General features: G+C 42.1%; 10 protein-coding genes, 1 long non-coding RNA gene and 1 pseudogene across 21 annotated transcripts; 5 read left to right on the top strand and 7 right to left on the bottom strand.

Annotated features, from left to right (window-relative positions):
- Window positions 1–11739: 11739 nt before the first annotated feature.
- Window positions 11740–62934, bottom strand: SUSD3 (sushi domain containing 3). Its single transcript, XM_045024625.1, has 5 exons — window positions 62496–62934; window positions 35336–35524; window positions 33666–33813; window positions 30008–30172; window positions 11740–12316 (listed from the first exon to the last, which is right to left on the bottom strand). The coding sequence occupies exons 1-5, from the start codon at window positions 62581–62583 to the stop codon at window positions 12109–12111; spliced, it is 798 nt and encodes a 265-aa protein (XP_044880560.1). The 5' UTR covers window positions 62584–62934; the 3' UTR covers window positions 11740–12108.
- Window positions 62935–140327: 77393 nt separating this feature from the next.
- FGD3 (FYVE, RhoGEF and PH domain containing 3) lies at window positions 140328–325251 on the bottom strand. 4 transcript variants are annotated; one of them, XM_045024951.1, is made up of 19 exons: window positions 266413–266511; window positions 218908–219078; window positions 214340–214473; window positions 212775–213372; window positions 196870–196959; window positions 192718–192854; window positions 189406–189562; window positions 184276–184414; window positions 183439–183497; window positions 179284–179430; window positions 178438–178530; window positions 177201–177280; window positions 176763–176793; window positions 176138–176239; window positions 168656–168718; window positions 158176–158301; window positions 155039–155191; window positions 146162–146302; window positions 140328–141795 (listed from the first exon to the last, which is right to left on the bottom strand). In XM_045024951.1, the coding sequence occupies exons 1-19, from the start codon at window positions 266470–266472 to the stop codon at window positions 141571–141573; spliced, it is 2706 nt and encodes a 901-aa protein (XP_044880886.1). In that variant the 5' UTR covers window positions 266473–266511; the 3' UTR covers window positions 140328–141570. The 4 variants fall into 4 exon arrangements, with proteins under 4 accessions (XP_044880886.1, XP_044880887.1, XP_044880888.1 ...); XM_045024952.1 differs by lacking the exon at window positions 266413–266511 and adding an exon at window positions 325113–325251 and having other exon boundaries at window positions 140334–141795; window positions 214340–214508; XM_045024953.1 differs by having other exon boundaries at window positions 140335–141795; window positions 214340–214508; window positions 266413–266496.
- LOC123374728 (40S ribosomal protein S27-like) lies at window positions 246877–247361 on the bottom strand. Its single transcript, XM_045024955.1, has one exon. The coding sequence runs from the start codon at window positions 247357–247359 to the stop codon at window positions 247132–247134; it is 228 nt and encodes a 75-aa protein (XP_044880890.1). The 5' UTR covers window positions 247360–247361; the 3' UTR covers window positions 246877–247131.
- On the top strand, window positions 266665–273907 carry LOC123374729. The gene is made up of 3 exons (XR_006581180.1): window positions 266665–266714; window positions 270780–270847; window positions 273698–273907. It is a non-coding gene; the product is annotated as an uncharacterized LOC123374729 (long non-coding RNA).
- A 25730-nt stretch (window positions 325252–350981) lies between the features above and the next one.
- Window positions 350982–507244, bottom strand: BICD2 (BICD cargo adaptor 2). 3 transcript variants are annotated; one of them, XM_045024756.1, is made up of 8 exons: window positions 506718–507244; window positions 416094–416306; window positions 380576–380728; window positions 377258–377710; window positions 374910–375929; window positions 373349–373500; window positions 356032–356242; window positions 350982–352808 (listed from the first exon to the last, which is right to left on the bottom strand). In XM_045024756.1, exons 1-8 carry the CDS (start codon window positions 506955–506957, stop codon window positions 352803–352805), a joined length of 2448 nt encoding a protein of 815 aa, XP_044880691.1. In that variant the 5' UTR covers window positions 506958–507244; the 3' UTR covers window positions 350982–352802. The 3 variants fall into 3 exon arrangements, with proteins under 3 accessions (XP_044880691.1, XP_044880692.1, XP_044880690.1); XM_045024757.1 differs by having other exon boundaries at window positions 356077–356242; XM_045024755.1 differs by having other exon boundaries at window positions 350982–356242.
- A 29606-nt stretch (window positions 507245–536850) lies between these two features.
- LOC123374023 (60S ribosomal protein L14-like) lies at window positions 536851–539394 on the top strand. The gene is made up of 2 exons (XM_045023415.1): window positions 536851–536906; window positions 538854–539394. The coding sequence occupies exons 1-2, from the start codon at window positions 536851–536853 to the stop codon at window positions 539329–539331; spliced, it is 534 nt and encodes a 177-aa protein (XP_044879350.1). The 3' UTR covers window positions 539332–539394.
- A 22268-nt stretch (window positions 539395–561662) lies between these two features.
- Window positions 561663–563356, top strand: LOC123374018 (annotated as a pseudogene).
- Window positions 563357–577341: 13985 nt separating this feature from the next.
- TMEM40 (transmembrane protein 40) lies at window positions 577342–598542 on the top strand. Its single transcript, XM_045024842.1, has 13 exons — window positions 577342–577783; window positions 583359–583415; window positions 585181–585320; window positions 585958–586111; window positions 588772–588879; window positions 590608–590709; window positions 592464–592499; window positions 594305–594337; window positions 596333–596395; window positions 596704–596775; window positions 596865–596939; window positions 597880–597942; window positions 598367–598542. Exons 2-13 carry the CDS (start codon window positions 583367–583369, stop codon window positions 598384–598386), a joined length of 915 nt encoding a protein of 304 aa, XP_044880777.1. The 5' UTR covers window positions 577342–577783; window positions 583359–583366; the 3' UTR covers window positions 598387–598542.
- A 3473-nt stretch (window positions 598543–602015) lies between these two features.
- Window positions 602016–636532, bottom strand: TKT (transketolase). 2 transcript variants are annotated; one of them, XM_045024547.1, is made up of 14 exons: window positions 636306–636532; window positions 628689–628806; window positions 626465–626578; window positions 625487–625584; window positions 621378–621569; window positions 620289–620407; window positions 617180–617373; window positions 615873–616037; window positions 614416–614572; window positions 609799–609929; window positions 607411–607494; window positions 607113–607206; window positions 604769–604891; window positions 602016–602320 (listed from the first exon to the last, which is right to left on the bottom strand). In XM_045024547.1, exons 1-14 carry the CDS (start codon window positions 636410–636412, stop codon window positions 602133–602135), a joined length of 1884 nt encoding a protein of 627 aa, XP_044880482.1. In that variant the 5' UTR covers window positions 636413–636532; the 3' UTR covers window positions 602016–602132. The 2 variants fall into 2 exon arrangements, with proteins under 2 accessions (XP_044880482.1, XP_044880483.1); XM_045024548.1 differs by lacking the exon at window positions 636306–636532 and adding an exon at window positions 628945–628963.
- A 19733-nt stretch (window positions 636533–656265) lies between these two features.
- DCP1A (decapping mRNA 1A) lies at window positions 656266–708720 on the bottom strand. Of its 2 annotated transcripts, XM_045024194.1 has the most exons (11): window positions 708564–708699; window positions 708042–708151; window positions 706942–706982; window positions 703862–703989; window positions 694208–694274; window positions 685778–685916; window positions 680995–681117; window positions 666616–667374; window positions 665842–665907; window positions 662972–663190; window positions 656266–660405 (listed from the first exon to the last, which is right to left on the bottom strand). In XM_045024194.1, exons 4-11 carry the CDS (start codon window positions 703941–703943, stop codon window positions 660328–660330), a joined length of 1533 nt encoding a protein of 510 aa, XP_044880129.1. In that variant the 5' UTR covers window positions 703944–703989; window positions 706942–706982; window positions 708042–708151; window positions 708564–708699; the 3' UTR covers window positions 656266–660327. The 2 variants fall into 2 exon arrangements, with proteins under 2 accessions (XP_044880129.1, XP_044880130.1); XM_045024195.1 differs by lacking the exon at window positions 708042–708151 and having other exon boundaries at window positions 708564–708720.
- Window positions 699110–1118623, top strand: CACNA1D (calcium voltage-gated channel subunit alpha1 D). Of its 2 annotated transcripts, none has more exons than XM_045024186.1 (47): window positions 699110–699275; window positions 792925–793243; window positions 796395–796500; window positions 908179–908318; window positions 914844–914986; window positions 916555–916707; window positions 917923–918119; window positions 942586–942689; window positions 960548–960717; window positions 976389–976476; window positions 977310–977336; window positions 984607–984767; window positions 985361–985586; window positions 985730–985937; window positions 987983–988103; window positions 989339–989453; window positions 990168–990237; window positions 991027–991096; window positions 992833–992977; window positions 995056–995185; window positions 1000265–1000324; window positions 1006314–1006420; window positions 1007962–1008049; window positions 1008649–1008756; window positions 1008944–1008996; window positions 1009385–1009531; window positions 1012381–1012582; window positions 1014829–1014987; window positions 1023768–1023878; window positions 1031823–1031906; window positions 1042727–1042855; window positions 1044201–1044266; window positions 1045292–1045383; window positions 1049274–1049433; window positions 1050709–1050836; window positions 1050952–1051048; window positions 1053182–1053284; window positions 1054190–1054291; window positions 1059803–1059933; window positions 1097502–1097618; window positions 1098577–1098944; window positions 1099368–1099394; window positions 1100567–1100716; window positions 1103038–1103201; window positions 1111910–1112031; window positions 1114824–1115144; window positions 1116416–1118623. In XM_045024186.1, the coding sequence occupies exons 1-47, from the start codon at window positions 699110–699112 to the stop codon at window positions 1116707–1116709; spliced, it is 6549 nt and encodes a 2182-aa protein (XP_044880121.1). In that variant the 3' UTR covers window positions 1116710–1118623. The 2 variants fall into 2 exon arrangements, with proteins under 2 accessions (XP_044880121.1, XP_044880122.1); XM_045024187.1 differs by lacking the exons at window positions 699110–699275; window positions 942586–942689 and adding exons at window positions 790889–790967; window positions 943384–943487.
- CHDH (choline dehydrogenase) lies at window positions 1110385–1146939 on the bottom strand. Of its 3 annotated transcripts, XM_045024191.1 has the most exons (10): window positions 1146829–1146936; window positions 1145975–1146063; window positions 1142424–1143251; window positions 1141935–1142086; window positions 1134516–1134645; window positions 1128781–1128915; window positions 1127616–1127758; window positions 1126802–1126904; window positions 1125639–1126083; window positions 1110385–1110664 (listed from the first exon to the last, which is right to left on the bottom strand). In XM_045024191.1, the coding sequence occupies exons 3-9, from the start codon at window positions 1143181–1143183 to the stop codon at window positions 1125665–1125667; spliced, it is 1842 nt and encodes a 613-aa protein (XP_044880126.1). In that variant the 5' UTR covers window positions 1143184–1143251; window positions 1145975–1146063; window positions 1146829–1146936; the 3' UTR covers window positions 1110385–1110664; window positions 1125639–1125664. The 3 variants fall into 3 exon arrangements, with proteins under 3 accessions (XP_044880126.1, XP_044880125.1, XP_044880127.1); XM_045024190.1 differs by lacking the exon at window positions 1145975–1146063 and having other exon boundaries at window positions 1146829–1146939; XM_045024192.1 differs by lacking the exons at window positions 1145975–1146063; window positions 1146829–1146936 and adding an exon at window positions 1146365–1146538.
- Window positions 1146940–1153433: the final 6494 nt, after the last annotated feature.

The raw sequence follows: 1153433 nt of genomic DNA, 5'->3' as shown, positions 1-1153433 counted from the left end.
GCACGATCACGCAAAATGAACTAATTGACGGTGCTGATTCAAAGAAATCCCCACACCAAAAAACAAACAACCCTCCTCTCACCTCACAAGCCTCAAATCTCCACCCCTAACATGTGTAAATAAATTAGACTTGCTGAAAGCCCCCAAAAGGTCACAAACTCAGACTCCACCAGAGTGGAGGGGGAAAAATCCACATTTGAAGGCTTTTCTTTCCCAGACTCCTTGTATGGAAATATTTGGACTGTTAGCTTAAGTGCCTCAGCTGATCTCCACTGTCAGGGAAGGATGAAGGGGAGATGCAGCCAGAATGCCAACCACAAAAGACTTTTAAATTAAACCCAGGACGTGGAAATGGATTGGAAGCCACTGCAGATTCTGGAGCACTGAGGCAAAGTGCTTTCTGTGGGAAACACTAAGCAAGGTCCCAATCCTGCAAACACTTCCATACATCCTCAACCTTAATGAGCAGTCCCCTATTACGCATGTGCTTAAGTCTTTGCAGGATCAAGACTTCAGTGGACAGCTGAATTCTGTAGTAGATGTCCTTTCAGAGCCTGATTGTGCACTCTTTCAGAGATTTTATGCTGGTGCAATTCCATAATTACATTAGCATAAACTGGTGTAAGGCAGTGGAGAATCAGGTTTCTGGAATGGTTTCCAAGCAGGCAGCAGTGTGGGAATTGCATGGATAGGTTCCCACCAGTTCAGATACACACCTACCACTTAGCAAATGACCTTAGAAATGACCAAAGGCAGTGAAATAATGACACAAGGAGTTTCCAACAACAGCTTCTGTAAATCATCTCTCTCCATAACAAGGCTCTATTACAGAATACAAAGCCAACCTCTTCATGTGAGTACAATGAGAAGCAAATGAAGCTATTTGCATAACAAAGGGAACTAGGACTTGGCCAAAATAGTTTGCATAAAACCATTGACGTTGCATAGGGTATAATCCAGGCAGAATCTGACCCTAAAGATAGAAGATGCAATTCTGCCGCATAGTAAAAAAAAACTATATTGCACCTAGAGCTTTTAGTACCCCCCACCCCCGCCAACACCTGAACCCCAACCCACCAGCCCTTGGTTTTTTGCTTCCCTCTCCTTCCTGGAATCTTTGAACCTACTCCCCTTTCTGGAGCTTGCTGCTTCCCTCTGGGGCCAACAACTTTCCTCCCGCCACAAAACCATCCCCCCGTCTCCACAGCCTGGGACCTGGCTGCTTCCTCTCTCTGCCATTCTGGAGCCTTCTGCTTTCACTCCCACTCCTAGGCCTGGTCCACACTAGGACTTTAATTCGAATTTAGCAGCGTTAATTCGAATTAACCGTGCACCCGTCCACACCACGAAGCTATTTAATTCGACATAGAGGGCTCTTTAGTTTGACTTCTGTACTCCTCCCCGACAAGGGGAGTAGCGCTAAATTCGACATGGCCATGTCAAATTAGGCTAGGTGTGGACGGAAATCGACCTTAGTAGCTCCGGGAGCTATCCCACAGTGCACCACTCTGTTGACGCTCTGGACAGCAGTCCGAGCTTGGATGCTCTGACCAGCCACACAGGAAATGCCCCAGGAGGGAGAACCTCTCTCAGCAGCAGCGCTCACACAGCGAACGGGAGGACAGGTGACGTCAAGAGGACCAGCAGGCGACTCAAACGCTGCTTGGACTAATGAGGGAGCAAACGGACACGCTCCGGCGCCTTGTGGCTGTTCTGCAGGCAGGCAGGAGGACAGAGCCCCCCTGCAGTGTATCTGCAACCGCCCTCCCCCGCCACAAAGTCCCATACCCCCCTCACCCAAAATAACCAGAAGGAGGGGTTCCAGGGGCCGTGAAAACTGTCACTGCACCCCAGCAGAGTGCTCAAGTACCCAAAAGCTCTCATACCCTAAATTTTGAGAAGTCCTTCCCTTCCTGACTCTCCCAAGCCCAAATCCCAGTTTCATCCCCTAACAGTCTAGTTAATTATTAAAAATACTTCGCTGTTAATTACTGTTTCCGTCATGTTTTTTTACAGAAGACTGTGTTTGAAGGGGGGTGGGGGTGGGGAAGGGGGTTGGTAATTGCATAGGACGGTCACCTTTACCAGGGTACAGACACGGGGGCAGGATCAGCAGCAGGTCACACACACAGTGCAGTCAGTAGGCACCCTGGTCAGTATGGGAGGTGGTTTCCAGGTTCTGTGTGGGTGGGGGGGACGTGACTTTGTAGCAGGGGAGGGCGGTTACAGATCTTATGCAGCGGTCCTTGTCCTGGACCGCAGAGTCACGCAGCAGAGGAATCTGTATCTGTCCTCCTCCGCCACAAGGTCACATAGCCCCCGCACACAGAATCCCAAAAAGGAGGGATGGCAGGCTCCATTGAAACAACCAGTCTGGTACTGCGGTCCGCTCTAGGAGCAGGAGCCTGTCATTCCTCGAGTTTAGAGGCGGTCTTTACATCACTGCACACCCTACGCAGCACAGTCTGCGTCCCAGTTTCAATCCTTTAACGCAAAGTCATTAATAAAGAAACGTTTGTTAAGTAACAATGGAACATGTATTTTATTTTTACACGTGTGTTGGAAGTGGGGGAAACGGGGTGAATGGGGTATGTAACTGCAGAGGATAGTCAACAGTAACTGGGTAAAGAAACAGGGGCAGGTTCAGCTTCTCTGTAAAGAAACTGAACAGTCACAGGTCACGCTGCTCACTGGTACTTGAAGAGTTCCTTGTCGCTGTCCAAGGCGCCTGTATAGGGCTTCATGAGCCAGGGCATTAGCGGGTAGGCTGGGTCCCCGAGGATCACTATAGGCATCTGCACATCCCCAACAGTTATTTTGTGGTCCGGGAAGAAACTACCTTCCTGCAGGTGTCTAAACAGACCACAGTTCCTGAAAACACGCGCGTCATGAATCTTGCCTGGCCACCCGACGTTGATATTGGTAAAACGTCCCCTATGGTCCACCAGTGCTTGCAGCACCATTGAAAAGTAGCCCGATTTCTCAGCAGCTGACTGTGGAAGAGGTGGACGATAAGGTGCGAGGAGGTGAAACGGCCATAACTGCAGCGGGCTCCATGCTCGCAGTGCTGTGGCGTCCGCGCTGTCACTGACCAGAAAAGTGCACGAACAGATTGCCCGCAGGCGCTTTCGGGGAGGGAGGGCGTGATTGACGGTTCAATGATGACAGTTACCCAAAACCACCCTCGACACATTTTTTCCCCCAGCAGGCATTGGGGGCTCTAACCAGCATTCCAATGGGCAGCGGGGAGTGCGGGAACTGTGGGATAGCTTCCCACAGTGCACCGCTTCCAAAGTTGACGCTGGCCCCGTTAGTGTGGACTCACAAAGTCGAATTAGTGTCCTTAGTGTGGATATACAAATTCGACTTTGTAAGGTCGATTCCACAAATTCGAATTAAGTTGAATCAAACTACTCTTGTAGTGTAGACATACCCCTAGTGTCTCTTCCCTCCAACCTTCTCTTATCACCTCTAGATCCTTTCCCTGGTCCTGCTTCTTGCCTTCCTGAGTTTCTCTTTCCTGGTCACTGCATTGGGGCAGAAGGGTAGCCCGGTGGCAGATCCGAATAAAAATACATTAATTTATCTCCAAAAGATTTCTAAATGTGTTTTTTAAAAGGAGGAAAGAAGATAATACATTAAAAAAGACTTTGAAAAGTTAAATTTAAAAAAAGAAACTTTTCAGAGACCTGACTTTTTCCCTTGTCAATCACTGTCTTTTGGGTCTCATCTGTGGAGTAACTTGCTTGCAGTCCTCTGGTCCATCTGTTCTCTTTTGGGTATTTTTGTGCCTTGCAATACACAGTCAGATGGGTAGCTGAGACCAAGCTGAGATGAAACAGTCTATGGCAGAGACACTGTAGTAGATTTTCTGGGTCTCTGCTTATCTGGGATTTCCTGTTCTCATCTCCCCAGGATATGAAGAGGCTCAGAATTCCTCCAACACCTCATGCCTGTAAAATAAACTGTGAACAATGGTGAGATTTGCATTGTCCTCTAAACACAGTTTTCAGTGAGCACCCCATTAGGATAAATGAGGGGAGTTCAGATCTCTCTTACAACTATTACCACAGACCCCCTGTCTCCTGCAGATTCTCACCACGACATTGGATTGTGCTCTGTTCACATTCAGAAGAGTTTCTTTGTAATCATTAGGGCTAGAAACTATATATATATATTGGGGAGAAAAACCCTCTTGTTAATATTAGTTAAGGTGGCTCTCATCAATAAACGAAACCATAAAAAATTTGGAAATACAAAATGAAGGATTAAAATGCTGCAAAATCAAACACACACAAGTTAGGAAACTCCAGAATTAATATTGCCCATGCAATGCAACCTTAAATTGGCCTTCTTGCATATTAATTATGATACAGTCTTTAATTACACGTAGAAGTGACTACCCATGAAAAGTCTGGTGCAAGTGACTTGCTGAGCAACACATAGGAACTTGGAGGCAGAGGCAGTCTCCAGGGCGGTGGTAGTTAAAAGCTGTATCGTAGTGCATATGAACAGGATGGCTGAATTAAGGTTTCATGGGCAATGTTCATTCTTGCATATCCTAATTTGGGAGTGTTTGACGGCAGCTTTTTAACCCTTAAATACACAATGTGTATTGTGGTATTAATTTTTTATGGTTTAGTTTATTACGGAGGGAAACCTTAACTAATATTAAATACAAATTTTTGTTTGAGAATTTCCTTTTCTTAATAGAAAGAAAAAATGTGTGTGTGTGTCATAAAACTATGTATACAGTAATAGCGCTGTTTTCTATAACACAGTTATTTAAATTGCAGCAGTATTGTTAATAGAATGTCAACATATGTAAACAAGTCAGCATGAATTGAATATCTCCCTGGATTTTAAGGGAAAGTTTTAATGTCATGAAAAGTTTAAAAAAATGTATTTGAAATATACAGATTTCACAGTGTTGGGAAACAATAGATAATTTAGAAGTTGCAGTAAAACTCATGTTTTTTTAAATTGTGTAACAGAAAACTGAGTAAGGGGTTATCTATAATTTCCCACTTTTGCAAAAAAGGTACATATCCAGAAAGCCATAGCCCCAGTTTGTTAAGAAGCAACAATCTACTTGTAATGGAGCTGGGATTTTCATGTAGCCCTTTGAGAAGAACATAACAAACAATGACCTTTGGAAACAAAGAGTGTAACTTACCCCAGTACAAATCCAAAGGATCACTTTGGAGTTTATACAACGGCCATGTGCTTTCATTACAGCTCCTCCTGGACCTAGGACTTCTCTTTGTAATGTTACGGTAATCTGAGGCAAACTAGTCATCCAGGCAGTGACATTGGAACAATTTATATTGTGGGGGTGCTGAGAGCCATTGAACCAAACTGTAAATCCTGTATATGATGGAAACCGCTTCAAGCCAGGGGGTGCTGCTGCACCCCCAGCAGTTCCAACACCCCTGCATCCCAGGCAGTCATTGCTGTGACATTCTGGGCAATTGTGATGCTCTCCAGGTATGCAAATGAATTGGAGACAGTCAATGATGAGTGGCTGATTATCTCTGATGTCTGCTCAGGCAGCGGCAAGGGGCAGCAAATGGGTTCAGTGTGGGAATCAGGCTTTTCCAGTGTTCTGGTTTTCATAACTTTAAAAAAAACAAAACAAAAAAAACCCCAACCCAAAAACAAACAAAAAAACCACACCAACAATATAGAAATCCAAAATACACACGGGAAATCATTCCACTCACATGTTAATTAGTGATTGAAATTTGGTTCAAATTCTCCATGGTGTGTTTACAAACATGGTTCAGAACAAGGATGAGACACTGAGGTACTGACCCTGTAAAACAGAACATTCTGATACAGCCATGGTCTCCCTGCTGCAAGATCACATTCTCTCTCTTTCTCTCAAATTAAAGCTTGGGCCCTGCAGGTATTGCTGAACCTCATAGGGCATGGAGGTGAATTCCTAGATCTGCTATTGAACAGGTAAGAAGTCTCTCAATAAAACACAGCTAAATCAACCACTTCTCGGTCGCTTATCAACCTTATGCAATGTGACTGGTAAGCCCACCTTGGAGCTACCAGGTGGCATGATGCCAGAACGACTTCACTTTCTTCAGGTAGAGAGTCAATTAAGTCTATCTCTCAATTAAAGTTATTACAAACGTGTGCTGCACGTCAATGTAAAAAGAAAAGTTGTGCAAGCTGTTTACATCTGATTGTAACAGAAGCAGCTCATTCCGCTTCCTGCAAGTCATTGATGCCTGAGACATTCCAGAAGCAAAATCACTCGAGTCATGCAAAAATGAAAAGTCTCGTGCACAGAAGCAGATATTCAGTATTTTCCGTAAATGCATGGGTGCTCTGATCTCTCCCTGCCTTCCCAGGCCTGTCTTCTCTTACTTAAAGTTCAGCCATGCATTGTATGTTTCCTCTTTCTTGGTTTTGCAGCCCTTTCTCTTTTCTGTGTCCTGCAAAGGCCTCTCTCTCTCTCTCAGATACATCATGTCCCAAATAAATTTTTAATTATTGTACTGCATAACAGGGAGCATTTTTCATTGTTTCAGAGCGACAAAGCACACAGTATCATTTAATTCCTCCGAAAGAGAGCACAAGAACAAGTCATTCAGCAGGCCTTCCAAATATTCATTTACAAAGCTCTATGGAGGAAATGCCTGCACGATAGTCAATATTCTAATGACAGGTGGGGGCAGCCCTGTTACTCTGTATCAGCAAAAAGAATGAGGAGTCCTTGTGGTACCTTAGAGACTAACACATTTATTTGAGCATAAGCTTTCGTGGGCTAAAGCCCACTTCATCACATTCAAGCAGTGGAAAATACAGTAAGAAGATATATATATATATATACACACACACAGAGAACATGAAAAATGGGTGTTGCCATACCCACTATAACGAGACTAATTGATTAAGATGGGCTATTATCAGCAGGAAAAAAAAACCTTTGGCAGTGATAATCACGATGTTGGTCTCTACGGTGCCACAAGTACTCCTCCTCCTTTTTGCTAATACTCTGTTTATTTAAACACTTCACTTCTTCAATTGGGTGTAGGCTACCTTGAGAAAAATCCCCCCCCAAGTATATTCTTCAAACACACACATAGGATTGGCAACCCCAAGTGTTCAAAAATGTCAGTCAGCCCCCCCGCCCCTGCCAAATCATGAGATTGAAAACGAATACATTTGGGGTTCTTTCTATTTGCCTTCTAGCAGTAGACTCCTTAGGACTCCTGTTTTCAGGTTTTTTTCTCTGCAATTATGAGGGCTCAAAACCCATTTCATTTGTAAATGAAAGGCAAGATTCCCTTGGATTCACCTGGCTCCACCAAAAAAAAACCCACAACCACCCACCAAGTATTGTGAGATTCACAATCAGATCACAAGAGTTGGCAACACCGCTGTCTTTGCCTCCCCAAATGAATCTGGACAGTCCCTTTGGCAACAGGCAAGTACTTGCTAGGAGCATGATCCTGCGGGTGGTTGTGTGCTCTTGACTGGCTCTCAGCACTTCACAGGTTCAGGTTCTTCATGTTTCTAGCATGGCAAATGAATCCTCTTCCATTTATCTCAGAGCTTTCTTGATTCCCATGGCAAGAGTTATACCAGCTGGCTTAGACAACACCACCTCTTGCTATTTACTGGAAGATCTTAAAACCATCCTTTTGGCTTTCTGTAGGCAGCCTAAGCTCAGCAATCGAACAGTGTGACTTGGGCTGTCTCAGTACATTGGCTTGCATTAGGAAAGCAGTTTTAAACCATTCTCAGTGAAGGAATACAACAAGTAAGAAAGTTCACTGGTATTCATGTGCCATTTAGAATTATCCTACCTTATCGTCACGGATAGCAATTAAACAATTCATAAGTATACGTCCATGGAGGTTCTTTTATATGTTGGAGGCATTTAGCTTTTTTAAGCATAAGCTGCCAGTTCATTAAAAATATACAAGTCAATGTGAAAGACCCCTTGGGAGTTGTTCTATAGCACAGAGATGAGAGTATGAATCTATTTAAACTCATTAGCTTGTAAAAATTCTAAGGAGTTAATTTAATAAACATGATTTTTTAAATGTCTGCTTAATATTCTCAACTGCTTTCATCTTCTTCCTGCAGAGCACTCCTTTTCCTTCTGATGATAAATAATTTTTACACGAGCAATAAAGCCAACTCCAGGGGGCATCATTATCATAAACTAAACACATTCCCAGGGGTAACAGAACCACAATTCTCATAAAACGCTATGGGTGTTGTTCCTTTGTCTTGTTATAACTTTGCTGCCTATTGCACTAGATTGCTTAAACAAATGATAGTAATCAAATGCTCCAGCACTGAGATAGTAAATCTGCCTGGCTGCTCTGTTGTCTCTCATGGCTATCAATGGCTTTCACCTCCAGGATTTTTACTTTCTGTAGCAAACATTACTCAGACTGGCCTGGTTTGACAAACCTAGTGATTGAGCTCCCTTCTTGTGCTGTGCATTGGTGTCACAAACAAGTGAATGTGGTTTTCCCCTGGTTGGCTCTAAATCATATTAAAGCATCTAAAAGTCACGTGGGTAAAGTTAAAACTACAGTGAGCTAAATCCTGAAATCCCTACACAGTGCATGAACAGGAAATTGGATTTAATGAGGATGGCAGGAGTCTGCCCATAAACATTACAGCCCAGTGAAACAACCACTCATGGCTGAGCCCATTCATAGAAGTGTAGGACTGGAAGGGACCTCGAGAGGACATCTAGTCCATTCCCCTATGCTCATGGCAGAACTAAGTATTATCTAGAGCATCCCTGACAGGTGTATATCTAACCTACTGTCATAAACAGATAGTTAAGGGTTAATGTCTCTTTTACCTGTAAAGAGTTAAGAAGCTCAGTAAACCTGGCTGACACCTGACCAGAGGACCAATAAGGGGACAAGATACTTTCAAATCTTGGTGGAGGGAAGTCTTTTGTTTGTGCTCTTTGTTTGGGGGCTGTTCGCTCTTGGGACTAAGAGGGACCAGACATCAATCCAGGCTCTCCAAATCTTTCTGCATCAGTGTCTCATGTTTCAAACTTGTAAGTGATAGCCAGGCAAGGCGTGTTGGTCTTATTTTTGTTTTCTCAACTTGTAAATGTTCCTTTTTGCTGAGAGGATTTTTACCTCTGTTTGCTGTAACTTTGAACCTAAGGCTAGAGGGGGGTTCCTCTGGGTTATATGAATCTGATTACCCTGTAAAGTATTTTCCATCCTGATTTTACAGAGATAATTTTTACCTTTCTTTCTTTAATTAATTAAAAGCTTTCTTTTTAAGAACCTGATTGATTTTGTCCTTGTGTTAAGATCCAAGGGGATTGGATCTGGACTCACCAGGAATTGGTGGGGGATGGGAGGGGGGATGGTTAAATTCTCCTTGTGTTAAGATCCAAGGGGTTGGATCGGTGTTCACCAGGAACTTGGTGAAAAAGCCTCTCAAGGCTGCCCAGGGAGGGGAAGGTTTTGGGGGGACAGAAAGTGATCCAGACACTGAAATTTCTGGATGGTGGCAGTGTTACCAGATCTAAGCTAGTAATTAAGCTTAGAAGTGTCCATGCAGGTCCCCACATCTGTACCCTAAAGTTCAGAGTGGGGGAGGAACCTTGACACCTACTCGTAAAAATCTCCAATGATGGAGATTCCACAGCCTCCCTAGGCAATTTATTCCAGTGCTTAACCACTCTGACAATTAGGAAGTTTTTCCTAATGTCCAACTAAACCTCCCTTGCTTCAATTTAAGCCCATTGCTTCTTGTCCTATCCTCTGAGGTTTAGGAGAACATTACAGCTTACAGCCCGTGACTCTAGCAGGAAGGGCTGAAGGGGGGAAAACCTTGCACTATTCTAACTTGGAAGGCCAACAAAAGGAAGCTGTGTACATTCATAAAAAACTTAAAACTCATCAATAAATCTTTTGTTGTATTCCTAGAAATTACACACTCGTCTATTAGTCTATAAGGTGCCACAGGATTCTTTGCTGCTCTTACACTCAGTAACATTTTCTAAAATACTTAAGTGACTTAAGAACCTAAGGCGCAGATCCCAAAGGTATTTACGTGAGAATTTCAGTGGGAGTTAGGCACCTACATACCTTTAAAAATCTGGCCCTAAGAGGTTCAGTCACTTTTGAAAATGGTACTGGCATGGATCTACAGGTTCAGTGCTCCCACACACTGGCTGAGGTAAGCCCCTTGGCTTCACCACCTCCTGGGTCTGAACCTTGGAGCCTTCAGCACCTCTGCTGACTCCATGAGCTCCCCTCAGTGAGTCCACTCGACTTGGACTCCTGGGGAAGACTCGCACGTGCAAAGGGAGCAATGCACCCCCGACCTCTTCAGACTGGAGTGACTCTCAGACAGAAGGGTTTATTAGATGTCTGGAACACAGCGTAGAAAGTTCTTAGTTAGCATTGAGAATAGAAAGTTACTGCAAAGTCCATTGGGGTCAGCCCTGAGCTCTCTGTCTCACCCTCCCTTGAGACCCAGTGCAGAAGCATGTGTCCTGCTTCCAGCAGCCCACACTAACCACGCCCAAGGGCCCCTCCTCCATCCTGGGTTCTGATTCCCAGGCAGAACAGGTCACCTGGCCATCCATCTCAGTTCTTTGTTCTCCCACTGGCCAAAACTAGCTAGCTTCCTGGAGAGGGCACCGGCAGTCCTGGGTCGTTAGTTGCTAAGCACCAAATGTCCAAGCCATTGTCCTCTGGGTTTGTCATGGGATCCCAGATAGCCAGTCGTCAGTCACACCTGGATCACTACAAAGAATAAACCACCTTTTCCCACCACCCAGTTAACTGTGCATTGGGGAAACTGAGGCACACACCGTATTCATACAAAACATTATGAAAATTCCCACTTTGTCACAGGGACTTTGGCGCTTTTGGGCCTCTTACCCACTAACAATATGATGAAACAGCTGAGAGCTGGAGGAGCATTATGGGTGAAATGACAAGGGCTGTATCCAACAAGGCACTGAGAACTTCCCGCAGGAGACTGAGTGTTTGTCTCTCCCAATAAAGTCAATGGGAATGGAGTGAGCTGTGCAATACTCAGAGAGCACTGATCAGACCACAAACGGGCATGCCCCAGGCCCACTCAGCTGCAGAATTCCTAGAGTCATCACGGCCACCAAAAGGCGCGATGTAACAAAGCACATAAGCATGTGCTTAACATCGTTCAGTGGGACTTAAGCGTGTGTTTAAAGTTAAGCACATGCTTAAGTGCTTTTCTGAATTGGGGCCAAAATGAAGTAGGGTTTTTCTTGATTCTTCAGCAAACTGCAACAATCTGAGCTGATGAAAATAACTAAAAAGTCTTTCAAAATTTGGTGGGGAGAAAAAAAGGATGTAGTGAAACATCTGAATTCTTCATAATGAGGTCACACAATTAAGTCTATTGTCACGGCTCGCCTTACAATCCTATTTTATAAGGGCTGGAAAGTGGCACCAATTCCTCTTATTTTTCTGATGAGAGAACAAATAAGAACTCTATTTGAACATGGAGAACAATTATATTGTTACTACGGAATAAGAGCCAGAGCAGTTCCTTAATGATCCAACCTGGAAAAACAAGAACACATATATTCTAATATGAACAAGGAGGTCCTGTATATACCTAGAATGGATGAGTTAACTAGTAATGCCATTCTCAAATAAAATGACAGTGCTTTTTCATTAAAAAGAAATTTTATTGTAATTTTCAGATGTGTGTGCAAAAATACGTTTTTTTTCCTGGCATGGTTACAAAAAGAACGCAGGTTAAAAGAAGTTTGCAGTCATATGAATGTGTCGTTGTTGTCAGAGACTTTACATGAAGCAAATATACAAATGGTTACCATTTCTCTCTATAGTATGTACAGGAGAATATTATATTCTTGCCATGATATTTAGCACTTTGTAGAGAATGGCTACTTATTGTAAGCATCAACATTCATTATTTTATTTAAGTTAAATCTGGAAGCATTTTAAAATAATCTTGATGTATAAAATTTTCAGATTCATAAGAATAATTAAGTAGTTTTCTACGCAGTCTTTAAGGCACATATTTCTAACCAGATTTCATTTTGGTCCAACACAGCAAATTATTTGTTTCTGACATTGACTATCCAGGGATACGAGAGATGGGTTTCTTATAAATATCCTTGTCGTGTCTATAGACCTCAACATGTATCGTACTCACTGTATTTATTGGAACGTTATGTTCTGGCAGTTCAATAGGTGCACTATCGCTTGTGTTGAACTTGGGCTGACAGTCATTTTCTCTGCCACAGGCAGAAGCTGCAATGTCCCTAGTCTGTTCTTGGTGGAATCTGCAAATAAGAAGACGAAAGTTAGTTGGGTTTCACTTGCTTTAGCAGAGTCAGATCTTTCAATTCCATTTTATTTGCACATCAAGCATTTACCAAATAATTTGTGCTGTGCTCCATGGACTGCTTGCTCTAGCATTAAAACAGTGGGCCGTGATGGGGCAAATAATTGTCTCTCAGCTGACGCTGGGAGAGTTGCATAATTGTGAAGGCGACACAGCTTGAAGACAAGTGGTACCTGCCGGTGCAATGGGGCGGGGGAATCTCTTTTTGAATTTTGTTGCAGTTTTGTTAACTGCCCTACTGACAAATCACGGCAGCTGTTTACACTGTGGGATTGATTCTCAGGTACCCTCAAGTCCCTTTACACTGTTCTGGGAACATGAAGTAGCCTTAAAATGGGCATAAATTACAGTTACACTCACTCATTGGCCCTTTCCACTCAAACAGCAGCGCAAAGGGACCTCAGGGTAAATGAGCACAAGGGCTGGCTTGCACGAGGAAGTTGTACCAGTCTCCCTATTTCAGTTGGGGCGAGGGGGCATTTTTTACTGATCTAGTTAGACTGGTACCAGCCCCAGCATGGGTGCAGTTATACTGGTGCAAAGGTGCCGTACACTGGTATAGTTTAGTCTCCTTCCCATATGGGAATAAGGTATTCTGGTATCAGGACTGTTCTACTAGTATAACTGTATCTACACGGAGGGGGCCGGGTTGTACAAGTTTCACATGCAGACGAACTGTAAGGCCCTCTCTCTGCTTGCACACTGATACATGCCCCGGAGTCCCCCGGTGGTTGTTCAGTAGCAGCCACAAAAGGGAAACTGCACGGGTTAATGCTGCCCATAGCAGCTCCGGCTAGGACACCTGCTTGGATACCCGCTCACGGGCTCAGGGGGAGACTGCCCTGGAGCACAACAGCTTTGCTTGCTCCACTAACCTCTAGCTCGCACCCTGTCTCTAATACATCATCAACCCCCTTCCAGATGCAGATCATGCAGAAGGGCTTTTCTGAAGCCTGTGGCTAGGAATGGTGCCAAGGAGATAGCATTCCCCCCTCTCTATGCAGGCAGTGGGAGTTGAACCGCCATAGGTAGGGCCCTACCAAATTCACAGCTGTGAAAAATGCATTGCGGACCCTGAAATCTGATCTCCCCCATGAAATCTGTCTATTGTAGGGGAGACCAGATTTCACAGAGTTGGGCAGCTGGAGAGAGTCGACTGCAGTCCGAGAACCCAGCTCTGAAGGCAGCGCTGCCGCCAGCAGCAGCGCAGAAGTGAGGGCAGCATGGTATGGCATTGCCACCCTTACTTCTGTGCGGCTGCTGGCAGTGGCACTGCCTTCAGAGCAGGGCGTGCCTGACAAGCAGCTGCCCTCCGGCCACCCAGCTCTGAAGGCAGCAGCAGAGAAATAAGGGTGGTAATACTATGATCCCCCCACACAATAGCCTTGTGACACGCCCCACCCCCAAGACACTGTTTTGGGTTAAGATCCCCCACGATTACAACACTGTGAAATTTCAGATTTAAATATCTGAAACCATGAAATTTATGATTTTTAAAATCCTATGACTGTGAAATTGACCAAAATGGACCGTGAATTTGGTAGGATCCTAGCGATAGTGTTCCCTCAGCACATGAGCAGACCAAACCCTCTTGCCCCACCTCTGCATGGACTCCCTTGTCCCAGAGGACTAACTACCCCTTGTAAATTCCATCTCCCCCACACATTTGAAAGGCAGGAGTTATTTTTCACCCTATTTATTTTTCAGAACCATGCACAGAGAAATGACAAAAAGGTTCTGCTTATTGACGTGAAAGATCCCATCCTGATTTTCAAGCATCAGTGCCTTTCCTTTACCTCATGTAAACCAGGGCAAGCACTTCAGAAAATCTTTCTGAAGCACATCACAGTTGGAGCCGTTGCTCTGAAAGCACCGCCACCCTTCCGCTGAGTTAAGTGTGTGTATCAAGAGAGGAAATAAGCGTTTCACTGGCAGGAAGTTTGGCTGGGGTGTGGAGATTACTTACCCGTGCAAGAACGAAGTGCTACAAAAATACAAGATTCAAATGCTGATACTGCATGCTGATGCAGAGCATAAAATTGTGAAGATTTTCTAATCAAGTGCTAGAAATGCCCATGAAAAAAAGCAGTTACTGGCAGCATCACAATTCGGCACCTTATGTTGCCAAGGACAAATGCTTTTTTTAGTGCCAGCAACTCCACTCAATGCTCTTGAGGTGATAGGAAGTAGTTATAAGGGAAAACAATCTCATCAAAACAGCAAGTACAGAGGAGGAGAAGGAGAAAGGCCAGAGGGAGAAGGAAGAAACTAACAGAGTTTGGGATGGGAGAAGAGGAGAGGAACTCCTGTACCTTTGTCTGCAAGTTGTTGCATGGAGTACAGAATGCTTGCATTTGCAAGACCTGTCAAGGGACCATGTTAACACTGCAGCAAAGAGCTTTCAAAACAAGCTATTTTTGGCCTTTGTGCATTTAATGTAGAGCTTACTTTTGCAGCTGATCCTATTGTGAAGCCATTCTATAAAGCTTTTTGTGGGGATTTAGCAGCTGCAGCCTGCCTCCCATGGAGGTCGTTGGGAGCTGCACCACTAAAGCCCTGCGATTTAAAAAAATTTCCCCGAAGACTGTAGTTGGATCATCACTGTGCACCACCTGGTTATTCTATAGGGACAACACCTGGGCCCATTTCACTCAGTAGCAAACTCCCATTGACTTCAGCCAGACTAGGAATTGGCCTTCGATGGTTATGTAGTCATTCTCCACTAGGAGATGCTTTGGGTGGAAAAGTGGAGTGCAACCACATACCGGAGCATTAGCCCCTGCCTCTCTAGGGGTGTCCTACTAATGTTAAAAATGTACAAATGCACATGTCCTGAAGGAAAACACTCGTAGTGCGTTGGACTAAATCCTGCAGTCCTTGCAAAAGTCAGTGGGATCAGTGAAGTCAGTGGGCATTTTGCCTGCATAAGTACTGAGCAGAAGCGGCAGGACTGGGCCCAGCGTTAACAAGAGTTACAGGCATGCGCATCGGGTGGATCCTGTGAATTTATACTGATCTATGAAACACGAGTGTCACTTTGTACTGTTGTTCACTGGTGCTCCCTCCATTGTGTAAAAGCAGCATAACATGGGTGACCCCCTTTTGTACTTGAACAGTCCTTCATTCCAGTCTCCAGCTGGAATATTCCAAAGCCTTTTAGGGTGTGTCTACACTGCAATTAGACACCAGGGCGGCCTGTGCCCGCTGACTCGGGCTTGTGGGGCTCACGCTAAGGGGCTGTTCAATTGCCGTGTAGATGTTCTGGCTCGGCCCGAGCTCTGGGACCCTCCCACCTCGCAGGGTCCTAGAGCTCACGCACGAATGTCTACACCACAATTAAACAGCCCCTCAGCATGAACCCCACAAGCGCACGTCAGCTGGCCTGGTCCAGCCACAGGTTTTTAATTGGAACATAGATATACTCTTCGCGAGTGACTTGGGCTCATAACACCTGCTCATCTTAGCGCTTACTTGAAAATAACACCAAACACCGTAACACGGGATACTGATGTGCTCACATGGCCATGTTTGACTTTAAATTTGGAAAGGACAGATGCAGAGGGTTCATTGGGCTGGGGTTTTTGTTGTTGTTGCTGTTGTTTGCATTCTCTTTTCAAATCTATTTCTAGTAGCATATAAAATAAACAGGCAGCACATGCTACAGCTCCTGCACAATATTAGAAAAAACAAGATTATACAGTCCACGGGGCTGGTGTAATGGGCGGAGGGGAGGAGGGGTATGGAGATATAGACACAGCCTATACCAGTAGAACAGAGTAATATACAGAACCGTGCCTCAATGGCTATTAGATTAATTGAATGAATTCTCCTTTGTGAGAGTTGAGAATTGTTCCTAGCTGCAGGGGATGAGAAAGCTAATAGGACCTCCTTGCAATGAGAGAACTCCAGCACACAGGGACATCATAAGTACATTTTGTATTTCCTGTCTGTTGTTGGCAACGGAGTGATTTCTAATGGGGGTGGGTGGAACTTTTCTCTTGTTCTATGTCAGGTGACTTTGCACTGATAATAATGGAGCCATTATGAAAGCAATAATGGAACCTTTTCTGAAATACAAATACACACATACGCAGCATTAGTTGCAACAGTATATTAAGGCAAGGAAGAAAATTAATATAATTTAGCAAATATATATCTAGCACTTTTCACAAGGCAAGTGCTTTACCATTGTTACAAGGTAGGGAATGTTATCTTCTCCCTTTTACAGCTGGAAAACTGAGGCAGGAAGGGTGAGTAAGTTGCCCACGATCAGACAGGGCGTCATTGTCAAAGCCATAACTAGAACTCTGAAGACCCTGATTCCTAGGTCCATGTTCAAACCCTGACTAGCCCATGCCTGAAGGCATAGCCATAGTGGGGGACAGAAAGGGAGAGGGGACAAGAATAGTATATATTTTGGGGCATTCCCAGATTTGAGCTAAAAATCACACATCCCTTTGCCCAGTCCTCCCAAGACCGTGATTGGATTGGATATGATTGATTTGAAGTGCCCCATTTGGGGCCATACTGTGGGATTTAGCCACTGACCCACACTGGGTGTGGAGTGGTGCAGAACTATATCACCCCAAGGTGGGAACACTGTCTGGGATGCTGCAGCCTACTCCCCCCAATGTTCCTGGCCAAGTCTATAGGATGGTAATGGAGAAAAGAGGGGACATAGGTCTGCCTCCTCCTTTTTGTGATCATTTGGGGGCAAGAAAGCCATCCCCGCACTCCCCAGACTGCTATTGTCTGTAGATCTTGCATCCACTTTGCTTCCTCGCCCTACTCACCTGTGCAAGGGCAAGAGACAATCTATTCTTTGCCTCAATACTAAAGCTCTCATGGTTAAATCCTGCTTTGGCTGGTTCAGTGTGGGAGGTGCAGGGGGTGGGGGTGGTATTCATCCAGCTCTAGACTTCAGGATGTCCCGATTCATAGTAATATGCATAATATTAACATGCATACCATTAAGAGAGCATCACTACCCTGCCTCTCTACTGGAGCTTAAATTCTCAGCTGCCAATTTCCTCTTTCTCTTACTATCAGTGGATCTGAATCAACATCTGCTGCAGGGAAGCAGCTTTCACTGGCTTCAAGGGGTGTATTGATCACGCGCACCAGTTGCAAAAGGAGGGCCATAGATTTCTAAAGTGAAGGCCAGTTAAGTTACACTCCAAGCTCTAAGAGGTCATTTTAGTTGTGCAAGTATCCTTGACTTTTTAAAAGAAATGTTCAGCCCAGTATCATGTGTCACAGTTTCAGAGTAACTGCACAGTGTTCCCCCTCCATGGTCACCCACTTAAAGGTTTCCAACTCTCAGACGTCACCTCTCCTGAGAGAAGACCTGCATCTCACTCCTTTCCAACCAGGGTTTTTAAGGCTGCACAGCTCCCTGATCTGCATTGCAATACCTCCAGCAAGCGAGCACCTGTGCTTTACTTTCTTGCCAGCAGTACAAGTTACCACACAGCTTCTCCTAAGGTAAAAGCATTACAGAGAAAGTATATAAAGACAATAAAAGAACCTACACTCATATTAGAAAGCTTACCAGAGGTCACCCCCAACTCCAACATGGGGTTCTGGTAGGGGGTCAGTCCTTCAAACCCCACAAGTGGTTTTTCCCTGTTCTTACACGTTCTTATCAGTCTTTAAAATCAGGAATCAGATTGAAGACTCTGAGTCAGTTTTAAAGACCTTTCTTTGTCTGTTGGTCTCTGAAGAGTCCAGTTTGAACCAGAATATGTGAGCCTTCCCAGGAGGCGGTGTGATGGGTTGTCACCCCTGGGGTGCAGTCTGGGACTGGGGTACCACTGAGCTCCCTGACCCACCAGTCTGGGCTCCCTCTCACACTGTGCTGCTGTGACAAGCTGCGGAGCCCTCCAGCCTGCACTTTCACCAGCACACATACAGGTAGGGACACACCCAACTGCAGTCACATGCAGGCTCTCTGACCAGCCGCTGCATAGGAAGGCTACAGCTAAGGCAACTCCCAGCTCCTCAGGCACACACCCCCTCTGGAGTATAAACCCAAAATTATACCGTCTTGCGCTGCCCAGGGAACTATACAGTGTAAGCTCATAAAATTCGCTCCCACCCTCAATGTGGAGAGGAATATGCAACAGCCTTTGCCCCTGAGTAATGATTTCCACACACTTCACTCCAACTCACTGGTTTAGATAAAGCAAAAACAAGTTTAACTACAAAAGATAGACTGTGAGTGACTATAGGTGATAGCAAACAGGTCAAAGCAGATTACCTAGCAAACAAACAAAAAACACAAACTAAGCTAAATAGATTGGATATGAATAGCAGACCCATCCTAAGAGCTGATACAAGCAGGCTGCAGATTCTTAAGGGGCAAACTGCACTTGCTTTACAGCTTGGACTCCCCAGGTGTTTCATTCACAGGCTAGGAATCCCTTTAGCCTGGGTCCAGCACTTCCCCCAGTTCAGTCTTTGCTCCTCAGGTGTTTCCAGGAACCTTCTTGTGAGGGGAGTGAAGGACCCCAGGTGATGTCATTCCCTCCCTTATATTGCCTTTGCATATGGAGGGAACCCTTTGTTCCCAAAGCTTGGCTCCCAGACCAGTCTGTGGAAAAATACTGACATTCCAAGATGGAGTCTAGAGACATGTGGTCTCATCAAATGTCCTTGTAGAGTCATAGCAGCCATTACTTGGAGGCTGTCTGGAGCATTCGTAGGAAGGCTCTCTAGGTGGGAGATAAGCTTCTCCTAAGGCCTATTGTTTTTCCTAATGGCCCGTTACCCTGACTAGGCCCTTCCCCACCCACTATCTAGACTGAAAGCATCTTGTCTAGTGCGTGCTACCCAGGTGTAACTATATTTGAAATACAGATACATAGTCAATATGCATAACTTCAGATACAAAAATGATACATGCATACAAATAGGATAATCATATTCAGCAAATCCTAACTTTTCCAATGACAATCTCACGTGACTTATCTTGCATAAAATACATCATAATTGTCATAATCATATCATAATACCACTGTGAAGAATATGTGGTGCAGTATCACAGGCAGTACCTCACTCAAGAAGTTACAACCCGAGTGATTTGCCTTAACCATCTCCTACTGTTTTTACTTCCTGGAGGAGCTGTGGTAGCTCTCTCCCTGGGAAGTGCATACAATCCCTGGCCTACAATGATACATAAACTATTCTTATACTTAATACAATACGGTCTCCCATAGATATCGCAGGAAGTTCCCCTGTCACTTCACATATTTACGTAACTCTCCTAGGCCAGGCCTACACTATAAACTTACATCGATATAACTGTGTAGCTCAGGGGTATGAAAAATCCATCCAGTGCAGACACCACTATGTCGACAGGAGGGCTTCTCCTGTTGACGTAGCTTCTGCCTCTCGCAGAGGTGGATTAACTACGCCGATGGGAGAAGCTCTTCCATTGGCATATTTATATCTTCACTAAAGCACCACAACAGCGCAGCTGCACCTCTGCAGCGTGTTAAATGTAGACGTGCCCTGAGTTACAGGCAGTGGTATCAAACTAGTCATGTGCTACTTGTAGCCATTTCACTGTAATACAATATTAAGCACATAAGGTGACACCATCACTTGTTTTGTTTTATTAGCATTGCATCCAATTGTGCATCTCTTCACACAGCCATGTGTGATGGCCTCCCTGTCACTTAAGTACTGCCTTGCAACTAGGCAAGAGAAGATAGCTGTGGGCGGACATGTAATTTGCATTTACATGATCAAGTGGTCCCAGCATTGTGCAAATGGCATCTAGTGGCTGCATCACCCTCTCAAAGTGACTACAGATCTGCAGGACCAAACCCTTTGAATTGACATTTATGCCTTAATAGAAGTGAAATTTGGCCAAGTTCTGAGTGCTGTGGGAAGCATAACTTGGAACGTCCTGACTTTCATAGATTCCAAGGCCAGGAGGGACCATTGTGATAATCTAGTCTGACCTCTTGTAGAACACAGGCCATAGGGCTTCCTCAAAATAATTCCCAGAGATCTTTTAGAAAGACATCCAATCTTGATTTTAAAATTGTCCGTAATGGAGAATCCACCATGACACTTGGTAAAGTGTTCCAATGGTTAATTACTCTCACTGTTAAAAATTTACACCTTATTTCCAATCTGAATTTGTCTAGCTCCAACTTCCAGCCATTAGATCATGTTGTACTTTTCTCCATGTAGCTACTTACAGACTGTAATCAAGTCACCCCTTTCTTTGTTAAGCTAAATAGATTGAGCTCCTTCAGTTTATCCTTACAAGGCGTGTTCTCTAGTCCTTTATTCAGTCTCATGATTCTTCTATGAACCCTCTCCACCAATTTATCAACATCCTTCTTCTATTGTGGGGACCAGAACTGGACACAGGATTCCAGCAGCGGCCACATTAGTGCCAAATAAAGATGTAAAATAACCTCCTACTCAAAATTCCCCTGTTTATATATCCCAGGATCGCATCAGCTCTTTTGGTCACAGCGTCACACTAGGAACTCATGTTCAGCTGATTATCCACCATGACCCCAAAATCTTTTTCAGACTCACTGCTTCCCAGGATACAGTCCCCCATCCTGTAGGTATGGCCTAGATTCTTTGTTCCCAGAGGTATATATTTACATTTAGCCATATATTACACCCACTTTGCTTGTAGCCAATTTACCATGCAATCCACACCTCTCTGACTCAGTGACCCGTCCTGTTCTTTATTTACCACTCCTCCAATTTTTGTGTCATTTGCACACTTTATCCGTGATGATTTTATCTTTTCTTCCAGGCCATTGATAAAATTGTTAAATAGCAAAGGCCCAAGAACTGATCCCTGCGGGACTCCACTGGAAATACACTGTTTGATAGTGATGCCCTGTTTACAGTTACATTATGAGACAGTTTGTAATCCATTTAATATGTGCCATGTTAACTTTATATGGTTCTAGTTTTTTTTTTAAATCAAAATGCTGTGCAGTACCAAGTCAAACGCCTTAGAGAAGTCTAAGTATATTACACCAACACGATTATCTTTTCCAAGCAAACTTGCAATCTCAGAAAAATAATCAAGTTAGATATATGGAAAACAGATCCAGCCAAACTAACTTGATTTGCATTAATTACATTATCCTTCTTTAAGCCTTTACTGAGTCCCATATCAGCTGCTTCATTATCTTGCCCAGAATCAATGTCAGCCTGATGGATCTATAATTACCCAGGTCATCCCATTTATTCTTTTTAAAAATTGGCCCATTAGCTTTCTTTCAGAACTTCCCCAGTGTTCCAAGACTTATGGAAAATCAGCATTAACGGTCTAGCAAGCTCAGCAGCCAGTTCTTTTAAGACTCTTGGATGCAGGTTATCTGAACCTGCTGATTTAAAAAAAATTCTTACTTTAGTAGCTTCTGTTTAATGTCCTCCAAAGATACTAATGGAATAGAAAAAGAATGTTATCACAATATGATGACATATCATCTGCTTTTTCCCCAAATACAGAACAGAAATATTTATTGAACACTTCTGTCTTTTCAGCATTATTATTGATAATTCTGCCCTTTCCACCTAATAATGGATCAATATAATTGTCAGCATTCTTTTTATTCCTAATATATATATTTTAAAACCCCTCCTTATTGTCCTTAACTCTGTTGGCCATAGATTTCTCCTGGTGTCCCTTGGCTTCCCTTATCACATTTCTACAGTTCCTTTCTACTGATTTATATTCATCAGTACCAAATTACCCTTTCTTCTATTTGTTATATTTTTATGTTTTAATTTTTTTTATAGTTGCCTTTACTTCCCCTACAAACCAGTTCTTTTTTTAACAAGTATAGCCTTCTTCCTCAATTGTGGGATTGTGGCTTTCTGGACATCTAGTAAGATATTCTTAAATGATTCCCAATTATCATTCACATTTTTCTGATTAAATTCTTCCCTCCAGCTGATTTGGCTCATAATTACTTTCAGCTTTTGTGGGTGTAAAATCGCCAGTGTATTATCTGAATGCAAAACAGCATCCGGACAAGCCTGTTCATGTGGAAAAACACTGTATTTTCAGATAATGGGGGGAAAGGGCTGGACTCCTTCAGGCTCCCCCAAATAAGCCACCCTTGAACTCAGCATGGAGAGACATTTCAGACCAAATGATATAAAAGCAGAGCCTGAGAAGAGGGGCCCGATTCTGCCCCCACACAAAGGGCTGCATTCTCAGGTGAGCTGAGGTAGGGAGGGCAGAGGTGGCAGTAGGACCCCTTTCTGCTCACCCAATCTTGGGGGCAACTGGAGGCCGGTCCAGCCCCTGGCAGAACTTAGAGTAGCAGCGTTCAGGCCACACCCCAATACCCAATATACCACCTATGTGGAGGGGGCAGGACAGGGGGGTGACACTAAGCCAGGTAGGGTAAGCAAGGGCATGTAGTAATGAAAAGACAGACACAGTGTTAACTCCAGCAGCGCTTCCTGCCATTGCTGGAATCTCCTCAGGGCAGATTGGCCTTCAGGGATCTCTTGCAGTCTGGTGGTAAATTGCTACTAACTGTACAGCATTTTGCCCCATTTGATTTTTCCATCAATAGACCTTCCATCTTGATAGCTTTCTGCTGTTGAGTTTTTAGCCTTGTTTTGTGTCTTTTGTTATGCTCTGCTTATTTTTTCCCCTACTATCAAAACTTTATATGAGCTTAGCTCCTCGCACAGGAAGAAACACCTTCTCTTCTCTCGCTGGGGTAAATCTGCAGCACCATGCTTCCTGCTTCTGTAAAGATCTCTCAGCCATGCTGCCCTTTACCTTAGCATTCTGTCCTCTCGCTTTCTAATTTCCTCCAACCCTTTACACAAGACACAGGGCAGTAGAGAACCTGGCCCTTTACAGACTCCAGATTTAAGTGGAAGAGAGAGCACAGCTGGGATTTCTGTGTGGACAAATGTTGGGTGCTCATTTAACTGATTTTGCTTCATCGCTTATACACATTTGCTTCAAATTCCCAAGCACATCTTGTTTTTCTGCAGTCATTTCTCTTGAACATCTTTTTATTGGATATTCCTTATCTGCTTTTTGCTTACTACACTGATAATGTGTATTGACTGACACCCTGTCGTTGGAAAGGACCCATGACCAAATTTCATGATCTTTCAGAGACATGCACTAAAAATAACTTCTGTGGGTGTACATCAATCTGTGGCCCAGCTGCAGAGATGTTGGCTTGGTAATATGTAACAGCTGCAGTGGGTGTCTAATAGGAGGACTTTCAAGTGTAGTCACAGACATGGGCTTTTCCATTTCACTTGACACACTCCTGCGGTCAGTTCAGCTAACTGGTGACAACAATACATCTGAAAACAAGCAAAAGAGCTGTAAAAAAGAATCCACCTCAAACTCCAAACCCTCCAAATTTCATGGTTTGAGTTTTTGGGTTGTTGTCAATGTTTCTACACAAATGCAGCATTTCCTCCAAAAATGTTCATGTTAGGAAAAAAAAATCATCATATTTATTTGCAGTTCCTTGGGATGCATTGCTGAACTGGGTGGACTGGATTTTGTCACATGACACTCCTTCAGGTGGGCTGATTAGCTGAGCCTAATCCCAAAGGGTGAGCAGAAGCTATCTGGGCTTCTCTGCTCAAGCCTGAAGGAGAGAGACAGCAGATATGTTTCTTAAAGGTGATAGAAGGCAGCTGGTCTGCTGTGATCTTCAAAAAATCCCTAAAGAGGGAGAAAGCAGGCTACCAGCCAAAGCCACAGCTCTTTCCTTGTCAAGAAAGGGGCTATCCCAGGGGATAAAATGAGAGGACATGTGCTGAGACTGAGGGAAATGGAGGCTTCCTGTAGTTTGGTTATTTCATACCATAATCTGGATGTTAATACAAACTGAATTCCCACCTAGTGCAGACTCTCCTACTGCTAACTGTATCTGTTTTTCCAGTGGTGGGGCTAGTGGATGGCACACTCCTGGTTTGGTGGTGGCAGGACTCTGAGTTTACTGGATATTTTCATATGCACAGGGAGGATGGTTTACTGTGTACCCTAGCTACTGTAGCGAGTTTCCTATCGTAGTGCCAGGTTATGCATGTTTATTAGTTGATTCTTCTTGAAATCCCTAGAAGAATGGCTGGAATCATTGAAAAGGGGTGAAGGAGAGTGTTGTTTCCATTTAGCAATCACAAATGAGCCAAGAAACTTCTCCCTGTTCCTACAAGCTGTGAATCCAAGGCCAAAATAATTTGCCTTGTCCCATGTCTAGTTTGTATTCAGCTGCACAACATCTGTAATTGACTGCTCCTTTATAGGTGGCCATACAGCTATGCTTGGGCGGAGGGAAGTGGTTTCATTTTTCCTTTTGGTTCCCATTACTTTAATATGATCTCTCACTGACACTCACTTTAATCTCTCAGATATCTTTGGCACCCTGCAGTGGAGACTGCCAGCTTTTATTAAACTTCCCTTTGCTAATATTCAGGCTCGTGCCTGTCCACGTGTGGTGTGTAGCTTGCTTGGCTCACCTGCAGAGTCATACTTTTCTAGCATCTGTTAAACAGCCAGCAGGGATCCTGGCTGTGGATGAAGGGGGAATGTTGGTGTAAGGGTGTTATCTCCCCGGGGCTGTTATTCTGGAGTAAGGTAGAGTGTGAATTTAAAGTGGAATATCTATTCCAGAATAACACCACAAGTGGAGACTAACTCTGGAACAGCTATTTTGGTCAATTTCCCTGTGCAGACAACCCCTAACTACCTCTGCTACTGCCCTTGCATCACAGGTGCACACACCTTTTCCTGTTTGTATGGGCATCTCTCCTCTCCTTGGACTGGGCTCCTCCTGGATTGATGACCTTGTACGCCTCTCTGTAGGTGCAGCTGAGGTTCACTCACATTGCTTTGGGCTGTGTGCATGGCCCAGGGCCACACTCCGGCCCTTCATCCAAGGTAAAGTATCCCAACTCCCTTTTCACTGTGCCCCCTGCTATACACCATTAACACACACTCTCTCCTTCCTCCATCCCCTACCATCAAATCCTGAGAAAACAAACTTTTCAGTCCCTTCTTATGTGGCACATCCTCCCTGTAAGTGGCTGTAAATTATTCAGGTACTAGTCAGCCATCGGAATATTACAAGAGACTGGTCATGTTGCCAACATATGGAGCTTAGAGGCACGTGGCTTTATTAAAATAAGTATTAGTAACCACCATACTGTTGCTTTCTTCCAAACAGCAGCTGGATGGCACAGATGGCAATTGCTAACATGCACCTCACATTGACTCACATGCTGATCTCACGTACGTATGTGCATCTCTCCCATCACTTCCGTGTGACTTGTTCACGTGTATCCAAGGTCAAAATGTGGCTCCTTCCATTAAAGGCAACAGCTGCCAACCCACACTACATAGTTGTCACACTGATTTCCTATTCTAAGCATAGGTGAAAATTGCAGGATCACTCTGAGAAAAAGCTTGATGCTGCCTTGCTCAAAGTTATTTCATGAACCATCAAAAAGGTCTGTTCTGTCAAATAGCAATGTGGGGGTTTCTTCTTTTTTTTCTGAAACTATTTTTGTTCCCAGATCTAAATATAGAACAAACAATCTTTCAAAGAAATTTCAACAAAGACAGAAAAACCTGTGTACTGCACCATTGTTCAGTAAGAATGCTTTTACTAGCCAGAAATAGGCTAAAGATATACTCAAAAGGTGGGGGAGGTGTCTTAAAGAAGGTGCTTTCTATCTCCCAGATACTTTAGTTGTTTGCAGTGGTCTTGGAGCCATGTTGGTCCCACTGTTTAGAGAGAGGAGGCTGAGGTAACATGTTTTATTAGGCCAACGTGAGAGAGACACCAACGTCTGTTGGTCCAATAGAACATGTTACCTCAGCCTTGTCTCTCAAAGGCTGTATCTACACTGGAATAAAAGACCCATGGGACAGCTATGGCTGGCCCACCTCAGCTGACTCAGGCTGCAGGGCTAAAACTAGCTGTGTAGATGTTTGGGCTCAGTCTGAAGCCCAGGCTCTGGGACACTTGCCTGAGTCCAAACATTTACACAGCAATTTTGCAGCCTGGGCCCCGAGTCAGCTGACCTGGGCCAGCCGGTGGTGTTTAACCGCTATGTAGATATACCCTATGATACTTTAAGTATCATGCAAAGGAGCGACTGCTGTGATAGAATTGACTTTCTTTGGGGAAAAGAATTCCTATAATAAAACTTGTATAAATCTCCAAGGCTCCAATACTCTTCCCTCAGATAAACACATGCCTCATCTCTCAGCTTCTCTGGTTAAGTTACAAGAGGGAACCACTTCCCTTTGTTATCTCACATAAAAAACCACACACAAACATTCTGCAGAAGGGGGAAAATTCATGCAACTTGTGATCCATTGAGGGTCTATGTGTTGTGTGTCTTGGGCATTAAGAAGAGCAGGGAAAACCCAAACAATGAGCCCTGTTTTTAAAGCATAATTCCTCACTAGAAACAATGGGAAATTCTGATTTACAATCAAAGGTCAGATCTTGCAAAGAAGAGGATGTTTTCTCAAGGAATAAAGTCAATTACTCCAATGATCCCAAAAAGGTAATAGTGACTTTGGTTGGATTTGCTTTCACTTTGTCCCTGAGCTTAGCAATTTCCTGCACTTAGGGTTGAATGCCCACGGTGACTGATGCACTGGCAGGAAATACCCCAAAATGAAAGTTGCCCATGTGTGTATTTGCATTATATACAGAAAGGAAACAATGGAGAAAGCTAGTACCTCATTTGGGGTCTTTAATGTTCACCCATCCTATAATACATCAGCCAGCTTCTGTTTGCACTTACCTAGCCATCCTTTGATACTGCCTGGCTGTTAACAGTAAGCTGTGGTTAGGATGATAAATAAGATGTGACTCTGTCTAATCCATTATACAACAAATAAACCTTCAAAGTGACACATAAAGCTGGCATATCATTTGTCATATTCAAGGTTCATTTGCTACATAATGCATTAGACAATTCCCACATCTCATCCAATGCACACAGATCCATTTACTAGCATTAAACTGTAAAAATCTATAGCTTTAATAACATTTTATGGAACGGAGAATATAAATGTACCACTGTAAGTACTTATGGAAAAGTTTGTTTGGTTTGCATTGTTAAAAGGTCATGCTCATCCCTGCAGTAACTCCAGGATAGAGTCTTAGGCAATGTTCACAACTGCCCAAACTCAGTCAAATGCTTTCCAGTTCCATTTAGAAGAAACAGCCTTTCTGAACATGAGTGGTCATTTGCAACAACCAGGCTTTTAGTTCAAACCTGGAGATCTGGAAACAATTGAAATCTAGTTGATTTTTTGTTATATCTGAATAACTAGTCCTCACATGCTGGATGCACGTTGTCTCTGCATCAGTGAAATACAGTGGAAATTTGATTATCTGAATCCTGATTAACCAGCACTCTGTCATCCAAAGGTAGGATACATCTGCCAGTATTTGCTTTCAGCACATTAAGTTTACTATGTGGAAAGGTTGCAGAGTTCATAAGCCCTCCCAGCCCTTTGTTTTCTTCTGCAAAGTTTATAAACTCTCCACTTTCTTAATGAACTAACAAACTCATTTTCAGACCTTATGAATGCTGTTTATTTGAACCTTTGCATGTCCAGTTGACTTGTATATTCCCTGTTACATTCAGTTAAGGAAGGAGGTGCAGTATTTTGTAAACAGAATGAAAGATTTTTCTCCATAGAGTGGCTTAGATAAGAATTTCTAAGGTGCTGGTAGCTCTAATGGAGCAATAACCTTTATATTTAGAAACTGCAGGATTATACATTTTATTTTAAAACATTCTAAAAGCAGATTGTGTTTTTACCCTGCGTTTACACTCCATCACATGTAGCTGTTCAAAATTACAAATTAGTTCTTAATCCTTTTGAAGAGCTGGTTTAAGAGTACAGTCACCATTATAATTAGCTTTAGGAGTCTTTCTAAAACCCACCAAATCTAAAAATTGATTAAACAGCCATCAGACTTCTGTTTACATGCACCACTTTAAAATAATGTCTAGCTGTGGAATGGAAGGTGTTTTATAAGCTGTATAAAATTGCTTTCTACAGGTAACCATTACAAATCATAGATCCTGCTATAAGGAAAGTCTGTAAAGTGAGCAGCGAATTAACAGTAAACAGGAACTGTAATATACGGTATATTGCATATTAGTGCTAAGCGATAGCAAAAGGATAGTTCAGTGAAATGAGACAGAGAATGATGTGGGTGGCACTGGTGAAACTGAGATTAGAATCTGACATATGGTATTATCATTTTCCTTCACGTGGCTCTGCTCTTTAGTTTATACCAGTAAAATCGGTGTAACACATCTGGACAAATTCAGAGGTGAGTTGAAGGTGGTGTAATTTTCACCACCTCTCAGCCCCCTCAGCCTGTGTGGTCCACCTTGAGACAGTCTGTATAGTCCCTTAGATACACTGGATGAAATCCTTGCCTCACTGAAGTTAATGGCAAAACTTCCTCTGACTTCAATGTGGCCAGGATTTCACTCACAATTATTGATGGTGTTTGTACTGCAGTAGCACCCAGAGGATCAGGGCCCCACTGTGCTAAGCACCTGTACAATAAAAAGATATGCCCTGCCCCAAAGAGCTTGCATCATTATTGAGGGATAGGTTGTGACGTTGCTGATGCACACTGAGTGGTATTCTATTGGATCTATTGACTTGTGGTACTAATGCAGTCTGGCCCTCAGATTGACACCCATTAAACAACAAGTAGCTTTGACTCCTCCGCTGCCCTGCCAGAAACCACTGAATGCTGCCCAGAGACACACTATCTTCCACACACATCGGCCGGGAATACTGACAGTCTGGGAGGGGAGCATGCCACGTACAGTGGTTGACTGAGTCTCCTCTGGCCCGAAGCCCAGGAAGCCATAAGGTACACATTTTGCCCTGGTTTAACTAAAGGTATGTTTTTAAACCAATGTCGTTGAACTAGTGCCAAGCCCTGTATAGACAGGCTTATACCAGATTCCAACTGGTTATATCGACTGAGCTCGTGCCTGGAAAGGTACTGACGCAGGCTCAAGCCAGGTTTAAACCCGTAAGTGCATCCACACAGGCCTCAGCACCAGTTTCACTAAAACTTTTAATTAACCTGGTGCAACGTTGTGTGTAGACCAGGCCTAACCCAAAGGCATTGAGGACGGGACAGAGAACGGCTATAAGGGCTCAAGGTCATGCTGGTTTTCATACTGTCTCAAAATCTTGTCTTTGTGACATTATTAATTGCCACAGAAAACAACCAATAACATGAAACCTTTAGGTCTTGATGCTGCAAGGTGTCAAGCACCCTCAGCTCCCACTGATTATAATGCAAGCGGAGGGCGTGCAGCACCCTCCCAGCATGCACAGCACCTCCGAGGTGTGCCAAGCATCTTGCAGGATGGAGCACACACAGCTTGGAACACAAACTGCAAACACCATGAACTCAGACCAGCTTGTCGTGTTTGGCTGGAGATCGGTGTTACCTGTAACCAGACAATACACTTACAACTTTTTTTTTCTTCTGAGACAACTTTTCACTAATTCTCTTTCTTCTCAGATCTACTCAGGCAAACACATTCAGAAACACAGCGTATTGCATTTTAATCATCTCACCTGCAGAAGCCTTCATTGTCATATGCCAGGTTAGTCCCATCGTCAAATACTGGTTTATTCCTGAAGTGTTTATTATTGTTGTTATTTCTGCCTTTAAAACCAAAATAAGCAGCTTGCATGTTTTCCAGTTCTTCACTTCTGAGCTGGTACCACAGTTGCATATCCCTGTAAACACAGCTCAGTTAAAATCTACAGTCAGGGCAGACATTTGTACAGTAGTTTAGTGCCTATGATTTAGGAACACATGAGCTTAAAATCATCCCACCTCAGGAAAGCGCTAAAGCACATGCTTAACTTTAAGTATGCACCTATAACCAGACACAAGTATATGCCTTCCTGAAGAGGGATGCTTTCTTCAACTGCGGCTCAAGATAGGATAAATCTTATGCTTGAAAATTTAACCCAAAGTTTTGTACTTACTGTAAAAAAACATACAATTCTGGGCAATCCCTTATGAAGCACTTAGAATGGTTCAAAGAAACCTGTAGAAGGGTTATTTTTATTCAAATCTATAGATTTTTAGAATAATTTTCAGAGTCCTATTGATTTAATCCCTATTAAATTCCAGAGGACGTTCCCATGAGGAATGAAGTGCTTCCTAGGCCTGTTCAGTTTGGGTATGTCAGCAACCCATGCTTTCCCTCCTGGGTCCATTAGATATTTCCCTAAAGTTTAACTTCTAGTAAAAGCCACATAGGGTAGGATCCTGTGTCCCTTCACAGAGAAACGCTCATTGACATCAAAGAGAATTCATCCTGTCTGTGAACAGTAGGATCTGGCCTTTTAAAAGTGTCACTGTTAAAAAATTGCTGGCACCTTATGGAAAAATGAAAACTGTTTTACTCTGGAAAAAAATCTGCAGTACTGTCAATTTCATGCATTCAAACAATAAATTAAACCTCAAAAATCATTATTTTAAAACTGATTTCATGAGATTAAAACAAACATTTGGGGCTTGTTTTATTTACCCTCTGTTGTCTGACCCCTTAGAATACCACTCACGTCACATTTTCAAGTTTTTCTCCACAACCACGAGGGTTAGAAATGGACTTATCTTGGTTTTAAAGGAAACATAAGATTCTTACAACATCACATGACTCCAGATGCTGAGGCTTTAAGGAAAACACCACATATCACAAGACTTGTGATAGAATTTTGAGAGTTGGCAATTCTGATTTTGTTTTGCTTGGCCCTTGTTTTTTTCAGGATGTAATCCTGCTGGAACCGACTGAAGAAAATGGGAGTGCTGCCCATTAACTTCTGTGGGAATAGGAGTGTAAGGGAGCTAAATTATCATAAGGATGCTAGGATTTTCTGGGATCTTTGGCCTTTATTTCCTCTCCCCCAACAACCCCCAACCTCACTGTGCTAACTTGTATTCCCTCTGAGCATCCTAGCGGTCACTATCTCCAGGACGTGTCATTGCCACTCCAAGATCAGAGAGAGGGAGGTTTCTATCATGTGCCACCAGCTGCTCTCCCCACTATGGGGCTAAGCCACACAATTTTCCCAGCTCCCTCCAGCCACTGGAGCAGAGGATGAGCTCAGGACCTGAACCAAGAGCCCCCTTGTGGCAGAACAACAGAAAGTCATTGGACCAGCCTGAATCCAGTTTACACACATTTTTGGTTATATGGGTTAAAAACAGTCAAATGCAGGAGAGCAGCTAGACGTATGGCTAGGAGAAAGGGGTGGCTACAAGGGGAGTAGGTAGGCAATGGATGGAGAGATGGTGGCAACAAACAGAGGATCCAAGAAAAGGGAATCATCTTATATTGTGATGATGTAGCTAGAGTTGGTTGAAAATTTTCCAGTGAAACGTTTTTCCATCAGAAAATGCCTATTTGTTGAAAATGAAACATTCCATGGGAACACATCGATTATGAAAATGTGTTTGGAAAAAAATTGAAAACAAACATTTTGATAACATCAAACTTCTCACAACAAAAAGTTTTGATGTTTCATTTAAAGGACTTTTGGCTTAGAACTTTATTTCAACATTATATTATAAAATGATGATATAATAAAAAAGGTAAAAAAAAATCAAAATCAAAACAAAATAACTTGACTGACCCCAATTATTTTCCCCCCAAATTTTGTTTAGTGGAAAATTTCAAAAAATTATTTGCTTTTGTTCTGATTTCAAACAAAACCAAATTGCAACACTGTCTAACTTCCCGCGGAATGGAAATTCCAGTTCCAACACAGCTCTAGATGCAACTGTACAAGGAGGAGGCTGGAGCCAGAGCTGGCCCCATCACCTTACCCTTCGCTGGCCTCATCTGCCCCATATTGCTCCTTCTGGGTTTGAATCCAGCAACGTGAGCAGCAGGAACAGCGGCAGAGACAGTGCAGAGCAGGTACCACAATGGGACTTGGTGGATAGGAAGCTGGGCTCTGGGCAGGTGTGAAGGAGTCGAGAGGCATCAGGCCTGAGTACCACTGAAGATGAATGCAGGTGTGGGAGTGGAATGTATGAGAGACAGAAAAAGGGGACACCATCATGATGTCAGCAGTGGCACAGATGCCAACATGCTCACTATCCTGGGGAGCGTTAGTGCATGTAAATCTTTGCTTTTGGCAGAAGGTGAGATATGTAATGAGCTAGAGCTGTATCCTCCCAAGAACAACAGGAAATCAGATAGCTCATAAGGCTCTACTTGATCATTCAAGCGCTTTTCACACCCTGGGAGGTAGGAGAAGTGGATTCAAATCTCTGCCTGATTCAGAGGAGGGATTTGAGTGGTGAGTTCCTTAAGCCCAGGTGAGTGCTTTAATCACCAGCCTATAGAGTCACTCTCTCTGTCTGTGTAAATACTTAAATATTTTTCAGACCAAAGTGCAACAGCTTTAGTAGGGAAGACTGAGACTAGAATAGCCTATAGCCTAGGGGTTAAGATGTTCAGCTAGGGAAATAGGAGTTCAAATCCTTGCTCCAGAGTGAGGATCCAAAACTGGGTCTCCCCTCCCAGGCGCAACCCCCAACCACTTGGCTGAAGGCTATAAAGACACCGATACAGACACAGTTTGCCAGCCTGAAACAGACTTTTCTGATTTGTGCACAAATTCCAAAGAGTTGCAGAACCAAGCCAAGTATTTTTTCGGTTTGCTGGCCAAGCTGGAAAAGTCAATTATTTGCCCAGCTTGAGTCAGGAAGCAGAGTCCTCTCTCTCACCAGCACTCCTGTGCATCACACCTGGGTCCTCATTTTAGGTCAACTTTACAGACGGCGGGCATTTTGGTGGCTGACCCACTGTGAGGTTAATTCTCCCAGCAGACTGTACTAAGAAGTAAAGTTAGAGCAAAGGGACACTGATAGATAGAGAAAAGGAGAGGGAATAATACAGTCCATCCCATCAGAATCCAAGGAGAGGGAGTATGGCCCAGTGGCTAGGACTTGGGTTCCACTCATTCCTCCATCACAACCTCCTGCGTGACCCTGGGCAAGTCTCTGTGGCTCAGATCCTCAGTCTATAAAATAAGGATACTACTACTACTACTTTCCAGGGGTGGTGTTAGGATGAATATGTTTAAAAAGAGGAAGTGGTTCTCAAATATTATGACTATGGGGGCCGTGAGAGGAAGATACGTGGCTCTTCCTTCTCTGATGGGTATCTTTGTCAGTTTCACAAGGCTTTCATTGTGGAATGAGACGTACCTTTCAGTTCTCCTCCTTTCGTTTTTCTTAACGCACTTGATGAGACAACAGGTCAAAAAAGCCATAGACATCAGCAGGATGATGGCACAGCTCACAATGGAGGCAATCACTGCTACTTTAAATCCAAAAGCCTCATATTTCGATATGGCTGCAGCAAAGCAAATACAGAAACAGGTTTCCAAAATGAACACCTTATTAAATTTAGCTCTCTCATTTCCATTACACTGTGCTGAAGTCTACCTGCTTCACACTCTTGCTAATAATAATGCAATGAAAATTTTCACGTTAGTATGCCCTAAGACACTCAAAGACATTTGGCTTCATTTCAAAGCTAAGAATGTCTCAAAGGTGGACTATTAAAAAGTCTCTTATTTATAAGTTACTAATTAATTGTTCACAAGTAACTTTGCCAGTGCAATTAATCAAACACGATGCTGCCAGCATTGCAATAACAAAAAAAGCACAACTTTGTCAGTATCTCAAATGCAAATGATGTACCAGAGGTTTTCTGAAATCAAATTTTAACAAGGACTAGACCTGCAAAAACAAACACTGGAAAGGAAAGGAACGATTTAAATTAGCCCTGCTTAGGGGAACAATAGCTCTGTACAATGATATCTTAGGACTGAGAATGGGACAGATCATGGAAGCGGCAGTAAACGTGTAGGGTTGGACGTTGGGGATGTTGTAGGGGTGAGAAAGAAATTATCCAAAGTAATGAAGAAGCAGGGGTAGGGTATAACAACCTATGCCAGTCGAGTCTGAGCACTGATATTGTCTTGTTAAAGCTACTCCTACTTCTTACACTACCCTGACTGCAAGGTTTAGAATTGTTTCTGTTGAATTCCATAGATAGTGTTATGCTTTTACAATCTTTAAAACTGAATGTTCTAATGTACGTACTATAATGGAAGCCTCCTAAATCAGATGTAAGTATGGCTCAACTGAAGCAGGAATTCCAGGTGCATGGCAAAGTTATTCGTCTACCTATAATGTTAATGTGAGACAAGGTCCCAAGCTTCAAACTTGAGGTCTATTCTGAATTTCAAACACACGGAAGTTCACAGGCATTGCGATCCAGAGTTTTGCTTTGGGCCCATTTCTAGTTAAATTATTGTTGTGCGTGTAATAAATAAGGAACAGCGCAGAGTGAAAGGCAGCTAATATTGTTGCCATTCAAGCCCTATTTTTCAATATGATAGCTGCTCCATTCTACTACCCACAGGCAACAGGGTAATTGTACTTTACAAATATCTCCATGTTCTTTGCCGCATGATTCCTCCTGAAAACAATGGAATTAAATAATGCAATATACAGGTACAGTCTCATTGATCATATCTATACATTTTCCTGACAAACAGCAGCACATTTTGCAGCTATAGAGACAAATTTATCCCTGGTCTAACTCTACTGAGGTCACTGATATTAGACCAGGCACAAATCTGGCTAAAAGTCTTTCCAGTGTAGTAATTCATGATGTCTGAATGTGCCCGGAGTGCCATTATAGCCAGTGGCAACAGCGATGAATGAAATTCAACATGCCCTCTTCTTTCCACAGAACTCTGGAATTAATCCTCATGTCATGCCAAAGCTTCATAGGTTACCCAGGGCAAACGACGAGAGGGTAACGCAGAAGAGGTGTTGAGTAATTCTGGAAGAAGAATCCTTACGTTTGCATGAGGGAACTCCGGCAGTCCACTGTGTACTGTCTCCCTTCCATATGCAGGTTACGAGTCCCTGTCCCACAAGCAGGTGCTGAGCGGAGCACTGGAATGTTATCACCGTTCCGACAGCGGTGCCATCGCCATGAATTATCTGTAGCGTGCCAAGTTGAGGGGGAAAGATTTGGCTACACTGCCCTGCAGATTTAAAAGAACAGAACAAAACAATGACATGTTAGGGCCAAATCCCAGGTCCACTGAAGTTAAGGGGAGTTTTAATTTTTACTTTAAGAGGATCATGTTTTCACCCAGTATGAGGAAATGGTCAATAAGCAAACAAACGCAGAGACTTCTTTAAAAGTGAAATTCACTCTCAGCCGAGCACCAACCAATGGGCTGAGTCTCACTTAAACCCTACAATGCACTGATAGCTGAAGTGGGATGGAGGTAGGTGGTGCATAGACTGTGTTGGCTCCTCAAACAAGGGTGAATTTCATTCTACATCTTTCGTGAGGTTCTCTATTAAGGATGCTACATTCAAAAATCTATTTTGTACTATATTATGCCGTGCTATCAAATTGCTTGCATTCAAATTTTCTTTTGAGGCCTTACTAGTGTCAATTTTGTTTTATTTGCGTGTCAAGAAAGATCTTAGTACCTCAGAGTTTAATGCTAGAGTTGATTATCTCTGCTTTTTAAAAACATTTCTCTTTAACTCTGTTCTCTGTAGTAACCTCTCCCTTCCCCCTCACTTTTCTCCTTGTACTAAAATCTTTAGTTCATATTGTTCTCTCTGGAATAGCTGAGTGGTAGGTGTTTTGTGACCTGTTTTGGCAGTTCTCTCTATATACTGATTGTTACTGCCATGAAATGCTTCATTTAGCATTTACTGTCCTACTCGTTTTTTAATACAATTTAATTGCTCAGTCATTAAGAAAATATACAGCATTCTGATACAGCTAAAAGACAACAAAATGGAGTGATTTTTCTAGTCTCATATGTTTGGACTAACATAACCCTGATATCATTGTATGCATCCTTTCATTCATGTTTAATAAACACCAGTGTTTCTCTTTTTCAGCATTTTAACATCTGAGACTCTGATCCTTCCATTGATTCTCCCAGAGACTTCAGTGGGCATCCATACACACTCAGCGGCAGCTGCACCACCGGTTGCAACACAGGGGTTTTAACTATTATAATAAAAATAATAAAGGAGGTGGGGAGTTGCTCTTGAACTGTTTATAAGAGAGCAGAGGTTTACAATTACCAAGAACTTTCTTCTTTTTATAACTGTTTAGGAACTTTTAGCAGGTTTACATGTTCATAGCACATCTGTTTTATTTTTATTTTTTAAACACACACACACACACACACACACAGTTAGAGCAAAATCCTGGTCTTATTAAACTCAATAAGAGTTTTGTCATTGATTTCAAGGGGACCAGGACAGGGCCCTTCTTGGGACCTGATTCTTTTTGGCTTACTTTGAAGCTTTTTCTTAAGGTCCAGCATTCAGCAACAGACTACGATGTAATTAAATAGCAGGTGCCAAAGCTTGAATTCTACAGGAATGGCATATACATGCATCCTATGAAGAACTTGGCCCTGTGTTTAATTAATGTTGAGCTTCTGATATAAAAACAAAAGGTTGTTCAAAGTTAGATATAACTACCTGCCCTCAATGTAGGCCCTTAAAAAACAAAACTAACAAAAGCCACAGTGACAATTACTGTTCCAATCTATTATGCAAATATGTATTAAGGACTTGATTTTAAAAACACGACACTTGAAACTTGTGCATGGTTCTTTCTGTTTGCTGTGTTAGCTCTTTCAAACTTGTACCTTGTTGCAATAATTAGTATCAATAAGAGCAAATATTTCCTAGTGAGATTTCCCCTTGATCCTACCCTTCCCTGCCCCAAATACCTGATCATTAGTGCCTGCCTGATGTGTGAATTGTGCACCCTCTCTTTTTATTTAAAGGGACTACTGTGATTTTTTGAAAATGGGTTGAGAGTCTTCTCCTGAAAAGCAGTTGTCACACCTGCAAAAATATAAATATCTGCTTCAGATAGTTTCGAGTTTCATGCTTTCATTTTTTAAAATGCCAGAACATAGAGTATGTACTAGCCAATAAAGTGATCGGAGTTGACACTGATAACAGTGGAAAGTGCACAGTGTAACTTCGAGCAAAATTTGGTCCATAGTACACCGCTACCTCGATACAACGCCACCCGATATAACACGAATTTGGATATAACACGGTAAAGCAGAGCTCCGGGGGGGGGGGGGGGGGGAGCCTGCTCACTCCGGTGGATCAAAGCAAGTTCAATATAACACGGTTTCACCTATAACACGGTAAGATTTTTTGGCTCCCAAGAACAGCGTTATATCGAGGTAGAGGTGTATCTCTCTCAAGCACAGGGCCGGCTCTAGACCCCAGCGCGGCAAGCACGCGCGTGGGGCAGCATTTGCCGGCAGGGGCGGCAGGCTGGGTCGGTGGACCTGCCGCAGTCATGCCTGCGGGAGGTCCACCGGAGCCCCGGGACGACCGGACCTGCCGCAGGCATGACTGTGGAGGGGGCGCTCCTCCCGCGGCTCCAGTGGACCTCCCGCAGGCATGACTGCAGATGGTTCGCTGGTCCCGTGGCTCGGCTGGATCTCCCGCAGGCATGACTGCGGCAGCTCAAGCGGAGCCGCCGGACCAGCCAACCGTCCGCAGCTGCGGGAGGTCCAGCCCAGCCGCGTGACCAGCGGACCCTCCGCAGTCATGCCCGCGGGAGGTCCGCTGCTCCCGGGGCTCCGGGGCGTCTCCCGCGCCTGACTGCTTGGGGCGGCCGAATATGTAGAGCCGCCCCTGCTCAAGCAGCATAAACTAGCCTTCATTAGAATCCCTTAGTACACTTGTCTATTGGCCTGAAAGCTCTAGCATCTTCATCCAATAACCACTCTCCAAAGAACAGATAACTTGCCATTTGATTCTTTCCTTCAAGATACATTTAAAATAATCTGTTGACCTTCTCTGAAACATTAATACTCCAGTTAAATTACTAGTTAAATTACTCCTTGCTCTTTCTGTCCAATGCTTAATTTGTAATGAAAGAGGTGCCGGGAATCAAGCAATTTTTTTACATTCATACCAGATGCAGCAAGCCCAGAGGTGCCATGGCTAGGCACTGCCAAGTGTAGAGGCACCAGGGCCCAGCCCTGGCACAAATTAAGCACCGATTCCTGTCTCATAATGATATACATAGACCAGGCTTGTTCAGGGAAAGCCCCTGGCGGGTCGGGCCGGTTTGTTTACCTGCCATATCCGCAGGTTCGGCTGATCATGGCTCCCAGTGGCCGCGGTTCGCTGCTCCAGGCCAATGGGAGCTGCTGGAAGCAGCACGGGCCAAGGGACATACTGGCCGCCACTTCCAGCAGCTCCCATTGGCCTGGAGCAGTGAACCTGGGCCACTCGGAGCCGCGATTGGCAAAACCTGTGGACGTGGCAGGTACACAAACCGGCCCGGCCCGCCAGGGGCTTTCCCTGCACAAGCGGTGGAACAAGTTTGGGAACCACTGATGTAGAGTAATGAAAATGTCTGAGCTCCAATTACCTTGCTAGCATTCCTTCTTGAGCTGTGTATTTTCAAACATTCCCTTCACTTGAGCCTTTAAGAGTGTCTAAGTCTTTCTCATCATCTGATGTGCCACTAAGCCGTGTGTATTTCCCTGGTGTGCCCCTGGGTCGTAGTAGCATTATGCCATCTCCTTAGGGAGTATTCCTGGACAGAGTGTACTTGTGAAAATGGCTTCTCTGGACAGTGGCTAGTAAAGGGCAAAGCTTAAAAGGTTCAGTGGTTGAGTTTAAACAATCATCCTAAAGTTCAGAGCTAATCTGAAATTTAAATTATTCAAATCTCTGTGGTCTGAAAACTGGGCTAGAAATCTTGTCAGATCAGCTCTTGGCAAAAACACATCTTTATTTTGCCCAGGCACCCTCTCTCATGGGATTTCAGAATGCTGAATTCAGGAAAAGCAGAGCAGGGCTAGGTTTTTGTTTTGTTGTTTCTTTCGGGGGGGTTTTCCAGAGCATTATCCAAATGCACAGATGGGTCTGGATTTGTTCCAATTTGAATTTGGAGATAACATCAGGTCAGTTCTTCTTTTATCGAGAGATGGACCAAAAGCAAAACCCTGGATCAGAACATCCTTGAACAGTGAGGGAAGTCCAGGTTCAAAGCAGAGCTTTGTGACTCGGACTCATCTCCAATTCTATCTGAACTATTCCACTCATCCTTATTTTCTCCTCCTCTCCAATATGTTTTTTTCTCTCTTATGTGGATCTAATACCTGCTGATATTAACAACATGTAATCTTTTTACAGCCATTTCTTGCAGTGACTTTCCTGCCATTTTAACCTTACTCTTCTGTTTCTAGAAAGATGATCATTGCTGTAAGTTTCCTGCCCTTCTATTTAGATAAGCAGATGTTCTATGGCTTTATCCTTTGTATACTCCTCAGGCATGTTCATCTGACTAGATCCATTATAATTAGGAAGTTAGTTTTACGTGTAGAATATTTGCTAAAAGAAGTGCCTCCTGAAGTAAAACATAATTGCTGGATAAACATTTGTGATAGCAAAGTTGCATCTGGACCTAAAATTTCTGGATATGTGAGTGTCTAGATCTAGGCTTTTGGCATGTGTTTATATCTAGAAAATATGAGCTAAAACAAAAGAAACGTTGTTCATGCTCCTTTCATGTCTTTGCATCTTCCAGACATGCAGCTCCTTGTCAACTAGGGCTCAGTCCTGTGAGGAATTTGAGATTAATTTGTGGTCTGTATCATTTGTAAGCAGGTCATCGTGAGTACTCAAAATTCATGATGTCTTGGTTAGCTTTGACTTGTCACAAGGTATTATTGCTACTCCCTTAGCTGGTGAGTGCAACTTTTAGAATCTGGTTACCATTACAAATATGAGTTCAAAATTCACTATTTACATATTCAAATATTAGTTTACTACAAATATTTGTGGTGAAGCAAGCAGAGTGGACACAAGTTCTTTTTAAAAATTCAAATGCAATTTTGTTTGTTTGATTTAGTAAGGGGGATTAACCAAACTGCTTGACTAATCTTGCATAACACCTGCCTACACTGTGTATGGTTCTAGCATATGGTATCAGCTCTCATCTTTCAAAAATAGTAGCAATAATCACTCAATTTTAGAAGCAGCCTCAAGGCACAAAATTTAGATCCAGGTTTGAATTTTGAATGCCCTAACGTTCACAACATTTGGAATTTTGTTGTCAGCTCTTTGCAGAGTGAGAGGTCACTTACAAACATTAATTTCTCAGTTTGAAATCACATTTAGAGCAATCTCAGGGTGTTCAGATCTTGCATTTTGGTTTAGGTATGGGGCCATTAAACTTGTTCAATAGTACAAAAGAATGGCATTATCCACAATAAACAAACAGATCACTTCACATGATCAACAGATCAACATCCCAGAATGAAAGCTATTTAAATGTGGCGTAATCTGTAAACTTTAATTTACTCAAACCAGGGGGTTTTCAGAAGTAGACAAGCATATAATTTCCAGACACTGAAAAAATAAATAATATGTAATGGTTAAAAGGAAAAAATCTAAGATAAAATCATACAAACATTTCCTCCCATGGCCAGGTAAGATTATCTGCATAGCAGTATCAATTTGTCAGAAACAGTTACCAAGCACACTTTGGATTTATATTTTGCTGATAAGAGAACAAACATGAAATGGCACTCTGAGAACATTTGCCTAGAAAACATTTCTTGGGCACCTTCTTCTTGTATTACACAGAAAAACAGAAGAAACACCAGACAAAAAGCTGTTGGAAAGGCACAAGTTGATCACTGCTCGCCAGTGATTCAGAAGTAGGAAGATCCTTGGCGTTCTCTCATTATCCCCATTACTCACGTAAACCTAGCTGTGCCATTTCTTATTGCTTGGCTTTTCATGAAACTAAAACACAGCGCAATAGCCAGATGCCAGTAAGAACTAGAACTCCTGGCTTGCTAAACCATTACGCCAGTAAATAGGCTGATCCTATTCCTGCAGGCAAACGTTTCACCAAAATGCGTTCTGAAAATGTATGTCCCTAAGTCACAAACACCTGCTGACCTTCCATGAAGACCTCACATAAGAAGAGAGCTGTGATATCCCACATGTAGGCAGCACTCATGACAATATTTTCACTTTACATCATGATAGCAACCAAAGACCCTCCCCCCATGAGGGTTGGGATACAAACTGCATTGGGCACTGATCCATACATGGGAACTCAGTCCCTGCTCTCAAGAGCTTACGTTCTAATTCAGGCATTTATACAGCTTTTCGGGAAATCAGTGTTAAACGTGACACCTACAAAGCTATCAAATTAACAGGCAAGTTCGGCCATTCAGGACTTATACCAGTGGAGAGCATTTTAAGAGCTTCTGAGCTGTGCTATAGCCATCTAGAAGCGTGTTGCCTGTCAAGTCTTGTTATTGCTTAATTATATAATAATGACTTGCTCCAGCCGTTTCTAATAAAAGCACGTCAGCAATCTCGACAGCTGAATGGCCTGGCATTTCTTGTCTATTATATGGTTTTGTACATGTCATGTTTAAAACTATGTACCTGAAAAGCAATAAAAAAAAAGTTGTGGCGCATTCAATGGAGTGGGCAAGGGTTGGTAATGGCTCAGAGCCAACAATACTACACAAGTATTTGTGAAATCGTTTCCTTAGCTTATAAGTCAGCTTGAGCTCTACATTCAATGGCACTAACACGTTCTGATTTTAAGAAAATGCTGTAATATGCACAGGTTTACATGACAGAGAAGCAGAGCAGTCCAGGGAATGGGGCACTGAAAGGATAGTCAGGACACCTGGGTTCCATGCCTGGCCTTGACACTGACCAGCTGTGTGACCTTAGGCAAGTCACTTCATCTCTCAGTGACTCCATTTCTACCACCCTTTGTCTTGTCTATATTAGCCCTGATCCTGCAACATGTAAGCTACAGATTCTATAGGCCAGGCTCCCCAGTCAGACTACATCTCCCATGCTGCACCATGGCCAGGCTTCTCCTCATTAGGAGGGGAGACTGTGGTGCATTATGAGAGATGTCAAACCAGGGAGCCCAGCCTATAGAGGAGAATAGGAGCATGACGCACCTGAACTACAACTCCCATTAGACACCATGGCAACATTTCCAAACCAAAATATTTCAGTTTCTGGACTAAATATTTTAGTTTTCAAAAGCTGCAATTGTTTGCCGGAAAAAAAGTCCATTTTCCAACCAGCTCTAATTGTTAGGCCAACTTTGAGCACTCTTGAAAATCCCACCTTTAAAATGTGTCCTATCATTGAAAACAGTTTTTAAATGTAAAAAGAAAAGGCATTTGAGGAAAGTGCCATTAAAAATAAAATTTTTAAAAAAAATTACTCGCTTCATTGGTATATGAATCCTCTGAATGTTCTTCCAGCTTCAATCTATAGCGTAGCAGGACTGGGCTTTGAGCTTTGGGACCACACAGGAAAGTTTAAACTTAGGCTGTCTTGAGGGTCTTCAGCGCTTTTCTACAGTCTGCTTTGTAGGTAAAAATGCATTAATTTTGTATCAATAAATTGCTTGCCAAATAATTAGCAATAACACAGTGCTTCTGCAACACTCCTCTGTGACGGACACCCAAGTGTCCATGGAGGTGCTTTCATCACAACCGGGAAGCATCTGCCAGTCTTCAAGAAATGATGCTTCCTGTTATCTGTAGACATGTACAATAGTTCTGGGGTTTCCAGAGGTTGTTTTAAACTAGCTACACCCAATAAAACAGACACATCTCTACACTGCTCAGCTGCTTCATGCCCTTTTGTGTCAGGTGTTTCTCTGGCTTGAATTCAGCCAGGATCGAGCGTGTGCAGAAGTCACAATCAGACAAAAGCAAGTGCAAAGCAACCTTGAGAGAAAAGAGCAGTGAAGGCTGCACGTTAACAGGAGAGAAATTCTGCTTATAAATGCACCCCGGGAAAGCAAATAAAGCACACGGTCGAAATGGGAGGTTGTGTACAAACAACTGCATCCATTGTCTGCATTAAAAACAAGGCTTTTTTTAATCTTGACAAATCACCTTATCCTTAGGAAAGATATTTAAGTCACTCCACATCTACGTTTGGATACAATCTGAGCAATTAACATAACATGAATATTTGGTTTTAGAATGCTGCATTTATGATGAAATACAAACTTTCATACTTTGCTTCAGCTGGCAACACTCCCCATTTAGAATAAGTTTTACAGCTATATAAAAGGTTACCTTTGCTTTAGCAAACTGAGAGCTCCACCAAATTTAAGTGGAGGCTAAAGTGCTTGCAAGTAGAGATAGGCTTCAACCAAAGCCCCACACCCAAGCACCACCCAATCATAAGAAAGACTGGATCTGGATCCAGATATTACCTTGTTCAGCTGGCCCTTAGCTCAGTGGGCCAAACCAAAACCACAGACTCAAAGACGTCTGAGCCAGGGAAAGTTAGGAGCTGAACTTCATGTGTCTAATCCTTGTGTTTGACTGAGCTCCACTTGATGCAAGACCCACATAGGGTGGGGTGGCAAAGGTGCTGTTACACCATCTTTGCAGTAACCTGATCCTAGGCCTGACCAGGAACTGGTTCTGTCCCCTGTGCAACTTACAGCAGCCTTGGAGGTGCCTTCACTGCACTCGGCTGCCTAGGACCCATTTTATATAGCCACACTCCATACACCAATAGCTGCAAGGGTGTAGTAGTGGAGACAGCTAAACTGATTCCGATACCTGGGGACTCCCCCATGCTAGGAAGGAGTCTTTGGCTAGTGAGATAAGCTGACTTCAAAGGCCTTTTTGTGCTGCTAGAGCAGCATAAAGGGCCATAGCAAAGCCAAGGATCTTCTGTTACATCTGAACCATCTCTCTATAATAGGCCAGACGAGAACCCTAGATTCCAATAACCCTCATCCAGTTAGTTTTTGAATTGTCCAGCCTAGTGATGCCTAGTAAAAATTAGGACTAAACACTAAGGACACTTTTCAGAGACAACGCTAAAGGTGCAACAGCAAACCATCTGAATGAGAAGGAAAGATAGGAAGAATAGTAACTGGCTAGAATGGCTCCATCAGTAGCTCTTTAATGACCTGAAAATCTAAAAAGGAATCCTACAAAAAGTGGACAATTCACTAGAGAGGAGTACAAAAGAATATCACAAGCATACAGGGACAAAATCAGAAAGGCTGAGGCACAAAATGAGTTACGCCTTGCAAGGAACACAAAGGCAATAAGAAGGGGTTCTTTAAATACATTAGGAGCAGGAGAAAGATGAAGGAAAGTGTAAGTCCTCTACTTAGTGGGGAAGGAGAGCTAATAACAGATGACGTCAAGAAGGTTGAGGTGTTTAAGGGCTGTTTTTGCTTCAGTCTTCATTAAAAGGTAAACTTTGACCAGAATCTTAACACAATATTAACAACAACGGGGGGGGGGGAGGGAGTAGGGAGGAACACAAGCCAAAATAGGGAAAGGACAGGTTAAAGAATATTTAGATGAGTAAGTTGGTAAGACTTGATTAAATTTACCCTAGGGTACTTAAGGAATTAGATGAAGCAATCTTGGAACCATTACTGATGATCTTTGAGAACTTATGGAGGATGGGTGAGATCCCAGAGGACTGGAGAAATGCAAACACAGTACCTATCTTTAAAAGGGGGAACAAAGAGGCCCTGGGGAACTATAGACCAGTCAGCCTAATTTTCATTCCTGGAAAGATACTGGAACAAATTATCTAACAATCAATTTGTAAACACCTAGAGGATAAGAAGATTATAAGGAATAACCAGCACAGATTTGTCAAAAACAAGTCATGCCAAACAAATCTCAGTTCATTCTTAGACTCATAGACTTTAAGGTCAGAAGGGACCATTATGATCATCTAGTCTGACCTCCTGCACAATGCAGGCCACAGAATCTCACCCATCCACTTCTATAACAAACCCCTAACCTATGTCTGAGTTACTGAAGTCCTCAAATTGTGGTTTGAAGACCTCAAGCTGCAGAGAATCCTCCAACAAATGACCCGTGCCCAATGCTGCAGAGGAAGGCGAAAAACCTCCAGGGCCTCTGCCAATCTGCCCTGGAGGAAAATTCCTTCCCGACCTCAAATATGGCGATCAGTTAAACCCCGAGCATGTGGGCAGGACTCACCAGCCAGCACCCAGGAAAGAATTATCTGTAGTAACTCAGATCCCAACCCATCTAACATCCCATCACAGACCACTGGGCATACTTACCTGCTGATAATCAAAAATCAATTGCCAAATTAATTGCCAAAATTAGGCAATCCCATCATATCATCCCCTCCAAAAACTTATCAAGCTTAGTCTTGAAGCCAGATATGTCTTTTGCTCCCACTACTCCCCTTGGAAGGCTGTTCCAGAACTTCACTCCTCTAATGGTTAGAAACCTTCGTCTAATTTCAAGTCTAAACTTCCTAGTGTCCAGTTTATATCCATTTGTTCTTGTGTCCACATTGGTACTAAGCTTAAATAATTCCTCTCCCTCCCTAAAATTAATCCCTCTGATATATTTATAAAGAGCAATCATATCTCCCCTCAACCTTCTTTTGGTTAGGCTAAACAAGCCAAGCTCTTTGAGTCTCCTTTCATAAGACAGGTTTTCCATTCCTCGGATCATCCTAGTAGCCCTTCTCTATACCTGTTCCAGTTTGAATTCATCCTTCTTAAACATGGGAGACCAGAACTGCACACAGTATTCCAGATGAGGTCTCACCAGTGCCTTGTATAACGGTACTAACACCTCCTTATCTTTGCTGGAAATACCTCGCCTGATGCATCCTAAAACCGCATTAGCTTTTTTAACGGCCATATCACATTGGCGGCTCATAGTCATCCTGTGATCAACCAGTACTCCGAGGTCCTTCTCCTCCTCTGTTACTTCCAACTGATGTGTCCCCAATTTATAACTAAAGTTCTTGTTATTAATCCCTAAATGCATGACCTTGCACTTTTCACTATTAAATTTCATCCTATTACTATTACTCCAGTTTACAAGGTCATACAGATCTTCCTGTATGATATTCCGGTCCTTCTCTGTGTTAGCAATACCTCCCAGCTTTGTGTCATCTGCAAACTTTATTAGCACATTCCCGCTTTTTGTGCCAAAGTCAGTAATAAAAAGGTTAAATAAGATTGGTCCCAAAACTGATCCCTGAGGAACTCCACTAGTAACCTCCTTCCAGCCTGACAGTTCACCTCTCAGTACGACCCGTTGTAGTCTCCCCTTTAACCAGTTCCTTATCCACCTTTCAATTTTCATATTGATCCCCATCTTTTCCAATTTAACTAATAATTCCCCATGTGGAACCATGTCAAATACCTTACTGACAAGGTTAACTGGCACAGTGAATAGGTGGGAAGCTGTAGTCCTGATATAGCTTGATTTTAGTAAGGCTTTTGATACCGTCTCACATGACATTCTCAGAAACAAATCAGGAAACATAGGTCTAGAGGAAATTACTATAAGGTGGGTGGCAAAACTGGCTGAGAAACCATATTCAAAGAGTAGTTATCAATGGTTTGCTGTCAAACTGGGGTATGTATCTAATGGGATCTGTCCTTTGTCCAGTTCTATTGAATATTTTAAATAATGACTTGGATAACTGAACGTGCTTATAACATTTATGGATGACACCAAGTGGGGAGGGGTTGCAAGCACTCTGGAGGACAGGATTAGAATTCAAAATAACCTTGACAAATTAGAGAATTGGTCTGAAATCAACAAAATGAAATTCAAGAAAAGTACAAAATACTGCACTCCGGAAAAAAAATCAAATGCACAGCTACAAAATGGGGAATAACTGGCTACGTGGTAGTACTGCTGAAAAAGATCTGGGGTTATAGTGAATCACAAATTGAATATGAGTTAATAATGTGATGCAGTTGTGAAAAAGCTAATATTCTAAGGTGTATTAACAGGAGTGTCATATGTAAGACCCAAGAGGTAAGTGTCCCTTTTTACTTGGCATTGATGATGCCTCAGTTGGAGGTATGTGTCCGATTCTGGGTGCCACACTTTAGAAAAGATGTGGATAACTTGGAGAGAGACCAGTGGAGAGCAACAAATTGATAAAAAGGTTAGAAAATCAGACCTGTGAGGAAAGGTTAAAAAAACTGGGCATGTTTAGTCTTGAGAAAAGAAGACTGAGGGGGACCAGATAAGCGTTTTCAAATATGTTAATGGCTGTTACAAAGAGGACTGTGATCAATTGTTCTCTGCATCCACTGAAGGTAGTACAAAAACTGTAAGGAGCTTAATTTGCAGCAAGGGAGATTTAGGTTAGATATTAAGAAAAACTTTTAACGAGAGGGATAATTAAGCTCTGGAATAGGCTTCCAAGGGAGGTTTTAGAATCCTCATCATCGCTGTTTTTAAGAACAGGCTAGACAAACACCTGTCATGAATGGTCTAGGTATACTTGGTCCTGTCTCAACACAGGAAGCTGGACTAGATGACCTCTCAATGTCCCTTCCCATTCTACATTTATATGATTCTATGATTCTGTGATGGGTTCGGTCACAGAGATCCCCTTGGGACTATCACCTGATGTGCTGAAATTACCTCTGAGCCCTTTTTCCCTGCCAGCTTGGGACATCCAGAACCCTGCCTTGTTGAGCCAGACTCCAGCATCCAGACAGCCAGCTCCCAATGGGACCCAAACCCCAAATAAATCCATTTTACTCTGTATAAAGCTTATACAGGGTAAACTCATAAATTGTCCACTCTCTATAACACTGATAGAGAGATATGCAAAGCTGTTTGCTCCACCAGGTACTAATCACTTATTCTGGGTTCAGTAATAAACAAAAGTGATTTTATTAAGTATAAAAAGTAGGATCAAGTGGTTCCAAGTAATAAGAGACAGAACTAAATAAGCTACCAAGCAAAATAAAGCAAAAACACGCAAGCCTAAGCCTAATGCATTAAGAAACTGATTACAGGTAAATCTCACCCTCAGAGATGTTCCAATAAGCTTATTTCACAGACTAGACTCCTTCCTAGTTTGGGCCCAATCCTTTGCCCTGGTACAGACCTTGTTAGTTCCAGCAGACATCTTAGGTGGTGACTAGGAGTTTTCTCATGACTGCTAGCCCCCTTTGTCCTGTTCCACCCCTTTCTATAGCTTTGGCACAAGGTGGGAATCTTTTGGCTCTCTGGGTCCCCACCCCTTCTTCTAAATGGAAAAGTACCAAATTTAAGATGGATTCCAATATGGATTCCTGTGAGACCCCAGCCTCCACTCTTCCTGGGCTGGTCCACACATGCACAGGAAGGTTTGTAAGTAAGCAGAGCCATTTACAGTTCATTGATTCTGAAGCACCCTTAACGGCTTCCACTTAATATGTTTACATCAGTAATATAAGTTTATATCTTACTCTTCTAACTCCAGACATAGAAATAACACATGCAAACAAATAGGATGAACACACTCAGTAGATTATAAGCTTTGTAATGATACCTCACAAGAAACCTTTTTCATAAAGCATATTCCAGTTACATCATATTCACATTCATAAGCATATTTTCATAAAGCATATGGAGTGCAATGTCACAGATTCTATATGCTGCAGTTCTCCCTTTTTGCACAGCCTGAAGGGTATATTAATCCACAAGAAGTCCAAACTATACATCACGAAAAATGCCGCATGAGTTTGACCAGCAATACTGTATATGTGATTCCCCGCCACTTCGAATATGAGGAATATGTAAAATCTGTGTAAGCTGATTCTTCCTCATGTCTTTTATATTACTTTTTTAAAAGTGGATTTGTTCTGGTCACTGTGCAGCACTCCACGATTGATTTTTCCCCCAGATTACATCAAAGCCAAGTTATTCTAGTCCATAGATCTCACTTTCAGATCTAATGAAGAGAGCTATACTGAGTGTTTTTTTCTAATAAAGAACTAATTGATAAAAAAAATCAAATGAAAAACAAAATATTTAAAGAGGTCTCTGGTAAAGTAAATACAAGGTTTTTTTCTGCATTTTATTAGTACATTTACCAACATATTAAAATAATAAGGTACAATACCTCCGAGAAGTAAATGCATGACTTAATTAGCCAGCACAGAAATGCTTCATCAACCTAGAAGCATTCATTTACTTACCCCTTCACTGCTATTTCTCTGTTAAAAAAAATAATCAGCTATGGAATTCACCAGAATTATGCCTGTAAGCAAACCATTCACAAATAAAAATTACTTATGGAAGTGATGTCAACTGTTGTTTTTGCGATTAAATTATTTAGTAAATGGATCAATTATTTCTGTAGTGACTCTGTCTTCCCCTTTTGCCTCTGGGTATCATTTAATCCTGTTACTGATTTCTGATCACTCCATTCCATTATAAAGGAGATAAGGTAAGAAATAACGTACATGCTCTACTAAATATACAATCTGGGTCTTAGTCTCCAAAATGGAGATCCTAAACAGGATAAAATTAAGAGTTTTAAAACAGGAGTATTACTGGCTCTATCATCAGAATTTTAACAAACTCAGTCTATCAAATACTGTAAAGCACATTCAATGACCAGGCACGCAGGCATGCCACCTAACAGAACAAAACCAGCACACAATAAATAAACCATTCTGGACAGGTAAAGCCAGTCCTGCAGTCCTTTCTAGGTAATGCAGGATCAAGTGTTAGATGTTACTGTCAGGATTGATTTTTGTATCACTGACAAGAGCATTATCAATGTTTACAAAAAGGAAAAACACATATAACTGTTTCTAAAATACCACATGCTGCCAAAGAGAGGCCCGAATCACCTCCCTGGTTCTGAACACCTGTGAACTTTGGAGAGGTTCTGGATCTGGCTCCACAAGCTGGCATCTATCTTTATAAAAGGCTGAAACAAAACCACTCACGCAAACAACGAAACTATGGGTCTATATCTGGGCACCACCAAATCTAGTTTGCATCTGAAATTTGCAGCTCAGGTACATCACTCAATGCAACTTCCTTTCTCACCAAGGAATAATGAAAACGGAGAAGAGAAAAAAAAGGGTAATTCCTTCTGCTGGGCCAACTTCCCTTTGTTCCTTTTTCTATGGCCCCCTAGTTCATCATTTCATCTTTTCCATTGAATAAAGGCACAGAGATCTTAGCAAACAGGCCATAAAAAGGTAACCAAATGTAATCAAATTACTCACTGCTCTCTTGATATTCTACATAGCATCCTGTCATCTGCAGCTGATCTTGACACTCGCATCACCCACTCTGACACTAAAGGCATTGTGTCACTTTAACATTGCTTCAGGATCACCCTGTCTCTTCTTAACCAGATTTTGTGAGCTGGGAAATAGCCTCTCTGGCAGCAATTTCATTTACTAGGCAGAAAGCTGGTGAAGTCTCTAGTTTTATACCTAAAATATTTTCAGCTTCCATCATTATTTTTTCCCAGTGCTCATGAATAACATTTAATTCATTAAACACGTGCAGGCAACCATAGGATTTTTGCAGATAGTCCAAAATGATATGTTAACCAGAAGCCATATTTTCTAATTGAAACAATGACGACCTGAAATGTTAAAATTTTCCCTTATCCATAAGAAAGTTCATGTATTATCTTGGGAATAATGTTCAAAATACTTTGGGTCATCACACAAGAGCTGAATGAAAATTGCCACCAGAAGCAGTACATTTGTGATTGTATTGGAGCATGAGCTTTCGTGGGTGAATACTCACTTCGTCGGATGCATGTATTCACCCACGAAAGCTCATGCTCCAAAACGTCTGTTAGTCTATAAAGTGCCACAGGCCTCTTTGCTGCTTTTAAAGGTCCAGACTAACACGGCGACCCCTCTGATACTTGACATTTGTGATTGTTTCAGGACAATTCAGATTTTAGTCTCGTTTAACATCTTGCGGATGTACAGATCAAATCTCCATAGAGGGGAAAAAAAAACCCTCTTTATAGTGATTCTGTCTTTGCTGACTTTCTCATAAGAGCATCGGGTATAATAGAACTAAGAGTCTTTTATGAGGTCAAAACCTTTAAATCACATTGCTCGATCTATAAAGGGAGAAGGCCCTGAACAGCATGGGCCTGAATATTCCTTTTATTATTTGTTAAGTATCAACTCTTGTCTTGGTGCTTTACCAGCCACAAAAATTAAGGCAGTCCCTGACCCCAAAATGATGACCAAATGAAACAAAAAGGCAAGAGCTCAAAATGGAGATGGGCGCTGTTGTTGGAAGACATCAAACAGAAAACTGCATATGCACCACTGACTGGCAAAAAGCTTTCGGGAGCCAGTCCACATGGCAGAACACAATTGTTAGCGCTAGTCAAAACATTTTTGCAAAACGTTTTTTTCATTAAAAAATGCTGCTTTGCTGAAGCCAAAACATTTTGTGGCGGTATATCAATTTTGATGACTTTGTAACAGGAAGGTTTCTGCGGTCCCAGGGTGGACTCTGGTTCCTAAGAGAGGAGAGACCCCTGCAGACTGAAATTCTGACTGTTCAAATCTGAAAACAGGATGTTTCAAGACAATTCTTTTTTATGGAAATGTTTGAAAGGCTTTGGTTTTGTTCCAGTGCGGAATGAACTCAAATTCCAAAACCTCGAAAACTGTTGTGAAGTGGAATTGTTCTCCAGCCAGCTCTAATAACAATACAGTATCAGCAATGGGCCAAGACCAGTTTGCTGTGAAAGTTATCAGGCGTTGCTCTTCACTACAAAGCTACTTAAACCCTCAAAGGGGCACCACAAAATGTTTGTGGTCAGGGGTGGGGGATGTGTTGGAAAAGGCGAGGAGGTTTGGGCTTTTTTGCAAAACAGGTAAAAATGAGATCTCCTTCCCTGTTCCCCATCCTTAGACCCAGTGGTAAGATTTATTAACACTTACTTGATCACCGGGGCAATTTACAGAGCAGGCTGGCAATGGAGATGGTAGCAGGAATGTGCTGCAGATAGTTGATGTATTAATATATATTAGAACCTATAACATAGAGGCAGATTTTTATTTTGTTTTACTTAGGTGAATTGTCACCCACATTACAGCAGCTTTATAAATTCTATGAAATTCTGTAAAATTGGCAAACCTTTCTAGTATCATTATGAACATTTTGCAAAGACAAAAGTATAATTTTTACCCATATTTAGCTATCCCTCTAAATGCCTCAGTAAATTAATCTTTGACCAGTTTTACTGTCTCTGAAAACAAATCTGGAAGTCGTCCCCCACCTTTTCTTTTAATAGTTAAAAACTGTGAACAATGTACTAATACAAATCATTTGTTTCTATCAGTGGTTAAACATTACAGTAAGTCCAAAGAAGATCAGAAAAGATGTAGTTTTCTATTTTTGCTTCAGGTAGAGATTGCCTTCATAAATTGCCCAGGGTTGCAAACCCAGCATGGCTTACTGAGATAAACTGCTAAATATGCACAGGTGGGTTGGTCCAGCAGATATCTGATCAGAAAATACTTTTTCAAAAAAGCTGTTATATTCATCAGTCTTCTTTATAGTGCACTACATCATGCTGTGCTAGCCCAAAACACAATAACGCAGCCCCATAAACTAGACCTTGCCTGTAGAAAGTGTCTGGTTGAAAGAAGAAAAGGGTTTAATTATAAACCAAGCACAATATTATCCATAATACTCTTGCGTATATTACACAGACACAGACACATTATATATAAATATATATATATATATATATATATATATATATATAAAATAAAATTGATGTGCCCTGCCAAGCCTTTAGGGATAAAGCGGTGGGAGCGATGAGCTGATCAGGTATGAGGGACTGAGGATTTAAGGTATGCAGTAGCCCTGGGGGAGAAGAACAGAAAACAGTTATCTGAGCACACGTGGTGGAGAAATTAATAAAAAATATATTACTATAACAATATCAGGATGTTTGCCATTTTTCCTTGGTTTCAATGGTTCATTTAATTTGCAATATAAGTGGTAGGATTCAAATGCTGCCTGCAAAAGCTCTCTCATGAGGAAGAAAAGAGGGCCTGATCCTAAACCCAGAACAGACTATTAACCACTGGGATTCTTTGTAGTAAATATAGATCAGGGGAAAAATTCACTTGCCTGCTCTGTTACCTTTATAAAGGGAATGGAGTTCCCAGTTAGCACAGAGCCAGCGTAGCTGCCTTCGAGACCTCACTCCCAACAGGCTCAATTGCAGGATCCTGTTGGGGGCAGGGAAAGGGAGTCCCCAGTTGATGACCCCCTTCCTTACAACTGAACTGAGCACAGTAGAGAACCTGGCTTCAGAGCTTTAATCTGCACTTGACGTATTATGACTCAGACCCTCAGCTGGTATAAACCAGTGTAGCTGGACTGGATTTCAATGAAGAGACACCAGTATACATCAGCTGGGGATTTGGCCCTATAGAGGGGGCAGGTCTGAGCTATCTGGTGTGGTACGTTAAATAGAGCGTAGGTGTGTAAAATACATATATACAGGAATTAACACACCACATCAAACCAGATGTCTAGTCTGCCTCTGACAGTGGCCTTTCCCTTTTACCTCAGGATTGCCGGTCTTTTGCTCACAAAGCAGAAAGTTCCCTGCCCAGTGGCCCCTATAAGGAAAATTCTGCAGCCCACATTCTCTCCTGGGTCAAAAACTGCCTAGTGGAGTGGAGTGGGAAGAGACCTCAGGGAACTGGCTACAGCTCCCTAATTCTCCAACTGCCCCGGCCCCAGCATAAGTTAAAACGGCCTGGGGGCTGTGCCAACACACACTAACAGGCCTCAGCTGAGAATTAACAGAGTCAGGCTATACCCTACCCCCAACATGCTCCCTCCCATCCACTATACTGGAAGGAGGGGCAGCTGATGCATGAGCTGGTTAGACCACTTCATATTGGGTGACCAGATGTCCCGATTTTATAGTGACAGTCCCGATATTTGGGGCTTTTTTTTATATGGGCTCCTATTACCACCCACCGTGTCCCGATTTTTCACACTTGCTGTCTGGTCACTCTAACTTCATACCATCTGATAGCTCCCCTAAACTGGGGTAATTCTCAGATGTCCAGTTAGAGTCAGGCGAGTCCACTTTAAGCCACCTGAGTACAGGGGCGGCTCTAGCAATTTCGCCGCCCCAAGTAGGGCGGCACGCCTCGGGGGGCGCTCTGGCGGTCGCCGGTCCCGCGGCTCCAGTGGACCTCCTGCAGACGTGCCTGCGGAGGGTCCGCTGGTCCCGCGGCTCCAGTGGAGCATCCGCAGGCGTGCCTGCGGGAGGTCCACCAGAGCCGCCTGCCGCCCGCCCGGCGACAGGCAGAGCGGCCCCCGTGGCATGCTGTCCCAAGCGTGCGCTTGGCGTGCTGGGGTCTGGAGCCGGCCCTGCCTGAGTAGTGCAAAGAGGCAGGCTCAAGGGGTGAGAATTTTGCCTGTATCTTCTCTCCCATACTGGATACTGGCCTGTGCATGGTTCCTTTTGCTTTTGAACAATGAAGGCTGATCTTTAACTGGTTTTCTGTTTTAGACTGCTAGGTGTGTACTAAAGAACTGTGACCTAGCATTCGCACTTGTCAGCAAAAATGGCAGTGAATAATTGATTTTCTGTAGAAACCAGTGTTAGTTAGCAATAACATGTAATTTATTATGGTGATAGAAATCACTCATGTATTGAGAACCTAACAAAATAGCCCAATTTAACAATCTTCTCTGCAGTCTTATGACTATGTAAATTTTTTCACTGCTGAGGTCAGACTTCAGGATTCCAGATCCTTTTCATGGTGTGCGTGTGGATGTAGGTGTATAGATAAATAGATAGATACAGATATGGGGTGAGAGAGAAGAGTGTGTGTGTGTGTGTTGTGTTTTAGTAGGAAAATAATACTGTTAACTGGCACAGAATCAACCATGTGCAAGGGTTTAAAAGCGAACAGCAACTTGAGCTAAAAGCCATACAGGATGAATGTTTTATCTTTACAAGATCTGCTTATAGACTTGATTCTGTAAGGTGCTGAGTAGCTTTGATTTTAGCAGGAGTTGTAAGTGCTAAACATCTTGCAGGACTGGATACTGTAATAGAAATTAATGGATCCCAAGAGATCTCTCTCCAAATCTGAGAAGAAAAGCCACAAATGCTGCACAGTACAATCCAATAAATGCACGTTTTGGCTTCCCTGATCACGAGGATTAGTGAAAGATGACAGGAATTGAAAGCGGCTTACTGCTGTTTACTACTGTAATGAAAAGGAAAAGCAAAGTGAACCATTATAGATTAGCTGTAACAAAGCTGCTAGTGTCCTGAGCTACTGTACCAAAGCAGAGCTGTCCCTTGCCCTTTCTTGCAGAACATGTATTTGAGAAACTGAAGACCTGCACCCCTCCCAGCTGCTCTTCCCCTTATGATTTAATTAATTTATTGTTGACTTTAAGAGTGGCATACAAGGGCCTGCTAGTCTGTGCGTTTAAACAGAAGAATATAATAGGATAGTCTACCATTTGTTTTTAAAATGGCAGTCAAGTATTAATCCATATCCAGGAAATGACCATAACAAGCCAAACACTGCAGTCATTACTCACTTAGGCCCAAATTTGTAAAGATATTCAGGCACTGCTGCACTCAGCATTGCAACACTGATGTAGGAGCCTAAATCCCATCAATAGCCAATGGGATTTGGGATAAGTGCCTAAATCCCTTTTAGTAATGACATTTAAGCTCCTAAATCAGTTAGGCATTACAATGCTGAACTCAGCAACACCAAAATACCTTTAAAAATCTGGGCCTTTGGCAAAACTACCACTGACTTGTATCGGAGATTTGTTTGCACAATGGGAGTTTTGCTTATTTGCCCCAATGGTGAATGCGCCTTGCTTTCTTTTTGTGAATGGTTCAGCATTTTGTAGCTTATGCATTTAAAAATATCTATGTCATCTAACAAAAACAAGCAAACAAAAGAAGGGAAGCATGGAAGGTATGACAGTATTCTAGCAAGGCTGTAAATCGTTTCAGCATTATTCTTATCTGTTGATAAGTCAATACTGAGCTGTAAAATAACTGTTGCTTATCAGCTACTGCAATTGAGAAAAAACACGTTAGAGTCTCCATGCTGAAATTAGCATGGGAGTGAATGGGTTCTACTGAAATAATGTATCCTTAATATTAAGAGGTGAATCCTGTACTCCTTAGTCTATATGGAAAATAATGGGAGTCTTGCCTGAGGAAGGAGAGCAGAAATTAACACTAGATACTTGACCAAAAGCATCCAGTTCTCTTTGATTTAGCTCTTAGGCTAGAAATCTTGTGATGTCAGGCTCTCTCTTGGGATTTCAGGGCTTTCCCAGTTCTGACATGATGGGAACAAAACCAATAGTTCTTTTGTATTTTATCTTCCTGGTGACACCAAAACCAGGAAGTGTAGAGCTATGTGACTTCAGATTTTTAAAACCTCAAAGTTTCATTCCAAACCAATTGGCTCCATCCTTATCTGAAACTCAGAAGTTGAGATGTAGTTCATCTGTATAATCTGAGTAATTAATTTAAAACTAAATCAGACTAAAGCACTGGCTAATATACTGCAGGGAACAATCTTGCATTGGCGGGGATGGGACTGGACGACCTAATAAATCTTGTCCACCTCTGTTTTATGCTGTTCTAGGATTTTATGACATATACAAAAATTGTAATAATTTTACCTTTCTGTCACATAGGAGATAAACCCACATACCTATCAGCTGAAATACTGTTATCTTTACTTCTTTATCTTATATAATCAAAGATTTTACTTTGATCTCAATGGGAAAAAATGGAAGACACTACCAGCCATATATTCCAAGTTGTCTCATATTTTGCCCAGTGGAAATAGACGTTAAGAAGAAACCTCGAGTCTTTTTCTCCCAAAGTCTACAAAATCAAATGCATCATGGGATCACAGGAAAATAGTGAAGAGCCTCTTGTCAGTCTTTGTACAGAGCAGAGTTGTTCATGGCTTTGAAGAAGAACAAGCTTACCTTTGGTCTTCCTGGACAAAGGAAGAGTAACCATAAAACCTCTGTGCACATGTTCTCTTGGCTTCTTCACTGATAAGGGTACCAACATACTTCAACACCTGCCTGCAATTCTAGCAAAAAGCTCTGAAGTCTCTTCCTTGGGGTGCTGCTACACTAACCTCCAACATGAAATGGTTCCATGCAGAAGATCCACAAAAGAGCTACAAACTCCAAATCTGGGAATGATCTGGTGAAACCCACAAGGAGTCAGGGCAAAGCCAAAGTACAGCTGTGCATACCCCACACTGGAAAAACAAAGGGCCAGATCCTCAGCTGCATCAGTGCTGTGCATGGCACAGCAGAGGTGGTAAGAAACCACCATGACATCTCCCTCCTCCCTGTTACCTATGCAATCAGCCCAAGGTGTAACTTACAGCAGCCTCTGAGCTGTGTTTGGCTCCAAAAGACCTTAACGGGATATTCAAGCAGCTGAGGGAGCAACAGAACAGAGGAGCATTCTGACCATGCTCCCTTTCCCAACCCTTACATGCCACCCACATTAGGGACCACAAACTGGGGGCAGGTCAGTTACATTGACTCCTTCCACTAGGAGGCTCCCCAGGTAGCTAATTACATCAGCATTCCAGATGCTTTTTCAGAGCAGTACAAAGGAACTGGGGAGGCATTGGAGGGGTGGGCAGTGAATATCTGCCCACCAGTATAAATGCTAAAAATAAATTTATGCTGCTCTGACTAGATTAACTTGCTCCTGTCAAAAGTCCACAGTGATATGGAAGAGGTAAACTTGTTTGTGGATGTTTAATCACACAAGTGCTGGGGTCAGGGAAAGACGTCATCTCAGCTTTGGCAAAGGTACCTGGAACAGTCTGCCTCATCTTTCCACGCACTGTGCCCTTTACTGCCAACTCTTCCATCCCAATAGGTCTAGTAGTGCAGTACTCTGCACCTTCCCCAGCACAGTTTCTGCAATACTTTGATCTCTTTGGTGTGTGGCTATAGCCATGCCCGCTGCTAGTAATACATATTTTTTCTTGTGACTGAATAGTATAATACAGACTAACGTACATAAATCAGGTTTAAAGCACCCTTTTGAGGATCTTAGCCCACTGCCCAACATTTTATCACAAAGGAGAACATAGCACCCTCTGTTGGAGTCTATTTTAGGTCAAGGTGAGATAATGTGCCAGAAAAACCTACACTCAGAAATCTGGGGAGGTAGCATCATAGAAAGTGGAGCATGTTTGAACTTCACAATTGGGAATTTTGAGGAGCTGTAACTCCCTTTGAGTTAAAAATCTTTTTAAAGAAGTTAGACTGTGCAGATGAACATCTTTTTAACTTTTCTTTAGTCTTTTCTCATTAACATATTAATGCAAACAGACATGTCGCATCACTTTTCTCATGGACTGCAAAAGGGATGCCTGAGGGAGTTTGTCTGCATAGATCATTATCATCAGCTTCTCATTTGTGGTCTGGAAGTTTACAGTGAAGACACTCCACTTGCTCATTATGAAAAATGATCACCAGTAGTATGAAAGAGGAAAAAAGATCTTGCACAGTACTATAGTTGGCCTGGGGGAACTCAGTTTGTCACCAGCACTCTGTATATATCATTTCTCCTACAAATATCCCTGCATAATTTAAAATGAGACCCCATTATTTAAGTGTTTCAAATAAAGATATAATTCTAAATTATATGACAACTAGTCCATGATAATTAACTTTTGGTTCACTATCCAAACCACTAGTGCAGATTTAAAGACTGTGTCAGAGTCAGCTAATTCAATGAACATTTTTACGACAATGAATTGGTATTTAACTAAGATGACATTCACGCGGAGAAGGGAACGGAACTGTTCAGTAGCCCCAGACCCTGGCCCAGGGATAGATTTCACCTTACCAACTTTTACACACATTCGAGTGCATGTTCACACACACACACACACAGAGTTTGCCAGCCTGAAACAGATATTAATTACAGCAACAAAATGCATTACTGTCAACACAGTTATTCTACATTAATAACTATGAATTGTTGTTTAAAACATTTACTGAGGCCTGCCATAAGTGCAATAAGATGGGCCAGTTTGATAACCTACAGGTAAATGTTATACGCTACCAAGCAATTAATTAATTCAAGGCCAGATTCACCCTGGTGGAACCAGACTTCTGGGGTGAAATCCTGGCTCAGTGAAGTCAATGGGAGTTTTACCATTGATTTCAAAGGGTTCAGGATTTCATCCATGGGCCGTACTGGCAGAAGGTCTGAGCGGGATCATGATGGGACAAGCCACCTACAAGCCCTGTTTCACTTGTGGGCCCAAAGCAAAACCCCAAAACTGACCTGACACTCCTGGGGAAGGGAGCCGAACCACATACTTTTACAAAAGTCAATGATTAATACTATTGGCATAAAAGCAGAGCAATATAATCTATGTTTACACATAGCTCTTAATTCTTAATACATGTTTCCTAGAACTTGGTTATTTTTAAAATGAATGGTTCTAATAAATCAAATGGATGGTTAAACATATGTAGTGGACACAATGTAAAGCATTACCAAAATATGCTGGACTGAACGTGTCTGATCATTTCTACCGGTATGCTAAAATCAGATCACCAATATAGCCTGTTAGAACCACCCAAGCAAATTAAATCAGTGCAGCATGGCATTCTTGAGGACAAATCTGAATTCTGAACAGAAAGGACGGGATTTTCAAGAGCACTCAGCACTTGACTAACTCTGCTCCCATTAAAAGTAAAATGCCCTAAATATTTTAGGGCCAGATCCTGCATCAGGATCCACTAGCATCAAGCCTCACTGAAGCGAAAGGGACTCTGCACAGGTGCTGGGGTCCATGCTGCCAGATTACATTGCAGAATTGGAGCTTTAATTTGTGCCTTAAATCTTTTTTCAACATGTAGGTATTCTATTCCACTAAATCATTGTGCAAGGAAAAATGAGATGTTTTCATTTTCTGCCAGGTCAATCTGTAGTTGTCAGGAGATTATTTCATTTTAATAACAGAGCTTTTACTCTGACAGTACAATGAAGATGTATTCCTTTTCCCCTTTAAAGTGATGCTCTCATTTCATATGTCTATTAATCTAAGCATTTCTTAGACACCCTCCACCAACTTGTCTAATATTTATTTACACACACACAAATAAGTTGACTTTAAACTTTTTACCATAATTTAATTCCATTCCATTATATTTAAAGTTCAGTAACATTCTTTCCAGAGCAGCCTACTTAATAAGGTTAGTCATTGCAGCCAGCTTGTCCTGCATGCGTTGGCTTAAAAATATGGTGCATTCCTGTTATGTTTGTTTCTTTGAAATACTTGCACAGATCAAACATACCAGTATTGAATAACCAAAAGTGTATCACAAAGCGAGTAAAGTGAACTCACTGAGCCTTTTGCCTGAGTAAGGACTGCAAGATCAGGTCCTTAATTAGTACTTCAGCATTTTGTTAAACACATTCAGATATGCTTTGGGTCCCAATAACAGAAAATAGGATCTAGTGTATGCAAGCTGTTAAATTTAATGCAAACCAAGGCAATGGTTGTTGATACCAAATATTTAATGCAAACTATCATAGCAGGCAGAGAGATTTAGGAATAGAATTTGTCCTCTAAAGGCAACATTGTTTATTACTAGGATTATTGTCAATGGAATCTCAGCTCTGTGAAACATCTTGCTAGTGAACATGCTTTACAAGTCCCAAGCAAGCAGCTCACATTTTTCTTTCTAACTATATTATGTCGATATTCCACCTTCTCTTTTTCAAAGCTTTTAATCTGAATAGAGTCTTGACAGCTTTTCAATACAATTACACTAACGTACATGAACCTTTCCAGCCATCACTACCACTAAAAGGCTATTATGAAATGATTACCATGGAATTGCAGCTGCATTAGGGCCAAGGCATTTGCAGAGACTCTCTTTAATTTAAGTATCAGAGAGGTCGCTGTGTTAGTCTGGATCTGTAAAAAGCGACAAAGAGTCCTAAGGCACCTTATAGACTAACAGATGTATTGGAGCATGAGCTTTCATGGGTGAATACCCACTTTGTCAGACGCATGCGCATTCTGTTAGTCTATAAGGTGCCACAGGACTCTTTGTCTTTAATTTAAAACTCTTTCACTTATCTGAAAAACTTCGAGATGGCGGTGGCTGGTTACAAGGGACGGGTCAATTCTTACAGGAATGAATCCTTCGCCCATTGAAGTCAGTGGCAAAATGCCCACTGAGTACAATGGTGCAAGCTCAGCATAATTACCTGCATAGAAAGAAGGAATTCTGTGTAGGAGGTGATGCCAACAGAAACAGAGATGCACCCTCAAATTGAGTACTCAGGCCTCTCCTCTCAGATTGGCCCAAACAGTAACTCATCTTTCACTTTGACTGAAAAAGTACAGGAAGCAAAGCTGATTACTGCAAACCCCCTTCTTAAAAGAACAAGGAGCCTGCATCATGGTGTGGTCCTCGCCTGAGAATAAAGGAATTCGTTATTCCCAGGATACCCAGTGCCTTACGACTTGGTCCATTATTGTCCTGTGCTTATAACACTGTGTTATGCGGGTGCATCCTTGGAGCTAAGAGTCCCAAATCCAGCAAACTGAGCCATGGCTACAGCAGAGAGTCAGGAAGTCAGTGCCAGTTAAGACCATTTCAAGGCATCCGGACGCATCCACAATGTTTGACATTCAGAGAGCTGCTCTCCTCCTCTGGCTTAGAGCCACCACGCAGCTTCGAGTGCAAGTTTGAGATGTCTCTCAAAACCGCACTGGAGCTGAAGTCTGACCCGGCTGGGGAAAAAGGTGACCCCCAAAAAGCTGAACTCGGAGGCTGCTCCCTGTTTCCTGCAAGTGGGGTGAATCCCCAGCAACGTGAATACCCCCGTGCACCGCTCCGACCCTCCCCGCTTCCCCGGGAGCGCAACAACCAGCGGGAAAGCAGCCTCCTCGCTCCAGCAGCAGCAGCATCCCCCCACACCCGGCCCCGGGCCGCCGGGGTCCCTGCACGGGGCACAACCACTCAGCCCCCCCGGGGGGGGGCTCTTCATTGCTGGAGTCACCCGCTCGGCTCGGCGGGGCGGCTGCAGCTCCGGCTCCCTTACCTGTGTCGTTCTTCGGGGCATTGCGCCCGCCCTCGCGGGGCCCGCCCGCCCTCGAGACGTCCAGCCCGGAGGCGGTGGCCGCTGGCATGGCTGGGGCTGGCGCCCGGGCTGAGCGCGTCCCGCAGGTGCAGGGCTCGGCGCCTCGAGCTCCCGGAGCGATTCGCCGCCCAGCAGGACACGCGGCGGCTGCGGGCTCCGTCCCGACTGCCCCGGGCGCGCAGCCGGGCCGGGTTCGGCCCCTCCCGCCCCCGGCAGACGCGCTCACTTCTCCTTCCCCAGATTCGCTGCTCTCACTTCCCCTCGCCGCCTGCGAACGGCAGCAGCGGGGGGGGGGGCTGGCACCTGGGGGAGACCCCCCCGCCCCCGAGCTGCAGAGCTACCCGCTTGCTCAGCCTGCAGGAGAATCGGCTCCTTCCAGCGCCTTTGCGCTCCGGGACCCCTGACCGCTTGGCAGGCAGAGATTTGCAGCCAGCCAGCTCCCCTGCTGCTCATCGAGCCGGGCCAGGCGCGACAGCGGCTCCTCCGCAGCGGGCACTACAGAGGCTGCGAGCCCCGGCCTGACACTGAAGAGGGGAGGGAGGGTAGAGGCAGGGGAGAGCCTGGGGACGCAGCTCCCCAGCGCAGCCCGACCTGCTAGGGAGCCGTGGGCACCCACCTCTGCAGGGGCTTGGACGCCAGCTTGCGCCACGACTTGGCTTTTTGCCCATTGACAGGGCTGCCCAGAGGATTCAGGGAGCCTGGGGCAAGGCAATTTCAGGGGCCCCTTCCATAAAAAAAAAGTTGCAATACTATAGATTATATTCTCGTAGGGGCCTCTGCAGGGCCTGGGGCAAATTGCCCCACTTGCCTCCCCCCCATACCCCCCCCCCCAAGCGGCCCTGCCCATTGATGGCTGGCGGAACTTCCAGCCGGTGCTGGGATGGCAGGAGGGGGCTCCAGACATCCGCAGGCAAGGGTGGAGCCCCCTCCCCCTTCCTGGATGTCACTCTTAATCCCTGGCCTTGGCGCTGATAACATAATCCCCTCCGCAGCTGCCAGGGCCTGGCCTGGCTGGAGGAAGCTAAACTGAGCTGAGGCTGTAGGCAAGTGCCACCTGCTTCCCCAGGATACCTTAGTGATGAGGAGAGGGACGTCCCAGAGAGCGAGGGCAGATGGTGGCTATATGGCGACTGGCATTTCTTGACTCAGGAGTGTGCTCTCACATCCTCAAAAACAAATGGGAGGCAAAGGGAAGGTGCAGAAAAAGGAGAATGCAGGATCAAGGAACAGCAGCAACACAAAGGTTGTAGGTTCATCTATGCAGGGGGCTTTACTTTGCAGGCAATATTACCAGGTGCAGCTGCCTTTCACTTCAGCAAGTGTTCCCTTGAGTGGCACCATCCAGGCACCCAATACTGCACTACTTGACAGCACTGGTCATTACTGAGAGCAGCTGAGTTTCGAGAGGCCCCCTATACCACTGAGCTGGAGAACTTCAATCTAAGCAGATAAGGCGGACAAAGGGTGTGAAGAAGGAAGCACTGTTAACATTTTACACATGGGGAACTGAGTTGCAAAGATTAAGTAACTTGTCCCACATTTCTCAAGGAGCCTGTGCAGACCCTAGTCTCCTGAGTTCCAGTCCAGTGTCTTAACCACAAGATCATCTTTCCTAACTTAATGGGACATCAGCCATCTCTATACTACTTACAAGTGTTACCACAGGGTTTGGGGCCATTGCCAGAGAATATTGGAGGATTTTTAAGGATGCAGCTTGACTCATTATTTCAAAGACCTCTTCAGAAGGAACCAAGATTTCCCATTTGTTCCATATCACGATAGCCATAACCCCTTATTGTGCTGCTGCTACAGACTGTGTCATTGTTTCCACTAGCTCTGTTTTCCTAGTGATTGTAGATCAGACCCTTCATTCCCTAAAGATACTCTCAAATAGAAGCTGAAATCAAAAGTTTTGGCCCAAGAACAATGATTTTGTTTGCTACATTTTATATATTTAATGTAAGGTTTAAAGCTAGCACCCTACAGAAGCTTCCAGTGAAGGAAGGGTAAGAAGCTTGAAGTTATTCTTAGTATAAAGTACCACCCATTTAGGGTATGTCTACACTACAAGACTATTTCGAATCAACTTAATTCGAATTTGTGGAATCAACCTTATGAAGTCGAAGTTGTGTATCCACACTAAATACACTAGTTCGACTGTGTGAGTCCACAGTAACGGGGCCAGTGTCGACTTTGGAAGCAGTGCACTGTGGGAAGCTATCCAACAGTTCCCGCACTCCCCGCTGCCCATTGGAATTCTGGGATTTCCCCCCAATGCATGCTGGGGGGAAAAATGTGTCGAGGGTGGTTTTGGGTAACTGTCATCATTGAACCGTCAATCATGCCCTCCCTCCCTCCCTCCCTGAAAGCGCCTGCGGGCAATCTGTTCGTGCACTTTTCTGCTCAGTGACAGCGCGGGCGCCACAGCACTTTGAGCACGGATCCCGCTGCAGTTATGGCCATTGTCAACTCCTCGCACCTTATCTTCCACCTCTTCCACAGTCAGCTGCTGAGAAATAGGGCTACATTTCAATGGTGCTGCGAGCACTGGTGGACCATGGGGGACGTTTTACCAACATCAACGTCGGGTGGCCAGGCAAAGTTCATGACATGCGTGTTTTCAGGAACTGTGGTCTGTTTAGACGCCTGCAGGAAGGTAGTTTCTTCCCGGACCACAAAATAAGTCTTGGGGATGTGCAGATGCCTATAGTGATCGTCGGGGACCCAGCCTACCCGCTAATGCCCTGGCTCGTGAACAGGGGCGGCTCTAGAAATCAGGCTGCCCCAAGCAGCGCGGTGCGCTGCGCCGCCCTTCCCCGGTCCTGCGGCGGGTCCCCTCTTCCCGCGGCTCCGGTTAAGCTCCCGCAGGCATGACTGCGGCAGGTCAACCGGAGCCCGGGACGAGCGGACCTGCCGCAGGCATGACTGCGGCGGGTGCCGTGGTCCCGCGGCTCCGGTTGACCTGCCGCAGGCATGCCTGCGGGAGCTCAACCGGAGCCGCGGGAAGAGGGGACCCACCGCAGTCATGCCTGCGGGAGGTCCAGCCGAGCCGCGGGACGAGCGCCCCCTCCGCAGTCATGCCTGCGGCAGGTCCACTCGTCCCGGGGCTCCGGTGGACCTCCCGCAGGCATGACTGCGGCAGGTCCGCCGGCCCAGCCTCCCGCCCTCCCCGGCGGCAGGGGACGCCCCCTACATTTTGCCGCCCTAGGCACCAGCTTGTTTTGCTGGTGCCTAGAGCCGCCCCTGCTCATGAAGCTCTGTGCAGGCGCCTTGCACAGCGACAAGGAACTCTTCAAGTACCAGCGAGCAGTGAGCAGCGTGACCTGTGACTGTTCAGTTTCTTTACAGAGAAGCTGAACCTGCCCCTGTTTCTTTACCAAGTGACTGTTGACTAGCATCTGCAGTTACATACCCCGCCCACCCCGCTTCCCCAACTTCCAACACACGTTTAAAAATAAAATACATGTTCCACTGTAACTTTACAAAGGTTTCTTTATTGATGACTTTGCGTTACAGGGTTGAAACCGGGACACGGACTGTGCTGGGTAGGGTGTGCAGTGATGTAAAGACCTCCTGTAAACTCGAGGAATGACAGGCTCCTGCTCCCAGAGCGGTCTGCAGTGCCGGACTGGATGTTTCAACGGAGCCTGCCATCCCTCCTTTTTGAGACTCTGTGTGCGGGGGCTATGTGGCCTTTTGGCGGGGGAGGACGGATACAGATTCCTCTGCTGCGTGGCTCTGTGGTCCAGGACAGGGACCGTTGCATGAGATCTGTAACCCCCCTCCCCCGCTACAAAGTCACGTACCCCCCCACCCACACAGAACCTGCAAACCACCTCCCATACCGACCAGGGTACGTACTGACAGCAGTGTGTGTGTGACCTGCTGCTGATCCTGCTCCCATGTCTGTACCCTGGTAAAGGTGATTGTCCTGTCAAATTACCAACCCCCTTCCCCCCCTTCAAACACAGTCTCCTCTAAAAGAACATGACGGAAACAGTAAATAAAAAATACTTTTCTGTTAATATCAACTAGACAGTTAGGGGATGAAACTGGGATGGGGGCTTGGGTGAGGCGGGAAGGAAAGGACTTCTCAAAATTTAGGGTATATGAGCTTTTGGGTACTTGAGCACTCTGCTGGGGTGCAGTGACAGTTTACACGGCCTCTGGCGCCCCTCCTTCTGGTTATTTTGGGTGAGGGGGGTATGGGACTTTGTGGCGGGGGAGGGCGGTTGCAGATACACTGCAGGGGGGCTCTGTCCTCCTGCCTGAGGTCCTGCAGAACATGCACAAGGCGCAGGAGCATGTCCGTTTGCTCCCTCATTAGTCCAAGCAGCGTTTGAGTCGCCTGCTTGTCTTCCTCACGCCACCTCTCCTCCCGTTCGCTGTGTGAGCGCTGGTACAGAGAGAGGGTCTCCCTCCACTGGCTCTGCTGGTCTGCCTCATCTCGGGAGCACCCCATAAGTTCAGCGAACATCTCGTCCCCTGTCTTTTTCTTTCGCCGCCTAATCTTTGCCAGCCTCTGTGAGGGGGATGCTGTGGCAGGTCTGGAGACAGTCGAAGCTGTGTGATGGGAAAAAGGGAGTGAATTCCTTGTAAAGATATATTTTTGCGAACAATGAACACAGTCTAGTCTGTCTCTGTGAATTCTGGGTTGAGATCCCAGTGCCTGATGGGGCAAAAACCATTTTCGCGGGTGGTTCTGGGTAAATGTCGTCAGTCATCCCTTCCTCCGGGAAACCTACAGCAGACAATCATTTCAAGCCCGTTTTCCCTGGATTGCCCTGGCAGACGCCACAGCGTGGAAACCATGGAGCCTGTTTTGCCTTTTGTGCCTGTCACCGTATGTGTACTAGATGCCGCTGACAGAGGCGGTCCAGCAGCGCTACACAGCAGCATGCTTTTGTTTTTGCATGACAGCAGAGATGGTTACCAGCCATACTGTACCATCTACCATACCATAAATTGGTAATAAGATGGGCATGGTTACCAGTCCTTTTGCACTGCACCATTTGCTGCTGTCATAAGTGCCCCTGGCTGCTCTTAGCCAGGGGCGCAAAAGCCAAAATTGGGAATGACTCCCTGAGTCAATCCCTCCTTTTTGGTATCTAAAAATAGAATCAGTCCTGCTTAGAATATGGGCAAGTGTACTAGAGAACCACTGTATCAGAGAACCAGAGAGCACAGCTGCTCTGTGTCAGATCCTGCATAGATTATGAGCTGTATGCTATTCACAGGGGGTGCTCCTGCAACAACCCCACCTGTTCATTCCATTCTTCCCCAGCCTTCCTGGGCTACCATAGCATTGTCCCCCCACTTGTGTGATGAAGTAATAAAGAATGCAGGAATAAGACACAGTGACTTGTTAGTGAGAAATGAGTGGAAGGCAGCCTCCAGTTGCTATGATAGTCCAGATAGGACATTAAGGAGTGTGGAGGAGAGGAGCCCAGCATCCTGCTGCTAGTCCAGGGGCAACTGAATCTTTTCTTTACACATGAAGGGTGGGGGCTGATGAAGCTCAGCCCCCTGTTGCTATGATGAAGACGGTTACCAGCCATACTGCACCATCTACCATGAAAAATTAGGTTCACCTGACACTGGGGGACCTGACAGATGGTAGTCTGCATGGTTACCAGTCCTTTTGCACTGCCCCATGTGCCAATAGGCTGATGATGACGATGGATATCAGTCTTATTGTACCATCAGCCATCCATAGCGTGGGGGGAGCAAGGATGTTGGTGTTGAGTGCTGCACCATCGCGTCTATCTGCAGCATTCATTAAAGATAGGGTGACATGTAAAAGAGTCAAGAGAGGATTGTTTTCCCTTTCACTTCTGGGGGTGGGTGGGGGGCTGCGTAAATTGCCGAGCTATGCCCTGACCCACCGCGGACACTGTTTTTGACCCTAGAAGCATTTGGAGCTCAGCCAAGAATGCAAATCCTTTTCGGAGACAGCTGGAACTGTGTGATACCTTGCGTCCTCAGTCCCCCCTCCCTCCATGAGCGTCCACTTGAGTCTTTGGGTTTCCGTTACGCTCGTCACGCAGCAGCGTGCTGAGTCTCTGCTATGCCGTCTGTCCGGAGATTTTTTAAAAATACTTTGGACCAGGCGTAACATTACAGTAATTCCCCTAATTAGATGCAGGAGTCTCCGAGCGAGATCACCCTGAGGACGGTCACTGAAGGAGATAGAGAGCACATGCTGTGTGAAAGCCAGCACAAACCAGGGCCCTATGCAGCCATGCTCGGGGAGGCAATGCTCCCTGAGTACCTCATGAAAGCCTCGCGCGGAAAAGTGTGCTACCACGGAGCACCCAATAAGGCAGCTCTCCCCAGGAACCTCCTGCGGAGGCTTTTTGTTTACCTCCAGGAGAGCTTCGTGGAGATCTCCCAGGAGGATTTCTGTTCTATCCCATATATAGAGAGACCTCCTTTTCACATACTTCAGCTTCCTGTTATATTAAGAATAAAAGTTTACATGGTTAAAGCACTTACCGACTGCTCCTTCCCCTGATTCAGGATCCGGGTTAATGGCCGGGGACGGTTCGTAGGGGATCTCCGTGAGGGTGATGAAGAGATCCTGGCTGTCGGGGAAAGCTGCGTTGTAAGCGCTGTCGCCTGCCTCGTCCTCCACAAACCCTTCCTCATCTTCCCCGTCCGCGAACATCGCCGAGGAACTGGCCGTCGACACTGTCCCATCGTCAGAGTCCATGGTCACTGGTGGGGCAGTGGTGGCAGGCTCCGTAGCGTCCGTTTGCCGCTTTGATTTTTTGGTAGCCTTGTCTGGGGTCCTTGATTTTCACGCGGCGCTGCATTGCATTCCGGCTGTATCCTCTGTCTCTCATGGCTTTGGAGACCTTCTCGTAGGTCTTTGCATTCCGTTTTTTGGAGCACAGCTCCGAAAGCACAGACTCCTCGCCACACACACCGATCAGATCCAAGAGTTCCCGGTCAGTCTATGCTGGGTCCCTCTTTCTATTCAGAGATTACATGAACTCCTCTGCTGGAGAGCTCTGCATCGCTGCCAGTGCTGCTGAGCTCGCCCCGATGTCCAACCACGAAATGAGATTCTAACTGTCCAGACAGGAAAAGGAATTCAAATTTTCCCGGGACTTTTCCTATATGGCTGCTCAGAGCATCCAAGCTCGGACTGCTGTCCAGAGCGTCAACAGAGTGGTGCACTGTGGGATAGCTCCCGGAGCTACTAAGTTCGATTTGCATCCACACCTAGCCTAATTCGAGCTAGCCATGTCGAATTTAGCGCTACTCCCCTCGTCGGGGTGGAGTACCGAATTCGAACTAAAGAGCCCTCTAGGTCGAATTAAATGGCTTCCTGGTGTGGTCGGGTGCACGGTTAATTCGAATTAACGCTGCTAAATTCGAATTAAAGTCCTAGTGTGGACCAGGCCTAAGACATATTGGCCTAGATTCTCAGCCATGCTGAGACTACTTTGTATCAATCTGCAAGCACAACATGGTTATAAATTCAACGAGTCCAACAACTGGACAATTTCCCCATTGCAAGGGGATCCTCATGTGGTGCAGAGCCATCTAATTTGTCTGGCATGGTTTGTTCATTGTAAACAATTCTGCTTCTTGCTCACCATGCCATTATATTCTAGGATCCAGATCTGACACCGTATGTGTCACCATATGGTCACAGAAGTTTGTTCCATTATTTTACTAGGCTACGAAGTTAAACTTATTGGACAGACAGTGCCACGATCACTTTACTTTACAGCTGGATGGGACTTGCCACTGTGCACACCACATTTAAATAGGGCACCAACTCATAACATTCACAGCTTTCACATAACACCTACAACTTTCTCTCGCTCGCTCTTTTTTTTTAAATAAAAGATCACAGATGGTTCTTTACTTACTCACATTACTGTCAGTGGACGAGCATGGGAATTGGTGATCTCTCTGATTTGCTGACGTTGGCACCAGCAGCTGATCTGAAAACGATGTACTTCAGCAGGTTGTGTTGTTTGGAGAAGCAGACATAATAGCAGGAACAGCAGAAATAGAAGGGAGCATCAGTCGATATCGCTAAGCATATGGAGCTGGGCCCAGACTAATTGCTGTGGCCATTAACTCTCACTCTGGTGATTTACCGTCTCGTTATTTTTGAGCCAGAGCTTTGTTCCAGAACTACAGTCATAGCAATGGACTGGAGAGATGAGATTCTACAAAACACCAAACACACAAACAGTGTAACAAATTCCACCGCCAAGATTGTTTTGGCAGCATATAATGGAGTGAAATGAAATGGCTACTCAGCTACAGGTATGATATACTACTGGATATGGACATTCTTCACTGTGAGTCCACAAAGAATACTGCCTGGTATTTCTATAACTAAAATATGTCTAAAACAAAAGATTCATGTGGGTTAGAATGACAGATCAGACCTTGGGGAAATACTACAGCTTGTGATGCACTGCACTGAAATTCCTTTCCACTCCCTGCTACACAACAGAAGCAGAGTACAAACATGCTACGAAGGGCTGGAACTTTCAAGATTCTACACTACATAAAAACATTTGTAATCATCATAATTAGCACTTATGTTACATAGCGACTTCCATCCAGGATCTCAAAGTGCTTCACAAATATTATTTGATTAAACCTCACACTCCTTCTAAGAGGTAGGCGTAGTCAGTATTAACCAAATTTACAGATGGGAAAACTGGGCACAGAGGTGTTAAATTATTTACTCAACTTTAAAGAGGTCACTGGGTAAGCCAGGATTCGGAGACAGATTTTTTTTTTTTAATTGGGCAAACCATTGACTTTTCTGGAAGCTGCAGATGCCCAGAAATTCTTGGAATCAGGCCTATAGAGAAGCCCACTGTACCTGGAATAGACTACTCTCCGGACACCAAAACTAAAGGGATAGTTATTGCCTTTGGGTTCAGTTGTCTGAGTGATTTAATGAGGTACCGAGTTGTTTGCTAAGATTATACAAAATTAAGACTGTTGCAGCTACCAGGGGAAATGTATTTCAAATCCACAAGCAGGTACCTGTAAGAGGAGGCAATGTGCATATATTGTGTAAGTGGGTTCTTGTGAGTGACATGTTCCGAAAGTGTCTAATAGTATTGAATGCAGTATTGTTGAAGCTGTGTTGAGTCCAGCATATTAGAGAGACGAGGTGGGTGAGGTAATATCTTTTATCGGACCAACTTCTGAAGAAGAGCTTTCTGGAGCTTGAGAGATAGTCCCTTTCATCAGCAGAAGTTGGTCCGATAAAAGATATTACCTCATCCTTGTCTCTCTAATAATACTGTACACATTTGAGTCAAGCTTCGGGGCTGTGATTGCTTCTTAATATGTATTTGTAAAACCTGTAGCACAGAGTCCCAGTCTTGATGGAGTCCTCTTGGTGCTACCAATAAATAACGTTAGGAGCTGGGTGAAACCTTGTGATGGATTGAGTTAAAACCTTATTGAGATTGATGGGTGTGAACACACACTCCAATTAACATAAATGTGTGGGCAAATTAATCACAATCCCCTACCTAAAACAAAAAGGATTATGTGAGACACTCAAGAGTTTTGGACTATGTGGGCAGAGGGGATTTATGCTGATTATTGTTTTGAGAGAGAGAGAGAGAGAGAGAGAGAGACGTGTGTGTGTGTGTGTGTGTGTGTGTGTGTGTGTGTGTGTGTGTGTGTGTGTGTGTGTGTGTGTGTGTGTGTGTGTGTGTGTGTGTAAACACAAAACCAGAGACAGACAGGCAGACTGAAGAAATCCAAGCAAATGCTTGCAAGCACCGTTTGACCCTGAAAGAAACCTAGAGAGAAAAGTTCTGGATGCTGGCTGAAAAGAAGCTTGGTCTTGTAAGCTGAGGGCTGCTCTATGCTTAAATTTTAGATCAATATAGCTAGGGTGCACAAGCATGAAAAATCTACACCCCGACCAATGTAATTATGCCAACCTAACCCCTAGTGCAGATGCAGCTCTATTGACAGAAGAATGCTTCTGTCGACCCAATTACCATCGCTTGGGGAGGTGGTATTCCTACAGGAATGGAAAAACGCCTTCCGTCATTGTAGGCTGTGTCCATGCTACAGGGTTATGTCAGGACAGCTAGGGTACCATAGTCCTTGTAGCATAGACATGACCTACTCCTTTTGCCTTGGGTTCCTCCTGCATTCAGAGAAGCAGGACTTTGTATATTCCTTGTAAAGAAAGAAGATTGCATCAAAGAGATCACCAGTTTTTTCATCTATTTTTACTCCCATATAGAGCATCCCCAGGGCTCCAAACTTTGATTAGCCACTCAGGTCAAAGAGGATTAACAACAGGCAAGTGGATTAGACCTGGGTGAAATTTTTCAGCCAAAACTATTTTTGGTGGGAAAAAATGACATTGAGTTGTTTTGCAAAATTTGTGTTGGTTTCACTGATTGTTTCAGATGAAAGGGGAAAAAACTGGAAAAAAATAGAAATATTTCCTTTTGACATTTTCAAAACAAACATTTTGATTTTTCAGCTCGTCACTTTTCATTTTGAAATTCCCTTCAGTTTTATTAAAAACATTTTTAAAAAGGCTCAAAATCAAAATGAAACATTTCATTTCAAACAAAACATTTAGTTCAAACTGAAATTATTTCCCCCACTTTTTGTTTTGCTGAACGTTCTGAAAAAAATTCATTTTTGGTTGGACTTAAAACAATTTTTTTTTTCAGAATAGCCAGTGAACTGAAAATTCTGTTGTTTGCACAGCTGGTTAGCCACCTTCCTGGCTATTGCACAATTTTACATCAGAGTGAAAGAGAAAATACATGACAAATGGAAGCCGAAATTAGATGAATCACTGATAGAACAGAAAAACAAAAGCTTTACCACAATCAGGAACCTAAACACCACATGCCTCATAAGTCCCACCACAGTCCGGTGCCAAAATGCAATAATATGAACAAGTCAGAAGTTACTCAGTCAATTTTATTACTTCCACTAAAGCCTTCGGTTCATCTTATGCTTCACCAAACTATACTGTGAAAATAAATAAATTACTCTTTAATATTCTTTGAATATATTTTTAAATGATAGTTTCTTTCAAACCACAGGCCTCTGTTAATAAAAGAGAATATATTGCATGTACATCTTTACTGAAAGTCTTCATCAGTAAGAGTTGACACATTTTGCTGCTAAAATAGGAATATATATATTTAGCGAAATGACGACACTGTACTGCAGTCCTTACCTTAGGCCTGATCCTACCCAGTGCTTGTGGGCAGTGCTGCATGTAAAAACACATGGGGAAAAGGAATGAACAGGCTGCTCTGAGGATTGCGATCCTGCATTCTTGAGAGCTCCGATCACGGCCACCCACCTACTTCTGTCAATTGTGGGAATAAGAGCAAAGATCACAATCATGCTTACCTCCCATCTCCTCAGGCACGGTCATTTTTATACTCACATCCCACTCTGCTTTCAAGGGTATGTAGGTGCTGGAACTAGGGGTACTGCCATACACCCAGACTTGAAGTGGTTTCCATTATATACAAGGTTTACTGTTGGGTTCAATGGATCTCAGCACCCCCACTATAGAAATTGTTCCAGCGCCCCTGCAAGGGTAAGGTTGTGGGTACACAAGGGGCTTGAGATTTACTTCTGTCTGTGGGGAAGTGTATGCGGTGGGCTTAATCTGATTTACTACCCACTCATTACCCCTCTCCTACCCACACACAATAGGTAACTCTGTGCTGTGCCCAGGCAATAACGAGGGAACACCCCTAAACTGTATAGCAAAAATGAGATTTTCCTATAATCTAAAAACCCCACACTTTCTTTACAGGGCAAAATCCAATATTATTAAGGGCTTGGGTAGAGTGTGTGTGCATAGATCAATGAATTTCTTGTAAATGCAGCTATAAAAAGCACTTGTGGTGACTTATTGTACTAGAGATACAGCAATATGTGCCCAAGGATCTCTGATCAGAACAGAATCTGAAAACGGTACGTTCATTTAAGGAGGGATCAAATTCATCCCCATGGAATAGCGATGAACACCACAGTGTAAGAGGACAATTGCTCTTAATATACATGCATTTTTGCTTGAGAAAACAAACATTCTGGAAATAATCATTTCTGTCTCCAGTACAATACAGCTTTATTTTGTAAGGTGTCTTTCCTGCAAGAACCTTGTAGAGAGATAGCACCGTTACCGTTCAGCAGAGAGAGCCTTACCAAGTCATGTTTGGTTTTGGATTCAGTGCCCATGATAATCTGGACTATGTCACTTGCTAAATTTTCACAGTTCACTTGTGAAAATTTTAATAGCAAACAAATAATTCTCTTCCCCTTTTGTTTGCTCCATTTCTAGGAATAGGAGGGAGAGAAAACTTTTAAAAACATGCAAATCCCAGTGTTACAAACATGCATACTGCAAAGCATCATGAAGTTGGACAGCCCTCACCATTACTGATAAACACATGGGAACCTATTGCGAACCCGCCTCAGGTTGCCTATATTAACTATAGAAGCACACAGCAAAAACAGTCCAGAGCAGCAGACTCCTTCCTCACTGTCACCCAAACCAGTGTTTCCCTCTTTCCTGCTTTGCTGCATAGACCTAGCACCAAAGATGGTGCTCTCTCATTCTCACCTAGTCCCTGAACCCCCACGATCCCCAGCCATCCAGCCTGCACTCTCATCACCCTCTTTTACACCCAGGACCCTGAACACTTACTGATATCTTTGGGGTGGAGGGCCTGGAGACTGCTCCATCAGGCTTGGGAGGATACTAAATAGCTATCCTCCCCCCCCCCCCGCAGTGAATTTTGGTGAGGGCTTGTCAGACAAGGGCCACCCCCTTTCATCTATGGGCCCTTCGTGCGGGAGATAGGCACTCACTAGTCACCTGGAAGTACTGCACAACTACATGACCCAGAAGCCCACAGACTGAGTTGTTACATTTGTACCACCCCATGTCTAGGGAGGGGAGAGAGCCTTCTGAGGATACGCCTGGGGGAATTCTGTGCCACTGCACAATGCAGAATTTTGCAGAAACTAATGTTGGGCACACAGAATTTCCATTTTCCCCCATAGAAATAGGCTGCAGAGATGTTGGCTGCCACTATGGGCCGCTGGACCCAGCAGAGCCTAGCATAGGCGCTGACTTACATGGGGCTCTGGGGCTTTAGCCCCATGAATAAATCCCAAGCAGGGGCTCTGCCCCACCAATCTCCCCTGCTTGGAGCGCGCCGCCGCCAGGGCTGGAGAGCTTCCCCCCTCCCCTCCCGGCCCCAGAGAGCTTAACTGCTTGAACGCAGGCAGCTGCGTCTGTGTGTCTCGACTGTACCATCTCCGGGGGAGAGGGAGGGGGGCCCGCCGTGCTGGTGGCAGCCCTCTCCTCTGCCCCACCCCGGAGGCTGGAGGCTTAAACGCAGGCATGTCTCTCTCCCTTGCCTTGCCTGTTGCCTCTGCTGCTGCCGGCTGCTGTTGCTTGCTGGAGCACCGGCCGGGGGAGGGGAGGGGAGGGGAGGGGGCTGTGCCATGCTTGGCAGCCCTCCCCTCCCCCTACCTGCAGGAGATGCAAAGGGCACTTCCGGCCAGGACTCGGAGACTGACCTCACCCACCTGAGCAGGTCCTGGGCTTCCGTGAGTGTTTGACCCTATGATTCCCCCCCAGCCCCCACTCCTGCCCAACGCTGGGGAAGGGGCAGCCCCATGCCATCCCCTCCCACCGTCCCCCCCCCCCACTGAAGCTACGGTGAGGGGCTGCAGGCTGCAGCAGGGGTCAGGGAGGCAGGAAGCCATATGTGAAGGCAGTGCCCCTCCCCTCCAGCATCCACCCCCACAGGGCAGATGGGGGAGGGGGATTCATAGACCTACCTGAGCAGCTGGGGCTTGGGTGAATTTTATGACACCCTGCTCCCCTGCCCCATAGCCATCACCATGCAGACCCCACTTCTGCCCCATGCTGGGCAAGGGGCAGCCCCATCCACAGTGAAGTTATGGTGAGGGGCAGCATGGAAGGCCACCTGTGATGGCAACCCCCCCCCCAGTACCCATCATAGGGGAGGGGAGTGAGCTTTCTGGACCTGAGGGGCCCTAGGAGCATGTGCAGTGACTGGTGCAGAGTGAGTGTGCTGTGGGGGCAGGGGGACAGAGGAGGGATCCCTCCCCTGGAGCTTGCTGCTGCCAGTGGTGGTGATGGGGAGTCCTCTCTGGCCCTAGCCCTGGGGCAGCCTGTCTGCACCCCAAGTTCCTCATCCTCAGCCCTGCCTCATCCCAAAGCCTGCACCCCCAGCACCAAGCACGCTCCTGCACTGTGAACCCCTCATCCCCAGCCCCACCCCAGAACCCTCACCTGAGGGGAAAAACGTGCAACTTAAATTTGGTGGTCAGTTTGGAGTATCATTGTATTTAGCACAATATTTGATTATTTTACACCCTTCAAAGTATGTAACTGGTCATATACAGGTGTTTTCTCTGAATACTGTCTGTGTGCCTCAGTTTCCCCAATGCATTTCTTAAGGCTCTAGATGGTGGGATAAGGGGGTGTGATTGTTGTAAAGCCCTAGAGGGCCAGTGTGATGCCGTCTGCACAGATAGTTGCCTGGTTGCAGGGTTGCAGCCATTGATGGCCTGGGCCACCCCCCTGCAAGGTGCCAACTGAAGGTGTTGGAGAACAAAGAGATCAGGTGGCCTCCTAATGCCTGGAAAAGAGACAAAGGCCAGAGGAGGGAGTGTCAGTGCCTGTGCAGACTTCCGGGAAGCGCATGGTATGGAAGGGGATGCTGGGATGCTTTGGAACAACTCCATACAAAGCCAGTCAGGACTCTGGGGGAGCCTCCTGTCTGAGCATACTGTCTCCAGGGCAAGAAGCTTACACCTTCCTGGGTCTGACCTCGGAGCATTCAGCATGCCCTTCCACACCATGCACTTTCCGCAGCGAGTGTGCCCAGGCAGGTCCTGGGGCAACCAGAGGTCCCTGCACCCCAACTCCGCAGTCAGATGTGACTCTCAGCCAGACAGTAAAACAGAAGGTTTATTAGATGACAGGGATACAGTCTAAAACAGAGCATGTAGGTACAGAAAACAGGACCCCTCAGTCAGGTCCATCTTGGGGGGTGGGGAGCCCAGACCCAAGTTCTGGGCCTCTCCCGATTTCCCCAGCCAGCTCCAAACTAACACTCCCTCATCTGGCCTTTGTGTCTCTTCCGGACAAGGAGGCCACCTGATCTCTTTGTCCCCAACACCGTCAGTTGGCACTTTGCAGGGGAAACTGAGGCACCCACAGAGTATTCAGAGAAAACATTAAGAACATTCCCACTTTGTCACAACAGGTGCAACAACATTTAATACTGTATATTGAAGCAGGCAAGTGCTGCTTCTGACTTTCCACTTTTAATTGACCCTTGTAATCTTGTGGTGCTGACGCATTGTAGCTTCATTTTATATCAGCTTACAGGGTGAGAAGGGGGGGGGGGACACCACCATTTTGGGCCCCACCAAAAATTATACGAACCTGCCGCCTATGGAGCCTAGCTCATAAACAGAAGACAAGGCTGGGGGGGATGGGGGAAGGAAGAGGAACTGGAGGGTTTCCAGCAGCTGCAGTTCCCCGCATGCCCTGAAGTAAGGAGGCAGCGGCAGCACACAAGAAACTCCTTCCAAGCCCTGGACCCAGCATCAGGCTATTTCTCCTTGGGCTCTAGAAGGGTAGGGTCTGTGAGAGTCTGGGCTGGGGGTGGGAGGTTCCCACAGCTGGGCTCTGGGAGGGGACAGAGAAGCAGGAACTGGGTTGTCGTGGGCGCTTCTTTAACTCTCTACGCCTGGGGGAAGTTTTTGTGTGTCTGTATTGTTACAGACATACTTGCTGACAGGTACTGTGAAATAAATTACCAAAATAATTGAAACTGGTGTGATTATATTAGTGTTATTTTGACACATAAAATGTGCAGAGATTTAAAACATTGTGTGCATCATTTTTTATTTTTTTGGTGCAGAATTGCCCCAGGAGCATGAAGAGGCAGTAAGAAGCAGCAGCACGTGGTGGTTTTAAGAGGCCTAGGTTGGAAGTGAGTGTGGGGTGCTTGTGCCGGAAAAGAGTTAACAAGAGGAATAGGAAGGACCTAGGAGAAAGAAGTGGAGGGAGAAAAGATACTTTACAGCTGAGAACTGAAATGAAATGTGGCCACAAAAACACCTGAAGCCAGTTCTAGAGAGCAAGTCCAGCAGAGGAGAAGACTCCAACACTGGGTAGAATGATTGTGTAGACGAACAAACAGGAGAATGGTGCTAGAAATAGGAGGGAGGGAGAGAGAGATTCCTCTCAGCTAAGAATAGTGCTGTGCTGAGCAATATCACTGAAGACCCAAAAGCTCCTAGAAACAAGATCTTTTGTAAAGATTTAAGAATTGTTGCCTTTAAACATGAATGGAATTTCTCATAGGATTCTCAGAATCGGAGCGTTATCAACAAGTTAGCAGATTTCACCATGAAAGAAGGCAAGAGGATTTGCTTCTCATAGAGGATGACCCCCCCACCCCAACCCCAGGGAGTGGGCACAAATAGAGAAGAGGAAATCAGAATGACTTTGAGCAAGGGCACACCTCTTAATCAGTAGCCAGTGCGAGCTGAGGTTCTCTGTTTTAAATCTTGCCGCATTAGAGAACTTGTAATGGAGGGCTTAGACTGTGCACCCACCAATTAAAAAAAGTGAGAGCATATGTGGAGAGATTAGGATGGAAGAATTTCAAAGAAACATGGTCTGTCTGAATGGGTTTCCCAGTCCTATACCATATACAAGGCACAAAACCCCGTATTTGTCTGCATAACAACCTATACCTGTTCCTTTTAAAAACCCACTATTTTTAAAACAAAACAAAGGCCACAGAAAAAGAGGCTTCGGAGATGCATATTAATAAATTACTCACTTTTAAAAAATATTCTAAAGGATGAACCAAATTTGGCCCTCATGTATGTTGGTGAAACTTCCATTGTCAGTGGGAGTTGTTGCTTCAGATGGCAGGGTTCATTTGGCCCTCTATATCTTAATCCTTCAGAATATTTTTCATTGAGATGGATTCTAACCAAAGGACAACAAAATATATACCTGAATTTACCAACTTTGCTTTTTATTAAATGACTCTGATGTTCTTCTGGATTTTCCTCACTATATAATAAATAACTGAAAAGGATGCACCATGCCCTTGAAAGTTCAAATTCATAACAGCAAGAACAAACACAATGATGATCACTTTCCCAAAGTCTCTTTAAGTGAGTTATTTTCCCCTATGGGACATGTCAATGTGATCTAATACACAAGAAAAGTAATTATTAGGATATTTATGCTAATTTCCCCACTGCGAGCTAAACACCGGAGTTGAAGACATTCAAAACACATTGTGTGATTTGGCAGCACTCCAAAACCCGCCAAGATACCAATTATGGCATGTATCTTTTGATTTCTTTGTATCCATGCAGTTTATGCACCTTGATACTTTGAAGACTCAGGAGCTTATTCTTAATGAGTGCAGGCAAAGAAAGAAATATATTCCTGACCCAAGCTGTGAGGAGGTACATCAGCAACTTCTGAAAGTGCAAACTATACGTTTGCTAGTGGCTGAAATAACTCAGTTGAAGCTAGTTGCTCTCTGTTTATTACTCTGTATAAAATAAAGTTGCACTTCATTCAAGCGGCTTTCTGCAATAGCCATTTGTCAGGCTTTCAACATGTTAATGTGAACAGAAAAACTATAAAACTTAAATATTTGGCCTGAAGTGAAAACCTGCTCTATTACCAGTGTGCAATGTTGTTAGAATTATTTGGTGTTTTAAATCCTATTAACAAGGGCTGTTAAGAAAGATTGTCTCATGTCCATTTGATTTAATTGTGAAATGTTGTACCTCCTTAAATAAAAATCAAGAGGAAGAGCAATCTTCCTGGTGCAAATCTGCCAGCTGTATATTGTATAAACCACATTTAATTCTACAAGCTGAATCATCTTAATAGCTTACTTTGGGCTTATTCAAAGGAATTGCAGTACTCTGACTACAGCTCACCAAGGGCTCTAGTCTCAAATAAATAGCTTCTGAGGCAGGCACAGATGTCAGACATTATGTGCAATTTCAAGGCCAAAAATAAAACAAGTTCCCCTCTGCAGCAGGCACAGAATCCACATTAAGCATTCTGCAGCCCCAACCCTCAGCTTGAAACATGGATCTTTTTCTGGATTATTAGGGCCCTCTGGTGAGTATGCTCAGCGGGTCTCTGCAAATCCTAACATGGGACTAACTTCTTCTTTGACTAACAGTTGTTTTCCTTCAATGAGTTGAGGAGAACTTCGTGTCCTAGTGCCAGACTAGAAAATTCAGCAGAGGCACTTCTCTATGAGATATGAGCTGTCTATTAGAAGAAACCTCAATCCTATGTTAGCAGTTCAGAGACTCCTTGAGTTAATCAACGAAGTCCATTTCCTCTTGGTCTTACAGTTGACCAAACTGCACTCTAGTATCCAAGAAATGAAGCTGGTAAATGATACTGCCAGAGCAATATAAGGAATGGGTCTGTGTGTCATAGGTGCGACTTTTCAAAAAGCTTTCAGGGCATGAATGAAAGATAAAAGGCTATGTATGGCAGGAAGCTTTATGAAAGACAGATGTTTTCCCAGGCAGGATTTTCTAATTTTAGATTTTTGAAGGGATGCAACATTTTGAAGATTTGACTCTCTGAGCTTGGTCTTCCCATCTTCAGTCACACAAGAAACCTGTTCCAGCCTTCAGCTTAAAATACTTCCCAAACTGAAAAATTCAGTGGATGCCTGTGAGTGAGGGATAAAATATTTCATAAAATCAGGTGCAACTTAAGAGGAGGTTAGTCAAAACAAAGGGTTTTGGCAGACCTGCTGGGTTGGGTTTTTTTTTTTTTTTTTTTGCAGTAGACAGGAAATATTTATATTTTAACTGAAGTGATCACTAACTGAGCCTGGGCATCTGTCAAGACTCATCATGGTCAGGAAAATAATGAGGTTTCACACAACCACTGGGATTCATGATGGTTGTTTGTGAATCCCAAAAATTCACACATTGTAGTACAAAGATTTATTCATTCAAAACCATGTCCTAGAATTTGTAGTATTCACGGCTTGTTATTCTCATGATTGAAGTGCCTCAGTCATCCAGCCATGGAACAGAATCTACACCATGTGGCTAGACTGACCAACCACACAACACAAATAGCTGAAGGTTGAAACAAAAAGCCAAAAAAGGTAGGTTGAAAATTATTTTTCCAACCAGTTCAGATAATATCACAAACAAATACAATGTCAGACAATCCAGATCAGGTCATGAATATTTCATTGACTGAAAGAGAGCCTATATTTGTAACAGACATTATTAACTAAGAGTTTGACCACCGGTAGTGCTTACTATTGAATGTGGGAGACAAGGATGAGGGAGGGATGGCTCCATATACTACCTTTGGTCTGTGGGGCAAATGATGGGCATACATGTAAAATGGATTGCGAAATGGTCTCACTAAGTATGAAACACAAAAGTTTCCAAAGTAGTGTTTCTAAATGTGGCCACACTTCCAGGTCCCTACTAGGCTGCGCAGGCACATAGAAGATGGCTATTTATTTTGTTGACTGTTCTGTTTTAATATTTATCCAGTACTAAGTGAAAAACCAATAGAACCACTGTGTCTCTGGTCATATCTTTTTGGATATTGTATGTTCACAGTTGAGTAAGCAGTGAAAACATCCTGAAAAATACTATGCATTGGACACTTTACAGGACATCCAGTCAAAATAATATACTTTCCACTTGAACACATGTACAGTTGAAGCAGCACATTCATCATGTTTCCTCTGTGGATGGGTGAATGACAACGCTGAAAAAGAAGCTCACAAGTCTCAGTGACGCCAGTGGCAAAACTCCCATTGAATTCAATGTGGCCAGGGTTTTTTTAATCCTACATCTCCATGTGCATGTCTATTTACAGCCTGAGCCATTATGTCCAAAGAGTACAAGGGCGCACCTTAGCTGGCCAGGCATGCCTGCAAACAGACCAGTTGTATGCACACATGGATTCACACGCATAAATCAGGTGCATGCATAACTACGATAATCTAGCTCCTAGAGTAGCAAATTAGAAAGCAATAATAAATCTTGCCAAGACAAACTTGATTGATTTCAAATTAGCAGGCAATGGGAACTCAAACCAGCACATGCAGCTGTATAGGACCAATGGTATCATGGTCACAAAACCTTAGAAGCCCAAAGCATTTTTAGCATTTCTTCTTTTTTACCTTCTTCCTAAGACTATTTGGTCCATTTATGATTTTACTATCTATGTAGGGTCAAATTCTGCTTTCGGTTATACCCTACACTTTTCAGTACTAATGCTGTGTGCTAAACAGCCCTCCTTGTCAAAATGGTTGCATGCATGAAGAGGTCTGGGTCCAGCACCCATTACACAATCAAGACCCCGTAGTACTGTCTAGCAACATGGTCTGTGCCAGGGGTAGGCAACCTATGGCACGGGTGCCGAAGGTGGCACACGAGCTGATTTTCAGTGGCACTCACACTGCTTGGGTTCAGGGTGGCTCTGCATTTTAATTTAATTTTAAATGAAGCTTCTTAAACATTTTAAAAATCTTATTTACTTTACAAACAACAGTAGTTTAATTATATATTATAGACTTATAGAAAGAGACCGTCTAAAAATGTTAAAATGTATTACTGGCACGCGAAACCTTAAATTAGAGTGAATAAATGAAGACTTGGCACAGCACTTCTGAAAGGTTGCCGACCCCTGGTCTGTGCTATTTAATGCTAGCACATAGTTCCTCCTTAGGTCCTGAGTTACCCAGATGTAACAGTCATGAAAGGGATTGCTGACTGCACTACTAGTGCAATGCTCTCAGCCGGAGATGAATTAAGATCAGAGTTCCCTAAATTAACATAAATCTAAAATAAATAATAAGCCAAGTCTGAAAAGGAAGTAGCCAGAAATACATAGTACTGGCTGCTGCCATTCAAGTTAAAGAAAACAAAGAGCCCAATACAATAATTTCCTCCCTATCCGACAGCACCGTACTAGAATTCTAATGGTATTTAATGGTGCTTCATTCTCTTAAATTAGATTTCAGATTTAGCAAAAGAAAAGCCAGGAATCTGCAGAAACTAAAACAATCTAGAAAACCGAGGGTACATTGGACTAGATAGAAAATTCAGGGAAAGCAGCATTGCACCAAATGGGAAAGTCCAGAGATAAATTCAAATGCATCTCTCCCTCCAGTGTTGTAAATGTGATCAAAGAAACTTTTGTGTGTTTATCCCCCTGGGGGAATATTTCCTTTCCTGTTGCTTTCCCATAAAATGAGACATCTGAAAGAGATCTTTCCGTTCCTGCCCAGGTAAGATTCAGCCATCTCAGTTTACCCAACTCACAGTTGTGTTGTTGCCTGAATCAGTATTGAAGTTCTTAATTCCTGTGGAATTGAAGTGTCAGAGTGTGCAGTGTAATACAAGCAGTATGTCTATGCCCAATAAAAGATCCACAGCAACGAGTCCCAGAACCTGGGTCAATTGATTTGGGCTGGTGGGGCTAGAACTAGTGCAGACATTCTGGCTCAAGCTGGAGCATGGGCCCTGAAACACTACAAAGAAGTCAAAGAAGTCTTCCCCCCATGCGCCTTATTTATCATCAGCTGTAATTAGCTATAAAGGGACCAGCAATATTCCCAAGAAAACACATACACACATCAATTTACATATACTTGCGCACATGCATTTATCACGCATTGCCACCCCAGGGATCTGATCAGACCGGATTATAAAGACAAATCAGTGGGTGTAAATGTATTCTGGTAATGAGTGTGTTTTATTGGCTGTCCAGGTGTTTAACCTTCAAGATAACACAGCCTCCCACTATTATGTAAACATTTGAGTGCCGAGTGCAAGTGGGAAATTGACTTGAAACATTTTCAGGCTGCCTAAAGGCAGAAAAGAAGATGTTTGAAATGTACCCAGCCAGCAGCTTATCTATCTGTTGGCCTCTGACTGTAACATTGTGGAGGTAATCAAAGGGGGAAAACAGTGAAATTTCGGCTGCATCTAGCCTGCAATTTAAATGCAGCAAAAGGTATTCCAAAGGCAAACCTTATGGCTCTCCCTGTAAAGAGCATAGAAGCATAGAATACGATTCCTCCTTGTTCACTAAACTACCCTGTCACCCAGGCCTGGTCTACAATACGTGTTTATACCGAATTTAGCAGAGTTAAACCGATTTAACCCTGCACCCGTCCACACAACAAAGCTTTTTATATCGATATAAAGGGCTCTTAAAACCGATTTCTGTACTCCTCCCCGACGAGGGGAGTAGCACTGAAATCGGTGTTGCCATGTCGGATTAGGGTTAGTGTGGCCACAATTCGACGGTATTGGCCTCCGGGCGGTATCCCACAGTGCACCATTGTGACCGCTCTGGAAAGCCATCTGAACTCGGATGCACTGGCCAGGTAGACAGGAAAAGCCCCGCGAACTTTTGAATTTCATTTCCTGTTTGGCCAGCGTGGAGAGCTCACCAGCACAGGTGACCACGCAGAGCTCATCAGCGCAGGTAACAATGCAGTCTCCTGAGAATCGAAAAAGAGCTCCAGCATGGACCGCACGGGAGGTACTGGATCTGATCGCTGTATGGGGAGAGGATTCTGCTAACAGAACTCCGTTCCAAAAGACAAAATGAAAAAACATTTGAAAAAATTTCCAAGGCCGTGATGCAGAGAGGCCACACCAGGGACTCAGTACAGTGCCGTGTGAAAGTTAAGGAGCTCAGACAAGCCTACCAGAAAACCAAAGAAGCAAACGGAAGGTCCGGGGCAGGGCCGAAAACATGCCGCTTCTACGCTGAGCTGCATGTAATTCTAGGGGGGTCCGCCACCACTACCCCACCCCTGTCCGTGGATTCCGAGGTGGGGGTGGTAATCGCAGCCATGGCTGAGGATTCTGAGGACGGGGAAGATGAGGAGGAGGAAGAGGAGGACGAGCTTGCAGAGAGCACACAGCACTCTGTTCTCCCCAACAGCCAGGAGCTTTTTCTCACCCTGATGGAATTATCCTCCAAGCCCTCCCAAGCCACTATCCCAGACAGTGAAGCCATGGAAGGGACCTCTGGTGAGTGTACTTTTGTAAATATAAAACATGGTTTAAAAGCAAGCGTTTTTTAATGATTAATTTGCCCTGAGGACTTGGGATGCATTCGCGGCCAGTACAGTTACTGGAAAAGTCTGTTAACATGTCTGGGGATGGAGCGGAAATCTTCCAGGGACATCTCCATGAAGCTCTCCTGGAGGTACTCCAAAAGTCTTTGCAGAAGGTTTCTGGGCAGGGCAGCCTTATTCCGTCCTCCATGGTAGGACACTTGACCACGCCATGCATGTAGCAAGTAATCTGGTATCATTGCATGACAAAGCCTAGCTGCATATGGTCCCGGTGTTTGCTGGCATTCAAGCAACATCCATTCTTTATCTCGCTGTATTATCCTCAGGAGAGTGATATCGTTCATGGTAACCTGGTTGAAATTCAGGAATTTTATTAAGGGGACAGAGATTACCATTCCTACTGGGCTGTTTGCCTGTTGCTTAAAAGAAATCCTTCCTTGCAGGTAGCCAAGCGGGGGGGAAGGAGGGGGCAGTGATTGGTGCTGAGCTTTTTCGCGTTTGGCTAGCAGGGATCTTCCCTGCTACCAGCCACATGGTGGGGGAGGGGGGGAGGGGGGTGTTTAGCAGTGATCTTCCATGATACCAGCCACGTGGTGGGGGGAGGGGTAAAGCGATCATCCCAGAGAATTGGATGGGGGGGTGGTTTCTGCTGCTGCACATTAACAGGAAAGAAGCAGCACTGAACGGGCTTTGCTTGCTATTTGGTAAAGGAGGGCGCTGGATATATGAAGGCTGCAGAAGCCGAAAGACAGTGGCTTACCATGGCCTCATGCAAGCCGAATTCTGCTGCCCGGACCTGTGTCTGTGAGATCTCTAACACCAGAGCCGCAGGCACTCAATATTAAGATAGAAAATGTGACCTTGTAGTGAAATCACATGTGCTATGTAAGGTGAATAGTGTTGTTCACCGTGAAAGAGTATAAGCATTGTTCTGTAAAATGTATCTTTTTAATACTTCTCTCTCTTTTTTCCCTCCCTCATGCAGCTGCAAATTTTTCAAGCCTCCCTACTCCATCCCAAAGGCTATCTCAGATAAGGCGGCGGAAAAAAAAGACGCAAGACGAAATGTTCTCGGAAATCATGGAAGTGACCTGCAATAAAAGAGCTCATCTGAATGAGTGGAAGGACATGGTATCAAATTACAGGAAAGATGCCAGTGAACTTGAGGACAGGAGGGACACTCGAGATGAGAGGTGGCGGCAGGAAGATCAGCGGTGGCAGGATGCAACTCTGGGGCTGCTGCGTGATCAAACTGACATGCTCCGGTGTCTGGTGGAGCTTCAGGAACAGCAGCAGGATCACAGAGTGCCACTGCAGCCCCTGTATAACCACCCTCACCCCTCACCATGTTCCACATCCTCCTCACCCAGACGTGTAAGAACGCGTGGGGGGAGGCTCCGTGCACCCGCCCACTCCACCCCCGTGGACAGCCCAACCAAAAGGCTGTCATTATTTTGAAATTTTTTTAGTGGCCTTTTCCTTCCCTCCTATCTACCTCCCAAACCACACCTGGGCTACCTTGTCAGTTCTCTCCCTCTTTTTATAATGAATTAATAAAGAATACATGATTTTTAAATGATAGTGACTTTATTTCCTTAAGCAAGCTGTAATCGAAGAGGGAGGGTGGGTTGCTTACAGGGAATGAGTCAATCAAGGGGCGGGGGGGGGTTCATCAAGGGGAAACAAACACAGCAGTCACACCGTACCCTGGCCTGTGATGAAACTCATTTTCAAAGCTTCTCTGATGCACACCGCTTCCTGGTGTGCTCTTCTAATCGCCCTGGTGTCTGGCTGCGCGTAATCAGCGGCCAGGTGATTTGCCTCAGCCTCCCACCCCGCCATAAAGGTCTCCCCCTTACTCTCACAGAGATTGTGGAGCACACAGCAAGCAGCAATAACAAAGGGGACATTGGTTTGGCCGAGGTCTGAGCGAGTCAGTAATGTGCGCCAGCACGCCTTTAAATGGCCAAATGCACATTCTACCACCATTCTGCACTTGCTCAGCCTGTAGTTGAACAACTCCTGACTACTGTCCAGGCTGCCTGTGTATGGCTTCATGAGCCATGGCATCAAGGGGTAGGCTGGGTCCCCCAGGATAATGACAGGCATTTCAACATCCCCAACTGTTATTTTCTGGTCTGGGAAGTAATTCCCTTGCTGCAGCCGTTTAAACAGAGTAGTGTTCCTGAAGACGCGAGCGTCATGAACCCTTCCTGGCCATCCCACGCGAATGTTGGTGAAACGTCCCTTGTGATCCACCAGTGCTTGTAGCACCATTGAAAAGTACCCCTTGCGGTTTATGTACTGGGTGCCCCGGTGCTCTGGTGCCAAGATAGGGATATGGGTTCCATCTATCTCCCCACCACAGTTAGGAAATCCCATTGCAGCAAAGCCATCCACTATGACCTGCACATTTCCCAGAGTCACAACCTTTCGTAGCAGCAGCTTAATGATTGCTTTGGCTACTTGCATCACAGCAGCCCCCACAGTAGATTTTCCCACTCCAAATTGATTCCCTACTGACCATTAATTGTCTGGCGTTGCAAGCTTCCAGAGGGTTATCGCCACTCGCTTCTCAACTGTGAGGGCTGCTCTCATCTTGGTATTCTGGCGTTTCAGGGCAGCAGGGGAAAGCAAGTCACAAAGTTCCGTGAAAGTGCCCTTACGCATGCGAAAGTTTTGCAGCCACTGGGAACCGTCCCAAACCTGCAAAACTATGCGGTCCCACCAGTCTGTGCTTGTTTCCTGGGCCCAAAATCGGCGTTCAATGGCTAGAACCTGCCCCATTACCAGCAGAATCTCCAAAGCGCAGGGGGCCGCGGTTTGAGAGAATTCTGTGTCCATGTCCTCATCACTCTCGTTGCCGTGCTGCCGTAGCTGCCTCCTCCTCGCCTGGTTTTGCAGGTCCTAGTTCAGCATAGACTGTACGATAATGCGCGAGGTGTTTACAATGTCCATGATTGCTATCTTGAGCTGAGCAGGGTCCGTGCTTGCTGTGCTATGGTGTTTGCACAGTTCACCCAGGAAAAAAGGCGCGAAACGGTTGTCTGCTGCGTTCACGGAGGGAGGGGTGAGGCTGTACCCAGAACCACCCGCGACAATGTTTTTTGCCCCATCAGGCACTGGGATCTCAACCCAGAATTCCAAGGGGCGGGGGAGACTGCGAGAACTATGGGATAGCTACCCACAGTGCATCGCTCCGGAAATCGACACCAGCCTCAGTACATGGAGGCACACCGCTGAATTAATGTGCTTAGTGTGGCCGCGTGCACTCGACTTTACACAATCTGTTTTAAAAAACCAGTTTCTGTAAAATCGGTATAATCCCATAGTGTAGACATACCCCCCAGTGCCAGGAATCAAACTTCTCACTTGCCAAGGCTGACCCTGGATGCCCTGCAAGTGATCTCACTAGGACTGGAGGATGAATTTAGATCCTAAACCCAAGCAGATACAGTTTCTTTTTTGTAATTTATTACTTATAGCAATAGCCTCAACTCTCCCCACTAAAATATGGGATATGGGAACTGAGAAAATGGAATCATATTTTGTCTAGATTATTAAATGTCAAATGTGGATATTACAGCAGTTTGTGCTCAATGGGTTTTTAAAACATATGGCAAATGTGCCCGTTCTGTAAAATGCTGTGCTACATCTATAATAAACAATAAGCTGCAGAGAAAAAAAAAGATGGAATTAATTTTTCATTTTAAAACCAGATACAATAGAAAGTGAATGTTCACCCCAGAAGAGCACGCTTGCTTTTGGCTAATATGATACAATAAAACAGGCAAAAGAGAAAAGCACTAAAATAAGTTCTGCAGGAGTCTTTCATATTCACCACAGTTTCATTCTGGTTCCAGGTGTCAAAGTTCAGAGCGAATGCACTTGCATTCCCCCGTCCAAGGTCCACCAAGGGCATCCACTTTAGGCTCCCAGGGGAAATATATTAAAACAATAAAAGAATCTACACATATGCCAATAAGCTTACTAGAGGTCACCCATCAATCTTACAGGCCCTCAGTAGGCCAAAATCCTTCCAGCCCTTCCCAGGAAGGATCGGGTTCCCCTTGGACAGAAGGTCCTGTCCACTTGTTGGATCAGAAAGCAGGCCTTGAGTCAGTTTACACTCAGGATATTTATCCAGAAGTCCTTTCTTTGTCTGTTGGTCTCGGGAGAATCCAGTCTGCACCAGTATATATGAGCATCTCCAAGGGGTAGTACTTCTCTGGAGGTGTTACAATCTGGAGTACCCCCCTCCGTTCATAGTTCCTGGAGGCTGTGGTCACTCTCCCTCAGGTAATTACATACAATCCCTAGCCTAAAATGATACTGAAGCTTAATAGAGTAAGATCTCCCAGAGATATTGCAGGACATAGCCACATCTGTCACATCTCCCACATCTCCGCACTAAAGAAGTGGATGCAATAGGGTGCTTGACAAGCATCCTAGGGGAACCCACAGGTTTATTTCCTGGATGGCATTTCTGCAATTACCTTTCATAATTTCACGTCAACTATTCAGATAATAAACATTCTGCTAGCAAGCTATCATACATCCTTCAAAAGTCTGCACAGAGTCATCGGACAACCAGATTTCTCTCTTTAGAATCTCTGGGGCGAGGCTCTCACGTGCCCAGTATCTGTCACACTGGGCATTCCACTATGGCACATCTGGAGCATGCAAGGAGAAAGAGATTCAGCAGAGAAGCAAACAAAGCAATGAGTCTTGCTCAACAGATTGTAGTTTATCTTTTCAGAGGCAACAAAACTGAAGAGATCACTGTGGTGCACCAAAGCAGGTTCCACAGAATGTTTGTATTTCCACCATTTAGGTAAAAAACACAGAATTTACTCAATATGATTTTGCTTCAGTAAGCGTTTTCCAGGAAAGAATTTCTTGGGGTCATTCCCATAGAACACTGTATGCCAGAGGTTCTCAAACTTCAATGCACCATGACCCCCTTCTGACAAAGTTACTACATGACCCCAGGGGGAGGGCCAGAGCCTGAGCACTGCCCCCCGGGTGGGGGGAGAGAGGGCCTGAACCTGAGTCCTGCTGCCAGGGTGGAGCTTGAGTCCCAGCAAGTCTAATGCTTGCCCCGGAGACCCCATTAAAATGGTGTCATGACCCCACCGTTTGAGAACCACTGCTGTATGCTAAAAGGATGGGTGAAGCCTGCACAAAATATTTTCTGCAAAATCCTGTATTTTTCAGATGGTGCTGGAGTAATCCCATGTACTCACTGTTAGAATCTCCATGCAACAATTTCTCTGCAGGCAACGGTCTGTTTTTCAGAATCGTGATATCCGGTCTGATTTCTCCTCTGGATCCAACAGCAAATCTTGCATTTAGCCTTGACCATAATTAAGCTTGCATGCATGAGAGAACTGTTTAATGATTAAAGTAGCTCAACGGACATCAGAAGAGAAGTGGGTTCTAGTCCCATAGATACTTCAGTGCTTGGCCTCTGCATATTATTATTCCATCTGTTTCACTCCATCAGCTTCAGACTTCTTGCCCTCACCTTCAAAAGGCCATCACAACCCTTCCTCTCTCTACAATCTGGTCCATGTCACTTCCTCCATTTCCTCTGCTCCACCGGTGGTGCCAGCCTCATCCATTTGTTTGCCAGACTCTCATACAAACCTCTGCATGCATTCAGCCACATGGCCCCCTTATGCATGGCTCCCCCTTTCTGAACGGACCCCTCTCCTCCAAATCTTTCTTTAAAACCCACCTTTACCGTGACATTTATAAGGCCAGAATGATGAGCAAAAGGGGAAGGCTGGCCCTTGCTTAGTAATAAAAGGCGGTGCAAATGTTTATTTACATAGAAATATTGCCTATGACGCTGAACCATCTCTTGGCACTATGGAAGTATAAATAGTAAATAGAGTACAAAATACCTGGTTTATACTTTGTTTCCCCACTTACCTTAGAGACTGTGACTCAGAAATGTTGCGAGAAATGGGACCCAATATTAAAATCTGTTAAGTCCTACTCAGCAATGGTCCCCAAAAGTAAAAAGGCCATGGCACCTCCATTGGCCTAAATTAACCTAACCACAGACCTGCCAAGTGTCATGTGTCTCGTGTGACACTCACACCTCCAGGCCTCCCTCATCCATTCCCATAGCACAGCCTGGATGTCACAGTCAGCAGGACTCCAGGAAACAGGAGGGAGTTAGCCTGGTGGACATTTGGTGTGCAGCGCCTGCTGAGCAGGTGGCCTTCCCTCTTCTGCACTCCACTCCCACTGCTGGTCCCCAGCTCAAATGGCACAGATGAGAAGGAAGGAAGGAGTGGCAAGGCACAGGGGAGAAAGGGCTAATGAAAGGAAGGGAGGAGCTGGAGCTAGCAAGAGGACAGAACAGGAAGGGCTAGTGAGGGGACAGGATAAGATGGATTGAATCAGGGGACAGGGACAGTGAGGGGGAAGCAGCATTGGGCCAGGCACTCAACCGAAGTGGGGATAGGGGCTGAATATGGCTGGCTGATTGAGGAGGAGCAGGGGAATCTCCTCAACTGTCCCATAACTGCCCCAACAACATCCACCTCCAAGATATTCCCTACTGCTGAACAGCCTCTACTCCCCAGCTACTCCAGGTACCCTCTTCCAACTGGGTAGCAATCCCCGAGAGTCCCTCCCACTCCATAGCAAACTTCCTCCCAGGTTCACTTCACAAACTCCCAGGCTGTCTCCCACACAGTAATTGATACACCTACAAGTTCCCTCTAGTTCCCCACAAGTCCTTGTTCCCTTTTCTGAGGGGTGCAAAGAATAAGGTCCTTCCTCCCCACAACCACTCTCACTGTTAAGGGGAACTGGGCGAGGGAAATCCATGATTTGTCATGGCTGGTCATGTGACATGTCACAAACTGAGCTGTATAAAATTGGCAGCAATGTCTCTCATTCCAAGAGAGACAACATGTGACACAAACAACTGGATTCTCATTCCAGTCCGTCAAATCAGTGCATCCCATCCCTCAAAGAATATTGCACCGGAAGGAGTTAGACAGAGGAGATTCCAATGCCAGGCATCCTTGTTTTTATTTTAGCTAGTGAATCTGAAAACACAGACAATCGAGAGGTGCTTGCATGCCAGAGTACATTCATGAGGAAGAATAAATAGAAAGAAATCTGAAGGTGAAGGCATACATCTTATAACTAACCAAGGAGAACAATCCCCCCAAAGAGCATCAATATGTGCTTAGCTAATTCCAGCTGCTTGGGACGAAGACGCTAATGACAAGGTTTCTTTCTCAGAATTTTATCACCTGTTAACAGTTCCTTAAAATTCATCTCTATTCCCCTACTATCATTTAGATAGTTAGCTGGAAACTTTCCTATAGTTCCGAGACTGGAATTTCAATTTGCAGCAGATTAAGTTAAAGTGGGAGCAGGGGCGGCTCCAGGTCCCAGCACGCCAAGCGCGTGCTTGGGCCGGCATGCCGCAGGGGGCACTCTGCCGGTCGCCGGGAGGGCGGCAGGCGGCTCCGGTGGACCTCCCACAGGCGTCCCTGCGGAGGGTCCTCTGGTCCCACGGCTCCGGTGGAGCATCTGCAGGCACGCCTGCGGGAGGTCCACCAGAGCCGCGGGACCAGCGGACCCTCCACAGGCACGTCTGTGGGAGGTCCACTGGAGCCGCGGGACCAGCGACCGTCAGAGCGCCCCCCACGGCATGCCACCGTGCTTGAGGCGGCGAAATGGTAGAGCCACCCCTGAGTGGGAGGAATGAATAAATGAGGACATTTTCTCCTATTGGACAAAAGCAATACCTTTTCTTACTACTGTATATCAGGCTTCATCCTGGTAATAGATATCTGCATGTTAACATTTATCCATTTATTTAAACTCAGGAAATCTTCTCCAGGAGCTCAGTGTGATCTATCAACCATTGAGATAGCTGGTTTTCCTATGTGTGTGGTCAGCATTAGATCCGTTCCATTTTTCATCAATATTCATAGATCATAGGATGGAAGGGACTTCCTCAGGTCTTCTACACTCAAGGCAGGACTAAGTTTTATCTAGACCATCTCTGACAGGTATTTGTCTCATCTGTTCTTAAAAACCTCCAATGATGGAGATTCACAACCTCCCTACACAATTTATTCCAGTGCTTAAGTTTTTCCTAATGTCCAACCTAAACCTGCCTTGCTGCAGTTTAAGCCCATTGCTTCTTGTCCTATCCTCACAGGTTAACGAGAACAATTTATTACAGTGCAGCAATCATTTGTCTTGTCTTTGCTGTAAAAGGTGGAATCAGGTTACCATCACACAGTTAAGAGTATGTAGTATTAAAGGACTCATTTCCAAATCACTGCAATAAAACATAATTGGCAGACAAGGCTGGTATGAGAATAAAAATGTGTGTGAGGGTTAGACTGAAATACACAGCACAGGGCTTTGGCCACATGCATCCCACTTTAGAGTGCTGGAGGAGAGTATGCAGTGAGCGGTCAGTGTTCTGCATGGAGGGACTGAAAAGGAGGAGTATGCTTTCACCCTCTTTCACAACTCAATTCCTCCCAGTTTCTGCTCTTTTCCCTTTCTTCCCCCAACAAGTCTTCTCTTACTCCTCTAACCTCCCCATGTAACAATAAAAAATGTACCCCCATCTACCTTCTCCTTACCCCACCCTCCTCTCAGAGTCACTGACCCCACCTATCTGCTCTCCCTCTGGCTAGCTCCACGTTTCAACCTGCATCATCCCTATTGGTTCCTGGCCTCTTGGGGCGGGATGGGGGAGGGGTCAGGAAAAAGAAACAAGGGGAAGTGGGCCATGTCAGGAGGGAGGCTTAGGGTGAACAGGAAGTTCTCAAACAAGTGGAGCGTGGACAGGTTGAACTCACCGCAAGAGTCCTGAGCTGCACCATCTTCTGTGCCAGAAACTGTCCTTTCCCCTCTGGCACAGCAACCAGCAAAATATGATGGAAATTGGATGCCACCCAAGAGACATACACCAAGAAATTAGTTTAAGGTATAAAATTAAATGTCAAGTCTCGTAATTATTGTCTTTCAAATTTATAGTATTCAGTACCAGGTTGCAGGCAGTATCCAGTCTTCTCTCCTAAAAGGGTACTTATTAGGTGAGGGAGAATGTGGTGATCATTATGTATTATTTGTATAGTACCTAGACGTGCAAAGGGCTTTTCAGACCCATGAAAGGATATGGACCCTGCCTCAAGGCATTTACAGCCTCAGTACACCACATACAAATGCATGGAAGCAGTTAGGAGGCAACACACATAAGAACTAGGGCTATCGATTAATACATCTGTAAGTTGCATTTACACGATAAAGAGATTGCACTACAGTACTTGTATGAGGTGAACTGAAAAATATTTCTTTTGTTTGCCATTTTTACAGTGCAAATATTTGTAATAAAAATAATATAAAGTGAGCACTGTCAACTTTGTATGCTGTCAACTTTGTATGCACTGTCAACTTTGTATCACACGATTAATTCAAAAAAAGTAATAGCAATTAATCAGTTTTAATCGCACTGTTAAACAGTAGAATACCAATTGAAATGTATTACATATTTTTGATGTTTTTCTACATTTTTAAATATATTTCAATTACAACACAGCATACAAAGTTGACAGTGCTCACTTTATATTATTTTTATTACAAATATTTGCACTGTAAAAATGGCAAACAAAAGAAATATTTTTCAGTTCACCTCATACAAGTACTGTAGTGCAATCTCTTTATCGTGTAAATGCAACTTACAGATGTAGATTTTTTTGTTACATAACTGCACTCAAAAACAAAACAATGTAAAACTTTAGAGCCTACAAGTCCACTCAGTCCTACTTCTTGTTCAGCCAATCGCTAAGACAAACAAATTTGTTTACACTTATGGGAGATAAGGCTTCTAGCTTCTTATTTATGTCACCTGACAGTGAGAACAGGTGTTTTCATGGCACTTTTGTAGCTGGCATTGCAAGGTATTTACATGCCAGATATGCTAAATGCTCGTATGCCCCTTCATGCTTCAACCACCAGTCCAGGGGACATGCTTTCATGCGGATGATGCTTGTTAAAAAAAAGTGTTAATTAAATTTGTGACTGAACGCCTTGGGGGAGAATTGTATGTCTCCTGCTCTGTGTTCTACCCGCATTCTGCCATATATTTCACGTTATAGCAGTCTCGAATAATGACCCAGCACGCGTTGTTCGTTTTAAGAACACTTTCACTGCAGATTTGACAAAACACAAAGAAGATACCAATGTGAGATTTCTAAAGATAGCTACAGCACTTGATCCAAGGTTTTAGAATCTGAGGTGCCTTCCAAAATCTGAGAGAGATGAGGTGTACAGCATATTTGCAGAAGTCTTAAAAGAGCAACACTCTGATGCAGAAACTACAGAACCTGAACCACCAAAAAAGAAAATCAACCTTCTGCTGGTGGCATCTGAGTCAGATGATGAAAATAAACATGCGTCGGTCTGCACTGCTTTGGATAGTTATCGAGCAGAGCCAATTATCAGCATGGATGCAGGACCTCTGAAACACTGGTTGAAGCAGGAAGAGATATATGAATCTTTAGTGCATCTGGCACATAAATATCTTGCAACACCGGCTACAACAGTGCCATGTGAATGCCTGTTCTCACTTTCAGGTGACACTGTAAAAAAGAAGCGGGCAGCATGATTGCCTGCAAATATAAACAAACTTGTTTGTCTGAGCGATTAGCTGAATAAGAAGTAGGACTGAGTGAACTTGTAGGCTCTAAAGTTTTACATTGTTTTATTTTTGAATGCAGTTATTTTTTTGTACTTAATTCTACACTTGTAAGTTCTATTTTCATGATAAAGGGATTGCACTACAGTACTTGTATTAGGTGAATTGAAAAATACTATTTCTTCTGTTTTTTACAGTGCAAATATTTATAAAAAATATAAAGTGAGCACTGTACACTTTGTATTGTGTTGTAATTGAAATCAACATATTTGAAAATGTAGAAAATATCCAAAACTATTTAAATAAATGGTATTCTATTATTGTTTAACGGTGTGATTAATCGAGATTTTTTAAATCGCGCAATTAATAGAGATTAATTTTTTTAATTGCTTGACAGCCCTAAGAACACATTCAGATAAGGACCAACCTGAAAGGAATCTCAAGTGAAACTTGCTAGCGATCCAAAGGAAAAAAAGGTAGTTTCTGTTGTTTGCGTGCTTCAGGGTGATTTGATTTTCACATGCCTCTGAAACAAAGTTTGTCTGGGACTGAACAAAAATACCAACATACTGCAAGGAAAGCCAGAATAAGGAAGTAGCAAAAGTCACACTAGATTTACTTCCCAATTCCTAGGGCCAAAAAGTGTCATGACTAAAGCTGCAAAAGCAGAAACATTTCAGTACAAGACCTAGTGGCTATACAGTTATTTCACATGCCTCCACCGCTTCAAAAACCACAGCAATCGTAGGCAACCAGGCAGAAGGCAAGAGACCAGGGCCAGCTCCAGGTACTAGCGCAGCAAGCAGGTGCTTGGGGCGGCCAACGGAAAGGGGAAGCACGTCCGGCTCTTTGGTGGCAATTCGGATGTGGGTCCCTGCCGCTGAATTGCTGCTGAAGGATGAAGCAGTGGCGGTAGAGCTCCCACCAAAGTGCCACCGATCTCAGCTTTTTTTTTTGTTTCCGACGCTTGGGGTGACAAAAACGCTGGAGCCGGCCCTGCAAGGGGCAAAGACAGATGTGCAGCCTTTTGCCTATTTGCCCACCCACTCCTGTGGCTCGCTTGTCCATTTAAGACCGTAAACTTTTCTGGGACGGTCTCTTACTATATGTTTGCATGGTGTGCAGCACAATGGGACCCCAATGTCAGTCCCTAATTTCACTATTGCAGTACAAATAATGAAATAGAATAATAACGAAACTTCTAGGCTTCTTTTGTAAATGTGGATTTCAGGCCTAAAAAAAAAAGCAGCCAAGGTAAGGCAAGGGACTGTCACAAGATCATGAGCGGGATCTGTAAAATGTTGTAAACACATTTTCTAATTCAAGGAAGCTCAAGTTCACCAGGGTACCAAGGTGCAGCGGGAAGGGCTAGAAGGAATTAGTTCAATTAAGAATCAAAATCTTTTCAGGGTCCCTTCACTCCCAGCAGAAGCCAAACAGTTTCACTCTCTTCCCTTGAGAGACGGCCGAGCATGCTCAGCATGGTGTTGATTTATAGTGGACATTAGAATACCATGCTCAGGAGCTTGCTAATCTTTCAAAAGCTCTTTAGTGCATCAGCTTTGCCCAGGATTTTTTTTTCTCCTTGTGAGAAGGAAATATTTTTGGCACAGGCTGAAAGGCTGTGCAATTATTAAAATTAATGTGGGCAAATGAGTGTCATGGACCACATCAATAACTCTCCAACATTTCTCTACAGTGGGGTCCTTTCGGAGCTAGATTCTGAGACCCTATGCAGGGATCCCTGGGGAGAACTCCGACAGTAGATATGGAGTCTAAATATAAAGATTTGATCTGCAGCCAACCGAAGGAGAAGAAAACTTAGAACTCAAGGAAGCAGCTCACGCTAAATGTAGTATTCAAGGACAGAGAATGGAGCAGCTCCTACGTTCTGGTGAAGTCAGCATGCTTACACATAATGCGTCTTGTGTCTTGACAAAATATAAGGTGCCAAAAAAAAAAAAAGAAAAAGAAAGAGAGGGAGAGAGCGAACCTCAAACAATTATCCTTCACTCTTTTTAATTTGGTACTGAATATAATTAAAGGAGTTTTTTCCAACAGGTATTCCTTCATATAGAAAGACTTAGTGAGAAAGTTTTTTCATATTAAAAAAATTAATCTCCTGGGCTCTTATTGTCAGCCATTGTGATGGTGTCTTGTACCCTTAAGTTCCCTGGCTCTTAGATGCCCCCAGTGCAGGCTTAATGGTTTATAGATTCATAATTCCAAGGCCAGAAGGAACCACTGGGATTATCTAGTCAGACCTCCTGTATAACACAGGCCAGAGAACTTCCCCAAAAGAAAAGCAATCTTGATTTTAAAATAGTCAGTGATGGAGAATTTACGACATCCCTTGGTAAATTGTTCTAATGGTTAATTCCCCTCCTGTCAAAAATGTACACCTTAATTTGAATCTGAATTTGTTTAGCTTCAGTTTCAAACCATTAGACCATGTTTATCTTTCTCTGCTAGACTGAAGAGCCCATTATTAAATATTTGTTCCCCATGTAGATACTTATAGACCAATCAAGTCACCCCGTTACCTTTTCTTTAAGCTAAAGAGAGAGAGAGAGACTCAAAGAGCTCAAACACAACAAGGCATGTTTGCTAATCCTTGAATCATTCTTGTGGCTCTTCTCTGGTAAGGATGCTAGCTTGGGATTTAGGAAGACCCACTTTCAGTTCCTTGCTCCTGTATAGGCTGTTTGGCCTTGGGCAAGTCACTAGTTCTCTCTGTGCTGCAGTTCTTTATTGGTATAAAAGGGATAATAGCACTGCCCTACCTCCCAGGGGTGTTGTGAGGACAGATGCAGTGAATATTATGAGCTACTCAGATACTACAGTAAAGGATAATGGGTACCTAGATAGTTGGGACCTGCTGTGGCACTGTTTTGGATAAAGATCACAGTCTTCCCTGTGACCTTGATCACTACACAGACTCCCTCAAGATGATTTTATTGATATATATTAGGGGAGAGTGATTAAAGCCTCAGGATAAAACTGTGAGAACTCAATTCAACCCAGGCTTAAATAGAAAAACTATTATTTACATTTTACAGCTTAAAGCAACACCTTTCATTAGCATGTGTGTAGGTTCTTTTATTGTTTTCTCTGTGATGCTTTCACCTTAAGAATAAGTGTGCTTGCTCAGAAAGAACTATGTGGTAACTTAACTGCGGGCAATGATGTTATTTACTATAGCCTCTGAGCAGAAAGCAAAGCAGGCCCGCTGAGGCCGTTTGACTTGCTGGGAACTCACTGTGTAGGCAAGGAACTACACAGACTGGAAAACCCTTGGTCAGGAGGGTGTGAGACATGGGTCTGTACTCAAGACAGGTGATGGCTGAGGAGCTGGGAGCCTTGACCATGCGCTCTTGCTGGACCACGGAGGAGAAATACCACTCACCTAGCCTAGACTGGAAACTGTTTCCTGATGTGGTTTGTTTAACACTTCCCCACTGATAGCACAGATAACGGTGTTTACTTGTTCTGATTAGATGAAAATAGACTCAAAGGAAAAGAGAAAGTTACAGTACAGATTTTTAGAAACACTAAAGAAAGGGGATTTGGTATTATTACAGCTGGGGGAATTTTTTGGCTGAAACATTTTATGGGGGGGAGTGTTGGGGCTGACTGCAAGTTACCTTAGCCTGTTGTTACAGAATAGTTGGGGGGGGGGCGCTAGGAGTGAACTGGCTTTGACGGGGGGGGTGGGCTGGCTTGCAGCCACTCGACTGGATAAACAAGTAAAGAGATAAGGAAGGCCGGAGATTGTTGAGTGTGGGAATAGAGAGCAGTAGTGTTTCCTGCCAGAGCCTGCTTGTGGGTGAATATGTTCTCCCTTAGAAAGAGATGATGATAAAAGCAGCTTTGAGAATTGCTTTAGACAAACAGTCTCACCTGCAGACCTAGGCCTTGTGGGTGCCCAGGAATTCCCCACGCTGGAGCAGCGCCTGCTATGAGCCCTCAAGGACATGGCTGGGGGGTCCAGGACTCCGCAGCAGAAGGGGTGTATGCATCGATTCTTGCTTGCTTGGTTGCTAAAAAGCATGTATTTAGTAACGCATTATACTTTGGCAATAAAACCAGTTATACTTATGCACCTGGTGTGGCTTCATTGAGTGTATCCAAGCCCCCAGCCTGCCTTTGGCTCAACGGGGGGGCATTCAACCACACTAAAGAATTTTGCAAATTCATATCGGCTGCAAAAATAAAATAAAAAATATTTATACAAAGAATAAAAATCTATATATTTAATTTTGATATAAAGTAAGAGAATTTAAGGCCAGAAGTGACCACTAGAAAAATCATTAGGTCTGACCTCCGGTATAACACAGACACTGTTTTGATTTTTCAGTTCAAAATGATCTTGCATTTAAAAATATCCTTTAAATTTTGTTTTTAAAAAAATCAAAAAGGTTTTAAAATGGTCAAACCTAGAAAATTTTTGTTTTGAAAATGCTGAATTGAAACATTTCATTTAAGCCACAAAGAATTTACTTTTAGTTTTTGGGATTGCCCACAAACTGAAAAAAATCGATTGTTCTGACAGCTCTAGTTCTTACATACCTGGGTAAGTGTGTCTATGGTATCATAAAGGGATCTGTTAATCACGTGTGATTAAATGCCAAAGAGTTTTAAAATGTTGTGGAAGCAGGGAAAGAATTAATAAGGATTTGAAGGGGATTTTAATGCATGTCAGTCAGTTAGCAAGAGTTAGCCTAGCTGTAACCCTAATGACGTGAGACTTCTAGAAGCAAGAAAGAACTGTGTAAAAAGTTATTACGACCTTGCAAATATGCAGGCTGGCGTCTTTTAGGAGTGAGACAAATAAGATAGCAGAAAGGCTTATGTATAAACAAAATGTATTTGTTGCTTTTTACTGTCTGTATTATTGCTAGAAATTGTCTGTAACAAAGGTATAAAGGCTTGCTGTAATTGTTTACCAGTTGAGAGACCTGTCCAGGACTGGGGTGACCCTGTGTCCTATGGCACTCTCTCCCTCCATTGTAATTACTGGAGAAATAATAAAGTATTTGATTTTGCTGCACCCAAACAAAAAGCGAGAACTGAGTTTTTCTCCGACAATGTCTTCATGCTTTTATGAATTTGCATTTCACTGTTTAGGGCTGATCATGCTGCTATTGAGGTCAATGGCAAAATTCACAGCAATTTTAGTGGATTCGGGATTCAACCCATAATCACATGCATCTGACGAAGTGGGTATTCACCCATGAAAGCTCATGCTCCAATATGTCTATTAGTCTATAAGGTGCCACAGGACTCTTTGCTGCTTTTACAGATCCAAACTAACACGGCGACCCCTCTGATACTTAACCCATAATTAGTATCATGGTGTTGGACGCCATCAGGTGGTCGAGAGACATCTACATAGAACACATCACCGGACATTGGCAATACCAGGGGGGGATGAGCTAGAGTGCCAATGAGAAGCACAGTGGGGAAACTAACTCAAATACTTCCCTGATGGATTGTATTTTCTAATGGACAACCTACCCTCAATTCTCAATTACTGAGGGACAATCTTCATTCATTGCTATATTTGCTTTCCACAACCAACTCTCTGTATAACTTTTCATAAGTGATGTACCCAAATACTTGGATGCTAGTATCTAAACTATATTCTTAAATTTATTCACCTCAATTTGGGTTAGTGCTGATTATGCGCTATATGTATCTTATGGCTTTATAAAAACAAATTTCGTATTTGTGAATAATCTAAGCACTATACCCAGATGTACAGACACTCTTTTCTTAACCTGTGTACTATATAATTTTTTAACATTAGCTTTAATAAAAAATTTAAATCTGTTAAAGGAGCTATTTGTGGATTTGTATGAGAAAATGTGCGTTTTATTTTGAGCAGTCAAGGATTAACACCTCTTCACAAATTCCTTGTCTTTTGACAAACTTTGGAGGTTCCCTTCTCCTCTGTATCAGGATTATAGTATACTCCCTATACCCAGCTTCCTGTGACATTGTCAGAACTCCTTCAAGGCATTGCCCAGATACCAGGTCCTGAGTTCCAATAATGCTTGTGTTGCAGGCTCTTCCTCCTCTGTCAAGAGGGTTGATTTGTTATCCTCTAATGTACTGCTTCTGTGTTTGCAAACAGTTTGGCCCACCATCCTCATCTGCTGTTAACCAGCTCTGTTGACTTCAGCTGAGCTATGCCAATATACATACTCCAGCTTAGTATGTTTACTGATTAGAAGTTGTTTGCAGTGTTGTTATAGCCATGTGGTCCCAGGATAGCAGAGAACCGATGGGTGAGGTAATCTCTTTTATTGGATCAACTTCTGTTGGTGAAAGAGACAAGCTTTACAGTTACACAGCACTCTTCTTCTCACCCCCACCACAACGCCAGAAGCTGGTTATATGGAGTATATTATAACCCTGATATAGATGTGGGGGAGGAAAGTTCATACCAAGAGACAAGGAATATGTTGCTCAGAAGAAGAGCTCTATGTAGCTTGAAAGCTTTTCTCTTTCACCAAAACAAATTGGTCCAATAAAAGATATTGCCTTACCCACCTTGTCTCTCCAATATCTTGTATAAGCACAAGCTGGGAAAATCCCTGCTTAAATAGTCACACCAATGTTATGGTTTTACCAGTGCATTGGTTCCCTAAAAATCCGTCTCGCTCAACTTTGGTTGGCAGTAGTGATTTGTCCCACTCCTAGCTAGCCTGCGGTATCTCTATGGGGATATTTAGGAGGAGTCTCGTAACAATACCCAAACAGAACCATGGTTGCCTGAAATGGCTCTGTTGACATAGATGATAATATTGCCAACATTGTTGCCACTGTTGTCAAATCCTATTAACAACAATTTATTTTCATAGATACCAATTACTATGTGTTTATTTAAATACCAGTTTAAAACAATTCATACCAGTTTTCATATGTTTGCTATTCAAATTGAAAATACCCTTTCTAATTGCCTGATGTATTAATTGAAGACACCATGAACACTTAGCAATGAGGAGCCAATATTCTCCATTACTGCAGTTCTTCATATTAATGCAGGAACCATTTAAAAATGCTGGTATATTTCTAAAGCACATGCAGATAACCTCCAGTAATCTGACAGACTCTTCTACTCAAATTCAGCTGTAGAGCATTTTTATGGTAGTGAAATATGGGAGAGCTGTCACCATGTCATACTAGGAGCTGGGCTGTGTCCTAGAATGGTGCATCACATTATAAACCACTCTGACATTATATGACAAGTAATGTCGGGCTTTTTTAAAGAATAGATTGGATAGCCACTCTCAATTCAATATGCTTAACTTTGTATCTGATCTGAATTTCTGGGGTTATAATTTGATTGATCTTGCATGAGAAAAAGCAAAAAAAAAAAGAAAAAGATACCATTCATACTTCCATGTTCAGTTAAAATGGCTTGTTTTTAGATTTAGTACACGAGTCAATGGAGTACTGCAAAGGTCAGCACTGACTGTACTTACCTGTGGAAAAGACTTCAGGGCATCACAGGTTTGTCAGTAGGTGTCGGAGTGTACACTGGAGCCACACTATTTACAAGATAGGCGGAATGGTTGTGAGATTATTATAGGCAAGGGCTGATACCTTCAGTTAAGCTTGCCCAACACTTCCCATTACAAGACCCTGTTTTCAATTGCTCAGAGCTTTGCCAAACTTTAATTGTTTGGGCTAAAATTTTCTATGCTGCGCACAGCTGACTTTTCTTGGAAAGTTTTAGCGAAAACATTTTGGCTGTTTCCCAGAACACGACTAGTGAAAAAACACATTTTTTTCCACAGAACTCCTGCCACATAAACAGAACTCCTGCCATATAAACTCCTCAAGTTCTGTTCCTCATTACAAATACAAGAGAGTCATTAAGAAGATGCCTAGACTCTACTGTAACACATTCTCGGTAGAGCAAATTCTATTTTCTTTCTTGGGCTTGCCATAAAAAGACAGTGGGCCAGATTGTGATCTTAGAGTAACCTGCTGAAGTCTCTCTGGATTTAGACCTGTGTAACTGAGAGCAGAATCTGGCTCAATTAGTAGAGATGCCTGCTCCAAAAAACTCAAATGAGAGGAGCAGTGCATTTTTCTTATCCAGTGAAAGCAGCAGCCAGGGAAAAACTGGTCTGATTAACACTACAGTGCTGCTTTGCTACAAGTCTAAACTGATCTTGGCGATCAGGAAGGAAATACTAACTTTGGGATAAATGTGATTTTAAAGAGGCACTATAGCTATAAAAGCACAATCGTTGAACTAGATACTCTGCTGATGTAAACTTGACCAAAGTATCATTAAACAATCACATACAGTGGAAAGATTACAGATGGCTAGTACAGTCAAAAAAAGCAGAATAAGTGTCAATGTAACACAGTAGTTTAACAATCAAAGTAGCAGTAGTTAGGGAGCGAACTGCAGACGAACATGACATCATGTTGTAGATACAACTATGGACATTCTTGGATTCTTATTACTTGGCCATGGCAGCAAGGGCATATATCCATTGGCTCTAGCTGATCCGTTTTTGTACTTTTCCTTTCACCCCAACATTAACCCACTCTTTGGCGTGATCCCCAGAGAGAGAAAAAGAAAGAAAAAAAATCACTGAAATAAAATGAAGGTTGTAAAGACACAGCAAACATGTTAGCTAAAGCCACATAAGGATAATTTCTTATTAGAAATAAACACAGAATTTGCACAAAGGAGGTTATCCAAGCAAGCTCATCCCCCTTTCCTGAGGTTTGGCTTTATTCTTAGAATAAGAAACCCCCAAGGCAGGACTGTACTTGCAATCATAGGGCTAGATTGTTATTAGCCTTAATGCAGCCCCCTGCCTTTGCTTGGCTTTGTCAGAGCTTCTTGGATCACAGCTCTGATTCCCAGGCCCTGCACCTGTGAGTCTCCCTCCTGGGATGAAGTGAGCAGGGCAGGCAACGGGGAGTGGACAGCGCTAGCTCTGCCCATCCAGCATTCCCTCCCACTGTGTTGCTTGGGCACAGGATGGAAGTAAACGTCTCCTTCTCAAGGCTGCAATAAGTTAGCTCCCTATGGAGCAAGAGGGCGGGAGGACATATGGTTCTTCCACAGCTGAGCATCTATATGCTACCCCATACTCAGAACTGAGCCTATAGGCTCAATCTAGACTTCATCTTCAAGGGCTCACCAAAGGGGACTGATTAGGATTTCTCCTTGTGTAGCCTTCTGAATGTTTGCTTGTAACAAGCACGTACCCAAACTGGGCCTCAGACCTTGCGGCTGCCTCAGTTCCCCTCTTCTTCAGACTCTGAAACCACCCCCAGCCTCTTGTGCACATCAGATGACATCCTTTCTTGGGGTCTGGGTGATTAATAATATAGCGCAAGTGTCAGCATAAACCAAAGCAAGTCTTTGCTCTGACTCCATGGTTTATTTTCAACTTTGCTGGGCTCAACAGTTCTTTCCCAAACAACCCAGGTCTTGCTGCCTGTCATTTCTACAGGTTTCTGTTCCTGCCCCTCCTCACTGCAGGGAGTTCTACACAGCCTTTTGCGCTTGGCTGGTATAAAAAGCCCCTTCGCCTCTTCCTCTCTAACTCTGGAATCCCTGCAGGAGCCTTCCTAGGCTTCTTATAGCAAATTCCACCTCCAGGCTACTGTTAGGTGAGCTGGGTCACCTGACCCAACCACTGTCCCAAACCCATCACCTAGGACCAGATAACTAGACACAGGAATGGCTGAGCCCAATTCCCTTAATGGGCCAGCCCAACCTGTAACAATGTCCCTCTAGCTCTCTTTTGCCCTCAGAGGGATCCTCAGCCTTTTATGCCCCTGAAAAGGGCTGATCAGACCCACCTGGCCTGGCTCTCAGGGTGAGTCAACAAGACAGTGCTTGAGCACAATATAGAGTCCTAGGGCCCAAAACTTGATTACATACAGATTCTGTCTAGACACACATGCCACGCACACTGTTCATTCTCCAGCACCAGCTGTCTAACAGAATGGCCAACTTTCACTGGTGGAAAGCTGACAAAGGCTGGAGCAGCTGCAGTCCAGGCCTAGGGACTGTGGAGCACAGTGAAGATTGAACCAACCAGCTTTATGTAAACGGAGCAGCATCCTCTAAAATTAAAGGTGCCAACCCTGCAGACTTTGAAATCCCAGCTCTGCGGTTGGAGTCCAGGTTCCACCGGCTCATTTCCACTGACTGTGTTGGTCTTTCAGTAATGTTGAGAAGGCTGGTTGTACAGTAATTCGCACCATTGACCATTAAGTTATCCTTTTTTACACTGGATACCTGGAGCCAAAATTGACCTGAGTTGTAAACGGATGCAGCTACGCTGGTTTGGAATATATTGTTTTGAGCATATACATGTGCAATATACCATGTACAGTATATAGGGTGACCAGATGTCTCGATTTTATAGGGACAGTCCCGATATTCAAGGCTTTGTCTTATATAGGCTCCTATTACCCACCACCCCTGTCCCGATTTTTTACACTGGCTATCTGGTCACCCTAACAGTATAACAAAGTTACATTCTTGTCAAGGTACAGAATAGCTAGTGTGATCTAGCCCTTATAGCTAGAGGTTGCAATCTCTCTTCTACTTCCCAGGTAATGTGCTTTAATCTCTTTCAATTATATCCTCCTCTGATGGGTATAAATATACCTGATCACCCATATTTACTTCTAAAACCATTTTGTTTAATGAACTAGTCATTATTTTTGTAAACATTTTATCAGCCATATCCAGATGCTGAGTAGAGGTATCATTTCAACATCCAGCAGTCCTTGATTACCTTGGTGCAGTTTGGCAGGAGAGCGAGATCTTTACACTAAACATTGTAAGCAAAAGGCGACCTGTGGACATGATTTCAATATACAGATTTTGTAACACCATTTTTACTTGTCTTATAATAATATTTTGGCAGACTGACAGTGGTTTGATGAGGACGATATAAAAACCCAGACAGATTAAATTATGCAAATGTATCTATCCCATCACTTACCTCTTTGTGGTTAAAAAAAAATAAAAGTAAAGACTCCATTGTCTGATTGGTGTCAGTCGGGGAGTCTCTGTTTTAAAGAAACTCTCCCATTTGTTTTTAATTCCCTTTGATTAGATTTGTGGGAGTAGCACTTTACGGAAATTAACGGGACTCCACAAACCAAGTAATCTGAACATGGTCGTATATGACAGTACAATCAGTGCAGGTAAGAGCAGAGACTATTTGTATCTGTCACTTCACGGGCGCATCTGTGACTAGAGCTGTGCAAAAAAGTCTGTCAAATCTTGAAAGTCAGGTCGTCAGTGTTCACAAACTTCTTTGTCCAGAGACTCACGCATTTTCTCAGAAAACAAAACCCAATTTTAACACAAATATTTTTAATTCGGGGATTTTCCTTTTGTTTTTTAAACAAAAAACTGAAATAATTTGGTTTAGTTAAAACATTTTGTAGGGAGAAAAAAAAAAGTGTCCCCACCAGCTCTATCGATAGGGTGCATGGCAATGGAGAATCAAGCTCTAGGTGTTGTATTCAATTCTTTTGGTTACTACTATGCCCTTGCTACAGTGTTCACTGAAATCCATGATATATAGCATTGCCACGGACTTACTGACAGAATGAAATGTTATTACATAGGAACGGCCATACTGGGTCAGACCAATGGTCCTTCTAGCCCAGTATCCTGTCTTCCAACGGGGGCCAATACCAGTTCTTTAGAGGGAATGAACAGAACAGGCAATCAAGTGATCCATCCCCTTCACCACTCTCAGCTTCTGGCAAACAGAGGCTAGGATCATCAGAGCGTAGCATTGCATCCCTGACCATCTTGGTCAATAACCTGTGATGGACCTATCCTTCACGTGCAACTGAATAAGCCTACAGACACTACTGTACATCTAGGGACAACGACACACCTGATGTAACTTCCCAAACTTCAGTGGTCTTACACGAGTCACAAATATAGCCCCATTAACTGTTTCAAAGTCAACATAAAGAATGGATCCTGAGATGGTGGAAATGGGCATAGCCCCAGTTACTTCAATGTAGGATCTTGGCCCAGTGTTCATTTTTACAAATGAATGCTTTGCTGAGCAAATTCACAGTGAGTGTATTTAATAATGCTATTTCTCCTTTGCACAGTTGTAGTGACTGTCACGTTAAGTCATTTTTATTTAACCTTTTGTCCCTTTTGTAGATTTATCACACTCGCTATTGGTCTAGTCAATAAGTGGTTGCTGCACGCTCTACAGCAACATCAATTTTCCTTACAAATGGAAACTCTTGAAGAATCTAAGTAACAATGCAAGCACAAGATTAGCTTCATGAGCACTCAGTGCCTATTGGGGAGTATGTTTTTCTTCAACTTGTTAAAATAACTGAACAAAAGAAAATAAGGGCGACCAGCAAAACACTGTGCTGCATTACAACTGCTCAGTGTCAAATTACACAACATGAAAAGCAAGGCAAAAAGAAAACACTTGGCCCCAGAGCGGAGCCGGAGCTTGGTAGAAATGTAACAATAGACTATAATAAAGGCTGCATTAGCACTCAACTAGCCTGGAAATGTTACAGGCCCCCTAAGTAAATTCTAGACCTGAAACGAGGCGAACTAAGGAAAGGTGCTATTTTTAACTCCTTGTTTAGGCTTTACTCTTTCATGATGCTTATCATTATTCCCCTTGGATCCTTTTCCACAGCAGGATAATATGCACAGACTGCACGTGTTATTTTTCCCCAAATAACATCCCAACTGTGCATCTGTGCCCTCTTCCAATGGAGGAATTGAGAGCAGGTTTAAAACGTGGACACAATCATTTTCTTGTGTCCTCCTATAATAGATCAGGGCACCTTTGAATGCACACTAGGTGCTGGATGTGTCCTCTAGGCGCTGTCTGATGGTGGGGAGAGTGCAGTGCTGCACTGCCCCAGGAAGGAGCTGCAGGAAGCGTGTGTGTGTCAGGTAGGCCCAGTACCTCTCAGCGCTCCCTGGCATACAGAAGAAACAGTCACTAGGTCACTCTTTACGATGGTATAGCATGCCCCTCGCCCCACACTCACACCCTTGCAGCTGGCCAGCTCTTCGAGTAGGTAGGGGATGGCGGAACGAGGAAAAGACACGGCCCTGATTCTTCCCTGCCCAGTTTGGGGTAACCAGCCCCAGTCCTTGCACCTGGCTGAGCCCAAAAGGTGGGTACTGTGCGGAGGCATGACAAATGCTGCGGGCCGCATTGCTGTACCCTGCACACTCATGCAGAGTTACAGCCTCCTTTGTATAACCCTCCTCTGCAAAGCAGCAACGTTCAGCAGGAAAGTAGCGCACCCGGAAATGAGTGGCACTCCAGTACCCGCTTCAGTGCAGACTAAAACTGCTTCTCTTGATACCACCTTTTCTCAAGCTTTCAAAGCTCCTGTCTCTATAGGTGCTGAAACTAGAGGTGCTGCCCCACCCCCTGGCTTGAAATGGTTTCCATTTTATACAGAGTTTATAGTTTGGTTCAGTGGCTTTCAGCGTCCACACTATAAAATTGCCTCCACAAACTCTGCTATTGCTTCCGATTCCACTTCACACCCTTGGGTAGATTCAACAAAGTCCACACTCTGGCTCTTTCCTTGCCAAGGGAGCTATTATTGGTCTCAGTCACCCCAAAGCAGATCTATTGCCGAAGAAGGAGAGTGAACATGCCCAATTGCTTGGTTGCACTGTTGCTTTGAATGAGAATCTCCTAAACAGTGGTGTTTGCCCAGAACAAGATTCTTTACTCTATCGTACCCCAATGTTCTGCCCTACGCACAGAGAGGAACATGGCCACTAATGGAGGAAAGAAACATTCAAGGCAACGACCACAATCAGTCAGATGGTTGAGGAAAGAAAATAGCTTGGTGGGGGGAGGGAGAGAGAGAGAGAGAGACTATGTAGGTTTGAATTTAGTACAGTTGTGAAACAAGTTAAGAGGCGGCCATTTCTTAGCCCTTAGCTATCCTTTTAGGGAAATCCCCCACCAGTGCTAGCAATGGCAGGGACGTTAGTCCACCCCGGCTGCCAGCGTATCATACCAGAGCACTGGCTCTACTTACTGAGGTAAAAAACAGGATTCATAAGGATTGGACATTTATATGAATAACAAGAACATCTACAGCTGCATTAGCTAGGGTTACAAGGGCTAGTCTATGCTAGAAGTGCTGCATCGGCGTAGCTGTAGTGCATCTGCTGAAGATACTCTATGCCGACAGGAGAGAGGTCTCCTGTTGGCATAATAAATCCACCTCCACAAGAAGCAGTAGCTATGTCAGTGGGAGACACTTTCCTACTGACATAGCGCTGTCCACAGAGGTGCTTTGGTTGGTGTAACTTACGTTGCTCAGGGGGCTGGTTTATTCACACTCCTATGCGATATAAATTATAGCAAAATAAGCGGTAGCGTAGACCTGGCCCAACTTTTTAAAGAAGTTTGGATGGGATGCAAACTCTCATGCTTCAGGGCATGAGCCCACCTCTAACAAAGTTTCTTTTATGGGCAGATTATTCCTGAATTCATTGTCCACTTTGGGATACTTGTGCCTTCCTCTGAAGCATTTGGTACTGACCACTGTCAGAGAAAGGAAACCAGATTGGACAGATCACTGGTCTGATCTGGCAATTACTGTTATCTGGAAAGCTGTCTATAATGTACATGAGTATATATCCCTCAATTCCACTAGACTTCAGTATTTTCTATCTCAATTGCTCTAGCATAAAACACAAAATCCACAATTTTGTCTCCATCCTTGAAATAGCTATAAGCACCAGTCAGTAACAAGTCATTCAATGAGCACAAAAAAAGCTTTGAGACTCACTTTTTTCCCCCCTTGCTGTTAGAAACTGAATTACCCTGCACAGGTTACAATTCTCTGACCCTGCTAAACTCATGGGTGTCTCATGTTGCTCTGATTTGGCAGAAGGCCCCACTCTTCACAGCAGGATTCTGCAATGATGCAACTAGAGAACGAATTTGGTTAAACCCTCCCCTTTCCCCACCCTTTTGGAGCGCAGAGGTGGGAACAGCTTTCCAATTATTGCAGATTATGGGGCTTCCTAGCAAGCAAAATGGAGAAGGTAAAGTTAATGAGCAAAACAAAAAAAGTGGAACCTAGAAAACACAGAAAAAATTAGCCAGATCCAAGACAGACAAGTGCATTGAAGAGGAACTGTATTTCCATTAAACTCTATCAAAGACAATCTGAGCCAGAGTATCTCCTCGAATCCTATTTTCATTGGGCACAGCAGAGAGGACCAATTCATCAAGGAGGTGACTGCAGCTCCCTCTTTCTTAGGATAGATTTGAGGCAGCCTGATCCCTAGTAGAGTTTAGTGCAGTATTTTACAATCACAATATCCCAAATTGGTTGGACATTTTTTACATAGTTCAGGGCCACTGAGCAGTTTGTGCCACACCCCCCCCAAACAAAAACAAACAAAAAACCCCTTAAACCCTATGTCTGCATGTTTCATGTTTCTCATGCACATCTTTAGGCTGCATTGATTTAGGAGAAATCCCTTTCTTCCATAGACAGGCCTGATTTTCCACTGCCTTGCACCTTGTGTAGTCATTTAGATTGGTGCAAAGTGAATGTGAAGTGAGTGTAAAAAGCTATCATTCTAACTGAGTCATGTTTCACATCCACTTTAACTGAAGTTAATGATGACACAAGGTGCAAGGCAGTGGGGGAGAAAAATCACACTCATGAGATTCAGACTAGAGGATAATAGTTCCTGGAGTTCCCCTACTTTTTAAACCATTAATGCATGCTATTCCCCTCCCCCTCCCCTCATCATTATACTTCTTATGATCTGGTGAATTGGCACCTGTCAAATTCCATCACCTTCCTATGAAAGGGAATAAATAATTGAATACTATCCATGTGTCTGTATTGTCACATTCTTTTTTCTTCCTCTTGGCAGCAGCTCACTTATTCTTGCTTCTGCCAACCTCCTGGTACTGCCAGCACAATGCTACATTTTAGTTAGATTGAAAAATTAATAGAAAACCACTCACACTGAAAATTGCATTGTAATGATATTAAGGACATCTAATTGATTTGTTAATTAATGCCTCCAGAAACTAAAATGTTTTTTGTTCCAGGCTCTTAATTTGCAACTCCAGATAAATAAACTTCTAAAAGTGTCATTTTTTTAAAGTACAGTGTGCAAGTGATAGCTGCTTAATTTTGTATTGCCTATTTTAATAAAAGTTGTGTCAAACCAGTGTCACCAAGTACTGTATGAGTACTTCTAAAGCCAGGGGATTTAGCTCTCCAGAGGTATATGGTACTCTGGAACCCTCTGCTGCCTCAGTTCTCCACAGACACCAGAGGCTTTTATTTCGTTCTAGGAAGTACTGCTCTCAGAAAGCGTACTCCTAGAAAGGACTTTGAAGCAGCTGAAGAAGTGGATAGGTCTGATGTTCCCCCATCTGTCAGTTTGTTGTCTTGTCTTATACTTAGATCATAAGCTCTTTGAGGCAGGGACTGTCCTTTTGTTCTGTGCTAGTGCAGCACCAGGCACAATGCTGCTCATCTTCTGAGGAGATCATACAAGTGTCCAGCTCATGCCTAGGGCTCCTGGACGCTACCCCAATACACATAAATAATAAAATTAGTTAATGACTCCGTCTGTGGCATTAACTATCTTGATGAATTATGTACCAGATGCACCCTACAAGGAACTATTTCAGACCCCACCTACCTCGAATGTGAATCAGCAGTAGATGAATATTTTGAAGACACACGATATTGGCTATTTTCATCAGATCTCATGAATGACAACTCAAGTACATTTCACTCCAAGATCTCCACAAATGCAACACATGCAAGAAATGGATCACTGCAGCCATGTAACACCGCACAGCCACACTGCACACACCACTTCATGGCAACATGTAACGAAACCATCTTCAGCTAAACCTGCAGAGGAGCACGGAGGTAGGTAATTGAATTGCCAGAAAGGAACTGTGCAAGGATATCTGAATTTGGATTTTTAATGCCCAATGTTTTCTGCACCATAGGTGACCCTTCCAGAAGCAGAGTGTCCCCTAATGCTATGATGGACCAACATTTCAGAACTGATTCAGAAAGAAGAGAATTGCTTATTGAAGACCATGCACTGCTTCCTGCAGCACTCTAGTTTTCCATGGAGATGCTACAGGCCAGTCCTGACCTGGCTGAATGCTGCTCATCTTCTGAGGAGATCAGAAGAGTATACAGCCCAAGATAGTATAACTGCTGGCACCAATAGTTTAAATTCATACCTCATTATTTCTTGATCAATGAAGGCTACAGCTAAAATCAAAACCCTTATAACCAGATAAGTCACCTTCTAAGTCTTTGGGATTTTGTAATAGGAAGATCCCAACCAGCTGTGGGTGAATGTTATACCCCATCTCCACTAGGTGCCACCACATTTTTAAACACCACTTCATTAAAATGCATCAGCTAATCCATTGTTTTAAAAAAAATCTCCCCCGCCCCCAATATAAACATGCCCTGTGGGTGAAATTCAGTTCTGTGCGGAGCCAGAAAAGGACTTTCCACAATTTAAGCCCTAATTTGAGGGTTCAAGTAGGAGTTATGGGATGCACAGGCCTCATGCTGCCCTCTGCACGGGGGTGAATTTCACTCAAAGAACAGCTTCCTGGACTGCAGAAAGCCCTTCTTTAAACAAAGCTTTTTAAGACCAGCAGGTGACCTGTGTTGTATGGCCTTGGAGGCTCCCGCTTCCCACTAACTGAGGGAGGGGTGACAAGACAGAGAATATCATTAAGGTCCTGATTCGGCATGTCTTACCAGGCAGGATGAGGCCCATACGATCAGTGCTTCCAGGTTTTCAGAGGGGATGATACTCTCAGGGGAAATCAGTACCCACGTTCTGGGCCCCTTGGGCGGGGGCTTTCCAGCAAAGGAACTGGACGTGATAGAGCAGCCTACTGCAAAAGCCTTTTGATATGGACCTTTCTGCCCACACTGCTTTGTTCATATATTCTTTTTGATTAAGTAGATTTTCCAGTATTTGTTTAGCATGCACATCACTGAGAGATTTTATTAATAAAGTCACGGTAAATGAGATTCAGGCCCCCTGCTGCATTTCCTGGCATATTCAACACATCTCTACTGACATGGTTCCAAGAATACAAAGTGTGAGGATGAGAACATTGCAAGGAGCCAGTAGCAAGTGCTTGCAGCAGTTAACAATCAAGGCGGCAAGGGGAGGAAATCAAAGGTATTTTTTAAAACAATGTCCAAAGGGGGTATTATTCCGAGACTGAAAATGTGGCATGCACAGTTCTGCTCCCCTTATTGCCTTTGTTGTCCCCCGAACATGGTTGGGTTCTGGGTCCAGTAGCTCCTCCCTAGGCTGGGGGAGGGGCTTTTAGCTAGTGCCCGCCCACTTCCTGGTGCTCAAAAGGACAAGCCCTCAGGGTACATTTACACAGCCTACAGCAGCCAGCCTGGGTCTGTAGACTGGGGCTTGTGGGGCTCTTGCTAGTACTCTAAAATAGCTGTGTAGACAGCGCTTTGAAGTTGCAACTCAGGCTGGAGCTCAGGCTCTGAAACCTAGGGAGAGGGATGGGCTTTAGAGCCCAAGCCAACGGCAAAGCGCTTTCTGCACAGCTATTTTAGAGCACCGGTGCAAGCCCAAGTCTGTTGACCCAGACTGGGAGGCTCACTGCCATGTGCTGTGTAGACATACCCCTAGAGTCCCTAACTGAGATCAGAGCCACGTTGTGCTAGGTGCTGTACAAATGCCTCGTAAGAGACAGTCCTTTCTCCTGTCTCAAAGAGCTTCCAAACTAAACACGACAGAGAAAGGGAAGGAGAGGAAGCAGATGAAGGGACTTGCCCAAGGTCATGCATCAAGTTAGAGGCAGATCTAGGAATTGAATCACTAAGTCCCAGTCCAGGACCCTAATCACTAGACCATGCTGCTTTTCATCTTGTCGAGGATCATTTAAAACATGAATGATGAAGAAACTAGTGAAGTCCTCTGAGCTGTTTGGAGCTATTCATTGATTTTCAGAAAAACAGCAAAGTAGTGCAGCCAAGCTGGGAACACCAACAAACAAAACACCTCCCTAAAAGCCTCAGGATAACTCATAAGCAATCGTTTCCTCTTCAGATGAATGTGCTTTTGAAATGCTGAGCTAGATGAAGAACCACTTAGCATAAAACCTCTTCCTCTAGCTTCCAGTTATTCAGTAAATGGGTTTTCTAACTCAGTGAAAGAATCAGAATCACTCGTTTGGTTTTCCTTAAAAACTCCTGACACCACATTGTCTTGCTCAGCAGACACCACATTGTCTTGCACATTGTCTTGTGCAGCAGTCTGGCAATTTGCCATTTATTCTTATGATAATACCTGACAAAGTGGTAGCCTGTTAAGAAACTTAAAAAATAAAAATCCCACCACCTGTGCTGCTTGGCTTGGCTCATGTTGATCTAAGATGCATGCAGTTAACTTTCAACAGGAGTATTTCTTCTGAGGACAGCTAAGAAGAGTCACTATAAATGGCAATGATCATAACTAACGGAAGAGAAAACAAACCATTTGCCTAATAGAGTTTCCAATCAGTTCTGAATATTCAGCACTTATTTTAAATCTGAAAGTGTTGGTTCAAAGTTTATCCCGAAGAGAAAAAAAAATACTTGAATCCTGTGATTTTAAATGCAAATGTCTCCATGGGGCCATCTTAAAAAAAATAAGTTTGTTGCTAGGATTACAGATCCCATTTGAAAAGATGACCAAGTCTAGGATGTTCATCTATGTGCAGAACGCTTTCTATTTGTAAGACTTTTTATCAGTCTTCCTTCCCAGCATCACCAGTTGTGAGTAACGTAAGCAATGTCTAAATCCTTGGGTGTTCTCTCCGTGCACATAGACAAAACAGATGCTGTTAGGAGGAAACCGCCTCTGTTTGATCAAAAAGAACAGGAGTACTTGTGGCACCTTACAGACTAAGGTGCCACAAGTACTCCTGTTCTTTTTGCTGATACAGACTAACACGGCTGTTACTCTGAAACCTGTTTGATCAGTGACTTGAAAGAACAATAATAGGCCACCTTTCCTTTACAAATGGTGATGAAATAAAATGAGGGTGACTTAAGGGAATCAAAAAATTTTACATTTCTCTCCTATTGATCAATCGAGAAAGATACCTGGAAGTGTGGGTCTGCTCTGACAAGTGACTGTAATAATGGCATTGGGGTTCCGTAGCTGATAATTCTCACTGATTTCTATAACAAATGCACTCAGTTTACAGCTAAAGATGTTTTTCTAACTGCTAACCTCACTAACTTCAAGTGGAAGTTTAACTTTTCATATGTTCTATCCAGAAATAAAGATTCCATAGGCTAAATTAGACCCCAGATTGAGCCCATCGTCTACAAAAATACCTGCCTAAATCCTGCTGCCCTCGAAGCGTTTGCACAGATTGGGAGCTAGTAAACAGTTCCGCTGCTGAGTTAGAAGGAGTAGAATCCAATTTGCTCTCCCCCCAGCAATGATGGCTCTGTAATGCTAAGCGGAAACAGGAGCAAAAGCAGTAAAATCTTATTTTAGTAACTAAAGCTGCGAGATATGGCTCTGAGCACACACCGAAAGCAGATTTGTCAAGAAAGATGGTGCCGTTTTTACACAGTCTTTCTTCAGAGAAGAGTTCCACTCTAAGGAAAGGGGGGGGGAAATGAGAAAGAATCAGTTCTAGTGTTTCCTCTCAGATCTGTGTCCTTGACTATATCAGCTCAGTCACTGAAAGGCATTAAATGGGAAATGGGTTAATTCAATGGTTCATCGAGTTCAGTTTGTCTCATATTCTGGATGTGAAGGTATCATTTCCACTCCAGTTCAGCCCTGAAATAGGAATGGTGGTTCATTCAGGGGAAAGAGACTGGTCCAGTGTTTTCTCAGAAATGTAATTTGGGATATTGGATGTGAATGGACGTGAAGGATCACATAGCATCTCTAAGTCACTACAAGTGCTCAAAGTCACTGGCAGACATGGACTCATTGCTAGCCTCTGCTTTCTCTGGATTTGCAAATGACACCTGCCCCAGACGTTGGTTTAGAAGCTGCAAGCTTCTCTGGCATCTAATTACACTACTTCCCACTGCAGATTGTGTGGGCAAAGCCTTGGCTACTCAGGGCTCAATCCTGCAAACCTTTACTCACATAAGTAGTGCCGTACTTGCCCAAGTAGTAGCAGGGACGCCAGTGGAAATACTTACACGAGTAAGTTTTTACAAGACTGGGACCCGTTACAAATGAAGGTCCGCTTCTACCTGACAATACTCAGTATGCAAATACATTACAGGAGATAGAAATGAGTGCTTAGGGGAGTGATAGCTACGGATGTGCGCTCTAGACTCTTCTAATAACTGGACAGAGTCTACCTTGCTTGGTCCTAGTATGCAGTGGCTAACCCTTATTATAAAGATATGGAGCAAGCAAACTGCTTTCCCCAGAAGGAGATGTTTACTCACATGCCTGGGTGAAAATATTCATCCCATTTCTCTTTATGGAAGCCTATAATACCTGTGGAGTGAGGACCATTTCTATGAGCAGGCAGTTCTGCCTTCATTTTCCACTGCACTGAGTTACAGGGGGGAAAAGCTTGCAGGGTGGGATGTGAAGATTTGACAAGGTATTTTATGCCACAGTTGTTCAGTACAGAAAAGTCTTTTTTCTTCTAGTAAAGCAGGTTCTGTGACAAGCAGAGCAAAGCTTAGTGAATGCTGGGTAAGTCACTACTTGGGCAGACACACTGTGCTGCAGTGGGCATAGGAAACAATGGTAGCAGATGCAGACTATCCCTTGTTGCCACAGAGTAGAGACGTAGCAGCATGCATCTAACTGGAGTAAGGCCCAGGTGTCACGTACCAACAGCTTTTGCAAGAAGAAAATAAAGGCAATTTGGAGCATCGAGGGGTAGAGAGGATTTTCTGTTTTGTTCTCACCTACCCCAGCCCTCCAATACTGAGTCCTCCATTCCCCTCTCTTAGCATGCTAACAGGTGGCAAAAATCCAGAATCAAACATCTAAAAGATAGATACAAGGACTCAAAAAATGCAGCCCTCCCATTTTTGCAGATACAATTGAAAAAACTCAGAACCCTAACCCCACCAGGGCCGGTGCTACCATTAAGGCGAACTAGGTGGTTGCCTAGGGCGCCAAGATTTGGGGAGCCAAAAAGCGATGCCCCCAATTTTTTTTACAGCGGTTCCTCCCTGAGCGTGCGCTGCTCCACTTCTCCTGCCTCCCAGGCTTGCAGTGCCAATCAGCTGTTTGGCACCACAAGCCTGGGAGGAGAATTAGAGCGGGAGCGGCGGGCTCGGGAAGGACATGGAGCAGAGGTGAGCTGGGGTGGGGAGGTGCTCCCCGGGGGGGGGGTAGCTGCCATGGGGGTAGCGCCTCAGGGTGGGGGGGAGCTGCTGCGGGGGGGGGGGGCGCCTCAGGGCGGGGGGGGGCACAAGGTGGAAGTTTTGCCTAGGGCACGAAACTTCCTTGCACCGGCCCTGAACCTCACAGCATCGCAGCCCTCAGTTAAGGGCCCCTACCGCCTCCCTTCACAGAGGCCCTTCGGAGTGGGAATGGCTGGGAAGGAGAGATGAGGAGGGGAGGAAGCCTGGGGATGAGTAATCTTCACTCTTTCTTCTGCTGGGTAGCCAGCAGGGACAGGACTTTCCCTCTCTCGTCAAGGGTCAGGAGAAGGAGCATAACCTGAGGGGGAACCTTGCCTCGCCTCGCCTGCCGGCCTGGAAGGAAGAGGTGTAGCCAAAGGAAGCTTCACTCACCTCTTTCTCCGCACCAGCCCCACCACAGAGGGCCAGAGAAGAGGAGACAGCAGACAGGGAGGGGTAAAATGTCTTTCTCCTCTTTCCTGGGGCCTCAGGGAGGAGAGATTCTGCTCTGCACTACGCTTGTGAGAGAAGTTGACTGGTGCTGTCCTAGGGACTTCTTTAGCCAGGCGTGATCTCCCACAGCATCAGAGCAGCAGGCACAGCTCTGCAGGGTCTGGCCTTCCACATGGAAGGTCCAGGAGCAGAAACCAACCAAGTGAACAGGAGTGGAGGAGGGGGGGATATACACAGCCTATGTGTCTGAGTGAGCTGATATGCCTGCGCATTTCCTTTTCAGGCAACCAGTCATGAGTAATGGCAAAGGAGATTCTCCTCGCACATCTCAAAAGAAGGGCTCTGTTCCAGACAAGCTGAATGCCACCCCTCACACTATTGTGGGCAGGGAGGTCACAGGAGAGAAATGCCTTGCAATTCTCTAAAGGCCTCCTCTTGGCCCCTAGAAGAGAGGTTGGCCTCAAGCCTGGCACACTTGTGAAGCTGGAAGCATGAGCATGAAACCGTCAGTGTTCTGGAGTGTTTCCTTTGAATGAACCATTGCCTGGAGACATAATATTCAGTTATAATGGGGGTGACTCCAATTCCACACCGGGAACAACGCTGCACAACAGGATACCTTAAGTAGCGCTTTCAAGTACAACAAAGAGGTAGAGATTTGACAAGAATCATTTCCCTGGGTGTTTCTAGGCCTGGCTGACCCACTTTTATTTAGGAAAGAACTGGCTTATCATTCAAACAGACCGTGGAAAACAAGCAGCTACTCTTAGAGCTGACAATGAGGTGCTGAAATATTTATTTCAGCGCTGCAGAGAATTAAAATTAGATATCAACAAAATCAATAAAAATAGGTTGAAGAACTATATGGAAAGGCAAGAGATTTATTGGGCAAATCACAGGTTTTTTGGACATTTTAGTCTCAGACTAGAGACAGTAAAGCTACATTATTTATGTATTTTGTAAAGGTAATATTAATTCATATGCTAGTACAATTTTCCCCTTCTAATCTCTTACTGTACCTGTGTTTATTCATTGCAAGATCTGGTCCTTCAAAGACATGCTATAAAATAAGATAGCATTCTCTAAAGGATGCAAGCCCCTCACTTGAGTCCTCTTGATGCCAGGGCCTTGAACCTTGCACACAGCTGCAGGGTAGTTATTATTGTTTCATAGTAGCAAGTGTATCTTTTCAACTCTAACCAAGATGAGAGTAGGTTGACATGTCATTCAAAGAAGCAGGAGTGACTAGGGGCTGAGCCAAAAACAGCCAAGTGTTTTGTTATTTTGTTTGAATTACCAGTAAATCCAAACCCCAGAAGCAGGGCAGGTTTGTACGTTTTACAGTGTTCAAAGCAGTGTGTAAACTCCAGCTGCTTACACAGAAGAGAAACTTTAATAGTGGGAATGATATGTGGCGCTTAGGTGCAGCCTAAAACTGAGTTCATTTCAGTACAGCGCACAGGAGTCACTACAGGAACACGCAGAATTCATCAGGAACATTTACAACATTCGTATTCCATACACAGATCTTCCAGGCATTCAGCTGTGCTCACCTGCTCTGGTTGGCTAGAGGCGCCAAATGGCTGGAAAAATGGGGCACAGTTAGAGAAACTGGGAAAAAACCTCATTCTTCCTTCTTAAAACTTTTCTTCCAATAAAACTTTTTTTTCCCCCAGTTGGGGATTTTTTTAAAAAGTGGAATTTTCCCCAACAGAACAAAGGGAATGAAAAAAATGGTTTCAAAATTTTTCATTACAAATACTCCTATGTTAAATAAAACAAGTTTTAGAGGTTTTACATTTTCCATATAACATGGTTCCCTTTTATTCAACTCTTACTAATTGTAAATCAGCAATCTCCTACTGACCTGCCCTTCTCGAACACAGGAGGTTCATACGAAGTCCATGATGAACCCCCTGATAAATGCAGAGCACAGATATTCGAAAGCCCGTTTGTTGGTGGCACATGGATGTAAGCAAATACACTGGAAAACTTGAATGGAGTTTTTAACTTTGGGTTGTTTTAGGGTTCGGTGCTACAAACTACTGAGCGCTCTGATCCAGCAAAGCTCTAAAGCAGGGATCGGCAACTTTTGGCATGTGGCCTGCCAAGGTAAGCCCCCGGCGGGCCAGGCCGGTTTGTGCCGCGTCCACAGGTTTGGCCGATCACAGCTCCCACTGGCCGCTTTTGCCATTCCAGGCCAATGGGGGCTGCGGGAAGCAGCACGGGCTGAGGGAGCTGCAATCAGCAGAATCTGCGGACACGGCAGGTAAACAAACTGGCCCAGCCCATCAGGGGGCTTACCCTGGTGGGCCGTGTGCTAAAGGTTGCCGATCCCTGCTCTGAAGCATGTGCTTTATTTTAAGCATGTGAATAGTACCATTGACTTTAGGAGGGACTACTCATACTTAAAGCTAAGCATGTGCTTAAATGCTTTACTGGACTTGGATATTCAAGTGTTAGAAGCTACAATGAACAACTTACAAAGAGTTATCTTATAAGTTTTGGGGTAAAATATTCCACAACACCTATATTTAACAGAGGACAAATGAAGTCAATGGGAGCTTTAACACTGGACTTTGATGTGGTCAGGGCTTGGCACCAAATCATGAAATCAAAACTAAGAGAAACGTGTCTTCATTGGCTTGCAGTCCAGAAAAGTAAAACATTATTTTAACCCAAATCACAAGCTTCATCATGACTACAGTATAACCCAGGGGTGGGCAAAGTTTTTGGCGTGAGGGTGGCATCTGGTTTTGGAAATTGTGTGGAGGGCTGGTTAGGGAAGGCTGTGTCTCCCCAAACAGCCAGGCGTGGCCCGGCTCCCACCCCTTATCCCCGCCCCCTATCCTCCCCCCTGGGACCCCTGCTCCATCTATCCCCCCCCTTCTCCCCTGACTACCCCCTGCCGCTCCATCCAACCCCTCCTCTCATTCCTGACTGCCTGCTCTCCAGGATCCCTGCCCCATCCAACCACCCCTTCTCCCTGACTGCCTCCGGAACCCCTGCCTGCCCCCCACTGCCCCATCCAACCCCCCTTCTCCTTCCTGACTGCCCCCTGGGATCCCTGCACCTATTCAATCCCCCTGTTCCCCACCCTCTGACCACCCCGACCCCTATCCATACCCCTGCTCCCTGACCACCATCCCGAACTCCCCTGCCCTCTATCCAACCCCACCTGCCCCCTATCCCCTTACCGCGCTGCCTGGAGCACCGGTGGCTGGCAGCGCTACATCCACACCACCCGACTGGAGCCAGCCATGCCACCGCGCAGCACAGAGCACCGGGTCAGGCCTGGCTCTGCAGCTGCGCTGCCCCAGGAGCTCGTAGCCCCGCTGCCCAGAGCACTGCGCTCGTGGCGGGGTGAGCTGTGGCTGCGAGGGAGGAGGCTAGCCTCCCAGGGCAGGAGCTCAGGGACTGGATAGGAGGATCCTGTCATAGTTTGCTCACCTCTGGCATAACCTCAGAGTTACGAACACCAGAGTTACAAACTGACCAGTTAATCGCACACCCCCTTTGGAACTGGAAGTACAGAGTCAGGCAGCAATAGAGAGACACACACACACACCCTCCCAAGCAAACACAGCACAGTACTGTGTTAAACATAGAACTACTAACAAAATTAAGGGAAACAGGCATTTTTCTTCTTTGTAGTAAAGTTTCAAAGCTGTATTAAGTCAGTGTTCAGTTGTAAACTTTTGAAAGAACAACCATAACTTTTTGTTCAGTTATGAACATTTCAGAGTTACGAACAACCTCCATTCCCGAGGTTTGTACCTCTGATGTTCTACTGTGTTTCTCCATGTAGTTTGGTCTGCTCGCAATGAGTGCAGACTATACAATTCATTGCATTCCATATTAATCAAATGCAGTACTATACTGATGTATTCCTTGGGAACAAATAACTGGGTCTATTAAAAATACTGTAATATTAAACAGATTGCCTGCAGCATTCTCAGGAGAGATACATATGCTAGCATATTGTTTGTGATTGCAACAGGGTTTTATAGATCTTATTCTAATTTTACTGGAGCCGTGTAACATTTTGCCTAAACTGAAAAACTCACTGCAACAACCTTGAAGCACAAAGAGACATTTGAACACAGATCTTTGACTATAGAGTTCAAGGACTCAGTATCTGTAGAATTAGCATGTTTCTTGCATGAATTCAGAAGCTTCATAAAACGGGTGAGACCAAACTACAGCTGTATCTTAGCTCAGTTTATAAGATGTGTTTCGTGTATTCATTTATTCTAGCCCACTGAAATATACTCAAAGTAAATGGCATTTGAAATTAGCATTTGATTACAGTGTATACAGAAAACTCCCTTAGAAAGATAATGTAAAACAAAGCTTAACACTTTTTAATTCTAGCCATTTTCTTTCCCAGTGCCACCTCCTCTTCTTCTTGGTCATTTATGTTTTATCACGTGCTGCTCTCTGGTGCTTATGAAGAGCTCTTTATTAAATCTGCCATTAGGGAAAGTGTTAATGGAAATAATTAAACCTAAAGATTGTTGGCAGTTACTAGAAATTGCCATTTGGATTATTTGGTAGTTCTAGTTCCCTGATGTAGTTTTTACAATGTATTTTGTTGCCTTATGAACACAAGAGCACACTCATTCATTAGATGAGAAACGTACCAGTACCCGAAGCAACCTTATGACTAATTTATTAGTAATGAGGCAGAAATCTTACACTCGTCATTTGCTATAGTATCTCCTTTTGTGAAGGGTCCCCCCCACCCAACAAAAAACAGGATTTGGAGGGTGAAGATCCCAAGTGAAATGGTGAAGTTGCTCCATGAGCCACACCAACCTACAGAAGACAACACTGTGGAACGAAGAGACAACAGCAGTGTCTATTTGCAGCTCGCTCATTCTAGGCCTTCCTACAATGCTTTCACCTCCCAGCTCTCAAATGATTTGCTGGGCCCAAGGCTACCTAGTATCAGAGGGGTAGCCGTGTTAGTCTGGTTCTGTAGAAGCAGCAAAGAATCCTGTGGCATCTTATACACTAACAGACGTTTTGTAGCATGAGCTTTCGTGGGTGAATACCCACTTCTTCGGATGCAAGTCAGAAAATTAGAAAGGCTACCTAGGCTCTCGTGGAAGTCAGTGGACCCAGTTCAGTGGAGATGTAAATGGTGACATCAATGGCACATTGGGGGTCAGCTAGGATTGGTGGGTGTAAACCCCAAGCAGTGTAAATGTCACTGATTCGGCATTCAGTATGGATGTGCAAAGTTAGGGTGTTTGCTCACCCAGGGATGGGAGGGAGGTTGTAGTAGGAAAAGCAGCTAACATGAGGGTGTGAGGTAAAGATGATACGCACCACACCCACCCGCCCAACCACAATTTACTGTATGTTGTACCATCCCCAACCATCCCCAGGGTCAAATTCTGCCTCTGGTATTAAAGGGACCAACTCTCTTTGATCTCACTGGGAGTTATGCAAATTGAATCCAGCTCCGAATTTCGTCCTCACAGAATACCACAGCACCTTCAATTAAACCACACTGGTGTTCACCTGGGTGTGCAAACCACATGTCAGTTAAAGTACTTTGCTGCTTACACCCAGCATATCACTAAAGTGGTAACCCCTGGCAAAACCCCCTTCAGTGCGCATAACAGCTTGAGCTCAAAGAGCAGCTTCTGCACTCAGAAACTGTAGCAAGCTCACATCTTGTCTGGATTGGGCACAGAGCAGGGGTGGGGGACACACACGATCAGCGGGTTACACTAACACCACCATATTTTCCACTGCTGGATTTGTCCCATGATTTTAGTCACATTAGCCTTAAACTCATGCAATAACCAAAGTTCCAGGAAGGCATTTATGAGTCCTATAGACATGCAGTTACTTTCAATTTTACTATTCAAACGGACACTGCTACAACCTATTTTTATAGACACTGGTGACTGAAACATCAAAATAAAAGAGACAGCGCTTAAACCGTCTGTCCTAATTTATACAATGTGACAGGTGTGATTAATACACAAGCATAGTGTTGTTACCTTTGTCTGACCTAGGAAAAGCTAAGTCCATGCATTTGAACAAGTAAATTTACTAGCATGATAACCCCATTCCCCTGCACTCCAAATTCAACAATTGTTCACTTCTCAGGAAAGAAACTGCTGAGTATCAGATTAATTATCGGCAACTGATGGAAGATCTCCGGGCAGGGGGGCGAACAGGACCGGATGGTAATTGTATGTGTAACTTCTATGACACTGGGATGGTGAGTGCTAGTTAGAAACTGCCAACTTTGCAAATACATTTGACTCTTGACCAGAGACACCCTGTTATTCCATTATGAGGCCTTTCATATCAACTGACACTGTAGAACAGAGCCAGATTCTAGAGTGGGCAAGTTTCAACTGGGTGAAGACACAGGAGATGTTTGAACTAAACAAGCATTGAATTCAAGTCTCTGGAGGCTTATACATGAAAACAGTACACAGGTCTATCAAGCACTCTTCGTTCCCTCCCTCATGGCACTTGTTTTTTTAAAAGCATAAATATTCTTGGTGGCAGCACTGAATCTAGGACAGGGGTAGGCAACCTATGTCACGCGGTCTGCCTTCGGCACGCGAGCTGATTTTCAGTGGCACTCACACTGCCCAGGTCCTGGCCACTGGTCTGGGGGGCTCTGCATTTTCATTTAATTTTAAATGAAGCTTCTTAAACATTTAAAACCTTATTTACTTTACATGCAACAATAGTTTAGTTATATATTATAGACTTATAGAAAGAGACCTTCTAAAAACGTTAAAATGTATTACTGGCACGCAAAACCTTAAACTAGAATAAATAAATGAAGACTTGGCACACCACTTCTGAAAGGTTGCCGACACCTGATCTAGGAGTTTGTCTACCTGGGAAATTGACCAGCATGGCTATAATGGAATAACCACAGTGTTATAGCTATTCAGGATAATTGCCCCAGGTGGACAACACTCTACTCTGGAATAAAAATGACTTTACTTCAGAACAATTACTCTGTTCTGCAGTATCTCTTTATACCTGTGTAGACAAGTCCTAAACAATGGATTTTGTCAGATATGAAGGATCAGTGCTTGATTTGAAATGAAAAAGATGCTGGGGCTCAAGCAATTAGGTGCTGGGACTCAAACAAGTTTTTTACATTCATAACTGATGCAGCAAGCCCAGAGATGGTGGGGCTATAATCTGCCAAGGCTAGAGGTGCCGGGGCTCAGTCCTGGCAAACCCTGGCACAAAGTAAGCACCGTAAGGGTTAGGATGTTGCATGCTTAACCCACAAGGCTTTATTTATTATCAAAGAATCTAAAAAGAGTAGCATGTGGTCTATCATCATTTAAACCAGTCACCACATAAGAGTGGATCACATTACCACATAAGGGACCTTTTGAGGACATATGTGAAGCCACTAATGTGACAGCAAGATCAGAAGCGAGCAATCACTTACATTGTAAGAAAGGTTGGAAGACACAGAGGAGATATAAATTGTAGGTATCTAAGTTACTCTCTTCTCTGGACTTTTAGGAAGCACTTTATACCCCTTCCTCCCCGCAGAAATTGAACTGGACAAACTAAAACAGGATTCTCATCCCTTTCTCATATCAACAGCAGCTGAAAGGCAAACACTGTCTACTACATTAAGCATGGACTTGGGAGTCAGAAAAATGGGGATCAGGTCCTGAGTCTGCCAGTAGGAGACTAGGCATGGGGATGTCTTTGGGAGCAGATGGTTGGCTGTGGGTGATGGGCAACAAATGGTGATGATTGAGCAGATGGGTAGAAAAGACAAGAAGGGGATACACTTAAAACACTACAGTGGCATAGCTGCTGCACTGCTGTACTGCTTCAGCGTAGACCCTCACTACAGCAACAGAGGAGTTCTCCCATCGCGGTAATTAATCCACCTCCCCAAGAGGTGGTAGCTAAATTAAATGGAAGAATTTCTCCATCGACCTAGCACTGTCTACATATGGGATTGGGTCGGCTTAGCTATATTGCTCAAGCGTGTGGATTTTTCACGTCACTGAACAACATAGGTGGATCGGGGGGCAGCAGTGGGAGAAGGAAGGAGTGATAGAGATTGAAAGCACAAGGGAGGAGGTAGAGAACACAATAGAAATGAAGACGGCAACATGGAAGGCATGGAATGTGTGGAAGTAGAGAAAGAACTGACAGGGATTTGTGGGGGATCTTAATGCATGACAGTCTCTGTTAGCAAGAGTTAGGCTAACTGTAACCCTAATAACGTGAGATTTGTAGAAGCGAGGATTGTGTGAGACGAGTGGAAAAGAACTTTGTGAGAAGTTGTTTCGACCTTGTGTAAATAATGTGTAGATAATATGAAATGTAGACTGGAGTCTCTTAAGTGAGAAAAACAAGATATCAGGATGACCTATGCATAAACAAAATGCAGCTGTTGCTTATTATTGTCTGTAACAAAAGTATAAATGCTTGCTGTAATTGTTTACCTGTTGAGAGACCTGTCTAGGAAGGGGAGACCCTATGTCCTAGAGCACTCTCTCTGTTGTAGCTGCTAAACAGAATAAAGTATCTGACTTTGCTGCAGCCAAACAAATAAGTGAGAACTCTGTTATTCTCCGACAAATGTTTTTCCTATTTCTGTGCATTCATGTTCATTCTGATATTTCTTTATTCCAGCTCTGCTATGGCTTTTTCACTAGCATGACGTTTTCTTTCCTGCGTGGCAGCCCAGCAAGGGTGTGCAGCAATTTCAGAGACCGTTGCGGCATCTTGTTCTTCAGCAGATTTGCCTCATCAGCAATTTCTCCTCGTTTACATTTGCTCCAATTACTGTGAGCGGCTGCTCTTACATATTTCTAAAGGAAGCGTGAGAATTTCCGTGGGGAGGATCCCTTTTGTCAATCTATTCCTTCCATTTCCGAGCACAGGACCCCTGCACTCAGCACAGCAAGGCTTCTGCTGAGCTCACCCCTTTGTTACATTGAAAACATTAACACACAGAGCCAACCTTCCTTTTGATGCCACCGCTCCCAACCCCAGGGCTTTGCCCACTGACCAGGGGCATAGAGCAATGCAAAACAAGGGCAGGTGAAAATGAGGAGAATTCAGGCTGCAATTTGGGAGCCGGCATTGAAGACTGATATAACTGCACTGAATGGTCCCTACGGGCTATCAGAGCAGTGTCAATCACACCTGCACACCCGCTGAACGCCGAACTGGTGCAAGTTAAATTATTTTGCTGCTTGATAGATACAGGTAGCGTAGTGTTTTAATGCACTTTGCCCCTGGAGGCTTGAATTCAACTCCAGTTTATTTCCAACAGCTACTTTCGTATAAACAGCGGTTTCAATAAGCCACCCACTTGGTGTTTGCCCATGACTCAGTGGGGCTGTGAAAGATTGAGCTTTTTGAAACTGGAATTGCAGAGAGGGGGGGGGGATTGCCCGATGGGGGGCAGGGCAAGGGAATGTGGAGAAGAGAATGAGAGGAAGGGGGTGGAGTAGATGGACTGAAATGGAAAGGAATGGGGAGTCAGACAGAGAAAGGTCAGAGGAACAATGGAGGAGATATGAAAGTAAGTAAAGGCAGGATGGCCTCTGGGCAGAACTCTGGTGTCTGAGGATACATCTCTGCCTAGCCACCCATTTCTAAGATGGGTGGCTAGGCAGAGATGTATCCTCAGACACCAGAGTGCCCATCACCACGACATCCCTGCTCAGAGGGCAGTGAAACGCCAGATAAAATATTCTTGAAAACAGACACTCTTCAGGATTTGCTGCTCGTGTGGGGCCTGATCAGGCAGGGCACAATGCCTTGGCCACCCCACCCAGAGCATGTCTGCTGGAGCTGCCCCATCAGCTCTTACCTTTGCAGCATTTGGAGTTTTTATTGAACCATGGAGAGGGGAACAATTTTCTTGGTTAAACACACATACTTTAAAAAAACAACAACATATGGTCTTGTCCTCAGGTTTTCTGTTTCCATTAAACTTGGCTCGGTTCTCTGCTAACCATTTATATCCATGTGCATCACTTATTTACATTCCTCTTACATCCCTTTGGACTTGCCTGTTTAAAAGTCATGCATGCTCCTGGTAATTGTGGCTCATTTCCAGACTGCAGGAAACAACATATTCCTGTTGTGGTTTCTTAACCTGTAATTCATTACCTCCTGTAGTTCTAATATGTCTGTGGATCTGAAGTCATTTGTTATGATCAGCTTTGAAATTCTCCCTCATAGGGCTCCCTCACATCCTGGCCCAGGAAGCAGCAGATCCATCAGGACTCTCTGTATCAGGCATCTGAGATTCCCAGATCCGTGCAACAGCTATTGGCACAGCATGACATGAGTGAAATGAAGCAACGAGATACGATGGGGTGGGATGCTATTGAGCAATTAACACAGTAATCCTGCTTTCTGCTTCTTGTCCCCACGTGCTCTGGCTGTGGCCCTGTACCAGAGTCAGGTTGATATTAACGTATAACAAAAGCTCCGTTTTCACCAGACTACGTTGGCGTTCACACTACCAATCCAGGCATCTAGGATGCTCTATCCGTAGGGACATACTCCTAAGGGGTCACACCAGGAGAGTGGCACCAGTTCTCACCCGGGTTTAGTTCAAGCCTTTGAAGTACTAGTGTAGACAGGAAGCACAGACAGTGAAACTTTTACTTTTTCAGTTGGTGCTCCCAGCACATTCCTGCCCTGCTCCTGGCAGCTCTGAGAGCACAGAGCTCCCTGCCCCCACAAACACAGAATAATTATTAGGAAGCATGCACACCACATGCCCTGGGGATAGAGGTGGCTGTGGCAATGATGCAGCTGCCTCAGCCTCCATCCCCAAGTTCCTGAGACCTGAAATATAGAATACAGCTAAAGGGACATGAGGAAAAGAAGATCCACAACAGGGCCACTTTCCATGCCTCAGGTAAGAATTAGCTCTTTACTTACCACTCCCTGGAGCTCCAGCATCCACTCATTGCTTGCTCTTTCCCCGTGGTCTCATATGTACAAGGGTACAGGACACAGAAAAGGGATGGGAAAACTGGCTGGCCCTCAGGGAGACTCCAATAGAGATAAGGACATAAGAATAGCCACACTGGGTCAGACCAAGGGTCCAGCTAGCCCAGTACCCTGTCTTCTGACAGTGGCTGGTGCCAGATACTTTAGAGGGAACGAACAGAACAGGGCAATTATCAAGTGATCCGTCTAGTCCCAGCTTCTGAGACTCTTCTTCAGAGCGACCTCATGCCCATCTCTGGGTCCTAGCGGGAAACACGAGACAAGGAGACTGTTAGTTCAGCAACAGAACAAAGCACAAAACCAACATCACAAGCAACATCTGCCACTGAGTGAGGACCTTTTCTCCATCATTCTTTATTCTTCATCAGGGCTTCTGAACACTCAAAGAATCCATCCCAATTTTTACAACGAGCCCAATCCATGCTGGGACAGGACTTTGACAAGTGCCACCTAAATACTGAGACCGTGTAGATTGGAAGCATAGTAATAATAAGGTTTATAGATATCTATCTCACTATAGACCTTCAATGTCTTAAATGTAAGGCACTCCCAGAAACCGGGACCACAGCCTGGAGGATACAGAGGAAAGCCTATGTCCAGAATAGCCACAAAGAGTCCTGTGGCACCTTACAGACTAACAGAAGTTTTGGAGCATAAGCTTTCGTGGGTGAATACCCACTTCGCCGGCTGCATTCACCCATGAAGCTTATGCTCCAACACGTCTATTAGTCTATAAGGTGCCACAGGACTCTCTGTTGCTTTTTACAGATCCAGACTAACACGGCTACCCCTCTGATACTATGTCCAGAATAGTCTCAGATCGGTCACTTCCATCCAAACTTGTATGTCTATCCTGCAATCAGAAGTGTAATGCGAGGACACACCCAGGGTTCCTGCCTGGGTTTGTAGAACCTGTGCTGAAGCCCGGGCTGTTGTGTCATTACTATTTTTTGCCATGCTAACTGGTGTGCAGCTAGGGGAGGTTATGCCCATGTTAGCTTTAATCTCACTTCTGAGTACACTTAGCTGCTCCCCAAGTCCTACACTCCTCCTCCATAAATGACACATACTAACTTGCCATCACGCATATTTGCTATAAAACAAGTAAGGCCATTACAGAACAATACATTTAGCAAAAGACTGAGGTGGACCATCAAAGCTAAAGAATTGAAAGCCAAAGCTGAAACCTCACACCAGATCCCCAGCTCGTGTAAATAATCACCACTCCGTTGAGGTCAGCAGAGTTATGCCAGCTACCCCCATCAGAGGATCTGGCCTTTCACCATTTACTTACAAGATTATCAGACTATCACCCACAGCACTAGCTCACCTTGCACACCTTGCACACCAGAGCCGTTACAAAGCCCAGGAACAATGGGTTGATTTAAGGACGGAATGTCAGTCTTTCTAGTTATTTAGCTTTTTTTCTTTTGTGCCTTTTATTGTCACACCCTTGTTATTTCATTAAATGTAATGTACCATTTGTAGGTAAGGATCGTCTCCTTTTCAGCAGCAGCTTGGTTTTTGGTTTCAGTTCTTTTCTTTTTTTTAAATCCACCAAGACAATCCAGACTGATTTACTGCTCTTCCCTGAAGCAGTTATTTGCAATTCCACAGCCTCTAAACTTTTGCTGAAAAAAGGCAGCTACTGTTCTCCCTACTTTGAATTTTGTCTTTATAGAACATCCCACTAGTTTATAGTCTTTATAGAACATCCCACTGAAGATTTCAGCTCAGCCTCCCCCCCAGATCAACATAATGCAGTGTACTGTTATGAGCTGGGCTAAACCTTCTTACAAGCTGAGTTAAAACCGGACTGAAAAAAATATGCATCACCGTGCCCTTATTTTAAGATAGCTGAAAGAGACAGTTAAGGGGACACATCTCAAATGGGGCCCGGGAACTAACACCATGTAGGCAAAGGGCTCCACTGGGGATTGTTCTTACTTTGTGTGTGTGGGGGTGTGTGTGTGTGTGATAAGGTAAAGCACACTGAAACTGAGAACAGACAGAACAGAGAGAGGCAGAGGCGAAAAGCGAGAAAGCCAAAAGCAGCACCTGTAGGCACCTTGTGACCCTGGAAAAAGTCAGAGCGTGCATTTTTGGGTCTGGTGTTAGCTTATAGCCTCATGCCTCATTAGCCAAGAAACTGTTCTTTTGTTTTTGGTTCCTCCTGTGTTCAGAGAAGCAAGACTTTGTACGTTTTTTGTGAACAAACACAGCTGCATCAAAGAAAATACCAGACTACTTCATCAATTGCTACCGCAAATGGAACAACCCCAGCATAGTTAACTTTGACTAGCTGCTCAGGTCAAAAAGAGGCAACAGTATTATGGGTATGGTGTTTTTACAAACCCTCAACAAACTCAGTTTCAATTCCCCCAATCTAAATCTCTTAGTAGATTTAAACATGATTTCTGCTCATATCCAGCACTATATCACTCAATACAGCTCAAAAGAAGCCACTTCCCCCATTCAACTCCAAGACTTCTACAGTTTCATGCCACTCTGATTAGCAGTAGAGATGTGGCATGTTCCTCTCTCTTATCTCCAGTGAGTCAGACCCACTGAATGAACCTGTCACAACCTGGCCCAGCGCCCCTCTCTGGATGGGTACCAGTCTCAGGAGTGGGCCCAATCGCTGTACCTCCTAAGGCAAGCAGGTCTGGGCAGAGTCAGGTCATGGTTCTTAGCTGAGTCTCTAAGGCACATTTCCAGGTGCAGACCTCATGTCTGCACCCCCTCCATGAGATGTGGGGATCCACAGCGCAGCCGCCTTAAGCAATGGTACTAGTGCATCCGCTCTCTTGAGCCCTCAGTTGCTTATACATGTTCCCTCAGAGCCCTACCTTGTGGGCACGCTGAGTTTCTCGATTAACCCTTTCAGGACAAAGTAACAGGCAAGCATGAACACAGAGTTAGCAAAGGATTTTCTGAACCATAGGAACTTTACTCTTAAGGAAGCACTAGAGAGTTACAGATCTTTGCAAAATAACCAACAGCCCCGACATGTTCCTCCTTTTAGTTTGATTTTGTGCCTTCAGCAAATTTGAGTTCTGGCCTAGATTTCAGGCTAGACAGAGTCCCACCTACCTTCTCTCTATTTCCAGCCCAGACTTCTGGCATGTGGACAGGCCTCCTGGTCAGAGAAACCCCTCCTCCAGAGATATAGTCTCTTTCCCTTTTTGCCCATGTGCTCTAACTGGAAAATTCCAGATCCTTCCCCCATGAGGCATCTTTATAGACTATCCACTGCCCCAAGGTGCTGGGTCAGTAGTTGAGAGACGGTCAGAATTGGTGACCCTATATTGTCTGAGAAGCCATCAAAGAGCAATAATTCAACCAGGCACCAAACCTCTAATCCAAATTGGACATTCTAATCCAATATGAATGTTACGTTATGAAATGAAAGTCAGAATGAAGGTTAATAGCTAAGGTGGAAGTTGCAATACAAAACAGAGCTCACAATTAGGTCCTGTCACAGAAGCATCCTGGCAGAACACACATGGAAGCTGCAGGTGATGACAGGCACCATTAACTTGTTCCAAATATAAATTGAAACAAAGATCAGTTTTGTTTTTCCCACTCTGAAAGTCAGGGCCTGATTCTTCTCTCAATACTCCAGTGTTGTTCCATTGGTCTCAGTGGGGTTACTCAGGACTGACTTCTGCCAGCCCCAAACATTTTTAATTTGACTTTTCCCCATAAAAGAACAGATGTTTTTGCATTATTTTCACTTTTCCCAACAAAAAATACTCCCCACAACCATAAAGCTCTTCTGTCAAAAACCTAGGGGAATGGAAAATATCCTTGGGAAACTCAGAGTTGATACTTGTGGAGTTTCCAAGGAACCACCAATCAGAGCATGGGTTGGGTTTTGCCCTACTATGCAACCAGGGGACATGGTCCTCCAAAGTGCAGATTTTCTGTCTCCCTCTTCTAGTGTATCTTGTGGGTCTGACATATTTGTGCACAGAGCTGGCTTGTGCTATTCCTTGGGCTTCCATGTATTCCTTGGCACTATTTGCCTACAACCTGCAGCATGTCTGGTGACTACACCCACGAGGATAGGTTGCCAATACAGAATAGGAACTGGTGGGAATGAACGTTGACCAGGCCAGCATTCTTTGCTGTGCGTAATTCCCTGCTGGTTTGCTGAGGTATGATGCTGTGCAGAATCGCTCTTGGAGACATGCTGCTGCAGGGTGGTTAAACACTGGAATAAATTGCCTAGGGAGGTTGTGGAATCTCCATCTCTGGAGATATTTAAGAGTAGGTTAGATAAATGTCTATCAGGGATGGTCTAGACAGTATTTGGTCCTGCCATGAGGGCAGGGGACTGGACTCGATGACCTCTCGAGGTCCCTTCCAGTCCTAGAATCTATTAATCTATTCAGCCACATAATACGGGGCATGCAGATTAACAACACAAACAGAACTAACCTGGAGGGGCTGAAAGTGATGAGGCTGATGCCACTTTTCTCTAATTAGAGAGGGTAATCTGCAGAGTCCACACATAAGGACACTATTCTTCTACTACACATTTTTAGTACCGAGCTCCAAGTTGTTTCTTCTGCTGCTTTTAATTAAATCCCTGATTTATCCCTTTTGTAGACACAAAGAATTCACCTGGCTTTTACTTTAATTAGAAAAAGAATGTCACAAATCCAACATACTTTTTTCCCTAGTGGACAAATTAAATCCACTGTTAAATTTTGCTAAAGTGAATGAGGTGTGAGCTGGGATGCTCCTGGAATTAGTGCAAAAAGATGCCCATGGACTTATGTCTGTAGGAATGTGCCTGTACTTCAGAACAGACTTGCTGAAAACACAGAATATTACGTCCATACAAATGGCAACTAAGAGTTGCAAATCAGTGTTTAATTAGATGAACTCTTAGCCCCTGTGTTGTGTGAGTCAATAGTAGGCTTTTTACCAAAGGGAAAAGTAGGTTAAAGTGACGCGAGCATGAGATTAATAATGAGTGACTAAAGCCAGCAGAGAGATTCCGTTGGTGAAAGAGAGACGCTTTTGGGCTCCAGAGAGCTCTTCTTCCAGTCTCTGTAGCTCAAAAGCTTGCCTCTCTCCCTCCACAGAAGATGGTGCAACAAAAGATATTACCTCACCCATCTTGTCTCTCTAATATCCTGGGATGTTACAACAAGATGGCTACAACACTGAAAACAAAACTATCATGCAATGTTGCATTACCCTTATCCAAGCGAGGTCTGACAGTCAGTTGGTACTTACCATCACTTGTCTTGCACCCAGCTGTACCACCTCAGACTGAGATTTTCCATTCGTCTCTTCCAGTAACAGAAATGAACTCACCACAGCATGCGTTCTAGTTTGAAGTCACTACGGCCCTCGTTTTAGGCCCTGGCAGCACAAGATATCACAGAGCAACTATTTCAGGAATGGGTGGGGTGACATCGTGTAAAAGCATTACCAGTTTTTTGCCTTCCACCAGGCTGATCTGGGTGGGATTATAGAAAAGGGGAAACTGGTGCAAATGAGGGTGTCATGGGGGAAGTTATGTTCTCTTCTCCTCCACATGGGTAGGCCTCAAGTGGTTATTACCCAGAAGTTTGAGTTGGTTGTGCTGGCTGCAAGCTGTGTTTTTGGAAATAAGGGGCAAGCCCTGAGGAAAAGGATTTAAGGACTCCCCTGCTTCCTTCCCTGGCTTGTGAGTCTGCACACTAGTTTTTAAGCAGTTACTTTGGACTGCAGTGAAATCCTCTCCAACTGGATAGTGAACTAAGGAGAAATATAGAGAAATTATTGGACTTCCACCAGGAACCCATCCCCTTTCTGCACAGAGATGTTATCCTAAGCCTGGGTTAGAACTCAGAACTTCCTGATCCAGTTCATCACTTTCCGCCATGCTGCCTCTTACTAGAATGTTAGAATAGGCATGTGCTTCCTGTTCAGACGTGGTTTTGAATTACTGTTGGACATTATCTATCACATTCCTATCTCTCCCCTGTTTTTAACTAAGTCACTTTGATATGATGATGTATTAAAGGTTGGTGGAATGGGCGCACTTTCTGGCATTTTACTCTCAATCAAAATAAAACAAACTAAATAATATTCCTACAATTTATTTTAGCACTCACAACACACAACAGGGAAAAACTTATTTAGCTGCATTCTCTTTTGACAGAGATTGGAGCAAGTCCTCTATGTAAGTCTGTGTGACACCAAAGAAGAACTTAAAATTCCTCCTATTCTGATCTGTGATCATTGATCACACAGCATCTGTGAATAGCCAGTGACTGCTTTCTGAAGAGTTTATTTTATGATCCTTACATTTTACAGCAAAATGTAATCACTCAACTCAGTCAAGCTTCCTCAGGCCTGCAGACTGTCCAGCTAAGTGAAACAGACAAGAGAACAAGGCAAACAAAAAGCCACATATGGGTTGAAGAACAGAAAAAGAGAAACCTTAGATAAGTTTTTCTTTAAAAAAAGCAACATACTAGCGTAAAGTAGGTTTAAAAGATACACAGCCATTTATATTTAGCAGTTAACACTCAGTATTACAAGTGAAAGACAGCACAGGAAGTGAAATATGCATCACATAGGTTAACCACAAACTTTAATTTACATTTTCAGTACCTGCTGTGCACCTATTTCTCGGAAACTGTGGTAGGATTCAAATATGGGAGAGACTACAAGAAACAGACCCAGGAAACAAATGTTTTGGTATCACTGTCTCAGATTTTAATAAAGGCAAAATGATATCTTTGCACTTTGGTGCTGATGTGGAGGGCTGATAATTGCCTGCTCATTTAATTGTTATTCTCATTTATCTTTCTTTGAACCAGTATGTAAATAAAGGAAAGATTTGAATTACTATTACTATGTAATGCAGACAGTTTCTTATTGGTATCATAGCCATACCACGCAATGTAAAAAAAAAGTCGTTTTCCTAGTTTATCACTGAGCCAGCCTCATTACCATTATACCTAGCAAGTCTTAGCACACCGTTGACATATATCATACAACGAAATGGAGGAAGCTGATTCTGAGAATTGGTGAACTCTGCTTGACTTAGCTGATTGCAATCTTGGTATATCTATCATCATGCAAAACTAGATACTGTAGTGATTTGTTTTTAATAAAGTCCTCATTTGCACAAGTGTATAAGATAGAAGAGCATGGTTTCCTGACACAGCAGGGTATGTGGACTAACCAGGCTGAAGGAAATATGGACTAATGTGCATCTACAAATCTTAATGAAGTACACATTATTAGAGTCAAATCTTTCCCAGTCTCAAGCTTTTTAATCACTGGACACTTCCCATATCATCCAGCTTGCAACTCAGTCATGACCCAAGAAGAGGAAAGAAGGACCGAAGGCCTGCATAACACTGGATTTAGGATGAAGATAACTCACCAAATGTGTGTCTACACTTCAATGTAAGCTCAGGCTTAGCGAGACTCGAGTCAGCTGACTCACGTTAGGGAACCCTGGGCTTGAGAATCTATATTGTATTTTAACCCTAAATTAGGAATTTTCTGACCTGTGCTCAAACCTAGGGCTCAGTGCGCAGACCTGAGTCAAAGTAACCATGCCACAAAGTCCCTAGCCCCCACCCCAAATGTGGCCACTCTAGCTCTAGGACCACAGTAACTGTGTGAAAACTTTTACTGCCTCTCCTGCACATCTTGCAAAAGGCTTGATCAGTTTGCTCTCTATTTCAAACCCAGGAGGCTCTCTGACAGCGTGCTTGCAGATCGGTGATCAGAACAGAATGGGTTAATGCTGACCTGAGCTGCTGCTGTTTGCCAAGAGGGCAGGGGGCTTCCGTTTTCAATAGAGTGCATGGCAGATTGTTGGGATAGAGAGGAATAAGGAAGTTGTTCCATGGAATGGTGGGATACTTCCGAATGATTCCCGGGACCTGAGTCAAGTGGGGTTGCAGCTAGACTGAAAAACAGTTCGGCTTGGACCCTGGGTCCCAGCTTGACTCGAGGTCGGACCTCCAGCCCTGCATGTCCTGGGATCTGGGTCCGAGCCTTGGGTTAGCACAATTGCAGTGTAGACGCAAGGGGTTTAACATTAAGCACAGGCTTACACTGTAGTGTAGACATACCTTAAGGGTCTTGTGCAACCCTCCCTGTGGTCAGTGGAGACAGTCCCATTGAGTCCAGTGGGAGCGGGATCAGGCTCTAACATTCAGTCCAGACAAGATCAGGAATCCTGTGAGGAAAGGAACTGCGGGAACATCTACACTGGGGTGGGGAATAAACCCGTGGCAATGAGTGTCAGTTTGGCTCAGTTGACTTGGGCATGTGCTACAGGGCTACTAGAGCAGTTTAAACATTACCGCTTGGGCTGCAGCCCAGGCTCTGCGACTCTTCCCGCTCACCGGGTTCAGAGCCCAGACTCCAACCTGAGCAGGAACACCTACACGGCTATTTTTAGCCTCCTAGCATGAGCCACTTGATCTAGGCTCTGAGACTTGCTGTTGCAGTGGCTCGGTTGTTGTTGCTATTCTTGCATTGTAGACGTACCCCGGCAGACCTAGGACAGGTTATCCTGGCAGCCCTGACTGATGGAATGAGGCCCCAGTGTAACACAAGTCTGTGATTTCAGGGTCTTGTTAGATTCTAGGCTATTTCTGGAGGGAAAGGATTTTTATGCGGCGGTCAAATAATACCAGAGCTCTGGAATCTGCACTGGTCTCCTGTTGATTTTCAGGTGGAATTTACCGGTAAGTTTTTGGCTTCAATCTATAAAGCCCTACATTGTTTGGGGCCTGGTTACATGAAACACCACCTCTCTCGGCAGTGAGTCATGATCAGCAGAGATGCTCCAGGCAAAAACCTGCCCAATCCCATTTTAAATGGGAATAGTTGCTGGTAGGGCATTCTCTGCGAAGGATCCTTGACTCTGGCCACGTTTCCCCTTTGGGCCTGCCAGGACCTTCCTATGCTGACCTCCCAGGCATGCTAGAAAATGCTTTCAAAGCATCTGAGGAGGTGCTGAGTTGAGGAATGTAGGATCATTAGATGTGGATTTTGTCATACTTGTACCAGCTCTAAAAAAAAAAAAAAAAATTCTATGAGGGGGTTGGGTTTTTTCTTTTTTTTTTTTTTTTTAGATTGGAAAAATTTCACCTTTTCTCTCTCTTGGTTTGTCACCAATCTTTTTCTTCTCCCTCCCTTTTTCGGTGGCAAAAAGGAGGGCGAGCAACGACATATTGCAAAACAAAAATATTTTCATTAAAAAGATTAAATAAATAAAAAATAATTTCTTTTCAAAACCTGCACAACAAAATAACTTTGAGAACATTTGCAAAAAAAGAATTTCCATTTTCTGACCAGCTCTAATCACAGTAACGCTGTGGTGGGCACAACTACATGAAGTTGTATGGGCAGCTCATTACATGTATGGAGTTTATTTTTTACTACTGTAGATCTTGATTACCATTAGAGCTATGGATAGGGATTCATTAATTCAAAGTAAAAAAAACAACTGAATCCTTTGTCAGCAGAGTGGCTTCTTTTATAAGGGAAATACTCACTGGTGCAGAACCTTAATTTTTGACATTGCTAATAAACTCTGACTACCGGATTTATTTGAGCATAAGCTTTCATGGGCTAAAACCCACTTCATCGGATGCATGCAGTGGAAAATACAGTAGGAATATATATATATACACACACACACACACAGAGAACTTTCTGTGTGTGTGTGTGTGTGTGTGTGTGTGTGTGTCTATATAGATACACACACAGAGAACATTCTCTGTGTGTGTGTGTGTGTGTGTATCTATCTATCTATCTTCCTACAGAGAACATTGTGTGTGTGTGTGTGTGTGTGTGTATATATATGTGTGTGTGTATCTTCCTACTGTATTTTCCACTGCATGCATCCGATGAAGTGGGTTTTAGCCCATGAAAGCTTATACTCAAATACATTTGTTAGTCTCTAAAGTGCCACAAGGACTCCTGTTCTTTTTGCGGATACAGACTAACACGGCTGCTACTCTGAAACTCCGGCTATGTGGACCAGCCTTCTCCTTTTACAAACGTCAGTTAGAAAATGTAGAAGTCTGAAGAGGAAACAAAAGTTAAATGAAACCATTTAAAATTACAGTAATGTAACACTTTATTTCATTTTTCTCCTTGCATATCAGCACTACACGATTGCTATCACTAGAAATAGACATTACTCTCATACTGTACCTATGTTAAATGTTGATCTAAAGCTTGCAGTATCTTGGAGATCTGGCTCAGGCGTTAACTGCATGGATTTTATTTAAATAGATAAGCACTTAAGTGTGAAAATAAGACAAATACAGGTAAACAGGAAAATTAAATTACAAATTGAATTCATACAAATCTCTTATTCTATGAACTAAATCCGGTTATTAGCGCAAAACCTTTAAAATGTTTTAAAATACTTATGTAACATTATTTACAAATTATATAAATAAATCCCAGATTACTTTAAAGGTAACCAATACAACAACAAAAAAGTCACCTTTTTGTATGGCGTGTACTAAAAATGTTCTTGTTTATTGGTCATGTCCCAGTTTGCAGTATAAAATGTTTGTTCACTTACATTAAAATGGGTTCATAAAATGAAATAAGAAAGGTGTTTTCAAAAGAGAAAAAAATTATACATAAGTGATTAAGATTAATCCGGCTTCTCAATGTTCTTTTCTGCATGGTTTGCAGTAGTTATTAGAAGTCTCTTCTACAGTATTTGTCTTGTGAACATGTCATCTCAAAATAGCAGAGACAAACACATTTAGCAAAAGAAAAAAATCAGTAAATTGCTTGCATTTCACAAAGACCATTTTATCAGAAGGAAAAGGACAGAGAACGGAATGTCAGTGGCCAGCCACAAGCCTTTACAACATTTACCTTAAAGGCAGCATTTATATAACTAATCACAGACTATACACATCCTGCACTGAACAGCAATCGAAAGGACTGAAAAAATATACATTTAGGAAAACAAGAGACTGATGGTTTTCTGATACCTTTGATCAAATTAATGCTTTTCTCCTTGTCTTTTTACGTAAAACCAGCATAAACACTTTCAACAACTACAGCTACTTTTTCCTTTAACATAATATATGACAGACAGCTAGCACTGTACGTGATAAATGTACAATGAAAGCAGAGAAAACACTGAACTTCCTATGCAGACTCATGAAAATATAAAGCCATACAGATTCCAAAGTGCCATGAATACTGAATTCAAGTGATGGTTTATAGCATGTACTAAAGAAACTAAATGGAGCTTGCTCTACAGGTGACCGATTTCTTCAGCTAGATCTTCAGTCTCCCCTTTAGCTGCTTTGGTGAGAATTTCCATCCATTTTGTTTGCTGTTCTTCATCCTCTGCACTGAAATATATAGTTTGCTGGGACTGGCAAAGCTTAAAAACGTGTTTCACTTCAAACTTCTCACCAGAACTTGGTAAACTGACTGCGTATCCAGGCAGAGGGATAGCACGTGGCGCCTGCCCATCCTAAGACATGGGGGGAAAGGCAAAAGTGAAACCCCACCAGAACACAACATTTGAAATAGAGGGGAAAAAAAGACAATGTACAGAATAGAAAGGCTTCTTCCTCTCACCAACATTTAAGAATGATCTGAGGGAACTCATTTTCCAATGGTTTTCCAATTAAGATCTACCTGGAGCAACAGGTAGGGGGACACTTCAGCTCAAAACAGCAAGGGAATACCATCAGTCACAACCTACGGCTAGAGTGCCATACGGCAATTCAATACACAGTTGTATAAGTGTGTTAAGAGTACATCTGCACATCAAAGGGAGCGGTGGGGGGGGGTTGATTCTCAGCTCGAGGAGACATGCTTGCACCAGCTCTCATTGAGATCTCACCATGATCTCATTGAGCTGGCATACTAAAAACAGAATGCAGCTATGGAGGTGGAAGGGCCAGCCACCCCAAGTACACAGCTAGGGTCTTGGATGGATAAGTAGCCTCTCCTAGTGCTGCGGCTGCATTCTATTTGTAGCGTGCTTGCTTCCTGAGAGCTAGCATGCGCATATCTCCTCCAGTGGGCATGACATCTTCACTCGAAGTGCAGGCATACCCTTATTGTATCTAATTAGGTGACAAACCTTTTTTAGATTTTTTAGATTATTTATAACAAATAATTATATGTATTATACACACACACGCACGCGCGCACACCGTATGTCACCTCAGGCCACGTTCGACGCTGACTTGCACTGAGCTCAGTGCAATAGCTCAGGGTACAAGCTGACACAGAATTTGACCTGTATAGCAAAAATGGTTTTAAATCTAGATTTCTATTTTTTAAATGATTCCATCTTTTTTATTTTCATTTAACAGACTCTCCCTGTTCAGGCAGGAACGCTGCCCCAGCAGTGGCATGGCTAGGGATTCCTGTAGCATTTCAACTATGACTACACCGCTTTGGAAACTTGGTATTTTCTGCCTTTAGTCCCTCTTCAAACATCATATTAGCACAATCCATGCTTCCAACCAAGGATGACCAAATGCGATTCTCCTAGATCCCAACAAGCTATCCCTATGGTTAGCTGGTGGTCATGTAAGCACAGCAGGCTTTTGCAAGCAACAAAGACTAAATGTAGCTCTCCTCTAGCTTGTGGGGGGGATCCTAGAAGTATGCAGAAAAATCCCAGCTTTCATTCACCAGCCACTAGGGTTGAAAGCTTTATTCACACTCCCCTCACAGCCATCCACAGCTGGGCTTTGGAGTCCAGAAAAATCAGACCCAGAGATCTTTGGATTTCTGAGAAGGCCCTCGAGATGAGTTCAGAGATTTAAGGAATAGCACTGATGTTACTGGGGCTGCCATAAGCTCACTAGCAGCCGTGTGCTTGAGGATGAACCAACTTCTCTGCTGAGCCACAAGGGGAGGCACCTCAGTAGCATGAGAGGCACCATGATCTAGTGGATTTAGCTAGAGACAGTGCAAGAGTCTAGGCTCAACTGACCCTGACCTCATTTGTGGCCTTTGTCCAGTGACATAGGCCAGCAGTTTCAAAAGTGGGATCCTAAAGTCAGATGACTAAATCCACAGATGCTTAGCAGCCCCAGGAGCTCAATCTCCAGGAGTTCAGCAGGAGCTGCAGATATTCAGCACCTCTGAAAATCAGGACATTTTACTTAGCAGCCTAAATGTTACACACCAAAATTGGGGCGTGAGCTCTCTCTGTGCCATAGCTTCCACATTTGTGAAATGGGGAGAATGCTAGAGCTCATTATCCTGCAATAAACATGCTTATAAGGGAACCCCAGCGCTGGAACCAAGGGATGATCATATGATTTGGGGTGATCTTAAAAGTTTAACACCTGAATTCAAATTCCTGTAGCATCTCATGCAGTCAATGTATGTGAGCACACATAGTTATGGAGACAAACACAGAGTACAACTAATTTTATTAAATTAGCATGTGAAGCCTGATTTGCATACCAACAGTATTATACTAGCAAGGGCTCATTTTCATTGTTATGGTTCCAGCCAGCAATTTGATTTCTGATAGTAAATCTATAGTTCTTGTTACTGAATGTGAGCTGGATTACCCTTGCCCTGTATGGGATTTGTTGGAGGGTAATTTATCCTATATTTGGAATAGTCAGAAGTACTAGCCTTTGGATTTAATGAATGTTCTATAAAGTCATCCAACTAATGCTTAGTGTCAAAGGTACCCTCTTCCCCAGAATAGGCTCAAGATCAAGTGTGGCAGGGCAAGGAGGAAAGAATATGGTGCCTTTGATTGTGTAGAAATTCCCCCAGTCTCCAGGCATTGGTTTCATTTCCCCAACCCACGTATGTTGAAAAGTTGTGCATGTTACAGCTGTTTTTCTTCTGCTGTGTATCCAATGGAAATGGTTTGTCTTATGTGAGTTATTAGTGCTGTGCTGAGACACTGGATTGTGTGATCAGAGTTAGAGAGAGAAATCCTCTTCCCAAGTCACATTGTGGGAGTGGAGCTGCTCTGCAGCAAATATTGCAGCCTCCGGTTTGCAGTATACTCTGGAAATGATGTACCCTGCCTCTGAGCAGAAAAGGTCAATAGATCTGCAGTTCTTGCCCCAAGCCCCTCTGGACACTGGGGTACATGCAGATACTGAAGACAACAGAGTTATGCAGCACACAGGGACTTCTTGTGGGAGGTCCCTGCATTCCACTCAATCTTGCAGAGGGGAAAAACGTCCATTCTGCTGTGGTCAGGGCACCCTACGCCTGCAACGGGAAGGGGGCAACATGTATCCCAAATAGGGGATTTAGTATAACATATCATGTCCCCTGAGAGTGAAATTCACTCTGTGCAGAGAAATTCATCACATAAGGCCTATGTTCCATTTAATTTGAGTTTAAATGGGACTCAAGTGATGCATAGGAATCGTGCTGGTCCTCTGCACTGGATGAATTCACCTCAACTGTCTAATTTTTATGGAAAACAATATTTTCTGTGCTGTTTTAAAAACTTCTTCTACCCAAAACAGACTCCAGGTGAGATCTGAAGATTAGGTTTTGCTGTATTCATTTAAGTCTCATGTCCAAGGTGATTTCTTTTTTCAAACTGATAATTTCAGCCATGCAGGCTCTGGTGCTAAAATGGAAATATGGCAGCTGAGCACCTGTAAAATGGTTTGGAAGGCTACCCTGTACCATAGTTTGAGTTCCAGCTGAAGCAAAGCCAATATCATATACACATATCCTTCAATTCAAGCTTCCAGCTTCCTAAATATTACACATAAAAACACCACAATAAGTGAGCTTAAAAGATCTATTCTAATAGGACATGAATAGAATGCATGTCTTTGAGGGTGAAGGGTACATATTTACACTTGTAATATGGAAGCTTTTTTTCGCCTATAGTTCTACAACACATAGATGACACACAGTCACAATTAAGGAAAATAAAGCACTCATAGTACATCATCCATAAAAGATACGTTCTCATTTACTGTCAGATAAATTGGTGCCAATCAAAAGTAAATCCACTGACATCTCTGGAGTTGCACTATGGCAACAAAGAGCTGAATTTGGCCCAAATTCTCCCCCCAAACACAGATTAAAACAAGACCACTGGCACATAACAATAAATGAGCTGCGGTACTATAGCTAAATCTGAAGGATCTCTACTTTCAGCATGGTCATTCTTTTTCAACAATAATGGAGGGTTTGATTTCCATCGTCTTACATTTAGTCTGAGTACCTTTGCAAACAAATTTTAACATTTGTTTTAAAAAATGTATGTTGTATAAGCAAGCACCTAACTTACCACAGTGTATTTCCCCAATCATTTTCAAAGAAACAATTAAAAAAAATAACATCAGCACTAGAGCACATGCTGTTAAGACATATAGCTTTCATTTCACAGAGTTCACTTCACCCATCCTTCAGAACATCTGAATTTGTGTAAATCCATCTAACTTCAACCCAGAATTGGAATAGCATTAATCAAAAAAGGATTAAAGCAACACCATCCTATCAGAACCACTTTGCTGTCCTATGTATTTTCCAGATAACAGGTCATTAACCCTTTGAGTATTTATTTTGAAAATATGCCTCTCTGAAACCTTAGGAAAATAAATATTAACTGAAATAATTATCATTGATTTATTCTTCTTTTGTGCTACATTTTTTAGAAAGAGATGTGAGCCTAGACATTTTGCTTAAAACCTCGTAAGCTCCATCTCCAGATAAGAAGGAAATTTGAAATCTCTGAGGCTTTGTGCTAAATTCTGACTGCCAAGTTAATTTCTGTTGTTGAAAGTAAGCCAAATCCTTTGTCCTATTTCTCAGACTGACATACTTAAACTTATGCTTCTAGCTGCAGATATCACTAGCAATAATGTCACTTTTACCTGACTTCCTCCATGAAGATACAAGACAAGAGGTTCAGTCTTGGGGATGGTGACACACATTTTGCACCAAGTCTTCCCTTTGTCTAGGAACAGGAGGCGGCTGCTGAAAAGGCTGTTTTCAGCTGCCAAAAAGTTTGGTTTCTGTAAAAAGAAAGTAGGAGCTGCTTAGATGGATGCTTATGTGGTCAGGATACTTACAATTATACATTAAGTACAATATTTCATCATACACAGCCAAGTGATTCAGAAGGGCAAATGCTGAATAGTTCATACCTGTACAAGAGTTTAATTATCATAATGTATCATCAAGATATAGTGTGCTCCTAGGTACTCAGAGGTAGGTGCTGAACTATTGTTCTCAATGACTGGGGAGTTAAAAATCCACCTCCACAGTGTAATTTGAGAAAGGCAATTAAGATGACACAGCTTGTTTCTTTCTTAGCACAAGCAGGATGGGAGGAGATTTAAAATTAATGAAAAAGGTTTCTCAGCACAAGTGGACTCCATCAGAAAGGCACAGAGCAGCTGCAAGGATGTGTAAGAGCTCTGGGTTCACCATCAAGTAGTTCCTTTTACACCAATGTTAAGACAGTATGAGAGTATGACTGAGACATATATGGCCCAGGGACCCCTTACTGCCAGCTAGCAGAGGGCATAAGGGATACACACTATGGTTTACAGCAATCACCTGGGTCAGGTAGCTACATACGAGTTTGCCAAAGGGTGGCACACAAGGTCTCTTCCAAGAGCCAGAAGTTTACTGGTCATCATAATCACAGTGAAATGGATGGATGGATGGATATTTAAGGAGTTAAGTACCTGCACTGAAAACTATGTTCTTAAGGTACAAGAGTTAAGACAGGTCACCAAAAGGTGGTAACTGATTCTGTTCAGGCAGGGGGTAGTAGACACTTCTCTCTCTGGCTGGTCATTGTGTGAGCAATGAAGAGAATTGAATTCACATGAGAGAAGAACTGCAGAAAAAAAACTAGCAGGGGATGACATCCTGTTTATGAGTGAAGAGAATGGATTTGGGGGGTATAACTGGGGGTCCTGAGGTACACCCAGGATCCTTCATGAAGGAGATGAACTGTCAGCATGCTCTGTCTTATGAAAGGAGGGTCACAGCCAGGGCCGGCTCCAGCTTTTTTGCCACCCCTACCGGCGAAGCCAAAAAAAAAAAAAAAAGATAAAGCTGTGATTGGCAGCACTTCGGCGGCAGCTCTACCGCACCGCTTCATTTTTCTGTGGCAATTCGGTGGAGGGTCCTTCCCTCCGAGAGGGACTGAGGGACCTGCCGCTGAAGAACCGGACATGCCACCCCTTTCCATTGGTCGCCCAAGCACCTGCTTCCTTTGCTGGTGCCTGGAGCCAGCCCTGGTCACAGCCAACCTGCCTGGAAAATGCTGCGGAGACTTTGAGTGAGCTACATTTCATTCAGCAGGACAGTATCTTGTTAATTAAGATTAGGTTATAAAGGGTATGTTACAATTTTATTTTACATGTAACCATTTGTTTCAAATACTTTTACTTGCTATCACCTGAATCTCTATTCTCTTGTACTTGTTTTCACTATAAACATATCTAAGTGCTGTGTGTTAAGTGGGCCAGTGATCCTGAGGTGAAATTGGTAAGCTGGTGTGTACTGTTCCTTTGGGAGCAGCAAGTCTGAATTCTGCGAGTGTTTAGAGGACCAGGGACTGGACATTCCAGCAGGGCGCTAGGAAGGCTTGAGGGTTCTGGTGACACCTATATCACCAACCTGTAGAGAGACTGAGGCCTGCACAGGCCTGGAGGGGTGTGCTTGTGTTGCCTGTGGAGTTGACCACTGGTAGGAACAGACAGAACTTCCCTCATCTGAAGGGTAAGTGGTAGCAAGGTGCCTCACAGCCCTGGGTACCGCCCCCTAAAGGAGTGTCACAGCATACTGATCATTAATAAACAGACATTCTGTCCCTCCCCCAACCCAGGCATAATGGCTTTCCAGTACCTGTAGCCAAGGATACCATCCTTCCATACCCTCAAACTCAGAAATCCATCAGCCTTCCTTTCTGCAGCAGCCTTGTTCACCACACTATTAGTTGTGGTTCTTTTACAAGTGATGGTCCCTTCTTAGCAGTGTCTGTTGACCCGCACTTTTGTAGTGCATCCCTTCATGCTCCTGGCTGAGGTAGGTAGTGGGGATCGATGCCTCCCCAGTTGCCTCTTACCGCTGCATGGCCTGAGTCAAAACTCCTATTCCTTCGCACTCTTAGTTTTCTAAGAGAGTGATCTACCTTTCATTCGGTGTAGATAGTTTTAGATAGTCTTTCTACTGTAGGCAGATAATTTCATTTAGTTAAATTGAATTATTATTTAGTTAAATTTAATTAAAGAGTAGTTTCTTTCCCTGTTTGGAGACTGTCCAACCTCCCCCGGGAGACTATGCCTGAGATTCTGGGATTTAAAAACTGCGTTTCCTGCCCATGCTCATTCTTGGTGAGTGACGAGCACCAGTGGAGCCTCTACTGCCTGGACCAGGCACACATCACAGTGCGCTGCTCCATTTGCATGTCCTTCCTGTCCTGAACCCAGGAAGCTCAAGAGCTCTGCTTCCTTAAGAACTTGATGGAGGAAGCTCTGAGACTAAGGGTGCACTCAGATCTGGGATTGGCGGACCCCCCTGTCACCGATGCTGACTGCCCCTCACAGCACCTTGCACGCCCCAGAACCATCAGTATCGAAAGCCAAGGACAGGTCCCGGCATGAGAGTAAAAAACATCTCCCGGGCACAAAGCGCATCCCTGCTGTGGACTGCTCCCAAGAGCAGCATTTCCTCCCCAAGCCGGGCCGGGTCAGGTGAGATGTCATGTGCGGATCTGGCTGGACCAGCACCCAAGCTTCCCTGTGAGGAGGGTAAGGCCAGGTGCAAACATGATCCAATGGTCCCAACGACAACCCCAGTACCCATGCATCCAGAACACTCACTGGCACGTGCTCTGCCCACTCGGCTGGGTACCTCTGCGCCTCCAAGACAGGCCGGTCCCGCAGATGCTGCCAGGACCCTCTGGCATCTTCATGGGCACACTGCATACTCCTGGATGCTCAGAGAGTGTTTCTTGTCAGCAGAAGAACTGATCGGACCCTATCTGCAGTCTCCAGTCCTCTCCACCACTCGCAACAGCCCTACTCCAGAGGGCAAACCTCTTCTGCTGCCGCCACAGAAACCCACTCTGTTGTCATACCGCAGCCCTCCGGAACCAATGGTTCCAACTTTGCCAGAACCAACTTCAAAGTCCGAATTTTTGGAGCCGGACTCTTGTTCTCCATGATGTCATACCAAAGCCTGGACTCACCGCACAGACTGCCTTACTCCCTGGCATATAATCCGGCAACAGAAGATTGTTACGCATGGGGCCCACCACATCTGAGGGACCCTTCTTTCTGGCTCCGCTGGGGACACTGGGATCCTTACTGCAAACATCAGCCACCATCTTAGGTATCCTATCGACTGTCCCCTATTCTCCCCCCAGCACCATCGGTTTATGAGGAAGAGGCAGACATCAAACCAGTACAGCTAGCTCTGCCAGGCCCCACTGCTGCATCCTCACTGCCTGACGAGGCTCTCTCTGCCAGACGACCATCACCAGTACCAGGACTTGCTCCAGGGGATAGAGGCAGACCTGGATATCCCATTGGAGGAGGTTCAGGACGCCCAACACCAGCTCCTGGACATCCTCCAGGGGCCCTCTTGGGGTAGCTCTACCCATGAACAATGCCATCCTCCAACCAGCGTGAGCAGGATGGCACAGCCCTGCTTCCTGTACCCCCACACCTAAGAGGGCGGAGAAGAGGCATTTCGTACCTGCTAAAGAGCGGATTTTCTTTTTATACAGCCAACCCCCAGCTCCCTGGTTGTCCACGCGGCAGCATAGCAGGCACACCAGCACTTGCAGAAGTCTATTCCTCTGGACAGGGTGGCAACGAGGATGAACCTTCTAGGCAGGAAGGCATATTCTTCGGCGGGAGTACGGTTCCAGATCGCAAACTACCAAGCTCTGCTAGCCAACTACACCAGGCTAGCAGAGTTCAGAGACAAGCTGCTGCCAGAGCAACAGCAACAATTCCAGGCACCGGTAGATGAAGGACAACTGGTTGCCAAGGTGGGCCTCCAGGCCGCTGTGGATGTGGCCAACACGTCCCCTCACTCTCTATCGATCGGGGTTATGCGCTGGGACTTGTGGCTACACAATCATCCAGCTTCCCCAGGAAGGTCCAAATCAAGGACAAGAACAAATTGTTCCAGAAGAAGACGGACGAATCCCTCCACTGACGGTCTCCAGAGCCACGCTATGGTCCCTCGGTATATATACCCCATCCCCAAGACGCAGGCATCAGAGGAACCATTCTGCCTGCGCGCCTACATTCCTTATCCAGCTACCTACAAACATCAGCAGGAACCCCCATGTCAGCAACCCGGATCTCAATGGCCACGCTTCCCTGCCTCCACCACAACCATCTCCTCAACCCTCTCCCAGCAACAGGCAAAACCTCAGTTTTGACATGCAGGTTGAGACCCACAAACCTCCCCCGATGCCACCTGTGGTGCCCCATATCATTTTGGGGGGCCATCCTTCCCTGTTTGTCCACAATTGAGGCAAGACCACCACAGATACCCCTATGTGATCTTAATCTTGTTCTCTCTGCCCTCACGAAGCCACCCTTTGAATTGCTGGCAACACACTCCCTCTCCCACCTCTCAATGAAAGTGGCATCCTTGGTAGCCATTACCTCATCCAGACTGGGCAGCGAATAGCAGCCACAATGGCGGACGACCCCCTCCCCAGATATCCCACACGCACAAAGTATCCTTGTGGCTCCACCCCAAATTCATCCCAAAAGTGGTGTCGGAATTCCACCTAAATCAGGAGCATCGACCTGCTGGTTTTCCACCCCAAACCACATGCTTCCCCCACTAACAGAGCCTTGCATGCCCCTCGACATCTGCCGTGCACTGGTATTCTGCCTACATAGGACTCCATCCTTTTGCACATCGCCTTAATTATTTGCGACCGTCGCCGAACAGTCCTTTTGTCTGAAAGCATCTCCAAACGGGGTGCAGCTACGAATGCTACACCAATCCAACGCACCACAACCTGATAAAGTCACGGCACACTCTACATGAGCACTGGCCTAATGGATGTTGTGACGTTGTGCAGTCTATATGGTTTTATAAAAATTTAATAAGTGAATATAATGTAACTGAGATATGCTTCACGCAAAAGGTCTTTTGTAAGGTATCATTACAAAAAGCTTATAATCTACTGAGTGTAATCATCCTATTTGTATAAATGTACCACTCTTGTATCTGAAACTAGAAAAATGAAATATAAATCTGAGGGCCTATTGTAATCATGTAAAGTGTGGGCCATTAATGGTGGTTTGGAATCTTGATGACTCCCATTAACTAGGACCATTGTCTGCAAGTGGCTCTGTTTTACCTGTAAGTCTTCCTGTATACGTGTGTGCTGGCAAGTGGGTAATGAAGTCTTGCAGTGACAAGTGATCATGTGAACTGGAATCCATCTTTAACCTGGTGTCTTTCCATTGAGAAGGAGGGGGTGGGAATTCAGAGAGGGACAAAAGGATTCCCGCCTTATGCAAAAGATATATAAAGGGGTGGAAGAGAACAAAGGGAGAGAAGAGCCATCATGAAGAATCCCCCAGCTACCACCTGAGCTGGAACAAGAGCTGTACCAGGGGAAAGAATTGTGCCCAGGTCTGGAAGATGTCCAGTCTGAGGAAAAAACTTACTGAAGCATCTCTGAGGGTAAGATTATCTGTATTCAGTTTGATTAGACATAGATTTGCACGTTTTATTTTATTTTGCTTGGTGACTTACTTTGTTCTGTCTGTTACTACTTGGGACCACTTAAATCCTACTTTCTGTATTTAATAAAATCACTTTTTACTTATTAATTAACTCAGAGTATGTATTAATACTTGGGGGAGCAAACAACTGCGCATATCTCTCTATCAGTGTTATAGAGGGTGAACAGTTTAGGAGTTTACCCTGCATAAGCTTTATACAGGGTAAAATGGATTTATTTGGGTTTAGACCCCCCCATTGGGAGTTGGGCATCTGAGTGCTAAAGACAAGCACACTTCTGTGAGCTGTTTTCAGGTACACCTGCAGCTTTGGGGGAGGTAATTCAGACCCTGGGTCTGTGCTGGAGCAGATGGGATGTCTGGCTCAGCAAGAGAGGGAGCTGGAGTCCTGAGCTGGCAGGGAAAACAGGAGCAGAGGTAGTCTTGGCACATCAGCTGGCAGCTCCCAAGGGGGTTTCTGTGATCCAACCTGTCACAGATGTGTCCTGGCAAGAGGTCTGCTGCGCGGCCACACAGGATTCCGTCCGCACGTTCACGATGCACTATGCCGTTGCGCAAGTGGCTGCTATGGTAGTCACTATAGGCCAAGCTGTACTGCAGATTGCAGTTCCATTGGCATTCTTGCACCCACCTCCACACTGACCACTGCTTGCGAGTCAGCCACCCACGTGTGGAATACAGAGGCCATCACTCAAAGAAGAAGAGGTTACTTACCTGTAACTGGAGATTCTTCGAGATGTATTCAACTACCCGCCCTCCATCCCCTTTGCTTCAGACTGGATTCCATGATGGTAAGAGGGAGACTGGAGAGATATCGACCTACACTACTTACTATACCCTTAGCTGGGATTATGAGGGGATGCACTACGCATGTGTGGGTCAACGGACACTGCTAAGAAACACTTCTGGACTCAGAGGCATGGCGCGCATGTGCACCCATATGTGGAATACAGATAGGAATCACACATCTCAAAGAACCCCCAGTTACAGGTAAGTAACCTCTTCCTATTTGGTTTGTTTGTAGGAGGTCATTTGGTAAAGGTGGGCCTGGAAAGCTGGCACCATTCCATGGTTCACCACTTAGCCTGCTTCACCATAGGTTGGCACCAAGATGCGCAATCTTCCCTCTTGTAGGAAGTGCACAAGACATTCTATCCACCGCATACATCCTTTAGGAGGATAATTACTCTAGTGTTGACTAGGCAAATGTCTTGATTTGAGTGGGGAAAAAAAATCAACCAACAAGAACATCCAGAAGGATAGAGTTAAGAAAATGCAGTACTTTTACTGCTGCTCTTTGGACTGCATTATAGCCTGTGTTTAGAAACCCAGTTTTTTCCAACATTATAATTAGCAGTATATGAATGGGAGGAAATATGAACCATACCCCAAGGCTGTGTGACAAAAGGAAGAAAAAAGCTTTTTGTGACTGAAAAAATGTCTATACTATATTGGCCTTTCCAGTGGAAAAAACTCTAGAGGATTTTTGGCATCTGTCATAGCACTTGTGAAGTGGCAAGCTCTCAAGTCGTTATTAAGCTCATTAACAAAGTTTTATGTAAAAAAGGAAGGGAAGAAACAGACTTGCTCAAATATTTCTCTTTTGTGCACTTACCACCTTTCTTGCATTTTACCTGAGCCTTTGAAGACTTAGCATGGAGCTAAAAGTCTGAGCATGTGAATGAAAACTACTCCATTTCTTGGATTTTTATAGTAAGTAATCTGCTCTCTGAAGTAAAGCCTTGGGTCACATTTCACTGGCTTTTAAATAGCTTCTTGACTTTTAGGATTAGCAGAGTTCTCTGCTGGTTAGGTGCAGGCTTTAACTTTCTTGGCAGATAGTTCTGCTGAAATGGCATTGATAGGTTATTGTGACATACTGCATGCAATACTGGGGCATACTCAGTTTTATTCTTGGGCTGTAATCACAGGTGCGTGGTATAAGAGAGACTGCAGCTTGAAGATATCAAGCCACAGGGCCAGATACTTCACTGTGCCTTGCAGAAGACGCAGTTCAGGAAGGGAGCGTGCGCCTATGGCTTTACCCCACTTTGCACCTCTAGGATCTGGGACCAAGATGGGGGTACAAAGTTGAGGTTGAGCACCTAGGCACCAGAGAATTCCACTAATCAGAAAAGTCAAGAAACTGCTCACAGCAGCCAGAACAGCCAAAGCTCAAAGCACTGTGATCATGTCTCCTCCCACCCCCACCACACACCAAAGCACACCTCTGTGCCAGGGCATATGGTCATTTGCACCAGCCCCAGGTCATCCAATGCAGGCAGTATTCCTTGAGGGACAGTTAAACACAAATGACACCTCCACTCCCAGCACCATGCCTTAAGCACAAGATCATCCTTATGTCTTGGTGGAGCATGAAGCAGAGCACAGCTCTGGGTAAGTGCTGTGTGCGGGATCTTCTCACTCAGTCTGCCCCAAACAGAAGAGTTGCAAAGACAGTGGCATCCCACTCTACTACTGCTTGATGTTTCTCACACAGGATTATTAATTCAAAAATGGCTTGGCATGCCCTTGCATGAATCACTGTGAAAAATGGTCAACTGCACTGGCATTTTGTAGGAAAGCGAAATTTCAAGAGCACAAAGCTTTCCAGAATGGGAACAAGAGAACAAGAGAAGTTACATGGAAACAGATCTGATGTTTGTACAGGTACACCTAAAGCAAGCTGGGTAAGGTGCCACACGTTTGAACGGAATGGAATGTCCCAGCAGGCCAATTATTTAAAACCTGGGGGCTGAAATTTCCCTGCAAAACCAGTGTTTCCCTGCATGAAAAGTACAAAATTCATGTTTGAAAATAGGATTCACATTGTATGTCCATACAGCTCTACAAGTGCCAGTTTGTCAGGTGTATGTTGTGAGTGATGGCCTACTAAAAGGGTGTAAGATCACAGAGAAAAGCACGCCCCAAGGGATTTAATAACAAATAAAATAACCAGCCTCTTCAGGCATCTAGCATGTTAAAAGCTTATCAGCAAGATAACTGTACCTCGACTGCAGTTTTTTTCTTTTGTTCTCCCATAGATTCAGCTCCTGCATTGCACGGGACTGCTGATGGTAGCAGAAAACAGTCTTTACACACTCGATTGTGACGGCTGTTATCTGCAAGTGGCTTAAATTCAGAGCATTTTGCACAAATAACCTGTATCAGAAAGATAATACTTCATTCTTCAGCCACTATTAAAAACAAAATCCTTGTTATTACAACCACTTTGCTGCAGGTAAATTGCTGAAATAAAATCCTGCAAACTAATGCAAAGATGAGACAGATTGACAGACCTCCTGTAACTTACATAGGTCAAGGTCTGAGATGGGACACTTCCCTTCCCTCAATCAGAAAAAAAAAAGATTTTTTTTGTCCTGTATTGTGTTTCCAACCATTCAGAAAGTGACTGATAGGTATCTGCTTTTCTGTTCCCATATAAAAGGCCTGAATTATAATAGTCTTTAGTTTTCAGTGCCTAATGATCATGAGTGCCCAGCATGAGATACCTTAAAGAGGCCTGATTTTCACAGTGGGTGGGAGGTGGTGTTTGGTACTTAGCACTGTCTGAAAAATCAGGCCCCTTTGAGTTGTTTGGAGCTCAGCGTCCAAAAATTGAGTCACTTTTGAGAATTTAGGCCAATATACTGTCCACTACATATAATGATCTGCCTGATGCCACGTTGGGTTGGGAGACAACGATTTTACGGCTTTCAATTCTTTTTTCTGGTTTGGGCCAAACAAGCAATTAAACTTGACATGAAATCAGCGCTTGTGAAAAGTGCTGGATTTACAAAGCTGGAGACTCAACTCATCTGTCTATCTGCACTGGTCCCCTGTACGACCCCAAGCAATGAACCTAACCGCTCAACTCAAGGTACCGTCCTCCTCAAGAGGAAGAGGGTAGTTCAGTCTACTGGAACTGTGCACGGGAATGCGGTGAGCACGGTTGTGTTTACGTGCCCATCCCTCCAGCAGGAGCAAAAAGCACCAACTTATTTCACGTAGCCCACTGAACAGCCGCCAAAATGGCAGCAACTGTCATTCACTACTAATCTTGGCTGGGTTTGAATTCATGAGCTGGGACCGCCACTGTCTCAAGCTCCCAGGGAGGCCAGTTAGCTGCTGGCATAAGGTCTCGTAGAGACCGAACACCAGTGGTGAATGGAGCATAATGGAGCCTTGCTCCATCAAACTGCCTTTCCTTCTCTTTCCGCCTAACATAACTTCTTCCCTCCCCACTCCTAATATGCCCCCTGCCTCCCCTCACCCCGGGCAGTGGAATTTCCAGCACAGGCAGTGGGTGGAGTTGGGCAACAGGGCTGGTAAAGGAGATGGCACAGCCAGCTTTGTGTCAGCAGAGATTCCCCCTGCAGAGTGAGGATACTTGTGCAAACCTCTAGCTGCTTTAAGTTTTGGTGCAAGGTGAACCTGGCAAAGTGGAGGATATGGCCCCTTGTCTCCATATCCCACTACAGAGCAGTGAAGTCGGTTTTCAAATTTGCAGTCTCATGGTACTAACTGCAGTAGCAGAGCCACTATGGGGAAGGAGATCCACCCCTTATGTGCATTACAAGAGCAGTCAGCAGGATTTAACTTCAAATCCCATTTTATTACACAACAACAGAGTCTGAATGCTCTTCAGTCGCAATAGTACGCTCTCATATGTATGCCCACAAGATATGAATTACTACACAAAGCATTGCATTGCTACAGTTCAGTGCACCTCATGCAAGTATTGAATGCAGCATCATTCTGCTGAAATGCACAAACAAAAGAAAACTAACATTTTTTAAAATAGTCTTTGCTAGAGGCAAAATTAACTCCTTTCATTTGCATTCTACTACCCACACCAGAAAACACTGCACAACCAACAATTGTTTATTTAACATTAAATTATTAATAACTTAATTCTCTTTTTTTTGTCCATAGGGAGTTTTTTGTTTGATTTATTTTAAAACTGAGCTTTGATGCAATAGATTAAATACCAAAGAAAGTGTATTTATTTTAATAATTATTTTTAAAAACTCCAAAGATTCAAGATAGCTGACTCCAGAATAATAGTGTCTCTTCCACTGTAATAGTATTTGGATTCCTGAGATGAATGTTTAAGAAAGGATGGCTTTTAATATTCTTAGCTACACATTTTACCTGACTGTTCAGACCCAAATTTATCTCCATTCTACAAAAACTTGATATTATTTCACTAACTATTCTAAACTAGTTACACCAGGAACATGGAACCCTGAAACTGATGTCACAGAAGGAAAGTTTCAAGCCACAAGAAGGCAGTCAACCTCATGTAATTTTGGGCTGGGATTTTCAGAAAAGCCTCAGAGAATCAGGTATCCAAAACCCACTGAGATTCAATAGGAGATGGGCACCTAACTTTGGCTCCTTTAAAATCCAGGCCTTAGGCTTCTAGCACCTGGATTTTTCATGTGCTGGATTCTCCGGGCCATTCAAGCACAGAAGGACACCCTCTTTGGCCAAAAGCACCCTGATTTAGTTTTGCCACTGGGGGAAATGCAACCCAATCACTTTAGCACTGAATATTGAGGGCCCCTGTAGCCTTCTGGTTGATCAAATCAATCAGGACAGCTGGAACTCATTACCCTAGCCACAAAATGGATGGTTTCCTCTCAGAAAAGGAGGAGGAAGAAGGCACTTGGAAGCCTGCAGCAAGAGGCTGCTGACAAAGATCTAGAAGAGCTGTGTTCCAGACTATTTATTCTACTGTTGGTTAGTGGCTAAGGGGTGCTAGTCATGCGAAGGAAACCCTGGTCAATGAGGTGTTTTTTTGGGACACTAGATACGAAACAAACCCAGGTACGGAGGCAGCTTTCCTTTCAGTCACAGAAGTGTGACATTTGTCTCCTCAACCATTTGTCTCCTCAACCACTCACTCATGGCCTTTTACACCACCATAACTTTGCTTTGTTTTGCCTGATCCCCAATGGACAAGGCAAGTTGAAAGGTCTGTTCTATCACAGTCCTGCTGCGAACTCCAGTGCCCATCCTACTGGAAACTGAAAAGCTCCCTCAGAATGAAACAAACTCAGAATTTGATTAAAAAAGTCATGTTACAGATAGACTAATTAAATGGACAGAAAACACTGCTACAATTTCATTCTGATACTCACTGCCCCACATTGTTTGCAATGGTGCCGCCTTTTAGTGATGGAGTTAAAGCTTTCGTTGCAGCTTTTGCAAGCTTGCTTTTCCTTGTCTCGCTTGGTTTTAGAAGACGATTTTCTGCAGGAATCAGGCTGAAATGAAACATACAGTTAGGTGACATTATACAACATAATTATTACAAAACAATTTTCTGCCACTCAATTTCTACCATGCTTACAAAGCTCTTTCCCAGATTTATTCCCCGCATAGACAATTTTAGGGAAAATTTCCTCTTACCAAACGTGTTGGGGTTGAGGCTGCAGGGGGGATGTGCTGATTTTTAATTGGGCCCTACTCCTCAGAGTCCACCTCTTCCATTGTGCATCACCGGAGCCAGGGAGTCACTCCATCTGACAGCCTATTGGTTTAAAGGGGATGGGTCTGGAGGAAGGGCATTTTCAGTGAAGGGTCTTCACTCTGGAACTCACTCTTTCTCTGGTTATCCAACAGAGCCTGAATTTGATTATCCTCCGGGGCATGGGTTCAAACTATAGCATAGTGGCTGGACAGCCAAATGTATTGGATGGTTTAGACACAACATACCCTTCATCTTGGCAGGTGGTTGGACTAGATGACCTTTGTGGTCCTTTCTAACTCTATGGTTCTATGATTCTATGTTGCAAAACTTATCTATTCTCTGTGGGGTGAGGGAGATTTCTGCAAGGGTGGCTTGGATGGGAAGAGCGGTCTTGTGCTCTGATGCACTGATTAGTTTTGAGGTGGGCATTGTTTGGAACTGCCTTCTAAAGGGAGTAGTGGGAGCTAACTTGCTTTGAGACTGCGCTTGATAAGTTTATGGAGGGGTGACATGATAAGATTCCGTACTATGACACATAGCCCATCTGCAACTGCTGTTAGCAAACATCTCCAATGGCCAGAGATGGGACACTAGATGGAGAGGGCTCTGAGTTACTACAGAGAATTCTTTCCTGGATGTCTGGATGGTGGGTCTCACCCACATGCTTAGGGTGTTATTGATCACCATATTTTGGGTTGGCAAGGAATTTTCTCCCAGATCAGACTGGCAGAGACCCTAGGTTTTTTCCCCCTTCCTTTGCAGCATGGGTTGTTTGTGGGTTTGAACTAGAGTAAATGATGGATTCGCTGTAACTTGAAGTCTTTAAATCAAGATTCGAGGACTTCAGTAACTCAGGCAGAGGTTATGGGCCTATTACAGGAGTGGATGGGTGAGGTTCTGTGGCTTGTGATATGCAGGAGGTCCAACTAGATAATCATGATTGGTCCCTTCTGGCCTTAAAGTCTATGAGCTTGTAAAACTATGGTCCTAAGCTCAGAGCTCTGGTTGGACACATGCATCTCCTTATAAGTTTGAATTAATAAATTCCTGTGCCTTCTCCCTGGTTAGCACTGCTCCCTTTGGGGACTCTCCTGGCTGCCTCTGGAACCTATAGCAGGAGCGAAGATTGTAGGCACCCTGTACTACTCTCACCACGGCAGACTTTCCACACACTTTCTGTGCAAAAAATTATAACCAAATTACTCTGGCACAGTCCCTGGTGTGAATTTCACTTATGTCTATGCAGAGGAAATACATCACACTACAGTAACGTAAGATAGCTTCACTAGCGAAATAATGTCAAACTGAAACTTGCAAGACAAAAGCCTTAATAATTCACTCCCTATTTCTGTGCTTCAGATAATCCACTCACAATCTATTGAGAGAAAAACCTTTCCCTAGTAAATTTTTACTGATGTGCCCATAACTAAAGTAGGAACAGAGATATTTTACTTTTGTTATGGAGTTTATATTGGCACTCCAGCAATCAATTTAAGGGGAAGGTGTAAGCAGTAATTTCACAATAATGCAGCTATGTTTTCAGCTTTTGTTATGCCCGGCGCAGTCTGAAGGAACCTGTAGTACCAGATAAAGGATGAACACCCTACAGATTACATTTAGAAAGGGATGCGATTGTACAAGGAGAAAAACACACATACCCTTCTTCCTCAAAGAGCTGTGCACCATCAGAAGAGGTAAGTCACAAGGCCTATGTGAGAGAGCCATCTACCCAAATAATTCCATCTGCAGAAAGCTGAAGTCTTTCATAAGAGGAGAGGGATTCCAGAGGCTTGGGAATTCAGAGATGGGAGCCAGTATATAAAATCAGAGGTGGCGGCCCACTCATTGCCATGCTGGAGATACTAGCCCCGAGGGAAGCCTGTAGCCTTCTAAAAGACCCTCTCTCCTCAGCACAGTGAAAGCCAACCCAGTGAGTGATGCCTCTCTAGTAAGTCAACATGTTGTAGCTGCCCCTGTGGAAGCCACTTGAGCACTGTTTCTAAGACTTGATTCCGAGATGCGCTGAATGTTTGTAACTCTCACTGATTTCAATGCAGCCCATGAAAAGACCATGAGCAGCCAGCACTTTGAACCCTGAGCACTCACTCTCAGCAAAATGAAAGGGGTGAGGGAGGGAGCTATGTTACACTGCTCAGTAGCAATTTCTGGAGAGAGCAAATAGACCATGATTCTGCTTCTGCTACCAACAAAGTCACTTTAGGAAGATGATTTGCTACATTTAATATTTTTATCTCACGGGAAAATCTGCATGTCAGAAAGCAACATCATCACATGATATACTTCGTGGCTATACCAACTAACCTCTGCATCCTCCTCCTCGTGACCTTGTTTACTATCTATACCATCTACTACCACCTTCTTCCATGCTCCAGGCCACAGCCTCCCCTCCCCAACCAGCCAGTGTCCCTCTTCCTCTTTCCCTTTGCTCTGGGCTCTCTTGCTTCCTCCTGCTCTTCTGAGCCTTTACCTATCTCTCGTCTCCAGCACACAAACTTGGTTCCCCTCACTTGCCCTAACTGCACCCTTCAACCTGCTCCTCACAGGCCCTACTCCTTTTCCTGGAGCAGGACAGGGGGTGATGCAAAGGGGCCAAACTGCTACATTGCTGACTCTACCCCTAAGTTTTCTAACGCCTCTAACTGACCCTCTGTTCCGATATTCTCTGGGGACAGTGGAAAGCAGAATGCCAGTCAACAGTGCTACAGGAACTACCCTGACTGCAAGCTCAGTTTTAAATGAATTTGTTCTTTTCAATTTTGTTTGCTTCCTTCCTGCTTCAAGGGCAAAACTGCAAACCTTTACATAGGTACTGATGATGTTTTGCGTTAAACTTTATGGAGCGCAATGATACAGATTTGCTCATTTAAGGAAAATGACTAGAGCTCTCTTTACATGCACATTTACAGCTGCCCAAAACAAAGCGAGTTCCTATGGATCCATGTCCTCTCACACACACAGCTCAAATGTGGTGCTGCACTTCACTTGTAAAGAGTTCGCTGCAGCTACCTGACATTATCACAACTACATCATTTACAGATGTCTTAGATGATGCACTACCACTGAGTTTCATTTCAGACTATATCAGACCTTCTCAAAGTAAGGCATACAATTAAGGACACTTGGAATACTTTCCCTAATCAGCATGAGTCTAAAGAGCATCCATTTTTTCCAGCATTTCTACTGGCTAAAGTCATTCATTTCTGATGGATGTCTTTTACAGCTTTAATTCTGGTGTTAATACTAATTAAATGTTTAGGAGACTGCATTTCCTTTCAGCTGTAGAGGAATTAACCCTTCTTAAATGGTTACAGCAAAGCACTTTATCCCTGGCTAATTAAACTTTGAAAAGTTTTATATTGTTACAATTTGCACTAAAAGATTTTGGCGCTCATATATACCCATGCGGCTTCATTGCTGTTAATGGGGTTGCATGGGTGTAACTGAGGGGAAAATTTGGCCTTGTGAGTTAAGTTACTGGAAGGTAATCTTAAAGAATAGTGTAAGACCAATGCCATGTCTACCTGATGCACAATATCCATTACTGTTGATACATACTAATGACTGCTGTGAGGAGAAACAACTGTTTAAAATTCCCCACTATACACTGGCTTACTTTAGCGGGAAATCAGCCGACTGATTTGGAATGCACTGGGTAGCTCCCTTATAAATGAGATAATAATAATATGCATTTCCATAGCATAAAAAGAGGAAGCTGCCAGTAAGGTATTTTCCATGAGAGACCTCAGCTTTGAAACCTACTTCCCTCTTCATCTAAAATAGCCAGAATCAGTTGATCTTCATGACTGCAAGGCCCATGTATTTACCAAGGCTTTAGGGGAGGGCGATAGTGAGGGACTGAAGAGTAAGACAAAGGCTGGGATTGTGAGTGAGGGAGATACTGACTGGGTTTTGGTGAGCTGATTATGATTGCATTTTAATGTATGGCAAAGGGACCTAGAGCCCATGATAAGAACTTTACTTTGTATTATTTTTAATAAACCTAAAAAAAAAATTTTTGAAGTTTTTTTATTCAAAGATCTAAACACTTGACAAACCTTAATTAAGCTTCATAATGCCCCTCTGAGGTCCATACTTAAAATGAGCTAACTGAGGTACAGAAATGTCAAGAGATTTTGCTTTCAGATCTCTATTTTAAGCACTGAATTACATTAAACAAGACAGTATATCCATTCCACGGAGCACAGGTCACACAGTAAGCAGTGCCATCTACTGCTGATTATGCATCATCTGAAGAGAGTTCCTTGCAAGTCAAGAGAGTGCTTTCAATAACGCATGTGTTCTGGAGGCCAGATCAGATCCTAACTGTCATAGCTCCATTTACCAGCTGAGCATCTCTCTCTCGTTTGGCCAACTGAATTAATTATATATGTTCAAAAAGGACCTACCAAAAAAAGGGCTGACCTCACCTGAGGCCTTTTGATCTTACTGTGAGTAAATAATAAATAATAATAATGCTCAATTTTCCTTATACAACTAATCCTATTGAGGTTAGTGAGACTACTTACAAAGTTAACCGCACGTGGAACTCTTTGCAGGAACGAGGCCTAAGAGTTGCTTTCACAAAAAGGGAAGTTTTGACCACTAATCTGCTTTTATTCTACAGTTATCTTGCATTTTCAAAATTTTGATTTCCAGTTAAACTATTCATTGAAGTTTTCAATTTTGATCAAAAATTGGAAGACCATTTCAATGACTATACTTTGGAACTACTCATGCCTTAAATATAACCATATGCACAAGTATTTGATAGATCAGCGCTTCGGCCAGGGAAAAATGAGAAAAGCAGGCATCATTAACGAACTGTTATAGCCTCCTTCACTTCAGAGGGAGGAAGGAAAGCCAGGAGAGTTCACCATAACATTAAGGAATGAAAATTCGGGAGTCGCGGTGCCGGGATCCGGACCTCCCTCAGTACCGACGGTCGGGCGACCGGGACCGGGAGTGTCTCCGGGAGTGCGACCGGTACCGCGACGTTGAGCGGTACCGGGACTGCGACCGGTGCCGAGACGGGAAGCGGTACCGCGATGGTGAACGGTGCCGAGATCTGGAACGGCGTGGTGGTGACCGTCTGCAGGACCGGGAGCGGGACCGGGACCGACGTCTATCTCGTCCGTCAGGGGGAGGCGGCCGCATCATAGCCGGCTTGCCCGCTGACTGAACGGCCCGCACCGGCGGTGCTGGGGGCCGGAGGCTCGGTGCCTCTGTGAGCTCGATGAGCTCTCTCGCCGTCGAGAATGTCTCGGGCGTGGACGGGAGCTGCAGCTCAACCGCGGTTGGCACCGGGGAGCAGGGTGGTACCGGACTCAACGGCTCTTGCGGCGCCGGAGTCGACGGTACCGCGCACGGTTTGTGCACCGCCGCAGCCGGTACCGGAGGCGCCGGTGGTGGCTGGGCAAGCGGTCCCGTAGCATGCGGCTTAGAGGCCGTCTGCGCCGTCTTCCGTTTCCTCGCTGGAGAGAGGGAACGGTGCCGGGACGCCAGTGCCGGCTGCGGAGCTCGAGCAGTCTCGGTACCGGAGCGGCTCGGGGCCGCCGGTGCGCTGCGCGCCGATGACGATTTCGGTGCCGCTGGGGTCGGCGCGGGAGGTTGAAGTGTCGCCTCCATAAGGAGCTGCTTTAGGCGAGTGTCCCGCTCCTTTCTAGTTCTCGGCTTAAACGCCGTGCAGATGGGACACTTATCTGGACGATGGGTCTCCCCGAGGCAGCGCAGACAGGAGTCGTGCGGGTCCCCGACAGGCATGTGCCGCTGGCAAGCCGCACAGGGCTTAAACCCCGGTGCCTTGGGCATGAGCCCGCACCGGTTGTGGAAGAAGAGGGGCTAAACCCCCCTAATTCCCTTATTATACTATATCTAACTAAACTTATTCAACTAATCTAACAACTAAACTAACTTAACCAACTATGTACACGTAGGAAATGGAGAAACGCTAGGGCTGTGGAGGTAAAGGAGCACTCCACTGTTCCAACTGGCCGTCACGGGCGGTAAGAAGGAACTGAGGAGCGGACGGGCCGGCTGGGGTATATATTCAGCGCCATGGCGGCACCACTCCAGGGGGCGCCCAGCCGGCCCGCCGGAGTTGCTAGGGTAAAAATGTTCCGAAGAGCCGTGCACACGCAGTGCGCACACCTACATGGAATGCATAGGAGCAATCACTCGAAGAAGAAATAGTATTTTTAAATTCAGGTGAATTGAACCATAATGCACTCTTTATCATGAAAGTTGAACTTACAAATATAGAATTATGTACAAAAAAACTGCATTCAAAAATAAAACTATGTACCATTTTAGAGCTTGCAAGTCCACTCAGTCTTACTTCTATTTCTGCCCATCACTCAAACAAACAAGTTTGTTTACATTTGCAGGCGATAACGCTGCCCGCTTCTTGTTTACTATGTCACCTGAAAGCAAGAACAGGCATTCGCATGGCCCTGTTGTAACCAGCGTCGCAAGATATTTATGTGCCAGATGCGCTAAAGATTCATATGTCCCTTCATGCTTCAACAACCATTCCAGGGGACATGTGTCCATGCTGACGGTGGGTTCTGCTCAATAACAATCCAAAGCAGTGCAGACCAACGCATATTCATTTTTATTATCTGAGTCAGATGCCACCAGCAGAAGGTTGATTTTCTTTTTTCATGGTTCAGGTTCTGTAGTTCTGCATCGGAGTGTTGCTCTTTTAAGACTTCTAAAAGCATGCGCCCTACCTCGTCCCTCTCAGATTTTGGAAGGCACCTCAGATGCTTAAACCTTGGGTCCGGTGCTGTAACTATCTTTAGAAATCTCACATTGGTACCTTCTTTGCATTTTGTTATATCTTCAGTGAAAATGTTCTTAAAACGAAGAACAACATGTGCTAGGTCATCATCTGAGACTGCCGTAACATGAAATATATGGCAGAATGCAGGTAAAACAGAACAGGGGACATACAATTCTCCCCCAAGGCATTCAGTCACAAATTTAATTAATCCATTATTTTTTTAACAAGCATCATCAGCGTGGAAGCATGTCCTCTGGAATGGTGGCTGAAGCATGAAGGGGCATACGAATGTTTAGCATATCTGGCACATAAATACCTTGCAATGCTGGCTACAAAAGTGCCTTGCAAATGTCTGTTCTCACTGTCTGGTGACATTATAAATAAGAAGAGGACAGCATTATCTCCCATAAATGTAAACAAACTTGTTTGTCTTGACGATTGGCTGAACAAGAAGTAGGACTGAGTGGACTTGTAGGCTCTGAAGTTTTACATTGTTTTGTGTTTGAGTGCAGTTATATAACAACAACAAAATCTACATTTGTAAGTTGCACTTTCAGGACAAGGAGATTGTACTACAGTACTTGTATGAGGTGAACTGAAAAATACTATTTCTTCTGTTTATCATTTTTACAGTGCAAATATTTGTAATCAAAATATATACTTTGATTTCAATTACAACACAGTATACAAGATATATAGATTATATATATAAAATTTAATAAATTTCAATTTGTATTCTCTTAACAGTGAGATTAATACTGCGATTAATCGCAATTAATTTTTTTGAGTTAATTGCATGAGTTAACTATGATTAATCGACAGCCCTGTTTAAAATATAAGCCCCTAAATTGCACATGCATGTTATATGCAGGAGTTCAAACTGATAATCAGGTGCTCATATAGGCAGGTGAATGAACAACAGAGGTATTTCCAAGCTCACTTCCCATTTTATGGGGTTACATATTTTCCATGTGAAAACTACCTGTTCATCAACACACACACACACACACACACTTTCAGCATGAGTCTTTGAAAATGTGTTGAATTACGTGAAATGGAGTTAACGCATATTAAAAATAGTATGTTTTACACTTTGTACTGCAGGGTTTTTTGTTTTAAGTTATGTAATTCTTGACCATATACCAATTTCTGTATGTGTAAGACATTTATACTGAATATTAGGAACTGCAGGTTGGGTTTGAATTTAAGTATACAAAAGTATAATGAGCACTGTATGTTGGCTGTAAGCAGTTACCATCATGCAGTGTTCGTATGCTTGTTGCATTTCTTCCATTATTTCTTTATTATCTGGCTATGCTAATATGTAATAAACTTCAAATAAGTCTTATTCTTCTTTGTATTTCTTCATTAAACTGAGCAAAACATAGAAGGGAACTACTAGTTTGCTGACCACCACTACCACGAAGTGGTTTACATGGATAAGATTAAAGTAGAATCCGTGCACTTCCACATACACGAATACTGAGATGGTTCTTAACAGGTGTGACAATTAAAATCAAATATGACTTAAGACTGTGACATGCAACACAGTTCAGGCTGATGTTACTCTCCCGTCACGCAACTGTGTTAAAATATAGCACAATGAGAAACAATCATTGTTAGGTAGACAGGGGAACATAAGCCTTATTAGCTTGAGGAACAATGAATTATTTTTTAATCAGCTAAAATATGTTATTTAAAAAAAAAATTCCTTTAAAATATAATTTTATGGAAGATTATTAAATAAACCAAGACATACCATTCAAATCCATTGTTACACAAATATGTATTAAAAGTAATTGGACTCAAATATGTATTGGGACTTTGAACAAAAGTTAGATCTAGTTAAAACATTTTGTTATGAAACACGAGACCAAGAGAAATGTTTCCATTTTTTTAAAATTACAATTGAAACAATTATTTTAAAACAAATATTTTTCTGTAATATTTGCAACCCAAACATTGCAGCACTGAATGTATGACTAACTATAAAGAAAAACAGAAGTGACATGTGATTTTCATTGTTTATAAGGGAAGTGCAAAACATTAACAAACATAAATAATGAGAACTATGCTAGTTTTCAAAAAGTCTTTCATTTTTAATAGATAACATGCTGTTAGTGATACAGCTAAGGAATTGTACACTTCAATTAAAAGTAATTAATTTAATCATAACTGTCTATATCAACTCCCCTTATCTGGTGTTATACATCAACACACTGACTTATACAAAACTGTTAACCCTTTGCTTACTGATTTTTGAAATAGGATGTGTCTCCTGGGCAGAGCTCTAACAATGTGCCAATCCCAACAAAGATACTTGGAGAATCATCCTATTAAATGCATTCCTGGGCTGATTCTGTACGTATGTGGTAGCTGGACCACAGAAGGCCACCTACTAGTGAGAGGGAGTAAATGGGGGGAAGGAGGAGGAGAGCTGCAATGCAGCATCTCTCATTTGCTTCCAGAAAGGGACAACACGGACACTTAAGGTTCTACTACCAAAACCTATCTACTATTACACAAGTGGATGGGAGGAGACAGGGACAGAATGTGAGGCTGCCTGGAGACTGCAGTCCATGCACTGGGCAAATAATGCTATTAAAGACCACTTCTGACTGTTCCACAATAAACCGGGATAAGTTTTGGCAAGGGCCCTTGCTGTTGAAGGTGGTCATGCAGTATCTAAGACCCTTCCTGAAGATCTGGGATTCTGGTAGACGGTCTTAGATGGGAGGGAAGAGTGTACTAAAGATAGAAGATAATGAGTGCACAAACCCTATTAGAGTAGAAGTGGTGAAATGACTCAGCAGCTGACATCAAAGGGCTATGAGGACTGTGTTGAAATTGTCATGAAAAATATTTGGCTTGCACAGTAGCCAATCTTCCAGGGTGTTAAAGAACTGACCTTTTCACCACCCGACGCCCTCAGCAGAAATAAATGAGAAACATACTATGGATTAATTATTTCTCAAATTCTACTTCTAAGCTGACGTTCAATTATACAGTTGCAAACACATTTACCTGAAACCAGTCAATGACTGGATAACAACACTGAATGGGGAAAATAACCCAGAGTTCTAAAAAAACTGAGAAAAATAATGACCTTCAGTTTAGGTTCACACGGCATATGGTGAGTTTAGCCAGAACTAGAGAGTCAAATTCAGAGATGATATAAATTCTACATCAGCAAATGAGCGCTTGTGGGTATAATTTACACACAAGTGGTGGAGGAGGGGCAGGGTTGGAGGAGGAAAAGCAACGAGCAGTAGCGCTTGAGAGGGTGCAGAACTCTGTTTGTTTTAAAGTCTGCCTAAACAAAAATGTTAATCTCAAGATTACTTACCCCTCCAGATGCACTGATGCCATCTGCTCCTGGCATAGATTCTACAGAGCTGGTGCTTACTATCTGAAGGAAAAGAAAATCACAAAGAACATTTCAGTATCGAGATTGCTCTTAAATTATGTTAATCATTAAAATCAAAACATGGAATAATGCACTTCTAACCCCTCATTTGTTCTGATTATGAATATATGTTAATTGCACGTGTATTCAACTACTCTGGAATATTCAGCTGGCAATAAAGTGGGTGACTTTGCAGATGGCATTGAATTACAAAGGTCTGTTTATACATTCAGAAATGTGCATGCACACAATAAATACCTATGACAGACACCTTCAACAGAAGAGAAGTTTTGGGTTACACATATAAAACAAAAAGGGGCAGATTTTCAATTCCACAGCTACATTGATTCTTATAATACAAACCAAAAAAGCAAAGTAGTTTGTGTAGTCATCAGTGTGATGTTGCACCCCATAAGGCTTTATGGAAATATGCTTATGAATGTATATATGACATAACTGGAATAACTGTGCATATTGCTCTATCCGTGTTATAGAGGAAGAACAATTTATGAGTTTATCCTGTATACGCTTTATACAGGGTAAAACGGATTTATTTGGGGTTTGGACCCCATTGGGAGCTGGGCATCTGAGTGCTGGAGACAAGAACACTTCTTAAGCTGTTTGCAGTTAAGCCTGCAGCTTTTAGGGGACATGGTTCAGACCTGGGTCTATGTCTGCAGTAGACAAGAGTGTCTGGCTCAAACAAGGCAAGGTTCTGGAATCCCAAGCTGGCTGTGAAAATAGGCACAGAGGTAGTCTTGGCACACCAGTTGGCAGCCCCAAGCAGTTTTCTGTGATCCAACCCGTCACAATCAGAACCCTAAGATGGAAGTGTAGCTCCTTGGTACAGATTTCACCCATTTAAGTGTTTTTATAGCTGATTCATGTTAAGACATTCCAAGAATGTAAACATATGTACACAGTTTATTTAATTAAGCTAAAAATATCAAATCAAAACCACCAAGGACATAACTTGTAGGGACACTACATAATACTCCAGTTTGTAGCGAAGGAGATTTAGGTTAGATATTAGATGGAAAAACAAAAAAACAAAAAAAACTAACTAGAGTTAGTTAAACTCTGGAATAGGCTTCCAGGAGAGGCTCTGGAATCTCTATCATGGGAGGCTTAAGAACAGGTTAGACACATACCTGCCAAGGACTGTTTAGGTATACCTATTCCTACTTCAGGGTGGGTGAATGGACCAGAGATAACCTATTGAGGTCCCTTTCCAGCCCCACATTTCTATAAACACAGGCCTGATGCTGAGAGATGAAGAGTACCTGTATCCGTTGTTACCTTAAACTGCAGTAGAAGATGCTCTGCATCTCGAAGGATTAGGCCCTATTTATCGTTAAGTCCCCTACCTATCACACCCATATGCCATCCGCATTACCCACTTTAACACATGTAATATAATGCATAGATCTGGGACCAAATCTATAGGCTCAGAGAAATCCATTAGTTACACTACATCTTCCAACTTTAATTAGAAGCAGTAAGTTTTTATTTTTGTTGTAAAAACAATTTGTGCTGTAGAATTGTTGACTCGGCTACTGGACTAAAATACTAGCACTGAAAGAGCTGCTAAATTTGAAGTCTAGTTGTAACCCTTTATATGCTAACATAATCGAACAACTGCTCAGAACAAACACTGTAAGGCAAACAGGAGCCAAAATTTGTACAAATGTGGTTTAGATCAATGCAAACCCAGAATGATAGATTGGCACTACCCCAGAAAGAGCTGAGAGAGGGATTACACCTATTTAGGACAATGCAATGTATGCTGACCTCTCTGTACCCAACCAGCTGTGCTGTCTTCTGCGGGGAGGGGCAACAGTACTGTCTTTGGAGACAACATACTTATTAGAATCATAGAATGTCAGGGTTGGAAGGGACCTCAGGAGGTCATCTAGTCCAACCCCCTGCTCAAAGCAGGACCAATCCCAAGACAGATTTTTGCCCCAGATCCCTAAATGGCCCCCTCAAGGATTGACCTCACCACCCTGGGTTTAGCAGGCCAATGCTCAAACCACTGAGCTATCCCTCCTCTGCAAGAAGGGAAAGCAGCAAAACTGGGTCTTACAAGAACTCTATCAAATCAGTTAAGGAGCAGCACTGATGAGTCTTAATTAATCCTTGATGGCAAGGAGGATGAAGCCTGTGAACACAAGGGCTCGAGAGAGTATATATATCATGGGGTGGGAGGGATGTGAGCTTTGATGGAGATGTGGAGAATGCCTTCCAGGTGGGGGGAAATCATCTTAGTTGTCCTAAAGCACTTCAACAGCCTCAAGCAAAAATTTGTATATGTAAAACATACACCAGGAAACTGATCACCTCCCATAGGTGCACTCTAGCCTTAAGCTACAGAAGATCTCAAAAGAGCTTTACCAACATTAATACACTAAGGCCTGGTCTACACTAAGGGGGGGGGGGTCGAACTAGGGTACGCAAGTTCAGCTACGCCAATAGCGTAGCTGAACTCGAAGTACCCTAGTTCGACTGACTTACCCGTCCAGACGCGGCGGGGTCGAACTCCGCGGCTCCAAGGTCGACTCCGCCACCGCCGTTCGCGGTGGAGGAGTTCCGGAGTCGACCGGAGCGCGCGGGGAGTTCGAACTATCGCGTCTTGATTAGACGCGATAGTTCGAACTCCGAGAAGTCGAACTCACCGCGTCGACCCAGACGGTGAGTATAGACCTACCCTAAGTCCTAAATCCCCAGGGAGGTAGGTACAGTATCCATGCAGTTTCCAGTACAATGTCATTTGGCAACTGATATTTGCTGGTGACATAGGTTCCCCATCAGTACTTTAACTGCAACTTCTAAGATTCTGTTAAGATGTCTCCATCCCAGCATGCAGTCACATTTTCTCTGGAGAGAAAGCCGCTGTGGAAAAAATGTTCTCTCTCCAGAGAAAAATATTTTTTATCTCCCTTCCTACTGGAAAATGTACATGTACTCCTGCCAATTTGGAATCCCCAGTTATGGCCCTGAAGTTGCTTTTAAAATGTTACTTTCAACATTTGTAAAATGTGTCCTATGAGGATGATCATTTTTCATTCATTTGTCTAAACGACTCCACCAGAGAATCATTATTATAACAGGATCCAGAAGGCACTAAGTAATTGCAGTACGCAGCCAGTGCTGGAATTCAGCTTCTAGACCTCGGGAGGCCCACGTGTACAGAGTTTAGCCTCTCAGCATAAGAGGAACTAAGGCTCTTCCTTAGCTTACTTCCACCATTGTGTTCTGTCCACACATTGTGGGTCAGTAGCCTTTTGTGACTTAATTAGAAAAAGTCATTTTGCTTGGGAACACTTATATTATTTAATAAGGGGACATTTACGTAGCCTTAACTCTGGCAAATGGGGACTGAAAAAACCCCCCATGTATGTCCTCTATCTAAAGGAGTGGTGCTGCAATGGAATCTCAAATGACTCAGAGACTCCTTCAAAACTGATGCTGCTCTGATCCTGGGGTTGATGGGGAGGAGGAAAAACAACTGGCCAATAACCAGGCTCAATCTTCACCCACTCAACAAATCTTTCCTAAGGTGTGAATTAATGACTGTGCCAGCAATGCCCCTCTGCCATGTACATTGGCCAAACCGGACAGTCTCTACACAAAAGAATAAATGGACACAAATCTGACATCAGGAATCATAACATTCAAAAACCAGTGGGAGAACACTTCAACCTCTCTAACCACTCAGTGACAGACTTGAAGGTGGCAATTTTGCAACAAAAAAACTTCAAAAACAGACTCCAAAGAGAGACTGCTGAACTCGAATTAATATGCAAATTAGATACAATTAACGAAGGTTTAAACAGAGACTGGGAATGGTTGGGTCATTACACTACTTGATTCTATTTCCCTATGTTAAGTTCTCCTCACACCTTCTATGGGTCATCTCAATTCTCACTTCAAAGGCTTTTTTCTCCTGCTGACAATAGCTCATCTCAATTGATTGGACTCTTCCAGTTGGTATGCATACTTCCACCATTTCATGTTCTCTGTATGTATAAATATCTCCTGTCTGCGTGTTCCATTCTATGCATCTGAAGAAGTGAGCTGTAGCCCACGAAAGCTCATGCTGAAATAAATTTGTTAGTCTCTAAGGTGCCACAAGTACTCCTGTCCTTTTTGCGGATACAGACTAACACGGCTGCTACTCTGAAACCAATGATTACTCTGTTATTTATACTGTCATGGCCCCACTGTGCTAGGTGCTATGCAAACATACTAAGAGACACAACAAGTGGGTGTTAAAAACAATGACAATACCCAGTTAAGAGAGAGGCTCAGGAACTGTTTTTCAGGGTTGGAGCCCGTTTTTCAGATTATATCAGAAATTGCTGAGTAAGCAATACCTATAAGCCTGGCGGCAGAACTAGGCCAAGGTTACAATAGCACCCTTCCCCAAGCCCATTTACTTACCCCACCATCCTCCCAGAACCACCCAGACCCCTGCCTTTCTGATACAGTGGTCAGGATTTGATAATGGGAAGAGAGAGGAAGTTGGAACAGGCATGCACATTTTCAGAACTGTTTTGAAACAGTGACACCTACAGCTACACTTCCTTACATGCAACATTCTCTCCGGCCTGGTAAGGGCTAGATCCTGCAAAGGTATGCCAACAACCCATAAACTGAGTTTTGCTACGTCCTACTCAGACTTTCTAATTCTTGGTCATAAAAATGTACATTCATCTATTTCGTGGCAGAAAAGAGGCACTTGGAGCTCCTGGAGGTTGATGCCCACACTGTCTTATTTGAATGTGTAAATGCCTTTTTGCATCTGCAGAACACTAGCATACAGATTCTTGTCAGTGAACAATCACAGACTCGGGGTGACCTATTGACCTGATTTTTAAAATTAGTAAAAAGAATATATATATTTTACAATCAAGTCTTTAAACCTCAGTTTAAAATACTAGTACAGTCAGTGGGGAACTCAATGCACTGCCATGCTGGGATCCAACTTCAGCATTGAACTTGGTCTCTCTCTCCTAAAAGTAGAAGGGGCTAGACACTTCACTAGATATACAGGTTGGGAGCACTTGAATCACTCCTCAGAAGCCCTCCAAGCTGGCAACGGAAGAGCACTGACAAGCTCTGGTGGAAGCTGCACTCAGTCCTAGTTCAGTTATTCCTCAGCATCCCTATTGCATAACTGAAATGTTCAGCCTAATGTACATTATAGTAAGTAAAAACCTACACTTTAGTCGTGTCATTGACCGTTGATTATGGGAATTCAGTTAACAAAAGTGTTAGGAGTCATCTATGAATTTACACCAAAGACTGACTCTTGTGCATTGCAGCAGCCACTAATGACTGCCAATTCAGCACAAATACTGGATGCCAAGCTCATAGTGTGGGGAGTCTCAACATATTTCAGATCTTCCCTTGAGCTTGCAAGATCCAGGGCTCATTCTGCCCTGACAGATGAGCAAACAACTTGCTCCAATGTACTGCACTGAACATGGATCACAACAGAAGTCACATCATTTGTAGGAACCGATATAAACGTAAATTATAGCCAGTCAGAATGCAGTCATTCTTGTCATACAAGAGAAAGTGAGGATAAGTAGTCATCTATTTCTCACTCTAATGTGTCCTGATCTGTCTAATATCTCATGATGATGGCAAACTTACATGAGATACCTATGATGTGATAAAATTGCTGCTCTTGGTATTTGTCCAGTTTTCCATATTTACAGTATCAATTTCAGCTCTTTTTAACTGATAGCAATTGATTGCACGTTCGGCTTGACATCAAATCTCAAAGTGGATCATACAGATAATTTGCTCCTCTGAAAATATAGATGAGCAATCTGGTACAGAGGAAATTAACGTGTATATTGCATTCGCATCACAGCGGAGAAATGAATCATTTATTCCCTGTTTGTCTTTTTACGAACTACTAGTGTGTGAACACTTGGCTACCTGGTGTTTACAATCTCAAAGTAAACTGGAGGTTAAGAAGCAAGATATAATTATGAAGAAATCAGTCAGTCCTATTTGGATAGGGAAAGTCTGCTAGTTAATTTGGCCATTAATAAGAGGATGCTCTATCTGAACACTTCTGCGTTGAAAGCAGCCCATGGAACTTAAATATAAGCTTATGGGGTTCAGGTTTTTCCCCTAGTTAATTCTGATTTTAAACAGAGTATTACTAAGTGATGAATAGTTTGGGGCTACTTTGTGTCCCTTGTCTGGCACGTGAAAGAAACTCTGCAAAAAGATCCTATCTGTTCATCAAGGAAGGGAGGGCTCACCCACTCCCACTGCATCATCCACCCACCTCTGGACCTTGTGTAGACCTCTCCCTGCAGTCCAGGGGCCATGCTGGGATGAGATGTATACATAACATCCCTCACTCAGGCTCTGGGGAAGTTACCCCCAGAAGTAATGCTGCATGGAGCTGCATTGCCTCTTCTGCAGAGCGCCCCTCATGGGCATCAGAGCAGCCTAGGAAAGGTGAGTCCCTGAAAAAGGAGGTTCCAACAGATCTGCACTTCAAGGAAATTGGGAGGGATAGACCTAGACTCTCTGCTCTGAGATCTGCCAGTCCTAAGGGCAAGTCACATGACTCCAAGGGTCAGTTCTACTTGGAATACACATGGACATTTCCCTCCCTCAGAGGCCCCTTCTATTGTGTGTGGGTTTTTTGTTGTTTTTTTTAAAGTGACCCTGGCCTTGGTCTTTATTATTATCAATTTCGAGTGACTGCCTGAAACCAAGTACCAGAGGGGCCACTTCCCTTATGGAAAAGTCCTACAGAATTTAAACATGATGAACCCTTATAAAAATTAATATAGACACTGCTCTTAAAATGTGCAGAATTTAATAAAGGTGGCTCTCTACAGGTGTTTTTGAACAATCACATAAAACTCTATTGCTAGGATCTACATATCATTCTCTATTAAATTTTTTAGGATGTTACCATTACAAAACTCTGCAAAAGTTACCTTTTTCTATTCAATTCTATAGGACTATTCTGTAAGAGTTATGCAGCTGGGAAGAAACTCCCAACAAAATGCATCTCTCAAAAAAGATAGTGTGCAAAACCACTCAGTTGCACAAACTTCATTCCAGACAGCCAACCACTCAGAACACTGAAGAATTATACCTCTTATGCCAAATAAGCTACTAGTCTGGAAAACATGACTGACACATCACTGCACTGAATTACCCTGGGTAATTTGATTCCATACCTGCATGGCTGGATAACCATGACTGACATAAATTTGAGACTCAGAAAAATGGGTCTGCACTGCATAACAATGTAATATAAAAATCAAGAATAGGACTATAGTGTTAAAAAAAAAATTAGTTGTATATGAGTCCAGGAAAAAGGTCAGTGGAAAATACTTATGAAAAATAAGGACAGGCAGAATTATCATTCATGCTTACCGAAGAGTCTGGAAGATGCTCATCTTCTTGAGAAAAGGAGCTATTAAAAGCCTTAAATGTTTCACTGTTCTGTTTATGTTTTTCAATTGTTGCTTGAATGACCTGAAAAAAAAAGCCAGGGGAAGACAGAAGTATGGGTCACAAAGTGTGTCCTGGAAAAATTCTGGTTCAGGAAAACTGGCAGAATCTTTGCTCTAGTGGAAAACTGAGAGGCGGATAAACTAACTGTCACAATTCTTTGTTCTTACAAGATTTTTAGTCTTCTATCAGTCTTCCACTTGCAAGGTACGTACTAACTAATCTCAGAAACCAGGGTCTTCTCTTGCGGCTGGTGGAGCTGACCTCTCCTCCTAACTGCACTTAGGGATTGCTGTCCTCATTTTAGAGATGGGGTGACTGTGGCAGAGAGACAAAGTGGATTACACAAAGATAGACAGCAAAGTCAGTGGCAGAGCCACGATTAGAATGCAGGACTTCCTACTCCATACTAAGCCCTCCAGGTCACCCTGCCTTATTTCTTACATACAACTTCCATTTGTTCATAATCCAAATCTGAGAATGTTATCAATGAAATGAGCTGGATACATGGGGATTTCCGTCAGTATAACAATGTTTTTTTATTAACCTGAATCCATTCTCTCTTCTCCTCTTCTGTCCTGTAAAAAGAAAAGACAAGATACATTTGCTCTAAATTTAGTATTTCAGTAAGTCAAAATATTGATATTCTCAGTTTTATTTCCAGAAACAATTTTAACTTTTACACCAGCTTCCTTATAAACATTCATAATGTTGACCTTAAATAATAATTACCAAAATTCATGACATGGTGCTGGAATTCAATCTACCAGCCCATTATAAACTGTTTGTTTAATAATGAATGCAAATCAATGTTGCACTTTAATATGCTTTGATTTAACAGCAGAAAATTACCTGCAGTGTAATTTATCATGTTTGTTATTGATCTCATGGTCTGAAACGAGGTCATTCTAGCATAGTCATGTCCCTATCTCAGAAATAAAGTGTGCCTATTCACAGACTTTGGAAGTCAGAAGAAACATTGTACCTAGCTTGGAGTTCCAAGGATCTCTTTTTTCCTGTTATCGAAAATGTATGAGTCACATTTTGCTTGACAATTTCCTGGACCTGGAAAAAGCAAGTTGATAGTTTATATTTTTCATTATAACTATTCCCAAACACTACATTCAACCATCTAAACATCCAAGCTGGGGTGACTATCAAAAATAATAGAGCAGAAAGCTTAAAATGATGGAGGGATTCTTTTCATTATTATTATTATGTATTATTAGTATTGTGGTAGTGCCTAGAGGAGATGCAGTCATGGAACCAGATCCCACTGTGTGAGGCATTGTACAAACACAGGACAGGATCAGGTCCCATACCACAAAAAGTTTACATTGTAAGTTGGGTGCAGTCAAAATTTCGCCTTTTCCCTGCCCCTTCCCATTCATCTCACAGCAATCTGTGCAGGAGGGGAAGCAGCAGTCAGGGACCTTACTTGCCTACCTATGCTCAAAGTCACACACACTCAGTAAGAGCTTCCAATTTAGGTATGTGTAATGAGCTGCTATATCCTCTCCCAGGTTTGAACGACAGTGTGGTAAACCTGGGTCTGAAGGAGTCGTATCGCGTATTTTACAATGATGTATAATTGAGAGAGATGCCCCTGTTCCCACTTTATACTAGCCACAGTTATTGGCAATTCTGTTGTATGCAATTCTCACACTCAGAACATTTGATCACTTGATGAAGTATGTCAAGAGGTCAGCATAGAAAACATGCAGCACAATATTTCTATTGATGAGGTAACAGAGGAAATATACCTGACTGTTAAATTCCACAGTACATCTGACAGGAGTGTAGGAAACTAGTGCATTAGCTCACAGATGAACCAGTCCATGGACACCAGCATTTATTGGTACATCTCTTGAGGATATTGAACTAATTTTGGTTTCCTGACAACATTTTACCAGCCCTTCGGCCTCGAAGTTTGAGCTCATTTCCAAACCAAACCCCAAGCTGAAGAGTGAAAAAGCTGATTGCTGTGACACCATCAACTTAATCGGAATTGCACTGTTACTGACAGCCTAGCTCCCCAGGGTGACAGAATTAGCTAATGGACTAGCACAGGCAGATAATTCTGTGATGAAGTCTAGCTGCCTTATAGTCAGGAGTATTATCAACTTCCAGCCATGGACTGGCATCAGCCCCAAAGCCAATGCGTCACTGCCCTTTTGGCTATAGAGAAGAACTGCGATTAAGCACAAAAAGTAGATACCAACCTGCAAGCCCGCAATGTCCATCTTTTCTCGAACACTGAACTTCTGGCCTATCAGCCTCAGTTTTGGCACACAGTATAACACCATGCTGTTAAACTGTAGTGGAGAAAAGATATGTACAAGATCAGGGGTGGGCAGCCTGAGCAGGAGCCAGAATTTATCAATGTACATTGCCAAAGAGCCATAGTAAGTCAGCAGCCCCCCCATCAGCTCCCCCCCCCCCTCCCAGTGCATCACACCCACTGGCAGCCCCAGTGATCAGCACCTCCCAATCAGCTGTTTCGTGGTGAGCAGGAGGCTCTGAGGGGGATGGGGGAGGAGTGAGGGCACGGCAGCCTGAGGGGAGGGGGTAGGAAGGAGTGGAGTGGAGGAAGGGCCTGTAGCAGAGCCAGGGGTTGAGCAGTGAGCACACACTCCCCGCCCGGCACACTGGAAAGTTGGCACCTGTAGCTCCAGCCCCGGAGTCGGTGCCTATACAAGGAGCTGCATATTAACTTCTGAAGAGCCTCTGGAGCCACAGGTTGGCCACCCCTGGGCTAGATGATACAGATAGGAAGGGATCCACATTTTGATTGCAAAGCATCATGACTCAGGGTCAGGGCTCTGGTGTCTCATAACAAAATGCCACTATTATAAATAATCTAATGCAGTTCATTTTTACACAACGTGTTTCAGAGAGTTAAACAAATCAAACAGGAAAGAAAAATCTAAGGAGAAGAGAGGGTGGAGGGGCATCTGGGCAGAGCTGGCCACTGCATTTTGGACTGTGATCAGAGAGAGGAAAGGAGAAAATGTTTCATAGCAGTAACATTGAATACATGAGTGTGAATAAATTGCAAAGAAACTCACCAGATACAAGTACCTATCCTGAGCTGTGCCATTCTTAGCTGAGAGTTTCTGGATATGGCCTTCTTTAATGAGTTCATTGGCTGGGTTAACGATATCCTCTTCACCCCCAAGTCGCTCATATACTTCTAACAGCTTGTGCATCTTTTCCTGTAAGTGCAGAACGTAATGTCTACCCAATCAGCAATTTTTGTTAAAGTTACTTCACTTCTGTTACCCAAAATATCATTTTTTGTGAGTACTATCCAAATAAGCCTGGAAACGAATACATTATGTAGGAGGATGAAAGATCTACCTTCAAAAATATATTGCTGTTCCATACCCTTCAACAGTCTCACTTCTTTACTGTGCTCACTTTTGTCTCACTCTTTGCTTGAAATATAACAACTGCATGTTTTGGTCAGTCTATTTGAAATTATCTGGATGGTTTTGACTCTTTCCTATCCAATATTAAACACGTATCAATGAAAGCAAGGATGTTACGTCCAGTATAGTCAGTGAATGAACCAGCATCACACTGTGAGCAGCTGGAGTTCCTACCTTGCTCCAAACAGAGCTCACACACACAGAGTGTAGTTTACACTTAACTCTTTCTTGGAGTTTGGCTTTAATGGTAACCCAACAATAACACAATATAAATCTCAGCCTACGCTTTCTCCCAAAGTCTGGCGATTCCTGTGTTTCCATGTGTCATCCCTTCTATTCCAACTCTCAGTCTCAGTTCAATACTCCACCCTCTCTTGTATTGTCATCCGTGCTAACGAGATCCACCTGCCAGCACCATGCACATAATTACTCTGCATTGGTTGCAAGATTCTAGCACCTGAGCTTATGGTGGCTCGATAGAGGAACTCTGTATTCCTATGCCGAGTGAGAAGAACTGCCCCCCCCCCCCCGTAGGGTAAAATTTACCCTATGAGTGCCAGCACAAAGCCTATGCAGCACTTAAGTCCTACATAAATTCTCAAAATATGGTTTTAGGGTAACTTAACTGTTGCATAAACAGTGGTGAGGATCTTTCCACAGGAGTGAATTTCAACTCTACAGCACAACCACCACCACCACATGCCTGCTTTATATTCAACCCTGTAAACATTCTTAACTTCCTTGCTCATTGATCAGTCTTGTAAAGTTGTCTAGTTCATCCACCGGCATTTACTACTACAGTTTTTCAATAGCTTTAACAAATTGAAACAGGAAAGATTCTTAAATCTCCAAGCAGTTGCAAAATTAGCCAAACAATCGTGTTTGGGGAGTTTCAGTTCATTTAAACTGCAAGCTGGTAGATATGCTCCATCAAAGTCTTTTACGGATACGTTTAAAAAAAAAAAAAAGTCACATACAAGCCCCTGTGCACTGAATATCTGCATTTGCTCATGCATATGAAACTGGGGTTTTGGAAGTGCTTAATAAAGTTTGGTACAGTGTTCTCTCATTCAATTAAGGCACTCTGTCATAGATAACAGACATCCCCCTCCCCACTCCAAAAATAAATCACATTTATAAACAGCAAAGCAAAAACAAAAACAATAAGACCCCAAACAAACAAGTCAACCAACCAAACAAAAGGCCATAGTCCAAGCAGAGTTTTTATGTTCCAAAAAGAGAGACAAGCCCAAGGCCCCTTGAAATCCACTATTACCAATCCATTTTGTGTAGGAGGAGCTCAGACAATCTTGTGGTAGTGGGCAGTACAAAATACTAAGAGTTATCTGTATGCTAGGCAAGATACATTATTGTAATCAAATTTTGAAGCAACTGTTATAATTTCTTCCATTGCTACAAAAGTTGTGAACCTATGAAAGGGAAATCGACGAGATTTTTTTAATCCAGGTCTAGGAATTAGAGCATTTTGCTAGAGTTCTTGCCCTCCTTTTGGTTGTATTATGTTTAAGGCCTGATCTTGTCTGCTGATCCATACATTAGCAGCAGGCTTGCATGCTACTTCCCGTGCACCATATCGGATTCAGCCTTTAGCAGTGGGTATTCCACCATATGCTACACTGCCCTGTATGACCCCTATCTTCCCCCTCTACATTCCAAAAGCACTTCTTGTGCCTCAACCCCTGCACAGCAGTAAAAGAGGGCATCCTGGGGATAACAAGTTTCCGTGTTAGGGGACAAAACAAATTCATGAGCCACTGGGCCAAACCCTGAGCTCGTCATTTAGTTTTTCCTAAGTGTTAGCTCAGGCAAATCCCGTTAACTGTAGAGGAACTCACTGCCTACAGTGGGAATTTCCTGGTTTAAAACTGAGTAAGGACCTCAGGGTCTGGCCAGCTATAGTTAGGTGGAATAAAGTAAATGACCTTCACCCCAGATCTCTTTGCAGACCACTCAGAGTTGAGAAGAATATCTTGGAAAGTTCTATTTCCATACATCCCCTGATAGTTGCATTATCCCTTTATATTTCTATATGGTACCCACCAGTGTGGTAATGGGGTGGTTGCGTCACATATGAGATGTAATGAAGGTCTATAAAATATGTTCCTCCACTATAAGCACAAATATCTGGTGTTTGTGGCCCTAGAGCCTAGTGAAATAATTGCTACCAGCAGCGGAGAAGGTAGACACAAAGTTGATAACATTTATACCAAAAGCTATAGGAGAGAAAAGCTAGGAAAAAACAGAAATCAAACAGAAATAGATGGTTCCTGAACCCTTTTACATGTGAAAGGATTCAGACATTAGCTGGTTACCAGCAAGAGGAAAAGTAGTCTGATGATGTCTCGGGGATGGAGGAAGTGGGGATTTGATAATGTGTCATCCAGCCATGCTGACAAGAGGAAGCTACAACTAATTCCTCTAGTTTGGACAGACTGAGGTGCAAGTGTGTTATTCAACACATTGTCTAGAATTATTTTACTCAAAGTAACAAGAGCATGAGAAAAAGGTAGAGAATGCCAGATATATAGATGGGGGAAAATAGAAATCATATTATAAGACAATCTGAAATGAAAAATATAATACAAATTACGTAGGGTGAAAATGTATGGTGGTAATTTTGAGTGTTTTTTCCAAACATTTTTATGCAAAAACAACCTTTAAAAGAGAGGATAGTATGCCCTTTATAGAATAAAGGGTGTTTTCTTGAGATCATTTTACTGTTACGTAGAATACTACAGGCCTGATTTTGAAAACAACAATGATGCTGCATCCACAAATAGTCCATGGGCATGAACAGTAGCGTTTAGTGTTTTAGACCTCTGACACATCCATGTGCGTACACACAAGTGATACGATCTGCAGGTACAAACCGCCCCCCTCCCTTATTTTAACTGTGCAGAATTATTAGTGTACAAACAGGTCTGTGGAGGCCAGCTTGAAGTCTCACTGAAAATGTGACCCTATGTTTTAGGAGGGTAGTGTAAAGTCATCTCTAATTCTGGTGGCCCAACTTTAGATACATAGGACTACATTTTCAAAAGTGATGTCTGCAACTTTGAATACGCACACTAGACGTTGTTACGCCAGGGGTCCCCAACGCGGTGCCCGCATCCTGGCCGGCGGTGGAGCATCCGCAGAAATGCCGCCAAATTTCTGCGGCGTTTCGGTGGCGACGCCTCTTGATGATGCTGCTTGCCACCGACAAGCGACGTCATCGAGAGGCGTTGCAGCCGAAATGCCGCAGAAATTTGGCGGCATTTCGGTGGATGATCCACCGCCGCTATGGTCCTTCGTCTGGCTCCCGCTAGACGAAAAGGTTGGGGACCACTGTGTTACGCATATAAAGACTAGGCACAAATAAAGAGATTTTGTATGCCCAGAAAATTACATGTGAAAAATTGCAGGCACACTTTGAGTTGAACTGGTCAAAAAAAATGTCTAGTTTCAAAATTTTTCAGTGCAAAACAAAGACCTTTTTTTGCAAATATTTCTTCCTCATCTCTCCCACATTCCTTAACTGCCTCTGTTTTGAGACTGATGTGAGGTATATCAAATCTTGGCACACAAAAACTTCAGTGTGTGGTAACAATGGCAGGAGCATTTATGGAACACAGGTATAAGGCTCCTCAATTTCTATTTAAGTCTGATATAATTTCCCCAGAACTAAAGCCTTTCTTTAATGGAAGATGTGGCAATAAGAGAATAATTGACTGAACCAAGGATCTCAGTTAATGGGTCACATCATGATTCCATTACACAATTTCTACTCACCATCTTTCGGATGGCTGCATTTGAATGGTTTGCTGCCGTAGAAATGAGCTCCAGCGATTCTGCAATAAAGGTAGCAGCAGTTATACATTCTTAAATCTATCAGTTAATAGCACAATTTTTATTTTCCTGATATATAAGTTTCCGCTGCGAAAGACCTGCTGAATTCTGTGCTCCCCTAAATTAAATGGAACATTTGTAAGCCTTGATACATAGAATCACATTTGCATGCTTAGCAGGCATGTAAATGATATTTCATTTTATCCTGTTCTATTTACAAGTCCAGACAAGAAGCAAAACAGCACACAAAGGGGAAAACTGACAATGTAGGAACCATTTCCCTTTCATAAAACTGTAATTTAAGTCCCAGTTAAGACCTTTTACACATGTGCTGAAGTGCTTTGCTGAATCAGGGCCTACATGCGTTGCATTTCTTGAGATGATTCCAACCTGTTGTAAATCAATAAAGGAATATTCTTTTTCCCTCCCAGCTTAATGTCATGTGGTCCTGAATCCCTAGAAAATACTCACATTTCAGACAATTTCTGTTTTCCTCCACCAAACCACCAGAAAGGTAATTTAATGTCTTGTGTCTCTGGTATAGACTATAGTATGCTGTCATTGTTTATTTGGTAAAGTTGTCCTGATTTTTAGAACTGTGATTTCCATCTAGCATAGCTTCTCTGCCATGTTCAAACAGTTAATTCAGTCTATGCATCTACAATTGTCTCATTTACTGTTAATAACATTTGAACTTTGAAGTCAAGACTACACAAGAACATGATTCCTCCCAACAACATGGTTCACATTCATGATGCAGATCATAGAAGCTACACTTACTTTCAGCATCCTTCCTGTCTGGAGACTCTTCTGGAAGTTTCTTTAGATAATCCTTTAGAAGAAGCTCATAGCGAGGAATTCTCTGCACAGGCTCAAGCATGTGATGCTGCAATGTCAGGTTCCCACACACATCCTGTTTCTGTAACTCACAGAAAACAATTATGTAAGGATTATGTTGTTTCTTTGTATGTTTTTTTCCCCAACTCAAACTGCAATAAAAAAAAAATCACATTTGCACCCACACAAATAAAGGGACACTGTCAATCTAAAATCTAGTCAGTTTTTAAGAAGTGTTTAATGTAGACAGTTGGCCCTTACTTCTCTACCAATTGTTATAAATTTACAGTCATTCTCCTGTTTTTAAATTTCTCCTGCGTTGGTGTGTACAAGACTTTTTGTGGGTCCCTTGTTAGAACTTGGCCCTAGGAGACCAAGTGGAATCAGAAATCATATGACTAATGCAATAAACACAGGGGCACAAAAATACTTCTTCTCCCTTATTAACATTTATTGTACAAACAGCACAAAGACTGAAAATAAAAGTCATTTGTATAAACTTCTAAAGCATGATACTGCATCCCTGTTTCACTTGACCAATCTGGGATTGGTTTAAAGACTGAGCATGCATATTACTTTATTAAATGGTTACTTATCAAGGCACTCATCAGGCCCCAATCATCATGGTACTTATACTATGCCAAGTATTTATATTCACAATATTCATGGTAAGGAAGTAATATACCTGTTTTACAGGTGGGCAAAGTGAGGCAGTGAAAGATTAAGTAATTGGTTCCATGGCACATGGGAAGTCTCTGGAAGAGCCATGAACTGAACCCACAACTCCTCAGTCCACAACTCCTCAATTGTAGTCTCTTAACTACAAACACATCTTTCCTCTATGGAATTACTACTTCAGCCTATCTAGTAAAATAAATCCTTTGGACCAAGTTTTGGTCAAGTCACATATTTCTGTTTGAATACTAGCATCCCCTCAACCCACCACATTAATTTCTGTATTCTATTCCTCAGCCAAAAGATGCTTGTGTCAAGTATTTCCAATATTTCTCATAAATATTACAGCTGAAGACATAATGCTGACTTGCCTGATTCTGGGAGATAATGAGACAAATGCCTGACAGAAAAATATTAGCCATCTTTCCAGTAATTCAAAGATGTAAATTTACTTTAAAAATAATCTGTCACCATGTACTGAACACAATTGCTGTTTATAGTGGCTGAGCTGAATTTATTATCCTTCAAAGTTCTACAGCATAACATTTCTCAGATGCCATGATTGGGAGGGAAAGAATTAAAGATTCCAGGAGGAGAAAAGTAAAATGGAGAATTATACTACTCCCTTATTCGCTTTTGTATCTTACTGCATCATGCATCCCCCCACAAGGATGACATGCTCTGTTGCCCTTTTGCCCAATTCCCCAACAAGCATCTTCACACCTTCTTCTATCATGCCTCCAACAGCATCTTTAAACTAGCCCTCAAAGCCAATACCCGGTCATCCTTCTAATCCTTCATTAAAATTCACTTCTACTAGGACGCCCACAGAAAACTGCCAACTGATCATGGCTAAACAAGGGGGTATTTTATATAACTCTTTTATTTATGCAAGTGTATGTGTGATAGTACATGTACACACATGATTTGCTAACTCCTGTAAGCTCAAGCACAGCTGATAGAATCTGCAATCACAAAAACCCAATTGCTTCCATTTCATGTAGACTCATTAGTGCACCAAAGTGAGCATAGACAGGTCTCAGTATATAAGAGGAAGTCAAACTTAGACTCCAGTGAAAATCAGGTGCTTTGTTTTCTCTTAATGCATATACAATTAATTAATCCATACAACCACTTCTTATGTAGTCACTTTTCCTTCTCAGTGATAGCCACCCACACACCATTTCTTCTATGTGTTCATTGCAACAAGAGGGTGAGTTGTATCTTGTTTTAGTTAGATTGTAAACTCTTAAGGGCAGGGATCATTTCTTACAATCTATTTGTATGACCCCTATTCGGAGTCAGTGGATGTTACTTTTGGACAAATCAATAATTAATGTTGAAGTGAAAATTTGAAAAATTCAACATTTGGACAAAGAATGGGGTGGGGAAGAAACTGGTGAGATTTTACATGCAAGTGTTTTGCCCAGCTCTACTGCTACAACTAAGAATAAAGCACCATGTCTCTCATCTTCAGAATCCATTTCATCTAAAAGGAAGCAGCGGGTATTTCAAAGTTCGGCGTTAAACAAATTCAAGTGAGAGCCGGGCTGCAGAATGGTGTGAAACCTGTGAATACTAAAAAAAACCTCGGCAACGGTACCAGATGTGCATGAAAAGTGAGTTCTCACAAAGCAAACAGTCTCTCTGTTAAGACAGGAGATTGTACAAATCTCCTATGACTTCAGAAAAATCAGTGTGTCATTTTGGTCAGCAATGTAAGGTTTGAGCCTGTAATAGGCATTGGGGGCACTCCACAGCTAGCAGGATTGAGCCCCAGAAATTGGATATAATGGTAACATCAGGATGTATTTATCTTTAAGGTTGCCTAAAGTAAACAATCAATAGCTTATGATCAGTTATGGCTTTTTGCAGTAAAAAAGGTCAGGTGTTTATGAGCTCAATTTAATTATTGCTAATTCCTCAACCTGAAAAACAATGCCATTCAACAATCCCTAGAGTGCTATTAACAACCTGCATGGAATTTCATAATTAAGCAATAAAACATGAGTGACAGTGCATTTCTGAAGAATTACAACACATTTCAAGTGGTGTTTTGCAAAGCAAGGCCAAAGGTCAAAGGACTAACTAACAGAAATCACATTAAACCACTGGACATTTTCTATCTGTAATTGAAGTCCCCGCCACTCTATCCCCATGGCCTCCATGGAAAGGTGGAACTAATTCTCTGTAGCAAGGTTCCTGGGTTCTTTGATGTGCTGGCATCAGAGACAGGAAATCCTATGGCAGCTTCATTTAAAATGAAAATGTCAGGTTTGAAATTAATTAAATATGAAAATAAACACAATCAGTTCAGTAGCTCATATGCTGACATTAAATCCTATTTGTTTTACGCTGTGCTGCATTTTCCATTTGTGAGAGGCTACAGGCTTTTGTACTGACCATGACAATGCGTGTCACAACAGCTATGGGGGCAAAGATAAAGGAAAAGCTGGTAAGAGGGCACCAAAGAGGCAGCTGAGATTTGCGGAACAAACATGCTGGGTAAATCCTCAGGCAATAGACCAGGGCCTATTGACATACCAGCTGGAGATCTAGCCAACAAGCTGCACATCTCTGCTAAAATAATCAGCAGTGAAATAGTTAACAGTGTTGCCATTAGATTACCACCACTGGGCTTCAGAACTGAAGCTCCAGATATAACCTCTGTGTTAAACTTACTTGTCAAGAACTCTTTTCATGGGGCAGCAGAGGATACTCATGATCGCAGATAGCTGCAGGCATGTTTTGTGGGCTCTGACAGCTAATGTGAACCATTTGTGTGGTTAGCCTGTTTGGTGATGTGACAGAGGAGACATAGCAGAATTTTAGGGAAATATACATCTCCTTGCTGCAGGAAGTAAGACAAATAATGAGTTACAGTGGGGCTTCCATATGCTTGAGAAAGGAACCTTCACTAAGGGGCCAGATGCAAACTGAAGTCAGTGGGACTGTGCCTTGGGCAACACTGCTCTGTTTTAAAGGGACAACAGATTTTTAGATCAAAATGTAAAGATCAGTTGTGCGTTGTTCTGGAGAACTGGGCTGGGAAGGTTTGGAGCATTAGGGGCAAAGTGGAAGTGAGCCGAGACAGTCTGCTAGCACAAGCAGAAAGAATCAAGGAGCCCTGCAGGGAGTACACTCCAGACCTCTCAGACAAATTACACAAGCAATGCGCCGTTTGGGGCCCATGTGCCAGAGTCTCAAATTTCAACCAAAAGGAGCACTTAGCTTTTCAGACCCTGCTCAGAATAATCAAAACCTCGCTTAGTCCAAGATTAGACAGATGACTGAGGTAAAAAAGGGCATTTGTAGTACAAGTCTGGTAGAAGGACAACTTTCCCAATTCATATTCTCCTCTCTTTCCTTCCTCTCCACCGGCTCCAGGAAGGAGCTTCTGATTCACATTGGTAGCCAGCCCTGGCCCACTTCTCCTCTTGCAGGTGGGGGGAGGGGAGGAAGAATCATGACAGCTGGGCCAGCCCTATCACCAGGACCATCCCTGCATTTCAGGCATGCAGCTGTGGTCTTTCCTCTGTGCACAGAGAGAAAGCATTAACCCTCTCCCTGCTAATCGCTGTTCTTTGCAAAGAACAGTGGATGCTCTCCCTGCACCTGCATATATGCTGGGCCTCAACTACATTCCTAACTTGGCTGACTCCAGACTCATGCAAAGAAAGCAACGGGGAAAAAAAATGTACAAAGCATATTGATGTGAGCAGAAAGGATTTCATTGTTTATTTTTCATTACAATTGACAGTTTTAGGTAAAGTCATTCTTCTGAAAAATCGTTAGCCCAAACAAGAGCTCTGTGCTACAGCATAAGCACCAGAAAATTAAATTGACTAGAAATAAAAATGAAACTGAATGCTCTACTTTCATCATCCAAGGAGAATGAGGTGCCCACTGCAAACAAGCAAAGAAAAGCAAGATACGTATTAGGCTTTACATTTTTCACTTTAAAATTAGTGTTTTATTAATAAGAAGGGAAAGGAATTTTAAAAAGATTAATTTACATGTATATTGACAGTATCCCTCTCCTATTCCTTTTTTGCCTTAGGGACAAACTCACTATTAAGTTTTTACAATAATAAAGGAGATACGTTCAGTGTTTTTAAAATCTCTGTAAACAAAGGGAATAAAACTAACGAAAATTAGAGTAACTTGGCATTATTGTTATGGCTTACAGGGAGTCCCCAAATCCTGTTGGAGAAATACTCCACCTGTGTAGTGATGTATGTCACGTGCAGAAGGAGAAGAAAGGATTTTTACTATATTTATATTTCAGATTGATAGGAACATTACCCAGCAACCCACTGTGAAGTGCCAGAACTGGAAAGGCAAAAAGAATTAAAATCCCATCAAGCTGGAGATGTAGTAAAAGGAATGGCTTTATACCTGTACATTTTGAACAACATCTTTAAATGGAGATGATCGCTGCATCCATGTGTTCACCATGTCCATTGCTCTGTCAAAGTTCTTTACATATTCTCCATACATCTTCAGAAAGGGAGCCAGTTTTTGAAGGATGTCTCCCAGCCGTGGGGTTGCATTCCTATTGCAAAGAAGGCAGATAAATGTGTCTTGAAACCCACACTATTGCAGGAGCTCACACACACACACACACACTCTCTCTCTCTCTCTCACACACACACACACACACACTCTCTCTCTCTCTCTCTCCCAATTTTAGCCTTGGTGTAGAAAGGGGCGATTCCTTTTTGACATCACTAGGGGCGCACCCAGATTTACACTAAGGCTGAATTCAGCTCTGTGAAATTTTGTTAAGAGAATAATCTATATCTTTGTCCAATAAGAAAAGTAATTTACTGAAAAGAGCCTGTGATTTTTCACAGTGATTTTTTTCCATATAGCCAAAGAACTGAAGATGCAAAGAGGCCATGTAGTTACCTTTAGGCACTCCACCTGGGGGTTACATGTTAGCACATAGGGAGGACACAGAAGCTCAGTAATACATGAAAAACTTCCCCACAAATTCACTTTCCTCACAAGTGCAAACAACAATATAGGAAACAGAATATCCTGAATAAATGCTCCCTCCATATTTTGGGCCTCTCAGGAGGCAGAGCCCAGGAAGTGGGGGCTGGAAGCAAAGTTGGATCTAGACTTTCATATCTCCTAAGTTTAAGGCTTGACAGGGGCCTGCCCAGCGCACAGAAAGAGTCAGAGCAGCCATATGGTTACTTTAACTTACAGAAACTTTCCATGCTCATTTATGGGCTGCTCTGCAGCCCAGATAGCTTGAGCACCGAGAGCTGCCAGCCTGGTCACCCTCCCTTCATCCTACCACATGCCCTTTAAACTGGGGTCACAAAGGAGCAGAGCATGTCGCAGTATCCCTCCTGGGCTGGGGAAGTTTTCAGCTAAGTTTTCATCCCCCTTATGCCACTGGAGCAGCATGAGAGGAGCCAGAATTCAGGCAAGAATGGAGGCCTAGGAGAGACGAGACCTCAGGATGTACATAGGGCTTGTTAGAAAAGATTTTATTCAGAGTCCAGGAGATGGTGTTATCCCTTATCTGTGTATTTGCATTCCTTTTGCTGGCTGCGCACACAAGGGAAGGGACAATTACAATAATGGTTAACTGGCCCAACCATCACAACGTTGGAATAAGGCTGGATTGGAAACCAGCAGATTTGGGTTCTATTTCAGTCCTATGTGACCAGTCACACTTCCTGAGCTTTAGTTTTCCCGTCTGTGACAACCCTCACCAACCTCATACAGGTATTGTAAGGCTTAAGCACAGTGACATCTTTAGATAGCTATGTGTTAATATTAGCAATCCTAGGTGGCAATCCTAGAACTGATAGATGTAGGCTGGGATTTTCCAAGGAGCCCAAAGGAAGTTCAGTGCATAAGTTTCTATGGAGATGGGTGTCTAACTCTCTTAGCCCTGGTCTACACTGAGTGGGGGAATCGACCTAAGTTACACAACTTTAGCTATATGAATAACGTAGCTGAGGTTGATGTACTTAGATCGACTTACCGTGGTGTCTTCACCGCAGTGAGTTGATTGCTGCCACTCCCCCATCGACTCTGCCTGCGCCTCTCGCGGCGCTGGAGTACAGGAGTCGACGGGAGAAGGTTCGGGGGTCGATTTATCACATCTAGACTAGATGTGATAAATTGATCCCTGCTGGATCGATCACTGCCCGCCGATCCGGCGGGTAGTGTAGACATACCCTAAGACTTTTTTGCAAATGCCAGCTCTAAGTTTCTATTCACTCTCAAAGTAGGACCTTTCTCCCAGTGGCTGTCTTGCAGGTCATGGCCATTAGGAGACAATGCCTTTTTGTCATTTCACCCCAACACTAAGCTCATAACTTTAATTTTAATCTACATTAAACTGTACTAGTCATTTAATAGCCCATGCATGCGTTTGACTTCCCAGCATCTTCTGGTGTCTAGTCTTCCTCATAGTTAGTAATGGCTATCCCCATAGTTTCTAGTCATGTTCAAATGTGGCAATCTTTTTGCTTATTCCCTCTGGTCACTGATGTACAGTATGAAAAAGAGTAGACTCAGCGGAGTAAGATGTGAACTCTGATCTTGTCTCCATCATTTCAGAGTAGATAAGCAGGTTAACTTTCGGATGACTTTATAGTTTAATATAACAACAGTGTCAGAACACACTACGCTTTCTACAGGAAGAAAAGTCTTTACAGCTAACTTGTCATCTCAAATTTAATTTTCTAGGTCTATCTTACAAATAGCCTGTCTTTCTTGCATTCCATATCTTCCGTATTTACAACTTGGTGCAATTTTCAGGGTCTAACTGGAGCATAAACACTATTAAATATTCAACAAAAACAACTGCTTATGCTTAAAGAAATACTTATGTGTGTACAATGTGGATGTTAAAATAATTATGATTATAGCAGTTTATCTTGCAGGAGACAATGCATTTGAATTTCAGAGTCAAACAAAATTTGATGTAAGGTATAAAACACTAATGGAACAGATTTGACAATAGACTAACATATTTACAGATCTACGTAACTTGTCTAGATGGCTTCATACATTGTGTGAAACTATTTCTAGCAAAAATTATATTTACAGTTAATCTTAATATAGTCACAATTTAGTTCTTAAAGAAATGGACTGATCAAATCAAGCCTTAGATATAGCATATAAAACTCTATTCCATTATAGGAGCATGCTAGCATCCTTGTATAAGTATATATGTTGATGTTTGCCACTGCCTTTCTGATTGCCTCGCAGAACCACTTGTGGGGCCAAAGTAATAAAAAAATAGTAAGTGATCTGGCTGTCTTATGGTATTGTAATACTGAAATGGTGGAAATACTGTCAAGGAGGACAGCTCTTAAGAACATAAGAACGGCCATACTGGGTCAGACCAAAGGTCCATCAAGCCCAGTGTCCTGTCCTCTGATAGTGGCCAATGGCCGGTGCTGCAAAGGGAATGAACAGACAAGGGTTGATTGGATGCCTCGTCAAGAAGCTCCTTGCAATGTTTTGGACCCATAACGCACTGTGAGACAATATTTTTTTTATTTAGGTTTGTCTTTGTATCTTGGCATGCATTAAAAAAAGGTATGATGGCCTACTGTATTATATGAGAAATAGTATATTCTTGTGTAATTAAAACCTATGTTGTAAGATTAGGCTTTCTGATCGCTAGAATGCCTGCAAACTGAATGTTTATTTGTAATACATTGGTTTACCCACCACTCTTGTGTAATTCTTTTTTGGAGCTCAGGCAGGAGAAACTGTCCATGGAAGCAATAGATGGAGGAAATATTTGAAAAGATGCCAGTTATCACTTCAGCTGGAACACCTGCTTCTGACAATTTAGTGCAAAATACCTGAATGGGGAAAAAAAAAGATATTACCAGTTACTTAACATAAATTTAAAACCTGGCATTATGTTATGAACCATATTATTTAAATGATGACTAATGTGCTTTAATATAGGATCACATGTTCTGTATTTTGGAGTGTCATTTTTGTTTTTTTCTTTGAAGCTACTTTGTTTGTCACACAGAATAATCTCATTCTCATTCAGATGAGAACATTAAACCCATTTAGGTTTAAAACTAGTTTAGTTATTTTTTGATGTGAAAGCAAGTTGAAGAAAAGCAGATTTTTTTCCTACCTGTCTTTATTAGGTCCAGGACAAAAGTACTCTGTACATGAATGAAAGTGAAAAGCACTCCCTAGATTTTCCTAAAGTCCCTGGAAATAGACCTCTGCTCATCCAAACACAACCTACCCCAAATTTCCATAGAAATCTTTAGTCCAGGGGGCAGAGTGGAAAGGGCTCTATACAAATAATGGCTTCCCTAACTGCATTCATAGCAAGAAGACAGATTTCATTAAGAAATCCAGCACACCTGACTTACCAAAGTGATTCACCATTTTTATTCCTTCTTTCTCCCACATTCATAAATTGCACAATTGCCTGGGTGACAATCATGGTCCAGACCCCTCAGTGGGAGAAGAGAAGGTTTAAACCCAAAAAATGAGCAGTCGAACCAGCTGACTGCATACTGTATTACTGTGGTATTAAATAAAAAAAAAGAATCGAGTCTGGTCTTTTATGAAAGTTTGTAGTGTTCAGAAATTGCTGCTCATTACAAGACATGTATACAGATTGTGGTTATTGAATTTACGTATTTGTGTATATAGGAAACTGTGCTCATAATCTGTGGTGCAGTTTCACCTCCACCTCACCGTAGGGTGGTGGGCAGCCAGGCAGGGAGGGGCTGCTTCCCCAATCAGATGGGACTCGCTCCATGCACCTTGCAATTATTCAGCCCAGGAAAAAAACGTTGAGGAAAAATCAAAGTAAATGGGAACAACTTGAAACTGAAAAGAAAACCCCAGGCTTTGAAAACTAAGAGAGGAGGGAATTTTCCGCACTTTGAATATCTATAGTGACTGACAGAGAGGGGCTGACGGGGGGAGATCCAGCAAACCAAACCTTCAAGCCCTTTTAAAATAGAAGGGGGCTAAAGTGAAATCTATTCAGAAACAGAGCTAAGTAGGAAGCTGTCTGTGAAATGCTGGATTCCCTCCAGAGTTAGGGGATAGCTTGGGAAACTGTTCAAAAGCAATAGGTAATCTGTACTCAAAAAGGCACTTTATCTAATATAGAAGTTGCACATCTGAGTTGGTGCCTTTATGTTTATTTTCTGTGTAACTTGTGTATGTTGGCTTCCCTTACATTTCATCTTTGAGTCTGCGTTTTTTCTACTAAACAACCCTTTTGTTTATTTTTACCCCAAGCAGGTCTCTGTTGTGCAAACTGTGTGTAGTGTGTGGGGTGGGGGTGGGGTGGGACGACTGGTTTCATGCCTTTGGGGGTGACGAACAGGAAGAGAAAAGTCAGTGTGTCTGGGAATTAAGAACTCGTGAAGGATGGGGAGCCTCAGAACTGGAAGGACTCCTGAAATCAACCGAAAAGGCGTAACTAGGCTGGCGGAAGCCAGGATGAGACCTTGGGCAGGATACTGGTATCAGGGATCTGAGCTATAACAGCACAGCATTAAAGCACACTAAGGGTATGGCTACACTTGCAAGTTGCAGCTCTGGTGGAGGCTTTCCAGCGCTGCAATTAGTAAGTGTCCACACCTGCAGGGCACATCCAGTGCTGCAACTCCCTAGCTGCAGCGCTGGCCGTACACCTGGCTCAGCATGGGGAATAAGGATTGCAGCGCTGGTCATCAAGTGTGGCCACACACCAGCGCTGTTATTGGCCTCCAGGATATAAGGATGTATCCCAGAATGCTTTTAACTAAATTACCCCCTTTGTCTTGTTATGCAGCCTCTCTTTGTTTTGTTGTGAACTCCCATTGCTACCGGAGCTGCTCTACCGGAGCTGCTTATGCTGTGATCAATCTGTATCCTCCTCCCTGCGTGATTCACAGGAGTTGAGTGTTTACTTTTTGCTTGACCAGCAGCGAGAAAGCGAGTCGGCAGCTGCTTATCTGGTCTGCAGGCTTTTGCAGTTAAAGAATAAGGGGTTGGGTTTTGTTGTCAACTCCGTGCACCGGGCTCGTGCACCCGGAGCTGCTTCAAACACAGCTCCTGTTTGCTGTCATCAATCTGTACCTACTGTCAACAATGAAATGAGATAACCCCCTGCCTGTCTCATTCACAGGGGTTGAGTGTTTGCTTTGCTTGAGAGAAACGGGGGGAGGGGGCAGAGGGGGGAAAGGGAGTATGTTGGATGCAGGCTGTTTGCAGTTAACAGTAAGGGGGTGGGAAAATTTTCTGATTTTGCACAGTGTCGGTTCCAAAAATCCACTCTCTCTCTCCCCCCCGGTCCCTGTCACACTGCCCCACACCCCCCTCTTTTGAAAAGCACGTTGCTGCCACTTGAATGCTGGGATAGCTGCCCATAATTCATCACTCCCAACAGCGCTGCAAATGCTGCAAATGTGGCCACACTGCAGCGCTGGTAGCTGTGAGTGTGGCCACACACCAGCGCTGGCCCTGCACAGCTGGACGACCAGCGCTGCAACTACCAGCGCTGCAGATTTGTAAGTGTAGTCATACCCTAAGGTTATAGGGCTGGAGGTGACAGAACATCTTACTGATATTAGGAAAAACTTTTTCACTAGGAGGGTGGTGAAGCACTGGAATGGGTTACCTAGGGAGGTGGTGGAATCTCCTTCCTTAGAGGTTTTTAAGATCAGGCTTGACAAAGCCCTGGCTTGGGTGATTTAGTTGGGAACTGGTCCTGCTTTGAGCAGGGGGTTGGACTAGATGACCTCCTGAGGTCCCTTCCAACCCTGATAGTCTATGATCTGGATGATCCCCAAAACATCACAGTACTACAGACACTAGAGTCAACTTTTCTAAACAATTCTAACCTCTGACCATTTAAACACACAAATGAAGTTAAAAACTGCAGTATCGTTGCACCAGTTTTACTTTTACCCCCAACATGAAGGAGGTAAATTAAAGAGTGTGGCTAGGTGAAGAATCCAGAGACATAAAGGGCCTGATTCTGCTGAGCTGATGCAGGCCCAACTCCTACTGACAAAAGCCTGTCAGGGGTCACAAAGCTGTCACAGATTCCATCATATCTCAAAGCATTTTACTGTCCCCATGATTTCCTTTCAGGATCTGTTCAGGAGAGTAACTGCTTCCTCTTTGTGGTCCCTAGAGTGCTGGTAGCTAAGTTGATTCTTTCCTACTCCTTATGGCCTGTTTTAATGGTACTCAGCAGAGATCACAGGATTTTTATTTTTTTTAAATAGGTGATTGCTGTTTAGAGCCCTTCACCATCATCACTTTCTTCAACCAACATCTACTGTCTTGTCTCTAGTAAGCTGAACTCATCCTTCCATCAGCAAAAACAGTTTTGGCTTTTGGCAGCCAGCTTCTCTACCGTGTACACTTAACATACTTTGTGCACAGTGCACACTCTAATGGGGACCAAAGCATGTGCAATACCTGTAGGCTGAGTTGTAAATGGTACAAGAGCTGTCGATCTGGAGCCCGAGCTGGAAATGCCAGCCAGTTTAAGAATACTGGAAGCCAGAGAAAAAGGAAGTAGAAATGAGACTGTGGGCTGGAGGATGGACAGGAAGAAATGTTTTGCAGTGAGTAACCTATTAAGAAATGGCAAGATCATGACTGTATTTTAGTAACACTTTCTATGACTCGTCCATGATTTTAAGAGGAAATTACCAAGCCAACTCTCAACCCTACCTATAATGTCTACCTAAATTTTACTTTTTCTTACTAATAATCTGATGTCACAGAAAAAGTCTTAAAGTATGTACAAAGTAATCACAACATCCACATTTATCTGAAGAAATCTGTTTTGTGGATTGAAAATGAAGCACAAGTTGATCAAAGCAGAATTACCTGGTCCAGCAGATGCAATCTTTTAACATAAGCCTCTTCTGTATGAAGCAGTTCATTGGCAATGTTGAACAGCTTTTGTGGCTCCGTACACTGAAAAAAATATTACAAATGAAGTTATCCAAGAATTAATATAAACCCTATTTTCATCAAACATTCTATTCCCCAAGACTCACTAATATTAATTCATCCCTGGTATAACTATTGAAATGAATTAAGCCATCTCATGGGAGAAACTGCCCCAGCATTTCTAATCAAAGGATCTGTTTCCTGCTAGTGCATTTTCAAAGTTATTGTCTAAAACCTAATTAACATGTGATGGCTGGCTGTGATAGCACTTCAGTTCTCTGTATTTTGCTACAAATGATAGAATACTCCAAAACAGAAAATCTTTGAATTCTGTTTTCAGGCCTTTACAAATATTAGCACACTAATCTGGTGACTAACATGCAGACACCACTTTACCTGATGTCTATTTTTAAATTCACGACTAGAACTACAAACCAGAGTACACTACAGTATATTTCTAATGCCTGGTGTAGTTTTGAATGCATAAGGATGCAGCTTCCAGTACCTCCCTTGAGAGGTTCTTCCACTTGCTATTAGGAAGTTCTCTCTGCTATCCAGGCTAAATTCACCTTGTCTTATTTTCATCCCATTGTTCCTAGTGCTAGTCCTTCTACCAAACTATTTTTCCCCAGTCCTGGTTTTTACATAATTCAGTCACTTGCGATTGATTATAACATCCCCACTTCAGTCTTAGTTTCGCCTTAGATGTATATAAATTCAGCCCTTTCAGTACTTAAAGTTCACTGAGTCAGCATGTTGCAGACTGAAATACATTTATCCTCTTGACAAATTCTTTAATATCCATCAACAATTTGTAGCATCCAAGATTTTAAATGCAAACTGTATACTTATGATCAAACAAATATCTCCTCTCTCTCTCTCGTGGTCCCATTAGAAAATATACAGGTTTTTAAATTAGCAGATAAAGACAGGGAAACTTGCGAAGTTTCTGTATTAGCATTAGTATTTAGTAATAAAATGATTAAACTTTTAATAATTTGGAAAAATGGATGAGCAGAAAGAGGGTAAAATATGCACATATAAATTATTTAGGTTAGTCAAAGCTAGAAGACTGAGAAACTCCAGAGACCTCAATGATTGGGCAATGGCACAGAGATGAGAAATTCAAAGGAATCTAATATATTTTGAAGGAAAATTCTGAACTGCTTATACTTATTCTAAATTAATTGCACCCACTGAAGGGAAAAACATGGATTTCATTGTGGGCAGCTCAATGAAAACATCTGCTCAGTGTGCAGTGGTGATCAAAAAAGCAAACTAATGGGGTGATTACAAATGAGACAGAAAATAATACTGAAAATATTAGAATGTCATTAATATAAATGGATGGTCTAGCCTTACAGGAAATACTTCATCCACTTCTGATCATCCCATCCCCAAAGCACATAAAAAAACAGAAGAGACCAGAGAGAAGTGACAAAAATAATTAAAAGCATGAAAAGATTTCCGTTAGAGGAAATATTGAAAAGACTGGACTGTTCCGAGAGGAGATAAATAACAGGAGACATGATAGGGGTACTTTTTGCATAGAGAAGGTAAATCAAGTGTTCCTATTAATTCCTGCTTTTAATCAAAACCAGGGAACATTCAGTGAAACTTAAAGCCAACAAATTTAAATTAATAAAAGGAAAACACTTAAATTTATCCTGTGGAACTCACTGTCACAAAATAGAATCGAGATCATGAACTTAGCAGAATTCAGAAATTCGATATTTATATGGATAAATGAGAACTCCACAGTTACATTAGCTAGGATAAAACATGCATGATTCAGAACTCAAGTCAACCACTAACTGATAGAGGATAGGAATCCATTTCCATGACTGTTCTATAAAGATGTTTCTTTCATCTTACTCTGATGCAATTCCTCAGTTCCTATGTACTGTGCATTGCAGCTTGCTGTGTGCAATGGGATAATTTATGATATAACTGTCCTGTGAAATAAGCTCTTATTCCAACCCTCCCAATATTAAAATCATAGCCTGCAAAGGAAACTGAAATAATGTATCATTTTAAACATATTGCATTGTGTCCTACCTGGCTCTACACAGAATAAGTACTGATCGTTGTGCCTACTATTTATAGTAAATGATGGGACACCACTGCTTTCATAACCTTTGAACTTGCAAAGGGGAAATAAAAAAACATATTACTTTATACCAAGGTATCTCTTTGGTCATTCAAATTGTTAGGAATGGATGGATCTCTTCATGGGGAGAAAGTTAGTTACTTGCCAATTTTGCTGAAAATGGAGGAGTTTCTAGGTGAAAGGCAAGAAGTTTAACCTGCTTTAACTTGACCACCATGCCAGCCTCTAAAGCTATCTTTTCAGTTGTTTGAATTCAGAACCTGAAAATAATTTGTTGCAACCAAATACATTACTTCTCAAAAGTAAAGCTTTATATAGCACACAGTTACTTTTAATGTCCTGGGCCTCACGGTCTGTAACTCAGGTTACATTTCCAAAAAACATGTTGACATCTGTTTAAATACCAAACAATGGATAAAGCTAATTTTAGCTCAAACTGGACCTAATGCTTTAAAGTGATATTACACTACAGCAGCAACTCCTGGTGGTGGCAGAGATATGGGCATTTAAGTGGCTGTATTTTTCAATCATTTCCCTTTATAGTCACCTTGCACATTTTAAATTAATGCTTGGTTGGTAATTTTCTCACTGGCATAACCTTTAACAAAGTAAATTAATTGTTATAGCCAGTCCTACTCTTGCAGCCTTCTGTAGTTTGAATACCAAGATTGAGCCATACTTAACTCTGTGATTAGTATTCTTGGAGTAAAGTACTGATCAACGTGAGTAAGGTTACAGAAGCTGGCCCTAAAGATACTAGGACAAAAAAAGCATGAAACTTCCAGGCTTTACATTTTATAAAGGTAAAATTAACACAAAGCAAATTGCCATATGGATGAAGACATTATAGGCTACCTCTTGCTCGGTTTACTCATGTATGCAAATAATCCAACTGAAGTCAGTAAGCCTTTTTACTTGAGTAAAGCAAGCAGGTTTTAACCCAATATGAGTTAGACAACAAATGCTGGTGAAAAAGAGTGAGCCAGAAAACACATGCTTGGGAGGCAGCATGTGTAATGGTTAGAACACAGGTCTGTGGATCAGGAAACCCAGGTTCTCTTCCAAACCATACCACAGATTTGCTATACACTGGGAATTTCACCACACTCCTGGGTTTACTGCCCCCACATTGTCTGGGCAGGGGTTCCTCCTGGGCTCCTTGACAGGGGAGGGGAGCCTCTTAGTCTCTGGTAACTCCTCCAAATGTAGTGGCAGCAGGCCAGGTGCCCAGTTCAGTCTCTTCCCTCTGGCGGAGTGTCTTCTCCCCAAACCTCTGGGGCCTGGAAGGGCTGTACGCCCTCTTGGGCAGGGTTTCCCCTGCTCTTCACCTATGTACCCGTGAGGTCTGTCTCTGGCATTTGTCAGTGTCTGCACTGTCTGGCTCTCCAGTAGCATGCCTGCTCCCCACAGCTCCTATTATGCGCACCGAACTGACTGGAGGGGAGGCTTTTAACAGGTTCTGACAGGCCCTTGATTGGCCCCAGGTGTCCTAATTAACCTGGAGTAACTCCTGTTCAATTACCAGGGGAAAAGGAACCTGCTTATCCTGGGGCTAATATACCTGCCTTCTATTGGCTAGATTGGCACATGGGGCTCTCCACACCTTTGGCCCTCCTGGCGCGTACTTCAGGAGGTTGAGGCCGCCTTACTACCCACTTCTTGGGTAGACCTCGAGCGGGTCCTGCAAGAGGGTGCTCCCCGCCCACCCCTCACCCCTGGACCTTTCCATTGGGCCCCTGCCCTGTGAGCTCACCCAGCCCCCTCCACCTCTTACCACGAGCCAGCTGTGTGCTCTGCAGCCAGTTTGTTTCCCAACCGCGCCAAGAGAACAACTGTACATGCTCATGCTCCACACACTTCATTTCCCCACCCTCGCGTCCCACCAAGTGGCAGGACCAATTACCAGCTGTGGAGGGTGGGGAACCCTGGTGGGCCAGCTTGTATTCTACCCTAGTTTCGCGGCCAGCCGGGGATATCAGCTGGCAGCTCTGCCATGGAGTCGTGAGCACGGGTGTGTACCTGGCGTGGTTCACTCCCAACCCTGAATCCTTTCTGTGATGTGAGGGAGACCCTGGCGCACGTGTATCTTCATGGGAAAGTCACTTAATCTCTCATTGCTATATATAAAATGGAGAAGGTGATGTTTGCCCATTTCTGGAAAGTGCTTTGAGATCTTCTGGATGGAAAGAGCTGTATAAGTGCCACTATTGATATGTGGAACGAAATCACTAGCTGATTATAATGTTGTCATCCAGTCATATCTTTGAGTTCAGCATTATGTCAAAAAGATTAAGGCTCCAAGGCTTAACCAAGCATAAACTCAGCATTGAAACATAAACTTTTACTCTTGGGAGTAATGGCCAGACAGATTATTTTATTTATTTAGCATAAATGACTAAAGATACCTGTAAACTTAAACTCCAGACTATGTATAAATACATTCTTGATAATGTACAATGGGCACCAGTGAAGTTAGCTTTACTAATAAGCACATATTGTACAGATAACACGAGTGTAATTTTCAGGAAGTTGTAAAATATGTTCCCCTACTGGGTATACACATGCGTTATAAATATGCTCAACTTCTGTTCTTCCTTATATTCTTGCTGGATGATTAGTCAGTATAACCACGTTGTATATTACAGTTGTTAAAAATATTCTGAAGTAGTTTAAGTATTATGCTGGCTGAATGAGCAAAAGGACAAGAAAAGGGGAAGCAGTAAGCGTTTATTTTGCAGACATGGGAAGCTTATTACAGTGTTGCATCCGACAAAGTGGGTATTCACCCACGAAAGCTCATGCTGCAAAACATCTGTTAGTCTATAAGGTGCCACAGGATTCTTTGCTGCTTTTACAGATACAGACTAAAACGGCTACCCCTCTGATACTTATTACAGTGTGTTGAAAGTAATGATTGCACTATGGTCATTCGTTCCTTTTCAAGCAGTCCAATTACTTCTTCCCAACCACAACACATACGTGGCCATAGTTATTCTCCAACACTAAAAGTGGGGCAAATTCTACTTTTGCAAAAACACTGGACCAAAAGTTCCTAAAGTAGAGGCCCAGGTTCACGCATATGCAGAAGGATCTCTGAAACTGTGTGAACAGTTATCACAGTCACAGAGGCAAATGGGTAATTACACACACAAAGTCTAGTTGGACAGCTTGCCTGCCGTGAGTGTGCACTGCACTTACTCAGAGCTCAATCAAGTGCCCTGCTATGCACCTACTCAGGAGAGTGAAAAGCACACACATTAGGAAGAGCAGCCACTGCTACGCTGCTACTCCTCCTGCAGAAGTGGGTGGAGTGGGGGAAACAGGAGAGGGTTAGTGGGCATAGCCAAGGCTCTGCAAAACCCCGCCTTCCCTCCAATGCAAGAGACAGTGCAGCTGAGCCAGAGCCAAAAGGGAAGTAAACTGTACCAACATATGGGAGGGTGCAGATTGCTTCTGCCCTAGACCAAGAGGGAAGCAGGGGAGTGGTGAGTAATTCTTTGCTGCTGGAATGGAGCCGAGAGAGGCTAGACATGGCCCCCACTCCAGGTTAAATCCTGGAAGCTGTGGAATGCTGGCCAATCAGCACCTCTCCCTCCCAGCTGGCCAGTGGGTCCCAGAGACTCGTAGGGGTGGGGTGAGGGGGAGCTACTTGGTGTCCTTCATCGAATGTCCCCTTCCTCACTGCTGGGACTGTCCCCCTTCATAGACAGCCCCATCAAGCTTCCCCACCCATAGAGGCAAATGGGCATTCTGCCTCATATACATATTGTATAGAAGTGGGAGGGAACACAAGAAGAGTTGGGTCAGATGAACAATCACCCATAATTCCACATGGGTTCTCTCCCCCAGAAAGCACATACACTTGCGGAGGTGCTCATCAGAGCAGTGATTATGTTAAGAACATACATCACAGCGAAATAACAGGTCAAATCCAAGCCATGACTTTAAATCTGGGGAAAATTACTGTTCAAGTGACACATGGCACTAACTCCTCATAGACTATGTAGAGCTGCAGGTTAAGTCAACAGGTATATGCAGCTAGTATCTCCAATTTATTATAAGATAGGTGTGTCCTGAATCTTGACAGACAGACAGACTAGCAAGGTATATCTTATGTGAAAAGTAATCCAAAGTCAAATATGATCATGCTCTTTTTAAAATCAGAAACGTTTCTGGCAAATGATAGTTATGGAAAAACTTCCCATTCAAAAAAAAAATTTGAAAACAGTAGTGAAAGGTTATCTATTTCCTAGGCTATTAAATCCACTTCCTTGTAGCCTGGATGCCTCGCTATCCCAGGGGTTGCCAATAAGTTGATTGTGATCAGATAGCAAATCCATTGTTTCTTAACCACCATTAAGACAAAAAGACTGACAAAGCAGCTGCACACTTTAGGGAAAATTAAGTGGATATATCTGTGGCCTTTAAATGTCACTGACTTAGGAAACAAAGAGGCAACACTCCATTGCACATAAACCACTAAAGAAATAAATTAAGAAACCTGTTTCACCCTTTAGAAGGGTGCGACTTTAAAGGTTGAATCAGGAAGCAAACATGATTTCACATCCTCTTTAAAGCAAAAAAAGTTATTTGGAACACACAGAGATAATTTGACCAATAGTCTGACCCAGAAATCCAGGTCAAGTTTCCCAACAGATAAATTGTGCCACAAAATTGGAACTGAAACTCCATTTATATGTAGGCGGCCTAGTTCTTCAGCCTTGAGACAGACTGAACTTTCAATAAACTACATAGATAACAAATATGTAGAGTTCTATTCAGATACTTGTCATAGCCAGCAGCAGAATACTGGACTTGATGGAGCAATGAGATTCAATATGGCCAATTCCCTTGAATAAAACCATTTTGTTGCACCCATAATCCAGGATGAAATAGGAGCCAACCCCCACACACAGTTACAGCCTATACTTCTGCATCTCTCCTCCCCAAGAGGTATTATTGGCTCTAGGTGGTGTTGGGAATAGAAAATAGCAAGAGAACAGGAAGATCTTTCTTTGAGATTGAGGCATGAGTTTTTTGGCCTCTTTGTAAGAAATAATCTATTGTATAGATACATAGCCACAGCAGGATCTATATCTAAGGTAATACAGTACAGGGTGGGGGGCATATAAGAATCTGAGTGCCTCATATCTTTAATGTATTTATCCTCATAATGCCCTTGTGAGGAAGGGAGATATTATCTCCATTTTACAGATGCAGAACTGTGGCAGAGAGATGCAAAGTGATGACAAAGGTCACACAGGACATCAGTCACAGAGCAGGGAACTGAACATGGGTTTCCCAAGTTCCAGGTTTGCACCCTAACCACTGGATCACCCTTCCTCTCTAAGCTTACAATATATTCCTTGTGATGTCCTCCACAGTTTAAGCCATTGTGAGCACATCATATCCATGGTCAAGCCCAAACAGAGGCACCTTGTCAAGTTCTGATGGCTGTTTATGGTCTTGATTCTAATTTTCAATGGAATAAATAGATCAATCCCCAACTACATTATAGCCCTAATTACGATCTATGAACTACACTTCTACCTCGACATAATGCTGTCCGTGGGAGCCAAAAAATCTTACTGCGTTATAAGTGAAACCGTGTTATATTGAACTTGCTTTGATCCACTGGAGTGCGCAGCCCCGCCCCCCAGAGCACTGCTTTACCGTGTTGTATCCAAATTCGTGTTATATTGGGTGGCGTTATATCGAGGTAGCAGTGTACCAAGACAGAGGTGCTGCCCTGAGACAGTGCAGATCACACAGCCCAGGATGAAGTACATGAGAGCTAGGGACAATGAGGGGATCCAGCTATGGAATGAACTTCCAGAGGAATTTAGATGACTCTAGAGCAGGGGTCGGCAACCTTTCAGAAGTGCTGTGCCGAGTCTTCATTTATTCACTCTAATTTAAGGTTTCGCGTGCCGGTAATATATGTTAACGTTTTTAGAAGGTCTCTCTCTCTAAGTCTATAAACTATTGTTGTATGTAAAGTAAACACGTTTTTTTAAATGTTTAAGAAGCTTCATTTAAAATTTAATTAAAAAGCAGATCTTATCAGTTTAGTGCAGTGGTTCTTAACCTGGGGCACACGCACCCCCTGGGGCAGGGCTGGTGCAAGGATATTTTGCGCCCTAGGCGAAACTTCCACCTGCCGCCCCACCCCCACCCCCACCCCCCGGCACATCGGTTCATTGAGGGGGCAAATCCAAACGAGCCTTTATAGACCCCAGGGGCCAGCCATGCCCAGGGGCCAGCCATGCCCAGGGGCTGCTCTCCAGACCAGGTTCCCCCCTCCCCGCCCCCTGAACTCCCCTGGAGGGTGCACAGTGCCCCCCTGCAAGCTCTCCCCACCCAGGTGGCCCCCGACCCAAGTCCACTCATTGGCTTTGCCGGGCTTGGGCCACTGCAGCAGCTCGGCAGGAAGGAGCCGCCTTCCGGAGGCACCGGAGAGCCAGAGCGTCCCACTTTTGGCAGCAGCGAGCCCCAGCCATGGAGGAGCCGGTGCGGTGCAGGGAGGCAGCAGCCCTGCAAAGGCGGCGGCGCCGCTAGCAGGGAGCAGCTGCGCCCCCTCACCCCTCCTGCCCAGACTGCGGCCCGGTGCCCCCCCGAGGACTCCTGCCGGCTGCAGTGGATGTATGTGGGCGCCAGCCCCCATGCGCCCCCCAGATCCCCCCTCGCCTAGGGTTACCATATTTCAACAATCAAAAAAGAGGGGAGAGCCCTGCCCTAGCCCTGCCCTCATCCACTCCCTCCCACTTCCGACCCCAATTGCCTTAGTCAGAATCCCCAACCCCCTGCTCCCACTCCTTGTCCCCTGACTGCCCCCTCCTGGAACTGCTGCCCCTAACTGCCCCCCAGGACTCCACCCCCACCTAAGCCTCCCTGCTCCCTGTCCCCTGACTGCCCCCTCCTGAGACCCCTCCACCCTAACTGCCCCCCTAGGACCCTACCCCCCATCTGTCCCCTGACTGCCCCAACCCTTATCCACACCTCCGCCCCAAGACAGACCGCCGGCACTCCCATGCCCCATCCAACCGCTCCCCGCCCACTGACAGAACCCCCAGAACTCCCAACCCAACCAACCCTCCCGCTGCTCCCTGACTGCGCCCCGGGACTCCCCTTACCAGGCCTATGCCAGTCAGATGCTGGCTCCACGTGGAGGCAAAACTCCACGGGGAGTGCTGAGGCAGCGGGAGGGGAGGAGCTGCGGGAGGGGCAGCAGCAGCGGCGGCTCACACTTCCGGGAGCCGCAGAACCCGAGCACGGTGAGGGAGGAGCCGGGGGGCACGCACCTGCCCAGGCTGCTGCCCGGTGCTCCCCCAGGGGCTCCTGCAGCAGATGCATGCGGGCGGCGGTCCCCGTGTGCCCCCCCGGCTTCCTCCCTCGCCGCGCTCGGGCTCCGCGGCTCCCGGAAATGTGAGCCGCCAACCCCTCCCACAGCAGTCAGGGCCCTGCCCCCTGGCGGCTCACACTCCCGGGAGCTGCAGAACCCGAGCGTGGTGAGGGGGGAGCCGGAGGGCATGCCTGCCGCTGGTCTGGGGTCCCAACCATAGGCCCCGCTCAGCCTCCTGCCAGCCTGGGGTTCCATTCACTCAGCCGGCAGCAGGCTGAGCGAGGCCAGTGTCCAGGACCCCGGCTGGCAGCTGCGTGCCGGGCAAAATTGCCTCGCATGCCAAAGGTGGCACGTGTGCAGTAGGTTGCCAACCCCTGCTCTAGAGCCTGAGCATCTTTAGGAAACATTGCAAAACCTTCCTAGTTGATGACATCTTTCCACAACTGTAATGACAAAGTGGGTGAGGTAATATCTTTTATTAGACCAACTTCAGCTGGTGAAGGAGATGAGCTTGTGTCTCATATTCTGGGAACAACACAGCAACAACAACATTGCAAATACCATAGTAATAACAACATTGAAAACCCTTTCTATCCAAAGACACCCTTCAGCAAAAACTGAAAAACAAATCAATGAAAAAAAAAACAAAAAACCTCAAATCACTACATCAAACAAAGTTTTCACCCACAAGAGGTGATAAGCTAGAGACTCCATGAAGTCCCCTATAGGCTTTGATATTGCTATCGTTTTTATGTGAAAGGCATTCAGACAGTACAGTGACAGACGGGGGGGGGGGGGGGGTTTCTCTACTTATTTTTCCTTTTACTGCAAACATTTAAATAAAAAGACATGAAAAAATGTTCTCACTTTCAAAATATTACTCAGTCCATGCCAAGCAGTAGTTCCACCAAAAATCCTGACATTAACAGTCTACAGAACATGATAGTGGCTCCAATCCCACTTTCATTTCATTCCCTCTCTTGGAAGTATATCAAGGCTAACATGTCTCAGTTTCTGCGCTGCTGACATTTTCTGAGACATTATCAAAACTGATAAGCTCCCCTTGTCCATTTTCATTTTGACAAAAGACAGATAAAAATCCTAATTACTTAAGAAATATATTCCAATAATTATGTGCTGATAGTGAGATGTGTTAGACTCCAAAGGGAAGCTACATGACATAGGAATTTTAAAACTAGTCTAAAGAGAACAATACAAGCCTCACAGTAGGGAATAGTAAGTACTTCACCAGCAAAGGCTTATTGATTCAAAAGGGGTTGGGGTTTTTTTTTGGGTGCGGGGGGGTGAAGGAGTGAGGAGAAAGTACAGTGCGAGGGAGGAGATCAGCGATTATTAATAAGCTCCACTTAACTTGGTGGACTGGGAATCATCAAGTCATTATTAAACCAACCCGCAGTGTAATTACTATGCACCCTGTTCTGACTACAAGATACAAAGCTTTCCAGAGACATGGATGTTACTACAGTTACTAGTTACCCCTGCTGAGTGGCTGCAAAGACTGGGGCGCTTGTACAGGTGTGGGTAGAGAAAAAGCAGGAAGAAACAGATCCAACCCCTGGCATGATTTTTTTTCTTAAAAAGTCCTTTTCAGACAGAGAGGATGCACTCTCTCTGCCCCCAATCTCAAAGTCTGGTGGTGATTGATGTTTCCTTGTTCCCTTATAACTGTGCAGGAGCTTTTTAATTTCAAGGGAAACCTCCCTTCCACACAAGAACTGGTTTTGGGGAGAGTGAAATAAACTTTCAGCCTGGTTGGGCCCTACCTTTCTCCAGCTGACAGCTCCAGAATGAGCAGTAATGGAACAGTCAATTGAGACAGGGCAGCCTAAGAAACCTTCCCGGCTCTCCTCCCCACAAGGGTTTTCAGGTAAGGCAATGAGCATGCTCTGGGCTTTCCCCAGCTCATTCCATAGCGCCCAATAACCGTAACAGTCAAAGTGAGCAGAATCAAGGAGGCGGAAGGGAGGACAATGTGGAAATGTAATATGGAAATCCCGGCGATAGGGATAATTACTTCCCCTCAAGAGTTTCTCATTTAAATTGAAAAGAGAAGCCTCTATTTACAGATTCCCTAACCTACTCAAAGCACCAAGCAAAGTAACAATTAGCTTTACTTCAAATACATGGTTTATGTTATTTAAAACTCACAATGAAAACTTTACATATATATTTAATTACATAAATGATCTAAGAGGAACAAGGTGTATTATTATAAAGCTGCACCCTGGAACTCAAATATCTTATAAAATGTTGGTGTGCCAGTAAAGCACATCTTTAAAGTGAACCAAATCCATCCCATTGCAATTACACAAGGGATAAATCTGGTTTGGGCTTGCATTCCTTACAAATTAAAATTTTCCTGGGAGTCCAGTTTGACTTGAATACATACAGTAGGACTGAGACTGGGTCCATTATTAGCTTTGTAACATTTTACATCTGGTGAGCCTTCAGTCCACAATAGAAACAGTAAATGCATAGATCTCCCTTTTCTGTTTGGCATCCTGAGGTTCAACTAGCTGAATTTAGTCTTCAAAGAAACTTTAAATTGGAAAAAAAAATGTGTTGGTGACTGCAGGGCTAGTGAGAAACGTGCCTGACTCACATCTCCTGGTGTTGTGGGGATTTTGCAAAAGTGGCACACATCCACTGGGAGATGGACTGAACAACCATGTCAGTTCACAAAGACCGCTGACTGAACAGCACTCAGATTGTAACAACTTTCTGTTACTAGCAATTCTATTTGAACCAGTGGACTGCAGGGGAAGGCTTCAATCCCCGAGACAGCCAAGCCCTTCTACAATATGACACTGTAGAATTTTTAGTTCTGGTGTTGGAATTAAGTGACAGAGCTATGAAGGTTTATCACAGGAGACCAAAGAAATACAATATTTCCAAAATTGAGTCTTAGTAAAGGATCACCTACATGAAAACCAAAAATTATTGGAGCACAGTCATATGGTTAGTATAAAGGTATCTTGTCTAGCTTCTTATACTACACACATCATCATCGTATCGACCAGCCTGCTGCTGCTATCACCAATAGATTAGACTGTAAGCTCTTTGGGACAAGGACCCTTTTTTTGTTCTTTATTTGTACAGCACCTAGCAAAAGGGGTCCTGTCTGTGGCTGGGGCTCTTAAGCACTACACCTCAGTACAAATAAACAACAAGCAGTAGCACATGTTTGACTCAGAAAGCCCTGCTAGTAGGATTAGAGTCCAGAGTGCTCTACGTGAGCAAGGACATTTGCAGCACTACGGAGATGTTTGTGTGCTCAAGAACTCTTTCACTTTTCTTGTTGATGCTGTCCAATTTCCAGGCCCTTCTCATACCCAGATAATTGTTCTTATTTGATCTTGCACGGTCTTTTGGCCTAGTGTATAGCAATTCAGGCCAGCCATTTTTGAGATTGAGACTTAGAAGAAAAATAATCTGTGTAATTTAGAAAACACGAATAAGTCCTTTTTAGTCATGATTTATCTCAGAAAAAGTTTGATCTAGAAACTCCACAGAAGATTTAGTGCACAGGACCAATTATGAGGCAGATAAAGGCATACTTTTGAAGTAAGTCAACAGCAAATGGCCAGCCAGGATTCTGCAGACTTTGTGGTGTGCAAAGGGAGTCAGATAGGTTCCCTGGAAGTATGACAAACTCCCCCAGCCCAAGTGACCCATTCGTAGCTCAAATTCCCCATAGAATTTCACCTGTGGTTCCTGAAGCTCTCATTAGCTCCCCAGCTTCTCAGCTGACTTTTGCACAGTATCTCCCCTCCACTCCCAGCCTTCCCATGCTTCCTCGGACTCTATACCAGGGTTTCTCAATCTTTTTCTGAGACCCCCCCCCCCCCCCCCCAACATGCTATAACAACTCCATGGCCCACCTGTACCACAACTGTTTTTCTCCATATAAAAGCCAGAGCCGGCATTAAGGGGTAGGAAGCAGGGCAATTGCCTAGGGCCCCATGCCACAAGGGGCACCACAGGGGCTGCAGTCCGGAGCGACAGAGCTTCAGCTTTCTGCCCTGAGCCCTAGCGAGTCTAATGCTGGCCGTGCTTGGCTGACCCCCCTGAAACCTGCTCGTGGCCCCCCAGAGAGCCTCAGACACCGGGTTGAAAACCACTGATCCCTGTTCCTTTTCCCTGCTTTGCCGCAGCGCAGCTCTTCTGAAGTCCCCAAGACTTGCTCTAAATCCTGATCAGAACTTGGGCCTAATGAAGATTTTATAAAGTCTGCATGGACTAGTGTGAACTTTTTATAAATCTTACAGAAGCCCACAGTACTGGCAGACTTGAATGCAGACTTTATAAATGAATGGTTCCTGAAGACCTACTAAAAACTGCAACCAGTTTTATGAAGTTTAGAAGGCCTGCTTGGAAGCAAGCTAGGAAAATGAGTAGAAATCACACCCTGGGGGAGCCAGAGAGGAAAGGGGAGCTCACTTCTATAGGTCAGGGGACCCACACACCTGAAGAGCTTCACCATGTCCCTTTCTCTGAATCCTCCCCCAGCAGTTTCTGATGAATCCTGCACCATTCCGTTCCCTCTAGCCCTCTGCAGATTTCCTTTGGCCTTAAGCAGCTCCTGCAGCCCTCCTGGGTGCCCAGATAGCCCCCTGATTCAGCTTCTCAAGCCTCCATACCCTGATTCCTGCACGACTCCTTATATTCTTACTTCATTGTCCAGTGCAGTTGGTATAAAAATCTGCGTCTGGTTCATGGTTCTCATGGTCTCTGCAGTTTTTGTGAACTACAGAAAATGCACATGGAGACAAATCCAAATATATTTCCTCTGCTGCTTTACCCTCATTCCTCTTTTGACCATTGGTCAATCAGGTTGTTCCAAGTAGCTGTAGTTTATCAAACCGACATTAGTTATTGCTCAGGGTTCCACTATCTGTCAGACAGTGATTCTTTTCTCTCAGTATTTGTTCTGAAGTTGGAGCATTGCTGAATGTTTGCTGCTCTCCAGCTCAGGGCTGGTGGACTTATACAGTTGGTGAAGCCATCTTTTAGACAGTTACATTTTAGCGTCAGTTGGTTAAGCCTATAATGCGCTTTGGGATTCCCCAGATCAAAAATTCTAGCTGCATAAATATAAACTATTACAATTACGCAGGAAAGTTTTGTTTGACAGTAGAATGGACTGTGTATTCATTCATCATGCTGCTTGGAAAATGTAAACAACCTTCACTTTGAGAAGCAGCATTTGCCAGAATAAACTTTCAAGTTTTGCCTTCATGTCAGCTATTTCTCTGAAGTTAATGTTCTCAGTGACACCAAAATCAATGTTTTTGTCCTTCCTTCTGACATGACTCATACTAGTAACACTGAACTAGTAACTAGAACACTGTGTTTGATGCATGTGGATTTACAAATATTATTAACAAGTTCTGAGCCCATCACCACAAGATTCGCTTGGGTTGCTATATTTTCCTTTGGAAGTGGAGGCCTGTAAATGTTTCTGGATCCAGGGATCTGATTCTCCTCTCACTCACACTAATTCTATTATTGTTTAACAGCGCAATTAATCGCTGTTAATTTTTTTAATTGCGCAATTAATCACAATTACATTTTTTAATCGCATGACAGCCCTAGTAAATAGTTAATTACATATTCCTTTAATATAAAATTACTGACTGCTATGTATATTGCTGCAGCTGGGAGCTACAGTATTCTGTATTCCAGGATGTTGTCTTCTACGTGCAAAGAACTGCTTGAACAGTGAACCAGTATTGCTCTTTGCTTGTCATAAGTTACGTAATACTGCTCCAGGACTGGACCCTTTGCACACTGTATTCAAATATATTACTGACTTGAAACACTGTAATTTACAGAGACCCCAGCCTTAATAAGAAACTTTTCCACCCACAGTATATAAAAGAGAAAAAGGCATAAACGCCTTTATAAAAAATACAACAAAGGCTTCAAATGACATGCAAGTACTTCCATAAGGCTATGATTTCAAATATGAATATGTGAGGCCCCAATCCTGCCAAGAGCTTCACACAGGTAGACTCCTGCACCCTGGGATCCAACAGCTGAAGCTAGACAAATTCAAACCAGAACTAAGGTGCACGTTTTTAGCTCTGAGTGCAATTTGAGCACAATTGGAACAACTTACCAACAGATGTGGTGGATTCTCTACCACTTGAAGCCAAGTGATAATCAAGACTGGAGGTCTTTCTAAAAGAGATACTCTAACTATGTGTATAACCTGTGGTATACACAGCAACAGATTACATGATCATAATGGTCCTTCTGGATTTAAAATCCGTGAATATGGATGCAACGGTGTCTCCCCAGCACAAGGCCAGTTGCAGAATCAGGGCTTAAGGTTTGAAAGTGATGAACAAATAAGTATCTTACCTTGTTTCCATCTAAATCTTCTAACTTTGGCACTTCTGCTGTCTCTTGTTCCTCGCTACTTCCCTCATCTAGATCACTGTCTTCATCCTGGGTTGAGTCTCTCTTCTGCTCTACAGGTGAAGACTTGCTACCCTTGCTGTCAGTTTCCATCTCTGTTGGATTCCCAGAGGCAGTGGACTTCTTCTGGTCTGTGCCTTCTTCGTTTGGGAAAGTCTCTCCCGCCACGCTACAAGAAGGGCTGTCAATTCCACTGTCTCTGTTGGGAATTTTACCATTACCATTCAGCTCTGAGGTTGAGTCCTTACTCTCCAGCTCTCCGGAGGGCTCTTTGCTCACATTCACAGCAGTACAGTCCTCGTAGCTTTTGTTTTCCCTGATGCTTAGCTCTTTAATTTTCATTATGTCTGCATTAGACAGTTCTGCACTGCACAGGACGTCAGGCTCATTTTCATCTGGCTCACTTTTTTCGTTTGTAGAACTGGCACAGGAAGCTACCACTTCACAGTCACTTGAGCTTGGCTGTTTGGAAGAGTCCAATCCAGGTTCCATCTTAAAAGTTAAATTTAACTGGTTTCTTTGAAGAACGTGGGTAGGCTGCCTACAAATGAAGAGGAAGCACCTTGGTCATTTGAATTGGAGGCTGGGATTTTCCAAGGTGTTTAAGGGAGTTAGGAGCCCAGTTTCCATTCAGTTGCAATGGCAGCGGGACCCTAACTCCCTTAAGAACCTTTGAAAATTCCAGTCAGAATGACTGAAACAAATACTCATTCAAAAGTTGCACACAACGCCATGTCACTTGCTATCCCTTTAAAATCCTCCTGTCCTGCAGGGAGGAAGTGTCTTTTTCCCTTCCTCAAAGACAGGAACTCATTGTTCTTCAATGGAATTATCCCTTCGGGGCTGGGGATCTCCTTACAAGAGAGATGAAATTTTAAAGGGACAGCAATGTAGTATTTTCCTATATCAAAGCATAACTTTCAAAATTCATGTGACCAGTTTAAATATCACAATTATTGGAAATAACTTTTTTTTTTTTTAAACTCCACACCCTGTCCTGCAGGCCTGGCCTTCAATGGGAATTTCCTCTGAATAGGGTTTGCAAGATCAGCAAATTTTACAGTAAAACTGACCAACCAAATTCAACAAATGCAATTTCTGTAGAAACTAGCTTGTACATTAGCCTGATCTATAATATACTGTGATCTGTAACTACAATAATCAAGATCTTGTAATAGCAAAACAATTCCGACCCAGACTTTGCCTACTAAAAGCAGACATTGGGTTATTTTTAGGCACAACTCTTCACTGATTTCAGTGGAGACTCCTACCTGGTGACTGATGGCATGATATAGACCAATAAGTTTTTTGGCAACATTGCTTTTTGTATAAAGTCCCCATATGCACTCAGTTAAGTTTAGGGTTTATGATTAGACAAATTGCTCTATATGAATTTGTCACAATAGTTATAATAAATATTTCTTGATTTTTTTCTTCCCACTGAGACGAAGTTTCAACCCAAATGCAAAAAATGACACTAGTAGAAATAGACAAATATAAGTATTTACCTAATACTTTCAAATTTTTCAATGAGGATGTTGACTCCTGATGATGTCTGTGTTTCTTCCTCTTCGGGCACTAAGCTTCTTGATGTCTTGGGATCAGCTGGCAAAGGCCGAGAAGGTGCTGGAGGAATTCTTTCCTGCCCAGGTTTGAGATGGACAGGTTTAGGAGGTACTAATAAAATTAAGGGGGAAAAGAGAGGATAAAGTTCTCGCTTCTTTATAACAACAAAGACAACAGATCCTCATTCTGAAGAAAGAGCAAGAAGCACCCATTGTTTTACTGCAGTTTATTAATTACATCGGAACCACTGCAGTCACAATATATTTTTCACACAAAAACACTTTGATACGTTCTAAAGAAATAGACTAGCTTCTCTTTTGCATTTCTATAGTTTTGTCAGATCTGTCAATGCACTGAGTAGCTGACAGAACATCACCGCTTCCTTGTTGCCAAACAGGATGCACAGCGCACACACCAAGACTTAGTTGTGCAAGCACTCTCTTCATCTCCACTATAATGTTCAATTTCCCGAACGGTGACTTTTCAAAACTTAGAATTCTTATTGCTCTAATACACTTAACTAGATACCGTAAGAAAAATATGGATTTGGACAGGTCATTCATTCTACTGGAAGCACTGCAAGAAAATGTAAAAAACTTTATTTCCTTCTCCCTCCCCCAGCTTCTCTGTGGTATATTCTTCACAAATTTCCTTCCTCTTTTGGTACCGCACTGAACAAGATACTGTATAAATAAGTGCTTACTTTAAACATGTCTCCAATCTGTTGAAAAAGGAAGTCAACGTTGTACCTTAGCCTCTTAATTAGTCCTTTGCAGTCCTTTCTAATTAATGTAATTTGGCAAAACATATGCAGTCAGTTCTTCATTTTTTGCAGAGTAAATGGTTTTATAAATACGTAAGCAGTAACCCATGGCAACAGTTTCACATGCTTTTAATATTTTATGCAGTGAAAGCAACTTCACATAAATGGACCTTAAACTAGAAGCTAAGAAAAACTGACAGTGAAATTAATCCAGAAGTGTGCATTTCTTTGAGCAGTGCTGCCAAATATTCACTCAGCCCTAAATTGTCTAATAGGAAATATACTAAAAGTTTGATACACAAGTTATAAAGTGTTTTCCTAAATAACTTTTCAAGAACAGCAGCTGAATTCAAGTTGTCCATGTTAGCCAGAGCAGTTATGTTAAAATGGTCCATATGGAACATGTTTGCATAATGCGCTTAATGTTGTAAAATCTCTTTAATTATCAACAGTTCTGAATGAGTAATTTTAGGGCTTTGTTTTCTTTTTTAAATTTTATGGTAACAAATGTAGAGTGCCAATTCCTGAGATCCTTACTCAGGCAAAGCTCTGGATGAGAGTTTTAGACTCTAGAGCTGAATGAGCCTAAATGTCCTTTCTTCTTGGAGCAGATCTTTAGCTGCTGTCAGTTGTCACAGCTCCACTGAAGTTGATGACTAAGGATGATTTAATGTGTTTGAGCACAACATGCAGGAGTCCTTTGCATGAAACTGCACAGCTTGTTTGAGCAATACTAGTTAAAGGCAAAGTACATCTTGTGAAGGATTTGGTCTTTACTGTACATTTAGAGCAGTAGGATTAAACTCCTGGATTGGCCTAGTGTCCAAGGCCACCTTGAATTCCCTATCAAAAATAAGAGGGTTGCTATTGTTTTTTTCCCCTAGAAAACCGTAAGTGCACAGGAGGTGTGGGGTGATGTAATGTAATGGAAATGTCCTTGCATGTGAAAGGGTGGCTGTGACGCTGGCAGACCAGGTGCCAGCTCTGGCCAAGGCTGTTGGCATTAGCTCACCACTGACAAATTCATAGCTGGAAGCCAGACCAGCTCACCTATACATTAATATTGTTCAAGACAAGTGTTAGCCTTGCAAGAATGTGTTTGTATTCTATAAAATGTTTGTAAATTGCTGCATGCATTAATCCAGGGGTTCTCAAACTGGGGGTCAAAAGGTTATTTTCTGGGGGGTCACAAGCCCTCCTCTTACTTTGTGGGAGAGAGAACAGAGAAGTGTGAAACTACATCTTCAGTTCAGCCAATTCTGAACAAACTTGGATTGATTTAGCAATCCAATTTCCACTAATGATATTGGTGGTTGCACATTTAAATCTCCTCAGACTTAGCTGAAGATTTATCACTGTAGGCCTTGATGAGTAACCTTCAAACAGAACATTTTCTACAGTGAGGAAGTGTGGGGACACACGTGTGCAAAAGAACATGCAGACCTTTTCCCAGGGAAACCAAACCAGCAACGGAAATTTGGAATGATCTAGAGGCTTCATTTGATTCTTACAGAAGAAGAGTAGATCTGAGTCCAGGAGGGGAAGCAGCTGCCAGTCACAGATCATTACTCCAAAGTGTAATGACTCCATGGCTGCATGCACACAGACATATTTGTCAGCTAATGCACACAGGTAGCAATAGGGCTAGAAAACCAGACCTCTACAACTTACGCTAAAGGATAACCAGAATTAGGTGTAGTAATATTTGTAAAGTATTGCAGGAATTATGAAGTTAACAACTGAACCTCTGCTGAGATCCCCACTGAGTGACTATCAGGAATGGTGGGGCTGTCAGGAAATGGAGATTGATTTGCAGAAGGTGGCTACTTGGCAACAGCTACTTTTGAATATCTTGGCTTACATTTATTTTTTTCCTATTTGAATGTATTTCATCTACTTTTGGGACTAGTGTCAAATTGGTTTGCAACAGGAGTGTAGGGAGAACTAGCAACAGAAACTATTCAAACTTATGTCTTCCTTTATGTGTGTTTGTCCATTTTATCTCAATAACTTTTTATTACTCAGGGTGTTAAACTGAATCTCAGCAAGACAGAAAGAGAGTTACTCCTTTTAGTCTAAATTCCTTGCTCTATATGGGGGAGAGAGGGAAGGCTTGGATATATCATTTCAGGAATGTTGATATTTGAGTAATGGAGATGAGGCTGACCAATGTTAAAGCAATTTGGGGCACTTTTAAACATGATCTGAATCAAACAGAGCAAGCTGATGAAGATACAGATAATGGGCCAGATCAGCTATTATAAATAGGTACAGTTCCACTAATTCCAAAGCAGTTTCACTGATATACACCAGCTGATGATCTAGTTTTAGCTATTCCTATTTATCAGAATACCTTATAGCATTATTCATAATGTTAATGGACTGTTCAATAATGGAATCTGAAACAGAAAGAACTCTACATGAAAACTAAGTGTGTATATACAGTACACACACACACACACACACCATCACCTACTGGGAGGGAAGTATTGCCTAGTATACCAATATTACACTTTAAGACTGTCCTTTCAGTTTCAGATGTGTCAACAGTTTTTCTTTATGGATACCAATTGTTAAAGGCAAGGCAGAAAGTTGCTTTTTCTACAGGCATTCAGGATGATTACATAGGAGTCTCATTTTGCACAGTATATTTAAATATTTTTGATAGTGACCAAAATGGTTGTTTCCTGTTGTCACATAATGATGATACCTACCTACTTATGCGACTGTTTTTTATGAACTTTGTTTAAATCAAGACTTTTGGGATATTCTCACCTGCACTTGTCAAAAAAAAAGGCTTTCAAATTACTTTCAGATAAATGAAGCATGTATCTTAGCTGAGAAGACAAACCTCTAGTACGCACAGTATTCTAAGCAATTTCTAAAGAGCTACTAAGAAAAACAATAATTGATACTACAAAGAGACTAACACTTCACTGTACAGACTGCAACATGTGGAAATAATTTCTCCCCATACAAGGGACTGGGCCTTAGTCTCCTCAAGCAGTTAGCACTTCGATGCATATAGGAAAAAAAAGCAGCCTGGGGATTTTAAATGCTCAAACTCTGCACTTGTGGGGCCCACTCCTCAGCTGGTGTCAATCAGCATAGCTACACTGGCTTCGACAGAATTACATACATTTACACCAGCTGAGGAGCTGGCTCATTGTGTCTTGTATCATCCTGTGTCTGGAAGTAAGGTGGAGGCGCTTGTTTCACTGTGATTATTCTTGAATTGATGGGGTTGCACAGTTATTACATCTAATAACGGTATGCTTGGCTGTACACACTGGTTTGGTTAATGTTTCCTTTTTTAAAAATATATTTGTAATTTTTCAGGCATTTCTTTCTGCTAGGTGTAGTGCAGCTGTTTTCAATACAGCACAAAGGAGTTCTAGATTTGAGTGCTAAGCTGTTCAATAAAAATGAATAAAGAATTTAAACAATATTTTTAAGTAAATCCTAATCTTTACTATTACATGTGATATACACACTGAAAATGTATAAGGTCACATTTTTGAAAAGTTAATTAAGCTATGTCATTTGTGAGTCCATTTTTTTCCCCAAAGCTTTTTCAATTGAATTTTTAACACTGGAAAAATGAAAACAAAGTCATACTAATTGTACTTTCTCTGTATCCAATGAGACAACGGCTCTAATTTTCAAATTAAAACAATCTTTTTAAAAACATTATACCTGCAGCACAATAGAAAATTGCATGAATACTGGAAGAACAAAACCACTTGCCTTGGGGTTTCTGCAGAAGATGTGTTTTGGCCAATGGAGATTTGGTTTTGGGCTTCCTTCCAGTTTGATGGATACATTGTACAGGGCCGATGTGCTGCAACTCGCCACATGCTTCCAATGTCGGATTTGAGTCAATATGACATTTGATTTGAAAAGGAGCACAAGGGCAACCTGGAAAAAAAAATGGGTCAATGTTTATTTCCTCCTTTTTTCCCTTGAAAAGCAGCTTGTCCTGGCTCTGGTAGCTTAGCTTGTATCAGTTATTTGAAGGAAAGAAAAGTCATTAACTTAGAAGTTATCATTTCAGAAACATCCATCTTGACAATCACTTTAAATTGGATGGTTGAAAGAGGTCATGAACCTCGGTATTCATTTCTCCAAGCAACTAGTAATTTCTTCACTAAAAAGCTAAATAGATCTAACAGTGAATGATTATGGGAGTATGTATATATAAAATCCTTTTTGATAGGCTTCCTCTAAGTAGAGATACAGGTGCACAGGCACTGCATTCTACTTGGTAAATCAGCACCTAGATTCAAGAATGGATGAATCACAAATGCCTGTGATAGACCAGACAGATGATAAACATGCCTCAATCCTTTGCAAGAATTCGATTAACAATTTAAATGACATAATATTGCTGTTTATTGTGTTAAATGCCTATAAATTCAAGACAACGTACAAACACGGTCTTCCCCGGAGGGCTGACAGTCTGAAAGACAGATGAGACATGATGTATTGAGAAGTCCAGAGAAGGGAATGACTAAGATGTTTTGTTTCTTTTTAAAAATTTATTATTGACTCATTTCCTAAGGGGTCTAGAGAAATAAAACAACCCATCCAATTTAATATATTGGGGGGTAGGTTTGTTTGCTTTTTGTTTTGGCTTTCACTGATACAGTCTCAACAGGTACCAAAGAAAGTTGATACTGTATGTGGTTGTGATGTCATCAAAAATGGCCCAACCAGCCAATCAGAATGTGCTTGTGGACAATCAGTGTACAATGTTCTAGTCTAATACTGATTCTGATTAAAACTGCTGCAGATAAACACATTGGGCCAAGTTCAGACCTGATGCATATGCACTGAAGTTAATCGAGTTGTACCTATTCACAACAGGTCTTAATTTGGTCTTTAGTATTACATGGTCATTGTCAACTTAAGTAATACTTTCTGAAATTTTTCAGCCTACTATTGACCCTGATTCAGGAAAGCATCGCTGTTCAGGAAAGGCAATTAAGCATTAAGTTCCACTGGGTGAAATCCTGGCCCCACTGAAGTCAATAGGAGTTTTGCCATTGACTTCAAAGAGATCAGAATTTAAACCATGAAATGTGTTTAAGTGTCCTTCCTGAACAAGGGATGCTTTCCTGAATCAAGCCCATTGTTACAAGTAACATCTCTAACTAGTATAAATGACAGATTAGAGAGAAAGAGAGTCTCTTTTTTCAGTTTGGTTTGGGAATTTAACAGTATTTGTGGGTATTTCTTCTCTATTGTCAGTCTGTGTGGGTGTTAACATGGTAATGGGAGAGGTTTTTCTTTGAAAGAAATACTGTAATGTGAATGTAAATGCACAAAAATTGGCAGGGGACTCTGGAGCAGAGGTAGCCCCTGAAACTATCTTTAATTTTGTTTTAAAATGGACTAGTTTAAATTGTCTCTTCCCCTTTAAAATGATAAGATGATCTCAAACACTTGAGAAGGAGGATCTGTCTAAACATTAAAGTAATCTTCAGCCTTTTTTGTGAATTATTCAGGAACATGAGCTGAGCTTCACAAATGCAACCTACTCAGGGCTAGCTTTACACTGAGATCAGACTCTGAAGTCAGTGCAGTTACACTGGATTTACGTGTGTTACCGACCTCAGAACACTAACCTTTGGATCTAGATTGAGTGGGTTAAAGGTATACAGTATTGCAAATGTTTCACAGGACTATTCTCAAAAGGTAGACGGTTACACAGGAGCATTAAGGATTTTTTCAAATTGATGTGGAATATTCCAAAGTTATAACTGTTTGTTGACAAAAATCAATTCAAAGCCATCAAATAAATACAAATTAGCACAAGTCTATCCACTTCTGTCACCCTAATGCATAATCTCTGAATTCTTCAACACTACTTCCTGTTACTGCTGTTTAAAAGTTCATTAGTGCATCTGCTATCAAATCTACTTTTCAGGGGATTTATTTGACCTCAGCTACTCAAAATTGCTTCAGGCTTAAACTCAGGATTTTTTAAGCACTGAATTTTAATCATTTGAAGATAAAAAGGATCTCTCATAACTGAGTGACTGGGGAACAAAATGGCAATGAAATTCAGTGTTAATAAATGCAAAGTAATACACATTGGAAAACATAATCCCAACTATACATATAAAATGATAGGGTCTAAATTAGCTCTTTCAACTCAAGAAAGAGATCTTGGCGTCATTGTGGATAGTTCTCTGAAAACATCCACTCAATGTGCAGCGGTAGCCAAGAATGTTGGGAATCAGTAGGAAGGGGACAGAAAATAAGATAGAAAATATTGTATTGCCCACATCTTGAATGCTGCATGCGCATGTGGTCGCCCCATCTCAAAAAAAGATATATTGGAATTGGAAAAGGTTCAGAAAAGGGCAACAAAAATGATTAGTGGTATGGAATGACTTCCATATGAGGAGAGATTAATAAGACTGGGACTTTTCATCTTGGAAAAGAGACGACTAAGAAGGGATATGATAGAGGTCTATAAAATTATGACTGGTGTAGAGAAAGCAAATTAAGTAAGTAAAGTAAATAAGGTAAATAAGTTATTTACTCCTCATAACACAAGAACTGGGGGGGGTCACACAATTAAATTAATAGGCAGCAGATTTAAAACAAGCAAAAGGAAGTATTTCTTCACATAACACACCGTCAACCAATGGAACTCTTTGCCAGATGTTGTTGTGAAGGCAAAGACTATAATGGGGTTCAAAAAAGGGTTCATGAAGGATGTTAGCCAGGATGGACAGGGATGCAAAACCATGCTCTGAAACGTCCCTAGCCTCTGTTTGCCAGAAGCTGGGAATGGGTGACAATGGATGGATCACTTGATGATTACCAGTTTTGTTCATTCCCTCTGAATTTGGCCAAAAGCGTCTAATGATTTGTTTTCTGCTATGTCTGCGCACCAAACACTTAGGTAAGTTTTAAACCACTTCCTTTTAAAAGCCACTGCCTATCTCAAAGGAACAAACAAAAAAAGTCACAGCCTTAGAACAAAACTTGACATCTTGTGCCTCGCACACTATATACGTGTTATTGTTGACAATATTACTCACCAACTCCCTGCATTTAACATATAAACACTTATTAACATGTATCAAAAGAGCAAGCAGGCACAGAAAAGAATTGATAAGCAATTACAACAATGTTCATCCCTGAAATCCACAAGAGCTTTAAACAGCAAATGCAGACTCTTGGCCATGTAACAAGAAAAATATGCTTATGTGAAACCACACAAGTGATGAGGTTCTTTTTTTTATTTTTAATTCAAGCCATTCCCTATGCATTTGTGAATGTGACCCTAAAAGTTACTTCTCACATGTAGTATAATACAACTTTTTAAAATTATTTTACTTTCTTACTTATTTTTCCAACACTATAAAATGCCTTGATAAAAGAGTTATTAATTTATAGATTATTATCTGCTGAATTCTTCTCAAAGTAAGATACTTATGGGCTGCTCTGAGTGCTACACTGTGCTTCTAGGGACAGAACTGAGAAAGAGGTGGTGTAAACTGCACCACCTGGGAAGTTGTCCCAATAAAGAATAGCCCCTTTGAGACACATCCATGAAGTACAATTCCCTGGCCAAAGCTCCTCCTACTCCAAGCCTTGCCTTACCCCACTGCTCCAGAAGAGGAGCAGACGTCTCCTTACTCCTCTGTGCAGGAGCATCACCCTAATCACAAGCAAGCCCAGAATGGATTGGCCATAACTATCCCTAGTATTTGGAAGTCAGTAAAATGTAGAAAGCGAAGTTATTTTGTAGTAACAGCATACAAACTTTTCTAACAACACATTGCCATTTCCAAGGTCTGGTTGTATCTTGTTATGTGCTTTACACCTAGTCACAGAGTAGCTAGAAGAATATTATGGTGTGAATAAGCTGCGAAATACGCAGGCAATGCCAAAAGGAAATCTGAGACGAACAATTCTCTTTCAGACTTTGAAGTTAATTTGCGTGAGCACCGGTTCTATTTGCAAAGACCAATTCAATTCAAATTTTAAAAAATAATGTGCAAAAAAGAGTCAGTGAATTCTACTGTCCAAGCCTGATTACCACATACATGGTTAGTAACACGAGTCAACGACAAACACCACATAACTGAAGCTCAACTTCATTACGTCCAACTTTGCAGTCACTGATTCACTCCTATAGGCCAATGCACATGAGTAAAATTACTTACAAGAGTAGTGTCAATGACTTCCCTGGAACTATCATATTCACATGAGTAAAGTTACTCATAAGCACAAAAGTTTGCATGACCAGCCCACAGCGAGCACAGGACACTGCTGTCCATAACTTTTCACATATGAGTCACATAGTACAATTGGTATTTAAGGTTTCCTGTAATATTTATTTAACTTCAGTTGAATACAGGATAAACTAGACTCCTAAAGAAGCCTAAAACCTGCAACAACTTTTGCAAAAATACTCACTTTAATCTTTGCTGAAGATTTCAGAACTTTATCAGGAAGACTATTTTTCACAGAACAGAGCAATTTCTCACGAACGTTGTTCATCCTCAGAATCATACCCATGTCAGACAGTTTCCTCACTGAGCTGGCTACGCTTAAGATAAAACCAACATTTTTGTAGAAGCTGTTTCAGGTTTGAGATTCTTGAAGCCCATAATGTATTTCTATTAAATTAAGATAAACAGAATATAAAGGGCCAAAAATTACAGGTATTGTAAATCATAGTAGCACCAGCTGAGGATCTAGACCAGTAACCCAGTGGCAGTTCTGTCACTGATCCATATTAAATTCCCAAGCCCAGTCTCTCATTCACCTGGCAACCGGGGTCTGGGAACACTGTTGGGCTGACATGCTGAGCACCAAGGAGGAATCTCTCGCCCCATAGCACACTACCAGGAATATTAGCTTCTGATTTTGTATGCCCATATTTGCAGATCCCGTTGTTTGTGCCACCACAAAACTGGGGTTTTGCACCTGTTTTGCATGCATAAGCCACCACCTATGCACACAGATTGGTCAGTTGGGCTCCTAAACCTGCACGTTAAAATGTGGATGTGTAACTTTTTTTTTATGAGAACCATCAGTTATGTTTGCAAAAGTGGGTGTACAAAAAAAACACCAGTCAGAAGATGGCTGAAAACGTACTCCTAATAGGCACTGACTGCTCTGAAGGATTTTCATCCAATCCTTTTGACTAGAAGGATGGTGTTTGCAAAGTGTGTCCTGAAAGCTGGGGTGGGGTAAAGTGAATGAAAAGGAAGCTAGCCTCTGGATTGGCAGCAGAGATACGGGTTTCAAAGGGGTGGCAAACACCGAACTGGTTGGAAGGAGACATACAGAAAAAGCATTCCCATCCAATGAGGGATGCTGATAAGTAGTATACCGGTTTAAAAGTTTGCTTTAGCAGATTTAATACCACTGGGAGATTTTTACAAACTAAAATACACTAAACAGTGTAACAAATACCTGTTAGATATAGCATCCCCTAATGGCAACTATTGGTCCCTATTCAAAGCCAAAGTACAGAAGCTTGGTGAAGGAGGTCCTATGGGTGCTAGCAGGAAAGGAATCCTACCCCAAATGCTACAGGGCTGGCAAGTGGAACCATTCTAGAGCTGCTATTGATTAACCAATAACCACCCCCTGCTGTTCCATCAGGGATTGGGCTGGTGGATCTGTACACAAAATCTTCCTGTTTGTGAGCGTGCTGGGCACCTCTGTAGAGTTGGGTTCCCTGGCATGAAGGTGTGGTCCCCCTTCACAATTCCCCATTGTATCGCTTCGAGGGCTCCCCAAGCAGTGTGATCTTAGCAGTAAAGCTGGATTCAGAACCTTCTAAGCACATGACTGGAGAAAAGATGGGAGAGGACATGTCCGCCATGAGTAAAGAAAAACAAGGATGCCAAGTGGAGAAAATGGTTCTTAACAAGCTTTTAAGGAATATTCTCTCCTCTGTTCTCAGTTAGCAGCATCATATGCCTAGCCAGAAGAGATCACTTGCAAGATTGGTGTTTTGAGCTTAAAATGCCAGTGGCCAAATTCTGTGCTGATTTACACCCTGTGCAACCTCAGTGTAATCAGTGGGACTGAACAGCATGTCCATTCGCAGGGAATAGGTCACTGTGAATGTCTGCCAAGACAGAGAGAGATCATGATTCTCACTCCTTATATTGATCTTCTAAAAAATAAAATAACCTAACACACAGCCGGCTTTTAACATCAAGAAATGGACCTTATTGTGGCTTCTCTATTCCTGGCCTCATTTTAGTACAACATACAGCATGTGCCCTGTTCCCTAAATACAGGCAATACATCAAAGCATAAGCAGAGGAAAACACTCCCTGTTTCTGATCAGCAGACCAAGATATCAACACAGCAAGGTACTTTTATTGTGGTTGCTTGACTCTGCCTTTTGATTTCTATTGTGCACTGAAAGTGGATACACAGTGACGGATACATGTTTTGTACACTTATCTAGGGGTGGGCACTAAACACTGAAAACATAAGACAAGATGTTTGGTTGAAACCTATAAACATATTTGTGGTGCTGACAGATATTAAGACTCTTCATGTGTGGGTTTTTAAAAGTTGTGTGTGAGCAGACAACACTTGCAGCTGCTGAATTGGACATTTTGTAGCAAGCTTGGAGCTAGAGAAGTACGATATAGGGCAGCTCTCTGTATGCACACGATTAGGCACCTTTTCTAGAGCGTTCCGCCTCTAACATGTCGAGCTATTTTGAAAAGTGGGTCCCTATTTAGATGCCTGAATGGAAGCTGAGGTCTTGAAAATCTGCCTCCAAATCTTTTGCTGATACACCTCCAGTAGGTTGTAAGAAGTGATTGACTGCACATTCTCAGCTAAAACATCCATTTGATGCATTGTGTAACGGTACTGTCCAACAAGTATCGTATATCCAAGAGCTAGGGATTAATCCTTCATTGAGATATACACAACTTTACTCAGCCCTTGGCTACAACTTCCATGTCACTCAGGCCTGCAGGTCCCCATAGACAGGAAATCATCCAGGAAGAGCCAGTTGTGCTAGTGTTACCCTCAAGCACCAGTCCATGCATGGGGTGCTCACAGCTGAACAGTACAGCACCAAGAAGGGCAGAGCTGGGTCAGGGGAAGGACATAGCCAGGACATTGGAAGATCTGCCGATTCAGTATGTCCACAGGCAAAAAACTCTTGCGAGAGACCCAGTCACAAAGTAAAGGTGCTGCCCCTTAGTAGAACCCCCTCTCCTGAAACTGACTCCTCTTTGGGAGAGCAATTCACACCCCCTGTGCCAGCAGGGGTGAAACAAGTGCATAATTAGCAAAGTATCATGAGAAATGCCTGTGCTCTATACAATTGCACAAAAACCTCCATGCGTAGCTAAAGGCACTCAGTAGGCAGAAAATCCTAGTGTCACAAGGGTTAAGGACCAAGTACAATGCACTCTGATTAAATTAATTCTGATGCCTTTCATTTACTTGCAGATTTTATAACTGCAAATTATCATCCTGCCCGTTACCGAACCTGCTACAATATAACCCTATACTAGCTTCACATGTTTCATGGACTTGTGATTCCCTGAATCTCACATCTTTTCTGTTCTCTCCTATTCCATGTGCTCCTCACTCACCAGAATTTTTTTGTCCCTCCCCTTTCTTGTCCAGCCAGAGTGAGCACTAGATCTCCAGTGCCATCTGGATCCTCCTTCTCACTCTACTTCTGGTGCCTAATTGACCCCAGGAGTGTTTTAAAACTCCATTTAAAAAACACCTCTTCTTTCTGACCCATGACCCCTAAACATCTCTAATAAAACAATCAAGTCCTACTTTCTGTGTTTCCCTGTGCTCAAATCATTCCCCCCAAAACGTGACCACAGCACTCCTCTTACCTTGTTTTAGCGTAGCTGCAGATGGTGCTGGTATGCAACAGACTTTGAATCTACCTCCATGTCAAGCAGCGTGAGTGCCTTTTTACTAAGCTGAATTATATTAGTAACAGATATTTAAAACTGCATCCTCTCTTTTGGCATTGCAGCAATTACAGAAGACAACTGCAGTAACAATAGCATTCTCTTTAGAAAGTAAGCTAGAATCCAGCATTGATTGCATTTGTAGTTTTATATCAAAGTATTACTTACTTGTGCTTTGGCTGACAGACCCACATTTTTCTTATTTGTTCTAACAATAAGATATCCAAAAATAAAAAGCACAAGTTCCGGCTTCAGACTCTCAGAGCATTGGTCCTAAAATGACACTGCATTTACATTTCTGGCTTATTACGTGTAAAGCCTCACATTCACAGGAACTGAATTTTTTTTAAAAACAATGTGGTTGTTTGAGCAGCAGATGATAAAACCTACCAAACTTGATCTCCGAAGAATGTTGAGAGATAGCCATTAGTGGATGTTGCTTCAAGTTAGCAAAAAAGGTTGTTTGGTTTTACAAAGATCAAGTTTGATGTCCTTTGAGATGTGCTAAATAGGAAGGAGAAGTTTCTATAAGGCAATTATTGCAAGTTTCAAAAGTAGCAAGCGGGTGATAAAAACAGATCTCTATATAGGAGGGATAGCTCAGTGGTTTGAGCATTGGCCTACTAAACCCAGTGTTGAGAGTTCAATCCTTGAGGGGGGGCCATTTAGGGATCTGGGGCAAAAATCAGTCTGGGGATTGGCTCTGCTTTGAGCAGGGGGTTGGACTAGATGACCTCCTGAGGTCCCTTCCAACCCTGATATTCTATGAGTGTGGTACTGCAGAAGCTCTTTTCTTTCTATTCTAAAAATCAAAAAAGCAGATTTCTCTTTAGATACAATTCCATACCGCAGAACAAACGCTTTCCCATAATGATAGTGCATGGCTGAAAAATGACCACCAGCAGTAGAGGCACAAAACTGACAATCTCAATTTTGGTCACCTTGAAACTTCATGGGGATACCACTTCACAACAGGAGTGGCACCGGGTCATGGTCCATGTGCTAATGCGCCTATCACGAGTCCCAGCTGTGTGTGGAGATCCCTTTTGATCTCAGTAGAAGGAAAAGGAGTGAGGGGACTGTACAGGGAGCTCCCGAAAGCCAGAACAAGGGCACACATCAATGCCGGTGTGATACTGTCCCTCACAAGGGGCTGTTTGGTAAATTAAGTCATCGTGTAGTACAGCTTGTCAGAAAAATTTCCAGCAAGACAAAATTTCTACAAAAAAACAGGAAGTGATTTTTCACAGAGAGTTTTTCTCATTTAAGGGGCAGGTCTAGTCAATCATGAATTAGGAACTGGTAAAAGCATAAAACTTAGGAACTGGTAAAAGCGTAAAACTAAATGGACAATTTTCAGCACAAGATCTGAATAGTGGGGGTCGGCAACATCTCATAAGAGAACCATTATTTTCAATAGTGTGGGGGTTCCACAGAGCTCTGTCCCTCTTCTCCCTCTATACTTTATCCTTACTAACCCTCATCAGCAACTATACATTCAACTACCCTCTCTATGCTGCTGACTCTCAGATCTCTCTCTCTGCTCCAGACCAGCCTCCTCCTGTCCAAACTAAAATCTCGTCCTGTCTCTTTGAGATCTCCTTGTGGATGTCTAGCCATCAGCTCAACTATGCATGGTCAAAATAAAGCTCCTTCTCTTCCACCCCCACCCCGCCACATCCTTCTGCTATCTCCTTTCTCAATCACCATGGTCAGGACCACCATCCATCCTGTCACTCAGGCATCATCTTCAACTTGGAACATCCTAAAGCCTCACATCCAGGCTACATCTAAATCCCATATATTCCTTCTGCATAACGTCTCTAACATGCAGCCTTTCATACCCAGCCACATAGCTAAAATTCTCATCCAGGCCTCATCATCTCATGTCTGGATTACTACAACAACCTTTTCTCTGACTTTGTGTGACCCTCAAAACCCCTCAATGCCAGCTGGCGAAGGGTTCACTGTTCTGGAACAGCAACTCCTATCAGGCCTGACAAACTCACTGCACCTAACAAACCACTTTCATGGTATTTATCCACAAACTTTGCCATGTAAAGTATCAAATGAAAGCCAGTAACAAACTGGTCATAGGCATTGCGAAATGTTTGTACGAATGGTATGAAAGGAGTTATGTGCACCTACTAAAAATATATTTGAAACTATGTAACCAGGCAGAGTTGACAAACAGGCTTTCTGCCAGACAAAGCATGTCTAATCGGAAAGCATCCCCTGCAGTGTTGAGCCCTTGTCACTGGACACGCACAGAAATAACTAGGCTTGCTGTCCCCAAGGGCACAATGTATACATTCGCTTGTTTGATTCAACTGGGGAAAACAACACAGCACTGAGATGTATTTATAACATAAATGAGAATAAGTTTATTAACAAACAACAGAGATTCAAAGATTCAAATGAGTAGCAAGTAAGACTATTGGAAACAGAATGTTTACTTACGAAACAAAAGTATAACACTTCTTAGACTCTAAAAACTTAACTTTTAACAGGCTAACATCGTTGTCTAAAATTTACAATGGCTCTGTTCTGTGCTCTCCATGTTCTTGGATCCACAGTTCTAAAACACCATGACCACTACCTAGATTCAGAAAATTAGTGCAATCAAATATTGATTGCTCAATGTTTCAGGCATGGACTCAGCCACATGCCCCTTTTGCGGTGGTGGTGGCTGGCTGCAGCAGCATGGTTGAGAGGAAGATAAATGAGTTAACAGCAGCAACGAACTTATCGTTAGCAGTGCACATGATATAAAGCTCCTTTGGGACATTTGGTAGACTTGTATATCTTAACACAGAGTGGAGGTAATCAATTACTTTTTGTCAAGGTCCAAATTTCTTGGTCAAGGTATAGTCAAGGTCCAGACCCCAGAGAAGATAATAAAAAATAATAATGATGATGATAATGAATAAATGAAAAAGATTTCGGGATCTGTTCAAAAGCATCTGGTGGTCTGAATTTGGTCCGCGGTCCCCCTATTGACTATGCCTGCCCGAGATCTTGAGGAACACACAGAGCCTTGAGCTGCACAGATGGGGCAATGTGATCTTCAAAATTTCTCGTCTGCCAACAGAGTCCCTACTGCAGCTCAGGAAGGACCTGTGGCCTGTGCTATCATAAGTAACGGTACCCTATGTAAGCGGCTCTCCTTCCAGTGTTTATACTGAGTGAGTGTTTAGTACAGCAGGCACACTTGTCTCTGATGTGTAAACTCACCTTCTGACAGGGACTAGAGAAGTAACTCAGCTATATAAAATGAAAAAGTACCTGCTGCCACAAGGTGATTGTGTGGGATAGTGTGGCCTGTAGCAAGGACAGGGAGGATGAGGCATCTTCACTCAAGTCACTGTCCACGGTGCACCCCAAGGCCCTTACTGTATACTGCTACGCCTGTTATGGTGTACGCTGCCCTTTTGTGTTCTTTGCTCATTATTGCAGCTGTTAGTTATCAAGTCAGAGGCTAGAGAGAGGAAGAGTAACTTCGGTCTTCAGCTGACAGCACATTTACTAGTTAGTTACAGTGCAAATTACTACACCAGGTTTGTCTGGCTGCTGAACATCTGTTTTATTACCCTCTGGCACTTGCAACACGGACGTGGGCAGCTGGGCACAGGGCACTCCTGTGAAGACTTTTGGGACTCCAACCACAAAATCCAGAGCTCCTCAGGCCTTGTTTACATGGAAATTATACTCAGCTGACTTAACCAGTCCCCCCCCACCACTCCTCAACAACAGCCAGTGCATCCACAGCTGCTGCTTCCCCATCACCTCTTTCTCTTTCATGCTTCTTCACCATGATAAAGAAAGCACCTGTGTAGAGACTTAAATTCTCTCTCTTCCCCTTGCCTATCAATCCTAAAAAAAAAAAAATCCCCTCTATCCTCCTGTTCTATTTTTTTTTAAGTCGTGATCTCATAGCCACTAAAACACAAATAGCACATCTCCCAAGTTGACATGAAAACCAAGGGACCCCACAACACACACTCGATGTTTCTAGTGATAAATTTTGTGGAAGTCTCACAGCAAGAAGTTCGAAGTTTTCATGCAGCCCCTGTTCTTTGTTTCCTTTTTTCCCCCTTGAAGTGTCATCATGTACTACTATTGTGCTGTATAAATAGCAAATAATGTTAATGGTACACCTCTCAGGACTGGTATTTCAGCCATGTCTATCAGAGGAGGGGAAAAGACTTACTTTATTGGACTCTGGAGCCTTAGGTTTACATCTATATTAAACAGAAACAAGTCATGCTATATATCATCTTCTGTAAGGGGTTATAAATTATTAATAAAAAACCCACAGTGCAGTTGTAACTCATGAAAAATATATAGCATTCTTACTGCTTTAATCATTTTTGTGAAACAGCTGAGATACATATTAGTGGAGCAGTGCTACCTTTTCTTTGTATGCAACTTTATCATCAGAATAGCTTTCCCCTTTTAAAAATACATTATGATAAAGTGATAACGTTTAAAATGATAAAGTTGTGTTTGCTACCTTCCTTGGTGTGGAGTAGTGGCATGTGTTCTTAAAACAGAAACGCTGGATCTCCACTGAAGATGTAGCTGCACCTGGAGAGCCAGATTCTCCAGTCCATTTTATGTCACCTAGGCAGCACAAAGTGGATGGATACTAGCTGGAGCTGGCTAGTGGAAAGTGCCTCTTGTGTAAGGAAAATGACCATTGGTGTAAGGCTAGCAGAGGTGGCTCTTATCCCAGTCTCCCTACTCCCCTTTTCCTCCCACCTCTAGTATGGCCATTCTGTTGGGGGAGGGGGTTTGGGGGGGGGAATGTCAGAGCAGAATTGTACTTTGCCTGCCCTCCATTGGCAAGGGTCCCTTAGGGCACAGGCTCCAGCTGCTCTAATATCTTCTGGGTCACAGGGTTAGGTAGCTGCAAACTCACACCTCCACTGCAACCCTGGAGAGCCTGGTTGCAGAGAAGAAGTGAACTCGGAGCCTGTATTTTATGTAGTACTTAAAGATGTTATTTAACGGGCAGTGGCTAATATATTGGCGTAATAAAACTAAATTAACATTTTGGGCTTTTAAAACATCCTGCTAATTGGGCAAGCCTCATAAGATACAACACTGCATTTTCATCAAATCTTAAGCAATGGATATTTTATACTATGTACATTTGCTAAATGAGAGTTTACTAATGCTAATACACGTAATTAAAAGCTTCGGATGTAGATCACCTATACAATGTGAAGGATGAATTGAGGGCTGCATGTTGTTTCAAACTCACTTATTTCATTAGCAATAACTGATAAAGCAACAGTAAAATGGCAAATTATGAAGTTACCAAAGTATCTGAAATATTTTTGGTGTCAGTTTGTGGTGTTTCTAGTCATATTCATTAGTAGCTGGTCACTTTCTAACCTTCACATTAATCTTGTAAATAACTAGAGGGTGGTCAACATGATACTCACATTAACAAAGAAAGAAGGGTAATCCTGGGGATTACAGATCTGTGAGTCTCATCTCAGTTCCAGGAACAGCATCCCAGCGTGCAATAAATCATCCAGATGGATATAATCTGATGGGGCAATTCAGAATAGCTTTGATAAACTTTGTGTGTTTCTAACCTGTATATAATTTTGTGACTTGAAGCTAATGGACTGGTCTGGTATTGCAATTCTTATGTTGTTAAAACAGTACAGACACATAGTCTCAAGGGAATTGTTAACTTGAAATATGTTCTTTGGTTAGCATAATCAGTGTAATATAAATCAGGACTCATTCATCATAATAAAAGCCTGCTATCTGTCAAGAAAATATATTCTGTGTTCATCTGTGAAAGGACTTACAAAAGAGTGTTCTGTGGCTATTTTGCCCATTCTCCTAGAGTTTTGTCAATTATCTTCCTGGGAAAGGAAGGGCTCATGTTTTGGATATTGAGGTGCAGAGACAGAAGGCTCAAATGGTCAGACAGACTAAATTATAGCTTAAATTAAACACAAAACCCAGCAATTCTCCCACTGAAAGGAGTTTACAGTTATAAATCCACACACTGCCATGCCTCCTTGGTGGAGTTTCAGCTGACAGAGGAAGTTGTGGTCATGAATCCAGGGCACCTGATGAGGTATATTACCTGGGGCTTCCAGAAAGAGATCTTAGGTTTCCCCAACGGTTCCATGTTAGGTTAATTTCATGTAGGTGAATTAGTGTTGATGGGAGGGGATCAAAAGAAATGGAATCCATTAGCTTCTGAGTAAACCAATGTGGAACTTAGAAGAGGAGGAAGAAAGGGAAGCCAAAGATCCTGACAGGAGATGACAAAGCAGCTACTTTGGGGAAAGATAACCCTAGGAAAAACCTGCCACTGCTGTGACTTGTAATAAGGTTAATGACTGGAAAAAGGTTACATCCTAATATTGCTACAGGAAACCCTGGTAATGGGACAGTTAACATACAGAATTCTAGACTACAGAAACTAGAGAAATATGGCTCCTATTTATCATAATTTAAAAAAAAAAAAATCTCAGATGGTAAAACTGCAAACCAGAAACTCCTGTCTATAGGCAGTGAAACATCCACCTCAAGAATTACGGCTGTTCAATATCATGTACCTAAGGTATATGAAAGGAAGGGAATGATGAGTCCAAAGAGCCACAAACAGGATAAACCTTTTATTTTTCATTCATAAGAGACCAAAAATAAATGTAAAATGTAAACAAAATGCCAACAACTCCTACCCCCAAACACACTGGGAATGCTGCATTTTATTTTATTCATTTGAACATCATAAAATAGTATTGCCATAAAGTCAATTACTTTCTCTCAAGTTAAGCACTATTTATAATATTTGAGTATCAGAGGGGTAGCCGTGTTAGTCTGGATCTGTTTGATTTGTTTCCTTACTACGATACCTGCACAAGGAAATAAGGAAACAAATCAACAGAGCCAGACGTGTACCCAGAGGCCTCCTGCTACAAGACAAGCCCAAGAAAGAAACCAACAGAACTCCACTGGCCATCACCTACAGTCCTCAGCTAAAACCTCTCCAACGCATCATCAGTGATCTACAACCCATAATGATTCCTCGCTTTCACAGACCTTGGGAGGCAGGCCAGTCCTCGCCCACAGACAACCCGCCAAACTTAAGCATATTCTCACCCGCAACCACACACCGCACCATAGTAACTCTAACTCAGGAACCAACAACAAACCTCGATGCCAACTCTGCCCACATATTTACACCAGCGACACCATCACAGGACCTAACCAGATCAGCCACAACATCACCGGTTCATTCGCCTGCACGTCCACCAATGTAATATACGCCATCATGTGCCAGCAATGCCCCTCTGCTATGTACATTGGCCAGACTGGACAGTCCCTACATAAAAGGATGAATGGACACAGGTCAGATGTTAGGAATGACAATATACAAAAACCTGTAGGAGAACACTTCAACCTCCCGGGCCACACAATAGCAGATGTAAAGGTAGCCATCTTACAGCAAAAAAAACTTCAGGACCAGACTTCAAAGAGAAACTGCTGAGCTTCAGTTCATTTGCAAATCTGACACCATCAGCTCAGAATTAAACAAAGACTGTGAATGGCTAGCCAACTACAAAAGCAGTTTCTCCTCCCTTGGCGTTCACACCTCAACTGCTAGAAGAGAGCCTCACTCTCCCTGATTGAATTAACCTTGTTATCTCCAGACTGATTCTTGCCTGCATATTGATACCTGCCTCTGGAAATTTTCATTACATGCGTCTGAAGAAGTGGGTATTCACCCACGAAAGTTTATGCTCCAATACATCTGTTAGTCTTTAAGGTGCCACAGGACACTCTGTTGCTTTTTATAATATTTGAGTTAGTTTGTTTACTATCTGGAGATGGGCCCTTTTGACTGGTATCTGGAATTGAAGTAGAACTTATTGCTTTGCAACTTCAGTAGATAATAAATAAATAAACTTTGTAGACTGCAGAGAGGATACTGGCTGATCTTATATTACAGTCTACCTTTCTTTTGTAGAAGAATGTTATTCTAGTTCCCTGTTCGGTTGCTTTTTATGATGCCCGTTGTGAGCAGCATTGCTAATTCTGCTACTCCTGTCACATATGATGTCAATCTAGCTCAGGGGTTCTCGCAACAGATTTTTGGTGGCCTCAGAGTGCGGCCACCAACGCTTGCTGGTGACCGCACTGACACTTTTTCCTAAAATTATTTATTTTTTCCTAAAGTTAATGAAGTAATATGCACAGATATACATCCAAATCATTGTAATTTATTTATGTCAGGTTTTGGGGTGTTTTTGCAGACTCAATAAAAAAAAAATCATGCACAGTTATCTCTATTCTTTACTGGACCTAACAGAATAGAAACACAAGTAAGTTGCTATGCACATTCTTGTCCTTTTTTATTATTGTTTCTTTTGCTTTTTTGGTAAAAGTGGTTATCTGTATAACAATTCTGAAGTAAATTTAAAAATGCTTTGACATAATAGAAGTCCAAATAATAATGAAAAACATATCTGGTTGGCTTGGGTCTGGGGAGGGAAGGGGAAGGGAGGCATAGCTGCAGCTGGCCCGGGGCCCACCATCTGCCTGCCCGCTGCTCGCCTTCTCGCCCCCCTGCTCGCCTCCTCTCCCCACCATCTGCCCGCCCACCGTTCGCCTCCTCACTCCCCTGCTCACTCCACCGTCTGCCCGCCCGCTGCTCGCCTCCTCGCCGCTCGCCTCCTCGCCCCCCATCCGCCTGCCACTCGCATCCTCACCCCCTCCTTGCCCGCCGCTCATCTCACCACTCACCTTCTCACCCCCTCCTTGCCGCCTCACCTTGCTCCTTAAGCGTTGGAGGAGCAACAGGAAGGAAGGGGAGGGGCTGATGCTCCCCCCACCACCACTGCCCAGGCAACTGCTGTGGCCACAGGGAAACCCCGTGATGGGCACATGCGGCCATGGTGGCCGCATTTGAGAAACAGTGATCTAGCGGACATGCATACCAGCCCCTTCCTCTCTCCCCCGGCCCTCCCTTTTCTCACTGTCTTTTTATTGTTTATCATACTTCACTCGGTACATGGAGAAATGTGTTTTCTTCTCTATCTCTTGTCTTGAAGTCATGAAGATTATGATGCATGGTTTTTTATCCAGAGAAACATAATTACTCTTCCCATGGAAAAAGTCAACTAAACGTTTTGAACAGAAGCATGAATTTGTCTTGCTCTATCTGCCTCTCTCTCTCTTTCCTTTGGTAAATCTAAAATTACTGTTGATTTCCAGTTATGGGAAATGAATATGCAATACCCAACAGTGTTTACTTCAGATACGGTTGGATTTCTCTCTCTACAAACTGAGTGTACATTTTGAAAAACTTGAGAACTACCCTTGTTAAGAAAAATATCTCATAGTTGGCTAATTATATTCCATGATAGGTTTCCAGCATCATGTTGCAGGAATTTTAAATCATCTTACTGTAAACCTATTTTCCGTGTCCATATGTATATTTCATTTCAGCCTTGAAAAGTGCTTAATATTATTGTGTAAGTTTTATTTCTAGTCAAAATAGTAGGTATGTTAAGGTATTACACAAATTCTGGGGGTTCACAGAAGAACTATTAAACTAATGAAAGTGACAATGTTTTAGCTAGGAGGATAAGAACAACTATTTAAGCCTATGCAATCTGAAGCAGATGCAGCTATCTGCATGCAGGTACGAATATTTAAAGAGAGATCACTAACTTGGGTACAGTTTGGTCATATGATAACAGTTTCAGATTGGCATATGGGAAATACAGAAACATCAGTTACACATAAAACTTTAATTCTGGCATCAATCTACAGTCACTGACTATGTAGATCTAGTAGTTCCAGATTGCTATTAGAGATATAGAAACATAATTTAAAGGCAAAAATTCTAACATTTGAACTAAGTAACAACAGGACAAATATATGAACATTCTTGGAAATTAAAAATAAAAAAGAAGCTAAGTTTAGTTTTAAAAACACTTAAGAGCTTATTACCCAAGAGATAATGTTTGTAACATAAATGTTGGTAGCAGAATCTACCTTTTAAGAATATGGGCAATTATTTGGATATCAATGATGTCTCGGGGTAAAGGAGTGGTTAGTAGCTGTTTTAACCCTTGTGATTCTTGCTCACTTAGAGAAATGACTGCCAGCTTGAGATCCAGGTAGGAATGTCTCCCTGTGGAACGTGGACAAAGGGGCCTTAGGAAAGATAGGTTGCCTTCCTTTGGAGAATGGAGCCTTCTCAAGGAATAAGCATATGAGCCTCACATTTGAGACAGCAGGGATGTTGGCATTAGTGGAACATGGCCACCTTTGTCTTGACTTCCCAATCCTGTGCTTCCGTAAACACACAGTTTGCTCAAGCATTGCAATGGCTTTGTGTGTTCTTGTCTCTCATCTCCTCAACTGAACTGTATGTGGCCTCCTCTTGATCAAGGAAAAGGTAACTAGTGACTACCTATGATACCACATCCTGATTTATAAATGAAGTGAAAGCATTTCTGCTCTCTGGCCTTGTATAAGTCTGTCGCTAGTTTGACCTGAGAACACACTAATTTTTTTTCCATTTTAGCTCTCTGTTTCCTTCTAATTTCCCTTCTAAGTGAGGCTTCTTTTTTCTATGTAGGCCTAATCCTGGTTGCATGTGGCACTGTACACAGTTTAACATGCCTATAGCGTCTTTCTTATCTTCTCTTGTATCATGAATGTAGTCTTGGCTCTCTTCTACTCCAGTAGCTTCCTGCCTTACCGTTCAGCTTCAGTTAGAGTGTGCTTACCAGCATAATTTCCTTTTTGTAGAGCAAAGCTTTTATTTCTGTTTGTCAGGGAAAAATGACCTTCTACAAAACCAACAGTAAATTATGCTTTTTGTTGTGAAGTGTGGTTTAAAGATTCTCTGTAGATAATGAGTTGGTTTGATCCTGTATTTCACCTAGAAAGATACTGATACGTTTCTCTTTTGGTGTGTAGGTGGAGTGCAGTGCCAGGGACCTATAACCTTTATTAATTTGTATGTGTGTCATGACTGCTTATGGTAACTAGCTGGAGCAATATAGATAGCTATCCATGCCTTTCTGGTTTTTACAATGACCTTCTTCTGTTCCTATGTTCTCTAGCAGCTGGACATCTCTCAAGATGTAAATATTTTTCTGTCTCGTTTTTCCCCTGTAACTTAATGTATACATCAGTAGAGAATGAAAGTTGGTATTGCAAAATTGTTTAGAGTAGTGCTGTCATAAAGAGTTATATGTATAGCTCAAGATTTTCCATCAATTATACAATTGTTTCTTCAGTTATCTAAATATAGTATATAGCAAATATCTCTGAAGGAAACCCTCATAATAAATGTTTAAATAGTAGTTTGTTCAGCTAACCATAGTTATTTGAGAAAACTCTTTTTTTATTTTTAAACCACTTTGTTTCCTTAGACCATGGTTGCTGTTTGTCAACAGGAGCAAATCAGCCTATGCAAGATAGTTCTTAATTGTTTCTCTGTTTAGTCTCTGCATCTATACAGAGCAATAAATAGCATGTATTTATAAAGACTGTATCTTGCTAGACAAGTGTAATTTGTTGTGTTTGTTAGTGATAGAATTTTAAAAATGGGGTAACAGTATAGTTCTGTAAAAGAACAACACAGGGAACGTAGTACACATGTTGTTGTGAAGCATTTGATAGAAGATGTCATGAAATGTTTGCTGAAAAGTTAATTCTGGTTGATTTGCATTAGGAAAATTTGCTACGTGGATAGAAAACTGGTTGAATGACCATAAAGTAAAGGTAACAATAAACCATCTGTCAAACGAAGGGGGCAAGTAGGGGAGTTCTAGTGGTGGTCTACAGTTGTTTGTTAGGTCTGGTCCTGTTTAATATTTTAGTTAATAATCGGGAAGTAGACGTGAACAGCACTTCAGTGGAATTTCAGATATGATACTGAAATGAGAGAAGCTGTAAATAATTGTCAAGAGAAACAAAACAAAAGGATCTAAAGAGTTTAGAGGTAAAATCTTGGCCCCATTAAGTCAGTGGCAAAACTCCTGTTGGCATCAGTAAGGCAGTATTTCACCTTAGAAATATAAGCAGAGAAAAGGAGATTACTCACTTTGTGCAGTAACTGACGTTCTTCGAGATGAGCATCCCTGTATGTGCTCCACTCCAAGTTAAGGTGCGTCCCTGTGCCTTTGCTCGGAGAGTTTTACAGCAGTGCCTGTATGGGCCTCATGCGCCGCTGGTGTCTCAATAGCACGTGTGTGACTCGCACTCAGTTCCTTCACTACAAGAGAGCCTGCTCCAAACTCCAAAGTAGAGGGGAGGAGGGTGGATAGTGGAGCACCCACAGGGACACTCATCTTGAAGAACGTCGATTACTGCACCTGGTGAATAACCTCCGCTTCTTGTTCGAGAGATGTCCCTGTGGGTGTTCCATTCCAGGTGACTTAAAAGCAGTATCTCTTAGGATGGTAGGGATTTCAGATCTGTTAAGAAAGCCATTGACAGCACAGCTCAGCCCACTCAAGTATCTTTTAATGGTCCTTGTACGAGAGCAGAACGTTTGGCAACATGTGCTCCGGAGCCCAGGTGGCAGCCTTGCAGATGTCTGTGAATGAAATGTTAGGTAGAAATGCAACAGATGTTGACACGAATCTAGTAGAGTGTGTTTTGATTGAAGTTGGAGGTTGTATTTGCTTTAATTGGTAGCATAAGCGGATGCAGTGTGATACCATTTAGATAGTCTTTGGGTGGATATCGATTTGCCCCCAGATCATTCAGCTATTGAAATAAAAAGTTTAGGGGAAGCCCTAAATTAGCGGTTCTCAGGAGAACTGTGGAGCCCTGTGCTGAAAGCCGATGCCCTGAGCCCCAGCGCTGAAGCTGGGAGCAGCACAGGGCTGAAGCTGGCACCCCTCTCCCCACACTGAAGCTGGGAGCTGCACTGGGAGCCCCCCACCCGCCTGTACACAGCCACTAGTTACCCTCTGCCTGCACCCTGAGCTACTCCCCTCACTTTACACAGCCCCTAGCTACTCCCTCCCTGCACTCTGAGCAGTTTTCAAACTGTTTTAACTGAGTCCCCCATCTGAGTTAGATTTTTTGGTTGTGTGCCCCACACAGCCCGGGTGGCCTCCTGAGGGAGTCAGAGGGTTGAGTTGGCGCTCCCTCCCTGGACCCTGCTGTGCCCTTGCCCCCTCAAAATAGAAGTAAAACTATGCCTATGCCCAAGGGTCGTCCCCCACCCCCGGCCCAGAGCCTCGTGCTCCCCCCTCCCAGCCCCCAACCAGGCCCTGGCATTTTTGTAGCATGTTGGGCCGGGGGGGGGGGGGGGGGGGGCTCAGAAATAAAAAAGTTGAGAATCCCTTCCCTAAACGACTTAATCCTATGCAAATAAAAAGATAATGCCCTGTGAACTTCAAGGCTGTGCACTGACATTTCAAATGTATTCACATGTAGTTTAGGAAAGAATGTTGGTAGACGAACAGGTTCGTTGAGGTGGAAGGACGAAGGCACCTTAGGGAGAAATTTAGGATGCGTTCGAAGTGTGAGTTTATTTTTTTAAAAGGCAGTTACGGAGGTTCAGCCATGAGCGATTCAAGCTCTCCGCGTCTGGCAGATGTAATTGCCACTAAAAATGCAGTTTTCATGGATAGGTGCAGGAGGGTGCAGGTCGCTAACAGTTCATAAGGTTTGTGCATCAAGACTATGAAGACCAAGTACAGGTCCTATGGTTGGGTGAGTGGTCAGATGTCTGGGTACAGCGTTTGGATGCCCTTGAGGAATCGCTTTGTGACAGGGTGGGCAAAGATAGTAGGGTTATCGATCTATTGGTGAAATGCTGTGATTGCCATTAGATGTACTTTTATTGAGCTAAAAGAAAGCCCAGATAATTTAAGTTCTAGAAGATAGTCTAGTATAAGTGGAAGAGGGGTGGAAGCAGGAGTGGTCTGTCTGGTGGAACACCACGTGGTGAAGCTAATCCATTTACGAAGATATTATAGAATGTGCCCTGCTGTGTAATAGTGCTGTTCGGACCTGTTCGGAACGGCCTAGTTCTTCATTAGAGAACCACTGAGGAGACATGTTTTGAGGTGGAGCATCGCTATATTGGGGTGGTGTAACTGGCCCCTGCTTTTGGATAATAGGTCTGGAACAGGGGGCTGGGGGGGAGCGCGAGATCGGGGCACAAGTAGACATTCATGTTACAAATGGATACCACGCCTGTCTGGGCTATGTAGGAGCTATTAGGATGATCTTGGCCCTGTCTGTCCATATCTTCTGTACCACCCTGTGTAGAAATGGTATCAGTGGGAATACATATAACATATTGTCAGTCCACGTGATCATGAATGCGTCTCCCATGGAGTGCTTTCCCAGACCCATTCTGGAGCAGAATCTGGGGCATTTCGTGTTAGTCACAGTTGCAAAAAGATTTAGTTGTGGACAACCCCAACTGTGGAAGATGCCGTGCAAGATGGTATTGTTTAGCTCCCACTCGTGATCAAGGGGGAAAGATCGACTGAGCTCGTCTGCCGGGGTATTCTGTGACCCGAGTAGGCATGAGGCTGAGATGTGGATATTGTGTTGGAGGCACCAATTCCAAAGTTTCATAGCCTCGGTGCATAGTGAATGGGATCGAGCTCTTCCTTGTCTGTTTATGTAAAACATACATGTGATGTTGTCTGTCATGACCCTGATCTTGTGGTTCTTGATGAGTGGGAGAAAGTGGAGTTCTAGAAGATTTATATGAAGCGTGGTTTCTGTAGGAGACCATAGGCCCTGAGTCATATGATGTCCCTTTTTTTCCCCCCAGCCAATGTGGGATGCCTCTGTCGTGATTATAAGCGAGGGAGGATCCTGCAAGAATGGAACTCTGGAGCACAGGTTGTGGGGTAGAGTCCACCATATTAGCGAGTCTTTGACCTTGGGAGGCACAGTTAGTAGTCTGTTTAGTCTGTGCACATTTGGTTTGTAAGCAGTGGCCAACCAGCTTTGTAGGCATTGCATGTACAGGCATGCATTGCTGACTATGAATGTGCATGCGGCCATGTGGCCTAGAAGTTGCAGGCATTCGTGTGCAGTGACCTGTGGATTGTTCTGCACCCTGGCAACAAGAGTCTTTATGGTGTGGAATCTGTCCTTTGGGAGTGATGCAAGCCCCATTGTCGAATCGAGGTGGGCGCCTAGGTACTCTAGTTGCTGGGTAGGATGTAGTGTAGATTTGTTTATGTTTATTTGTAGGCCAAGACCTGAAAGCAATCTGTGGTCATCTGAGCAGCTCGAATGGCTTCTGAATGGGTAGGAGACTTCAGGAGACAATTGTCCAGGTAAGGAAAAATGATTATTCCCTTTTATCTGAAGTGTGCAATTACTACCGCGAGAATTTTTGAGAAAACGCTGGGTGCTGTTGAAAGGCCAAAGGGTAAAACCTTGTACTGGTAATGATCTGTGCTCAAAACAAATCTGAGAAAACGTTTGTGGGAAGTATGTACAGTGACGTGAAAACAAGCACCCTGGGGGTTGAAGGCTGAAAACAAATCTCCCTGCTCCAGCGCCAGAATTACTGTTGTTAGGATGACCATCCTGAATGTCTGTTTCTTGACTAACTTGTTTAGTCATCGGAGATCGAGAATGGGTCGTCACCCCCCACTTTTCTTTTGTGTTATAAAATAGTGGGAGTAAAACCCCTTCCCTCTGTGTTGAGTGGGTACCATCTCCACTGCTCCCAGTTGTAGATGATGATGTACCTCTTGATGGAGCAAGTGGTCGTGAGAGGGCTCCGTGAAGAGGGACCGGGGGAGGGGGAGGGGATATGGACAGGAACAGGATGGTATAGCCCAATCAGATGACTTCTAGGGCCCATCTGTCCATAGTGATAGCTACCCAGTTGGTAAGGAATGGGAGCAGACACTGTCCAAAAGGGTGGATGGTTGAAGTGAGCTCTGGAGTAGGTGGGAGATTTTCTATACACTTGACCAAGGCTTCAAAATCTGCTTGTTAGATGGAGGAGGTTGAGACGCTGCTGGTGGTGGGTGAATCATAGAAAATCAGGGTTGGAAGAGACCTCAGGAGGTCATCTAGTCCAACCCCCTGCTCAAAGCAGGACCAATTCCCAACTAAATCATCCCAGCCAGGGCTTTGTCAAGCCTGACCTTAAAAACCTCTAAGGAAGGAGATTCCACCACCTCCCTAGGTAACCCATTCCAGTACTTCACCACTCTCTGAGTGAAAAAGTTTTTCCTAAATCCAACCTAAACCTCCCCCACTGCAACTTGAGACCATTACTCCTTGTTCTGTCATCGGGTACCACTGAGAACAGTTTAGATCCATCCTCTTTGGAACCCCCTTTCAGGTAGTTGAAAGCAGCTATCAAATCCCCCCTCATCCTTCTCTTCTGCAGACTAAACAATCCCAGTTCCCTCAGCCTCTCCTCATAAGTCATGTGCTCCAGCCCCCTAATCATTTTTGTTGCCCTCTGCTGGACTCTTTCCAATTTTTCCACACCCTTCTTGTAGTGTGGGGCCCAAAACTGGACACAGTACTCCAGATGAGGCCTCACCAGTGTTGAATAGAGGGGAATGATCACATCCCTCGATCTGCTGGCAATGCCCCTATTTATACAGCCAACAATGCCATTAGCCTTCTTGCCAACAAGGGCACACTGTTGACTCATATCCAACTTCTCGTCCACTGTAACCCCTAGGTCCTTTTCTGCAGAACTTCTTCCTAGCCATTCGGTCCCTAGTCTGTAGCAGTACATGGGATTCTTCCTTCCTAAGTGCAGGACTCTGCACTTGTCCTTGTTGAACCTCATCAGGTTTCTTTTGGCCCAGTCCTCTAATTTGTCTAATTTGTCTTTCTGTATCCTATCCCTACCCTCCAGCGTATCTACTACTCCTCCAAGTTTAGTGTCATCTGCAAACCTGTTGAGAGTGCAGTCCACGCCATCTTCCAGATCATTAATGAAGATATTGAACAAAATCGGCCCCAGGACCGACCCTTGGGACACTCCACTTGAAACCGGCTGCCAACTAGACATGGAGCCGTTGATTACTACCCGTTGAGCCCGACGATCTACCCAGCTTTCCATCCACCTTAGAGTCTAATCATCCAGCCCATACTTCTTTAACTTGCTGGCAAGAATACTGTGAGAACCCGTGTCAAAAGCTTTGCTAAAGTCAAGAAATAACACATCCACTGCTTTCCCCTCATCCACAGAGCCAGTTATCTCCTCATAGAAGGCAATTAGGTTAGTCAGGCATGACTTGCCCTTGGTGAACCCATGCTGACTGTTCCTGATCACTTTCCTCTCCTCTAAATGCTTCAGAATTGATTCCTTGAGGACCTGCTCCATGATTTTTCCAGAGACTGAGGTGAGGCTGACTGGAACCAATGTCCCCGGATCCTCCTCCTTCCCTTTTTTAAAGATGGGCACTACATTAGCCTTTTTCCAATCATCTGGGACCTCTCCCGTTCGCCATGAGTTTTCAAAGATAATGGCCAATGGCTCTGCAATCACATCCACCAACTCCTTTAGCACCCTCGGATGCAGCGCATCCGGCCCCATGGACTTGTGCTCTTCCAGTTTTTCTAAATAGTCCCGAACCACTTCTTTCTCCACAGAGGGCTGGTCACCGTCTCCCAATACTGTGCTGCCCAGTGCAGCAGTCTGGGAGCTGACCTTGTTTGTGAAGACAGAGGCAAAAAAAGCATTGAGTACATTAGCTTTTTCCATATCCTCTATCACTAGGTTGCCTCCCTCATTCAGTAAGGGGCCCACACTTTCCTTGACTTTCTTCTTGTTGCTAACATACCTGAAGAAACCCTTCCTGTTACTCTTAACATCTCTTGCAAGCTGCAACTCCAAGTGTGATTTGGCCTTCCCGATTTCAGTCCTGCATGCCTGAGCAATATTTTTATACTCCTCCCTGGTCATTTGTCCAAGCTTCCACTTCTTGTAAGCTTCTTTTTTGTGTTTAAGATCAGCAAGGATTACACTGCTAAGCCAAGCTGGTCGCCTGCCATATTTACTATTCTTCCTACACATCGGGATGGTTTTTTCCTGCAACCTCAATAAGGATTCTTTAAAATACAGCCAGCTCTCCTGGACTCCTTTCCCCCTCATGTTATTTTCCCAGGGGATCCTGCCCATCAGCTCCCTGAGGGAGTCAAAGTCTGCTTTTCTGAAGTCCAGGGTCTGTATTCTACTGCTCTCCTTTCTTCCTTGTGTCAGGATCCTGAACTCGACCATCTCATGGTCACTACCTCCCAGGTTCCCATCTACTTTTGCTTCCCCTACTAACGCTTCTCTGTTTGTGAGCAGCAGGTCAAGAAGAGCTCTGCCCCTAGTTGGTTCCTTCAGCACTTGGACCAGGGAATTGTCCCCTACATTTTCCAAAAACTTCCTGGATTGTCTGTGCACCACTGTATTGCTCTCCCTGCAGATATCAGGGTGATTAAAGTCTCCCATGAGAACCAGAGCCTGCGATCTAGTAACTTCTGCTAGTTGCCAGAAGAAAGCCTCGTCCACCTCATCCCCCTGGTTTGGTGGTCTATAGCAGACTCCCACCATGACATCACCCTTGTTGCTCACACTTCTAAACTTAATCCAGAAACTCTCAGGTTTTTCTGCAGTTTCATACTGGAGCTCTGAGCAGTCATACTGCTCTCTTACATACAATGCAACTCCCCGACCTTTTCTGTCCTGCCTGTCCTTCCTGAACAGTTTATATCCATCCATGACAGTACTCCAGTCATGTGAGTTATCCCACCAAATCTCTGTTATTCCAAATCACATCATAGTTCCTTGACTGTGCCAGGACTTCCAGTTCTCCCTGCTTGTTTCCCATGCTTCTTGCATTTGTGTATAGGCACTTAAGATAACTCGCTGATCGTCCCGTTTTCTCGGTCTGAGACAGGAGTCCTCCCCTCTTGCACTCTCCTGCTTGTGCTTCCTCCTGGTATCCCATTTCCCCACTTACCTCAGGGCTTTGGTCTCCTTCCCCCGGTGAACCTAGTTTAAAGCCCTCCTCACTAGGTTAGCCACTAGGTGGTGGTGCTGTTGAGGTCTATTTCTCTGGCGTTGGTGCTGCTGCTGGTCTTTGATGTTGTTGTGTGTACACCGGATACCTAGGGCGTTTGTTAAGGCTGATATCTGTATTGTCTTCTTCTTGCGGCAGGTATGTGGATGCCGAGGGAGTAGCCCGTGAGTCTTTCATGGTGTGCCACACCTCATTAGTTTTTGCTGCAAACAGCTTCTCCCTTTTGATGGCGAGATCGCCGATGGTGTTCTGTATCCCCCGTGGGAATGAGGAGATGAACCATTTGGCTCGGCACATGACCACAGCCGACGTGGTGGCAGTGTCAGAAGCAGCAAGGGCGCCTGAAGAGCTGTGTGAGATATGATCTGCCCATCAGAGACGACAGCTTTGAATTGTTGTCATTTATGTTCAGAAACGTCATTAATAAATTCCATGAATTTACCATAGTTCCTGTGATCGTACTTCACTAATAGGACCGCATAGTTTGCCACTCTAAATTGTAAAGTAGAAGACGAGTAAACTTTGTGGCCAAATAAGTCCATCCTCTTACTCTCCCTATCGGATAGAGTGGACCGAAAGTGTGGCTCTTTGTTTCTTTGATTGGCTGCTTCAACTACCAGCAAGTTGGGTGCTGGGTGAGTAAAGAGGAATTCGGAACCCTTGGAAGGGACATAATATTTGCAGTCCACTCTCTTGTGGGTTGGGGTATCATGGCTGGGGTCTGCCATATGGTCTTTTTTTTTTTAAATCCAAAATTTATTGACAGTCAGATGGGTGAGGCTACAGGGACAGTATGAAAGTCATGTTCTCCCCTCACATTCTAGAGACATCTTTAAAGCCTTCTGTTCACATCTTGACACTTAATGTTGCTCTGTGGCTGAATCCCATGCTCTTGAACCATCTGTATTTGTCTGTGCAGCCAACTGTGCAGGTAGTCTCACCTGTCTCAGACACACTTTCATTTAGTGCTGCTTTCGTCTGAAGGAGCATTATTCTGTAAGCCTTGCCTTTCCTCCAGTGGGCTGGCACAGCACAGTTGAGCAGCCAGCACACAGAACTACAGACTGAGCATGGCTGAATACAGTGGTGATTTTATAGCAACCTGGACACTTCACATCCATGAAGTAGGAGTTGGGACTCTGGACCAGACGCTTCTTCTTGTGTTTCCACTTCTCCTCCTCGGGGGTGGGATGCAGCAGGTCTTTCCCCAGAGGCATGTTCGTATGGAGTCTTGGCAGGTTCCAGGATAGCGCCATTGATAGGCAGTGCAATCTTGGAAGAAGCAGAGGTTTGTAAAATGTCGGTTAGCTCATGCTGATTCTCTGACACCTCCTTGAGAGGAATCTTTAGATCATCAGCAACTCTTTGAAAGAAAGCAACAAAGAATCCTGTGGCACCTTATAGACTAACAGATATGTGGAACATGAGCTTTCGTGGGTGAATACCCACTTCGTCAGACACATGTGGTGGAAATTTCCAGAGGCAGGTATAAATATGCAGGCAAGAATCAGTCTGAATGAGGTTAGTTCAATCGGGGAGGATGAGACCCTCTTCTAGCAGTTGAGGTGATAACACCAAGGGAGGAGAAACTGCTTTTGTAGCTGGCTAGCCATTCACAGTTTTTGTTTATTCCTGAGCTGATGGTGTCAAATTTGCAAATGAACTTAAATTCAGCAGTTTCTCTTTGGAGTCTGATCCTGAAGTTTCTTTGCTGCAGGATGGCTACCTTTACATCTGTTATTGTGTGTTCAGGGAGGCTGAAGTGTTCTCCTACAGGTTTTTGTATATTGCCATTCCTAAAATCCTTTTATATAAGGATTGTCCAGTTTGGCCGATGTACATAGCAGAGAGGCATTGTTTGCACATGATGGTGTATATTACATTGGTGGACATGCAGGTGAATGAACCGGTGATTTTGTGGCTGATCTGGTTAGGTCCTGTGATGGTGTCGCTGGTGTAAATATGTGGGCAGAGTTGGCATCGAAGTTTGTTGCATGGATTGGTTCCTGAGTTAGAGTTACTATGATGCGGTGTGTGGTTGCGGGTGAGAATATGCTTAAGGTTGGCGGGTTGTCTGTGGGTGAGGACTGGCCTGCCTCCCAACGTCTGTGAAAGCGAGGGATAATTGTCCAGGATGGGTTGTAGATCACTGATGATGCGTTGGAGAGGTTTTAGCTGAGGACTGTAGGTGATGGCCAGTGGAGTTCTGTTGGTTTCTTTCTTGGGCTTGTCTTGCAGCAGGAGGCTTCTGGGTACATGTCCGGCTCTATTGATTTGTTTCCTTATTTCCTCGTGCACTGGGATTCCCTAACTGTGGGGGGGCGATAGATGGAACCCATATCCCTATCTTGGCACCGGAGCGCCAGGGCACCCAGTACGTAAACCGGAAGGGGTACTTTTCAATGGTGCTGCAAGCACTGGTGGATCACAAGGGACGTTTCACAAACATCCACGTGGGATGGCCAGGGAGGGTTCATGACGCTCGCGTATTCAGAAGCACTACTCTGTTTAAACGGCTGCAGCAAGGGAATTACTTCCCAGACCAGAAAATAACAGTTGGGGATGTTGAAATGCCTGTCGTTATCCTGGGGGACCCAGCCTACCCCTTGATGCCATGGCTCATGAAGCCATACAAAGGCAGCCTGGACAGTGGTCAGGATCTGTTCAATTACAGGCTGAGCAAGTGCAGAATGGTGGTGGAATGTGCATTTGGCCGTTTAAAGGCGCGCTGGCGCACATTACTGACTCGCTCAGACCTCAGCCAAACCAATGTCCCCTATGTTATTGCTGCTTGCTGTATTCTCCACAATCTCTGTGAGAGTAAGGGGGAGACCTTTATGGCGGGGTGGGAGGCTGAGGCAAATCACCTGGCCGCTGATTATGCGCAGCCAGACACCAGGGAGATTAGAAGAGCACACCAGGAAGCGGTGCGCATCAGAGAAGCTTTGAAAACGAGCTTCATCAATGGCCAAGGTACAGTGTGACTGCTGTGTTGTTGATGAACACCCACCCCCCCTTGATTGACTCATTCCCTGTTAGCAACTCACCCTCCCCCTTCGAGTACAGCTTACTTATGCAAATAAAGTCACTCGTTTAAAAATCATGAATTCTTTATTAATTCATTATAAAAAGAGGGAGAGAAGTAAGGGTGTGGTTTGGGAGGAGGATAGGAGGGATGCAGAAGGCCATTAAAAAAATTTCACAGTAATGATAGCCTTCTGGTTGGGCTGTCCACGGGGGTGGAGTGGGCAGGTGCACGGAGCCTCCCCCCACGCGTTCTTACACGTCTGGGTGAGGAGGATGTGGAACATGGTGAGGGTTGAGGGTGGTTATACAGGGGCTGCAGCGGCACTCTGTGATCTTGCTGCCGTTCCTGAAGCTCCACCAGACGCCGGAGCATGTCAGTTTGATCACGCAGCAGCCCCAGAGTTGCATCCCGCCACCGCTGATCTTCCTGCCGCCACCGCTGATTTTCCTGCCGGTCTTCCTGCCGCCACCTCTCATCTCGGGTGTCCCTCCTGTCCTCACGTTCACTGGCATCTTTCCTGTAATTTGATACCACGTCCTTCCACTCATTCAGATGAGCTCTTTCATTGCGTGTAACTTCCATAATATCCGAGAACATTTCATCTCGCGTCTTCTTTTTCCTCCGCCTTATCTGTGCTAGCCTTTGGGATGGAGGAGGGACGCTTGAAAAATTTGCAGCTGCATGAGGGAGAGAAATATTTTAAAAGATACATTTTACAGAACAATGGTTATACTCTTTCACAGTGAACAGTACTATTCACCTTACATAGCACATGTGATTTCCCTACAAGGTCGCATTTTTCATCTTAATACTGAGTGCCTGCAGCTCTGGAGTTACAGATCTCACAGACACAGGTCCGGGCATCAGAATTCAGCTTGCATGCGGCCATGGTAAGCCACTGTCTTTCGGCTTCTGTAGTGATTTACCCCTCCCCCCAACGCATGGCTAATACCACGCTAGCTCCCTGCTAATCAACACCCTTCCCACCCCCACCCCCCACCCACTGCATGGCTGGTAGCTTGGGGAAGAGCCCCGGTGACCAAACACAAAAAAGATCATTGGCATTTCACTCCTCCCCTCCCCCCACTTGGCTACGTGCAGGAAAGGATTTTTTTTTAAGCTGCTGCAGTCCACGAACCCAGTAGGAAAATGGCCATCCCCCTTACTTAAATTCCTGATTTTTAAACCAGGTTATCCTGAACGATATCACTTTGCTGAGGATAACACAGCGAGATAAAGAACGGATGCTTCTTGAATGCCAGCAATCACCGGGACCATACGCTGCTATGCTTTGCCATGCAATGATACCTGATTACTTGCTACATGCATGGCGTGGTAAAGTGTCCTACCATGGTGGGCGGAACAAGGCTGCCTTGCCCAGAAACCTTCTGCAAAGGCTTCTGGAGTACCTACAGGAGCGCTTCATCGAGATGTCCCTGGAGGATTTCCTCTCAATCCCTGGACATGTTAACAAACTTTTCTAAGTAACTATACTGTCTGCGAATGCACCCCAAGTCCTCAGGGCAAATCAATCATTAAAAAACGCTTGCTTAAAAAACAATGTTTGCTATTTGCAAAGGTACACTCACCAGAGGTCCCTTCCATGGCGTCATTGTCTGGGATAGTTGCTTGGGAGGGCTGGGAGGAGGGTAATTCCGTCAGGGTAAGAAAAAGCTCCTGGCTGCCGGGGCTCACGGAGTGCTGTGTGCTCTCTGCTAGGTCATCCTCCTCTTCTTCATCTTCATCTTCCCCGTCCGCATAATCCTCAGACATGGCAGAGATTACAACCCCCACCTCGGAATCCACGGTCAGGGGTGGGGTACTTGTGGCGCAGCCCCCTAAAATTGCATGCAGCTCAGCATAGAAGCGGCATGTTTTTCGACCTGCCCCGGACCTTCCGTTTGCTTCTTTGGTTTTCTGGTAGGCTTGTCTGAGCTCCTTAACTTTCACTCTGCACTGCACTGAGTCCCTGCTGTGGCCTTTATCCGTCATAGCCTTAGAAATTCTTTCAAATACTTTTTCATTTCGTCTTTTGGAACGCAGTTCTGTTAGCACTGAATTCTCTCCCCATGTAGCGATCAGATCCAGTACCTCCCGTGCAGTCCATGCTGGGGCTCTTTTTCGATTCTCAGGAGACTGCATTGTTACCTGTGCAGATGAGCTGTGCGTGGTCACCTGTGCTGATGAGCTCTCCACGCTGGGGAAGCAGGAAATGAATTTCAAAAGTTCGCGGGGCTTTTCCTGTCTACCTGGCCAGTGCATCAGAGTTCAGAATGCTGTCCAGAGCGGTCACAGTGGTGCACTGTGGGATACCACCCAGAGGCCAATACCGTCGATTTGCGGCCACACTAACCCTATTCCGATATGTTAATCCCGATATTAGCGCTACTCCTCTCGTCGGGGAGGAGTACAGAAACCGATTTAAAGAGCCATTAAAATCGATATAAGGTGCTTCCTAGTGTGGACGGGTGTGGCGTTAAGTCGGTTTTACGCTCCTAAAACCGGTTTAAACGCCTAGTGTAGACCAGGCCTGGGCCATACAAACGCTATTGAGACACCAGTGGCATGTGCGGCCCATACAGGCACTGCTGTAAAACTCTCCGAGCAAAGGCACAGGGACCCACCTTAACCTGGAGTGGAGCACATACAGGGACCTCTCTCGAAGAACAACAACAAAATGAGGTTCATCTAGGAAAAATGCAAGTGAATATGTCTGGGGGAAAGAATAATCCAAAACACAAGTTAACCTGGGGGAGGGAGGGTGAAGGGAGAATCCTTGGAAAGCGGAGATACCAAAGGAGACCAAGATGTGATGGTAAAATATGCGTGGCACCTGGCAGTTCCAAAAATATATGTAGAGCCCTGCATGGATACAAATTTTGTATCCACATCCGATCTGCAAACATGGTCTATGGATATAAAGCATATCTGCAGATTTGCAGGCCTATAAATATATGTACAGATAATATTTCTTAGACAGAACACATCTGAATACTTGCATTTAAAATTGTATTGAATAAATCATATTTGCTGTACAGCCCTCACAGCTCTACCAATAACTAATTTTCATAAAGTTTTCACCTCATTATTCCATATTGTTCTTTTATTGATGGAAAATACTTAATATGTAAGATGTGCATATTGGGAAAGCTGTATTATCAAGGAGAAAGGACAACTGGAAATAATGGAGACAGATAAGAATAAAAGTGATTATAACAAATTTAGAGGCTATTAAGAAAAATACAAAACACATTCACTGCAAAAGAAAAAGAGAGGGGGAAAAGGTTATTTCTGATTCTGAATGCTTCTTGTAATTAATTCAGATTTTTGGATCTTTTAAATTCATCGACAATAAAAGTTAAAACATTATTTCTACTAACACAATTGTAGATATGATAAAAGAAAATGGTAAAAATCAAATGAATTAAATTTGAATTATAAAATAATTTAATGATGAAGTTTAATTTTTATGAAGGCCAGTCCCTCAAAATGTTTAAAGAGTAAGTGTTAGATTAAATTTACCATACAATGAAGTCAATTAGCTCTAACGGATATCTTCCCACTGATTTAAAAAAAATTCAAGAACAAAAATGAAAGTGGATCTTTAAAACTGAAAGCGTACAAATGAGAGTAATAATCAAGAAATGTTACAAAAATAACTAGTAAGTCTGTCAGTCTCTTAGTAGAATAATGTTAAATCTTAGAGTCTTCATATGTCTACTGCAACCCAGCCGAAGCCTTTCAAGAAAAACAAGGATTGCACTGAATTTTGATTATGTTGTCTGTAAGCCATATCCAGTTTTCAGGGTGAAACAATGTAATAAAAATGGCTTAACCTGCAGCCATTCTATAACGTCCATTCATGAGCAGCTGCCTGCATACATTATACTTTACAAAAGCCACTATAACACAGGAACAGCAACAGTACTTCACATTAGGCAAGCCAGTCCCTTACTTTTCCTCCTCACTTCTCTAAAAAATAGAGCGAATGGAAGGTACATTGCATGAGTCTGTGTTGCTCACCAAACACTTTTCAGATGATTGACATGCATAAAAATTGTAGCACAGTTGCAGCTCCCCAGGACTACACTGGAATACTGGGGTGGAGGGGTGTTCTGATCTCCAAACAAGCTGGGACTCAGAACAGCCTTAGTCTAAATTATCCTGCTCATAAATGAACTGGAGCAAATTAGCAAAAATCCACAGCTCAGCCCTGAGTCCAGACCTGACATCCATAAATAAATTCAAAGTCTATTGAGCCTCCCACTTTAGGCAAAGCTGACAAAGCAGCAAACTCAGAAAAGGCAGACCTGCAGCCCTTGGCAACTTTTACTGACGAAGCTAAGGCTCTGATGTTCTGTGTGGTCAATCTACTTTCTTTCTCCAGCTATACACCTACAGAGACATCAGAACAATAGTACCCACTGTAGGAATATTAAAGAAGGTTTGTATTAGACATGGTTTATATGAAAAATGACTTGTTGTTAATTGATGCCTTATAACTAAAGGTTTATGTTAGAAGTAAATTTGTGACTCTAACCTGCAAGCCACCAGCTGTGTCTGTGTGAAGCCTGCTCAAAGAAATACTTTGTATAAAACTTGTTAAACATTAATTAACTCTAAGTAAGCCAAAACAGTAGCTGTTATATTGTATAAATAGAGACCCCTCCCCCACCCTCTGTAAGTTTTCATCTCACTTTATCTTTGATTGTTAAAAGACAGGGAGTCTCACATAAATTGGTAACACCCCAAAAGGTAAAGAGACAGTGAAATAGATGTGATTAAGATAGAGAATGTATGTAAATGAGTGCCTAGTTTAAATAATGAATGAATGGTTAGGGAGTTACCAGCCTGAAGAATTCAATGTTGGCCGAAGAAGGTGTCAAGTGGATCAACCAGATGACCCCCCCCCCCCCCCCGGAGGGCAAACTGGAATCCACCCCACCACACCTCAAAGGCATTAAAAACAAACATCTGATAACATGGAGCCAGCCACCTGCTGATTGATTTAGCAACAGCAGAATGAAGCAACTCTCATGGACTGACATAGGAATAAATTCCTATAAAACTGGACTCTAAAGACTGAGGACTTGGAGTCTATGGTTCTGCTGCCAGCCTCCAGGAGCATCAGATGCATCTGACACAGACTCAGCTCCATCCTCATGACCAAGATACCTGGCCAGTAACTTGGCATGAGCAACGTCTAGGCTGGTAACTATAACACCTATACAGAACCTGAATGAATGATTGTGTAAATGAGTGTGTGTGTGTGTGTGTGTGTGTGTGTGTGTAAGGAATAAGTAGTGATAGAAATAAGTAGTAAAACAACGTTGTTTACTGTTATCTTTTGTTTTATTATGGTATTTACAATAAATGTGGCATCTTTGCCTTATCCCTCTTAATAAGATCCCGCTGGTTTTTATTATATTGGTATAACACCATCTACTAGCATATCTTCTGCAGTTATGCCCAAGCCCAACGACAGCCCGTCAGTCAGAGTAAATAATAGTGACTAACAGTGATCTCTGGGTTCATTGAACTGAAACTGAAGTCTCAAAAAGGGACAACTTTCCTACTGTTGCTCTTCAGCTATTGTGGTGGCCAGCTACAGAGGAGAAACTAACAGCATAAAAAGAAAATGTTTTGGTATAGTTTTAATTTTTTAAAAAATATCATTTGCCCAACACTTATGCTGTACTCATTAAATATCTTAATTGTCCACCTTCTGATATCTGGTTCAGTAGGAGAGCTGAAGCCAGTGCCAAAGCAACTAAAGTGACACTAGAAATTACAAAAGACACTCTCATTGCCTATCTTGCTGTGCACATACTTGCCTACTACACCTTCATTTTTGGCTTTGCTGACGCTGTTACAGAGACCGGGAGGTGTGGTGGAGGCATGATCACCAAAGGAGTACAACTGACTAGACACAAGCTACTGTTGAATGCAGAAAGAAAAACTGAAAATACAGGGAATTAATTATTTTTCTCTGGTATTTCTCAGTTACAGTAATCTTAAGGGTTGCTTATAACAATAAGTACAGAATTCTCATATGGAAATCTGGTTTATTATTCATGATTATTACGGTAGTGCCTACAGACTGACCATGAGCAGGGTTCCATTGTCCTGGGCACTGTGCACAGAAGTAGATGGTCCCTGCCCCAGAGAGCCTACAAGCTAAATAGACATGTGGGAGAGGGGTATAATACACAGACAAAGTGAACCATGTAGTAGAAGCAAATGTCACAATAAGTGCCATGATTTTAGAGGTGTGGCTAGTGAGGAAGGGTATCAACTAAAAGGAAAGAAAAGTGAAGGGAGAGGGGACTCTGAAGGGAAGGGGTGTCCCTTTAAATATCCCTCCTGATGGAGGGGTTAATGCATCTATCTCCTCTCCTTTCTCTTCCCAGCAATGGCAGAGTGCTGAGGAGGAAAAAAGTTCAAGTGGGACTCTGACAGCTTTACTGCAGGGATTAAGCCCCTTCTCAGAAGTTGGAAGACCAACAGAAGCGCGTTGTTACTGGTACTTTGACACTTCACCTCTTGGTCCTTGTCAAAACCAATGGGCAAAAATCCAATTAATTAAAAATAAAATATCTTCCAGTTCTGTAGCCAAAATGTTTTCAAATTGTCACTAAAAAGTTCATCTGAAAGATGATGAAGGTATAAGTTGGTTCTTATTTATCACAGCCACCACTACTTAACACGCTGCTATAAAGTATATACTGGTATCGTCTAGCATAATGGCACTTGGACATTTTCAGACAGCACCATTTTGTTTCAAACTAAATTCAGCATCTGGAAGATTCAGTAGAAGCATGACTCCAAAACGGTGTGAAATTCTGAATCTACCGACATTAAAGTGAGTTTTGCAATTTATTTCAATGGGGCCAGGATTTAACCCTACACTTGCCAAACAGCTTGGTCATATAAGCTTCTTCTGCATCCAACAACAGAACTTCCTTCCTTCTCATGGTCAAGCCAAAGCCTTTGGATATCTCTCATAGTCCCACAGTCCCATATTTTGGGAAGTGGAATGGAACCCAAACGTCTAGAAACATCTACTATAGGTGAATCTGGTAGTGCCACCAATACCTGAGGTTCCATAAAACTTTCCACCATAAGACCTCAGTTGTATGTAACCTTAAGTTTATCATGCCACGCTAAAGGATTTTCTGGGTTTTTTTGATTTTTTTTTTTAATTAAATCTAAAATGGTGACAACTTTGGCTTTAATCTCCCTGCCTCTCAGTTCCTAATCTATAGGATGGGGATATTACCACTTAAATTCATTAATGTTAGTGAAGCACTCAAATATTATGGTAATAGCATCACAGAAGTACCACTAAGGAAATTAGTAATTTGGTATTCAGTGATGTGTTTAGATGGCATGCATTAAATAAGACCTGGGATCACACACTGAATGTAGAGGATAAAGAGAAATATTCAGCAACTGCTCATTCATTGAACAAGACAGGAGTCCCGGGAAAAAATATTATTACGTGATCATGTATTTAAACATTATCTTAATGCATAGGAAACCTCAATTCTGAAATTTTTAACTTTTGAGTGTTTAATTGTGCAACCTTAGCATTCTTTTAATATAGTTTTTGGAACACAACTGTACATACTTAAGTCCAGAATACAAAATATGAGCACTGCTCATGCAATTTGCAAAGAATGATTCAACCAGAAATATTCCAAAACTGTATATGTACAGTTATATGAAATGTTAATGGAATCATATGTAGATTCAATTAAGTTTAAATGATACAATTCATTCCAGCTATGAAAACTATATGAAATAATATCAGCATTAACTTCTCAAGCAACAATTATAATTCAGGGCATCAAATAATGTCTTAAATTACCCTATAATAAGTGCTTCTGACTCTTATGGAGCAGTGGAAGTAAAGGATGTTTTATGTCAGAGCATTTTCAGAGTTACAACTATAAAAAGACAATTGGCTGTAACAATGCCTTGATCTCTATGAACACATTTTAAACAAACATAACTACACTTATGTTTAATATAAAAGCATAAACTTCTGGGCACAACAGTAAAGCTTGTCAGAAATGTAAAGACTAATATTTACCTGTTGTATAGTTTCCACACAACTCTCACTAAAAAGGTATTAGTTTTCAGTATTAGACAGACTCACTGCCCAAAGAAAAGAAAAAGCTTTTTTTTATTCATAGTATTGCTTAGGACCAGAACCTGATGTTCTCATTTACATTGAGTAGCATCTTATTCCTCCAAGAGTCCCAGTGACATCTTATGGAGTATAGTTTTACTCAATGTAATTAAGAGTATCAGAATCCAGCTCTTTATATTCTTTGGTATGGACATTCATCAGTTGTGCTGTTGAAGCCATCGCAGGATAGAGACCTAGCACACACAGCCTTTCTAATGCCAAGATATGACTTATCACCAATTTCAGGGAGCGCTCCTTGCTCTGCACTGACTGTACAGATAATTTTTACTTGCTCTGTCCCTCTGCTCTCTATGGAAAAAGGAAATGGTGGACCATGAAGATGGACAATAAAGATAAAGGAAAGGTGATTCTTCTGCTCAGCCATATAAAGTAATGACAGCAAATTTAGCTTTATTACTAGTAAAACATTAAAAGACCTGAGTGGTATAAATGAGAATCAGATCCTAATTTTTGAAGAACAAGGTTATTTGTAGATTTGCTAAGCTATTACCTTGTTGGTTAGTAATGAACCAACCTTTTTCTTTCCTCTATAAAATCTGATACTGACATCATTTGCTTGGGCAGCAGGAGAAAGATGTACAGGAGGCCTTGGTTCCAGGGATTCATAAGTGTGTCCACATGAACTGCCTACAGCTGCAAAAGCAAGTGACTATGATGTTCAAAGAGGATGAAAACAAGTCTATTAAGAGTCACCATCATCTGGGTATCAGGAAGCAGAATAGCGAAGGAAGGAATCTCTGCTCTCTCAGGAAAACTAATGCATCATGAGATTATCACTGTTATTAATACAGCATCATAAATGTTTATAGTATTTTATGGATAGCTACAAGACAGCATTATTACCCTGGGGAGTTTACAATCTATTAGGTCAGGCAAGGAATACTGAATATCCAGAACCAGCATAAATATTTTGGATAGGCCTACAACACAAAATGTAACTTACTCCTGTAAAGTATGATCTTAACAGGAGGCGTGTAGCCAACAGAAGGATATGAGAACAGTCTCTCCAAACGTAACTGACTCATTTTGCAGTACATTAGAAATGTGTGCTGTGGGGGAGAGGGAGAACTTCTGATCCACACTCAGCCTGCTGCTGCAGAAGTGGAGCCCAGCCACATGCTCCCTTCAACCCTAACCACCAGTGTACCGGAGGAAGGTTTTTTTTCCACAAGGAAGAGAGTCATGGAAAACAAAAGGTAGGTTTCTAGCAAAGCCAGAGGTTTCCTTTACATTTGTAGCTATCCCAGATCTGGTTGGGGAAGGAAGGAGTCTGCAGCAGGGAGTTTTTTGGGACAAAATAGGCAACAATCTTGTTGTACTGACTTATTAGCAGTACAAGTTCATGTCTTCCTCCCATCCCCCCATGTTCATCAGATATCAAGTAATGGCAATCAGTAGCCATCCAACACTGCATCATGACTCACATACTGATAATATTCAGGAAGGCAACAGACAGTGGGAGAGCAGGTACAGGGAGCTATGGCGATCGGTTATAGATAAATATATTGCTTTGTCTTGAGGAGAAAGAGCCACCTTTATAAACTGATTTAAAGAGGTACAAACCCTCATTTCAGTTGGTTTATTTTGACTTAGTTTAAACCTGTTCCCAGTAAACTTAAGCTAAATTGAAAATGAAATTGAGTGTGTCCACACAAGAGTTTGCACTGGTTTAACTGAGGGCATGTCTATAGTGCAGTCATGGGATGTGACTGCAGCTCGAGTAGACAAACCCGAGCTGCCTTTAAATTTAGCTAGCTTAGGTACCAGAGCAACAAAACTGTGGCAGTGCATGAGCTTCAGCATGGACTGTACAAGCTCACCCAGAGCCCTGGGTAATTACTCAGTACACAGTGCCATGACTTCACTGCTCCAGTACTCAAGTTAGCTAGATTTAAACTAGCTCAAATATGTTCACTCAAGCTGCAAATCACATCCCAGGATTCCAGACATACCTAAGGTGGGAATTCTATTGAGTTAGGGTTAAACCACTAAACTTTCTCATGTAGATAATCCAGAAAGGTACCACATCCAGCTTTACTGAAGCATTTTGTTTCCTTTTCACGGATTGCTGCTTTACTCTGAAATTAATTAAAACTAATTTAATTGAGAGAATTCCCATTTCCCAGAATAAATTTTCCTCTTTACACTCAAAAGGAGAGCTAAAAAAGAACTAAACTGAAAACAAAGACAAAATACAACTTTTGGACAGGGTTTTTATACCCCAAAAAGAGAAGAGTTCCAGAATCTCCATGAAGTCCACTAGAGACCTTGCTATTGCTAACAATTTTACATGGAAAATGCTGGGACACAGTGGCCATGGATGGCGGGATAAAATGGAGAGAGTGAAAGAGTGATCATTCTAGTAGCAAAAAGGTTGGATGGAAAAACATTCGTAAATTATTGGGGCCATAACCCTGATCTTCATGTCCAGCCAAGCTGCGCTTACCAAGTTAACAACTATAAAGGATGGGGTTAGAATGGATTTTAAAAACCCTAACATATCAACACTGTTTCACATTTATTTCTTAGACAAGCTTCATATCATGTTAAGGAGAAGTCTTCAACAAGAACCAGGGCACAGAATCTCCCCATTCTCTAGAAAGCTGAACTATCTGGATGCCAGAACACTGAAATCTACTGCCTCATTAATTTATTCTGCCACCCAGAACTCATTTTCCAGTGGAGAATGAATTTATACTTTGTATGAAGCTGCCTTTGATCACTGCAGTGCAAATACAGCATGACAAAAGATACAATTATGTGTACAGTAACCGGACATCCCGTTTTAATTGTGTCAAGTATCAGAGGGGTAGCCGTGTTAGTCTGGATCTGTAAAAGTGGCAAAGAGTCCTGTGGCACCTTACGAAGTAAAAAATGTATTGGAGCATGAGCTTTCTAGGGTGAATACCCACTTCGTCAGATGCATGTGTCCACTACATGCATCCGACGAAGTGGGTATTCACCCTAGAAAGCTCATGCTCCAATATATTTGTTAGTCTATAAGGTGCCACAGAACTGTTTGCCATTTTAATGGGACAGTCCTATATTTAAGCCTTCTTCCAGGTGCCCCAACTTTTTGTTAAATATGGGCAAACTGTCCTGTATTTTCTGGGACTGCAGCACAGAGCCAGCAGTGGGGGGCAGCAAGCAGCCATAACCCATCCCCTTTGTTCTCCCCAGCGCACGCCCATACCACGCACGCCCTTGCCGCCGCCTCCTCCAGCAGCATTGGTGGTGGCAGCAATGCCGGGGATGGGCAGCAAGAGCACACCCAGGAGCAGCACAGGCTCCGCCACTTCCCCCTGCTCCCGCTACTGCTCCAGACCCACCACCCCTCCGTGCCTCCTGGGAAGCACCCCCGCCTGCCACCATCAGCTCCCGCCTTACATGGGTGAGTAGTCGGGACAGGGCATGTCCCCCCTCCTCCGTGCACCTGCTGTGCCCCCTGCCCAGCACTTGGGGAAGCCCGCAGGGATGGGGGTCCCTGCTCAGTCCTGGCAGACGGATCCCTTCGCCCCTGTGGAGAGAGGCTCCACTGACTCCCTGGTAGGGGTAGCAAGCTGCAAGCACTGTTTCACCTCGCTCCCAACCCCTTTCCCCCTGCACATGGGACCCCTAGTGGGGCATGGAGGAACGTGGGCAGGGGGAGTAGGAGCACCAGCCCTGCTCTGGAGGCAGGGCTAGGAAGAGTGACTCGGGCTGGCCAGCCCACCTCACATGCAGGAGGGCAAGGGGGGCCTTGGGTGGCCCAGCTCATGGTGGGGGGGGGGGGCTTAGACCACCAATCCCACGGGCAGGCTTGCGGTGGTGGTGGGGGGGGGGGCGGGTTGGACCACCAGCTCTGCAGGCAGGCAGGCAGCGGGGTGGCTCAGGCCAATCCTAGGCACCAGTAGGGAGGAGGACCTCAGGCTGGCCCCATGTGTGTGGGAAGAAGGGAGGGCTTGGGCTGGCCCAAGTGCAGGGGGCAAGGGTGGCCTTGGGCAGCCCCACGTGCAAGGAGATTGGGGGACCTCAGGGAGGGCTCAGGCCAGCTTGGAAGTGTCCAGTTTTCCATCTGGGAAAGTATGGTCACCCTAACTATGTGATGAAAATCAACTCCCAAATTTATTTTAACATCCTGTTTACTTACATGCAATTCCAAAAAAAAAAGACTCTGGATCAAACACTTAACAGGCATAACTTTATGCATGTGAGTAAAGAAATCAATTGGACTACGCAAGCACATAGCTGTTTGCAGGATTGGGGCCAATATCAATTGATTTGCTTCTCCGCCCCCCTGCAAGTGTGGGGAGTAATTTTCTTTTGTGTTTTAATTTCCAGGAAGAAATAAGTTAGTATCCACGGTGGATGGTTCTCTCAAAGAGCTGAGCTCATCTTTGTGCATAATGCTGTCTGCTTTCAGACAGACAAATTACAGCAGATAAATAGCAAGAGCAGCTTCCACACTACCAGATTTTGTACAAGCTATTTATTCTCCTTAACAATACTTTAAACCAATTGCTGATGTGTAGGGTAATTAACATCCAAAATCAAATTCTTCACAGATGAATTAGAGCAAGCTGGAATAGTTCAGAATTCAGCTACTCATCAATAGACAGTCCTTTGCCTTGGACAATGATTTAAATTTTACTGCATATTGAAGACTGTAATTACAAAACCTGAAAAGAATGTAATCCATACCACCAAAGAAAGTGTTAGTACTTGTTTAAGTGAAGGAAAAACAAGGCAGTAATATTTTATCAAGGAAAGAAAAGAATTACTAATTTCAAAACTAAATGCTATAACTTTTCCAAAACCACATGCTCATCAGATTTTTACATTCAAATGTCATGCACAGTTATACTGAGAAACAATATACATAAACTAAGTGAAAAATGATTTAAGACAAGGAGAGATAGTATATCTAGCGCCACATTGCCTTGAATTCTCTGTGCCTCTCATTTAATATACTACTACTTTTACTTCCCTAGCTTAAAAAAGTATTTGTAAGGCTTAATTAAATGTTTTCCAACGTGCTAGGAGATCCTTGGATGAAAATTCTCATTCCCCATACAAAGCTTGAGTAGACAGGCTTTGCACGTGGGATCAACGTGAGGACTGGAAGGATGAAATACCATTTCCTCAGCCAGCACTCAGGAGCCAGACACCCATGGCATTGACCTACAGCTAATATTACAGCCCTTGAAAGTTCAAAAGGAGAATGGAAAGAAGAGGAAGAAGCTCCTTAACGTCTGGACCAGATTGTGGTTGGGGACAGGTATAGAGAGTTCACTGTAAACTACACAAAGTAGATTACTGGAAAATTTTCAAAAGCACCTAAGTCCCTCTTTAAAAAATGATTTTCCAAGGTATTTAGAACCTTAAAATACATCAGTTATGGGCTTAACTTCCATTTAAACTAACCTGTGTAGGTGCTTCTGAAAATCCCACAAGGTGCTTTTTCTAGCCCTTGGGCACTTACGAGCCTAAGTCCCATTGGCATTCAATGAAATGTAGGCCCCTACATCACTTAGGCACTTTTCCAAAATTTTACCCTATGTTTTGCAACTCTACAATCATTAATATAATTATTCTAAATGAAAAACATAACTACTACTACATTTATGTTATTTTTCAAATTTCTTATTTGCTACAAGAAAATCATTCTACAAAGTATTTGAAATATTAAATCAACAATGGGTTAACATTTGTACATAGTCCTACACAGATGTTTGCATTAGTCCTGGAAAAGTAAGTTACAGACATTAGGCAGTTTACAAAACGTTGCTTTAATATGTGCCATTATCTAAAAAAATATATTTGTATAAATAGTAGAGTTAATAGTCCCTTTTCCAGTCATTTCTGGGTCTGGCATCATTTATTCACATTTACCAGGTTACACAGTGAATTTTCAGATAGGTTTCTTGGCAAAATGTAAATAAAAACTAAAACATTTTACCATATATTTTGCTATTACTCTCACTGAGCGCAACAAACAAGATGTTTGTGATTAAAAATCTTCAGATGCATTAATCTATTTGAGATGGTTTTAAAAAGGAAATTGATCTATTTTGCTATGCAATCCCATTTTTGTTTCATTCACAAATATGCTCACCTACACTCATATAACCATTCTTAATTTTTCTTAATGCAGATAGCTAGCTAGAAGGAAAAAAAAATACTACCAGTAGCAAATAGCCATTCAGTTATGGACCTGAAGACAATATATCTGACCAAAAAAAATCCCCAAATATTTGGGCATATAAAAAAGAGACCCACGACATGTTGAGAATTGCAGTACCTTCTTGTGATGCAAAAATCAGGAGGATTACTCCCCTCCAACTTATCACTATGTTATAATTAAATTACCACAAAGCACATCCTATATATTTTATGGAATAAATGCAACAGCATAATTATCAACTACATTTATGACAAAAGAAACAAGAATAGAAAATATCACAAGTAAAAATAGCTGCATTTCTTGACTTTTTAATTTTTAACTGTGCAACCAGCAATATAGGGGTTTTTTGCAGTTATCATTCACCCTACAAAATACTAGTAAACACTGCACAGGTGGGACAATTTTAAATAAAATCAACTGAAAAGAATAATTCATGGTCACGTTTTTAGGGATGGATAATCCTTCCTCTTGATAGAGATAAGAAGTTAAACAGAAACATGAAGTCCAGTCAAGAGGAAATAACCTAATTTATTGCCAAAGAATTATTTTCACTGAATAATAAATTTACCGATTTTGACACAAGCAATAAGAGATGTGGAAATAAATCTACTTCAAAGTGAATATTACCACCTCAGAACCACTGCCATCTGGGATTATCTCACTAGTGTAAAATTTGTTTATTAACTGTCCTTATTACCATTTTGAAATAGATTTTCCCCCAATTAATCATGAGCTCTTATTTAAAACAAAAGAAGGCCTATTAACAGAGGATTCTAAATAATTCTATTGAGAGGATTCTGCTGGTTTTCCCTCCTGAAACTGTAGTTAGACAAGCTATTATTATATGTATTACAACAGTGCCCAGAGGCTGTGATTATGATCAGCATATCATTGTACCAGGCACTGTACAGACAAAGTCTGTGCCCTGAATGTTGTGGGAAAGTAAAAGTAAAACAATTTTAGGTCCCAGTCCTGCAAATGGTTACTCATGAGTAGTCTCATAGATTTCAATGGAAATATTCACACGCAAGAGTACGTATATGACTGTTTGCAGGATCATTGTAAATATTTACAGGCAAGGACTATGGGTAGGATTTTCTCAAGTGACTTAGTAGCCATATATCCATAGAAAGTCAATGGGACTTTAGCGCCTAAATCCCTTAGGCACTTTCAAAGACTGTACCCTATAATTTTGTATTTACAGCACCTAACACAATGGGACCCTGACCAGGGCCAGTGGACACCACAGTGAATAATAATTTTAGGAAGCTCATATTTAGACACTTAGTTCACCTATTGTAAGTTAATGGTTGGATATTGGAGATCAGAAAAAAAATATTCATTTTGGTAATGTGCCTGCAGGATTCAGGTTTCACTCTGCAAGCAGTGCTACTGATGGAGATTATTTTCATTTATGCACATGTAATAATGACCCATGCCAGAAAGACCACTGCATCTGAGAACATGGTAACAAACCCTAAACCTAAAACATGAGTTGATGCATGAATGTGCAAGATACTTTCAAATGCTATATTGTCCAAGTAAAAGCCACATAGTTGTCAGAGCTGTTCACAGTCATTCTCCAGACTCAACATTCCATGACCTAAATATTCACTGACTAGCAGTCTTATACCTGTTAACTCTTCAAAGGCCCGTTCCTACAAGGTGCTGAACACCTCTTCATGCAAAGTGCTGAGCTCCTTTCACTCAAACAGATTTAAAAGGAGTGGAGAGAGCTCAGCTCCTTGCTGGGAGACCCTCAGCAGCTTGCTGGGTTGGGATCTGAAGAAATTTTGTGCTCTAAAGCAGTGGTCCCCAACGCGGTGCCTGCTGGGGCATCTATGTGCGCCCGCGTACTGGCCGGCGGACAAGCATCCGCCAAAATGCCGCCGAAAAGCAGCGTCAAGAGGCGTCGCCACCGAAATGCCACTGACTTTCGGTGGTGACGCCTCTTGACGTTGCTGCTTCTCGGCGGCATTTCAGCGGATGCTTGTCCGCCAGCCACGGTCCTCGGTGGCTCGTCGTCCAGCACCCGCCACCCGGAAAAGGTTGGGGACCACTGCTCTAAAGTACAATCGTTTTACACAAAGGAAACGCCACATTTAATGGCAAATGCAAATCCCTTTTTAAATTAGCACTTCTGATAAAAGAGTCACTAGAATATTAGATGGTAAAAGTAATCGGGCTAGACTCTGCCCCCTAACACAGCTGCACAGCAAGCTGGAGGAGGGGTTAAGATGATTCCTGCTCTTGCACAGTCCACAAAGGTACTGATCAAAATATCAGAGGGGTAGCCGTGTTAGTCTGGATCTGTAAAAGCAGCAAAGAATCCTGTGGCACCTTATAGACTAACAGACGTTTTGCAGCATGAGCTTTCGTGGGTGAATACCCACTTCTTCAGATGCAAGTGGTGGAAATTTCCAGGGGCAGGTTTATATATGCAAGCAAGAAGCAAGCGCTTGCTTCTTGCTTGCATATATAAACCTGCCCCTGGAAATTTTCACCACTTGCATCTGAAGAAGTGGGTATTCACCCACGAAAGCTCATGCTGCAAAACGTCTGTTAGTCTATAAGGTGCCACAGGATTCTTTGCTGCTTTTACTGATCAAAATAGTGGCCTTGGCAGCCTGCAGAGTGTTGGGGCTGATAATGAGCTGCTCAAAACAGGGGAGAGAGAAATGGGAAGTAGGAATAGTCACAGCAGTGGAGTTGGATATCTCAGAGGGGATTATGACCTAACAGAGCTGATTGGAAAATTCTACAATTTCAACGTTTGTTTTCAACTGTGAATTAGCACTAACCGTCCAAATTTTATATCTTTTTCCCCTCCACACACACACAAAATGAAAATTTCTTTAAAATACCTTTTTGGAAATTTGGTTTGACACCGAACTGGATCCACCTGAGCTGCCATGGAGCATCATGGGAGCTGTAGTTTGAGTGCCTTATGCCCCCATTCTCCACTAGGGATGGGGTTCCCTAGGTAGTCTACATCTTGCATGATGCATCACAATCATGGGCCTGCCATGATGGACAACAGCAGTTCAGCCAGAGGTGAGATCACAGTGCATTATGAGAGATGTAGTCCAGCCAGGGAGCCCACAGAGGAGAATGGAGCCATGAAGAAAGCAAACTACAACTCCCATGTGGCAGCACGACAGCTCAGGTAGATAGATTAATACTGAAGTGACCTAAAATAAAAAAAGTTTGGATTCAGTTCAAGACAATGAAGTGTTTAGATTCAGGCTGACACCGCCCAAAATAAAATATATTGTTTGTCCTGACTGAAAAAATATAAAAACTGCACCAAAAATTGAAATTCTCACTTGTCTACAACAGTGGTTTTCAAACTTTTTTTTCTAGTGACCCAGTTGAAGAAAACTGTTGATGCCTGTGACCCAACGGAGCTGGGAATGGGGGGTTTGGGGTGTGGGAGGGGGCTCTGGACTGGGGCAGGGGTTTGAGGTGTGGGAGGGGGTCAGGGCTCTGGGCTGGGGGTACAGGTTCTGGGGTGGGGCCAGGGATGAGGGGTTTAGGGGGGGTTCAGGGCTGGGGCAGGAGATTGGGGCGCAGGCTTACCTCGGGTGGCTCCCGGTCAGCGGCGCAGCAGGGGTGCTAAGGCAGGCTTCCTGCGTCTTCTGGCACTGCGGACCGCGCTGCACCCCGGAAGCGGCCAGCAGCAGGTCCGGCTCCTAGGCAGAGGTGTGCAAGCAGCTCCACGCGGCTCTCATCCGCAGGCACGACCAACCCCAGCTCCCATTGGCTGGTTCCTGGCCAATGGGAGTACGGAGCCGCTGGTCAGGACAGGGGCAGCGCGCAGAGCCCCGTGGCCTCCCCACCTAGGAGACAGACCTGCTGCTGGCCACTTCTGGGGCGCAGCGCAGAGCCAGGACAGGTAGGGACTAGCCTGCCTTAACCAGGCAGCACTGCCAACAGGACTTTTAACGGCCTTGTTGGTGGTGCTACCCAGTGCCTTACATTCCATTACCCAGTACTGGGTCGCGATCCGCAGTTTGAAACCCACTGGTCTACAAGACATAATAAGATCTAATGGTTGGAAGTAGAAGCTACATAAATTCAGATTAGAAATAAGACTCAATTTTAGCTGTGTAGGTAATTACCATTAGGACAGTTTACCAAGGGATATGATGGATTCTCCATCACTTGAAGTCTTTAAATCAAGAAGATAGGATAGAGCTCATTCATAAGCTTCAGGCTTGATACAGAGATTACTAGGCAAGATTTTTGAATTTTTAGTGCAGAAAGTCAGTCTTGATGATCATAATGGTCCCTCCTGGAATCTATTTTGTAGGAATATCATTTTCCTTAAAAAACAGCCAACATTTTGACCAGCCAATGTATCTGTTTGATACATTTCCTTGTTTTTCTTTTAAATAAACTCTAAAATGTTGAAACTAAATTGGGGTATAAACCTGCAGGAGAGGAGCCCTCCCTAAAAGATCTGGGGCCAGATCCTCACGTGCCATAAACCAACATTGCTCAATTGACTTAACAGAAGAGCATGCAGAGACCTGGAAGAATAGAGGGTGCACTGGAAGAAGCCAATGAAGCAACATTGATCTAAACCAGCTGATGGTCTGGCCCCTTATAAAGCTTGCCAAAGCAGGGTTTCCCTCTGCCAAATGTTAGCATATCTCTAGGTGTGTGGTGGGAGTTTTACTTGCATGAAATATGGGGATAGTGGTGGCAAATGGTGGAAGGGAAAGGACAGCTTTTATCCACATGGAAAACTGGTTGTATTCTGTCCACCTCTATTTCTCCACAGGTTCCTTGCACTCTATTCCTCTTCCAGTTCCCTGCATCCTGTTCCATGTCCTTTTCCCCCTGGGATCTGTGTCCCCCTCCTTTATGCTTCTGAAGTCACTTGAATCATGAATCCATTCATCCTTTGTCTGTACCCAACAAATGTCCTGCCCCTACCTTCTATGTGCTACCTTCTCCTGACTCAGAGCTCCTCCATTCCAAGATAGGAAAGAAAAGCATCAATCACCCCTTCATATGCCCTGCAGTGCCCTCCCACAAGTCTATACTCATTCCTGATGACCTATTCTCCCCCACAACACACACACACTGATCCCACCATCTTTGGCTCAGCTCAGAAGTTTATATTGATAAAGAATATTCTTTATACGCTTAAGAACAACTCTTAATATTTTCTTATACTATTTCACCTCGCTCCAGCTCCCAGTCCCAGAAAACACTATGGGTAAGTCTACATTGCAGTTAGATGCTTGCTCATGGACTGTGCCAGTTGCCTTGAGCTAGCAGGACTTGGGTTAAGGGGCTGTTTAACTGAGATGCAGACATTTGACCTTGAGCTGTGGGACCCTCCCACCGCATAGGATCTTAGAGCTTGGGCTCCAGTCCGAACCCAAATATCTTGGGCCCCTTAGCCCAAGCCTCACAAGCCAGAGTCAACTGAAACGGGCCAGCCACAGGTGTCTAATTAGAGCGCAGACTACCCTAAAAGGCTAACAAAACAAATTTTGAGTTTATAAGTCCAGACACTTTGGAGGTTATTCTCCCCCCATATAAGTAAAAACATTCTAAACTAAAATTACAGCTCCCTTTTCAAAAACACCATATCTCTTTGCCAGGGTTTGATCAAATTTCCCAGCTGCGATGAGCTGTCTACTACTATACTTTAAAAAGACTCTTTCTGCATATCCTATGGGAAGATTGAAAAATCAGGATTACACTGGGGAACTAGCCCCACCCTGAGCTGTGGAGTAAGTATTGGTGCTCCATAATAAAACACTGCAAAGAAACATTAAAGCACCATTAAACATTAAAGCTTACCCACCCCCGGACCAATGCCCTTACAAAAAGCCTCCACGGAGAGAAGACAAATCCCTTATACACGTGACAAAGTCTACAAAACGGGCTCTCACCGCAGCACCACAACCAAACTAAAGTGAGGAGGGAATTTAAATCTCCATGGTAGCCAAGCATCATATGTCTTGCATGATATTCATGCCTTTAAGGAGCCCAGATGCCCCTGCTCCAGCCCAAGGGGATTCCCATGCATCCATCAGGGATTCCCTGTGCAGGGATTCTTTCCATCACCAGAGCCTGCTGTGATACCTCTTCTGCCACCAGCTCACCATGGAGCAGCAGTTATGGAGAGCAGGGAGGTGGTGGCAGGACTGACTGCCTCCAAGTATCCCAACCACACTCACTCCCTCTCACATGCATTTCCATCCCTCCAGCTATCCCAGGCACTTCTCCATCATTAACCTCCCACTCACTAATCTGTCCAGCAGGGACCTCCCATCAGCTACTACTTATTAGTGGATAATGGACACAGACCCCTCCTACCCATGCTGCTGGCGGTGTGAGGGGATTGGTTAGTGCTCCCCTACACTGGCTTCACTCCCAGGAAGGGGAATCAGTAGCTAGTTCCCACATGCAAAGAGTGTCATATAGGGAGCTGCACACAGCTCTGTAGCCATGGATCCTGACAGTTCCAGGTCCAGAAAGTGGACAGATCAATCTCTGGGGCTCCTAAAGGCAGTGGCAGCAGCAGGTCTCAGAAGGAATAATGAACTCATCTTGGGGTCTTTCAATTCCTAGCTCTCAGAGCAGTAGCTTAAACTAACTTTTTAAGATGACTTTAACCTGACAGAGTGTCCCCTGCAGGTGGAATCTATTCACCTGGTATAATCAACATCCATGCACCCAACTCCAGCAGAACCTTATTCTTAGAGATAAGTCAATCTTAAGAGCTACAGCTAAGTCTACTGGCCTTGGGCTCACATTCAGGCTGTCCCTAGGTCCTCAGGACTGCCTCCAAAAAAACATCTTAGGATTTCCAGCCATGCCATGAACAGGGCAGCAGGTGCAATAGTTGCCACACCCATGAAGGTGACAGTGAATAAGAGAAGAAGATGAGGGAGATGGTCATATGGAGGTAAGCATACCACAGTTGTCTGGATTCCTTTACGAGCAGGGCCCAATCCTCAAAACTTAAGCAGAACTCTTGTTGAAGTCACTGGGAATTTTGCTTGAGTGTTGATGGGGCATTATATTTCTAAATCAGGAAAACAATAATTAAAAAAATATATATATATATATATATATATATATTTTTAATTATTGTTTTCCTATATATATATATATATATATATATATATATATATATATATATATATGTATATATATATATATATATATATATATATACACACACTGATGTCAGGTTTTTCCCCAGATACCAGTGAGAAAACCCAGCAGGTTGGGACAGCTGAGAGGAAGTCTTCGTTTTCTCATGTCAAACAGGTATAGTAATAACTCAAAGACAAAAAATTGTCTCTTCTCCACTTGTCTTTTAAATTATTTTACTTCAGCACAATAAATGCACTTGCAGCTGTATTTCTTTGGTGTCACAATGACTTCCAGATAAAGCCCATATCTTTCAAGAACAAAAATATCACAGAAGCAGGATTCCTCTACTCACATCTTTTTTTTTTATTGTAAAAGTGACAGTTACAAGAATTTGAGGATCAGTTTGTAAAAAACATAATATAGGATACACTAATACCAGAAACATATGGTGAACCAGAAAAATGTATGCTGGTATTTTAAAACTTTATCAATACACCTTCCCTTCCCAACTGGAAAGGTGTCATACACAGTCCATACATCTATTATACACACTATATATACATTACACACCTGGTTTTTACTGTAAGGTACACAAACATGTATAAAATCATTATCCCTTCCAGAAGCTATGCTGAGAGGGAGCCTGAGGAGACCTTCAAGAAAACAGCAGAGGTACAAGGCCTCAAGGTCGATGGCCATATACCTACAGGGGATCTCCCAAGATGCAAGGGGATCTGGGAGTTCCCAAGGGTATGGAAACCAGTCCCCTTGTTTCTTCCATGGGGGGAAAACCCCCACCAGCCAACAGACAAATTTGGAGGAAATTCTGCAAGGGAATACTGGAGAGTTTTTCCTCATCCTTCACCCCCTCAAGTAGCATTCCTCCCATCGGGGTAGGAACTGGCCCAATAAGATACCTAAGTGATATTTTGTCTTTTGATAAGATAGCACCTTGGCTGGTGAATCTCCATAAAAGCTCAGTAAGATATACAAGATAAAATCCACACACAGTTTAAGTGTCCTCCTCAAATGATAAAACCTATGGCTACTACGGGTTAGAAAGAAACTGCACCATAAATAGAAGAATTAAGAAGCAGTGTTCTATTTTAAAAAGGCAGACTAAGTCTGTACAGAACGATATTTGGTATAGGCTTTCTATCAATGACCCTTAAGAACATAATTTAGGTCATTCCCGTAACTGCTGCACATAACTATTTCTTTGTCCACAAGAGGAAATGTATTATGAATGATTTAGTGACACTGTAACAAAAAACAAACAAACAAAATGGGGAAAAAATTTCAAAGAGGGTCCATGTTGTCATGGTGACTTCACAGCCATTATGTACTTCAGACCACATTTTAAAGAAAACTACATCTTCACCCCCATCAAAACAACAAAAACAAAATCCTGCTAGTTCATCACAAATTGATCAAAATATCAACAGATTTATTTGATCCTTCATCACCATTAGAAGTATTCACTCAATGCTATTATACTGTCTGATTCAGGTATTTAACAAACATAACAGATACAGCCAGAGTTTAAAAAAAATCTTAACTGTCAAATCAGTTTACCATCTATGAAGATGGTAATCTTTACAACTCTTCTGACAAGGATTATATTAGGACCATGTTTATGCTTTCACCAGATTTTATAAATGACTGGTTACAATAACCTTTTCATTCTTCCAGTTTTGCAGATACTGTTTGCAAGCCATTTGTTTTCTTTGCAAAATACCATCAATCTCACATACTGCTTGAGTCACATATAGTAAACAAATACCCTTAACCTGCTGAAATACAAAAAGAACTCTCAATAACTACATGTGAATCTTCCAGAAGAGCAGATTTTAAAAAGCATGCACTGTAAAGATCGTAAAATCAACCCAGCTCATTAAAGCAGGCAACACAGCAAAAAGGTATACTACCAAAATTCTAAATTGCTCACGCCCATTGGTAAGTGCTTCTAAATACACCTGCTTGTAAACCAATAAATGACAATAAAAGATCTAGCATCTGGTCAGACACCATTTTCTATATGGTATCTGAAAAGACATTAAAGAATCCATGAGAAAGCGAGATTTGCAACAGATCACAGAGAGCTTACCAGCAGTTCACCACCAGAGCCTGGCCAGCCATCTGCCCATTTTTCTTCCTGGAAGCTGTTTCAGGGAGTTGCCACATTCACTTCACAGAATGATAATTCTGATAAACCCCACCTCTCAAGTTAATCAATTAATGAAACAAGATTGTTTTCCTTACTAAACAATGCATAGACACTAGGTCATTTGAAGGTTGCCTGTTTCCTTCCTGCTTTAGGGCCTCCCTCCCAAATAACAGTCCATCCGAATTCTGCTTTTTTTTTTTTTAAATTATTATTATTCGTTCAAAAACTGCAGGAATACACTGAGCCCTCGACAATACCAGCTTGCATGATGAAAGAGCAAAAGTAGTTTTCAGCCTGCAGAATGCCTTAGAAGGGTTACCATGGAAATGAATGTGGAAAGGGGAGGGGGCTGGTCTGATGACAAGTGCTGCTACTAAATGGAGCAGAGCTTTAAAGGAAGGCTGAATGGGGGCTGTGCAGAAGAAACTGGGGAAGAGAGTGTGTTTTACTACTACTATTACCACCAACAAAATGACAGCTGTGCTTTCATTTTCTATTAGTGTGATATGAAATAAAGCAAGGAGGCTCTAAGAAATAAAGTTCTCTGGGAAGCAAAGGGCAATGCTCTTTGAAACACCTGCTGGCATCAGAGACATTAGCAAGAACTAATGACCTGAAAAGAGTTTATTTGCATATTTGCATTTCCACAAAGAGGAATTTGGGTTTAAATTCAACAAAACAGGTTGGCAAGTATGAACCTGTTGCAGAGTTAAGGCAAGTGTAATGAGGATGAATGGAAAGGGGCATCTTCTCATCATGAAAATGCAGAATAGCATTTCTGTTACTGCCAATTGTCATGTATATTTTGAGACCATTCTGGAAACAGATTAGATTAATGATTACAATTGTATTAATAGGATCTAGACGGAGCAAAAATGCAAAGGCCAGAGCTGCAGGAGTCAACATTGTGTCACACGCCTACCCTGACTGTTAATACTGGATGAGATTCCTACTTGAAATACTACAGCAACGCTCACCCATGCTAGGTCTTGTCAGAACTCCCATTCATAATCAACTGGAATAATTCATGATAGACTGAAACCTGGCTTGAAAGTCTCGGCACAGGAGCCTAACACAATTTAAAATTAGTGGCTTTCAGGCACTGCCTGCACTCCAAAAATAGCTCAGACATTATTTTGTGTCAATTAATCCAGACTGCTTTGGATCAGACCATGCCCTCAGATACATTATTGCAACCTCCACTGACTTCAGTTTTAAGTACTGTTATATTATGAAAATGCTTCAAATAATGAAGAAAAAGTGAATTACAGGATATATTATACAGACAGGGCGTTTAAAAGAATGCTTATATTTCGAGTGTTTGCCAGGAGCTGTCAGCAACTTTAAGGCATCCATTTCACCATTAACTATTATTTTTTAAATTCATTTTCCTTCAGTTTAGCACAATTAAAAGCACCCACACACTAGCTCAGAGCACCTAGCCAATTATTTAAAATTGAAATTTTGATTTATTTTTCTAATCAGCTCAATCCTGCTCTAAAGACACCACCACCAGCACATTGGTCAGTTCTCCAGTCTCCCTTAACTCTCCTCTAAGGCCAGGCAAAACAAAACATTCCTGGAAAGTCAGCAAGCTGAAATTATTTTGGACCAAAAGTAGGAGGGGCAACTCATTGCCTCAGGGACCTTATAGAGAACACCTTGCTACCAACCTCCTTTCGAGGGCAATCTAGTATCAGAACTTCCACTGCCATAATTGTGGTAGTGGATCACAGGGAGAACAGCAGCCTCTCAGGTCATTAGGGTACCTTGATGCTGTAATACATACAGGGCATTATATCATGCCCTGAGCTCTAAAACCTAGAATGCATATGAACAACAGGGTAAGTTAAGGACTGAAGGTAAGGTCTGGAGTTCTATGGTATTTCTAAGAAGAGGCCCACTTGTGCCATGAAATGTGTACAATTGTGCACCTAGCATTTCTCACTTCTCATGCCAATCAGATTTACACACACAGTCATTTAGATTCATTGATTCCAAGTCCAGAAGAGACTATTGTGATCATCTAGTCTGGCCTCCTGTATAACAGGCCATAGAACTTCCCCAAAGTAAATGTAGATACCATTTGCACTTGTAGATACCATTTGGACTTGTAGACATCTTATTCATAGTAGCTCCACATACATTTTTGCATGTTGGATTTAGGCCTCCAGTTTAAAAAGAACGTGGTCTTAAGTGTCTGAGATTTTATGGGCTGAAGTCAATTCTTTGCAGTAATGTTTTCAAGTCATACAGCTATCAGTGATGTAAATTGACACTTCAAACCTAGCATCCTGCATTGCCATTTCTGCTACTTTAATGTAGCTTACATAAACTGAGCCTTTATTTAAAAGGTGTTTTGAAGAACGCGGGCAGGAAAACATTTCAGCCAGGAGATGAAAGATAACCATTTGGAGTCAAATTCTATCTGGAGCTATATACAGACATACACCAGAAAATATACTACTGTTCCGGTCATGCAGAAAAACCATAGAGAGAGTGCTCTATGCCCCTCTGCTACAGGAACTGCAGGTACATATATGGCACATGGCCCATGGGATCAGAAAACATGATCTACATATTTGCACATGTACACTCCCTGAGCTATCTATAGCCCTGACACATACACTTCTGGTCGGATTCTTCCCTCTCTACCTAAAGAGATATACCAGGTGAAAAAACTAGGGGGCGGGGGAGGCAGCACAGGGACTGGTTTTGGCCAGAAGACAGGCACACTACACACTATTCTTATAATATGTTCGTCCATTGGGAGAGGGGGAGGTCTGTAACAGCTTTCTATTTAGCCTTTAGAGTGCACTACTTCATCCACTGTACGAAGCACATGCAAATCAACAAGGTTAGGAATAATGACTTCCTTTTTGTATGTATAATGACTGCCATAGAAATAACTCTTTAAACAGACCTGTTAGATTAATTGTGCTGTACCTGGATTACACAGATAATGGTTCCCAGTGCTCCTATACCTGCCTGCCCATTTCATCTTTATAACCACTAATATTAAACTTCCACTCCCTGAGCAAATTCAAGGAAGATTCCACAGCAGAACCAGAACTGCATACATAAATGCAAACCTGATGAACTGCTAATGTTAACAGACGTATATGTATAATCTAAAACTGCCTCATGACTTAAGTGGGCAATACAATCCTACTCTAGGAAAGTATTATAGAAATCACATTGCTTCTTAGTAACAAGGCAATATAGCTTAGGGCAGTTTTCACATTTCCCTTCTTTCCTCTAGGAATGAGATTTAACCAAATATTGCAAATTGCTGGCTATTTATCACCAAATGATCTTTTGGTAATCCTTCTGGGGCTTCCTATCAGAAACGGTCACATTCAAAGAAATGAAGAATTAATCCCTCAGCTGCTAATTGCCGACAAATTGATAACCTCTCACTGGAAAAATTAAAAAAATAGTCCAAAACTAGAAGAATGATTTAAAAAATGGGAAAGGCTGTTCTTATGGAAAATTAATGCATCAATTACATATCCTGCAAAACAGATGGACACTTAGATATTTCACTATCATTTTTTCAATATTCAGAGTACATTAACACCTGTCCAATTTTTTAATGTTAAAGTTTGATGGTCACTTGGGTGTATAAATATAAGTAGAGTCAGCAGTTTCACTCAATTTAATAAAATCCCAAGAAACAACATACCCTGGATGGTGTCAAAAGACTCACTCTGTAATATGGTAATACCTTGTTAAATAGAGAGCTGATGATTGTATTACTGCATAAAGGGACTCTAAACAAACAAACAAACAAAAGCTTACTGTTCCAATGTTATTTTGTTTCTGATATTTATATGGCAATAATTTGTAAACTTGTTAAACTCCACAAATAAATAAATGGTGAGAAAAGACTTGTGAAAAAGGGGAGGGTATGTAAATATCCATTAGCCACGTGACTAACCTATGCTTTGAAGCTTTCTTTTTGTTTCATTTTTCCCTACGTTACATTTAAAGCATGCTCTGAGCTCAGTGGTTTGAGCATTGGCCTGCTAAACCCAGGGTTGTAAATTCAATCCTTGAGGGGGCCACTTAGGGAACTGGGGCAAAAATCTGTCTGGGGATTGGTTCTGCTTTAAGCAGGGGGTTGGACTAGATGACCTCCTGAGGTCCCTTCCAACCCTGATATTCTAAGTCATTTGTTCAAGAGCCATGCAGCTTCCCCCCTCTGTACCACATATTTTATTCCAGCCCAGGTCACACCACCTGTGATAGAGCTGGTTGGAATTTAAAAAAACAAAAACAAAAAACGAAAGTTTATGCCCAAATAAACTGTTAGTCTCTAAGGTGCCACAAGGACTCCTCGTTGTTTTTGCTGATACCAACTAACATGGCTACCCCTCTGAAACCTGTCACTGGTGATGGAGGAGCAGCATCACTGTGCCACCTCAAGAGACATTCTCTAATTGGGAAATGGAGCACAGTGTTAGCCATCTCTGCTTCCAGAGTCCATTCCTGTGAACGTCTTGCTCTTTGTAGGTTTTGTTGCTGGTTTTAGGTGTATTTCAAGGTGGAGATTGAATACTTCAGATTTTTGAGCTCTTGAGTTGGGCAACACAGCTATTTGTAGGGTTGCACAGCTTCTGGGTCCATTCCAGCAAGCCTCCAAGTAAGCTAGCATGCTGCTTCCTGACTACTACAGTTGATCCCTGGGGCCTGGTGGCATGAGACCAGGGAGCTGTAACCTATTCACCGTGTATTAGGACAGATCAGATGTCGTATGGTTAGAACCAAGATGCTAGCACTCCAGGCTTGTATCATTGCCCCTAACTTGAAGGGAGACTTCAACTTTTACATTGATTATTTATGCCAGCTACAGCCTATTGTTGTAAAACTCCTATAGCATATGTGCTGAGATCTGAATTTCCCAAATAATCTTCCTAGGCCAAGTTTGTCACCCGTGGAAATCTGACCAAGTCAATGTCAGGCAGGTGTTAGAATGCTGGTGAATTTGGCTTGGCATGTTTAGATTTCTGCAATCCACTTGGAAAGCTTCTATGTAAGATAAACTGAATAAAAATTAAACTTGGAAGGCATTCATATCATGGACATGGTGTAAAAGCAGATCAAGATTCTGTAACAATTAGCCAAATAACTTTCACGCATATGAATCTGCTAGATAAATACTCAGTAGAAAACTGCCCTAGAACATTTCCTCTGCAGCAAATCCATATGAATGAGTCTTTCATTCGACATGTTTGGAACACACATGTTACACCAGGGGTAGGCAATCTATGGCACGCGTGCCAAAGGCGGCACACAAGCTGATTTTCAGTGGTACTCACCCTGCCCAGGTCCTGGCCATACAACATACAACAATAGTTTAGTTATATATTATAGACTTATAAAAAGAGACCTTCTAAAAATGTTTAAATGTATTACTGGCATGTGAAACCTTAAATTAGAGTGAGTGAATAAATGAAGACTTGGCACACCACTTCTGAAAGGTTGCCAACCCCTGTGTTACAGCATGATATGGCCATAAGATGGCCTACAGTGGCATATGGCCCATCCATGACCACTATTAGCAAATATCTCCAACAGCCAAAAATGGGGCACTAGAAGGGGTGGACTCTGAGTTACTAGAGAAAATTTCTTCCCAGATGTGTGTGGCTGGTGGATCTTGCCCATATGCTCAGGGTCTAATTGATCACCATAACCGGGGTCAGGAAGAATTTTCCCCTAGGTCAGATTGGCAGAGACCCTGGGGGATTTTTGCATTCCTTTTCAGCATGAGTCACTTGCAGGTTTGAACTAGAGTAAATGGTGGATTCTCTTTAACTTGAAGTCTTTAAATCATGATTTGAGGACACCAGTAATTCAGTCAGAGGTTATGTGTCTATTACAGGAGTTGTGGGTGAGGTTCTGTGGCCTGCAATGTGCAAAAGGTCAGACTAGATTATCACGGTTGTCCCTTCTGGCCTTAAAGTCTACGTGTCTATGTTTAGTATATCGGTCAGACTTCACTATCTGGAGGAGTTACAAAAGGGTAATCATAGATTAAGTTTACAGAAGATGTCAGTGTCATTGTATAGTAAATGCATTTCTTGTAGCTGGAACTTCAAAAGGCCTTTTTAAAGTTCCACATAGCTGCTTCTTGCCTGAATGATCTATGGAGAACAAAGATAACAAGGGAATTGATGAGAAATAAGCAATGAAAAATAAATAAATAAAACAAACAAACAAACCAGACATTATGAGACGAATGAGAGCGAGAGCGAGAGAGAGAGAGAGAGAGGAAAAAAAGGGTAGTTCTGTGGAGCTCCAATTCACTGGCACCCAAGAGGAGTCAGCATGAGCGGTCTGGTGTGCCAGGCTGGCATTTTTAATTTATCTTATACACACAGGCAGCATAAGCTTTGAAAATAAATATTAAGAACTTCCAGAGGATTTCCAAGGCTCAGATAAACTTAGTGACATGAACACAATTCTACAGTTGTTTCTGGAATACTAGGGAAGAGGAAGAATAATGGAAAAAGACAAGACTGCTCTCTTATCCAGCACAGCATGCACACAGTTACATTTGGTTTAGCAACTTCTATTTTGGCTTAATCTGTACAGAAACCCATGGAGTCATTTCCTCTGGTTTTCACTCTAGTTCATAAAAGTAAACACACACTTTTAAACTGAGTGATCAGCAACTTGTCTCTTCACACAGAAAACAAATATCTCCTTTGTACCAGGAGAAACCAGTTGTGTATCTTAAGAGGTTCATAACAACGAAGATGTTGTTGACAAGCATACCAGGCTGATTAAAAAAAAGTGGATCTACTGTGATAATTACCTCCTCTAATAAGTATGTGAGTTTCACAGAATACTTTGCTGTTAATCTAACAGTTCATGTTACATTTTACATGCATTCCCACTCTTTTTTGGAAAAGTATTTATTTACAAAGTTATTACTGAATGAACCATTCTCCCCACCCAGCATCTGTCACTGACTACACAGGACACCCTGCAAGAGAGCAGTTTGTTCTGTAACCAAAATGTGTAAAATTCCCAAATCTCTGGCCTATTAAAAGCAAGTGCTGGAATACAGCACTACTGAAAAAGGTTTGATATTTATTCTATTGCATTTTTGCATACAGTTGAACCCGGTTATGTTGCCGGCCTAGGGGTTTGCCAAAAAGCGTCGAGATAACCGATGATCGAGATAAACGAAAACCAATATGGCGTTGCCGCGATTTGTTTGATGAAGCGATCGGCATGCTATAAAAATGTACATACATGTTTGCTAACAACAAAAGGCATATGTGCACCAACTAACAGCAGAGATTTACCAGTATACAATACAAACCACCGTCGATTCTCGATACAAACCTTTATTATATTCTCCAACATTGCAAACACAAAGATCGCTCACAAAATCACAAAAAACGTGCGGGGTGTAGTTCGTTTTTACAAAAAGCTAACCAGTGTCAAAATTAAATTCGCGAGTCATTTCACTCTGACACAGCTCTGAAAAGTATCGTACACGCGGTTACTATGGTTTCTTTACAAAGTCTAAAGCCTGGTCTACACTAGGCGTTTAAATCGGTTTTAGGAGCGTAAAACCGATTTAACGCCACAACCGTCCACACTAGAAGGCACCTTATATCGATTTTAATGGCTCTTTAAACCGGTTTCTGTACTCCTCCCTAACGAGAGGAGTAGCGCTAGTATCGGTATTACCATATCGGATTAGGGTTAGTGTGGCCGCTGATCGACGGTATTGGCCTCCGGGCGGTATCCCACAGTGCACCACTGACCGCTCTGGACAGCAATCTGAACTCGGATGCAGTGGCCAGGTAGACAGGAAAAGCCCCGCGAAGTTTTGAATATTTCCTGTTTGCCCAGCATGGAGCTCCGATCAGCACGTGTGGCGATGCAGTTAAAAATCAAAATAAAGAAAGAGCTCCCGCATGGACCATGCGGATGTGATCGCTGTAAGGGCAGGCAAATCTGTTCTATCAGCGCTCCGTTACAGAAGACGAAATTCAAAATCATTTTTTTAAAATCTCCAGACAGACGCCATAGCAGGGGCTCAGCGCACTGCTGCGTGACAAGCGTAACGGAAAGCCAAAGAATCAAATGGACGCTCATGGACTGGAGGACTCAAGCTATCCCACAGTTCCTGCAGTCTCCGAAAAGCATTTGCATTCTTGGCTGAGCTCCAAATGCTTCTAGGGTCAAACACCGTGTCCGCGGTGGGTCAGGGCATAGCTCGGCAATTTACGCACCCCCCCACCCACCCCCAGAAGTGAAAGGGAAAACAATCCTCTCTTGACTCTTTTACATGTCACCCTATCTTTACTGAATGCTGCAGATAGACGCAATGCTGCAGCCGTCAACACTAACATCCTCACTCCCCCCCCCCGCCATGGGTGGCTGATGGTGCAATACGACTGATACCCGTCCTCGTCATCAGTCTATTGGCACATGGGGCAGTGCAAAAGGGCTGGTAACCATGCCGACTAGCATCAGTGAGGTCAATCAAGGGCGCCTGGCCCTAATTTTTCCTTGTAGATGGTGCAGTATGGCTGGTAACCATCCTCATAATAGCAACAGGGGGCTGAGCTCCATCAGCCCCCACCCTTCATGTGTAAAGAAAAGATTCAATTGCCCCTGGACTAGCAGAGGGATGCTGGGCTCCTCTTCTCCACACTCCTTACTGTCCTGTCTGGACTATCATAGCAGCTGGAAGCTGCCTTCCACTCATTTCTCACTAACAAGTCACTGTGTCTTATTCCTGCATTCTTTATTAATTCATCACACAAGTGGGGGTGCAATGCTATGGTAGCCCAGGAAGGCTGGGGGAAGAACAGAATCAACAGGTGGGGTTGTTGCAGGAGCACCCCCTATGAATAGCATACAGCTCATAATTTCTGTGGGATCTGACACAGAGCAGCTGTGCTCTCTGGCTCTATGATACAGTGGTTCTCTAGTACACTTGCCCATATTCTAGGCAGGACTGATTCTATTTTTAGATACCAAAAAGGAGGGATTGACTCAGGGAGTCATTCCCAATTTTGGCTTTTGTGCCCCTGGCTGATCGGCCAGGGGCAATCATGACAGCAGCAAATGGCACAGTGCAAAAGGACTGGTAACCATGACCATCTTATTACCAATTTATGGTATGGTAGATGGTGCAGTATGGCTAGTAACCATCTCTGCTATCATGCAAAAGCAAAAGCATGCTTCTGTGTAGCGCTGCTGAATCGCCTCTGTGAGCGGCATCTATTACACATACGGTGACAGTCACAAAAGGCAAAACAGGCTCAATGATTGCCATGCTATGGCATCTGCCAGGGCAATCCAGGGAAAAAAGCCGCGAAATGCTTGTCTGCCGTTGCTTTCCCAGAGGAAGGAGTGACTGACGACATTTACCCAGAACCACCCGCGACAATGATTTTTGCCCCATCAGGCACTGGGATCTCAACCCAGAAGTTCCAAGGGGCGGGGGAGGCTGCGGGAACTATAGGATAGCTACGGAATAGCTACCCACAGTGCAACGCTCCAGAAATCGACACTAGCCTCGAACCGTGGACGCACACCACCGATTTAATGTGTTTAGTGTGGCCGCGCGCACTCGATTTTATAAAATCTGTTTTACAAAACCGGTTTATGCAAATTCGGAATAGTCCCGTAGTGTAGACGTACCCTAAAATGCTTTCTTGCTTTTTGCCTTTAACAGTCTGCTTGAAAACAAATGCTTCAATATTATTTATGCTGTCTAAAACAGTTTCATCTCCTACAAAAGAACCATACCGTCGAATTTTCTGTAGCATTTCTACCACCTCACCAGCTGAGGGAATTGGTTCCAAATCTTCGTCCGCATCTTCTTCATCTTCTTTGTCATTGCCACATGCAGATGTGCTTGCCTGTGCTGACTGCACACTTGATACAATGTCTTCATCGGTGATCACGCCATCAGTAACGACGTCTTTGTCGATTTCTATGTAATCTCGGAATTCCTGGACAGTGATGGCTAACTCCTGTGCCTCCTCTTCCAAGATAGCATCTGTAAGGCTTGATTTTCCCGCCACTTCCGCGAGTTCTTCTGCGGCTGCACGGCACTGTGCCTGAAACTCATCATCGGAAATATCCTGAATGACACAGTGCATCCAGCAGTTTGAGATTGTTTCCTTCTTCACGTCATTCCAGGCTGATCTCAGGAAGTTCATTGCATCTAGAAGGGAAGGGGTTTACTGTGCCTTCTTTTCATCATGGAGCAGGTATTGGCGCATCAACATTTTCCTGTAGTACACCTTAAGCACTTGGATTATCCCCTGGTCCATTGGTTGGAGCTTACTTGTTGTGTTAGGTGGGAGGTAAAAGATCTTAATGGCCTTGAGACCAGGAACATCCGGATAAGCTCTACAGTTGTCCACGATCAGTGCCACCTTCCTTTTCTCTGCTTGGAACTTCCTGTCCCACTTTTTCACCCATGCACTGAATAGATCTCCTGTGATCCAGGCGCTTGGCTGGCCATCGTAATCACATTGGAGAACTTTGGTCTGCTTAAAGCATCTGGGATTCTTGGACTTTCCTATAACGTAGAGCGGGAGTTTTTGGCTTCCATCCATGTTAGCAGCAACTAGCACTGTAAGTCGGTCCTTCGACTTTTTTCCACCGTGACAAGCCTCCCCACGAAACGCCATAGTCTTGTCTGGAAGGCATTTCCAAAACACCCCAGTTTCATCAGCATTAAAAATGTTCCGAGTCTCATAGGTATCCAAAATTGTGCGTATTTGAGTCTTCAGCCATGAATCCACTTGTTCCTGTTGAACCGCAGCGCTCTCTCCACAAATTGCTTTGAAGACAATGTTGTGCCTCTTTTTGAAACGATCCAGCCACCCCTGACTTGCTTTAAAGTCAGGGTGTCCTAGCTTTGCAGCAAGGATGTCCGCCTTCTCCATCAGCAAGGGACCATTGACGGGAAGGTTTGTTGCTCGCGTATTTGTGAACCATTGAAACAGTGCATCGTCGACATCTTTGTGCTCAGCCACTCTAAGTTTTTTTCTTGCTGGATCAAAGACAGACTTCTCGTACATTTGCTTTATCACGTCGGCCTTCTTTTTCCATCCTGAAATGGTGTTTGCTGGAATGCCATGCTGACGACTAAGGTCTGCCGGTTTTGTTCCTTTTTCTAGCTGCAGTATGATTTCATACTTTTTCTCTATTGACTGATTGTCCAGTTTTCTCTTAACACCTCCAGACATTTTTAGAAGGGAAAAAATAAACAGAATAGCTACAGCATGTTATCCTTCAGACAAGATCAACAAGAGTGAGTGAGTGAGTGAACTGGCATGGGAGTGAACGACCATACGGACCGTGATCACGTGCTACGTGAACTCAGCACATGCGCAGTGAACCAAGTACGATCATTTTTATTTATATACTGTACTAATATATAAGACGCGAAAATACGGTAGTGAGATGGTGAAGTGACATCGATAACTAACATTTTCAAAAGCCGGCGATTGGTCATGGGGATCGAGATAACCGACGTTAAGTGGCAAATTTGGCCCTCTTTTGTGCTCGAGATATTAGGGTTCAGCGACATAAAAGAATCGACATAACCGATGAGAAAATGCTAAGACAAAGAGAGAATTTGGCGGTTCCACTTCTAAAACGTCGACTTAATACGATTGGCAAGTTAACCGAGGTTGAGATAAATGGGTTCGACTGTATTTCTACAATACAAAAGCACTTTACATCTAGGGGGCTGTTCAAGGAACAGAGATAGAAAACAACTACAACATTACTTTTCTATTGGTTCTCCAACCAAGACACAGTGACATGCTGGAGGGCCTTTCTGGAGACCTTTGTTACAATTCCACCCCCACCCCCAGCTAGAGGGAAGTGGGGAGGATTTCCTTGCCCTCCACTGGAATCACCTCCTGCAAACACTCCTCATTCTTCCTGACCATAGATGATTTCTCTCTCTAGGGGCTCAAACAAATATTTCTGAAAAGAAACATTTGGGGATTTTTTAAAAATTGGTTTTGGTTTCTCCTACCCCCCCCCCCCCCCGAATGGCTGAGGTTGCATCAAATAACAAATAAGACCCTCTGCCCCCACCTTCTTCAACCATATTCAGATTACAGAGTGCATGATGAATGCTGTTGTATGCCAGCCGTATACTTTTCAAAGGATAAACATTTCCAGCCTGTCTTGTCTATTTAGATTTAGATTCCTTGGGGGCATGGACTGTGACTATATGTCTGTACAGCATCTAGCACAACAGGGACCTGATCTTTGTGGGTGTCTCTGCGTGGTGTTTAACAAATAAATAATTGTAGCTTGACATAAGCTCGTTTGCTTCGTGGTTATTTTGTAATTGTACTGCAGTAGTGCTTAGAGCAGGGGTGGGCAAACCTTTTGGCCCGAGGGCCACATCTGGGTACGGAAATTGTATGACGGGTCATGAATGCTCGTGAAATTAGGGGTTGGGGTGCGGGAGGGGGTGAGGGCTTTGGCTGGGGGTGTGGGTTCTGGGGTGGGGCTGAGGAGCTGGGGGTACAGGAGGGTGGTCCAGGCTGGGAATAAGGGGTTTGGAGGGGATCAGGGCTGGGGCAGGGGGTTGGGGCGCAGGAGTGCAAGCTCCAGATGGCACTTACATCAAGCAGCTCCCAGAAGCAGTGGCGCGTCATCCCTCCAGCTCCTATGTGGAGGTGCGGCCAGGTGACTCTGCGTGCTGCCCCACCTACCGGTGCTGCCCCGGCAGCTCCCAGTGGCTGCAGTTGCTGGCCAATGGGAGCTGTGGGGGCAATGTGTGGAGCCCCCTGGCTATCCCTATGCGTAGGAGGCAAAGGGGGGACATGCTGCTACTTCCGGGAGCTGTGCAGAGCCCCGGCATATGCAGAGTGGGACAAGCCCCCGACCCCGCTCCCCCGGCTGGAGCTCGAGGGCCAGATTAAAATGTCTGAAATGCTGGATGCAGCCCTGCGGGCCGTAGTTTGCCCAACGCTGGCTTAGAGATTCCCCATTGTGCTAGGTGCTGTACAAACACATCGTAAGGCAGTCCACACCCTGAAGAGTTTACAGCCTAAGCAGGTGAAGGAAACAGAGAAACAGAGTGACCTGCTCAAGGTCACACAGCAAGTCAGTGGCAGAGCCAGGAATAGAACCAGATCTCCTGTGTCCCAGTCTAGTACACGATCCACTAGACAGCAAATAGTGCTGCTGTCTCCTCCTTAGGTCATGGTTACTGAGGAAGCAGTTTGGCTTCACAAATGAAGCGAAGAGATGATCCTGGCCTTCCTCTCTTTCGACAAAGATATACCAGTATACAGGGCTCATCACAGGCCAAGGGGGGAAATTCTTGTGAGCGTCTTTGTTAAAATATTGGCAGTACATTACTAGCACTGTAAGTTCACTTCCTACATCAGTCATGGTCTGATAAAAATGTAATATGCAATTTTGCAGAAAGGACCAAATATTATGCACAGTGTAGACATTATGCAAACAATTTAGTAACTATAATGGCATTTCATGCAAGAAGAATAAAAGGAACACCGCATTTTGCCATACAAATTCATTTGTACTGAGCTACAAATACATTTACAAAGAAACTGTTCCATTCAGAGGATTAAATTACGATATTTCCAAGCAAAAACTTCAGGTCTTTCATAGAATGTATTTGCTCTTCATGCAACAATGGAGCAGAGATTAATTTGTAATGCTAGCTTTGGAGTTTACCAGTATGGTGAGATTTTAAGAGCAAAGGCCTCCTCCTCTTCCACTAGAGAAGTGTTTGAGTTCCATTCTCTACTCTTATTTATCAAAACAGTCAATGTTTTACCAAGTGATACACTGGCACATGGAAAGGGGCTAGCCAGGCTCCTATGAGTCAAGGGACTCACACAGAAAGGTTTACATTTTAAAGCTTTATATATTAGTATTCTACATTTATATAAACTACAGCACATTCCAAAAATTGGTGAGTGTGTAATCCTCTAAACACAGCTTGATCCTGACATTCATCTAAGTGGACCAGATTGTGGCACTCTTAGGGTATGTCTACGCTATGAAATTAGGTCAATTTTATAGAAGTCGATCTTTAGAAATTTATTTTATACAGTCGATTGTGTATGTCCCCACTATGGGCATTAAGTCGGCGGAGTGCGTCCTCAATACCGTGGCTAGCATTGACTCACGGAGCGGTGCACTGTGGGTAGCTATCCTACAGCTCCCACAGTCTCCGCTGCCCATTGGAATTCTGGGTTAAGCTCCCAATGCCTGATGGGGCAAAAACATTGGCGGTTTTGGGTACATGTTGTCAGTCTCCCCTCCCTTCCTCCGTGAAAGCAACGGCAGACAATCGTTTTGCGCCTTTTTTCCTGGGTTACCCGTGCAGACGCCATAGCACGGCAAGCATGGAGCCCGCTCAGGTCACCACTACTGTTGTGAGCATTGTAAACACCTCGCACATTATACTGTAGTATGTGCAGAACCTGGTTAAGAGATGGCAGCACGAGGAAGATTGTGAGGAGGACATGGACACAGACATTCCTGAAAGCATGGGCTATGGCAGTTGGGACATCATGGTGGTAGCGGGGCTGGTTGATACAGTGGAACACCGATTCTGGGCCCGGCAAACAAGCACAGACTGGTGGGACCGCATAGTGTTGCAGGTATAGGATGATTCACAGTGGCTGAGAAACTTTTGCATGCGTAAGGTCACTTTCCTGGAACTTTGTGAGTTGCTTTCCCCCGCCCTGAAGTGCAGGAATATCAAGATGAGAGCCCTGACAGTTGAGAAGCAAGTGGAGATAGCCCTGTGGAAGCTTGCAACGCCTGATTGCTACGGGTCAGTCAGGAATCATTTTGGAGTGGGCAAATCTACTGTGGGGACTGCTGTGATCCAAGCAGACAATGCAATCACTGACGTCCTCTTATCAAGAGTAGTGACTCTGGGAAATTTGCAGGTCATAGTGGATGGCTTTGCTGCAATGGGGTTCCCTAACTGTGGTGGGGCGATAGACGGAACGCATATCCCTATCTTGGCACCGGACCACCTTGCCAACCAGTACATAAACCGCAAGGGGTAATTCTCAATGGTGCTGCAAGCACTGGTGGATCACAAGGGACATTTCACTGACATCAATGTGGGATGGCCGGGAAAGGTGCATGACGCTCGCATCTTTAGGAATGTTCGAGCAGCTGCAAGAAGGGACTTACTTCCCAGACCAGAAAATTACCGTTGGGGATGTTGAAATGCTAATAGTTATCCTCTGGGACCCAGCCTACCCCTTGCTCTCATGGCTCATGAAGCCGTACACAGGCAGACTGGACAGTAGTAAGGAGCAGTTCAACTATAGGCTGAGCAAGTGCAGAATGGTGGCAGAACGTGCCTTTGGACGTTTAAAAGCTCGCTGGCGCTGTTTGCTGACTAGGTTAGACAACAGTGCAACCAACATTCCCATTGTTATTGCTGCTTCCTGTATGCTCCATAATATCTGTGAGAGTAAGGGGGAGACGTTTATGGTGGGGTGGGAGGTTGAGGCAAATTGCCTGGCGGCCGATTTTGAGCAGCCAGACATCAGGGGGATTAGAAGAGCAGAGCTAGGTGCGCTGCGCATCAGAGAGGCTTTGAAAACCAGTTTCATGACTGGCCAGGCTACGGTGTGACAGTTGTGTGTATTTCTCCTTGATGCAAACCCACCCCCTTTGTTGATTTTAATTCCCTGTAAGCCAACCACCCTCCCTACTTCGATCACAGCTGGCAAAGGAAATAGAGTAACTATTGTTTTGAAAACATGCATTCTTTCTTTATTAATTAAAAAAAAGTGAGATAATTGACAAGATAGCCTGGGTGGGGTAGGATGGGGGAGGAGGGAAGGACAAGGCCACATTGCTTATTGTAGCCACACTACAAATCAAAACTGTTTGAATGATAGTCTTCTGTTGCTTGTGCCATCCTCTGGAGTGGAGTGGCGGGTGCCCAGAGCCTCCCCCCACCACATTCTTGGGTGCCTGGGTGAGGAGGATATGAAACTTGGGGAGAAGGGCAGGCGGTTATACAGTGGATGCGGGGGAGGGGGGGGTCTGCGCTCTTGTTGGCGTTCCTGCAGCTCCACCAGATGCCTCATCATGTTTGTTTGCTCCTCCATTAGCCTCAGCATCACCTCCTGCCTCTGCTCATCATGCTCACTTAATCCTTTCCTGGCCTCTGCCACTGAATGCCTCCATGCATTAAGCTGTGCTCTACCAGTGCGGGAGGACTGAATGAGCTCGGAAAACATGTCATCACGAGTGTGGATTTTTCGCCTTCCAACCTGCAATAACCTCAGGGACAGAGATGATAGAGGGAGCATAGAAACATTTGCACCTGCGGGGGGATAAAAAGGGAGAGTAAAATTGAAGATGATACATTTCTGAGAACAAAAGGGAGACTCTTTCACAGTGAAGCAAGCAATTCACAGCAGACAGCACATGTGCTTTAAGTACAAGGTCACATTTTGCCTTTTATATTGAGTGCCTGCTGGTATGGTGACACATCACACATGGCTGGGCAACAGAATTTGGTTTCCAGGCAGCCATGGTAAGCCAAAGGCTACACGGGGTTGGCTTCTTACGCCTTCATAACATTTGGGAATGGTTTTAAACTGCAGCGCCCTCCTTTCCCATAGCAAGCAATGCCGATTGCATTTCACATTTAAAAGAAGGGGCTGAGGTTTTCAGGTGGATGTGCAGCACACATCTCCTACCACCCCACCATGTGGCTATTCTCCAGGATGATCCCTTTTAGCCAAGCGCAAACAGCCCAGCATGAACGGGGTCCTTTTACTGTTCCCTTACAAAAATTCCCCTATTTCAACCAGGTGACCATGAATGATATCACTCTCCTGAGGCTAACATAGAAAGGTATAGACCGAACGTTGCTTGAATGTGACCAAAACCCAGGACCATTCGCTGCCATGCTTTGTGCTGCAATGATTCCAGACTACTTGCTACTGGCTTGGTGTGGTAAAGTGTCCTACCATGGAGGACAAAGTAAGACAGCCTTCCCCAGAAACCTTCTACAAGGCTTTCAGAGTACCTCCAGGAGAGCTTCATGGAGATGTCCCTGGAGGATTCCCGCTCCATCCCCAGATACGTTAACAGACTTTTCCAGTAGCTGTACTGGCCGCAAATGCATCCCAATTCTTCAGAGAAAATCAAACATTAAACACTATTGCTTTTAAACCCTGTACTGTAGTTACAAATATGCACTCACCAGAGGTGCCTTCTCTGGCTTCAGGGTCGGGGATCCCGCCTTGGGAGGGTATTGGCTCCAGAGTGATGAAAAGGGCCTGGCTGCCGGGGAAAACAGATTCACCACTTGCCTGCTGCTCATTCTCCTCCTCATCCACAAAATCCTCCTCCCTGTTGCGCGAGACTCCCCCACCTACGGACAGTGGTGGGGTAGTGGTAGGGTCCCCCCGAGAATGCCATGCAGCTGATCATAGAAGCGGCATGTATGTGGCTCTGACCCGGAGTGACCATTTGCCTCCTTTGTCTTTTGGTAGGCTTGCCTGAGCTCCTTAACTTTCACGCAGCACTATTGTGTGTCCCTGTTGTAGCCTCTGTCCACCGTGCCTCTGCGATTTTGGCATATATATTAGCATTTCTTCTTTTTGATCAGAGTTCGGCCTGCACAGATTCTTCTCCCCATACAGCAATCAGATCCAGTGTCTCCCTTTCAGTCCATGCTGGAGCTCGTTTGTGATTCTGGGGGGACTGCATGGTCACTTGTGCTGCTGAGCTCGCTGTGCTGACCAAACAGGAAATGAAATTCAAAATTTCCTGGGGCTTTTCCTGTGTACCTGGCTAGTGCATCGGAGTTCAAAGTGCTGTCCAGAGCGGTCACATTGGAGCACTCTGGGATAGCTTCCAGAGGTCAATACCGTCAAATTGTGATGCACTACCCCAAATTCAACCCAGCAAGATTGATTTTAGTGCTACTCCCCTCACCGGGGAGGAGTACAGAAGTCAATTTTAAGAGCCCTTTAGGTTGACGGAATGGGGTTGGTTGTGCAGACACATTCATTTTAAAATCGACCTAACAGGGCTAAATTCGACCTAATCATGTAGTGTAGACCAGGGCTTACTCATGTAGAGTAGTAATTTACTACTCAAATAGTCCCATGGGAATTAATGGAACTGCTTAGGAAGTAGGTACTACTTTGTATAAGTAAGCATGGCAGAATCAGACCCAGTAATAGGGAAATCTTTCAGTTTGTGATAGTTTGTGATTGAGTGCAAATACATGTTAAAATGTGCTATGTTAGAAGGAATAATAGAACCTACTTTGTGTTCTAATGTGTTATCTGATTTCAGCTACCTACAGAAAAAGATTTTCTTGTTTCTCTCCTGTTGTTGCAGTTCTAGATTGCTCAATATCATTTTGTTTTAAATCAACATATCAATTTATCCAAGAGGGGAAAAAAAATATAGTAATGGACATTCAGATTAAATTCCTTGTATCATTGACTACTCAACTATTTTTGCATGAAAAATTGTTTGCATTCAAACTCTTGTTCAGCAGCCTTTTTCAATTACCTCAACATAGGTATGCCTTCATGTAAACTTCAAAAGTCTTTTGTGCTACAATTAAGAGAAAGGTTACACTTCACTGAACTGATAATTTCTCTTTCCAATCGTAAATGCTCATACAGGCTGAATTTCCTTTCCACAAACAAGTAACGATGCACTTCCTTAGCATAGCAAACCAGAATATTTGCCTACACCAAGAAAGTAAAAGTTACAACTATCACTACAAAGAAAAATTTTAGTAGTTCCCATTAATCTCTGTATTACATTAATTAAAGCTCATGCTTGCACAAATAACTGTAAACATCAAGCCAAATGTATGTCAAATTTGTAATTTCCAGACACTTTCCCATTTGGATTTCAGAATAGAATAAGTTATCATTAAATCTTTTCCATTATATGTTAACCATATTTATAACAGGCCTTTTATCCAAAAAAGAAACCCAAAGCATCTTACCTACTTAAAACACTATACACTGGTATCAATTCATCAGCCAGTGAAACATGACCACCCATACAATGAAATTTGGCAGTTCTTTAAGTGTGCTTAATTTCAAACCTTGCTTGATCACTGAGTTTGAACTTCAGCATGACTCAGTTTGAACTTCAGCATGACTGAGTTTGTGTTCTGATGAAGAAATACTGAAAAAAGAGCAAACAAAGAGCAGTAAAATAAGTGAAAGTGAAAGAAAATATGAAGGGAGTGACAACAGGAGCGGGGGGGAAGAGAAAAGTTTAATAAAAAAATAGACTATTACATAAATACACACACACACACCATACACAGAGCACCAAATAGTCCTAGACTAGCTTTTTTCATGGAGGTCGACTCCTTTCATTATGAACACACAACTACAGGCATCACTTGAGCAGTGGGGAAAGTCTGCTTTTGTTTCTAACTTTTGGGGTACAGAGGGGGGAATAAATTTAAATTACAAGGATGAGTTTGTAAACTCAGACTAGTTTTGCAAACACAGAAAGCATTTGAATAGTTTGCAAAACTTCAAACCCAAGAGTTCATACATACCTAATCAAACCCATCAAGACATTGCATGAACCTGTAGTTCTTCCATCTAATTCATCTGTTTTGGCAGTCAGACCCTCCAACTTCTCATCCAGAGACATCACAGAACTTTACAAGTGATCCGTTTTTTAATCCAGGCCCACCAGGAGTTCCCAAATTGACCCCAAGCTAAAAATTTGGCTGAATAAGGCAACACTTGGGCCAAAGCAAGCATACATGTAGCCAGAAAAATTTGGACCTCTCTAGTCTATTGTCTTTTGCAGGCATTGCAAATTGAGGCCCAAATCCTCCAATCATCAATGCAGGTAAGTAACTTTAAGCAAGTGAGCAAACTCCTTGAACTCAAGTGTTTGCAAAATCAGGGCTTCACCTACTACTGCTTTTAGACTGACTGTTAAAAACGAGCTTTTACACACTTGTGGTCTTTTTTGCTTAGACAGATCTGTATTTTGGCTCTGCACAGGACATCTGCTTTGCTGCTCAGGTATGTTCTGCTTTGCATTAATACAGTTTTTGGAGTGGGAGGCTCAGGAACACTTTCAGAACAGAGCCTGCAGTTTCATGCCTCCAACCCTGAAACAACTATTTTAAATACCAGATACAGAGCCTTTTTAAATACTCATTGTCTACCAGCTTCATCTAAAATTGTCTACAATTATTTTTAAATTATTGCTGCAAACATTTATAAAGGCACCCATCATCACAGTAGCCGAGTGCATTTAGATTAAGATAAAGAACATTTTTCAAGCAAAGGGAGAAAAATCAATCACGACCCCTTCCGCCACCGCCCTATAACTTTAAAAGGCAGATGGAGAAAAGCTAGGGAGTAGGCCATATCCCATATGTTTGCAAAGCAGGAAGTTAACTGAAAGACTGAACAAAGAGATAAGCAATACAATGGTTTCTAAGGCTATGTCTACACTAGAGCCTATGTCGGCATAACTTATGTCATGGGGGGGTGAATAAACCACCCACCGAGCGACATAATTACACTGACATAAGCGCTCGTGTGCACAGTGCTATGTCAGTGGGAGAGCTTCTCCTGTCAACTTAGATTCTGCCGTTCATGGAGGCAGTTTTCTTATGTCAATGGGAAAGCTCTCTCCCGTCGGCATACAGCATCTTCACCAGATGTACTGCAGCAGTGCAGCTCCATTGGTACAGCTGCGCCACTGCAGCTCTGTCATGTAGACATGTCCTAAGTTGGCAGGCTCAAGCGGTTTCTGGCTGGAGTGAAATCCATAGTTGAGAGCCCATTACCAAGAATGCCTTGCTTCTAATTCCCCAAAGCTTTATATTGGGACAGGTTAGCAACAAACACAGGTGGGCCTACCAGTCAACATATTGCAATATAATAAACTGATAATGTACCTCACCCAAAGAATTCCTGTAAAACGTGCAAATATGTGTATGCCCAGGTAAAAGTCATGGAAACGTAAAAAATCCACGTGCTGCAAAATGATATCATGGATGTCAGATGTATCATACACATGTTAGGCAGGTGGGTAGAATCCCAGTACTTTAGTTATAAAAGCTCAAGAGTCCACACTTGTCACTGGTGGCAACTTTTATATTCTCTTTGTGTCAGACAATAGAGGGCAATATGTTTATACACTTAACCAGTTCATTACAATACCAAATATTGTTGCCATAGTGAGCAAGTGCTGTTAAATATATGCCAAGTAAATCAGAACCTGAGAAAATGCAGCTGTTCTGTTTTTCCATACACAAAGCCACCATATTCTTTCAGTCTTACAGAGTTATGTTAGGTGAAAGAAAACAAGAATGTAAAGTCTCCATGAGAAAGAAGCATGTATCTCTGCAGCACGTTACATCCACCTGAAGTGAAAGTGCCTTCAAACCAGACAGGTGCTTTACTTAGAAACGTAAATAAGTAGATTAAAAAACAAAACACAGATACAAATCATGTCAGTAGGAGAACAAATTAGATACAGCCAGCAATTTGTGCTGACCCCAAGAGCTGTTGCTGGGAAGCAAAGAAATAGCCTATACTAAAATACCTTATTATCAAAAACTTCCAGATTAAAGAACATAGCTAGACATACTACTTCTGTTAACTACTTAACAGGAACACCACTTTGCAACTGATCATACCAATTAGGCACAGTAATTTAATAACATGTTCAATGAAGAGTAAAGAAAAGACATGGGGGGGGGGAGTAGCGGTAACAGAGGAATAACTGATCGTTTTACAGGGTGAGCCTAGGAAAGGACTGAAGGCTGGTTAGTGTACAGTTATGCCTCTAAGATGTACTTCAAGAGCCAAATTCTGGTCTTGTTTACCCCTCTGCATTCCCCATCAAATTCAATACAGGGAGAGGACTGACCAGAAGATCTAAATAGTCTTTTCCATTTAGGATTCTCACTTTAGGAAGAATGGTGGTGAGAAACTCTGCTAGACCTAGGGGGAAAAATTAGTAAAATAAATACATTTGTAATATTGAGGTCAAGGGCTTGCATGATTAGCAGGGGGCTGTAGCATAAAGGAATTGGGTAGTTTGCCTTTAAATTGTTGTGAGCCTCCTAGTGGAAGTCACTGTGTTCTATGTCTGAGAAACCAGTTAGAGTGGTAGTCTGTACATATATAGCTAAACTTTGCATGTTTGTACATTTTTATTGGAACCCCACTGTGCCCCTGAGGCTTCTACATATTATTTTATTGTGTAAAAAGCAAAAGAGACACAACAGGGATAGAATCTGGCTCATTGCAGAATATACCCAAGTACACGAAGAGGAAAGCTAGGGATCTTGGTTTTAATTTCCATCTTAATCATGTAGAACTGCAACATGATAAAATACTACAGGCCCAACTCTGCTCTCGTATACACAGTGCAGCCCTCCTTTGTCTTCACATGAAAACCACCTTGTGATTTGGCTCTCTTGGAAGTCTGTTAATGAGATGCCCTTAACAGAGATAATAATTCAAGACTAGGTTTTATTGGTAGAGCTGTGAAAGAAGCTTTTTTAGTTATGTGTATCATGGCAGTACCTAAGGCCCCAGCCATGGATCAGGACCCCATTGGGCTAAGCACTGTACAGACAGAACAAAAAGACAGTCCCTGCCCCAGAGAGCTTTACAGTTTAAGAGTACAAGCTATAGTGTCTGTCTGTTCTAGTTAATTCTGTTAATCTCGCTTTCAATACATGCTCACCCCCAGTTCAGCAAGAAATCAGGATGGTATTTAACTGGTGCAATTAAGTATTCTTGTTAAAGCTGTTTAATAAGATCAATAAGAAAACAATCAGGATGTGTTTATGTGGAGAATATAACGATTATGCAGAACACCTATATTTTTATGCACACGTCTAAATACAATTACACAAGTAATACAAAAAACATTTTGGGACAGCTGTCAAATCAAGCAAAACAACTGGAGAAATATATTATTTTTCAATGGAAGAAATAAATTGTTTCCTTTTCATCCTTAAGCATCAAGTGTCATCTGGTGGACTGACATAGAATTGCACTGAAAGCAACATTTTACAGCAGTGGACAGACAGATTATAGTCAAACATTTGGTCTTTCCTTTTTTACGTACATCCTTAGATATGCAAATAAGCAACATTTTAATTAACCTACATCAACAGGAGTTATTTATAAAGTGCCCAGTAGTGGGATTCTCTCATAACACTTCTATTACTTATTAAATTGTTTAACTGTACTTTCTAATTTAAATTATCTTTGAAAAGGACAATTTCCCAGTATTGTCAACCAAAAGTGCTCAGCTGTTATGAGTGTGGCCTTGAGAAATCATGAGATCAGTTTAAAAACTGAGGTTTTTTTTTTAAATAACCAATTTGGGATGGGGGTTTTCTTTCTGGTTTCTAAGCTTGTAGAATGCACTCTGGTCACATTATTTCTGCAACCCTGAGGGCTAGAAACTTACATGAGGTTTCATTAAAAGAAAAAAAAATGGAGTAATTACTTGACTCCGGTAGCTTAAGAAAAACCACCAAATATCATAAGACTCAAGACAAAATTGTAAAAGGAGTTCACATCCTCCACCCCCACAAATCTTGAGCATGTGGGGTACTGTCTTTAAAAAAAAAAAAAAAGTGTGAACATTTAGCACTAAACCGAACATGATCCTTTTCCCTGCTCCTTTTTAGATTTTCAACATGGATTTTGGTCTCCTCTCTCTAAGCCTGGTCTACACTAGGCGTTTAAACCGGTTTTAGGAGCGTAAAACCGATTTAACGCCACACCCGTCCACACTGAGAGGCCCTTTATATCGATATAAAGGGCTCTTTAAACCGGTTTCTGTACTCCTCCCTAACGAGAGGAGTAGCGCTAGTATCGGAATTACCATATCGGATTAGGTTTAGTGTGGCCGCAAATCGACAGTATTGGCCTCCGGGCGGTATCCCACAGTGCACCACTGACCGCTCTGGACAGCAATCTGAACTCGGATGCAGTGGCCAGGTAGACAGGAAAAACCCCGCGAACTTTTGAATATTTCCTGTTTGCCCAGCGTGGAGCTCCGATCAGCACGGGTGGCGATGCAGTCCGAAATCAAAATAAAAAAAGAGCTCCAGCATGGACCATGCGGATGTGATCGCAGTAAGGGCAGGCAAATCTGTTCTATCAGCGCTCCGTTACAGAAGACGAAATTCAAAATCATTTTTAAAAAATCTCCAGGCAGACGCCATAGCAGGGACTCAGCGCACTGCTGCGTGACAAGCGTAACGGAAAGCCAAAGAATCAAATGGACGCTCATGGACTGGAGGACTCAAGCTATCCCACAGTTCCTGCAGTATCTGAAAAGCATTTGCATTCTTGGCTGAGCTCCAAATGCTTCTAGGGTCAAAAACAGTGTCCGCGGTGGGTCAGGGCATAGCTCGGCAATTTACGCACCCCCCCACCCACCCCCAGAAGTGAAAGGGAAAACAATCCTCTCTTGACTCTTTTACATGTCACCCTATCTTTACTGAATGCTGCAGATAGATGCGATACTGCAGCACTCAACACCAACATCCTTGCTCCCCCCCCCGCCATGGGTGGCTGATGGTGCAGTAAGACTGATATCCATCGTCATCATCAGCCTATTGGCACATGGGGCAGTGCAAAAGGACTGGTCACCATGCCGACTAGCATCCGTTAGGTCTATCAAGGGCGCCTGGCCCTAATTTTTCCTGGTAGATGGTGCAGTATGGCTGGTAACCGTCCTCATCATAGCAACAGGGGGCTGAGCTCCATCAGCCCCCACCCTTCATGTGTAAAGAAAAGATTCAATTGCCCCTGGACTAGCAGCGCGATGCTGGGCTCCTCTCCTCCACACTTCTTAATGTCCTGTCTGGACTATCATAGCAGCTGGAGGCTGCCTTCCACTCATTTCTCACTAACAAGTCACTGTGTCTTATTCCTGCATTCTTTATTAATTCATCACACAAGTGGGGGTGCAATGCTATGGTAGCCCAGGAAGGCTGGGGGAAGAACAGAATCAACAGGTGGGGTTGTTGCAGGAGCACCCCCTGTGAATAGCATACAGCTCATAATTTCTGTGGGATCTGACACAGAGCAGCTGTGCTCTCTGGCTCTATGATACAGTGGTTCTCTAGTACACTTGCCCATATTCTAGGCAGGACTGATTCTATTTTTAGATACCAAAAAGGAGGGATTGACTCAGGGAGTCATTCCCAATTTTGGCTTTTGCGCCCCTGGCTGATCGGCCAGGGGCAATCATGACAGCAGCAAATGGCACAGTGCAAAAGGACTGGTAACCATGACCATCTTATTACCAATTTATGGTATGGTAGATGGTGCAGTATGGCTAGTAACCATCTCTGCTATCATGCAAAAGCAAAAGCATGCTTCTGTGTAGCGCTGCTGAATCGCCTCTGTGAGCGGCATCTATTACACATACGGTGACAGTCACAAAAGGCAAAACAGGCTCCATGATTGCCATGCTATGGCATCTTCCAGGGCAATCCAGGGAAAAAAGCCGCGAAATGCTTGTCTGCCGTTGCTTTCCCAGAGGAAGGAGTGACTGACGACATTTACCCAGAACCACCCGCGACAATGATTTTTGCCCCATCAGGCACTGGGATCTCAACCCGGAAATTCCAAGGGGCGGGGGAGGCTGCGGGAACTATGGGATAGCTACAGAATAGCTACCCACAGTGCAACGCTCCAGAAGTCGATGCTAGCCTCGGACTGTGGACGCACACCACCGATTTAATGTGTTTAGTGTGGCCGCGCGCACTCGATTTTATACAATCTCTTTTACAAAACTGGTTTATGCAAATTCGGAATAGTCCCGTAGTGTAGATGTACCCAGAGATCCAACAGATCCTCTCCAATATCTCTGCCAAAGAGCACACAGAAAGGACCGAGCTGTAACTGTCCTACGAGAAGAGGGAAGGCGTTTAGGTCAGTTACACTTAACTAGATTTTTACGTCAGTGCCCAAAAGTACGATCAAAAAAAAGGAGGGTATCTAATTTAATCAACCAGATTGCCAACTTGCTCATCATGAGCACCACCAAACATGAATCCTGGCCATCAGGTTCAGTGCTATGATTTTTAAAGTCAACTTTTTAGAAGTCTAAGAGGTACCTTTATACATTGAAGATACCTTCAAGCATAAAATGTCACCATTTTTCAAGTAGTCCAGTGTACCTGATGGTGGGAAGAACCTACATTATTATGTATGTTATTTATTGGAGACTGTAGGTGAGCTCTATGGATGGAAACTCTTATGCTGTCATACAGAGCTACCTCCACATCATTAGGCTAAAGCAGAGGTAGCAGCAGGGCCGGCTCTACATATTCGGCCGCCCCAAGCAGTCATGCGCGGGAGACACCCCGGAGCCCCGGGAGCAGCGGACCTCCCGCTGGCTTAACTGGTGAGGGTCCGCTAGTCGCGCGGCTCAGCTGGACCTCCCGCAGCTGCGGACGGTTCGCTGGTCCGGCGGCTCCGGTTGAGCTGCCGCAGTCATGCCTGCGGGAGGTCCAGCCAAGCCACGCGACCAGCGAACCGTCCGCAGTCATGCCTGCGGCAGGTCCGGTCGTCCCGGGGCTCCGGTGGACCTCCCGCAGGCATGACTGCGACAGGTCCGCCGGCCCAATCTGCCGCCCCTGATGACAACTGCCGCCCCACGCGCGTGCTTGTCGCGCTGGGGTCTGGAGCCGGCCCTGGGTAGCAGTACTAGTGGTAATAAGCACATCAGCTAGAAACCGATCAGCTGTCTCTATATGAGAGCTTTTAAACAAGTCTGTAACTCCACCAGCAAGGTGACATTCCGTATAACTTGTGTTATTCCTTAAACCATACAGATAATTGTTTTTTCCTGGACAGACAGGCATTTCAGGCACCGTACCAATCCACCCTCTTCAACTCCATTCCCCTGAAGTCCAATCCAATGTCTGGGTCAAGAATGCCAGGTAAAACAATCAAATTGGGCTTTGCCCAATAAGACCCTCTGAGTCAGCTGTCACTGAATCCCATTGTGCAAAACTTCTGTAGGTGCTGACTGTACGTGCAATGCTTTTCTTTGTTTGGTATTTTCTATATAAAACCAAACCACTTAAACGGATGTTACATGTAACAGTCAAGGATAAACATAGTTTCAACAAAAAGACTTTACTGATCAGAGCTGCTTCTGAACATATCAGTAAGATAAATGTTTGAGGAGCTCTTCATTAATATTAAAATCAATATTCTCTAATCAGCCAGCCCAATTCATTGAACCCACTCTCCTGGAAAACTAAAAATATTGATGAGTCAAGCCCTGAAGATCAAAATATCCAGGTTATTTTGGATGAAGGGGGAAAGCAAGTTCCAGGGTCAAGGATTCCTCTTAGAGAGAACCTTGCTGGAAGTACAATCACTAGGGCCTGCCAGCCAGAGCCCCCTTCAGTCCCAAGTGCACAGAACTGATCTGTCAGGTTGCCAGCGCACAAGCCATTTACAGCTTCCTAAATCAAAGCCAACACCTCAAACTCCATCCAAAAACTCTTTGGCAGCCTGTGTAGAATTTCAGGGACTGGTGGTGTAATCTGCTCTCTGTGCAAAGTGTTGCTTAAAGTCAGTACGTTTCTGACTGATTTTAAGGTGTATCCCCATGTAGACCCAGAAAGCATAAATTTAACCCCTAATCTCATTCAGACATTGAGTAAATTGCCAAACTGCCCCAGCCAGGGCAGATGGACTGGAGACACAGAGCTTCACAGCATAGGGAAGGCGCTATAGCCAACAACAACTTACTGACCCTAAACAGCCACAAGAGGCCCATCAGAACAGATAAGCAAACACCCCCAGAACATTACCCTCAGCATCTCCCCACTAAAAAGGGAGTGAAACCAGGGCCGCATTAAGTCATTGGCACTATATGATGATGTCTAAGGCCTCAGCTCCTGGAGTCACAGGGTGAGAGCAGAAACTCAGCTGACATTTAAAAAATATATATATATAGTATTTTGTAACCAATGCAGTGATGTCTGCCTGAGTCTGCAGACAGCATGAAACAATAGTAAGGAGTGGTGTGAACTGCCTCATGCATCTCAACGGGGAGTTAACATTGAGCCCTCGTTGTCTTGGGGGCCCTGCCAACACTAGCAGAGAACTCCGTCTGGCAAGAGGAGAAGAGCGCAGTGGATTTGCAGTGGATCCACCCAAGTAGATATACTTTGGCTGCTAGGATAAGTACAGAGGTACTCCCCTGTTGCTCCCAATAGGAGGCGAGGCCCTGATCCTGGCAAGATAACAAGGACCGGGCCACTAGCTCTGCCTCTGGAATGGGTGGGGCCCCCTGCCTCTTCAAATTTGGAGCAGGGTCACAACATGGGGTGTAGTTACAGGATGTTATCATGGTGTGCCCAGGGCCCCAGATTGCCTTAATCCAGCCCTGAGAGAAGCCACTCCAACATGGCATCTCTTACCCTTCTAGAGACTACAAACCCTGCTTTTCATGGTATGGAAGGAACTTGACAGATCTAAGAGAATTAGCATGGCTATTCCCAGAGCTGTCCTACAAGAACCATCTCAGCCACCTGTTCCGGTACAGGAGATTGTTATCTTAACAGGAGGAATCAATTACATTCCGATTTATACATTACAAGTAAGCAGAACTCTGATTACATAAACCAATGCTACAGCTTCCAGTAGAATTTTTTTTTTTTTTGGTTCCTGCATGAATCTTAAGGATTCCTTAAATCTACAGCCCTTTAATGTCTGTACCAAGCATGCAGTCTGCCAGCACTGTAGTAACTCAGGCTGGCAGTGAGAAAAAAAATCATTCCTAACAAAATTTACAGTTAGGAATTTCCAGTAGAGCACTGGCAGGCAGCAGCCAGAAAGTGATGATACCAAGAATGACAGAAATGTTTTTCTTTTAGCAGGCTTGCCTGACCATTACACAGAAGTGCTGGAACGATTTGTATAGTGGGGGTGCTGAGAGCCATTGAACCAAACTGTAAACTCTGTATATGACAGAAACCACTTCAAGCCAGGGGGTGTGACAGCACCCCTAGTTCCAGCACCTATGCCATTACAAGGGCCAAAGCAAACTTTACACCACCTTGGTTCCCTGCAAGACTGTAGATATGAAGTGCAGAGAAGTCCTACAATGTTTAAAACTGCTTCACACTGAATAAGATCATTAGCAAGCCTCCTCCTTCAAAAAAAACAGGATTTTTCCTATTTCTGCATGATGCTCACTCCCACCATTCCCAGCTTACAGGCTCAGTTCTTCTAAGCACTGATCACCAGTGGAAATACCATATATATACACACCACAAGTTGACCTGATACCTGGAACAGTTGTAGTCCGCCCTCAGGAGTCTTCAATGAATCAATGTGCTGGGGGGGAGGGAAATCCTGCCAAAGGTCGTTGAAATTTGGTCCTTCTAGATCCAACTGTGTTATTTTTTAGCAGAAGTGCAAATGAGTCTTTTCTACAGTCCTCACATTAACTCACTTCTTTGGAAGTGAAGTCCCACCCATCTCACAGTCAAAGAATGAATTCAAAAAATAAAGTTGGTTCCTATCTTTATTTTTTTCCAAGTGGAACACTGGGGTGGAGGCAGACAAAACGTGTTTCTCTTTATCACTTCCTGCTTTTTTTGACCAAAGCCCACTATGCCACCTAACAGTGAAGTCCATATCAAGCCTATAATTAAAAAAAAGAATGGAAAAAGAGAAGAGAAAAACAGCTTGTTATAGCCTGTTTTTCCCAGGGGGATTGATATGCTGTTGAAGAAAATCATTAACTATTAAGCACTCTTGATTTTAAACGTATGGTGCTTTGTAGTCCATTCTGCATGCAAAAGCCCTAGCAAAAAAAAATTTAAGTTACCCTATATTCAAACACAAAGGAGAACCAGGCACATGAAATCACTGAAAATTGTGGGCCTAACTCCATATGCAATGATCAACAGCTCCATGTATAGTTATGACTTATCCTATAGTAAGTGTAATAGTAAGTGTAATTCTTACTTATAATAACTTATAACTTATAAAAGTAAGTGTAAATCTATACTAATACAGAATACTGCACAAGACTGATCCACAGATTCAGGAGAAACATCCTTTTTCTTAAAAAAAGCACTAATTCTTTACACCTTGTTATTTATTGTTTATCTGCTTAGCACTGACTGGGTTTGTCTTCACTAGAAAATTAAGTATTGTTAGTTAACATGACTCCAAGATCATGCTCTAACATGATGATAAACATCATTTTGCAGTGAGGATAGATAGACAAGGACAGACAACGTTTGAACTTGCATCCGCTAATTCAAGCAGCCATGACCAGCCAATGTGATGTTAAACATGACCTGTCTCTATTTACACAGACTGCAAAGTCATATTTGACTTCATGTTTGTTAACCTGGCTCCACAAGATCACATTCTAACACTAGTTAGTTTTCTAGTGAAGACAAGCCTACTGAGTGCTTGGCAATGTACAACACCAAAAGTGAGACATGAAGACAGATTAACTCCTACTAGCGTAAGGAGGTGAGATTTTCACCTTCCTGTATCAGTGAGACCCACTCCACCATAGGTCATGGTATTTCACTGTAAATGGGTAGGAGAACTATGTATCTGGCATGGGCTGCTTAAAAGACCTTCACTAGTGAAGAATGCCACGTTAATGCATCCTCAGCCACCGTGACTGTGCATCTTATTGGTCTGCACTTTCAGTCTCAAATGCTGGCCTGATCGCCAGGAGGTCTCCTTTGCAAAAGAAAGAGTGCCCTAAGCTAGCACTACTGCAAACTCCCCCCACCCATCAAATTTACCACCACTGGGTGCTTTGTACCCTGGATTATGCCAAGAAGAATAAACTAGAAGTGAATTAGCCCAATGGTTTGTGCTACATAGTGTATATCTTCTGAAACAAAGAACTAACAAATAAGATGTATAATTCAACCTCGTGTTCAAAAATAACAGCAATTACTCGGAGCATCCTACATTTTTGGGTTTGAAGGAAGGATATAATTATTCAAAGTTAAAATACTTTTAAAAGTAACAAGGTAGAGCAGGGGAAGGGGATGCATACCTCTCTCTCTCCCTCTAATATTTTTCCTTGTAAGTCATTGCAAGTTGATTGTTCCATCATACAATACTCATGTTTCATAAAAAGAAACCTTTTCCAGAATCCAAATATTTAGATCAGGATTCTCACTACTGCCCTAAAATCAAAGTATTATAAACCTATCAGACATTTTCATTGGAAGAACGTCATATGCAAGATTGCTCTCAGGAAGGGATCATATTGTACCTCAGAAAGTGTGTGGAATTTAACTTCGGTAGTCAACATAAACTGATATAAGCAAGGACATACGAACTTGACCCTAGCAATCCATCTTTAAGACTAGATTAAGACTACCTATCGCATCTTGTCTCTAGTTAATGGCCAGGCCTAAACAGAGAGCAGTGCTCGGATGCTAATCTGACTTCCTGCTCAGTTCAGGCCCACTCTGAATGCAAGACCACAATTCCCAGGATTTTTCCTTAGTCTTCCCCATCTACGTATATGGTCCAAGGAATTATAGAACATCTTGAGATCACCCAACTCCTACAAATTCTGACCTTAGCCTGTGTACGAGTATGTAGAAACCTTTACACCACAGTTTATGGTGTAATGCAGTGGTCAGCAACTGGTAGATCGCGATCGACTGGTCAATCGTGGAGCCTCTGACTGTCAGAGGCTCCACGATTGACAGTTGATGGCGATAGAGTTGCTAACCCTCCTGCAGCCAAACAGGGAGATCAGCCGCCAACAGTCCGGCAGCGAAGCAGGGCTAAGGCAGGCTCTGTATCTGCCCTGGCCCCGTGCTGCTCCCAGAAGCGGCTGGCATGTCCAGCAGCAGCTCCAGGGAGGGTGGAGAGGAGTCTCTGTGCGCTGCCCTCTCCTGCAACGCCGCTCCCATTGGCCAGGAACAGGGAACTGCAGCCAATGGGAGCTGCAGGCGTGGTGCCTGTGGATTTGGGCAGTGCCTGGAGCCACCTGCTCCTTCCCCCTGCCCCACATGCCAGCCACTTCTGGGAGCGGCGTGGGGCCAGGGCAGGCAGGGAGCCTGCTTTAGCCCCGCTGTGCCGCCACCCGGAAGCCGCCTGAGGTAAGCAGCACCCGGACGGGGCCCACACCCCAAACCCCCTCTAGGGTTGCCAACTGTCTAATTACATGCAAACCCGAAGACCCCTGCCCTGCCCCGCCCCTTCCCCGAGGCAATGCCCCTGTTCCACTCCTTCTCTGAAGCCCCGCCCCCACTCACTCCATCCCCTCTCGTCCCTCGCTCTTTCCTACCCTCAGTCACCTTCACCAATCTGGGGCAGGGGATTGAGGTGCAGGAACAGGTGTGGGCTCTGGGAGGGTGTTTGGGTGCAGGAGGGGGTATGGGGTTGGGCTCTGGGACAGCTTTTTTGCCGCCCCAAGCGGCAAAGAGAAAAAAAAAAGCCGCAATCAGCGGCACTTCGGCAGCTGCTCTACCACGCCGCTTTATTCTTCAGCGGCAATTCAGCGGCCGGTTCTTCCCTCCGAGAGGGACCCACCGCCAAATTGCTGCCAAAGACCACCTGGACGTGCCGCCCCTTTCCACTGGCCGCCCCAAGCACCTGCTTCCTGCGCTGGTGCCTGGAGCCAGCCCTGCTCTGGGAGGTAGTTTGAGTGCGGGCTCTGGGCTGGGACAGGGGGTTGGGGTGCAGAATGGGGTCAGAGGGTCGGCTCTTACCTCGAGCAGCTCCCGAAAGCTACCAGCACACCCCTCTGGCAGCAGCTCCTAGGCGGGTGGCCAGGGGGTCTCCATGCACTGCCCCTGCCCGCAGGCTCCGCATCCGCAGGACCCATTGGCTGCAGTTCCTGTTCAATGGGAGCTGCAGAGTCGGCACTCGGGGCAGGGGCAGCACGCAGAGATCCCCTGCTCCTTCCCCCCACCAGGGGCCACAGGGACAGTGCCAGCTACTTCTGGGAGAGGCACAGAGCCAGGTACGTAGGGGAGCCTGTCTTAGCCGGCCTGCTGCCGCACCGGATAGGTAGCTCCCGGTTTGGCTGAAGTAGCCTCCAGGAGATTGGGCCAGATTCCAGGAGACTCCCAGCCAAACCAGGAGGATTGGCAACTCCAGTCCCCGCCCACACCTCAACCTCCTGCCCCAGCCTTGAGCCCCCTCCCTCACCCAAACTCCCTCCAAGAGCCTGCATCCCCTCCTGCACCCCAACCCTGGGCTGCACTCCCTCCTGCACCCCAATCCCCTCCCCCAGCTCTGAGCCCCCTCCTGCACCCAAACTCCCTCCCAGAGCCTGCACCCTGAACCCCCACATGCACCCCAAATCCCTGCCCCAGGCTCAGCCCAGAGCCCCTCCCACACTCCAAGCCCCTCAGCCCCAGCCCAGAGCCCGCACACTATCCTGCGCCCCAACCCCCTGTCCTAGCCTGGTGAAAGTGAGTGAGGGTAGGGGAGAGCAAGTGATGGAGGGAGGAGGGATGGTGTGAGCAGGGCGGGGCTTCAGGGAAGGGGCAGGGCAGGGGCGGGGCAAGGGTGTTTGGGTTTGTGTGATTACTGTTACTTCTACATTTTCTTTGAGGTAGATCGTGGGTTGCATTTAAATTCGAAAAGTGATCATGTGCTTAAAAAGGTTGAAGACCGCTGGCATAAGGCCTACTTAAGACACATTTCACAATGGCTGCCACTAAGTATGTGGGAAAATGACAATGCAAAACCATGATAAACATTTTTCTTTACAAACTGTGGCCCCAATCCTGTAATTGAATGCTCTAACAAGGACCTCCAAAGTAAATGCATTTGCCATTTGATTTGTGTTTAGGCATAAAGGTCTGGTCTCAAGGGTCCAAGGTTTAGTTGCAGGATTGAGACCTATATATTTAATAGCCCATTGAAAAAAAGTACTCAAAGGCACCAGTTTGAAGTATGGACTAACAACATGGCAACAATGGCTATTTTTCACTTATAGAAAAATGAAATCAGGTCTGAAATCAGCCATTTTCTGTACATTCCTAATATAAAAGGAAAATATAATAACAAGAAAAATCTTGTTCATAAACAATTTTTTCCCATTTACACAATTTACCTTTCAAATTATAGGTGCACAAACAATTCATATTTAAAACTGCATAATTAAGATATTCTAGAACCAGTTTCAAACCCAAAGGCAAGATTAAATTCTACACACAAACTCTTACAGTACCACAAACACTGGTACTGTTTCCATTAAAACATTTCCCTTTCTATACATATTTTTAAAACAAATGTGCTTTCATTTTAGGCATGCATTATGAACAGATCAGTTTAGTCTCATTTTACTATACTGGCATTAGATACAAAAAGAATCAATGCCAACCATAATACCCTAAATGACATCCCTCCCCTATCCCTTGATCGATGCAGTCAGTGCATCATGGAAAGTATTGTCTACCCTGGTTGTTAAGACAAGGGTTTATCTCACTCTGTCCTCTGCTAATCTCTTTAAGTGTGACCTCCCCTTGATATCTGGCACCAGGATAGCCAGCAGGGAAGACAAAAGGAAAAGCTTATTTCTTTAGGCAATATCTTTTAATACTCAACTTACTGAAACACTGAAAGTGGGATCTGCAGAAGTCTTGCAAAAATAAGAGTTTCAAAACTGACTTCCAATGGGACTGGTGCCCGAGTCACTTATGTGATTTGAAAAATCCCATCCCACATTAAAATTAAACTACTTAAAAAGGTACTTACTTTAAAATTAACACCCCACAAAATTAAGCAGCTTTAAAAGTGTCATTGTAAACCATTTGCTTAGCCATTATCATTAGTTTGAGAAATTTAATTTGAAGGATAATTTGAAAATTGAAAAAAAGTCTATTAATGCACTTTTAAAAGTAACCCACAAACTCGATTACTAGTAATGAAATACTGACTTACTTACGTAATATCAGGAATAAATATTCATGCATGTGTAATGGACTAGATCCTTTGGCTCCTACATGCTTTGATGAAATCAAAATTATTTTTGCCTGAGGGCAGACTCCAGAATAAAGCCTCTAAAGCTTTTAACAATGATGGGCAATGCTATATAACCACAGCGATAGTTGGCTTTGTTATTTTACCCCACTCAGAATTGCCATTGCACCCTGTCTGAAAGAGCTTAGAGTCTGATTTAATACATGATGTAACAAAAAGGCCACAAAATACAGGAGTGGAGATTCAGGAAGAAAAGACAGTGGTCATAGCAATAAGATATGTGGCTATTCAGCAAAATAACATGCACATGTAATGATGCCCTTGGTTGAGATATATGCAGGGCCTGAACCCAGATGCTATGCTGCTATAGCAGTTTAAGTATAGACATAGTCTAAGCCTCAACTACCTGATCTACAGGGTCATTAACTGAGAGGGAATAGACATTCATAAACTTCTATAAAAGGGATCTAGCCATTACAAAGAGAGACAAAGCTACCCTAGGTTAGCATGGGTTACACAAGGGTCTGTATATGCCATTTTATAGGTTACACAAGGGTCTGTTTTTACTTTTAGGCCAGGTATACCCCACAGAAATATATATCGGGGTAACTACATCACTCAGGGTTGTGAAAAATCTATGCAGTCATATCAACCTAACCCCCTGGGTAGACAACTTCTCCTGCCAACATAGCTACTGCCTCTCAGAGGTGGGGGGGGGAGGGCATTAACTATACAGATGGGAGACGCTCTCCCGTTGACATAGGAGTGTCTTCACTAAAGCACTACAGCTGTACATGAAGACAAGCCCTTGGTCAATCTAGGTGGGTGTCATGATAAAATGGATCTTAAGGAAGGATTTGAACAAGGGGGCTCCGATGGCTTGGTACACCCATTCACAAAGGATATTTCACACTAAAGCAATGTTATGGGAAGAGGGATGATGGCAAGTGTGGAAGCAGAGCAGTGTGATCTGAAGGCAAAATGATAAGAGCCAAAAGTCAGGTGTGGCTGAGTGTCATTTAGTGGCCTGTGGTACGCAGCAGGTCAGAATACATCTTGAATACTGTATGCAGATTTGTTCGCCCCATATCAAAAAAGATATATTAGAACTGGAAAAGGTACAGAGAAGGGCAACAAAAATGATTAGGGGTATGGAACAGCTTCCATAAGAGAGATTAAAAAGATGGGACTTTTCAGCTTGGGAAAGAGACAACTAAGGGGGGAGGGGAATAGGATAGAGGTCTATAAATCAAGAATGGTGTAAAGAAAGTGAATAAGGACATGTTATTTACCCTTTTGCATAACACAAGAACTAGGGGGTCACCTAATGACATTAATAGGCATCAGGTTTCAAACAAACAAAAGGAAGTATTTCTTCAGAGAAAACACTATCAACCTGTGGAACTCATTCCCAGGGGATGTTGTGAAGGCCAAAAGTATAACAAGGTTCAAAAAAGAACTAGATAAGTTCATGGAGGATAGGCCCCATCAATGGCAATTAGCCAGGTGGGTCACAGATGCAACTCCATGCTCTGAGTGTCCCAAGCCTCTATTGCCAGAAGCTGTAAGTGGACGACAGGGGATGGATCACTTGATGATTGCCTGTTCTGTTCATTCCCTCTGAAGCACCTGGGAATGGCCACTGTTGGAATACAGGATACTGGGCTAGATGGACCATTGGTCTGTCCCAGTATGGCCATTCTTATGTACTAGGTGATCTGGCCTTTCTGGCCTTCAACTCTATGACTTAACTCAGCAGAAGCGGAATTATGAGGGACTTCGCCACATCAGGTGGGGGCTTCTTGGAGAAATTCAAAGGGGGTGACAGTCAATTCTGCAGATTAGGAGGGTGATTTTAGCAGCTACTTTCTGTATGGATTAGAGTGACGCAAGATAGATGCTGGAGAGACCACAGACGGAAAAGTTTCAATAGCCAAGATAAGAGATGATCCAGACCTGGAAAGGAGTCTTCACCATCTGGTCAGAGAGAAAAGGTTGGATCTAGAACAGGAGGTCTGGGGCCCCCTAGGAGACATGAGCAGATTTCAGGGGGTCCACCAAACAGGGGCAGCATTAGACTCACTGGGGCCGAGGTCAGAAAGCTGAAGCCGCACTGCATGGGGCTGAAGCCTGAAGCCTTGAGCCCCATCACCCGGGGCTGAAGCCAAATCCTGAGCAGCTTAGCTTCGGGGGGGGGGGCTGTGGCATGAGACCCCAGGCAATTGCCCTGGTTGCTACCCCCTAACACAGGCTCTGGATTTTATATGCAGAAAACCAGTTGTGCCACAGGTAGACCATAGAGTTTTTATAGCATGGGGGGGGGCACCTCAGAAAGAAAAAGGTTGAGAACCCCATATCTAGAAGATGTTGTGGAGGAAGAAGCAGCAGGGTTTAGACTCGGCCTGGATGTGAGGGGTGAATGAAGGGATTTATTTTTAGGGTGGTTTCCTCATCCTACTCCCTAATTAAAGGTACCACCCTAAGGTTCCTGGTTCTCTCGGAGACATAAGCCACAGAACAGAAGTATCAGTCACCTCTCCAGCAGTAGTGCTGCTGCAAACTTAAGTGCGGCATTACTTATTGACCAACACCTGAGTTCAGTTCCAGCAGTTTAATGGAGGCTTTGTGCTGAACTCCATTTTTCTCCCCAGCCCTATTTGCACTTCCAACAGAAACATCCTCTCTTCATAGCAACAAAACCTAAGTACAGCTGTTGTCCATCCTTCTGAGCAGACAAGGCTCCCGCCACAGCCTGCCAACTTTGTTAATAGCAGCTGTTACTAAAGGCCCAGATCCTGCAAACATATGCTTAATTTTAAGCATGCAAGTAGTACCATTCCCTTCATAGTTAAGGATGTGCACGTTCACAGAATCAGGGCCAAAGTGAGAAAAAACAGAATTCTAGGCAAACTTACAGCACTGCTTTACAAAAGAATAAACTAGCATATTGAAGCGTATCACAAATCCATTGCTTGGCAGAGGAGAAAATGGTGCTTTCAAAGATGCTTTTAGATGCCAGCAAAACAGGTTACATTTCAACAGGTGTTTGAGAAATGAGCAGGGATAGGATTACTCAGTATGTCACAAACCACATAGAGAAAAAAAGCCACTAACAATGTCCCCTATAGTACAGTCAGAAGCAATTTGTCTGTGGGTTTCCCTTAATGAACTCAAGTTCAACATGCTAGAATTCTGCCAAGCTGTGTGGCAGCTGGGGGAAAATAAACATGAAGTTCAATGTCTAAACAGAGATCAAATTTTGGAGTGCAACAAAGTAATAAAATTATGGTAGCAACCATTTAATCTACACATTTCTACAAAGCTAAATCAACAGGACTGGTAACAAGAAAGGAATTGTTCCTTTTCCAGCTCCTCACCTCCTCAAATCACACACAGAGCACACACTTAGCCAGGGGAATTAATTGCCAAAAGATATTATTCAGGCCAAGAAGTTTGCAGCATTCAAAAGAGAATTGAACAGTTATATGGATGACAGCAATATCCAGAATTATAATAGTAAAGTTTTTAAAACTGTGGCTTCACTTAAGTCAACAATAAAACTCCCACTGACTTCAGTGGAACCAGAATTTCAGCATAAGAATTTTGGAACATAAATGCTCAAGCTTCAGGATATAAGCCAATCTAGAATGGGAGTTAGGAAGAAATTTCCATTGGGACGGGCAGTTATCGGACAACTTAACACTGTGTTTCCTGCACCTTCCTTCGAAGTAGTTGGTACAGGCCACTGTCAGAAACAAGGCGCCAGAACAGACAGATCTCCGGTCTGATAGTTCCCATGATCCTTACAACATACATGAACTAGGTCTTTGGTACTTTCACAACTTTTAATGAGTTGTAAAAATTAACAGTAAAAATATTAAGATTGTGCAAGTGCTACCAACTATAACCTCAATGAATTCTGCTTACAAGTGAGTAAGAAGTATCTTGTGGTAGAAGCTCTCCCCACTCTGCACCACAGAAAGCAGCTGCTTTGGCCGCTCACTCATCATCGTTATCAAGCTGCAATAGCTGGACTTTGCTGATTCAAGCAACTCCAGACACTGGGGTGTGTGTATTTTAGGGTGGTGTTACTAGCCATCCGCTGCTCAGTTGGTGAACCATTGTGGCTTGTTGGCATCACAGGTACTTGCCAGGTAGGAAACTCCTGAACTCTAAACTGATCTTGCCACTTCTCATGCAGACTTGCTCCTCATGTGGTAAAGAATTAATGCCAGAGCCCTGATCCTGCAAAAAGACTTACACATGGGCTTAACTCTGCATAGTCTTGGCCCTGGTCTACAATGGGGGGGAGGATCGATCTAAGTTACACAACTTCAGCTACGTGAATAATGTAGCTGAAGTTGACATACTTAGATTGACTTACCGTGGTGTCTTCACTGCGGTGAGTCAACTGCTGCCGCTCCCCCGTCAACTCTGCCTGTGCCTCTCGCAGCGCTGGAGTAGAGGAGTCGACGGGAGAGCCCTCAGGGGTCGATTTATGTATACTAGATGCAATAAATTAATCCCCGCTGGATCGATCGCTACCCACCAATCCGGACGGTGGGTAGTGAAGACATACCCTTGGTGACTTCGATAGAACTACTCACATACATGAAGTTAAGCATATGTATAATTCTTCAAAGATCAGTACTAAAGGCAGAGGACCTTCTATTTTCTGTACTTAAAAGTTTAGACAATAGTACTAAAAGTTTAAAACAACTAGACATTTGCTGAACGAGTATGCCATTTATTTATTCAGGTCAGAAACAAAAGGAATAAAAAAATTCTACCTTTATTTCTTTGATAAATCCAGCCCTTAGAATCCTTTTGTTTTCCACAATTGGCTCTGTGACTTTCTGCTGTTCAGAAACGGGCTAAGAATTCCAATTGCAATTAGAAATACAGAGCTACAGAATGGCTCAGCAGGTAGCACCATTAGTTACACCATGGGAAGCTTCGGTTCAAGTCACCAATTACTTGAATCAGTAGGGAGTGTTCCATGAAGGTGGCATACCTGCCTACCACAGGAAACTGGAAAGGTTGAGATTTTCCTATCCGCAATCCCATCTATCCCATAACTCTGGTTTCTCTGACATCTGGCATGAGGGGAAGAGAAACATTCAATACATTTCTTTTTTAATTAGTAAAACATGTTCCCTACTTGCAAACAATAATGGAGCTCAATAATTCAAATACTGACTTTTTTTGCAGCCTGTCTCAACTTAGTGGGCCAGATCTTCAGACAGTATAAATCAGTGTAGCTCCATTGACTTCACTCTCACACACATGGCGTGAAATCCTGGCCCTACTGAAGTCAATGGCAAAACTCCAATTAATTTAAAAGGGCCAGGATTTCATACATTGAGTTCAAGTCAGCTACACTCATTTACACCAGCTGAGGATTTGGTCCTCTATCCTACTCTATTAGTCAGTTTCATGGTTGCTATGCTCTGGCATCATCAAGATGGCTGAGATTCTAAAGATGCTATAGGGTAAGGTGCTGCTCGGTGCACTGTTTGACAGTTGGCAGTCTCTGTAGAGGAGTTTCATGGGATACCTGTCAATTTTTCCCCAAAAGGGTCTCGATCTGAGATGCTGCTGTTCTTTCTATACATCCAAAGCCAGGTACAAAGTCAGCCTTTTCTTTCCAAAACCATGCCCCATCCCAAGAAAAGGCCAAGCCACCACTGAGGATGCTATATAGTAAAGCAGACTTTCTATTAAATAAAGACCAGATTTGTTTTCCCATTTATTTCCCTTTTCTCTTCCCATTCTTCACTTCTCTTTCTATGTCCAGAAGTAGCTTTTTTCCTGTGTTTTCCAGTGTCCATGGTTTAGCTCAGACTATTTGTTCTGTAATTAATTATTTTTAAAATGTTTCATATCTATTGATTCATCTTTACTCAGAAACCCTCTTTCTTCAAGACATTTCTCTCTTCACAGTCACCTTTCTCCTCCTTTTTATACCTTCTGTATTTTCTCTCTATTCCCCCTAGTGCCTCAGTGTCTCACCTCCACACTCTCTCTCAGCAATTCTCTTTCATTTCTCCAAACTCCCACCCCCCCAACCTTCTTAGTATGTAGCTGAAGTAAAGGTCCTAGTCGTTCTTCGAAACACAAATGGGAAAGTTCCAGAGAATGAGAGAGAACACAGAGGATGGCAACAGATAACTTGACTGCATCGGGAGACTTCTCTCTCACGGCTTCCATCAGTGATTGTGCAGTGATGCCTCAATAGATGACCAGCACAGGTTGAAAAAGTGATCTCTACTAAAGGTGGCACACCCATATCTGGAAATTTCTACAGGAACCTCCTTCTACAAGAATGCTACAGCAGATCTTGTACCTGTGACAGAACTAGCATCCAATGATCAGTACAATAATGTCCACCCAATTCCAGCCTCAGTGCTCCAAATCATTGCTGAAGTAGCCATAACCTCATTAATGTTAATATTTGCTCAGGGTTAAGTTTCCAAATTTGTGCTCGGACGACCCTACAAGCACAAAACCAAAAAAGGTAGGCCAAGATTTTCAAAAATAGGAGCCTGAAGCAAGTTTATACATCCCCATTTAGACACCTACCTCATTTTCAGAAATCAGGAATACCAGTAGCTCCCACTGGCCTAGCATCCATACTTCGGTACCTGCCTAATTTTCAAAAACTCAAGCACCCAGTGGGAGCTGTTGTGTGTACAGCACTTTTGAAATCAGGCAGGTCCTCAATATGGAGTTTAGCAGTCTCCAAAAATCTTGGTTTTAGTTCCCAATATGACTTGTAAAGGTCTGTGTATTGCTGTGCACATGTAATGGTTCCTAAAAACTTTTGTCTCCAGGACACAGGTTAGATTTCTGGTTGAGACTCCTGTTGGAAGTGAATTCTTTAGGTCTGTCTCCTATATCAATAGATTTTTCACCCTTTCCTTTAACTAGATTACATGTAATGACTATCATAAAATGGCAGCAGCAGAAGAGTTTACCCTTCACTGATGGCACTGCACATCAGTTCAAGCACTTTATAAGTAGTCCATAGCTGAAGAGAGTAAAGTGGCAAGTGCTCTATAAATGCTATATTCATTCAGCAATTCTACACAAAATACACTCTCAAAACTGAATATTCATCCATCCAAGAGATTTCTAAGAGGATGCATCAAAGCAATCTGTGAAGAAATCCCAGAACTTAATTATTTAAAAAGAGAAAATGAAATGTCTTGGAATACAATTTAAAGTATCTAATTATTCATTTTCATATTCATGTTCATGAGGCCCTAAGATGCTTAATAGCTCCTTGTCTCTTACAATAGAGCTTCCTGTAGTCTGTTCCAGCCCATCTGTTAACGCCTTGAAGATTCTGTCATCAAAAGGAATGCCTTTTCCTACTAGTAACAGATTTGAAGAGTATGAATTGTACATTATTCCATTCACTGTTTGATGCCAGCTTTTTATTCAATATACAGAGCTTGCTTCAAAACAGCAATTGATGCTCCTAACACTTTAAAACATACTGCAGACGCTTGTGCAAATTAAGTTTTTTATAAAATGGTTCCAATTCTTGCTAGTAGGAACACTGCACATGTCTTTACTATCTGGGGAGGGGGGATGGGACGACTAATGTTTGACACTAGTTTTCCTCAACACTGACAGCTATCTTCCCCATGCTACTATGGCCTAGTAAGACTACCACAGAATAGACCCCAATGAGACACAGCTGTTAAGCTTTCCACAGCCACTGCCTTAGGGATTTCATTCCACACTGAGGGCCAGATTCACAGTTATACTCTAGCCCCTTGACACCACTCTGGCAGTGTAAAAGGCTTTAAAGGAGTAGATTACCTTATAAATTACCCCTTTAAGGCACCTTTACACCACCAGAATGGTATAAAGGGGGATTGGTGTATATGAATAAGGTTGTAATAAAGTTGGGATTTTTTGGTTCAAAAGTTGCAGCCAGAGTTTGTTAAAGTTCAGTTTTGGTGCAGTCAGTTCAAGTACCACTACAAACCACCACCATCCATGCTTCAGTGAGTGGCATTGCACCTGGCACACAGGGCTGCAATGGTACTCAAGTGTGGCTCAGCCACCCCTCCGTCATGATGGGCAGGTGCATGCAGAGGTGCCGTCAAGGTAGAGGTGTGGTGGAGTTACAGAGCAGACCGGCTTTCAGGACAGAGGTGTTGGGGTTGCAGGTGTGCGTGGGCAGCTGCAGGGATGCAGGACTTAACATATATACCGTATATACTCATTCATTAGCCCGTTCGTTTATAAGCCAACCCCCCAAGATGGTTAGGTAAAAATAGCAAAAACTGTATGACCCTTTCATAAACCGACCCTATATTTCAGGGGTTGGCAAACTTTGGCTCGTGGGCCGTTCCGGTAAGCTGCTGGCGGGCCTGGACGTTTTGTTTACCTGGAGTGTTCAAAGGCATGGAGCCCCGCAGCTCCCAGTGTCCGCAGTTTGCTGTTCCCAGCCAATGGGAGCTGCGGGAAGTGGCGCACCACTTCCCGCAGCTCCCATTGGCTGGGAAAAGCGAACCGCGGCCACAGGGCGCCGAGGGGCTCCATGCCTGCAGACGCTGATACTTATGCATCATACAAAATGACAATGTATTAGATATTCAATTCAATGATTTCATAGAGTTTAAAATCATCAAATTTTAATCACCATTTATAAGCCGACCCTCGCTCTTTGATGCATCACTTTTTTACCAAAAATATTCGGCTTATGAACGAGTATATACGGTAGTTTTCTAACTTCCTAGATGTCAAGCTGACAGCACGGTACTTATTGCTCCAACAAGAGCTGTATCCTCAATCGTCCAACACATGGGGGCGGGGGGACCCCTGTAACATAAAGCTGGCCTCAGCTCAGAGATCCTAGAGGCCCTGTAGGGGACTGGCATCACTGGGGTTCTCCATCCCTGCTCCGTGCCCTGAGGGGGACACAAGCCCCAGCCTTCACCCTAACCCTTTTACCAGAGCCTCCCCAAGTCCATCCCTTGGTGCAGTCAGGGAGTCGCTGAAGGCCAAGTCCTCGTGGTCAAGGAGAAGCTGCTGGTGGTCAGCTGGCCCAGCCCGCACCTCCCAGCAAAAGCAGAACTGTACCTGGGCAAAGCGTGAGGCCAGTGCCAGCAGGACTGAGCGCAGGCAGCAAGTGGGACAATCATCCCTGGGAGCTTAGCCCTGACCTGCACAGGTCCCCAGTCTCTCCCTCATCCATTTCCGCCTCTGCCCCCAACAGGTAATGGGGAGTCAGGGGGCACAGCCAGGACAAATTTGAGTGTGTGGCTTTGCAACACCATGAGCGACAGACTTTGCGATGTGAGGGATGGGGTCATAACACCACTCCAATTTCTGTCAACTATATTAAGATGTGGTGAATGCTGAAAATTGCAGTTTCCACACCAAAAATCACAACCTACAATTTTCTTACAGCCTCATAAATGAAAATCTGGCTGAGAGCTTGTAACAAAAAGCAAAGTGGAGAGCAGTGTTGTCGAACAGATACTAAAATCATACACACTGTTTAAGTACATGTAGCTGGGTCACTATTTTTTACTCCTAGTCCTTTCATGCCTGTTGCCAAGTTCTAGATCGCCTTTTCTCTGCCTGAGGTCAACACAACACAGCCCAAGGGATATTACAGTCTCCCCTGAGATTAAATGACGATGAAAAGCCACTTATGAAAAAGAAGAGCTGTGCACAGCAAATGCAGGTGAGTGGAGAGTACCCCTTCCTGCCCCTATTAAGTATCGGGAGTTTCGCCACCAATTTCTTTCACGGCAGGGTCAGTCTCTAGGTCTGGACATAAAATGAGGAGACTTCAACCCAGGAACCATAGAGGGTGGACAGCACTGTTAACTTCCACAGAAGTATGGTTTTTATTTACACAAGGACCAAATAGCAACAGAAGTCAGTGACACCAAAAGAAAGAGGAGGAAGAAAGCAGTGGTGCAAGTAGAATTTATTTCTTACTGGTACGCTGTGCACAAGCGACTCATGGGAGAGACACAAATGGGGGGTGGGCACCAGCTAAAGGGGGGCACATGACCCCCCACATAACTCCTCCTTGCCCCGCCCCCAGCCTCTCCTCATCCCCACCCGAACCTACATTGCCCGGGGCGGGAGTTGGGTGACACAGGGGCTCTGTCCTCCCACTGTGCCAGATACAGACTTCTGAACTGCAGGGCTCTCCGGAATCGCAGCGGCATTCCACGCCCAATCAGAAAGACCAGTGTGTACAGTTTGGGAGTGTTTGCAGAAACTTAAGTCTTCCATTCATTTTAATCACTTTTTGCCACTGGCCTTTATCCCCTAGTTATACACAATCAAAGAGAAATAAAAGGAGACTGGGCAGTGAGACTTATTCCACTTAGTGCTCCAGAAAGGTGCACCAGGTGTTCACATTTCCGCACCCTCCCTACTAACTGGTTTCCTAGTGATTTCATAGTATTAAGATAAAGTAGTGATGCAGCACCATACTACAAGGGGAACCTGCTGATAGTGAGCTTGGATACAGGGAAGGCCCATTAGACATGAAGGTTTTTTTGTGGGTTGTTTTTTTTAAAAAAACAACACTCCATGAGGTTTTTAGGCCCTGCAATGCACAAATTACAATTCTAGTTATACTGAACCTCTGGATCCTACTGCCAGATTTGCCACAGACTCGATGCATAGCCTTGGGTGAGTCACTTACCCTCTCTGTGCTTCATTGAAAATGAGGCTAAGGATCCTCACTGACCTCTGATACTTATGCATGAAAAGTGCTATTCACAAAATGTGCTAAATATTAGTAACAACCACAGAGAGGGGTATAGGCTAGTGCAGGGGTGGCCAACCGGAGCCAACGTACATTGCCAAAGAGCCACAGTAATATGTTAGCAGCCCTCCATCAGGCCTCCCCCCCCACCCCCTGCGCCTCCCACTCACTGGCAGCCCCACCGATCAGTGCCTCCCCCTCCCTCCACGCACCTCCTGATCAGCTGTTTCATGGTGTACAGGAGGCTTCACGGGGGAGGAGAAGAGCGAGGGCATGGCAGGCTCAGGGGAAGGGGTGGAGTGGGGGGCAGGGCCTGTGGCAGAGTCAGGGGTTGAGCAGTGAACACTCCCCAGCACATTGGAAAGTTGATGCCTGTAGTTCCAGCCCCGGAGTCGGTGCCTATACAAGGAGCCGCATATTAACTTGTGAAGAGCCGCATATGGCTCCAGAGCCACAGGTTGACCGCCCCTAGGCTACTAGAATGAGCATTATATTTGAAGACAAGAGATCTCATCGCAACTCTAATGCTGACTCTCCATGTGACCTTGGGAAAGTATCTTGAACCTATGTCTCCGTTTACAGCTGTGAAATAAAAGAGGGAGTATTTTTTTTTGGCTTTGCAACACTACTAGAAATCTTTTAGATTATCTGAAAAATGAAAACCACATGAAAGTGATGTCATTATTAATCACTTTGCAATAATTGTAAACAAACAAAAAAAGATCTCTTTAATGGCACATTGATTTTCATATGAAAGTTAAATGAGCCAACAAAAGAAAAAAAAGGTTCAGGCTTCTTGAAGTCCTTCAAAAAGAAAATACAGCAATAGTTGCTACTGCTTTTTCTCAACCATACAGTTTAGTTCTCTCAATAAAAAAACTAATGTTCTTTTATTTGTAACACAGTGCTGCAAACTGAAAACACACTGAGCACTGAATAGATGTTAACGCTTCGAAAAGAATGAGCAACTCCTTTTTTATACAAACATTTTGTCAGAACATAAGATCTGTTGTATCTTGGCCATACCATATATAGAGAGCATTTACTGCAGACATAACACTGTCTTACACGTGACATATATGTAACTCACTCTTTGTTCAAGGGCCCATCTATTTTAAGCATCTTAAAACCTGCTTGTTTTTCACAGTAGAAACCTTTATTAAGACACAGTTTTTGATGGCAGGCTATTGTAAATAGCTTCAGATGTTTTTACTGAGTTTTCTGAATATGGCGAATCATGAATAATAGTTTAAGACTTATTTACAAACTAGTCTGGAGGACTAAATTCATCTTAAAGTTCACAGTTGCTTCAGTTGGATAAAGTTTATGGTCAGATGAGAAACAGAACATTAGTGCTCACATTCTGACATTTACATTCCCCTGTCTTTTTAATCCTCAAATGGACTAACTCAGATCAAGCCACACTGACAGACAAATTAGAGTGGCACCATTTGCACCACTAATGCTTAGGGTCTGTTAGTATTGCTATTATAAAACTTTATTTTAGGGGTTCATAACTGGGCTGTCAAAATGCATTCCAAGTGAAAACTTGACATAGTAAGTCTATGCCCTAGAGAAAGCTTTCTTGCCAGTTCTGAAAAGTAAAAATATATTTGTAAGTTGCAAACATTTTTTTTTAAAAGTAAATATATTATTACTAAAGATGTACCGTATATACTCATTCATTAGCCTGTTTGTTTATAAGCTGACCCCTCAAAATGGATAGGTAAAAATAGCAAAAACTGTATGACCCTTTCATAAGCCAACCCTGTATTTCAGGGGTTGGAAAACTTTGGCTCCCGGCCCGTTAGGGTAAGCCGCTGGCGGGTCAGGACATTTTGTTTACTTGAAGTGTCTGCAGGCATGAAGCCCCTCAGCTCCCTGTGGCCGTGGTTCACTGTTCCCAGCCAATGAGCAGTTCTCATTGGCTGGGAACGGCGAACCACGGCCACAGGGAGCTGAGGGGCTCCATGCCTGCAGACACTCCAGGTAAACAAAACTACAATGTATTAGATCAAGGATCAGCAACCTTTGGCACACAGACCGCCAGAGTAAGCACCCTGGTAGGCCGGGCCGTTTTGTTTACCTGCCGCGTCTGCAGGTTTGGCCAATCGCGGCTCCCACTGGCCGCAGTTCACCGCTCCAGGCCAATGGGAGCGGCGGGAAGCAGCGCAGGCTGAGGGATTTGCTGGCCGCTGCTTCCTGCAGCCCCCATTGGCCTGGAACGGTGAACCGCAACCAGTGGGAGCTGCGATCGGCCAAACCTGCGGACGCAGCAGGTAAACAAACCAGCTCGGCCTGCCAGGTGCTTTCCCTGGCGGGCCGCATACCAAAGGTTGCCGATCCCTGTATTAGATATTCAATTCAATGATTCCATGGAGTTTTAAATCATCAGATTTTGGTGTAGACCTGTTTATAAGCTGACCCCCGCTCTTTGATAAGTCACTTTTTTACCAAAAATATTCAGCTTATGAATGAGTATATACGGTATTTGGCCAGTAGCACCAGAGGTCTCAGTCAAGAACAAGACAGCTTGTATAGTGCCCATTGTTCTGGACACTGTACAAATAAAGGAAGGAATTAAAGAGTCTGATGCTCAAATCCTATTGAAATTCAATGGGAATTAGGATCCTAAATACCTTAGGTTCCTTTGAAAATCCTAGCCACAGTGCCTTCTCTGAAGAGCTCACAATGTAAATAAACAAGACCAACAGCATACACCCAGAATGAGACTGACAGTGAAACTCTTATTTGGGATTTTGATTTCCCATGCCCTTCCTCCCTCTGTCCAGGTGCCTCAGACAACCTGCCCTTCTGCCACCCTGATCACCCCACAGATGTTTGTATTTCACATTAACCCTTCTTGTCCTGCTTTACCACCACCATTCTTTGTTGGATTTTAATGCCTGCTGTCTCACTCTTCCCTGAATCTGCATCTCCGGGGCATTTCAAGCTCTAAACAGCACCAAAACCCTGGCCTCCTTGCACATTTTCAGTTCAGTTAGCGCTTCCGCAGCCAGCAGGGAGATTTCAAAACTGCTTCAAGTCTCTGAAAGAGTGTTCCCTCGCCACTGCTGCTGCAATGTGTGCCTCGAGCAGGGGCCTTTGAGCCATGCCCTGAGGAAGAAAGCCAGTGGGCACCTGCCTGCATGTTCAGAGTGACAAAAGGGGAGGCCTCAGGAAGCTCAGTGCCCCAGATCCAGTTTGAGTAATGTGCTTAAGCATGTGCCTAATTTTAAATACAAACAGCTGAACTGAAGTCAAATGGGACAAATTCTAGTATTGCCAACCCCAGCATTCAGAAATCATGAGTCCGGTTCCTAAAAGTTATGAGATTAGTTTAAAAATTCTGAGATCTTTAAAGTAATACTTTTTTTAGCCTTTTTATAGCTTCTCTGCAACTATGAGAGCTAGAAATGTAATTGCCATTAAAAAAAAAAAGTGAGATTCTCAGGTAATCACCTGACTCTAGAAACTGGGGCTTTAAAAAAAACACCAAATGACTCATAATAAAATGTGAGACGTGACAGAACTGTTTAAGCATCTGACTAACTTTAAGCACATGAACAAATACCTTAGTGAATCAGGGCTCCGGTGTCTAGAGGAGATGAGGAGTCCAGCACGCCTGATCACCTTACTAATGCTCCTATGCTGACTAAATCTGCACCTACTGCCAGCAAGAAGGGGCCTTGTGAATTTGTATTTATAAAATGAATACTCAAAATAGATGTCAAGTATCAGGGGGTAGCCGTGTTAGTCTGTACCCACAAAAACAATAAGGAATCCGGTGGCACCTTAAAGACTAACAGATTTATTTGGGCATAAGCTTTCGTGGGTAAAAAACCTCACTTCTCACTTCAGTTGCATCTGAAGAAGTGAGGTTTTTTTACCCACGAAAGCTTATGCCCAAATAAATCTGTTAGTCTTTAAGGTGCCACCGGACTCCTTGTTGTTTTTACTCAAAATAGACGACATCATCCCTAGTGGAACTTCATTGAATTCAGTTAGATTTGTAACATGCTTTTTCCCCACCTCTATTAATCTAAGGATTATGAGTAACATAGATTAAAAAAAACCTTGACAGAATTACATCAAGAATTTGGCCCACCTTATTTTGAATGTCAGTTTATAAATGCAACTGTTCTAGTTTGAGATATGTTCTGAATACATCATTACCTCTGTTACAACGCTCAGGATTACTCAAGGTGAAATAATGTTTTGTGTTTATTTTAGAGCAGATATTTAATGTTTATAAAATATTTTTAATTTCTAATATGTTGTCACTATACTCCATTTACATTTTGAACTTCTCTGTTTGGACAGTGAAAGTCAACAAAGTCACTATCACTTTTGTTTATAGTCAACTTTCAAATGCTTTAGTACTGCAGTGTTTGGGTTTCAGATGCTACTGGGAATGTTTGACAAAGTAAATGCTTTCACTGGAACTTTTTTTAACTGTAGAAACATTTCTATTGTTTTAGATTCTATAAAAGTTTGCTTTCACAAAACTTCAAAGTTGGGGGGGCTTTTAAATGGAGTGTCTCTCTTTAATATAGTTTAAGTACTCTTAGTATTTCAAATGGAAAATGTGACTTAAGTATTGAGGTTTAAAAAGCAGCTACAACGTATGCAGCCAATTTTCTAAACATGAATCTCATAAGGGTTTCTTTTGGTTTGTGTTTTTTTTTCCCTTTTCTTTGCTGTGAGAAAGTATGGCTTTCAAGAGACAGTCAGCTAGCTGCAATAGACCATAATGGCCCAGAGGTTTTCAATTTGCAGACTGAAAGTGGTTTATGTTAAGTAGTAACAGCTCCAATAGGTATTAAAAAATAGAAAAAAAAAAAAAAGACTGGGGCTTTTGAAAAGTGCCTAAATATGGATTTTCTTGGTTGGTCATCACAGTGCTGAGGAAATAAATAGCCATTCCAAAATAAGTGTTTAACTAGATAGGTTTTATGTGGTTTTTGAAGGATCTAAAAATATATTATACAACTCAGTGCTGTGTTTACAGACAAGACTAATCTCTCAGTCAATACTATCAGATTTTAGGTGCTAGATTCTGATAGCTGCTACACAAGGTGAGTCAAGGTTGTAAAGTAAAGAGTAAAGGCTGATGCTCCATCTGTAACTCATACTCTTGTCATTTTACCCTAACAGTGCAAGACCACAGCATAAGCATGTACTTTGAGTTAATGGTTTGGGTCTTTTCTACTCTTGCCTTTGTATAAATGGATTTATGCTACAAACTGCCAAACCAGCACATAAAGAAAAAAAATTATCAGCCCAGACTTTAATTTAAGTGGTGAACATGAACCTTTGATAAAGAGTCTGATAAGTCTTTTGTCTGCTCAAACACAACCCTAACCCTGCTGACATCCCACAAACTCATGCTAAGGTCTCACTCAGCAGCACCAGCAGTCTCTTCTGAGCTGGCTGTTGTCCTCATGCCTCAAGCACTCCCAGGATTCTCTGGAGCAAAAGGTGCAAAATGCATTGAGAGCTGCCTGCCTGTCTGCACAATAATTGAATACAGCAGCTGGGCCAGTCTGCCAAACGTGCAGAGACCATGCAATGGAGTTGGCAGGGATCAGCAAAGATCAGGGGTTGCCTGTTGTAGAGGAGCCCTAGTTAATAAGTCAACAGCAGTGAAGGAGTAAATATTATTAGTTATTAATTATTAGGATTATGATGTTGTTTATGGTAGCGTCCAAGGTGAGCTAGTTGCTTGTTTCCAGGCATGCAAAAGGGGTCAGTCCCTGCCCCAATCTCCTTTCAGTCCAAGGAAAAGTAATGAATGGGCTCAAAAGGAGAGAGCCCACAGGAGATCAGGAAGAATACTGAGCTGAATCAATCTGATCTCAACTTCCAAACTCACTTGTTGCTAATGTACATGTCAATCCAGCCAAGACCAGTCACCCCTAAACCCCAGCCTAGTCAGGGAGACTCTACGCGGGGCTTCGGTGCCAAACGTTTGGTTAGAGTCCATCGCCTCTTTGCAAAGATCCCGATTCAGGGTGAGAGGTGCTGGAACTGGGGGGCGGGGTGCTGCGGCTGCACCCCGGCTGGAAGTGGTTTCCATCATATCCCAGGTCACAGTTTGGGTCAATGGCTCTCGGCGCCCGCACTGTACACACGGTTTTATATTAATCGGGACCCTCCTTGCTTCCCCCCTCCCAGGCCGGAGCAAGCCGCTGGGCGCCGGTCCCAGGCTCTGCCGGGCTCGGGCGGGTTCTGCGCCGAGGCGCCGCTGGGGTTTCTGCTGAGCTCGGTCCAAGGTTCACAGCTGTGCGCTCCTTGAACCCGAACCCGTCCGGCCGCCTCCCCCCCCGGGCGGCGAGTGCCAAGGCCACGGCCAAGTCCGCTCCCGGGCGCCCCCCCCCCCGGCGCCGCCAGCACAGGCGCCCTCGGGCTCCCCTGCAGGCGCCCCGCTTTCCGGCGGCCGGAGCGGAGCCTGCAGGGAAACTTCGCCCGGGACAACTCCCTGCCCGCCAGCGCGCGGCCCCGGCTCCGGCCCCGACTCACCCTCCGGCAGCTCCATCGGCTCCCGCGCTGCCTGCAGCCCTCGGACGCTCCCCGGCGCGGCCGCAGCTCGGGCAGGGCGGCGCGTCACGGCCGAGCCCTCACAAAGGAGGCTGCTCGGCGAGGGGGGTGGGTTTCCGCCCCCTCCCACCCGGCCGCCGCATCGCGCCCGCCAAGGCTGCGAGCGGGACAAGGAGCCTCCCGCAGCCGCGCAGGGAGGCGGGGAGGGAGGGGCGGACCCTGCAGCCCCTAGGGCCAGGTGCAGCTCCCCCGCTGGAGGGGGAGGGGAGTGACTTCAGGCGGGGTGGGGGCTTCCACTCGTAGGCTCCCCCATCCCACGCAAGTCAATTGCAACTCAGCCCTCCCCCCTTCAGTGGAGCAAGGCCGGGGGGGGGGGGTAAAAACAGATCCTGCCACATCCTGGGCTGGGTGGGACCAACCCCCAGCCCCTCCACTGCCTGGACAGAGAACAGGGAGGGGGCGCACCGAAAAAATCCTGCTCCTCACACAGTTCAGTGCAGGGCTGCTGCCCAGGCTGGCATCTGACACAGGCACAGCCACCCCTTCAGCCCAGTTGCCCCCAAAGGACAGCCTAGCCCTTCCTACCGCATCTTAACATCTGATACGCCCTAGTGCAGCAGACAGTGAAACATCCAAGGCCATGCACATGCTCCGGCCACCTCGGTTGCTGTGCAAGCAGATCAGAACATGCACATTGGAGTAAGAGATAGCAGGCACCTAATTGAGGGTAGAAAATCCCCCTGGAGTTTAGTAAACAAGTACAAGATACCCCATGGGGGGCAGAAACCAGTAGATTCCAGGGCCTACTTTAAAGGAGGCATGAGATTTACGCACACAACACATTTTTAAAAGATCATTTTCAAAAGCGGCCTCCAACTGTGCATACCAAAGTTGTTTCATGCACTATTCTGGACATCTCAAAACCTAGGCATGTAAGATAGGCATCTACAGAGCTGACAAAAACCAAAATGCAGCTTGGTTCCATGGCAAGTTCTCAAGGACCAAAACCATGGACTCACACTTTTGACCCTTGCAAGGTTAGAAATGGGTTTAGAGCCACTTTGAAAATGTGGCGTTAAGTGTCTGAAAAATTCAGTTCAAAGTCCTTCATTGCTGCCTGGCAAGACATCAAAATGACAGGACATGTCAGATAAGTGAGACTAGGTAGAGCTATGGATCAGAGCATTTCCTTTGGCTATGGTGAGGTATTCTGTAATGTCAGTAGTCAAGCAGCACAGTTTAAAAGGTGACACTGGCCTTTACAGACACCACCACCCCAATCCCATCTTTTAAACTGCACCAATTCTTTTTGACACAAAAAGGTCATCTCTCCCCCAGCATATGAGCTACAGCAAAGAACATCTATCTCATCTCAGTTGGATGATGTGATCACAATACAAACCCCTGCAGAGTGGGTTGCTGAGAATTGGGTTTGCCCTTCTCTGCAAGCAGAGTAAATATTCCCAAGAAAAAGAAACAAATTAAAAAAGCTATTTAAAAGTGTTTCAAAAAGATCATCTCCCCTCCAACACCTCACCACCACTCACAATTTACACTCTTTACAAACATTTTGGTGATAAGTTTTTTAAAGGTGTGAAGTTTAAGATAAAAAATGAAAGTGAAGGGATACAATAAATTCTATACCGCCTTGTAATCCTTCATTACTCCTTGTCCCCCACGTGATTATACTGTCTATTCTACCTCCACTTCAGTGCCTTGGTTTGTTCTGTAACGGTAATATGCTGTTGGATAGGTGTGATGTGTTGGTAGAGTAGATGGATATTTTAATTAATGGGATTAGAAAGACTGATCTGTTTGGCGTGATGAAATGTGTGTGTAAAGTATATGTAGACCTTGTAAATTTGTATTTTAACTATACTATGTGGCAACTAACTTTTTTGTAGCAAGTTTGCTTTTCAGTACAATGTTTGCTTTACAGTACAATGCTTTTTAGTATATAATGTTCCCTTAGATAGGAAGTGAGATTTTGCAATAATACAATCTGTTATTTTGATTTTTCCATATGTTTTATCTCTCTTAAATTCTACTTCATAACAGCCCCCTTGGCCAAGGAAGGCCGAAAATGCCTCTTTGTACCAGCAAAGAATCCTGTGGCACCTTATAGACTAACAGACGTTTTGCAGCATGAGCTTTCGTGGGTGAATACCCACTTCTTCGGAAGTATTTCACCCACGAAAGCTCATGCTGCAAAACGTTTGTTAGTCTATAAGGTGCCACAGGATTCTTTGCTGCTTCTACAGAACCAGACTAACACGGCTACCCCTCTGATCTTTGTACCAGGAAGCCAGCTCAGGCAGTCTCCTTGTGTCCAAACGTGGCCCTGCTGCCCTCAGCTGCCTCTTCTGAGTCTTGTAAAAGCTCACTCCCAGATACAAGTACTTTAAGATTTCCCCATCACCCCTTTTGTGGGGTCTCATTTATTAAATATCATACAGCAAATCAAACTTCTTCACCCCTTAAATCCAGCTCTTGTTTCCCAGAATTCAGTCCTGCAACCCTCTTTCTTGGGTCTGCACTAACTCACTTAGGCTTTCCTCTCTTAGGTTAGGAGTCTCACAGGCCTCTTTCTGGGGTCTGTGCTGCTAATTAAGGCCAGCTGCAGCCTCACTCCAATTCTCGAAGCTGGTCCCTTTCAACTCTGTCGTCCCCCCCCCGGGCTTTAAGAGATCAGTAGGCAGGCTGACAAACAGTCATACTCCTCCTCTCCCTAGGCAAGCACTAAGCAGGCTTCTTTCAAGCCATCTGCTCGCTCTCTCCACCTTTGGTTCCCTGGAGGCTTCTCTTTTATCACTAGTCCTGGGACTCATTTAGCTAGTGGCTGCAATAACTTCCCCATCTGGGGAGGAGAACTGAGCAAAGCACAGGTGGAATTGGACCCATTACCTCTTAAAGGGCCAGTCACCCTGTGACACACATCGGTGACACTTCTGGCTTGGTCACAGTCTCAACAATCAGACTCAACTTTCATCATACACAAGTGAAGAGCACTAACCATTTTTTGCCATTTTTACTCACTAGGTCTATTGATCCTTTTTACACACAAACACAGTCTCAGGGTCAGAGTCCCATTACCAGGTGCAAAACTCCCTTTGCTTTATTACTATGTATAAAAAGATGTATTATGCATCAAAGCTGAGAATTTCCAAGAGCGCCTATGGGAGTTAAGGGTTCAGCTCCCATTGAAATTCAATGAGACTCAGGGACCTTCTTCTCTTAAGCTCCTTTGAAAATCCCAGCTTCAAGTATTGTCCTGCACATGTGTTTTCCTAATATGCATTTACCATATAAATAAGGCATTTAATTCTTTGCAAGACAGCCATAGCATCCTGCAATGCTGCCATATAGGACAGTGAGGCAAATTAGGTCTTAAGCTTAGTTCTGTTTTCTAGCACTCCTTATCAATTATCATTAAGTGTCTACCACATATAATGGCTGTTCAGAAGCCGAAACAAAGAAATAAGTGAAAATAGATTCAACAGGTGTTTTTAAGGAAAGTACTCATCTTCCTTGTAGCCTTAAGTGGGGGTCAATGCTATTTTAAAGTACTTGGTAGCTCAACAAAAAATTATATTAATCTGATGCATTTATAAGGAGCCCATCATACTAATACTTGGCTGCCATAAAAACTAACATTCATTTAAAAGGAGAACTATTTGTCAGTTTTGCTCCTTTCCAACATTGTATCTTCCATTGGTTTGGAGAAATAAGGCGGCGCAACCTGGTGTTACCATTAATGCAAAAAGTGCAAACTGGCAAGGATTCCTTTATGCACCAAAGCTTGTGCTAATTCCAATTTCATGTGGCTAGGAGTTACATTGCCAGGCAGCCACCTCCGGAAATACTCAAATGTTCATCCTGGGATCTCTCAGCCTTAGGGCCTTGGTTAGTTTCAACTCGCATAGTGTGTCTCTGTCCAATCTAGACATAAGAACAGCCATACTGGGTCAGACCTAAGGTCCATCTAGCCCAGTATCCTGTATTCTGACAGTGGCCAATGCCAGGTGCCCCAGAGGGAAAGAACAGGTAATCATCAAGTGATCCATTCCCTATCACTCATTCCCAGCTTCTGGCAAACAGAGGCTAGGGACACCAGCCCTGCCCATCCTGGCTAATAGCCATTGATGGACCTTATCCTCCATGAATTTATCTAGTTCTTTTTTTAACCCTGTTAGTGTTTTGGCCTTCACAGCATCCTCTGGCAAAGAGTTCCACAGGTTGACTGTGCATTGTGTGAAAAAATACTTCCTTTTGTTTGTTTTAAACCTGCTGCCTATTAATTTCATTTGGTGACCCCTAGTTCTTGTGTTATGAGAAGGAGTAAGTAACACTTCCTTATTTGGTCTAATCAAAGAGTAACTATGGAGACAGTTTACAATCTAAGAGTTTGTCTATACTTGACATGCTCCAGTGACATTCAGGTGTAGCCATTATTACTGGCTAACCGGTACTGTAATCAAATGCCAATAAGTGTCTCTCTAGAAATAGGCTATTTTCAAATCAAGATAACTGAAGTAGGTATAGGAAGCATTTGCAGTAGATAAACAGTAATGAGAAGGAAAGGAAATAAAGTGGTTTTTTTTACTCTGTTAGGGAACTTAAAGAATTGTAAATATTTGGCAGCGATTGAGAAGACAGGTGACTACCAACATAAAGCCAAATATCCACATAACCCGGGTTGTAACAGGAAAGGGTTTTCCAGGAGTACAGAGAGGATGCCACATTTCTTCTGAAAAAAATCACACACTTCTCTGAACTGAGAGGGGTCTAACATTTTTAAAAGTTATACCCTTATATAACACTGCCCTTGGGAGCCAAAAAAATCTTACCACATTCTAGGTGAAACCGCGTTATATCGAACTTGCTTTGATCCGCCGGAGTGCACAGCCCTCTTCCCCCCCCCCCCAACCCGCGAGCACTGCTTTACCACATTATATCCAAATTCATGTTATATCAGGGTAGAGGTGTATGTGGACAAAACCCATGATGGTGCTTTGTGAGGCATGATTAAGCAAAGCCCAACCTTTTATCAATACACAGGTTGCAGAATTGCCTATGAATTTACTGTAGTGAGAATACTTCCCTCTCAGCTATGGCTGCATCTCCTACCCACTAGCCATTCTCCTGCAGTCTTTCACAAAGGAAGTCATAGTAGGAACAAATCCAGAGGGTCATCATTTTTTTCCACTTCTCGAGCACGGTGTGGCTTGCTCTCATCACAACTATAGGCCCAAAGTTGTAGTATTGACTAGAATAGAAACCGACCTGCAGTCTCACGGGATGAGTTCCCACACTCAAAATGCAGTTTGCATAGCAAATGAGGGCAACAGTTTTAATTAAAGTTTATTTTCAAATATACATTACAGTTTGTACCTGGTACAAAAGTACTGCATAGCACTGCTCTGCACAAAGTGAACGTGTTCTTTATCATGAGACATTTCCTATAGTTCCGAGGCCCCCCAGATGACTATCACACATACACAAGAGTAAGAGAGAAGGGTCAATAAATGCAATGTAAGCAGTTCCCAAAATTCACACAATTATTCATTCATTCTTCTCTCTCCCCCCCCCAAAAAATTGCCTGTCATAATTCATTAAAAATCTTTCAGCAGAAGAGAATTTTCCATATGATTTAGTTCTCCCCAGAGTTACACTTTGCAGTTAAGTAAAGATTGCCACTGAATGTCCAGGAAAGATAAATCTAAGAGGAAAAATAACCTCTTATACATTTTATGAGACATTAGAGACCAAAAAGCTAAGATTTGCAAATACACAGTTTTGCCTGACACGCCTTTCATATAAGAGATGCATGTTTTATTCTTTTCTGGATGATGTAATACTCAGGGTGACTCGCATGTGCTTTTGCCATCATAGAACACTCTACTGAATATACAAAGTTCCTTTGTGCACTGCTTCCTTATTTATAATTCTAAGGATTAGATCAGAGCAATTTTTTTAAACACTTCTCATTTGAAGATGAACTCATTAATGTAACATGTCTTTTGACCATTTATGCAATTTAGTTTGATGTATTTTGGATTGAGCTCTTTCAACTGCAGGAAAAGAAACTGTGCTTTATTTCTCAGTCAAAGAAATTAAGTCAGTGATCATGACACCAAGAGAAATATAACTGCCAACACTGAGCGTGGTAGTTTTACTTGGATTCACTAAGAAAAGTGAAATAAAGCTGATGTTTCATAAGTGGCTTTATATAGGCTCATAGCAACTCAAGCAAAAGCAGATTTATGGCACATCAGCTAGCTACAGTTATCAAAACAGCCAATAAACACAAAGAAAAGACAAAGCTGGAACAAGACAATGAAGGAGAGACAGAAAAACACACTAAGAGACAGTGACTAAAAAAAAGAAAGAAGGCCTGATTCTCCACTCATTACATCAGTTTTCCCCCCACAGTTATTCTCGTGTAAAGTTCATGTAACGTAGTAGAGTAGGCCCAATATCTGGAGAATGACATTTTAGCCTCACTCCACAAAGAATTTGAATTTAAAATATATACTAGACACTGTAAATTGAACCAGTGTTAATTCCCCATGATATTAAGGCAGTTCACATCCAGGACCTTATAATTGTGGCAGAAGCCTTTGAACATTAACTTAATATGATTTTTCATATTAGTTTGCTTTTAATTTTTTAAGGTAATATCATAGAATCATAGGACTGAAAGGGATCTCGAGAGCTCATCTAGTCCAGTCCCCTGCACTCATGCAGGTCTAAGTATTATCTAGACCAGGGGTCGGCAACCTCTGGCACACGGCTCGCCAGGTAAGCACCCTGGTAGGCCAGGCCGGTTTGTTTACCTGCCCCGTCCGCAGGTTTGGCCAATCGCGGCTCCCACTGGCTGCGGTTCGCTGCTCGAGGCCAATGGGGGCTGGGGGAAGCCGCGGCCAGCACATTCCTCAGCCTGTGCCGCTTCCTGCAGCCCCCATTGGCTGGGAGCGGCAAACTGCGGCCAGTGGGAGCCGCTATCGGCCAAACCTGTGGACGTGGCAGGTAAACAAACCGGCCCGGCCTGCCAGGGTGCTTACCCTAGCGAGCTGCATGCCAGAGGTTGCCGACCTCTAATCTAGACCATTCCTGAGAGGCGTTTGTCTAACCTGCTCTTAAAAATCTCCAGTGATGAAGATTCCACAACCTCCCTAGGAAATATATTACAGTGCTTAACCACATCAGTTTAGTTATCCAATCTCTGTAGAAGCAAATGAAACATATGTGACAGTTACACATAACTCAAAAAAGTATGTATACATTATAGCCCAAGTCCTCTTCCTAGAGCCCAGTACCCATAACTGAGGATCTGCACAGCAAGGAATGCCCCCCTTGTCAGAGTCCACAGAGTGGCAACAGAGCCACTCTTCAGCGGTTATATTCTAGGTTGGAGTGGGTGGCATTGCCCTAGAGCTGCTACCCCGCGGCGAGGGGAGGGCAACAGCTGATGGATGCGTGCAATGGCAGATCGACTTATCTTGTCCCCATCCTTTTCCCTCCCAACACTCAGTTCTTGGGGGAGGGAGAGGAGGGGGGAAGTGGCAGGACTGCTGTCAGTATGGAGGGTCATGCACCCTAGAGTGACCTCCTAATATCTCGCACAGATGAACTTCACTAGTTCTGGGACCATCCACTCTTCACCCCTCAGTCTCTTTGATTTTAGCTCAGGCTTGTAAGTGTTTTAATGTGCATTGATATCCACAGAAATCAGTGCACTCTCTTCCTTTCTTAACAAATGTACGTATAATATATATGGACTAGTTATAACCAGATTACCAAAAGTAAACTCTGTAGAAGAGGGAATGCAGTAATGTTGCTATATTCTTTGTCTGTGGATTGGACTCCATTTATTAAAGGTTTTGCATAATTTTATTATATATACACGCACACGCGCACACACACAGAGTATTAAAGATAATCTTAATTTATTTTAAATGATGCACATTACTTAGCAAGATCAAGTGTGTAATTAAAACTTAGCACCTTCCCTCCTCCCCCAAAAAAATAATGCTTCCAAGTAGCATTGGTTCTAGTGAGCCCTTTGACACTAACATGTACATTCTGAACTGACAAGTCTTATATTTAACAAATAGATTTAGGGTTAAATTTTCAGAAGCACTTAAGTGATTTTGAAGCCTAAATCTCATTTTTTAAAGTGACAAGCACATAGGAGTGTAAGTCCCATTCACTTTCAATGAGTAGCAGGTTCTTAAGTCCCCAAGTCTTTTGAAAATAGGACTTTGGCACTTTGGAAAATTTTACCCAAAGGCTACAAACCTCTCTTCTTGACTGCCTGTCACCTACTGTAATTATGATCAGTGGAAGTGCTTGAGCTGGAATCTGGAGTATAAAAGAAAGGGAGCTACTGCCAACACAATTGCCACAAAAGGCCCTTCAGCTTGGGAATTCATTCCCACCTGGGACTGAAATAACCATCTTTTGATGACTTTCAAGGCATGCTACAAGACCTATTTACTCCGGCTCTTCAGGAGGGCAAAATACAACGGGGTCTATCTTTTAGATGGGGAAGGAAGAACTGTCAAGATTGATTTTTGCTTTCCTGGTTATTGCTGGGGTGGGTGCAATGTAATTTGTTTGCATTTTAAGTTTTTGTAAAGGTGCTTTGGTGTCTTTTTTCCTGTGTTATTCTGAATCTAAACAAATCAATATACGGCAGTGTCAGTATGAAGTACTAGGTAGCCCCACAAACTAGTCTGAGACCCAAACCTTTCCATGCAAGCTTCTTTACTGTGAGCAGAAATACATACACACACACACAAGCAGGAATGGTCAGCACACATTCATGGGATCCATTACTAAAACAGCCAAACTACAGACACGTCTAGTTTAAAAGTAGGTTCTCCTCTAACTCTTCCCAGGGCTACTAAAAAGTTCACAAACAACAAAATTCCCAAGTCATTTGCAAAAGGTTCAAACAAGCTCAGTTATCTGTCCTCCCCACTAAGTTATCAAAGTCTCCCTAAACTGAAAACTCTTCTTTATCACCAAACTTCCTACTGTAGCCCCCCAAAAGGGCATTTGTAACTTAGGGAAGGTCCTAAACCCCTCACAGCTGGAGTCAGCTTTCTAGTTCTGTCCTGAGCCTAATTAGGCACAACAGGCACCACCTACAGTAGTGTTGCTTATGAGAAGCTAGCAAACACTTACAGCACTCCGAGTTCCCAAGCTGGAATGTTGCAGTTGTTTGTTTCTTCTTTACCCACAGAAGAACTCTCCCAGGACTTGTTTCCAGGATGGCAGGTGAATAAGGCTGTATTATCAAAACTCAGCCTATTTGTATCATCTGAAAATATCACTCATCCCCACTAGATCAGAATGTTTCAATCCTCATAGATTCACAGATTTTAGGGCTAGAATAAACCATTATGATAATCTAGTCTGATCTCCTGCATACCCAAAGACATAGATTTTTTACTCAGTAATTTCTGCATCAAGCCCAAAACTTCTTGAGTGAGCTAGGACAGCGGCTCTCAACCTTTCCAGACAACTGTACCCCTTTCAAGAATCTGATTTGTCTTGTGTACCCTCAAGTTTCACCTCACTTAAAAACAACTTATTTACAAAAATCACACACAAAAGTGTCACAGCATACTATTGCTGAAAATTTGCTTACTTTCTCATTTTTACCATATAATTATAAAAAAATCAATTGGAATATAAATATTGTACTTCCATTTCAGGGCATAGTATGTAGAGCAGTATAAAGACCTCATGGTCTGTATGAAATTTTAGTTTGTACTGTAGCCTGTGCTTTTTATGTAGCCTGATGTAAAACTAAGCAAATATCTAGATGAGTTGATGTAGCTGCTGGAAGACCTCTGCCTACCCCCAGGGGTACACATACTCCTGGTTGAGAGCCACTGAGCTAGGGCATATTACTGGCTAATTGGCCAAAAGCCATTTCTTTTTAAACCTGAGGCTATTGAATTACTAGCCTCAGACAAACCATATAGTGAACTTTAATCACTACTTCATGCAGCTCTTTGACTATTACTTAATAAGTCTGAGATGTTAAGACAGGATACTTTCTTTTCTTTGTATCTAGGTTCTCATACTCATCAGTATGGTAGCTCAGATCTTGTTTTTTCTTGTCACATGGCTCTGTCCTCTAGGCAGGAATCAGTGGTGTGAGAATTAGGTTTAATAAATGCCCTAGCACTTGACTTCAGTTGCAGAATTTTATTTTTTCTTGTTTCTACATCCAAACTAGAATCTGAAACAAAACAGTATTTCCAAGTGCTTTCTTTTTATTCTTGGTAAGAAATGAATCATTCCTGGATAGACATGTACCTTCTATTGTTGATTAAACAGCAGAACACAACTTTTTGCTACCCTCGATTCACATGCATAAAGCATAACTCCTGTTGATATGTGACCCTAATGCTAAGATGTTTGCCACCAGGACAAATTACTGTACTTATACTTCGAACACTAGGTGCTGATGTTTCAGAAAACATAACACAAGGCTTTTGACTACAGGTCTCAGAAATACCTCACCTAGAAATTGCTGGCACTTTGATTTACTGACCTTTAAGAAACCACCTCGAATTATTTTTCAGACTAGTATGAACAAAACATACAAGTCTTATAAATTAATGATTAAGCCAATTTCTCTAAATCTTTGTGATAACTGAACCGTTACAACTGTATCACAAAGGGAAAGGCAGGGCCAGTTCAAGCCACTAACTTTATAATATAGCCTTCCTGTATATTCATCTATCTTCTCTGAAAAATATCTGGGGCCAAATTTTGCCCACAAATCCATGTGCACATCTCCCATTGATGTCTATGCCGTATCTGGGTCTCCTAAAACAATGCAGTCCACAGGAACATCTGTCTATCCGAGTCTATTTTTCCTTCATCCCCATCTCAGTGTTGTTTGTTTGTTTTGGGGGGCCATCTGTCTGATATCTCCCTCCCACATGCAAAGTGATAACATCAGGTCCAGTGGAGAAGACAGCAGTCAGTGCCTCCAGCAGAGCTACCAGGATCCAGGGGAAAATCCATAGGGAGACCATCTTTCTTGACCAGTAGATCACACTGTGACCAGACACCAGACTCCCCTGCAGTTGCTGAGAGGAGGGAAAAGTCAGTGGCAAAAAAGATTAAGTGGTGGAATGAAAGGAATAAGGGAGTAAGAGGTGAGACCCAAGACAAAGCAGCAGGACATATGACAAAAAATAAGCGAAGCAGCATCCTAGCTTTTAATACCTCGTTGTATAGGATACCCTTGAGTCTATGACCATCTCTTCCCCAAAATGCATGCCACTATGAAAGCAACGTGGAACAGAAGGAGTTTAAAGCCAGAAATACAGACATTTCCTATTACTTCCAGCTGGGAAGCTGCCAAATGTGGCTGGAGGACCAACGTTCTTTCTACCATCAGCCTTGGGGCAAAGAAGCTAAGTATGGGCAGGGTCATGGTTCCCTGACTCCTGAGAAGACCGTGAGATCCCAAACAGTGATTACAGACTACAAAGCTAAAACATAATAGCGTCTACGAAACTCTGCATCAGCCAAAAGGTCAATGTGCCTATACCTCACTGGAAAGCTAAGAAGAAGGTATACAGTCCTGTGCTGTGTTCCTTCAGGTGCTGAGGTCTATGAAGTATTTCAACAAGCTCAGTATTGTCACGGTGAGAGTCAGTCTCCTCTGGCAGCTCCCCCAATATATCCACTTACCAAGGAAAGAGAATGCTTTTGAAATGCAATCCCTTTTGCTAAATACAAGAAGGAGGAGCAACCTCCCATCTGCAACAGGTGCACTGAATTCACTGCACCACCCAAGACATGTTTTACCCAATTGCAGGCAGCAAACATGGAATGGTTCTCTGAGCCAAACTCAATCTCTGCCCTAGGAGCCTCAGCCACCAAATCTCTTACCTTTCCCAAATCCTGCACGAACTGCCATTGTAGGTCTCTGCTGAGCTGAAGAGGCCTAGGACTCTCCTTTTAGTCATCCCAGCACATGAACACCCACTCAGGGTCTGCTCCCCTATACTCACCCACCATGAAGTACTCCGTCCAGGCCATGCTTTTACCTGCCTCTTTTCACACTGGCCACCATAGGTGAAGTTACCATTGAAGCAATGCTCTCAAAGGCTGACTGAACTCAGGCAAAGTCTGAGCCAAAGCAGGAGAGATGGTCTTAGCCTCTGTGGGGTGGCCGGCAGTGATCTGAGTCAAGGCTAGGGTAGAACTGGAAGCTGCCGGAGCAGTGACTAGGCAAAGCCCATTCATCCTGGGCACTTCAGTCAGCAGCTGGGGTAGGTCCCCAGTCACTGCAAGTCCAGAACCAGCTCAGGACAGTCGATTATATGGCAAAATGGCTGCACTCAGGCACAAAGATGAGTTACCTGAGGCTCAAAAATGTAGTAAAAGATTTTCTCCTGCACCTGTGGTGTCATTTATTGACTGTCATGTGACCCTTGACTCATTCAGTCACAGACATGCTAATTGGCCATATGGCCCATTCACAGAAAGCTTTACGCTAAAATCCCTCCAAGCTAATATCTTCCCCAAGTACTAGGAAGTTATTTAGGATTAAGTGTGCAGGGCTGAAGGAAACCCTGATAAGGCAAAATGGATTGAAATGCAAATCCACTACAAGACAGGATTTGGGGGGGGCGAAGGGGGATCAAATATAAAATCCTTTAACATGAAACTAAATAAACTGATAATTTAAACTTGTTCTCAGCATCACATGAATTTTCTCAGTAGTTTTCCAAGGATCTTGTATGTAGCGTGACATCGCTAACTGCACTCGGTCCACTTTGTACTGTACTGCCATCTAGTGGCTGCTGTATAGAATCTGTGCAGGCCATGGTCCAACAGGAAAACTGCATTGCAAGCAATGGTGTTGCATGTTCAAGCACAGCAAGCTTCTCCCTCTATCCCTTTCAGACTGTATGCCATTTCGTTATGAATGGAAGCCTAGCTGCCTGTTGTGGACATGTTAATGAATTTGCTAACATGCACTATAAGAACATGCCCTGAATCTCAAAAGACAAACGTTAACTAACATTTCTGCTGCATTTCTTACTGTATCCTCCATAAAGCTGTGGAAAGCATTAGAAATGGGAACAGAATTATTAGAGCATCCAGTTTGTTCCTGTCCATGTTTACAAGTGTTTTAATGAGCTGCCTTTTAAAATATTGCTGTGTTGTACAGCCGGGGTCCCAAACATGCTAGTAACACTACTTTTAAGCTTCAGTGTTTGCACTTGTATAATGCAGAATCCTGTGGTGTGTTATATCAGGAAGTGATAGAAATATTGGCTTCAACAGCACAGATGCTGTGTACAAGAAAGGTCCAGATCCTTAGCTATGGCCAAACTACTCAGAACAGGAGTTTGTACTGTCTTGGTCTGCCAGCTGTTCTGTGCAGGCTGCAACTGTCTTAAAGTAGTGGGAAGCCTGCTCTAATTGATGCCCTGATTAATGGCCACAGGGGGCTGGTATTTGAGTTTGTTCTGGGAGAGCTGCAATCCTTTCCATTAATCCTTTCATACCATGGCTTACTACCACCGTATCCCAAAACACTCCCCTTGTTTTTAGTTAATCAGCATTAACGTAGCGAAGGATTGTCATAGCTCAGAGCAATTCCAGCCAAGCCTCCTGTTTCCCTGCTATGCTGGTAGCAGGCATGGGGAGCCCCTGTGTCAGCTCTACTCCACTACTCACCTTTACCCTGGGAATTGGGATGATCCACTCTAAGCCAAGTAAACCAGTTTCAGGTGCAGATGATGCCAGCACAAAGCAGTTGCACTCTTCAGATACTTGGATTTGGGCCAGATCCTCTAGTCCTTTACAAATTGCACAGGACTAGAAAACCAAACTCAGATCATATGCTTTCTTCTGTACAAAACTCTGGGCTTTATGACGACACATGCCTAATGGGAACATCTTAACCCTCCTGACGTCAGAATTCTGCATTTCAGTGCAAGGAACTGGATGCGTGCATTATAGATGGATTTGATGGGGGAATTTCCAGTGAGTTTGGTATTGAAATTTGGAAATTGAGTGTGCATTGGGCATCCTGATGTTTGGCCATTCTGGCATGTAGGCTGGGGCTGGTGTGCATATGAACACTGGCCTGACTGGTGACTTCCTTAAGTTTGCATAGATGGGAAAGGTACTTGAGCAACCTTAGCTATCAGTTCATTAAATTTGTTGTTGTGGGCTTTGTTTAAACTAATTGAGGATCTTCAAGCTGGTCTGTTTGCCCTCACATTAGTGGTGACTCTGGAGCAATTCAAGAATCTTGATTCAGAAAAGTACAGATGTATCTGAGTTGATAATGCTGATTAACCCAGTGCTCCAGGAGGGGTTGTACAGCCCATAGTGAAGAGTGCTCTGCTTTGGCTTCCCTGCTGCAGTGCTCAGGACACCGCTATCGGAGCATATGGCTCTTTGGTAGTCCTGTACAGGAGAGCTTTAGACTTCTGTTTGCAGTCTGGGAAGCCCAATCAGACAGCAGACCACACTTAAACCCTTCCCCCCCCCCCGCCACCCCCATGCTAGCTAGCCTTGCTCCTTTGACCCGTACAACATTCTGGGAGAGTTTGAGGGAAGTATTAGTCTCATGCAAGGTCTAGAAAGGCATTAATTGCACAGGGCATAAAGCACCAGTAGAACTGCATGTCAAGATATAGCTCAAGTCCACAGCAGAGGCCACTATGTTAAATTAAGGAAGCACGTTAGAGCTGCAGTGAAGAGATGGAATGCAGAATTATCCTGAAATGCCACTAGATGTTGGGCATACCAAGCCTCCAAAGATTTTTATGGTTAGCTGTGGTGTACGTGGTTGGCAAAGGAAAGATCCGAGTTATTAGAATGAGTTTAATATATGTTAGATGTAGTTTAATGCATGACCTACCGCGTTGGACAACGTGGCCCAGTCTCATAAAGCATACTGAGGATGAATATACTCTGAGCCACATCTCTCCCTACCTCTCTTCCCCCCAACAAAGCCCATCCCCTCTTCTTGCACAGGTCCATCTCTCTCTACCATGCTAGCCTTTTCCTAGCCCGTTATGGCTGCCAAGAGAGTCTCCCATCCCTGCCGATGGCGAAACATGCACTCATCACCAGCCTTCACTAGACAGCCAGCTGTCTTTTCTGCATGGAGCTGTCCTAGGCTTTATGCCAAAAAGCCCCTGCCCAGAGCAATTGCAGCTGCTCTGAGTTGCTCAAACTGTCCCTCCTAGCCCATGCTATCTTTATTCCCAGATGCCTCCTTCATATCCTCAACCCTGCTTGCACACCCCTGTCTTAGCTTATCAACCCCATGCTCACCTCTCCTTCCTTCACTCCCATGTTACAATCACACCCAGCAGCCCTGTCGTCAGGGCTGGCCTTACCATGAGGCAAACTGAGGCGGCCGCCTCAGGTGCCAGATTGTGGGGCGGTGCCACTAGGACCCAGAGTGTAGAAAATTGTGTCTGCTGCTGGTGCATATGTATTCTCTCTTCTCTAGATGCAGAGAGATGGTGGAGTGCTGTGCTGGAGGAAGGAGGGCACAAGAGACATAACAGGATATTACTCTGTTATTCTGGACTGCACACCTGACATCAACCATATGGAACAAATGACTTTAATGGTGTGTTCTGTAACAACAACAGAACCCAGTGAAAATGTCCCTGCAATGGTGACTGTCAGAGAGCATTTTCTAGAATGTATTGACATTGATGATACTACAGGAGCTGGTATGACAAATGTGCTTCTTAAAAAGCTGGAAGATACGGGAATTGTGATAGTTGACATGAGAGGTCAGGGCTACGATAATGGTGCCAACACGAGAGGAAAGAACAGAGGAGTGCAGACACGGATGCAAGAGTTAAACCCTCGAGCTTTTTTTGTCCCATGCAGTTCTCATCCATTGAACTTGGTGGGCAGTGATGCAGCATCAGCTTCCATTGAGGCTGCTGAATTTTTTAATGTAATTCAAAGTATCTATGTATTTTTCTCTGCAGCAACTCTTCAATGGCAAATTTTGAAGCAACATCTGGGAACATTCTCTCTGCCACTGAAACCACTGAGTGCCACACAATGGGAAAGTCGAGCGGAGGCGATAAAGCCTATCTAACACCAAACTGGGAAGATAGATGATGTCCTAGTTGCCATTATGGAGGATAATGCAATGACAGAAACTGTTTGTGGGAGAACAGTGGCAGAGAGAAATGGAATCACCAGAAACATATGTAACTTCAAATTTCTGTGTGGCTTAGTGTTGTGGCATGACATACTGTTTGAAATGTTGTAAGCAAGAGACTCTAAGGTGTTGACCTTGATATATCTGGAGCAATGGAACAACTGGACAAAGCAAAGTCCTACCTACAGTTTTACTGGTCAGATGAGGGATTTCAAAACGTTCTAAAGAGTGCACAGAAGTTGGCAAAGGAACTTCACACTGAAGCTATTTTCCCATACATTCAAGAATACAAGAGTCACCGAAGAAGATGACATTTTGATTACGAGGCCCGGGATAATCCCATAAGAGACCCCAAACAACAATTCAAAGTTGAATTCTTTAACCAGGTGCTAGATTGTGCAATACAGTCAGTTGAAGAACATTTCATGCAGCTCAAGGAACACAGCAGCATATTTGGGATGTTGTATGATATTCCAGAACTCCTCACTATACCTGAAGACGACCTACACCAGCAGTGCAGGGCACTAGAGACAGTGTTGACACAATGACATGCAGGATATTGATGCGAGTGATTTAGGTGATGAACTGAAAGCCCTTTCAAGATACATTTCAGCAGGATTAACTTGAAAGGCTGTTCTGGAATATATGTGCACAAATAAGATGGCCACCATCTTTTCAAATGCTTTTGTTGCTCTGTGCATACTTCTAACATTTCCTGTAACAGTTGCCAGTGGAGAATGCAGCTTCTGCAAGCTGAAGTTAATAAAAACACATCTACGCTCCACAATGACACAGGAGAGGCTGGTCAGCCTTGCAACCATCTCAATAGAGCAGGAGCTGGCCCAGACTGTGGACCTTCAGAAAGCAGTTCAAATCTTTGCAACCAAGAAGGCACAGAAAGCACCACTTTGATTATTCAAACAGATAAAAACGCCAGTGTTTACTATGCAGGCAAGAAAAGTTACATTTGCTGTTCAGACGTTTGAAAGTTAAGTGTTGCTTAAAATTTTTGAACAAGGCATTTTAAGTTGTTAGTTCTCCTTTATTGGAGTAGGTAGTAGAGCAGTACCATGAGAGGAGTAGAACAGGAAGAAAGCAGAACTGAGACCTTTCAAAGTTTTGGCCCAAGCAAGGGGGTATGGGGGCCTCATTTGAGCTCCCTGCCTCAGGTGCCAAAATGTGGGCTGGCCCTGCCTGTCACAGTCGCCCTCCCCTGACCTCTAGGATGAGATTGGGAGTTTTGTGCTGTTCTTCTGTTGGGCGGAGGGATAGCTCAGTGGTTTGACCGTTGGCCTGCTACACCCAGGGTTGTGAGGTCAATCCTTGAGGGGGCCATTTAGGGATCTGGGGCAAAAATCTGTCTGGGGATTAGTCCTACTTTGAGCAGGAGGTTGGGCTAGATGACCTCCTGAGGTCCCTTCCAACCCTGGTATTCTATGATTCTCCCCTCCCTCGGGTTACACACCAGTTTTCTCTATGCCCAGGTGGAAGATTGTAAAACTGGACAAAGGAGCTATTGCTGCTCATGCTCTTGTTGCCTTGCTGAGGCCTCCATGAATGGAAGACCTTCCCTTCTGATTCAGTGTAGTGTTTAGAGACAGCCAGAAGAGGAATGGGAGAAGATGATGGGGTAGTAGCACCACCTGGAGGCAGTGGGAGAGGTAGCCTCAGGAATAGCAACCACTTCCTGCAGGGTGACCCAGAGCCCGGGGCTGCCCCAAGCAGAAGCAACAGTCATACCCCTGCACTGCAGGAGGAAGTCTTCCAGAGACAAAAGGAGGAAGATTAGAGCTTGGCAAAAAATGTTGCATGAATAGTTTATTTGCTGAAAAATGCAGTTTTGGGTGACCCAAAACTATTTATGAATTTGACTCTATTCCTTTTGGCTGGGGAAATGTTTTTCAGGGCTAGCTTCAGGAAAGCAAGCCTGTGTGCCGTGATAATCTTCAGTCTACTGGTCAGGGCTCTTGCCTGGGATGTGGGAGACCCAGGTGTGAATCACCATTCTGGAGCACTTGACCTTCTTCTTCCCCATTTCTCAACAGAGCATCTTAACCACCAGGCAATAAGCTCTTCTGGGGTGAGTTGCTTTCACTCTGTCCTGTTGTGAAGCGGTGACCCTTTGAATAAATAATTAATCTGGTCCAAAGAGAGAATGACTCTCTGGCCTGGTGATTAAGGCACTCACCTGAGAGGTAGGAGATGGAGATTCAACTCAGGCTGAAGACTGAGATCCACATCTCCTATCTCTCAGGTGAGTGCCTTAATCACCAGGCTAGAGAGTCATTCTCTCTGTGGTACAATGAATAGGTAAGTATTTATACCAAGCAAAACAGCTTCAACTGGAAAGACCAAGAGCAACCTGTACAGAATAGCCCAGTGCCAGGATGCTCACTTAGGAGCAGGGAGAACTGAGTTCAAGTCCCTGCTCCAGAGCCAGGCATTAAACCTGGATCTCCCACAGCCCAGGTAAGTCCACTGACATATACCTGGCCCTTTACAAATGACTGGAACAAAACTTTTAATACAACCCAAAACAGACTTTTCTGATTTGCTGACAAATTCAGAGCATTTGGGGAACCAAAGCAAGTTTTTGTTTTTTGTTTTTAAATTTTTTGGTTTTCTGGCCAAATTGGGGGGGGGGGGAAAATCAATTATTCAGCCAGCTCTAGTGAAGACACTATTCAAATTGGAAACAGGACCAGAGGAAGCCATGACTGTGGTGATCCCTGGGGGGAAGGAGGGCTTATGTCATTTGAGCTTCCTTCTGATGTATAAAGGAGGTCTCAGAAACCTGTTTAATCAAGGTCTTGTCTAGGATGCAACTGAAACTATGCTGTGGAGAGCTGGAGAACTAGGAGTGTATTGGATGTCCTTCCAGGGCAGTGAACCTAGTACAGTGGTGTGGTTATTTTTATTGAGTCTATTTAAGACTCCTTGGTTTAGCAACTGCATAATTAAAACACATAGGAGATGAGTTCTCTTTAAGGGCTCAGTACGCGCCCCCCGCCCTTCAATTAGGGTGGAGCACTCTTTTGTATTGCCCAATAAATCCTCCGGGGTTTGGAGGGGAGGCAGGCAAAAGACAAGACTTGACAGTTAGGATATTTTTAGGGAAGATACAGGGAGAGTAAAATAACCCATTCCCACTTTTTCCATATACCATTAAGGTTTTTTAAAAAGGGTGTGTGGGGGATGACACACAAACCTATTTCTCTCTGCCCTTCTTTTTACTGGCACTTTTTAATACTGTGCCTAAAAATGCTACGTGACGAGAAACACTTGCACCAGAATCACTAGCAGGCAAGGCCAGACAGCCTTAGTGAAAGCCCATAGGGAGGGGGGGACTTGAGGAGGCGGCCTACAACGTGTCTCAGAACCTGCGAAGACCAGCCTCAGTGCCATTCCCTCTGACAGATCCACCATGGTAACAAGTAGCACTGCCAAACTGCCCAGAACAGCCAGTAAACTGTGAGAGACTCTCTTCTGTACCTAACAGAAATAAACTGCTTATATCTATGGTGCCTGAAAGCTAGACTTATTTACGTTCTCTCTGGTTCATAAGGTAATGTAAGCAGAGACCAGAAGATATTACCCAGTGTCTCTTTGGTGGCCTATGTGTAATGAACTGTTTGTGGTCCCCTTCCTAGTCACGTGTGATAAAAGTTCACACACTAGTTCAGGGGTTGGCAACCTTTCAGAAGTGGTGCACCGAGTCTTCATTTATTCACTCTAATTTAAGGTTTCACATGCCAGTAATACATTTAAACATTTTTAGAAGGTCTCTTTTTATGTCTATAATATATAACTAAACTATTGTTGTATGTAAAGTAAATAAGGTTTTTAAAATGTTTAAGAAGCTTCATTTAAAATTAAATTAAAATGCAGAGCCCCCCCGGACTGGTGGCCAGGACCCAGGCAGGGTGAGTGCCACTGAAAATCAGCTTGTGAGCCGCCTTTGGCACACGTGCCATAGGTTGCCTACCCCTGCACTAGTTAATGTTTGCAATGTGCATGTGAGGACTGCTACAACAGGGATTGAACTGGGAGACCTCCAGAGCTAAGAGCATAAGCCGCCTCAACTTGAACTAAAGAGCTATGATGCTACAACAGCTCATGTCCCCAGCAGATCAGCAGAGGATCCATAAAACCCATTCACCAGTGGGCTACACATGTTGCTGGGACATCACAGTACAGAGGCCAAGGAGTAAATGGGCATAGAGAATGAACTATCCCCTGTGTATCTCATGTTCGGGATCAAGACCAACCCGTGGAGTAGTGCAGTGTGACCTACACTTCTTAATCCACTCTTGTAAGAGACCTTATTTATCTTCTCTCTTAAGGAAGTAAAGTTTGAGCCTCTTGCTGTGAGACAAGTAATTGCACTGACTAAAAAACCCAAAACATCCTCCCAAATAGTGGTATGTATGCATAGATTGTAGACTGATAGTTGCAACTACGGAGAACACACAACTTCAGCAAAGATAGAAAACTCACTTCTATAAGAGGCAAGAAAATCATCCATCAGATGGAGAAGTTACCCAGTAACCATCCAACTGCTGCCAGATAAATACCAACTTTTTGCACAATAAAGCAGAATGTATTCTATTCTCCACCCCAATGCAGCCTGGCTCAAAAGCTGTTCTCTGAGCTAGTGTTGGATCATGCTTTAAAGATTGCTACTGTCACTCAAGAATTGACAGTCTGCTTTGGCTTGTTCTTTCAAAACATTATATAACAGATTTCCTTGTTTGTTTTTAAAAGGAGAGTACTAAAGCAAGGATTCCATCATTGGTTTTATAAAGACTCATTGTTTAATTGGAGGTAATGGGAAGCTGGTGAGCCATTGTTGGATCAGATACTTTGCTCTTATCCCCTTGAGCTATATTAAGGTGAGCTCCAGAGTATACAACATGCTATAAAATAAGTGACAATATATTGAAGATTAGTAGAAATAGCTTATGTGTCTAATTCTGAAACTAGATGCATGTCAGAATCTCAGTGCAAACTATCCTAATTACAAACAAATTCTCATGACCAGAGATCAGGTGAAACTATTTGTGATTCTAGAATTGCTGGTCTGGATTTTGCCTTTGCTTGAGTAAGCAGGTCTGCTTTAAAAACAATAACTAAACATACTGCAATAGTTCAGTGGGTTAAAAAACCCACTGAACTGCTGGTAGAAAACAAAGATTTAGCCTTTTTTATGGAAGATGAGGGATAATTTACCTTAATTATAATTGTGTGGACAGGTACTAGGCAGCTGGTTCAACAAAACCCAGGCTCACTCAGGATACTATTATACTTGGATATTAAAATCAGGTATGTGTACTGGAGAATTTCCAAGGCTGTTTTAAGTTCACGGGGTTCTCTATCTCCATTTCTTTTAGTTAGGAGATGGAGTAATATTGGCAATATTTCATTTATGAGACCACTTTTGTCCTTCAGAAGAAAAAGGAAATCAGTTTGGCAAGAGGTAATGGATAGTACTTAGGAGCAGGATTAAGTATAAGAAGATCTGTGACTTGAACAGGAGCTGCTAGAGGAAAAGAAGTCTCTGAAAATTCAGAGACACCACAACCCATACAATTATTGGAAACATCCTCAGGTGCTCTTGCTAGGTTTCAAATGTACAAAATACACCTCTCTAGAAAGGACACTGAAATCCAAAGTTCATCGTTGAATGGATGTTTCTAGTGGGGTTCCACAGGGATTGGTTCTTGACCCCGTGTGCTATTTAACATTTTTATTAATGGCTTGGGAAGACAACATACAATCATCAGTGATAAAATTTGCAGATGACACACAAACTGGGATGGGGTAAATCATGAAGAGGATGGATCACTGATTCAGAGCAACGTGGATTGCTTGGTAAGCTGGACTCAAGCAAACAATGGGTTTTAATATGGCTAAATGTACACATCTATCAAAGAATGTAGACCATATTTACAAGGCGAGGGACTGTATCCCGGGAATCTGTGACTCTGAAAAAGATTTGGGGGTTATGGTGGATAATCAGCTGAACATGGGGATCTTAAGTAAGAGTAGAGAGGTTATTTTACTCCTGTAAATTGTATTTGGCAATGGTGTGACTGCTGCTGGAATACTGTGTCCAGTTCTGGTGTCTACAATTCAAGAAGGATAATGATCAACTGGTGGACAGCGTTGAGAGAAGAACTACAAGAATGATTAAAGGATTAGGAAACATGCCTTGTAGTGATATAGGAGTTCACTCTATTTAACTTAAAGAGAAGATTATGGTGTGATGTGGTCACAGTCTATAAGTATCTACATGGGGAACAAATATTTAATAATGGGCTCTAGCAATCTAGGAGAGTAAAGTATAAAACAATACAATGGCTGGAAGTTGAAGCTAGACAAATTCAGACTGGAAATGAGGTGTAAATTACAGTGAGTAATTAACCATTGGAGCAACTTAGCAAGCATCGCGGTGAACTCTCCAACAATGACAATTTTTACATTGTTTTAATGTTTTCTAAAAGGAGACCTGCTCTAGCTATTCGTGTAGCTGAAGTTGCGTATCTTAGGTCAACTCCCCCCCAGTGTAGACATAGCCTATGAAAGTGATCTCACTCTACAAATTCCTTGCTGATCTGGAGTGCTCTAGAGCAGTGGTTCTCAAACTAGGGCCGCCACTTGTTCAGAGAAAGCCAGTGGGAGCTGCGATCAGCCAAACCTGCAGACGCGGAAGGTAAACAAACCAGCCCGGCCCGCCAGGGGCTTTCCTTGAACAAGCGGCGGCCCTAATTTGAGAACCACTGCTCTAGAGAGTGTGGTCTAGTTAGGATTTTTGTTCCACACTTTACCTATTTGAAAAATAGTATACTGTATGAAAGGAAAAGAGGAAGTTACATTTTAGGCCTCCATATCTTGACCCTTTCAACGAATGTTTGCAAAAATCCAACAGCCCTGTTATTTGCAGGCCTTGTCTACACACACAGTTGCATCAGTTTAACTAAATTTGGTTTTTAAATTGATGTACTTACACTGGTGAAAACTCCTGTGTGGACACTCAAATTGATTTAATCCCAGTTTATCAGTTAAGGATATGTCTCACCGCCTATGTCAGCACAAGCACTCGTTTGCACAGTGCTATGTCGGCGGGAGAATTTGGCATTGACAGGCTTCTGAACCCTGTCCTCTCTGGGGAAAGTTGCTAACTCCCTTACACATGAGGCCGTGGGGATAGAAAGGAAGAGAGAAAATTAGTTAATCTTATTTACCAACTCACATGCTGTTCCAATAGCTTTTTGTTATTTAATATGGGTAGCTAGGAAAGTTTGTCTGCAATGATAGTTGTATGCATTCCTTCAGATCTACTGGAAATGATAGTGTTTGTAGAGCGTCTGTTTTGAAACCTTCTTTTAAGGCTACAGAACTGATTTGTCTTTTCATCTTTATTACTAGAAACACAATTTAGAAAAGAGCCTTGCCTCTCTCTTAGAACCTGATCCTGCAAGGAGGCTGAGTGACTTCAACACCCATCAAAGTCAATGAGCACGATCCTTAGTCTCTCTTGGTGCAATCCTGCTTTTGTTATAAGAGATTATAAAATAATCCAATCATTTGTTTAGTCTTTACTGCCAAGCAACAAATACTCAACTCTAAATTGCTGATTCTCCAGGACAGGTAGCGGTGTTATGTTAAGTGGTAGATTCCTTTACCTGAGACTAAATACAGCAACATCTGTCAGTCTGGCATTTCAGCTCTGGACTAAGTCTCTGAAGTCAGTATGTGCCAACATGCCACCAGACAGGCCCAGAGGGTGGAAGAGGGAGGGATATTTCCCAGGGAATGCCTTACTGCTAAATGATGAATTAGCACTCGGCTGATCCCTCAAGGGTTAACACATTGTTGTTAATGTAGCCTCTCACACAAGACAGCACAAATGCAAGGGAGGGGAGACAGCATAGCAGACGGAGAGAGACACACACCTTGTGTGTGGGAGCAAGAGAGAGATGCACACTGCCCCTTTAAGTAAGATGACCCACTCTTAAGTGCATTGTCTTCTTAAGTGGATCAGGAAGTTGAGACAGCAGCTGATGCCCCAAGCTCTCTGTGTCTCTGTCTGTGTCCCCTCCCTGCTCTATATGGAGAGTGCTATAAGCGGGGTGCAGGAGCAGGGGAGAGGGGGACACCCTGACATTAGCACCCCCACTTCCCCTTCTGCACAGCAAGCAGGAGTCTCTGGGAGCAGCTCCAAGGCAGAGGGCAGGAGCAGCACATGGCAGTGGGGGGAGGGACAGCTGAATTGCCGTGATAGCCTGCTGGGCGGCTGCAGCACAGGGAATTTAGGGGAGCGGGGAGTTGATAGGGGGGCTGCCGGTACACCCTGGTTACAAGCCCCCACCAGCTAGCTGCAACAGGCTGCTCTTCCTGCAAGCAGTGGGCAAAGCAGGCAGCTGCCAAACAACGTTAGAAGGGAGCATTGCACAACTTTAAACGAGCATGTTCCCTAATTGATCAGCAACGTAACAACGAAACAAAGTTAACCGGGATGACTTTAAGTGAGGAGTTACTGTATATTATATATAATCTATTCCCTGGCATGGCAATCCTGCAGGGAAAACTCCAATTAAAGCTAAGGGAAGTTTTGAATGAATAAGCACTAAAGGATCAGGCCAAGAGCCTTGTCAGACATGAGTTCTCAGTATTTCGCAAGCAGACCAACACACTTTGTGAACGCTTGCTAAACAGAAATGGTCCATTGTCTTCCTTGAGTTACAATGTACATTAAGTTGATTAGCTTTTCTAATGGAATTGAATACTAGGTTACATAAACAACGAGTTGGGTTAGTTTAGGACAACCCCCATTTGGGGGGATGGTTGTATTATAAACCTTAAAAATCCCGTAAACCTGTATTTCATGTCCCTAGAGGCCAAGACCAACTCATAGTAACCTACATCCTGAAAAGACTGTGTGTTGTTTGGATTGATCAAAAGTCTTATCTAGTTACAGCTGACTTTGTACCTATATTTAAGCTGGTTTTACGTCAGCTGTATATACAACTTCCTTCTGAGTTCTGAAGGGTCCATCAGCAATTACTGGTAAACATATGAACGACAGTTAATAATAGGGGTTCCTTTTTCTATTCAAACTATACGCAAATATACATAATCATCTTTTAGGTTTCTCCCAGGTAAAACCTACGACAAAAATACAAATATTCATTCAAACTTGTACTAAGATTCTTAATGACCTAGGAATATTTCAGCTAATTAAATTGGCAGACATTGCAAAAACACAAAAACAAAAAAAACCTCACACACACACAGTAAAGAGATCTCCTTTTCTCTTTTATTGATACTGCCAATGCGACTACCTTTACACAGGCAGATTGCTTTCCTACATTACACACACTTTTTGTATTAATTTGGAAGTAACATTTTGCCCCCTATGCCTCCTAAAGTTATCAAATTAACACACAGTTATACCTTAAGAATCAGCTTTCCACAATTTTCTTTTAACCAATGACATTTACTTTTTCAGATCTGTGTAAAGGTTACTTGGCAAGAGTACATGCATATGACATTAAATGGAGACCAATCCACCACTAAAAGGTAATGCACATAAAACATAATACAGTACTTTGACATCATTTCAAATAAATACCCATGTACAAATGTAGTAATTTTTAAATGTAACAATATTTCTTATGAATCAATACTGTAACAGAAGATGAAAATATAAGAAGTCCCCCACATCTAGGAATAATAATGCTTCTTCCAGCAAACAGAAATCTTTTCTCCACTGACAATATTATTACAATTTGTACTTTTTTTTTTTTTGAGGGATGGAAGTCGTCCCCCCGCCGCCCTCCAAAGTACCAATTTAATGATTCACACTAGCCTCAACAAACAGCACCAAGGCAGGAAGGTACAGCTTGTTGATGCACTTTTCACTTTCTGTTTCCTGAAATTACAATGATTAGATACAACATGCAAGAGTAGGTATTAATGTCTTGTTTTTCACATTTCCAAACAATACTATGGTTAAACTGTATTCACCACCATACACAGCTAACAGAACATTAATGTTCCCAATACAGCCTCTGTACTGCAGCCACAAATGTGTTAATACATCTTGCTCATTTGTTCAATAAAAGTCCATTTGGTTCCCAAAGTGTATTCGGGTTCGTTTTTGTTTTTTTGTCCTATACCCCTGAATTTGCAAGGATCTGCATGATGAAGTATCATTGACTAACAGTATTTTTTACAATTTCTTGTGTATATATAATCTCTATCTTAAGACTACCCATTAAAAATGTGCGAAAGGGGAGTTCGCTTTGCACTTATTGCTCCACATCTTTACTAAGTTCCAAAACAACTGTTCATTTCTTCTTGTATAGACTAAGCTATTCTAGGATTCTCACTTAAATTATTAAAGGCACTACTGGCAATAATTAATGACAAAAAGGCGCTGAAATAGAACACCCTATTCACTGACAACTTTAGACTTTTTTTTCTTTCTAACTGTACCATAATTTGGCACAATAAAATGAAGAAGTAACACAACAATTCCAATTTGGAATTTAAACCATACAGTTGTATAAAATTCCGTTAATCAATAATACTTCACACCTTCCTAAAACCCAGAAATTCTGGAATTTATAGGTAACACTACTTATTTCATATTGTTCAAGTGCCTATTACTGGTTTAACTAGAGCAAAGTCAAGTTTTCTTCTTGTTACATTGAACTATTCCTAAGAATAATAATACAATATGAAAAAAACCCCAGAATTTGAATACCCTGGATTTCTTAATGAACATGGCAGTTAAAAATCAGTAATTTTAACACATAAAGCTTAAACATTTTATAATAATAAAAAAAGCTGCTGAAGCACAGCACATATATAGTTTAGCAGAGCTCCTGGTTTTTGTGTTGAAACTCTTTTTCTAAACACTGTCTAGAGCAAAATCAAAAATAGTCCAAATCTCTGCCACATGCTGATGTAGAAAATCAACAAGCACAAGCCCAAAATGGGGAGAGAGACTATGAGCACAGACCACTGCATCTTATATAAACTCTTCTACATAAGGAATTAAAAGAAGCTAAAGTAAAATATCAAAATATCAAAAGTGCACAGGTTTAACAATCAGATAAAAAATGAATATCTTGCAATGAAATAAGAAAAATTCCCCCATCTGAACATTTCTAGTAGATCATAAACTAATATGGTGATCATTACGTTCAAAGTAGGTTTCTTCAGCACTTGTAAGTTTTCGTCCTGCAGCAGCACTTATAGGTAAAGCTTGTTTGTTTTATAACTTGAGACACAAAAGTAAAATTGCAGGTAGTATATTGGAAAAAGTTGTTTTTTAAAAAAACCAACAATCTAGGATCAGGTCAGTGGTTTCCATTCTTTGTGCAACAGGCTACCACTGTTAACCATAATGAGGCAGGCTAAGAAATACTGTTGCACTGTTGGAAAGGCCTTCTCCAGGAACTACTCTAAAGCTGAAAAATGGAAAACAGAATAACATTAGAAAAATTGGTACTCATTCATCAGTTAAAGAACTGACTTAATACAGAGTGCACTGCAAGATCTCCATAGCAGGTTAGTCGGTTGAGAGGCATCTGTTAGTTTCCCAAGGTAGAGGCAGTAACTTTAGTTGGCATGTGCTTTCCAAGCTAATGAACAATGCTTTACATGAGTACTGCTCAGAAGCAACAGCTTTGCAGGAAGGTTTCTTACAAGTACTGAATAAAGCTATGCTTTTCCAGCAAAAGATACAGCAGTGAGTATGCGAAAGCCATTATCAATGGAGATTTAGGTTCTCCAAAGACATGCAGGTCAGTATATCATGCAGGCCAATGCAGAGAACAGTAATCATTCAAAAGAAGAGCCTGCTTGCAGAGGTAGGTGATGGCTTAATAAATTTTCCAAGCTAAATCCCAACCCATTGAAAGGGAAATGAAAGACTTAACATAGCATAGGTAAGTTTCAAGAGATTTGTTTCACAAAAGTACTAGCCCCCATAATCTTAAATATATTAATCTAAACATACACACAGCAGGAATAGGTCACTTTTATGTACCGTTGCTCATTTCTCTTTAGATCAGGTTTTAAAACATACACTTGACAAGCTTAAATAGTCCAGCTGTTTTTTATTTTAAGAGCCATAGAGATGAATAAAAATGGAAAGGATTACTAAGCTGGTTGCGATGTAGCAAAACTATCCATATTTTGTACTGACAACGTGAGCCAATATTGATAGTAATAGTCACCTTCTGATAACACTGAGATCTTCCCATAAAGTTTCAATTGACTTTAAAACTAATCAATGCATGTCATTTCTTAAATTTGCCTTTTCTATCATTACTATGTTGTGATAATACTACCACTAGAGACAGGGAAGCAATACAAATGGTATTAACAGCTTCCTACTAAACTGGAAACAAAATGATAGCTGCTTCTAATGGAGCAAAATGAGTTAGTAATCTAAATGCTTACTTTTACAAGGCATTCTTTATAATTACCCACAATGCAAAAATGAGAAGAATAAAGGCCTTTTGGAGGATTGTGCAGCAAAGAAGAGAAAAGCAGGATTGAAAATTGTTAAAAGGTATTTTGCTTTTAAAAATATCAAACCTGCTACATAGCAATATTAAAGCTCAAATTCAGGAGAATACAGTGTTTTCTAAAAATGAAGTAATAATTGATGCACAGAGGCCTGCTTTTAGGGCCACAATTACTGTCTTTTTAAACGTCTCACGTACACAGGTAACTGGGCAATATGCTAGTCTTGGAAAATCCACTCTTTAAAAAAAATAGATATTGGCAAATGTGATTCTGACACCAAATTTAAGGATGCCACATTCAAATATTTCTTTTAAAACTTGATTTTTCATAACTCTGATGTCAGATTTCTTCACAATTTACTTGTGTGGATTTTAGAAGCATTTTTAAAAATCTCTCAGAAACCAAAGACTATGTTTTCCCTCCATTGGAAAAGCAGGCTGCGCTTCTTATTACTTTATATTTATATTGTGATATCTCCTGACTACTTATAGGCAGAGCGGCGATACACAGGAAGCAAGCTGCTGACCACCCACAAGAAATGGTAGTGAAATGAGCAGTACTACACCAGGATCATTAGAATGGCTTTAGAAAACATCACTATCAGCAGACAACTGTGCAGTCTTGGATTACTTTTAGTTAATACTATAAGCATACAAAATTATTTGAAAAAGTACAAAATGAACAGGGCTTTACATTAAAATAAAGTTTGAGGCTAGGCACTTTAAAAACTTTTGTTTTTTTTTAAAAAAATGTGCCTTATTGTGCTCCACAAATTTTCCACAATTTTAAAAGCAACATTTTTCAATCTTGTATATTTATCACTGTATAGGCACCAATTATGAAGTACACTTTTTTATGTTATCAAACATATTGAAATTAAGTGGCTAAAAAGGCCCCTTAAAAGTCCAATAGCAGACAAAGTATTTTTTTTTAAGATTAATACATACGCTAACCTACTTCATTAATATTTATTAACAAGATGAACGGGTTAAATTTCCTGTGCCTATAATGTAGAGCCCTGTGAAAGGTGTGCTTGCATAAGGAATGCAATTTTTTTTTAATATTAAAAAAACCCACAAACAAACAGAGCTCTGAAACACTATCCCATTAAGATTAATACTGAGAGCTGAGAAAAACTGTATTGTGACTTAAAAATAGTAGAACACAGTCATATAAATTCTGTACAGATATGGTGTGGATATAGTAATATGTAAAAACACCTTTTTTTCCAAACTTGTTAAGCTGCAAAAAGCAACATGAGACCACAAACATCCTTTCCATACATGACACTTTTTCACAGCATAACTTTAATGTGAAACTGCATATCAGTTAGGATCCTAATATTTTTAATTTTCAATTTTATTCCAGATGGGGTAATATTGCATATTTTTAATAGACTATAAATGTGCAAGTTTCTTTAGGTTAACCCTCTGAAGTAGAGAAGAAAGCAGAGTTTAAGAATGTATCCTATATTTCTCCAACTTTTATAGCTTATAAAAGCCTTTTGGGACTTTGGTCAGTGGCGATATGGCAGAAAATTTCTGATGACTGCCACAGCGGGCAAATCTAGTTTTGGTACTGATTTTGAAATGTTCTGCATTTCCATGTTACACATCTAATTTCCAGTGTTGCATTTCACCACTTTTCAAACCAGATTAACAAGGAGATTTTAGGTTTGCTTTTTTCTGTGAAAGCTTTCTTTTTTATTATTATTTGAAGAATGCTGTAACCCTGGGGAAAGGATCACATTTGTGCTAATCAAACTACAGTTAGTAACACCAGATGTAGTATATCAGGTATAAACTTTTAACACTTAGCCATAAACAGCAAAACCATACATGTTAACCGTGGAAACAAAAAGTTCCTTTCCACTATTAACTTGTTAATAAGATCTCCATACGTATGAATTAGTTACAGTTAAGACCACCATAATACCATTTGTATTACATGGTTTAACAACATACTAGTACAAGTCAACTCACCGCAACATTAGATAGTGGGGATTTATGCTGACAATTACAGCATAAAAATTAGATGCATAATATGATTTCCTACATGCCTCTTCTAGTCACAATAGATCTTATACTTCTCACAAAACACCTGGTTGTTAAGGACAGACCCCTCAGATCTGTCTCCACAGGACCGGATATGACTTACACTCGGGTTACTGGTCTTGGCTTTGGAAGCAGATTTAGTGCGCACCCTTTTGGACTGCTCGTGGTCAAGCTCCAGATGCTCCAGGCGCTGGGTCAGTGCCAGTTTTTGCTGGATTGCCATACGAAGCAAGGAGTTCAGAGTCTTCTTCTCATCTTCAGCTGCTGCGAGCTGGCGCTGCATTTCATCCAGCTGTGTGACATATTCGTCACATCTGCAATGAAATATATCAAGAATCTTTAGCAACCCTATTTTCCACTACAAAGCAGGAATCCTTTGTGCTCAGCGGACCTGGCCACAGGCTGATAGGAAGGAGTTTTGTAATCTGTTGTGTGCATATTTATATAGAAACTTCAGCAAAACCACTGCACCACAATTATTTTCTTCTGTGGATCTCCAAATCCCACATTTAGTGCTCAACTTCTCCCACTTTATATATGAAAGTACTCATTATAGGCTTCCCTGACTACCCAAGTGTGGGACCTGGAAGCTCTGCGAGGGGACTCTGTCTGAAAATTGAGCACCCCGCACTTGACCTGGTAGCGATGAGTTACATCTGATGACTCATTCTTCACAGAAATGGGGCATTCTATTACAGAAAGTTAGGACTTTAGTTCTAAAGTGTAGGTTAGAACAAAAGGGTCCTATAACTTTTAATGAAATGACCATTGACTCACATGAATTCAGTTCCCTATTTTCCATAAGGCTGAAAGATGTTTCATAAATTCCCCTTGTCTGTATGTTCCAATGCAAATCCAAACTCATATTAAGCTCAGTCACTCTCCCTGTCCCAAAGAAAAGGCCTACAAGCTGCCTAATACTGTTGGACTAGATTTATTTATTTATTTATTTATTTAAAAAGAGGAACAGATGTAGATTCCAAAACTCCAGCTTTACCTCCCCTGTTTGCTGGTGTAAGAGACTAGATATTAGTGTTTTATTGCTATTTTGTTTTGAGCAAGTATGTCTTTTTATGCAAAAATCATTGTTTTCAATATAATGGTTTTGAAATGAATTTCTAAGAAAAGAAAAGATGGGCCCTTCCAGCGTTACATGGCATCTTGCAGGGCAAGCTCCACAAATGCCTGTGAGCTGTTTAATCTGTAATCACTTTCATTGAGCTTGGGAGCTATTAAAACTGCATCATGCACCATAAGCAATTCTAAGTGAAGTCCTTCACGTGTAGGTGTGTGGTTACTGTATGTAAATATAATGAGTGTGGCTGTAAAAATAAATATGTCTGTATACCAGCAGAAATTTCTCATGGCCGCATCTGTAAAACTGAGCATCTTCATAAAAATCAAAGTCAAACCTCCACCAGGGAGATCCTTCTTGTGAGATGTATTGTCAAGCTACTAGTAATATATAATCTAAAGCAGAGAGGGGGAAAAAAATCTGCATTCAAATGCAGATTCACAGATTGTGCCTTATAAAGGGCCCGATTATTTTCCCATTGACTTCAACAGCAGCAGAGGCCAGCCTGGCGTCTAACTGAGTTTGCAGGAGAAAAGTTTTTATTTTGAAATACACATTGAAGAAAGTATCCAATAGTAGCCCCTAAATAATCATGTCAAACTTCAGTGCACTCAGACTGCAGTGTAGGTTAGCGTACCAGGGACAACTGGAATCAGTGCCATAGATGGGAATCTACCTTTTTTCTCATGGAGGAGATGTATCGAGAGTGAAGACCTAAGATGGTAACAATACATGGAATTCTTGGAGAGTTTGGAGGTGACGGTGGGATTGAGACAACGCAGTGTGCTGACTACTCTTCTCTTCAGCCTAGTTATGGAGGTAATTAGTAAGAGAATCAAGCCAGCAGGGAGACAGAGAAAACTATGTATGCTGACGATCAGGCCCTTTAGGCTGATAGCAAAGAGAAATTAGCTAATATGGTATCAGAGTGGGCATCAGTGTTTGAAGACCATGGTTTGAAGGTAAACACAAAGAAAACTGAAGTTCTGCAAGTAGGGAAAGTGTAAGAAGGGTGGTTGATTGACATTTCAGGAGAGAAGCTACTGCAGAACTACTAACTGTGGAATGTAACCTATCATTTAAATGAGCTTCTATACCAAATGACTGGAGGATAGCTAATGTGATGCCAATTTTTAAAAAAGGCTCCAGTGGTGATCCTGGCAATTATAAGCTGGTAAGCCTAACTTCAGTACCAGGCAAATTGGTTGAAACTATAGTAAAAAAAAACAGAATTATCAGACACATATGTACACCATTTGTTAAGGGAAGAGTTAACATGGTTTTTGTAAAGGGAAATCGTTCCTCACCAATTTATTAGAATTCTTTGAGGGGGGTCAACAGACGTGGACAAGGGTGATCCAGTGAATATTGTGTACTTGGACTTTCAGAAAGCCTTTGACAAGGTCCCTCACCAAAGGCTCTTAAGCAAAATAAGCAGTCATGGAATGAGAAAGAAGGTCCTCTCATGGATCCGTAACTGGTTAGGTGGTCACAGTTTTCAGAATGGAGAGAGGTAAATAGTGGTGTCCCCCAAGGATCTGTACTGGGACCTGTGCTGTTCAACATATTCATAAATGATCTGGAAAAAGGGGTAAACAATGAGGTGGCAAAATTTGTAGACAATACAAAATTACTGAAGATTGCAGTGTGCTTTGGACTTAACTAAGTTACGAAACTGGGTGACTGAAGAACAAAATGGCAGATGAAATTCAAGGTTGATAAATGCAAAGTAATGCGCATTGGAAAACATAATCCCAACTATATATACACAAAATGATGGGGTCTAAATGAGCTGTTACCACTCAAGAAAGATCTTGGAGTCATTGTGGATACTTTTCTGAAAAACATCCGCTCAATGTGCAACGGCAGTCAAAAAAGCGAACAATGTTGGGAAGTATTAGGAAAGGGATAGATAATAAGACAGAAAATATCATAATGCCACTCTAGAAATCCATGGTAAGCCCACATCTTGAATAGTGCGTGTAGTTCTGGTCACCCCATCTCAACAAAGATATATTAGAATTGGAAAAGGTACAGAAAAGAGCAACAAAAATGAGTGAGAGTATGGAACACTGCCTGTATGAGGAGAAATTAAAAAGACTGGGACTTTTCAGCTTGGAAAAGAGATATCTCAGAGGGTATATGATAGAGGTATATAAAATTATATGATTGGTGTGGAAAAAATGAATATGGAAGTGTTATTTATTCCTTCCCATAACACAAGAACCAGGGGTCACACTCAATGAAATTAATAGGCAGCAGTTTTGAAACAAACAAAAGGAAGTATTTCTTCACATAATGCACAGTCAACCTGTGCAACTCATTGCCCGGGGATGCTGTGAAGGCCAAAAGTATAACTGAGTTGAAAAAGGAACTAGATAAGTTCATGGAGGATAGGTCCATCAATTGCTATTAGCTAAGATGGTCAGGAATGCAACCCTATGGGTGTCCCCAGCCTCCTGATTGCCAGAAGCTGGGAGTGAACGATAGATGATGGATCACTCGATTACCTATTCTGTTCATTCTGCCAGAAGCACCCGGCATTGGTCGCTGTTGGAAGACAGGTTACTGGGCTATATGGACCATTGGTCTGACCCAGTATGGCTGTTCTTAAGCTGATTCGGAAAAAGAATGTGTGTACTTAGGAAGTACACTTAGCGCTACTGGAGAGACATCCAGAGAATTGAAAAGAAGAACCCAGTGTGCTGGGACAGCAGTGAAAAAGGTGGCAGGAGTGCTGTGGGACCTGTAATTAAGTAACAAATTGAAAGGAAAAGTGCATGCTGCATGCGTTTGTCCCTGCTTGCTCTATGGTTTGGAAAAGATGAGTCTTACAGAGATGGAAGAAAAGAAGATACAGATAATAGAAAATAATATACTGAGATGAATGGCAGGTAAGTGGAGGGTTGACAGAGTGCACCTGGAATTCATTAGGGGGAAGATAAACTTGGGACTCTCAGTGATAGATAGGCTGGAGAGAGTATGCTTGAGGTGGTCTGGACTTGTGAAAAGAATGGGAGAAAAACGAAAGCATGGGAGGGGAAGAGGAGTGCAAGAAAGGCTGTGGAAGACTGAGGAAAAACCCAGGAAAGATGGAAAGACCCTGTCAAAAGAAGCTTGAAGAGAAAAGCACTACAGCTGCAAGACTTAAAAATCCATGCCACGGACAGGAAGGAGTGGTGAAGAACTGTGGGTACCTCAGACCCCATGTAAATAGTAAGAGGAGTTTAGTATAACAGATATATTTCCAAGGCAAAATTGGAAAAAACGCTCCAAAGCTAAAGGAAACCAGACTTTACACTTCCCAAACTATGGGTCAAGTCATCCCCTCTGATCTGTCACTGGTATTGAGGAAGGAAGGGAGCAACAGGAAACAAGTTTAAGTGTCCCTAAATGTGCTGGATGGAGAAGAAATGAACCTTTAGGACCATCATTTCCCTTCTCCTTCCAGTAAGCTTCCCTGCAGAACTTCCCCACCTATGGAATGAGGACAGAGGTGTGGGTTTGGCTGGGGATAGCTGCCCTATGCTGCATGTCTCAGAAATCCTGCAGAGAGCTGTTCACAGGAATGAATCATTTGGACCCTATCAGCACTAACTACTGCACCATCCCCTCTATGCTGGCAGATGGAGATGGATTTTGTTGCCAAAAGGTGAGGGGGGAGGCTGAAAGCACAAGGAATACCCCAAAAGGATTAAAGATCTTAGGATGACCAGAGATCTGTGGGATTTTCCTACAGTCTTGGGACATCCATGGTGTCTGGAAGAGGGAGCACACACCAGTTTGACACCATGAGGAGGCAAATCTACCACCTCCTTCCCCAAACCAGACTCTTTGGAAACTGGGCTACCGTAAGCCAATGGAGTTTTCATAGTATCTTATGACCTCTTGTTTTTGTTCCCCATGCAGTAGAATGTGATCTGGCCCTAAAACATGACGATTCATTAGGCCAAATTCGGTCCCAGTTTACACCGCTTGCGTTCCTAGTGCAGGACTGCTGGAAGCCGATGCTGCACAGAGCAGCTATCCCCAGCCACACCCACCCCACAGTCCTCACTGAGGTAACAGGATCAACACAGAGTGAACATTAGAGCAGAATTTCTCTGCTTTTCCAACTATTTTCAGATTGAAAAGAAATTGATAGTTTGGTTCTATCTGAACTGCACACTTCAGCCCCCAACCTCACTACAGTGAGGCTGATTTATAACTGCTGCAGCCATTCATTTGATTTCCATTGCAAAAATTGTATTAAAAGACTTTGAGGCGGTGAGGGGGGCGGATTTCACTTTTAGTCCCCCTGAAAGTGAGAGGCTGGCTAGGAACAAGAATACGGCAGCAAAACAGAATATAGCTTCCCACACAGCTTTGCTAATGTACCTTAATAGCAGGAACATTGCAAGCTGAGGATTATCTAGGCGTCTCCTGATCAAAGACTATCAGTTGTGCCAAGCTGGGTGGTAGTTTGGTAACATGGACAAATGCCTGTAGGAGACTAGAATAAGGCCAGTAAACTCAGTGCATGTGTGATCTAAGCTGTAATTAAATCTAAGATTTCACCTGTGAAAAGCTACTGCACTAAAAGCATTGCACCATCAAGCTTTTTGCTAATGCAAGCTTAAACATCAAATGAAAGCCATTATAAACCAGACAATGGAAAATGATTTACCATTTTTTAAAATATGATGAGATTTCCCCCCCCCCCCCATCTTGTTCTCACACTATTTCATTAATATAGGTGGTGGTTTCTTGCTAGCAGCAGCAGAAATGTAGTTGGGATTCTTACTGTCCTGAATGACTGATCTCATGTGTGGGTTAGAATGTCTTGGAGTTTTACTAACATATGAGACATTTTATGGCTCTCTTTTCTGAATCCATTCTCCTGAATGGTTCTTTAGGCTAAATTATTCTGTAAGTGAAATAAATCAGTATCTTAACCGGTTCTGTGCCTGATACTATTCAGGATTCCTTTGTAGAACCAGAAAAGTGATACTTTGCATATAAAAATAGTGGTCCATTTAAACAGGTTGAAAAAGATCCAGGTTTTACTAGAAGTGGATGCAGACTTTACACAACCGGGGTGCTGGGACCACTGACCTGCTTTCCTCCCCTAGGCTGTTTATTATTGGCATTTTAATTTTCTTCAACAGAGTGTTAGTCCTTTCCTAAGTATACTTAGAAACCATGGTCTCCAGTGCTGTCTTATATCAATGCAGTATAACAATTCACACTAACATTATGACTTTGTTTTTACATAAACTGATATCGATTTGTAGCTTTGCAGGTGTAAGAACAAAATATCTTCCCTCTTTATAAATTCACATTTTGTGCAAAGCAACATTTCAGAGTATGTATTCAATGTAGCATCATTAGATGGGTGGAACTGAAGTTTCCTTTGTTCCAAACACACTTTTGAAACTAAAATAATTGAGCTTTTATGCTTACAAAGGAAAATAAAATTAGCATAATTCAAGTCTGCTGTGCACATACTGTTTTTTATATTATAAAAATAACAGTATGTGCACAGACTTGAATTATGCTACTCATATATATATTATGAATATTATGATGCAGACCTTGAATATAAGGCTTTGATGTTGCTTACTTTATCACTGATTAACCAGGAAAACAAGAATTTAAGGAAACCATCAACTGGTAAAATTTTAAATAAGCAACACTGTAAAAAAAACCCTCAAACTCAGATGATACAGAGAGAGGAAAATCCCTGAAGGACTCCATAAAACTAAAAGTTAAAAACATTTAAAATGTCCATGTCTAAAGCTAAATTATTCTTTAAAAACAAAAATCAAAAGCATGCTGAATATCAATGTCTCGAGGGTTAAAGACCTCATTTTCCAAAGCAGTTTAACATTAGCATTACTTACTGCACGTGCCAATCTCTCCTTATTTCTGCATACATTTTTGATCATCTTGAATTTCAGTGTGTTCAGAATGGTTAATTAATCCTGATATATTTTTAACTATGTGTTTTGCCATATTCTTCTACTGTGCTAAGATCTGTATTTGCAAATGCAACCCATGTAGCTATTGGCACCTGCACTTAATTACACTCATTTACCTTTTCCCATTTTTCAGTTGTGATCAGTACAATGCCAATTTATAAGACAGCAGTAAAGCAGAACAAGCAGAAAGAGCTAACTGAAGAAGCCCCTTTGGGAACAATGTCAGCTACTTTAGCCTCTACCACATTAGATTAAACTGTCACCTGCATTAGAAATTAAGAGCAGAGCGGATTAAAGTCTCCCAATTTTTCCTCTTTATTAAAAGATGGAAAATATATCAAAGCAATGGCTAAAAGACATTTAAATGAACATGGACCCTAACAGAGACTAAGAGCAGCATGGCTATAAGAGGTACTAGCTTCTACCTGCCATATTAAGCTCTGTCTTTACATCTGAAATAAGTTTGATGAGAAAATTCCTAACAATCCACCATCAGCAGCAGGAATGAAGAGGCCCTTACCTGCAGAGGAAACAGTGTGCTCCTACTGCTAGAGGAGTGGGCATGTGGAGGAAGAGAGGGGTCAGGGAAAAGAAGGTGAATCTGTCATTATGTAACTCCGTTACCCTTCCATCCAAGACTACAGCAGAAAACGCACAGTAGTTCTGCTGCTGCTTTGTAGGTTAGAGGGCAGAAGTAAAGATTCTTCCTTTTTCCCCTACCTCCAAAACGATCCCTAATTTGGGCTGGGTACTGAAGGCAAGATTTAGAGCCAAGCTAAACACCATTTGAATTTATTTAATTAGAATGCCAATTTTTAAATGGCTGACGTTTTGCATCAGTTCACCATGCAATGTAGAGAGAAAAACAAAAGTTACAGTGGTTCATTTTAGACGGCCAACCTCTAATTTTCTTTCATGTAAGGCCAAATTTTGTGATTCTTTCTCAAGCCAAACTCCCACTGGACTTCATGGAATTTTGCTTGACTAAAGGCTATAGAAGTTAGCCGTCATTTACTAAGGTCTCAATTCTGGAAGGTGTTGAACTCCCAACTCATTTAGATTAACACACACACACACACGTATCCGTATGCCCTCGGCTGCCTTGACACAAAAGTGCATAGCAAGGAAAACAAACAGAAAAGAAAAGAGAAAAACAACCTAACTGAAATGCAGTTATCCCAAGACCCCCCAATCCTGAGTGGTGTCACTATGGCTTTGCACATGAGTTCTTGTGGATCCAACTGCAGGATCAAGGTCCTAGTCCTAATCCAGTGTCTAAAACATTTGATGAAGTCGCTTCATAATCTTGACCTTTCTGCCTTTGTGGGATCACGCATCTGTAGCACACATGCTTAGCAGATCCTAAAGGTCAGGCTTGACAAAGCTCTGGCTGGGATGATTTCATTGGGAATTGGTCCTGCTTTGAGCAGGGGGTTGGACTAGATGACCTCCTGAGGTCCCTTCCAACCCTGATATTCTATGATTCTATGATTCTAAACTAAGGCATTCTTTCAAATGTATTAAAAAAAAATACATGAATCCAAAAAACAGGTAAAAAAGAAAAGAACCCAGATTTATACATTTTGAGATAAGAGATCAAACCAATTCAAATATCTATTGGAAATCTTGACTCTGACTTTTCTTATTTTTTACCTAATCTCCTGGCTATCTTACATTGAAAACTCACTTGAACTGCACATTTAAAGAAAGTTAATTATGGGATTGGTGCCATTTGGCTAAGAATCAAGTACAGATTATAACCAATATATAGTTTCCTAGATCACTTATCTCAGCCATATGGAATAAATACTTTTGCAAATTATTTGTAATAACTGTTTAGAAAATAAATTATATGGAGAATCTCTTCTGCAGCTTGATATTTCCCAGGAGAAATATCTCCATAATACAAAGGCCAAGGTCAGAGCCACACAGCTGGACCCTTCAGTCCTTCCGCACTTCCAAGGAATGCAATAGGACTCTGCCACAAGGGTCTGCCTACTTCCATCCTATTGAAGGGTCATGACCAAACTTGAAAAAAAAAAATTTGAATTTACCATTAAATGAAATCCACAGGAAACTCCATTTCTGTATCAGGGGTGAAATTAACCCTGGTGAACCATTTAATTTCCATCTAGGCTACGTATACAGAACAGAGGGCCTCTGCAGCTGCTCTCCGCCACTAGCTACTATTAGTTACTGAGTGACACTTGAGGTTTTGATGTTAACCAATGAAGGCCCTGCCTATTTGAGAAGCTGCCATTTTGATTAGCTCTCCATTAAGTTCAAAATGGTCAGATTATCGTGTGGTAATGAGGACCATGAAAGTACCCATAGACTAGAGCAAATACAAACTCTTATCCCATGCTCTTTTCCAAAAGCTTGGAGCTGTTTTGAACTTAATGGGGAGTAAATTCTAAAGCCTCTTTCATGGAGAGCACCCGGCCAACAGCTAATCAAAGTGGCAGCTTCTCAAATAGGCAGGGCCTTCATTGGTTAAAATCAAAACCTGCCAAGTATTTACAACACTCCTGTGAGGTGAGGAAGTCTCATTACTCAAGTTTTGCAGATGTGGAACTGGGGCACACAGCAATTATGAGACTTTGCCAGAATCACACAGGAAAGCTGAGGCAGAATGGGGATCTGAACCCAGATCTCCGTGGTCCCAGTCATGAACCTATTTATAAAGCTATCCTCAAGGGGATACGAGAACATTATTGATTTTCAAGCTCTGGTCATATTCTGGTTTGAGGGAAGCTGTTGGCCATTTTCATTGTATTTTTCAATCTTATGTCAGCAGTGCCTAGGATAGGTGCATAGGTGCATTGTTGGTATAAATATAAATACATAAATCAGTACAAGAAGCCACTAGTGTCATTTTACACCATTTCTATCAAATACATTTTGAATTCTTATTTTTTCTGCCACTGTGTCTTGTTACTTGCATCTAGGACATTGGCAGTGCACAGTACTGGACCTGGAAAAGGTGTCACACACAGGATCATTCACTGTCCCTGAGCTATACCATACCACTGGCTGTAGAAATTGGAGAGAAATGCCTGTTAGTCAGGCCTTATGAGACTCCACTCTAGCCTTGTTTTCAAGATCACAGTTCTCCACCTGGCTTCTCTGAACCAAGCATTTATCCAATGTAGAAATATTCTATAACTTGTTCCAAAACCGTCCCAGTCCAATACGAAGCCCATTTAGTTATGCATTTCTCTTACATGTAAGTTTCACTGTGCTCTGGTTCAGTTTACAGCTTCCATTGTTAAGCTCTTCTTTAGTGTTTTGTAGGCCCTATGATGTCTGAACAAGAGGACAGGCTCCAAATTAGCTTTGGTATTTTAACCACTCTGCCAGTGTTTAGATTTGTTTCCTTCATTTCATTTTCACACTGTCAGTTAGATGCCTTCTCTGTGATGGTGAACAGTAATTATTCATTAATTGCTGTTTGGGTGGTAGAAGTCACAGCCTGGTTCTGTTATTCTGATAGCCTTCTTGGACGAGTCTCCTCCAACTCTAATACTAGTCTCAGACTATGCACTATCTTCGCCTTACTGGCATTTTCTAATACGTCATCTTCCCTCCTGCTGACTAGCTGCAGAGTTTGTCTTCCCCCTTCCCCTCCTATTGCTGAAGTACTGGAGTGTCAGGATGCTTGTTAATTACATGTAGGTGCACTTGTACACTGCTTGTCAAAGTCATCTACTCTCTGCTGGATGCCATTTCTTAATTACTGTTCCATCTTTATTCTGGAGGGAAAACATCTATTCTCATCTCATTCTCACTTGTTCTTAGCTTCTGGGAAGATGGTTTCCCTCTAGAGATTCACTGTAAGGTTTTGTTTGCTGATGTTCTATATAACCATTTTCCTCAGGCTCTTGCTCAGCTCAGTAGATTCAGCAACCTTCGCTCTGAAGCAGGGAATTTGCAATTTGCTGTGGCAAGTTCTTTTTTTCTGCTAATGTTCATTTTGTCCTCCTTGCAGAACTGAAGTACTTTTCTTCTGTTAGAAGAAGAGGCAGAATATTTCTGCAGAATGGTCTGAACGGATTTATTTGATCTGAGGTTTCAGGTTCTTACATAAAACACACGAACACCACGTTTGAAAATGTTTTGTCTTTGGAATGGATAAGTGTCTCATTTTGCTTTTATGTCTCCAGTTGAATTTGCACCCTTTTAGAGGAATATTTGCTCCTCATCCTGAAATTATATCTTGCTTATTATTTCCTTAGCTGCTTTGATCTTCGCATGCATTATTTCCTGACACAGTAAGTCTAACTGCTATGGTCTTTTTGCTGAATCTTGGCATTTTGTTCTTATTCGTGTATTCTTAGTGCTGTAGTGTGACCAAGTGTCAGAGTCAGGTCCTTGTGGGGGCAGTGCAGACTGTTCTATTGACTCACACTGGCTCACAGACCAGGTTGGTCTCTCTGGCCCAGATTTTCAAAGGTTTTGGGGCATTGCTGCCCTCACTCAGTGCCGCAAATCCTACATGATTTAGGAGCCTAAATCTCACTTTCAAAAGAGATTTAGGAGTCTAAATTCCATCAATGGGATTGAAGCACTTAAATCCCTTTTGATTAGGCTCCTAAATGAGTTAGGTTTTGCAACGCTGAGCGAGGGCAGCAATGCCCAAGTGCCTTTGAAAATCTGGGCCCTTTGCTCTAACTCATGGATATAAATAGAGGGTTAGCAAAGAGATATAGGCAGTGCAGCACAGAAAATTCCTGAGACTAGCCCACCTGAAAAGGAGCAGAGTCTGAGTGTTTGTAGGTAGGGACCTAGCCAATTCTGTGTTCAGTTACAAATAAAGGAAAATCATGGTAAGATCGGAATTTTGTGCAAACTAAAGAAACAAATCTCTCCCCTGAAGGGCTTGCAATCTAGGTTACTCACAAGGCAGCCAATTATGTCCTGGGAATGATAAGGGTCACACTAAAAGATCATTATGTACACATCCTGGGTTCAGCGGGTTTTTTAGAAGGGTGCAGGTGTGTTCCCTAATAAGGTAAAGTGTTATTTTTAGGACCTGGGAAGCTAAGTCAGACAAGAGGAAGGAGTAAAACAGTGGAATCAGTATTAGCCAGTCTTCAAATTGAAACCAAAGTATCTTCCTCCTTTCTTTCAGCTTTTCTATGCTAGTGCTTAATTAATACCTTCTTGATCAGGGTTTGGGTTTTTCCTGAATAACTGAAGCCTCTCCCCGAAACCTGCAGTAATGCCCTATAATTAGACCGCCATAGTACAATAGCTTCTTAAATAATGACTTGTGGGCCAGTTATTGTCTGTCCTTCACCAAGTCAACTTCTTATTACCACACTCTTTCATTCTAGCATGTGTTCTTGATCTTTAGCCTCAGATGCTGTAAATCCCTGCACCTCTGCTGAATCACCATTCCCATGTATTAGGGACTGCTGGAAAATTACAATCACGATGTTTTGATTTATTCATAGTTGGGTGCAGATGGCTCAAAGCAACTGCCAGGAAGGCTGCAGTCTTCTTCCTCCGTGTTTCCTTACTGAATTAATAAAAAAATACTAACTTCTGTTTAAATTCCAAGATTGGTATATTTCTTATCTATTCTACTATTGTGTTTTGTTCCATAATGAGCCTTAGGAAATGTAGCCCTTTGTAACTTTTTCTGTAAATGACTGTCAGTCTAGAAACATATTTTGACCTGCTCTACCTTTACATTTTAGCCATGTTAATTTCAATCTCACCAGAATTTTACAGGAAAACTGTCTCAGAGAAAAAAAATCTTATTTTCAAGCTTCTCAACAAATAAATTACAAAATCACAGTTTAAATAACCTCATTTGATAAAAAGAATCAACTACTGTACGTGCTTTTAAATATCTGGCTCAAATTTGATGACTTTTAAAACTTTATCTACTTGGAAGCTTAAATTTGATAAGATTCCTGTATAAAAATTCCTTCCAGAATAGTTAATCCTCTACATTCATTATTGAGGTTTCCTTATTTGGTGCTGCTAATATAGCCCCTTAACCACAGGAACCTCATTAACAGCTTTATAGCTCTTTGGAAGTAGGCTCTTGATTCAAATATTTTTCTGGAAATGTATGAAACAAGATCTCGTTTCACTTGAATTCTCTCTACATCTGTGCTATTTTACCAGCTTCTTTGTGAATAAAATAAACAAACAGCTAAACAATGTGTGTACACTACAGTTCCTGTTTTTGATAAATTCATCACAGAGATCATAGAATCATAGAATCTCAGGGTTGGAAGGGACCTCAGGAGGTCATCTAGTCCAACCCCCTGCTCAAAGCAGGACCAATTCCCAATGAAATCATCCCAGCCAGGGCTTTGTCAAGCCTGACCTTAAAAACCTCTAAGGAAGGAGATTCCACCACCTCCCTAGGTAACCCATTCCAGTACTTCACCACTCTCTGAGTGAAAAAGTTTTTCCTAATATCCAACCTAAATCTCCCCCACTGCAACTTGAGATCATTACTCCTTGTTCTGTCATCAGGTACCACTGAGAACAGTCTAGATCCATCCTCTTTGGAACCCCCCTTTCAGGTAGTTGAAAGCAGCTATCAAATCCCCCCCTCATTAGATGCACATTAAAACACTGAATTTACTTTAAAACAATTATTATTGATCAAGTTAGCTACCAATTTGCAACATGTTAAGTAGTAACTACTAGGTAGATTTTTAATAAATAAGAGTGGTTTGTGGGGCATTTAGTTTTTCTTTTCAATTTGAAATGATTTACTTGTTTTAAAAAAAATAAACAATTTATATCAAGCTGTGCAACTATACTTCCATGTTATGAGTCTATTTTAAGAATAAACCATTTCTCTTAGATTGAATCTCTTCACAGCACACAGATTTTCTTGATTTGCTTGTTTAGAATTCTAGGTGCAGATGTTCCTAAGATATACACCAGATTCCAAAATGTTAACTTGGGCAGTGGTTTATGAAGAATTTTTCAAAGAGTCATGATTTTGAAATATACACTTTCAACAGCTGCTTCAGATGACAGCTAAACTATAAGAGTGGATGGTACCAATAAAAGGTCCAAAAAAAGAAAAGCGCCACTTCATATTTGTAATAAAACTAGAGACAGTGTCTAGTTAACATTTACCGCAGTCAGGAAAATAAACAGATGTTCAAGTCTTTGTTGCATGGCAACATTTAGAACCATCCACGCTTCCTATTAGCAACTGTAAACCTGAAAGAAAACTCAGTTTACTTTTCTCTCAGCATTTTAAATGGAAAACCTATTGCATCTTTCTTCTAATGGGGAAAGTTTGCTAATTAACAACAAAATATTTGACTGTTATGAATTGATTCATGAATAAATACTAGAGTCCTAATTAAGTGGAAAAATTCCACTTTCAGATCAATATGGCAGATTTTGACTATTCCTCAATATTCTGATCCCCATTTGCATGCATGGTAATTGCATGCACATTTTTGTGCACACAATTATTAAAACTTGGGCCTTAAATAGATTTTCTGCTTGCACTTCTATGTTCTATTACTCAACTATTTTAAGATCGCTTGATAATGAGTGTATGTCTATCTATTTACTTACTTAGGTGAGGGGAGATATTCCAGCATTTATGAGTCTACTACTCTAAAATTAAGCTACTGAGGGTATATCTAATGGAAGAAGCAATTTTTCAAACTCTGATTTGCATTGCTTCTCCCGTCCACATCTCAAGTCCTGTTGCGTTTTCATTATTTATTGAAAATAGTTGATAGTACTGTCAAATTAGTAAGATTAACCTACTTTAAAGGAAATTAGACCCCATTTTCATGCCCAGATCATTAACACCTATTTATTATTTCAGCTTCCCTCATATACTACAAAATGGCCAGTTCCCTGTGGATAAGACAGATCCATGCTTATCTCAGTCGCTGTAGCATCCAAAATAGGAATATAGGCTACTACTAGAAGCCAACATACTGGATGAGATGAATCTTTGAACGTGGACAGCTATCCCAGTGATTAAACTCCGCACAAAGATACGTTTCTCATTCTCCTCCCCTCCCCTGTCCAGTATCTAAGTCTTCATAGTGTGTGAGAATTTAGGAGTTATGGAAGTGAGGGACATATTTGGGGGAAGAGAGGAATTCTGCAAGCTCCATGCAAGTCTGCCACTTAGTCTCAGTTTAGATATAAAATAATCCTGGGTAACTGTACAATTCTCTGAATTTCTCAGATGGGTGGATTATTGCGCTCATATATGGGTGACTTAAGATACAGTATGAATTCAGGTGTTCAAAGGTGAAAAGCTAGTGCACTGAATCACTATCCATGTAGTCCTCTGCTTTCTATGGGTCACTGTGTGCTCTTACGGACATCTCATTGCTCTTTCATCACAATGAAAGATCTCAGAAATGTTAGCTACTCATTTGTGCAAGCAGGTCTATAGTGCGTTAAGCAAACAAAGTAATTCCTGAGTTCTTTATTCATGCAAAATTCCCACTGACTTCACTGGGCATAAGGCTGCAGGCTCAAGCCCCTTGTCTATACCTTCCAGCAGAGCTTTCTCTCTGCCCCCCGCTCGCATGTACATAAGCACCTTCTCACCTGTAAAAGACCACGGTTGAGTTTTCAATGGCAATAAGCTGGGAAGAAGGAAAACAGAAAAGAAAACTCCCCTTGCAGCATCTCACTCTATGACTTGGAGGGAAAAAAAAATTTCCTTTAGGGCAACCAAAAGAGGATTTTCAAAAGTGGGAGAGGGAAATTAAAGTAAAAAGGAATAGGCTGATTGTTTTCCCTTCCCACCCCTCCACTTCCTGCTTCCAGCCATTTTCTCACTGATCTAAAACTAGCCATGGGAAGATTTGGCTGTATTAGTTCCAGGCCTGTGTAAGTGTAATGACAACACATCCCTGTCGGCAGCGGGCAGGATCGAACCTGGGGCCTCTGGAACTTAGTGCATGAACTTCTACCGCATGAGCTAAAAGCCAACTGGGCTGTTAGCTAAGGCTGTAGAGTAGACTCATTTTTTCTCACTCCCTCTTAGTGATCTCTAAGTGCTTCTAGACGGGACAGAACACCACACCAGGGGTGTGTGGGTTACATAAGGATAAACAAGGGAAGGAGAATACGAAAAAAAAGAAGTCTGTATTGGGCATTACATTGTCAATTACTCATCCTTAAAGCTTCTCCATATCCGGTTTCTTTTTCTAAGCCAAGCCCAAATGCGAGGATATTGCAGGGAAATGAGTATTGCTGTCTATCCAACACTGCACTTTGCCTGAACTCTATCATCACTCTTAAGTGATGTACCTCTGAGAGTGCCACTCTAGAGCTATCTTCTCAAGGGCATTGAAGATGAAGCCTCAGAGTCCTCACAAACATTCCCATTATTCCTCACCGTGGTACTTTCTGACATGGCACAGAAAATCCTTTCAGCATAAAAATTGCTCACAGCAGACAAGAAAAAGGTATAAGCAGTACCCTAGCGAAAAGATGCACAAAAAGACCTGTCCTCCCCTGTGGTTATCTTAAATAAATAGAACAAGACATCCAAACTATCGAGTTATATTAAAAGGTCTTTATGACATCTGCCCTGCCCATCTTGCATTGTTTAGATAGCCCTGCATGGCCTTCTGTTATTCCAAGAGGTTTGTGGGGGGGTTTTAAAACTCTACCAACCTGGAACCACCTGCTTTAGATAAAGCTTTTTTCAGGCTAGTTTCCCCCAACCCTCGGTTTTGTAGGATTGAGAGAGGAAGTCAGTGACAGGCAGCTCCAAGTAACATGCAGATCAGCAATGGAATGCTCACACCTTTTACAGCATGTTCTCCAGGAACACCACAAAGTACAGCTATGCAGGGCAGAACCAAATTCCACACTGAAGTAATGATGCGACCCCGATAAGGTTAACTTTGTAAAGGGCATGAGAGACAGGTGTCTTTAGTTTATTAATATATAGACATCTATTCTTCAGTGCTTGCCAGCACCTCCCATATTACTTTCTGTACCGGCAGGATTCAATTATAGCTATATATCTTCATTATGTAATGTTCATTTTATGTTCTTAAACATAATTCCCTCTCAATCTGAGTTTAAGTCACTGATGCTAGTTACTCCCTCCCCTGATTTTCACATTATAAACACTCCCACTCCAGAGTCAATATAATTTGTTACAGCAGCATGCTATAGCCCTGTCATTCTCCTAAGAATAGGAAAATATAATTGCAAGTCACTTTAATTAAACATTTCAAACAGCAGAAATGTGAAGGAAAAAAGGCATCCCTCTTTTGTTTTTCCTCTCAAATATGATGGCATCCTTGCATGGTTAATACTGCTGCTCGCAACTAACACATTCTATTTATTCCACATACAAACAAGCAGTGTTTGGGGGTTTCAAAGAGAGTTCATGTATTCTTTACCTTGTTGCAAACATTGCTCTCAGAGAAGAGAAGGTAGCAGCATCTTCTTTTAAAGCCTTCAGCTCGTTACGTAGCTTCATCATTGTCTCCGTAACCATAGCTTTCTCATTTTCATACTTGCTTTTTAAGTTGGCAAGGGCTACCTCTGCAGTCTATTGTTTACCAAGAAGAACAAAAATGTAACAGTTAGCTAACCACTTTATGAAGAGTTTCGTTATGAGGTTTTTAATCTCCATTCATACAATGGAGCATTTACTTAGTACTGAAATGTTAAACTTCTAGTCAATTTTTCCTGGACAGATTAAACGAATTGCACATTAGGATATGGGAGACAGAGCACGAAAAGAAGTTTGTTTCCAACCATGAAGCACCATCCCAAGGTGGTCAGCCTGAGGATATTTAGCTAGTTGTATATATATTCCCAACACTACTTTGTTGAGTCAAATGCTACTGTAAGTCATATCAATGCCAACAAAGACACAAAAAGCTAAACAGTATAAATTGAGGACTTAATCTCAATTTGCAAGTTATTGCGGCTATAACTACATATAGCTTCTAAACTGCCCCAATTTTCAGAATGGATTACATTTCTCAAACAGTAATATTACAAACAAGATGAGTACAAGTCTATTTCTGAAATAATGTACTATGTAATTATTATTTATCTTAACATCTATGCTTTGAGGTAAATTTGAACTTACATCACCTTAATTTTAGATTAAATTAATGAAGGATTTGTCATTTTAAGCCCTAAAAACAGCTGATCACAATTGTTCTAATCCACCTGTGCTACTATGGTTATCAAAATGACATAATCCAGTCGCCAAAATTTAAAAATCTCTATTTCTACTTGTTTTTCTTCCCTTATTCTGCTTTTTTTTTTTTAAGTTCTTATACCATTCTCATCACCAAGCAGTGTTTGAATTGTGTGTGCGTGTGTATAAAACCTTAGAAAGGACATACTTTTTACAATCCCTTTAAAAGACCAACAAATATAATTCTTTCAATAGGAAAATAATGTTTACCTTTTATTTTCACCGAATTCAATGATTATTGATCCATTACACTACATATAACCTAATATGTTTTAGGCTGTCACTATTGAAGCTTTCCCAGAATGCTTTGTCAGTGTACTTACTCCTGATCTTCAACAGCCCACTATTCCAGTTCAGAGAAGATGCCAATAGCGTTACATTATGTAGGAATGTATTCATATATTCCCTGGGCACTAGACTGAAGCCACTTTCCATTTCTCTTGTCATCTCAGCTAAACTGGAACTCATGAAATGCAAAAGTATGTCAAGGTTTTGACTCCCTGCACTGCTTGGCATCACAAAACTTCAGCCCTTAGACTATGTACATGGAGTGAAATCCAGGCCTCACTGACGAATGGGAGTTTTGTCACTGACTTGAACGGAGCCAGGATCTCACCCATGACTGCAGTGTCTAACACATATGGCAAATGGCAACAAGGGTCATTCTAGACAAGTTTTCTTTAATGCTTTTGCTTATGATGTAGCTGTGTAAAACCCTGGATTTCATCTCTGCAAAACCTGCTCACCTGTTTGTTGGCCTTTAGCACCGTTCTCAGGGTTGCTATCTGTTCTCTCTTGGTGCTTAGCAGGGACTTCAGCTTCAGGATTTCCTCCATGAAAGCTTCCTTGTCTTTGTCCACTACCGGCCCAAGTTCTTGGGTGGCAACACGCTGCCTGGACAACTCGGTTGTTCTGTCCACCGCAGCTTGTAGGTGTTTGATCTGATCGCGAATTATAGCGATCAAGTTGTAAATGTTCATGGGTTCCTTCCGAGGATCTGACACAGGAGATGGGAGGGATGACACTGGAGATGGACTACTGTCACCACTTCCATTCTCTGCTTTTCCTAGGTCTATCGATAGCAACCCTTTAGAGAGCAGGATCGGAGACCTTCGACCTTTGCCCTCTGGGCTGCTGCGTCCTCCTTTACCCTCTTTGTAATAATCCAGCATCACCCTGTTTGGAGTTTCATTGTTGCACATGCAGACGTGGTGATACAAATTGGCCAGCTCCTCACTAAACGTGACTAGTTCATCTTGGGCTACACTGAGACTGCCCTGTGTTTCTCCAGCAACGTCGCTTACTTTCTTCAGCTCCTTCTCCAGTCTGGCTACCTGTTCTCTATCTTGCCTATTAGATTTTTCTAACAAGGTGATCTTTTCAGTAAGAGCCTGGCTTTCAGTCTCATATCTGTTCTTCTCCTCCTCATATTTAGACTCACACTCTTCATATTTGCCCTTAAGGACTTTAAGCTCTTCTTTTAGGTCACCGATCTCTGCCACAGCCACTTTGTACTTGCATTCTAGGATCTCTGGCCCATTGATGTCAACTTCATAATAATCTCCATCTTCATGGCTGTCACGCTCCTTCTCATTGTCAAGAGCAGACTGACGTTCCTTGCTGACTTGGAGTTTTTTCATTGCATTAAGATTCTCTGTGAGCCTGCCAACTTTCTCATGCTGCTCTGTAAGGGCTCCCCGGGTGTTCTCCAGCTGTTTCTGAGACTCTTGGAGTGTAGATAACAAATTAACTTTTTCTCTTTCCATCTGAAATACATAAAGTCAGACATTCATTCTCTGGAAGCAAGTATTTGTGCAGCTTTATTCTGTACAATCATATGAGAAAATGGTCAACAGTCAATAAAAGGTCAGACAACTGCAAAAACTCAGTCCCTTACGCTCTGTGGAAAAGGCAACTCCACTTACATTAAACTCAGTCTCAAAACCTCTTGGCACCATTACTAATTTGCATCATAGGGTGGTTCTTATATCCATTAAGGATTTTCAAACAACACTCTTTCCTGTTTTACCTTCCCCTTCCACAGTTTGGGTCCCTTAGTAAAACCATTATCCGTTCAGCCAAAGTTGAGCTGAAACTGGTGTTGTCCTGTAAAGTGCCTAAGAAACAACTGGGCATTGTAAAAACAACAAACAATAATAAAAATGTGAAGACAGTCAACAGCAGCAGTTTGACATAGTTCTATCAACCCCAGATTAGCCCTGCTAGCAGCAGAAAAAGATAAGACATCAAACTATTGTCACCCCACAGTGCAGCACAGGGCACTAAACCTTCAGGGAATTCCTGAACTGGTCAAAACTAGTCTTGTGTTTTTCTATAAAAAAAAATTCTAAATCAAATTTTTTGAATTTTGTTTATTTTGGTGGGAAAAAAAACATGGGAGGGGAAGTTAAATGACACATAGTGGTGACACCCTCCCCCCAGTCTCGCTCAATCTTCTTTTCCGGTGAGGAAAGTACAAAAGTGCTACTTTCTTCCATTTAAGTTAAAAAGTGAAAATTTAACTTCCCTTCAAATTTTTATATATTTTCTTTCCCCCACTTTTTGGGGTATTACTTTTTTTTTTTTTTTTAAAGTGGGCATTTTCTCACAATTCTGAAACAGTTTAGGGATTTTCCCTGATATTTCTCAATTTGAAAAAATGAAAAATTTTGTCAAAACCAACGTTCCCCCAGCCCCCACCCCGCATGTTTTTATGAAATCCCATTTTTCATCAGAAAATTTTCAGCAAGGTCTAGCCAACTCGTGTGTGCCTTGTTTTATATTCTTCAACACTGGGTGACTTGCTTATAATATAGAAAAGGCAAATGACAATTCATGGCATAGACTCTTAAGCAAATTAAAATGGATTTCATTTTCATCAGACTATGAATTGCATTAGACAGGAATTATAGTGCATTTAAATATAAAAGTACATTATGAGAGGTGAAAAAGCTCAAGTTTTAGTATTTGCAGGAGACGCATCAGACTGTGGGAAACTGAATGAAAAAGATCTTTCAAGAAGACTGGGTTACCCCACAGTAATCTCAGACTGCTAGTGTAACAGAGATTTATTATCTAGGATCTTGACATTTACCTGCACAAGCTGTTGTTTCAGCTTCTGGATTTCTGATATATTTAGCTCGCTCAGAAGATCTGAGACCAGGCTTGGAGCTGGAGGGAAGCTGTCATTTTTCTTGGGAGTGGATGTATTATTCTTGCCATTGCTAATTTTGCTGAGGCAGTTCTGTTCAAAGCCATTCATGATTTCATCGTTATTGGGCTCTGTGGTTTCATCGCTGAACTTCAGTCCATCCAAAGAGATGTTCAGGTGGCTGGTGTACATAGAGTCATTGATGTTCATGTAATGAGAGAGCTCCTTACGAAGGTTGTTCTTCTGCTCACGCTCAGTCTTCAGGGTCTCTAAGGCCTCCTCAAGTTGGCGTTCTGAGATCTCTTTCAACCGTATAGCATCTTCCAACTGGCTGTTGAGAAATTCTGTTTCTTCTTCAAGCCTTTTGATTTCATGTTTTAGGCCTTCAAACTCCACCTAGAGAACATATGATAAAACACTATCACTAAAATGCCTGACTGTAAGAACTCACAAAGCAATTTCAGAACACTTCACTGATGTATATTTTATTTAGTTAACTGTGGTGGAGGGGGAATAATTCTTAGATTCTGGACTCTAGTTCCTGCACCACGACTATAGACATCATACCTTTAATCTACCTTTGAGAGTACATGCAATAAACATTTTCTGAGCAAACTATTAAATGATGTTGATCTACTCCAAATTAATTAGAATAATTATGATTTGCACCATGTTGTAAAGAGGCAGCACCCAACTGTTTCCCCTAGCATATAATCCCAACTATCTGTTTGATCAGTAAATCCATGTGCCAAACTTCACACACACTCAACCCTCAACATATTTAAAACCAAAGATTTAAAAGCTGTGAGCCTGATTCACTGTGTGTAACTCCATTGCAATGGCCTGTTTAAAACTGTTGTGATGCAGTGATGAAGGACCCTATAATTATAAACATATGCAAAATGCCTTATTACTAAGCACAGACTAGGACGTCTTCAAATCAAACCTATTCTGACAATACAATATGAAATCTGACTGTATTACCATAGTTTTCTCATCTGTACAATGATGAGAAAACTATCTGTTGTGCATTGGTTTTGTAACCTTAATTAATGTTTGTACAACTCTTTGGATTCCTTGGAAGAGAAAAAAGTAGCAGAAGTGTAAAGTACTGTATTATCTTATTTATTTTTGTCAGTGAGGAAAACGTAATGTTCTCCCAGTGTGATATAGCTGAACCAGAACTGACTCATGACTTAAGACATGCACCCTCTGTGTTAATTCTGCTTTGCAAATGAAGATCTGGAAAACTTGAGGGTTTCTTTTGGTTTTCTCAATGGATTAATTAAAAACTAATAACATTCAGTGGATGGGATTATAGGATGGAGAAAAGCAAAAAATAAAGTCTAAATGTCATTAATAGAAAATTACTTACTTTGGCTCTAAATATACCCACCAAACCGGTATATTTAGGACATTAATTCACATTATTAAAGGATCCAGGACACAAAATGATAACCAGAAATTGCTGGAAACAGCCATCTACTAAACACTGCCTGACAGCCATCTACCAAACACTGCCTGACAAAGTTGGCTGAGGCTCAAAGTCAGCATTAGTGAGTTTAATTGGCTTTGGGTGTAAAGATTTAAATAGCTAGGCAATTTCACTTGCTTCCCCCTACAGGGCCAAAGTGAAATCCTGGGGGCCAGAGGGGAAAAAGAAAAACAAGAAGGGAGGACAACATTGTTCAGGTTTCAGAGTAGCAGCCGTGTTAGTCTGTATCCACAAAAAGAACAGGAGTACTTGTGGCACCTTAGAGACTAACTGCATGCATCCGATGAAGTGGGTTTTAGCCCACGAAAGCTTATGCTCAAATAAATGTATTAGTCTCTAAGGTGCTACAAGTACTCCTGTTCTTTTTATTGTTTGTTTTGTTTCCCAGTTATTTTCTTGAGGCCCTACTATGGCTGCAAATGCAGTGTGTACAAATAAGCCAGTTCCTCAGCTGAAGATCTGGACCAATGTATTCAGTGAGGGGGAAACTCATAAGTAAGAGTGCTTTGTAGTAGCTAGAATTCATTTGCCTCAACCAAACCGTGTCTCCTCAATGTGTGATGTTCAGGCCACATAGTCCTGGCCCTCCCTCCACTCCCCTTACATGCTGGCCTATGTGGGGCTGACATGGAGTTCTCGTCTAAGCACACAGGTGGTGTGGAGGCCCAGTTGTATGGCCAGTCCACCCCAGAGAGCTTGTGCAGACCCCTCTGCACCCCAGGATGAATTTCATCTTGACAGGTTTGGAGGTGCACGTGACACCTCACAACAACTAGTTGTGAAAGTACCTTCTGCTGAACAGTTCCTTGGGGGGAGAGGAGGAGGAAGAAATTAAAATGAAGGTTAAAAACAAATCCCAGTAAGTTTTAATTTCATATTTTCTATATTCTAAGGCAGGCACAGCTACATTTCCTCCCCCCCCCCCCCCCCGCCAAGTGCTTCTTAACTCAGCAACATTGCAGTATTTTCTGAAGCCTCCCAAACTACGATTCTGTATGCGGGTTTATAAAATTAAATTGACAGGATCTGGGGGGAGGGGGAGAGAGAATGATTAGACATCAGTAGATAACTATTTCATCTGTATACAGCTGAGAGACACAATACAAACAATTCCGATCTAACTACTGTCGGAAATAGTAACACAAGAAAATTCTAAACTCATTACAAATACGTAATTACCTTTCCTGAGACCCTGCAGATGATCAGAACTGTACAATAAAATATTACTTCGTTTTGCAGCATGTGCATCACACAAGTGTCTGACAATGCAGAGCAATTATAGCAGTGTTTAAAATATTACAATGGGGAATCAGAGAAGACAGAACATTAGGAGAGCAATAGAAGTAGCAAGCACCAACATGAAGAAATGTCCAAAAATATATATTAATTACAGGTGAGACTGGCTGACATATTTTAAAAGGGGATGAAGAATCAGTGCTGCAAGAAGACAACTCCTAATAGCTGATGTAGCAGGGGATCAGCCTCCAACAGAGGAAAGGAGGGAGTGGAAGGACTTAGAGGAGACCAACAAAGAACTACAAGAAAGGAATGACCAAGTGGGGGTATAGGCAGAGAAGAGATGAAGGTACTGTCATGAAGAACTTTCAGGACAAGAGAACTGATTTTGTAGTGGACAGAAAGCCAGGAGTGGCCTTTTGAGGGTGGGGAGATGTGGCTGCACATGTGCTAACGGGCACGGAGGCAGTTTTTAGCATGATGAGCACATAGGAGCAGCCTGGAGCCATGCTGATGATTTCCATACTTGCCTGGTTTTGCTTGAGGACAGACACTTGTTTCTGAAGGCAGATGTTCTCCTCCTCGAGTTCAGTGTAGTCTTGCAGCAAACGAGCTTCTCTGAATTTATATTCCTTGATGTCATCTCGCAAGCGGGCTCTCTGGGTCTCCACATTCTGATTGAGCTGCGAAAGAAGCACCAAAAATGTGTGTCGATATTAACTATCTAAAGCTATCACTATATGAACAACAATACTTCAACTTTAAATTAAACTATGCACACATCCTCGTTATTTAATGAGACTAATCTGAACCTATTTTTTTTTCATTCTGAGCTGAAGCCTCAGGGAACTAAGTACTTTACACAATAATTAATGATGACATACTTCCTTATGTTACGGGGGACTACCTCTCCCTCATGTGAAGTAACTTAACAGAGAAAGCAACACTATGGGCTTGTCTACACTACCACGCGGGGGCGATCTAAGATATGCAACTTCAGCTATGTGAACAGCATAGCTGAAGTCGACGTACTTAGATCTACTTACTGCGGTGTCTTCACTGTGGTAAGTCGACAGCTGACGCTCTCCTGTCGACTCCACTTACGCTCCTCGTTCTGGTGGAGTGCCGGAGTCGACGGGAGAGTGCTCAGTGGTCGATTTATCGCATCTATACTAGATGCGATAAATCAACCCCCCACTGGATCGATTGCTGCCCGCCGTTCCAGTGGGTAGTGTAGACAAGCCCTAACAGAAGAACTCTCACTCATAGGCTGTAAGCAACAGGGCAAAATCTTCATGCTTGGGACTCTAATGTTACTCACCTCAATCCATCTTTACGCATGTAAATTAAAAGGGCTTTTTAAGAGGGTAAATACAGATTGAGGTGTTTAGCTTTAGGCAACCCACATTTGAATACTGGGCCTCATTGCTTATGCCCCCACCAGAACTTTAGCCCATCCCCAGTGCTGACAATGCAGCGCCGTAATTTGGGAATACTGCATGGTTAGAATTAGGAGAGGTGCATCCTTTGGATGAGACATGGAACTGAAGATCTGCACAGCTCTGATGAAAGCCAATATGTCAATCAGGAAGACTAGGACAGCCTGGTGAGTTGGCCAATATTCCCTCTCTCGGTAATAGCCCAAGATTGTACAAGACATTGCTGAGCAAATCCTATGTCTTCGTACACAGTCACCACAACCATCCAACTCATCCCTGGAAAGCACTTCGGGATATACAAGTACAAAAACCAATATAATGACCCAAGTTATAGTCACATGACATATATATGCAGACACTTAAATAAATGTTGAGCTAGCACAAATTCCATTTGTTCGGATGCCTTGCTGTACTTCGCCAGATTTTTTTTCCCCCCCACACAATATTTTTTCCTTTAAGCTACACTGAACTATAATAGTGAAAAATATACTTTAAATGTTAGCAAAAATATTTTCAGAGGAAAAAAGGTTTAAAAAAAATTCAGCCATAAAAGAGCAGCCAAGTATTTTGCAGCTGTACACATGATAAGAGTGAAGATGATAGCTTTTCAAACAATTACGAAAAAGCTAAAAATAAAAGGAGAGGGGTTGTCTATTATTAATTCAACAATTTAGGCTATTGCATCTTGTTTCTGCTATCCTCAATCCAGCAGCCTAGCCAAAATACAACAAAAGTGCCTCATTCTTTTCCAAAGAAAACTAGTAAAGAGAGCTACTTTGGATTCTTTTAGCATAATGTTATACTACTGGTTGTTGGAAACCAGATCAACACTGCTTGCAAATTCATCAAAACAGTGTGTGCAAATCAGCAGCCTCTTCAACCGAGATGCATAGCACAGATGTCAAATAGGCATTTACCGAAAGATACAACACAAAGGAAATGGATGTATTGCAGGAGGGATGCCAGGAGCAGAGTCTGTTGTGTTTTCAGGACATACGTGGAGTTGAGTTACCTGGAACTACAAACCCAATAAAAAAAACAGGAGTACTTGTGGCACCTTAAAGACTAACAAATTTATTTTAGCATGAGCTTTCGTGAGCTAAAGCTCACTTCTTCGGATGCATAGAATGGAACACACAGACAGGAGATATTTATACATACAGAGAACATGAAAAGGTGGAAGTATGCATACCAACAGGCAGAGTCTAATCAACTGAGATGAGCTATCGTTAGCAGGAGGAAAAAAAACTTTTTGAAGTGATAATTAAGATGGCCCATAGAAGGTTAGACTCTGCCTGTTGGTATGCATACTTCCACCTTTTCATGTTCTCTGTATGTATAAATATCTCCTGTCTGTGTGTTCCATTCTATGCATCCGAAGAAGTGAGCTTTAGCTCACGAAAGCTCATGCTAAAATAAATTTGTTAGTCTTTAAGGTGCCACAAGTACTCCTGTTTTTTTTGCGGATACAGACTAACACGGCTGCTACTCTGAAACCCAATAAAGTTAACACGAGCTCCCTCCCATTTCAGGTAGAGATTCAACTGTGTAAACTAATCTATTTACTTTTAGCAGACAAGAAAACAGTATCCCTAGCACAGTGGGAGGCTAAATTAAAATAGCCTGTTTTAGCTGATTGCTAAAAACGACACTAAAATGCAATCAACAATGCAAATGAGAGGTCATCGCATCCCGTATTCCAGGGCATGCATCACAGCTCTACAACAGAGCCACAAATGGCTTCCATAGGATGAAGTTTCAAGAGATAATTTGTACTTCAACTACAGCAGTGAAGGAATCAGAGATTTTGAGTCTCGGCTGTGGCTACACTTAGCACTTCAAAGCGCTGCCGCGGCAGCGCTTTGAAGCGCTAAGTGTAGTCAAAGCGCCAGCGCTGGGAGAGAGCTCTCCCAGCGCTGTCCATACTCCAGCTCCCTGTGGGTATAGCTACACTTACGGTTTGCAGCACTGGTAGTTTGCAGCACTGGTCATCCAGCTGTGCAGGGCCAGCGCTGGTGTGTGGCCACACTCACAGCTACCAGCGCTGGTGTGTGGCCACATTTGCAGCATTAGCAGCGCTGTTGGGAGTGATGCATTATGGGCAGCTATCCCAGCATTCAAGTGGCCGCAACGTGCTTTTCAAAAGAGGGGGGTGGAGTGGGGTCTAGTGTGACACGACTCGCTCCCTGCCTGCCTCTCATTTGATTGTTTACAGCCAGGTACAGATGATCACAGCAAACAGGAGCTCTGTTTGTTTTTTAGATAAGCAGCAACGGCAACGGCGTTCACAACAAAACAAAGAGAGGCTGCATAACAAAACAAAGAGAGTAATTTATAAAAGCATTCTGGGATACATCCTTATACCCTGGAGGCCAATCACAGCGCTGGTGTGTGGCCACACTTGATGACCAGCGCTGCAGCACCAGCGCTGGAATCCTTATTCCCCATGCTGAGTGAGGTGTACGGCCAGCGCTGCAGCCAGGGAGTTGCAGCACTGGAAGTGCCCTGCAGGTGTGGCCACTTACTAATTGCAGCGCTGGTGGAGGCTTTCCAGCGCTGCAAATCGCCAGTGTAGCCATACCCTGTGGGGAATAATGGAAAGCTGGGGCTTTGACCACACTGGCGCTTTGCAGCGCCGCAATTTGCAGCACTGGAGAGGGTGTGTTTTCACACCCTGCTGCAGCGCTGCAAATTTGTAAGTGTAGCCACACCCTGGTTTGCGGGATCCTTCCCCCCCCTTTCGATTCATATGCATTTTTCTCTAAGGGCTTGGATACACTTACAAATTTGCAGCGCTGCAGCAGGGTGTGAAAACACACCCTCTCCAGCGCTGCAAATTGCGGCGCTGCAAAGCGCCAGTGTGGTCAAAGCCCCAGCGCTGGGAGCGCGGCTCCCAGCACTGTCCGTTATTCCCCACAGGGAGGTGGAGTACGGACAGCGCTGCGGCAGCGCTTTGAAGTGCTAAGTGTAGCCACAGCCTCAGTTCATGGTTTTGGTGCAAAATTGAAATTTGGGCTTGGGCTCAATCGACAGATTCATGAAATGTCTAACAAACCTTAGCTGAGTAAAATTCATAGCTTGTACTGAAAACCCCCAAACCAGGCAAATCTGCATAGTTTTGAATCTAAAGTTGCAAGTAGCCCAGTTAATATTTTGTGCTTTTGTAATGCCTTTCGTAAGAGATTCTAAAAGCACTTTGCAAACATTAATGAATCAACCTTCACAACACTTTTGCAGGTAGTATTTCCCCCCATTTTACAAAGGTGTACTGGTTAGAACAGACACACACCTGAGCCGTTGTGAAGCAGAGGGGCATTTAAAATAAATATAGTATTCTAAAGAGCCAAAAGTTATAGGCAGGCATGAAAGCATATCAGAATTCCCTCCCCTGCTCAAGTGCCAGATCCCAGCAGGAAAGAAGAATCTGCAGCCAAATAATTCAAGCAATTAAAAATCTAAAATCATAAAAGTTCTCCTGGGTCAGACTCATCTCTAGGTCAGATTCATCTCCGAGTTTTATATCTAATTACGAGCCTGTTCTTGTAACCTTTACCCATGTGAAGTCCCACTGAAGTCAATGGTACCCCTCATGTGAGTGAACAACTCTCCCCCACCATCAAGCTAGTCTCAAAATAAGATACTCCGAGGTGTGTTCATTTTATTTGAAAAACAAGGTTACTCTCCTCTTCAGTACTCTAATTACCCCACCTCTCACAGGAGTTTAAACCAAGTTGTGTGTGTGGAGTAGAGGTGGACTTCACATTCACATTTAGTAATCGGACAAATTTAGTTTCTTTTGCTGTGTGAGTTTTTCTGTGACAGGCTATAATTTTTTTAAGCTAACATGCTACTTGCAATGGTTCGGTGAATCATCCACATGAACAAAATTTCAGCAAACTTTATGGATTGTTCATGAGGCCCACTAATAGCATTCACAGTGTTTGACTGGTCACCTTAGTCACGCAGCACTGCTTCTGTTCCTTGGTTGGATGACCTAAACTTTGCAAACAGGAGGGCCTGGAGAAAGCATTGGAGTGGTTATTTAAGATTGGGGCAGAGAGCATTTTAAGGAGATTCAGACAGAGCAGCAGATGAAAGCAGGACTAAGAAATCATTTAAAAATCTTTTCCTGTCCTGTTCTTCACAAGAAAGAGCATTGTCTGTGGATATGTACAAGAAGCCCAGATTTTAAAATAGCTTGCTTCCTTCCTGAGCACGGAAGAAAGATATATAACCCTGATTTATTGGCTGTCTACGGACTGTACATTCCGTTTGTTCCTATCACATTTACACCAAGCAGCTCTATATGTTGCTAGTTGCAGAGGTTATAGCTAGGTCCCTGGCTGTCTCATACAGTTGCCCAACTGCCAAGGCTTGGAAATCTGGGGTCTGCTGTTCATTTCCCCCGCTCCATATATAAAACACTGTATTATATCCACCAAGTGCATGTAGTGAATCCACTGGCCTCCATCCCAAAGGAAATTACACTGCACACGTTCACACAATTAATGGCTGTGGCAAATGATTGCTGGCACTACAGAAGACAACCTAGTGTTAAGTGCCTATCAGCATGCCAGAGTTCCCTCTCCTACTAAACTAAGAAATGTTTTGCGTAGCAGAGAATATTCCTATCTCATTCTACACAGCAGAGGATATTCATCAAATTAAATATATCCTAAAATGGATCTGTTCATTCAAAAGCACACAGAGCTTTTCTCTGACTTGTGTATCAACCCTCCTGTTAGAATATTTGTCAGTGCAATTTCTTCCTCTTAATTTCCCCCAATGAGTTGTTGCAAGGATCCCCATCTTACAGCACAGATATTAGTTAGAGCTATTAGAAACAGTAGACATTTTCTTGGCAACAAACTAGGCAGACCAATTCCACATTATCCATTTTATGCCAGGCTACAATTGTTTTACTTGGTGAAATCTAGAGGCCTATTCCCCATCACTGACACCAATTTCTCTATCTGAATACAAAATAAACTGGAAAAATATTAAATTCAAATAGACTTTTACTTCTATTTTTCTTTATGTGGGAGACAAATAGCACTAAACACTCAGGAATAACCTCTCTAATTTAAAGGAAAACAGCCACACAGCGAGCGTGAAATTATGGCCCTACTGAAGTCAATGGGATTAGAACCAGAGAGAAAATGTAATTCCGAAGTTTGCAAACAGGTGAATCTCTTTTCGGTTTCTCTTAGGGTATGTCTTCACTGCAGAGTTAACTTGGGTGATAGACACCTGGGTCTGACCACTCAGATTATCTGGGTATGAGTCACTGCAAAGCCATATCCCAGTTACCGTATCATCATTGGTGCCGTGCTCACCCATATGTGTGGCTAGGACTTCTGGGAAAATCTCCCATGGTTCTTTGGGACACAGTAAGATAAGCTGCTCTATGATTCTTTCCTAGTGAATTAAGGGAGAACTGTCTGTCCTTGCGGGCACACGGGTGGAATTGTGGGAAGATATTGCAGGACCATCAGTTCCAGTTCTCAAGTGATTTACTCTGTACCCTTCCTGCAAAGAAAGTGATTACCAACCTGAGTGAAAGTAGCACCCAGGGTTTAGCTTACAGCCAGCTGGGCCAGCTAAACTGGACTGAAACACCACTAAATTTGGCTGAGATGGTTTTGTGTGTGGATCGAAAGGGGGCTGGGGCAACACACAGGAGCCTGAGCTAACTCTATAGTGAAGACATATACTCAGTGGGTCTGACTAGGGCTCCTAGGGGCTTTGATAATGTCAAGAATAGAGTCCAAAGGTATACAAGGGCAGTTATTTTACAGATTAACTTCAAATTCACCTATTGGTCAGCTTCAACTCAGTTTCTTACATGTCATCCTTCCAAAATACAACCCTCCTGCACGACAGCACTGGACACAAAGAAAGCAAGCTTTGGTAGATTAATAGTTAAGATGAGGTCAATCAGGCCAGCCTGGAGCTGTTAAGTATAGGTTTATACTTAAACAAGGTAGGAAATAGATAATTTGAAATTATAACAACATCCAGCTGGGATGGGTTGATGAAACAGGGCGGCTTGCCACTTAACGGCTGGAGGCTTGGGGTCAGCCAACCCTGATGACTGTGGGAGCCATCTGTGCCACATTAAACCACTCTGATCGGGCCTGATGAAAGGCAGCTGATTCCTCTATAAAGAGCAGCAGGAAGGCGGGGGGGCAGAACAACTGATTGTCTCCTAGGGGAGTGCAAAGAGTACGTGGGGGGCATTTATATAAAAACTTAGAGGCCTTAAAATATCAACGTTTTTGCTGCAACACATACTAAGAGCATTAGGAAAACGGGGCCCTATTTAAAAGGGAAAAAAAGCAATATTGCAATTCTTTAAGACTACTGGGAAAGATGAAAAACTTCAGGTTTTTGAATTATCTATGGTGCCCTGTGTTTGGCAGCGATAGACTCAGGAACTGAGTCTGCTTTGCCCTAAAACACAAGAAGGGGAAGAGGGGAGAAGCTCACGAAGCTGTGGCAGAGACTGCAGAGTGTGAAGAGCTGTGCAGGGAATATGCTGCAGGAAAGGGCCTGAGACCAGGGGAATTGCCTCTGCTTAGAAGGCTGGGAGTATCCTGCTCAGGCAGGAGGAAGACCCTGGCACCAGCGGCGTTTGGAAGTCAGAGCTCCAGACAGGTAAAGCCTGGAAGAGGTAACTGACTTGGGAACCAGTTATGGGAAGGAAGCATAGGTATGCATGAGGGGGAGGGGTGGTGGTAGGGACAGGCACCTGGGTCTCATACCTCCCTTAGATTTCTGCCAGACTTGGAGTCAGGCTGAAGGGACGTGCCTGGGAAAGGCACCAGCAGCCAGTGCTCCCACTGAGCCCCACTAGGTGGCGCCCAGAGCAGGGAGGCGAGGCAAGACCAGGTTAAAGCAGGTAAAACATAACAAGTGAGTCAAAGTTTGTAAGTCCAAAATGATGGAGATGTAATAATCTCCCAGTTTCCCAAAAGTCTTTCAGGGCTACTCAGAGTAACTCTGGGAATCTGTCTTCTCGTTCAATTATTTTACCCTGTTAGAATCCAAACAGTCCAGAGATGAAGGATTTTCCTTTGAATCAGTACTTACAGCTTCTTCTTTAGACAACAAACTGGTAAATGCGTTTACACACATAGTGGACACTTGCTTTGAATTTATTATTTCCTGTTACAGACCTTAAGTCCCTTATTAGCATTTCACAAGATTCCTCTGAGTAATTTAGTTACAAACATTTGCATTTGTGCATAATCCCGTAATAGCAAATGGGGTATACAACTAGTTTTCATGAATTGAACACCTGAATACATTCTCATACTAGCACACATTTTAATGTAGGGTTATCTAAACAAATTATAGGGGTATACACAATGTAAGTGCAATGTAATAGCAGACAAAAAAAATGCAACAACAACAAAACCCAGAGTGTGGCTCAGCCCTCTAATCACGATTGGCGTTACATTCATTTTTGGTTGATGAAAGCACAAAAAGGAGTTAACAAAATCAGTGACCTAGAAGGTATTAAAAAAAAAAATCAGATTTCTGTCACTCCCAGGGGTATCAGGATGTAACTAATTCAGTCTACCTACCAGGCAAGTTTATAAATATATGCACTGTGTAGCTGCCTGAGAATCCTAATTAGCAAAAATACCACTACCCTAAAGGCAGGTAATCTTTGAAATACAACACAACAATTTACTTAAACTAGTTCCATACACCCACACATTAAAACAAACCCACGATAAGATGCCTAGGATTGAAAGTCTGGGCAAGGGATCTTAGAGCTGACATCCCCCAAAAAGCATTGTCCAAAATATGGAAGTCATTTAATGGGACAGCAAGAATTCAATCTCTGTTCTTTGTGTTGATTGAGCTGTCTTGGCCACTGTTAGATATGGCTGGTATTGCAGATGAAGCCCATGTGAATCCACATTCTGTCACATCAACATTGTAGGCTCATTAGGGCAGGATCTGCTTCTTTATTTTTTAGGTCAGATTCAGTTCTCCCACTGTGGTAAACGCTCCGAGCATACCTCACATGTCACTCTTCTAAATTTGCTCTCTCACTTTCAGATTGCCCCAGTTGCCATAGCAGATTAATATCCTGGAAAAAAATATTCCAGTTCTATATTTGGTATTTCATGTAATAAAAATATTTTTTGGGACATAACCAGTAATGTTCTCATTCTCAAGTCTTCAGCCTTTCCCACTTTCACAGCATCGCTAGTGGAGAGTACATAAAGAGATTGCAAGGGACTGTGCATTTTTTTTATCATCATTGTACAGCAGCTAGAAATAAATACATACATACATACATACATACATACATACATAATCTCCTAGCCATTGCATTAAAAATCAGCATGAAAACTCAGAAGACCATTCTACCTGGCTCAGTGCAGCAGGCCTTGTCATAAGTTTCCAAAAGCTGATGAGGTGGTAAATACAGATTAGTGTTTCTATTTTTTTAAGTGGAAAAAGGTAAAAACAAATTCTGCCATGTGCCTCTATAAAAATCATTTCACACCATGCATGATCAGGCAGGCTTGACGCGTGAACCTTCAGCACTGCTGCAGCACAGACGGCTTGAGCGACAGGACTAACTATACTACCTGCAAGCAGAAGGGTTTTATCCCAAAGGTGAGAGATGGGCTGCTATGCCCATGGATTGTGTCGATAGGTGGTTGAGGAGATTCTGGCCACTTCTCCCCCCTTTCTCCAGAGGTTGGAGGAACATTTCTGAATTTTTACAGTTTTTGGATTTGTTCTTAATAGCACTTTCCACCACAAAGTCTCCAAAATGATTTCCAGCTGTAGTAGGTAGATATTTAGATACTGTACTTGCATATTAGGGAGTCATGTTTGCCCCACCCTTCCCGTCCTTACTGGTACAAATCTTACCTCAGACAGAGGTGAAGATCTAGCCATGTTTTATTTTATGTGTACACACACACAAAAAATGGTATTTTGGTGGCAAAGTCAAGCACTCCAAAGTTAGGAAAACCCAGATTTATGGGTTCCTGCGCAACCTTATTTTGGCTCTCTTGTGTGTATACATTCTGACACCATCTTTAATTACACACATGTATATGTATACAAAATATATACACAATATAAAGACCTCAGAAATGAAGCCATCTCTGGGGTGAAGACTGGCAAGCAAATGACACACTGTACAGCAATGGCCTGTGCTCCTCCAGGTTCACAGCAGTCAGGATGGCAGTTTAGATTTTATATATACTGCACAGTGCTTGATTTATCTATAGCTCAATGTGATCATCCCCTGTTATAAATGTATTCGGGGTATTTCTAGCTATAACTAACTCATGGATCCGTTGCTAATCCCATTTAGCTATTCAGGCTACTATACCTGTGACATACACTATTTGTGAGCTTCTGTGTTTTCTTTACATTCTGTTCATTTTCCTTTTCTTGTGCTATAGGATTCAAACAAATCAAGTGTCTTCACCACTGTTTTCTTACCACATTCCCTCCCCCCGATACTCCATATAGATATTATGTAAACGTAATGCATGAATAGAAATTAATACCAAAAATAATACTGAAAAAACTCTGTGTGCACAAACTGTTTTACCACTGATCTAGGAAATTTGTTCAACTATTTTCCTTTACATTTTGCAGGGAGCATTATTCATAAATGTTTAGTAAATAAATATTTATTCATGTGCCTTTATTTATGAACACACATCAGTCTATCTTGCATCCCACAAAAGTGAGCCCATGAAATAACTGAAATGGACATTCTACAAGAACAGGATGTTCCACTTATTGTAAAGGCACTAAATAAAAATCTACAGAGAACCCACATACGATAGCAAGGGTAGGCAACCTGCGGCACGCAAGCTGATTTTCAGTGGCACTCACACTGCCCAGGTCCTGACCACCGGTTTGGGGGGCTCTGCATTTTAATTTAATTTTAAATGGAGCTTCTTAAACATTTTTAAAAACCTTGTTTACTTTACATACAACAATAGTTTAGTTATATATTATAGACTTATAGAAAGAGACCTTCTAAAAACATTAAAATGTATCACTGGCACGCGAAACCTTAAATTAGAGTGAAAAAATGAAGACTCGGCACACCACTTCTGAAAGGTTGCCGACCCCTGATCTATAGATTCCAGCAGATACAAAGAAAATGATTAAAAAGTAGCTTGGTTGAGCCATAGGCATATTAGCACAAATGCTCTCAAAAGTACCATACAGTTTAAAAGTTTAATTCAAAGGAAATGTAGCAAAAGTCATGTCCAAATAATAACAGCAGAAAGTGTTATAGTCATACCTGATAAGAACAATGATCACAGTACATTTTACAATGTTTTTATCAATGGGTGTTTGCAGTCTGAACAAGTTAACTGGTGGAGAAATATAAAGTGGACACTATGCCAACTGGATAATTAAAAAAACAGGCATGTGCTCCTGTTGAAGTCAGGGACTGCAAGTGGGATTGGTCAGTCTTCTCAGAAGCTGATAGGTTTTTAAGACCAGGTATGATAGGAAATAGAAGGTAGACAAAAATATAAAAGGAGGTTGCAGATCACAGGTTTTAAGCACAGAGTGTCACTTGCACTCAATACACCAGAGAGGAGCGGAGTTCTTCATGCTCCCTAGTCCTCCCACACACCAGCACAGTGTAGACGGTACATTAGGCAGGACTCAAGCTGCTTAAGGGGAAAGACTGCTACTTTTAAAAACAAAATTAAAAATGCCACGTGTACGAAGGCAGAGGCCGCTTGGGGAGTTATATTACAACACCCCTTTTTGATCCTGCATTTGGTACAAGCCTTCATATGTTAATGCTGCTCTTTCTTACTAGCACTATGTTCACTTCATCAACGGGTTTAGCGCTATTAGAAACACAGTGGGTCTTAAACTACATGTTAAGTTTCCATTCAAACTTTAACCTCATTTAATTGGGGGGGAGGGGAGAATTGAGCAAAAAAAATAAACGGTATATTATATCCAGGTCAAAGCCTCACTTCCATGCCATCTCATTAAAACGTCACCTCTTTAAAGAAAGTATTATCTGTTCCTTTAACAATGAAATATGCGTAAGGTGCCTGGCTCAGCAGTTAGCTCTTAGCACAACAGGCTACCATACGGGAGTCTGAACTAGAGGCAGATTCCACCAGAGGTGCCTCACTCTTCTGGATTAGCAAACGCTGGGAGTTCTACAAATGCACCTTCCCCAGCCTCTAACAGAAGATGCAGCACCTACTGTGACATCCTGTGGATATTCTGTAAGTGCTGTTAAAAGAAGATCTAAGTGAATGTTTCATGATGCAACCCAAATCTCACCCATCTTTAGGTTTTGCTACAAATCCTAAAGTCATGCCAGATTTGCTGAGATTCATGAACCTGGAGCCAACTCCTGAGTGACCCTGGATCAACTTCTGGTTTCTAGTGGAAACCACACCAAAAGGTTTGCACAATACCTCTGCAAACCGAAGAGCTGTAATAAATGCAATCTGGCCAGTCTTCCTGGGACAGACAGGATGGGTTCTAAGACACAAGAACCCTAACAGGAGGGAAATAAAAGATGGGAAGGGGGAGGAAAAGAGAGAGAAAGTCCTCTGAGCTCCAAGAGGGGTGGTGTGCATTACCTTTCTTCCCCCTCCTGAACCCCCCAGAAAGTGGGGGACATAGTTAGGGATAACCATTCCTCATACCTTTCACCATGTCTAATATATAGCTCTGCTACCTTTAAAATATTTTAACAGCAGCCATGCAGCTAAATCGAAACTTCAGGGGTGAATGTGAATTACTGTCGGGTTTCTTCCCTGTCCCCCCTGTGTCCAAACATCTATTCCATGGAAGCAGCAAAGAGTCCTGTGGCACCTTATAGACTAACAGCTCATGCTCCAAAACGTATGTTAGTCTATAAGGTGCCACAGGACTCTTTGCTGCTTTTACAGATCCAGACTAACACGGCTACCCCTCTGATACTGTTCCATGGAGAGTAACAAATACATTCATTATCATAGCTGCTAATCTCTCAAATTTTTAAACCTGTTATTTCCAAGGTGGTGTGTCTGGTTTACCTGCGTAGCTCCAAATTTTAGTCACAATTTATAAACTCTTTAAATAAATAGCTTTTGTGACACTGTAACATTAAAGAGAGGTTTATTGCAACAGTGGAGAACAAAAATGTACACCATCATGGATTTCTGTTACGTGCAACATTATAGCTTCACTTAATTAAAAAGCACCAAGAACCCCATAGGCATTTAAATCTTCTACAATTTCTTAATCAGCACAAAGCCTTGCTATAATACGGATACTTGATTAGCAACTATTACTTAATACACAGTTTGCTAATTAACACTTCAGATTTTTGAACCAATCAAAGAGCCAAGTTTCAAAGCACAACCCCAAATCCTTTATTTGTCAGGGCTAATAAGGAGAGTTGACATCTGTGCATATACAGCTGGGACTACAGACACATCACTGTCTGTTTTCTGTCAGCTTGTATTTGTTTGTATTCCTCGTTTGAGGATCTTGCCTTGATCAAATAATCTATGCTGTCTTCAGTCCTAAACCTAAACCAAAAATATCTGCTGTGGCTTTCTTCCCACCTCACTGGTTACTACCACCCACTAGACTCCATCCTGGGTCAGTAATCTGCAAGTTTGTTTACTGTGGGGGTTTTTGGTGGGTGGTTTAGGGGTCGGGTGGTTGGCACTGGTTTGTCTACACTAATGCAGCTGCACCAATGCAAAGCCCTAGTATAGTTGCAGTGCACTGGTGTAAAAAATGACTTGCACCAGTGCAGTTACATTGGTGTAAGTATACTGGTGCAAACAAGTACTTGTTGCAGATAAGTCCTAAGAAGCAAAAAGATTCTACATATCCGAGGAAAACCAAGCACCGGTGGTTTTCTGATTTGCTGATAATGTGGGCTTGTCACCTGCAAAATCACATGCTATAAACAAAAAGCACAAAATTTCATCCAGTCACTGTTCACTCATTTTCACACTTTATTAAAAGAAATGACCACATGATTTCAAATGCAGCTTTTTGTGTGTGTGTGTGTGTGTGTGTGTGTGTGTGTGTGTGTGTGTGTGTGTGTGTCCAAATTCTATACTGCCCTCCCCCACAAGAGTGGGAATTTACAAGGAAAATGCTGACCCAAGCGTAATGACAGTGGTGTGAATGGCACAGTGTGGCACAATTATAATAATCTCTCCCTCCCCTGTGCACTGTACTGTTTGCTAAGAACAGCTAAACTCCAGCTGCTTTTCAAATCTGACATTTAAATGATTGGCAGCATTCCATGTCCTTCATTTTAATCAGGAAGGGGTTTAACCCTTCTTAGGCATGCTAAGGGAACAACAATCTATTTGAACATTAATGGTGTTAATTCAAAGGATTTCTTTGAAGGTCTTGTTTTGAGAGAGATTGTATGTCTCTGCCAACTTGGCAGTGAGGGAAGGGATGAGTGTGCTGTGGGAGCTTTATAAGAAAGGCACACCTGCCTAAAAATGTGTCTTTGGAAGATCTTTATTTGCCAAAAGACAGGCATCTGCTTGCTTCTCAGTTTGTGGTAATCAGCAATAGAAAACAATAAAGTTAGTCAATCATGGAAGCAACACACAGTAGCATGGCAAGGGAACCAAAATGAAGCACAGTGCCTGGAAGATATCAGAGCAATACCTTAACTATTACAAGCACTTTAGTCCAATCTGCCTCACAGCAATGTTATCTTCTGCACTTATCAAAAGAAATTAACACCTTATTATAAAACCAACAGCAGCATGACTTCACTTGTACATACATACATGAAAAAAAAAATCTTCGCCTTCGTTTAATCTCTTACCAACAGAGTTCGTGTGAGAATCAATGACGCTCTAAACTCCATCAGCACTAGATTATGGGCCAGTTCTTTACTGCCGCTGCAGCCCCTGTATAACCACCCTCCCCCCTCACCATGTTCCTTAGCCTCCTCACCCAAACGTGTAAGAACGTGTGGGGGGAGGCTCCGTGCACCCGCCCACTCCACCCCCGTGAATAGCCCAACCAAAAGGCTGTCATTAATGTGAAATTTTTTTAGTGGCCTTTTCCTTCCCTCCTATCCTCCTCCCAAACCACACCCAGGCTACCTTCTCAGTTCTCTCCCTCTTTTTATAATGAATTAATAAAGAATACATGATTTAAAAAAAAAATGTTACTTCGGCACCTCCCTCCCATTGACATCAAGCTGAAGTAAGCACCTAAACAGCATTAAAGATCAGGCCAAGATGCTGGCCAAATTAAAGCATGTAAGCCAACACAGAACACTGGGTCCAAACCACCAATACAGCTGTGAACAAAAGGGAAACAGGTATGGACTTCAAGTTTTGTTAGAAGCATCAAGCTAAACCCTGGTCATTTAAACCCCATCTTGCCAGTCCACTAACCCAGACATCCCTATCTCTTACCTTTAAAGGGGCTTCCATGTGTCCTGCTGTCACCCAGTCCCTCTCCTCTGACATGTCTTCTAGCCAGCCAGCCATTCACTGGGATCTTCGAGCAGTGCCAGATGGCCACTAGCATACATCATGCATCAGTCAGGGGCCAGCACAATGGGATTGTGGGGTGCCTCATCCTTCCCAGGCTCATTCATCTGGCAGAAGCAGGACTATTTCTTCTGCCACTGCTCCTCAATGAGTGTCTTGAAAGGACCGGGACAGACACCCGAGGATTCAGTGGATAGAAAGGAAGGCAGCACCAGTTTTCTCAGTAAAGGATTTACTCTCAAGTTACTCCAAAAACCTTTTAAGTGATGGGCGCTCTCGGCGCGGAAAATCCCAGGACAGGAGAAGCAAGCCACCTGGGCTGAAGATATTGGGTGGAGGGAGGGAGGAAGGGAGGTGAGGAAAATGAGGAAATTGCAATGTTCATATTCACTCCTGCCTCTCCCCGCAGAGGAGCTGAATTATTAGGGGCTGGTAGAGCTAATCCCAGCAGTCAGCCACACAATCAGACTGTTCTAGCTTGCATCACCACCTGCTGCCACTGGGGGACTCCTGGGTGGGCTGAAGTATTTGGGCAGTAAACAGAGGGATTGTGTATAAAACAGAGATTAGAGACTTCTTAGGGGCTAATTCAGATTAGCCCCTCCAGAGACAGGGTCTGTGCTCCCGCTTCTTGAGGTCAAGCAAGGGCAGAAGGGATAGCTCAGTGGTTTGAGCACTAGCCTGCTAAACCTAAGGTTGTGAGTTCAATCCTTGAGGGGACCACTTAGGGATCTGGGGCAAAAATCAGTACTTGGTCCTGCTTGTGTAGGCAGGGGGCTGGACTCGATGACCTTTCAGGGTCCCTTCCAGTTCTATGAGATAGGTAAGAAGGGAGCAGAATAAAGGAAGGTGGTCTTATGCTGGGGGAATTGGTTCTCGCTCAGCCTGATGGTACCAGGCAAGTCTCTGAGTCAAGGAGGATTCTGAGCCTGAGCTCAGGAGAAAGCAGGAAGGGTTTTGAGGGCTAATTTTTTAGTTAAGGTAAAGGAAGGGATTCGGACTCTGGGGGGAATCCAATAGGAGGGAGAGCTATCAAGCAGAAGGAAGTTTCAGGGCAGTGAGGGGTTGGTCAAAGGAATTTGGGGATGAGGGTCTGAACTTGCAGAGGGATGGGCTGGCTTGGTAAGGTTGAGTGTGAAGAAATGAAGGGGGGAGAGAGAAAGTGTTAAAGCAGTAGGGGACGAGAGACTAAGATCCGAGGGGCAGAAGACCAAGAAAGGAGAGCGAAAAAAGAAAAAGGTCAGGAAGGGGAAAGAACAGAGAGGGGGTCACACTGCTCCTTAATAGAGTGCTTCTCCATTTTTTTATTCTGAAAGGGGCCTCTCTTTCTTTCCCACCTCCCCACCAACATCCTTCACCTGTCACCTACATAGTCTCCTGTGACACCCATTCTCCCACTGTCCATATTTCAGTTTGGAAAATGTGGTCCCCCCTTCGGGAAGTGGGGGAAGGTCTGTTGTATGGAGGTGGTAGGGAAGAAAGCAGTGGAGGGGTCTCTGCTACATGAAGCCCCACCACTTATTTTGGTCACCAGCTACCACCATCTCCCCCTTTACACTTAATAGGGAGAGGTTTCCAGGGACTGCTCAGAGGAATTGCTTTTAGGTTTTGCATATATACACTTCAAGGTGACCTAAGTCTCCACAGGACTCAGCAGCTTTCCTGAAATCTTCAAATATTTAAAAGAGCTTTGAAGCACAAAAACACACAGTATGATTCACAGCTGATCAGAGGTGAAATTCTGGCCTGATTGAACTCCCACTGACCAAAGCTGGGTCCAGGATTGGACCCCAGGTGTCTATAGCGAGCATTACATGACAAAACAGATTGCTGAGCCACTCTGATGGCTAGAATTTCCTGAATGACCTAAGTGCAGTGACATATGTCCAGATAACTGACACCTCATATTACATCCATAGAGAAACTTTTGCTTTTAGATCACATGACGGGAAACCTCATTTCCACTCATGAATAGAGATCTTTAAAAAAGTTACTTGATTCTGGTTTTGAAGCTCCTGGATTCACATATTTTAGATGTTACATTCCCAGCTTAAGCAGTTCATTGTTTAGACAAAAGTGCTGGCGACAGATTAAGAAGGGAAACTGAGAATTGGGCAACAAATCTGTAAGATCACTCAGCATTCAGAAGACTTGCCTGCCATCCCCCAAGATGCACTTTTGTTCCAGAAATAATGGTTAGCTTATAGATCAGGGCAAAACTGTGCCCTAGGAAAGCATTCAGGGAGGATACAGACACATCATTTTACGGTCAAACAGTAACAGTCAACAAATTGATGTTTTGTAGAAGGTCAAAGACTTTCTTTTTTAGGAGACAGGAAACAAAGACTAAGCACACATACAGAAAAACAAAATGAGCAATAAGCAAGACAATGGGAGTTGACAGCCAGACAGATATAGAGGGTGTATAGAAACTGGCAATGCCACATCTGTACAATCAGATCTTCCCATACTGCCCCCACAAAGAGGATGTGTCTATATAAAATAAGTGCCACGGCAGGTTACAAGTTTTATTTTAACTACACAGCAAGTCATATTTTAACTCAGACAAAGACATCTGATACTGTACCTATTATAAAAAATAGCCATTTCCTTATTTTAGTTCAAGGACATTCTCCTCCCTGTGCCCTTCCCCATTAGAAAATGGTAGTAAAAAGCCCAGGAATGTGGTATTGTTCTACCTGGAAGAAAAAAAAAATCTGGTAACTTTCAAAGACAAAGGGATACCAAGCAAATGTTGAAGTAACACTAGTTTGGGTTCTGAAATGAGACAGAGCACTGAAGCTCCCATTTCCTGACTGAAGTGTACAATGTAGACCAGTGACTCTCAACATTTCCAGACAACTGTACCTCTTTCAGGTGTCTGATTTGTCTTGTGTACCCCCAAGTTACAGCTCACTTAACAAGTGCTTCCTTACAAAATCAGACAAAAACACAAAAAAGTGTCATGGCATGCTATTACTGAAAAAAAAATGCTGACTTTCTCATTTTTACCATACAATTATCAAATACATCCACTGGAATATAAATATTGTACTGAAATGTCAGTGTATAGTACACAAGGCAGTATAAACAAGTCATTGTGTGAAAACCTACTTTGTACTGACTTTACCAGTGCTTTTTAAGTAGTCTGTTGTAAAACTAAGCAAATATCTAGATGAGTTGATGAACCTTTGGAAGACCTCTGCGTACCCTAGGGGTGCATGGACCCCTGGTTGAGAACCACTGACCTATTTATTACATTGTATTCTCTAACAGCACAGTACGTGTAATCTGATGTGATAGCTTGAACAATAAACTAAAGAAAGGCAGTTTCTCTTTCCAGAAATCGGCCTACAGCCTTACATTTAGGAACAGAGCCTTTCCTTTGGTTATTGCCAGACTGCTGCATACATCATTGCCCTATTCAGATACTCAAATCAATTAGCACCTTTCTCTGTGAGCAGATCAAGGATTATTCTTCTGATTCTGCAAATGATAGCTCTCCCAGCAAATCACAATCAACATCACTGTTAATGATCTCCAAACTGTTCACTGGAAGTGGAGTGAAGATGCTTTATTATTATTTACACTAATCAACACTCAAGATGGGAACAGAAGATTGGATTGCCCAGTCTACCTCCCTGCCAGTGCAGGATTTTTCCCTACAGTGTTTTGCCCAGTCTAATTTCAAATGTCTCAGGTGTAACCATTTCTCTAAAAAGGCTCTTTGTTCTTCAGGTTAACAAATCTCAACATCAGAAAGTTCTTCCCAATATTCGGTGTGAGTTTTCTCTGACTTAATTTCAACCCATTTTCCGAGCTATGTCCCTCCTTCCCTCACCCAAGCCGCACATATTGAATTCTTTAACCTTTCCTCAAACCATTCCTTTTAGCCCACTGATAATTTTGGGCCTGGTCTACACGTAAAATTTCACTCGATATAGCTACATCGCTCAGAGGTATGAAAAATCCACATCCCTGACCAACGTGGCTAGACCAACCTAAGCCCCAGTGTAGACACAGCTAAATCAACAGAAGAACATGTCTGTTGAGACAGCTACTGTCACAGGTCAATGGACATGTTCTTCTATTATCACGCAGGAGGTGATGTTCCTAGAGCAATGGAAAAATCCCTTCCAGCGCTGTGAGCTGCGTCTACACTATAGGGTTATGCCAGCAAAGCTACAGCAACACAGCTATGCCGCTATAGTCCCAGTAGCGTAGATGTGGCCTCTGTGGCTCTTCTCTGCACTCTCTCAAATTTGTCAATGCCCTTGTGGTAGTCACTTGCCCAACTCTGAATGGAAAATCCCAGGTGCAGTTTTATTATATCCCTAAGGAAAGCAACGTCTATCTCACCGCTCCATGGTACAATCCCTCTGTAGCCCAAAACAGCATTGGCTGTTTTATTATGCTGTCGTATCCCATTGTAAACTTGTGTCTAATTTGTCTCCTGGTATCTATACACATATATTCCATTTTGATAATCTGAAGTTTTGCTGGTTAATTAATGCCTGGCCTTCCTCTACTCTGAGATCCTAAAGAGTCTAACCTATTTTCTCTTCAAGTCTAATATTAAAGACCTATTTTAATGTCCATTAATCATTTACAACAACATTCTTGTCAAGCAGATTTGAAGTTAAACTACCTTCTGCAGCAGTCTGGGAGCAGATTCTCAGGAGTTTAGTGCCAGACTACACAAATTAAGTCAGAGTCAGGGAAAGTCTTTACAACGAACAATGTTAATAGGGCAAAAAGTTATGAACTGAAGAAAGATGTCATAGGGTACATCTGACCTATCAGTCTAACTTTGTCATAACTCATCTATGTAAACAGTTCAAGTTTTGGCTAGGTGTAAACTCCCAACATCATTGTATTTGCCTTAAAAAAATAAATAAATCTACCAACATAAGTAAGAAGCATAGTTTTCGCAAGCTATCATATCTCTGGGATGTAATATGGGCTTGGCTTATTCTATTTAATTTTTGTGAGATCTTATCTCACAACTACCTGACCTGGACTACAACACTGTTTAAAAGTACTTATAATGAGTAAATACCAAAATAGTTCATTAAGCTGAACTGTATTCGTGACAATCCAAGGTGTTCTTATAATCAGGGGAGTTATGTTCAGGGATGTGTATCAGGTTCTGATGGAGGGAGTTTGGGAGTGAGAGGAGTGTTGGGGCTCTATAGTGTGCGCTGTAAAAAATGGTTACCTATCTTTGGAACAGTTGTTCTTCTAAATGCATTGTTCATGTCCATTCCATTCTAGGTGTGTGCATGCCCATCTGCACAGCTGTTGGAGACTTTTGCCTTAACGGTATCTGTAGGGTTGGCTGTGGTGCCCCCTGGAGTGCCGCACTCATGCGTCAGTATATTAGGCACCACTGACCCTACGCCCTCTAAGTTCCTTCTTGCCAGCAACTCTGAAAGAGGGGCAGGAGGGCGGGTAATGGAATGGACATGAGCAATACATCTCAAAAAACAACAGTTACAAAAGGCAGGTAACTGTTCTTTCTTCTTCCAGTGTTTGCTCATGTTGATTCCATTCTAGGTGACTCACAAGCAGTATCCTTGGTGGTGTGCTTGGCATTCAGTTTGGTGGCTTGTAGTACTGCTCTACCGAAGCCAGCATCGTCCCAGAAGCGCAGGCTCCATGAGGAGGGCCCTTAAGCGGATATCCCGCTCCTTTTGGGTTCTAGGTTGAAAGTTTTTACAGATTCGACACTCATCCTTTCTATGGGATTCCCCCAAATACTTCAAGCAGCTGTTGTGGGGGTCAGTGATAGGCATCGCCCTGCTGCATGTCGAACGGTGGTTTGAAGGTGGCAGAGCGGGGCATGCCCTGGTCTGGGAGGAGAGGCCCTGCTGGGACTAACTACCAACTAACCTAACACTTAACTTAATGGCTAACTAAGTATCTACAAACTATGTACAAAGAAGATAATAAAGAACTGCTAATGCTCTTGCGATCTGCAAGACAAGGTGCTTCAACCAACCATCAAGGGTGATAAGAAGGAACTGAGAAGGCTTAGGGTTGGCAGCGCCTAATATACTGACGCATGAGCGTGGCACTCAAGGGGGCACCACAGCAGACCCTACGGATACCACTAAGGCAAAAGTCTCCAACAACTGTGCCCGTGGGCGCGCGCACACCTAGAATGGAATGGACATGAACAAGCACTCAAAGAAGAATAAAAACTTAAGACATTAAACTGTCATATGAAACAAGAAAAATATGGTTGAACTCTACATATGACCCATTCGCAGGCATTAGTTATTCTTTTCAGATCATAACCTAAATCCAAGAGGATATTTTAGTTCAGAACAACAGGACAGGTGCAGATTATTCTGAGACCAAAATGATATAAATTTATACTTTTACATAGTGAGAGTGAAGCACACAGCCAGTGCGGTACACCAAGAACTTATAATGTTGACTGGCTAAGGCTCAACATTCAGGCTCTGTCCCACCCAGTGTGAAGAATTCTCCTTATTCAAGTGCTGACACAAAGTGATGGGGGGGGACCATGCAACTAGTAGATTTAGGGTATGTCTTCATTGTGACGTTAGCCCAAGCTCTTACCCTGGAGTTATGTCAAATCCCATCTACACACAAACGCTCTCAACTGAATTTAGTGGTACTTTCAACTCAGGCTAGCTGGCCCAGCTGGGAGTGTGGGTTAGAGTTTGAGTGGTTTTCACTTAGGCTGGTAACCTGCCCACTTTGCAGTGAGTACACTGGCTACATCACTCAAGTGCTGACAGGTCTCCAGTGCTTTCCCACAATTCCCCCCCGTGTGCCCAGAAGGACAGACAAGTTCTCCCAAAATTAATTGGGAAAGGACCATAGGAAATGCCCCCAGAAGTCCGAGGGACATATACAAGTGAGTGCAGCAACACAGATATATATTTGCAGTGTAACTGGTCAAACCCAGGCTATGCTAACAGGTGCTCAGAGCTGTGTGCTGAGCACACAAATTAGCTTTGCATTGAAAACATACTATTGGAAAAAGTTATATTAGGTTACTGGATTAAATCCTTTCTTTATCCTCCTTTTTACAGAGACCAAAGTAGTGGCATTTGATTAAAGCCTAATCCTGCAGCCTTTACTCATGCTGCACAACCTCTCTGACTTCAGTTGGACTCTTCACTTTAGCTACAGCTGAAGTGGCAGCCCCTAAATTTGGAAGTTTATAGCTGAAGCTATACTCCAACCTCTGATGAGACTAACGCTTCCAAACTGGAGTCACCTAGCATTCCAGTTTCAATAGCCAGCACCATTTTTCTGGCTTCACACATAGTGCAAGTTTCCTTGTGACGAATTATCCAACCCTGAAGACTGCCTGTAGTCCAGTTTTTTTGGAAGCCAGTGAATAAAAAGGAAATGACTAACATGTTTTTGTGTCTCTAGCCACTTCTATTAACTGTTCAGCAGGAGATAACCCTTAAAAACATGCTGATGATTCACTAAAATAACTTCAGGTTTATTATAATCAAATCAACTGTGGATGAAGTCTGCTGCCCACTTCTCCCAGTTGAGCTCCAAACAATGTCTCACAGCTCTTTGTAATTTACAGAAACAGATGTGGAAATGTAGCAATTTGGACACTTGTCAAACAGTGACTAAATATTGTTTCTAGAGATTTCCTTTGCCTTCCCCTCCTTTTTTTGGGGGGGGGGGGTGATCTTCCAACTAACAAAGACCTCAGAAAGAATCACTGATGCCCAAACATAGCTTTGTGCAACTTTTATCAATACATTCAAATCAGTGGACTTTTGTTTCACTGAATAGATATTGGGTGAATCTGTCAAGTGTTGAGGGTAATTCATTCTAAGGCCTTGTCTACATGCAAGAGTTGTACCACTAATTGTCCCAATAACTAGTTCTACACTGTTTTAACTATATTAGTAGCACAACCCCTCTAGTGTGGACATTGTTATACTGGTCTAGAAGTTCTTATGCCAATGTAGTTGATTCCCATAAGGAAATAAACTGTGCCAATACAAGGCACTTTTATACTGATCTAACTGTATTCACATTAGAGGTTGTACTGGGGTAACTATTTTGGGTAAAACAAACAAGTCACACCCCTAACTGAAATAGTTATACTGGAACAAAATTAGTGTATAGATTATGTATATGCTGGCAATGCAGACACGGCTCTCGGGCGTGTCCAAATCCACTTTCACTGAATGGATGATAGCAAAAAAGCAGCTTTTGTACAAATAGCACAGAAATCAGAAGCCTGGCTGGAAACAATAGAGGCAGGTGTGAAGTTAAAGACACTCTGTTACAGTGTTTATCAAAATGTAAGGAGCCAAACTAAAGGCACTAAAGATTGACGTTCTCAATCTGCTTCCCCAGATTTCCTCAATTCTTTTGTGGAAGACGAGTGCAGCATCTATACCTTGGCTTCAGTGACTGACTGGCCGCTCTGCTGAAACCGACAGTTGCAGCGCTAGTTACTCTCAGATGAGGGGATGTTTTTTACATTGTAGACAACTGTTCGTTAGACCCCAGACTGAGATCACCAACTCTTTTTTCACAGAGGTCATTAAGTTAGTTGTCACGTGATGGCAACTTTCAGCCACTTTTGAAAACGACTAGATTCAATCAATTATCCAATAGATGACAGGCTTATTATTCCCATTACCATTCCACTGACCTGGTCTCTGTCTAATGGAAAGGGGAGCAGGAAAACCAGAACCACCACAAACAGCAGGAAGCAGCCATTTCATTAACTTGCCTTAACACATGCTTTCCCCTTCAGCCACGCTTGTTTGGACAATGGATAAATTAAAGAGATATCAGCTTCTGACACAGGAAAGAATGATAGCTTTGACTCATTGCAGTGCGAACTATCCCAAAACTTCATCAAATCCTTCAGTCTCGATCAACAACACTTGTTAGAACAGCAACCGACCTCTCTCAGGAGCAATAAAAAGATAAAACATGGTAGGATTTCATGAAGTAGCCCCATATTCATTTGTGACTGAAGGAGAGAATAAAAATTAAACAAACTTGTGAACTACACTGATTTCAATCCCTTTCATCTAGGAAGAGAACATCTGATCTGCAGTTACAGACCAGATCCCCATGTCCAGCCACCAATCCAAAATGTTATTGTACATGCAAGAGAGTTGAGAGGGAAGTATTAGTAAGGTAGCAAAACTAGGGCATTTTTTGGAATTTCTTTTTCAACCTGACTTACAAAATAGCTGTGAATGGCATAGTCACAGAAAAGAATATAGGCAGTAAGAAGACAGAGAAATGAACAATAATAATTGGTATAGGAGCTGGTGCAGTGAAAGCACAAGTCAGTACTACAGTGACAATTCACTACCAGAGTATTTGTGCTTCCTATTTGGACTATTTTTTAATCACATTCCTCCCTCATCCCTAAAACCAACCTAAAATGGCTTGAAAAAGCACCTTAGAAGCAGTTCTGGGTCAGTTTGCTAGCTGCCAAGCTTCTAAACACAACTGATTTTTCTTCAAGTATGTTAACAGTTATGCTTCAGGATGTACTACACATCCATGCTCTTTCCTATTTTCAAACCGTTGCCTCTCAAAAACACGTCAAACAAATCTTACTGGGAAATGCTGCCAGAGGCCACAGTCCCATAATGGAGGTAGCAAACCCAGAGCCACTAAACCAAAACAGTGCCCCTATTTTCTGTGGCCTACAAATTGCTGGAAGTTTGAGAAGAAGATTTCATCCAGCAGCAAAATAACACTTTTAATAATGGTTTGCCAGGTTATTTCAAGCCACTGTCATATTGGTTAGAATGTTCTCAGTCACACTCTACATTGTGTATGTAGTTTTCAGATCAGATAAAAGATTATCTCACAGGGGATTGTTTTACTTTTCCAGAGTTTATGCTGGTCAGAAAACTCTGAGCAGACAAAGGTCAAAATGAAGGTCATCAAGAAGCCATCATTTTAAAAAAAGAAAACAAGTGTTATGTTCCCTGCAGTGCAGCACCGATGGTCACATACCAGCTTACTTAAAAGGGTGCAATGAGAAAGATCCTCAGTCTTGCATGGCACAAGGTCAATTGCCAAACAATAGAGCGTCTTGGAATCTTACCACTAACTGAACCTTTGAGACTCTTATTACATAAAAAACAATATATTTATAAATATCATGGCAAAAATCTCTGCACTGACATTACTTTAAACCTGGAATTAGAAAATATGCAGTACGGTTAAAGAGTGACATGTGCGGCTCTTTGAATTTCCAGCATTAACTTATTTTTCAAAATTCTGACTCTCTGGGATGCAGCCATTACAGGAAGAGAAATGCTGTTGTTAACATCTTTCCTCTGAATATATCAGTGCACAACAACAATGGAGAAATCAGGAGCAGATGCCTCCTGGAATACATGTAAAGCAAATCAATTGAATTTCCATGACAATTCATCTTCTTTTAAATGGATTTTATATTATTTCTCAAAGGGCTACAAATGATATATGCTACTTCCCCATTGTAAAAATACAAATTTCTCATCGTTATCCAAAAAAAGGGGAAGTTGTCAGTGTAAAATCAATGCCAATGAAGATAAAAGGTAGGAAGAAAACGGCTGCCATCTGTAACCATCTGCAATATGCTGAGACAGCACCCAGCAGCATGCCTGTATCATACTGTTATCACCATATTTGAACTTCCTGTAATGAACAAAAGACAGGCAATTACTCTGCCCATTTATCCAGACATCCCTTCCAGTGCTCTAGAGTCAAAGGGGGGAGGGGAAAGAAAAGACAGAAAAAATTCACACTGTGACCCTTCTAGTTCTTTCAATACATTGGGGTGATAAGGAATCCAGTCTTGGAGATCACATTTGAGAGGCTCCGTTCCTTTGGGACATCAACCTGTCTCTGGCATGCTTTTAGGAAAGAGCCTTGTTAGTCCACAAACAAAAGCTTTCAGCCAAATAGAGCTTTGAACAGTCAGTGTTAATGATTTCAGTGTAACAGTGTTTTTTTAAAAACTGCATCGTCTCGATAGGCTTTCACCTATAACATAAATAATGCTTTCTTCAATAAACTGAAAAAAATATTTCACATCAAAATACTACGTGTGCACTTGCTAGAGTATTTTGTTTGAATTTTTAGGCCCTCTCTAGTCCCACAGGTATGAATTCCAGAGGGAATCAAGTCTATTTTGTGAGAGTATTAAAGATCCAAATGTGTTTTTCCTAAAATTGGTGTTTGCCATGGCATCCTCTCTACCTCCGCAAACTGTTGTGCAAAGTGCCGTGTGCCAGATGTATGCTGCCCCTCCCGCTCAGAGGGCGCATTTCACACTGGTGAAATACATGCATGCTTTCTAACACACTTTGGGAACTTTGGAATGAAAGGCACTATATAAATGTAACTTTTAAAAAAAGTCCATCCCCCATTCCCCGCAGGATGTATGAAAATGGAAATGAGTGACGTGAGATATCAAAGCCTCCCCACAAGTAAAAAAACAAAAGAAGAAGGGAAACTGAATTCTCCCTTGAAAAATAATTGAAGCCTCTCAGGGCAAAGTGAATTGATGAACTGTAACCTGGTGCATTCACATGTCATATTCAGCTTGGGACAGCAATCTAAAGAAAATAAAGACAGTTACATCTGCTGACTCCACCACACAAATTTTTCAAATTTGGATTTTTCACCAAAATATCGGGAAGAGGGGAGGGAGCTGCCCAGCTGTGGAGAGGGTTGAGATTTTGTTGTTTGTTTATTTTCAAGAAAAAGGTGCTAAAACCCACATCATTTTCAAAATGTTTAAATAAAAAAAAAATGACGTGTTTTACTGTATTTTTGACCAACTCGATAATATACTTGCTGCTACTCTGAAACCTGTCATAATATACTTGGTCCACTTTCTCCTTCATTGCTTCTGCTAACCTTTACTCTCCCAGTTTTCATCTCTCTCTGGCTGTGTCTGAACTACCCATTGCTGAGCCCTGGTCTACGTGTTAGTGTACACAGGGGCTGCATAAAAGACAAAGAATATCAAGAAAATAAAGGCATAAGTAACACTTGGGCCTTGCTTATACCAACACTCAAAAAACCAAAACCAAACAAACGAGCACCACACTAAATTCGGTAGTGAAGAGACAGCCTCTGACTGCTCCTTTAGCATCTCTGTAATGGTCCTTTCCCCCCTCTCTTTTCCACCCTTCATCCCCTCCTCTTATTCGTCTACATGCCCTCTTTATGTGGCCACCTTAGCTCCCACAGCTTCAGCCTCTACACCAATGACAAATTTACCTTTCAGCTCACACCCTTTTCCCTCTTGTACCTTCAACTGTTTCTGGTCCTTCTAGGTGTCTTGCTAGAATCTTAAACTCACTCTCTCCAAACCTCTCTTCTCCTTGACCCATTTGCTACATTTCTGTATCAAACTTACCTATGCAGGTCAGTCCTTTTCCTCCGCAACCAACACTAACAGCTCCACTGTTCTTCACCTCTCATACACCTGCAACCTCTTCCCGCCCACATTTCTCCAAAATGTTGTTGTTAAAGCTGTCTCTGTTTCCCAGTGCTCTGATCATGTCACCTTCCTTCATGAAATCCTTCACTGGCCTCCTATACGTCAGGAGATCAGAAACAGGAGCCGCATTCTGACTCCCACTTACATTTCTGATATGATTTCCCTCTTTTGCTCTTCATGCACCACTATTTCCTTTCTCCTTTTTGCTTTTTTCATCCTTTTCCAAAACTTAGGCCATGTCTACATTACAACGGCCCAGCTACAGCGCTGCAGCTGTGCCGCTGTTGTGCTACACCGATGGCAAGGGTTTTTCTGTCAACGTAGTTAATCCACCAGCTAGTGGTATCTACAATGGTACTTAGGTCGACCTAACTAGGTTGCACAGGGCAGGAAATTTTTCACAGCCCTGAATGATGTAGCTAGGTAGATCGAATTTTTAGGTATAGACCAGGCCTCGGCTTCACACCTCCTCTCCTGTTATTTTATTTTCTATTTATCATTAAGCAACTCCTCTTTCCTCCTATAAATCTCTTCCAGGACTTCCTACTTTGTTCTCATAAATCTTTCTTCCCCACACCTTACATAAACTCTTTTCCCACGTCCTGTCTTGTCTATTTTATTTTAGATTACTAAATCTTCAGGCTAGGGAATGAGGCTTACTCTGTCTGCCTGCATGCAGTGTGTGCACACAAATTTATGATGCTATATGATTAACAACATCTCCATCCTTACCTCACCTCATTGTGTTGCAAATTGGCAAGTTGAGGCCTTTATTTTCAGTTTCCTGGCAGGTGCCTCAGAATATAAGTACTATTTCAACTTGGATTTCTTGTGTATTTTTTTTAAAAGAAAAAAAAAAACCCTCAAACAATACTAAAATAAAGACACCTATATGAATTAGATAAATAGTTTACCAGTTTATTTGAGGGGGAAAAAACAGAGAACAATACACAAAGGACTAATCAGCATTTTAGCTATAAATCCTACTGGGAAAGAGAAGTGCACCCATGACTTTGGGAATACTTTTCCCCATTACTTATGATACTAAGGCAAGTGCTTATGGGAACTTGGAGGACTTGAACAATTGCCCTACTGTGTACTTAGAGAACAGCACCAGACAGTGCTGCTATAGGCAGACGGGCGCTTTGAGTTTAATAGCCAGCTTAATGGGCTACCATGGTGACAACGTTGGCACCTAAAAATACACACTTGCTAGAAATCAAAACACCCTCCCCACAGACAAACTGCTATGAAAAGAGCAGGCTCCGTGCTTTTCAGCAACGTCTTTCCCATCTCCAGTTCCGTATTTTAAATGTCAAGACTCAACACCCAGGAAACTGATCTCAAAATCGGTGACGCTGCCACCTCTACGACTCAAGTAACTAAAGGACCCAAGACCACTGGCAGGCACCTATGTGAGCTGGGCTACTGGGAGCCTTATAGGGGGAGTGTGACCATGATCTCACACTTCTACGAAGGCCCAGGGCAAACCTGAAGCTTTTGACCCTGAGGGGTTGCCTGACTTAGTCTGGGGTCTCAGGGCGAAGCGAAAGAGTCAGTGCTGCCCCCAGGAAGCAAACCCTTGGCTGCTCCCTTAGGGGAGAGTGATCAAGAGCGGCAACATTTTGAGAGCCCCAAGCACAGGGGCTTTTGCCCTCCCTGTTGAGATGTTCTGCCACAGCGGCTGTCTGGGAGGGATCCTCAACCCTTGGCATTCCCTTTCCACTTTGACTGCCCCCAGGTCTTTGTTTCTAAAGCCATGCTCCAGCTCAAATGGTAAAAGCAACAGGAGGAAAAGCCCTGCTTCAGCCAACTGACCTGAAAGCCCTCTATATGACTTTTTCTAGCACTGCTGGTTGGGGGGAAGCGCTGCAGACTCCTGCCACTAAAAACGAGAGGATCCGAGGGCTGGACCACACTGCAAATGCGCTGCTGGCACTGAGCAAATGCTGCTCCTACCTTAGGCTAGTGCCCTCTCCCTGTTGGAAATGCTGCTTAGAAAGAGAGAGAGAAAAAGACAAAAATCCTGCCTGGTAAGCAGGCCCAGAGAGAGCCTTCCGAACAGCTCCCTGCCCTTACAAAAGGCAGACAGTACTGCAGACAGTACATAAGTATTGTCAACAGGAGGAGCTACTGTGCAGCCTAGCTGGGCGTGGTGGAAGACACAAAAGGGAATTGCTGCCTAGACCATGAGTTGAAGCCTGAAATCTTGCCCATCAGTACAGGGCTGATGTAGCACTGGATACTTACTGCACTTAGTGCCCTTTTCTCTTCCACATGACTGGGCTAATTCCTTAATACAACATTAACCTGCTACCCTACATCGCCTCCTCAGTTTCTTTGTCCCCAGAGGAGAAAGGGTTGGTCTTAGGAAATAAACAAAACTGTCATGTACAAAATGTTGCCCCTCTGCAAATATATTTTTATAAAACTCTGTGACTCCTCCCACAGGACAATACTTTTGGAAGCCAAAAAAAAAAAAGAAGTAAACAAAACCTAGGTAGGATTAGGGGGAGCAAAGGGAGAAATCCCTGCAGGTAGCAGGATCAGGAAACTGCATTTTGTAGATGATCCTGCGGTTTGACATGCATTTTTTCTATATAGCGCAGCCAAGCAAAGATGACTGATAATACAGAACAAAGCAACACAAAAAGCTTCCTTAGAAAAATAACTACCACTTTATGGTTTTAGAGGAATGAAGCTTGTTCATACCTTCCTGATAACCCTGAATAAGAGAGTTTTGTTTTTCAAGCATAATTTTCTGCAGATTATATAGAGCCATGTCATTTTAGCCAGCCTAGTACTCAAATAGTTTGATTTTTTTAAACCCAGATACTGAAACAATACAGACAATTGTTTTGAGACATTTTTTCTTCCTCAGTTTATATAACTGAGGCATCTTTCCACTTTCCATGCTGTCCTGGGAAAGCACTACTCAATTATTTTTTGGCTCCTATCTACTGTACGTGGCTAATGTGAGGTTGGAATAATCTGTTTTGCAATCCTACTGCTAAAATGCCGAAGAGATGAAAGAAGAGAAAAAGGAGTGGTAATTGTTCAGGAGGTTTCCCTCCAATGACTCCTCCAGGGCACAAGAGCTGCTGAGCTAGCTAATGGAAGCACTTGAATTCACATCTGGTAACCACCCTATCAACCTGTCTCAACAGGACTGAACTAGATAATTCAATGGAAAACTGTCAAAAACATTTGGATCTACTTCAGCAACTTCAGGTGTACCAGAGGTCATTTTCTCCTTAGCAAAACACTGATCACCTCCACATGAGTGCTTATGAGAAGACAGTTTTATTGCACATCTCCTTTCGGACACAGCTTCTGCTGGTGACAACAGCATGAGGTAGATGTTTGTTCTAGAACTTTAGACTGAAAATAAAACATAAATTTTTAACAATGAGAGTAATTAACCATTGGAACAATTTACCATGGTCATGGTGGATTCTCCATTGCTAACAATTTTTAAATCAACCTTGGATGTTTTTCTTAAAGATCTGTTTGGCGAATTATTCTGGGGAAGTTCTATGGCCTGTGTTACACAGGAGGTCAGACTAGATCAGTGGTTCCCAAACTTGTTCTGCCGCTTGTGCAGGGAAAGCCCCTTGACGGGCCAAGCCGCTGCTTCCAGCAGCTCCCATTGGCCTGGAGCAGCGAACCGCGGCCACTGGGAGCTGCGATCTGCCGAACCTGCAGACACGGCAGGTACACAAACCGGCCCGGCCCGCCATGGGGTTTCCCTGCACAAGTGGTGGAACAAGTTTGGGAACCACTGGACTAGATGATCACAATGGTCTCTTCTTCCCTTGGAATCTATTAATTATTTTAGGCATCCAATGTCAACATCATCCTGCTATGTTACATGACCACTAATATTGTCCAGTATAACTCAAGAGTGAGCTGCTAATGAGTCTCAATACAACCACTTCCCTGTTCTGTTATTGAGGATAGATTGATCTTTCTTTTATGTCGAGATAAAAAAAAAAAAAAAAAAAGGACACCAGGTTGACAAGCATGGAAACTGAAGGCCTATATCCACACAGTAGGTTACTGCCTGGGTAGTGCTAGCTTCCCCACCAACCCTGCAGAATATATCACTTCTAAAAATGAGACTGGGATGCAGTCTCCTTGTTCATTAAATTCTCAACTTCTTGACAGTTTTGCTATATGGGCACCTCCACTAGGAAATGGACTGAAGCCATCTCAGACCTCATTGACAAAACACCCTCCTTCATGAGGTAACTAGTGACTACCAGCCTGGACCAGATCTGAAATGAACAAAGAGGCGGCGAACAACGCTCTGTTCCATTAGAGATCTCGGGAGCCAGCCAATTCCTTTTGAAGAAATCTAATAGTAGTAAAGCAGAACTTCCCAAACATACACATTGAATAGGCCAAATCCCGCACAGGGACTCTTACAGGATATGGGGGGGGGGGGGGGAGAGGAGCAAATTTCAGTAGTGTCTGTGACCTGGATAGCTCTCCTCCACGGTTGGTGTTAGCCAATGGATCTGTCTGTATAGTCACTGACCAGTTAGCCACACCCAATGCCTTCTATGTTGCTGTTGAGAGGGATAATTCACAGGGAATGGAGTCTCTTTGGACTACCGTCTGATGTCTGTCTCTCTATGCAAATCTCAGGCAGTCCGTGCCTGCATGGTGAATGGAGTGGGGAGACTTTCCTCACCTACAACTGCTATTGCATAATCTCCTCCAATTCTCCCCTACAATGGCTTTGAATAAACTCACTTGTATCTACTGTATCCATAATCTTTATAGAAAGAGAAGCCTGTATGTGTCTTCCCAGTTTCACTCAACCAAGTAGCAAAATGATTTAGCTATTCAACACACTGAAGAAGATGACAACGAAATAGGAATTGTTTGAAGTTCTGCCACTTCTTGACCCACTGCTTTGGAAAATGGTGAGTCTGTCAGGTTAGACATTTGCTGCATTTTGACTTGGCTCCAAATAAACTGGAGAACTTGTGATAGCTAATACAACGTTGTTCACATGTGCTGCCTCAACATTACAGCTAACAATGGTAATTACAGGATAGTTTAAATTTAAATGTGGTACAGAAGCATGCACCTTCACAGGAAGGGAATCCTAACATATATTAGCCAGCTGGCCCAGATGTTTTCACTTTAACATTAAAGGCCTTATGTTATTTTTTTCCTAGCAAAAGAAACAGCAGGGACTTAAATGGGAAAAAGAGAAAAGCAACGAGATGACAGAGAGGAAATGACATACAACCACTCTTTTAAAAGCAGCATTATTCTTAAGTACTCAAACTCATCAGCAGGTAGGTCAAAAATTTTAGAATACACACATACTATAGCAAAATACACTGTTCTGCAAACTTCAAAGATTTTTTTTAAAAGCAGGATTACTCAGAGTTTAATTTATCCTTTTAAAATTTATAGTCAACCATGAAATTAAATTCTTTACATTATTCTCACAGCTGATTTCTAGTCAGATGTAGAAGGTGAAGAAATTCTGCAGATTTTCCCACTCCAAACACAGAAAACTTCAAACTTCCTTTTTTAAACAGAGGAAGAATCTCCCTTAGTTCCCATGAGTGATCTGATGTCATTGATTCCCTCTTTAGAGCTGCTCAGCTCTCTTGGAACAAATCTACCAAAAAAGTTTCCATCTCATGCAAACAGCGTGCGTGTACTGGGGAGGGACGGACCTGAATCAAGCTAAACAGCTTGTCCTAATGCAAGCATGACAACATTTTATTAATCAACATGATGCCTCCAAGCAAATCAGGTAGAGTTGTTTCAGCATGACAGTACGAAAAACATCAACTACAGCTGGTGACTCATTGATTTTGGATTGAAATCTGCCTATCAGCATGTTTTAAGGAACATTTGGAATTTCATTAAGTGCACAAAGCCCTGGCTGTTGGTTGTGTTGGGTTTTTTTGGGGGGGGGGGGAGGGAAATGGGGAGAAAGGGAAAGGATTTAAACTGATCTTAATGGTAAGAAATAAATACATGATAGCTTTGCATGTACTTGCAGAGACTGGTTCATATGCTCATGTTGCCTGAGCATATCAGCATGGCTGGACTCCAGCTTTACAGTCCTGCGATCATGGCATACAATCAGCGATAGAAGAGAGTTAGATTATTCCTGTTCAATAACTTGTAGTAATTCATGCTGCAAATCCCCATGCTGTTCTACTAAAAAGGCTAGGTATTGACGGATTCTATTCTACTGTGCTGAAATAGAATTTTCCAGAAGGACTCCATTTAAGATTTCCCACTTCTGCATAATTTCTCCTGCCACGTATTTTCCCATGTACATGCCATTCAATTATAGAGAAGAGAAAGAAAACTAAACCAGGCACCTCTGTAAGTCGCTTAGCAATGTGAAATATATACCAGAGGTATCAGATCACTAACCTATATAGGAACTACCCCACCAGTCCAATATCCAAGGATTCAAAGGCAGGTGCAAGAAGTCTCATAATAAACAATTATGAAATAACTTCCCTGCAATTTATCGCTTTTAGACTTCTTTTATCCTACCTAAATTTAAGGAAATGTTTGACATCAGTGAACTTTAAACTCAAAATGTTACCGGTTTTACCTCCCTCCACACCTGTATGATTTTGTTTTTATTTGAACTATAAAAGAGTTCATAAATAATGGAACTGTTTAATAAGTTATACTTCTCTATTTTCTCCTTCCAGATAGCCCAGCACTATTAATATTGTGCAGCCATAACACTAAGGGAATATTATGATCAGGATTGAAATAAAAGGGTCAGATCTCTTGAGACAGCAATTCAAATGACCTATGAAAAGCAGTCTGTTACCATGAGATAAATACAAACTTATAACACAAACAAATCATATTAGGACCTTGACAGTAACCAAGTTCAAGGTTTTCATCCCATGCGTGTGTGTCTTCTCAAGTTAGGCTGCAGGAAGTTCTAAGTTAACTATAAACAAAGGGGCCAAATTCTGTCCCATCTCACACATTGATTTCACTGTAGAAGTTGCTGCCAGGGTGCAAGCCAAGACAGAACCAAGTCAGGAGATTCTGTATGCCTGAGCTAAGCAATTTTCCTGTGTTTTAGCTGGATACAGTGCTTTCTTACAGTCCCAAGAGCGACACCCTGTCCTACTGGCTGCGGGGTGAATACCCTGAATACTGACCCAGGATGACTTCACAGGTAAGAAGTAGAAGACTGGGTGTCTGGCTGGTGAGTCTTGCCCACATGCTCAGGGTTTAGCTGATTGCCATATCTGGGTTCGGGAAGGAATTTTCCTCCAAGGCAGATTGGCAGAAGCCCTGGGGTTTTTTTGCCTTCCTCTGCAGCGTGGGGCACGGGTCACTTGCTGGAAGATTCTATGCACCTTGGAAGTCTTTAAACCATGATTTGAGGACTTCAATGGCCCAGACACAGGTTTGATACAGGAGTGGGTAGGTGAGATTCTGTGGCCTGCGTTGTGCAGGAGGTCAGACTAGATGATCATAATGGTCCCTTCTGACCTTAAAGTCTATGATTCTATGATTTCACAATGGGAGAAACAACGTGTTCTTATGATTCATGCTATGATGCACAGCATCCATTCACCCTTACCTCTTTCAGTTCCTGTGCGACAGAATTAAGGCGTTCATTTTCAGACTGGGTGTTGGCAAGGACATTCCTCAGCTGCTTTAGCTCAGTCTGCAGCTCCATTACTTTTTTCATGTAGTACTCTTCTTTGGTAGCAGACTCCTGAATCAAGGTCTCCTCCCTGCTTTCTCCATCGGCTGCTACCTTCTTGTGGTTGGTGTGAGCCTGCCCAAAAGCCTAGGATGGTCAGGAAAAAAATGATATCTTTGATTAATTAACACATCGACCTTTGCATAAAAATTACTCCCATTACAATAGTTCATAAACATTTCCACGTTTCAGAACTGCAAAATAAATAAATAAATAAATATTGTCTTGCACTTCAATCTCTCCATTCCAGGGCAGATCATTAATTGAGGCAACCCGGCTTAGCTGCATTGACTTCAAAGGAGCTACACTGATGTATACCAGCTGAGGCTCTGGCTGTATGCGGATAAGGACCTGACCCTGTAATTGGAAACCGTTTTGCCCAAGCAAGGCCCCTGAAAATAGCAGGACAGGGCCCCAGTGGTGTTCCCAGTGACTTATTCATGATGCATGAACAAATACACCTATAGAACCGTGGATACATTCACATACCTGAGGGACTATCTACTATATTTCACACTGCTTGAAATTCCAATGTTGATAGCTTACTCATCATTTCTGTGGCTGCCATTTTAGCATGTCTAAATAGCTATGTCAATAAATACATTTTGTACACACGGAAAAACAACCAGTTTAGGGGGTTCCATTAAAATCTGGACTGGATAACTGTTAAAATGGGCAATATCAAACAACGGCTCACTACAGTAATGAAGGCTCTCCTTTTGAATGCCATACATATTAGTAAAATGTACCGCCTTCATACAGCATGAGCACAGGTACTCAAAACAGGGAGGTAGTGGACAAGTTCTTAATTTGCTGTTGCCACAACAAGTGACTTTATTTCCTGGTTCAACTTCTAGCTCTGAAGAGAACATGGATCTTTAAAACAAACATTGCAGTTTATCCAGGTTTTATGCAGGGCTGCCCAGAGGATTCAAGGGGCCTGGGGCAAAGCAATTTCGGGGGCCCCTTCCATAAAAAAAAGTTGCAATACTATAGAATACTATATTCTCGTGGGGGCCTGGGGCAAATTGCCCCACTTGCCCCCCGGGCAGCCCTGGTTTTATGTCAAATTCTCTTGCCAACACTACCCATATTTGTGGTGTGGATCAGGATTCAGGGTCCCAATTCAGCAAAACACTTGATGAGATTATGCACATGCTTAAAATTAAGCACACGCTTATATCTCATTGACGAATAGCACTGAAGCATGTTTCCAAGCGCTTTGCTGAATCAAGACCTTAGTCTCCAACTGAACAAGATATCTCTGTGTGATGATCAGATACAGTACTTCTATCCCCCGTCCCTTGTCCCCTTCCTCCAAGGCATGGTATACAGTATAAGTGGTCAGGTCCAGCGCTGTGAAGACTGAATCATGGAAAACAGATTTTACGCCAGGGGTCAGCAACCTTTCAGAAGTGGTGTGCCGAGTCTTCATTTATTCACTCTTATTTAAGGTTTTGCATGCCGGTAATACATTTTAATGTTTTTAGAAGGTCTCTTTCTGTAAGTCTATAATATATAACTAAACTATTGTTGTATGTAAAGTAAATAAGGTTTTTAAAATGTTTAAGAAGCTTCATTTAAAATTAAATTAAAATGCAGAGCCCCCCCCCCCCCCCCCGCCCCCGGACCGGTGGCCAGGGCCTGGGCAGTGTGAGTGCCACTGAAAATCAGCTTGCGTGCTGCCTTTGGCACACGTGCCATAGGTTGCGTACCCCTGTTTTACGCTAACAGGCTGTTCTGTTTCCCAGTTTTCATTTGCAATGGGAAAAGTATCTCTCAGCAAAATTCTCCTTTGAGATGTAAGCACGTAGGTTTTATCGACTCAGTGAGCATCGGATGGCAGAACCTGTTTTTAGAGCCCAGTCAATTGCTTTCACTAAAACACATTATAAAGCAAAGGGTTTCTTAACAATTTAAGTAGGTATATACTGGTAACAATCTGCCTGACAGATGGACTGGAGTCAATGAGATTAATGAATGCTATCTTTAAACTACTGTACGTGTTTGTGCCCCAGTCCATTCCAAGATGAATTTGGGGCTTCCAGGTGCCAGCAGAGTTTTCAGGGTGCCAGTCTCCATAAGGCAGGTTTTTTACAGCTAATATTAATATTATGCTTTAAGCCAAATCAAGGACAAACTATCATCTCCTTTCCAAAGGAAACTCCTTGTCTAGTCAACTGTAAATTTTTTCCATTAACCATTTTTTCCTCTGCTCTTCGAATGTATCCTATCATCACAAAAGGAAATTTGCTTCCAATATATATAAGTAGGTTTCAGCATTTCATTCTTCTGCATATTAGATAGGAAGCATTTACTGATACAGTACTTATTGACTACACCAGGGCTGAAACAGATGATTGATAATGTCTGCCCTGTCCAGTATTAAAGGCACCCACTTACTGCTCTTATCAGAGTGAATTCGATTTCAGATAAGCAAATCAGAGAGCAGCTGACATATATCCACTGAGGAAATTCTGGCCAGATTCACTCAGCCAACCCGAGGGAAATTAAAAAGCGTCACATTTCAGACAGAAAGTAAAGCACCATCTGTGCAAGTCATTGTCAAATGAGTTTCAACTGTACAAAGCAGCTTAAAAGCCTAATACCTCAGATCTCCATAAGTGTCAGAGGGATGGCAAAAAAAAACATATACGCTGCTTCTCCTCAACACACTGACATTTTCCCCCCAAGAATTAAAATCAGTCTGTTATGGACCTGCATTTATTGTAAGTCTACAATATGGAGAAAGAGGCTCTGGCATCCACTAGTAAAATCCACCAGTAAAATCAACTGTTTTCAATATGGTAGGCTTTTCTTACCAGTAGGCTGCTAACACTAAGCAGGTTACAACAACTTAAACCCATTTCTGATCACCCATTAAAAAAAAAATCTAAGCAAAATTAAAACAAATTATTTAGTAAATTATCTACAGAGAAATTCTTGAGAGCAATGACTAGTTTACATTTAATCTTTTGGACACAGATGTCAAGTTTAGGATTTCTTGTAGGAGTTAATGACTCTCCCATGCAATGAAGTATTTCCATCATCACTTCACTGGTGCAAATACAACCTATGGCCAAGATCATAGGAACATAGCAATTGCCATACAACATCAGATCAGTGGTCCTTTTAGTCTAGTATTCTGTCTCCAACAGTTGCCAGTGCCAGATATTTCAGAAGAAGGTGCAAGAAACCTCCTAATCTCTACTAGTTGCGAGATTGGCTTAAACCCTGAAGCATGAGGCTTAATATCTCTTCCAAAATGTATATTGTCAATGATTATAACTCTGGATATTGTTGTTATCCACATAACATATTCTAACTCTTTTAGAATCTTGCTCTGTTTATGGTCTCCATGATAGCATTCTGTGGCAATGAGTTCCACGGTTTAATCACGTTGTGTGAAAATATCTTTCCATTTAATAAATGGAAATTTGCCATTTTTTAATTCTGTTGACTGTCCCCTTGTTCTTGTGTTATGAGAGAGAGAGAGAGAGAGAGAGAGAGAGAGAGAGAGAGAGAGAGAGAGAGAGCAGAAGTTCCTGATCTACCTTCTCGAAACCTTTGTTATTTTATATGCTTCTACCATTTTTACTCTTGTTCATCTCCTTTCCAAGGTAAACTATCCCATTCTTTTCAATCTCTCTTCGTATAAGAGTTTTCCCATTCCCCTGATTATTCTGAGTGCTTTCTCTGGGCCTTCCCTTAATTCTGCAGTATCATGCAATATGTTGTTATAAATTGTGACAAACAAACAAAAACTGCTCACATGGACTGACTGCAGAATTGTGACTGAAGTCAACAGTGACTAAGGTCCCAGTCCCACAATTTATCCTGTGCCAAGTCCCAGTGAAGACCCACATGCATCACATTGCAAGATAAAGGCCTAAAAGTCTTAACCGTCCTTGCCATCCAACGGCTGTAGGATGCCCTGTCTGAAGGAGGTTAGTGGTTTCTGTATAGTGAATAGATAATCCCATCACAAAGCCAACCATCACAACAAACACCCTTATTGGTGATTTGAGCAGGAATCAAAGGTTGTATGGGGAAGGAGACCTAACTACTTCCTAAACTTTAGGTCTTAAATTCTGGTCCATCCAGAATAAGGTTGAGGCAGGGCACTGTGGTAAATACATGCGGCTACTATCCAAGATACACTTATTGCATACACTTACTATATACCAGAAGCCTTTACTCACAAAGCTGTCAGCCTGGTACCTTTCTCCAATACTAAAAATGCCTAAAGAAAATGGGAGAACTCAATTTTTTTTTTAACCATGTCTCACTGCACCTCTCTTCTACTTAATAGTGGGGATCCCATATGTTCATGTTACAACTAACTATTTACATACTGTAATAGGCTATGTGGAATGGGAATTTTTATTTTAACCCAGATGTCCATAAAATGTAATTACCATCCATGGCTATGGTCCAGGTCTGTCTTAAAAATCATACGTTATGAGAAAAACAGGTTTTAGTAACATGCACGAAACCCATGAACATTAAAGCACCATTAAAACCAGTAGTGTTCACAGCCTCCTTTTAATTTCTTTGCTGTTTAGATGCAAGAATCACTGGGGGGATGGGGAGAATTCAGAGTTGATTAAGTAATGCTTCTCTTACTCCTCTACTGAATGCTTATTTTGCTTTCGCCTACTAAATTACCTGGTTATTGTGCTGTGATTTCCCTGAGGCTTTTAAGAAAAAAGTGGAGGTAAACATCTAAGTGCTAACTGCACAAAGAAATATCATGGGGCATGTTTACCAGGGCGGGCTTTATGACCCGCAGGGCCCGATTCGAATACCCGGCGGTGGTCCAGGGCTTCAGCGGCAGGGGGTCCGCTCCGGGTCTTCCGCGGCACCGAAGGACCCCTGCCCCCAAAATGTCGCCGAAGGCACCTGGAGCCGAAGGCACCTTGCCGGCGAAATGCCACCCAAGACCACCCGGAGCAGGGCCCGATTCCAGGGAATCAGCCTAAAGCCGGCCCTGATGTCTACGCTACAGCTTATGTCAGCATAAATGGGCTGAATAAAGCACCTCCTCCCACCCCCAAGCAACATAAGTTACATTGACTTAAGTGCCGGTGTGGACAGTGCTATGTCGGGGGGGAGCTACCGCCACTCACGGGGGTTGGAGTAGTTAAACCGACGGGAGAGCTCTCTCCCATTGGCTTAGAGTGGCTACAATAGCAGAGCTTGCAGCAGCAAGCTGCATCGGTGCAGCTGCGCCGCTGTAAAGTCTCTAGTGTGGCAGGAGCCTAGAAGAGGAAGGAGGCCAGTTATAAAGGGATCATTGTAGAAGAGTGTTTTTAAGTGTCACTAAAAAGCAACCCTGACTGAATAATTCAAAATCGAAGGTATGTGACTACTATGCGGCCATGCAATTAAAGAGGCTATCATAATGCATACACACAAGGGGGCTGAGTTAAGGTTGCCCAGCCAACTTTAATTCTGCCATTTCCTAACTTTTGAGTGCTTGAGTTTGCAACCTTAATAATGTTCTTTTCACTCAGTGTGTGTGTGTGTGTGTGTGTGTGTGTGTGTGTGTGTGTGTGTGTGTGTGTGTGTGTGTGTGTGTGTGTGTGTGTGTGAGAGAGAGAGAGAGAGAGAGAGAGAGAGAGAGAGAGAGAGAGATTAATTTATACACCGAGAGAGAGACATGCACACTTTTTCCTGCATGTTAGTATAGCAAGCTACCAAAATCCATACAGGTTTTGGTGGATGGTGACTCTAAATTCTGGGAGATAGCAACATTAAAAGGACCACCAGAGCTCTCTCTGGCCTGTCCTTCCCACTATACTCATCTTCTTTTCCAGGATGAAGTCAGCAGTAGGTGTCAAAAGTGTTCTTTACCTATATAGCCAGATGTAGGTGTTGCCAGCTACATAAGCAAAGCACTTCCATATATCAGTACAGTGCTACTATTTGTTGCCACCTGTATGCCTCTGAACCGTTCCTCATTATGGAAGGATGTTTTACTTAGACCCACATATACTTCTGTCCCAGACAAATCTATTTATTTCCTCCTAGCTTACATTACAAATAAGGAACATTTTACTCATGAAACTGAGGTTGTCATCATAATATCACATGAAACAAAACTCCTTCTGCACATATGATTGCAAACTTCCTGAATTATTACAGTTCTGAACCCTCTGGATTGCATCTTTAAATGACTATTTGAACTCCAGGAGGTTGAATGCTATGGACAATTGTCCTGCAGGCTCAAGGAGAAAAATCATGAACCAACTGCAGTCTGGGAAAGCAGCACACTACCAATCAGTAAGTGTGGTGGGTATTTAGTCCCACAAAGGTTTCTGAGTCTCCCACCATGACCACCATACATTAGCTGCACTTCAAGAATAAAACACTGAAGGCACACATAGAATTTTATATGAAGTGATTGAAAAAATAATAAATCAAATTACAGTGACCAATTTTACCATCCTCTCTCCTAATAGTTGAAAGCATAATACTAAAAATTAGCTAAACTCATTTTGAAAGATTAACCATAACCATTTTACTGCGCCCAATAATATGGAAGTTCAGAAGGGAAAAAGGACTTTGATATTTTAATTTGCTTAATAACGGCTGATGCTTGATCTCACTGCTGGTGGCAGCTATTTTGCTGAAATGAGCAACACAGGATTTACCGTAGCTCGTCTAGTCCGGTATCATTTGTGGCACTAATATTATGGGAGGCAGCCCAGAACAAGAGAGACAGTAAAAATGGCTTCTTGTTTTAACACTGAGCAATGGCCCGGGGGGGGGGGGGGGGAATTCTCCTCTACTACCCAGCCCCAGGCTTTGCGTAACCATTTCTTTACACGAGTACAAGGAATGTAAAATGCTACCAAAGTCAGAATTCTGCAGGCATGGCAGTGGTAGCATGTTACACCCATATTTTGTTGGTGAAAAATGACTACGCTAGATGCCAGGCAGTGGAGAAACAAGTGCCCAATGCTTTAAAAAATATTCAGTGTTGTTTTAAGTATGAGCAAAGTAGGCTTGAAAGCGACCCACACAGCCAGCCAGTATCACATGATGCCTCTTTTCGACAACATGATCATCAGCATCTATTGCTACAAACAAAAAATCTCTCATGCATATAGCTTCTCCTTTCCAACTTCCCCAACCCTTAAAAAAAAAAAAAGTGTTTTGTTCTGAGATGGGTCCAAGTCACAAAATTCAGATCCACACCTCCTACAAGTTTAGGGTGTTCAGAGCCTTTCCATGCTTTCATCTTAATAGTAATGGACCGTAAAGGTGAATTACTTTATCAGATTTGATAAACATCAATACAACACAAATCAATGGAATACTCTGGACACAGCAACTGGCAACAGCGCAAGAAAGAAAATCCTATCATCCACAGTCTAAACCTACATCATAATAAACAAACCTATATAGTGTCGTCTATCCAAGAATCTCAAGTACCTTAAAACCATTAGTGAGGTCAGTCTCACAACACCCAGTTGAGGTAGGTAAATAATACTGCTAGCCTTATTTTTCAGATAAGGAAGCAGAGGATGAGACTTCAGGCCGGTTACAGAAAGTCTGCAGCAGACAGGAACAGAGAATGACCTCTCCCCCTCTTTCTCTTTCCTAATGCCCTCTTTTCCCCACTTGAGAGAAGATGGATGGAGAGAAAGTCTGCGAAAGACAGAAGGAGTTCCCACAAGTGATGTTTTATGACCATTATCTCTCTTGCACATTTCATGGTTCATTCATGGTAGTAAGAACATCCTACCTTCTGAAATCTCAGATGGCTGGGCAGGGCTATGTGAAAGCAGAGCTATTCTTTAGGGAAGGACTTTCATGCGGGGGGAAGGGAAGGTGGAAATTAAAACTTTCAGACTTATTGCTTGAGCCTATTTATGGGCCTGAGCCAGAACATTCATGTCAGATGCACCAACATTCAAGTGTATTCAGAGATAGAGTTTTGATTTGAGCCCTGTCTCTAATTTACAATTCACATTTTCTTCCTATAGTTTTCCTTGCAATATTTGCTAATTAGAGATGTTTCTGTTTAAACTAAGGGCTCATTCATTCCCTTCCCAGACCATCTTTCCTTTCTGCTTATTCTGCAGTAAAGTCATAATGCTTAATTCACAACTGACAGTTCATTTGTGTGGCCACAGATTGATACATAATTAGTACCTTGCTGCAGTATCAAGCTGAAAAAGAGGAATGGTGATGCATCTGATGAAAGCCATGGACATTAGCAGAAGTTGGAGCAGACCAACCGTACAAGTACGATTCAATTCCCACTGTAGACAACACCAGTTTTTCCATGCACTTCAGTAAGAATTAGACCAAGCTTAAATAAATAAGCTCTTTTCCAAGTCTACATGTCTGAAACAATAGCAAACACAATATAGAAAGTGACTGACCAGTTGAAATAACATCTTCTATAAAATGGGCTCTCTTCTTTAATGTTTACTCAATGCTGCTCTTTCTACACCAAACAAAAATATATACATATATATTCCCACCTCCCACCCCTCCCCTCCCAATATATCCATCTGGTTGATCCAGCTTGAATTAGGGAGTTCTTGTTATAGGGCCAGATTGTGGTCCCATTGAAGTCAAGAGGAGTTTTGCCATGGATGGCAAAGGGAGCAGATGCAGGTTCAAAGCAAATACCTTTTATATTATCATCATTAAGTTAAGATGATTTGAGAAGGAGAGGAAGTAGATCATATAGTGTCTGAAGATTAGAAACTCTCAGTTAAACCAAATTTCACTTTGGCTAAATTACTTATATTGGTAGATTCAAAAAGCATTTACACACACACACACACACACACACACACCTCCACCACCACTATTATACTTTAAAATGCCCCAGAAACTTTACTGATGAAAACAAGGAGAGACATCTATTAGTTTAAACTTTAAAGATAAAATGCAATAATATTATCCAGATTTATGTCATCCCTGGGCTAATTCAAAGCTCCCCACAATTGATTAGAACCGGAAAAAGGAATTAGGACAGTAATGGGATGAAGTGGACCCATGCCAAGAATGACAGGTTATACAAATCGCACCCAATTTCCAAAATTCCAGCTCATACAAAGTGAAGTTTAATTGGTATTTTAAATCAACAAAGATCTAAAATCATCTGGGTTGTCATAACTATAAAGGGAAGGGTAACAACCCTCCTGTATACAATACTATAAAATCCCTCCTGGCCAGAGACACCAAAATCCTTTTACCTGTAAAGGGTTAAGAAGCTCAGGTAAGCTGGCTGACACCTGACCCAAAGGACCAATAAGGGGACAAAATATTTTGAAATGGGGGGGGGGCTTTTGTTTGTGCTCTTTGTTTTGGTGGGCATTCACTCTTGGGATTAAGAGGGACCAGACATCAATCCATGCTCTCCAAATCTTTCTGAACAAATCTCTCATATTTCAAACTTGTAAGTAACAGCCAGGCAACATGTATTAGTTTATCTTTGTTTTCTCAACTGGTGAATGTTCCCTTTGCTAGAGGGAAAATTTATCCCTGTTTTGCTGTAACTCTGAAACTAAGGCTAGAGGGGGTTCCCTCTGGGCTCTTTGAATCTGATTACCCTGTAAAGTTATTTTCCATCCTGATTTTACAGAGATGATTTTTAGATTTCCTTTTTTATAAAATCCTTCTTTTAAGAACCTGACTGATTGTCCAAAGGTATTTACAGGAAAGACTCAAACCTTAAGTCTCTTGGCAAAGGTGAAGGTTTTTTGTACCTGATGGCACAGTGTGACAGCAAGGTAACTCAATATTAAGGATGATTCTTATACACAAACATCATAGGAAACAACTATTCTACCTTTGAAGGTTAGTGTCAAAATTATCAACCTGGTTTTTTTTGGTTTGTTTTTTGGGGTTTTTTTTCAAAAAGCAGTTTCTGCATGTCTGTGACATATCCATTCAACGTAAGCACAAAACAACGTGAAGAGTCATTGAAAATCAAATCAATTTGTCAATTTCATGCGCTGAACCTCACATCTATTAAAACAGTCAGGGTGATAGGCCAGAACTGACCCTAAAATGCTCAAAACTCAAAGCAAAGCCCAAGGCTTTTCTGAGATTTGAAAAGATGTACAGTGGTTTTGATTGCTGTTTAAAAATCAAACCCAACACTCTGTGCTATCATTTTACTGTGTCTACATGACCAGAAGCAGAAGTACTGAAACATCTGGAGAAAAGCCTCAGGTCCTCAGTTCTCCAATGAATAATCCACCATGATTCTGGAAAGGCTATTATCAGCGCAACACAGCAAAACTATTCCAATGCACTAAAAAAGGAGGAGACAAATACCTTTGAAATGACTTACCAAGGCAGAAACTGGTCACTATAATACAGTAAACTTTGATTACTGCAGATTACCAGTTTGGAAAACACAAGAACCATCTGGGTTTGCCTTACGGCCCTTTGTCTCACCTAAATTGTTCATTCAACAATCTAAGGGATGGCACAAGGAACAGCTAATACACAAGACGATGTGGGGAGCACTAAAGAACTTTTGGGAATTAAAAGTTGCTCTTTTTTCACTAAAAAAAACCCAAACAGGCAGGAACATTTGTGATTTCATCAGAAATATTACTGGGAATTCTTTTTTTAAAGGCTTTCTTCCATCTCAGCAAAGTACACACATTTTCTATGTGCAAACAGTAACAATGGCTGCCTCTTGGGTATGTCCTCACTGCAGAGTTAGCCTGGTTTCTTACATGGGTGTTGCCCCCAACCTGTCTCCCACTTACACACAAACCCTCTCACCCAAATTCTGTGGTGCTTTCAAACCAAGCTAACTGGCATGGTTGGGGTTTGGGATTAGAGCCTGAGTTTCACTTTCACTTGGGCTGGTAACAAACCCATTTTGAAGTGAGGACACAGGCTAAATCGTTTGAATGCCGACAGTCCTCCATCGCCTTCTCCAATTCCTCCCATGTGCCTAGGAGGACAGACCAGTTCTCCCACAATTCACTGGTAAAGAATCATCGAGCAAGCAGAAAGAACCATGGGACGTGACCCCAGAAATCCTAGCAACACACAGATAAGTGCAGCACCAGAGAGAACACAGTAACTTTGCAGTGGGGTTGCTCACGGCCAAGCTAGGCTAACCTGGGTGCCAATCAGGGCCGGCTCCAGAGCCCAGCGGGGCAAGCACCCGCCTGGGGCGGCCCTTTCCCGGGGGGGCGGCAGGCTGGGCCGGCGGACCTGCCGCAGTCATGCCTGCGGGAGGTCCACTGGAGCCCCGGGATGACCGGACCTGCCGCAGGCAAGACTGCGGAGGGGACGCTCGGCCGGCGGCTCCAGTGGACCTCCCGCAGGCATGACTGCGGACGGTTCGCTGGTCCCGCGGCTCGGCTGGACCTCCCGCAGGCATGACTGCGGCAGCTCAACCGGAGCCGCCGGACCAGCGAACCGCCCGCAGCCGCGGGAGGTCCAGCCAAGCCGCGCGACCAGCGGACCCTCCGCAGTCATGCCCGCGGGAGGTCCGCTGCTCCCGCGGCTCGGGGGCGCCTCCCGGGCATGACTGCTTGGGGCGGCCAAATTTGTAGAGCCGCCCCTGGTGCCAATAACCCAAGCTAGCTCTGTGGTGAAGACATCCCCTTAGCTTAGGGGATGGGAAGCAAAAGACAAGCCACTGCGCTTGTTAAAACTAGGCACACTGAATGGAAGAAAAGTATCACAGAAAGTTGAAGATGTTACAAGAGGTTAATCGGCAACAGACATATACACAGAAGAAATTACGGGAGTTCCCTGCACAATGAACATACCAGTTAGAAAAGAAAAACCAAACCATCTTTATTAAAATGTTTTAATGGAAATGACTAGGAAATCCACTTGCCTACAGCTACACTCATTGGTAAATTGAAGTGTGTCACCGTAAAGGATCGAAGGAAAAGGGGAGGAAAGCAAACTGCTTATGAAAAATGTATGCTATAGGAGGATTAAAAGAAAGGTAAAGAAATAAACAGAATGACATCTTGAAGATTAAGAGGCATCAGGTGCCAAAGTACAAAGCAACCTCAAGACAGTATGTATCAACGTTCCAACAAACACCGCTAGGCACCTTCAGATAAAAGGGGAAGCTGACGTTCTTTATCACACCAAAGAACCTCAAAAATATGAGCACAACTGAAAAATAAAAAAAGGTGAAGCAGCCTAATAGGGGCATTCCGTGTAATAGGGGCATTGCTAGGCTCTGCATGTGATTATTTGAAATTTCTCAGCCTGAAAACATCAAAGTGGCAAAGAATGTTTTTATGTCCTATAATTTGTCTTTGGTCCGTATATACTGAGCCTTTTACATTTTAGATTACGAGCTTAGAAGCAGCCTTTTCTAATTAAAAAAAAGCTTTTAAAAAGTCAAACATGAAGAATAACGTTAAGGGCCGTATTTTCTAAAGCATGAGCACACACAAAAAATGTACATGTAATTGCACGCCTAGTTTATAGATTTATATAGCTAGGTTTGCACATAAGATAGCATGATCATGCATACAGATATATGCATATAATAAAGGACAGCTGGGCATCTGGTCATTTGTGCGTGCAAATATCCAGTGTATAACAACTAAAGTAACTGCCTACCCAAATTAGACAGGTAGTTTTATGCATTTTTTTTTTTTAAAAACACACAAAGATCCTGAACCTCTGTAGTTGTCTGCTATCTCAGTCATGACTGAATTACTACATAGCTAGCTCATCACCAAACAGGAAAAAAAAAGGTAAAATCTGTTAATGATTTAGGCCTTGACCCTGCAATTGCACAACTATGTTCTTACATTTATCGATACGGAAGTAAAGTTATGCAAATTTGGGTGCATGGTTCTTAGCCTGTGAAGAACTCATAATAGTATGGCGGAAACAAGCAATGTTAATGTGTAGTTTTAATAATTTTAAAAGTAATCCCATCAAAACATATTCTTGGCCTTCAGTCACTTTCAAGTTGTGCTTGCCTCCTATTAGCTTATTCAAATAAGATCTCTAACAGGGAAATTAGAACCTAATTAAGAAGGTATTATGCACCTTAGTGTGATCTTGTGCACTAAAGAACATGTTTCTTGACAGGTGACTAGTGCATAGGTGGAGCTTGTAAGATGCAAATACTTTTTGCTCTCTTCATGTCTCCGATATTAGGGGTGGTCACTGCATGTCTTCTCTTCCTCTCTGCCCCCAAAACACCAGTTACTTATTCAGGATGTTTTGATTTAATTTTTTATGAGGATCTCCAGAATTTTTCCTACCACAGTTTAACATCCAGGAAAGGCAGACAATGAGGGAGGGGCGTTGGAGGAGGGGAGAAGCACAAAAGAAAGATGCTTTGAAGGAGAAGGACAGAAGCAAACCTTTGAATTAAACTTTTCTCTTTGTCGCCTTATGCCATCAAATTTTCTGCTTTACTCTCTTTTTAATCTGTGCGTTAGTTTTTCCTCTTTAAATGAAAACAGCTGGGGATTTTTAAATTCAGGGGAAGTACAAACACTCTGCTCCAGAAGGCAGAAGCACCCAGAGCTCAGTTCCTCCTTTCTTTTACCACTTGGTGTGCAGCTTTATAAACCAACAATAGGACTCTTCAGTGGTAAACTACAAAGTCAGAGCAGAGCAGTTACGCATTATCTGTATCAGGGCAGGGTCTACAAAGGTGCTAGGTGCTGTACTCAGACGTACACAGCTCCAGAGAGAATAGAATTGTTGCTGAGGAAAACAGAGTATTCCTCTTGCAATGCTGTGTACATACATGCCATTTTTAGAAAACAGTGAAACAAAATGTTCACACACTTGTTCCTCTTGTCACTCCACAGAGCTAAATTTAGCTGTTGATTTAAGCACCAAGACCACATCAAGGATCCCAGAGCAGCTCAGTGCTGAATGTATCAATTGAAATCAGTGCAAAAAAAGCATCAGGATGAAGGCATGAAACAAAAACGGGGCAATACTGAAACTTAGCGATTTTCTTGAATCGGGTATTTGAACAGTGAGCAGAGACGGGAGTTACTGAGCTGAAAGACACCACATCAGATGTTCCTTAGATCAGTGATTCTCAAAATTGGTCCACCACTTCTTCAGGGAAAGCCCCTGGCGGGCTGGGCCAGTTTGTTTACCTGCTACGTCCACAGGTTTGGCTGATTGCAGCTCCCACTGGCCGCGGTTCACCACTCCAGGCCAATGGGGGCTGCGAGGGGTGAGGGTGGGGGCTGCCAGCACGTCCCTTGGCCTGCACCAGTTTCCCTGAACAAGCGGCAGACCAGCTTTGAGAACCACTGCCTTAGATTCCCAACATGAAGATCTGCAGAGACCAAGTTCAAGTTTCTGAGCCAGAGGCAGATTAAGGTTGCCTGGGGCCCTGGGCCAGAGCAAGTGGGGACCACGCCCCACCCGTTCCGCCTGCTGTCCCACCCCGTTCTGCCCCTTCTGCCTGTGGGCCCATCCCCACCCCCACCCCACCCCTTTCTACCCCTTCCCCAGGGCCCTTCTCTGTTCCATCCAGGCTTCGTCCCCCACTGCAGCCCTGCAACCTGTTTGCTCCTTTCTGCCCCCTTCCCTGCTCCAGACTGGATAAACTTTATCCCGCATCATGGCCCCGGGCCGCAGCGGGGAGTGAGAGCTCCTCCAGTCCCAGAACTGCAGCAGGGATCCAGGTGCTGGGGCATTATTCATTTATTTTAAGTTAGGAAGAAACAGTCCCCAACCCAAAGAGTTTACAATAGGTTTGTACAGCTTTCAACACTATAGGATCCTGATCCTTATAGGGGTCTTCACACTAATTCAATTGAAGTATAAGGGCTTTCTACATGGGGAGTTATTCTAAAATAGTTAGTCCTGATTAATTCCCTGTGTGAATGCTCTTATTCTGGAATAAGAGTGCCTTATTCCGTATTAGCATAATCCATTTTGGAAGTGGATTAAACAAATTCAGAATAAGGCACTCTTATTCTGGCAAGAGATATTCACACGTGGAATTAATCAGGAATAGATAATCATTTTAAATTCATAGCCTACCTTATTCCAGATTAATTTTCAAGGCCTGATAAAATTGTGTATTAAAAACACCTACATATATACCACCCCCAAACACACAAAATTATTGCACCCACCACTAAGACACAGCCACCTCTGTGGTGACACAACAGGACAGGACAGGAATGTGGAATAGTACTGTATCAAATAGAAACTGTGGGAGAGGGGTGGGGGGAAATTAAGTAGACAGCAGGGTTCATATGATTATGCGAAGTGGAATTTGGCCAAGATACCATGGCTACCTCACTATCTCTAATAGCTCTTATAAAATCTTTAAGAAGAACAAGTGAATACGGCTTAGGTTTTATCTCACATCTAAAGCACAAGGTCCTATTATACAAAGACCACATCTACGGGGCAAAAAGGTCCGGTTGTTCCCAAATCAGTTATTTGAATTCTACTGAAAGGTCCTCGTGCTGCTATCGTAGACATTTTAAAATCTTTCAGATCTTTTGGAGTTTCATGTCGTAACACAGGTGGGAGTTTAGACCTTTGTGTAAGCAACCGCACCTTTTAATCCTAAACTGGAGGACACTTTATCTCAACAATACTGCAGTGTAGTTATGACAATTGATACTTGCTGAGGGTCTAAGCCCAGTGAATGCTCTTCACAGATGGATAGCGTCCTGGTAGCAACATACCTGACTTTTTCAAGCAGCCATACAAATTATATATATCGCACATACCTTCCAGGTACCACAAATTCAGCCTGCCTCTGAGATGTCAAAATTCTGCCCAAAAGCTAGAACTGCATTTTTTCAATTATGGGCTATTCATAATGCAAAGATTTACTTCTTTGCTTTCTCGCTCACAGTACGGGACCACGTTCACAGATCCACAACTGCTCTTTAGCCTATATCATTTATCTATGGTCTCTATTCCAGATTGGTTTCCTACGTCAAGAAATCAGATTGCTTTCTACCCTCACTGTATTTGCTTTGTCAGCTAAGCATTTATGGCCGTAACATGCTCTTTACATATCACAGATTTCCAAGCAATCCAAATACTATGCTATTTGGCTGTGGTTACATGACCTAAAATCAATATGTACAGAATCACATGTACCCTACAGACATTTCCAGGTATTAATACCAAAACTCTTAGGGGCATTGTCTCTGTTTATTCCATGAGCATAGCTTCCATTACCAACAAAGGGAGAACGGATTTTTATAATGTCAACTGAAGCACAGTCTTGAATCTTAAAGTCTTGCCAGTTACAACTGCCTGAAACTGGGGTCATGGAAAACATAGAAGAGCTGTCACTGAAAAATTAAACGCAATTCCAGTTGCAAGTTAATGCTTAACTACAACTCCTTACGATGAGGAAGACCATGATGCAAGCAGGTTTAATAGCATATTTGTATGCAAGAAATAAGCCTGCAAAATGTAATTTGGGATGTTAGATTGTGCACGTTTCTGGAGAGTCTTTAAGACTTATCTTCTTTGAATAGTAATTGATCAAAAGAAATATCTTTTCACACAATGTGCAGTTCAATTGTGGAACTTATTGCCAGGGGAGATCACGGAGGCCAAAAATTTAGCAAGATCCAAAAAAGGATTCGACATTTTAATGGTAACACTTAATATTGACTATCAGGAGGAGACCTTATGTTGGGGGCAGATTATCCCACATCTGCCTAATACAAGGATTCACTTGTGGGCCACTGTTAGAGACATGATACAAGTCTAAATGGACCACGTGTCTGATCTGGTATGGCAATTCCTTTGCTCCCAATTGGATTAGATGCAGGAGACAATAATTCTGTGTTATGAGTATCAGCACCCCTCCCCACAATCAAATTTACAGGACGTTACAGTGGTAGGAGCTTCTGACAGGATACAATGCACCAGTATAATACGCCTGCTTCTCGCACAGGAATTACAAAGATCCCATGCCACGTCACAGTGGCAACCACAGAGGTCTGGAACATACTGTTGTAATTCCCAATACAGCTGGCGTTTCAGTACGTCATGAAACACTTCTCCTCTATACACCATTAGAATCTTCAAGAACAGGAGCTGATCGTTTATCGTAGGGGTAGGCAACCTATGGCACATGTGCCGAAGGCGGCACGCAAGCTGATTTTCAGCGGCACTCACACTGCCCAGGTCCTGCCCACTGGTCCGGGGGGCTCTGCATTTTAATTTAATTTTAAATGAAGCTTCTTAAACATTTTAAAAACCTTATTTACTTGACATACAACAATAGTTTAGACGTATAGAAAGAGACCGCCTAAAAATGTTAAAATATATTACTGGCACGCGAAACCTTAAATTAGAGTCCCCAACCTTTTTGTCTGGCGGGTGCCAGATGAAGGACCACTGCGGCAGTGGAGCACCCGCCGAAATGCCACCAAATTTCGGCAGCATTTCAGCAGCGACGCCTCTCGATGTCGCCGCTTGCCCGGCAAGCGGCATCATCAAGAGGCGTCGCCGACGAAATTTGGGAGCGACACCTCTCGATGACATCACTTGTCAAGGGAAAGTGGCGTCATCGAGAGGCGTCCCCGCCGAAATGCCGCCGAATTTCAGTGGCATTTCAGTGGGTGTTCTTCCGGGGTCCAGGACACGGGCACATTAAGATGCCCCCGCGGGCACCGCATTGGGGACCACTGGAATGAATGAAGACTCGGCACACCACTTCTGAAAGGTTGCCGACCCCTGGTTTATCGTTTGAGGGACCAGCTTCTGGTAAGGTCCAGAGCAGAAGTGCAAAGTAAAAAACAGCCAGAGAAGAGGAGTATGTGGCAGATGTTTCCTACCACAACCTGCTGAGGCTTCACTGCAGTCCCATAATGACAGGAGCCACAGAGGGGTTTGCTTGTAAACCACCTACTCAGTAACGGTGCCTGTTCGCTCTCACACACATGCAGCTTTAAGCAGGAATAGCCTGTGCAGGGCAACTTTTCCTTGACAGAATATGGATGCAAACGAAGGTTTTTCTTTGAAATCCAAGTGTAAACCTGCCTGCGCTTTGAGCATGAATGTGGCTTCTAATTTTGTTTGGGAAACCATTCTTCACTGCTAACCCAGAAGTGGATGTAAAAGTGAGGCAGCATTTTGCTTGGAAGCAGGGTTTGAGTGATGCAGCGCTCCCCCCGCAATGACAAGAAAATTTCCAGTTTAAACTGCACTATTTTGCTCACAGCAACTTTGCTGCACTTCAGTTCTCAGTATATCTCATCAACACTATACTTATCAAGATGTGCTAATATGCTTCAGAAGATTAATTAGCACTAAAAGCCACAAGGATTTTTGTTCACGCTTTCACATTTCAGCCTCTGAACTTAATTACAAAATTTTATCACAATATCCACTCCTAATTTTTTCTGGTCATGAAATTCAAAATAAAATAAGAGGGTTGTTTTCCAGGGTTTCCCTGAGTGCTGCACGTTTTTCTACACCAACATATTCATTATGCCTATAATGAACTGAGTAGCGAAACAAAAGTAAGAGAAACACTTCTCCAGGGAGTCAAGTCACTTGCCAGAGTGGAGCATTAACAACAACAAACTTTGCATTCCTCTTGCATCGCATTTGTCTGTATTTTTTTCCCCTGAGCCTTCATGTAAAATGTGTATGTCCCTGTTTCTCAGTTAACAGCACTTTGAGTAGACTTCCCAATAAAGTCCTTAAAATGATACATTAAACATGTGTCGGAACATAAGTCCCTCATAGAAACCTGATCCTTATGTGATCCTGCCGGATTTCTTCTACATATTTTTAGAAACTTTTAAACTAAGGCCTGTCTACACTAGCAAATATCACCACCGTTGTTCACCTCAATACAGTTGTTTCTGGTAACAACCAAAAAAAGAGGTAGTATAAACAGGGCACAGAATATTTTTTGTCACTGTGTCACTAGAATGATGGCTGCGTACTTTACAAGGAAAATTAATCTAAGAGAGGCAAAGGCAAAGTTTTTGAAGCACAAAATATTAACTTTAAAATTACTGGGCTATAACAAAATCTGTGAGTGGTCCCCCGTGTTCACTGACATGGCTAGTTGTCAGGTAGGTATCTACTCACTCTCCTGTCTCAGGGTGTGGATGCAGAGCCCCTTCCAATGCCAAAAGAAGAATTAGGGTGTACAGCCTCTCCTACCTGCAACTACAAGATCCCCTATGATTTGTGCAGATTACTGGGGAGCCGATAGAGGCATGAGCCAAAGGAGCTGGGTGCTCAGCTCTGGAATTCATTTCCCTCCTTTGATCCAGTACAGCCAGAATTTGATGGCAGACTCGAGGCATTTTACAAGACTTACTAGGTTTCCAGTCCAGTAGGATTGTAGGCAATTGCCTTATAAGATCATAAATAATCTTATTCTGCTAAGGCGATCACAGAGGGACATTCAGCACAGAGACCATTTAGAATGACTTACTGTATTTTTCCGTGTATAAGACTATACTTTTTCCTAAAATAGTTAGACTAAAAATTGAGGGTCGTCTTATACACGGAAGTAAGCCCAGGAGACCTGCGGGGATGCGAAACTGCCCATACCCAGTGATGAGCTGCCAAAATCCCAACCCCTATCCACCCCCCCACCCCCGAACTCCCCTGCCCTCTCTTCAACACCCCCTCCCTGCCCCCTTACCGCACTGCCTGGACGTGGCTGGCAGCGCGACAGTCCAGCCGCGTCTGGAGCTGGGAGCCCGGGACACGGGTCTGGGGCAGGAGCCGGAGGATGTGGCGGGAGCCGGGCGGCCGGAGCTGGGGAGGGCCGCGGCCAGAGCCACGCAGCCGGAACTGGAGCCGGGCAGCCGGGGCTGCCGCCGCGCCCGGACCGCGCTACCAGAGCCCGGCCGCGTGGCAAAAGAGCAGGAGCCGGGCGGCTGGAGCCACGGGGCCAGGCAGTGTCCAGAGCCGGGCATCCGGGTAGGTGGGGTCGCGGCCGCCGCAGTGCCCGGACCCGCACTACCAGAGCCGGGGACGCGGGGCCGGGGCAGGAGTCGGGCGGCCGGGGACGCGGGGCCGGGGCAGGAGTCGGGCGGCCAGGGCAGCGGGGCCGGGGCTGGAGCCGGGGCAGCGGGGCCGGGGCTGGAGCCGGGGCAGCGGGGCCGGGCGGCCGGGGCAGCGGGGCCGGGGCTGGAGCCGGGCAGCCGGGGACGCGGGGCCGGGGACGCGGGGCCGGGGACGCGGGCGGCGTCCGGGGCAGGAGTCGGGCGGCCGGGGACGCGGGGCCGGACCTGGGCGGCTGGGGAGGGACGCGGCAGGAGCCGGGCAGGGCCGGGGCCGGAGACCAGCCCGGGCGCCTGGCCCTCCTCGTTCCCTCTACCCCTACCTCGGCGTCCTCTTCCTGGGCCTGAGCGGCAAAGTCAGGGGGAGACACCTGCAGCACGGCCCGAGCGGCAAACCAAAAACAAAAAAATGGCCGTGCTGCCCTAGGATTGGGTGGAATGCCACCCCATAGAATATGCCGCCCCAAGCACCAGCTTGCTCAGCTGGTGCCTGGAGCTGGCCCTGCCAATCACTAACCTCCAATCAGGAGGGAAACTGGTAGCTTGTCTCTGCAAACAAGCTTCCTCCAATCAGGAGCCTTATGTAACTGAGGTCAGCTGATGCTGAACAAACCAATTGGAACACATCCCATTGGAGGTGGAGCGTGCGTAGGCAGTGCGCAGATGCGACAGGGACCGGTAATGTCGGAGCGTTCTGAGCCCATAAAGATGTCGGAAAATAAATAAGCGAATGTCTTACTCTACAAAATTCAAACTGAATGTAATCAGTTATGCAAAAGAGCATGGAAATAGAGCTGCAGAGAGACAGTTTGGACATCCTCCCACTGAGTGTATGATCAGACAGTGGAGAAAACAGGAAGAACAACTCCTTAAGATGCCAAAAAAGAAGAAGGCCTTAAGAGGAAAACCAGCAAAATGGCCAAACTTGGAGCAGAGGCTTAAGACTTGGATTATGGAGCAGCACCAGAGTGGCTTATGTGTGTCAACCAAGCTTATTCAATATCAGGCAAGAATGTTTGCAAGCGAAATGAAGATTGTTGATTTTACAGGAAAGGCAAAATGGTGCTTCAGTTTCATGAGGAGAGAAGGGTTGGCCATGAGAGCACGAACAAAGTTAGCACAGAAAATGCCACCAGTTTATGAGGATAAAATCCAACAGTTTCACTCCTATGTCATACAACTTCGGAAAAAATATGATTTTGAACCAAGTCAGATTGCAAACATGGATGAGGTGCCTCTCAATTTTGATGTGCCTTCCAACAGAACTGTTGATGTGAAAGGAATCAAAACAGTGGCAATCAAAACAAGTGGCCATGAAAAGACACACTATACTGCTGTGCTTTCATGTTGTGCAGATGGTACTAAACTGCCTCCTATGCTTATTTTTAAGAGGAAAACATATCCTAAAGAGACCATACCACCTGGCATTATTGTGCAAGTTCATGAGAAGGGATGGATGAATGAAGACATTATGGCCATTTGGTTTGCAAAGGTTTGGTCCAGAAGACCTGGAGGGCTCTTAAAGAAGCCAGCTCTACTTGTCTTTGATCAGTTCCGAGCACGTTTAACAGAAAAGACAAAAAGGGTTGCATCGGATTTGCGAACACAGCTAGCAGTTATTCCTGGTGGACTTACAGGTCAGCTACAGCCACTAGATGTTTCAATCAACAAGCCATTTAAAGCCCTGATGAGAGAAGAATGGAGTAGATGGATTCAAAAAGCAGGTGGTAACTTGACACCGACAGGAAGAGTGAAAAAACCAACCATTACTGAGGTTAGCAATTGGGTTCTAAACTCATGGTATGGCGTCAAACAAAAGGTGATTGTGAAGTCCTTCAAGAAATGTGGAATCAGCAATGCCATGGACGGAACTGAGGATGATCTCATATATATAGACAGTGACTCAGTAGACAGCAGTGATGCAATAGAAGTTGAAGAAACTGATATGTTCGAAACTAATAGTGATGAAGAAGAAGCAGTGATGCAATAGAGGCTGAATAAAGTGATTTGCTCAAAGCTAAGTGTGATGCATAATATCATAGTACTGGTATGTAAATGTTGCCTAATTACTAAATAAAATATTTATTTCTGAATTTTGGGTTAGAAAAGTGGGGGGCGTCTTATACACGGAAAAATACGGTATTAATATTTATGTTACAGTAGCACCTAATACCCTCCATTCAGCACATACTGTTGCAGTGTACTGAATTTGGGGCAGGGAGGTTGTCTCAGGTGTTATTTAAACCTATCGTTTGTTTTTATCCCAACAGTTTACCCAAAAAAAAAATTGAAAAATATGGACCCACAAGAAAGGAAAAAAAGAGCCAGAGAAGCAAATCCTGATCTCACTGAAGTATGTGGCAAAACTTGCACCAAGTCTGGAGGTAACACCACTTCACCTTTATGAAGTGGGGGAGTTTGTTTCGCAGGCTGGTTGCTCTGTGTCTAGTTGACTTTTGTGACTTTGTATCTATTATTGTACGTGTTATTGTAGTTCATGAGCCAAACAGTCTAGTGCCTCCAATGGGATTCTACCAGCAGAGAATTTGGCCCTGGGCATTGAAACTGCTGAGCCAGACAAAATAGAATTCAGTACATGTGAAAAGGTGCCAGATTGACAGCTCTGGAAACAGAAGGTTCCCCCCCCACCCCACCCACACACACACACGAAGCATCAGCAGCACAAGTCCTTTCCTCCCTCCATACCCATCAGTGTCTCTTCCTTGACTAACCTGGAGGATCACCTTTAAGAACAATCTTGGCTCCAGTCCCTTTTACTCCATGGCTTCACTAGCAGTGAGGTCATCAGTGCCATTTATTACAATAGTTAATTGCTGTGATTTCAGTCACTGGCCCAGCACCAGTGCTTAGGCAGGACCACATTAATGCCAAATTTTACATCACACGACTAGAATCAGAACCACTTTCTTTCTTTAAAAAATAAATACAACGTGGATCTATCCAAGTGGTGTGATGAAAGAGGCCTGATGCACACACACACAGACTGAGGTTACATGCACACAAAGGTGCACAGGCACTTTTGGGTGTTTCATGCATGTGACTTGGCCACTGAGTGAGCACAGACTGTTTTCCAAACATGGGTCAGAGGGTACGTCTTCACTACCCGCCGTATCGGCGGGTAGCAATCGATTGCTCGGGGATCGATATATCGCGTCTCATCTAGACGCGATATATCGATCCCCGAACGCGCTCCTGTCGACTCCGTAACTCCACCAACCCGAACGGCGGTAGCGGACTCGACATGGAGAGCCGCGGACATCGATCCCGCGCCGTGAGGACGGTAGGTAATTCGATATAAGATACTTCGACTTCAGCTACGTTATTCACGTAGCTGAAGTTGCGTATCTTATATCGATTTTCCCCCGTAGTGTAGACCTGCCCTAAATGTTTCATGTCATCTGTAAGCTTTTTTTCCCCAGATGCATCAAACGCTTATTTCCAACGCCAGTAATTCGCTAATTAGCAGCTACTAAAAATCATCTCACAGTTAAAACAAAGAGGGTCATATGAATGATGTGATTGTGGAGTCCAAATATTTGCAACCTGCCAAGGCTAGAAGCAAATGCTTTAGGATTGGAAAAATGGGATTCCCAGATCTTTCTGTTGTACAGAGCAATAACAGAGGGCCTTAAAATATCATTAGGTCACTCGGGCTGGCTGTGCGTTTTTTGGCACTGGGCTGAATACAGGAAGACTCAGACATTCAGATTGGTGTTATTCTTAATCCCCCCCCTTTTTTTTTTTTGTGATGTAGACATCTGTCCACTGGGACCATCGATTTATTTCACATAGGCCACCAAGCAGCCATCAGCTGGTAATTACTTCTGGTCACTACTGACCTAAAGGTAAGAGACTCTGTATAGCATTAACAATCCCTTGCTACCTAGCCCCCTCATTACTAATAATATAATTTGAGGCATTTCCCCTCCATTAGTGGTATACTGACAAACACATTGACCTGAAAGAGCTCTTTGTAGCTGGAAAGCTTGTCTCTTTCACCAACAGAGGTTGGTCCAATAAAAGATATCTCACCCACCTTGTCTCTCAAGCACATTACCGACAGTCTGAACGAAATGAAAGAATGACTCTCTGCCAGTTTGTAACATTCATTTGGGAGGTTACCACACAAAATGGGCTCATTAGTATTATAGTACAGAACAAGAGACCTGACTTTTAAGCACTGCGCTAAACTCAGCACCAGGTAATTATAACCACCATTGGACTAGGGGATTCCCCCTTGCACAAACAGCACATTCAAACTAACCGAGATTTCTACATCTGAATATTTCCAAAACCTTCCTCCCGTTATTTCCTAAACAACTGAACAATAGACATACTGTTAAGAGAAATCATATAAAGACCACCACTGTGAGCACTTCTGCAGTTAGGAGCCTTAATCACAAACGCAATCTCACAGACAGCACGTGACCTGTCTTACACCACAAACAGATTTGCCTGCAAATGGGTCAGACTGCCATGCATAATTCATAGGATCTTCTACATGATTTGTTAAAATTAAACCAGACACTGCTACCACAGCCGCACTGTGCTAGGACAAAGCACAAGATCAAAAATTGGTGGTCACTGTGACCATATATCTTCCTACCCACAACGTAGATACCCGTATGTAGTATAATCCAAGGCAGCCAGCATATAAAGTTAGGCCAAACTGAACAGTAAGTAATAAAGTCCATTTTTATCAAGTGTTTCTGGTTTCTATATAAGCCACAAAAGGCATTAGGAGTTAGTCTATAACATCAAATTAAAGAGATAAAAATGCATTTCAGGGGGTTAAACCATATTACATCATTTCATCTTCTGTAGCAAGGTATTGCCTTATTACTGTTCATACCAGGCCCTCCAAGATGTATGTGACACACACATATGGTAACTATTTCAGGCTTCACACATACATCCAAGATTTCTGACTAACACAAAAGTGACAGGTAAATTAAATAAGTGATTTACAGTGCTTTGCTCTTCATACTTAACAGTTATATTCCACTTCTCATCCCGGAGATCCCTCCGCTCTCACAAAGGCGAGTAAGCATTACAATCCCCATTCCGCTCACGGGGAAGTCAGTGGCACAGAGAAGGTTAAATCATTTGCCCAAGGTTATACATTGAGTCAATATAAGAACAAGAATAAGACTCAGGTCTTCAGACTCTGACCTTCACTGAAATATGCTGCCTCCCTATTACCTAGGTTCTCTGAAACGTGAGAATCAATAGTTCTCTTATTCACAGATCTTCCACTATTATTATTATTAATCATTTATAATCACAGCAGTACCCAATCACAGTTCAGCTGCCAGTATGCTGAACACTGTGCAAACACAAACAATGACAGTCTGTTCCAGACAGCTTATGTTTCAGTGTCCTTAAAATATATGAAATATGAGAATTTTTTTTTCAATGGAACATTTAAAATTAAAACTCATGAATTTCTTAGAAAAATTAGGGAGGAAAAAATAGTGAAAAAACACACACAAGGGTGAAATAATGCAGAAGGGTTTTTTTTTTTTTTTTTTAAGTGTCCAGTTTGATCTCATGACACAAACAATGGGATGCTGAAATGATATCAGAAGCAAAAATAAACACATCATGTAAACAAATCTGAAAGGCTATTGTGTAATTTTGCAATCATATTAATTAAGACATTGGTTTGGGGTAATGGGGCTGCTTACTTACATAAGTAAAGTTAAGCATATGTATTAATTGTTTGTAGGATCAGAATCTGTATGCGTGCGCGCACACACACACACACACCAGGGTAAGATTAGAAATCAACCTGAGCCACTAATGTCTAATCCAGGCTCTGAATTCTCCAAAATTAAATAGTGTTCTTATCCGGGCATTTGATTCAGGTTCTCTTCTAATCAAATGCAAACACCGCAATTCAAATTTGAAAACAACCCAATAATTATGAAGCCTGGTTTCATATTCACTTCGATAACAGAACCACTGAAAAATAATTATTGTTGACTCAACACTCCATAAACACAGCACACATATATCACTGCATGGCCTAGTTTATTACTATCTTTTTAATTGTTTTTTGGTTTTCTTAATCTTACTCAACCATAAAATCTTGTTACAACATGCTGAAGAGTACGGAGGGAATTAGGCTCATACACAGAGAGGATGATATAGCCACAGAGGTCAAAGACTGGTCAACAGTATGGCAACATGCATCTGCAGAAAATGAAATCTCCAACACTGCTCTAATCCAGGGCTGCCTCCAGTACAAAACATGAAATGGGGTTGGGGGGTCAGAGGAACCAAAAATCCTTCCATGCTGTTAAATCTGGCTTTATGTACTCCCTGTGTATTTCCAAGCTGGTCAGTACTTCGGGTTAAAAGAGATCTACCTGTTTTCATTAGCCCATAAAATACAAAGTTTCCCTCCCTCTCTATTGTCCTGCACCACCCCTTCCCCTCTGGCCAAATTTAAAGGGAAAAAGTTCCTCCTAAAAAACAGAACTCATAAATCCTTGGGGTTAATATTAAATGCAGTAAACATTTTATTTTAAATGGTTTTCTTTGCTTTTATTCAAACAGTCCACTCAAGAACAGAGCTAAGCATTTAAGCCACAAATGACTGGGCCTCAGGAGATGTTCGTTTAATTCCTGGCTCTGACACAGATTCCTCATGTGATTTCAGGCAAGTCACTTATACCCAGATTTTTAAAGGCTTTACTCCAGCGATTGCATTTAGGTGTCGAGAGACTAAGGCCCAGACTTCTAAAGGTATCAGGCATTGCTCAGCATTGCAAGGCCTATGTGACTTAGATAGCTAAGTCGCATTTTGAAACGTGACTCAGGGTATGGCTACACTTGCAGATGTAGAGCGCTGTAAGTTAAACACCCCCCTTCGCAGGGCACACTAGGGAAAATGCTGCAGTCTGTCCACACTGATAGCTTCAAGCACACTGGCGTGGCCACATTTGCGACACTTACTACAGCATTGGGAGCGGTGCATTATGGGCAGCTATCCCAGTATACAAGTGACTGCAACGTGCTTTTCAAATGGAGGGGGGGGGGAAGGGGAGAGTGTGTGACAGGGAGTGTGTTGTGTGTATGTTGGGGAGAGAGGGGTTTTTTGGGGTGCTGAGAGTGTGTCAGCAGGCTGTCATGTAAGTTCAGACCCCTCTTCCCCCCTCCTCCCCCCCTCCCCCCTCTCTCACTCACTCTAAGCAAACAGTAAGTGTTTGCTTTTCCCGGAGCTGATAAGCAGCCGGCTTCTCCAAAACGGAGCTTTGAAATGGCATTTCCGCAGTCCTGCAGCCAATTTCACAACAATGACAAGAATGGCCACTTGACTTAAGGGGATTATGGGACGTTTCCGGAGGCTGATCACAGCGCAGTAATGCAACACCTTGTTCACACTGGTGCCACGGCGCTCCAGTGGGGGCGCAGCAAATGTTATTTCACTCGCCGAGGTGGAGAACCAGCAGCATTGTAGCTTCAGAGTCAGGGCGCTCTACGTGCCTTGCCAGTGTGGATGGGGAGTGAGCTAGGGCACCTGGGGGCTGCTTTATTGCGCTGTAACTTGCAAGTGTAGCCAAGATTCTAGGCACTTAAATCACTTTTGAAAAATGCAACCCATTATACCTTTAGAAATCTGGGCCTTAGTCCCTCCACACTTCTGTTTCCCCATCTGTAAAGAGGGAACAGTAATATTTCTCTGCCACAAGTAGGTGTTGTGAGCAGTGCAGAGACACAGTGATGGGAACTATAAGCACCAGAATAACCAGCTAAAACACACCTGAAAGTTTGGAAGTTTTAGTTTTATATTTACCAACTCATCTCTTGTGTCATATAAAGAAAAAAGAGATGACCAACTCTGAGGTGCAAGTACAATACATAAATCAGACCACCAAAGAGAAGAGACATATACTATAACAGGTAAATGAATAGAAAGAATGACAACTTCAGTGCTAATGCAGAATGAAAGAGCTTGTATATACTAGAGTGGCTTTCAGAGTTATCTTACTTAGCAGGGTTTACTTATCTAGCCTTTGCTCTGTATTCAACTATGTTTACAGAGAGTACTTTTATTTGTGGTTTAATGATGTTTACAAGGAAACTACATAACAATTAAACTTGTCAGGAACTATTTGCTCTAAAATATACATCATAGCGTCTCTGGATCAATTTTTCATGTTTAGAAAAAAATTGCTTGTGTAATTACTAACAAAACCTCTCTCTGACATCAGTTTCAGAAACACTATTCCTGATAATAATCGGGAACACATCTAATGCACCATAGGTCCTACATCTGCTCTTAGATTTTCATTCTTCTTTTCTGACATTCAACTTATCATACAGGGGGACAAAATAAAATAATGTTGCTGCCATTTAATTCACTTTGTTGTTGCAAATGGGAAGCAGTGAGATGCTTACACAGCTGGAAACCTAATGCATCACAGATATTTGTCAGCTGCCCACCCACTCTCCCACAATGAGATTATTTCACTAACCAATTTTGAGAAGTGAAAAATAATCTTCAAAATATGAGGGATTTTAAAAGAAATATAATTGATTCTGTTTCTATCTGCTGCCATACACTAAGTGAACAGCAAACGATGCAACCTTTGTCCCTCTGCGAACACCCTGCAGAGCAGGCTCCAATTAAACCCTGTATGTTGGAAGTGTGAGATGGAGCATCACTGACAGCCCAAGGACTGTGCACCTAAGTGTGTCTGTGTGCTCGTTTGTGCTTTAACTTGTCCCTGGACTCCAGTCTTTACCCAAGCATGTTTGTCATGCTGGCTTCTTTAACGCAACCCTACATTTGTTTCTGCCTCTCCAGCAACTGCATTGATCCAACCAAGTTCTTTTCTCCGCCCACCCCTCCATTTCGTCTGGCTGAGCATCTAGTGGCATGTGGTGTTGAAATGTCAAGCAACATGGGGCAGGCTTTAATAAATGCCACACTGCCCTTTCCTCTGAAGTGAAAGGCTGATACAGGAAGCTAATTGTACTCAACAGATGAACCCACATGAGGCATTAACTGTTGCTTTCACTCATTCAGAGATGTTGAGGGTTGGGTTCTCCAATTACATTCACATTACCGTGTACAGCACCCCCTCACAATACAGCAGTGTTTGGAAGCAAAGGAATGCGCATGTGTTTCAATAAGACATAGTGTTAAAAACGGAACCCAACTGTAATTCTTTCACTAGAAAGACACAACTAAGGTCTTGTCTACATGAACAGCACTGCAAAGGTGCAGCTGCACCACTGTAGCGCTTAGTGAAGATGCTATCTCTGAGCACTTCTCCCACCCGCGTAGGTACTCCATCTCCCTGAGAGGCAGTAGCTATATCAACAGGAGAAGCCGGGGGTGAGTTGATATGACTATGTTGCTCAGGGGTGTGGATTTTCCACACCCCTGAGCAACACAACTTTACCGCCATAAGTTCCTAGGGTAGACCAGGCCTGAGTGTGAAAGAAAAAAAGCAGTATAAGAATGGTAGACTTGTTGAGAATAAACCTCTGCCTGGTTTATTTGGCTAAAAGGGTTTGTGTTTGCGGGGCAGTGGTGCTGTGCATGTACTTAAATTGGAGCCCGATAGGCCAATATGGTGACCCACTCATTATATTTTAGAAAGTGGGCACTCACCTTCATACGATTCAGGAGCATTAGTGCATGTGACTTTCCCCTGCTGCATCTTGGCTTAGTTTTTGCCTGCTGGAAATCAAGGAAAATGTGTACAAATCCCCCCTTTGGATGCAGTGCCTTAGCTGTTCTTTCATCAAAAGAAGCAGTTTATGGATAAATAACTAAACAAACAAAAAAATACGAGCACTGCTAATCAAGAACTCCTGTGAGGAATACTGTGCAGTCTGCCTTTTACCCTCAGTAAGAGGAGACCAGGACCAACCAAGCCAGCTGTTCTCCTTCAATCTGTTCTTTACTCAAAGAGATTCAAGTCTTTGTTTCTTTCAGCTGGCGCTGTACTAAGTAATATACCACAGGAGCAGGAGCAGACACACATTCTACCCTCCCCCTGACAACAAGCGCTGTAAAGTATTCAGGGCGTATGTACTCCTCTTTGGGTGTTAATACATAAAGCCAGAGCTGCTAAGTAAGCATTACTGGGTGTCTTCCCTTCACATGACTTCCCAGTCATGGATAACTACGTAGTTGGGTTATGTGGACTTAAGTACCATGCAATATTAGTTATAAGGTGTTTAATTAAATTAGCATTCCCCCATCCCCGATTTAAATGAATGTAGGATCTTTTGATAAGAAAATATGAAGCCAGTTGCCACTGGCTACACCATTATGCAGTTGGTGCTAAAAATGGCCATCAGTGTAAAATCTTGAGGGGGGGAATGCACACACTAAAACACATTTAATGATGCATTTCCTCAATTCTCCTTCAGAGAGTTCCCCTTCTGGTGTTCCGTCCTTGGGACACTCAACATGACACTGCTCCAACAACCAAACTGGGTCCTGCTGCTCCTAAGCACATTAGTTATCATGGAACAGCTTCATTGGTGAGCTGTATGGTTTACAGATTGTTTAGGAGGAAACTGCAAACCAGCAGCTGCTTTAGTTGTTTTAAGTGGCTGAATTTGGGCATCCAGGCAAGATTTTCAAAGAAAATTACAGAGTAACTGCAGTGGAGGAAAATTAGAAGCTCCAAATACGTTTCGCTAAGTTTAAAAATTCAATTACAGTTTTATACTGAAACAAAAAAGAGTGTGGCTGTGTACACGTGTGTGTGTGTGCGTGCGCGCGCGCGCAGAGGAGAGTCTAAAAAGACTGAATCAAGCAATAATTTCTAGGTCTGATAGATTTGGGACAAAGATTTTCCTTTCTGGGCCATCATAATAGATCAATGAGCTAATGCTCGTCTGCTATCTAAGCAGATTGCACCAGCTGAAGTTCGGTCCCTGTATGTCATTTTTATCATAAAAAACATCTACCCATCTATGCCACTTTATAAAACAAAAGCTGCATGACAATAGATTAGCATACTGCTTATATCCTGCCATTAAAAGTCTCTTCCAGAGATGAACATTTGAGGCCTGGATAATGTACAAATGTGGACCTAAAAGTGTGATGTCCCACCACATAGTATTAGTCACTATTATTCCTGTGTTGAACTACAGGCAGGGTAGCTTTAGGCTGGAATATCATTTAAAGACCTGGCTTATTTTCAGTTCTCTGAATCCCAAGTCTGCAGCTAGCAAAGACGTGCTCAGATTCCTAAAGCCATTCTCTCCTCCAATAGCTATCCCAATCCCACTGGACTGGCATAGATCCACACACTGACTGGCATGGCGCCGGCTCTGCAAGGCACTGCTGGTGTGACAAATCATGTGGGCAATGTGACAACAGTAGAAACTGTGAAAATGATGAAAACTGCATCTCAAGCCATTTATTTAAAGATGCTGGATTCCACAAAGGTGGTAAGAGCAAGTGAAAACAGTCAGCTTCCTACAGACGAATAGGGAGGGGAGTCACTGGCATTTAGGCAAGGCCAACCCCACCCAGGCTGAAGGACTGGGCTTAGCACAGCCTGCAAAAAAGTGTAACCATCCCCCATTGAGCAGCCCATTGGTTTATGACCAGGCTTGATTCAGTCCTCATTTGACATCAGTTTCCAATGGCATCCAAAGCCATTCTAGGCATAGAGCCTCCAGGAGCTCAAAGGCAGCCTACAGCAAGGCTGAAGTGGCACAAGTCATCCTCTAGCAGGGGACTGGCAGAAGAGTCTGGGACTGAGACATAGCCAGGGCAGCCATGGGATGAAAGAATTCAGCAGATCCTCCGAGAGTGCACAACCTCCACTGGTGGAGCCCTAACTTTACCTAGCACAACCCTTTGGGGGACCCCACAGAGGGTAATGGAAGTACAGACACTGCCCGCCATCTCCAGTGGTCATGAACCAAGCCCAATAGCTACTTATGTTCATATTTTACATAAGCTGTAAATAATTTGACCTTCCCCTCCCGACCCCAACACCAAAGGCAGTGAAGGGACCGGCCAGCTATGTCATCAGAGGGAAACAAGAAAACTTGCACGTTCCCAACAACTTAAGCTATGTCTACATTACAGCCTATGTTGGCAAACTTACATCGCTCAGGGGTGTGAATATTCCACCCCCAAGTGACATAAGCATTTGTGTGCACAGCGCTATGTTGACAAGAACGCTTCTCCTTACGACAATCCCTTATGCCACTCACAGAGATGGTTTTATTACGACGACGGGAGAGCTCTCTCCCATCAGCATAGAGCCTCTTCACCCTAAATGTCTGCTGTGCATAACCCTTGCCACCCCCGTAAAAAGATCCTTGACTCTGCTCTCTAAATCTGCATCCTCCCTCTTAACCCACAACCTACCTACGCAACATTCAGTTATCATGAGTCCTATTAGTTTTTAACATACATGCTTACTTTAGTGTCCTTTTGTGATAGTTCTTCTGGATTCTAGCATTAAATTATTCCCAAAGAATGAATCACAGAAACCAGACTAACTCTGAACATGCTTTTACTGATATACAAAATGAGTCAGCATCAAATCAGATGAAAATAATATGAGAACTTGGATCTTTGAACAAAACATGCAGTTAAAGTTTACCCTTCGGTGTTGGAAGGACACTTCTCAATTCAATATAGGCCACCCAATTCACTATAATCCATAAACACCCAGGGGCGCAATTTCAGATTTTGGTACAGGAGAAGAGGGGCACGCGCAACTTTAACCATGATTCCAGAGGCTACTTAGGCAACTGAGAACTCTTAACTGTTATTCCAGATAACAACTTAGATACAGTGCTCTTGACAGCTAATTTATAATTCCTGTATAAAGAAAGAAAAATAAATAAATATTAGACCCACTCATCAGCTCTAATACTAACATGTTCTAACATCTTGTATCAAAATCTAGATTACTATCACCTTTTTGCAGTTCACCAATTCACTTGGAATAGATCATTTAACTTCTGGAAACATTCTTCTGCACCTGCTTTGGACTCTAGAGGTGTTACCCCACTACAAACAGACTAGAAACTGACTTGAAACAGGAGTCAAACTGACACTTTCAAAGTATTGCCAACCCCAAATGTTCAAAAATCATGAATCAGGCTCAACAAAAATCATGAGATTGGCTTTAAAATAATGTATTTGGAGTTCTTTTTATTTGCCGTCTACTTTGAGCCTTTAAGGTGCACTGGAATCACATTTGGAGGCTTTCTAGCCACAAGGGATAGAAATTTCATTTTTCGTTAAGAATGAAGGCCGAAATCACCACATATCCATGTGACTCCAGGAGCTGGGGCTTTAAGGACAACAATAATCATCATAAGACTTGGCAACACTACTTTCACTTCTGTTTAAAGGCTAGTTTCTTTCCAGAAGGCTCTTAAACACAACACTACAGTGATAGAGCTGCAATTTTCCACAGGAGAATATTTAAAACCGAACACCAAGAAAATTCACATTGTAAAGTTGAGTAAAAAAATTGAGACTTCTGAGTTAGGCAGGAAAGGAAAATAAATAGGCACAGGCACTCTGGGCAGCTCTTCCTCTTGAAAGAACGTTGGAGGGTCAAATTTTCTAGTCCAGGGATCAGTAACCTTTGGCATGCAGCCTGTCAGGGAAATCAGCTGGCGGGCTGGGATGGTCCCTCGGCACGCACCGCTTCCTGCAGACCACATTGGCCTGGAACAGCGAACCGTGGCCAGTGGGAGCTGCAACTGGCCGAACCTGCGGGCGCTGCAGGTAAACAAACCAGCCTGGCCCACCAGCAGATTTTCCTGACAGGCCGCATGCCAAAGGTTGCCGATCCCTGTTCTAGTCCGTAATCAAGTAAAACTTCTATTGCCATCAGCACCTGCACTCATAGATATTAACACATGCTCAATAACTATACATTTCATACTTAAATAGTCCCTGAGCCATCTTATCCACGGTTACACATCTTATATGCATTGGCTCAGGGACTACATTTCTGGCATATTCTAAACAGTGCTGAGCACACAGGGTGCCCAGTGAATACAAATCATGACAATCATCAACTTTATGGACTCTGTAGGTGCAATTTCTGTCCTTTGTTCTGGAATTGGCCTGAAGAATTTGAGGCATAAACATATCTGATACTCATACAACACTCTCTTATTCCTTCCTTTTCTCAAACTCAGAACAAAAAAATGACAGAAGAACCCAGCATGGGGCAGAACCTGCCATTCCTTGAAGGTTAAGTGAGCTCTCATCTGACTCTTATTCTCTCTCTTTCTTCATCCTTCCTACCTCTGTGCTGCTTTTCATGCTGTCAACCATGACATCCTTCCTAATTGCCTGGGACCGTTTGCTGGAGTCTCAGAGAACTGGCCTTCCTGGTTTTGCTCCCATCTATCAGTGTCCTCTTTCGTTGCAGCATGCCACAGACAGCTAGGCTGGTCCAGTGGATAGGGAACTAGCCCTCAGAGACCTGGGTTCTACTTCCCCCATGGACTTCCTGTATGACCTCAGGCCAGTGCCTTAGGGACAGAGCTTCAAAGGTTTGTCGGCACCCAAAGATGCAGCTAGGCATCTAGTGAGGTTTACAAAGCACCTAGCTTTCTAAGCACTTTTGAAAAATCTCACTAGGTGCCTAAATACCTTTGAAAATCTGGCCTTTAGTCTGTGTGTCTCTCAGTGCCCAATCTGTACAATGGGGATAACACCACTGCTCCACCTCAGCGAGGGACTGTGAAGAGAAATAGGTTAGACACTGTGAGGCGCTCAGATACTACGGTGCTGGGGCCACACATAAGTACTACAGGTCGAGTGGGAACTTCTCCATACCACTGCTATTTCCCTCCTTTTTGGCCCCTTCTTTTCACCTATGCCCCTCAAATCTCCCTCTTTTTTGCACATAACCTTGGCTTAGAGGGCTCGGCTGCATTCAAGTCCCCTGCATTCTCTCTTTAACACTCCCCACCCCCTGCAAAGGGATTCTTGTTTTCCAGATCCTGAATTTAATTACCAGCCTTGTCTTAATCACCCTACCTCTGTTTATAAACAAAATACTGACTCCCTGCCCCCATAAGCAGTGGGAAGTGATGAGTGCAGCTCCTGGAACTTTCCCTGGAGTGAGGTGTCTCCACATTGGTCCATACTCGAGGCTGTACCTTAGTGACCCAGTCTGATCCTTTACTCTCTGCCTTCATCTCCCTGTCTATAAAACAGAAGTAACAATACTTACACAGGATATCCTTTTGGATACAATGTTACACAGGAAGGAGGTCCAGGAGAGACTCACTTACTACCATGGTTCTCACTGAAATAATTTTCAAACACCGTTTTAATAAAATGAAAGCCAAAGCCAAAAACTCTGAGGACCATTCATATTCCCAAGGCATACAGACACCTCTCCCTGAACTTGCTTATTGTAATATATACTGTATGGAAAGTTAATACTGTCAAGCAACAGAACAGTGTAATATTGTAAACCAAAGACGCTATGCCAGAAATTCAAGAGCACTAAAAAAAGCTCATGCATCCTTGGGGGGGGGGTCTCTCCCCTAACAAAATATCCCCTCCACCCCTGTGTAATCATGCAAGATCACTAGCAATATTAAGAATGTTTTTACATCTCTCTCTTATGTATTTTTACAAACACAGGAGCTCTAGAATGGCTCATTACAAGAATGAGAAGGATTAGCTATTAAGCACGAATACCATCACTATCTTCGCTCTCACTACAGTACTTATGTGATCAGTGTTAAACTGGAGAGTATTACAAGGTCAGCCAGGAATCTACGTCGACAGTTAGGGGACTCTGCTCTCTGGTTCAGCAACTGGTTCTTAACCTCTCTTTCACCTCCTCTCCATCAGCTTTTGGGCCCAATCCTGCACTCGCAATTAAATTACTGGCAAAAGTGCCATCGACTTAAATGTAGGCAGGTTTTGACATTTAGGAGGGGCCACAAATTCTGCACCCTCCTTAGTTATGCATTAATTGGTGACTACCAAGGTGCGTATAGTTCAGTTATTTAAGAGCCCTGTCCTGTTCTTTTCAGTACCAGGGCTCAATATACTGGTGAATGTTTTACTCAGATAAATGGCCTTTTATCTATTGGCCAGCAAAGTTATACTCAAGCATGCTGCTCTGCACTTATGCACCCCCAACCACACTTTTCACCTACTGATTCAACAAGTCTGTTTATTGTTTCTCTCCCCGCCACATCTGCAATACTAAGATGTCACTGGTGTTCCTTACATGTAGCTATGATTGGAATTCTGCACCATAGGTAAGCATATAACTTTGGGTATTTTCATTGTTCTTCATGTTAAGATTCCCTACTGCTCTTCCTTTGTGTTGTTGGGATCATCTTCCCAGATTGCTTCTCTATGGCTTCTACTATATGAAGTTTAATAAAAAATAAAATTTTCAGTTTGTACAGGGTGATTAACACCATACACAAAGGTTCTTCCTTATGCTTACTTGGTTAGTCCTCCATTTCAAAGTATATCTTTAAACAGTATTTAGAATTGCAAGGAAGAAGTCTGGAATAGAATGTAAGAAATATTAAACCAAATCGCTTATTAAAGAAAGTGCTATTTTGCTAATTTACTAAAATAGCTCTAATAGAGATACTGCCAATTTGTGGCCAGATTTTCAAAAGTATTTTAGTATCAGAGTGGTAGCCGTGTTAGTTTGTACCCACAAAAACAATGAGGAGTCCAGTGGCACCTTAAAGGCTAACAGATTTATTTGGGCTTAAGCTTTCGTGGGTAAAAAAACCTCACTTCTTCAGATGTATGGATTGAAAATTATAGCTACAAGGATAAATATACTGGCACATAAAGAGAAGGGAGTTACCTTACAAGTGGAGAATCAGTGATGACAACGCCAGTTCAGTTAGGGTGGATGTGGTCCACTCCCAATAATCAATGAGGTTTCAATATCAGGAGAGGGAAAATTGCTTTTGTAGGGAGCCAGCCACTCCCAGTCCATCTGGATTTCAACAATTTCCACCCCACCATCAACCTCAGCCTGGACTAGTCCACACAAGAGATCCACTTCCTGGACACTACAGTGCAAATAAGTGATGGCCACATAAACACCACCCTATACTGGAAACCTAATGACAGCTATACTTACTTACATGCCTCCCGCTTCCATCCAGGACACATCACACAATCCATTGTCTACAGCCAAGACCTAAGATACAACTGCATTTGCTCCAATCCCTCAGACAGAGAGAAACACCTATTGATCTTTATCAAGCATTTTTAAAACTACAATACCCACCTGGGGAAGTGAGGAAACAGATTAACAGACCGAGACAGGTACCCAGAAGTCACCTATTACAGGACAGGCCCAACCAGGAAAACAACAGAATACCACTGGCCATCACGTACAGCCCCCAGCTAAAACCTCTCCAGCACATCATCAATGATCAACAACCTATCCTGGAAAACTATCCCTTCCTCTCACTGACCTTGGGAGGCAGGCCAGTCCTCACTTACAGACAGCCCCCCAAACTGCAGCAAATACTCACCAGCGACTACACACCACACCACAGAAACCACTAACCCAAGAACCAATCCCTGCAACAAACCCTGTTGCCTACTCTGTCCCCATATCTATCTAGCAACGCCATCATAGGACCCAATCACATCAGGCACACCATCAGGGACTCATTCACCTGCACATCTACTAATGTGATATATGCCATCATGTGCCAGCAATGCCCCCCTGCCATGTACATTGGCCAAACCGAACAGTCTCTACGTAAAAGAATAAATGGACACAAATCAGACATCAGGAATGGGAACGTACAAAAGCCAGTAGGAGAACACTGCAATCTCCCTGGACATTCAATATCAGATTTAGAAGTAGCCATTCTTCAACAACAAAAACTTCAAAAACAGACTTCAAAGAGAAACTGCAGAGCTACAATTCATTTGCAAACTTAACACCATTAATTTGGCCTTGAATAGGGATTGGGAGTGGCTGGCTCACTACAAAAACAATTTTCCCTCTCTTGGTATTGACACCTCCGCATCAATTATTGGGAGTGGACCACATCCACCCTAACTGAATTGGCCTTGTTATCACTGATTCGCCACTTGCAAGGTAACTCCCTTCTCGTTATGTGCCAGAATACTTATGCTTGTATCTGTAATTTTCACTCCATGCATCTGAAGAAGTGTTTTTTTTACCCACGAAAGCTTATGCCCAAATAAATCTGTTAGTCTTTAAGGTGACACTGGACTCCTAATTTGTTTTTCAAGTATTTTAGGTGTCTAAAGATGCAAATAAATGCCTAATCAGATTATGAACTTTTGAAAATTCAACTAGGTAACTACACCTCTACCTCGATATAACGCAATCCGATACAAGACGAATTTGGATATAACATGGTAAAGCAGTGCTCCGGGGGGGGGGGGGGGGTGTGCACACTCCAGTGGATCAAAGCAAGTTCGATATAACGCTGTTTCACCTATAACCCGATAAGATTTTTTGGCTCCTGAGGACAGCATTATATTGAGGTAGAGGTGTACCTATACCTTTTGAAAATCTGGCCCTTGGCTCTTAAAATCAAATTTTGTTTAACAAGTAATAAGTAGGTCTTAACAAAACCTAATGCAAATTGCATTGTTTTGGGGTTTGTTTGGACTTAACAGATTCAGCAAATGAATAAAATATAACATTTTAAACCCTTGCTGTGGTGAGCCCAGCCACAGCAGCATGGTGGTGCAGTTTAAGAGTCAGAAAGTAAAATGGTCTGTATGTTCAAGTGAAAGTGCCTGGGCTAGTTTCGTGATCTGTGGTAATTGTGCAGAGTAAGCCAACCTCATGAGGAGTGAAAGTAAACAAAGAATATTGAAAACAACAACAGTAATACACTTACGGGTTTGGATTTTAATACATGTGGCCTGGTTTTCAGAGCTGATGAGCACCTGTGCGGAGGGGGGAAAGAAATCAGGCCAATGATTTTCAGCCTTACAAAAACTCCTTTAAATACAATCCCCAAAATGACTCTCAGTCCTGCACCACTACAGAAGTGCCAGTCATAGCTTAATATTTTTTCAACCAGTTTCTTCTTTACATGGATAACAGAAAGGGGCGTTTTGTCATGCCAGGCATCATCACTCCTATTAAAAGTAATCTCTCCCCATGAAGTGAGCACCATCTAGTCATCAAAGAACTCCAAACGGGAAACTTACCACATGCAAAACAGATTGAGCCTAAGGCTCCTTACCTCCACCACTGCTTGTTAAATATAATAGCAGCGTCCACCGGTATGGCTATAATTAAGCAATTGTGAATGAACCCTGTTTTGCAAGGGGTTAAGAACTCATTTGCACAAACATACTCTAGGAGATAACAAGGTATGAGGTGGGAGGACCTTTTATTATGATTCTCTCATTTTTAAGCGTCACAAAGGAAAATAATTAGCGAAGGCAGTCTATGCTGATATAATCCGAAATCCTGTTGATATTTTTTTTGTTTGTTTGTTTTTAAATATTGAGAAAGTAATCACAGATACATGCTCATTTGTTTTGGAAGTACTAAAATCAATCTAAAATCAGCCAAGATATTAAAAGGTTGGAAGAAGTGGGTCAAGAATTTCCTTCTTCTCATTCTCAATAATCCACATGCTTATGATATTACAACCATGTAACTATGAGTATTAAAACTTAAACAGAAATTAATTAACAATACTATTTAATACTGATAGATAAATGTTAAACATCTCAACAATTTAAATTTGGAAAAGTACCTGAGAGTCCAGATAGGTAAGGAGCAGAGTGCTTACTAGAAAGTCACAAGCTGAGAAGGATCCCAGGCAAAACAGATCAAATTATTCATCACAATAAGAGTCACTGATAAAAATCTAATCTTTCCAAGACTAAATATATCAGTAAATGTCAGTTTCACCATACACATACAAACCAACAAAAAAAGTATTTCCATTGATGATAATCTACATTCACAGATGGGCAAAGAAAGAAAAAATGCTGCTTGAGAACTTAAGAGTTTGATTTAAGGATATTTACTTCATTATATTTTGATGCGAGGTTGACAATTTGTTTTAATGGTTATAAAGCTTCAAGTTTTTGAATCTCAACATTCACTGTCATTAAATAATTATCTGACTCTTCCCAATAATCTCTCGCAACTGTGAAAATTTAAATTGATTTAAAAAATGAAAAAAATGCTTAAAAATTAACAGATAGTATCCATCAAAATTATAAAAAGAATTAAAACTGAATTCTGCCACGTCTAGATATTTTTAGCCCTTTTTTGGTTTATGAACCAATCTGGATTTCTGCAAGGTTTTCTAGATTCCACAAATTTCAGCTCATGAGATGTTCTTGAGCTATTTGGGTGTACATCAGCTATTTGCTATCCATTGTTTACGGTAGTTGATCGGTCACCCAAGTGCAAAAATGCCCTTGTACACTGAGTATTTGTCTAAAGAACAGCCATTCCCCACACATGCAAAAAAAAAACAAAAACATTTGAGCAAAGTTCACATGTAAGAGGGGGCACAAATGCACATAAAAATGTATCAGCTCTAACCAAAGCTATGCTGGGTGCCAGCAGAAGAGGAGTACTTTTTAACCTCAATGAAGATTCAAGTTAGATTGATGGGTAAGGCTACATGCCAGTTTTAAATTTTTCCCAATGCCAATTTGCTCATCCCTAGACAATAGCATATGTAGGCCCAGATTTTCAAAACCACCTAGGGGTTCAGAATACCCAGTTTCCACTAACCTTAACCAGGGTTTTGGGCATCCTCTAGGCAGGTTTGAAAATAATCTCAGATTAAAAATATCAACTACCTACTTGTGCTTCCACAAATGCTAATAACTTGCAGTTAATGAAACAGAGGATGATGAATGACTGAACATGTAATAAGGTCAGCATTTATTACAAGTTCTAATATTGCACGATTCTGAGTCAGTGAGTTCTTCACTTGCATTGTATACAGAGTTGTTTTGAAAATGAAGGTGCAAATAACAGACCTTTCCAACCTTACAGTTTTCTGCAATCCCAAAGATGCACACAGATAAATTATGCTCTGCTTCTTCATGTTTAAATTTCCAGCTAAAGAGGATGGATGGTAGGGGGAACACCAACAAAAAAAAAGAGAGAGAGAATTGCACTTCAAGGAAAGAGCTATGACCAAACAGGGTCATCTAGAGTAACTGCACTATTCAGACAGCGTGCGCACACATACACAGCTAAATCACTGGTGTGCACCATTTAATCTAGAGCACAGAGCTGAATCAATGCTAGATAAAGTTAGAGTGCTGCTGTTGGGGGTGCTTGCAACTGTGTTCATAGCCTGGCTGCTGGTGATGTCACGATCACCAGTGATTCAAGAAGCAGCTACAAAAAAATTAGACAAAGAAATGAGCAATTCTGCTTAACATAGGAGCCCAAAGAAATATTTTTTTGGTTTGAAACCTCTGAGAAATATGCAGTTCCAGTGATTTACTTTCACACTGGAAAACAGGAAGCACAGGCTTCCTTTGTATTCATATGCCCCCCATGTGAATTTTCAAATAGAACTCATGCAAGTGAGGAGGAAACAGCAGGGTCATGTGACATTACAGACTAGCTGGTAACTATGTTTTACATCTCCTGGTCAAGAATGCTTTTCCAACTCTCCAGTTACAGCAGTCACTTCCTATTTAATAGCTCAAAGACTGAAAAAATAAAAACCAATATAACACACCTTGTTTCCACCAAAAACACGTAAACACCATGTAATGCTGTTGAGCAAGATATTCTGTGCAACAAGGCTCAGTTGCACCCACAAAGACTACCATGTGTCCAGCCCCGACATTTATTCCTGGTGACAATGAGCAAAATAATTTGTTCATCAAAACAAAGCAACAGCTTCATTCTTCCCTTCCTCTTCATTTTAACAAGTCTCACATGCTGTTAAGGTATTAGAATAACCAAAAAAATTATAATTCACATGCTGTGGAGGCAGAGACCCTGTTGCTATTAAAATACTAATTTGTTCTGAATTGCAGATCAATATTAAAAGCACTACTGACACTTCATTTTTTTTAAATATGCAAGTCAGCAGCATTTCAATGGCGGTTACCTTAAATTGAGACTTTCCAGATTACTCAAATCATCTTGTTTCCTGTAACACTGCAGACACTTTGCCCAACAGGGTTTTCGCTAGCCAGCTCTGTATTTAAAAAAATAAGATCTATACCGGTACTTTTCTTATGAGCTCCCCATATACCAATTATCCCTAAAACATGGAGCTTCTCTCTCAATGCCTTAATTTGATGCAATCTATTTTGCTACTGTAAACACAAAGGAGCAATTGCCAGGACAATACTGGTTGTAAAGGCAAAGCTGATGCAATGTGAGGTCATCTGTCACAGATAATGTCCAGACTGTGCTCTCTGCACACAGGAAGCCTGTAATAGAAGCCTAGATTGTCTGCAGTGAGCTCAATATCCCGATTTAGCGTGGAGGCAGCCCCTCTGCTGTTCCACATCCTCCTCCTGACAATGCAGTGAAATGGCAGGGATCCAAATGGATTACATCAAGGCATTAAAGCTTATTGTTGTCTTACATATTCTACCTTAGCCATAAGGAAACAAGGTTGCCGGCAATGAAAATAGGTTAGAGTAGGAAGGAGAATGTAAATTAAGAGTAAGTAGGTGAGGAGTGGATAGAACTGCCAAGGTAGGTGGCAAAAAATAAATACATTTTTAAAATGTTGATGGGTGAGGGAGTCGCAAAGGACCAAGTCAAAGGGAACTTGTTAGGAAGTACTGAACTTCTGTTTGGAAGGATAATAAAAGAGATGAGTACCACAGTCATAGGAGACTAATAGCAATGACCAAAATGTTAGAATACAAGGATCTTCATATCATCACTGCAATCTTAAAACCCAATGGCTGAGCTGGAAAGGGATGACAGCCACCAATTGGAGCCCAGAGAAAGAAATGATTACAAATACCAGTCACTAACATATGGCAGCTCCTTGCTAGAAACTACAAGGTTAGATGAGAGAAGGAAATGCGTTACCCAGAGCATGCCATGCCTACTACTCAAAGATCATTCTAGGTTGGAAGGACTTAAGCATGGAGGTGACTCTCTAAACTTAAGTATTATAAAACAAAGAATAGTTGGGCTAATGAAAGAGCATCACACTCTTTGGCCTCATCTTCACTGATAAAAAAAGAAATGCTCTTTACCTTGGGGTAACTAGTGCATGGGAGTTTTCCTGAGGTAAAAACACAGTGAAGACAAGGCATTTCACTTTTAGTGTGAGGTAAACTCGCGGAGATCAACACTGATATAGCACTGATCTCGGCAAGTTTACCACACAATAAAGACGAGGCCTTTGTACTAAGCTCGACAGCAGAGGACAATGGGGAAACTTATTTCACTGGGGGTCTCAAAGGAAGTCAGCGTGGCCTTACCATTCGCTTCTGGTTTTACACAGATGCAACTCCACTGATTTCACTGGAGTCACTCGGGATTTAAACTAAAGCAGATTCAGGCCCAATAAATCTGTATACACTACCAAGATGACCTGTTGCTGACAACAGTTTTCAGCAGCGGTTCCAATGGATGTGATGTGGACAACAGCTTAGCTACTAGCCATTTCTATCAGGACTGCTGGTAGCTAGGTGGGAAACTCTGGCTCCTCCCTCACTTAAGCATGCCCAGAAATGCAATGTAGCTTCTGCAGTCTGGGAAGAAGGGACAGGGCTCAGATGGTAGACAACAGAGAGTTCTGAAAGAATAAGGTGTGATATAGCAAACCCTGAAGAGGCTGTGCAGTATATCTAGGAGTAGCTACTGCTTTAAGAAGACTGAAGAATTACTAATGTAGTCCAAGCTCTGCAAAAAAATAAGCCAAGGAAGACATGAGAGAGAGCCTCTCCTCAACTCCAGGAAAATTGTTTTAAGCTTTCCCCCTGTAAAGAGAGCCCCACTTGAGTGGATCCCAGTACCCACACAAAGCCCCACTGATTTCAATAGGGGTATGCTTGAGTTGTTTTCTTTGCAGGATCAGTCCTAAGTCCTAAAGTCCTAACCAGGGATAGAATAGTACACCCCTTAGGGTCAAATCTACACAGCTTCCAAGGCCTTGTCTACACTGGCAAGTTTCTGCGCAGTAAAGCAGTTTTCTGCGGTATAACTTCTGAGGTGTACACACTGCTAAGCCACTTATTGCACAGAAACTGAGTTGTCGCAATGCTGTTAAAAAAACATCCCGATGAGAGGCGTACAGCTTTCTGCACCGCGGCTACAGCGCCGCCAGGGTAGACATCTGCTCGATAACAGTGCTGCAATTGGCCTCCAGGAGGTGTCCCACAATGCCTGTTTTCACCTCTCTGGTCATCAGTTTGAAATCTACTGCCCTGCCCTCAGCTGACCAACCATGAGTCCCACCTCTTAAATTCTTTGGGAATTTTGAAAGTCCCCTTCCTGTTTGCTCAGTGACATGTGCCGTGGTCTCAGCGCATCTTTGCAGGTGACCACGCCTGCTCCACGCACCAGGCAATTCCCCGCTTGGAGCAATGCCGAGCTGCTGGACCTCATCAGCATTTGGGAAGAGGAGGCTGTCCAGTCCCAGGAATCAATACCTATGGACAGAAAGGGGCCATGACCAGGACACACTGCAGTGTAGGATCAAAGTGAAGGAACTGCGGAATACCTACCACAATGTGTGGGAGGCAAACTGCCACTCTGGTGCTGTGCCCACGAGCTGCCAGTTCTGCAAACAGCTGGACATGATACTCGGTGGTGACTCCACCTCCACTGTGAAGGCCACTGTGGATACTTCGGTGGCTCAAGTGCAGTTTAGCCCTGCTGAAGTACAGTACCTGCTGCACTGTACTCTAAAGGACAAGGTTGCATATGATACCTGGACATACAGAAATCTTTAACTGTCCTGGGACCCCACCTCCTCCCGTCCCCCTCCCTTTCCCTGTCCCCCAAAGTGCTGATGTGTTTTTTTGTTTGTCTCTCTCCTCCAGTTGTTTTTTAATAAAATAATTATTTTGGTTTGAAAGCAATCTTTATTCCATTAATTGAATGCAAACAGAGCCCTGCAAAGCAACAGGCAATTTTCTTAAACCTTCATAGTGCATCATCTGCACCAATCACAATCACCTCCTAGCATTACAAAGCACTGCACTCCCGAGCATAGCAACAAATAATAGTAGTTTTCAGCTTCAAATTGCTGCCTCAAGGCATCCCTGATCCTTATGGTCCCGCGCTGAACCCCTCTAATAGCCCTGGTCTTTGGCTGTTCAAATTCAGCTTCCAGGCACTGAGCCTCAGCAGTCCTGCCCTGAGTGAAGCTTTCACCCTTCCCTTCACAAATATTATGGAGCGTACAGCACGCGGTTATAAGCATACGAATATTGTCATCAGCCAGATCCAGCCTCCCATATAGGCAGCGCTAGCGGGCCTTTAAACGGCCAAAAGCACACTCAACAGTCATTCTGCACTTACTCAGCCTGTTGTTGAACTGTTCCTTGCTGCTATTAAGGTGTCCCGTGTATGGCTTCATAAGCCACAGCATTAAGGGATAGGCACGGTCTCCCAGAACCACAATGGGCATTTCAACTTCCCTTATGGCGATCTTCTGGTCCGAGAAGAAAGTCTCTGCTTGCAGCTTCCTGAACAGGCCAGTATTCTGAAAGATGCGTGCATCATGCACCTTTCCGGACCAGTTTGCGTTAATGTCTGTGAAACGCCCACAGTGATCCATAAGCACCTGGAGAACCATACAGAAATAACCCTTCCCATTAATGTACTCAGTGGCTAGGTGGTCTGGTGCCAGAATTGGAATATGCGTGCCATCTACCACCCCTCCACAGTTAGGGAAGCCCATTTGTGCAGAGCCATCCACAATGTCACGCACATTGCCCAGAGTCATGGTCTTTCAAAGCAGGATGTGATTAATGGCCCCACACACTTCTGTCAACACGAGTCCAATGGTCGACTTTCCCACTCCGAACTGGTTAGTGACTAATCGGTAGCAGTCTCGAGTAGCCAGCGTCTACAGTGCAGTCACCACATGCTTCCCCAATGACAAGTCAGCTCTCATTCTCGTGTCCTTCCGCCGCAGGGCTGGGGCAAGCTCATCACACAGTCCCATGAATGTGGCTTTCCTCATCTCAAAGTTCTGCAGCCACAGCTCATCATCCCAGACATGCATGACGATGTGATCCCACCACTCAGTGCTTGGTTCCCGAGCCCAAAAGCAGCGTTGCCCTGTGGTCAGCACCTCCATGAATGCCACAAGCAATCTTGTGTCATAGTTATTATGCGTGGCAAGATCAATGTCGCACTCCTCTTGCCTTTGTAGTTCAAGGAATAACTCCACTGTCACTCGTGATGTGTTAGTGAGAGCGAGCAGCATATTGGTCAACAGTGCGGGATCCATTCCTGCAGACCGAAGAGGCACAGCATGCAGTACACAAACCCTTGAAAGATGGCACCAAATGTGGACAGAAGCACAGGGATTGCTGGGATGCGAAGCAATGAATCATGGGGCATTGGGACAGGACCCAGGATGCCCCGCAAACCTCTCCGCCTTCCCACAAGACTTAGTGGCAGAAAAGGAAGAGATGCTCTCTGGGATAGCTTCCCAGAGTGCACTGCTCCGAATAGCGCTGCAAGTGCCACAAGTGTGAACATGCTACTGCCAGGTAGCTCTCAGTGTGAACACACAACAGTGGTTTCCCTTCAGTGCTCTCTCTGAGTGGCTCTGTAACTGCCGGAGATGTAACTCTGCCAGTGTAGATACGCCCTAAGGCTTTGGCTACACTTACACTTCAAAGCGCTGCCGCGGCAGCGCTTTGAAGCGCTAAGTGTAGTCAAAGCGCCAGCGCTGGGAGAAAGCTCTCCCAGCGCTGTCCGTACTCCACCTCCCTGTGGGAAATAACGGACAGCGCTGGGAGCCGCGCTCCCAGCGCTGGGGCTTTGACCACACTGGCGCTTTGCAGCGCCGCAATTTGCAGCGCTGGAGAGGGTGTGTTTTCACACCCTGCTGCAGCGCTGCAAATTTGTAAGTGTAGCCAAGCCCTAAGAAAACAACAAAGGTGGCCTACAGAACACAGTTTGCCTCAATTTTCGAACAGCTCTAGATAAGGTCACATTAAAAGAAACAAAAAACTCTTCAGGAAGATAAACCACAAGGAGTTAGCAGCAAATTCTTGTCATGGATTAAATACTTGTTGAACAACAGGAAATGGATTCAGTGCATAGCTGCTCCTCAGAGTAGAGATAACTTAGTTGTAGGTTATCCCAGGAGCTGAACAGAGAATGGAGTTATTTAAAATGAATGATTTAGAGCAGGATCAGGACAGCAATTTATTGATTATTGTTGATGATGCCAAGCTGGTTTGGTTAGTAAAAATGTATTGGGAAGTAAGAGAAATTCCAGATGGATTTTAAATACTCGGGTGGACTAGGCAGCGTGGTGGCAGATAAAGTTTAGACTGGATAATCATAAGTTAATAAACATTAGCAAAAGGAATCTGAACTTCAGGTACATACTGAAAAGCTGGAAACTTGCAGGGCCTTCTGCTAAAAGACTTTGGAATCTGCGCAAATAACCCCAAGAGGAGTGCTGTTCAGAATGCAGTCACAGTTATTAGAAGCTAATGCAATGTTTAGTTGCATTTAAGAATGGATGAGAATACAGAATGTCATTATGACATTCTATCAATTTATTTTTTTTGGCAAACTCTCTCTCCTACTGTGCCCAGTTCTGTTGGCCTGACATTGAAATCATAGCATAGAGTAAATGGTTCCAGAGTCATGAATGATGGGATTCAAATAAAATGAAAGCAAAAATTAGGATTCCAAAGAAATGAATGGACTGAACATGAGTGAGGTATTCAGAATTCTGAAAGGCACAATAAAACCCGATAGGTCCTTTCGTGACTTTGTTCCATAACAACGTAACACTCAATAAAACTAAACGAATGAGAGAGTAAACCATAAAAAGTAGATACCACTTTATTGCGGCTTATAGTCAATCTGGAATCTACAGCTGTAGTAGGTGATCAAGTGAAATACTATGGATAGGTCTTTAAAAAGGCTGGATAATTTCAGTACTAACAACAATTGTAGATATATGCAAGCCAAGATAAAAGGGTAATCAAATCTCAAACAAACTCCACCTATAGGAATTCAAGGGAATAAGAGAACAAACAGATTCTACCTATAAGGAATCAAACACACACACAATTCACAAGGTGGTGTGTGAAGTTTTTGACATAATTTGAAAGATCCTGTATATTACTTCCAGAGGCAAGGGACCTGATTCTCTATTGCCTGGGCAGCATGTGTAATCCCTTACCTCTTGTGCTTAAGTGTCTGTAAAATGCTATTATCCAGATCTGGTAGCACTTTACACCCACTCAGCACAGGTATAGATGACTCCACGGGTTACAGGGCAGACAATCAAGTCCAAGGTGCTCAACTCAGAATCCTGACCTCATGTAGCAGGCCTTTGGTAAAGAAACAGACACTGTCCATTGAGATTAAATCAAACTAACCCTTTAAACAGTACTAATTAAAGTGACATTGCCAGATTACAAGCATCTTAAAAATACACTGAGCATTTTCATACCTGTGTAATTAATACAAGGAAGTTCTAAATAATCAAATTTACTTTTCAGTATTTATGGTTTGTTTACTTTCTGCATTTCACCAATTTTGACAATGAAAGTAGATTGGCCAGTTTCACTTTGGTTTCTGGTCAGCGTCAGTATAGCCTAGATCAGGGGTCGGCAACCTTTCAGAAGTGGTGTGCCGAATCTTCATTTATTCACTCTAATTTAAGTTTTCGCATGCCGGTAATACATTTTAATGTTTTTAGAAAGTCTCTTTCTATAAGTCTATAATATATAATTAAACTATTGTTGTATATAAAGTAAATAAGGTTTTTAAAATGTTTAAGAAGCTTCATTTAAAATTAAATTAAAATGCAGAGCCCCCTGGACCGGTGGCCAGGACCTGGGCAGTGTGAGTGCCACTGAAAATCAGCTCGCGTGCCGTCTTCGGCACACGTGCCATAGGTTGCCTACCCTGGCCTAGATGGAGATTCTATAAGGCTGGTGCATAACTGATTGGAAAACTGTTCCCAGAGAGTAGTTATTAGTGGTTCACAATCAAGCTGGAAGGGTACATCTAGTGAGGTCCCACAGGGATCGGTCCTGGATCCGATTCTGTTCAATATCTTCATAAATGTTTAGATAATGGCATACCCAGTACACTTGATACCAAGCTAGCAGGAGTTGCAATTGCTTTGTAGGATAGTATTAAAATTCAAAATGATCTGGACAAATGGGAGAAACAGTCTGAAATAAACAGGATGAAATTCAGTAAGGACAAATGCAAAGTACTCCACTTAGGAAGGAACAACCAGTTGCACACATACAAAATGGGAAATGACTATCTAGGCAGGAGTACTGCGGAAAGGGAACTGAGGGGTCATAGTGGATCACAAGCTAAATATGAGTCAACAGTGTAACACATTGCAAAGTAAACGAACATCATTCTGGGATGTATCAGCAGGAGTGTTGTAAGCAAGACAGGAGAAGTAATTAATCCACTTCACTCCATGCTGATAAGGCCTCAGCTGCAGAATTGTGTCCTGTTCTAGGTGCCATATTTCAGAAAAGATATGGACAAATCTGAGAAAGTCCAGAGGAGAGCAACAAAAAATATTAAAAGGTCTAGAAAACATGACCTATGAGGGAAGATTGAAAAAATTGGTTTTGTTTAGTCTGGAGGAGAAGACTGAAGGGGGACATCATAACTTTCAAGTACATAAAAGGTTGTTACAAGGGTGAAGAATTGTTCTCTTTAACCTCTGAGGATAGGACAAGCAGCAATGAGTTTAAATTGCAGCAAAGGCGGTTTAGGTTGGACATCAGGAAAAACTTCCCCACTGTCAGGGTAGTTAAGCACTGGAACAAATTGCCTAGAGAGGTTGTGGAATCTCCATCATTGGAGATTTTTAAGAACAGGTTAGACAAACACCTATCAAGAAGGATCTTGTTATTACTTAGTCCTGCCTTGAGTGCAGGGGACTGGACTGGATGATCTACTGAGGTCCCTTTCAGTCCTGTACTTCTCTGATTCATTTCCCTTCCTATTGTGATTTTAGAGCACTAGCACAATGCAGCAGCTTTTGATTTGCAAGCAGTTGAGGAGAATGTTTAAACTCCAGAACAGTGTTGTCACCAAACTTCACACCTACCAACATTAACAGAAGCACCATTATCAATATTTTAAAACAAAATTCTAACTTTTAGCCTAAGCTTCTTGAATATATGTGGGGCTGCCGGGTTTCCTAAATTGCTACAGTGACCTGATTTGATGTCTACTTTTCAGCAAAACAGTTTTTAAGTCAGCTGTTGAGGGGGGGGGGGGGAGGTTTAAATCTAAGGATATTTGCTGGAGATTGTTAACGTATTATCTCATACTCCAGGCTGTTCATGCAGGCACTGACTGCTTTCTGAACACTTGCCACAGATGGCAGCTGTTAATTGAAAAACTTCTTATAATTAAATTCACCCATGACTTCAGAATTCTACGAAGGATGTGTTTGTTTGCTGAATTACATGTTTAATAAGAACTGAATGCAGATTTTAGAACCATTAATTATCTTCCTAGGGTCTCTCTAAGGCTCAACAGCCTAAGGGTCACAGGTTCAAGCCCATCTGTCACCATCCCAGCATGCACCAAGCAGTTTTTATACTGTGATGGAGGTGGTTCATCTGATAAGGCATATGATCTTGGAGACTCTATGTACATTAAAAAAGGCAATTCGGATCTCTGTGTGGCAGCATTTGAGAGGTATATATAATCTCAGCATTATAGTGACTAAAATAATTTATATATGTATTCGCTCATGTTATTCTGGAGCAGAAAGCAGCAGAGAACCTCAAACATCCTTATTAGGACCAACCCTTTTTCACTTAAAGGATTTTTCTGAGATACTTCTAAAATAACAAAGGAAAGATGACTGTATTAAATTAAACCCCAATAATAAAGCAAGCTGACATATGGATTTTACAATAGCATGCAGGTTGACATATTTGGCACAGCCAATGTCTGTAAATCAGTGAGACTTTCCCCTGTACTGGTATTTCACAGGTAGTTTGGTTGGTTGGTTGGTTTGTTATGAATAAATTGTATGGAATCCTATTTATTGCTGTTTGCACCACAGAAACTGTATTTCTCCCAAGAAAACCATAAACAGAGTTCTCTCTTAGTCTGGGCGAGTGAGCAATCGAAAAGAAAAATACAAATCCCACTCAGAGATATTGAAATTAGTTGCTTCTAGGTCATTTATTAGCACCAGGTCACCCATCACTACTGCGAGCAATCAGAATCAGAGACCATCATTTTGATTGATACTACAGTAATTTTATGGTAAGTAAAAAAAGAAGTCATTGGCCTCTAATCCTAAATTTTTGAGAGAAGAGGTTTTCTTAATTAAAAACCCTGGCACAAGGGCTAGTCTCCCAAAAATAAATCTGTGACGGCTGCTCAAATCATGCTAGCATATGCATACCAGCCCCTGATTATCCCCCTAATGTTCATTTGAACATTAACACAGGAAAAGTTTAGATACATGTTACAATGAAACTGGCCCACTTAATGAAGCAAAGTACTTCAGACTTGGAGTCTGAGCCAATGTTATCCAAGGTAACCAAGATAAGGGGCTTCAGACATTATATGATTTTTCCATGTTCCAAACCAAAATGGAAAGCAGTGAAAGGAGACAGCAAATATTTCTTCTGTTTTTCTTCCCTTTATTTGGAGTTTTTGGGCTGCCATATATATTTTCAACTAAATAAAAAAGTTTAGAGCTCCATCACCAGTCAGATTATCCAGACCATTGTTGTACTACTAGATTGGACAGTGTCCCAAACAATAAGCTGTTTTTAGAAAACCAGGGATTCATCCTCTTATGTGGCATGAGGGAGGGATTTAGACTTAATTTAGCACCATTTAGAAAAGATTACCCCTTAATTGCAACAGGAGCTGGCAGACATGGGCAGCAATGAAAAGCTTTTATCCAGTAAATCTTCCAATGACTAGAGACAACTACACGGTCGGAAGCGAAGAGGCACCAAACTGAACTAACCACGAACTTGTCTGTCAGCTGAATCTGGAATCCTATCTCTGGCCCAGTGGAGAGGCCTCCTCATGTGCAAGAAAAGGTGGGGGAGGGAGGGAGGAGAAAAAAAAACACCACAATTCTTTAGGCGCAGCTGCTGGCTCTTTTGCATATTCAACATAACCCCCAGGAAAGACACAAACCCTTCATTCATCATCATGCAAATTAGAGAGACGCTGAAGGCTGGAGAAGCTGCCACCATGCACAGGGAAAGTCCACTCTTAAAAATGTTTTTAAATAAAAACACAGACCCCTTAATGGTCTATAGAGATATTATATATGGAGAAATGCTGATTATTCAGTTTTAATATCAACAGGTTAGGTAATTAGTTTGCAGACTGGCAAACAGCCTGGGGTAAAACAGAGATTTGATCATTCACCTTTATGATGCAACAGCCTGTGTACCCTACACTGGATGGGGAGGGTTCTGAGTTACTACAGAGAATTCTCAGGTGTCTGGCTGGTAGGTTTTGCCCACATGCTCACAGTCTAACTGATCCCCATATTTGGGGTCAGGAAGAAATTTCCCCTGGGTCAGATTGGCAGAAACTGGGGGATTTTCACCTTCTTCTGCAGCATAAGTCACTTGCAAGTTTAAACTAGTGTAAATATTGTTGGTTCTCTGTAACTTGAAGTCTTTAAACCATGGTTTGAGGTCTTCAGTAACTCAGCCAGAGGTTAGGGGTCTATTATAGGAGAGGATGGGGGAGATTCTGTGGCCAGCAATGTGTGAAAGATCAGACTAGATGATCACAATGGTCCCTTCAGGCCTTAAAGTCTATGAGTCTAATCTGCAAAGGCCTGAACTCAGGGTGATGTCTCTTTCTCAAACCAGATGACATGCAGTGTCATGCTCCATGAATTTTATGGCACTATTTGCACTGTTCCAGTGACAGGCAGAGGCCATAAGGCTACCCTAAATGGGCAGCAAGGAATTCGCTCAGCCTGATCTTTTCCAACCCCTGCCAGATATAGGGGGCGTTGTCAAAGTACTGCTGGGCTCCAGTGATCCCCAACTGCCTAGAAGGCCTTTACAAGTCTGTATAATTTGAAGAAACCCAGAGACTGTTCCAAGGCCTCATCTATACACCAGTTTACTTACATTGTTTTTTAAAACATATTTGATTAAATTGGTGTAAACCCCTGTGTGGTTTACCTGTGCCCAGGCAACAAGCTAAAGTCAAAATAAGCCTGATCTAAACTGAATTTAGAATGTCCCACAGATTGTTGTACTGGTTTAATTAATCAAAACAATTTAACTTCTGTGTTTAGACAAAGCCTTACATCAGGGGCTGAACTACCTTCTCTTCCATCCACCCGCACCCCGCTGGCAGCTTCAGGGATTGGGGGAATGCAAAGATGGTGTTACAGCTAATCTTGGTTCATCAAAAGCAGCAAAGAGTCTTGTGGCATCTTATAGACAAACAGACGTTTTGGAGCATGAGCTTTCGTGGGTGAATACCCACTTCGTCGGATGCTCTATAAGATGCCACAAGACTCTTTGCTGCTTTTACAGATCCAGACTAACACGGCTACCCCTCTGACACTTGGTTCATCAAGGTGACTAGGAGCTGGGTGAGGGGAAATTGGGACTGTTTGAAACTGGGAACCAGTGGGGCAGAAGGAGGTGGGAGGGAGACAGATCTGATGAGGAGAAGCAGCAAAGAATCCTGTGGCACCTTATAGACTAACAGACGTTTTGCAGCATGAGCTTTCGTGGGTGAATACCCACTTCTTCGGATGCAAGACTTGCATCCGATGAAGTGGGTATTCACCCACGAAAGCTCATGCTGCAAAACGTCTGTTAGTCTATAAGGTGCCACAGGATTCTTTGCTGCTTTTACAGATCCAGACTAACACGGCTACCCCTCTGATACCTGATGAGGAGACTGAGTGTGGAGGGGACAGGACTGGTACTGGCTAGGCAAGGAGACTGGAACAAGAAGGAGTTAGGGGAGAGGAGAGATAGATACACTCAGAGATGGGATGAGAAGCCTGGAGTGGAGATGGGAAGACTGGGCCTGGGAGCCATTGGGATGGGGAATGTGGGTAGAGATGAGGTGGACGAGTGGGGGAGAGACAGATCAGAGAATGAGCAGGGAGGGGGTGACTGGGAATGGCTAAGCAAGGAGAATGGGACTGGGACAAGAAGCATGAAAAGCAGAGAGACTAGGACTGGGTAGGTGAGAAGGCAGGCACTGGAGTGAGGAAACATGGGTGGGTAAAAGAGAAAGGACTAAAAGAGGGACAGGATGGAGGGTGATGAGGCAGAAGAGTCTGTGCCCACTAAAGCACACTCTCCTCTAGCGCCTGGAGTGGAACCCAACATTCCTGAGACTCAATTTCTCTACTGTTGCCAAATATCCTCTACCGTCACCAACTTACTGGCACAGTGTCTCTCTCATCCCCTTCTGGTGCTGGTCTACATAGAACCTTACAACCTACTGCTGCTATTTGCTCCTAGGACGATCCCTAGGGTAAAGAACAAACATTTATAGCCTGGACCAAACATGTGGCGAGTGTCCACACCAGCCTTAACAAACGTATTAACTACTTTGAGTTAGTCAGCAATCAACTCGAGGTACAAAAGTCTACTGAAGACATACCCTCAACCCTTCTCTCCACTCGGAAAAAAATGTTTAAATCCTTGTGTAGAGGTGGCAAGTTGTAGGTTTAACAAATATTAGTTAGATAAGATTAACCCTAGACTCCCCTCCAAGTCTCACCTCAACCAGCTAACACGTGTTAAAGCAACTTGCCTCATCTACACTAAGATTTTAACACATTAAAATACTTGTTTTTTTAACCCTAGCGTAGACATACATGCATGTGTGCACGTGCACATAGACACATACACAGTCCATGTCTACATTCACTGGTAGCGGTTAAACCATTTTCCTAATTAACTTTTCTTAAGCATTTCAGTTTACCTTTAATATTAGACCTATGCAATAACTAGTCCCTACAAAGAGTTTATAGAATGCATTATTTGAATAAGACACTTGCGTTTTGTTATGTATAGGGATAGTAATAATACTTTGTTCATTTACATATTCAGACTGCTTTACAAACAAACATATCAATGCACAGTACCTCTTTGTTGGTATATTAATGCAAAGAGGCTGTCTTTTTGCTCTTTCCTCCCAGGCCTGAGTATGTAGGAATTGCTTGTATGCAGGTGGTAGAGCTATCGCGACACAGCCAAGCCGTGATGGCCAGCTCAGATGACCGCTACAGAGCTACTTTTGGAGAAGAGCGATGAAGCTTTATTAACTTTTCTATAGCTCTGGAGTCAGGAAGGGAAACGTATCCATATAGTTTCAACAGGAGTAAGATGCATAACTCCACTCTTGCCATTCAAATATAAAAATGAAGTATAAATGCTATAAGCAAGAGCAGAATAGAGCCCCAAAGTAGGTCGAAGGACATACATGAGCAGATTTAAAAAAAAAAAAAAAAAGGTATGAGGAAGCAATACTTTTTGCCTATATAAGGGCTGATCTCATATTCACAGCTGGAATCTGAGCAAAGCTGTAGGCACTGCTGTATCTATTATTACACTGTTAGTGGATGCCATTTTCATGCCCTTCTCAGCATTGTGAGAGGTTCTCTGGTGCAGTAAAGACAGACTTGGGGAAGGGGGAGAGAGGAATTTCTAGCTGTCCCTATATCCATTGCTCACATGTTCCCTTGCTGTAACACTTCCACCATTAAATCGTTTTTTCAGCCTGATAACATCTTTGTAAGAAATACAAATCAAGGAGATTTATCTCCAGTCCTGAAATTTCACAAACCTCAACACTACAGCAGGATAAGAGGCATGCAATATCATCATGCTATACTGCAGTGTCATAGAGAGCAGGATCAAGATCTAAGCTATTTTTAAAGCTGTCTGATAAAAGACAATGAGAAGAGTTAAACAATTTGATCATGAAAGCCTTCCAGTTTGCAGTAACAGGCAAACAAACAATAAGCTTTGGCCTCTTTTGGTAAGCTTTGGCAATCTTTTACAAGTAAACTGATTTATAGTCCCATTTAAAAGGAGACCCAGTGGAACAAAATCCAAAATCTGGATTGTCTCCATGTCTTCCGGAGGCAGTATTCCTTTTACACCCAGTGCCTATTGAAGCACAATGCTACATAGTCTTCATACAAAGCCTAACATTATTTACAGTGCCACAAAGCTAATATGCAACTAACACAGCATGGCATAAACCGGTCAGAATTATCACATTCCTACACAGCTGACCTTGCTACAGAAAAGAACAATGGAAATAAAATTAGAAAAAATACATTCTTTATGAAGTGTACTTAAAAACACAATGTCAACCTTAATAGCATCCCATGCCTACTGTGAGAAAATACAGGACGGGACTAGTTTGAAAAGAGGAATAAAGGACTATACTGAAGTAGAAGAGGCACAGTAGACCACAGGGTCAATAAATGTTCTTTCCAACTGGTTCTCACAATTCCAGTATCTAAGAACCTTACAATCTATTAAAGTATTGTCACAGCTTTGCCAAGGAGAAAACCACACTGGATCCGTGAAATTCCAAGACACATTCTCCAGCTGCAGTCCAACACACTGACGGGAACGAAAGGAATGAATGCCTTACTATGTTCCCTGCAAACCATAACAATAGGAAGGTCAGAGGGAACATCAGACCAATTTTTATGGTAACAGGCTTTGTGTCACAGCTAAAAAGTCCATTTGCTTGAGTCCCCAATAACTCATTTATATTTTAGAGCATCTGGCCTCTCAGGGTAAGTGAAAACAACAAACGACCTCAAAAGGCACATAGTTTATAATGTAAATCCACAGCAGCTATTATGGAAACTATATGTACTTCCATTATAAGGTGGCTTGGCACCCTAGAAACCTATTCTTTAAAGGCATTACACTTCATATTCTACTCCCACACACATTTGTCTTGGGAGAAATATACACACCAAACAGGTCAGGATTTTGGGTTAGCAGGAAAAACTGGGAAGTTTTAAAGAGATATTGCCTGTCTCCCTTTCCATAAAGTAATAGATCAACTTACTTGCTCTCGAGTTTTGGGGGGCCACCCTGGAACAGAGATCTATCTGGATAGCTGCTACCTCTTCAAATCCATGTCAGCGCCTCCCTGTGCCCCAACAAGTACCCTTGGGTCATTAACCCACAGGATGAGTGGAGAATTTCAACAACAGAAAGCCAGAAGTTACCTTGATAAAGATTCCCTGCCCCCGCCAACCCAGCTCGACCCCTCACCCCAGGAGCCTCTATACAAGTCCCATACACTTGCCCTTGGGTTCCCTCACTGTGTCTTTAACAAAAATAAATAAAGAGGCTCCCCAATTTCCAAGCAGTTGAAGAATGCTGCCAAAATGGACATAAAGATTCACACTCTAGGCCTGCCTTCGCTCATTGCTGGCAAACCCCTGAGCACAATACAGCTGCTCTCCACCTGCCGCTCCTCAGCCTGAGGTAGAGAGCAGAACTTAGCAGCAGGGGCCGAGGGGGTACGGCCAGTCCAGGCTCACTGTAGTCCCAGTCAAGCTCCGCCTCACTATGTCCATATATCCTCTTGCCCACTGCAGCACCGTCTAGTGGCGTCTTTATCCCTGGCATAGTTAGCCGGTACCCCAGCAATAGGCGATACCATCTCTAAGGAAAACCGTGAAGTGCACATGGTTTTACTGACTTACAGCTCCTCTGGAGTCCATTTAAGGGTCACTGTTGTTGCCGTCAATAATCAGTCTTATGCATGTGGGGAAGGAACTATAAAAATATACCGGAAGGATTTCAAAACTGATAAGAATGCAACAGATAACCAGAGGCCCCTACATGAAACACAAGAGACCCAAGCTGGGAGTAACACAGAACTTTAGTGAAAGAGCAGGCATTCCTGATCACTTGAGACCCTCCCCAGATTCCCTTCATGACAGGCAACGCTAAAAGTGTCACAGCAGTCAACATACATGAGGTCTGCACTCCACTGTTCATTCTGAAGTCATGCTGAAAAGCTACATACCTTACTTTTTGTTGTTGTTGTTGTTTAAATCTGGAACCTAGATACTTCATCCTGCTAAACAAATCAATCAATGAAGTCTTACCACTATATCCAACAGCAGCTGTGGAACACAGTATAAGGCATATTTTTATATATAAAATGACCGTCACCTGTTTTAGAGTATGAGTATGAATGGAAATCAGTTTTCCACTTGCAAGGTTCAGGAAATGTGCCAGAGCATGTCCGTGTCTGCATTCTCTCCTGCTGTCGGCCAAGGTGGCCCAACGATATTCGTTGCGGGGTCTGCTTCCTTCATGGCAGTGTCAAGTTTGCCTGTCATGGGCTGTATCCTACTAGGTCATCAAGTCAGCCTGGGATACTGTGTGTGCCACTTGATGCAATCCTTGAGGCATAGTTTGGGACAGCCAGCCTTCCTACTTACTGCCTTTTTTCAAGTTCACTGTACAGAACTTCCTTAGGCAGTCGATTGTTATCCATACATATGCTGTGGCCGACCCAGGTCATTTGCCTCCGCGCTTGCATGGCTTCCACACTCAGCATGGCTACCAGCTGTAGAACTTCATTGTTGGTGATTTTGTCAGACTATAGGCAATGTAACAATGTAATACCAGTTGAATCCAGCATGTTGTTTTGGGGGTTAAGTCATGTATGTTCACACGTTGGTTCAATCTTTGTTATTACAGAATGTGGCATATGAATACAAATACAATTATTTAAGGGTGGGGGATTCAAAGAGCTGAATTACCCATCTCAAAACTCCCAGTAATTACAAGTGAACTTAAATACTGCTTTATCAAATAACTAGGGCCAGTTCTAGGTTCCCTACTATTGGGGGGGGGGAAGAGGGGCACAAGGGGGATATTTTGGAGGCTCTGGATGTCACTATTTAAAAAAAAGTAACAACCTTCCAGGAGTCCAGGGGCTAGTTAGACCCCTGGATAATCTTGGATTTTAAGAGTTTAAAAAAGTAAAACATGGATGTGTCAGTATTTTGCTGTGATTTAGAATTTATCTAAAGGATGAAGACTTCATAGTGTACATATTTTGGCCTTTCTGACAATATCTTGGGTGCCCTTGAAGATCATCTGTCTGGATAATAACTAGCGGCTGAAAGTCAGTGCTGTCGCATGGGTGTGGTAGTTGGGCCAAGAAAGCCACCATCTGTGCAGTCTCCCTCACACAATCAATGAAATTGCTGCATGTAAGTTAGCTGTAGAGTAAGAGCAATAATGGGTATAGTTACCTCTGTTACCACAATGGTCTAGGTAGGACTCTTGGTTTGGCATGGCATAGATACAAGCCATACTGCAGCTCTACACCAAACGGGGGTAATTCAGACAGTCAAAATGGCTGAGAACTTAAAAACTGGATGCTAACAGACAACAAGTCCCGGTATGATTGAACCTGGTGATATTCTAAGCAGAGAGCGCGCTCAGCCATGCTAGCAGCTGTTTCCATCACTTCACTCTGACTCAGACATTCTAGGCTTCAGAGTGACAATCCTGGAATCTTATCATCTAGATTCTCAGTGGTTTTCATATCACAAAGGATATTGGTACAAGACTTCAGAATAAATTTATTTTTACACTCACTCATTTACAGACTCCAATTCAGCCAGGTATTTAAGCACGTACCTAAGTTTAAGCACATGAAAGTCTTGTTTCATTGGGACTACCCAGATGCTTAAAACGAGGTCTCAGATTAAGCCTCTTGCTGAATCAGAGTCATGATGAAGAACAAAAAGTCATGTTAATAAAGCAAAGCAACACTTCCTCTTTAAAAGATACTGTAAGAAACTATGGGAATAGTTGCTCTCCCCAAGTGTACTCTGTGGGAAAGTTTAAGATGTCTACACTGAGGCTAATTAAAAATTCACTAATAGTCTAATGTGGAGTTACCAGCGCTACTTCTTCCCACGCCCTTCCAGGACGTCAAAGTTCAAGACCCCGAACAACATTAGATAACCAGGAGATGCCCTGTTAAAGTAAAGTAATCTTTTCTGCACAGTACACCCAGACAACATTAAGGGTATGTCTACACTACCCACATTACAGCGCGGCCACAGCAGCGCTGTGACATGGGCAGTATAGACACGCTCTATCGCCAGGGGAGAGTTCTCACAGTGATTTAAAAAAACAAACACCCCTAACGAGCAGTGGTAGCTTTATCACTGGGAGCGCCATTCCCGGCAATAAAGCGCTGTCTATACTGGTGCTTTTCAGCGCTAAAACTTGTGTCGCTCAGGGGGATGTTTTTTCTGAATGACAAAAGTTTTAGCGCTGAAAGTGGCAGTGTAGACACAGCCTAACTCTGCCCCCTTCACTGTATGACTCAGTGACTCCACCTTTCTGAGCTTCCCTCCTATGGAAAGTCATGGAATGATCACACAATCTAAAAGCCAGCTAAGTGAAGTTAATGTATAATTAGTTGGAACACGCCCCCAGCAACACAAGAGGGACTTACCCTTATGGTATCCAAAGTATCTTGTGACAAATAAACTGCCCCACTTAATCAAGCAAAGGGCACACCAATAACCTCAAGTTATCAAGATTTGAGACTGCTGTAGTATCTCCACCAATAAAGTCTATGCTCTACTACTGACAAACTGATCTCTGCTCTTAACTTCTACTCAAATGAAATGCACTGATTAGCTTTCCTTTGAACTTCTGGCTGGATGCTTTTAAAGATAATTGTTTTTATTGTCTCATAATTATATTGTTACACACAGTGATAAATAATGTCTAGAAAGATACCACTCCTTATGTGCTATCTGTACTTTGTCCGGAAGCACTTTGATGCTGATTTTTCATTTCTTTTTCTATTTGACATTTTTCATCAACTATGAAGTGCCTGGTGGTACATCTGCACTGTCACAATAATAATATAATGGATCCAGTAAAACATCATTTAACAGCTACGATATAATCATAAATGTAAGATAGAGATTAATTTTAGTTGTGTGTGCAGCAAAATTTATATACGGAAGCTCCCAAAACTATAAAGTAAACCTGGTGAAGTTCAGACAAGAGTATTCAGTGATGCCAAATGTCATTTTATTGAAAGTCTCACAGTACTGGATATTTTACTTCAAACCCCAGCGCTTGGAGACAATTTTACCAAAAAACGTTTCTAGCCGTCATGGCTGAGGAGAAAAAACTTGAAAATATGATCAAAAGTCACCCTGAAGGTTCAAATACTAGAATGCAAATAAAAAATTTTAAAAAATCTCGTTAATTAAGGGCCTTCCTCATGCTTTTTTTAATATTTTGAGCTGCCAATACTAAGTATTGCTGATAACAGTAAACACAGTAAAGAAGAGAGAAAATGAAACTGTGTTCTAGTTCCTCAAATAACCTTATGAAGGAAACAATCCTCAAAACTCCCCTTGGTATCACTGTTCCAATATTAATAATAATAATAAAAAAGATCTACTCAGGCTATAAAATGTTCTGTTTCCCAACTCCTGTGTTATCTCACAACAATAAAGACAAACAAGAAAAACTTTGGGTTTAAAATGAAGTGTTCTAAATAACAGCTCTGATAGAAGTTGATCACATGTTTTTACAAGTTTGAAATACAATCCCAATGTTTGTAATTTCATTAGAGCATAAACTTACACAAGATACAGGGCAGGAAGTCTAAATGCTTCCCAGATCTACGGCTTTCTATTGTCACAGATGGAGACTTCAACCAAGTGCCAAAAACACAGTTTCCAGCTGTGTCCATCGAAACCACACAAGGGCCAACTAACAGCTCAACATCCTCCCAAATGGCCACAGGCAGAAGGACCATGACCCAAAGCCTGTGTGCATCTAGGTGTTATGCGGGACAGTACCATGAATTTCAAGGAACACCTTACCAAGACCTTGCTGAAAATAAAGACAAGAAACAATCTGATCAGCAAACTAGCTGATTCATCCTGGGGAGCCAATGCGCAGACATTAAGAAGCTCCAGACTTGCCTTGTGTATTCTGTAGCAGAACAGTGCACCCTGGTGTTGCACAGCTCCTCTCTCACAGAACTGGTGCACACTCAGCTGAACTGAATTGTGTAAAACTACTAAGAAACATGAGATCAACCAACCTGGCCTGGCCAACAATCCTGTCCAACACTGCCCCTTCTGAGATCAAGCAACAAGTCACTGTGTAGAATTTGCTCCTTAAGGTGCAAGACTTGCCACATCTACCCCTGTTTCAAGACAAATCTAATTCCTGATCTACAGTGTTAGTGCGAGGCACCCTGTTTGGACTATTTCTTTCAAGAACGTCTATGTCACCTCCAGATTGTGTACTAGGTGACAAGAACAAGCTTCAAAACATAGCCAATGCCTATCTTGTGACAGATTCAACAGTCCAGCCCCAGGGCTCTGACCTTCCACGCCACCTGTTGGCAAAGCTCAATCTCATAAAATGTGGTGCCTTCATCAGTCTCCCCTTTGACATCTTCAGACTGGCCACTGCAGCAATCATATACTTGTAGGCTGCATTCCTTGGCAAGGGCTGCTGGTTCCTCATGGACATGCACAATGCCCTTTCCTCACTACTGAATGGTTAAGATATTTAGACTAATATGCTTGACCTGAATGTCTACATAAATGCAAATAAGAAGTGCCCATCTCTGTAGGGGAAACAAGATGCTTTTTTTTTTTAATATACCATTGATCAGTTAGCACGTGATAAAATCCTCATGTAAACAAAGCAGTTGTAGTTTTCACACTTGTGGGCAGGTGAGGTAAAACCTAAGCTCCCCCCAAACTCCACACACCACACAAACATCTCCCTCTTTGCCAGCCCACATTAACTAAGAACCCCACAGAAGACCGACTACCTCCTTGGAGTTAGTGGAGACTGGTGCGCTTTGGGTAGGTAGGTCTGAAAAGACGTGAGACTCTCTGGGTAAACTACAAGGGGTCTCCTTTTTAAATGTTTCCTCATACATTTTACACCAAGAAAATAGAAAATTCAATTGGTCTAGGAAGTGGAAGTGTGTTAAATTTGGAGACTAAATTCTGTCATTACAACGTGGAATTGTTCTGCTCAAAGGGCAAAAATCTTCACAAAATCTTAACTATGGAGCCAATAGGGACACCTCTACAACCTTCAACAGAAGGTCATGACATGACTCCAGAATTACACTAATTTCTCACAGGAAAGATGCATTGGAAAACATACAATAACTCTCAGGAAGAATTTTCGTTCAGAAGCCAGGAAATAAGATTAATTTAAATGGCTGTTTAAAATCTCCAGGAGACAGGCTGTAACTCTGAGCTTTGTCTGAACCACCACCCACCATTGCAACTCCAGCGGAGAGTCCTAGAGCAGGCTAAGTAAGCAGCTCCAGTAGTGCCAGCATAGACTGGCCCAGTCCTACAGCAATGATGAGAGATTGTGATAATGCTCAATGTGGACAACTATTCATAGTGAAAAGGGTCAGTGTAGACAAGTATTTATGTATAGTGAAAACATCTGTCTGTAGTCAGCATCTCATCCTTCCTCTAGTCCCCCAATTGGGAGTAGAAAACCTCTACATTAGGAGATTGTAAATCAAACTATTAAAAAATGAACTTTTTTTTTTTAAAGATCATAAACAGAACTTTCAAAAACTACATTCTTAAAGTGTGCATTGTATTGATTCAAGTATTTTTTGTTCTTTTTATAAAGAATTGGTATAGAAAATATAAACAGGACAGAGTCTACTAGGTTTTCTCACAATGCGGGCACAGTTGCCAAAAATACATACACCAAGTAGGTAAACATCTGAGAAACAAACAGCCATGTCCAGCTGAGAGATATTATGTTATATATATTTCCTAACAACGTTAAATAAATTTTTAAATTATGTATTATGTTAGTTGTGTGTTACAGTGAAATTTGCATTTAAAATGATTAGGTTTGATGTGTTCAAAGAGATTCTGTAACATAGTTCACCAAGGCCACATTAAATTAGCTAAACCCAACCACTCAGTGCTTAATTGCCTGCACTGTTTCACAAATGTGAAAACAACAGAGCTGATCTAATGGACTCTATTTCAGGGAGTTAGAGTGCTACCTAGCAATTCTTGATTAAAATTTTCCTTTGAATGTGGATTTTTAGAATTTTCAAGTGCACTGCTCTTCCTGTGAATTCACAATTCTGAATTCACATAATCTCTAAACAGAACTAAACGGATGAGTTTCAATCAAGGATTAACCTCCAGTAGCAAATCATACTCACTATTTCCCTCAATTTACACTCTTGCAAAGGTAATGAGGGAAAGAGCCTTAAGACACCCACTGAAATAACAGTATAACTCGGTTGTAATGCTATATATTATAGAACCAAACTCTTTGAAAATTAGGTGTTTGGGGATTTGGTTATTGTTCTGTTTTTTTAAAGCATCGAATGATTCACCAGAGTCCTGTAGTCATCTGATCTTGACTGAGATCTTTTGGCCCTGGACAAAATAAGGGAGTTCCACACCCCCGCCCTGGTTTAGATTTTATTTAAACCAGCTGTGTTCACAAACCAGCTATCCCCATTTCCTGCACATAAAATGTCCCTAACTCATTTCAAATGGAAGGAGGGGGGCAGAGGAGGGAGCAGAAAAACAGGAACGAAAAACAAAACAAAACAAAAAACTGTCGCTGCAATTGCAAAATAAAACCCAAACATCAGTAACAGCACCTCACTAAGCATCCAAACTACAACTTGTTCGCTCTCCCATTGAATGCCAAGGCACTACTCCAAGGAAGTGCTAATGCAGAGTCTGGCATTGCCAAGGGAAAAAAGGGTCACTACGATCCAAGTCATTAGATTTCAGGGTCTATGTTCCCATTAAGTCTCCCATTTTGTAAGTAATTAGTGCACAATGTAGACTGCACTTTTTTTTTCTTGCTGTTTTTAGAAAAGTTGTAACAAAGGCTCTTTGAAAACCTGGCCCTTAACTCACCCTACACTCAAAAGGGCCTCATGATCAAAGACGTGATTTTGTATATACACTTGTTTATATGCAAGTTTTAGGAGTACAAACAGCACCTGCGAATGGTTCGGTGGTTCAGCTATTACCTGGATTGCCAATTCATGATTTTAAGTGCAAGTCTCATAAGGTTTTCCTAAAAAGATTCAGCTCCTTAAGTCATGGAATTACAGGAGAAACTCAGGTTTAATTTTTTTTTTTTAATTAGTTTCCAGCACTCATGGTTGCAGAGAAAAAACTTGAAAACATAAAACCAGAAGGCAAATACAAAGAACTGCATATTTATCAGTTTTTAAAATCTCAAGATTGTTTTGTGGCCTGATTCATGATTTCCGACACAGGGCATTGGCAACAATGCTAATGCACTTGGCATGTATGAAGCAAAAGTTTTGCTTGTGCAAAACTGTGCCCCCTAGTTTGAGGGGCAGCTTTGGAAAACGTTGCCCCACAGAAAACTACCCCAAAACTATAATGAATTAGCCCACAGATTGAACTCATATGGATCCAATATGCTGCTGTAAACCGCACCACTAGAAAGGAATCATGACACCTGTATGGAGTCCCACTGATTTCAATTAATATTTTGCAGGGTTGGGCCTTTCCTGATCCATGAACTAAAATCTCATGGAGCCCAATTCTGTTCCCACTGAAAACCATGATCATATAAGAAGTTGTTACAGAGAGATTATATTACAGAGCACATCTAGGGCCCAATCCTCCTCCCAGTGGAGTCAATGCAAATTTTGCCATTGAAGTCAATGAGAGGATTGGGCCCCTAGTACATCCCCATACAAATTTAGATTTGGACACGACTCCTCTGAGCACCTACAAGAAAAAAAAAATTCATTATGTCAGCCCACAACAGGGTAAAGCAAACAGAAATGCTGTCAAAGAGCAATTATAGATTATATAATTATAGATACTCTCAAATACTATTATAAAAGTTATGCATAATTTTAAGTGTTTGTAAATAATACAGAAACAACACAGTTTGGGAGATAAGGCTAATAAAAATAATCCAGCCTGATACTTTAGCCTTAATGTAGTCTATTGTAGAAAAACAATAACAAAAACCTGACATATCAAACAACACATGAAAACCAGAAAATGTAGTTAACTTCTTAACATTATTTATATGCAGGATTTGTGTGGCTAAACAGCATGCTAAAGTTCTCACTTTGGCAATAAGTTGACTTTTGATGTATACATAAAGACAAACCTTTACATGACTGGATCTCATTCATCTTGAAAACCAACCACCCATTCAAATTAAACACCCATATTGTTATGAGACACCAAAAAGATGGCTGACAAAAACTAGAGTAGTCAGATTTGTTTAAGATCACAAAGCTTATTCTATTCTAATGGAAAAATCAACAGCATATTTTCATAGAGGACAAGAACAATATAAAGCTTTCCCCAAGGGTACAGACATCTCACAAGGTAGACAAAAGCTATGCATTCACTGATACAATTTCATCACAGTACCTATATTGCTCTATTAAAAAAGCAAATACTTGTGCAACCCCCTACGTCTACATCTGCAGCTGTAATGTGGGTGAGAATATACCAGTCAGTTGACTGACAGCGTGAGTGCCAATACCAAATGTGTAACCTGACTTTTATAATGAGACCAAAATCTAAAATTGGATCCACAAGATTTAAAAAGGTAAGAATGAATTCCTTTCTGTTAAGTTTCCATCTATATTTAATTTTTATCTCAACCTCACTGTCTTAATTCAGCATCTGCCTTGTTAATATTGTAATGATGTCTCACTTATTACAGTAATTTTTAATAGAATTGAAGAAAATTTGCACTTGAAATGAAGGATGAACTTTGTAATGGAGTATAGTTGAGACTGAGAGATAAATCAATCCCTACTAGTCATTTTGTAACAGATGACTTAGTCTCAAATTACATTTGCAAGAAAAATGGTTATTTGGGTTTAACCGCTTAATTTTTAATACTGCTTTATAAACTACCAGTAAATTGATCAGAATAAATTTGCTTGCACAGCTGTTGAACACAGTGAACTAAGATATGTATCAGAACCTAAGGTCTTGCAGAGATACAGTTACTAGAGCAGAATTACCAGATTTGACTATGTCACAGAGTGCTGGGGGTGGGGGGAAGGGGAATCGAATAAGGAGCAATCTACAAAGTATGGTAATTCAATTATACAAACTGCATCAGTGACAAATGGATAGTTTAGGGAAGAAAATTCTGGGAGAATGATAACCTCTCCTCCTTACATGTTATGTAATGAAATTGGTGAATCCAACAGTTTTTCTGCTTGCTTTCTCTTGAGAGTGGCAGCACTCAGCTTAGAAAAGTTACATTTCTGCTAATGAATGCAGAACTCTCTCATCAAATTAAATCACAAAGAGCCACAAAATAATCCTATAGCACAATATCTTGATACTGCATGGTGCTGTTTTCTTCTACACATCAGACTTCAGTGTGATCATATCCACACACAATACCATGACGCAAATTTGGAAACCAACATAAGATAACTATTATTTTGGGGCACTCAGACAAACCCAGGGGGAGCAAAGTTTTTGGCCCGCGGGCCACATTGGGATTGCACACCTGTATGGAGAACGGGGTAGGGAAGGCTGTGCTTCCCCAAACAGCCTGGCCCTCGGCCCCATCCACTCCCTCCCACTTCCCGCCCTGACTGCCCCCCTCAGAATCCCCAACCCATCCAACCCCCCCTGCTCCTTGTCCCCTGACTGCCCCCACCCCATCCATACCCCCACCCCCTGACAGCCCCCCCCCAAGACTCCCACCCCCTATCAAACCACCCTCTGTTCCTCGTTCCCTGACCACTCCCTTCAGGACCCCCTGCCCCTAACTGCCCCCCCGGGATCCCACCCCCTGCTCCCCATCCCCTGACTGCCCTCCTGACCCCTATCCACACCCCCGCCCCCGACAGGCCCCCCCGGAACTCCCACTCCCAACCCTCCCTGTTCATCATCCCCTGAGCGCCCCCACAGAACCTCCAGCCCATCCAACCACCCCCTCCTCCCTGACTGCCCCCCAGAACCTCCCGCACCCTTACCCAACCCTCCCTGCTCCCCGCCCCCTTACCAGCAGCAGGAGCTCGCAGCCGCGACACCCACCCAGAGCCAACTGCGCTCCCCACGCTGCCCAGCAGAAGCGGCGGGCCAGAGTGCGGCCCGCGCGGCGGCATGGCTGCGGGGGAGGGGGGCAGTGGGGGAGGGGCTGGGAACTAGGCTCCCCGGCCGGGAGCTCAGGGGCCGGGCAGGGTGGTCCCGTGGGCCACCGTAGTTTGCCCATGTCTGGACAAACCATTCAACACAGTCTGTTTTCTACTGCCATCCCCCATCAGTTATTTGGAGGAATCCACAGCAATACAGTCTATTAGTTCAGCACCACATGCGTCACGTCAGACATCAAGCAGGAAAAAATAAATTCCAAAAACACTAACATAGGTCCCCACAGAACCACATGTCCAGTACTAGTGTTCTTGAGCTGTGCTAACAAGGAATTTCGACTCCAACAACTCCCCGGTTCTTCCGACGAAGGGCTAGTCTACACTGGCAACGTTAAAGCGCTGCCATCATGGCAGAGTGCTGGGAGAGAGCTCTCCTAGCGCTCTAAAAAAACCACCTCCATGAGGGCCATAGCTCCCAGCGCTGGTGCACTGTCTACACTAGTGCTTTACAGTGCTAAAACTTGCTGTACTCAGGGGGATGTTTTTTCACATCCCTGAGTAAGAAAGTCGCAGTGCTGTAAAGTGCCAGTGTAGACAAGTCCTAAGACTTTCCTCACTGCAAGCTTTCAGCAAGTTCTAAAACTTATGGGAACCTGGATAGAACATAGATGTCCCTTTATAAAACCATAACGCTCACAACAACTCAAGAGAGTCTGGATTCTGAATACATTCACTCATTTTAATAACAGGGCTAAGCGAGGAACAGAATGCATAAATTACTTGACCAGGATCACAAATCAAGTCACTGGTGGAGCTGAGAACAAAATCTAGGAGCCTTGACTCAGTTCCTACTCTAGACAGGAGGCCTTCTGTCTCCCTTACCCAAATGAGGAACAGACAGCAAAGACAAACATGGCTTCCTTTTGCCCAAACATAGATCAAGGACTCATGCTTGGCCTAAACTGAAAAGTTGTATCTGCTTAGCTAGGTCGGTCAGGGACATGAAAAAACACATGCCTAATAATGTAGCTATGCAGACAAAGTCCTCAGTGTAGACACAGCTATGTTTACTGAAAAGAGCTTCCATCAAATGCAGAATTTTCGTCCAGGGAAACTGCGTTCCTACACTGACAGAATAACTCCTTCTGGTGGCATTGGCTGCATCTCCACTACAGTGCTATGCCAGGATAGCTACGCCAATAGTCTCCATAGTGTAGCACACCCTCAGTCTACAGGAAATTTATTACAGGGCTGGTTCTTGGGTTATTTTTCAGAACCTCACTGAAAATATGAACATTCAGTAACAGCCCCTCCCCGCCATTTAAATCCACTAATTTAAACTGTACTTAAACTCGACAATGCAGAACACTAAAAGCTTCTTCAGAGACAAATTGAGACGCAGGCCTCAGAACCTGAGACTGGTTGTTTGAGGGAGCCACCCACCCACAACATGAAAACAAATCTATTCTGGGAAGGCAGAATGGGGAATGTCAGGATGGAGGTGCAGTTTGGGGAGGGAGCGAATGTGGTGTGTTTGCTGGGCCCCCATGTTATAACAACATAACCTGACTATTTTATAAACGAAGTGCTTGTTTGTTTTAATAGGAGAATGTGTCAATAGGTGTGGGTAAGATTTCCAAAACTGACTTGGCAATTTAGTCACAGAACCCGCACTAACTTCAGTGGTGTTTGTGTGACTACATTTCCTAGTCAGCTTTAGAAATCTTAACCTGGATGTTCACACTGTACCAAGAATAAGGATTTTGACCTTAGACATTGACTATCAACTGTAACAAACTCCTCATGTGCCTAGGAAGCAATAAAAATTTGGTGCTAGCAAACGATGGGACAGTATAAACATATCTGTTTGGTTTGTGGGATTGCTGGAGAAAAACTCCTCCTTCCTCTAAATCAATAGACTCTTTGCCTAGGAAACCTCTATAGAATCATAGCCAAACCATAACAGCGATTACCTTCAGCAATGTCAGGGTACAGAAGGGAAAACCCCTTAGCAAAGTTTAGAAATACCATATAATTTGTATGTAGTGCAGTTCTGTTACACCACTTAAACTTGCTAAAAGCAAGGCCATGCGTAGATGAAAACTAATGTGAAGTAGGGGATTGTCAGGGAAAGAGGTATGAGTAATGGATCACAGGACAAAGTACTGGGGAGGAGTAAAGATTAAATCCTGCAGTGCATGTGCGCTGCATACCCAAGCTGGGCCATTCATTTCAATACAAGTTGCACATGCCCACAGGATTGGGCCCCTACATGGAGTATCCTAGTAACATGCAAATCCAAAAGTGACTAAGCATTAGAGATTAGACTGAAGTGCAACAGGACAGAACCTGAGCAGTCCTGAGCTCTGGCTGTGTTTGGGTCCAGAACTAAAATCTCCTGAGTTCGATACTGAAACCAGAACATCTCCATTTCCATTTTGAAGGTTCAAAGTGGAATTTAGACATGACCAAACTTCCTTCCCCAGGACTCTAACTAACATTTCTGTTGTCTGCAAAAGGTAGCCCACAGCCCCGTAGCTGGCTCTTTGGCTGGCGACTCCCACTCCAAACCCTGGCTGACCTGTGGCTAGAAATCAGTCGCTATTAAGGATGCAGAGGGATAATCTGTAGCATATTATACATTGCAGCCTGAGAGGGAGAACCAAAGTATCTGTGCAGGGGGGAGGGCATGTGGAAGGAAAAATGGAAGCCGGAAAGATGTCAAAGCAGTTATACATTTCCCAGCTATTACATTTGAAACTTTGACTTTTTTCCTGTCTGGATCATATGAGGCTCTGACATTCATTTGGATGGCAAAGTTTATGTATGTATGTCACTTCCCTCTGTTAAGGTTTTATGGATCATATTTCAAATACATGTTAGATGCCACTGTTGCTTGGTTACCAACTCTGAACAAACAATTCTCTGCATACTGAGAAAGAAAAAGCAAATGAAATGCCTGAAGGATGAATCACCCACTGGAAGTCGTCTTATGGCCCCACAGTGCAACAGATTAGTCATAACCTCACATACAGTAGAGTGGAAAAGGAAATGGTGAACCTATTAACTCCACTGCATTGAACAGCTCCCCCGCCTTCACCCACTCACCACTGTTCTTAAAAAAGGAACACTTTCCAAACCACTAGAATTTACTTAAAGATTAAAATTAAAAGCTCATATTTTCACTAGGACAAATTTAACCTGGTGCAATACCCCTGAAATCAATAGAGTCACACAAGCAGTGAATTCAGCCCAGCAGCAGCTTTTCGAACAGTAATTAAAAGCTGTGACTCAGAGTGAAAAAGCTGAAGGCTCACTCATATCCTCCTCACAGAGAAACCAGGAGAGTGGTTCTGCACTAGTCTGTTTCCAGACATCCCAGCATTAGGGACGGCCAGAGTTTGAGTGATGCCAGAGGGAATGCAAGCCGCAAAAGAGGTGGACATCCAAAACTCCACAACAAAATCTTGTACATCAGGGAGGCATCCACCAGCCCCTCACTGTTTCCTCCTGGTTCATCCACCCCAGTGGAGCTGCTTGTAAAAGAACACCCCTACCCAGGGGCGGCTCTACGAATTCCGCCGCCCCAAGCAGGGCGGCGCGCCGGTCCCGCGCCTCCGCAGGACCTCCCGCAGACGTGTCGCTGGTCCCGCGGAGCTTCCGCAGGCATGCCTGCGGGAGGTCCACACGAGCCGCGGGACCAGCGCACCCGCCACAGTCATGCCTGCGGGAGGTCCGGTCGTCCCGCGGCTCCGTTGGACCTCCCGCAGGCATGATTGCGGAAGGTCCGCCGGACCCGCCTGCCGCCCTGCCGGCAAAAGGCCGCCCCAAGCGCGCACTTGGCGCGCTGGGGTCTGGAGCCGGCCCTGCCCCTACCTACATCAAGCTTTCCCCAACAACCCTCCCTCACCAAAGAAGGGTAAGGTGAGGAGCACTTAATGCTGACAGTATTCATTCCCGGGGCCCTGTCAAATCAGGATTCTATGGTGCTCCATAGGGAGCATTTTCCTTCTCCTATTTCCCGCCCCCCATCCACAATCAGCCATGAGGTGTCCCCATGTGGGGCTTCGGAATGGAGGGATGCCGTGATAGATTCCACCTCCCCTTACGGCAGCTATTTTGGGCTCATATTTGCACCATTGTGTTACCTCTTTGCCTGAAGAGAAGGGCATAATTTGACCCTTTGTAGACTGCAGACTTTTTAGGGGCAGGGATGGAGAGTTCCCACAGCACCTAGCATAATGGAAACTCAGTACTGTTTGGAACTTCTGGCTGCTGCTGTAATGTGACCATTACATTGAGAATAATAAAGTTATTGCTCACAAGGTTGTTAAACCAAAGCAAACATACCTACCTGGACAATGGCGTCACCAGAAGATTCAACAATTCAGTGCAACTCTTTTATAAGAGAGTGGGACAAATTCTTACATATACAAATATTCCCACTGAAATAAAGGTGAGCAGGATTTGGAGCAGCCCTGCACTCTTTTACCCTGACATAGCATGGAGCCACCAAACTCTACATTGCTGGGCTGACGAGTTTTGTTTTGCTTTTTCAGACTTTGTTTTGGATCCGAGCGTGGATCAGTTTCACTAAACTAAAAACATCGTTGTCGTGCAGAAAGTCAAACCTTTGAGATGGGACTGCTGTCCAGGTAGGCCAACAAAAACCTAAATCAACCCAACAGCCACGAAAACAATAGTCTGCACTTTCCCTCACACCCATCCCCTCCAAACTGGGTTGGTTTGTTTTGTTTTAAACTAACAGTCTGACTCCTCCCGAAAGTCCCCCCTACTCAGCAGGATATTTTCAACAATTACTAATGCCTGGTCTACACTTAACATTTAGCTCAATCCAGCTACATCGCTCAGGGGTGTGAAAAATTCACACAGTTGAGTCATTTAAGTCAACCAAACCCCTGGTGTAGACATGGCTAGGCCAATGGAGGAATTCTTCCATTAACCTAGCTACTGCTGCTCAGAGAGGTGGGTTACCTACATCAACGTAAAAACCCCTTCTGTTGATGCAGGGCAGATCTGTGTGGTAGCTGTGCTTCTGTAGCAGCCACACTGTAGACGTGGCTTATATGGCAGTGAATTACGTTCTGGATAAATTTCTCAGGAAGAGGAAAATTATGACCCTTCATATAACAGTGATAAGGCGGGCGAGGCACGGTCTTTTATTGGACCATCTTCTGTTGGGGAGAGAGAGAAGCTTTGGAGCTACACAGACCTGAAGAAGCGCTGTGTAACTCGAAAGCTTGTCTCTTTCACCAGCAGATGATGATCCAATATAAGATACTACCTCACCCACCTTGTCTCTCTACTATCCTGGGACCCACAGGACTACAACAACACTGCAAACAAGAATGTATGTAAGTGTATATGAAGGATCTTCCAGTTTACAGAGGAAAGAGAACTGTTTCTGACTTTAAAAGGTTAATCCAAAGAATGTGAGCTATGTATTGAAACTGAGGGCCTCTGCAACATGCAGACTAACTGGTTACCACCTGAAGCACAGCAAGAATTGGCATGCATAACTTTAAGGGACTTTTTTTCTGGGTGTCTCCTTAAATAAGAACATCTAAGAGAAGTAGTTTTTCCAAAACTATCATGACAATGGCAGGTGTCCCTTCAGCTAGACTGTGCCATGTCAAAAACAGAGAAGCAGCCAATTTCCTTAGAGTCAGCCAGTCTTAGTGTCATAAGTATCAGAAAAGATTTTAGTCTCCTCAAAATGAGTTTTTAATCTCACGCTTACTATGAACACTGATTCTATTCTCTCTCTATGTTCCAAATACACCTCTGTGACACATGGCCAGAAAGAGTTAAACATCCTGCAAAATAAATAATCCTCAAAAGACATGTGGGGAGATAATGTTTGTGTTTTTGAGAGTGTGTACACACACACAGGATAGATCGATAGGAGTATGGTGAACAATGTAATCAACAGTCTTTGTCTATGATGTATTCTGATAGTTCAGAGATCAAAAGAACATCCTAGCATTTAAATGAATCGTAAACACGGGATATCTTGGTATTCATCGCTCCTTGAAATGTACTGTGAACGGTGGAGGAACAAGCAAATTGCCTTATGTTAATTCTATAGCTAAGTACCGGTGATGGACCTCCTTCAAAGTCATCCTAATTACCTTTTGTTCCCAGAGGAACTCCCAACTTGTCAAAGAGGACATGAAATTGTATAAAAGATCCTTGGGTCCAGATTCTGTCATCTTGGCTCTGCTTAAGCTTCATCAGGGGAAGTTTGAGTCACAAGACTGAGGTCCCAGTTATGCTGGTACACCCTGAATATGAGATTTGGACATTGCACTATAACCTCTGAACTATTTCTGAAACAACACTTTGCAACTACAAAGCTTACAATCTCTGCTATGAATCTGAACCTAAATGGATTGTATGTATATTGATCTTTTAACCATACTCTCTCTATTGTTTTTTTAACAAATTTAAGTTTAATTAATAAGAATTGGCTGTAGCGTGTATTTGGGTAAGATCTGGAATATTCAATAACCTGGGAGGTTATGTGTCCGATCTTTTGGGATTGGTAGAACATTTTCTTTTATATGATGAAATAAGATTTTCAGAAATCATCATATTTGACTTAGATACCTGGATGGAGGCCTGAGGCTGGATCATTTTAAGGGAATTGTGTTGTTTGGACTTCCAGTATGGTAATAAAGAAGTTGTTTTATGCTGGCTTGGTGAATCTAAGTATTGGAATATCCAACAGCTTTTTGGGGTTTGGCTGCCCCATTCTTTGCAGTTCCCCCTAATTGAGTGACCACAGCCTGCGCCCACTGGGACCCCAGTCACAACCACTCGTTAGCCTGTAACCAGCTCACTAGATCTATGAAGAGAATATGTACAAAAATATAAACTTTTTTACAAGTAGATGTAGTGCCAGACTCTGATCTTAGCTACACAGTGTAAATCTGTAGAGTTGAATTCATTCTGGATTTGAGACAGCGTAACCAAGATCTGAATCTGGCCAACACCCGAGTCTTCATTTCAGAACAAAAGGTAAACTATTTAAAGTAATCAGTAGAAAGAATTCCTTTTATTTACACAAGATTCCTGAGGTTTTAACAGCATTAAGTTAAAACCCTGTGAGTGGGTTTTTTTCCTTTAATCTTCTTAAAACAAAGTTCCCTCTGTGTGTTTGGCACCGATCAGTATTAGTTTAAACATTTGGTGAGAGGAGGACAGGAGGAAGTCACCCAGTACCCTAAAGATAAATAGTAGGATATGCTCATAATTCTATTAAAGGGTAGCCTTGTGGCTAGAGACCTGGACAGGGAACTTCAGAGTCCTCAGTTCTACTCCTGGCTTTGCCACTGACCTACTGGGTGACCTTGGGCAAGTTACATCACCTCCTTGTACATCAGTTTCCCCATTATAAAATGGAGATAATGATAATGACATCCTCTGTCAAGTGCTTTGAGAACTCCTGACGAAAAACACTAGGTATTATTATTTCAGCAGTCACTTTATTCCAGTTCAAACAAGTGTATTTGAGTCAGTAAATGGAACTCTCTCTCCTGCTCTTCTGAATTTATATTTAATCAAAATGTTAAAACAGGTCTGGATTAGTTTCCATACACCCAAATCAATATTTTATAGATAACTGTATTAAAACACACAATGCAAAACTTACATCAATAATCACATTGAGCCAGGGCAAGGTGCGTTTCAGTAGTACATTAATACACACACCTCCGCTGTGTGTTGCAGCATGAAGCCTATATGGCCTGATCTTCAGATACTCAAGGCACATATTAACCAAGTACTAGCACCTGCCCAGCATTATCTTGATGCTAATATATTATGTCTGCTTAGGTTTATATTTGGTTTGAACAAGAAAGCTTCTAAATACATCTGAGAGCACACTTTTGGATTACGTGCCTCCACTGAGCCCGAAAGTTCATAAGAGAGAGACAGAGAGAGAAAGAACACAAAACAAAATGCAGAACCAAGAACTCACAAAAGAAAGAACAAACTCCCTGGTTATTTTCCAACAGGTCTTCAAAGTAAACAACAGCTTTATTTCTCGATTTTCCATTGTTGCCTGCCTCCATCTCTCCCCGTCCCTGCACAGCCAGAATATTAAAAATGAGATAGGATCTATCTAGTTCAGAGGTGGGCAAACTACGGCCCGCAGCCTAACCCAGTACTCTGTGCTGCATGATGGGGTGGCTGGCTCCAGCCACAGCCGCGCCGCCAGCCACCGGTGCTCCAGGCAGCACGGTAAGGGAGCAAGGAGCAGGGGGGGTTGGATAGCGGGCAGGGGAGTTCGGGGTGGTGGTCGGTGGCAGGGATAGGGGTTGGTGCAGTCAGAGGGCAGTGAACGGGGGGGGTTGAATGGGTGCAGGAGTCCCGGGGGGCAGTCAGAAAGGAGGGGGGTTGGATGGGGCAGCGGGGGGCAGTCAGGTGCAGAGGTTCCGGGGGCGGTCAGGGAGAAGGGGTGGGTGGGTGGATGAGGAAGGGGGCATTCTGGAATGAAGTGGGGGTTGAATGGGGCACCAGGGGGCAGTCATGGGGGGGTCCGGGAGCAGTCAGGGGACAGGGGGGTTGATGGGGCAGGAGTCCCTGGGGGGCCCATCAGGGGGCAAGAAGCACGGAGGGATGGGGACGGGCCACACCTGGCTGTGCCTCTCCTAACCAGCCCTCCATACAATTTCCGAAACCCGATGAGGTCCTCAGCCCAAAAAGTTTGCCCACCCCGATCTAGTTCCTTGATGCCTGTGCCTGGCTACTACTACACACATTATTACTTCCAACAGAGATGAGCCCCTTTCACGTTATGTTTGAATTGTATAAGCGAAGCTGAAATCATTCCAGGTGCAACTCATGCACTATTGAGAAGGCAATTGCAAGTTTGTTGGAGTCATTAGGCATATCCCTAGATAACTCAGGAGGGTAGAAAACCACAGTATTAATGAAGCTTTTCTGTACCAGGCCTGAATGGACCAAAGTTATTCTATGCTTGTCCAAAGTGCTTCCATATTAAACTCTAATTGAACTCCCAGGCTAGTATTGAGAATGGAATGTGTAACAGCTTCTTATCAGTGTAAGACACCAGAAGATAGGGCCCCTTTTTACTATCTCCTGTTTAGTTTAGAAAGAGGGGAGGGGAGGCGAGGCAAGGTAATAAATTCAGAAGTAAACCAAGCTAACAGCCTTGAAAAGTTACGAGATGAATTGTCTGCTGTCAAGGATGATTTAATTGTTAACTATACACTGTATAGGAGTGGGGAGGAGACTAGTGGGGGGTAATGAGGATGCCTTGTTGAAATCATGTATAAGAAGACACACACAGCTTGTATCTGTGTGTGCAGGATTTGAGATGGTAAATATCTCCCTGGCACCTTACTTGAGCTCAAATAAACTTTTTCTGCATTCTCCACCCTGGTGTGATAATTAGTGCGACGCACACCGGGCAACGAACCACTGTTTGCTGCCTCAGGCCTTTTTGGGCCGGCAACAGTCTTGGCGTCCCTGGGTGGGCTCGAGGCCAAATTATGCCTTGCCCGGACTCCTCCAATGGCCGGTGGACGACAGTCACAGCCGATGCCCAGCGCGCACCGGTGCTTTTACCGGGGGCCTCGGCAGAGACGCGTCAGGCTGACCTTGGAGGACACAACGGTGCAACGCGCTCAGATAGTGGAGAAGCAGCTGCGGGCGACGGTGAGGAACCGGTCCTGTGGAAAAGGTAGGAACAGTTCAGTGCTGTTAACCTTTTGTTTGCCTGTTAAGACCTGGGGACGCCCAGTGTCTTCCCATAGGTATGGGGCAGGGATAGAGTACAGGCAGGGCACGGTGTATGCCCCCAGAATGCATTCTAGCAAATTGGAAAGTGTTTGGTTTGGATCCAATGATTAAGGGTAAACTAAAAAGGTTCTGTACAGTTGACTGGCCTCAATATCAACTAGAGAGCCAGGAAAGGTGGCCACCAGAAGGATCACTTAATTACAACATGATCCTTCAATTATTTTTGTTTTGTTAGCAAATGGGTAGCTTTTGAAACTGTTTGTATAAAGAGCTCTTGTAAAAATCCCCCACCATATGCCCCAGAGCTGCACTGGGAGGAGGATTGTCCGTGGGAATAATGGTCTTGGTGTGTGTGTGTGTGTGTGTATACCAGTGTGAGTGTCTGTTACTGGAAGACGCCCAGATTAACCTGTGAAGCAAATGCTAATGATCAGGAGTAGTCTAACGCAAGCCCAGTAACTAGTGGATCTTTAGGAGATCCGACCCACGGTGGGCTGACTCAGCCTGGCATCGTCCGGCGAGGAAGCTGCCTGGGTCTAGGAATGTGTGAACCTATCTTCCCTCCCCCCCCCTTCCTTTCCGTGTGGGCTACTGACAGTCTGATCATCTCATTGAATGCAATTAGAGTATACGGCGCTGTGTCTCCCAGAGACTAGCCGACGCTCTTTGCTGAAGGGAGATGTAGAAGAGTCAGTCATCCTCGTTAATCTCTCCTGTGTGAGTGTCCTGTAGGGAGAGATTCTTAGTTTATGAGCCGCTAGCGCGGACAGGGCCCCCTCTCTGTGTGTGTAAGTGGAAAATGGGGGAAGGGACAGTCTAAACGTTCTACCTCACCCCCTAAGGGTACCCCAGCATAGTACATGTACGTACATTATGGTCCTGAAACCTGCAGGTATTTAGAGAATTGGAATCTTTACACGCGTGAAAATCCATCTAAACAATGTCCATTAGAAGGTACCTTCAATCTAGATAAGATCATATATCTCAGAGGAGCTTTTAATTACCAAAGGAAAAGCCTCTGACACGGTGTGAGCAATTCGTCTAGGAATGGGTTAATTTGAAACTCTGCTAAGGCCAGAGATAAAGAGAGAGCTGCTCTGCGTGTTAGGTCAGACTATGTTAAGTATAAAGAAAAACTGCTTTTAGCCCCAGCTGGCTGTGGGAAAATATAGACAGAGGTAAATTAAAGGTAATCTAAGTTACAGAACTGAGATTGCATTTGCAAAGCTTAACTGTTCAGTGAGATTTAACAGTCTTTGCAATCCCAGAGCTGGTATGGCTTGGTGACCTGAACTGGGATCTCTGAAAGAGACACTGCAGGAGATTCCAGGGTGTAAAAGAACAGCTCTCCCAAGAGTGGAAGCATGTTGGAAATACTGGATAAGCTGTATACAGAATAATCTCCTGTCCACCTATTCCCCTTCTCTGAATGTTATATACAGACGTGGTCGTCTGGATATGTGTGAGTATTAAAGTGGCTTAAGGCTTGGGGAAGCTTTGGGGTTTGGTTATATGGTGTGTTTTGTCCTCCCCCAACGTCCTGCAGTAGATAAATTGGTAACAGATTTGTCACAGTTTGGTGAGTAATTGCGAATGGGGGAGCCCTATAGAATTTACACCATCTATTTGTTTTACCTTTGTTATGTTGTGTTTCTTTTGTTTGGAACTGTTGGTGTTATATGTTGAGGATTGCATGATTAAAGGTGAGCCTACTCTCAGCTGCAGTAAGTCTGAGAACTAGAAAGGGGTTCTACCCCCAGTTGCAGCAGGACTGGGCAATAGAGTAGTTGGAGAAAAAGAACAAATATGTACTTGATAACTAGAATTGAGCAATTAAGAGCATAGATCATGACCCAGACAGCAACTCAAACCTGCGCTCAGGGCAAGTTGCAGGCTTTGAGACAGGATTTCCAGTTAGAAAAGGAAGCCCTGGCTAAGCAAGTACCAGTCCTTCAGGGACTTGCCAAAATTTAACTATTTGTGCTCAGCATACACCGTAATAGTAGTGTGTTTGCTACAAGGGGAGATTAAATAATTAAACACCAGTGGGCCATGTGTTTTGCCCAGGTGGCAAGCCTCACAAGGGAAGACTTAGGTAGTCTTGTGAGTTAAAATGTTTTAGGGAAAAAGACCAGAAGGGTGGGGGCTAGTTGAGAAGCCAACCCCCCCTTAGTTAAAACTGGCAGTGGAGCAAATTGATGTCTAGGGAAAGAACGGTTCAGCTAGAAAAGAAGGATCGGGCCCAGGCAGGCAGGCAACAGACGGAGAGATTGGAAAACAAGTTGGAAACTTTTGAGGGTCTAGTGGAAGAAAGGAGTAAATAGGTATAAACATGGGGATTTCAAATATCCAGGAGGATACTTGTCATAGTGATTTAAGTTGAGAAAAGTGGTTGTTGGAGAAAACGAGTGAGTGATTTAAGGCAGTGTGAAAAGTTAACTCCGTAGTTGCTGGAGGGAACAGCAGTTGAACTTTGTAAAAATGCTAAAGAGAAAAATTCTTGATGTTTGTTTTTGAAATGTTTGTAAATAAATTCAGGCAAAGAAATTATTAGATTGCAATCATTTGGTTATAACCCATTTAGTTGAATTATCTAAAAAATGTTTATATAGTGCTATGTAATTGAAATCTTATTAGGTTCTAAAGGCACTATAAGTGATGATGTTTTCTTTCAGTGTTTAAAAGCAGGAGTTAAAAGTACAAAGCAAGTCAGGAAGCATCTGTATTGATGCAAGTTATCTAACTGATAAAGTAGAAGTCACTGAGACCTAAGCTGCCTATGAAACATATATATAAAAATATGGGGTAATTCCCCCGTTTTGCCTGAAATCAACTAAGGTATTTGTATATTTTCAGTGATGATTGACTACCCAGAAAAGGTAGACCCCTGTTTTTGTCTTTCAGATAATCAGAGAAAACTGATGCTAGCTGAACAGCATTCAACATACCATGCCTTTGATGGCACAGTAAAAATTATGTTTTATGTTTTATGTTCTGTCTTGTGGTGTCTGTCTGGTGGCCAAAATTATTTTGTTTATGGGATGGTCTGGATTGGAATACAGATACTTGTTTTGTTCAACTTGGAATACAAAGTGCTTGGATAAATTGGGAAAAATGTGATATACTAAAGTCTAATACATCTCTTTAAGTAAGAGAAAGAGAAACTTTATTGGCCAAATCTTTTAATTGAAAATTGTTAGTAAAACTTGCATACCAATAGTTTTTGGAAGCAAGGACATGGAAAGTTAACCCACTCCCCATATTGTACATGGGATCCTTCTGGCTATCTCAGATTTCTAGCCAGAGGGCTGGGGATGGTGGGAAACTATTGGACTAGAGGCTCTATGAAATAAACTCATCAAAGTGGGTGTGCTTGTCCTAACTTGTTGTCCCAAAGCTCTGGAAAAAGTTATTTTAGTGAAAGGATAGATGTGATAAACTTTAAATAATAAGACTAATGTACTGTATAAAGGCAATGTATATGTGTTCATTGTTAGAAAAAGATGTATAAGTGAAGGCTAAGTTTCCTTTGTAGGTTAAAAGAAGCCAAACAGGACAAAGGAAGAAGGACGAGTTAACTGAGGAAAAATAGCTAACATGCTGAGTTTAAAGATAGGGCATTAGCCCCATTTCAGGACACTGCTCTCAGCTAAGACTTAGCTAACAACCAAGACAAGGGAGGCTTAAATGTTCCCACACAGCTGTAAAGTCTGCAAATCGCTGACAGGCACTAATGAAATGTGTTAGGTTTCTTTTTTACAGGTACAGACGCACTACACAAAGACCCTAGGAGTCCTGCCACCCTTGGAACCAGGAAACTGGATTAATGTAAAGCTCCACCAACGAAAGACTGCTTTTGCTCTATGCTGGAAAGACCCTTATTAAGCCCTGCTGACCACCAACAGCGTTGTGCAGTGTCAGAATCCAGGATTTCCTGACCAAAATGGACATTAAGGACTGACCCTGGTGTAGAAACCAAGAATTATACACTGGCAGGAGGAAATTTGTGGGACCCCTGTTTGAGACTGTGGTATTGATTAGTTTTTGGGGTTTATTCTACAGGCTGCGTCCTGTGGTTTGGATAAATCCTCCAGCATGTATTGCTCACAAGGGGCTGCCATTAGATTAGCACAACAGAGAGCCTAGGTTGTTTCCTCTGCAAGAAGAGGGAATTGATCAGATCTCTGTGGACTCAGGCCAATAATACAGCAGCCATTTGAAATATTTTTAAAAAAGCTGGGAACATGATGAGAAATTGGGCCAACTAGAAGGGGCCACTAGCCTTATTTTTAGAGCTCAGCTATCCTAAGTACAAGCTGGAGTTGGTGGGTTACATGTCATTTCCACCCTCAGTTCTATGACCCAGAAGTTGCTGACAGAGATGGTATTGAAAATCACTGAGACTGGGAAGGTATTGCAGTGGGATCTGGTATATTTAGATGGATCTTGAGCACCAGACTTGGCCCACTGCCCTTACAGACTATCAGGAACCATCTGATCTGTGGTCAGGGGGATGACATACTTGGACACTTTCTGGATGGAAGTATGCACATTCACAGTGCTCCTTCCAGGCATGAGGACCGGTTAGGGTGGGTGTGGGCTTCCACATACCGAATCCTACCGGGTCCATAGGGAGGATGAATGTGGAACTGAATACCCCAGCTCCCTAGAGTTTAATTGTTTTTTGTCTTCAAAGTATGAGAAAACTCAGCCAAATGTTTGTTGAGTATTCTCAAAGGGGGGGATTGTTGGAGTCATTAGGCATATCCCTAGATAACTCAGGAGGGTAGAAAACCACAGTATTAATGAAGCTTTTCTGTACCAGGCCTGAATGGACCAAAGTTATTCTATGCTTGTCCAAAGTGCTTCCATATTAAACTCTAATTGAACTCCCAGGCTAGTATTGAGAATGGAATGTGTAACAGCTTCTTATCAGTGTAAGACACCAGAAGATAGGGCCCCTTTTTACTATCTCCTGTTTAGTTTAGAAAGAGGGGAGGGGAGGCGAGGCAAGGTAATAAATTCAGAAGTAAACCAAGCTAACAGCCTTGAAAAGTTACGAGATGAATTGTCTGCTGTCAAGGATGATTTAATTGTTAACTATACACTGTATAGGAGTGGGGAGGAGACTAGTGGGGGGTAATGAGGATGCCTTGTTGAAATCATGTATAAGAAGACACACACAGCTTGTATCTGTGTGTGCAGGATTTGAGATGGTAAATATCTCCCTGGCACCTTACTTGAGCTCAAATAAACTTTTTCTGCATTCTCCACCCTGGTGTGATAATTAGTGCGACGCACACCGGGCAACGAACCACTGTTTGCTGCCTCAGGCCTTTTTGGGCCGGCAACAAGTTGCTAGATAAAGGAAAAAAGTCTTAGGGAAAACCAATGCAGGCTTTATGTTAGACACGTCATAATAATATAATCTATAAAATATTAAATAGGAAATAAAAGACAATTTCTGTTTTTCTTTCCCCCTCTGCCCTAACACTTTTTTTTTCCTTAAAACCACCTCACATATTTAGTACAGTGTGAATCAATTGTGCTGTATCTGCACGTGCTTTTAGACTGCAAGGTTTTTAGGACAACCACACCATTTCATATGTCTTTTTTTTTTACTACTGCACATCTACATTATATTATGAAGTCTTTATTTCTATAATCATGCCCATGTTTGCTGAGAGATTTAAACATGGATCTAACCCCTCTGAAGTGGCCTTGCCAGCCAATCAAAAAGGGAGCTTTGGACAGCATCCAGTTTCATATTTGAATTTACAGCTAGCTATAAATCTAACTGACATCTCAAACACGACTCAAAGTACCATACAGAGCAGATATCCGCTTTTCAAGTCAATATTCCAAGCTACATTCTCCACAAATCACTCAGACTGCCAATAATCAGACTCTCCAGACAGCCACTTTTGTAACCAAGGTTGATCCTGCAAACCTTCCGTTGAGTAGTCCTCGCTCATGCAGGGAACCCTCCTCGCTCATGCAGGGAGCCCGTGTTACTTACGCAACTAGCTTTGTTGCAGACAAAGGTTTGCAGGATCACCTTGTGTTGCATTAAAATGCGATGCAATACTTAACTGCAAGAGAACTAGTTACTTTTTTCCCCACCCTCATGCAATTCCCAAGGAGATAAATCACACGCTGCGCTTTAACTGCATAATGAAAAAACAACAAGGAGCCCTTGTGGCACCATAGAGACTAACAAATTTATTTGGACATGTTAGTCTCTAAGGTGCCACAAGGACTCCTCCTTGTTTTTGCTGATACAGACTAACAGGGCTACAGCCCTGAAACCTGCATAATGAAAGTTTGAAATGGATTCCACTTTACAGAATCTAGTTCATAGATTACCACCACCTTCACTAATCATTACATTCATCAGTGGAGATTACCTGTACCTAATTCCCTTTGGTGACCATAAATGCAAACAACAATGGATCAGTGGGAAACGCAGCACAAATTAACATAGAGGTGTGAGCTATAGAGAGATCTCCCCACACTCATGAAACTGGCATGCATGAGGGGAATTCCACGCTTCACCAAGGGCCCTCAACTCAAAGCAGCTGCTCTGTATGGGGTAGGGAGAGCTGAGAGAAGGCTTGAAGTCCAAATGCTGAGGTCACCCCCCTGCATAATCTGGAGCCCGGATCTGTGGGTCTAACCAGTACTCTGTTGTAGAGGAGCCTGGGGAACAGAACTAATGGAGAAGTAACTATGCAACTCCAGTCATATTAGCATCCTGTGGTGGTGGAGCATGCTGGCCCACCAGTGCTACTGAAGTTCTGGTGCTACAGGAACTGCAACTGAGTAGCTTGTAGCTTGGGCAGGGCCAATCCCTTCCTCCCCCAACTCCCTGCACACAGCCAATTTACAGGGCTAGTGCTGTCTTCTTAAATTGTAGTCTCTTGAGGGCAGGGATCTTGTCTTATGTATTTGCACAACACCTAGTACAATGGGGTCCCAGATCTCTCAGCGCTACTATAACATAAATAACAATAACGCATGGTGGAATAAATCATTGGTTTGATGCGTTTTAAAAGCAGCATCAGGCTGTGGTTAGAGCAGGAGACTACGAGGCAGGACTCCTGCGTCTCATTCCCAGTTCGTTAAACGGCCACCCCTGACAGATCACTCCCACTCTGGGCAAACTGTCTGCCACCAAGGTCCCTGCTTTACTCTAGCACAAGCTTCAGAGCTTGATATGTGGCAGATCTTGTGTGTGAAAGTTTCTTGGCTAAGTCTGGAAAAACTTTTTTTAAATAAAAAGTTACATAAACAATAAGGGGGGAAAGTCCCTTCTGAGAATGCCCAGTGTGCATCTGCTAAGGTTTAGTAGATCCTAATAAAGTCCAGACTCCTTCAGAGGAACTATGTATTGTCCCTGCTTGGCCTCACTAGGGGATTCAGCTGGGTACTTGAGCTGCTCCTAGGATTGTTTACATAGGAAGGGTAGGAGATAATTACAACAGGGCACACAAAGACCAAAATCCTGCTGAATATCAAAGGCAGGAGAAAATCCATGAGGATGAATAATTGCTGACCTATTATTTTAAGGTGTCTTCATTTCTGAGGCATTCTACAAAATTCAGCAATCTTCTAGCTTTAACCTTTTTCTCCCCCTAATTTCCTATCTTTTTCCATTTTGAAGACACCACATCTCATAGTCATAGGCAGTATGTCCTAGAGGCTAGAGCACTGCATGATTTTATTCCTATTTTGGCCACTGGCTTGCTGGGTGATCTTGGGCAATTCACTTTACTTCTCAGTGCCTCAGTTTCCCCACCCCCATCTGTAAGAGAGAGATAATGATGCTTACCTCCACTATCAAGTGCTTTGATGTCTACTGATAAAAAGCAATATAGAAGACCTAGGGATTATTATTTTTACTATTCCATGGGGATGAGAGAGGCCACAAAGGTAGGGGGGGAAAAAGAGAAAGTGTTTGTTCCACACATTACTCCATATAGGTCCATCCTCATCACAAGGCCTCAAATGGCATCTTGACCTACACCTAGAATTTATGTTTTTGAGGGCTGAGCAATACTAGAAAACTTGCAGAAGTGTAAGTAAATCAATTTAAAAGTGACTTGGTTACACTGGTACAAATCCCCAATGTAGACACATTTACATCAGTTTAAACTGCAGAAGAGAAGAATGAGGGGGATTTGATAGCTGCTTTCACCTACCTGAAAGGGGGGATCCAAAGAGGATGGATCTAGACTGTTCTCAGTGGTACCCGATGACAGAACAAGGAGTAATGGTCTCAAGTTGCAGTGGGGGAGGGTTTAGGTTGGATATTAGGAAAAACTTTTTCACTAGGAGGGTGGTGAAGCACTGGAATGGGTTACCTAGGGAGGTGGTGGAATCTCCTTCCTTAGAGGTTTTTAAGGTCAGCCTTGACAAATCCCTGGCTGGGATGATTTAGTTGGGGATTGGTCCTGCTTTGAGCAGGGGGTTGGACTAGATGACCTCCTGACGTCCCTTCCAACCCTGATATTCTATGATTCTTTCACTTTGGCTTATTATTATTTGTATTAGCATAGCACCTAGGAGCCCTAGACATGTACCAGGACCCCACTGTGCCAGGCACTATACAAACACAGAAAAGGCAGCTCCTGCCCTAAAACCCTTACGATCTAAGTGTCTGTCTACACTACAACTACTATGGCAACATCGCTGCAGCATTGAAGCTACCCTGCTGTAGCTCCACAGTGCAGTTGCTTGCTGTGTTGGAAGGAGTTTTTCCAGCAATGTAGGTAATGGTAAACCACCTTTCCAAGGGGCAGTAGCTGGGTTGACAGGAAGGATCCTTCCATCAACCTAGCCACATCTAAATGGGCGGGCTAGGCTGTCCTAACTATAGCACTCAGGATGTGAAACTTTCACAGCCCTGAGCGATGTAGCCACATTGACCCGTTTTAGGCATAGACCAGGCCTAAATATAAGCAATAACAAACGAATACAGACAGATTGACAGGGGAGCACACGGAAATAAGCCGCCTGGTCATGGGATTTTTGCCAGAGATGCTCCGCAGCATTAGAGCAGGAGTAAGGTTGAGGGTGAGCCAGGGGATAAACAGGACAGACCTTGCAATGGGAACAAGGGGCAAAAGAGTCAAGGGTGGAGAAGAGTGAGATATGGAGAGAACTGACAACCATATTGATGGGAGAAAGCTTAAGCTGAGGTTTGTTTTAAACACACTCAGACCTGCGCTGAAACAAAGGGCATGTCTACACTACAGTGAAAAACCCACGGCTGGCCCAGGCCAGCTGACTCCGGCTCACGGGGCTCGGGCTGCCAGCCTGTTTCATTGCTGACTTCCAGGTTAGGGCTGGGATTGGGCTCTAGGTCCCGGCGAGGTGGGCGGGTGCCAGAGCCCAGAAGTCTGCACTACAACGAATCAGACCCACAGCCTGAGACCAAGTCAGTGGGCTCAGGTGTCTAGCTGCAGTGTAGGCAGACCCAAAAGGTGTGAATTAAAACCAATTTGGTATTGTGGCTGCAGTTTTTGTGTAGACAAGCCCTCAGTTACACCGGTGCACGTTTTCTAAAGCCTGGTCTACACTTCAAATTTAGGTCAACGTAACTACGTTGCTCACAGGATGTGAAAAATCCACACCCCGATCGACATAGCTATACCCACCTAACCTCCAGTGTAAAGCGCAACTAGGTCAAAGGAAGAATGCTTCCATTGACCTAGCTATTGTCGGTGGGATGGTAAAAGGAAAAACCCTTTCTGTCCCTGTAAATTGTGTCCACACTATGAGGTTATGCCAGCAGAACTACAGTAATGTCGTTATAGTCCCGGTAGTGAAGAGATAGCCTAATACAGACTGGCTGCATATACGAGCGGGTGTATGGTCTTCTTCATTGCCCTACAGTCCATCATCTGCCCTTCCACCCCATTCCTTCTGCATCCCCAGGAGCTCCATACCCCCAGGCCTCCGCTCAGAAGTCCCTTATGCAGAAGCTCTGATCCCCACTCTCCTAGGTATCTGGTCCTCCCGCAACAGGAGTTCTGGTCCCTCATGCCCTGCTTTTCCCCTTTTGGATCTCAACCCTCTCACAGGTCCTCTGCTTCCCCATGTAATCTGAGCCTACTCCTCTCCAAGAGGTCTGCCCTCCCACAGCTCTCTGGTTCTCTCCAGCTTCTTCACTCTGCCCTTCTCCACCCTGTGGATGATTATGTCAGTGGTGCTGAGCAGGCCAGGGGAATGGGAGAGCACAGCTACTCTGACTCTCTGCCCTGACCACAGAGTCCCGTACCACAACATGGCAAGAGAAAGAGCAGCACTCCTGGGCTCAAGGAAAGAAGTGCTTTCTCTCTCCACTGCAGGCTGAAGGTTGAGGGACTGTCAGGGCCTTTGGGCTTGTCTATACTTACATTTTATAGTGCTCTAACTTGCTGGCTCAGGGCTTTAAAGTGCTAGTGTAGACAGGCTCCCAACGCTTGGAGCTAATCCCCTCGTGGAGGTGGATTACCTGGAGCACTGGGAGAGCTCTCTCCACTGGAAGAGCGTTCCATGGGCAGCACTTTGAAGTTTCCAGTGTAGACATACCCTTTGTCTGCAGAGCTGGGCAGAGGGTTGGGAGGGGGAGGGGGTAAGAAGGGGGGGAGGTAAACACACTGCTGCCCCCACCCCTGGTTGAGTGGTAGGGGAGAAGAAGTAAATTCTCGTTGTAATTACCCTATAATCCCAATGTAAAGTGAAGCTATCCTGACAATCTACTATGGCAGAAAATGATCTCCACCCAAACAATTAGCAGCGGGAAAGGTGGGAACTCTCCCCTCCCCCAGTCCATTGACTTGTGAGGTGAGGGTCTTCAAAGCTTAGGGGCCTGCATTTGGTCCTAAGAGTTTGACAAGCCAGCAATAGCAAGAAATTTCTGAGTTCATGCTGACACTCCACCGCTTTACACTTTGACACTCGCTCAGAAGGCCAATTATTTGATTTCTGTACTTTCTGCTTTGCTTCCAGGAAGCTCCATGTCATGTCAAAGCTCTGACATGGATGGCCGACATAAGAGTGTCAAATGGCTCAGTACTACATGGATCTTTGGCACAGTGTCTGGCATTGCTACTCATATTGTGCAGCCATTCATTCATTTTCTGGTCTTTACAGATTGTTTATTACAAGGCTAACTTATTGGAGAACCAGCTCTGCACAGAGAGGATCCTGTGAATGCTCTGTAGCCAGTATTTAAATATCAGCAATTCAGCCTTTTTTAAGAAGACCTACTCCTAATAATTACTTCTACCAGCAATTTTTCCTTTTTAAAGTAGTAGTAACCTTTGTACTTAGGTGGGGAAATCTACTTAATATTAAGGAACTCATAGTTCACCCCCATATATATCCCTTTTATAAACAACCAGTTAAATAATTTAATTCAAAATCTGTATATATTTGGAGGAACAGGAAAGGTGAAAGAGAGAGATAAAAACTTCTTCCCAATATCAAACTGCACCCTTAAAATTCAGGGACCTGGGTTCTATATTAGAAATGCTATCTGGAGAGCTCTGAACTGTATGCCATTATACAGCAAACAACAGAATTATGGTCTAAGACTTCCATTATTCCCTCCCCTCTGCAATGACCACCACAGTAACAGCCTGGCACTTGATCTCCAGCGTATTAATCGCAAGTCTCCTCTTTCCTGTGCATCTCGCCCAGCTGAGAGAAGACACGGCAGATGTCATTGGAAGGGCACAGGGTCTTAGAGGAACTGCTGAGCTGCCCCTTTAAAGGGCTGCATAGCATTACGCCAGCAATTATGTGCATGATGATGCCGGATCTAGCTGTGACACTGCACTGCATTGGAGACGATGATGATGCTCTTCATTTGAGCTGAAAGAAGCCAAGATGCAGCCAACAGCTGTTTTCCAGCGAGGGCTGAAGACAGACTTCCCGGGGAGGGTGAATTACATCGCTACTGCCTCGCACAGACACAGACCAGACAGAAACATGCATGCCCAGACCATCTATCAGGAGCAATGCATCCTCTGCGCTCCCGTGCCACCTCCCCACTGCAGAGATCAGACTGCTTTGCAGGCAGCAATGAATTAGTCCTTGCTGCTGCAGCCCCAGGATATATGACCGGCCTCCCATTACAGATGGGCCAAATTCCTCCCAGGAGTAACTCCAGCCTTTGCAGCGGAGTTACCCCAGAGATTAGCGTGGCCCCCAAAGGTTCAGGGGGCCTTGCCCAAGGTCAGACAGTGGCTGAGGCACCCCGGGTCTCCAGATCCCCTTCGTGTGCCGCAGCCCCTAGCCCGCGCCCCCTGCCCCTCCAACAGACGGGGGCAGGGCAGTCAGTCCCGGCGGGTCACCCCCGGCCCTGGCCCCCAGCCGGCCACGGCCCCGGCCCCGCGGCTCACCTCCTTCAGCTGCTCCATCTCGGTGCGGATGGTCTCGTACTCCGCCTCCAGCTCCTCGTACTGCTGCTTGAGCTGCTGCTTCTCCTCCAGCACGGCCAGCCCGTACTCCGCCGCCTGGATCTTCTCCCGGGTGGTCTCGCCCAGCTCCTGGGAGAGCCGCTTGAGCTCGCTCCGCAGCCACTCCGGCTCCGACTCCATCACCAGCTTGGCGTACTCCTCCTCCTCCATGGCCAGAGCCATCGCGGCCGGCCGGGCGCGGCGCCTCCCGTCCCCGTCCGGCGGGGCAGCACAGCGAGGGGGGCTGCGGGGCGAGCCGGGCAGGGGGACGGACGCAGCGCCCTTAACACCCCCGCAGCCGCTGGGCTGCCATGGGCCGCCCTCGGCGAGCACAACTTGGCCCCGCTGCTGCGCTGCCAGCTCCCCCGGCTGCCATGAACCGGGCAGGGCGCTCGGTTCGCTCTCGCCCCTGGCTGCACCCCCGCCCCGGGCAGCCCCTTACACCATGATTCCTGCCTCCTCCCGCAGGCTGCGGCTGCGAAACGAGCTGGGCAGGCAGAGCGCAGTGAAATCATTCAAAAGGAACGGCCAGCCAGCTGCCCGGCGGGCCTTGTGGGGCGTGTAGTCCCGCCTCCCCCCAGCGCCAAGCCAACGCGTGCCTCAGAGGACTACGAGTCCCACAATGCACAGGGAGGGCAGCCCAGCTGGGAGGCAGCCCCAGCCCTCTTGGAGGAATTCTTGCTAGGGGAAGAAGCTGGCAGAGGGCTGTGTTATTCTCATCACCGGCCTCAGGGCAACTTTCACTTGTAACAGTGACGCCTACAGGCCGCGTCAAACCTAGGTGGCTACATTTTTGCGGGCGGGGGTCAGAGTTGTGCCAGTTGCTGTGATATGTTGCGTTCAGAGGCTGTATGCATTGCAAACGGGGGTAACTAAGTGAAATCAGCGGAAATTGGGCACCTAAATACCTTTGGGAATCAGACTCGTTGTCTAGGATGGAAGTGAACTTAAGATAGCACGCACCCCTCTGGCTTTTAAACAACACAGCACTATGTTTTCCCCCCAAAGCTGTTGTTATCATCACCATCATTGTCAGCCCCGTCTGTCATCTTTGTTGTAGTTCTATAATTATTTATTTATTCATTCTGTGATGTATACAACACTATAGTTATGCATGGTACTTTACCAACAAAGGTATTTTGTTTGTTTTAATTTTCTCAACTGAAAGATTACATAAATCTTTGCAGGACCAGGGATATGGATTTAGGCATGTGCTAAATTTTATGCACATGAATAGTACACATTGAAGTCACTGCTTACACGTGTAAAGTTAATTATGTGCATAGGCCTTCTCAGCATCAGGGCCCTCATGATCCTGCAAGTAAATCCTTGTTCACATGCATAGCCGCAGTGAAATCAAAGATAATGCTTTTGTGAGTGAATACTCAGCACATAAGACAGGGTTTAAAGATCTGGCTAGAAGATAAGATGTAACAAAGAGTGAGGGCCACAAAGAATGGGAGGGGAGGAGAGGAAAGGGAGAACAAAGGTTGCAACAATGGGAGCATGTGTTTGCTTTTGAATGCTATGCATGCTTCTTGAGGGTGCTGTCTTTGTTAGTTTTCTTCATTGTTCAAAAACTAAAACTGATATATAGCATTCTGATAGAATTAACTGGTTACATGAAATAGTTACTGCTATTGTACTGTAAAGCTGTGCCATTGCTCTAGCTTTCACTCAAGGAGGTACATTTAATGTTGCTATAGATTCCTCCCTACATTTATAACTGAAGTACAATGGTTGCTAATTAATGCAGTTATTTGAAATTAAAAACACCTTAAGTTATTGATTATGATTTTTATTGGGGGTGCTTGTTTATGGTGGTTATTATATTATTACTTTGGGGGTCTTTATGTAATTCTTCTTTCACTCAGCTTGTTTATTTCTCTATATAGTGCCACTGATGTGCATGGCACTGGGCAGATAAGTAAGAAGATGAGGTTCTGGTTTCCAGGAGTTTACCATCCGAACAGATAAGGGGAACAGAGTGGTAGTCATGTGAGTCGATCAGCAAAAACAACTACAGACCATGGAGTAGAGTAGGGCTGGGCAGAAATACCAGAAAACAAGGGGAAAGGTAAGCAGCTGGTGCAGGAACATAATTAAATGTATTTTATTACAGGTTTGTCTTAATTTTTTTATTAGCTTACTATAATTTTTAGGGTTTTGCAGAAGCAGGTACAGGCATAAGGGGGAAAAGGAGTGGGTGCTGGAGTTAAGATTAATTATAGAAAGTGAAGCTAAAGTAATGCTCTCTCAAAAGCACATGGTAAAGCTTTGTATTCCTTTAAGACACAGATCCAGCAAAGCACATAAGCAAATGAATAACTTTAATCACATGAGTCATTACATTGAATTCAATAGAACTCCTCACATTTAAAGTTATGCAAGTGCTTAAATAATTTGCTGAACTGGGGCCTAAATGAGCATTCTATGTAGACTATATAAGATGTATAATTGAGAAGAGGCTTGCAACTGACTAGAATTTTCAAAAGAAAATAATTTTATAAGCAATAGAAATTTGCAGAAGTTACAAGATCTTACTTGCCAGGTATAATTTTATTAAATACTTTGTACAGTGTTAGTTCATTATTAGTATTTCACCACAGCAGTGGCATATTTAGACCTATGCAGTTGTGAATATGGCTCAGGATTTTCCAGGGCCACTCACCACATTTGCACACCCAACCTTCCAACCAGAGTTTCAGGCTCAATGCCCATCGGTTATTTCATCTAACTTTAGCACCAGCTAGCAATGACAGAGAATGAATTCCTTGGCATTCCTCCCTTGTTACCAGCTTTATCTCCTGGCTCCTTGGTTCTTTTAAGATGGAGCACCAGAAATCAGAGCGCCTCACAACCAGCTGTATGGAGGAAGCAGCAGCAGCAGCTGATGGGGACAGTGTCATGGGTACACAGGAGTGGGTCCTAGTCACACTGAGCAGAGTGCTGGATGGGGCATGTATCATTTTATACAGGGATGGCCCTAAGAATGAAGTAGCAAGTACATTTCTGTGCGAAAGTAAACATCTTGCCATAATTTTCTCCATCAGGAGTAATGTGATAATTGTCCCCGTAAATCCTCCATATGCCCATTGGAGTTCTGAAGATCCCTTCCTTTTCCATTGTTTCAGATATCCCAACTCAGTGGCTCCATCTAACAGTTCCCCATCCCTCAACTGGGAATAATGGCATTTCACAGGGTTAATGTGAGGATAAATGCACTAAAAACTATGGGGTACTTCAGGAACAGGGGGAGAAAGGGGGTTGTATAAGTATCTAAAGTAGATAGATTTTGCAGCTGTCTTGGTTGGCTTGTATAGCTCTAGGGCCAGCTCCAGGCACCAGGGGTGCAAACACGTGCCTGGGGCGGCACATGCTAAGGGGTGCCATTCTGTCCATTCTTGGGGTGTCAGAGTCCGGGCAGTTTTGTTTTGTTTTTGCTTCAGCAGTTCGGGCGGCGGCAGTCCGAGATACTTTTTTTTTTTTTTGCTTGGGGCGGCAAAAATGGTGGAGCCGGCCCTGTATAGCTCTCTACACAATAATACTTGAGCAGCCTCCAACCTATCCCCAGCCCACTTGAAAAAGATGCAGCTCTTTTGATGAGGAAATGTAATCAGCTATTGTTGCTAGTTACCCTTTAATAAAAGGATGGTGGTTACCAAAGAAGAGTAAACAGGACACGGTGAATGATGTAATTACTTCTCCACTGCAGGTAGCATTAATTTATACACCATGATATAGGGCTGAGCACCCTGGGTCAAAATCTGCTCTCAGGCCTGGTCTCAACCTAGAACTTAGATCGACCTTGCTACATTGCTCAGACTGTGAAAAATGTCACGCCGTGTGCAACCTAGATAGGTCAACCTAACCCTCACTGTAGATGCTACTAGGTCAGTAGAAGAATGCTTCCATCGATCTACCTACTGCCTCTCAAGGCGGTGGATTTAGTATAGTGATGTAAAAACCCCTTCTGTCATGATAGTAGGTGTCATAAATAAACAGATAGTTAAGGGTTAAGGTCTGTTTTACCTGTAAAGGGTTAACATGTAGTACCTGGTGACCACCTGACCAGAGGACCAATCAGAGATAAGATTTTTTTCAAATCTCTGTGGAGGGAAGCCTTTGTCTGTGTGAGAACTCTTTTGAATCTAAAAGGGACCAGTCATGTCTCCAAGTTCTCCTGGAGTAGTTTCTACTAATTAATAGTGAGTATTAATTAGAAAGGCGAATTAGTCTTATGATTTGATTTCTATATTTGCAATTGTGTGTTTGCTAAAGGAAATTCTTTATTCCTGTTTGCTGATACTTTGCTTTCACTGAGAAAGAAAGGGGGAGAGGGGATTCTCTCCAGAGATTGATAAGGTTATACCCTATGAGTGTCCAGCTTGGGCTCATAGAGATTCTGTATTTTCTTTTTGTTCTCTTAATAAATTCTTTTCTTTTCTTTGGACTTGGTTAATTCCTTCTTCTGTGGAAATTCAGGGGAAGGTGAGGGGGGAAGAGAGAGTTCCTCCTGGATTTGATTCAAGCAGTTTGAATCAGGTATCTCTCTCCTAGGAAAAGGGAGTGGGGAGGAAGCAGGGGGAATGGTTTGTTTCTCCTGGGTGTAAGAACTCCATGGATTTGGGGCTCTTGGAATCCCCTAGGATTTTGGGGAAGGACTGTGTCTCAATCCACATTTCCTGATTGAGTGGTGGCAGCTTACTAGATCTAAACTAGGATTTTAGTTTAGAGGGAAACCAAGTCAGGTCCCCACATTGGAGCCCAACAGTTCCAAGTGGGGGTGAGACCTTTGACATGGTGGCATGCGGGTCCTCACCTTGAAACCCCCCAGTTCCAAGTGGGGGTGAGACCTTTGACATGGTGGCATGCGGGTCCTCACCTTGAAACCCCCCCAGTTTCAAGTGAGGGTAGACCCATGACAGTAGGTGTCTACATGACAGGGCTACAGCAGCACAGCTGCAACACCCATTGTAAATCCTGAGTAACTCCACTGAGTTAGTGAATTTACTCCAGATTGACACCAGTGTAACTGAGAGCACTATTTGGCCCTCTGCATGTCAGCTTGAGAGCTTGTCCAACTTGTTCAGAGCTTGTCCTTCTTTTATTGCAGCAGGCACAGCTCAGAATTTCACCTAATGGCAAAAATAATTGGTATTGAATTGGTGGGCAGGTGCCAAACACAAAAAACAATGACCTGTCTGAGCACACATGAGGATTAGAGCATAGTATATAACACGGGCTGTGCCTATAGCTCCAGGGCTTTTTCAGGCTGCTTTAATCTTCTACCTACCAATGTTCATCCAGATCCACCTTGGTACATATAAAAACATTCCCCTTTAATAAAGTGTTTTAGTGTCTGTGAGTTTAACCTCATAGTCATGAAGCCGCCCGGCTAATATTTTATTTTGAGGAACTTGTCCCAACCCAAACCTCCACATGGTTCATCTAGAGAGGCTGCATTTGACATGTGAATACTGAGGTAATGCCCTAATTCTCGTCCCTGTAACACACTTGCCGTGAGCTGAAAAACAAAAGTTTGATGTAAACAGCCCGCTGCAGTTAACGAAAATTCCTTCTCTTTTCAGTTTCAAAATGCCGTGAGTCCTGTGTTAATAGCAAACCTGTATGTATTGGGCCTGATTCCAAAAACCTCACACACCCCTTACAGCTAACACCCAGCTTTTAGAACAAGGAGTACTTGTGGCACCTTAGAGACTAACAAATTCATTTGGGCATAAGCTTTCGTGGGCTAAAACCCACTTCATCAGATGCATGCAGTGCAAAATACAGTAGGAAGATATATACCGGTATGTGTGTGTGTATATACACAGAGAACATAAAAAAATGGGAGTTGCCATACCAACTCTAACAAGACTAATCAATTAATACACTACTCAATTTATACACTCTCAATTATTTCTTCTCTAAATTCACATCAATTCCACATGCCCTACGCTCATTTAAACCCCCAATGCACTACATGCAACCAAACTGGCTGGGCCTGCTTCTGCTCTCACACTAGTGTTATAAGCTGGTGTAACTAACTCCTTTGACTTCAATGGATGCCCTCCAGATTTACAACAGGGTGAGATCAGAATTTGGCCCACTGAACATGAAAGTCCTGGAGTAGCACTGCCACACTTGACTTGCAGCTGTTTTCATACTCTGCTACCATTGTTGTTCTGCCAGTTTTCACTCCCTCCCAAACTATACAAGCTGGCACGGTCAGAAGTAGCTCTGCTTCCCAGCTGCTCAACAAGGAGAATCAAGGAGGAAAATGGCCAGAGTGGTGAGACTGCACACAATGCACTCAGGAGCAATTTTCTTCCCTGTACTCAGGACAAAGACAACTGGGGGCTTAACGGGCGCTTTATCCTCCTCTCCGCCCAAAAAAATTTAAGGATTGTATTAACAAATAAAGGAAATGCTGAGTTTGGAAGAGAAACTTGCTTATCTCACTTGATCAAAAGTGGACAAATTTAGTCATGGTACAAAACTATTCATTAAAACTATATTCAACAGCTATTATTCTATTATTTCTTTAACTGTAGTCCCTTCCTTCACCCCCACTTCCCCATAAAGAAAGTTGTCTGTGCCCCTGGTACTTTCCAATTTTCATGGGAGATCTGGGACCTGGACTGGACCTTAAGGAAATGAGCCATATTGGTGGCCCTAATCCAGGGTTCCTCAAACTTCATTGCACCGTGACCCCCTTCTGACAACAAAAATTACTACATGACCCTGGGAAGGGGGACGGAAGCCTGAGCCCCACCACCCCAGGCTGGGGAGCCCAAGCCCAAGCCCTGCTATCCTGGGGGGCACTGAAGCGTGAGAGCTTCAGCCCTGGGTGGTAGGGCTCAGATTTCAGCTTCAGCCCCGAGCCTCAGCAACTCTAACGCCAGCCGTGGTGATCCCATTAAAACGGGGTCGCAACCCACCCTGGGGTGCCAACCCACAGTTTGAGAACCACTGCCCTAGTCTTACACTTCAAAGGGAGTTCATTAAAACCAGGGTAATTATTTCATTATGACCTTGGCAAACTTAGGCTTAGAGTAACAGCACCCCACATAGTTTCAGCACTGGGAGAATTTGCAGCTGTAAATGGGTTGGATGAAGAACAAAAGTAAAGTGGGTAAAAAGACCAAGAGGTGATGTGAAAGTTAAAGTTAGATTCCCTTAAGCTCAATGAAACCCTTTTATACCCACCCTACTCAGCATCTACTGGCATGTCCATGCTATAAGTCAAGGTGTGATTGTATTTGTAGTATGGGTAGGCATACCCATGCTAGCTTTAATCTAGCTAGGACGGGGGACAATAATAGTGACGACGTGGCAGCATTATCCACCTGAATACAAACCCACCGGGGACCTTAGGTAGGTATTTGCATGACTGCCCATGCCACCATATTTTCACTAATATTGTTACCCATCCTATCTAGATTAAAGCTAGCATGAGTAGGCCTACCCATGCTACAATCACACCTTCACTTGCAGTGTACATATACCCTAAGGAGGCTGGAAAATAGTATAACTTACATGCAGTGGAGCCAGAAAAAAGCAAAATGAGGTATAAATTTGATTAGCCTTCACCCTACTTTAATTTATACTATTTTATAGCTCTTTGGTGTATAATTTAGGTAGCAGTTAGCAAAAGCTACGTTACCAGCTCCAGGAAAGGAAATAAGTCTGAAGCCCAAAAGGCTTAGCGTTTCTGTCATAAATTGGGAACATCATTTCAACAAGAAAGGGAGAGACAGGGCCTGGTTCTCCACTCTGTTGCACTGGTTTTGTGTTCCATCAGTGAAGTCAGTGGAGTAAACTGGTCAAAACTTTATGAATTCTGAAATCTTGAAAGCCAAAATAATATGGGGAATTTTTAGAAATATTTTGTTGATTTTCCCCCTTTTCTTGACCAGTTATATTGCCAACCCTAAGCATTCAAAAACCATGAGTCAGCTGCAAAACAAAATCAGGAGGCTGACTTAAAAATCATGAGATTTTGGAGAAATAATACATTTGGGATTCTTTTTTATTTGTCTTGGTTTCTGAGCTTTTAGGGTGCACTCAGATCATCTTTTCAGGTTTTCTTTTCAACCACAAGGACTAGGGACTTAGTTTCTCTTTTTAAATGGAGCCTGAGATTTTTACATAATCACTTGCCTATCTGAGCTGGGGTTTTAAGAAAACACTGAATATTGCAAGATGCGTGGTAAAATCATGAGAGATGGCAACGCTGCTCAACAAAGGTGGGCTAATTGTTTTGTCATAGATCAGAGTTGAGTCATTAACTATTTGTGCTCTGGATGGCTCATAAAACTACTGGAGTCTCATTATCAGATCCCATTCTGCAATGTTTTGCTAAATAGTCTTGTTCAAAATGTGAAGGAAAACGTTCAGCAGCAATTGTCAACATGCTATTTCAGAGGCATCTGTGGGCATGTTTGGAAACGAGCAGATTGCCAAAGATAGAGCTCACGTGATGCTTTGAGATGATGGAGTTAGCATAATAAAAGCTTGTAATGACTGCAGTGTGTACATGCTGGCACGTGTCCACAACCTGCACATCTGCTTCAAGAAGTTTCTGTGGGTAACTTGATCGAGAAGGTGACTGGTCATTTCAATCACCTCTCTTCTGCTGTCTCTAATCATACAAACTCCCAACTAATACCCAGCTGATTCAAGGTTCACGGCCAAGTGTAATTCCATTTATAGTACAACATGCTTAAGACACCGGCTGGAAAAACAAGACATTCTCACTCTGTATTGTTCAGAAGATTTCAATTTTAACCCACTTGCTATATCCCAGTGGAATCTCCTAGACACTATAATGTGAGGCCTCAAACCATTCAAGGAGCTAACAACAAAAGTCAACTCCGACCAAGCCTGAATTACCACGGTGGTTCCTGCTGTGTGAACACGGACAGTCCAAAAAGTGAAGTATCAGATGAAGACATCAGAGCCATGAAAGCTAAGATGTTCATATCTCATTTGACACCAGTTCAACTGCATCAAAATAGGGCAAGGATATACAATTGCCTGTTTAAGATGTATCTGTGTAGAATTCAGATATTATAAATGATGGCACAAAAAACATCCATCTTGAAACTGGGTCCCCAAAACAGACAGACAGACACACACAGACACACACCCCTCCCTGCAAGAAGTAACACTTCTGTAAATCTGTATTCTGGCAGACAGCCAGACCTCTACTCACAGACCCTTTGGGCAGATTATTCCTGGAAGGGAATTAATGATCTGTGAACAGGCAGGTGCATTGGGCTCATTGCAAGATCAGGGCTATGGCTACAAGTTACAGGCTACAGTAAGCAGAGCATGCTACCTGACCCCCCAAACGCCCTCTGTGTCACTGTCACCTGTCATGGTAGGCCTGGGGAATGGGCTCATTATGAAGATTTAAAGGAAGGAATATAGGTAAGGCCAATTTCCACCCCAGATTCCTGCTGCTAGTAGAGATTTTTCTAGTAGATGTCTGTGTGCAAGGCCTGTCAGAATTTGGCCCACTGTCTTTGGGTTTATAAGTGTCATGCATGTCACACCTCAACTGCTAGAAGAGGGCCTCATCCTCCCTGACTGAACTAACCTCATTATCTCTAGACTGATTCTTGCCTGCATATTTATACCTGCCTCTGGAAGTTTCCACTACATGCGTCTGACAAAAGCTTATGCTCCTATAAGTCTGTTAGTCTATAAGGTGCCACAGGACTCTTTGTCGCTTTTTACAGATCCAGACTAACACAGCGACCCCACTGATACTTGACATGCATGTCTATGTTACATTTCCCTGATCCTAGCTTTCTACTTTACTGTTTTTTAATAGAAAAATAAAACAGAAGGACTGAAAATACATTCCAAACATTTTGCTACAGATTCAGAGATCAAACTGGACACTACATGCATGACTGATCTGTGTTGATGACTGGTCCTTAAACAAAAAAACAGGAAAGTAATAATCTTGTGTGCCTTGAAGTGCAATGACAGAGTACTCGGGATATGCATCATTTACTACTATACATAGGAAAGTTTGGTGAGTTTACATCTTCACTGGCCGAAATCTGTCAGGAGCAGAGTTTGCATCTTATTCATTTATGTAGGAAATATAGATTTTTGTCAAAAAAATAAATTCTTAAAGTGTCCATGAGCAGGCGAAGAATGTGATTAACTCCTAAGACTAGTGAGGAAGTTTTGGCTGATCTTTGGGGGCAGATGTAAGCAGAGTCAGGATGAGCTCTACCCTGACATCTGGTGGTAGATTATGGGGAGTGCAGAAAGAAGTTTCAAATATTCGCATTAGCATTTCAGTTATTTGCATGGGCACTCCCACCCCACTTAGCATACCGCAAAGCAGCCTGGGATGGTTATTTTCACAGCTATGGGAGCCCCAATTTTGTTGTTATTGGGGCAGGAGCAATAAAATGTTGTCATCCTGATTAAGTAAATGAGGAACTACAAAACTGTCTTATGATAGAGGGTTTCATTGTCAACTAAATAGCACTTGCTAGACAAGGGACATGGGTTCCAAAACCCAGTCAAGAGAGAGAGGCTGGGGACAGAGAGCTGTACTTGGTGGTGCAGGTGCCTTGTGTGAGCCAGAAGCACCAGTTCCACCTATGCCTCTCTCCACTGTGGAATGTCAGAGTTAATTTTTGATTCTCTTAAGAATCTAAATGCAGGTTACTGAGCTGAATTCACTGGTACTGGGGCTCCCCTACTAAGAGCTGAAGAGCTGGACTTGCTGAGCTGAGAGCACTGAGTACTGTGCTAGTGAGTGGGGGAGCCTGAAGCCATACTGTGGAGCAGAGCAGCTGGTGGAGCAGTTTGTGCAGCCACTGGGTGAGTGGAGCCAAGCAGCTCGCGAGGACGGCTGGAGTGGCTCACAGGACAGCTGGTGGACCAGAGCAGCTGGCAGAGTGGAGCAGCCCACAGAGCAAGTGGAGCTGAGCTGTTTGCGGAGATGACTAGTGGAAGCAGAACCCCACGAAGAGGCAGGGCAGTTGGCCCCGAAACCACATAAGGTGCCCCTTTCTACCCAGGCTGGGGAGGGGGACCTCTGCAGAGAGACTCTTGAGCTCTGGGGCTGCACTGACTCGGGACAGAGACTTTTGGATTGTGGGACTTTTGGGACTGTGGGTGATTTGGGGGTTGCTGGACTCAAGGGCCCCGAGAGAAGGATATGGCCCAATTTGCTGGAGTGGGTCTTTGCTCACGGTTTGACCTATGAACTCTAGCTGAGGTATTTTCCCAATTTAATGCTTGTTGTTTGTCATGTAATTAAACCTTTTCTGCTACACCAGGACTCTGTGCTTGCAAGAGGGGAAGTATTGCCTCTTCGAGGTGCCCAGGGGTGAGTGTAAGATTTTCCCAGGTCACTGGGTGGGGGCTCGAGCTGGTTTTGCATTATGTTGTGGGGAAGGGACCCCTATGTATTGAACCCGGCCCTTGCTGCTATCGTTTCGGCCTGGCAGAAGGGTTACACATACATGGAACAGGGGGTTACCCACTGAGTGGATATCCAGCCTAATAATTGCTTGGCTTATTGCCAGAGGTAGAGAAGTAGGAATGAATGAAGGGCCCAATAACAGTATGTCTGGCATGCCATCTGCTAGGCATATCAGGCAGCAGATGCTTGGCATGGTTACTCAGTAAAAAACATGCTTCCTGTTCTGCCAGCATGGAATGAGTGTGGGGAGAGTGGGCATTTTTATTAAATATTTCCTCATTTTAATTTGTTGTCTTTGTATTACAAACAGCCTCGCACATAAAGCCAGCTAATGCGGCTAATGACTACTTTTAGTCATTTATTCTTCCTCAGCCTTGTCTACATGACAGAGTTGCACTGGGTTTAATTAAAGTTGTGTCTTTGAAACTGATTTAGTTAAATTGGGGCCAAAGCTGTGTGAACACTCTTAGTTTGGTTTAAAATCAGGCTTTTTTCAGTTTAGCGTAAAATTGTACACAAAGCCTAAATGTAACCTTACTGAACCCACGAGCCAGTTAGAAGTCATACAGTGGGCAGGGCCTGTAATTTAGATTTTATTGGATTCCTTTTCCTTTCCATTCCCCTCACACACACTCATCTTTTTAGGTGGGGCAGAGCAGTTCCTTTTTCCCGTTGTTTGAACTATTGTGAAGTAACCAATATCTGGTGTTAGGTGCTATAAAAACTGGTACATAAAAAGATTTCAGGTTTTGAGGTATGGCTTTGCTGTCTATATTTATCTATGGCTAATCAAGAGTTTGTAAGTAAATACACACACATTCAAATCTGTATAATTATTTAAGCTAATATAAATATAATCAACCTATGTATCTTTCCCCCCATCCAGTCCATCTTTTTCACAGGAATTTAGCCTTTAAGGCACAAGTTTTTGCCTTGCTTTTCCCCCCGCCCAACACTGTTAGATGGTAAAAAGTGTCTCATCTGCAAAACATCAATTTGACGGACGCAGGTGGCAAACTATACAGAACTACATGGAATGTAGCATATAGGTAGATAGGGCTTGATTTTTCTCTTACACTGGTGTAATTAAGATCAAAGGCCAGATTTCTGGCCCCGTTAAAGATACTTTGTGCCAGTTAAAGGGACACTGGAGGATTCCCACAACATGAAAGATTCCTCCAGTGACATAGGGCCACTGCAGACCTCCTACATTATCTTCCTTCCAGCAACTGCTATGGGGCTCGGCTGGGAGCTGTTTCTACACCCTAATGATCCCTGGCTGCCAGAACATCCCTTTGGGAATGTGGGTAACTGTAAAATAAAACAGGGCTAAGGTTTTAGGCACTTTGCACTGGGGACTGGATCAGTCCCCAGCCAGACACAGGATCAGGATAGCATAAAAGGAAGCTTCAAGCCACCTTTGTCGCACCCCTCCAACTTGAGCTGAACATAGCTGGGACAGAGCCCAGAATCTGGCCCCATTCCAAGTGAATTAATGTCACTCAGTGGATGAGAACACACCCTTCAGCCAGGTAGGCACTAAAAAGTAATATCAGCATTGCTATGTGTGTCAGGGGTTGGAAAACACCACACCGCTGACCGATGTGGCTATTCTGACATAACCCCCAGTGTAGACACAGTAAGGTTGAAGAAGAAAGCTCTCCTGACACAGCTATCTTCGTTTGTGGACATGAAGTTCCTATGTACCAACAAAAAGTTGGTTCAGGCTGCATCTACACTATAGGACTCTGCTGGCAGCCTGGCATAATTATACGAACATAGCGAGTATGTCTCTGGCTCATGCATTCCAAAGTCCATTACGTTGTTAGGCAGTTTGATGAGGTGTGAAATGGCTGCTCTCCCTTCTCTATGGTTTTTGTTGTATCCTAACAATGTTTCCCATTGCCAGCTTTCTCGATCAGATTAAGGAAGAATTAGTGGAATTAATTAAAAGGCTATTCTACTAACCACCACACAGCAGGTCTGATTTCATTTTTATTTCCCTCAAACTATGTCAAAGAAAAATATAAGGAACCTTAATTACAACAGCCTCAGGTTTAAAAAAAGGAAAACGGAAACGATAGTGCAGCAGCATGGGCTGCTAATTGAGCAACCTGATTATTTCAGATCATTATGGGAAGCGAAAAGGAAGTGAACAATGGTGTTTCAGACCTCACGTCCTTCTTCTGTAATAAAGAAAGAGACTAAAGGTTTTTTTTTCTATATGTTATTCTTCAGTAAAGATGTACTGGGCTAGCTGGAATGGAAATGCACATGGACAAAGCTACCTATACTTGTACCGCTCAACTATCAAACTCGCTGCTAGCAGAAATATAAAAGCAAACAGAGCCCATTAAAGTTGATGAGAGTCTTTCCATTTACTTTAGTGGGATTTGAACCAGGCTCAGAGTCTTCTCTGGCACACATTACATCCAACCACATATTTCAGGAATGTATGGATTTTTATGTCATATGCCATATCCTTATGTAATAAATAATAATAATTTGTCCTTGTACAGCACCTTTGATCATAGGATTTCAAAGTGCCTTGCCAAATAGGGATTTATCAACTCAGTTTTTACAGGTGGGGAAACTGAGGCACAGAACTAACCCCTCAACAATCATGTCTGTAAATCAGTGTCAGAATTTGCAGTAGAATGCATGGCCAAGATTTTCAAATATGGTTCCCTAAAGTTAGGCTTCTGAATCCATGTCTAGGCTCCTAAATAAGTGGCCAAGTTTTTAAAAGTGTGTGAATCCAACAGCTCAGATTAAAGTCAGTGGGAGCTGCTGGGTGCTTAGTACTTATGAAAATCTGGACACTTATGGAGGAGCCCAAATATTGATTTAGGATCCTAACTTCAGGCTCCCTTTAAAAAAAAAAAATCTGGGCTCATGGTTTATGAAGCCTGTTTCTCTGCTCCAGCTTCCAGGTACTGCTTGCTGCCTCCACATATCAGATCAAAAACATCTGACATGAAAAAAACCCAAAGCTGTTTAACCAAAAAAGGATGGGGGTAGTGGGAGAGAAATCAGGTATGTAAAAAGAGCTACATTAGAAAAGGATTCACCATTTAAATGTTTGTGTTGCAAAGGCCATAGTTAGGGGGTAATGGGATCCCCTATTGCTGTGTTTAGAAAGTGGGACAGTAAGTTAATTTTATTAATTATACTTTTTTTTTGTTTTATTATGTGGAGATATACCCATCTCATAGAGCTGGAAGGGACCTTGAAAGGTCATTGAGTCCAGTCCCCTGCCTTCACAGCAGGACCAAGTACTGTCCCTGACAGATTTTTGCCCCAGATCCCTGAATGATCCCCTCAAGGATTAAACTTCCAATGGTGGGTTTAGCAGGCCAGTGCTCAAACCACTGAGCTATTCCTCCCCCCTAGTAAATCTGCCCATTTAAACAGCTAACACTTGTCTAATATCAGGGGGTACCTGTGTTAGTCTGTATCCATAAAAACAACAAGAAGTCCGGTGGCACCTTAAAGACTACTAACAGATTTATTTCGGCATAAGCTTTCGTGGGTAAAAAACCTCAATTCTTCAGATGCATGGAGAATTGATACCTCTTCATCTATTTTTGGGAGTGGACTACATCCACCCTGATCAATTTGGCCCTGTCAACACTGGTTCTCCACTTGTGAGGTACTCCCTTTTCTTCATGTGTCATTATATAATGCCTGCATCTATAACTTGGGGACTGGATAAATTCATGGTGGCTAAGTCCATAAATGGCTATTAGCCAGGATGGGTAAGAATAGTGTCCCTAGCCTCTGTTCGTCAGAGGATGGAGATGGATGGCAGGAGAGAGATCACTTGATCATTGCCTGTTAGGTTCACTCCCTCTGGGGCACCTGGCATTGGCCACTGTCGGTAGACAGATACTGAGCTAGATAGACCTTTGGTCTGACCCGGTACGGCCTTTCTTATGTTCTTATGTTATGTTAACTTTCACTTGTTTAATGGGGCATTTTGGCAGATATCACAGTTTTATATGTCTGAATTATTATCCAACCTGGCATCTATATATTTGGCTCAGATTGTACCATGGGACTAATTCTGATCTCACTTAGGATATGTCTTCAATGAAAAATCAAAGTGTGTTTTTTGGATTAGCTAACTTGGGTTAAAATATCAGTGAAGACATTGGCAACCTGGATTTTAGCTCAGGTTAGTAGCTTGAATTAAAGTCTAGGGAGGGACCCTGGGATTGAACTCAAGGTACTAACCATAGTTAAAAGTCAAGTTGCTGTGTGACCACTGCAGTTTCAAGCCAAGTTAGCCGCCCCACTTTAAGAACACACTTTGTCTTCATTGTAAAAACACACACTTACACTGGTTGTACGCTAGTTGAACACTATTGCCTTCACTTGTGTAAATCAGAAGTAACTCCAGTGTACATGCAATGAGAATCATGTTTCTGTATTTTTTCCCTTTAGAAAAGTGGTGAGAAGTAATCTATATTCATAATGATGGAGAAAATAAAGAGAAACCATATCAAAAGCATAACCTGAAAAAGACAAACATAAGCATGAAATCCTGGTCCCAGCAAAGTCAATGGGAGTTTTACCATTGACATCATTGGGGCCAGGATGTCACCCCCCAGACTTTGAAATCTGACATGTGTACACTTTTGAAGTCAATGGAAAGATTCCTACAGACATCAGCGAACTTTCGATGAAGGCCATAATGTACTGCACCTTAGAGTCATTGGTGGAAACAGTTTAAAAGCTCCACATTTCAAAACACTAGCTGTCTACCAGAGGGCTCCTCTTTTATCCCCTAAAGTGCAACAGAAATACATTGAGAATTACAAGTCAAAATTTAATTAAAAATCACAAGGTTCTACAGCATTTATACAGCGTATTCCTTACCTCAAATTTTAAATTTATGAACATGCAAACTTTAGTTCAAATCAGATTTATTCTACTGTGGTTTTGCTCCTTCATTCAAAAGAGTTTAAATGCAAAATATCTGGGAGATGATAATGATAATTATCAGGGATTCATCTGACACTGAGAAAATGAAAGATGAATAAATTCTAAAAAAATGAAATCCTGCCCCGTAGGATTTGGCCAATGGGCATATTGGACCAAAATCCTCCCTGGGGTAACTGCAGTGACTTCAGTGGCGTTGCACCAGAGAGCAATTTGGTTAGAAGTTGGGGGGTTTCATTTAACAGTCTATGTGGTGTAAGAAATCTACAGCTAAAGGTCACAGCCTCTCAGACCCATCACTGAAATATTTCACGAGAGCAGGTGCCCATTTTTATCTGCCAGTTGCACATTCCTCCTGGTAGCTGATTTAGGCTCTTCATGTGCTGCCCAGCTGTCAATGGGACATAAACGATGCACCTGCCAAGAGTCCATCTGTTATATTTGGAGGGTTTCATGTCTAGTGAAAGGTGTATTTCTAGGACTGCTGTCTTGGAAAAGAATAGTATCAGAGAGGTAGCCGTGTTAGTCTGGTTCTCTTGCATCCGACGAAGTGGGCATTCACCCACGAAAGCTCATGCTGCAAAACGTCTGTTAGTCTATAAGGTGCCACAGGATTCTTTGCTGCTTTTTGGAAAAGAATGGGAAGGTGGAAGAAGGGAAGGAAGGAAGGAATGGGAAGAAAAAAGGAAAGCAGAGGGAAGGAAAAGTTAGAGCAGGAGATTCTAGCCCAGGATTTTTTCAGCCCATGGGTTGCCAGAATGTTTCAAAGGGTCACGTGGCAGCTCCTGCGGCTCGTGCCCACAGGGCTGGGTGGACTCTCCCTGCTCCAGGCATTAGGACCTCTGGGGTCACAGTGCTGCTCAGGTTTGGCTCAGCTGTCCCTTCATCCCTCAGTCATGATGATGACCCATGTGCTGGTCACAACACCACTCACACAAATTTGGCCTGACCAGCCCTGTCAGAGGGGGTGAGGCCGACCCTGAGTGACAATGAGATCTTGGAGGTCGCACCACTTGGAGTGGGGAGGCAAGCCCAGTCAGCCTCACAGGACCAAAGCTACAGGAGTTGCTACTGTGGAGTGAGTGCTGGGCAGTCTCCCTGCCCAGGGACTCCCACCCCTTCCGGGGGCAGGACCCAATATTCCCCCAGTCTATTTACTGTGTCGGGACAGACCATCAACATTTACAAATGGGTCCAGAGCCCAGAAAGGTTGAGAAACACTGGTCTAGTCCTTCATTTATATCCAAATCTGTTGTCTTCTTTTTTCTTTACTCCCATCTTTTAAATCATATTCTCTTCCAGTTCTCCCTTCCCATTCCTTTCTTTTCTGTCCTCATCTCCCCTCTTCTCCTTTTCCTGGGGCTCCCATTGCTTTATAATTTCAGAATTAATGATTTCCACTGACTTCAGTGGCAGCAGGATCAATTCCCTGTAGTGCAAGTGGCTATGTCAGTAGCTGAAGGCATGTCTACCCTGCATCTGGGAGTGAGCCACCCAGACTGGGTCCACAGACTTGTACTAGCGCTCTAAAAATAGCTGTGTAGATGGTGCTTTGATGTTGTGGCTTTGGCTGGAGCTTGGTGTCTCAAGTCCACTGCCCTACCCCTTCCCAGGCACCTGAGCCACAATGTCTATACAGCTCTTTTTAGTTCACTAGCATGAACCCTCCTAACACAATTCCGGACCCAGGCTGCGGGGTGTGGTCCCAGATACAGGTTAGACATATTCTAATAGGCTATTCTCTCTGGCACATGATCACTGAGGTGTTTTTTTGTCTTTGTCCTTGTTAATGTTGGGTTTCTCCTTCCCATCTTAAGCGAACTATAATATTTACTTTAATTATAGTTCAAGTTATGATGCAGTTTATCCTGTACAGTAGAACCTCAGAGTTTCGAACACCAGAGTTACGACTGACTGGTCAACGATGCACCTCATTTGGAACTAGAAGTACGCAATCAGGCAGCAGCAGACACACACAAAAAAGCAAATATAGTACAGTACTGTGTTAAATAAAATACTTATAAAAAAAGGAAAGCAGAATTTTTCTTTTGCGTAGTAAAGTTTCAAAGCTCTATTAAGTCAGTGTTCAGTTGTAAACTTTTGAAAGAACAACCATAATGTTTTGTTCAGAGTTACGAACATTTTGGAGTTATGAGCAATCTCCATTTCTGAGGTGTTCGTATCGCTGAGGTTCTGCTGTTGTTTATCCAGAAATTAGTTGTCAGATACAAAAAGTCAGTAGAGCTATTACTTGAGGCAAACAATACAAAAGATTATTGTGTTCATTCTCACGGTAGCTGTGTTTTTTCTTACTCTGTCCTATGTCCTGAATTCATGACAGTTAGTGAGCCTTAATAAAAGTTCCCAGCCAAACGCAGACCTTTCTTTTCCCTGTCATCCTGTCTCTGTCATTGACTTGGCAAGTCCCTTAACGTATACAGGCCTCAGCCTCCCCAGCTGCATGGTGAGGGATAATAAACTCACCCATCATTTAAAGACCTGTAGATGAACAATGCTAATCATTTTTAATTGTATCATAGGACAGTGAAGATGACTCAGATACCACAAGGAATGATTTGTGCACAAATGGCTGTGCTGCATCAGGTGTTTCGCATGTGCGCACTATCATTTGGTTTGCCCAGGATTGTTGGTCACAGCTTCGGTGGTGTGTGTTTTAGTAGCTATGTCACTTCCTGTTGGGGAGAGCACATGTAGATCATATTTGTATTCTTTGTAAGTGAAGATCCTCATTGTGGTGCTGACAAGTGCTATAAAAAAGTGCTATATTGGTTTTAAGTGTAGATCAGTTATAAGGGTAGATCAGGCCTTATTACAAAATAAGAATATTCTCTCACCCTTTTGCACTGGTTTAACTATGTCAATCAAGAAGCTGATTTAAGTTTTATATCCATGCAACTTTCTCAGGTAGACAATCCCTGTGAGTGACTGTTTCAGTATTATTGTAACCAACTTCAGTTCAGCTTCTCAGTGAGTCTTTCTGAGCCTGCGTGTTCCCCTCAAGCCTCCCTTCTGTTCATGGCGAAACACTGGCAAGTCATAATCTGGGCCTGGAAACAGCATAAAAGCAGCAGTGCATCTTCACTAGATCTTCGCTGAGCCAAGTCATGGGCCTTTTTTCCTGCACTGCAGCGGATATGCCATAGGGGGTGCTTAGTTGGTCTACAACTGTTTGTTGCATTGTCCGCAGTATAATAAAAGCTTGTCTAGCCAATTAGTCAACTTTGGCCTTAAAAAGTGGACTAGAATGCTTTAAAATCTTATTTAATAGCTGTATAAAATGATAGGGTCTTGGAAATATGTTCAGTGTCAACTGAAAAGAGAATGGAGCACCATTAAAGCTGTATTCCCAGCACTGTGTGGAAAAGAGTTTTCAATACAACCAGCACTGCTTAGGCATGCAATTTACCAAGCAATTAGACTAAAATGTGAATGCCTTATAAGAAAAAATTGCCAGTCTATGCAAAGAGAGAACGCAGTGGGTAAAGCTTCAGTAGAGTGTAAGGAATAGAAATATTACAAAGTGTACTCATTGTTCAACCTGAGCACAACGTATGTCATTAGTGGTGTTGAAATAGAATAGCCACAGGGTCTAAGAGGCATATGAAAATGGAGTGAGACTTTTCCTGTCTTTCAGTGGCAGGACATATAATGGGCTGTCAAAATGATAGGCGACATACAGCATTTTATCTGAAGAGGCGTGTTATTGTTTTTGCAGGGGATGGACTGGAAGGCAGCAATGGGCAGTCATGCTACTCCCATCATCTTCTATAACTATCATGGATACCTTCACCCCCTAAGTCCAACACACGTTACACACCACATGACCCTGCCCAGATGTCATGAGCCAAACACACACATTATTATATGGCTACTGTCATTCCATATATGACACATGCAAAAAGAAATGTTAAAAGGTTCTTTTCCTGGAATGTCTAATGTACTTACAGCAGCTAATGATTGCAAATTATATGGAAATTATAGCCTATTACTACAATAGAGACCCACAGACAAAAAGCAATACCATAAGCGACAGCCTGCATGTGACGTGTGATGCCAAGAATATAATCATCAGCATACTCCCTAATTATTTCCAAATTACACCTATGACCCAAATATTGTATACATGCCCCAGCTCAGCCAGATAATTACATTTGACAAAGGCACATGGGTTGTGTTTTAGTTTATTGCATCTAATTTTGTTGTTGTCTTTCCTCAAAGCCATTCTGAGTGTTAATTTTTTAGAGCAAAGCATGTAGCATTTATTAATGCTTCACTAAAAGCCATATGCTTTGCTGTTCCAAGTTTCATTTCTTCCCAGTCTGCATAAGATCTTTTCAATACTGTGTCTTCTCTTGCAGAAGGCTACAGTTCAGCAATAAACACAACAAATCAGTGCTCTTGCTGTCACGCTGTAAACATCTTGGGGTCTTTTTGTTCTGTGTTTGTACAGCATCTAGCACACTAGGGTTCTGGTGCATGACTGGGGCGCCTAGGTACTGTATTATAGCAGTACAAATAATAAATTAATGGAGATATCCTATCTCCTAGAACTGGAAGGGAGCTTGAAAGGTCATTGAGTCCAGCCCCCTGCCTTCATTAGCAGGACCAAGTACTGATTTTGCCCCAAATCCTTAAGTAGCCCCCTCAAGGATTGAATTCACAACTCTTGAGCATTGGCCTGCTAAACCCAACCACTGAGCTATCCCTCCCCCCAAATAATAACAATGGCTCGAGTGTGGCACTGAGGAGCAAGGTAAGTGCAGCTTCTATCACTATTCCACAACGACAGTCAAAAAACTAAAATTAGGCTATAGGGAAAGGATGATTTGTTCTAAATAATCTGGCATGAATCTGCTTTCTCTCGCTAAGGTGCCCATCACAGTGGTACCTCAGCACCAACATCAGCATGTTAATCACTACAAAGACTCCACATGCAGATATTTTTTTAAATGACTTTGATTTAGGGTTACTGACTAATTTGGTCACCTCAAAGGAACCTGGTTTTCAGTTGGTAGCTGTTTGGTTGGGCACCCAAAATCACTAGTCACTTTGAAATCTTGGCTTCGGTCTGTTTTCTCTCCTTACCGGTTTACTGCTTATGCCCAAATAAATTTGTTAGTCTCTAATGCGCCATAAGGACTCCTCATTGTTTTTGCTGATACAGACTAACACAGCTACCACCCTGAAACCCGCCCAATCTACAGTCATGTTCTTTCCCTCTGCTCCATGCAAACGACCTCTCCCTCTCTTTAGTCAATGCAAATTCCCATGCACAGGTAAAATTGAGCATAACAACAGTCAATATTCATGTTCCATCTTGTGGGGCAGTGCCTAAAGACAGTTCTTTCTGTTCACACCCCAACTCATATGTTCATGACTCACTGCAAGGGTTCATACAGATTGCTGTGGGCCTGTCAGCTTTGTTTCTCTCTCTTACAGGTGGTTATGAAAGTGCTACTGCTGTAGAACAGCTGTAGAATTGCAAGCAGTTGCGTGCTGGTGCTTGAAGCAAACAAGCTGTGACCCTGGTGCCTGCTGTTTGAAGATGTAGCCTCGGGTAACCTGGGTGTTAATCAGAACATTGCAGTCTATTTATCATTTTCACACTTACGCCACATTAGCATAATAGTCCTGGTCATTAGTTATTTGTCCCATAGGGACAAAATCAGTCTGTCTGTTGCTATAAGGACAGATGTGCGTTCACAGCATGTTTTATTCATCCATCTGATCAAGTAGCTCCTTTATAAGAGCTGCAAGAATGCAATGGATTTTAATTTTTGATGTAATTATAGTGCAAGAGAAATCAACATTTAAAAAAGAAATAAACTAGTTTCTAACCATTTGGGTGGGCAAATCACTATTTAAAATGTGTTCTAGCCTCAGTAGGAAAGACAGTGGATAGCTGGGACTACACAGAATGAAATTTAGACTAGAAGCATCAACTTAAAACTGCTCGGCCATATCCAGGGAGGCTAGCCAAACCATAGGCCAGTTCCTGCAACCACTTATGCAGATGAATAACTTAAAGGGACTTCACATGAGTAAAATTACTCCCCCAAGTATCTGCAGCATCAAGCTTCCTATTGCAATCCAGATTAGCTGGAACTGTGTTTGCACAGGGTTCCTTAATGTTTCTCCTGACCCAGTGAAGATGCTTCCCACTCTGACTCTTCACAGAAAAAAAACACACTCATTTTCTAGCTATCTTGGCATTTAATTTAAAGGCACACCATCAACTTAAAAATTACTGTCTGTCTGAAAATGTAACCTCTATTATTATAAGGGACTCCTAAAATTAAAGTAAGTGAAAGATTAGAGAGTGTTTTCTTTTCAGTGTATTTATTTTGTGCAGTTGACAGCACTTGATGTATATTTTGCTTCACTGTATAGTTCATTTTGTCTGTCACACGAGTCTTTCTCCATTAAAAAGTGTGGAGGATTCCTTTTCCTTCGGATAAGGAATCTATTGTTGTGAATTGGCATTAAGCATATTTTGCAATGCTGCCTGCTTTGGAAAAGATGAGTCAGAATTTCGTGGAGCTGCTTTCGGGTGTCTAACTCAAGGAATGCTGGTGGTCGAAAGAAAAAAAGGCTTTGAAAATAAATGATTTAATAAGAAGAATGCTTTGCATTTGTGTAACATCTTTTAGCTAAGGATCTCAAAGCCACAATATACCCATTTGAGGCTAAGTTTTATTACACCTATTTTGCCTCTATAGAGGAAGTTTTCAGGAATGGCCACTGATTTTAGCTGTCTCAGTTTTTTGGGTGCCTGATTTTTCAGAGGTGCTGAAGCCAATGGGAGCTTTAGCTCCTGAGCTAAATAGAATAGAATAGAAATATGAGCATCCATAAATTGAGGATGGGCCATTTTTGAAAATCTAGCTGCTAATAACTTACCTGAGACTGCACTGCATCAATAGCAGAGGTGGGAAAAGAACCCAAAAGCTTTAATTCCCGGTTCCCTGTTTTAATCATTAGATAACATTCTTCACAACAATGAATTAATAATCAAATAATAATTAAACAATTTCAAAAACTAGGATAGAACTTGGTTTCATAGAATCATAGAATATCAGGGTTGGAAGGGAAGTCAGGAGGTCATCTAGTCCAACCCCCTGCTCAAAGCAGGACCAATCCCCAACTAAATCATCCCAGCCAGGGCTTTGTCAAGCCTGACCTTAAAAACCTCTAAGGAAGGAGATTCCACCACCTCCCTAGGTAACCCATTCCAGTGCTACACCACCCTGCTAGTGAAAAAGTTTTCCTAATATCCAACCTAAACCTCCACTGCAACTTGAGATCATTACTCCTTGTTCTGTCAACGGGTACCACTGAGAACAGTCTAGATCCATCCTTTTTGGAACTCCCTTTCAGGTAGTTGAAAGCAGCTACCAAATCCCCCTCAATCTTCTCTTCTGCAGACTAAACAATCCCAGTTCCCTCAGCCTCTCCTCATAAGTCGTGTGCTCCAGCCCCCGAATCATTTTTGTTGCCCTCCATTGGACTCTTTCCAATTTTTCCACATCCTTCTTGTAGTGTGGGGCCCAAAACTGGACACAGTACTCCAGATGAGGCCTCACCAATGTCGAATAGAGGGGAATGATCACATCCCTCGATCTGCTGGCAATGCCCCTACTTAAACAGCCCAAAATGCTGTTAGCCTTCTTGGCAACAAGGACACACTGTTGACTCATATCCAGCTTCACGTCCACTGTAACCCCTAGGTCCTTTTCTGCAGAACTGCTGCCTAGCCGCTCGGTCCCTAGTAGCAGTATGTGGGATCAGGGGCGGCTCCAGACCCCAGCACGCCAAGTACGTGCTTGGGGCGGCATGCCACGGGGGGCGCTCTGCCGGTCGCCAGGAGGGCGGCAGGCAGCTCCAGTGGACCTCCCGCAGGCGTGCCTGCGGAGGGTCTGGTGGAGCCGCGGGACCAGCGGACCCTCCTCAGGCACGCCTGCGGGAGGTCCACCGGAGCCGCGGGACCGGCGACCGGCAGAGCGCCTCCCGCGGCATGCCGTCCTGCTTGGGGCGGCGAAATGTCTAGAGCTGCCCCTGCGTGGAATTCTTCTGTCCTAAGTGCACGACCCTGCACTTTCATAGCAGCTCTCAAATAATGTATCCCAAAATACTTGACATTAGCTAGGTACTCACTGCCTGTAAGCTCTTTGGGACAGAGACCATACCTCCCTTCCTTTCTGTACAGGACAAGGCACTTCTTGGAGGGAAAGATTTTGTATCTAGCACAATGGCTCTATATAAATAACTGTCCAGTAGCTCTAAGGAAAGTGGTCACTATCTGCTCACCACTAGCTCACTCAAAACCATTAGCTCCTGTTCAATTGTGAGGAATGTTGATAAAGACACTGCAGTTACCAGTTGTTATTATTTATATTGTGGTAGTCCTCGTGACCCCAGACAAAAATCAGAGCCCTTTGCTTTAACCACTGTAAACACATATTGCTGAAAACTACCATGGGACCTTTAATTTCTACCAGAGCTAGACAGACGGGACCATGATTTAAATCTCTCATCTGAAAAACTGCAGCTGTAATGTCACATTTACAATGGAGGAAAGCAGGGGGGCATCCATGCCAGTGCTAGTGTACACCTTTCTCCATTATTGTACAATACTGTCTGCAGGTAACTCTTTAGGTGATGAGCCCAAGTTCTCATAGGAAAAGGTACGTAGGGCCAAATTCTCAGCTGCCGTAAATCAACATAGCTCCACTGAAGAGTGCCAAGGGGAAGATTTGCAAAGGTACAAAGGAGGATTTGAAAATCTCCCCCTAAAGGCACAACTCAAAAAAAAGCCATTAATGGGGTAGAGAGTTTTCATTATTTGAAGCGTGTTTATTTTGTGATTCTCCCCTGGAGGAAAATAGCACCCAACTGTGAAATAGAAGGAAGTTAATGGATTGCAGCAGCAGCAAAATATGCTTCCTTCTGGACAGTAAGTACAAAGGCAAGAAGAAAGGTATTAGCACAGTCATTTCTTACGCAGGTTAACTGCTTGGATTCAGTGAAGAAGTTGATCAGTTTTGCAGGGTCTCACAGAGCTTTTTGTTTAAACACAGATGCCCCCAAGACTTAGAGATGGTCAACGTTCACTCTCCATAGAGCAGCATAGGGCACACACAAGCCAGGGCATAAGGACATCAGAATGACTGGGGAAGGGAGACAATGGTCCCTGGGTGGAGGGGTTCGAGGGCAGTGCCTGTGTGAAGGCTCAGGGAGGAACTGCACCTGTGATCATCCTCTGAGTAAAGTGACTCGGAATGTTTCCTTCCAAACAGACTATTGCCCATTCACCCAAAAGCACACAGCAAGTAGGGGGAAAGGGTTAAACCCACAACAGGCTGCTCATCACCTCTCCCAATGCTTAGGCAAGCTCAGCTGTACCAGGTCCATTCTGCAGACCCCCTGCCTGAGTTCCATGGCCCTGCCATAGGCTCTGCCTATAATATATCTGAGTAGGGAGCGAGAGACTCTGCTTTTGCAATTTCTCTCTCCCCCTCTCCATGTCTCTCCCACCAGCATCTCTCCCAGAGCCACTGCTGCCAGCTGCTGCCCCTTTCCCTTTTTGTCTCTAGGCCAGAGTTTAATGGCATAGTGGGTTTTTTTTAATCTTAGGCTCTCTCTGGCCTTAGAAAAATAGGCCTGTTAACCAGGCTGGCAAGAGGCAGGCAGTGATTTCCCTAGGAGTAGCTTACCCACTGTTCTCTTAAGAATTCTGTTATTCTGCCTAGAGAGACCTTCTATCATTGTTTCATTTCCTGTTTGTTTCCGCCTTATGCCCTCCATTGATTTCACTCCATGCAATCAGCCAGACTAATAGCGAGCAGGTAAACTGAGGTACATACCATTTTCATACAAAATAACAGATATCTCTTTCCTGCTCCACAGCTTCTTTCAGCGGACCGCCTGGAGGGAGGCAGAAGGGCCCCTTGACACAAATTAAATCATGCACATTGTAGCTGAATCCCCCCTCCCCCATCATCCACAGTGCATTAAAGAGGAAATTTTAAAGCTATTGGAATGTAAGTGTGAGGGAGGGCGCTATAAATGTCATAAATCACTGTGACAGGTTTTCTGTGCCAACGACCAGTTTGCACTTTGAGTAAGACTGGCTGAGATTTATGAATTTTTCAAAATTTTGATGAAAAACCAGCAACATTTTGGGCAATTTTCACAATTTTGTTGTTGTTATTTCTGGCATTCATGCTCTGATTTAAAGTGAAAAGAAAAGGACTAGGAGGGGGAAAAAAGAACTGAGATTTGTGAGGTATCCCTTGAAGAAATCTAAATGAGAGATTACACCTCTGCCCCACAACCATCTCTGGTTCAAGAGCTCATGCTCTAACAAATTATTTACAGGCCTGGAAAACTAACAATGAATGGCAAAATATTCTTAGTAGAAACCAGTGTGATGTGGGGAGCAAACGCTGATCAAATGTTGCATTCTTTTCCTTCTGACAGACACATTGTGCTCTTGATGAAACTGTGGCAAAACTCAGCTAGACTTAAGGGTATTGGAGTTTGTTACCTACCATTTCCTTTGTTCTGTTCCTTTATGCTGCTCACCCTTTCCTCCTTTCACCTAATAGCCTGTCAGGCAAACTTCTCCAGCCTGACAGTAAATAGTTGTATCTAGCCCCTATCTCTCTCATTGCAGCTTTGTCAACAAAACTTGTCTTGATTAGATTCCTGTTGTGATACCTTTTCCTATATGTTTACATTCTTTATATCCCACTTAAAATATTTCACTGTATGCTATGTAACCTTGTTCATGCTTTGTAACCTTAAATAGGATATATTTTAGCTCCTGTACTTAAAAAAGCATTGGGTAACATGTTCAGCCTATTAATGGAACCTCCTCTATAGTAAATTTAGGTTCTCTTAACACATAACTGATCTGCCTCTAACTACAGAAAAGGCAGCAGTAAAAGCAAGGTTACCTTTGATAGACAGCAGTACCAGTCACAAAGGTAGTAGATGTCTTGAGCCTGCTATTCTCTTCCACAATCTCACTTGGATTTTGCTTTCTCTCTATTATGTTAGCAGCAGAGCAATTTTTTTTATGATAATGAACCTAATGTAGCATCTTGCCTGCACAATCATAGTTTTCTTTCCTAGAATAAATCCAGCCTGAAATGTCACAGTTGTTAGGGGGCTTATTTTCATTGCAGGTTTTGAACAAAAATAACCTTTATTAAAACATGTTACTAAAGGTAAAATTGTCAAATAATTATTTTCTTTAGGTCTAGCATAATTAATTCAACAGTCTTTTGGCTGTCGTATCAAGGATATGATTAAAAACCATTTATAAAATGCAGTGTTAATTTAATAATCTCTCATACATAAAATAAGACACATTCTCTGGAATCCCTGGCACAAAAGCATTTAAGAATGAAGTTAGACAAGACCAGACACCTTTGAAGGAAGAGAGGGTGTGGAGATGACTAATGAAGAGACAAAGGGAAGAGGGATTGTTCAAAGAGCTGCGGGTTTAGGAGTGATTATAAGGGCGGGGAACGGAATTGAAGTATAGGAACACAGATTGTTCAGAAGAGGTCAGGGCAGCATGATAGAAAGTATAATCCTGAGTAGGAGGCAGAGATGGCTGAAGCCAGTGGTTCTCAATCTATTTACCATTGCAGGCCACATATGCAGCTCCCTGTGTGCATCTACACAATATATACTACCTGTATGGCCCTGAGGATGTCACATGGGCTGCAGCTGTGTGCTGATTGGATTGCAAGAGGCCCACAGGCTGAGAACCACTGGCTGAAGCGCTAAAGCCAAAGGATAGGAAAGAGAAGGGGAAATGGGAGCAGAAAACAAAGGTGGGAGAAAGATTATATAGGGCCTTGTGAGCCATTTTGCACGTTCCTGTTTTAAGGATCTACATGTTGCTAACCCACAAACCTGTGATGCAAACACTGAAATGCTGTGAAGCATGAGCATGATGTTCACACCATTATGCGCATTCTAGCCTTTTTCTTAAACTCAGACCTTCTTATTGCCATTAGAGGTGCAGCTACAAGGTTGCTGGGATCCTTCTGTGTTTGAGAAGCAGCCTCTTCTGTCATTAGCTGAAAAGAAGTGCCTCCCTACTCAGCAGAATGGGGACCAAGAGCCTGGGAGCATCAGCAAGAACCAGAAGAAGAAAGTGTTTATACACTATTTAATTATTTTCAATATGGGGAAAGAGGAAGGAAGGAATAAAGAGGAGATAATTCAACAGAGGAGGGGAGAAAGATGGAGACAATGGAAGTAGCCAGTGCTCAGATTTTATAGTGATGAGTGTAGCATAAGAACCTGACTAGAATAGCGAATAGAGTCCCGATAATCTTCTATTCAGTTTCTATTGATCAATCTCCCTCCCTGTCTTTCCCAGTCCAACGCTTCATGTGCATGACCACTTTTCTCTTGAGACCCTCAGCATCTACTTCCCATAACAAAATGTCAGAACAAAAACTTAATAGCAGGTTGAAATCTGTTAAGTGGGGGCCACCTTCTTAGTTACGTTCCCGTTCAGTACACTTGTGTGCTGCTCCCTTCTGACTGGACATGTTCCTACAGGCTGGCAGAGAAAGTCAAGAAGGCAGATAACATGGCATCCGAAGAAGGAACCTTTCTGGCCCACAAGCTTGTGTAACATTTCCCTTTGCTCCAAAGGAAGGTATTGCATAATCTACTTAACTCAGACTGAATAAGAGTTCCCTCTAGTGGACAGTCAGTTTGATCTATTATTTGTAGGGCTGACAAGCAATTAAAAAAATTGATCGCAATTAATCGAACTGTTAAATGATAATAGAGTACCATTTATTTAAATATTTTTGGATGTATTTCTAAATTTTCAAATAGACTGATTTCAATTACAACACAGAATACAAAGTGTACAATGCTCACTTTCTATTCATTTTTATTACAAATAGTTGCATTGTAAAAAACAAAAGAAATAGTATTTTCAGTTCACCTAATACAAGTACTGTAGAGCAATCTCTTTATCATGAAAGTTGAACTTACAAATGTTGAATTATGTACAAAAAATAACTGCATTCAAAAATAAAACAATGTAAAACTTTAGAGCCTACAAGTCCACTCAGTCCTACTTCAGCCAATTGCTCAGACAAACAAGTTTGGTTATATTTGTAGGAGATAATGGTGGCCACTTCTTGTTTACAATGTCACCTGAAAGTGATAACAGGTGTTCACATGGCACTGTTGTAACCGGCGTTGCAACATATTTACATGTCAGATGCACTAAAGATTCATATGTCCCTTCATGCTTCAACCACCATTCCAGAGGATATGTGTCCAAACTGATGACGGGTTCTGCTCAATAACGATCCAAAGCAGAGTGGACCAACGCACATTAATTTTCATCATCTGAGTCAGATGTCACCAGCAGAAGTTGATTTTATTTTTTGGTGGTTCGGGTTCTGTAATTTCCACATCGGAGTGTTGCTCTTTTAAGAGTTCTGAAAGCATGCTCCACACCTCATCCCTCTCAGATTTTGTACAACACTTCAGATTCTTAAACCTTGGGTCGAGTGCTGTAGCTATTTTTAGAAATCTCACATTGGTACTTTCTTTGCATTTTGTCAAATCTGCAGTAACAGTGTTTGTAAATCAAATGACATGTGCTGGGTCATCATCCGAGACTGCTATAAGATGAAAAATATGCCAGAATGCACGTAAAACAGAACAGGGAACATATAATTCTCCCCCAAGGAATTCAGTCAAAAGTTTAATTAACACAGAATGGTGGCTGAAGCATGAAGGGGCATATGAATGTTTAGCATATCTGGCACGTAAATACCTTGCAATGCCAGCTACCAAAGTACCATGTGAACTCCTGTTCTCACTTTCATGTGACATTGTAAACAAGAAGAGGGCAAGCATTATCTCCTGCAAATGTAAACAAACTTGTTTCTCTTAGCGATTGGCTGAACAAGAAGTAGGACTGAGTGGACTTGTAGGCGCTAAAGTTTTACATTATTTTGTTTTTTGAATGCAGTTATGTAACAAAAAATCTACATTTGTAAGTTACACTTTCACGATAGAGATTGCACTACAGTACTTGTATGAGGTGAATTGAAAAATACTATTTCTTTTGTTTATCATTTTTACAGTGCAAATATGTATAATCAAAAATAATATAAAGTGAGCACTGTACACTTTGTATTCTGTGTTGTCATAAAAATCAATATATTTGAAAATGTAGAAAAATGCCCAAAACTATTTAATACATTTCAATTGGTATGCTATTGTTTAACAGTGTGATTCATCACGATTAATTTTTTTAATCACAGTTAATTTTTTTGAGTTAATCGCGTGAATTAACTGCAATTAATCGACAGCCTTGATTATTTGTAAAGTACAGAGGGTTCTTTTGCTTCCTTTTTGCCACGTTATAAAGGGTAGTTTGAACACTTGCAGTCTGATTTTTCTCTTTTACACCAGTGTAACTCTACTGATTTCCATAGAGAGATTCCAATTTACAGTGGTGTAAGTAATAAGAGAATCACTCCCCTGAAGTGTGCACGTGGGGGGGGGGGAATTAAACTGGATCTGGATTTGTGAATTGTTCCTAAAGATTGTTGGGAGCTGCAGGAGCTCAACATGTCTGAAAAACAGGCTCTGGGGCCTCCAGTTGGGCACCTAGGCACACAAAATTAATAAACCCTTTTGAAAATACTGGCCTCATCTAATATACTACTATAGTTTTTTCCCCCACACAAATACCCGCACAGAGAACTCAGCATGGTGTTTTAGGCACAGAGTTAAAATTAACATATTTTAAACTACATCCTATTTATTTGCCAAACATCCAAACCAGTTTAAACTTAAGCTAAAGCAATAAATTTAAGCAAATTAGTCACTTATACACCAATAAAAGGTACATTTAAAAATATTTTTTAAAACTATTTTGCATTTTTAAGCCCTGAGCCTAAAGACAATGTTCTGTGGAAAAAAGCAATATTTTTCAGAACATCTAAAATCTCTTGATGTACAAAATTTAGAACTTGAGTTGGAATGATTGTGCAAAAGGCCAGGCCTTCAGGGGGAATGGAAGTTTCTCCTAGCTCTCTGCTAATGCTCAGCAAAAAAGACTGTCAATTTCATTATGCTTATTGTGGCTTGAAAGAGCAGAACAGATTGGCACAGCTGTAGATGCTCTTGCTGTAAGGATAAGTATAGGGTTGCAACTAATCACAGACTTTCTTTATCCCCCTACCAAATAAAAAATCTGATTTGTGAGGTGTCATTTTTAACAGTTTATTGCCCATATAACATGCATTTCTAAAGTGCTCCTCATTTAAGTATTCTGGGTGTCTTTACACACATTTTCAAGATGACCTCCTGAAAGGCGCATAGCTCTCTATTCTTGAAGCTGCCAGTTGACTCAGAGTGACCCCAATCATCTCTTAGGCAAACTGCTGCACAAAGAGTTGAGTCAGGTCATCATGAATTAGCACCAATGGCTCCCATTACCATGGTTTTAAAAACCAATTTGGAGTTTAGCTACACCACCCTTAACAGACAATCCTTTAGGGTAGCCTGTGAAATTAAGCACTCATGTCTGCATGGCCTTCCCCTTTGAATATTGCCACTTAAATCCTGATCCTTCTTTCCTTGAGAGACAGTCCATTTACTACCTTACAGCAGCACCAGCAGCCAAACCCTGAGTTTGAAGGGGAGAAAAGGCAACCTCCTTGCGTTGAGATTGGCCGAGTTGCCTATATCTCCTTTGGGCCACATGCTGGCAAGCTGGTGGCAATCGTGGATGTTATTGACCAGAACAGGGCGCTAGTTGATGGCCCCTGCAGTGGTGTAAGAAGGCAGGCTATGCCCTTCAAGTGCATGCAGCTAACAGATTTTGTACTCAGATTCCCACACAGTGCTCATCAGAAGCATGTGCGAGTTGCCTGGGAGAAAGAAAATATTAATGAAAAATGGACAGGTACAAGGTGGGCAAAGAAGATTGAAGCCAGAGAAAAGAAAGCCAAGATGACAGACTTTGATCGCTACAGGGTCATGAAGGCAAAGAAAATGAGGAACAGGATCATCAAGCATGAAGTAAAAAAGCTCCAGAAGCAAGCTTCCAAAAAAGCATAAACTGTCAGTAATCAAATAAAGTTCCAGTTTAATATACAAAAAAAAAAAAAAAGAAAAGAAAAACAAGATGTAAGGAATGCTTGCTGTGAAACTTAGACTCCAGTCTCTAAGGTTCTTAGTGATCTCAGACTAGGCAATGATCACAATGCTTTACCCCCGCACCCTTGTGTCAATCCTTTAGCCTCACTCTCTTATGTGACCTATAAAAACGGGCCTTTAAGACCACACCATTCTAATTTGCAGGGGGAGCAACAGAGCAAGTAACTGCACAGCAGTCTTGAGACAATACCAATGTCTTCAAATTATTGCACAAATGCAGATAGTGCAAGGGGTTAGCAGAGCAGATACAGACACAGTTAGGATTGCCAGTTTTGGTTGGACGTATTCCTGGAGGTTTCATCATATGACAATCTTTAATTAAAGATTAATCTTTAATTCCTGGAGACTCGGCAACCCTAGACACAGTGTAAATACATGAAGGTTTAACTAACAACTGGTGTGCTAGTGACCTCAATCAGGGCAGATCATATATGTTGCATGTGACTGGGCTGAGTGACAATGAAAGACTCTAGCTGCCAGATTGCATTTCCTAAAGAAGAGCTCTGTGTAAACTCAAAAGTTTTTCCTCTCACATCAACGGAAGTTGATCCAATAAAATATTACCTCATCTACCTTGTCTCAGATTGCATTTCACTCAGTTTGTAGTATGTTAACATTGTCCCAGCACTGGGACTGGCCCCACAACCAGAGAATAAAAGGGACACTACTGAGTTAAATGTTACTGGCAAAAGATAAATATGTATTTTCTTTCCAATTGGCCTTGTGATATTTTTTGCTTCTTTGTAATGTCCAAAAATGAGCTGAATGTTTTTTAGTTTGGTTTCAGGTTTGTTTGTTTGGGTTTTTTTTGGAGGGGGGGGGGAGAGGGGGAGAAAAGTGGGGTTAAAGTTTTTTTTCTTATTATTATTTACCTTAAAAATATCAGGAATGTCTTGGAATAGCAGGAATCACTTTGTCCTTGGCTTTGCTTGGATGACTTGGAAGTCTCAGTGCACGTCTATTACGAGCTCTACCTCATTAAGTAGAGAAGTGGGAGTGCTCAGTCTTTAACTCCCCTTCTCCAAAATATTAATTGCTCACTGAAAGTAAAGAGGTGTCAAAAGAATATACTATTCCCCGTATAGGCTACTGATAATGGGCCTCATAAATACTGATTGCTGTTGGAAATGTAACTCCCTTGGTGCTACATTAGCTCACATGTTTTGGGGGTGCCCCTATATCAAAAATTTCTGGTAGGAGGTCGGTCAAAGGACCAATTTGATATTGGATGTTGGAGCCCTCCCACTTCAGTTACATGCTAGAGGGAGATTACCTGGTAATAAGGCAGCATGGTTCCAATGCGCAACTTTGGTCACTAAAAAAATTAATCCTGCAAAAAATGGAAAAGTCAATCTGCAGCAAGTATCGATGCCTGGCCCAGTGATATGGCTGATCTCAGAGCTAACAAACAACTGGCATTCTGCAGGGAAAAAAATGCCTGAAAAATGCAAAGTAATTTGGGCTGACTTTTTAGAGGTCTACGATTAACACAGACCCTGCAGAGAGATATGGCGCTCCCCCTTCTCCTCCTTTTATCCTAATCCTCTTAATTTCCTTTGGGTATTATGAGGACTCTAGTAGTTTGGTATATTTGTTGTATTTGGAAAAAAATTATATATATTTTATATATGTATAAAAATAGGTGTTTGCAAAATCAAGCTAAAAGCAAAGAGTTTTAAATCTGGCTATAAATCTCCCACCCCTCTTAATATTTCAGTTGCTTATTTTTCACTCTTCTGGGCCCTGAACCTGCGACTCCATACAGGTGCAGGGTTCTGCCTGTAGGGAGCTCACTTCTGGATGGGAGTCTTAGCTCCCATCAGGTCCCTTTCTCTGGTTCCCCAGTTTTGCAAGCTTAAGTGGGACCTGACATTTTAATGTTAAATACAAACAGACAAAGCTTTAAAATAAAATACTTTTCAGGCCTTCTTTATAGGTTTCATACAGAAGTAACACATGCTCTTAATCCCTGATCCCAGCAATTGATTGGTATCGGCCTCAGGGTCCACCTGCATGAATTAACTTCTAAAACTGGGGCCTAGATTTCAAATTGACTGTGTTCTTATAATTTTCCAGGGTAGAAGAGAAGACAAGATAGTCCCTCCACCTCCTCTAAGTATGTTCACTGGCTCTTAACATTCAATAGCTTCCCAGGCTATAGAAGTTATTTATCCTCCTCACCATATGTTATAACCAGGGTGGGTGGCACTGCCTATTATTAGGAGTCCTCAATATTTCCCATAATAAAGGTTGCTTGTAACTTTTTCAAACTTATAAAAGGTCAGGCTGAAATTTTCCATGTTGTGTGTCTGCCTCGGGTCAAAATAGTTTGGAAAATTTCAGCCAAAATGGTTCTGCCATTTCTGAGATCAAAGCTAATGGAAAACATTGTTTTGCCCATGTTAAAAAATTCTGGTAACCTTTTATCTGAAAAGCTCTGCGGCCCCCATGCTTTGGAGCAGGGACTTGAGATTTGGCAGCGGGTGGCTTTTATGTCAGGGATGGGCCTTCTCCTGTCCCTGTAATAATCTGCCCAAATCTGGCCAAGTTATAAACTTTTGAAAACATGCAGTTCACACATGCTTAGTAGACACCTGCAGCTAAATTTCCCAAATGTTTCATCTGCAGTGGGCATGCTCCAGCTCAGGACTGAGCAGGACTTTCCTAGCAACTGCAGCTCTGGGCAACTACAGGCTGTGCCAGGTGCAGACACCAAAACTCAGAGCCTGTGCAACCTTTATTTGGTCCCTTGGTGCATAAACACACTGACAGAGTTTTTAAGTACATCATCACATATTATTTTGTCCAGAGACCTGCTGCTGCATACATCGCCCCTGCTCTGGGAATGAATCAGGGTTGCATACTACAGGAGTTTGTTGTCTGTGGAACCCTTGCTTCTTTTGGTGCAGAAATTGGCAAGTGTTTGCTGCCTACAGCATCCATGATTCCCAGGTGGTCTCCCTTCTAACTACTCAACAGGCTGGGACTTTTTAGCTTCTGATATCAGGTGTCTTCAGTCCAGTATGGCTGTAGGTTTGGAAGTTGTGTGCTATGGGAGTGGGAGAAGCATGTCTAGACCTGCCCAAAACTAAAGGCCCACTCCTTCAACTAAGGACAGGAACCACTATGTGCAGGCTGCAACTGGGTAAGTCATTGGAAGTGTGGTGAATGAGGCAGGGGATTTCAGGGAAAGAAAGGATGTTCCTATGGGTAGATTGAATGCTTCCCTAGAGAACTAGACTCTATCCCTTCCTCTGTGATACTAGCCCAGAAATGTAAATCTAATTTTTCACAGGTGGCCACTAACTGTGTATTCCTGATTTTCTGGGTGTGTGCCTTGAGACCCTGGGGTCTGTTTTGCAGAAATGCTAAGCACTTGCCACTGCAATTGAAGTCAATGGAAGCTGTGCTGTGAATATATGAAGTGCCACATAATGGTAAATACTCTGAAAAAGCAGGTCCTGGGTGTCTCAAACTGGGCACCTAAAATTAGTGGATACTTTTGACTTTAATCTCTCCATGCCTCGTTAGGTGAGCTCCATCCATCCTGTACACTGAATGAGGAAAGGGTCATGTGGAAAAATTAGTATGATCATGTCATTAAAGACTATCATAATGCGTACGCACAAGGGGGCCAAATTAAGATTGCATGGGCAACCTAACTGTGGCATTTTCTAACTTTTCAGTGCTTACTGTGTGATCTTAATATTTTTAATATATGTTTGTATCATAATATATAATTTCTGTGATTTGCATTTTCACTTGCTAAATGTATTATGACATACTATTTCCCGCTCTTTGTGCCTATAGATGTTTCCCTTCATTCACTAGGGGTTTCAGAAAAAATTCTCATCCAGATGTTCCTTTGTTTAGGTAATAATTGGAGATATACCAATCTCCTAGAGCTGGAAGGGACCTTGAAAGGTCATCTAGTCCAGCCCCCTGCCTTCACTAGGTGGACCAATTTTTGCCCTGGATCCCTAAGTAGCCTCCTCAAGGATTGAACTCACAACACTGGGTTTAACAGGCCAGTGCTCAAACCACTGAGCTATTCCTCCCCCCTCTATCTAGTTGTGGTCTCTATCTGAGGATGGCCGAGATCCACAATGTCAAATACTCTCAAACATTCAGCAAACCAGGGCTGGCACCCAAAGGGAGCCTTCAAAGAGACATTTTGAAAGCTGGTACTTCTCAGTATTACCATGGATTCCTAGGGAGTTTTTTAAGAGGAACTGGAGTGCTCACACAAATCAGGGCTCTGTCATTTTAAAAATGGTTACTGTACTGTCCTCAACTGTATGGAATTTCATTTTACATATTTATACTATATTCTTATTTCCAGTAATTGGGATGTAATTGAGATGTAGATTATAATCTGCTGTGCCTCTTGGAAAATAAGCCCTGTTTGCAGAATCAGATGGTTTATGATAGAGCTAACATGGGATAAGACATGAAAGCTGTAGCTATAACAAGTGTAGCCATTATAGAGTTAATTAAGCAGTAACAACTGAGGTGCAATACACTTCTGGGGATTAATGACCATCTGGGAGGAATCAATGGCCCAAGAAAGCCTGCTGGGCATTAATCTATAGGAGGTGTCCTGTACCAAGGTCATTACTGCTGTTATAACCTACAGATGAACCAGAATAAAACCCCAATGCAAAGATGCACCCACCCACCCCCAAATTCTGGGGAAGTTCACATCTTGGTCTGAAGTGTGTGCTTCCGGCCACTGTTATAAACTGATACTGATCAGAAGAGACACAGAGAGGCCCATCAATTTTAATGGGTGATTCAATCTCCCTTGGTGTTTACAGAGATTTTGTAGAGAATTTGCCTTTTACTTAAACAATTGGATAGATCCATGGGCGCCAACTTATATGGGCTCCTGGGGCTAAAGCCCCAGGAATATTCAAAGTAGGGGCTCTGCTCCACCAATATTTGGAGCTGCGGGGAGCCCAGAGCCCTTTAAATCCCAGCCGCGGCCGGGAGTCAGAGGGCTCTGGGTTGCCCGCAGTGGCGGGGAGCCCGGAGCCCTTTAAATCTCAGCTGCGGCCAGGAGTCAGAGGGCTCTGGGTTGCCGGCAGCGGCGGGGAGCCCAGAGCCCTTTAAATCTCAGCCGCGGCCGGGAGTCAGAGGGCTCTGGGCTGCCCGCAGAGATTCCGAGCCCTGGCTGGGATTTAAAGGGCTCACGGCTCCCCACGGCTGCCGGCAGCCCAGGGCTGTTTCAATTCCGGCATGCAGCCGCTGTTTGCCCCCTCCCCAGACCTCTGCCCCAACTGCCCCCCAGGACTCCCACCCCCTATCTAAATGCTGCTGCTCCTTGTTCCCCGATTGTTCCCTCCCAAGACCCCTGCTCTAACTGCCCCTTGGGACCCCAGCCCCTATCTAAGCCTCCCTTCTCCTTGTCCCCAACTGCCCCCTCCTGAGACCCCCCCAGCTTTCCCCCAGGACCCCACCCCCTACCTGTCCCCTGATAAACTCCTGGGACTCCCATGCCTATCCAACTGCTGACTGTCCCCTAACTGCCCCCCTGAACCTCTGCCCCATCCAACCACCCTTGCTCCCTGTCCCTTGACTGCCCCCTGGAACTCCCTACCCCTTCTCCAACCCCCAGCCCCCTTACCGTGCCACTCAGACCAGCGAGTCTGGCTCCATTCAGCTCCAGACACGCTGCTGCATACATCCTGCCGTGTTCCCCCACAGAGTCCACAGCCCCACCCCCACCCCAGCACCTGCCTTCCAGATTTGAACACCTCAAAATTCAGGAGTGCTCAAGCTCAGTTTGGGCAGCTGTTACTTCATTTCTCCCAAATCAAATATACTGATCCACTGTAACTTGCTGTAGAAAAAGCAGGATAAAATTGAGCAAGAAATGCTTATTAGCACTGGAATTGCTATTTTCAACAGCCATTGCCTTTTTGTTTGTTTAAAAGGAAGACAGTGATATTGCATTGGCAAATTCCCCATAGAAAGAAAGAATGGAACAAAAGAATAATAAAGGCACCTCAACTTTTCCTCATTTATGGAGGACAGTCTTATAATATGCATCCAGATATCTTCCAATCACACAAGCTGAAAATTGTTCCACTTTACTGCACCTCTGTAACCATATGGGAACCAATCCTGTCTGTGTTTTGTGCACATACAAAATTCCTGCTGAATGACCCGCCCTGGGAGCGTTACCAGTGACCCAGGGCTGGGGAGGCAGGAGGTGTGGGGGGAGGAGGCACTGGTGTGGGGGAGCCCAGGGCTGAGGCACTGGTGGGGAGGAAAGGGGGAAGCCCAGCGCTGGGGCGGCAGGGGGTGTGGGTCAGTGGGGGGAGAGCCCAGGATGGGGGCAGCAGCGGGGTACAGGGGGGAGCCCAGGGCTGGGACGGGGGGCAGACAAATTTTTTTTTGCTTGGGGCAGCAAAAAATCTAGAGCTGACACTGCCGGGTTCCCCCAGCTGCTGGAGCCCCGAGCCTTTTAATTTGCCCCTGAGGGCTCCCAGCCACCTCTTCAGCTGGGAGCCCCCGGTTGATTTAAAATAAGGTATCACCTCCCCACCCCCAACCTTCCTCTCTCGGAGCATACTGTCTCCAGGGAAAGAAGCTTACACCTTCCTGGGTCTGACCTCGGCGCATTCAGCCCTTCCACACCATGCACTTTCCGCAGCGAGTCTGCCCAGGCGGGTCCTGGGGCAACCAGAGGTCCCTGCACCCCAACTCCGCAGTCAGATGTGACTCTCAGCCAGACAGTAAAACAGAAGGTTTATTAGATGACGGGAACACAGTTTAAACAGAGCTTGTTGGTACAGAAAACAGAACCCCTCTGTCAGGTCCATCTTGTGGGGTGGGGAGCCCAGAACCAAGTTCTGGGTCTCTCCCCATTTCCCCAGCCAGCTTCAAACTGACACTCCCTCCTCTGGCCTTTGTGTCTCTTCCGGACAAGGAGGCCACCTGATCTCTTTGTCCCCAACACCTTCAGTTGGCATCTTGCAGTGGAAACTGAGGCACCCACACAGTATTCAGAGAAAATATTAAGAACATTCCCACTTCATCACAACAGGTGCAACAAAATATAATACTGTATATTGAAGTAGGCAAGTGCTGCTTCTGACTTTCCACTTTTAATTGACCCTTGTAATCTTGTGGTGCTGACGCGTTGTAGCTTCATTTTATATCGGCTTACAGGGCGGGAGCGGGGGGGCACCACCATTTTGGGCACCACCAAAAATTATACAAACCTGCCGCCTATGGATAGATCTGAATAATATCTCAACAGTCTGTTCCATTTATAATTGTCAATGTTAATTATTATAATAAATACAAGTTCTCTGTTAAGCCCATAGCTAGGGCATCTGTAGGTTTCATTTCCCATAAAATACCATCAGGCCATTGTGGTCTGCCTAATCCGGTATTCGGTCTCCTATAATAGACAATATAATTCACTTTCCTCTGAAGTATAACAACTATGGAAGAACCTGCCCAGAGCAAAAGATTTTCCTTGCCCTCCTCGCTCGGAGGCATATGATCTGAAGCATGAAGGTTTGTAGCTCTTATATAGTTTTAGCATAGTTAATACAATTGTGGATAAATTCTCATTATCCACATAACTGTCTAATCATTTTGAATCCTGCAAAGCTCTTAGGGTACATCCACATTGTGATAAAAGACCCACTGCATGGCTGTGGCTGGCCCGGATCAGCTGGTTCGGGGTCACAGGGCTCGGGTTGTGGGGCTATAAAACTCCAGTGTAGATGTGTTGGACCACATCAGGAAATTTTTGTACCATAAAGTATATGTAGAACCATAAAGTGTATGTGTATAACCCGTCTGCAAGAAACATGCAAGGCCAAACTGTTAATTGTGTTAACACATCTTGAGACAGAAAGTCTGTTCTCAAAAATAACTGTAATTGTTCTTCCAAACAGAACACAAGCTTTTAACTTTTTTGCTATGTATGTTAATGTAATTAAAAGAAGGAATGTATGTGAATGAATGCTTGGTTTATATGAATGATCAGGGAGGTCCCAGCCTAGGAATGCAGTATCCATCGGAGGAAGAAGACGTCAAGTAGGAACAACCAGATGACCCCCGGAGGGCAAACTGGAATCCACCCAAGTGCCCCCCCCCAGGCAGGGGCGGCTCTAGGAATTGCGCCGCCCGAAGCAGGGCAGCACGCCGCGGGGGGCGCTCTGGCGGTCGCTGGTCCCGCGGCTCCGGTGGACCTCCCGCAGGCGTGCCTGCAGAGGGTCCACTGGTCCCGCGGCTCCGGTGGACCTCCCGCAGGCATGCCTGCGGATGCTCCACCGAAGCCGCGGGACCAGCAGACCCTCCGCAGGCACGCCTGCGGGAGGTCCACCAGAGCCGCGGGACCAGCGGACCCTTCGCAGGCATGCCTGTGGGAGGTCCACCTGAGCCGCCTGCTGCCCTCCCGCGGCACGCTGCCCCAAGCGCGCGCTTGGCACGCTGGGGTCTGGAGCCGGCCCTGCCCCCAGGGCTGAAGACTCCGAAGAACAAGATAACACTCAGACATTCAGTCATCAGGGATGTGCCACCTGCTGTTTGATAATCACCTCAAACAAACATCAGCAGGATGAAGGAATTCCCATAGATTTGTATAAGGACAAAATCCTATAAAAATGGAACCAAAAACTCAGGAACTTGGAGTCTGGTTCTGCAACCATCCTCCAGGAGCGTCAGATGCACATCTGACAAGGACTCTGCTCCCCTCCTCGTGTGTAGGCTACCTGGCCAGTACTCTGCCGTGAGCAACATCTAAGCTGGTAACTATAACAACTGCAGAACTTGTATGAATAAGTGTGTAAATAAATAAGGAATAGTAGTGAAATAATATTAAACTGCATATCCTGATTTCTGTCTCTTTCTCTGTATTTACAATAAACCTGGGATTTTTCCTTACCCCTCTTATAAGATCCTGTTGGTATTATTTTATTAGTGTAACAGATGTTCGAGCTCAAACAGGAGCCCAGCCTCGGAGACCCCAGGAGCAGGGAGGGTCTCAGAGCCCCGCTTCCAGCCTGAGCTCTAATATCTACACTGAAATTTTTAGCCCCTCATCCCAAGCCCCGCAAGCCTGAGTCAGCTGACCCAGGCTCTGAGACTCGGTACTGTGGGTTTTTTTAATCACAGTGTAGAAATACACGTAGAGACTGATATCTCACAGCAATGAGTGCCACAGGTTGATAATGTGAGATGTAAAATCAATAAGTTCCTACTGTGAGTTTTAAATTTAGCTTTCAATTTCTTTGACTGTTTCCTTGTTCTTGTTTTCTGAGGAAAGGTAAAGAAAAGCACCTGACAAATTTTATGGTATACTAGTCAATATTTTATACATTTCTATCATGCTCCCCCTTCTTCATCTCTCCACTGAAGTTAAACTAATTGTGACAATTAGCATCTAGACACCCCAAGGTTTAAATCCCCTAAGTGAGCAGTTGAACCAACTTATTGCATACTGTATTATTGTACTGTAAAAGTGTGCTGAGTAAGGTCTTTTATGAAAGCTTGTAATGTTCTGAACTTGATGGTCATTATGAGATATGTATACAGACTGTGGTTATGAATCTATGAATATAGAAAGCTGCGCTCATAACCTGTACTACAATTTCTACTATACCTCACAGTACAGAGGGATACCTTCCAAGCCAGGTGTTTACATGAAACCAGCTCTAAGTAATGACCCATTGTCCAGCCAGGAAGAGAAAATGGTGGACCATTAGAGTTAATGGAACAATATTGAGACATCCTAGTTCTCAGTTTATGAGGTGACTTCCACATAGGGTGACCAGACAGCAAGTGAGAAAAATCCCCACGGGGTGGGGGGTAATAGGAGCCTATATAAGAAAAAGACCCCAAAATCAGAACTGTCTCTATAAAATCAGGACATCTCTCTATAAAATCAGGACATGTCTCTATAAAGTCAGGACTTCCACATGAGTCACCATGGAGTGAGAGAAAAAAGAGAGGGAAAAGCCTTTTAAAAGCACATTGGTGTCTGAGGTTTTTTTTAATCCAGAAACGGAGCCTCGAAGTGGGAGGCTGTCTCTGAAACGCTAGATCCCCGTTAAGCTAGGGGGTATGCTGGGAAACTGTTCAAAGACAGTAGGTAACCTGTATTGGAAAAGGGATTTTACCTAATATGGAAGTGTAAAGCCCAAGGATACTTCTTTATGTTTATTTTCTATGTAACTTGCTCTTCCTTACTATTTTATCTTTGAATCTGTGGCTTCTCTATTAAACAAGCTTTTTATTTATTTTCATTCCAAGCAGATCTCTGTTGTGCAAACTCTGTGGAGTGTGTGTGCCAAATTAAGCTGGTGTCTGGGGGGCACGTTTCATGCCTTCAGGGGTGATGAACCAGAGGAGAGCAGGCAGAGTGTCTGATTATTCAGGGAGGACTGATTTGGGGATACTCTGGAGTGGAAGGGCTGTTGGTGTCACCCTTGAACGAGTAACTAGGATGGTGGAAGCCTGGGTGAGGCATTGTGCTTGTGGTTTAGCTACTGGGGTCAGTGGTCTGAACCAAAGTTGCACAGCATAAAGGCACCCAAGATTACAGGGCATGCAGTGCCAGACCCCTTACTGGTCTGGGTGATCCCCAAAACGTCATACTAATCTTTTCACGTGGAAGTCTTTCTACACCTAAAGTCATTTTCCTCATGCGTGTTTGGATCGCTTCTATTTTTGCTATATTTTGCTTTTTGGAGGATGGGGAGCGATGATTGGAACAGAGTATTCCAGGCAAGAGCATATTGTCCATTTACATAATTGCATTACAATATGTTCAGATTTATTTTCTATTCTAGTTTTATACATCCCAATGTCTTGTTTGCTTTTTTGACTGTTGCTGAACATTGAGCAAAGGTTTTCGTTGAGCTGTAAACAATGAATCCCAGGTCTTTTCCTGAGTGGTTACTGCTAATTTATAACCTAGCAACATGTGCAAGTAGCTCATACTGTTCCTTCCAATAAGAATTACTGTACTAAATAGTGAAATTCATCAGCCATCATTTCATATATCTTTGGTAAGCCCCTCTAAAGTGCCTCTCAGTCTTCTCTAATTTTGAGTCACCTAAATTTTGTGTCATCTTCACTTTTTGCCAATTCACTGTTTGCTCTCTTTTTCAGTTTATGTCTGGGTATATTAAACATCACCCAGGGTATATTAAACATCACGCATGCCTGCGGAGGGTCCGCTGGTCCTGCGGCTTCTGTGGAGCATCCGCAGGCATGCCTGCGGCAGGTCCACGGGAGCTGCGGGACTGGCGACCGGCACAGCGCCCCCTGTGGCGTGCCGCCGTGCTTGGGGCGGCGAAATAGCTAGAGCCACCCCTGACATCACCTGCTCTAGTATGGATCTTTGGGGCACCCAACTGTTAACCTGTAGCCAGGCTGAAAATAGACCATTTATTCCCACTCTTGGATTTTTTGTATTTTAGACAGTCTTTAATCCATGTCAGAACTTTGCCTTTCTCCCCATGACTCCCTAGTTTCTTCAGTAGCCTCTTGTGAAAGACTTTTGACAAAGGCTTTTTAAAAATCCAAATATGCTCTGCCTATACAGTCTCCTTTATCCACTGTTTTGTCCCCTAGAAGTTTTTCCAAAAGTCCTCCCTGCTGGTTACCTATCATTCAGCAGCGTACTCAGGATTCAAGGCATGTGCTCGGCAGTATTCCCAGGGAACCCTGTCAGCTGTCAACACTCTAATTCGCACTTGTGTCACATGGTGAAATCTAAATGCTTTCTAAATATTCCAACAACCTTCTGACTTGACTTCCTGTTTCTTTACCTTGGTGAGACAGACAAGCTCTTGAGTGACACAGAAGCTGTTCCAATAAAAGATATTACCTTAACCACCTTATCTCTCTAATGTCCTGGGACCAACACGGCTACAACAACACTGAATGCAAGTGCTAATGTCAATCACAGGTATGGAAAATTCATGATTTTGGCAAGCTTAGAAATGTAACCTACTCATTTCCACCAGAGTTATGAACAGCTGAGAAGCCTCAAATACATTTTTTAAGTCAGTTTGTAGACCGCTGGCAACAGGAGTTTGATATTGTTAATGATCAGACCATGAGAATTTTTTATTTACTACGGAGGAAAAGTGAATAGTTCCTTGAAATTGCCCTTAATGACAGATCATACATACAAGAAATAATCTTCTAAGCAGAGCTGTCCTAAACCAAAAGCACAGTTCCAAACAGCTCCAAACTTGGAGAAAGTTTGTATCTGTTCATGATCTGATTCATTCCTCAGCTTCCAGGCAAGGCTGGGCTTAAGCCACTGCGACCTATGTAGCCATACACCCCAATTCCCTGTCTGTCTTCAGTGCCAGCCTGCTATGGCACAGAATGGATTCCTCACTGTGTGCATGATGCTGAATACATGCTGTACAGGGGTTAGGAAGTTGGGATCAGTAACTGTATGTATCCTGTCTACTAACACAGGGTGGGACAATTTCTACTCTTACGCTGGTGTAAATCCAGACTCATTCCATTGTGTGAAGGCATGATGCACCAGAGCAGAATCTGACCCATGGTCTGATAAGCCTACAACACGGTGGCTGGGCTGATTCCCTCCATGACAGCAACTTAAAGGCAGCTAGATTCCAATTAGCGGGGAGCAGCAAATTTCACTACTCCAGACTGCCCTGCCTGTAAGCCGGCCCTGGCAGCTGGGAGTTCCCTATGCTTCCCTCAGCAAAATGACACTTCATCCGTTTTCTAAACTCCTTCCTTCTGCTCAGATCCTTTCTGCCTCTAATCCACCTCCTGTTCAGCCTCTGCCTGCACCTCCCTTCCTTCGTTGTGTGCAGTGCCCTTTCCTGCACACTGGGAATTGACAGTCATTCAAGGTGGTAGATGGGAAAAGAAAGCTACCTCTACAGCCAATGTGGCACCCCTGCCATCTCCCAGTGCATTCCCAGGAGGGAAATGCTTGTGTCCCCTTATTCCTACACAGACTCTCTCCCAGCAGGCCTCAGGTACCCCAGCAATGGCCAGCCCTCCTCCACACACATCAGTCCACAGCCGGGTGCACTGACTTGACTCCTGCCTCCTCCTCCACACTGTCACCATTCTATTAGTCTGAGCAGAACTCGCTCTGTAGCAGGAAGTTGCCAGGTGAGTTCCCTCCCTCATCCTGGTCCCACTTGATAGTGGGGAGCTAGAGCTGTCAGTCACTGCTCCCCCCCCCCCCCCCCGGATAGGAGCAGCAAATACTGAAGCTTTGTCTGCACTGCAAAAATGGGACTAGTAACTCAGCACTGATGCAAGTCCAGTCCACTATGGGTAGCTATGGTGGAAGGTGTAGGTTAGACAGGGTTCAGGTGTGTATATTGCCCTATTGCCTAACTCCACTGGGAGTAAAAACAATGGAGCCCATGTGAACCCTGCTTCCACTGCACCCATGGTGAATTACAGCTCCCATATTTGCCAGTATAGATGCAGCCTAATTCTCAGAGAAAATAAATTTACAAGTAAGGAAAAACTTTGCTCTCTCAGACTGCCCAGGCTAAAATAAGAAATATTTGTGATTTTCTATTTTCAGCTCCCCTGAATAAAAGTCAGGCTTATTTTCATATTTAAGATAGACATGTTTTAAATCAGTGCTAAGAATTCCCCTCCCCCAATTGCTCTACTTTCCAAGGAAATCCCAGGGGCCATGCTCTTAGAGAGTTTTTGTTGATGGATAATCCGGGTGTTTGGCATATGTCCATAGGGCCATTTAAGTATTGTCTTCTTGGACATACAATGTATGTCCTAAAACCCTTAAGGGCTTACACAAACCCCTTTGTACTTATGCTTTGTCTCCCTGAGATGTCATTGAATACAATAGTGTCTATGTCCATTGTCATCACGTCTCCCTCTGCCACCAATTGTTTATTGTTAATTGTGTCAGATTTGGTAAATTCTACATCAGGTTCATGAAAATCTTTGCAATCTTTTAAATCCTGTGTTTACTTCAAGCCTAATATAGGGAATACAACACAAAGGCAGGAAAGATATTAAAAGAGAATATATAAATGCAGACAATAAATAAGATAAAATTGGAGAAAAATGGAAGCAGGGGAGGAATTGTGGGGGAGATTTCCAAAAGCACCTCAGTGACTTAGGAGCACAAGTCTCCCTGACTTCCAGTAGGACTCATGCTCCTAAGTCACTTAGGTACCTCTGAAAATCCCATCCTGTCTCTCAGTCTTATTGGCTCCTTCTTGTGGCCTGCAATGTCCATCTTAGCCATGGCATATTTTCACATGTAAAGTTTTGTTACTTTTTTTCTTTGGTTAAATATCTTTGGGGTGTGGAGGGGAGAAACGCAAGAATGAAATAAAAGATCAGTATAGTACATATGGAGTGAAATCCTGGCCCCACGTCATTGACTTCAGGGGTCGCTATTTCACCCACAATTTATAAGGGACGAGTCAAATCCTAAAGCTGAAGATAAAGGTAGTTAAAGTAACTGATTAAACATAGGAGACTCTAGCAAAGTCTTAAATGATTGATGTGTAGTCGCGCACTGGCCCCATCTAGACTAAGGAAAGACGTCTTGTTTAAAAACATGTTAGCTAACCCAGTGGTTCTCAACCAGGGATCCGGGGTCCCCTAGGGGGCCACGAGCAGGTTTCAGGGGAGCCTCCAAGCAGGGCCAGCATTAGACTCGCTGGGGCCCAGGGCAGAAAGCCGAAGTCTCACCGCACGGAGCTGAAGCCCAGGTCCCTGAGCCCTGCCACCCGGGGCTGAAGCTGAAGCCTGAGCAATGTAGCTGGGGGGGGGGGGCGCTGTAGCATGGGGGCCCAGGCAATTGCCCTGCTTGCTACCCTCTAATGCCAGCCCTGGCTTTTATATGCAGAAAACCTGTTATTGTGTCACATGAGGGCCATGGAGTTTTTGTAGCATGTTGGGGTGCCTCAGAAAGAAAAGGCTGGGAACCTCTGAGCTAACCCATTCTAGCACGATTTAAATACTAATGTAGACAGGGTTTAACACCTTTGAGATCATTTCAGCAGGTCAGGGTCCACCACATCCAGCCAACATGTTTTTCAACATGATTGTATTTGTCTACCCAAGGTACTAAATTGTGCCTAAAACATATTAAATTAAACTTGTTGACATGTTTTCAAACACCATTCATTTCCCCGGTGTCGTCAAACCCATTTGTGACAAATGTGGATGCTGCCTGCGAAAGGGATTTGAGCTGCAAAAGTCTTTTCAAACCCTCTCTTTCTCTTTTGTACATTGGTGATACGCAGTAAATAGTAAACGCCTAGGCACTACTGTACTATAAATATTAGTAAATAATCTTTTCCTGCCTTCTGACTCCTTTGTCCCTTGTTCTGTAACCTTGTGTGCTACATCCATCTGAAGGAATAGACATCTAGTACGTTGAACACATTGGACCTGATCCTGCTGTCACTAATCAATGGGTATTTTGCCATTGCAATGGGAGAAGAACTGGGATGATCATTATAGTGCTATACATAGATCAGGCACATTATTATGTAAGTGCAAGTCAGCTGGTACCATGTAACAAACTATTATTTTGCGTTGTCTATTGGCTTATTTAGTCTGAAAATGTAAATAAAATGAATAAAAGGTCCCTTCAGAACACGACTATGTGGGTGTGGAGGAAGCTTGGATTCCCACTGCTCATGCAGTACCTGTTCTGTGGATAAATACGGCCTTAGTCTCCAGCGCTGTCAGGCCAGCACCTTTCACAACTCTTATATTTATTTCTATTCTAATAGATCAGGGGTGGGCAAACTACAGCCCGCGGGCTGCATCTGGCCCTTCAGAGGTTTTAATCTGGCCCTCGAGCTCCTGCCGGGGAGCAGGGACTGGGGCTTGCCCCGCTCCAGCCAGGAAGCAGGGTCAGGGGTTGGCCCCGCTCCGCATTGCTCCCAGAAGCAGCGGCATGTCCCCCCTCCAGCTCCTACATGAAGGGGCAGCCAAGGGGCTCTGCATGCTACTCCTGCCCCAAGCATAGCCCTTGCAGACGGGACAACATGCAGAACCACCTGGCCATGTCTCTGTGTAGGAGCCAGAGCGGGGACATGCCGCTGCTTCCGGGAGCTGCTTGAGATAAGCGCTGCCCAGAACCTGCACCCCTGTCTCCCTCCCAGGCCCCAAGCCTCTGCCCCAGCCCTGGTCCCTCTCCTGCCCTCCAAACCCCTCATCCCCAGCCCCACCTCAGAGCGCACACCCCCAGTTTCATGAGCATTCATGGCCCGCCATACAATTTCCATACCCCAAAAGTTTGCCCACCCCTGTAATAGATGGTTGGGGACAGGGATGAGGTGTCTTATGGAGTAAGGAGTACCTGACAATAAAGGAGCCAAAGAGATCTGCTTTCAGTCTCAGGATGTCAGAGAAGTTACTCTGGATTTACACCAATGCCAGGGAGTCAGAATCTGGCCCAAGGCCTGTAGGTGTGTCACTTTATCTTAGGGCGTAGACTGAAGGTAGGGTTACTTGCATACAAGGTAGAGAAAATGGAGTCAGTGCTCTGAAATACTGTATTCAAGTGCATCATTTAATTGTGTAACAGCTTGGAACTACACACTTTTCAGCTCAGCTCTTTTCAAGGCCAGGACTTCTGTTGGCTCGTCAGCTGAAATTTGATCAAGTGATCATTGACCTTTTTCGGCCTTTAAAATGCATTGGTGCACAAAAACATAACGTAAAACCACATAGGCTTAGAAAATAAAACAAGGCAATGGATTGTTGGAACACGCAGAACTTCCACATGGAATTTGTGGCAACTTCCAGTCCCACTGTTGTTCAGATCTTCATTATATTAAAGAAATAAAATGGAAGCCTGTGTCGAAGCAAAGATAGCTTTCCAGAACACCTGCTTGACTTACCATTTTAATAAATAATCTCTGGCTGCTGCATAAGAATCAATAGCTGTGTTCAGTGCTTTGACAGACCAGTGATCCTGAGCTCTGTTCTGAGAGAGTTACGTTAGGTCTCTGATAACTAACTGACTCACAAACAGTGGTATGATTTTACGGTACAGTGCTCACTGATACGATGGCCGCTACACTGGCTGGCACCAGTGATCTCTAGTTCTAAAAGCATGAGTCTACACAGGTTGAAAGAGAGAGACAGTAGGGTAGGACAGGAGGTGGGGTATGTAACCATCTTACAATCTCTGTGCTTGTTTACACTTAAAATGCCACAGCGGCACAGCTGCGCCTGCTTCAGTGCAGACACTACTTACACCGATGGGTTCTCCCATTGGTGTAGGTAATCCCACTCCCCGAGAGGTGGTACCGGTAGCTAGGTCCATGGTACCATTGACCTCGAGCTGTCTACACGGGGACTTAGGGCAGTTTAACAATGCCACTTAGGAGGGTTGATTTTTCACACCCCTCACCAGCACAGTTAAATTGACCCAATTTCTTAGTGTAGACCATGCTTCTGTGAACTGGGGACACATACCGGTAACACACACTGACATGTGGGTTAGATCATAACTACACTAATGCCTTTTGCTTTGTGGATAATGAAACATCATATTCACTAGTTCTTAAAACACACCTGTTAGAAAAGTAAGTACTACTAGACCTATTTTACAAATGAGTAAACTGAGGTATGAAGGATGACACAGCAAGTCAGTGGCAGACGAGCTTTAAAACCCTGAGTGCTGACGGCCGCTCTCCTGCTCTAATGCACTGGATCACACTACACCTCTCTCATGTATGGAAAAACATATGGCATAGATTAACCACTGCATGCAAGTCAGGGTTGTTTGTTCTCAATGCAAGGTCTCAACAGGAATTCCAGAGGATTCTCACCAAAGCTGGTTAAACCGAGATACTTCACACAGAGAATTGATCATGACACAGCATTGCCAGGGAAAAAAATAAAACAACTGATAACATCAGCTGCTCTTGTTTGGTTTCCACAGAATAGGTAATTAGGGTGCTTGCTGTGATTTAACCTAGCACAGACTAATCAAAGTGACTGGACCTTCAAGATGGTTTGATGAATGGTCGTGAACACACAACACTTTGAAGGTTATTCTGGCAGATTAAATATAATCTGCTGATTCTTCTGCTGCATGTCGATTTCTATCAGCCCAGAGAGCTGCTTGCAGCAAGACATTACCAAGAGGACCAAAAAATAAAAAAAGATAATTGATGAGACAAAACTGTGAAAAATGAGCTGTGATGTATACATGGTGAAACCACAGACAACTGGATGAAAATAAGGATCCTATTACCTTGGTCTTTTACTTCAGTGCACTGGGGAACCCATACGATTAGAACCTGGCTCAGGGAAAACTTGGCAAATTACAATCTTTAAATCATGTTAACTTGTCTTCTATGATACATATAGAGCAGGAATGCAGCAGAGAGACCTACTGTAACAGGTTGTATCAAAGGTTTGCATATCTTGCTAATGAATTCCTGTAAGGGAGGAAATTGCCCAGGAAGAGGGTGCTTTATCAAGACTTCTTGGCAGCAAACTTCACCTCTACACAGAAATTAGATTCAAGATCTCAGGATGGTGCAGTGTATCCTATTTCCTATTCAAGGATACCTCCTCATTTCTATGGCAGAAAGATGTGAGATTTGTTGTTACTTGCAGTCAGTGATGCAAATTTATCATGTATCTGTTTCAAAAGGTAAGGAAATTAAGAGAAATAACTGACAACTTTTTTCCATTCCCTTTTTGGAACATCTAACAATAGAAATGGAGGTTCTTGGAGCATCACATTGATTATGAAGACTCTGAGAAGCCTGGCTCACTGAATTGAAGAAAGGACCCTGCACATTTCATGCCAAATACTTAATGCCTTTGCCCTTTTTCCAATTTATTTTTATTTATATGGCTAAGTTATCTGGAAATAGCTGAAATTAAAATAAACCATAAAGCAGTGGTTTTTCAAACTTTTTGTATTTGTGTCCCCTTTCACACAGCAAGCCAATGTGCATTACTTTGCATTTATCAACACTGAATTTCATCTGCCATTTTGTTGCCCAGTCTCCTAGTTTTGAGAGATCCTTTTGTAGCTCTTAGTTAAGTCCCAGGCAGACTGCAATCTTGAGTAGTTTTGACTGAAATAATGTGTGTGTCCAGCCTGAGAATGGCGAGAGACAGAAGTTGGTCAGAAGCCATTTTACAAAGCTTTAAAAATTCTGCACTGGCTGCATATGCCTGACTCCCCCTGGTTTCAGTGAGAGCCATACATAGGCAGCTAATTACAGAACCGGGCCATAATTTCTTGGAAAAACAAACACTTTTGTGGATGGGTATTCCAACAACTGAGCCCCACTATTGCTGTTAATTCTCTAAACTGAAGGATTTTGCCCAACTGCCAAATTATAAGTCTGCCAGCCAGTTCCATTCCTGACTGAACTAGCATTTCAGGAAACAGCACTTGCTGGCCTTGCTTGTCTCTGCTGAGCTTTCCCTGAAAAGCTCTCCCTAGAACCAGGATGGCTGCACTGGTGCTCAAATCCATGGGAGCTCTAGTGGAGACCAGCTACTGGCGTTTTAACCACCACATTGGCTAGATCTCCTCTGAGCAGGGGTAGATGACATGGGGATAAAGATTCCAGCAGTCAATTACACTTGCTAGCTCTGGTGGAGTTCAGAGTACAACCAAGCCTGAGAGAGATTTTTCAGAGAAAGCTCATTGGTGGTGTAGATCTTGGAAGAGGAAAAGGAGGTTTTTGCTTCAGGCTGCTCCAGTTCAGTTCTGTGAATGACAGGCTGTGGGGTTGGCAATGGACTAGGGCGCTTTGTAATGCTGTACCAGTGTTCTGAATAGATGGCTTCCTTTTCAAGAGCTGTCCAATCCAGGATCTCTCACAAGCGCTGCAATTACTTACAATGTCATTTAGCGTCCATTTAAGTAACATCCTACTTTGGGGATCTTTCAATGCTGCTTTTTGATAAATTTTGCCACTTGCCTGTTCCAAGCAACAGAAAAAATGTGAAAGAGAAATTTAAGTGACCACAGAAAAGAACAATTTGGCTCAAAACGGGGTCACAGAATGGGCTCACGATTCTGTTTATTTCTCATGGGTGTATACGTATGTACATATATACACACACACAGACAATTGTGTCTCTCTCCAAGAGAGTGATGTCAAATGAGTAGAATATGGAACTAAGCAGACAAGGCTTTCAAGTTTCCTTTTTTAGATTTTCGCTTGACTCGGTGTAAGCACAGCCATCACCAGGCCTTTCTTCATTTGTAAGATATGGACAACTAATACTGACCACACCCCTTACATAAAGTAGGCAATTAATGTGTGGAAAGTGCTTTGTGATCTTCTGTGCCCAGATCAACACATACAACAACCCCCACTGATTTAATTACAAGTCAGGCATGTGAGGCAGAACTGAACTCTCTTACTAATATGCTGGCAAATCTCAGAGATTCTGACTGCCATAAATCTAGCCTTTGAAGTGTTTCCCACTTGAAAAGGCAAAAAGAATATCACCGAAACTAATGGCTTGTTAGTGGCAGGCCTAGAGATCAAGGCTCATCTGATATGACTGTGGCAACATTGTAATGCAGTGGGTCAGCTACTCACTGCTTGGTAGCATGTGTCAGGTTTCCTTTTCTTCCCCTGTTGTGTTTATTAAAGCTCAACTTCAAAATCTATGACTAGGAATGAGAAAGGATATAACAATCACAAGAGCATGCCAGATATTTTATAGCTGACCCAGAAAAGAAATGTCAGTACCAGGTCTGTATTTAACGATGACTACAGCAAACAGTTTGGAATAACCCACTCATCCTCCTCTTCCCTGGCATACATTAGTGCAGGGGTTCTCATACTTCATTGCACCACGACCCCCTTCTGACAATAAAAATTACTACACTGGGGGGGGGGAAGGGACTGAAACCTGAGCCCACCCGAGCCCTGTCGCATCGGGTGGGCAGGACGACCAAAGCCAAAGCCCAAGGGCTTCAGCCCCAGGCAGGGGGACTGTAACCTGAGCCCTACTGCCCAGCCCTTGAGCTCCCAGCTGGGGAGGCTAACCCCTGGTCCCTCCCCTGCTATCCGCCCCCACCCAGCCACGCTGCCACATGAGCAGCATGGCTTCCACCCGCCCACCTCCCAGGCTTTCCAATAAGCCAGTCCTGCTGCTCTGAGCAGCCTGGTAAGGGGGCAGGGAGCAGGGGAAGGGGAGTTGGATAAGGGGCAGGAGGTCCCGGGGGGCAGTCAGGGGGCAGGGAGCAGTTGGATGGGGTGGAGGTTCTGGGGGGACAGTCAGGAGACAGGGAGCAGGAGGGATTGGATAGGCATGGGAGTCTGGGGGGGCCTGTCAGGGGGCGGGGGTGTGGATAGGGGTCGGGGAACTCAGGAGACAGGGAGTGGGGGGATTGGCTAGGGGGTGGGGTCCCGGGAGGGGGCAGTGCGGAGAAAAGGAGCGGGGGGGGTTGGAGAGGGAGTGGGGTCCCAGGGGGCAGTTAGGGGTGGGGGGTCCCGGGAGGGGGCAGTCAAGGGACAAGGATTGGGGGGGTTGGATGGGTCGGGTGTTCTGAGGGGGGCAGTCAGGGGGCGAGAAGTGGGAGGGGGCAGATGGGGGCGGGGGCCAAGCTGTTTGGGGAGGCACAGCCTTCCCTACCTAGCTCTCCAGACCGTTTCGCAACCCCGATGTGGCCCTCAGGCCAAAAAGTTTGCCCACCCCTGTAATAGACGAACAGACAATAAATTATACATATTCTGTATACATAATAATAACTATTTATAAAATTGTCCAATTGCAGGCCTATATTATTAAACTATCTTCTCATTTTTGATTATGAATATAAGTAGACAAGAATAAAGGTATAACATAAAGTACAATAAAAATACAACTATAAAGAAAAGTATATAACTGCAGTGTTTTCAAATTTCATACCACAAAATGTGAATATTTTTTTTTTTTTGCTTTTCGACATGTAGGAGTGCCATTTCGGTTGGTGGAGAGGCCGAAGAATGATGCAGAAAGCAATGGAACTTTTTTAAACTTCCTAACTCGCTCGCAAGAGTGTTCGAGACTGTTCTATCGTGGGAATGATTACCCCCACCACTCACCACACAGGACCGGCTACTTGCCGGACTGGTGGTGGAGTATATATAGGGCAGCACGCGTCCTTACGTAATAGTAGTAGTAAATAAACAGTCACAATAACTCAAATTAGTTTGTGTCCATTATTATTCATGAATCAGGAAAATTATTTTTATAGATTTTTTTATTAGTATATTATGGCCGCAATTAAGAAAAGGAAGTACAATGAAGACTACATTAAGTATGGTTTCACCATCATGGAAAAAAATGGGATCGATCATCCTCAATGTGTAGTATGCCACACAGTTCTCAGCAATGATGCCTTGAGACCTAGTCGTCTTGAGCGACACTTGACAAAGAACCACAGCACTTTGAAAGACAAGCCAAAAGAGAGTTTTTTGCTGCTAAATTTCAAAATTTAAAACACAAGAAGCTGGACACTACTGGAGCTTTTCATCAAGTGTCAGCCAAAGTGGTAGAAGCATCCTATGAACTGTCATTGCTCATCGCTAAAGCCAAGAAAACGCACATAATAGGAGAAACTCTTGTGAAGCCTTGCTTGTTGAAAGCAGCTGATATTGTGCTTGGTGCCGAAAGTAAGAAAAAAAATCGGAAATTTCACTTTCCGACAATTCCGTGAAATGGCGCATTGATGACATGGCGAAAGATCTAAAACTTCAAGTTGTGAAAGCAGGAAAGCTTCTCCTTTTTTCACAATTCAGTGCAACGATACCACTGATGTAGCACAATGCGGTCAGTTGCTCGTCTACGTTCGATTCATTAACGATGGAACTGTGAAAGAGGAACTGCTTTTTTCGAAGGAATTGACGACAACATCAAAGGCTTCTGATGTTATGAAAACGGTTTCTGACTTTTTTGAAGAAAATGGATTTTCATGGGAAAAACTCGTTGGTGTATGCGCAGATGGTGCACCTGCGATGCTTGGCTCTCGCTCCGGATTTGTGACATTGGTGAAAGAAAAAAATCCAGCCGTAACCACGACTCACTGCATCATACACAGACAAGCGTTGGCTGCTAAAACCCTTCCAGATGACCTATGTGACTCATTGAATTTGGCCATCAAAGTTGTCAATTTTGTGAAGAACAGCGCTTTAAATACAAGACATTTTGCAGTTCTTTGCGCGGATTTTTGGGAGCGGATCATAAAATTCTTTTGTTTCACATGGAGGTAAGATGGCTTTCCAAAGGGAACATGCTTTTGAGATTATTCAAACTGAAAGACAAAGTGGAAACTTTCAAGCAACAGCAAAAAGAAGAGTTATATCGTTCATTTATGGACCACATGTTTCAACTTTCACTGGCATACCTCGTGGACATTTTTGAATCTTTGAACAATCTCAATTTGAAGCTGCAAGGAAACAATGCTGCAAACATTATAGTGCACCATGATGCCAGCAAGCGTTTACAGAAAAAAAAAATCAAGCTTTGGAAACGTCGAACGCAAGCTCAGACGCCTAACTTTTCGTCATTTCCAACATTTTCATCACTTGCTGAAAATGAAGGTTTCCAAGAACTTTGTAAAGAGGATGTGAAGAACAAAATTGTATTTCATCTGGACTGCCTTGCTGATAAATTCATCCGCTATTTTCCAGACAACTTTTCTGGCAACTCCATTCATAAATTAGCACATAATCTGTTCAACATTGATGTCGATTCATTGCCAGAAGTATTGTAAGAACAAGCACTCAAAATGAAATACAATTCAAGTGCAAAAGATATTTTCGAAAACTTAAGCCTGGAGGAATTTTGGATAAAATATTTCCCACTTTACCCAAAAGTTGGAAAAGAAGCGCTATGTATTATTCTTCCGTTTTCGTCGACGTACCTCTGTGAAAAAAGCTTTTCAAGTTTAGTCATAATAAAAATGTAACAAAGGAATTGACTGGATGTTGAAAATGATTTGTGTTGCGCATTTTCATCTTTCAAACCTAGGATTTCCCAACTCGTGAAGAAAATGCAGCATCAGCCTTCATATTAAATTTGTTTTTATTAAACTTTTGTGCCAAGAAAAACTATTTGTGCTTATTTGTAATTTTAAATAAAACATTTTATACCAAGTTCTTGTGTTTATTTTTAATTTGAAATTATTAATTGAATTTGTTAAAATGAGGGTTGGATGATGGTAAAGGAGAGGTAGAGGGCGTGAGGGTTTCTTGAAAATTAAAAAGAGGGGGTGATGCCGAAAAATTTGGGAACCAATGGATTAGGTGGTCATCAGGGGTCTGATTTGTCATGGCAATTACTATATTCCTATATAACCAGGAGTAAGTATAGCCATAGAAAGAACAGGTGAGGAGAGGATACTAATCCAAACAACCAAGCCCATACATCTCATTCATTAATATATTTATATTTAATAGTTATATAGATGGGCTGAGACCATGAGGTTTTGCAAATCCAGAATCAGGTTGGTTCAGCTTGGGTTGCCTCTTATCCAAACCAACAAAGTGCATATATGTGGAGGCAGGTTTGAATTTAAGATAAAATGTCATTTCTAGAATGGGTAGAGATGGGCCCAAATGAAAATCACACAGTCTGTCTCTCTAGGGCCACACTGCCTAGCCTGGCTGAAGTGCATTTACCGTTGGACTGCAGCAGGGAGTGAGTGAGTGCAAAGATGACGTCAGATTCTCCTGCTCCTGGGGCAGGTAGAGATTGGCCTCCTGACCTTTGCAACTTAAAGCTAGGGCTGGTAGAAAATTCACAAACGTTTTCAGGAAAAATATTGATCTTCCAAGAGGTTTCTGTTTTGCAGGGTTGGAAATGGGCCCTATTTGCTTTTTTCATTAAATGTTTTAATTGAAAAATTTCATTTCCAGAAAACTGATGACTGAGCCTGTCATTTTACAAGACGCAGCATAATATAAACAAGCACTCTAAATACCACCACATGGTCTTAGGGATGGGCCAAAACCTGAATTCAATTCAGTCAGTTCATGCACTTTCAAGGACTCTAGAATCCTGCCAATTGCCTTGCTTCTGAAAAGGGATGGTGTGACATATAGTTCCTGAATCTCCCCAAAACTATACAATAACATAGTGTAACAGGCACTGGAAATCTAGAGACAATCTTCCCTTCTCTCCACATACTGTACTTAAAAGTTTGTCATCTATTTAGAAGAATTAATCTAAAACCAGAAGTTATCACATTTAATGATACTGTATCTACTATAACACCAACCTGAATCCATCTGGACTCAGTTTGGGGTGATGTGAGCAAAGCAGCTTTAAAATACTTAAGGTTTTCACTGACCTCATGTTCTGCTTATCAGTAGTCATGAATTCAGGGAGCACATAAAATATTATGCCACAAGATGGCAGTAGTCCTTCATAAATGATGACGCTAGTCACTCTCACACAGCATAAATACAGTATAAAGCATTGTCTGGGCACATCTTTCCAATTGCCTCACCTCACGCATCTAGAAGTGGCCCTATACTTTTCTACAGGAACATGAAACAACATTAAAACCCTTCTACTAAGGAGACTTGTATGTACAAGTACCCTGGTATTTGTCTACCAATACCAGAGATAATGAAGGAGCTCTGACAGAGAAACGCATTGACGTATTGCTCTGCTCTGTACGGCTCCCTTCAGATACTCTTACTCATGGTGAGTATTACCTGACTTCTTGAGTAATCATTTTGAAATGAATGGAACTACTCGAGGATTAAGGTACTTCTAAGCATGAGTAAGCTGTGATGGCTCAAAGCAGCCAGAAACTGGTACTCCCTAGTGTAAGAAGAGTTCCCAGAAGATCAGTGATCCCTTCAGTGTATGGGGAGCGTTGGGGGCATTGCTGATGGAAAGGGGTATGGCCAGAGTGCCATTGTGGTCTGGTGATTCATGGCTGCTGGAATGCCCCTTTTGGTGCAGCAGACACAACTTGCAGCAGTCTTAGAAGCCATCCTGGTCCCCAGCTGCCCCAGGTCTGTGGAGCTGCAAAAATGGCAAAAAAGCGACCTTTGCCATCCTTCTTCCCTGAGCTGCATCAGGCACAGCTGAGGATCAGTCCTTATAGGTCTGCATGGTGCCTAGCACGACACTGGGTGATGAATAAGTAATAATAGGTATCACATCGTTTACTGACCACAGAATTAAAACACCCTGATGCTGCACATTTTTCTGTGGGTTTTCACTGAGACCTGTAAGCCCTTTACTGAGCTCCATAGGCACGTGAGAGCTATTTAGCATTACTGAGACACATGCCCAAAATGATGGAAAATGTGAGACATGACAGCCAACACTGTAGCTGGTGATAGCTACAGCAATAACAGTGCTATTGATGATGAAGAACAGAATTGGTAGGAGACAGTGGATATTTTGGGGTCTGTCCTTAGGACAAATCAAATAATTGCAACCGACACTTTAAGTTTTATAATCCCAAAGCAGAGAGAGTTTCCTATTATGCAACCTCAGAAATAATCTTAGATTTCAATCTTTCACTCAAGCAATAGCCCGTTTATAGCGCTATTAGTTGATTTAAAAAACACATGATTACCAAATGGATGTTGTAAACATTGCCATTTTTACTACGACGTCTGATCGACTATAGCTGGAGGGGACGGGTGTCAATCATCAGTAAAATGTCAGTAGAGTGCTGAGAGATAACAGGCACACGTAGAGCTGAGCACACTTCAAGTGTGTCTACACTGCAGTTAAAAACCCAAGGCTGGCCTGTGCCAGTTGACTCAGACTCACAGGTCTTGGGCTGCGGGGCTGTTTAATTGCAGTGTAGACGTCTGAACTCAGGCTGGGGCCCAGGCTGTAGGTCCCTGTTAGGTGGAGGGTCCCAGAGCTCATGCTGCAGCCTGAGCCCCACCACAATAAAACACCCCTGGAAACCAGGTCACAGGAGCCTGAGTCAGCTGGGTGCCTAATTGCAGTGTAGACATACCCAGAAAGGCAGACTGCGTGGGGAAGAAATTTCAGCAGGAATGAACAATGAATTTTGGAAGTTGATACCCATAGAAGCTGAGTGTGGCTGAACAAAACTATTTTTGACACCATACTGAAAAATAGAAAGGCAGCCCTGTCTCTAGGCCAAGCTCTTTCCACACATTCTGAGATCCAACAGATTAGTTTTTGTAACGTTTGTGAACCTGTTCCTGGAATTGGACTCTGCATGTTCATGTGTTTGTTTTTGCACACTCTGGAGCTGAGTTAGTCACATGGTTGAAGTTGCATGATCCTAGCTACACAGGAGACATACAGCTCTCTGCAGCTGGCTCTACTCAGGACTCGCAGCAATGCCAGATTACTTGCTTCAGCATGTCTCCTCTGCCTCTTCAGGTAGTATCAAGGTCATAGCCAAGTTTAGCGTCACCATGCTAGTTTTTGATAAAATTCCTCCCAAGGATATTGAATTTAATTATATCATGGTCACTATTACTTAGGGTACTTCTACACTGCAAAAAACCCCTACAGCAGTGTGTGTCAGATCCCAGGTCAATTGATTCGAGCTCCTGTTTCCAGGCTAAAAATAGCAGCATAGACGTTCCCATTTGGGCTGGAGTCTGGGCTCTGAGACACCCCTCTCCCTGCCCCCACTGGGTTTCAGAGCCTGGGCTCCAGCCCAAGGAGGAACATCTATATTGCTGGTTTTAGGCCCACAGTGAGAAGACTCACTGCCACAAGGTTTTTCTGACAATGTAGACATACCTAAGTAACTCAGCTATAGTTACTTCTTGAACCAACCCATGGGTTCCTTAGGACTGAGACAAGAAGATGCTCTACTCCTGTGTGCTCTAGAACTAGCTTTTACATAAAGCAGTTGCTTAACGTGTCAAAAATTGCATCTCAAAACTTAGCTGGATATGGTGTTATTTTTGTATGACACATCCCTAGAAGAGGTCTTTCTCCAGCCTGAGTGCTCCTCAGCCCCTGCCAGGTTTCTGCCAGTTCCTAGTTTAATCAATCCCCTCCAACCTTATCAATTTTCTGTGCCAGCAGCAGTTTGATTTCACTTTGGTTAAGAAGCCTACCCTCTCTGAAGAGTTTCTCTCAAAGGTTTCCTAGTGCCTAATAAGTGTAAACCCCTTCTCTTACACCATATTCACATCCACAGGTCTAGAGCCAGATTCTCAGACCTCAGATGGTGATATCAGTGCAGCTATGCTGATTTACAACAGATGAGGATCTGGCCCCAAGTCTCTGAAAATCCCCCCGTCTACCGTGCCCTGTGTGTAGAACAAGAAGCATTTCAAGACAAAGCAGATTCCCTGAACCCAATCATTTTTCCTAATAACTTACATTTATGTGACTGATACCAAGATGTACCTCAACATAGCTCCTCTTTGGCACTAGAGTGGCCAAATGCCCAGTTTTTGACCTGAAAGTCTGGTAAAAAAGGAGACCTGACAACGTCTGGTCAGATCTACTGACAGGACATGTAAAGTCCGGTTACTGTGGACGGGAGAGGTGGGGAGGCACCATCCAGCCCCTACTCAGCTAGGGCCAACTGCTACCTGCGTCAGGTGGCTGCAGCTCCCAGCTGCAGCTCTGCAGGAAAGTCCCTCCCTACCTGGGCAGGCAAGAGAGAGGAATAGCAGCGAGTGATGGAGGAAGAGGAGCAAACAGGGGATGAGGCCTTGGGGGGAAGAGAAGCGAATGGGGGTGGGCCTGGGGGAGAATGGGGAGGGCGGAGCCTCGGGGGTAGAGGGGGCTGGGGGAGGTTCTGGCACTCCTGTTGGAGTGTCCAGTTTTTAAATATTACAAAGTTGGCAACCCTACTTGGCACTCACTAGAAGTTTTTCTAGATGCCTCATGCAGTCTATCACCTCCATACTTATTAGGCAAATCACTGGACATGCGGTACTCAATCATCAGTATTTCTAATGATAAATGAGATACCTCCATCCATACTCTATGTATCAGATCTCCTGAAGTGACATCAGTGCATGAGGAATGATCAGCATCTTCTACTTCTCTCAGAAGGCAGGTCCCAGCTAAGGATATAATAAACACACATTTTAATTAATTATAATTAGTTACTTAATGCTCACTCAGGCCTTTGAAGATGCAAAGTTCTATATACTATAAGTGCAAAGTGTTATAACTAGGGTTGGCAGAATTTGATTTTTTGATAATTTCAATGGATAATCTCAATGTTTATTTTTAAGCTTATTTAGATTTTTATCAATTTACATTTTCACAGTTGCGCAAAATTATGGGTTTTAAATATTGTTTTCTATTTTTATCCATTTAAATTTGCAAAGTTATGGGAAATTCTGAGGCAATTCTTCAGACAATAATTCTTTAATGAGAGTAGATGTTGAGATTCAAAAGGTTTAAGTTTTAGAATTGTTAAAACACAAATTGACAACATCATATGTCAAAGTATACAAAGTAAATATCCCTAAATCAGTGTCTAATCATTTCTCAAGCAGCATTTCTTTCTTACTATCTGTAAATTTCAATTATCCTCAATGGAAACTTTTTTTTGTGGGTTTGTGTGTGTACAGTGAAATGGATGTTTATCAACATTTACTGATAGAAATAGACTCCTTCTAAGCCTAATTAGAACTAATTAAAATGTGTCCTGCTAGGTAAAATAAGGGATGGGGAATAGGAACAGAGTGGCTAATGCAGCCATCAGTTTAACCCAGCCTCTCTGTACATGTAAAAAGAACAGGAGTACTTGTGGCACCTTAGAGATTAACAAATTTATTTGAGCATAAGTTTTCGTGGGCTACAGCCCATCTCATTGGACGCATAGAATGGAATATATAGTGAGGAGATATAGTCTGCGGATACAGACTAACACAGCTGCTACTCTGAAATCTGTACATGTAATATACTCATGCAGAAGTAGGTTCCCTGTCTTCTAAATATAGATCTGGTACTACATGCTCCCCAAGGGCTCAATCCCTTGCATTCAAGTTAATGGGAAAACTCCTATTGACTTCAGTGGATGTAGGATAGTGTCTTAAGTATTAGTCTTACCTTCCACACAAAATTTCTTGCTCACAATAGTGAGCCTGAGCCTAATCCAGGAGTGGGAAAACTACAGCCTGTGGGCCACATCCGGCCCGTGGGACCATCCTGCCCGGCCCCTGAGCTCCTGGCCCGGGAGGCTAGCTCCCAGCCCCTCCCCTGCTGTCCCCTCTCCCCCACAGCCTCAGCTTGATCGCTCCACCGCCAGTGCAATGCTCTGGGCCGCGGGGCTGTGAGCTCCTGGGGCGGGGCAGCTGCAGAGCCCGGCCTGACCCGGTGCGCTGTGCTGTGCGGTGGCGGCGGCGTGGCTGGCTCCAGTTGGGCAGCGCGGCTGCAGCGCCGCCAGCCACCAGTGATCCAGGCAGTGTGGTAAGGGGGGGTTGGATACAGGGTAAAGGAGTTCGGGATGGTGGTCAGGGGTGGGGGTGTGGACATGGATCGGGCAGTCGGGAGGGGAACGGGGGGTTGAATGAGGCAGGGGTCCCGGGGAGACAGTCAGGAAGAAGGGGGGGTTGGATGGGATGGCAGGGGGCAGTCAGGGGACAGGGATAAGGGGTGGTTGAATGGGGCAGGAGTCCTGGGGGGGCAGATAGGAGGGGGGCCAGGCCACGACCCCCTCCCCTAACTGGCCCTCCATACAATTTCCAAAACCCAATGCAGCCCTCAGGCCAAAAAGTTTGCCCACTCCTGGCCTAACTGTATCCTGAATAGGGCTGGCTAGAAAAAAGCATTTCTGTTTCATGAGGTTTCAAATTTGCTTTCGTGCCACTTTGGAATGAAAATGAAACCTCTAGAATTTTCCTGAAAAGCCGAAAGAGATTGAGAGAGAGCAATCCACCCCAGAATAGCCAACAGGGCAGGTGGTTAGGCCATTTGTCAGGTCTGAGTCCCCGTTCTGAATCCTTCCCAGACCTTGGCCTGCAACCTTCCTGAAGAAATTTTCATCAAAATTAATTTGTTTCTGCAAAACATTTACGTTTTAACAAGACAGCGATTTTTGATGGAAAGAAGTTTTTGACTAACTCTAATCCTGAACAAAAATACTCCAAGCAAGTACACAAATATCTGGCTTGAGACTGGGTCGTTAGGCAGAGGTTGATGTGCACATTCTCAGTGCATAGTAAAACCTTGCTTCTGACTGAGTCTGAATTTCCATGCATTAAAGGGGCAAAACACCAACAAGAATGCTTAGCCCTGCAGAGGACACACACAAGCTCACAGATGCCAGGGCTATCCCGTTAGCCTCTTGCCCTCAGTTGCGAACAGCTGGGCATGGGGAAACAGCACCAACTTGCGTAAATACAAGCAGCCTGCAAGACCCAGAGTGCAGGCAGGAAATGGTTACTTTTCTTGCATAAATCAGAGACATGTATAAAGATCTGAGTCAAATTTAAATTAGCATTAATGATTTGCACACAGTACTTGCAATCAGAGATTTATCCTAGTGATAAACTAGATCTGACAAAAGAAGCTTCATAGCAGGAGGCAGTGTCTGGCTAAACTAACTAGAAATTCTTGTTTCTGACAATGTCTGCAAAGCATTGTCTCCATTAAATTAAAATTCCCATATGATACATTTTCACCAAGACTTTAGGTGTACTGTAGATATGATTTTGATCAGACTTTGGTGTGTTACTCTGGAGTGCTTATCTGAAAATTAAGTGCTTGTAGATACTTTGTTTAAGGTTATACTTAATTAAAACTGTAAATGTTTGAAAACTGAACTTTTCTTCACAATTACAGCCTTTGATTTCCTTTGTTAGATATTAGATATTTTTGTCTTTGGACTGTGTTTTATTGCGGATTCCTTGAAAGTCAGAAGAAATTTCAGTTTGAGAAGGTTTTCAATTTAGTTTACACCACCTCCCAATTTTTTTTTTTCCAACAAGCTGTAGAATTTTGTACTGACAACACAGAACTGCATTACAGAAATTGTCAGATGGAGAAATAATTGTTGGTCTGATTTCCCCATAGCCCCTGGTATTTCCACATGCCTCCTGGGGAACATTTAACCCTGGCAATTCCTCTTTAAATGAACACCTAGTCTACATGTTTCATTGTGCACAGGCAAATTGTCTTGCAAAGAGCTTCTGTCTTCTAATCTTTTTTGTACTGATAGTATGGACAAGATAACCCAGTTCTATAATGATTTTAGGAGACTAAGTTATACCCTAAGTCTTGTGCACAAAACAGCATATACTTCTATACTTGAGGAAATAGTAATGGGTGCACGGGACATTTAACACATATTGCCAACAGAATAAGAAAACAAGGCTCATGACTAGTCAGTTGAGGTCTCCAGGGGACACCACAAGTTGCCAACTTTCATGCACTAAGTAACCACCCTGACTTTCACAATAAGCCCAAAATCAAGCTAATCCCATTTCAAAACTAGTCCAAAACAAGCCAATCCCTAAGAACCCCAACACTCTATGTGACTAGATCCCCCTGGCGTGCAGTCTGGAACTGTGGTGGGCCCGCTGTGCACCCCTGACTCTCTCCCCGCTTGCTCCTGCTTGCTGGGAGCCAATGAAAAGAAAAGCAACAAGCTACAAGCCAAACAAACAACAAGCCAAAAACTAGCCAAACAAACAACTCACAAGCCAATTAAGCCAAAAACAAGCCCAATTTCTGTGTTTTTTCATGGGTTTGGCATGTCTGGCTGAGTCACCTCAAAGGGGCCCAATTTTCAGATACTGCTGAACACCTATCCTGTAAACATCATGGCTAGGACCCTACCAAATTCACAGCCATGAAAAATGCATCATGGACCATGAAATCTGGTCTCCCCCGTGAAATCTGGTCTTTTGTTTGCTTTTACCCGATACTATACAGATGTCACGGGGGAGACCAGCGTTTCTCAAATTCGGGGTCTTGACCCAAAAGGGGGTTGCAGGGGGTCGCAAGGTTATTTCAGGTGGGTCACAGTATTTCCACCCTTACTTCTGCGCTGCCTTCAGAACTGGGCGGCTAGAGAGCGGCAGCTGTTGGCCGGGCACCCAGCTGCGAAGGCAGCGCCCTGCCAACAGCAGCACAGAAGTAAGGGTAGCAATACTGCAACACACCCCCTACAATAACCTTGCGACTCTCCCACAACTCCTTTTTGGGTCAGGACCCCATCAATTACAACACCGTGACATTTCACATTGAAATATCTGAAACAATGAAATTGACAGTTTTTAAAATCCTATGACTGTGAAATTGACCATTCGTGGCCCATTAAGGTGTCTGAGGCACTTAAATTTCGGTCTCCTTTTGTAGCTGGCTCACATACACATTCTATAACCAGCTCCTCAGCAGCGGCCCAGAACAGTGTGAAGACAACAGATGGAGAAAAGCATTTCTCTGTTCACTGCCCAAGCTGCTGAAACAGATGCAACTCCCCTTCTCTCCTCTGTCCCTGCCCCTTCTCTGTCCTTCCTAGGGCAGAAGGTATATTTACAATCTCTCCTGGTACCCTACCTGCCTGAGGCAAGAAGTGTACCTGTTGAGGATCTGGGGAAGAGTGGGCACAAGTCCACCCACATCTAAAGGCTCCTCCTCCAGCCTAAGGGGAGGAGCCACTGGACCCAGGTCTCAACTGAATTCAGGGAACAATAAATGAAAAACAGGAATGTGAGTGAGAGTTACAGGGTCAAAATCAGGTCTGCGTGAGCAGCAACAGCAAAGGGTTTATCTGTACTGCACACCCTCTCCTCAGGTAGCTATGGCAGGAGATAAATGAACAAGTTCTAATTCTTGATGAATATCTAAGAGCTGCCAGACTGCATATATTAGACTGATATACAGCATCTATTCCATGCATCTCTACTTGATTCAGTACAACACACTGTTGTTTATGCAGGCCAAGCTGTACACCCCATGTACGTCATAATGGCCAGGCTCCTTCCCTCCCAACCATCCAGAACCCTCTTGATTTTAGGGAAAAATCAGAAAAATTGTGTGTGACTAGAGTGGGCATAGGAGATCCCACTGTGGGGCCAGGCTGAAGTGTGAGGGGGGACTGGCCAGACTAGGATGAGGGGCCCATTAACCTTAATCCCGAGATCACTGGCTCACCCCTCTTCTCCTCTCACACATGGAAATCAGGCTTTTCTGGTTTTCTGATTTTCACCAAAATCAACCACTGATGACTAAATTTTTCCTTGGAATTTTGGAACTGATCAGATGAGGTTTTCAAGTGATCACATTAGACAGACAAACAGAAAAATGTCACTGGGGTAGGCCAAAACCAGGATGTGTATTTGGAAAGAGCAGACTCCCAAACCAGGCTCATAATGCGATTCCCACTGAAACAGAGCTGTTAGACACAGTATCACACTTAAGTCCACTAACTAAAGGGTTAATTACCTCAGCCCAGGCACATGAGTGAAGGTGAAGTTCGTGGGAGGTGCTGCGCTTCTGTTAGCCAGAAGTGCCTGGGTACAGATGAAGACCATGCCCTGTTGGAATTAATGTTCCAACTTGCACCTGTGCTTAAATAATTATACTGGGGCCAGCTGTGGTGGGAAGTTCAGAGACAGAAGCTCCTAGAAACTGGTGGTCATACTTTCCATCTATCCCCGGAAAACTTTTCTTTATTTAATACAAGTTAAGTAGTGGGGCAAATCTAGTCCCTGCCTCTGAGGTTGTAGAACCAGTCAGTGCAGGGGATGGTTGCCAAGGGGCTGGAGAAGAGCAGCAAACACCTGTGGTGCAGAGTGCAGCTCACTGGGCACTTCCTGCATAGTAGTATGCAGGGAACAGGTGGAGGTGAGTCCTGACAAGCCAGGACAAGGATGGAATGGGTGAGGGATGTAAAAGGGCCTGCCAAAGCTATTTCAGCCCTGGGGTTAGAGTAGCCTTCATGGAGCAGCTCTACAGCTACTCTACAGCCTGGCAAGGAGGCAGAAGTGAACAAGAAAGGATCAGAACAGATCACCTGTGATCCTACTGGAACCATTAATTCAGTGCTGTGCTCTTCAGAGAAGCAGTATGGGGTTCAAGGAGACAGTTTGCGTCCCTTGCCTCCTGCTAAAATAGAGAGGAGTGAAAACCCACATATAGATAAATAAATCCTCACTAATAAACAAAAGCTGAGGAAATATCTCAAATTTCAAAGGCTATCCAGGCAGCTAGGATGATAAAGAAAGTGAATTAATAACAGACAGAGAAGCATAGAAACTACAGGACAAGGGACATATGGTGTCAGTCTCACCAACAGCAGGCTGGACAGCCAAGTACAAGATCAGCTTCCTTAGCGGTCACTGACTTGCAGCGGATAGCTGCTAGCAAACCAGTGCAGCGTGAGCATCTTCACTACTAACAAAACATTGTGCTTTTTTTACCTCAGGGTAACCCATGTGTCTGAGTTTTCCTGAGGTAAAAACACAGTGAAGAAAAAGAATGTTAGTTTTACTGTGAGGTAAACTTGAGGAGGTCAGCCCTATACCGCCTTTTGGAGTTGACCTCTGCAAGTTACCTCATGGTAAAACTAAAGTGACTTGTCTTCACCTTGGAATACCTCATGTGTATTAGCTACCCTGGGGTGAAAAATGCATCCTCTTTAGCAGTAAAGACCAGGCCTAAGCATGTGATGCCAAAGTGGGAGAACAGCAGATTTTCCTCCTAAAATGAGCCAGTGCTTAATTCACAATGAAAGAGATGCCAGGGCTCAAGCAATTAGGTGCCAAGGCATAAGCCATTTTTTTACTTTCATACCTGATGCAGCAAGCTCAGAGGTGCCAGGGCTATGAATTACCAAGCCCACAGATGCTGGGGCTACAAACTGCCAAGACCAGAGATGCTGGGGCTATGAACTGCCAAGCTAAAAGTGCCGGGGCTCAGCCCTGGCACAAATTAAACACTGTCTATACCAGGGGTGGCCAACCTGAGCCTGAGGAGGAGCCAGAATTTACCAATGTACATTGCCAAAGAGCCACAGTAATACATTAGCAGCCCCCGATCAGCCCCCCCCACTCCCAGCGCCTCCCACTCACCAGCAGCCCTGCCAACCAGAGCCTCCCCTTCCCTTTCCATCAGCTGTTTCATGGTGTGCAGGAGGCTCTGGGCGTGAGGGGGGAGGAGCGAGGGCACTGCAGGCTGAGGGGAGGGGATGGGAAGGGGTGGAGTGGGAGCAGGGCCTGTGGCAGAGCCAGGGGTTGAGCAGTGAGCACCCCCCAGCACACTGGAAAGTTGGTGCCTGTAGCTCTTGCCCTGGAGTCGGTGCCTATACAAGGAGCCGCATATTAACTTCTGGAGAGCCGCATGTGGCTCCAGAGCCCCAGGTTGGCCACCCCTGGTCTATAGCTAAGGACAGGGTGACTTAACTTGGTCAGTTAGTGAGACATAGAGACTGAGCATCCTACTAGATGAGTATCTGAGGGACTGTTATCTGAATTCAGGGACTACAAGGACCTTTTAATTTCTGGAGAGTCCATCTTTAATCCTGAGGTTGCTGATGACCAGAACTTGAGGGAGAAGGGGAAATGATGCCAGTTACTAGGCTTATTGAAAAAGGACTGAACTGAAGTGAGGAACAGAGAAACTGAGCCCTCAAGCTGCTTCCATGCCATCCTAATAGCTTAACAAGAGACTACAAGCCAGATTCACTGTTCTGCTCTGAATGCCTTGTGCTGCTCCAGTAATACAAAGAAGCTGGCCTGTGTCTGCAAATTGGACACTTAACCTTAACACATGCTCAGGATTTGCACCCACACACTTAAATTACATGCCTAGCTGGGAAAACTCACCTAATATAATAAAATCTAACTCCCAGCTAAGAAACCCAGGAAGCATCTGCCATGAGTGAAAGTACAGTTTAAAATTTGAGGTACAGTGCAGAGAGTGAGGTGATGTAACCATTTATAGTTGCTAAAATGGCTGCTAGGCTGTTTGGGTAAAAGTGAATTCATATTAAAATGTTTTTGTTTTTGTCTAAACTGAGTCTGATTCCCTATTTCTTTGCTGCGACTGAGATCCTCTTGGCAGAGCAGAGATGGGGGCTGTCAGGGAGTAGATATGATTCCCATAGTCTCTACCTGGCCCCAGGACAGGTTAGATCAGCCTGGGAGCAGCTAGCAATAGCCCCAAGGGACTGTCCGCTACGGGTGAATAACCTGTGTCCTCAGCACAACCTTCCCATTCCTTGCACCAGGGCTGTGTGGGTAGAGGGGCTAAGTTGACTGTATTCCTGCTGGGGACTCTCCTATGTTAGGGAAATCCACAGCAGGGAAGATCAAGCGAGAGAATCTGGCCCTGAATACCTCTTTGACTAATGGATAGGTCTGCTATTATACAGTCTAGTGCATCACACTGTACTGACAGATCGCTGTCTGTTTTCTTGCTTTCTAATCAGCAGTTTGCCTGATATGCTAAGTTTCTATCTGGAAAGAGCACAAATTCTTGTAGGCATCTAGGGCCAGACTGTGTAACTTACAAGCTGTCCCACATAGGGTGTTGGGGGCGTGGAGCTGTCTTGCAGGAGTGGCAGCTCTGGGAGTGATTTCACCTCCTGACTGTGAGAAATCCGTCAGCTACCTGGACATACAGAGCAAATTCACAGGATGCACTTTTTTTTTTTTAGCTCATTCTGCCCAGCACATCTGACCAGCTGCATGGGATGATGCAGCCAGGCAATGGCCTCATCTATTCAATATCCCCATATGGGTGACTTCTGCACATGGGAAAGTAGTCTCTGGGTATGTCTGCACTGCAGTCAGAGGGGTGACTGCAGCACATGTAGGTATATCTGAATTAACTTTCATCTAACTAGCTCAAACAGCAGCAGCCGGGAAGCTGCAGCAGCATGTGGCTTCCTCCTCCTCCTGCCCTGCCTCCTCCCACAATGAAGACAATCCCCTTATAACTGAACTTGCAAAACAAAAGTGGAATGAATTTAGATTTCATTTCCTCTCTGCTCTTTATGAGGCAACCAGAAAACTGAAGCTGCTGCTGCTCCACCTCCACCCAGACTCATCAGGCAAGTTGGTCTGCATTTGTGCCTGGCTGATTCAGGGGCCCAAGGCTCTACCACCTCCTTTCCTTGGAATCAGGAAACTCCCGGACGTGGTGGAAGTTAAAGTTCCAGCCTCACTGCTCGGTGTTTGGGGTAAAACGTTAATGTAAGGAGCTCACAGCCTGGAGGAGGAAATGAAACCATTCCTGCTTCTGTGAGTCAGGCAATCTAAGGGAGCAGCACCACATGTAATTGCCATTGGCACTGTGACTTCACAGCCCCTCCGTGCGCCAACCAATCCAGAGCACGTGATTAATACTCACAGACAGACATCTAGTTATCACTCTGTCAGGCCCAGGCTCCTACCACACACATCCCTCTCTGCCTTTCAGACAGGACGAAGCAGCAGTGCCGGCAGCAGAACAGGTAAATGCCAAGCACATAGAGAACATGGTTACGTCATAGGGTTTTGGTTTTGGTAATTTCTTACATTGTAAGGGGCTGTTTCTCTAACTGTGGTATAGAAACTATGAGGTTATTTATTTTCCTCTGGGAACTGAATTGACATGGCAGGAATCTTTGTGGTTTAACGAACAATGTTAAATGGACTGGGCCTCAAAGCCCCTCCCCTAATAAGTTGGTTCTTATTGTCTGCCTCTCTCTGACGTTTTTTTTAAATTAACGATCATTGTAGTGAAGAGACGATGTTTTAAATAAGTAAGACTAGTTCTTTGCCTTAACTTTTCTTTCTCAAGTTGTTAATGTGAGCTCTATGGGGCTGTGTTAAATCTACTGAAGTTAAAAAAAACCCAAAAAACAATCTTTAGCTTTTTGAAAACAGTACAGCCAAATACTACACAAGGAAATAGATACATAAATGTAGACTGTTAAAAGAGTGCTCTATATCAGTGGTTCTCAACCTTTCCAGACTACTGTACCCCTTTCAGGTGTCTGATTTGGCTTGCATACCCCCAACTTTCAAACTGATTTAAAAACTACTTGATTATAAAATCAGACATAAAAATACAGAAGTGTCAGAGCACACTATTACTGAAAAATGGTTTACTTTCTCATTTTTACCATAGAATTATAAAATAAATCGATTGGAATATAGTTATTGTACTTGCATTTCAGTGGATAATATACAGAGCAGTATAAACAAGTCCCATCTGTGTGAAATGTTAGTTTGTACTGACTTCTCTAGTGCTTTTTATGTAGCCTGTTGTAAAACTAGGGAAACATCTAGATGACCTGAGGTACCCCCGGAAGACCTCTGCGTACCCTCAGAGGTACATGTACTTCTGGTTGAGAATCACTGCTCTGTATCTTTGAATGTGTAAATGGACAGTTAATAGAGAAGGTGCCAGTAGATGGCACTCAAGAACAGAAAGCATAGTTCTTGGGTTCTGAAGGATCAATGAAACTTCTTGTGTGTTGCAAATGGCTTCCTCTTGCAGCTGTTTGCACTATTTCTTAACACAAGCCTGATTCTGATTTCGCACAAGTTTTACTCTAGTATAATTCTAAAAAGACTTCAGAGACATTAAGTTCTGATTTACAGCATGGTAAATGAAATCTGGCTTATGATACATCTTACAATTCCCCCTCAACTGTCACACTTTTGAAATGCCAGTATAGTATAATCATTTTGTCATTACTGTATATAATCTACTAAAACAGTTTTCAGAGATTGATAGTTACAGAGGATGTACTTTTCTAAGGAATAATAATAATAATATTAATAAACAACACATGATTATTATTTATGTGTTTAGACTTATTTTCAACCCAAGGGGACTTTGTTGCCCAAATCCCATTCACATTAAATAGGAGTTCAGTGCCTGACTCCTTTCTGTTTCTTTGAAAATCCCAGCTTTAAAGCACAAGGATTGATTAGGCCTTATCAGGAGCACATCTGAGGAACCCACAGCATATTTATTTCTTTTTCCAGTCCTTTGCTGAAGGACATATAGTGCAGTGGCACAGAGCAGTGTTCTTTTCAAGCTCCAGTATTCTAATAAAATCCTAAGGAATGTTGTAATATACCTGGAATAGGGAGTGGCTCCAGAAGTGTATTTTGTTTAATGTACCCAATATATTAGACACAATGAAGGCATTAACTCATTAAGGCATATAAATGAGTAAAGTTTTATGATAAATCAATTCTGATGGCTCATGATGTTGACACTGTCAACATCTGCCTTTAACATTCCATCTGTTATTCCATTTGTACAGACTGTGTCAGATTCACTGATGCATGGTGACTCACTTGGGCCTCTTTGATGCTGCTGCAGCAAAAAGCCAGGAGTAAGAGCTGATTGGACAAAGCAGTACAGAGCATACTGGCTAAATTCCCCTCCCTATACCCAGGGCCGCCCGAGGGGGCGGGCAAGTGGGGCAATTTGCCCCAGGCCCCGCAGGGGCCCCCACAAGAGTATTTTGGGGCCCCTGGAGCGGGGGCCCCCAGAGCTTCTTCCGCTCCCGGTCTTCGCCGGCAGGGGGTTCTTCCACCCTGGAGTGGAAGGACCCCCCGCCGCCGAATTACCGCCGAAGCAGGACTGCCGCCGAAGTGCAGCTGGGTCTTCGGCGGTAATTCCGTGGTGGGAGGGGGGTGTCCTTCCGTTCCGGGACCCACTGCCAAAGTGCCCCGATGACCCGTGGTGGGGGCCCCCCAGCGCCGAATTACCGCCGAAGGCCCGGCTGCACTTTGGCGGCGGGTCCCACTTTAGCGGTAATTCGGCAGTGGGAAGCCCCCGCCGCGGGTCTTCAGGGCACTTTGGCGGTGGGTCCCGGAGTGGAAGGACCCCCTGCCACCGAATTACCGCCGAAGCGGGGGCCCCCCACTACCAAAGACCCCAGGCACCCGGAATCCTCTGGGCGGCCCTGCCCATACCCTATGTTTCATTTCAGGCTGAAACCTGCCTGTAATGTTTTTACAAAATACAAACATTAATTGAATTAACTGTTTGTATTATTAAACGCCCCAAACCCCAGGCTCACAAGAAGAAGGGAAATCTTATTTCAAGTAATTTTATTCCTTTCTCCCTTAGTATTTCATTCAATTTGACCGAATTCAATACTCTGACTTATACATATATCAGCATAAAATTGCCATTATTTAAAGTGAAAAATATTCCACCCAGAATGTTAAAAGCATTGTTTCATCAAAATATCAGTTCTGCTTCTCCTCTTACTAGTTTTAGTCCATTTACACTGCTATGAGTTGGAATCAGGCCCATTGTAGTTGAAAATTATTTTAATTCAAGAATTAATGGTTTCATGTGTAAGTTTTTAGTTCTTTTCTAATCTGCACACAAATAACTATATTAAAGTAACATTAAGGCCTTGGCTACACTTGAGAGTTACAGCGCTGGTGGTATCTCCGTGGCTACAGCGCTGCATGTACTCCACCTGCACGAGACGAATAAAGAGAATAGCACTGCTGCTGCAGCGCTGGGGTGCCAGTGTAAACAGGGAATAATCTTAGTACGCTGTAACTGACCTCCGGAAGCTTCCCATAATGCTTTTAAGTAAAGATTACTGTCTTTGTTTTGTTGTGATGCCTCTGTTTGTTTTGTTGTCAACTCCGGGCTCCTGGAGCTGCTTATCTAAAAAAAAAAAAAAAACACAGCTCCTGTTTGCTGTGACTAGGCAGGCAGGGGGGCTCCCTTTGGAACACCCACAGCTAGTGTTTGCTTGAGGAGAGAAGCAGTGCGGTGGGTGGGAGGGGGGGAGGGTCCGTTTCGGAGCGGCTGCTTATCTGGTCTGTGAGGAAAAAAAGCTGTTTGCTTTCAGTGAGTAAGGGGGAGGGGGTCGGAACTTGCAAGGCAGCGTGCTGACACAGTGTCAGCTCCAAAAATCCACTCTCTCTCTCTCCCCCACGCTCCCTGTCACACTCCACCCCCACCCACCCTTTTGAAAAGCACGTTGCAGCCACTTGAACGCTGGGATAGCTGCCCATAATGCACCGCTCCCAATGCCGCTGCAGATGCTGCAAATGTGGCCACGACAGTGCGCTGGTAGCTGTCAGTGTGGCCAGACTGCAGCACTTTCCCTACTCAGCTGTACGAAGACAGGTTTAACTCCCAGCGCTGTACAGCTGCAAGTGTAGCCATACACATAGTTGCAAAGTCAAGTGCTCAGAAGTTAGGAAATACCAGAACTAAGGTTGCCTGTGCAACCTTAATGCTGCCCCCCATATATATATATATACGGTATACACTCTTAAATTACTTGATCACATACTCTCTTCCCCCACAAGACCCTTACCTCATTTCCTTCCCTCCCTCCAGCTTCCAGTTGCAGACCCCTTACCCAGCCAGTTCCAATTCCTTTCCCCTCTCCATTCCCAGTCTCACTGGACTCCTTGCTGCAGTCCATTCCTCTCCCTCCCCTGGGTCCAGTTCTTGTCCATTCCAATCAGACTGCTTCCTTCTCCATGCTGCCTGGTGCCAGTAGGGGGTTCACTAAGCACACAGAAGGAGACAGGGTTCCTGCGCTCAGTTCTCATCCCCAGCCTGGCCCAGAGCAGCCTTACAGTTTCACCCCTGTCTTGGGCTGGAGCATGCTCAATCACTTGTGTGGGGATAGTCTGTTCACTGCTTGAGCATGCTCAGAGTGGATGGAATTAGGGATCTTAGCTGCTAAAAATCTAATGTCTCTAGCGAGCATGTGCGAACGATAATTTTTCAAAAGTTTCCAACTTGGCCAAATCCAGGAAGCAATTCACAGGCACAGTGAGAGGCATAGCCCTGATACACAGGCAACCTCCTGCTAAGTTTCAAGTCCCTGCTCCATTCATGGGGGTAATAGAGCTGGTTCAAAGAAAAGATTGCCAGAATTTTTTTAACATGGGAAAACTATGTATTTTCCCCTAGCTTTGTTCTCAGAAATGGCTCAAGTGTTTTGGCTGCAATTTTCCAAAAAGTTCAACTGGAGGCAGACACCTGGTATGGAAAATTTCAGTTTGGCAAAGTTATAAGCAACTGAAAACTGGATCTTATCTGGGTTGTGTCAGGCTACCAGCCCCATCTATAATGAACGGGGCATTACTGAAATCAGTGGGGCATTCTGGTTAAAAATTGATGTTACAATGTGACCCAGGGTGAAGTGAAAAGTGTTCACCTGTGTAGCCAGAGTTCAAGGTTCTATATTTTACCTGCGCCAATTTCTACTGTTAAACAGAGCAGAGCTGCATTTCTCTAAATCCCTGTGCTTCTTTGGAAACTCATAGTATCGTTACCTGGAATAATAACTTGAAAGCACTCCAGAGATCATTAACTAATTAGCTTGCGCAGCACACCTGAGAAGTAAGTAAGTATTATTTTAGGTTTAGTCTTAAAGTGGTTAAGTGACATGCTGAAGGCCACACAGTGAATAAATGGCTAAGCAGGAATTCAAACGGAGGCCTTCACAACTCATAGCACCTTGCTCATTACTCTAGGAAAACACATAGAACTCTGAATCTGGGGAAAAATCTGGCAAAGTGAAGATATGTTTTATTTCAAGACTTAAGTTCAGTTCACCTCGACAGCATTAATTTCCTGAATACATTAGCAGAGTTTCCCATATCCTCACTGATCTACCTATTTCCAGTTTAAGGAATGACAGCTCTCAAGTGAAGATTGATCACTCTGTTTAATGAGGAGGAATTATCATTAAGTTACTCACATCTATGGAAAAATCATATAATTTTTTGTTGCTATTATAAAAATATTTAACGATTGAGTCAGGAGTTCCTATATTTTTACTCATGACGACAATAACTAGTTCTTTCATAATACCCAGGCCATAATCCTGCTGCACTCACTCAGGTGAACTCCCATTGACTCAAAGGGAGTTTTGCCTAAATGATGGCTACAAGAATGCAATCCCTGCGTGATTTCAGAATTCTAAGTGCTGTAATGTTCTAAGTGCTGTAATGATGCACTCTGTCTGCATGGAAGCACATTGGGGAAAGCACGGAGAAGCTCATGCTCATTTTAAAATTCTGTTCTTACAGACACAGCAATGGACAACTTGAACTTCTCACTTCCAGTCCTCACCAGAAAACAACAAGGTAACGTAAAGGGAAACATGGAGGCCGAGGCCTGCGGCAATGCCACACCACAACCTATGTCCTAGCTTTTGTTGTGCTGGCCCCTGAAAGCTCAGAACTTGGTCCTTCTGAAAATATGCCTTGGTCCATCCCCTCCCCACTTGTAAAAGACCTATGGGTCAGGCAGCAGATGGGCACCACTTCAGGCTGAGACACTTGCATTTATTCTGGTTTCGCTTTGGATTTTTTTAAACTCTTCTATTTGGCAATTAACGCAGCTGAGGGGACGGGATTCTCCCTCACATCCAGGCCTATGTGCACTGCAGCAGGATGAACTCCTCTATCACACACATGGCATTGCACAGGCCCAGAGCCACCCGCAAGCCCCAGTGTGACTCTGGGACACGAAGCTCCTCACAGACAGCCCCCTGAGTTGCCTACATTACCCTGGGGGTATTTTTGGCCCCAGTCAGCCCAGACTCCCCAGAACTCAAAGATGGCTTAAGGCAGTGGTTCTCAAACTTGTGTACTGGTGACCCCTTTCACATAGCAAGCCTCTGAGTGTGACCCCCCCCCAATAAATTAAAAACACTTTTTTCTATATTTAACACCATTATAAATGCTGGAGGCAAAGTGGGGTTTGGGGTGGAGGCTGACAGCTCACGACCCCCCATGTAATAACCTCGTGACCCCCTGAGGGGTCTTGACCCCAAGTTTGAGAACCCCTGTCTTAAGGCCACCTCTGCCCTCCATTCTGTGGTGCTGTGCGGTGTGTGTCTTGCGCCACCAAGAGGCACAGCCCAGGAACTCATTCATTATATTTGCCAACCTACGAAGAGATTAAGGAAGAGAACAAACAATGAAAGAAAAACATGAAATCTCCATGGGAGAAATCAAAAGCGTACTGTGTCATCCTGGAAGTTTGTCCATCTGGGATCCTGTTGCAGCCATTCCTCCTTACAGATAGGTGGGAACATTCTTTCATTTGAGGGTTCAGTGTTCGGAAATCAGAATCACACCTACTCTATATGCCACAAATGCAGCTCAACAGTCAGGGCCTAGCTTTAATCAGGTTTTGCTCCCTTGCTATTCTGAGCACAACCCCTCCTACTCTAAGGGTACATCTACATTGCAATTAAAAGCCTGTGGCTGGCATGCACCAGCTAAATCAGGCTCATTGGGCTCACGCTGCGGGGCTGTTTAACTTCAGTGTTGATGTCCAAGCTCAAGCTGGAGATCATATTCTAGGATCCTGGGAGGTGGAAGGATGCCAGAGCTCGGGCTGCAGCCAGTGACAGAATGTGTACATCACAATTAAACAGCCCTGCAACCTGACCCTTGTGAGCCCGAGTCAGCTGGCATGGGCCAGCTGAGGGTGTCTAATTGCAATGTAGACATACCCTAAGTGGGCTCATGCAGTCACCCAATACTCCCTGATTAGCAGATTCACACCAGTACCTTTTGATACCCACTCTGTTTTGGCCACAGCCTCTAGCATTACAAATATTTTCTCTTCTTCCTCCAATGAAACGATAGCATTGCAAAGGTACCAAGACTGTTATCAACTTATGAGATTCTCTCATTGAGTAATGGCAGACCATGCATTTCTTTATGCCATTGTTGTTTTCATACCAACTGATCAAATGTTACGCCTTTTCCTAGAAGCCAGACATGCTACAGGGACCTATGTCCATTACCAGAGCTATGTAAGAGCATGACAGTAACTCCTCATCACAAGACCGTCCTGTATGCACCTTCTTTAATTGTATAAATATCTTTTTCCCAGACATTTTTCAGAAAGCTTTTGCTGCTGATGCTGATTACTTGGAAACATCTGAGAAAATGAACCAGTCCTTCTGGGAATTGTTAATAAAATGTTTAGCCACTGTTAACCCAGCCAGCCTGACCACTGAAGAAACACACAATGTAAGTTACTAAGGGAACCTCATTTTCTTTTGTTCTTTGTAAAATATTAAGTATTTCCTTATTGGCAGCAGGGTTTTGCTTGTCCACTGTTCTTTGGGAGAATAAAATGTAGAGCCTGAGTCTCGTTTATGCTAAAGTTCCTTTATGCTTGCCACAGCTGCATAAAGGGGCCGTGGTGTTAAAGAGAATCAGGCCCAAAGTTCTCATTTATTTTTATTGCTGCAGTTGTGAAGAAATTAACTTTAAAAAATGTTAGCTCCCCGGTGTATTCCTCTGTATCTATTCACCTGCTTTCTTTGCAGCAAGGACACTAATGTTGAAGTTGTAAGATAGCGTTGCAAGCTATTCAGATGATCACATGTCCATTCAAGACCCTTGTACACTATTTCTCCAGTCCTGCGACTCAGCCACAGAGTAGGATGAAAAGTTTGATGCTATTACACCATGCCACAGTGATTGCTTGTGGGGTAGTTCAGTGAAAGCAGCATGGGCTAGGGGGTCTGAGCACTGGACCACATTTCCCCTTCTGTAAAGTAGGGATATTATTGTGCTTTCCCCAGGTGCATTGTGTGATGCTTATGATAAGTGCTTGGTTTTTTAAGTAGGCCTGTTGGATGTGTACTTACCTTTCTTTCAGCTCCTTAACAGAGGCATAAACTCATCTGATGAACGTGCAGCCTCCTTGAAGACCATAGGAAAAAAAGGAGTTAATGCAATGGTTGTGCTTTATCTGCTGCTAAAGGTGAAAGATCTATCTGCCTACAGAGAGTTGCCCAGCTCCAAGAAAAATGGTGATTATTAATTTGTTGCACATCCGTCCAGACCAAATCTGGCATGTAGACAAGGAGTAATAGCTCTGTTTTGTTAAAAATGGCTATAGCCAGACTAGGGCTTTAGTTTTATTTCAAAACACTGAAATGTGTTGGGGGAGGGAATAGAAGTGAATTACAGTAAAGTGAACAGAGAAAGTGCTTAGAAAAACGTATTGCCCAGATGATGATGGGAGCCAAATAGACAGAAGCTGTGATGGGCTGGATCACAGAAACCCCCTTGGGACTGCCAGCTGATGTGCTGAGACTACTTCCAACCCATTTTCCCTGCCAGCTTGGGACTTCAGTGCCCTGCCTGGTTCGAGCCAGACACGCTTGCCTGCTACAAACCCACACCCAGGTCTGAACCATGTCCCCCAACAGCTGCAGGCTTAACTGAAAACAGCTTAAGAAGTGTTCCTGTCTCTAACACTCAGATGCCCAGCTCCCAATGGGGTCCAAATCCCGAATAAATCCGTTTTACCCTGTATAAATCTTGTACAGGATAAACTCATAAATTGTTCGCCCTCTATAACACTGATAGAGAGATATGCACAGCTGTTTGCGCCGCTCTCCCCCCTCAGGTATTAATACTACTCTGGGTTAATTAATAAGTAAAAAGTGATTTTATTAAATACAAAAAGGAGGATTTAAATGGTTCCAAGTAATAACAGACAGAACAAAGTGAATTACCGAGCAAAATAAAATAAAACACGCAAGTCTAAACCTAATACGGTGAGAAAACTGAATACAGATAAAATCTCACCCTCAGAGATGTTTCAGTAAGCTGCTATCACAGACTGGACGCCTTCCAGTCTGGGCACAATCCCTTCCCCTGGTACAGCCCTTGTTCCAGCTCAGGTGGTAGCTAGGGGATTTCTCGTGATTGCCACCCCTTTGTTTTGTTCCACCCACTGATATATCTTTTGCGTAAGGCGGGAATCCTCTGTCCCGATCTGGGACAATAGCTGACGTATTGATCAAATTAGCAGTGCACTGAGCTGCCATATTGGGCAGACAGCTGTGCTGATCTGGTGGAAATCTTTTAGCAAAATTTGCCATTGTGAGTCAGGTGATTCTGTGTGCCTCATCTGATTTCCCTGGGAAATTTGATAACATGGCTAATTTTGAATAGAAAATGTACAGAATTTGGAGTTTTGATCTTTGAATCTGAAAGCCTGGTTTTGCTTGGGATAGGCCCTTTTCCCATTCAAATAAGCCTATTTCTGAGCCAAAAACTTACACAGTATGGCAGGTTTGGGGGAGATGTGAGCCCACATTCAAGCAGGGGCAGCTCTATGTATTTTGCCACCCCAAGCACGGCAGTCAGGAGGCTTTCAGTGGCATGCCTGCAGGAGGTCTGCTGGTAACACGGATTTGGCAGTGCGCCTGCGGGAGGTCCGCCAGTCTCGCGCCTTCTGCGTATCCGCTGCTGAAACCGCGGGACCGGCGGACCTCCCACAGGCATGCTGCCAAAGGCAGCCTGACTGCCGCCCTCACGGCGACCAGCAGGCCGCCCCCCGTGGCTTGCTGCCCCAGGCATGCGCTTGGTGCGCTAGTGCCTGGAGCTGCCCCTGCATTCAATGAGTTATGAAAGAACACGAATTGCCAGTAGCTTTGCCTTTTGCTGAACCTATTTCACCACCCTCTGTTAGGACCGTGGAGGAGGGACTGTTCATCTTAGGGTCTATTTACACTTGGAAATTTACCAAAATAGCTGTTCCAGAATAATTATGTCCTGATTATTAAGATACATTCATGAAGGCTGAAATTCATCCTTGTGTAGGGGGCCTATGTCCCACCCTCCCCCAAATCCTACTTCAGAACAGAATGGTACTGATAGGGCAGGGACTGTCTTTTTGTTCTGTGATTGTACGGTGCTCAGCAAAATGGAAGCCTGGTCCGTGACTGGGCCTCCTTGGCATTACTGTAATACAAATACATCATAACTGGATACATAGGCCTTGTTCAGGATCTCTGTGCAGCATTACATTTAAACCCCAAAAGAATTACCTAAAATACACCAGTGAGTGCCAAGAACCCCCACTCCTGGGAGTGTCTGGAGATCCCAAGACCACCCGCTTCTTTGGAAAATTTTCTCTGGAAACATTTTCCAAATGCCTGCAACCCAGTTCGCAGAGCCCAGAAGAGTTTAGCAAGCACAGCGTTTAGAGCTCTGTCTTATGCCGACAAGAGGATGTTGGTGGTGCAGCGTAATTTGAGAGGGGCAATGAGACATCAAGATTATAATAGGAAAATAGCAGCCCAGAAGTTGGTGAACAATCAAGTCCTCCAACAAAACCACCCCTCTTGTTCTACTTGTGTCTGCTTCTGGGCAATGTGAATTTTCATTGGAGTTGGCAACATGGACATGGTAAAGCCCATGCCAAGATGTCTTGGGCTCCCACCACAGCAGCATTTTAAACGTTTTTTAAAATTGTGGCATTAAGCATTTGAACACTTGTCTATTTCATGCTTTTGCTTGTGTTACTTGCAGTGCTGTATGTGCACTAGCAAGCAACAAAATGTTAAGATTTGATTTTCCAGGAGGAGCTCCATTGTTAATAATGCATGACCGTAAAGTAGGAAAACCTTAAATACTAGTTTTAAACAGCATATATTTTATGTCTGCATTTTAACAGATGAAAAATTGAAACTACTTCAGGAATTGGAAAAAAGTTTCACATTTTCACAAGAAGAAAGTGAGGTTGAAAGATCACCTCAGGAGCCTGCAGAGACACAACCACGAGGTACAGAGAGAGTTCGTCTTGCTTTCACTTGCAATTTAATGGTAAAAAAATTTAAATTATTGGTAGTCTGACTAACGGCTCAGATATTTATACAAGAGAATCCTGTGCCAGTTCTGCAGGGATTAAAAAACCTCTGAAATAATAAACTATGCAAAATTGAGATGTCAAAAGAGCAACATCTTTAGATTCACCAGGTGCAGAAGAGTAGCTATCAGTTTCCAATGGAGAGGTGGCATTTGGATACTGATAGTCACTATAGACACAAGGAGCAGATCGAAGTCTCTGGGACTAGGGATGGGATGATGAAAGGCAGGCAAGCAAGAGAACAGAGGAAGTAAGAAGCTGGTGCTATGGTTGTGGAAGGTAGTAGAGGCAAGCTGCTGAGGGAGGGAGTAATGAAGGAGGACAGAGAGCACTGCAGACAGGGGGATGGGATGGTGGTAGAGGGGAGATGCAAGTAGGAGACACAGCACTGGGGTTAGGACGAGTGATAGGAAGCAAACAGGCCACAGTAGGACAAAGCCAATATGCACCATACAGATGTCATGTGCCAAAGTCTGGCGTCCAGGTAGCCATTTAAATATTTGTATCTTTTTCCATTTTGGAATGACACAGACACAAATACCAGAAAAATTCCTCTAACCCCTTCTACAAGCCTGAATCCATTATTCAATGCTCTAAAGATTTCTCACTTGAGGAGTGTGATGGGGTCCACTCACCACAGCAGCACCTCCAACTGGCCGTCATGGTGTTTAGCTCTGCCAGCCAGTGCACTCTCTCCTGTCATCCTCTCCATCTGGAGACCCACCTCAGTCCAAGTACTCCAGCATCCTCTTCATGACTCAGCCCTCTGTCTGCATCACCCACTGTTTCCCTCTTTCAGGGATGGGTACCGCTGTTCAATAGTCAAGCCACTTCCACAGTGGCGAATAGGGGGGAATCCAGCCCTGCCCACTGCTCTGGGTCCCAACCCAGAGATTCTGTAGATAGCAGCCTATTGCTGCATCTCTTTAACTTCCTTCAATGCTGCTTCAATTCCCTGGGCCACTTCCCTATGACCCCAGCACCTTCTTCACCCTCTTCTCAGGGCATTCAGCCAGCAAGTCCCAGCAGCTAGCCAGAAGCTGCCTCCTGATCCACCAGTCTCTGCCAGCAACTACTCTGTCTAAGGTGCTACCCTTGCTGCAGCCTGCTAGGAGCATAGTCCTCACTCCTTGGGCTCCCACAGCAACTGCCCTGCTCTGCCCTGCAGCTCCTTTTGTACTAGCCTGCTGGGCTCTGATTGGCTGCTCCATGCAGCCTCCCTCCAAGTGGCTGCTTCCTGCAGAGCCTCCCTAGTCTGTCAGGAGGCCTCACCTCGGCGGCTCCTTTCTGGGATCAGATGTGGCAGGTCCATGAGGCCACCATTAACCCCTTCCACTCTGGTGTGGGGTGAGCACCCCATCACAAGTAGGTTAGAGATTTTAGCAGCTTAAAAAGATATTGTAACAAGAGAGCTTTAATGATGTATCAATGCACATCCTGTTCATAAAGATACATTTCCATGCATAACAACATTGACTTTTCCCAGATTTCTTGCCAAGTGAATGCTCATATGCCTGCACTCTTCAAGGTGTTCATGATGTGTGCTGAAACCAGTGCTAAGGCACCTCACAAAGTAGTTTAAAGAACATACAGAAGTAGCTTCTAATAGCTATAATATGTCACTATCATTTCTTTCCTTATTAGCCACCAGTGCTGGCAAGAAAAAAGTCTCTGTGGCAACAGTGAAGCCAATTTCTCACAACCAAAGTCAGGAAGACCAAGACCATGAAAATCAAGATGGAAGTGGTATGCAAATAAGTCTTTCTTTCCCATAGGGGGCCCTATTATCATTAACTTTCTAGCACCCAGGACCAAGTGAACTGTATTTTAAAGGTGAAAAAGAAAAATAACTAGGTGGCTCTTTATACAGCTGTGTGAAAAAACATGAACTCTATTACTGCAACTTTCTGGCCAGCTGCTGTATTCCGGCAGTTACTGCTGATCTTTCTCCTATCCAGACTTCTCTAAAGGCAGCTATGAAACAAAGGTCGTTTAGAATGATCACTGTATTTAAAGGGCCCGGACCGCCCAACACATATCCAAATGGTCTTTATTATATTATGGCCAAAACAAATAAAGTTTTTGTGCCATCTTTTCTGATATTGCTGAACTATTTTTCATTAAGCCTGATGAGACTAGAACTATTTTTCTCTACACAAATACTGATCAGGAAGATTCAGAGGCACAGGACACCGAAGCCTAGCTATTCGAGGTGGGGTGATATAACAATAGTGTTATTTGTTTAGTGGTGGCATCCATAGGCAACAAAACGGGGGATACACTTCTAGCATTGTTTTGTTTCCACCCAGACAGGTATATCTTAATGTTCTACAAGCAGTGTTAATTGTGCGCACATGTTCTATCTGGCCACAGCCTCTTCAATCATTCTGTTCCTGACGGGAGCAGGAATCTATGTGGTTACACAGACCACATTGCCTAAACTGCAGGCCCTGGCTTGGAAAACCCCTCCACCTCTCCCGTCACAGAGAAGGTGCATCAGAGGTTTTGGGAGAGCCAGAAGCAGGACAGAATGCTTCCACTCTGATCTCCCTGTGGCTGCGCTTCTTGTGCCACATGCATAAGAACAAACACCAGCCAGCGCTTGGTTGTAGAAAGGGACGATGATGATAAAATAGTAATAACCATAGCACATATGCTTATCTCTAAACTTTTTGAGATGTTTGCATAGTAAATCATTAATATTAGAGCTGAGCCTGGAATGCAGTACCAGGTCTAAAGCCCTTCCCCTCCAGAAACATGGGAGAGCTCCCATCTGGATCTCAACTTTTTGTTGATTTCAGTTCATACCTAAGGTAACGGTTGGGCAGAGACAGCTACTGAAATTCATCTAAAGAGTTCAAACACAAATGACAGGCATCGTTTATAGTGTCCATAGTCAGCGCCCCCGGAACTGATTTGAGGAATATAACTACAGTCAATGCACTGTTTTTTGTTCTCAGGACTTTTCCTTCCCTGTAAAAGAAACCACAAAGCAAGTACAGTCCAGATACAGAGAATGTGTGTGATAGCCACATACAGATAGTAACATCCATCAGCCCGTAGTAATGGACCATGAAATGTAAAAAGTTAAAGCTTTTGTCATTTAACGAACCATTCTAAATGTCTGTTGAGTCTGATTCAATAGCAGCATGTTTAGATTGACATAATGAGCTATAGTTTGTCACACAGGAGTCTCATAGTACAATAGAACTCCATCATCTAATGCAGGGACTAGGATATAGGAGCCTTTAAATATTATTTACTTTCAGTTGCTGAGTATTGTTATGTATAAATTACTTTCCTTTAGAAGCTAAGCTGCATAACTCACAACGAAGATACTAATTTTAAAGACATGGGGCTCAATTCTGCCTTTAGTCACACTTGTGCAAGTGTACTGATTTCAGTGGGATTGTATGCATATGACTGAAGGCAGAATTGGGCCCTCAATGCTTGCTAATTGGATGGATATTAATCTACTGTATATTTGTGCAATATTTTAGGTGCACCGGGAGAGGTTGTCCCCTATAATGAATCAGGTAAATTCTCACAGGTTACCACCCTCAGCAACTTCACATGGATGGAAACAGACTTTTGTAATGGAAAGGTTTCTAATAGCTGGCCGACAACCTAGTTATTGTAAAAGAATAACTGCATGCTTATAAATGTGCTGTGTCAATGTGCCTATTTTCCTGGAGTGCCATTAGTCTGGCTTTAGACCTGGATATAGTGTGGAGACTACATTCCTAGCTTTGTTTGAGCTCTTCGTGGTATTTGACAGACGTCAGACATCGATGCTGATTTTTATTACATCTTTCAGCCACCTTTTGTACAGCTGATGAGGTGCTAGTGACTCATTGGTTATAACAGCCAGGAGTGGATAGGATCCCTATACAACATTTTTGTTCATTCCTTTTAGGGAGGGACCCAGTGATTATGATGGACAGTTGTTCATTCTTCCCCAGGAAGCTCACATGTGCCAGGCTGTTATTTGATGCCTTGTTCAATGTGGCTATGAGACTGTGAGCTCTTTGGAGCTTGTTTTCAGTAAGGTGATGTGCTCAGCTCAGGTCTCCTTCTAACCTCACCCAGATCCTGCAGCATCCATGCATTCCAAAACCTTGGCTGAAATAGGATCCTGGGCGAAAGCCAAATGAAAATCCAGGTAGAGGCATTGCTAGGCAGAGGCAGCTTGGAGCCGCTCCCTGCAGTACACGGTGAATGGATGGAATGGAATGTGGCAGCAAGAGAAACGTCCTGACTAAAGGCCTGTGGGCACCCTGCTGCCGCACTGGGGATGCTGCAGCGGCTGAGCTGATTGCCCTCTTGTGTTCTCCACTTCATCCCTCCTGCTCCCTGGGCAGATCTGTCACATTAGTCAGCAACCAGGTTCTGAGAACAGAAATGCTGGAGGAGACTTCGCCATTTTGGGAGAATGCCTGCTCAACCGCTCCCCTCCACTGCAATAATTGGCAGGGGTTGGAGGTGGGTGGGGGGATAGGGGTTGCTGCCGCCTTGGAGGTAGTGGTTCTAGGAGGGAGTCCCTAAAGAGTGATCCATTGTTAACAGGACTGGGTAAGATGCCCGGAAGGTCTGGATAGTAAGGAGGAAATAAGCACATCTGAACATGCTCCCTGAATTCCCAGGTGAGGGCAGGGTCCCACGGTGCCTTTTCTACCATACCTTTGGTGGGCCTGGAGATGCTGCCTTTTTTCTCTGATGTGGACTTCACCAGTTACCCACACCTTTGTTACTTCCAGGCTAGACTACTTCCGTGCAGTCTACTGTGCGTAGGGCTAGCCTGGGGGTCACAGGAAATATTTGACTGGTACTGAACACTGCTGCCAACCTCATGTGTAAGTTAGATTGATACATACACAACACCTGTGCTCCATGCTGGGCTGCGCTCGCTTCCAATGGCAATTGTGGGGATTGGGTCTGAATTATAAATCCCTAAATCATCTGGGCCCCAGCTACCTCAAAGAAAGCAGTAGTCATAGCAATTGTGAACAGCCACAGTGTTTTTGCTACCTGCTCCTTGTGTTGAATTCCTAGGGTGCTGGAGGACCCTCATCTCTCACTTGCTCTGTCCTCTGGTCTGGACAGCCCCCTCCTCTGGTCTGGTGCCCTTTTCGATGTCTTTTTCCTCTTTTGAATCCCTAGATAGATTGTTATTTGTCCCTGGGTAGAGTGGGGAATAATCTCTTGTGCGCTCAGCTGTTGACAAAAGGCACATTGTTTCTAGTTGTAAATATGCATGTGCGTTGTAATGAAGGGTATCCCATGAATTGATTTTTGTTTTAAACTACAAGGGACTAAGTCCTAATATTTTGTTGCTTTTCAGAGATTGCAAGACGAGAAAATGCAACTGCTGCTGGTAAATATAAAAAAAAACAAACAGAGAAGTTCTGTTTTCCCTAGAGTATGGGTCCCTTTTCCTTCATGTATATTGTATTTCAGTAATTAACTTTGAGTACTGGAGAACTATTTGATCTCCAAACCCATGGTGAAATTCAGGGTTCATACAAAACCCACATGAACCAAAATTGCTGTGTTTTACACAACTGTTGTTATTAATAATTTGTATAACTATGGGTAAAATGAAATTCACCCCGTGCAATCATTTGTATGGTGAATTCAGCTGATCATAGGCAGACATAGCAGAGCTATAGCTTGTGATGATTTAGCCATGAAAATGTGTTTCGAGGGGGTTGCTTTAACCCTTGTTAAATGAACAGTGAATAGGAAAAGAAAAAAAATATCTTCTTGTCAAAACTCTTTGGTTTCAAAACTTGGCTGGAAATATGGTAAAATTGCCATTCCTTTCTGATTTCTTTCAGTCCATCCCTAGCACAAGCACAGTATCTCACAGTGGATTTTGGTAATTCTGCCTTCAGTCCTGGTCAAATTTCTAGTTATATATTCAAAACTTCTTTTAAGTCTCAAGCGATTTGAGTCAGTTTTTATTTTTTCCAAACAGATTCCCTGCTCCCAGATATAACTCTTAATTTTGGGGCTATTATAGAAAGACTTTGTCACAGTTTACCTATATTCCCCCTCCATGATCCTCTTTTAGGCTTCTAGCTCCCCAGCTGTCACTTCTCATGGGCGGAGAGTCGTGTCTCTCTTCCCCTGACTAGGGTATTTTCAGGCTGCACAGTTCCCTGTCTCCACTGTGAATTCTCTAGCTAGTCAGACTGCCTCAGCAGGCCAACTTTGCCTGCCTTCCTCAGAAGCTACAAACAGCATATTTTTTTCTGAGAAAGCACGTTTATTCTGAAGGTGAAAGTACTGCAGAGGAAAACATATTAAAACAATAAAAATCTGCGCACATGCTAAAAAGCTTACTAGAGATCATCCCAACTCAAACTAGGGTTCTGGCAGGTGAACAGTCCTTCAGATCCCACCCAGGGGTTTGCCTGTGGTTTCAAGTTCGTAACTGCCTTGGCTCAGAACAAGCACCCCCACTCCCATGAACCTGCGAGTCACTCCTTTATACAGTTGGGCCTCAGATTGTGTCCTCACGTAAAAGGTGCTCAGCAGCCAAAAGGGCCCCTTGGCAAAGCTTCAAAGGCTGAATACCTGCAAAACCAGAGGGGTTACATTTTCAGACACTTCCCTGTAGCAATTTCCTGGGAAGCCCACTTAACTTTAAAAGTTCACATGGTTCCAAATAGTCCTGTGAAGCACATCACACTTTCCTCCCTAGAGACATTACTTACAATCCCACACTAATGCATAAACATTTGCAGTTTTCATACAAGGAACTCTTGTGATACTTAAAGTTAAGTCAGTAAGATTTAACTTAATTCAGTAGGGTTTGTCCAGGTTATTGCGGGAAGTTGCCATATCTGTCACACACTTAATCATCAGATTACAACAGAGTCTATTCCACATCGTCATCATGATGAGTAATTTTTATTTATTCCATTATAGTAGCTGTAGCCCTAGAAAACAAATTTAAGACCTTAGGGCTCAAGTGGAAATGCCTTATTAGACAAAACTCTGGTTTACCTGGGTCTCAGTAGAGTCCTGAGATACTACTACTGCTTCAAGCTTGATAGGCTAGAGAGTTGAGGGACAGAGAAATGTCTGCTTCTAAGAGAATTATGTTTTGCTAATTCATGTGGTGTAATAATACAGCTCCTTCTAAATCATCACTATCAGTTAAAAGTTCTGTTTTGGGGTTTTGTTACATCTTTCTACAATCACTAATTTGATCTTTTTTGAAAGGCCCTTGTTAGTCTTTCCTGGGATCAATATTACAATGATTTTCAAAGCAAAATTAATTTCAGATGCTGAAAGTAAAGCAACCTCTCAAAATTTCTTTTACAGTTACTGTTGCACTAATAGTGGTGTCACTTTCCTCTAGCAGGTGAAAAGATTACTTATCTTCAGAGATGTCAAAGACAGTGGATAAGAATACGGAAAAATGGTAAGAATCTTCTTTTATTTAGCTGATCCCAAGCCTAGAGAATCTTGGGCCCAAGAAGAACCTGACCTGAGGGCTTTGGCTTCAGTTCAGCAAGGGACTTAAGCAGGTGCATAACTTGAAGCATGTGATTAATGGGGCTGCTCATGCTTCAAGTTATGCACATGCTTTTCACACTTCAGTCTAGTAGAACCACATAAGGCAACTGAGGTGGAAATAGAAATGATTTATTATGCTAACTGCTGTAGGTGAATATGTATGATCAAGGGCCATGATTTTAGTGATATAATTTCCTTTCTCTCTTATTTCAGATGTGTTCTTTCATTTTGTCATTCTTTGCTTTGGCATTGGAGCTGCACTAATTAGCTATTACCACTACAAAGGTAAGACAGGACTTTAGTGTAAGGATGAATTACTGTATTTTGGAAGACAGAGCAAAACCAAATACTTGTATTTATTTTATTCTCTTTAGACTGGACCATTTCTCTTGGTTTTGGTTTAATCACCTTTGCTTCGCTAGAAACCATCGGAATATATTTTGGTCTTGGTAAGTGTATTTTACAGTACCTAAGAAAACAAGCAGCTTTATATCAGTACCTGGGAAATGCAGAGTTTATACGATCATGTAAAAAACACAGATGTAGAAAAATGCTAATGGCTGAGATTACATAAAATATCACATCACATAATCCTCCCCCCCCCCCATTCAGAATTACATGCCGCACCTGGCGACACACTGACCTCTGACATTTGAAACGAGATGCTGACTCATTTTCCCCTGCTTACCAGTCACAAGTTCTCTGAAGATACAGACACACATTCTCCAGCAGTGGTTAAATAATACTATCCTCCCAACATCTAGCAAGGTGGAAGTACTCAGTTTGATTCTGTGAGGTGCTGGACAACCTCAACTCGCATTGAGAGGAAAGGCAGTTGAAGATGCTCAGCATACCTTGCAGGAATGGCTCTCCAAGCAGAAAACACTCAAATATTGCTTCTTGGAATAATAATTTTTTAAAAAAAGATCCTCAAATGATTTCATTGGGGAAAGAGCAGTTAACAGAAACTTAAGGTTTCCTGTTATATCACAGAGTAGTAGAAAGCTCCTTTCCTTATTTAATCATCGAATCATAGACTTTAAGGTCAGAGGGGACCATTATGATCTAGTGTGACCTCCTGCACAATGCAAGCCACAGAATCTCACCCACTCACTCCTGTATCAAACCTGTGTCTGAGCCACTGAAGTCCTCAAATATTAAGACACACGACAATTTGTGGAACTGTTTTGTTGGCAAGCAACTTTGTTCACAGTCAGTATTTTGTTAGCAATAGAACTGCAGAAGGACCTAGTTTAAACAATCAAACTGAAACACTTTATATATTTGTTGGGGACAAATATCACTCACCTCTCGCCCTTTGCTATTTCACTTCTTCTGTGTTGAAATCTAGCTGTCCTGAACAACTCCTGTATTTTTGTTTTTAAATAGTGCATCGAATTCACAGTGTCCTTGAGGGTTTCATTCCTCTGATTCAGAGATTCAAAATACCAGGTAACACCACATTATTGTTCAGTCTTATTCTCTGTGGGTATATTTCCTAGCTATCTCAGAGCACCCCATTTCTATTAGGGCCAGAGAACTAGTTCTGTTTTTAAAAAAGATTGTACTGTAGGCTATCGTTCATTCCTTGAGCCTATTTTATTTAGAAATTCATTTCTCTCAGTTGTGAGTGGCAGAGCATTTTCACATTCTTAATGTACTGTAGAGGACTGTAGTTACTTCTTGGCAATGTTTGAATGAGAAATATGACTGAGCTGGAACAAATACCTACTTTTTGGTCTTCATACAAGTATCAGCTAATGTCTAAGTATGAATCTGGACATGTGGCATTGTGGGGGAGTTTAATAATCAACCCAGTGGAGTTAATTTGAACAGAATTCTCCTGACAGTCCTGTTTTTTTGTATCATCGTGTAGGTATTAGAAAAGTTGACTGAAGAGAAGATTGAGAGTTCGACAAGTCTCTGGTTTCTGGATTGGTTGCACTAATGTGAATAAACCTGTTTTATGGTGGTCATAAAATCTAATGGCTATTATACAATATTGAAGCGTTAACCATAAAATGTGTTATTCTCTCCACTGGGGAATAAAAACCATGGTACAGTATGTCTATCCTTTCCTTTGACGTTTTGTGGCTCCGTGCAGCCAGTAAAATAGGCTGGGTTTAGGTTTATAAATTGATTTTAAGCTATTTGGGTAATACTGTACATCATGTTATTTTCCCCACCCATATAATCATGTCGGTTGCACTTGAGAAGTCTGATCCAAAGCCCATCGATGTCAAGGAATGACTTGCATAGATACTTCACTGAGCTCTGGATCAGGCTTTGGAAACCCTTGTGGGGTTCTTTTCCTCCCCCACATTCTGGGTCAGGTTTACTTTTCATGTTGCACCCACCTATACCTCCCTGCTAGCACCAGTGCTGATTGGAGCTATTCCCCTTTGGCTAGAGCCCTGCATTATAAGAGTGTTATTTGAGCATGTGGACTAGTCAAGGCTGTTTTTCAAAGCACTTCGTTAGCACCTTTCCTCAAAGAGGCGACCTTGGCGCTCAGAAGCTCTGCTTTCTTCACACCTTGTGAAACCATGAGCCAGGCAAACCTCACCTGCTTGCTTGAACACCAGCAGTACAATTACTTTGGATTAGATTAATTTATTGTAGCAGACCTTGATAAACTGTGCTTAGAATATAATGACTTGCAATGAAAGCCAGGTGAGATGTTACAGAGTGTATAGCAAAATGCAGAAATGTATTATTAGTGACAGCAAATTTAATTTCTCTTTCTGTGACAGCAGTTTGAGGAAAAATAAATGAGTGGTTCAAAAAAGAATAAATAATGAACTGTAGATTTGGAACACCTGTCATTTTATAGGGGTTTTTTGGGGGGTTTTTTTTGTGGCAAATTTGCAGAACTACAAACAGTAGAAAGTGCTGAGGACACATAGCAAAAAAAAGTGGTTAAAAAACTAAATGTTATACATTATAGTATATGAAGGCATCAAAAATAAATGGGGAGGGATACGTAAAAGAGAAAGAAACTGAAAAAAGACAAATCTTAAGTTATTAACCCAACACAGCCTATTTTAAGGGCAAAGGAACTATATTTTCAGTCTTGCTCAGCAGACTAGAAAAAATAAATTGTAAGCATTTGTTTTGAACCACTCATCTTTTTTGCTTCATTTAGTTCAATTTGTTTATTCAGGAATAACATTAATTGTGAGACGGTCTGCATGAACACAGTGGATCATTGAACTATAGCTTATGTAAAATGAGGAATTAATGTATTAAATTAAGAGGATAAATAAATGTATTAAGAGTATAAATAGTAGCATTATTGAAATGCTCATGTTCACAGCTAACTGATTATGTGCCTTTGTTGAACAATCTTTTGTCATACATAATGTAACTTCACTTTGAAAACAAAAGTCAAGTTCAGACAAAGTTAGAACTGCCCATGCAGAACGGCACTGTGTTGCAATTTTTGTAATAAAATATTATGAACATTTTCATCCTGCTTTCATAATAACGGCTAAGAAAGATCTTCCTTTTCTTCTTCTGTAGAATGTGTCTTGTTCTGGAAGGCAGTGATTCAGCTTGGATATGCTGTCTTTGGCAGGGTTGGGGAGAAGAAGGGGAACAGTATCTCCTCCCTCTTTGTTGAATATACTGAAATTAACGTTCTGCCAGTGTACTAACCTGCTGTAGTGTGCTTAATCAAACTCAGAACAAAAAGGTGAGGTAAACTGGAATTCATAACAGGAGAACTTGTCCATGGACAAGTTATCTCAGCTCCTGTATGTGGGTCCTTGAATACTACATATGGATAATCTAGCTCTTCAGTAACATGTTTTCCTAAGAACTAGGAGATCCTCACCTCCGTTCTAACCCCTTTATGCTGGGTAAAATGAATGGGGGGATGAAAAGGAACCTAAAAGCTCTAGTTCTGCCTGGGGGAGAATTTCCTTTGCACAGGCAGACACTAGCCACTCAAGGGGACAGGCAGCAGGCTGACTTACAAACCCTATCATAGGGGACATGCCAGAGATAGGAGTGTGTGTTAGGGACAGGGCCACAGCATCATTGCATAGATTCTGGGAAGTGCTGTGGCCCACAGTATATCCCCAGGAGGTTGCCGTAACTGAGGTGCCCAGGGCTGTCTAAATTATGCTGGGGGCCTCTCCTGTTCCTCAAAAAGCTCAGAATCAGGTCACAAAAGTAACTTCAAGCACCTTAGCCCACCATCTTGCCGGGCTACAAAATCTGTGATGCACATCTTCAAGGCTGAAGCATAGAATCCCATACCAAAGTTTTTTAATGGGTGTGACTCAAGGACCTCTTGATGCCAACTGGCAGAGAGCACTGGAGTATACAAGGGTTACAGGGATCCCCAGGGTCTGGTATCTACATTCTAGCCTGACAAAGTACGTCATGTAAGGTCTCTAGTGAAAACCTGTGTCACATTGGTCATCACAATCACTGTAAGAGGTGTATATGGAAAATGTGAGGAGGTATTGGGGGGGGGCGGGGGATATCAGCCAAACTGGTTGAAAATGCTGAGAAAAGGACTTTGCGTAAGCTAAGTTGTAGCAGCAATGGGAATATCTTGAGAGTTTAGACTCAAGAAAGCATGTTATGATTTTGTTTTATATGTAACCATTTGTTTCCAATACTCATACTTTCTACCGCTTGAATCTCTGCTCTTTCATAATAAACTTATTCTTGTTTTCACTATCTGTATCTACGTGCTGTGTGTTAAGTGACCCCAAGTTGGACCTGGCAAGCTGGTGTGTACTATTCCTTCGGGAACAGTGAAATCAGAGTTCTGTGAGCATCCAGTGGATTGGGGCCGAGCACTCCAGAGAGATGGTTGGCGTGAGCGACAGTTGGTGTGTGACTATCACTGTACAGAGAGAGTGAGGCCTGTGAGGGCTGGGAAGGTAACGCTTCTGGTGCCAGAGACTGGTAGATTAAGGGAGCTGAGCCACAACAGGTACAGACAAGACTTCCCCATGCTGAGGTGGTGGTAGCAGAGTGCCTCACAACCCTGGATACCGCTGGGAAGCATCACAATGGTGCAAATATAAAGTCCTGTGAGAAGAACTTAAAGATGGTGTTTCAAACTGGAGTATGCTGGGGAGGGAGGGGGAATTACACAGTGTATACACCTGTTTCAGGGGCATCTTTGAATGGAAGTTCACAATCCAATCGAGCTTCTCCTCCAACTCGATATATTCCTGCATTTGAGACTTCCCTGCTTCTTATAAAAAATATTGACACAGTCACAAATTGAGCATTCAGACCTAATTACAGAATTGAGCAGAGAGAGCTGCTGGCCTGAGAGAGGAATAAACCCTGACAAACACAAATACATTATGTAACTAAGGAACATGGCAATTAAAATTGTGAAAAACAGGTGAGAGATAAATGGAGGCATGTTCCATGCCCCAAAAGCCTGACATTCCAGAACAGTATGAAGTGACCTAAAAGACACTAGCATGTCTATATTCAGACACCACTGCAATGCATAAAAGCCCATGTAAGTAAAATGATTTAACACTATTTTGTTTAAATCTTGTATTTTTATTAGACCTTCTTTGCAAATATTTTAAGCACCTTCTCCTCCAAGTTACAGTATTGTTTTGAACACTGGTCCGATGTAACACAACGTGCGATGCTTCAAACTACTCTGCATTCCTTGATTTGGAAACTGCCACTTTAACAGCCTGCACAATGGCATCTTTATCAATGCCAAACATCTTAAGGAGCTCTGCTGGTTTCCCACTTCTTGGCACATGGGATACAGCCAAGCGAGTGACTGTGATACCAGGCTCTCCAACTACAGCACCTGACACTGCTTCTCCAATGCCACCTAGGAAAAAGATAGTAACATGCATAACATTCATAGTGTCTAGGCTAACAGGTTATTTCTGCATAAGCAACCTCCTGCAGCTATTAAAATAAAGACAATTTGGAAGATCTAAAGGTTACACATTTGTTTTGTTCCCATGATAAGGCTGCAGTGTCAGCACTATCACCTCCTACAGGCTAGACTTAGGCAAATTAGATTCAATTCCCCACTTCACCACAGACTTTGAGTGTGACCTGGGCAAGTCACTTCAGGTAAAATTTTCAAAAGACCTTAAGTGATCTATAAGCACTTAGGAGCTTAAGTCTTATTGAAAGTCAGTTAAATGATTTTGAAAATGTTACCTTTAGTCTCTCTGTGCCTCAGCTTCCCATTTGCAAAATGGGAATAACTTTCCTATCTCACAAGGATATTGTAAGGTGCTCAGATACTATGGTAATGGGGAGCTATATAAATCTATCTAAGATAGAGAGAACTCTCAAGAGGCCAGCAGCATCTTTCAGAACCAGGCACTGAGAGCCAGATTTACTGTAACTTTCCATGACAAGACCATCACCTCAGCAGTGTGAAATTAAACTACTGATAAAGTTTAACACCAAATTTACACTGGCCCAGCAGCCACCGACATATGGTGCAACCCAAGAGAATGGTGCAACCCATCCTTGAGTTAGGTTCCTAACCTCTACTGAATTCAAGGGGATTTAGGCACTCTGCTTTAGGCATTTTGTAAATCCTACTAGATGTCTATCGATCTTTAGGTACCTAAATATCTTTGTAAATCTGAGGCTGAGTTATTGCACGATGCTGGGAGAGAGGTACGAAGAGGAGCTACCTAATAACAACAGCTGCTGGAGGCAGACACAATGGGCTTGATTCTCTTGGGCTACACCATATGTAGGTGCCTGAGCCAGTGTAACCGTCTCAATAAGTGAATTTCACACTGCCAAGGCAATTATCTACTCATGCAAAGTTACAGTAAAAACATCTATGCAGAGCTGAGAATAGGTGCAAAAAAGCATGTGGCTCAATCAAACTACCGGCATTGGTGTCCTGGAACAATGGCGTGTCTAGACCAGTATTTACAATTATGCTCTCTCACTCGTGTTGAAACACTGACCACAACCACCAGTCTAGGACAAACTCACAGTAACAACATCTAATGTTTGTTCCTCTGATGACGTCCCTTTTAATGCTTTCCTCCCAAGTAGAACAAGGCTGACACGTAGATCATGGAAACGTGTAAAGTAAAGGCTTGCCCTCACAGGACTCTTTTACACAGGGAAGCCACTGAAGATTTGTGCAGGGAGGAGATATTTGCCACAGGCCCTGCACATGACCTTTTACCCTCCTGGTGCTCTCCAGGTATCCCACAGCAACGATAGGGAATATAATAGGCCGCTGCTGCAGATTATGGAATGAAGAGAGGACAATGGGAATGTATGCCAAGCAATCCAGAATCAAGCCCAATGACTCAGGGAATGCCAAGGAAGTGCACATAGCAGTGGCATCTATTACATCTTTTAACACAGTGGCTGCTGTATATGCTCTCTGCTGGCCAGTGTGGAGAGGCAATCGCCATAGTCCCACAATCACCCCACCACCTCTGGAGTCTATAGCATTAGCAGGAACAGAAGGATCAAGATTTCACTTGATCCATTTTTAAGGGAGGACCCTAAAGTAAATGATAACTACAGGTGGCCTCTAATTAACCCATTACTTTAAGGAAAAACCAGAGACTTTCACCCCTCACGATCAGTTTCAATTGTTAAGGATAAATCTGCAAGGAAGATGGCTGGAAACTTTTTTGTTAAAAGAAATAAAACCATGAGATAAGCCATGATATTTCTGAGTCTCAAAAGTCAAGAGACTGTAGGCTTGACAGGCCAGCTCTGTGGGCTATCACTACCGCTGTGAGTCTGTCACGGAGGTCACAGAAGTCACCGATTTCATGGCTAGGGGTTTGATGGGTTCGGGGGCGCTTACTTGGGGCGGGGCCCCCCTGCAGCTCCTAGGTCTCCGCGCTGCGCTCTGCCAGCGCCTGCAGGCCCCGCCTCCGCAGCTCCCATTGGCTGTGGTTCCCGGCCAATGGGAGCTATGGCAGCTGGTGCTTGTGGCGGGAGCAGTGGAGGCGCTCCTTCCCTGGCCCCTGCCTCCACTGCCTAGGAGCTGCAGGGACACGGAGCTGGGTAGGAAGCCCCGCCAACCCCTACACCAGCAGGTCCCAGGTCACCTCCCCCAGCACCCGTGGCGGCCCCAGACCTCTCCCCGTCCCCCCAAGCACCATCATCCCACCACCCAAGTTTTAGTCAGGGCAGGTATTTTTAGTAAAAGTCATGGACAGGTCATGGGCCCGTGAATTTCTGTTTAGGGCCAGTCACCTGTCCACGAGTTTTATTAAAAATACCCGTGACTGAAACATAGCCTTACTATCACCAGCTGAAATCAGCTTACCTTCAGGGTAATGGTCTTCCACAGTGATAATTCTGCCTTTGGTTGCTCTTGCATTTTCAAGTATGGTCATCTTATCCAAGGGTTTTATAGTGAATGGATCAATCACTCGGATGTAGATTTTTTCTGTAGAAGTGGAATTATAAAGTTATTGTACAATATAGTATGTGCCTTTGAAGAATGTGAGAGTTAAAAACTTCTGTAAGAAATGCAGTGCGAAACCCTGAGAGGCTCTTGCATAATTTACTGAAAAAATGGCTCTAATGATTTCCAGAGTATGATTTCCAGATTTTTTTATTCTGAACTCATGAGTCATGCATGCTCCCTCCCCATTCGCTCAGTCCCTGGCGATGGCTCCAGCTCCCAGCACAGAGACCTTTACCTCACAGTAAGTGCAGTATGGTAGCTGAACCCAGACTGAAGGCTTTTCACACACAGTCTTTATTGCAGGTCATCTGCTACTTGCAAACTGTTTGAATTTCACAAGCCACAATTCCTACTTCTCCTCTGGCCAGCAACACAATCTGAGTTTACTCTGCCATTAACTCAGAGTCCGAGGCCCAGGCTGTCTGCTAAGGCACAGCACAACTCAAGGGCACGTACAAAATGGCTTCAAGCTACTTTAGCTCCTCCCTGTTCTTGCGCTGGCTGCATGCTGAGCCAGCTTTCACATATGTCGGAGCAGCCTGGTCTAACTTGTACCAACTACCAACCACCGCAAGGGGCCAATACAACAGCCAGGAATCGCTGAGGCACAAGGAAACCTCTGCCACGTTATGCTGAGAGTCAGGGGATGGCTTAGGAGCCGCTATTTCAGCTCTAGGACATCAGAGGATGCCCCTACAATGGGATGACCCCTCTGTGGCTGGTTATACTGACTTATGGGCTTGCGGTGAAGTGCAAAGCAGTGACAGTGCAAAAGGAGAATCTGGCCCTAAGAATCAAACTTACAAAATGCCGCAAGCAGCTCAAGGTCATGGTAGAACCTCTGTCTACTCAGGGACAGTGTGCAGAGCTGCCCACTAAGCCATCTGAAGCATTAATTGTATTACACTCTGAATATCTTGTAATCTATTCTTGGGCACAGGCTATTGAATTAAGAGCTGGATTGTGTTAGTCACATTCTCCTATTATTCCATTGAAGGATTTTTGTTTACTCCGAGAGATGTCAGTGGACTAGAACATTGTCAAAGGATAAAGGCTTCCTGCTTCTATTTGAATGCTGAGGCACTGATCAAAAAATCAAGTTAGCAATGAAACATGCCTACAGCAAGAAGCATTATGAACCAAAGTCCTATTTCAATTATCTTATTCCTATTATAGCAAATAATTTATGCAGAACATTTCAAATAAACAGGTCAGATTGGTTATTCAGTTCGCCTCTTAACTGAAACCGAGTTAAGTGTGCCGACACAATGAATCACATCCTTATATAGCGTTTAGCACATTCTGGGCACAATAAAAAAAATAAATTAGTACTCAGCCAACTGGTTCAGATATCTTAGAAAAGCTTTGGCTTACTGCAGTATATTAATCCATCTTCAAACAAACAATATATAAGGCATAATCAAAAACTACGGTGATAAAATAATGCAGGACTTAAAGCAGGGGTCGGCAACCTTTCAGAAGTGGTGTGTCGAATCTTCATTTATTCACTCTAATTTAAGGTTTTGCATGCCAGTAATACATTTTAATGTTTTTAGAAGGTCTCTTTCTATAAGTCTATAATATATAACTAAATTATTGTTGTATGTCAAGTAAATAAGGTTTTTAAAATGTTTAAGAAGCTTCATTTAAAATTAAATTAAAATGCAGAGCCCCCCGGACTGGTGGCCAGGATCCGGGCAGTGTGAGTGCCACTGAAAATCAGCTCGTGTGCCGCTTTTGGCATGAGTGTCATAGGTTGCCTACCCCTGACTTAAAGAGTAAGTGTAAATGATAATATTAAAAATATTTCAGAGAAAGGTGATATTTGTAACCCAAGGCAGATTTTATCATTTTGAGTCCTAGTTGTTGGCGTAGTTCAATGGTAGCCAGCCTGTGTGCCATTGTATGCTGTATTAGTATATTCTGATTGGTTAAAGAAAACAGAGAAGCAACAGATACTCTTGCTAGCAGCCCCACTAAAGTAAACAGGATTACTCACAGGACTGAAGATTTACAGGATGGGATGCATATTATGATATTTCAATTAACAGGAGATCAGCTGTTCTATAACATGTTTTTAAATGAGTTTCTGATTAGTAGAGTTTACATTTATCTGTACAGAAGACTCAGCTATCCAGCAATCAGGCTGGCTGATACTGATTTCTTTAGGTCTAGTTACAGACAAGTAATCTCCATTTACCTTTCTTCAGCTGCTCTGCTGCAGCTAGTGCCTCGTGCAGAGTCACTCCTGCTCCAACAACAGTGACCTGGTCATCCTTACTCTTGACCACCACCTGAGAGGAAAAGGCAAATAAGAATTATATATTTTTTTAGTTTCCTCTTTATGATAAATATTGTTGATGGTTATTTGACTAAGACTCCTTTAGTTTTCTTTACATATTGACTAGGTGGAGACAGAATACCCTGGAGAAGAAGGGGTTTTGAGAAGGAACCTGGTATGTTATTTCAGATGGCATAGTTCTCTGGACAGTACTTACCTTGGCCTGTCCAATCTGGAAGTCCTCGTTGCTGCTATAGATAACTTCATTTTCAGGACGACTGGTCCTTATGAAACAAACGCCCTGTTTCCAAAAGGAACACAGCCTGAGTTACAAAAATAGCTGTGGCTAAGGCATTCTAATTTTTATACACATAAAAACAAACTTTCCAGAAATTGATTTTTTTTCATTCCACTTAGCTCTGGTTTCATCCCTTCGATATTATCAGTGGTTTTATTGAGCGACCTTTCCTGCCCAACAACTCTCCCTAAATCCATCACTAGTGCTTTTCAGTTACCCTACTCTCAGTCATCGCTGCACAGTTAACCTCTTTTTCATGGTGCACAAGCAATTTAATATCTTACTTCTCTTCCAAAGGTCATCCAGTCTTTGCTTCTGGAAATGAAAATCCTACCTGGCCTAATTAGGATTTAAAATCTTACCACGCTGCTAGAAAAGCTAAAATCTCTAGCCAGTCTAGCAGCTTGAAGATCAAAGCAAACTAGGCAAAAGAGGAAAGCCTCAGCTAAAAGCAAGGAAGTTCATATTCTTTCTGTTCATGTTCAAATGCTCTTCTACAGGAAAGTACCAATTCTTTTAACAAACCACTACCTGTATTCCATCCCTCTTTTCCCTTGCTCTTGCTCTCCCGTTCTGTGTTTTGCATCTCTCTTACTATTGGCCATATGTGACACACCAACATCTCAACACTGCGTTGGTTAAGGCAGCATTAGGAGAGGCACAGGAGCAGCAGCTCAGATTATTCAATCTTTGTTTAGGCAAAAACTCTTTAATAAGTAAATAGGAGTTTCATACAGGCAGGGACTGCAGAACCTGACCTTTTGTTGCCAGCAATCTTTGGAGACAATGGATCAAATTCAGTCAAAGGCAGCCTGGAGTAAGCAGGAACTTAAATGGATTTATCCTCAAATCCCCATTGTGAGATGGGCAATGAAATCCCAGAGAAGTTAAGGGACTGGCCCAAGGTGACACAGGAAGTCTGTGGCAGCACCACCAACAGAATTTAGATCTCTCTCATAGCCCAATCTCTTAACCACAAGTGCATCCTCACCAACAGGAGAGCGGAAGAAAATGGGCCAGATCCTCAGGTAGGGTAAGGTCCATAGGTCCAATGGAGCTACAGTGACTTACACCAGCTGAGGAACTGCCCCATATGCTTTAATTTTTGTCTATTCCATCCCCAATGTCTCCAAGTCACACTCAGCTGGGCTGAATGTGGCCCCCAAAGAACACCACCCTGGGGTAAGTTACACTTTTTGCCCACCCACTAAATACCAAATCAGAGCTAGTTACGTCGTACCATTCCCCCATTTTTGAACCAGTTTAGACCCAGTGTGTAACCATTGTTCAACCATTTACGTGAACATGCCCTAGAGTACAACACATCTCCCATTTGTGCACTCAGAACCAGTTGGGGCAGAGTTTGTCTACACTGGAGCTCTAATTTCCAGCTCAGGCAGATATATGCATGCTAGCTCTGATTGAGCTAGAGTGCTAAAAATGAAGCGCAGGCGCAGAAGTGCGAGCAGCAGGACAGGCTAGCCTCCCCGAGTACAATCCCGTCTGAAATCCTAGGCACGTACTCGGGTGACTAACCCATCCTGCTGCTTGCACCACTGTGGCTATGCTTCTATTTTTAGTGACACTGGCAGATCAGGTAGCAGCTTATGTCAAGGCCCCAGGCCTCACTGAACACTTACAAATACATAGCTGGAAACCAGTTTTGCTTGCCAATATGTTAGCATTACCAAAATAGATATTAGATGTTAAGTCAACAAGAATGTGTTTAAACTTTATAAAATGCTTATAGGATGCTGCATATACTGATGTCAGTTATAACCTCTATAGCCCACGGTATAAATTATACTGAGCATTTGCATTCTAAACCTCGGTAATTGGGTAACTCACCAAGCCTGTCCTGCCTACAAGATGGCCCACTGAAGGCAAATGGGGTATTGTGTAGCATCAAAGGAGAAAGGCCCTGTTGATTGCATTCCTAACTCCCTCCAGGAAGGAGAGACCTATGTATGAATTCATCCTATCAGTTTAGACTCTGGAGTGGAGGGGAAATCTAATTATAGAAGATACCATCCATTTGGGGCATCTGCCCTGCCTTTTGACAGTGCCTTTAGACACGCCACACAGCATGACAACATCTATCCAAGCTGGAAATCACACCTGCAACTCCAGTATAGACATATCATCAGACCTCTCTAACTGAAGGAGATGTGCTGCCACAATGCCAATGTCTTTGAAACTGAGGCATACAAAAGATGGGCTAGTAACAAACAAAATTTCCATCACTTATAAAAAAATACATTTAAAACAAATACATATTTTCCAAATCAGAAATGCAACAGCATAAACCTTAGTGTTAGCAGCTATTTCTACTGCTTTTTCAGTGGATACAGCATCGCTAGGATAAAAGACAGTTGAATTGGGAACAGCACGGAACATGCACAGATCTTCCAGCCCCATCTGAGAAGGTCCATCCTCTCCTAAAAGAAGGAAAAAAACAAGCACAAAATGGAATGAAAATCTGCTCTGGGGACTCATTACAGTAGAGAAGGTCAAAATGATATATAAATATATATCAGGCACACAGAGGACATGCAAGTCTACCTGCTTCAGAAAAGAATCATCTTCTCTTTAAACTTGGACCCATCTAAATAGTAAATAAGAAGACAGAAGGAAACTAAAAAGAAAGAGAACTAAGGTTATAAAGAAAAAAAACCAGAAAAATAGAATGCAACAACAAAACAATAGTAAAGAAGGAAGCAACTAAAACAGGAAGTGTACAGAAGAAAGAAGAGGAGCTATAAGATATCAAAGCACCTTCAGATTTACAGTTCAACACAAGTTTTGTGAGCAAAAGTTACGTTCAAGTAAAATGGTGTCACTCTGGATTTAGACTGCTGGAAATGTGAAAGGAGAATCACTTCTATTTCATCAACAGTTAACAGCCCATTTGATATGATTATTTTCAGATTTTTATGTTTGTTTAAAAGACTAAATGAGGATCCATGTATTGTAGTAAATAGTCTCATGAAAGAGCAGTAAAAAGTACAGATATTATTCATTTAACTCTTCAAGTATCCGATGGCATAAATTGCAGGTCTATAAAAAGACTCGACACAGAAAAGTGTTCTGTATGCCATGAGTCGTCACAGTTTAAAAAAAACCCCCAACAGAATGCCCTTATGTAATGGGGCTCTGGAGATGGCACTATTCCAGACTAACCCTTCAAAGACTCCTGAATCCAATCATGTCACTGCCTGCAATGGCAAAGGACAATCAGGAGCAAAGCCTTTCTGTACGAGCCCACTAACTGCTACAAAAGAGGTTACAAAAGAGTTGACAAGAGTGTGTTTTTGAAAGAGAAGCCCCTTCCTCACCCCCACCCGAAAAAACACACCAGAGGAATTTTCAACACTACCAAAAAAAAAGAAAGAAAGAAAAAAGTACCAAACCCTGGCTGCTACATAAGCTCAATGAAAATAATGTCCAAACCAGGGCAAAAGTGAACAAGGGGTCTTAACCTACATGGGGAAAACCTCCCACTGACATCCATGTACATACAAGCACTTGCACTGAATGGGACTTCAATAGGAGTTTTCCCATCATTAGGGCTGCACAGTGGTTATGCTTCCCATTGACAGTGGTAAGCAGAAAGGCAGAGACAACAACTAATGGACAAAGCAAAAAACCCTGAAATTCAACAATATTAACAGGCAATTGAATCAAAACCCAAGATAAAGATTCTAGTGTTAGTTCCACTTCTATTTCAGGCATTTACAATCCACCTTCAATATTATCCGCTATTGTTTAGCGCCAACAATGTTCAAGGTGCTTTACAGATAAGTATTAAGACACAGTTCTGCCCAAAAATTACTATTTAAGTAAAAATCTTGTTAAAGCAGAAATTTGGCATACAAGGGCAACTAAGAATAGAAAAAGCAGCAAAGAGTCCTGTGGCACGTTATAGACTAACAGATGTATTGGAGCATGAGCTTTCATGGGTGAATACCCACTTCGTCGGATGTATTCACCCACGAAAGCTCATGCTCCAAAACGTCTGTTAGTCTATAAGGTGCCACAGGACTCTTTGCTGCTTTTACAGATCCAGACTAACACGGCAACCCCTCTGATACTTAAGAATAGAAAATGATTCAAGTTACATATATAACAACCCCCCTGCCTCCAACAAAACCCAAGAATGTTGGGGTTTTGAACTCCTCGCAAAATGGCTTGAATTACAAAATGTCACGTGATTTGTCGGCATGTTATAATCACTAATATTGTACATTAAAACAATCATTAAGACGGCACAGATATTTAAAACAATCATGTACACATTGTCACTTCTGTTCATATACATTTATACTGTCCATTTATTGGCTCCTATAGCACACTGTAATGGCTCAAACCATTATGATCTAATCAGGGGACTAACTAGATTTTGTTGTTGTTTAAAGTACATATTTACAAACCTGACTCTGACCGTTCATTTATTTTATTGCCCAATTTTCTAAACCACAGAAGCCCAGGATCACACACAGTTGAGTGCCCAGTCTTCACAGTTAATTTCCACCACTGGCCAGTTCAGGTTCTGAACTCGGTGAGAGCCATGGGTTTCTATAAAAAAATATTTTTTTTTCCCCAAACAATGTAAACAACAATTCTTTTTGAGCCCTCCTATCTCAAAAGGACTTCTTCCAATTTTTCCCAAATATTCTCCTTTGCAAGACTGTTGGTAGACATACAAAATTTTAGGTGCAAAGAAGTTTTTAAAAAAAGGTTAGAAGTGGGGACAAAATCCAACTTATAATGGAAACGGTCTTATAACCATAACTTTGGAGTCCCCACTGTAGCACCACAGTAAAACAGTCCAAATGACAGAGGCCGTGAAGCAGATCAGAAATCACTGCTCTCATAATGGCAGTTCAGCTAGTTATTGGAGTCTCATTTTCCCCAGCCCATGAAGGCTAAAAATAAACACTGATTTCTCTGATGGGGAAGAGGCTCTTGTTCCTTTAGCTTTTGCTGCTGGTTAACTCATTAGCATTAGACTGTGGGAGCCACAGACTATGAAAAGGAGGGAGGACTGGTCTTTACAGCAGGGGTGGGCAAAATTTTTGGCCTGAGGGCTGCATCAGGTTTTGGAAATTGTATGGAGGGCTGGTTAGGGGAGGCTGTCATGGCCCGGCTCCCACCTCCTATCTGCCCTTGCCCAAATCCAACCCACCACCACCCCCTGTTCCCTGACAGCCCCTCTGGGACCCCTGCCCCATCCACACCCCCCCGCTCCCTGTCCCCTGATCGCCCCCGGACCCCTGCTGCCCCATCCAACCCCTCCTCTCATTCCTGACAGCTCCCCTGGGACCCCTGCCCCAGCCAATCACCCTTCTCCCTGTCCCCCGAATGCACCCAGAACCCCTGCCCGATTGCCCCCTGCCGCCCCAGCCAACCCCCCCTCCTTCCTGACTGCCCTCCCTGGGACCCCTGCCCCATTCAACTCCCTGTTCCTCCTGACCACCCACCCTGACCCCTATCCACATCCCAGCCCCCTGACCACCACCCCGAACTCCCCTGCCCTGAATCCAGCCCCCCACCCCCTTACTGCACTGCCTGGAGCACCGGTGGCTGGCAGTGCTACAGCCACCATGCAGCACAGATCACGGGGTCAGGCCGGGCTCTGCAGCTGCGCTGCCCCAGGAGCTCACAGCCCCGACGCCCAGAGCACTGCGCCGGCGGTGGAATGATCGAGCTGAGGCTGCGGGGGAGAGGGGACAGCAAGGGAGGGGCTGGGAGCTAGCTTCCCAGGCCAGAAGCTCAGGGGCCGGGCAGGACAGTCCCGCGGGCCGGATGTGGCCCACAGGCTGTAGTTTGCCCACCTCTACTTCACAGGAACAAGGTTTGTAAAGAAAAACTCTTACTGATACACCCAAGCCATAATCCCATATGCTATAGTGGGTGTGGAGACACTCACCTACGGCTACATTATGAGGCTTTTAGCGACATGGCTGTGCTGCTACAGCTGTGTTGCTAAATGGCACGCAGTGTAGCTGCTGTTTGTCGGCAGAAGAGAGTGGCTTTGTTGGCAGGAGAGCGCCCATGCTGACAAAGCGCTGGTCACACTGGTGCTTTTCGTCAGTAAAACTTTTATCGTTTGGGAGGATTTTTTTTTAAACACCCCTGAATGACAAAAGTTTTGCCAACGAAGTGCCAGCATAGACAAACTAAGTGTTTGCTATGAAGACATATAGCACATGACCATCCACTGAGCTGGGACAAGGCTCTATCTTCCGGCTTGTCTACAGGAAGTTTTTGTACTGCTTTATATTGGCTTGTGGTAAAGTTAAAGCGGTACAGATCCCTAGTGTGGATGCCATTATACTGTATAATTTATATATTAGCATAGCTTATTTATGTACATTTACGAATACACACACAATATGAAAATCTGCTCCTGCTTTCATTTTGCAATCTTTATGCTTTTCGCCTGCTCCATCCCCCAATATGAACAGACATGCACTGGGCAGTTGTGGAGGTAAGCAAAACCTGGAAGGGGTACTGCAAATTCCTTAACTGTGCACCTACTTCACAGATCCTAGTTTTCTAAGCTATCTGTAACATCAGGAAGTTTAGTTTTAATAAGTTTACTAACAACTACAGTAAGTAAGAAATACTGTGATAAGTCAAAATTATTATATCAAATGGGTAAGTTTAAATAGCAAGCCCTATCTCCCATAACAATAATAAAAATCTACTAATATCTAAGATGGACGTAGTATCTTTCATTCATAGATCTCAAGGCGCTGGACAAAAGTTGGTATCGTTATTCTCCCATTTTAGGGATGGGGAAAATGAGGCAGAGACAGCAAGTGACTATCGAAGTCACACAGCAAGTCAATAGCAAAGATGGGAATGGTCATCACTAAAGCCACTGAATACTTCTGGTAAATAACCCCAGGTTGCACTTACCAATAGAAACGCCACAGTGAGAGCCACAGAGATTGATGTTACTCTCAGAAATGGCAGCCATACGGATCTGATCAAAAGCTCTGGTGAAAAAGGTGGCAAAAGCACTCGCAAAAGCAACAGTCCTGTCGCGAGTGGCACAGCCAACTGCAATGCTCACCTGGGAGGAGCAAGAAGAGGGAAGTCAATTAACAGGAAAGGGGACACAATGGTCTGTGGGAGCGTTCACTGTGAAACCTCTATTTCTTGTGACGAGTACCTCAGAAATTCCTACCTAAAATCTCTCTCTTTCACTAACTTCAAATCTTGTCCCTATTAACTGGATCTTCATTTAAGGAAAGCAAAGGCAATTTCTCCCACTCAATCCTTCTGCTCTGGAAACCCCAGTAGCGTTCATTCTATTTATTAATTCTTATTGATTGTTTGTGTAGCATCAATACCTTTTCTTCACCTATTTCCAGGCAGCCATTCTGAGGACTCTCAGACTTGACTCCCTCTTTTCTTTTTCTGTAAATGAAGGCTGTGCATTTTCAAATCTGGAGATTTTACTACCTCCAATATGTGGAGAGTGATGATGTTAACAGCTATGGACGGGTTTGTCTACCTTTGCTTTGGACTGACGTCTACCAAAAAAGTGCTTCACCAGTGTAGATGAGTGCAGAACAGAGAATCACTAGAATCCCTTGATACATTTACACAGTACCTTTTATTTCATTATCCCAGAGATATTATTCTGCTCTTGGGGCTGATTTTCTCTCACTGACACTAACATAAATTAGGAGTAACTTCACGGAAGTCACTGCAAGTATTCTGAAACGAAACATGCAAGAGGAGATCCTGTGGTCCTTAGGCTACAAGTTATTGAAAACCAATGGCCAGAGACCAATTCTGCTCTCACTTACACCCAGGCAGTTTCATTTGCTTCAGTGAGGTTGCACAAGTGTCAGACAGAATTTAGCTGAAAGAACATTGTATTATTCTCTGACATAAGATTTTTAACCCTGTCATTATAAAAACCACGAGGACAATATTGCCTAATTTTTTCCCTCTGTCCTCAAATTTTTACACCCACTCTTGTGTTGCAGATTGTCAAGCTATGCCATTCTATTTGCAGTCAGAAGCGAGAGTTAACAAGTCTCTTGAACTTACTCTCCACAGATCATGTTGTGGGATATGTTGTTGTTACATATACTCTGTTTGTCTCTTTGCAAGTACTGCTAAGAAGCCAAATGTTGTGTGTGTGTGTGGGGGGGGTTAATAATCTGTTGAAGACGCATTTCCATTGTGTTGTTATTCCTGCCATGCAGTTTTTTCTAAGCAGAGGGCAAATCAAATTACAATGCCTGGATAAACACTTAAAATCAAATGCTAAAACATTTATCATCAGGACAAAATTATCTAAAAATCTCATCTGCTGCTGCAGGGTACACAGTATTTCACAGAGCAAAGGAAATAATTACCATGTTCTGTTCAGCAATATAGCATTCAATGAAGCGGCTGGGATGTTCTTTCTTAAACAGGTCAGAGAAGGTGGAATTCTTTGTGTCTCCATCTAAAGCAATTACTTGGTCGTTGGCATGGCCCAATTTTGCAAGTGCAAGGCCATAAGCTTTGCGGGTAGCCATCTTTGAAGAGGAAAATAAAGCAGTGCTGTTATTAGATTCTGAATGGGATTTTTTTGTTTGTTTGAGGTATGTTAAAATTTTATTAAGTGTAAACTCTATCAAGATTTTAAATGTAAACTATTAAGACACATACAAGAAACGTAATAAACCCAATTCAGAAGTCAGAAGAGAAAACAGTAGGGGAAATGCAATACAATGCAGTGTCAGGTCTATTTAGTCTGCATAGAACACATATATACTTGCTTTTCTTTAGATCCAGACATGATGTCTATAATCTACCATCTGCATAGTCATAAAGTCTGAACAGGCAGTTTAAAAAAAAAAAAAATGTAGAACAAAATTCCATGTGGTATAAACCTTCAACAAACAACTTTATTCTTCTCTCTGATTTATTTTTGGCTGAGCACTTCAACAAGGTGAAAATATTAACAACTCTATGGAAATTGAATACTTATATTCAGCCACACAAGTGACTTCCACACACTGATGTTCTCAAACATCACTGAAGAGCTGCTATAGAGGACTCGCCCACAATTCTTTGCCCTTTAAACTTCTACTTGAATGCAGGATACATGGCAATTTCTTAAACAGTGTGGACAACCAATGACTTAAACTCACACCAATATTAAAGGGTTTGAGGCAATCAGCGAGTCCCTCCCAACTACCACATTGGAAATTCGGAGTCAAACCCGTGTTGTCATATTCACGCAGCTAGTCTCTTTTAAGTCAATGGTTTCAATTCTGCTCCCATTTGCCCCATCGTGTAACTCCACAGGTGTACATCTCATCATGTGAATAAGGGGAACATGATTTAGCCCTTTCTAAATAAAAACCCAACCCATTTAAACACACTATCTCCCAGCATCAGGAAGGTCACATGGCAGAAGTGTGGGGCAGAGGAGCAGAGTTAAAAAAGGAAATGAATGGGGAGCATTTATGGTAGACAGGTGAAGGACACCGCACAAAAAGAGAACTGTTTTTATTTATACAGGGTCTAGGGTAAGACCCAGAATTCATTGTCATTCATTTGGTAAATAATTTACCCAACAGAATGGAAAGTACAAGGAAGCACTTTCCTGGACAGCATTTTTTCCCTCCCTCTCATCTGTAAAACAGGTATGTGTTAGTAGACAGCATGGTACCTTTTCTCCTAGTTTGTAATTTGGTGGAGATGACATCTTAATGTTTCTAATATTTACGACTGGTGCATCCTCTTCTGGGAGGGCTGGGGAAAGCTTTTTCTTGCTCTGGATTTTGTCATCAATTTCCTGAATGATCTGTTCAGCCTTGTCTTTTGGGAGGGGCTTACCATGCCAGTTTTCCTTATCTTCAATACCTGCATTTAAAATATATAATAAAATGGAATATATAACAAAAGGAATTAAAACCCTTAGTCTCACAGTCCTTACCAAGGTGAAAGTGCTGAAATCAATGGGTGCTCTAATTGAAGGACTTCACTATTATGCATCGTGAACAGTAACTACGTCATTCGTTAGCATCGAGCAAATAAAAAAATGTTAATGCGTAACAGAACAGAAAAGATCAAATCCTAGGTATTCTACATCTATGGGCCTGGAGCAGCAGCCGTTCCATGCATGGAACTCCCAGTGGTACCACCTGGAATTGTGCACTGAGTACCTCCAAGCCTTGGCCCCATAATAGTAACAGAATTTAAATACCAAACACATACACAAATTTCATATGAAGGGCATGTCTTCACTGCAACCGGAGATGTGACTGCAGCTCGGGTGGGCATACCTGCACTCGCTGCAATCTAGCATGGCTAAAAACAGCAGTGAAGACACAGCGCACAGGCTCTAGTGCAGGCTAGCAAGGTAAATATGCACCCAGGGTCCTCGGCGGGTTTCTACATCCCATGCTGAAGCCCATGCCGCCACACCTTCACTTTTATTTTTAGCCATGCTAGCTAAATTAAAGCTAGGGGAGGTACGCCAACCCATGCTGCAAATGCACCTCTGACTGCAGTGTAAACATACCTACAGTGTCAGCAAATACCAGTTAAATGTCAAACAGCATTCACTCCTCAAAAACTACACTAACATCCCATCATTTATGTACCTATTCAAGGATGGGGGAACGGATAGTTCAGTGGTTTGAGCATTAGCCTGCTAAACCCAATGTTGTGAGTTCAGTCCTTGAGGGGGCCATTTAAGGATCTGGGGCAAAAAAAATAAAAAATAAAAAAAACTGTCAGGGACAGTACTTGGTCCTGCTAGTGAAGGCAGGGGACTGGACTCAATAACCTTTCAAGGTCCCTTCCAGCTCTATGAGATAGGTATATCTCCATATATATTAAGCAAGACATAAAATTTTACAATATTAATTAAATAGTTACATACAGTTTTAACCTTGTGTGCCTAACAGTACTGAGAGAAGAACATAAGCCTTGGCAAAACACCACTACTCTTGCTTGCTTATGTAATGAAAAGATGAGCATCATGCATTCCAACTTCTACTGACCCATTAGGTGATCAGAAAGAGGAATTCACATCCTCCCACTTAAAATTTGTATTCAAATTCAGCAATGGCAGAGTCCTTAGTGCACGCCGGAGTATAGTTGGCATTTTTATTATAGGCACAGTGTCATGTAGCCAGCATGCATTTCTTGCCATGCAAGAACCAATATAAAGCTGTCAGTCAGTCAATAATACCTGAGAAGTACAACCAGTTTGGACAGATTTCTTCTTGTAGTTTACAAGTACTAGGCAGAAATGAGAGGAAACATTAGTTTCCTATACACTGACAAGTGTTAGATACGTTCAGTTGTCAGTATCTCAGTGGGAAAAGTACTACGAATGAAGTGTTTAAAATAGGGTCTTCAGTGCCACCATAAATTCCAAGTTAATTCAATCAAGACTAAAGTGGCTGCTAGCCTACTACAACTGCTTCCTAGTATAATGCACCTTAATGGGAATTACCGATTATGTAAAATTAAGTATGGTATATGATCAAGTGTTGGTGCACTGAGTACTGCATGTCTAACATGGATTTAGTTTCATATTTGTCCACACACTATGGGCATTTACAGCCTCTGGCTGGGACACACTGCACACTATCACTCCTTCTGAGCCACAGGAGGTCAGCTGCCTCTGCAGTAATGCTACTCCCATCCTCTGGTCAATTGGAGGATTCTCTGTGGATTAGTGTGAGGGCAGGGCAGGCCAGGACAGGAAGAGAGCTAACTGACCTCAGGGGGATGTGTATTGTCTCCATGGAAATTTTAAAGATACAGTAATATTGCCTGAGACTGATTTTCCATGGCCCTCTTCCATGTGAGGGAAACCCCTTTAAGGAGAGTCTTAAAGGCAGTCATTAGTGGGCAAAGTTCTGCTGTGGTGCTGGGGGTGTTCTAAGCACCCAGAGTTCCCACAGAGGCATGAGGCTTCCGCACAGATGTCCTGGTGTTATGTATACATCTCAAACAACCACCGGGTGAGTAGGCCAGACCCTCTCTTTCCTCTGCAGGGTGGCAAACACTGATGTCTTCCCAAAGGGAAGAATGCAGGAGGAATTCAATGGCAGAAAATCACCATGGAGTCTCCTCCCCACCAGGTTTCACCATATAGGAGAACGATCAGATCCACAGTTCATATATCAAATTCCCATCTAGTCCACCAAGCAAAGACCTGATCGGCCTGGGACAGCATCCTCTGTTTTAAATAGATTAAATAAATATCTAAGATTTAGCTAATAATGCTTTGGAAACTTAAGTTTTACACAGAAATTTAAAAAGCTCTTCGGATAAAGAAAATCAATACTTTATACATTTCATGAAATTGTTATCTAGGAATTGGGTTTCATATACCAAATGTAGAGATGGAATAAAGAGAGGTTTCATTATCTAGATTAGTCTAAGCTCAGGGTTCAGTGAAATACCAAATTGTGTCTAGAATTCAGGTTCATATTCAACAGCACTGAAATCTCACCAGCTCTTCTCATGAAATTTCAGTCCCAAGTGATAAAGACCCTCAAGAGGTCTGGGCAGATTTCAGCCATCTTGCAATTCTGGTTTCATACAACATAGAACTGGAGAAAAGTTTAGAGATGGTTTCAGATTCAAAAGGTTGCAGATCTGAGGGTCTGATTTTGGCCTGTTTCTAACCACTCAAATGTTAACTTTACATACCTTATGTGCTTTTAAATGACCATACCTTTATGAATGCTGTTTGAAACATTCCTCATATGTAAATCATACAGACGACATGTGCCATTAAATTCCCATGTTATTACCTGATATTCCTTTGCCTTTAAAAGTTCTTGCGATAATAGCAGTTGGTTGATTTTTGGTCTGGCCAAAGGCTTTGCAAAGCTCCTCCACACTGTGCCCATCCACTATGAGAGCATGCCAGCTAGGAATGCAAACAGACAGATTGTTTCTAAAGGGTTTATAGAAACAAATCTCTGAAAGAGTTAGTAATAATTAACACTACTTCATTCTGATACAAGAGGCTCTCAAAGCACTTTAAAAATATTAACTAACACTCATTAAACCAGTAATATAATCACGTATTTTTTCAGATGAGTAAAATAAAGCAGAGAGATTAGGTAATTGTCCACGGCCATACAGCGTAACAGTGGCAGGGTGGGCAACAGAACCTAGAACTTTAATCTCTTAGGCCACTATCCTAACCCACTGTACAACTCTCCTTGCCATGTAACAGCTACCTTTCATTACAAGAGCAAGTGAGCCACATTTTTAAAAAATGAATAAGAACTGATATTGAAGACTGATAAAATTGTAAAATAGCGTAATATGGATCAAACTATAATTTGCCTGTGTAGCTTCTATAAGGTCCTGTAAATACTTCTGTGCAGACATGTAAAAATTATTATAAATCTTTAAGCTAGCTGATGACCTTCCAGGAAGCAGTACAAATATTAAAACATATTTATTTGAACAATGTTTTTCATGCCTATAAGAGAAAAAGGACATTTTATCCCTTCTTCCTGCCCCCTGTACACTTGAGGCACCCACTGTTTCTCAAGAGATATAGTACACATAGCCAGATGCATAATTCTTGCATATTTTTTTAAAAACAATGTAAGGTCCCTAAAGTACCAGATAAGCTCCTCTAATATATCTACATGAATAAAGAGCTTTATTAAAAAAAATAAATAAAAAAGTTGCAGTTTTGTATTGTTCTTACAATACAAAAACAAGGATCTGATCCTGACAAGTGGGGAGAATACCCTGCATGGTGCTGTGAGACGTTATATGCATATTAAAGCGAATTGAATTCAGATTTGAAAATACCTGGAAAACAGACACAACACATGGTTTTGAGAAGACAGGAAATTGAACTTCTTTCAATCACATACCCAAAGGCTTCGCAGCGTTTCTGGTAGATCTCAACACGATGCTGCAGAGGCGTAGGGTCACTTTGTCCAAGACGGTTAATGTCAAGTATAGCAACCAGATTGTCCAGCTTGTAGAACCCAGCAAAGGCCATTGCCTCCCAGACGGAGCCTTCAGATAGTTCCCCATCCCCAAGCAGACAATAGACTCGATAGCTAGAAAAGGGTTTGTTTGTTTTTTAAATTAGTTAGTATGTCAAGTTACATAAAAATAAGACACAAATATTCAATTAGGATTACACAAAACAAGTACAAATCTCATTAAACAGAACTGACTAAATATATTATAGGCTCTCTCTGTTATAAGTGTATGGTCTTTTTCCTTAGATTTTTTTTTCCACATTGGCCAACATAATCTGTGTCTGATTTAAACCCCCCCATTGCTACGCTGTTGTACACTTGTATAAATGATTGAGGTTTGTTGTATCTGGTACTGAAACTGTTGGAGTGAGATTATTGGAATATATGGACCATTACTCCTGGGGGAATTCTGTGCCACTGCGCAATGCAGAAATTAACAATGTGTGCGCAGAATTTCTTTCCCCACCCAGAAATTGACTGCAGTGCTGTTGGACACCACTAGGGGCCACTGGACCTGGCAGAGCCCAGCTCACAAATAGCAGACAAGGCTGTGGAGAAGGGGAGAGGGAGGAAACTGGGGGGTTCCCAGCTGTTGCAGTTCCCAGCACCCCCTGAAGGAAGAAGGTGGCATGCAGGAAACTCCATGCAAGCCTGGGATCCAGCCTCAGGTTGTTTCTCCCTCTGGGTTCCTGGGCTCTAGGAGGGTAGGGGATGTAAGTGTCTGAGCTGGGGGGGCCCTGCAGCTGGGTTCTGGGCGGAGGGGTGTGAGTGTCTGGCTCCCTGGCTGGGCTGGGGGGAGGCAGAGAAACAGGAACTTGGCTGTCCTGAGGGAATTTTTGTGTGTCTCTGTATTGTTACAAACATACTTGCTGACAGTATTTTGAAATAAATTACCAAAATAATTGAAAATGGTGTGATTATATAGTGTTATTTTGACAAAACATCTGCAGAATTTTAAAATACTGTGCGCAGAATTTTAATTGTTTTGGCGCAGAATTCCCTCAGGAGTAATTATTCCAAATTTCATCATCTTATATAAGCACTTGTCAGTATGTGTGCTGGGTGGGGGAGAGTGGGTTGGTTGGTAACACATTTAATTGACCTAGTTAGGTCAAACTTTGCTTTTATTGGGGGGGACGGGGACAAAACCAAAGACCAATAGAGACATCTTTTTTAAACATTCCAATGGAAACAGTATTTTTAAGCAAAGCATGGCACCCAGTTTATGTGTGAAAATCTCAAAGTGAGTGAAAAACAAAATGTAACATACAATAAAAACTGAGAAAAAAAGTTTCATTTATAATGTTCTGTTTTAATAATCTGAAATAATTTAAATGGATTTCCTTAATTAAATTATTTAAATATGTATATTATTTTTAATCCAACAGCATCACTTTAAAACATGAAAATCAAGGAAAGCCTAGAAAACTGATCCCTTTTCCTCTTTCTGTCTCTCTTTCTTGTACGGGGAGGAAGGAGAGAACCACATGGATAAGGAACTGACTAGAACATTTATTTTTTGAAATTATTGATCCTTGTTGAATCACATAACTGTAGCTACTTATAGCTCACCTTAACTGATCACTCTCGTTAGAGTGTGTATGGTAACACCCATAGTTTCATGTTCTCTGTGTATATATACATCTTCCTACTGTATTTTCCACTGCATGCATCCGACGAAGTGGGCTTTAGCCCACCAAAGCTTATGCTCAAATAGATTTGTTAGTTTCTATGGTGCCACAAGTACTCCTGTTCTTTTTGCAGATACAGACTAACAGGGCTGCTACTCTGAAACCTGTAGCTACTTTATAATGCATTTCCAAAATAGCAACCACAAAGAGAGGTGTCAATTGTATTTATTTTTGTATTTAATTATGTAAAATAAATTACAAAATATGATAGCGAATAATTAAACTCCAGAGAAAAAAAATGTTTAAATATCTTTAAAGACGGGTTTCTCTCATATGTGTAGAAAACCATGTATAGTAAATTATTTTTTTTTCCAGAATACCATTTATCCTATTTCAACATTCTGATTTTTTGAATCTTTTGGTTTACATGAAAAAAGTTTATTCTCAGCATAGGTCTTTGTGAAATTTTACAAAGTGGGAGTAAGGGAGTAAGACTGTGCCCAAATACTATTCTGTATTATGCCACTAGTTATTTAAAATCAAATTCAAAATCTCTTTAATAGTTCACAAGATCTTCCACTATTTTAGTCCAAATACTGCTCCAGTTCTAAATGTGCAAACCTCTCAGGTAAGTTTACACAATACTTGGCAATGTGTGTCCCAGTATAAGAATGCTATTGAGCACAAATAATTTTTTTTAAAAAAACTGTTACAAGTGATAAATATGATGTGAAATATATTGTATTCTTCTTACATCCCTTGCCTCCAGACTCAAGCCTATTGTGTGACATATCGATAGGCAGGAAATGCTTTATTAATGGCAATTATAATGGTGATAGAATGCAGCTGCAAGCTAAGATACAGGTAACCTTGGGAATGGAGTTGTAACAATGAATCTTTTTATAATTAAAGCTGGAGTGAACATGCCTGTTAAACACAGTCACTGTGACTCGGCAAGACCACTGACAACGCAGGAAACTATTTGAGGATTGCTTTTTACTTCCTCATTTTATTTCCTCATTTCAGCCGCTCCATTTAGTATACTCCTTAGAAAAAACACCTACATTTTTGAAACCATAAGTCAGACTGGGCTAAACTATGTAGTAAGAATATGCATGATCATCCATAGCAAATATAAAAGCATTATATAGTTTTGAAGACTATTTCCGCAAATACTGAACTCATTCTTAGGCAAAACTCACAGTGACAGGAGTATTACCTGAGCAGGGACTGCTGGATTCAGCCCTTTAAGCTTTATCTTTTGTCACCATTTTTTTTTGGATGGCCACATAGGACTCCGTGTAAAACAAATACTGCCTGTTGACTATCACAACAGCAATATATTTACCTTCAAATATATAATTTTAAAACAAAATTGAGCAAAAGGCTATTAAAATTAAGTATTATAAGAGCTACTAAACTATTCCATATTACCACAGTAAATGTCATCTACTTAAACACACTTCACAAGATGCTGGCCTAAGCTACATAATTCACTCAGACGAATTACAATTTCATACATATTGGCTGCTCTCCAACACTACATGCAGTACCACTATTTGCTGCCAGTAATCACTGCATAAATTATTCCTACAACTACCACCTGTTCAACTGTCTGTATTAAAATCAGCAAATCATCTTTCAAGGAAATGATTTCAAGCTAATGAAGTGCAGGGTTTAATACTATATTAACTTAGCAAGCTGCATTTGAGTGTTCTAAAACTGTCGTATAATATACATCAACCTTATTAGATCGCTTTCTTCCTCATACAGCTATGTCTTTTGACATCTACTTTCTTTGTCCTCTAACCCTACAAATGGCAGAATTGGTCATTCCTCTTCCACTGGAGTTGTACGGATTTCAGTTGACATTTTGGACCCCTATTTACGGCCCAGCAGCGTTCCCATTCATTTTAATAGGTGCACAACTGGGTCTTTGTGCTTCATATTTTCTTAACCACCCGTCTTTACCCTGTAACAACAACTATATTCAGCTAGGTTCTTCCCTGTGAGAATAACAGCTTTGAAAGAACAGTGGTTCTCCATATGCTGAAAGCTAGTGGCTGTTCCACATAGCATGCCACCTTCTCTCTTCAGGAATAGTAACATCACCCTTGTAACGTTGTCTGATTACACAGGAACAGCGTGCATCAATTTTTGCCAGTCATTGGATCTGTGCAATTTTATTAGCTAGACCTCTCAACTGACCACCTTTAATTTCAAAACTGAATTTGGAGTTGGGGTAAGGAGTGGAAAATAATGGAATAAACCATTTTTTGACCAGAGTAAGAACACAATCTGTTTTCTCAGCATTTTTTCTCCCCTACACATCTACAAACTCTAAACACTGAAAAAGATTACCTGGCTTTATCAAAGTATTTGCCAGTATAGGCCATACCACAGGCAGCACCAAGTCCCTGACCAAGGGATCCAGTAGCTACATCAGTGAAGGGTTGTTTCTGAAAATAAAAAAAGCAACAGTTACTTTGCAGTTAAGAATTTCAGCGACTAAATTCACAGGACTAAATCCTGTCTTGATGAGAAAGCCCATTCCTACTCCAGTAGACTCTCACAGCAGCAGGACAGGATTCCAATCTGGCACTAAGAAGAGATTAAGGAGATGGGCCCAGGCCAAGATCCATTCTAAATCAAGCTTGTAGATTTCAGCACATTTGAATGGAGTCCAAGTCCCTAAGCATGCTGCCTTGTCATGCTTCTTCACTGGCAGTACAGCTGGCTTAGCAGCCCCAGTGTCACTGACTAACTGGCCTGCAGCAATAAATTGATCCCGTCAGAGACAGGGTGGAAGTGGTAGATCAGGAGTTGACATTGAAAAGAACAGCATTAGCTTCCAATAAATAATCTGAGGTGCCTTACTTGAAAAAACTCTCTCTTACTTTTCTCCCTGTGGTAGTGACAGCAAAGAGCTAATGGCTCTGGATGGGAGGCTCGAGCAGGAGTGGGGGTGTAAAGCCACTGAGGCAATCAGATAAGCTTCCTTTGAAACCGGGAGATGCTACCTCAGAGTTCCCCCACAGGGAAAGAAGATGAGCCATGCTGGAACTCCATAAAAGTGGTTTGTATGGGAACATCATTGGTGTTTATAACTTTACTAAAATATTAAGATTCATATTCTTGGGCATCCACTTCTATTGGGACATCCAGTTCTCTATTTTTCTAACCACAGGTGCTACCATCTTCTTAAAAAAAATCCCACAACTTTTATCTTTACTGTGCAGTAGTTAGCAAATAGAACTTGTTGCATAAGATGCATGTACTTCCTGATTCACATGAAGCTCCAATTTTAATAATTATTAAGCTTATTCCTCAAATACTCACTGGTACAGGGTGTCCTTCCAAAATGGAATCAATTTTCCTCAAGTTTAATAATTCTGCTTCTTGTAGGAAGCCTGCCTCTGCCCAGGCAGCATACAGAATTGGTGCCGCGTGGCCCTAGAAGGAAAAAACAAATTCTAAACAAAGAACAACTTTCCATAGTATCTCGATACCAAGACAAAATAAAAATGTGTAAATATGATAAATTAAGTTACTTTTTAAGGGACCAAGTTCTAAAATGCTTGCAAACAAATCAATGCTTCATATTGCCTCTAAGCCCTTTGAGTTCCTTTCAGAGACCTGGGATTTCCACAGATTCTTGCTTTTACTCTCTCCATAGTCAAGGTCTGCACTACAATAATTAGACTTCTAGCCAAGAAAGACTGAATGTGACTTCCCTCGTACCTATTTTAAAGCTCTTCTAGGAGATCATACTTGAGTAGGGATAGGTTCTCGCTCAGGTAGGTAGGCCTAATCTCACGGAAGACTTCAAGTATCAAGAAAGACACCTTAATTTGGATTCTATTTGATGAGTAGCCCATGCAGAGAATAAAGTACTGGGTGATATACCCATGGCCACTAGTGTTGCTGAATAGATGGGATGTTGAGTTTTGCTACACCTGGATCTTTTTGAGGGTGTATGGATTTAAGATTAGATACACTGAGTAATAACGATCAAGATTAGAGGTCTTGACTCCACAGGTCATTGTGACCAGGTCTGAACCTGATATGAATAGGTATAATCTTCTGGTCAACTGCAGATGAAGTGGTCATTTTATGTAACCATGGCTACTTTGGCACCCAATAGCTCTAGGAATCCAAAAGGAACCCAAAGCTGTGGATCAGTTTAGCAATTCAAGGGCAGAAGGCTTCAACATTGGGGTGCGGGGGGTATCTAAGCAGAATCAAGTACTTTTAAGTGATTCTCTCTTCCTATCAGCATCATCTCAAAATCTGTCTAGTTTCTTTAGCTAGCTTCTCCTCATCATCCAGGTACTGAATTCATATAGGCACCAAGAAAGCTGAGAGCCAGCACTGTTTCTGTTTTATACAAAGGATCGACAGAGCTGGCTAAAGGAATTGCTATAGACATTTCCTCTGTAGGGGGTGACTACCTTTGTAATGTCCCAAACTTCAGCCTGGTCATATCAAAACTCAGATTCCCTGTTTGCAGCCCATTCTGCAGTTTCAAACTCTAACAATATCTGGTACAGAGCTCCGCAAGTACTTTTGTCACTTTTACTTAACAGCATCTGACGTCTGAAATGCCACTCATCATAAAGTCTTCCAAAGCGCTTTGTAAACTTAAATGTATACTCCGGGATCATTGCATCTGCCACTGAAGATGCTAGCAAGATGCCAGTGGTTTAACAGAATTAAACACTACAGAACAGTTCAGAATAGAGGACATCAGACTGACTGTAAACAGCAAGGATGTAATTACCTGAGCTGAAATTTAGCCAGAATTCCAAGCTATCATCCAACTTTGACTAAAAGTGCCATGGAAACTTTGATGACATCAAGCAGTCAGGACATTTGTTTTATGTCTTAGCTGAATACACCTTCAGGAGCACTGTTCTCTTTAGTACCTCACTAGTGCATAGGGGAAGACTGTCACCCACTGAATTACCAACGTTACTTCCTACCATGCTCCTTGGAAGGCTCCCAACAAATTATTAAACTGACAAAGCTCAACATCAGAGCTCTGAAAGGATCACAGTAAAGACAGCATGGCCACAGACAGAAGAAATGTCACAAAAAGTTCAACCATAACTTATGGGTTAAAAATATACATAATGGCATAATTTCTTGGAACAACAATAAAAAAGAAACTTTGCCTTAAGATGACATTGGTTCTGGATATATTTCACGGGCAGTACCAGGAAAGAATATATAATTTGTAATTAAACAACTTTAACTGCTTAAATAGGTTGTATGTTACACCAACACACTGATGCATAGAAATCTGGCAATTCCTTTTAGGCACTATGCTTACCCTTTCCCATGTTCAGCAAGATTTTATTTGGCATTTTCCTCTTTTATTGCATATAATAATCTTAAAACTCTTTTGAAAAGATTTGTATTGTCATTACTAGAGTTATGTACTGATAAGGATCCTAAAGAATTACAGTGAACATTAGTCAAGAAAACAAGTATGTTTATTTAATAAACAACTAATCTATGAATTAGATTGAGAAGGTATAGCACAGCTAGTTCTGGTTCTTACCTTTGAGAGTACAAACCGGTCATTGCTGGGGTTTCGGGGATCTTTTGCTTTGTACCTCATGGTATGAAAAAAGAGCACAGACATGATCTCTGCAGCACTGCAACATGATGTCGGGTGGCTACAAGTCAAAGCAAACACATGATTATCACTGCTGCCCACTGTCAACTTGCATTCATATAATTAGAATACCACTGTGCCAGTCCTCTAACCCTCATCATTAAAATACGTAACTCTAAGTGTTTTTGATAACCCCTACCATCTGCTGTTATCCTACTGCTGATTAGCTGTACTTTGAGAGCATCCGATGTCTTGGTATCTAAACCAAAGTGGATGTTAAAATGCAGGTCTTAGTGATAAGGGCACTGGCTTATCTGTTTGTGCACTCCATTCCTCTGGATACCAAGGAATGTCATCACAATCAGCAATTCTAAGGTGTAAGAGAGAATATGCAATACGTGCCTGAAATTTATCAGTAAGAGTGAAATTCATCCTGAAGCAGAGGGCATGAGCAGAGGCCTCCATGGCACTTAGAACTTACATTAAGTGAGCAGAGTTAATTGTGGTATAATGTCTTGTGCAGACCTTTTTTGCACAGGGGAGAATTTCACCCTTGAAATGCTGCACGTTTTATTTTTGCAAAGAACTCTGGGACATTTAGAACTGTACTACATAAATCCCAATCACAGTCTATCTTATATAATAAGAGCAGTTAACATAAAGGGACTTTGAGAGAATGTGTCTTATAAGACAGTATTAAATAAGAGACACATTCCTCACATTTTATTTTCACGTCAATAAAACAAATTTTTAGGTAGTGAAAATTGGAAGGATAGTCTTATGATAATTAGTTTATTTGCAGTAAATTTAAAAACATGGTCAGTTCTGCAACTGAAAAATGCTGATTTGTTTAATCTTTAACTAATTGAAAGATGAGTATTTCCTACATTTACAGTCTGATATATTGAGCAAGTTAATACATATTTCAGTAGTTAATATATTTTGGGGGCAATTTTGCTTCCATTAATGTCAGGAGCACTTTTGACATAGACTTCAATGAGAGCACAACGGAATACTTCAACCATAATTTGATATAGAAACTCAGAGAAGTGTGCACCCCAATTTCAGAAGTAATCATGCCACACAGCATATCAACCAGAAATGGGTAAGCATGAAAAGTCTTGTTTCCAGCTCTGGATTGCAAACTGTTGGGCTGTAGTGTTTCAAATGTCACAGAAAAGTACTCTTACACCGTTACTTGTGTTCACTACCATAACTTAAATAAATTACCATCTGAAATTACTATCCGCCCTTGTATAGTCAGTCTGTGGTATCATTGCCCAACAAATGAACACAAAGAATTGTATACCTGGCTGTGATTTATAAACGTCTCCGAAGATACACATGAAAAAACAGTCTTAACATTAAATGCATTCCTAATAGAAGGCATTTTTTAGCCACCTGTAAACAGGGCCTCTGGTTTTCACCATTTATTTGCCAACCACCTAGCAGGTATTTTTGGGATCTTTACTAGACCCGAAAGTAGCAATTTTCAGACATTTATTGATATGAAATAGGACTATTCTTGATCTCAGCAGTCACTATGTGATGATGTAATTTAGGCTGTAGACATCAACACTGGGCTTGGAAGGAAACTCCAGTGTTCAAATTATAGGGTGGTTTTCTTGTCTACAGATATTTACCATTAAGTTTTTAATGATATTCATTTAAAACCTGAAGCCCTATTTGTAAAGCAAGAACAGTTTAGTCAAGAATGTCACAAAGCAAAACTTTTATTTTCCATTTCTACACTTCCCATGCATGTTAGCATTCATAAGACAGTTTAAAGTAGAACTTAAATCAGAATACAAGTCCTTTTGGTAGTGACACTTCTCCCCCGCCCCTGCACTACTCTCTTATTTCAATTTGAAGTAAGTTAGACACATGCAAACACTCTAGCAAAATGCGGAGTAAAGATTAGTGTCCACCCCTTAAGTAAGTACTCACACACAGGGAACCAAAATAATTAGGTATAGACCATGACTCAAACATATATTAGTAAATATTTATACATGAGTTAATCAATAAACCTTACATGCTTGTTTAAAGTTTTCATTCTTTTAACTGTATTAACTTTATACTTAACCATATTTCTATGAACTCTCGGTCTTGGGAAAAAAGGTTTTAAGCAACCTAGAATGGTGAGCATGTGAAAAAAAATAAAAAATGTATAAAAATATAAGAAGTGAGCTCCAAAAATATGCTTGTAGAACTACCGGTTAATTAAATGCTTTTTTAATTATAGAAAATAACCAAAGATGAGATTGATTTCCAGTATCTGATGTACAGTCTCAAACCAGTGTACAGAATTTTGTTTAATTAGATGAAATATGACGGTTTATTGTTGTAGTCATTTTTAATTTTATTAGAATACAGAGAGCTCCACCGGTGCTAAATTACATTAAAACCCAAGGCATTGTTTATTAGTTCTAAGTCTTTAGAAAATAAGTTATTTAAATTACTATTAAGAGAAAAATATGGCAAATAATATATTTACTTTATTCATACATAATCTTCTAGATTCCATTCAGAATGGATATCCAATTCTGAATATTAAAAAGGTGGTGTGGTTTGTAAACTTCATTGCCAGCTGGCTTTTATAGAAGGGCCACCACACTTTTGAACCTGTTTCCATTAAACAAGAGATTACAAGGAATTAGGTTCTGTATCTTCGGCTTCTGAGATGAAATCCTGGCTCTGCTGATAGGGCCAGGTTTTCAGTCTTGATACATATGTAAATTGTTACATGCTTCAGCTAAAAAGGGCTTAATTAAAAAGAACAATAATGTCAAAAAAGAATGAATGCCAAAACTAAAAAAGTATAATTCTAATGTAGCAAGATCTGTTCATACCCCAAGTTGTGAAATTTAACTGCTTCTAAAGAAATTCTTGCAGCTTCCACTTTTAAGAGTCTTATCAAATCTTATAAGGAAACCATTGTTTCAAAAACTGCAGAAGTTCACCCTTTAATTTTTTCCTCAAACACTGTATCTCCTAACAGTTAAGATTGTATCAGCTTTGGCCAATCAACTGCTGGCATTAATAAAAGGACCATCTTCTCTATGCAAAACCAATGAAGATGCAGCGTCAAAGATGGCAGCTCAGCCTTCACAATTAGCTAAGCCAAATGCACCAGCTGGAAAAAAAATTCCAGATGCTCACCTGATGAAAAGGACAAGAAAATAAATAAAAATAAATCATTGTGTGTGATTGGTTTAGAGTCCCAATTTTAAGGAAGCTGGCAAGATTCATTTGCAAGCATTGCACTCATCACTGTGAAGCAACAAGACTGACATCACTACAGTTATGCAAGACTACTTATTAAAACAAGGAATAGAAGCACATAATCCCAGACATCTGTAATGATGGACACTCTTGGGTGAATGAACAGGAGCAACAATCTTAATTCTGAATTACCTAAATTTTGTATCTTTGTTAACTGAAATACTGATTTTATATTTATTAATCTATTTTTATTCTCAAATATAATTGCAGTGGATTAACAGGAGAGTTAAAATAAAACCCTTCTCTGCCCATAAACTGCATTTTTTCACTGGAACAGCCTTAACATCTCTAAATTTCACATACTATCATCTTGCAGGATCTGGTTTCCAGATCCTTTAGTTCTCATTCAGGCAAAGCTCCTGTTGTCTTCAATGAGTGTTTAATATGAGAAAACACTGCAGTAACTAGTTAATATATCTACCACCTCACAACACTGCTTGCAACACAGGTCATAGTTCACAAAGTCACTTCCTTCAAGGAAGTCCACAAGTTCTCTTTTGTTCTTAACTGCTTTAATTTCAAGCATTTCCTGTATTTTTTCTTAATCCTATTATAGCTCACAAACCATCTCTTTAAACCAAACCTTAACCTCCTTAAAAGAGTGAAATGTAAAATGTGACTCAGACATACAGTCTTTCTTTGCAATAAGCCTGTAACCAAAAGTATTTGTATGCACTGTTGTTGTAGCTCTGTGGGTCCCAGGATATTAGAAAGACAAGGTGGGTGAGGTAGTATCTTTTATTGGACCAACTTCCGTTGGTGAGAGAGAAAGCTTGTGTCTCTCACCAACGGAAGTTGGTCCAATAAAAGATGTTATCTCACTCAGCTTGTCTTTAAAATGTAGTTGACAATCATGCCGCTAAAGGCCATTCTGTTCTATTTACTTTCTCACCCGGAGAGACATATCTTTTCTTGCCTTGTTCAAGTAATCAAGATTTGGACAGGTGCGTGCAGATACTTGGCTGTGTGAGCTTGATTTGACTCCCTAATGCTATCAGAATGTCCTTGAAACTTCGCTCTCTTTCCTCCTATTAAATGCATTGTTGTGTCATCCTTCTTGATAATCAAGTCTCGATTATATATAAATAAAATCTCAAGGAAACCTTTTTATGGTTTTTCATATATTTTAAAATAAGTAAACTATAGCAAATCATTCTATTCCCACTTCTAAGGATAATAATCAGGTATTGTTTCAAAACTGTGAGGGGCCCTGATCCTGCTACACCTGAAGTCAATGGGAATTTTACCACTGAATTGAAGGGGAGCAGAAGAGGGAACTAAGTTTGTGCTAAATTCCTTGCGGTATTATATACCTACACATAACACAGAAATAATTACATCTGTGGGAAAGCAATGACACCTATTATGTGACCAACATGAAATAGAGAATTAAACCCCTTATATTTAGTGGGTCTTCTGCCACTTTTGCTATACATACTTTTGTGTAATTGTCTAACACAATCCCAGATGTTGTAGCTTTAACAACAAATTAATAATTAAAAAGAGGAACTGGTGAACATTTTGCAATCAAAACTCACTACCCAGACTGGACCAAACCAAGCATCTGAAATTAAGGATCTATTCCAGTGACAGACTGAGCATCCTCAACTTCCACTGACTTGGCAGCTACAAGGAAAAAGCCAAAAAGTATCTTCTCAGTGTGTATATGGAGTGACATAAAGCAACCCTGCACTTTCAATTTTCAATACAACACTCTCAGAAACAAAAGGTAAAAAACTGCCTATGTCAGAAACACAGTGAAAGATATTAGCAAATTGAGAGACAGCTTTAAAATATTTTGTGGTTGACTATCCTATCTCACTAAGGCCTTAATAGTCAAGTGATTATTTGTTCAATTCTTCTTTTTGAAAAGATACATTTACAGTCACATTTCAAAGGAGTAAACAAAATGTAAATTGCAAAAAGATGGCATACCAAAAGGCGGCCTTCCACAAGGAAAAGCTTAAGTGTGATGATCAGCCAAAACTCTTACTTTAATTTTATATAAATAAATATAGATAGTATTTTTTCCATACCGCACGATCAAAGCAAGGCCAACTCTGGAACCGACAAACTTCACAGTCTAAACTAAATCCTGTCCAGAGGCCTGAGTAAACTGCCCATTTGAGACTGCAGGCATTTTGCAGATAATCCCATTTGGGCTAACTTGAAATTCTGTAGAGAATTAGTTCCAGCTGGCGGGCACAAAATGAAAAAGAAAAGATTTGGCCCTAGGCATAAATTCTTTGATTTTCAGTTCTGCATTAATTTAGCATTCCTGGTCTTTCTTTCCAGTCATAGTATATTTACTAGTACAGTGAACCTATACACACTTTGTTAACAATCAGATTTCCGCCAAAGGGTCATAATTAAACTGTCAAAATGTTAAGTGCACGCTTTCTCAATGTGAATCCTGTCCAATCTTGCATCATCAAAGCTGAATCCATGACTAAAAAGAGGCAACAGTCCAGAGAAAGAAAGAGTAAATCCCTCCCTCCCCCAACACACAGAGAAATCCCCTCCCCCAACACTACATCCACTCACACCCCATGAACATATAGCCATAGCCATACAAGTAGCACATTCAGAAGCAAGGGAACATACATCCCTGGTATTTAAGTTATCTACCTTGATGATCTTTAAACTGGCTAGTTTTTGAAGCAACATTCCCAACATGAAAGGTTTTTTATCACTATCTTCATCACACACACGCATTCCCTATATACCTGTGTCCCATCAACATCCATTCCCCTCACAGCTTGCTTCTAAACCTTTGCATACACCCCAATACAGTACAACCCTCCACCCAAAACTGCACACCCCAGACCCTGCATGAATCTCTAATCCACATATAAACATAGTGATTAATTTGGAATGAAGGAGGTGCTGGGGCTCAAGCAATTTATTTACATTCATTACTGATGCAGTAAGCCCAGAGGTGCCAGGGGTAGGCACTGCCAAGCCTGGATTGCCAGGACTCAGCCCTGGCTCAAATTAAGGCACTGTGTAAACATGTATCCCCCCCCACCACACACTACTACCCCAAATCCCTCAGAACTTAATACAAGCGAAAGAACTAAAGTGAATTAGGTTTTGCACTGGGTCTTTTGATATGTGCTAAAAATGGTTCCATATAAATTCTCAAATGCTACATTTTGCACCTACAGAAAGGGCTTCACTGTGCTGAACCAACTAGTTCACTTAACACTCATAGTGATTCTAATATAACAAGCTTTGCTCATAGCAAGCTTAGGAAATGCAACTGTTTCAAAATTCTCTCAGGTCTGCCCACCCCATATTGTGCATTTGCTCCCAGGACAGGAGCATGCTGCTCTCAGAAACACCATGCAGCACCGCAAACAGACTCCTTACACATGGCTCAAGGGGCAAATTCTGCTTTCAGCTACCCCAAGGAGACGGTACTGAACTCAAATCCAGAGACTGTAATGGACGGTGCACAGATATACCAGAGGGCAGAATCTGGCCCGCTTCGTTTCACTGGCCAGGTGACCTGCAGGTTGGGAAAGTGGGAGGACAGAGGAAGGGAGAGGCAAGGTGCTAAAGATGACTGACACAAGGGGTGGAAGGAGAGGACCTGGGAAGAATTACACGCAAGGCCTGAGACTGGGGGCAGTGATAGAGGATGAGTAGGGGGCAGAGATAGGGGGACTGCAGAGGAACAGTCCGCACAAAGAGGTGGGCAGGGGACAGACTGCACGAGGGGGCACAGCGGAGGGGGGGGGGTAAGGGACGAGTTTGCACGAGGGGGCAGAGCTGGGTGGGTCGGGAGGAGGCACCGTTGGGGAGCAGGGGGCAGTTTGTACGAGGGGGCAGAGCTGGGTGGGTCCGGAGGGGGCAATTTGCACGAGGGGACAGAGCTGGGTGGGTCGGGAGGAGGCAGCGATAGGGGGCAGTTTACACGAGGGGGCAGAGCTGGGTGGGTCCGGAGGGGGAGCGGTGCAGTCTGCACGAGGGGACAGAGCTGGGGGGGTCTGGAGGGGGCAGTGATGGGGGGCAGGGGGCAGAGCTGGGGGGGTAAAGGACGAGTTTGCACGAGGGGGGCAGAGCTGGGGGGGTCTGGAGGGGGCAGTGATGGGGGGCAGGGGGCAGAGCTGGGGGGGGTAAAGGACGAGTTTGCACGAGGGGGCAGAGCTGGGGGGGCAGCTGGCACGACGGGCAGCGATGAGGGGCGGGGGGGAGCAGTGTGCAGGGGCGGAAGGAGCAGGGTGCGCGGGAACCCGTGGGGCGGCTGCCAGGCCCCAGTCCCGGACTCACCCGGAGCCGGCGGCGGTGGTGGCCCGGATGGAGCTGATGCGCAGCCGGTTGGCCGCGTCCTTCAGGGCCTGCAGCGCCTGTTGGTCGGGCTTGTGATAAGCCTCCATGGCGGCGGGAGTGCGCGGCGCGGCTGGGGCGGCGGGTCGGGCCTGGGCTCGGAGCAGAGTGAGGGACGCGCCGCGCCGCCTCGGAGCGAGACACACCCAGCCCGCCGCGGGGCCACCCACCCACGGGAGGGGCCAGCGCGCCCGGAACTGCCCCCGCCAGCCGCGGGGATTAGCGGGTCGGCGGCGGGGCGGGCGGTTGCCGCGGGGATTAGGGGGCCGGGTCTGTTCCAGGAACGCGCAGGCTAAGAGCCCCCGCAGCGGGTCTCACCCCACTGAGCCCCCCTGGGTGGGAGAAGCGGCTGCTTTCTGCCAGGGCAGCAGGGCCCAGTCTGGCCGCGGGGCCTCTGCGGCTGCATGTCAGCTCCCCGGGCCGGGCTCCATCGAGCACATGCGAGACACGCTGGGGATGGCGCGTGTAGCGCACCAAGGCAGGGATGGCGGCGCTGATCCTGCAGCCTCTGCCCCGGGCAGAATCCGCCCGGGCCCCTCCTAGGAAGGGCCCAGGTTCGATCGCCTCTTACAAATAGATGAAATAAAACGGATCTGTAATCCACTCTGTGAATACAAAAGCAGCCTTGGGGATTTTAGATCTAACAAAGGGACTAGGCCCAAGCTCCCCCCGTTTTTAAATATTAAAAAAAATAAATAGAGGAATTTATTTATATATTTTGGATAAAAGATTAGCTGAATTAATTCCTTTCTGCATAGTAACTTCAAAATGATTATTTATTAGGCTTAGCCCAGGGATATTTTTACAGACACCTACACACATGCACACACACAGAGCACTGCTGCCTATCACATGGCATTGCAATTTGTCATACACTAGTTGTCAACTTTCAAGTGGTATATAAGCACCCCGACTTTCACAATAAACCAGAAATCACGCTAATCCCGTTTCAAAACAAGTCAATCCCTAAGAACCCCAACACTCTATGTGACTAGATCCCCCCGGCCTACAGTCTGGGACTGTGGTGGGCCTGCTATGTACCCCAACTTTTATGCTTGCCGGGCAGGGGTGACCCCAGGCACCAGCGCAGCAAGCGCATGCCTGGGGTGGCAAGCCTGGGGTGGCAAGCCGCGGGGGGCAGCCTGACGGTCGCTGTGAGGGTGGCAGTCAGGCCGCCTTTGGTGGTGTTTGTGCGGGAAGTCCACCGGTGCCACGGTTTTGGTGGTAATTCGGCGGCGGATACACCGGCGTGGGACTGGCAGATCACCCACAGAACCACTGCCGAATCCGTGTGACCGGGGCGGACCTGCAGAAACGCCACCGAAGGCTGCCTGACTGCCGTGCTTGGGGCACCCCTGTTGCTGGGAGCCAATAAAAGAAAAAAAAAGAAGCAACAAGCTCCATGCCCAAAACTAGCCAGGAAGCAACTCACAAGCCAATTAAGCCAAAAACAAGCCCAATTTATGTGGGGTTTTTTTTTGCCGTTTGGCATGTCTGGTCATACACTTCACTGTCCGACCTGTGCTCCACCGACCAGTGCATTTCACCAGACTTCCCAAACTGCTGACCAGCCAGTGGCAGGTTTAAGATTTGAGATAAGAAATGTTTTAGGTCAGTGGCTTTCCAACTTTTGTACTGGTGACTCCTTTCACATAGCAAGCCTCTGAGTGTGACCTCCTTTATAAATTAAAAACAATTTTTAATATATTTAACACCATTATAAATGCTGTAGGCAAAGCGGCGTTTGGGGTGGAGGTTGACAGCTTGTGACCCCCCATGTAATCTCACGACCACCCCCAGTTTGAGAACCCCTGTTTTAGGTACCTACGTCATTACATGTATGTCACAGGACTGCAGCCTGCAGATATCTCTAGAAGGTAGAGATGAGCCTGAGTCACAAAGTTTTCAGACCTGAGTCCAAATTTCTCCTAAGTTTTGTGGGTTGATTTTCTGGTTGCTAATGTTGTGGCTGGTCTGTATCTCAAACGTCCAACGTTCCACAACTGTTTGGTTAGAAGGAGTTGACTTAGGCCTAAATATAGTAGACAAATTATATTAGTATTAACATGTATCTTTGGTATTTACAATATATACAGCATCTGGGTATATCACAGGCTTTCATATATTTATCTTCACAACACCCCTGTGATGCTGGGCAGTGGTATCCCCATTTAACAGATGAGAGGAATGGAGGCACAGAGAAATTAAGTGACTTGCTCAAGGTCACAAAGGTAATCAGTGGTGGAGGAGGGAATTGAACTCTGGTCATGTGCCAGATTAGCACTCTAACCATTGGGCCATCCTTCCTCTCAAAGAATATTAAAATCTATTTTCATTTGCTTAACTGATAAATTAAAAAAACAACCAGACATTGAATAAGTCCTCTGCATAATTTCAACTGATATTGCCTCATTCCTGAATTTGGTTTAGACATGGATATATAGGAATTTCAGAATACAACTAGAATGGGAAAAATATTGAGGGGCAGTTCTTCAGCTTGTATAAGTTGTCAGATTTCCATTGAAGTGCCCATAAGTTTACTTTAAAACTACATTTTAACCAAAACATCTTTTGTTAGTTTATATTAGGATCAAATTCTTTCAGTGGTTTTTTTGGGCCATACTAATACTTCTGTCTTCTTAGCTTTAGCTTATTCTTTTGTAGTCTCTGTACTCATTGCAAAAGTTAACCATCCTACTACAAAACTAAACACCTCCCAATAATAGTTTTGCAGCTCTAAAAGGCCCACCCCAACACCAGCACAAAATAAAGCTATTGTAGGATTTTTCTTACTCCAGACTAAAATCTAGGGGATGTAATTTGAATAAAAAGCTACCATAAGTTCTTCACTAAATAGATTTTCTCTAAGAATTTGAAGGATGAGGGGAATGTTTGCAGTGTTCTTGTGGGTGTGTTGGTCCCAGGATATCAGAGACACTACATGAGTGAGGTAATATCTTTTAATGGACCAACTTCTGTTGGTGAAAGAGACAAGCTTTTGAGTTACACAGAGCTCTTCTTCTGGTCATAGGGGAAGTCTCATAAATGTATCAAAACTATGGACTTTATTGAACAGTGCCATAACTGTATTTAATCAATGATAAAGCAAACCATAGAAAAATAGAGAGAACACAAAAATAGAAGAAAAATGCATTCTTCTGGGGATGGGAAGTTTACTGGAAGTTTAAGGTCAGAGAAGAAAGTTTAGACTGAAGATGGACAGAATTTAACCAGCTTCTCACTTACAAATAAGTCAGTAGGTACCACGGTCACAGTTCTGGGCAACTGCGCCTGTATTCCTCCTCTTTGGTTTAACAGGGGCACCCACTTTTAGGCTCATGGCTCCCCTGCCATCCTCTCTCTCTCTCGGTTACAGACCCATGTCTCTCTCCATCGTGACTGGGGTTTTTCAGGCTGTACAGTTCCCTGCCTACACTGAATTCCCCAGCAATTCAGACTGCCTACTCAGCCCTGCTTTGCTTTCCCCTCAGAGACTGTAAACAGCATAAGCGTCCACAGTTATGCATCCGAAGAAGTGAGCTGTAGCCCACGAAAGCTTATGCTGAAATAAATTTGTTAGTCTCTAAAGTGCCACAAGTACTCCTGTTCTTTTCACAGTTATAAGGTACCACACATCTTTTCCGAAGTAGGCAGATTTATTCTTAAGGTGAAAGCATTGCACAAAAAAAAGTATTAAAACAATAAAGGAGCCTCCGTGCATGCTAATAAGCTTATCAGAAATCACCCCACCTCCAAAAAAAGCTGTGGTAGGAGTCAGTCCGTCAATCTCCATACAGGGGGTTTGCTGTGGTTACAAGTTCATTACACCTTTTGCTTAGAACAAGAACACCTATGCATAGGTTAGCCTTTCCTTTATGCAGCCTGGGTCTTTGATATGCAGAGACTGTGAATAGGTAATCAGCCGGATAATGGCTCTCTCTTCAGGACATAGCTTCAAAAATGTGGGTCCAAAGGTGGGAATTTGCATTCCCCTTCCCCTTTTCCCTAGGAAACTCACTTAACTTCATTAGTCCTGAAAGTGCCTTCTTGTCTGGCACCTTGTTTAAAATTCTTTGAAGCTATGCAAGAACTCAGGTTATGCAAGAACTCAGCCTTTTGAGGCATTGCCCTGGGGAAGGGATCTTTGATCTGGCTGATTACCTACTCACAGTCACTTCAAAAACCCAGACTGGATAAAGGAGTAACTAACAGATTCATAAGAGTGCTTGTTCTGAGGGAAAGCTGTTATGAACTTGTGACCACAGAAAATCCCCTGATTGTGGCTTGGAGGAACGGTTACCAGCCCAAGCCTTTGTTAGAGTGAGGGGGTGATCTCTGGTAAGTTTATTAGCATGCGTGTAGATTCTTTTATTGTTTTTACTGTAATATGTTTTCTCTGTAGTGCTTTTACTTTAAGAATAAATGTGTTTATAAAGAGTGATGTAGTAACTTAACTGTGTAGCGGGCAATTATGCTGTTTACTATCCTTGAGGAAAAAAGCAAAGCTGGCCTGCTTAGACATTCTGACTTGCTGGGGCATCCACAATGTAGGCAGGGAAATGTGTAGTGTGGAAATACTCCATTCAGGACGGGGAGAGATGCAGGTCTACTCAGGAGAGGTGAGAGCTAAAGGAGCTTGTAGTCTCTGGTACAGAGGTGGGAAAACTACGGCCTGTGGGACTGTCCTGCCAAGCCCCCGAGCTCCTGGCCCAGGAGGCTTGCCCCCGGCCCCTCCCTCTCCTCCTCCCCCTCCCCTGCTGTCCCTTCTCCCCTGCAGCCTCAGCTCGCTTGCTTCACTGCCGGTGCAATGATCTGAGTGGCTGAGCTCCTGGGGCAGTGCAGCTGCAGAGCCGGGCCTGACCCCGTGCTCTAAGCTGTGTGGTGGCAGTGGTGGGGTGGGGTGGCCCAGCTCCAGCCAGCCAGCATGGCTGAAGCACCGCCAGCTACTGGTGCTCCAGGCACCGCAGTAAGGGGGCAGGGAGCAGGGGGGGTTGGATAGAGGGCAGGGGAGTTTGGGGTGGTGGTCAGGGGGCAGGGGTGTGGATAGGGGTTGGGGGGAACAGGGGATTGAATGTGGTCCCGGGGGGACAGTCAGGAAGGAGGGGGGGGTTGGATGGGGCAGGTGTCCCAGGGGGGCCATCAGGAATGAGAGGAGGGGCTGGATGGGGCAGGGGTCCCGGGGGACCATCAGGAATGAGAGGAGGGGTTGGATGGGGTGGTGAGGGTCTGGGGGCGGTCAGGGGACAGGGAGTGGGGATGTGTGGATGGGACAGGGGTCCCGGGGGGGCCGTCAGGAATGAGAGGAGGAGTTGGATGGGGCAGCAGGGGTCCGGGGGAGGTCAGGGGACAGGGAGCGGGGTGTGTGTGGATGGGGCAGGGGCCCCAGGGGGGCCATCAGGGAACAGGGGGGTTGGATGGGGCAGGAGTCTGGGGGGGGCGGGCCACGACCCCCTCCCCTAACCAGCCCTCCATACAATTTATGAAACCCGATGTGGCCCTCAGGCCAAAAAAAGTTTGCCCACCCCTGTTCTAGTAGTCGCCCTTGCTGGACCACAGAGGTGAACTGTTATCCTGGACTGTGACAATTGCTGTATAGTTTAGATTATAGAGTGCAACCCAATCCGCTGAAATTGTTGCATTCAGTGTTAAACAGCATCTTTTCTGAAGTGTGCCCATTTGCTACTTCTTATTGCTTAATTGTGAGATATGGGAAACTTTTACTGACTCACAATTGACCAAGAGTTACATGACAAGTTTCAAATTGTGCCCAAGAGTCATAATAGTACCATCAAAGGAGGTTAAGAGAAGAAATTCTTTAATTGCCTACATGCCAATGCTAAGAGACAGGTAAATAAATGAGCAATTCCAATTCCTCTTAAGACATAAATTAGACCTATCTGATATTACTGAAACCTGGTGGGAAGATTTGCATGGTCAGAATATTAAAATCATTGGATATAACCTATTTAGGAAGAACTGTGCAGACAAAAATGTAGCAAGAGTGGCACTCTAAGTCAAAAATGACATTACCCGTTTCCAAGTCACTGACAACTCAGAAGCAAGTGATCTTGAATGCTAATGGATCAATGTCCAAACAGGGAAATTCAAGATGGGCTACTCGCTAGTGTTTGCTACACACCACCAAACTACTAGAGAACAGGATGAACAGTTCCTGAAGCACCTGTCTATAATGTATATGAAAAAACAACAACCCTACTTTATCATGAGATACATCTATCTGCATACACTAGAGGTCTCATGTTGCCAGTACTAAAAGGTCATTGGACTTTCTGAAAATTGTAGATAATTTCCTAACTCAAAAAGTGTTGCATCCAACATGGGCAAATTCTATATTAGAACTTATTTTGACAGATGATCACATAACTAAAAATTAGTGGTTACTTAGGTGCAAGCGATCATGATTTACATTTGTTATGTGCTAATATAATAAAGTCCAACCCAGTAATATACACACACACACACACACACACTTTTGCTTTAAAATGGCCAATTTCATAAAGTTGAAAACAGCTATGAGCCAAATCATCTGAAAGAAGTAATTTAAACAGAAAATGTGAATTATAATTGGAATTTCTTAAGAACATTTTTTTGCCTCTAGTAAGAAGAAAAAGAAGGCTACACTGGTTAAATATATTACAAATGGAAGAAAGGGGAAGTTGATAGCAATGACTATTAATTAGAAACTAGGAATTGTAAAAATTGATAGGGAAGCAGAAGGACAAGGGGAAAAATCTATGGCCTGCATAATTAAGGAAAATAAGGATTTTTTTTTAAAAGATATATTAGGAACAAAAGGCATGTTAGCAGTTCATTACTAGATGGAAATGATAGACTTGTCAATAATATAGAAAAGGCACAAGTGTTCAATAAATATTTTTGGTCTGTATTTGGGAAAAAACTAGGTGATGTATTCTTATCTTATGGTGATGAAATACTTCCCATTTCAACTAACACTAACTAAAGAGGATGTTAAACAGCAGATACTGAAGTTAGATATTTTTAAATCAGCAAAATCTGGATAACTTTAATTCAAGAGTTTTAAAAGAGCTGGCCAAGGAGCTCTCTGGACCCTTATTGTTCATTATGAATAAGTATTCGAACATTGGTGAAGTTCCAGAGGACTGGAAGAAAGCTGAGCATCTACCAGCAACCCTCCATCAGCTTCCCACAACACCTCCTGCCTGTCACGGACCCCGTGGATCAGCACCTCCCCATCCCTGCCAGTGCCTCCTACCTGCTGCAATCAGCTATTCTGTGGTGTGCAGGAGGTGCTGGAGGGAGGAGCGAGGGCACAGCATGCTTGGGGGAGGGAGTGGAATGGGGTAGGAAGAGGTGGGCCGGGGCCTGGGGGGGAAGGAGTAGAGTGGGGGCAGGATCTGGGGCAGAGGGGGGGGGTGTCAAGCACCTCTTGGCACATTAGAAAGTCGGCACCTCTGAGTAGTAGTACAGAGGTTCTATTACATCTGTATTTGGCAGTGGGGTGACTTCTACTGGAATACTGCGTCTAGTGCTAGTGTCCACAGTTCAAGAAGGATGTTGGAAAGATTGGAATAGAAGCTTTATAGTGAGAAACTCCAGGAGCTCAATCTGTTAAGCTTAACAAAGAGAAGGTTACGGGGTGACTTGATCAGAGTCTGCAAGTACCTACATGGGGAACAAATATTTGACAATGGCTTCTTTAATCTAGCAGACAAAAGGTCTAACAAGACCCAATGGGTGGAAGTTGAAGATAGACAAATTTAGACTAGAAACAAGGCATAAATTATTAAAAGTGAGGGTAATTCATCATTGGAACAACTTATCAAAGGTGGTGGTGGATTCTTCATCACTGGAAATCTTTAAATCAAGATTGCATGTCTTTATAAAGGAGATGCTGCTCTAGTTCGAACAGGAATTAATTCAGGGAAATCCTATGGCTTGTCTTATGCAGGTCAGGCTAAATGATTCACAATGATCCTTACTGGCCTTATATAATCTATGAATCTCCAAGGGATAATATCTGAAGGAAAGAGCAATTTTTGACTTAATCAAAATCTTCAAAGCTTAATATTAAATCAGTTCTTCCTCCACTACCCTTTCCTTGCATCTCAATTTCCTATTCCCTCTGTTATTACTAATTATATAATCTTGTGAACCATGTTATATGACTCTGTAATTAACACCACATTCAGGTATTTGAAAATGTATTTTTAATGAGAGGTTACATGAAATGATGCATCATTCACCTCATGCCATGTCAGAGGCCAACACTGGTGTGTACCAGTGACATCAATTCAAAACCAGGCCCTAATCTTTAAGGCTCTCAACAAGTTAAGTTTCAGCCAGAAATTGCCTCTCTATCCATAACTGAGCTAAGTTTGTATGGGACATTGCAGCAGGACGTGTTCACAATGAAACTCACGAGCACTGGAGATACAGCATGGTTGGTCCTTTTTTGTTCTGTTTGTACAGTGCTTAGTACTGTAATACAAACAACAAATAATGGACAATAGGGCTCACTGGAAGAAATCACACACACACACCCTCCTCCCCTCCCTCCTTGCTGTTAATCATTTTCAGGCCATGTTGAAGATTCATCTTTTTGCAAAAGTTTTCACACAATAACCTAAGATAAGGAACAACCAGCTGAGTCCAACATCACAACCAGGAAAAGGGAACAAAGTTGCCAAACCTAGAAATAGCAAAGGGCAGAATCCACTCCAGAGAACCCTATGCAAACGTTCACTGTTGGATTTGGCACTCAGGCCTGGTCTACACTATGAATTTAGGTCGAACTTAGCAGTGTTAAATCGAATTAACCCTGCACCTGTCCACAGAATGAAGCCATTTTTGTCGACATAAAAGGCTCTTAAAATCGATTTCTGTACTCCTCCCTGATGAGGGGAGTAGTGCTGAAATTGACATTGTCAGTTCAAATTAGGGTTAGTGTGGATGCAATTCGATGGCATTGGCCTCCAGGAGCTATCCCACAGTGCACCACTGTGACCGCTCTGGACAGCAATCTGAACTCAGATGCACTGGCCAGGTAGACAGGAAAATCCCCTCTAACTTTTGAATTTCATTTCCTGTTTGCCCAGCGTGGAGAGCTGATCAGCACAGGGGATGCTGCTGTGTAGCGCTGTAGTACCGCATCTGCCAGCAGCATCCAGTAGACATACGGTGACAGTGAAAAAAGACGAGAAATGATTTTGTCCCATTGCTTTCACGGGGGGGGGGGGGGAGCTGACGACATGCACCCAGAACCACCTGTGACAATGTTTTTGCCCCATCAGGCATTGGGAGCACAACCCAGAATTCCAGTGCTGGGCGGAGACTGCGGGAACTGTGGGATAGCTGCCACAGTGCAATGCTCGGAAAGTCTGCACTAGCCTCGGTACTGTGGACGCACACCGCTGACTTAATGCACTTAGTGGGGACACACACAAATGACAGTATCAAATCGATTTCTAAAAAATCGACTTCTATTAAAATCGAACTAATTTCGCAGTGTAGACATACCCTCAGATACTGCATTCATAGGCACTGTAGAAATACCATAGATAGATTAGATAGGTTTCTCTGTAGAATCAGTAACCCAACATGTTCAAAGAATGTGCTGTAATAATTAAACAAAATAAGAAACTGAGGTGGGGTAGAACCTGGTGGGAGTTAAAACTTAGTTTTTAATTCAAGAATTTTGCAGAAAGAGTCCATAATATCAGGAGCTCCAAACCACACAGCAAGGCTCCATAACAGCAACTGCCAGCACTTAAAGCCATTAATGCCTGTGAGATAGGCAAGACCTACACGATCTCACAGAGGGCATCAAACTCTAGCACTATAATAAGCCATGTCTATACTGAGTTTGGAAATTACATATAATATTTGCCACTTAAGCACCCTCAGAACAGGAAGCCAGAAAAAAAAGCAGATTTCAGCTGTGGGAGGAGAGGCCACAGAAAGAAGAGTGTTAGTTCCACAATATGCTAGAACCAGCACTAACACTTGTGAACTTCCTTACTCATCCAGCTCCTTTGGGAGACATGGAGCCAAAAGATATTGGTGCCCACGGGGTGGCTGCACAAAGGCACTGGGCTTCCACCAATCATGAGAAGCTACTGGTTTGAGACAATCCCCTCATTTTCATTCTGGACGTGGCTGTGTTCAAAAGGAGATAAATCCTGCCACCTACTACACCTATTGTGATGAGTTACCTCTGAGCCTGCTTAAGAATGTTGAGTCATCCCCTGAGTTACCTCTGAGCCGGAGCCTCTTTAGCCAGATGAAACATCAGAGGCAATTAACTGCAGGTCTTGTGATACGCCCCATGCCATTCAACCAGGGTCCCGCGAATCCACAGGTGAGGTCCCACCCAGGTGATCCCAAGGCAGGTATATAGGGAAGCAGTCTCTCTGGTCTGCTCAGCATCACTACCTGGGTGCAAACACTCCCATCGCCAGTCGTTTCAACAGACTACTCTTGATCCTGCTAGCCAGCCTGTGCTGCAGCCTACATCTGCTCCTGTCTCAGAGGGCCGCCTGGGGATTCTGACAACTATTGTAACCATGAGCTAGACACTCAAAATCAAAACTCATGAAGTTTCCTGCTTCCTGCATAAGAAAATTTGTTGTGCTCATATTAGCACCTTTTAGAGACCCCCCACAACCCAAACGCTGTTCTTGCTATAATTGTGCAAACAGCACAGCAATGAATGTGGCTCTGTGAGACATAAATAGAGGCAACTCCACTGACTTCGGTGGGAGCTTCAGATGCTCTGCACCACTGAAAGTCAGGCCACTCATTTAGATATCTAAATATGGAGTTAGTTGCTTAACTTTTGTCCCAGCTTTAACATTTTGACCTTAAATCAAATTCCAAAACCAAAAAGTAATAAGGCTGCTGACAGGCAAATATGTCCTTACCTAGCATATCATCTCCAAAACCTAAGCACTTAAGAGCAAGGACGTAAATAATTAAGGACCTTACACACCTCATATATAAACAAATTATTAACATCAAGCATAAAGTAATGTACAAAAGCTCTGGGTGAGACCCTCACCTCCACTCCCGCCCCTTTACACCAAGCAAGAGGGCCAAAATGGTGCAAAGGACCCCCAAAAGTCCAGTGTCAGGCCATGGGAGGGATTCCCTCATTAGAGACACTACAGAGGACAGCTGTAAGGCTCTCCTCCAAGGACTCCCTTGCAAGCCCGAATTGTCAGGAGACATGACAAGGGCAGGAAGGGAGTGTTGGTCTGGGGCTGCAGCTTGGAACAATTGTAGAGATTCTGGGCTGTGGCTCATAGGGCAGTCGTAACTTAGCCTGGCCTAGGGAGTCTGTGTAAATTATGCTGGGGGGAAGGGGACCTCTCCCATGCCTGTAGCAGCCCAGGATCAGGAGGGCACAAAAGGAACTTAAAGCCGTCATAGCCACACGCCCTGCCCCCAGGCTGTGCTGCATTTTCACGCTCTGCCTGAGGGTGAATACTGTTCTTTCACCAGTAGATCTCAAAATATAAAACAAAATCCATTTTAAAAAAGTGCTTGTTCCAGTAGATGACACATTCTGTAAGAGGAAACTCCAAGATCTAGTGCAGGAGTCTCAAACTCAATTTACCTTAGGGCCAGTGCCAGTCCTCAAATCCTCCCAGCGGGCCACTGTCACTCATGCTGCCCAGAACCCTCCCCACAAAAACTCCACCCACCCCCACCTGCCTAAGGCTCTGGAACAGAGTTTGGGTGGGGGAGGAGGTCTGGGGTAGAGGATTGGGGTGCAGGCTCTGGGAGGGAGTTTGGGTGCAAAGGGGTGAGAGATTGGGCTCTGGGAGGGAGTTTGGATAGGAGAGGGGCTCTGGGATGGAGTTTCGGGGCTGGGGTGTATGCGGGGACAGGGTGCAGGCTCTGGGAGGGAATTTGGTGGCGGGAAGGGGTGTGTGGGAAGGGGAGGGGGTGCAGGTTCTGGAAGACGGTCAGAGGTGGGGCGCTTACCTGGGGCTCCAAGGTGGGGCAGGCTGGGGAGGGGGCCTCCATGTGCTTTTGCCCCCAGGCACTGCCCCCACAGCATCCCATTGGCCACAGGGGCGCTCGGGCCACGGAGGCACAGCCATGCCCCAGGCCACAGGGAGAGGCCAGCAGCAACTGGAGCGAGCAGGCAGACACCTGCCAGGGGCCTTGAGTGGGGAGTGCCCAGGGGTGGCAGGTGGGGCCAAGGGAGAGACCTGGCCCCAAAACTGCTTGAGCCCTGCGGGCCACATTGGGGAGGCTCACGGGCTGTAGATGGCCCACGGGCTGGGAGTTTGAGATGCCTGATCTAGCAAAATGACAATTACTCCTGCCTCTCCCACTAAAAGGCTCCCTTGGCCTGTGGAGAATACACACACGTCATTTCTTCAGGTCAGGTAACCGGTGAATGTAGTTTAAGTGACTTGCTAAAGATTAGGTAGAAAATTTGCCACAGAGCTGAGAAAAGAGCCTTATCTCTAGGGTGACCAGACGTCCCGATTTTATCGGGACTGTCCCGATATTTGCTTGTTTGTCCCGCGTCCCGACCGATGTTCGGTCGGGACACGGGACAAACAAGCAATTTTGCCCTCCGCTCCGGTGCATAGACGGAGCCCGGAGGGGCTTTCACCCCCCACTTCCCCTGACCATCCCCCTTCCTCCCCCATTGGATCCCTCCCCAACTCCCCGCCCTGGCCCCGCCTCTTCCCCAAGCACGCAGCATTCCTCCTCCCTCCCAGGTTTGCACACGGGCCATGGCCGGGGCTGGGAGTGCAGCACGGAGGCTGCTCCAGCCCTGCAGCCTGCAGGGCAGCGCGGAGCAGGCAGGGGGCAGAGACACGTGTGGGGCAGACACACTCCTGCCAGGAGGGGCCGGGCCCGGCTGCCTGGTTCGCCCCCTGCCCGGGGGGGGGGGGTCCCCGAGTTCCCTGCAGCCGGAGCGGGGCTGCCCGGGGCGAGTGTCCCAGGCGGGGCAGAGTGGAGCAGCCTCTGCTGTGGGGCTGGTGCAATGAAGCCCGGGAGCGGCTGGGCCGGGAGCTGCAAGAGGGGTCCGGAGCGTGGCTCGGCTGCACAGCTCGGGGCCCAGGAGCAAGGGGATGGGGGAGCTGGGAGTGTATTGGGGGTCAGAGCTGAGAGTTGGGTGGAGACGGGGCGCTCCGGCTTTTTTTTTTTTGCTCCACCCCCCCCCCCCCGCGTCCCGATATTTCATGTTTGTCATCTGGTCACCCTACTTATCTCTGAGATAGAGCATGAGGGTCCAGTATGGGTCTGCTAACACACACGGGACTTGAGCGCAGGAGCTAAAGGAAGGTATCTGTTCTCTGTTATCTACATAAACACTCTTATGCTCTTTCTATGAAGCAACCAACAGCCCATAGAGTACAACATGCTCATGCAGGGCCTGAACCTGCTCCCAAAGGCGCAGTGGTAAATCAACTCCCACTGGAGTCACTGGGAACAGGACAGAACCCAAGGATAGCTGCACAAAAAAGTATTCATATTTTTGTTTCACTTCAACCTGTTTTCTTCAAATATAGCTGGCCCAGGAGTTTAAGGAAATTTAATTTTCTAGAAAGTTTGGAGGATAACTAACCAGCTGTTTTTTAGCTAGAGGAACCCAAACAGATGTTAGACAAAAAACAAAATTTCAAGTCAAGGTATATTTTAAATGGCCTCTTACTCAAAAATTGTGATAATTTTTTTTAAACTTTGCAGAAAACAAGCCAACAAGACTAATTCTTTGTTTTCAGGGTAAATCTGGCAATTTCCAGACCAAACCTATTTTTCAAGCCAAAATATTAAGAGGCAAAACAGCTTTATATTTGAAGCTTGTTGCGGCCTTTACTCAGGGACACTACCACCCTTTCCCTAATGAATGGATAGTCCATTGAAAACTGCTGTAGACACACATACACAGTCGTCCATCTCACCATAGTGTTGCAGATAGGATGACCAGACAGCAAGTGTGAAAAATCAGGACAGGGGTGGGGGGTAATAGGAGTCTATATAAGGAAAAGACCCAAAAATCAGGACTGTCCCTATAAAATCGGGACATCTGGTCACCCTAGTTGCAGGAATCCCATTAATGATGGATAACAGATGGATAACAGATGCAGTCCAATACTAAGCACAAAGCGGGTCATTTACAGGAGTGTTTCAGTGTTCACTATGAGACTGACCCAAGTTGCAAAATTTAGAACCAGATCTAGATTTCAAATGCTGCAAAGTTTGGGGCTATTTGGATCTGGGGTTTTGATTCAGCCACTCTGATTTCAGCCTTACTTATGAAGATCTTTGCTTGTGCTTGTTTAAGCCAAGCCTTTACCTCTATCTGATCACAGTTTTAGTTAGATAAATGTTAGCAAATCTCTACAGTACACACGCACACTCTTAAAAGTAACTTCATTACATCTACAGAGTAGCTGTCTGCCATTTGACTCATGATAAGTAAACAAACTAGTCCTCCCTGCCCCGTTCAAACAGACTAGGAATTTGCTTTGTCATTATAGGCTGGCATATCTGATCAGGACTCACTGTTTAAAGGAATATCTATGTTCAAATGACTGAACTCCATAGTAAAAGATCTTGTTACCAAAAATGGAATAACTTACTTTGTGTAAATAAGGAGACAATATTTAAAAAAAACAACCAACCGTTTCCTGTTTACAGTATAAACAGAAAGGAGAAGGGGAACAGGAGAGGCATCTACAACAGCCAAATAAAGACTTTTTTTGTTCAATGTTTGTACAGTACCTAGCACAATGGTGTCCTGGTTTATGACTGGGGCTCACAGGCAACTCCTGCTATACTACTAATAAATAATAAAACAGACTTCCCATTTACATGATGTCATACTCTGTAAAACTACAATGGGAGAAATTCTGGCCCCATTGTAATAAATGGGAGTTTGGCATTGACTTCAGTGACGCCAAGATTTCACACAATGCGTTTTCCTGGAAAAGGGATTTCAGTTTCTTTCCTACAACATAACAGTTTTGGGGATTATTATTCCTCTTGGAAAGAGCAGCAGGAGAGGAGGCCCTTTAGGAGTAGGACTGGCTAGTGCCCAAATTCTTGTCCCAATTATGCAAGCTGTTGTGCACTGCCAAACCACTACACCGGTGCAAAGATCCATTGATTTCAGCCTTGGATGGAACAGGCTCCAAAAATAGGGTCTAAGCAGTTTAATATGTATCGTTTAGCTAAGCAACAAATAAAGGGGCAATTGGGAAGATGAAAACTATCTCCAAACATTGAACAGTGTAGGCATCAACGATGGAGGGAAACAATTAGATGCAAGGGAACACAAACACAGTAATGAGATAAAGATGTGGAAAGGAAAGTTTTGGGTATTAGATTTCACTGTAAGGACATTTTTTCTATCAGATTGGAGATTAGTCTCCCCAGTGGAGGAGTAGAAGCCTTGTTGCTTGGCATTTTAGAAGTAAACTGGACAATACACTAGAACAATATACTGTGGATCACAATCCCACATTGGCAAGGAGATGGAATAGAAAGTCTTGTCGTCCTTCCTCCACCCTTCTCTGATTTCTACAAAGTGGGGCAGGATGCGAGAGCTATATTCTCTCTAGAGTAAGAGCACATAAGGACTGTGCTAGCATCACACTAGATCATCTCTCATGGTTACTCTCAGAGCCTCTTGATTTATTTAAGAAATAAACACAAGCTGTACAGGAGGGATAGCTCAGTGGTTTGAGGATTGGCCTGCTAAGCCCAGGGTTATAAGATCAATCCTTGAGGGGGCTATTTAGGAAACTGGGGTAAAAATCTGTCTGGGGATTGGTCCTGCTTTGAGCAACGGGTTGGACTAGATGACCTCCTGAGGTCCCTTCCAACCATATGATTCACATCACATACCTGCATGCTTTAAGTGAGGCTCAAGGCCAAGTGCCTTCAGTCAACCTGAAAAGGAAGCATATTCTTTATGCTTTTGTGATTAGACTTCCTGCAGGGCATTTTATAGGATTGCACTTACATTTTAAATAGGAAAAAACCCTCCAGATTTATGAAAAATGAGAGGCTGAGCCAATTCACTAGGGACAACTTCTTTCTTAGCAAGAGCTTCAGATTTTGGGCTCTAATGTAAGAACCATCAGCAAAGAAATAGGAATTGGATATGTCCTTAGTCTGACAACTCCATTATGCTGATCAGGATATCTGAAGGCTAAAAAAATCCATAATGTACCTGGCAAATAGTTCAGTGCTACCACAGCACAGACTGGGGAAGTGAGGTCATGCCCAACCCAGCTTGGTTATCAATGTATGGACTGAAATATTCTGGATTCCTCAATGTGAACCTCATTTCATCCTCAGCCACTAAACCCTGGTAAATCACCCAAAGGAGGCATGCAGCAGCCCAGGAATGAAATGGTAACTTACAGCAAAGCGATTGGTTTCTTCTGTGTTCCATGAAACATCTTTGTATTTCTCATTTATCCCTTATCACCTCACTGCTAATCACCTCTCTCCACATTTCCCATCTACATTTTGCTTCAACTCTTTTCTGTTACCCACATTTCTATTTCCTGTTTGCTCTCCTTTTGTTCTACCTCACTCCTAAGCCTTCTCTCTTTCCCACTGCTTAACTGGCCCTTCTGGGAGTCCTGCACAAAGAAGGAATTTAATGGAAAGCACGAGAAAATTGGAACACAGACATGTACAAACATTTTACAAACAAAATTATTAGTGCACCAATTCATAGCGATTGAGCTTTTGACACAATGGTCAATAGCCTGGTTTAGATAAACTAGAGTAACAGATCAGAATATGGCCGCACATGTCAATTCTATACATTAGTGAAAGTTAACATCTGTGGGAGACTTTCAAATATTTATATATGTACATTTAATGTTTATCTGCCAGATAAAATATATCCTTAATAGAAGTTAACTTTGATAGGGCAAGATTGTTTAATGTAGCCAATTACATTAGCCTATCAGCCTTCTCCTAGGGATGGGCAAAGTTTGGTATTAACTAGTTTTAATCTTTGCCCCTCCCACAAATCTTTGATAAGCGGTTTGAAGGTTCAATCGAGCAAAGAAAAATGGACTCAAAATTTCCCAGTTTCAGTCTGGATGGAAGTAGAGAGAGCGTATAGGAGTGCTGTTCTCATCAGATTTCCAAGTTGGCCTAGACGAGTAAACCTGTCAGGTCAGAGAAATGATAGTAATCATTAATAACAACACTTACAATTTAAGAAAGACAAGAGAGTTCATCTCTGTGGAACAGTTTAGGTTGCTCCTCTTTTCAGGAAAACAGCAGAGTAGCATATATGTGATTCTAATCATGATGTCTACTTGCAAAGACGAGAAAGCTACTTAAAAAAACGTTTACCTGACATATAATACAATATTTAAAGCAACAAGGAAGAAGCCACCATCTTCACTCTTGGAAAGTAGAATTTAATGAAACAGAACGAAGACAGACAAACCAAGTTCCACTAGCAAGCATTGAAAACCGTTTAAAAGTTATTTTAAGGTGTATTTTTTAATGTTTGGGTTAATTTAAGAATTGCTTAAATGCATTGTTAAAAAAACTTGTAAAAATAAAAACACAGAATTCATTTTCAACTTTTAAATGAAAGGGAGAAAAATCCACCTATTTCATGAAACAACATTTGTAACTGGGAGAAGGGATGGTAGTTTTCCTGTCCTCTGATCCAGTAACATGATATTGGTCAGCCCCACGGCAATCCAGTCACTTTGTAGGGTGTGAGGCATAACTGAGCATTAATAAGTATACTGTTGCACAATGGATCACATCCTAAAGTGGTGTAAATGAGTATGGCTTTACTGAAGTCAGTAAAGATGTTCCTATTTACACCAGCTGAGGATCTGTCACAATGTTTTCTTTAGCATGTGCTATTTGTATGTGCCACAGCGTATATGTATTTCATCCTTTAACCCCATGAGAATTTACCCAAAAATTCAATTGGAAGAGTCAGATTTCAGTGGATGAATTTTCTACGCCCTAAACTCTGCCTCCTGCTGGGAAGTACAATGCAGCATCACTAAGAGGTCAGACCTCAGAGTCACATAGTCCAGTTCATTGGAGGGAGGTATTAAAACAGTGACGGGTATTTCAAAAACACACTGGGAAATTCATTTTCATATATTTAATTTTGGTAGATATTTCATTCTCTAAGAGGCATTAGAGAAAAGTATAGTGTTCCTTTCAGCTACTTTGATAGCCTGGAAAGGAGTGAGCTAGCCCCAGCAATTGGAATATTTACAAACACAGATGAGGGTGTACTGCATTGCTGGACAGCACCTGCTGAAGGAAGACCAGAAAGCAGAGCCCCAAGCTCCCAGCCTCCCACCTGTTTCTCCATAATACTGTAACCACCTTTCTTTATTTGATTTTTGACACATGCTTCCACCCAAACTCACTCTGCAATGGACAAGAGTATTTTCTGAGTCCAAACTGACATGTGAGATGGGAGGCCAGAGGGAAAAATAATTGGCCCAAATTTGAGGAGAATTTTATTTACGCAGTGGATGATGTAGTTTAGATGCAGGAAAATATAATTCTTCACTGAATCTCTATAAAGAGAAGAGACCATGTCCACAGTACTCAATCCTCCACCTCTGTGTTGACAGTTGTATGCAACAAATTTGACATGGCAAGCAAAGCCAGAATTCAGGCCATTATGGCTGTTGTTTTGCTTTCATGACTATTCCATAAAAGTTACCACTCTCCTACTAGAAGGCTGCCATGCAAGGCAATTAGAGAGGACCTGCTTGCATATATAGTGCAGTTCCCAGTCCACTAACAGCTACAAAGATAGCACCATCCTGTTTTTACATACAGTTCTGCCTCTTCAATGTGTAAGTTACATCCTCTTAGACTTATTTAGACTTGCTAATTTGTTGGGAGACTGGGTGTAAGTAGATTCAAGACAGACTGAATTTATGGGAGTTTAATGCAAGGGCATCTAGCTTACTCCACCTGACATATAACTTCTGAATTTGTCCCCTTGTCTGTCTTAATTTCCCCATCTGATTGAGAGAGAGGTTGAAGTGTTCTCCTACTGTTTTTTGAATGTTATGCTTGAATAGAGACTGGGAGTGGCTGGGTCATTACACAAATTGAATCTATTTCCCCATGTTAAGTATCCTCACACCTTCTTGTCAACTGTCTGGAATGGGCCACCATGATTATCACTACAGAAGTTTTTTTTCTCCTGCTGATAATAGCTCATCTTAATTAATTAGCCTCTTGGAGTTGGTATGGCAACTTCCACCTTTTCATGTTCTCTGTATGTATGTATATATCTATCTCTATATCTATCTATATCTATATATCTATCTATCTTCTTACTATATGTTCCATTATATGCATCTGATGAAGTGGGCTGTAGCCCACAAAAGCTTATGCTCAAATAAATTGGTTAGTCTCTAAGGTGCCACAAGGACTCCTGTCCTTTTTGCGGATACAGACTAACATGGCTGCTACTCTGAAAACTATAATACTCACCAGTGGTTTGGGCAGCAAAAATAACAATAGCACAGTATTACCATAATCAATTAGTATAGAATGACAGTTGCTGAATTAATTCAGACCACCATCAAGTCTAAATCTAAACTGTTTCAGATTAATATTTGGTTTATCAAGTGTCACATCTGCTAGAATGGATGAGAAGGGTACTACAAAAATTAAATATTAGGATGGAGGCCAATGGAAGCAACTGCAGTAGTAGCAACACAGATCTTACAGATTTACTTCTTAGAACAGGATGAAGATTGGTTGGTTTACCAAATTCAAAATCTAAAATTTAAGGCTCCAGGATGAATGACCCCAATGAACCTTTTGAGTTTACACTTATAGCTAGTTTCTATCTCTGCAAATGAAATAAAACACTGGAAGACTGTAAGAGGTGCTGAAATATTTCTTTTTGAAATTTTATTACAAAAATATATTTGCAAACATACAAAATTTTGGATGAAAAATGCGAATTCTTAAACATTTATGCAATAACTTAATATTTGCAAACATACATAGATGGTATAAAGAAGTCCATACCATAATGTTAGTGATGCAGTATCTATGTTTACTGACTTTAAAAAAACCTGTTTGCATACCGTATGTTTCCAGAAATCAGTACTAGAAATCCCAATGTCTTGAGCATCTTCATACTGTAAGAACATGCAAGTAAATAATAACTGGTGCAGCCGAAAGTGGTAAAAAAAGAAAAAAAAAATCTGACAGTTAAAAATGCATACTTTACATTTTAAAACACCCCCCACCAATGTGCCCATGCACAGAATAGATAAAAATAAATAGACCATCAGGGAAAGATATTGCAATTTTTTCCAATTTAAAGTGGAAGGAAGATATTGCATCTTAACATTTTCACAACAATGTCAGACTAAACTGAGGTGAAATATATTGCACACATTCCTCCTGTAAAGATATGCTGTAAGCAAGAAGCAATTCAAATAGCTGGAAAAAGTGGCTGATTTCTCACATACTTTTAAAGATAACTTTCCAAAGTAATCACTCTCTTTTTAAATTTTCCCAGTAATTACATACTTGATTAGATGGGGCATTATAGGTTCAAGGAATGTACCAATATGAAGCAAAACAAAATGTAGGCAAAACCAAACATGTCCAGCTGCAAATGTTCAAACATGTTGAATATCAATATCTGGCAAGTCAAACATTTGTTATATGAAACTAAAATTAATAATCACTCTTTCAGTTTCACACTTTTTGCCTCAATTCTTTTGCAAATATTTTCTACTTTTACAAGATATATTGCTTCCAAATTAATAGCTGTTCGGTATTTTTCATACAACTTTGCAATATTAACTTAACAGCTACAAAACTGAGAAACAATTTTAATTTTGTGAATAATAATAAAGCTGTAAATCTTAAAACCATCTTTGATTAGAAGGTTATCATTTTTAAAGTGACTTAACATTGACCACAGAAAACACATGCTTAGATGGATAATTAATTTTGGGAATATAGTCTAAACTAATTGTTTTCACTCTCAGAATTAATGGGTACAATCACATTAAGTAGTAGTTTTACCAAAACAAAAAGCCACTTTAAATGATCATGTTAAGTTGCTGTGATGACCCATGGTAGCTAGCTATGCATTAGCTATCAGTACATGCAGCTAACATGAATCAAGCAATGAAACAAACTTGACCATTTTAGAATACAAAAGTTCAAAATAACCAGAATAAAGCTGTCAAACAACTTCCACATTATAAAACATCTCCAGTTTTATGTTGCAGCAGAGCTTGTTTTACAATGCAGTTCTTCATTAAAGAGGTTTATCTGATAAATTGTCATATTACAAAAAGCACTATCATGGCACTCTGCATATGCAGGAGATTACTGTTCTCCCAGTGTGCGTCTGTTTATACATACAGCAGGTGGAGTAAATGTGAGTAAAAATTCAATATGAACAGAAATCAGTTGTACTATTAGAAAGCTTGCTTAGTCATGATGATTTATATTCATTCTGCAAGCTGGGAAGACACTTTTTCAGGTTAGCAGAATATAAAAATGAAGAGAACCTGGATCTACCAACATCGTGTTGAGGTTCCTGGACAGTTATAACACAAGCACATTAAACAAAAATATAAAATGTTTGGGGTTTAGATCATAATCAAACCCTCGTAATGTTATTGATTCTTAAAATAACATTCCCTTTATCGTCAACTATTCATGACTTACAGACTTAAAATGAAAGTACAATCCATATGAGGGAAATCCTCAGTGTCCCATCATTTATATAAATCTTTGGATATGACATTTTAAAGATGAGACTGTATTTAACTGAAAGTTAACAGAAAGGTTTGTAATTTGTATCATCTCAGTAGCTCCTTTTCTCATTTCTATACTTGGGAACTCCTCCTTCCATCCACTCTCCTTTTCAAGCTAGTAGAAATGCTCATAAAAGTCAAGAAAGGACTGCTTCAGTTTTTGCTGAAGCCAGAGAAAGACACCTGTTTGAGGGTCTTGGTTATTGTCCACGAGGACTATCTCAAAGAGCACTACTCTTTAGTTTGGCATTTTTGCCTGTTCTTTCTCCTCCAAAAAGGTCTTCACAAGTTTTATTTGGATCAGGTGTTTGGATTTAGATAAACCAATCAAATTCACATTGCTTTCTGCATGTTGTTATAATTCTAGTATGTGAATAGGAAGGGTGGCCTTCTTCCTTACAAAAAGTCCAGAAAGTCTTTGTTGCTGAATTCAAATGCTACCATTAATGATAATATATTTCTTGGTAAATAGACATGATCACTAGCATGTTTCCCTGAATTCTGCACACTTAACATAAAAATACTAAATATTTTTAATTGAAAACACTAAGTTCAAAGGCAGAAAAACTCTTCAGAAGGCAGATTTTGCTAAACAAAAATCTTTTCTATTCAAAAACAAAGTTCAAAGTAAAATAGTTATTAGACATGAAAAATGCAAACAAACATTTTGTTATAACTGTAAGAAACCCTCTGATTTGTGATGGAGTCACAATTAAAGCTTATTTGATCATTTCCAATGAAATGACCCGGCACTCTTGACTATGTCAACATTATTACAACTAATCCCTAGGATATTCTATTTTGTAGAGCCAAACAAAACTTGTTCCTTCTTCATTGCAATAGTGCTTGGAAAAAATAAGCAAAGCATCCTAACTGGTTACATTTACTACAAATTATCCTTTACCAAATATACCAAGACCTCTCTACTCAAAAATCATCCCTTAAAATTACTAGTCCTGGAATCAACTGAGATCTACTTTAAAGTATTACTAACTACCTTTTCATGCCATATAGAAATAAATATAAGTCACAGATAGACCAATAGCAGCATAGTAAAATATCATTAGATTCTTTTCTGACTTCAAACGGGGAGACATGAAGAAGTCTGATTCTTACACTGGTAAATACTAAAATGGTAAACCATATGTAAGAAGTGTTCACTTTTCAACTAAACACAATGCAACACTACACAACGTGAAAAAAAAAATTTGGAGGCAAGGGGTCAGTTTGTAATTGTTTCGCATCTGTATAGTTTTCAACACTACAGTGCCAACACAAGTGAATAATGAAACTCAATTCTGGCATTGGCTCATCCTTAGCTTAACAGAAACAACATATTTCAAATATCATATATAGCTCCGGGGAATAGGAAAATAATAGTCAGAGTGATGTTCCTCCCCAGATCTGATTTTAAAAATTTACAGACTCAGACTGTTACTTAGAAGCGCATGATTGCCATATCCTAGGATTGTGCACCCTTTGGATTCGATCTTTTTAGAGAAACCGAGCATATTTCATTGGACACATGTTTGTTGCCAAAGATGCAAAACCAAAATCTAACGGAACAGTTTCAAATTAAGGATGTGCATTGGGTAAAAGCTATTTATTGCTCAGGAATGGGCAAAAGTATTTGTAACCCCTACCTCAAACATCTAGCTGTAAGGGCACCCAGCTCCAAGCCTGACTGCAGTATCTTCCACCAACCAACCAGTTTATTATAATAAATGAGCCTTTCCAGCCTCTACAAAGCCCTTACAACCAGAAGTGGGTTATACAACTGAGTTTTGTTCTGATCTGTGTAGTGTACTGTATACCTGGATAGGTTAAAAACAGCACTGCTCCCCTTAACTCTTCAATACTGAAGATAGCTAGAAATAAAAGAGAAAACATTTGCACATTCACTTAATGCTAATGAAAACTCTCATGCAACTAAACAACTTTTCCTTAGAAACAAAGGTTTGCTGGTGATGATCACAGTGAAACCTAGATGACTTCTGAGCAGATTACTTTAAGAAGTATTTTTAAGGAATAGTCTTTCCCAACAGGTTCAAAATTCAAGACACTGAAAACTAAATATTCTTTTTAAAAAAATATTACAGCTTTATAGATGAGGCATAATTGTTTCAGAAGCAGACATATTGAAGTTAATTCAGTTCAACTGACAATTATAGTTTGATGTCTGTATTCTTGGTCAGGACTTGCAAGTAGACGTCATGAACAGTACTGAGAAAACTGGAATCATTCTGCAGGAGGGGAAAAGAGCACATGCAGAACATTAACTAAAAACATACACTTAAGTGCTGATTTTTGCTACTTAATTGTGCATAACTTAAACCTCAAGATGGGGTCTGCGTCTCTTCAGAGTGGGGAATACAGAGAGGACTGGCTGCATGAAGGCACTCCTGCACAGGCACCACATAGAATGGGGGAGTGTGAGGCTGGGGGCCAGGACAGTAAGATCCATGATTATACATTGCAAGCGGTCCTAACATCCAGCACAAGTAGCACTGAGGGACAACAGCCACCATTCCCGCCATGCAGCGTATTAGTAGTTTTAAGTGGGTGGAAGAGAACGTACACTACAGTCCTGGCCCTGGGTTGGAAGGTACTAGTTTCACTGTCCCTCAGAACTCTTGCTCACTTCAACCACATCAAGTCCCATTACCTGAGCATAGCAGGGGTGCAGTGAATTCTGCTTTTTGTGCATTCCTGAACAGCACTGACTCCCAAATCCATCTCCAAGCAGTGCCAGCAATTATATGGAAAGACTTTCTGCAATTACTTACACTTCCAAGACAAATTTGGAAAACAATGTACAGTGCGTTCCTTGGTCTAAAATTCTAGATCAATATATTACTGGGAAACTAAGCATGCTAACTTATATGCAATATTTAAAGCTATTCTAGTTTTCTTGGGTTCTAAACATTCAAATGGTAAAGCCCACAACAGACACCTAATCAATCAGCATGAAGATGAATATTCTTCTCCTTCAGCATTATTTGCACTTCAGACCTTTGTATTCTACTGCAGTCACTATTTATAGTAATCCCCCACTTCTGGGGAGGACAATTTTGATCAGCCTTTAGGTTCCTGTCTACATACGGCATATACAGACTGCACATAAAAAGTACTGCTCCCTTTGGAACTGGAACAGCACAAATAGTGTCCTCAAGATTACAGGCAGAAATCTGTGCAATCTGCCTCTGATAATAAATACATAAATAAATAAAAATATAATATAAAATAAAATAAAAAGAACACAAAAGACTGGTAGTTGAGCTCAGTTTCCAGGTTTTTCCTGGGTCAGCAAGTGTTTTTTGTTGCAGCTGCAGGTCCTGCAAAAAAAGGCAGGTCATGCAAAAGAACAAAAACAGCCACCAAGCTGATTATATGACTTACTATGGGCCCCTTCCAGTCCTAACAATTCTATCACTAAGAGCTATGTTACTGTAGTCTTATTTTTAGAGCTGCATTTAGTGTGTAAGACCTATTGATATCAGTGTGGAAAGAGCAAGAGACCCCTGATGTTGCACAAAGTTTTGTGACATTGGTAGTAATTCTACAACAGAAAGAGGCTAAATAATCATCTTGCTATATGGCCCTATCAGAGCAATAGCTCTGTTGTGATTCACTGAGGCCAGGTCTGCATTACATTGGTATAACTACATCACCAAGGGGTGGGAAAAAAAATCTACATCCTTGAGCAATATAGTTTTACTGACCTTGCCCCCCGTGTAGACAGTGCTATGTTGATGGGAGGCCTCCTCCTGTCGACACAGCTACCGCCTCTCACGGAGATGGATTAACTACGCCGACAGGAGAAGCACCACTGTAGCACTTCAGTGAAGATGCTACTACGCCGACAGGAGAGCAATTGCTTCAGTGCAGCTGTGCAGCCACAGCATTCTAAGTTTAGACCTGCCCTAAGGAACATTGCAGCAGAAGTTGCAAAACAGAATTGCAGCAGAAATATTAATTGAAGCATTAAAGCACGCTCATTTAAAACTTTCTAATTCATTAATCAGAATGCTTGCAGTTTCCATTTCAAGGTGAGCTCATGCCCCTAAAAAAGGAACAAAGAAAACTCATCTGTAACTGGAATATTTTGTTAAATAAAAATGTAATGGCCAAGTTACTTCCAGGCTGAGCTATTAATGAAATATATTTTGATTTTACATACATATTTTCAACTTCTTGTGGGCAAAATTCTGTATCAAATCACCCCTTTCAGCATAAAACCCCACAAAATGGCACAGGGACTGCAACTTTTCTCTTTACCCACAAATTTTGCAGATCCTTTGAGATTTGCAATACTATATAGAGGTCTCTGATCTCCTTTCCGCTCCGTGCAGAGCCACTGGAGCTGTGCTGCCAAAGACTGCAGCCCTGAAGTCCACCCCTGGAATTCCCTTTAAGAAGGAGCTAAGCAGCAGGAGGGGCTCCATAGGAATGTTAATACATCCTGAAGCTGCATTAACTTTTCTGCAGATTTTTGCAGAGATGTATGTGGATGGAGAAGGAAGAGGCCCAATGCATGTCCCTCGTGGCTTACCCATAGCTGTTCCCCACCTCATCACTAAACCTGGATCCCAGAGAGGAAGTAAATTGTGCCATCCTGGAAAGGAAGACACCTTGAGTCAAGGGACCATCTCTACACATGAGACCTGTGTGGAATCATCAGGCTCCCAAGAGTGCTGAGCTCTTGTAACGTCTATTGAATCCAATGGGAGTTGCCAGTGCACGGAGTCTCATTACTTGCCTCTGTATTCAGAAAAAACCCAAAGTGGTTTAATCTGATACTGACAGTACCTTTATTAGATGTATTAAGGTTTCCTGGAGCTGAGACCTACTGAGAACAGTAGGAGGCATTGTCTGAATTTCTGTTGCTCCAAGTGTTAGAGGAGAAGAGGAGCTGGTTTTATTCTCTATTTCAGTGGATTTTGTAGCTGACTGCTGGAAAACACTAGGAGACAAGAGGATTGAAGGAGTCACTGTAGTTGTGGCTGTAACAAACTGCGGAGGTACGACCTGCAAAAGAAAGGAAAATAATTAAGCACTCATGTACACTGTGGAGATGAGTGCCTTTATAAGAACCTGGGTGAATTAGCCATTATTGCTACATATGTTATCTAAATAGACATTTAGAGAGTGTTTTTATATCAAACTCTGAACAGACAAATACCTATTTGGAAAGACTAACACCTATATCTGTAGATTATGGAAGAGCCTTTACCGCCTTCATAGATAAGACTGATGCATTTTACCATTTCAACCTATGACAAGGCTGAGAAAAGTGTTTGAAGTTCTCTTTATTCTTCGGATGCAGATTACATTTTTGTTAAGGTCAAATAAATCAGTTAATTAGATTAAGAACTGGGAGGATTTAAAATGGCTCCATTTGAAATCTCACTGCTGGTGTCTGTCTATGCTGTGGATCTTATGATCATAAATTATTTTTTTAAACATTTGGCACTTTAGATAGTTGTACAGCTTAAAAAAATCTCATGTAAAAGCAATTTTTTAAAACCAACAAATAGAACCATATACAGCATGATTTCAAAGAAGACAGAATGGAGAAAATAGATTAATCAACTACTGGGAGACATTAGGAACCTCAGGAACCCTAGGGAATTTAGTAGCGCTTCAGGGCGCTGGGACCTAGGTTGACCATTATCATACTGAGTTCCTTAAAATATGTACTTGTAACAAGCTGGCTTTTGTAGCATGTAAGACACAAAATACCAGTATAAAACATTAAAGCTTTACATGCATAAAAAGAAGTGCATTGGAGCTTAATTAGTTGAGTCATATCAGTTTACTTTACAAATATAAAACTTTTAGGAGCTGAACAAGATACAGATTTATCTTCTTTGTAGGCACAATTCTTCTCTGCAATCACTACCCTCTTGTGTTCTTAAACTCCATATAAAGTAAATCAGAGTAGCAGGAACTGAGGGTTTGTGTATACTTACAGCGCTGCAGCTGCGCCACTGTAGCACTTAGTGAAGATGCTACCTACACTGACAGGAGAGCGTCTCCTGTCGACATAGTGCTATCTACACCGGGAGTTTGGTCAGTATAACTGCAGCCCCAGAATGTCAGAAGGCTAGATCTGTGTGAGGAGGGTAGGGAAAGCTCACTCTCTCAGGTAATTAATTTGAAGACTCCCTGTCACTTCAGTTTTATATTGAATATACTGATCTACCTGCTTCTTTTGCTTAGGCTTTCTGGATGACCAAAATGTTTGGGATTCATTTTGACAACACCAACAGTTTCGCCAAAGAAGGAAAGCAGAAATAAACAGCGAAACTCAAATAAACTTTATATACAAACAAAAAAGCTTCCCTTGGAAATTTAAAATCTTCCATTATAAAAAGAAATAGGGCAAAACTATCTACCCTGAATGTTTACACAGACAGTCATATCAAAAGGGTTAAAATATATATGCAAAATATATATTAAATTCAACATAGTAGGGAAAATACCACAGTAAGTTTTAATTTGAAAATCACAGCACATTTAAACCTGCACATTTAGTCAGTGGCACACCACCAGCACACTAAATTGTCTTTGAGTTAAAAAGTGATGCATTTTTTACTGTGGGCACACTGCTTAACTGATCATTGACTTCTGGCCAATTTACAGACTGCACTGAACTGTGAACAACGTCATTTTGCTGCCCTCCCGATTAGAGATGAACATGCTACTAAAGCAGCTTTTATATAATGCAAAAGGAATTAGAATGGCATGATTTAGTAATAGTGTTTAAAAGCCTTACTATTCATGATTTTTGTAAAGCCACTAATCAGTTTAGATGCTGCTGGCCACCAGTAAGGACTACATTTCACTGTGTATTTCATTTAGACATAAATAATTAAATAAAAATCATTAGAGGTCAAGTATATTTTAAAAGGTCTGATCTTGCTTTTTGGCTACTGCTAATTATTTTCTGACTGGACTCTCAAAGTTCACTTTGATATTATATTGACCTGGATGTTCAAAGGTTATTCTTTTGTGGTTCTAACAATCTGAAAACGGAGTCTATAAAAACAGCAGGTGGTAGCAGTAATCATTGTAATCACCAACTGGCTACAAATTGTGCTCACAACTAGTCTGTGCTAAAGCACAATATTTTTTGGGACACTGTCCTTCTCTTTGCACAGACTGAGGCCCTTAGTTATTACCCCAATATAAACATTAAGTAAAAATAATTATGGAACTATGTCGTTCTCTACTTACTGCTTCTCAATTTTACCACCATCTACAAATGAAAATGCCTTTAAAAACTGCTACTGGTTCAAACGGAACCTGGGACTGGAGAGTCAAGATATATTCTTTCTAGGTCATGCAACACCACCAGAATAAAAGATGATGCAGTCTGCTATTCCTGTTCATACTTCACAAAGCAGAAGAGACTAGTTCACTCACCCATAGCACTGCACAGCTAACATGCAGGGAAGAGATCCCATACCGAAGAGAAGCCATTTTTAACATATAGTCTCTTTCCTAACCATGATAGCATTTTTCGGCCTTTCAGAGATGGAAATAGGACTAATGGGCATGTTAATGACTACAGTCTTGTTCTTGAGTCTTCAAGATACAAGAAATTATTTGCTGTAAAATAGAAAACTTTGACATGAGAAATATTTAATTTGCTGGAGAAAAGTTTATATGCTTACTTGGCTGGCTTTTGGCAAAGCCTTGGGTTGTGGAAATACATCTGGCTCCTTGTTTTGCTGTATCGTCTGCAATTTAAAAAACAAAAGTATGGTACATATGTTATTGTCAGCGTCTGAATTTCTGGTTGTGTTATCTTCTGTTTTTCCCCAACTAAATTATATATTTTCTTGGATATTACAAGTCAAGGTCTACAATAAGACAGACATGGTATCCAATTCTATGCAGTTTTTTTTATATTTATATATTTCATAAATGGAGCAAAATAATAGATGAAAACATGTAAAGGCAAGTTGAAAAGATTACAAGATTGGAGTTTACATTTGAAGACTGCAGAATCAGCAACCCTTCAACCATAGTTAAAGAATTCCAAAGACAGGGACTATAGAAGTTGAAATGAAAAGAAACGAAAAGAAATTAAGTTTGGAACCCAGATTGGAAAATGATGGCAAACCAACCTCAATGAAATGAAGTCCATGCCATGTCAAAATTAGAAATTCTGTTAGCATGACAGAGAGTTACATTGACATGGCTCTGAGAAAGCTACCACCTAAGTCAGTTAGAAAAATTTCAATTATAAACCAACATTTTAATGAGAAAGCAGAAGAGAGCAGATTTCTCATCTACAAGTATTTTAACAAATCATTTAATGCTTACAATGAAACCCTTAGAGTTAAAAGCTAATTTCTAAGGAAGTTCAAATTTAAAGGACAAAGCATTTGTTGTCTGGCAATATTTAAAAAAAAAATACAAGCATATATAAAGCCATAGAATACCTGAAGGGGTGTGATTATTTTGGTACTCAATGATGCTGGTTTGGTGTGGGATTCTTTGAAGCTTTCTGGTGTTGCAAGTTGGCTAACTGTGGATGAAATGCTAGGTGCCATGGTAGTTTTACTAAGAGACTGTTGCATTTGGTCCTGCTGTGGGGTCAACCTGAGTTTCTGGAGAAGGTCAACATTTGGAAAGGGTGTATTTGAAGCATTTCCTGTATTAGTTGCTGCCAAAGGTGCTATGAACTGGTTTTGGCCAGCAATTAGATTTTGTGGCATGTGATTCACATCAGATGGTGGCTGATTCATAAGTGGGGACATCTGTTTAGCAGCTTGATGCATAACTTGCATTATATTACTGTTTGGGTTTAAGTTGGGAAGTATCTGAGCAGAAGGAGCTTCTGTTGTTGAGGCTGAATTAAGAATAGGGCTTAACTGAACTGTATAGTTTGAAACATTCTTTATGTCAGGCTGCAAAACTGAAGCTGGAGCAATCAGCATGGGTGTTACATGCTCTTGCTGATTCAAGGTACTGCCATTGGTTTTGACACTTGTACTCTCTGGTTTCCCCAATGGTTGGTGTGTCACCGCTGTTTGCTCAAGTGAAAAAGGCAAGAATAAGTTGTGCTCTCTGCCTGTAGTGTCAGCTTGTAACTTCTCCATTCTGTCTGGATTGGGATATGAAACTGTTGGTTGTTCCTTTGGCAAGGAGGTTCCAAATAATTCTTCCACTGTCAGATGTTTGTGCGTTGACTGGAATGGCTAGAAAAAGGAAGAAAAAGTGTTGAGAGAACTGGTGAAAAAATAAAATACATCCCATCTCACACACAGAAGCTGTTACACTATTCAGAACAAAAAACAGCTGGGAAGAATACTTTCTGAAACAGAAAGTCAAGGTGGGTGAGGTAACATCTTTTATTGGACTAACTTATGTTGGTGAGAGAGACAAGCTTTTGAGCTTACACAGAAAGTAGCAGTTTACTACACATGCAAGAATTTCAGAGCTTGCCATCTCACCCACGTGAACATACTAACTGTAAATTAATTACAAAACCATTATATGGATCCGGGTTGTAAGTACTGTTGTACTGCCACAGAGCTAATTAACTCAGTGACTGCCTTAGGCTATACACTACAGCATAAACTCAACAAAAAGACAATCACTCTATAGATATACGTGTTAATCAATTGACAGCAACACAGCTGCCTTGAATGGCAGAGTATTCAAGATCTGCCAGATACTGCGCACTTAGAATTGCATGCCAAAACAGGTAACAAATGGAATATAAAAAAATCAGTGCATATCAACATGGCTCATACTTGGTCTTTTTGGATAGAATAATTTATACCAGAAATTCAACTAACTGAATGACACCAACTTTCACTACATGATCGTGAAGCTTTTTAAAGTAGGTGGTAATGTAAGAACAAAGGCAGTTTCAGGAACCCATGATCCATGTAAGGAAAGAAAAACACTGCAATTACACTTGGTGCAGAAGGACTATGCTTGGAAGACAAAAATGTTATCATGGGCTCCCAATTGTGCTTCAATGTCATAGCTTCCAGCTAATCTTGCAGGATCAGATTTGTAAAATACGCCTTACCCTATTTTTAAGAGTACTGAAAGTTTTTCAAAATGTTTTATTATTTTATCTATAATATCTACTTCAGTGGTCTCCCACCTTTTTATGCACAAGATCATTTTTTGAACTTAAAGATCAACCCAGGGTCTACCTTGCCCCTTCCCAGAGGCCCTGCCCTGCTCACTCCATTCTTCCCTCCCTCCATTGCTCACCATCCCCCACTCTCATGCACTTTCACTGGGTTGGGGCAGGGGTTGGAGTGCGGGAGGGGGTGCAGGCTCTCGGCTGGAGCCAAGGGGTTCAGAGTGTGGGTGGGGGCTCCGGGCTGAGCCTGGGGCAGGGGCTTGGAGTGCAAGCTCTGGGAGGGAGTTTAGGTGCAGGCGTCATATGGTCACACTGCACCTAATCTCATAGAATCCACAGGACATTTCATGAGTTTTACTTTTTAGTAGTGTCATTTGCGGTTTATAGATGCAAAATCCTTCAGGGATGGTCACCAATCGGTGTAATATTCTCAACTGTGGGGTGTGCACTGGCTGAACCTGGGGCAGGGGGTTGGGGTGCAAGAATGAGGAATGTGGGCTCTGGGAGGAGTTTGGGTGCAGGTGGGGGCTCTGGACTGGGCTGGGAGGTGTGGGGTCTGGGAGGAAACTCTGGGCTGGGCGTTGGGATGCAGGAGGGAGTGTAAGGTGCAGGCTCCATCCGGGAGGCGCTTACCACAGGCGGCTCCCGGCTGGTGGCGCAAAGAGGCGCCATGGCCCCACGCTGCTCCCAGAAGCAGCTGCCTGGTGGCACATCTCTGCATGCGACCCCCAGGGGGTGGGGGGCAGCGGGTCTCCATGCGCTGCCCATGCCTGTAAGCACAGCCCCCGCAGCTCGCATTGACCAGGAACTGGCCAATGGGAGCTGCGGGGATGGTGCTAGGGGCGAGGGCAGCATGCGGAGCTGCCTCACCGCCCCCCTGCCCTCAGGGGGCTGCAGAGACATGTCAGCAGCCAGCCACTTCTGGGAGTGGTGTGGAATCACGGCAGGCAAGCAGCCTCTGAGCCCCGCTGCGCCGCAGGACTTTCCCGGAGATCGCTATCGACTGGCCGAGGCTCCAGGATAGACCAGTGGATTGCGATCGATGGGTTGGTGACCACTCATCTACTTTCATATGCCATTACCTGCAGCAACAAAGTTGACACTAACAACTTAAAAGGTTTCTGTAGTAAATAAACAAACCTTTTTTGGTAAACAAAAAAGGTAGGAAAGGCCTAAACATGCAAGCTATATCCATTCCAAAGGGGCCTCATGTGTGTACATTTAATAAGTTTTCCTATATATTTTATTATTTTTAAATAAAACAAGCCCATTACACAAACTAAAAACCCACCACCATTAGTGTTAGCATTACGTATTACTTTGATCACTTATAATTGTGCACTGCACTTTGGAAGAAACAGACTGCATCTGTTCAGATGAATTTTACGATAGAAATTTCAGACACTGAAAAAAGTGAAAGTCATCAATAACAATGGATTAAAAGGTGGGAGTGGGAGATGGAGGAAGCAGAATGGTTACAACAATAAGATTAAGCAGTTAGTCAGAAAGGCATATACACATCTTGATAGTTCTACTAGATTTTTATCTAAAAAAACCCAAACCTCTTCTTGTAGGCAACACAACAGATGTTGTGACAAGTGAACTCTTGGAATTTCAAAGTATAGCTTGATACTTAAAAAAATAAAAATCTGGTTTATGTATAACCTGACTGCTATTAACTTCAGTTTTTCTCTATATACTTTTTAAAAGAATGTTCACTGAAGAACAAAATATTCTGAAGGTAATTAAATATCTTGTACAAAATTAATGTGACAAGCGTCTTCTTGTTTAAATCAAAGAACCCTGGAACAGCATGCTTAGGCCCACCTAGATTACGCTGCATGACTGGCTTGTCATAACACATCTTACTATCTTAAGAGATTTCCTATATTTAAAATTTTGCTTTGCTACTTTTAAACATGATAATGTTAAAATACAATACAAGTTGTTTTATATTAGCAGAAAAGGAAGAACATGGTCAATTACCAGTTATAGTATGATTTGTTTTCATTCTCCAGTGCAACACACATGGAAAATATTGTCCTCTCTACTGATTTTATTTTCCATTTGGCAAATGTTTTAACTTTGGGTGCTTCTAATAGAAAATGGCTGCCTTTTAATTACAGTCAAACCTCACAATAACGCGCCCCGCCATAACGCGAAATCGCATATAACGCGATCATAAGTTGGCTCCCCTTTAAGGCCTAATACCAGTGGTCCCCAACGCCATGGCGCCCGCCGGGACACTGATGTGCCCTCCGCCTAGCGCCCGGCAGGGGAGAGAAGCTGCAGCCCCGCGTCTGCTGGGGACAGAGAACTCCAGAGCTGCGGGCGCCGGTGCTCTCTGCCTCCGGCAGGCGCGGGGCTGCGGCTCCTCTCCAAGCCAGAGAGAAGCCGTGTCCCCGCGCCTGCTGGGGACAGAGAGCACCGGCGCCTGCAGCCTCAGAGTTCTCTGTCCCCAGCAGGCGTGGGGCTGCGGCTTCTCTCCCCTGCTGGGCACTAGGGGGCGCACATCAATGCACCGCGTTGGGGACCACTGACTTAAACTGACCGGCTTGAAACCCCTCTATACCATGACCCTGCATTTATCACGATGGAATTTTTTGGACCCCAAACATCGCGTTATAGCGAGGTTTCACTGTACTTTAAAAGCAACTGAAAAGCTAAGGATTCTTTACACTGGAGAAGTAGCAGCAGGAAGATTAGCAAGGCAATCAGAGTGACGAAGGTTATAGGGAAAATAAATCAAGTCACACATTTTCAGCTGTTCTATAAAAGGAAACCAAAATGGAGCCCAGAATTAAAGTGCAGCTTAGTTAGAACAAAGAAAAGGATGGGTGTGGTAGTCTTCTAAAAACTGTATCCAAAATAGGGCAAAGAGTACAGAGCATTTGGGAATTAGATGGACTGCAGAGTTGGGACCTATCAGCCTACTCAGTGTTACCTTTAATACATGCAAGAACAAAATTACAAAAAGATCATATTACCATTGTCACTTGGCCCAAGTGCATCATTGGGGGGGGGGGGGGGGAAATGGGGACTGTGTAGCCTAAATCAACAGAAAGACTGATATGAGCATTTTTTCCTCTGGCTAACTGAGGAAACACATAAGGAATTCATAATTCCACCAGAAAATGCCCTGCTAGCAGCACCCAGAAATTCAAATCTAGGACTGTTAGCAAGAGCACGCCAGCTGACATCACATGTTTCTTTGATAGGGTAACAAGCCTTGTGGATGGGGGGGGGGAAGCGGTAGATGTGGTATATCTTGACTTCAGTAAGGCTTTTGATACGGTTTTGCATGACCTTCTCATAAACAAACTAGGGAAATGCAACCTAGATGGAGCTCCTAGAAGGTGGGTGCAGAGAATAGTTATCAGTGGGTAAGTGTCATGCTGGAAGGGCATAATGAGTGGGGTCCCACAGAGATCAGTTCTCCGTCCGCTTCTGTTCAACATCTTCATCAATGATTTAGATAATGGCATAGAGAGTACACCTATAAAGTTTGCAGATGATACCAAACTGGGAGGGGTTGCAAGTGCTTTGAAGGGTAGGATTATAATTCAAAATGATCTGGACAAACTGAAGAAATGGTCTGAAGTAAATAGGATGAAATTCAATAAGGACAAATGCAAAGTACTCCACTTCGGAAGGAACAATCAGTTGCACACATACAAAATAGTAAATGCTGCCTAGGCAAGAGTACTGTAGAAAGGGATCTGGGGTCATAGTGGATCGCAAGCTAAATATGAGTCAACAGTGTATCACTGTTGCCAAAAAAAAAAAAAAGCAAGCAGCAAACATCATTCTGGGATGTATTAACAGGAGTGTTGTAAGCAAGACATGTGAAGTAATTCTTTCGCTCTACTCCACGCTGATTAGGCCTCAACTAGAGTATTGTGTCCAGTTCTGGGTGCCACATTTCAAGAAAGATGTGGACAAATTGGAGAAAATCCAGAGAAGAGCAACAAAAATGATTAAAGGTCTACAAAACATGATCTATGAGTGAAGATTAAACAAACTCAGTTTTTTTCAGTCTGGAAAAGAGAAGACTGAGAGGGGACATGATAACAGTTTTCAAGTACATAAAAGATTGTTACAAGGAGGAGGGAGAAAAAATGTTCTTCTTAACGTCTGAGGATAGAACAAGCAGCAATGGGTTTAAATTGCCGAAAGGGAGAGTTAGGCTGGACATTAGGAAAAACATCCTAACTGTCAGGATGGTTAAGCACTGGAATAAATTGCCTAGAGAGCCTGTGGAATCTCCATCATTGGAGGTTTTTAAGAGCAGGTTAGACAAACAACTGTCAGGGATGATCTAGATATACTTAGTCCTGCCATGAGCACCAGGGGACTGGACTAGATGACCTTTTGAGGTCTCTTCCTGTCCTATGATTCTATGAAGTGGCACCCAGGTTCCAAACCACACAGGCTTTAGAAATCAATGTCAACAGTCTGAAATATATCAGTTATCTACCGGCTTCTGGGTGCAATACAGGTCTGTCACATCTTACGCTGGGATTACGTTCCGTAGTCAGCGCGTAAAGTGAAAATTGCATATAATCAAAATTACATCGAGTGTAATGGTGGGCGGAATTGCCTGCACTACAGGTACAGTACTAAAATTGTTATTTTTCTCTCTTTTTTTTTTTGCCGACCGCGTAAAGCTGAAATTACGCATGTTAAATGCACGTAAGATGCGACACACCTGTATACAGAATGTGCAATGACTACCATTGCTACCCAAGCAGACAGCTGTCTTTTACAGCAGATGATGTCGTTTCCAGATGATCTTCAAAAGATAGGCTCAGTTAACAGCATGAGTCAATAATCCAATATGGAGGTCACAAAGGCACGGTTTTGTTTGTTTGTTTTGCAGTTTTCACAACAATGTGAAATGTACAGTTGTCTCCCCAGATGCAGATGAAAGGCATTTGGGACCAGTAATGCCACCTGAAACTCCAGGAGCAATCAGTGATACAGGAATCACCCCCTTGAGCTGCAAACTTCCTTAACAAAGAGTTGGGGCACATCCTCAATAATAGGGGGAGGCAATACCCCCATTATATTCTCTCAATGCTTACCTCAACACACCAGTTTATTTTCAGGCTTTATCTGGACTGAGATTCAATCATTTCACATTCATCCAGATTCTAGGTTTGATGAGGTACTAGGAAATCAGCCACCAGACTTAGATGGAAAGGTAACAGAGCTGCATGTAATCATTATAATCGTAATGCTGCAGGTCAAAATCATCTCTATCTCCACCAGCAACCTCTCAAAAACGTCATTGCTTGTATGCAACTGCTACAGAAATGGCCTCTGGGGCTCCCAACAACCGAGCACTTCAAAGGAGTCCTGCTCTTGTCCAATCATTCCAAGTTGCCGGCCAGTGCATTTTACCCTCACCCCCTGAACTTGGCAGTGTCTGCAAAATATTGATATGTGAAATTTTATACATCTAATTTGGATGATGAAAATTTTTTCAGCTGCTGTTGCACAAAACAAAAGGTTAAAGTTGAATAATGGCTTCAATGGATTTCTTGTTAGGTTTTATTATTATTATGGATTAATCTCATGCTATACTATATAATGTAATGTGTGAAAGTTTGAAGTGAAATAGTGAGATAGTTAAGAATCTGAAAAAGCATTGGAATCTTGGCTAAGTTTTTAAAGAAGGGCAAGTTTTTCGCTTTGCATTTCCATCCAAATAAGATTATTTTAGAAGCTTTTTCAAAATTATTCATTTACACAATAGGAGGTGCACTCATCTATATGGAGTTTTTACCAATGCCTCCATGATGAAGAGAATGATAGAATAACACTGTCACAATCAGAGTCGAGACATCCCAAGGGGAGAACAAGGTGTCTGAACCCCAAAGAATTAGCAGTTGATTCAACTGATTGTATGCACTGTTACTGTGTACAAAAATATGTCAAGTAAGGTCTTTTATGAAAGTCCGGAATGTTATAAACTTAATCAGCATTATGTGACATGTATACAGATTGTGGTCATGAATTTATGAATTTGTGTATATGGAAAACTGTGCTCATAATCTGTGGTGCAGCTTCACCTCCATGTCACAGCAGGGTTGTAGGCAGTCAGGCAGGGAGGGACTGCCTTCCCAATCTGACAAGACATGGGGCACGTCTACACTTAAAACACTGCATCGGCGCAGCTGCACTGCTGTAGCACTTCAACGAAAACACTCTACGCGCCTATCAGCATAGTTAATCCATCTCCCCGAGAGGCAGTAGCTATATTGGTGGGAGATGCTCTCCTGCAGACAAAGCATTGTCTACATAGTGGATTAGGTTGGTACACTAACTCCTCACTTAATGTTGTTTTGTTGTTACATTGCTGATCAATTAGAGAACGTGCTTGTTTAGAGTTGTGCAATGCTCCCTTATAATGTTGTTTGGCAGACACCTGCTTTGTCCACTGCTTGCAGAAAGAGCAACCCATTGGAGCTAGCTGGTGGGGGCTTGGACCCAGGGTGGACTGGCAGCCCCCGTATCAGCTCCCTGCTCCCCTAAGTTCTCTGTGCCTCAACCATCTGGCAGGCTATCAATTGCCAGGCAGTTCAGCTGTCCCTCCCCACACTGCCGTGTGCTGCTCCTGCCCCCTACCTTGGAGCTGTTCCCGGGAGCCTCCTGCTTGCTGTGCAGGGCGGTGCTGGTAAAAGGGGTGCTAATGGCAGGGTGTCCCCCTCCCCCTGCCCCCCATCTCCACAGAGCTTGGGGGTGAGGTGGGGAGACACTACAGGGCCCAGGAGCGAGGAAGCTTGCTGGCAGGAGCTGCTGTCTTAACTTGCTGATCTACTTAAAAAGGCAGTGTTCTTAGAGTGGGGTCAGTGTATTTAAAGGGGCAATACGCGTCTGTCTCTCTCTCACATACACACACACACACACACACACACACACACACACACACACACACACACACACACAATGTGTCTCTGTATCTCTCTGCCATGCTGTCTCCCCTCCCTCCATTTGTGCTGCCTTGTAGAGTGCGAGACTACATTAACAACGTGTTAACCCTTTAGGGCTCAGCTGAGTGCTAGTTCTTAGGAGCAACGCATTCCCTGGGAAATATCCCACCCTCTGACTTCACCACTTCAACCAAGCTTCACAATCATCACTGCCGTGTACAGTATTAAATTGTTTGTTTAAAACGTATACTGTGTATGTGTATAGACAGACAGACAGATGGAGTCTTTTGTCCGGTGAAAAAAATTTCCCTAGAACCTAACCCACTCTATTTACATTAATTCTTATGGGGAAATTGGATTTACTTAACATCGTTTCAGCATTTTTCAGGAACATAACTCCTCGCTTAACGTTATAGCTACTATATAACTCAGGGCCGCCCAGAGGGGGGGGCAAAGGGGGCAATTTGCCCCGGGCCCCGGGCTCCGCAGGGGCCCCCAAGAGAACAGCGGTCCCTCTCCTGGAGCCTCAGCGCATCAAGCGCCGAGTCTCCGCCGGGGCCCCTGAGCCCCGCCCCGCTCAGAGCCGCGTGGGGAGGGGGCGGGGCCGGAAGCTCTGGGCTGAGCTCAGCTCCCTCCGCTCGGCGTGGAGCTCCCAGCCCCGCCCCCTCCCCACGCGGCTCTGAGCGGGACGGAGCTCAGGCCCTGCCGGCCACACGCTGCGGCTGTTCCGGCGAGGCGCTGAGACTCCGGGTCAGAAGGGAGCCGGGGGTAAGAGGCTCGGGGCGGGGGGGAAGCGGGACCCATTGCCAAAGCGCAGCCCGGTCTTCGGCGGCGGGGGGCCCCTTCCGTTCCGGGACCCGCCGCCGAAGTGCCCCGAAGACCCGCGGCGGGGACCCCCCCCTCCGAATTACCGCCGAACACCAGGCTGCACTTCAGCGGCGGGTCCCGCTTCGGCGGTAATTCGGCGGCGGGGGGCTCCCGCTGCGGGTCTTCGGAGCACTTCGGCAGCGGGTCCCGGAACGGAAGGGCCCCCCGCCGCCGAAGATCCCGGGAATCCTCTGGGCGGCCCTGATATAACTACATTGCTCAGGAGTGTGGATTTTTCACACCCCCGGACAATTATACTGATTGCATAGACCAGACCTAGCTCCAAGCACCTAGCATTGTACAACAAGGAAAAGATAAAAAGTGAGTCTTTAGATTTAATGGGAAGACACAGACATCCCAGCTAGAGTTTCCCCACCCTGAATAACCAGGAGTCACCAAGCCAGGAGACAGAGGGAGAACGAAAAAGGGCAAAAGCCCTTTTAAAAAGGAGACTTGAAATGGAGGTCTTCATCCAGAAAGAAAGGAACAGTCACTTGGCAGGTGCTCTCCATGAAATGCTGGATCCCCTCTATGGCAGGGGGTCTACTGGGAAACTGTTCAAAAGGCAATAGGTAACTTGTATTAGAAAAGGGATTTAATTTAATTTGAATGTGTAAAGCCTGAGGTTGGGCCTTTATGTTTATTTTCTGGGTTACTTGTATGTTTGTTTCCCTTTACTATCTCATTTTTGAATCTGTGGTTTTTCTATTTAATAAACTTTTGGTTTATTTTTATCCCAAGGAGGACTCTTGAGCAAACTGTGTGGAGTGTATACATCAAAATAAGCTAGTGTCTGAGTGGCAGGTTTCACGCCTTTGGTGATGACACATCAGAAAGGATGAACCAGAAAGGAAAAAAATCCACATATCTGAGAGTTAAGAACTCAGGATGGATGGATAGATTTGGAGAGACCTCACAATGGAAGCAGTGTTGGTGTCGCCTTGCAAAAAGTAACTAGACTGAAACCTTCTGCTTGTGGTCTAGCTACTGGTGTCAGGGCTCTGAACAAAAGCTGCACAGCATAAAGGCACCCAAGGTTACAAGGCAGAAGACAACAGAACCCCTTACTGGTATGGGTCATCCCCCAAATGTCACATACATGTTTCCTTCTCTTCTCTAAGTAAGAGAACATTATTTCTGTGATTCTCCCAGCCAATTCTACAACACAAGTCCTAAAGATTATCCTGAATCAGCCTGCCATGTGACAACCCAAATCATTCTTTACTAGGTCATCAGGCCAGTCTAATAAGAGATTTTAAATACTTGTAAAATTGTATTAGCTGAAAAGGTTAGTTCCAACTATGTTTTCATTCACTTGGGAGACATCCAAGAGACAACCATTGAGAGCCGTATCTATCCTTGGGTTTGCTCTGCCTTCTAGACTGCATGAGTCCCAAGATGATGAGAATGAGGGCTGGGCATAGGCCATTCTGTTCAGGATACCACTTGGTCTCCAGCACTATCCCACTGCATAGCTCAGAGTTGAAGAGCTGCTCATTGGGCAAGGAATTCCTCCTGTAAGTGAGCTCCCCACCTCTTGTATATTTCTCTCTCTATTCTAAGGCTTGTCCTCTGTGCTGGGATCAGGAAGGGTTTAGTTAAGAGGAGAAAGGGGAGAAGAAGGATAAGACCAGTCCCTTTAAATATGAAAAGCTCACAAGTCTTTCCTGAGCGATACTCTACAATCCTCAAATACTGGGTCATGGCAGAGGAAGGAGCTCGTCTCTAAGTGTAGGTGACCGTAACCTTCTCCATCCACATCTATCACCTCAAATGCTGATGGAGCAGACTCTCACCTCCTTTGGGGGTTGGGGACGTTTCCCTGGCTGAGATGGGTTTCAGAGTTGTCAACAAGATAGTAGGGTCTCTCATTGGACTACGTAATCCCTTTGTACTTTTTCTCCTGGGTTGAACAACAAGCCCATCCGGCTACCAGATTTATTAGGGTCTGAGTCCTCTCCACAGTAGCATGCTCAGTGCATCTCCTGAAGCCACTTCAAAGAGCCCAACTGCCATACATGGCAGGGGGATGGGAGGGCAGGTTTAATAAAATGCAAGAGGCCAAAGCTGGCATTATGGAGAGAATGAAAGAGATCCTTGAAAGAGACAGGACTCTTCAATGGCACAGAGCTAAACTCCTGTGGGCCCATAGCTGCAGAGCTAAATCCAAATTGTATAGAATTCCAATTGAGCAAAGGCTTTTTAGAGTGCTTAGATCAATTAATCTGAGAGCTTTGTTTTGATAGTCAGTCATTTATTTTAGAAGTTACCTAGTTCTGTTGATTTGTTGGAACACTCCACATAACTGATTTCCTTGCTTAATTGCTGAGATACAGAGCTTTTGAGGAACTTCAAAGTACTTCAGGGCAGGTAGATTTTTTTTAAAAACCACCTGTCAGAAGTATTTCTTTGTTGTGGAATTAACAAATGTTATATAGATAACAAGTTTGGGTTTTTTTTGTTTTGGGGTGGGGTTTTTATTGGAGGGGGTGTAGTATGAACTTTGTAAATAGATAATATTTTGAAGACAGTTTTTTAAAGACTTTATCTTATCCTTTAAAGCAGGGGTGGGGAACCTTTTTTCTATTGGGGACCACTGACCCACAGAAAAAAAATCAGTCATGGCTCTCTCACAGCCCCGCGGGGGGGGGGGGGGTACAGTGGCTTGGGGCTTTCCTTAGGCTCCAGGGTGGGGCCAGAAATGGGGGGTTCAGGGTGCGGGTGGGGCCGAGGGGTTTGGAGTGCGGTCTCCGGCTGGGCGTCGCTTACCTGAGGTGGCTTCCGGTTGGCAGTGGGGCTAAGACAGGCTCTCCCCCTACCCTGGCACCATGCTGCTCCCAGAAGCTGCCACAATGTGGCCAGGCAGCTCTGTGCAGTGTGCGCTGTCTGCCCCCGCAGGCGCCACCCCGCAGCTCCCATTGGCCATGGTTCCTGGCCAATGGGAGCTGCGGGGGCAGTGCCTGTGGGCAGGGGTAGGTGCACAAGGACTCAGAACTTTCTTGATTGCCTCTGCGCTTAGGGGTTGCAGGGGCAGCCGACTGACCAGCCTGGCACCCTAGCTTCCCCCTGCAGCAGAGCGAGCCGGCACTCATGGCTCCAGCCCCGTGGGGGGGCACCAAGGCTCTGGGCTTCTGACCCGTGGTGACAAGACTTGCTGCGGGCCAGATGAAATTAAGCAGGGGACTGGAATTTCCCCACCCCTGCTTTAAAATACAAAAAACCTGGCCCTTCTGAATTTTTCATTTCATTGAAAATGATTTTACTCATTGGAGATGGAGCTGTTTCTTACTCTCCTTTCACTTGTGCAGATGCTTCTCTAGATTAATAAAGGGAAAAAAATCAAGCTTGCTCACATACTGTTGATTGCATCTGTACCTCTATTTGGCTACTTATAGTCACTTCTACCACCAACACTAGAACTGGTTGTAATCTTTTATGTAATAACTAGATTAAAGGTTTCTAAAATCGCTGATATATAAATATTTTAATAGTTCATTTTAAAAAGGTTTTATTAAAGTGAGTCTAATAAAATATATCTAATCTCAACTGTTCTATAAAAACTCCCTTTTCCCCAAGAATTATTGTTACAGGACAATTTGCATATGTGTTTGCTTCTGGATTTATTTTGTAAATATTAAGCTGCCTTGCTAATTGCAGTCATTCCTCCAAAGATGTCAAACTACAGACATCTTTATATTTAATTCACGAATTTAAAAGTGCGAAAAAAGAATACTTGGGTTTTTTTTGTTTTGTATGAAGATATGGCAGAATACAACCATATCAGGGAATTTAAACCAGCCAATTATTAAGCCAAATCGCTAAAGGACATTTTCTGAAGTTAAGGATTACTTAATGCTTAAGCATTAAATTTTTGCCTCCACTAGGTGGCAATGTTAGTAGGTACAATTTATTGATGTATTGTGTGGCATCTAACTACAGCATTAGACCTGTTTTAACCGAATCTTCTCTAAAGTAGGAAGCTATATGACTTCATTGTGGGTGAATGCCTATGAGCAAATTTAGTCAGTTATTTATCTTCTGACAATATCCATGCTACAAAATGCCCAGTGATGCTGCTTACCAATCAGAAAGGAAACCTGTTTTGAACCATGGGAAAATTCTGTTAGAGAGAAACTGCAAATTAAGCAATGCATTTACATTAGGATATTTTGCACAGTTTAAAACTCTATTGGTAGGAGCAACAATGGATCACTCACATAGACAAATCTCTGACCAGCTGTTGGTTTTTAAGCATGTCTTCTAACCCTGTTCACAGCTGATCTTGCACACACACTACTTAAAATGCCAGTAACCACAAATCCCTTGGTTCAGATCCTTAGCCTGTGTAAACTATCATACCTCCACTGATTTCAAGGGAGCTGTGAACATTCATACCAGTTCAGGATCTACCCTCTTGTCTATACTAGCGTTATTACTAATGGAAATAAAACAGCAGTAATAATGATCGGGAATTTTTAGAAAAAGTTTCCGAATATAGAAAAGAGGTTAAATTTTCAAAAGCATCTAACTTAGGAACTTGAGTCCCACTGACTTTCAATGAGACTGAATTTCCTAAATGTTCACGTCTCTACAGAAAATGGGATCAAGGTTCCTAAATCACTTAGATGCCTTTGAAAATTTTACCCAAAGCCAAAAGGTCAGACAAAAAAGGCCATAACATACACCAGGAAGAAGTGAGAAAGGACACAGGAGACAGATCTAACAGTCATTGGTTTAGGAACATACACATCTTGGCAATTCATTTTTTTTTTTAAACTGAATTGTAAACACACTTTTTGTGCTGCAGAAGTACTGTAAAAATCTCACTTGTGCAGAACATGCTGTATTTCTATTACTGATAATAAATATTAGTAAAAGGATTGTCACTTCATTTAGGTTTGGATTGAAAATACCTGGTCTTGCATTTGTAACGTTGAAGATGTTTGTTCTGAAGTCTCCATGCTTTCCGTCTTCGTGGGATTCTCATTTTGCTGCATTCCAGAACTTGATATAATACTTAAGTCACTGATCTGAGTCTAAAAAAGAAAACATTTACATAAATACATCTGTTTTCTATCCCTATCCCAGCAGCACAATTGCTATAATTCAGTCTGCACTTCCTTTTCAACTCTTATATATACAGAACGTAGATCTTGTTGATTTTTATAAGTTTTAAATATAATGAGACAATGACATTATATCTATCAGCTGTGCTCATTATTATTTTGTTGTTCTCTTACTGGGAAATTTACAGGACTTCAGTTTCATATTTTTTCCCCCCCACTTAATAGAAATATGTTCAATTTATAAAAAGGTGCTAATCATGTAACTACGGCCACTAGCTGTAAACAATAAAATCTGCTACACTTCATTCCTGCAAGATTTACACCACATAAGAAATTACGTTTCAAGGATTTGTACATGTTCATTCACTGGAAAAAGGACTAGTTATCTATGTTATCTCAATTGTAGTTATTTAATTATGCAAGCGCATTAATGGAGGAACAAATTAACACTTGTAAAATACAAGGCAAGGAGAGCACAGAAAATCAGGAAATTAGTTGAGACTACAGATCCCAATAAGATAATAAGGCAACTTCATGATTTAAGTGGCTTTTCACTTGAGTATTGTTTATGATGCATTTATTTAAAAAGCTGAAATTGATGTAACTTACTATAAGAACTTCAGCCTATATAGCGCATAAGATCTCTCTAAACACCAGCATCATCAAGTGATGTCAGCACAAAACAGGCGAATGGCTCGTTACTTAATTGCTACAGCTGCAAAACCAGCAAATGGCATCTTACAGTTCATTTTCGGGCTTTTCTGAAAGGGCTATGAGGCTGTGATTTTTTGTTTTTAAAATTTCTCAGTGACTCCTCTTGGAGGAGAGCAGATCCAAAAGGTTGATAAATATGTCTATTTGGGCCAGGAAGTCAACATGTGTCATGATCAGAAAGGCGAACTGTCGTGCAGAAAAAAGGCTGGATGGTGCACATTCAATGACATCAAGGACATCCTCCAAGGAAAGATCAGCAAAACAACTCGTGCGAATCTTTTCGGCTCTACTGTGCTTCCAGAGATGTTATATGGCAGCGAAACATGGTTGCTGACAAAGATTGAAGAACATCAACTGTCTGTCACACAGAGGGTGATGGAACAAACATTTTTGGGCATTTTGCTCCGCGATCACATCCCCAACAAAATAATTAGGCAGCAGTCTGGAGTGTGAGACGTTGTTATTGAAAGCAGGCTCAGCAAAATGCGGTAGGCAGGTCACGTGACCCGTCTCAGCGACAACAGATGGACCGCAGCTATATCTGAGTGGTATCCATGAGAACAGAAACAGCCACGCGGTTGGCCTCGAAAGAGGTGGGATGATTTTCTAACAAGGAGATATGGACAAGCATGGCGAAGGATGGCCAGAAGGAGAGAAGATTGGAAGATGTGTTGTGATCGGCTCAGTTTCAACTGATGAAGGACTACAGTCTATGCACGCAGTGACTGAGCAACAGATTTAGGAACAAAACAAAGACTACATATTTAGATTCCAGGAGATTTCTCCCCAACTCGTATCAGCGTCTAACATTTAAGTAGTAACATACATTAGACCTAAAGTCCTTGACTGTTTTGTGGCTTACAAATGAGATTTAGAAGTGTGGCTTTTTTTGGCTTTGACAAAGGGATTGGCTATAATACACTTCAGTATCTTCCAAAATCATGGAGGGCGGGAAGAAAGCAAAACAAACCCCAACCAACAAAAAGCATCTACCCACTTGATACAAAAATCTCAGAATTCATTCATTTTCACATATGGATTTGATGTAGAGTGTACTTGGAGGATTAAACTGATTTAGAATCCTAGATTAAATCACTCGGGCCTTTATAAATCTCTTTTTTGCTCTCCCTCTGTCCCCTTCTCATGCTGACTCTCTGCCAATCTCATGTGGGCTGCACACAAGGATTACTGTATGATCCATCTGGAATGTAATAGGCAGATAAGTACTTTCTGCTCTTAAATACTGAAATACAAATTAATGTGTAATTATCAACTTGAGTGCCCCAGAATAATTTGTGAAGAAATAAGACTGCATGTTCTCCCAAGAAACGCTCTTCTTTACAGCAAATATATTTACTTAAAATTACACAGCATCAGTGTAGAAATACATGGACAAAAGAATAAAGAGAAAGACTCTATAATTAAATAATGGCAGACATGTCAATCTATGCCACAAGAGATTTCCTTCTAAAACTAATGTGGTCATTCTTTTATCAATACCACATCTTGAATTAGCATTGCTCAGTTTTGCTTATCTGGTAAAATTTGACACAAACAAATACACAAGAGTGGAAAGCCAGGGGATTATCCTTGGCTCTGTTTCACTTTATAGCTTGACACAAAATCAAAGAAAGCAATGAAACTAACACGAATTACTATTTTAAAAGTTTTTTTTTTTAATAGTCACAACTAATATCTGAGAGAATGTCACTTAGCAAATTAAATAAAACAGAACATCCATAAGTGTTTAAAATCATATGTATATTTATAGAGAAGTTAATAAAAAATTGCAAACATGCAATTGGCAAAAGCAAATTTGGTATCAGATTGGCTGAAAATTGTAAAAGGAGAGACTGGTTTTATACATACAGCATCAAACATGTCAACCCCTACATTATTCTGTAATGCTTTGTTTCTAAACACATCAGAGGTTTTTAGTTTTTTTAATTGAATGGCAGCAAGTCATTTCAGGCTATATAACATGCCTAAATCACAATTCGGGGGTAGGTGAAGGCCCTTGGCCTTTTGTCTCACGATTCAACACCCCTTGAAGTATTTAAATTTGGACCTGTAATGCACATCCTATCATGATTCATGTCTCAATCAATCCATCTCCTCCAGTGAATTTCAGTAAGGGAAAAAAAAATGCAGTCTGAAATATAGTGCAGAACAAGTACAAAACAGAATCTCTTGAGAATGTGTATTACAAAAAAATAAACATTTATGACTATATTTAATACAAAAGTCTTCTTCAGTGCTCATTTCTCCTGAACTGCTCATGATATATCTTTGGTAACAAAGATTACAAATACTGTCAAAGAGATAAGACAGCAAGTAACTTGCCGGCAAGTTAAAGAAGTATGGGCTGGATGAATGGACTATAAGGTAGATAGAAAGCTGGCTAGATCATCAGGCTCAACGGGTAGTGATCAATGGCTCCATGTCTAGTTGGCAGCTGGTATCAAGCAGAGTGCCCCAAGGGTTGGTCCTGGGGCCGGTTTTGGTCAATATCTTCATTAACGATCTGGAGGATGGCATGGACTGCACCCTCAGCAAGTTTGCAGATGACACTAAACTGGGAGGAGAGGTAGATACGCTGGAGGGTAGGGGTAGGATACAAAGGGACCTAGACAAATTAGAGGAATGGGCCAAAAGAAATCTGATGAGGTTCAACAAGGACAAGTGCAGAGTCCTGCACTTAGGACAGAAGAATCCCGTGCACTGCTACAGACTAGAGACCGAATGGCTAGGCAGCAGTTCTGCAGAAAAGGACCTAGGGGTTACAGTGGACGAGAAGCTGGATATGAGTTGACAGTGTGCCCTTGTTGCCAAGAAGGCTAACGGCATTTTGGGCTGTATAACTAGGGGCATTGCCAGCAGATCGAGGGATGTGATCATTCCCCTCTATTCAACATTGGTGAGGCCTCACTGGGAGTACTGTGTCCAGTTTTGGGCCCCACACTACAAGAAGGATGTGGAAAAATTGGAAAGAGACTAATGGAGGGCAACAAAAATTATTAGGGGGCTGGAGCACATGACTTATGAGGAGAGGCTGAGGGAACTGGGATTGTTTAGTCTGCAGAAGAGAAGAATGAGGGGGGATTTGATAGCTGCTTTCAACAACCTGAAAGGAGGGTCCAAAAAGGATGGATCTAGACTGTTCTCAGTGGTAGCAGATCACAGAAAAAGGAGTAATAGTCTCAAGTTGCAGTGGAGGAGGTTTAGGTTGGATATTAGGAAAAACTTTTTCACTAGGAAGGTGGTGAAGCACTGGAATGGGTTACCTAGGGAGGTGGTGGAATCTCCTTCCTTAGAGGTTTTTAAGGTCAGGCTTGACAAAGCCCTGGCTGGGATGATTTAGTTAGGGATTGGTCCGGCTTTGAGCAGGGGGTGGACTAGATGACCTCCTGAGGTCCCTTCCAACCCGGATATTCTATGATTCTAATACTGTATTGTGTGTTTAATCACTTTTATCTCAATTTCAGAAAAGACAACAAAATCAGAATATTACAACTTTAATTTTTATTTCCTAACATCCAGTTTTAAAATTATATGTGAAATACTATTTCTTTAAAAAATATATAGTGTACTCCTCTGGTGGGAACCTCAAGCTACAATTTAATACAAATGTTACTTAAGCATCTCACTTTAGAACTGCTATTGTAAGGAAAAAGGAACCTCAAGAAGTGAATGCAATTAACTTGAAATGTAAAGAATTACTGAAGTCTGAAACAGGTTATAATGCTTATGTACAAAACTGCCCGACTATGCTCTGATCCAACTCTCACTGGAGGTAAAGGCAAAGCTCCATTTGATTTTAATGAGATCTACCTTAGGTCTTTAATCAAAAGAAGTACTTGGACTAGTTTTACATTACTAATATAGATAATCCTCCCTCCCCCACAAGTTTCCTTACTCGTTCATATTCATCCTTGGCTTTGCTAAGCATTTCCAGGATATCAATGGGTTTGTTTTCACTGCAACCATTAGTTCTGCTGGGACTCTTTCTGTCTTGTGAAACTTGCTGAGATCTTTGAGCTTCTTGTTGTACCACTCTGTAACAGGGAAGAGAAGAGGGAAAAGAAATTGGATTTCAAAGAAATGTTATTTGGAATGAATCTGTCATATAGAATGCTGCAGTAAATGGATACACTACTATTTATGAAGACATTTTGTACTGTGTGAATAAAAAGCTAATATATGTCATTGATCAGAGCTATGCATTTGCGACCAAATCTGTACAGTCCATCTGACAGTTTGACTATTTTATGATTACCATCCAACCCAGACTGCACTGGTCTGTGTCCCAAATTTTTTTTCTGCAATATGAACTGCCTCTGCATAACTGTCACATTTAGAAGTTTTTTTTACAATAAAATAAATTTGTAGATACCTAAACATGGATTATACAAAGAACACATGTATTACATTTTAAACTGAGTAGCATGGTTCCTCGGTCTTCACTGACTAATGCACAGCCTCTCCATTTTTGGCCACAACCCCTACCAAAATAAAATGTGTGCCTGGCTACACTTAGGGTATGTCTTCACTGCAATTAAAAATCTGCAGCTGGCCTATGCCAGCTGATTTGGGTTTACAGGGCATGGACTAAGAGGCTGTTTAATAGCAGTGTAGATGTTCAGGCTTGGGCTGGAACCGGGGCTGTAAAATCCAAGAGGTGGGAGAGTCCCAAAGCTCACGTTCGTGCACACCGCAATTTAACCGCCACACAGCCTGAGTCCGAGTCAGTTAGCATGGGCCAGACATGGGTGTCCAACTGCAGTGTAGACATACCCTTAAGGATCTGGCCTGCTGTGAAAACACATGCACTGGGGAAGGCAGCTGGCTGCCACTGGATGGCCTCATTATAAAGACTCTTCAGCGCCAGAGATGTAAGAGCAGGCTCCCACCAACTTCCCCACTAGTCTCTGGAGAGAAGAGTGAGCTCCTGGTTTCTTTCAGCCTCCTTGCAGTTCTTCCACTCACTGCTTCTTGCAGATGTAGAGGAGCTCTTCTCCTCTGACCCACTACTTCTCACTTCCCTGCTAGCCTTGCAAACATCTGCAAACTTCAATTTTAAAACAGTATGTAGGAGACTGAGGGGCACAATGTGCAACCATGAAGTGACTCCACTAAAATGTTAACGTAGTAATTTTATAACAGCAATATTATTCGAGAGACAAGGTGGGTGAGGTAATATGTTTTGTTGGACCAACTTCTGTTGGGGAGAGATACATGGAGCTCTGTGTAAGCTTGAAAGCTTGTCTCTCTCCCCAAACAGAAGTTGGTCCAATAAAAGATATTACCTCACCCACTTTGTCTCTCTAACATCCTGGAACCAACACAGCTATAATACCACTGCGTTCAGCAATATTATTAACATAATACTATAAAATCTTCATATCAATTTTCAGCAGCAGTAACTACTTCAGTGCATAACACTGACTGGGTTTACTGGCCTTGAGCCTTCAATGCTTCCTAGCCAGTCATTAATCCCCAGTAAACCTACCCCTCAATGTTTTTTTGCTTAAACACAGGGAAAGACATGTTAAGGGTCAGATATAAAGGCAAGTGAGCTACTGAAGTTAAGGCTACCATAGATCAATTAAAAAAAAAAAAGATATGACATAGTCCGTTCACAAGGTGATGTATTTTTAGAGAGAGATGTTATAACTGCCTTGGCCTGAACAGCCCTCTTAGGAGGATTACAAGATATATATAACAAAGGAAAGTTATAGGAAAGCTGCTCCGTCTGAAACAGTTTTCACATGATTATAGCAGGAATAGTCAAACGGTTGTTTTTGTTTTACTGAGGATAACAACTACTGTGTTACATTGACTAACCAGCTCATTTAAAGAACTGCTGCTGTTCTCAACAATTATCATCTGGGATTTATATTTGTAATTTAAAAGGTTGTACAACTGGTATTAGGCTGTGAAAGACTGTACCAAGAAAATGTGTTTACTGCATGTAGGAATGGAAGCAAATATGATGTCAAACACTGAGCTGGGGCATTACTGACTACCAGGAGGAAAATCAGGCCTATTCGAAGAAAGATTCTTCTACATATATTTTGGTAATCAGCAACAATTAGAAGGGAAATCGATTCTATAGCATTAAACACAAAACAAAAAAAACCACACAACCCCAAAATTTTCATCTCATATTTTCAGCATCCAAGGTTCACTAGAGCTTTATTTACATAATGAAATCTTTAGTGGGACGGCTGAATTCAAACAACATAATACTTTAACTCTGCAACCACTGCCATAAAGCAGCTCTGTACAGGTATGCATTAGTACTGGTATAGCTGGTTCTTCATCACACCATTAGCCCTTTCACCGCCTGCTCTCCTATCTCCCCATCTAAGGGAGTGCAGGTGCAAGAAGAGAAGGCACATGGCTAATGCATTTCAGTGATGTGAGGAGAGTAAACGTGGCATACATTTTCACTCTCTTAATAGTTCATAAGACATCTATACAAAAACATTACTTCAGAGGATAAATTGTAAACACAACACCTTTTAAAAGCCTTTTTTAAAGTCTGCATTAATAAAGTATTTCAAGAAAAACAAGCATTGTAGACAGGATAGAGCTTCTGAGCTGGCATGTCACTTCAGAAATCTCAAGCTGTGTAACTAATGGCTGATGGGAAAGCCAAAAGGTGCCATCATAACAATCACAGAAAATGTCAATCATTCAACCCTTCAGCTTTTTTCAGGTCATGAAGGGTTCCAGGATAAGTTAACTCTTTCTGCTGATTTTACAAGAGTGGCCAGTAAGTATGCTATTTATGTATATCTTTTTAATTCTTATTTTTAAAAAGAAAGCTTAAAAATCTTTAAAAAGTTTTCCCTGGAAGGTTTATCAGTTAAGCTGATTTGTTTCACTTGATTTTGGAAAAGCTCTTTCAAAGTAAGTGCTCTTTCAAAGTAAGGTTAGACATTACAGCTGGCTGTACAGTTCAAGGAAAAAGGCAGAAGAACACAGCTTCTTTCCCAGTTTACAACCCAAGGCAGCTTTATACCCATTTAATTGTACAGGTACACAAAAACTGCCGATCTAATTGCTGGATTGCCTTACATTTCATTTTTATTAGTTATATTGCATTTAAATTTCTCCCCATTAGCAGACATACATTCACTAAAAGGGATAATATGGATGCCATCCCATAGTTTTATATATTTGCTCTGCCAGATATTTTCTAAGTGTTATAACATTTGCTGATTTGGATGATACAGTTTCTATGTCTAAGACAGCATGTGACAGCATGTTTAGTTCTAGAACCCTACATGGAGATACAGGGCGAGTCAGCTGACTTCTCTGGCAACCAGAGCAGGCGGATTTCAGTAGCTTCAAACTCAGGAGGAAGTGGAGAGTCAGACAAAAGGAGAGCTAAGTAATGAATCAGCAAGTCTTGCAGGAAAAAGCAATAAGAACAGCCAAGTCACATAAGTTAATAAAAGGAGACCTCAGGGTGAACCTTGCACAGAAACACTGCCCAAGCACACTGTGTCGAGGGCAAAGAGAAGATTCAGATCATCTGATTTCATACTGGCAGCTAGAGCTGGTTGGGAGTTTTCAGACTGAACGTTATTCTGTCAGAAAAAGCCCTTTGGTCAAAAGCTAAACATTTTGTAGAAACATGTCAATTTCTACTAATTTTCATTTTTGAAAAACACCACATGAAACATTTTGATAATATGGAAGCATTCTGCTGTGAAATGTTTGGAACGTTGTTTCAATCAGTTTGTTTTGAAATGACTGTTTAGAAACTTCTTTTAATTAAAAAAAACAACCCATTAAAATCGGAATATAATATTTTCATCCAAAAATTCAAAACAATTTTGGGGAGGGAATTTCATTTCCCAGGAAATTGAAGCTTTTGTTCCATTCAAGAACATATGGAATTTCCCATTAAATGGAAATATGGTTCCCGCCCAGCTCTTTAGGGCAGTTACTTCCCAAGCTTAGCCTTAGCCCAAACCAATTAGTTTTCCCCAGAGTTTTGAGAAAATTTTGGTCAGTCTTTGGTGGGTTTTGTGAGAAGGGGCTATTTTTTCCACCTTGTGAAACTGTAAATACATGGGTTTTTTAGTCAGGGCTAACAAAGACAGAAAAACAAACCCCATCCAGCTTTAGTTGTAAACTTTGCCGGTACACAATCCTTAACAGCAGCAAATGCCTTTGCTGGGTTGGGGGGAAAATATTTTAAATGAAAGTTTTACTGAAAAAGAATAATTTCTGAGTATGCTCGAAAGGCAAATCTCCCTGACACCATTCACCTCAACGAGGAAGGAGCTTCAAGAGCACAGCTGAACTATAAAAGCAATAGTTAAAACGCAGCAGTGGACAGTTACAACTCCTTAATTTTCTTTAATATTTCAGCTTTTGTAATGCTCTAAATAGATCAGTCATGCATACCAAATTAAATATGTATTTTATATATGCCATATCAAAAAAGTTATTCAAAAATCAGAAATGTATTTTCAACACCATGTCATACATAATACGTACATATACAGGTCTGTCTCATCTTACACTGGGGTTACGTTCCACAGTCAGCGCGTAAAGCGAAAATCGCATACAGTCAAAATTACATTGAGTGTAATGGCGGGCAGAATCGCCCGCACTACAGAAACAGTGTTTAAATTGTTATTTTTCTCTTTTTTTTTGTTTTTGCCAACCGCATAAAGCTGAAATAGCGCATGTTAAATGCGCCTAAGATGCGACAGACCTGTACATTAAAAAAAAAATTTGATATAAACTCTTGCAAAACCACAAATTTTGAAGGTCATCTAAAGCTAGAAGTCTTTAGTAGCTGGTTTTTAATAGTTAGACAATCAGAAGAGATGCTTTAGAAAAAACACAGGTGGAAAGATTATTTTTGGATTAAGTAAATTCCACTCTCCTATTTAAGAATTAGCTATATTACTGTAACTTTTCAAATGTTCATGCCTTGGATCTTAAAAGCTGGTGTGTGACAGCTCTATTAACTTAGAAGTGGGATCACTGCACAGTAAGTTTATTGACTGAAGCATCCAGGCAGCACATGGATTGCCAAAGCTCAAAGACAGCCAGCACACAGCCAGAGAAAGCAACTTAGAGGGCAGGCAGAGGGAGAGCATGAAGTTGAAAGTTCTCCCCTCCCTTTCTCAAAGACATTAACCAGGATTTTAATTTAAGTGTATATTATGAAGACTCGCCCCCTCACCCTCCAGGCGAAGGGCAGTAATTTCTCCCTCTGTTTTGTGTCTTTAAGAAATGAAGATAGAAGTTTTAATAAAATATTAGACAGATACAAAAATCTCACCAATATCATCTTCTTCCTCTTTCCACTGCCTTCAATGGGCTTTCAATCACATCTTTAGTTTTACTCTAACTGAAATCAGGATTGTGATCTTCCACAGCTCAAAAAAAAAAAATCTCACTGGAGGTTTTATTAAATGAAAAAAAACTAGAGCTGTCGATTAATCGCAGTTAACTCACATGATTAACTCAAAAAATTAACTGCGATTAATTGCACTGTTGAACAATAGAATACCCATTTAAATTTATTCAATATTTTTGGATTTTTTTCTACATTTTCAAATATATTGATTTCTATTACAACACAGGATACAAAGTGTAGTGCTCACTTTGGATTACAAAGATTTGCACTGTAAAAAATGATAAAAGAAATAGTATTTTTCAATTCACCGCATACAAGTACTGTAGTGCAATCTCTTTATTGAAAAAGTGTAACTTACAAATGTAGATTTTTTTTTGTTACATAACTGCTCTCAAAAACAAAATAATGTAAAATTTTAGAGCCTACAAGTCTACTCCGTCCTACTACTTCTTCAGCCAATTGCTAAGATAAACAAGTTTGTTTACATTTAGGGGAAATACTGCTGACTGCTTCTTATTTGCAATGTCACCTGAAAGTGAGTACAGGCGTTCGCATGGCACTGTTGTAGTCGGTGTTGCAAGGTATTTACATGCCAGATATGCTAAACATTCATATGCTCCTTCATGCTTTGGCCACCATTCCAGAGGACATGCTTCCATGCTGTTGATTCTCGTTAAAAAAATAATGTGTTAATTAATTTGTGACTGAACTCCTTGGGGGAGAGTTGTATGTCTCCTGTTCTGTTTTCTGCCACACATTTCATGTTGTAGCAGTCTCGGATGATGACCCAGCACATGTTCATTTTAAGAACACTTTCACAGCAGATTTGACAAAACGCAAAGAAGGTACCAATGTGAGATTTCTAAGGATAGCTACAGCACTCGACCAAAGGTTTAAGAATCTGAAGTGCTTTCCAAAATCTGAGAGGGACTGAGGTGTGGAGCATGCTTTCAGAAGTCTTAAGAGTAACACTCTGATGCGTAAACTACAAAACCCGAACCACCAAAAAAGAAATTAAACATTCTGCTGGTGGCATCTGACTCAGACGATGAAAATATACATGTGTTGGCCACTCTGCTTTGGATCATTATCGAGCAGAACCCGTCATCAGCATGGACACATGTATTCTGGAATGGTGGTTGAAGCATCACGGGACATATGAATCTTTAGCGCATCTGGCAAGTGAGTATCTTGTGACACCGGCTACAACAGCGCCACATGAACGCCTTTTCTCACTTTCATATGACACTGTAAACAAGATGTGGGCAGCATTATCTCCTGCAAATTGTAACCAAACTTGTTTGTCTGAGCGATTGGCTGAAGTAGGACAGAGTGGACTTATAGGTTCTAAAGTTTTACATTGTTTTATTTTTGAATGCAGTTATTTTTTGTACATAATTCTACATTTGTAAGTTCAACTTTCATGATACAAGTACTGTAGTGTAGTCTCTATTTCTTTTTTTTTTTTACAGTGCAAATATTTGTAATAAAAAATATAAAGTGAGCACTGTACACTTTGTATTGTGTTGTAACTGAAATTAATGCATTTGAAAATGTAGAAAACATCCAAAAATATTTAAATAAATGGTATTCTATTATTGTTTAATGGTGCAATTAATCACGATTAATTTTTTTTAATCGCTTGATAACCCTAGGAAAAAAAAATTAATATGTGGTTCACTGAAGCATATTTATTCTTCAAATATAAAAAGGCACATATATTATCCAAAATGAAAAGCTTGCAGTTCTGTAAGGTAAGACCACAGCTATCGAGACCCCCAATCAACTAACTTATTAGGACTAACAGTCTCTTGAATCTGTCCTTCTATTAATGAAAGTTCGTATCTGTATAGTTTTACCAACTTACTTGCTTTTTCAGCACCTAACTGATTACGAATTTTTGACCAAACCAATACAAATGTGATAAGAACAGTCTTTTGATGCTAAGCTGGCTGGACACGTTTTTTAAATTCTATTTTGCTATTTCACTCTGCACAATGTTTATATCTGGCTTTAGAGGAGGAACTGTTTTTGTTACTTAGTTCCATTCTAATTGCTTACCACCACTTGCTTCAACTTTAGGCAAATCGTGTCAAGATTAGTAATTACCAACTTCAGTACAATATATGAGTTTAATACTAGTCACCTGTTTGCAGTATTGTTCAGCAGTTTTCACATTTACTCTAGTTAGAATGCAAAAACATATTAGTAAATTAAACAATGAAGATTAAAAATTGTATAACGAGATGAGGTAGCCAGCTTTACATAGGCCTTCCTGCCCATCTTCCAGCAAATTTCTGGACTCTGACAAAGAAGCCCTCTTAACAGTTCATAATTCCACTCACTCTCACTAGTCAGCCCCACATCTTTCTCCAATTACCAGGGATTATACCCATTTCCCCCATCCTTTGGCTTCTATATAGGAAATAATTAAATAAACTAAAAAACTACAGAACTAACAGGCAACACAAAAATCTTCACTTTTTTGGTCTGGTAATTAAATGCATTAATCGTTCAAGTTGCTAATCATCTCAATTTATTTGTTGGACTCCTTTTTGTCTGTGTGGATATTCTGCCATCTAGGTTACCTTGATGTTATTTCAGGCAGGGTTGTATTAAAAAAAAAACAAAAAAAACCCCAGAAGGCATGTGCACATGTTTTTGGGGAGATGGGGATGGGGAAGGGTGGCACGTTATTGATTTTGTCTTGTTTTAGCTCAAGTATTTATAAGAACTTAACATTTTTGAAAGACTTCTGATATTCTAAGTTCTAATGTGAATTAAAGATTTAGCTATTACAAAAAGTTAAAGAGAAGTAGTGAGAATATCAAAGTTTTGATTTAAAAAATGTTAAATATAAGAAGCATATTTCACAGTAAAAATTGAGAGAACATTACATAAGTGACACTGGAGGGCAGAATTTGGGGGGGGGGGAATAAAAAACTAGGTACTTACTTAGCCATGAGTTTTGCTATTCGATGACAGTCATTCTTGTCATAAAACCAGATACTGTAAATAGACACTTGAAAACATAAAAAGAAAACAAGACAAAACTGTCAAAAATCATGTGGTGATAAAACAGCTCAGAGTAGCAGCCCACTAGCACTAAAATACACAGATTACAATCAATATCCACTCATCTATTCTATGCATGAATGAGTACCACTTAGCAGCTAATTAGGAATCCTAGTGTGTGCAGAAGAGGCATGAAAAACAACAAAATCAGTTAGATTAGGAAATTACATTTCATTGTGCACCTTAAAATGTACAAAAAATTAAAGTAATTTTTCATTCACAAAATGACTTTAGTTTTGCAAGTACTATACATCTTCCAACTGTTACAGCTTAACGATCATGAAATCATCAAGAGCATCTAGCACTTATGTAGTTCTAGTCCAGTTAATATTTCAGATAAAACCATGAACTATTTGAGTTTGTTGCTTAGAGGTCAGTAATAGTTTAAGTCACACATAAAACTGCCTTAATGAGACTTCAACTGCAGTATGGTACTTAAGCCTTAGTCTTTTTTGGCACCTTCACTCATCTAAAACTCTCTCCACTGGAAATCTAACTGTGTGCAAGGGCGGCAGCACTGAAATTCCAATCGTACCAGTCTTATGTTTACAGATCTACTTAATGCTAGGTACATGGTAGACTCTACTCCTAACATTTAGTAAGCATAGATCAGCTGAGGTCATGAAGGCTCTGATTCAGCAAGGCATTAAGTATATGCTTAATTTTCATCATGAGATCAGTACAACTAAAACTTGGCTGAATCAGGTTCTAAATCACATTGAGTTGAAAGATACACCAAGTGAAATTGAATAATTTTCAAAAATAATATTTCATTCCACCCTCGATGGAAGAGTCAGAAAGAAACCCATGCCTTTGGAAAGATGGTCTTTCTAACCGACGGCTCAAAGCATCTGCCAAGTGTGTCAACTACAGTAATACTTTAGCTCAAGTGCCCTGCAACTGAATTATGGTTAAACAGAAAAATATCAGTTTACAGGGCCATTGTATAGTTCAATAACACAAACACTGAGGGGTTCTTCAAAAAAGACAAAGATCTTTTTCATGATTCTGGACAGAGTCATTTCAGTAACCCAGTCAAATCTTTAAAGATTAGAAATATTTTTGTATTCTACTGAAATAAGCTATTTCTCTGAAAGATATCCTAGCCAAGTTTTTAGATATTGTAATTTGCAAATGGAACACACTTAATGGAGATTTGGTTTATTTAAAATAATTGTATTTGGATTTTCCAGCTGTACTTAATGCATTTGTTTACCAGATACTCATAGCCAACAAATGGAATGCAAAACAGGTAGCGAACAGATTCCTGGGTTGGAAGATTGTTTTATTGGGTTTGTATATAACATTTATCTCTAGCCTTAATTGGAAGCAGTGCCATACTGAAAGCAACAAAAATGTTTCCATTTATTTATTGTACGTCACACAAAGGATACTAGCTTCTAACATTTCGACCTCATAAAGAGGCCCTTGACCTCACTACATGTGAGTAAAAGATTCCACCTATCAAAGGTGATAATGCAGTTTTCCACTTCATCAAAACACCATAACATACATTATTCACCTGTCCACCTCCATTAAATCCTATTACATACCACAAGTGTTTGAGAAGTCACTTTATAAAAACATTTAAAAAAAAATCCACTATCTTTCTACTACTGTTCTTTTAAAGATTTTTATGACGTCTGAACCACTACTTGGTTAAACTATCCTTCAAATTCAAAAGGAAAAAGTTCTTAAACTGAAATTCATATTAAGATAGGCCAAAATAATTTCATATCAGGGCTCAATGGGGATCCAGAAAACTTAATTTACCAACCGTAACTTCCTAAGCCTCTGTAATGTGAATAGCAGTGCTCAAAGTGCTGCGCTGTAACTCCCCAGTGTGGATGCTGCTGGCGCAAACTAAAAGCTTCCTAGTTTGTGTCACAACCAAAGCAGATTGACCTACTGCACTCGCATTCTAACACACACACACACACACACACACACACACACACACACACACACACACACACACAGAGTTTAAGGCAAACTGAAATATAAGTTTCTAGGTCTAATCTTTGGAATTTATTAAAAAGCATGCAAGAGGCCCAAAGTTTAGGATCTGCAGCATTGAAGAAGGTTGTTGCCTGTCATCCATCATAAAATCAAGATGACTATGAAAAAAACCTTACAATTCAGAGAGAATTAAAAAAAAAAAACAACTGAGCTGTCAACTTAACATTATGAAAGCTTGGTTTCATTTTAAACCATTTCTCCCTTAGTAGGAATCCATTCTGTAGCATAATTTAGCATTATAAAACAAGCATATTCCCCTTCCCCACTCCATTATCAGAAGAACTGCCAACAGGAAAAAAAATTCTTCAAAAGCATGTTTGCTGGAGAAATAAAGATAAGGAACCTATAATGATAGCTTAATGGAGGAAAATGATAACAGTAACACTCAATTCTGCCAGAAACAGACCAGCACAAGACCAGAAATGCATCCCAAATCTTCTCTGTCTACCAACATATCATAATGTTTCATTCTGTGCTGCTGGCAAGGAGTCATAGGGAGTTACCATGAAAGCCTGTCAGTGTCATTTATGATGGAAAACAGATTACCAAACTATTTACAAGGTTTACTAACAAAATACTATTCTGTGCGGATTTCAGACACTTTCAAAGATTATGGTACTCACTTTCTCTCCCTCTTTTTAACAGCACAACAAAAATCAGATGTTTTAATGCATAAATATTTAATATTAAAATTTGATTTTTGAATGTGTTTCGAATTATATGTTCATGTTTGATATGCAAACTACTGCATTTTATTGTTGCACATATAAGACATTGCTTAACAATCCTTTTACCAGATGCAGCAAAATTATTAAGTGTTTACAAATTCCTTGTAAACTGATGTCCTTTCTCCTGGTTATATTAAAATCCTGCTAAACGTGCCCCCGTATGCAAGGAGCAGTAAAGGATCCTTTCTATTACATTGATTGCATCCAGGCTAACTGAACACAAAATTATTTGCTTGTGATTAGTGGGATTTATTGTAAAGACTATGTATCTCTTTAAAAACTCAGTGTGAGAGATTACCTAGTTTCACTATTCAGTGATATCACTGTCATCTGTTGATGCACCAAGTGTACAATCGCTTTTCTTCCTATTGCAACAAGAAAATACTTGATTTCATTTTCACTCAGAATGGACACAATTGCTGAATTAGTTTACATGGTATTGAACATAAAGTAGTAAATTATGGCCTAATCCTTTATTGTGTTGCTCTAGTTTTTCCACTGATGTCACTCTACCAATGCTTTTCCTCTATTTTTCTTTTAAATTTACTGAAAGCTGAGCAACGTCTTTAGTGGTAAGACAGAAATGCTGTCATTGTTTCACAGTATCAACCAATATCTTCAGTTAGATTTGTATTTTGCATAGTCACGTGGTCTTTAACGTAATTAGAGTCATTTCTGGGCCACATCATAACCAAATCTGAGTTGACAAACCAGGAATAAGTTATCTTTAATTTAATTCTGATGTGAGATTAAAATGCCCGGCAAAAATTTCTATGTGGTATTTTTTGTTCCATGGCTATTACTTAGCAAAATATGTTTAAAAAGAAGAAAAAATTAATAAAAATTGCTATGAAAGGTGAGTTTATCCTGCCAAGGGAGCACAATACTATAGTTCCAGGATGACGGCTTTGAGAAATATATTTGTATCATATTCCATTGTTTTTAATCAGGAAAAAATTGCAGAAAAACAATCTCACATAAAACAAGACCTAACAAAAGTTGCCGGAAAACATTATGTATTTCACATGAAAGCAAAAAAGAGATATCATCTCAGTGAAGTGTGGAACCTTAAAACACAGCACTCAAGGACAATAAAGGAAACATGCACCTTTCTTCTTGGCAGTTGGTTAGCACAAACTGAGGATAATCAAGGAAACAAACTCCTCCTAACACAATTATTTAATCTGTTGTCCCAGAGAAAAATTAAATGAATTAACCTGATCCGAAAAGACATTCTCTAGTCTAAATAGTATTCCAGATTTACTAGTAGTGTGTGCTAAATCCTTTACCCAACTTACATGTAAAAGCCAAGTGCTAATGGATTTGCTCTGAGACAAATCAAGTTTCCTCACTCAGCCACAACATGGATTACTACTTTGCAACAGTGACCCAGAATAGGAAAGTCACTACTGTTAAAACACCGTCTCAGAGACCATACTATTCTTACTACCCTCTACTTGAACTCTATCGAATGCCCTCTCCCCTCTCAAAAAACCAAATCAAAACCACAACAAAAAACCCCACTTGTATTTTAAGTCTTCTCGCTATAAAAGCAGCAAAAACAAGCTACCTTCTTATCTTGGACCAGTAGGTTGAGCTAATGCAGTTGCTATAGATCCATTCTCCTTCAGCAATCATGGAGACATGTCATGCTGGATACATTGCTGATATGAATGATAATGGGACAGTGTCTTTAGGCTAAGACACATAGCACTAAAAGCAATTGTGTAACTTATTTTTTTTTACGTTTTGTTTGTAAATCTTGTGAAATGAAACAACTAATTTGGTTTTTAGTGTTCTGGATACAGAATGTACTTTTTAAGCTTTAAAAGGCCATTAAATGACAAGCAAAGACGATAGCAGCTTGTAGTTCAGATTTCATTTTGAGTATCCGTGCAAACCCCCACCCCCCCGAGGATCTACCTTCTCTGTTGCATTAGCTTTCCTACCCTTGAACTGGGAAAGGGCAAGCAGAGAACTAAGGCAAGGAAACACCACAGTACCATATTTCTTCTCTTCTTAATATTAAAAGTTTATGTTTAGCATCTATCTTTTCAGCACCATGGAAATTAATTCTCCTGACCTATCTAGTGAACTAGATTTGATTAAAAAACCTCTACATCAAGAAAGAGACCTCAGATACAAAGGGAAAATTATAAGTGAAACAGAATTGGAAGCATACTTCTTGCAAACTTTTAGAGGTAAGTTTATTACTGTTTAAAATGTTCGACTCATTTTCTTTCACTGTAAAGCAGACTAAACTTGTTGAGAATATTACTGCAGAGCAATCATAATCTGGCACATATTTTAAATGAAGTTAAGATTTGATTTCAACCACACAATGAACGTTTCAAACTACAAATGCATAATGTTGTTGCTATATGTACTTCCACCAGTATAAATGAAGGGACGAGAAATCATGGGGTGTGAAATTCTGTAAAAAGCTCACAATGCATGATTTTAACCAAGATTCTGGGACAACAGTAAACATACATTTAAAAGGTTGTTTTTGATGTTATCAGTGTGATTCAAATGCTTCTTGAGGGAAAAAAATGTAAACTACTCAAACAGCATGAACTATATAAGTCACCTTATGTCTGAAAAGATTAAGGGAAATTGACAAGTGACCACAATGCAAGCAGCAACTCTGTATTAAACAATACTGAGAGTGGGAAAATATAAACAGTTTTGCCATATATTATATATTTTACGACCAATATATATTCAGTCCCATACATATAGAGACTGTATTATGAGACAGTATAACATACACACCGGCAGAGACAACGGAAAGATTTGTTTTCATAGGAAAAATCTTAAGATAAATTCAAAATGTGTCAAAGACTAGAAGAAATCAGAGAACTCCATTTCTCACACTTGGGATCATTCTCGTGCTTTCTCCATTGAATTCACTACTTCCTAAAACAGAGATGGAATATTTCTTCTTGTTATCTAGTCTAGTAATAACTCCACTCTACCAGGATATCACCTTAATTGGTATAATGTCAAATAAGATCTTAAGTCATCATAAGTTGTCATTTCTGTAGCAGAGAGATCTGATACATTATGGATAAAGAGTTAGGATTTCAAAGCAGCATTATATACAATTTTCAAAGCTGACAGTGACTTGCCTCACTAATGATTAAAGAGCTTTTGGTACTGTTCTAGGAAGCAAACAGTCTGTCTTAATCCTACGTTTGTTTTCGCAAAACATCAGTATTTGAACTAGGAAAAACTTTTTCCATTTATATTCTTGAGTTAGGAAGATACAAAGAGAAATAATAGAGTTTCTAAAACAAATAACTTTAAAGAATAAAATGTACATGGAACACACCACACAGAAATAGATACAATGGATAAATGATCTCATTAAAGACTAAACAAATTCAATGAGAGGAAAAAATGAATGAAAAACTAGAAAAACAGAAGTTAATTATATGAAAAAAACCCATATTAGGTCACTTAGTCCATCCGCATGACAGTACAACCCATGAAAGAGAACATAACTGTTCAATTAATACATTTGTGTGTAACAAAAATGTTTTTCAGACATATGCAGAGTACTCAAAACATACTGCTGAAGAAACAGACCGCTCTAACAGATCAGTATTCAATTCTAATTACAAATCTAAACGACTTAATAGGAAACATTTTTATTAGTCCAATACTAAAACCATTAAAGGCCATTTGTACCATCAGATGAATATGGCAATATATCTGAGGTTTTTGTTTTGCAGTAGCTACAAATCAGCTCTAATGCACAATAAACTAGTCATAGCAATTCTGCCATAGGAAAAATGTGCATGCAAGTCATAACCCCTGGTGGCTTTATGCAATGTGTGGACTACAAAAAAAAAAAAAAAGGCCTGACAAGCAAATCATTCCTACTATCCCCTCCAGCCAGGCAAATTACCTGTCAAAAGCAGCCAGCATAAAAATAATCATCTGAGGGCTACTTTGTGGCTGACATGAGACCAATGCAGTTCATAGTCAATAGATTTTTGTATCACTCAAGGAGTTCCTATGCTGGCAGTCTCACCAGAGGTGTCACAGACTGAACTGGTACCTCTTATCCCCAATGATTCTTTCAGGTCAAGGCATAATGGCAGGGCATGGTGAAGAACTTTGCAATGCCACTGCCTTCACAGTTTCTGCTGTGTTTTAAAAGTGTTATTGATATGGCACTTTTTTAATATCAACATTTAACTTGGTGAAAGAAAATTATTTTGCTATCTTTTACCCCTTGCTCTATGTCCCTAGGAAAGTGCAAACCTTAGCTCATTACACTGAGCACAAAGTTATCATTAACTTAGACTACAACAGCGGGTTTCATAAATGAGCCTGCTTCCTTGCCTATTTTGAAATGTACCTTTCTTTAGCTCAATGTATGGACCTCATTAAATTCAGTGAAAAAGTAACTAAAACAAAGGGACTATGTAATTAGGCCAGTTCAGGATTTTAAAAGTGAGTCCCTGAAAAGGCAGCAATACTAAATTATTTCCAGTGATCATGCTTGGCTGACTTTATAAAAAAAAAAAAAAACGCACAAAAATGTTTAAATAGCCCCTCTTTGGAACTGTTAAATTTTACTAACATGAAGGGAAGAACAAAAGGCTAATTTTCCATAAAGTAATCCATGAGGATGAGAGTGGGGTGGAGAAATTTGCATATACAGAGAGACCAGAATTTTCCCCACACACTCCCCTAATCCCTGTAATCCTCGATTTCTTCCCCAAATGCAGTAAACTAAATATATTTATAAGTTCTATACTACTCTGTAGCCCTACAACTTGTAATTAGGAGCTAACAAAACTGTAATCTCAACTATATTATACTGGAAATAATGCTTTATTTTCCAAATGACTTTGAAATTGCACAGGAGTTTCTCAAAGCAACCAACTACCTGTATAAGAAAAAGGGCAGACTCTCCTTTCAGAGCAGTATTATTCCCATGATTTGTTTGACCTCAAGTAAGAGAAAAAGCCTATCACAAAGATAAGATAATGGGCTACTGCATAGTTGCACCTTGAAAGGAGGAAAAGAATTTAAGGCAACAGTCATGAATTATCTCCCTCTAAAATACAATTTACTAACTCGAGAGTAAGTGCTCTTCAGATACAGCCCGCTCATTTTATTTCTCTAACAAAGGGGTTATCTGGTTTACTCTTTCTATGAAACAGTATTCTTTTAAAAACCTGACATCTCCATATATTATGTTTTCTTTGAAGTTTGCATGTCAGGGAAATTCTGGAAGTTCAGAAATCTCAACAGGACAATTTACTCATACAACTCCTAATTAACCATCATAACGGATTTTGTGCAAAATCTAAAGCTACTGTATTGCCTATGTACAGTAGGCCACTAACAATGCACTTTTTATACAATATAAGGTAATTTTTCTCTCCCCAACTAGCAGTCCTTCCACTGAATATGATCACAATATGGTTTAACGTTGACAAAGGCTTTCTTGGCAGCATTTCTGCTGAAACCTTTACAGAATAGGCATTAAGAGCTGGCTCTAAACTCTTTCTGTTGTTATTTGAATGCACTATGGGTATAACACCTGAAATGGAAATACATTGATGACGAGGCAAGGAGAAATACACCCCTCTTTTGTTTCCCAGCACCCTAACCAAAAATCACTGTTTACCTACCCATGCAGTGAATTTATACAAGCTGAAGGATTGTGCTCCAGAAAGTGCTGCCACTGACTGTTTTTAATTGTAAAGATATAATACAGACAGAGAAGCCCAGATTTGATACTCAAGATTGTGTCAGCTAGATTTGCCTTTCTTATATGAGGGGAGAAGCTAAACGTTTAAAAAAATTTACATGTGAGGAAGCAAGTCCAAAACTCAAAAATTGAAACGGGAAGGGAAAAGGAAGGGGAGGAAGAGAAGACATTAGAATCATATGTAATATAAAGCCAAGATGTAGCTCTCTATGCTCTAGTATTTAGACTTAGAAATTGATCTGGACGGAGCTAAGCAAACACTGCTGGACTCAGAGAGAGATAGTTAAAGGGGTCGGCTGTCTGTGGCTCAAAGGGAAATCACTGAATGGAGAGTTATAAAACTTCACCTAATACTGCATATTATTACATAGGCTCAAGCTCAATGTTTTCCTTGCATGGTTAAAGGGTATAATATATTTCTGTGCATGTGTGTCGAGAGGGAATGCATAAACATGAGTCCACTGTATCCTAAATGTAAAGAAAAGAAGCTCCTTCCCCTGAATTGAGCAGTTCCCCCCCACAAGCAGCCCATTTCCATGAAGCAGCTGACTATACTCTCACCTTCCACTTGCAAAATAAGACACTGAAAAACTAAAACCATATAAAATCAGAAGCCACAGTCACAATTGTTTTTATTTTTAAGTTTAAAGTTACACATAAGACATAACCAGATGCAGCATAATTGTTCTACAAAGTTTCAGAAAACTTTAATTCCATTTTGCATACAATATATCACCCTGTATATGTGATCCCTTTTCTAAAATAAAAGGTTGACTTATGACCTAACAGGATGAATATCAAACTATGTATTGTGCCCCTACATTGATAAAAATGGTTAAAATAAACAGCAACTTCAAGGTAATGTGCAGCTAAACAGAACTGTATTAAATCAAGTAGCATAGACAAGGAAATAGCCACAGACATTTAACTAGAATCTGACATATTACATTATGCTTGAAACAGACCATTAGATCACAGAACCTGAAACTGGCCTACATCAGAAGACAGAGTTTGAACTTCTATAGAGTAGATTTTTAAAACATCTATACTCACAGCTAGCGTTTCTGTAAAGAAGAAAAGGTTCATGCAGTTGAAATTCCAAGTCTTTATTTACTGGCTCAACTAGGTTGTGCATATTCAGTCGATTCACAATCGTAAAACCATAGTAGGGAGAAGCTGACCTGTTTCATTGAGAATAGAGTCATTTGTTAAATGTATATCAAGTTTTTACTTAAGCAAAAATAATATTACATGTCTATGCTTTCAAATGCCAAAACAAAGCATGGATTAAGAGTATAATTTGTAATGCCATATGTGCTTAGTTAAAATAGCCACCTTCACAATATATTTTGATGACAAACTGTTACGCAGTTCAACCAAGCATTACTAATACTCTGTTCCTTCCCTTCACATGAAACTTTACCAAGATAGACAGATATATATTTACTGGTTTCTGCATTTATAAACATCTCATTAATACATAGTTACTAGTTATACAATCATGTTTACATGTAAATACCCCAAAGCAAATATATCATGCAATATAAAACCAAGCCTATGCACATAAGAAAACATTTTATAGGTTCAAATGAATTTCTACGGCATAACAAATAGTCAAAGATGAGTAAACAAAAAAGATACTTTAATAGTTAGAAGTACTTTACATGATCTGTCTATCTAAAGTGATCTATGTGGGAAAAGTTTCTAGTTTTCATAAGTAATGGCAAGAATGGATAAAACTGACACTTTTGGTGAGCAAAACAGTGACAATCATAGCAATAACAGATTTAAAAATATTCTTCATCTTACTAGAAGAGAAGACTCAATGAAATTAAAAAGCAGCAAAATTAAAACTGATTGAAGGGAATACTTCAGTTTAAATTTTGCTTTTTAAAATGTTATCATTTTACATATACAACTTATAATTTTAACTTGTTGAACTTGGCACTTCAAGATATTATTGAGGCCAAGAGGTTTAATAAGGATTCAGAACAGGATTTAACTACAGATGATATTCATTATTAAAAATTACAATCCTGAAGATACTCATGCACATATTGTCAAGTATCAGAGGGGTAGCCGTGTTAGTCTGGATCTGTAAAAGCAGCAAAGAGTCCTGTGGCACCTTATAGACTAACAGATGTTTTGGAGCATGAGCTTTCGTGGGTAAATACCCACTTTGTCGGATGCATCCAACAAAGTGGGTATTCACCCACGAAAGCTCATGCTCCAAAACGTCTGTTAGTCTATAAGGTGCCACAGGACTCTTTGCTGCATGCACATATTGAATCTTATGCACTGTGAAGTATCTTTGAAGTCAATGCAACTACTCGGAGTGTATAAATGTAAGAATGGGCAATGAGTCGTCGTAAAATCAGGGTCCTGTGGGTTTAGACCCCTTATGTTTCATGGCATAGGACAGTCACTAAGGGCCTTGTCCATAGATAACTGAAGTCAATGGAAACATATTGATTTAATTGGACTTGGGATCAGACCCTTTCTGCCTGGAATTAGGAAGAAGCTTCTCTCATATATGTTTCTTGTACCTACCAGACAGGATATTGGATTAGATAGTCTTACTGGTTAAACTGGTATTGCAAATGCTAGTTTCCTAAAGTCTTGTGGAAAGACCTTTGCCGGCTTATGAGATTTTATCAGCTTGAAAAGAATGTTTATATTTCCTCCTAAAAAAACTCAGTTGGCAAAATTTATCTCTACCTTAAACAGACACAACTTCATTAGAATAAAAAATATTAAGAGTTGAGCATTATTAAAAGAGCAGGGAATATATTCAGAGAGGATCCAAAAGCATCCCAACTTGCCTCATAAAGGGAGAGTTTCCCCCCCCCCAGACCTCAAAGTAGTTCGTAAAAGAAAATGAATATATAGAAAAATTGCTTTTACAAGCAGAACAACATTTAACTTCTAAATATTCTGTGTAAGACTTGCTCTACAGTCTAGCTTCAGAAAAAAAAATCAAGCGAACACTTGAAGGTCAAAACAAAACAATTTCATATTTGTTTCCTCTTAAATTATTAGATTATAATATAGCCTTATGCTCAGCTATGCCTTTTAACACTTATGTGAACATAGCAGCAAGATTACTTTTTTCTGGTCATATTGTGCGGATACCCCGAGGAAAAATACACAGCCACAAACAAAAATCTGCTTCATTATAATCAGATGTGATTAGCTGTACAGATTTAATCAACATCATGGCCACATTCACTAAGGGCCCAATAATGCAAGGTGCTGAGCGTCTCCTGAGAGGCACTGAACATACTTGATTACAAGATTTATGCACATTCTTAATTTTACTACTGCAAGCTTGTCCCATTGAAATCAACAGGACTACTCATGTAGTGAAATTAAGCATTTGCTTAACTGAATATTGGAATGGTGCCCAACGGATATTCAGAACCTCACAGTGCTACGGACATAGGAAATACTAGTAATATTAAACGGGTTGCTGCCTGTCTCAGGATGGATAGATTAATTCTCCATTCACATTTCTTGCATATAATGGAGCAGTAATTCATTGTTAAATTAGTGATTTGTCTTTGGTTTAAGAGGAATCTTCAGTGATATTTACATGCTATTTCTCATTAAGGAAATATCACCTGTTAAACGAACCAAAAATCCGAAAGTTGCACACATACAGACTGCTAGCTTTTAAATGACAATCTGTATCATAACCAGTGGAAAATGGCAGACCCATTCACTGGAAACTATTTTAAGAGAGATTTGGAAAAAATATATAAATTATATAATTAATAATTTCTGGAATATGGAAGGTAGAGGAAACATCATCACTTGGGTCATTTAAAGCACTCAGGAATATATTAGGAAATGATGCCGTATTACCAAAATTATTAACAAAGCAACCTAATTACAACTTCCATTTCTATGATTCTCTCTCTTCGTTTTATTCTTTTATTTTCTTCAAGATTGTTACTGAAAAGTTGTGTATGTGCTTTTTGAAGAGTTATATGCCTAGGTGCTAAATTTATTTTTAAAACAGGCAGTTGGAGGTGAATTTCTGGTCAAATATCAGAATTAACTGGAAAGCCTACTGTGACAAAATCTAAACTTAATAGTTACATACTACACTAAAGAATTTTTGTATAACTTACCTTCTGTACACAAATAAGGTACCTTCTATGTCAGTCTTCTCCTACAACAGACAGCAATTATAGTTAGTTCAGTGATATGCTTACTCACACAGTTATGCAGCATTCTAACAAAAGAGTTTTTAGTACCATCTCACAAAGAGGTTTGACATCATAGGCCTCAGATTAATCTCTTATCTTTTCAGTGAATTCCTAACCCTTTCAGGCAAATATGTAGTTATACATGTCACCTTGTTGATAAAAACAATTATTCAATTTTTAAAGAAATTTCTGATTACTTTCTCTTCCTAACCAGCTTCACTAGAAAAGTTAAAATTAAATATTTTCTTTATAGTAACCCCATATTCATGCATATTAATACAAGTTGTTTTTTTTTAGTTTGCAAAGTAAAACATGTATCTTGTAATGAGAAGTTACAATGGGATTTTTTTGGACATATGTTTTATTATAATTGTATGCGATGCACCATGACTTTAAGTATCCAGGGGTAGCCCTGCTAGTTTGTATCCACAAAAACAACAAAGAGTCAGGTGGCACCTTAAAGACTGACAGATTAATTTGGGCATAAGCTTTTGAGGGTAAAAAAAACCTCACTTTCTTCAGACTTTGTTTTATACATTAAAACTTAGCTAAAAAAGAAAAAAACCTTTATGGTTTACCACCTGCAAAATAACATTTGACTCCTGCAAATAACTCTGAGCTTAACTGGATTACTCATGTGGAAAGTTACACACATGCATAAGTTTTTGCAGGACTGAGATCTCAGAGGCCAGAGGCTATTCAGTTACAATCATGTAACTGGAAGCCTTTGTGTCTTTAACAAGATTTTTTAAAAAGTACTCCCAAAGCTCTTAAACTCATACTAACTTCTTTTTTCATAAATGTAGTGTATATTGATGGCCTTTATTTTCAAAACTGAAAAACATTCTTGAAATTAAACAGAAATTGTATTTAAGCAGAACAGTCATTATCAACGTTTCTCAAATTCCAGCTTTGTGAACCTCAACATTACCAGCTAGTGGAAAGTGACAACTAAAAAGGTGTGTTTGTGTGTACAAACAAAGCAGTGAGAGTATAAAGGGCAACAGGCAAGACTACAATACCTGCTACAATTATTGCTTGAATGTGTGTTTCAATGTCACAAGGAAAGTCTGTTCTTTCCTATCTGTTTCCTCTGATTTAAATGGTCTCCACAGCCTGGGAAGAGTCCGAGCTGCTGGGGGGAGGGAAGGTGGGAAGATCTCAAACTTCTCAGGGTCACAGCCCCTACCCCGCAAACCACAGCGCCACAATCTGAACGGCCCCGACCCCTGCGGCTTCCTGTCCCGGGGGGCGGGAGGGGAAAGGGGGTTGCTGGGGCTGCCACTCCGCCCTGGTGGGGGGGAGTTTCCGTTTCTGCAGGGAAAGGGGCAGGGCGGGTCAGTAGCTACATCAGCGCGCTGAGGACGGGGGATGAGTGGGTGTGTCGGTGCCCACCCCCGGGAGTAGGGGGAGGGCCGGCGCCCAGCTCTGCTCCGCTCCGCGGGGAACGTGCGTGGGTGTCGGTGTCGCGCCACACGGCTACGGGGCGGGAGCTGTGGCTCTCCTAGGGGCGGGCGGCAGGCAGGAGCCTGCTCCCCACTTACCCACTCGTTGGCTTTGGGGCTGAAGCTGTAGAGCGCGACCTGGCCGGTCACGTCGGCGATGCTGGTGATGTAGGGATCGTGCCGCTTTAAGGCCGCCAGGCTCATCTCCTGTCCCGCTTTACTCAGCGACTCCATCTTGGCTCCCGGGAGGAAGCGGAGGGGGAGGAGGGGAACGCGACCAGCGCGGAGTCACGTGTGCAGCTTCCCTGCTCCCGCCCGGGCACGGCGGCCTCAGCGCCGCCCGTTCCGCCCTGCCGCCGCTGCGCTTTGGTTCCGCCTGCTCCGCCCGGGAAGTGGGCAAGGAGCCAGCACCCTTCCCCCCCCCCCCGCCACAGAGCTCCTAACGGGGACTTGTGCCAGGGAACCCCAGCTCCTCAGCAAGGCTCTGCTCCGAGTTCAGAGCCCCCCGAGGGACTCCTCGGCAAGGAGCTGCCCCGAGCTGGGCCGTCGGGGAGTTTGCCTGCCCTAGAAAATGAGGTGGTGTGAACACCCTGTCTGCAATCGATGCTAATCACGATTTTGCAGCGTATTAGGCAACAGCTTAATCTTCAGTTGAAGACAATCTGGAGGGACTGACACCCCTACCTGCACCCCCAGGCACCTCTGCAAAAACCAGTAATACTCCCACCCTGGACCTCTCCCAGGAGCTTTGCAGGACCTTTCCCCCCTTCCCCACCATCCGGAACCCCAAGGGTTCCACCACTCCTGGACCAACAGATTCCTGTCCTTGGCTTGAATCCCCAAGGTTGTACTCTCCATTCCAGTAGAGATGTGTCCCTGGAGCCCTGGGGCATCCCATGGACCTGGCTACCCTACACCCTTGCAGGTATCAGAGGGGTAGCCGTGTTAGTCTGGATCTGTAAAAAGTGATAAAGAGTCCTGTGGCACTTTATAGACTAATAGGAGTGTTAGGTAAAAAGCAAGTCCTTACTCACCTCTCCAGCACCCGAGTTCGTGCGGAGTTGGTATGGGGCTCACAATCTGTCAGAGACCAGACAACACTTCGTTGATCAACGGGCTCACACTATCCTTAGCTTAAAAGGCTTCGGAGTAAGTGTGGCAAGTTTATTAGGGTTGAGCATCAATATTTATACACAGAAGAAAACAAAGTGATTAACAGATCATAATGGTCATGCATAATCAATCAAGATTCTACAGGATAAAACAGGTTAAAATGTAAATTTAAAAAGACAAAAGGGGAGATGGCTACTTAAGGGGAGGGGGGGTGTCATGAGTAGTTCGCAGGTCAGAGCTTTGATTAAAAGTTTCAGACAGAGACATCAAGTCTGGGTTAAGTTTCAGTTCATCAAAAGTTCAGACTCAACATTCCTCCATTTGTAGCTTTGGGATAACTATTTACCAAAAGCTACACCCCATTTTAAGGAGCCAAGGGCCGCTTGGCAATTTCAGCCTGGGCCAACTCGAAGAGAGTAAGGCCTTTGGCTGAAGTAGGAAAAGGATAAACTGACCCACATGAGTTTATGAGGGAGGGGACACACTGAATACAGCAACACAGTATTATAAGGATTACTATGGCCCCAACAATACCCACCAAGAGTTTTTTAACCCACCCAAATCCAGGCAGCCAATTCCATAAGGCTCCCCACCAATCATAAGGTGGCTGGCCAGAGGAGTAGTTCTTAGCCATTTCCCTTAGATGTTTGGTACGTTGAAAAGTGTCAGGGTAGGCGTCGTTTACAAAAACACAGCATTCTTCATTTATGAGGGCGCAAGTTCCTCCTTGGGCTGCTAACATTATGTCTAAAGCCATTCGGTTTTGCAAAGCTAACTGGCGCAGTTGGGACATTTCCCCGGCCTGATTCTCAAATAGGGTCGCAGTTTCATTGGTTAAAGATTCTAGTAGTCCCTGTAGACGGATGACACCACCCCTCAAGCTAATAAGACCAGCCCACCGCTGCCACGACAAACCATCACGGATATTAATATCTCTGAAGGTTTCACGGATGTTACGAACGTGGGGAAAATGGGCGGGGGGTGAGGGAGATGCGAGAAGGCGGTGTGAGCCATGCTAAATAACATGACCCTGTCCAATCAGGGGAGAGAAAGTAATAAGCTTTGGGCCCGCACACCCAGTATGTTCCATACATTGCATTTCGGGTATTCCATTTCTCAAAGTAGGAGGTAACCCACCACCCGTTGGATCACTGTTCCCCTGGTAACACAGAGGGGTCGTTGTGCGAACCGCAGAGCACAATTTGGTAGTGGTGTTTTCAAAGTGTAGTGTAGTACTGCTTGAGCAGTTGTAGAAGGCAATCGTATATCCCTTAACAATTAGTTGGACACCCTCGTGATCTGAGCAGGGCTTCTTAAAAGCTGACTCTGAAGGCTTGCCCACCCATGAAAAAGTTGTATCGGGGTGAGGGATCCACATATGGGATAAGTGGGATGCGCAAGGCTTGAAGCCAAGATTTTTACTAAAGGCGGTGCCATTAAAATACATGTTGCATTTACTGGTTCCCACAAAAGTTGACCCCTTTTCTTTAACAAAACACAGTGATCCTGTCTGATTTGTTAACCTGAGATATCTGTTAATTGGCACTCCTGTTTTGTCCCATGTAAGATTGTGTTGGACTGGATCTTTTACTCTAGCCAGTGGCATCCAAGTCATATTAGCAGTGGTCAGGGGAATGGGTGTGAAGGGGAGTCCCTGTTCTGCATTTACTGGAAATTGAGTACATACCCAGCAATTACTTCTATTTCCTAAAATACGAGTTTTAACCTCGTGGGAATATCTAATAAAAGCATTATCTTCATAAGCAGAAAATAAACTAAAAAGGCATAATAAAAAACATACAGTTGTCAGAATAAAAGGTCCTCTCATTTTTTTCGAGTCAATTTAAGTCTGATGTCTGAAAGAGGTAAGCTGGTCCACTGGTCAGAGGCAGTGTCCTCAGTGGTGGCAAGAGCTGCTGGTCCGTCACTGTGGTCCACTACGGCTGGCTTGACGTGGGAGTGGTGGATCCAGGATTTGCGTCCTTCCAGGAACACTGCAGTCTGGGTTGTTAAAAGAACCTGGTGGGGTCCAGTAAACCTCGGCTGGAGGGTGTCGCCACGAACGAACTTTTTGGCCCAGACGAAGTCCCCTGGTTGGAACGGGTGGATCTGTTCTTCTAGTGGCACGGTCTGGGAAAACTGCGAGGCTTTCCAAAGGGTACGGAGGCGAGCCTGTAGGGAGAGAAACTGGCACGCGGTCATATGATCCCCTCCCAATAGTGAAACATCAGCACGTGGTAGCGCCCCGCCTTTGAAAGGGGGGTGTCCATAGAGCAGTTCAAAGGGGGATAATCCCAATACACGGGTTGGGCGAGTACGAAGGTGAAACAGGACCAAGGGAAGTACCTGAGGCCACTTTAACCCTGTTTCCTGACAGTATTTAGCCAATGTAAGCTTAAGCTCCCTATTCATACGCTCAACTTTCCCGCTAGACTGGGGGTGGTAGGGTGTATGAAAGGAGTGTGAAATGCCCAGTCCTTGTTCTAAACGGCCAAGGACATTACCAGTAAAGTGGGGTCCGCGATCTGAGTCAAGCACGAGAGGGATGCCAAAACGGGGTACAATGTCTCTAAGGAGAATCTTTGCCACTGTGGCAGCAGTACAATTAGCAGTAGGAAAAGCTTCGACCCATGAAGTCACAGGGCAAACCAAAACAAGGAGGTGCTTTTTCCCAAAAGCCTTTGGCATATCTGCAAAGTCAATTTGAAGATGTTGAAATGGAGCAGCAGGCGGAGGTCTTCCACCCTTAATTTTGTTAAGAGGCGGAGCAGGTCCATTACGCTGACATGTGCTGCATGCTTTCACTATTGACAGGCAGTAGGGTTGAATGCCTGGAGCATACCAAAAGCGAGCGATGGTGTCCACAAGGGCGTGGATGCAATCAGGGTTGTCCAGTGGCACGTCAAACAGGTTGTTCCTTATCTGTAAGATGCTATGAACTACTTCCACACAGTCATGCTGATCCTGGAGGACTGGCAGGTCAGGAAGCAAGGTAGCTGGATTAAGGGGCCCACACCTTTCAAAAATTAGATTAGTGTCTTCTAGGAGTTCGGCCTCTAGCTGCTGCTGACGATGGGCCGAAAAGACTTGGGTTGTGCCCCTACGCAGAAGGGCTGACAAGGCATGAGAGGTCCAGACCGTGGTAAAATGACCCAGGGTCAGGCTCTTTGCCTTTGTGATCAGCAGGGCAGCTGCTGCCAGAGTCCGGGTGCAAGATGGGGTTCCCTGAGCGACAGGGTCGATCTGCTGAGAGTAAAAAGCAAGCGGGAAATGGTGGGGCCCGCTCAGCTGGGTAAGGACGCCACTAGCAATTCCGCCCCTCTCATGGACAAAAAGGTGAAAGGGTTTGCTGTAATTGGGGGGGCGGAGAGACATGGAGGAGGCCACACTGTCCTTGAGTAACTGAAAGGCTTGGATCGTGTCTGGGGACCACTGCAAAGGGTCAGGAGCAAGGTTAGCAGTGAGTCGGTGGAGCGGTTTGCTCAACTCCCCGCAGGACGGTAACCAGGGGCGACAGAAGCCAATTAATCCTAAGAAACCTCGAAGTTGTTTCTTGGTGTTTGGCAGAGGGCAGTTTTGGATAGTCTTTATGCGGACTGGGTCCATTTGTCTCCCCTCTGGGGTTAACAGGAAGCCCAGATATCGGACCTTCTGTGAGACCCACTGAATCTTGTTAGGGTCTACCTTGTGGCCTCTGGTGTGTAGGTATAATAAAAGTGCCTTACCATCGATGTGGAGGGCGGCTTCTTCGCGGTTACTTAGTAGGATGTCATCTACGTATAGGACTAACGTGGATCCCTGCGGACTGGTGAAGCCTTCCAAGTCGTGGTGGAGGCATTGGCTGAAAATCGTGGGGCTGTCTCTGTAGCCTTGAGGAAGTCGTTGCCAGACATAACTTTGTCCCTCCCAGGTGAAACCAAAGAGATATTGAGAGTCTGGGTGCACAGGAATGCTGAAAAAGGCTGATTTTAAGTCAATAACAGTGAACCACTCAGCATCCCAGGGGATTTGGCTGATGATAGTAGCTGGATCAGGAACTACTGCATGAAGAGGGACCACATACTGATTAATAACCCGTAGATCCTGTACAAAGCGCCAACGAATAGGGTCTCCGTCCTTTTTAGGAGGCTTTTTGACAGGCAGTATAGGGGTATTACAGGGAGTGCGCTGAGGGCGGACTAGCTTTTGTGCAATGAATCCCTCGATAATGGGGCGGATGCCCTCCCGGGCTTCCAGCGACAGAGGGTATTGGGGGACTGATGGGGGGGCTAAGGAGGGCTTCACTTGAATCCTTACTGGCTCTGCCGAAAGGAGCAGGCCAACATCAGTGTCAGAAATTCCCCAGAGGGTTGAAGGCAAGTCAGTGAGGTCAGGGGAGAGAGAGGGGGGGGTTTCCCAATTACCCTGAGTTGGGGCCGAATCTCCTAACACTGTCATCAATAATCCTACCCCTTCAGGAGTGCAGGTTAAAGTAGCCTCAAGCTTACAGAGTAAATCCCGGCCCATCAAAGGGATCGGACAAGCTGGGGAAAAAAGAAAACGGTGAGAAAAACATTTATCAGCATAAATAACATTTAGAGGCAAAGTGAGTCCCAGAGACTGTGGGTTGCCCTCCACCCCAGTTGCAGTTTTAACCTCAGAGGATAGCCAGGGAGAGGGGGCATGATTTAAAAGAGAGAAAGTAGCTCCAGTATCAATGAGGAAAGAGACAGGCAGTCCTTGGACTGAAAGGGTTAGACGAGGCTCTTTGCTGGGAGGGGAGAAAGTGAGGAAGGAGCCGGCTAAAGACATTAAGGAAATAAGACCATCACATTGTTTGCCTTCGCCCCCGGGGTACCGTCATTGAGAAGGCTGAGTTTTCTGCAGCTGCTGCTGTCTGCTGCTGTTGCCTGTAGTTGATCCAGGCCTGAGGAACGGGCTGGGCTGGTGGTGCAGGGGTGTATTCGTCCCTGGTGTAAGTATCTGCGGATGCGACCGGACCCTCTGGGCGTCCCCAGGGGCATTCACATTTAAAGTGACCGGGCTGTCCGCACTGAAAACAATTTCCTGGTGGCTGGGGTTGCCAGGACCCTCTTCCCCGAGCATCCTGAAATCCCCTGCCACGGCCACGGCTTTTGCCTCGAATACCACCGCGAAAAGCTAAAGCCATCAACTTATATTCTTCCTTTTTCTCTTTCTTTTTACTACTTTCCCTTTCTTTCTCCCATGCAAAATCAGCTACGTCCAACACTGAAGTGACTGACTCACCTCCCCAACCAGGGCGAAACTTTAAGAAATAATCCCTTACAGGGGGTACTGACTGATTCACAAAAAACGAAATAAGAGTAGGGTGGTCTGCTTCTCTCTCAGGATCCATCTGAGTGAACATTCGGGCCCCCTCCAATAGCCTCGACCAGAACTTTCTGGGTGGCTCATCAGATTCCTGCCGAATCTGCATGAACTTAGCCTGATTAGGCGAGCGGCGAGCCATTTCTTTGAGTCTCTCTAACAATCGCTCTCGATCTGTCCGCAGCTGAGTCAGCCTTTGCTGACTCCAGTCTAGGGGATTCCAGCCAGCGGCTTGATCCCGCCTATCCATCCAAGTGGTATTAACCGCATCGCTATCCCCCCATGTCCTTTCTGCCATCCACAATCTACTACGTTCCTCTCCGGTCAAAACTCTACTTAATAACTGATCTACATCCGTATAAGTAGGATTATGACTTGAAAACAATCTTTCTAAAAGTTCTGTGATCTTTCGGGGATTTTCCCCAAAGGACCCTGACAACCGTCCCCACTCTTTCAAGTCCCATTCTAGCCATCCTTTATATTCCACAATATTAGTATGTTGTAACTGGCCATTATTGTCCACAAAAGGTTGGTCGTGCACCTGTAAAGGCATTTCTCTACTCACAAAAAGTTTGGCGGAGGCAGCCTCTGGGCTATCCTCAGGGGAGGGGTATGCATCCTGCTGCATCTGCTTGATCTTTTGCCTAGTAATTACTCCTCCCGAGGTGTGCCCCTCCATTTCCTCCTTATCCCTCTGCAGAGATTCCAATCTGGAGTCCTGCAGATTCCCCTCTGCACTCTGGAGAGAGCCCCCCTGCGGAGGAATAGGGGCAGGTGCAGTGGGGACCAACTGACGAGTCAAAACACGCCGTGGTTTATACTCTTCATTGAAATAACATGGAGGGGATTCACTCTCGGGAGAATACCTGACTGCCATAATTTTTAAAGATTTCCACAGCTCTGCTGCTGTGTCCCAACAAAACCAGTAACATAACTGTCCCGGATGGTCTTTTTCGATCTGGCTCCTTACTCCTCTTAAGGCAGCCTGTTCGAAAGAGCCATACGAAGGCCACCTCATCTCCGGGTCGGCCAATACCGCGGTATACCCAGTCCAATTTCTTACACACAGTGTGTACAACTTCCTCCTAGACATTCCTGTCTGTACTGGGAGTTTCCCTTCGTTCCATAACTTATTTACAATCCCCAGCGGACTCTCAAGAGGCACGCTAGTCCCTTGACCCATGGTGTCTGACAGGAGCCCTCCAACTGGCGTTTATCCTGCTGTCCAGTACACGGCCCCTCAATATTGAATTGGCTGGGAGAAATCTCCCGTGGCGCCTGCCAATTCGTATATGAGTGGTCTGGCCACTGGACAGAGGCACCGCACCAGAAGGAAATCCCGGACGAGCCCCCAAATTGTTAGGTAAAAAGCAAGTCCTTACTCACCTCTCCAGCACCCGAGTTCATGCGGAGTTGGTATGGGGCTCACAATCTGTCAGAGACCAGACAACACTTCGTTGATCAACGGGCTCACACTATCCTTAGCTTAAAAGGCTTCGGAGTAAGTGTGGCAAGTTTATTAGGGTTGAGCATCAATATTTATACACAGAAGTAAACAAAGTGATTAACAGATCATAATGGTCATGCATAATCAATCAAGATTCTACAGGATAAAACAGGTTAAAATGTAAATTTAAAAAGACAAAAGGGGAGATGGCTACTTAAGGGGAGGGGGGGTGTCATGAGTAGTTCGCAGGTCAGAGCTTTGATTAAAAGTTTCAGACAGAGACATCAAGTCTGGGTTAAGTTTCAGTTCATCAAAAGTTCAGACTCAACAGGAGCATAAGCTTTTGTGGCTGAATGCATCCGACGAAGTGGGTATTCACCCAAGAAATCTTATGCTCCAATACCTCTGTTAGGCTATAAGGTGCCACAGGATTCTTTGTCACTCTTAGCAGGGTTATTGACCCTTGAGTCTTGTGGGATTCACCAACCCTGAACAAGGAAATGTTGACAGCACGGTGGGATTCAAAAGCAAATGGCTGTATGGGGTTTTATTTCAGATTTCCTGTGTGCTAACTCCAGCTCCACCTAAGGTCTCTCTCACAGCTAAGAGACCTGCAGGACTCCTCTTGTTTACCATGAGGGCTTTCCCACTCTGTAATGGTGCCCAGTTAATATGAAGCTGATGGGGTGAAGAAGGAGGCGGAGTAGGGTGACCAGGGCCAGCTCTACTGTTTTTGCCGCCCCAAGCAGCGCGCCGAATTGACGCCAGACGAGGGGGGCAGTCCTTGTGCCCTTAATGCGGCTCGCGCGTTTCCCCGGCGGTGGCAATTCGGAGGCAGCTTCTTTCTTCAGCTGGAAGACAGAAGCTGCGCCCCTGCAGACAGTGGAACGTAGAAGCTGCCGCCCAATTGCCGCCCCCGCTGAAACACACATGCCGCCCTATGGCACACGGCCTGCCCCTGCCCTCCCGCAGCAATTCGGGGCGCTGCTTGGGGGCTAAAACACAGGAACTGCCGCCCCTTGCAGATTGCCGCCCCAAGCACCGGCTTGGGATGCTGGTGCCTGGAGCTGGCCCTGAGGGTGACCAGATAGCAAGTGTGAAAAATCAGGACAGCAGGTGGGGGGTAATAGGAGCCTATATAGGAAGAAGCCCCAAATATCAGGATTGTCCCTATAAAATCAGAACATCTGGTCACCCTAAGGAGGCGAAGGAGCAGGTGGCTGCCTCAGGGCCTTGCTGGCAATTATGTGAGAGGACAAAATAAGGGAACAGGCACTTATGGGGTGAGGCTTTCCCTTGTCCCCTGTCTTCTTATTCTGGCCCTGAGATTGTTTCCCTTGAGCTACTTGTCTAGTGGGGAGATTCACAGGTCACTCTCCATTTGGTCAGTCTTTCCACATCTGGATACGCCATGTGCACAGAAACAAGCTCATCTGACCCTCTGCAACATGCTAAGGTAAAGGCTGTTGTACTATAAATACTTTAGAATGCTAATGTGTTACATTCATCATTAGAGAGGCAAGGTGGGTGAGGTAATGTCTTCTATTAGACCAACTTCTGTTGGTGAGAGGAACAAGATTTTGAGCTACACAAAGCTCTTCTTCAGGTCTGGGGAAAGTATTCCGAAGAGCTCTGTGTAGCTCAAAAGCTTGACTCTCTAGTCTCTCACCAACAGTGAGATAATAAAAGATATTACCTCACCCACCTTGTCTCTAATATCCTGGAACCAACAGGGCTATAACATTAATCACTGACATATATGGGTAATGCCTCTAGCACACATGGAGGTGGAGCCTCAGTTTATTTGCTTTGATTAAAATTGGGCCTGATGGATACCACTGGTTTATAGAGATAGCCTTACTGAATCAGACCAGTGGTTCAACTAGTCCAAAATTATGTATCTGACAGTAGCCAGAACTCCAAGTTTATCTATCTTAGGTATTTACATGGCCCCATTACCAGAGTATCTTGTGATCTTTAATGTTTTCAGCCTCACAACACTCCTATGAGGCAAGGAAGTACTCTTACCTGCCTTTTACAGATGGGGTACTGAGACTGTGACTTGCCCAAAGTCACATGGGTGAGCTGTGTTAGAGGTGGGACTTGAAACCAGGTCTCCCAAGCCCTATGTTATTGTCCTAACTACTGGACCATCCTTTCTCCTTGAAGTACAACAAATGTTGTAGTTGACAGTTATGGAAAAACCATGGAGTAACCTGCCTATAGGTAATATTTTTTTTCTAAGCCCTTGTATTTAGAGGTTTGTTGCTGCACTGAAACATGTGGGTTTATATCCCAACCAAAGCCTATTTAATATAACTGTATATGTAGTAGGGGACTGTGCAAAATATTCATAAAATGGTTTGAAAACCTCTGAATTTAATTTGATCTAAGGGAACTGGTTTTATTTTGTGAAAAGCCTTCATAATGCTACTCCTTTAGACCATGCGGCTAGTCAAAGTCTGAGGCCCTGCAGGTTGTTCCAGCTGGGAGTAGGAATTGACAATGGAGTCTGGTATTTGTTTTGATGAAATCCTGTTTATTTACAAGGAATGTACAAAGTCCTGCCTCCTCCCTGATCCCCAAATCTTATGAGGCGTGCAATAGTTGAAAAGTTTACAAGGTAAACCTTATGGTGTTCCTAGGTTCTCTGTCTCCCTTCCAGGGGTTTTGCTGCCGGAGGGTCTGATATAATCCGTAAAGTTTTGTCTTCTATTGGCTCTGCAGTAGTAGTAAACTAGCAAACACTATTGTCAAAGTGCCATTGATATAATTTGAGATACAGGTGTACAAAGCTAGGACCAAAATCTGCTTTTCAGCATTCTTGCATGATTCCCGTTAAAGGCCAGACTGTAAAGTGCACATATACTGATACACAGAGTGGAAGAACCTTCTCATTCCGTGTATACCCCTAACAAGAATGAGGAACTTTTCTTGTCAGGTGCCCTGGGAGTCTTGCATTGCTCAAAAAGTGCAGGGAGGAGTCCAGGGCTTGCTGAGTGGGCTGGCTGCACCAGAAGAAGAGGCTCCCCCATCCTAAAGGATTAACATTTGAAAGGTTCAAGGTGGGTGCAGTCTGCACACCCACTGTGCATCCGGAAGTTCAAGATAGGATTGTGCCTTCCTGTGACACAATCCCACCTGAAGCAATCCCAGGGGCAGTATCACTCCACATTAGCCTTTACTCAGGCCTCTGTTTATCTGGTACAATCAAACCCCAAATGTGTTAACTTTAATGGGGGCTTACAAGGGCAGAAACTGGCATCTATGATGAGGTAAAATGCTGTATATTGTGAGTTAAAGTGGTTGAGTATTATTCTTTCCTATATTAAATGGAGGGAAAACAGGAACGAAAAAGAGAAAACAAAAAAATTATTTGAAAATTATTTTAAACAACAAGGACGTCTAACATTCTAGAGACTAAAGGAAATATGCAAAAAAATAAATAAATAAAAATCCTTTTGAACTTTGGATCTCAGTAATGTTTCTAATGGCTGCACCAAAGAGAATGATCTTCATCTTCATGTCAGCCTCAGACAAGCCTGCTCTAAAGCAAACATAGCTTTCAGACTAATGTAATGAGAAGATCTTGACAAAGGGCAGCTTTCTGCAATGCCTGATCTTCTTTACTGCGTCTTGAATTAAAAGTGAATCATGAAGAGCACTGATAACAGAATCAAGTGGGAGTTTTGGTTAATGGATTGTTTTCCTCCTTCATCCTCTAACCCCAGTTCCACATTCTAGTGAGTTTGTTCTCCTTGCCCTTCTTCTCTGCTGGTGCCTCATTGTGTGATATTTTATATCAGAAATGAATGAATATTGTGGGCTCCAATCTGCTTCCTCTGCCCTGAAGTACACAGAAGCATATGCTTAGCTTCAAACTTAGACCTCTGTGTAAATGTTGCATCCTGGTAGGATTGTTCAGTAGCTATTGTATATTGTGAATGTCTTTGTCCTCCTTTGAGTTATGCAGCGGTTAATGGTGGGAATATGTTCATCTATTATTCTATACTTTCAGTTCTTGTATTGACATGGACAGAAGTGGGATGATGTTCATAATGATCTTTTGATGTTTTCTGTAGGATGTTTTCCATTTGTTGTGCTTCAACAAATTAAAAGTACTTTATGTTCTATATTTCAATTATTCAGTCAAGGTTTTACAGTATAGAAAAATACAAAGTTATATCCTACTACATATTGTAAAATTAGAACAAACAAACTAAAGGGTAGCGATTCTCCTTCTCCTCTAACAGTGGCCTGCGTCTGGCAGGACAAGCTGTCTCCATTGATGGTCAGCTCCCCAGACTGGAGCTCTGTTTATGGGATCTTCCTTTTTGCACCTTCCCATTTTACTATCTTTTGCAGAGGAGATGATAATGGAAATTGTCCCAGAAGTTCTGATAACTTTTCTTCAGACCTTAGGTAGAAAAAGTCTTGAGTTTGAAATCACCTTCTATTTCTTCCCTGGCTGACCGAATGTCATCAGAAAACAGTTCGCTGCTTTGGTTAGGATGCTGGAAGAGTTCATTGAACATGCCCAGTATGTGCATCTCATATTCTCAAAAGCCCAGCCGCTGTACGTGGGGTATGAAAAGTCTCCTTGGGAGTAGACTGTAGTCCAGCAGTCACAGAGGCAAATTTGTGTGACATCCACGAAGGTAGTGTTCTTCGCTTCCCCATGTGAAACTATGGTCACAAGTACTCTCATTCTCTGATTTTCTGCAATTAGCATACTCCCTTTCTGCAGGCTGCTTAGCTATGTTTCTTCTTGAACCATAACAGTGGTTTCGTAACTTGGACTACTTGTTTACTAAATTATTTTCAGTTTAATTACTTTTAATTTTAGCAATACTGTGTTGCTGATTCTGCAAAGAGAACTATTTAGCAGGCTCCTGCTACTCAGGCTCTGTCCTGAGCTAGCTACCCTGATTATGGCTTTCATGATTTATGCCTTATTGTAGATCAGGGGTCGGCAACCTTTCGGCAGTGGTGTGCCGAGTCTTCATTTATTCACTCTAATTTAAGGTTTCATGTGCCAGTAATACATTTTAATGTTTTTAGAAGGTCTCTTTTTATAAGTCTATAATATATAACTAAACTATTGTTGTATGTAAAGTAAATAAGGGTTTAAAATGTTTAAGAAGCTTCATTTAAAATTAAATTAAAATGCAGAGCCCCCCAGACTGGTGGCCAGGACCCGGGCAGTGTGAGTGCCACTGAAAATCAGCTCGCGTGCCGCCTTCGGCACCCGTGCCATAGGTTGCCTACCCCTGTTGTAGATTTTTATTTTACTTTTACTTTTATGAGCCAGACTGCTAAAGCTTAACTTATCCCTTTGGTAAGGGCTGCCCTTTTCTCCCATTTTGAAGACTTGGTTTCTCTTAAACTGGTTTCAACAAGTGAGAATGACAGATTTTTGCTAGGGTTTAACTTTAACAAAAAATTAAATTGTAATTTCAGCAAATATTTTTTTTTAGCATTTTTAAAGTTGCTTATTTAAAAAAAAATATTTCAATTGTATTCTTTAGCATACTGTGGATTGTACACTTCGATCTTTTAGCTTCAGCAGCCTTGACGTTCCCCGATAATCTGACTTTTCTTACTCTTTGCTATTCAAGTAACTCTTTATAGTAATTAAAGCAAAATGACTTTTCCTTGAAGATTTACTGCACTCTGTCCCAGGAATCACAAACCTCTCATAGGCCCCGAATCTGCAATGTGCTCAGCATAGACAGACGCTGAACCCACACAGAGATTCAGGATCATAGATGCTTATTTTTGGCTGAGATAAATATTTTCCCACCTTTATAGGAACGTATTCCTAAAACTTATTACCAGCCACAGTAGTTGCAAGCAACAACATTTTCTATTGATTTTTCCTGAGATCTTTTGAAAGTTAGGTACTGTAGGTATTCAGCTGTGCCATTTGGTCACCACTTCTGTCTCCTAGTGTCATTCCTTCCTTGGTTACCAGAGTTAATTTTCTTGTTTTGAAATCACTTTTCTGTTATCACTATCACTATAATGAGGCTGCTCGACATGTACATCTAAGATCTTTTATGGGGGCAGTCAACAACAAATTCTATGGTTTTTCGCAGTTCATCATGTCCTACCTGGCTCGCCAAATGTTACGCCCTCAGACCAGGGTGTTATCTAATTATACACTTTGTGATGGAGCAAGGCCGGATGGCTACAGGAAAGTACTCAGGAACAGGTATGTTAGCCCCAGGCTAAGGAAATCCCTAGTACCTTGGGAACCAAAATGGCAGTTGCTCCAGGATAATTAAGGCACCTGGGGCCAATTAAGAACTTTCTAGAAGGCACCAGAGAGAGCTACATTGATTGGAGCACCTGCAGCCAATCAGGACAGGCTAATCAGGGCACCTGGGGCCAATTAAGAACTTTCTAGAAGGCACCAGAGAGAGCTACATTGATTGGAGCACCTGCAGCCAATCAGGACAGGCTAATCAGGGCACCTGATATAAAAAGGGGGAGCTCACTCCAGTCAGGTGTGGAGGAGCCAGAGGAAGGAAGTGCGTATGAGGAGCTGGGAGTCAGAGACACAAGGAACTAAGAACTGAGAGGGTGTACTACTGGAGGATTGAGGAAACACCATACAATCAAGCAGCATCAGACACCAGGAGGATCCTATGGTGAGGATAAAGAAGGTGTTTGAAGGAGGCTATGGGGAAGTAGCCCAGGGAGCTGTAGCAGTCAAGCAGCGGTTACAAGTAGCACTATAGAGACTGCTGCAATTCACAGGGCCCTGGGCTGGAACCCGGAGTAGAGGGAGGGACCGGGTTCCCCCCAAGTCTCGCTACTCCTAAACAGACATAGGAGGAGTTGATCCAGACTGTGGGTTTCATCCAAGGGGAAGACCACTGAGGGGAGGAAAATCCGCCAATAAGCGCAGGACCTACTAGGGGAGAGGAGGAACTTTGCCACAACTTTATTAGGAACTCTGGGCTAGTTGTTTTACTATCGTGCTTTGGTTTCCTCACTTAAAACTGAGATAATAATACATAGCAACATGTGCGAAGTATTTTGAGCTCCATGGATGAAAGGTGAAATAACAGTAAAATATATTATTTATATATTTATTCACTACAAATAACTTTGGTGTAGTTTTTACTTGTAAGAATGTAAATTGTGATTAGGGCTTTCAAATGATTAAAAAATTAATTATGATTAATCGTGCTGTTAAAGAATAATAGAATGCCGTTTATTTAAATATTTTTGGATCTTTCCACATTTTCAAATGTATTGATTTCAGTTTCAACACAGAATACAAAGTGCACAGTTCTCAATTGATATTTATTTTTATTATCAATATTTACACTGTAAAAATAAAAGAAATAGTATTTTCCAATTCACCTCATACAAGTACTGTAATACAATCTCTTTATCATGAAAGTTGAACTTACAAATATAGAATTATGCACATAAAATAATTGCATTCAAAAATAAAAAAGAATTAAAACTTTAGAGCCTACAAGTCCACTCAGTCCTACTTCTTGTTCAGCCAATCGCTCAGACAAACAAGTTTGTTTTGTTTACATGTGTAGGAGATAATGCTGCCCACTTCTCATTTACAATGTCACCTGAAAGTGAGAACTGATGTTTGCATGGCACTGTTGTAGCAGGTGTTGCAAGATATTTATGTGCTAGATGCGCTAAAGATTCATATGTCCCTTCATGGTTCAACCACCATTCCATAAGACATGCGTCCATGCTGATGGCAGATTCTGTTAGATAATGATCCAAAGCAGTGCAGACTGATGCATGTTCATTTTCGTTATCTAAGTCAGATGCCACCAGCAGAAGGTTGATTTTCTCTTTTTTTGGTGGATTGGATTCTATAGTTTCTGCATCGGAGTGTTGCACTTTTAAGATTTCTGAAAGCACGCTCCACACCTTCTCCCTCTCAGGTATTGGAAAGCACTTCAGATTCTTAAACTCTGGGTTGAGTGCTGTAGTTATCTTTAGAAATCTCACATTGGTACCTTCTTTGCATTTTGTCAAATCTGTAGTGAAAGTGTTCTTAAAACAGACAAACTGAGTCATCATCCAAGACTGCTATAACATGAAATATATGGCAGAGTGTAGGTAAAACACAGAACAGGAGACATACAACTCTCCCCCAAGGAGTTCAGTCACAAATTTAATTAACGCATTATTTTTTAACAAGCGTCATCAGCATGGAAGCATGTCCTCTGGAACTGAAGCATGAAGGGGCATACGAATGTTCAGCATATCTGGAATGTAAATACCTTGCAACGCCAGCTACAGAAGTGCCATGGGAACTCCTGTTCTCACTTTCAGGTGACATTATAAATAAGAAGTGGGTAGCATTATCTCCCCTAATTATAAACAAAGTTGTTTGTCTTAGTGATTGGCTGAACAAGAAGTAGGACTGAGTGGACTTGTAGGCTCTAAAGTTTTACATTGTTTTGTTTTTGAGTGCAGTTATATAACAAAAAAAATCTACATTTATAAGTTGCACTTTTACGTTAAAAAGATTGCACTACAGTACTTCTATGAAGCGAAGAAATACTATTTCTTTTTATCACTTTTACAGTGCAAATATTTGTAATAAAAATAATATAAAGTGAGCACTGTACACTTTATATTCTGTGTTGTAATTGAAATCAATATATTTGAAAATGAAGAAAAACATCCAAAAATATTTAATAAATTTCAATTTGTATTCTATTGTTTAACAATGAGATTCAAACTGTGATTAATCACAATTAATTTTTTTGAGTTATGAGTTAACTGTGATTAATCGACAGCCCTAATTGTGATGTTTTATAGAGCAGAGTGGATAGACTTTTTTTTTTCTTTATTTACTATTATAGGGTGAAGAATTCATCTTTTTAAATGTTTATACCTAAGTAAATAATTTTATGTACATGCAGACCAGTATTTGTTCCAACCTCTGTTTCAGATTAGCTGGGAGGCTTGAATTAATTCACCTTTGGGCCTCAAATGATGAGAAAGGGAGAGCAATCTAATGTGATTTGATGTGCTATCTGTTTTTTCCCATGCAGCTGGTAAAATCTTGTAGGAACTGATGTGAAGCAGGAAGCATTAGAAAAAAACTGTGAATTATTGAAACCATGTAATTTAATAAAGTACAAGTATAATGACTTAAAAGAACATTTATTCCCCTGCAGTTTGGGATTTAAGTATTATCAACAGTTATGGTTCTTCTAACAGATGCTAACTAACCATTATCTAAAGAAAAGGCAATACATTACATTTATAATTCAATAAAACTAAGGACCACTGAAAATAACCAATTTCCCTTGTGCAATAAAGCTGTTCCCACAACAGCGGCACAAGAGGTTGAAATAGGTCACACACAGCCCTCCTTACGTTGCTCAAGAACATTAGAAGGATTAATAATTTATAGATTATCTCCTAGAAACAATGATCTGGTGCAGACAGGTAATCCAATCTCCTGTATCCTTCTAACCTGCGATGCCATTTCATTTGGGGATTGTGCAAGGGTGGCAACTTTTCTAGGAAGACACTGTCTGCCTGCCAGTTTGAAACATGTAAATTACTGGAATTTGCATCAAAAATATGACTGCTCTTATCTGAGGAAGGTAAGTGGTGAAATCAGACAAGTAAAAGTGTAAAATTTTCATCTGTGGCATCTAGGTTTGGTTCAGAAATTGTATCCTTTTCACTATTAGGTATGAACTGTCAGTGAAAACAAAACATGGTAAAAACAGCATTTTATCATTAATGCGAATCGTAACTAGAGAGATATTATTTCTATTTTTTAAATTTTCTGTACATTTTGCATAAATATTTAGTGAAATATCAGTCTTTCAAAAATTCAGTACAGTTTATTTTTGGATATCATCCTTCCAATGATGGGAGGTTACTTATTTTACACAATATCTAAATATAAGTGTGAATGATGTGGCTATAGATGCTGTATATGTCAGAATCTCGTTAATTTGACTACTGACAGGGATACCTATTGCAAATCCCCAATTTTTTGCAAATTAGCAAGGGAATTAACTACAGTACAAAAGCAAGGATACAGTAGGACAGATTGTCCATTTAGTCTGACAAGTAGGGTATAATTTGTAAATATAATGATATTATAAAAACAGTGATCTCTCAGAAACATGAGAGCTTACTGCAGCCTGTGCTATTAGACCTGTTGTTGAGAGATAGGGAGAGACTGACAATTTTCTTTTGTGGATTATAAATTTTGCAAATTAGTAAATTGAGGATTAGCCAGATTCTACTGTGTACAGAACTGAGAAAATATACCACAAATTATGTAGTGGCAGCAGATAGTTTAAATTACACATGACAATTTTGAGATAATTACCTTGGTAGAAGATAATAGTGGAATAAGTTCAGGTTTCTAATTTTATCAAAGATTTTGTTATGCAGATATTATGTTGAACTTTTAGAGCATTATTGTTTGCTTACATTATTACTTTCTTGCAAAGATCCTTTTGTATTACGTAATGGTCCCTTAGCTATTTTTAATTTTCGTTGATATGTCTGTAGCCCTTTGGAATTTGAGCTCATCCCTTAAGTTTCAGAATTTGTGTTTGCATGCTCCTTAATTAAACTGAGACGTGGCAATTGCTAAGTTGTAAGTGAGACATACTACTGGTAATAAATTTATCTAAGGTCACTGCAGCATGTGGCATTTCTTGCATTCCAGAGGTGTCTGCGTCAAAAAATAAGCTAGTAAAGGTTGAATTTTTCAAGAACTAATGTGTATTTTTAGTAGTTTATCTTGGTATAGTACATTATCTATATATAGGCTGCAACCCCATTATGAGACTAAATAACTTCTTGAACTTTTCAGACATTCATAGTATGGATAGGAAGGAAGGTAGAGAGCTTTTTGTATTACTCAGAAACATCTAGTGTAGAAGGCACAGAAGTGGGAGTCAGGAAACCTGGGTTCTGTTCTGGGCACTGCTACTTTTGTGTGTTACTGACTAAGTCACTTCATCGCTCTGTGCCTCAGATTCCCCATGTGTAAAATGAAGATAATGACACCCATCATTGTAAAGTCAATAGAAACATTTATATGTAAAGCATTAAAGTTCAAGGTATTATTATTAAGTCTGACCAGAGAATTGGCCTCTCATGATTTGGTATCTTTCCACTCTGCCAGGGATGGTATTGGTGGTAAGTTGCATGAGGGGCTGGTGGATTGAACATTATGCTGATCTAACAACAAAATTCCTTGTATGGTAGAGGCACCAGTTGCAGATGCACCTATAGTCCTTAGGCTGCAAGAATGACCAAGAAGCAACTCCTCTGTAGCTCTAGAAAGGTAGATTTCACTACCACCCATTGACATAAAACATCCCCCATTCCTGTTCCAGTCTGTTTACTTGGGCTTGGCACAAAGACTAGGGTTGGGCTGCTAACTAGAAGAGATACATATATTCAGACACCAAAGACATAAGGCTAATTTAATCCTGGGTGTAACTCACTGTCAGCCTTCTCCAGGACTTACTTTGTCTCACAGTATCCAAGACCCTAGCCACACAGGATACAGTGTCCCCTTATCGGGATAAATTCTGCCCCTAATAGTTACAACCAAGAGCACAATATGCTTCCCACCACAGTTGCCTAGGTTGGGAAGGGCTTGCTGTTGGAAATAAGCAGGAAGGAAGGAAGGGCGACTTAATGAGGGTAGAGAAGGCATCACCATAGGAAAGGGGAAAATTCACACTTTGCTCTCAAATTAAGAACTATCACAACATAACAGAGTAGATATGCCAGTTGAGATCTTTATCCCTGCTGTGTCCCCTTTATGCCAAAATGGCGTAAAGTCGCCCAAAAGCCCTGATTCCCCCCAGGGGAGGATTTCTTTTGTGTAGGCACTGCAGAAAACAGCCATATAGGTAGGTGTCTTGTGAGTATCCTCTTGCAAGTCCTGGGCTAGGGGTGTGCTTGGAGCAGGGCGGGAGAGGTGTTTTTGTATAGGAGTGTGGCGGGGTGAGATAGTACACAGTGCTGTGGGGATTTCAGAAACGACTGCAGCCCATAGGACAGTCATGGAGGCTGATACAACATACACAGGCCCCCAGGGCTGACTTTGTGCTGGGGGCCTCTCCAGCCCCCACAGCAGCCCAGGATTGGAAGATGTGAAAAGGTGGGTTAAAAGCCACCATAGCTCCCCTCCCCCAGGCTAAATTCTGTGCCATGCCTCTTAGATGCTTAGCACAGAATCTTACCTATTGTTTTATGAGAGGTTTTTGTCTGCAGGTTGGATTATCTATATTCCTCTCATAAATGAGTAGTCATTTTAATACCCACAGTCTTTTCAGCCAATGTTCTTCCTTCAAAGCAAGGACAAGTGAGTTGGGGAATCCCTTCAACCTGTCAGAACCATTGCTCAATGGGGACCTAATTCAAAGCCTATTTCTATAACAACCTTCTGTGCTATCACTTATCTTGTCTTTGAGAATTCACAGCCTGGTAAATAAGTTTTCAGAATGGGAGTGAATAGATTTTTCAGATTTTTTAAAAATCACTTTGACCTATTTGAAATGATACCTGTGTAAAACAAAATGGCAGTCAGCCAGTAAAATATTATCAATTGTTCTATAGACCAGTAACTCTGAAAATCAACTTAATTTTAAAAATGAAAACTTGGTAAATGCTTACTCCACACTTTGGGTGGTCAAATTAGTTTGGTGTGTTTTGAAAAGAAAAGAGAACCAGCCAAAACGTTGAGCTTTATAACCATCTACCACATGTACGTAGTATCTTTTTCCAAGCAATTTTTCATATGGAAATGATTTTACCATGTGCACTTAGTGCACTGAAATGATGCACCCAAAGAGCTTGTACAGAAGTAATGCATTGCGTCAGGTCAGTGGTTGGTGAGCTAATAAGAATTTGCTCAACAGACTGTAATAATCAGAAATGATTATTTAAAAACTGCCCGAGTACCAATTTCCATGAGAGGCTGTAATGGGTTTTTCAAAGCCCTCATGATCGATAGGATAAATAAAGCTGATTTTCAAAATTTGAAACTTATATTTAATTGCATGATGATAAGCTCTGATATTTCTGAAGTGCTTATATTTAATATATTTTTGAGAACTGCAGTATAAATAATATACATATGGAAAAATAGCCTAAAGACTAAATCTTGGCTGTATTTCCGTCTCTGGCATGGTGCCTTTCAGAGCTGGATAGCTCAGCTGAGCGCCACAGCCATGGTGGTCTAAGCTTAGTGCTTACACAGCTACACAATTCCTCGCCTGCCCAAGAGTGCAATATAAGGTTGACAACAGCTGGGCATGGAGGCTGGTGATGGGGTAGGCCCTGATTGTGAACTTTGCTTTCCCTATTTCCTCTGTGTGTGCGCTTAGAGGTGTGGGGAGATTTCTCTTTGACTGATGGTCAGGCAGACAAGGGGAACCTTCAAGGGCCCACATGCTGCTATTCCAAAACAGAGCTGTCAGCCAGGAGAGAAAATCAATTCCCGTAACACTGAAGGACACCCACACTACCAGCCAGTCAGGAAAATTTTGCACTCAAAAGAGTTAGTCATCTTATTTTTACAGCAGAGGTATTTAGCCCTTTTCCCTTGCACTGCAGGTGCACAATTCAGGAGAAACTAGAATCTTAATCTATGGAGGGCTGCTAAGAATGAGGCGGTAGAGAAAGGAGGGAGGAGCTTATTTTCATGAACTCCTCACTTGTCTCATAATGGGTCTTCACTGAATATGCAAAGAATAGCTACAGATCTCCTGTGTCTGCATACCACACTGGGCCCTGCCATCCTCATGGTTGGTTATCTCAGTGTAGACTACTCTAGCACAGGAGGCTACTACACTACTTATGACCATGTACACAGAGCTCAGAATTTCACTTTAATTGGGCTATTGCAACCTGTGTTGTGATGTCAGATAATGTTTACTTCTTTTCTTTTATCCACTGTTAAAATAAGAAAATAACATCTTCCATTCATAACATACAATGTAATGGGTTGATTTTGCAGTGTGTACTATCTGGATTGTATTATTGCACACTTATTTTAGCCCTTTTAGTACCTTAGTGCAGAGTGGAGAGTTAAGCGTGAAATTTCAGCTTTACTATTTATTTGTTATTTGTGGGTGTTACATTATCTAAAGATTTAAAATATTAAGAACCAGATCCTGGTCCACACTGAGGCCTGTTCCACTTTGGTGCTGGGAAGGGGCCTTAAATCTACTCTGAAAAGGCAGCTGAAGATTTCTTTGGATTCTGCTGAAATCCTCAGCGGGGCAGAGCTAGCACAGCTGATTCTATGCCACCCCTTCTAGCTCTGATAGCAAAGGCATTCTCAGAGCATGCTGTATTCTGGCAATCTGCACTGGCGGAACCAAGGGACCATTACAAACGGGTGCAATTTAGAGTAGTTCTAAATTGCCCAGTGGATTTGAGAACCAGAGATGATATAAAGCTATGTATTTTCCCCATTTTCTCAGCTACATTCAACAATACTCAAAATCACCTGAGGATCAGGGCCTAAATATTTAGGACTCAATTTTGCTGAATGCTGGTGCTTCCCTGCTTTAAGTTCCGATTTAAGTCACCAGGGCTTCCACATGTGGCATTGTTTTAAACATTTTTGCATGAAGTCCTGGCTCTCTCAGAGGCAGTGGTCGATTGAGAGAGTATAATGTTGTAGTTCCTTGCACAGGCAAGGCTGTAGACACAGACAGATGCAATCAGTAAGAAGGGTGCCCCTCCCCCACATTTTTGGGTATATTCTTGATGTCCCTTGAAGCATTGCTGCGAAACGAATGCATTCTCACTACTAGTCAAAAGATTTTCACTGAAACTTTTTTCTGGTGAAAATTGCTTTTTGGATTAACACTTTTTTTTGTAGGGGGAAAAATCTGTTTTTGGCAGAAATTTTTGTTTTTTTCACTAACACTTCCTCCACCCCCCAACCTCCTAATTTTTTTCAGTTTTCAACTGAAACATGGTTTAAAACCAAGTGGTTTCAGTTTCCATTGCCAAAATTTGTTTTAAAAAAGGTTTTTGATATTTTGATGAAAACCTGAAATATTTCAGAGAAATTTTTTGTTAAAAATGTTCACTGAAATTTTTCATCAGGGAAAAAGTCATTTCCTGTCCAGCTCTAAATCTCACCCAGTGCCCTTACCCCCTAACTTTTTAATAATGTGGTTGTACCCATTGGTTAAACAAGATTGAAACAGGAGAGGGAGCTCTCTGTGCACCAGCTATGTATGAAGGGGAGCTGAGAGACACTGCTATTGTCCCAAGCCAGGCTGGAGAGGGGGAGCTGCACTCCTTTCCTTCCATTTACTTTAATTCTTGATAGCAATCCTGCCTCCACAAGAGAAACTGGGAGACTCAGTTTTAGGGAGGTGCTGAATGGATGAAGAGAGTGTACTTTTCATAGTGCTGTGAAGGATACAAAGCACCCTGTTTTGATGTAGAAAGGGGCCCCATATGACTTTGGGCCTCCTGTGTTCATACATTTTCAGTTGGATTCCCTATTATAAATAGTCTGGGTTTTTTTATGGACTCACTTAATCAAAAATTCCAGCTGTAATGGGTGCTGGCCAAATAGGCTGTGTAAACTTCTGAGATTTAGCATTCCAGGAGCTGAAGTGTGATTCATGAGCCCTAATGTTCATGACATCACAGCCAGCCAGTGCTGAAAGGTTAGGGGGTAAACACTGCAGGAGAAAGTTTAGGTTAATTTAAAAGAGCCTAAATAACTATTTTCATTTCATTTTTAGAAAATCATGAACATATTTTTGTTAATATGAGGTATTGTAAATTTATTTTTGGTAGAATAACCCATCAACTTGGGGGCCTAATATACCTAACAGTGTCAGTTTAATGGACACACGAGTGCAGAGTGCTCTCCATGGGTAGGTGGCAGCGTGCCAGTTGCTGAGATGTTTGAAGGGCAATGTCATTTATATTTTATTTTAAGTGATCAAAGGCATATTGCCTAAAATCCAATACAAATGAAGACCAGTTATTAAAATATAGGTTTTGCCATCTAAGGAAAAGTTGCAGATGGTTGGTAATCTGAGGGCATCAATTAATTATTTCAGCACATGTACAATAGTTTTAAAAAAAAACCAAAAAAAACCCCAGTATTTTCTTGCACTACCACAGAAGGGCCTGCTGAAGCAGAGCAGACAGGATTAGAGACACTCATTTAACTATCCTCCACTCCCTATGATCTCTTCACAACCCAAACCAAATGCACAGAGCGGGAAGATAAAAGTTTCTGAAGTCTGTCTCTTTTAGAGTTGTGGGAAATATTCACAGCAAACAATTTATTTGAGGAATTTATCTCTTTTTTTTTTTTTTTTGGTTCAGAATTTTCTGTATACAAGTTTGGATTTTTGCTAATTTGATGACGGTAATTTATAAACATAAATGGTTTGCACAAATATGTTTCAGCCTATGGCTTATTTGTGAACTATTCATCATGAATATTACTTCAGATTTTTGCTAGTGATAATTCACTTTTTATGCTGGGTGATTAGTTGTCTGAATCACAGGGTATTGTTTCTTGAATGGCCCCGAGAGAAGCAAGAGTTTTCAAGATGAATGCATTTCTGGAGCAGAAGTCTTGCCCATATACATTTATAGAAGCATAAGGCACTTTCTCTTTCTGAGAACCTGTTTATGAATAAAAATTCTCTCATGTCATCATTCTTGGAAAATGAATACAGGGGGCCATGAATACTGTTAAAATGAATGGATGTTCATGAATATTTTATAGGAATGAATGTTTTTGAATTCTTTATTTCCTTCTCTCCCTACTCCCCACTCTCAGCATTAGTTTTTAATGAAAGATGTTACCTGGTACAATTATTATTTCCAATGGTATCCTGGACCAAAAAGAAGATTGAAACAGCAATATTTAGCTACAAAGTTATAATAAGTAAAGTAATAATAGATGTTATAAACAATAGCCAATATTCAAATGTAGAAGTCAGCTAGATTCCTTGATTCTTTGGGCTTCTGCAGAATAACAACAAATATTTAGTGCTTTTGTACCTGTATTTTCATTCTGTTCTTAATGGGATTTTCTTCGTATTTGCACCCACAACTTTAGTAGCACAAATAAATATGGACATAATTTATATCATTTAGATGTCTAATGAAAAGATTTTCAAAGGCACAAAGGGCAGTTAGGCATCTAACTGGCATTTAAAGGCGGTGGGAGCGGGGCACCTAACTTCCATTTGTGGCTTTGAAAATCTCCCCCTAAAATAACTCATTGTACTGGTGCCTCTCTGTGCTTCCTGTGCATCACTTCATATAAATGGGCCAAAATTCTCCTTATGTCACTATGGAAGCTATTTTTTATTTATTACTGAAAGTTAATCCAGCTCAGAGCTGGATTAATGATGGCACATCCCCTTACGCATAGGTACCTAAGTTTAGGATGCACAGCTGTTTGGACATTCCTGGCTAGGAATCCTTGCCCTCCACACTCACATGATGCATGTACAGTACATAGTCTTTTGGCTGCATACACTCATGCCCATCTGTTAGGATGGCATTCTGCCTACATGGAGGTGGGAACTTTTCATTAAGGTCTAGGTTCCAAGCAGTGATGGGATGTCTATTTTAGGGTTGGACATTCTGCAAAATGTATGGATGCCTAGTCAATTTCCAGCATACCATATATGTATCTGTCACTGAAAAAGACACCGACCTGTTAACTGGCTCATTTAATTTAATTTCCCAGAAAGAAAAATGCTGAATGGATTCAAAATGTAACCAGTTCATATAGTCCTCAAACATTTGGATATGATGTAACAACAAAATCATGTTTAGGAGAAAGTAATTAAAAAGTGATGCAAAACTAGGAATATTCAGAAGGCCTGTTTGCAAACTTGTTATTCGCATTGATCAGCACCTACTCACATGAGTAGACCCACTGTCTTTGGAGCTCATTCATTCCCTTAACAGTGCACAGAGCCTTAATTTTGTTGTGCTCTTCTGTAAAATAAGGGTAACAATATGTACCTACCTTCAGAAAGTTCTGTAATACATCATTTTTCACCTAAAGATCTCATTTGTGCCCCTTAGGCTGGGTAGCAGCATGTTACTGTGTGGGAGGCTTACATGTCAGAGGCCTTAAATTCTTTGGGCGGATGGAGATTAGGCACTTATTGGAAGGGATGTACTTGTTGCCTGGGAGGAGATTAATAATAGTCATCTACTTTTGCAATGTTATAATACCTATCATCCAAGATGACAAAGCACTTTCCAAAGGTGGGTAAGTTTTCTTTTAGTCCTCATTTTACAAGTGTGGAAACTGAGGCACATCGCTGACAAGAGGCTGGTCCACAGTGCAAAGAAATTGCTGTGTATCTTGGAGGAGAGCCTCTATTCTGTTCTCCCAAAATTATTGCAGTCTCAGACTACTTAGAAATGCAAAATAACATTTCATGTTGGAGTTATTATACCCTAATGAGCCTATTTATGATAGTACAACTCAGTTCCAATAAATGCTGGTATCTGTATAGAAACAAAGAAGAGTGTATATTGTGGAATTGCACCATAACCCTTTTGCTGCTGCTCCCCTGTCACATCTACTGTGCTGCTGTTACCCATTAACATTCAATTGGTTTCAGTAAAATGTTAAGATGTACACGGCACACTCAGCAGCCATCAAGTGGATAATACTAGCTTTCTGGAGAATATACTAAGATACTTACAAGAGGGTGAATTGATGTGTATGCTGCACTGACTACTCTGAACAAGGGAGACTTAATTCTGAGATACACTGAAGTCTATAGGGCTGCTTGAGTGTAAGTGAGCAGAATTTGCTATGGATTATTTTCTAACATAGAATCAACACCTCATATTGTCAGCTTAACAGCTGATCACATCAGGTGCTGATGCTACTCCCCTTCCTTCCCCACGCTGTCAATCTGGTTTAGTAAAGTATAGAACATTTTATAAACAGAAAAGCTGGTGAGTATGAAGATGCATATATTAGAGCAGAATTTTGAAACTTGCCTGCTGAGTGTCTTATTTGTTCAAACCACCTTAGAGACTAAAAAGCCCAGTACTCTTCTTTCCTTTCTCCCATGGTAGATGCAGCTGTTAATTTAAAAAGAGAAATTAAGTGGAATAGACTGATAATTGTTCTGCCTCTTGAGGTTACCAAGAACAGCCTGTGTCTGCACAAGCTCCCCTTGCTCTCATTCCTTAAACAAATTATTTGTTCTTTATACATTGTTACAGTTCTGTTTAATGTTGTAAAAGGGGGAAGCTAGAGGTTTCAGTGTTTGGGCCTGATCCTGCATTCCTGGAGCACCCATATCTCACATTACATTGTAGTCTTGGGAGTTTTCAGTGCACAAAGGGTACATGAACAAGCCTTCATAAGCACTACAGGAACTGCTCTGTGGTACTGTTTCTCTTGTGCATTTAAGTAGGTATTCCTGACGAAAAGGTATAGGTTTAATAAGCCAATGTTTTCTTGGCCTTATAATTCAATGTTAATAATCAGTTTGGATGTTGGAATTTTCCAAGTGTAGAAAAAAGTCTTAAGTTTTTCAGTCGCTTCTTTGCCGATAGTAAATGAAATATTTTTTGGCTTAATTCTGTGAGGTGCTGAATGCCTCCACTCCCATTGATTACCTTGGAACCATGCAACCAGGGCTTCCTTTGCGAGGGGCTAGTCTTGCAGCCCCCCCCCCCATGAAGGGGTGTGCTACAACAGAGGTGGGCAGCCTTTTTCATGGCTTCCCAGCAGAGCTTGAGAGTGGACAATGAACATTCCCCAACTTAACAGCAACTCATCCCCTTCTGCCCCAGACCATTCTCTCACTAGCCGTGCACTCCTGATCCCATGGAGAATTCATCATGGAGTCTTGGAACACGGGGGAAGAGTGCTGTGGAAGCAGTTGGCTCCTGCTTGTATGAGTGAGGAGAGAGATCTGTGTGTGGAGGCTTTCCCTCTCTGCACATGGACCCAAGGAACACTGTCTTGCCCCAAAGAGACCTTAGACCATCCCGTGCTTTGCTGCATATTGGGCTACCCACATTTGCCACCCTTGCCTGTCAACTCTCCAAATCTTTTCATTTCATGCTGAGGTGCTTGATGTCGTCTAGAACTGTTAGTTTCCATGTTATTTGCAGGCTTCCTCTCCTTCTTCTTGTGTTTTCTGGCTTCCATTCAAGGGTGGTATTTGGCAAGTGTTCTTTTTCCATTCTCAGCACATGTCCCAGCCACTGATGTCTTCTTTTATAGATTATTTGTGACAGGGTGCCTTGTCCAGTATTGTGAGAGGATGCCCCAAAGTAAAGGAACAGTTAAATGTTATATAGCATGTTATCCTACATAGCCTTATTGTAGTCCTGCTCCTGCAGCGTTTGTACAGGGAAAATTATTGAGTCAACAGGAATTTTGTCTGAATAGGAACTGAAGGACTAGCTCCTGTATCGAAGTATTGGATAATTTCACTAATGCCTGGAAGACCCATTATAAATGACTGATCATTGCAAATTAGCATGTAAACCAACCAACATGATAAAATCAAACTACTTGGTTCTATAATTGTAGTTTAATTTTGATTATTTATGCTAGTACTTCTCTGAATAGCACTAAATATGCTGTGGTATGTAAAATTAATGAAGTTTTAGTAATATGCAGCCTCACAATCAGCACAACAACCATTAGCAAAGTCCCACTATGTATTCTTAATCATTATTATTACTATGTGTTTAGCTCTTTGTCTTTTGTGGTTGAGTATATAACACAGGCATATTGTTGGGGGAAGTGTTTAAGGGAAGGTGGTGGTTTCTGCAGTTTTGCTGTAATGTTTGGCTGTAACGTTGGAGTTTTGTTTGGCTGTAAAATTGTACAATAGCAAAGCTGTAAAATGTTCAGGAAGGAATTTCTTTACAACGTAGGCAGGCTAACTCATGCCAAGCAAAAATATCTAAAGAAAACAAAAATAAATATGATATATTGCCTTTTTGCTGTAGAAGGGAGAACATTTTTGTTGTCAGTGGGTGGGTGTGGGGGGGTTGCCTTGGGTTTTGTCTCAGTGACTAAAACTATGCCTACTTATAGCACCAAATGTATAAATGGTAAAGTAGAAATATGATCTCCTTGTTGTTTGGAGGATTTTTGTTGCTGAATGAATGCCGGGTCTTTCTGTGGTTCTTTCATGGGACTTTCATGGGTGGATTTATGAAGTATAGCAAAACTAAGGTGCAAAATGTTACCTAATTCTTATTTTCTCTCTCTAAAATCTTTCCCGACCGAAATAAGCTATTGTAGGGGTTTTTGTTTTGTTCTATTTGTTTGTAATTAAAAACAGTCAAATGCAATTAAACACAGAATTAAAATGAATTACATTATGAAACAGAAAGACATCAGTGTTTAAGGAGAATTCCCCACCCACAGTTATTCAAGGCTCTTTGTCATGACCCCCCAGTTAGCTAGTAGGGCAGCTAATAGTACATTATATATATCTCAGGTACAGCTAATGCTGCCAGCTTTTGTTTCTGTGGAACTCTTTGGAATTCTATTTCATCTAAGTTTGTTTATGTTAACTTGATATACTCTTTGATGTGTTTCAACAGAATATACCAAGCTCATTATTTTTGCAAGAGAAGTTTCCATGGTTTCCTTATATTTGATGTCACATAAGACTTGTCTCCTGCTATGTGAGATCTCTAACTCATTTTTATTTCTGATGTTTTAGAAAATGCACCTAAAACTTGTGTGATAAAGATTAATCAAAGCTGTCATTATTCATTGCATTCAGATTTGACTTTGACTTTCTGTTTCTCATTAGTCATTAATAATGGCATTTGGATGTACCTTTTCACTTTTTTAGTTTATGATGCACAGATGCTGTGTACGTCTGATAAAGACTGGCCAAAGGCAGGTTTTTTTCTACATTGAACTGATTTTGGTAGCTCTGAGTAGTTCAATGTTCAAAGTCTTCTTTTACCTACCTCTGCTGTATCTAATTCTTTGGGCCAGACCCTCCATCTGGCCAAGCAGTGCTTGGTGCAAGACCAGAATGTGGAGGCATCAAAGGTGGTTTTAAGCCATTTTTATACTCCCCCAATCCTGGGACTGGCCTAAAGGAGGCTTTATCTTTTGTCTTGTTTCCCAAGGGGCAGTTCTGACAACTGGGGATGCTTATGGGGCAGATCTTCTGGCTTCATACTGCCAGAGCAGCACCAAGGATCTGGCCCTGCATTTTAAGTTCAGTATAGTTTTTCCTTACATTAGAGTTTCTCTGTCATAGACTTCTGTCTCCTGCAGCATTGTTCTTTCTGGTATTTCCTACACATTACTTTTTATTTACATTTCATCTTAATTAGCAGCTGTTATATCGCTCTTACAGTTAAACACTGAACCCCAGGTGAGGAACTTTGTTGAGGCTGCTTAACGCAAGTTTCTGTATCAAAAACAATTGCAGTGATATTCTGAAAAGTTTCTCATCCTAATCATCTATTGGGGGCATCAGCTCCTCTTTCACCCTGAATCACATTCCTTAATTTCCTTCTCTTAGCACTGCTGTGGTAAGCAGTAATTGGCAATTGGCTCAGTACTGCATTCTAGGTGAAATTCATCACTTCTCTTCCCTTGGCACACAGCCTACTTTGTGTAGGGATCTAACTAACAGAGGACTAAGGGGTCAGAATCCATCCTATCAACCGGGGACAGGCTGTGCAGCTGCTGCATATCCCCTCCTCAGCCCTTCACGATCATTACTTTGGCTAGAGAAGCTGCTGTTGGCTTCCAAAAACTGTATGTGGGGTTTCTCGGCCACCAAATCCATGTAAGTGTAGATTCAGTGGCCTCTCTCCCACTATACCCCCAATACTCTGCACAGCACTGCACAGAACCCACCTCCTGGGCTTGGGTGGAAGTCTCCCCTGCATATTTGCTCCAGCCTCACCCTGTGCAGGGGTACCCAGAAGGGGTACCCACAGCATAGAGGACCTTGCATAGGTCCAGTACTAATACATTAATTTCACCTTCTTTGTACATCCAGAACTCTGTGTAAAGGGTGTATTGGCTACTCAAGGAACACAAATGAGGCCTGATTATAGGTACTGAATACCTTGATGTGTGAGTGTGAGAGATGGAGGAGTTACAAGTTTGAGTTAAAAGCAGGAGTTAGTGTTAATCATGTTTAGTGAAGAAAATATTTGCAAGAAAATCAGTATTTGTTCATTGCATTTCAGGAGTGACATTGTGATTCCCTTTTCTGTACATTAAAACATCACTTTATAAATATGTTCTGTGCATTAACTTTAACACTTTTACTGTGTACATTTCTGTTAAATTTTTCCAGGCATTAATCTGGTAGCAGCTGTTTCTAGTCTTTCTTCCCACCTCACTGAGTACCTGACACCGACAAAGGATGCATTACTCATAGAACATATAAGAATGGTCATATATCTAGAAATTGAGACAGCTTTAGGTAGTAATTGTGGAATCTTGTCAGCTTTAAAGAAATATTAAAATTAGGGTTAGTCAAAAACTTTTGTACCCAATATTTTTGGTTGGAAAAATCTATTTTGTTGAACTTGAAATGTTCCGCAAGAACTTGTCAATTTCAGTGATACTTTTGACAGACAAATTTTGAAACAATTCAAAATCAAAATAGAGTATTTAATTTCAACACTCATTTTGTTTAAACTTTGTGTTTTGTTCCAACATTCTTATTTCATTTAGACTATTATCTTTTCTTATAAAGTTTTGTGTGATGGGGTGTCTACCCTACACAAGGCCTGACCAGGTGAAATAGGCCAATTAACCTTATAGGCTGCAGCTGGAAGACAACCAGGGACTCATAAGGGCTAATGGCTGATGAAGCCCTGTGTGGGGAGGAGCTGGGATAGGTTTATAAAGAGAGGAAATTGGTGGTAGGAGGGAGTCTGCAGGGAAGAGCTCTGTAGTCAGTACCTAGAGAGGAGGGGAGTTGGTTAGGTACAAGAAAGAGTTCTAGGTAGAGAGGAAGCCCTGGGATCTTGCCTTAGACTACGGACTCTGGCGAGAAGCTGAGAGGGGTGGAGTAGCCACAGGCTGTGGAGGAAGCTTCAGTGGTAAACCCAGAGGTGGTAAACTTAGTAGGTAAATCCAGAGATGGTAGAGGAGAGAGATAGGAAAGAGCCTGGGGAAACAGCTTGAGAAGACCATATTGCTGGGCACAGGGTATCTGGGCTAGAGCCTGGAGTAGTGGGTGGGCTTGGGTTCCCCTATCAGTCACTGAGAAAATAGCACAGTCTTGGCAGTGGATTGGAAGACTGCGTGAGACTGTAGATAGACTGTTTGTCCAGTGGGACTTTGATACCCCAGAAGGGGAGGACTATAGTGACCTGGCCGAAGGGCCAGGTCATGAAGAAAGAGCCCCCTGAATCCAGAGAGAGACCATGGGGCAAGTAACTGAAGGAGGAGGTGCCAGACTGGACAAAACTAATCCCCAGTGTGACAGTGTTTGTCTTACCACTGCGGCGCCTCCTGCTGGCTGTACTGGGAATTAGGTTAGTCCACCCATGCGCCCTTGTCTGGTGATGTTTCACTGCCATCACTTATGCTCCAAGATGCATGTCATCCCAAAAGATACAGCATCCTCTTCAGGACACAGCCCTCCACCTTCCTGGCAGTCCACTGTTCAGACACTTCCTCGATGGGAGTGGGGGAACCTGGGCTCACCCACTACTCTGGGTCCCAGCCCAGAGACCCAGTAGATGGCAGCTGCATGCTGCATCCCCTCCAACCTCACAATCTACTTCCCTGGGCCACTTCCCCGCAGCCTCAGCACCTTTTCTGCCCTTGTCTCAGGGTCCCAGCATGTCAGCAGTCAGCCAGCTCACTCTTGTTCCCCTGATCCTGCCCAGCACTGTTCTGTCCAAGATGCTAGCTGCCTTCTGCTTGCCAAGGCAGCCAGTCCTCCTCAAGCTCCAGGGAGTGACTGACCTGCTCTGCCCTGCAGCTCTTCTTATATGGGCCTGCCCAGCCCTGATTGGCTGCTCCTCGTAGCACTCTCCAATTGGCTGTCTCCTGCACAGCCTCCCTAGGGTCCTCTCCCATTGGCTGTCTGTTGCGCAGCCTCCTTAGGGTTCTATTAACCCTTTATGGGCTAGTGTGGCACAGATGCCCCATCACACCCAGATATAGCTACAAGGAGGCACCCCAGTGATGAGTGAGTCCCCATTACCTTTTGACATTGTCGAAACAAAACATTTCAATATGGCTGTTTTGATGCTTCCAAATTGCAACATTTGAGCATTTTCAGTCTGCAAAGTATCTTTTCATCCAGACTTGCATCAAAAGCAAATTTGGAATTTCCTGCGGGATGGAAATTCCATTTTCTGATCTGCTCTAATTAAAATTTTTTTTCCCCTAAAGCAGGACTAGTAATGTTCTCCAGGCTGAGCAGCACATTCCCACTTGCTGTCTTGAACATCAAAACATTAGAGCTGCCAGATGACTACAAGCTGTATAATATACACAAAAACTTCACAAGTGTATAATTGTTTAACACCAAATGAAAAAAAATCAACCTCCATCCCAAACCAAAAAAGCAAACCAACCTTCAGAAATAGTAATGATTTCTCCAGAAGATGGGTGACTTTTCCATTGATTTTACAAAAGTAAAAAACAAGCACTATGTCTCTAGACACTTAAGCAGAGCTGCTTTCACAGTGTTTGACAAATTGCTTCAGGACAAAATTTGAAGTTACAGCGAGAGTTACTCTCACTGAAATCGATGGGAGTAGGATCAGGTCCTCAGATTCCCTTATGAAAACACTTCAGTAATGCTATTATAAGCTTTAGTGTTTTTATCCATTACTGTGGAATACTGTAGTACGCATGTCTCACTGTGTTAACGGCTACATTTCAGGATCTTATAATTCACCACCAACACACGTGCACTTCCATTCCTCCCCCACCCCCAACCACTTTTTAAAACTATCTTCTATGCTCTCTTCTCATGCTTGTAGAAATATGCAAAACAGCTGACCGGGGTCATGCACACTGTATGAATACACTTTTCCATTGCCCCTAAGTGATGTATATAGACTCTGGTGAGGGGATGAGACAATTCAGAAGATTCTACATAATTGGAACTTGATGTTACCACCAGTTTACTTATTGGTAAGGAGAATATTTTACTACCCACTTGCCACTCTCCCACTGCCAACTGAATGGATAAACATGACTACCCACTTGAACACTGTCCCAAAAGCTTTAAGCTTAAGTAAAGGCTTTCTTCTGTCCTTTCCAATCTATTCTTTTTGAGGAATGTTTACCCTTGTGCAGATGGCCAGCATGAGCCCCATGTACATCTTAACTCCAATTTAAGACCTCTTTTGGGGATTAAGTGGAGAATGTGTCCTGTGCTGGCCCTCTGTGCAGGATTGAGTTTCACATGCTCTCAGAGTTGCTCTGGAGGTCGTAGACATTTGCAGTGTTGGAATCAGAACACCTTAGGTTCAAAGCTGAGCTAAGTACAGTAATTGGTATTCTCTGATGCATCACACAGATGATAACCTCAGTTGTTAAGATACATTAAATGTTTTACCTCGTCACACCATTCACTTAACTGTATAAATAAGTAGATAGAAACCTTGCACCAATTTTCTTTTACGTATTTTCTAAATTCATATCTCATTACAAACTAGACAGCATTTAAAAAGAGAGCAAATTTATCAGAAAGACCCAACACTAGCTCTTTTGAATTGGTATTACTAAAAGCTCATATATTGATAGAACCCAAAGTGAGTCTCTCATTGTTCATTTATTCATTCATTTTCCATACCTGTGCCATCTGTTACATTAGCACAATGACACACTAAATCATTGCATCTCTAAAGTATCAGTATTTTGCACAAAGGGAGCAGACTGAGAGTGCCAGGAAAATGGACTGGCATGTTTGATTTGTGTCTTTAGCAAACAGCATGCCATTCTCCAACAACACAATCACAAGGAGAGAAGCAGAGTTCTGCTCATTAGCCATTGTGCTCAACCTTAAATCAACAGAAAGAAGAGCAATTTTCTCCTCTGTGTCGCTGAATGCCAAAAAATTATTCAGCAGTCTTAACACACACTAAAATATACACAAAAACTTCACAACATTAGCAACCATATTTTTAATAACTACAACAAAAATTACTCAGCTACCAACTCTAATCTGACTGTAACTCATAATAACTCTCTCTCTCTCTGTGTAAATGATTTTAATACTGCATTAATTTTGTATCCATCAGTGCTATCATGTGATGAGCAGAATATATGTTTTCTTTTGATCAGCAAATCCACTGATGTAGGAATGTTGCATGGCATCTCACCCAGACACATGTGGAGCTACAAAGATCTACCTGTGCTTCAAGAGCAAGGGGATAAGTATCACTGTCCCAAACCTGAAGTCTTTACTCAGATAAAATTCCCACTGAAATCACTGGGAGTTTTACCCGGGTAAGTTTGACAGGATTGGGGTCTATATAATTATCAACGTAAGTTGTCCATCATAATTAATATTGAAAATGGGCATCAAGTGTTATGCAATACTCATACTTTGCATGTATAATACTTTTCATCCACACATCTCAAAGTGTGTATTATTATCCTCATTTTCATATATGGGGAAACTGAGGCAGAGAGAAGTTAAATGATTTGTCCTAAGTCACATAGTAATTAATGGTAGAGCTAGGAATAAATCTCAGGTGTCATAAAAATGGCCATAGTGGGTCAAACCAAAGATCCATCTAGCCCAGTATCTTGTCTTCCAACAGTGGCTGGTGCTAGATGCTTCAGAGGAAATGAACAGAAAAGGGCAATTATCAAGTCATCCATCCCCTGTCATTCAGTCCCAGCTTCTGGCAGTCAGAGGTTTAGGGACACCCATGTAATGGAGTTGCACCCCTGACTATCTTGGCTAATAGCCAATGATGGACCTGTCCTCCATGAACTGAATTTAATTGTTTTTTTTAACTCACTTATACTTTTGACTTTCAGAACATCTCCTAGCAATGAGTTCCACAGTTTAAACCTGCTGCCGATTAATTTCATTGGGAGATCCCTGGTTCTTGTGTTACGTGAAGGGGTAAATAATACTTCCTTATTCATTTTCTCCACACATTCATGATTTTGTAGACCTCTATCGTATTCCCTCCTTATTCATTTCTTTTCTAAGCTGAACAGCTCCAGTCTTTTTAATCTCTCCTCAGATGGGAGCTGTTCCATACCCCTAATCATTTTTGTTGCCCTTCTCTGTACTTTTTCTGATTCTAACATATATTTATTGAGATGAGGCAACCAGAACAGCATGCAGATTTCAAGGTGTGGGCAGACCATGGATTTATAGAGTGGTATTATGATATTTATTGTCTTATTATCTATCCTAATGGTTCCTAACGTTCTGTTAGCTTTTTTGACTGAGAACTATTCACAATGACTCCAAGATCTCTTTCTTGCGTCGTAACAGCTAATTTAAACCCCATCATTTTGTATGTAACATTGGGATTATATTTTCCAGTGTGCATTACTTTTCACTTATCAACACTGAATTTCATCTGCCATTGTGTTCCCAGTCATCCAGTTTTGTGAGATCCCTTTGTAACTCTTTGCAGTCAGCTTTGGATTTAATTATCTGGTGTCATTTTGTATCATTTGCAAACTTTGCTACCTCACTGTTACCCCTTTTTCCAGATCATTTATGAATATGTTGAACAGCATTGGTCACCATACAGATCCTTGGGGGACACAATTGTTTACCTTTCTCCACTGTGAAAACTCACCATTTATTCCTACCCTTTATTTCTTACCTTTTAACTAGTTACTAATCCATGAGAGGACCTTCCCTCTTGTCCCATGACTGCTTACTTTGCTTAAGAGATTTTGGTGTGGGACAGTGTCAAAGGCTTTCTGAAAATTCAAGAACACAATATTCACTGGATCACCCTTGTCCACATGCTTGTTGGCACCCTCAAAGAATTCTAATACATTGGTGAGGCATGATTTCTTTTTACAAAAGCTGTGTTGACTCTTCCCCAACATATCGTGTTCATCTGTGTGTCTGATAATTCTCTTTTTTACTATAGTTTCAGCCGATTTGCCTGATGCTGAAGTTAGGCTTCCTGGCCTGTAATTGCCAGGATCACCTCTGGAGCCTTTGGCATTACATTACCAATTCTCCAGTCATCTGATACAAAGGCTAATTTAAGCGATAGAATTAGTAGTTCCGTAGCTTTATATCTGAGTTCCTTCAGAACTCTTGGATGAATATATCTGGTCCTGGTGACTTATTACTATTTAATTTATCAATTTGTTCCAAAAGCTACTTTATTTGCATGTCAGTCTGGGACAATGCCTCAGATTTGTCACCTAAAAAGAATGGCTCAGGTGTAGGAATCTCCCTCCTAGTCTCTGTAATGAAGTTTTTTTTGCTTGAGTGCTCATTTAGCACCTTGCTTGTCCAGTGACTGTTTGTCAGACTTCCTGCTTCTGATGTACTTACATTTTTTTTGCTGTTATTGTGTCTTTTGCTAATTACTCTTCACATTCTTTTTTGACCTGCCTAATTATACATTTATACTTCACTTGCCAGAGTTTATGCTCCTTTCTATTTTCCTCACTAGGATTGGACTTTCAATTTTTAAAGGATGTCTTTTTGCCATCCTGGTCAGGTGTTCAGTGGTATATTCCTACTGCTATACTCTTATTATTCAAGCATGAAATTTCTAGCTGTAGAGATTCTATGGTACAGTTTGATTCATTTAAGATTTTTACTATATTTGATTTAACATTCTAGTGCCACTCCCCCACCAGCACAATTGGCTCTGTTATTCCTATACAGTTTGTACCCTGGTATTACCATGTTCCATTGATTATCATCATTCCAACAAATTTCTATGATGCCTATTATATCTATATCTTCATTTAATACCAGGCACTCACCCAGTTCACCCATCTTAGTGTTTAGATTTCTAGCATTTCTATACAAGCACTTATAAAATATGTCAATATTTAGCTGTCTGCCTTCATGTGATATAATTGAAAGGGACTCTTTTGTTTGACTGCTTCTCTTTAGTTCTACCTGTACTTTATGAGCTTCTATCCTCACCTCTTTATTAAGATATAAAGTATCCCCTTCAATAGCCCCCTCAAGGGATGTCTCTGTCCGAACCGTATGCTCCTTTGCACCCGTCGGCTTTCCCCCAGCCCTTACTTTACTCTATGACCTTTTTAATGTAACATGCCAGCAATCTGGTTCCATTTTGGTTTACGTGGAGCCCACCCTTCCTATATAGGCTTCTCCTTTCTCAAAGGTTCCCCAGTTCTGAATAAATCTAAATTCCTTCTCCAAACATCCTCATCTCATCCACTCTTTGAGACCTTGCAATTCTGTCTGTCCAACTGGCCCTGTGCATGGAACTGGAAGCACTGCAGAGAATGCCACTGTGGAAGTCCTGGACCTTAATCTCTTACCTAGCAGTCTAAATTTGGCCTCCAGGACCTTTTTCCTGCATTTCCCTATGTCATTGGTCTCTACATGTATGCTACCATCGGCTCCTCCCCAGCATTGCACATAAGCCTATCTAGATGTCATGAAAGGTCTGCAGCCTTCACACCGAGCAGGCAACTCACCATGCAGTTCTCCTGGTCATCACAAAACAAGCTATCTATATTTCTAATAATTGAATCCCCCATTACTATTACCTGTCCCTTCCTAATAACTGGGTTTCCCTCCACCAGAAAGATATCATCAGTGTGAAAATAACCATGACATCATCTGGAAAGAGGGTCCCAATTATGGGATCCTTTCCCTCGGCTTCAGCTTGATGTTCTCCTTCTCCAAATTTTCATCCTCCTCCACAGCACAGAGGCTGTCTGACTAGGGGTGGGACCACTGTACTGTGTCCCTGAAAGTCTCATCTATGTGCCTCTCTGTCTCCCTTAGCTCCTCCAGTTCAGCCACTCAGATTACAAGAGCCATATTTGGTCTTTGAGTACCATGAGTTGCTTGCACCGAATGCACACATACCTGCCCACGAGGTAGGTAGTCATACCTTCTGCATTCAGTGCAGTAAACTGGATAGCCCCCACTTTGCTGCTGGACTTCTGTCTGCATTATTTTTAGTGTTGCTGGGGTTTTGTTTGTTCTTTGGGTTTTTTATGTTTTTTGGGGGAGAGGGGGGGATGGAGTTCATTGGTCTAAGATTAGAGTACACTTGTTAGGTGTATCTCGCTCTCATGCTCCCTCTCTAAACTCCCTCGCAGAACTCCCTTGTGTGCTGCTTCCTGTTCACTAGCTCCTCTAGTTGCTTAGGAGCTATCTTTTAAACCCCTGTTCTGAGTTAGCCCAACCCTCTTGTCACAGGATTCTAAAGGGGTTAGGGATCAAAGGATAGAGCCTTGCTAGGAAGTTCGCAGCCTTGCCTAGTGGTCCGCTACGCTCAGCGCACAGCCCTCAAAACAGACCAGTCTATTAACTTCAATCAAGGCACAGAGCAAGCAAGCACACAACAAGCAAACTAACGGACAACAGACTCACTCCCTGGGGTTACATAGTCGCTCCTCCTTCGCCTGGAGAACTCCCTTGCAAATTCCCCTGTTGGCTGCTCCTGTTCACTGTCATTTTGCCCCATCTTGTTTTCTATTTATGGGCCACCCTTGTTTCATATTAGCTGTATCATTTAAGTTCTTAAAAGTCATTAAAGGTGTTTATATATAAATTAAATTGATCTTAAAGGCAATCAAACTAGTTTAAAATAGTCCTTGTTGCAATATGGGAGGTGTTTTCATTCTCAGCTCTGCTTTTTCATTCTGTGGACTGGGAATTTATGGCACACAGCTCTCAACTCTGAAGGGAAGGAAGGAGGAAGATACCATTACTTTGCTGAATATCAATCTCATGAGCCACTGGGACTCACCCATCAGTCCTTAGCGAGAAGTCTGATTCCAGAGCATTGACAGTGTTTGTGTGTAGTCAGCCTTCTCTGTCCCCCCCAGCCTATTGATTTCCACTATACTGTTACTTAAATCGCCATAGTAATATTTTGCACTCTTTTGGTCTGTTACTTCTCTCTGACTAGTTTCACAGCATCATATCTCTATTGCGTTCAGTGTGATTACTCCTGACTTATACCAGAGCAGGTAAGAGAAGAATCAGGCCCTTTTAGCATCAAACATACACAAAAAAAATGTCATTTCATATTTTGTAAAATCCTGTTTGCTCTTGACATGTGATGGTATCGCTGGGTGCCATCCTTGGAGCCGTTGCTTTTCTTTTTTCACCCTCTTCTTATTGTGTCTGTCTGTGCTTGGAGTTTTATGCTCTGCCAAATTTTAGCCTGGAGTGACAGCAGAGAAATGAGCATTATAATGAAAGTCCTGACAAACCCTTAGCTCTAATGACATGAATGGTGCCGCTCTCATTTTAGTCTGCAGTGTTCTTTACCTTAAATCTTTAATGCTATTTTCTGCCTTTATCCCTTGTCGAGCAGGAAGATCACTCAGGTGGTTTATAGCTTAAAACTTACGCAGTTCAGCAAGTTGTGCTGTGGTGTGGAAGGGCTGCTCGCTAGGGGCTACATGCTCCTCTCCACTTGAGCAGTGTGGAGATATTCAAGGGCAGCACAGAGGAGAAAGGCTGCTCGTGAGGTGTTCTGCACCCCATTGCAGAGCTGCCATTCCGCTTGCCCACTGTGACCATTGTGACGACACCTTGTTCTATATGACTCAGGAAAGCAAGGCCAGTGTCCTCTGAGGTAGGAGGAAGAGAATATTTGTCAGCATAATGAAAAGAGGGAGGAACTGAGGCGTTAATTGGAAGACAGTTTAGCTCACCATAAAGAAACAGCAGTTGGTGTAGGAATTAACATCGTAGACGGTAAGCTCTTTAGAGCAGGATCTGTATCTTCGTGTGTGTGTGTGTATGTGTGTGTGTGTGTGTGTGTGTGTGATGCTGATTGCACTCTGGGCACTACCATAATATAAATAATAACAGAGCTGGATCAAGACTGAAATATCCATTCAGTGTGTTTGCACTGCGCTTGCCTGAGGCCTGGTCTACACTAGGCGTTTAAACCGGTTTTAGGAGCGTAAAACCGATTTAACGCCACACCCGTCCACACTAGGAGGCACCTTATATCGATTTTAATGGCTCTTTAAATCGGTTTCTGTACTCCTCCCCGGCGAGAGGAGTAGCGCTAATATCGGGATTAACATATCGGAATAGGGTTAGTGTGGCCGCAAATCGACGGTATTGGCCTCCGGGCGGTATCCCACAGTGCACCACTGTGACCGCTCTGGACAGCATTCTGAACTCTGATGCACTGGCCAGGTAGACAGGAAAAGCCCCGCGAACTTTTGAAATTCATTTCCTGCTTCCCCAGCGCGGAGAGCTCATCAGCACAGGTGACCACGCACAGCTCATCTGCACAGGTAACAATGCAGTCTCCTGAGAATCGAAAAAGAGCCCCAGCATGGACTGCACGGGAGGTACTGGATCTGATCGCTATATGGGGAGAGGATTCAGTGCTAACAGAACTGCGTTCCAAAAGACGAAATGAAAAAGTATTTGAAAGAATTTCTAAGGCTATGATGGATAAAGCCCACAGCAGGGACTCAGTGCAGTGCAGAGTGAAAGTTAAGGAGCTCAGACAAGCCTACCAGAAAACCAAAGAAGCAAACAGAAGGTCCGGGGCAGGTCGAAAAACATGCCGCTTCTATGCTGAGCTGCATGCAATTTTAGGGGGCTGCGCCACAACTACCCCACCCCTGACCGTGGATTCCGAGGTGGGGGTTGTAATCTCTGCCATGTCTGAGGATTATGCAGACGGGGAAGATGAAGATGAAGAAGAGGAGGACGACCTAGCAGAGAGCACACAGCACTCCGTGAGCCCCAGCAGCCAGGAGCTTTTTCTCACCCTGACGGAATTACCCTCCTCCCAGCCCTCCCAAGCAACTATCCCAGACAATGACGCCATGGAAGGGACCTCTGGTGAGTGTACCTTTGCAAATAGCAAACATTGTTTTTTAAGCAAGCGTTTTTTAATGATTGATTTGCCCTGAGGACTTGGGATGCATTCTCAGACAGTATAGTTACTTAGAAAAGTTTGTTAACATGTCCGGGGATTGAGAGGAAATCCTCCAGGGACATCTCGATGAAGCGCTCCTGTAGGTACTCCAGAAGCCTTTGCAGAAGGTTTCTGGGCAAGGCAGCCTTGTTCCGCCCACCATGGTAGGACACTTTACCACGCCATGCATGTAGCAAGTAATCAGGTATCACTGCATGGCAAAGCATAGCAGCGTATGGTCCCGGTGATTGCTGGCATTCAAGAAGCATCCGTTCTTTATCTCGCTGTGTGAGCCTCAGCAAAGTGATATCGTTCAGGATAACCTGGTTAAAAATCAGGAATTTAAGTAAGGGGGATGGCCATTTTCCTACTGGGTTCATGGACTGCAGCAGCTTAAAAAAAAACATTTCCTGCACGTAGCCAAGCGGGGGGAGGGGAGGAGTGAAATGCCGATGATCTTTTTTGTGTTTGGTCACCGGCGATCTTCCCCAAGCTACCAGCCACGCAGTGGGTGGGGGGTGGGTGGGAAGGGTGTTGATTAGCAGGGAGCTAGCATGGTATTAGCCATGCATTGGGGGGAGGGGTAAATCACTGCAGAAGCCGAAAGACAGTGGCTTACCATGGCCGCATGCAAGCTGAATTCTGATGCCTGGACCTGTGTCTGTGAGATCTGTAACTCCAGAGCTGCAGGCACTCACTATTAAGATGAAAAATGCAACCTTGTAGGGAAATCACATGTGTTATGTAAGGTGAATAGTGCTGTTCACTGTGAAAGAGTATAACCATTATTCTGTAAAATGTATCTTTTTAAATATTTCTCTCCCTCATGCAGCTGCAAATTTTTCAAGCGTCCCTCCTCCATCCCAAAGGCTAGCACAGATAAGGCGGAGGAAAAAGAAGACGAGAGATGAAATGTTCTCGGATATTATGGAAGTTACACGCAATGAAAGAGCTCATCTGAATGAGTGGAAGGACGTGGTATCAAATTACAGGAAAGATGCCAGTGAACGTGAGGACAGGAGAGACACCCGAGATGAGAGGTGGCGGCAGGAAGACCAGCAGGAAAATCAGAGGTGGCGGCAGGAAGATCAGCGGTGGCGGGATGCAACTCTGGGGCTGCTGCGTGATCAAACTGACATGCTCCGGCGTCTGGTGGAGCTTCAGGAACGGCAGCAGGATCACAGAGTGCCGCTGCAGCCCCTGTATAACCACCCTCAACCCTCACCATGTTCCATATCCTCCTCACCCAGACGTGTAAGAACGCGTGGGGGGAGGCTCCGTGCACCCGCCCACTCCACCCCCGTGGACAGCCCAACCAGAAGGCTGTCGTTACTGTGAAATTTTTTTAATGGCCTTCTCCATCCTTCCTATCCTCCTCCCAAACCACACCCTTACTTCTCTCCCTCTTTTTATAATGAATTAATAAAGAATTCATGATTTTTAAACGAGAGTGACTTTATTTGCATAAGTAAGCTGTACTCGAAGGGGGAGGGTGAGTTGCTTACAGGGAATGAGTCAATCAAGGGGGTTGGGTGTTCATCAACAAACACAGCAGTCACACTGTACCCTGGCCATTGATGAAGCTCGTTTTCAAAGCTTCTCTGATGCGCACCGCTTCCTGGTGTGCTCTTCTAATCTCCCTGGTGTCTGGCTGCGCGTAATCAGCGGCCAGGTGATTTGCCTCAGCCTCCCACCCCGCCATAAAGGTCTCCCCCTTACTCTCACAGAGATTGTGGAGAATACAGCAAGCAGCAATAACATAGGGGACATTGGTTTGGCTGAGGTCTGAGCGAGTCAGTAATGTCCGCCAGCGCGCCTTTAAACGGCCAAATGCACATTCCACCACCATTCTGCACTTGCTCAGCCTGTAATTGAACAGATCCTGACCACTGTCCAGGCTGCCTGTGTATGGCTTCATGAGCCATGGCATCAAGGGGTAGGCTGGGTCCCCCAGGATAATGACAGGCATTTCAACATCCCCAACTGTTATTTTCTGGTCTGGGAAGTAATTCCCTTGCTGCAGCCGTTTAAACAGAGTAGTGCTTCTGAATATGCGAGCGTCATGAACCCTCCCTGGCCATCCCACGTGGATGTTTGTGAAACGTCCCTTGTGATCCACCAGTGCTTGCAGCACCATTGAAAAGTACCCCTTCCGGTTTACGTACTGGGTGCCCTGGCGCTCCGGTGCCAAGATAGGGATATGGGTTCCATCTATCGCCCCCCCACAGTTAGGGAATCCCAGTGCAGCAAAGCCATCCACTATGGCCTGCACGTTTCCCAGAGTCACAACCTTTCGTAGCAGCAGCTTAGTGATTGCTTTGGCTACTTGCATCACAGCAGCCCCCACAGTAGATTTTCCAACTCCAAATTGATTCCCGACTGACCGGTAGCTGTCTGGCGTTGCAAGCTTCCACAGGGCTATCGCCACTAGCTTCTCTACTGTGAGGGCTGCTCTCATCTTGGTATTATGGCGTTTCAGGGCAGGGGCAAGTAAGTCACAAAGTTCCATTAAAGTGCCCTTACGCATGCGAAAGTTTCGCAGCCACTGGGAATCGTCCCAAACCTGCAACACAATGCGGTCCCACCAGTCAGTGCTTGTTTCCCGGGCCCAAAATCGGCGTTCAATGGATAGAATCTACCCCATTACCATCAGGATCTCCAAAGCGCAGGGGCCCGCGGTTTGAGAGAATTCTGTGTCCACGTCCTCATCACTGTCATCGCAGCGCTGCCGTATCCGCCTCTTACTCGCCTCGGTTTGAAGGTCCTGGTTCACCATATACTGCACGAGAGTGCGCGAGGTGTTTAAAACATCCACGATTGCGGTATTGAGCTGAGCAGGGTCCATGCTTGCTGTGCTATGGCGTCTGCACAGTTCACCAAGCAAAAAAGGCGCAAAACGGTTGTCTGCTGCTTTCAGGGAGGGAGCGGTGAGGCTGTACCCAGAACCACCCGCGACAATGATTTTTGCCCCATCAGGCACTGGGATCTCAACCCGGAAATTCCAAGGGGCGGGGGAGGCTGCGGGAACTATGGGATAGCTACGGAATAGCTACCCACAGTGCAATGCTCCAGAAATCGACGCTAGCCTCGGACCGTGGACGCACACCACCGATTTAATGTGTTTAGTGTGGCCGCGCGCACTCGATTTTATACAATCTGTTTTGCTAAACCGGTTTATGTAAAATCGGAATAATCCTGTAGTGTAGACGTACCCTGACAGTTGCAATGTGTTTGCCTGACAGCACAGTAACAAAAGGCCGTATCCTGCTCCCATGGAGTTTTTCATTGGCATGAGAGGAGCAGGAGCAGGTCCCAAGGTAGGAGTTTTGGGCCAGATTCTCAGCTTTTGTAAAACCACAAAGCTCCAGGGATTTCACTTGAGCCTTGCCAGTTTACACCAATTGAGGATTTGGCCTCTGGCCTTCAGGAAAGTATCTGAAAAATGACAGTCTGATTCTGGGCTAATAACTTATTAACATTCATCCAACGAAGTGGGTATTCACCCACGAAAGCTCATGCTCCAAAACGTCTGTTAGTCTATAAGGTGCCACAAGACTCTCTGCTGCTTTTACAGATCCAGACTAACACGGCTACCTCTCTGATACTTATTAACATTCAGTATCTTATGTATAATATAAAAGAGGAACCTACCCATACATATATACAAAAGAGAGGGAAATCGTGGGCTAGATTCAGATTTGATTTTGACTCAGATACCACACATGTGGATGCCTTATAAATACAGATTAATAGGTATAAGCAATGCCATTGAAGCCACTTTCATCAGATCCGAATTTGGCCATTTTTATCAAAAGCTGTGGACAAATTTAGGGGGCAAACTTTGATTCAATTTAGAATCTGTTGTGGTTATCTGGTGTGTTTTATCTGTTACTAATAAGTCCTGTGCTTCGTTTGTTCTTTATTACTTAAGATAATTTGCATAAAGCCAGAATGCTTGTTTCTTATGAGTTCCGCTGCTCCTGTCTGAAATCATCAGATTCCTCAGTTGCATCACTGTAGGTTGTTATAGAAACAATGTTGATGTCACAGAGGAAAGATTGTTTTGTACCACAAAGCAGGCTTCTCCCTTGCCTTCTTTCAGTTTTTCTTTTCAGTTTGAACTTATAGCAGAAGCATATACAATTCTCAGCCTCTCCTCCTCAGTTTCTCTGAAGTATATTTTGGTAGGGTGCTGTCAGTGCTTTGTGTCACCCTGGTGTGCCACTGAGAGGGCTGCTGCCAATGCTTCTATCCAATAGATATGATGCAAGTTCTTTAGCTCCTCATTTCTACTAGAGCCCTTTGGGTCTTTTAAGAATTTGCTATATGAAGAAGGAAGGGGCAGCTTGACAGCAATGCTGTCCACAGAATTCAGTAGAACAAATGGTTTCTTGAACTGTCAGCTAATACCAGCACTGTGTTATTCTTCAAGAGGTATTCTTCTGAGGGATAAGAATCTACTGATACTGTTGAGAACAGCAACAGCGGAGGTGGTAGCATGCTCCTGTAAGTCAGGTTTAATTAATGAAGTTAAAAGAATCTACAAAGCCTCTGAGAGTGGGAACCACAGAAGTGGCTGTAACCAGCTTTCTGTTTTTTTCATTGTGTTTGACATTTTTGAGCAGCTTTGTTGCAGATTTCTGGGAACTGACTGAGGGGCTTAGTGGATAACATTTCACTGGGATATAAAAGGTACATGGACAAGAGAACTTCTGAAAAAAAAAACAGTGACATTTGTTAGGTAGCTTTAATTTGATTCTGTGTTGTAGTAGAATAGGTCATGGTTACAGTAGATGAATGGAAGTCAGGACTCATGACTCAGCTCTGCCACTGTCTTGATGTGAGACCTTGGATAAATCATTTTGCCTGTCTGCGCCTCAGTGTCCATAGCTATAAAGTGGGGATAATGCATCCCTATCTCACAGGGGGGTTGTGAAGCTTAATTAATTAATCTTTGTAAAGCACTTTGAAATCTTTAAAGGAAAGGCATGTATAATTCTGAAGTATTGTTCTCTGAGATAGTTTGTTGTGTTGTATAGCAATACTAATTAAATCCGTGTACAATCCAAGTATATGGTTTCTCCACTCTCCAGTGTATTGGGATGGAACACATAACCCATAAAGGAACCATAACAGAAAAGCCATTATATAACATCTCCAAAACAGATAGGCCTAGGCCTAGATGTCTTTCTGGTCATGCATGTAATTGTAGTATCTACAAACACAAATAATGTGGGGTTTATTTTTGCACATACACTTGTGGATAGGCAATAATAAAAATTTGGACGCTAGAGTACGTTTTAAAGGTCTTTATGGTTTCGCGATTATTGCTATTTGTGATGCGTATATGATTTGAGACACTTGGCTACCAATGGACAATAGTGATACTTTGCCGAGTATCTGCTAAGCTTGGAAAAAACTTTCTAAAACAAGATAAATAATTGTTTATATATGTGTGTGTATATATGTATGCATGTGTATACAAAATATTGCTTTCTCATAAAACTTGTCACACTGCAGTGAAGAGGGAAGCTTCCGAAAACAATTGAATATATATATTTCTCTCTGGAATAGGGATATATGCTGATTTTTGTGGGATGACTGCAGCAAGCTGCAAATGATACATAACAAAAAATTGCCATCCCGGCACACTGAGAGAATACTGATAGTTCTGTTGTGCTGGAATATATATATCAGCATGTGTGTGCACACACACATATACACATAGTATTTGGGTCAGTCAGAGGCCTAGGTAGAAAAACCCATAAGAAGTATAGAAATGATAGTTTTTTACAAGAAAGCTTGTTGATATTTGTAGTGTTTTATAAATATCCCATGGCACTTTCTGTAAAAGTTGTTTTTCTCCCCAGAAGCCGTGGCAAAAACTGTCCCATGCACACCTTTTCACATTAGGCGGCATAGTTGGTTGCCTCCCTTCGTCCCAGACGTGGCTGAGTTTCAGTGATGCTGTGTTTTTACAGTTGAAAATTGCTTTTGGATCCTTTGGGATGAAATGTACTAAATACATATAAATATTATTATTTATTCATCAAGATTCTGTCCTTGGTGCCCTCTGACAGAGTGACAGTGCAGAGGGGCAGTTTCGCAGTTGGAGCCTCCAGGAGGAATTCTGGCTGTGTCAGCTAAAATTGCTCCTAGGAGCTTACAAGGCATGAATGCCAGAGTGGTAGCTCTGCCTGCCTAGGAGAGGGAGCTAGTATGTTTCCTCCTCTGTGCCACCTCCAAGGGCAGAGAAGGACGGTGATGTGGTCCTGTTCTCAGCTGACCCCTTTCAAACCCCTTTTTCTAACAGCTAATGTCCACAGGGGTGCTAATAGGAAACAAGAACTCTGCTTCTCAAAGGGACTCTGGCCAGGCCCTATGCGGGGTGCAAGTTTTGAGGGAGCAGTTAGCTGAGCCACCCCCTTATCTTGGGCACTCACTCACTAGCTGGCCAGGATCTGGGTCCATTGTTTATTAATGTATTAATTAAGACTGACAAAACATTTCCAAAACAGTTTGGCTTATCTTCCTTCTTATCAATTGAATGGCTATGGTGTGTGATCAGCAAGTAACTACATTCTGTTACAAAGATTACTTCTGTCTTGTGGAAAACTCATGTCTATCTCTCTAGGAGAGGAGTGTGTGTGGAGGCCTGTCAAATTAAATTATCTTCTAGATTTGCCCTTCATTCATATATGGTAAGAGGCTAAAAGTTGTCAAGGATATTCGGTGCTAGTCACACACGCATGGCCTTATGCAGAGACATGCATGCTTTGAATTTTAAAATATTAAGAAAAAGTTTTATTTCACTGTTTATCCTCTAGGTACTGTACTCTTACTTCCCTTTTGATGCTGAAGAGAAGGAAGCTAATTAGTACACTGGCACATTCAGCGAGTTAAAAATGTCTTCTTTACTAAAAAAGAAAAAAAATCAGATTCCATCATTGACTCAATTTACATCACTGATTTAGTCTTTATTTTCTCAATGACTAAGCATCTCATTTCTATACCGATTACGAGTTCTTGTCAGGAAAAATTGGTCACAGTTCACATGTTTTCTAACAAGACATCATTAGTGTTTTTTTCCTCTAAACTGAACATCAGCTCATATGTAAAAGGAATAATACACTGAGCTCCATATTCCTACCTCCTCCATGCTCCACAGATCACACTCCATTACAGTTGTACTGTAATTCACTTGTGGCTCAGCCATTCATAAATTAGCATTCTCATGATCACTAGTGGAGCTACAGAATCATAAACATTAGAGAGGGAAAGCTCTGTTAGGTCATCTAGTTCATCCCCCTTCCAGTTCAGGATTGTTCCCTAATAACTATGGCAAACATAGTCCTTTCCATTTATATGAGAAGAAGCCTGCAGAACTGGTTGAGAGCACAGAAAGGGGCAAGGAAGATGGGTTTGCGGAGGTCTGGGGTCCAGAGGAAGCCAGTGGCAGTTTGTTTCCTGAGGGATCTAGCTGCCTTCAGGGAAAGGGGAATGGTCATCACCATGGAGACATCAGATCTCATTATATGGCTGCAGTATCCTCTCCCCAAAGAGTTTGGAGCCTGTACTTCAGCTTGTCTCTGAACCCCTGAAATCCTTTCCTACTGAGACAGTCATTCCAAGAATGGGCCTTCTGCCTTCCTCCCACAGGTTTTAGTGCAGGAGGACAAAATATGGCCCTCTATTCTACAGTGTGACACATTTAATTTCTATAAATGTTAATAGATTTAATGTGTGTGCAGCAAGTTATGCTGTGGATCTGTGCTCTGCATAATGAATTGAAATAGTAAATTCTCTCTTATGTTCCCAAAGGTAAAAAATAGTTCTGAAGCAAATCCTGTTTTCAGAATCCTTCTTCAGTATCTGCAGAATCTAAGGCCTGGTCTACACTACGCGTTTAAACCGAATTTAGCAGCGTTAAACCGATTTAACCCTGCACCTGCCCACACAACGAGGCCCTTTATATCGATATAAAGGGCTCTTTAAACCGATTTCTGTACTCCTCCCCGACGAGAGGAGTAGCGCTGAAATCGGTATTGCCATGTCGGATTAGGGTTAGTGTGGCCGCAAATCGACGGTATTGGCCTCCGGGCGGTACCCTACAGTGCATCATTGTGACCGCTCTGGAAAGCAATCTGAACTCAGATGCACTGGCCAGGTAGACAGGAAAAGCCCCGTGAACTTTTGAATTTCATTTCCTGTTTGCCCAGCGTGGAGCTCTGATCAGCACGGGTGGCGATGCAGTCCCAAATCCAAAAAGAGCTCCAGCATGGACCGTACGGGAGATACTGGATCTGATCGCTGTATGGGGAGACAAATCTGTTCTATCAGAGCTCCGTTACAGAAGACGAAATGACAAAGCATTTGGAAAAACCTCCAGGCTATGATAGACAGAGGCCACAGCAGGGACTCAGCACAGTGCTGCGTGAGAAGCATAACGGAAAGCCAAAGAATCAAATGGATGCTCAGGGAGGGAGGGAGGGGGTACTGAGGATTCCAGCTATCTCACACTCCCCGCAGTCTCCGAAAAGCATTTGCATTCTTGGCTGAGCTCCAAATGCCTGAAGGGTCAAAAACATTTTCCCAAGTGTTTCAGGGTGTATGTTATCAATTTACACCCTCCCCCCCCCGAAAGAAAAGGGAAAAAAATCATTTCTCGCCTTTTTTCAATGTCACCCTATGTCTACTGCATGCCGCTGGTAGATGGGGTGCTGCAGCGCTGAACACCAGCATCCCCTTCCCAGTGGCAGACGGTGCAAAATGACTGGTATTCATCATCAGCCCGTGAGTGCTCCTGGCTGGCCTCGGTGAGGTCGGCTGGGGGCACCTGGGTAAAAATGGGATTGACTCCCGGTCATTCCCGGCAGACGGTACAGAAGGCTTGGTAACCGTCCTCATCATAGCAGCTGGAGGCTGAGCTCCATCAGCCCCCCCTTTCATGTCTAAAGAAAAGATTCTGTACTGCCTGGACTATCATAGCAGCGGGAGGCTGTGCTCCTCTCCGCCCCCACCCTTTAATGTCCTGCATGGACTATCATAGCAGCTGGAGGCTGCCTCCTCCTCATTTTATCTTACTAAAAGTCAGTGTTTCTTATTCCTGCATTCTTTATTACTGCATCACACAAATGGGGGGACACTGCCACTGTAGCCCAGGAGGGTTGGGGGAGGAGGGAAGCAATGGGTGGGGTTGTTGCAGGGGCACCCCCTAGAATGGCATGCAGCTCATCATTTCTGCGGGATCTCTGGGGCTCTGACACGGAGCGGCTGTGCTCTCTGGTTCTCTAGTACACTTGCCCCATATTCTAGGCAGGACTGACGCTATTTTTAGACAAAACATAAGGAAGGGAATGACCCAGGGAGTCATTCCCATTTTTTGTCCATGCACCCCCGGCCGACCTCAGCGAGGCCAGCCAGGAGCCATGACAGCAGCAGATGGTACAAAAGGATTGATAACCATCATCGCCAATTTCCAAATGCAAACTGTGCAAAATGACTGATAGCCATCATCTCATCGCCAATTTACAATGGCATACAGTGCAATAGGGATGGTAATCGTCTCTGCTACCTTGCAAAGGCAAATGAATGCTGCTGTGTAGCACTGCAGTACCGCCTCTGTCAGCAGCATCCAGTACACATACGGTGACAGTGACAAAAGGCAAAACAGGCTCCATGATTGCCATGCTATGGCGTCTGCCAGGACAATCCAGGTGAAAAAGGGCGCGAAATGATTGTCTGCCATTGCTTTCACGGAGGAAGGATTGAGTGATGACATTTACCCAGAATTACCTGCGACACTGTTTTTGCCCCATCATGCATTGGGATCTCAACCCAGAATTCCAATGGGCGGGGGAGACTGCGGGAACTATGGGATAGCTACGGGATAGCTACCCACAGTGCAATGCTCTGGAAATCGACGCTAGCCTCGGTACATGGACGCACACCGCTGAATTAATGTGCTTAGTGTGGCCGTGTGCACTCAACTTTATACAATCTGTTTAAAAAAACCGGTTTCTGTAAAATCGGAATAATCCCGTAGTGTAGACATACCCTAAGATCAACCCATTTGCTTAGGTGTTAGACCCAAAGCCACTGTTGTCTTATACAAAGAGCATGTGGCATCATGGCAGTTGGCGTATTTGCAGGACCAATCCTGGAAGATGCAGTCAGTGAAGTTTATGGGAGTTGATAGTGCTCAGCCCCTGCCAAGATATGGCTCATAGAGCCAAACCCTTATTTATCTGTTATGTCTGCTGAACTGTTACCTGCGGTGATTTCCCCTCCCCTTTTCATGTTTAGAAGGTTGTTTAATAAATGATTGGTTAACATTGACTGGTCTCACTATAGCTAGGTCCTCAGTTGGCACTATATGGTAGGTTTCTGAAATACTGTATTGCAGTTCACACAAACAGCATGTAAAGGCCTAAGCCCAGGTCATTTCCCCCAACACTTTCATTTAATGCAGAATATTTAACACTCCATGTGTGCATGTGACAGGATACCCATCCCATCACAGTTTGGGTTCCAAAGCCAACTCTCTGCCCACATCTATCAAGATATGTTTTTATAAGGATATTGGAGCTACAAATCCAGACAACCAATGTGTATCCAGTCACATGCACGGATTTCATTTCTGCTGCTGATTCTTTATGGAACCTGTTTTTACTAGTCTGCACTCATGGGATGGCCATAAGAACATATTCTATAAGTAGCCTGTGACAAAGAAGATTATCCTACTTATCTATTTCCTGTGTCAAGGGTACTTGTGAGTGTCTTTGTTTAGAGTGATGTGTTAGTTATGTAGTTTTTTAGTATATTCAGGCTTGGACATGAGACAGGTTTAAGTTCTGCTATCTTTTGAATCTTTGGGGCTAGAAATGAGAGAATTGTACCATTGCAACAGGACAATTCACAGCTTTCCAAAGGGACATACAACCTCTTCTTCTAGCCACAGTAGGTTCTAAGGTACTCAGTCTTACAATGGTTATGCATAGCAAAATTGGTTCAGGTAATATTTACACTTGAGTTAAAGTTATCAGTTGTTTTCCTCAAATAGTTTTTTGAGAAAAATATATGGCATATAAATAATAGATATTGGGGTGGTGTAAAACTTTTAATAGGATGAGTTTTCAGTGACCTGCATAACTAATTTATATCTTCAGCATTTGTGAGTAATGTGGTTATCCAGAGCATATGTTAACAGAGCCTTTATACCACACCATATATATCTTGGCTCTTTCTTGCAATATTCTATAGTAACAATGCCGGTGTCTCAAGCCCCAATTCAGCAGTCAATCCCTATTCAGCAAAGTACTTAACCATGTGTTTAACTTTAGGGATATATGCCATTGACTTCACTAAGACTAAAGAATGTGTTTCATTGCTTTGCTGAATAGAGATAAACTTAAGCATGTGTTTAAATTTGAGGGCTGACATTTTACTATTACTTCCTAGGAGGAGCTCCAGTCTGCTGACGCTGGGCCAGATGTCATTCTCATTTTTTCAAACACATGGAGCTCACCAGCTCAAGGCAATAAATTTTTTTCATAAAAACATAGGGTAGAATATTATACAGACATTGTGCTTTCTAGCAGATGAATGCAACAAAAACATTGTTTATTTTTACCAGATCTGAAGTTGTTGAAAGATGGAAATGTTAGTCAAGTTGTTTAAGGTATTAATATTAAGAGGGGAGGGATAGCTCAGTGGTTTGAGTATTAGCTTGCTAAACTCAGAGTTGTGAGTTTAATCCTTGAGGTGGGTCATTTAGGGATTTGAGGCAAAAATCTGTCTGGGGATTGATCCTCCTTTGAGCAGGGCATTGGATGAGGTGAGGTTTGTGAATTTATCCAAAACTTTTACTCTAGTTACTTAAGATGGTTTATAACAAAATGCCATGATCTTCCTGCTTGACTTCATGATATTTACTGGGGTTATTTTTCCTCTGGACTGCAAGAACACAAAAGAGAGCAATTCATGCTCAGCCTAATAACTTTATTTTATCTTTTCTATAAAATCACAAAGCCCACTCCCACCCACTAAGAAGCCTTAGCACATAAGATATCCTGGCAACTTTTTCCTGCTTTCAATAATAACCTTACAGATGGGGGGGGGGGGGGGGGAAATGCAACAATCACATTGTATCCTGCCCAGATCTTAAAGGATGATCCTCACTAAGGGCAATGTTTTGCCTTCCTTTCACAAGTTCTGCATGTAAATATAGCAAGTACAGATTCATAGATTTTTAAGGCCAACAGGGACCACTGTGATCAGACTGACCTCTGAAATAACGCAACACATAGCACTTCCATGAATTAATTCCTGCTTCATGTCCAATAACTATGGTTAAACTAGAGCATATATTTTAGGAAAACATCCAATCTCGATTTAAAGACTTCAGAGATGGAGAATCTCCAACAACAAATTGTTTCAGTGGTTAACTACCCTCACAGTTAAAAAGTGAGCACTGTACACTTTGTATTCTGTGTTGTAATTGAAATAAATATATTTGAAAATGTAGAAAACATCCAAAATATTTAAATAAATGGTATTCTATTATTGTTTAATCATGATTATTTTTTTAAATCACTTGACAGCCCTAAATATAACCTCTCCACTTCTATTTGATATTCCTATTTATACATCCAAGGATCAAATTAGCCTTTTTGGCCACAGTGTCACACTAGGAGTGTATATTCAGCTAATTATCCACCATGACACCCTGATCTTTTTTGAAGTCACTGCTTCCCAGATAGAGCCCCCTCCATCCTGTAAGTATGGCCTGAATTCTCTGTTCCTAGATGACTGTCATTACATTTGGCTGTATTCAGCTATATATTGGTTGCTTATGCCCAGTTTACCAAGCGATTCAGATTGCTCTATATCAGTGACCTATCCTCTTATTTACCACTCCCCCAATCTTTGTGTGTCTTATGCATATTTTATCAGTAATAATTTTATGTTTTCTTCTGAGTCATTGATACAAATATTAAATCAGGTAGGGACAAGAACTGATCCTTGTAGGATCCCACTAGAAACACACCCAGTCAGTGATGATTCCCTGTTAGAAATACATAAAAAAATAGTTAGTTTGACAGGATCTATTTTCCATAAGCCCTGGCAGCATGAGATCTCCAGCATATGTCACTCAGATTGAAGTCCCCTATCATTATATATATATTAGTTCATTTATAAATCATTGAACATTACTTCTTCAAGGAAAATCTTAGAAGTTCAGAGCAAATTAGAGCAAGGAGATGACTTACTATTATTAATTATTAGCATTTTTAGCATAGCTTAATTGGAATTGAATATTTCTTCTGTTGAAAACATTAAGGAGCTACTCATTGACATCACTGGGAGTTCTGCATATGGAATGGCTATAAGATCAGATTATTAGGAATATCACTACTTCAGCATTTATAATAATCCATTTGGAGGTCAAGTAAAGATAAAGTAAAACAGATAAAGGCCAGTGGCAAAGCCAGTATATCTTAATACTCTTGCTAGTCATTAACTAATTAATAATGATTGAAAATGGATATAGGATAGCACTGAGCACTACACCTGATCAAAACTCAGTGTTTCCGGTTCATGGTAAATTTTTATATATAATTTTTATGTATAAATTTCTTTATGGATTCTTAGTTTTATATTTATATATATAAATGCTTCTGCTATTTGCATGTCATAATGTGACATAATACAATAGTTTTTTTCATTTTTAAAATCATTAAGGGCAGCTGCTACTTAGTACTGATTGAAACATTGTATCTTTAAAGTGTCTCCTGTTTGTGTTTTAATGAAACAGTTTGACACTTTGATACAAAGTTGTTTCATTACAACACAAATCAGGGTCCTGATTCAAGAAGGGATGCTTATGGCTCATTGAAGTCAAAAGACAACCATATGCTTAAAGTTAAGCACATGCCTAAGTGTTTTCCTGTGCCATGGCCTATGTTGAGTTAGACCTCCATGTAGATATACAAATACTAGGCAGGAAATAACAGTTTAGTTTAAGTAGCCTGTTTAACCATCTACATTAGTATAGCTAAAGACTCAGGTCCATGAGTTACTATGGCCCTTTAAAGGAGTAGGGTAAAAGCCTAAATGTTTAGGATATTTTTATATCCTTAAATTGAATCTGCTCACTTTGTTTTCTGTGTGGCAGTTGCCTAGATTTACCATTTTGATTGTGTTTTTATACTGCGATCTTCTTTGTGGTATCTAAGTGCCATCCTGTAGTGCATTAAACAAAGTGATTGCACATCTGATTTCTGTGAGGCCTTCAGTAGACTTACTGATATGAATGTTTTGTGCCTCAAGGATTTATAGTTTATGATAGTTAAGGATGTATGTTTGTCCTGTCTATGACCTCTTGGACAAAAACTGTGATACTAATGGCTTTGTTTCATAAAAGGTCATGGTCTTTCTTATGCCATCCAGTGCATTATTGAGTAGGATTCCTCTATGTATCTTTACAAATTTAGTTCTGCCTATGTCCAGAGTAGCTGAGTCTATTTAAACAATCTTATTATAAAATAAAGGGATTTATTTGAATTTTTCTCAGAATGTTCCACAAGAAACTTGTGTAGTGTTAATTAAAATATTGTGTGCCATGAATTTTTTGTCATAACTTTTTTTTGGTCATATCTTATGTAATTTGACAACCAGTTTTACAGTAGTTTGGGCTCCTGAGGGCTGTAATGCTTGGTCTAATTCAGGTTGTTGACTTGGTGTGAGGGCGGATGCATGATATTTAGAGGTTTGTGATATGGAAGAGGTCAGACTATGATCTAGTGGCCCCTTCAGGCCTTGAACTCTATGACTCTAATTCAGGGGTCGGCAACCTTTCAGAAGTGCTGTGCCGAGTCTTCATATATTCACTCTGATATAAGGTTTCGCGTGCCAGTAATAATTATAACGTTTTTAGAAGGTCTCTTTCTATAAGTCTATAATATATAGCTAAACTATTGTTATATGTAAAGTAAATACGGTTTTTAAAATGTTTAAGAAGCTTCATTTAAAATTAAATTAAAATGCAGAGCCCCCGGACGGGTGGCCAGGACCCGGGCAGTTTGAGTGCTGCTGAAAATCAGCTCACGTGTCGCCTTTGGCACCCGTGCCATAGGTTGCCTACCCCTGCTCTAATTACTGCAAACCATTTAATAACAGCCTAGTGTGTTTATATGTATATTGGAATTGTGCTACATAGCATAAAATAATGAACAGAATGTAGACTTTTACTGGTCCAGTATAGAAGAAATTTTAACCATCCAGAAAGCAAGATTTTAACTTATTCAAGATCAAGTTTATAAATCCCATTATACATTTCTTTATGGATTCTTAGTTATTGTTAAAATACTTTAAAATTATATATATGATGTGAAATAGAATACTGATATTAGTAACTGTGCATCAGTTATCCAGATTGTTTCTGTAATAGCATGTATGGAAGCAAAATCAGGCACTATAGGCATGATTTGAGGGAATTAAATATTTTGTATTATGTAGCTGTTAAATTTCCTATAATGTCCGGCCATAGTTCATTGAAATAAGTAATGTATAACTCTGACCTAATTTATTTTTAGCCGTTTGATGTACACACGTCAAATAAAAAATAACTAATGCAGATATGATCATCCTTTAGCTCTGAATAATTGATTTCTTTGTTAGAGGTATGAACCTATAATAATAATTTTAAGTATATCAGTAACACAAATTAGCAGCAATGTATAGGTATAGGTGAACCCATTGATGGAGATTTGCTTTCTGTGTTGTTGTCTATTAAAGAATTAGAGATCTTCCTGTGGGCATTTGGGATGGAAATGAATTTGACCTTCTCTGACTAGTTAATGAGGTTATATACAATAGCATAATTGTTTTAAAAATCTCTGAAATAAAACCTAAGTACAACACTACCTAGTAAAAAAAATGTACAGATCTAGCTCACACTTCATACTTGTGTGGGAAAATACAATATACCTCTCACTAGAAATTCCAAAGCATTTACCTTTCAATCTTGGAAATTAATAGATTGACAAAAAAGGAAGGGACATTAGTGATATATATTAATGGCACTGAGCCAAACTCTGCTGTCTCTTGCCCTGATGGAATTCCATTGACATTGAACTGATTTCTGACATCAGTGAGCTTATACTACTGTGACTGACTGCAGAATTTGTCCTCTCCTGTGAGGACATAACATTTGCTCTTCTATTACATTTCACTCAGCTTTATAACAATCTAATGGTATAATTGAAGTCAATGGCAAAACTTCCATTGATTTTGATGGGTCCAGGATTTTCACCCTATGTGTTTAGTTTGTTCTGATACTTGCCAAGAGGTTTGTAAAGCAGCAATGGCTACTATTTTTGAGTGCCCATGAAAGGTAACTGATCATATTCAGCCTTGTGCGGTTGACCAGCACAAGGCCTATGCACCATGTGTAAACCTTATGTAAGCAATGTTTTCAAGCATAGGCACTCTGCACAAGAGTGAATTGGATAGAATGGAATAAATGTCTTCAGTGGCTTTTGCTTGCTCACGTTAGCAGTAAGTTTGGCTCAAAGCTTTGTGCTGCCTCTGATGGTTCTGTAAAGCAATTAGCTAACTGACATTGTTCTCCAAGCTGTGCTAACATCAGCAATGATGGTGGTGGCCAAAGATGTTTTGGCATAAATCTCTATAAGCTGAAGTCATCAAATAAAACAGCCATATTAATTTCAGCCCTACTTGAAACACAGGATAGAATTAGATTTCATGGAAGGAAAAGGTTGATGTAGGTCAGTAGGTAGGTAAGAAATTTTATTCCCAAGCATTAAAATTTAGCATTGTTCAAGTGAGAGGCCAGATGAGGAGATGGCACTATAGGGATGAGACACCTACAAGATTGTTTTGATGTAAATTGGGATGAATGGGTTAATAATGAACAGAGGATGAGTAAGGGGGAACTGTGTTTGTGGTGGATCTTTATGTAATGTAGAAGGTTTGGGCAGAGGTACTTAGAATTTGGTGGGCTGGTTGTTTTAGATCTGTCTGCAGCTTTTGATATAATTAATCTTGAGATTTTTCTGCATCTGTGAGGACACTATGGGTGGTGGTGGATGAAGTTGCTCTTGAATGGCTCTATGCTGGTGCGGCCCACTGTGTAGATAGGTCTAGTAATTGCCTGTGAGAAACTAAGGGTAGAAAGTCTGAGGGGGAGATATTGGGCCATTGTTTCAGAGGTGATATCAACATTGAGGTTGAAGTTTCTCAGGACAACAAGTTTCTGGAACTTTATCACCATGTCAGACAACATCTCTGGCAGCTTCTCTAGGATGCCTTTCCTTTTTGGAGAGCTATAGATTAGCAGGATAGACGTGGACTTGTCTCTGTGTTTACAAAGTAGTTATGTGCTCTTGAAGTATTTTGTCTCAAGATGGCCTCTCTTGTACATGTGGCTGGACTGGAATCTGATGGTTCCTCCCCTTCCATCATTTTTTTCTGTGGCTCTAGGTCTGTAGCATAATGAGTAGGGGGCAATTGATACTAACAGTGGTTGCATGCTGGTGGCCAGGTTGCAAGTCTCTTTTGTGATGAGGTCACAGACAATAAAGGACATTGTGACCCCATTGTGAAGTCAAGTTGGTTTTTTTTCTGTTGTAAGCTTATGTATAGTGGCTATTGAATGATTACCTGCAGCTGCCCATTGACCTATGTTCTAGTTGCTGGTAACACTGGGAAAGGGGAAGAGGAATTTAGAGTTTTAAATGTTGTTACTGTCAGTCAGCAAAAAGATCTGGGGATACGCTAGATGCTGAGGTTAAGACAAGAGTGTTCAACACCACTGGGCACAGTGCTGTGGCAAGGGGCAAAGCTGGTGAAGCTTCACTCCAGAGTACTGGGAAGTATGGTAAGCACACAGTTGCTTGACTATTATTTAAATTTTAAGAGGTAGAAAAATGTTTGGATGGTTATTGGCAGGGCCATCCTTAGGAGGGTATGGGGCCCGGGACATAGGCGCCGAGTTTCTAATCTGCTGGGGGGGGGCTCCCCCCAGCTTTGCTCAGGCCCCACCCCCACTTCACCCCTTCCCCCAAGGCTCCACCCTGCCCTGCTTCTTCCCATCCCTGCCCCACTCCGCCTTTTCCCACCCCCATCCTGCCTCTTCCCCATCCAGTTCTGCCCTCTCCCCCAAGCACGCTACACCCTCACTCCTCTCCTCTCCCCCCCAGCGCCTCCTAATGCCGTGAAACATCTGATCCTCCTGAGAGGGCACTGATCGGTGGGGCCCACCAGCAGGCAGGAGGCACTGGGGGGAGGGAGAGGTTCTGGTGTGGGGGGGTTCCTCCTCATCCCCCCCGCCCACCTGCCTGCCTGCTGCTCACCTCCCTGTTTGCCGCCTCATCCCACTTGCCCTCCCACCTCACCTTCCCAACTGCCTCCTGCGGGACCCCCCAAAGCGTGGGGCCTGGGGCTATCCCCCCGATTCGCCATACCCTAGGGACAGCTCTGTTTATTGGTACTGTAAAATACAAATATTATAAATAAAAGTTAGTGATTTTGTATCTGAGAGGCAGAGTAAATAGCCCATATTTTGAAAATGATCCCAATACACTTTTATTATAGATTATTGTTCTTTTTGTCCTTTTTCCTGCCAAAATATGAATTCACTTAACACGGTAAAGACTCTATTGAGCTGTTGTAGTCTGTCTGAATACATATTAATTTAGGTGTCCCTGGCCTGATGTCATCAGTATTCCAAATCATTATAAACAGATGGAAAGTGTCAAGCCCAATACTAAATCCAACATCTTCCACTTCCTTGATCCACTCTCTTTTACTGTACCCTTGGCTGCTATTTCTTTATCCATTTCATATTAACTAACTTGTTAACTTTATCTATTCTTCAAAGTGAATTTTTGAAATTTTTGAAATTCACGTCCCCTGCTCTCCCTCTGGCTGCTCCTCTGTACTTTCTCCTTCAGAAATTGCACCAAATTTGTAAAGATTTGCTCTTTATGAAACCATGTGGATTAATTTGTATTCCTTTATATTTCTCTACATGCTTTGTGGTCTCATACTTCAATGTTGCTAGGATCATTCCTGCCACTCAGGTTAGAATTATTCATCTCTGATTTCCTGACTCTTCCCAATTCTTTTGCTGAAAGCTGGAGTTATATTCAATACTTTTGTGTCCATCAAATTGTTCTTGTGCTGTCTGTGCAAAATCACTATTATGGACCAATATGTATTTGGGTTTCTTTCTAGGGTCTATGGTGCAAACAAGTTAGCCCTACAACTTTATCTGGCTCTGGTGACTTCACTGTACAGAGGTTGTTTTTTTGTTATTGATAACAAAGCCCTATTTTTGTATTACCCACCCCTGGAAAATGTGTTTACATTTCTGGCATTTTTCCTTTCCCTGTGAATAGCCAACAGAAGATAGCATTTACATTTTCAGCAATATCCAGTTGATTTGTTATTAAGTCCTCTCCTGTACTGATTCAGTTAGCGGCTCAGTGGTTAACTCCTTTTTGATCTTTTTCTCCTTAAATATTTTGAGATCCTTTTATCCTTTCTTCACTTTATGGGCAATCCTTCTCTCTTTGTCAATTCTGGCTGCATTAATCAGAGGTTTTTTTTTTTACACCCTTTCAGCTTCAGTTCATAATCCTCTTTATCCTCTTTAGAGTTTGTGTTCTTATACATGTCATGTACCTTCTACTTTTTCTTGAAAGCTTTTCGCACATTCTTAGTCATCAACATCAATCTTACCCCTCTTCATTTATTATTACAGTATTGCTGATTATGCACACCATGTGATGTGGCATGCTTGGCAAACATAGTGTCGGCAAGCTGAACAGTAATGGCTTACATTTTCTGACAGCAGGTGTCAAGCACCAATTAATGATCAAAAACACTATCTTTTGGCTCCCTTGCAAATAAAAAAATGACCTGGATGCACCCTCACTCACATCATTGGCATCTGATTAGCTATGTGTTGGTACAACAGCAGGACCTATGAGATGTGTGCATAATTCGGGTATTATGCAGAGCTGATTGCTGGACTGACCACTGTCTTGTTTGATCAAAGCTTTCTCTTTTTATTAGGCCAAAAATGCATAAAAACCAGTCAGTTAAGCATCTAAAAGTTGCCCGGCTGAAAGGTACATCAACTGCTGAACAGTCCTCAACACAGCTAACTACCATTTTGAAAATTTTTCCAATGAGTAGTGATGATGTATCTGCTGAATGGGTATCTCTGTGCGATAGAATCTACACTACCATTGTGGACTGTGTTGGATATACAAAATGCTGTCATGCGGACTGGTTCATTGATAACGATCCTGAAATATCAAATCATCTTGATGCCAAATGACAAGTGCATGATGTGCTCTTAACTGACCCATTCTCTGAGTAGAGAAAAACCAGATATAGAGTAGCTTGCAGCACTCTCCAACACAAACTCCACCAAATGCAAAATACGTGGTTTAACCACAAAGCGGATGAATTGCAGGTCCTTGCTGTAAAACATGACTCCAAAGACTTCTCTGATGCTGTCAAAGCTATGTATGGCCCTATTCAATCTGCCTGGACATCAGTAACAAGTGCTGATGGTGAATTTCTCATTGCAGATTGCACTGCCATCCACCAGTGGTGGTGTGAACACTTAGTGAATTACTTAATCGTCTATCTACTATCTCTGATGAGTCACTGGATAATGTTAGCAAACTGCCTACATCTAACGCACTTGCTGATCCACCCACATGAGCTGAGGTGCTGAAGTCTGTCCAAGCAACGAAAAATAACAAATCTGGTCCCCGTGCCATTCCAGCTGAAGTTTTCAAACACAGAGGAAATCTTCTCATTGGCAGGCTTTTGGAATTCTTCTCACATGTCTGGCTTCAAGAAATCATACTGCGACAACTGAAAGATGCCACCATTGTCACTCTCTATAAGCACAAAGACGTAAAAAGGAATGATGATAACTACAACAGCATCTCCTTGCTCTCAGTGGCTGGTAAGTTTCTTGCATGGATCTTCTTGAACAGGTTCCTGGCCCAAATTATCAACAAAGTTCTATCTGAGTCAAAATGCAGCTTTTGCGCTCAGTGGAGCGCTGATGACATGATTTTCATCATCCAACAATTACAAGAAAATGTCACAAACAGCATCAACCCTTGTACATCTTGTTTCTTGATCTAACCAAAGCTTTGAACACAGTCAACTGCACTGCCCTCTGGAAATTGCTTGCTAAATTTGGATGTCCAGACAAATTTATTAACATTTTTTGGCAATTCCACAAAGGCTTGATTGGAAGAGTTAGTGTTGATGGTGATTTAACAGATCAATTTCCAGGCACAAATGGGGTGAAGCAAGGATGTGTCCTTGCTCCTGGCCTTTTTGGTTTATTCTTCACTGTGATGCTTGAGGAAGCCCTCCAGGGCTCTTCAAATGGCATCTTTATATGCTTTCACACTTTAATCTCTCTTGTCTATGTGCAAATATCAAAGTGATCAAAGCATTGATCCAGGAGCTGTTCTATGCCAATGATTGCACCTTGGTGGCACACTCTGAAGCACAAACTGCTTTGCTGTGGTGGCTTCTAACTTTAGCCTTACCATTGGCAGAACAAAATCTAAGGCTATGTATCAGCCAGCTCCTCAACAACTTTACCAAAATCCATCAATAAGTTTGGAAGGTACCATGCTCCAACCCATCAACAGTTGACTTATCTCAGCAGTGTGTTAAATAATGAAGTGATTATTGATCACGAAGTGGATGTGCAAATTAAGAAAGCCAGCATTGCTGATGGTCACCTTTATCACCAAATCTGGAAGCAACACTGAATATGTCTATAGATAAAAATCAAAGTGTATAATGCTGTTGTCCTCACAACATTGATTTGCAGTTGTGAAACATGGGCCTGTTGTCAATGCCACATTAAATAGCTTGACAGTTTCCATTTGTGATACCTATAATGACTGGTGGGCATCAAATGGCATGACCAGGTGTTCAACCTGGAAGTTTTGGCAAAAGCTGATTTAGTTTGTATCAAGGGTCATTTGATTTGCGCCCAACTGAGATGGACTGGTCATGTAATTCATATGCCTGAGACTTGTCTAGTAAAACAAATTCTATATTCTGAATTAAGCTCTGGCAACCATAAGTGTGGAAGGCAAATGAAACGCTTCAAAGATGCTCTGAAACAAAATCTGCACAAGACAAATATTTCTGATTCGATCTTTGAGCAACTGGAATCTGATCACGTTGTGTGGCATTATACCATAAGGGTGGGTGTCCTCGACTTTGGGAAGGACTGTGTTGTGCATCTGGAAGCACAGCACAGACATGGAAACAATGTGCAGCTCAGTTAACACAAGCAGGCAAATGGCTCTGTGGTCAGTGTGGTAAATATTGTACTTCCAAAATTGGTCTGTGGAGCAATGCAAAGACCCAGCAGTACAAACTGTGATTAACCACATCATCCTCAAAATGTCAGGGTGAGTAGTATTAGTATTGCTGAGCTCTCTCTCTCTCTCTCCTCTCCTCTTTCTCCCTGACCCCAACTCTTTTTTTGTTCACTTCTTTGCATCAGTTGTGGCTGGATTGCAAGATGTACACAAATCACTCGCTAAAGTCAATGATATTGAAGTGTCTGCCTATTTAGGGGAAGCATCAATGATTAGCTTCAGTGATTCTGAGTCAGCCTTTGCCCCTAAGCCATTGCTGCATTGTAGGCTATTTGAGCAGTGGAGGAGGTGGTGCCATTGATGCAGTAGGCAGAGACTGGATAGATGTAAACTTTGATTGACAAAAGGCAAAACCATATCTGAACAGTATGCTTCAGGAGAGGAAGGAAGATACTTAAGAAAATATTAAATAACTGCATTTGCCTGATGGTGATTTGCTACATTTTTAGAAACCCAAAAGAAAGACCTTTGGGAGCAGAACCCACTGTCCAGCACCTGGCCATTTAGTAGCATATTTTGTCAAATCAGCCTGCCATGCCTGCACACACATATGGGAGCTGATCTTACGATAGGTTTCTGTGTATCAGGAGATGTGATAAAACCCTTCATCTCTACCTCCCGCTCACCTGCTAGACAGCAAATGCTATAGCCCAAAGTCTTTGCTTTTGGACATAATTTGCTTCTAAAGATGCATAACACTGAAGTGGAATATCTGAAGATAGAACTAGATGTTATCAAAGGCTATAAAAAATGGGCAACATTTTACATGTGTTTGTGAGGTTGGTAAAACATGTAAAACTTCCTGATATTCCATTGGAACACCAAAAGCATATCTGTCTGTCTGTGTAATGCTCATTTAGCCCCAATTACCCTGGTACCTAAGCACTTCTCCCATGTATTTATGTTATCAAAAATGGGTTCATAAAGCTTCCTTTTCAAAATTCCTGTTATACTTGTTGTCTGCATGGTTCTAAAGCATCAGGAGGGACAACATCTGGTTAACACCCACCTTCCACCTTCCCTTAGATGCTCCAGGTAACAGCAGTAAAAGTTGGGATCCTGCACTCTTTTGTCAGTAAAAAGTCTCACTGAAATCAATTGATGTTTTCTTTGAGTAAGAACTGGAGGATCAGGCCCCAAAGTTGTGATTGTGTTAGTTAATACTGCTGCTGCTGACATCCCTGTCTCTTCATCTTTAATGCCACTCTGATCTCTCACATTGCCATTCTCTTCCTCCTTTCCACAACCAAAAACAAAAAAAAGAAAAAAAAATTAACTGAATTTCATATCCAAACTTGAATTAGTCGGCAAAGAGCCTGCATCCTCTGGTCTGGCTGACACCTGTTAAGTATAGGACCAGACATAGGTGAATAAAGGTAGTTTTAAGCTTACTTTACTCCCCACTGATCCTTGGGCTGGATGGGGACTATTCCCTAGCATGAGTTAGAACAGTTTAATGCGTGCTTTAATTTATGCCTGGCCCTGGCTGCCCATGATCCTAAGCAATTGCTATGGGAGCCAGGAATCACGGTTGCATAGGGATGACCTGACCATTCCCTTTTTCCCTTGGGAGTATCCCTTGCACTGAGGGCTAAACCAGCTTTGAGGCTGCATTGTGCTACCAGAGCAGCACAAAACAGTCATAGTCAGGGCCAAGTTCTGTCCAAAGGTCTTTATTAATGGCACTAGCAGTGGAAGGAACCTTTCGGCTTTTTTGAGGGCTTGAATTTGTCCCATTTTGTCATCCGATCAGTGTGTTTGAATTGATGGGAACTTCTAAAGTGCAGCATCTAAAGTACAGCTGTAACACACTCTCTTTGGTCTGCTCTAGGATAGGACCAAATAGTTCTAACCAAAATAAGTGTTTTAGAAGTATATACTGGCTGGACACCGGTGTTGCTCCTCAGTAAAATATATCTAAGTTGACTCATTTCTCATCAGTTGTTGTTATTTGTACTATATAGTACAATGTGCTCTAACTTTGCAGAACTTCTGTACCCAAACTGAAATCAATTAATCTGAATTGAACTTTTAAACAAAACTCAATTATTGGTTTGTTTAGTAATCCTTATATTCAGTATGAGACTAGAAGAGGCTAGTGGTTTCTCTTTAGAGTTAAGATATGCAAATAAATAAGCTCCACTGGGGGTTTAGTATAGGATAAAGACAGAGAACATAGAAAAATGGACCAGAAGCTGGACATAAATGTTGAGATCATGCACTATATCATAGTCTGATTTTTTTTAAACTATATTTATATGGAACAGCAAACACAGATTATGGCTTTGTATTTTATATGGCTTCAGCATCTGGTCTCTTGCTATAATTCACGTATTTTCATAGCCATAACCTCTAGTTTCTTATTTGATGATGCAGACATTTCTGATGCTGAAATGGAAAAATCTTGCCAAGTTTACTGAGAGTTATTTTGAAGAATAATTCCCTTAGTTGTTGACAGTAAGAAAAGACCTCAGGCAAAAATGCAGCATGCATATTAAATGAGTGAAGATATTAGTGTCCAAAGTTTTTCGTGGCCAGGTCTCTACACAAAGAGGTGCTTTGAAAGAATCACTCCACAATTGCAAACTGGAAAAGCCACAAGACATAATCCATCTAAGTTTTACTTTGCATGCATAATAAAGAGCTTTATTGTAGTTGAAATTGAAGCATGTGTTGACAACCTGCCTGCTATATCAAGCAGATATCTATCTTGGTATGCATCCTTCTTTGGTAACTAGCACCTTATATTGGGATGTAAATTCCATGGCATACACATAGGTTCAAAGCTATAACTGAATTGCACCAACGAGGCAGATGTACGAGGCAGTTGATTTTAGAATATTGAGATTTGGCTTCACTCAGTGGTTTTCAATTAGTTTCAAGGGCATGCTGTAGAAAGCAAAGTTGTAGCAGGAGTTTTAGTTATTTCAGAAATATTAATATGATGCAGAATTGGAAATGTTTCAGTTATTTTATCGCATTTCATTTGTCACTGCTCAAGCACACCAAGATGAGGATGGATGCTCTGCATCTCTGATGGAGAAAGAAGGCGTTAGAGCTCTTTGGTAGCTTCATGGAAGGGCTGGAAATCATAAGGAGAGATGCAGCTGACTACTGACTAGCAGCCAATGTATTACTGGTGTATTGCCTGGAATTTTCCTCTCGTTACCTCAACCTAATGCCACCATTCCTGAGTGCTCTTTTTAAGAGAATTGCTTCCCTATACCATCATGTTGGGGTTTGTGGTGCTGCATAAATCATGTTCCATGGAGGTACCCTTGTGCATCTATTTAGTAGTGTAACAATCTTGACTTCCTGCAGAATTCAAAAGTCAACAAAAAGAATCTCTGAAGCATACCTACATCGGGGCAAGTATGCATGTGTTTAATGGCCCACTAAGGCCACAGCTCAAGTGTAGATTTCGGAGATGGAGAATTTGTTTTAAACCAAATATGGGAACTATAAAAGTTTCTTACTGACTGACCATTTAATCTGAAAAGCAAAAGCAAAGAAATTTTCTGAGAAGAACAGGTTGGGGTCTGCTCTTGCTGATATTCTTCATGTTGCCACTTCAGGTATCTTAAAAGTTACTGTCTTCATATCTTTTACTCCTGATACTCCACCACATTTTCAGCTTATATATTATACAGGGCGTGATCTGGCAATAATTCATATTCACATGAGTAATTCCACTGAAATCAATGGGACTAGTATGAGTAAGGAAAGTTACTGTGAGTAAAGGTCTCATAAAGCATATCCTAGATTTTCAAGGAAGGATATTCATTCTGAATGAATGTCTCCGTTGATAGATCTCCTGTATATTGACTGTGTGGTTCAGTGGTTGAGTCTTGGATGTCAACACCAAATATGTGACATGACTAATTGTTGTTTACATTCTAGTCACTGGACACCAGTTAGCAGAGCCAACAAGCTCTCCTTTCCCAGAGACTGCTAGACCCAGTTTAAGGAGATATAACATTTGTACACATCCTTTTTTGTGTGTGCCAAATCCTGCAATCCCTAGAATGGCGGTGGAGGAGCACTGCCTCCTATACAGTGTACAATTTGGATGGTATTCAGTCACTGAAGCACAGATTAATTCATCAAACACATAAGATAAATATGAATATTGAATATCTGCTGCATTCGCTGAGCCTGTTCCATCCTGCACAATGAATGAAGCAAGGTCCTGTAAAAGAAAAAAGTGATAATGGAACCAAATGCTGTACACACACAAGAGGGCAGAGTTAAGGTTGTGTGTGAAACTTTATCTTTGGCATTTCTTGACTTTCAGCGCTTAACCATGCAACAGTAATCTTCTTTTAGTGTAGGTTTTGGGATGGAATATTTAATCTATTTGGGAACAACTCTGCAGGTAAGTTTGATAAATATGTTAGACCTGTATATTGCAAAAGGTGAAAATTCTATCTAAGCCTCCTAATGAGTCTAGCATTGTTTAGTGGTTAGAGCTGGGAATGGTGAAACTTTGATTTTGTTCTTTACTCTGCTGTGTGATTTTTTTTTAAATCACTTAATTGCTCAGGATCAGTTTCTCCATATTTAAAATGGGACTGGTGATACTTACCCACATTTGTAAAATACTTTGAGGTACTGGAAAGAAAGATGGTTTAAATATTCAAAGTATTGCTATTTTAATTAAGGACTTCAAATTATACCATTAATGTAGATTTAAAATGTCATAATACGTTTAAAACTTATAATTTGCTAATCATTTATATTATATGAGACTTAAGAATAAATAGTTGGTAAGCATCAATAAATACATTTATGATGATGCACTAGTATTTATTTAACATTCAAGTATCTTGTTAAATCTAAAAGATTATATAAATACAGTGGGTTTTATTGAAAAATTAATTGTGTTTTAGAGATATTATCAATTCCAACGATAAATGAGGAATAAAACTGGAACTGGTAATACCTCTAAAACCATAATGAACTTTTAAAGTGTACCTGTTGTATATGTTGCTATATTGATAAAGAAGAGAAGAATCTGCTGGCTGGGTGTTCATTTTAAGGCATTTCATCTCTGGAATGCATTTCTCCCCTGGGTCTGCCACAGACCGGATTTGTTAACCTTACAGATATGCTGCATAGCACTTTCCCCCCAAAGATGTGGGGATGAAAGATGGATGTAGTTCTTCACAGATGTGGGATAATAAAATGTGGGGGGCAGCGGAACTGGATTTAAATGGTTTCATGTCTTATTTTTTTAAATAATGTTAATTTTAAGCTTTGTATAATATGGTCCTGGAGTTTGGGATGGCAGTCTTTTATCTGTTGTTTATACATTTAAATAAATAAAGTATATTTCTACAGTAATTATTAATTACCTTATTGAGGGGTATTATGTAACAGGCAGATAAGTATTCATTACTGTACAAAATTGTTACCTTGAATAAATACATTTAAAATAATCAATTGGGACAGCATCATCTGTAAAACCATCATTCGAGGGAATTCTGTCTGTCGGTCTTGGATATATAGTTATGTCATGAACTATTAAGTCAATATTAGTGATTGTCAGGCATTTATTAGAAAAAGTATTAATATTTGGTAGATGCCCAATCAGAATGTCCTCCATGATCTGACATACAGCTTGTTTCCATAAAAGTTATTAGTTTGCATGAGGTATATGTGCCAGTTCTGTGAGTCATCTGCCTATTTTACTGTGACATTTCAAAGCTCAATTATCTATAGTATAATTTTTTTTGGTAGCTGGCTATGTTGCCCATCTGTGAAATCGTCACTTTATTGAGTCCTAAAAATAGGAATTAAACTGTTTTAAGCAAATTTTGAACCTACTTGAATGCCAGTTTGAAATTTAGTCATGTAGACAAGTATTTTTATACATTTTGCATTCTCTCAGTATAGATTCTCTAAATTTAAGGTGATGTAGTCCTGCTCGCACCACTTGACAATCAGCTAAGTAGCATGGTGAAAATATTTGGAAATTTTAGCTCGGGGCCTGATCCAATGCCCATTGAAGCCAGTGGAAGGACTCGCAGTGACTTACATTGATTTGGGCCCCAAGTGAGTAGCACTGACACATGAATATAACATAACCAGCAATAAGAGGTTGTGGAGGAAAAAGGAATAAGGTTAGAACTAGTTATTTACTAGTAATGAAGGGATCACTGGAGCAAAATGTGAAGAAAGCTAAAGACAGTGGGTAAGAGGGGAATAGAGGGCCTGAAAAAGAGAAAGGAGTCTAGTAGGATATGGGAATCTTGGCGATAAAGAGAGAGTAAAATCTTTGCCCCATTGAAAGTCAGTGGTAGAACTCCCTTTGACTTCAATGGGACCATGGTGTCACCCAAAGATTTAAGAACATGTTAGCAGAAAGAGATATAGAGAGCCTTGAAAGCAGATAGAGGAAGCAACATATGTACATAGAGGAATCCCTGAAAGAAGATAGATTGTATCGCTGAGTGATTGAATCCTGGGAGATCCATCCAGCCAATTTTATTATGTATTTTCATGTCACAAGATGCCAAATAATCTAATTAGTCAGGAAACCATAGTTTGTTACACTCTTAGTAATTTGCTGTGAATAAAATCATGTTTTACATTTTAGGTTAAACAACAGACTTTTTGATGTGTCCAAAAGTATGTTATGTTCTCCACACCTACCTACGGAGATGATTAAAAATTAATCTAGTCTCAAAAATACAATTATGATAAAAATGTAATATATGTTTGCAATCATCCATACTGCTTTAACGTCTGATCCTCTCCCAGCAACCACACACCACACAACAGAAACACTAACCCAGGAACCTATCCTTGAAACAAAGCCCGATGCCAACTCTGTCCACATATTTATTCAAATGACACCATCATAGGACCTAATCACATCAGCCACACCCTCAGGGGCTTGTTCACCTGCACATCTACCAATGTGATATATGCCATCATGTGCCAGCAGTGCCCCTCTGCCATTGGCCAAACCGGACAGTCTCTATGCAAAAGAATAAATGGACACAAATCTGACATCAGGCATCATAACATTAAAAAACCAGTAGGAGAACACTTCAACCTCTCTGGTCACTCAGTAACAGACTTAAAGGTGACAATTTTGCAACAGAAAAGCTTCAGAAACATACTCCAATGAGAAACTGCAGAGCTTGAATTAATATGCAAACTAGATACCATTAACTTGGGTTTGAATAGAGACTGGGAGTGGCTGGGTCATTACACATATTGAATCTATTTTCCCATGTTAAGTATCCTCACACCTTCTTGTCAACTGTCTAAAATGGGCCATCTTGATTATCACTAAAATGTTTTTTTCTCCTGCTGATAATACCACATCTTAATTAATTAGCCTCTTACAGTTGATATGGCTACTTCCACCTTTTCATGTTCTCTGTATGTATATATATCTTCTTACTATATGTTCCATTCTATGCATCTGATGAAGTGGGCTGTAGCCCACGAAAGCTTATGCTCAAATAAATTTGTTAGTCTCTAAGGTGCCACAAGTACTCCTGTTCTTTCTCCCAGTGAAGTAACTAGCAAAACAGCCATTGAATCCAATGGGAGCAGAATTTAGTCAGTGCTGATGAAGCTTGATACAAAATTGATAGATAGGTTTCCAGCTCATTATCTATAAGAAAAACCTAAATAAAAACAACCCAGCCCAAAATAACATGAGAAACAGTTAAAGCACCATTTATGTTAACAATATTGCTTTACATTATGGATGATACATATGCTGAGTTTCTTATTTGTTGCCAGTAAATATACTTTTTAGGTAGATCATTGGTTTCAATGGGCAAATGTCCCTGCCCTAGAAAGCAAATAAAAATGTCAGTGTGTTTGGCTTTGATACTGTTCTTCCTCGTTTATTGGAATAAGAGCTCAGTCTTGCATATGTTGTCCATTCAGATGCCCCAGAAACCTCCGTGGAAGATTTGGGTGCACAATTAATGTAAAATCAGACCATCTGTAACAAAGGCATCCATGTTATCCAACAGTCTGTATATTCATTCTTTTTGAGGCTGGCAACCACTTCCATTATTGAAATGTTCCTATTTCCATATACCAAACCCTCAAAATGAGAGAATTATTCCAAGATACTCATGACAGATCCTTAGCTGGTGCAATTTAGCATGGCACTCTTCACTTCAATTAAAAAAATTAAAAATATATATTTTCTTGTAACCTTATTTGAAAATTACCAGGCTATAGAATCTAAGTTTTGTATGACACTGGAATTTTGCATGTTTTTTGCCAAATGGTAAATAAGGAAAAGAAAAACAGGATTATGTTCGATCCCATATCGATTCACTGTGTTTAACCAAATTAGCAAAAGGCCATCTATGTCGGCAAGGGAAGTCTGCTTTTTTGTATAATGTATTAGATAGTTCTAGTGGAGAACAAATCAAAAATTTATTTATTTATGGAAGATTTCTTACATATTGCACACCGAGTCTATGATTTTAAGTATGGTAAAAGCAATGCCAGAGCACAAAGCTGAAAGATCTATAAATTTTTATAGTGTGGCAAATTTATGCATTTTAAAACCCATTTATATATATTCGGGATCTATTTTTAGAGTTTACTTACATGGATTTCAAAAATATGCAGTTTTCATAGCTGTCTTTATAAACTATATTCATAATGACAAGTGTTATTTTAGGTTCTTTAAAGAGTCATCATTAGTTGTACTGACATCAGAAAGTTATCTACTGATCTGACATAAGCACTACAGATTTTGGCTATGCTTAAGCTTCAGTTGTTTCATTTTAGAAAAAATGTTGAAACAACTGCTCCCTATTGCTAATGGCAGCACCACCTTCAGACTAGGACAGTGGTCCCCAACCTTTTTCATCTGGCAGGTGCCAGACGATGAGCCACGGAGGACTGTGGTGGCGGATAACCATCCGCTGAAATTCCGCCGACAAGCGGCAATGTCAATAGGCGTCGCCGCCAAAATGCCACCGACAAGTAGCATCACCCACAGGCGTCGCCGCCAAAAGACCACCGAAAATCAGCAGCATTTTGGCGGCAACATCTCTGGATGACGTAGCTTGTCAGCGGCATTTCGGCGGATGCTCGTCCACCAGCCAGTACGTGGGCGCACATAGGCCTGGTCTACACTAGGACTTTAAGTCGAATTTAGCAGCGTTAATTCGAACTAACCGCTCAACCGTCCACACCAGGAAGCCATTTAATTCGAACTAGAGGGCTCTTTAGTTCGAATTTGGTACTCCACCCCGACAGGTGGAGTAGCGCTAAATTCGACATGGCTAGCTCGAATTAGGCTAGGTGTGGATGCTAATCGAACTTAGTAGCTCCGGGAGCTATCCCACACTGCACCACTCTGTTGACGCTCTGGACAGCAGTCCGAGCTTGGATGCTCTGACCAGCCACACAGGAAACGACCCGGGAAAATTTGAATTCCTTTTCCTGTCTGGGCACTTTGAATCTGACGTCCAGGTTGGACATCGGGGCGAGCTCCGCAGCACCTGCAACGATGCAGAGCTCTCCAGCAGAGGAGTCCGGGCAATCCAAGAATAGAAAGAGGTCCCCAGCATGGACTGACCGGGAAGTCATGGATCTGATCGCTGTGTGGGGCGAGGAGTCTGTGCTCTCGGAGCTGTGCTCCAACAAGCGGAATGCAAAGACCTTCGAGAAGGTCTCCAAAGCCATGATAGACAAAGGATACAGCCGGGATGCGATGCAGTGCCGCGTGAAAGTCAAGGACCTGAGACAAGGTTACCAAAAAGTCAGAGCGGCAAACGGACGCTCCGGAGCACAGCCCCAGACATGCCGCTTCTACAAGGCACTGCATGCCATTCTCGGTGGGTCTGCCACCACTGCCCCACCAGTGACCGTGGACTCTGAGGATGGCATAGTGTACCTGGACAGTTCCTCGGCGATGTTCGCCGATGGGGAAGATGAGGAAGGGTTTGTGGAGGACGGCGCAGGCGACAGCGAACACAATACCGCTTGCCCTGACAGCCAGGATCTCTTCATCACCCTCACAGAGATCCCCTACCAACCGTCCCCGCCCGTTAACCCGGACTCAGAATCAGGGGAAGGATCAGGCGGTAAGTGGTATAAACATGGAAACATTTATTTTTTAAAAAACAGGTATAGAAAAAATAGAAATACTATATAAAAAATTTTAAATGTCAAACTATATAAATAGTAGGTCCACACATATAGGGATTGAACAATAATCCTCTTGGGACAGTTCAACAAAGCTCTCAGAGAGCTGCTCGAAAAGCCTCCGCAGGAGGTTCCTGGGGAGAGGTGCCTTATTGGGTGCTCCGTGGAAGCACACTCTTCCGCGCCAGGACATCCTAATGTAGAGAGGAATCATCGCCTCCACCAGCATTGCTGCATATGGTCCTGGTCTGTGCAGGGCTTCCCTTAGTATCCGCTCTCTCTGACTCCGAGTGACCCGCCTCAGGGTGATGTCGTTCTGGACAGGCTGCATCTAAGTAGGGCAATTAGTGTATTGTTACTATTGTTAATGGTTTAAAATTAGGTTGCATAACAACGACCCTCGCTTAACAGCCACGTGCTGGAGGCCACAGAGAACAAGCATACATTGATCTTTCCCGTGCACTGGCAGGAGGGGCTGGAAAAGGCTCAGCCTTTCTGCTTTCCAGATTGCCTTTAGCAGGAGAGCACAGCTATCCACTAACTGATAAGCATTATCTACTTTAAGGCTTACCAGGACTGTCTGCAAGACAGATTCAGCTGTCTCTCCCTGCTTGTCCGCTCTCCTGTGCAATGGTGCTGCCAATGAGAGCGTATTCCGAAATCTCGAACTTGTCCTGAGATCTCGTGGAACTTGGTGCCCTGTATGGTCTTGTTCAGAGAAACTGACTAGACTGTGTTCACTGTTCGCAAACATGTATCTGTTCAAGGAAATCACTTACTGTTTCCCATCACACAGCTTCTGCTCTTTCCCGGACTGCCCCGGCATCCCCCTCGCAGAGGCTGGCTCAGATTAGGCGGCGAAAGAAAAAGACTCGGGACGAGATGTTCGCGGAACTGATGGCCTGCTCCAGAGCCGAGGCGGCCCAGCAGAGCCAGTGGAGGGAGACCCTCTCTCAGCAGCAGCGCTCACACAGCGAACGGGAGGACAGGTGGCGGCAGGAAGACCAGCAGGCGACTCAAACGCTGCTTGGGCTAATGAGGGAGCAAACGGACACGCTCCGGCGCCTTGTTGATGTTCTGCAGGACCGCAGGCAGGAGGAGAGAGCCCCCCTGCACTGTATCTGCAACCACCCTCCAACGCCAAGAAGTCCTGTCCCCCCCTCACCGAAAATTATAAGACGGAGGGGCGGTAGGGGCCGTGAGAACTGTCACTGCACCACAGCTGAGCGCTAATGTACCACACACCTCTGACGCTATAACTGTGTAGAAGCGCTTCCCTTACAGGATCACCCAGTCCCAAATCCAAGTTTCATCACCCCACTATGTAGTAGATTAATAAAAGCTGTTTGCTGTTGTTCACTCTTTCCGTCACGTCTTTTGTGTCAGAAGACTGTGTATGTAGGGGGGGGGGCAGGGGATTTATAATTGCACGGGATAGCCTACATTAGCAGGGTACAGACTATCGGGGGCAGGATCAACTGCAGGGCACACACAGACTGCAGTCAGTAGTCACCAGGGTCACTCTGTGTGGTGTATGCTGCCCCGGGTCATTCTGTGATGTGTACGCTTGTCCACGGTCCTAGCGCCTGCCACCCCCTAATGTTAAGGCATGCTGCCCTTACCATGCAGTTCCATCGTAGGCGCGATCCTCTCCGCTGCCCTGAGCCCCAACAAGAGCCCTCATCCACGGACAGATACTCACCCTTCCCCCACACCCCTCACCCCTTCCTACGCCCAAACCCACAGCCCAGAGCCTGCATCCAAATCCCTATCCAAAGACGGCACCACTCGCCCCTTCCTGCAAACCCACCCCTACATGCACAACCACTTGAAACCGTCCCCCACCCCAGAGACCTATGTAGGAGCAGGAGGCTGTCCGTCCTGTATTGTACAAGCGGTCTGTACATCAGTGCACACCGTACCCAGCACAGTATGCGTCCATGTTTCAAACCCTGAACAGAAATGCAAAGTAAAAGAAAGATTTATTAACAATAACTGTTCCGTTTAATTTGTTTTAAAACGTGTTTTGGAAGTGGGGGAAACTTGGAGAACGGGGTATGTAACCGCAGATCTCACTCAACACATAGAGACACAGGCCCAGGATCAGCTTCTCTTAAAATCAAGTGGAGAGTCATAGGTTACCCTGCTCTCCGAGGAAACTTGCTTTCAAAGCCTCCCGGATACACAGCGCTGGGATATTCTTTCGGCACGGGTGTCTGGCTGAGCGTAAACAGCAGCCAGGCGATTTGCCTCAACCTCCCATCCGGCCAAAAAGGTCTCGCCCTTGCTCTCACAGACATTGTGGAGCACACAGCAAGCAGCAATAACTACGGGGACATTCTTTTCGCTGATGTCCGAGCGAGTCAGTAAGCTCCGCCACCTCCCCTGAAGACGTCCGAAAGCACACTCCACCACCATTCTGCACTTGCTCAGCCAGTAGTTGAAGAGTTCCTTCTCACTGTCCAAGGCGCCTGTATAGGGCTTCATGAGCCAGGGCATTAGCGGGTAGGCTGGGTCCCCGAGGATCACTGTAGGCATCTGCACATCCCCAACCATTATTTTGTGGTCTGTGAAGAAAGTTCCTGCCTGGAGGCGTCTAAACAGACCAGAGTTCCTGAACACACGCGCGTCATGAACCTTGCCCGCCCACCCGACGAAGATGTTGGTAAAACGTCCCCTATGGTCCACCAGTGCTTGCAGCACCATTGAAAAGAAGCCCTTTCGGTTAATATACTGGCTGGCCTGGTGGGCTGGTGCCAGGATAGGGATGTGAGTCCCATCTATAGCCCCACCGCAGTTTGGGAATCCCATCGCGGCGAAGCCATCTATGATGACCTGGACGTTTCCCAGAGTCACTACCTTTGAGAGCAGTTGCTCAACGATTGCGTGGGCTACTTGAATCACAGCAACCCCCATGGTAGATTTGCCCACGCCAAAGTGGTTCGCTACTGACTGGTAGCTGTCTGGCGTTGCAAGTTTCCAGAGGGCTATGGCCACTCGCTTCTGCACACTCAGGGCTGCTCGCATCCGTGTGTCCTGGCGCTTCAGGGCAGGGGCCAGCAAGTCACAGAGTTCAAGGAAAGTGCCCTTACGCATCCTGAAGTTTCGCAGCCACTGTGATTCATCCCAGACCTGCAGCACTATGCGGTCCCACCAGTCCGTGCTTGTTTCCCGGGCCCAGAATCGCCGTTCCACACCATGAACTTGACCCATTGCCACCATGATCTCCACTGCGCGGCGTACCCTGCTTTCTGAGAGGTCTGCGCCACTCTGTGAATTCCTGTCCTCACCGCGCTGCCGGAGCCTCCTCGCCCAATTTCTCAGCAGCTGACTGTGGAAGAGGTGGACGATAAGGTGCGAGGAGTTGACAACGGCCATAAGTGCAGCGATGATCGCAGCAGGCTCCATGCTCGCAGTGCTGTGGCGTCCACGCTGTAACCGACCAGAAAAGTGCGCGAACAGATTTCCCGCCGGCGCTTTCATGGAGGGAGGGCGTGATTGACGGTTCGATGATGACAGTTACCCAAAACCACCCTCGACACATTTTTTCCCCCAGCAGGCATTGGGAGCTCTACCCAGCATTCCAATGGGCAGTGGGGACTGCAGGAACTGTGGGATAGCTTCCCACAGTGCACCGCTTCGAAAGTCGATGCCGGCCCTGTTAATGTGGACTCGGAAATTCGAATTAGTGTATTTACTGTGGATACACAAATTCGACTTCATAAGGTCGAATCCACAAATTCGACTTAAGTAGATTCGAAATAGTCTTGTAGTGTAGACAAGGCCTTAGATGCCCTGGTGGGCGCCCTGGCACCCACGGGCACCATGTTGGGGACCCCTGGTCTAGGAAAATAGAAATAGGTCTTCAGAAAGCAACAAGCAAAATATGTCGCTGAAATTCTATAAAATGTTAGAATGAAATATGTGACATATACCACTGTCATATACCAGAGTGCCATTAACTTCAGCTGGCCTACTGCATGGGGAAGAATTATTTGATTTTGGAGGATTAGCTGCATTTTTTTTAACTCCATGTCGGATACAAAATTACATTAGGCGTACATAGCTCCCAGACACATTTCAATTGGATGTGTTATTTGTCTGTTCTTTCTGCTGTAAATTGTTGTGTAGTGTTGCTGTGCACTGGTAAACAAGTGCTGGATATTACTACAGAGATGGTCCAAGTTTTGGTGAAGTGATATAGATGATTATATCATCTTCTTGTGCACAATTGAGCAGAAAGGGGAAAATAAGTAAGTATTTCGGATACTGTAAAACACTAGATACTGCCCCCACTGGAACAGATTTGTGTGCCTTCCAACTAACCAAATCCTGAGAAGGAAGGCAATCTAATCAACTCAACAGATCCCTGCTTGTTGCATGAATAGCTTGAATCTCCATGCTATCTATGCCATGCTTCCTCCATGGCTGCATGACTCTCTTACTAATGTTGTGCAATAAGGCCAAGGAGGGGAAGGGGGAACAGATACCTGGGTGAGGAGTTATTTTTGAAACTCAGTTTTAATTCTGAAAGGCACTTTTGCAGCAAATTCCATGGTGTACAGGGGGATGATTCTGAGTATACTGGTTGCCTGCCCTTCACTCCTTCAGAATATAAAGGGAAGTGCATTGGCTCAGCAGTACAAAGAGCAATATTTAGTATTGCCGACATGAAGACACTGAAATTTAATTTGTTTTTCTCATTTGTAGGCTGTTTTCATTCACAATCTCATCATTTACTACTTTAGCCAATAAACATTCTAAAACATCAATTTAATGTTGCACATTTCATCCATGAGTCAGTAAATAATGTTAAAATGATATAATAAAAATAAAGCAATGTTAGTGAAATAATTAAAGACACTATAGTCTACTAAAAAGGCAGGAAAATAACTCTTTAGCAGAATTCATGACTTCATCCAGTAATTATCATATGTCAACCAATCCAATATATGAGCATATTTCATCTATGATACAAATAAGAGAAATACAAATATGATTTCTTCTCAGAATAAACTGTATCAATGACATTAAATATCTCAAAATTGATTAAAATGTTTCATTTTTGACTGTGTACACTACATTTCTTAAATAACATAAAGAGAATGGCAACAACACTTTTGTTGTTATTACGAAGTTTTTGGTAAAATTGACATTTTGATTTTCATACTGGATTGGACATTTTGGTCTAGTGGCTGGGGCCAAATCACCTTGATCAGTCCCACTGAAGTCAGGGAGACTATTTACCTAAGGTTTGGGCAGTTTATGAAAAGAACAGTTGTATATTAGAGGCAAGGGTGGATTATGTCAGGATCCATTGTGCCAGGACCTGAGATAGAGAGGCCCAAGGACCTGAAACATTTGATTTCAAGGATCCAAGTGGGGGTCCTCTGCTAGCGAGTACTGGGGTCCATCATGAGGCCCAAGCAAGTGGAGGTAGCATTGGCAGGGCACAAAAGCCAGGAATTTAATGAACACTTGTGAAGTGGAAGGGTAAATGTCGCCTTGGTTTATTGGAGGCCCTTTGTTTGGGTTGGATCCAGGCCTGTTTAAGTGGTTTAGAAGCATAAGGCCCATTTTCAAAGGTAATAGGCACTTAAGGCTATATTTGCAGATATTTAGGCACTAGTGGTATTTACAAAAGTACCTACACAGGTTAAGTACTTAACACTTGGCCCCACCAGTGCCAAGCAGAGCTGGACAATTATCTCCTGTGCCTTACATCCTACACTCCTGTTAATACACCCCAGAATGATATCAGCCTTTTTCACAACTGCACCACACTGGTGACTCTCATTCAATTTGTGATCCACTATAACCCCTAAAACTTTTTCAGCAATACTACAGCCTAGCCAGTTATTCCCCATTGTAGTTGCGCATTATAGTTGTATTGTAGTTACACATTGGATTTTTCCTTTCTAAGTGTAGTACTCTGCACTTGTCTTTATTGAATTTCATCTTGTTGATTTCAGACCAATTCTCCAATTTGTCAAGGTCATTTTGAATTCTAACCTGTTCTCTAAAGTGCTTGCAACCCCTCCCAGTGTGGTGTCATCCTCAAATCTTATACGTGTAATCTCCACTCATTTATCTAAGTCATGAATTAAAATATTGAATAGTTCTGTAGCCAGTGCTGATTGACTCCACTAGCTACATCCTCCCAGTCTGAGAGCAAACCACTGCTGTCTGGTCTTTGAGTATGGTCTGGGCCATTCATAAGTGGTTGAGAGGTGAAAGACACGGGAGATACCAATGGAGAAGGGAAAGAGATTGGAATGGATATAGAAATAAGGATGGAGAATGGATGTGGAGATGGCAAAAGGGCTAAAGTACTATACAATAAGCATGGCAGATGGAAATGGGGAATAAATATAGGGAGGGTGAAGAAGAGAAGATGCTGTGGATATAGATATGATTGTGAATAGGGAACGAGAGAGTTCCAGTAATGGGTATGTGTGGCTGGTGCTAAAACAGTAGAACCATATTGGTTGCTAGGGAAAGGAAAGGGGATGAGTGTCTGCTTCTCTGGCTGGGGCAGAGCATGGGTATGATAAAGAGATGGGGAGAGGAGAGAGGATGACTAACAGAAGCTAGGCAGGGACAGAGAGAGAAGTGGATGAGGGTGAAAGGTTGATTTGCATAGCCCGTGGCTGGGGCAAGTCATGGGTATGGGTCGTAGGATGTGGGGATGAGTGTGGGAGGCAGGGCCTGGGTGGGGCTGAGGGGCTGAATGTATGGGGCAGGACCTGGGTATGGCTAGAGAGTGGAGTGTGAGGGGGGCAGGGCCAGGTTAAGGCTGGGGTGTGTGTGAATGTATGGGACTGGGCTTGGATTTAGCTGAGGGAGTGAGTGTGTGGGGCAAGCCGGGAGTTTGGCTAGGGGTGCGAATGTGTGGGGCAGGGCCCGGGTTTAGCTGAGGGAGTGAGTGTGTGGGGCAGGTCTGGGGTATGGCTGGGGATGTGAACGTGTGGGGTAGGGCCTGGGTTTAGTTTAGGGAGGGAGTGTGTGGGGTAGGGCCAGGGCATGGCTGGGGATGTGAATGTGTGGGGCAGGGCCCGGGTTTAGTTTAGGGAGGGAGTGTGTGGGGTAGGGCCAGGGCATGGCTGGGGATGTGAATGTGTGGGGCAGGGCCTGGGTTTAGTTTAGGGAGGGAGTGTGTGGGGTAGGGCCAGGGCATGGCTGGGGATGTGAATGTGTGGGGCAGGGCCTGGGTTTAGTTTAGGGAGGGAGTGTGTGGGGCAGGGCCAGGGCATGGCTGGGGATGTGAATGTGTGGGGCAGGGCCCGGGTTTAGCTGAGGGAGTGTGTGTGTGGGGCAGGTCTGAGGTATGGTTGGAGGGGTGAAGGGAAGGTCTCGGGTATGTGAGGTAAGTGAGAGGCTGTGGCTGGTAAATAGCAGGGACAGCAGGGGCCGCAGTAAGGGACCCCCCCCCCCCCACCGAGCCCGGCGTGGACGGGTTAACCAGGCCGGCGCGGTTCTATTTGCGGAGGCCGTAGCTCTAGGCTGATTAGAGCGCGGCTCAGCCTCCCCCCGCCCCCCCCCCCGCCCGGCCGAGCCCCGGGGCGGCGGCAGCGAAGGAGTTAACCCGGCGGCGGGGGAGCGCAGCAGCGGGGCCGAGCCGCAGCCGCCGCCGGGTTGCTAGGGCTGGAGAGATCCCGTGTCACCCGGATGTGAGTGTCATGTTGGCCCCAACTCTAAGGGATTTGGCAGCACCGGCAGCAGCAGCGGAGAAGCAGCAGCAGCAGGAGGAGGAGGAGGAGCAGCCCCTCGCCTCTCATTAGTCGCTACCATGGGGGTCGGATAGTGGGGAGCGCAGGGGGCAGCACACACCTGGCGTGGGGGTGGGGTGGGAGCGTCTCTGCTTTTCTTCTGTTTACACCCTGGAGAAAGTGGGAATAATGCACCAGCAGCAGCAGCAGGAGCGGCACCCAGGAGGTAAGAGCCCGGTGCACGCAGCAAGGGCAGCAGCGTGCCCGAGGGAGGGGGTGGGGGATTACCGAGGGATTTGGGAGACAGGGATGGGGGGTTAGGGGAGGGGGCGGTGTAGGGCACGGGGAAGGTTAGGGAGACAGGGGCTTTGGGCTGGAGAAGGGATGCGAGCGGGGGATTAGGGATGGGAATAGGGCGAAAGCTAGATATAGACGGAAGGGGACAGCGGGGATTTAGGAAGGGCCTGGGGATAAAAGACAAGGAAGAGGGGTAGGGATGCTGCCCTCGGCGTGTGGCCAACACGGGAGCGGGTTTAATGAATGTGTCTTTTGCCCTGAGGCCATTACTCTCCGCCGGCTGGGCTGCGAGCGAGAGGAGTGTGTCTGTCTCGCTCTCCGCGTGCGGGCAAACCTGGCTGGAAATGCAGCTTCCCGGGGCCGGGGGGCTGTTTGGGCTGCGTGGGCAGGGGCAGGTGAGGGCTCCCGATGCGCGGCTCTCAGCCCGCTTCCCCCCGGCGCCGCTGCCGGGAGCGCACGGAGAGAGACGACACATGGGGCTCGTGTGTGTTAATCTCCTTTGCGAACGGGCTCCGGCGCTGCTGCTGCTGCTGCTCCCCCCCGGGCTGGGTTTAAATGATTCACCCCTCCTGAAATTAAGAGTAAGTTTGGGCTCGTGGCCGTGCTGGAGGGCAGGAGCTGCCCCGGGGACCCCTGGCGCTCGGGCTTTGTTTCATTTTCAAAGCTCGATTTAAAGGCAGATGGAGGGTGGCTGGTGTGTGTCGAGTCCCGTTGCATGGCATCCCAGAAAGGGAGGCGGAAGGCCGGGGGGGGGGGGGGCGCGTTGGAAAACGAAAGAATTATTTGGAAAATGAGTCAGGTGAAACTGTTAGTGTGAAACTGTAACCCGAGGCAGGCACACTCTCTCTCTCTCTCTCTCCCCCTCTCTCTCTCTCGTGTAACCTAGCAATGGACCCAGCTGTTGATGTGCCGAGTGCGGTCTGATGGCCACCTCCTCGCTCTCTCTCCCCGTCTCTTGTGTCACATCTCGGTGGGAGATCCACTGGTGCAGCAGGAAATATTGTAGGCTAGATCCAGGACTAGTGACCTCTTCCCAGCTGCCAGCCTAGGGAGCCATTTTAATATTACCCCTTCTCCTCCCCCCCCCCCCATCATCTCTCTCTCTCTCTCACACACACACACACACGTAGCAGCACGAAGTTGGGCAAGGAGAGAAGCAGCAGCAGCTGAGGCCCGGTTCTATGCGCATCTCCATCGTACCCACACGCGCACAGGGCAGGCTTTTTAGTGCCTCGCTGAGGTTGCGTGGGTGGGTGGGTAGGGGGTGGTGTTGATTTTGCAAATGGAACTTTTATCTGTTTTATGTCAGGTGAACGATCAGGGGATAGTATTTCCATCTCCTGCCCTGGCAGATCTGCTTGAGTGTTATTCTCTCCCCTAATTTCCAGCACATATCCCGTGCCAGCCTTCCATCTTTTTTCCCCACAGACATCTTCAAGTTTTGAGTTTACTGGGGGGGAGGGGATATGGCCTTCTGACAGGTGCCATTGGTACTAGACTCTGCTGCTTCAACTGGGAAGCTTGCAAAACAAAGATCCTTGCTCTGTAGGGCTGTTTTGCCTTCTTTGTTGACCACCTAGATGAGATTATTTCAATGGTTTATTATTTTGAATTTGTAGTTTATTTTCCTTTCAAAAGGTTTTGGAGGGTTTTCAGTGTGTCAGTTTATAATGTGGAGGATACTGATGTTTTCGCAAGTGTTTATCAGCAAAGGCTATTGAATTTTAATTGGAGGGAAGTGTCCATATAGTTTCCTTTTTTAAGAATGCAGAAAGGTGAAGGATTTAACTTCTTGACAAGAATATTTCTAATTTGATAAATGATTCAGAATGTTTATATTTGAATGTAAAAAACCTAAAACTAAATGACTTTTTTTTCTTCTGCAGAGGCAAACTATGCAAGTAGTACCAGAATTCCTCTCCCTGGTGACGGACCAACTATTCAGTCAAACAGTTCAGCGCCATCCAAGCAAACTGTTCTATCTTGGCAAGCTGCAATTGATGCTGCTAGACAAGCCAAGGCTGCCCAAACTATGAGCACCACCACAGCCCAACCTGTAGGATCTCTGTCCCAAAGAAAACGCCAGCAATATGCCAAGAGCAAAAAACAGGGTAATACATCTAACAGTCGGCCACCCCGTGCCCTTTTCTGTTTATCCCTCAATAACCCAATACGAAGAGCCTGCATTAGTCTAGTAGAATGGAAGTATCCTTTTGATGACATTTTGTTTTTACCATCTGTTCTTTCAATATTCCAAATGTGTCAGAGAGATTGTCTAGGACAGCACAAAAAAGCAATGAGGCCTTGGAACAGGAGCAGAACAGTATTTAAATTCTTTTGTTGTAAAGTTACATGGTATTGGATTTGAGGTTACATTTAGTATTTTATTTATAATAAATAGCAGTCTCACAGTCTTTGCATTTTTAAAAGTATGAAATTAATTTTCATATACATATGTGTGTAGGTAAAAAAAAGTAATTGGTTTAAACAATGTATTGTAATATTTTAGGTTTTAGGTTTTCTTTTACAGTTAAGAAATTGTATATTAAAATAATAGTGTTCCTGGCAGTGGAAGCATTTTTAACTGTTGAGGAGATAACACATGTTGATGCAAATATATGTACATGTATAACCCATTGATGTTAATGGTAGTTACATACTTAGATCCCTGCTCATCAAAATGAGACTATATCCCTTAATCTGTCATCATTACATGGAATTTCATTTCCCTAATTAAATTAAATATTCCCTAAATATATGAAACATAAATGTACAGAGAAAAGCAAGGTCGCAGCTTTGGTATGTTTTCCAGCTATTTTGCCCCAGGAAAAAACACTCTCAAATCATTTTGTCCCTAGAGAATATTCTGGACATGCCCTTGTAAAAGGTAGTTATATGGTTACATATTTTTTTTTAAATTAAATAAATTTCTTATTCACTTTGCCCCAGGCTGACTGATGCATCTGGTGATCCAGATAGTCCCTTCCTTCCTCACCTGCCACGTGGAATTTTTTACTCTTCTGTTGAAGCCAAGATAACATCTCCTATCCCCCCACCCTTCCACTCACTTTTGTCTACTTCACATCCCTCCATCAAATCCCCAGGTTGCAACCGTTATATTCTGATGAAGGGAGACTTGATGGGCCAAAACCTGTCAATGCTTCTTTCTAATTGGCAGATAAATAATTGCTTCAGTAATATGAAGTATTTCCTCTCCACAGGCTATTGCCCTATAGCTCTCCCAAGCCTGTTTGCCCAAGGAGCAAGAAGTGAAGCCTAGATCTTCTGCATGGCAATTTGCTACATTACTGCTAGGCCCAGTGAGCCAGATGCAGAAGTCCTTTCAAACTAATGCTTACCTACTGGAGAAGTAGGGAGACATTAGGAGCCAAGCTGCAGATTCACTCTGAGCACATACAAGTAGTCTGCAGTACATGATTCATCTGAACTTTTAAGACATATCGACAGCCAAAACACATATTTGGATATGTTCCCAATATAGTCATAGATGAGAGAGCAGAATTGCTAGCATATATTCACAATGGCTTATATGTTTTTGTTTTGGTTGTTTTTTCTTGGTTCAATGGTGGTAGGTTGGGGCTGGGATTTTAAAACTTCTTTTGAAGAGTTGAGAGTATGTATTTTTCATATATCTCAAGTAACGTTTTGAAACATAATATCATTTTGGCGGGAGTCCTGGGGAGGGGATGTAAAATTTTGGCCTGTCATCCTAGATAATTTCCCTTTAATAGCAAATGACTATGCTAGCAAGTAGATTGTTAAATGCCAAAATAAATGTGTTACTTCAAACAGACCCTCCAGCTGAGAGCTGTTAATATAAAACATTTGGCAATGGCCAGTGCTACTCTCTTTTATAAAGATGTTCTTTTGTGTTATTTTTTAAACATAATTTAATTACAAGTTAGATTTAGTGGGCCAAATTCTGCTCTCATTTACACTGGTATAAAGTGAGAGAAACTCCAATGAGTTGGTCTCTCTCAGGCTGAGTAGAATAACTGAGAGCAGAATTTGGACCCAGTAGCACTACATCATAAAACAAAGTTGTAACTTACTAAAATGCAAATTGATATACTCTCATTTCAGCTAGCAGGAAAATGCAGATTTAGATAATGTATGTTCTTACTTTGTATGTTGAGATCTACTGTACATAAAAGAACAACCATTGACCTTAATGGGAGTTGCAAACATAAAGTCTGTTGTTCAGGATGGATGAATTTTCTCCTGTGAAGAAAGCCAGCAAAATAGGGCTTATGTGGTTTTAAAGTATGCCTAGTCCTTGTGCTGGCTCTCTGCATAGCATTGAATTTCATCTGCTGAGATTATGCCTCTAAGGTAATTAAGACCATTTTCAATATACTGCCCGTGATGCACATACAAAATTCCCATAGATAGAAATCAGTGATAGTTGTGCATTTCGTTGAGGATAGTATATGTCTCTAAATAAATACAAGTGAAATAGCTTGCTTCTCTACCCAAATTCTGTGCACAGGCAGGGTAAATGAGCAGTGTGTGGGTGAACTTCAAAAGTTTTTTTATTTCTTGGGGAAGAGGAATCGTGTTCCCAGTGGGACTGGGATTGGCTACCTGTTGTTGCTATTTCAGCTCTTGGACTAGGATAGTGGCTGCAATTCCTGAATATCCTCTACATGGAAGTTTATAGCCACTGGGTCTATGTAATTGCAGAGCAAGTGACCATGTCCCTATTCCATCCTGGCTCTGCTTATTTAAACCCTTATCTCCAAGCCCTGACTGAGGCAGACCTGATACAGAAGGCAGCAGTTACAGACGTGAGACAGGTGCAGAACCTTCCTGCATACTCATGCCACAGCTTTCAGCCCTCACACTACAAAACTGCTGAAGTTCTGCTTCACTAGGACCTTCCTTGTCCCCTACTACAATTTTCACCCTGTGTGGTTTATTCTCCCCTTGATGCATGTAATTTCCATTAAGGTTAATGGGAGGTGCGTGTGCATAGATTTGCAAGTATACCATATAATCCAATGGCCAACTTATTGATTTAATATTGTGTGATTAGATTTACATCTCAGAATTTAATATAAAATACTGTGTGGCAGAATGAATGTAGCTATGCTCCTTGTCATAGAAGAAAAGAGGGCATTTCAATGTCATTGTGATCGAAAACAAAAGGGTATGGTGATATAATTGACGCTGAGGAAGAATTGGTTGTCAAAGTCATCACTCAAAAGATTGTAATGAAAAAATCACACTTATTTTAAAATAAAATGTGAGTACAAGATGTAGAAATCAAAAGCAGAACGAGACTGAAGTTATGTATATATTCAGAATCCATGTATTCCTTAACAAGATTTTTCAGACCATTTGACATATTTATACTACTGGCTATTTTTGCCAATTGTGTGGCCTTAGCTGTTTACATCCCATTCCCAGAAGATGATTCTAATTCAACTAATCATAACTTGGTAAGTATTCTTGGATTTCCTTTCTAGATTTATGTTGGTTTATTATATACTTTGACAATTAACTGCTGATATTAGGGAGCAGTTGTCAGTATGGATAATAGCTTTAGTTAGAAAAAATGGCATTTAGTGATACTCTGAAACAAAATGTCTTTGAAATATTTCACTGCTTTGGTTGTCAATTTCAATATGCGTTCTGTAGTATCTGCTGTAAAAAGAGAATTGACGAAAATTATAAAATCGTGGGACAATGTTGACGATAGTGTTACATATAAACGAATGTAATTTAATTGTCTGTTACTGTTGTTTAGATTAAAATTACTTTGCTGGTTTTTTGCTCTTTAGCTTTCTGAAATCAGTCCTCTTGAAGTCATACTGTGCTTCCTGGTATATTAGTTTCAAGTGTTTTCAGATTTTAATGCTAAATTCTTAGCCATATTTTAGGGTTTATATTAGTTGAGGATTTTTCTTTATAATAGACTAGTCCAAGACAAGAATTTATACAATGATCGTTGTTGTATAGTTATTATATAATTAGAACACAGCCCTAATGGAGAAAGATAAAATGTTGTAAGGAGGAAGTGTTGTTTTAATGAAGACATTCTAAAGGAACGTTTATGTTCTTTAAAGCTGAGTTTAAAAAAAAAAAGAGACTGCTGTTGCTATAACAGAGATTTCTAACTTGGGTTGCAATGTGAAAAGTGTATCATGTACAGCAGAGTATATCTAGGATTAAAAATAATTTACTACAGTTGTGTTTTATTGTTTATCACAAATCTATATTAATTTTAAAATTACAATGTAATTGCAAGAATATATTTTATAATAGTATTTGTAATACATATTGTATCCAGTATTAATATTGGATTGCATTGGGCTAATTCCATTGTTTACATTGAATAATACCTTTAACATTTATGATACATTTGAGAAGCTGGAAGAGTTCAGGTCCTGACTGTATGGTCTTTGCACACTCCAAATCCTCATGGGAGATTTGTGTGTGTAAAAAAAACAAACCAAAACCCCCAAACAATAGCCGCAACACAGAATTGGACCCAAACTAGTAAACAGATAATGTGGGATTATTTTTGTGTGGAAAATCTGGGTTAATGCATAGCCTTACATGAATGAAGACATTTGTTCAGGTTATAATTTGTAATCTTGTTTATTTTACTGTAGATGATAATTCTTATACATTGATTCATTTTGTGCATTTTTGTTTACCAAGGGTACAAGATTAAACAAATATAGACAATAAAAACACTGGCAAAAGGCAGACTAATTCAGGTCAATGTAAAGAACAATTTATGCAGCTGAATATCTGAGCCAATCAACAATCTGTTTTTTCTCTGAGAAATTCAGGGCAGAAATCTCCATAGCTGTCAATCCATCAGAAGGTCTCTGTTAATAACTACTTTCATAGAGCATCACATGAAAAGGGTAAAATATTTGTGTGTCAGAGGCTAATAATTTTATAGTTTGGTGGGTTTTTAAGCAATAGCTTTTACAAAAGCTGAACTCAGATCTTTCTGACCTAATTTTATAATGTGTTAACATTTAGGATTAAAGTGTGTGCTTATTTCTTTATTGCTTTCCAGTTTTTTTAACTCATATAGCCATATTGTTTTAAGCAGAAATAAATTATAGTCTTTAATACAGAGATTCATATTCATTTTTTAGCCTTTTAGAGAGGCTTTTTTTGGACTCCTTTAATATACATCAACAAATTCTACATCTTGATCACTCTCCTATTCACATTCTGCTCTGTGTTATATTTGTGTAAATTCTGAGTAACTCCAGAGCAGAATTTAATCTAGTGTTTTTATTTTGACAGCATTTTTTTGATACCGGGTCAGAGTAAGTCAGATAAAAGGGAAGGCACATATTTTATCTGTATTATATATATGATCAAATAAAATAAATAGATTGGAATCAAAGTGGATTGGCTGTTTTCATGGTGGTAGCTGTACGTCTTGAAATGGACTGGCATGTCTTTTTCTGTGGAATCCTGCATCTATTGACTCTTCTGCCCAGTACAGCCCGATTTTTCCTCTAAATGTGGATGGAGGCAAAGTACAGGAGCTGCATGTAGGTATCTTCCTGGAAATCCTCTAGGCTCACACTAGAACCTATCATGAAGGGTGGCTACTGCCTGTCAGCCCCTTGCTGACCCTGGGACCCTGAACTCATTGATGTGAGATAGAGGGAGTTCTGTGGTATTATGGAAGAAGTAGAGCTTATGTTATAGAACTGTTATTGCCCCCTTCTTCAACTATGCCTGAGTTCCACCAGCTTCTGTTCCTCTGTGCTCATGTTAGTCTGATATTCCAGTAGAAACTGTGTTTGGTCAGTGGCTGTCCTAATATCTCATATGCTTTCAGATTATCTATAAACTTTAATTTATAAATGCAGTTAAAAATGAAATAAACACGTACACACATCACTAAAAATCGTAGTCATTTAAAACGTAAGAAAATTGTAAAGGCAGAAATTTTATAGCTCTAAATTTGTATAACATTTTAAAATAGAGAACTGGGTTGTCAGCTGGTGTAAATCAGTGTTGCTCCATTGAGTAAAATGAATATATATGTACGTATATATGTATATATTTGCAGTGTTTATATACATAAAAATGTAAGCATATCAAACATATGCTTATGGTTATGAAGTTGAAAACCTAGCTAGGGAGCACTGGTTGAGGATGGGGGAAACAGAGGTGGGGCAGTGGTTAATGGTGAACTGGAAAAGGAGTCTATCCCAGATGAGCAGTAGGACATTGGGAGGCTCTCCCATCCTGCACATCTTAGGAGGTATGCAGGAGAGATGTTTTTCTCCTGCTAACTTTGGGAAATCTGCAGCAGAGCCTTCTATCCACTTTAGACATGCAGAATAGACGTTCTGTAATAGAAGAGCTCCCTTCCTGTGGCTTTCCAAGACCCAGTTGTGTGGTCCAGGAGACAAATTCTGAGAGTAAATCCTTGCTTATAGCTCAGTCAGTGAAGTATTAGATCACACAACTGGCTGAGCTATTGGTGAGTCCCTTTGATGAAGAATGCTTTTTCAGTTCTCTATTGCTGACTTAACTTGCAAAAATATATTGCGCAACTCATTCTCCATTGAAAACAGTCAACAAAATCAATTATACATCACAATATTCATTATAAAATACATTTTATGACAAATTAATTTGATTACAAATATACAAAAGGCATCACAGGGCAAATAGAAATGGATATGACTAACAGTATTAATGGCTCAAATATATGTACATTAATAAACTTTAAAAATAGCTCATGTCTTAGATTTTGGAAGTGAGTCAAGTGAGTTAATTTTCAACTCTCAAACTTCAGGAAGTTATTTTCTTGGGGTTTTGCACCATTTTTATTGTAACAATGCAGTAATTTAAGAAAAAATTAATATGGACAAGTTTCTTTCTTTTCTCTTCTCTTTTCAGTTTTGCTGCCGTTCTGTGTTATGTTATTACCCTTCATGTCTCTTTCTTTGTGCTTACCACACCAGTTCTTCTCTTCTTGATATGTTATCTCTGCCCTATCACTTTCCTCTATTTTTCCTCTTCTTCCCCTTTGTTTGCCTTCTCCTCCTGTCTTCTTTGCTCTAAGGATGAGAGGGTTGTTCATTATCTGTGCACATTCAGTTACTTGTGTCTGCTGAGACAGCCATCAAAGGTGTCGGTGGTGGTGGTTATGGTTTTTGTGATATGGCCACCTGTCTACTATGAAATACATTGTAAAGAACTAACACATTGAGTAAATCAAAAGGAAGAAGGGAAGGTTGTTGTGTAGTGTTAGAGGCTCTAAGCCCAGCACACTCCCCTTCTTGATGTTGGGAATGGATAGCTCAGGTTCTTTCTTCTTACACTGTGGGGGAGTCCAATCTTATGCATCTCCTTGGTTGATAGATGTCTAGTAAACATAAATTCCCTGTCCATGGCTGCTGTGATGAGTCCAGTGTGCTCCTCTGTGTGTATTGCTCTCTTTATCCTCTCTTTTTCTTGTCTCCTGAGTGGGAAAGAGGAGGCTTTTGCCCTCTCTTCTCTTTCCCTAGCTATAGGGACTGGGAAGGCAGTATGACCATGTTCTTCCACTAGGGTTCTCTTGATGGTACTTCCTCTCCCTTTAGATATTGATACTTCACTGCCTACTAGGCCTGGAGGACATAGAATAAAGAAGGGAGCAATGTGTTTCAGGCAAAGCAGGCAGTGGAGAATTGAATTGTCAGGTAGGGCTGTGCTTGGCTGCTCACCAATCTGACAATCTTGCACTGAGCAGGTACATGCATGTTTGAGCCTTTTTGAAATTTTTTCCTTCCTCTGACTGAGCCGTTTTGATGTATGCCAGTGGGGGAGTCTCCTCTACCTGAATGGAGCAATGTGCTCATGCTTGTCTGAACTGCCTGAAATGTATTGCAGACCATTCTTACAATGACAAATGATATTCTTGAAAACTAGTTATTGAACCAAATCATGAAGTCTTTGTTATGTTTTTAAATAGTCCTCACTCAATGAAAACTCCCACTGACTGAGCAGAAACTGAAAACCTAACATTCAGTTTGGGCTCAGTTCTTCCAGTTGATACAAGAAATCCCTATTGACTTCTGTGGGAATCATTACTATCCTGTAGCAGGAACACTGGGCCGGTACATTCTGGGTTGGACTTTTTGAGCATAAGCTCACTACTCCATTCAGACTTTAAAGTGATTTCTTTCTCCTTCCCTCTGGTATTTCAGGTGCTTTGAGTCTTCCAAGTACCTTCATCTAGCACTGTCTCCTGTCAGTGGCTGCTATGAGGCACTGTTTCTGGCCCGATGGATTTCCTCCCTGTATCTTTCTTCTGTTTCTTTCTTTTCTCTTCTCTTTTCAGTTTTGCTGCCGTTCTGTGTTATGTTATTACCCTTCATGTCTTTCTTTGTGCTTACCACACCAGTTCTTCTCTTCTTGATATGTTATCTCTGCCCTATCACTTTCCTCTATTTTTCCTCTTCTTCCCCTTTGTTTGCCTTCTCCTCCTGTCTTCTTTGCTCTACCTCATCCCTTCCCACTCAGTTTCTCTTCTTTTCTTTCCTCCTTCATACTACCCCACTGCATCATCTTTTTTCCCTTCCTGTTTACCCCTGTTTTGTCTTCTCTCCCCATCTTGTGTTCCCCCTGTGGTATGGGAACTTTCCTTATCTTGCTTGGGCAGTGCTTCTCTCTGATTATTGTGCTCTGCTTCTCACTCTGAAATGTGCTGGCAGGCTGGTGTAAATAAGTCTGCCTTTTTCCCACTGTGCAGGGATTCCTATGAGGCTCTTCTTGTTGTTCTTTCCTAGGAATAAGTTAGGAATAATAAACATGAACCTGTACTGAACTAGTCAATACCATGTACAAGGAATCTGGACTTTGCTTATGCTGGGCTGGATGGCCCCTCCTGTGTTTAAACCCCACACATTGTTTCATTGGTGGGATTGATGTCTCCAGGGAATAGGCTGTGAGGCCCAATCAAGAATCTCAAGGATTGTTAGGACTTCACATGGACTATAGCAGATCACCAAGTGCTAGAGCCATCTGCACAGAGGCCCTCGTATGTGTTCATTAACTCTGTGTCCCTGGCAGCTCTGGCCACAGCTGCCTCTGGGGATCCTCTTAAAAGGAGGGGGTTCTACAGGAAAGATAATGCCTCCCCAGCCTGTGTTGCTTTTTTGGGAGAATCCCCATTAGGACTGAAGAAAGGACAGCATACATCCCCTGTCTTGCAGTGTCTTGGCACAGCCAGTCATACAGGGTTGGAGGAGCCAGAGTGGATGACACTGCCATGGAAATGGCTCAGTCACCTTCCTATTGTTTGTGTGAGAGAAAGGAGGTCCCTTCCTTGGGCAGATCTAGGAGGCACAGTCAGTTCCCCATAGGCAAGCCCATTCCAGTAGTGTGATGTTGGAATGTCAACTACACAGTACATTTCATGGCATTTTTTTGGAATGCAGAAGACCAGTGATGAGCTGCCAAAATCTTAACAACTGGTTCCCTGTAAAAAGTTCTGATTTAAGGGATGTTCCACAGTATGTATTTTTTGTATGTTTCTCCATAAGAAATGGCAATGCATTGAGTCATTGGGAATCATACTTAACAATAAAAAAAACATTTTTACATGTTTCTTACAATATTAATCGTGTGTTCCTGGGGAAAATAAGTCCTAATGAGCCAAACCAAGATGATTTGTGGGGTCAGAAGACTGGATCAGGGGCTTATCAGGGATTGGTGAAGAACAGTTCAGTGATTGATACACAGGAGAAAAATAATCTTCTTCCCCCCCAATAATTGCGAGGTAGCTGTTGATGATTTTCTTACACCTGCCAAAACGTTGGAGAGTTGCTGAGCTCCTGCCACTTGGCCTGTCAGCTCTGAGCAGGAGGAGCTCAGCCCCAGAGACATCCTCATGGGGCTGGGGGCCCTTGCAGCCAGGGCCTGGGGCCTGGGGCAAATTGCCCCACTTGCCACCCCCTAGGAGACCCTGGAGCTCGCAGCCTCCCTCCCCCACCCGTTACCTTGCCGGCGGCTGCTCAAAGCAGCAAGACTCGGGAGCTGAACTGCCCAGCTGCCGGCGGGTTGGCATGCTGCGGCTCTGCAGGGGTGGAAGCGGGGGAGTGGCCGGGGGAGCCTCGGCCTCCCCAGCTGGGACTCCTCGGAGCTCAGGTGGGGGACAGGACGGTCCCACGGGCCGGATCTGGCCCGCAGACCGGAGTTGTTTGCCTACCCGCCCGCCCGCCCCTTAACAGCCGGTTCTACACCGGCGTCTAATTTTAACAACCGGTTCTTGTGAACCGGTGGGAACTGGCTCCAACTCACCACTGCAGAAGACTACACTTTGTAGACCTAACTGAACTTGTGACCAAGAGGTGTCGGTCCTTGATCCCAGTAGTAATCTAACAAGTCATTCAATCCCCAGGCCGCATGATATATCCACAATGAACTTCTAATAAAAGTCTGAAACTAATCAGTATATACCATTATTAATTTTTAAAGCATTCCTATAAAAAAAGCCTCTGAGGATGCATTTGTTTAATGGCTAATTTTTTCTGTTTTTTTTTAAAGAATTGAACACCATATATTTATTGTCTTTGCTATACCTGTCCTTTTGGTTCAAAAGTCCCTGTGCTCAACCCCACCCTCATCTGCCTGTGCTCCACGTCATATACATTTTTTATCTTTTTGTTTCAATATGTCCCACATTCAGATTCTCAGTTCAAGCACACTCTTTAGAATTAGTGCAATCTATAGCATAAAAGCCAGACAACTAATCAGTATGCAGGAAAGACAAGGATTGATTGGATTCTACTGGAAATAATATGAGCTACTTAGCAAACAGATAAACACGTCAGAGAAATTAAAACTTTATTTATTGTATCTAATCCTTCAGTAAGTTTTTAGCCAAAGTGTAAAATACAGGTAGTGTAGTTGTTGACTAATGTTCTTTATAATAAAGAAAAATCTCAATATGTTTAATTTGAAAAAGCATTCAAAATATAAGATATAATTGTACCTGATATGCCATCTTCTTATCAATGACAGTTAAAGAAAGTGAAAATGTATTTACAGCTTACTCTATGAGTACACAGAAGGGTTTGAGAGAAAGTCAGTAGTTTAGTTTTGAAAACCAACTGAGGAACCCTTACAGCTTTGCAAAATGTCTTTTTTTCCTTTAAAAACAAGCTTAACATCAAGTAGGCTTTGAAATCTCTCCTCGTTACTTTTTTTGTGTGTGGTTGAGATAGTTTTGATAAGTTTTTTGTTGCGATATCTTTTCAGTGCATTGATTACTCTGTCATCTTTTCTGACATAAGCAAAACTTGCAATAGCTGTTTGACTGACAGAGCAACCTGACTTCCTTTTCTAAAAGCAATGGTAAAAATGTCATTTGATAGTTATAAACAGGGACAATATGCATCAGTAAGTAACCTTTTGCAAAGCTGTAAGGACTCCTCAGTAGGAGGCATTTCTGCAAGGGAACTATTTTAAAAAGAAGTTGATGTGCACGTAGTTTAATGTGCATGCATTATGTAAAATATATATAACCCAAGATTATCAAATCATTTTACAGAACATATGCAACAATGTAATTTGTCAATTTACCAGCCAATGTTAACGCAGGTAAATGTGACATAAACACTAGTTCATATAGCTTTACTCCCTGAGAAAACAGTGATTTCAATTGCTGCATAAATAAAACGTTCTTAAACTATGGTTCTGAAGCATTTTCCGACCTCAGAGGTTTTTGTAAACTGGAGAATTCTATCACATTCCCATTTGCCTATGTCATGTTAAGACTGGATTGCAATTTATTCAGTATGGGGCTACTCTGTAAAACCTCTCCAAAACTTGAGTTGGTGCCGAACGTGGCTATCTATTTGTTAAAGAATGTTTCTTGCAAGGAGCACATTACACTCAAGTTCAGTGATCAGCACTAGATTGAAATATTTTCCAGGTGAGAGTGCTGTGTTTATTAAAACCTTGTATAGTTGGTATCTGGTGTGAGATTTTCATAAGCATTCAGTATCGGTCTAACTCTGCTCCCACTGAATTCAGTGGATGTTTTTCCAATGACTTCCAGGACAGCAGAGTTAAGCGAGTGATGAGTTTTTCTGCAAATCCTACCCCATGTTACCTCAGAAATTCATTATGTGATAATGAGGTAGATGAGGTTGTGTAATTTATTTATTTAATGTCACATAGTGTCCATATCAACAGTGCTTAGGTCCTGTGCATTTATTATTAAAAATATAAAAATTGTTAGCTCAGAACACACAAGCAGTTCTACCCTTCACCTAACCTAAGGCAAGCTAGCCAAAAACAAATTAAAAAAAATCAGAATAGAAACAAAAACACAGTGATATTGAACTCAAAGCTGATTGAGCCTAAAAGCTTTGCAGCATCAGCTGAAATTCATGCTGCTTGGGTTCTGACGGACAGTCAAGGCAAGGAAGTGTAAAACTGACAAATCCTGGTCATCATCGAACGTGGGGCCTCTGGAGCTTAGTGCATGGGCCTCTACCACATGAGCTAAAAGGCTCAGGTTCTAGAGCAGTCTCATTTAGCTCTCTCTAAGTGGTCTCAGTGCCACTAGATGGGAAAGAAGACCACACCCAGGAGGTCTGTGGGTCACACAAGCTCCAAATGCGAGTGCTTTCAGCTGAGAATGCCTTGCCACTGACTTCCTAAACTAAAGCAATGTTGCTAGCTCCAGATACCAACAGTGGGAAGGACCTCAACTCTTGGGGCATGAAATAGAAAAGGAAGAGGTTTCACAACAACGGAGGGTCAGACCAGATAGTGTTTAAAAGATTGCCACTAATGCCTTGAATTGCACCTGGAACTGAATAGGAAGTCAGCTAGTGCATTGTACAGATCACAGGTGCCCTGTTTTCATGTTAACTCATCCCACCCAGAAGACAGGTTCCTGGGTTCTGCACAGATGAGGCTTGAGGAGGCTTCCCAAGAGTAGAACCAAATAGAGTGTGTTGTAGTAATCCAGTTTGGATGATCTAATTGCTGTCTGACTTGGCTTCCATAACACAGACAATTTTTATAATGGAAATGTTACTAAAAATAAATGAAATATTTCCCAAAACACATTTTATTGTTACCGGAGGGGAAATTTATTTTACTAGCTAAAGAAAGAGGGAGATCTTTCCTCTATCCAATAGATAACTTTGAATAAGGGTAGTTAAGGAACACTGTGGAGTAGTGCAATGGGAGGAAGGATGGTCCAGTGGGTAAGGTGCTAGTTTGAGACTTGAGGATTCAATTCCTTGCTTTGCTATAGTCTTCCTATGTGACCTTGGGCAAGTCACTTAGCCTCTCCCCCATTTGTAATATGGGGATAATAGTATTTTCCTACCTCTGAGAGGTGGTGTGAGGATAAACACATTAAAGATCTTGATGTGCTCAGATACCACGGTAATGGGACCATGTAAGTATCTTAGATTGATGTACAGTACGAGCTCTTTAAACTTAACAGACAGCTTCTGATATTGCTCTTAATGAGCAGGGTTTGGCTGGTTGGGTGCTGAACCCCACAAATTCAGCATTCAGTGCATTACCAAAGGCTTCATTTCAGTTTTTCAAGATGCAAAATGTTTTGGCAGCAAATTTTGGTGAAGTGAAAATGACTGGTAGAGGCAATATAAAAACAGAAGGAGGAATAGCCACAGTTCCCATAGTCACCCAGCAACAACAGTGACATCTAGGTAAACAGCAGCAGGCAAGTAAATTTGGGGGAATTAATGTTAGAAGTCTCAGAAGACGCAGTCAGCTTCCATACGGTGTTTACATTTGAAATGTTAATCCAGTACTTGCTACTCTGCAGGATGAAAGCCCCAGAATGTGTAGTGGGGAGTTTAGCCACTTGCCTAGACAGGTGCTATGCCCAGGAAGCCAGAACAGACATCTCTGGCCATTGGCAGTCAACATTCCAGCAGAAATTGGCATTTCGGTTAACAAAAATAGCATGTTGCTTTGGGTGTTCGCAAATATGCTCAAGCGAACTGTCCAGCTGGTTGGGAATGGTACCACAGAAGGCTGTTTCAGCAAGACCACATGACAATTGGTATTTATAGAAGCCCTTGTGGCAATAATACTATTGATCTGACAAAATCATTTTACATATGTATTAGGTTACTTTATTCTCTTAACATATACAATCTCAAACAGATGAGTGTGATTTCAAACCCTTGGTCCTTACTCATAGGAACATAAGAGTGCCATACTGGGTCAGATCAATGGTCCATCTAGCCCAGTATCCTGTCTCTGAGAGTGGCCAGTGCCAGGTGCTTCACAGGGAATGAACAGAACTGAGTAATATCATGTGATCCATCCCTTGTCATCCAGTCTCAGGTTCTGGGGGTCTCGGACAGCAGAACTCCCCACAAGCAGCAGTTTTGCTTGTTGAAGCCCTGTTGACAGTGTTTCTCTCCTAGTGGGATCTCCAGAGAGGAGACTCCCCTAGAAGGAAACAAACTCTTCAGGAGCTTGCCAGGCTTAGGAAATTATTTAAGAACTTACTAAGTGGAGCTTTCTGACAGATCTTAGGTTGTGGCAATAGTCCTGAAGATCATTGTACTGGATGGTCCATACAGCGGTGACATAATTGTGTCTCCATACAGGAACTCATGGAATGGCTGTACAGGCCAAACCCTAGTTACCAGTGGAACTTCAGGGATTCCCAAAACAGGATTAGATCAGTCAGCCAAACATACACATGACTAACCAAAAGCACAGTCAGTTTTGCCTGAATAAGGTATTTGTCTTAGTAAAGACTGGGTAATGTCTTAGACCCTGATTTAGCATTTTGTGATGGATGGATTGTGGACTACTCCAGTAAGACTCAACATGGTTGAGTGTTCCAGTCATGGAATAACTATGTCTATGTACAGTGCAGGTTCAAAACCTAAATAGTATTTGGACATGCGTGAATAGCTGGGGGAATGAAAGATTCATTATCATTTCCTTTTCCCAACATTAAAGTGGGTAGGGCTGAGATTATGAGCAGAGTCCATCCATGTCTTGAGCTGCTGTTTGAGCCTGGTGAGGTGTCATATGGGTAGTATTATATACTGTGTTATACCGCTGTCTCCTTGCATGTCCACAGCTTCTCTCTCCATGCACTCTTCCATAGAGAACAATTTTAGGCAATCGGTATAGGGCTATTGTATCAACATGGGCAAACCATTGTGGTTGACGCCTTTTGATGATTCTAGTCACGCACTGCACTTTCAGTCTTCTATGGAAGTTGTCATTTCTTAGCCTGTTTAGCCTTGTCATACCTAGGATATGATGCAGGCACCTCAGTTCAAACAGTTTGCAGCTTTTGCTCCAGATGTCTTGTCAGTCCCAAGTTTCAGAACCGTAAAGTAATGTGGGTACAATGGGCATGATATATGATCTGATTTTAGCTGTCATGGACATTGATTTAAGGCTCGAAATACTGTATTTTTATTCAGACCCACAAGCATTCTTTTGGCAGTAGTTAACTACTTATTGATGTCATCGTAGATCACAGTGGAGCCCAACACTGAGACATAAACGCCCAAGTCTAAGGGTTAGGTGCTGAAGTACCTTTGTGGATCTGGGTCATAGTCTCATATTTGTGTTCCTAATTGAAAAAGAGGTTGGTGTACTAATATGAAGGTCATTCCTCTCCATATGCTAGTGGCCTGAGTCTCTGTTGCCCTGCATTTTCTGTCATCATATATACTTGTGCAAAATATGTGTAAAAACACTATTTCAGGCTGTGGGATGAGTGGAGAATTCACATTTAGGAATGTTTTACACCCACTTTGCACAGATGTTAATGACAGCACCCAATCTGCAAGACAATGGAGAATCAGTCCCCAGGTGTTCCAGTCATGGAATAAATAGGATATTGTGTCTGCTGGCTTCAGTTCATGACCTTTATTAAGAATTTAATGCAAAAACTCTGCATACCCACTATATTTTAATCACTCAGATGAACTTGTTAGTCTAGCGTGGATCTGAATATTAAGGAGTATAGGCACCTAGCATCTTTTTTTGCCAAATTTTTAAACATAAAATATATCTGATCCACACTGTTAATGAGGCTGTTTCAGAAGGCAACAGAAAGAGCACAACAGCTAAGAAGGCTAATAGAGACCGAGTTTGGAAGAGCAACTACAGAGAAACACTAGTTTTGATGTTCTTAAGAATCTTGCTTTAAGAGATAATCAAGGAAGGTCACTTGCAAATTAGCTGCCATGGGATGAACTTAATCCATTTTTGAAGCAAAGATATATCTGTCTTGGATTGTTCTGCCTTGAATGTACTCCGTTGAGTTCCAGGACAAATATATTGCATAAAGATTAACAGGTGATTCTGACGGCCTGTCACTAGCTGGTGTGTTGTGAATGAAGCAGATCTTTTGTAGGGTTAAATAATATGTGATGCAGGCACTTTAGATTTGCCTTTTCTAAACTTTATGCACGAGATGAGGAAACAAAATACGAATGTTAGTAGATGGCCTCTGGGCAGATTAGTCACTAGGAACAAGTTAAGAAAATGATAGGTGTTAGGTTGGTCTGAGGATGTGTGGGAGGACATGAATGATAAAGAGATGGATTAAGGCATCTCTATCTTTGCTTAAAGACTCCTATACAATAGTTGTTTTAATGGTTAAATAAGTGCTAGTTTCTGTAGGTTGCTAAGGATGCAGCAATCGCCTTCAAAAGCATCTGCAAATATGTACAAATGTCTTTAATGCTAAGGAATACGTTACAAATGCAACAAACATTATAGTCTATTTTGTGTATGTGTATCTATGCACTTTGAAGAACTCTCTCTATTTAGCTTATATAGATGGTTTCTTGGGGCAAGGTGGTGACACTGAAGAATTGATCAGTGGCCCATGCATCAGAAGCCATTTACATGACCAATGCAGCATACTTTATGGATGGCAAGATTTTGCTTTTACAAATGCTAATCTAAATTCCCTCTCTTTATTTTTAAAAAATACAGTATCTTTGTTTCTGTTTGCATGCTGTAACTTGCAAAAGTAGTAACTGTGAAAAGTGTTCTTAATTGTGTCTCCAATTTTGCTTTTACAGCGGAATAGGGCAGATTTGGTACTCAGAGTCAAAAGGAATTTGAATTCCCTTCAATAAGGAACAATTATGTTTTATATCTTGAAAATTCATTGCTTGGATTTGTTTTTTTTATACTTTTTCCAAGATTAATATTTAAAAATTTAAGCTCTAGCTATAAATTAAGGAGGAGTGAGAAACAGTCATGTGTGTCCAAGTGCATGCTAGAGAATAATATGGATAAAATCTAGTTATTAGACCAGATAATTAGGAGTTATAGATATGTAAGGAACATTTTTCAGTATAAACTCTTTCCTTATACACACAGAAAAAAAGAAAGAAAAAAATGGTCTAAATCCATAAAAATATTTTTAACTAAAGAGGTGAAGATAGTAAAAAAAAATCTGTTGTGTGTGGCCATTTTACAGCATGTATATGAAAATATATATTTTTGTATTTTTGTCTTGATTTTTTATCATTATGAAATTTCAAACAATTGATTGTTAAGGGACAAGGTCTGGCCCTTGATTATACAGGAGTAAGGGTTATGTAAGCCATTAACTACCACATCAAGCAGCTCCGACTGCGTGTCCAATCTTCAACAGATTGGTCCAGGTCCTCATTGAAATGAGCTCTCCCCATTCTGGGTGTCACTTTGCTTCTTTCATCTCTCTGTCCTGTGCTGAGGTCAGGGAGGCTACCAAGCTCTGAGTCTTCTGTGATACCTATGGAGGTATCATGTGGGGGTGGGGAGGAAGAGCCAGGAGTGGCGTTTTTGAACTGGAGTCCCCATCCCTCCAAAATACCCGTTATCTTTTGGGGAGTGGTGAGGTGTGGCTTGCCTTGTTGGGGTGTGTGTGTGTGTGTGTGTGGATTTTTTTCTGTATGGGTTCCGTCCCTCACCCAATTGAATATCCTAATATTTCCTAAGGTGAGCATGGCCTCTTGATTGGCCCAATCTGTTATCACTCAGTTAAGGAGATCTGTCTGGCCTCTCCACGGCAAAGTCAGGGAGGCAGTGTGCCTATTTCATATCTTTGCTAAGTCATTTCCCAGGACCAATGGAGAAGCTGTGTACTCCCTTTGGGTAGGGGTTAGCATGTTTTGGGCTCACATTTGCCTTGAGTAGGAGTTTCTTCCTCATTGAACAAATAGTACTCAGTGTGTCAGACAGCACCAGCTGGGTCAGCACTGAGTAGGGAGCAGGACTAAGGGTTGGCCCTAAAATCGCAGCTATACTTATATTGTAAATTATATGTAACCTTCTGAATATGTGGAGAAGGGGCAATCAAAAGGGAAACTTCAGGGTGCAAGACTTGCTTTCTTATCCTGCTTTCTCCAGAATCTGTGGGATTATATTCCATTATATTTACTGTATGCAAACCACAGAGGTGGGGCATTCGGGGCAGAATTTAGATGGCTGTAGGCCATGTATTTAGCATAGACACTCTATGGACCCATAACACTACAAACCCTCTCTCAGTCTAATTTGCTCCTATGCCTGACACATGTTATGTATTTTGGGGTGCAGTGAGTGCAAGAAACCCAACAGTGAACATTAATTTGAGCACATGCATTTTTAGGTTTATGGTGAAATATTTTTTTACTAAAAATGAAAAAGTGAGAGTCTTGTGCACGTGTCTTGACTTTTGGAGTGATGTAATATGATTCAAAGGGCTTAATCTGTTTTGAGACACATTCTCTTTTGAAGGGGTCAAGGTTCTGTACATATATGCACATTGCAGATGAAGTTGCATTAGTTAAAAGAGGCTTTCAGAATCTTTAACATTTTAACAATGTACCAGCTTATCAGTGATTTAAAATTTCTAAATGCTTCACAAGAAATGGGGTTTTACAGCCTTGTCAGCTCAGAAATGAAGAGCAAATTCCATAAAATGTGTGAAGAAATATTAAAGAATGTCAAAGTGTGACATATAAAAAATAGCTCTTGAACTGAAAATTGTGTCTGAAATTAAACTGATCGACTATCCTCACAATAAAATGCTAATTAACCTTTGCATATTTGTGGTGCCTTACATGTAAGCTTCTAACTCCCACACAGCTCCTGAAGAGTTTGACCAATCCTCATTAGTGTGGTCCAGTGCTTTACAGATTGTAATGAATTACGTGTTACAACACCCTCCAAAATGGAGCAGGATATAGATGTCTGAAGAGTTCTTACCCTTTTTAAGGCAGGCCAAAAATATGAACATAGTATCTTGAGCTTGGCTTTCTAGATAATTAATTATGTAATTCAAGTGTTTTTTCTTGTTTTCATATTCCTAAAATAAGCCTATTGGCATTTAATTTTTGACTTTGACTTCTTGTAGAGTTGGTGATTAGCATACTTTGTTCCTTTCAGGTCTTTATTTCCATCTTCAGTATGAATCCATCTTAGCTTCTAGGACCTTATATTAATGGTATTAATGTATACATTAATTTAAAAACTTTTTTAAAAAAAATCAAGATTGACACAGTGTCATCCAAAACTAAAGACTTACCCCCTTCCTCTTGAAAAACTTCATTCTTTCCTATCTTACTCTCTGCAAAAGACTGGGAGAATAGATAAGCCTTGCAGCATGCCCTAAATATCAACAAATTCAGCCTCTGGCAGATAAAAGGAGAAAAACTTTCAGTGTTGAGAGCTGTTTACCAAGAATGCCTGGCTCCAACTCCTAGAAAAACGGATTCAGGCACTGTCAAGCTGAACCTTCTGGTTGATCTCAAGTGACTAGCTATAATACAAAGAAAGAGGGGCTTGGAATGGTACAGAGGAACTAATCCATAAATGGCTTAATAAATCAAAACCAACCCTTAATTTTCTCCTGGAGCTGAATGGAAACCGGTGCAGACTTTGGAACACAGGTGTGATGTGCTCCCACTGGAAAGCACTGCTAAGCAAGAATTAAATTCACCCTTGTGCAGAAGGCCACCACAAGGCCAGCACATCTGTTAAGTCCCAGATCAGCCTTTAAAATAGGGCTTAGGTGTTGCATTAGCCTTGTACTGGAGGTCTGCACAAAGATGAATTTAATCCTGTGTAAGTAGCGATATGATCAAGACTTCATCAGTTGTATATTACTTTTTTGTAATATGCTAGTTAAATGTTTCATGTGTCCCTCTAGTGGTGATCTACACAATAATTGAAGGTTACTACTGCTACCCACTAACCAAATCACTGATTTAGTGTAAGTCATAGTGGTCTGTACTTTGGAAAAAGGTCCCAAGGACTATCCGCATTGATAATAATGCATTATACTGATTATACAAAAAAAAGTTGGTTTAGAAAATCTGAATGATTTCAGTCTTGGGGAGAACTATTGAACTCTAGTTTATTAAACTGCATCTTTTTGCTGCCATACTTTTCTGGGGATCCCAACCTCTTTATTATGATGTGGTTTTGATGATAAAGTTGTGTTCATTCCTCAACTTGTAAAGTAGAGCCAAATGCTTGCTAAATGTGTTCTTAAGCTAACTGCCAAAATGGCTGAACTTTGAAACATTTTGTTCTTTTTCGTTAACACCTATTTTTCTTCTGATATTAATAGAATTAGATTTTTAAAAGTTTTTTTCAATCATGAAAACTATGGGTTTGATCCGAAACCCATTGAAATCAATGGAAAGAGTTCCATTGATTTCATTAGTAGTTGGATCAAGATGTATAAGCATCAGTAAGTGTGATAATGTAACACTGCGTTGAGAAATTGATACCTGCATCTTTTGAACTATGTAGATATCAAGTAGAGTATAAAGGATTAGTTAATTATTTTAGTTCAGAGCCATAACACATAATCTGATACACCTAGCAACCATAGTAAAGCAATTCAGACTACATAGTTTGCAATGTATCACTTGAAATAATTGTAATAAAATTAGAGGAGTGCTTTGGCATTCTCTGTTCAAAGGACTAAATCTGGTTTATGTTCTGCTGTCCTAACTGTGCATAGTTACTTGAGACCTTTTCAACTTGGACACACACACATTTTCAAAAGGGTAGAATCAAGCACTTGATGTTAGTTATGCTATTTTAAAATACTGTTTTCCTCAGCTTAAAATAGAACATTGTGTTTGTACTGAGCTGTTGTTTTGTAGTCTGCTTGCAACATTGTTTTTATGGAAACTCTAAAAGTAGTCATGACTCTAAAAAGGGCAAAAAAGTTATTTTTTAAAATACTTTGAGAAATTTAAACACTGTAATTAGTAGGTGAAGCTAAGTGTCAAGATTTTTCTTTTAATTTTGATGGTTTGCCAAAGTGAATTTGGTGTTGCTGGAAGGAAATACAGGAATGATAAACTTCACTGTTAAATAAAAACCTTCCTTTATACAAATGTATTTTAACTATATATGAATAACCATACAAAATATTCATAATATTCATCTACAGAAATTACATATAAAATTATGTTGTCAAGTACGTTAGGCCTAAAATGCAATGTTTAAAATCTTGTCAGTGGTTGTTATTCTATTTTATTATTTTGGCAATCATATAATTTAAAACTGAACAGTTGATCAAACTATTTTTTCTAAGTTTTAGGGGTGGAGTGAAATCTAAATCCCAGATCGATTCGCTGACAAAAAACTTCATTAATGCAGAATTAAGGTTGCCTAATAGTATCTTGTGCCCTTCTATAATGTCAAGTTAAGCAAAACTCAAACCTCTGAAAACCTGGAGATAAAGACTTAAGGTGTTTCAAACTTAAACTTCAGAAATTCAGGAAACAGAGTTAAGGTACATAGCACTGCGGCCTTAACTTTGCTCCCCCCGGTCCCATCCACCCTTCCAACATTTAAGGATAACTCTCCCCTTCTCATTCCATCCCATGAAGACATTAGTTTACAATAAGTTTCTCTTTTCTGTCTGGTGCCTTCTGCTGTTCTGTATTTACATCACAGGCAGCAGCTTACTGGAGGGTTTCATGCTGCCTTTGTTAGGTAGCCCAGGTTGTACACTGAGCTGGGCACTGCATCCTCACTATGCCTCCAGCCTCTGCTTCAGACAGGCCTCCTGAGCCATACTGCTTGCCTCCCCAATTCCCTCCCCGTCTAAGACGATCCCCTTAATCCCACTCCAGCCTGCCCCCAGCCCCACATGTTGGTAGCATGTACCTGAACTTTTTTTCCTGATTTTCAGAGGTTGAAATTTGCATTACTTTCAGGGTTCCTGAAATGCTAGCTCAGTCTTTTCCCCTCCTCATAATCCCCCATCTCCTCACTGCAGTCTCTAATCCCTTCTCCTCTATTCCTCCCCACTCCTCCACCCCACCTGCCTCCTCACTGCTCTGCACTCTCCCAAACCCAAACCCCCAAGCACCGTGCAGCAAGCATACACATATATAAATAATTTTCTTTTTGAAAATAGTTTGATCCCCTTCTGAATTGTCTTCTGTACTCATATTACATTTTCCAGGAACAAACAAACAAAAAATCTTGACAGAGGCAGGTAGTAACAACATGGCTACAGATCTTTTTCAGATTTCTGCCAATGGTAGGGTTATGCTGCCTGGATGTAGCTCAGGTTCAATGGCCATAGCATGTCCCCTTGAGCCGCCCAGGTCTTGTGAAACCAGGCTGGCTGGAAATCTTCTTACAGGTAATTCTGCACATGCACTTTCAATATGACTGACTCCTCAGTGTTTATTTCATACTATCCAGGAGAGCTAAACTCTTTCAATATTAAATATATTTATGTATATATTTCAATGTAAACATTTTCAATATTTCTCCCCCAAAGGGGAAGTGGGTGCCATATACTAGCTGAGATAAATATCATCAGTTGGGATATGACGAGAGTCATGGTTTGAGCCCCAAATATGTGCAAAAAAAATATTGGCTGAATCTGTTTACTTCATGAAATAATGTTTTTTTTCCTTTTTTTTTGAGGGGGGGGTCTGTATCTCAGGATTCCCTTGATCAAATAACCCCAAATTTGGAACACCATGCCCTATATGATGCACAACAAATTTCAAGACCTTTCAAGTAAGCATGCATATTTTAGGGTACTTAGGGTATGCTCGAGCTGGAAGGTGTAACTGTAGGACGAGGTCTTTAATCTGTATCTGAAACATACAGATATAAGCATAGCATGTTAGAATGTGTGCTCATTTCCAATATAGGCAGAAATCATATCTGATTAGTAAAAAATAGGATATTCTTTGGAGTGTGATCAGCATCTTATTGGCTATGCAAAAAGTACCAGATTTCCACGTTATTTATTATGTAACTATATGTATATGTATAATAATGCATATTCTGCAGAAGTTAAAGGAACACACTTTCTTCAAAACAAATGTCTAAGACAATGCTAAATTTGAGAGAAGCCTTTTCCCTTCCCTTGTTTAAGCTAAATGAAGAGCAAGTCATTGGAAGAGTTAGGTAAGGCTTCACATTTTTGTTGCCTGGAGCTTTATACCAGTGCTGTCATACTAGAGCAATAATTTACTTTATTTTGACAGCTTGAAAAGGTCGTAGTGTTCTGCTTTATTTATACATGAAAAAAGGAAACTTTGGGTACAGTGAGAAAAAATAAAAGACTTGCAAAGATTGACCTTAAAAGGCTAAATCCTTCATTATCATGACTATAAATCCTTTTAGTGCAAAAAGCCAATCAGTGTAACCCTCCTTCTGAGAATGTCTTATGTATAATAGCAACTTGTACATGTAGGGCAACTGAAAAAAAATCTGAACTTCAGTCACTTTTTACATTTTAAAAAAATCGAAATTTAAATCATCTCTTGGTTCCTAGCCCCTGTGTTCAGATTTGTCTTTCTTTAGGCATCCATGAGTGGCCATCTCTACTTAACCTCTCATTCCTGTTCACTCAGCAAAAAAGAAAACAAAAACAGAAAGACTAAGACCCAAAGGAAGATTCCTACAACCCATACCTGGGTAATCTTTACTTGCGAGTTGAAAAATGACTCTTAAGTTGATAATGAACATGTATTTATTCATAACCATCTAAAAAAAGCTAAACTAAATGTTTTACTACTTGGAGAAAAATATTTTCTTTCATACTCAGGTGAGGAGGGATGGTTAAGGCACAAGATTTGGAATCAGGAGATCTGGAATCTTTTTCCCAGCTCTGCTACATTCATATTGTGTGATCTTGGACAACTTAATTTTGCTGTCTGAAACTTACTTTGCAGAGCTGTAAAATGGGACAATACTTACCTACCTCACACCAGTATTGTGAGGCTTAGTGTAGTTATATTAATTAAGTGTTTTTGGACTCTTCAGATTGAAGGTGATAAAGATTCTTTTAGATCTATCAACTACCTTCATACCATTCAGCATGAGATGATGCTGATAGTCCTTGAGGAATATTATTATTGTTATTTATTATTTATTGCCATAATATTGAGGAGCCCCAGTCATGGATCAAGACTCCATTGTACTAGGCACTAGTCAAACACAGAACACAAAGATGGTCCCTGTCCCAAAGGGCTTACAATAGATGAAGTCACTTGGAAGTGGCTCTGTTCCTCTGTTTTCTGAGGTCACAGTTTGGGGTTCCATGTGTGTGACATGCATATGGGGCCATTCAGAGGTGTGAGTTACAGTGCATTCAGTATGCTGATGATACCCAGCTTGCTATTTTCACCTCTTCAGATTCTGCAGGTGTGGTGGGATGCTTTATCCAGTATTTAATGGAGACTGAGGTAGGGATTAGAGCTAGCTGGCTAAGACTCCACCTAGATAAGACTGAGCTGATACTTAGAGAATGGGAGAAGTAACCAAAAGAAATCACAGATATTGTTTCAGCACTTCCAAAATGGGAATCTGTCCACTATTTGATCACAATCTGAGTGTCAGCTGCTTCTGAATTCTTCGGATGAAGTAGTTGCTGAGAGCTCTTCCTATCATCTGTATTTTTCTAGGAAGTTGCATCTTCTCCTTTTGAATGTAGTCCTGGCCTTAGTTATTAATGCTTTTCTTCCCTCAAAATTGAACACTCTACTTGTGGGGTAACATCTTAAATTCATCTATAAATTGCACTAGTGTAGAATATGGCTATTTGCTTAATGAGCAATGTTTCACTCATGTAATATTGCAGCAGTTCAATTATATGAGGTGCTTGTGCTAGCAGCCCTCTGGATTAAAGCAGAGAGGGCTGGCAGTAGAACATTTTTGTTGGCTTTAGAACTTGTTTCCCCACTTGGTTTTCCAGAACCCAGATATGGTGGACCTTCAGGGGACACACAAAGAGCGTCCTGTTTACTGGGGAAAGGTGGTGGAGGTGATGATGTTATACTCTGATCAAAGGGTGGATTTTACAAAAGGTCTTTTTTTGGATTTAAAATCCCTGAGGGAGCTCCTTTAGAAACCAACCAACCAATCTTTCTAGCTTGCTTGTTTGACAGATGTACAAAGAGTTAGGAATGGAGCTAATGAAGGCAGTGGAGTGGATAGTGGAGAAGGGCTTATTTTTTGGGATGGGGAAGCCTCTTGAGGGAAATCTTTTAAAATGTTTTGATAGGTTTGTTAATTGTTTGTATCTAAAGAATCAGTTAATTGGTGTACTTACAGGTCTAGAGTAATAAATAGCATGGCACTATAATGCCTCTGTACTACTGTATAGGTTTTACATTTCCTTTTTCCTTTTAATGACGGTGGTGGTGGGTGGGGGGGAGTCAAGTACAACAATACCGACAGAGGGAAACTAAAATAGAAACAGCTGTTATCTGGTGAATTGAACGTAGGTCTTGTAGGTTAGAAAATTGAGTTATTTTCTCAGCTTTCCTACTAACTTACTTAGATAAGTCACTTGAGCCCAAATCCTCAAAAGTATTTATGTGCCAAACTCCCAATGAGGTTTAGGCACATAAACACCCTTGAGGATGTGGACCTTAGGCACCAATTCAGCAAAAGAAAATAGCACATGTGTAAGTTCATCCCTATCCAGGAATCTGAGCATTAACGTTTGTGTTCCTCAGATTCTTTTTCTGTGTAATATTTTTGTAGTCCCTTAATGGTGCTTAGAGGTCTATGGATGAAAAGCACTCAATAAGGGTAAAATGGTGGTATTATTTATTAAAACAGGAGAATTAATCCTCCTGTTTAAGGATGTAGCCAAATGATATTATGTCGTTATAATAAGAATTATTTCTAGATTTAGAAGGTTTCTAATGTGTGCCAACTCTATATTTCAAGGGGTATTTCTTAATTAGTTAAGTTTGTAGAGTGCCTTTAAAAATGTAAAGCGTCACTGGGTTTGAATAATATTATTAACTGTGATTCTTCCAAGTGTCATATTTATCAGTGAAGCTTAAGAACCTAACCTTTTCAAGCCTATTATCTATTTATTATAGCTATTTATTAGTTAAGATTGAGGTTATTTTATTAATTGCACCACATTCCATAGCATTTTTCCATCTATTGCTATCTAAATATGTAGTGCGTTGCGAATATGTTAATTAAATAATACAGAATGTACTATTTAAAATCACCAGATATAAGAACTTCTCCTACATTCCTTGTGCCTTTGGAATGTCTACAGGCCTAAATGAGATGTATAGGTGTGCAAAAAAAAAAATAGATCAGGACCTTGGTGCAAGGGAGAATGTAGAAGAAAATATGTATTTTTACAACTCGAAGAGAGCTGAACTTGCTAATCTTATTCATTGTTTAAATGCAGAAGCATTTACTAGTCAAAGTAATTATTTAATTACTGAGATGTAGTCTCATAATATCAAATAATTTAAAACAAAATATGCATCTGATCAAATTGATTGAAAATACCATTCAGAATAATTTCTTGTACTTTGCAATAAATTTCTTTATTAGTGTGAAAAAGCTTAACTTGACCAAATTAATTTAAAAAACATGCCTTGTTTAACATTTGCCAAGCAGGAACTGTATTTCTTCAAAGACTTTTGAGATGAATTCGGATTAGATCTTATTATTAAAGGAATCATTTTAATAGAAAAAAGGACTCTATTGCTTATCTTCCTTTTAGCTACTAAGATTCAGTCCATTTAGAGAAAAGAAATGAGATATTTCATTCTGTCACTGATATTACTCATAACATGTGTGCCTGCTGGCTTCAGATGGTTTGTATTGTAGGAGAGCAGCAAATGATGTCTTTGCATACAAACTTAGGACCATGTGCTCCTGTTACCTCCATATGGTGGAGTCAAAATGTGGTGTAAGAGAAAACTAAATCTTCTTCAAAATAAACTTCAGAATGTTATGATTCCTGAGTAGTATAATGTCATCACAGTTCCATTCTGCTGTGGGCAGTGCGGGACACAATCCATAATTCTTTGAATGAAGAGAGAAATGTGGACATAGTTAGTGGAAGACAGGAGGACTAAAGTGAGACAGAGTTTGTTCCATATGATCCCCCTCAAACACATGGAAGTTATGTCATTAAAACCATCTCAAGCTAATGCTGCTTGAGGGAGCACTACTTTGTGATGTGCTGGCAACTGAGATTGCAGATTATGACTACTGACACCTTCTGGCAGCTGACAACAGCGGATGTTGAATGATGCCAATTGCCATCTGTTGTTTGCCCAAGAAGATATTGGTGCCTAGTGTTCTGCACTCTACAGTTTCTATGCGGTAGTATTTTCTATTGTATGAGGAAGGGGTGGTGAGGAGAGCTCGTTTCAATGGGATAGCAGTTGGGTCCACATCATATTCCTGCCTTTCTCACTACAAAACATCAGTCTGGTGGAGTTTGCTACAGAGCTTATGGCCATGCCAGCTACTCCTTCCAGCACATAGTTATTTGTACTTGAATGATGTCATAAGGTACTCTCCTTGTTTCCGCATTGAATTTTCAGTGTAAGTAATACCCCTGAGTTCCTTTTACCACAGGAGGAGTGATACAGGATCACTCCTGGGCTCATGACGACTCACTGCTATATCCCTGGTCAGGTGCAAAAGGGTTTTATTTGGCTATCACCCTCTTAAGGCAGGGCACCAACTCTAGCAGTCTTATTCAGCACTCATAATCCAGTCACTGGTAGCAAATCAAAAGAATAATGTCACATCAGGCCTACCCTCAGTTAGGGAGGCTCTGGCAAGCAGCACTCTAGTCAATTCCTTGTCCCAGCCACACTCCTCTCACAGGATATAAGACATGAGGTATGTCTGCACTTTGAGCTGGGGGTGTAATTCTCAGCTTGAGGAGGAATACCCATGCTACCTTTGATCAAGCTAGTGCACTAAGAAGCAGCAAAGAATCCTGTGGCACCTTATAGACTAACAGACGTTTTGCAGCATGAGCTTTCGTGGGTGAATACCCACTTCTTCGGATGCAAGATGTCTTGCATCCGAAGAAGTGGGTATTCACCCACGAAAGCTCATGCTGCAAAACGTCTGTTAGTCTATAAGGTGCCACAGGATTCTTTGCTGCTTCTACAGAACCAGACTAACACGGCTACCCCTCTGATACTAGTGCACTAAAAATAGGTTATGTCTACACTCCACACCACAGGCGTTGTTGTATAGTGTACATGTAGCTAGACACTGGACTGAAAAGCAGGCTGTGTCCACACTGTGGTGTGTAGTTAAGCGTGTCAGTGAAAGACTCTGGCAGAGGGGAGGCAGCGAGGAAACACTTCAGTGAGTATTTCCCTGCAGCAGCTCCCACAACGGGGAACTGGCAGAGCCTTTTCCCTCTGCCTCCTTCTTGCCATAGCCTTTTCCCTGTGGTGGGGGAGGGCTACAGCAGTGGGGAGCTGCCAGTGACTTTCCCTGCTGTGTCCCCACCCCCAGAGCCTTTCACTGCTGCCAGAGTCTTTCCCTGCAATTGAGAAGGGCTCCAGCAGCTGGGAGGCAGCAGGAACCTACCCCATGAGAAGTAGTGGTACAGGCATGACTAGGGTGTGTAGAGAGTCATGTAGGGTTTGTACTTGGGTACATGCTGACACTCTTCAGGTGTGTGTTTATTCTCTTGACCTGTGCCTCACTGTCTACGCTGCTATTTATATACCCATGCTAGGTGGGCTACATGTGTATGTGTGCTACACACTGCTGAAAGATGCATGCATTGTAGACATACCCATAGAGTGTAGCTGCAGCAGTGCGAACAGCAGGAGGGGCTAGCCATCCCAAGTACATACCTGTCCAAGATTAGGCCTGTACTTGGGGGGATGGGTGAGCCTCCTGTGCTGCCATGGCTATGCTCGCATTTTAGCGCACTAGCTTGATCAGAGCTAGCATGGGTGCGTCTCCTTGAGCTGGGAATCACACCCTCAGCTTGAAGTGCAGACAAGTGCATGGCGAGAGCTGGAGATCTACTCTTCCTCCCATCCAGCTCCCAACTGGGTTGGGCTCTCTCTTTTAAATCCCTTCCTCCATGCCTGGCACCTATTGCAGGTGAAGCAGAGCAGGGCTGATTGAACCCACTGCAGCTTGTAAACCCTTTCCTGGTCAGTGTGGGGTTTGTGTACCCCCATCACAAGGGGATACCTCATGTCAATAAGTCCTGCTCAAATTCCAACTGAATTTGGCCAAACCAGATTCTTTTCAGATTGTATACTAGTGTACTGCTTCTGCATTGCGTTGCATTGCTAGTAACATAAACACCATGTACAATGCTGGCTCAAAACTCTTCCAATAATTATAGTATGAGATAGGTCCACAACATTTCTCACAAAAAAGTGCATTTGGAAACAACGGAATGTCTTCATAGCTCAGTCTTTATCAAATTAAAAACAGATTCTATATTGTTCAAGCAGGATAAAGGGATTAATATTTTCTTAAGGCCGATAATGACTGGGTAGCTTATAAAGAGTTATGAGACATTACTGGAACACCAGGTAGAGTGTGGAATAGATTTAATCGAACAACTCTTTCTTGCGTCAATCTTTTAGTCTAATGTTATGCTGTATATCTGCATTGCTTGTTATTATACAGCTCTTCTCCCTTGAAGAAAAGAGATTTTCTGTTACCAGATTGCAATAAATAAATAATTTATGCAGTTTCTCACATACTATTTGCAAGTTTTAGAAAAAACTAAGAAAAGCTGGCAATGCCAACAAAAGAAAATTCTGTAAAGGAAAATTCAGTTGGATTGAAATTGATAAACAATTCCAGGCAGCAGCTGCTGATAGGAAATACACTTTTTGGTGTATTCAGCCTACTCACATTATCTGTAGTACCTGGTGAATGGTTAAATTAGTTAATCAAGTAGTCAGTTTTGTAAGCATCTAGAGGAAAATAAGACACTGTAATTAAATAGTAGGCAACACAACCTTGTCAAAGTTAAATCATGCCAAATTATTTGTTTTGTTAAAAATTCCAGTCTCGCCATTTGCCCTCTAAAAGTGAGATTCTCATGAAATCCGGAGTCCTTAAATAGCTCTGCTCTAACATTGCCTCATTAAGCCATTCAAGAATTTTTTTCCCACAGTTCTTCAGCTGGGGAAGTGAGTACTATCTCTTTACTTCTGAGTTCTCAAATGAGACCTTTCAAAACTTCCTTCTAGAGCTAAGGTTATTGAACTTATTTGGTCTTCAAAAATCCATTTAGAAAACCTTAAAGAACTATTGTTTCTGAAATAATGTTCTATGGATTTTATGCTGCATGTATGTGTTAACAGTAACATTTCTCAGAAACAGCAAAGAATCCTGTGGCACCTTATAGACTAACAGACGTTTTGCAGCATGAGCTTTCGTGGGTGAATACCCACTTCTTCGGATGCAAGTAGTGGAAATTTCCAGGGGCAGGTGTATATATAAGCAAGCAAGAAGCAAGCTAGAGATAACGAGGTTAGATCAATCAGGGAGGATGAGGCCCTGTTCCAGCAGCTGAGGTGTGAAAACCAAGGGAGGAGAAACTGGTTCTGTAGCCAATTACAGAACCAGTTTCTCCTCCCTTGGTTTTCACACCTCAGCTGCTGGAACAGGGCCTCATCCTCCCTGATTGATCTAACCTCGTTATCTCTAGCTTGCTTCTTGCTTGCTTATATATACACCTGCCCCTGGAAATTTCCACTACTTGCATCCGAAGAAGTGGGTATTCACCCACGAAAGCTCATGCTGCAAAACGTCTGTTAGTCTATAAGGTGCCACAGGATTCTTTGCTGCTTCTACAGAACCAGACTAACACGGCTACCCCTCTGATATTTCTCAGAAAGTTGGTAGGATTTATCATGAACAACCTTCATTTTCATGCTTTTAGCCTGTGCCATCTTGGGAACTTTTCAGGAAAAATATGGTGGTCCCCAGCAATGCCTTCTAGAGATAGAAAAGGATGTTTTGTTGAGATAGTGAATACACTTTTTTCCTCAAACTTTTACATTGTTAAACATTGTTATAGTCCTTCAGCTGTTCTCATCCCTAACTAAACTGGGCAGTAAGGAGAAATGTACTGTTCATTCATCACTTCAGAAACTCCTCCTTCATAGGAGATATTTTTATGACCACGCTGGGGAAGGTGTTTACATAAAAGAAAAGGGGACATGAAGACAGTGGCTCACATGATGATCACAATGTTCCGTTCTGGCCTTTAAACCTATGAAATTGCCAACTTCAAGGGTCACGAAGTACAAAACTAAAAATTTGAGATTCTGTTTATCTCTTGGGGCTATGAATTTATGTGTTCATACTGCCCTTATGACAGGATTAGGTCTGCAATCCCCTTCTGCTGTTTTCCCTCTCATTGGTGGTTCAGTCTTGACACATCTAGAAGAACTTTTGTAAATTCCCCAGATAATGAAAATTTCCCTCAGACTGTGGTTGCTATAAAATAGGCTGGAAAGTCTTCACAATAAAAGTCAAGATTTTTCATGTGGATATCATATTTCAAGGCTCATAAGCCAATATTTCATCAGTCCTCTTGCCACATCAAAATAGGAATTGAAGGTGAAAGGCTAGACAAACAATCCTAGAAATATCCCTATCCTGTTGCTGCTGTTTGTTTTATGGGATGGTTAAAGGCAAGCCTTTAGTATTTCTAAATCTATATTTGGCAGATGGATCTCAGACTGTCTTTGGGAAGAATGAGTGGATCCTGTGTACTGTTCAGATTGTGGCTTATTCCACAAGGTCCTCGAGAGCATCATTAGATATGTAGGGAAGTCCTCAGTTGACAAGACTGCAAGGCTGTTCTTTTGGAGGTTTGCCATTTTCAGGCAGAGAGCGCTTACGGCTGTAATATATATGGATTAGTTTGTTTTTTATATTTACTGTTGTTGTCCACATGAAGGGAAGGTAATGTTATACGGATGAGATCTCATCAATCCAGAATGGGTCTGTAGTCTGAGGCAACAGAAGGAGTAATATCTGAAAACTGTTTCTTTGACACAAACAGACTAATCTAGACAGCCGCTCAGTGTCTTTCTCTACATGCTGGTAGTCTAGCTGAATCTTTTTCCTATTTTCATCCATCCTCTTACCCTTAACTTTTGGAGTATCTCTCAGATTTTATTCAGGAGGAAGTTCTAACAAGCCTAAAAGAAAAAAAATCTCTTAATGGTGTCTACTGCCAAACCAAATGATGTAATAATAGGTATAGTAATGATAATGCATAAGTCACAGAAATTTATTTTTCAGATAAGACATTCTAGTATAGTCAGCAGTGCCCTGCATGATTGCCTAGTCCATGCCAGGACTTAAGAGGATTCTGTATGATGACTCTAAGTCACACAGACTCTTAATTAGTGAGCTGTGTTAGAGGTAAGGATAACTACAGAGTATATCTAATGTCAGTAGCCTCAGTAAATAATTTTCTTTGTATGCATCCCAGCTAAGTCCTGTCTCTTTGTTTCCCAAGGAGACTACAGAGGTTGCCATATTATACGCTGATCAACAAAAAGCTGTGATATTGTCACAGAGAAAAATAAATGAACAGATTTTGTAAAAAGTTAAACTATTATCAATGTGTGTGATAAAACCACAATAGGATACAAGATATACTGATTCCTACATTGTCTCAACCAGAAATTATAAAATTGCTTGATAATGCAACTTTATATATAGTGTAAAGCACAAATATTGTTTGGTAGTTTTCTGTTTATATATATTAGGTAAATTATATTAATTATTTACTAGTAGGTTTTCTAGAGGTCTACTTTTGCAAATTTTGCTTTCTCCAAAGAATATAGATCAGTGCATCATTTGAAGATGTTACCATATTTTTTTATAATACTGCAACTTAACATTTTTTTAAACTGAAAAGCAAATTATTATGTCTTGAGGGCTGATCTCTCTCTAAAGCTTGTCTTACTTCTCAAAATAACCTTTTCATTTAATTGAATCAGCCCTAACTTCTACCTTTATCTCAGATGTAGACAACAGCTGGGAAAGGAATGTAACAGGCTGTCCTTGATGCTGATAAATACTTCAGAATTATTGAAGAGATGGCTGTTTCATGCTGGAAGAAAAACAGTCCTACTCAGGTGGCTGGCTATTCTTTCATCAAAGCACAGGGGATTTTTGTTTTATTCATTTGCATTAATAAGTTACCTCTACCACACACTGAAAGGATTATGAATCTTGTGGTTATTTTCTGATTGTTTTAGCTATCATAACGTTATTTTAGCCACCACTAACAATTTAACAGCATATATTACTCTGCCTTTGGTTTAAAATAATACAAACAAACATCTAACTGGGTACTTCGCACTGTCACAGAAATTTGATTCAAATCAAAGGAATAGCAGTTAAGAAAACGTAGTGTATCTAAGCAATAGCTTATTGGCTAACTAGATCGGATTTTTATTTCAGAATAAAATATTTTAGAGTTAGTTTTTCTATCACAGGTTTGGCATATGTAGAGGTTTCCATATAGCTTCTAAACAAAACATCAATTTTGTATAGCCAGATGTCTATTTTGCAGTGTCAGAGCCTATTAAATGCTAAGTCAAGATGGTTATGTTTATTCTGTGATCCTGCTTTTGGGTCATTTCCTTTTAGAATCAGACGTTCTTTGATAGCATCACAGTTAACTGAGTATAGCATTACTGAATATGCCTGCTTTCTTAATTGCTTTTGCAGATTTGTAACCATCTCTTTCTTTTGTTCAGCGAATCTAGAACACTTCAGGTTCAGAGAGGATGGGTTACATAGTCTCTTACTGAGGCTCCCATTGGAATTAAAGTAGTCACATTAAATATCTTGTGAATCTTTTGGAAAACATAATTTATTATCTGCATCTCAATTAGTGTATTAGTAAATCTTCAATTACTATTTATAATTTTGTACTTACAGCATAAAATCTCTTGCTGGAGTCTTTTACAGTTCATGGTCATAGAATTGATCATAACTTGATCATAATTTGTATATTGTTTAGTCCTGTGGCCCTAATCTTTGGCCACTCCCTCCAGTCACTAGTCATATTAGTATTATTAAGTGCTTATTCTGCTATGTAAACTCTTTCATAAACCAAGAGTAAATTACCTTTCTGAGTTATGACTCCTCATTCCTAATCACAATTTAGGCCAATTAAAAGCATTAATCTTAAAAGCTCAGTTGTGCCATGTAAGGATGTATATGACCTCCATTGTGGACATCAATGCCTATTACTATCAGAAACGTCCCTTCATTTTTCTTTTAATTTCTAACCTAAAATTTCGTCCCCCAACCCTCAGTGACTTTTAATCAACTTGTAACTCTACGAGATGCACTGAGTTGTATTGCCATTACTATTGTGAAGTACCTTAAGATACCGCTACATAAGGTAGTATAAACGTTTGCATAACTCTGTCAGTAGATCTGGATGTGTAACATATCATAAGAAGTTTTAGAATAGTTTTGTTAGGAGAAACCGACCAAGGTGCAGTTCAGGGTATGATATATAGCTGTGCATGATGAACATTCTGCATTACAATATTTTTGAAATAATAATAATTTCCCAAAGAATGCAGCAAGCATATTAAGCACAGGGCATTGGCATTGGAATCAGTTCTAATATTAGACATCTGAGCACAATTCAGTGTGTGTTGACAATCTCATAGTTTGCAAGGATTCCTAAGATAGGCGCAGATTTGTCAAGATGTGCAGAAGAGCACGCCACATATCTTAGTGAGAAATCAGCTGGGGGAAGGGTGGGGGTAATGGGACATGGAAGGGGATGGAACCTAATAATGTTGTGAGAAAATGGCTGTGTTTTGTGTAAGTTCTTGTTAACTTTCTGATCTCTTGTTGTTTCCTGTTTTACTTTAGATTGTTCTTTCTGATATTCAAAGTAAAGCTGTTCATGGTGCTCAGAATCCTAATTCTGGGTAAATACAACAGTAACGAGCAAGAGTCATGAGGGTAATCGGGATTTTAAAAAATCCATGGTTGAGACACTTTTGCAGTATAGGCTACATCTTGTGGAACACTTTGTTCATTTCTCCTTTTACTGTCTATTTCTACCACCCAACCAATTTCTTTCTATTTTCGGTTCCCCTTTTAGTCATTCCGCTGCCTTAGATAAGCAGCATGGTTTAGCATCATGAATACTGTCAATCAATACTTCCTGTATTTTTATCCTGGATGTGACACTGATTCACTGTGTGACTTAGGGCAAGTCATTTAAACCCCCTAGGCCAAATTCTCTGCTGGAAGAAATCATTGACGTTAATGCAGTTATGCTGCCTGAGAATCTGGTCCTGTATCTCAGCTTTCCAATCTATAAAATGGGGATGATAATTACCCACCTAACGAGGAGCCACTACTGGCACTGGTAACAGTTACTCACAGGAGTTATCCTATTGATTTCATTGAAAATATTTGGTTAAGTCACTGCTCATCAGTATAATTTATGGACTCCTAATCTGGCCCAAGGATATTGCGAACACCAATTAATGTTAGCCCAGCCATTTGAAAAATGTCAATGATTATTTACATTGCAAAATGTCCAAAGGCCTCAGTCAGGATTGGGCCCCATTTTAATAAGCAGCGAGCCAACCCATAGGTAGACATATCCCTCCCCTAATTATAAGTGTTTTATCTATATTTCTTCTGAGAGTCTTTATTTCTCCTTAAGTCCTCATGTCATTGCCTCATTCCCCACTTTTTCCCTTCCCCTTTCATTCTTTTCATACCTTTTCCCTCTTTCTTCTTCATACCTCCTGTGGAGAGAGTGGTGTCATGTGGGCCTCACATCCTCTCCGGCTGTCATCAGTCATGGGAGTTACTCTTTTGCGGATCTGGAATGCACCTCTGTGGGATCTGTCATGGGATGTGTTTCTCCTCTGAGCAGTCTGACAGCTTGGGTAACCTGCAGTATGTCTTCTAGGCATGAATGTGCCTTGGGCCACTGGGTGAGAAGAAAACACTGATTGTTCCCTTATTTTGCATCATGCTGAAGGCAACCTTTTGATAAGGTGCACCATCATTCCCCAGCAATCTGATGATGTCCCTGATTGTTCCGGTGGGTAGCTATTGTCTCTGGTGGATTCTGGAGTCTGGGAACCTGTCAGGTTACACTATTTCTTCCTTGGAGCTTTGATATGAGTTATAACCTTTGTAATGTGTGTGTCAGGTGGGTCTTTTGCCAACAGGCAGAACAAAGATGAAAAGAATGGCCCCTCTTGGGCTCTCATCCATCCTTCTCTGGAGGGAGGCAGACATTTTTGGAGGAGAGTTGGTGGTTAGGACCAGGCTGGCCTAGATGCAGAGCTCTAGATGCCTCCATCAATTCAGCAGGGGGAACTGACCCACAAATAGAGGGTCAGCACGTGTTCCATTCAAGGATTGCTCATATGGTTAGTGTTTAAAGAATCTGGCTCAAATTATGTAAACATGGTGTTTATAAGAAAGCCTCCAAAGAAATACTAATAATAATACTTGGCTCTTACAGAGCGCTTTTAATCCATAGATCTCAAAGTGCTTTACAAAAGAGCTTAGTATCATTATCCCCATTTTACAGATGGGGAGACTGAAATGCAGGAAGAAAAATGAGTTTCCCAAGGTCACCCAGCAAAGTGGTGGCAGAGCTGGGAATTGGAGCCAAATCTCGAGTCCCCTAATAAATAAAGTGGTATAGTAGAGGTAAAGCCACCAAGAAGGAATTATTTGGGGTGAACTCATAGCTAATGGAAGAAGTTTTAGAACTAAATTTCAAATACTATAAGTAATTAGGTAGCAGAATTTAAATGTGCAGTGTAGGTGAGCAGTGAGTGGGCCTCAGGCTATAGCTACTCTTCATTGTCCATACTGTAAACTTAGAAAGTTTGCTTTGACATTACATAAACTATTATTCCCTTAAAAAGTAAAATGACCTGCAATATCTTCAGTTTATTGGTCACATAAAGTAGGTATTTGTTTGTAAGATGTAACGCATACAAAAGTATGTCCAACTTGTTGGAGGATGATCTGGATTGTTATAGGTCCTATAAATCATTGCGATTCAAGTTAAAACATCAGTGTATGTTAACTTGGAATTGGGTTATTGCATTAATATTATGTTCCATCTATTAAGCATCTAAACTTCCTCAGACTCACATTTCTGAGGACAGTGCAGTGTGTTTTCTGATCTGATTTGCTCATGAAAGGGTTCGTCTATTTCATGACAAGGAGGGTGGTTGCCCCTGGGTGAATAAAATTATGTTCTCCTGCACCATTTAAGTTTCCATACATTGCTGATTCAGGAACACAGATTGAGAAACTTCACAGTTCAGGGTGGATTTGATTTAAATCATGATTTAAATCACTAGTCAGGAAGACTCGATTTAATCATGGATTTCTACATAAAAGTGCATTCTTGTTGGTTGTTATAACCTTAATACATATTCTTCACAACTCGGAGATAGATGTAGGTTTCATTTTTAGAAGATACACACTATACATTTTTAAAGTTATTTATTTTGAAAACTTTTCAGATTAGTTTTGCAGCTCTATCAGAATTGTTTGATTATTTCATTTACCAAAGGTAACTGAAGCAGATATTTATGAAGTCATTGGGAGGTGAAGTATCTCCAATTCAACAGGTTAATCATTAATATTTGGAGGATTTTCTTGCCATACTGTATTAGGAGGAGAACATCACCAGACAGACATTTACATTGTTTTATTTAACTAAAACAACAACGTTATATATTCTAGATTTTTTTCTTCAACAGCAAACATTTAACAAAACAAACATATGATTTTTTTAATTTAGTTAAACATTCAAGTTCTTTAAAATCAGGTTTGTTTTTGTTAATTGTTTTTAACTAAAATAGTTAAATGAAATACTAAAAAAAAAAATTAAATCGACTATGTCAGCCAGGTCAACATGAGAAACTTAAAATATTGGCTTCTGCAGCTAACTCAGTTGTCTTCACCTTCATTTTCCTGTTTGTTCATAATCTGGAAAAGAAAAACAAGCTTTCCTGCTTTTTCAGGTCCCAAACGATTTCTCAATTTGGAATGAATTAGTCCAAAAGAAGAAAATATTCTTTCTACACCGGCAGAAGAAGCTACTGCTGTTAAAAGTGAGATTATCACTTAAGCACTTGGATTCAGAGACTGTTGGAGTGACTTCCACCAGTTCACTGGTGTGACTTTCTTTAAAACATCATCAGTAAACATATTTCTTGAATGGTTCACCCTGAGTTCTGAAGTTTATTATAGTTGGCATTATGGAGGGATGATTGCTGGATGTCCATGTTATAGCCAACTCCTCCTCTTCAGCAGTTAAGGGTTGACCCTGGTAACGAGTATTGAGAATATTTGCAAGAAAATGAGCTGGAGATAGTGCTTGTCCCATTTGTTTTTTTAATGCTTGTAATTTAACTCTGTCATTGGATATTTCTCTTTTTAAGATCTCACTCAGTTCCTTCCAAATTTCAACAGTGTCAGCAATAAAACAGCTATTTTGTTCAAGGCTACAGAAATAGGCTTCAGGATACTCAGCATGTGTTCAACATTTCTCTTAAGCCCAATGTTGAGAACTTTGGCTGTGACAGTGCCATCTATTTTTTCACGATTTTGTTCACGAACTGTCATCAGATTAGGCCAGTTCTTAATATAGTGCTTAAAACAGTCAACTTATGAGTTCCATGGCACGTCTTGTGGGCGAGTTAGCTTGGTTCCTTCCACTTTTTTCAGAGTAGCTGCTGCAAACTGATTGTTACAGAAGTATTTTGCAATTTCAACAACATTAGCCTTTATTTCTGGAACACTGAAGTCTTTGGTTAGGAGGTGCATCAAATGAGCACTGCAACCGTATGTTACTAGCTTGGGATTCTCTTCTAAATAATTTCTTCTCATCTTGGATACAGTTGCAGCATTGTCTGTGACCAAACTGCATTCTAGACATTTGAATTTTTTTCACAGTTTGTTATAGCTTTACTGCTACTTCTTGTAAGTATTTTGCTGTGTGTGCATTTCCTGATGTATCAATTGTTTCTGTAAGGAAGACATTCCCTTACACAAGCACATACAACAGGATCATTGTGGACATTGCTCCACCCATCAAGACTCAGGTTAACAATTTCACCCTCTCGATCTTTTGCACACTGTTCAATTTCTCTTTCATACACTTTATCCAGCAATTTGCCTGCTACATCTTCTCTGTTGGGTGGACTGTATCCTGGTCTTAATGATTGAACCACATTAATGAAGTATGGGTTCTCAATCATACAGAAAGGAGAGTTTGTTGCATAAACAAACCGGGCAATTTTTTAATCAATTACCTCTTTTTGTAATCTGCTGGTTCTTATCCATAGTTGTTTCTGGATGATGGAGATTTTTTTTTCTTTTTGCTACAGGTGATATACTATGGCTATGTGACATACATGATGTGACTGAAACACTATCATTGGCAGATAACTCTGAAACTATAGAAAATGATGGTGATCTTGAAGGTGGATAGTCTTCAGAATCTTGTATGTTGAGGATGGATTATCCTAAACAAAATAAGTCAATGCAGTTATTTAATTATTATTACCATACTGCTCATTTAGTATTACTCATTGCATTCCCTGACATTCAATACTACTATAAAGGTGAAATTGTAAAAGGAAGATCTTCCTATTTCAGCTATTTATTTTTTATCACAACTGCATCTAAAATGATAGTACCATGAAGTAACAACTATATTTTTTGCTCCAACATGAGAATTCAAGAATAGTCCCGAAGGAAGACAGGCAGTCCTTAAGAAAGAAGTATGAAATAAAAAAGTTTACCAACCTGAAGATCCTGCATGTTCAGACATGTTCCTTTCATCATCTTCACCGCAGCGTCCTCCTGAGATGGAACACTTCTCATGATGTTGTTTTGTTCAGGCAACCAGACCTTGCATTTCTTTGTTGCACTGTTTGCATTTTGCAAGCATGCCTGTCTTACCCACAGGTAGAGGAACTTCATTAAAATATTCCCAAACTGGGTCTCTTTTACAGCCTGCTGCCATTATAGGTTTTCCCTTCCAGTGTGAGAATGGTATGGTAGATCTCAAATCAATGAAGACTACACCCAGAAAGACCTCAAGACTTCTGGAATATGCTGCTCACAGAGTTTCACTTTTGTTTCTACTGCCTGTCCCTCCCTTCTCATATTTATCTCCAGACTTCTTCTCCTTGTCCAGATCTATTTCGCCCCCAACAATCTTCTGTTCATTGAACTTTTTGAAACTTTGCACTTTTAGAGAGAGGAAAGGGATTGACTCTGTGTACTCAGATTTGCAGAGGGACAACAGGGTTGAGGTCTGTTATTTCTCACCTCTATATATTATTTATGTACAGTTGAACCCGGTTATGTTGCCGGCCTAGGGGTTTGCCAAAAAGCGTCGAGATAACCGATGATCGAGATAAACGAAAACCAATATGGCGGCAATATATTAACATGTGCTTGAAATTTCTTTATATACATGATGTGCGTTAATAAATGAGATGAAGCGATCGGCATGCTATAAAAATGTACATACATGTTTGCTAACAACAAAAGGCATATGTGCACCAACTAACAGCAGAGATTTACCAGTATACAATACAAACCACCGTTGATTCTCGATACAAACCTTTATTATATTCTCCAACATTGCAAACACAAAGATCGATCACAAAATCACAAAATCACAAAAAACGTGCGGGGTGTAGTTCGTTTTTACAAAAAGCTAACCAGTGTCAAAATTAAATCTGCGAGTCATTTCACTCTGACACAGCTCTGAAAAGTATCGTACACGCGGTTACTATGGTTTCTTTACAAATTCTAAAATGCTTTGTTGCTTTTTGCCTTTAACAGTCTGCTTGAAAACAAATGCTTCAATATTATTTATGCTGTCTAAAACAGTTTCATCTCCTACAAAAGAATTTTCTGTAGCATTTCTACCACCTCACCAGCTGAGGGAATTGGTTCCAAATCTTCGTCCGCATCTTCTTCATCTTCTTTGTCATTGCCGCATGCAGATGTGCTTGCCTGTGCTGACTGCACACTTGATACAATGTCTTCATCGGTGATCACGCCATCAGTAACGACGTCTTTGTCGATTTCTATGTAATCTCGGAATTCCTGGACAGTGATGGCTAACTCCTGTGCCTCCTCTTCCAAGATAGCATCTGTAAGGCTTGATTTTCCCGCCACTTCCGCGAGTTCTTCTGCGGCTGCACGGCACTGTGCCTGAAACTCATCATCGGAAATATCCTGAATGACGCAGTGCATCCAGCAGTTTGAGATTGTTTCCTTCTTCACGTCATTCCAGGCTGATCTCAGGAAGTTCATCGCATCTAGAAGGGAAGGGGTGTACTGTGCCTTCTTTTCATCATGGAGCAGGTATTGGCGCATCAACATTTTCCTGTAGTACACCTTAAGCACTTGGATTATCCCCTGGTCCATTGGTTGGAGCTTACTCGTTGTGTTAGGTGGGAGGTAAAAGATCTTAATGGCCTTGAGACCAGGAACATCCGGATGAGCTCTACAGTTGTCCACGATCAGTGCCACCTTCCTTTTCTCTGCTTGGAACTTCCTGTCCCACTTTTTCACCCATGCACTGAATAGATCTCCTGTGATCCAGGCGCTTGGCTGGCCATCGTAATCACATTGGAGAACTTTGGTCTGCTTAAAGCATCTGGGATTCTTGGACTTTCCTATAACGTAGAGCGGGAGTTTTTGGCTTCCATCCATGTTAGCAGCAACTAGCACTGTAAGTCGGTCCTTCGACTTTTTTCCACCGTGACAAGCCTCCCCACGAAATGCCATAGTCTTGTCTGGAAGGCATTTCCAAAACACCCCAGTTTCATCAGCATGTTCCGAGTCTCATAGGTATCCAAAATTGTGCGCATTTGAGTCTTCAGCCATGAATCCACTTGTTCCTGTTGAACCGCAGCGCTCTCTCCACAAATTGCTTTGAAGACAATGTTGTGCCTCTTTTTGAAACGATCCAGCCACCCCTGACTTGCTTTAAAGTCAGGGTGTCCTAGCTTTGCAGCAAGGATGTCCGCCTTCTCCATCAGCAAGGGACCATTGACGGGAAGGTTTGTTGCTCGCGTATTTGTGAACCATTGAAACAGTGCATCGTCGACATCTTTGTGCTCAGCCACTCTAAGTTTTTTTCTTGCTGGATCAAAGACAGACTTCTCGTACATTTGCTTTATCACGTCGGCCTTCTTTTTCCATCCTGAAATGGTGTTTGCTGGAATGCCATGCTGACGACTAAGGTCTGCCGGTTTTGTTCCTTTTTCTAGCTGCAGTATGATTTCATACTTTTTCTCTATTGACTGATTGTCCAGTTTTCTCTTAACACCTCCAGACATTTTTAGAAGGGAAAAAATAAACAGAATAGCTACAGCATGTTATCCTTCAGACAAGATCAACAAGAGTGAGTGAACTGGCATGGGAGTGAACGACCATACGGACCATGATCACGTGCTACGTGAACTCAGCACATGCGCAGTGAACCAAGTACGATCATTTTTATTTATATACTAATATATAAGACGCACGATTGGTCATGGGGATCGAGATAACGGACGTTAAGTGGCAAATTTGGCCCTCTTTTGTGCTCGAGATATTAGGGTACGACGACATAAAAGAACCGACATAACCGATGAGAAAATGCTAAGACAAAGAGAGAATTTGGCGGTTCCACTTCTAAAACGTCGACTTAATACGATTGGCAAGTTAACCGAGGTCGAGATAAATGGGTTCGACTGTATTTATTTAAAACCATTTTTGCTGTTAACAAGCCTGTTATCTCTGGAGACACAAATGCACAGTTTGAGAACTGCAAAACTAAACATCTCTGATGGTATCTTCCAGACTGAGCACTGAGTCCCATTGAGTAGACAGAAAGATTAACCTAAATAATCTGTATAGAAGCCTCCGGAACCCCATAAGATTGGTTCCCTAATCCATGAACTATTGGAACTTATTTACAAAACTTTTCTTAAACATTACATGAATATATTGTCTCATACTATAGAATTAGAATTTATAATCCCTATTCCATGATGAGAGATATCTTTGAGCTATAATATATCTTAATTAAAACTATCTTTAGATAGGTTTTTTCCTCAAAAAGCATTTTATCACAAAAGTGCGATTTAAATAAAAAAATCGACTTTTTTGGTTTTGTTTTTTTTTAAAAATCATTGATTTTTTTTTCCACCCTGGTTTTAATGTTTTCCAGCATATATAACCACAGGCATTCAAAGTTTTAAGGATAAGAAGAGGGTATCTTTTTATAGTGGGATTCAATGAAGCTGAAAACCATAATATTATAACTCAGTTATCGGTAGCATTATATTTACATGATAAACAGCTGTTACCAACAAAAGACCCTATTAAACTGTACTCACCTGAGGAGGGACTATGAGACCAACTGGACTGCTTGTGTGAGTAGCAACTACTTATGTGAATAACATTTTGCAGGATTGGCTCGTAGATTTTTTTGCCTTTGTCTGCTGGAAAACCTGCTGCTTTCACCCCAGCAGGGAAAAGCAGCACAAGGTATTGGACTCAAAGGGGTAAAATTAAAGGTTATGTTTAAAATGGATTAAATTAGATTGTATTTTTATGCTAATGTTGAGCCACATTGTTCTTGAGCTCTGTGTTGGTGCACGAAAGGTGTAAGGAGGTCTTTTCTCTCCAGTCCCACCCTTATACTGTGCCAGGGTCAGAGGCAGTTGTGGTCTCTGCACTACCAGGGGTGTGGCAGGAGTGCTCTATCCATGTGCCTCTGGACTAGGTCATCCTAAATGGGGGAAAGATTGTGCCTCTCTGATCCAGTCAGGGGCTGTAGATGGTGAAGGTTACTTTAAATTACATTGGCCTCACTTCTTTCCTATCTTCTGGACTCCTTGGCATGCACATTATACCAGATTAGACTCCTATAAATGCACTGGGATGTGTAAGAGGCTTGTGTAAATTGCGTTTTAGAAAAAGGTCTTGAATAAGACTAAAGATATCTAAGTAAAGCTAGCAGGAATCTAAGCTGCTGTAACATACACACTGAGCAGGCTGGAAGAAGTCATGTTATAACAACTGAGACTCACTTCTGAATTTGGCCCAGTGTCTACAGTGATTTGTGTAGGTTTCCTTTCTGCACCATGGACGTCCCCACTCCCTCTGAGAGGAACAAAGGGGGGAAGCAGCGGTTGGGGGAGTGCCTTGCTATTAAGGAGCTGCAGGGAGTTGAGGAGAGCAGTTGGCAGTGCTTGGGCAAGGAATTTCCATGCAGGTGCCTCTGCGGATTTCCCAAGAGATGTATGGATCTAAGAATATCAACAGATTGGGCAGGGGGAGGGGGAGGGTGTGTCACTGCCATGGAATGTGGGGAGAGGGCACAAATCCAAACCTTTATGAAAGAATTAGGTGGAAATTCTGGAAGTAGAAACTTGGAGGAATTTTTGCTCCTCTGTGTGGGCTATTCCTGCGGAGCAGAGCATTGGAACCTACATTAATGCAATGATAAGGCTAAGATCTTAATCACACCAAGTCAGGTAATTCAGAGTGAAGCTTTCTTAATTACATCCCAATGCATATTCATGAATGAATCATCAGACTACTGCAGATATGTTATTGTGTAATAGTGCTTCTGTTGTCATGCATACACATAACAGGACAGCGTTAAAACTGCTGTTGGAACTTTAATTCTGTGTTTCCTGATTTCTGCATGATTAAAAAAAATTGCTGCCTTCACTGTGGAACAACCTGGCTATTTAAATACAATTTTTGAAGTCATCATTGACAAATGACCATGTTAAAATAGTGAAACCCTACACATAGGTATAATGTGTGTGTATGATTTTATTCAAAATACTTTGACAGTCCTCCACTAGCATAAGTAAAAGTGTACTTTGCCAATTAAGTATCTGAACATCTGTTCTTTGTTGACTTTAAGTCAGAGGTATAGAAGGTCACTAATGGTATTATGGTCCACTGTATATCTAACAGAGAAAGGTGAAGCTTTTCAGTTTTAAAACATGCTCAATGAGTTATGCTTGTATGCACCATCGCATACGCATTTGAATGTAAAAACAATAAAGTTTATAACCACCTTTCATGCACTTGGGGGCTGATTTACTATCCTCTTGGAGTAAAAATGGCCTGGGTAGCTGCCACTATTCTCACATAATTATGAAATATAGCAAAGTGCTGCCAAAGATACACAGCTCTAGTAAACCCGCCATTGTCTGTCAACAGGACAATACAATAATGGCCCGATTTTTAATTATGCTGAACGCCTACAGCTCCCATTGACTTCAGTGGGATTTGTAGGTGCTTAACATTTATGAAAAAAAATCAGGCTTTAATAACTCAACTACTACTCAGAGAGTCTGAGCTGTATGAAGGGCTGAGGATTGTGGCATGCCCTGAAAGCTGGCTGTTGGAGGAGGCATTATGACTCTGGAGGTGCTGGGGGAGAACTGTAAGCTAGTGCCTGCTCCTATGTAACTGGCGTAACCTGTCCTCTGCCAGTGCTGTTCTACTGGTTCACAGCAGGTGAAGCCATGGCTAGACATGCACCCAGACCTGTCTTGTCTGGAGTACTTGTCTTGCACTCTGGGGATGGGTGCTTGCTTGCATACCCATTCTGGCTGCATCCTGTGGTAGTGCATAGGGGGTCGGGGGGGGGGGGGGAGGAGAAGGGGTTCCCTACATCTTGTCTTCCCCCTCTATAGCACCCAGGGAAAGGGAGCTATAAAGTAGCCATAATCTGCCACTAAGCTATTGTATTACTATTGCATTAATCTCTTAAAGAAAGTATGGGAGTTTGATTTCCCTCCCCACCAATATAAAATTGCTATTGGAGTCTATTTGGTCCCCCAAATACATCTGCTTTTAAAGTGGTTTCTGGTTGAGTCTGAGCTGCTCAGTTCTGAAAGAAGCAACTTCAGTGCCCTCAAGATGATAGTATTTCACATCCATTTCCAATTAAATATATTTAGGGGGGGGAAAGTAGGACAAAAATTACATTTTTAATTCAAATATTAATTTATAATCACTGGAGATACTTTAGGCCTTAAATAATTGTGTAATAATTCCCTTCTTGTCATATCTTATTTCTAGATTACATAATAGTATTAATACTCCTAGTGATTTCAGTAGTCAAAAGCAGCCCCCGCACATGACAGTGCTCACTGGTCAGTAATACTTTTTGTTTGCTGAGCCTAAATGCATACTATAAATGTAATATGAATATGCTGCACTTATGTAATAATACTTAGTATTAATATAGCACTTAACTCTTCAAAGCACTGTATAAACTAAAGCCCCAGTTCTGCAAGCCTATCTGTGTGAGCAGACCTATGCCAAGCCTCATTGATTTAAGTAGGGAGCCACACAAACAAATTGTCTGCTTCATGGATTAACTAGCAGGATTGGTGCCTTACTAAATATTGCTCCCAACACCATCTTTGAGACAGGTAAGTATTGATTCCATTTTAAAGATACAAATAGGCAGAGAGTTTAAGGCCAAAATAATCATTTGTGGGTGCCCAATGTTAAACACTTAAATACATGACCTGATTTGTCCAGAGTGCTCAGGACAGACAGCTTCCATTGATTGAAGTGCAGGGAGCTCATCGCCTGCTCTACTACGCCAGCTCATACATTTTTCGGTGTGTAATCCATAATGTTAACTCTCCAGATTTGAAAATGTTGGCCTAAGTGACTTTCCCAAGGCCACAGAAGGAGACAAGTGAGCCCAATCTTTCATCACTTATGCACAGACTTCCATTCTGTGTGAGTGCTGGAATTATATAGAGCCTTTTATCTGAGGCTCTGAAAAGCACTTTACTGACATTCTTTAATTACTGTAAGGCTCACAGCATCTCTGAGGGACAGTAAGCAAAGCATACAATACATGCTTAACGTGGCACTGAAATTCAGCCACCGCTGGGATCCGAGATGACACTCCTTACTGTAATAGAGTGCAGCAACATTACACAATAGTTTAGGGCTGTCTATAATAATTTCATAAATTAGAGCCATAAATGTAAACAAATATCACATTAGAATTGAAGTTGATTGTCTGTGTTGACACTTGAGCTGCTATTTTTTATTTAATTTATATTCTTTATTGGGATTCCTGATTGAACACACCATCTAGAGGGTCAGATCATTTTCACCTGTAGTTTGGTTCTGGATTTCAACTGTGATTCACCTAATAGGTGGTTGGCTTTTGAACTTTGACTTTCATGGAAAAAGTTTTGAGGTGGCTTCCTTTCATTAAACATACCCACACTTTACTAGATTAGTTCTTTAGACCTGTTGTGATCTTGAAACAGAATTTTTTATTGACTTTGGCCCTAAAGGCAAGGCCTGCAAAAAAATTGTTCAGCGTTTTGTAATTAACAGACAGTTAAAATTGGCCTTCAGCATTTGAATCCCTTCTTAGCATATGTGCAACCTGCCTCTGGTGGCATGTGACCAGGATTCATCACTGAATTTGGTCTGCTGATTGGAAGCCCAAGAATGTCACACACAGAATGGTGGGTGAATAGAAGGAATTGGGAGCAGGGTGAATGACAACAAACTACAAATGACAAACAAACAGGGGCGGCTCTAGCCATTTCGTCGCCCCAAGCACGGCGGCACGCCGCGGGGGGCGCTCTGCCGGTCGCCGGTCCCGCGGCTCCGGTGGACCTCCTGCAGATGAGCCTGCGGGAGGTCCACCGGAGCCACCTGCCGCCCCAACCACGCGCTTGGCATGCTGGGGCCTGGAGCCACCCCTGCAAACAAAAAACCCAAAAATATTTGTATGAGCTATTATCAATACTGGCTGGAAACAAGAATCATGTTTTGGAAGAAGTGTTGAGGTTTTGAATTTTTGTGTTTTGTTCTGGGCTGTGAGAACAGCAGGTTCAAGACCCTGCTCTGTCTGTATTGGCGAGGGACTTGAATCTTGGCCTTCCATATCCAGAGTGACCCAACCACCAAGCTATTCTGGGGGTTCTCTCACTCACACATAATGGAAATTCCATCCTGCAGCTGAAAAACCTTTCTGACAAAATTTTTATCAAAACTGAGATGTTTCCCCAAAACACCTTGGTTTGAATGTAATGGTGTTTTCAACAGAAAAAAAGTTGCGTTGAAAATTTTTTGACCAGCTTTACTGCTGTCAGATTCTCTCATGGATCAATTTCCAGCCACTGGACTTTTTTTTTTGTGTGGTGGTGAGTGAGAGGAGATAAAGGGAGGAAATTGTTCTAAGGTAGGCTAATCTTTAATCTGAATGCATTAGCTTGTTACTGTAGAATTTGTGGCTTGAATAATCAGTGATATTTTGCACTGGCTTGGTACAGACCAAACAACCACCCCGAAACACAGCTAGACTTGAAGAGGTTTGAAATCTGGCTCTGAATACTGAGGTTTGGGCCCTGTAGCGAAGCATCGACTCACCTGGCGGCACCTCCTGCTGATTGTCCAGGGAATTAGCTTGCCAGCCTCTGGAGCGCCCTCTGCAGGCTGGTGTCTCACCTTGCCACTGGCCCCCGTGTCCCTCCCAGACCCCGGTGCCCCTTTGCCTAGGGGTTCTGCCCCCTGGCAGTACCCCCACAACTCTGGGTCTCCCCTCCCCGGGGAACCCCCAGCCCTCTATCTCCCACCTCGCCTCAGCCTATGGCTACTGCCAGTCACCATCTAGCCCCCACTGACTGCGGCCGACTTCAGTGTACAAGCCATTCATCATTGGCATGGAGGGTTTGGACCTGCTGTCTTTGCCTACCCTGGTCTGCCCCTCCAGCCTTTATCAAGGCCTGCAGCCTGGGGAGTTTCCAGGCTGGAGCTCCCCAGCTCCTCTAGCCTTTCCCCAGCCCTGCTCCTCTCAGGTATCCTGTTCAGCTCCCAAGCAGTCAGGCCCATCTCTCTCTACAGCTAGAGAGAGACTCTCTTAGCTCCCGCCTAGCAGCCCCTTTATAGGGCCAGCTGTGGCCTGATTGGGGCGTGGTGTGGCCCCAGCTGAGGCTGCTTCCCCAATCAGCCTTTCCCCAGCCACAGCTCTCTCCAGGGCTGTTTTTAACCCTCCGGGCAGGAGCAGGGTGAGCACCCTGCTACAGGTCCCTAAATATTAAAAAATAAACCCTCACTTTATGGGGAGCGTCAGAGTCCCTGGAACCACAATTCTATTGAAAGCAGGGTTTTCAGTGTTCCTCAGAGTCTGCTAGAAGCACAGAGCCTCTGTGTAGGTGGCCTTGACCTTCAATGGATTCTCCAAGATCTGCATATATCCTGGGAGATCCATAAGCCCTCAGCGTAATCCTCTTCCTTCTTGCCCATGCTATGGTAGAGAAATCTCCCTTACAATCCATCCTCCTGCAGAATGATCTTAGGGAAACTCCACTGAGGGAAACTCAAGAGTTTTTTATCTCTGACTCCGTCTCTTGAGTCTGTGTGCAGGAGAGGCAGATCTTGCCTACTACTTGGGCTTAAAACACATAAAATAAATGACTCTTCCCTTAAATAATATGCTCCTCTTGGTAATAAGATGCAGAAAAGCTAAGATCTGCAATAATTGACTCCAGAACAATCAGATCTTCTGGCGATGAGGAAAAATTGTTTGTACTAACAGGCTAGGAACACTGATGGAAAAGACAATAAACCATTGAAACTTATACCAGAGGTAGCACTGGTATAAGAAAGCAGGATTCAGTCCCCTGTCTTAGGCTACATCTACACTTGAAGGTAGGTGTGTGATTCCAAGTTTGCATAGACATACTCAAGCTAGCTCTCATTGGGCTAGCGTACTAAAACTAGTAGTGTAACTGGGGTAGCATGGGCAGTGTGGAGTGACAGCACAGTCTAGTCATGCCAAGTACAAACCTGCCTGAATCCTCAGATACATACTCAGCACAGCTAGCCTGTGCTGCTGCTCCTCTTGCTCATGCTACCCCAACTATGCTACTAGTTTTAGCATAGAGCTAACGTGAGTATGTCTTGCTTAGAGCTAACGTGAGTATGTCTACGCAAGGTGAGACTCACCCCCCTAGTGCCACAGTGTAAACATTCTCTTGGGGAAGATGCAGACAACTTATGCTACTACACATATGACTACCTGAGTGTGAGGGTTAAGGCCACGGGCAAATCTGCAATGATGTTCTCTAAGACACTTGCAATTGGAAATGAAGCCTACCCCTCCTTCCTCACCTCCCAACACCATTTCTAGTTGGGCCCTGTACGCCCAGACATTCACTTAAGAGTTTATTTATTGTTACATCATAGTGAAGATTTTTGCTGTATTGTCTTGCATTCAGTTTTTAATAGTAATTTTCTTTGTTTCTCCAGGGCTATGTAGTTTGCCTTTGCTGCGATTCCATCCTTGTTTCCCCAGACCATAAACCTAGTTTTGGAGTTCAAAGATCTTTTATAGATCTTCTTTGTGGGGCCAGATTTGAGCACTGAAGGAGGAAGTTTGGCTTTGTGTGTACAACTCAGAGGCAGCGTGGTAGCGAGCTGCTACACTTTTCAGCCTCTGAGCCAGGGGACCATATTGCCCTTTGCTTTTTTTATTCCTCAGATGTTGTATCTCAGGTAGACTGGATGTAATTAGGTTTGTGGTTATTTAAAATAATGAATCTGTAGGGGGCAAAAAGGTCAGGTTTTAAATCCGCAGTAAGTCTTCACTGTGGAGTTTCAGTATTTTGAGAATCATGTTTATTGTTGTTTTGGAATTAAACTATTGTAGTAATAGCTCTTAGGAGCAGCAGACTTCCAATAACGAGCTGCATGTTGCTGCAGGAAAGATCTTTATTTTTAACTGATTTTTGAATAGTCTGAATCCCATTTTGGTGTATTTTTGAAAATTCAAAATCGATTGGATGGTAACTAAATTAAGTCTAACTCAGAGTCATGGAGTGTAAGATTGTTAAATATTCCCCCGTTTTGGATTAGAAGTGTTTGTGTTTGCTTGTTTTTTGATGCACTAAGATGACTGACCAGTAGTTCAAGGAGTACTGTGGGAAATGTGAACAAGAGGGCTGGCCAGTACCTCTGGGGGCAGTTAGCAGAGGAAAAAGAAACAAAACAAGACAAAAAACTAGCTGACGTTGGGCCAGTGGGCCAATCAGTCACCCTGGGACTCAGCCAATTGAACCTCTAGAATAGAGCCTCACACTGGGGCACCTTGGGTTCATTCCCATAGAGAACAATGGGGGATGATGACCATTTTGAAGGGGAACAATTCTTGTGGAATTATCTGTAGAAGAACATTTTCCAGCCCCTTTGAAGAAGACACTTTCAGTTATGAAGAATTATGGCAAAAATGACCATTAATACTAAACAAAATATTTTTAAAAGCACCACCCGTTACACCATATCTACTCAAGAAGGAGGACAGGAGTGGGGAAATTCAGAGGATGTGTGAGCAGGGGATTGGGTGAGGGACAAGCAGGGGGGTGAATGTAAGGGATAGACGGGAAGGGGAAACTGGCGTGTGTGTTTTCAGGGAAATGTGGAGGTCAAGACTTGGAGGAAGCTACTCAATACATTCTGGCTGCTCTGCACTGCTGTGGAATGTGGTTAAAAACAGCCAGAATACATGATTAAATCTGGCACTAAAAGTTAAAATAATATTAAAAAGTTAATGTCATATCTCTGAATGATTAGCAATATCATATGATAACATTCCCTTTGGATTTCTTGTTTAGTCTTTATGTATAAAATGTTAAATAATTAAAAAAATCCAGAGAATTTCGCTGTTAAACTGTAGTGAAGGTTGAGTGTATATCAGTAACAATAAAGGTACAAATTAGGGCTGTCAATTAATCACAGTTAACTCACGGAATTAACTAAAAAAAATTAAAATTGTAAACAAGAAGCAGACAGCATTATCTCCTGCAAATTGTAACCGAATTTGGTTGTCTGAATGATTGGCTGAAGTAGGACTGAGTGGACTTGTAGGCTCTAAAGTTTTACTTTGTTTTATTTTTCAATGCAGTTATTTTTTGTACATAATTCTACATTTGTAAGTTCAACTTTCATGATAAAGAGATTGCACTACAGTTCTTGTATGAGGTGAATTGAAAAATACTATTTCTTTTGTTTTTTACAGTGCAAATATTTGTAATAAAAATAAATATAAAGTGAGCACTGTACACTTTGTATTCTGTGTTGTAATTGAAATCAATATATTTGAAAATATAGAAAACATCCAAAAATATTTAAATAAATGGTATTCCATTATTAACAACACGATTAATCACAATTAATTTTTTTAATTGCTTGACAGCCCTAGTACAAACATTACAATAACATTGTAACTATCCCAAAACAAAGATTACAGACTCAGTTAAATGTATGTATAACATGAAAGATTTCTATATATTACAAAGTGCCTTTGGTTCAGTATCTGGGGTCATCTCACTGCTTAGGCAAATCCTTGACTATAGCCCAGGGGTGGGAAATCCATCTGAGCTTTTCTCTGCAGCCTGTATTGTGGACAAGGACAGTCATGTAGAGCTGGTCATGATTTATATAGTCTAACATAATCGACTTCCTAGTGTAGAGCTGGCCCTGGAGAACAGATGCACCCACAAAGCCCTACTCCACCACAAGCCATCACAGCCCTAGAAGTAGAAGAGACCAGTCCAGCAGGTGGTAGGGCTAGGCCAGCTGGAAGAGAAATGGATTCCCTGCCTCTTCTGGCAGCAAAGATCTTGCACAACCTCGATAGGATTTAAAAGCTCATACTTCTCAGAGGGTGAATTGCAGCTACCACCAAACTGCACTCCCCGTAATCTGGCCCTGTGTATACATGCAACACTGTGTAGTTTTATTTGAGTTGTACTATTTTGCTTCTTTTTGCGTTGTCATTTTTCTCTTTTACATGTAATGTGTTTTTTTTAAACTGTGCTATTAAACATAAGTGGACCTATTTCTGTTTTTCTTACACCAGCTAGTTCTGTCAACTCTCTAATGTAGGTCATTTCATTTTGGTTTAAAAGTTTCAAAACATGAACAATTAGTTTCTTTTCTTCTCCAGAGAATTAAAAATAAATAAAAATAAAAGCATGAAGAAGGAGGTGCTGTGTTGCATTTCTGCAGAGCACATAAGCATCTCTGCAGGAAAATGGCAGTTTAAAAGATAGCAGTTGTTACCATGCTTCAGTACAGATTCAGCACAGTAAAATGAGTGTACTATTTTTACTGGTATATTTTGTGGATGGTGTTGCAAGTCAATTAACAGAAGCACAATTATATAATCATGATTTAATCACAGACTAGTGTAAATTGAAATAACATGTTATAGAAAACGTCAAACTGATCCAGCTCAGTGGCACGCAGAGGCCTGGATTTGCAAGCAACCCCTGGGCTTCACATTCACATTCAAAAGAGATGTGTACACTAGCATAGGTGACCCACTAAGGTCTCCCTGGGAAATGTGCCAGCTACACAGCTCATAAAGATTTGCTGGAAACTGTCATCCATGCAGCAATCATTTTTAATTCTGTAATATTTTTCATTGGATGCTTTTATGATACTGAAAACAACTGTAGTGTTGTGAATCTAGCAACTATCCTGCGCTCGGAGTTAAAAGTTTGAAGTTCCATTTTGGGCACAGTCTTACTGTATGCCTTCGGTGAAGTCAACCCCCCTTGTTTTATCACAGGGGTGGGCAAACTTTTTGGCCTGAGGGCCACATCGGGGTTCTGAAACGGTATGGAGGGCTGGGTAGGGAAGGCTGTGCCTTTTCAAACAGCCTGGCCCCCGCCCCCATCCGCCCCCTCACTGCCTACTCCGAACTCTCCATCTATCCAACCCCCCCCCCGCTCCTTGTCCCCTGACCGACCCTTCCTGGGACCACCTGCCCCTAACTGCCCCCCCGGGACCCCACCCCCATCCAACCTCCCCGCTCCCTGTCCCCTGACTGCCCCCCGGAACTCCCTGTCCTTTATCCAATCCCCCCACTCCTCGCACTCTTACCATGCCGCTCAGAGCACCAGGACTGGCAGCCGCGCCGCCCGGCCAGAGCCAGCCATGCCGCCGCACAGTCTAGAACACCAGGGCAGGCCAGCGGCTCTCGCAGCCATGCTGCCTGGCAGGAGCTCGCAGCCCTGCCACCCAGAGCACTGGCAGCACAGCGAGCTGAGGCTGCGGGGGAGGAGGGATAGCAGGGGAGGGGCCAGGGGCTAGCCTCTCTGGCTGGAAGCTCAGGGGCTGGGCAGGACGGTCCCATGGGCTGGATGTGGCCCCTGGGCTGTAGTTTGCCTACCTCTGTTTTATCATCTCTTAAATGGGGATAATTATTCCAGACAGTGGTGTTGTGAGGCTTAATTAGTGTTTAAAGTACCCTGAGATTCTCATGATGAGGAAGGTGCTATAGAAGTGCAAAGTATTATTAATAATTATTAATTTGAGAATGAAATTGCAGTAAAGATCTCATGTAAAAAGCTGTGCTTCACAACATTCATAAAGTGCTTTAAAGATCTAAATGTTCTATTTTATGTTGCATGTTAAAGGGATAGTCTCATCTCAAGTAGGCACATGCAGTACCATTGATATTACAGGGGTGTGGCCTGTATCTACAGGAGACTGCATTTCTAATTTCTAATTGCATTTGAAACACTGGATCTTTGAACACTTTAGAAATAGTCTCTTCTTGTGTCATAACTCCAAAGGTTAAGAAATTGTAAACATTTACTTAAGGCTTTGACACTAAAATGTTTGTAGAGAAATTTGGTTCACAATTTTTTTTTAAAGTTATGTCTGACCTAGGTGGTTTTAGTTCATTTATGCTGTACATCAAAGATTCAGATTGTTTAAATATATTTCAGTCTAAACCTTCCAGAATTTCTGCTAGTGTATTTGATTACTATAAAATAAGCCCTGCTTATAGAAAAGAAAAAGACAGCAGATAGCTCTATGTTCAAATTAGAATATACAGTATTCTCTGCATGCCGATAAGCATTTCTCCATCCTGTAATGGGCTCTTTTCATAGATGCAATTTCCACCTCAGTGGATCCTATTGTTAGGATCAAGGCCGGTGTTAGTTCAATAACAAGGACTGATGTAGAAACATTTCCAAATTTACATTTGTTGCATTACAAGTGCCTGTCTCTGTTCTAGTAGGGACTCCACATTTTTGTAATATGCTGAAAAACGGAATCTTCATTGTCAACAGTGTGTGGCATACATCAGTCCTTGTTTCTCAGCAGCAGCTAGCTGCGTTTGTCCCAGTTAGATTCATAGTGCTAGAATTGTTTTCATCATATAAAGCCTGACTGTAGATTTTTTCTAGACCTGTTAGTTCAGACCAGATCTGAATCTTTGAGCTGACCTGCTTATTATCCCTAGATTTTACAAAGCTGTCTTTATGCTTCCTCCTACGCAAAATGCTTTGATATGAAGTATGCACCTGATTGAATCAGTACAGATATTGAAAACTAAAGAAGAATATTGTATGATGGATAATATTGGGGACTGTTTTTAACAGATGTGGGTAAACATTTACATGAAATCCTGCCTAATTAAAAGTTAAAACCACAATATTTACATTTAAATACATGTGCAATTGCAAATTTACCTTTATTCCCACACAAAATACTTTGTTGACTTAGAATTAAGGTTGTTTAAATGCATTCCCTCTCAATGCACTAATTAAAAATCAGAGAAAACACTAGTTAAATGAACATTAACATCCACCCCAACTTCATTTCTTGTGCTACTACATCCAGTCATCATGCTGCCTAAACACACAAATTCTACAGATTCACAATTGTTATTTTCAGTTCCAGCACAGAACCAACAGTGCACATATGCACATCCTTAAAACACACAAAATGTGACTTAATTCTGACTTCATACTTTTTCATGGAGAAATAGCATATTCTTCTTCAAGTGCTTGTTCATGTCCATTCCATGCTAGGTGTGTGCATACCGCATGCACAGTTGCCAGAGACTCTTCCCTCAGTGGTATCCATAGGCCCTTCTCTAGCGCCCTCTGGAGGAATGCACTTATGCCATGGTATAAGGGGTGCTGCCGGCTCTGCACCCTCTCGGTTCTTTCTTCCCACCCATGAGGGCTCCTGGAATGATCCTTCTTGCTGTGGTGAGGTTTTCTTTCCCAGTGGTTGGACTTTCTTGGTCATATTCTGTATAGGTATCAGAGTTAGCGTATATAGTTCTTAGTTAGAGTTAGTGTATATAGTAATAATAGTTGTCCCTGTTGTCGAGGGACTTTTGCCCCCAGGGCTGGGCATGCCCCGGTCTCCAGGCTTCAAGCAGTGTGCTTCTTGTAGCAAACAGATGCCAGTTAGTGATTCAAACACTAGCTGTCTAAAGTGTCTGGAGGAGTCTCACGTCAAGGAGAAGTGCCAGATCTGCAGGGACTTCAACCCCCATACCAGAAAAGACAGGGACATTCGGCTGAAAACCATTCTTATGGAGATGGCCCTCAGACCAGCCTCGGAGCTGAGCTGCTCTGAATCGCTGCAGAATATTTTGGAATCTGTGCAGAGCACTTCCCCAGCACTATGTTCTTTCCAGTACCATTCTCCATCCCTGGTGCTGAGGAACTAACATAGCGCATCGAGAGAGGGTGTTCTCCAGGGCCAAAGAGAGACAGGTGGGGAGGGACTGGAATAGTGAGACCTGCATTGGGCCACTCATCCTTCCCTGAGCCATTGATGGGTCCACAGACCACCTAGAGCACTTGTCGTGTATGGGACCCGCCATTGACTCTTGGGAGTAGCTGTGGGGCCAGATGGTTGCTGGCCCCCTTGACACTGGAAGCCTTTCAAGTGGTGAAGGATCTGCTGTCACTTCTGATCCCACTGACCCCTCAAAGATCCCCATTGGCTAGGGCTATCAGGGTCAGAAGGGCACAAGGTCTGGCAAGCTCCATCCTCATACCGACCACCACGGCATCGTCCAGAGCAGGTGGAAGCGGGTACTGATCCCCGATCTCTTGCAGTACCCGATGGCAAAAGCAGGTACTATACCACCTTGTTTTCCAAGGGAAGGATCCTTTTCGGAGTCTGAAGGGGACTCCTTTGCTCTGGCTACCAGCACTATGGGCCTCTGGATTTTGGTACCATCCCTCCCAGCGTCACCTGGCCACTGGGCCCCTGGCTGATGCAATGGCAGTGCCGGGGCCCCCCTCCCACCACTTATACACGGTTGTGTTACAAAGGTGGGCCACCACCTCTTCTTGCCAGCACCGGACCCCAACTCCAGCACCAATACTGGTGCTGACGTCTAGGAGGTGGTTGGGATGGATGTAGTAGAAGCAGAGGAAGAGAAGGGAGTACCCTTCTCATACTCCCCAGATGAGGCAGTTGCAGTCCCTAGTACCCTGCTCCCTCGAGACAGCTTCAGGGCCCAGCAGGACCTCCTGAAAAAGGTTGCAGAGAACTTGGGTCTGGAGGTGGAAGGGCTTAAGGAATCAGCATGCAGCCTAATCGACATCCTGGCTGCTGTTGCTACCTCCAAAGCAGCCTTACCCATAAATGAAGCAGTGTTGGGTGTGTTATGATACTGATTTAACAAGACCATGGCCAGTTGCCTTACCCGAACCTCACCTCCCTACACCTGATGGCGTGGGTGATGTGTGGCTGAACCCTGAAGAGCAGGTTCGGCAAGTCTTGCTAAGTAACAGAAAGTCTTCCACCAGGGCTACCTACTTGGCCAAGTGGAAACGTTTCACTTGTTGGGCCTCCAAATGGAATCTCTCTGCATCCCGGTCTTCTCTGCAGTCTATTTTGGACTGTCTGCTCCACCTAAAACATCAAGGTCTGGCTCTCTCATCTGTTAAGGTTCACTTGGCAGCCATCTCAGCCTTCCAGCCTCCAGTGCATGGCAGATCAGTGTTCTCCCATGAGATGATGGTCAGGTTTCTCAAGGGGCTAGAAAGACCCTACCCTCAGGTTCATGATCCAATCCCCGAATGGGACTTAAACCTAGTCCTGTTGAGGCTCACAGGGCCTCCCTTACACGGTGTTCTTCAAGGACAAGGTCCAACTGCGCCCACATACAGCCTTCCGACCAAAGGTGATGTCGCAGTTGCGCAACAACCACCAGCATATTTTTCTTCCTGTCTTCTTTTCAAAACCTCACGAAACCGCTGAGAAACATCAGCTTCATATATTGGATGTTAGGTAGGACCTCACCTTCTATATTGAGAGAACTAAGCCCTTCCACAAGTCCATGCAACCCTCTGTAGCAGTAGCAGAAAGGATGAGAGGGTTACCTGTGTCATCCCAAAGAATCTCATCTTATATAACTGCCTGTATATGAGCTACAAGCAGGCGAAGGTTCCACCTCCGGCCATCATGACTGCTCATTACACGAGAACCCAGGCTTCGTCAGTGTTCCTCATACAGCGTTCCTCATGCAGGTACCAATCCAGGACATCCGTAGAGCCGCAATTTGGTTGTTGGTTCATACCTTCACGTCCCACTATGCTATAATTCAACAGGCCCATGATGATTTTGGGAAAGCAGTGCTGCAGTCAGCACGTCCATGAACTCAGAGTCAGCCTCTGGGGATGCTGGTTGTGAGTTACATAGCATGGAATGGACATGAGTGGGCACTTGAAGAAGAAAAAACGGTTACTAACCTTTTTTGTAAGTGTTCTTCAAGATGTGTTGCTCATGTCCATTCTATGACCTACCCTCCTACCCCTCTGTCAGAATTACTGGCAAGAAGGAACTGAGAGGGTGCAGGGCCGGTAGCACCCCTTATACTGGCGCATACGTATGTGGCTCCAGAGGGCAGTAGAGCTGGCCCTACAGATACTACTGAGGGAAAAATCTCTGGCAACTGCATGCGGTTCACCTACCATGGAATGGACATGAGCAATACATCTTGAAGAACAACAGTTACAAAAGATTAGTAACTGTTTATTTTTTACATCTAGATTCTCAGCTGTAGCCAGTGACAACGGATGCAAACATAGATCCTGAGGCTGTGCCAGGCTGCTGTCCCAGCACAAGTTAGAATAGCCTGAAGAAGCAACTACACGAAGTTTTCCAGCTGGAGCAAATGCTTCCAGATTACAGCTGCTAAGTCTGTGTCTTGGGCAAGCTTGGTATCATGTCTCCTCTCTCCCTGCCTTGTCCCACACTGTCCAAGCCCCAATCTCTTATCTGCCCTGGCACCTTATTTCTAAGGAGTTTTCTTTAGAGCTTCCATCAAGTTTTCAGATTTAAAGGATTTCAAGAGACTTTTTCTGTTTAAATCAAAGGACTAAAATCACTCTCCACTTCGATCCCCACAAAATATTAAAATCTGTAACGCTCTCTCTCATGAGCTAAAAAACGTTCATATGGGACTTTAATATGAAGGTTTAGGCAAGTATATTTTATAGAGATTCTTTTATACTGTACTTTCTCTCTATATGCCTGATTCTGCTACCTTTACTCATGTTGAGCAATAATTTACACCCCAAATAGTTCCTTTAAGTAAAGGTAGCTGAATCTGAATTGTAACTTGGAGAAGCCTCCGGGCTACTCTAAATTGCACGGTCTGCAACGACTCCCATGGGACTGTTCCAGCAGCTAGTGATCATGTGAGTGCAATAGTGCTCTGACTATCCTCTCTTTCACCAGCCAAGACCCCTATGTCAAGGGAGCTGGAAAGGGATGGCACACGAGGGAGAATCTCTAGGTAGCCAGGTGTGAACTTGAGATATGGTCCTAGAAGTGTATGTAATGATCACCTCCAGTCCTTGTTGGACTGATATAGGGCCACTATGTGAGGCCTTATCACTTAATTATTTCATGTATAGTAATAGTAGTTACATTCATGTATGGAAAGACTAGACCCCTGTAATTTTGAACCAGTGAAGCGTATCTCATTATTTATGGGTTATTAAAACAGCTTTAATAAATGAATTTATTCAAATATCAGAATAAGCATTGAGCTATAAAACATCCACAATTTATGACTTCACATACAAGCTGTGTATGTATGCATACTTGACATGAGAACGAAGCCCAATCAGTTTTGCCCTGAACAATCATTAGTTATAATGAGCCAATTCCTCAGCTGATATAAATCAGCATAGCTCCACTGAACTTAATAGAATTGTGTTTTTACTAGCTGAGGATTAGGCCCTATATGTTTACTGATGGACTACTTTACTGTCTTCTGTTTATGGTTCTAGTTATTCTGAATCTTTAGTTAAAACTTTTACATTTAAATCATTTTAGGTTGCTAAAAACTTTTCTGACATGAATAACGAGTGAACATAATGATCAAGAGAATTCGCTGGCTTTTTATCATACTGAGTTCACAATAACATAAACAGATCCTGACAGTTTGTGTTTTCATTGGAATAAAATGATAAAAAAAATAGCTTTGTAGTAGGGATAATGTGGTAAACAAGTTCATGACTGATTTACTGTTTTCACTTTTTTTTGTCAACTCTGTATCTCATTCCTCAAATTGTTCCACAGACATTTGCATTTTGAAGATTTTATAGTTCTGAAACTAATGAAGTATTATGAATAACAGTAATTGTTAAGGAAAACACATAATATTAACATATAAAATTCACACATGTATTATTATTTTTCTTCCTAATTAAAATGCTGACTATTAATTATATACTTTGATGAGCTCAGAATTTGATCCCTTCTTGGAATAGTTGTTAGAGGACGGATAAGATAAGATGATTTGTAAATAAACTGCCATGAGCGGAAAATCAAAATTTTCTTGAATGTAACATGTTCCTTAAGAAAATGTGCCAGTGTTCCACACAAGAAACTGGGTAAAAAGTAGTCTTCTTGTGAAGCTTAGTCCATTTTTTCAAAAGTGGTGGCAGAATTTGGGTGCGTGAAACTGAGGAATCCAAATTCAGCAGCTTCCTTTAAAAATTTGCTTGTAAATGGAAAGCCATGGAAGGCTTGCATTGTTCATGATCGAAGGTTAAACCTGTTCCAATCAAGTACAGAACAAGAGACAGTCCAGAAAGAGCAAAAAAGAGTATCCAGAAAGAACAAAACAGGCATTTTTTGAAACATTAACTTTACAGCTCTGTGCCTATTACCATCCTGAGAATAACTGTTTGATTTGGTGAGTCAGGTTGTTCTGGCTGCTCCAAAAGAGTAAGATTCTTTGAGGTGCCAAGCACTCTCAATGTCCTTTGCTTTCAGTGGAAATTGAAAATGCTCAGCACCTCAAAGGACTGCTTGACGTCTTCCTTATTCGTCTCAGACCAGATTAAAGACTGACACAGAATGTATTTGGCTGTTGTTTTGGATCCTCACAAACACTTGGCTACATTTGTGAGTTACAGCACAATAAAGCAGCCCCGGGCGCCATAGCTTACTCCCTGTCCACACTGGCAAGGCACGTAGAGCGCTCTGACTCTACAGCTACAATGTTGTTGGTATTCCACCTTGGTGAGTGGAATAACATTTGCTGCGCCCCCGCTGGAGCGCCGCAGCGCCAGTGTGAACAAGGTGTTGTGTTACTGCGCTGTGATCAGCCTCGGGAAACGTCCCATAATCCCCTTAAGTCAAGTGGCCACTTGTCATTGTTGTGAAATCGGCTGCAGGACTGCAGAAATGCCCTTTCAAAGCTCCATTTTGGAGAAGCCGGCTGCTTATCAGCTCTGAGAAAAGCAAACATTTACTGTTTGCTTTGAGTGAGTGAGAGAGAGGCGGGGGGTGGGGAAGGGTCTGAACTTACAAGACAGCCTGATGACACACTCTCAGCACCCCAAAAACCCACTCTCTCTCCTCCCACATGCACACAACACACTCCCTGTCACACTCCACCCCACCCCACCCCCATTTGAAAAGCACGTTGCAGTCACTTGCATGCTGGGATAGATGCCCATAATGCACCGCTCCCAATGCTGCTATAAGTGTCGCAAATGTGGCCACTCCAGTGCGCTTGAAGCTCTCAGTGTGGACAGACTGCAGCGCCTTCCCTACTGTGCTCTACGAAGGTGGGTTTAACTCACAGCTCTCTACATCTGCAAGTGTAGCCAGGCCCACAGAAGATAGAACAGTTTCTCTTTAGATTTTAGCAGTCAAGTGCACGAAGTGTTCATTGCACTCTTTCCCACCCCACAATGAAGCACCCTTTGTTGAATATTAATATGTGTTCTTTACTCATCTTGTGAAACTCTCCCTTCAAATCAATTAACTCTTCTGAGCGGGAGGTTTCTATCACAGAAGTTTTTAATTCAGGCTGTTACTTTGGCTCTTAGTGTAAAATGAACAGGTAGGCTTAGTAACTGATGAATCCTAAGCAAAATGTCATTAGGACAGACTGATGTTCTATACTCATCCTAATTTACTTCCAAAGATAGGACCTGACCCTGCAAGCCTTACTAACAGGAGTAATCCTTATTCACACATTTGGTTCCCTTGATATTAGAGAAATTATTCATGTGAAGAATTTGACCTTTTAAAATTTATGGTATAATTCTGCCATCTTTACATTGGTTGAGTAGTACCTTACTCTGTGAACAGTACTATTGATTTTGATGAAATTGTTTGGAGAGTGAGGTACTACCCAATCAGCACATGGGCAGAATCTGGCTCTTAATTAGGCTCTGAGGGTGTAACTCTGCCACCATTACTCAAATTGAGTTGTAATTATTAGAAGTTATTTGTTATAGTAGTAACCATTTGGGGTCACGACCAACAATTTGGGAATGGCTGATCTGAAGAGTAGATTGAGTAGCACTTTTTTTCATGAGTAGCCTGATTGAAATCAGCAGGACCATTCCTGGAGTTAGGTATTACTCAATGTGAGTATGGGTGGCAGAACTGGACTTTACATCATAGAATCATAGAAATGAAAGGCTGGAAGGGACATTGAAAGATTATCTAATCCAGCCCTCCTGTGCTGAGGTAGAAACAAGTATACTTAGACAATCTCTGACAGGTGTTGGTGTAACCTGTTCTTAAAACCTCTAATGATGGGGATTCCACAACCTCCCTTGGTAACCTGTTCCAGTGCTGTTCTTATAGTGAGAACGTTTTTCCTTATATCTAACCTAAATCTCCCTTGCTGCAGATTAAGCTGACAACTTCTTGTCCTACCTTCAGTGGATGTGGAGAACAATCACAGACTTCTTTATAACAGAATTTAACATATTTGAATACTGTTATCAGGTCTGTTCTCAAGCTTCTTTTCTCAAGACTGAACATTCAGAGGTTTTTTTTTTTAACCATTCTTCATAAGCCATATTTTCCAAGCCTTTTATAATTTTTATTGCTTTCCTCTGGACTCTCTCTAATTTGCCCACATATTTCTTAAAGTGTGGCACCCAAACAGAACATAATACTCTAGTTGAGGCTTCACCAGTGCCAAGTAGAGCAGAATAGCTGTCTCCCATGTCTTACATCCTACACTCCTGCTAATAAACCCCAGAAAATTGATCTGTTTGCAGCTGCATCACAAAGTTGGCTCATATTCAAATTGTGACCCACCATAACACGCAAATCCTTTTCTGCAATTCTAGAACCTAGCCACTTATTCCCCATTTTGTAGTTGTGCATTTGATTTTTCCTTTCTAAGTGTAGTAGTTTGCACTTATCTTTGTTGTATTTCAGAACAATTCTCCAGTTTATCAAGGCCATGGATGAATGTTTTATTACCAGAACTTCCAAATCATTGGTCTGCTTCTGCTCCCATTGATACAGATTTCTTCCTTATATACTCATGTTGCATTCACTATCAGTGTTAGTAGTTTGTTTTAAATAGTTTTTCTATGATTTACCATATATTGGTATTTATGTGATAAAATTGTGAAAATTACTGAACAGTTCCAGTATGAGTGTACAACAAACAATTCAGGGATATAAAATCTAGTATTAAGATAACAAAGATGAGGACACTGGCTAACTCCATATATGTCAAATTGTTTTTAGTGAGTAGTGGATTGACCAGCTATTGCTATGACTACAGTTAGGTGATAGGAATATCTTTCCAAACTTAGCCATCTTTTGGGAGCAGTGAAACGCCGCCTGTGTGCTCTCACTTTCTAATTACAAGAGAAATACACTTATTCCCTGAAAGACTTTTCTGAAGCACAAATCTGTACTTCTGTTCTTCAAAGCATTGTTTTCTCCTCTTTACTAGATCAATTCATGGCAGGTGATGAAAAAAACATGCAATTTTTTTTCAGTGATTTTCACTCTGTTCAATTTATGGCCTTTTTATATTTAAGATTTTAATCTTAGTAGTATTCTAAAAATGTATTCTAAATTGAGAACTAGAGTAAGGTAATTCTGTGAAATATGGGTACTGTACTAGCAATACTGCTTGTAATACACAATGACTTCTAAAATGCCTTCACATGAAGTATCTTAACATTTCTGTCATGTTATAAACTTCTCCCTTAGAGAGGCCTATGGTCAGAGTTGCAAACTCGTTACTTTTCTCTTTCCAAACGACAGCACTATTCAGCAATAATATTTTGCAATTAATGACCTTCTAATGCTCTGCCAGCATACTGGATAGAAAATCAGTTGTGTGGCTGCTGATATGGAATTAAGAATCCGGATGTATCAGGATTAGAGGTCTGTGGGAGGAGGAGGGATCATTTACGTGTGCTCTCCATCTCCCAGACAGCTCTGCTACTCTCTCAACTTGGTTTATAAAACACAACAAACACGAAACAGGAATCTCTGGGCCAGCTAATTTTTTGATGAATCATCTTGCTGGGTAATGGGCTAGTTTTTGTAGGTTTGTGCAAGTTTCAATGCTAGACAAGCTCACAGATTTTTGTATTTTGTTATTATACCTGGGTTCAGACAGGTGGTTTGCAATATATTTGAGTAGCTTTACGTGTTAGCAGGCCTTTCCTGATTATCTGTGACATGTGCATTCCTGATGGTAAGACAAAACAAAATTCAGAACTTAATATTACAAGAACATTTTTGTGTGGAGGTGAAAGTGAAGAAAGTAAGTTTGGAATCTCACATTTGCAATGTTTAGGTGTTCTCTCTAAGTGTAAGATCAGTTATGATTTACTGAAGATCAATAATGTTAATTTTGATAGAACGGAGAGAGGGTCAAAGAGGTTAACACAACTGTCATTATACAACACTGAAGAGTTAAATGGTTCAGGTTTTTGAGCAAAGAGGCCTTGGGCTGCTTAGTGCCATGGTGCAAACACTAAAATTAATGCAGAATTTTGGAAATTTATTGATCAGGATAAACAAGAGAAAAAGAATCAGAATGAAACAAAGTATTTTGGAATTAAGATGGAGTGATTACATGGAACAAACTTAATCAAAGCCTATCAAAATCCCCTTTTCAGAGAGAGGATGTGGGTTAGAGCCAGGCAGTCCTTCTTGGTAGGGAAGACAGGATCAGTTCTGTTGTTGAACTATGAATTGTGACTCATAGTCACTTTCCCTGCTGTTGGAAAAAAAAAGAGACACAAGGAAGAAAAAGAGATTAGCTAGTAAAGGTGGGGAAATATAGCTTTTTCTTGGTGTTCTCAGGTGGCTGGTCAATCACAGACATGGTGTGGACTGGCGGGTTGGCCACAACAGCTGTTGCCCTGGACCCTGGCTAACTTTTTCTGTCTGATATGTCATTTGTCTGGGCTGGTCATGTCCCTCTCCTTTGCTGGTCTTTCTCAGCCTGGGCAGATCTGGATGGATTGTTGTATCATCAGGTTGGGCTGCTGCTGTGCAAAACAGTTAGTCTAGGAATCAGGAGAAAAGCAGAGAGAGAGAGAGAGAGAGAGAGAAAGGGCAGAAAGTAACACATGAGGGAAGGGAAGACAGAGCAGGATATCACATGTATCGAGCTGGGGTCCTTGCTGATGCAGCAGTGATGGTCAGGCATCTCCACTGGTCCTCAAGGTTCACAAATGAAGGACAGAATCCCCGGAGCAAAGTTGAGGCCTGCTGGTCTTTCCCTCTCCTCTGGGAATCCCTCAGTCAATCTGTTCATCCGCTTTCCCATCCCCCCCCCCCCCCCGGCCCGAGTTTCCTTTATTAAGGATGCTGAAAAGGGGCAATGGATGGAATTGCCCATCCTCTCATTATTCTGCTCACAATTAGGCCTAATTTCTGCCATAACAATTTTGATCCATTGACTTCTGGTTCCACACACCTCTTGTTTACCAGACATGATTTCAAGACAGTCCTTCAGTTATATCATTAGGTCTTCTTGTTTGAACTAATCCAGTCTCTTGTCTCCCTTTTTCCCCTTTTCCTGTCAATATTTGGAACACTTTATCAACTTTTATCCAGTTTCCCTCAGCTGAACTCACAATTGAGGTAGGCTAGTTAAGCCTCAATCGTTATAACAGACTACTGGATTAAGAGGTTGCAAAAGAGCTTTTGAACAAGTGTTATAGATAGAAGAACTTCCAGAAACTCGTAGGCTAAAAAAGTTTCCACTTAGACTGGGTTACAGCAGGGGTAGGCAACCTATGGCATGCGTGCCAAAGGTGGTACGCAAGCTGATTTTCAGTGGCACTCACACTGCCCAGGTCCTGGCCACCAATCTGGGGGGCTCTGCATTTTTATTTAATTTTAAATGAAGCTTCTTAAACATTTTGAAACCTTATTTATTTTACATACAACAATAATTTAGTTATATATTATAGACTTATAGAAAGAGACCTTCTAAAAAGGTTAAAATGTATTACTGGCACGCGAAACCATAAATTAGAGTGAATAAATGAAGACTCTTTCCACTTTTGAAAGGTTGCCAATTCCTGGGTCACAGTTTTTGTTGAAAAGGAAATTTGATTACAAATGAATGATAGAACCTCAGAGTTACGAACACCTCAGGAATGGAAGTTGTTCAGAACTCTGAAATGTTCATAACTCTGAACAAAACGTTATGATCTTTCAAAAATTTACAGCTGAACATTGATTTAATACAGCTTTGAAACTTTACTATGCAGAAGAAAAATGCTGCTTTTAACTATCTTAATTTAAATGAAACAAGCACAGAAACAGTTTCCTTACCTTGTCAAAACATTTTTTAACTTTCCCTTTATTTTTTTAGTAGTTTACTTTTAACACAGTACAGTACTGTATTTGTTCTTTCTTTTTGTCCCTGCTGCTGCCTGATTACATACGTTCAGTCAGGGCCACCCAGAGGATTCAGTGGGCCTGGGGCAAAGCAATTTCAGGGGCCTCTTCCATAAAAAAAAAGTTGCAATACTATAGAATACTATATTCTCGTGGGGGCCCCAGTGGGGCCCGGGGCCTGGGGCAAATTGCCTCACTTGCCTCCCCCCTCTCCCCCCCGGGCAGCCCTGCTTTCGGTTCCAAATGTGTGGTTGACTGGTCAGTTCGTAACTCTGGTGTTCGTAACTCTGAGGTTTTACTGTAATTGTTGTCTGCCATTGGAAATAGTTCAACAGTTATGATGTGCAATTTCCAGGTAAATCAAAATAATGTATCAACTACACATTTGACTGCATAATATAATTTAGGGTGGTACCTGTAATTGTCTTGGTGCCATTGCTTGTGAAAGTGGTTAGGGAAAAGGATGCCTAAGCAATTTAATGGACTGGCTGGTATTGTATGATATAAGTGGAATACAACAACATCTACATTACAGAGATTTAAGAGCATAATCTCATCATGTACTAGAACTAACCTCCTGCAGTGCAGGAATGGGAGTCTTGAGTTATTTATATTTTCTAAATGTTGACATGATGATTTTATGATTAATTTTGTAATGCTTTTTATGTTGGTAAACTAAGATGAGTTAGTGCACAAACATTTCAGCACAGTTAAATATTTGTATTGCATGTGTAGGTGTGTGATATGATAGGAATAAAAATTCCTTTACAAGGTAACTTTGAATGCTAACCAACCGAAGAAACTTTCCTTCAGCAAACAAGAGACATCTTTTATAAATGGTCTATGCCACAGATGCCTACCTTATCTATGTATCTATGTACCACATTCATCACAAGGGTATATAACCCACCTGCCTTCTTTGTGGAAAGTTCATTCATTGCTTAAAGCAAACAGAAATCCTCAGTTCACAGAAAAATACTCTCCAGCAATGAAAGCTGTCAGATTTTCCATCATGTGCCTAAGTAGTTTAGTTTCAATACCCTCTGAATACATACTCTCTGTGCTGAGAGTGCCACTGTCTATTGCAATGTGGACACATGTATGTTAGGAACTGCAATGAGAATGCTCATACATGTAAGCATACTTTAGGCCACTGAAGAACCTTCAGATGACTGCTTTCAAGCACGACCAGCCTGGGCTAGATTTGAACAAGTGATCTACACATGAAAGGCTTTATAGCCTGTTACCAATCCCTTAACCCACTAAGTCCTCTTCAGTTACATTTTTAGAAGATATTACTTCTCTGGGACATTTTCTTACATGAGTTTTCTATGCATGAATATGTTCAGTAAAATCAAATTACTTTATTCAGAGAAGCAGATTTTTCAGACTTTTTGCTGCTCTTCTAACATACTTTTTCTGTCTGAGGGCAAATATTAACAGAGCGCCCTAAAATATAAAGTGCCATTGATGCAATTTTGATCGTCACAATATTTAAAAGCTATTGCCTCGCAAAGGAAAAAGCAAAGGCCCATGTTATATTTTTGTCTCCTGCTTCTTTTCTGAAATGGACAGATAGGAACAGTGATAGGAGGCAAACAGTAAAGTAATTGTCTTTTTCATTTTTTCTGGAATCATGTATCTGCAATATACTGTGCATTTTAAAGTTATAATACCTGCTACAAGGAAGTATTTCTTTAAGATTTTCTTTTTTTTAACCTCCTGCCAGTGCAGGGCCGCCTGTGGGGGGGGGGGGGGGAGAAGAGGGGCAATTTGCCCCAGGCCCCGGGCCCCACAGGGGCCCCCACGAGAGTTTTTTGGGGCCCCTGGAGTGGGGTCCTTCACTCGCTCTGGGGAGGGGGCCGGAAAACTCTTGCGGGGCTGGGCCCAGGAGCTTCTTCTGCTCCCGGTCTTCGCCGGCGGGGGGTCCTTCCACTCCAGGGTGGAAGGACCCCCCGCCGGCGAATTACTGCCGAAGCGGGACCCGCCGCCGAAGTTCAGCTCAGTCTTTGGCGGTAATTCGGCGGCGGGGGGCCCTTCTGTTCAGGGACCCGCCGCTGAAGTGCCCCAAAGACCCGCGGCGGGGGCCCCCCGCCGCCGCCGAAGACCAGGCTGCACTTCGGCGACGGCGGCGGGACCCCCGCCGCAGGTCTTCGGGGCACTTCGGCGGTGGGTTCCGGAATGGAAGGGCCCCCCGCTGCCAAAGAACCCAGGCCCCCGGAATCCTCTGGGCAGCCCTGTGCCAGTGCGATATGGCAGAAAAGGCATTGCCTCTGTCAGAAAAGGGCAGTATAATTTGGATAGGGACAAGTAAAATACCATTTTAAGTTTGTATTTTCTCATCTCTGATTTTTATATTGTAGAAAGTGAGATACAGATTATTTCTCAGAAATAAAGACTTATTGAAGAAACATATGTGGGCCATATTCTGAAAATTAGGTTGAGTATGACAATTATAATTTATTTAGAAAATACACGAAAAGACTTTTAGACAATTATTTACTTTTAATACCCCTTGATGCACATTTATTTATTTATTTATTATCCATTTTACAGCTGCTGTGATAGTTGGTCTGTCCAGAAGTATGAGTAAGCCACGCTGACCTATTTTCTTTTCTGAGGAGGAAAGAAAAAATGCTTTTGCTCTCCTTGGTCTGCCCTTTAGACACATCACTGAAGAAACCCAAATGTTTGGGTTGCAATGTTTGGGAGGACAGAATTCTCCTCCCCTTTTCTCCATTGATCAAGACTTAGGCCTGCTCTACACTGGGGGAGGGGGGGGGAAGGAAATTGATCTAAGATACGTGAATAGCGTAGCTAAAGTTGACGTATCTTAGATCGACTTAGAATCACTTACTTAGATCCCTCGCGGTGCGGGATCGATGGCCGCCGCTCCCCTGTCGACTTTGCTTCCGCCTCTCACCGAGCTGGAGTTCAACAGGTGACAGGAGAGCGATTGGGGATCGATTTATCGCATCTACACTACACGTGATAAATCGATCTCTGACAGATCGATCGCTACCCACCAATCACTATTTATTGTTTATAAAATTTTAATTAATCTTCCATACCAAGCTTATCAGATATGTAAGGGAATGTTTCAAAAAGTTATAAGCATATGAAAGCAGGAGGTTCTAGAAGCATCCCTTAAAATTGCACACAAATATTTAAACAATAGCAGTTGCATAACACATGTGCATACATACTGTGCAACACTGTCAAAATTTCTGGTTGACAATGGGTCACAAATCCATCATCACCTTTTAAAACAATAGGATCTACATAATTATGCCCAGATCATGGAGTGTGAATATTCATCAGGCTAAAGTGTTTCTATGATCAACTCCTGTCTGGGCTGGATTTAGGATTTTTAGTACCTTCTCTTTATAAATCAGGAAAGTGCCAGCCAATTATATAGCAGAATTTCCATGCTTTTTGGGTCATCCAGAGGGCTGTCCTTCATGTGCTCAGTAGTTTCCTTGCCTCAAGTTGGGTTGGTTGCCCTTTTGGCAACATCCTCCCTATTTAGTGAGTAAATTTTTTCCATTTATATTTCCACAGTGCTGAGTTGTAGTTAATTGTTCCGTTGATTTTTTTGTTTTGTTTTATTTCTCACCTTTTGTTATCAGACCAAGATGTGTCAGGGAAGTAGGCTAGTTGTGTCAGGGAAGATAAGAGGGGTCACATTTGTATTCTTTCGAAGGCGTCAGAGTGAGCTTCTTCTACTAAAAGTACTCTAGCTGCGCTGACCATAACAGGCATCATGTCAGGTGAATCCTGTATGCACCTCATCTACTCTTAAAAGAGCTCAGTTGAGGAGGCACAAATAGATGTAGGAAAAAAGGGGGAGGTTCCTTGTTCCTTTGGTGCACTGGATATCAGTAGTAAGAGCCACAACAACACCTTCAGGTAAAACCACAGTTCATTTCTCAGACAACTATCTCAATTTGTACCCTTTCCAGTTCTTGCCAAAATCGTGTGGCATGCAGTTGGTGACTGTGTACAATCAGCCTTCCAGGGGTGAAAGTAACTCACAGGACTTACTGGTACGCCGGAGTCCTGGGGGTGGGGGGGTGGGGATGGAGTGGCCTCAACCGGAAGAGGCGGGGCCTCAAGATTTAAAGTGCAAAACTGGGCAGAACTGTTTCACACAAAGAAAAAGAAATCTATGGAATCACATTATTGGTGAGGATATAATGAAAACGGTAAACTGGGGCAGGGACCATGTTTTTATTCTATATTTATACAGCACCTCACGAAATGGGGCTGGCCCATTGCAATACAAATAATACATAAAAATAATAAATAATTAATAAAGTGTATAAATGAGGTAAAATGGACCTACATTTGTTTCTGTGAAGGACTGAGTGACGTTAAAAATGTAAAGTCAGATTAATATTACCATAAATACCATAAATAACAGGCATGAATATGACCTTTTCTTGTTCTAGGAAATCATCTTTTTTTTTCTTTTGTATGATGATGTACTTCTACTAAAGGAAAGGGGGACTAGTCCCTTTCCTACACGTTCTGCTAGAGTCTTAAGGATTTTTGTGGTTGCTTTACAAAGGGTATAGCTGTAGGAAGTTACACAATTGCACTTTCATCTGAGGAGTTTATAATCGCTTCAGTGAAATTAGATGACCCTTCAATCCGTTTTTTAAAGTGGTTGCAGTTTTCATTCCAGGGCAAGTGAAACAGTAATAAATACTGAGCAAAGAATGTAGCCAGAGCACTTCAATAAATGAAAAGTAATAATAATAAAAATATCCAATCTTGCCAGCTCTTGCTTTTTACCTATTGTTGTTTCTAATTATCCCTTGGAGGCTTTACTTCAGTGGAATTTTTTTCCCAAGAGGAGCCAGCCAAAAGTATGTGGCATAAACCTCTGGAAAATAGGTTTATAAAGGAACTGCCAGGAGATCTATGACTTTTGTTTAGTGAATAGTGCTGCTGTCATAATGAAGTTGGAATGTTTATAGATTTTTTTTTTTAGTTTTTATCATCTCACACCAATTTTACATCTGTCTGACTCATCTGACTTCAGTGGCATTACTCCTGATTTACACTAGCATGAGAGGAGAATCAGGCCCATAATTTGTAAAAACAGTTATTATTCATTTAAATGGCCATTTTAAGTAAGACCCAATTCGGGCTAATTTGACTATTTCCCCAAGGTTCGTTTAACCTACCTATGGTAGCTCTGAACTGGTCTCTGACTTTCTGTTCCTGCCTCCTTCCCTTATTAGTACTTCCCTTCCCTTGTTAGTATTTAGGCCCAGATCCATAAAAGGACTTAGGTGTTGTGACACTCAGTTTCACAATGCCTAACTTTTAAGTGCCTAGAAAATCACAGGAACAACATTACCGTCCTGAAATCCTGAGCTGGGGCCCAAGCTCCCTGTGATAGATGCCTTAGAATGCAATCTACAAAGCTGGTATGCTAGCCAGGGAGCCACCTAAGTTAGCCAATGGGAGATGGTAATGAGAAGGGTGGCCCTAAACTTCAGAGCTAGGCGCCTAAGTCCAGGCTGCAGGGAGGTGCCGTCTGCTAGCGATCCAAGAATGGGGGAAGATAGGTGCTCCTCTCTCTAATTTGCATGCAGTGCCCAATCAGTATGCAGTCTCAGAGATCATCTAGATCTACACAAAATGGTGGGGGAGGCAGGAGAGCCTCCTTGACAACTTGTAGCCAAGTGGGTAAGGTTCTACATGAGGTGTGGGAGACCACCCAGTTCAAGTCCCCCTCTGCCCGATGAGGATCTGCCACCTCTCAGGTGAGCATCTTAACCATTGGACAATAGAGCCATTCTCATTCTTTCTATGACTCCATTATTATTTAATGAAAGTGGAACAACTTCAATAGGAGACACTGAGGAAGCCCCACATCAGAATATCCCATAGTCTAGGGGTTAAGGCACTCACCTGAGAGGTGGCAGATCCCTGTTGAAATCCCTTCTCCTCATCAAGCAGAGATGGGAATTGGTGGTGTCATAATCTAAGGCCATGTCATGATGACAATACAATCGATACAAGTGCTCCTGGTGAGAATGTGCACCACCAGCACAAGGAGCCAAGTGTGCGCACACAAAAATGATTCAATAACTGCCGTGGCTGTATGCTGAAGTAAATTAGGTCGACATAATTTTCTAGAGTAGACATGGCCTTAGATTATGACATTCATAAATGAGCTTTTCTCTTGAATATGTTAAGTTTTGCTCCTGAGAAGAACTAAAAACTGCTTTGCAGTCACTTAAAAGTAGAAACATCTGCTAGAACCAACAGCAGTTTGTTAAATTGATGAATTCAATAACAGAGATATTTGTGACTGAGCAATAATGCCATTACCAACTGTGTCTGATATAGTCAGTGGGATTTTCTACAGAGAAAAAACAGCCCCTTCCCCCAACCCAACAAAACTAAAACCATTAAAGAAAGGGATAAGAACTCTGTCATCTTGTGGTAAATACTGCGAAGCATGTGCCTTCTCTAACGCAGATCTTCATTTGACTTTTTTCTCTTTTGGGATCTTTCATACTTAAACTGTGTTTCCAGGATACAGTACGAATAAAAATTAAAAGCCTGTGAGTTATGATAAAATGTGACAAAATACATATGAATTATATATAGGGTCAGGGTCATCCTTAGGATTTATGGGGCCCTACGCAGTATTATTAAACTGGTGCCCCTATGCTCCACTGAAGGCGGTCCACAGTCACCATCGCTGGCCCCAGTGTGTCGAGGGGGCACAGCCACCCTGCGTGCCCACGGACTCCCAGAACCCTCCGCATTGCTGTGGCAGTGGCTCAAGGCAGGCTTCGCGCTGTCACATGAGGGCTGCATCTTGCCAGAGTCCACGACCCTCTTGCAGCCCCTAGCCATTCCTGTCTCACCACGAGCATTTTGACAGGAAGTACCAAGCAGTAATAACAACAACAATAATACAAGTGTGTTTGTGTGCACATGACAGAGTATGTGTGTGTGTATGTGTGTGTGAGAGAGAGCCAGTGCATGTGAGAGAGACAGAGAGAGAGCCTGTGTGTGACTATGTGTTGGGGGACTGTGTGACAGAGTGTGTGTTGGGGAGTGTGAGACTGTGTGTGTGTGTGTGTGTGTGAGAGAGCGAGAGAGAGAGGCAATCTGTATTGGGGGACCGTGGCTTGTGAGAGGCAGAGTGTATGTGGGTGTGAGAATAGGTGCCAACTCCGTGAGTGCTCCGGGGCTGGAGCACCCACAGGGAAAAATTAGTGGCAGCCAAGCTCCCCTCATCCCCCGCCCCACCTCCTCCTCCCTGCTCCTCTGCCTACCTCCCAGCGTTTCCCGCCCGGCCACCACCAAACAGCTGTTTGGCGGTGTTAGCACGCTCTGGGAGGGAGGAGGAGGAGCAGGAACGTGGCACATTCAGGGAGGAGGCAGGGAAGAGGTGGGACTGGGGCGGGGATTTGGGGAAGGAGTTGGAATAAGGGTAGGGAGGGGATGGAGTTGGGGCAGGGACTTTGGGAAAGGGGTTGAAATAGGGGCAGGTCAGGGAAGGGGCCTCATGGAAGGGGTGGAGTGGGGGCGAGGCTGGGGGCAGAGGTGGGGTCAAGCACCCAGAGAAATGTGGTGAAGTCGGTGCCTATGGGTGTGAGAGTCGGACTATGTGTGTGTGTATGTGTGTGTTAGGGAAGTCTGAGAGACTGTCAGTTTAAGTCCCATCCCCCCCAGCTCGGCCTGGCTCCGCCTCCCCCACTGCCTCACATGGAATTTTCGTTCCGCCTGGCCCTGGCCCCTGCCGGAGACCAGGCAGTGCAGGCAGGCACGGTCCAGGGAGGGAGTCCGCTCCGCGTGATGGTGGGCCGGGCTGCTGCACTGCCAGGGACCGGCCATGCCGCTCTGGGCTCCTCGGGGCTGGGGAGGCAGAGATGGAGGCTGGAGCCCTCAGCTGGCTGGCTGAGGAGCGAGTGAGGGAGGGGGTGGGGTTGGGGTTGGGGTTGGGGTCGGGGAGAAGCCCGCCAGCCCAGCACAGGGGAGGCACTGGAGAAGAGAGGACTCCAGCCATGGCCAGCGAGATGAATGGTGCCCCGAATTTTCAGGTGCCCTACGCAGCCGCGTATGCTGCGTATGCCTAAGGACGGCCCTGTCTGGGGTACACATGTATTGAGTTCTTTGAGGAATTTGATTTTGGCTTCGTTAAGTGAATAACCACATGGCTGGGTTCAAATTGGTAGGAAAGGAGATGTATTGTCCTACACATTTTGTAATACCTAACCTTGTAGGGGCCAGAGATTGAAATCTCAAGATGCTCAGCTCTTTGACGTTTCTAAGTGTTACAGCCAGGATGTGGGCAATCTGGTCTAGCAGATAGGACCAGGAGTTCGGTCTAGTGGTCAGAGCCTAAACCAGGAGGTAAGCCAGGGATCAGAACCAGAGGCAGGAGTTAAGTGAAGTGTGGGAATCAGGAGGCAAATGAAGCGTTGGAACCAGTCAGGACTCAAGTCAGGAATCAGAGCCAGGGTCAAGGGTCAAGCCAGGGGTCAGAGCTGGAGTCGAAGAAGCCAACATGCAAGTCTGTCACTACAGTTGACAGGGATAACTACCTCATTGCACCGACACTTTCTGGAGTCTTTATGGGCTTAAATAGGGTGCCTGGCAATCAGGGGCTATGAGGAAAGCTATCAGTCCGGCCTTGTGAGGCAGAACTTCCTGTGGTATTTCTCTCCATGGGGTCTATGTGGTAATGCATGGTGCCTTACCATGGCTGCCGGGTAGCGACACACAGTCATCGGCCACCTCCACAGAACCTCACGCTAAGTAGATAAATTGAGTTCCAGGGAGTTTGCTTTGGGGCCCTGGTGGATGAAACTTCAAAAATGATGGTATATTTCATAAGAATAGGGGATTATTTCCCAGCTTTCCCTCCCCCCGAGTAGTGTAGTGTGCTGTGTGTCTGGTGCTGCTCTTGACGATGGTGTTTAGAAGGCCTGATTCTGCTCCCAAAAAGCGCAGTTTGGCCCACCATTTGTAAAGAAGTTGGGGATTCTTTGAGATAAATATCATTATTATGGCATAACACTACATAGAAACTGCTTTACTACATGTACGGTACATATTGTTGTGTTGTTATATTTTTGTCCATTTCTATCATTTCCCTTTAAAAAAACAGAAGGAAGTGCAGTTGCTTAAAAAGAATGTGAACTAAGCCATGTAATATGGCTGAATTTCCCTGAAGGAGGAAGTAGGTGTCAGTTACGATTAATGTGAACAGCATTTATGGCCCTGGAGATGTGACCTCTCGTTACAGTAAATGTGACAGAATGAATTACTTTCAATTATGGTGAACTACATTCAGCTACATTAGACCTGACACACCTCACTAGGAGATTGCTGCTTTGATAGCCTTAACCAAAGGGAAAAAAAGGCAAAACTTTTGAATGCAAAAGCCTAGGTCACTTAAGCAAAACCATTGGATTTCAAGTATGATGCATTATTGCCTCAGGTTTCTCACAGTTTTATTACATCTTTTGTCTGATTTCCACTGGCATTTTTAGGCTTATGCCGTAAGCACTGGAGAATATCAGAACCACCTTTTTTATATGCCATGTATAACAAATGTGAATTCAGTGAAATTAAAAAGTAGATACTACAGATTAGAGGAATTATCCATTTTCATCTGATAATAACCTGCATCTTTATTGGAACTATGATGAGAATGATGTGTACTATCTTCGAACATTTCACATTTAATGTAGCTTAGCTTCCTTAATTTCTTGTTTAACAATAGCATATCAATGTATTCTTATAAATTAAATATATCACAACATAGGATACTTATTACTTGGAGGAAACAGTTGTTATAATGTCACTACTTTTCACTGCAGGTCCAATTATCATGCTTCAGTTTCTAGCTTGGAGCTTTCAATAGAAAATAAAAGATGCCCAAGGCAGAAGTCAACCTTTCACTTTTGCTACAAAGGAGATGTCATCTATTTCACGCTGTGCTAAGTATTCCATTGAAACATGAGTAAAACACTGCCTTTGGCATATCATAATTTAGAAATAGCAGTAAGCAAAAGTAGTAGCTTTAATTAAACATTTTGTTGCTCTTTAAGGACCTAATCCTGCAAAGTACTGAGCACCTTCTTTGCAAAGCTGAGGATCCTCAGTTCCCAGAGAAGTGAATGGGAGTTGAAACTGCTCATCCTCATGCAGCATCAGACCTTAAGAAATTTGCAACATAAGATTTGTAGTTAGAAAAACAACAGAAAGCACTATCTGCTTGATGCAAAACATTATAATTTGAGGCCATTCTGGGTAAATCCCCTTAGGTTTCTTAGCCCATATTAAGAACTAAGGTTCAAGTTTCAACCTTCCCAGTAATTACTTGGGCCATAATTTGTATTAATGGATTATTTTAACTTTTAATGTGTTAATAGCAGTTAACAAAGTCAATATACAATATAAACCTAATGACAGGTTTCAGAGTAGCAGCCGTGTTAGTCTGTAGCCGCAAAAAGAACAAGGACTACTTGTGGCACCTTAGAGACTAACAAATTTATTTGAGCATAAGCTTTCGTGGCCTACAGCCAACTTCATCAGATGCATAGAATAGAACATATAGTAAGAAGATATATATATACAGTTGAACCCTGTTATGTCGCCGGCCTAGGGGTTTGCCAAAAATAGTCCAGATAACCGATGATCGAGATAAACCCCTATCCACACCCCCCCCTGAACTCCCCTGCCCTCTCTCCAACACCCCCTCCCTGCCCCCTTACCGCGGTGCCTGCACGTGGCTGGATCCGGCGAAGCGGGACGGGGACCCGGAGCCGGGCAGCCAAAGAAGCGGGACCCGGTAAGCGGGCCGGGCGGCAGGCGAAACGGGACCGGGTAAGCGGGGCCGGGCGGCAGGCGAAGCGGGGACCGGGTAAGCGGGGCGGGCGGGCGGCAGGCGAAGCGGGGACCGGGTAAGCGGGGCCGGGCGGGCGGGCGGGGCCGGGCAGGGACCGGGTATGCGGGGACGGGCGGGCGGGCGGGGACGGGCAGGGACCGGGTATGCGGGGGCGGGCGGGCGGCGAAGCGGAGCCGGGCGGACGGGCGGGCGGCGAAGCGGGGACCGGCGAAGCGGAGCCGGGCGGGGGGGCGGCAGGCGAAGCTTGGACCAGGTATGCGGGGCCGGGCGGGCGGGCGGGGACGGGCAGGGACCGGGTATGCGGGGCCGGGCGGGCGGGGCCGGGCAGGGACCGGTAATCCGGTGCCGGGCGGCGGGGACGGGCAGGGACCGGGTAGGCGGGGCCGGGCGGGCGGGCGGGGACGGGCAGGGACCGGGTATGCGGTGCCGGGCGGCGGGGACGGGCAGGGACCGGGTATGCGGGGGCGGGCGGGCGGCGAAGCGGAGCCGGCGGACGGGCGGGCGGCGAAGCGGGGACCGGCGAAGCGGAGCCGGGCGGGGGGGCGGCAGGCGAAGCGGGGACCAGGTATGCGGGGCCGGGCGGGCGGGCGGAGACGGGCAGGGACCGGGTATGCGGTGCCGGGCGGCGGGGACGGGCAGGGACCGGGTATGCGGGGCCGGGCGGGTGGGTGGGGACGGGCAGGGACCGGGTATGCGGTGCCGGGCGGCGGGGACGGGCAGGGACCGGGTATGCGGGGCCGGGCAGGCGGGCGGGCCCGGGCAGGAACAGGGTATGCGGGGACGGGCGGGCGGCGAAGCGGAGCCGGGCGGACGGGCGGGCGGCGAAGCGGGGACCGGCGAAGCGGAGCCGGGCGGGGGGGCGGCAGGCGAAGCGGGGACCAGGTATGCGGGGCCGGGCGGGCGGCGAAGCGGAGCCGGGCGGACGGGCGGGCGGCGGCGAAGCGGAGCCGGGTGGGCGGGCGGCAGGCGAAGCGGGGACCAGGTATGCGGGGCCGGGCGGGGACGGGCAGGGACCGGGTATGCGGGGCCGGGCGGCTGGGGACACGGTGGGTCGGGGATGCGGGGAGCCGGGCGGCTGGGGACGCGGGGAGCGGGCGGCTGGGGAACCGCGCGGCTGGAGAGCCGGGGAGCGGGCGGCTGGGGACACGGTGGGTCAGGGACGCGGGGAGCCGGGCTCAAGATATTAGGGTTCGGGGAATCGACATAAGGGATGAGAAACTCATAAGACAAAGAGGGAGTTTGGCGGTTCCACTTGTAAAACCTCGACTTAATAGGGTTGGCGAGTTAACCGAGGTCGAGATAAATGGGTTCGACTGTACATACATAGAACATGAAAAGGTGGAAGTAGCCATACCAACTGTTAGAGGCTAATTAATTAAGATGAGCTATTATCAGCAGGAGAAAAAAAAACGTTTGTAGTGATAATCAAGATGGCCCATTTTAGACAGTTGACAAAAAGGTATGAGGATACTTAACATGGGGAAATAGATTCAATATGTGTAATGACCCAGCCACTCCCAGTCACTATTCAAACCCAAGTTAATGGTATCTAGTTTTCATATTAATTCAAGCTCAGCAGTTTCTTATTGGAGTCTGTTTTTGAAGCTTTTCTGTTGCAAAATTGCCACCTTTAAGTCGGTTATTGAGTGACCAGAGAGTGTTAAAGTGTTCTCCTACTGGATTTCAAATGTTATGATTCCTGATGTCAGATTTGTGTCCATTTATTCTTTTGCGTAGACACTGTCTGGTTTGGCCAATGTTAAGTATTCCTTTATAACTTTTATATTTATTGAAAATTAACCCCATTGGTTTAAACTGAATAAGAGGTCTTGAATTCCCTGAAATAATTCTTAGATCATATATTTTAGGAAAACATCCCATCTAGATTTAAAGATTGACAGTGATGGAGAATCAACCTCGACCATTGGTCATTCTGTGAAATTGTTCATATGGTTAATTACCCTCACTGTTAAAAATTTACATCTGATATCCAGTCTGAATTTGCCTGCCTTCAGCTTCCAGCTATTGGATTGTGTTATTCCTTTGTTTGCTAGACTGAAGAACCCATTATTAAATATTATTAAATATTTGTTCTCCATGTAGGTACTTGTAGACTGTAATCATCACCCCTTAACCTTCTCTTTGTTAAGTTAATAAATTGAAGTTCTTGAGTCTATCACTATAAACATGTTTTCTAATCTTTCGATCATTCTCGTGGCTCTTCTCTAACCCCTCTCCAATTATCAGCCTCCTTCTTAGTGTCAAATACAGAGATAAAATAATCTCTCTACTGCTACTCTCAATTGCCCTTTTCATGCATACAAGGAATCCATTAGACTTTGTGGCCATAGCATTGCGCTGGGATCTTATGTTCAATTAAGTATCCAACATGACCCCCAAATATTTTTCAGAATCACTGCTTCCCAGGATAGAGTCCCTGATCCTGCAAGTATTGCTACATTCCTGGTTTGTAGATGTATACATTTACATTTAGCTGTATTAAAATTCATAGTGTTTGCTTGTGCCCAGTTTACCAAGAGATCCAGATTGCTCTGTATCAGGGACTGTCCTCTTCATTATTTATCACCCCCCCAATTTTTGTCTTAGCTGCAAACTTTATCAACCATGATTTTATGTTTTCTTCCAGGTCATTGATAAAAATATTAAATAGCATAGGACCAAGAACTAATCCCTGTGGGACTTCACTAGAAACACATCCACTCAGTGATTCCCTTTGTAAAATTACATTTTGAGAACTATCAGTTAGCCAGTTTCTAATTAATTTAATGTGTGCCATCTTAATTTTGTTTCTTTCTAGTTTTTTAATCAAAATGTTATGCAGAACCAAATCAAATGCACCTTATGAAGTCTGTTACATCAACACTATTACCTTTATCAATCAAAAATAATATAATAATCAAATAGGTATATCTCATAGAGCTGGAAGAGACCCTAAAAGGTTATTGAGTCCAGCCCCCTACCTTCACTAGCAGGACCAAGTACTGATTTTGCCCCAGATCCCTAAGTGGCCCCCTCAAGGATTCAACTCACAAATGCTGGGTTTAGCAGGCCAATGCTCAAACCACTGAGCTATCTCTCCCCCAACTCAAATGTATAATCTCATAAAAAAAGATATCAAGTTAGTTTCACAGGCTCTATTTTCCATAAACCCATGTTGTTTGGCATTAATTATATTACCCTCCTTTAATTCTTTATTAATCAAATCCCATATCAGCCACTCCATTATCTTGCCCAGGATCAGTATAAGACTGGCAGGCCTATAACTATCCAGGTCATTCCATTTACTTTATTTAAATATTGGCATAACATTAACTTTCTTCCAATCCTCTGGAACTTTTCTAGTATTCCAAGACTTACTGAAAATCAACATTAATGGTCCAACAAACTCTTCCACCAGTTCTTTTAAAACTCTTGGATGCAACTTGTAAATCACTAACTTTCAAAGCTTCATGTGCAGTCTTCACACACTTTTTTTCTTTCATTATTTAATTGTCTTCAACAGTGTACCCATCTGTTTTCCCTTTTCTCTAATCTTTTCTCTCCTTTTATTCTCTTCTCATATATACCACCCCTTTTTCTGTATTTGAGAAATTTTCTGTTTCTTCTTTTAGGCTCAGCTCAGTAAAGCACATAAATACATGAACAGTTCCTTTCATATTCAGCAAAGCATTTAAGCATGTGTGTCATTAAGCATGTGGGTAATCCTGTTTAAGACTGCTCATGTGTTTAAGGACATGCTTTCATATTTTGGTGACTCAGGGCTTTAAAGACAAGAGCAGTGCCCTCTTTTCTCATGTCCTGTCATACCTCCCACTCCTAATTCATTTGTTGTTCCTTTCCCCTACTTCCCTTCATATTCCTCATTTGTCTCTGTGCCTTTCTTTGTGGTCTGCCTGTCCCTTCTTCCCCTTTATGGCCATCTCTCTCTCTCTCTCTCTCTCTCTCCCTCCCCCCTCCCCTCCCCTACCTATAATCTTTCCCATGCTGCCTCCCCTCTTTTGGTAGCTGTCTTGCACCACTCGTTCAGTATGTGTTATTGCAGGATGAAACTTTGCTTTCCTTTGAGGTTCATACAGAAGCACTTTTGTGGGGCACTGACACCAGTACAAGTGTAGCATAGTACAGACAAGTGGATGTAAAGCACTGACAGAAGGAGGGGTGTAGAGACAGCAAACTCAGGGAGAAGCAGAAAAAAAAAAAGAGTAGTCACAAATAGAGCTGGGCAGGAAATGGTTTTCTTATCTGATGAATATTTTTGAGATTTTGGAAATTTGTTATGTTCTGCATTGGGATGAAACCAAAACCTTTAAAAAGTTTTTGGTGAAAACTCCCAGAGAGAACTCCAGAATATCAAGTAGTCTAATGGTTAGAGCACATAGCTGGGATGTGGGAGACCTGATTTTAAGTCCCTATTCCAAATCAGATAGAGGAGGGATTGTGAACTTAGATTTCTGACACCCCAGATAAGTGCCTTAGCCATTAGACTATTTATTGGTGGATAAAGTGTTACTTTCTCCAAGGCAGTGGTCCCCAAACCTTTTATCTCACGCCTTCTCTGTTACCCCTGTCCATGCCCCCCACCCTCCAGAGATGGGCCGGGATTGGGGCTGCAGCTTCGGGAGTAGGGGACACAAACATGAGTTATGGGGTCGAGGCTGGGTCCACAGCTGGGGGCAGGCGTGGAGCCCTGAGTGTGGGGCCAGCAGTTGGGACCCTGGGCACAGGGCCGGGAGCAGAGCTATGGGCACAGGGCTCCAGCCGGGACTGGGGCTAGGAGCGGAGCAGGATTGTGTTCCCTCGCCGCCCCCTGTGGGGGCTGGCCTGGGCCCCCGCTCTGCCCCCCAAAACATTCCTTGGCACCCCACTAGGGGGGTGCACCCCATAGATTGGGGATGTCTGCTCTAAGGAGAAATTCCATCCTGATCCTAATAACCCTTTCTTGACCAAACTTTCATTGAAGCCAGTATGGTCACTCAAACAGGATGGGTTTTGGCAAATCATCATTTTCAGATGAAAAACCATTCCATCAAAAAAATGCCAACACTCAGATGCCCCATTAGGACTGTGTCCTGATCAAACATTCTTGCCTTGAAGTAACTTGTTTACATTCTTTAATTTCCACTTCTGAAGTTCCACCTTCCTTATTCTGTGACAGTGTCATTTAAGTAGATTCCTATGAACTATTCATGTGAACAAAAAGAACAAAGAATATGAAAGAAAATTAGAGGATGATCCTGTTATTATTGGCTAGATCCTGAATACCTGTACTTGCATGAGTAGTTCGTACGCATGTGACAGTTCCCATTGTCCTCAGTAGGACTCCTGTTGTGAGAAAGAAAACTATTCACATGAGTAGTAGTTTGCAGGATTTGGCCCTAAACTTGTAACTGCAGTCACCACTGGAGGTTACTGCAGTCACCACTAACGTACGTTAATAAGATTATATGGGATAGAAAGAGTTCTGATTCATCCACAGAGGAGAAAGAAATTCAGTTTTAGGGCAAAGAGTTTCACATTTTCCTTTCTGTTAGAAGTTGCAGATTTACATCTCTAAGGTTTGATCTTTAGCTCACAGGAATTGAAGTAGCTATTTTATATCCAGTTAAACTTAAAGTCTTATATGAGGGTTCTACATTTATTTTCTTTGATTTCAATAATGTCATTCAAGAAGGTTTTTTTCCCTACTTACATAAACTGGTGGAAGAATGTCCGAGTAGGATACCAACTTAGGGACAGAAGACAACAGACCTAAACATTTTTTTCAGTATTTTTACTAGCTTTGTTATTTCTATAGTGCCTATAAGCCTACTATATGAGGTGCTGATCTCATTCTAATTTCATGTACTTATTGTCACTTTAATTGTCCCGTTGATTTCTGAAATGAATATCTATGAATTAAGATGAAAATGAGTAAAGCCATATTGTATAATGAATTTATCGGATGCAGTCTTGCATATTTTGTTCTTCTAATTTACCTCTACTTGTATTTATTCCATTCTTTTTATTAAGATGTTCAACACTAAAGAAATTACTCACAGGATGATAGACTATTTAATTTTTATAATAGTGAATATCTGCTGACTTCTTATTGATAATACAATTAATTTCACTTACATAAACAAACCTCTTCATCTTAGAGCTGTGGACTTGATAGATGGATCAAAGAAAGCCCGAGATGGGATTTGACTGTGCTCTGTGTTGTACTGAAATATGTATTAATTTTGAGAGTCAAATGCAATGAGCGTGAACCATCTTTGGAGTGTTTTATCTGAGTGTAGGTGTCTTGTTTGTATAACTAAACCGTATAATAAACCACACATTTAAATCTACCAGCCACACTGAAATGAAAGTGATAATAGTATTGGATTAATATGGGAACTGATACAAATTTGTGTCTCAATTATGCCATTTAGGTATAACCCCTCCTCAAATTCTTCCTGGAGCTCCCTGGCATGGAGAGGGAGCCTGTCTGCCACTAGTCTCTTTAGAGCAAGAGCCTCACCGTCTGTTTACCTCTCTCTGCCCCATTTGAGGTGCAGACAGAGGAGGAATATAGAGGGAGCAATCACAGTGCTTTGGGGAGCATGAGGCTTGTAGAGCTGTTCACTGCTGTACAGGAGTGGATTTCTTCTTGCAGCCTTGCTTCTCTCTCTCTCATTCACACTTGTTCTTGTCTTCTCAGGAGGTAGCCAGGCACAATCTGATCTCTCATAATCTGATGTATGCAGTTGATGTAGTTTTCATGCTCAGTTCAGTTCACCTACCAAAACTTGTTGAAAGAATCACAGTTGTCATCTCTTTGATCATTGTCTGAGTATAGTAAATGAAGCAGTGATGACATTTTGGTGTCTTATCTTTGTGAAGTTGCAGAAATGTTAAAACATGAAGGAGGCATCATTTCAAAGGAGTTTCAACCTTGTTCTGAAATTGAACAACTCCCTTTGCAAGCACATAAGAACAATGAACTTACCTTTTTAAATTGAAACAGAAAATATGTTTTCGTAGATATCGGTAAGGATCTAATCCTGCCTGGTTCAAAATGACCACATAGCTTTATTTTTCTTCTGATTAAAAGGATTTTTTCATTCAGAGCCATACAATAAAACCTTTTCTTTTACATACCTAACGCCAACCTTTGTCTTCATTGAAGGCCATGATTTGATGTTAATAAGCTAATATGATTTCACCCTTAGAGGGCTCAGCTTCAGGAGATCATTTTGTTCCTGACAGGACACACAAAATAGAAGTCTTATTTACACAGGACAGAAGGTTGGAGTAATTATGCTGATGCTGGGAGGCATAAACTAGTCTATAAAACCTAGACAAATGTGTGCATACTTAGGACCATTATGAGAGGTTCTTGTTTACCATAGATACAAGATAAACTAAGAAATAACTCTTTGAGTAGACAGATCAACAGTTTGTTCAAGAAGCAAATGTAGAAGATAAAAAGGGCTAGAGGTTGTGTGTGGAGCAAACCATGGTGGAGGAAAACAAAGTTGGTTGTGCTCTCTAACATCTACATGGACACTTGCAGACTTTTCCCCTGTCAGATTGGATATGCTCATTTCTTTTTTCTAATTTCTGTGTTTAATACACTGACTGCAATCAGTGTTCTGTGCTGCCTGCTCTGATAGTCTAAAGTTGATTTCATTAGCATCATTGCTGTTAACAACATTTTTCTAGTTTGTGATTTTTTATGCTCTGCCAAACTGTCCACTCATAAGTACTGTAGTCATCCCAGACTTATGTTAAAAGTTATTTGTTTAATGTAGCACTATGTCATCATCTGTCAGTAGAGTATAATAAGGAAAGAAGGAGTGACCCTCAAAAGAGAGCAGTGGTTTCTCTCACCCTCCTTGGTTTGGTTCCTAATTTCTTTCACTTCTTGGCTAGAAATGGGGTGGAAGCACTGCATAGGTGGTATGCTCATACTTGAAGAGGGAATGCTTTATGTTGCTTAACAGTGATGCCTCTAGTTAAAACGGGTCTCAGTCAGTCTACCTCAACTATTACCTTGAAGTGAGGACATGAATGTGTAAGAAGTTACAGTAGAAATTAAGACGTTCTTAAGGCTACATTAAGGCTACAAAATCAACCCATCAACTCAAATTACTGTAAAATGAATGACAAAATATAAATATTAGCCATGTAAAATATATTAATGCCATGTCCTTGGATGATTGTGGCTTTGTTTAGGGGCAAAGAAGTGTGGAAACCAAGAGAATAAGACAGGGGTCGGCAACCTTTCAGAAGTGGTGTGCCGAGTCTTCATTTATTCACTCTAATTTAAGATTTCGCGTGCCGGTCATACATTTTAATGTTTTTTAGAAGGTCTCTCTCTATAAGTCTATATATTATATAACTAAACTAGGGCAGAGGGCTGGTTGTGTATGTGGGGGGGTTAGGGCAGAGGGCTGGGGTGTGTGTGGGGGGGCGATCAGGGCAGGGGGCTGGAGGGGATATGCCCCTATTCCCCCCCCTTCCCTAAGGCCCTGCTCCCGCTTCTTCTCTGCCTCCGCCAGCGAGCAGGCTGACTCTGCTCCTTCCCGACCCCCTCCCCCGCAACGGCCATCAACTGATCGGCTGGCAGGGAAGGAGGGACGGAGAGGGGCAGGAACCCAGCACACTATGGGAAGAGGCAAGGGAGCCGGCAGGTCCAAGCTTCTGCCCATAGGCGTGTGCAGCACATTTCATTAGGGTGTGCACCCAGGGAGCCCTGCCCTAGCCCCATCTCTGACCTGCCCCCATCCACTCCCTCCTACTTCCCTCCCCGGACTGCCCCCGTCAGAACCCCAACCCCCCCGCTCCTTGTCCCCTGACTACCCCCTCCTGGGACCCCTGCCCCTAACTGCCCCCCAGGACCCCAACCCCTATCTAAGCCTCCCTGCTTCTTGACCCCTGACTGCCCCCCTAGAACCCTACCGCCTACCTGTCCCCTGACTGCCCCGACCCTTATCCACACCCCCACCCCCTGACAGGACCCCCAAAACTCCCAACCCATACAACCTCCCCTGCTCCTTGCCGGCCCCAACCCCTCTCCACACCCTGCCTCCTGACAGCCCCCCCCCACGAACTCCCAACTCATCTGACCTCCCCAGCTCCTTGTCCCCTGACCACCCCCTCCAGAGACCCAAACACTGCCCTGTGGGAGGGTGCAGCCCCGGCCCCCAGAGCGCTGCACGTGCGGCGGCATGGCTCCAGGGGAGGGGGGAAAGTGGGGGAGGGGCTGGAGGCTTGCTGCGCCCGGCCCAGTGCTCTGGCCCAGGAGTGCGGGGAGAGTGGGGCCATTTGCCCACCTCTGCATCAGGGTGTGCTGGGCACACCCCATGCGCACGCCTATGCTTCTGCCCCCTGTCCCCCGGGCAGGGGGGGAAGCAGAGGGCAGAGAAGAGCGGGCCGGGCCGGGCTGGGCAGGATTTGTAATGGCACGCTGCTGCCTGCCAGGACTCTGGCAGGCAGCAGCGTGCCATTAAAAATCGGCTCGCGTGCAGTCTTTGGCACGTGTGCCATAGGTTGCCGACTCCCGGAGTAAGAGATTCTAACATGCTAACACAGTGATTTCCTATATGACCTAGGCCAGTGCTTCTCAAGCTATCTGATGTGGGAGACCAGCAATTTTTTTTCCAATGTGCCAGGGACCGGTGCCATATTATTATCCTATTCAACGCTCTTATGAGGAAACTCGCTGCCGACCGGCAGCCGATGGCTCACGGACCAGCACCGGTCCGCAGACCACCACTTTGAGAAGCACTGACCTAGGCCATATAAGTAACTTGCCCTTTTTGTTCCTCAGTCACCCAGCTGTAAAATTGGGTAAGTCCAAGCAGAAATCCACAGTGTAAACACAAGTTGCATCTGAGCTGACAGATGTTGCATTTGAGGTTCTAATCTGACTCGTACAGCTGACTCATTAGGTCACCTTGGGCAAATAATTTGAACTCCTTGTGCCTCATCAAAAATTGAGAGTGAAAGCAGAAATCACAGAGAAAGCTGATATGCAATTGTATACGGATCTATTTTGAGTTTGTGCAGATAAATGATAATACACACAAATAATGATCCCATCAGGTATTGTTTATCCTAGTAGCTCCTGTTCCCCAAATATATTATTTTCATCAAAACCTTTTTTTTGAGGTGGGGAGATGGGAGGAAGGCAGAGGGGGAGAGGAGGAAGTAGTACAGTAACTTACAGTTTGGGAAACATAGCAATTTAATACAGTGTATTCCCACTCAACCCCTCCTGAGAATATTTGAAACCTACCAGAGTTCTTGTGATTAGTGAAAGGAACACTCAGCTTCCATTATAACTTGAAGCATAGCTTTTGAACAGTTTGAAAAAGTAATTACTGGAATTCAGTGTAGTTCAAAGAACCAAGATGGTGTAGCTTTATATAAAGGTGAGCGTTAGATCACACAATTTTATAGTGCGTGCATTTCACAGTATGGGCCTGATCTTGTAATCCTGAAGGATCGTGCCCCATGTTTTTTAAAAAAAATTATTGGAAGTCTCATATAATACATAACATTGGATGTGGAAGTTATTAAAATGGCTGTTTAAAATTTTTTAATATTGTTGCAATAACCTGTAACCTCTTGAATAATTTTAAAAGGTGCACTGTTAAGTGTTTCAAATATTGGCCACACTTGCGCATTTGAAGGAAAAATTTAAATCACATTTTCTTTTCATAAATAAAGCAGAGCAAAACTCTTTAGTGTGGTTGTTCAGATATTTGTGTTCAAGCCTTTCCTCTGTTACAAGGTGAGACTAGAGCAATAAAACAGAGATGCTTCTTTCTGACTCGTCTGAAAGTAGCTAAGCTACATTTTCCATAACAGTTGCGTCCGATGCAGTGGGCTGTAGCCCATGAAAGCTTATGGTCAAATAAATTTGTTAGTCTCTAAGATGCCACAAGTACTCTTGTTCTTTTTCCGTAACAGAAATGTGATTAAAGTGAAATCAGAAATCATGTGTTTCAAGCAGCTCTGTATGACTATAGCTAGTCAAGATTTTATAAATCAGGCATTTTGAAAAGGGAACTATCTGTTATAAAAATAATACTTGGCTAATAACAGATCTGATTGGGCAACCTTTACTCATGTTGAAAAGCACTTACTCAGGGCATGTCTATGTGAACACTTACTCCACATAAAGCTGGGGTTTAAATCTAGAGCACTCCAGCATGCTGCACTCTAAGGGCAGGTCTTCACTACGGGGTTAAGTTGACCTAAGTTATGCAACTCTAGCTACGTGAATAACGTAGCTGGAGTTGATGTAGCTTAGACACATGCGCCACCCAAATCGCATGTGTCTGTATTTTAAATCCAGATTTAAATCCTACACTGTACTGGGTAGATGGGAGAAACTCTCCTGTCAACGTACCTTGCGCTTCTCGTTCCAGTGCAGTGCCAGAGTCAATGGGAGAGTGATCTACGGTTAATTTAGCAGGTCTTCACTAGACCTGCTAAATTGACCCCCAGTGCATCGATCACCACAGCGTCAATCCCCAGTAAGTGTAGACATATCCTAACAGTCTGGATAGATCCTGACCCTGACGTACTGCAGTACTTCAGTGCATGCTAGAGAACTACAGCAGCAGCGTCCACATGGACAGTTGGTGCATGCCATGATGGTGTGCTATATAGTTATACTGCTATAGAGTTATAGAGCTTGCTGTGTAGTAAATGTTCATGTAGACGTGCCCTCACACAAGTAGTTCCATTACAGTCATGGGAGAAGTAAGCCTAGCATTATTCCCCTTCATCGCAAGCAACAATAGTAGGGAGAACAGGAGGAGCATTTATGGTAAAATAAGGGCTGGTCTACACTATGGGGGGAAATCGATCTAAGATACGCAACTTCAGCTACGTGAATAACGTAGCTGAAGTCGAAGTATCTTAGATCGAATTACCTACCGTCCTCACGGCGCGGGATCGATGTCCGCAGCTCCCCATGTCGACTCCGCTACCGCCGTTCGGGTTGGTGGAGTTCCGGAGTCGACAGGAGCTCATTTGGGGATCCATATATCACGTCTAGATGAGACACGATATATCGATCCCCGAGAAATCGATTGCTACCCACCGTATCGGCGGGTAGTGAAGACGTAGCCTGAATGGCGCTGTCTCAGGACTTAGCCAGCTGGGAGGCTTGGTTCTCTCATGAGTATGACATTACACCACAGGATCCACCCCATCATTCACTACAAGACATTAATCACTGCCACTTAGCTAAACTCTGTACCTTGAAAAATACTTTCAGTGCAGATTTGTGGGTGTGCAATTTGCCAAAATATGAATTAGTGAGGCTTTAATATAAAATCTTTGTCATGGTGTATGTTCTCCTAGAAAGTTTGTACTTCTGCTGTTAAAAATATATAATAAACAATATCCAAAACAAAAGAAACCTGCATAAATTCCTCTTTATAGCACCTCCAGTGGCTCATCCTTTTTCCTTACAACTAATTTTTTGTCAACCTTTTGATGTTAGTTTTTTTCCTGGATTGTGGTTAAAATAGTTAGCAAAGCTGGGGTTACTGCTCTTATACAGTACAAATAATTATGACTGAACAGAATGGCTATGACAGTATAGAATACATTAACAGAGACATTATTTTTGGGTGTTGGGACTTTGATGGGATTATAGGGAACATCACAGGTACACAGTTGTAGCCCTCATTGAAATGAAGTACATTGCACTTGATTCACTTAACAAAGGCACAAAATAAAAAATAAAAAAACTACAGTTTAAGATAAACTAGAGAGAATTTATCCGAGTTAATATTTTGCACTTACATACCATCTTTGCCAACCTTTACAAATTAAGTTTCAGAGCACTTATGGTGTCCCCCAAGGATCTGTACTGAGACCATTGCTGTTCAACATATTCATAAATGATCTGGAAAAAGGGGTAAAGAGTGAAGTGGCAAAGTTTGCAGATGATAGAAAATTACTCAAGATGGTTAAGTTCAAAGCTGATTGAGAAGAGTTACAAAGGGATCTCATGAAACTGGGTGGTTGGGCAACAAAATGGCAGATAAAATTCAATGTTGATATATGCATAGCAATGCACATTGGAAAACATCATCCCAAGCAAACATACAAAATGATGGGACCTAAATTAGCTGTTATCACTCAAGAAAGAGAGCTTGGAGTCATTGTGGGTATTTCTCTGAAAACATCTGCTCTATCTACAAATCTACAGAAAACACGTGAGTTGAGTACATTTATGAAATAAAAAAAAATTACTGGAAAAAAAATGCACCATCCATTCGTTGCCCCCTAAGGATGGCCAGACTAAGGCAACTGGAACTCAGAGTATTCCCTCTACGCTACGGTTGACTGTAATTAGGCATGATATAAACCTATTGTATTTTGGATCTAAATCCTATCAAAGGCTACTGTGAACATCCTGGCTCTTAAAAATAACCTTGCAGGAAGGAAACAGTGTATTGTATGCACTTGGCTTGCATGTGAGTGCCTATATACCAAATTACAGGACCACCTAAACTAATTCTTAAGGATAAATGCCATAAGAGTGTACACAACAGAAATGATTATTTTAACTCATTTTTCACAGCGGTGATTCTTTCTTTCTTTCTTTCTTTCTTGTCTAGTAGAAATTAAGGGTAAATATAATGTACGAAGTGTAAGCATGCTCTACAGGTTATGGTTAACCGATCTTTTAAATTTTGCAAATGCTTCTTAAGTGGCAGTTACCTTTGTTTCTACAATTCATCTTTTTGACATGTGCTGTGTAAGTGTAACAAAGCTTAGTTCATGTTTTTTAACCAAACAATCTTCATAATTTGTCTGCCTGTGAGTTTGCACATGAAGGATTATCAGGCTCTTTTTAATATGCTGTATTTGTGTAAAGGTTTCCAGTAGTTTGTACATATCATACATGATTTCTTTTGTCTATTAAGCGGAATGTTCTTGGAAGTTTGCATTTTTCAGATAGAGAAGGCAGCTATAGTAAAGATTTACCAGTAATGCCCTTTTCTTTATTATTGGATTTAACTGTCACACAAATTAGAAAATGAGCCTCACCCCACTCCCTACTTCCAGTGTAGATTTGTAGGAGTAAAGGGAGGACATTAGGGTTGGTGTAAAGGCTAACTTTTAAATTGTTGCCTTTGAAGATCCTCAAAAGATGCCATTGATTCAAAAGCCCTCCTACTTTTCCTGAGCTGAACAGTGTCTATGGCCTCCCCAGGGCCAGCCCACAACATTTTGGCACCTGAGGTGGGGAGCTCAAATGATGCCCCCATGTCCCCTCGCTTAGGCCAAAACTTTGAAAGGTCTCAATTCTGCTGTCGTCTTGTTCTACTCCTCTCATGATACTGCTCTGCTGCCTACCCCAATAAAGGAGAACTAACAACTTAAAATTTTTGAACAAGGCATTTTAAGTAACACTTAACTTTCAAACGCCTGAACAGCAAACATAACTTTTCTTGTCTGCATAGTAAACACTGGCATTTTTATCTGTTTGAATAATCCAAGTGGTGCTTTTTGTGCCTTCTTGGTTGCAAAGACTTCAACTGCCTCCTGCTGAAGGTCCATAGTCTGGGCCAGCTCATGCTTTATTGAGATGGTTGAAAAGCTGACCAGCCTCTCCTGTGTCATTGTGGAGCGTAGATGTGTTTTTATTAACTTCAGCTTGGAGAAGCTGTGTTCTCCACTGGCAGCTGTTACAGAAAGTGTTAGAAGTATGCGCAGAGCAACAAAAGCATTTGGTCATCTTATTTGTGCACATATATTCCAGAACAGCCTTTGGAGTTGATCCTGCTGAAATGCATCTTGAAAGAGCTTTCAGTTCATCACCTAAATTACTCGCATCAGTGTCATGCATGTCATCATGTATCAACACTGTCTCTAGTGCCCTGCACTGCTGGTGTAGGTCTTCTTCAGGTATAGTGAGGAGTTTTGGAATATCATACAACATCCCAAATATACTGCTGTGTTCCTTGAGCTGCATGAAACGTTCTTCAACTGACTGTGTTTCACAATCTATTACCTTGTTCAAGAATTCAACTTTGAATTGTTGTTTGGGGTCTCTTATGGGATTATCTCATGCCTTGTAATCAAAATGTCATCTTCGGTGACTCTTGTATTCTTGAGAGTGTTAAGCTTAATGATGATAAACACTGTCTCACAAATATTAATAAAATGTTAGTGAGAAATATTTTCAGTCACATTAGCCTTCCTACTGAAAACGTGTCTGAATTTAGTTTCTTTCACACAGAACTTTCTTAAGATTTATATTTGATAAGTTTCCACTGGAAAAAGAAAATAGTTTTTTATTGGTTTATTGTGATTCATTAGAGCAATTGATCTCCAAGAAAACTATAAAAATAATTTTAAATTGTCTCCTTTCTTTTAGCCTGTGTTTGCTTCTATTAAGGAAATCATTTCCGCTTTCTTTGATGATTTACAGGACTGTAAATTGAGTACTTTCCCAGTTTGGACAATTATGGCAATAACAGCAAGGGACATCTAGATAAATCATTAGAACAAGATTTTGCCTCCCTTTGGGAAACTACACTACTCATGCATCCAAGGATATGCAAAATCTTCTCTTGGCCATCATTATGTTCAGAAGAGGGAGAGCACATCTTCTCCATCTTCAAAGGAGGATAGTTTAGGCAGGAAGATTAAAACAAAAGGGGCCAAACCCTCTGGAAATGTAAGCTGATGCATCTCCCTTGACTGCGGTGGAACTGCACCACTTCACAGCACAGAGAATTTGACTCGTGTATTGTTTTCTTTACTTGGCCTGCTTTGAGGGAGGAGCTAGGGGATAACACAAATGATCAGTTGATAAATATACCTGAGAACATTAGAAAGACTTTAACAACAGAGGTGTCCCTGTTTTTCCTTCACATTCTGAGCAGTTGAAGGACAGGTCAGATTGGGTTGTAGACAGGTACCTGATTTTTGTGGTTGAGATTTTGATAGCTCAAAGTTGGTCTTGGGAATTACCGTAAATTTCTTTAAGATAGTCAAAATCTTGAATTAGCCTTACATAATGAATGTTTCTGCTCTACTAAAGGCATTTAGGAAAGCAAAAGTCCCATTGGGTGGGATTTTAACTAAGCATACCATAGTGTTTAAACTGGTAAAGCCAAAAGAGGTACAGTAATTATATATCTGACAGCTTCTTGAATAAAGTGCTATTTTGAAACACTTCATCAGTTTCATACAATCCTTTTGTAATGAAAGCAAAAATTTGATTCACATGCAGATGGATAGATCTAGGAGAGAGGGAACACCTAGTCAATTAATATGCCCTTTGTTCTGCTACACAGCTGACACTACCAATAGAGAATATAGCTAGAGAACATGTCTGTGCTCAGTATTAGCTTTCAATCTTTTACATAAACCATCAAAGGCCCCAACTTTTGTGAGGCACAGCCCTGCACTGGGGGCAGTATGAAGTCATGTCACTGTCACAGAACTCACCGGCTGCTACCTTTCAAGGAGTGCAGCATACTCCATTCCATGATCCCACCTCCTCCTCTTCTCTTCTTGCCTACTTTGGAGTGCTGTGTGCCTTCAGAGGGACATGGAGGGTGCAATCCTTATGGTTTGTGCTTATCATTGTGCTCCACCAAGCCTAGTCATGTAAGAGTTAAGTGTTAAATACTATCTGACCCAGAGAATTATACATGAAAGCTACATTATTTCAATCATTTTAGGACTGTGATTTTTCCAAGATTGAAAGGGGTTACAGGCTGACAATTTATGCACAGGTCAAGATACTGAGATGGAAGATGTTAATATGGCAGACAGTGATGAGGATCATACTGGCATTGTTGCAGTGTTAATTGAACTAGGTTGACTAAAATTTTTATGTGGGTGCTCATCAAAATCACTATGTTTAGGGGGTGTCCATAGTTATAAGAAGAACTGCAGGGAAAAAGCAAGTTTTTTCCCCACAGAAAATTTTGTGAGAAAAATCCACATCAGAAATTTTTCATCCAAAAAGTGTTGGATTTTCTGTGAGAACTTTTATTTCAAAATGTCAAAATGAAATAATGTTTAATTTAGTTTTGATTTACTGTGTTGTTTTGTTTTGTTTTTAAGAAACAAAAATACTATATTTTTGATTTTTCAGGGTTTTTCCTCATTGGTTTTCCTCTTTTCCATTTTCATTTTGATTTTTTTCCAGTCAGAAAATTGGAAAATTTAATTGAAGTCCACATTTTCCAGTAATTCACATAATTGTTACCAGCCTCATAGTGAATGGTTTTACAAGATGCATTGTCATGTCTTCTGAGTCATCAGGAAATTATGCGAACTAGGCATAGGGTTATTCTCTTGTTTGGAGAGAAATGAGTGGGTACAGACTCAGGATAGCTTTTCTTAGCTTACTTTTATTTACAGTATACGCATAGCTTGAGATTTTCAAAGCAGTCTAGGATATTTGGAATGGTTTCCATTAATTGGTTTTAATGGAAAATATGAGTCCAAACTCAACCATACGTTGTAATTCTCAGTTATAATTGCTATAGAAATTTTATTCCCGTAAGTTAGCATTGTTTGCTTTTCAGGTTCCGTACAGGGGTAACGGCGTGGGTTTAGTGGCCTGTGATGTGCAGGTGGTCAGACTAGAAGATCTGGTGATCCCTTCTGATGTTAAACTTTATGACTGTATATAATAACATTCCAAATAAATGCTCCCCTTGAGGTGAACAAAGTAAGAACTTCAATTGTTTGAGCTGCTGCCATCTGGATTAGGGCTCCAATCTTCATTATTACATATGCAGATGCCCTTCTCCCTCTATTCCATGGTTGGTGATCACCTCTCATGCTTGAAAGCAGGCTGCATTTACCTGAAGGCTTCAAGTTCTTCTTTGGGGTGTAGGGGGCAGCAGGACGTAGAGCAACTCATGTGAGCTGCTAGCAGCACAAGCCTGCCCCAACACAAGAGGCTGTAGGTGGATTGGTTGGCGGCCTAGTGAGATCTGCTAGTTTTTCCAGTTCCAGTGTGGGCAAGGAGGGTGAGGCAAATCTAGGACACGAGAGCTGTTCCTGCCCACTGCATTTCTCTCCACTCCCTGATATAGAGATAGAGGGCAATGGCCGATAAAGCCACTGGATTTACATTTGCAGACACCAAGAGTCAGAATTTGGTTTGTTTGCAGATGGGTCTGACACCTAGTACAGATCACCAAAAACCAGTGCTTTGCTAAGTACATATGGAGGGGTATGGAAAAACTCTAACTTACCACATCGTTGTGCAATAAGCATGTTTGTTTTTAATGTGACTCTAAATGCTGTTTTCTAGACAGATAAAAGTTTAATTAGTACTCGCAGGGCTGGCTCTAACTTTTTTGCCGCCCCAAGCAATGTCCTGCCCCGCCGAAACAACCCTCCCGAGCGCCGCCCTGCCCCGCCGAAACAAACAACCCCTGAGTGCCTCCCAGCCAAAACAAACAAAAAACCGCAAGCGCCACCCCGCCACCCCAAGATTGGCCGCCCCTTACAAGGTGCCACCCCAAGCACGTGCTTGGTCGGCTTGTGCCTGGAGCCAGCCCTGAGTACTTGACAATGACTCTGCTCATGTAAGTGTGCAAGTGTATACCATTTTAAAGTATACAAACAGTAGCAGCAATGCTGTGTACTTTGAGTATCATCAATTAAACAAGCAAGATGCAGAAAGATTCACAAGTGGTTCAGATTTAGTACAAGTGCCCTCTTCATTCTCCACCTTTACTGCTTGCTTTTGCGCAGTCATGTTTCTTTGTGAAAATTGGGCTCAATTCATAACAGGAGTTATGTCTGAGAAGAATGCAGGATTGGATGCTTAGCTGGCATATAAGCCACCTGCCAACACTCCCAGAAGTTTTCTGTTTGCTTTGCACACTTCACAAGAGCAGAGGCATTGCCATGTAGTGAATTTAATTCCCCAGATCTTCTACAATTTATCTAGCTGTGTCATATGAAACAACTCGTAGTATCTTCCCAGGTATTGAGACTATCCCTTTCCTGATGATGTCTCTCCATCAGATAGTAAACATTAGTCACTTGTAAGCAAACTTCCAAAATTATGCACCCTAAACTGTGCTTCAGAACAGTTCAAAACAGAGAAACCAGTAATTTGTAGTGTATTTTTCATCAGGGAGAGTGGGGATTTGGTACACAGAAATGTATATATAATTCTGCCATCCTCACTGTGTTTCTACGAGGTCCTATTGCATTAATTTAGATGGAATAAGGAGTCCCAGAATCAAAGTTGTTAATGTGACTCTGAAACTGTCCAGCACTGAACAGTTTTAAAACAAGGTTCAGGGCTTGGTTTACAGAGATCTCATCCTGCTTAGTATCATGGTAAACACACCATTAAAAATCCTTTAAACCTTTTGTTACAGATACAGAAAAGAAGGAAAAACAGTTGAAACATTGACATGTAAAGTATTAAATAGGGCTTTCATTTGAACATCACTTGTTCCCTTTCCCTTTGGCTGCAGAGAGTTTTTAGAAGGAACTCTCCCCCTGCCCCTCCCTTGTTTAACAATCCCTTATATGGCATTCAAATGGTAATAACTGTCCTTTTTTGGGAAAAGAGAAATAGTTAGTTAAAACAGGGTGAAGCTGTTATTAAAGTCTGATCCCATTTCCTAAGAATACAAAACATGTCAAATACACACAAAAGGAGAGAGAGAAAAATAGCAAAGTCGGAAAATGCAGTTTCTGTCTCTGTTGTTGACGTTCACTTGTAACCTCACTCCTGAAAAAACTCAGGCCCAGTATCGGGTCTTATCAGCCACTTTGGGACCTGTAAAACTTGACCCAGCATTGGGCTGTTTAGGGTTTTGGTTTTAATTGGCTCTCTGGTCACAGACCTACAGCAGTGTTGCAAAATATTCAGTCTTGGCTGGCTACGCCAGGCTCTTATTAGACCAGAGGTAGGCAACCTATGGCACGCGTGCCGAAGGCAGCACACAAGCTGATTTTCAGTGGCACTCACACTGCCCAGTGGCACTCACACTGCCCAGGTCCTGGCCACTGGTCCGGGGGGCTTTACATTTTAATTTAATTTTAAATGAAGCTTCTTAAACATTTTAAAAACCTTATTTACTTTACATGCAACAATAGTTTAGTTATATATTATAGACTTATAGAAAGCGACCTTCAAAAATGTTAAAACGTATTACTGGCACGCAAAACCTTAAATTAGAGGGAATAAATGAATACTCGGCACACCACTTCTGAAAGGTTGCTGACCCCTGTATTAGATAGAAGGCAAAAGGAGAGAGAAAGGGGAAAAAAGACTAAGATAAGGAAGGAAAAGGACATGGCGGGGGATGGGGAGGAGAGGAGAGAAACAAAGTCTCACATCCCAGATGGTGTTTGGAATTTAGTTGGAGCCGGTGGAGGTGCTGGTGCCATCTGGGTCCCTCTCTCTAACCTAGTCTGGTCAGGGCATCTCTCAGGATTAGAACAGAGAAAGTCTGGGAACCCAAGAGATGGTTGGGGTGGCAGCCATGATGATAAAACTCTGCAAGCGTTTTTGGTAGACAGCTGCTTCTTCTACTATTTTTTCCCCAAAGTCTTTTCTTTTTAAGAACCCCAAAAGGGAGTGTTGGGTGGAATAGTCCATCCTTTCATTATTTTGTCCACCAGTAGGGCTAAATTTCTGACATATTAATTATGGTTCATTGATTTTGGGTCCTCTGCTCCTCTTGTTTATCTGTCACAATCTTAACACAGTCCCTGTCAGTAAAACTCTTTCTCTTTAAATAAATTGTCTTCGTCTCCTTACATCTTTTCTGAAGAAATTATGTAAAGGTCATTGTGTCTCACTTTTTACAATTGAGCTTACAATTAGGGTAAATTTATAGGCCCAATTATCACAAGAGTCCTTGCTCAAAGCTCCCAATGACTTCAAGGAGAGTTTTGCTTAAGTAAGGAATGAGTGAACATTTATTTAGGACTTCGGGATTTTGCCTAGTAATACTACAGATGGAAACTACAGGGATGCATATATAGCAAGTGATTCATTTGTGTGCACAAAACAGGCATAAACACATGCAAGTATCCATTTTGGGTATGTAAATGTGACATTTAGATGCAAAATGTACCTGTTTGCTCGTTCAATGTTTATTTTACAGGTAGAATTTGGGTGCCTAATTATGTCTTCATAAATGTGTTATTTACAAAATATAATAACGTACAAAACACAAGAGTAAAACACATTAAAGTGAAATAATTAAAAAAAAACCACATAGACCTTTAGCTCTATTCTTCATGAAGGTCTACAGCTTACTTAGAGGTAGCTGCTATGGGAAATAATGAAGAAAAGCAATCACAGTGCTACAAGGAGATCTTATTCATCCTTCTCTGGCTATCATGGTTACATCCAGAGAGTGTGTCAGGATTTCTGTCAGGTCACCTTCTCCAGTGCCTAGCAAGTGAAGACAAAAGAGTCATCAGACTTTTGACTCATCTCAGGCTCAGCCTCCTAAGGAGCAAAATCCTGAGACAGCCCCTTGGGTGCCCCGGTACTGACTACTAAGAGAACACCATCAGCACCCAGTAAGCCTTGCACACAGCGTTTTGCTTGATATTGAAACTTACATTACCTACCTCAGAACTGGGCGCCTTGGTACCTACCACCACCATGCCAGTCACTTCGGAGCTGTGTTCCTTAGTACACAGTGCATCGGTACCAGCCGTTTTGGTATTGAAAGCATACACTGTACTGAGTGATTTAACTGGAGCCTGGTACCGGAGTCACATCTCCTAGAGAGGTTGAGGGAGGTGATATCTAAGCCATCAACTATTGAAATGTTGGTGTGGCAAGTCAAGGAGCTATTTCCAGGGCCAGTTTCATCTCCTGAGGGAATGCCCCTCTCTTGGAGGAAGTGTACTGCTTCTCCTTATTCCCATCTAGGCACAGCATGGAGTCATCTCCTACTCACCCTCCTTCCCCTCTTGGGGTAGCTCCTTGTGTGAATATGGCTGCGCATCCCAGAGCATCCAGTAGGCCAAGGGTTGTTTGGGACACAAGTCCTCAAGTAAGGAATACATAGAGGATTTCAGGCTGGATGTTCCTTATGAGTTCCACAGTGGGAGCCTGGATGAAGCTCTAAGTGGGGTTCTATAAAGGGTAGCAGGAAAAGACTTGGGACTTGTAAGGAATATCCCTCCTGGAACCCCCAATGTAGTCCTTACTTGAGGACTCGTAACCCTAACAACCCTTGTCCTACTGGATGCTCTGGGCTGTGCACCCATATGCATGCAAGCCTGCATCATCTGTTGCTTCCAGGACTAGCTCTCCCTCACCAAAGCAGCAGTATAGACCACCCTAGCCAGGTCAATTACTGCAGCCTCAGATCCTGGAAAGACAGGAGGAAAGAACAACCACAAGAGAAAGAACAACTGTTCCCAGCTGCCATATCTTCATTCTGTCCTGGTGAGGCATTAAACCCCTCTACGCTTGCCTCAGTGGATAATTTTAAGGCATTCCAGGACCTGAGCGAATGCATGGAAGAAACTCTGGATATACCACTAGTGCAGTGGTGCAAGCGAAGTCCTACAAGCTCCTGGATGTCTTGCATTCGTCTTTGCCCAGTAGGTTTGCCATGCCATTAAATGAAGGACTGATGGAGTCTGCAAAGGAACTATGGGATATGCTAATATCAATACTGGCCACATCCAATTGAGCAGAGAGAAGGTACCAGCTCCCTTTCAAGGGATTTCAATATTTTTATTACCAGCTAGTACTGGGTTCTCTTGTGGTGCTGTCTAGGAGAGGTCAAAACAATGAAGGATCAACCAGAGCCACACCACTCGAAGAAAGAACGGTTACTTACCTTAGAGTAACTGTGGTTCTTCAAGATCTGTTGACCACATAGATTCTATGACCTATCCTTTCCCAGTACTGCAGAGTCCTACTGCTCTTAGATTCTGTATCAGTGAAGGAACTTAGCGGCAGTTGGGCTTGCTCAGCCCTTTCTGCCCTTGGGGGAGGAGTAATAAGAAAGTCACTCACTGCAGGAGTGCCTCTTTGTGTCTAGGTGTGGTGTAGCAGCTCTCTCCCAGTCTGGAACCCCTTGCTGATAGTGCCACAGTGGTCTGTCCCTTCAAGGAGGCAGCCCTCCAGCCTGGCCAATAATTGTGTCCACCCCCTCAGGTTATACAAAGAGTCCTACAAAAGATAGATACACTGTCAAGCAAAGAGTTCCAGGCCTCACCAAGGTCCCAGGGTCCTGACCCTCTGGGTTATAAGGTCTTCCTAGTCCATATACCTGGGCCCACACTGTCCACCAGATTCCATTCAAGGACCATGTGGTGGGCTCCAAGGTTCTGCGGCCACAAAGGTGCTGTGCCACTGCTTCCTATCAGACTCTTTACACCAGTGGTTCCCAAACTTGTTCTTCCGCTTGTGCAGGGAAAGCCCCTGGCGGGCCGGGTTGGTTTGTTTACCTGCCACGTCCGCAGGTTTGGCCGATCGTGGCTTCCAGTGGCCGCGGTTCGCTGCTCCAGGCCAATGGGAGCTGCTGAAAGCGGCACGGGCCGAGGGACGTACTGGCCGCCACTTCCAGCAGCTCCCATTGGCCTGGAGCAGTGAACCGCGGCCACTGGGAGCCGCGATCAGCCGAACCTGCGGACGCGGCAGGTAAACAAACTGGCCCGGCCCACCATGGGCTTTCCCTGCACAAGCAGCGGAACAAGTTTGGGAACCACTGCCTTACACAAAAAGGCAATGCAAAGATATATAAACATAATTAATAAAGGATAAATTCCAGACCCTGCAAGTCTCCAGAGCCTTTCCCCGCTTCTCAGGTCAGGTAGCTTCTCAACAGTCAGGGACACCAGGCAGCTGGACCTCTCTTGGTGCTCCCTTTGAGGCACTAAAAGTGTACATCCCCTGTTCACCTCCACTATCTGCCCGCTAACGAGCTGCTCTGCTCCCCTTTTAAGCTACTGCTCCAGCCCACGCATGCTTTACAGGTGTGGCTGTATGGGGCTGTTGGGGCCCAAAGTAGCTCTTTAACTCCTTCCTCGCCAGTGTGGGGTTTGTATATCCTGTCACACAGGTGCACAAGGACATTTAGCGTTTAGGTATGGCCCCAACAGACACTGTGGGCTAAAAAGAATTCAATCTCATGCACATGGGGTACATGCACATGAAGAATGGAATACATGTACATGTATTCATATCCATATCAAAGAACCACTGACACTGTAAAGTAAATAACCATTCCATATGTTTCTCTGCTTCTCTCTGTTTCACTGCAGATCTTTTGTCATTTTCTGTACTGTCGCTTTCTGCTACAGATCTAAAGCGACAGTACATATCTCATCCACATTGTTGGGGAGGTACAGATATGGTGTTTTGGTTTAGAGCCATCTCTAAATATAAATCAGGAAGTAAACAGTATTTAAACAGAATGAAAGGAACAAACAAAATAAAGCCGTAATTCACGTTTCTTTCTCACAAATAGAAAGCCCAGATTTTAGTGTTTATAATTTAATTTTCTACATTGATCACCAACTGTTGAGAGAATTAGTTTTACCATCTTTTATCAATATAAAAAAGTCATGTTCCAAGTGTGGAAATGTCTAGTTTCCCCTTCCTTTTCCCTTTCAAGTATTGCTGTGATGCAGCACTTAAATGGCTGCAGAGATCTGAAAGCACATGTCAGAAAACTAATGACTTTATTACATTTTGAACTTCAAAACACAATTGTCTCTTCTCTTAGAGTGAACAAAATAGAATTTGAAATGATGGGCTGTATTTATCAAAAAGATGAGTGGCCTTATGCATTGTCAAGGCATTGGAAGGTCACTGACTAGTTTAAAAGCATGTGATTGATTTATTACTCCAAAAATCAAGCATACCACAGCATCTATTTTCCTTTGCACATGTCTGCACTGCAGAAAGTTGAACCTGATTATTTCAGTTTAATGAGTCACTTCATCCCCAAATCAGTTCCCATTCTGCTTCATGGATGTCAAAAAGTGTCACTGGATGAATGCAGAAGCAATTTTTTTCCAGTTCAGAACTAATCTAGCTCTAAGGTGCCCAGAGAGCAGAGAACTTAATATGAGAAAACTCTTTAAGTGCAAACATATTAAGTTAAGATTTTCCAAACTAATTTATTTTTATTTTGAAACAATTTGCTTGTGAAACTTCTTAATTTAAACTCTGAGTTTCAGTGTATCTTTTTACTGCATATAGTAATAGCTTTGCATATTTTCTTCAGAGATTGTGAAAATTTAAAGATAATAAATGATGACTAATGTGCACCATCTGGCTGGGTAAAAAAATAAAAAAGATTTCTTCCTGCGCAACCGAGTTTCTGCTAAGCTGATTTACTCAAAAGAAGAAAGCAAACACATTTCTCTACTAAGAAAATGAAGGTTTAATCTCTTCACTGAAATCATTGAATGCTAGACATGTCTGAGGGTAACATTTGTTTTGTAATACATGATCGATATAAATTAAGTTGATATTGAAATGGAGTTCATTAGTCTCTCCCATTCTCTGAAGGGCCATGTTGTATCTAATCAATCCTGTTCACCTGCTGCTTTTTTTGTTGCTTTCAGCTTCTGGGTTACTCTTTGGTTATGTTGTTTTTCCTCTTAAAACCTCCTGATTAATTCCATTGTGTTTCACAATATTTGTACATAGGATGGAGGGAAATTTCATATATATATTTGTCTTCAGTACAGCATCTGCCATGCTTAATACGGAAAGAAGTAACATTCTTTTAAATCTCATTCTGTTGAGCAAATGGGTTCAAGGCACTGAGCAACACCGGCCAAGTGCTAGGCACCACTGCAGGACTCAGCCCTTGGTAAGGAGACTGGAATTAGTTTTGCTGTAACTGTAGCCAGTAGCCTGACTCTCATTAACTTCAGTAGCAACAGGATCGGGCCCCTAGGTAACATGGGTTTATTTACGGCCCATATATCCTTTAAATCTGTTTATGACCCAATTGTTCTTTATATCTACAGTCATCACTACTTTCTGTGTGATTCTAGATGTTAGGTAGAATAAGGACACTCATCTCAGTTCTTATTCAACATAGTTTCTCTTTCTCATGGCTTTTGGTGGACCAGAGACTATGTATTCATTTATTTATCATATTTCTAAAATGTCACTTACATATCTCATGGCACAAGTGTTGATTTGAAGACCTTTGTAATACCAGCAAGATAAAAAGATGGAGTAGTTTTATACAGGTCTTTAGTGACCAGAGAGGAAAGCAGATAAATATTTTACCTCATTGGCACATTAATTCTGGCTGAGTGCATTCTAAGGGGTCAGATCTATAGACTTCCTTTCTAATCTGTCATTTAGCTGTTGCTGTTTTCTCACTCATTTTTGTAAAGCACACCTAGTTCTGCATGCCTTTCAAGTGTACTGAAAATGTGATTTTTTTTAAACCTTGGTAGACTAAAGTTTATTTGGTTCTTGAGCAGTGCTCACTTTTTCCTCTTAACGAATGCCTCAGGTGTCATGTGACCAGGATTCATCACCAAATTTGGTCCGCTGGTTGGATCATTAGCTTCCCCGACCCGGGCTGGGTACTGATAGGGAGCGCAACATCAACGCTGATCCATGCCCCCCAATGCTCAAGCGCAACATCAACGCTGATCCATGCCCTTCAATGCTCACTTAAACTCTGGAGGTGCTATGGGATGTTTGGGCTATAAAGATGGATGGGTTACAAAGTGTGGTTTAGATCTATGTCCACACTGGTTGGCAAAAGGCGGAGAGGTGTTCTGATCACCGCCAGTGCCGCCCAGCGGGAGGGAGGGCAGGGTGTCAAGTTTCTCTTGTTAAAGTAATAACATTGATAATAGTAATAAGAGTTAATGAAGCAACTGTTAGGTCTTTTGCTCAAGACACCATCTCTTGACATGGACAAGGTTTCCAACTATCACCATGTCTTAAATCTTCCATTTCTGAGGGATGCTACAAAGAAGGATGTGGCAAAACATTATCAGGTTTCCCCGGATTTGATTTTGGCTTTAAACCTGTGTCTAGTATGGAAGCTGTACAGGTGATATTGTCTAATTTCCTCCTGATAAAGATAAGAAGCTGGATCCTCGTGTGCATTTTGTGTGTGTGTGTGTGTGTGTGTGAAAGCATGAGGAGAGCATTAAGATACCCTCCCTCCTAGTCTTAGAGCAGATGGTGGTTGCTTCGTCCCCCAGTGCAAGTCAGAGCAGCAACACTCATAGCCCCAGTTTTAATGATAAATGTGTTTTGAAAATTATTTCCTATTATATTTACCTACCAGGAACCAAGTTCAGAAATTCTGAGTTTGTCTTGCAACCATTGTTGGCCTCATAAGGCTGTATAAGTAAAGCAGCTCCCTCTACTGTAGGTGTGTGATGCGGGCGTCCCCAAGTGGGTGGAGCACTAGCTCACCATACCCCCTTGTGGCTCAAGTCTGTTGTTTGGTGGTAGCACTTAGCGACTTGAGTCTGCAATCAGCAGAACTGCCTAGTGGTTCAAATAAACGGTAGCACCAAGTAGCTCGAGTCCACAAATGGTGGTATACACCAAGTAGGTCGAGTTGGCAGTAGGGGAACCTGGGCCCTCCGGCTCCTCTTGGTTCCAGCCCAGAGCCCTAAGACTGATAGTTCAGGTGTGCAGCCTGAGCAGTCCCTGATCCCTAGGTACTTCCTAGTGTATCCCTGCTTCTGCAGAGGCCCAAAAGGCACCTGGCTATTGACTTGTAACATAAACTCAAATGAAAGGGGCTCAGAGGTTCTTCTCCCTCACTCACAGGTGCTCTGCTGTCTCTTCTGTGGTGGCCTGCAGCTCTGTATTAAGATCTGCTCCAGGCAGCAGAGGACACCTGTTGTATCCCTGCAGGAGCTACCAGGGCAAGCCTGCTCCATTGCACTGACTGCCCTGACTGAACTATACTGCTCCCTTTTAAGCTCCACCTCAGTTGCGAGCAGATGCATCTGGGTGGAGCCTCCTGGGCTCAGACCTGCTCCTTAACTCTCTGTTTGATCACCCCATCACCAGGGTCATATCATCCCTTCTGCCTTCCTAAATAGAGGGAACTAAGACCTGGTAAATACAGGGTGGTGGCATGGAGAAGAGTGGAATGGTGCCTCAGGGCATGTCTACACTTACCTCTGGAGTGATCCATCCATCAGGGGTCGATTTATCGTGTCTAGTGAAGACACAATAAATTGACCGCCGAGTGCTCTCCTGTTGACTCCAGTACTCCATCGGAGTGAGAAGCATAGGCAGAGTCAACGGGGGAGCGTCAGCCGTCGACCTACTGCAATGAAGACACCCCGGTAAGTAGCTCTAAGTACGTTGACTTCAGCTACGCTATTTTTGTAGCTGAAGTTGTGTAACTTAGACCGACTTAGCTGGCCCCGCCAGTGTAGACCAGGCCTCAGCTGCATCATCCTGCCCCAGGCCCTTCAGGAGTCCCTGTGCAGGTTCGCCCTTCCCAAGATTCTCAGAGGTAATAAGCCTCTACATTGAATGGTTCCTGGATGTCCCAATGACTGTCCCATTAGAAGCTAATTCTTTCTCAGTAGTATTGACTTAGTTTGTGAATAGTAAAAAAGTGAAGAGACGGCATAACTGACTGAACATAAATTTAAAGTGGGAAGAGTTAATAAAAACTGGGAATAGTTCAAGGATATCCTACTGGAGTCCCAAAAAATACAATTCCACAAACATGAAAAAAGTTATGCTGGAAAGAAAAAAGGTTAAAAAGAGAAGTGGAAGCAGTAATAAAACTAATATCTAGGATGGAAAAGAAGGGAAGTAAATGGCAATGAATATAAATTACAAGTTAAAAGATGTAGGTGACTGGTAAGGCAAGTTAAAGGAATCAATGAAATATCAGTGGCCAGTAGGTTAAAGACAACAAGAACACATTTTTTAAACATTAAGAACAAAAATAAAACTAACCAAGGTCAGGTAAAAGTCCATTGATAGTTGCAGATGGTAAAATTTAAAAAAGTGATGGAGAAAAAGCAGAAATGTTGAATAGATATTGCTGTTCTGAATTTGGAATGTATCCATCACATATAATAATAATAATAATTAATAATTCTAGTTCTTATATAGTGCATTTCATCAGTAAGCCTCTTCATATAATGTTATGAGTGGAATAGAAAGTTTACCATCTGTAAGAAAGGATGGGAGGCAACATCTGCTAAAATTAAACATTTACAAATCAACATGTCCAGATAATGTACATCCAAGAGTCTTAAAGAAACTAGCTGAGGCACTCTCTGAACCACTGATATTAATTTTTCACAAATCTTGTAAAATAGCGAAATTCCAAATAATTGGAGGACTGCCAACCTAGATCCAATATTTGAAAAGCACAAAAGGGATGACCTGGGGAACAATACACCAATTTGCCTGACGCTGATTCTGGGTAAAATAAGGGCACTGTTAATTTGGGACTCTGTCAATAAAGAACTAGAGGCTAAAAAGACAATTAACGCCAGTCATCATGATTTCATGGGAAGTAGGTCTTATTAAACAAACCTATTATCTTTTTTAAACAGGATTACAGGTCTGGTTGATAAAGGCAGCCGTGTTGATATAGGATACTTTGCTTTCTCCGAGGCATTTCATTTAGTGCCACATGACATTTTGATTATAAAACTGGATATGGAACTAACAGAGCACAGATTAGATTGATTAGTAACTTATTGACAGATCTCAAAATGCAGTTGTTAATGGGGAGACATCAGTAACCAGGTGGTTTCCAGCAGGATCCCCCAGGGATTGGTCAGTGATATTCAATATTTTTATCAACGATCCAGATGATGATATAAAAATCTTTGCTGATAAAGTTTGCAGGGAACACAAAGATTGGGAGGATGGGAAATAATGAGGAGGATAGGTTACTGTTACAGAGTGATCTGAATCACCTGGTTAAACGGTCACAATCCAACACAAAGCATTTTAATACAGACAAATGCAAGGTAATACATCCGAGAACAAAGAATGCAGGCTATTTCTACAGGATGGGAAACTCTGACTTGGAAATCAGTGACTCAGAGAAGGATTTAGGGGTCAGCCTAGATAATCCCCTTAACATGAGCTCTTCGCGTAGTGCTGGGCAAAAAGGGCAAATGCAGTTCTTGTATTTATAAAAAGGGGAATGTCAAGCAGAAGTAGGGAAATGATCTGGCCTCTGTACACAGCATTGGTAAGACCACTACTAGAATCCTGTGTCCAATTTTGGTGTCCACGCTTCAAGGGTGTGGAAATACTAGAGAGAGTTCAAAGGATGGACATAAACTTGATCCAAGGTCTGGAAAAAAAGCCTAACAATGTGAGACTTAAGGAGCTCAACTTATTTAGCTTATTGGAAAGAAGGTTAAGAGGTGACTTGATAACCCGTGTATAGGTACTTACACATGGCAAAGACATCTTATAGTGGGGGCTTTTCAACCTTGCTGACAAAGGAATAACAAGCGCCAGTGGCTGGAAACTGAAGTTAGACAAATTCAACTTCAATATCTTAGCAAGGATTGCAGTTAAACATTGGAACAGTTTACTAGGGGAGGTGATGGACTCAGCATTGCCCAGAGTTTTTTAAAAATGAGATTAGATATACTAAAAGATATGCTTGAATCAAGCTTCCAAGAGAAATTCTACAGCCGTTGTGGGCGGGGGATGGGCTAGAAAATGGTTGTGGTAGATCCTTGTGACCTGGGAATCTGTAACAGGGTGACTTGCCCCTTACGGGTTGGAGGGGCTGGGGCTAGCTAACCCTGATTACTAAAGAGGCACACCTAAGTTGATCAGATAATTCTGTATAAAGGGCAGCAGGTGGCTGCAGAGAATGGGGGAAGCTCAGGAAACTGCAGAAGTAAGAAAGGCTCGTGCAGGGATGATATAGATACTGGTGGATTTGGAAGACCTGGGAGGAGGGTGAATCGGAGGCTACTGGGAGTGAGCGAACTCCAGCAGAAAGACCTGGGATGTGGGGTTTCTCTACTGAGACTACAGGTAGGAAAAGCCTGGGAGTGATCCAACAAGAGAGTAAAACTGATGGAGTATTTGGGGTCTTTGAGTTTTATTTCGGAGCTTTGTTTATGTGAATAAACTCAGCCTCCCCAAAGAAGGGGTGGTGAATGCACAAGAGAAGCTTCTGAGGAATTTAAGAAACTCTTTGAGGGAGAAATTGTTAGCAGGGCATTGCAGAACCACCCCTGGCCTTGTGGGAGTTCATGAAAGGTAGCTGACCTCACTCCATGTTCATTTACTTCAGTCACAGCGTGCACCTCTCACTGCTGGGCTGATGCCTCTTCCTGGTCACTCTGGGCATTAGCTGGAGGCTGATGCCCCTATCTGTGGTTTATACACCATCGCTTTGACTGGTCTGTGGCCTCTCTCTCAGCCTCACGAACCACCGTGTCCTCTTCATGACTTAGTCTTCTGGCTAGGTCGCTCTGTATTTCCCCCTTGGGTGTGGGTGGGGAGTATAACTGTTCAAAAGTCCAGCCACTTCATCAATGTGGGGGGGACCCGGGCCCACCTACTACTCCTGATCCCAATCCCGACCCAGGGACCCTATAGATAGCAGCCTCTTGCTGTTACTCTGACTTCTCCCAATGCTGCTACGTCTCCCTAGGCCACTTCGCCACAGCCCCAGCACCTTCTTCGCCCCTACCTCAGGGCATTCAAGTACCCAGTCCCAGCAGCCAGCCAGGAGCTCCCTCTTGTCTCCCCCAGATCCCGTCCCTGCCAGCAGTTGCTCTGTCCAAGGTGCCGCAGGTCTCTCAGCCGACTAGAGACGTAGTCCTCACTCCTTGAGCTCCCAGCAGTGACTGACTCTGTTCTGCACTGCAGCTCTTTTTATATGGGCCAGCTGGCCCCGAATTGGCTGCTTCCTACACTTGTGATCCAGGGTTAAATAAGTACAGGGATATACATAATGTAAATCGAGAGCAACTGGCAAGTTACAGATAAGTGAAGACAATATCATTCACATTTCCTTTGAAGTAAATTATTGCTCGAGTGAATTAGTACCCTTAACATTGCTTTGATATTCACACACAAATTAACTGGCCTCTTGCTTTGACCTGAGCTGGCCTGTCAGCATCACGTTCCTTCATGGGCTATGGGGAGAGCAGGAAGTTCTGCATTGCCTTTAGTATGCTCATAACACTTGCAGCTCCGCATTAAGAAAATGACTATAATAAAATCTCATGATTCAGCCAGTAGTCTACTGGGGTCAGGAAGGAATTTTTTCCCTGATGCATAATTAGCCAGATGTATTCTGGGCTCTTTTTTTCACTTTCCTCTGAAGCATCAGAGATTGGGCACAGATGGAGATGGGACGTTGGATGGGGTAGACAAGTGCTCTGAGATGGTACAGAGAATCCTCTGTCTTAGACATCTGAGTGGAGTGCCTTGCTCACGTGCTCAGATTGAAACTGAGTGTCAGATTTGGGATCAGAAAGGAATTATTTCCCAGGTCAGGTTGGCAGGGTCTATGGTTTTTTTCACTTTCTTCTGCATCATGGAGAATGGATCACTTGCTAGGATCACCTGGGCATAGCTCACCTAATCAATTCCTTGCCATTGCAAAGGTACTGGTGGTACCTCAGCCTCTCCAGTTCTCTGCATGTAACACACAACATGTTTGTCTTCTGAGATTGGAAATGCTTTAATCTAACTAAAACAAATGGGCTCAATATAGAGGTAACTGGGTGAAATTTAATGACCTGCGATATTCAGGATTATATCAGCTTAGATGATATATTTATACCTTCTAGCCTTAAACTCTGAAAATATAAAACTATGAAAAATGTCATAGAGCATCATAAAATGAATTTAGCATTTTTGGTCCATGTAAATGCTTTAAAATACTAGTGAATAAACACAGAAACTTAGAACTTGCATATCAACATTGCTTATGAAAATATAAAATGGATGAGCAGAAAAATATTTATGGTCTTTCTATAATTTATGGTTTAAATAATATAATAATTCTGGTGTGAGAATAAATGTAGAAGTAGGTACAACTGATTTTTATTTCTGTATGATTTATTTGTGAGTTTACAGTAAGAGTATGAGTTCTGTTTACGTGGGTAAGGGTTCGTAGAATCCACTCCTTGATTTAATATAATTATTGATTCAAGGTTTTCAAGTCCTTGTTTTCTTTTAAAAACTGTGAACCCAGCAGAGAAGCATCAACTTATTTTTCCTGATTGAAGACCTACTAGAAAAGCGTGCATTCAGAGGTTCTACTCAAACGTTATTAGATGATATTGTGGTAACAAAGTGCGGGGGGGGGGAGCAAACAAAATGAATACAGTGGGTGAAGTTCTCTGCTACGCTCAGCTTGTGCTGGGTGCAGCAGAGTAGGGGAGCTGTAAGAGAGCTTGCTGTGGCCCTGACATGTGTTTAGAGCAGCCTGAGGACTGCTATAACTTGAGCCAACTGACATTGGTACACAAGGGGCCATATGCCAGCTGTGAATAGCTGGAGTGTAGCACACTCAGACTACCTTTCTTCCTTGCCCCAACAAACCACCTGAACTAGGGGATGTGTGAAGGGAGGTGTGGGAGCTGCTTAAGTTGACTCTATGTCTCCTAGGGAGTCCCTCCAACAAGGGAATCTCCAGGAGAGGGCTTGTAGGTGGTTTTTGCTTCCACTTATGCTAGCCTAGATTGTAAGGAGTTCTTCTATCTCCAATATATAGCACAGATTTTAGGTGAGCTAGAAACACTTCTAAAAACATAACCCCTGAGACTATCATGCTCACTTAAGGGGTGGGGGAGGGAGGAAAATTTGCAAATCTGTAAGAATTTGTGAGGTTCATAAAGGCTCAAACTCCACAAAGTAGATCCTTGCTCAAATATTGTTTCTCTTTACCTTGTATGCCCTCTGTGCTTCCTCCTCCACCCCTTGGTGATGTCCTTTTCAGTCTTCAGTGAGAATGTAAAATATAATCACACTGAAACGGCAACATATTTTTTTCTCTCTAATCTGTTAAAAAGAACTTATATTTTCATGACAATAAGAATGATCACCTTTGGGTTTTGTTTTTTTTAAAAGGAGCTTCACTTACATCAGACATTGCATGAATGGAATGTTTGCAATACTCTTTAGTAGATAGCAAACAATCCTGCTCCCACGGAAGCCAAGTGGACGTAAAGAATAATTAAAAGAAGTGAAGAAGGCAAAAATAGAATTATGTAAATTATTCATAATTTTATTTTGAATATCTCTAAAAGCACCTTTTCCATTTTATTCTGCTCCCATTGAAGACCATGGGAGTCTTGTAGCTGACTGGTAGTAGGAGTAGGCCCCAACCGTAATAAAATTTAGAGATGGAAGAAGTCTTTTAGATCACAGGGCACATCCCATTAGAAGACCAGGATTTCCTGACTGCCAGTAGCTGCTAGTTGCTAATCATAGCAACTGATGCATTATCTAAAGCAGTTCCACAAAAAGAAGCTGTACAAATTGTATTAGACAACACTCTCCATCTCTTATGATTCCACCTTTCTACTTACCACTTGGGCTACTAATATGTATTTCATCTGTAACAAATGCCAACAATAATATTGTTTGCCTTCCTTTTGTTCCCTTATACTGTGTAAACATTAGGCTCTGCCTAAACTTGTCAGTATTTTTACAGTGTATTTCTCAGGAGTATTGATAACATGTAAGACTATGTCTCCATGCCTTCCTCCACAGTTCCCTCTATGCAAAGAACTGCTCCCCAACCCCATGCACCAGTCTTTTAGCTTCCTCCTACAGCCCTATTTCATCCTCATTGTTCACCCCCAGCATTAAGGGATCAGGAATAACATTTACAAATAAAAACCAAAGGCGGATAATCATTTCTCTGTGATATGTGCATGGATCTCCATATTCCTGTGCTGGAGAGCAAGATGCCTCTGTGGCATGTTCCCCCACTGCCCTACATCCTGCAGAGGACTCTTAAAGGGACCAGAGGTCTACCATACAGAGGGTTTAGGAGAAGGAAGTCTGGAGGGGAAAGAGAGGTGGGAGAATGTGAATAAATTTCCATTCCCCCCCCAAACACCCTAAAATTAATGCAGCCTGATGTGATTCAATGTTTGTACAGTGCTCACAGGAGTCCCCTCAAGTAGGGTTCCAGAGGGCACATGGGGCATCTGCCAGCAGAGGAAGCACTGGCACTATATCTCCTGGAGCCATACTGCCAGGCATGATAGAGGCCCGGGGGCCCTCTGCAGCGGTGAATTTTGAGAAGTGGAATGCCTTTCTCATTGTGCAGAGGTGGAGAGGCAACCCCTACCTTTCCAGACAGATCAATTTGGGGACTGCCATCCAATGAGAATCTCAGAGTTCCTTAACCCACCCAACTCCAGGCAGTTTTCTAGAGAGGGGACAATCCCCCACTCCCTACCACCTAAATTAAGCCACTCCTCTGGGTGTCCTCCCAGTGTGGGTCTTTTAGATTGGAAATTACTTGGTCAGGGATTGTCTTTTTATTCGTGTGTGTATGAATATATCAGTGCTGCCTAACAAATAGCTAATAATAATAATATATATTGTTGTGTGTGTTATCTGTAATGTTTGAATAGATAGTGGAAGGATGTAATCATTATTGAGCAGTTTAAATTTCAAATAGTTAATGTTATGTATGACTGTAGTGAACAATTGCCAATGAATTCCTAATTGAGTATAAAAAATGTGAATCATTCTCTTCATGTCTTGTTTTCTTGGCTCCAACCCTTGTGTAGCAGCAGACAAGTAAACAAAAATGTTGTATTAACTGATGAAGTGATGATTTCAAAATGTGAAAAGAATAGATGTGTTAACTGATCCATTTTGATAGGCAACTCTTTTCACAGTTTACCCCAAGCCCAAATATACTAAATATTTGTTAAACAAAGAAAATAGGAAGCCTCTAATAGAAAATATATTAGAATGAATATAATTAGCAATGAAAATATTAAAATAAATTCAAGGTACATATCTAATCATATTTAAAATGCAAGTTTTAATAATATGAATAAATTCTACATTTTTCTAAAAATACATTGGGACAAATTCAGTGTAAGCTGGTATAACACAGAGCCCCTTAAACTAACTTAGACTCCTTTATATTATGTGTAGGCCAACTTACATCCATTCTGCTGATGTGCTGTGCTGATGTGATGTGTAACTTACTTGCTGTTGTAAGAAGGTGTAAAATTAAAGTATGATAAGGGCCATCTTAACATATGCCATCCTGCTCCTTAGATACAGCACCTCAGACTCCTTTACACCTCAATAGAGTGGAAACAGTTAGGATTTATAGATTCTAATTGAGTTTAGGTGAATGTAAGGGAAACTAAGTTATACCTCTTTAATTAGCACTCTAAGGACCCAGTCCTGCAAACACTTAGGCATGTGCTTAACTTTATGTCTGTGAGGATTCCCACTGGCATTAATGGGGCAACTCACATACGTAAAGTTAAGGATGGGCACAAGAGTTTGCAGAATTGGGACATAAATTTGGACCTTTGTCTCCAAAGCAATGTCAAAACAAGGAAATTCACATCTAATTATAGCCAGTGGTATTGACTGGTCTAAATATTATGTCAAATGCCATGAAAGGGCTGTTTAGATTCAAAGAGAGAGACCATCTTGAGCCAAAAAGAACAGGAGTACTTGTGGCACCTTAGAGACTAACAAATTTATTTCAGCATGAGCTTTCGTGAGCTACAGCTCACTTCTTCGCATGCATAGAATGGAACACACAGACATGAGATATTTATACATACAGAGAACATGAAAAGGTGGAAGTATGCATACCAACAGGAAGAGTCTAATCAATTGAGGCAGTGTGTCTTCCTAATACTGATGGGTATGATGTAATTATTCAATGATCCATATTTAGCTTTCATTAAGGAAAGAACCTTTTACATTTCTTCATCTTTTATTCTAATACTTGTTTCTTCTCCTCTTTTACAGGAAAAAGTAGAATATGCCTTCCTGATTATTTTTACAATTGAAACATTTTTGAAGATTATAGCATATGGATTATTATTACACCCCAATGCATACGTTAGAAATGGATGGAATTTACTGGATTTTGTAATAGTAGTAGTAGGGTAAGTCATTCACACTTCACTTTAAACAAGACTTTAAAAACATTGTTCTGAAAATGTGGTATTGTCTTTATGACCAGGTAGCTGTATGCCTTATTCTGATGGGACTAAGGGCCGAAGCCTACTAACTTTTACTCAGACATAATTTATTGGTCAGCTCACATGAGTGAAGATGCAGGATCAAGCCCTAAAATGTTTCCAGTTCAGAATGGAGGAACTTGGGCCATATTGTACAATCAGCCTTAAAGCAGAAGACCACAATGCATTCAATGAGTTCGGCCTAAAAGTGGATGGTATAACAAGGTCCAATATTAGAGCCCTGTCCTGCAAATTCTTGTACATATGAGTTGTCCCATTTGCACCCACCGGGACTGTTCATATGAGTAGAGGTTTGCTAGGTTGGGTCCATAATCCTTCAGGGCTCAGCTGTGCCTTTTAAGCACAGCCCAGTGTTGAGGGTGCTTGTAGAGTTGCACTGCCCCACACGCATCACCAGAAAAGCTCTGCCTGCTTCAAAGAGACAAAGCACCTGCCACACCTCCCTGGCATGAGAGGGAGACTGGACACTTCTGAGGATGGAACTATGACTCTGTTTACATTCAGCCCTTCCTGTCCCCTGTGGGGTGCCATGAACCTCCCAGGGGAGTAGTGAGGGAGCATTTCCTGCACACCCCATTGTGCAGGAACTGCCTTTCTGCCTAGCCCACAAGTGTGTAGAAATTCCTTGTTCCCTCCTCATTGTCACTGTGTAAGGGCTATGCAGCATCTGTTCCTTGTTGTGTCAGCAGGTTTTATATTATCAGTTAGCATTGACTCTCTTTGTGTTACATGATGCATTAGGAGATCCTATGTTGAGGCATCAAAGAGTTAATCTTATAGCATATATATATATATATTCTGTTTTCCCCAAAATATGCAAATATTTTCTGATCAGACTGAAATAAGGAATTTTTTCAATAGTGAAGATCCTGTTAAGTAAAAAAAAAAAAAATCATAGTGAAATGCTCTGCCATTTAACATCACTTGAAATATTGCTGCTGACTTGCAAAGAAAGCCTTGGCATGCAATGTCTCATAATGCATTTTTAAAAATAGTTTAAATGATACTCAGAGTTTGCCTTTAACTGAAATGAGCCAGGAATTTGAGGGGGAGAGAGAGAGAGAGAGAGAGAGAGTTTCTAACTCACATCATTGAGGTTATGAAGGAAAATGATGTGATTTAATGGGAAAGGCCAAGATTTGGGGGAAATAATTATAATTACTAAATCTGCTGTTGTTTTGTGTACATGTAAATACCGAATATTCAAATATTATTTTTAAATAATGAAAATTACTGAAATTATTGTTATAGTACCAGTCTCCTGGCACATTCTGGGCCATGGTTAAAGTGAGAGTAAAGGGAGCAACAGTAAAAGTTTCTTTAGCCATATAAATAAAAACAAAGAAAGAAGGGGGACTGCTGAACACTGAGGATGAGTAGAGATTAAAGTTAATGTAGGTGTGAGTAAACATCTTATCAAATACTTTGCCTCAGTTTTTAATAAGAGTAATGAGGAGCTTGTAGACAGTAGGAGAGTGGCTAATGGAAACAAGGATATGGAAATAGAAATTACCACATCTGAGGTGGAAGCCAACTCTGACAGCTTAATGGGACCAAATCAGGGGGCCCAGATAATCCTCATCCAAGAATATTAAAGGAACTTGCGCATGAAATTGCAAGGCCAATAGCAAGGATTTTTAATGAATCTGTAAACTCGGGGGTTGTATCCTATGACTGGAGAATTGCAAATTATAATACTTATATTTAAGAAAAGGAAAAAAGTGATCCAAAAAACTACAGGCCCAATAGTTTGACTTCAATTGTATGCAAGGTCTTAGAACAAATTTTGAAAGGGAGAGTAGTTAAGGGATAATTGGGATAAAATACAACACCTCAGAGGTTCTCAAACTTTTGTACTGGTGACCTCTTTCACATAGCAAGCATCTCAGTGCAACCTCCCCTTGTAAATTAAAAACACTTCAAAATACATTTAACACCTTACAAATGCTGGAGGCAAAACAGGGCCTGGGGTCTATGCTGACAGCTCGCGATCCCCCCCATGTAATAACCTCGTGACCCCCTGAGGGGTCCCTAACCCCAGTTTGAGAATCCCTGTACAACATGGTTTTACAAAAGGTAGATCATGCCAGACCAACCTGATCTCTTTCTTTGAGAAGATAACTGATTTTCTAGACAAGGAAATGCTGTAGATCTAATCTACCTAGATTTCAGTAAGGCATTTGATGCAGTTCCACATAGGAAATTATTAGTTAAATTGGAAAAAATGCGGATTTATATGACGACTGAAAGGTGAGTAAATAACTAGTTAAAAGGGAGACTACAACAGATCATGCTGAAAAGTGAACTGTCAGGCTGGAGGAAGGTTACTAGGTTACTACGAGTTCCTCAAGGATTGATCTTGAAACTGATATTATTTAACATGTTCATTAATGACCATGGCACAAAAAGAGGGAGAAGTGGGAGTGTGCTAACAAAATGTGCAGATGAAGCAAAGTTGGGAGGTATTGCCCATATGGAGGAGGACTGGAATATCATACAAGAAGATTTGGAGGACCTTGAAAACTGAAGCAATAGAAATGGGATGAAATTTAATAGAGCAAAGTGCTAGGTCATGAATTTACAGACTAATAAAAAGATTTTTTTCTATAAGATGGGGATGTATCAGTTAGAAGTGACAGAGGATGAGAAAGACTGCAGTATTGGTTGATCAGAGGATAACTGTGGTGCAGCCAATGTAGTGCAGCCATGAAAAAGGCTAATGCAATTGTATGGTACATCAGGTGAAGTATTTCCAGTAGAGATAGGAAGTGTTATTACCATTAAACAAGGCACTGATGAGACCTCATCTGGAATGCTGTGTGTGAGATTCTGCTCTCCCATGTTTAAGAAAGATGAATTCAAACTGGAACAGATTCAAGAAGGGCCACTAGGATGATCGGAGGAATGAAGAACCTACCTTACTAAAGGAGCCTTAAAGAGCTTAGCCTAATAAAACAAAGGCTGAGGGGAGATATGATTGCTGTCTATAAATACATCAGAGGGATAAACACCGGGGAGGGAGAGGAGTTATTTAAGTTAAGGGCCGATGTTGGCACAAGTACACATGAATAAGTTTAAGCTTGACATTAGATGAAGCTTTCTAACCATCAGAGGAATGAAGCTCTAGAACAGCTTTGCAAAGGGAATAGGGGGAGCAAAAAACCTAACTTGTTATATGACTGAGCTTGATAAGATTATGGAGGGAATGGCATGATGAGATTGCCAACAATGGCATATGGTCCATCAAGGTCTGCTTTTACCAACTATCTCCAGTCGCCGGAGATAGGATACTAGATGGGGATGGCTCTGAAGTTACTACAGAGAATTCTTTCCCAAGTCTCTGGCTGGTGGGTCTCACCCACATGTTCAGGGTCTAACTGAATACCATATTTGGGGTTAGGAAGGAATTTTCTCCCAAGTCAGATTGGCAGAGACACTGTGGTTTGTTTTTTTTTTGCCTTCCTCTGCAGTGTGGCGCACAGATCACTTGCTGGTTTGAACTAGAGTAAATGGTGGATTCTCTATAACTTGAAGTCTTTAAATGAAGATTTGAGGCTATCAGTAACTCAGCCAGAGGTTATAGGTGGGCGAGGTTCCGTGGCCTGCGATGTGCAGGAGGTCCATGACTAAGGCTCCTAGGTTCTACAGTAATACAAATAATCGATAACCATCATGTAATCAGGATGTACATCAGGTCAAGTGATCTTCAACAGATTGGACCCAGGGCACATGGTGCTTGGTGAGGCCTTTCTGTGGTGGGGTGCTTCATGGGCAGGTGCTTCAAGGGAGCTCCTCTCTCAGACCAAGCAATCTTTGGAGTAGTGAACCCCTTTTTTGTCCCTTATCTGATGACTATGTGATTACTGTAGCCCTGGGCAGTTGAGCAAATCCCTAAACTAGCACACCTCATCTCACCATGTTGCTGGGGGGCATGGGTGTGTCTTACACCAAATTCTCATAAATCTCTGTGAGTGACGTGTGTGTAAGTGAGTGTAAGAGAGGTAAATTAGTGTAAGGGAAGGTCTGTGTCATACCATCTGGTATGTCACCTCTATATTTGGCCCTCTGTCTCCAAAATATCATGTGATAACAAGAAAATTAACATGTATAAAACAGTAACTACAACTGGCTAAGTTTAATTACATCAAATGCTAACCCTGAATCCGCGGTATATAAGAAGAATTGGATTGTGTCCCATCAGATACTCAAAGCCTCATTCTATGACCCAAGTCCCTGCCCTTTCACCAGTTCAGAATAGGAAGGCTTGGTGTACCAGGTGCAAACCATGTAATCAAAGATCCAACCCAGCATCCAGAGTAAAAGAAAACAGGTCAGTGGCTCACAGGAAATGCAGCACTCTTACCCAAGCACCCTAGTTTTAAAATAATCAGTTACAGAACATGATAAGCCAGTACAGAGCCAGTTGTTTGGTTAACTTGCACCTTTAAAAGAGAAGCCTACTGAAAAATTGATTTTTGTATTTGACCCTATGTAAAGATGGAATCATCTCTAGATATGATTCCTTTTGAATGGATTTGTTATGGAATTTCATATTTACATTTTAATGGCTTCAAAGGAGCTGCCACTGGTGTCCAGCACTAGATACATTAAATTAAATGCTCTTGCTGTGCATTGTCAGCAGAAAATGTAATGGCTCCAAAGACAAAATCATGACAACCATTCCAAAATGCACATCTATAAGACAAGAAATTAAGGTGCATATACAAAAGGCAGTTTTCTAACATAAATAATTTGGACATTTAATTAAAAGAATATTAAATGGCCTTAGTACACTGTATTGGATAGTAAATGTTATGTTTTAAAGAAAATCAAGGGCTTGATGGCTTTATAGCTTGATGGATTTGGCAGGAGTGATGTATGCTGGCAGAACTGAAATCCAGCCCTGCACATTTTTCTCTGTCCCGACTCAGTCAAAACTCTCATTGAAATCAATCAGTTTATGGATTGCTTAGAGAATAATCCACCCACATGTTTAGTGCCTGGCCCTGCATTCTCTTTTCAGGCCAAATTTCCATTGTTCTCAATGGGCGCTTTACCTGAGAAAAGAGTCCAGAATTGGGTCCTAAGGGAGGAAGCTTGCACAGCAGTTTACTGTACCTGTGGACCTCTAATTTGAGGAATTACTTATGCACTGAGTACCTGACAGCATTCCCCTCACTCAGGCCCTGATTTCAGCAACATGCTTAAGCATGTGCCTAACTTTAAGAACATGAATAGTTTCACTGAAGTCAGTGCGATTACTCACATGCTTACAGTTAGGCCCATATTTAATTACCCTGCTGAATCAGGGCATAAACTGTTAAATGTCTGTATTCTGCCATCTCTTAAAATATGGGGATCTCTGATTTATGTAAATTCAGTGGGTCAGATCTAGGAGCTCCACAGATAATGGGACAGACTGGGGAAGGGGGGTGACCCAAGTTAGGTGTTTGTGGGGTCCAGGGAAAGCCTCCAGTATTCCAGCTCTGGCAAGCTACTAAACATAACATCTGTTTCTTAGCAGCTCTGTGATTCTTGATGATTTATAACCAGAGCTGTGAAAAACTTTCCTGACAAAACTCAAAACCGGAGAAAATTTTCCTGCTTTCAGGTGTATTTTATAAACCTAAAACACAGGCCAAGTTTATTGACATTTTTGCTGAGCTTCACAGACCTTTCAGTGGAACTAGGCTGAGTTCTGATCAGGCATTGCATGATAGTTCTGTGTGGAAAACTGGATGATGCTCACTATGGCTTGCATGGCTCATACCTGAAATCTAGCAAAACATGGAAGTTTTCACAACGCAAATTGAAATATAGCATGCAAAAATGAAACAAAACGTGAGACCACCGCTGACCTTAACCATCTGCTTCAGTTTTAACCGTTATGGTTACTGAACTTCCATTCTGACACTATTTTAGTAAATGGCTTCTGACAGTTAAGAAACACTTTATGAAATGTCTGACTGTAAGGAGAATATTTTTGTGGTTTTTTTTCTTTTGCTGACTGTTTAGAATGTTGAACTGTAGTGTCATAGGGAATTCATATAATCTACACGGTTTAAAACTGGGAGTTTCTTGTCATTATCGATTTAATGTTCTAACGGAAAGACTGATTTTGCAAACCTCACAATCTGAAATGTTTGAACAAAAAGCCGTGATAAAGTAGTTTCATTGTGTAAAACTGGCAGAGACTATATACTAGCAGAATATCCACTAAATTAACACTGTGTGATCATCCCTCTCTTGGGGGATTAGGAGCTCTTGCACTTCATAACCCTCGTATCATGATTTAATACATAAGTATATGTCATTTCAACAGCTGAACAGCTTTTCAGAACTATTCTCAGTTCAAGCAATTTCCTAACACTTTTGATTACTTGGTAAATGGACGGTGATAATGACCTTTCTTATTTTTTTATTTGGTAGATTGTTTAGTGTAATTTTGGAACAATTAACCAAAGAAACAGAAGGAGGTAGCCACTCAGGTGGCAAACCAGGTGGCTTTGATGTCAAAGCCCTAAGAGCCTTTCGTGTGTTGCGACCTCTCCGGCTTGTATCAGGAGTGCCCAGTAAGCTATTTTCTATTTAATTCTGTTGGAGTGAATAAAATAACCATTCCATTGTGTTATCTTTTCAGATTATTTAACCTTCTTGCTCTAGAGAGTAGAATAAAAGTGACAGGGTAACGTTGACTTTCGTTATCTGGTTATGTAGATAAAATGTGTTTCAAGATGTACGATATCCTGTTTGAAGTAGAATAAGGGATTGTGAACTCATTCAGTGTATGATCGTCTTACACAGTTCACTAGGCAGACAGAAGAATACATTTAACTTTTAGAAGTTTTATATGAAGTAAATTAAACATCAAAAGCAAATGCATCAGAAAATAAAGTTGAGATTTTTGATACCCAAATCCCGGGAAACATACTATGTAGCTACTCCTAAAATTGTCCATATGCAGGTAAATGTATGCCAAAGCAAACAACGTGTTTTCTGCCCTGCCTGCACGCAAATAGCTCCTGTTGATCTTAATGGGATTTACTGATGCTTACACCACAGGGAATAAAAGAGCAATTTCCAAAAGTAGGAAACTTGAAAAATAGAGCAATTATTTAAAAAAGATGCTTGAATTTTCTAATTATCCTTTCTATCTCCCTTTCATTCATTACTAATTATTGATGCTTTGAGTTGAATCAGGCCTCTCTGTTTCTCAACCCAGCTTCCCACATTTGATCCAGCAGCAAATTAATAATGCTGTGTTTATTACATCATAATCTGTTGCCATGGAAATGATTGTGATGACACAGATTTAGGAAAATAACTTCAGTGGAGACTCAAGCAGAATGGGGGTGGAGGGGAAGGGTATGCTGTGATGGGTAAATACAAGTGAGCCATATTCTGCTTCACTGATACCGGGCCAGCCCCCAGTCACTTGAGGCTTGAAGTGCTATCAGTGCAGAATTTAACCAATAGACATTTAGGGAAAAACTATAAAAACAATGTGAAAGGTAAATGAATGTGTCCAAGTATGTTTATATTTTAAAGTTGTTTTCGGTGTATCAGTTTTAAAGATCTTTACCATACAGGTGCAGTGCTCTCTAACAACACTGTAAACCTTCCAGATCAAAGGCCTACTCCTGCAATGAGCTCTGTGCAGATGGACCCCCCTGCACCTGCCTGCCCTGAGCTCATTGCAAGATGACGGCCTGAGCACAGGATTTTTCAAGATTCTTCAGGCGATGTAAAATCCCAGCACCACGTGGAATTCATACCATCTGAGGAGTATGGATTCTTGTTGCTGCCTTTCAAGCATTGCTTTCTATTATATTAGCCTAGCTGAACACAGACGATGTTCAGTTAGAATTTTGCAACAGAATACAAAGCTTTAAATTTTTTTAAAGCAGCCCTGTGCTTGGACATTCACTTTTGAAACTGAGCAGCTTGAAAATTCTGGCTGTGAGCTGGTGCAGGAAGTTTTTGGTGTGTTTTGTTCAGTGGAAACCATAGGTTCACCACACTTGTTAAATTGATGGCATTTCTATGTGTTTCTAATTGTGTCATTGCAAAAGATTTCATAGTCAGGAAAAGTTAATGCTGTAGAAAGTCTAACTCACTGTGTGTGTGCTTTTTTTTTTAGGTTTACAAGTTGTCCTGAACTCCATTATAAAAGCCATGGTTCCCCTGCTCCATATTGCCCTTTTGGTATTGTTTGTAATCATAATCTATGCTATTATAGGATTGGAACTTTTTATTGGAAAAATGCACAAATCATGTTTTCTTGTTGATTCAGGTAAGTAATTAAGCCATTAATTTACATAAGGGACCAATCCTACTTCCTTTCAAGTCAATGGGACTTCAGTTGGAGCATGATAAGGCCCTAGATGTTAAAACTATTGTAAATCTTCATTTCCATAAGGTTGCATGATTTTAGGAAAAGCGTGTTAAATTTTAAAATGCTAACTAAACAATAGAGCCCTGATACTTGCTATGAACTGATCTTGTTTTTAAAAAAAATGTAGCCAAAGGGTCAGCCCAATAATGTAGCGACAGCCTACAGTGGGAAACACAGTAATTGGATTTTGAATCCCAGACTAGTGAAGAGCTAGTCATATCACGGAGCAGACATCCTCCTGAGGCAGAAAGCTGGCTGTCTCTCTGCTTCAGCACTTTGGGCAGCATGATTATAGGAGCAAGCAATGAGATGCGTAATAGAGGAATCCAATCTTCCTACATTCAGATGTGGGTTTAAATGATACAGTGAAAATATTTTATATGGGAGGTCTTCAGAGGAGTGAAAGATCATCACTAGAGAAATGAAGTTTTGTAAGCAGGGTACATTTCCACCAGTGAGGTCTGGAATGGAATAGACTAAATGCAGGATCTAGTCCGGGACTGCTTACCTGCTGAGAGGAAGGAAATTGTTAATATGGGATGGAAAAAGGAAGAAAGAATAATGAGAAGAAAGCATATGTTAGATAAACTTCAGTAATTGAAAAATTCATTGTATTACCTACAGCTGGCAACGTGCGTCATTTCATTTGCACTGTTGTAGCCATGCTGGCTCCAAGACATGAGAGAGATAAGGTGGGTGAGAGAATACCTTTTAATGGGCCAACTTCTGCTGATGAAAGAGACAAGTTTTCGACCTGCACAGACCTCTTTTTCAGGTCTGGAAAAAGTAATCAGGGTGTCACAGCTAAATACAAGGTGGGACAGAGTGTTAACTCCTTGTGATTAACAATCTGTCCTACCTTCTGTTTTGCTGTGACACTCCGATTACTTTTTCCAGATTGGAAGAAAAGCTCTGTATACTTGATCCTAAGAGATGTGTGCCCTGCATTACCCTTACACTCCCAGCACCTTTCAGGATCAAGCCTTGAATGAAATAATCTCTCCAAGTAATGCTGTCTGTAGTCCATCAGTGTTGGAGTTTCTCCTCACAAGCAAGTTATTTCACAAAAATGTTGAGAATGCAGAATTCTGAAATGTTTTTGGTCAATTTCAGATATATTAATTGAAGATGATCCAGCACCTTGTGCATTCTCAGGGAATGGACGTCAGTGTGCCATAAATGGCACTGAATGTAGGGGCGGCTGGGTCGGACCAAATGGAGGCATAACCAACTTTGACAATTTTGCCTTTGCGATGTTAACTGTGTTCCAGTGTATAACCATGGAAGGATGGACTGATGTGTTGTACTGGGTAAGTAGCTTGGTGGGAAATAGAAATCTCTGAACTTTGCTTACTCTTAAAACAAGCTTCAATATGCAGATGAGAAACTAGCTATGTTTAACAACACTGTGAACAAGAAATCTTGGCAAGATAGTTCTGCTGCAAAGGAGCACAGCTGCACTCTTCTTCCAGTCACAGCATCTCACTGGATTCCTCAGGCTAAAAAGCCCTTTCAGAAGCAGATTTCTGCACTGCTGGTTTTTTTAAGCCTATTCCATTTGGATAAATTTAATCTTATATTTCTGTCCCTTGGACTGGCATTCTTTTGCAAGCCTATAGTTTTTAAGTAGGTCTTTTCTGATTTTGTTTAAAAGCTCTCTCTTTTTGCATCTTCATAGTATTATAGAAAATTAGTCCCAAGCAAGCTCTCAACTGTCTTCATTTGCCTTGGGGCCTACAACCCATTTTTTCAGACATACCAAGCCTTGACTATCATGCTTCAAGAAAGGTTCCGGCCCAAGTATGTCTCCATAGAAACAACAAAAATATATATCAAAGGTCATCACTACTGCATAGGAACCAATCCTGAAAACACTTTTGTATTACTAAGCACAGTACTTATTTTTTGGCATTACAAGTAGCACTTAGAGACCACAGCTAAGGTTAGGGTCCCATTGTATCCAGCACTACACAGGGGCATAGTGAGAAGCAGACCCTGCTGCAAAGATCTTATGGTATAAATGGACAATCAGAAGGAGACAGGAGATATTTTCATTCCCATTTTACAGATGGGGAACTAAGGCACAGAGCAATTAAGGCACGGATTTTTAAAGGTATTTAGGCATCTAAATATGCAAATTACCTAATGGGATTTGCAGAAGAGCCTAACTCCCATTGCAGTCAAGGGGAATTAAGCAGTTATCTGCATATTTAGGCCCCTCAGTACCTCTAAAAATCTGACCCTAAGTGACTTGTGCAAGATCATATAGGAAGCCTGTGGCAGAGTTCTAGTCTAATGCATTAACCACAAGACCAGACTTCCTGCTTGAAGTCAATGGGACTTTTCATAGTAATCACTCTGCTCAGTAGTGTTTACAAAATCAAGATCTTAGTAAATGAAGATAAAAATTTTAGATTTTAAAGGACTGATGAAGCAAAAAAAAAGATTAAAAAAATTCTGAACAAAATGATGTTAAAATGGGGGGAAGTTGCTAAACAAATTTGAACTTTTTTTGTTGCTGGAACTGCAACCTAGGAGTGAGTCTGTGGGTCTGTTGCTCAGAGTAGCCCACAGTTTAGATTGCTTTGTGGCTGAGTGTGGCCACGAGAGATTATTTGCTAATATCAAAATTCTTCTGTGAAATAAGGCAGTAAAGGGTATGGTATTATCCCAGTGAATGGGTACTTATGTAGCCTGGGGTCATTCGCTGCAAATCAAGATGAAGCATATTGTATCTAAAAATGAAATACAGTACCACATCAGCACATGTAGCCCTGGCATTTAATCCAGCGTGATACACGGGGGTGCCTAGCTACACAAAGACATTTCTTAAGATGATATCACAATTACAAAATAATTAAAATGGCAAACCAACAATCTGTAAGATTACAAGATACAAACTTGGCAAAATATTGAACTTTGCTTACCAGAAAATACTGTTAGAGCTCTGAAAGAGAGCCCAGTTCTGCACTTACTAGCACACTTAAAATGCAGGCTTGGGTCCAGATCAGACACTTATGACATAAGTGTTACTCATATAAGGTATATTTTTCCCTTTCTGTAATTTGGTGCTGGTTTCTTGGAACAATCAGAACATGCACTTGTTCTTGCTTTCTCTTTCTCACTGTCTCGCTTGCTTGCTTGCTCTCCTTATCTTTTTCTAATTGTCTCAGGAGACTTTATGAATGTTCAGTTTGTGCATGTGTTTATGTCATTTGTATTCGTGATGGAAAAAACCCAAATCTTCCAGGCCCCATAAAAGTGAAGTCAGAGCAGAGGAGGGGTGCAGTAGAGAACACATGCTTTTTTAATTTTTGGAAGCCAGAGCATACCCACATTTTGGTAGTTATGGGCCTATTATTTATTATTTCTTTCAATATATACAAAGATAACTTATCCAAAAAGCTCTAGGAGATATAACACATTTTAAAATACATAATTCATACAGAATAAAATAAATAAATTAAGCTGACTTTTTCCCTTTAATAATTAATCACCCAATTGGTTCATCCAATGCATAAAAAAATCAACCCCCCCCCATTATAGAAACAAGACCACCATCATAAAACTCCACCCTCCCTAAACATTAAAAAAAAACAGATGGGCCTTGCAATATGCCCTTGAATCATCAAATACAGGCTATTTAAGTATACAGTTTTTCCACATGGAGAATATTTGCGCTACATAGATGTCAATTTTCATTTCATTGCAAAAGAGACTGAGGTTATTGACCAGAAACACAAAGAAGCATACCCACCTTGTAAAATATACCAAATATTTTGCTCTGAATTTGTTTTGAAGACATCATTTAAATAAAATTGGTTCTTGGTCCTCTCTCTCTGAAGACACAATACACCTTTGACTGCCAAACTGCCATCTTTTTACCAGGATGGAAGAATGTCCCTTTTTTCAATTTGGTTTTACCTATTGATGAAGCTGTGGCAGGTCCATCTGCTATTAGCTAATAAGTGAAAAACTTTTAGTAATAATGATGAATAAAAGTGTAAAAGTCTTGTACAGTCAAGAAAGCATACATATTAGTTTTGAATAAGGTTGTTCCGAGAACCCAAAGAAACCCCATTATCTCTGTATTTTAACTTGTGTTTATGTTATTGTGGGTTTTTTTATAGTCTTAGGAAGCTATTGATGGGGACAATAGAACAGATCCTTTCTAAATGTGACCCCTGAAGCGCTAAAAATACTGCAGCAAATAGAAACACAAATACAATACAAATATTAGAATTGTCACACATTCCTAGATTTCATTTGTATACTGTGTGACCAGTAAAAGTAACTACATAGGGTTACCTTGTGGGCAAGTGTAAGATGGGTTGGACGGAGTACGTGCAATATTTTGCATCCTGATGTATATTGTTAAATGAGGTGTAGAGGAGGTTTTGGAACAAATTGATAAATCAAACAATAATAAGTCACCAGGACCCGACAGTATTCATCCAAGAGTTCTGAAGGAACTCAAGTATGAAATTGCAGAACTACTAAATGTGGTTTGACAGTCAGATAGCTAATGTAATACCAATATTTTTAAACAGTCCCAGAAGTGATCCTGCCAATTACAGGCTGGTGAGCCTAACTTCAGTACCAGGCAAATGGCTTGAAACTTCAGCACAGAACAGAATTATCAGATAGATAGATGAACACACTATGATGAGTGAAGAGTCAACACAGCTTTTGTAAAGGGAAATCATGGCTCACAATGTACAGTATTAGAATTCTTTAAGGGTGTCAACAAACATGCGGACAAGGGTGATCTGGTGGATATAGTGTACTTGGACTTCCAGAAAGCCTTTGATGACATCCCTCACCAATGGCTTTTAGCAAAGTAAGGAGTCATGGGATAAGGGGGAAGGTCTTCTTGTATCTAATTAAAAATAGGAGACAAGGATAAGAATATATGTTGAGTTTTCACAATGGAGAGAGGTAAATAGCAGATCTGTACTGGGACCAGCGCTATTCAACATATTCATAAATGATCTGGAAAAAGAGATAAACAGTGAGATGGCAAAATTTGCAGCTGGTACAAAATTACTCAAGATAGTTAAGTCCAAACTGACTGCAAAGAGTTATAAAGGGGTTTCACAGAACTGGGCAACAAAATGGCAGATGAAATTTAATGTTGATAAATGCAAAGTAATGCACATTGGAAAACATAATCCCAACTATACATACAAAATGATGGAGTCTAAAGTAACTGTTATGATGCAAGATGGAGATTTTGGAGTCATTGTGGATAGTTCTCTGAAAACATCTGTTCAATGTGCAGAAGCAGTCAAAAATGCTAACAGAGTGTTAGGAACCATTAGGAAAAAGATAGACAACAAGACAAAATATCATAGTGCCACTATATAAATCCATAGTATGCCTACACCTTGAATACTGCGTGCAGTTCTGGTTGCCCCATCTTTAAAAAGATATATTATAATTGGGAAAAGTACAAAAAATGGCAACAAAAATGAGGAGAGATTAAAAATGCTGGGACTGTTCAGCTTAGAGAAGGGATGACTAAGGGGGTTACGATAGAGATCTATAAAATCATGAATGGTTTGGAGAAGTGAATAAGGAAGTGTTATACACATAACACAAGAACCAGTGGCCACCCAGTAAAATTAATAGGGAGCATGTTTAAAACAAACATAAGGAAATACTTCACACAATGCCCAATCAACCTGTGGAACTCATTGCCAGGGGATGCTGTGAAGGCCAAAAGCATAATTGGGTTTAAAAAAGAATTAGATACGTTCCCGGAGGATAGGATAATCAGAGATGCAATTCCATGCTCTGGGATTGGACAACAGGATGGATCACTCTATAATTACCCTGTTCTGTTCATTCCCTCTGAAGCATCTGGCATTGGCTACTGTTGGCATTGGCATACAGGATACTGAGCTAGATGGACGATTGGTCTGACCCAGTATGGCCATTCTTATGTTTTCATGTTTTTATGTTCTGTCAGCAGAAAATGACAGCTTCCAAAAACATTCACTAATACTGCTCACGATAACCTGGATAATGACAGTGAACCCCACTGCAAAATGATCCAAGTTTGAATAATAATATTCTCTTGTACACGTCCAGAGTTGATTTCAGGCCTAGTCCTGGTAGGTGCTGAGCACCATTCAATTACTGTTGACTCATATGGGTCCTGCTACTCACAAAGTTGCCTGTGATTTCTGAAAATCAGGTTATTTTGTATGTGTGAGCCCATGCCTGTAGATTTATCTAATTCTAAGTTGTGCATATACATGTAACCCACTGGTCAGTGTGTGTTATGTTATATGTTTGATAAACAGAGAATGTGAATCTGTGACAGCCCCAGCTGTAGACCCTTGCACTTTAGTTCAGTCTGTAGAAATTTATGCTTTCAGCTCTGGAGGTCTTTTTTGTCAGACAGGATGTCTCACACACTGGTTCTTAATGCTTTGAATCAATCCTAAAGTTGAGTATGTCCATTTTCTTTGCCATGTTTCCTGTTTGCTTTAGCAAACACTCAAACGTTCAGAAATCTGAACCTCAATTTTGCAAATGCAGACTTTTCACTGAAAATCTGGCCCTAGATGTGCTTTTATATCCTTGAAGATCAAATAAAACTATCTAGGTTTATATGACATTTATGGCTAATGCTTAATTTATAAAGTAATGATGGATTATAATTTGCAATTTTCAGCCGTTTCATTTGATATACAGAGTACATATAATAAATTATGGTGCTGGTCATTAAATAAAAAAAAAAATTGGAGATATAGCAATCTCCTAGAACTGGAAGGGACCTTGAAAGGTCATTGAGTCTAGACCCCTACCTTCACTAGCAGGACCAAGTACTGATTTTTGCCCCAGATCCCTAAGTGGCCCTCTCAAGGATTGAACTCATAACCCTAGGTTTAAGCAGACCAATGCTCAAACCACTGAGCTATCCCTCCCTCCTGTTAAAAAGCCATAATTTGCCCTTGATATCATAGCTGTTTTTCTTCACTGCAACAGTTAACTTGAATTACTGTATTTGAGTTACTATATGCGAGGTAGCATAGCTTGAGTGTCAGTGGCCATACTGTGAAACAACCCTCAGCCACACAAAGTAATTTGATAGCAGCACCGAGGGACTGGATTAGCAGAGTGATTAGCATCTGATGAGTTGTGCTAAATCAAATTTGTAGCCTGTAGCTGGCTCCCCATTGCATTGCTATCTTGAGTGGCAACAGTGCTTAGACTTCACCCCACACCTCCTGATGGGTCAGCTAGCTCAGGTTTAAACATCATTTAACTTGAGCTAGAGATTTTATGAGTGGACAGGAGCTGGATTGGGGCAAAGCTTGAGTTATACCTTGAGCTAACATTGCAGTGAAGACAAGCCATAAGTGTAAGGAAAAACGGTGGTATCTCAGATATGCCTGGTTGCCAACTGGCAAATGCTGATTTTAATGGGAACCTCTGTATAACACACCGTATCAAGGATGCATGTTAGGAGTCTTAAATTCTCTCATTGAAATATTCCATGTAATTTGAGGTATTTCCAAGCCTTTTGTATTCGGTAGCTAGAGATGTTGTCTGCATGTGTCCCAGTGACCCTTTACTTAACATATTAACATTTTAAAATTATATCATTTAACATCAGTACTGTAATAGTAACATATTCCAATATTAGAAAGAAACATCACCCAGTCATAATTTCTGTACTTTTAACAAAATGTACCAAAAGAAGCGTGCACTCGGCAACCTGTTATCTGTCTTAAATATTAAGCTTTACCTGCAACACTAACTCATTGTAACAAGAAGGCCAATGGCTCCATTAGTAGGAACATTGCCAGCAGTTGAGGGAAGTGATTAATCCCCTCTATTCGGCACTGGTGAGCCACACCAGGAGTACTGTGTCCAGTTTTGGTCCCCCTACTACAGAAGGGATGTGGACAAATTGGAGAGAGTCCAGCGGAGGGCAACAAAAATGATTAGTGGGCTGGGGCACATGAGTTACGAGGAGAGGCTGAGGGAACTGGGATTATTTAGTCTGCAGAAGAGAAGAGTGAGGGGGGATTTGATAGCAGCCTTCAACTACCCGAAGGGGGGTTCCAAAGAGGATGGAGCTAGGCTGTTCTCAATGGTGGCAGATGACAGAACAAGAAGCAATGGTCTCGAGTTGCAGTGGGGGTAGTCTAGGTTGGATATTAGGAAACGCTATTTCACTAGGAGGGTGGTGAAGCACTGGAATGGGCTACCTAGGGAGGTGGTGGAATCTCCATCCTTAGAGGTTTTTAAGGCCCAGCTTGACAAAGCCCTGGCAGGGATCATTTAGTTGGTGTTGGTCCTGCTTTGAGCAGGGAATTGGACTAGATGACCTCCTGAGGTCTCTTCCAACCCTGATATTCTATGATTCTATGATCTTTGAGTTTTCTAACTGAAATGATCATTTCTATAACATTGTCTGAATGCAGTGAAACTTTAGGGGTATATTGAACTTTTTGAACATCTCTTGTAAACATGTCCCTCCTATTAATGTTACTGAGAGTAACACACCTTTATCTAAGGGTGAAAAACCCTAATATTGTTTACTTACAAAGTCTCCAAACAGCATCCATACCTCTCTAAATTTACTCTCATAACAGACAACAAAAGCCATCATATTCTTATTAGCTTTTTACAAGCACAAGGAAATCTTTCCTTCATGTGCATAGAAAAACATAATGCAATCATTAATTCTTTTAATAATAGAATGAAGATTTTAGATAATGGCTATAACTCCTGGTTAAATACAGCTGGACACAAGACACAATTAATACTTCAAAGAGAATCACTACAATAATAAAACAGGTCAGTCTGGTGGTTGTTTAGCCTGTCAATCAAACATTCAGGAAATCAACCAGATAATCAAATACTCATTTCATTTTATATAGTGTTCTTATTGCAAGCATCACAGAGAGCAGCTAACCAAAAACATAATAAAAATGTTTATAAATTAGTTGAAAGAACAGCCAAAGAAGTAAGTCTAGAACTTAGTCTGACAGGCAGCCAAACATTCTGCAGATCTAATTCACAAAAAATCCCACAGGTGAAGTACAAAATACACCAGTGGGCCACACACAAAATGATGCAGCCCACAACTGAAATATTATCAAGACTGAGCAGGAGACACAGGACAGGAGATATCTTTGTGAAAAACATACAGTCTTGTAAACAATAAAATATTAAAAATTTGAAGTTGGTATATTGATAAGCCAGAAACCTGTAGAGAGCATCTAGAACTGGAGAGATAAAGTAAGACATTAGTCATTATTAGGAATTTAGCTTCCTGACTCTACAGAAATGGAAGACACATTACAGAACCCAAACAAATACTAGTCAACAATGAATTCCATCCTACAGTCTGAAGAAGACCAAAGCACACATGAGAGTCTTCAGATCCATTTGAGTAAGTATGAGCCATAGACTAGAAATATTCCCCAGAAAATGCCAGATTTTTTTGCTGGGATACCCTACAGAATCCCCTGATTGCTTCTTTCACTTGCCTTCTACTTGATAAGCATTGTTTGACACTGCTCCCCTAGTGTCAGTGAACAACACTCCTGGGTCATCCAAGGGAAATGCTCAAGTGAAGCGAAGCCCTTCTTCCCCCAGAGGGGTTGACTGTGCTGTGTGCACAGTGCTCCCAGCCCTTGATGACTTAGGCAGCTCGAAATCTAGCACAAGATCTCTCGCTCCATATAGACTGGTAGGAATTTTGGATGACAGTATTAACATGCTTCATAGATGACATTTAAGAACCAGAGATAGCATGTTGGGTTTTTATTCTTGAGTATTAATCAGTGGAACCTAATTTAATCTGAGAGTACAGTAAAAGATTTCAGATGTTGATTTGGGCTAATTAAAACCTTTTTTTTATTTAGATCCAAAAAGCTAAGAAACATCCAAGCTAAGATTGCAAAGAGGCTAGAAATAGATTGCTGTACCAGCTCATTAGAAACTTCAGGAACAAAGAGAAGGGTAGAGATCTGCATAAATATGATAATCAAACACAGGCCTGCAAATAGTACTGTAAAATGGGAAAATAGAAATATTTAAAAGTCTAGAATATAGAGCCCTGAGGGATGGTGATTTAAAGTAATAGTTTCAAATGAACGGTGTAATACAGAGTCCACATGGAGAGCGATGATTTTAAAGTACTTACAGGAGGATACCAATTCCCATGAACTCATCCAGGAATTGAAGATGATTTATTCTGAGCTCATTTCTAGTATCTCGGGTTTATCTATCACTGTAAATCTTCAAAAGAGTATTTTGCCCCCAAAAAGTTTTAATAAAATGGATGGAAAATAGATTAGAAATAAATCAGACTCCAGATATCTGCTAAAAGGTCCTGCAGTTGAATTACTATACCTTGCTCCAAAACCTTTACTGGAAGAAACAAATGAGAGACTGATCAATAACTTGAACAGTCTTTCTTAAAGTATCAGAGGGGTAGCCGTGTTAGTCTGGATCTGTAAAAAGCGACAAAGAATCCTGTGGCACCTTATAAACTAACGGACGTATTGGAGCATAAACTTTCATAGAATCATAGAATCATAGAATTCAAGATCAGAAGGGACCATTATGATCATCTAGTCTGACCTCCTGCAAGATGCAGGCCACATAAGCCAATCCACCCACTCCTTAAGCAAGCGACCCCTGCCCCATGCTTCGGAGGAAGGCGAAAAACCCCCAGGGCCACTGCCAATCTACCCTGGAGGAAAATTCCTTCCCGACCCCAAATATGGCGGTCAGCTGAACCCCGAGCATGCGGGCAAGACTCTCCAGCCATACCCTCTGGAAAAAGGCTAACAATATCCTATCATTGACCCATTGTACTAATTACCAGTGTGGCACTTAATTGACCTATTGACTAAGCCCGTTATCCTATCATACCATCTCCTCCATAAACTTATCTAGCTTAATCTTAAAGTCATGGAGGTCCTTCGCCCCCACTGTTTCCTTCAGTAGGCTGTTCCAGAATTGCACTCCTCTTCATGGGTGAATACCCACTTCATCAGAGTCCTGCACTTAGGACGGAAGAATCCCATGCACTGCTACAGACTAGGGACCGAATGGCTGGGCAGCAGTTCTGCAGAAAAGGACCTAGGGGTTACGGTGGACGAAAAGCTAAATATGAGTCAACAGTGTGCCCTTGTTGCCAAGAAGGCTAATGGCATTTTGGGTTGTATAAGTAGGAGCATTTCTAGCAGATCGAGGGATGTGATCATTCCCCTCTATTCAGCACTGGTAAGGCCTCATTTGGAGTACTGTGTCCAGTTTTGGGCCCCACACTACAAAAGGATGTGGATAAATTGAAGAGAGTCCAGCGGAGGGCAACAAAAATGATTAGGGGGCTGGAGCACATGACTTATGAGGAGAGGCTGAGGGAACTGGGGGTTGTTTAGCCTGCAGAAGAGAAGAATGAGGGGGGATTTGATAGCTGCTTTCAACTACCTAAAAGGGGGTTCCAAAGAGGATGGATCTAGACTGTTCTCAGTGGTAGAAGATGACAGAACAAGGAGTAATGGTCTCAAGTTGCAGAGGGGGAGGTTTAGGTTGGACATTAGGAAAAACTTTTTCACTAGTAGGGTGGTGAAGAACTGGAATGGGTTACCTAGGGAGGTGGTGGAATCTCCTTCCTTAGAGGTTTTTAAGGTCAGGCTTGACAAAGCCCTGGCTGGGATGATTTAGTTGGGTTTGGTCCTGCTTTGAGCAGGGGGTTGGACTAGATGACCTCCTGAGGTCCCTTCCAACCCTGAGATTCTATGATTCTATGATTCTAAGATGCATGTAGTGGAAATTTCACCCACAAAAGCTTATAGACTAACAGACGCATTGGAGCATAAGTCTTTCTTAAGCAACCCAAATCTCTTAAGGTGATAACACAACTTATTGGATAGAGTACATTGCATATGGTACTTTTGTTTGATTTACAGCTTCTATGTAAATTAAGATACCAGTTTTTCAGTCCAAATAATGTAGACCATTATACCATATTTGAATCCATGTCTTTCAGAAAACACTAAAAAAACAAAAAAAAAACAAAGCAGAATTAGCTGTCAAAACAGATTATTTCAAAAGTTATTATATACTTAGTATCATACTTGGTATTATTAATCTCCTTATTATAGCCCTTTATTATTGAGCACAGTTAGATGGACCCATCTTTCACACTATTGCTCATTCACTTTACTAATTATAAATAGACAGTTTTGTTGAGCACATTGATTTAGATGACCAAACCTTTTCATATACTTTACAAGTTTCATGTGTGAAATACACTGGGCAACACGCACTTCGTCAGATGGATAGATCCAAACCACAGGGAATAGTATTAACCCTTAACATCTTGAAACCAAATTAGTTGGTACAGGGCAAAGATTCATCAACCTCAGGACACTTGGGTGGTGCAGGATGCCCCCATTTGAGGTGCCCTCATTGGATTACCCAACATATGAGGCAGCACTCACTAGTTCATTTTCTTGGTGTAAGAGAAAACCATGTGTGAGGACTTCTCAGAGCTCCCATCGTGGTGGTTTAGCTCTGATCTGCCACCAGGGTAGGCCTCTGTCTGTAAGTTACAATGGGATCTTATGCTGGCTATTTAGAAATGGGAGAATCTTATTTTGTTTTCAAACAACCACATTTAACATCCAGGCTTTCCTTGGAGAAATAGCCTTAAAATGTTTTATTTGCCTGGCCATATACAGTAACCTAACAATGAGTCATCACCTACAACACATAGATGCTGGGTACTAGAGAAGTATCTAAAATGCACTTAAGAACAGTAAGATTCCGCATACTAATTTGCTTTGAGTCTTTATTCCAAGATTTTAAAATCATGATTGTAAAAAGAAGAGGTTTAGCTTTAAGGAATAGATATGTAGATGGCTAATTTATGCACTTCTTTATAGATTGCTAACAATAGCTAACAAATAGATTGCTAACAATGGTTATGAATTACAAATTGTAAAATCTGGGCTCAGTTTTGAGAGGTCTAAAGATTAAGGTAAGTGGGGAAGTGGGATACCAGGAGGAAGCATGAGTAGGAGAGTGCAAAAGGGGAGGACTCTTGCCTCATATTGAGAAAGCAGGACGATCAGCGAGTTGTCTTAAGTGCCTATACACAAATGCAAGAAGCCTGGGAAACAAGCAGGGAGAACTGGAAGTCCTGGTACAGTCAAGGAATTATGATGTTATTGGAATAATGGAGACTGGGTGGGATAATTCACATGACTGGAGTACTGTCATGGATGGATATAAACTATTCAGGAAGGACAGGCAGGGCAGAAAAGGTGGGGAGTTGCATTGTATGTAAGAGAACAGTATGACTGCTCAGAGCTCCAGTATGAAACTGCAGAAAAACCGGCGAGTCTGTGGATTAAGTTTAGAAGTGTGAGCAACAAGGGTGATGTTGTGGTGGGAGTCTGCTATAGACCACCAGACCAAGGAGATGAGGTGGACGAGGCTTTCTTCAGGCAACTAACAGAAGTTACTAGATCACAAGCCCTGGTTCTCATGGGGGACTTCAATCACCCCGATAGCTGCTGGGAGAGCAATACTGCAGTGCACAGACAATCCAGGAGGTTTTTGGAAAGTGTAGGGGACAATTTCCTGGTGCAAGTGCTGGAGGAACCAGCTAGGGGCAGAGCTCTTCTTGACCTGCTGCTCACAAACAGGGAAGAATTAGTAGGGGAAGTAGAAGTGGGTGGCAACCTGGGCGGCAGTGACCATGAGATGGTCCAGTTCAGGATCCTGACACTAGGAAGAAAGGAGAGCAGCAGAATTCGGACCCTGGACTTCAGAAAAGCAGACTTTGACTCTCTCAGGGAACTGATGGGCAGGATCTCCTGGGAGAATAACATGATGGGGAAAGGAGTCCAGGACAGCTGGCTGTATTTTAAAGAATCCTTATTGAGGGTGCAGGCACAAACCATCCCGATGTGTAGGAAGAATAGTAAATATGGCAAGCGACCAGATTGGCTTAACAGTGAAATCCTTGCTGATCTTAAACACAAAAAAGAAGCTTACAAGAAGTGGAAGATTGGACAAATGACCAGGGAGGAGTATAAAAATATTGCTCAGGCATGCAGGAGTGAAATCAGAAAGGCCAAATCACACTTGGAGTTACAGCTAGCAAGGGATGTTAAGAATAACAAGAAGAGTTTCTACAAGTATGTTAGCAACAAGAAGGTCAAGGAAAGTGTGGGTCCCTTACTGAATGGGGGAGGCAACCTAGTGACAGAGGATGTGGAAAAAGCTAATGTACTCAATGCTTTTTTGCTTCTGTCTTCACGAACAAGGTCAGCTCCCAGACCACTGCACTGGGCAGCACAGTATGGGGAGGAGGTGACCAGCCCTCAGTGGAGAAAGAAGTGGTTTGGGACTATTTAGAAAAGCTGGATGGGCACAAGTCCATGGGGCCGGATGCACTACATCCGAGGGTGCTAAAGGAGTTGGCGGATGTGATTGCAGAGCCATTGGCCATTATCTTTGAAAACTCATGGCAATTGGGGGAGGTCCCGGATGACTGGAAAAAGGCTAATGTAGTGCCCATCTTTAAAAAAGGGAAGAAGGAGGATCTGGGGAACTACAGGCCAGTCAGCTTCACCTCAGTCTCTGGAAAAATCATGGAGCAGGTCCTCAAGGAATCAATTTTGAAGCACTTAGAGGAGAGGAAAATGATCAGGAACAGTCAGCATGGATTCACCAAGGGCAAGTGATGCCTGACTAACCTAATTACCTTCAATTACAAGATAACTGACTCTGTGGATGAGGGAAAACAGTGGACGTGTTATTCCTTGACTTTAGCAAAGCCTTTGATACGGTCTCCCACAGTATTCTTGCCAGCAAGTTAAAGAAGTATGGGCTGGATGAATGGACTATAAGGTGGATAGAAAGCTGGCTAGATCATCGGGCTCAGTGGGTAGTGATCAATGGCTCCATGTCTAGTTGACAGCCGGTATGAAGCGGAGTGCCCCATGGGTGAGTCCTGGGGCTGGTTTTGTTCAATATCTTCATTAATGATTTGGAGGATGGTGTGGACTGCACCCTCAGCAAGTTTGCAGATGACACTAAACTGGGAGGAGTGATAGATATGCTGGAGGGACCTAGACAAATTAGAGGATTGGGCCAAAAGAAATCTGATGAGGTACAACAAGGACAAGTGCAGAATCCTTCAGTTAGGATGGAAGAATCCCATTCACTGCTACAGATTAGGGACCGAGTGGCTAGGCAGCAGTTCTGCAGAAAAGGACCTAGGGGTTACAGTGGACGTGAAGCTGGATAGAGGCAACAGTGTGCCCTTGTTGCCAAGAAGGCTAATGGCATTTGGGGCTGTATAGGTAGGAGAATTGCCAGCAGATTGAGGGATGTGATCATTCCCCTCTATTCGGGATTGGTGAGGCCTCCTCTGGAGTACTGGAAAGAGTCCAGTGGAGGGCAACAAAACTGATTAGGGGACTGGAGCACATGACTTATGAGGAGAGGCTGAGGGAACTGGGATTATTTAGTCTGCAGAAGAGAAGAATGAGGGCGGATTTGATAGCTGCTTCCAACTACCTGAAAGGGGGTTCCAAAGAGGATGGATCTAGACAGTTCTCAGTGGTAGCGGATCACAGAGCTAGGAGTAATGGTCTCAAGTTGCAGTGGGGGAGGTTTAGGTTGGATTTAGGAAAAACCTTTTCACTAGGAGGGTGGTGAAGCACTGGAATGGGTTACCCAAGGAAGTGGTGGAATCTCTTTCCTTAGAGGTTTTTAAGGTCAGGCTTGACAAAGCCCTGGCTGGGATGATTTAGCTGGGGATTGGTCCTGCTTTGAGCAGGGGTTGGACTAGATGACCTCCTGAGGTCCCTTCCAACCCTGATATTCTGATTCTAATAATACTCAAGTTATTTTCTTACATGATGTTGAACTGGAGAGAGTCATCTGGAAACATAGTAATGCTATGCATTTTAATAGCCCATTTTACCTTTAGAAACATGAAGTTCAAATTCAGAAGTGACTTTAAGTAATTAGAAGGGTAAGGCCCGTTCTACACTACGGGGTTAGGTCGAATTTAGCCGCATTAGGTCGATTTAAAAATGAATGTGTCCACACAACCAACCCCATTCCGTCGACCTAAAGGGCTCTTAAAATTGACTTCTGTACTCCTCCCCGGCGAGGGGAGTAGCGCTAAAATCAACCTTGCTGGGTCAAATTTGGGGTATTGAGGATGCAAATCGACGGTATTGGCCTCCAGGAGCTATCCCAGAGTGCTCCATTGTGACCGCTCTGGACAGCACTTTGAATTCCGATGCACTAGCTAGGTACGCAGGAAAAGCCCCGGGAACTTTTGAATTTCATTTCCTGTTTGGTCAGCATGCTAAACTCAGCAGCACAGGTGACCATGCAGTCCCCCCAGAATCGTAGAGTGTAGAATGTTTCTACACTCCCCCATCATCTCTGTCCCTGAGGTTATCACAGATTAGAAGGCGAAAAAAACGCACTCCCGATGACATGTTTTCTGAGCTCATGCAGTCCTCCCGCATTGATAGGGCACAGCTTAATGCATGGAGGAATTCAGTGGCAGAGGCGAGGAAAGGACATGATGAAGTGTCTGTTGGAGCTGCAGGAAAGCCAACAAGAGCACAGACCCCGGCTGCATCCACTTTATAACTGCCTACTCTCATCCCCATGTTCCATAGCCTCCTCACTCAGACGCCCAAGAACGCGGGGGGGGGAGAGGGGGGCGGGAGGGAAGGCTCCAGGCACCCAGCCACTCCACTGCAGAGGATGGCCAAAGCAACAGTTTGATTTTTAGTTTGGCTACAATAAGCAATGTGCTCTTCTAATTGCCCTGGTGTCTGATGCAAAATGATTGTCTGCTGTTGCTTTCACAGAGGGAGAGGCGACTGACTAAATGTACCCCAAACCATCCACGACAATGTTTTTTGTCCTATAGGGCATTGGGAGCTTAACCCAGAATTCCAATGGGCAGTGGAGACTGCGGGAACTGTGGGATAGCTACCCACAGTGCACCACTCCATAAGTCGATGCTAGGCATGGTACTGAGGATGCACTCTGCCGACGTAATGCGCTTAATGTGGACATACGCAATCGACTGTATAAAATTAATTTTTAAAAATCAACTTCTATAAAATCGACCTAATTTCGTAGTTAAGACATACCCTAAGATAATGTAACCTTTATCCATTCTCTTCAGTAAGCCTGGCTTAGTCTCTCAGCTTTTGGCAGGCTCTCTTAGACTCTTTTAGCCAGAACCCTTACCAGCATGTCAGTTACAAACCTGGTTTACCAAATGGCTTTGAAGTGAAATTGACAACAAAGTAAGGGCCTCAGAATTCACAACCCATGGGTGTACCTGTCAGTGAGCTGCAGGATCCCCAGGTCTGCAGTGCAGTGACGATGAATCCAGCCAGCCCAGGAAAGAGTCAGAGAAATCTGTGCTTTTGTTCCAGAGCCAGGGTATAGCACAGGTAAAGCTAGGCCCTTTTACAGGTGGCCAGCTTTAGAGGAGCTGCTATACTTGAAGCCCAGCCCCTTTAACCAGATTTATGTTAACTCCATTGCAGCTTGGGGGACCCCAGAGCACAAACTTTAAAACCACTGGCTGAAATGCTGTCTGGAATCCTCTAAAATGAATGGAGCTTCCCAGCAGGCTTCGAAGTCTGTGCTCTCAGGTTCGTGAACCTACAGCGCAGACTTAAAAGCCTGCTGGATCAATTCCCCCTGTTCACAAAACCCTGATTTCTGAGGGCTTTGTAAACCCATCGAGAAATTGGGTTTGTAGTTCATTCTCATTTCTAAGGTGCTACCAAGGATATTCTAGCCACTGATTAATAAATTCACCAACTTAAATGTCAGTTAAGATGTTATACATTTTAAACCAGCAAACCACCACACCAAAACCCTTTTGAAGTGAAAAGAGTTTGAAACATTATGGAAAAGAAGCTGGACGGAAACAAACGTTAAACATGTGATGATACTGCTTTATTAAAATCCCATAATTCAGGTCCAGATTCATCTGTAGGTTCAAAGAAGCTTACAACTTTTCAGCAAGCCAGTGCCACATTTTAAGAGAACTTAGGCCTGGATTTGCATGCAACTTTACCCAGGTTTGGGGTACCTCACCAGCAGTTATCACACACTGGTATCTGAGAGACAGTAGTTATTTTTGAGTTTGTGTTGGGTTAAACTGGAGTATTGCAAATACCCCTGTGTACAGGGGCGGCTCCAGGCCCCAGCACGCCAAGCATGTGCTTGGGGGGCGCCATGCCGCGGGGGGCGCTCTGCCGGCGCCGCGAGGGCGGCAGGGGGCTCCGGTGGACTTCCCGCAGCCGTGCCTGCGGAGGGTCCGCTAGTCCTGCGGCTCCAGTGGACCGCCCGGGAGGTCCACCGGAGCCGCAGGACCAGCGACCAGCAGAGCACCCCCCGCAGCATGCTGCCATGCTTGGGGCAGCGAAATGGCTAGAGCCGCCCCTGCCTGTATAACAACTCAGTAAATGTTGATTTATTAATCGATTTGGTTCCTCTGGGACTTACTGTAAAGTGTTACCATTTTGTTTTAAAATGATGCTACACTTTCACTGTTACACCTGAGAGAGTTGTATATTTGGACCAATTAGTTCAATATACAAACTGTACAGCGGGAGCCAAGGTGTTGAGCAATGGCAATTCCCATTGACTTTAGTGGGAGCTGTTGATACCCAGCACTCCTGAAATTAGGTCCTAAATAGAAAAAGATTGTGGCTGGTACACAAGCTGGTGGTGGGGAGAGTGGAGAAAGGTGCCTGCGCCACCTCTTGTGGCGTTATAAAGGACTTGTTCACAGTCTGATCCTTGCACTCTGTTCAGTGCAAGTGTAAGGTGATGAGTCACTCCTGTGATGGACTCCAGTCAATCCAATCTGGTCTGATGGCTCCCAGAGCAGGTATGTAAGCCCTACAGGAAGAATAGCAGCTCAGTCTGCTCTGCTCAATGTCACTCCACTGCTTGGAACACTCTCCTGCCTGTCTGTTGTAACAGACTTCCCAAGCCTTAGCCTGCTTCAGCCTTGCTCTTGCGCCAGCCCTGTTCCTAGTCCTGCTCTCACTCTAGCCCTATTCCTAATCCGCTCCAGCCTTGCTCCAACCCCACTCTGGACTCCTGATTCTGGCTCCAACCACTAAGCCAGACTGCCATGGCTCCAACTGCTAGGCCTGGCCATCCCCATCATGGTTTCTGACAGCAAGACTGCAGTGGTGGGGCTATAGCATAGAGGGGAGAACATTCTGCTCTCTGGGAAAGGGTATATTAATGGCTCTTCTTTGAGACTCCTGGGTCCTGTATGAAGCATTATGCTCCCTAGAACTCCTACTAAGAGGTATGCCTCATTGGCTGACAGAGCAGTGCCTTATGGAAGTATAGTGCCCTTAGGTTTTAACTCATCTTTTTCCTGCCACAGTAGGCTATAGCATTTCAACAGAGTTGAGACAATGAGACATTCTTCTTGTACCCACCCCTGTATTACCTATATTGTTAAGGATGTGTATGCACAGATAAACTTTCTCTGTCTTCAGTGGGCAGATGTACCTTTGGGCTCTGATGGTATATTCAGATTGATAAAGAAAGGAAATTGTTTCTTACCTGCCAATTTTATTTCTCCAAAATAGCATGTTCCTTGATCCTGGACTGTAAGTTGTGACCCTTCTCTAGGCGCTCACAGGCAGGCAGATCTGTCAGTCACTGTGTCCCTCATGGAAGGGAGGGCGATCATTCTGCACAAAAATGAGTGTTTCAAGGCTGTTAAAATGTACTATGTAAACTGATTTAATGCCAGTGCAAATGGCATAAAAATGACACAGCATAGTCAAGAAATGGCAACAATGTAAGAATAAATGCTGACAAATACTGATGTAAATGAAGATTACATGCCTCTGTACTGGAGGACCTGCTATTATAGAGAGATCAAATTGACTGGTATGAAAAGTATTCCATTTGTCCTTCATCTTTCCTGAGCCAGTACTGTCAGAATATGAATCACAGTGAGAGGTCTCTAGGGTTAGGGTGAGAGAAAAAGAAAGAAGGTGGGGTGGACTGGCACACATAATAAGTGGTCCACATGGCAGCTTTACAAACCTGTTTTAGCAATGTACAGCACTTTTCGGTCCCGAAAAAGGACAGAGCATGGATTTGACATGCAGTGGCATTCATGGGGAGGATTTAGGCCTTTTGGTCTTTTATGCTTCTTAGCTACAACTCCTGATCCATCTCACAGCTGAATCCTTGGCTAGAGCCAGGATTTGCTCTGCACTTTGGGTGAGAGACCACAAATAATGCTTTGGGCTTGCAAATATATTTGTTTCTGGAGAGGTAGATTTACTCAGCCTAGCTGATAGCTAAGCCATGCCTCCGTTTTTGTTTTGGATTATGGACAAAATGACATTTGGGTTGCCTCTTTTGACCTGTGGAAATCTGTCTTGAATTTTGGAATAAAGTTTTGAGATAGGCAGAGTGCCATTTGGCTTTCGTTAAATGAGTTGTCTCTGAATGGAAAGGGCTTCTGATATTCACCTTGCCAATGATATTGCAATTAAAAATTTAGCTTAATGTACAGAAAGTATAAAAATAGTTTGAATGGAAATTGAATAAGTGCCTGAAGAAATAGGTAGTAAAAAATCACGAGAGGAGGCAGGTTCAGACCTATGTTTTTAGAAATCTGAGTGAGAGAATGAGACAGGAGAGCAAGCATGAGCTCCTTAAGACTGTCTTGAAATTGGACATTTGGTCCTCCAATATGTTCTCTCTGAGTCCAAGGGTGATACCAGTTTGTAGAAAATACCGGATATTTCAAATGGAAAGGCCATAAGCACATTAAAGTCCTGATCTGCACACCAATTCTGGAATCTGTTCCAGGTGTTGGAATGTAAACTAGAGTGAGATACTTTTTCAGTAGATAGAAAGGTATGGATGGTACCTGAATATCCTTAATTATTTCATCTTGTATTTCACAGCAACTATGTTCTTTGGGATGATCTGATTTTACTTGCTTATTTTGAAAGACACAAAGTGGATTGAAGAAGAGGCTTAAAGTAGGGATTTGGGACAAAACTGGGATAGGGCATTTGTGGCCTCCTCTTTGTAATCTCTCCCCTGGGAATAGTGCAGTAATAGACTCCAATTTTTTGACCCTGTAAAATGGTAGAGCGAGTCTAACATTCCAGACCTCTGTCTGATAGAGTTGGGCAAGAATCCGGTCCCTGTCATCTGTAGCATCCCGAGTGGCATCTTGGCTTGCTTCTGAACATACAGGGAATGGGACCCAACTAACATTACTGGATCAGGGGACATGTCTTTGAAGGAGACTGTAAATTTGCATGGTTTTTTATGCTGGTTGGAGGTCCAGGGTATGCTGAATTCAATCTTAGATCAGCACCAAAAGTGTACTAGTCCATCAAAGTACTAAGAATAGCTTTGATTTGGATAACTAACACCCACCAACCCTAGCAAATTATTTATACCATTGAATAGCTGTGATTCCCAACTTTCTCATGGCAATGGTGTTAGCTCTGGATGGTAACATAATATTGGGTCTTAAAATTGCATCACTGTAATGGAAAGTGATTTTTTCTTACATGAGTTTTACGCTAGAAACTAGTGCTTGTGGTAAAAAAACATTAGGGCAAGATTCAGGGAAGCAACCATAAGGATGTGCAAATCACAAGTGCTAACGTGGCCATTGTGACACAGAGAGGATGTTTCAAATTTAGCCCCCCCCATCTTGGTATCTGCAAGGAAGTGGGGAAAGCAGCTTTCGTTTTGTTCTTGGGGTACATGGTGCTAAACTAGCACAAACTCTGGCTGCTCTGGGCATGCTCCCTGGCTAAGCAAATCAGCATCTTGTTGGCTTGCAATGATCATGTTGAGCTCCCCAGACTTGAACCTCACACAAGGGAGGCTGTAAATATCATTTGGAGTCTTCTCAGATGGTTTACACCAGCAAAAAGCTGTCATCAACACTGGGTGAGATTGACCTTTTCCTTCTGGTATCATGGGCCTTTCGACAAAGCAAATGAAAGATATGATAGATAGGTTGGGGACTGAATGTGAAGGGCCTTGAAAGTGAATACAAGGAGATTATGTTCGATGTGACAGAGGAGAGGGAGCCAGTGGAGATACTCAGAGAGATAACATGGTGCAAGTGATGGGCCGGGAGAATGAATTTTGCCCCAGCATTGTGAATGGATGTGAGTGGGACAAGTTTGCATTTGTCAAGGCCAGAGAGAAGGATGTTGTTGTAATTGCGATGCAAGATGATGACTGCCTGGGCAGGAGTTTTAGTTGTGTGGATGGGTAGGAAAGACTGTATCTTAGAGATGTTATGCAGAAAGAATCAGCAAGATTTAGATATAGCTTGGATATGAGGACCTAGAGAGAGGTTTGAATTGAAGAAGACACGCTGGTTATGGGCCTGAATGACAAGCAGGATGGTGATGTTGTCTCCAGTAATCAAGAAAGGAGGTAGAGGCGAAGACTTAGAGAGAGATTAAGAGCTCTGTGTTAGCTATGTTTGCTTGAGTTGATGGCTAGACATCCACAAGTAAATGTCAGAGACACAGGCTGAGATTTTAATTTGGACAGAAAGAGACAGTCTGGAGCAGAGAGGTATATCTGTGAGTCATCAGTATAGAGACGGTACTGTCGTTGAATTTGTATTTGTGGATGAGATAACCTAGGATGAGGTATAGCGGGGAAGGAGAAGGGGACCAAGCCCTGTGGGACCCTCACAGAAAGTTTGAGGGTGAATGATTCTACTTTTTTCCTTCCTGTGAATTATCAGAAGCAGGGGATGACTTGGTCCTTGCTCTTTAGTTAGGGTTTTTAGGGATAATATTGCTGTGTTGTGATACAATGACAAAAACAACAAGGAGTCCTTGTGGCACTTTAGAGACTAACAAATGTATTTGGGCATAAGCTTTCGTGGGCTAAAACGTACTACAAGACAGGCCCAACAAAGAAAGTAACAGAACGCCACTAGCCATCACCTACAGCCCTCAACTAAAACCTCTCCAGCACATCATCAAGGATCTATAATCTATCCTGAAGGATGATCTCTCACTCTCACAGACCTTGGGAGACAGACCAGTCCTCACTAACAGACAGCCCCCCAACCTGAAGCAAATTCTCACCAGCAACTACACACCACACAACAAAAACACTAACCCAGGAACCAAACCCTGCAACAAACCCCAGTGCCAACTATGTCCGCATATCTATTCAAGGGACACCATCATAGGACCTATCCACAACAGCCACGCCATCAGGGGCTTGTTCACCAGCACGTCTACCAATGTGATATATGCCATCATGTGCCAGCAATGCCCCTCTGCCATGTACATTGGCCAAACTGGACAGTCTCTATGCAAAAGAATAAATGGACGCAAAGCTGAAGCCAGGAATTATAACATTCAAAAACCAGTAGGAGAACACTTCAACCTCCCTGGTCACTCAATAACAGACTTAAAAGTGGCAGTTCTTCAACAAAAAAACTTCAAAAACAGACTCCAACGAGAAACTGCAGAACTGGAATTAATTTGCCAACTGGACACCATCAGATTAGGCCTGAATAGAGACTGGGAGTGGATGGGTCATTACAGAAACTAAATCAATTTGTTAGTCTCTAAGGTGCTACAAGTACTCCTAGGGCTTGGCTACACTTACAAATTTGCAGCGCTGCAGCAGGGTGTGAAAACACACCCTCTCCAGCGCTGCAAATTGCGGCGCTGCAAAGCCCCAGCGCTGTCCATTATTCCCCACAGGGAGGTGGAGTACGGACAGCGCTGGGAGAGCTCTCTCCCAGCGCTGGCGCTTTGACTACACTTAGCGCTTCAAAGCGCTGCCGCGGCAGCGCTTTGAAGCGCTAAGTGTAGCCACAGCCCTAGTTGTTTTTACAAAACCTAATTTCCCCTTGCTAAATACTTTCTTCCTGTCAACTATTTGAAATGGGCCACCTTGTTTACATTGGCTCATTAACACTACAAAAGTGATTTCCACCCCTTTTTGTCAACTGTTGAGAATTGCCTACTTCCAACTTAAATTGGCTCATTAGCATTGACCCCCGCACTTTGTAAAGCAACTCCCATCTTCCTCTGCTGTGTATTTATGCCTTCCTACTGTATGTTCCTCTCCATGCATTTGATGAAGTAGGTTTTAGCCAACGAAAGCTTATGCCCAAATAAATTTGTTTGTCTCTAAAGTGCCACAAGGACTCTTCGTTATTTTTGCTGATACAGACTAACACGGCTACCACTCTGAAACCTGATACAATGACAGTCTTCCCCCAGTACCAAAATAAGACAAAACAAAACAAAATAAAAACCCTACAAAAAATACTCTGTGCTACTTAAAAGTTTTTCTGTGTTTTCTATTGAGTCCTGTAAAATCTGTCACGTATTTAAAACCTCTTCTGTTCCGTTACATAACATATTTTTAATAGAAAAATGACCTGGCGTAGATTGTTTTAAAAAGACATATAAGAACTTGGTGATAGATCTTCTCTTTTTAGTCATATTGGAAGTAAATGCAATTAGACATTTTTTTAAGTGAAACAAAAATTAATATACATTACCTCACTCCAGCTAACTGAGTAATACTGAGAACTGTCCAAGGCCTTGATTCTGCAAAGATTTATGTATGTGTTAAACTGTGACAAGTTTAGGGCATACTTTTACCTTGTGGAAATGGAGGCTTTGTAATAAGATTTTAAAATAAAATGAGAAATAAAACTTATCATGGTTTCTTTCTCTGTTTAAAAAAAGACTCAGATCTCTTATAATAGGGATGTTAATGACAGGATTCAAATCCTTTAGCAGGACTTTGAGTGGAAGTTACATGTCTTTAAACCCTGTTTCATGCCTACACACACACACACACACACACACTTTTAAAGAAGGGGAAAAAGGGTTGCCTAATGTTTGTTTCACAATAAAGTCCCCAATCCTATAGTCCTTAAAAAATTCTAATTTTAGTCAGTTGGATTTTTCCTGGGCAATATACTAGTCCCAGTTACTAGATAGAAGATTTGTATTGGGAGAAAGCAGAAATGCCGGTTAATAGAGCTTTCTGGTTGATCGAGTGCCGGATAACACAGGTTTTACTTTATAAATTAAACTTTTGAGTTACACAAATATATTCCCACTATAGTTCTTAACAAACTGATTAAGAATATCTCACTGCACCCAATTATATATTTATGGTAAGGAGTTTATTGAAATTATTTGCTATAGAAAAATAATAGGATATTTATATTATTGCAATGAATCAGTTTTACCTTTTAGTGTATGCTTTTTAGAAGAAAATCCAAATAGGTATTGGTAAGAAATATGCTGATATTAAAAATGAAAAAAAAAACCCAAATGTCTTAAATATCATTTTATAAGTATTGTTTTATTTTATAGTTAAGAGAAACATTTTCTGAAATTGAGATTGTATGCAAAGTATTAAGCAAAGAACAAAATTCCTGCTTTGCTACCTTTATATGTTTGGCAAAATAATTTTCAGTTGCAAAGCTATGCAATAGTCATTCTTTTCTTTCAGTGTGTGTGCCGGGAATGTAAAGTGAATGTGGCCAGTGCTTTACTCCTCCTCCTATGGGCCTCCTCCAATGAATGTTAAGGAAAATGCATTGTCTCACTGCATTATAAAGCTCTCTTTTCTTTTTCTCTAATTCTTCCTTATTACATACTATAGGAAACTACTTCTATAAGATCATCTTATTTCTTACAGATGAATGATGCTATGGGATTTGAATTGCCCTGGGTGTATTTTGTCAGTCTCGTCATCTTTGGGTCATTTTTCGTACTAAATCTTGTTCTTGGTGTATTGAGCGGGTAAGCATACACCTTTTTCATCATGAAAGCAGAGTCCTGAATTCAGTTGCTATGAACACACAGGTTATATTATACAGGTGAGCTTATGTGCAGTGTTGATGTGGTTTAAAAAGAGATTCTTCTCTTCCTGCAGTTGTGCTGTATATCTAAAGCAGAAACAGTTTACCATAACCAAGACATAGACCCTGAAAATAATGTACAGATACCAAAACCAGAGATTTATTTTTAAAAAATTTAAAATGTTACCAGCATAAAGGCTTTGTGTTCGTACTTAACCTGAGGCTAAATTATGAAAAAACAAAAAAACAAAAAAAACCCACTATAAATACCTTTCATTTAAATGTGATGTTTTAAAACATGCCTTCTGTTACAGGGCATAACATCTGCAAACTTATTTGGGTAAGTAAAGAAGTTAAATATGAGTCCACTTGTCCTAAAAATTAACTACACCAAATACCTAACAGATTTAATGGATATTTTCAGCATTTAGAAGAAGAACCAATTTTTCTTTTCCTAATAATATACAATGGGAAAAAATTAGAGGCTGATGTGTAACTATGTGCTGGAGATGACAGATACTAAAAAGTAGGGTTTATTTTGGAACAATGAATACCTATGTGATCTGGCAGCTGCTAAAAGGACTCTGCTATTTAATGAATGGCTGAATCATAACTTATTTCCTTACATTTTACAGGTAAATGATGCAATAGGATGTGAATGGCCATGGATCTATTTTGTTAGTCTTATCATCCTTGGCTCATTTTTCGTACTTAACCTGGTTCTTGGTGTTCTTAGTGGGTAAGCAGTTGAGTTAACGTTGTATATTCTGCTGCAACTTGTAAGGTGGCCTATGCATTTATTCAAGCTTCTCAGTGATGGCTTTTTGCATGTGTCTCAAATCTTATGTCATCCTACCAATGTTTGCTCTTTTGACTGAATTGTGTGGTCCTTGTGCCTGTATCTATCTGCGACATCATGTGTGTTTACAGCGCTTGCCAAAAACTATTCATTAAATGAGGCACTAATTACCTCATTGTAAAATTACTTCCAGTAGCCAGATACATTATTTTGTACACAATGAGAGATGGATGACACCTGTACAAACATTTTTCCGCTAGGTAAGAACCATTGTCCCCTTCTGAAAGACTTACTTCTGTTTTTGTTCAAATGTATATACAGTAAATTGAGCCCTCTTTATAATTATCAGTCATGTACAGCAAATATTTTTAACAGGTGCATCAGGTTCTTTAATATAGAGAGAGGGTATGTTTGGATTATAAAGTTCCCTGTTCTGCAAAGTGTCCTATTCTGCCTTCTATACTATAGTGCTGGGTATTATTAGTTCCCATTGACTTAAATGAGAGTTGCGGGCAACCAGCACCTTGCAGGATTGACCTTATACATTTATCTGAACTCAGCTATCCATGTAACATACTATTCAGTGATAAATTTATAGGCAATGTGTTGTTCCATGTACATAGAACCAAACACATGTTAGCCAAATACTAATGAACCGACTGGGTGTTTTTATCTGTGGAGTATAGTTATAAAACATGATTTATGGTAAGGATCGTATATGTTTGTTTAAGAATAAAGGAAAAGATACTACAGGTATTTGAACCGAAACTAAAACATTAGATACTGGTGTAAATTATATTATCTATAGTTAACTATGCGTTAACAATTGAGGTTTGGAACAATGGCTTCTTGGGAACTTTGGGCCAGATTGTACTGTCATTGAAGTCAATGGAAAAAATCCCTTTAATTTCAGTGGGAGTAGGACCAAGCCTTATGAGAAAAAGCTAGAGTAGTTTGTGGTGTCACCAGACCTCGATTGTGTGCATAGCCTTCTTCACTATTTCTCCATGGTGTGCGTTGGATATTTTAAAAAATCACAATATTTTACAGAGAAAATATGTTTTTTTAGAGAATCAAACATAAAATGTCCCATTACTCTGCTAAATATCTATTCTGTGAGATCCTGTTTGTCAAAGAGTTGGTTTTAAAAATATAATTTAAAAAATTACATGCTATTTATAGGGTAGGATTTCATTATGCGGAGAATTTGAGGAAAATAGGGAAAGTGATGAGTTACCTGAATGTCACAAGCCTTCTGTAAGGAGGAAGGTGAAGAAAGGAAAAGAGAAATTGAATAAAGGCAGGTGATGATTATCTGATTTAGGCCTCAATCCTACAAAGTCTTACACACATTCCTAGCTTATATATTGTGAACAGTCCACTGATTTCATTATATTCAGTGACAAATGTGTAAGTCTTTGCAAGATTCAGGGGTTAGTTTTCATGTCACAATCTCACTGAAAAAGAGGAGTGAGAGAAAGAAGAAGAGAGAGGAGGATGTTTGCTACATGATTTACCTCTGATATGTTGATGCCAACATCAAACATTCCTTGTCACTCCAAGAGCTCTCACTAAACTCAATGCAGGACCAGGCTTTCAATGATCCCATCCCCTGAGCCTTGAAAGGGTCATTAGTAGCAATTATTTTCCTCCTATCCTGTGAAACTGTGCTCTGGGAGCAATTAATTAAATATACCTCCTTTCTGCTGCCAGACTCTCAGATGCATTGTTATTGGTTTAGTTCTTATGTTTTTTTTAATTGGTAAGGAATAGTAATATCAGATCTATGTTATAATCCACGCAAAGCCTAGGAAATTCAAATAGACATTTATAGCCAATTTTAATGTTGAGATAGTAAAATTAAAATGTTTTATAAAGCTCGCTAACATTTTAAATGCAGTGGGACCAGTTAAATGTTTTCTTTTGCATTTTTACTACTAAGTAAAGTTTTACTGGATGGGCCAGAATTCCCTATATACTTAGAACAGGGACTCTGGCTAGAACTGGTGAAAAGGTAAAATAAAACTTTTTGTCTGCTCCTGTATTGTATTTGCTAACCCAAACATTTGGGATACAGATTCTAGAAGGCTAAATACAATTCCCTCCTGCTGCTGCAATTAGCCAAGTTTGGTAAAGGAGAATTTTGCGGGACGTAGATTTGCTCTGCAATTGTTGCAGCACCAGGCATGCAGTATCTCCTGTTATGTGTGCCCACTCTGAGGCAGGTCAGTGGCCAGTGGATCCATGAAGTGGTTGATCCATTAGTCCAGAGATCTCATTCTTTCCCCAATCCCTGTCACCCACCTTCAATTGCAGCTGCACTGGGATGTCCATAGCACTGGCTCAGTAGCACTTTGGGCCTTTTGTGACCCTGGAGGAATGAGCAGGGTTTGCCCCAAAATAAGCAATCTAACACCGTCATCTCCAGATTGTATGTGACTTCCATGTTTAAGAAAAATGACGTAAATACATTGTAATACAAATTCCACTTATATTTAAAACAAAATATAATCTACAGAGGTTCTCTTTAGGCCTGTTGGGATTTATGTGTAAAAAATCAATGTTAGCAAAATCCTCAGGACATGCTAGTATTAACAGTTGAAAACTAGTGTTTTTCATAATGAGTCAGGTGTAAAACATGTAGCACAAGTATTCTTTATTCTTATCAGAAAAGTTCTCAGCGTGCCTTTCAGATTTGTTTTTTACCTTCCCCAAAATATCAAATGAAAGTTAATTCATGATAAATCTAACAAATTGTTCTAAACTGACCAAACTCTAGTAGTACAAATATAACACCAACTGATTTAAAAAACATGGCTCTGCACACCGATATTTGGATTTTCAAAGCTGAAATCTGATGTGTGTCTTTTTTCCTTATGATGGCATTTTCTGTAGTGTCAAGTTATTCTGTGTACATTTAAATCTATCTGCTGTTTTGATCTCTCTTTGCTGTTTTAAAATATTCATTCATTGTCTTTGCACTCCTATCTTATTCTGTGGCCACCTACACCATCATATTCTGTACTGCCTCTCTCTTTTGCACTGCATGTTTGATGTGTTGTTTAGATATTGTACATGTGGATGACTCTGATGATTTGGGAGATCTTTTGTTTTACATCTAGCCCTTTCTGAAGGTATGTCCTGATCATCAATGTAAATTGTATCTCCTTAAGTAGTCATGCATTAAAATGAAATTAATAATTTTATTTTTAATGGCTGATATTTAAAATGAGAGAGCTAACACAGAGAGGCCTCTATACCTAGTAAATATTTTAATTTTAAGACACAAGCTGACAAGGGAGGATTTGCTCTAAATATTCCCTCCAATAGTAAACTTCAGTAGGGCTTCACAAGCAAAAATAGTAAACTTCAGTAGGGATTCACAAGATCAGTATAAACCATTTTCCAGTAGTTCAGCTTATCAAAAGTCTTGCGTTTGTTTTCTCTTTATTAACCACTGGTCTTGATTGTGTCTTTCTCAAAGTGAAATCTCAATGGCAAAACTATTTTAGCTGCATGATATTACTACACAAAAAGGCTGGTTTGTCCTTATCCCTGTGCAGGTGCATAAGGGGTTCGCGGCAGAAGCATTTCCCATCTTTCACCTCTGTGTGTGAATGAGGCATGATCTATTTGGGGAGAATGCAAAGGGTGGGAGAGCTGCCAGTCTGGTACAATCCCTTGCAGCCCAGGAAAGAGTTATTGCTGAGTCAGTCAAAATTCTTCCACTGGCTTTTACTGCATGTGACCATTCTGCATTCTCTCCACCACTGGATGCAGATTAAGGCCACAATCTGCCCCTAAATATACATACTGTCTGAGTAAGATAATAGGATCAAACCCTCCAAACCTGATTTTATCTTCTAGACAAGGTACTTTATTGCCTTTCTGATACAGATAATACAAAGAAGAGTCATAAAAGTAAAGATCTGATGTTAAATGCAGTTTAAATAACTGGCAGTACAGATGAGACTAAGTCATACAAGGCCTGATCCTGCAGTCAGTTGGAGATTTGCTTGAGTAAAGACTGCTGGATTGGACTCATAGCCATGCAGCTTTTGTGTATTTTACCTAAGAAAAGTGTGTGGCTCACTTCTTCATGTTCAGTATATATTGCATGTATTAAATGTTCACATAGCACCTCTGTTCAGCATATGAAGGTGCAGCAACCATTAAGAGGGCAGTCAGATGATTAATGGGTCATATACTACTATACAGCTCAAATACATTGTTTAGGATAAAGCTAACTAGTTTTTCAAATACGAAAATGTAGAAATCACCACTGAATCAGGGCAAGAATAAAAGGTGCCACACAGCTGTAATATTTTTGAACACAGATAGTGTGGTGCTCAGTCAATATTGGAGAGTTCATAGTAGTAAAATGTTAGAAGTAAGGAGAGCTGAGCAAATACTGCAAACAAATCCCCATGAGTATTTGCTCACATTTTTAAATGACTGTATGTCAGCCATGCTTATGCCCCTTTAGTGTTCACTTTCCACGAATATTTGGGCCTTCAAGCTTAATGCCACAAAATTGCAGAAAGCGAATTTCAAAGTTGCATATGCACATAAACACTGAGACTGGACTTTAATTTGCCCATGTGAATATTCATGTAGCACACTTAAGTCTTTCAAGATACCAGAGCAACACCCTAAGATTTGTCTGACCAACCACAACTAACCAGAATAGCCTGATTGGTGAATGGTGTGTCTCGAATTCTGCAAGAGAACTGTTCATTATGCAGCCATATAGCTAATAAAAATGGCAAAATAATAAAAAAAAAACAGAATAATTTCAATGACAAATAAATTCAAGGAAATTGCAATTTGCCACCAGATATCTTGTGGGTGTAAAAGTAGGCTAGGTTCATCAGATAAATTATTCATAGTGAATCATTCACTCAGCTCTAGAATTTAGGAGTAAGAATCAGGAAAAAAGATACATAGGTATGCAATAATTATTTTGCTGTGACTTTTGTGGGCCACGTTCAGATGTGATTTGTAAAGCAGTGTAAATTAGACTCTCTTAGTTTCAGCCAGATTTCTTGAGACTTAGAAGTTAAAGTAGGATAGCAGCAATGTTCAACTTACACCTTTTACTGACTCTTTGGGTTGAGACAGATTAGGTAAGTAGAGGCATAGATGTGAGGGAATCTAACCACTGAAGAGAGTCTTATGCTCAACTCAGCAGGGTTCAGCTGGAAGCCACACCTGAAAGTATTTAACAAGTGGGGTGACCAGACACAAATGTGAAAAATCGGGACAGAGGATGGGGGGTAATAGGAGCCTATATAAGAAAAAGATCCAAAAATTGGGACTGTCCCTATAAAATCGGGACATCTGGTCACCCTATTAACAAGTGAATTCTAACTCCGCTGTTGGCTGCAGGCTGCTGTTTCCATTGGAATTACTGTCTGCTAGTGAGAAAAAGGAAAGTGAAGTGTATGCTGGTGCTTGTTTAATTGTCATCAAAACTGACATTTTTATCAATGGCAATGGGTGTGAACAGTAGCTGGTAGCTGGCAGCAGAGTTGTAAGACATCTCGTAAGTATTACTTTTTTGTGACCCATACACCTGACACTAAAAGGAGCTTTCCATTCATCTCCAAAATGCTTAACCACTGTTCCTGCATAATAATGCATTGCTGGCACAAACGTGCTGCCAGTCCACAAGATGACATAATTTTTGCTCTTTTAGTTTAACTGCTCCTTTCATGAGACTGATCCAAAACATGCACATTCACTCATCTCCTTCAGAATAGCCTTCAGCAATCTGACAGGCAGGCAGGGAAACATTAGTTGAGCATTCACACTATGGGCCACATTTTCAAATTCACATTGTTCTTGCAGTAGTTGTCCATACGGAGCCAGATGCTTACCTGAAACCGAGCAGGGCTTGGCTGCTACAAAGCTGGTCTTGGCCACCTTTGCATTCCCCTTATCATAGCCGTGGAACCAGGGGAGCTACTCAGGCCAGGGGCTGACCACTTTTTGGCTGCGCTAAACCTGAGTGGTACTGAGACCTCATGTGCCTGGTTGCAGTGCCATTCACTCATATTTGGAAAGGGTGGGGGGTCAGACTGTTGCAGAGGAGTGAAGGGATGCCTAAGCAGGGAAGAGGAGATCAGGTCAGGGAGAGGGGACAAATCTATGCTCCGCAAAAACGTTAAATGGTGCTCTGCAGCCCCTGCCCTTATCCTGGTACAATCTGTCTTGGATCCCCTTGCATACCTAGTGCAGCCTGTGGTCCTGACAGTACCCAGAATTTGCTATAGCATAGGGATCTGTGGTCATGCTTTCTTTTGCTAGCTGTGTCCACAGCGCCAGACACAGGGAGGTGGGTGTGGGGTAGCAGGCAATGCAGTTGCTCTGCTCCATTCAAGGGTCTCCCTAGGCAGGTGGACTAGGCAAGATAATTTTAGGGCAGCTTTGCACTGATGGAGCAGCACAGAGTTGTCCTATCACAGCTGAGGAGCTGGTCCACAGGATCCAATTCTGAGAGATACTGAAGGTCTCCAGAGAGGTGCTCAGCACCTCAAAAGGTGGGGCCCACACACTCTGAGCTCATAAATCCCATAAAGTACAAGGCATATAAATTGATAGTGGGTCTCATTTGCATTGATCTGTGTTACAACTTAAAATGAAATAGAATATTAAATACATTACCCAAAAACAGGGTGTGGAGGGGAAATGCATAAACATATATATACCTTTCAGATACCTTTTCAAGTAAAAATAACATTTTTCAATATTAATTCACCAATTCAATACACACTAAACTGTTTTTCTGTGAACAAAGAAAATAATAAATGACAAAACTTCATTATTTATTTATCAAGAGGCATAGCTTTTAATGATGCATGATAATCTATTCCTCAAGACAGTCCTTATCATTGGAGGTTGTATTCTGCTGAAGGCATTAGTACTTCTTTGGGTAGCCATGGGAACAAATAAGAAGATCTTTCAAACGCACATTAATAAATCTCTGTAAGTTGCATTTACTTCCTTACTTAAGAACACCAAAGCATATGATTTGACATGTCCTTATATATATCCTTCTACATGAAAGGCTTGCAGGTTACTAAAATAGTTTTTTTTTTTGCATCTCATTATTATGACACTATTTGCAATGCAGCAATATATGTATAAAATAATTCTAGGAACTAAGAGCACAGCACTCATACATGCTAATCTCACCCGCAATGATAATCAGTTCATGTAATGTAAAATATGGTAGCCAAGATAAGCATGTACACCTAAGAACCTTTGTCTACAGTACACATGGAAAAATCATAGAAAAAGACATTTAAATAATGATACACAAAATAGAAAATGGCAGTGAACTGTCATCCATAATCTCCTGGCTAAAGGAAAATGAACAGATTATGACAGTGTTCCTTTTCTTGGCAGAGCAAAGGCTAATAGAAAAAAAGCAAAAGGAAAAGATAAAAAGTATATAAATAAAGAAAGCATGCATGAGAAAGGAGAGGAAATGGTATTCAGCTCTAGTACTCTGCAGGTTATGAACTGAACTATGTTATTTTATTGTTGTGCAAGTGATCACATGGCTGGCTGAAATAAAAGTCTGACTCCGCCATAACATTACAAAAATAAAGCTTGATCCTGTGAAGTGCTGATCACTTCTTGGAAGGTGGTGAGCACCATCAACTCCAAAAAATGTTATGGGTCTTGAGGGTGCTCATTACATTGGCAGATTGAACCCATTAAAAGATGTAGTAACACACATAAAAAGCACCCTTTCACAATGTATCTTCCATAAATCCATCATGCCTTTGTTTAGTGCTGACTCAAAAAGGTCCCTTCCTAGGAGAAATGCAGCATGCCTTCAGGTTGCCCACACACATAGCAGGACAACTCCATCATAGAACCAGTAGGTCTCCACTTTACAGTGTGTGCTAACAAGCCAGCATCTTGCATGGAGCTGGCTCCATGCCATTCAAGGAGTCCACTACCCCTACAGACGTCTGTCACCTCTTGCTGCGCTCCTTTGTGCAGCAGAACTGCACCAGGACTGCCATGGCCGGAATGTACCGTATATCTTGCTCAGTTGCTAACTCTAACTGACTACATTAACTAGATAAAGGAAGTGACTATCATAGATAATGTTTTCCTTATAAAGGACCCAATCCTCCTTACCTGAGCTTAATTCCCACTGGGATCAATAGGAGTTCAGGAGAAATAAAGACTTCAGGATCCAGCATACAGTTATTTTAGACTTGCAACAGAGCAAGGAACTATACTGTATATGTATCAGAGGGGTAGCCGTGTTAGTCTGGATCTGTAAAAGCAGCAAAGAATCCTGTGGCACCTTATAGACTAACAGACGTTATAGACTAACAGACGTTTTATACTGTATATAAAAACCCAGTAATTAAGGATATAGTCTACATTATAGTTTGTCTATTTTATTTGTCTCTCTGTTTCATGGTATATTTGCAACCAGGTGTGAGTGCTTGTGTATATTTATTTGTACTGTTTAAAGGTTGAATTCTTTGTCTGATTTGAGTGTAATTCATTGATTGATTTGGTTACTACTCCATGAAACCCTCTCTATGTGGTATTCATCCACATTGTACACGTGTAAGTACAAAAATTCCATTATTATGTGAATCCTCTCTTCAGACAAATGGGGATTTGGGGAATCTGCATTGATGGCTGGGTAGGTTGTATCAGTGGTTCTCAGTGCTGTGTTCTGGCTAATCTCATTTAGGAGATGGTCCTTTAAGGACTCTGTGGTTGGTCTAACATGCCCTGAGTTAGGCTGAGCCAGACAGAGAATCAGAGCTGTAACCAGCTCCCAGACTGCATGTCCCGCACCGCCACTCTGCTATGCTAAGCAGTTCTCCCCCACAGAAGAAAATCTATCCCAATATAAAGAGAGAATCTCTGTTTATGCATAGCAGCAGAAACCATTTGGCTTCTTTAGAAAGACCTGGCATGAAATAATTGCTCCAAAGTATCAGAGCACGAATGTACACTGTTGCAATTTGTATGCTTTTGCCTCAGCATTGCTTGTTGCAGGTGAGGTGGTACTGTACTTGCATAGATAAACTGATCAGGGGGCAGTCACCAGATCCTCATTTGGCAAAAAGACAAAAGACCATTTTCAGTCAGCAAGGAGCAAAGCTGCCAGTTCAGTCACTAAATACATTGAATTCTTGAAGGGGAATCTGTAAGCAATTCTGTACTCCGTGATCTCACATTGGCTCTGCAAACTCAGCTGACTTTGACTCAGTTATAATATGGCTACCTTTTATAGAGTAGACAGGACTTCAGAAATCTTTTCTCTGGTTACAGAATATTATTAAGGACCTGTCTGTGCTACAAATTAAGATCATGTTGAATTTGATCAATGGACAGTCACGTTACAGGCAGACATCAGTGGTACTGTATTTGGGAAGAAGGGGAAATCGGAATTAGGTAGATAATAGGTCACTAATCAAAAGGCAGGTTACTTTGAAGGAAGAAGATACTTTGAAAGAAAATAGAGAAGTTGATGAAAAACATATTTGATTTTAAGACTTTGTAGAAGTGTTTCTCATTAGGCCAGACTTGCAAAAAGGTATTCCTCGCAATGTTGGCAGGGTGGCCTACAAGTCTTAGCCTGGGAGCATGTTGTGTTTAAAAATATGAATCAGTAATCAGTTTGGCTGTTTTTAAACTGTAGGAGTTAAAACAAAAATAGAAGTTTGTTGATTCATATTCTTATTAAATGCTCATTAAAAGAGCTTTATTTTTAAATTGAGATTTTACAGGCAGTAGGCCAGAATTTGAGCTCATATATGCTAGTGTAACCCAAAGTAACTCTGCCAAAGTTTATAGTTTACACTGGTGTGAAAGCAGAGTCTGGCCCAATCAAATTTGGAGGAGGACACCTATGAAGACTATAGTGATAACAAGCTAATCTCATATGGCGAAATTCTGCTCTCCCACATGCACACATGGTTTCTATTAATTTCAGAGAAGGCCAGGTGTGTATGTCTAAGGGATGGTTTTTTCACCTTTGTACTGTGACAGAAAACCTACCATACAGCCAAATTCTGCATTCAGTTAACTTCAATGGAGTTGAATAGGTTTAACTCATGGTTTTAAATGGAGAACCATGAAGGGAATTACACTCCCTTACATGGTCAGCTTTTTTTAAATAAAAGTGAAAAACATCATAATCTTGGGGATAAAGTGCTGCTGCAACTTCCCCCACTGATAAATTGCAGTCACAGTTCACCATGACAATGCTTGACTTCTATGCTGTGTTTAAAAAAAACACAAAAAATTAACCGTGTATGTAGAGGACTGTGTTTAATTCCCTGTGTGCACTTATTTTAATAAAAAGTGAAAGATAAAAGCTGGTTCAGCCATGAATGAAGTGCTGCTAGAAGTAGCAGCCGTGCCAATTGTTTCATTTTTTAAATGACTTGTTTTACTTTGATCCTTTCAATAGCAGCAGCTTTCAATAGTGCTTAACCCACAAACACCATATATCCATCACTCTTATGACGCAAACCTGAACAACTTAACTGAGCAAATTAAGAAGTCTTAGCAGCAGCCAACAAAAGTCCCTTGTCTTGATTCCACAGCACACCAGGGTAGCTATTTTCTCAAGAGATACCACCCCTGGGATAGCAGACCCACAGCTAAGTGGGCAAATCACAGAAATGAGCACTGCCCCTTTTGTATCCAATATGGGCTTAAAACCAGCCTTCTGTGACGCAAACAGGATTTTCTAAAGCAGCGGCTCTCAACCTTTCCAGACTACTGTGCCCCTTTCCGGTGTCTGGTTTGTCTTGCATACCCCCAAGTTCCACCTCACTTAAAAACTACTTGCTTACAAAATCAGACATAAAAATACAGAAGTGTCAGAGCACACTATTACTGAAAAATAGCTTACTTTCTCATGTATACCATATAATTATAAAATAAATCAGTTGGAATATAAATATTGTACTTACATTTCAGTCTATAGGGCAGTATAAACAAGTAATTGTCTGTATGAAATTTTAGTTTGTACTGACTTTGCTAGTGATTTTTATATAGCCTGTTGTAAAACTAGGCAAGTATCTAGGTGAGTTGATGTACCCCCTGGAAGACCTCTGTGTACCCCCAGGGGTACACGTATCCCTGGTTGAGAACCACTGTTCTAAAGGACTTATGACCCTGTCTGCCCAAACAACTAAACTTTTTAAAATTTGCAATAAAGCCCTTAATTCTCAGACAGATCTGCTGAGGGGCTTTTTTTTCATAAATATTTTTGGTAAAAGGAGATACCCTTTTTAAGTATCTCCTCTCGGGATGCTTGGTGGAGAATAGTAAAGGGAAAGTGAGTGCTGGTGTTCTCCAGCTTCATTAAAACGCCATCTAGTAAATCAGGATGATGTTCTGTGGATGCCAAATCTAATTTTTGTTGAATTAAGTCCTAATTGGGAAGAGCTGTAGTAAATGCCTCCAGATTTAGTTTCTGCAATATCAAGTGAAAGACAAAAGTGGAGTGATTGCATGTGAAGAGCTCTTTAATTCTTGAATAAATTAAACAATTAATATATTTGCTTTGCGAAAAGGCCCAAAGCAGTTCATGGAACACTTTTACGCCACTCTAGGAAGGTAATATACTGACACCAAACTTAGATGTAATATTTAAAAATAAGAAGCTTTCTTTTATTTCCATGTCATACAGTATTGGCAACCCAACTCTGTACCTGTGATTGCACATATCTTATTGAAAATATTTGAGCTAAATTCTGCAGCTCTTATTTTTTTAAAACTCACATTTATTTCCTAATGTGTCATTTCATGTGAAGAAAAGTTACTAGCTTCAAAAGGATAAGGGCTTCAACAATTGTCCCTGTGACATCATATTAACTGGGAAGCATTTTCTGATGAGGGCTGATAAAATTCAGTTCCTACTCTAAATAAAGAGACATAAAATTGATACTAAAATTGCTCATTACCTGTGTTTGCATTTCAGCCCTTAATGAACAACTGTACCAAACTAAGAAAGGGTGGAGAGAACAGATTTCATTTTAAGGAGGGGCTCATTAAAGCTTCTTAAACTGTCTATGGTCACTGAGCTCTGTATAAAAATTTAATGGGGAAGAACTTTTTTAGATCTTGACATATCCCTGAGTTGTAGTTCCTTTAAGAAAAAAGAAATACCTAAAGGGGACATTTCTGAGGAAGTTTACACCAGTGTAGACTTTGTCGGTTGGCAAACTAAGCCTTAAAAATGTAGGATTGGCAGTGGAGGGCCTGCAGTGGTAAATCTAGTGGTATGAACAATCCATAACTTTTAGGAACGTGATATGGAATGAAAAAATGTTCAGGGTGTAACAGTTGAAATTCAGAGTGTGAGGATATCATATTTAGCTGGGAGCTCCCATTGCTTTCTCTATTAACACGGATATAGCTCCCACTCCCACAAAGGTCAGCATAAATCCAGACTATCTTCTATAGGGTGTGCCAGTTTGTGGACACTGGGGTTTACCAGGGACTATGGACAGTCTGGGAATTTTATGGAAATGTTGCTGTAAATTTAAAGGGATCTTTTCCCACATTGGTTCTGCCACTGATGGTTTGGGTTATGCTTGAATATACATTTCCAGATTTCGTGACAATTACAAGCACAGCTGCTTTATTGAGCTCACTATTCAACCAAATACTAATGCCATTGCTCTTGAAGTAATGGGTCAAATGTATATAGTTTGGAGTTGCATCATGTGTGAATCCCAAGAAAATATCTTTTATTTACATGGAATGCTACAGTGAATGAGAGCAGTATAAACTGATCTCCTTCATGTGTAAATTATACAGAGAGAACAGCTAGGTGAGGTAATATCATTTATTCGACCAGTTTCTGTTTGTAGAAGGGACAAGCTTTTGAGCTTCGCAGAGCTCTTCCTCTTCCTGTGAAGCTCGAAAGCTTGTCCCTTCCACCAATAGAAGATATTACCTCACCTACCTTGTCTCTCTCATGACCAACGTGACTACAACAACACTGCAAACTATAAATTATATAAGCATTCCAAACGAGAGAAAACTAAGTAGATTCTACTCTATTTATTTTTTAGATTTATTTACATATTCTCACAATTCTTTAAACTATTAAAATCATTGCAGCTGATATTTTGATAGGTTCTTCTTATCAATAAACTAGTGAAGGTTATAAGTAGGTTATGCCCCTGCACCATAATCATGCCTCTCCCTGGAGTAGCAGTGTCAGGGGCCACCCATCTGCACAAGGGCTGGTGGTAGCTTGCCCCTGCTCCTCTTTGGAGTACAGTTCCCTCACTGGACTACTGCTCCTTGCCTTAAGGAGGGCTGTATGGGTGAGGGATGACACAGCCTCCAGTCAACCAGGAAGATTCTGCAGAGGGAGGACTCAGAGAACAGAGCTGAATACTCTATTAAAATGAACAGGGCAGTTCATACCTCTCAAAGCTATTGTTTCAGGCTGTCCGCATTAGTTACACTCAGGAAATGTTTACAAGGTTTTCTTGGCAACCGTGAGGTCTAGAAACAGAATTTATTTTTGAATGAAAGTTGCCATTTCAATGGCATAGCCAGGGCAGAAGCCTTAGGTATGTGCCTATACTTATTCCTTAGTACAGCCCTGTGCCCAAGGGGACTCTGCACTACCTGTACATCAGGGAGCACGGCTCCCAGTTGGCACTCTCTGTAACAAAGTGGATGGAGGAATGTGGGTCATCAGACGCAGGGCTACACAAATCCACTGGCCAAAACTTCTCTCCTAAGGGGAGCATTGGGTGTGTCTCCCTGGCTGTCCCACTTTCTGCCACTGGGTTGGGATGGATTCCATCCACCCTGCCAAACTGGACATAGGTGCACTGCCCAAGAGTTGACCCCTTCTCATAAGTCTGCAGTTTTCTTTCCAGAAAGTCATTAATTTTCTTAACTTTCAATAAATCAATCGCAACATAAATATCTACATTAGTGTTCTAGTAAAAATACGGAAGGCCAAATTCTTCTCTTACTTGCACTGGTGTAAAATCTTAGCAACTTCATCGACTTCAATAGTAGATTTACACTGATGGAACTGAGGGCAGAATCTAATTTGCAGAAGATACATTGATGCCATTTGTATTTGCACTAGTTAAACACAGTGTTTCAGTTCACTAATGGCTCTTCCACTTTTGAAGATTGCTATCTTTTAAGGCCTGACCCTGCAAATGCTGGCTACTGGTATAGCATTTACTGCTGGCGTATGCCCAGATTGATTTTAGATATATATATGTTGCATGTGTGTGTGTTTATAAATGCATACATCCACCATGTTTTATCATCTTCCTTATGACAGTGTAAGGAACCTTCTCATGCTCCCCTAAAGCTGATCCTGCTGCTACTTGTGTGTATTCCCAGTTATGTCTCCAGGCTTACCAAGAAAAATAGGTAGTTGCTACTTGTTACTCCTCTTAGCACTGCAGAGCCAATATCACACTGGGATAGTGAGCTGCACTCTTTTCTGGCATGTATATTCATCATCAACAGCAATGTTAAGTATTTTACCACTGCCGAATCCTTACTTGTGATAATGCCCAAAAGCAAAAAGAGCTCAATTTGACTTTCAGATTCCATGTTGAAATTTACAGGGCTGGTAGTTAGGAAAAACATCTTTTTGCTTATAAACTGAGCAAACTTGACATGGAAATCATAGATTCAAGAAACTAGTAACCCCACAATGCCATTTCCCAGTCACTTTTCAGAGTATAACTGCACATGAAAAGCCAGATTTTAAGCAAAACCTCAACCCAGCCTCCTTATTTTGTGAGCACAATTCTGGGCCTGCCTTTCGTCTCCTGGAAGGAACTGTGGATGGAAATATTAGTATTTAGCTAAGAGATAGGCAGGCACAAATAGTTAATTAGCTAGCTAATTTATATTTCTCTCTATTGCATTTTCTTTCTCTATAGATTATAAGTGGCAGCAAGATCAATCAGTAAGTCCCCTTGCTCTGAATGAAATCCATGAAAGTTTTGTCTGAGCGAGGACTGAGTTGGGACTTGAGGACATGGCTCTCAGTGTATTAATGCACTGGCTTGGGTTCAAATCCCAGTTCTGAACAAAAATAAAAATGAGCTTATTTGTCTACTTGTCATTGTCAATAGACATTTGTCCATATAATAAAATTACGGAATAACGTAATCCCAAGGCTTATTTAGAGCTGTCAGAACTAGCATAATGGGCATGTTGAAATGCAGTAGCAGAGCTGTGTGAGGAAGTTTGCATAGTGCCTGCCCTCACTCTCTGTAACTGTAGCCAGTCCAACTGTAGAAAAAGTCAAAATCACACAAAAATGTTAATAGAAGGACAATAAAAATTGGCCAGTGTGGGATTGTTGGGAGTGGGTGTTTGTTTTGCAATGCTCATTTGCTTGTGGTGTCTATTCTGTCATTTCCTGTGCAATGTATTGATCACTATTAGATCGTATAAACTAGATTAGAAGTCGATATTTGAAGTACAAATATCTGGTCTGCATACCTACATTTGATGTAAACCATTTTATTTAGTTTCTAATACCTAGCAGTTGTAATATTTTTTGTAAATGATTGAATTAAAAATTCAGTTACTTGCTCCCCAAGCTGTAATGTCATTTCATTAAAGTGAAACCCAAACGATGGGCATTTTCTTTTGTAATAATCACCGATATAAATGTGGGCCAGTCTAACAGGCACAATCTAGCCCATCTTATTTCGGAGGTATCTATATGAATACTTCTTTGTTAAGCTTCTTTTGTGACCTGTCACAAACTGGCTGGAAATTTTCCAAGAGAGTATGCTTTACTTTCCAAATAATGGGACCAATTTCTTCCCTTGGTAGAAGGGTAAAACTCCTATTGAATCCAAAGGAAGAGTTGCCAGCCTATCTGTGGACAAAATTAGGTCCAATGATAGGTTTAAGATGGGGACCTGTCAGATCTTTTGCAAGAAGTCCTATAGTGATAGTACTACCACTTGTAACCTATTTGCACCCTATGGTTCTTTACACAAGTACCAGATCTGTTGGTACTTAAGCACCTTAGAAAATGTTTGAACACTCTAGCAAAGGAATTCCTGGAGCTCACAGCCATGATATTGCAGTGTGTCTCAAAAATCTGTGTGGACCATGTGTCAAAGTGCATGTTGCAAGAAATTTGGAAGTCATTGTGGTAACACCTGGGTATAAGTAAGGGCAGCGTATGAGCCACATACCATTTGAAGATAATCTCGCGATAAGAAGTGGCACAAGGGATGAATGGAATCACAAAAGGCTGAACTAGATAGAGTATATTTCCTAACGAATGGACAACCAGTCAAAAGAGCATAATCCTGATTTATGAGTAACAGGATTTGGGAGGCCGTCTCACAGAGAACAAAGGGGGAAAAGGTTCAGAATCTTGAGCAAGCTCTCTACTTGACCTAATGGAAAGTAAGACAACCTAAGGGAGATCCTTTGTCTGTGAAGCATAGTCAGGACAGGTAATGAGATAAACAGTTTTGGCAAAGCACCTAACTCAGAGTTAGCAGAGGTGAGGGCAAGTCTAAAGCAGCATCTTCTTTTTGTGTTGGAAGCAGCACTCTCTCCAAGTACCCTCAGTTCAGTTGGGGTGTACATTGCTAAAACCGGGAGTATAAATTGTGGTTGAGCCAGACAGAATAATGTTTAATTTTTTTAATTAGACTTAAACTTCACAACAGTTGTGGCTTCAAAGAGTGTAGAGGCCAAAATCATAGAATCTGTACTCTTTGGTAAATAGAATTCTTGATTTTTATAAACTATATTTATTACCAGTTATGAAAAGTGTAGCTTGAAGGAAATTTGGCATGAACTTTTAGCACCACAGTCTTGCTTTGAACGAATCTTTCAAATCTTCTGTATAATATCTTTAGTTCTTTTGCTGTGTCAAATCTATTCTTCAATGTAGATTCCTCGTCAAAAATGCCATGCAGCCTTATAATCAATATTTGTTCTGTTTTATCTGAATTCAATAGGGAATTTTCCAAGGAAAGAGAAAAAGCCAAAGCCCGAGGGGACTTTCAGAAGCTACGTGAAAAGCAGCAGCTTGAAGAGGATCTGAAGGGATATTTAGATTGGATTACACAGGCAGAAGACATTGACCCTGAGAATGAGGAGGAGGGTGATGAAGAAGGCAAACGGAACAGTATGTATTCTTTACACTTTATACTCCCACTGAAAGACAATTGAACTGCTTGGAGAAAAGTTAAAATAAGGGAGAGGATATAGCATATCAAATATTACTGTACTAATTTAGTTTTGTGTAAAAATTTGCATTAGTTGAGCATCCACATCTTTATTAATATTCATTTACCTACTGCCATAAAAATGGACTGGAAACATATCCCCAGATTTTGCCCTGCTTTACTCCTGTACAAATCGTAATCCACACTCTATTTTGATACCCACTATTAAGGTTTGAAAAGCATTGTTTTATAAAGGTTCTCTATTTTATTTTTGGTTTCTAAAATAATAGTGGCTATACAAATTGCATGCAACTCAATGACATTTCAAATCTAGACTCTTGCTGGCATAGCCAAAAGGGATATATGATTGTCAGTGACTGTGTGTATTAGAGTTAGAAGAAAATGGCTCTGAAAAGTACATTCTTAACTCCACATTCAAACCTATTTAAGAAATAGAAGACATTGAGAAAAACCTAAAGATAAGCTTCTATTGCATTAAAAAGGTGGTTTCCACTAATTCTGTGAGGAAAGAAATTACACCTCAGACATCCCCTCCTGTCTAGCAGTTAAGGCTAGGTCTAGGCAGTGGGTTACTGTACTGCAAGGCAGGGTGTGACTCCACAGTGCACCAATTTGCCATGTAGACAAGCCCTAAGCATGGTATATGAAGATATCTTTATGAGGAGTGTTTACTTGAGGTGAAATACTTGAAATCTTTGTGGACTTTTAGTCAACATTAAAAAACGGTCACTGTTGCTTTCTTTATATAATTCACCTATTATAGAGTACTGTACTAATGACAACGGTAACAATGAATGTTTTAACACCTTCAGATTTATCTCATGAAAGTCCTCAAATGCTTCTACACCAAAAAGTCTTAGCAGAAATGTCTACAATGAAGAGGTTAAATTTATGACTTTGCAACGATTGTACATGGTTTGTTGTTGTCAGCTAAAGTTTGTGTAACTCAGAAATTTCAAATATACATTTAATGGAAAGGTTTTTATACTTTCTACTTTATTTGCAAAGTAGTGGTTAAAGTTTTAATATGAAATGTATAATGCTGTAGATGAGTGACCATGTGGAACCCCATCTGTTGTGGGGTTTCTTAACGAAATGCGGTTACCCATAACATTGGAGGTAGAGGGCCTGATTTTGATACTCCTATATATGTTGAGTACTCCTCAGATAGTTCTACTGGAACCAATGGGAGCTATTTACCCAGCAAGATACTATTCAGTATAAATAGGGGTATCAGAATCTGGTAAGGAGTGATTTGTCATAGACAGAAACTCAGAACAGTATTCCTTATTACATTAATACATATTCATTGTTATTGATATTGCTATTATAGTATTGTTATTTAATTATAAGAAACTGCATTCTTCTTTTAAACATATTTGTTATCATATGTTTAAAATATTTCAATAATGTCTTAGCTTTTGAACATCAATGTAATACTTCACTGATTTGCAAATCAGCATTGTAGCTAGAAATGATTTCCAGGCATAATGTTTGTCAAAACTGGTAAATGCTGCGTGGTTTGTTCCTGGAATTGATTGAAATCATTTTTTTGGTTTTGGAACTTATTGCCACATAAAAATAATATTTAGGCTAACTCCTGTCCCCAGAGTTCCAGATTCCAGAAGATTAGACTTTTGGTTCACAGTGCCAATAAAGTCTGAACCCATGTTACTGTCTTAGAGGAAACAGAGTTTTATCCTTGATACTATGGGAGAGTGGGAGGCAAGCTTGGGCTGGTGTCGTTACCTAAAAGGGGTAATGTATATGTATAAAAGACAGCCCATGCAGAGTTTTTATCCTTGAAAGGTAGAAGAGGCAGAAACAGTCTGGAGTTCACTAAGCATTGCTATTGATCTTACGTGGAAAGCACTCATATACTGGCAAAATGGGTGTCAGTATAAAAGACTAAGATAGATAAAAGAAGTTTGTATGTTTTAGAGAGTACAGTCCGTGTCCACATGGTGGTTGTGGTGATTCAGTCACAGAGATCCCCTTGGGACTGTCACCTGATGTGCTGAGACTATCCCTGAGCCCGTTTTCTCTGCTAGTTTGGGCCTCCAGAACCCTGCCTTGTTGAGTCAGACATGCAAGCCTGCTGCAACACAATCCCAGAGTCTGAACCACACCCTCAAAGCTGCAGACTTAACTGAAAATAGCTTAAGAAGTGCTCCTGTCTCCAGCACCCAGACACCCAGCTCCCAATGGGATCCAAACCCGAAATAAATCTCTTTTACTCTGCATAAAGCTTATACAGGGTAAACTCATAAATTGTCCACCCTCTGTAACACTGACAGAGAGATATGCACAGCTGTTTGCTTCCCCAGGTACTAATCACTTACTCTGGGTTCAGTAATAAACAAAAGTGATTTTATTAAGAATAAAAAGTAGGATTTAAGTGGTTCCAAGTAATTACAGAACAAAGTAAGTCACCAAGTAAAATAAAGCCAAAACACGCAAGGCTAAGCCTAATACATTAAGAAACTGAATACAGGTAAATCTCCCCCTCAGAGATGGTTCAATAAGCTTCTTTCACAGACTAGACTCCTTCCTATTCTGGGCCCAGTCCTTTCCCTGTACAGTTCTTGTTAGTTCCAGCAGCCATCTTAGATGAAAAGCAGGGGATTCCACATGGCTGGGATCCCTTTGTTCTGTTCCACCCCCTTTTATAGCTTTGGCACAAGGTGGGAATCCTTTGTCTCTCTCTGGATTCCCCCCTCCTTCTAAATGGGAAAGTACCGGGTTATAGATGGATTCCAGTATCATGTGACATGTTCACATGTCCTGTGAATCTTCATTACCCACTCGCTGGCACACACGTATACAGGAAGGCTTACAAGTAAACAGAGCCATCTACAACCAATTGTCCTAGTTAATGGGAGCCATCAAGATTCCAAGCCACCATTAATTGCTCACACTTTGAATAATTACAATAGGACCTCAGAGTTATATTTCATATTCCTAGTTTCAGATACAAGAATGATACATTCATACAAATAGGATGAGGACACTCATTAGATTATAAACTTTGTAATGATACCTTACAAGAGACCTTTTGCATAAAGCATATTCTAGTTACATCATATCCACCCTTATAAACATATTTTTATAATATATGTTTATATATGGAGTGCAATGTCACAGTGGTCCTGAACAAAACCTGAGAAAACAGACCTTGTGCAAGGGACCTATACAGGGTCACAATCTTCTTGCCCAACTCAATGGCAGATTGCTGTACATCCACACAGCCACCAATGGGGTTATTGGCCAGGAGACCCATGCAATTTGCAGATGTAGTGGCCAGATCCCATCCCTTCTGCAGCCTGTACTAATCTCAGACCTATACTTGCACTGCCCTAGAGAGACCTGCCCCAGAGCAGTGCTCAGTGACTTGCAATAGGCTGTGGAGATCTGGGAATAGCTTACCTGTGGGTTAGGTTCCCCCATACAGCAGAATCATGTCTTTACTTAGCTGTGGAAAGAATGGGGCGGCCTTTGTCTGTACATTGTTAATGATTATGTTAGTTTAGGTTATGTTAATTGTCAGAAGATACTTCCAGGGCAGGGAATTTGCAGGGGAAAGTAATTAAAATGAATTTTTGGGAAAAACATTAACATTGATGTTCAGACCATGGGCCGCCTTGCAGGGGCAAGGACAGTTATTTATCCCATGTCAAAATGAAACTGATAACATGAGAAATATATGAGGAATGACAGAGGAGAGTCACTTCAACCAATACAATACAACTCTGCTGCTGAGCACTTAACAGGTTACATTTTCTAAGCCCTGTACTAACTAACTAATCACCACAGCACTCTCATTATTCCTATTGACTTCAATGAGAGTTCTTTGAAAATCTGAACCCTAATGCATTTATCAGAACTCCATTGGTACTGCATTGTCTTTGAATTGTTAATGTCCCCTTTGGATGCCTTCAGCTTTTAGACACTGAGGGACCAAGCTTCAGTTCCTCCTCTGGCTATTTTGTACTGTTCCAGCAGTGGAAAGCAGCCAGATAGCTGGCAGATCTGGCCAGCTGGAGATTCCCCAAGCTGTAGCGGGACTTTGCAGCCAGATGTAATTTAGAGGAACCCCAAAATTGCCCTTCAGCAGCCCTAGAAATCAGGGCATGCAAAGGTAGCTTAAAGCCACTTTTTTCTCTCCTGTTTCTTCAGCTGTTCCTAGTGGAGCTCTAGCACCACCAAAGATCTTTCCCCTAGTACCTGCAAAGTAAATAAATAAGTCCATGTATTTTAGCTACTAGTTGAGCTTGTTTGGGAGTTAAGGATACCAGATTCTAGACAGTGGCTACAATTTTCAAAAGCTCTTAAGTGACTTAGGTGCCTACACAGTTTTTGCATCATTTTAACTCTATCAGTTTAAAAATCTGCCAGTGTTTAGATGCCAATTATAGCTAAATCAGTACAAAACTTGTGCTGACAAGCCTTAAGTCCCAGTTTCAAAAGTGACGTAGGCACGTAGGAGCCTAAGGCCTGGTCTACACTATGGGGTTAGGTCGAATTTAGCCGCGTTAGGTCGATTTAAAAATGAATGCGTCCACACAACCAACCTCGTGCCATCGACCTAAAGGGCTCTTAAAATCGACTTCTGTACTCCTCCCCGGCGAGGGGAATAGCACTAAAATTGACTTTGCTGGGTGAAATTTGGGGTAGTGAGAACGCAAATCAAAGGTATTGGCCTCCAGGAGCTATCCCAGAGTGCTTCATTGTGACCGCTCTGGACAGCACTTTGAATTCCGATGCACTAGCCAGATACACAGGAAAAGCTCTGGGAACTTTTGAATTTCATTTCCTGTTTGGTCAGCGTGGCAAACTCAGCAGCACAGGTGACTATGCAGTCCCCCCAGAATTGTAGAGTGTAGAATGTTTCTACGCTCCCCCATCATCTCTGTCCCTGAGGTTATTGCAGATTAAAAGGCAAAAAAACCCCGCACTCACGATGACATGTTTTCCGAGCTCATGCAGTCCTCCCACATTGATAGGGCACAGCTTAATGCTTGGAGGCATTCAGTGGCAGAGGCGAGGAAAAGACATGATGAAGTGTCTGTTGGGGAAGCAAACGGACATGATGATGAAGCATCTGTTGGAGCTGCAGGAAAGCCAACAAAAGCACAGACCCCGGCTGCATCCACTGTATAACCACCTACCCTCATCCCCATGTTCCATAGCCTCCTCACTCAGATGCCCAAGAATGCGCCGGGGCGGGGGAGGGGAAAGGCTCCAGGCACCCAGCCACTCCACTGCAGAGGATGGCCAAAGCAACAGAAGGCTGCAATTCAAACAATTTGATTTTTAGTTTGGCTACAATAAGCAATGTGGCCTTGTCCTTCCCTCCTCCCCACCCCACCCGGGCTACCTTGTCCATTATCTCATTTTTTTAAATTAATAAAGAAAGAATGCATGGTTTCAAAATAATAGTTACTTTATTTTGAATGGGGGGAGGGTGGTTGGCTTACAGGGAATTAAAGTCAAAGGGGGTGGGTTTGCATCAATTGTCACACCGAAGCCTGGCCAGTCATGAAACTGGTTTTCAAAGCCTCTCTGATGTGCAGTGCACCCAGCTGTGCTCTTCTAATCACCCTGGTCTCTGGCGCAAAACGATTGTCTGCTGTTGCTTTCGTGGAGGGAAACCACCCAAACCACCCGCAACAATGTTTTTTGTCCTATCAGGCATTGGGAGCTTAATGTTTTTTGTCCTATCAGGCATTGCCCAGAATTCCAATGGGCAGCAGAGACTGCGGGAACTGCAGGATAGCTACCCACAGTGCACCGCTCCATAAGTCGATGGTAGGCATGGTAGTGAGGATGCACTCCGCCAACTTAATGCGCTTAGTGTGGACATACTCAATCGACTGTATAAAATCGATTTCTAAAAATCGACTTCTATAAAATCACCTAATTTCATAGTGTAGACATACCCTAAATCTCATTGGAAGTCAATAGGACCTAGGGTCCTTATTGCTAAATCTGTGTTTGTTAATAGCACTAAAACTCCTAAGTCACTTAGGTGCTTTTGAAAATTATACCCCCTACTTTCACCTTGGCCTGCAGGGATGCCACCTGCTTTGATCTAAAGCAGAAAAAAAAATGAACAAAAATGAACAAAAATTAGGGCGATGAAAACACCAATGGGCTAGATCCTTATGTGCAGCTGAGATATGGGTGATCCTCCTGTGGCCAGAGACACAGGCTTTAAGTCTATTTTACCCCACATAACAAACAAAGCACATGTAAGCATATGAGAAGGTCTCTGGGCTGTAGTTGTGCCCTTCAGGATACTAAGTGAAAATGAGTTTTGATTTGACTGAGTCATAAAGGTTTTATAATGTGCTGTGCAAAAATGCACTGGTTTTTGTTATACCATAAACTAATGATCTGCCAGTGTCATGTTGACACTAAGCAGGCCCACTTATGTATTCTGAATGGAAATTTGCACTGAATAGGCAATCTCTTAGCCTATTTGTGGAAATGTGTTTTAAAAAGTAGAACTGAATATAATTTTGAGCATGATCTGTGACAATGTGTGAAGAAGGAGTAATGGCTGCAAAGTGGCCTCACTTCCTTCCATTTGACACTCTAAGGCCTTGGCTACACTGGCACTTTACAGCGCTGCAATTTTCTCGCTCAGGGGGTGTGAAAAAACACCCCCCTGAGTGCAGCAAGTTACAGCGCAGTAAAGCGCCAGTGTAAACAGTGCCCCAGCGCTGGGAGGGCAGCTCCCAGCGCTGTAAGCTAATCCCCACGGGGAGGTGGAGTACCTGCAGCGTTGGGAGAGCTCTCTCCCAGCGCTGGCGCCCCGACCACACTCGCACTTCAAAGCGCTGCCGTGGGAGCGCTCCCACAGCAGCGCTTTGGAGTTTCGAGTGTAGTCAAGCCCAAAGATTATCTGAAGGTGCTCTGCTGCATTTCAGATTACATGTGAAGGTATGCATAAAAGGAGGCAAGATCTCTATGTAGATATTCAGCAGATACCTTCAATGAAGGAAGGAGCCCTCTTGTCTGCATTATGAAGTTGAATTTCTGGTTTGGGAGCTTACTGAAGTTTAAATGACAAGCACCAGAATAATGAGCTTGCAGGAAAGAGATGTAAAGACTTGTGAGATAAATTTGGTCACCTTCCAAATATACTCCTACAAATTACTAATTTACGGAAAGGATTCTTTTAGCATAAAGTGTAGAGCTGCTAGCTCCATTCATGCCCCTTTTCCACACGGAACGTTCATGATCACAGACGTGTCTGATCTCTGCACATTCAGAAATAAAGGACTCAATCCTGCAATCTCTTCAAAATTAAACTGTGGATAAAATACTCAAAAGTGCTTGAGTAATTTAGGAGCCTAAATCAATGGGAGTTAGGCTAAGTGACCTATGTACTTTTAAAGTGGGATTTAGGCTTCTAAGTCAGTTCACCATTTTTGAAATTTTAACCTATGTGTCTGTCTTCAGTAACTTAAACATTTTATATCAGTAGTTCTCAAACTTTTGTACTGGTGACCCCTTTCAAATAGCAAGCCTCTGAAAGCAACCCCTCCTTATAAATTAAAAATATGTTTTTATATATTTAACACTACTAGAAATGCTGGAGGCAAAGCAGCGTTTGGGGTGGAGGCTGACAGCTCACTACCCCCCATGTAATAACCTCGCAACCCCCGAGAGGTCCTGACCCCCCAGTTTGAGAACCCCTGTTTTATATGATACCCTTGTGTAATTCTGTAAATTTTTTTACTATTAACCAGCGAGTGTTAGGTACTGTTGAATGGCACACATTCTAACTATTAAGATGAGAAATAAATTGCTAAGATACTTCATAAACTGTTATTTTAATTATGCACCAAATCCCCGTTCCTTCAAATTCAGTGAAAGAACTCCCATTGACTTCAAAGGGACAAGGATTTGGTCTGAAATGCAGAAATCAGTGTAAGTGGTGAAAAATTTTAGATTAGTTGTGAGGCTGGTAATATCATTCTGTGTTTTGTCTGAATTTGCTTGTTTTGTATATGTGGACACATTTTTATTTTTTTGCATTGCAAATGCTGCCATCTACTGCGTAAATGATGGGATTACATATACTTAACATGAAGGGGTTACATTGGACGACTTAATGGAAAAGAAGAAAGGCAGATTTAGCTGCTTTAGCAGTTCTTCTAATAAACATGGTAAAATGTGTTCTGTTTTGCAGTTGAGCATTCTTTTGTGCAAATGATGCATTTTATATGTTGGTTCTTGAAAACATATATGCCTTCTTAAAAATATAGAAATAAACAGCTTTTGCATGCAGACATGCATCATGCATGTAAATGATCTGCTATTTCAAATGCATGCTTCAAACAGATTGCTGTTTGCAGTGCTTTAACTTTCTAAAGGCTCATGTTTATCCCTTAGATTTCCAGTGAACTGTGCCTTTGTTTGAGTGTGTTCTAGTTTAAGCGTAGGCTTACCTTTTCAAAAGGCAAGTGAGCCAGATAGAAAAGCATCTCTTAAATTCAGATATGAAAAAACCTACCAAAGCATTTCAGAAGCTGTATAACTGATTATAGTGTAAGTTTAGAACAGCATGTTTTAGAACTGTAGACTGTACAATTATATTGTTTCGGTTGTTGTGTCCTTCCCTCCCTCCCTCCTCCCACCCCCATTTAATGCAAAATTTAACAAACTAAATACAATGTTCTTACGCTATGTACTTTTTTCCTTTCGTCTTGTTAATTTTTTTTCCTATGGAAAGACTTTTAAAATGTAGCTGCTAATTTCCCGTCTACATCCTTTAAATAATGGCAAACATAGCAACTTGTCAAAATCACAATTATAGCAGTTAGGAAGATCTAGTTCTAGTTTAAAATCCTGCATACAACAGAATTATCAGAGCAATGGCTTACTTGTTGTGGTGAGGCAATCACTTTTGTTAAATAGCAGCTAAGATCTGGAGTGCAGTTGACAAATCTGACCCAGTTATGTATGATATGAAAAATATCAGTCCAAACAGAAATTTGTAAATTGAGAGGATACAGGGGATACATATTAAGGAAAATACCAGAAAAAATAAACAAAATGTAAAATTCAAGTAAATTATTTTGATATTAGATTATATCCTATAAGTAAGTATATCTGCTAATTGAATAAAATATATGTAAAACATTTCAGGAAAATCCTTACTGGATATTTTAAATGGTCTTGTTGATTCAATTTGAAATTATTTATACTCCTTGAACTATTCAATCTACTTTTCTAGTGGCTTGGATAACTTTTACGAGCTGGGATACCTTTTTAAAACATGCTAAAAGACTGCAGTAGTTTTTCATACATACTGGAAGTGAACCAGCTAAACCATTGAGACCATTCACGTGTAAGAGAGGGCTGTAGGATTGGGGCCCTTGACTTTGAGAGTTGGTTTTTCAAAAACAGTCAGCATTGGCCTAACTCTGCTCCTATGTATGTCAATGAGAATTTTACTATTGACTTCAATGGGATCAGAGTTAGGCTCCTACTGTGCACTTAAAAATTCATCCTAAACCATTCTCTTCCAGCCATATGTATTTTTTCATGAACCTCCATCTCCATGGGAAAATTGCAGAAGGACTACAAGATTAGGCCCTCTTTCCTCAGCTAGTTCCAGATAAATCATGTTCTCCATCTGTTTTATTGAGTATACCAGTTTCACAAGACCATGCAGTAATCCCTTAGATCTCAAGTAATCTGTGGAGGGCTAGTTCATTTGGTACATCTGCATAGAGAGCTGGCGCAGTTATACTATTACTATTCGGAGCCAAGCTACCAAAGCCTCCCCACCTGCACCACACCTTCAATGGGGGTTGCCAGCGGAGAGTGAGAACCTATCAGAATGAATACTGACAGGATCAACATTAAGGGCTTGTCTACATGGTGCATTAGTCTGCACTAAAGGGGTATAAATTCTAGTGTGCACTAGCGTGTTGCACACAAACTGGCCTCTGTGGACCCTGCTGGCATGCACTAAAAATTCCCGAGTGTGTTAATGTAGTTCTGTTTGGAACAGGATTACATTAACGCACAGTAGGAAACTTTTAGTGCATGCCAGTTTGTGTGCAACACACTAGTCGCACTAACATTTATACCCCTTTAGTGCACATAAGCCCTAACTCTGTAGGGGATAAACAAGTCCCATAGCTATGGTGTGGCACAGAGCAGATCCCTCCCAGTTAGGATCCCTTAAACACAAACACTGAGTGGCTTCAATGTCAGAGTGTATAGTGCCCCTATTCATTCTCTACATACCTTCCAATTTCTGCAACAAATGAGGCAGGGGTCTGGTGTTTAAAAATATAATGTAATTGTATAATTAAAGACTGTATCATAATGCATACTTGCTGTGAGGCCAGATTAAGGTTGCACAGGCAACCTTAATTCTGGCATTTCCTAACTTTACAGTGTTTGATTTTGCAACTAGAATAATGTTATTTTAATGTGCTTTATTGTTTGTTATTTCCCAGGTTTAAAAAAAAAGCAAACTGGAAAAAAAACCCTCAGCAATTCCATCATGTGTGATTCGAACACCAGTTCTGCTCAGTTCTTTGGATTAGGAGATGTGTGTGTTTATTAAAGATCTCCTGTAGAAATGACCTGAATTACAATATAAGGATGCCTGGGAAATTTTCAATGATAAACTGTTTAACTTGCCCCTTTCGTCGTCTGGTCAGTCTTTAAAATGCCAACCTTTAGAAAGTTCATGTGCTTCCCAGATGTAGGCGGGTAAACAAATAGATATGTGTCTGTTAAACAAATAAGCTTGGCTTTAAAAAATTCTGCAGTGTATTTTTAGAAAATAACAGAAATAGCAACTTGTTCAAGTCACAGTGATATTAATAAGGGATATATAGTTGCGAATCCCACATATAACAGAATTATTGGAGCAGCCAGCTTTGCGGTGGAAAGGCACAATCATTTTAGTTGAATAACAGCTAAGAGTCTGGCAATAGCTGATATATTTGATCTAAATACTGTATGCTTTGGAAAATATCAAATGTTTCATGCGGGGTTTATATTGCTTAAAACAATCATATTACATTTGAAATTGATTCATATAATTTGAAGTAAGGTGATATTTCCTAGTGCTCTAGATGAACTTCCCAGGGGAGCACCAAAAAAAGGGAGCAAATCTTAATAAAGCAAATCCCTGGTTATTTCTGTGCATTCATATTTTCTAGGGAGGAAAAACATGTCTCTCGCTTAGCACACCAGAGCTCTAACAGAAGGCCAGTCTTATTAAGGTCATAAGGTTTTCCACTGTTTCATCCTATACACTGTTATTTCCCCGCATAAACTCCTTCTCCTTAAAAGGCTGTGGTCATATAACTCAGTCTGTTCAGTGCAGATGCCAGTGCCAGTTTGGATTAGCTAGGGTGGTGTGCTCATGCAGTGTTGCTACTGAGTTCCATTTGGGAAAGACTTGTTATCACTCCTGAGGCTAGGTCTCTCTATACTGCCATTCATAGTACTACTACCAAGCCTCTCTGTTGGCTTATTATTAGAGTTTAATACATGTTAGGTTTCTAATTTCCCCTATATTGTCTATTATTCTATCATTGCTCCCCACACTTTTTCCCAACACTACACCTACAATGTCACAAATTGAAAGGATTGATTAGGACCCTGTTAGAAACAGGGTGAAATCCTGGCCTCTTGTAATCAATGGCCAAACTCCTAATGACTTCAGCAGGGCCTAGGATTCTACCTAGAACCTTTATTTTTTTTAAAAACAGCTACATTCAGGAAAAGTGGGGTGAAATTTCTGACTGTGTATTGACCGGTAATAGAATCTCGCTAGGATTGAACTCTAGGCTTGTCTTAAAATTATATTATTTTTATGCTTTTGCCTGTTTTATAACCAATCTGATATTTATTTTAAATAAATAAATACACCCTGTCAGTGAGTGACACTTTATAAGAAACAGGATAGTAGCAGAAAGCCTCCATTTCGTGTTTTCTAACTGGAGGACAATCAATAGATCTGTGCCACAAGACCTGAACTTCCCATTTTTGTCAGATGTATGTATACTACAGCCTGGAAACAGTGGGCCTAATTCCCCTTCTGCTTGACATCTGTTTTATACCATTGCAGCTCCACTGATCACACTGGAGTCATTCCTGATTTGCACTGGTGTATGTGAGAGAGAAATAAGGTATTGTGCTCAAGTATGCATTTATTTCTATGAATTGAGTCCTGATCTCACTGATTACTCAAGTGAATAAGAGTTGCAAGATCAGGCACTTGGTAAATCTCCCCTCCCCCCCATCATCTACAAAGAAGCCATTCCCAGTTTTGGCAAGTAAAAAGGCTGCAGAACTCCAACAGAAGACAGAGGGTCATATTCTGCTCTGTTACACCAGTGTAAATGCAGAATAACTCCACTGGCACATCTGAGAGGAAACTTTGTCCCAGGAAGCCTGTCTTCCTCCCATTGAAATAAGGAGCATAATTCTCATTGATGTCAATTGTGCGGGATCAGGCTTAACATTATTCATAAAAGAGTTGGGGGAGGAAAGTGGAAGGGGTTCTGAACAAATATGGAAAAAAATGTATCAATGAAAAAAATATCAGAAGAATTGTGAACAGGGAAGTTGTCTAAGAAAAGGAGAATTAATGTATCCTCTGAATTAGGTAGTTTAAATATAACTGCTTATTCTACTACACAGAAGAAAAAAATCCAGCAACCCACTAGTTACCATAGCAACTGCCACAACCCATAGTACAGTGGAGTACTTCTGCTTTTCCAGTATCTTAAAGAAACACAGCTACAATTATGTGGTGACATTTAGGCCTTGATGCACGTTGAAAACATTCTTATTCAGGAAGCGCATGTAAGCAACTGATTTAGTGCTGTCCTGAACAGGAATGGACTTAAATATATACTTAAGTGCTTTCTTGAACTGGGGCCTGAGGGCACTTGATATCTTAATTTTTTTAAAAAAGAGCACTGATAATAAACTAATATTTTCCCAATTTAAAATACTTTCTGTATCTTACACAAGAATTCATCTTAATGTAATTTTAAATGTAGTGGTTTTCTATTTCCCCTCCCTTATTTTACCATGAAGAGATTATTATAACGGATAGAAATAAAATAAAATATTGCTCTTGGGAGTAAAATGAATAGTGCAAAACAAAGTTGTTTGGATGGTGTACAGAGCTCATATTCTGTGTGTTTATAGTTTGAAGTTGATCTTCATAAATGACAAGCTTTTTCAACAAATGAGTATACATATTTCTGTGCTCAGCTACAGAATAGTCTCACCAAACCTCTATATTAATTAACCAGTGGAAGTCCTGAGGTTTACTTTTTCATTCATACAATAACGCAAGCTGTGTGTTGAAGATTCACAGACTTCTTTCCAACATATTTTAATGTTTCCTTACCCTTTGTATGGAAAGTTTGGTGGTTTTCCAGTTGTTCAAAACCACCAAAGTTTTGTTTCATGTTTAGTTCAATAATACCAATTTATGTTATAAAAGATAAACTATATTTTTTCTTCTTTCACCATGGCTAAAATGTTGATTTTTCTGCTTGCAAAATCATATGGCATAGTATTTCAGAACTTATGAGAGGAAGAAAAGTTGGCAACTGTTTAAACTGCAGACATGAGACAGCATCCTAAGTAGGAAATCGTGACTGCCAGTGACTTATTGTTGAACATTAAAATAATCCCTTTTGAACTCTTTTGCAACTGTAACTATAATTTTCATACAAGACTTACAATATTAATTGTTGATTTTTTTAATGTTTTGTCTCATTTATAAAGAAAAACATATTGTAAATGATGCACATGTGCTAACTAGGCACATGAGTGATTTAAGTTCAGTATAAAAAAGCTGCTTATATTATGTTAAAAGAATTATCTGAAACAAAGGAACCTTGTGAAACAAAAATCTTTCAGTGTTTAATGACTGGACTGTTTTCCATTGTTTGAACAATTGCATGAGTATTTTAGATCTTGTTTCTTATCTCTGTAATGCAACACTGAGGAGATGTGAAATTTCATGTAATGATGTATTTGTAGCGCCAGATCCTCAGCTGTTGCAAACATTTGCTGAGAATCTGGCTAACGCAGAGTTGGCAGTCTCACCATCAAGTCCAGGAATTACTGGGTATGCAAACTGAACTACCCATTGCCACCTAGAGATGGTCTGTCTAGGTCAGGTTTGATGCAGTTTGGCAGGTCAGTGTGGAGAAGCTTATACTGCCTGTTCCGTACCTGACCTGTGGAGAAAATACTAGAGGTCCTGATTCTTATTTACACTAAGGTGTGTGTAATTTACACCCACTGTATAGCTTCTTTAAAATGCCAGAGTGGTGTAAAGGAGCCAAAGTGTAAATGGAAATGTGGCCCTTCAGTCTTCAGGACTATCATTCCAGCAACAGTAACAAAGACAAAAAAAATCACAAAAACAATTATATAAAAAAACTTTTTAGTTATCAGTTTGATAAGAAAACCTTAGATACAGAAACAGCCTACAATGTTCCCAACAACAGTTGCTAAGATACTAAAAGCAAAAGTCTAATTGGCCGTTGTCCTTGCTACTCCCCAGTGACTTCAATGCTACTTCTATCCTCACTCTTGTTTTCCTACTTACGATGACATCCTCACTTCATAAAGCCTTTGTAGTCTGTGCGCTAAGGTTTTCCTTTCATGTTGACAAGCACAGCCAAAGAAATAATGTTCAGTTTTGGAATTGCTGATAGTTATGCTCATTCCTGCTTCCTTAACTTCTTTTGCAGCATGTGGGTATCTCCTAACGCCTCTGTAGAATTGAGAATCAGTGGGTGTGAACAATATCAACTGATTTTGTCCATTAACTACGGTTTCTAATTATTCAGTAGTGATTTCACCATATGTATAGTAAATCACTGGTGTGTAACAAATTTTATAATCCCCTTTTATCATTGGCAATCCTCCTTATCCTTTGTATTACCCATTGCACCATTACCAGTGCTTCTTCCTGTCTACTCTTGTCATATTTTCAGATATAATTACCTCCTAGATCCTCACCTTTGTGTTTTACATTTTTAATTTGGAAAATAAAAATAGAGAGTGCTCAACTTTGACAGACTGATCAGTGTGTGATGGCTTCTCTTCTCTTCTGTTTGAAAGGACCTTTATTGCACTTACTGGAATTGCCAAGCATGTTAGCTGGGACCTAACTATTACCTTTCTTCTGGTGTGTCTCTGAAAGAACCTCAAACATGATACTGAAACACATCACACAAAAGAGGTCTCACAAACTAGGTCAGGCATATTCCTTTTTCCATACAGCATCGTCTAAGTGCAGTGTCTCTTCACTGAGCTCTGTGATACATTTTCAATAGAAGTGTTAAATTGCTGAAACAACAGAAATATCCTCTCATACTTCCTAGAGTCCTGTGCATTTACCTTGCCAACAAAAGGAGGGCTGGTAAAGAGTGTACTACACTGACTTCCTTCTGCTATTCTTCTGCCTTTTGAATAAAACTCTTAGTAAACCTAACAAGTAGAGGTGTTCTTTTAATAAGATATAAAAACAAATCACGTGTAACTGGCTGGCTTTGGCTGTAAATCTAACACTTATTTTATCTCCTGACAGCAAGCATGCCGACAAGTGAAACTGAATCTGTGAACACTGAGAATGTCAGCGGAGAAGGAGAGAGCCCAGCATGCTGTGGCAGTCTGTGGTGAGTACATACAGCTCCAATTAAGATGTCAAAGTGTTTCCAACATCCTAGGATTAAAAAGAGATTTTTTTCTCTTTTGCCTACTCAAACATATTTGCTTTGAAATACTCAAGCTTTGTGAGATGCTTATATTTTTGGCTTTTAGTCATTCATGGTAAAATCTAACCACAATTTTATCTAAAATTCTGAAGTTAGGACAAATATAGATATATATTTCATAAAGTATCCATTTGAGCCTTACATTTAGAAAGGTTATAGAGCTTTTAATTTTGCTGCTTCAAAAACACCAAGAAGAAAAGAAGAGACATAATCTAAGAAATGCAGCAGAGACTAATGTCTTTTAATAATCGAAACATGATCTGGCGTATGCATATTTTACAAGTAGCTAAAAATTGATAATTATTAGATTGCTATATGAATGTAGCACTAACATAATGATTGTGATAACGACTTTTATTCACATAACATCATTCTTCCAGAAGGTTCCCAAAGCACACTGAAACAGCTATTTAAAATCCAGGATTTGTTTCTCTGCAAATACATGTGCTTTACATATATATATATATATTTTGGTCCCCAGAGGATAAGATTTAATTTCCTTTCTTTCTCATGTAAAATCCATGTTTGTAAAGAATGATATCAGAAAAATAATGGTAAACAGATGACAATAGTATTTCAGCATTCATGCAGCGTTATGTTGAGAAAACACTTTTATGCACAAACTTTGAGTAATTCCATTGCTTTGATTGCCAAGCACAGCATTGCGAGGAGAAGGGATTGTATAAATGATTGTTTCTATATATTCTTAAAAATGTGTTTTCCTTTTCTTTTAGTCAAACTATCTCAAAATCCAAGTTCAGGTCAGTATTTTCCTCTCTTTTCCATCACTTTTTTCCTTGCAATGGTTTTACACATCATTACTACGTGATTCTGTATTTTCTGTATTAGAATTTGATGGGATGAAAAATGTTACTGACAGAGATTAGGGAATACAGTTGAAGAGGATTCATGAACATTCTTGGGAATAAAGTACCCCAATTTGTTTTGCTGGTATTTGCAACTCTTTTTTCACTTATTCTCAAACATTTGGGCAAGTGAATTTTTATTCACAAGAATGCTCATGGAAAGCAAGTTCCATGAGTAAAAGCAAGAATATTTTTATCTTTTAATTTACCGTATATACTTGTTCATTAGCCTATTCATTTATAAAATGACCCTTTAAAATGGATAGGTAAAAATAGCAAAAATTGTATGACCCTTTCATAAGCTGACCCTATATTTGAGGGGCTGAAAGACTTTGGCTCCCAGCCCGTCAGGGTAAGCCGCTGGCGGTTTGGGATGTTTTGTTTACTTGAAGCGTCTGCAGGCATGGAGCCCCTCAGCTCCCTCCACTTTTCGCAGCTCCCATTGGCTGGGAACGGCGAACCACGGTCACAGGGAGCTGAGAGGCTCCATGCCTGCAGACGCTCCAGGTAAACAAAACGACAATGTATTAGATATTCAATTCAATGATTCCGTAGAGTTTAAAATCATCAAATTTTGGTGTAGACCCATTTATAAGCCAACTCCCGCTCTTTGATGCATCACTTTTTTACCAAAAATATTCGGCTTATGAAGGAGTATATACAGTACATAATTTTTTTCATTTTCATAGAATACATATTGAGAAATTACAAATAGCAAATAAATTTGCAAACAGAAAAGAGACTGCTTCTGTTTATAAAGGTCAGGTCACTCAATCACGGAACAAAAACAATTCCCTCTGACTTAGGTGACCAGTCATGGCACATATAACAAATCACGTATAGCAAATACTCATAATGACCAGTTTTCAAACAATCGACAGGCTAACTATTGTTCACAGACATTCATTGAACAATAGAGATAATCAAGAAGATAAATTAGAAGATTCTAACAAAGCAATTCTGGAAGCTGGGCTCCTCCAATTTCCTTGTCCCTGATAAAACTTGTTTCATGCTTGGATCAGTAGCAAAAATTTCACTGACAACACTTATGTATTGTGCTTTTAGCAGTTGACCTGGCTATTGTGTCTATGCTTATTCTACTAGATCTAGCAGCTGCTTTGTTACTGCTGATCACAACATCTTTCTGTTATGTCCAATAGGAGTGGGTGGGTGTTGCTCTTGAGTAGCCCTCTTCCTTTTTAAATGAGAGATCCCAAAATGTAGTCATAAATGCAGCAAAGAGTCCTGTGGCTCTTTGCTGCTTCTACAGAACCAGACTAACACGGCTACCCCTCTGATACTTGTAGTCATAAATGGTGCTCTTCCACTCTGAAGGTCTTTTCATGTGAGATGTGGTACGGTTCCATCTTGTCACTCTTACAGTTCAACGTGTATGTGAGTTCACTGGTAGGTTAATTAAGAGAAGTTGATTTCAGTTTGCAAATGATCCCAAGTTCTGTCCATTGCTTCTGACCCTGATGGTGCAATGGAACAAATGCATGAGACTGTGGCTTTTTTAAGAGTTAGGTGGTTGAGGATCAGTCAGTACACTGAAGTAGCATAGATAGGTTGTGGAAAGCAACTGGAAGAGCTAGAGTGGGTTATATCTCACCCCTGATCAAGGTCAGGTGTTGCCATTTGTTAAGCGGCTTTACAATTTGGAGTTTTGTTCAAAATAGGATACTTATGCATATTGAACAGGTGGGCATGGTTCAGAGTGCTTTTTTATCTGCATTTGTGAGAAAATTGTGTTCATTTCTTTTGGACACACACCTTGTTACGCCTACCCATGCTTGTTTCATCTTGAGAATAGATAACTGCAATGGACTGTACATGGGACTATGCCATAAGACTGTTTGGAAGCTGAAACTAATGCAAAATTAAAGAGAAGAAAGCCAAGAGATTACTCTCTTCCTCCACCTTAGCAGCTTCTAAATCATGCCTGGCTGAAGTATTTTTGTTAATTTGTCTCCAGTTAATTCCACAAACCAATATCTGCTCCTGTGAAACCTATTTTAATCTACTCCTCAGAGGGGAACATCTGCTTCAGAGATGCCATCAGAGACCTAGTAACCATACCCTCAAAACAGATTGATGACACACCTCCTTTCTGAATTTGGCCCATTTGCATGACAGAAAATCTTAGAAGCACTATAGGAAAAGCAAGCCAACACTGTACTATGATCTACACCCATTCTAGTGAAAGAGAGCCATGAGCAACTAAGACCTCTACTAAATGACCCTATAAACATGTCCTTTGAGGAGGGAAAGTTCCTACCAAACCTAAAGCTTGCCATAATCCAGCCAGTATGTAAGGAACCACTAACTGATGCAACCAACCTCTCCACCACTGCCCATTCCCAAGCAAGCTTACTGAGTAGATCACCAATCAGTCTCCAGCTCTCCCTATTTCTGCCAGTATCCCTGGATGCCTCTGAGACAGGCTTTAGGCTGAAATGTGGAACAAAGTGAGTGCTTGTGGAGTTAAAGGATGATATCCTCTTGGCCACAGTCCAAGGCTATGCTTTCATATTTATATTGCTAGGCACAGCATTTGATATCGCCAACTATTGAATGTTGCTATCCCTCTTCAGAAGTTCAGCAGGGGGTTTACTGGGATCACACTGAAAGGGCTTCAGATATTCCAGAAAGTCATAATGGCCATCAGCTCCTCTACCTCTAGAGCTCTTACTTGTGGAGTCCTACAGGGATCTATCTGCTGTTCCATCCTTTTCTCCTTCTACATGAATCTGCAGGGGAAGTTGTGAGGACTAAAATGCCAATCATACCCAACTCTACATTACCATCATATCAGATGCAGGTTGCACCAAGGTCCTGGCTGCATTCAACAGCTGTTGAGAAGACAAAGTGCTTTGAAGAATTGTTCACCTCTGCCCTTTTATCATTTACAAACTAGCTGTTCTCCTAATCTCCTCACTGCTTCTGGATACCCAAACAACCATGACTGCAAAATTTCCTTTTTCTCACAAAAAGGTCAAGAAAAAAGACTGCACCCCATTCTTTTGTATTTGGACCTAAAACCAGTAATCCACATATTTGTGATCTTCAGGCTTGACTACTGTAATTCTCTGTATTTAGGAATGGAATCACTGATCCCTAAAAAACTAATTTTAGCTCAAAATACAGCAGCCTGTCTGCTCAGTAGCAGAGGCTACAAATTACACATTGCTCCCATGTTCAACTCTCCTTGGTTTCCTGGTAAGTACTGAGTCAAATTCAAGTTTTCAGTCATCGTCTAGCTCCTTCATGAGACTGGTTTAAGTTTTCTCAGGGAACATCTTTCCCTGCACGATCATGACCTCCCACAACAGCTGTGTTATTTTGGAACAGTGGCACAATTAATCTCAAGAATCATAAACTCAAGAGTTTTCTCAGCAACTGGTTCCCTGATCTGGAAGTCACTTCCAGAAGACATCAGAAGACATCAGATTGACCAGATTTCTTTGCCTTCAGATCAAAATTCAAAACTCACTTGTCCAACCTAGCCTACCCATAATAAGACAAGAAAGAAAGGAAGCCAAAGAGAGGCAGATCTTCATGTGTATTTTTCTGTAAATTCATAATGTGCTCAAACGTCGTGATGATGGGTGTAGTATAAAATCGTAGGTAGAGGTATAATGCAGCTGCCTACTTAATAGGTGGATATTTATATCAAAACTATCTTACATTAATGTATCTATGACCTGCACTGTCTGCCTACCAACTTCCAGGTGGAATTTAAGGTTTGGGGATTCCACTATAAAAGCCCTATATGGTTTGGAACCGAGTTTCTGGACAGACTCTCTCACTGTACAAAACTGCTACAGTTGTAGTCAGTGGAAACACTTAAGCAGGAGTACTCATATTTCAAATGGAAAGGAGCTTCTTGCAAGGTGTTCTGTTGTGAAAGGCTGACAACTCTGGAATTTACTTCCTCAGCAGTTCAAAATACAGTATCTGTTGATCTTCAGGGCATGCTGAGAAGCACATCTTTTCTCTCTGACTTTTGGGGATGTGAGGTTTGAGGGGTGGAGGAATAGTTTGGAGGGGGGTTGTCATTAGTGGGTGCACTTGACTGTACTCTCACTGGCTTATTTGGACTGTTCATTGGTTTATTTTATTATTTAGTACCATATTTTACGGATGGTAGGTTTTGGAACTGCCTACAACCTTGGATACGTACTTAGAATCTAAAGCCCACATTTTCAGAAATGCTCTCTAATTATGGGCACCCAACTTTACACCCTTGTGACCTGACAAAGATGCTGGACACCCAGCGCTCCCATGAATGAATACTGTGCATATGGTTTTAATTTTGTAAAATTTCATGTAATGCAGGATGTTGCTGATGCAAAATCATCTGGAAATGTACAAAAAATTTTAAAATAATTTTGCACAATTTTATTAGCAAATCTGAGTAATTAGTCAAATGTAGAGAAGAGTTATTATTGGTATCTGTTAACCAAAATAAGACTCAAATTTTACAGTCGGATCTATGCAATACAGACCCCTGCACTGACTTTAGTTTAGACCATCCACCTGTGTGGATTCAGTTACAGGATTGGGGCCCAAGGACCATTTGAAAATGAATGAATAAAAATAAAATTCCCAACAAATGTGTCAATGTCATGACTTGCTCATAAATGTGAACAGAAAAAAAGCTAAATTATTTAGATGAGAATGAACGTAAAGAATAATTTGGCCAGCTGTGGTATATTATATTAACAATGAGTGTCACTTCTGATTTAAATACTTCTTCAGAATTGTCACTACAGGTGTGACAAACATTTTGGGGAAAATGCCTTGATAATTTCAGAACAGCAACGTTATACTTTATTACAAATTTGTGCAAAATGGGGTTCACGTCATTTAAAAAAATCCTTAAATTTCATTCTTCACTACAAAAATTTATCTTTATCAGACTATAATGTTTAAAAATTAAAATTTCAATGCGTCCCTTGCAAAATAGGAAGATCTTGAATGAAAATGGTCTCACTTATTTTCAAGTTCGTATTTCAGTTTTTTCTGAAGAGGCATCACAGACTTTGATGCCTCCCTCCCCCCTTTTGTCTGTGTGTGTGCGTAATCGTGAATATTTTAGGAAGGGAAGAAAATATGTGCTATACCCCTCAAATGAGACTTTGTTTTGTTTTATAACTGTAAGCTTAATTCACACTAAAGCCTGTCAATCCTTACATATGGGCCTAAAACTGGGCTACACTCCTTGGGCTACGTTTTCAGAAGGTTTCCTGGGTTTAGCTGTACTGTTTCTGTCAATGGTCTCTGGGTCAGGCCATAAATCCATAAACGCTGAAAATTTTGAAAAGAAGTGTTGTCACTTCTTTACAAAACTTTCACTGTTTAAGGATTTAGGGCCTGATCCAATGACCATTGAAGTCAAATAGGAATCTTTCCATTGACTTCATAGATCAGGTGCTTGGAGATGACCATGAGTCCCCCCAACTCGTATGAGTGATCAAGCTCTTGGAGCCTTATCCTATTTTTATTGACTTCAGCAATGCAGAATTGTGCCCTAAGGGTAAAAAATACCGTTTTTTGCATATCCAGTCAGTGAATATACTGATGATGGCTAAGCACATAGTTGGCTGGACAAGAGTGTTCTCGAACACACTGTCAAGTTAGTTGAATGCAGAGATTTTTCTTCATATGATTATTATACTCTATAGGCGATGAAAGTTTTCCATAACAAGAACTGAGCAATTACTATTTTCCATAATCACAAGCATGAGTTTAAGGGGAGTGAAAGAACTTCACATACTGCTTGACTGTTTATTTTGCCAAGTTCATTTATTTTTATGAAGACACAATTACAGATTGGATCTACCACCTGAGGCAGATTAGAACATTTCTAATTTTATATATACTAGGTATGGTACCTGCTGACTCAGGGCAGCAGAGGTACTAAGACTTTTTATCTAATTATTTGTAGCAATTTATTTAAATATTATAGAGTGTAAACAAAAAAAATAGAAAAGTTTAGTGTCAGAAATAGCATTAGCTTATGAACTTAAGTTGTAAAGTGCATTACAATATATTGGAGAAGGGCTGAACCCACACCCTTAAATCCAAACTCTTTCCATTTTGAAACTAGTGCCAGATCCCAGTGCAGTCATAGGAGTCTTTCCACTGACTCCGGTAGAGTTTGGATCAGAACATTGGCATGAGAGACTCAGATTTATTATCCAAATCCACTCCTGTGGATCTATCTGTCTATCTATCTGTCTTATAAGGCCCCCATTACTGTAGTATCTGAGCGCCTCATAATCTTTCATGTATTTATCCACACAACTCACCTGTGAGGTAAAGTACTTTTACGGGTATTTCCATTTCATAAATAGAGAACTGAGGCACTAAAGAGTAAGTGGCTTACCCAAGGTCACACAAGGAGCTTTGGAGGAAGCAGAGAACTAACTCAGGTCTCCCAAGTCCTGTGGTAGCACCCTAACCATTGGACAATACTTCCTCTCTGAGTCAACTCAAAACTAGATGTGGCCTAATTTCCAACTTCAGTTTGTCTGCATCAAAAATCTCATGAATATGCCCACCCACCATCCTAGGATTTCAGCCCAAATTGGTAGTGTTCTTGGGAACAGTTGACGTTGTGAGAGTTCCATCATTATGGGGTCGTTTCTCACAAGTTAATCTAAAAAAAATTCTGCATTGTTTAATCCAAACCCAAACTTTATCCATGGTTCAACCTGAAATGCAAATTCTGATTCTTAAACTTAATCTGAATCTAGATCTGGTTTACTTAGATACATCTTGTTATGCAATGAAGTGCAATGTGATGTACTAGGTCATGCAATATTGAGTTGGCTTTGACAAATGCCCTAATCTAGTGATGTCACAATCTATTAAACTGTATGAAAATTATATAGAAATGTTCAACACTAAATGGTTAAAGTTTCCTCTTTTTTTGGCTGTAAAGTTTGGTTTTTATTTGGCTGTAAACTTGAACAAAATTATCATCTTTTTAGCTGCACTTGGTAGTAATGCACACAGCTGTCTGTCAGATTTCTTTCTTAGTTTCATTTATACACACATATGTATACTCACAAATCTCCCACCCAACACAAATCTTTAAGTTCAAATACTGTAATATTTTTCCATAGAATAATGCATTTGCTTTTGTTCTAAATTTCAGTCGACGCTGGCGTCGCTGGAACCGATTCAATCGAAGAAAATGTAGAGCTGCAGTAAAATCTGTCTCATTTTATTGGCTGGTTATTGTCTTGGTCTTTCTGAACACATTAACTATCTCTTCTGAGCATTACAATCAACCTGACTGGCTGACACAGATCCAAGGTACAAGCAAAGACCATTTTTCCTGTTTTTAACTACAGAAAAATGAAAGCTCTCCTTGATTACTTCTGTATTTTGCCATTTTGAAGTTTATTTATTATCCTTCAGTACATCCAGGTTAAAGAAATCGATATAGGGAATGACCAAATGTTTTCTTTTTCCACATCTGCAACACAGCTTAATGACATAATGTACAGCAAAAACCTACAGAGCCAAATTGTAAACATGTGCCATTATGCTTTAGACATATTACTATTGTCAACCCATGTGATTAAAGATAAGGAAGGACAAATGCTAACTTGCACATCAGAATAGGCTGTGAATCATTTTGCCTTAAATTCCAGTCTGGGTTTGAACTATATTTTTAGCCGGGATAATTTACACAATAAATTAGAATGATGTAGCATTTTTAGATCAAAGGGAGGGATTATATGCCTCATGCAAAAATGGTGTTAAATGCAAAGCAATGTGTATTTCCCTCCAAAGAGATAAGATAACTGGCATGGAAAATGGATAAAAGTTAGTCAAAATATGAGATCTATAAAATAAATCAGAAGTATCTAAAACATTATAATTTTCTGAATGTTTTGTTCCAGATATTGCAAACAAAGTACTTCTGGCATTATTCACCTGTGAAATGTTAATAAAGATGTACAGCTTGGGCCTACAGGCTTATTTTGTATCCCTCTTTAACCGTTTTGATTGCTTCGTTGTTTGTGGTGGCATTGTTGAAACCATACTGGTGGAATTGGAAATTATGTCACCCCTGGGAATCTCAGTGTTCCGCTGTGTTCGTCTTCTACGTATTTTTAAAGTGACAAGGTAAGATTATGAAATAATGCATTTTCCTGCTGCTAATTTTAGGGGTACTTGTATGGTGATCAGCAATTCTTTTGTAATATTTCATCACGCACTGTTCTTTTACAGTTTTTTTTTTGTGTTAACACACGCATTTTAATTTATAGGCACTGGACATCCCTGAGCAACTTGGTAGCATCCTTGTTAAACTCAATGAAGTCCATTGCTTCACTGTTGCTTCTGCTTTTCCTCTTCATCATAATCTTCTCATTGCTTGGAATGCAGCTGTTTGGAGGCAAATTTAATTTTGATGAAACTCAAACAAAACGGAGCACCTTCGATAATTTTCCACAAGCTCTTTTAACTGTATTCCAGGTAACTTTCTTTCACCCCCTATGAAACGTTTTACCTTTGAACAACAAAAATGTTTAGGTAATCTTGTCTCCTGAAAAAAATCACAAATACTATTTATTCTGTTTACTTTAAGTAGCATTCTGCTCATTATATTCAGTACTCTGGTAATTTTGCACCATTTGTACCATTTGTTCCATATCTTATTTGATCTATCTATGCAACATAGCTTTCATGTTACTTCATTAAATTAAGTCTTCTTTGTCCATCAAAGACATAACTAAAATAAAAACTGGAAGTTATTTAATTTGAATTAGTGTTTTTCCTGTAAGCTTGTTAACTGTCTGTTTTGTGGTAGATGTGTGTATTGCTAATGTTCAGCTACTTCTTAGTAGGATAAATTGAGAAACATTGTAAAAGTGTATATCTATGTGAATCATATCACTTCATATCATAAAAAACTAAATATGGATTTCTTTAAAGGGACACTATCTGTTTATTATTATATATATTTTAAAACATTCATATCTGTGTTACTAGTAACTGATTATTAAAACTAAAAGAATTCTTACAATCTAACTTCCTTTTCACTGTTTATGGTGTTTGTTTACTTTTTTATTTCTTTCAGCTTGGGCAATGAAATTAGGCTAGTCTCTTTCATTTTTGATTCTAGTCATTTTCACATTTAGGGTTATAGGCATTAACACAATAGTGCAGTGTTTGGTTTGGGTGAATATTTGGCTCTGTGTCACAATTTCCATTCACTCAAATAGAAGTTCCATAGGATGATGCTTGAAACAAACAAAGAAAAAACTCTTTCCAATTAATTTAAAAATAAAGACATCCTAATGAGAAATATTTCTGTAAGTCTTAAATTTCCTAAAAAAATATTAAAAATAATGGGCCACAATTAGCCTGATGGTGTCCCTTTGAAAACTTAGGTCAGTGTTTCCAAACTCAGATGCTTAAAGTTAGGCTGCTACATCCATATCCAGGCACCTAAATAAATGGCCTGATTTTCAAAGGTGCCAAGCTCTCACAGCTCCCAAGGAAGCTGCTGAATACTGAACAGCTTGGAAAAACCAGAATTCTTATTTAGATGCCCAAATATGGACTTCGGAGAATGAAATAGTAGCCTTTGTGCGTGTATGACTTTCTTGCACAGTCACTGAATTATCTGTCTCTGTGATGAGGGTATTTGGGGATAGAACTAACAGCTTCTAAATTGCTGAAAAATATATACAGTGTCCCTATAATCTCTGTTCTAATAATCAGGCTTCCCATAGTAATGCAAAATAAAGTGCTAAATGCATAGAAGACCAGCTGTAAACTATCCTCCACTTAACTAATCAACAAGTTCCTTTAGATTTCATCCTTAGGTACAGCAGCAAAGTTGCAAGAAACAATAGAAAGTAGGAAAATTATTCATTCTCCAATAGCATTTGAGCTCCAATTCAGTATGAAACCCCCTCCATTTAAAGCAATATAGTAATGGTCCCAGTCTCCAGTTAGGACTCAGATTGGGATGATTTAATTTGAAGGTGTAACCCACTATGGTGTATAGTTTTGGAAAGGGTTTGCGGCCAGCATTCTTTAAAAATGGGTGCCTAAAATTAGTCTCCTAAGCCATACTTAGGTTCCTAAATGAGAGTCCACATTTTCAAAGGTGCTGAGCATGGAGGCTTCAGTAGAAGCTGCTGTATATGCAGCACAATTGAAAATCAGGCCACTTAGGTGCCTACATAAGAATTTAGGAGCTTAATTTTAGACACCTTTTTTTTTTTAAATTTGGACCATAAGCATAGACATACAGTTCATTGGCATAAATGCTTCATATAGATAAAAACTGGTAAAGCTAAACCAAGAGATGCTTATTTAAATGGAAATATTAAAATATTGTATAACAACAAACAGATTACTGCCGTGTTTACTATATAAAGCATCCTATACAGATAGATCAGTTAACATTTTCATGTTATAGAAAATGGCTGTGTGTGTTGTGGACAGAGGAAACAATCCTCTTTCAGTCTTTTGACTGTTGAGTCAGTAAAGATGAATTTGCTTGTTAGATTCTAACAGGTGAAGACTGGAATGCTGTGATGTATGATGGGATTATGGCATATGGTGGCCCATCGTCATCAGGAATGGTCGTCTGTATATACTTCATTATCCTCTTCATCTGTGGTAACTGTATCCTTTCATGGCTACAAGTGACACTGGCATTCACTGTAAGCATTTCTGAATAGAGCAGTGAATGTGTGCATAAAGAGGACTGAACCATTATGACACTTAGGACACATACCTGCCCTTTGTGTAACTGAGTGAATAGCTGTGAACAGATATGCACATTTTCTGTACTACATTTCTTCTAAATGGGAAGAAGAAGAAATTCCCTTTCTCTACTTTCCCTAAGCAAATCAGACCCCTGCCAGCTCCCTAGGCATCACCATCTCACCACTCTGACAGGAACCAGCACATTTGCTCCTTCCTCCTCAAGTTGACAGACAACCTCATTCTGTCTGCTTGTCTTCTTTTGGCTAGCACTCCCATCCTGATCCACAGAAGTGCTCTGAACTCCATGCCAGTAATGTCCTATTCCCTCCCTGATTCCACCTTGTTATTTCTGACAGTTTCTGAACAAATGACAGTGGATAGAAGTGGGTCACATTAGGGAATACATGTTACATTGCAGGGGGATCCTAACAGTAGGAATATGAGCTGTTTGGGACTAGTTCCACAAAAGTGTTCACCCTGCATGCCCCCGACCTTCCAAAAGCTCTCCTTTGTCCCCAGTACGGCATCTTTCAGTGGCTACCCAAAACTCTAGTAAGCTAGCATACAGTTCTCCTAGACACAAGTTAGTACTGAAAAGTTTAGGAGCCAATAGATATGGCAAAAATATTAAACTTCTTTTTACTCTATTTTTATGCTGCTTCTAATGATATTGACACTTCATTGATATGGGCTGAAGTACAGAACTTGACATGGAATGTAGCACATATGGAAAACACTGCAGTATAAAAATCAACTTTTTGAAGTATCTGAATTAGTATCTAAAAACATTATGTAGTAAGTGGAACTTGTCTAAACCCATGTAAACTTCAATTTCATTTCCTTTCAAAAATTCACTTTATAAATTACAAGTCTTTTGTTCGGAAGTCTGCTGTATATTCTTGTTGTGATGGAATCAACGGGCTTAAAGCATCACTAGCGTAACTCTGTTGGTTTAAATGCAGTTACAGCAGGCATTAATTTAGCCCAGTAAATAAAGGTATTATAAGCAGTACATCCAACTCTGTAAAGTTATATACTTAGTTTGGGAACATGGGTTTCATGTCTCTCACACTGTCATTTTTTCATACTGATAAGGAATAAACCAAACACAGTGTGATAATGCATAATGTCCTTAAGATTATTTGAATCAGATATCTTGCTAAATGTCTTTTTGGCCATTGCTGTGGATAACCTGGCAGATGCGGAAAGCCTGAATACAGCTCAGAAAGAAGAAGCAGAAGAAAAGCAGAGGAAAAAGAATGCCAGGTAAAATAGCACTGGGGTGCTGGATGCGAGTTCAGTATTCACCCACTTACCAGTGTGTTGATTTCTTTATTTGATTATCTTGACAGGGTTCATAGATTATTAATTTAAGAGAAAAGGAAAGAAGATACCATACTTGTTAACAAAGACCAAATTAATGTGATTTTAATTTAAACTTGTCCAAAGATTTGGGATGATGGAATGAATGGTGATAATCCATCTGAGGTTTAAACATTGGAATGTAGGATTCATTGTGCAATTAGAACATGATTGTCTCCCTAGATGTATATGTGCAACTTCTGTTCAGACCAATTCTGAAAACTTTACATAGACAACAAGAAAATCTTCCACTAAAGTCACTGTAGTCCCATGGAAACCATAAGAGTTGTGTGCATGAATCCAAGAGCACAGTTTATCCCTTAGTATTCCTATAAAGACCATGCATTGCATTTTTAAGGGATTCGTTTCTTGAGTTATTTTTAAAAGGATAATCTGTTGAATGAATCTAGCGCACTGGGATGAAACACTCTTTATTACCTTTGTATGTGGCATGTCTTCTCTGTAAATGTCCCTTCAAATCAAGTACCTATATTTCCGTAGGCATGATCTCTTCAATGTTAATAGAGTGGTTTGAATCAGTTAACAATCATTCTTTCATCAGTCTTTGTTCTTTACTTAATGGCGTTTGTTGTTTGTTTTTGTTTTTCTTTCTTTTAGAAAAGAGAGTCTGGAAAATAAAAAAGGTGACAAATCAGAAGGTGACCAAAAGAAGGCCAAGGATAATAAGGTGTTTATTTCTATAAAAATATTTTATCCTGTTAAAAAGTGTCTCTCTTCTTTATGCTAATAAGTTCTTTTCAACACAGATGTGCACTATGTGATTTATTTTTTAGGGCCACATTTTCTTCTAAGTGTTTTTCTCCCACATAAGGGACAGGAAACTGTCAGTGCACACAGGGTTTTCATTCTCACAGAACTTGCAAAGGGTTGGGACCAGAACCTGCTGTTCACATGAGATCCACGCAGTTTCAGACCACCTCAATGGCCCCAACCGTTCCTATGGATGCATAGCTCCTGGCAGAATGACTGTATCTGCTCCTCCTGATCCCCTACAACTTCGCTGGGGGGAGAAGTTTTAGAGCATAGAGTAAGTTAACATTGTCAGTTTTAGCATAACCTGTAGCTTTAGGCTCTTGGTAGATTTCTGCTGGAAAAGTCCTTTAGAAGGCAATACTGAATGATAAACTTCCTATAGAATTTTCAAACCACTCCATGTAATTTCCATAGAACCCTACTGGTTTTATCCCTATTACATGCTGCAGGTCTTTTTGCCTAAGTGTAGTATCACAAAAATGTACATGGGGGTTCAAAAATAGACGTTTACAGCTTTCTCCTCTTGCCCACTTCCAAAGTGATCAACCATCGTGGCTCTGTTGATACATTCAGAGAGGAAGCATGTACCTGGCTTCTCCGGTATTGAATAATTTGTACGTTTTGTTTTTTGGATCATCTAAATGCACCGATTAAATGCTGAAGTTTAATTTTCTTCTGAAGTGTCTCTTTACCATTGCCATAGGTTACAATTGCTGAATATCGAGAAGGAGAAGATGAGGACAAAGACCCCTATCCACCTTGTGATGTACCAGGTATGCCAGCAAGACTATAAACATGTTTAAGTCAGTACAGTGAAATAGAAATGTAGGGTCACATTTCCCATTACCTTGTCTTGATTCAGTTCCTTTAAAGTCAGTGGAGTTAGATCCTCTGATGCCAGCAGTTATATTGGCCTGTAGAATGCAGTGCTATTGCTTTTTCTGCAGCCCATTTAGATAGTACACATAAAGTAAGATCATTAAAATAGTCAGTCTGATGGCTACTCTAATAATACGTCTCTGTATTTGGGGCAGAATCTGGAACTTCATTGAAATGGATAGATGGCAAGGAATGTTTCAGAGAGAATGCTATTCAGGCCCTGTCATCTTAGGCACTTCTGATGGTTTCCTGCTAACACACATTTCAGTCAAAAATCAGGTTGCTTCTGTCTCACCAGCTGTAGAGCTGTTACATACTCTTACTACCTCCCACCCGCTCTGTGAACACTTGATCTAGACACATTGGCAAGTGAGGACAGACGCAGGGATGTTAAGTGACAGGCTGCAGTTTTATTAAACTTAACACAGGAGAGGGACACTATCCACCTTGTTACCCATACTCCCACCTACCAGGCATTTTAAGTGGTTCCAGTGCAGGGGTTGGAGGGCTCCTATCATATAACCCACAGTTTGGGATAGATTCTCCTCAGCCTAGCCTAGGACTCAGCCTGCTCTTCTGAATCATTTCACACATCCCAGGAAGGGGACAGATGGTATTAAAATGGGGGGAACCTTGACCTATGAAGGCAACAAGGTATCCTCCTATCCCATGAGTGCAAGGTCTATCAGCAAAATCCTCGGTCTTATACTTCTGGGAACCATCCTTTTTAGCCTTTTCACCAAGGCTAATGGTCCACTAGTTGCAACTAACAAACATCCCTACTAAGTACTACCACTAATGACTGAATTCTATTCCTATTAAATCTAACTGTGCTTCGAGGATGATGTGAGGAAGGTGACAAGACCTACCAGGTCTCTGCCAGTTTGGCCCCAATGGGAAAAAATATTCCTTCCTGACCCCCAAAACAGGCACTTGGTCAGACCTGAAGCATCTGCAAACACAGTCCCAAAACTACATCTACAGGAAGTGGAGATTGGGCTGCTGAAATAGAGCTCCACATACCCCAGGGTAGGGTTTAAATTAATGAAAGGAGAGAATGACGGACCAATCAGCTCCTTACCTCCCCCTGCTGACCAATGTGTGGATAGCGGTTCTGGAGAGGGGAGGGGTCACTTTCAGCATGTGCTGTCCTTTCCCTTTCTAATGGGGCTGTCCCAATCACTGCCCATCTGGTTTTGCACCCACTGTGGCAGGTGAGTGGCATTAACATCCACCATTGTGCAGAGTCCATTTACTTGGACTTTATATACAGGAAAGTGAGAGGTTATGGGATGGGTGGAGGAAAAGCCACCAATCATTGCAAAAATGAACCTAAAGCCACTACAGCTCTCCATCTGAGATGTGGTAAGGACTTTGACTCACTGCACTGCCTTTCAATAGAAATTAGGCACTAAATGACCATGAAAAGCTCTATAAAGAGTCCCTTTGGTGTGTAAATTGATTAATGAAAGATATGTCCCTGACACCTATGGGAATGTTCATGTATTAATTAACAGATTTTTAATACCATCTGTTGAATATATATTTTAATACAAGCAATAATTGTATATTGTTATGAACAAAAATTTAATCTTTTTTATTTTGTAGTAAAAAAGTGTTTAATTTAAAGTAGGTGAAGATGAGGAAGATGAGGAAGATGAACCAGAGGTACCAGTTGGCCCACGTCCCCGAAGAATATCTGAATTAAATATGAAGGAGAAGATTACACCGATTCCTGAAGGGAGCGCCTTCTTCATTTTCAGCAGCACCAACCCGTAAATATCACCCTTATAAATACCACTTCTGTGCCTTGGGGCTTCATCACTGAAGAGCTAATTCTGCCCTCATTGAAGTCCAAGGCAGAACTCCCATTGACTTAAATGGGAGCAAGATTGGACCTTATATAATTCATTAAATAAATGAATTTGGTCCTCACTGGTATGGTGGTATTTTCCAAAATTCAGCATTGAAGAAAACAATGAAAGCAAAGACAAATAAAAAAAATAAAAATAAAAACAATAAAACCTGGATGCTTAGGGAATTGTGATTGGGATATAGAGCCTTTCATCTCTAGATATGATTCCAGACTTGGGCAGTAGTGAAGAAAGCTGTTTTGTTAGCCGATGGAAACTATGACTATCTAGTGGTTGTTCGATTGTGCATATGAAATGAGTAGAGTCCATGTCATAAAACCATCAACACAATTAGCAATCTCATCGGTAGTCTCAGCATACAGGTTAAAGAATGACTTGGCTTGGGAACAGAGTTACCATCTCACCACTAGAGGTCCTTCCAGGTCAAGTTTGAGGAACATTTGTGGAACAGTGTTTGTGTGTGGCAGTTTATTCAACTGCTAACCTTCTTGTATCGATTCAGTTAATAAACGACTTCAGTCTCCAGACCTGTCAAGCAGCACTTTTCACAAAAAGACAAAAATCACTAAAAAATAAAGTTATTGAAACTAAATAGTTTAAAACTTACACACATTCAACTTAAATTTAATAATAAATAGAGCTCTTCAGACATTAAGACCAGATTTGCAATGATGCTGAACACCCACAGATCCTGTTGACGTCAATACCCCAAAGTCATTATTTTACTATCCTCACACACACCAAAAATCATCTTGACTGGGGGGGGGGACTTTTGCTTGCAAAGGGACTGTAGGATTAGTTTGTGGCTTTTCTTTCTCTAAGTAAAGTAGGTAGCTTCTATTGTCATGGAAGGTAATTAGCAGTACCAGAATATACAGAAATCCTCTATTTACTAACAGGAGACTAGATTACTTAAAAACCCACTAACTTCTCATGGGAAGCTTTCAAAACGATTTCATTCTGCTGATTCTGCTTTCCCACTGATGTAAATATGGAGTAACTCTAATGAAGTGTTCAGCTGGAATGAGACCCGAATTGGGTCCTATGACTAATCTTGTGTAAAGCTGAAATCAGCATTACGTGGTGGCTTCCTAGTAGCAAGTACAATCTTGAAACAGCTGGTAGCCTCATTAGGAAATTCTGATTTGAATAGAGCCCTGAAGTATCTAAATGAGACACTGAGCCCAGTCCAACTCCTACAACGTCAATTTAGGAATACTTGCATTGGCTTTAATGAGAGTTGGCTCAGACTCATTGAGCCTAAAATTAAGCCTTTCTCATTGAGCCTGAATTTAAGGCTTCACTCCTGCATAGGAATATCTGTTAGCATGGACCCCTTTGCATGTGCACAGTGGGGCCCAATACTGGGGTTTTAAAAGAAATGTAGAGGAGTTAGGCATCAAAATCCCATTGAAAATCAGTGGGAACTGGGAACCTAACTCCCTTAGGCCTGGTCTACATGGGGGGGGGGTCGATCTAAGGTACGCAACTTCAGCTACGTGAATAGCGTAGCTGAAGTCAAAGTACCTTAGCTCGAATTACTTATCCGTCTTCACGGCGCGGGATCGACGTCCGCGGCTCCCCCGTCGACTCCGCTACCGCCACTCGCTCCGGTGGAGTTCCGGAGTCGACGGGAGCGTGTTCGGGGTTCGATATATCGCGTCTAGATGAGACGCGATATATCGAACTCCGAGAAATCGATTGCTACCCGCCGATCCGGCGGGTAGTGAAGATGTACCCTTAGACTCCTTTGACAATCCTAGCCTCAAAGTCTATGGGCCAGATTCTGAAATCCTTTACCAAAGTTTAAATCAGAGCAGTTGCTCTGGATTTACCTTGGTATATCTGAAAGCCAAATCTAGCCCTGCCTTTAGAATTGTTACCATAATCTTAGCAGAGAAGTTTAGAATACTTGCTCTTTGTGAGCTCTGCCTGCTATAAATTATTTACACATGCATATTTTTCTGTCTCTTTTTCAGAATTCGAGTGGGATGCCACAGGCTGATCAACCACCACATCTTTACAAACCTCATCCTTGTCTTCATCATGCTCAGCAGTGTTTCCCTAGCGGCAGAAGACCCAATTCGCAGTCACTCTTTTCGAAATAACGTAAGCAAAAATACGTAGATGAGTCTACATAACAAATTTTTAACTTATTATGCCTTCCTCCTGACTAATAAGTAATCGTTATGTTTGGAATATGCTTATTTTTATAGTGTAGACCTACATGATAGCACAGTTTAACTAGTCTATATATATTTGATTTTTTTTTTTGCTCGCTACACATAGTAAAATGTTAAGTATTTTACAGTTTTACAAAGAATACAATACTATTTATACTACGTGTACTAATTAGCATGGATCCCTTTAAAAAGTAATGCATGGAACAGAGAGAGCATATTTTAATCCTAAATGAATTTTACTTTTTATCTGTGTTGATGTTATGGGTCTGATCTGAGTATTGGTGGCAGGATCAGGCCACATGTAAATAAAAAAAAATCAAATCAACAATTTAATTTAAAAAATTTGACATGAAAAGCAGAATGTTTTAATTCATTTTAAAAAAGTGTTGTTATTTGAATCTGATTTTGAATATATTTTCAGCTTATAAATGTACATTATACACCCTGACAACGAAAGAAAAAGGTACTAGGTAGAAATGTATCTGTTTTTGGAGAGCCACGTGTTACATACATTGGTATGCAATTCATCTATGAATAGAAATCTCTTTTCTCCTGTTCTCCCACTTCTTTCATCTATGCAAGAGTTATCTTATGATGAATCCACAGACATACGGACAGCCCTATCATTTCTGTGTATGAAGATATTCATACATTAACAAAGTAATACTGTTCAGCAGTTGCAGTCTGATTTTTAATGGTCAACTTGAGAAATTCTTTCTTTCTTTCTTTCTTTCTTTCAAATTCAGAAATATAAAACTTCTGCTGTATTCATCTTAAATGTCTGAAATAACCACTACAAAGTGGTTAGGCTAGATGTGATTTATACATATATTTTTCTACTTAAATAATTTTAAAACAGTAATCACAGAGTAAACAAAAAAAATCACTATAATTCTAGGCACCCTTAAGGCTCCCATGTATAAATGGTTGGGTGAGCTACAATCCAACAAAAGTGTAGCTCATTTGTTAAGTAAATAACCATGTTACCTAAAAATGACTCCCTATAGCTGAAACAACACTGTAGCCATCTTGAGTACTCTGTACTCTTGAGTTCTACAGGAGCTTTGCCTGGCACTTATATACCATGGTGATGGGTGACCTTCTACAAACTGAGTTAGGTACAAGGAATGTATACTCAGGCCCAATATCATATCTCCTAACATTTCAGCACTGCTGCATATCCAGTATTAGTGGTGACATAAAGAAGAAGCCCCTCAGCTTCCTATCAACTTTATAAAAGTATGAAATTGTTGTTATGAAGAAGAAATGTAAAGAAGCAACCCTATAAGGAATTTTGTATAGGGAATTTTGGGTTGCTATGACTGAACTTGTATCACCAGGCCCCCTCTTTCTCTTGCATGTAGTCTGACGTACAGAGGCTACTCTGTGGTTGCAATAGTCTCCTCAGACCCTGCAGAAGGAAGATGGGGCAGGATCAGAGTGGGATTGAATAGAGGCCCTGTCCGCATCTACACTGCAAATAAAGACTTGCAGCAGAGAGTCTCACAGCCCTGGTCAACTGACTGGGGCTTATGGGGTCTATGCTATGGGGCTAAAAATAGCAGTGTAAATATTCAGTTTCGGGTGAGAGCCTGGGCTCTGAAACCCGGAGGGGGGTGGAGTTGCTGTGTGGCCCACAGAACTTAGCGCTTAACATTAGAAAGAAAAAAATGTTTAAAAAAACCTTAACTTTGCTTAGAGGTAAAATGAGGTCAGAACACGCATACTTGTATTCCCTCATAAAATATTCAGTGGAGATATGTGCTTTTCCTATCTATACAATCTGGTTAAGTATATTCGTATAAATAACAGATAAGGAAGAGACAGCAAGTCGCAAATCCTTGAGTGCCACCCACAGTATGAGACTTACTCTGGGAACAGTTTGAAGGGCTGAATACTGTCTTTTGCAGCTAGAAGAGTGCTGACAGGCTGTAAAGGATTATCCCTGTGCAGGGACACACAGGCAGAATGCCTGAGGGAAGTGGAGGTGGGGACAGGTGTGCTCCTTGCCCTTGTGGCAGATATGTGCAGTGTGTTGCGCCCATACTCCTGCCTCTGGATTCTACATTGACCTAATGCATGCAACCATGTTTCCCACCAGTGGCTGGCCCCAGTGAGTAAAAGAACCTTCTAATTAACGACAGCAACTGGTGCTGTTCTGTTAGCTCACGTGGTAGGGACTTGTGGTTTGAAAGCTGAAGGTCCAGAAAGTGCTGAGAAGTTTGATCCTTGCTGCTGGAGATGATAGCTCTACAACTAGGGCCCAGCTCATTCTAAATGGCTCTCAAGCTGGGTCTTGAATTACAGCAGGCCTCAGATCTGTTCAGCGCAAGCTTTGTTAATGGGGCTTCATGCACAGGATCACATCTCCTTTTAGAGGCTGACCCATGTGACTATGGAAGCCTTCTGCTCAAAGTTGAAGGAGTTACTTGGAAAAGAGGAGACTAAGGGGTGGGGGTGGAGGGGATATGATAGAGGTATATAAAATCATGAATGGTGTGGAGTAAGTGAATAAGGAAAAGTTATATACTTGTTCCCATAATATAAGAACTAGGTGCCACCAAATGAAATTAATGGGCAGCAGGTTTAAAACAAATAAAAGGAAGTTCTTTACACAGCGCACAGTCAACCTGTGGAAATCCTTGCCTGAGGAGGTTGTGAAGGCCAGGACTAAAACAGGGTTTAAAAGAGAACTAGATAAATTCATGGAGGTTAAGTCGATTAATGGCTGTTAGCCAGGATGGGTAAGGAATGGTGTCTCTAGCCTCTGTTTGTTAGAGGGTGGAGATGGATGGCAGAGAGAGATCACTTGATCATTGCCTGTTAGGTTCACTCCCTCTGGGGCACTTGGCATTGGCCACTGTTGGCAGACAGGATACTGGGCTGGATGGACCTTTGGTCTGACCCAGTATGGCCATTCTTATGTTCTTAACTCAATTAGTAGAGTCCTGTGCTTTTGGTGTGAATGTCCTGGGTTTGAGTCCCAGTGACAACCATGCTGTCTGTACCTATGCTATCATAGCCCATTATATTAATAAGAATGCAGGAAGAGGGGCAGCCTGAGTTGGCTATATCTCTGACCCAGCAGGCCATACTTTCTCTGTGTGCTAGCTGACCGGCAAAAAATGTGCTACCCCCGGTGTTTTGCCTAGCTCCAGCACAGATATACTGAGGGGGAAAAGTGGCACTTGGTGACCTCTTCCTTCCATTGCTAACGTTCAGAAGGCAAAATCTGAAAACAAAATAAAACACTGTTGTTATGCTGTAGTGTAATGGTTTGCAATACTTCCTTCGATATTTTAGAATAGGTCTGTTGCCAGTCTTTGTTGAAGGGCTTTACTATTTATATTTTTTCAGCTATTGCAGGAACCAGAAGCATCTGAGCTTTGGCTGAAAATGAAAAGTAGATTTCCCTTGGTCTAATCTAATATGGGCACCCTTTTCCCTGTTGTCCATTATTGAATTTTTCCTGCCATTTCCTTAGCTGCTGATCACTGGCACCATCTTTCTGACCAGAAGAACAAATCGGTAGTTTAGTTTTCCTTTCAAGGGAACTACACATGTTGGATTGCATGTTACTTGCCTTGGGTAGGTGCTAAAGATAAGTGCACTGTTTTCCTTACAGGGGTGAAATCCTCACTGTCTTGAAATCTATGGCAAAGCTCCCATTGACGTCAGTGGAGTGAGGATTTCACCCAAGGTCATTCTGAAAACTCTGCACATCACCTTTGACTCTACTGTTATTTTTATTTAATTTTCCATAAATTACTCACAGTTGTATACTCCAAAATACAAGAGAAAAAGTAAATGCATTAGTAGATTTTAGGTAATTTACTTATTCATTAATTTTGCTATGTGATCCTGTAGCCAGCACATACCGCCTACCACAGCAACAAAATACACATAGCAATATTTAGACTGATTTAGTAAATCTGACAAAGTATACGACAGTCTAATTTTTCAATGCAATACTGTGATGGGAAAAGTACATTATTAATAAGATTTTGTTTGAGTAAGAGCCTGTAAAGTATATTAGAATCAGAAGAAAGAACATCTGAAAGCTGATAGGTAGGGCCCTACCAAATTCACAGTCCATTTTGGTCAATTTCACAGTCATAGGATTTTAAAAATCATACATTTCATAAAATATCAGGGTTGGAGAGGACCTAAGGAGATCATCTAGTCCAACCCCCTGCTCAAAGCAGGACCAATCCCTAGACAGATTTTTGCCCCAGATCCCTAAGTGGCCCCCTCAAGGATTAAACTCATAACCCTGGGTTTAGCAGGCCAATGCTCAAACCACTGAGCTATCCCTCCCCCAGATATTTCAATTTGATATTCCAAGGTGTTGTAACTATAGGTGTCCTGACCCAAAAGGATGTTGTGGGGAACGGTTGCAAGGTTATTGTAGGGGAGTCTCAATATTGCTACCCTTACTTCTGCGCTGCTGGTGACAGGGTGCTGCCTTCAGAGCTGGGCACTTGACCAGCAGCCACCGCTCTCCGGCCATCTAGCTCTGAAAGCAGCACAGAAGTAAAGGTGGCAATACCATGACCCCCCTACAGTAACTTTGCAACCCCTTATAGCCCCCTTTTGGGTCAGGACATCCTGTTTGAGAAATGCTGGTTTCCCATGTGACATCTGTGTACTATATACATAAAAGACCAGATTTCACGGGGGAGATCAGATTTCAGGGTCCGTGACGCATTTTTCATGGCTGTGAATTTGGTAGGGCCCTAGGAGAAAGGTCTGAATGAAAGAAAATATTACATATTTGGTCCCATCATTTTATGATAGAAGAAATCTCACTTTGAACTTAGTGGCTTCTAATGATCTTTAAATTAAACAAAAAATTGTTACACAGCAGCTAAAAGTTTAAATTACTTTGCCTACATTTCCCAACTAAATTCTTAAATTAAAGTAGGTATTTTTGTGCATGTGATCTAAATTGTAAATATTTATTTATAGATGGATTTCTTACTGTGGCACATATTATACCTTGCAGATACTTGGTTACTTTGACTATGCTTTCACAGCCATCTTTACTGTTGAAATCCTGTTAAAGGTAATGAATTGTTAATTGATCCTTGTTAGCTCAACAGCAGCTTTAGCAATAATGTTTGTAACTTTTTGTTTACCTTCCAGATCCTAGGGTATGCAGATTATGTCTTCACTAGTATGTTTACATTTGAGATCATTTTGAAGGTAACAGGTTTATAAAGAAGTTTGTTTAAAAGGATTTTCCTTGTGTGTCACCTGCCAAGAAAAGGCACTTGAAGTGTTCTCCACCTTTTCCCTAAACGATCAAAGCTAAACTCTTTCAAACCAAAGGATTTTTTAATTTGACAATATCTTATAGTTTTGATTGGTTATCTTTGACCTTTGGGTGCATGTAGAAGCTACTTTTTATCATCACATCAATTTAATAATTCATTTTTTACCCTTTTTTACACTTACAGTTTGTCAGAAAAGGGAAAAATAATTCACTGCGCATGAGCTTTCCTCCTCCTTGTTCTGGCATTTCCAAAAAGATCATAAATCTTTTAAAGAGGGAGCATGGATTTTCTCATTTCTCTTGCTGAACTATATTCATAGAGCTAAAATAGTAGACAACTATTTTCTTGCAACAGGACTTGCAAGATATCTTGCGTTTATTTATAGTCTAAGATACTTTGCATTTTATCTTATCTTGGGCATACATTCAAATACTCAGAAAGGCATAAATATGCTTGCTTAAATGTATTACCTATGCATGAGTTCAGAATTGGTATTTGAATGTACAGTTTGTGTACTGATTATTAAGACCATACATCAGGGCTACTCAACTTTTAGATCTTTGAAGATTACTCCGGCAAAGCAGCAGTAAAACTAGGGTTTATGTTTACCTGGTGCTGTCTGGGTGACAAATGGAGAATGAATCATGAAGAATAATTAGAAATGTATAAAACACTTCTTTAGAGCTATATACATTTTATAGCCATCATAAGAAGCTTGAAAGTGTCATGCAATGAACAACAGCCATAAGTCACTTGTTGACTAGCCCTGACATATACCAGTGAATTTCTGCTACAGTAAGAATCTGTACATAAACTTTGCATTTCCAGCTGAGGATTAAGCATAACAAAAACTCTTCTACCAGCTTTGTTCATATTGGTTTGTTCTTTTCACAGTGCATTTTGATTAATACCAGATAATGCAATATTTGGGCTGTTTACAAGATAAGATGTATTTTATATAGTAAACTATTTTTATGTAAATGTTCACCTACTCCTGCTTATGAAATCCCATGATTTCTTATATTCAGTAGTGAGGAGCCTGCTAACAAAATAGTAAATTAGTTATTAGTTGTAAAGAGCTCTGAAGATGTAGAACGCTAGAATAAGAATAAGTATTCTTATTATTTTTTATTTCATAGTTTCATAGAGTTTAAGGCCAGAAGGGACCATTAGATCATCAAGTTGACCTCCTGTGTAACACAGGCCATTAAATTTCACCCAGATACTCCAATACTGAGTCCAATAACTTGGGTTAGCATTTCAGTCCCTAGGGGATGAAACTGCTATGAGCCCCAGACAAAGAACAGGAGAGACCAAGGGGTCACCAGTGTACTGCAATGGCAGGGAACTGATCAGGTGAGACATGCCCAGATGATCCCAGCAGATGATCCAAGCTCCATACTGCCAAGGAAGGTGACAACCTCCTATGGTCCTTGCCATTGTTAAATCAAAGCAATGCTGAGAAATGAGCAGAGAGAATTATACACTTGACAAAACAGTAAAGTTGCAAAACCTCTGAACTCGAGGAACCCACTTACCTCATTAAAAGTGATTCCATCCTTTCCGAGGCAGATAGGAGTTAGTAGAATGTCTGTATCCTTTGAGCAGGGCCGGCTTCAGACCCCAGCGCGCCAAGCGCGCGCTTGGGGCGGCATTTTGCCATCAGGGTGGCAGGCGGCTCCGGCGGACCTCCCGCAGTCATGCCTGCGGGAGGTCCACCGGAGCCGCGGGACCAGCGGACCTCCTGCAGGCATGACTGCAGAGGGTGCGCTGGTCCCGCGGCTCCGGCGGACCTCCCGCAGGCATGACTGCAGAGGGTTCGCTGGTCCCGCGGCTCGGGTGGACCTCCCGCAGGCATGACTGCAGAGGGTTCGCTGGTCCTGCGGATGCTCCACCGGAGCCGTGGGACCAGCGCGCCCTCCACAGGCACGTCTGCAAGAGGTCCCCCAGAGCCACGGGACCGGCGACTGGCAGCGCGCCCCCTGCCAAATTCCTAGAGCCGCCCCTGCCTTTGAGCAGCAGACTGTATCAACCCCTGTTCCCACACCTTCAGTTCTGGTTGCATTTCTCCAAGAAAAGAGAGGAATTAGTATGGTCCAAGGGGATATAACTAGGTGTAAAGGAATACATTAAAAAAGGAAAATTCATACTAATGATCATAAATATCTTCTTGACATTGAGATCTATTAGACTGTGGAAGAATCACTCAAGAAAAATGGTGGAAGCCCCATTGCTGGGAACTCTGAAAGGAGACTCAACAAAACACTAGAATAGATGCTATAGACGACATTTGTACTTGTCCTTCAGTCCATCACCCACAGACCTAGTAGGTTTCTATTCCCCCCCCCCTCTCCATCATCTAAAAATCTGTTCCTGGCACTAGTGAAACTGGTCACTCCTAAATCCAAGAAACTGAAGTAGATTAGTGAGGGTCTTTTTGACTGTGGAGCTCTGTTTAGGGCATTTGTTAGTCAGTGGAGTTATCCGAAGGATGACTTTGGCACCCAGGTAGTGTCTACTGGCTCTACAAGATTTTTTGTGGACTGCTGGGAGCTAAATGGAGGCCTGTCCTCTGTATTCTCTGACAGCAACTTATATCCCCTGACTGGGAAACCTCCTTTTGTGTTCCTGGTCACCTTTAAACTGCTGTTCAATTCTATTAAGTTCTGCACTTGATCCTGCACAGATGCAATGGTCACAAGAAGCTAGCACATGTTAAGCAACTGCCAAGTATGTAGCTTACCTCTCCCCTATCTGACAGGCTAAAACAAAAATAATTCAGTTGTTCAGCAACTATGTGGATCTATGTGCAGCTTAGGCAGCACTGTTAAAGTGTCAGGAAGGGGTCTCTCATTGATGTGCCCTCCATGACTCAGATGCACCCCTCAAGGATTTGCTCAGTCAAAAATGCAGATACTCCTGATTCTGTATTCTCCAGCAGGTTGTGTCTTGCAGTGTAATCCAAGTGTATTTGTAGAGGAAAATGAACTGAACTTTAAAAGATGGTAATACGTAATCAGAATGTGGCATGTACATTTGCAATGCCTTGCTGTACTAACATGTCTCAAACTTTGGCTATGCTTGCTTATGATTAGAGCTCTCCATACTGTCCATGCTGGGTTTTGCACTGTGCTTTCTGCAATGCCAAGTCCTGTTGCTAAACACACACAACAAGAGTTAATTCAAGGTTAAACATGTAGTAAACATTATGGTACAATAATGCACATCTAATTTAAATTCCAGACCAAAAAAAAAAAGGTGAAACTGGAGTTAATGTAACTTAAGGGTAAACTATATTACAAAAATGTTATAATTATCCCCAAAACAAGCATTAAAACAACAAAATTCAGAGTTAAGGTTAAAACATAAAGAAATCCATAGTAAGATACAGCAATACACAAATAAGGCACACATGCAGCCTTAACTCTGCCCTCTAGTGACACCACTGGGGGAGGGGCAGAATTAAAAACTCTTTAAAATGTAAATATAATGGTTTTTGTCAAAGACTTTAAAAGGGACTTATAGTTATGAAAGCAGAGGGCAGCCATATAAAAATGGGGAGACTTAGATCTGTCTTTTTATACAACTGTATCTTTCACTGTGGGAGTGTCCCACGTTACACTAACTATGAAGGTGCTCACACCTTATGGTGATGGGGATGGAATGAATAGACAGACAGACATATGGATAGGTAGAGGATGTGCTCTATATGATCATGTGAGAACACAGTTGTGATTATTATGTAGACTTTATTGTCTCCATACATCTCACTTCAATAAGCCTTGGGCTTGTATTAAGTCTAGGTTTTTGTTCTTCTACCTTTGGGGATATTTAGCAGGTGAGCAACATTTGGATCACAGAGAGGGAAAGATTAACAGGAAGGTGAGACCAGAAGGACATATAAAAGCTATGGATCCAGCAGCCCTTTTCAGGCGTGTAATGCCCGCTGAAGCTAACGAGAGCTCTTGTGCGAAAGGGCTGCAAGAGTCAAGCCCATAAACAGCGATCTGTGTTGTAGGACACATATTCTTATAACTTGTGGAATCTCTTTTTAAGGTGTTCACTGATGGAGCTGATCACCAACCTGGGACAAACAGCCACTCCCAGTTCAGTTTATAGCCCTCAGGGCTCTGTTTAGTCTCCAACACAAAACAAAAAGGAAATATAGGACAATAACAAAATTAATAGTCTTGTTCTTGGATGAGACTATGGGGCATCTGGCCTCTCTGGTAACTGAAGGGTCTGGACCTTCCCAGCCTAGGAATTGGGTCTGTGTGGCCTTCCTACAGCCTTCTGCTGCAGCCACAGGAGAATGTGGGCTTCTCTCCCCCTCTTGGAGCCGGGGCCCTCATTTATAACCTCCAGCTGAGAATCAGACCCAATTATTGGGTGGTGTTCAGCAGGGTCTGCTGGTTCCCAGGACCATGCCTGATGGGCTTTCCTCCAGATCAGAGCCAGCTCTGTTCCCTGGCCTCTTGGTCCTTAAGGGTATGTCTACATAGCCAGTGACAGCCTGCGGAAGTGAGCCTCCAAGCTAGAGTCAAGACTCATGCTACAGTGCCAAAAATAGCTGTGCAGACAGCACTTGGGCGGGAGTTCAGGGGCTATCCCCATCCCAAGGCTTCAGAGCCCAAGCTCCAGTCCCAACTGCAATGTTTATACTGCTATTTTTAACATGAGCCCCGTGAACCCAAGTCTATCAACCTGGGCTCAGAGGCTTGTGTGCTGTGTAGACATACTCTAAAGGGCCAGACCACCATGTTATAGGTTGGCAGCTTTTTCTTTCTAGCTAATGAATGGGAATTACTGGCCCAGTACTGTGAGATAATATCAAGCACTTCCTGAGAGGTACTGAGTGCCCTCAATTCTCCTTGAAATCAATGGTAGTTGAGGGTGCTCAGCAATTCCCAATAGGTATTTAGAGCCTTAGAAGATTAGATCCTGTAGTCACATAGCAGATGAATTGGGTCTATCTGACTACCAGGTATTTTGACAGTACCCACAGGTTTTGTTCAGATTAGGTGTGGTACAATCTACACCCATGAAAATCCATACATAAAAAGAAAATTCTATTTGAAATGCCTGTTTTATGTCTATAATTGGTTTAATAGGTTTCCATCTATCCATTTTTGAACCTTAATTAAGTTAGAGATATTTGTAATAGACTTGAGTGTATTGTACCACCTGAGGACATCTCTGTGCTGCCCAAATGCTGCCTGCACCCAAGGCCAGGGCAGTCTCTAGCATAATATGGAACAGGGGCTGCTCTAATTAACTGCAGCCTCTCGATAGCTACCTGTGAGCTACTTCACAGACGGGAAGGGCTGTCACCCTCAGCACTACAACCACTCCCTCGTCTATCTCCTGATACACCCCTTTGTGAGCCAGCACATCCCCTACAGTGGGGGCAGCGAGGGAGGACGGCCTAAGGCCGCATATAACGGTCCTACACAGCTTCTGCATGAGATTTTTCTCCCAGGCTTTTGCAGCCCCTTTACAGTGCTATGGTAAAGGCCTAATCAGATCAGCTTTTGTGCACACACAGAAGTGTAACATTTTGATATCAGGGACAATTAACACATCTGATTCTGTTGCTTAAGTGCAGATTGTTTAATTCGGAGGAATATATATTCAGACGGTTTTTGTATATTAATTATTGTAACAGATAAAATATTTGATTGTACATTTGCACCCTCAACAGGTGTCTTGTAAACAGCCTAAATTTCGGTTTAAATGAAGAAAAACAGAAGAGTAAATGTGTAACTATTCTATTTTTAGATGACAGCTTTTGGAGCATTCCTTCACAAAGGGTCTTTCTGCAGGAATTACTTCAATTTGCTGGACTTGCTAGTTGTGGGTGTTTCTCTGGTGTCGTTTGGGATTCAGTAAGTATTACAGTTAATGGCTTTTATTTTTTCCTTGGGGGTTTTAAAGTAAAAGTGGCCCTTTGTAAGGGATTAGATTCTGCCACCTTTATTCATACCTTGGGTCTGGGTGCACAGGATTAGCATTCAGTTACTCCCCCTCCACCCCCAGAGCAATAACATGTGGCATAGAAAATGTTATAATTCTAGTATAGGCCAGCAGTAAATTACTACTTCCCTACCCTCACACCAGAGCAGGATAAGCTGAGGGCATTGTGCCTCAGAGGGGTAACTCCTTGGTATGTTGCAGCGTATGCATAAGGCTATGATTTTTTTCAGAGAAAATGTTAATACATTTCATGGCAGAGATGCAGGAAAAGAAGTGTGCGTCATGCAGGGTGGGGTGCTGTTGGAGAGGGAGCCCACCCCACGCTCACTCTGCAGCAGTAGCTCCTGTCCTGTGGGGCTAGGACCAGCTCCCTGTTCCAGGCATTGCAACCACACCCATGTGGTCACAGCACCATTCGGATTTGGCATATCTGCCCCTCTGTTTCCATCTGTGGAGGGGCAGATACACCAAACCTGAGTGGTGCTGTGACCATATGGGCCAGGTTGCAACCTGGAGGGGAAAGGCACCGTCACTGGCCACTGCAGGGATCGCCGACTTTATTCAAATTCACAATTACTGAGAATACCGTGATCTCCGTGACAAAATAGTAGCCTTGTGCCATTTAGGACTATAATTGGTGGTGAAGAGGGATTTTTTACTCCTTGTGATCAGGCAGGCCACAACCATCTAAGAATAGGCTCCAGCTCCCACTACTTTGTCGAAGGCTCAGTTCTGCTGCACTTGAAATCAACAGTGAAATTCCCATTGACTTAGAAATGAACAAGAGTAGGGCGTCATTAAATTGTTCCTCAATTTTTATTCTACTACTCTACCTATCACTGGTTGCTCTAGTATCTTATTAATTATGTTATTCAACGAGGCAGGTGGTACCACCCCATATGAAACTCCAGTCCATGCTACTTAGCACTGAGCAAAATGCTCTGTATTATATCTCTCTGACAAATGAAGGGCCCAGTCATACGAGATGCTGAGCATCTTTTGTGTGGTACTGAAAATTTCCAGCTCTGCTTGATTGGAGCTGATGGTGCTCATCATCTTGCAGCAGGCTCTCAGCATCTCACAGGGTAGAACCCTTAGTTTGTCAGAAATACCGCACAATGCTTTGGCCAGTATCTTTCCCCAGTGACAAAACATACCTGATCTACAGTGTATGACCAGCCCATGTACTTCTAATTCCTAAGTTGTTCCTGAAGCCAAGACATTCACATGGTATGTTTGAGAAATTAAATCAGTGTTTAACAGTAAGAAGCTGAGATGTATTTCAAAATGCTAATTTACAAAATATTTATTTACTCTGAGGAGCAAATAAGAATTTTTCCTTCTAGAAGGGAACTGCATGAACATAGATAATTTTAGTAAGAGAATAAGTCAATTGAAAAATAATAAACTTAGGAAATAACAGGCTAATGCTTGCTTTTTTCCCTCCCACTAGATCGAGTGCTATCTCAGTTGTGAAGATTCTGAGAGTTTTAAGAGTCTTGAGGCCTCTAAGGGCAATAAACAGAGCAAAAGGACTTAAGGTTTTTATTTGTATTTTTTTCCAAGTTATATTTCTATTGTCCTGATATGCTGCAGTCCTACTGCAGGCAAAACCCCCACTGAAGCCAAAGGATATACCTGGATAAGGACACAGGACTGGGCCCTAAATCAGTTTTTAATTCTTAAATATGCTAGTCCAAATCCTGCTCTAAGTCACAGCAGTTTAAATCTGGAGCATCAGCAGCATCACTGAAGGCAGATTTTGGCACATAGTGCGTGCAACAAGCCAAATATCATTGCAATTTATTCATTGTAATTCCACTGTGTATATGTACTGCCTATCACTTTAAGATCTGAAGTGGCCTACTTTCAAGAGACTACTGATACATTCAGAAAATCATGCTAATTTCTGGTAGCAGCATTACATTAATTCTATGAACATTAAATGAGTATTTTCTAACTGATTAATTTATAAAGTGAATATATAAATATATTTTTATAAATATATAAGAATATATAATTTTTCTTATAAATCTAAGAAAATTTGTGTTGCTAATGCAGTGTACATTTTTCTACAATAATGCCAAGTAACAAAATTAAATTGGACTAAAATCCTTTTCTTTTTTCCTTTTATTCACAGCATGTTGTTCAGTGTGTCTTTGTTGCTATTAGAACTATTGGTAATATCATGATTGTCACAACACTGCTCCAGTTCATGTTCGCCTGTATTGGTGTACAGCTTTTTAAGGTAAATAAATGAATTCCTTCAAAACACATTCAGGCCTGATCCTGCACCAAGGCCTTCCAACTGACTTCAGTAGGGTTCTGTGTTGGAACTGGGTTGTACCTGTGCTGAGCCAGTCACAGGATCAGGTTCTAAGTTTAGTTAATTTTTATGCCCTACATTCCATCTACATCTTTTGTTTTATAAATAGGGAAAATTTTATCGGTGCACTGATGAAGCAAAACAGAATCCTGAGGATTGCCGGTGAGAACCCTTTCACTTTATAAATCAGATATACACTATTTTGAATTATAACAATAATAATATGTTGATTTGTAAGGCATTCATACCCTGAAGCCTCTGAGCACCTTAACAAAATTATAAATAAAACCAAACTCCAGCACATCAAACACAGGTAGGGAGGTTCCAAACCATTTAGTTTTTTATAAGTCGAAACCAACACCTTAAAATCCGCGCAGAAACTAGCAGGCAGCCGATGCACATCACAGCACATAAAGTCAGGAGCAGACAGCACCAATTAACTGATTGAAATGAGCATATATCTCAGGGAAGGGATGGCATCATTCTGTGACTAATTGAATGCTTCCCAAGTGTTATACAATCAGTTTCTGTTTCTTTTCTTCTTCCACAGGGGAATATTCATTGTTTATAAAGATGGAGATGTTGACAACCCAATGGTCAGAGAAAGGGTTTGGCAAAACAGTGATTTCAACTTTGACAATGTTCTGTCTGCTATGATGGCCCTTTTTACTGTGTCTACCTTTGAAGGCTGGCCTGCGTAAGTGAGCATTCAGTATTTCCATAATATCATTAACAGGTGTTGCATTTCTCAAAACAGTTGAATAAAATTTCCCTGACACTTCCTGAATAGTAAACAATCACCTGCACTTTTTAGAGTCTTGAGATTATGGGCCTGATCCTGGGACATGTGCGGTCCCTTTACTTACACTAATGTCAAGGGGAATTGTGGCACTTGGCACCTTGAAAGATCAGATCCTATTCAAGTATACAAAGCCTCATTGTCACTAATGAAGGGGGAATTCAGGCCTATAAACATTCTAAATAGTCTAAGGCTGTCAGGCAATAAAAAAAATTAATCACAATTAATCTGCAATTAAAACATTTAATCACAATTAATCGCACTAATAGAATAACATTTTTAAATATTTTTGGATGTTGTCTATATTTTCAAATATATTGATTTCAGTTTCAACACAAAATACAAAGTGTACAGTGCTCACTTTATATTAATTTGTGATTAGAAATATTTGCACTGAAAAAAACAAAAGAAATAGTGTTTTTCAGTTCCCCTAATACAAGTTCTGTAGTGCAGTCTCTTTATCATGAAAGTTGAACTTACAAATGTAGAATTATGTACCAAAAAAACTGCATTCAAAAATAAAACACAATGTAAAATTTTAGAGCCTCCAAGTCCATTCAGTCCTACTTCTTGTTCAGCCAATCGCTCAGACGAACAAGTTTGTTTATGTTTGCAGGAGATAATGCTGCCCGCTTTTGTTTACAATATCACCTGAAAGTGAGAACAGGTGTTTGCATAGCACTATTGTAGCTGACATCGCAAGATATTTATATTCATATGGCCCTTCATGCTTTGGCCACCATTCCAGAGGGCATGCTGATGATGAGTTCTGCTCGATAAAGATCCAAAGCAGCATGGGACACATGTTCATTTTCGTCATCTGAGTCAGATGCCAGCAGCAGAAGGTTGATTTTCTTTTTTGGTGGTTTGGGTTCTGTGGTTTCCGTATTGGAGTGTTGCTCTTTTAAGATTTCTGAAAGCATGGTCAACACCTCATCCCTCTCAGATTTTGGAAGACACTTCAGATTCTTAAACCTTGGGTTGAGTGCTGTAGCTATCTTTAGAAATCTCACATTGGTACCTTCTTTGCATTTTGTCAGATCTACAGTGAAAGTGTTTTTAAAACAAACATGTGTTGGGTCATCATCCAAGACTACTATAACATGCTGTAAACAACATGCTGGGTAATCATTCGAGACTGCTATAACATGAAATATGTGGCAGAATGCGGGTAAAACAGAGCCAGAGACGTACAGTTCTCCCCTAAGAAGTTCAGTCACAAATTTAATTTATGCATTATTTTTTTAACAAGCATCATCGACACAAAAGCATGTCCTCTGGAATGGTGGCCGAAGCATGAAGGAGCATAATGAATGTTTAGCATATCTAGCACGTAAATACCTTGCAATGCTGGCTACAAAAGTTCCATGCAAATGCCTGTTCTCACTTACAGGCAACATTGTAAATAAGAAGCGGGCAGCATTATCTCCAGTAAATGTAAACAAACTTGTTTCTCTTAGCGATTAGCTGAACAAGAAGTAGGACTCAGTGGACTTGGAGGCTCTAAAGTTTTATATTGTTTTGTTTTTGAGTGAAGTTATGTAACAAAAAAATCTACATCTGTAAATTGCACTTTCATGATAAAGGGATTGCACTACATTACTTCTATGAGGTGAATTGAAAAATACTATTTCTTTTATCATTTTTACAGTGCAAATATTTGTAATAAAAATAATAATATAAAGTGAGCACTGTACACTTTGTATTCTGTGTTGTAACTGAAATAAATATATTTGAAAATGTAGGAACACATCCAAAAATATGTAATAAATTTCAATTGGTGTTTAACAGTGTGACTAAAACTGCGATTAATCATGATTAATTTTTTAATCACAATTAATTTTTGAGTTAATCACGTGAGTTAACTGTGATTAACCAGCAGCCCTAAAATAATCTAGTCTTTATACAGTTCTTATTGCACTTCTTTTCTCCCTGCCTCCATCTTTTGCATTTAGGCATGCGGTCGATGCATGAGGTCCATGAAGTTTCTGTATTTCTTAATCTACCTGCTTCTGAAATAGACCAGGTTTGCCATTTATAAGTCAAAGAAGCAGAAATAATGAGGGAGGGTCTTAACTATGCAATGTGTTTGGGTTATTCCTTAGATTGTGTATCCAGGTAATTCTTCCAGGCAGTATTCACTATCTTTCTAGTCTGTGTGGACAATGGCTACATATTCAAGGACAGGCTTTCCATTCTGGTCTTTGATTTTGTGACATCAATGTGGCAAGCACAACTCAGTGTCTCAGTCAAAGTGGCTGTCCACACATTTGTAATGCACATTAAGTCATTTTGGTCAACATTCAAGCTTCCTTTTGCAGCCTAAATCTACTTCATTTTAAAGCTGGGGTGCAAATTGGATATCAGTGTGAGGCTGCCCAAAAATTTGATCTTCAGAGCACCAAGTGACTCCTGACTAGAATATTTGTTTGGGGTTTTTTTGGGTAGTTGTTCCTGTTAAAATTAGAGGAATCTTATAATATTTAGGTTCTGATCTTACAGCCAAATGTCTCTTTAGTTACACTTCAACTAATCTTCTGAGATCTTTAGTCCTGCCCCTTTAAATAGTTAAACCATTGTTAGCACATAAAGGTTTTGGCCTTTGGGAGAAACTTTTGCTAGTAAACTTCAAATAAAGTAGAATAAATTTCTAGTTACTATCCACTGACTCTAAGTGAAAATATAATCTACAGGTTTTGTCATTTTAACAACAGTTAAAACATAATTTTTTCTTTTTTCTTTTTCAGGCTGCTATACAAAGCCATAGACTCAAATGCAGAGAATATAGGCCCTGTATACAACTACAGAGTGGAGATTTCCATCTTCTTCATCATCTACATCATCATCATTGCCTTCTTTATGATGAACATATTTGTTGGTTTTGTCATTGTTACATTCCAAGAACAGGGAGAACAAGAGTATAAGAACTGTGAGCTGGACAAAAATCAGGTTAAACTAAAAAATGCTTTTTTTTTCATTTCTAAAATTATTCCTTTTGTATTCATACATTGCACAACACCAGCATCCATTCTGCTATGGTTTCAGAAGAGGGCACTAGACATCTGCCTTACTTACACAGTACAAATAAAGGCTTTTATTAAAAACTGGTTCTAAAAGTTGGAGTAAAAGGTCATCAGATTATTCTCTTTCTTGGGCTTAACTGTTTGACTAGAGCAGGGGTAGGCAACCTATGCCACGTGTGCCAAAGGCGGCACGCAAGCTGATTTTCAGTGGCACTCACACTGCCCAGGTCCTGGCCATGGGTCTTGGGGGCTCTGCATTTTAATTTAATTTTAAATGAAGCTTCTTAAACATTTTAAAAACCTTATTTACTTTACGTACAACAATAGTTTAGTTATATATTATAGACTTATAGAAAGAGACCTTCTAAAAACATTAAAATGTATTACTGGCATGCGAAACCTTAAATTAGAGTGAATAAATGAAGACTTGGCATACCACTTTGGAAAGGTTGCTGACCCCTGGACTAGAGAATGCTGTACAAGAGTAATTTTTGTACAGTAGTACTGGTCTTTGAAGTACTAATATTCCATTGTAACATCTATTTTAGCAAGAACATACCTGGTACAGTGGGTAGCATTACTGATGTATTATGCTCTATGAATTAGGTATATTAAGCACTCCTCAAACAGTTAAAAATCTGGTCAGTTTTAAGGCCTGGTCTGCAATAAGGCTATGGTTACACTTGCCGATGTAGAGGCTTGGGAGTTAAGCCAGCCCTCAGAGACAGCAGCAGGGAAAGTGCTGCCATGTGTTTACACTGTCAGCTGCAAGTGCAGTGGTGTAGCCACATTAGCAGCTCTTGCAATACCACAGAGAGCAGAGCATTGTGGTAGCTATCCCAATGTGCAAGTGGCTGCAATGTGCTTTTCAAATGGGGGGGGGGGTTGGAGTGTGACAGGGAGTGTGTTGTGTGTATGTAGGGGGAGAGATGGTGTGTTTTGGGGAGCAAAGAGTGTGTCAGCATGCTGTCTTGTAAGTTCAGACAGCGGAAGGGGGAAACCCTGACATCAGCCCTCACCCCACCCTGTGTGTGTGTGTGTGTCTCTCTCTCTCTCTCTCACACACACACACACACACACACACACACACACACACACACACACAGCATTCCACGGTAATGGTTTGTTTTATGGCCCGGAGCAGCTAAGCATGCCACTGTGAGAAACGGAGCTTTGAAAGGGGATATCTGCATACTTGCAGCCGAGTTCAAAACAATGACCAGAGTGGCCACTTGACTTCAAGAGATTATGGGATGTTTCTGGAGGCCAATCACAGTGCAGTAATGCAACACGTCATCCACACTGACACCCCGGCGCTCCAGCTGGGGTGCAGCAAGCTCTATGCTTCTCATGGAGATGGATTACCAGGAGCGCTCCAGCTGCAGAGTCCAGGCAGTCTAAGTGCCTTGCCAGTGTGGACACCTCAGGAGTTAGGGCGCCCAGGGCTGATTTAATGTGCTCTAACTTGCAAGTGTAACCAGGCCCTTAGATTTCAGACCCCATTGTAGCTGCACTCAGGACCGGCTCTAGGCACCAGCAAACCAAGCACGTGCTTGGGGCAGCACAATTTCAGGGGCGGTTTACACCTGTGCACCATGAATTTACTAGTGCAACTTTACCCTGGTTTCAAAACTGCACTGTTGCTAATTATACTGTAGGTTTGACATTGGTGCAACTGCATGGGTGGCTGAGAACCCAGTGTAGACAAGGCCTAGATTATAACCAGAATAATCATATTTATTAGTATTAATTAAGATTAAATAGGAAAATTTCATTAGTATTAATTAATGTTTGTTTAGCGCTCTGAAGATGCAAATCACTAAATAAATGCTGAATATTTTAGGATTTTCCTTTGCATTATTTTATGTTTTTTCTTATACAACTGAGCAAAGTGGTGTATATTACTAACCCCAAATTTAAAGAAGCAACAGGGCCTGCTAAACTGCCAGATTAATGTGCTTACTAGTAAACATGCCATAAAAAATATATACACTGCCTGTTTCTTAGGCTTCTATGTATTTTATAACTGTTTGCACTCACAGGAAGTCATATTCAGTTGCTAAATACAATGCATGGATTTATAGCAGAAGTAATCATACATGAAGTGCAAGATTTTCATAACTCCTCATTTTGAAGCCTAAACTGAAACTTTTGGTGTTTCTGCTTTTATAGCGTCAGTGTGTGGAATATGCCTTGAAGGCACGCCCTCTGCGGAGATACATTCCAAAAAATCCTTACCAATACAAATTCTGGTATATGGTGAACTCCACTGGATTTGAGTACATCATGTTTGTCCTCATCATGCTGAACACACTTTGCTTGGCCATGCAGGTAGGAACAAAACAAGCTGCCAATTTACTGTATGAAGCCATTGATAATATGATGTTGCTTAATAGGACTTAAAAGGACACTGTCAACCTGTCATTTTTTTAAATAAAGTGACACATTTTTAAAAATTCCATGTCAAGATAAAGCAGTCAAATCCTGTATCCTCTCCCAGGCAAAACAAGCATTTAACACAGGGACCGCAGTATTGGACCCCGGGATCCACATGTTGAGAAGATATGTTGCAGTAGGGCATGGTGGTAATATATCTTCCTGTAGGTACTTTTCATGCCTGCAGTAATCTTACCATTTAGATGGTGAATATCTGATCTGCACTTGAGAGTGCCCTGCTGAAACTCAAATCCTCTGTGTGGTAACTTGTGCTCATTTAGGGCGTTAGGTGTGCTAATTTGCACCTCAGCGTAATTTCACTTAGGGTACATTTGTTCATTCCCAAGATTGTCCGTGCAGAAGATTATCTAGAAAGAACAAAGAAGCCTGTTTATATGGACACGTTTCCCTCAGCCAGCTAAACACATTATCATGTTCTTCTTCGAGTGATTGCTCCAATGCATTCCAGTTAGGTGTGCGCGCCGCGCGTGCACGGCTTCTCCGGAACTTTTTTCCCTAGCAACCCCGGCGGGCCGGCTGGGCGCCCCCTAGAGTGGCGCCGCTATGGCGCTAAATATATACCCCAGCCGGCCCGTCCGCTCCTCAGTTCCTTCTTACCGCCCGTGACGGCAGTTGGAACTGTGGAGTGCTTGATAGCTCTTCACGTCCCTAGCTTTCTCTAGTTCATTGTTGTACATAGTTAGCATAGTTAGTTATAGTTGTTAAGTTAGCATAGTTAGTGTTAGTTAGATAGGCTAAAAAAGGGGGGGTTCCCCCTTTTTTGCCTTAGCCGGTGCGGGCTCATGCCCAAAGCGCCGGGCTTTAAGCCCTGCACGGGGTGCCAGAAACCGATGCCCGTAGGGGACCCGCACGACGCGTGTCTCCGCTGCTTAGGCGAAGGGCACCGAACTGACAAGTGCCAGATCTGTTTGAAATTCAAGCCGCGGACCCGCAAGGATCGAGATAGCCGCTTAAAACAGATCCTCATGGAGGAGTCCCTCCAACCACCGGCACCGCCCGCGCCGCCTCCGCGGCCTCTTCCCGTGCAGGACACACCGCCGGCACCGACTGCGGCACCGCCGGCGAAGAAAGCGGCTGCGAAGACTCGGCACCGCTCGCTCTCGCCCGCCAGGAAACAAAGACTGGCGAAGGCTTTGGCTCAGGCGCGCGTGCAGGACTCCGCCAAGGCGACTCCGCAGCCTGCAGCCCCTGTGGTGCCTCTGCACAAACAGTGCATTGCACCTGTGACTCCGGCGCCGCAAGGGCCGTCGAGTCCGGCGCCGCCTCGCTCCCCGGTGCCGTCCGTGGTCGAGCCTCGGCGGCCGTCGACGCCGGAGACGTTCGCCTCTGCGCGAGAGCTGATACAGCTCATAGAGGCTCCAGGCCTCCGGCCCCCGGCACCGCCGGCGCGGGCTGTCGTCTCCAGAGGAAAACCGGCGGCAATGGTCCGGCCACCCTCCATGGAATCAAGGCGTGGACGTCGGTCACGGTCCCGGTCTCGCTCCCGCACCGTCGACAGCTTGCCGTCCCGCCGATCGCGCTCCCGGCACCGCACCCCATCGCGGCACCGGTCGCAGTCTCCTCGTCGGTCAAGGTCCCGGTACCGCTCCGTTTCGCGGTACCGGTCGCACTCCCGACGTCGCACCAGATCGAGGTCGCCACCAGCTAGGCACCGCCGGTCTCAGTCCCGGCACCGTTCCCGGCACCGAGACTCCCGCGGACGCTCCAGGCGTCGCAGTTCGCACTCTCGGTCGAGCTCCCGACACCGGTCGAGCTCCCGGTACCGCGGTGACCATGGTCGGTCTCGGCATCGGAGATCTTACTCCCGGTCGAGCTCCCGGCACCGGACCAGCCCCCGGCACCGGCGCAGCTCCCGGCACCGGTCGAGCTCCCGGCACCGGTCGAGCTCCTGGCACCGTGAAGATCGTCGAGCGAGGTCGCCTTCCCAGCGCCGAGGGGAAGAGCATCCCCCGGCGGTGTGCCCTGGACCCTCTTTGGCACCTCCCTGGCCTTCCCGCCCTGAGTCGGTCGCCTCCGGCGCAGAAGCCTATGGGCTCCCGCCTCCAACGCCACCAGCCCAGCCTAGCGGGGCCCAGCAGTGGGGTTTTTGGGTCCCATGGGCACAATATAAGTCGGACGCGATGCCTGCTCCGCCGAGGCCTCCAGGGGCCCACCGCAGAGTCCCAGAGGCGTCGATATCTCGACCACCGCCATCCCCACCGCCAGCCGTTCCGGTGGTGCCAGAGTGCCCCTCCGAACCCCCAGCCCACCACGCAGTGGACCCCTCTTCGGCTGAGGTCGTTCAGGAGTTATCCTCCTCATCCTCTCCCGATGAGGCAGTGGCCGGCGCGGCATCAAGGGAGCCGCCCCCCGTTGATGCGAAGGCGCATCAAGACTTACTCCGCCGTGTGGCAACGGCTATGGACCTCCCTATAGAGGAGGTAAAAGAGGACGAGGACCCCATCACAAACGTGGTGGGGTCAGACGTGCCACTCCGGGTTGCATTACCTTTTGTGCGCACGGTCCAACGGAACGCCACCACCATTTGGCAAACGCCCGCTTCCGTGCCTCCCACAGCCAGGGGAGTGGAAAGGAAGTACTCAGTCCCTCCCTCGGGCTATGAGTACTTGTACGTGCATCCAACTCCGGACTCCCTGGTGGTACAGTCCGTTAACGATAGGGAGCGTAACGGCCAGCCGGCCGCTGCCCCAAAGGCGAAAGAGGCACGACGGATGGACCTTCTCGGCCGAAAGGTCTATTCTGCAGGGGGCCTGCAGATGAGGATCGGTAACCAACAGGTCCTCCTGGCCAGATACGTGTTCGACATACTCACGTCCCTGGCCAAGTTCACTGACCTCCTGCCGTCAACATCCCGCCAGGACTTCACCACAATGTTGGAGGAAGGGAGGCGGTCCTCTCGCTCCTCCATTACAGCCGGCCTCGACGCGGCGGACTCAGGGGCACGGACCGTAGCAACAGGGGTCACGATGCGGCGCATCGCCTGGCTCCAATCTTCCACCCTGCCTCCAGAAGTCCAGTTTACTCTCCAGGATTTGCCCTTTGACACCAAGGGGTTGTTCTCGGAGAAGACGGATTCGCGGATCCAGTCGCTCAAGGACGGCCGGGTGGCGATCCGGACACTCGGGATGCATACGCCGGTTACGCAGCGTAGACCTTTCCGCCCGCAGCCCTCCCGCTATCAGTCGCGGTACCGACCCTACCCGGCTCGGCGACCGGCCCAAAATCGCCGTCGCCCGTCGGGCAACCGCCGAAACCGGGGCCAGGCCGCTTCCAAAGCCCCACAGGCGGCGAAGCAACCCTTTTGATGGGACGCACGAGGGCTGCACATCACTCTCCCCTACGGATCCTCCTCGTTTATTTCACAACCGCCTCTCCCGTTTTTTCTTGGAGTGGTCCCGAGTAACGTCGGACAGCTGGGTGCTCAGCACGGTCCACTCGGGATACCGTCTTCAGTTTATTTCGCCCCCTCCTTCCCACCCACCTTCCCTGTCCCTCTTCAGGGACCCCTCTCACGAGCAAGTCCTCCTACAAGAGGTCCAGACTCTGTTGAGCGTGGGTGCCATAGAGGAGGTGCCTCCCTCCAGGCGGGGCAGGGGTTTTTACTCCAGGTATTTCCTCATCCCCAAGGCAAAAGGCGGGCTACGTCCTATCCTGGACCTTCGCGGGCTGAACAGATACCTACTCAAGCCCAAGTTCCGCATGGTCACCTTGGGGACCATCATTCCCTCCCTGGATCCGGGAGACTGGTTTGCGGCCCTCGACATGAAGGATGCCTACTTCCATGTCGCTATCTACCCCCCTCATCGGCGCTACCTTCAGTTTGTGGCCAACGACGCCCACTACCAATTCGCCGTGTTGCCATTCGGCCTTTCGACCGCCCCCAGAGTATTCACCAAATGCATGGCGGTCGTCGCCGCAGCACTGAGACGGAACCAGATACACGTATACCCATACCTGGACGACTGGCTGATTCACGGTCTGTCCAGGCAGCTCGTGGAGAGTCAGATAATAGAGGTCCTGGCTCTCTTTCGGCGCCTCGGTCTTCTTGTCAACACCGAGAAGTCAACTTTGATTCCGACGCAGCGAGTCGAATTCATTGGCGCGGTCCTCGACTCCACGATGGCCAGAGCCTGTCTCCCTCGCGCTCGACACCAGACGATGGTCTCCATCATCCGAGACCTCGTCAATTTCCCGACCACGACGGTGCGATCATGCCTCCGCCTCCTGGGCCACATGGCATCGTGTACATACGTCACCGCATACGCACGACTTCACCTTCGTCCGTTTCAGTCCTGGCTCGCGACGGTATACCGCCCGCATCGCGACGCCATCGACATGGTGGTCACAGTCAACAGGACGGCTCTCGACTCCCTCCACTGGTGGCTCGACCCGGAGGTCGTGTGCGCCGGAGTCCCGTTCCACCCTCCCCGGCCATCGGCAACGTTGACCACGGACGCCTCTGCGCTCGGATGGGGGGCTCACCTGGGAGACCTCCACACTCAAGGCCTCTGGTCAGCAAGCGAGCTCACACTCCACATCAATGTCCGCGAGCTCCGAGCAATCCGTTTTGCATGTCACACCTTTCGGACCAACCTGCAAGGCCGCTGTGTGACAGTATTCACGGACAACACAACTGCAATGTTCTATGTGAACAAGCAGGGCGGAGCCCGCTCGTCACCCCTCTGCAGGGAAGCGATCCTCCTGTGGGAATTCTGTGTGGCCCACTCCATTCACCTAGAAGCGTCCTTTCTTCCGGGAGTGCAGAACACGCTGGCCGACCATCTCAGCAGGTCGTTTCTCTCCCACGAGTGGTCCCTCCGTCCCGACGTTGCTCACACGATCTTCCAGAGGTGGGGGTTTCCCCGGGTCGACCTCTTCGCCTCCAAGGCGAACAGGAAGTGTCTCCAGTTCTGCTCGTTCCGGGGGCACTCGCCGGGCTCTCTGTCGGACGCTTTCCTGTATCCGTGGCAGACTCACCTCCTCTATGCCTTCCCTCCGTTTCCACTCGTGCACAGAGTGCTCCAGAAGCTTCGGAGGGATCGAGCCACCATGATACTCGTGGCTCCAGCCTGGCCGAGGCAGCATTGGTACACCCTGCTGCTCGAGCTCTCCGTTCGGGAGCCCATCACCCTCCCATTGTGGCCGGACCTCATCACGCAGGACTTCGGCAAACTCCACCATCCGAACCTGCAGTCCCTCCATCTTACAGCCTGGTACCTGCGTGGTTGACCCACACAGAGAGGGGCTGTTCGGCGGCGGTGCAGCAAGTCCTGCTTGAAAGCAGAAAGCCTTCCACTCGTACCACCTACATGGCAAAATGGAAGAGGTTCGCGCTCTGGTGTGACCAGCAAGGGCTCAACCCATTCGTGGTACCTGTCCCTACCATCCTAGATTACCTATGGTACCTTAAGGAACAGGGTCTGGCGGTTTCCTCCTTGCGGGTCCACCTCGCATCACTGTCCGCCTTTCGTCCGTCGGTCGAGGGTCGAACCATCTTTTCCAATCCGATGGTCTCACGCTTCCTGAAGGGCCTCGACCACTTGTACCCGCCAGTACGTCGCCCTGCCCCGACCTGGGACTTGAACCTCGTCCTGGCCAGGCTCATGTGTCCGCCATTCGAGCCTATGGCCACGTGTTCTCTCCTCTACCTCTCCTATAAAACGGCATTCCTGGTTGCCATAACATCGGCACGGAGAGTCTCGGAGCTCCGAGCGTTGACGGTGGGCCCCCCCTACACCGTCTTTCACGCTGATAAGGTGCAGCTTCGTCCTCACCCGGCCTTCCTACCAAAGGTGGTCTCGGCCTTCCACCTTAATCAGGACGTCTTTCTCCCGGTTTTCTTTCCGAAGCCCCATGCTTCGCCCCGGGAGCAACAGCTCCACACTCTCGACGTCCGTCGGGCGCTGGCGTTTTACATCGACCAGACAAGGTCCTTTCGGCGTTCCACCCAACTCTTCATCGCAGTCGCTGATCGCATGAAGGGCGAGCCGGTCTCTACCCAGCGCATTTCCTCCTGGGTGACTCAATGCATCAGGTCATGCTACGAGCTGGCTCACGTGACACCATGCCGACTCACCGCTCACTCTACGAGGGCGCACGCCTCGTCAGCCGCCTTCCTGAGCCATGTCCCCATCCAGGACATCTGCAGAGCGGCCACCTGGTCTTCGGTCCACACCTTCGCCTCCCACTACGCGTTGGTGCAGCAGTCTAGAGACGATGCAGCCTTCGGCTCTGCGGTATTGCATTCCGCCACGTCTCACTCCGACCCCACCGCCTAGGTAAGGCTTGGGAATCACCTAACTGGAATGCATTGGAGCAATCACTCGAAGAAGAAAGAACGGTTACTCACCTGTAGTAACTGTTGTTCTTTGAGATGTGTTGCTCCAATCCATTCCAGACCCGCCCTCCTTCCCCACTGTCGGAGTGGCCGGCAAGAAGGAACTGAGGAGCGGACGGGCCGGCTGGGGTATATATTTAGCGCCATAGCGGCACCACTCTAGGGGGCGCCCAGCCGGCCCGCCGGGGTTGCTAGGGAAAAAAGTTCCGGAGAAGCCGTGCACGCGCGGCGCGCACACCTAACTGGAATGGATTGGAGCAACACATCTCGAAGAACAACAGTTACTACAGGTGAGTAACCGTTCTTTTCTGTTCTTTTGCCTCACACAAGCTGGTATTACTTCAGCTCCTCTTAGTTACTTGCGTTTGTTCTGTGCTGATTTCATGCATGTGCTATGCCATTCTTTCTGTTTCTTGTGTTGATTTTTTCTGACAATCTCTCTCCAAATGTTTAAGAAAAATATGTCTTTTGTGGCACAAGCAACATCTTTGGAAATGCAGGCACTCTTGACCCATTAATAGATGTATTTGTAACGAGAGCCTGATGAAGTGTATATATGAAAGCTACTAATCCCCCAGTGCTCTGTGGGGCATGGAGAAGAGCTATAGACTGTGACCACCATTGATTCAGAATGACATGGGGAAGAGGAGATATCAAGAGTGAAATCTAAATTGGAGGTGTTTTAGAATCTGAAATGTCAGAAGGAGGGTGTGTCTGGGCATCTCATCCATGAACATAATTGAAAAATTGATGTAGTCAGGAAACATTTATTGCCCTTTCATTTTTACTTTATCTTTCACTTTTCTTCCTGTACCTGGATTCACCCCATCACTACTGCTCCTGTGCTTCTGATGCATCATTCAACCCTTCCTTAGGCTGTGCCTCCATTATGTAACTATAAATATGAGCTCTTACTGGTAGAATAGATAATATTCTCCCTCTTTTTCATTTTGTCTTTATCTCCTCCTTTGTTTTTTCCAGTCTTTCTTACTATTTTCTCTATATACATTGTCTCTTTTTCACCTCTCTTCTCTGCTTCCAATGCAACAGATTTTCAAAAGAGAAAGAATTGTTAAAATCCAGTTTACATTCCACTGTTTATGATCTTTGCTTCCTTTTTGTATTTCACTCAGTCAGTGATCTCCATTTATGCTGGCAGTGCCCCATTAAGATTACAGTCACTATACAGTAATGCATTATAGTCTGAATAAAATATGTCAGGCCATTCTAAATAGGTGTCTAAAACAGTGGTTCTCAAACTTTTGTACTGGTGACCCCTTTCACACAGCAACCCCCTTATAAATTTAAAACACTTTTAAATATATTAATTATAAATGCTGTCAAAGCAGGGTTTGGGGTGGAGGCTGACAGCTTGCGATCCCCCATGTAATAACCTCACGACCCTCTGAGGGGTCCTGACCCCCAGTTTGAGAACCCCTGGTCTAAAAGGTGTGACACAAAGTTGTGTAATTAATCCTTAAAATTCATTATATACAGCCTGGGAAATTACTGTTGTTTATATAGTTATGTAGTATTTACTATATTGATCATTTTAAAGCACAGTTTTCTGTCTGAATCCATATTTCTTGTCTTTTGGATCATGGCTTCAGGAGAAGGTTATTCAAATTTATTTTTGCCTTAATTTCCGTTAAGTGATTAATGCACATAATTCAAGAACTACTCTCTCCCACCTGTGTGTGTACGTCAGTTCCTCTTTCTCTGTGGCTTTAGCTGGAACATAGGGTTAGTACTTTCTTATATACTATTGTTGACTGTCAGGTCCCTTTTTAATATTTGGCATCTAAAATTAATTGTATTATTCCAGTTGTTGATATGCTTGGCCTAGGTTGTGGCTGGAACAGTCTTTTAAGGTTTGTAAAATATCTATATTTATAATGCCTGTCATAGCATCAAGACATGTGAACTTAGCTATTTTAAACACCAGGGGCACAAGAATTCTAGTAATAACTAACCACTAAAAAACTCAAAGTAGGAGGCAGTATTGTCCCTAGAGGAGTACTTGGGAGATTATGCCTGAGTCAAACACCATCCCGCAGGACCAGCTCCATATACACAGAGGAGTGAGCAATCTGTTCCATCCAGTACCTGAACCAGAACCAGTCTGAGATGAATCCATTTTTAAACAGGAGTCATTAATTTATTCTTGTATCTGAGGTCCATTCATGCACCAAACAATCTTTTACAGAGCTAGTAATGGGCCTACAGTTTACTGGGCTTTATTATTGCGAACAGCCTCCTTTCAATTAATATTCTTTAATTCTTTATTTTTAAAAAGTGTCATATTTTTAATTCACAGCACTACGGACAATCTAAGCTGTTTAATGATGCAATGGACATTTTGAATATGGTTTTCACAGGCGTGTTCACTGTTGAGATGGTTTTGAAACTCATTGCATTCAAACCCAAGGTAAGTGATTAGGCAGGATTTTGTATATATATAAGTATAACATGAATTTCCCATTAGTTATATATTATTCAAATAAGAGAAGAACCTACATATTTTTCATAGTAAAATATCTGTGAAATCTTCATAGAAGTGTTAATCTGATAGTGTGTGTGTATATATATGCATCTACAGGAAATGAGATGTAGATATCAGTGAAAAAAATATTACTGAGTAATTGATGAGATCTGGAGTATTTTTGAAGTCACGAAAAGGTTGCTATCTAACCCAGACAAATAATTTCCTGTTGCAAGCATTATCAAACATAATGTACACAGGTACTAAATTATGTAAGTGATTGTTTAAAAAACACAGATAAGCTTAAAAAATTAAAATCTAATTGACTATAAAGCACTCCATATGATTTTATCTTGTGTATAAAATGCAGATATAGGGTGTGATTCTGCAAATATGCACACAAGTACTCCTTTAGTTTTACTGGGGTTACTCAGATATAAAAGTGTTTGTAGACTGGGGCTGGAGTAGACATTTTAGTTTCCTTGCCTTAAAGGGACACTGTCAAACTAAACATTATGGCCAGATTTTTGAAAGGAGTCATTAAGGTCCTGAACCCATAGGTGGTGAAATTCATGGTGCTGGGAGTGCTGCCCCCCCCACCCCCGACTTGAAGGGTTTCCATCATATACAGGGTTTAGAGTTTGGTTCAATGGCTCTCAGGACCGACACTATACAAATTGTTCCAGCACCCCTGCCTGACCCTCCAAGGAGGTACATGCAGATGTACCCTGAGCCAACATGGAGCATCCTTGACTTTAGTGGGGCTCTGTGTGGAAGCAGAGGTCTACCTTCAGGCATCTCTGTGATAGTCTGGGACTAATTTTGGATGCTTCGATTTTTTGGCTGCCCCACTTGAGACATTTTGGGCCTGGTTTTCAATCATTTTGAAAAATTTCCATTGACTTCATTTGATGTTAGCCTCTGAATATCAGGCCCAGTGCCCAGGGGTGAAAGTGAGCCGGTACAGGCCGGTACTCCGTACCAGTAAGAACCCGCACCGGCCCATACCCAGCCCACATTAAAGCACTGCCACGGCAGAGCTTTAATGTCCCTGCCTCTTTTGCCTCCCCTGTCGGGGGCCCTGCCGGTACGGTCTTTACTGGCAGGGCCGCCAATGGTAGTGGGGGGGAAAGGGGCAGCACTTTAAGAATGGTCCTTTGCTGTGGCAGCGCTTTAACATTGCTGCCCCCTTCCCTCCCTCGGCGGCCCCGCCGGTAGGGTCTGTACCAGCAGAGCCGCCGACAGGGGAGGCAAAAGGGCAGGGACATTAAAGCACTGCCATAGCAGCACTTTAAGGATGGTCCTCCATTGGCAGCCCCGCTAACGGGGGGGGGGGGGCGCAGCAACATTAAAGTGCTGCTGCGGCAAAGGACCCTGCAGCACTTTAACGTCTCTGCCTCTTTTGCCCCAACCCCTCCCCCCCGCAGCCGCTGACGGGCATGGGGGCACAGGGAGCAGCTGCCTCAAGCTGAGCACCCAAAATTTTAGGCATCCAAAATTCTAGTTATCGCTTTTGAAAACGTTGGCCCATAAGTTCTTAAAAATTAATTCTCACTGATTCTAATAACACCTTAAATGATTAAAACGGAAAGAAATGGTAACAATCGAATTTGATTGTCATCATCTATGTTGTTTGTTCACTTCTCACAGTCCACCTGTGATAGTGAATAGGAACCAGAAAGAGAAGTTAGACTACATTTTGCTGTCAGTTACAATGAAATTGGTATTTACTCTGATTAGTTTATATCAGCATAAATAAGAGCAGAATTTGGCCCATTGGCTATAAATGGAAAGTGAGACTGGCTGGTCTAGTTTTACTGACCTACCTCAACTGGGTCTGGTATGTTTCATGTTCCATTTCCTGCTGGGGAATGTTTTTCTTATTTTCAGTTCAAAGTAATGAAGCTAAAACCATCCCTAGTCTGATTAGGCGCCTGACTTTTTCTTGGGTAACCAAGACCTGGTATTCAGACCCAAAGTGTGAGGTTTTGGATAACTGCTCATCTACACACCTACAGGGCTTTCTCTTGCAAGACTCTACAGGGTTCTGCTTTAAATTTTCCTGTTCAATATGTATATGTATTTATTTATTTTAATTGTTATGTCCCTAGTCTTATTCAAATACTAGCTGCTTCACCACATTAAAATTCATATTATCTGAGGCCATAAGAGAGATAGTGAAGATGTTTAGGTTGCGGTGTCATCATTATGCTGATTCTGTGTCCTGGCCCTGTTCTGTATGCTGATTGGCTACTGAAGGCTCAGCTAGTTTTAATAGTCCAAAGTGCCTTATACCATCTGTGCTTAGCATGAAGATGGAGTCTTTCCCACGCTTTTGTGATATCAAGACTGAGATTGCTGTAAAAGGCTATACGTAGGACTATCCCTGAAGACAGGTCAGAAGTTTCAGGTAGTGCAAAATGGTGACAGTGCATTACATCACATCAGTGCTCAGTAGGGTGACCAGATAGCAAATATAAAAAATCGGGACAGGGGGTGGGAGGTAAAAGGTGCCTATATAAGAAAAAGCCTCCAGAATTGGGACTGTCCCTATAAAATCAGGACATCTGGTCACCTTAGTGCTCTGTAGAGTGCATGAACTACCTGTTCACCTCTGGAGGCTATTTAAGATGTTGATACTGATCTGCAAGACCTGTGCTGTTTGGGTTCTAACTCTATGAGACTCTGCCTCTCCCCTAATGAAGAGCTCTTGATTATCACCTTTATCGCATTATCACCATGGGTCTATCTCTTTGAATATCTGGGGGCTGGAGGCAAGGGCATCATTTGCTATAGGGTAAGGGATGCAGTTTCTCCCCACCCTCGACCTTTCATAGGGTCTAGATACTCCATTATGTCTTCCACTTTTTGCCACCACCCCTACTTCTCCAGACTTTGGATATGGTCATTAGGAAAGCAAACTTTGCCTTCCCCAGAATGTTTCTGAAATGATCCCTTGGGTGGAGGGAAGGTATTTTCTGGGGAGGGTCCTTATTTCCAGAATTCAGTTCCCACACTGGTCCAACAGAGCCCAAATCTGTTGACCAGCAGGGCATGGTGAAAGGACCATGAGTTTAGTCAGAGTTTTGCCTGAGATTGATTAGCAAGCAGGGATCTTAGGAGGCAAAGGCATTAAATATCTTTAAGGTGGCTTTTGTTATCAGTTGGAGATTTTACCTTTGCTTTTTATTGTGAAGTGTCCTTTTTAAAGCTACTTACACAGTAGTATATTATTGACTGTGTTTTTAATTGCTGTAAATGAGATGACAGGCTAGGAAATGGGTAAATGCCATTTATAAAGCTAAATATAAAAAAGACATTTTTTTAAACTGGTAAAATCATCTTTATTAATATTTGGGTCTATAAATGCAAATTTTAAAGCAAAGCTACATTTTGGTTTGGGGTTGTTGCTGTGTGGAGGTTGATTTCTGGTATGTTTATATTGTCACTGGGTTATTTGACTTGATCTGGGGGAATTGACAGAACGGTCTATTTATTTAGCCCCAGATTCTCAAAGTTATTTAGGCAACTAACTCCCATTGAGTTCAGTGAGAGTCAAAGGTCCTTAAATACCTTTGAGGACCCATTCCTTAGTACTTCTTTAAAAGCTCTCAGGGGCATCAGCTAGACACTCCATTACTGTACTATATATAAATCCACATAAATTAATTAAATACATAAATTAAATGTTGTGCCTAAACTATTTGACAGTGTCCCTTCAGCACTTTGAGTCAAATACTGTAAAAGATATGGTCACCTGTTCTAAGGCCCATTCAAACCTAATGGCGATTAAAATACACTGATACAGTATTGTGGCATGTAAAATCAAGATACTGCAGACTGCCTTTCAATTCTGAAATATAGAAAACCTTCAGTGAGTGCCAGATATTAAGGGCTTGATCTGGCAATAAAGAGCTGAGTGCCCTACACTTTCATTGACTGATTTGGGAATTGAGGGTATGTCTACACTGCAATTAGACATCTGCGGCTGACCCATGCCAGCTGACTTGGGCTCACGGGTCTCAGGCTAAGGGTCTGTTTAACTGCAGTTTAGATGTTCAGGTTCAGGCTGTAGCCCAAGCTCTGGGACTCTCCTCCCTTGCAGGGTCCTAGAGCCCGGGCTCCAGCCTGAGCCCGAACATCTACACCTCAATTAAACAGCCCCTTAGCTCAAACCTGAGTCAGCTGGCACGGGCTTTTAACTGGAGTGTAGATGTACCCTGAGGGCACTCAGTAGCTGGCAGAATTGGGCCCTAAGTTTTCAGTTGTGCATTGTGACTACCAAAATATTTAGATAATAGATCAAAATGTATTTAATTCTGTAACCTAGGTACTCCCTAGGAGTTGTTTTTACTTTGCAGCATTTGCTGAATAAAAGTTTGCAATGTCAGTTAAAAGGCAAGACTTGATTAAACCAAGTTATTCTTCACAAGTGCCAACCTCAGTTTGTCTAGTGTGCCTGGCACATTACAAAAGAAAATATTTCTATGAAATCTAAAGTAATACATCAGTAAATACTGTTTACGCAGTTTCATGAAAGCCAACCATTACTTGAATTTGTAATGATTTTCCATGCTGTTTTACATCAGATTTTTGTAAGAAAAAAGGAAAGATGGCTAGTAAGTGAATTGATCCTGAGTGATTGCAGTGGTGAAAACTACTAATTTGTGTGTTAATGTTTATTTGCTGTGACTTGTCCATTTATACATTTCTCCCTTCTCCAAAATCATCTTTATCTTTTAGTTTTTTGTTTGCTTTTGCTTTACATATTACTTTGAACAATATTTGTCTATACTGATGGAAAAGATTTGATACAATAAGCGTGTCTTAAGGTATTTTAGCAATATGGAATCAAAATGTGAATGTGTTATTTATGTGGCTTACATTGTAGCAATATCTAGTAAAATAATATTTTCTATAGTGAAATGTATCCTTCTACAGAGACCATCACACAGTTTATACACTACTTATGTCCTACGCTTTAGGGAGATGTAGTAGGGACAGATGGCATAGTACATCAGGAGTTTGGTTTTGTAGAGCATCTGACTGTTGCTTGTCTCTAGTTTGTTCTTTTTATATATAATTTTGCATCGTTGTTTAAAAATCAGTAAAGATATTTATTTAAAAAATAAGTAGAAGAAATTAGGAAAACAAAAGGATGAAATAATATTGTTAGAGCAGCTTCCCTGGCCATGTCTACACTTACAAGATTACAGCAGTACCAATACAGCTGTGTTGCTGTAAGAGCACTCATGTAGCCGCATTATGTCAATGGGAGAGAGCTCTCCTATCCATGTAATAAAACCAGCTTAACGAGCAGCAGTAGCTATGTCAGTGGGACTCCCGCTGACATAGCGCTGTGCACAAAAGCACTTATGCCAGCAAAATTAATGGCTCTAAGGGAGGCATTTTTTCACACCCTTGAGTGGCAAAAGTTTTGCCAACATAAGTGCTAGTGTAGACTTAGTATAGTGTAGTGCTCAGTATTGTCGAGGTGGTGTCCCTTGATATCTAACAGAAACATTAGCAATGATTAAGGAGTGGGGCATAGGTTTGAGAACTGGATGTGATTGGTTGGGATGCTAAATACACCAATTATCCTGTGTTGGAATTGATGGTCAACTACTGATAGCTAGTTAATGCATCACAAAGGGACATGAGTGGTGACCAGACTGACGCCCTTCCCCCACTTGCAATATGGAATAGCAGTGATACTTACATTCTTCCTTGGATGGTTGATAGTTAAAAATAATATTTGTAAAATGTTTTATAAGTGTAGATCATTGTTAAACCAGACAATAGCAGAGATGGAAATGGAACTCAGCCTCTTGTGACTCCCAGCCCTGAGCTCCTTGCCCTGCCTAGACCATTCTACAGAGCCGTCTCCTTCCCGGGGAGCTCGTTCAAAATTCTCAAGAGCGAATTTCCACATAATTTCCATTTTCACGTTTCAGAGTGAAAAATTTTCAACCATAGAAGCTTGTCAAAAATATCTAAACTTCAGGAGGTGCCAAATCTTGAGAAACAAATTAGCAAAATGAGATATATAATTATGTCATTTATATATATCTCATTTTGCGTTGGTCTGCAATTAAAGAAATATCTCTTATTGTGTTATGATAGCAACTTAAATCTATTGATTTTTTTTAAAAATTCTTTACAGTAAATGGTGAGCTAATAAGAAAGGTGTATAGACATTAATTTAGGTTAGCACTCTTGATTGTTTATCTATTTTGGTACATTTATTTTTTTTAAATTGCACTAAAATCAAAAAGCTAATAGATGTTTTCCTAATATTTTAATTGACCCAGGATTCTAGTCTATTGACATCAGTAGGAGATCCAGATTGCTTTAAGATTTCTCCCGAAGTGTATGTTGCTGTCCACTCTAGATTCATTAGCAGAGATTAGCTGGCAAAACAGTGATTGTATGAGAAAAATGAACATATATGGTCATCCCATAGGTTTCATTATATTGAAATCTGAGGAAATTGCAGTAGACTATCTGGATTTCTTCAGTAACCAGATAAGACCCAAATATAATTATAAGAGAAAACCTATAATCTATATTTTCTGTAGAGTCATATTCGACATCTGGATTTGTTATCAGTGTCTGGATTTAATCCCAGTTTAACCAAGAGAAATACCTCAACAACATTTCTGTTAAAATCCTTCTTTGTGCCAGCCAACCTGGTGTGAGGGACCCATAGGGCAGAGATGAATTGGTCCCTAAGTCATTCCTACGATTTTATGACCATTTGGCGCATCAGTAACATATATAGGCTATATTAATGGGATATATTTAAAGTCAGAAGGGGTCTGAGGAAACGGAATTAAGTGATTTACATAAATTTTTTGCAGTGTAGTAGCTGGAGCTGCATCGTTAAGGATTTGTTCCTATTGAAATAAAAAACAAACTCATTGATTTCAGTAGTGCAGGATCAGGCCCTAAATGCTAACACATTTTGTGTAGAGCTACACAGCAGCTGAGAAGTTTGGTTCTGCTCGAGTTAGTGTGCTAACAGCTGTGGGCAGTTGCATGGGAGGTGACTTGGGCTAGCTGCTGAGTACGTACCCAGGAGGTCAGCCAAGATTGTGCTCTGGCATCTAGCCTGAGCTGCCACCTATGCCACCCCAGCCATATTGCTATTTTTTAGCATGGTAGCTTAAAAAGAGCTAGCATGTGTATGTCTATCCAAGCTAGGAATCATACCTTCCCAGCTGCTATGTAGACATTTGAGTTTCTAAGCCCTAACCCTTTGCATTAAATGATTAATTTACCTATATAGGACCAAATTCTACCCTCTGATCTTCATGCACTAACTCATGTATCTGAATGGGAATTGAGGATGTGTAGTTAAGGGAAGTGTCTGACCCTTGTCACAGACTTTTAGGAAGTCACAACACAAAGGAGGTCCCAGCACGGATGGACGTATATCTCCAACATCAAAGTTATTTTGTTAGCACCTGTCAGGATGTGTAAGTAACAATTGTTACAACACTGCTGAGAGTCTAATAAACAGTTTGATATAATGCCAATTTGCCACGTCGGTGCTTATAAGATGTGTGTGTGTATGTGTGTGTGTGTATATATACACATGTGTATATATATATATATTTGCTATATATACTTATACGTGTGAGTATATACATATATATATATATATATATATATATATATATATATATATATATATATATATATATATATATATATATATATAAAAATATACTTTTCCTTCAGTAGGCAATATTGTTTGTTTTGTTTTCTCATTAGATCACAGGTTTTGTTTTAAGTAATTTCTGTTTATGCAAAACTAAACAGAAGTATGCAAATATTTGACATTTCATGTGTAATCACAAACATTTGCACCCTGCCTGCTCTGTTCAGGGCTATTTTAGTGATGCCTGGAATGCGTTTGACTCCCTCATCGTTATTGGCAGCATAGTAGACGTCGTTCTCAGTGAAGCCGATGTGAGTATACCTCAGCTTAATTCCCACAGTCCCCACTTCTTTCTCTGTCTCCCCACTATTTCCATCATCTGGACAAGTCACAGATTTTGATCCAACATTTCTAAACTTTGAATTTAGAAACAGGCCAGTCATAGTTCAGTTATGTTGATATGGGAAAGAAATAGCCTTTTTCACTGCCGATTATCTCAAACAGAAAGATTGTATGTTGGTGCATCAGAGAAGTCGAGAATGTTTTTGTGTTATAACACTGTCCTTTTCTTCTCTTTTTCTGTTTGTGTTTTTCTCTTGCTCTCTTTCTGCTGAATGCTTGTCCTAACAGCACTATTTCACTGATGCATGGAACACTTTTGATGCCTTAATTGTTGTTGGTAGCGTCGTTGATATTGCTATAACAGAAGTTAATGTAAGTAACAACTGTTCATGCACTAAAAAGTAATTGCTGTCATCAATACAGAAAATGTAAACTTTGCCCCATAAATCCATATTTTACATTCTGGAGTAAAAGACTAAAGTATTGATACTGTAGCTATAACTGTAGCTAAATAGTATCAGAGGGGTCGCCATGTTAGTCTGGATCTGTAAAAGCAGCAAAGAGTCCTGTGGCACCTTATAGACTTTGTCTATAGACTTTGTCTATAAGGTGCCACAGGACTCTTCGCTGCTGTAGCTAGATAGATACACATATATATGCACTCACAGATATAAAATAGTAAAACAATGAGTATTAATTTTTTCTTTCTACATATATACTGAATATATTTTAAATCATTTAATTTTTTTTAAATAAGGAAAAAAACAGATCTTTGCTAACACCCATTTCAATTTGAAGCCCAGTAATTTTTTGTGAGTAATTTGATCTAATCCCTCAGGCATCTAATAGTGGTCTTCAAGGGTCAGTAGTTTAATAAGCCATGTATTTTCAGGTGGGAGTCCTAGGGTTTGAGAATGATCTAGGAATTCATGTCTCCCAGGCTGGTGGAATTAGCGTGCTCTCAGTCGCTGACAAAGAGCATAGCACTTACTGCTTTTCCTCTTTCCTTCCTCCAGGAAATTGTTCTGGAGTTTCAATGCAGTTTGAAAAGTTTGTGAATTCCATAAACCCATCTTAGATTGGCCAAAATTTTGAGCCACAGACTCTTAACAAACATTCTGGATGAGACTATTTGGGCAAGAGAGAGAGCTCTTCCCAAGGCCATGCAGGGTAGCAGATATAGAAAGAAGATGCTTTCTGTTTAGTTTGTATCACACTTACTGTAATTACACCAAGCAAGATAAACTGTGAGAAGGAATAAATTGAAAACTAACAAACTATGGCCCAGCTTCTAGCCAGCTCTTGAGGGGACGTGCAAGGGGAGGGGAGGACATGAGTAGCTTCCCCTACATACACACATCTCTTGTGCCCCTGTGTAGGGGCTGGTCAAAGTCATGTTGGGGAGCATAGTATCTCCTCCTTCCTAGTGCCTCAAGGGACATGAAGAAGGGAAGAGAAAAGAGTGATGGGGATGGGCCTAAGTCAGTCAGAGTAGTTGTAGTTGAGAGACCATAATAATATGCAAAGCTTTAAGCTTTTGGTTCTAGCCTATTTGGTAAGCACTGTAATATACATTTAATAAAATGTATACATGTGTTGAAACCTGATATGGAAACAAATATGCTGCTTTATCAGGTTATAATATAATTTTTAAAATGTCTAAACCAGCACACAGTAGGTATCTGCTAATTTGTACTAAGAACTTGAAATTCCTATGTGAATTAGAAATTTTTGAAAATTAACAAATAAGAGAATAAACATGATCAAAATAATTTTAAGTTACTGTATAATACAATTTCATTCTTATTTGGTTTTGACAAGTGTAGAATATTTTGAATTATATACAGTATACAAGCTGCTCATTACCCTTTCTGCTACTACACAGCGGGGTTTGAGAACAATGGTGATGATGCAGAAGCCAGAAAGAACACAGTTTAACTTTCAGATTTCATGCAGTTTGCACAGCTGGCAGTTAAGGGAAAGAAATCTTTTTACTAGCAGACTGAGTAAATTTGAGCTGGATGTTCATATGGGACAGTGAACATGGAACCACCATTATTCCATTTTTACAGAGACACTTCTGAAGGATAATTGCACTTCATTGGCCAGATTTTCAAAAGCGGCCTCTACATTTGTGTGCCCAAAATTGCCTGTGATGATTTTTGAGGCCCAAGTTTTTTGATGCCCCAAACTTGGACTTCCAAGTTCAGCTCAAATAGTTATTTATTATCCAGCTTGCATACACAACTCTTGTTTTGTATGGGGAAGTATGACTTTTGGGACATACAGAAACGTGGCCACCTAAAATTGCTTTCCCTCAAAGCTACAAAATGTATTCACATATGAAGGGGTAATGAAAATAGTATATGAGATATGATTATGATAGTCTGCGGTTACCACTATGTTGACAGTGGTTTATCTGACAGCATTACTTGTAAGTATAACTGATTACTGCTAAGTTTTCATCTGTGATCAACTCTATGACTTTGTACTAATTCACGTATTTGGCTTGAAAATTGTTGAAATAAAACTGGTGAGCTCTAGTTCAGTGCATGCGCTGTATTTTGTGTTTAGATTTAAGTGTTAGCACTTTCATTTCTGAGCCTTTCATGCCTTCTCACTATAGAAAAGTCTCATTGTTGATGTCTTCTACTGCACAACAGACTCTTTTTTTCATCTCTGTTTTTACTCTGTATCACATTTAGTGTGCTTAATTTGTTTGTGAAAGTGTGGATATGTTGTAGTTGGTTTCTAGGTTTGATTTCCCATTTCCAACATGAAATATTAGTTACTGTAGACTCTCTATAAAAATGCTCGGCTTTTTTATATGGCTACTGTTTGTGATTCTAGTGAGTATTCCTGCTTTGTTCATCTCCATATAACTGATCAAAACTTTTAAAATTAGAATCTTATATTTTCAAAATCCCTTTATTAACATTTTTCAATGGCATCCTCAAACATGTTGTGTACAACACAACTTTTTTTTTCTAACAGTGATAGAAAATGGATTGATATTGGGATATTTGTAGCACCACAAGGATGTTAATAAGGCCTTGTCTTTGAGATTTCAGGCACCACTGTAGCTGCAGCTGCACAAATGTCAAGTATAGACACTATTTACACCAGTGTAGTTAAAAACAATTGTAAGCTGCACCAGTGCAAACTGTTTTGCAGCAGTGTAAATCATATCTACATAAAGGGTTTGCACTGGTGCAGCTACACTAGTGGATTAAATCTCAGTGTCAGCAAGGTCTTAGAAGTCTCGCCAACACATAGGGATGTTCAGATCAACAGCTGAACATTTCTATATATTTCCACATAGAAATTGCCTCATTCTGTGAAAATAACTAGGCTACAAACTAACTTTACATTAGTGTACTCCAGAATAACTCCAAGGGTCAATGGAGGTACTTCAGATTTACATTAGTGTGAGATCTGTACCTGACTCAACTTGTTCAAGTGAGTGGGTTGGACTTCTCATTTAAGTGTCATACTGATGGCACTATGAAATCTAGTAAAATATGTCATCTTTTTAATTTGTTATTTTATAAGATATGGTTATTTCAGAGTTTTATAATAATATTTATGATGCCTGAAGATTGACTCTTGTGGTCCTATAACCTCTCTTTCACAGCATGTCCAGGAGAGGATTTTCCTATGTAGTAATATCAGATATTGAATGCCCTCGACTCCCATGCAAGTCAGGGTGAGTTCAGGGTGCTTGAAACCTCACAAGAGTGCTTAGCACTCTGCAGGATCAAGCGATGACCAGGAACCACATGTGTTCCTTGACACATTTTATGATATAGATAACCTCAGAGCAATATATATACACAGTTTGCGGTTGTTGTTTCTAGTTTTTAGTTAATCTCCCTACCATCTGCCAATATTTCTTTTCTGCCACCTAATTGGTTTTCATGTTCATTTTATTTTTAGAAATTTTTAGAGGCAAGTATATATTAATAAATATATATACGGTATAGCAATTTAAATAATAAAAGCACTACTAAAGCCATATAATATTTTTTATTTCTTTGTTCACATTTTGTTTTCCAGAGTTTCCAATGACACACAAGATCTTGCTTGGTCATCTAAATTGTTCCTTCTAAATAAAAAAAAAAATTAAAAAATCAGAGAACAGTGAATTTGAGTCATGAAATGTGATTGCTGCAGTCTGGGATTTGAACATATGTAACTTAACTACAAGACAATCAAAGATAAATATTTCTGAAATGTAATTACAGGACACATTTGGAGCTTGTGGTTACAAAAAGGTGATTTTACATTTTGCATTTGTCACTTGAGAAACAGTTTGGATGACCATCAGGGGGTGATGCAGAAGCATGTTCACATTGTGTTGTACACTGGTAGATTGTCTACAAGAGCTTCGCATTCACATGCTCTTACTTTTTCACCATTAACATTTGATTGTACACAAGCTGCTAAAATCTCAAAAAATATGGAAGGTTCACTTTCCTGGTCTCAACTGTATCTCTTTTATTTAGTCCCAATGGTACTAATCCCATGCTTAAAGTTAAGCACATCTTAAGTGTTTTGCTGAAACAGGGCGTAAGGTGACAGTACCAGTAATCTTGGCTCTCACTTCCCCAGTAAAACCATTCAAATTCGACTCACCTCTTTTAAAATATTGCAAGTCTTACTTATGTTTATTTCTGGTTTCATTGATTCTAAGGACAACAGGAAGGGACCATTGTGATACTCTAGTCTGACCTCCTCTGTAACACAGGCCATAGAACTTCCCCAAAATAGTTTTAGCTGGAATTATTTTGGGGAAGTCCTTTGGCTTATATTATACAGAAGGTCAGACTACATGATCACATTGGTCCCTGCTGGCCTTGGAATTTATGAGTCTGTAAATGAACATAGGTGAGACTTGTAAAATTTTGTAATCTACCATTGCAACCATCAGTGGGCCAGGGCAGTAGGACAAGCCAGGAAGATCTCCCATAGAAATAGAATTTGGCCAGGCTGTCCTATTGGCATAAAGAAATACCACTTTAGCATTCCAGGGCGATAAATAGTATAATATTGACTTACCAATAATTTTGAGTCTAAATTTACGATTGCAAATCAAGCAAAACAAAGAAGGGATCTTTAGGTCCTCATTTGGGTTGTAGTTCACTTGCACTGATTTTACAGTGGTGGCAAAAGTTCCATTGACTTCAATAGGGTCAGGATTTCACCCTTTGACTTCACCAGAGTTACTCTTCATTTACACCAGTGTGAGTTCAGAATCAGGCCTTTATTTTTTATTTACTTGTTTTTATATATGCAGATAACTGTACTAAAAAACGTGTTTGCACATGCAGACTATGAGGCTAGATTGTGAACCGTTTGCTGACATGTGGGAGCAGTTACTCATAGGAGTAGTCTAACTGAACTAAATGAGACTGCCTGTGAAGTAAGCTACTACTCAGCATGACTAACAGTGGCAGAATCTGGCCTTAGAGAGTCACTTGCACAATTAGGTATTTGCATGTATTCATTTGAAATCACGCATGTTTTCATGTGAATATTGGTTTTGTGAATGCATTTACTGGTTGTGCATATTTTGCAGATTCAGCTTAAGCCTTGTTTGCAAATGTATCTTTTTATGTCTAAGAATAGTTCAGAAAACTGTACTTTTATATAGAGCTTTCCATCTAAGCACATCAAAGCACATTGCAATAATTAATCCACACACTACCCCTAAAATATTAGTTATCTTCTGAGTTATTTTCATAGAGGTGTTAAGTTATGATAATTGAGTTACTTTATCAGGATGACTCATAATATAAGGTAACTCTGACCATGTGAACATAAGGGTCCACAGGGATGGATCCCTTTCCAAGATCAGGGCCTTAGTTAGTCTAACTCAATAAGGGACAGTCATTTAGTAATCTGGTCAATTCACACTTATTTCAATGGGTACGATATAAATGCAACATTTAAAATATAATATTATAGTACTAAATGCATGTGTTTTAGAGGGAAAATAATTATTTCCCTTGCCCATATTAGATTTTCCTACATAAATATATACTTTCCAATATTTACTGAACAATATATATGTAAGCACTTGATTGGCTTTTGAATTAGGATCACTATAGGCATCGTTAATATTATGAAAAAAATCAACAGCCACATTTGAAACACTGCTTTTATGCTCTTAAAAAACATTATTGTGCCCTTCATGTTTTTAAAGATATTTTGACAACTTAGATGCTTTTTTTACCTATGTTATTGTCACCATATATTTGTACCTCAGATGTTTCCTGCTGCATCATATCAATAAATTAATACATCACACCCTGGCATAATGTAGTACCCTTTGATACACTTCTATAACAGGAAGCATTTGATCTACACTGTCTACTCATGTCCACTGTCTCACATCATATATGTACATACATATATTTTAATTTTTATCACAGAATTGCAGTTTGCTTCAAACGCATGATGTAATCAGTTTTGCATTGTTTGCAGTTTGATATAGCGTAGCTTAAAAGATATGCATTTCCGAAGTCAGAAGGTTTATTTGCCACTTTACTTTCACTGCAGGGTGAGAGATGTCAGAAGAGTTATAATTGAAGTAATTGAGAGATATATTTACTTCTTTGTATGCAACAAGAAAAACATGGTGTTAGATTGTTAGCAGGTTGTGAATATTTGGATCTGGAAGTCTAAGGGAAAAGTTTGTTCTCAGTTGATCTTTTTTTGGAAGGTAAAGAAAGCTGCTGATTTGGCCTGTGATTCACCAGAACATAAGAATGGCCAGGCAATTAAAACACTATTAAACACATGCTATTAAAACACTATTCATAAGCATGGACTTTATCACATGCTTAAAATTGAGGATGTTTAAATGTTTTGTTGAATTAGGCTCTTGGTGTAGTTGGAGCACGGCTGAGAGGAAAGATAGAAACATTAGTCCAAACTCTTACCTTATGCATATCTGGCCACCCCATTAAGTGCAGCGGGGCAATCAAGGAAGGCAGAAGGCAGAATTTGGGTCAGTGATTGTGAGTGTGCCTATTCCATAGCCTTATGCCCAAGACAAATATTGATACATTGAGTGACAAAGCAAATCTCAAATCATGTCACTGTAATCTGATACAAATGGTGATTTCAAATACAAAACCCGCACCAGATTGGGCAGACATATGCAAGTCAATGCTCAGTGTGGTTGGATGCCTATAATACACCCTTTTCATCAGAGGAGTTGATGCAGGAGGTTTCAACAGGCTGCCTATAGGAAGCAGTTCTTCAAACTCACGCTTTTGTCAACATGCAAGGTCAAAAAGAGCCCTCTCTGCCCAACCCCAAAATCTTAATTATAACCTCATATTTGTACCACAAACACATAACATGCCACTTGCTTATTCTGTTCACATACGTAAACACTGAGTATTAGCTAATGTTGCAGAGATTGTAATTAAGATTTTATATTAGGGTGATTATCAGTAGGAGGTAGAAGGAAGTTCCTTTGTGAAGATGCACTGTGTCATTGTCAGTAGAAACATGCTGTGTGGACATTTAGGGTACAGTTAAGAGATGTCCCACACCTTGACATTCCTTACCCTTAACCACATTAATCCCTTTTAAATGAAGTTTTTGCTTCTCAATGTGTATGTGTGTACTCTAAATTATCACACAGTTACATTAATTACAATCATTCATTTTAGTAGACACCTAGATACTACCGTGCAGATGTGTTATAAATGCCAGAGAGAGCGAGAGAGCGATTAGATAAAAAGGGTCTGATTTTAAAGCTTTGGCATTGAAAGTGCCTCTCTCGTAAGGGACAAAAGTTGAATGTTTTTGGCCTCTAGAGAAAAAAATAACACTTCATCGGAAATGTTTTCATTTTTGTTTCTAATGCCTAGCCCATACTGGTTATAATTCTACTGTATATCATTTTAAGGAGGATGTTTTCTTTTCTCATTCCTGGCCTGTTCTCACCAGTATCTATAATTCATAATTCCTTGTCTATGACATCATAACCCTCTCCAGCAGTTGCAGATTAGCTGTCACAAATAAAAGGATTAAGACCATTTAGACTAAGGAAGCTGGGGAAGAGATGAATTATGAGAGGAGAATGTGCATGTACACAAATGTCCTTTAGATAGGAAAACAAACAGAGGGATTTTACACTCATCTTCTCTTGAGCCCCTGCAGTGGTACTATTCACATGCAAATTTGGTAATCTAGTCTCTGTCTTACTGTTCAGGAATAGGAATTAAGTATTTATTAAATCAGAACACATGGAAAAGATGGAGCTCAAGCCTGCTATCCAATACATTGGTCATCCTTGTCCTGGACAGTCTCTTTTATAATCAGTATCTTAACTCTCAGTCTTTAGATGTGTAAAGAGATCTTGTCACAGTTGGTAAACACAAAATATTACCAACTTTCTCTGAGGTTGTTATGAGCTTACCTCCCACCAGCAGAAGTTTGTCCAGTAAAAGATACCTACCTGACCACTTTGTGTCTCTAATATGCTGGGACCCACACAGCTACAAAAACACTGTATACAGGGAAGATTTTGTAATTTTGGATCAGATCTTCAGCTGGCTCCATGGCCCTTTATTTTTAAGAGGATTTGAAAAAGAATTGTTAGTTCTGTAGAAAATAACAATTGCACCAATATTTTGACAAGCTGTGTGTCTATATGTACTAGTGCTTATCTGTGGTTGATTTAAGTAGGTCACTATGTAAATGATTTATCTTGAAGGTTCTTTTCATATATATATATATATATATTCAGTGAGTTTCCTATGCAGCAATGATCTGATATCACTTCTTTCTTTTAACCTCGCGTACAGAGCACAGACACTGTATCTGATTTACAAAGTGCTGTTCATGATGTTGTCTGGTCATATTTCTGAGGACAGGACCTAGCCCTCAGTTAACATTAGTGCAGTGCTTAGGAATCGGGTAGTTTTTCTTTTAAATAGCTTTTAATGCCTTTAGTATCCCTTACTGTTTTCTATATTTCAGAAACTACTAAAACCTAGCCACAGCAGCAATGTATATAATTTGATGGGATTTGCAGGTTGTCTATAATTAGAAAACACGTTTATTTTGATTCCACGGTCCCCTTGTGGTCCCTTTATAGTACGTATGTTATCTAAAAGCAAAAGACACAACAATTAGACTCTTAATACTATTAGTAATGATCTGGCTGTAATGGGCTCATATATTTTGGTGTTTGTTTTGCATAGCTGCAGTGGAGTTGCACTGGCTAAGTTCTGGAGCATGGGCAGTGTGTTCAGAATCAGCATGGAAGCCCAGAGCCTGCATAAGTATTATTCTGCCAGAGATCAGTAGGTTACGAGAGTGAACCCTATGTTTGTTCCTAGGGAGTGCCAACTCTGCCTACTCTGTCCTCATCATCACTTGATTCTGATGGAACCATCTGGGGAAAACTCTTCAAGGAGAACCTTGGAGTGGTTTTCTACCTCCCTTTCCTCCTCCCATGAGTAGAGGAAGCCTAGAATTTGTTCCACAATTGTTAGATATGTATAAAATTCCATGTAAATTATTAGATCTATGATGGTTAGTTTTTTAGACCTTGAAATTCTAACATACCTATTTAGCAATCAGACTCAAAATATGCCTGGATAGGAATAAAAGAGAAATGTTTTTTATCATTGGCAATGACAAAGCTTACAGCAAAGGCTGTCTTCCTAACAATGTCAACTGCACTAAAAATGTTTGCGTCTCTCTCTAGCAAAGTAGTATCTGTTTCTGTTAAGCACTGCAGAGAAGAATGTTGAGCAAAGAATAGTTCAGTTAAATAATTCAGTGAGTCACTTCACTTTAAGAAACTCGTGATGTGATATCAATACCCAGTGATTAGAATATGGTTGGACAACCAGTGAAGGATGAATTAAACCTAAAAAAAGAGCTCAGCAGCACAGGGACTTTGAGATGCTGCTTTAACACAAAAGTCTTTGTCTCCAGTTTCACTTATTGTTTATATCTACAATTTGAAACATCCTGCTCCCATTGAAGACAGTGGCAAAACTCACACTGGCTTGCATGGAAGCAGGGGTAGGTCCTATTTTAGTATTTAGTTTACAGTGACTCCTTTTAGCTTTTTGACAGTAAGCTTGTAGTATTTGGTTTTACTCAACCAGTAATGTCATAGGAAATGTTAAGGAGTATTTTCTAATGAGGATAACCATGTTTATCCAAGAAACAAACAAACAAAAATTGTTAATTTACATTTAGAAATTCAAAATGTCCTTCCTCCTATTTATGGTGAAGTTGAATTAATTTTTTTTATCTTTTGTTTGATTTTAATATATAATGTTCTTAATTTTTTAAAGCCAAAGCCAACTGAAACTGTCACAACTGATGAGTCTGGGGTAAGATTAGTAAACTGACCCCAGTGGTTGTACCTCTACTTGAGTTTATTCTTTTGACTATGTCTATTTTTTCCACCAGTTTTTCTGTATTTTTCATAATTGTCCTACTAGCAAGGTGTATGCAGTGGTTTGCATTCGTTGTCAATGTACTATTGAACTCTACTACAAATGAACCCAACATGATCCTATTAACAAACTAGGAAACTTGGAAATGCATGTGATGTGTGAAGCATTTCTACAGATCCTGTGTTCTTAGCATGTAATTTTTCCTTTCATATCATGCTTATAAAGATGAAAAGACCCTAAAGTACATTTTCAAATCTTACCTCTTTCACCATTGTGTTTGTTGTTGTTTTTCTGAAAGTGTTGCATGTTCTGCTTTTTATTTGGTTTCACTTCTCCATGATACCCTTCAGAACTCTGAAGACAGCGCTAGAATCTCCATCACTTTTTTCCGTCTCTTCCGAGTGATGCGATTGGTGAAGCTTCTCAGCAGGGGTGAAGGAATCAGAACATTGTTGTGGACATTTATTAAGTCATTTCAGGTGAGCATGATAATATTAAATCTGCCTTTTAATTGTACATAAATCTAATTTAATTTTATGGCTCAGGATGCAAGTAGCAAAATATTACTCTTGTAATTATATGTTACCTCTCACTACATGGAATTTAAAATATATGGGATGAAATCCTGGCCCCACTGAAGTCAATAAAAGCTTTGCTATTGACTTCAATGCAGCCAGGATTTTACCCTTAGTCTTGTAATCTTTGGTTTTACAATGAGATCTATAAGCATCAGAGAATTACTCTACAAGTAACTTTGTAATTTTAAAGATGGCTTTTCATACAATTCCACAATAAGTTATATATGACATATTTATGTAGACCATGTTCACCTACAGCATACATAACTAAAGATAGATGATTACCAGTACTTGTTGGGATCAAAAATTGTCAGAGGGATATGAACATGTCTTCAAATGCTTTAATTTTGTGATTATGTAAATGAGGTATTTACCTCTTTAACAGATAGATGTCTAAGGTCCTGAAACTGCAAACACTTATGCACGTGAAATCGATCCAACTACTGACATGTATAATTTTAAGTGTTTACATTTTTGGAGAATCTGGGGCTAACTGTAATTAAAATAAAATAGAAGAACTGATGTTTTGAAATAAATTTGAAATAAATTTGAAATAAATAAATGATTTCTGGCAGAAATCATCTGAAATATTTATTATTTGGTTGTAATATGCTGATTCTGAAGAGTGGAAGTGCCATCCATGCCACTGAAGTGCATATATTACATGTCAGTTCAGATTCTGTCCCCTTCTCTGGCTACTCTACATTGCTTAGACAGAGCAAAGTGGCCTAATCTGTCTCTAAGGAGCTAGCTGAGAGTTCCCCTGGAATAAACTGCCTTTTCCACCCCAACATAGGGGTGTATCATGGGGGAGGACATGTCATGGTTGGGAGGGCTTAAAGCACAGCTCTGCTCTTCCAATTCTCAACTGGCATATGGTCCTGTAAGAGCCACTCTAGTTGTCATAAGTTAGAGCAGACTCCTCTAACTGACACTGAGACCAAGGCCTCAGCAGGCCTGCCCTGAGAATCAGGGAGTGGTTACAAGTCCCTGACTGCCCCACCCCTTTTTTCTGTGTTGAACAGATTTGCCAGCAGGAGAGATTCTGGGCTATAAACTCTAATAATGTGCCCATTGTATGTGGAAGAGTATTAAGTGATTTGAGCTCTTGTCTGACATTTTAATAATTTGTACAAAAACTAAAATCTTGGATAAATCTGTATAGAAGGGCTACGTTATTTTTTTTAAAAAGCTCCACAAATTGAAATTATTAAAAAATAATAGAAGGCTTTTCCCATTGTTTTAGGCTCTGCCATATGTTGCTCTTCTGATAGCTATGCTGTTTTTCATCTATGCCGTTATCGGAATGCAGGTAATTATGAGTAATCTTCCCCTGAAAATGAGCACATTGCCATATTCCCACTGATGGACTGTTCTTTCCCATGACACTGGGGTTCTGCCCATGCTAATAAAGACATTAGGCTAGATCTGTGTGCTAGAATGACCCCCATGTGAATTCCTGTGTCCCCAAAGGATATAAGAGTTTAGCACAGCCCAGGAAAGAGGAAAGTCTCCACTACAGTTAGACTGGGGTGAGGAACATCCTATATGGAGTGGCTTTCCTTTCTGATTCTCCCCTTTTCTCCATTCATTCACCAGAACGGGACAGATACCCTTACGATTTTTAATTTGACATTATGCATGTACAGCACAGTAATATAAATCTTCCTAAAACAGGTAGGATAATGGTCTCTAATATTCTGTAATATCACATACATATATAATACAATATCATATAATATCTGAAATACTCTACTGGGAAAGGAAGGCTAGTCATGTGGTCAAGGCACTGGACTTGAACTCAAGCGTTCTCAATTGAATTCCCTGTGCTGCCACAGACTGACTATATGACTTTGGGCAAATTGCTTCAACTCTCTATGCCTCAGTTCCCTGCTCTGTGTCTGTCTTGTCTATTTAGATTGCATAGTCTTCGGTATAGGGATTATGTTTTACTATGAGTATATGCAACACTAAGCATAAATGGGGTCTTAATCTCAGTTGTGACCACCAGGTGCTAGTGTAATATAAATAATAAAGATAACATAATCTGACCCAGAACATAGGAGGATGCATAACATGTGTAATAATAGATTCAATGATGTTGCACTGAACGTTTTAAGACCTAGTCTGTAAATATGCAATATTTACTGCATGTTGTCAGATTTGCATTATTACCAGGGAAGAAGTGAAGAAATCAGAGGAAGCAATTATCATACTTGTAAAACTGTTTTTCATACATAGAGATGTTAATTTAAACTGCTGGATCATGGCCACTGTTAGACAAAATTATGTAGAATGGAATCAAAAATAATATTTGATCCCAACTTCTGCTTGCAGGTATTTGGTAAAGTTGCCATGAGGGACAATAATCAAATTAACAGAAACAACAATTTTCAGACTTTTCCCCAAGCAGTCCTGCTTCTGTTCAGGTAAGTATATTTTAACCTTTGCTTGTATTAGTGCCTATGGGTTCTTAAACTAACATTTGGAAGATGCTTCTAGCTTGTGTAATGTCAGCTTGCTTAAAGTCGGTTTGAAAGTTAGAAGTAATTTAGCATGATGGTATGTAATCCTTTTTGCCATACTTTCTACTGTTCACTGACACAGAATAGTCTTAAGAGTGTATGATATGTACAGAAGAATAACCTAAAGTCACTCAATCTATTAAGAGAGCTACCATAAATAATATCTAATGGGAAGTGTATTGTAATTTTCTTGATACATTAAGGGCCACAATATACCTGGCCCTTGCCTGAATGTGCAAAGGATAGAGAGGGGGAAAGGAGACTTGGCCTCCATTGGGCCCCTCATACACAGGGGCCAAGCACAGTGGCGACATGATGACTTCACTTGCTGAGATCCACTGTTGTGACTAGCCTCTGCTAAGGGTAAGGGGACTGCATGCTGAATCCTCTTTTATGGTGTCAATGAAGCTGTGTTTGACAGGAACACCATGGGGATCGAGTATCTCTAAAACAGAATACCTTCTCTGGTGATGCGGTTCTGCACTACTACCAATGTAGGACTGTAGCTTTGGGCCACAATTTCACCCTAACGAGTTTGATCATATAAAAAAGTCAACAAAAGATCTTTCAATATGTTGGATGTACTCATGTACTGATATTTCTATGGTGTTACCTAATTAACTTTGAACAATGAAGGTCCTTTGTTCAAGAGATAAGAAACATTGAAATTAGTAGATAAGAATGTCATGTGGCAGTAGTTCAGATACAATATCTAATGTGACATTTCCTGATCAAACGCTGTTTGCTAAAATACTTCAGACAATAAGAGGAACCTTTCTGTTTTAATTCAAATCGCTTAAAAAACTGAGGACGAAGTCAAGACCTCAAGTGAGGTGAAGTGTCCTAAGTTTATTTGTGCTAACCTACAATTTGCACTGGAAATCACCAGTCACAAGTCATGCCAATTAACTCAGTGAAGCTCAGAACCACAGTTCTTGGATGCCAGGAGGGAAATGAAGAACACCACAAAGCAGTTTGGCAGTTCTGTCTTGTGGGAAAAAATCCCTCTCAGAACCCACAAGGGTGATTGGTCACCCCCCCCGGCAAACCATCTAAAGCAGAGGTTTTCAAACGCTGGGACGTCCCCCCTAGGGGGGACTGAGGAACATTTAAGGGGGCGAGAGGTGATGAAAGGTGGCTCAGGTTTCAGCTCTGCATGGCAGGGCTCAGAGAGGGAGCACCACCTCCACCCCCTGATTCACCTCAGCGGAGCACCTGATTTACACTGCCAGCAGCCTCCATGCATAGCGCTGGCTCTGCCCTCAGAGATTGTCGCATGTGCCCTCCCCCATCCTGAAAACCCAAGGTGGGGCAGGTATTGTGCCTATTTTTGTCTGGGTTGTGGGGGTGCTCTACTTAAAAAGTTTGAAAACTGCTGATCTAAAGGGAAGGAAAGGGGAGGCTGGAAAAGGGTGTCTCACACTGGCTAGCACACTAAAAGGGAGCAGGGTGGCCTCAGTTACAGCCAGGCAACCCCCCAGGTACTGATTAGGATTCCATTGATATAACTAAATGGAGAATATGAGCCATCAAGAAAATAACATCTTTTAAAGCAAATTACCAACAGATGGGCATTTTGGTGGGCCTGCCATAAATAAACCATGTTTTTAGGCATAAATCAAAATATGCACTCACAAACAAATTACTTGGCATGCAGGTACTTTAGGCACAGTCAGTTACCTTTAACCAGTTAGCACACACAAATATGTGTTAGCCTCCCTGTGACAAGTCCTCTGCCCACCCCTGTTCCTGGGGCCCACTGATTGCCCCAGTAAAGCTCAGAGAGGCTTCTAGTTATGCAGCACTCCTGGCTTTATTTACACAACATTCTCCTACCACCAGTGTTATGCTATGGAGAGAGCTTGCAGGCCTGATAATCTCCTCTCCTAAACAGAGTCTGCCCTCAGCCTGGAGACTGACCTTCCCCTGGCCATTCCCCCTTCTTCTGGCTACCAGCCAGCCTTTATAGCCCTTGAATCCTGAGGCCCGCAGGTGCAACTAATTCTAAAGGCCAGGCACCAGGCTTCTCCCCTGGCCCAATCAATTTCTCCTAACTGGAGCTGGCTGAGCAGGGGCTAATTAGGTGCCTTTGCACCAGCACCCTGCTACACTCCCCCTTTGGAAAATATTAATTGTCTATAATAAGACTATGTATAATGAACACTGTATATGGTGTCCTGCCAGAAAGAGCCAGCCTCTTCCAGCCTTATCCTCTGTCTCCTCATTCAAGGTGCTTCTCTTCTGCCAGTCCTGAACACTAAAGTACAATAAACTCCTTCACCACAGCAGTATGTATGGGTAGAAGCAAGCGATACATTAGAAACAAAAATAACCAAACGAGGTGTCAACTCCTACAAACTCAGCTTGGCATAGTTCTTCCAACTATAAGTATGTCCCACATGACTTCAGTGAGACTACTCAAGGTAGTAAGCACAGTGTGAGGAGTATAGACTTCATGGGTAACTGGTCAGCCTTTAGGTTGACCAGTTCCTATCCACCATGCCAGTTCCTCAAAGGTTCTGGAACCCATGTTGCTTATAGAGAGAAATAATCAATTTTCCCTCAAAAAACAAGTGTTCCATTTCAGGGACCAGTTATGGGAAGGACTGTAGGGGCAGTTCTATGGACCACTAGTAGGTAGGTCACACAGTTGCCTCTTATTTACCCTAGGCAGCTCTTGCATTCATAAACCTGACTTCTGGGGAGGAACATCCAAACAATACAGGCTTCCAAATTTGTATACAGTATTTCATTAACTAAACTAAATAACTAAGCAAAAGCATAAAATACATACAAACAAAAAAGAAAGCGGGTTAGTATCAAATTAATCTAATTATCAGGTTTATTCAATTATAGCAAATAAACCAGTAATTCCTCAGAAGCACTACATAATGATTTGTAATGGCAGCAACAATCAGCCTCAAAAGTAAGAAGATATTATAGAACTCAGTCCCAGCCTCATGAGCTAGACCAAAGAGGGTCAGATCCCTGCTGGGTTGAAGCTAATGGGAAGACCACAGCTTTGATATTGATTAAGGCACCTGGTGATAGCCAATCTCTTCTATCTCCTCCATCTCCAGTACAGGTACACCATGAAACATTCCAGTACAACTCAAGATGACACAGCTTATTGCATTTAATATTCAAATGACAAATTTAGGTGAAAATGACATCATTTTTCAGAATTTAACATGCAACTCCTAACCCACAACATATATTTCTGTGTGTTCTTTTAGGGTATTTTCAACACTTTTAGCTGCAGTTGTGATTCCCGGCTCAAGGAGACATACTTGTGCTAGCTGTCATCAAGCTAGCATGCTAAAAATAGACTGTAGCTGTGGCAGCATGAACAGTAGGGTGGGTTAGTTGCCCAGACGATGTGCCTAGACTCTCAGATGGGTACATACTCGGAGCAGCTAGCCTATCCCACCCCCCACACTGCTGCAGCTACATTCTGCTTTTTGCTTGCTAACTCATTGAGAGCTAGTGCAAACACATCTCCTCAAGCTGGAAATCACATCCCCAGGTGGAACATAGACATACTTTTAGACAGCAAGGTTGTTTTTGGATATTGAAACACTATCCCACAGGCACCATTCTTAAATAAATTCTGTGAGTTCTAGCTGCACACATACACACAGAGACACACACGCACACACACACCCCACACTATACACTACACTACCAGTCCTCTTCTGGAGTTAAAAACAAGTACTAGAATGTTAATGGAGAGCTCATTATGAAACAATAATTTTTGATGGATCTTGTCTTGTCTTGTTTGTGCCCTAACAAAGGTGTGCGACTGGAGAAGCGTGGCAGGAAATCATGCTGGCTTGTTTGCCTGGAAAACGCTGTGATCCAGAATCTGATTATAGTCCAGGGGAAGAATTCACATGTGGAAGCAACTTTTCAATTATTTATTTCATCAGTTTTTACATGCTTTGTGCATTTTTGGTGAGTTCAGTTAGTGTTTACAAGCAAAAGTGAGTTTTAGCATTTTGATTGGACAATTGACTTCAATCTTGCCATATGTGCAGGAGTAGCAGTTTGCTGGATTGGGCCCCAAGATATATGAAATATGCTATGATAATTTATCATTATTATTGGTTAGTATCATCATACCATTTAGGTGTTCTGCTCACTGACCAGGACCTCGTTGTCCAAGGTGCAGTACAAACACAGAACAAAAAATCCCTGGCTCCAAGAGTTTATAGTCCAAGTATCAGAGGAGAGACAACAGATATGGAAAGACTGACAGGGGAGTACGAGGAGACACTGAGGGTATCTCTGCAGTGCAGCTAGGAGTGAGCCTTCCAGCCCAGGTAGACAGACTTGTGCTAGTGGTGCTTGAGCTAATCCACTAAAAATAGCAGTATAGGCACTGCAGCCTGGGCTGGAGCTCAGCTCTCTAGCCCACCCTAAACTCCTAGGCTTGAGGGCCCAAGCTCCAGCCTGATGAGCTGCAACATCTCTAAGGCTATTTTTAATGTGCTAGCTACAGTCCCACTAGTGCGAGTTTGTCTGCCTGGGCTGGAGTCCCAGCTGCAGTCCAGACATAAACTGAGACAATATGGGTCAGCATAATAGGCTGTGATATCAGCTCACAAGCAGGCTAACCGTTGTCAAGGTTTTTGTAGGCCTCAGGGCAAAGTAGAGTTTTAAGGAGGGTTTTAAAGGAGATTAATGAGATGTTTATAAGAAGCTTTTCTCTGGCAGGATCTGCAGCATGGGAGAAGAAACAAGGATGCTTGTTTGAAAATGTAACAACTGGGCAATAGAGGCTGTCCTCATGGGCCAATCAGAGGCAAGAGTCAACCTTCAGTACTGAATGCTAAGTAGGGTGAGAATAGATCATGAAGGGCCTTGAAAGTGAAGCCAAGTAGCTTTTGTTTGATATGGTAGAGAAGAGAGAGCTGGTAAAAGGATTCAGAGAGAGAGGTGACATGGTCAAAGCAACTGGAAATGATAATTTGAAAATGATCAGCAGCAGTATTCTGAATGGATATCAGCAGGGCAAGATTGCATATGTTATGTCAATATAAATAATGATAAAGAATAATGTTATCATATTTGCTGGGGAAAGTTTAATATTTATCAAATCTAGTATCCACTAATACTATTTAACCAGCTTGAATTCTAATTCTGCTGAAAGTTTAAAGTTAAATTATTTCATATAAATACATATGCCAGCAAAATGAAGGCAAATATAAGTTTTGAATTGCTTTTCAGATTATCAATCTGTTTGTGGCTGTCATCATGGACAACTTTGATTATTTGACACGTGACTGGTCTATTCTGGGTCCACATCATTTGGATGAATTCAAAAGAATATGGTCAGAATATGATCCTGAAGCAAAGTAAGTTCAATCATTTCTCTGTCCAGATATCCCTAATGAATATATAAAAGTAAAGTGTTAAATACTTTCTTCAGAGGCACATATAAATGTGACAAATGGTACATATTTATTGTAGGGGAAGAATAAAGCATCTTGATGTAGTTACGTTACTGCGACGCATTCAGCCTCCCCTTGGTTTTGGCAAATTATGCCCCCACAGAGTGGCGTGCAAGGTACGTCTTCAAATAAGTTCCCCTCATTGTTTTTCTCCATAGTTCATAATTTTACTGCTTTATCACGATAATCCTGTCCAGTTTCATGGGTGGGGGAAATTGTCCTTCTGAATTACTCCAGTTTTACCCTATGTTTATTCTGCTCGCTCAAATCAGTTTGTTATTTCAGTGAATTGATTTCAGTGTAGGTACACCAACATAAAGCACTTTAGGATTAAAGAAGTGGCTGTATAAATGTAGCATTATTCTATTTTCATTATCATAGTTTGTGTATTTCCAAGAAACTGGCTAAAACATAATTTTACCAATTAAATACAAAACAATATGTGTTTTTTTTCAATAAACCTTCAGTCATACAGCATTTGTGCTACTTAACTATGTACCTACAAGAGACCATAGAAGCTCTTATACTTGGCAGTGAATCTTGGAGAAATAGTTTCTTTTAGAGAACAGGCCAGTTTTTACTCAATGTTTACTTTTTTTTTTAACTTAGTGATTGCAAGTGGCCTCATTTCCCCAGGATGCCTCTTTTTGCTATCTGCATTCAGAAGGAGAGAAGTCAGATTTACGAAACCCCTGCAGTTTTTCTGAACATGTTAAACATCTAATTGTGATAAAAATGGTTCTGTTTTCATTTTACATTCTGTAGCAATTATTTCACAGAGAAAAATTGTCAGAAGTTCCACTTTCAGGCCTACACACAAGTATAGGAGAGAGCACTCCAGCCCTTAATTTGTTAATCAAGGGTTGGAGTTCTGCACAGGGGCCTGAAACCAGGGGGTATGTACTTGGCATGGCTAAGCTGTGCCTCCACTGCCGCTACTCACGTCACGGTGTCTACACTGCTATTTATACTCAAGCTAGCTTGAGGAGAGCTAGTGCGAGTATGTGTGTGCGCGAGCAGAGGAATCACATCCCTAGCTCATAGTGTAGACATGGTCCTACAGTAGAACAGAGGAAATATCAATTAGATAGGAAAAAATTCTGATAGATCCAATACTGTCATTTTATCAAGGTCACTGAGGCACTGCTGTGAGAGAGATGACTGCTTAAAATGCTGATGGTGACAGAGTAAATGACAATTCAAGTCTTATGCACAGCCATGCCCTAGTTGAATCAGGAGGTCCTTTCCAGACTGATTCAACATAGTTATTACTGATTTTCCAATTAGGCTGGCTTACTTAATTAAACGAATCTGAGATGTGTGTTACTGTGTAAAGCACTCCTGGGAAATGTAGTAGCTTTTGCAAGTCAGTTTTGATGATGTGGCTCTTGGTTGGGCATGCACATGTATACAAACAACTGAAACAAGCTAACTGCTGAAAACAGTGACCCAGATTCTCTCATGCAGTGCAGCTGTTTTGTGCAGCACTACTGGCGCAATCTGGCCCTAAAGTTGTCAAACCTGTCCCTGGGAGGATCCCCTCAATACAGGGGATCCCTGGTGGTAAAGAGCCAGCACAGAGGCTCTTGCACCACTTCACCAACCCCCCACCCCATTGCTGGCATAGCAGGGACCAGTAGGCATGGCCAGAGGGAAGGCTGTGTAACCAGGACTCCCCTGCGCTACTCTGATCCCCAGCTGCATTTATTGGTCTCCTGGGGCTGTTAGCAGGGCAGATCTCAAATTCTTTTAGCTCAATGCCAGGACTCTGGTGCTGTAGAGGCAGAGGCAGCAGGATCAGGAACATACACTTTTGCATACACAAAGCAACGTGTACACCACACTGCCCAGCTTTTCTGCCGTGTGCAGTTCAGCCTTCACCAATGATCTGGCCGGACATCTGCAAAGGGGCTTAGTGAATAAAAAATGAAAACCACTGAACATTTTCAGCTCTTCTGGAAACATTTGTGTTATTAATATCATCGATAAATTGTATGCAGCTGAGATGGATCTTTGGAATGCCATGGATCATTTCTGGTGTCAAGCAAAAAGGCTCTCTTGCAGAGCGATATCCTGTTCATCAGCTAAGGGATATGATTTTTTTTCTACATACCTTGTCAGGTGTTGTTCTTTTCATACATGTCAGCTTTTTAGATAAATGAACATAATTACACATTATTGCCCAAATGTATTCCCTCAAGAATTAATTTGTTAAAAAGATTCATTTGTTTTCTTTTTTCCATGTACAGAGGTTAGTAGCCATGAACATGCCTCTGAACAGTGACGGAACAGTCATGTTCAATGCTACATTATTTGCCTTGGTTAGAACTGCACTGAAGATCAAAACAGAAGGTAAGATAATATCTGTGAAAATTATACTTTGTGTGTCAAAATACGTGGTGAGGAAAAGTTCAGGAGATCTGATATTCTACATAATTCCTTCTTGCTGGACACCAGCAAGCCTGATACTGGTTTTGGATTGAGGGCTATATTCCCAAATGGCTAGAGTGTTCTTTTCTTGTTCTGCGGTTAGAAATTGGATGAGAGTGCTGAGGTACAGGCCCAGCGAGACCTTGGAAACTGTTACAGACCTATATTTGGTGAGATAAGGACACTGGAATATACTGTGGAGGCTGAATCTGCGTGGGTTTAGCAGACTTTTATTACTGTGCATTAAGAAAAGACAGTACAGTTCCAAGAAATGATTTGTGTTAACTATACCCTCGAACTACTTCACTCTTTTCTGTCATTTACTGTCTCTGTCTCCTTTTTCCTTCTAATTTTTTATTTTCTATGTATTTGATTGCTTATTGCTCCCCATCCTCTGGTGGCTCCTCCATTCCCCAGAAGACTTCATGCTCCATTGCCCATAACAAGCTGCTTAGGATAAGCCTCTGTATGTAGCATTGTGTGGCAGATCCATATGCACTCTTGTGGCTGAGTTCCGTTCTGCAGAAGGGAATCCTACTACCCAAGCTAGTCAATCCTTCTGGCTGCAGCCTGCACACTAGCCTGGAAAAGGTCCCTTTCACTGTCTATTTTGGTTAGAATTTGCGTAAATCTAAATGAATAACTCAATCTCCCTAATTTCTCCTGGATCTCAGAGTATTCTGCACCCTTTTGAGCCATTTTATCTTTTTTCTTTAAGTCAAACAATTCAATGTAAGGACTAAGGAATCATACATTGCAGCACTAACTGAAATGTAATTGTTTTCTAAGTTATTTGTAGCATAATCATTATGTCTGTCTTTCTACAGGTAACCTAGAGCAGGCAAATGAAGAACTTCGAGCAGTTATAAAGAAAATCTGGAAGAAAACCAGCATGAAGCTCCTTGATCAAGTTGTCCCTCCAGCTGGCGGTTAGTGGGATAAACTTTAATAAGCTCTGAGCAATATCAGAACTCTGTCATTAACCAACAGCAAACTATAATGCCAAAATAAATAGATCGGATATTATATTTTGTTATGTTAGATAATATAATGGCAGGGCTGATTAATAAACCTTTCTTAAATTAAAGGGAAACAGAAAAGAGAGATTTTTCTGGTAATTTTCTTCCTTGGAAAAATATCTTTAATTAATTGAAATAAAATTGATTTCAGTGCATTCAGCAGAACATATATTTTGTACTAATTAAGCTTAACATATTTATTATATTCTTTTATATTTTGAATATTTCTGGGAGAAAAGTAAACCCTTTCTACTTCCTGTTTTAAAAAAAACATTTTGCTAAATTTATTAAGCAAAAAGGCTCAAATCTTCACTCTGTTACACTCGTTTAAATTCAGGGCAATTCCATTGTCTGCAGACTGTGGAGTTGGTCCAGATTTACACAAGCATATCTGAGATTGGAATATGGGCCAAAGTAAATAGATTTTTAAATTCCACCGATTTCAGTACGTTGGAAAGAACTACAAGGCATGTATGTTACTTGTTATTGCGTACTGCAAAATGACGTCAAATCTTTTGTTATATATTTATATATAAATATAATATATAGCTTTTCTTTAGTAATATCCTGTAGGGTTAGGTGACTGTTTTTTACTTGCTTTTTCAAGTTTTAAAGGTGCAGGATCTGTTGCACAGTATCATCCATACCAGTAATACATCCAGACATCCAAGATACAGATCCATGGTAATCATCTGGTATGTTTTGTAGCTTACTGTACTTTCAAGACTGATCAGACTCAGGTTTGGAAGCAGACTCAAGATCCCAGACCCGATGGTGGTGGAGGCTGATCTCTCTCTGAAGGTGACATTCTCAGTCTCTAGGGGAGAGAGAGCATGCTGGCTGCACTGCTCTTCAGCATGACTCAAGAAGCAGCATTAGCTTTACAGCTGGAGGGAGCCACTTGCTACTGGTGTGGTGGCTGCCAGATAAAAGTGGGGATGATGTCAAAAATGTAGACAATTTGGCTACCAAAAGGGGAACTGATACTGCACATTTAAAACAACTTTTTGTGTGTGTTCTACTCTATTCTTTTTAGCCTTACACCTGAGTGCTTGCATGGCATACATGAATTGCTTTGTTATTGTTGTAACTATGTGCTTGAGCTTTTTCTGCAGCCTCTGTTCCTTTCAACTATCAGTCTTTCAGAATATTCTGAAGCAATTCTGTTTTAGGGTGGTGGCATGGAATTAGTGTTGCCTCTTACCTCTTTATTCCCCTACATTTTTATTGAAATATGGATGCATGCTTCAGAATAGCTAGCTGTGCCTGCATAAATTAATCTCACAGAGAATCTTTAAAGATTATATTCTTAGAATTGATCTTCTACAGTTGCACTTTAGTTCACTGTTTAAACTTTGGTTTCATTTCATTGCTGATTACAAGCTGTGTATTAACTTTCGGTTATACTAAAATCCATTGCTAGTACCATAATACTTACTTTGAAAGTGTAGGCAGGACAGAAGATAAAAAATTTGAACCATCATTAAAACTGTAGAAAACAGATTGTCTCCAAAGATTTACAACAGTTTAGTACAAATATAAAAACATGTGGTCAAGTCCTTTTTCCAATCACTCGACAAGATCAAATCTTTCTGTTTAAGTCTTGTTTTGTTTCCTTGCAGAGCCTAGTCAATATGATTTAGAGATAAGTGAAATACAGAAATCAATGGTATCTTAGCCTACTGAAAGGAGAAAAGAGAAGTACAACTATTTTACATTCATAGCAGATATGAATGTAAAATAGTTGGTATACAACATAATATAATTCTTACTGAAACTGAATATTCAATAGAAAAATAAGAGATAATAATATAAAAGCTGATATTTAAGTAACAATCTCTAAGTGAATAAGTCTTTAATCAAAGATGAGCAAAGTATCTCGGTTCAATATATCAAAATCTGTTACATCTACAGTATTTAAATTGGCCAATCTCTGATTTTTTCCCCCAATGTTTTTTGTTGTTGTGTTGATGAAGGCTAGATCTTTTCATATACTCACAAATGTAGCATGCCTCCACAACTGGATCAGAACCAATCAATTCCCTGATTGACAGAATGGAAAGAAACCAAATTATATTTTTTTCTGAGCTATAAGTAGATGCAATATAAAAAAATTCAGTAACTAATTACTAGCACAAATTAAATGACAAATTACTGTAAACTGATTTCATTATGTCATTAGTAATTAACAACTGATTTCAGCTCAAGAAAGTCCCTTGCAAAAGACAAAATATTAGATGGTTGCTGTGTTTAGCATGAATTAATGTTGTTAATGTAAGAGAATGTAGGGCAGAAGAGATACCGAAGACCCACTAAGGTCTATCTCCTTTTTGGAAAAGGAACTTTCCTCGAAATTCCCCCACCCTTTGCCTCCAAGCCCATTCAATCTCATTTAACACTTTCTGCCTTCTTTAAAAGTATGTTCCACGTAAATAATTTCTTTTGCTCTCCTTTTAGCTGTAATTAAAAATCTCTCTGTGGTGTGGTCACTTCGACTGAGCTGCTTCCCTGCCTGTACATCTCTAGTCATGTGTGTTACTCAAAAACAAAGTCAAGGATGACTTCCTTTGGCCCAGTCTCGAATTTTGTGTGCCTACGTCTCCACATACAACTGATTGTGCCTGCAAAAGTGTGTGTACATCCGTTTTGCACACACAGTCTGACATTTATATACACGAATTAGGCAGCTGGGAACTCAATCTGTCTAATTTGCACATAAAAAGTGGGTGCATGCCCATGCTGGTAGGCACACTCAGCTGCAGTGCAAGAGTGGCTGTGCAGCATCGTGGACTGGCTTGAGGCATGCTGACAGTGTGGCCCATAGTGTATGTGATACAAAGTCTCATTTCTACTCATTTGTTCTTTCACAAACCATTTCATATATTATTTCCTGAATAGCTCTGTTCAAACACTGGAGAGGAAATAATATTAAGGATGGGGAAAGACTTATGTTGGGAGTCGGAGCAAGGACATATTTCAAGAAGTAATGGTCTTAATTAAACTAGAGAAGAGAGGTTGAGATTAGATGACTTTCAGGGAAATCTTCCTAACATTCAAATCAGAATAATTAGTCAGTTGAACAGCTGCCAAGAGAGATTACAGGTACAACAAAGGAAGTGTTCACAAAGAGATGAGGTGACTAACTTCAGAGAGTCAAGGAAAAACATTCTGCCTTAGGGCCTGATCCTGTGCAGTGATGAGCTTTTCCTGTGAGGCACTGAGCACCCTCCAGTCTCACTGTAGCCAGTGGGAGTTTGGGAGGCTCAGTGCCTTTAAGGAGGCATCCGCAATTGGCAAGAGCAGGCTCAATGATGCTACATTGGAAGCTATGTTGGAACAGACTGGGCTCCCAACCAAGCCACTTTAAACAAATTAGTAATAGTTTTTTCCTTACTGTCCTTTGCTACTTTTAAAGGCACATAAAATAAAAAGCTGCTCCAAATATATCCTTATTGTATTTCCACTGAACTCAGTGGTGTTATGTCTGGGATGAATTTGGCCCACATCAGACTTTACTGTCACCAATATTTATTGGTATGAAAGGAGCTTATTTTGAACAATAGATAATTGAAGAATTCAGTTTGAGAACGATGCTGCTATCAATATAAAAATGTCATCATTGTGGATTTAATTCTATACTGCTTTTTAAAAAGGACATTGTAATTACTGAAACTAACTACAGAAACAGACCATCAAAATGAAATATTATGTGCACTTACAGTAGCATTATTAAAAGAAGTAAGTTAATTAAACTTAAAATCTTAAAAGATGCCATATTATAGGTAGCAGTAGAACCAGTTAACTGGTTGGATCTCTCAGGACATGAGATAACATATAATGCAAAGTCAAAGGGAGACTCAATTTTAATCAAAGTGATACTGTATGGCATGATACAAAAAAAGACAGAGGAGCATTTGAAATGTGTGTAATATACAATTCACAATATGTTTCCTAGCAAAAGTATATTACAGTGTGTCTAGACATATTATTTAGTGTTCATACAGTCTTTCTAAATTCAGCCAATAGAAGTCACAGTTGTGCCTAATAACCCAGATCCTGAGAGGTATTAAGCACTCGTCTTTCACAATGAGGTCAATAGAAGTTACAGATTTTCAGCACCTGTCAGGATTTGGCCTACTAACAGCAAAGTAGACTTTGGCACCACCAATATTTTAAAACACATCAGTTCCCCCTTGATGTATAACACTGTGTTAATTAGCAGCCATATTGCAAACAGGTTTATCAGTGTGTGAGAGATGGCAACAAACAAATAAGGCAGCAAACTTCACTCCACGTAAGTCCAGGAAAGTAAAGAATACCCAAAGCAGGATTTTTTTAAGTAATACAATATCCATAGCTTTCTAATATGCATTCCTTAGGACATCAAAAGTCCATATTTGGGTGCTCAATCTGGCCTTTAGTCTCATAAAATGGGCATATACATAGTTAAATACTGAGTTGAGAACTTGAATGTGGGATTTGGATATCTTATTAAGGCACCTGTATTTGAAGACTGGGCTTTCCATATAAAAGTGTTGTATGGTTCACAAAAGTGACGCTGTAAAAATTGCTCATTTTTACTCTGCTTACCAAATGACTGTATCTTCTGAATTATTACTTTTATTAGCATTTCAGAGTCTATATACTGCTATCGGAAACATTATGTTCTGCCTCATACATGCTACTATTGTCATATGCTAGCCAATGAGCAAATTCTTACTCAAACAAGATTCTCAATTAATTTATTAATTTATTTATTAATTTATTAATTTTGAATTTGTGAGGGCTGTGGGATTTGCCCCTCAATTCTCATTTCAGAATTTTTGTTGCTGGTTGGCAATAAGATGGTAAGCAGATATAATGCAGCCTGAAAGGTGCTGAGATACTATGGTGATGGAGCACCAGTACAGGAATTACAAAGACAGATAGAGGCCACTCTGATGGTGCAGTTCAAAAAATTGTATTTTGATATGTTAACTGTGCAAAGTTGGTTTGGTAGGAAGTAACTGAGCAAGAATAAATTAAAAACAGGAAATTTAATTTTTATATAGTCACTCTTCCGAGCATATTCAGTTTCTCTAGCTCTGATTTTAATAAATTTGTTCAAAATAACCAAAGCCAGTAATTCAACTCCTGTGCAGATACTAACATGTTTATGATTTTATTAAAAAGTTACCTGTTAGAACTTAGTAAAATATTCTGTTTTCTTCTACATTAAGGACTACTTCACTTAATTCTAATATTGAGCTAGATTGTATGCTAAAATATTGCTTTATGCTAGGTTTAGGCTATCTTATTATAAGATGAAAGCATAGTGCTTGTTGCACCCATCACATTTGTGTTCCTGAATCAGATGTGAGTATATAGGCTATTGGTGAAATGTGCTGACTTGGGAGAGATCTGTCTGGTCTGTTCACTTAGATGATGAGGTAACCGTGGGGAAGTTCTATGCCACCTTCCTGATACAGGACTACTTTAGGAAATTCAAGAAACGCAAAGAACAAGGACTGGTGGGGAAATATCCGGCGAAGAACACCACAATCGCTCTACAGGTGATTTTGTTTTTACATTTTAACTAACCATTTTGTAAGCTTATTTGAAATAGTAGGTAGATGCCTGTTGATGATTGGGTAGTACCTCAAGGATTTTATTTAACTGACACTTTGGGTCCTTCGTCCATCAAAACATAAGAAGTAGTTTTTCTATCTATAACAAGGTAAGTGCAAAATGTCTTTCTTTGTGTGCTACTAAAACAGTAGTTTAATAGGTTCATTGCAGAAATATGAGATGAAGCTGATAAGTCAGCTGAAATGAAGTGTCACTTTTGAGCTGTCATTTTCCTTCTCTTCTTCATTCCACTTTTTTTTTAAGATACTGGGTTTTTTGCTTGTGTTTCTGTAATGTCCTAGGGCAGGAACTCTTAAATGTTTTCATAGTATGCACCATCTCTTAATGGACAGATTATCTTAAGGAACAACCTTCTCTCCCATGATTTGTCCAATTCCTTTCCCACTGATCATCACACATACCATCTCCTCTCCTGTTTGCCTCACTTTGGCAATTGTGTATATGGAAAATAAATATTTGCAAAGTACTTCTGGCTGTCTTTGAATGCGATTTAGCAAGTGAAAACAAGGAGAGACAGTTCCATTTGATCAGCCAGCTCTCCACAAACCACCAGCAAGCGGTCTATGGACTATTGATCCACAGATCATAGTTCGGAAACTTCTGCCCTAAGAAGATGCCTTCTAAATTAGTGAACTGGAATTTGAAACAAAAGGCTGCCCTTGTAAGACCCCCAGTTGTTACACTTTGCCCAGTTTATGTTGGATCAGGACTTTTCTGACATTCAGTTAATGCTAGGCAGATTTCCATATAGTTTAAACAGGTTTAATAAGGGTGATAACTTCTTATTTTTATGTTGAATTTCCATAAATAACACATCTCCTGCCCTGCTTGTCGGCTTGGACATCCTGACACTAGCAAAATTCCTCTACTTCACTGTTGCAATGGCAAAATTTTACATTTAACTTTTTCAGTTTACAAAATCTTTCTCTATATCAAATGGACTTGAACATGTCAGTATGTCCATGTTTGAGCTGTGGGTGCAACTTCCAGCTCCATAATTGCCCTTCCTCTATCAAGCTGGTGTGCTAAAAATAGAATGTAACTGCAGCAAAGTGAGCTGCAGGACAGGTTAGCCTTCCTGGGTACATACCTGTCTGACACCCTCTGCAGGTATTCAGGGCTTGCACTGCCACAACTACATTCTGGTTTTAGCATGGAAGGTTTATGAGAGTTAGTGTAAGTGTGTCTCCTTGAGCTGGGACTCACATCCACAGCTCCAAGTGTAGACATGGCCTAGAGTAGCATAGCCTACTTGTTATGGCCCTTGCTTACTAGTGGTGACCCTGTTACTGGTCTGACTACTGGAATTCTTTAAAGTGGAAATCTTAACACCTCAGAAATTAGCTCACCTTACCAAAAAAAAAAGTTTATTTCCTCCTGATCCTAAAATATCTGTCAGACCTCCAGAATGAGAGCTACCACGCTAAAAATGGCAAATACTTGCAGGGCTCTGGGTTTACTACCTGGATTGGGTGTGCACATGTTCCACTCACATGCATGTGTCAGCTCTAGGTAGTCCCTCTATTATGCCTGCTTATTTTGACCATGAGAGGGTGTTTCAGGATGATAGGATGATGTTCCCCCTGCTGTGTATTTGGACATGTGATAGCTGATAGCATAAGGCACTGAGTGAGTTTTCAAGCCACAGTATCAAAATCATAGGCGGTGCGTATAATAGGCCAAGCCTCCCCTGGCGCAGCTGCCACCAACCTGCTGTCAAACACTTGGGCTGTGGTGGCCACGCCTGCACTCTGCCTCTTCCTTTCCCTTCCAGTTCCTCCTCTCCTCCACTCCACCCCCCTCTCCGGAGGTCCCTGCTGCTCACTGCATCTCTCCTCCCTCCCTCAAAAGGCCCCCACCCTTGTGTCCCTCCTCTCCTCCAGCCCCCACCCGCCGCATGCCAGGTCCCTATGGGCAGTGAGAGCCTCACAGGGGAGGGGGTGGAGGAGAGAAGGGACACAGCGAGTGACAGGTGACATGGGGGAGGAGAGGAGGAATATGGCGAGTGGCAGCAGGGGGAGCGAAGTGGGTAGGGGGCAGGGCCTGGGGCTGAGCGGGGGTGGAGTGTGGGTGGAAGAGGCAGGACAGGGAACAAGCCTCCCCCAGGGGAAGCTTCACCTGGTGCCCATGATCAAAATTCTCCACTCTAGTTTACTAAGAGATCAAATAATTAGTACAAAAAAAACACACTAACTGTTTCCAAGTAGGAATGGACTTTTGTGTTTATTGTTACTTTATTTGCAGCAAATTGCTCAATTGTGGGGATTGAAAAATGAGGAAACAGACAGGACAGAATTACCTCTTTCTGGTGCCTTCAGACTAGTGGGTCTCAACACACAATAGCTGAAAAATTGGCCCATGATGTCCCTCCCCTCATATACCTGCAAATAATTGTGGGATTGGGGCACGGCATGATTTTTTGAACATTTTTTACCATTTTGTGAGGAGGCAACTGGTGCTTCTGGATGGTAGGGGCCACTTCTATCTGTCTCTCTCTGCTCCCATGTTTCTCCTCTGCCTGCCCCCCAACTCTATCCACTTCCTCCAGCCCACCTCAGATCACCTCTCCCCAAATGGAAGCTTAAATGTTATTAAGCATGCATATCAGTGTCTCTTAGACTGCATAATTTAGGGAAACACCACTGCCATCACACTTGTGTTTAAACTATCTAAAGAGATTTAGTTGAATGGTGTGTGTAGGGTTTATAATTCTAGGCCTGTGAGTTGTACTTGAGAAACTACAATTTATTAAACAAAGAGGTGTTTTTAATTTTTCCTACAAGCCTCACATCTTATAAAAGAATTTTTGCAAGTTTCCCCAGTAAAGAGATTAAAATAATTAAAGCAGCCAGCATACAATATCACTTTTACTCGACTCCATGATAAACTGTATATGTGCTTTATGTAATAATGATAATAGTCTTACATATGGAGAATCACTTGCAGCCGAATTGATCTCCAGACGATTTATATATTTTTCTAAACGATACGAAAGGTACATATATCTCTTTACCTACTACTGCAATGCAGTCACCCCTGTGCTGAAAGATGGCAAGTGTTTAGCAGTGCCATGAAGTAATACAGAATGGCCTGCAAGGACAGGAAGTGAAGAATACCACCGCCAGTCCACTGCTGAATTTGTAGTGAAAGAGGTGCCGGGGCCAGGGCCAGCTCTATGCACCAGCGTTCCAAGCATGTGCTTGGGGTGGCACTTCTAAAGGGGTGGCATTCCCGCTCTTTGGGGCAGCACTTTTCAAGGGGCAGCACTGCGTTTTTTGGAGGGTTTTTTGTTTTTGGGGGGTTTTTTTGCTTGGGGTGGCAAAAAACCTGGAGCCAGCCCTGGCCGGGGCTCAAGCAGTTAGGTATTTTCATAACTGATGCAGCAAACCCAGAAGTGCCAGGGCTATGAACAGCCAAGCCCAGAGGTGTTGGGGCTATTAACTGCCAACCCTAGAGGGGCCAGGGCTATGCACTGCCAAGCCCAGAGGAGCCGGGACAGCCCTGGCAAGCCCTGGCACAAATTAAGCATTGCTCTAGTCAATGAAGTAACTTTGAGAGGTGAGGTTGCTCACTAAAGTTGTGATGGAACAGAGAGTAAAAAAAGCCTTTGAAGTACTCCCTTATTTTGATCAAGGCTTTCCTACAATTGCATCCATTTGTTCTTATAATGTAACACTTCATTTTAGAACTCTGGTTAATTTACATGTACAGATACTCAATGGAGGTATATTGGTCATCTCCTGCATTTTTTGAAAAGACATGACAAGAAGTCCAAGTGGGAGACTGTGCCTGGCCTCTGCATGGGTGCACAAGGTAAAGAGGATGCAACGGGCTTCCCCCTTCTGTTGCACACCTGCACGGGGGCTGTTCTCTATGGCAATCCGTGTGCTCAGTGCTGCCATTGGTGCTGGTCTTTCCATAGAGCAACGTCAAGGGCATGGCTGAACTTCCACTATAGTCAATGCTGGTCCTGACATTGACTTCAGTGAGATCTTGAGTGGGGAATACTCTCTTGGTATTCCTTGAACTTCCAGGAGGAACTGGCCTCTGTTCTTCACTCAGTGCAATATGTGCCTAAAAGGCAAAATATTAGCCAAATTCTGCACTTCATTACACCCAATCCAACTTATTGACACCAATGGGGTAGCAAGGTCTGCAGGTAGAATTTGGCTCACCAGTTGCTGGTAATCACCAGTAGGGCTGTTAGTTGTATATATTTTTGCAAAGAATACCATAGTCTTTTTAGTATGACTAGCAAAAAGGAAAGCAAAATGTTCACATTGCATTTTTGAAATCACACATGCTGAAGTGAGTCTTTGAAAACTCATGAGTCTGAAAACTCATGGCGATCAGGGGAGGTCCTGGATTACTGGAAAAAGGCTAATGCAGTGCCCATCTTTTAAAAAGGAAGAAGGAGGATCCGGGGAACTACAGGCCAGTCAGTCCCTGGAAAAAATCATGGAGCAGGTTCTCAAGGAATCAATTCTGAAGCACTTAGAGGAGAGGAAAGTGATCAGGAACAGTCAGCATGGATTCATCAATGTCAAGTCATGCCTGACTAACTTAATTGCCTTCTATGATGAGATAACTGGCTCTGTGGATAAGGGGAAAGCAGTGGACGTGTTATTCCTTGACTTTAGCAAAGTTTTTGATACCATCTCCCACAGTATTCTTGCCAGCATGTTGAAGAAGTATGAGCTGGATGAATGGACTATATATAAGGTGGATAGAAACCTGGCTAGGTCATCGGGCTCAATGGGTAGTGATCAATGGCTCCATGTCTAGTTGGCAGCTGGTATCAAGCGGAGTGCCCCAAGAGTCGGTCCTGGGTCCAGTTTTGTTCAATATCTTCATTAATGATCTGGAGGATGGCATGGATTACACACTCAGCAAGTTTGCAGATGATACTAAACTGGGAGGAGAGGTAGATACGCTGGAGGGTAGGGATAGGATATAGAGGGACCTAGACAAATTAGAGTATTGGGCAAAAAGAAATCTGATGAGGTTCAACAAGAACAAGTGCAGAGTCCTGCACTTAGGACGGAAGAATCCCATGCACAGCTACAGACTAGGGACTGAGCGGCTAGGCAGCAGTTCTGCAGAAAAGAACCTGGAGGTTACAGTGCACGAGAAGCTGGATATGAGTCAACAGTGTGCCCTTGTTGCCAAGAAGGCTAACGGCATTTTGGGCTGTATAAGTAGGAGCATTGCCAGCAGATTGAGGGACGTGATAATTTCCCTCTATTCAACATTGGTGAGGCCTCATCTGGAGTACTGTGTCCAGTTTTGGGCCCCACACTACAAGAAGGATGTGGAAAAATTGGAATGAGTCCAGTGGAGGGCAACAAAAATTATTAGGGGGCTGGAGCACATGATTTATGAGGAGAGGCTGAGGGAACTGGGATTATTTAGACTGCAGAAGAGAAGAATGAGGGGGGATTTGATAGCTGCTTTCAGCTACCTGAAAGGGGGTTCCAAAAAAGATGGATCTAGACTGTTCTCAGTGGTAGCAGATCACAGAACAAGGAGTAATGGTCTCAAGTTGCAGTAGGGGAGGTTTAGGTTGGATATTAGGAAAAAAGTTTTTCACTAGGAGGATGGTGCAGCACTGGAATGGGTTACCTGGAGAGGTGGTGGAATCTCCTTCCTTAGAGTTTTTTAAGGTCAGGCTTGACAAAGCCCTGGCTGGGATGATTTAGTTGGGGATTGGTTGGACTAGATGACCTCCTGAGGTCCCTTCCAGCCCTGATATTATATGATTCTATTATAAGTATTGTAGCAACTACTGCTAAAAACATGCAAAATGAAACTTTTTTTATTTCAAGTGTTAACCCAAGAGCAAAACCATCTATCACTGGTAGGGCTGCAGACAGCCAACAAAATATTATGGTTAACAGGTTCAAAGTCAGATGACAGATATAAATTAAAAAGGACAGAGTTGATGATATCCAGTTATCACTAGGAGAAAATCATCAATTAAGTCAGTGAAACTTGTGTGTTAGATCTGGTCTTAAAACTCTTCTCTCACTGGAAGCCATTAACTTACCTACCTCCTTCTGTTGTTTTTCTGCTACAACCCTTTTTACACATCTTCAAATGTAAATTAACCTCATTTTACACATCTACGTAATGCCTAATTGATGCAAACATCTCTATTTTTCTGTGACACCCGTTTTATGACCCTTTACACCCATTGTGTACCTCACACCTCTCCTGAATTTAGCCTAGAGAAATCCATGGGAATTGCTCCACCTCCCACCCTCACGCACACACAGACACACTAAAGCTCTCGTAGTAGGCGTAACAGTAATGCTTGGAAAGCACTCTTCTCCTCCCCCAGCATAAAAGCACTAAACTAGTTGGCCTCTCCCACCTGTCTGAATGAGAAATGTTCTCAAGTATCCACGAATTCCTGCTCCTGAGATCCAGGTCCGCCAGCCCAAGACAACTCTGGGGCCACTACTTTTAAGGCTCTTGTAGCCTTTTCAGCCACTATTCAGAGAGGCCAAAAGTTTTACACTTTTTAGTCCCCTCCAACTGGATATTCACTAGGAGCCTGAAAGATGCTCCTGATATACATATCATTTGCACACTAATTTTTTAAATAAATCCCACACAACCCTAATATATCGTTGTATTTGTATCTGCCTTGAAAGATGAATAAAATCAGCTTTTTTAAAAAGTTACTAGAATTATGACAACCTATGGCTGATCAAGTTTTTGATTGCCCTCCACTTACAGATAGATGTCTTTGCTATTTAACAAGAGTTATAAATGAACAAAAAAATCAATGGAAACAAGTAAGCATGATATGTCACAATTCTGTTTAAACCCAGGAGCTTAGTCATAGACCACATTTTAGGACTCTCTGGGCAGTATTAACAGCCTTCATACTAAACATAATATTCTTTAAGCTAAATAAAAGTCAATTCGGGAAGCCATTTTGCAACTTGCTCGATAAATCCATGCTATCCTGGGCTCTGTTTTCTTTATTGGGAAACTCAAATGTTGGTGAGACAATAAGTAGCGCTCTTCCCAGCATTGTAGAAGGGGCAGCTTCGCTGTTGGTCCCCCATCTTTTGGATGAGACGTAAAACCAAGGCCCTGACCCCCAAGATGGTATGGGCCTTTTTATAGGTGGCCCAAGAAAAAGGTATCCTGGCTGAATTCCAGTTTGAGTAATTATATTCTGCTGGCTTATCAAATTCCCCTGCAGTTTCCCAAAGTTCCTTTCCTTAACTGTTGTTTACATTTAAAGAATTGTCACATTCTGTTCAAAAGAGGAATGTATTTCAGTGGTGGATGAAGTGAGTGCTGAATATTTAAAGTTTTATAAGTATTTGGCGATCCTTTTTGTGAAGGAAAAAAAACCACTATGCAGCATAATATACTATTTGTTTTTATCATTATATTACACACATCTTTTTGCATATTTTTCATTATTCTGTGATAGAGGAAACTTCTTACGTGTATCATCAGTCTCTACCTAGAATTTAATTCATTTGATGAAATTTAAAAGACTACCAATCGAGTAATGATATCTATAAATAGTCACTTGTTTCCATTTTAAATCTTATTAGAGCCTTAATTATGCTAATGCAACTAGAAAAATCAGTTTTGTTTCTAACAACAAAATTAAGATAATACATTTTGATTAGGAGCAAATAACAAATTAAAGAATTATCTCTCTAGATAAAATGTAGTTTATCTCTCAAAATCTGATTAAATTTGCAGTTTCCATATGCTTTGGGATGCCTTTAATAAGTTGTTTGTTACTGAACATCTCATCAATATGTAGTTACATTTCATTTATACTTTATGAAATCTTAGGTATGTTTTTTCATTATACAGTAATTATAGGAGGTGGCTGAATGGATAACATCAAAGCATAAATACACGTTTATTTTAAGTAAACCAATAGTTCTTTACTTTTTCACATAATGCACCACTTCTTAAACAGCAGATCCTCTCATAGGCTAACTCTTCTTCCCACATCTTCCCTGCAGCAAATATAGCATTAATTGAAAAAAATATTAAGCGAGTACTAAGAAGACAGCATGGAAATAAACTCACCTTAATACAATGAGTGAAGTTTATTTGCTAATATTCCCCAATGTTGTATCTGTGCTGCTCATATTCTCTTCCTGGGCATAGGGTTTACTTTTATTAGTATAAACTCCCCTGTATATTGGCAGGGCCCACTATTCTAATGTCTCCAACTCACCATGCAGTTGTGTTATATCTTCCAAGGTGGTAACCTCTACAGTTTTGGTGTCATCCACAAATTTGATTTGTTTAATTTACACCAGAAGAAGAACTGATGAAGGAAGACATGAAACAGCTGGGCAATGTGCGGAGAAGTTGCCTTCCAGGATTTTTTTGTTTTTGTTTTGGTTTGGGGTTTTTTAAATTCCATTTAGAACAGCCTATAGATAGTCTAACGGGGCTACACCTGGTAAGTAGCATCACCCACCCATGTGTGCTCTGCAAAACAGCAGTGGTCTGCAGACCAGTGTTTGAGAACCACTTACATCAACTAACCTTGAATAGACTATAGGAGAGTGAAACCATAAACAAACAAAGAAAGCCTGCCTTATCACATATTGTATTGCTGCCCATGATGGCTTATTTTACCATCTATCTTTAGTTTTCGCTTGGTCTAGTATAACAACTACTTGGAAGTAAATGTTTTTCTGAAGACTTTATTAATCACAATTACAAAGACATACCAAATATCCTATATGCTTGAATTCTCTGCACATCTGGATGAGAATGTAGTTTGCACGACTTCCCTCATTCCAAAAATACCTGGCTACAAACTGAAATTTGTGTGGGGATTAGCTGAACATATTTTTTGTCTGCCCATGCTGGAAGAAAGACAGGAGGCAATGGATGTGGTTTAATGAGGCCACGACTTTATTCACTTAAAAATCTGTGAGTACCCAGCAATAAATTGTACAGTGCAGAAAGGAGGAGAATCGGCTCTCTGCTGTTCCAGATGTAGGAGCATGAAAACCCCTTGCTCAACTCCCTTAAAGGGATGCTTTCCTTGAAATCCTTTTCCAATCCATTTTATCCAATAACTGTATACCTTCCATACTGAGTACCTGCACTGGACATCCTTTTACATATTAAGTTGCAACATTATAACCTAACCGCTCCATTCCACCACACTGGGTCCCTGACCAGCTCTGGGAAAAGCAAACGAAAAAAAACAATTCATCCTGCCTCTGCCCACCAATCTGGTGGTGAGGGAAAAATTCCTTCCCAGCTCCCCAAGTTCATGGATGGGTGCTGCCAACCCAAACCTTGTAAAGAGGGCCTTTCTGGGGCTACAAGGGTATTGCCACCACCCTCTACACTCTTCCGATCAGCAAGAAGAGCAGTGCAGTGACCTTGTCCTGACCTGGCCCCAACTGCTCCAGCCCTTCCTGTCCATTTCTGTAAACTATCTCCCTTCTACCCAACTGCTGTAAGGGAGCCCTTAAAGGCAGTGGCCCTTTTCTTCCAGCTAGCCAGACAGAGACCCCTAACATAAAAGTTGCAGTGGGCACCTTACCATGTGTTTTCTCTATAGAGGTGCAAAAAAAATCTTATAATACATAAGCTGCATTTTATAACATAGAAATGTTTGCCTTGTTCATCAACAAAGATATATCCTTCCAACATAGAAATACAGGAACCAGGAATGGGTTTACCTGATAGCGTTGCTAAAAAAACATATGTACCTCAGAGAGCTTCCTTCTGAGGTCACGTCTACTAACTTGATCTTCTCTGGTTTTGTGCAACCACACATACTCAGGTGATTCGTCCAACAACACCCTGTAGTTTCATGAATAAGAAAGAAAGAAAGAAAGCCAACTTTAGTCTGTAAAAGATTTCATTGCAGATTCCATACACACTTCCAGATTTTTTCTTTCTCCTCAAGTCCAGAAGAGAATTGTTGCCAGAAAGATACATGTATGAAGCAAGATCCCTCTCTCCATTTACTCTCTAGGAGTCTGGAGGTGGAGTATGAGACAGTACAGGGTGACAGAGACTCATTACAACTCTGGGAAGACCAATAATAGAATACAGTATACACTTCTGGTGGTCAAATTTTAAAAGGATGTTGAAAAATTGGAGAGGTGCAGAAAAGAGCCACAAAAATTATTAGAGGGCTAGAGAAAATGCCTTCCAGTAAGAGATTTAAACAGCTCAATGTGTTTATCAAAAAGAAGATTTTGTGGTGTCTTGATTCTAGTGTATAAGTACCTTCACTGGGGGAAAAATACCGGGTAATAAAGGTCTCATTAATCTAGCCAGGAAGAGCATAGCAAGAACCAGTGACTGGAAGCTGAATTCAGCCACATTCAAACTGAGAAAGGCTACAACATACTATGAGCTCATGATGAACTCTTGCTCCATTCAGCCTTCCTTTTTAATTTGTAATACACTGTAGTACAACAGTGTAACTCTAATTCATGCTTCAGGAATGGGTGCCATTGGTGATCGTGAGCCTGCGGGCAGAGAAGACACAAAGCACCAAAGTGGATAGTAGTAATGCCGATGCTGTTCACCTTTGTGCTCCCCTAAGACAATTGTCAACAGTGTCCCATGCTTAACAGTAGAAGGTAGAACATGGCCAGACTTCCCATCAGCATCACTGAGTCCACCAGTTGGCAAACCAAAGAGCAGTCATGAGTGCAGGCAGTTTTTTAAGGATGATTCATTTTTCCATTAAAGTATTTCATAGCTTCCATTGACAGAAAGTTAGCCAGGGTTTCATTTACAAATATGTAGGCACCCCATATCTAGCTGAATACCTGAATCAGTCTTTTTAGAAGTACAATTTCAATACATGCAGGCCGTCTAACTGTGAGTAATACCCCAGTTCATGGATAATCATAGTAATTGTGTATACAAATAACTAGTTAGATACCTAAGTGCAAATTTTGCTTGTGCAGATACAATGACTGTGTGACTGCTGTAATTGCACACAAACTATTCAGTGCAGTTTTGTATACATAATTCTTAAATAAGGGCTCCAGAGAGTAGGCATCGTGCCTTGTGCCGGGAACACTCTCAGAGAAATTGGAGCCTTGAGCAGCAGAGTGTTGATAAGAAGTAGCAGTGTCTTCTCCATCTCTGTCCTTTAAAATTGTAGTACTACAGGAGTTCTTGGTGTATTTACTCTCTTTACTCTCTACATCTGAGAAATAGTATCTTAATCTAAACCAGGTAAAATGCACACAGAGGCACACAGCACTGTAACCTTATAAATATGGGTAATAATAATGATAATTGCCCTGGCCTTTACATAGAGGAACCCTTCACCCCAGTTGATACAGTCATTGCACGGACCATTGTAATTTGGAAGGCAAAATAAATAACAGTACCAAAACCACTCCATCTAAGAACAGTCAGAAAGGGTCAGGGACTAAGCCGACAACTCAGCCACTTCTTTGGAAGAACAGTGAGTGACTAAATTCCATCCTAAGAACTCATCTTTCTGGCCCAATTCCAAGCTGATTAAAATGGTGATGCTTGAGTTACAGCTGTACGTGTTTGTGTATGGTGAGGGCTTCCTGGAACTAATAGAAACTCAACTGTCAAGTGTCCAGTGAGATGTTTTTCTCCATAAAGTTTGCCTCAGGCCTGGTCTACACTAGGCGTTTAAACCGGTTTTAGGAGCGTAAAACCAATTTAACGCCACACCCGTCCACACTAAGAAGCCCTTTATATCGGTATAAAGGGCTCTTTAAACCGGTTTCTGTACTCCTCCCTAATGAGAGGAGTAGCGCTAATATCGGTATTACCATATCGGATTGGGGTTAGTGTGGCCGCAGATCGACGGTATTGGCCTCCGGGTGGTATCCCACAGTGCACCACTGACCGCTCTGGACAGCAATCTGAACTCGGATGCAGTGGCCAGGTAGACAGGAAAAGCCCCGCGAACTTTTGAATATTTTCTGTTTGCCCAGCGTGGAGCTCCGATCAGCACGTGTGGTGATGCAGTTAAAAATCAAAATAAAGAAAGAGCTCCCGCATGGACGATGCGGACGTGATCGCTGTAAGGGCAGGCAAATCTGTTCTATCAGCGCTCCATTACAGAAGACGAAATTCAAAATCATTTTTAAAAAAATCTCCAGACAGATGCCATAGCAGGGACTCAGCGCACTGCTGCGTGACAAGCGTAACGGAAAGCCAAAGAATCAAATGGACGCTCATGGACTGGAGGACTCAAGCTATCCCACAGTTCCTGCAGTCTCTGAAAAGCATTTGCATTCTTGGCTGAGCTCCAAATGCTTCTAGGGTCAAAAACAGTGTCCGTGGTGGGTCAGGGCATAGCTAGGCAATTTACGCACCCCCACCCCCACCCCCAGAAGTGAAAGGGAAAACAATCCTCTCTTGACTCTTATACATGTCACCCTATCTTTACTGAATGCTGCAGATAGACGCGATGGTGCAGCACTCAACACCAATATCCTTGCTCCCCCCACGCCATGGGTGGCTGACGGCACAATATGACTGATATCTATCGTCATCATCAGCCTATTGGCACATGGGGCAGTGCAAAAGGACTGGTAACCATGCTGACTAGCATCCGTCAGGTCGATCAAGGGCGCCTGGCCCTAATTTTTCCTGGTAGATGGTACAGTATGGCTGATAACCATCATCATCATAGCAACAGGGGGCTGAGCTCCATCAGCCCCCACCCTTCATGTATAAAGAAAAGATTCAATTGCCCCTTGACTAGCAGAGGGATGCTGGGCTCCTCTCCTACACACTCCTTACTGTCCTGTCTGGACTATCATAGCAGCTGGAGGCTGCCTTCCACTCATATCTCACTTACAAGTCACTGTGTCTTATTCCTGCATTCTTTATTACTTCATCACACAAGTGGGGGGACAATGCTACGGTAGCCCAGGAAGGCTGAGGGAAGAACGGAATCAACAGGTGGGGTTGTTGCAGGAGCACCCCCTGTGAATAGCATACAGCTCATAATTTCTGCAGGATCTGACACAGAGCAGCTGTGCTCTCTGGTTCTATGATACAGTGGTTCTCTAGTACACTTGCCCATATTCTAGGCAGGACTGATTCTATTTTTAGATACCAAAAAGGAGGGATTGACTCAGGGAATCATTCCCAATTTTGGCTTTTGCGCCCCTGGCTAAGAGCAGCCAGGGGCACTTATGACAGCAACAGATGGGGCAGTGCAAAAGGACTGGTAGCCACGATCATCTTATTACCAATTTATGGCATGGTAGATGGTACAATATGGCTGGTAACCATCTCTGCTATCATGCAAAAGCAAAAGCATGCTGCTGTGTAGCGCTGCTGAATCGCCTCTGTGAGCGGCATCTAGTACACATACGGTGACAGTCACAAAAGGCTAAACAGGCTCCATGATTGCCATGCTATGGCATATGCCAGGGCAATCCAGGGAAAAAAGGCACAAAATGCTTGTCTGCCGTTGCTTTCCCAGCGGAAGGAGTGACTGACGACATTTACCCAGAACCACCCGCGACAATGATTTTTGCCGCATCAGGCACTGGGATCTCAACCTGGAAATTCCAAGGGGCGGGGGAGGCTGCGGGAACTATGGGATAGCTACGGAATAGCTACCCACAGTGCAATGCTCCAGAAATCGACGCTAGCCTCGGACTGTGGACGCACACCACCGATTTAATGTGTTTAGTGTGGCCGCGCACACTCGATTTTATACAATCTGTTTTGTTAAACCGGTTTATGTAAATTCGGAATAATCCCGTAGTGTAGACGTACCCTCAGACAAATTCCAAATAGTGCATTTTGCCTTGGGAGGGCAAGACAGTTCACTTCAGCATAGAACAAATGTCAGACCAGCGATTATTGTACCTACACAAGACTCTAGAGGGTTTGCTGTGTGGGAAGAAATTCTGCTAGGGCAGGATATCTCACTTTGAATGTGCAGTTGTAAACCATCATATGCAGCACAAGTTGAGAGAGAGGAGATAATTGAATAACTGGTCAGTTCATCTCCCTCCCCAGAGTTCATGAACTCTAGAGTTAGTGTGGTCCATAGTGCACATGGTGGGTTTTGTCCATTGCCTTCGTGCTATCCTATCTGAATTTAGTTCTGCAGGAGTTCCTTTAAAAAAAATACTGAATAGGAAACTGACAATGGCTCCTAGAGCCTCCGTCCCTTGTTGTTGATTGTACGTGGCACTTTGCACCCCGAAAGAACTACAGGTTCAGAATGGTCTTCCCTAAGAACAGCTGAAGAAACATGATGTGGTGAATTGTTGGGATCCAAAGAGACATCCCCATAAATACAGCAGAGCTACTCAACCATTGGACATACAGGCCACAGTGGCCTGCAGAATGGCTGCTGATGAAGAGTGTGTCACATCTTGAGGCCTTTTGAGGGAGCTGCCGACTTGATGCAAAATGATGATTCTAGCACTGGCCATGTGCTCCTTTTCACCCTGATTTCTGCCTGCTGGAGAGAATCTTTTTACTAGGCTAGATCATTAAGTGAAGGATGAGTTGCCTTAGCCCAGATGTGGAGATTGCATTAGTGCAGCATGTCATGTTCAGTGTTGTATCCTGCCCACATTCTGCTATCCCCATTTCAAATGCACCATATCTGCTTTCTCACCTCTAGATGATAACCTCTGAAAACAAAAGAAAGGTGATTTATTGCATCCAAATGAGGGTGGGCTACACCTTCCAATCCAGAGTTGAAATAAGGTGCAGATTTATCCATCTATATCCCCCACTGAATCATGGATTGAATTGTTATTAATTTGTATTGTCAGAGTCCCATTGTGTGAGGTGCTGTTCAAGCACATAGATTCCTGCTCTGGAAGGTATACATTGTACTTTGAAACCAGACACAGGAAGTGAGGGTGACAAACAAAAGGAAGGAAGTGAGGTGGACAAGGGTAGAAAAGATAAAGTCACAGTGACATAGGCAGCTATAGCACATATTGATGGTTCCAAGTCAACTAAAAGTATTAACAATAAATTAATAAAATCATCTGTCACTAGCCACTTGTAGCCTGAGCACCATCCATCCCCGATTCCCTCTCTAAATCCAGAAGGCTTTTGGAAAGAAAGGGGGTCAGAAGAGGCAACAGAGACTCATAAACAAGTGAGGGAGCACACCAGCCAGAGTAGGGATCACAGTTGGACTCTAGAGGGACTGGAGAAAATAGCCTAGCCACATGTCAGCAGATAATGGGTTGCCACAGATGTTAGTTACATAGCTTTCTAGCAAGCTTAGGGTTCGCAGTTGCCTTTATAATTAGGCCTATTATTTGTCCCTCAGTTATAATCTTTAACCCTATGACTAATTCATGAGTCTTAGGCAATAAGGCCTATATCTGAGCCATTTGATTTCACCCAAGTTACAGGTACAGGCTGAAAGGATTTCCTTGAACAACCTGGCCATTGATTTTCTTCTTATGTGAAGCAGAAATTCTGCCTGACTGAATGTTTTTAGACTGTTTTCTTTTAACCTTTTCAACAGGTAATTGTTCTAGCTAAAGAGAGCTCTCGTACTTCAGATTTTCTTAACAGCCCACCAATCTTTAAACTCCACCTTAATATTGTCTTGCAATTCTTTATTGGAAAGCCTCTTTACATTTTGAATTTGATTTCCTGATAAAGAATAATACATTGTTGTTTCCAATAAAATATATGTATACGGTGTCGCAACAGAAAAATGACTCACCTTTTTCCCTAGAAACATTAAATGGCATTATGAGGCATGGAACCATGACTGAAATGGCCACACTGTTCTGAACTAGAAAGAATGCCAAGCATCCTGTAGATAAAAACAGGGGATCCTCAAGACCAGGGGTCGGCAACCTGTGGCACGCTGCTGCCAGCCTACGCGTCACCGCCACCGGCCCCACTCAGCCCGCTGCTGGCCTGGATGGATGGAACCCCAGACCAGCAGCAGGCTGAGCAGGGCCGGCGGCTGGGACCCCAGCTAGAGGGGCTGCCGGACAGAACCCCAAACCGGCAGTGGGCTGAGCCGCTCAGCCTGCTGCCGGCCTGAGGTCCCAGCCGCTGGTCCGCTCAGCCTACTGCCAGTCTGGGGTTCCATCCGCCGGCCCCTGTAAATGTAAAATGTATTACTGGCATGCAAAACCTTAAATTACTGCGAATAAATGAAGACTTGGCACACTACTTCTGAAAGGTTGCCGGCCCCTGCTCAAGACTAATACCTCTCCAGATGTTTAAACTCTTGCCAAGCCAGCCTCTCCCCTCCCCATAACATAACCTTAAAGACAAAAAAGTTTCTTTGATTTCTGATATATCTTTGAACATCGTTTCCATTAACTTCCCCATAGTCAAACAATGATTGCATCAAGGTGCAAGCTGTTGAAACAGACCCTGTCGGGATAAATAGAAAAAGGAAGTTAGGCCACCTACAGCGACGTGATCATGAAAGGGCTGTCCAGTCTTTAACTTGCAGGGAGCAGTACCTAATCCTTGTTTATTAATGGGAGCCACATGCTCAACTGGAGAGCTCCAGTTTGGGGCTGGGCAGGGCAAGTGTATGACAATGATACTAGTAAATAAGAAAGTCTATCAGATAAATCATCCTCCATAAGTCCCTGACCCAAAAGTGAAGGAGTGGAAACTAGTGAACAGGGTCCTGTAAAAGTTCCAATAGGAGATATTCTCTATATTTCCCTATAAAAATTCCAATAGGATATATTCTCTGTATTTCTGCAGGGATTGTAAAATCTGTGGTCTTGGTTCGGGCAGCAGTGGTAATGTAAGAACATACAGGTGACTCCCAGGCAGTATCTGGGGTGGGGGCCACATGGCCAGATGTTTTGGCTTGATATTGGGTAATAGCCATCCCTACTGGGGTCGGTCTTATTGGATATTGATCTCTATGAGGAACAGATCTACTCAGTCCAGACCAGATATGAATCCTCACAGGGTCAGCCCCACTAAATCTCACAGGGAATGTATCCTTGCTGGGGTCAGCCCGGCTTGGTCCCTCTTCCTCCTCTTCCTCCCATCAAGTCCACATAGTTGCTCACTCATGATGAAATCCAGGCAGCTCACCAGTGGCTCATGCTCATAGTTTCTCATGTGATGGAAGTCCACCACTTTGTGAAATCTGACAATATCTCTGTCAGAGCTGAAAATTTTTCTGAAATGTGGCATCTGATTTTCTAGCAAAGTTCTTATCTAACTTCCCAGCACGGGGTTGGACACGTCATAAGGAGCTCAAGTAGATTGCCAAGGAGCACACAATGATTCAGCACTTTCTACTTCTACTCTACACACCTAATCATTCATTATTTGCAAGGTAAATAACTTGTGCTATCAGAAGAATTTCTCAGACAGTGAGGCTAATAGCTTCATACATATACAAGCTGCTGTTGGCCCTTTGTCTATACATCTTTTACTTTATGTTACAGAAGATACAATTCATCTTCTCGTGTTTAGGTGAGAATGGCCCCAGTTGTCTTGTTTGGTTAAAATGGCAGGTGAATAAAATTAACTTGTGTATAACATTGCATCTTGGAAAAATGCAGATTTGGGAGAGAAGAATTTTCTCCCACCCATCTCTTTATGGGATTCTAAAAAGGAAGATAACAAAGATTTTCAGCAAATGGCCGGAGAAATCATTGTTCTGGCAATCATGCCTCTTACAATTATTACAAAAATAATCTTGATAAACTTGAAAGCCAGATCTTCAGGTATAAAATGTGTGTAGTTCCACTGAACTTAATGGAACTGATTTACACAAGCTGAGAATTTGGTCCTACAGCCCTCACAATAAACCTCCTACTTTACAACAATAGGACTCAACACAGTGCTGCTTTTTCTGATGTGTAGTAATGCATGTGTATATAAAACTCACAAAGATCTCTTCCCTCACCATCACAGAAGTGAATAAAGTACTTCTAAAATAAATACCACTAGAACACTGAAATAAACAAAATAACCTGCTGAATCATTAATATGAGACACCCCTATTTTTTTGCAGGGTGTCTACACACTTATGGCAGTACATCTTTCCATGAACAGGTGAAGCTGCAATCAGTTATGTCTGCTGTTCTTCACGGGCTAGGATGACCCTATATCTGCTTCAGGATAGGGTGGTACTGCTTCCCTCTGGCATCCACACCTTTTGGAGCCCTGCCTGCACCAGCAGTCCCAGTATCTCCTCTTCCACCAGAATCACAGTGGCATCACTTCTGGCCATGGCCTTTGACACTGTTGCCTCTGGTTGGAAAGGATGATACTTCTGGCATCCCTTCAGGTACAGGGACCCCAGTTCTTTCAGATGTTGCTGAAGAGCCAGTTCTGGACCTCCAGTTTCTTCTTTTGTCATACCATGCTCACACCCTGCGGGATTATGTTTCTTGCTGGATGATGGCTTCAGACAGTACCCCCATCTCCACCACTATCTAGGACCATTTTGTCTTTATACCTAGATTCTTCTGCTATATAAGACTGTCACCACTAAGCCACCACTATGCCCATCTGTGCCACCAACACTCCCAAGTAGAGTAACTAGTTGAGTCCGAAGACCACAGCACCTTTGCATTTTTGAAAATGTTTAAAATCTGGGAAAGGAGAATATGTGCAGCTTGCTCACTAGGGGCTAGTCTACACTTACCGCGCGGGTCGACGCGGTGAGTTCGACTTTCCGGAGTTCGAACTATCGCGTCTGATCTAGACGCGATAGTTCGAACTCCGGAAGCGCTAGTTCGAACTCCGGTACTCCACCTCGGCAGCTGGAGTTAGCAGAGTCGACCTTGGAGCCGCGGAGTTCGGTTCCGCGGCGTCTGGACGGGTACGTAGTTCGAACTAGGGTAGTTCGAATTCAGCTACGCTATTCACGTAGCTGAATTTGCGTACCCTAGTTCGACCCCCATTCTTAGTGTAGACCAGGCCTAGGACAACATACGGTATATTCTTTAGACTCTGTCTCTTGTCTGAGATCTGTACTTTTCTTATCTCACATAAGTATATGTAGACTAGAATACATAAAATTAGAAGGACAGAATATAAAAGTTATGTGATTCGTGTAACAAGGCAAGCCACGTTTAAAAGATTGTGCATTCCTCAGTGGGGAAGAGAAGAGGTTTTTCTTTGGGATTTCATTTTCATTGGAAATGAATGGTATGTCCCTTTAATATGGGGGATTCTGCGAGTTCTTTTGCTTATAAAAGCACCTGGATTTCACTAAAAGCTTCTCTTGGTCTTAGAGTGAACAATGAGAGTAGTTTGTTGCTTTGTGAGAGAAAACTTGCTTGCTTTAATTATCTGAGTCTGTTACTTGGGGATAGGATTTGCATTCATTCTTGAAAATATTTAATTGAATTATTTTGAAGCTTTGAAAAACTCTTTTTTTGGAGTTTGGGAACTTTGTGCAACCTGGGAAGAGCGAGTACCCCCACCTGTGTTCTTTTTCTGTTCTTTATTTAAGATGGTAGAGACTTTCATTACTTAAATGAGAGCCTTACCCTACAATTTCAAACAACTTCTCTTAAATGGATAAAATTATAAACAGCTGTAAACAGGTAGACGCACAGGGAACTTGAACCAAGAGCAAAACAATTTTCTACAGAATATTACGTTGCTAGGTATCTGTCATCAGGAGTCTTAATATAAACAACTTCTGTCAACACATGAACTAGAACCTAGAACAAACAAAACCCAAACTGGCTTTTTGGGAAATAAGTTTTTTGTTAACCTAGTGTGATTGTCTGCCTTTTCCAAGGTATTTTCTGTCTTCAGTGAGCACTGATTGCTTTCAAAGAGGAACCTAATCTTAGTCTTATCTTTTCTATCTGTATGGGCTACTCCAGAGTTGAGGAGGAAGTTAGCTCCTGCTCTGTTAGATCTAGAGTGGGGCCTCTGCATACAATTTTGTGAAACTGAAAACTCATACAACATGAGCACACTTGATCCAGAAGTACTATGGGGTGCACTGTGTATGTGTCTGCTATCAGAGCCTCTTACACTCCCACATGATATTTGATTAAACAATTGTTTTAAACTAATTTTATAGGCAGTGGAGGCATAACCTCTATCAGGAATTCTCTACAAAGGGGTCCTGTTTGTGTCAACAAGCCCTACATCCCAACTAGGAACAATGATCCTGTCTATGCTATCATGGTTATACTGGATCCATCTATTTTCTTTTTTATGTACTGGTTAAGGCATAAAACAAATTAACAAAAAAACAGTGGGGACCAAATGGAAAAAAAATCTAAACATAAGGAATGTTGCATAATGAGCCATGAGAGAGAGAAGTGTAGTTAAGATCATTTCTGTTGGGAACTACAATAATGCTACATGTGAATGTCTTTCTTGTACTTATGCAGGGAGAAATATTTAGGTAGAATTTTTTCTTCATGACTATTGCCTCATTAGTTTTTATGTGAGTTTCTAGGTCTCTAGATAAGGAAACAATTTCTATGGCCCAAATCTGACTTCAAGAGTATAATTCAGAAGTAGCTACATTTAAATCAGTGGAATTAAACAGACAATCTCAGTAAATTGATAGTCTCTTTCTCTTCTCCACTGTGCCTCCTAATTTCTAGCCAGCAGTTAAAGCACATACGGGAGGGTCCACAGTGGCTAGGAAAAGATATGGTATTTTATTAGTAGAGCAAAGTGAAAAATGAACAAACCTAGCCATGGGGCAGAAAGTAAGTCCATTTCAAGGAAAGAGAACTCCTTTTTTTAGATCTTTAGAACCAACTGAAAAGTACTATATTCAGTCTAGCAGGAGGGATGAGTTCTGAGCCAATTTAAAGACAATTAAGGTTAAAAGAGCAATAAAGAACCTGATCCACAGTGGGTTAAAAAGTTCTCAGGGAAGTTTGTTCTGTGGTTTTAAGGAGGGAGGCTCTTACTGCTCAGTGTTAAATATTTGAGTATGTGATTAAAGAAGAGTGGAAGCACCTGTGAGGGGTAGAAGTCTAGACAGGCAGTCGGCATATAAAACGGACTAGAAAACACAGGGTTCTTTGTTTCTCATCTGGGTTCTCCAGTGAGTTATGCTGTTACATACTGAAGAGGGTTTTTGTTTCTTTTTAAAAGCGGCAGCTAAGTAGGAGAGTAGAAGTATCTCTAAGGAGCAGTTCTGGGCTATCACTCCAGCATACTGCTTATCTAGAGCCATTTGAGACTAGAGTAGTGGTTGAAGAAGTATGGCACTGCATAAAGGCCCAGCAGTTGTGTTTCACTTAAGAGGCAAACAGTTACTAAATACTGAGCTCTTATTAGCCACTTTGTTTAATTTTGCTCACATAGCACCTTTCAGCTGAGGATTTTTACAGTGCTTTAGAATTAATGGAGTCTCTGTAAGGCAGGTAAATAGTGCAGCAGAGCTTAAGTAGCTTGTCCAGCAAGTTCAGCAAGTCAGTGTCAGAGCTTGGAAATAAAAATCAGGTCTCATGATTCCTAATCCTGATCCACGTAATCACTAGACAATCCTCCCTCTCACCTGACAATCATGCCAAAGACAATCATTGAGAAGAATTACTATCTGTTTTCAAATATTGACACTCTATTGAGGACTAATAGTCTAATTGCAAAATCCTCAGCTAACATCCAGGTGGGAGCACCATCACCTCCCATCTGTGCAGAAGAAATATGTGCAAGAAATACTCTTATACTACCCCTGACATCTGTAATTGTCTATTGAGGCAATCGTGGGTGTGTACAAAGTAAGTTAATGGTTGAGGACCTGCTTTTTTTAGGAGCCCCATAACTGCATACAAACACCACACCATCCAGGCTGGTGATATCTGCCCTCTGTGGCAGAAGGGGGAGGAAACAACACACCAGCAGACCCTAAAACCAACAATGTGAGCAGAAGGGGAGGCAAATCATGCCCTGATTATCCCTTTTCCTTCAGTCTAGCACTCTGACAAATCATAAGGCTAGTTATGTCTACTGCAGCTTCTTTATCTTAGATGGTAAGCTTGCCATTTCGTGGTGGTTATCTGTTCTAAGTGACAGGCTGCTGTCTTCCAGCATTTAATAGGACAAAGTAGCGGCTAGGAACATAAGAGTCTCATTATCCCACTTAATTTGCAGGAAAGTTAAAATATTTTTCCGTGACTGCCCTTCTTCCTTGCCTTCCATACTTTTTCTGGATCTCTGTTCCCCTTTTTAAAAGTAAGAGGCAGTTAAGCTTGGTACACTCCTGGAAAAAAATGGAAAAGGTAAAAATTTTCCAGGTCAGGCTTCTTTCTGCAGCATCAGCTGGTTGCCCCCAGGGGACTGCTATTTAGTTCAAGGGAAATTAATGAGAAAAAAGATGCAATTCGCTGAGCTCAGGGCTCTCCTGTTAGATTTTCTATCGGTGCATATGTTAGTCATTTAACCACGTGTCCTACTTGAACAGGTGCAGAGAAGTGTTCCTCAAAAAGTCAAATTGTTGTTTGGTTAGATGAAGATCTCTAAAGAATTATGCCATTTTTGAATGGACATTAAGCACTGTAGGAAAACTCAGATTTTTTTTTTTCACATCAGGGAATAAAGCAAAGATTTTTTTTTGTTCTTTCTCTGAGAAAGACATCAGACTTTTCTGGTGGTAGATGTGTTATCCAAAGACTAATGGAATTTTTATTTATTTTAGCATGTTCCCCAATGCCTCTGACTATATATGGCTCAGCAGCTGAAAATAGAAGGGGTTGGTTCATGAGCATCAAAATTGTCTCTCAGACTTTGGTATTTTGAATGGGGATTGAGGGGGAGGGGGAGATTATAGAGAACTCTGTCATCTAGTCCCTATGTATAAAGAGCTGTGAATCTGATTTTAAGACTTTGGAACCTAAATCTCCATTTCAGCCCATAGAAGATGTATCTCTTATCTACGAAACGGCATTTGCTGTTGTCATAATTTTAAGCAAGGAGGATTACAAAGACCAGTACATTATTGATAGAAAATTAACTGTATGCCTTTCACTAGGATGAGGAAGTATTAAGAATCTGATTGGCATTTAGCCCAGTCATTCATTGATCTCAAGAAACAGAGATTATCTATCATCTACTCCAAGTTACTGGGGGTAGGAGGTGGGGAACAACAACCACCTGTGCTTTTTCTTATCCTTAAAGAATGTTTTTGTGGGTTTTAATACAAAATAATCACAATATGTGAATACCAGCTTCACAGCTAAGGCTGATTCCATAATTTGAAGAACCTTGAACCTAGTTTATATGATAGTTCTAATATCTTCTGAATGAATGAACAAGTTAAACTGTATTAACCTTGCTTCTCGAAATATGACACAACTGTCACATACTTGTGTCCTTTGTAGTTAGAGGAACAATACTAAACTTTCAAGGCTGAGAACAAGTATTAACCTGCTAACTGAAAAGTTTTTATAACTGGTGGGGAATATCCTCTTTTTTTCCAAGTCTTTTTTCCTTTTTGTCTTTTATTCCTCAGTTATATTGCCAAGAACTTAAAAACAAAAAACTCACCACCCCTTAAAAATGCAAAGTGTGGGTGCCCCAGCTGCTATGCAACATGTAACTAAGTCCTGGGGATGTAGTGTTCACACTGCTGACATCAGTGATGCTAGTGCATAAACAGGGCAGTGGACTACACAAGATCCTCATTGGGTTCTGCTGCCCTAAATTCGCAGCAGAACTGTGTGTTTGCCAAATACAGACAAAGGGAGTAGGCACGCTTCTTATTACAAGGTTCTAAAGGGGTATGATAAAGTAGGAAGAATAACCCACCATCACCTCATCACCAAAATGAAAAATACTGTTTTATAAGCAGTTGTATATCTATTAATTTTCCTATCACTTTGGCGAATGTGTATTTAATCAGTAGCACTTCCTGTGCACTGGTCTTAGGCTGCTGAGGCTGGCAGTTTGGACTCGTCAAAAGATATCTTCAGTGTTACTGAGAATCAGATAGTGTTATTTAAAACAGAAAGGCAGGGGTCCATATAATTCTGTGGCCCCTTGAAGCCCAGTATTGCAGAAAGAAAATTGTCACACCTTGATTGTAATTAATAACAGTTCATTTTTAACAGAACAATAAATATGATAAATGGTTTGAAAGATTTTTTCCATTAATTTAAACATTTAACTGAAAGTACTAACAGAACTTAGTGAAAGTTTTTTTTAAACTTTCACTATCTTTTTTTTTTTTTTTAAGTTTGTCTTTTTCCCATTCCTGCTCTGTCCTTTAGCCAGCAAGGAATGCTTTTCTCTGTAGGCCTGCCACACACAGCCATGTACCTTGACAGTGAGTGTGTCTCAGGCAGTTTCTCCACTGGGTATGGCCTACTTCTTTCACATTCATCCGCTTGCTTGCAGGTGTGATCTCACATGAGTTGAGGAGTCAGTGCCACAGTCTGAATCAGTCTGTTGTTTTAAAAAGTTCCTAGTCTTAGGAATGACTTAGGAAAGTGCCTTTGCATTCATTGCTATGGGAGGGAAAGCTCTTGCTACACTGAGAGGGATAGGGCAGTGACCAGGGTATCAAAGATCACAACAGTCCCTGACATAAACTAACGCAGTGGAAACATTTTTCATCATGAAGTCATGGGGAGATTTGCATAGGAAGAGGTGTGAGAATGTGACCCTTTGACTGAACTCCTCTTCTGGGTGTAATGAGGCTGGACCTAGTGAATGGAAAATGATGGGAAAGGTGCTTTTAGTTGTTTTGCACTCCTCTGGGCTTCGTGGGGTATGAATCTTATCACATCAGGAATTGAGGGAGAAAAGCCTTTTGCAGAGCTGGATTTTAAAAAATGCTGAGGGAGGAAGAGACAAGTTCTCAGGAGCTCAGTTTGAGGCATGGTTTGATGGCTCCTTAACTCCAAGAAATGGGTAGGCAGGAGCTCCTCCTCCCTTTTTCTCCACATGTGAAAAACTTCTGGGAATTCTGTCTCCAGGAAAAGGACTATGTCTGGGTGCACTTTTGAACACTAATGAGCCTGGCTGTTGTTGGGTGGAACGATTAGTGGGGAGGGAGGTCAGCTTGCTCGATTCCGAAGCAGACGTCTCCTCTCCTGCATACTCTGCTGTGTCAGTGAAGACTTCTGTTTTTTACGTTTTATCAGCAGACTACTATTGGTCTGTTAGAATATTTTTCTTTATCTGTCATAAAAATAGCCTTTTTTGCAACATGCAATGTCCTAGACTTTGAATTTATTTATAACAGAAGCCAGGACAATTTGACTAGCTCAAACCTGCTATGTCTTGTTCATAGTCCCCTAAAAGTTGCTTGAGGATTGAGCCAGCCATTAGCATTGTAACAATCTGAGTGAACTCTGCAGACCCCTCAGTTCCTTTTCTAGGTGACTGTGTCTATGCTTTTATTCTCTGATGTTATAAAAACTAAGAAATAAATTAGACCAAAAAAATCTCTTAATTGATTTGCTTACAATGAAATTTTGTACTGATTAAACGACTCCCTGACCATTTTCTGACCATATCCTTCACGTTCAAATTTACCCAGATAAACAACAAATAGTTTATATTGAAGTTGCACAAAACATGTTTGTGACAGTAGTTTGGGAGCTGCAGGACAGTTAGTCTTAACTATCTTTCTGTAATAATGGAAATTTGTATTGAGCCTAACAGGAGTAACGGTGCTCGTAAAATAATGTTTAGTAGAGCGTAAATAATGTTAATTATTTATATCTAACACTGGGAGTTGGAGTCATTCATTCATTACACATTTGTCAGAGAAGATAATTATTATAGATTTTATATATATATGCATATATATATACACACATCATACATATGTAAGTGTGTGTATGCATGTATGTGTATGTTTGTTGGTATGTATGAAAATATAATCCGTGTGTATTATACAACATATAACATTGATATACTGATCTGACAAGGATTTAATCTCAGGGACATCTTTCAGATTTAACTAACTATGCTACTTTGTATAGGCACTATCAAATACTACGGTAAATTAAGAAAAAGCCCTAGTGGGCACCAGCTGAAGGGTTAATACACTGCTCAGCTTCAGTTTAATTGGGCTGCCATGTTCATATTGTGTTCACAGTAAGGCTTAGCTGGAGAGAGCCTGGATTTGACAGAGAGCACAGAGCCTTTGTATAGTTACAGTGCAGTACACTGAGCTGGAGGGTTTCAAATAAGATGGGCCCTGTGAAGACAAATAGATCTGGGGAATCAAGACTTGACTACTATGTCTCTTATGTTAACTGCTATAGCGTAGGTCCATTCAGTTTTGTTGTTTTTGTTTTTTCGTGCATGATTTATATTCTTATTTGAATTGTTCTGGTATTGAATTTTGTTTAGTACTGACTTAGTTTAAGTATCAGTGTAGGTTTCCAAGTTTGTTTTTTTCCAAGTTTTTTTTTTTTTATTTGCTTTCCTGTAAAACATGCAGGTTTGTGAAAATTCATGTCTGAGCTAAAAATAGATTATTCATAGTTCATATGAACAGTTGCATAATTATCTTTGTTCTTACAGTGTTTTGAGGGTCTTAATTGTAAATTACTAGATCTTAATATCTGTAATATATTTCAGATATATTTTTACTTAGTTAGAGATATATCCAAACCTCTAGTATTCTATTAAAATCTGAGCTGCAAAACTTAGGCATTTTAATACTTTATAATGCCTCTATAAAATATATCTGCAAAGGGAGTGGGGAGTGTGTGTGTTTTTTGTATTTTAAATTAATAAAAATTTTATGATGAAAAGTGTTTGAACTAAAGAGTTATGAATGCAATTTGAAAAATAGGCTTAAATTATGTCTTTTTTAAAAAAGATAACTGCATTATAGCTCAAATATAAAGTTTACTAACTTTATAGAATGAAGATTTTTATTTGTTTTTAGTTGAAAGAATATACATTAGGAAATAAGTATAAGGATTGTACAATTTACACAAATTATTTAAAGCAGTGTATGCCTTGTATAACAGTGAAAGTTGTTTAAATATGGGTAGTTTTCAAGACATTTCATTGGCTCTGGATTTTTATATTGTCATCTTTATATTCAACATATTTAGATATAATATGTAAAGCAATCATTTTAAATGCATTAACAAGTATGTGATGTTGAACCTTCACTTATTTATCTCTGAACGTGGATAAAAAGAACTACGAGTAGGATTTGTTAAAAGAATCCTTTTTAATTTAAGCGACTCATTGATTTCAGTTTTATGATGCATGGTGCTTAAGTGGGTTTTCTTTCTTTGTTTGGTTTTTTTTAGTATCTTTTTAAGCCTGCCTTTGTTTTCCTATTAATGACCAGCCCAAATTAATATATTTGTTAGTTATATGACAATTTTTTCCACTGAGAGGTTTGCTGAGGTTAGATCATTTCAGCATTCGAAAGAACACATGCTCTTTCATCTTAGTACCTTTTCAAAGAGAGGGGTATCATTAGTTGTCTTTTGAGATGTTGTTTATCACACAGCAATGGTGTATTAATGACTTATGCTGTCTTGAAAAAATTGTAGGTGCTATTATGCCTCATAAAGCACAGCTGCACTGAATTATCATGTCAGTTTGAAGTCATAATTTTGTGCACTACTGAAAAACCTATTGAAGAGGCATCCTTGATTTTATTATGTGATTATGTCATTCATCACACAGTATGTATGTCATTAGTTTGCTAACAGACAAGCAGATCAATCTAGCAAGTTTTACTCATGCCCGCTGGGACTACTCGTGTGAGAAAATGTTGCAGGATTAAATTTAGGGCAGAAATCATCTGGATAAATTCCTTTATTTTTTGCAACTTTACAACGTAACTGCTAAATAAAGGTGAGACAGTTATTGCCATTTGAAATACAATAACATGGATATCTACCTCCCCCAAAAATTCAGAACAACACATGCTGTCCTGTGTCACAGAACAGCATGAATAATTCAGTGATGCAATTTGATTACTTAATAGAGACTGGTGGCAAGTGTCTAAAACTCTGCACATGTTTTATAATCACTTTTTAACAATTGTTTTGTCCTGCGGTATATGCAACAACCAAAATATTAAATATATGTGTTGGAAGTGTATAGCTTACTAAAAGGCATCAGTAACTGTAGCATAAATATTAGAACATTCCATAGAATGTTTTGGTTTTTTCCCCCCAAGCTACACAGATCTCTGCTATAACAGTTCTATATATAGCCAATGTTAGTATTTACACTGTATTTTAAACATAAGTTTACCAATATAGCCAAATAACTTTGTATTCTTAAATACCCTAACATTTTTAACTTAGAAAAATCATGTAGCTGATGTCACTTAGAGTTGTTTAAGTCAGGAAGATTTATAGATTGAATGAGATTACTTGGATGTCAAAAGATATAAAAGAGCAGAATCAGCCCCAACTCTTTTGAAATAACTTGTATGGTACTATGGTTTAAAATGTGTGTTTTGTAAAATACTACAGTACTTACATTAAAATTTACAGTCAATTGGAAAACCTGAGGACCAGACCCTGCCTTACATTGAGGCCAATTTTGCTATTGGTGTCCCACAAAGTGAGCTTAAAGCTTCCCTAAAGGGGATTTCCCCTGACATCGGAGAACCCTCATGGGGTGTAACCTGACATGGGGGGTGGAGACATAGTAAGGGTTGGAAGGTGCAGAACCCCTCCTGGCACCCAGACCCCTCTGCTGAGCCCCAACCACCTTCACCTGGAAGCCCCTGCAGAGTCCCATTGCTCCTGCACCTAGGAACCCCCCCCCCATGAGCTTCGTGCATCCAGATCCCCCCACACTGAGATGCCTGCACCCAGATTGTCCCACACAGAATCCTTTCACCCCACACCTGGATCCTCCACTCTGAGCTACTGCACGCTTGGATCCTCCTGGTTGAGCCTGCCTGCTCCACACCCGGTGTGCCTGGCGCAGAGAGGCAGGGCCCCATGGTGTTTATGGGGCAGGCCCAGACCTTGTGCTGTGTCAGGTTTGGGTGCAGCCTCACTGCTAAGTCCGTGTCCCAGGGGTGAGGGGGCTGCAGGGTGATCTCCCACCTTTGTCCAGCCAGTGGTCTGTGCTCCCCACTGCCGTGCTGGAGCCTCTGCATTTATTTATTGACAAATAAAACTTATAGAATTTTTTAAAATGTGTGCAGAATTTTTAATTTTTTTGGTGCAGAATGCCCTCAGGAGTAATTGTGTGACAGGGAATACACATACTCCAAAGGCACCATCAAATATGTGCCCAGATTCTATTTGTGAAGAGCCCCTTGCCCAGCCTCCTGTTTCTTTTATCAGAGGGAATGATCTTGAGGCTAAATGTAGCAGGCGTTGCTGGGTTAGATAATGGATGGCAGATAGCAAATGTCCTCACTCCTGGGCTCTTTCAGCATGCCCCACTATGACCCTCTACACTTCCTATCACAGCAAGACTGAGAGTGACATCTCCATGAGGCTACAGGGGGATGCTCCTGAGGTGTCCTACTTCCTCCATGATATCAGTTTCACATACAAAATGACTCACTGTCCTTTATGCTGTTTTAAAATTATATTTGTAAGAAAAACATAATTTTAAAGCAGCATAAAGAACAGTGAGTCATTTTGTATGTGAAACTGATATCATGAGAATATTTTGGAATGCCAAACATAAAACTGATGGTAGCTCACTTCTATGGCAAGAATGACCTGGAATGGACAACCCAACTTGGAAATGTGTATCAGAAGATCACGTCTTCCCTATAAGTTAATAGCAAAATACGTTTGGTTCAGAGATCTTTGAGGTTGATTGTTCTGATTTATTTAAGATATGAATCAAATTGTTTAGCTCACGCTCTGGTTCTGCATGAATTGCATTATTGTGGAAGAAGGCACTGGTTATACTACAGTGGGCAATTGTGGCAAATTTCACTGTGGTTACACTGGTTAAACTAAGGGCAGAATGTTGCATATTACTTTCAGTGAGAGCCAAGTATGGGTATCTGATGGCATAATTTGGCCTGTGGTATCCAGTACTTTCCCATTACTTCTGAGATTATTTTATCCAAAATATTCCTTTTGATCCCTCAGGATAAAGTGGGACAATAAATGTGAATAGTCAATTTGATAATGAGCAATTGGGCAGAATTAACTAAGTTGTAGTAGACAGGGCCGGCTCCAGACCCCAGCGCGCCAAGCAGGCGCGTGGGGTGGCATTGTCCGGGCAGGGCGGCATTTGGCTCCGGCGGACCTTCCGCAGTCATGCCTGCGGGAGGTCCACCGGAGCCCCGGGACGAGCGGACCTGCCGCAGGCATGACTGCGGAGGGTCCCCTCTTCCCGCGGCTCCGCTTGACCTCCCGCAGGCATGACTGCGGCGGGTGCGCTGGTCCCGCGGCTCGGACGGAGCTCCTGCAGGCGTGCCTGCGGATACTTCACCAGAGCCACGGGACCACGGGACTGTCCGCAGGGACTTCTGCCCCGGCCGCGGGACCGGGGAAGGGCGGCGCGAGTGGCGAGGTGCGCCGCCCTGCTTGGGGCGGCGGAATTTCTAGAGCCGCCCCTGGTAGTAGAGGTGACTTTTCCAGAAAACAAAACAAAACAAAATGGAGGAATTTGCAAACTGCAGGGAGTAACTGGACTCCAGCCCACATGTGTAACCCATGCTTACACACTGTGGCTTTCTGTCCCTCTCAGGTGGCTGATCTACATAAATGTATGTGCAGTGATTTCCCTACGCCCCCCCAGGGGGGGGTGTACACCCCCCCTGAATTTTCCCAACACCCCCCCTAGTTTTGTGAGCTAGTTACATACCAATTTAGTGACTGTTTGGAAATCTGAATTTAAACTGAAACATTAATACACACTTTAAAAGCTTATATAGTGTATGATAAAATATGTGTATCTGAAAAAGTATAATAGATTTGAAAAGTATGAACATAGACTAGCTTCCTTGCTTCCTTATACAGCTGTTTTTTATGATGTCAGTGCATTAATTTCGGTGATGTTGGCCAACCTAATAATTTCAAATGCTGATTTGTAAGCAAAGTCTAAGCTCTCCCTGACAGCTAGTGATGAGCTGGGAGCTAAGGCTTCAGGGCCAGATTATATTTACATTCACACCTAATCTACCTAGATATCCAGCAAACAGAGCTGTGTTGTCCAAGTGATAGATTTTGGCTGGGGTTGGATTACAAACCACTTGAATTTGGGGGGAAAAGGAATGAAATGTTGTTCTTATTGTATGAGTAAAGGGCAGTAGAACTGTGCTTAGTCTGTGATGATTTGAAGGCATCAAGAGAGAGGGTGAGGACCTGTCCCTCTCCACTGTTTAAAGACAGAGCTGATTAGGCTTCATAGATAGTCTTTTGTTCTGTTAAGTGACCACTGCAGCTGAAATCACTGACAATCAGGTCTAAGTGCTTAGTCCTGTTGTGGGGACAGTGTTCCTGTGGGTACAGTGTTTTTGTGTAAGAGACAGCCCAGACTGCACTAGCAGCGAGGTTCCCGCACTGAGAGCTCAGCTGAAATCACTGAGAGCTGGTGGAACCTCAAGAGACCAACTCGCAGCGGTCACAGTGGTAGGTGACAGCAGAAGGTGACTGTGCAGGGCCATTGGCAACAGAGCGGTGGAGTGAACGGTGGCACAACGAGCAGCAGTGGCCAGAGCAAACTGTGCCTTTTTGTCCCCCACCTGGAAGGTGTACTCACGTGAAAGCACCTCTGAACTCTGAGTCTCCACTGACCAAGGACAACACCCGGGAGTGGAGTGGTGGAGGGAAAAGTGAGGGGCATGTTAAATAAACATTTGTTTGTTGGACTATATTTTAGTCACTTTGCTCCAGAATGCTGGATTTGTGACTGGGAATGGAAACTTATATAAATATGTTTCCCAGTAGGCCAAGATTTTTAAAATGCAGTATTTTCCAAGGTTGTTATCTCACATTGTTGCTATCTTGGGAGGTCATTATGTTGGGGAGTTTCTGTACTAAACATTTTTATTATAATTAATTTTTACATAAGAATGGTCATACTGGGTCAGACCCATGGTCCATCTAGCCCAGTACCCTGTCTTACAACAGTGGTCAAGGCCAGGTGCTTCAGAGGGAATGAATAGAACAGGGAATCATCAAGTGATCCATCCCCTGTTGCCCATTCCCAGCCTCTGGCAAACAGGCTAGGGACACTCAGAGCATGGCGTTGCATCCCTCTCATCCTGGCTAATAGCCACAGATGGACCTGTTCTCCAGGAATTTATCTAGTTCTTTTTAAAATCCTGTTATAGTTTTGGTCTTCACAGCATCCCCTGGCAAAGAGTTCCCTGGGTTGACTTTATATTGTGTGAAGAAATACTTTCTTTTGTTTTTTTAAAATCTGCTGCCTATTAATTTCATTGGGTGACTGCTAGTTCTTGTGTTATGTGAAGAATTAAATAAAATTTCCTTATTCACGTTCTTCGCACCAGTCAAGATTTTGTAGACCTCTATCATATCCCCATTAGTAATCTCTTTTCTAAGCTGAAAATTCCCAGTCACTTTAATCTCTCCTCCTGTTTCATACCCCTCATCATTTTAGTTGCCCATCTCTGTACCTTTTCCAATTCCAATATATATATTTTTAGGATGAGTGACCAGATCTACACACACTATTCAAGGTGTGCACATACTATGGATTTATATAGAGGCAATATGATATTTTCTGTCTTATTATCTATCCCTTTCTTAATGATTCCCAACATTGTTTGCTTTTGTGACTGTTGCTGCACATGGAGTGGATGTTTTCAGAGAACTATCCACAATGACTCCAAGATCTCTTCCTTGAGTGTTAACAGCTAATTCAGATGCCATCATTTTGTATGTATAGTTGAGATTGCTTTCCAATGTGCATTACTTTGCATTTATCAACACTGAATTTAATTTGCCATTTTGTTGCCCAGTCACCCAGTTGTGTGAGATCCCTTTGTAGCTCTTCGCAGTCTGCCTGGGACTTAATTATCTTGAATAGTTTTGTATCATCTGCAAATTTTGCCACCTCACTGTTTACCCATTTTTCCAGATGAATATGTTGAATAGGACTGGTCCCAGTACTGACCCCTCAAGGATACCACTATTTATCTCTCTCCATTCTGAAAACTGATAATTTATTCCTACCCTTTGTTTCCCATCTTTTAACCAGTTACTGATCCATGAGAGGATCTTCCCTCTTACCCCATGATGGCTTACTTTTCAAAAGTCAATTTAAATTAAATACATTTTTTTAAAATTATATATTTTTTTAGAAATCTAGATCTGTTATGTGTTTTGGTGTAACTTGCATTTTCCTTATGTTAAATTTGCATTATCCTAACAAAACATTTACTTTGTTCACTTTCTTCACATCAGTCAAGATTTTATAGACCTTTAGCATATCCCCCCTTAGTCATCTCTTTTCTAAGCTGAAAATTCCCAGTCATTTTAATTTCTTCTCCTATTTCATACCCCTAATCATTTTAGTTGCCCATCTCTGTACTTTGTGCATTTCCAATATGTCTTTTTTGGGATGGGGTAACCAGATCTGCACACAGTATTCAAGGAGTACATGTGCCATGGATTTATATAGAGGCAATATGATATTTTCTGTCTTATTATCTATCACTTTCTTTAACAAGCAAAGGTTTCAGAGTAGCAGCCATGTTAGTCTGTACTGCAAAAAGAACATAAGCTTTCGTGGGCTACATCCGATGAAGTGGACTATAGCCCACGAAAGCTTATGCTCAAATAAATTTGTTAGTCTCTAAGGTGCCACAAGTGCTCCTGTTCTTTTTAAAAAAGCAAACAGAATGTTGGGAATCATTTACTGCCGCTGCACGCTGAGTGGATGTTTTCAGAGAACTAACCACAATGACTGCAAGATCTTTCTTGAGTGTTAACAGCTAATTCAGACTCCTTCATTTTGTATGTATAGTTGAGATTGTTTTCCAATGTACATTACTTTGCATTTATCAACATTAAATTTCATCTGCCATTTTTGTTGCCCAGTCACCCAGTTGTGTGAGATCCCTTTGTAGCTCTTCGCAGTCTGCCTGGGACTTACCTATCTTGAATAGTTTTGTATCATCTGCAAATTTTGCCACCTCACTGTTTACCCATTTTTCCAGATCATTTATGAATATGTTGAACAGCACTGGTCCCAGTACCGACCCCTCAGGGATACCACTATTTATCTCTCTCCATTCTGAAAACTGATAATTTATTCTTACCCTTTGTTTCCCATCTTTTAACCAGTTACTGATCCATGAAGGGACTTTCCTCTTACCCTATGATGGCTTACTTTTCAAAAGTCAATTTAAATTAAATACTTGTTTTTTAAAATATATGTTTTTTTAGAAATCTAGACCTGTTATGTGTTTTGGTGTAACTTGCATTATTCTTATGTTACATTTGCATTATCCTAACAAAACATTTACTTTATTCATATCTTTTTTATATATCTCATTGATCCTGACACCCCCCCTGTAAATTCGAACACCCCCCCCTAATTTCAATACCTGGGGAAACCACTGTGTATGTGTCTCCTGGTGCCTTTGAACTAATAGACCTGGTTCTTTTAACTCAGGCAGAAGCAGCTCACCAGTTGTCCCGGGTTTGATCCCCCATTGCTAATGAGTGACTTGGGGCATCATATTAGATGTGTTTATATGGAAATGATTATTGCCGGAGAAAGAGAAGGTCAAATGGCAAATACTTGCTATTGAGTCTTGGCCAAGGATTAAGGAATTAAGGAAGGAAGTGGCAAATGTAATTGAAAGTATCTGGGATTATAGGATACTATTATTATTTGCATGGATATTCTTTTTGCTTGACTGCTGTACTTTTTGATAGCCATATATGTGCAAGGTCCTTCCAAAATTTGGCCCAGAGGACTTAAATCCTGTTCCTTAATTGCTAGGCCTGAAATACTGCATTTCCATTGCTGGTGGGTGTAGGGAAAACTCTGCACCTCTGCATAGCTCCGTAGTATCTTTACGCAGCGTACTATGGAGGAGGCAGAAATATGGTCAAGTTAGGGATGTGAAAGGGAATAGTGAAGTCATACACAGCAGAGATCCATTGGCCCCAAAGGGGGAAGCATCTGTTCTCAGTCATACTAAATATTAAAACCAACAGTACAGGTCATAGTCTGGCCATGTGGGTACCTCCATCAAAGCTTGCGGTTTGAGGAAGGAAGATTCTATCTTTTGTAATACCTGATTAGTCCTTCTCTTAGTTTTGACATTATTTTACCTCCACATGTTTGCCCATAATTTTGCTCTTTTATTTAGCATATGCTCATGGTACCAGGAGTTGGCTAATAGTTCGTAAGGTTCTTTGAGGTGAAATAGGTTTTTAAGTAGAAGTTATTATTATTGTAATTCATTTTTAAGTTGGCATCTTAGTCCTATCATTCTATGTCCCTTTCACCATCTGTTCATCCATAGTATCAGAGGCCACCTCTCCACATTATGGTTTATCTTCTATCTATTGAGCCTCTGGAAAATACGAAGAAGCTACATCCTTCAGTATTGCTATTTGTACAGCATTAAATATATGATTGCATTGATGATTATTACCTGAGTGTAGGGTTCTGTTCTGTTCCCCTAGCTCAAATTCATTTTAAACTCATTTCTGCAGTATATTGAGATATACTGAGAAGGTATACAAGGTAGAGTGGGGAATTAGAAGCAAGAGGAAAGTGAAATGGTGGAGTGAATATTGACCTATCCTGTTTTGGCCATGTTGATTTTTATGGAAAATATTGTACCACTAAATAAAATGATTCAACACCAAAAAGAGAATGTTTCATAGAACAAAAAGAAGAGTGAGATATAAATAGCAGTGATCAAAATGTAGCTCTGAGATACATAATAAAATTCTAACAGATTCATGTACCAATATTGGTCTACATTGCCTTGACACTTGTAGGTCAAACACGTCTTCTCCAAGCTGTTCCAACTTTTGAAAGACATGTACATTTATCCTTATTCTTTCCAGCTATATTAAACTGGAGAGATGAGTGAATTGCTGACTCTTCTATTTTGAAAATTGTTCATTAATTATTTATGGTACTTCACTGTATTGGTTGATATATGATGTGTTTTCAAAAAGTTATGTCTTAGTGATACGAGCCCTTGGTTATTCAACTACTCCAAGAAGTTGTGAGACAGCACGATGGTTTTGTGTGTATTATATTGTGTATTAACCCAGACTGTGAAATAACTTTTAAGAAAAACTTGTCCAGGGATGACATGGATCTCAAATGTGGTTGTCCAGGAAGAAAATATAGTTGCTTCAGTTTTTTTAGCCAATGTAATTAGCCACATGCATTCTTCCAAAGAGCAATTGAGAGGAACCTGAAATGGAATTTAGTAAAGTAATGGACTAAGCAGGAAAATCATTCATTTTTTTTCTGCAGTTTGGTGGCATCTAGAAAGAAATTGAGATGAGGAAGCCACTGTTTCCTTTTCAACTTCAGATCCCAGCAATCAGAACTCTTAAGTCAGGTTCTTGGGATTGCCCTCTGGACAATAAATAATCGCATTTTAACTGCACAGACTGCATTTTGATTGTTTTAGTTGGCCAGACGATGATATTTTTCCTCGCACATTCCAGCAAAGCCTTGATTATTACAATTTTACTGTACATTTATTAAATAGGAAAAAGCTCTCCTAAAAATCATGTTAAAAGGCCTGTCTGTACAAAGGCATTGCTTTCTTAGCATGGAGTGCGATGTCTGCTTATTGTGTGGCATGTTGGTCCACTTCTTCTTTGGTTTTTAACATTTTTTTTATGAAAGGAGCTTGCCACTGCAAGACCTGGACACCATACTGGTTTAACTTCATTAGCATTTACATCTGACCTTCCTCTCTCTTCCTCAGTCTCTTTCAGATCTTTTCTAATCCTGCTACTGTTATCTCCCTGTGCTTCCTGAAAGGAAGGCAAGGCTGCAAACAACTTTTGGGGCATGTCGTCCTTTGGAATGAAATGGTTTTCTTATTGAAATACCGTTTATTAAGAGCTTGTTGGTTTTTCATATGTACTGGTGCTCTGCAGCAGGGTGGATATTATGCCCATGAATAATGCACTGAGGGACTGATTGAATGCCTACTGTAGTCAATGGGAGTCTCTCCATTGACTTCAATGGGCTTTGGGTTGGGCCCCATACCACGATAAAAAGGAAATACATCTCTACCTCGATATAACGCGACCCGATATAACACGAATTCGGATACAACGCGGTAAAGCAGTGCTCCGGGGGGGCGGGGCTGCGCACTCCAGTGGATCAAAGCAAGTTCGATATAACACGGTTTCACCTATAATACGGTAAGATTTTTTGGCTCCCGAGGACAGCGTTATATCGAGGTAGAGGTGTATATTGGACTCATTGGTGTTAGGGTGGTGTAAGCATGGCACTAATGACAGCGGACAAAGGCTATATAGGTTTAGTTCTGTAAAGTAGCACCAAGTAATTACATTTATAGCAAGGTTTATAGACTTTACTTTGACAAATGGACTATCCTTTTAAAACAAGTTACCTGTTTGATTTAATTATGATAAGGAAACTATATTCCTAATGTATTATGATATTTTCATTGATTTAGGCAGGATTAAGAACCCTTCATGACATTGGCCCTGAAATTCGTCGAGCTATATCCTGTGACTTGCAAGATGATGAACCCGAGGAAAATAATCACGAGGAAGAGGAAGATATATATAAAGTAATTACTCAGAAAGTACCCACATGGTAGAATGTTTCATTATGTGTTTTTATATTTCTAGAAGGAACTCATCAGACCACTTGGACTGCATCTACCAGAATATTTTAAAAGATGATGCAAATATATTAACAAAAAACAACGTTAACAAAAGGACACATTCTATCACCTTCAGAATTTAGCTGAAATATTTTCCCTATAGTCACCCCACTCAGGAAAAGTCACAAGAAAATACATGAGTCTTAAGCTATGGCCAAAAAGTCAACAATATCATGTTCTCTTAGGCCAATGGGGGAGCAAATTGCAGCATTAAAGGCCATGCGCTTATGCACCTTACCCCAGAAGTTCAAATCAAGCACTGGGAGTGAAAGTACCTCAACTAATCTCAGCTGTAGATAGGGGAAGAGGTGGATTCTTATGTAGCCAGATTTCAGACTAAGACAGCATCGTTTAAAATCAGCGCCTTGAATTGCACATAAACACCAATTGGAAGACTTGGGATAATACGTATAAAATACTGACTACTGTGGCAGACACTTGTAATTAAGGGGGAATCTACTTTCTACATTAGATGATCCTTCTGAGTTGTCTTCAGGGCACCCACGGAGAGCATGCTACAGCTGTCTACTCTAGGAGGTACTAAAAGCAATAAAAGTGGTGAGTTCCACATCCAAGAAACAAGGTCAAAGGTAGAGCTAGTCAAATAGTTAAAAAGCAGGTTTGTGAAAGTTTCTTCAGAAAGGAATGCCAGGTTCTGTTTGTTATTATTTGTGGGGTCATGTTATTAATTTCTCATTAATATTTGGAAGGTTGTCGTGTATTTGTTTAAATATATGCAAATTCAAAAATGTTCACAAATTTTAGCACAAGTGTTTATCCATGCAACAATGCATTCAAGAATTGCATTTATTAATTATTAACCCATTTAAAAATTTTCAAACATCTTTTTTTCTTTTAACAGAGGAATGGTGCCCTGTTTGGAAACCATATAAATCATGTTAGCAGTGATAGGAGAGATTCGTTTCAACAAATCAATACCACACACCGTCCCCTGCATGTCCAACGGCCTTCAATTCCATCTGCAAGTGATACTGAGAAAAATATGTACCACCAGGCCTCAAATTCTGTATTCCATAACCATCATAATCACAACTCAATAGGAAAGCATGTTCCAAACTCAACAAATGCCAATCTCAATAATGCCAATATGTCCAAAGTTGCTAATGGAAGGCACCCAAACATTGGAAATCATGAACATAGGTCCGAAAATGGATACCATTCATACTCCAGGGCTGATCATGAGAGGCCTAGAAGATCAAACAGTAAGAGGTAAACTCTGATATGTTTGTGTTCAGTAAATAAACATCCTACAGCATGTGCAGTAGTTTAGAATGGTATAGTGCTATTCCAAAACTCATACTGTGCTACTTAAAACAAATAACTCCTGATATATTAGGTGATAAGGAGGTAGCAGTTGCTTTCATTTTTTTTCTATTGTATAGACAAATGAAATTATGATTTAACATATAACTAATTTCTTACCCATATAGAAAAATATATTTAACACAATAGCCCATGTAATCTAGGAATGTCTTGTCTCAAACTGTTAAAATACTGGGTTTTTTTAAACAAATCCATTGGACAGTCACAGTATAGAATGAGTATAGTCACCATTAATAGTGAATTTCTGAAAATTATTTTAATTGTCTAATTAAAAAAAATTGTCTCCATTTTTATGGCTTTCCTGGATAGAACACGCTATTATGAAACTTACATTAGGTAAGTGCATATTGTTTAAGACATATGTTTACATCATGAGACAACATAAAAGCTCCCAATGTTCTTACAATGGAAAAACAATAATAAAGTAGCCAGAGTTAACTGGACACAAACTTAGAATAACTAAAGTGTGGAATGAAAAGATATAAAATGACCACAAATTTGTGATAATTTTATCGGACTAATTTCGCCCCATGTCTGTATGGTAAGTGACCAACACGGGCTGATAAAGTTCAAGACTAGTAGAGAACTTGATCCTGCATCATTAAAATCAATGGCATTATTAAAATCAATCACTTTAGTGGGCACAGGAGCATACCCAAAGAGTAGTTCCTGTTTTAAAAAATGTCAAGTTTAATCCTACTTCACTTAGACTGGAGGAGATAAAAAGTATGCAATGTTAAAGGTGTTGTTGTAAGAATTATTTAATGATGGCTAATTATATTTATGGGCAAGGAAAAGAACCTATTTAGTGTTTGTCAGAGTTGCTTGCATCATGAATGTTAGAGGTCAGATAGAGGGCAGCTCTGGAAAAGTATTTCCTAATCTAGTACACCTCTACTCTGATATAACGCGACCCGATATAACACAAATTTGAATATAATGCGGTAAAGCAGTGCTCCAGAGGGGTGGGGCTGTGCACTCTGGATCAAAGCCAGTTCAATATAACACGGTTTCACCTATAATGCAGTAAGATTTTTTGGCTTCTGAGGACAGCGTTATATTGGGGTAGAGGTGTAGTTTTTATGTTTAGAATTTGCATAGCTGTTTTCACATTTTGCTTTGGAAGACTTCACTAAATGCTCTTATATTTTTGTTCAGTGGCAAATTTTAGGTATTTGAGAAACTTTTTCAAACATGTACTCTAGACTTTCAGCTTGAAAGACTGATTTAAATGTGCTTGACTTTTCTAACTACTCAGTGTAACTACAGAAGCATAGTAAATCTACCATACTTCTATTAACACTTTAAAACAGAAAAGCAAAGACAGAATACCCATGTACCCATCTGTAGTCTAATGGAAGTTACTGTAAAGCATCAGTCCAGCTACGAGAGAACTTGTATGTCTGTCTTTTCTTTTTTTTTAATATCTATGTTAAAAGTGCAGGTTTAAATATTAACGTTATGGATAAAGTATAGTGAAATCCTAAACCACTGTGTACCAATTGTAGGTCAGACTCTGGTGATGGGCATCTACCAACTATTTGCCGTGAAGATCATGAAGTTCGGGATTACTGCAATGATGATCATTATATGGGAGAGCAGGAATATTTTAGCGGAGAAGAGTATTATGAAGAAGACTATATGTTGTCAGGAAGCAGGTGAGATTATTAGTCGTAACTACAAAAAATGTCAATAAATTATATACATACACCTAGTATTACATTAAACACACTTTATACCTTAAAATATCACTATTCTTTTCTTAGGGAAATAGATCAGTGAATGAGAATGCAAAATATACTCAAGCACATCTCATGTTGAGGTATGAAATGAGACCCCAGCAAATCCCTAATACATAATTCCAAAGCAGTGATGAAGGAATTTAGTTCATTTGGACTGTGAGAAACTCTACAGTTCAAAATCAAAGAAGCCCCTATATTTACTGGGGAAAAATTGAATACTGCTTGAGGTAAATGAAGATTTAAGGCCTGCACCTGCTCCCAATGAAGTATATGACATAACTCCTGTTAACTTCAATGGCAGCTGGATCAGTCTCAGTTGGGGAAGCTTTTAATGATGGTTCATTTGATTCGATGATCTCAGCAGAAGGAAGGATGATCATGAGACAGATAAACTATTTGATGGACTCTATATAGTATAACATGATCAAATAAAGTACAGGTTTTAACCTCCCTTTAACAATTCTAATCACGTCACCTTTTTCCATGTACCTGGAACAGACAGTTGATACTGTGATACCTGTCCTGGCCTTTGGGCACCACTGCATTATAAATATTTAGAATTACACATTTGTTTCACTCAAGTCACATCTTTCACAAGAATTTCATGGACTGAATTTGCAAAATTGCTGAATTTGTATTTATTACACATTCATAACCCTGAGTGAAATTCCAATTTGCATTCATCTGAGTCCCCACCCTTTCCCTTTCCTCCCTGCCCCCTACTCTAATTCCTGAGGTCCAGTTTTCCTACCCAATTTCTCCCTATTTTTGGACTTGTTTGGATTTTCCCCAGCCAAAATTTCCAGGTGAAACTCATTTCTTACAGTTTTAATACTTCTGTGCTGCAGCATCCTTAGAAGGCCTGTTCTAACAACTTTCTTTTTGACCCAGTGTCGACAATTCCTGTGACTTTCATATTCAACAGTTTCACTTCTTTTATTGCTGTTACTTGCCCAGATTTAATCAAAAACTGTGTATCTATTCCATGTAGATCCAAGCTTTCCCCCTTCAGCTTGGATTCATACAGTTCCCTGAACTGGGCGAGGGGCAATCATTAGGTAATTAGTATGCCCTCTCCTGACTTTCCTTACATTTAGAACAATCTATCTTTTCATGGTCTGTCATTTTACTATGCTAACATTTCATGGAACAGGTCTCCTACTTTTTTGGCAACAGTCGGTGTTCTCTGTTTTACAAACTGCTTGTAACCTTTTTTCAAACATGTCAAATGTTTCATATATCCTGTTAGAAACCCCTGTCTCATCATGAATTATACACAGATTTGTACTTACAAGACTAAAGGTAGATTGTTTCCACCTTCCTTACAAAAGGCTACTATCATCACTCATAAATTGCTGTCTAGAAAGATTCCAGTGGCTCAACCAATTCCACAGCCTCACAAAAGTCTCCTCAGCCTTGGTTTTAATTTGCAAGGGCAGGTCTAGTACAACATCACTAGATTAATCCATTGCCTGCTTGTCCTAGATGTCCATGTACATATTCACATGTGCCAAACATAACAATCTTCTCTACTAGTTCAGGTGGAGTCTCCACCTTCTTTTCTTCTCCATGCCCTACCTGCACTCCAGACAACTCAGATTGTCAGCTGACCCCAAATTGAATTGGTCCATCCAAATTATCAACCAAGCACCCCCTCCACTTTCATTTCATTTACCCATCCATTCATTTTGGATATAATATTAATCAGAGTCAAATAAGCCTCTTTTGAGATTTTTTCCTTCAAAGAGGAGGCTTTTGTAATACTCAAGCAGCAACAGCCTGAACTCCTTTGCGCTGAGCCCTGCAGATTACCCTGATATCATAAGGAAAGATGTGGGTTGGGGGAGGAAAGAGTTTTGCTATTTTTAACCACAGGATAGTATTGAGGCCTTGAGTTGTAATCTTCTGTGATAATAGTAACATTGACGTCAAGGATTACATCTATGTGGTTTTTTACCAAGCATAATATTACTTAATAAAACCAATAAACGATTAAAGTTAATGTGTGACTTATTCTAAACAGACCAGCGTATGCCCGTTTTCTCATTAGCAGTGCACAATCAGAAATCAATATGTAACTAATGAGTCACGTTTTTCCAGATGTTTTGTTTAGTTCTCCTGCTCTGGCAAGAATCAGTGTAAGAACAGTGCCAGGAGTCCTTTGGGCTGGTAAATGAAAAGATTAATGATCAGTTCATTGAAACTTCCCTTATTAACAATATGTTTCTTTAATTCAGGCATACGTATGACTATCACAACAGATATCACTGCAATGACTTAGATTTTGAGCGGCCAAAAGGTTACCATCACCCACATGGGTTTTTTGAGGAAGATGATTCACAGATCTGTTATGATTCAAAAAGATCTCCTAGGAGACGGTTGCTACCTCCAACACCTACATGTGAGTACAGTAAGAAAGTCTGTTTAAGTGCCTCAAATTTTTATCAGTGAATACAGTGTTCTGTTTTACATAGAAGCCTGGATGAAAAAAGAGAATATTCCTGTGGACCTTGACATCACTCTCACCATCACTTCTTGTGATTTTTGAGAGTAAACCCCTGATTAGTACATATATTTACCAACTTTGCAGACAACAGATACAAATGTCTATCTTGAGGTGCAGCAATCTACAGATACCAGCATATAACTGCATGTGTCTCTCTCATTCTCCCTTGCTTCCCTCATCCCTTCATTGTTTCATTAACATAATGTGACCGTCCTGCATTTTCTCTGCTTATAAAACTATAGCTAATATAGAAAACCATTGCAAATGAACAAAGTCCCTGGTATCTGTTTACTTTATGAGGTTAGTGGAAAATGGTCAGGTAGGATGCAGCACAGGTTTGCCCTACTTTGAGCTTGGATCAGGAAGTGTTTTTCTTTGCGCCCCTAAGGGAAACAAAGGTTTATTCATGTTCACAGGTTTATTATGTTGGTATAAATCAAACAGAACTATTGTCACTCTAGTGACTCACCCACTGGCACTTTCCAAGACTCTTTCAAACCAGATACACCACCTGCTAATACTATTATAGCTTTTATTTGTTTTGGCGGGGTTTTTTGTTTTGTTTTTCAGATGAAAGCACCACAAGCTTTTCCATTTGTTTTTAATTTGGAAAAGGTGTTTTCTCAGTTCAGGGCATCTGCACCTTTATCTCCGCTCAGTGGGTAAGGGCACCCAGGTTCAGGCCTCCACCTCCCCAGTCATTGCCTTTCTTGGGTGGAGAGACATCTCCCTCCCTTCTCAGTGGGGTATCTCCATGCTGAACCGTTCCTTGCCTTCGTATTTCTCAGCAAAGGCACTTGGCCTAAACAGACCTGCTTGCTTTCTCTTCAGAGATGGATAACAGAGTGATTGCTAGAGATGTATGTTACCATGCAGTACTTCTTCTGCAAGTCTACAGAGAAAGCATATTAAAAACAATAAAAGAACTTGATTGTATGCTAATAATCTTACCAGGCATCATCCCAACCTAGGGGTTTCTTTGTGATTACAAGTTCATCAGTGCTTCAGCTCAGAACAAGCACACAGTCTTATAAGGCCTCAGTAGGCCATGTCCTTCTAATCCTTCCTTAAGGATTGGGGCCTTTCATGGACCAGGGGTCCTGCCCATTTGCTGGATCAGGAAGAAGGCCTTGATTCAGGTTAAACCCCAGGCTTTTATCCAAAAGTATTTTCTTTGTCTGTTGGTCTCTGCAGAATCCAGTTTTAACTGGTATATGTGCATCTTTCCAGGGAGGTGGCTTCAAAGGCTGATGATGAAGAAAGTTCATTAGCATCCCCCCTCCCTACTAGAGAAGGTCCATACAATGTAACAACAACATAAACATAATTGCATTTTTAATACAATGTAGTACAAAGATATTAGCTCTAATTCAGTGAGGTTTACCTTAACTCAGTAAAGCTTATCTTAATTTGATAAGGTTTCTTCAGGATATTACACAGTATCTGTCTGTCACAGGTGTTTTGACAGTAACAATACAAATACTTCATAATGCTTCTCTTTTTGTGGCTATAGCTGAGGCAGTCTCCATCCATATGGTCTTAGCAAACACCACAGATAGATGTAAGTCACCAGGACTAGATGGTATTCACCCAAGAGTTCTGAATGAACTCAAATGTAAAATTGCAGAACTACTAACTGTAATGTGTAACCTATCATTTAAATCAGCTGTCATTTAAATCATTCTGTAAATGACTGGAGGATAGCTAATGTGATGCCAATTTTTAAAAAGGGCTCCAGAGGTGATCCCGGCAATTACAGGCCAGAAAGCCTGACTTCAGTACCGGGCAAACTGATTGAAACTTTAGTAAACAACAAAATCTTCAGACACATAGATTAACATAATTTGTTGGGAAAGAGTCAACATGGTTTTTGTAAAGGGAAATCATGACTCACCAATCTACTAAAATTCTTTGAGGGGGTCAACAAGCATGTGGACAAGGGGATTCAGTGGGTATAGTGTACTTAGATTTTCAGAAAGCCTTTGACAAGGTCCCTCACCAAAGGCTCTTAAGCAAAGTAAGCTGTCATGGGATAAGAGGGAAGGTCCTCTTATGGATTGGTAACTGTTTAAGATAGGAAACAAAGGGTAGGAATAAATGGTCAGTTTTCAGAATGGAGAGAGGTAAACAGTGGTGTCCCCCAGGGGTCTGTACTGGACTCAGTCCTATTCAGCATATTCATAAATGATCTGGAAAAAGGGGTAAACAGTGATGTGGCAAAATTTCCAGATGATACAAAACTACTCAAGATAGTTAAGTCCCAGGCAGACTGTGAAGAGCTACAAAAGGATCTCTAAAAACTGGGTGACTGGGCAACAAAATAGCAGATGAAATTCAATGTTGATAAATGTAAAGTAATGCACATTGGAAAATATAATCCTAACTATACATATAGAATGATGCCGTCTAAATTAGCTGTTACCACTCAAGAAAAAGATCTTGGAGTCATTGTGGATAGTTCTCTGAAAACATCCACTCAATGTGCAGCAGCAGTCAAAAAAGCGAACAGAATGTTGGGAATAATTAAGAAAGGGATAGATAATAAGACAGAAAATATCATATTGCCTCCATATAAATCCATGGTATGTCCACATCTTGAATACTGAGTTCAGATGTGGTCGCCCCACCTCAGAAAAGATATATTGGAATTGGAAAAGGTTCAGCAAAGGGCAACAAAAATTATTAAGGGTATGGAACTGCTGCCATATGAGGAGAGATTAATAAGACTGGGACGTTTCAACTTGGAAAAGAGATGACTAAGGGAGGATATGATTGAGGTTTATAAAATCATGACTGGTGTGGAGAAAGTAAATAAGGAAGTGTTATTTACTCCTCATAACACAAGAACTGGGAGTTACCAAATGAAATTAATAGGCAATAGATTTAAAAAAAAACAAAAGGAAGTATTTTTTACAAAACGCACAGTCAACCTGTAGAACTCTTTGCCAGAGGATGTTGAAGGCCAAGACTATAACAGGGTTAAAAAAAGAACTAGATAAATTCATGGAGGATAGGTCCATCAATGGCTATTAGCCAGGATGGACAGGGATGGTGTTCCTAGCCTCTGTTTGCCAGAAGCTGGGAATGGGCGACGGGGGATGGATCACTTGATGATTACCTGTTCTGTTCATTGCCTCTGGGGCACCTGGCATTGGCCACTGTCAGAAGACAGGATACTGGGCTAGATGGACCTTTGGTCTGACCCACTATGGCCATTCTTATATAATTTCCAATTGAATGCAGCTAAAGGGAATTTATGGAGTTTTTTTCCCCAGTACTTTTGGTGGGTAGCATTGCCCTTTCAATGGGATTTTTTCAAATCCTCTTAAAATATCTGGGTATTATTTGTCATCAAGATCTCTTGTTTGAAATTCAAACCAGATCCTCCATTTATTATCTCAGAAACATTACTAGAATTTAGTCTGTTTTGTCTCATGCATGCAGAATGGTCATTTCTACTTTAGTTTTTATGTTGAAGTAGTGTGGTTTATTGCTGCATAGACCAGACAATAAAACACTCTGTAGACTTCAAGTTTCACAGAACGCTGCCAGCATGTTTCTGACGTACTCCTATTTTTCAGTCACTTTGTCTACTGCTCAAATCTTTATTTTGGCTTCCAACTAATTTTTGTATTACATCAAACGTTGCTCCTCTCATCCTTCAAATCCCAGTGTAGTCCTGATTTATGTGCAAATCCAGCATAAAATTAGATTAGCAATGCCAGTCTTCTGGTATCAGAGGGGTAGCCGTGTTGGTCTGGATCTGTAAAAGCAGCAAAGAATCCTGTGGCACCTTATAGACTAACAGACGTTTTGCAGCATGAGCTTTCGTGGGTGAATACCCACTTCGTCGGATGTATTCACCCACGAAAGCTCATGCTGCAAAACGTCTGTTAGTCTTTAAGGTGCCACAGGATTCTTTGCTGCTTTTACAGTCTTCTGGTGCATCTTAGAGGCACGCAAAGTACTTGGATCTTGATCTTTGAACTGTGATACTTCGTGGGTATGAACCATTTTTTTCTTGTTTGGTTTGAGAAGCAAACCAAACAAGAAAACTCTGTTTTTAATACTACACATAAAACATATTTGATTTCTATTGCTTATCTTCTTCAGTGGGAAAGGGTCATTAAAGTATAAAATGCCCTGGGACTCATTATGTAAGAAATGCCAAATAAGAGCAGTTTTGATTCGTAAAATGCATAAAGACCCCAAATCTGATAAGATTCAGAAATGTGTCAAGAATCAGTTTTTGATTGGGAGGGAAATGTAATGGAGTCACTGCCACCCTCCCCAGGGTAGGGTCACCGGCTCTTTAAAGAAAAAGCAGAAAACCATAATGAAAAGCGACAAATACATAAGCAGTTTTTGCAATAAGTTCGCTAATAATGCTAACTATGCAGGACTCTCACTTCTGAGCTTCATTAGCTTTTGCCTTTTGGACCCTTGGTGGTGGTGGTGGTAGTGAGATAAAGCACAAAATCCCTATAGGTCATCACACTGGAGAGTATAACTGTTGCTCTCCAAATACTCCCATGATTTCCTTCAAATGAGTGAGAAGTGAAGCTCCCAGAAAGTTATGAGCCTTCTGCTAAAGGCATCAAGAAAACACCAACTTAGAAAGGGACTCCTCCTCTATTCTTTGGGGAAGCAGGCTCCTATATAGCTTTTCACCAGTCCCTCTGATAACAAAGATACTGGAAAATCTCAGGCTCTTCCCCTCGGCCCAGTTAGGGGGTTTGCCTCTACATGGCACAGATGAGAGCAGAATATATATACCCTGTACATATAAGTGAGAGAGAAACCTTGAGCTAAAAAGTTCTCTATGGTCTCTTCTCTCCAGGAGAGGTGGAGTGGGAGGTTTCTCTATGGTAACAGCCTGTCAGCCCCATTTAGCTTTTTCTCATTAAAATGTTGGTGGGCTAAAGTCCACCCAGTCACAGACACTATTAATCTGATAAGTCTTTAAAGAAGATTTACCAGTAAAAGATTGTTCCATCTGATGTTCTTACCAGAAAAGACAGTTGTGGCCTGATTCTGATCTAAGTTGCATCAAAGTAATGCAGGGGTAACTCCAATGAAGTCAATTGACTTAAACCAGTGCATTTTAGCACTTTAATACCCCAGCAGGGTTTGAAAGAAGGAAGATCAAACTAATTCATTTTAATTAATGTTTGTGGAAGGATACATTTGTGTGTACATTCAAAAACCGATATGTTACATTGGAGAATTTCTATTAGCATCCAAATATGATCCAAATTAATGTAACACACTGTGCCTTGGTTGAGTATTGCAGTTTGTTAGTAGATTGAGTTCTGAGATTTGGGGCTGTACGGCAAAGATCAGGTCGTAAGGCCCAAATCCTCTAAGGTATTTAACCACCTAACTGTCTTTGAAGTCAGTATCTTTTGAGGATCTGGATTTAAGTGCTTATTTCTTACCCACTATCTTCAATTCTTTGTACTTTTCAAAGAGATGCAAAGAATGGTTCTAAAGTATTGGTCTAAAGTTCCTTGCCATGGCTTTCCATGGACAGATTGCTACCTCCCAGGTTTCTCACCACGAAATCCACATATGATGGAATTTACCAGGATTATGGAAGTTGAAGTTGGACAAATTCAGACTGGAAATAAGAGTGTACAACATAAACAAATTAGGGTAATTAACCACTGGAATAGTTTATCAAGGGTCACAGCTGATTCTCCATCACTGGAAATTTTCAAATCAAGAGTGGATGTTTCTAAAAGATGTGCTCTAGGAATAATATTTGGGAAGTTCTGTGGCCTGTGTTATACAGAAGGTCAGACTAGATTATTACAATTGTCTTTTCTGGCATTCAAATATGTTTTTCCTAATAGCATGGAATGGCTTCTTACTAGGGCTGTCAAGCGATTAAAAAAATTAATCGCGATTAATTGTGTGATTAAAAAAAATCAATTAATTGTGTGATTAATCGCACAGTTAAACAATAATAGAATACCATTTATTTAAATATTTGTGGATGTTTTCTATAGTTTTAAATATATTGATTTCAATTACAACACAGAATACAAAGTGTACAGTGTTCACTTTATATTTATTTTTTATTACAAGTATTTTCACTGTAAAAAAACACAAAAGAAATAGTATTTTTCTATTCACCTAATACAAAAGTACATGCTGAGGATGGGTTCTGCTTGATAATGATCCAAAGCAGAGCTGAGTGACACATGTTCATTTTCATCATCAGAATCAGATGCCACCAGCAGAAGGTTGATTTTCTTTGTTGGTGGTTCGGGTTCTGTAGCTTCCGTATCCGAGTGTTGCTCTTTTAAGTCTTCTGAAAGCAAACTCCACACCTCGTCCCTCTCAGATTTTGGAAGGCACTTCAGATTCTTAAACCTTGGATCGAGTGCTGTAGCTATTTTTAGAAATCTCACATTGGTACCTTCTTTGTGTTTTCTCAAATCTGCAGTGAAAGTGTTCTTAAAACGAATATGTTTTGGGTCATCATCCAAGACTGCTATAACATGAAATATATGGCAGATTTCAGGTAAAACAGAACAGAGTCATACAATTCTCCCCCAAGGAGTTCAGTCACAAATGTAATTAACGCATTATTTTTTTTAACGAGCATCATCAGCTGAAAGTATGTCCTCTAGAATGATGGCCAAAGAATGAAGGGACATACAGATGTTTAGCATATCTGACATGTAAATACCTTGCAACGCCGGCTACAAAAGTGCCATGCAAATGTCTGTTCTCACTTTCAGGTGACATTGTAAACAAGAAGCAGAAGGCATTATCTCCTGCAAATTTTAACCATACTTGTTTTTCTGAGCCATTGGCTGAAGTAGAGTTGAGTGGACTTGTAGGCTCTAAAGTTTTTTACATTTTATTTTTGAATGCAGTTATTTTTTTTGTACATAATTCTATATTTGTAAATTGCACTTTCATGATAAAGAGATTGCACTACAATACTTGTATGAGGTGAACTGAAAAATACTACTATTGTTTTTTACAGTGCAAATATTTGTAATAAAAATATAAAGTGAGCACTGTACACTTTGTATTCTGTGTTGCACTTGAAATCAATATATTTGAAAACGTAGAAAACATCCAAAAATATTTAATAAATTTCAATTGGTATTGATTAATCTTTTTAATCTCAATTAACTCACACAATTAACTCAAATTAACTGCGATTAATTGACAGCCCTACTTCTTACCTGTCTCAATATTAAAAACATGTTTAGCACAAAAAACTACTACTTTGATTTGTGTAACATTTACAAAATTACACATTACATTGACCTGCAAAGAGACAAGGATTTGGTAGTTTCCCTTTGGAGACATGGTTCTTCAGCATGCTGTAGCCTGATCTATATAAAGAGAGAGAGAGTGATTACTTAAGAATCCCCAGTTGCCACTTGGAGGGTCGACAGGTTCTTGTCCCAAGATCAGGCCCAATATTATTCAAATTATTATACAGTTGGGAACCCCAATGTGCACAGTTGCAACACTCACACTATAGAAACTCCTTTATATTTACAAATAGTTTATTAATACATTTAGCACAGTCTCAAACACCCCAGATCAGTAAGGTAGATAGAGATACTACAGAATATACATCTGCACACTCATATATTCACACCATCCCTTGTAGAACAACCTGAAATGTTAGTCATTATCTTCTTCATCACCAGTGGCCATCATTCTGACACCTCCCTGGGACTACATCTCCTTCTTCCTATCACCCCTAGGCTGGGATGTCACTTTTATAATACGTTGTGCTGATGCCACTGTGTTTGATGCATATGCAGTAGGGGATTTCCTTATTTGTATTTCCTCACCTTACTAATGTATCTTTTTTTCTAGAGGTTAGTATATTAGTGATCTGAACTTATTGTTATATACATTAATTCATTACCATGGCCCTTCTGTGGTTAGGATCTGTGGACGTAGCTCATGTACCTGTTATATATGTCAATTCATTGCCATGACACTCAAGTGGTTGGATCATGTATCTGTGGCCAGAACTTCTCTTTAAACACACTATTTTCAGCTTCCCAATTCTTAAATTTTGAACAGATAAACAGCCAATGGAAATCCTAGAAATCCTGTCTGTTCAAAGGTCATAGGCCCTAAGTCTTATGCTGACTTGATGAAGTTAATTTCTTACAGGATACAGGTCTGTAGGTTCCTTGCATTACTGCTGAATATAATGCAAAGCACTGAATATAATAAAGGCAAGCTAGCCCACTGGGCTACAATGAGGAACTTAAAGCTTCAGTGAAGAAATAATTGTTATTTTAACTATACACAAGAAGCTTACAATATACAGCTAAAGTCAAGCACCTTTCCCAGTCTTTTCTAAAGTGCACACTTTGAACCCTTCCTGAATTTTAGCTCTATTAACAAACACAACTTCCACCTCCTGTATATCCAGTTTGGGTATTGAGCTGCCTGCTTCAGTAAGTCAAAAGAGCCCATTTAAATCTGTCCCATCAGGAGCAATACTTGCTAATAATCTGCAGGGTGACACTTGACCCATACTGGAATTTGGAGATACTTGACATTGGGAATGATCATCATCATTTTACTAATGAAACATTGTTACATTGTAGCAAATCGCCGCTCTTCCTTCAACTTTGAATGCCTCCGCAGACAAAGCAGTCAAGATGAGATACCTCTCTCTCCTACTTTCCACCACCGCACTGCTTTACCACTGCATTTAATGCAACAACAGGTAATTAAAAAAATCTTTATTAACTGATGTTGAATTAGACCAATTTAGCATGGATCTTGTACCTCCTGGCTTCATGACTGTTTGAAAGCCCATTTGTCAGCTCTGTACTTTGCCTGTGTGCCTTGACTTACTTCCAAACAGCTGTGTACCTCACTGTCTTTGCTGTAGTTGCCAGAAACAAGGCCTCCTGAAGCTGTACCTTCAGAAATGGCAACTTCAGATATTGTAGATGATCTGATACCAACCATCAGAAATATTATTGGGGATGCCATAAAAATATGATGTTCCCAACCATTCTAAATGCCCACAGATTAAGGAATATCATCCGGTACTTGGTCTTTTAGCCACTCTATTAATAGCACTGCTGTTCCTCAGGCTTTTTAATACAAGAGTATATTGGCACAACTGCTACAGGTATATGGTTATCCTACAGCTGATGCCCTTTCAAATCCTTCCTCTGCAGCAACACTACCATCTATTTTACAATCACTGCACTTTGCCGTGCACAAGTTTACGTTTCATCTTTTCTTTCAGAAAAGTTCGACTGGTCTTTTTTTCATGCAGTCTGAGATCTTGACAGCTGTTTCATTTTTTAAATAGATAAGCTTAGTCCCTTCAGGCCTATCAAATAGGGATCAAGAGTAGTTAAAAATGACTAAACTGTACTGATGTCTATACTCTGGAATATAGAGTAATAGGTGGTCACTGTAATGTATGACAATGGTGGAGTCTATTTGGAATAATGAAAACATTTTAAAGCACTGGCAATATATACGATATATACTAATAACCCTCACCACAGCTCCCTCCTTATACTGTATCCCATCTGCATGAATCAACTATCACTTACTGCTTTCATTGGTGTTTACTTTCTCATATGCCATTGGGTTTAAACTACATACTTCATTCTGTGACATGTTGAACTTCACTATGTTCTTTGATTTCTAGATCAACGTTCAAATAGAATGAAATCGTTTGCTGTTGTATCATGGGACAAATTTTCAGGAGTGTTAGTCCCCTTTACACTGCTCTGATTGAATGGCCCAGAGGGTTTGCTGGAGCCAGAGCAGCTCTTAGACTGAACTGTATCATGCCATCTGGGCAGGCCCCAGGCAGCCAGAAAATACAAGGAGCTTAAAGCCAATTTAAAGTTTAAAACCAAATTCTTCCTCACCTGTTCCTGCAGGAAGTGGGGGGCAAAGATCAGAGACTATAGTCTGTTTGCCTTACTTGCTGAATATTAGGGCTGTCAATCGCAGTTAACTCATGCGATTAACGCAAAAAAATTGTGATTATAAAAAAATTAATCATGATTAATCACAATTTTAATCGCATTGTTAAAAAATAGAATAGTAATTGAAATTTATAAAATATTTTGGATGTTTTTCTACATTTTTCATATATATTATATTATATGTTATAGCTGAAATCAATGTATATTTTTTATTATAAATATTTGCGCTGTAAAAATGATAAACAAAAGAAATAGTATTTTTCAATTCACCTCATACAAGTACTATAGTGCAATCTGTTGTGAAAATGCAACTTACAAATGTAGATTTTTTTTGTTGTATAACTGCACTCAAAAACAAAACAATTTAAAACTTCAGCACCTACAAGTCCATTCAGTCCTACTTCTTTTTCAGCTAATCACTAAGAGACAAACAAGTTTGTTTCTATTTACAGAAGATAATGCTGCCCTCTTATTATTTACAATGTCACCAGAAAGTGAGAACAGGCATTTGCCTGGCACTTTTGTAGCTGGCATTATCAAGTATTCACATGCCAGATATGCTAAACAGAAGTCTTAAAAGAGCAACACTCTACTGCAGAAACTACAGAACCTGAACCACCAGAAAGGAAAAACAACCTTCTGCTGGTGGTGTCTGACTCAGATGATGAAAATGAACATGCGTTGGTCTGCTCTGCTTTGGATTGTTATCAAGCAGAACCCATCATCAGCATGGATGCTTGTCCTATGGAATGGTAGTTGAAGCATGAAAGGACATATGAATCTTTAGTGCATCTGGCACGTAAATATATTGCAACAGTGCCATGTGAACACCTGTTCTCACTTTCAGGTGATGTTGTAAACAAGAAGTGGGCAGCATTATCTCCTGCAAACATAAACAAACTTGTTCGTCTGAGCAAGTCGCTGAACAAGAAATAGGACTAAGTGGACTTGCAGCCTCTAAAATTTTACATTTTATTTTTGAATGTAGTGGGTTTTTTTGTAGATAATTCTTCATTTGTAAGTTCAACTTTCATGATAAAGCGATTGCACTATAGTACTTGTATGAGGTGAATTGAAAAATACTTTCTTTTGTTTTTTTACAATGCAAATACTTGTAATCAAAAAGAAATGTAAAGTGAGCACTGTACACTTTGTATTCTGTGTTGTAATTGAAATCAATCTATTTGAAAATGTAGAAAACATCCAAAAATATTTAAACGGTATTCTCTTCATGTTTAACAGTGCGATTAATCGCAATTAATATTTTTAATCGCTTGGCAGCCCTACTGAATATATTTTATTAAGCAAATATTCAGTCACAGTGTATCAAACAGGGTTTGGTCAATAAAAGATCCACTAGATAGATACTTGCCTATGTTGATGATTAATTTATTTCAGTTCCTCCCCATCTTTTATATTGTCAAGTATCAAACATATAAAATGTCACTTCTCATAGCTGTCTAAATAATTAGATTGGATTTGAAATGAGGAATAAGCCTGATGACAGGATTGTTTGAGGTACGCTAACTCTTGTCCTATCTTTACTTCCCTTTACCAGGTCATGGCAGTTGCAGGTCTGGATTCCAGTAAAGCTCACAAACATTCACCAAGTCGTTCAACACGTTCCTGGGCCACCCCACCAGCTACCCCACCCAACCGGGACCGTACTCCATATTATACACCTCTAATCCAAGTTGACAGGGCTGAATCTACAGAGCAGATGAATGGCAGCCTGCCTTCTTTGAATAGGAGCTCCTGGTATACAGATGACCCTGATATTTCCTACCGAACATTCACACCAGCCAATCTAACTGTACCTAATGACTTTAGGCATAAACATAGTGACAAACAGAGAAGTGCAGACAGTTTGGTAGAAGCGGTAAGTACTGAATAATTCCTGAAGTAGCCAAGTGTGTTTGTTCAGTTTTGTGTTAATTTTACTATACACCTGGCACAAGACCACACATTGGATTGTAGTTAATCCACATATTTCACCAGAAATATTGTATTATAAATTCAAAATTCCCAAAAAGTCTTTAGGTAAGATAGGGGGAAAGAAGGTATGGACCAGCTCCTCAGCTACTGTAAATCAAAGCTCCACTGAATCCCCACCTGAGGCCTTGGTCATAGCATGAATGACAGAGAGAGAACATGTTGACAACTTGGTCCCAGGAACTAATGTATTAAAGTATAAAACAAAGAGGGGAATGAAAATTGGGAGCACTTCAAGAATATGACTTTAGCCAACAGTGAAATGTTGTTTTAATACTAAGAATTAGACACTGCGCTGCCATAATGGCTTAGCGAAAAGGAATGGCACAAGGCACCTGTCCTGGTGCTTTCATGCAAGGTCCAAAGTCATCAGAGTCCTGGCATTAACTTGTTAACCTGAACACAAGGATTGTGCAAAGATATGGAAGGGGTGAGCTGATGGGGAATGCCCATTGCACTTCCAGGAAATGGCACAGTAGTTTCTTTGCATGTACTCTCGGGAATATTATGAATTAGTAAGCGTTTTTTTGTTTATTTACAAAGCTTTAAAAAGAAACAATACTATGGAGGGTGCTGAGAATGATCATTATTATTACTCTCCCAACTGTAAAATGTTATTGAACATCCTTATCAGTTTAGCTAAGTAGCATGTATCATGCTAAGGAATATAATCTTCAGTCTCCTTATCTCCAACATCAGTTCCCTTCCACAGCTGTGAACCAGATACAATGTAATTGTCATCTACAGAAAACATTTTAGCTGAAGTTTTATTATATACTTGCTTGAAGTTTTGTTGCCTAGTGTGGCTTCAAGCAGAATTCTTCCTTAAATTTTATTACAGTAAACCAGTTTCTAGAGTATGTTTATCAAGGGCTTGATTCATTTTAAACCTCCTATAAAAGAACTGAATGTCATGCATTGTCAGTGACATCCTTACTAATGTTGGTAAAACCCTCTTTGGGGCCATTTGACTATTGCAAACACAAGTTAATTACATGTAAGATTTTGTTCTGGTTGTCCTAGTGACTTCAGCTCATAGAATCTCTTGGGCTTTGCACCTAAGCTATCCAGGAGAAACGTGAAGCGTGCTGTGTATTTATTTATAACCTGCTCTTCATTCTAAACATTGGATCCACATTTATCCTATTTCTTTTCCAGGTACTTATATCTGAAGGCCTAGGGCGGTATGCAAAGGACCCTAAATTTGTTTCAGCTACTAAACATGAGATTGCTGACGCTTGTGACATGACTATTGATGAGATGGAAAGCGCAGCAAGTAACCTTCTCAATGGAAATATTAGCAGTGGGACCAATGGGGATATGTTCCCCATTTTAAGCAGGCAAGATTATGAACTTCAAGACTTTGGTCCTGGTTATAGTGATGAAGAACCAGACACTGGTAGATATGAAGAAGACTTAGCTGATGAAATGATATGCATTACAACCTTATAGTATTTAGCAAGAAACAAATAAATAATTTTTAATAACAGAAAAAGTGCCTCATAGTTCAAAGATGATAGGCACTAGTTGGAATGAATAACTAATCAAGCTTTGTACAAGTGATGTCACACCTCAAGGAAGCCATAATTTATTTATCAGTAAGTGTCTCCAGGTTGTTGAAATGTGATCACAGCTGTAGTACGTCAAGTCCTTTACCACAGAATCTTCATTTCCTCAGTAGGAATAGAGTTATGTAAAACCAAGCTGATTCTGAAGATCCCATTTCCAGAGGACTAGAGGAGAGTTCTGAGGTGTAATATCTTGCCTGTCCTTCAAACTTGTGCTGCTGTCATTCATAGTGAAGCAGGAGTTTCTGAATGAAAAATGTGTGTAGGTCCAGCACAAAAATATGTGGTGAAGACCACTATGTGAGACAGGTGATGGCAATCAAAAGTGTCATTACCTCAGCATTCAATGACATATCAAATGTTCACTGCATTCAGCATATCTGTTCTAATATTGTTTTCAAACTTGCCTCCTGATTTATTTTTCTTAATGCTCTTCAAAAATATGTCAAACTCTAACCTACCAGAAATCATTGGAAAAAAGAACCTAAAAACATTTCTGTCATATGTAACATTAGTTTACATAGGAAAATATCATTCAGATAGTCTGTTTTATGACTATCATGTTAAGGGCAAATTATACTGGAATAATTGCATTCTTACTAATGCACTTGCAACCAGGTTAAAGTAGAATTAGTTAAGATAGTTTGTTAAAAATTATATAGTAGAAATTACTGTAAATGAATTGTAATATACAATAATTTGTATTTGTAAAGAGATGTTCTATATTTTGTAATTATTGTACCGTAATTGAACTGCAGCAATATTTATGAAAACTAATTATTGTAATTCTCCGCAGAATTCTAGATATAAGTATTTTTACTTGGAATATATAGAGCTATAGGATAAATATTTAACTAGAGCCACCACTCAATGTAAATCTCTTTTTGGGTAAAGTGTCAGGTTTAGAGAAACTTGACGATATTCAGATTTTATAAAATATTTTGAGTCAATAAGAATCTCTCTTTACATAAGGGATGCACAGATGTCTATTTTCAGTCTTATATTCAGAAAGTTAAAAGAATGGAAATGATCTGCTAACTTTTTTGACTGACAATAAGCTGTGATCTTTTTATTATAAATATCCTCAAAGTATAGATAAATACTAGGTCATTTTTTTCAATTAATTAATCCTTCATTGGTCTTGAGACATTTCTAATTTTATCACAACTAAACTGGCCAAGTAGCCTAATTCTATATTCGGAATATGGGGCAGAACAAATTTTGCAGGTGGATAAAAATGTCTTAATTCCAATCCTATATACTAATTATTCTGCTCATAATAAAAAACAAGATAAAAGGACTCTCTACAGAACCAATCAGGTTCCCGATATGTAAAAATACTACTTTATTGCCTCTCCTCTTTTGCTGTTCTATGGGCAGATTATATACTTTAAAGGATTTATTTTTATGCAATTGAAAGAGGGCTTAGGTTTTGTTCACAATGCAGTAAAACCCTGATATGAATTCCTGATACAAATACAATTTTGGGGGGAAATGTCAAAATCTTCTATTTTATTAACACTGAATAAAATTGACTTGCACTGCCAAGTTACCTTATCAGGGTTTACCTGTACTTAACAAGATAGGTAGCAATTCAGTTCACATTTTTAAAATGTGACCTATAAAACATGTCAATAAACATTTTGTACATAATGAAAGTTTGCTATGGATACCTTACAGACCTCTTCTTGAATCATTCTTATTTCAAATGCCAGGATAATAACTTAAGGGTTTGTAAATTATTTCTTGACCTACATCATTTTGTATTAAAGCAAATGCAAAATGTTCTTCAGAATAAAACCATGTAATAATTTTATTATACTTGGGGCTCCTTTGTCTAACACTTTCAACCAGTGTAATCTCCAAAAGTTAAACTCTTACTGCAGCATTCAGCATATCGGTGGTCTTTCATTTGGAAAATGCACTCCTAAGGATTATGCTATTCTAGCCTAAACTTTTTATGAATCATTGATCTGAAGTATATAAAACATGCATTTAAAGCTGAGAAGGCATTTTGTGTGTAAAAGGGCAGCAGTATCAGGCCCCAAGCAAAGAATTTTTTTAAAAAGTAACCCATAACAAATAGGAAAATTTTCCTAAAAGCCCCTACAGGCTGTGTCAGACTGACTCCTGCATACATGCCACCTCCTTCCAGAATGTGCTTGGTTAGGTTGTTTAGTCTCAGTCACAGAACACTTTGGAAGTCAAGAGAATAAAGTTTCCGTATCAAATGAGATCACTGTAAAATTACTGTGGGTCAGATTCTCGGGGAGGTGTATGATGATGAAGCTCCACAGATTTCGTTGCCCCCTCCCTCTGAAAAATCAGCTCCTTTAAGGTGTCTGAGGTTGGATGCTGAAAATCACTTGTCACCTTAGAAACTCAACCTAAATTTCTTCACTACAGTGACTCCTACTAACATATTCCAAATTCTGTAGATACTGGACATGTCATGTTTATAACTATAAGGTCCCAGCCCTCCGACATATTCTCCCCAGGTGGAACCTCATGCTTGCACAAAGTTACGCTGTCTTCACTGGGATGCTACACACATACATTTTTTATATGATTAGTGTCTACCCCTGCCTATTCTGATTAGACAGCCTCTTCTTAGGGCAGAGTTACTATTTTGCATGAAAATAGAGGTTTTTAAAAAACTGTAAGAAAAATCTGGCTACAATATACCAGATATTCAATCTTTTTTTTAAAAAGTATGAGAATATATTAGGATACATAAAACATCCTTTCTGCTCAGTTATGGCACTGTAAGAGTGAAATAGTTTCCCTCTATAAGTTTCTATATATTAAAATCTTGCTAATTAGATTAAATAACTCACTAATTCCTCAAGTAAATATAGGAAATACTCAGGTAACCTTAACTATTCATTTAAGCAAACTTGGCAGCTTTTGGGGGGAGGTGTGTGGGTGCGTGCGCGCATAATGGCTCTAGACATTAATAAAACATTATATAGTTTCCAGTCATCAATGCATAGTCAGCCCAAACACAGGCAAATATGAACAATGAACAATGTAATCTAGTATTTCAACAGTCTCTTCTGGGAGCCTGGAGGACAGAGGCCTAGAAAGTGGTATCCTCATAATCTGAGAAAACTTTTCATTTTAAGTTTATTTTTGAAATAAGATGCATAAATGCATTTCTGTTTCTGAAATGAAGATGTGTACAATTAAATTAGGTCTATTATAAATGTGTAGTACAATCTGACCCATCAGGTTTGATAGCGGCATGCTTCAATTATAGTTATACATCTCTTGTTAGCAGCTCAGCTGAACCCACACCTTTGCAAGCAGGCTTTAGACTATAAAGGCTTTACATGAAAACTCAGGCTGTAGAAACAACTGACTGGAGGTTTTTCCCTCAAGAGACTAACAAAATACAGCTTTACACATACTGCTAATTTTCTTCTGTTTTTTACAGCAATTTCCACACAGAAGAAAACATGAAATAAGAATATTTATACAAAATGCTGTTTTTGACCAATTTTCATTTGTTTAGCCCTTTTTGTTATGCTGAATATCTGTGCATGAATAATATGGTCTGCCAGGGACCTCAACCTGTGTCTGAGACACTTATTGCCATGCGAATGATGGTAATGGCTCTAGCAAGATTCAACAGATGGCTTAGGTGGGACAACAAAAAGAATGAACAATGCCTACACAGCACAGAGTTACAGTGAAAATGCTGGCTATGTTTAATGACATCAAAGTTCCCAGCTCAAGTAGTTTTTGTTGTAACTAACTGCCTTAGCACATGGAAGGCTCTTAAGGCAGGATTCGTCTGCTTATTTGGGAGTGTCCATAAATTATGTAACACATTTTTTGGTGATTTTTTTCAAGAGCCATCCACCTCTCCTCGTAACACTGAAACAAATACTGTCATACAAAATTAAGGCCCCACCCAGGCAGCTACATCATTTATGGAAAGCCCCTTTAAAGGAAAATATGTAAGTAGATGGGGCTGACGACGTTACTCAAATACACACCATAGCAAAAAAAGCATTTATCATATAAAAAGTCAGAGCCAGATTCTCTGGATCAGCCAAGCTGTGCTCAGAGTAAACGAGGCATGGAGGAGTAAAGTGCCTTTAATACATCTTTATGCTTTCCCAGTGCTGGCACGGCTAGGTACCAGCCCAGTCCCCAGAATATGTTAAAGCATATTACACCATTAGCCCCCAGCAGCCATTACAGCAGCCTGGGATGTGTTGGAGCTGAGGACCAACTAACCTGGAATACAACAGCAGCAGCCACGGGGGGTGACACAGGAACCACTTATTGTGACTCCGCACCACACTTAGGATTCCCATAGGTAGGCAAAATTCTCATTGGCCGATTCACTGCCTTTAAGGCTACTTTGCACCAAAGGAATGCCACAAAGCAGCCCTGCATTCTGAATCATTGAGGCCTAAATCAATAAAGCAACTAGAGTAGCATGACCATGAAAATACGGTAAGGCTAAAGGATTGACCAACTATTGCAATATGTACATGTATTTTTGGGTACAGGAAAAAATGTATTTGAGGACTTGTTTTTAATTATGTGATTGACCATTATAGTAATGTGTATATATAAAAAGCACAACTGCAGCTGTGTATGCAAAATTTACTCTGCCGTTTCCTGACCTTTTAAATGCTCTACTATGATACCACAGCATTCACTTAATGCAGTATAGGCTGCGTGTATGGTTATAAGTTATATCACACTGTAGCTAGGGAATGCGCTGCAATAATATAAACAAGTCCTATGCCAAAAAATGTGACCCTGGTTTACTATACTATTAATCATCAAGTATAAGGACTTCCACCACTATGCAGCCTTTCAAAACTGCTCCCCACATCAATTGCACACTGCTGTGGCAAGTGTGGCTGATATATATTATTATGTGTAATGGTGTGGTACTGCTTAGTCTAAATGCCAGACAGAAACTCAACACTCTGCATTTTTTACTTGAAAATCTTGAATGCAATAGTACCAAGTGAAAGTATTACACAATAAAAGGCACAGCGTATATGTCTTATCCTACACACAGCTTTCCCCCCCCCCCCCCGCACAGGGTCGCATCAGATAGACTATCTACTCTCTTTATAAGTCAGCCTAACACCTAATACAATGTTATTGCTCTCCTCCTACCAACAGTATGCATCATACAGAAAGGGTTTACCTGTCTCATTATGGAAGAGTGTTCAGTGCTGTCATCTTCTCTCTTCAGTTTCATTGTTTACATTTTATGCAATTGCTCTAACACAGCATGTCTTTCCCTCGGTTAATTATAGGGCTCCACCAGTGCTTTGCAGCAGCACCAGGTAAGAATATCTGCCTAGAACATCTGCAGTTGTTCCTTTAGCCAACTTTTGAGTCAGCAGGTTTTTTGTACAACCTACTTAAACTGTAAAATTCCATTTTTCTGGAGTAAATTAGTCTGCTGTTCATTGGAAGACTCAAGCAAGCTTTAAAGTTATTTATTTACAGTTGTAAGAACTGTATTTACTGTACTTTCATCAAGTTCCAGTGTCTGCTGTCTGCTAAGCTAGTGTGAGCATTTTCTCCTTCTGCGTTTAATAATCATGTTTGTCCTTTACATGTTGGTAATAGTCCCTGGCTTAAGATAATACTATCTTTCACGCTGTCTCAGCCGTAGGAGCACTAGCTTTATTATTTGACATCTACTTGCTCAGTAATTATACTTGTAGGATTTCTTTTAGTTCACAAACTATTTAATAAATCCACATTCTTCTGCTATTAATGTTTTAGGTCTTTTTTAAAACTAGCACAGGAATCCTAGAAATGACCTCACCGCACATTAAGTGGGTAGGGGCCATTGTCCGGCTTGTAGGAAAAGATGTGTGGTACCTTTAAGGGCTAGATAGCTAGAGAGCTGCAGCAGCTTCAGACCAGATCAATTTGAGGATATTAACCCATTTCCCCCTCTCCCGTAGGTGACTGGAAGAAAGGGGAGACTATTTAGATCCATGCTGGTGCTATGAAAGCCCTCTTTTACTTGGGCCAGGTGGTGCAACACTCCTTCCCCCCGCCCCCACAAGATAGCAGTTAAACACCAGGTTTTGTCATGATACACTGTGGGCATTACTTGCTCCTTTCTCGGGGTGGGGCTGGGAAGGAATTTTTTCCTTCATCTCCAGATTGGTCAGGGTAAAGGTTTTTTTTTGCCTTCCCCATAGTGTATTGGGGGGCTCAGTTGTACCAAGTGAAAATGAGGGGTTAGGCTATGATGTCGCAGCTCAGTATGGGGCAGATGTCCAGTGCGGATACTCCATTGGGAAGGTCCATGGTGCTCCTTGGTAAAGGTTTTAAAGGAGGGGAAATGGGGGGAAGATGGGGTTTCAGGATTCTTATGACGGGTATGGCAAGGAGCCAACTCTCCCCCCAAACCTCATTCAAGTGGGAGGGGGTCATGAGAACCCAGGAGCAGACTGGCTGTGGACCAGGAGGAGTAAAGGGGAAGAGCTGACAGCAACTCCCCCCTTGCCCCCAGCATATGTAAATGATTATGGAACTACCTGCACTGTACACTTTTATCTGCCGGGTACTCCCTGATGTTTGGGAATGAACTTGCAGCCTAACTAAACCACCTCCGGTGTCTCCACTCCTCCTTCCGGCATATCCAGACAACAGACAGTTTCTATATGGGAACTTAATTATGAATGCTAAACGTTTTAACCTTATTCTGTGAGCTAATATTAGTTGTGCTCTGCAGCCATTCTAACCGGAATCAATATGCTGTTTTAGTTGTGACATGTTCCCATTTCTAAATAGCTTATTTTATGAATATAGACAATGGAGAAATCTGCTACAGAAACTTGTCTATTAAACTATGACTATGATTAAGATGGTTATGCAAGTAAAACAGCATAATAGTAAAAACTTGCACAGGAGTTTAATTGTCACAATGACAGATTATGCAAGGATTATGCGCATTTCCTTGTTTACATTAAACATCATGCAGATTTAAAAAGAATCAAAGTATAAGACAAGATTTAAATGACTTTTTAAAAAAAATGCACAAGCTATAGGGCTGAGGCTGAATGGCAAAAATTCCCATTCAAATTTGTAGGAGTAAGGAGTGCAGGTGCAGGCTAGAATAAAGATTATTTCCCTCGCTCCTCTGCTACTAGTGGTGGGGAAAAGAAAGATTGTGATTTCCATCCTGTTTCTACTCCATTCACTATTCCGTTCTATGGGGATTTCCATATTACCTTGCAACAACTCGTCACAATGCAGGGGCCTGTACTTCCTGTGAACTTTAATGATATCTGAAAAGCTATTAGAACACACTCAAGAAAGGGCCACTGATGGATATCTGTCAAGGATTTTTCTCAGCAAACATCCAGAACAAAGTCTGGCCATTAGGCAAATGTTATCAAAGTAGTAGAGCCAAGATGTATCTATTCTTTCTTAAAGTAAATGAGCCAAGATGTTCAAGTTAACTGAACAGGGGCAGACAAGCATCTATCTGATATGGTAAAAGATCTCTCTAGACAGCAGGTAATTTTTAAAAAAAAAAACAAGTTTACACTTTAGTAACAATCCAGGCCTTAAAGTATGTTCCATCATTTACAGTTGTGCAATCACCTTTCATGGCCCCTTTAAACATACAGTAGTGAAACAAGGCACGTTTCCATTTTGCATTACGCAACCAAAAACAAATTAAGTTATTCACTGAATTTTATTAAGTTAATACAAAGAACATGGAGAGTTTGTCACCACTATAGAGATTTTAAATAATCAGCTGCTTCTGTTTTTATAGAGGCTATTAAGCCAAACTGTATCTCAAATATGGATATCTTTTTAATTTGATTATACCATTACCCAAATACTATACATATGCATTTAAGTTTAAAACTCAACTCAACCTTAACAATGGAGCTGTGATCAGTACCTCCACAATACATTACCCACGTTACTATAAATGATTATGCAAACACCAATAAATGAAGCTGACATTTATAGCTATGTTGAAATTACCTGGGGCCTGACAGAGATACTGTTGCTTATGCTGAGTAGTACCTTACTCCATAAACAGACCATTAAAATCAAGAACTACTCAAGTAGAAAGTAAGTCTTGATGATGATGTGTTGTAAACTGTGTATTGCCTCTGCAAGATTATATAGAAAAGAAATTATGTAATGTTACAAATTCCTTTCTCTGCATTAATGTGAGTGTTCACTATTTTGGGGCCTGATACCGCAAAGACTTTCACAGATGCTTCACTTTACACACAGTCCAGAAAGTTAAGTATACATAGAAGATTCTTCAGGATGGGGATCTTGCTTATTAACTATTATCAAGGATAACCATGCATGCAAAGAATACTAAGTGAGATTCAACATAAAAGGCAACCCTTACATCACTTGCTAGGATTATGGCTCCATTGAGGCCTCTGACAACATCTCTGTTAGCCCAAGCACAGAAGCCGTTTTAAGTGTCTTACTGTTCTATGCAAAGCAGCAAACATCCACTTCTACCATCCCACGCTCAGCCATACAGGTCCTGAACCTCTTGATGGCTCACATGATTGCCTCTCCTTTTTGTAAGGCAGAACTAACCCTCTTCAGCATAAACTTCAAACTACATTACAAAAACTGGTCATCACCCAAATGCTTGACTAAAATGAACAGTTACTGCAAACAACTTGGATTTTTTTTAAACGACTGCTACAGCCGTCTTAATATCGGAGAGGTAGTGGATTAATACCTACCTGTAATTTTTTGTAGCAATACATTTATTCTCTTGGCAAAGTCCAATGTAAGATTTCCATACGTGGGCAAAAACTCACCTGGAAAATAAGCGTGGGCATTTTATTCATCGCTGAGTTTCCAAGGTTTGAGATTTATACACAGGAACATTTTTCTCACTGAGTGATGGGAACCCCTTGATTATATCAGCAGCTTTTTCCGCTATCATGATGGTTGGGGCATTCAAATTTCCACTGACCACACTTGGCATTATTGAGGCATCTACGACTCTCAGGTTTTCAACCCCAATTACTTTGGTCTGAGGATCAACCACAGCAGTGGTATCAGACGGCTGCCCCATTTTACAGGTACAAGAAGGATGATAAGCACTATCAGCCTTCTGTCTTATGAAAGCATCTATTTCTTTGTCAGACTGTACATGACTTCCTGGCTGAATTTCAGGACCACGGAATTTTTCAAAAGCTTTCTGAGCAAAAATTTCTCTGGATAACTTGACACACTGACGAAATTCCCACACATCTGTTTCTGTACAGAGAGGAAACAAAGAGACTGTAAATACACAAACTGGTTAGAAATACTTCCCTGTGCATAATTCAAACAAACAAACAGCAGCATAATAGTGCTAGTACAGGACAGTGTGCTATACCAAGAAAAGGAAAAGGCAGCAAAATTAAAGGGGAAGGAAGCTTATATACAATTTAAAGGCTCTCAACTTGTTACTGAAAGAAAAAACAATGGGAACTTTTTTCCACTGTGGGCAAAATTGTCACTTGTCCTACATACTTGTACAGGAGAGTAGGATGAATAAAAATGATGCACAGGAATAAGGAGGGTATGGGCTATGTGATCACCAGCTGAGTGGGAGAGGCAAGCAAGGTGTGTGGTGGCCTTTACTCCCCCTCTTGCACAGGTGGGTGTGGGGTGAACTGGAAGGGGCGGGGAACAGGCAGATGCTTGACAGCATCCCACTTAGATTGGAAGCTTTTTGTGGCAGGGACGGTCTTTTTGTTAAGTGTTTGTACAGCACCCAGCAAAATAGCATTCTGGTCATTAACCGGGGCTCCTCTGAGCTATCACAACATAAATAATAATAATAATACCAATGTGCCAACCAACACAGTTGAGATGGTGTCAAGTGAGGAGTAATTTGCTAGTGATATGGGCAAGCAGTAGATCACTTCTCCTTGGAGCAAGGAGGAAGGAACTGAATGAGACCAACTCAATATAAATACCAGGCATTTACCCGTTGACAAGTAGTTTGGTTCAATCACAGGATGGTCCCTTGGATCTGTACTTTTCAACTTTAGCCAGCCCACGCTTGCGCTCCTCATAGGTCCAACATGAACCTGCAATAGCCCCAGCACACTGCATGACAAAATTCCATCTAGACAGACTTCAGAGTCCAATGCAATTTTTAAAAACATGGGGTCTTCTTACAGATTACCCAAACATAAAATATAGAAAAGGGAGAATGAAAAAGGAGGCCACAATATGAACATTTTTTCTTATGTTTTTTGGTTACACGCACAGCACAGGAAATAAACTATTTATAATACAACAACAAGCAAATATTATTTCAGTTTAGCAGTAGCTGACAGTTCAGTGCAGATGACCAAATTACTATCATCATGAAGTAAAAACCAGCCAAAGAAAACAGATGTGTATAGTGACAGTTTCACAGTATGAACTACAGACTTTTGAATCTACATTACATATTGATACAACAAAAAGAGAAATTACAAAGGAGTTAAAGGGAAAACAAAATATTATAATATAGAACTTGATCATGCACTACTGATGACAATGACACAGAATCGGATTCATAACCCCTAATAAACTTATTGCGTATTTTTCCAAAGATAAAGAGTAAAATTATTTTGGTACCAGCAACAAATAACATGTAAATATTTTTGCAATATAAGCAATTAAGTCACATCTTTTACACAATACTGAACAATCTGTAACTTGATCACTGTACTAGTATTAATGGTTCCAATAAACTGTAAATCTCTTTGCTAATTCAGGACATTGCTAATTTGTGTCCTTGAACCACTGACCTGATAAGCTTCCAGCTTGGAAGCAACACGTCCATGATCAATCACCTGAGAAGGAAGAAAATGGAACTGAATGTCTGGATGAGGAACATCTGGCCGACTTCTAATAAACCCACCAGATTCTAAGTGGGCAGTAGCTCCATCCCCTAGAAATTGAGGAAGAAAGAAAGAAAAATTCTAAAATATTCAAAATGTAAGAAAAATGTGTATTTTTAAAATCCTTGTTTCCGAACCATTTCTCCATGCCCCATACACCTTTCCACTTGTGCAATGCACATAATTATGTCAATCAAAGACAGTGAAACTGCGAGGGGTGCAAATCCATACGCAATTAACTTATAACTTGTGCAATATACATTATTTTCATCATGTTTATCACTAAATAAATATAAAATGTGTTTGACTTCAAAAAAATCCCAAGGTGTCTCCAGCTTTCTAAATATTCTCCATTTCCTTTGGGCTAGAATGGGATGTTACAGTTTGCTTAATATGAAGGTCAGTGCACTGTTGCAATGCTTCTGAAGCAGCTTAGGTGGGAGATTGTCACTGGAAGTGTCCGCTGGTTGAGGGAGAGAATAAACTGTGGCAGCTTGATACCCAGTGCAGTGCATGCTCCCAGATGCGCCAGGTGCCTAGAGCGGGTAGAGCAAAGGCTCTTCCCACTCCCTGCCCCCTGACACCCACCTGCAGAGCCTGCTTCCCCTCCACACTGCTGTACAGCACCTCTTTAAACCTCTATGCCACCCCAATACATCATTTTCTGACTTCACTTTTTACAGTAGCTTTTCTCAGTGGCCCACAGATTTAAGTTTGGAACATAACCCAAAATGAAAGTTAGGCATAAATGCAAACATTTAGCAACATGCAAACATTCCCTGTCAAACTTAAGGGCAGGAAAATAAATGCTACCAAAAAAAGTGCAGCTCAACCTCATTTGTTACAAAAAACATTACATTTGTTAAAATAAATTCTAATTTGGAAAAAAACAAAGCAGATTAAAGCTAAGGAAACTGCACAGTCTGCCTCCCATTTGGTGGTAATAAATTGGTGGTAATAAAGCTTCATCGGAAAGACACTCTGGGATTCTGACATATATAATTCAGCTAAAAGTCAAATTTTGTAATCCTATAGAGCTGAACAGTGGGACAGTTTCAAATTTTTTTCATACCTGTAAATTTCCAAAGCCATTCTAAACCAATCTTTGCCATGTTAACAGGCTTTTGTGCTTTGTAGAGAGTAATAGGTTTGGTGCACTTCTGCTGTATGTACACTTCTAAATGCTCTTGAAGATTCTGGCCTACCCCTGATACCAAAAAAAAAAAAAAAAAGAAGAAGAAGAAGAAGAAATTACATACAGGCAAACTGTAAATGTTATATACAAGCAAGTACATTTTCCTCTATAAACTACCCTGAATGGAAACTGAAATAAGCTCTTACAAAGGCAGTGGTGGCAAACACCATGGACCCTGGGCCTAGTCCAGCCCATTTAGGCAAGCAGCAGACACCACCGATTTGATCAAGTTAATGTACCCTGTCCACACACACTCACATCATATATCATTTTATGATACCTACTTTAAGATGAGATATAATGTAGAGCTGTCAAGTGGTGCCATTACCACAGAAAGGGGGATAAACAATAACAGCATCAACACATTAAAATCACCACTTTGAAATATGTGCATTTGTTTCTGTTAGTTTTGTGGCTATGTATTATTTCAAGACATACAACGGAATTTCTTTGTGACCTCCATGCATCACAAGAACAATCTAAAGCAGGGGTCGGCAACCTTTCAGAAGTGGTGTGCTGAGTCTTCATTTATTCACTCTAATTTAAGGTTTCGTGGGCCAGTAATACGTTTTAACATTTTTAGACGGTCTCTTTCTATAAGTCTATAATATATCACTAAACTATTGTTGTATGTAAAGTAAATAAGGTTTTTAAAATGTTTAAGAAGCTTCACTTAAAATTAAATTAAAATGCAGAGCCCCCCGGACAGGTGGCCAGGACCTGGGCAGTGTGAGTGCCAGTGAAAATCAGCTCGCTTGCCGCCTTCGGCACGTGTGCGATAGGTTGCCTACCCCTGATCTACAGGGTAAAACAAAGTCTAATAATTTGTAGAGGTATCATTGAAATGTAGTAACGTTGGTGACATTTCTAAGTCAACATCATCATCATCTTGTTTGTCATTATGATCTCTGTTGAGAGTGTGTGGGTGACCACAATCTTCATTGCCTTGGCAGGTACACAGTTCTGTGCAGGGAACATTGTTCTAACTACAGACACAGTTGATTTTTCTGTGATCCCTACCGATAAAGGCTCAAATACGCTTTTCTGGAACCTCAGATGCCATTGTCCCTTGAAGAATCCAGGAAGTAGTTCATTATCCACATTTTTCCATCCATGTTGCAATGATGATCCAGTATCTGGTTTACCTATCTGCAAAGACATGCGAATCTTTGTTTGCCATGTTGCTCTTTTGACACAATCTTTCTTGCTCTCATCATACAGCAGTGCTATCAACTTCCTTGCTGCAGAAATTACAACTTGTCCATCACTCTATCCTGATTTGGCAAGATCTCTGAACCTTTGTTTTGACATTAAATACAGATTTTTTTCCCTCAATATCAAACAAGAATGACACGCAGCCCCATCCTATTAATACGTATACAGCAGGAAGTATGTTGCAAAAGTCAGGAGTGAGTGCATCATAAATTGCATATACAGGTATGAAGCAACACTTGTCAGTTATATTGGTAATGTTGCCTATTTCAATCCACATTATCTATATGTTCCACTTTCGGAAAGTAGTGAACAGCAAGTACCAAAATATCTATATCAAGTGACCTATTCCTATAGTTCCTTTGACACAAAGAGACCCAAAAGCTATATTGGCCCATACAGCTTCCTCTTGAGTACTGTACAAGTCTTGGGCTTCTTCAACACCTTCACTTCTGCTGCTGCTGGTGGACTTCTCTACTTCAGACTCAGCAAGAAGGAGTATTTGTGTTGGGTGTGCGCCTACACCCTCAGGTTCACTTTGAACCATATATTCACAGAGGAATTTTACAAATGAATGCTTGTTGGATGTCACTTTTAGAAACTTCTTCCATGGAGGCACAGACATCCACCAATCGCCTGGTATTTCTTGCATCCAGCGGGAGATCCTGTCTGGCACTGTTTTTCTGCAGTTTTCACGGAGTTACTGTTGTCATTATCTGTCAAAGACTTCAGTTACAGAATTAGCTTTGTCAATTCCTTTTAGGACCTTCCTCAGGTACTCAGCAGCCAATTCACTGAAAGTGTGGAATTTGTCCAGCCATCATTTGTATGACCAGCCATGGCATCTCTGATATACCCTGTGGTTTCTTTGTCACATGCTGTTAGCTCATGGATCCTTTCAGCTTGAGCTTCCCGCCGATGCCCTAATTCAACTTTGTCTGTTCTTCTCATTGTTCCATCAGCATGGAAGAGGAACATAGGCACAGGTCCTAGTTGGTGACTAAGAAATTGAAACAGCATCTTTGCATCTTGCTAAGGACAGAGCTCTGCAGAAAACAATTTATGGACTGATAGCTGCTGTGATAATCCCTCCATGGGCAGGCTTAAATTTAGTCTTCTTGATCATGTCAACAAACGTTTGGTGCCAGATTTCTTGACTGGGCCGAAGAAGTTATGTGTCCAATCAGAATCAAGTGCACCGCTCACAAATCTCTCTATTTGTTCTTCACCAACATCCACTATTTTCAGTAGAGACTCTTGTACATGGAATCCATTAGATATGGTGATAAGCATCTCTGGACGTGACTCAGGGTCAAATGGGTTTGTCATATTGCTGATGACATGGTTGGTAAGAACTGTAAAATGCTTTTCATTCCTTTTCAGTGCAAAGGCAAGGACTTGTTTGTGAACTTAGTCTTCACTACTTCTCATTAGGCCACTTCTTTCTCTCATAGCGTTTACATATTCACTCAGGACATGTCATATGAGTGTCCATCTGACAAGAGCTGGCTTCTTTCTTGTCAGTATTACAATCCCACTACTGCCCTTTGAGGGCAGTTTTCCCTATTCCCATGTCACTCCAAATTCCACTGAAAAAAACAGAAGTCTGACATACAGCAAATTCCCCCCCACATTCAAAGGCAGTGTATACTACTTCAGGGAAATTTTAACATACCAAAAATGTAGATTGATAGCCATCTGGCATAGCTGGCTCTCTTTGCAGTAAAGAAGCATGACGTGCTGTGTCATGTGAAGTTTCCAATCACACACTCACTCTGCATGGACATTTAGATGTAGTGTCTACATAACCTGGTGAAAATGATCCCAGACCTTGAATGTAGGAGACTGGGCATACCCCCATATCTGAAAGTCCTTCAGTAGTGATAGCACATGCTAAATTACAGCACCAACAAGCTCTTTAATGACATGTTGTAGGGAGAGTTGAGTCTTCAGACTCAGACACCTTTTCAGTGGGAGCCAACATATACCAGACAAATGCTGGGACTACATGAGTACCTCCTTCCTGCTCACACAATTTAACAAATGAATAAAGTTTCAGAGCACTCAGGGCCTCTAATGCTAGAGCCAAGCCACAGGGGTATGTCTATACCCTATGCAATTAAACACCCACTCCTGGCCCACCTCACTTGACTGGGCTTAGGCTAAGGGGCTGTTTAATTGTGGTGCAGACATTCTGGCTCGGTCTGGAGCCCGAGCTCTGGGACCTGACAAGTGGGGAGGGTGGCTGAGCTTGGCCCCAGCCTGAGCCCAAACGTCTACACTACAATTTAACAGCTCCTTAGCCTGAGTCAGCTGATGCAGGCCAGCAGCAGGTTTTTAATTGCAGTGTAGACATACCCATAGAGAAAAGCTGAATTGCCTAGCAGCAAGCATTTGATCTGCATTACAAGCAGCACACACATCAGTATCAACAAGAAGATTTAGCAATCCTGCATCTCCCCAAAATTTCGTAATACATGCAATAAAACAGCACAGGGTGTGAAAACCATCCAGGTGAATCACATTGATACCAAGTTCATTTGGAGAGTCCATTTCACTTGCTGAGCTACAGCACACAGCTGCTGAGCCATGGTCTGAATGGAGGGCTGCTGTCCTACAGTTGCTGACATTTCAGCATATTAGTATAGACTGTGGCCACGTCAGCTGGTTTGGCATCCATAATAGGTGAATATGCAACTGCTCAGCAGGTTCTCTTTTTTGTTGCAAGCTTGTGGCTGAAAACAGTCCAAAATGGAATCACCTGAATGAGAACAATATTAGCGTCACTTGGTATTGATAGGACATCACAAGATAAAGTTTTAAAAGACACCAGGCGAGAATTTAGACAGCGTTCATTGTAGTTGACAGGCGTTTATTTTCTCAAGTACTTTTTCATGGTAAATCAATTCTGGACTACCTGCCAGCACGGCAAAAGTTAAAGAGAGCTTGTTGGGCCCAGCTAGCCCTGCCCCATTATACTTTCAGCCAATGCCAGGCCTGGAAGAAGGAGAAAAGGCGAGAGCCTGGCTCAGTTCAGTACTGACTAGCAAAGAGGTAGGAGTTAACTGCCACCCTACCTGAGAGGAAGGGTTACTAGCCTGTCAGCCAAGGCAGTCACCAGAGAGTAAATACTGTCTCCCTGGATGAGGGAGACTGTGGAGGAGACTTAGGAGCCTCTGGCAACTGAACTGACTAAAGTACAGAGACATTGTGGGGTTTGTCCTCCCCAAAAGAGCCTGGGACTATGGCAGGGCACCACCCGAGGTCCACAAAGGGGGTGCTACTGGAGGCAAGACACCCCAGTGAACTGGACTACAGGGCCCATGCTCCAAACTGAAGGGATAGTGATAGGAAATAGCCCAGGGCAGCGGATTTAGACCCCCTACTAGGAGGCCCCTATTCAGGGGTTGTTATTTGGTAGCGTTGATCAATAAACACAATTAGGTATTGAAGTTAACGTACACAGTACAAAACGTTGTCATAGTCATGTTACAGTTTTCTGGAACTGTGTAAAAAATGACACTCTCTCATTGTGGGTATCATTGTTTCACCTCATCTACAGGCTTACGGCACCAGTTGGCAGCTCCACATCACACTTCAACTAAACATTCATTAAATAAGCTTTCAAAGTACATACGATGTGGGTATGTGTAGGGTGGTCATATTAAATTCCAAAAATACGGCCCTTTTTGGAGAATTGCCACATGCTTAATTTAAGGTATTTATTCAGGCCACATGGCAGATTTTCCTTGCATTCTGCACAAACTCCCCACGTTATTCCTCAGGGTGTGTTGATTCTTAGACCTTAACAATGATAATTTGAGTAAAATTTTCAAATAATCTAGGTATGCAATTGTGTGTTTAATTTGCTTGAGCACACACAGGAAAATGGAGCATGCAAGTAGCCATATAAACAAATGGCAGAAATAGATCTGGTCCTAAAAGTGGTAGGCATAATTTCTGAGTGCAATGATAACTTTTAGCTAGAAAAGTTTAATTACTACATAAGGACCATGTTCTACCCTACATCTTTATATAAAACTCTCATTACTATCAGTAGGCAATCTGCTGTGGATCAAAGAGAATGTATAGCTCTAATTTAAAAATGATCAGTGATACATACAGCTTCTTTGCTTTAAAATAAGTTATCTACGGGCATAGTTCAGAAAGGAATGGATATTGGACACCATTACATGGAGAGGTGCAATGTATAAAAGACGTTTTTCTAACTTCCAGTAAAGTCAATGGGAGTCTTTCCATTGACTATAATGGTAGTTGGTTTGGGTCCATAGAGCCTGATCTAAAGGCCACTAAAGTTAATGGGAGTCATTCCAATGACTTCAATGGGCTCTGGATCGGACCCTTAGGGCGGTGAAAGATAAAACCAATAAAAAGATTACCAGGAAGGTGACAAACAACAGGAATCCCTAATTTTTTGAGGTCATCTGCATCTCCAACCCCAGACAACATAAGCAGCTGTGGGGAATTTATGGCACCTCCACTTAAAATCACTTCCTCACTGGCAAGAGCCTGAAAATTAAAAATAAATTTTAAAGAAGATTATTACAGGTTTGATTTTCGACCACAACCAATATTTCCAAGAGCTTTTTTGTTTGTTTGTTTTAAAAAGATACTCTATTTCGGAATCATACCAGCATCCATCTTTATTATTCCAGATGTTTTGCTCACCTTGCTTGGTATAAGTTTCTGTGGACGGAAATAACTAAGATGTCACATTGGAACACAATGTGAACTGAACGAAGTTTTGTAATCTATTAAGACTGTAGGGTACACCAGCATTCAATTTATCAGATAACATGACTGGCAGTACACTTGCACTGTTCTTTCCAGAACAGAGAAAACAGCCAGAGCCTGTTCCATTTTCACTAATTAAATTAATAAATTAAAAATTCTGAAACAGACTTTACACTCAGAGGCATTCTGTAATATGTTAGCTCAACAAAGTCTCTCTTCAAGCATTGTCACATCCTCAGTTCAGCTGAGGCTAATTTTTGGTTTCACAGCCCTTGTGGTCTCATGGATTCCCCACTTCCCCTGCCCCACAGAGCTATGAGCTAGAGCAGGGAGCCCCTATACGTATGTATACATACATTGTTTTGTATGGGAGTTTTTTCATTAAACAGCCTAAAGAATGTGCATCTCTCAGCTGAGGTCCTCAGACCTATTTATCTCATCAGTACCTAGTGGGTGGACATTCATTATCTAACATCTTCAGCATCTGCTCTCTGACTCTTTCCACCCATAAACTTCATGGATGATATTCATTTGTTTTCTCTTGTTGTCAGATTAGCACTGCAGATTTAGAGCAAAATCCTGCCCTATCTCATGAGGGGTTGGAGAAAAGGTGTAGGCTGCTCTTCCTTTCCTCATCTCCATCACATCCAGTCAGCAGCTAGGCAGAACTCCGAGTCCGGTTTATCACTCTCTTCATTGTTAGACAGGGAAGCCGTGAATGTGTCCAACAGGAAACCATGTCTCCAAGGGGACTGATCTCCAGGCAAGGTTAGAAATTCTGCCTTTGGCAGCAGGTGCTTAGGGGGAGCTCAGTCTGTTTAAAAGACCGTTAAGGTTTGCTACAGAGCACATTTCTCCCCATGACCCCTGAAATCATCCTGCCTTATACTAACAAAATGGCCCAGGAACTCTCCACATGTCCAGCACTCTCCATTATAAGGTTCAAAATAGCAAGAGTAGAATTTTGCCCTTAGATATTTGAGATCTTAGGGCCAGAGAAAGTGCTATAAACATTGGGGAAGATGGTTGATAACATCTTAAATAAATTCAAACTTTTGCATAGTGGGAAGGTTAGGAAAGAAAATGTTCAAGAATCTTAAAAGTGACTAGATTACATGAAATACATGTAAAGCGACAAATAGGGGGGTATTCACGTAGGGAAGAAGAAACAAAGGCTATTTAAATCTGATACAAATCCTAAAGCTACTCCTCCTCCTTGTTTGAGCTAAAGAATGTTGTAAAATTAACACTGCACTGGTGCTCAATGTACTGTAATACATCTCATCTAGCATCACTGAGCATACATTGAGCAATTGGCAAGTGTTGCATCTCTGAACATCCTTTCATAACTTGCAAAGCAAATGCCATGAAAAAGCTCAAGAAGGCAGCTCTTGTATTGCTCATCTGCAGACACTAGAATTTAAGCCCAGTGTTTACTTTTGTAGAATGTAAGACTCTACAGTGTGTCTTCACTTTAATTTTAGCTGTGGCATTTTAAGCATGGTTCTGTAGTCCTCTAAAAATGACTGACTTGATTTTTCCTTCATATATACAGGGAATACCAGTATGCTAAGTACCATTTACTTTCACTATTCCTATATCCTTTCTGACTGATAGAACAAAACAAAACTTACAAAAAGTTTGATTTTTATTAATTGTTTACACATTACTCATCTGATGTTACTGCTGGCACACTCAGTGGTGACATTTTGCTCCCTCTTGTATTTTTCTGCCCTGGACAATTGTCTAGTACAGTAGAACTAATACACACAACATTCAGGTTTATTGAACTGGTTCATAAAACAACAACTATGCAAAATCTCTAAGGTGCATTGCACAATTTACACAAAAATAGTTCCAGAGAATCATCAGTGAGTCACTGTGTAATGAAGTAGGGGTTCACATTTTTATTTCCTAATGAAAATGGGGCTTGTTTCAAATCACACTATTTCCAAATGAGTACTCTTATCTCTGCTCTAGGTCATGGGTTCAAATCATCCCAGGACTTGAGTTTATACCCAATTCAACCCTGCTGCATAAACATTCATAGCTCATAATTCATGTTGTATATAGTCATGTAGTGCATTTAAAGGTGACCTCAGAGGAAAAACAATCAAGTTGGTCCCTTATATATGTACACACACATATATAGTTTGATATATTAAAAAAGCCTGAAAGCATTCCCAACCCCCTTAAATATTCTTTGTTTGCTTGATTTTTTTTTTACCTAAAAAATACCAGGACTATCAAGGCCATCTTCTTTGTTTTTGTTTTTGCTGCAGGACTTCTTAAATAACTGGCCATATCCAATGTCCACTAAAATCAATGGGGATATTTTGGACTTTAATGTGCTTTGGATCAGGCCCTAAATCTTCACTTAAAAGGGAAAACTGAGGAAACATCAACAATCAAATAGTTTTCCCTAACTGTTTGATTTCAATAGTTATTAACTAAAAAAAATATAACACAGAATATTAAATAGTCTATAAAAATAATTTCTCTTCTCTATCAGGCTTCCTTGCATAATTTCTCTGATGTCAGAAAACTATTAGTTCTCCTGTCATCCTTATAATCTCCCAGAAGAAAACAGGGGAGACAAGACTTGAATTTCTAATGTTAAAAAAGTGTGTGGGGGGGTGAACTGTGGTGTCTTTTTTAATGCATCATAAAGCAAGTATCATATTTCTTTGCCCTTAACAGGTCACCTTTACTCTTGCAAGCTTTTACTTTTAATGAAATCAAGATGAAAGTTAAATTTTGAAACTGTCATACAGATCCCAATTTAATTTTCCCAAATGCATGAATTTTTCTAGAGCCCTTGCACTTGAATTAGAAATGGCAGAAAATAAAAACCAGTCTCTGTGCTAGAATGACAGAGGAATCAGAGAGATCTCTTTCCAGGAGCATGTAAGAAAAGATATTGAATAAGGCTTGTGTAGCTGAAGTTTTAAAAAGCACATTTGGCCCTAATATATTAAAAATATATAATAACTGAGCAGAGAGAGAGAGAAAACAATTTCTTGCACTCACTTAGATGCTGAACCGAGGCAGAGGGATTAAGTGATTTTTCCAAGGTCACACAGGAAATCAGTGGCAGAGATGGGAATAGCTTCCAGGTCTCCTGATACCCGTCATGTGCTCAACTAGCTCACCAAATCATATCAATATTTATACACGGTACACATAATGTTCCTGTATCTAGTACTTTATTTTCATGGCCAAAACTAATAAAAGTACACTTGTCCTGTGCCATTGTTCTCATCACAACACCTTCTCTATAATAATGAAAAATTATTCATGTTCATGTAAGTAAATTGCTCAGTAAAGTGATAGGTGCTGTTTCTGGCCAACTTCTCCTCTCAGACACACATGGGGCTCCCATCAAAGTTAATGAGAATTCTGCAACTTTTGCCCTGCATTATTAATGGAAAGCATCATTCTAATTGGCTTAGAAAAGAATAGACATGTTCTGTGCTTTAGCAGATCAAAGAATAGTTTATTTATATTATCTTTTAACATTTAGCAGATGTTCAGTCACCCAACACTCTCTGCATATTGATTCCTGTGGGTATAATGTACTTCAGACATTTGGGAAGCTGGGGGAGCACAACGTGGGGAAGCTGGATGAATTATTTGCATTTGTCTTCACGGTTGAGGATGTGGGGGAGATTCCCGGGCCTAAACCATTCTATCTGGGTGCGGGTCTGGGGAGCTGTCCCAGATTAAGGTGTCTTTGGATGGGGTTTTGGAACAGGTTGATAGACTGAACAGTGGTGGGTCAGTGGGGCCAGATGGTATTTGCCTGGGAGTTCTGGGGGAACTCAGGTGTGACACTGCAGGACTACTCACTGTTGTCTGTAGCCTATCATTTGGATCAGCTTCTGTGCCTGGTGGCTGGAGTGTGATACCGATTTTTGAAAGAGGTGATCCCGGCAGTTGCAGGCCGGTGGGCCTGACTTCAATGCCAGGCAAGCTGGTTGAAGCTATGGTGGAGAGTGGGATTGTCAGACACGTGGATGAGCATGGTTTGTTGGGGAATATTCAACATGATTTTTGTGGGAGGAAATCATGGCTCACCAATCTACTAGAATTCTTTGAGGGGGGTCAACGGGCATGGGGACGGGGGGCTCCAGTGAATATAGTGTATTTGGATTTTCAGAGAGCCTTTGACGAGGTCCCTTGGGCAAAGTGGGCAGTCAAGGGATGGGAGGGAGGGTTCTCTCTTGCACTGGTGACTGGCTGGAGGATGGGAAGCGAGAGGTAGGAATGGATGGTCGGTTTTTGGGATGGAGAGAGGTAAATAGTGGTGTCCCTCAGGGGTCTGTACTGGGCCCAGACATTAACATATTTGTAAATGATCTGGAAGGAGGGGTGGGTGGTAGGTTGTCAGAGTTTGCAGATGATGCAGAACTACTCAAGACAGTTGAGTCCCAGGCAGACTGCAAAGGGTTATGGGAGGATCTCTCAAAACTGGGTGACTGGGCAACAAAGTGACAGATGAAGTTTGGTGTTGATATGTGTGAGGTGATTGCACATTGGAGAACATGGTCCCAGCTGTACATATAGAATGATGGGGTTTGGGATGGCTGTTACCACTCAAGAAAGAGATCTTGGAGTCATTGTGGATAGTTTTCTGAAAACATCCACTCAATGCGCAGCGGCAGTCAAAAAAGCAAACAGAACATTGGAAATCATTAAGAAAGGGATATATAATAAGACAGAAAATATCATATTGCCTCTATATAAATCCATGGTATGTCCACATCTTGAATACTGCATTCAGATGTGTTCACCCCATCTCAAAAAAGATGTATTGGAATTGGAAAAGGTTCAGAAAAGGACAACAAAAATTATCAGGGGTATGGAACGGCTGCCGTATGAGGAGAGATGAATAAGACTGGGACTTTTCAGCTTGGAAGAGAGATGACTAAGGGGGCAATAGATTTAAAACAAACAAAAGGAAGTATTTTTTCACACAATCCAGTCAACCTGTGGAACTCCTTGCTAGAGAATGTTAATAGAATATCAGAGTTGGAAGGGACCTCAGGAGGTCATCTAGTCTAAACCAATCCCTAGACAGATTTTTCCCCAGATCCCAAAATGACCCTCTCAAGGATTGAACTCACAAGCCTGGGTTTAGCAGGTCAATGCTCAAACCACTGAGCTATCCCTCAGGCCAAAACCATAACAGGGTTCAAAAAAGAATTAGATAAATTCATGGAGCTAGCTCCATCAATGGCTATTAGCCAGGATGGGCAGCGATGGTGTCCCTAGCCTCTGTTTACCAGAAGCTGGGAATGGGCGACAGGGAATGGATCACTTGATGATTACCTGTTCTGTTCATTCCCTGTGGGGAACCTGGCATTGGCCACTGTCGGAAGACAGAATACTGGGCTAGATGGACCTTCGATCTGACCCAGTATGGCCATTCTTATGTTCAGTGAACTCAAATTGTCAAGATTTATGCTCTCCTCTCCTTTGGTGTATTATTATTGCAACATTTCACCTTTGTTATTAGAACTTTAAAATAATATCTGAATCCATCTCAGGCAATTACCTACTTACATATGTAACAATCAGGTGTAATATTCAAAAGGGAAGAGTAAGGGCTTGTCTACATGGTGGGGTAATGCAATCTATGGAGGAGTGATTTCTAAAGTGCACTAATGTGTTGTGTATTAATTGGTCTGCGTAGACCTTGCTGGTGTGCTTTAACATAGCGCTATCTGAAACAGTACTACATTAAAGCGCACTAAGGAACCTTTAGTATGCACCAGCAGGGTCTATGCAGACTAAATAATGCACAGTACGTTAGTCCACTTTAGAAATCATACCTCCTAGAGCAGTGCTTCTCAAAGTCAGACCGCCGCTTGTTCAGGGAAAGCCCCTGGCGGGCCGGGCCAGTTTGTTTACCTGTCACATCTGCAGGTTCGGCCGATCGCAGCTCCCACTGGCCGCGGTTCACCGCTCCAGGCCAATGGGGGCTGTGGGAAGCAGCACAGGCCAAGGGATGTGCTGGCCGCCCTTCCCACAACCCCCATTGGCCTGGAGCGGTGAACCACGGCCAGTGGGAGCCACCATCAGCCGAACCTGCAGACGCAGCAGGTAAACAAACCAGCCCGGACTGTCAGGGGCTTTCCCTGAACAAGCGGCAGCCCGACTTTGAGAAGCACGGTCCTAGAGCGCATTACCTCACTATGTAGATAAACCCTCACTGAAAGTACTTCTTTTCTTATGAAAGGTACTGAATTGAAAGCCCCAGAAACTGAAGTTTTCTGTTTATCCATGGAAAAGCTAAGAAGTAATGGCAGTTACTCATTGTTTTGCTAATATTCCTCAATCCTGACCTAATGTCAAAGACCATTTTAGTCCTGACTCCCATTCCATTCTTGGCTTATGTGCTGAGACTGCCAGTGCATGTCCCCCTGGTTGTGACAGTTTCTGTGATGTGGATGCCTGTTCGGCGGAGGTTGGAGTGAAATTACAAACCCATTTCATATAGGCCACCAAATAGCAATAAAACAGTTAGGGTATGTCTATTCTGCCGCTGAGAATGTGCCTTATAGTAGTTAGTCATTACTAGCCTTAACTGGATTCAAAATGACAACAAAGAATGACTCTATGTTCCATTATCTATCCCCTGAGCTATTCAGACTCCATAGGAGATACTCAGTTTTAACAGATTTTCCTAAATTGTTTTTCCAGCACATTAGTAATTCAGTACAATAGCCAACACACTGTAACTGTGCATGACTACAGAGTAGGTTCCAATTTCAAACCTCAAGCATAGCCTTTTCCTTTCTACACTCTCATCATCCATCCGCTCTTTCAGCACAGAGAATATACTGATGTCTGAAATGAGACAAAGGAAATATATTTTCTAACATAACTATTTAACAAAGAATCATATTCTTGAAACAGATTAGTATTTTTGAGCTACAGTATTACAGCTGAAAAGTGGAATTTTTGTACAGAAAGGCTGTGTCAGTCTTAGTTTCTGTTGTTAAATAAAACTTATTTTTCTTTGATCCAATTCGTTCAGGAAGGGAAATAAAAATTCTTACCTTTTTCCTTTGCCCATTCTTGACATACTCAACCCCTATGGCTTTTGTCCCTTGAAACAAAATTTTTGTTACAAGTGTTCTATCTTCTGTGGACAAGTTTGGGCGTGTTATGGCAGGGTGAAGGTAAGCACTAGCTGTGCTCCATCTTTGACCTACAAAATATAAGTTTTCATTTAACATCTGCAATAATCAAAATAGTTCATGCTCCTTCATTTTCAAGGCATTTTCTTGTCTTTCTTCCTATATAGAAATTAGAGTGGGGTGCCACATTTACAGTTCAGAAGAAGCAGCTTTAAATTTAAGGACTAAAGGAATGAATGCAAACAGTTGATAGCAGCATTATGAAATCCTCTCTCCTTTCTAAAGGAAGACATCTGTTCTGAAGTCAGTGAAAATACTTCCATTGAATTCAATGGAAAATAGATTGACTCTTAAATACCATTTATAGGTTAGATGCATACACTCCCAAAGTAACTCTTTAAAGTTTACCTTTGTGTATAGTCATATCCATCCAGCCAAATCCTTCTTGTTGGTAACCATTCATATCATCTGTGAAAGAATAGCCAGCCTGCTGGGCTGCGTCCAGGAATGCATGATGAAGTGGATGGTTCGTCTTTCCTCTTGACACATGCAATGGTCCAGTCCCACCTCTATACAGGTTAGGACCCAGCTCATGAGTCTGTGCCTTCTTAAAATAAGGCAAGCAAAATTCATAGTCCCATCCCACAGCACCTTCTCTATGCCATCGATTGTAGTCTTCTGCGTGCCCCCGAATGTACACCATAGCATTGAGAGATGAGGAGCCACCCCACACTCTACCTCTGGGCCAGTACATAATTCGATTATCCATGTGCTTTTGTGGTGTTGTGTGGTAATTCCAATTATATTTTTCATCACAAAGATTATAGGTTAATGCAGCAGGCATATGAATCTTCCACATTAATCTTTTACTACCTAGAAAGGTGTCTTTAGGGCCTGCTTCCAAAAGTAAAACAGTCCTAAGGGGATCTTCAGTCAATCGGCTGCTTAATACACACCCTGCTGATCCAGCTCCAACTATGATGTAACTATAAGAGCCTGCCTTTTCAGAACTAAGTTTAGAGAATGTACGTGAAGTTTTTAATTGTTGCCCACTATAGGGTAGTAAGCTTTTGAGTGTGGGTGTTTTAAACGGAAATCCTGTTACTTTGTGCATTTGACTGACAGAAGGACCATAACATTTTTTAACTCCTTTGATTAAATGAGACATCCTTTCCTATATGTCTTCTCCTTTTAAGAATTGCTTGTCCCATAAAATGCAGTATCAAATATCTTGTCCTAGAACACAAAAAATATCTTAATTAAAAATGTATTATGATGTATCTAGTTCAATCATAACACGTGGCCTAAACTTTTGATGCATCATTTTAAAGCAAAGCTGGCAATCAACATTAATTATATGGCTATCCAAAAAGATAACTGCAGTGCCAGCATGACAATAAACATTTATTTTATTGCAACATGCTGCTTTATTCTTTATATGCAAGCAGTTTAATGCCAGTTGATTAGCATAGTTTTTTGCATTATATACAGTCCACCTACATTTGTTAGTTTATTCATAAAGCTTATCTGTTTTTATTAACATTTTGAGAGGTACTAAGCATAACTACTCCCAGTTTGCCTAGGGGGAATTGAGGCACAGAGAAGTGATTTGCTAAAGAACACAAGCTAGGTTCAATAACTGAACCTAGAATGGAATCCAGGTGTCTTGATTCCCACTCTAGTGCCCAGTCCATGTAGATATATACGGATATAATGTAGCCCTAGTATTTAATAGGGGTCTGAAAACCATAGGAAGACTGGCCTGCTCTTGCAGACGTTACAAAACAGGATGGAATAGCCACAGAGAACAGGGGAGGTTGGCAAGAAACAGTACGCCACAATCTCCTTTGGTCACACCAGTTTTAGATCAATGTAATTCCATTACTCCTAGTATTACTAATCCCAAATGTTCAAAAGTCATGAGAATAATAAAATTGTAGGTATTTTTTCTTTGCCTAATCACATGCCTCCATCATCTGGGAATTTAAGAAAAACACTAAATATTGAGAGACTCATGATAAAGAGTATGAGTCAGCAAAGCTGTACATCAGATTTACACCAATGTAAAGGAGGAGAATTATGCTTATTATAGCTGCTGTTAGGTCAGCCAAGGGTCTTGTGCTATGTATAATTTACAGGTATAACAGTGAAACCTGATTTCAACTACCAAAGATACTGACAATCCATAGCTTTTTGAGATAGAGTTAGATTGGAACTGTGTGTAGTATATCTGAGGAGAATTTATGTAAGTCTCTTAAGACAGGAGGTTTGTAACAGAATGCTAACATGTAATTACAGATATGGCCAGTACATGTTACAGGAGTAAATCCGTGGAGAATGGAAGATTCTGAGAGCTGTAGTCTCCAGGCAGGATACATGATGGAGATAGGTCAGCTGATCAGACATGTGACTGCCTGCTGGAGACTACCGGTATTTAAAAGAATGCATGAGAGTCACTTTGAGAAAGATGAGGATTGGGGGGTAAGCTTGTTGAAGCAGGTGGCCTGGAGTAGTCACAACGGGCTAAGAAGGGGAAAAGGGTATGTTTTGTCCCAGCCTAACTTGTAGAAAGTGGAACAGCATCTGCTATCCAGTGTTTTGTATTACTCTGACCTCTTTTATATCTTCTGTTTATTAATAAAACTGGCCTTGAGGAAAGAGGCATGAAACTGAAATTAACAGTTTTGGCTTTATTTTGACTACCCTGGCTGGTCAATCTCATCTCCATCACCAGTTTATATGTGTAATTAGGGTAGTCTCTAACACATGTTTGTAAGGAGTCTCCAGTAATGGGTGACCAAAGAGAAGCCAGGGAAGAATTAAACCTCTATTTCAAAACAGAGAATGCTACTTCCTGGGAAGCTAGAACCAGATGCAATCTTCCAGAACCATTTAGTTATAGATGGTCACTGATGCTTCCTCAGCAACAGTACAAAAGGTGGAGCTCGAGGTCTAACCCTAACCAGGGAGAATCCAATTCAACACCTCAAAACATGTGGAGAGTCTGGTTTCAGAGAATATAGTGTCCAACTGAAAGGGCTAAACAAATACCTCCTGAAAAACTAACTGCAGCTGATAACACGCTATTCTTGTATAACCTGCTCTTGGATGAGTAAGGGGTCAAATCATTTTCATACAATGAAGTTTCACTGTTATACAAAACTCTAAATAAGCTATATGCCCCATTATCAGTGGTGGTGGTGGGGGGGGGGGGGTTGTAGTAGGATTAAACCTGCTTTAAATAACTGCTCAAGGAACCAATACATATTTGTTACTAAGAGGTGGAGCAAAGTTGTACTCCTTTTCTCAGGGGATGTTTTTGGGCAGAGACCCTTAGGGAAACTGGCTGAATACAAAGAGTGATCTCTAGTACAGGTTTCAATGTTAGTTTAACAGAGTTTAAATTCACCTTACATTTCATGTTTTTGTTTGTTTGTTTTGCTTTCTGTATTGAAACTAGACCTGTTTTCTTTTAGACACTGCAAGTTTCTTAAATAAGGGATAATCACTGTTGGAAATCCCTGACGAGAGAAAATGAACTATGACACCAGAAAGGTCAAGTTAGAAGTGAGATAGCAACTTACAGACTGAGGCCAAGGCATTCAAATGAATCTGAGGGCCAGTGTGAGCATGGGGAAAGTCCCATGATTCTTAATCTAAATCCAGTGTATACAGTTCTCATTGCTTTTATCCTGTTAATCCCTCAAATAGAATGCCATACCAATTCCTAGTTGTGTTTGTGCACGTTTGAGGGGGATGACCCAAATCTCCTTATACCTGTATTGGACTATATAGGAGAGGCATACTGAGATCTTTATTATTGTTGAAAATAAATTCCTTTAATATTTTGCTAGAGTCAGAAGAAGGTTCTCAGTGGTTATTATGTAAAGTTCACCCACTTTCACCAAGGATTTGTTAGAATACAGATACTGTTTTACTGTGATTCATCTCTAAAGTACCTTCCTAGATATTTATCTTCACTCTTGCAATGCTTCCATTAATAGTAATATCTAGTGCTGATGACTTGCCTTTCTTTTTCCATTCCAACCTAAGGGTGAGACATTAAACACAGCTAAGTGAACATCTATGGAAACATTTTAGATAATTTTCTCTGCAACTTTGCTAGTAAAGGAAGTTAATTTGTTTAAGGACGGATGGGAGGATCCTTCCATTTAAAGTGTTTCTGCAGTATTTAAAAGCCTGTGTTCAAACCTACCCAGATGAGGGTCCATAAGCAAGTGACACATGCAATAGAGAAACCTTTTAATATAAAGTAAACCTAGGGGCCAGACTCCCAACAAGCTGGTGAAAATCGGCCTAGTTCCCATTTGCTTCTGGGGAGCCTTTACCTTCAGCCAGCAAAAAAACGACAAGACGGCCCTGTAAAACCAGGAGTAGCTATCACGTAGACGCGTGTAAGTTTCACGAAGCTGCAGCAGAGCCATTACGGCCCCTTTGCAGAAGGGCTGCAGCAGCAGGAGGGGCCTAGAGCAGCGGGGAAGGGGAAACCCCTCACGTAGGCCAGTGAAGGAACGAGCAGAGCATGGCCACGCCGCGGCCACGAGGCAGGTTGAACCCAAAGAAGCGCCTCTGCTGGGGCCGCCCGCGGGCTCCGGGGGGCCGCAAACAGGGCGGGTAGGGAATGAAGCTGAGGGAAGTTTCCTCCCCCCGGAGCCTTTCCAGCACCTCGCGCGAGCCTGGCTCGCGGCTGAGGCTCGGCACAAGGCGAGCGCGTGCCGGGGCTCCCAGTCCCCAGCCGCCGCCGCCTTCTTCCCTGCCCCAGTCTCCCGCCTCAGGCCCCAGCCGCACTCACGGGGCAGCGAGCCCGGCTCCTCAGCGCCACCGGCCACGGCCCCGCTCGACTCCCCGCCGGAGCTTTGAGCAGCGGGACGCTGCTGACTGGCCCTTGGACCATCCAAAGGGCAGCCGGAGACAAGGGGGGCGGGCTCCTCCCCCTCCCCCGTCCCTGTCCCAGTTATAGGCCGGGGCCGGGCTGGCCCCGCTCCCGGGGGCCTGTGCTGGGGCTGGAGGTGCTTACACGCGCTGCAGAGCAGTTCGGGCTCCAGTTACAGCTGAGCCCGGTGACTGCCTCTCTCCTGAGCTGTGACTTCCTGACCTGTCGCTGTCTGGTAGGCCGGGGCCGGGCTGCACCTGCACGGGGCGTGGGGACCTGTTCAAACATTTCCCTGGAACAAGGCTATTGACTTGCCCGGAAAACCAAACAGTCTTATCAGTGCCCGGCTTTACTTCTTTGTAACTTTACAGCAGGTGAAAGCCACCGCTCTTCTGATTACTATCAGAGGGGTCGCCGTGTTAGTCTGGTTCTGTAAAAGCAGCAAAGAATCCTGTGGCACCTTATAGACTAACAGACGTTTTGCAGCATGAGCTTTCGTGGGTGAATACCCACTTCTTCGGGTATTCACCCACGAAAGCTCATGCTGAAGCGTGTCCCGCAGTTTAAGCCCAGATTTGTCTTTTGTCCTTGCCAGCAGGGCCGGCTCTAGAGTTTTTGCCGCCCCAAGCAGCGCACTGAATTGCCGCCCTGGGCTGCCGGGGGCAGTCCGTGCGCCCTTAGGGCGGCAGGCGTGTCTAAAGGGCTCTGGGCTCCCCCTGCGGGGAGCCCAGAGCCTTTTAAATCCCAGCCGCGGCTGGGAATCAGAAGCCTCTGAGCTGCCCGCGGCGGCGGGGAGCCCAGAGCCTTTTAAATCCCAGCCGCGGCTGGAAATCAGAAGGCTCCGGGCTGCCCGCCGCGGCGGGCAGCCCAGAGCCTTTTAACTCCCAGCCGCGGCCGGGAATCAGAGGGCTCCGGGCTGCCCGCGGCGGCGGCGGCGGGGAGCCTAGAGCCTTTTAACTCCCAGCCGCGGCCGGGAATCAGAAGGGTCCGGGCTCCCCGCCGCTGCGGGCAGCCCAGAGCCTTTTAACTCCCAGCCGCGGCTGGGAATCAGAGGGCTCCGGGCTCCCCGCCGCTGCGGGCAGCCCAGAGCCTTTTAACTCCCAGCCGCGGCTGGGAATCAGAGGGCTCCGGGCTCCCCGCCGCGGCGGGCAGCCCAGAGCCTTTTAACTCCCAGCCGCGGCTAGGATTTGCTGGGGCGGGGCGGCGCTCTGGCGGTTGCAGGTCAGCGGGAGGTACACCGGGGCCCTCTGCCGCCCTCCCCAGGATGCCGCCCCAAGCGGGTGCTTGGCCCGCTGGTGCCTAGAGCCGGCCCTGCTTGCCAGCCTGCTGCTGTTTCACTTTTCTGGCTGCAAAACAGCATAGAAATGCTGAATCGTAAAGATTAAGGTGGGCAAAACTTCATACACAGCCGTCTATGGTACTCACACAAGGATCACTGTAGTGGTTCCTCAAATCTTTAATGTGTTTAGCCTCACAACGTCCCTGTGAGATAGGGAAGTGCCATTATCCCCTTTTTACAGATAGCCTCTCTGTGCCTTTGTTCCCTAAATCAGTGGTTTGGGGGTACACAGGATTCCAGCACGTACATCAGCTCATCTAGATATTTGCCTACTTTTACAACAGGCTACATAAAAAGCACTAGCAAAGTCAGTAAAACTAAAATTTCATACAATGACTTGTTAATACACCGAATATTTCTATTCCAATTTATTTATTTTATAATTATATGGTAAAAATAATAAATCAATTTTTTCAGTAACAGTGTGCTGTGACACTTTTGTATTTTATGTCTGATGTTGTAAGCAAGTAGCAAGTTAAATGAGGTGAAACTTGGGATACACAGGACAAATCAGACTTCTGAAAGGGTACAGTAGTCTAGAATGGTTCAGAAACACTGCCCTAAAGTGACCTGCCCATGGTCATCCAGGTAATGTGTGGCAGAGCAGGGACTTGATGCTCAGAAGTCCTAGGTTAGTGCTCTAATCACTGGATCATCCATCTTCTCTCCAACAAAGACATAGTAGAATACAGCATATATGCACAATGTAATACAGATAAATCATTTAAGTAAACCACTCACCTCTATTATTTTTGGTGCATACTTCACCCTAGTACAAACTAGAGAAATGTTTAAAAAATGTCTTTCCATTACTAACACTGGTTTATCACCATTACTGTTAGCAATATTCAGAGCTCTAAGGCCTCTGTACACTAGTGTTTTCTATTCAGTTTCAGGTTTTGGAGGGGTAGCCATGTTAGTTTGTATCAGTACAAACAATGAGGAGTCCTTCTGGGACATTAGAGACTAACAAATTTATTTGGGCATAAGGTTTCGTGAAGTGGGTTATATCCCACGAAAGCTTATGCCCAAATAAATTCAGTTTCAGTTTTTCTATTCAGCTAAATAAAACCAGATAAACCCATGGTGTAGACCTACTTTAAGGCATCCTAGCCTGTTTTTACTCAAAAGTAGGGATGTTGGAAATTTGCAGGGAAATAATGATTAAAATGGTGGATGTCTGCTATTTTCTTTTAATGGAAAGTTTTCAGCAGTTTTCACCCTGCGAGTGATGGATGAAATTAATTAAAGAAATCTTCAGAAAAAATAGTTGACAGTAATATCAACTAAGCTGGGATGGGGAATGTTGGAAGCTTCATTGAATGGAACATTCAAAAATGGTCTGGAAAGGACATTAGGAAAATGTACTTGGAAATTTTCCATTGAGTTCACTGCGGGGTACACCTCACATACTGTGTGTTGTTATTGTTTATTTAAATGTTTTACATGTCCTGCTTAGAGTTTATGGTTACTGGGCCAATACATCTTTGCAAAAAGCAGCTAGGATTTACATCTCAAATCTTTAGATATCACAAACTTCAAAGACAGAACCTGTTTGTACAGACATAAGACTATATTACATTTGACAATTAAAATGTTATAACTATATCTAATTTGTTTTTCCATTAGCTTTAACGTCTATTCTAAATTGGCTACAGTATATAACATTTAAACCAGTACCTCTCATTGCAGGATAGGCATTGTGTCCACTGCTGCATTAGGTGCTCTTTTGTTCTTGAAATGGAACAATACTCTGAGATATGTTTACAGTATAGACATCTGAAAAGATCATTTCAGTGACAATACTAAAGTTAGTATTCCACAGTTTACCTGTGAAGTGTCATTATCTTTGGTACTGTATTTTAAAAAAGAAGAGTCATAAACCCATCATATTTTTATATGAGTAAATACTGAAAAAAATTACTAAGACTTAATTGATTTACAGCTTCCTCAGTAGCTTAATTTATTCTGAAATATAAAGTCATATTTGTGTATAATGGTGCATGCTTATTACCATAAATATAGAAACATATCAGTCTTATTGCTGAGAGACTTTTTTTCTTGAATGCTTGAAGAATGTCTCAGAGCTATTATGTTCATTATGCAATCAGATATGATGGCCTTTCTTGGTAGTGGCAAAAGCATATGGTTTTGAGAGTGAGATGGAGATTATTGGAGAGATGTCTTTCTCCCTCATGTCTTTCTCCTAATTCTTCTCCCTCATGTACTCTATATTTGGATAATAAATCTCACCCTGTCTTTCGCTTCAGAACATTAATGACAGTTTAAAAAGAATTACAATGATTAGTTCATACCTCTGTTCTGAGATAATGCATTTGTTTATCCTCCACAGGGTTTGTGATGAAATTGTGTTTATTATAATGTCTGCAATGTTGGCTCTTGGAGCAGTTTGGATTTGTCTGTTTTTTTCAAGTTATTGTCACATATCCTTCCCTATATTGTTGCCTGTGAATTTCTGGCTCCATGATGGAGTGTTACCATATTAATGTATTTTTTGCTGAGATTTTTATTGTTAGATAAGCATGATGAGAACACTGGGTAATCACTGGATATTTGCTGTAACTAGTTTGTAGCCAGATTGTGAACTCTTTCTCCCATTGGTGGGCAGTTGCTCAGAGAAGTAATCCCTTATGGGACCACTTGAGTGAATAATGCTCACTAATGGTAGTAAACTGCTTCCGCAAGAAAATAATTTGTTCTGTCAATAACTCTATTCACCTTTTATCACTAAACAAAAATTAACTTTTTTAGTTTACATTTAGCAACTCATCAACTGTCATGAGCAGCTATTATATGTGATCAATCAAGCCCTAAAATGTAGACAGACACTTTTTGTTGCTGAGTTTCTGTACTTTTGGCTAAAATGCTAACTTAGATGTTTTTTGGAACTGTATGGTGGTTACATATAAAATAAGCACCCCGACACAGAGCTGGTATTTGGGTATGTGTTGTGCTAACACTTTTCTGTTGGCCCCATTCCCCATGGGGCCTAATTCTCCACATCCTTGCACTTTGTACAGTCATTTACACCTATGGAATGTAGGGGTAAAATACTGCTATTCTTTTGCACCCGCTTGGTCTGGAAATACTATGTAGTGAAAAAATCAGACCTTCAACCTGATTCTCCATTATGTCTGAGCTGTGTGACCCTGTCTGGGTGTGACACATGGCTAGAAAGGGTTAAACATCCTGTAAAATAAATAACCCTCAAAAGACATGTAGGGAAATAATGTTTGTGTTTTTGTGTATTTATATATATATGAGTAGGGTCGACAATGTAATCAACAGTCCCTCTCTATGCTTTATTCTGATAATTCAGAGGTCAAAAGATGATCCTATCCTTTAAATGAATTGTAAACATGGGCTATCTCAGTATTCATCTCTCTTTGAAATGTACTGTGAATGGTGGAGGAACAAGCAAATGGCCTTATGTTAATTCGTATAGCTAAGTACCCGTGATGAACCTCCTTCAGAGTCATCCTAATTACTTTTTGTTCCCGAAGGAAATCCCAACTTGTCAAAGAGAACATGAAATTGTATAAAAGATCCTTGGGTCCTGGTTCTGTCATCTCAGATCTGCTTAGACTTCATCAGGGGAAGTTTGAGTCACAGGACTGAAGTCCCAGTTATGCGATTTGGACATTGGACTATGACCTATGAACTGAATTCTAAAGATTCCTGAAGAGAAATATCTTCAGGGTAGTTTTTGCAAGCAGTTTGCTGCAACTGATGGGTGTGGAAGTTAACTCAGAGAAAGCAATAGTTTGTTTGGGGGACTTGTTCCAGTTCTTAACTACCAGAGTCTTTCAGAGGTGTATAGATCCACTGACTTTGTTTTGGAAAGAGCCAGTGTGAATAACTTTGAGATGGTTTTAGATGGAATAAAAATTGTCAGGGAAATTGAACAGCCTGTGAACAAGAGGCTGTGCTTGACCAGCTTGTTGGGAAGACAGTGTTGTTGGGACAGGAATATCTCCATATTGATTCTTTGAGTAAGTGGTCTGTGACTCAGTACTGAGGAAAGATTGGGTTACTGGTTTTTCAGAGCAGAACAGCTTTATGACTGAACTCATGAGGATGCAGGGGAGAACAGGCAAACTCTCACCTTTAGACACTTTGAGTTTATTTGGTATCTCTTTAAAACATAGAAAGTCCAGTCTCTAAGTTGCTGGTGGTGGTAGATTCACAAGCAAGCATGCAGGAGAGCATCTGTGTAGATGTTCATAGCACAGAGGGGCTGCAGTTGGTGAACACACCTAGCCAGCAAAGGAATTCCTGTGAGCAGGAAGTTTCAGTTTTCAGCTTTCTAGGAAAAAGGTGGCAGGGAGCGGGGATGAGAAGTACTGGTGATGGACATCATTCAGAGTCATCCTAATTACCTTTTGTTCCTGGAGGAAATCCCAACTTGTCAAAGAGGACATGAAATTGTATAAAAGATCCTTGGGTCCTGATTCTGTCATCTCAGATCTGCTTAGACTTCATCAGGGGAAGTTTGAGTTGCAAGACTGAGGTCCCAGTTATGCTGGTACGCCCTGAATATGAGATTTGGACATTGGACTATGATCTATGAACTGAATTCTAAAGGAACTCTTTGCAACTACAGAGATCACCATCTCTACTATGAATCTGAACCTCAATTAATTGAACTGTATGTATGATGATCTTTTAACCATACTCTCTCTCTCTCTCTCGTTTTTTAATAAATTTTAGTTTAGTTAAAAAGAATTGGCTGTAGTGTGTATTTGGGTAAGAGCTGAAACATTGATTAGCCTGGGAGGTAATGTGTTCGAGCCTTTGGGATTGGTAGAACCTGTTCTTGTATGTGTTTGAAATAAAGATTTACAGAAATTTTCATCATGTTTGATGTGGGTACCTGGATGGAGACCTGAGGCTGGGTCACTTTAAGGGAACTGTGTTGTTTGGACCTCTGAGTAACCCAGAAAGCAATAAAGAAGCTGTTTTATGCTGGCTTGGCGAATCTATCCACCAGCTTTATGGGGATTGTCTGCCCCATTCTTTACAGTTCACCCTAATTGAGTGACCACAGCTGGCTCCCCATTGGTACCCCGGTCACACTGGGTCTGTACATTGGGGATAATAAAAAATTCCCTATAGGGTTGTTATGAGAATAAATCCATTAATCTTTGTGAGGTGCCCAGATACC

The sequence above is a fragment of the Mauremys mutica genome, chromosome 7 (assembly GCF_020497125.1).
Source record: "Mauremys mutica isolate MM-2020 ecotype Southern chromosome 7, ASM2049712v1, whole genome shotgun sequence".
Lineage (NCBI taxonomy): Eukaryota > Metazoa > Chordata > Testudines > Geoemydidae > Mauremys > Mauremys mutica.
This window is presented reverse-complemented; position numbering and strand designations above follow the sequence as displayed.

Bases quoted from the DNA above. Each gene is read 5' to 3' on its own strand.
- SUSD3 (XM_045024625.1), bottom strand. From the start codon at position 62,583: ATGCCAGCGGCCACCGCCTCCGGGCTGGACGTCTCGAGGGCGGGCGGG. The intron at 33,814-35,335 runs GTAAGGATTCTT...GCTTTGCTGCAG, and splicing joins CGGAGTTCCCTCATGCAAAC to CCATATCGAAATATGAGGCT. The intron at 30,173-33,665 runs GTACGTCTCATT...CTGTGTTTACAG, and splicing joins GAAAGGAGGAGAACTGAAAG to GGATATGCAACTGTGGTACC.
- LOC123374728 (XM_045024955.1), bottom strand. From the start codon at position 247,359: ATGCCTCTGGGGAAAGACCTGCTGCATCCCACCCCCGAGGAGGAGAAG.
- FGD3 (XM_045024951.1), bottom strand. From the start codon at position 266,472: ATGATGCTCCATGGCAGCTCAGGTGGATCCAGTTCGGTGTCAAACCAA. The intron at 214,474-218,907 runs GCAAGTGGTTTT...AAACCTGGGCAG, and splicing joins TCTTCTGCAGAAACCCCAAG to GAAAGAATTCCTCCAGCACC. The intron at 176,794-177,200 runs GTACAATGTTTC...TTCTTTTTACAG, and splicing joins TCCTTGGAACTCCAAGCTAG to GACAGAAGAGGAGAAGAGAG.
- BICD2 (XM_045024755.1), bottom strand. From the start codon at position 506,957: ATGGCTCTGGCCATGGAGGAGGAGGAGTACGCCAAGCTGGTGATGGAG. The intron at 377,711-380,575 runs GCAAGTATGGAA...TATGTTCTCTAG, and splicing joins CTGTCCTCAAGCAAAACCAG to GTGGAGTTTGAAGGCCTAAA. The intron at 356,243-373,348 runs GTAAAGAATACA...ATTTCATTGCAG, and splicing joins AGAGCAATGTTTGCAACAAG to ATGTGACGAATATGTCACAC.
- LOC123374023 (XM_045023415.1), top strand. From the start codon at position 536,851: ATGTGCTGGGTCATCATCCGAGACTGCTATAAGATGAAAAATATGCCA. The intron at 536,907-538,853 runs GTAAAACAGAAC...TCTTTCCTTGAG, and splicing joins AAAAATATGCCAGAATGCAC to AGACAGTCCATTTACTACCT.
- TMEM40 (XM_045024842.1), top strand. From the start codon at position 583,367: ATGGACAACTTGAACTTCTCACTTCCAGTCCTCACCAGAAAACAACAA. The intron at 585,321-585,957 runs GTAAGTTACTAA...CCTTTCTTTCAG, and splicing joins CCACTGAAGAAACACACAAT to CTCCTTAACAGAGGCATAAA. The intron at 596,396-596,703 runs GTAAGAATCTTC...CTCTTATTTCAG, and splicing joins GATAAGAATACGGAAAAATG to ATGTGTTCTTTCATTTTGTC.
- TKT (XM_045024547.1), bottom strand. From the start codon at position 636,412: ATGGAGGCTTATCACAAGCCCGACCAACAGGCGCTGCAGGCCCTGAAG. The intron at 628,807-636,305 runs GTGAGTCCGGGA...TTTGACTTGTAG, and splicing joins ACCACCGCCGCCGGCTCCGG to CCACCCGACATCATGTTGCA. The intron at 626,579-628,688 runs GTAAGAACCAGA...TTTTCCTTCTAG, and splicing joins ACCGGTTTGTACTCTCAAAG to GGCCACGCGGCACCAATTCT.
- CACNA1D (XM_045024186.1), top strand. From the start codon at position 699,110: ATGTTTAGCATCTATCTTTTCAGCACCATGGAAATTAATTCTCCTGAC. The intron at 1,000,325-1,006,313 runs GTAATGAATTGT...TTCTATTTTTAG, and splicing joins CTGTTGAAATCCTGTTAAAG to ATGACAGCTTTTGGAGCATT. The intron at 1,044,267-1,045,291 runs GTAATTATGAGT...TTCTGCTTGCAG, and splicing joins ATGCCGTTATCGGAATGCAG to GTATTTGGTAAAGTTGCCAT.
- DCP1A (XM_045024195.1), bottom strand. From the start codon at position 708,698: ATGGAGTCGCTGAGTAAAGCGGGACAGGAGATGAGCCTGGCGGCCTTA. The intron at 694,275-703,861 runs GTGAGTATAGAT...TATGTTTTCAAG, and splicing joins TCTTTACAGAAACGCTAGCT to TGTCTATTTACAGTATCTGG. The intron at 681,118-685,777 runs GTAAGGAAACTT...TTTCTTTTTTAG, and splicing joins CCAAGGATGAATATGAACGA to ACTCAGATCAGTGACTTAAG.
- CHDH (XM_045024190.1), bottom strand. From the start codon at position 1,143,183: ATGTCTCATTTAATCAAAGGAGTTAAAAAATGTTATGGTCCTTCTGTC. The intron at 1,142,087-1,142,423 runs GTAAACTTTAAA...TATATTTTGTAG, and splicing joins GGATATGACTATACACAAAG to GTCAAAGATGGAGCACAGCT. The intron at 1,127,759-1,128,780 runs GTATGAAAAAAA...CTCAATTTCTAG, and splicing joins ATGGCTTTGGAAATTTACAG to GGGATGGAGCTACTGCCCAC.